General features: G+C 43.2%; 5 protein-coding genes and 1 non-coding gene across 23 annotated transcripts; 3 read left to right on the forward strand and 3 right to left on the reverse strand.

Annotated features, from left to right (window-relative positions):
• Positions 1–2,370: 2,370 nt before the first annotated feature.
• Positions 2,371–104,771, reverse strand: EPSTI1 (epithelial stromal interaction 1). Of its 2 annotated transcripts, XM_019500529.2 has the most exons (12): positions 104,479–104,771; positions 72,080–72,138; positions 68,509–68,592; positions 61,769–61,842; positions 61,104–61,187; positions 46,633–46,706; positions 24,956–25,049; positions 20,825–20,908; positions 14,627–14,700; positions 11,487–11,592; positions 5,002–5,043; positions 2,371–2,925 (listed from the first exon to the last, which is right to left on the reverse strand). In XM_019500529.2, exons 1-11 carry the CDS (start codon positions 104,673–104,675, stop codon positions 5,023–5,025), a joined length of 951 nt encoding a protein of 316 aa, XP_019356074.1. In that variant the 5' UTR covers positions 104,676–104,771; the 3' UTR covers positions 2,371–2,925; positions 5,002–5,022. The 2 variants fall into 2 exon arrangements, with proteins under 2 accessions (XP_019356074.1, XP_019356076.1); XM_019500531.2 differs by lacking the exon at positions 72,080–72,138 and having other exon boundaries at positions 68,544–68,592; positions 104,479–104,593.
• A 29,205-nt stretch (positions 104,772–133,976) lies between these two features.
• Positions 133,977–162,497, forward strand: DNAJC15 (DnaJ heat shock protein family (Hsp40) member C15). Its single transcript, XM_006258985.4, has 6 exons — positions 133,977–134,141; positions 145,163–145,214; positions 147,038–147,111; positions 154,459–154,535; positions 156,776–156,846; positions 162,239–162,497. Exons 1-6 carry the CDS (start codon positions 134,049–134,051, stop codon positions 162,307–162,309), a joined length of 438 nt encoding a protein of 145 aa, XP_006259047.1. The 5' UTR covers positions 133,977–134,048; the 3' UTR covers positions 162,310–162,497.
• Positions 162,498–228,098: 65,601 nt separating this feature from the next.
• On the reverse strand, positions 228,099–769,641 carry ENOX1 (ecto-NOX disulfide-thiol exchanger 1). Of its 12 annotated transcripts, none has more exons than XM_059725332.1 (18): positions 769,558–769,633; positions 720,886–721,147; positions 661,042–661,115; positions 598,725–598,802; positions 446,200–446,332; positions 444,853–444,990; positions 386,821–386,994; positions 382,032–382,238; positions 372,713–372,946; positions 349,995–350,207; positions 331,512–331,618; positions 328,326–328,443; positions 285,998–286,182; positions 261,883–261,990; positions 253,253–253,309; positions 236,631–236,733; positions 233,287–233,372; positions 228,099–229,047 (listed from the first exon to the last, which is right to left on the reverse strand). In XM_059725332.1, exons 5-18 carry the CDS (start codon positions 446,207–446,209, stop codon positions 228,916–228,918), a joined length of 1,872 nt encoding a protein of 623 aa, XP_059581315.1. In that variant the 5' UTR covers positions 446,210–446,332; positions 598,725–598,802; positions 661,042–661,115; positions 720,886–721,147; positions 769,558–769,633; the 3' UTR covers positions 228,099–228,915. The 12 variants fall into 12 exon arrangements, with proteins under 12 accessions (XP_059581315.1, XP_019356016.1, XP_059581287.1 ...); XM_019500471.2 differs by lacking the exons at positions 720,886–721,147; positions 769,558–769,633 and adding exons at positions 617,585–617,699; positions 768,485–769,267; XM_059725304.1 differs by lacking the exon at positions 720,886–721,147 and having other exon boundaries at positions 769,558–769,641.
• Positions 769,642–816,915: 47,274 nt separating this feature from the next.
• Positions 816,916–831,981, reverse strand: CCDC122 (coiled-coil domain containing 122). Its single transcript, XM_019500511.2, has 5 exons — positions 830,172–831,981; positions 829,568–829,683; positions 825,522–825,920; positions 820,558–820,674; positions 816,916–819,283 (listed from the first exon to the last, which is right to left on the reverse strand). Exons 2-5 carry the CDS (start codon positions 829,679–829,681, stop codon positions 819,131–819,133), a joined length of 783 nt encoding a protein of 260 aa, XP_019356056.2. The 5' UTR covers positions 829,682–829,683; positions 830,172–831,981; the 3' UTR covers positions 816,916–819,130.
• Positions 831,982–832,280: 299 nt separating this feature from the next.
• On the forward strand, positions 832,281–853,983 carry LACC1 (laccase domain containing 1). 6 transcript variants are annotated; one of them, XM_019500510.2, is made up of 8 exons: positions 832,281–832,400; positions 832,814–832,842; positions 836,536–836,581; positions 839,284–839,908; positions 846,622–846,803; positions 848,025–848,190; positions 851,131–851,356; positions 852,176–853,983. In XM_019500510.2, exons 4-8 carry the CDS (start codon positions 839,338–839,340, stop codon positions 852,348–852,350), a joined length of 1,320 nt encoding a protein of 439 aa, XP_019356055.1. In that variant the 5' UTR covers positions 832,281–832,400; positions 832,814–832,842; positions 836,536–836,581; positions 839,284–839,337; the 3' UTR covers positions 852,351–853,983. The 6 variants fall into 6 exon arrangements, with proteins under 6 accessions (XP_019356055.1, XP_019356053.1, XP_059581885.1 ...); XM_019500508.2 differs by lacking the exon at positions 836,536–836,581; XM_019500509.2 differs by lacking the exon at positions 832,281–832,400 and having other exon boundaries at positions 832,797–832,842.
• A 64,250-nt stretch (positions 853,984–918,233) lies between these two features.
• On the forward strand, positions 918,234–918,306 carry TRNAR-CCU (transfer RNA arginine (anticodon CCU)). Its single transcript has one exon. It is a non-coding gene; the product is annotated as a tRNA-Arg (tRNA).
• Positions 918,307–1,035,454: the final 117,148 nt, after the last annotated feature.

Raw genomic sequence — 1,035,454 nt, forward strand, 5'->3', positions numbered from 1 at the left:
ACTGGAATAACTCATCACTATGGTTTTATTGGTGCACTGAATCCCTGTCATAGTGCTATTGATTTGTACCCAAAACACTTTGGCTTATTCAGTATCTCTTAAAGTATAAATCATCATTTCCAAATGTACACACATTAAATCTCAATTACATTTGTGCTTGATAATTAGTCTGCTTAAAAAGTACTGACTTATGCCCTCAATAGCACCTGTCAAGTCATTTGATGCTTGCAAAGCATTAGATACTCTTCTGTTCAACAAGACTTAAAGGGCATTTATGTATGTGCTCCAGGAGTGGAGGAGGGAGGGTGCTTTGGTTTTTGGTTAGGGCAGTTCTGAGAGCTGTTTTGATTGAAGCACTTGAAACATCGTGTGTGTCAGTGTCCCTGCGCTAAGGGGATGGGGGATGCTTTGACTAAAGCTCATGAAACGGGCTTTGGTTGGGGTACCCCTGCTGCCATTTTTTGGCATGGAGATGCTGATATACATGATGCTAGAGTCTCTTGGAGTGTGGTAATTGCCATGCTCCATCAGACTCGCTTAATTGAGTCTGCTTCAATGCGCTGTAATTACAGTGCATCAGAGCAGCCTCACTGCACGTGTATAGGTGCCCAAAGTGCTTACTTATTTTGCTGTGCAGAATTATTTTCTATTTTGTGGATGAGCACAAGCAGTGTACATGAAGAATCTTTGATTTTGCTCTGTCATAATCATATAATTCTTATATAGTGACTACTCTGAACTTTTATGGTAAGAAATTGTACATTAAGCATTTATCTGTATGTAGCAGGGAGCTTGGGGCTCCTGCTGCTTTAAGGGAAGACAAGCTGCAGGTGAGGAAGACAATCAAATGAATCACATGACCCAAAAAGGGCTGGGCTTGCAGAATATAAGCCCAGGGCCTGAGCTCGGCAGGCAGTCTAGCCCAAGGAGAGCCACATGCATGATTAGAAGGCAAGAGAGTAGGCCTTATAAGGAGAGGCTGGGAGCCATGGAACTCTTCAGCCTGGAGAAGTGAAGGCTCAGGAGTGACTTGGAGGCAGCCTATAAGTATATAAGGGGTGTGTATGAGGAATTTGGAGAACATCTGTTCACCAGAGCACCCGAAGGGAAGACAAGTTACAAACTCCTGGAAGACCATTTTAGGTTTGGACTTAAGGAAAAACTTCTTTACTGTCCGAGTCTCCAGAGCCTGGAATAGACTTCCCCCAGAAGTGGTGCAAGCACCTATTCTGGATACTTTTAAGAAACACTTAGATGCTTATCTTACTGGGATCATTTGACCCCAGCTGACTTCCTGCCCCTTTGACAGGAGGCTGGACCTGCTGATCTTCGGAGGTCCCTTCCAGGCCAAATGTCTATGAAATCTATGTTTAAGTCACAAAAGAAGGCCTAGTTAATTATTTCCTAAATCATTCATGCAGACAGCTGAGTGCCCAGACCACTTAAAAAAAGAAGGGGGGGAGGAGACTTGTTACTTGTAAAATAATGGGTCTTATTTTTGAAGACATACTCTGATAATGACCAAGAAACACTTGCAACAGGATGTCAGCCTAGGGGGATGCGGAGGAATTCTGCACAATCTTCTTGATGGCAGATGCTTAATCCCTGCATAGAGATGCTGAGATATTACAGTCAAGTCACTGAGGATACATCAGGTAGTGCCAACTAAGTCCAGCTACCTACTATTATGAACAGCTGGAGTGATTCTCTGAGGCAGAATAATGAGCTATTACAAAGAGAATAACTCAAGCAAGGGAATCAGTGTAAGAACATCCTTGCCCAGGGAAAAAACTCTGGTTGAAGCATGTGATGTTACGCAAGTTCCATGACAGAACAGTGGTGGAAAGTATCAAAGGCACTTCAATGCATCAGGAAAATTGCTAAGGAAATCTTCACCAATTCATACATCACAACTTGAAATATAGCAGATTGTGTATCTGTACACTATCTGCCATGTATTGTAACTATCAATTATACATTAGACAGATTTATCTAATTTTCTGGAAAACATGTAGCTTTTTACTGAAATAGTGATAGTATGAAGTTAATGACATTAGAATTGAGGGAGAAAGCAAAGACAAGCTTACAATATTTTATAAGCAAGTTACAACAAAGGGGGTGTATCTACACATGTGCCCCACTGTGCAGTTGGTACTGCTTTAGCAAGTACTAAATGACTGTGCATTACCCGCTTATTGCTACTGAGCAGTAGTGGCGACATCACAGTTAGTGCCCACCAAGGCTACGTCACCACAGCTTGTCACTACGGTGATGTAGCATTTCATGTAGACACGCCCACTGAGGGGTAAAATATCCAAAGTCAATATATCATAGCGTAGCAGATTCCCCATGAATTAGATTACACTAAAATTATCAGTCAAAATTTTATTTATACTTTTTACCTGTTTAAAAATCCTTGAAAAGTAAAAGTGATATTTACAATATATGCACACAAAATAGTGTGTGTGTACTGTGTGTACTACATCTGATCCCTGAATCTCAGCTGCTAAACACCAAGTAAAAATTTACAGAAACCTCCCAAGATGCAAGATGTCAGATTCTTGGTTAACTATATAGTAGAATACAGCGATGGATTATTCCTGCAGCTCTCAGAGCCACAGAATCTGCTAACATTTCTTCCTTTGTAAGATCCCCCTGACCAGTATAATCACATCCCACAAAAGACAAAACAAATTATGAAAAAAATAATGATACATTTTGCCATCATTAAAAATTAAATATGGCTTTCAAAATCAACTGCTTCAAATATGCATGAATATGACAATGAGAAATTGGTCACTGCAGATTGCTCACTGAAGTGGGTGTGAAGCTGAAGTCAGGGTGAAATCAGAATTATAAAAGAAAACATTCCAGCAAAGCCAATTAGCCAAAGTCAGACAGAAGCAGCACACATTTCTGCAACCCCTATAACAAAAGAAAACAGAATTTAAAAAGTAATGTAAGCAGCAAAACAAAAATCAGTCCTAAAGTTGCAGAATTAAGTCTAAAAAAAAAAAAAAAGCCCTTCTTTTACACTGACAGGTTTTAGGTTTTAATTATGTAAAACATTAATGAAAGGATTTCATTTTCTATCTTATTGTAAATTTGTTTCACAAAATGTTCTAATTACCTGCAGACATATTAATAGCTCTTTGAATTATATATTAGCATACCAGTCTAAGATGTGCTCTCATAGCAATAATAAAATGAGACTTCCAAAAAGTATACCAGCACATAACTATGATACAGTATGTATATAAATACAGTACAAATGCTGTTCACTGTGTGGGTAAAAGCTGTGAGTTCCAACTATGAGATGCACACCATCTAGAAAACCTCAATATATTGTATTCTGAAAAGTAACTGTATGAAATTGCTGCTCTCTATCCCCAGTACCCCACAGCGCTGCTGACTGTGTCCAGTCATTCTCATCTATCCTGGCATAAAGGTCACCACCTGGAATAAAGATTTATTTTTACTAAATTAGCACTCTAGTGCCAATATGGCAACAGGGCCCACTTTTATTCTGGTTTATATCGATAGAATGAGAAGGGTAGTTGGGATAATACACGAATGAAAGAGACCCCAGCCTGATTTTCAAGTTTGAGATTATGTTTGCAGGATTGGAATTATATAGAAGTGTCATCACTGCACCATCTATTGATTGTCTTTTGATCTACCCCACATGTACTCAGTTTACAAGTAAAAAGCGGACATTTTAGGCTCAATTTTAATTGGACATATTTTAATTAAGGATAATAGGAAGGAAGTAACATGACAAGTGAGAGTCGGCATGATATTTCTCAGGAGAGAAGGAAGGGGCTATTTAAAAAAAATTCTGCAGAATTTAATACAAAATGGGGTTTCTTTACTCCCTCTCTACACATTCCAACACTTGAAGAGAATTTCTGATCCCATTCCCAAAGTCTATATTAACTGGCATCAATGCTGGATATCAGGTACCTCAAAATTCCAATTTTAGAAATCCTTAGGTCCTAGCGTTTTTCACAGTTTAAGTGTGGGTTGTAAATCAAGTGAGAGTAAATCTAGAGAAATACCTGTCCTTAAAAAATACAACATAATTTTCATGTTACAGCCTTCAAACAGCATCACAAAATGTTTTACAGAGAGAGAAGTATAGTAGAGACTAAAAAACGACTGTAAAGTGTAAGAGTTTACAGACTCAACTGCAGTAACACATACAGGCTGGGGAAAAAATACCAGGAAGAAATGGATGATAAAGTGAAATGCAGAAGTCAGGTTTATGAAATGGTCACTTTAAAAACAGTAGCCTGATTCCCCAGGCAATTACACTTGTTTTAGACCAATGAACTCTACTGATGCCAGTGGTCTCTCTCCATATTTGTAATGATTTAAGTAGAGGAAAAAATATAAACCAACATTGTTTAAACTTTCCCATTCTTCCTTTTTTCCCCCCCCTTCAAGGTAGTCAGTTAACACAGGTTTTCAAAAATAAATCCTGGGCAAAGTCCAGGATAGTGTGACCACCAGGAACCAGGTTTCCCAAAAGAGGGCTCCCCTATTTTGGGGTTTGAACCAATAGTATAGTCACAGGGATAAGATTGCCTCGAGTAAATGCGATGCATTAATCTGAACTATTATTTTCAAGGCTTTAATTTGAAATATATATTCCAGAGTCGATTACAGTAATGTTATTCAATACACTTCCATGGGGTCGTGCGAATCAGATTTGGCCTTCAGGTATGCCTGTGCAAATCCACTGAAGGGAATGATACCAGATGATGATAACTGGTTTCAAAATTTGTAAATGTATTATATAACCACAGTTGTATTATGTAACTGAGTATGCTAAGATGGAATAAATGTTACATGCTTAACCCATAATCACTTCTTGTTGTGATATTTTTCATTAAAAAGTCCAAGCTCCAATAATTTAGCATTCTCTTAATCAGTTTCATTAACACTGACTTCACCATGAGACTGTTTTTAAAGATTACTAAAATAATTTGTTATTCTTACCTTTTTCAAACAATTAATTTTTTACTCGAAATATCTGGACTCCTAAAAAAAAAAGAAGATATGGATATCTTGATTAGTTCACCATGAACACACATGCAGCAAAGTATTTATGTAAAAGCTGTGTTAACCGGCATGAGTGGGGAACGCTGCGTGCCTGTAATATAAAAATCCCAGGTACCTGAGGCAGGGGTTTTCGGCTGGATACAGAGCAGGGGGTGGGGAGGAGGATGGGGATTGGCGGCAGCGGGATGTGGAGCAGAGGCAGCACAAGGTGTTGGGTGGTGGTGGCAGCTGCCGCATGCAAGCTCTCCTGCCACCACTCCCCCCCCCCCCCAATGTCAGGCCAGTTAACACAGGTTAAATTCCAGTTAATACACATGCTGGTTAACACAGGTTTTACTGTATTAAACTGATTACTAATATTAGTTGAGGGAATTTTCAAAAACACAAATGGGAGTTGGGTATCCATTGCTATTTTCTGCCTTGGAAAAGCTCCCTCAAAAATGTCCAAAGCCATTATCAAACTTTTCTGCAAGGTTAAGGGGTTCATATTAAAGCGACAACAAAAATAGTAGTAGTAAGTTTGGGCTGCTGTTGTAGCCATTATGGTCCAGGAAGTTATACAGAAGCAAGGACTTTTTTATGTTATCTTTTATTGGATTAACTGCATAGCTGGGAGAGCTGTTGAACACACTTTCAGACACCAAATGCCCCTCTTTAGGTCCTCCTATAAAAATGTTAGGCAAATTTTACTTCAGTGCAAATAGGCAGGATGCATCAACTTAAAAATAAGTATTTTTACATGGCTGTAGCCATCTTATTCAATGAAACAAGTAAATACAGGCATTGGTAAAATGCTTTAAACCAGGGTCAGCTGAGGATCTGGCCCACAGAGTTTGGATGTACCCTGGAAAGGTCTCATATCAGGGTGGCATAGAGTTGCCACCTGTCCCCGCCACAGATCTCTCCTGAGAGTGAATAGAATTTAAGATGTTTTAACACTTTTGATTAAATAAATTGTACCTTACCCAATGCATGAGACAAACCCACAAAAAAACGATGTTCTTATAATTTGAACACAGGGGCTGTGTCCACACAAGCAGGAATGTGAGGTCTTCGGTGCCTCAAAGCCTTTTGAGGCGCCACAAAATGCATGCAGCGCATGTTAATCTGTTCACTGTACTGCATATTTGCAGCACGGTGGCAAAATTAGATGCTGGGAAATCCCGGTATCTAAAAACTCACCAAAAATAGCAGGGCAGTGCATGTGGCTGCAGTGTGCGCCACCTGAAACCAGAACCTGGCTGGCCAGAGCCATACTCCAGCTCCTAGCCAGGCTCTGTGCGCCCAGACTGCTGATGCTGCAGCTCCAGGAGGCACCCAGGAATCCAAGTAAGTCTGCCGGGGTAATTTGCCACACACCTGTGCACAGTCTCCTAACTGTGTACAGTTCCTTGACCAATCATGATTTTTCTTTGCTATGCAACAGTAAACTTTATGGCATATTGAATCTCTTGAAAAATCAGTAGTAAAATAGCACAGTCTCATCATTGAATAAATGTCTAGAGGAATTATTCCAATGCAACATGCTACAAAACTATGTTGAAATTATCAATTTGATTCTTTTAGGAATAGTTTCATTTCCATCACATTCTTGTTCTATATATGGAAAGAAAACAGAATGTAGTTTCCTGTCTCAATGCACCTGTGCATTCATTGTATAAGCTATTTCCCTCTTCTAAACATCTATATTAAAATTATGCATCACCCAAAACAGTAGAGTCAGCATTCAAAAGAACATTCCTTACTCTTATGCATGACACAGAATGTAATGGAGACACGAAGCCGGAGAATATAATGTGTCACATTGTTTTTCAGGTCCCAAGTTTATTATAGCTCAGGGGGTTTCAACAAGACAACTAATATTTCATTAGGGAAGACTCTACACATAAATTTCAGCAGTTTGCCATGTTCTCCATTAATGAAACAGAGGAAAGGCACTTTGATGGTGCTGAATTTCCACACAAAAATAAGAACTCTAAAGAGTTGCTGTGCATTTGTACTAGGCCTCAAGAGTGCCTCAGTTGTTTAAGTACAGAGACATTTCATCTGGAAGTATACATACAAGTATGTAAAATATCCATGGATGTTCTTTCATAAAGACAGAAGTAATTATTAAGCTGAAGTTGATTACACCCTTTTGATGAACTATTTGTGCCATTATAGTTGACAGAAGCTCCATCTATTGTAAAGCACAATTCACCCTTGGGATTTTATACCCTATGAAGTTTTTAATAATACCAAGGTGACATCTTTCCATTTTTCCAGAATAATTAATTAACAGTGATGTGCTGCCAGTGTTTTGATAAGGGGCTCCAATAAGGTTTCCCCATCAGCCCATGATGAACCATGTTCCAAAGGTAAAGTAGCTTGCAGAGACAAAAGGGCAAAATAACCACCCCAACTCCCCTGCTGTCCTCCCCAAAAGGAATATTGACACTTCATGAACACACTTATAGTAAACTCCATTTTTAGAAATATTTATACTTTATGTTTAAAAACACACCAAAGATATGGGTAGTATACCAGTGTTCAATTTAGGTAACTTGAGGAGAAAAGAATATGGTATACATCAAGGATTCAAGCACATAAAATCCAACACACACAGTGGTGTTTCCTCTTTAATAATGTTGCAAAGAAGAATCAGGATTAAAAAACAGTTCATAAGCTCCTAGTCTCAGGACTCTGGTTCAGAGCTCCCACTGCATGCTAACAAGTTTCTAACTTAGATGGGCAAGTACCAGGAAGCCAAAGAGAGAGATAACCACTCCTAACAGCAGGCCTTAGACAGTTTCTAATCCTTTACCTATTGCTCAGCTTCCTCCTACCCTTTAAAGATCCTAGCCAAGTGGGAATGTGAATTTCCTTGGGGACAAATAGCAGTGGCATGTAGTTATGCTGCCCCTGCACATGCACTCTGGTGCATGGCAAGTTGCCCCGGGTGGAGTGGGGAGGCTGGGTCCAGCACCTGGGCTTGCCCCAGCAGCCTTATCTAGAGTCCTGGGTGCCTTCTGGGGCTGCAGCAGCAGTGATCCAGGTGCATGGAGCTTAACTAGCAGCCAGAGCATGGCTCTGGCTGGCCAGAATCCAGTTTTGGGTGGTACATAGTGCAGTGTGTGCCGCCCCACTTTTTTTTGCCCCATTTTTTTTAGATACCGGGATTTCCCAGTATTTCATTTTGGCTCCACACTGCAAATATGCAGCATGGAGAACCTTTCCATGTGCACTGCATGCATTTTGCCATGCCTCAAAAGCCTCAAAACGTGCCATAAAGCATACATTTTTGCTCATTGGGACACACCCCTAGGGGACATACATGAAAAGGAAATCCTGGCATATAAAAATAATGGGGCAGAAAAAAGCAGGGTAGTGCACATGGCTGCAGCATACGCAGCCTGAAACCAGAGCCTGGCCAACCAGACCCATGCTCTGGCTGCCTACCAGGTTCTGTGCGCTCGGATTGCCGCCACTGCAGATGCTGGCCCCAGCCTCTCCTACCCCACCCCAGGCAATTTGCTGTGCACCAGAGCGCGCATGCAGGGGCATGCCTGGAGACAAGTAGCAATGGCATAACTATCTACCACTGCTGTTTGTTCCCAGGGAAATGTATGTTCCTGCTTGTCTGGACATGCCCCTAGATTGCATCCAGGCAGTTTTATTAGTTGATATCTTGTAAAAGGGTTAAAAACTTACACGGGAGTATCCTCAGCCACCTTTAGTTCCTTTTGCTAAAATGCCTAGTTTTAGGGTGTCAACTGAATCCATCCAAGGACAAAATATTTGCACATTAGAAACATTTGAGCCCTCGACATCTGTCATTTCTGGCAGCAAGAAGATAGCAATACCCAAAGAAGGGATGAACTCCCTCAGGCAATAATGGTTGATAGAATATCAAGAGAGATCCATGAGAGCCGAGCAAGTCACTGAAGATTTTCTCTCTATACTTATTTTAAGCCAAATTTGAGTTTGACAGAGTTGTGTCAGCCTTGTTTTCCTGGACCTGTTTCATTGCTTTTTTGCCTCCCCACATCTCAACACCTTGAAACTCATGCTGTTTTTTCAAACTGTACTGTTCAGACACTAAGCCTTGACTGTAACTTTACTAATTACTAACAATGTACAGGTTAGAAACTCCCCCTCTAGAGAAATTTCTAGCAGGGCCTGAACCCTCCCTCAAGGACTTCATCTGAAGCTCTGCCCTACAAAGATTTAAGCATGTGAGCTGTGAGTAGCAATCCCATCAGCTTTAATGGAACTTTTACAGGTGTGCAAGTGTGAGCATATGCTTATGCCTTTGGGTTTTAATGTTGCAGAAGTTATTCTCCCTTGTCCTAGCGGCTGTTGCAAGTCATCTTTCTTACTCTTGCTATTGAACTGTCTTACAAATCTGGCAGTTTTAATTTCTTCCCTTGAGGTATCATTTTATATATCCCTTTTTCTTGATATTTGTCTATGCAGCCTTTTCTTCCACCTATATGTTACTTTTATAAAGTCCTTGTGCAACTTATAAAGTCCTCGTGTTTATAAAGTCCTTGTGCAACTTTAAACTGTACTAACTTTGGATATACCCAAGATAGTAGCAAACTGTAAACGGTGATTGAAAGCATAATTTATTAAGTTTTTTAGCATAGTGTAAGCTATGCATAGGGTAAGGATCACAAATGCAATTCATGAAATCACTCAGAAGCAACTGGAAAATGTTTTCTACAGGTTGGAAAATCCAATTGAATGATGTATCACAAAAGATGGTGGTTATGTTGAAATCTAGAAATTTCAGCTGTATTGTGTTAAAACTTAATGAATTTTGCTTTCAATCACTATTTACAACTTCTATCATGTGTACATCGAAAGTTATTAAAGTTTAAAGTTGCACAAGGGCTTTATAAACGCCCTGTACATTGGAACAAAAATATTCCTTTTTTTCTTAGAAAGCAATTTTTACCCTGGGGTTTTACTTAAATAGGTTTGTTACTAATTCTTTATATTGTGGCTTTGATGTAATTGTTTTTGTAAAGGAGAGGATAAATACAGTGGCTGCATGCAACAATAATAGAGTATTAAATGGAAGTCTGATTCAAACTACTCTAGCTTGGGTAACATAAGGAGGTAGAATATGACAAATGGTAACTACCTTTCAAAACAAAGTCCTGCTTCATTGAAGTCAATACCAAAATTCTCACCGACTAGGTATAATGATAATCTTGGGATTAAGACCTTGAACTAGAGTGCAGGACATTTGTTTCAGATCCTATCTCTATCATGGATTCCTGGGGGATGCTGAGGAAAGTCACTGTGTGCCCCTGCCACAAGCTGTAAAATGGGGATAGTGATTTTTCTTCCTACTCATGGCCTTGTCATTCTCAAGACCTCTAAATCCTATTTTAACATCAACAATTTTTGTGGGGGGAAGGATTGCATGCTGCAATCCTAGTATTGCAAAGACATACACACAATTATCTATACACATGGGCCATCCATCCCAGTGCTGCCAGTGGGTCTACCCTTGCACAGAGTTAAACATGTACAAGCCTTTAAAGAGTCAAAAGACATAGATGCTTGAAGCAGACTAATCAGAAGGCAAAAAATCTAAAAACATATCAAAATTGTTAAAAAAGCTTATATATTATTGGTGGAGCTAGTGATATTTTTCCCCAAAATGCCGATGCATTTACTCTTGTGTGCCTTTCTGAAATGTTAAATCCCTCTGCTAGATTGCCACTTCTGCAGTATTATCCTTTTAGCAGTTGCATTTTTCCACAATGGAAATTTCTGTCATGGAATTCCTATAAATATTTTTGGGTCACTTAAAGATGCCATTATCTAGAACTGAAGAACATTAATGTCTTAATTTATCTTGAATAAAGTCTGATATTTAATATTATAAGTTTAATAGAGTACAGTCAAGTTCCATGATTTTTCTTAAAAAAAAAACACTTTAAAGAAAATGTTTCTTAATTTAAATTGAACACACTAGGCCTCTTTCTTGTTTCAAGTTTATGTGGAATAAATGAACAGCTGTATCTCTGGTGTGCTTTTTTCCCCCCCTTCAAGAATTTATTAAAATGTTTACAGGATTTTCAAACATCTTTCATTCAAAGCTTTTCAAAAAACCCCTTAAAACCTAATTATTCTTGTTCTGAACTTAGAAAAGCTGTGATAAAGTCTTGAATTCAAGGTAATCAAGTTCTGCAGTAAGGGCAGCTGTCATTTTTTTATTTTGGGTAGTTGTCAGGATTTTTCCTTGAAAACTGATTGTAGAACTGATAGTAATCACACTGGCTGACTGCCCATCATGTAAACCAAACTGAATACTAAAGGGATGCTATTTGGGAAGAAGGCAAACTACTAATTCCTTCCCCCCAACCTTTTTTTAACATCTAATTGTTTTCATCTTCAGGACTTTCACAGATGTTTTTCTAACTTACCCAGCTGTCACCACCAAAATGATCCACGCTCCCAAAATATCCAGATTGGTAGGTGCCATGCACTTGATTTTGGTTTTGCAGTCGGTCCAGAAAAGCATTATTTACCCTTAAAAAACATTGAAAAATGAACATTAATAGAAGGTTGCTAAATAGTTCAGAGACTATGAGCTTCACCATTCTATGAATTCTATGGATCATTTTTGCTTTGCTTGCCTAAAAACATCTGTGAACTTTGCTGCTTATTTTAAAACCCCATAGTGACTAATCATATGACATAGGCTATGGTAGGCTACATTTTCAAATCCCTGCATGGGGATTCAGCCACACAAACTCCTAGCAATTTTATTGAAAATCATGTGACAATTATTTATGGGCTCCTTTGAAAAGTGAGCCTCCAAAGCTATAAGAGATGCATTAAAGTGGTTCAGAAAAAATTAGGCTGCCAGTACACCAATTATATTACCCGTGTTGGCTGTAACTATTTAGGCGACTTATGTGGCCTTTTAGCACCTTTTACACAAGGAGAATTTCTAGAAGGTGCCAATTTTCTATGCCTTTGTAAAGCTATTTTAGTTTGTTGCCAATAGAGACATTACAAGTAATGTAATCAACTTTTTCATACACGCGTGCACCCTCCATACTCTAGCAGAGAGAGTTCCTCTGCCATTTCCTTTATTTTATCCATCTGAAAAGCACTTTCCTTCCAAATCATCTTAAATAGCTTGAAAGCTGCTCTCTCATTTATGCTTACATCTGATGGGCATGCTTATGATTTACACCTATTTTAGAGTGGTTTATGACATTTTTTATACAAAGGATATAAAATGCAAATGTTCTATTATTTCTGTCTGGGGATGCAGGGAGATGGCCTCAGTGATCTAAAAGGTCTTTTCCTTCATTAGCTTCTACGGTTTATAATCTTTCTTCATCAGCATTTGGGTCTGAGACAAAAAGATATTGAAATAGCATTTTAAAAAGATGTTTAAGTGGTTATTTTTTTAAAATATTTGATGCAACGTTTATTATGGAGAAGAATGGGATTTCTTTTTATTAGGGAGAAAGTGGAGAGTGGACAGAAAATTGAGGTAGTTGCTTTTTGCCAAAAAATAAATGGAGGGGAAAAAGTTAATATATCAAGATAAATGAAGACTGTTAGACCCAGAATTAAGACTGGAACCATTCAGCAGAAAGAGAAGACAAGCAAAAGGGGTCATGATAGAATGATAGAAAATATTTTGTGGTACTGAGAAAGGGTCAGATTTCAACTGTCTTGTTAGGTACATTGTGACAGGGGTCCTCTTAGGGCCAGATCTCAATGTCGGCCTATCCCTCTATCTACAGCAGTCTGCCCTGTCTCATCTACCACGACTTATTGTAATAAACTTGATGTAAAATGCGGGAGGCTGCCCATTTAATGCCCCAATGCCTAGGGCATTACACACGGCTCCGACCTTCCCTATACTGTGTCCTATGCCTTGCAGATGGCATCATGCATTGGTAACAGCTCCGGCCCCCCAAGGCCGGGCTAAACTCTGCCCCTTGCTGGGCCTCTAGCATTTTACCCCCGCATACCGCCCCCTCTCACAGGGCCTCATTCACGCTGCCCACTTTCACTGGGCCTCATTCATACTGCCCCTCACTGGGCTACTCTCAACCTCCCATGGATCCTTGCAGCCCCTTTGGGTCCCCCTTGGGCCCTACTCTACACAACCCTTCAGGCTTTCCTACTCACACTCTGGCCAGCCCACACTCAACCCTTCAGGCCCTGCGGCCACCAGCCTTATGCCTCACATTGGGCTGAACTCAGCCACTAGCCCCTCTCCAGGCAACTTGCTTATGTTGTCACTCTTGTGGGGGTTGGCCCATATGTTGCCCTTCAGGTTGCCTGAACAATCCTACTCTACATGCTCCCTTCAGGCCCACCAGTGCAGACCCTACTCTACACCCCACACACACAGCCCTTCAGGTGCCACCATGCAACCTTCTCTGTGTGGGCCTCTCTATCCACTCCCGCCCCCTCACCAGAGCCCCTTTCTGTCCCTTTACTGGGACCAACTTTACACCCCCTCACTGGGGCTCAAGGTCTTATACCCCATAGGCTCCGGTGTCCACAAACATGCCTGGCCCCATTGCCTGTCCTTGCTCTAAAATCACCCACTGGGTAGCGGAACTGGGGTTATAAGGCATCCCTGCCCACCTTTCACTGGGGAGGCAACTGGCCTGGCATTTCTGGAGAACTACCCCTCCATGGGAAATCCCACCAGAGCATCCTTCTCCAGTAGGGCTTAGTTTTCGGTCATGCCCCAGAACCAGATGCCTCCTGCCATCCGCATAGCTCCTGCCCTTACCGCCAAGATGTTCCAAGCAGCTCCAGCCAGGCAGTCTTCATTCCCCAGCTGTTTGTATCAGCTGCTGCCTCAGCCCTAAAGGCCTTAGCTAAAATGGAGGCTGCTCAGCCTCTCCTCCAATCCCTGGGTCCTCCTGCAGTCATGTGACCACCTTATCAGGGCTGGCCTTCACCTGCCAGCTGCCCTCCTGCCTGCTCTCAGCCCATAAAGTGGCAGGCACCAAAGGTGCTCTGCCACATACATAAAGGTGTTTTGTCCCCTAATCCAAAAGTGCAATTCTTTGTGGCTGTGTGACAGCACCCCACAACCCTATGAACATCTAAAGGCAACATATCTCCATTTTGGAACTCAAAATTCCAAAAGTGCCTCAACATGGACTCATACACATGCTCAGAAGAGACCCACAACAGCCACTTTCCTAAAGTCTCACCTAAACTGACTGGTCACTGAAAGCAGACAAAAGCTACAACTCGATAGCACCAAATTATTTTCAGAACAGTAGTGTTGGTGGTTCCCACCTCTTGTCAACTAGATCATCTTTCCAGGACACAGGAGTCAAATTCTGGGCCTCCTTTGACCCTTGAAAGTACCATATTTTTTGCATACAATATACCCTGGAATATAATGCCTTGTTTTGGAAGCAGAATGAAGAGCAAAATATGTTTCTTTGTAATAAGTAACTAAGTAGAAGCAGCTAGGGAGCCGAGTGTTCTAAACCACTAACAGTTGCAATGTCAAGAAGCCTTCTAGATAGGAATGCAATTTCAGCAAGTTCTGTTTTCTCAGTTTTACCTTCTATGTTCGTTTTGATGCACTTTTGTTCTTTTTTCCTCTTCCTGCTTTCGTTTGACTTCCAGTAATTCACTCTGGAAACAATAAAAAGTATAAAATAATGCTATATGTCATTAATGTACTTAGGTTGAAAAGACCACTGACTACACAATATTAACTTTAACAAGTGCAATATGTCATTTCCTCAGATTTGCTTAATTTTAGTTCTGCACCCAAAAGAATGTTTCCTCTTCAGAATGGAGGGGACATGCTCTCTAGCAAAAGAAGCAAGGTTAGAAACAGGATAGCTAAAATCATAGATCTAGAGATATCTGCCAGAGGCAAATGTCATCCACATGGAGGGCTTTTACCTCTATTCTGACCCCTGGTTCCCAGACCACTGCTGCATCTTGGTACAGTCTGCAGTAATTTGTACCACTGCAGCATGTAGGATTAGGAGGGAAGAATAATTATGTAGAGTATGCTTTGTAGTCCTGCTCCAGTTCCCATTTTTCTCCTCGTCTGTGACTCTGGCTTCCAAATGAAATATTATGAGGAGCTTCCATCTGATTTAATGGCCTCCACATCTGCACAGGTTTTGGTTCCCCTCTGCTTGCACGTATGGAGAAGGAATTGGAATAATTTACAACATAACTATCAGTATTTAAAAGTTATAGATTTTTACTATGAAGAAGACTTTGAATTCATTTTTATGTATGTAAATTTCCTTGCTCTTTAAGCTGCAAAACATGAACTTTTTCAAGTTTTTGGAGTTGCATTTACCATATACTCTCTCCACAGAATTTTCTATTTTAATGTCAGGGCCCAGGATAAAGCAATTAGTATGGGTATGTTTATAAGCCATTTATTCTTATCTTGCCCCATACTTTGTGGATACTGTTATGCTAGACAAAATGAATTTATAGGGCTGGATCCTACAAACCTCACATTAAGTAGTTCTAAATCAGGGCTATCCAACTGGTGCCCAGGGGGCGGTAAGGGGTTATGACCCCTGGGCTCCCATCAAGGCAAAATTCACCCTATTGTCTGATTGCAATAGCAGCCAGAATCTCCAGATTCCCCTTCCTCCTCTGGTTTTGATGTTGAGGGCAGGGTGCTGCAGTAGGGCAGAAGGAAGAGTGCATGTGTAATGCAATGGGAGGGGGTATCCATGCTATGTGGAACTGGAGGCTTGGGCTCCCAATGGCATAGTCCCTGCTAATGTGGCACACAAGCATGTGGCCTCTATGTGCTTAGAAGTTCTAAATTATGTACGTAAGCTTGACTAAGGTGTTCCAATACTTCCACTGGGCGCATCTACATGAAGTGCTAACCACGCAGTAGCCTAATAATATCACGCAGAAGCATACCGAGCAAAATCTGCTAATACGCTACTGCACATCAATATTAGGCTACTGCACAGCAAGCATCACTAAATAGCCATGCACTGGAGCTACTGCACAGTAGCACACATTACTGTGCATCGATTTAATACTTAGTTAATCAAGTACTAAACTTAATGCACAGTAACTACAGCATATTAATGAATATGTAGATGTGTCCACTGAGACTCAAACCTAGAGATTTCTGGCTAGATAGTCTTACACCTCAACCCAGGGACAAACCAATCACCATATTTGTAGTCAGGAAGGAACTGTTACCCAATAGTCACATCGGTACAGACTGTAGGGGGTGTGGCCCTCTTCCTTGGATATCTTGAGTATATTTTAACAATCTTCACAGAAGCAGGATAATTACCATCATTGTCTCACTGCCTTGTGTGGCAGGCTAGAGTGTTATGCCTTGTGGTTGTGTCAGGGTTGACTGTAGTTTTGCTAATAAGTTAGACAATGGATTTGTAAAGGATGGTATGGATAGGGAACCAGCCTCTAGCTGAGGGATGGAGTAGATGACATCTGAGGGTCCCTGCTAGCCCTACTTTTGATTCTAAGTAGTGCTACTGAAGTCAAATGGGACTGTTCTCAGGAATATAGGTTGCTTACATATGAATTGCAAGACTGGTCCCTAATTTATTTTAATGTAGTGATAAAAGTGCCACTAGATAAATTCTGATGGAGGTTTAGTTTATGCAGATCTGGAGGGCAAAGTGGTTTGAACTATTTGTAAATGTTTTAGGAAATTCCACATACTTCCTAGACCTATCCTACCTTACATCCTAGTGCCTATGAAGCTAGTACAAAGAAGGAATGCAACATAAGTACTATTTAAAACATTTTAGCCAGCATTACAGCATAATGCCTTATTTTGCCTCAAAAATGTTTCCTGTCAACTCTCCATTTTTCCTTGCAACCTATTTGAGAGTCAGTTCCTTGCAGGTTTTATTAGAAGAATTCTAATATAATAAAAGCTGTGACACTTCTGTCTATAGGTCTGTCCATAAGACTCCCGCCAAACTGCTCACGTGCCGCCCAGAGCCTATGGACAGACAGACATGCAGACATACAGGTGGAGGCGGTTGGGGCCAGGCTGTGCTCCCTGCTGTGGGAAGTGGCATGGGGAGAGCCCTGGGGTGTGGAGTGGGGCATGCCACCCCGTAGGGTGGAGTGGGGGTGTGGCTTGTGACTATGTGGGGGGCATGGCATGTGGTGCACGGGGGGTGTGGCACATGGTCACAGGGTGTTGCGCAGGGAGCAGGTATGACGGGCGCAGGCAGGTATGAGTGATCTTGCACCTGCTTCCTGTCTGGCACTCTGCAGCCGCATGGCCCACCCACGAGGCCTCAAGCCATGGCCCATCTATGCGGGCAGTGCCTGCTGACTGTGGTTGTGGGACTCGTGATGGCATAGAGGAGCGTGGAGTGCAGGGGGGCGTGGTGAGGCGGCTGCAGGGTGCCACATGGGGAGCGGGCATGGGCAGCTCCTGCCAGTTGCAACATGCAGCCGCGAGGCAGGGGCAGAGAGCAGGGCTGGACCTGAAGCAGTGGGGAAGGGTGCAGGGCCGGACATGTGTCTCCATCCTTGCCCACCCCCCCGCCCATCCTTCACGACAGGCATTTTGCTAATGCCTCATAATTAAGAGGCTAGAGTTTTTATTGGTGATAATCTTTTATTGGACCAACTGAATAATTGAGAATATTTTAGACAGGCTATCAGGTATCACACATACTTAGAATAGTACTCTGATACCCAAAAACTTGTCTAAATCTATTCCAACCATGCAGTTGATCCAATAAAAGATATCATTCACAATATCTTTTGGCTCTCACAGATTTCCTGGACCATCATGGCTACATCACTTCAATACTACATGAGCATTGTTATGCCTTATACCCCCTTCCTATACATTTTAATGTTATGATTACAGTGGTGTTTATGATTAAAGGTAGTTACATGAGGCAGGCATGTTCCGTCTCCTTTTGCTCCGGCTCACAGTCAGGCATTCCGGTAAATATTTAGTGCTAAGCAAAGAAACATTAGCTCCATGTAACTTGTTGGAAGTGGCTGAATCACTGTATTTCTATGCAAGATGACATGTCATCTCAGAGACCAGTTGAATTACTGACACACTAAAGATCTCACATTATTATAGGTACAGGCAACATAAACTGGAATTACAGACTTTTACGAGGAAAAGTGTTCTCCAGGGAAAAATGGACACATCCTGCATATTTTTCATAGAAACTGAGTAGTGGTAAGGATGGCATTTAAAAATAAAATGATGCATTTATAGAAAGCTTCAGTAACTAGAAGGAACTCCAAAAATAAAAACAAATGAAATGGAACATTAATAAAACTATACAATCAATATAAATCAGTCAAGAAATAAGTGGGAAAATGTGTTCTGTATCAATATTTGTCTAGCCCTACAAGAAAAACAAAATTAAGAAATAAAAAAGCCAAGCTTAATTTTCACTGTTTTAAATAACTGTTCAACCCGAAAATTAAAATCCGCTATCTGATTTTCCAATATGTTGAGCCTTCTCTTGGTGTAACGCTCTAAAATATACTGCTTGTATATGATGCTGTGCTTGAAGTGCACTGAAAATTTTAAATCAAGCAGTGCATGCTAAAACCTGTTCCAAAAAAGTACAACTGACAAAACCTATAAATTTTATGGCTACATTGCACTAAGAGGTGCATGCAAGACAGAATTTACAGCTCCATGAATAAACACTCGTTTGAAGTGGGAAAGAGCAAACATCAATCTGAGGGACAATTACTGCAGCTTTGAAAATATGTACAATTTACTGTAGATTTATATTAATTTGTCCAGTAGGTAAAACAGCAATTATTAAGGCAGGGAGTTCCTTGGTTCTACTTATCAACACAAAAATATCACACGTAGTCACTGCACTCTTAAAGATCTATGGAAAGTAGTAAATAGCCTGAAATTAAGAGTTACCTTATACATCAGAAAGGCCCCAGCCCTATAATAGACAGGAGTCCGTTTTCCTAAATTATTACAGGTGATGGCCTACAGTTATGTATGAGACATACCCACAACTGTTTCATTTAAAAAAGAATATTTTTGGTTTTCAAATACAGAAGAAAGTGTGCATACCCTTTGGGAAAGTAGTAAGTTCTACAATATATTTAAATATATTTTAATGAAGGCATTTTATCTTGATGAATTCATAATTCCAGGTACTAGAACAATGGAAGGGTTTATGTTTAATGAGAGAAAAAGTAATGCTATGCTTAATGATTTGAAACGTTTGGGAGTCAGGAGACCTGAGTTATATGCCCAGTTCTCGCAAGGTGGAAATGGATGATGCCTTTTGTCATCTTTGTGCCCCCATAAACAATATTATGGCAGCACAAAGGCCAAGCAAACAGACATCTGTGCTCCTTGTCATGCCACAAATGCCCAAGAATTGTGGGCATGACAAAGGTAGTATTAATTTGTGCTGCTTCATTGCATTGGCTTTCTATTTGCTTTGTGGTCAGAGAGTGTGGGCAGCCTGGAACTGCTCTCACTGTCCAGTCATCCTGGGCAGTTGCTCTCTGAGGGGCTTAAGGGGCCTGATCCTGCACACCCCAGGCATTTCTACACAGGATCAGGCCCTGGGAACACCTGCCCACCCATCCCTGCTTAAAGAAATGTGCCCCAGAGGTCCCAGGGGACTGTTTCTGTAAGAGCAGAAAGCCAGGCAGGTACTCCCAGGGCTCAAGGGACCTGATCCTGTGCAGGAATTCCTGGTGAACATAGGATCAGGCCCCTCAAGCCCAGGAGAATATGTGACTCATTGTCCTGTAGCATCAGGGGCAATGTGTGTTTTGCCCAATGAAGCAGATCAGCAGTGCTGGGACAAATCCTGGAACAGCTGATCCACTCCATCTGGCAATGTCTGTTTCTAGCATCAGACTCATTAAACGAGATTGGGCCTATTACATAAGGATCTAAGAAAATGTCTGCAGGGCAATCACTGCTGCAGTGACGCAGATTGTGCGTGGGACTCAGCATCGGTTGGGTAACCAACCATTAGAGTATTTACCCAGCTATACAGACTGTTTTTTCAGCCTGTGCTGAACTCAATGCTGCCATGACTAAATTGCTCCCAATACCCAAGTGTCCTGGCTTGAAGTGACTTTAGTACACACAAACCTGCCTGCTTATTTCACCAGAAACTACAAGCATCCCTAGAGTGGACAGGATGCATTTTAGACATACATCAGTGTTACATGTACAGATCTGATTCATACAGTATGTGTTTTTAGCAATCTTTATCATATTTAAATGATGTAGTGTGTATGTGTTTTAGCTAAAGAATAGAGTGGTAGATATATTGGATAGGTAGTATAATAGTTTTGAAGACATTTTGACTAAGCTTTCATTTAAAACTCCAGTTTGCGGGGGACTGGCATTGGTTCTCTAGTCAGAATCACCTTCGCAATCTGAGGTTAGCATGGGTTCCTGAAACTCTCAGTAAGATTACAGTATTTCAGCCTGCAGGAGAGGAGGTTGATTACTTGGAGTGCAAAATAGGGCACTGTCATCTAAAACATTTTACATGGTTGTTTGAATGCACAAACCCATCATACAGATCCAAACCCCATCAACTTTGTAGAGGTTTGAGTCTAGGTTTGGACCTTGCAGTTTGGCTCATTCTCTGTCATGTCTGAGACTGGTCCAAAGCATTTTCCTGAGGACAGATTGCATGAATACGTCCCAATGATCAATGCGTTTAATTGATTACATAGCATAATTTTATGCTGAAATGCTGCACATAAAAGTGTTACTCTATTATAGTATATTTACCTTGCACCGTTGTTCTTCCTTCATTTGTTGTAATCTTCTATTTTCAATTTCCTTTTGGGTTTCCCTATAGCTGTGGCTTCTCTCCTATTTTTCATCAGAGAGTATAAAATAGATAACTGATAGAGGATCCCATTCTATCTTTATACAATTAATTAACATAACAAAAGTGGTTTAAGGTATTTCTGTTCACTTAAGGATCTATTTTAAAACATAGATATGAGGTTCTTTTGCATATTCCACTCATATGAATGTTTTTTATGCACAGTTCCTTTAGAGCCGCATATTAAAGCAGGGACAAAGGCTGCTCCTGGAAATGAAATACTACCATTAGAAAAAAAAAGAACACCTTTCAGGAGTCAGATAAGTTAACTTCTACATTTTTCACAATACCATTGCTAGAGTGGTTTATTTTCCAAAGAGACTGTGCCTGCAATATGTTGTGGCTCAAACACATTTAGGAGATTTATTTGAGGAGGGGAAACCTGTGAATTAGATCTGAAATCATTAACAAGGGGCCGGATTTCACGACTCTTACTCATTATGAGCAAGTGTTTCATAGGGCAGGTTCTTCCATAGCTTGCTTGCATCTTCCGTTATATACTGTAACCTCCTAGAGAAGAAAATATGACTTCCTTTGTGTGTATATTTTGCTTATTAGCACATTAAACAACTGCAACTAACATAATATATTACAAAAAGGGGTGGTTATTGCATAGCGTGGCTTTAATAAGGGCTTTGGTAAAATTCCATGCAAGTCTCATGCCTTGATAAATGTGGATCAAATTAAGCTACCAAATGACCGGTGTATAGTTTGCTAAAAGGCTGAATACAGAGAGCAATTATTAATGGTTCAATCTTCAGCTGGGAGGAATTGTTACATGTGTCCAGAGAGACCCATTCTGGGTCCAATATTATTCATTACTTTCAGTAATGACTTGGAGAATTGTGTAAAGAGTATGTTAATCTAGCTGGAAGACAATAAAAATCTAGACCAGATTGTTAACACTTTGAAAGACAAGATTAACATTAATTATGAGCTTTTAAAAATGGGCCTACAAAGCCACCAATAAAATAGGGAGATTCACTTAAAAGAAAGTGACATTTTCCGTATATAGTAGTTTGGAATAACTGAACACAGATTATACAACTGGGTGTTTATAACTAGATGCACTAGAAAGTAATACCAAAGACAGGATCTGCAGAATACAAGGGTATAACTTTAACAAGAACTTTCCAAGACATATATCAAAATAAAATTGATTGGTATTCCTCTTGAGTAGATGTTATATTTTAGAATCTGATAAAATTGTGTCCTACATTTTTTTGTTTCAACATAGGCCAGGTAAGAGACCATATCAAATCAACAAAATGAGAGCACAACCTTTTCCTTTTGCAATTACACTTTAATTCTTAAACAATTTTATCTCAAGTACACCAAGTAGTAACACACTGGTTATGTGGTTTAGGTCCCTTAAATGAGTGTAGTAGCTGATAGTTTATCTGCTGATTGTTTCCACTCCCACTTGCTTGATCAGCCTTTTTTCTAATTGTGTAGCTGTGCTATAACTGAAAGATACATTGACTAAGGGGTCACAGTGTGATAGTGGGACAAAAAATGTATATGTTCTAATAGGGTAGTATTAATAAAGATATTACATAAAAACAAGCATCATAGAAATTATTCCTGTGTATTTGGGCAGTGGTTAAAAGGTGAACTACAATGTAAAATGTCACTTTCACTTTTTTTTTAAATTTTAGAAACAAAATTGTAGTGTTTAACACAAGTAGATGTGTCAGCTGGAAAATAAAGGTATTCTATAAACCATTTCAGATTGAGGAGATACATCCCCATTCCATCTCTGCCTCATTGAGGGCTTTCATATCTAGTTCTGAAATCACAGCCAATGACAAGAACTTGCCCATGTCTTACTACTAATACAAATTACTGAAATTGGCAGGATTGTTTCTGCCTCAGAAAAACTCATGAAACCCAACTCTCCATTGTTCAGTTGCTGGGCTGCAACAAGTGGGAATGCAAGGGTGGTGGTAAGTCATCTTTCTACATGTCATATTCCTGGTTGTCTCGGTGTCCCATAACATGACCTCATAAGTTGGACCCATAACATAGAACAGCCAGATGCTGTTCTAACTCAGAGTCTGCTTTAGTAGCCCACAGTGGCAGGCAAAATCAGTGCATTGTGCTTCAGACACTCCCTCTTTCTGCACACTAATAGACCTCTTTAATACCTGTGGGAAATGTCAAGGAAGCTACTGACAGCTGGGCCTAAAGAATCAAAAAAGAAAAATCTGTGCACCACTTTCTTTCATTCTTTCTTTCCTGGGGTCAATAAAAAGACAAAAAGCAAGGCACAAGAGGAAAACCTGATGCCTGAATATATTCTCTTTAACAAGGTGATTTTCAGACTGGATGGCTCCAGTATACTTCCTGGGAGCCTGAAGCAAGTCTACAGGAAAGGAGAGGCATTCTTTTTCCTCCATAATTTCTGGCTTTTAAGTTTGGGCAAAGACTAAAGCCTCTGATTCTATATAAAATAATTGATAAAGATGTCCAAGGTCTTGCCAACCTCAGGCTACAGTGACCAATTATAATTTCTGCACATGACAACTGATCTGCTGATTGCCTCCCACCTGTAATCTCCCAGGCTAGGTATGGCTCTACAAACATTGTCTTAGTACCAACACTCCCCACTGCAAGTACATTCAGCAGTGGGACAGCCCAAGGAGATGACTGCATTGTAGGAGACATAACTAGTGAAAAACAGAGAAGCCTTTGAGGAATTTAGGGAAGATGTAAGGAGTTATCATTTTGTTCAGTCATCTGGGGCTGACAGAAAAGCAACGGGATTAGAGCAGTGATAACTGGGTGATACTTTATCAGGCTACTTCAGGAATGGGACAAGCTATCAAGGTGGTAATTGAATCACTTTTTAGGACATGCTGGGCATATCCACATGAGATGCATTAATCCTCAGTGGACTATTCTACCATGCATTAGAATGTCACAGCAAAAACCATGCTAATGCACTAATGCACAGTAGAATTAGTCTACTGTGCATTAAGCATCATTAAAAAAAAAAGTTTGCCTTTGCAGCTATCGCACCTTCATCTAGTATCTCATATTAGAGGTATTAAAGGCTAGAGGCTAGAGGTACTAAACTTAATGCGCAGTAGCAAAGGCACATTCATAGATTCACAGATTTTAAGGTGCTGGAAGGGACCTCGCAAGCTTATTGGGTCCAGCCTCCTTTACCAGGCAGAAAAGATGACTGGGGTCAGGTGACCCCAGCAAGGTGACTGTCCAGTCTCCTCTTGAAGATTTCCAGGGTAGGTGATTGCACCACCTCTGGAGGGAGTTTACTCCACAGTCTGGACACCCTGACCATGAAGACATTTTTCCTAGTGTTAAGCCTGAAACAGTCTTTCAGGAGGTTGTGACCATTACTTCTGATTTTTCCCAAGGGTGCCCTCATGAACAGTTGTTCACCAAACCCTTGATGTGTGCCCCGATGTAGCAGTAAGTTGCTACCAAGTCTCCTCTCAGCCTTCTCTTTTTGAGGCTGAAGAGGCCCAAGTCCCTCAGCCTTTCCTCATATGGCTGGCCTTGCAAGTCTCTGATCATATGGGTGGCTCTTCTCTGGACTCTCTCAAGCTTTACCATGTCCTTGTTGAAGTGTGGTACCCAGAACTGGACACAGTAGTCCAGATGTGGTCTCAGCCAATGCTGAGTTAACTGGAAGAATCACTTTCTTGGTTTTGCTTGAGATGCACTGGTTGATTTATTAATGAACATGTGCCCACAAAAAAAGCAGACTTATGCCTATGGCCAGATTTTCAAAGTAGTGCAATACCCTTTTATGAATCTATATGAAATGGGCACATTTCCAACAAGGCTTAGCACCTATTAGGTCCAGCTGCTCTCCACAAAAACTGCTAACTATTGTGCATATCTAAAAATCTGACCCCAACTGAGAATAAAAATCTGGTTCTTAGTTATCAGGGATGGTTAATAAACTAATTTAAAATATTCTAATGTTTTACTGCTGGGAGACAGAACCTTTAATGCTGGCAGACCTATGCAGGAGATATTACATATTCCATGGTAGCACTTACCCAGGCTGTAGATTCTGGGCCACGATTAGCAATTTGACAGGAGTTTCTCTCTGGCAACCCTAAGTCCAATCTGTTCAATAATTCATTGGTTTTGCTACACAGAAATCCAAATAGAATTGTTAGTGCTTTCATAAAAAATAAATACAGTCTTTTATTGCACCCCTGGAGTCTAGCCTAGACTTTTTATCATGTGATAACTGAAAAGCATCACAGGTGGAACAAAAGGTTATGAGGAGAGACAGAATGAAGTAGGACATCAGAAATACAAGTGATATTGTGGACGTAGGGCATTTATTGGGAATGATTTCTTTGAGAAAGAAAAAAACAGTTATTTCCAAGTTATTTCTATCACTATTGCTTTCTCAGTCTTATGCTATTAAAAGTTAGATGCACATTCTATCAGCTTTCACCATCACCACCATGTAATTCCTTAATGGAATCCTTAGTTCCAAATCTCCAAATATCAGATAAGTGTCTTAAATAAAAGATGATTGTTCCCCTTTGTAAAGTGTACAATGTACCTTTAGAACAAATTATTTTGTCTTGCTATTGGCTTAAACAAAATCCAAGTTGCCTTTTGCTGAAACATAGATGTACAGAATCATTTCTTCTCTTTGGACACTCCATTGACCCCTCCCTTCCCTTCCACTCCTCCCCCACTGCCCATTGCTGCTTCCCCACTGCCCCGGGGGAAAGAGAAGCTCCAGAGCCATTTGTGCCTGCCCCAGTTGGGCTGCTCAGGGGCTGGGTGCAGATGGGGCTGGGGTCTGGACAGTAGCAGGAATGGATGGAGGGGTTCCCCTTCCCTATGCCTGCTTCCAGGGAAGTGGGCAGGGAGGGGAAAACTATTCTCCCACTGCACTGTTGCCACTGTACCTGGTTGAGCCCAGCCCCTTGCTGGGGTGGGCAGAGCAGTTCTGGAGCTTCCCTTGTCCTCAGGACAGTGGGGAAAGCAGCAGAAACAGGCAAAAAAGGGGAGTGGGGAGGGAGAGTTCACCTGCTTTAGTGGCTTAAAAAATTTTAGAGGCTCCTGTAGTGTATTCCAATTCAAAAGCGAGGGGTGGGGACAGCTGTACCACTGCACCCCCTCTGAATCCTCCTCTGGGTAAGAGCAATGCTGGAATATTGCCTCCAGTTTGGGTGACTGCCTTTTTAAGAAGGATATGAATACATCGGTGAAAGCACAAAAAAAAAAAAATGAAGAGGCATGATTTGAGAAAGTGCCTTACAGCGAGAAACTTAGGAAACTCAATCTGTTTAGCTTGCCAAAAAGATGATTGAGGGAGGACTTGATTACAGTGCTGAACTAAATCCAGAAAGAAAATACCCAACACTAAAGGGTGCTTTAATTTAGCAGAGAAAGGTGTGAAGAGAACCAATGGCTGGAAGCTAAAGCCAGACAAATTGGAAATTAGGCATGAATTTTTGACAGTGGAGGTGAAACAGACCAGTGGAACTAACTACTAATTGTGGGGTTGTCACATTGGTGACTTCAAATCAAGAATAGACACTATGCTAGAAAATGTATAACCCACTTGTAAGGGTGGCTTACAAGTTATTCTACGGACCAGCCTGTAGAAAATATAAATTGTTGCAGACCGTGCCTACAGAGTAAAATGGATGCTTCATGCTTTTCAGCTCTGAACACCCCAGTTCAGTCCTCCATGTACAGGCCAAGAGGGGGCTGTCCCACATTCTCTAGGCATAACAAAGTTACTGGGATCAACACAGGGATAACTGGGTGAAATTTAAGCATCTGTGATATATGTGTGGCCAGACTACATGATGTAATGGCCCTTTCTGACCTAAAATGCTATGAAAATAAATTATTGCATGAAAACCTGGTTGTGTGGTGAGAATTTGTGTGTTTGGGGACCTTTTAAGCTTAACCTTCTACTGAACTAAATTATTTTGTATTTTTCCTGTGTATGTCTAGAGGAATTGAGAAATCCTTTTTTTAAAACAAATTGAACTAGATATGTTTTTTTTGGGATATGCCCTGGAAGATTATAGCTCCATAAAGAAATATTTGGCACACAGTCTGCTCTCATATAGATTAAAAGGAGGGCATATGTGGAAGAAATCTCTCTCCTTCCCTCTCTCTGTCCATCACACACACACACACACACACACACACACACACACACACACACACACACACGCTCAGATCAGCACACTAAAAATTTAAAATGCAACTCTCAGCTTGAACACTCAGAAATTCAAATGCAAATTTGACATCTTTCAAGTTTTCATGAGTCTGAGCTAAAATAAAATGGACACATTTTAAGATTATTGTTGTCTATTTTGTGGGACTCAATACAACTGATTAGAATAGGGGAATCAAGATGAGAGGCAGTTGTAGTATTTGGTGGCCTGTCAGGGGTGGGGCTGGCAGCTGCATGTTAATTGTTCCACCCAACAGTTTGGTTATGGATGGACCCAGTCCCTGTTGAAGGAGTACTTATAACAGGAAGAAGTTCTTCCTGCCAAATCCTGCCAATTTTAACAGTTCCTGCTAGATACTTCTTTCTCTTCCTATATCTTACCTTTAAATGGTGTCGTTCCCTAAACAGGCAACCCCCACTTAACGCTGTTTCATTTAGCACTATTTCGCTATAACACTCATTTGAAATTGACACCTGATTTCACTTAGCGCTCAGCAAGTTTCATTATAACACTCATGGTCACCATCTTGGGTCATCAAATACTTTTGGTTTCGCTTAACGCTCGTTTCACTTAACACTCAGTTTTTCAGGAACAAATTAAGAGCGTGAAGCGGGGGTTGCCTGTAGTACTTTGACGAGCTTACTTTCTGACATCACATTGCATTCTATATGTAGTCATTTCAAAACTGGAAATTACCTTAACTATAAATAAGAAGATCGTAATCTAACAGAAAGGAAAGAGAGGCCAGGAAGCACAAAAGCAGCATCATGGGTGGTGTTAGCACCAAGTTTTCTACTCAGCGGCTATGTCTAGATGTGTGGTGGACTGCACAGTTGTTACTGCATGGTCATTTAGTATTTGCAGATGCATAGTACTAAATGACTGTGTAGTAACTGGCATTACTTCACAGTATGGTCACCACACAGTTTTTGCCCAATGCTACTGCACAGTAGCTCATTACTACTACATGGTATCATGACTACACGGTTAGTGCCCAGCAATACTACTGTGCCATAGCATCTCATGTAGATGCACCCATATTTGTGCTACTGCTAGCTATCCCCAGGTATGCCTCTGCACATGCACTCTGGTGCTCACCAAATTGCGCCAAATGGGGTAGGAGAGGCTGACCCCTTACTTGGGGTCCTGGGGGCCTCCTGGGGCTCCAGCAGTGGCTATCTGGGCATGTGGAGCCTGGCCAGCAGCCAAACCATGGTTCGGGCCAGTCAGGCTCCAGTGCTGGGCAGCACATGCTGCAGCCATGTGCACTGCCACACTTTTTTTCTGGCACAGGGATTTTAGATACCAGGATTTCCTGGTATCTAATTTTGGCACCGTGCTTCAAATATGCAGCACTGTGAACGGAATCACAGCCTCCACGTATATTTTGCGGCACCTTAAAAAGCTTTGAGCCTCCACAAACTGCACATTCCCACTTATGGGAAACCCATTCTGTTTATTATATTATCTTTAAGAGGAACAGTCTGAAATTAAAAAAAAATCACACAAAGCATTAATAAAAGGATCATTTCCTTACATATGCAACCAATAGCATGTTAGATTATTAGAAGTGAAAAAAAATTGGGGGAAGCAAAAGTTAACAGGACTTCTTTATTTTTATTGCTCAAGCAGAGAGAAATGCCAAACCCAAATGTCCTAATAATGGTTTCTGCCGCCCCCCCCCACCTCAATTTTACTTTCTGGGTCTCCAGTCTTTGCAGAGTCCTGCATTGTTTGGGGTTACCAGAAACCTCCCCATGTACAAACACACATGAACCTCCTAGTCGAGGACTGCATCAAAATGGAAGCAAGTGAGCACAGCTGTTGTGCAGGAAGATAGACCGAGAAGACAAGAAGAAGATGGAGGAAGACACATGGAAAAGAAAAGAATGGTACAGACCTCTGGAGAAGATGACAATGAGGAAAAGGAGACTGATGATGACAGAGAGGAAGAAAACAATGAGGAGGAAGAAGACCATGAGGAAAATGGGGACTTGGGGTGGAGCCATGAAAAGGCCAGGGAGAGAGACAGAGGGGTTAGAGGAGGAGGAGTGCGATGGGGAAGGCAGATGTGGAAGCAGTTTGTGTGATTGTAACAGTTAAAGAAGGAGATGGCAAAGGGCACGTTGGAGTGTGGGTGCATGGTTGCATTTATTGTAGTGGGGATGATGACAGTCAACTGTAGACATGTGCTATAGACAGTCAAGTGAACTGTGTTGGTCATAAGACAGGATGGCAAAGGTTTAGGTTACATATATTTTGCAAAAAAAAAAAATGTTTGTACTATATATAAGTAATTATCAAAGTGCTGCTTAAAAGTGTGTTTATGGAGTAGCTGTGCTAAAATTGGCAGCAGTTTAAAAAAAAAGGTAACGTATCAATTCTGGATGAACTAAGTCAATCGGTACTATATGCAAATTACTACAGTTGTGTTTAATTTCAAGGTCAGTGTTTTCAAATTTGCCCCTCAATTCTATGTGCTTGGGGACATCAGGGTCTGACAGCAAGGAGGGGATGGGGAAGGGGCTGCAAAGGTAAGGAAGTGGAGAGAGGGAGAGAAGGAGGGAGGGATGGAGGGAGGGAGGGAGGAAGACAGAGGGAAAGGGGGCTACCTGACCACCCAGATGTCTTTTCCCTGCTGTAGTAGTAGGCGGGGAACGAATTCAAGGCAAACGTCAAATAATTAAATTCTATAGCTGTAAAATTATAACAGATATATACATTTTCCATACATAAAATCTAATTATTGGGGGTTCATCTTATAGTCAAGTAAATTCAAGGAGGTGACCCTCCCCCTCTATGTGACATTGGTCAGGCCGCAGCTGGAGTACTGCATCCAGTTCTGGGCACTGCACTTCAGGAGAGATGTGGACAACATGGAGAGGGTCTAGAGGAGGGCCACTCGCACGATCAGGGGGCAGCAGGGCAGGTCCTATGAGGAGAGGCTACAGGACCTGAACCTGTTCAGCCTCCACAAAAGAAAGCTGAGAGGGGATCTGGTGGCCATCTATAAACTTGTCATTTGCCCCCAGCATCTTTTCCCATGGCAGGGGGTTGGACTTGATGATCTGCTTAGGTCCCTTCTGACCCTACCAACTATGAAACTATGAAATATGGTACATCATTACGTTAGATCATTAAAGATTAGCATAGTAATGTACAAAGACATTCCTTGCTACAAAAAGCTAAAAAGACAGGACCCAATCCTAAAAAAGAGTATTACGTGAAGAATGAATCCTTAAGTACTGGAGTAAAGGATGTGGAATTGGGCTCCTTGCTGGTTGTAAATTAGCCTTGAAAAACCATTGTTAAATTTTCAGCCCAGGCATACACAGTTTTCCTACCTGCCCTTTATAATGATGATTTAAAAAGAGCTCTTCTGCCTATCAGTACAATAAAAATTCTCCATGGGCAAACAGAGTTTTGCAGAGCAATGTTAAAATATTAGTCTCTTAAAAAAAAGCTTATTGCAGTTTTCATTACCGCTTCCCAATAAAACTAGTAGCAGTTAATTTTGTTGCTTTAATCAATGGAGATTGAGATACCAATAACTATTTTTTAAAAAACATGCCAGTGTGTTTGTTCTGCACTTTTTAAAGCACAATACCTTCACATCCATCATAAATCTATTTCTTTCTCCCTTCAATTTTCAATATTACTAACCTTTGTTTTATAAAGTCATTCATTTCTCATTACCCAAGAATGGAAATAAAACAGCTTCAAACTTATTGTTTTCTCAAGCTATGGGATCTGCAGAAATGCAGCATTACTTTAACAATGCCCAGAGGTGTGCTAGATGCCTTCCAAACAAATCAGGAATACACAACCCTTGACCAGATAAGATAGCATACAAATCCCAGACATGAGGCAACAGAAGGGTAACAAGACAGTAAGTAGTGATTGAGGAGGAAGAGCAGGGGAATGTCAGCTTACTTGGCTATCCACTGCCAGTTTACAATGCTTGTCCTAGTCATCCTACAGTTTCTTTTCCAGTCCAATAGAACAATCATTAAAATCCCTCACCATTTAGACCAGTTTAATTATGATATAGATACAATGGATAGAATATAAGACTTTTAAACCATATTAAAGCAGCCTGGAATAATTCAATAGTCTACTTGGATAATAAAGTATTCTTTTGAACCATTTGATAGTCCAGCGGTTCAGTGTTGTGTGTAGGTACCAAGTGTTCCATGAACTGGGCCTTGTCAGTCTTGCAAGCACCCCATACTACCTTGCTCCTCACCCGCCTTACTACTGCACTGGCTGCTCTGGCACAGAGCCAGAACTCTAGTGCCTCCCCCTTCCTTTTATTTTCTTTTGTTGGCACTTTTGATCAATGACCTCCATTGCACTGCTTGTTCAGTAAAATCTATTTTTCTATCAATCAGCTGTGTCCTCATTCCTTACTTGACTGTGGCCTTCCATGATGCCCTTCAGGCCCTGGGAACCCAAAAGTATCAGTCCAAGTATTCCCCCTCTCTGGCCACCCCAAGTCAGGCAAGCACACTGCAGACCTTGGTCAAGTACAAGCTGTTAAAATGCACTGAACTCATGCTTAGGAGAGAAGGAAAAGTGGAAATGTAAAAATGACCTCAGCCATATGTCACCCACCCCCCAACCCCCAGCATGAATACAAGCATTCCCCCACTCCCAACTCACCCACTGCAAGACATGCTAGGCTGGGTACTCACTCCTACCCCCTGGTGTCAAAGCTACAGCACTTTAATATCTAAAGTTGGCTATTCTACCTAGAACACTAGGATACTCTATATGTGAACATCTCTCAGAACCAGTTTATAAGTACTGCAAGCCAATCAGTGACAGAATCATAGAATAATAGAAAATTAGGATTGGAAGAGACCTCAGGAGGTCATCTAGTCCAACCCCCTGTTCAAAGCAGAATCATCTCCAAATAGATCATTCCAGCCAGGGCTTTGTCAAGCCAGGCCTTAAAAACCTCCAAGGATGGAGATTCCACCATCTCTCTTAGGTTACTTGTTCCAGTGCTTCACTACCCTCCTAGTGAGAAAATTTTTCCTAATTCAAACTTACACCTCCTTTGCTGCAATTGCTCCTTGTCCTGTCATCCACTGAGAAGAATTTAGCAGTCTATGTAAGAATGGTTCAATTGCTACATGTTCCTCCAAGTGAACCATTATGCATGAACATTTTATAATTAGCCTTCACTGTGTAATGGGACCTACTGTTTTCTGCAGTCATATTTTCATTTGAATATCATTCTAGATGGCCCAGTTATACCTCTGGTAAGGACTGTTTGAAGCCATAAGAGCAGTGGTACATGAGACGGAAACTGTAGCTGGGCTTCCAGCAGTAGCAGCCAGGCCAGCAGCACACCTCCCCCCACCAAAACTGGCACCTGATTCTGGTGTTCCAGCTACCTCCCCTGCAAGCTATGCTACTGGTCCTTACCATACTAACAAATGCATGTATGCTTTTTCCTGCTTTGCACCACAGTAAAAACATGCTTAGTTTAGTTCTTTTACAAGCTTTATTGGTTTAGTCTCAGGCAACAGGAAATCTATCAGCAATGAGCAATCTACCAGTGGAAGCAAAACCCAATTACAGTGAGATAACTGGAACTGGCTATTGCTGCAGCCCCATGCTCTAGGCAGGATCAGATCCAGATGGAGTAGAGCTAAGCCAGATGGAATATGTATTGACTCACTGACTTTCCCTGGGAGCCTATATAGGGAGAGCGAGGGAAAGAGGGCTCAACTGGAGCTACAGATGTGTTTTAAGGTTAAGATTTTTCTGAATGTAAAGTGTTGCTTTAGCTCTTTTTCTACTGAAGCTAGTGGGAGGAAAACTAGGCCAGTACTGGCTGCTTGTGAAAAATCCCACCCTAAAGGCACATAAGTTTGAAAATTAGCCCATCTAACAAGTTACAAGCACTCTCAGGTCCTTACACCTGACTAAAGCTTCCAACTAATTTGTAGTTTTCCAGCATCTTTCTATTTTTTTCCTCTTTTGTTGCAGTGTGAAAAAGACTTACACAGAAAGCTGGCTAACTGACAAACGCATGAGTGTAAACAACATGACAAAAGAAAGGAGCATCTTTTCCCTTCTGATTTCTTTTCATTCCCAGTAATCTATACAGTGCTACAGCACTATAATGCAATTTTAATTGGGCTGTTCCCCTTTAAGAGCTGTCCTGGCAATGGATATTTCTGTAGGTCCAGAGGATATGGGCTTTACAGCAACTCTACCCTCGCTCTCCCCACAGAAGTGAGTCTATCTCATAGACTGTCAGCGCTGGTTAAAAAATAAAAATGTGCCCCCCTTTGCCCCACTACACACACACACACACACACACACACACACTCTGTATGAAGTGATTTGGACTTTTACAGTCATCTAAAAATTTAGGCTTGAAGTCATTAGATGAAACTGGGTGCTTCTACATGAGACACTTTACTGCACAGTAAAGTGTCACCTTTTATGTGTGCAGGGCATTTACTGCACAGTATATTAGGCTACTGCACAGTTAGCTAGTACCTGTAAATACAGGTACTAGATTAACTGTACAGCAGCTACTGCACAGTACCACACTTCTAGATGCTGGCAGAAAGCAAATTTGCTCCTGGTCAGCCTAGGCAGCAGAAGACATGCTCCAAGGGAAGGCTTATTGTGCAGTAAGCCTAAAGCACACTAATAGTGCAAGTAGATACACCCACAGACTAACAAAAAACCCTACTTAGCCAAATAAGTTATTGCAAGTGCTCTTTCAAGCTCCTTTGGTACAACAGTGTTCTCGACAGCTCAGCACCTTTCAAGATCAAGCCCATTCAGGAACTCTACATGCAATTCTGACCACGTTATTTATGAAGCACCCATTGACATTACTGAGAGTCACAAAGAAGTATCCAAAGGCAAAAATCTGGCCTATTATCACAGTATGATCAGATCACAGCATAATATTCCTATACGTAACCTAACCATTGAACACATATTTAAAATTGGCAGGTTAGAAGAAAGGTTAGAAGAAAAGACATAAAAGAGTTTAAAAAAATGAAAGCAACCATTCTGGTAAATTACTTTTCCCATCTCCCATTTTTTTCCATGCAGCAATTTTTAGCATCATCCCCTTGTGTTAGTTTAATTTCTTTTCCTGACTGGCTGAAATAGTTTTGCCAGGATTTTTTCCCCTTCCTTACTAATCTGATATTCTTGAAAGTTATTTCAGGCATTGAGTTTTATTTATTATTTGAAACAGTAAACATAAATCCAGTTTTCAAGGCAAGTACAGTTTTGCAAAAGAATACTGCAGAGGTCTTTCCATTCCGTGTACTCCATCTGCATGTGCAATCTGCTTCTATATTTTCAGCCAGCTTACACGGGCAGATTAATGTGTACAATTAGAAAGCAACCTCACAGGCGTTCAATAAACTGCCTTCATTATTACACTCAGGAGAGTCCCTTTGGATGTCTATAAAAGCCTAGTTTTCTGCCTGTTAGCTAAATAATTGACAATGCTTAAAATAATCAGGAGCAAATGAACAAAATGAAGAACACTGTGGTGAAAGAGAGCAAACAAAAGATTTTTAAGGCTGAAAACCCCTTTTGTGCAATTCCTGTGAGCTCCCTCTCCTTAGCAGATTTTATTTACAGTCCAGTCAAGTTTGTGTTTGCACTTCTGTAGGGAAAATTTGTTACTGGCCTGCTGTTTGAACCACACATCATAGAGCAGTAAAAACTGGCAAGGACACTACTATGCATCTTGTAACAATAAATAAATAAATAACTCCTATTTTGATTCATGTTTTATTTTTTTGTGCTTTACAACTTCTCAGAAGACTGCTTTGGCAGGTGAGTATGTATTAACTTGTGTTGGTGAAAATCAGGCATGGTGGCTGGCATGTTCGCCAGATGGTATTCTGGATTTTTGCATTTCTAACTCTAAATTCTAAACAGAAAATATTGCAAATGAATATATTCAAGAGAGTTACAGTAGCAGGAATTTACATACAAATACAATTTATTTTTAAAAAATCCTCTTCATGTATTTTTTCCACGAGTTTTTCTATTTGACTCAATATTTTGAAGCTGTCATTCCATATGTAAACTGTACACTCAAGAGGGCAGCTTTTTCATAGTACAAATAGGCAGAAATATGTAATGGATAATAGACTGGCATAACCATTCATTGCCATAGTATCCAAAACTGTAAAATCTGGGAATCAAATACAAAATTCAATAAAAGCAAAACATTTTCTCAAAGACCTGGGCTCCAGTAACTTCAAGAAAAGTTAGTATGGCATGACAGCATGCATGATGGCCGTGACTAAAGATGACAACCAGCATAACAAATCACAATGGGTAGAAACAGATGTCCTGTTTGTGGTGAAACAACCTGCTCTGTCCTGGGACAGTGCAGTTCCCATTCACATATACCTTACAGATGTCCTAGGACAAAGCCCAAAATCTGTTGCCACAGAAAACATGGTAACAATTTATCCTGGAACATTGTAAAGTGAGTCTGAACCATTTTTCCCAGCAACATGGCAAGGAGGAGAACCCAGATATCTCACAAGCCACTGTTTCTGCCCCAATTCTAGGGGCTGCCCTCTTCTTTTCGGGGTGCATGTCTGCAAGCGTGGAGTAGGGAATGCTACAGGGTCCACCCTTGCAGAAGTGCATTGCAGGAACTCCTTTGCAGGGGATTCCAGAGCATTTCACACTGTAGAGCAAGTGAACCCCGTGGGGGTCTCCACTTCACATCTGTAGATGTGGTATTAGACAGCCAGTCTGTTTTGCTTGACTGCATTCACATATTCTTACTGTGATTCACAGAAAAGCTGAAATATACTCCCTTATTTTCTATTTAGGAATAAGGGTATCTGCAAAGCAAGTCTAAGAGGGGATTAATATAAATAGGTCAGATTATTATCATTCTCTATACTGAGAAATGAAATGACTGATGTACACCCCCCAAATTTTACAGTTGCTTCAGAATACAGTGGTCTTTTTGTGCAATAGTACAAGCTACTGAGAACATGCCACCCTGGGCTCTGCACTGGTTCCCCATTGAATAGCAGGTTACATTCAATGTTCAAGCCTTGTCTTCAAAGCTGTTGTAGGAATTTGCTTTAGGTACCTTAGGTTCTCCCTAACATGCTAGGTTCATGACCTCCTCTAAAAAATTACCTGTGATAAGGCAGCTGCCAGTCTCAATGGAGAGAGCTATATATGCATGTGATAATTTTCTCAACAGTGGGTCTGTCTGTGAACCTAGAACTCATCCCTAGAAAAGGTCAGGGTGTCCACTGATGTCAGCACTTTCAAAATAAAAGTTTGTTTTTTGTCAGTCCTTCTCGCAATACTAAATGAGCCAGGCAGGGAGAAAAAGCTGGAAGGAGGAACTTGCATGCTGCTACTGGTGTCTCCAGCTGAGCTGAACTCCCCAGAAAATGGCTCCCTGAGGTGTGGGATAGGAGCAGGTCAGGAGAGGCTCTGGGGTTGGTTCTCCCTGTGCCCAGATCAGCCAGGGACAACAGCAACAGGGGCAGGTGCATCTGCACCACACCTTGCTCTGGACTGGCCCCTGCCTGCAGCCAGAAGAGAAAGCAGAACCTTGCAGGCAAGAAGGAGGGATCCACTTGGCCAGGCAGGGGTGGCACAGAGGCACTCAGGAGCTCAGCATGTGGCAGCAAGGGGCCTGTCACAGCAGGAGCACATAGAGGCAAGGGCCATGGCAGGAGGCAGGCAGCAGCATGGAAAGCAGTGGGTTACAGTCCCTGACTGACCAAAATATAAAAACATAGGAACTAACTTCATCAGGGCAAGCAGCAGCAGCCAGTCCCTCAGTATTATCATGACAGACCACTTAGAAAAAAAGAGGAAGTAGTGGTGCAAATTAAAAGATACTGAAAGGAATGAGAAAAATAGGAGAGCAATGAAGAGAGTGAGTGCGAGGTTGCATGTGAAAATGATCAGTCTTAAAGTTTCATCTAAGACAGGGGTAGGTCTCACCACGATTTTCTGGACAGAACCTAACATAGATTAAGGTAATGATTCAATTTGTGAGTTGTTAGTTTTTACCAGTAGATCTGCTTATAATAAATAATTACACATGTACAAATTTCCATGTGTGGAATCTAAGTACTGGTGCAGTCTTGAACTGAAGGATGCCCTGGATTTGGGTAAATATGTTATATTTGCTAGTCAGCAGTAACATGTTCTGCTGTGAACAGATGCAACTTGTAAGCCATGAGCCATATGCATCTTTTGGATCAAACAAAAGGTAGGATTCTTCAGATGTTCCATAAACAGAGATGCACTGCCTGAGCCAGACACTATGAAGGGAGGTAGATGGGATGAAAAACAAACTCTGACATAACATCCCAGTGCTAGCAATAGATGGTGGGGTAGGGAGGTTTTCATCAAAGATGGGAATGACCTCACTGCAGTTATACCTGTTTATGTCAGGGCTAGATAGAAAAGAACAGGCCAATAAGCAGCTTTTCTATTTGAAACAGTTACATGGGACAAGATTATCAGAGAACATAATTCTGCATATGGCATGTGACATGAGGTACTGTTCCAATCAGCCCGGTGAAATGAAGAATATCAAACTCCCCAATGAATACTTCTATAGATCAGTGCCACCTCACAGTTGTTTCCTATTGCTCCTGATGATAGAAACACTCCAGTCATCTGTTACATACCAAATGCATGCAGGACTGAACCCAACAAGAAGTATTTATCTAACCATCTGCCAAATGGCTTAGTAAAGGTGATACAATAACCTAAATTAATGTTGTGCAACAAGATACGAGATGTCACACGGTAACTTTACATTGCTCTGTGGAGTTGTATTTGCCATACCACAGCAAAAAGTATCTTGGAAGATACACTACTGTAGCATCATCCAAGGGTATATTTATTTTTTTCCCAAGTTCCCTGTCCTCTACACAGTCGAAGATTCTTTTAACAGTTATGAGCTTGGGAAGACACCAATGTCATATAGTAGTCTATATATTTTCATTAACTCAATTAATATATATTTGTTAGATATTATGTATATCTCATTGGAAGCATCTACATATTCATTAATGCACTTTGGCTACAGTGCATTAAATTTAGTACCTCTAATATGAGGTACTAAATAAATAAGCATTAGGCTGCCCTAATGCACAGTAGGAAAAGCTTGTTAGTGATACTTAATGTGCAGTAGCCTATTTTTACTGTGCATTAGTGTATTAGCATGCTTTTTGACGTGACTCTTTAATGTGCAGTAAAATAAACTATTGCACATTAAAGCACACATATAGACATGCCCATTGTGTATCATTTTCTATCCTCTTTCCCCAAGTACAATATTCAGTAGACCTACCTGATACATGCTTGGTGTACAAAATCAACCTTTTTTTTACCATCACACATAATCTTTACGGTAACAAAGCTTGACAAAGTCTGAAAATTCTTCTTTAGATACATTTATCCAGCACTCCCAGAGGGAACAGTGTTTCTTAACAGCCTTTATTATACTTTTTGTAAAAGGGAATGCAACAAGGAAAGAATCATAGAAAAATCAGGGTTGAAAGGGACCTCAGGAGGCCATCTAGTTTAACCTCCTGCTCAAAACAGGACCATTCCCAACTAGATCATCCCAGCCAAGACTTTGTCTACCCAGGTCTTAAAAACCTCCAAGGATGGAGATTCTACAACCTCTCTGGGTAACCTGTTCTAGTGCTTTACTACCCTTCTGTTGAGAAAGTCTTTCCTAATATTTAATCTAAACTTCTTTTGCTGCAACTGGAAATTCTGGTTCAGCCATCTGCCACCACTGAGAACAGTCTAGTTCCATCCTCTTTGGAAACACCCTTCAGGTAGTTGAATTAAATCCACCCTCAGTCTTCTGTTATCCATACTAAATAAGTCCTGTTCCCTCAGCCTCTTTTTAGAAGTCATGTACCCCAGCCTTCTAACCATTTTTGTTGCCCTCTGCTGGACTCTCTCCAATTTGTCCACATCCTTTCTGTAGTGGGGGGCCCAAAACTGAAGTACTGTGTCTCATGAGTGCCGAATAGAGGGGAAGAATCATGTCATCCTCCTGCAGTACTCCAGCTGAGGCCTCACCAAGGCTGAATACAGCAGAAGGATGACATCCTGAGATTTACTTGAGAAGCATCTATGGATGCAAGCCAGAATTCAGTTTGCTTTACCAGCTGCGACATCACATTGGTGGCTCATGTTCATCTTAAAGTCAATCATGATCCCCCAAGTCTCTTTTGGCCATGGTGCTAGTGAGCGTAGCACTGCCAAGCCTATAAGCATGCTGCAGGTTTTTTTTCCCCAAGGTGTAGTACCTTACATTTGTTGGTATTGAATGTCATCAGGTTTGCATCTGCCCACTTTTTGAGCCTATCCAAGTCAGCCTGGATCACCAGCCTATCCTCAGGTGTGGACGCTCTACCCCAAAGTTTAGTGTCATTGGCAAACCTGGCCAGTCCATTTCTGACACCAGTATCCACATTGTTATAAAGATGTTAAAGAGAACAGGTCCAAGGACGAAGCCTTGGGGGACACCACTGGTCGCGGAGCGCCATGATGATTCACTTCTGTCGACCACCACTCTCTGAGTCTGGCGATTCTCTCTGAGGTGAGAATCTGATTCATTGGCATGGTGTATACAAGAAAATATGGTGAGAAGGGACAGCATAAATAAAACAGAATCTAAGTCAAAATTACTTTAGGGAAAGATGATAAAAGAGGTAGCACTGAGAAAGTGCCAGAAGTCTGCTACAGACCCTCAGGATTGGATCTGAATATAGTCAAATCTAATAATTTAGAGAAAGGAATAATTTAGGGAACTGTATCTTTATGAGAGGCTAACTTCTCAACTATATATTAGAGAACAAATGCTTATAATCATGGTAGCATACAGTTAGTTCTAGATGTCATTGATTTCTTCAAATAATCACTGAACCAAGGAGGTGATGCTATTTTAGACTTTGTTCTGGCAATACGTGCGGACATTATAGAAGACCTGTTCATATAAAATTATCTTAGACTATAAGAGATCATTACTTGATTCACTTAAATGTAGAGAGAACGATAAATAAAAATACATCTAATAATTTAGATTTTACATTTCTAAAGGGAAAACTGAGGAGTGAAGAGAACTAGTTAGTAAAATTGACCAGAAGGAAGAGGTCAGGGTCTTGAATATGTAGAAGGCAGGGTAGAGATGTAGCGTAATGTATAAGTTGTGTAATGCAATGCATTGTGTACACTGAAAATGTGATATGACTGTGTGACAGAAGGGGAGCAACCTTGTGGAGGCCTGCTGACTGACCATGGACTGCAAATCCCTGAGGCACCTGGAAGAAGGAGAGGAAGTGATGAGAAACCCTGCAGAGCCCTGCTTCTGGACTGCAAATCCCAGAAAACCTGGGGGACAGGAGGAAGAGGTGGCAGCCTCTGAGCCCTTGGCTGGCTAGGTGCCAGATTTTCCTGGGGGCTATGGTGCCTGTTGTTAGATGGACTGAAGGAGAGGGAAGCCTCTGCACAGTACAGATGAACCACAGACCAACTGCACATGATCCCTGACCTACAGAGCTACACAGAGCAACTCTGGACTAAAGGCTGGTTCTTGGGCACACCTCTGGAGGTGAGCAGGGGACTCAATGTATGTATGCCAGTGGTACTGACCACTACCTGTTTACTTGCCCTCTAAGGGCATATCTACATATGTGGGCATATCTACATATGTAGGCATATGTGCTTGCAGCAGTTCAAACAGAGGTGGTACAAACTTGAGCCAGGGCCTTTTGCCTCAGCACACATGTCCAGACATGCGCTTTGAGGCAAATTTAGTGCTTAGAGGGCAAGTAAACAGGTAGTGGTCAGTACCACTGGCATAAAAACCCAGGCAAAATAACCCTGCCTGGTTCCTCCCAAATCTGCAGCCAGGGGGAGCTATAGACTGGGGCCAGCATCCTGCACCCCCCCCATCTCCAGCCCCTGCCACATCCTACTTACCAGCCCTGGTCCCTGTGCAGCCATAGAGATGCCCTGGCTGGCTATCAGAGTGTCTCCGTGGAGGACCGAGCCTCTGGTTGCCTCAGGGCATGGTCTGGCACTGTGCCCTGCCCTGCTTTTTTTCCCTGGGTTTTATTTTGTTACATGGATATCCAGACACCAAATTTTGCAATGCTTTTTTGTTCCCACACATGCATCTTGCAGCGTCTCAAAGGCATGGGTGATTGATGCCTCCTGAGTCGGGGGGGCGCGGCATTTGCCTCCCCAGCAGCCAGTCAGCAACTGGGGCTGAGAAGGAATCCCCACCACCACCACCACTTGGCACGATTGGCCCCGGGGGACCATGGGGATTGCTTCTCCTGGAGCCCCCACTCCATTGCCGGTGCTCTCAGAGGGGGCACCAACGCTCTTGCCTGCCCCCCTGCCCATTCCCTAGGCAGGGAACGCTGCTGTCAAGGGGTGCACCAGCACTCTTAGGGGCTGCATGTGCATCCCCATGCACCTCTTGTGTGCTGCCACTGCTCAAAGGGGTTTGAGATGCTGCAAGATGCACATGCACACTCATCTGGATGTGCCCTAAGTGTATGTTGTTATACTGTGAATGTCTATTTACCTGTACTTGTCCTTTCCCGTTGGCCTGTTGGCCTGTGACCCTAACCCCTAGGATACTCAATATAAAGTAATCCCTCATTGGCTGTAGTGATTGTGCCTGACACTGCAGGGATTTGTTACAGTAGCTTATAAACTAAGTGAAAGATGTCTAGAGTTTTGTGAGCCCAAGTTCACTTCATCAGATGTAGATGAATGTATAGAGTCTATATTGTAGAAGGCTTCCAATTTCTTCTGGTCAAAGATGCAGAAAGCCATATGGAACTTGTTCCCCATTCAAAGGGGAAACAGCTGTAGAAAAGGGCTCCTGAAAATGGCAGAAGCCATTTGTCAGGAGATATTGTCAGGCCCAGATCATGCTCTTAAGTCAGTTGGAGGGGGAGAACAAACTCTACGCAGCCCTTTGCAGCTACTAAAATTTAGGGTCATGGCTATTTTTATTTTGTGCTAATGCTATATTAAACGACTCGCTAGACCCAGATAAACCTTTTGATACACAGCCACTTGCATGAAAATATCCCCAGTGATTCAAATTAATATTTTTACAACAATGATGTTGTCCTGCTATGCTTCTTTTGAAATAGTAACAAGTGTTCATTAATTAGTATTTGAATATCCAAAAGGAATGCTTCCTTTTCAAGATGTTGATATTTTATCTTCAGTGGTCATGGCTACACATGTAATTAATGCAAAGCAATAAACTCTGGAGACTATTGCTTCCAGGCATGCCATTTGAATGTGCACCCAGGAACATTAAACCCCGGAGTTTATTGCCATTTGAATATGCACCTGAGAGCACAGCACATTTAGCTGGGTCAGAGCAACCCTGGGCTGGCAGGGGGCTCCAAGGTTCAGCCTGCCATCCCAGGGCTGCTCCTCCCAACTCCACATGCTGTGGAGGGTTGGCTGGGGCACAAGGATGCTCAGCATGGGGCAAGCCAGGAGGCAGAAAAAAATTAGCATTCCTCTCTCAGTGCAATGAAAATTTCATCTGAGTCCACAAACAACAGCAATCTATTACTGTGCGCAGATTTGAAAGAAGAGTCTGGGGTTTCCGATGAGTTTTGCCTCTGAAGCTATAGTATTCCAGTTGTCTCTAAAATGCTATATTTCAAGCCAGATAAAATTTCAACCCAACATCTGTTACCAACAGAATTTCAAGAATCAAGCTCCCCTCCTCAACTTTCGGGAAGACTTCTACACTGTCCAATGTGGTCAAAGACATGAGGTAATCTTTTAGCCTTCTCGACTCTGACTGAGTCTCACCATCTTGTTGAAGTAAATGACTGCAGCAAGTACATTGGTAATGCTCAGAAGATAGCATTCAACAGAACCGATAACTTGAATGTATGCACTTCACTTTACATAGCTAACAACTTGTATAGGAAGAAGCCTATTTTTTCCAGTCAAAATATTCCATGATTCCAAACTTCTACTGAAGGGAATGTATAGGTGATTCACACATCCAGAAAATGTAATCTTTACATCAGCAATCTCCTTCACTTAAGGAAGAGACAGAAGTGCAGCTCCTGGGTGTAACTCATGGCAATTCATAGAAATCACCATGAGTTAGACTGATCCTCCTGATCCAACATATGTTAGCTGTTGGATTGGCAGCATGGAGGATTGGCTCCAAATGGAGCCAATCCAGCGGGAGAGGCTACATCTTCCTATGTTTCCACCCCCTTTCCCCTCCAATATCCAAGAATCTATTCAACAGAATAATATACTAGTTAACTGCTGCCTGAATTTGTTTAAGTTCACTATTGATACTTTGGCCACCAACAGACCTCTAAATATTTCTCCATTTCCAAGAATAATCTTTGTACTGACTACTTTGATATTCTGAAAGTCTTTCATAGATTTTTTATGACTTCCCACTGGATAGTGTGAGCCCTGCCTTCTAGCAAAGAACACAACCTGATTTTCTTTTCTTTGTACATTGGTAATAACAGACACTGTGCAGTATTTTAACTCTGGCTCCACATGAACTAAACTCTTTCTGATCCATGTGATAATCTGGAGTACAGGAGACTTTGAGAAAAATATGATCCCTCACCATCAACCAGCATTATTTTAACCATTTCAAACAGTTCACCCTCAGTTTTTAAACTGAATCTTATAATTTCCCATTCCAAGTCTTTCATACACATGCACATTCAGACTCGAGACTATTTTCAGTTGTGAGGTTTTCCTACAGGTTTTTTTTTTTTGAGTTTCCATCATTTCTAGAGAATTCTGCATTCTGCAGGTGTGCCATTTCCTTGCTCTTAACTTCAAAAGTTACTGCATTTTCTTTGTTACCCAAAATAATGTAGTTAAGTATTTAAAAATGGTTTTCTCCCATGAACCTTGCTCATTTTTCCTATCTTTTCTTTCCATTTCTGCACCCCTAACTTATGATACATTTTTCTAACTTTTAGATTCTCAGTTATTGGTGAGATACCAACTTAGACTGAATCAACTGGTAATGCACATCTCGTGTACAGTAGCATAACTGTAGGGGTGGGGCAGTAATCAGGGCAGCAGCCCTGGACACTGATTTTGCAGTGGGAGAGGGAAGGAAGGGAATGCAAAAATAGTTGTGGCCGCAGCAGCAGCCGAATGTGCCACTATCATCAGCACAGCAGCAGACAACAGTGCATCATGGCTGCCCCAGATGCAGCACTATCCTGCTATGCCTTAACTCACATAGCTCAAGTTTCTCTGATATTCATATCTACAATGCAGGTGGTTTGACAGCCACGACTATTTTTGCTTTGATTTCACCTTTTAAAGGAACAGTTTTTTAAATATTAATGATTTTAAAGTAAAAAAATAGTAATTTTTATCTGTATATCATTTGTGATCTATTAAAAAAGAAAGGGCCAACTTGGGCTCACTGGAAAAGCCAAGTCTGGGACAAAATTCACAGTCTATACCTCCTCACCATTTATAGTGTTGGCTTTAGACCTTGTTGGATAAATAATTCCCTCAAAAAAAAAAAAGATATGGAATAATCAGGGAGCTTAAAATTAATGGGAAAAGAGATTGATCAAAGAAAGCTATGTCATAGAGTTCAGGAAATGTAGGGATAAAAGGAAGAATTGCTAAAAAAATCTAATCCTATTAGACTTTGCAATGAAAGGAAAAAATTGAGGTAAGAGATTCCTCAACTATATACATGAAATCAAGGGAAGTCATGGAGCTGCTCTGCAGTGAGGATGGGGTAGGAATTTAAGATTAATTTAGGCCCAAAAATAAGATACACTTTGCCCCCATGTTCAGTAAAGACATTGTGTTAAAATGCTGGAATAATAGCACAATGGCTTATTGCCACCCAGTGCTACCACCTCAGTGGCTTCCTCAGAGAGTAGTACTTGAAGAAAACTCCATGAAGACAACTTTGTTTAATCCTCTTACCAACCTCAACATTATTTCTGTTGGAGGTCAACATTTTTTCCTATATTTAAAAAAAATAATCACATTTTTATATAATAAGCAAAAGTTACAAAGATTCTTAAGTACCAAGTGTAAAATTGTGAACAAAATCCATTATCCCAACATATGGAAAGAGTCTTTTCCATTGTCACATAAACAAGACAGCTACAGAGAGTTTGAACTTTCAGAACAACAAAAGACTGATCAATCCTGCACTAAAATCAGGCTTGAGAAATCAAGGAGTAGGCACTGAGCAAGCTGTTGCAAATGAAAAAAGGTGTTAGAATAACAGCATTAATTTTTTAAGCTTTGCTGTTCCTATAATAAACCATTAAATTATGTTCTCCACTGAGCAATGCATTTGTAAGGCAACTATCACCATGGTACCTCTATAATATTCTGTCATGAGATTTTGTCCACAAAGGAATAAAAAAGCGTTTCAATTCTTGCAGCTGTTTTTCTTGGTTACCTATTCTCCCCTCTTTCTTTCTTTTTTTTTTTATAGAATTACCCAACAGCTTTTTCTTTTTGACTTTTTCTTATAAGTTCTTTATTCTATACTGATCTGGTGAGCTTCTAAGCAAAAATGTATTTAGTTACTGAAACTAAGAATAGCATAATATCAAAACTATTGTCTCACAGCTCAAACACTGAAAATTCCAAGAGTCAGAAATCAGAGGCAATCCATTTAGAATAGTGATTCTCAACTACGGTACTGTGGCATCCTGGGATGCCTTGAAATCCTGTTAAGGGTGCTGCAGGCTGCAATGAAATGTTAACTGTTAGGTGTGCAAACAAGATTCACAAGATAAACCCAGAGGACATGTCTGCATGTGCACTTTACTGCACAGTAAACTAATTTGTTGCACAGTAAAGCATCACTGTATACATGTGCATGGCAATGTACACCAATTTATTGTGCTCTTAGATAGTCCCATCAGACACAATTACTATCTGAAGGCGGAGTAAATTACTGTGATTTAAATGCATATATAGATGGTGATATTCAGATTAGTTTACTGCACCTCAGACTGTGCCAGAGTTTATTGTCACATTAACTGCACGTCGATGCACCCAAAGATTCCAAATAAGAATCCATAGTGTTTAAAACATTCTTCCTTTTTGCAGTCTTTCTGAGTTCTTTGCAACAGAAAAAATTGCTCTATTATTTTTCTGTAGTCCAAAAGTTAGTGAAAACTATGAGCTGGCATTTTCTGAGGGTGCCTTAAACCTAATGAGATTGATAACCAATGCATTAGAAGGTAGAGGATATAATCATTCTAGCCCCTGAAGTCTGATCATCAAAGGGTCAATTTCAGAACGATAGCACAACAGCCTGGAGCCATGGCTAGTTGTCATCACTGGAGGAATCTCCCCATCTGCTTATCATCTATATTTGTAGATGCCACCTATATTTATGAAATAACTGTGACCCCTTTCACACTCTTAAGTAGTCAGATTTAAGTTGTACTTACAGACTCCGATCTTCATAAAACATTTCTCTTCTTTGTTGTTCTTCTTGCCTTCTTTTTTCTTCCAGTTTCTCAGTCTACAATATTAAAGTATCAAAAACTGAGACTTAAGAATTAATTAAATATTGTTATGAATGTTTGCTTTAAAATTAAAAAAAAATTATAGTAACTTGATTTGACATCTACCTCTATCTGAACAAAAATTAAAGAGGATTCAGTCCAGACAATACATCCTAATTCATAAAATAGGCTGACTTAAATAATTTTCAGTAACAAAGTCAAAAGTCTAAGTTAATGTATAAGAAAACTTAATGTGCCAGATTCGGCCAGCAGAGATATGCTTGGCATTGGAGGAACAAGTGACACACTCGCAGCTTCAGTCCCCACCTCTTAAAGCACGCTAACTATGAGGGTCCATCTTGGGATAAATGTTATGCAGCTTAATGGGACCATACACCAATTCAGGATACATACTCTTTGGAAGCAGCACTGCAAATATTTGCTATGTCTCAGGTACTTACATGGCCCTCATTACTTTATAATCTGAGCACCTTGGTATATTTAACGACACCTAGGCAGCAGTTAAGAGCTGTTCTACTTATTTCACAGATTACTTATTTCACAGATTAAGCAACCTGCTCAAGTTCACTCAAGATGTTCATAGCAGAGCAGTAAAACTGAGCCAGGGTTTCCCAAATCTCAGGCCAACAATCTAACCATAGGAATAACTTTACTTTCTAGTTGACAATACCAGCTTTACATCAACTGACAGTTCATTGTCACCAGAGCTCTAACAGTCCAGGTTAGAATTCCTAAATTCTGTCTACAAGACAGGCCAGTATCAGGCTATTTCCACATAGGTATCATGTGCAATTACCAATGCACACAATTGTTTGATGGTACAAAGTCTTTAGTGAATACAAATCAACTGCACATTGTTTTGTGTGTAGAATGCAAGACATATGTAAGTCAGGGGTTGTCAACCAGGGGCGTGTGTACCCCTGGAGGTACTTCGGAAGGCCCTAGGGGGTAAGTGTGGATGGGCAGGGACAGAGCACCACCACCAACCACCCCGCACTGCCAGCTCCCAGGACCAGGGCAGGGGGAAGGCAGCGGGCAAGGACAGTGGCATCCCTCTGCGGGCCACACAGGGCCGACCAGACGTACGGGGAGGGGAGGAAGCTTGCACACAGTGGCGACCACTGCCACCCACCACCCCATGATGCCGCCACTCTGCACCTGGCCATGTACCACACCCCCACTCCATGTCCAGCCTCCAGGGGTACATTAATTAAAAAAGGTTGAAAACCCCTGATGTAAGTGATTTGAACAGGTATGGTTTTGAACATACTACAATGGATCATTTTTAAACCAAATTCTGAGAGAGATTACATGCCTACAGATATAACTGATAGAAGTAGAGGCACGCACACATGTGCACACACACGCACACTTACAGTATACAGACATACTTTGTGTGGCAGAGCACCTTCAGTGTCTTTAAGGGCCAGAACAGGCAGCAGGGCAGGCAGCAGGTATGAGCCAGTTTAATGAGGCAGTCACATGACCGCAGGAGGGCCTTGGGATTGGAGGAGAGGGCTGATCAGCCTCCATATTAACCCAGGCCCTCAGGGCTGAGCTAGCAGGTTTGCTGGCTGCAACTATAGGGAAAACATTGCCTAGCTGGAGCTGCTGCTCACAACAACTTGGAGGTACAGGGCAGGAGCTTTGGGGAAGGCTCCTAGTCCTGGGGAATGATGTAAAACCACACCCTGCTAGGGTAGTATGGCATAGTGGGGCTGTCTATGGAGGGGTGGTCCCCAGGAAATGCCACACCAGTTGGCTCCTTAATGAAAGGCGAGTATGGGGTTTCTTTTACCCCCAGACTCCACAACCTGTTGGGTAACCAGGCAGTAGGGATAGGAAGGGGGCCAACACTTCTGTGGACACTTGAGCCCCATGGGGTATAAGACCCTGGAGGCCCCAGTGAGGGGGCAGAAGAGTGGCTCCAGTAAGGGGGCCTAAATGTGTGTAGAGGCTGCACAGAGTAGGGTTCACAGTGGCGTCCTGAAGGACTGCGCATAGAGGTGGAAAGTAGGGTCTGCTGAGGTGACCTGAAGGGCTGTGTACAGGCCAGGCCCAAAAGAGATTGATAACATAAGTGAAGGCCCTAGTGCAGGGATGGGCAATTATTTTGGGCAGAGGGCTGCTTACTGAGTTTTCGCAAGCCATCGAGGGCCACATGACAGGCAGCCAAAAGCAGATAATTATTCATTTTCTAAATTTTTTAGGGGCCCCGCAGGCCAGATATAATGGCCTGGTGGGCTGCATCTGGCCTGTGGGCCGCATTTTGCCTGCCCCAGTGAGAGGGCATAAGGGGGAGGCCCAAGTATGAGGGCCTGACCTGAAGCCCCAGGGAGGGGATGTAATGGTCAAGGTAACTCTATGGATGCCTGAGGCCACATTTGGGCCAGAGGCCAACTGGTATGGCTTAGCAAGGGAGCTGAGAAAAGTAATAGTGGGTAGTTTGGGCCAGTGGAGGCTAGTATTTTGGATGCTATCTGAGTGATGGGACACAGTATAGGGAAGGCTGGAGCCGTGTATAATGCCGTAGGCATCAGGGCACTTAATGGGCAGCCTCCTGTAACTTAACATCTAGTTTAATACATCAAGTCATGGCAAGCAAGACAGGGCAAACTGCCCTTGACAGGTGGGCAGGCCGATGTTGAGACCTGGCCCTGAGATGGTCCCTTGTCACACTTGGATTGATCTAATGAAGGTTAAATCAACCTAAGTGCTGACTTGTACACAAGTTTTGGGAGGTTAGATCAGGCAAAAAAAATGGCCTTCTAACTTAGTTCACCCACATGCAGACCTTACACTTAAATCAATCTAACTATTTTTAGGTCAATCTAAGTGCTGATCTGTTTAGAGATTTGGGAAAGCTAGATCAGACAAAAAATGGCCAGCCTCATCTAACTTTAGTTCACCTAGGAGGTGAACTATGTAGATCAGGCTAACTTGTGCCTGATCTAACCCAAGCATGCATACAGCAGCCCCGGACAGGCAGTCCCCCTCCTACCCCACCACCCATGGACCTGCCAACTCTCCCCACTTCACAGACTTGCCATCTTCTTCCTTCTCCCAGACCCACTAAACCCCCCACAGACCCTAATTTACTTAGATGTGGCTCCCAGCAATGGCAAACATTTGTATATGTGGGACCTGATCTATAATCATGCAGCTTAAAGTGAGTTGTGCAATTGTAGACTAGGTTCTGGGAAAGTATATACATGTTTATGCAGTGCAGTCTGGGGCTGAAAAGCCCAGCCACTCACCCCAGCCCTGAGACTATACTTTTCTTACCTTCCCCACCAACCCTGACTAAGCTATCTTTAGCTCTCTAACTCCCCCACCCATGAACCTCCCCATTCCCCCAGACCTGACAACCCCTATGATCCTGCTAACCCCCCTTGTGGACCCACTAGGCCCCTGAACCCCCTACTCCTCCCCGCAACCTGTCTTCACTCAGGCCCCCAATACCAGCGAATGTCTGTACAATACAATTGGCACCCAACCTACAATCATGCTGTTTAAAGCCATGTGACTGAAGATCAGCTCTTGGGAACATCTGTCTGTAGCCTTAAACTTCCATCTATGTTCTTATTGCAGCTCACATACTGTCCCCAAGCAAAAGTCTACTGAAATTTTGGCACACAAATCCCATAGTAAATTCAATACACCACAATTAATAGTAGACCTTCAATCTAAAATTGCATACTGCATTGAAATGTCTCTAGTATGAAGCAGCCTGAGGAGAGCTGTAAAAATCAAGCAGTATAAAATTTTAAAATAAAAATCAATAAAAGAACCTTGCAGCAGCAGAAAAGAAATATGCAGCTCAAATTTAATTCCAGTGAAAAGGTGTACTGCCTAGTTTTGTTCAGTGTGTCAGCTTTGTGTAAGTCCAGTGTGATGAACAGTCAAAAAGCACATATTCCAAGCACATATCAAAAGCATCAAACCTGGATTTTAATTCTGTCATATTTTTAAGTGTTTGGTATTTTACAATTATTTTTTCACACTGATGCTACATTTTCCCCAACATATATTTTCTAATCTTCAAAGTGATGGAAGTGCATTGGCTAATAAAGCAATGAAGTCCAATCAGAGCTGAATTATGTTTTAAAGAAGGTGGCTAATGAGAAAGACAATTTGGAAAAAGTTGTAGAAACAAGCCATTGCAGTAGATTAATCTTTCTTCAGCCTACACCAGGTAGCAATCTAAAACTTCCAATAATAAAATGCTTTTTGAAGCAGTGAAGTTGCTAAATAATAGGAAACTAACCCATGGACGTAACTCAGTAGGAGATCTGAAGAAACAAAATGGAACTACTCTTTGAATCACATTGGAGTTATTTATGATGCCTTCCATTATAAAAATGCATCTAGTGCTCTGAGGGCTGGGATGTGGGGGTGGGAAGGAGTATTTACACACAATTATCAGTTGTATTTGTGAAAACAAAATTAATGAAAACTCCCCTCCCTGCCTCCATCTTAACAGTTTTCCCAACTAGTCTTACCCAACTGTTATTTGTCCTTTTCCTCAACCAAGACAGGCCTTGCAGCAAGATCTGAAGGTTGGCAAATTTTAGTTCTGATTAATTCTACATAAAGTGGAGGTGAAATGTCTAGCTGAAGACACCCTTGACAGATACCCTGCTTCTACCTTCCTCACAATTAAAATGGAGGGGCTATTACCTCAGCTAATATCAACTATACCAATATGACACAAGATTTTTATCTATTGATCCTGCTTTCATCAACACAGTCATTAGTCTCCATGCTGTATCTGGCACTAAGATAGACTGACCATTGAAGGAAATACATAAAACTTAGTTATTGCCAGAGAAACTTCAAATACCACCGATCACCAGAATGATAGTGATATTGACTCTCATTAACAAGGAAACTGGCACCTTGGCTTCCCACAGGGAGTCCTTGACAGTCCCCTTCAATAATGGATCCACTGTCACTACATGAATTTTACAGCCAGAAAAGCCGTGAGTCCAAAGCTCCCCAGCACTGCCAGGACCTTTATACTTAGTACTGGATGAAACTCCATCAGAGACACCTATATTTGTCCCCTCTACAGACAATTTTGTTCCCACAATTTTCTCTATATTATAGGATTATATTTTTTGCAAAATACAACAAATGCACACTGCAAGAAATATCAATGATTACTGGAAAATGCAGTAAGGATTCTCTAGTTATTCCACCATCCAGAGTGGTGCTTGGAAAAAAGTCAAAATACAGGCCACCAGAGAAGAGATGGGATGCAACGGTGAAGGCACTGATCATCGGGGCATATGGAGCACGGAATCTAAATAGTGAGCCTGCAGAGTACCTAGTCACTACATTAAATAGATGAGATGTCTCATGGTATCCTATACTATTCAATGGTAAATAAAAATTTATGTCGAGCATGTCCAAGGCCAGTACCAGTGCAAAGACCACTCACCAGAAGAAAGAGCAAAATGATGGAGTGAACCTCCTTCTTCCCTGCATTCACACTCCATGGACCTGCACTCACCCCCAACAACTGTGTATGCCTTTAAATTCCTAACACCACAGAAATTGTACACTGCATGCTGAAGCCATCGCCTCACTGCATTACAGCTCTGTATCAGTGTGGTTACCATGTGCTGGGTCTTACCTCTCTTCTTATCATAGCATGGCATTAGAACTTCTTAACCCCTTTGCCCTAGGTTAATGTAGGCTGCATGACTAACTTCATGTTTTAGATCATTTCAACATATACCAGCTATGCACCCATCTAACTACCAAGACTGGGATCCTATATTCTCCTCCAACTCTACAAAGACATATAAATAACCAAAATTTTAAATATTTTCTAATAAAGTTTTATTGACCCCTGCTTAGTGCATTAAGTTTGGCTTGAAATCCTTGCTTTGGACACAAACAAAAGAATTGGACCTTATCCCATTTCCCTTATTAGTGTCTATCAACATTACCAAAGCACTTCAAAAGAGAGCCATGCACATGATCAGAGGTCAGGAAAACAGACCTTATGGTGAGAGGCTGAGAGCTATGGGACTTTTCAGCCTGGAAAAGCGCAGGCTCAGGGGTGATCTGGTGGCTGCCTAGAAGTTTATCAGGGGTACGCCTGTTCACCAGAGCACCCCAAAGGATGACAAGGTTGAACAGTCACAAATTCCTCCATGACCGTTTCAGGCTGGACATAAGGAAGAACTTCTTTACTGCCCAAGCCCCCAAGGTCTGAAATAGACTGCCGCCAGAGGTGGTTCAAGCACCTACTTTGAACGCCTTCAAGAGACATTTGGATGTTTATCTTGCTGGGATCCTATGACCCCAGCTGATTTCCTGCCCCTGGGGCAGGGGGCTGGACTTGAAGATCTTCCGAGGACCCTTCCAGCCCTAATATCTATGAAATGTCTATGAAAAACTGGCACTACCTTAAAGATAGGGCTAGGACTGAAACAGCTGTGGTAATGAAGGCACATATGTTGAAACACATTAGCAGAGAGGCATGAAGAAAATCTGTAAATTGCCTGGCTTTAGCTAATACTAAAACAACTTGCTCAAGCTAAAATTTTCCAGTAACACAACAAAATCAGTGTCTACATGGTTTTATCTGACAACATTCCATTTTATTCTTTACATTAAAAAAAGAGTTCCTACCATGAAAAGTGGATTATGTGCAAATAGCATTGTGTCATGTACTGCCTTTTTACTTCCAACTGTGTTACATTGTTACACTTAGCTAATTTTGAACTAGATGCTGAAGTGCTAATGGAATGACTTTAAGACTAGGGGCCAGAAGAAGCTAGAAAAATAGATCAGACATACAGGATGTAGTGCACTGAGGTCTGACCTTAGGAAGCTTTCATATCTCAGTTTTCTCCTCTTGTTTTCCTTGAAGAGCTTTCATGGTAGAAGACTAGGTTGGTTTTTGAGGCACTGTCAGAAATTACAGGACTCCTTAGCAAAGGCTAAGAATGATGCCTCAAGTTGCCTATTTCCTCCTTTCATACTGAACATGTAACCTCTATTCAAGCCCATGTTATAAAATTGACTCCTTCATTAATATCAGGGAGTCTGCACTAATTTATTTCAGCAAGTGTTCTGATATCATCACACAGAAAAAAGACGGAATGTACACAGCTCATTACTGCTCAACAACCAGTTTTGAATTTTCCACGTACAAGAGAATCTGATGATCTGATTAGTACTGCACCCAGTCTGGATTAAGAACACAGTGAGCATGGCTGAGAATCACTCCTCACCTAGACTAATACACATTTGAGCATGGACACTGTCTGCACAAGAAGCTGGTTCTGTGAAAGACCATGGAGATGCTCCCTTCTCCTGATCAGAACCTGAAGAGGGATAGAGACAGGGACACCCTGTACTTCCTTCCAGTGGCAAAATCAGAAGAGAGAGTGGATTCTACTTTCCACCTCTGAATAAAGATTATTTTTTGCATTAATAGGAGGGAGAGGATGAAATTGAGTAATATCCCATGCAGAGGCTGTGTCCATAAATAGTAACATTGATTTATGAGGCATCATCCTTACATATCAAATTAAATGAGTTGTACATCTCAACACAGCTATCACATATTATTTTGTAGGTCTTTGCGATTCACATTTGTTGGGGAAGTAGCTTTCCAGCTGTGAAAGTTTCAGTACCCCTGCTGACAAAACTGACTAGCTATTATCTCCTTTCAAACTGTCATATGGTTTATTTTTTATTGAATGAATAATGCCTTTGATCAAAAGAAGGATGCCCATCAAACAGGAAAAAGGGCTTGTGATTTTCCAGGCAAAGACATACACCTAGTTAATGTTCTGCAGGTGCAGTAGGCAATCAATCTAGCTTCTGGCTGGATTAGCTATCATTTGCAAAAAAAAAAAAAAAAGCAAAAAAAAAGCTGTTCCATAGATAATCAGGGCCAAAACCTGGCCCTACTGAACCAGTCAAATTTCTGCCGAATTGGAAAGCTTGTTCCTTTCATTATTTCCCTCTCTCTATCCCTACGCCTGAATTTTCTTCAGCTCTGAGGAGTGATTTATTTGCAGCCAGGCTGAGGTTGCCAGGTGCAAAAAGCCAAATCAACACCTTTTGATGGCCTTGTTGAGTGCTGAAGATCTTTTCTACTAAACAACACTGGTTATTCAGTATGTTAATATGTTATTTCAATCAAAATCCCTGCTGGCTCCAAGGTCTCTACAAAAAACACAGATTAGTTCCAATTTTTTTAGAGATCCCTTTGATGCCTCTTTACAGGTTTTCAATTGCTTTATAAATATAAATTTAATTCTAGTAAATAAACAAATTTGTATGGCTAAGATATTTGCCATGATACTGCATTTTCAAAAGAAACTGCTATTTAGACTTTACTGTCTACACCACTATAAACATTTTATACACTGTGGATTTGAAGGCAAGAAAATTTAAGAGTAGGAAAACAGAACTGCTACATCAATATCTTTTCTAGTCATAACTGTAATTATAGCAGCCTTGAAACATTCCACTTGTCCAGTTGCCATGGGCAAATGATATCTATTTAATGGGCAAATAAAGTATAATTAATTCTTGCCCTCCCTCCCCATTTTCATCCACGCTCATACTAAAGACTGGAACTGTGCATGAGCTGGTAAGTGTTCACAAATACCTTTCAAGACTGTAGTGCCAGCTATTTAAAGCTATCACAAGTTACTGCATGTGGGCAGTTCTCTGTCAGTGTCCATACCTCTAGAGTAATGGTTCACAACCTTTTTCTTATTGTGTACCCCCTTCCAGATTTACCAGCTGCCCGCATAGCATACATTTTATATTTTGACCTCTTAAATGTGAATTATTATTATAATGAAAATTAAATCCTCCTTTATATAATTTCTCCCGTGTACCTCCCAGAGATGTCTTGCATACCCCCAGGGGTATGTGTGCCATGGTTTGGGAACCCCTGCTCTACAGGGTTCTAGGCAGGGCAAAGCCCCAAGAGTCAGCTGTGGGATCAGGGTCTATACTCATGGTATAAGGCAATTTAAGACATGTTTACTGTGGGATATAAAAACAACTAATTAACGCAAGAATTTCCAAAGCAGCCTTTAATCATTAGTGTTTTTAGTTTCTACGTGGAGGATTATTCCATATAATTGCTCATCTCTATCACACAATTGTGCCTCTATGAATTTCCTATTGTCAGGAGATCCCACTTTTTATGTTATCTTCTGAACTAGTTGCTGCCTTGTCTCCAACAATAAAAAAGTATGAAAGTTAGCTCAGCTGCCATATGTTATCATCACAAAGACTAGAAGCATCTCAGAAGAAGAATCTATAGACAAGCAGTGTGTGTGAAATAAGTGGAGGATATGGTAATGAACTCTTGTTGGTATCATGTGGGTGATGCTGAAAGAGAAGGTACAGTATTACCCTTTTTGGCTGACCTCATACAGAGGCTGTCCTAATCAAGTATTAATCTCTGAAACTGTAACATGCTTATATTAAAAGACAAAGGAGTCTGTAGCATTCAAAGTTTTAGGGTGACTTCATTCTTTTAGGACAGGAGCGGCAAATTCAAAAGAGTTGGCAAGCTGGATTCAGATTACGGGACTTTTCGCAGGCCAGACAACCGACCTCCAAATCTGGCCCACAGCACTTTTCCCCAAGACTGCCAGGACCTCTGCATCAGTGCTGACAGCCAAAGAGTTACTCAAGCTCCGTTGCCACAGTTGCTGGAGCCACGGTGGGCACACCTACATGAGACACAACTTTGCACTAGCATAGTTTACTGTGAAGTAAGCATGTGCATCTACACATGCACATGCTTACTTCGCAGTTAAACCTCCATAATCCTGAGTTAATTTGCTACCTTAAAATGTAAGTAGCAAATTTACTTGGGGATTAGTAACAGTACTGTAGCATTCATGTAGATGCCTGACCAGAAGCAAAATCTGCTCCCAGTCAGCCACCCACCAGGGATCAGGAGATAGCTCCCTGCCCCTGGGAGCTGCCTGCTGCCAGGGAGGACTTCACCAAAGGATCCCGAGTGGGGACTATGTTCCCCGGCCCGGGCAGAAAGGAGCTCCAAGCCCCCTGCTCCTGGATTGCAATTGAGGAGCAGAGGCTGGGAGAGCCTTATCTCCCAGACTAAGCCCTACAGTCATAGGGCTCAGGCTGGGAGACATTGTCCCCACCCCAGCAGGAGACAGCCCCCCAGTGGGAGCCTGGAGCTAGCACCCAGGGGGAGCCTGGAGCTTCCCCCAGTGTTGGTAGGTGCCCATTTCAGGGCTGCGGGGAACGGTGTAAATCTGCTTCTTAATCCCTGCATGTATAGATGCCTGCCCAAAAACCCGTATTCCAAAGTAAATGCATGTGTAGATGCACCCAGTGTCAGGATATCCAGCACCTAGAGGGCAAATGCCACAATTTCAGTTACTAGCAGTGACCAAAAAACACTGAATTCTGTGGCAGTGTTCTCCTGGGTGCTGTTTACACTTACATTGCAACTTCAGCAGCCATAATGACACCTTCTCCTTGGCTACTGGTAGCCACAACAAAAAGTCTTGAGGGCCACATGACCCACCTACATGGGATGGATTTGGTCCATGAGCTGTATGTTTGACAGCTGTTTCAGGAAATAGCTGATAGACTGAGTATATAGTCAAGAGCAGGGATTTCCAAATTGTGGTATATGTACCTCTGCAGGTATGCAAGACATCTTTGGGGGTTATGCAGGAGAAATTATGTAATAGCGGATTTAATTTTCATTATAATAATAATTGGCATTTAAGGGATTAAAATAAGATTGAAGGGGTATATGATAAGAAAAAGTTTGGGAGCCTCTGCTATAGAGGCCTGAGGCTTGATTCTATCCTCTCTATGACCATTTTAGATGTTGGAGGTGAGACAAAGCAGCAACAAGAGGCTGTGTATAGCCAGGGTGAGCAGCTTTAACTGTCCTCATTGTGGTTCATAGTATAGGGGCATGATAGGAACATGACCACTTTACAATCTAGCAGTTGTGGCTAGGAGAGATGTTATTTGATGATCAAGTCACAGTAGCCTCCACAGCAAGCAAGTTCTTAGGATCCTAAAAATGCAGCAGAAGCTCTGGACAACTACTTTGAAGATCTGCGAACCAAGAGCTTGTTACCATATAACAAGGTATACAATGCAATTATTCATGATTGAAAGAAAACAGAGGTAGGTTGAAAGGAGGATTTGCTATTTCCAAGCCAGACTCTTCATATGCAATAATATCAGTTCTGTTTTATCTTTTATAAGTAGCCAATAGATCCTGATTTGTAGTATAATTTGAATGTTGTCATTTCATCTCCTAATTCCCTTAGTACTTAGTCATTTGAAAAAAGCAGGTGGTAGCAAATGTTTCAGTCTATGTACAGGTTATGGGCAAGTGAGAAAGCTACAGCCTTTCTTCCACACCAGGGCCAAAGAAGGATCTAAGTGGAGTACCACAGATGCAACAGGAAAATTAGCCAAAATTTTCCAGGCTAGATACCTAGATATCTACCAGAAGCTAAGGTTAAATTGGGAGGGTGGAAGTGTGGGGTCATTTTTAATTTCAGCCCAAATGGCACAGCAGATTCAAAATGTTCCCCATCTCTCCCACCAACACAAAGCCTCAATCTTTAACTTTTAGCAATCTATTATTTGAAAAGTCTTACTGCCCCACTCTGTAGCAGAAACTTTACATTTTGCAGAGGGTAGCTTTTTGTCAGAAATGTTCATTTTTGTGTTCTCTGAAAAAAATCCACTCCAAAAATTCCAAATGATAAGCATTTGCAATTTTTTTGCTTGCATATATTAATTAGAAACTTCCTACAATTTAACCACTAACTTGCTTTAATGATTCCATCATCACTGAGTGTATTGGGGATATCACTATATTGCTATATGATGAACTTTGTACTAGGTTTGCTTTTTAAAAAATCTAGCAAGTTGCACAAAAAAATAGGTTGTAAAGTTAAGCACTCAGAAGTTAGTGTGCCAGAATAAGAATTGCCTGTATAACCATATTGTATTATAATAGAGACATACAAGAGGTGTAGAGTCTTCAGTACCTCTATATAACACAATAAAGAAGGAATTCAGAGAAAAGCAACAGAGAATTATGAGATTGCAATTCAAGGAGTATACTTACACAATCTCAACATTTTCCCACCCTGCTGTCTTGATGAACCTGGGTCATGTAGTTGAAGGGGCTACTGTCTGCATGACCAACATGTTATTTTTTGCAAAGTTGAGAAGTGTTAAATGAATGAGGCTGGGAGACAGGAAGAAAGCATAGTTTCAGGTGTTAGAGAGTTGGACACTGTCCTGGAAAACTGGATTCTATCCCTGCTTCTGCATGCCTAAGTGATGCAAGAAAATGTCTTAAACTAAAATCTTGTTGACAGGTGGTTTCTAAGTTTTCCTTAATGTTTGTAAAATGGACAATTATACCCCTTCAATTCACAGGGGTGGTATGAAAATAGATTCATTAATATCTGTGAAACTCAGAAACTGGAATAATAAAAGCTAATGAGGAAGTTAATGGTTGTGTTCCAGAACAAAATTTGACAAGCATGCAGTAAATATGGCATAGGGTCACATATTCCACATATTGATAACAACATGCTCATTAAGCGAGCTCTGGACATTTTGTGCACTGAATGGGGTGGGGGCCCTATGGAGAAAAACATCATCCTTACTTGTAGTTAAATATAGTAGTAGCTAATATGCATAAAGGAGCCAAATTAAAATTGCATTAGCAACCTTCCAGCACTTGTTAAAATGAAGTGCTTTAAGTTGCAACCTTAGTATTATTTTTAGCATTTCCCCCCATGTCTATGTACAGATATATAAACTACAGTGATTCCAACTCTACACACCTTACATGGAAGGTTATTTTCAATATAGGTTTGCATCTCAAGTAATAAAGAAGTTGGAGCCATACCACGTTTTTCTTTTGTAGGGAAGCTTAAAAAGCAACACTAATGGTCAATTCCTATGTTTCTCTTTGACTCTGGGACTTCACTTTATGACTTCCTTTGACAAAGAAGAAATCAAGACACATGGAAAAGAATCCTGAAGTGCAGCAGTTCAGTAGACGTCCCATTGTTTGGGTATCTTTTTTATTTTTGCATACTGGGGCCCTCTTTCATTTATCATTTGTGTTGCTAGTGTTCACAACACCTAAACAAGGTTGTGGTGGTGTTAGTTGTGATCCATACATAAAATGCCATGACGGAATCAGGTGGTTGATCTATAGGGTCTTTAATCAGGCCTTGATTCTTGACAACTTGTGAGGTCCCTTCCAGCCCCTAATGTCTATGGGCATATGTAGATAAAATGGGGGGCCTAAATTGAAGCGGTGGTTTTTAAAAAAAACTGCTGCAATTTAGAGCCAATTAAATCCCTGTGTTATGCACACACCCTACTTACCTGCCTCTCTGTAGTGGAGCAGTCCCTGGGCTGCAGGGGGGGGGGGGGGGGAGGAGGGGCTGGTGCTTCCCTCTGGAGCAGTGGTGAACACCCCCCCAGGTGGCACCCACCCACAGGCACCCAGCTTGGGTGGTCCCAGGGGGGCACCGCAGCCACAGAGGAAAGCACCGGGCTCCTGCTCAGCTCAGGCAGGCAGGCAGGCTCCGGGGTTGGGGGTGGTGGGGGTGAGATCAGGCTTGTCACTTTTCTTGGGCAGAGCCTGCCTTCCAGGCTGCCTGCAGGGCTTCCTGCAGAGCCGTGGAGCTGCACGGAGCCCAGTGCTTCACTCTGAAGCTGTAGAGGCAGCAAACTAAAACTCCTCAGAGAAGTTTTAGTTTGCTGCACCCCAAGTCATTTAAGGCACATTATGCCACCGAATTTCCTACAGTGGCTAGAATTAATGCTCAATATGCCGCTGAGGCATGCAAACACCGACACTATTAAAGTGGTGGAAAAGCCCAATTTAAAGTGTCTTGCACACGGGCCCCTCATTTCATCTACACATGGCCTATGGTTCTATGAATCTATGAGCTGTTTTCGCATGTAGTCCTTCATTTGTCTTGTAGTGACAATTCCAACATTTTGAGATTTTAAGATGCTGACCTGTAAGGTTCCAAAATTTAGTGCTGTACCTTGGGAAATTTGCAGATTTTCATCAATAGGCAAGTTTGAGTTTGTTATGACATCAGAGTCATGACAACAACACTCTACCCAGCACAATCTACTTACCTTCCACAAACATAGCAAGCTTGCAAGCAAATGAGAACATCAAATGTCAGTCCACATTTCATCTGACAGCATATTTGAAACTTGAAGATACAGTTTTTCATCTTATCTGGTATAAAAGTATGAGCAATGCCATGGATCTTTCCCATAGGACTCACTGAGGTAAAGCACTGCTGTTCCAAGGAATTATTCTGGTTATTCAAAAGTCTTACCTTTTCTCTTTGAATTGCTTTCTTTTTCTGGATTTCAGCTTCTTCAGCTTCTCTCTTGATTCGTGCATATTCTTCTCTCTTAAGCTATATAGAATTAAAACACCGACAGAGATGGCATTACAGCTTGTTTTTTGATAATGTATGTCTTTCAGCCCTAAGTCCTGGTCCTGATGAAAATTACAAAGAAAAACAAAAACCGACTGCATGCATCTTACTGTAATTAGACAACAATGCCATGGACTATATAATAGCTCTACCGTTAACTAACAGTAAGTTACCCAAGAATCTATACTGTTGAATGACAGTTTACATAGGTCTATATATTTTATAGTGGGAATAACATTTTGATCCCTCAAAGTCAGTTGTTACATTGATCGGTTCGTTAATGTTTATGCAGCATGTTGAAAAATATAGAAGAGAGCAATATACATGGCATTATTACTATCCTGGTTACCATCTTATAAATGATCTGCAATATGATTTACTACATATTTATGGCTAGACTCCTCATTTTCTATGTTTTCAAGCTTTCATTTGACTCCCTTCTCAAGTTTCATGCCTTTCTTTTGTCACACAGCTGAGAATTCATTTTATAGTCATAATGAAACAGTGACAAGAAACAGTCTTTCCTGAATTACACTGAAATCAGATTCATTCTTCCTGACCTTTTGCTGATATTTAGATTGCATGAGGTTGATTTGTTGTTTTTGTCTTACTTCAGCCTCCGATATTCTTCCACCTAAAAATATAAATTGTATTTTATATGTTAAACGAAACATTTAAACTCACAAGGTCTATCATTAAAGACATCATAATACAATAATTTAAATTATGCAAAAATAGGACCATTTTCATATTTATAACTGGGTAACATTAATTTATAGCTAAAAGGTCATTTTGACCATTTGCACTGCTTCCACCAGCCCAGGTCTTATATAATCCATTTTACTGATAAATGTCTCAAGTTCTGACAGTTCATCATTTTACTTGGGTCATGATTCTACCATCTAATAAGATCTTGTCTTTTAGATTAGTTTTCTGATGTTCAGCCCAGGTTTTCCTTTTGCTCAGTCAAAGTTATATATTAGTTTGGTCAAACAGCATCCATTTTATCAAGAAGTTTGTCACTGAGATTTTTCACTAGCTTTGTGTGAGCTTTAACAAGGCATGCAAATCATTTAATACAAAACAGTTCTCTCCTTGTTAACAAAGGAGAAACATCTCTATTATGAAATGCAATCAAAAGTCCAGTCAAGCTACCCTCATACAGCTCAGGAGAAGCAGGAGTTGTTTCCAGAGGTCTGGGTTTTTCAGTACCAATATCCAGTCTCAGCCTCTGAAAAGCTTTGAGGACAGGGCACAGATCAGAAGGAACCCAATAGAACTTTACTCCCATACCATGGGAGAAGTAAAATAACTGATTTAATCCAATTGTTCTCAATTCTTCTTTTCCCTATCAAGTCCTCCATTTAGGAAAAGCAAACTTTTCTCCCCTAGTTCCTGTTTAGACACGCTAAGTATATATGGATTGTAATCCCATAATCATCTGTTGCTCTTCTCTGAATTCCTTCTTTTCTATGGGCATGTCTACATGAGATGGCCACTGCACAGTTGTTACTGCTCAGTCATTTAGTACTTGCATAACCAAGTACTAAATGACTGAGCAGTAACCGGCATTACTGCACAGTAGCATCCCGGGCACAGTTGCCTGGTAATGCTTACTGTGGAGTAGTTCATTACTACTGTGCAGTACATCACTGTTCATGCCAGGTGGCGCTACTGTGCAGTAGTAATGAGCTGCTACACAGTAAGCATCTCATCTAGACACACCCTGTTACACAGAGGTATTCAGGCCTTCATGCAGTATTCCAGAAGTAGTTCCCTATAAAACACTAACACAACCATTACCCCTCTAGTATGGGTAGAGATCCTAAGTCTCTGAAACTAGAAGAAGATATAAATGCGTTCAATTCCCAGCAAAAACTCAAGGTGGCTTACAATAAAAGACAGACAAAAGAAAAGAATACAGTGTGAAATAAAAGCTCCTTAAGCAATATCCCAGCTTGGCTTGCTCAAATGGGAAAGTCTTCCAGTGAGGTCCAGGCCGCAGTGTTGGGGTCTCAAAGGGGAGGGAATTCTAAATCTGAGGAGTAACTACTGAGAAACATCTCCCATGTGATTTTGTCAAGCAGGCTTCGGGCACTGATGGTACTAGAAGTACAGGGATAGCAAACCTATGGCACATGTGGCACAGCTGCTTTGTTTACTTAGCACACAGCAGATCTGGCAGGGGGAATTATACCCCTCCCCGGCAGGGAGTACTTCTCAGCTAAGGCAATGAAGAAAGAACAGGGCAAAGGGATGAGATTGATACACTAGCCAAAAAGGTTGGTCCCCACTGTAGTGAAAAGTTGCTCTTAGCAGATCTTAGTGATTTTGATGGAGCACAAGGGTGGGGTTGGTCCCGTAGGGCCCAAGCTGTTTAGGTCCTTTTAGTCAAAACCAGCAACCTGAAATCTATTGGGAGCCACTACAGACTCTGAACCACTGAAGTTATGTGCTCCTACAGACCTATCCCCATATGAAGGTGGGCCGCTACATTCTGCACCAGCTCCAGCTTCCAAGGGGTCATCAAGGGCTGCCCCAAATAGAGCACACTGCAGTAGTCTAGACTCAAGGTTACAAAAGCATTGATGATGATGGCCAGTTCCAAGTCCCAAAGGAAAGACACTCCTAGCCACTGCCACCATCTGAAATTATAGGTGCAACAGAACATCCATGAGCACACCAAGGCTGCAAACTTGAGTCAGAAGGGGAGGCTGAATTCTATCAATGATAGATGTCCCAAACCCCCATCCTTGCTCCCATGCCTCCTCCCCCATCTCCCTACAAGCCAAGCAGTGTGCCCACCAGCACTACCACCTCTGTCTTGTCTGGATTCAGTTTCAGTTGGTTTACCCACTTTCAGTTGCCGACTGCAGTCAGGCTTTGGGAAAAGACCAAGAAAGTTGGGCCCGGGGTAGATGAAAGAGAGTGATAGAATTAGGTGTCATCAGCATACTGATGAGACCTCACTCCAAATCTCTGCATTTACTCACCCAGGATATTCATATACACATTGAACAAAAGAGGTGACAAGATGGAGCCATGGGGAATTCTACAGGAAGGATCCCAGGAGGGACAAGGAGCACTTGCCAAGTCACATAAAAGCTTTATCAGCCTGTCATGGTTTTCAGGAGTCAGAGCAGCAATCAGACTAAATTGTCCCCAGCTGGCTCCTTGCTTGCATGGATGTGGCTGCCTGTTTATGCACTGTAGCTCTTTCAGTGCCTTGGATGCTACAGGAAGATACAGGACAGGTTCTTAATTTCCCAGTTCCTAGTTTCCTTAGGTCCTGCTTAGGTCCTACTTAGGTCCCACCTTCTTTAGGTCCTGCTTCTTTGTTCCAAGTGTCCTAGGTCCTGCTGATTTGTTCCTGGTTTCCTGTGCACTGGATCCTGCTTCCTGGCTTCACCCTGGTCCCTGCCGACTGACTGTTTGTTCCAGACTCTAGCCTTGAGCCTTTGTGTTCCAGACTGCCTTGCTGTGTCCTTGACTCTTTGTGCTCAAGACCCCAGTCTAGACCCTTGTTTGACACCCATCTCCTAGTTTGTGACCTAGTTTGGCTATCATCTACATCCCAGCTCAGTCCAGGTATAGCTGCCTGCTCTATACTCCCTGCTAGTGACTGTGGTCTGGATCCCTGCTTCATATTCTTTATGCCCTTTGATTTGTGGATCTATCCAGGTTGGCTACCTACAGTCTTCACCCTCTTGACACACCTGTTCCTGCACCACTTGGGACCCTTGCTTCCCTTATCTTGCCCGCTTCTGATCTTCTAGATTGTGACTGTCACCTACATCCTGATGTATCCCTGGCAATGGTGAACTCTATCAATGGCTGCTCAATGGTGCCCAATGGTGACCACTATCTTGGGCACAGCTTCCTTTGTTCATCTCCAAGCCCGCAAGTTCAGACTGTGCTTTACTCAGAATGAAAACCAACCTGACAAGTGACCAGGAATCCTGTCACATCCAGATGTATCTGGAGCTGTCAGAAAACCACCCATTCAAAGACCTTCCTCTAAAAAGGGAGCTTGGAAACAGGATGGTAGGTGCCTAGGTAGTCAATGTCAAGAGACTGTTTCTTGACTAGAGGCTGGACAATTGCAGATTTAAGAATGTTGGCACCTTACTCTCTTTGACAAAAGTGTTAATAACCCTGCCAGCAATGGCCTTAGTCTATGGAGATACTTTCATACATAGGAATTTGAGGGAATCAAAAGTACACAAGCCAACATATTTATTGCATGTGAAAAGTAGTTGTCACATGAATGACCTACATAAACAGTTTTTTCCTCACACTGAACATTTTGCTATTCTCTAACCATATTTCTAGCTTCTATTGAGCCTTTTGTACAGGCAACCCCCGCTTAGTGCTCTTAATTGGTTACTGAAAAACAGAGCATTAAGTGAAACAAGCGTTAAGCGAAACCAAAAGTATTTGACAACCCAAGATGGTGACCGCAATTGTTCTTAATGACCCAAGATGGCGACTGCTAGTGTTATAACGAAAGTTGCTGAGTGGTAAGTGAAATCAGGTATCAATTTTAAATGAGTGTTATAGTGAAATAGTGCTAAGTGAAACAGTGTTAAGCGGGGCTTATGTTTTTCCTCTTCCCTCCTTGACGTCACTTGACGTCACTAACACCTTGCATTGTAGTGTTATCTACAAATTTACACTTGCTCCCAGTTCTTTATGTTAAATAAAACTATGTGTATCATCAATCTCCAAGGCAAACATTCTACTGGACATCAGCCACATCTCAATATATTACTGTTCATCATTACAGTTTGCTTACAACCTTTCAGCCAGTTTTCAATCCACTCCACAATGCTCAGACCCAAGCCAGCTTGAATTAATTTTTCAAATAAGATTCTGTGGAACATTATATCAAAATGTTTTATTAATGTCAAAATATATTATGATTTGTGCATTTGCTTTATGTAATTTGATCAAAAAAGCAATCGAGTTTGTCAGGCACAATTTGTTCTTTGTACACCTGCTCTATTTATTGCTTAGAGTTCCATTATCTAAGGGTAAGGATGGAACTTCAATTATTTGTTCTTATCATCTCTCTACGGTACCTGAAATTACCTAGTACCTGAAAAGATTGGATTTCTGCCAGTCACACAAATATTGCTGATTTGAAATTCTCACAATATTTATTCAAAGTATAGGCAAAAATGTTATAGAACTTCAGCTTAGAGAACTCTCCAGTGATTTGGATATGGTATGGTCTCTTGAAAATAATTCACTCTCACAGAAGGATGCATTCAAAGAATTTTCATTCAACAAGCACCTACAGTTGTCACAGTAATGATACCGCTTGTATTCTCTCCTACCCTTCAGCCTCTTCAGTCTCAGTAAATTTAGAGCTAGAGTTTTTTGCCTTTTAAGATGTTGAATATAATATGTATTTCTCACTAATCCTCAGCTGTCATTGGCACTGCGATCTGGCAAGTACCAGACCAGGCTAGAAGGACAATAGGTATTTCCCTAATGTCCCTTTCTACCACTTTCATCTTTTGTATTAATTCAACCTTGGGTTACTACAGTTAGCTATTAGATGAGTGGTATTTTTTTCCAAACTCCACAGTCCATTTTACTGTTCATTCCCTTCCTCACCCCTTTATTTTATTTTTATCCAGTTTTCCAATTCTGAAAGATTCTATTCCAGTTTCATGTGATATTTTCCAGTTAGGCGAGTGTTGTAAAAATATTCCATAAAGAAGGTTAGGTTGTGAAAGAATTAAAAAAGAGCAACCAAAATGATCAGGGGCATGGAGCAATTGCCATTCCAGGAGACTAAAAAGGTTACAACTCTTTAGTTTGGCAAGGAGAAGGCTCATGGGGAAGGTCTAGAATGACAGAGTCATGAAGAGTGTGAACCAAGTGAACAGGAAACTGTTGTTCACCAAATCTCATAATACTTGAACTAGGGGCCACCCACTAAAATTAATAGGAGACAGGTTGAAAACTAACATGCTAATGTACTTATTTATGCAATGCTTATTTAACTTGTGGAATTCATTGCCACAGGAGGTGGTAGAGGCAGATAGCACAGACAGTTCAAAAAGGGACAGGATAAATTCATAATGGATAAATCTATTCATGGCTATTGAACAGAATGGTTAGAGATGTTTCCTCTGACTACTAAACCAATAATGGTGGATGCTAGGGAGGGTATTGAATAAGAGATAGATCACTCCAGAGAGATCTGGTTTAGTACTCTTCCTCTATGGCAGTGGTCTCTAACCATTTTAAGTAGGAGATCACCTTTGGCATTTAAAGCAACCCAAGATCTACTATGCGCTGCCACCACTTCTCCCCCTCCCCATGCCCCACCCAGAAATTAAGTCTGTGGGGAGGAAAGGAGGGGGCACAGATCAAGGCAGAGGGAGAAAAAAGTATTTGAGGGCATACCTCCCGAGCAAGTAAGTCCCATCAGGCCGGGGCCCCGCTCAACTTATGCCTGTTCCTGCCTCTGTGGCACTGTCCCTCACCGTGGGGGCCTTGATCTAGCCCCCTCCCCTTCCCTTCCCCACAGACTGACCTGCTGGGCTGGGGTGCACGCATGCATGCACGTGGGCACTCAGCCCCCCACCCAGCTTCAGATCAACTCCAAGAGGCTCCAAGATCTATCACAAGAGACTCCGAGATCTACCAGTGGATCAAGATCCACTGGTTGGTGACCACTGTTCTATCAAGATCCACTGGTTGGTGATCACTGCTTATCCACTTCCTCCACTGTTAGAGACAGGTTAGCGAGCTAGAAGGACCGTTGGTGTGACCCAGTATGGCACTTCATATGGTCAACCTCCTCACATACTATAATCTCTATACCAGGAGTCACCTTTAACATTCTTTGACACCTTTAACATTCTTTTAAACATCGGCTTCCCCCATGTGACACACCAAGAACCAAAAACAAATGGCTTCCTCAAATATTTTTAAAGCCAAATAAGTTAGTTTTTTTTTACAAATAAGCTTGTTTCATATTCCTGCCTCAAGGACAAGCTGACAGAATCTGGCATTTGGAAGTCATAAGACATAAACACAGTTGCTTTTCATTTGTATTTTTTGAAAATAAGAGTTCCTGCAAGGCTCAGAAGAGATTTTACAAACGAGAAAATGAAACCTTTGTACTTGATGAACCTCTGTATAGTCCAGCTTGTTAACCCACTAAGTATATATAATATCTCTTTAGTGATATTAACCTACAGCACATCTTAAAAAGCAGAGCGCAAGATAATTCTTGTTTATTTTTGTAATCCACCACTTTAGTTCATATCTGTAGTCTTACCCAATCTCTGTGGTGTCAAATTAATTGGTCCTGACCTGTGCTGTTCCTTCCACCTCTCCAGATCTTCCAGTTCTTTCTTAGCAACTGAAAAAGAGAAAGAAATAGTGGGCCTTGTCTACAGAACATAGGATACTTCTAAAAAGTGTAAAACATTTAATACCCAGGGCAGAAACATGGTTAACATACACTAATGGTTTGACCAGAAGTTAACCAGTCCAAAACAGATATCAACTACTGAGCAGCTTTTTTTGATGAAAGTCTTCAAGTTCAAACCGCATTAAAATGGTTTAAATGGGCAGTTATGATGCACTGACTAGCATCACTATCCAAAGGTAAGTTTAAATAGGAAATTTACTTACTCTGGACATAAATACATGCAAAGAACACACAAGTCATATGCCACCCTTCATTGATCATTCATATTTCTTCCTGTGTCTGCTTAGTTCATAAGTGGTGGGCAGAGGCATAACTAGCAAAGTTTGTTAGTTTGTGGAGCGGAAAGTGTCTGGAGGAACACTGGAGGAAAGGAGTTGCTGAAGGCAGCAGTGTCTTAATCTCCTCCAGGGACCTAAAAAAGTCCCTGGATGCTAATGCTACTGGCCTGCCCACCCTGCCTGCCTTTCCCACCACCTCCCCAGCTGGTGCCTGAGCTGGTGTCCTGACCCCCTCCACACCCCTCCCCCCTACCCTATGTTATGCTACTGACTGTGGGAGTATCATGAGAAACCAAATCCATACTGAAGCTAGCTTTATGGATAAAAAGTGAATGCACACCCCATAGCATGGCAGACTGGTGTATAGTTTCCTTCACTACCTTTCTGAAGGGGTACAAATCAGAAGCAGACAGGAGAATAGAGATCTGTGTTGTGGCAGTTCTGCAACTTGGGGTGTGGACAGAAGTGCAGCTCCCAGCTGTAACTCAGAACAATTTCTGCAAAGCGGTCTGAGTTGCACTGTTAATCCAGACCAAACAGAAGTTCACTGTTGGTTCCAGGGAGGGGAGGGGGAATCTAGCCGCAGGCTGGGAGCCCGCAGCCAGGTTCCCATAGCAACACCTAGGCTCCCTGCCAGTGCTCGCTCTTTTCAGAATAGGAAGGAGTTCATTCTTGGGGCTCCCCAGCCAGTGCTGAAGGATGGGGTGGGTGAATTGGAGCCCTCTCACCTTGAGGAGACTCCAATATACCTGCCCACCCTCCAGAAGGTGATGAAAAACCCCAAACTGAACTCCCTCCCCTCCCTTTTTCCCCTCTGATTCTGAAAACAGTGACAGGTTGGGAGCTCTGGAGATGCAAGTTACAGAAGATGCTGCATTTTGAAATATCTTTATCTGATACTTCATGCAATGAGGGTTCAGATTTTCACCCTATTGGCCATTTTAAAGCTGTTTGCAGTCATGCACTTGTACTTGGTCACAGTTACAAACTTATTTCTGTGGCCAGATCATGGAAAAAGATTGTCGCTTTGGTCTGCACCCTTGGTGATTTCCCTTTGCAGTAAGGCTTATACAAGCTACGGTAACATGAGCACAATTTAGCGCAGTATTTAGGTTCCTCTAAGACAGGGGTGGGCAAAATATGGCCCACGAGTCATAACTGGCCCACCAGGCCATTCTATCTGGCCCAAGGGGTCCCAAAAAATTTAGAAAATTTATATTTATCTGCTCCTGGCTGTCTGTCAAAGATAACAGGATCCAAGAGCAGGAGGACCCAGGGGAAGCTGGCAGGACTCATCAGCAAGGTGAGCCTGGAGCCCTGCTCCACCCCATCCTCCAGCCCCCTCCCATACTCACACCCCTACAACTGGAAGTTTGTGCCTGCCACAGCTTTCATTGCTTCCCTGCATGCCAGCTGGGCACTCCAGCAACATGTGGCCCCCAGCTGCATCTCCAGACTGTGAGGGCATAGGGACCACATGGGTACCCCAGGGCCAAGAGTGGGAGGGTATGGGTGTGTGTGCATGTGTGCGTGCATGTGTGTATGCATACATGTGTCTCTGCAATGAGGAAAGGGGACAGAGAGACAGAGAGAGCAATGAGGGAGGGAGAGACTGTGTGTGTGTGTGTGCAGTGAGGGATGGAGAGAGAGAGAGTGTGAGTGTGTGTGTGTATTTATAGGGTGAGTCCCACTCACCACCCCACCATAAACATGCCCCTCACACTGCCATACATGCAGACCCCCATACCCACAACCCCTCATACAACCCTACAAAATTGAAGTAAGGGAATTTAAACACCTTAGCCCAAACCCATGATCATCCACTAACTCTTAAGAGGCTTTTAAAAGCCATGAAATTAAACTTTAAATATATTCCAAGTTTAAATGTATTTCAAACTTGCACACTGCTAATCTATAGTATGCAGCTATGGTAGTTCTGGGCTAATATGAAGATTATCAGTGTGGAATTACAGTGCATAGTTATTCTTTTGTTTTCACTGCTGTTAAATAAAACTTCTTAGTGTACTTTTATTTCTTCCTGTGCATATTTTATATGTATTATTGTGTTTAGTCACTTCTATTAAGTCTTTTAGTTGAAGCCAAACAACACAAACTTTTCTAATCCAAGGATACCCCATGCTGCCATCTAGAAGAATGTTTACTCCATGTATTCCTGTATACTCCAACATCACTCTTCAGTTACATTTGTTTATGAAGTTTTATTGCAATTACTTGTGTTGCTAAGCTTATTACTAAAGACTGTGTAAGCAGTTTTTCATTGCTGGATTCTGTGCAGAAGTTCTAGCTTCTAATTCATCTGAGATTTTCTTCATGCAAAACTTTCAGTAAAAAGGCAACCACAGTTCTTTAAGTGGTTGGTGCATTTCAGCTGATAAAGAATAAGATACCCCTGCTAAAACTGGTAGACTTGATTTGGTAAGGCAGCAAGTGCCTACAGCTTCTACTGAAGCTCCATGGAAGTTGTGGATGTTCTGTGTTGCTCAAAATCAGTCAGTGCACTGAAAGAATCTTAAACAGTAATGGAGAAGATACTGGTAAGAATTTGCTGTACACATTTTCTAAGTGGATATACATTGTGTATGCAAATATACACCCATGGAAGCACTACAGCCATATTTGAACAGGTATGAACTTTTCTAAGAGAACATTTTAACCATATAAACATGCATTATGTACATGAGGTTTAGGGTGACATCTGAGAAAAAATTAACCCATTATGGCTAAACAAGGTTCAAAATTGAATCCTCCAATCTAGATGCAAGACATCCATGTGGGAGAGATGAACCTGAAGAGGATCATCAACCAAAGGTATGTTATGGAATTTAATTTGAACAGTCACCGCATTACTTTTACCAAAAGAACATCATTCAATAGTTGAATGATGTTTCTGTATTTTTTTTGGTCAAATGCAAAATTAGTTCTAAGAAAAGCCTGCATGTTGATGGAGAGTGGCTTTTATACTGTGGCAGGTAGGTATATCATGATAGCTGCCCATCTCAAAGTAATGTAAGGGAGGTATAAAGACTGGAAAGGCCATGAAGCCCCCCAGAAAAATGCTGAATTTTGTGAAATAAATAAATAAAAATATAAGGGAGTTCAGTAGATAATGCACTTACTTCTCTGTAACTTATTTCTTCTAGTTTCATTTGGTGGTACAAAGACATATGCATTGCAGCTGTAGGACAAGAAAAAAACTTTTCTTAACATCATGTGTTTCTATAGATACATGGGAACATGGGAGTAGAAGGAACTGCTTTGGGTCACTGATTTTCCTGCTACCACAGTTAACAATGTCATGTCAGTACTAACCTTTATTTCAATATAGAATTCTAGATTCATAGTTTCATAGATGTTAGGGTCGGAAGGGACCTCAATAGATCATTGAGTCCGACCCCCTGCATAAGCAGGAAAGAGTGCTGGGTCTAGATGACCCCAGCTAGATACTCATCTAACCTCCTCTTGAAGACCCCCAGGGTAGGGGAGAGCACCACCTCCCTTGGGAGCCCGTTCCAGACCTTGGCCACTCGAACTGTGAAGAAGTTCTTCCTAATGTCCAATCTAAATCTGCTCTCTGCTAGCTTGTGGCCATTGTTTCTTGTAACCCCCAGGGGGCGCCTTGGTGAATAAATACTCACCAATTCCGTTCTGTGCCCCTGTGATGAACTTATAGGCAGCCACAAGGTCGCCTCTTAACCTTCTCTTGCGGAGGCTGAAAAGGTCCAGTTTCTCTAGTCTCTCCTCATAGGGCTTGGTCTGCAGGCCCTTGACCATACGAGTTGCCCTTCTCTGGACCCTCTCCAGGTTTTCCGCATCCTTCTTGAAGTGTGGTGCCCAGAATTGCATGCAGTACTCCAACTGCGGTCTGACCAGCGCCCGATAGAAGGGAAGTATCACCTCCTTGGATCTATTCGTCATGCATCTGCTGATGCACGATAAAGTGCCATTGGCTTTTTTGATGGCTTCGTCACACTGCTGACTCATGTTCATCTTGGAGTCCACTAGGACTCCAAGATCCCTTTCCACCTCTGTGCCACCCAGCAGGTCATTCCCTAGGCTGTAGGTGTGCTGGACATTTTTCCTCCCTAGGTGCAGCACTTTGCATTTCTCCTTGTTGAATTGCATCCTGTTGTTTTCTGCCCACTTGTCCAACCTATCCAGGTCTGCCTGCAGCTGTTCCCTGCCCTCCGGCATGTCCACTTCTCCCCATAGCTTTGTGTAATCTGCAAACTTGGACAGAGTACATTTCACTCCCTCGTCCAAGTCACTGATGAAGACATTAAAGAGTATCGGTCCAAGGACCGAGCCCTGTGGGACCCCACTGCCCACACCCTTCCAGGTCGAGACCGACCCATCTACTACGACTCTCTGGGTGCGGCCCTCTAGCCAATTCACCACCCACTGGACTGTGTAGTCATCCAAGTCACAGCCTCTTAACTTGTTCACCAGTATGGGGTGGGATACCGTATCGAAGGCCTTCCTGAAGTCTAAGTATACGACATCCACCCCTCCTCCTGTGTCCAGGCGTTTTGTAACCTAGTCATAGAAAGAGACTAGATTGGTCAGGCACGATCTGCCCACCACAAACCCGTGCTGGTTTCCCCTCAGCATAATTTGCCCTGCTGGGGTCTCACAAATGTGAGCCTTGATAATTTTTTCAAAGACTTTACCAAGGATGGAGGTGAGACTGACTGGCCTATAGTTGCCCAGGTCCTCCTTCCTCCCCTTTTTGAAAATGGGGACCACGTTAGCCCTTTTCCAGTCCTCCGGGACTTGGCCCGTGCGCCACGAGCATTCGAATATTCCCGCCAGTGGCTCTGTAATGATGTCAGCCAGTGCCTTCAGCACCCTCAGATGGAGCTCATCCGGGCCTGCCGACTTAAAGGCATCCAGTTCTTCCAAGTGACTCTGCACCATCTCAGGATCTACGTATGGAAGTCTGGCGCCTTGCTGCTGCCTCTCTACAACCCCAGTGAGAGACTTGTCGTGTCCCTCACTTAGGAACACTGAGGCAAAGAACTCGTTGAGGAGTTCAGCCTTGTCCCCCCTGTCTGTCACCAATTGTTTCTGCCCATTTAGCAGGGGTCCTATTCCTCCCTGGGCCTTCCTTTTACTCCCTATATATCTAAAAAACAATTTCTTGTTGTCTTTTACTTGGGTTGCCATCCTCAGCTCCATGGTAGCTTTGGCCTGTCTAACTGCCTCCCTACAACCACGAGCAGAGGAGGTATATTCATCTTTAGTGATCTCACCTTGTTTCCACTTTTTATGTGCTCCCCTTTTGGCCCTTAGGCTGCCCTGGATTTATTATTTATTATTATATTTAGAATTATTATAGAAATAGCACTGAGAGCACTTGGGATTTGATTTTGCCATAGATATAGACACAGGGATATTTTCACCACAAGTCACCTGGTACATCATGAACACCAAGGATAAGATATTCAGAAAGGCATAGTCCTGTCCTCACTTTGTTTCTGAAACTTCCTTTATAAAATGCCAACATCTAATACCCTTAATTTCATATAGCATGTGACTCAACTATGAAAGTACAATATGTCCTGTCCAGGAGCAGGGAAAGAATATTGTCTGCTGGTTGTGACATGGAAACTGACAGTTTTGTATGCTATTCCTATATCTAGCTTCCATCCTGGGTGCTTAGTGCCCATATCAATGGGTACTGAATCATAGAATCATAGAAAATTAGGGTTGGAAGGGACCTCAGGAGGTCATGTAGTCAAACCCGCTGCTCAAAGCAGGACTGTCCTCAACTAGACCATCCCAGCCAAAGCTCTGTCTAGCCGGGTCTTAAAAACTTCCAAGGATGGAGATTCCACCACCTGTCTCGGTTACTTGTTCCAGTGTTTTACTACCCTTGTAATGAGAAAAATTTTCCTAATATCTAACCTAAGCTTGAAGATATCCAGCACCACACAAAACCATGCCACCTGTCATTAATTTCCTATGTGACCTCTCAGTAGGGGTCTAAGTTTCTCAGGACTGTTATAGTACTTGAAGCAAAACACTTTGCACATGTGAAGCATGAATACTAGGGCTGTGCGAGGCTTCAGACCATGCTTCAGATCCGGAGAACCTTCGGATGCTTCGGCTTCCAAAGCAGCATATCTGGATCGAAGCGCTGGCTTTGTTAGGCTTTCTGAAGTGGTTTGGAGCTTCCGAAGCACTTTGGAAAAGCTTCAGAGCCACTTTGGAGATCCAGCCATAGGGTATAAAGGGGAATCAATTAAATAGCTATAAATTTGTTGTTTTTTGTCTGATTGGATGAAATCTGCAGGGTTGTAGCCTCTGCTGAGAGCATGACGCGTGCCAAGTTTCAAGAAGATCAGTGCAGGCGTTTGGGGGGAACTGCACCCCAAATTCTTGAAAGCAAAACTCATGTCACGTCTAGGTGTTACAACATAGGGAGGTGAAAACTGCAGGGGTGGTAGCCTATGCTACAGCCACAAAGTCTGCCAAGTTTCAAGAAGATCAGTGCAGGGGCTTGGGGGGAGCTGCACCTCAAGCTGCTGACAGGCAAAACTCGTGACATAGGTGACCCTGAGCATGTTAAGGCGCAGCGAGCCTCAATACAGACAATCAACTGCCCCAAGACAGAGAGTCGGTTGCACAAGCACCCATGTCACTAGTTTTGTCTATCAGCAGCCAGGAGTGCAGGGCCCCAGCCCCCCCCTGCACCTATATCCTCGACAGCTGGCAGGCTTCGTGGCCTCAGCAGGGGCTACCATCCCTGCAGCTTTCATAGTTTCATAGTTTCATGGTTGGTAGGGTCGGAAGGGACCTGAGCAGATCATCAAGTCCAACCCCTTGCCATGGCAGGAAAAAGTACTGGGGTCAAATGACCCCAGCAAGGTGTTCATCCAGCCTTCTCTTAAAGACCCCCAGGGTAGGAGCCAGCACTACTTCTCCTGGAAGTTGGTTCCAAGTCCTAGCCACCTTGACAGTGAAGTAGTGCCTCCTGATGTCTAGTCTGAATCTACCCTCTGCCAGCTTGTGACCGTTATTTCTTGTCACTCCTGGTAGTGCTCGGGGGAACAGGGACTCTCCCAATGCCTGCTGGTCCCCTCTGACTAGTTTGTAACAGGCCACTAGATTCCCCCCTCAGCCTTCTCTTGTGGAGGCTGAACAGGTTCAGGTCCCTTAGCCTCTCCTCGTAGAGCCTGCCCTGCTGCCCCCTGATCATGTGAGTGGCCCTCCTCTGGACCCTTTCAATGCTGTCCACATCCCTCCTGAAGTGCGGCACCCAGAACTGGACGCAGTACTCCAACTGCGGCCTGACCAGTGCTTCATAGAGGGGGAGAATCACCTCCTTGGAACTGCTTGAGATGCATCTGTGGATGCATAACAAGGTGTGGTTGGCCTTCCTGGCCTTCACCCTGCTGTGCCTTAACACACACAGTGTCACCCATGTCATGAGTTTTGCTTGTCCGCAGCTTGAGGTGCAGTTTCCCCCAAACACCTGCACTAATCTCCTTGAAACTTAGCAGGCTTTGTGGTCTGAGCAGGGGCCACCATCCCTGCAGTTTCCAGCCCACTGTGCCTTAATACTCACAGGGTCATCTGTGGCACGAGTTTTGCCTGTCAGCAGTTTGAGGTGCAGTTCCCCCCAAACCCCTACACCTTTCAACTTGAAACTTGGCAGGCTTTGAGGCCTCACCAGGGGCCACTATCCCTGCAGTTTTCACCCCCCTGTGGTGTAACACATAGACATGACATGAGTTTTGCTTTCAAGAATTTGGGGTGCAGTTCCCCCCAAACACCTGCACCCATCTTTTTTAAACTTGGTATGCATCATGCTCTCAGCAGAGGCTACCATTCCTGTAAGTTTCATCCAAAACAGACAAAAAACAACAAAGTTATAGATATTTAATTGATTCCCCATTATACCCTATGGCTGGATCTCTGAGGCAGCTCTGAAGCTCCGGAGCCACTTCAGCCGGATAGAGGTGGAAACCCGGTCCAGAGCTCTGGATTGGATACCTGGCATCCGAAGCAGCCAGATCTGAAGCCGGATGGAATAGCTGCCTACTCACACAGGCCTAATGAATACGAAAGCAAAGCACCTTAAATATGTTTATGTTTTACCTAAAACCTTCCTTGCCTTGGCTTAGGACTGGGGTCCCCTTTTGATGGTTTCAGGGCAAACATTGCAAGATACAGTTATAGCAGCCCACACAGCAACAAGATGAGAAGAAAATGAGAGATGACGATCAGAAATAGAATATACAGGAAACATGATCATCAAGGTTATGAAGCCTATTCTGTCAATTTGGAAACACAGCTAGTCATTTATATGTACATTTACTATAAGGAAGATTAAAAAGGAATGGCAGGGGAGGAGTAAAGTGGGAATTTTGAAAAAATGAGCCTTTAAAGGAATGGGATAGGACAGAGGGAACAAAGGAAAAAAGGAAAGAAGCATCAAGGACAGGAAGCACACAACTGGCACTGAAATTGCTGATCAAGGCAAGAAGCAGGAGTGGGCTAATGAAAGCAGATAAACAGGGGACAGAAACCACCTCAAGAAGTCAAATGACAAAAAGCAGACTGCAGCTGTACCGCTGTGATTCAGAGCTTAGGAAGGAAAGTATATCTAATTACTGCTTTCTCTTTGAAGACTTACTATAGGAGGAGGTAGATTAATTTATTAGATAAATTAGTAAAGATGGAGCTGCTAGCTTCAATGGTGCCAGTTAGTACAATCTTTTCCCTTCTTGTCATATTACTCTGATGTCCACTTAGGCTAGGTACAGACATTATACTTTTACCAGTATGATGGATCAGCAGAGATCCTGGCTTTCTCTGATTAAAAAATCCCCATTTTTTAATTTAAAAAAGTAACCCAAAATTCACATTTCTCCATGATCAAAATGAAACATCACTTACATATATCTATATATAAGTGGTGGTGGTGTTTCATTTCATTCACTGAAAAATGTGGATTATTTTTTTTAATCTGAAAATTGGGGATTTTTTTAAAGAGAAAACCAGGATCCCTAGTGATCAGAAACTGATCTATACCCATAACAGAAGTTCAGCATACAAAACTAGTCTAGACCTGTAACAGAACAGAAGTTCAGCACACAAAACCAGTTTATACCCATAACAGAACAGAAGTTAGGCACATATAGACTGGTCTAAAAATGGCGGAACCTGGTATAAGATTTGCCTCCCTCCCCCTCCTACCCCCCCAGGGCAAGTGTGTGTTCTGTTCACTACCAGTCTAAACTATGCAGCTTCCAGAAAACTGTAGAATTTACATTGATTCCACTTCAGGCTTTTTGAATGTCTGTACCTAGCTTTACTGTTCTTCACCCAACCAAAGTACCCTGCAGCACTATGCATGCTGCTTAGAATAGGTGGTGAGAGGCCGGGGCTAATAGGCCTTAGCTCCCCCCAAACATGAGGCAGCAGGTAGGGCCACAGGGCAGCCCGGATGCAGGCTTCAGGTGGCTGCAATAGGGGTGGGAGGGGCACGCAGAAATGCAGACATGCAGCCAGAGCGTGCAGCAGTCCAGAGGGTAAGTCTATCATGGGGAAGTGGCATGGAGGGGCAGATTGAGGCCCCTGCAGTGAGGGAGGGAGTGGGGCTGGGGCAGGGGTAGGGGTAGGGGCAGGGGCAGGGGCTGGGGTGAATGGAGCCCCAGGGCTGTGGTGAGTCATGAAACGCTCAGAGCCCAGGTGGCTCGTCCAGGGGCACAGGGGGGCTCCCACCACTGTGTTCACCCCCAGGGGAGTCCTTGGGGCCTCGATCTGCCCCCCACGCCACTTCATCACGACAGACTTACCTGGGGGGTGGAGGGTGTGCGTGCACACTTCATGCATGCTTAGCCTCTCAAATAATATTTTCTCCCTCTGCATATGCTGCTTAGTGACAGCAATATTTACTGCAGTGCTCACTGCACTACGTGCAAACTTAACCTTATCGACATTTGTATTAAACTGTGATCAGGATGAAACCACCACAAACATGATACAAAAGACAGACATATTTAAAACAACTTGGCACAGCTTATCCTTGCTTGTTTACTACTGTTTGTTATTCTTGATCTGATTCCTATGTGTTTCTCCCAGCATTCCTTTATTTGGTTGCATTAAGTGGTTAGGTTTTCCTCCAAAAATGATATTGAATAAGTTGTGCTACAGTTTCTGAGAGTTTCATTATTTCTGTTTATATGTTATATTGTTAGTTTCAGGTACAATATTTCTCTTGAGATATTTATATATAAAGACTGTCTGCTTGTCTAGTTCTATTACCATTTCTTGTGTTTTGTCTTCAAACTTTGTCAGAGAAAGTTAATTGGAGTTGATTTTGTTGAGAAAAATAAGCAAATTTTCTGCAGTTTGTCAGGTTTGTTTTCATAAAATGAGTCTTTGAGTTTGTTCTTATACAGTAAAAATGTTAAGTGTTATGATAGTATGATTTTTTCCCTTTAGGTTCGCAAATTTTTTAAAATAGTAAGGGGATCTCTGAAAAGAATGATGATGCCAAATCCAAACACATACAGTAACCTTCATAAACATAAGTATTTACTTCACCTGTCATACCTATTGAAAGGAAAATGTGTATATGGCAGATCAAAAAATCCACCTAATCTAGTATCACATCTCTGACACTGGTCAGTACCAGATGCTTCCACAAAAACTATAAACAGTTGGAGTAGTGGAGACAGAAACTAACTAGCTTTAAAACTGAGATTGATAAGTATGTGAACAGGATTGCATGCCATCATGCCTGCAATAGCAGGGGACTGGATTCAATGAAATAGGAGGTTCCTTCCAGTACTATTTTCCTAAAACATTATGAAAAAAAACCAGTACAGTTAAAACCAGTTTCTAAAAAGCTGATTGGGTTTACATCGTATTGAAAAATCTGAAATGGAAGACATCAAAGTCGGAGGAGAACGGTAGTTGCAGAGTAGAAGGAACAGTCACTGCCCTGATTAAGTACAAGCTGAGTCACCACAGCACCTATATATGTGGAAGTGAGTTATCCTAACTGCCTTTCTGTAAATTAATAAGATATCTTAATAATTATGAATCTAAATTATCAATAATGCACGCATCAGTTTGAGGTACAAAGAGTCTATAAAGAATTGGCATGAAAGTGGAAAGGCAGTAAATATTTTTTGCCACTCAGGCTCCATACTTACAATTCTTTGTGCTGAATAAAAGTCCCTTTATGATCTTTAATTGCTGTGACATGCTAATGCACAGTAGAATTAGTCTACTATGCTTCTAGCATCTCATGTAGACGTCCCCAAAGTGGCTCAGAAAAATCCTAATGATTTTCTGGGACTATTTTCTCATGGAAATTGGGAAAATATACTTTGACTGTAAACAAACTTTAGCTGCTTTGCTACTATTATTGCCCAACTCAGGAATGCACTGACATATTTTAAAAAGAAACAATTATTTAAGTTTAAGACACAGACAAGTTTGACATAGGCATCAAACTTACTGGACCAGATCTAAATCATTCTCATAGCAACCTAAACTGCCATAAGTAGAATTTAGGTGCCTCAGTTACAAGAAGCAATAAATATAAACCTCTCTCATGCGACCACACAACTGCTTAGCCACTACAATGTTGATGTGCCTGCTGCCATGCAGGTAAGCGTTGCCCCCTTAGTTTTTCAGCCAGTCCAAGCAAAAATTCACAAGTAGGCCAGGTACTTATAGCCTCACTGCCTGGTTTTGCTCCCTTGGGAGACCATCATCCAGTCCTCATATCATAAAACAAAAATCCTTAGTCCAAACACATTAATGAGTAAAACAAATCTTCAGCCTCCTACAGTATAAGAAGGCCCCTTAGCTATGGCCCATCCTAGAGGCAAGCTCCTCTGGGTTTCAGTCTGTTTCTTGATCACAAAAGCTCCTTCTCTTAGATCAGGGGTTGTCAACAGGGGGTACGCATACCCTTAGGGGTACTTGGAAATGTGATAGGGGGTTGTGACAGCTGAAAGTTGTGTCTGTGTGGTAAAAGGTGCTTGCTGAACACTCTGTGAGGATTAGACCAGGTGTTTCTTGTTGTTTATTCATGCATTGTGAACTGTATTTTGCCGCTAAGAGTTTAACTAAAGTAAAAGATTAGTGAGGCCTTGTAAGTAGTGACACATTTAAAATCAACCTTATCAGAAAAATGCAAAGGCTTGTACTGCTATTGGTCAGTCATAAGAAAAGTTCATAATGTAAGAGTGTGAGTGGCTGAGTCAACAGCATAGATCAAAAGTTATAAATTAACACATCCAGAAATCAGCAGAAGGAAAACGCAGCATTGTGAGAGAAGGTACTAATTTAAAAATTAGCTGCTGACCTGGGTTCAGTAGGCCAGGGGATCTCAAGAAGCCTGAGGACTGAATACCAGGGTCCTTCCCGGTACCCCTCAGACAGCACGACAATATGTATTTGTAGCCATAAAAGTTATCACAGAAATAACGTTTGCCCATACCTCAGCAAGAGCTACTGCCCAGGACACTTGTTCAGCACTGAAAACTGCTAGCTGTGTATCCACCGCCCATAGAACTACAGAGCGATAATGGCCCTCAGTTCCGCAATCATCTTGTGTATGACTGGACCACAAAATATGGCATGTCATGGACATATCATATCCCCTACCATTCACAGTCTAACAGATTGGTAGAGTGAGCTAATGGCATCCTCAAATGCAATTTGTGGTTGGCCGCTGGCCCAGCTATTAAAGACTGAGACTTGAACCTGAATCAAGCTATCAATTGGGCCAATAATCGACCTCATTCAGAAGGTAGCCCTATGCAACAGGCCTTTGGATTGGGTAGTCCCTGCGAGCCGGCAGTAAAGCGACCTAGGGGTGGTGACCCAGAAAAACTCCAGGCAGGAGTCTGGGTAGTAGTGAAGGATCCTCAGGAAGATAAATGGGAGGGAACAGTATTAGCAAAAGGTATGCATAATATCTGGTGGGTATTTAAGTCAGATTCATCTAACAGGAGCCAAGCTCCTTGTTGTCTTGTTCCTACAGATTAGATCTGTCCACAAATGCGGCCATAGCCATTCTTAATTGAGCCTGCTATTGAAAACGAGTCCTGCTCTATCACCTGTCTAAACTGACTGGCACCATGAGATGCTGGACTGTTATAATTGTATTCTTCTTACTAATGCTTTATTGTGTTTCCTGGGCAGGGCATGTCTACTATCCTTCTTATTACCCAGATATTAATGAACTTACTCCTGAAGATCTAAAGGAGTGGCCTGACCCAGAGAAGCATTCCCCAAAACCACGTATGCACTCAGATGACCTTCACGTAGTCCAGCCACAGTATCCATATTGGAAAAACCCGCCACCCCAGAGCAAGTAAAATCCTCGTCTCTAAGTAAAAGAAACAAAATAGGTGACTGGCAAGGTGGTAACTCTCAGTGCACCTGTGGCACCCGTTATTATCTTGGGTTCGTTCCCTACCTGAAAGTTGGAATGGCTAACTGTGGGAGGGGAGGTAATTGTTGTAGCTCTGCTTGTTTATGGGTTTGTTGTTACATACTTCCTGAGAGAAACCCCATTAAGCTCAACGCCCCTAAGTCTGTGCCTTTAATAGTGCATTCTGCATCTGTTCAGCCTCTCAAGCGACTGCATTTATGGAAAAAACTACCCCCTTCCATTCTTCTGGCTAACAACACTCTCCAGTGATGGTGTGAAGCCCACCAGGTAGGAGGGCATGCTACAGGTAAAGGTAAAGGGCATGCTACAGGTAAAGGTAAAGGTGCTACAGGTAAAGGTAAAGGTAAAGGTGCTTGCTGAACGCTCTGTGAGGATTAAACCAGGTGTTTCTTGTTGTTTGTTCATGCATTGTGAGCTGTATGTTGCCAATAAGAGTTTAATTAAAGTAAAAGATTAGTGAGAACTTGTAAGTAGTGAGGCCTTGTATATAGTGATGCAGTTAAAATTAACCTTATCAGAAAAATGCAAAGGCTTGTATTGCTGTTGGTCAGTTATAAGAAAAGTTCATAATGTAAGAGTGTGAGTGGCTGTGAGTCAACAGCATAGCTCAAAAGTTATAAATTAGCTAGCACATCCGGAAATCAGCAGAAGGAAGACGCAGCATTGTGAGAGAAGCTACTAATTTAAAAATTAGCTGCTGACCTGCGTTCAGTGGGCTAGTGGATCTCGAGAAGCCCGAAGACTGAATATCAAGGTCCTTCCCAGTACCCCTTAGACAGCGCAAATCGAGGACGCCTGACTTCGCTGAGCTTTATAGAAGAGGGACTTGTACATCAGGCATCAGAGGGGTCTGCCAATAAATTGCTGATGTGAATTGTTATTGTCTGTCATTGTTGTCTTGTTATACTACGCGTAGTTGTGTGTTTGTTAAGTCAATAAAACTTTCTTACCTTTTTACTCCTGACCACTCTCAATCCTGAACCCTCCCACTGGCGGCTGGAACAGGGGCACACACAGGCAGATGGGGATGGAGCAGGGTGGGGACAGTGAAGGCAGTGGTGCCCCTCTGCAGACGGACATGGGGCAAAGGGGCTCGCACGCGGCCTCTGCCACCACCCATCACCCCACGGCACTGCCTCCCAGGAGCAGGGCCAGGGAGGTGAAGGCAGTAGCGCCCCTCTGCTGGCCACACAGGCACTGGCTGGCCAGTGGCTCCATGAGCTCCTGACGGGTGGCACACAATTGGGAGCTGCACATGCAACCAACTGTGGGAAAGTGGGACACAGTGGTGGCGCGCGGTGGTGGATGGCAGCACAGGGCAGTGGATGGTAGTGTAGGACAGTGGGTGGAGGTGGGTGGCAGCACAGGGTGGTGGTTGGTGGCAGTGGCATGGGGTGTTGGGTGGTAGCAGCCATCTCCAAGTCCCCCTGCATGCAAGCCCCCTCCTTGTGTGTGAGCTTCCCCCCCCCCGTGCAAGCACCCCCCCCACACATCCAGCCGCCACCACCAGAAGGAGTACACTTATTTTAAAAGGTTGAAAACCCCTGTCCTAGTTCAGGCTCCCTGTTCTCTCCCTGCTGGCACATGCCTCGCGTATGCCAGATTGCAGCCCCTTCACTATCTGTTCAAGTGTCTTGTTGAGGTTCTGCCTGCAGTACTCCCCAAACCTTTTCATTTATGCATTCCCCATCCATGGCTCAACCAAGTCCCAAGACCCCCAGGTCGACCTCCTCCTGGTCCTAGCTAAAGCTAGCCATTGATCTGACCAGGAAGGAGGCTCTGACTGAGAGGTCCTCTAATGATTGTGAAGCTATCTTGCTGTACCTCATCTGTTCACATCTCCAGGCACAGTTTCACTAGTATGTGTCCACTGGCTCCTTGTGTAAGGAGTGACCTAGAAACCACTACTCAGAGATGAAGCAAAAGAGAATGTTATGAGACGAATGCCCATCTGCGATGATAAGGAGGAGACAGTCCTAGATAAAGGGGGCTTGAAAACAAAAGCAGAAGCCAAGGTACTGGGCTAAAGAGCTCATTAAAATACTAAAAATCACGCCCCTAGGTGGGGAAAAAGTATGCTAATGAAACATACATGTATGTAAATGAGATACATGGCTAAAACACAGGTATAGAGACATGCTCAGTAAAGAACTCCTTGCATCACTCCTTTATAATCAATCAGCAAACAAGGATGCTTATGGAGGTTCAAAAACTTCTGTATAAAAGATGCTTAGAAATAGTAATCTAGTGTGCTTGTTACGTGAAATTATTCTGCTCGCACCTTTTATTGCTAGCAATAAACCTTCTTTGTACTTTCACCCCTGGTATCTTTATTGGCCTTTGCATACCAGGCACGATCCCAGACTTGAGCTGGGGCTCAACAGTTTTTGGCACCCCAGATGGGACTGCCTTAGATAAGGCTTTGCCCGGACTAACTGACGACCAGAGCCGCTCTTCCAGGACAAATGTCAGGCGCGCCCTGGGATCTCTTTTCCCAGAGACTTTTGCTTCAGGGGGAGCTGGATCCCTGAGGCGGCAGTAGCCCAACGGTGCAACGCCATAGAGTGAAAGTACCAGTAACAGGCACTTGGGTGAGAGGGTAGAAAGGGCATAAGGCCTACCGTCAGTACGCCTGCCTAGGATTATCTCTGTAAGTATTCTGTCTGGCCCGAGTCCAAGACCAGTGATTTTTCCCCTGTGAGGATGAGGACTAAGAACAGATCCCTGGATCCCAGGTAAGTCGGACGGTCAGAACCGGGAAGGCAGCCCTGAGATGGGTACTATTAACAGCAAGGTTAGGAAATGTACCCCCCTCTCTTGTGTATTGGGACATTGGGCAGAGTTCAGTGGGGATCCTATGACTAAGAAGAAAGCTAAATTCTTCTGTGAAACTGCGTGGCCACGCTATATGCTAGATGATCAAGAACATTGGCCTCAGGAGGGAAGTGTTAATTATAATATCATCTTATAATTGATTTTGTTCTGCCGGCAGAATGGTAAATGGGAGGAATTGATGTATGCGCAAGCGTTTATGTCTCTTTGTAGAGATAGAAAGGCTTTGGAGGAATGTGGATTGGGGGAGGGGGTTGGGATCTGTGAGATGGCCGTGGCTCGACCAACTGCAAATCCTGTCCTGGAATGTCCGGAGCCGGAGGCTCCCCTCCCTCTGCTGCTTCTACCTTATTCTCTTCCTCTTCCCCATCCTCCTCCTCATTCATCTGATTCCTCGTTGGCATCCGCTCTTCCTGCTTCTTCCCCCCCCCCGAGGCGGAGGTTGAGAACACTCCCCGACCCAGGGATCTGGAACAGCACCAACCATGGCCGTCAGGTGCTTGGCAATCTCCAGAATCCCCGAGTTCTCCTGATATAACCCCGGGAGGTGGGTGGAGAGTACAGTTAGGAGCAGACTCCGGGGTTAAGGGAAAACATTGCAGGGAATCTGATCCTTTCTGTGGGAAGGGAAATGGGGTATTTCCCCTAAGAGAACAAGTGGTACCCAGGCCTCTCGAAGATGACGGAGAGCCAACCTACCGTCGAACCTTTGTGCACATTCCTTTCACTACCTCAGATTTGTATAACTGGAGGAACAATACCCCCAGCTTGAGAGAGAATCCTGAAAAGGTACGAAACCTGTTTGAAACGATTTTCAAAACCCATAACCCAGATGTTCAGTCTCTTTTAGATATCCTGTTGACACCAGAGGAAAGGAGGATGGTAGTAAACAAAGCCCGTGAGTACGTGGAAAAGGAAATTACCGCAGGGAACCTGCAAGGAAATAGGGATGATCATGTCCCCACCCAGGAGCCAGATTGGAAACCAGACCAAGATATGACCTCTATCCGTGCCTATCGAGACTATATCCTCCGAGGATTGAGAGATGCTGTGAAAAAACCTCAGAATCTCAGTAAGGTGTATGAGGTTCAACAGGAGACGAATGAGACCCCGAGTGCTTTCTTGGAAAGAATTTACACTACTTTCAGACAATACACTCGCGAGGACCCGGAGGATGCATCGAACGCTCGCATGGTAAATATGATCTTCATAGGTCAGAGTGCACCGGACATTAGAAAGAAATTGCAGAAGACAGACAGAGCAACAGGATGGGCAAATGTTCCTGACTGTGCCTCCTGAAAAGGGGTGGCACCTGCAGGCCTGCCTTCTCGGCCTTCTCCGAGAGGAAAGTACACCGGATATTCCTCAAACCCTGCTTGATGCTGTTGTTCCATGGGTATGGGCAAGTCACTGACCCGGGAAGGCTAAAAATGCTGACCCTGTAAAGATTCAACTTTTGCCAGGGGCCCAGCCTCCATGTGTGAAACAATATCCAATGCGGATGGAAGCCAGGAAAGGACTGAAGCCGTTAGTTGAACGGTTCCTGGAGTATGGCCTTCTCCGTGAATGCACATCAGCTTTTAACACACCCATCTTGCCTGTGAAGAAGCCTAAGAGTGACGAATATCGTTTTGTCCAAGACCTGACAGCTGTAAATAAAGTGATCGTGAGTATACACCCGGTTGTTCCCAACCCATACACCCTGCTGTCTGCCTTGAACCCAGCTCATAACTGGCTTACGGTTATTGATTTAAAAGATGTTTTCTTCTGTATACCGGTAGAGAAGGGATCTCAGGAAATATTTGCATTTGAATGGGAAGACCCAGATACTAGCATTAAGACTCAGTTTTGATGGACTGTCTTACCCCAAGGGTTTAAAAACAGCCCAACCCTATTTGGCACTGCATTAAGCAAGGATTTACGTAGGCTAAAACTGCAACTGTCCTGTGCTCTTTTGCAATATGTGGATGACTTGCTTTTAACAGCCACCACTGAAGCAAGCTGCCTGGAGGGAACAATTTGCCTCCTTAATTTTCTGGGACAGGAAGGAAACTGAGTGTCCAGAAGTAAAATGCAATCAATGTCCCAGAAGGTAACCTATTTGGGATTTGAACTACAGCCTGGTCAGAGAGCCCTGTTACCTGAAAGAAAAGAAGCTATATGCCAGCTAGCACCCCCAAAAACGAAGAAACAACTACGGGGCTTCTTAGGTACAGTAGGTTTTTGCAGGATTTGGATTCCAAATTTTGGGGTTATTGCAAAACCTCTGTATGGAGCTACACAAAGTGATGAAAAGGTGCTCGAATGGACTGAAGAGTGTGAGCAAGCATTCTGCCAGTTAAAGCAGGCTCTTATTGAAGCACCCGCCTTAGGACTACCAGACATGAGTAAGCCTTTTTCCCTTTTTGTGCATGACCAAAGTGGGGTGGCTGTGGGGGTATTAACACAGAAATTGGGTAGCTGGCAATGACCAGTGGCATATTTTTCTAAGCAATTAGACTTTGTGTCATCCGGGTGGCCTGCTTGTCTCCGGGCTGTTGCTGCCACCTGTCTGCTAATACAAGAAGCTGAAAAGTTAACCCTAGGCCATGAAATGACTGTATATGTGCCTCACGCAGTGCTTACAGTCCTGGAGCAGAAAGGAGGGAACTGGTTAACCCTGGGATGAATGGCTCGATATCAGGCCATCCTCCTACATAAGCCTGAAATAAAATTGGCCATTTCTCGCACTGTAAATCCAGCAACACTGTTGCCACCTATGGCTGACACACCAGATCTTGTACATGATTGCCTGCAAACATTGGAAGCTGTTTACTCCTCAAGACCAAACCTGAGAGACCAACCTCTTGAATATGTTGAACTGGAATTCTACACAGATGGCAGCTCGAGTATGGAGAATGGAATTCGAAAATCCGGATACGATATCGTGACTACACAGAATGTGATAGAAGCAGGACCTTTAAACCTATCTGTTTCAGCTCAAAAGGCTGAACTCATTGCTATGACTCGGGCTTTGCAATTGGCGGCCAACAAAACTGTCAATATTTATACTGATTCTAAATATGTTTTCCTTGTTTTACATGCTTGCGAAGCGCTGTGGAAAGAGCGGGGTCTACTTGATGCTAAAGGAGCAAGCATTAAGCATAGCAAGCAAATAAAAGCTCTCCTCAAGGCAGTCTGGGAACCGAAAGAGGTAGCGGTAATGCATTGTAAGGCACATCAGAAAGGGAACGACCCCTCCACAAAAGGTAATCGATTTGCTGATGCTACAGCAAAGAGAGCAGCTAAAAGACCTCAGACAGACTTGCTGCCCAAAGTAAGTAATCTGTTACCTCTCCTTCCAGACCTATACCAGCCTGTGACACCACAGGATGGAGAAAGAGATAAATGACTGATAAAAGAGTTTCAAGCAAAGAAGGGGGAGCACGGGTGGTTAGTAGCAAAGGATGGCCGCATTATCATCCCAGCTGCCTGGGTTCATGCGATAGTAAAGAGTGCTCATCATGGCACCCACTACGGACCCAGGGCCCTGGTAAGATGGATCAGTCACTATGTAACTGGAGTGGGATTAAAAGAGGCTGCCAAGAAGGTATCAGAAACATGTGAGGTCTGCCAGAGAAATAACCCAAAAGGAGGGAGGAAAGAAACTCCAGGACATCAGAAAATAGGCAATGGGCCAGGAGAAGAATGGCAGGTGGATTTTACCGAGTTGCCCCAGCAACAAGGGATGAGATATCTCCTTGTCTTTGTGGACATTTTCTCTAATTGGGTTGAGTGCTTCCCATGTCGGACTGCTCAAGCCCGAGAGGTGGTCAAGGCGCTCCTACGAGAAATCATACCTCGCTTCGGACTTCCAAAAGGAATAGGGTCAGACAATGGCCCACATTTCATTGCACAAATTACTCAGAAGGTTTCTGAGTTCCTGGGAATCAGTTGGCATTTACACACCCCTTGGCGACCCCAGTCCAATGGAAAGGTGGAACATATGAATCAGACCTTAAAAAGACACCTTGCAAAGATTTGCCAAGAAGCTCGACTCAAATGGCCAGAGGCCCTACCCTTGGCCCTGTTACGAGTAAGGGTCACACCACATTCTAAATTGGGATTAAGCCCGTTTGAGATAATGTATGGTAAGCCTCACCCTCTGAGTCTGCCCATGGGTACTGAACAACAGTTACATGTTTTAGGAGAGGGAATGATTAGAGAATATGTATGGTCTTTGTTTTCTGTTTTGTCTTCCATCCATCAGCAGGTACGGGACGTGCTGCAGACACAGGATCAGTCTCCTGCCCCGAAAAATCGACTATTACTTGGGAGTTACACCCTTGTGAAAGATTGGAACGAGGAACCACTTCGAGCCAGATGGAAGGGCCCATATAGGGTACTTTTGACGACCCCGACGGCAGCAAAGCTTGAAGGAATCAAGACTTGGATACATTCCAGTCGCCCAAAGCCGGTGGCTGGACCGGAACAAGAAGGAACCCCTGCAGACTCCGGGACTGGAAGCAGAGAACAGTGGAAGGTGGAGCAAATAAGAGACTTAAAATTCCTATTCAAAGGAAAGGAACTTTAAATAATTTGTCAATCTTTGATCAAGTTTTACAGGCCTTATCATGAAATTGTTCAAGGTTTTATTGTGGGGCGCCCTGATCTGTCCACTCCTTCTTATAGGAGGGGAAAACCTTTTACAACAAAAATTTGACCCTCAGGAAAATGTCTGGATTTATCTGGCCTGGGAAATTTTAAATAGAACGGACTTCTGCTTAGCGGGAGGGATCAATGCTCACCTAGTTTTTACCTCATGCTTAATCGCAGTACCAACCCCTTTGAAAATTTTACAAAATTATACTATGCTGAAAGATGTAGAGAAGGAAAGTACATATCAGGATATATATAAGTGGGAGACTATTGTAAAAGAGAAGAGCAGAAATATGTTTTCCGTACGAGTTCAGGCAACAGCTAATGCTTCCGAATGTTTCCTAATGGTTAATTGTACTAATAATTGCTTTAAATTGAACCAAGGTAAAAAAATCCTCTGTAATAAGACCAGTCAAATATCCTATGCATACACACATACCGTCCTTCCTCGAGGATGGTTTCTAGCCTGCGGGAGAATAATATATTCATACCTTCCAGCGAATGCTACTGGGGGACCATGCACCATTGCCCGGGTAACTGCAGCTCTTCCAAGGAAATCTGACCTAATGCACACTGAACAAACCCCTCTCGGTGGGAGGTTTAAACGAGCATACACTATTCTCACCGCCGATTGTGATGAGAATGATTCCCCTGGACTATTATCTAAGGCTGAATACGTAGCATTAGCTGCATCTATGGTGGGGGTTCTGGGTCTCGCTGTAAGTAATAGCAGAAATCTTAATGCAGTGGCCTGTGTTCTAGCAAAAGGACTAAATGCTACATCTCGAGCGCTTTCAGCCCTGAATGCCGAACAAAAACAATTAAGGGACGCTGTCTTAGAGAATAGAGCCGCTATTGATTATCTCTTATTACGACACAATCTTGGGTGTGAAATTTTAAAAGGAATGTGTTGTTTCAACCTCACTGATAATTCTGTGCTAATTGAAGACAAAATTGGTGACTTACAACAATTGGCACAGACGTTGAAAGAATCATCTGGCTTAGACTTTTCCTGGTTAAATTCCTGGCTTCCCAATTTTGGATGGTTGAGACAGTTGTTTAGTATGGTTGTCTTATTTTGTGTTATAGGGATTATGGTTTGTTGCTGTATCCAATGTTTACCTGTTTTTATATCTATCTTCAGGCCTAAGGTGAATCAAATGATTTTACAAACAAAGAAAGCTGATGATACTAGATTTGTGTTAAGCCAAATTGAATGGAGCAATCATAATAATAATAATTAAAAATGCTCCAGAGGGGGGAATGTAAGGAGTGACCTAGAAACCACTACTCAGAGACGAAGCAAAAGAGAATGTTATGAGACGAATGCCCATCTGCGATGATAAGGAGGAGACAGTCCTAGATAAAGGGGGCTTGAAAACAAAAGCAGAAGCCAGGGTACTGGGCTAAAGAGCTCATTAAAATACTAAAAATCACGCCCCTAGGTGGGGAAAAAGTATGCTAATGAAACATACATGTATGTAAATGAGATACATGGCTAAAACACAGGTATAGAGACATGCTCAGTAAATAACTCCTTGCATCACTCCTTTATAACCAATCAGCAAACAAGGATGCTTATGGAGGTTCAAAAACTTCTGTATAAAAGATGCTTAGAAATAGTAATCTAGTGTGCTTGTTACGTGAAATTATTCCGCTCGCACCTTTTATTGTTAGCAATAAACCTTCTTTGTACTTTCACCCCTGGTATCTTTATTGGCCTTTGCATACCGGGCACGATCCCAGACTTGAGCTGGGGCTCAACACTTGGACTCATTTGAGGGCCAGTGAGCACTGACCCTGCATGCTCTGCTCCAGGTGGCCCCTTGGAACACTCATTATTAGCCTTTGACTCCCACTCCTGTCCCTGTTCTTGCATTAGTTGCCCCAAGAATTCTGTGGTACCCACTTAGTGATCCCCTCCCTCCCAATGCCAGAGAGGGCAAACAGTTTCAGTGTGGGCCCATGCCTATGCTCTCTATATGTACCAAATGGGCCTGCTCTCTCCCTGCTTGGGCTTTAAATTACCAGCTAATTCCTCATAGCTGGGTTCCTACCCCAGGGTTGTATGCCTCCCTTCAAAGGCCAGACTGCCCTGTTACAGGCACTTTAAATTATAAAATGCCATTTGGGGTTGAAAAGTCCCTTGAGAGCCTAGACTTACACTTCTAAGCATGTTCAGAATTGATGCAATCACCTGGGAAAATAACCTGTGGCTAAATCACTCCCAGGAGAGCTTCTCCTGAGAGACCAAATGTCTGTAGATGCTGTAGCTTCTCTCAGAAGAGAACATAATCCTCCAGCATCCCCCATTCCCCCCAGGAAGATAGTACATTGCTCACTAGACTTTGCTGCTCTAGCAAAGAGTAAAACATGCTCACTTCATAATCCCCACATTATGCGGCAGGGAAATCCATGGGCAGTCTGGGTCAGCCAATCAGCCTGAAGTGGAATCAATCTAAATGCCACAGTTTTCTGGAAGCTGCATAGGGATGCCCTATGCACTGCAGCTGTCTTTCACCTGGCAGACTAAGGGAGCCTGCAGGGCTCACTGAGATGTATGCACAGCCTGCTGCAAATGTCTATAATCACAGCTCTGGGTAAGGTTTTCTACCAGAAGAACAAACCTGGGATAATTATCCCAATTATTTGAATGAATGTGCGTACTCAGACAAAGCCTCTTTAACTTTCTCTTATCACGGTGTAGTTGCAGTCACATAAACAGTTACTATAGATCAGTCAAAGTGTAGTAAGAGTCTGCCCCTGTTCACTGAAGATGCTGACAGTTTGCCCACTTACAATTACACTGCAGTAAGTGAAAACTAAACTGAGGCAACACAATCCTTTTTCTTTCAAGGGACTGAAACTGCTCTGGTTAGCTCTCATTATGGGAAACAGCAGACATACAAATAGCTACTATAGAGCAGCTAAGGTGCAGTAAATCCCCATGATAATTAAGGTCACAGGGACAGATAATGATTTTCATGTATCCTCAATTAGGACAGAGTGGAACAGCAGCTCCATGGGAACTGTCCCCATGCTCACTTATAAACTGTGATAAGGAAAAGCTAAATTAAGGTAATTTAGCCTTGTCTCATTCAGGGATAAACTGCCTGGCTTCAGCTTCCACTGCAAAAGTGGACCCATGGATAGTTATCACAGAGCAGCTGAGGCTTGGTAAGTCCCCACTCTATTAATATAGGGCATATGGTGTGCATATGCACATGCATTTACTCCAGTCTAGATTTACTGTGCAGTAAGCTACTGCACAGAGGGCACATCTACACATGTTCCTATGGTGCCATTGTTATGGAACTGTCATTTAGTACTTCTTTTTGGATGTACTAAATGATGGTACAGTAACAGCCTGTACTGTGCTGTACCATCAGCACACAGCTATTTTTAGCCACTAGGTCACCATAGCAGCACATTTTAGCAAGGGAGCATGTTGGTAGCATCTCATGTAGATGCACCCATTAAGGGTTTTTGGGTAGGTGTCTAAACATGCAGAGATTAGGGAGAAGATTTGCTCCCAGTTCCCTGCAGCCCTGCAGTGTACCCCTGCCACCATCAGGGAGAGCTCACAGCTCCACCTGGGTGCTAGCCAGGGGCTGGCAGGGAGCTCCAGTCCAAGAGATGCTTATGGAGCTAGGCGGGGAACAAGCTCCCCAGCCCCTGCCAGCAGAGAGCTCCCAGTGTTGGTTCTGTGACTATGGGGCCACTGCTGGGAGATGCTTATCTCCCAGCTTGAGGTCCACTGTCAAAGGCTTATCTCTCAGCCTGAGCCCTGCAACTATGAATTTCAGACTAGGAGATAAGAGTAGAGATAAGTATCTCCCAGCCCCCATGCCCCAATCACAGTCTGGGAGCAGGGGGCTTGGACCTCCCTGCTGATGGGGCAGAAGGACATAGTCCCCACCCAGACTCCTGTGGCAGAGCCCAGCCTGGCAGCACGCAGCTCCTGGGGGCAGGGAGCTATCTCCCACCCCCTGGTGGATGGCTGGCCAGGAGTAGATTTGGCTCCTGGTCAGGTGTCTACACAAGCACTATGGTACCATTACTAATACCATGTAAATTTGCTACTTGCATTTGCAGGTAGCAAATTTACCCAGGATTAGAGAGATTTACTGTGAAGTAAGCATGTGTATGTGTAGACGCATGTGCTTACTTCACAGCAAACTATGCTAATTCATGATTAAGCATCTTGTGTAGATGCGCCCATGGAGTAATTGCACACTTGGAGGAAGAATTAAGGACTCCATGGGACTCATACTCTCATTACTACATCTCCACTTGGGGTTGCAAACTTTAGTTAGCTTATGTGTTCTGGATCTCCCCTTGGATGTATTTACCTAGTGACATAACTAAAGGCGGGGGTGACCGGAGCATCAGCCTCAGCCACCAACTAATGGGGGGGGGTGTAAAATAGCAGCTTCTGCCACTGGCTCATAGATTCATAGATGTTAGGTTCGGAAGGGACCTCAATAGATCATCGAGTCCGACCCCCTGCATAGGCAGGAAAGAGTGCTGGGTCTAGATGACCCCAGCTAGATACTCATCTAACCTCCTCTTGAAGACCCCCAGGGTAGGGGAGAGCACCACCTCCCTTGGGAGCCCGTTCCAGACCTTGGCCACTCGAACTGTGAAGAAGTTCTTCCTAATGTCCAATCTAAATCTGCTCTCTGCTAGCTTGTGGCCATTATTTCTTGTAACCCCCGGGGGCGCCTTGGTGAATAAAACCTCACCAATTCCCTTCTGTGCCCCCGTGATGAACTTATAGGCAGCCACAAGGTCGCCTCCCAACCTTCTCTTGCGGAGGCTGAAAAGGTCCAGGTTCTCTAGTCTCTCCTCGTAGGGCTTGGTCTGCAAGCCCTTAACCATACGAGTGGACCTTCTCTGGACTCTCTCCAGGTTATCCGCATCCCTCTTGAAGTGCGGTGCCCAGAATTGCACGCAGTACTCCAACTGCGGTCTGACCAGCGCCCGATAGAGGGGAAGTATCACCTCCTTGGATCTATTCATCATGCATCTGCTGATGCACGATAAAGTGCCATTAGCTTTTCTGATGGCTTTGTCACACTGCCGACTCATGTTCATCTTGGAGTCCACTAGGACTCCAAGATCCCTTTCCACTTCCATGCCACCCAGCAGGTCATTCCCTAGGCTGTAGGTGTGCTGGACATTTTTCCTCCCTAGGTGCAGCACTTTGCATTTCTCCTTGTTGAATTGCATTCTGTTGGTTTCTGCCCACTTGTCCAACCTGTCCAGGTCTGCTTGCAGCTGTTCCCTGCCCTCCGGCGTGTCCACTTCTCCCCATAGCTTTGTGTCATCTGCAAACTTGGACACAGTACATTTGACTCCCTCGTCCAAGTCACTGATGAAGACATTAAAGAGTATTGGTCCAAGGACCGAGCCCTGCGGGACCCCACTGCCCACACCCTTCCAGGTCGAAACCGACCCATCCACCACGACTCTCTGGGTGTGACCCTCTAGCCAATTCGCCACCCACCGGCCTGTGTAGTCATCCAAGTCACAGCCTCTTAACTTGTTCACCAGTATGGTGTGGGATACCGTAACGAAGGCCTTCCTGAAGTCTAAGTATACGACATCCACCCCTCCTCCTGTGTCCAGGCGTTTCGTAACCTGGTCATAAAAAGAGACTAGATTAGTCAGGAATGATCTGCCTGCTACGAATCCATGCTGGTTTCCCCTCAGCATAATTTGTCCTGCCGGGCTCTCGCAAATGTGAGCCTTGATAATTTTTTCAAAGACTTTGCCAAGGATGGAGGTGAGACTGACTGGCCTATAGTTGCCCGGGTCCTCCTTCTTCCCCTTCTTGAAAATGGGGACCACATTGGCCCTTTTCCAGTCCTCCGGGACTTGGCCCGTGCACCACAAGCGTTCAAATATTCCCGCCAGTGGCTTTGCAATGATGTCGGCCAGTGCCTTCAGCACCCTCGGATGTACCAGCACTGCTGCCTTTTCACTGGGAAATTTCCTCTTGCCAAGTAGTGTGATAATAATATGAACAGGATCACAAGTCTACTCATTACAAGCTAATACCAGGTGCCTTTGCACTTACTTCTCTCCATTGACTGTTGTGGCATACAAGGTATCTAACTCTGTTGATTGGTCATGAACCTTCCTGATCTGTGTCAAGGACTTGTTCCTGACTCAGGAGGTGCATGGGCCAACCAGAGGTGATGCTCCGCTAGACTTGGTCCTGGCCAAAGGAGGCAACCTGGTGACCAACTTAAATATAGAAGGAAGTCTGGGTGACAGTGACCATGAAACCATCATGTTCACTGTCCCACATAAGGTAGACAAATTGGATAGCAGAATTGAAATGTTGGACTTCAAAAATGCAAATTTTAACAATCTTAGGTCACTGGTAGGGTAAGTGCTGTGGGACCAGGAACTGAAGGCAAAAAGTGTTCATGAAGAGTGGTTGTTCCTTAAGGGTATGATCCTTGAAGCACAAAGGAAGTCCATTCCCATGCAGACAAAAGGTAACAAAAGGGCTGGGTTTCCCTTGGTTAAACAGGGAAATCATGGTCCTCTTAAGAAAGAAGAAATAGGCTCATGAACAGTGGAAGCTTGGGGCGGACCCCAAGGAGGACTATTCCATGATGGCCTGCATTTGCAGGGAACAGATAAGGCAGGCTGAAGTGGCAACCAAACTTAGATTAGCAACAGGAATCAAGGACAACAAGAAGTCCTTCCTAGCTACACAGGGAACAGGAGGAAAACAAATGTGAGTGTGGGGCCATTGTTCAACAACTCAGGAGAGCTGGTTACCAGCACGCATGAGAAAGCTGTACTCCTGAATGACTACTGCACCTCGGTCTTTCACCAGACCAAGGGGAAAATCATACCAGGTAGAGCAGAGGATGAGTATGGTAGGAATAATTGCCTTCCTACTATTGCCATAGAATTGGTGGGTGACTAATTAATCAAATTAGATGTATACAAGTCAGCAGGACCAAATGATCTTCATCCAAGAGTGCTGAAGGAGCTGGCCGAGGTCATTACGGAACCCCTGCTGAGCCTTTTCCAAAACTTGTGGCACTCTGGAGAAGTCCCTGAAGACTAGAATAGGACCAATACTGCGCCCATCCACAAGAAGGGCAGGAGGGAGGACCTGGGTAACTATAGGTCAATCAGCCTAACTTCCATCCTAGAGAAAATGCCAGAAAAGTTCATCAAGGAGTCTATCTGTGATAAACTTGCAGAAGGTAAGGTTCTGAATGACAGCCAGCATGGCTTTGTCATGGGCAGGTCTTGCCTTACCAACCTCATCTCCTTCTATGACCAGGTAACTCACCACCTGGACATGAGAGAGCAAGTTGACATTGTATACCTAGATTTCCAGAAGGCCTTTGATATAGTATCCTACAATATCCTTGCGAGAAAATTGGAGGATTGTGGGATTAATTCCAAGACAGTCAAGTAGATGAGAAACTGGCTGCAGGACAGGACCCAGAGGGTCGTAGTGAACAGATCTGTGTCATCCTGGTGAGAAGTGGGCAACAATGTCCCACAGGGGTCAGTACTCAGTCCAGTACTTTTCAACATCTTTATTAATGATTTGGATGTGGGGGTGAATTGCTCACTGGCCAAGTTCGTGAGGGAGTGTGGTCACGCTTGAAGATAAGCTACAGATACAAGCAGACCTAGACAGGCTAGCAAATTTGGCAGATCATAATCTGATTAAGTTCAACATAGAGAAATGTAAAGTGCTCCACCTCTTTGGATGAGTAACCCCTAACACACCTACAGGCTTGGCAGCACCAAACTGACTAACACCACGAATGAAAGGGATCTGGGGGTAATAATAGACCACAGTATGAATATGAGCCAGCAATGCAATGCTGTAGCCAGTAGGGCAAATAATACTCTGGCATGCATCAATCGATGCATCTCAGGCAAAACCAAGGAGGTGATTCTTTCACTCTATTCAGCACTGGTAAGACTGCAGCTGGAGTACTGTGTCCAGTTCTTGGCACCACACCTTAACAAGGACATGGACAAGTTTGAGAGAGTTCACAAAAGAGCCACCCAGATGATCAGAGTCTTACATGGCAAGCCATATGAGGAAAGGCTGAAGGATCTGGGACTCTTCAACCTGAGGAAAAGAAGGCTGAGAGGGGACCTGGTAGCAGCTTACCGCTACACTAGGGAAGTACATAAAGGGCTCAGTGAGCAGCTGTTCACCAGGGTACCTGAGGGGAAACCAGGAGTAATAGCCACAAACTCCTGGAAGACTGATTCAGGTTCAACATTAGGAATACTTCTTCACAGTCAGGGTGTCCAGACTGTGGAATAAGTCCCCTCCCGAGGTGGTGCAATCACCTACCCTGGAAATCTTCAAGAGGAGACTAGACAGTCACCTTGCTGGGGTCACGTGACCCCCAGTTGTCTTTCTTGCTTGCTGCAGAGGGCTAGACCTGATGATCTTCCAAGGTCCCTTCAGGACTTACAATCTATGAATCTATGAATTCCAGATCATTTATGGTGCCAATTTCCAGTGCCAATTTTTAGGCACTGCCTATAAGGGACCTATTTGGATTTGGCTCAGCTAGAAATTATGATTTTGTCCAAAGTACATTTTTTCCCCCCAGAAGCAAAATATATATATATACACACACACACATATATTTCACCATTAAGTAACCTACACCACCATAGCTCAGCCACTCAGCAAGGCTCACGGGTGGGCACATAGAACCATGATGAGGTGGCTACATTATTCTAAGTCTGGGGTATAGCACACAGGGTATTGGCATGGAGTCTCAGTAATCTGCTGCCTAGCACTATACTGAGATAGTACAGAAAGCCTTGTTGAATCTCCTAAAAATATGTTACCTTTGCATATACTATGAGAAAAGAACTACATGTAGTGGCAAGTAAAATATTTCAACTGGGAAAGGAAAGCAAACCATAAGACAAATGAGGCTTTCAGTTTGAGATGTGAATTGCACCAAGGATATACTTCAAATTTATGCCCTAGTTTTGCAATTCTTAAACATAGATGTAACTTTACTCATTTGATTTGTCCTGATTAACTTGCACTTGAATACTTCAAAGACCTGGAACAGAGTAACTCTAATTTTGCTGCCTATAAACATGAGTTGCGATAGGCCCTTTGATTATATAATTAAACAGGCTAAAACAATTATTTAGTTGCAGATGTCCTTTCTGCAGGATTGTACCCATCAGTCATTTTGCGTAATTATGCAAAATTATTACTTTTGCACTTTCACTGGGAAATTTCCTCTTCCCAAGTAGTATGATAATAATGTGAACAGGATCACAAGCCTACTTATACCAGCTAATGAAATAAGAGCTAATAGCCACTACTTCAAAATGCTATTAGTCATTTCCATAGCAATTATTTCCACTTATACTGCCTATGCACCAATGCAAAAATGCTACATATGGCTATGAGCTAATTATTTCACTGCCTGGTTAGATTTCTCTTGGACTGTTGTGTTCAATATGGAGCGTGACATTTTTTAAAGAGATAGATGCTGTGGAGAGTTCAGTGGAAAGTAACACAAATTATTGAAGATCTGAACAGTAAAAGAAGTGGGCAAGTTCAGATGAGAGGAGAGACTTGGGGGAGGCAAAAATGCTGAATTTGCAGAGTTCTTTTTCATAAAGAGGAAAAGGATCATTTATGTCAATGAAGAGAGAAGTAGGAAAAATGGGCTTAAGCTTCAACAAGTGAAATTTAGTGAAGTATTGCACTAAGGAAAATTTTAAGGCTAATTGACTTAAACAATGGAACAAACTTCCAAGGACAGTTGTAAAATCACTTTGAAAGATATTCAGGGTTCAATTAAATATCAGGGTCTGAGGAACTGTTTATGAATGGTCAAATCAATCCTACCACAAAAGCATTATGCATGGCTACTTCACCATGCATTGTTAGGCACCATTCACATATAAAGCTGCCAAGTCAGATGTCTTCCCTGTGCTGTGGTGAACAACTCCCCTGTAGCTGTCTGCATTTCATAGCAGACATGAAGCCAGTTGCCAAGGATAACAGACAATCAAAAGTCAAGGCCTCAATCCTGCAATAAGGTCTTTGCCAAGCTAGAATGAAGTTCAAGGAGCTCTATAAGGATGCAGCAGTCCATTGGTATGGATCCAATTCCAAATCTGGAGCTCTCAAAGTTGACCATCTCTGAACTGATTCTGAGACCACTGCAAAAATTAAGGCCTGCCTACTCACTCCTACTCTGTAAGGGACACATGCTAAAAAGATTTTGTATGGTTGCTTTTTGGAGTGTGCCCATGGACACTCCTAAGATTTCCGTCTGGGAAATGTTCTTGAAAGTGGTACTAAGCTCACCCACCACTGTTCTAACAGGTAATACACAACACTTTTTTAGCATTTTTCTTGCTGGTAGTCTCAGGATTGCCCAGAGATGGTACAGACATACTTTTAGTTTATCCTCTGCATCTATGACCAAATGTTGCTGTCTTCATTTAGCCTTAACTCCCATAGAAATAAAAGAGAGTTTTGCCTGAATGAAGCCTAAGAATGAACTGCAGGGTGCAGCTCTGAGTGGAGAGGCCTTTTACTCAGGAAAAAAGTCAGGGCGCAAGCAACTACAGAGACAGAGGTAAAGTAGACTAGGAGCAGTGGCCCTCTCATCATACTCACTCTATACTTTTCTGCTACAAAGGTCAGTAAGACACAAGGCACTTATACACATGCTGGATGCCTGCCCCGATGTGTGCTAACTAGAACACATCAGAGCAGACTGGATTAATCAATTAATCGAGCCTGCTGAAGCATGCTAATTAGCGTGCTCCAGCAGCCTCTGCCTCACATCTATTCAGCATCCCCATGCTTCAAAATGGTAGTGGGGGCACTTGAACTAAGGCTCCTTCAACATGCCCTGGCTTGTTGTTTGTGCACAACATGCCCCTGCACATTTGAACTAAAGCTCCACAACATGCCCCTGCACATTTAGTTCAAGTACCCATGCTGCCATTTTGAAGCGTGGGACGCTGAATACACGTGACGCTGTGGGCACTTTAATAAGAGTGGCTCTCGGAGCAGCTCTCAGAGCCACTGTAATTAAAATTCCCCACCCCAGAACAAGTGTATAGATGCCCCAAAAGCTTAGAGGTGTGCTACCAAAACTGGAGATTGGCCCAAATCATACTGGGGCTCAGATATGGCAGTCTGGCTTAGATCCATTCCTAATAGTTTGGTTGCTACTCCATTAAACATTTTTGGTCCTCTTTTTTGGTCCTCTGTCCTCCGTCTGGGCAGGTTTTTGAAATGCACATGTCTGGGATTTTGCTCTGCCTCTGCTTTTTCCTGGCACTTCTGGCTTGGCTGATTGGGACTGGTGGCAGCAGGGGAGGGTGATTGGAGGCTGGGGGTTCATGTGCTCTGTGCACAGGTCCCCACAGCTGCAGGCAGGTAAGAGAGAGTGAGAGAACATGAGAGAGTGAGTTGCATGGGCAACAGGGCTGGCAACAGGGGGGAAGGGAGCTGCAGGTAGGGAATGAGGGGTACCAGCAGGGTCTGGGGGGCAGGGTACAGTGAGACAGGAGTGAGAGGCAGCAGCAGGGCTGGGGGGGCTGTGGCTTAGGAGTAAGGGGAGAGGCAGGGCACATGCATATCACTGCCCCCACCCCCCCACAATCATATACCTCTTCCCCCTCTCCTCCCCCTCTCTCCCTTTCCCCTCTCTCCCCCACAAGTGTCCTCTTTTTTGAAACTGGAAATATAATAACCCTAACTAAACGATAACTCAACTAAAAATATGAAGAGAAGGGGAATTACCATATCTTGAAATGAATCTGGTAACTCATGCTGTCTTCAGTTTGGTACTAGTTATGCAAACAACAGTGATGAGGAAAAAATATTTATTTCTACCCTTCCATAAAACCCTGAGGAAACTGTCACAGGGAATAGGTTAAATGACCCTCTAGACATTAACTGCTATGAATTTTATCCTGAAAATGTAATGGTAAGAGATTTTTCTTATTTAAATGAATATAGACTTATACCCTAAATAATTAGCCTGTAATTCATAGGATTCTCCAACCCACTGAATAGCATGCCGCAGGTAAAGAAGACAGTAGCCTGAAGAAACAATGTGATGAGCGTCTTGCCTTCCATTTAATACACTGATTTTCAAGGCCTTTAAAATCTGAGATCAAACAGATAGAAAATCAGTTTGCAGTCCTCCTGCAAGCACACTTCTATCAGCAACAGATTGAAAAGTATAATAGCACTATAGATTTTTTTATTCTGGATGATGATAGAAAAAAAGTGTGATATATTTAGCAGCTACAGTTTAAGAATAAGGACTCTGAAAGTAAATGTTCCATTGTTTCTTTTCTCTTTTCACTCTAGATGGCAAGGGACTTTTGTTCCCATTTGTACAGCAATCTAACCTTGGATTTTATGATAGCAAGTTTGACATTTTTTAAAAATTGATTTTGTTGGACACAATATTATACCTTGTCAGATTTTAAAAAGGCAAGGACAAGTTGCCAAACAGAAGAGGCCATCATAACCTTTTCTTTCTTAGTCACTTGACTACAGTGCAAACCATTCACTTCTCCCTTTCTTTTGATTTCTTTTCAGTATAAACTTTTGTTTTAGGTTAGTTCTGAATAGATGCAATTTGGGAATCAACTTTTACAAGTTAATTTAATGCCATGACATTTTACAGACTGGAAATGAAGAAACCTAAAAAGCTTGAGCTACTTATAATAAGTGGTAGGTATTTTCAGGCTCTCATCGTCTGTTGATTTACCGTTTCAGGCTATGAAAGGCATGCTCAAAGGACTTTGCCCACTCAATTGAGTTTCATTTTGATAATGCATCTGTAGGAACACTGTTGCTGGCAAGGTTCTTGAGAAATGATTCACTCCCATTATAAGGCATCCCAGTGGAACAGAAATCTCAAACTTTTCCAGATTATTGTGAACTTCTTAGGTCTGTTTCTTCAATTGCCAAAGTCTTTTTGTGCCATCCCAGCAGTACAAATGGATTGAAAACCTGTTCAATCTGCCTCCCCTTCCCTTGGCATTAAGGGAAATTTTTAGGAAAAGAACTGGAGGGTGTGTGTTTGGGGGGGGGGGGGGGAAGAGAGTACTAATTATTCCTAGTTATAAGAAAAGCTCCTTTAGGTCACAGTCACCTGTGTATTTTTTAATGCATGCTGAGCTCTTCTATGTCATCTATGCTACTATCAAATACTCAAACTGGCTAGTTTAAAGCCAGCTTGGGGACACTAACATGTGCAGAAGTGAGTATAGCATAGGCAAATGCTGCAAGAATGGTGAAAGGCAAGGCAAAGGGTATCTGTTACGTTGGGAGGAGCATGAAGTAGGTATTTCATCTGAAACATAACTGCTATTTTCCCCAAAAATAAAGGCATTAGGCAGTTAACGTATTTGAAACTATCCAGAGCTAAACATCTATGCACTGTTACTATGAGAAGCTCCCTAGGTATCCAGTCATTTAAGGGTTAAAGTGTGAATCATCCAGTTAGTACTTTATCATCTCAAATTAGCTTTCCTGTTTTCTCCACCATTCCCCTGCCAACTTTGTCAGGCAAGAAAGAAAACTGAAAGAGATCATAGTGGGTGGAACTAGTTTACTTCGTAGGAAACAGAAACTGCGATGTCAGTGATAGTTAACAACATGTTTAATACTGTTAAGAACAATTTGGAAACAAAACAAATTAAATTTGGAAGCAAAGGAGTGGCTAATATTTTTGTTCAGTTAAGCAAATATGTGTTCTTTGCATGCATGCTCACACTCACAGCATAATCTGCTTATAAGATACCATTTTTTATCTAGACCTAGATATGGGGTATCCAAAAAAAGTAGCTAGAAAAGTTAAAAATCGGACATAGTTAATATACGGATCCCAGTTAGGTTTATACTCAAAGTTCAAGTCTGATTTTTGGAATTAGATTTATCACTGTCAAGCTGTTCTCCAGTTTCTGCCATCTTGGTTTGCATCAGGCCAGGAAGGAAAATTTCTTCTAGATTCAAACCTAACCTGTGCATGGTGTTTTTAGATCTGAGGGTTAGCATCTTCGCTGATGATGAATATGGGGAAGGGGGAAGTGAAGATGGACCGAATTCTCTTTGATATTCCAGCTCAAATACTATTTTATAGTTAAAAACGCATATCCATGTCATTACAACATATGTAATACCATCCTCCTGGAAGCAGACAACATCAGACTGTGCTAAGATTCTGCATATAGCAAGGACATGTACTGTATCTCTAACGGACCTGCACATAAGTGTGTGCCCAGCAATCTTCTTTCAGCCATATGACCAAATTCATTAGAAGAGTTCATCTCTTACTACTGGGACTATATTTACTGGTCATAATTTGAATTAACTAATCATATTGATTACCAAGCACTTCTGAAAGTCTGGCCCCAGCTATGAATGATGAGCATTTAAAGATCTGTTGCTTTGCAGTTAGGTCCAGTATCCACAATGATTATATAAACACAAGTATGTAATATGCCCTCACAGAGGTTATGTGGAGCATGGGAACACACTACAAAGTGTCTGTATAAATACATATATATTTGACTAGATTAACTGCTACTTACTATTGTTCCTGTTGCTTTTGGCTGCATGACATTTGGCCCCGCAGTTCTTCTGCAGAAGTTAACTGGCTCTGGGTATCTTCAGCTCCCTCTGTTTCCTTGTCATTCTCCCACTCTTGATAACCCCTAGAGAAGGAGTTGGCATTAAAGGCAGCTGCCCTGTGCTTACTGCCTTTACCCCTTCCTGCTGCACCATACATAGTCTCAGGAGTCTGCAGTCTTGTCAGAGAAGAGTACAGACTCTGTCCTGTTGAAAATGCCAGCAAGTTAGTTTCATTTCCTTGATTCTAACAAGACACTCCCTATCTGACACAAGACACTCCCTGTCTGACACACACAGAAATAATTAGTCTTCTTCCTGCCAAAGTCTGTTGTCTAAGTTCAAGTTGACAAAAAGTATCATGCAAATTTAGTGCTGGAGTTTATTGACAGATTAAGTTGTTTTTTCTGCTTCCCATACTAATGGCACATATCTGATAGTTTGTATAGTCTCAGTTCTTTTTTTTAAATTAACATTCCTGAAAAAATAAAGACTCTAGATAAAAGCTAGAATCTTGCTGGTTTTTAACCTAAGCAAACAAATTTATACCATCTGAGTGAAGCAGTGTAGCCTTTTTACTGCACTAAACCACCCCCCACACACACAGACCTTGACAAATCCTGAAGCAAAAATACTGCACAACTTTGGATGGAGTGCCAGGATTTTTCTAGGTCCAGAAAAGAATTGGAACAAGGCTTTCTAATTTGCCACATAAACAGAGAGCAGACGTAGGCACTCCTCTTAAACAATAACAAACAATTAAAACAGAATCCAGTGCTCCCAGCAGCATTGCAAATACCCACACCTGGCATCCTAGGATCCTACTTCACAAATTTCACTGTTAAAGTAGAAAAGAAGTTGAGCTGTTCTTAATCCAGTAAAATACAAATACACGTAAAAAACACTGGATACCAACACATCCTGATTCAACAGATTTGGGGACACAAGCAGCTCTTGCCATTTTTTGGTCCCAGTGTGTCTTCCCTGTACACACACAACTGGATTGGGCCCATGGCCTAACTGGTCTCATGCTGCCTCTGCCCAAATTAGCATAATGGGAGGGACCTGTGGCCTCTGCCCATACTGATGCACCAGAATTGGGCCCCACACTGCCTCTGCCTGGCCCAATGTGTCTGATGTAGCATGCAGGGCCATATTATCTGTGGTCTCTCCAGGAGTCCGAAACTTGTCAACAGGGGAACGGCAATTGCTGTCACCTTTCCCTGACTGCCAAATTTCTGGACCCAGGGGGAGTCCCATGGGCCAGATGACATGGCTGTCTAAGCCAGATCTGACCTGTGGACTGGGGGTTGAGCATGCTATGCCTAGCACATCTCTTGTGGTCACCTCTCATTTGTCCAAATTGGAGCAGATCATCAGTCTGCTCCCCCTGAACAGCTGATAGGCACAAATGAGACGATGCATCCTGCCCCTCAGAAAGAGATTTGTTGAGGCCTTCCTGCCAGAAGAATCTCTAAACCAGGTGTGGGCAACATTTTGTTGACACAGGTCAGCTTATCATAAGTCTCTGCCCCTTCCCTCCTCTCCCCTCCAAACAACCAACTGTGAGATACTTAACCCCCCTGTGGCGAGGATAAACACAGTGGAGCAATAGGATCCAGGTGGAGGGGAGTGCTGCAGAGGAGATAAGCAGCACAGAACAGCTCTTTGACACCAATTCTCTTGTGCCAGATTGGACTTTGGTGGGCCAGGTTGGAACTCTTTGTTGACCAAATCCAGTCCATGGGCCATAGGTTGCCAACCCCTGCTCTAGTCTAGAGTCATCTAGGCACATTTTTGGAAGTACAAAGAGTACTAGAGGAAAAAGAGGGAGAAAGTTAAAATAACCTAGAGAGGAAGGAGAGAAATAGGAGGAATTAACTACTCCATTTACGCTTTTCTACATCTTATGTAACAAACAACTGCTAGGTTGGGGAAAGTGAAAAAAAATGAATAGGAGACAACGGGAGAAGAAGAAATGGAATAAGCAAGTAAACAAGGATAATGTGGACAGATTAGGAGAGGAACAAGAAATAAAATACAGCTTGAAATTTGAGTTAAAGGTAAAATGACAAAACTAGAAATGGGCTTTGTGAGTGAATGAGGTTAAAATGAATGTAGAGCTGTGGTGCAAATAAAACAGAAAGGAGGAGATGGCTTTAAACTCATCTACCATTATAAGATGCATATATAACCCTCTCAACATCATCCAGACTGCTCCTTTGGTACCTATGAAACAGTGCAAATACTAGTGCCAAGAAACCTTTCACTAGGGATTCCCAGCCCTGCCCAGACAGAGCACTCTCTAGCCCCATGCCACATTTTCTTCTGCATTATAAAATCATAGAAAAGTAGCACAGGGGGAAACCTCATGAGGTTATCTAATCTAGCTCCCTCACTAAAACATCCCAGCCAAGTGTGTGCCTAAACTGATCTTGAAAATTTCCAGGGATAGAAATTCTATAATTTTCCCAGGTAGCCTATTCACCCGCATAGTCAAAAAGCTTTTTCTGATTATCCTAAATTTCCTCTGCTGCAGCTTGAGGATTGCTTCTAGTCCTGCATGGGTGACTGGTGCCTCCTGAGTCAGAGCGGGGCACCAGATTGCTGACAGGAGAGGGGTTCCCCCAGTGGCTGATTGCGGAGCCAGCAGCAAAACTGGTGAAACTGGAAGTGCACTTCCAGTGGCACTTCTGTTTTCTCATCTGGCGGTTCCAGGGGGTGCACGGCTGATCTCAGAGGGTACACGTGCACCCATGTGTACCCCCTATGCATCACCAATGTAGTTCTGGCCCCTACAGCAGGGGTTTTCAACCTTTTTAAACAAGTATACCCCTGGTGACTAGATGTGCAGCGGGGTGGCACACAGCAGGATGCAGAGCAGCAGCAGCATAGTATGGTGGGTGGTGGCAGCTGCCACTGCATGCAAGCTCCCCCCTGTATCTGACTGGCCAGGCAGTGCCTGTGCAGCCCGCAGAGCAGCGCCGCTACCTTCACTCGACCCTGGCCTTGCTCCTGCAAGGTGGCAGCACGGGGTGGTGGGTAGCGACGCTCCATCTCTGCCCACCTGTGGATATCCCCTAGGGCTTTTTCAAGTACTTCCGGGGGTATGTGTACCCCTGGTTGACAACCTCTACCCTACAAGCATGGAGAAAAATCTATCTCCATCCTCTTTAAACTCATCCTTAAAGGCCGTGCGCCGCACCCTGCTCCCTGCTCCATGCTGCAGCGGCACCTGTTGCTGCCCCAAGAGCCACACGATGCCACGTCCATCCCACCATGGGCCAGGCAGGGGGCGCAGCATAGCCCAGCAATGGCAGACGTGTGGCACCACACCGCTCCTGGGCAGCTGCAGCTGGGAGCAAAGCGCAACACACAGCAGCAGCCACCCCTGTCCTGCACATGGATGCGGGGGCACCCCCCCGGGCCTCTCCTGAGGCACACACAGCAGCCCCCCACCTCATTGCCCCTGGACAGGCACCCAGGCCCCAACCATCCTACCACCCAGCCCGGCCAGGGCCCACGCACTCCAGCCTCCATCCCACTCCCTCCCCCAGGCCAGGCCCCAATCTGTGCCCCTCCAGCCCCTTCCCCTTTTCACAGTAGAGTGATACTTTCCTGCCATGCTGGGCAGTCAGTGATCCCCATGCTGGGCTGTGATCCTGGCTGCATGCACACCCTTCTCCATCCCTGCTGCAGTCACCCAGAGCCCACAGCTGGGCTGCCTTCTGGCCCTATGCGCTGCCCCATGTTTGGGTGCCTGAGCCCCCTTAGCCCTAGACTTCTGCCACCTATGTCTGGGAGAATGAGCTGGGGGGGAGGGGAGAGGGCCATAAGGCGAGGCAACTTTGTTCCATTCCCCCTCACCAGCTAGGCCAGGCAAAGTCCAGCCAGCACCTCCATGCTTCTCCCTTTCCCCACCCTCTCCTACTGAAAGCCCTGCTCCCACACAAAAAATTAACCCTCAAGGGAACACAAGTTCCTTAAGGTGCTCTGCTTTAGAGCACCTTAATCTAATACCTGAATTGACAAGAGTTAATTTTTCATGCAATCAGCCATTTAAAAAGTGCCCTGCAGCTGTGCACGTATGTTACATCATGGCTGTAGAGCACTTTCAGGGGCCCAACTGCACAAAAAATATAACTTCTGTAAGCACCGCTTATTCGTGAAGTAAAAAAAAAAAGCATTAAATGCTTTGCCCTTCTCTGTGTCATCTAGAATTAGGTTTCTTTCTACCTATACAAATGCAAGGAGTATGGGGAATAAACAAGGTGATCTGCAAGTCTAAGTAGGTGGGACACATAGACAGCATGCTATAACACGCATAACAGTGCATAGCAGTGTGCACTATGAATTATTGTGGAATATTGTTGTGTATTTTAAGACAATGACTAAGGATAATAAAATATGCCTAGGAGCATGACTATGATCAATGATGCAAATGATGGAGTTTTATACTGTGATTACAAATTGCACACAGTATTTTCCAAGATTTATTTGTGTGATTTTACTGTTCTTTTCCTCATTCTGTGTACTGGAATCATGTACAGTTAGCCACAAACTGAATGCTTTATATTAAGTGAATATAGCAAGGTTTAGTCCTGTTTTTAAAAATACTTCATCCAAAAAAATATGTTACAGCTCTTAGAACATTTGTACTTTTAAAAATAGACCAATTATGCAAAACATTAATGTGAATTAATGCTCTAATATTTGTTTGGTTTTGGGGTGTTTTCAACTTTGTGCAGTTCAAATAAAATGTTCCATTATGCATAAGATTGTGCTCTTCTGGGGACAGAATATTTTCAGGAGCTGATAGCACCAATTTTAAGAGCTCATGATGCTGAAGAAAAGAAATTTCACTACTCCCTGGGGAAGTGGCCCCAGAAGAAGGGTGAAATGTAACATTCAGCCAAGATTTATTCTTGTTTTTATTCAGGACTGGAATTTGTCAGGCTCAGCAGAAAAAATGCCATTAGTTTTGATAAGTGTGTGTGTCTATGGTAGGTAATCTATTTAGGAGATGAGAAATACTGCACCCACTTTCTGTTTTGTGGCAAAAATCTAAAATTGACAGCATCTGTCAAAAATCTTCATCCTCCACTCTTTGAAAGGGAATTGACCCTCGCTTTTTCTGCAGTATGCCTCCATATTACAGCATGATCCATACTGTGCTAGCTGTTAACACTCAGTTAACCAGGGGACTGAAAATTATGTTGACCTGATGTCCAGGACTTGCTACATTCAGTATTGAAATAGTACTGAAACAGCTTTGCTATATGTAGGAAATACTATAGTCTTTTGAAGAAGAAAGAGTGTTTCATACCTTGTACCTCATATAAATGATATAGTAGGCCTGCTTTAAAAGTATGAGGCTTTGAAAATGATTAGAACTAGAAATGACTGTTCTTCGCCATTAGAAAACCCTTGTGAGAGATTTGTTGGAAAACACTATTGCAAATCTAATTAGTACAATGTACAAATGCTTCAGGAGCAATGAATGTTCCCAACCACTAATCCTGGTAGAGGGTTAGACAGGCCCTGAGGAACCTGTCAACATTAAAATCATGTATTTGAATAGATTTTTTTCTTTCTTTTTTAGAAACTTTATTACTTCAGAAATTGAAATTTTTATGTTTAATTAGTTTTTCCTTCAGAGCTGGAATATATTTTTCTAAACACTTCTAAAACTGGTGGAGTTCTTTTGTACATACATTGTTATACACTCATTCTCATGCACACAGAAAGGTGGCATCTCATATTCATTCATCTATACACTCATTCCCTTCCATTCCTTAAAGGAATAATAGAGCCACTGTAGTTCTTAAAGACTGAATAAGCACTGGCTTTCTGGTTTAAGGTTTTGTGTATTCATATTTTAAATAGATTAGAAACTATAGATATATTTTGACAGTTATCAAGATAAACATCTCAAAACATGTAGGCAGAATACTGTCAGATTTTTTAAAGAAATATTAAAAGTTGCATTCTTTTAATTTTTTAAGTGTTTTAAGAAGTAATGAACTTTCCCCATCACTAGTTCTGGTGCAATGGTCAGAAAAATCTATTGGTTCATTTATATACATGTTATAATTAAGCAAGGCTCAAATTCTGACCCTGAAATTGTTAACTGCTGCACATTGGGTGTGTCTACATGTACGCTTTACTGCACAGTAGGTTAATTTGCTGCACAGTAAAGCATCACCGTTTACATGTGTGCAGCAATTAGGTTGTTGTAGACTAAATTGCTGTGCCATCTGATAGTCCCAAAAGACACAAGTACTATCTGGCAGCAGAGTTAATTACTGCACTTAAATGCACGTGTAGATGGCGACATCTGGATTAGTTTATTCTGGCTCAAATTGTACCAGTGTATTCAGTCACATTATAGATTCATAGATTCACAGATGCTAGGGTCGGAAGGGACCTCAATAGATCATCGAGTCTGACCCCCTGCATAGGCAGGAAAGAGTGCTGGGTCTAGATGACCCCAGCTAGATACTCATCTAACCTCCTCTTGAAGACCCCCAGGGTAGGGGAGAGCACCACCTCCCTTGGGAGCCTGTTCCAGACCTTGGCCACTCTTGCTTGACCAATCTCATCTCATCTCATTTCCTTCTACGACCAGGTGACCTATCACCTGGACAAGGGAGATGAGATTGATGTCATATATCTTGACTTCAAAAAAGCCTTCGATCTCGTGTCCCATGATCGTCTCTTGGAGAAACTGGCCAATTGTCGCCTTGGGTCCCCCACGATCCACTGGCTGGAAAATTGGCTCCGGGGTCGGACCCAGAGGGTAGTAATTGATGGAAGTCACTCATCGTGGTGTCCTGTGACCAGTGGGGTCCCCCAGGGCTCTGTCCTTGGACCCATACTGTTCAACATCTTCATTAACGATGTGGACACTGGAGTCAGAAGCGGACTGGCCAAGTTCGCCGATGACACCAAACTTTGGGGCAAAGCATCCACGCCAGAAGACAGGCGGGTGATCCAGGCTGACCTGGACAGGCTCAGCAAGTGGGCGGATGAGAATCTGATGGTGTTCAACGCCAATAAATGCAAGGTTCTCCACCTTGGGAAGAAAAACCCGCAGCATCCTTATAGGCTCGGCAGTGCTATGTTGGTTAGCACTATGGAAGAAAGAGACTTGGGGGTCATCATTGACCACAAGATGAACATGAGCCTGCAATGCGATGCTGCGGCTAGTAAAGCGACCAAAACGCTGGCTTGCATCCAAAGATGCTTCTCAAGCAAATCCCGGGACGTCATTCTCCCCCTGTACTCGGCCTTAGTGAGGCCGCAGCTGGAGTACTGCGTCCAGTTTTGGGCTCCACAATTCAAAAAGGATGTGGAGAAGCTTGAGAGAGTCCAGAGAAGAGCCACGCGCATGATCAGGGGTCAGGGAAGCAGACCCTACGATGACAGGCTGAGAGCCCTGGGGCTCTTTAGCCTGGAAAAGCGCAGGCTCAGGGGTGATCTGATGGCCACCTACAAGTTTATCAGGGGTGATCACCAGTATCTAGGGGAACATTTGTTCACCAGAGCGCCCCAAGGGATGACGAGGACAAATGGTCACAAACTACTACAAGATCGTTTCAGGCTGGACATAAGGAAGAATTTATTACTGTCCAAGCCCCCAAGGTCTGGAACAGCCTGCCGCCGGAGGTTGTTCAAGCGCCTTCATTGAACACCTTCAAGATGAAACTGGATGCTTATCTTGCTGGGATCCTATGACCCCAGCTGACGTCCTGCCCTTTGGGCGGGGGGCTGGACTCGATGATCTTCCGAGGTCCCTTCCAGCCCTAATATCTATGAAATCTATGAAATCTATTAACTGTGAAGAAGTTCTTTCTCATGTCCAGTCTAAATCTGCTCTCTGCTAGCTTGTGGCCATTATTTCTTATAACCCCCGGGGGCGCCTTGGTGAATAAAACCTCACCAATTCCCTTCTGTGCCCCCATGATGAACTTATAGGCAGCCACAAGGTCGCCTCTCAACCTTCTCTTGCAGAGGCTGAAAAGGTCCAGGTTCTCTAGTCTCTCCTTGTAGGGCTTGGTCTGCAAGCCCTTAACCATACGAGTGGACCTTCTCTGGACTCTCTCCAGGTTATCCGCATCCCTCTTGAAGTGCGGCGCCCAGAATTGCATGCAGTACTCCAACTGCGGTCTGACCAGCGCCCGATAGAGGGGAAGTATCACCTCCTTGGATCTATTCATCATGCATCTGCTGATGCACGATAAAGTGCCATTAGCTTTTCTGATGACTTCGTCACACTGCCGACTCATGTTCATCTTGAAGTCCACTAGGACTCCAAGATCCCTTTCCGCTTCCGTGCCATGAAGCAGGTCATTCCCTAGGCAGTAGGTATGCTGGACATTTTTCCTCCCTAGATGCAGTACTTTGCATTTCTCCTTGTTGAATTGCATTCTGTTGTTTTCTGCCCATTTGTCCAACCTGTCCAGGTCTGCTTCTATTTGTTCCCTGCCCTCCGGCGTGTCCACTTCTCCCCACAGTTTTGTGTCATCCGCAAACTTGGACAGAGTACATTTCACTCCCTTGTCCAAGTCACTGATGAAGACATTGAAGAGTATCAGTCCAAGGACTGAGCCCTGCGGGACCCCACTGCCCACACCCTTCCAGGTCGATACCAACCCATCCACTACGACTCTCTGGGTGCGACCCTCTAGCCAATTCGCCACCCACCGGACCATGTAGTCATCCAAGTCACAGCCTCTTAACTTGTTTACCAGTATGGTGTGGGATACCGTATCGAAGGCCTCCTGAATTCTAAGTATACGACATCGACCCCTACTCCTGCATCCAGGCGTTTTGTAACCTGGTCATAAAAAGAGACTAGGTTAGTCAGGCATGATCTACCTGCTACGAACCCGTGCTGGTTTCCCCTCAGCATAATTTGCCCTGCCGGGCTCTCGCAAATATGAGCCTTGATAATTTTTTCAAACACTTTGCCTAGGATGGAGGTGAGACTGACTGGCCTATAGTTGCCCAGGTCCTCCTTCCTCCCCTTCTTGAAAATGGGGACCACATTGGCCCTTTTCCAGTCCTCCAGGACCTGGCCCGTGCACCACGAGTGTTCAAATATTCCCGCCAGTGGCTGCGCAATGACGTCAGCTAGTGCCTTCAGTACCCTCGGATGGAGCTCATCCAGGCCTGCCGACTTAAAGGCATCCAGTTCCTCCAAGTGACTCTGCACCATCTCAGGGTCTACGTATGGCAGTCTGGTGCCTTGCTGCTGCCTCTCTACAACCCCAGTAAGAGCCTTGTCCTGCCCCTCACTTAGGAACACTGAGGCAAAGAACTCATTGAGGAGTTCAGCCTTGTCCCCCCTGTCCGTCACCAATTGCTTCTGCCCATTTAGTAGGGGTCCTATTCCACCCTGGGCCTTCCTTTTACTCCCTATATATCTAAAAAACAATTTTTTGTTATCCTTTACTTGGGATGCCATCCTCAGCTCCATGGTAGCTTTGGCCCGTCTAACTGCCTCCGTAGAAGTGCGAGCAGGGAGGTATACTCCTTTTTGGTAATCTCTCCCCGTTTCCACTTTTTATATGCTCCCCTTTTAGTCCGCAGGCTGCCCTGGATTTCTCTGGTCAGCCAAGGAAGCCTACTGGCCCCTTTCCCTCTTTTTCCTCGCATCGGGATCGTCTCCCTTTGTGCCCGAAGGATCATTTCCTTAAGGCACAGCCACCCTTCCTGGGCTCCTATCTCTTCAAAACTCCTACTCTGTAGTGCGTCCTTGACTAATCGCCTGAGTTCATTGAAATCAGCTTTCCTAAAGTCTAGCACTTTCACCCTACTAGTTTCCTTATCCACTCGACGTCTTATGTTGAATTCTATTATTTGGTGATCACTGTCCCCCAGGTGACTACCTATCTGTAGGTCCCCTACCATATCATCCCCCATAGCCAATACCAGGTCCAGTAAGGCATTCCCCCTAGTGGGACCATGTACCTCCTGCGTCAGGTGGAGGTCCTGTACGCAGGATAGGAACGTGCGTGAACGGTGGGACTTTGCTGTCTGTGTCTCCCAGCAGATGTCTGGGTAGTTTAGGTCCCCCATGACTACCGCCTCCTTAGTTTTTATGGTCTCTGAGAGCTGCCTCAGGAGCCCCAAATCTAGTTCTTCCCCTTGGTGTGGGGGTCTATAGCAGACCCCTACCACCAAATCCCTTTCTCCTTGTCCCCCATCTAACTTAACCCATAATCCTTCTACTTTCTCCTCCTTCGATTCCATCTTGATGAGGGTCGAAGTATATTGCTCATTGACATACAGCGCAACCCCTCCTCCTTTCTTCCCCACCCTGTCCTTTCTGTACAGCCTATACCCCTCAATATGTAGCGCCCAGTCGTGGGAAGAATCCCACCAGGTTTCAGTTAGCCCTACTAAGTCGTAGGTGTTTTCTGCAAGCAGGAGTGCTAGTTCATCCTGCTTGTTCCCCATGCTCCTAGCATTAGTATATAGGCACTTGAGCCCTGTGACTGGTGCCTTTTTTGCCCCCCAGCTCCGATTCCCAAAGGGCCCCTTATTGCTTACCTGCACCGTATTGCTGGCCGCCCCATGGCTTGCAGGTTCCCGATGTTCTCCTTCTTCAGGCTGGGTTGTCCTTGTGGGTGCCACATGGTTTGGTGGTCCATGGCTTCCCCCGCTTTCATCTTCCCCTTCCCCCAACGAGCCTAGTTTAAAGCCCGCCAGAGGAGATCCGCCAACCTAGAAGAGAACACACACTTACCTTTGGGGGACAGGTGAAGCCCATCCCAACTGAGCATGTCCCTTGTCGTGATGTGCAATTGCACATGTAGCTATGCCCACTATGATTTTATCTACAATTTCTGATAAGATTAAATTATACCTCCTTCTCTTACCAAAACCTTAGAAATTTTAAGTTTTCATTCCCAAATTCTAGTCTTCATAACCTTAGATCCCCAATGCCCTAATACCCATCACCAGGGATCCAGGTTTTCTCTGATAAAAAATCCCCAATTTTTGGATATAAAAAGTAACCCCAAACCCACATTTTTCTGTGATTAAAATGAAACGCATGTGTGTGTGCGTGTGTGTGTGTGCGCGAGAGAGAGAGAGAGAGAGAGTAGGGTTTCATTTTGATCATGCAAAAATGTGGATGGGGGGGAGGGGTGGGTTATTTGAAAATTAGGTTGGTTTTTTTTATCAGAGAAAACTGGGATCCCTGTCCATTACTATGGGTCATAGACATTTTAGAAATTCTTAGCAGTTGGCAGCAGTTCCTAACAGCTCTACTTATTGCTGTTGGGCAACTTCTGATCCTAGATTTTTCCTTTGCCTTTTCAAATCTTTATTTTCTTTCTTCCCTATCAGATTCTTATTCAAATATGGTTCCCACCCCAATGTACTATAAAGTGTATAGCAGGAAATCTGACATATATATGGAAAATGGAACCCTTGTACACATAAACAACACTATAATAAACTAAAAAGCAAAACACAATGCCTTACATCACCATTTAGAGTACTGTACTTTCTTGAATGGCACAAACCACCAAATAAGAAATATACCTTGTTTTTGGAAGGCAGAATACAGAAGAAAAGATTTGTCTGCAGTAATGGCCTGGAGCTGGCTTTTTCATGAAAACACTGTGTTACAAAAAGACCACCAACTTCTTTCTCCCTGCCAGCAAACAGGATACAGAGTATAGGGCAGGGGCAGGCAAATATTTTGGGCGGAGGGCCACTTACTGAGTTTTGGCAAGCTGTCAAATGCCGCATTGGTAGCCCCACCCCTTGACAGGTGCCCTGCCCCCTAGTCACCATCTTGTGACCAGAAATCCCGCCCCCAACCCCTGACCTTTGCCACCAGAAGTCCCTTCCTTTGCTGGGGCTGCAGGGCAGGGGGGGAGGGGGGGGCTGGGCCTGGGACTGGGCCAGAATTGCTGCAGTGTCTGTTTAGTTCTGCTGCTGGCTCCCCCTCGGTCCTACTGCCCTTGGCTCCTGTCATCTTTGACAGGAAGCCAGGGCCACATAAATATTAAATTTCTAAATTTTTTAGGGGCCACATGGGCTGGATAGAATACCCTGGGAGACTGGATCTGGTCCATGGGCTGTATTTTGACCGCCCCTGCTATACCCTATACCAGGGGTGGGAAAAATAAGGGCCATGGGCCAGATGTAGCCCACTCGGCCATTCTGTCTTATAGAGTCATAGATTCATAGATGTAGGGTCGGAAGGGACCTTGTAGATTTCATAGATTTCATAGACATTAGGGCTGGAAGGGACCTTGGAAGATCATCAAATCCAGCCCCCTGCCCTGGGGCAGGAAGTCAGCTGGGGTCATAGGATCCCACCAAGATAAGCATCCAATTTATTCTTGAAGGTGTTCAATGTAGGTGCTTGAACTACCTCTGATGGCAAGCTATTCCAGACCTTGGGGGCTCGGACAGGAAAGAAATTCTTCCTTATGTCCAGCCTGAAATGGTCTTGCAGTGGTTTATACCCGTTCGACCTCATCATCCCTTGGGGCGCTCTGGTGAATAAACGTTCCCCCAGATACTGGTGGTCACCTCTGATAAACTTATAGGTGGCCATCAGATCACCCCTGAGCCTGCACTTTTCCAGGCTAAAGAGCCCCATTGCTCTCAGTCTGTCATTGTAAAGTCTGTTTCCCTGACCTCTGATCATGCACATGGCTCTTCTCTGGACTCTCTCAAGCTTCTCCACATCCTTTTTGAATTGTGGGGCCCAAAACTGGATGAAGTACTCCAGCTGCGGCCTCACCGAGGCCGAGTACAAGGGGAGAATGATGTCCTGGGATTTGCTTGAGAAGTTTCTATGGATGCAAGCCAGCGTTTTGGTCACTTTACTAGCCACAGCATCACATTGCAGGCTCATGTTCATCTTGTGGTCAATGATGACCCCCAAGTCTCTTTCTTCCGTAGTGCTCGCCAGTGTAGCACTGCTGTGCCTATAAGGATGCTGCGAGTTTTTCCTCCCAAGGTGCAGAACCTTGCATTTTTCAGTGTTAAACACCATCAGGTTCTTGTCCAGCCATTTGCTGAGCTTGTCCAGGTCAGCCTGGTTCGCCCTCCTGTCTTCAGGTGTGGATGCTTTGCCCCAAAGTTTGGTGTCATCGCCAAACTTGGCCAGTCCACTTCTGACTCCAATGTCCACATCATTAATGAAGATGTTGAACAATATGGGTCCAAGGACAGAGCCTTGGGGGACACCACTGGTCACAGGGCACCATGACGATTGACTTCCGTCAATTACCACCCTCTGGGTCCATCCACAGAGCCAATTTCCTAACCAGCAGATCGTGGTGGACCCAAGGCCACAGTTGGCCAGTTTCACCAAGAGGTGATCATGGGATACCAGATAGAAGGCTTTTTTGAAGTCAAGATATATGACATCAATCTCTTCTCCCTCATCCAGGTGATAGGTCACCTGGTCATAGAAGGAAATGAGATTGGTCAAGCAAGACCTACCCGCAACAAACCCATGGTAGCTATCCCTCAGGATGTTGGTGTCAGCCAGTCCATTAAGGATGGCCTCTTTAATAAACTTTTCTAAGACCTTCCCCAGGATAGAGGTCAGGCTGATGGGCCTATAGCTTGCCGGATTCACTTTCCTCCCTTTCTTGAAGATAGGCACCACATTGGCCTTCTTGCAGTCTTCAGGCACTACACCAGAGTGCCAGGAGTTCTCAAAGATCCGTGCCAGAGGCTTGGTTATGATGCTTGCCATCTCCTTGAGTACTCTGGGGTGTAGATTGTCAGGGCCAGCTGACTTGAAGGTATCCAGCCTCTCAAGGTGTTCCTTCATGAGGTCAACATTGATGGAGGGCAGGGGATCTCCTTTACCCGGACCTCCCTGTCCCACAGTGGGCACGGGCATCCCATGGGACTGATGAAAGACCAACGCAAAGTACCCATTTAATAGGTTAGCTGTTTGCTGGGCGTCAGTTGTCAGTTGTCCCATCTGGTTTAGCAAGGGTCCAATGTTGCCCTTGCTTTTCCTCCAGCTCCCCACGTATCTGAGAAAGGACTTTTTATTATCCTTGATCTTCTAGTCCAACCCCCTGCCATGGGCAGGAGAGAAAACTGGGCTCAAATGACCCCAGCCAGGTAAATGTCGAGCCTCCTCTTAAATACCCCCAGGGTAGGAGCCATCACCACTTCCCTTGGAAGTTGGTTCCAGATCCTAGATGCCCTGACTGTGAAGTAGTCCCTTCTAATGTCTAGTCTAAACCTACTCTCTTATGGCCGTTATTCCTTGTTACTCCGGGAGATGGTCGGGGGAACAAGGTCTCTCCCAAACCCTGCTGGTCCCCCCTAGTAAGTTCATAGACGGCCACCAGGTCCCCCCTTAGCCTTCTCTTGTGAAGGCTGAACAGGTTAAGGTCCCGTAGCCTCTCCTCATAGGGTCTGCCCTGCTGTCCCCAGATCATGTGAGTGGCCCTCTGTGCCCGCTTCCTCTCAATGGTCTGCTCCCGCACCACCTTCGCCTGAGCAGCTGATCTTGCTCACCAGGGACCTTTGTGCAGATCCCAGAGGGCACCTCGACTATCTTCAGGGTGACCCCAAAACTTGCCTGCCACAACGTTGAATGGTTCTTCAGTGGAGGGGGTCCCCTTTGAGGGTGCCTCCAGAGCTATCACGAGTCTCGGCAGACGTTCACGGGGCTCCAACCTTCCCTATACCCCGACCATGCACCACCCTTTGAGACGGGTCTCCGAGTCTTTTTGCAGCTATCCCCTACTGGTATCTGCTCTGGTCTCTACGTTGCCTCTCGACAATGACCACCCAGGGCCCTGGCCGAACCCTGGTGGGAGGGTCTGGTGACTCTCGGCTTTTGGGCTCGTCTTCTCCGATGCCCTGAGCCTTCTATGTCTGCTAGCGGTGGCCCTTGCTGTGTTCTTACGTGGTTCCTCTATACCCCTTTGATGGGATCCCAGCCACCCTTGCCTGGTGTTAAGGACTCTGCTAATCTACCCTCGCCAGGGGACTGAAATAGACAGGCCCTAAAAGGGGAACACTATCAATGCCCTGACCATAAACCCCTTGCCCTAAAACACCCTGACGTGAAACAAAATGAACAAAGCCAACAACGTGACTACCAGAGAGGCGCGACAGAAAAGAACAAGGAGGGGGGACACCGAAGGAAATGGAGCACCCATGGTGAGAGCCCTGTACACCCCTAACGCCCCTAGGCTAGTGTGCCCTCTGGGCTGGGACGCGTGCTTTCACCCCAGCTAGGGTCTCTCTCTTCCCCTCCAGGCTCCGCCTCTGCCCAGGAGCTGCAGCCCCCATTGCCTCTGATTAGAGCTCCCATGCTGGCTCTCACAGTGGTTGCTGACGGTCTCTCCACCGGCTCCTGTGATCCCCGCCGGACTTCTCCATCACGGGGGTTCCCCGCAGCTCCTGCTGCTGCCGCTGCCGCTGCTGTTGCCGGCCTCCCTGCCAGCTTCTCTGCCGGTGTCTTCAATCCCCGCCGGTCTTCCCCAGCTCAGGGATCCTTTGCAGCTCCTGCTGCCTCCGCCGCTGCTGCTGCCGCTGCCGGCTGCTGCGGCTGGACGCCCTCTGCCCGGTGGTTCCCCCCTGGTCCTCCAGTCCTCAGCATCCCTCCTGCGCCTTCGGGTCTGCTTTTTATCTCCACCGGGTGGCATCTCCTTGTGACGTCACCCGGTACCAGCTGGATATGGGCGCGGCTGACGAACTGCATGGGCGGTTTCCCACCACGTGTTTCCTCACTCCTCCCAGCCCCTACAACAGGTATGTTGTTGTTTTCTTTTCTTTTTACTTTGGTCTGGGGTTAGCCTCTGAGTGCGGCTTCCCCCTTTTCTGGTCCTGTGCCCCTGGGACACCCTCCTTTGGACCCTCTCAGTGCTGTCCACATCCCTCCTGAAGTGCAGCACCCAGAACTGGAACACAGAACTGGACACAGCACTCCAGCTGCAGCCTGACCAGTGTCGCATAGAGGGGGAGGATCACCTCCTTGGCCCTGCTTGTGATGCATCTGTGGATGCAGGACAAGGTACAGTTAGCCCTACTGACCGTGTTTTCGCATTGTTGGTCCATGTTCATCTTGGAGTCAGTAATGACTCCAAGATCTCTTTCTACCACTGTGCTTTCGAGAAGGGAGTTTCCCAGCCTATAGGTATGCTGCTGGTTCCTACTGCCCAAGTGCAGACCCCCTGGTCCTTCTGGCCCCTGCGGAATGGCCATTTTTTGAGGGAATGTCCTAGTCAGCCCACCAAGCATTGGCTCCCCGCTGATGGTCCAAGGGCACAAACGGAGAGACGGAGAGATCCCGAGGCCAGCGAGCCAATGAATTGCAGCTATGCGGTCAGGGAAGAGGATGTGACTTGGAGTCGCCCCATCGTCAAAGCCTGGGTAGAGGGACACCCCATACAAGCTACTCCGGCCCCTGCAAACGGTAAGTTGGGGCTTTCTTCCCCTTCTGTTTTGGCTTGGGGTTCCCCTGTAACCCCAGCATCCCCCTCTTCTAACCCGGCGTCCCTGGGACACCCTGGTAAAAGAGTTCCAAGATGTGTTCCGCGAAGAACCTGGATGGGTCCGGGACACTTTCCACACTATAAAGACCCCGCCCAGGGTGATAGTGAGAGAAAGGTGGCGACCCATTCCCCACCACCTCCCAGAAGCAGTCCATAAGGAGATCGACTCGATGATGGAGCAAGGGGTCATACAACCTTCAAGGAGCCCCTGGAGGAGCCCCCTGGTCCCGGTGCACAAACCAGACGAGTCTTTGAGGCTATGCATCAATTACAGGCGGCTGAACGCCATGGCGGTCTTCGACGCATTCCCCATGCCGCACGTGGCAGAGCTAGTAGAGCGCATCAGGAACGCCTGATACATCACGACCCTAGACCTCGCAAAGAGGTACTGGCAGATCCCCATAGCCAGAGAAGATCGGCCAAAAACTGCGTTCAGGGACCCGTGGGGACTCTACAAATTCATGAGGATGCCCTTCAGGCTACATGGCGCAGCCACGACATTTCAGCACTTAATGGACCGAGTCTTAGCACCCCACGCCGAATACGCTGCAGCGTATATAGATGACATCGTCGTATTCTCACAGACTTGGACCCAGCATAGGAGGGCCCTCAGAGCCATCCTGTCTGAATTGAGGCGAGCCGGACTAACAGCAAACCCTTGGAAGTGTGCTCTTGCCCAAAAGGAGACCAAATATTTGGGGGTTTTGGAGGGGCCCTATTAAACACTTTGCAGACAAGGTGGAAATAATCTGTAATTTTACCGGCCCCCAAAACTGCCGCCAGCTCAGGTCATTCCTAGGGTTAACTAATTATTATCAATGGTTTGTACCCCATTTTTTAGAGCTTGCTGCACCCCTATCGGAGACTCTTAAAGGACGGAAGACAGGGGCTATAAGGTAGATGGAAGAAATATCCCAAAATTTTGAGCTGCTAAAACGGGCTCTGTGTAAGGATGTCATAATACAAGCACCTGACTTCTGGAAACCTTTGATCTTATAGACCGATGCCTCAGAGATGGCGGTGGGAGCATTTCTCACCCAGGAGGAAGAGGGGACTGAGAGACCAGTTGCTTATGCCAGCCGCAAGCTACTACCAGCAGAAACGAGGTACGCTACGATAGAATGCAACTGCCTGCTAATCCGGTGGGCAGTGGACCATTTCAGGTATTACCTGATGGGTAGAGAGTTTAAACTGGTGACAGACCACACACCCCCTGAGATGGCTGAGCATGGCTAAGACAGACAACGCCCAGATTACACAGTGGGCTTTAGCTCTTCAACTGTATAAATTCCACATAGTACACCAGCCAGGAAAAGCTAATGCAGTGGCGGATTTTCTATCCAGGTGTGGAGGCGAGGCCCAGACCAGCGACCCAAAAAGCCAAACCAAGGGGATCACCAGCCTGACAGGTATGGCCCGAAGACGGGACAACGAAGTGCCCCAAGTCATCTTCGGGGGGGGGGGGGGGGGTTGTGTCCCAAGTGATGATCACTTTCCCCACAACCCCCTTGTATCCTGACCCAGAGCACTTCAGCCTGCCCCTCCTCTGACCCCATCCTCCTGGTTGAGGATGTATATTGCTCTTTGACGTACAGCATCACACGCCCGCCTTTCCTCCCTATTCTATCCCACCTGTACAGCCTATAGCCCTTAATGTTGAATGCCCAGTCGTGGGATGAATCCCACCAGGTTTCTGTGAGCCCTACTATGTCTGGGTTTGAACTAGCTATCCAGGGGGTGAGTTCCTCCTGCTTATTCCCCATACTATGAGCATTGGTATAGAGGCATTTAAGGCCTTGAATTGGTGCGTATGCCACCCCCTGATTCTCAGGATTATCTGGACCCCTGCTGCTTTCCTGGGTACTCCTTGTGTATGTCACCTGTCTTGGTTGGGAGGTGTCCTCACGTCTTCCTGTGGCCCCATCCCCCGGCGAAGCTATTTTAAAGCGCGCCGCACAAGATCAGCCAACCTGGAAGAGAAGACACGCTTGCCTTTAGGAGAGCAGTGTAGCCCATCTCACCCCAGCAATTCTCTTGCACGAAAGTGTGGGTCGTTATCCAGGAACCCGTGGCCTGCCTGGTGGCACCAGCTCCGTAACCGCTGGTTGACCTCGCCAATGCAGGCCTCATGTTGCCGCCCACGCCTACTCAAAAAGAGAATAGAGGAGAATACCACCTGTGCCTCCCGTCTCCTTGAGCTTGTCTCCCAGGGCCTCGAAGTCCTTCATGATGCAGTTTGGGTTTCTTCTGGCCACGTCATTTGTTCCCACGTGGATGAGAACCATGGGGTACTGGCCTGAGGGTCAAATGTAGGCCGGGATCTTCTCTGTGATGTCCCGAATCTGAAACCCAGGCATGAAGCAGACCTCTCATGCCATGGGGTCGGGTTGGCAGATGGGACACTCCACTCCCCTTAGGATGGAGTCCCCCGATGATGAGGACCTGGCATTTCCTTCTCCTGATATTCCCTCTCTGCGCCATCTGTGTCATACGTGGAGTGGCGTCGTCCCCGCTGGAGGCATCCCCTTTGTCCTTCTCTGTCACGGTTGCCAGGGCCTTGTACCTGTTCCTCAGTTGTACCTGGGGAGCCTCCACCACGCTAGCCCGAGCAGCCCTGGATCTGGTGGATACCTTCTGCCACTCCTGTGTTGAACTTATCTCCTGGGGGAACTGTACTCTGGACGACTGGGTCCTGCAGTGAACAGAAATATGAGTCAATTTCATCCTCTGCAGCCCTGATCCCCCGCAGCCTGCTCACTTCAGCCTGGAGCTCCCGTACCTGCTCCTCCAGAGCCCTAAGTCGGGCACAGGAGGGACAGGCAAGGGAACCACCAGGACCCCTCCCCCCGCATCGACTGCCAGGACCCCACCGCGCCTCCCCCACAGACAGGGGGGCAAGGGGCTGCCAACCCTACCAGGAGCTCTGTCTGGGTGGAGGCCTCAGAAGAACCCACAGCAGGTGGTGCCGCTGGGGTGGGGCCCCTAGCAGCTGTGCTCCGCGTCCACACCATATCCGCAGAGCTGAGTCTACTACTTTTGCTTGTTGGAGGTGCCCTTCTGGGCCACTACCGTGCGCCCGCCTTACGTGAACGCCAGCGCAAATGCCGGTGCACCTTTACAAAGCGTGCCTGTTTGCACGCACTGTTCATGCACACTGCCCGCACACAGCTCGGGAGCGCAGCTCTCCGTCGGCTGAACTAAGAGGGATCCAAAGGGCAATCCCCTTCAGATCCGCCTCAGCTGCGCCAGCACCCTCTGCCCCACTTACCTTAGCGGGATCAGCTGCTGCTGCCTCCTGCTGCCTGTTGCCTCCGCCACCAAGGTAAGGGGTCACACGTGTGTGTGGGGCACATGTGCACCCTGCTCCCTCTGCTCCTGACCCCCAACTGCCGCGGCTTTTTAAAGCCCACAGTTTGAAATTCCTGTGGTTGGCCCTACAGCCAATCAGGCGTCCCGACTAAACTGGAAGTACCTGCCAGCAGCCCCACCCACTACTGACCCTCCCGCTGGGATCCTGGGGTTCCTGGGGTGGCAGCCACCACCACCCCAAGGGACTACCCCAGGGCTGCTCCCCTGCTTGGGGGCAACAGTCCCCTCTAGCCCTCCCCCAGCCCACCTGCGCTGCCCAAGCGTGGCTCAGGAGCACGACTCCCTGTCGGCTGAACTAAGAGGGATCCGAAGGGCTTCCCCTTCAGATCCGCCTCAGCTGCACTGGCACCCTCTGCCCCACTTACCTTAGGGGGATCAGCTGCTGCTGCCCCCTCCACTGCCACCACTGCCAATTGATGCCTGCTGCCTCTGTCGCCGAGGTAAGGGATCACACGTGTGTGTGGGCACACATGTGCCCTGCTCCCTCTGCTCCTGGCCCCCAGCTGCCATGGAGTCCCTTAAAAATTAAGAAAAATTATATTTATCTGCCCCTGGCTGCCTGTCAAAGATTATAGGAGCCAAGGGCAGTAGGACCCAGGGGAAGCCAGCAGGACTCACCAGCAAGGTCAGCCCAGCCCTGCCCCATCCCACCCTACCCCCCCAGTCCCCTCTTACCCTTCCCCCCTACAACTGGAAGTTTCTGCCTGCTGCAGCTTTCACTGCTTCCCTGCATGCCAGCCAGCTGCTCCAGCACCACATGGCCCCTGGTCGCATCGCTGGACCACGGGAGCATGGAGACCAAGCAAGTACACAGGGCCAGGAGTGGGAGGTGGTGTGTGTGTGCACATGTATGTGTGCACTTGTGTCCCTGCAATGAGGAAGGGGGAGAGAGAGAGAGAGCAATGAGGGAGGGAGAGACTCTATGTGTGTGTGTGTGTGTGTGTGTGTGTGTGTGTGTTCATAGGGTGAGTCCCACACCCCACCCCACCATACACATGCACCCATATGCCCCTCACATCTGCCATACATGCAGACCCCCACACTCCCTCACACAACCCAGCCACCCTCCCTCCACACACAGCCTCCACAAACCCCATACCCACCTATACCCCACATACCCACACACACAGCCACATTCTCCCACACCCCACACCCATACTCCTATCCACCCGTCACAGACACACACACCCTCACACACCCACAGCCCCACACAAACCTATACCAATGCCCCTCACCCCCCACAATATACAAGAATAAGATTTCATTTTAAGCTATTGTGCGATCACCCCTAAGTACACTACACAAACACATGTAAATCAGGACAACAAAATTTTTTTAAATCAAATTAATGAATGTTGTAGATGTTTGATTTTTAGAATAAAATTTGGTATTTTTCTGCTTCTGAGATGGCAAAACGTCTTCCTAAAAGGATTATTTCTGGGGGCAAGGGGAGAAACTTCTGGTGGCAAAGGTCAGGTGTTAGGGAGCAGGACTTCTGGTCCCAAGATGGTGATTAGGGTGTGGGGCACCCATCAAGGGGCGGGGCTACCCATGCAGCCCTCGATGGCTTGCCAAAACTCGGTAAGCGGCCCTCCGCCCAAAATAATTGCCTAGCCCTGGGTTATAGGGTTAGGGCAAGAGTACAGTCCAGTGTTAACCCTATTACAGCTGCTTTCAAATAAATACCAGTGTTGGGCAAGTGTTATCCTACAACCAGGGTAAGAGGGATATGTACCTATCTCTCATGTCCTTATTATGGGATAAAACTTGCCAAAAACTGGTGTCAATTTGAGAGCAGCAGTGATACGGTTTACACTGGATTGTATCCCCTTCCCCTCACCCTTGCTGGCAGGGAGAAAGAAGCTGGCAGCCATCCATTAGCACAGTGTCTTTATGATTCTACACCTTCATGCAGTCAAGTTCTAGCTAAGAACAATCTGCTTACTTGCTTAAGAGATGCTCCCCAATTTTGGGGGGCTGAATTTGGGTAAACAGTGTGTGTGTTATACAAGTAAATACAGTAAAAGAAAAACATTAAAAACTAGATTTTGGCCTTCAGTACTGTCCTGTGTAAGGAGGAACTCAAGGGTAAGACAATGACCAAAGAAACACAATTCTTGTCATCCTCCACCTTTTTTCAGGAAAAGAATTCTGTTGTTTTCCATTCCTCCCAGCAGATGTCTTCTCAGTTGGGTGGCCTGGCTGGTACAACGGGGCTCTGTTTAAACTGCACTCTTCTTCACTCACTCCCTATCCTCCTGCATGGTTAGAGAGGGAGCACATTAGAAGAAGATGTTACATTTTAGAATGTATAGGGAGTTGTATTTCCCCTAATACCTTTGTATGACTATATACAACTGGAATACAGCTTGGCACTGTGTTTTCCAAGGTCAGTTTCTGCCACCCTTACTCACATTGAGTAATACTGTGTGCTATAACTGGGCCCTTCAGTGGGCTATTTACAGAATAAGTTGTTTTCTATTCATGACAAAGGATTTTGGATTAGACTCAATGGAGCACTTAGATGGTGTAAATTGGCATAACTCCATTCTCTTCAACTGAAGATCTGCCCCAGTGTGAGTGTGTGATCGACTCTGGCCCCAAACTATTAAAATGCATACATTAGAGAAAGGAAGAAATATCATGTATAAAGCATATAGTCAATAAAGATATTCTAGACTATTACAACAATAAAGAATCCCTGGCAGATGTTTCTCTAGGTGACTCTTAGACTAGTGTGTGTTATGAACAGTAATCCTTTTCTACAGTCTAATCTTCAATACTCATACAAAGGAGCACTTCGCTGTTTTTCTATGAGCTTCCCTCAACTTGATTTTGGTTCAAGTACTGTTGGCAACCCAATAACTAAAATTATATTTTGAAATAAAAATCAAAGACATGTTCTTGTCTGGCTCAGTTTCTTTTCTTCTGTTCCAGCCTACATTCCACACAGAGAATAAGGCTTTTTGCATGTGTAGCTAATATGGTGTATTTTGGTAGCCTTTTGTTAGAAGCACAGAATAAGAGACATCAGGGGTCATTTAGTACTACTCCCTGAAGTGATGCAGGATTCCCTGTTCCTAAATCCTAATTTGTTGTCTACAGCTCAGATCTGATTATCAAAATATATTGAGTTTTAATCCAATCCTCCAAACCGTTTGCAACTAGGTCCTACCTGCTGTTGTTTTGTCTGTATATTTGATAAGCAGTTTTCTATTCCTGCATCCAACTCATTGACAAAAGTGTTAAACAAGGCTGGACCTAGAAGAGACCCCCATTTAACCACACTGAAGATGATTTTGTGTTTGACATGGTTATTGTTTGTATAATTTATGGTGTACTAATTATATATCTGTTACACAATTACATCTAGCCCCCTGGATCCTTCTTAACTGAGCTGGCAGGGAGCTGCACTCCTGAGCCGTGTGTAAACAGAGCATGCAAGCAGGCATGCTCTGTAAGTGTGCGCCAATGTTTGTGCTAGGCAGGCGCACAGGAGTAAACCAGGAGGGAGTCTCCAGCGGGGAAGAGAGGAAGACTCAGAGCTCCACCGACATGATAAGGATGCAGCAAGCTGCTGCTAGGGACCCTGCCCCAGTGGCATCACCTGCCCTGGGCTCCTTTGAGGTCTCCACCCAGATGGAGCCCATGGTGGGGTTGGTGGCACCCAGCCCCCCTGTCTGTGGGGGCTGCCTGGCACAAGCCATGCAGTTGAGGGTGGGAGAGGGGTCTGGGGGCTCTCTCGCCTGTCCCTCTTGTAACCACCTACTGGCCCTGGAGGAGAAGGTGAGGGAGCTCCAGGCCAAGGTCAGCAGGCTGTGGGGGATCAGGGCTGCAGAGGACAAAATTGACAGTTATTTCCATTCTCTGCAGCGTCAGATATCAAGTGGAGAGGCCCCCCAAGTAGGATGCACTACCATGCAGAGGCATGGCAGAAGGTACTCACCAGAACAAGGCCTGCCCAGGCTAGCGCAGTGTCAGCTCCCCAGGTAAAACTGGGGAGCAGATAGGAGCCTTGGGGGAGGGGGCTGATGCAGATGCCTCCGGAGGAGATCGAGCCACTCCAAGCAATGCATGGACTGAGCAAGGATGGAACGCCAAGAAGAGAAGACACAGAGTCCATGTCATCAGAGATTCTGTCCTGAGGGGAACAGAGGGACTCATCTGTTGCCCCGATCCCATGGTATGTGAGGTCTGCTGCCTGCCTGGGGCCCAGATTCAGGATGTCAAGGAGATGATCCCAGACTTTATCCAACCCTTTGACCAGCACCCCATGGTCCTGATACATGTGGGAATGAATAATGCATCCAAGAGCAGTCCAGACCGCATCATGAAGGACTACAAGGCTCTGGGGGCCAAGTTCGGGGACGGGAGGGCACAGGTGGTATTCTTCTCTATTCTCCCAGTGAGTAGACATGGATGGTGCCACGAGGTTTGCATCAGTGAGGTCGACCAACAGCTATGGAGCTGGTGTTACCATGCAGGCTTTGGGTTTCATAGATTCATAGATGCTAGGGTCGGAAGGGACCTCAATAGATCATCGAGTCTGACCCCCTGCATAGGGAGGAAAGAGTGCTGGGTTCAGATGACCCCAGCTAGATGCTTATCTAACCTCCTCTTGAAGACCCCCAGGGTAGGGGAGAGCACCACCTCCCTTGGGAGCCCGTTCCAGACCTTGGCCACTCTAACTGTGAAGAAGTTCTTCCTAATGTCCAGTCTAAATGGGTTCTTCGACAATGACCCGCATTTCCGTGCAGGGGGCATGCTCAGGTGGGATGGGTTTCATCTATCCCCAAAAGGTAAACTTGTCTTTTCTTCCAGGTTGGCTGACCTCATATGGCGGGCCTTAAACCAGTCTCACCAGGGGACAGGGCCACAGAGGCACAGGAGGACACTTCACCATCAAGCCAGGTGTTGAGCACAGAAAGTACCCAAGTAAGTGACAGGGGCCATGATAGACTTAGGAACAAGGGGGCGGCACAAACACCCACAGGAGGTCTTAAATGCCTCTACACTAACACTAGAAGTATGGGGAATTAGCAGGAGGAGCCTGCCCTCCTGCTAGCTATCATAAATCCAGACATAGTAGGGCTCACAGAAACTTGATCTACGACTGGGCAGTAGATATTAAGGGCTGCAGGCTACAGGTGGGACAGAGCAGGGAAAAAAGGAGGGGGTGTAGCACTCTATCTCAAGGAGCAATACACATCCTCGATGAGCAAGTTGGGGTCAGAAGAGGGGCTGACTGAGGTGCTCTGATTAAGAATACAAGGGGGTCGTGGGGAAAGGGACTTATCAGTGGGTGTCTATTACAGACCGCCCAACCAGGGGGAAGAGCTGGACCAGGAATTTTTAGGACAGCTCGTGGAGGCTGTCAAGTCAAGAGATGTGGTAGTTATGGGTGATCTGAACTACCCAGACATCTGCTGGGAAGAGCAGTCAGCTAGGTCTAACCACTCACATAGATTCCTAGCCGAGGTACCTAACTCAGCCAAGATACCTCCACCTAACTCAGGAGGTGCACAGTACCACCAGGGGAAATGCTCTGCTGGATCTAGTCCTTGCCACAGGTGTTGAAATTATTTGCCTCTATTTTTCTGAGCAGGGACCAGGACATCTCCCCCACCAGGAGTATAGAAGGACTCAGGGGTGGCACCACCAGGCCCAAGGTTAGGGATGACATAGTTAGGGAACTTCTGGAGGGGCTGGATGTGTTCAAATCAGCAGGCCTGGATGCTCTTCATCCAAGGGTGCTGAGGGAATTGGTGGGGGTCATTGCAGGGCTCCTGGCACAGCTATACAAGCCCTCATGGAACTCTGGTCAGGTGCCAGATGACTGGAAAAAGGCCAATGTGGTCCCCATTTACAGGAAAGGGAGAAAGGAGGACCCAGGTAACTACAGTCCTGTCAGTCTTACCTTGGCCCTGGGGAAGATCTTTGAGAAAATGATCAAGGAGCACATCTGCAAGAGACCAGCAGGGGAGATCATGCTCAGGGGGAACTAACATGAGTTCATTAAGGGAAGATCCTGTCAGACTAACCTTATTTCCTTTTACGATCAGGTCACAAAGTCCTTGGATGAAGGCATGGGGGGTGGATGTCGTTTTCCTGGACTTTAAGAAGACCTTTGACACTGTCTCTCACCCCATTCTCATTAAAAAAAAAACTAGGTGACTGAGGCATTGATGCCTACACAGTCAGATGGGTGGCTAATTGGGTGGACGGTCGCACACAGAGAGTTGTGGTGGATGGGTAGTTTTCGACCTGGAGGGATGTGGGCAGTGGGGTTCCCCAGGGCTCGGTCCTCGGGCCCATACTGTTCAACATCTTTATCAATGACTTAGACGAGGGGGTGGAAAGCACATTGTCCAAGGTCGCTGATGACACCAAGGTGTGGGGTGAGGTGGGCACACCAGAAGGGAGGGACAGAATCCAGCTAGATCTGGACAGGTTACAGAGATGGGCAGATTAGAATAGGATGGAATTCAATGCGGACAAGTGCAGGGTGCTGCATTCAGGGAGAAGAAACCGGCAGCATACCTATAGGCTGGGGAACACCTTTCTCGTCAGGACAGAGGTGGAAAGCAATCTTGGAGTCATTGTTGACTCCAGGTTGAACATGAACCACCAATGCAAGGAAGCTGTCAGCAAGGCTAACCACACCTTGGCATGCATCTACAGATGCATCACAAACAGGTTCAGGGAGGTGATCCTCCCCCTCTATGCAGCATCGGTCAGGCTGCAGTTGGAGTACTGTGTCTAGTTTTGGGTGCCGCACTTAAAGAGAGATGTGGCTAGCATTGAGAGGGTCCAGAGAAGGGCCACTCACATGATCAGGGGGCAGCAGGGCAGGCCATACAAGGAGAGACTAGAGGGCCTGAACCCATTCAGCCTCCACAAGAGAAGGCTGAGGGGGGATCTGGTGGCTGTCTACAAATTCACCAGGGGGGATCAGCAGGGAATAGGAGATGCCCTGTTCCCCAGGGCACCACACGGGGTAGCTAGGAATAACGACCAGAAGTTGATAGAGAGCAGGTTCAGGCTAGACATCAGGAGGTATTACTTTACAGTTAGGGTGACTAGCACCTGGAACCAACTTCCAAGGGAAGTGGTGCTCGCCCCTACCTTGGGGGTCTTTAAGAGGAGGCTGGACAGACATCTGACTGGGGTCATATGACCCCAGCATCTGTCCCTGCCCAAGGCAGGGGGTCGGACTTGATGATCTGTTTAGGTCCCTTCAGACCTTAGCTACTATGATACTATGGTATATCTCCAACTGGCTTTTGAGAATGGCCTGTGGACTGTATCAAAAGCCTTTCTAAAATCCAAGTATACTGTGCCCACTGTATCACTCCAACTTCACTCCTTTAAGGCTAGCTTCTTTTGGTAACACTTATGAAACACGATTGAGTCATGCTTTGTCATCTGCAGGCAGTTTTTATTTTAAATATTTTTTTAAAACATTAAAAAAATATTAAGTAAAGCAGATGGATTTCCTATAGGATTTCTCAATTTGAAAGCAAATAAAATGATGTTAGCACAGAAAAAACAGCTAAAAAGAAGCAAATTTGAAATGTGAATATAAAGGATAGGTGTTTTTACTGTGCATAATGCAGTAGTTAGCATAAGTATATCTAGTGTAATGAAGAAAAGCATGCTTACTGTCCAGACAGATGCACTTCATACCCCAGAAAAAATATAGCTGCAACACTTGTAGTTGAAGTAATACTATTTAGCTCAGAAATTACATTGAAAACTCTTGCAGCATCAGGCTTCCTCACAAGATTTTTTATCCAGAACAGAAATATTGTGAAAATAACACTTTTTTTAGAATATCTGTTCTTTCAGGGGGGAGGGAGTTCACTTCTGAATTCTAGTTTATTTGTCTGTGGGTACTATATGAGTGTGAGTGAGTATTAACCTGAGTGTCCTGAACAAGGTTTTATTCAGATAATTAGTTTTCAACCTGGAATTTCCTTTTCAGTGGGATACAGTATTTTTCTTTGCTTCTTATCCTAAACTGTAATTTAACAATGCTGTAGGCCGTTAAACAGCCTTCTTTCAGTTCAATAGATCTCTTTGGATCCCTTATCTGCTGTACTCCACAAGGATCCTGTAGTGTTTAATTAAGTAATATTTATAAATTTATTTTGTATCCCTGGATTAATCCATGCAAATCACTTTGGTATTTTGGAGCTACAGAAGCGCAAAGCATTATTAAAATATTTTATTATGGAATGTTCTCAGAGCACTGATTTTTGTCTGACAAGTCTTACTAGTTCTTTAAAAGGAAGGCAGCTGCTGTTGTTCATCCACAAGTATTTTAAAATTAGATTTTTTTGTAAATGTGCGTTTGAATAAAACATAATGCAACATTCAATGTAACACTAATAATATATTCTGTAATCCTCACTCATGTAAAGCAGTAGGTACTTATATGAATGGCCCTAATGAACAAAATGCAGCTACTTGCATGAGTAGGCATTCTCATTGTGAGTAACACAACAATGACAGCAGAATCTGGATTTAAGCTGGAAAAATCAGTCAATGCAGCCTCTTCCATTGTGGAATTGTCCCTGGCTTTCCTCTAATCTCATGTGTTTGTTTTTTTTCACTTCCCCACAGTCCAAGTTGTTTCTCCAAATACATATAGCTGCATCTTCTCCTGTTTTACCTTATCTATTGTCAAAGAACATCAGCAGTAGCTTCAGAAAATGTTTAAATTTCCTAAACAAATCACCATAAACTGGAAGAAGGCTAAGGTTTTATGCACATTTTTAAAGATGCCTATACTTTTAATTTATCATGTGTGTTTTCATTTGGATTTACTAATTGAAAGAATAAGCAAACAACGTGCTCTTCTTCCTTATGTTTATGTGAATCGATGAACAGAAAAATGATTAGGTAGGGACATTTTTATTGATTTCTAAATAGGTTTTACAATGACAAGTAATTATTTCTGTAGGTTTAAAAATTAATCATATGTGTTCATATAGAGTAAGTATAATACTGTCGAGATTTGCACTGGTATTATGGACCTTTGGTAGAAATTAGTGGTGTAAACTATTTTCTACCAAACTATATATACTGCTAAATATATAGGTCTGTACATATGGTTATATTTATGGCTCTCCATTTATGTAAGTAATAATACATTTGTACATAGTTAAGCTCCAGACTGGCCTGGCCTGGCTCCTTTGGGACAGAGGGAAATTGTGAGCAGTCTGCAGTTTCGTCCATAGCACCCCTGCCAGCTAGCAACCCCCTTCAAGTGGAGAAGGGAGTACAAATCGTGCACACACACTTTCCAATACACGACATTCTTCCTCAGGCCGAAATCCCCAGGTAACAGGGGGAGGTGGGTGGACGCAGGGCCTGTCTGTGCCGACAGCTCCTCTCGCGCGCGCGTGTGTGAGAGAGAGTAAGTGAGTGCGTGCGTGTGTATGTGTGTGTGTTGACTCCAGTTGACTCCAAGACACGCATCCCCTGTGCTCACCCGTGACTCGTGCCTGGCGCAGCCCCCACCTCCCCGCGGGGCTCTCGGCACGCGGTGACGTATCGACGCGGGTGGGGGAGGGCAGCGCGCTCGCTCGCTCGTCCGCGTTCGTTTGTTTTGGTCCCTCCTCGGTTGCCATCGGGCTTTTCGCGGCCCTGTCATGGCGGAGGCCGGGGCCTCGTCCGAGGGGCTGCGCTATGTCGAGTACAGCGGCAGGGGCCGCGCAGGCGAGCCCGACCTGGGCCGCGGGCTGGTGAGTGACGCACGGTCCTGCCCGGGCCCGGAGGGGCTTGGGCGCATCTCAGCCAGTGCTGGGGGCGGGCTGGAGACAAGCGCGAGGGCCGGGGCGCAGCCGGTTCCCGGGCGGGGGGAGCTCCTGTCCGCGCCCCGCTCCAGCCTGGGAAACGTCGCTCGTTGCGCTGCGGGGCGGTGCTGCCCGGCCCGGGGTACGGTCATTTCACCCCTTTTAGGATGTGTGATCAATAATAGCACAAGTACTCGAGATGTAGGATCATTTTTGAGGCAGCATACAGGACACCCAGGTCAGTCTCAGAGAGTCTTAACTTACTTTGGGGCTTTTTAAAAAATGAATGTACTTCGTGTTCCAGGTCAAATCGGCTCCAGACTATATGGATGGAACAGAAGTCAATGGGCATTTTATACACAGAGCTTTTTGTCCTGCAGCGGGCCGGGTATCTGGTGGGTTGGAGCAGCCTCCATTAATTGTGTTTGCTCCACGCACGAGCTGACCCACACTGCGCTGCTTCGTGTGCAGTTGTATAAGCGGCAAAATGTGAGTCAGCACGCAGAAAATGGCAGCGGCGTGCTTTTGAACTAAAACACCTCCGATGTGTTTTAGTTCCACAGTGCGCTGCCACCACTGTCAACACGGATGCATCTTTTGCTGCTCGTACGACGTCACGTGCCGCAGCTCTGGGAACTTTTAAAAGTGCCCAGGGCTGTGGCACAGCCATGTGTACAAATGCCCAAAAATCACATCAGTTGAGCAGGCTTCAGAACTCAGTTGTTCTAAACACCATGTATGGTACTACACGGGCCAGCATCCTCCATCCCAGGCTCTCAACCTGGGACTTCAGATACTCCCAAATCCATTGGCAGTCATCCTATGTGCAAGCCCAGAAGTCTTGGGATTTGGATGCCCCCACACTTGATCTGAGCTTGCTGTCAGCATTTTCTTATAACTGCTCGCCTCAAAATAAAGGCTTCAACTTCAGTGACCCAGTTCTTACTCACTCGCTGGTGATTTTACAGTGAGCGATATAAAGTAAATAAGACACATTTGCATGCTTATTTACATATTTTTCAGCATACAATAGTTTTTCAGCAAATACAATCATTTTGAGCTTACAGTATGATAATTTCACATTGAAGACCAGGCAATGTTGCTAAGGGGCCTTGCTGCTATAGGGCCCAGGCAGCATGGACAGGCCCCTCTTTGCTCTCTGAGGAGCTGTTTGGTATTTCCATTACCTTTGTGCTCCCTACACTTCCCTGGAATCACAGCAGAGCAGATTCTGCAGGGAAGGGTCACTCACTGAACACCCCTTTGCTCTTGCAGTGGTGCCCTCCATTTCCCTGTGCTTCCCACCCTTTAGAGAGGAAATGCTTTTTCACACTACAGCAAAGCTCTGGAGTTCAACCGGTGGCTGTAGGTTTTGACAGTAGTCTTATGTAGACCGTGGGCAATGGCTGTATGGGATGGTTTGGATAGGGGTGGTTGTGCCTAAGGCAGGGGGTTGGACTGGATGACCTCTGGAGGTCCCTTCTGGCCCTAGTTCTCCAGGACTGTGACTGTGATGTGCTGAGAACTTGGGATATTCATAACAGTGCACTGGGCTGCATTAGTAGGAGTGTTGCCAGCAGGTTGAGGGAAATGATTGCTCCCCTCTGTTCAGCACTGGTGAGTCCACATCTGGAGTACTGTATTGTTTTGGGCCCCACTATAGAAAGGATGTAGACAAATTGGAGAGAGTCCAGCAGAGGGCAACGAAAATGATTCAGGGGCTAAGGCACCTGACTTCTGAGGCGGGGCTGAGGGAACTGGGCTTATTTAGTCTGCAGAAGAGAAGACTTGGAGGAGAGCTTTTAACTACATGGTGGAGGGAGAGGTTCCAAAGAGAATGGAGCTAGACTGGTCTCAGTGGTAACAGATGACAGAACAAGGAGCAATGGTCTCAAGTTCCAGCAAGGGAAGTTTAAATTAGATATTAGGAAAAAGTTTCTCACTAGGAGGGTAGGAAAGCATTGGAACAGGTTACCCAGAGAGGTGGTGGATTCTCCATCCTTGAAGATTTTTAAGACCCAGCTAGAGAAAGCCTTGACTGGGATGATCTAGTTGGGGATGGTCCTGCTTCAAGCAGGAGGTTGGACTAGATGACCTCCTGAGGTCCCTTCCAACCCTCATTTTCTATGATTTCCAGGGTAGTAGGGCAGCCAGTACTGCCTCCAGATCCCTGTGAATGCCCCCACTCTGTGCACTTATTTTGAACCTCTGACCTTCACTCCCATCCCTGTTTTATCTTATTTGTTCCAAGCAATCAGGGATGTGTTCTTAGTAGCCCCCTCATGAAAGGAACTTGTAGCACTGCTTGGTGGGCTTTGGCCCAAGTTCTGGGATGACACCTCAAAAGCCAGGCCCTTTGAAGAGTGCACAAGGTGCAGGGACATAAGCAGAGAATGGCAGGCCCTTCTTGAGTGTATCCCTGGTCTTGCCAGTCCCCCATGCCCACTGCCTGACCCCTCTGACAGAAGGTCACCACTGTCATAGATCAACCTGTTTTTGAACTTGGGTGCTATTCAGTTCACAGAAGATACAGTGTGGGGAGGGAATTTGTGTGGCTGGAGTCACGGTCATCCCTGTTTATGTGTTTTTGGTCCCTCCTTGCACACCATCCAACCCAGGAGGGAGCCTCAAGGCCAGTGAGCCTGAAAAGGTAGAGAGCCACTGAAGTAAGCAGGTGTCAAGCTTAAAAGAAGCCAAAGAAAGGGGTTTTTTTTCCACATAGCATGTCATTGAAGTGTGGAACTCATCGCCACCAGATATTGTGGCAGCTGCCAGTTTAGCCAAATTCAGGAAGGAATGGGACAAAGTCTTGGAGAGACTGTTGGGGGAAGTTGTTTCAATTGCTAGTGAGTATGGTAGTTAGGGATACACCCTCTGAATTAGAACTTCCTAGACCTATAAACCCCCCTTGATGAGGGGGCTGCTAAGGGCACATCACTGATTGCTTGGGGCAACTAAAGGACAAAATATGGATCGGAGCAAAAGTTAGCAGTTCAAAATTAGTGTGCGGAGGGGGGGACACCAAGCAGAGCACACCGGACAGTGCCCACTGGCCCTTAAATGCATCCAAGGAGCCAGTGGACTGAATGAAACAGGCCGGTTTGTTGTGCCGCTTAGCCCATCATGGGAAACTATGAGCCTCCCTTAAGAAGGGAGGCTACTGAAGACGCATCAACTAAATATGCGGGACAACAAAAACAGGAACGGGCGTGAAGTCATAGGTTAATAAGTAGGGCTTCAGAAGCGGACACCAAGCAGAGCACACTGGACAGTGCCAACGACACTCAGACTCATCCAAGGAGCCAGAATGCTGGGCCAGATGACACAGACCTATTGTACAGTACCTTGACATGATCATGGGCTGTTGCCCATCACAGGAACTGTAAGCCTTCCTGAATAAGGGAGGCCACTGGGGACACATCAACTGATTATGTGGGACAACAAAAAAGAAAACAGGAATGGGAGTGAGGTCATAGGTTAAAAAGTAGGTCATCAGAAGGGGACACCAAATGGAACACATCAGCCAGCACCTACTGGCCCTCAAACACATCCAAGGAGCCAGGATACTGGGCCAGATGAACTTATGGTCTGACCCAGTAAGTGGCAGTTCTTATGTTTGAACATACCCTCTCATCTTTTGCTCCTATCATTTTTTATTTATGGAGGGAACACATTTTCTTATAATAAAAGGGAAAGTATTTTTTTAATTACTTCTCAGTGAAAGAGGCAAGGATTTCTTAGGGTGATAGTTTTGTTGGACCAAGTTAATGTAACTTTTCAATACCAATTATTCATCCATTGTTACAGGCTAAAATTAAATAAGCTTATTTTTCCCTACTCTTCATTTTGTGGATTAGATAGTTTGAATGTAGGAAACTTCACTGTTTGTTTGTTTTTTTGTGTAAGCATAAGGCTTTGTACTGTCTGGCAGTTGTATCAGAAGTTCTTAGTGAACTTACCGGGCATGCTCACACCACCTCCCCTGTTGAGCCCAGAAAATGAACCCCCACTTACTCCCACTAAGTGCAAGACTGGGTGCTCAGTCTCAAGAGCCTAATTTTCTCCTGAAGTTTATTCCTTAACTAGAGTGACCCCTTAGCTGAGATTCTCCTGCATTTTTTCCTGGGCTTTGACCCGCACTATCGATGCCCTCCTGTCAAAGGGATACAGAAGTCGAAATTTAATCTTTAATGGAGCTGGAAATCAGGACCCTAAACTGTCAAGGAGCTGTCAAGGACTTGAGTAATAGCTTAATATCCTTGTGGGTAGCTGCATTTTGTACCAGATGCAGCCTGGGAACTTGTTTCATATTTAAAATTCAGATATACTAAAATGCAGTAGTCCAGCCTGGAGGTCACAAAGTCTAGATCCTCATGGGGGAGCAGCTTCTTAGACAGTAAGAGGTTTAATATGATATTTAGACACTCATGTTACCAGATCATCTAAGCTCCTAAATCTAGTGATTTTTATATAGATGCTGAAGAGAAAAACAGATAAGAAACAGTCCTATGGGACTCCATAGGTGAGGCCCTGCAGAGAGGAGGATGTAGTTGTCACCACTCTCAAGAGTGCTGTTGAAGAGGAGCAGCTGTAGGGCCGTCCTACCTACTTTTATCGTGTCATGTCAGTGGCTAGTGAGGCCTTGTAGGGTACTCTACCAGAGAGATCTAGTGTTCTGAATATTGTGTGTATGCCCCTTTAGGAGCCATTAGGACTACCTCTGTAAACCCTGTTGTAAAGCATGCAGAATGTCATCTAGCTCCATGTTATTTCAAAATGTTAGAGTTACCACTGTCTCTAATTTTAGAGTTATTACTGAGTAATCATTTGGGAGTTATTTAAGGTTGAATGGGGACTTGGGGGCAGAGCCAGTTTGACTTTTCAAGGAGTTTAGCAGAGGTGCTCTGCAAGAAAGATACTTTATCAATCAGCAGGGATCCTGGTTTTCTCTGATAAAAAAATTCTATTTTCAGATATAAAAATGAAACCCAAAATCCACATTTTTCCATAATTAAAATGAAACACCACTATATATAGGTCTGTATATTAGTGGTGTTTCACTTCAATCATGGAAAAATGTGGATTTTGGGTTACTTTTCTTAATCTGAAAATTGGAGGGGGTTATCAGAGAAAACCAGGATCCCTGTCAATCAGTTCCATTTATTTTGGTGTGAAAGAGGCATACAAACATTAACAGTCTCTAAATAGGCAGGTGGGATTGTGAAACTACAATAATTAGCATAGGAATTTAGAGGATACTTGAAATTATTTGTTTGCTTTTTGAAGCCTGTTGTATTCATAGGAATCTTAAATGGAGAAGAGACTTCCCCCCTCCCCCCCATCATCAAGTATGATCCTCTGCTATCACAAACACCCACATCATATAATTCTACCCATAAATTTATCAATTTCTAATTTAAATTAATTAGGTTGCTCACCCATCACTTCTTTGGAAAGCTCTTCTAGAAATTCTTTCCTCTGATGGTTAGAAACCTTCTAATGTCCAGCCTAAATTCATTCATTCCAAGATGATGTTCTTTAACCTTTTTTAATCATTCAAGAATAAAATAAACTAATAATTTATACTTATGTTTAATTAGCTGGATTAAGATGATTTGCATTCTACAAAAGTTACAAACTAGACTTTAATTTAGCAAAGAATTTAGGGCACATGGCTTCAATTTAAGCCAGTATTGTTTGTCTGTCAAAAAACAGGAAAAAGTGAGAGCTGCTTTTGTTTCTTGTTCCATTATATTGACACAAATTTGCCATATGTGTTAATGGAACACTTCAAATGTAGTTACATTTAAAGCCTATATTTTATAAACTTATTTTTGAAAATGGAAACTTGTATGCACACCACTGAAAATTAGTCCTTTATTGCTTTTCCACTGTGCTGCATGCAAAATTATTTTGAAGCAATGAGTAAAAAATAGTTATAGTTGTGCTAGTCTAACACATGTGTACTTTTTTCCTTCTCTGCTGGTGAGTTGCATTCCCTCTAGCTTTTCCAACAGATCATAATAGATACAGAATTAATATCTGGAGTGACTGTTCATTCTTTTGAAGATTGCATGTTCAGTGATCTAGTCTTTTATTGTTGTGCATAGACGTCAATTCAGCTTGGATTATATGGAAAAATATGAAGTTGCTGATTTAGATAGTGTATTTTTATATCACAGAAACTTCAGCTTAGCAGTATACATATTGAATACATAAAAGGAAACCAAGGACTAAAGTAACAAATTAATTTATGGAAGATTTCAACGATATACTTCCTTTATTTACTTGAACCACTTCAGCAGAATTACTTCCTAATTTTAATAACTAAATTACTAGGGCTGTACGAAATGCCTGTGTTTCGTTTCATTTTGTATTCGGCGTTTCAGAGGTGCAGTGGTTTGTTTAGGTGTTTCAGTTCACTGTCCCGTTTCATTTTGGCCAAAATGGTTTCAGAGCTTTTTAGGAATTTCGACAGTGTTTTGGCCATAGACTATAAAGGGAATCACAAAACTGCCTATAACTTTGTCATTTCTTGCCTGTTTTGGATGAAACTTTTGCAGAGATGGTAGCCCTTCTGAGGCCAAGAAGCCTGCCAAGTTTCAAGGAGATGGGTGATTTCTAGGAAACTGTACCTCAAACTGTTCAAAGCAAAACTGATATCACTTGCCGGCAGCAGGACCCCGGGAGGAGTCTGGCACAGCCCCACAGCCCTCCTGGGGGGTGTGGACCCCTGGAACTGCGTGCGGGATGACAGCAGGCTGCCGCTGCTGGCTGGGCCTAGCATTAGCACTGAGTTCTTCCTGGTGCTTGGCATGGGCCGCGCCAGGCAGATTCAGGTGCTGGCGCTAGCCCCAGCCAGCAGCAGCAGCATGCTGTCATCTGTGTGTTCCACACCTAGTGAGCGCGGAGCTTTAAAACCCCCCCCCCAAACCCTGCACTCACTGGCTCTGGCAGCGGTGATTGGGGCCTTTGAGGGCTCATAGCAGAGCCCCACTCCATGCAGCGCAGGGCAGTGGGGGGCAGTGGGGATTGCCCACCCTGCGTGGCACCCACACCATTGCCCGGGTGCAGTGTAGCTCGGCAGAGCACGGCGCGCTGCCTGGAAACTGGGGCGGCTCCACCTGTCAGTAGCAGCTCCTGGTTCAATTCCCCAGCTCTCTTACCGCTGCCCAGCTCTTCCCAGGTGGCACAGATCTGCGTGCGGGGTTTCAGCAGGATGCTGTTGCTGGCTGGAGAAATATCCCAGAGCTGCTGCCTGGAAACAGCAACGTGCTGTCATCCCGCATCATCCGGGGGCCTGCCCCCCCGGAAGAGCTGGGGGAAGCGATCAGAGAGCTGGGGGAAAGATTGGGGAACTGGGGAATTGAACCTGGTTCAGTTCCCTAGCACTGGGATTGGAAGGGACCTCAGGGACAGATCATTGTCCCTGGCCACTAGCTACAGATGGCAATATCAGAGCAGTCCTCCCCCTTCCTTTTTCCCTGCAAGCCCTCCTCCGAAACAGCTCTGAAATGTTTCAGAATTTTTCTGAAGTGTTTCGGATGGCCCATTTCATTTCAGAGCTGTTTCAGAGCCCTGCGTTTTGTTTCAGATTCAGTGTTTCAACCGTTGAAACGTCCAAATACAAAATGAAACAGCCGCCAAAATTTTACACAGCCCTATAAATTATATTCTAAATAATTTAACAACTCTGTGTCCCTTTTGTCTTTTAAATATATGCCATGTGTTACATCTTCCAACATGCTTGCAATTTGCTTTACTACAAAATTGACTTTCACAGATATTTTTATACCTTTCTTTCTAAAATTTCTGGAAAAATATTTGTAACATTTCACGTTAAGACTGGTATTGTTTATTAATTAGATGTGGTAAAGGATAGAATGGCAACATTGCAGGTGCCAGAAAAATTCAGTGTATTAAAGAGTAGCACAAATTCTTGAAGGGCAAGAATTGTTGTAGGTGATCTCTTTTATTAGACCAGCTGCATGGTTGGGATAGACAAAGGCAAGTGTTTAGGTATCGCAGAACCCTTCCTCAGGCTCTGGGCACAGCTGAGTAGTGTATGGAACAAAAGGTTGCACAAAATTCATATGTAAATAAAACAGTATATAAGAAAAATTAACGAATGGCCAACAAGCAGGAGAGATGCATAAAAACCTGGTAATGGAAGAATAAGATTGTTTAGGTACGTTGTTATTACCTGATAACATTATCACCTGATAATCACAACCAAAAATTTTAGAGGAACCTATTAAACCTGGAAAAGTGGTCAGCACAATAGCAGGTGAAACTTAATTTTGATAAATAAAATATAATCAACATTATGAGGATTAATGTTAATCACTTCACACATTGCTGTACTCCTAAGTACTGTGAGCACGCCAAACAAGATTTAGCTGTCATTCTGGACAGTTCAGTGAAAGTTTTAATGAATATGGAGCAGTGGTCACAAACCATGGAAAAGGGAGGAAAACAATCTGCTGGAATTATGAATCAGGTTTACAGTCTCACTTCAGTGTTCTTGTCACCCTATTTCACAATAGAAGAGACTCAGAGAAAGATGTCAGGTGGTAAAGACTTGACAAGACTTTCATGTAAAGAGAAGTTAAAAAGATTTAGCTTAAAATCGTAGGAGTGTAGGAGATATAAACAAAATAAGGATACAGTGAAGTTAAGTTGGGCTCTCATATTTAATCTTTTTCACGGTCCAGGAACAAGAGGAAATTTTGTAAAACTGAAAGGCAACAAAATGTAAAACTAATTAAAAAGAACACTTTTCTAAACAATTAATCTGAAGAAGTAAAAGCTAACATAAAAAATTTAATTTAACATAGGATCACAGTCTCTCTACCATGTAAATCAATTTGCTTCAGAGCAGAAGCATATCTCACTTTTTGACAGGGGCTAGGGACTAGCTTCTTTAAGTTGTTTTTTTTTAATTCATATCCCACTGAAATAGTCAACCCCCACTTAGCCCTCTTCATTGGTTCCTGAAAAACTGAGCATTAAGTGGAAATAGTGTTAAGCAGAACTAAAAGTTTTTGATGAACTAAGATGACGACTGTGAGTATTATAACGAAATTCGCTGAGCGCTAAATGGAATCAAGTATGAATGTAGAATGAATATTATGACAAAATAGCGCTAAACAAAACTGTTAAACAGGGGTTGCCTGTATTTGCTACTAGACACTGTTAAAGGCAGGGTGCTGAATTAGATGGGCCACTAATTCAGTATAGCCCTGAATTAATTCCCTTCCTCAGGGGAAAAAAAAACCCCTTCCCTTCCTCAGGGGAGAATCCTATATGGTTGACAATAGAGAACAGGGTTTCAAGGTTTGACACAGTGATGCACTTTACTAGCTCTTTTCTGCTGCTTCATGTGGCTAAGGGATTGGTGGGAAGAAAAAACTGGTGTTGATGCCTTGGTTGGGTCTGTCTGGGGAGAAGCTGTAAGGCTCTAACATCCCTGTGACCTCCGTTGCAGTTGCTGCTGACTTTACAGAAGGAATAACAAGTATGGCCGGGAGCTCTCTTGGTTATTGTAAGCCTGGGAACAGTGCTTGAGTTAATACTCCTTGCTCATTCCCAGGAAGTCTGTCACAATGAGATTCCCATATAGTGATTTGATGCAAACATTGATCCCCTTGTAATCCCAGTCCAAATCTCCAGATTTTCTAGTTATTAATTCTGTGGTTGCTGTTATCTCTGTTCTTTTAAACTAAATTAGAGTTCTCCTATATGAACTATTTCAGTTCATCTTAGCCGAATTGTTTTGTGTCATGTTATATTATCTGCTTAAAATGTTTTGTTACAACTATGTGATTTGCTAAACTGGCAGTAGGTAGCTTCAGACTAATCATGAGGTTTTGTCATGGTTATTAATAGTACTGAACAATTAAAGTTATTTAATTTATCACATCTGGTGCAGAATTTCCCACTGCCTTCCAAATTCCTAATTTTGTGTAGTAAAATTTACCAAGGCTTTTAAAAAAGGCTAAGTGCTACAAATTTAAAATATATGGAGAAATGGTTATGATTTGCTTTTATGAACAAGTCATAAAATATTGAATGCATTTGGAGCTATCTTTAAAGCAGGGGCATCAAACACATAGCCCATGGGCCAGATTCGACATAGAGGTGTTTCCAGCGGTATGTGTGGCTCCTGGCAGACCAGGGAATTCAAGAGTCAAAATAGCAGAATCTGGGGCCCAGAATTGGGCTTTCTACTGAATTCATGGCGGAAGTGGGGTGCATTGTGGCTCCTTTAATCTTGTATGTCCCTCTCCCCCCTTCTGATTGGTGGAGGGGCCCCACTTGCAGCTCACTCCTGATCAGCAGGGAGGTGAAAACTGTGGTTTTAAAGATGGCTTAATTTTTGCCTCCTGCCACTGATTGGCTGAGGGGTCCTGGATGGCCCTGCGGTTTGCTGCTGACTGGCAGGGAGGCAGAAACAGTGCCATGTTTAAAACTGTAGTTTTAGCTTTCCTGCTGATCAGGAATAGCAGGGTCCTCCACTAATCAGCAGTGATGGGGGCAAGAGGTAAGGCATGCGCAGGGGAACATGCAAGATTAAAGGAGCCACCGTGCACCCTACTTTTGTGAATTTGGTAGATTCATAGGAATGGCGATTGATAATAGGAAGCTGAGTAAGGGCTGATGCAACACAGACCTGCTCACTCCACAGCTGGTTGGCCTGTTACTTGCCCCAGTGTCTCTGCCACCTCAGCTGCCGCCACAGCCATTGGCCCTGCTGCCTCCACCACTTGCTGTTGCCACCAGGTCCAGATCCAGCCCACAAGAAACCCTACAGTCTGGATATGTCCTGGGGCAAGGGGAGGAGGGTTGTACACCTCTGCTTTACAGCATTTACAGAACTTACACACTTGAGACTAAATCCGTTGCTCATAGAATGGAATATGACTATATTTAAAGTCAGTCTGATTTTATGCTTTGTATTTCTGTTGTAGGCTGGAACTATGATAGCAGTTGGCCTGGGTGTTGCAGCTGTTGCATTTGCTGGTAAGATAAACAAGAAAGTGAATATGATCTACCATGGCAAAACTCTGTTCAAAAGGGCTAAACACAATCCTTGGCTGCATCCAGATGGGCACAGCCATATGGTATGTGGCACCGCAGACAAGTCTGCCATGCCACATACTGCATATTCAGATGTTCTCTGCACTCCAAGGGAACGCTGCCTGTGCGTGTGCTGCTCCACTTTTTTTCCGTGGATTTTTTTTGACCCCTGGATATCTGTGCAGCAGAATCACCACTGCTGCTGCTCCAGGAGGCCCCCCAGGACCTCAGGTAAGGCTGCTGGAGCTAACCCAGTCCTGGCCCCAGCCTCCCCTACCGCACCCAGGTTAACTTGCCGCACGCTAAAGTGCAAGGTGAGCCGCTGCTACTTGTCCCTGGGGAACTAAACGTCCACACATGTGAATGCAGTCCTTGGATATAGGGATTTAGGTTGTCAAATTCACCCAAGGAACCTTGTCTGCCTATGTCCTTGGGTATATAAATAGGGCAAATCTAATAGGAGTTGGAAGAATTTACATGCCCTTGATGAGACTGCTACTGAAATATTGTGTCTAATTTTGGGGTCCACAATTCAAAGTAGATTTTGAAAAAGGAGAAGATACGGAAAAAATATTACAAGAACCATTTGTACTGTAAAACCTGTTATAAATTAAAAAATAAAGAAGTATCATCTGTTTTACAATAATAATGAAAAAATATTACTTCATCCCTGTGTACAAGGATAAGATTTGGGAGAGTAAAGGCTCTCTTTACTCTAGCATAGAAAAAACCATAACAATATCCTCTGACAGGAACCTGATGCTCTGTTAATCAAAATTGAAAAAATAGTGCAAAATGTTAGTAGTTAAGAGCCATTGTATATGCCATATTAGCAGGACTTCTTTATAAACCGAAACACATTCTGTTACAACTAAAATTACTTGTTTGGGCATGGCAGTTGTTAAAACTGAAGAAGCAAAATAGTATGTGACAAAGAGATTGTTTTATTTTTTAAACTAATACATATCAGACATAATTATGATTTAAATTGCTAGTATATAATTAAAGTAACTTGGAGAAAATTTCTACTATGTAGTAGAAGTCTACTATGTGGTACAAGTTGTGTTCCTGAACTTCATAAACCTTCTCCACCTTCTTGGCACATAGTAGAATTCACTGGCTTGTGGAGGAAGCACTATCAAGCCTAACTTGACTACAAATAGAGTCTTTAGTCATGGTAAGACTGCTTTTTTCCCCAAGCAAATAAAAATGAATAGTTATTCACCGAATGTGATACTGGAATGAAGCTGTAAGAACCCTGTAATAAATAGGTTAAAGAAGGGGAGGAAAAAAAGCTCTTGAGTAATATTTAGGGAGAACTGCATTATGCTCTGAGTACATTAGTGAATATAGCACTTCCAAGCTAAGATTGCATGTTGCTGTTTTTCCTAAAATTCATGAGGTAAATAACTCAGTTCATCCTACAAAATGTGTCTGAATACATTGAGCTTGTGAATAAGCACTGTAGGTCTTACAGTTCATGTGTTTCATTTTAGATAAAAAAACCCACAGCATTGTTCTTTCTCTTACTGTAAATATTGAATTGTGTGAACCACTATAAACTCACCATCGAACTGTTGCCATGAGGTTAAGAAAATATGAGAATTTAAAAAATGAAATTAAGAGAATAAAACTGCAGAAGACTTTTTTTTTTATACCAAAATTCCTATTATCTTATGATATTTTATTTAGCAAAAATGAGTAATTGAGGCGAGATTTAGGAATTAAGTAAGTAATGGTTGTTTTTTTATGACAATATTTTTCAGGTCGCTATGCATTTCAGCTCTGGAAACCACTGGAGCAAGTAATCTCAGAAACAGCAAAGAAGATTTCCACTTCTGTAAGTTCAGAAGTTGTTTTATCTTAAGTATTAATTCTGTTTTATCTTTAAAATAATGACAGAACACTGATTCAAATAGAAGAGAATCTTACTTTTAGGGCAGGACTAACAAACTTCTGAGTGGCCGAGGGCCACAAGCCCCCCAGCCATATGCTACACAGACCGCACACACATTACACTGTGCTCTGAACACCACACCACAACATGTGCTAGCCACCATTCCACTGTGCTGCATCATGTGGTGGGTACAGTGTACCCCACTGTACTGTGCTGGCACTGCCCCACTATGCTATACCACCCTCTCCACAAGCTGCCCAACTGGGGGTTCCCTCAGCCTCATTGTCCCTGTCTCTGCCTGTGGAGTTTGGGTGGGTATGGAAGCTAGATTTGGTGGAAGGGGAGCCCAGAGTAACAACAGCAGTAGTAGGGGGAGCAGACTGGGAATCTTAGGAGTTACAGTTTAGCCCCTTGGAGTCAGATGTACCAGTTGGACAGCCCTGTTTTAGGGTATATAGTTAACTTTTCCAGTGGAGGATTATTCCCTTCAGTTCATGGTCCAGTGCTTCTTTCAGTACATTTTGCGTTATCAGGAATAGTTTTTTTTCCTCTTCAAAATGTTATTTACGTTATGGCTGTTGCGTCTCAACCAACGTTTTCAGCTATTACTGTTTTACAAACATCTTCACATTGAGTGTCTAGGTTTGAGTATAGGTTGTAGCCATGCTGGTCTTTTATTAGACCAACTCAAATGGTTGGAAGAATTTTTCCAACCATTTGAGTTGGTTTGATAAAAAAATATCGGATTTACCCAAAGTAAAACTGGTATTTTTCTTTTTTTAAATTGTGGAAGAGTAAACAGTATGTTAGCATTTTCTCCTAGATCCAAAATTCCCATTGACCAAAGGACATGATGTTGAGATAGTATGTGATTTTGGTGTGCTGATTTTAAAAGTTAGAAAACAGTCCACAGAATATTTCATTCCAGTGCCTCTATTGCCCTGCCTATGGTATAATGCCATCCAGACCACATTACCTCATTAATATCAAATCAGATAATATTTCTGCTGAAGTGTGCCTTTAAAATAGATGCCAAGGGTTACTGTTGCTATAAGAGAGTCACTTTGGGACCCTTCAGATATATGCTAGAGTTTGCTGGCATTCACCTCTGGTTCTTTATGATTGGAGGCCAATACCTCTGCCCTCCTACCTTTGTGGAAAGCTGTGTTATTTGTGCATAATGCTAAGCTATCTGATTCCCCAGGTTTTGGGGTTAGTTTTTTCTCCTTTTTCTTTTTACAACAGTTTCTGGTTAGTTGCATTCACGGGAAGTAATCAATATGTTGTTTACTCTTTCTTCCAGATCACTAATAAAGATGTTAGGTAAAACTAGACTGAACTCATGCTGAGTGATTATTAAATGATCATTTAAAATGCCTATATTTCTGTATCTCGTATCTCTGACACCTTCTCTGTTATTGCTTATGTAAGCAAATAGCATGTAGAGTCAACAATTCTGTTAATCTATTTTTAATTAAAATGAGTAACTGAAATATATTAAATTTTACTTTAAAATTCTGCCTCCTATTTAACTTACAGCAGTTAAATATATAGTCTTTCTTAATATAGTACTAGTGTAACTACTTGTATAGTTTAGCCTTCATGTTTCTACTGCAAAATGTTATTCCAGTGAAAGAATTAAAGACCATGTTTTTGTTTATTGCTGCCTTCACTAGTGTTTGTTTCCAGAGAAATATCTCTTTTCTATTGGACCCAGCTTTTCAAAAATTTAGTGTGCTTATTTTATGCTGAGTCTATTGTCACCAGAAAGAGTGATGATCTAAGTTTACCTTCCTTACATTGTAACAGGTCTGATAGCAATATTAAAATGGGTAATTAGTAGAGGTGCACTGATACACCGGTCCGATGTCGGATTGGCACTAATATAAAGAAAATTGTCTATATCAGAAATCAGCCTGAAGTGACCAATAATTTGGCCAATAAATGGCCTGTGCACATGTGCAGGTGCAGGCACAGCGCAGCACATAGGCAGTGAGGAGCACAGCCAGCAGCATGGAGAGCTGTGTGCAGCTGGTAAGTCTGTTGTGGTGGAAGGGGAGGGGTCTGGGAGGGCTGATCAAGGTCCCCGTGGTACGGAGGGTGTGGGGCTGGGACAGGGGAAGGCTCTGTCCAGCCGGGGCCAGGGGATGTGGGACGGAGCCATGGCTCGTGGGGAGGGGAAAGGCAGGGTGCAGCTCCTGCCGCTGCATGCTGCTTGTTCAGTGGCTCGTCTGCTTATCCAACAGCTCCCGCCACTGAACCCATCGCTCGTCCAGGAGGGCATGGGGAAGCATGTGCCCCCAGATCTGCATGGGGCAGGCAGAGATAGCACTGGGAGGAGGGCTATGGGGTGTATACGGTGATTTTTGGGGTGGCTGCCGCCCTCCCCCATAGCCCTCTCCAAGCACTGCCTGCCTGGTCAGCCCGTGGTGTCAGCCCCAGCCCACAGCTTCAGCCCGCCCTGCCTGCACCCTGCCAGATATGGGGCACACCTCCCCCTGTCACCTCCTGGGATGTGCACAGCAGCAAGAGCTGCCCTGCCCCAGCTGGGCAGCGCTTGCCCAAGCCCCAGCCCCACTCCCTCCTTCACTGTGGGGGCCTTGATCAGCGCCCCCACGTCCCCTCCCTTCTCCCCCCACCTTCCAGCACACCAGACTTACCAGCTGCATGCAGCTGTATCAAAAATCGGCTATCGGTATCACCCCCAAAAATCTTTATCAGTGCACCCCTAGTAATTAGTGAAAAGAGGTATCTTAGTTGAATTGATGTATATGAAAATACAACTGTTAAAAGTATTAATTCTAAGAAAAAAACCCTCTAGCCCATGTACCCTTCAGTCATGGAATTTCCTATTCAAGAAGGGAAAAAATGTCTTCTCCCTAGCAAACATGAGGTACAATATTATTTTACAATCTGTTCTTTCCCAGTTGGATTCAGATTCATAGAATATTAGAAAATTAGGATTAGAAGGGACCTCAGGAGGTCATTTAGTGCAACCCCCTGCTCAAAGCAGGACCAATCCCAACTAGATTATTCTAGACAGGGCTTTATCAAGCCAGGTCCTAAAAACCTCCAAGGATAGAGATTACACCACCTCCCTAGGGAACCTGTTCCAGTACTTCGCCACCTTCTTAGTGAGAGAGTTTCTCATAATATCCATCCTAAACCTCCCTTGAGACCATTGCTCCTTTTTCTGTCATCTGTCACCGCTGAGAACAATCTAGCTCCATCCTCTTTGGAACCACCCTTCAAGTAGTTAAAGTCTGCTATCAGATCCCGCCTTCTCTTCTGCGGACTAAATAAACCTAGTTCCCTCAGCCTTTCCTCATAAGTCATGTGCCCCAGCCCCCTCACCAGTTTCATTGCCCTCCGTTGGACACTCTCCAACTTGTCCATATCCTTTCTATGGGGGGGTGCAAAACTGGACACAGTACTCCAGATGTGGCCTCACTAGTACCGAATAGAGGGGAATAGTTGCTTCCCTCAATCTGCTGGCAAGGCTCCTACCAATGCAGTCCAGTATACTGTTAGCTTTCTTGGCAACAAGGGCACAATGCTGATTCATATCCATCTTATTGTTCACTGTAACCCCCAGGTCCTTTTCTGCAGAGCTGCTCCTTAGCCAATCAGTCCCCAGGCTATAGCAGTAAATGGGATTCTTTCATCCTAAGTGCAGGACTTTGCCCTTGTCCTTGTTGAACCTCGGAGATTTCTTTTAGCCCAATCCTCCAATTTGTCTAGGTCACTTTGAATCCTAGCCCTACCCTCCAGTGAATTTACTATACCTCCAGTTTGGTGTCATTTGCAAGCTTGCTGAGGGTGCAATCCATCCCATCTTCCAGATCATTAATGAAGATATTGAACAAAACCAGCCCCAGGACCAACCCTTGAGGCACTCCACTTGATAACAGGTGCCACCTAGACATTAAGCCATTGATTATTACCTGTTGAGCCCAACAATCCAGCCAGTTTTCTATTCACTTTACAGTCCATTCATCCAAACCATCTTCCTCAGCTTGCTTGCAAGAATGCTGTTGAAGATGGTATCAAAAGCCTTGCTGAAGTCAAGGTATATTATGTCCACTGCTTTTCCCGTATCCACAGGTATCTCATCCAGGTATCTCATCATAGAAGGCAATTAGGTTGGTCAGGCATGACTTGCCCTTGGTGAATCCATGCTGACTATTCCTAATCACTTTCTTCTCCAATTGTTTAGAAATGGATTCTTTGAGGACCTGCTCCATGATTTTTCTGGGAATTGGGGTGAGGCTGACTGGTCTGTAGGTCCCTGGATCCTCCTTCCTTTTCTTAAAGATGGATACTATATTTGCCATTTTTCAATTGTCCAAGACCTCCAGGATCACCACAAGTTTTCAAAGATAATGGCCAGTGGCTCTGCAATCACAGCAGCCAGCTCCCTCAGCACCCTCGGATTCATTGCATCCAGCACATGGACTTGTACACGTCCAGCTTTTTTAAACAGTCCCTAACCTTTTCTTTTACCACTGATGACTGCTGACCTTTTCCTCAAACTGTGCTGCCTAGTACAGTAGTCTGGGAGCTGACCGTGTCTGTGAAGACCGAGGTAAAAGAAGCATTGAGTACTTCAGCCTTTTCTTCATCTGTTATTAGGTTGCCTTCCGCATTCAGTAAGAGACTTTTCCTGACCTTCCTCTTGTTGCTAACATACTTGTAGAAATCCTTCTTGTTACCCTGCATATCCCTTGCTAGCTGCAACTCCAAATGAGCTTTGGCCTTCCCAACTTCATCCCTGCATGCCTGAACAATATTCTTATATTCCTCCCAAGTTGTTTATCCAAGCTTCCATTTCTGGTAAGTGCCCTTTTTGTGTTTAAGCTCACTAAAAAGTTCTGCCCTAAGCCAAGCTGGTTGCTTGCCACATTAGCTATTCTTCCTGTTCATCAGGATGGCTTGTTCCTGCGCCATTAAGGCTTCTTTAAAATACAACCAGCTCTCCTGGACCCCTTTCCTCCTAGACTGGTTTCCCAGGGGATCCTGCCCATCAGTTCCCTAAGGAAGTCAAAGTCTACTTTTCTAAAGTCTAGGGTCCATATTCTGCTGCTCGTCTTTCTTCCTTTTGTCAGGATCCTGAAAATCAGATTGGGGGGCGGGTCGTCAGATCATTTGTGGTTCAATGAAGTTAACAGGGTAATCAAGTTTGTAATGGGCTTCTCCGAGTGTCATAAAGTGAAGAAGGTAGAAAGTCTGTGAAAATGAAAGTGATCTTGGGGTTCACAACATGTACAGTACATTACAACTCTAATAACTAGCTATTATATAACGTCTGTTTTGTGGCATTTTCTTGTGTCATCTTTTCAATGAGAGTGTGTTTGGAGATGCTGAGACATAACACTTAAAAAGAAACAGACACAATGAACGCATCCACACAAGCATGGACATTTGTTTCTCCAAGGACAAGAAGCAGCGGCTAATAGTTGTCTCCGGGGAACACCTGTGCCACGTGCCATCTGGCACACAGCAAGTTACCATGGGTGGGGTAGGGCAGGCTGGGGCCAGCACTGGGCTGGTCCCAGAAGCCTTACCTGGGATTCTGAGGGCCTCCTAGGGCTGCAGCAGCAGTGATCCTGCCGCGTGGAATCGGGCTGGCAGTCAGAGTGTGACTCCATCTGGCCGGGTTCTGGTTTTGGGCAGTGTGTACTGTCCCCATGTGTGCCGCCCTCCTTTTGTTTGCGTGCTACCTTGCATCACAGAGAACACCTGAATGTGCAGTATGTGGCACTGCAGACATGTCTGCAGTGCCACATACTGCACAGCCGCGCTTATCTTGACGTGGCCAATGTGATGCTGAGTCCACATACAGGGATATTTGGATATACATATATAATACATATTTAGTCCACACACGGGGATGATAATAATACATGCATAGTCCACATACATGGATGGATACACACACACATACGTGTGTGTGTATAGATAGATAGATAGATATTAGTGGTGTTTCATTTTAATCACAGAAAAATATGGATTTTGGGTTACTTTTTTAATCTGAAAATTGGGGATATTTTTTTTTTAATCAGAGAAAACCAGGATCCCTTGTGATTACAGTGCTAGGGAAAGATTTTAAATGTATCATAGCCCAAATTGGCAAGAGAAAGTACGTGCTTCATAGATCAAACCAAAACTATTTCATATTTTCTTTATACCCTTTAATAGGGCACATGCAAGAAACAGTTAACTTGCATGACCTATTAAACCACAACATATAAGGGACCCTGGTAATAAGGCTGCAGAACTTGAAGTATCAGCAGGTGGACAGCTTATCTTTCTACTATTAATAGCATGTGTAAAGCAAAATGTCTCTTCCTTAATGTTTAAAAAACTGCCCATCAGCTATATTTTCCATAATGCTTTGACCTCTATTGACCAAACCCTCACATAGAAAAAACATGACTTTTATGTCCAATTTCCTTTTGCTGCCTATACATGTGCTCATTTGCGTTCTAGTTAGAATGCTCCAGTGTACTATCACTGTCATGCGTATTAAGCCTTCCACATATTTTAAAATGGTTGCAGGGGTACTTTAGCTAAACCTCATTGAATGAGGTAATTCAAGGAGGAAGCACTCTTTTCCCTCACCACCAACCTAGTACTGTACAGTCCTATTAAGGGTGTGGGACAGGAATGTTGGGCATCATTTTTAAAAGCATGTAGGTGCCTAAGTCTCTTGAAAATGGAACACCAGCTTCTGAGTTGCTTGGGTGTTTTTGAAAAGGGCACCTATCACCCTTTGAACAATCCTGATATTGAGCTCCTTGCCAATTGGTTTTGTTGTTGTTGTTGGGGGGGGGGGGGGATTGACAGTACTAAAGATGTCCTTGTCAGTTTTGAGGTAATAATACATACCAGATCAAAAGCTAGTCCCAAATGTCAGGGAGGATGAAATCATGAATCTATGTACCACATACATTAACACACATTTTCTCTCTGTGCAACATCTAGACTGTGAGGTTCCCCTGCTTAAGGGCAGGCACTCTCAATCAACCAAACTAATGGCTGCAGCAATCACTGTCCTTTTATCATTTTTCCAACATTATAAAACATAACCCTATAACTTTTGTGAGGTTCAGATTTTCTGTGAGTTAACACTATAGAATTCTTTTCCGCCCATATCTGTTTTTCAGTAGATTTATCACTTTAAAAGCTGTTCTAGTCAAATGCAGTACCTTAGCTAGGGTCAAATAATAGGATTGAGGTCATGACACGTGCATGGAACTAATTATTTTCTGGCTTTTCTCTTCCCTGTAGAGTCTTTCATCCTACTATAAAGGTGGATTTGAACAGAAAATGAGTAGGCGAGAAGCTAGTCTCATTTTAGGCATAAGGTAGGTGTGCTCTATTAGTACCATTTTTGTTCTTTGACCAAACTTGAATGGAAAAATACATGGTGCAAGAATTTGTGGCAATATCTGGCCATAGTTATAACTTCTTTTTTGAAAACCATTTTAAGATTCTATTTAAGCTGTGAAGATGATGATGATGATAAAAAATAAACTATACAGTTTGTTGACACTCTTTCAGGCCAGACACACTGCTGCAGAGAATTTAATGCTACTGATAAAATCAAAATAGCACGTGGTGTGCTAGCATGATTACCTACTCCAATCTCTCTAAAAATTGACATCTGCAACACTGTAGATCAGTGTTCCCAGACATTTATATACCAATAGAGCACTTTCAAAATCTCTAGCAGACCATTATGCACCCTTATCATCACAATTTTACTTGAAAATTGGAGAGACCAGGTATGAACTGTGGACCACAGTCTAGATTGTGTTAATATATCAAAAAATGCATTAACATCTTTTATTGTCTTTCTTTCAGTAGATCCTCAATTTGCTTTTGTTTTACTCTGTTTGAAAGAGCCAAGGATACAGAATAGGCCCATGTGCCCACATCAGGCAGGACTTAAGTCACAGATATCTTAAGGGTCAGGCACATTACAGGGATATTGTAATTATCCCTAAAACAAAGCATTGTAAATCCATGCAGCTGAAGATTTAGGTTACATTTCAAAGATAACACCATTCCTCTTCCTTAAGGTTGTGGGTTTGTATCATCAACAAGTATATTTCAGTGTAATTTTTCATGTTAATATTTTAAATGTATGGAAATTCTAGCAAATATTTAAAATATGAAAATTAAGAAAGAGCCACAAAGGGCGTAATACCATCAAATATTTCTAATTACAGGATGTGCATTGCCAACTTTAAATCACTTATTAAATTGTAATTTTAGGAACAGATTCATTGACACAGTCACATTGTATGATGCAGTCAGAATTTACTGATGGTTTAACCACGTTTTGCTCAGGCAGAATGTTTAAACAGTCAGAATATACTGGTGATTTTGATCTTTGGAATACTAGCGGGGCAAGAGAGCCCAAACCCCAGGTTTAAATATTTGTGCATGTTAAGAGCTCTGGCAGTACTACTGTCCTGATGCAGAGTGGAGAAAAAGCAAGAGACCTTTAGAGTTGAAACTCTTAAGAGTAGAATATAACTCTGCTTTAACTATAGAGCAGCTACTGCTGTCTCCAACGTAAGGGAGGGAAAATTGTTTCAGAGTAGTTTTATTAAAAAATTAATAATGGGTTTCGCCCTGCAACTGAGATAGCTTGGCTTAACTTATAGGGGTTATTGCCAGATCCTTTGTAGATCTGTAGAACTCTTAAGAGACTGCTTACAGGTTGTTTACTTCATTAATATATTTAGGCTGAGACTTTGCATTCCAGCACAGACTAGGGTTAAATCCACAAAGATAGTAAGTGATTAATTAGATTGTTGCTGATTAACCAGGCATCTCAAGAAATGAAAAACATTGCAAATGATAGCTGCATTATCCATGCTAACAAATTCAAAGAACTAAATCATGCAGATTTAAATATAAACATTCTTCTGCACACCAGAGCCTGTATTGGTCCATTGCATCCATAAGTGGTTATTTGTCTGGTAAGGTACATATTTAATTTAGTTGAAGTGCATATTTTATCTACCTGTCATTGAATGGAACAACATTATGTAGCACTTGTAAATCAACATGTCCCCAAGTGTAACACATTGAGCACATTTGCAAAAATAATAAATGCATGGTTTTCAGACGTCACCAGAATGAGGAATTATTTAATATTACTATATTTTATACACTTGTATATAAACACGAGACACTTAGTCATTAGTCATACAAATAACCATTTTCCAGGAAAGCAGTTTTACTGGCACTCTTAACAAATAAAAGGGAGAAAATAGGCCTTATATATGTTTTCTCTACATATTGTTAGTATATACATTATATTGATTAACTTTAATAGGGGAGTAACTCTTTGAATTTTGGAAGAGCCAAAAGCCATAAGTATTCCTACAGTCTACTGGCTTTTTAAAAAATGCATATTTTCTCTCCACTGTTCTTGAAATATCTTATTACTTCCTTGAAGATGCAATTATGTGTTTTGTCCACAAGATGGTGAAAATCTCTAGTTCTAATTTTGTGAAGCCCAGTACAAATTGTTAATTTTCAGTCAGAGTATGATGCTATCTATGGTAATCACCTCAATTTATTTTTACAGTCCATCTGCTAGCAAGGCCAAGATTAGAACAGCTCACAGGAGAATCATGATTCTGAATCACCCTGATAAAGGTATGCCATTCTTATTTTTCTGAATATTGGGTGAAAATGAGCACACCATGAGGTCCTTTCAATTTTTCAGGCTCATTCTAGCTAACCCTTTATATAATCATGAAATCTTATGCTATATATCTAATTTGTAAAAAATTGGGTTTATGTATGGTTGCCTCTTTTAAATAAAACCAACAAGCTTCATGAACTATAACAGAGGTAGGTTACAACTCTTGTCATTCAGGTCATTATTTAGAACAACACTGTTCCAGTCATGAAATTTAGCTCATGGCCCACCAATTAATGATGCAAGCACTTGACCAGAAAAAGGGAAGATAGTAGCTTTGAAGGCCCCTTTAATGTTAATGCCATTGAGCTGTTTGAAGTGAGTTTGCACAGGGAAATATTTTGCAGTCACTAAGTAGATCATGAATGGATTTTTGGTTTTGTAAACTCATTCTGGAAAACTATAAAGCTGGGCACAGTTGCTTTGCTGGCCAGGTTTTTTAATGTAAATTTATCTTACAGAAAGGCTATTATTATAACTTTAACTACACTACAGCTGGTTGAGAAAGAAAGCCCATATGTTCATTGCTGTTTCTACTTTAAAATAACAGATGGTAAAGAGTTGCACTGTATTTCAAAAGTCAAAAGAGGGAAGTGAAGGTTTTTATATCTTGTTGATGGATTTACAGGTTTTCACCCCTGTCTTAACAAAATAAACACACAAAAAAACCTGGGCCCACTGGTAATGTTAGTGTTTATTTTAGCCCTATTGTTTCCTTAATTTAATTCCTAAACAGTCTTGCTTACTAGACATCCCCTGTCATTCTGCTTTGTATGTTTTCTTTTTTAATGCTTTTTCAAATGTATAAACTCTGGAGCCCAAAATAAGGAAAATAATTTGCTATTGTATATGTAGAGAATATATACGTATATGTATATGTCATGTATCATGATGGTTCAAATGCTACATTTGCATCTTACAGACTAACTTAATTGCTGGAAGACCATTTTAGACTGGCCATAAGGAAAAATTTCTTTACCGTCTGAGTCTCCAGAGTCCGAAATTAGACTCCCCTCACCAGTGGTGCAAGCACCTACTATGGATACTTTTAAGAAACACTTGGATGCTTATCTTGCTGGGGTGATCTGACCCCAACTGACTTCCTGCCCCTTGGTGAGGGAGCTGGACCTGATTATCTCACAAAGTCCCTTCCAGCCCTAATGTCTATGAATCTGTAAATCAGAAATGCATAAGCTTTCATGAACAGCAGCTTACTTTACCATATAGCATCTGATGTTATATGGTGAACAGGGATCCTGGTTTTTCTTTCATTAAAAAAATCCCCAATTTTAGGATTAAATAAAGTAACCCAAAATCCACATTTGTCCATGATCAAAATGAAACACCACTATAAGAGACACACACACGTACATGGTGTTTCATTTTAATCACGGAAAAATGTGAATTTCGAGTTGCTTTTTTTAAATCCGAAAATTGGGGATTTTTTTTAATTAGAGAAAACCAGGATCCCTGTTGCTGAAGTCAGCTGCCATTTATGAAAGCTTATGCATCTCTGGTTTATTTAGTCTGTAAGGTGCAAATCCAACCTGCCTTCTTCCTGACTTCAGACGAACATGGCTAACTACCTTTCTGTGCTCAAGTTCCGCATACTATTAGAGCATTCAGTATGTTAAAATTTAGAATAAAATAATATCATAATTTCTGTTGTGATAGCACCCAGAGACTCCAATTAGGATCTAAGCTCCATTGTTCCCAAGGGACGCACAAACACAAAGGCCTTGTGTACACTGCCTCCACACTGTGCCTAAAACCACCAATGAGAAGCATGCCATGCTCACTTACTCCCACTCACCATGTGCCAATGCCCAAAAATTAGGCAATGTAGCAGATCTAGTGCACATATCAGGAAGCATGCCTGAGGCAGAGGGCTTGAGAGCAGATCTAGACCATGCTAAATCACCTGCATTGCTTACTTTCCACACTTTGCCATGTGCTGAGTAGGCGTGAGGAGGTAGGGCATGCTTTTCAATAACACTCCCAAGTCCACCACAGGTGCTGTGCAGACATACCCTAAAAAATATAGTCCTGCTCCCATAACTAGGAGTACAAGCATAGATATTAATTATTGCACTTCTAGGCTCAAGAACTCCCCTCTATGCTTTCAGTTTTAAAATGGGGCCATAGATCCTAAACTCATAACAGCATCTGCACAAGGGAAATTCATACGTCCATGTGACTTCTGTAGGATTCAAGTGCTAGGATCAGAACGTAAAACAGTGTACAGTTGCAGAAGCCAATTGGAACTAAAGGAAAAAAGGACAGTAATGGCTGAGTAAAACCTGTTACACATACTATTTATGAAAAAAAGAATGGAAATTTGAGGACAACAAAATTTAAAATAAATAACCTCCCCACCAAAGCTACCAAAATAGTGGATGCCAGGGAAGGTATTGAATGATCGTTCTAGAGCAGGGGTGCTCAACCTGTGGCCTGCAGGCCAGATGCAGCCCATGGAGCCTTAGCATCCAGCCCACAGACCCTCCCAACAGTCAGGACATTTGGCTGTGGAGGAGCAGTGGCAGTTAATTTGGCCACCCTCCCGTGCTGCCAAATTTCCAAACCTCAAGCGGGCAGTGGGTTGGAGCCAGGCCACGCACCCTGCCCACCCCCCCACCCCCCCGTGTGGCTGGGCCACACTGTCTTCTGCCCACAGGGCTGGGCCACCTCTCCTTCCCCACCACGGATCTGGTTTAGGGCTATATCAAGCCCTCTCCCCCCTTCCCACCCCCCACAGAGCCAGGTTTTTGGGCTGGGCAGTGCCCCTTCCCCCTACAGGGTCAGGCCATCCCCCCTTCCTCTGTAGGGCCAGATTAGGGCCACGCCACCCCTCCTCTCCCACCTCCACAGGGCTGGGTTTGGGCTGAGTCAACCCCTCTTCCTTCCTGTGGACTGACCAGGCACTGCCCATCTGGCCCGCCAGGCAAAAAAGTTGAGCACTTCTGTTCAAGAGAGATCCAATTCAGTGCTCTCCTCCTATGGCATCCCCTTCTGCTACTGTTGGAGACAGGATAACTGGGCTAGATTAGTCTGAACCAGCATGGCACTTCTTAAATAGTTTTGTTTTTTTAAAGGAAAAGCTTTCAACATCTAAAGCATCAAAATTAAACTCACCTTGCCCCAGGGCCTGCTCCGGACCTCAGGACTCCTCTTGGGCTACATCCAGTGACAGAAGGGCAAGCAGGTGCTTAACGCAGCAATCATTTGCCCCTTCCTACTACCTACGTGAATGCCCAATGGGGCTCCAGTCCCAGAATTTAGGCTACAGGCCCTCCCCTCTAATTTTTGTTCTTTCTCCCATCTCTGCAGACTAAATTTTATTAGTAGATGTTTAGGATTATGAATCCAAAAAGATCACAAAGCCAGTAGGGAAATACAAATCGCCCGAGCAAACTAACATTAGAGGTATTGGGGGGGGGGGAATGCGACTATGTTACAGAAAATACAATGTTAGCCACCTAAGCCCGGGGGTGGGGGAGGGGGGAGAACAGATTGACTTTTATTAGTAGATGTTTAGGATTGTGAATCCAAAAAAGATGACAAGAGCTGTGAGCCATACATTTGAGATATCTGATCTAAAGTATCATTTTTCTTTTTATAAATCTTTTTATTTATCATTTTATAAATACTTACATTCCCACAAAGAACAACTCATATTATCAAGAAATACAGACCTGTGCTAGTATTAAATAATTCAGTCATGTGATTATATGAGTGCTGCCCTCATTGATCTTGCACTTAAAGGTATTGCATGTTGTAAAAAAAACTTTCAAAAATGTTAATCTGCTTTGAGTAAAAGCACTCTTGGCACTTAAAAAAAACAAAGACATAGTGAAAATGCCTCTGCTTTTGGTTTCTACAGTCTGTCATCTTTTATTGTTCAGTCCTCTTGTCTCTTCCTCTTCGAGAAAAACTTTAGTAAGTTTGCTAACAAGCCAAGTAGAAAAATATGACTTACCTTTCTGAACCAGGGCTGTGCAACTTCTAAGCCCCTGGGGGCCTTACCAGTGAAAACTGCATGTTGCATGGGCCACCATACAAACACTTCTGCCCACTGCTGTGCCATGCGAGTGCAATTACCACCCCCCAGGCATGGCCCCAGTTACCCTCAGCTCCCCACATTGCCCTGTCCTTCTGGGGCAAAAGCAGGAAGTGGCAGCTAGAGGAGGAAGCAGCCAGAGCAATGCAAGAAAGCAGTTGTCAGTGAGAGCCCAGGGGCTGCACATTAACCTCTCACAGGCTGCTAGTTTGGCAGCCCTGATCTAAGCATTCCCATCCCACATATTTTACTAAATATGTTAAAACAAGATTAAAAGAAAAAACACTTCCTTAACTTTACTCAGTTGTTACAGTTTTATATCCGGAAACATGTAAGTGGCAATTCAAATTTCTGATCTGAAAGTCCTAGTGAAGTTCTTAAGATTTGCAAGCCACAGCTCTGTCTCCTTCTAAAACTGCTTTTAGTTTAAAACTAATACGTATCAGTGTCTCTAATTTTTTATTCATAATTTTTCATTCATCAGAACAAATGCATAGGACAGGGCTGTTTAGAGCATACTGCTGTTGAAACCATGTTTTTAGGTACAAGAATATAGGTGTGTTCTAGGGAGTGGTAAGTACTACTATAGACCTTTTAATGTTGTTTTCAGTGGCTGTAGGCAGATGGCTGGCACTCAAGGGAAGAGTAAAAAAACAAACACAAAAAGACTGCTGAACTGTAATCAGATTGTTAGATGGAGCGTAAAGCAATGACAGTGTTCAAGACTAGAAGTTAGAAGGCATACCGTGTTTAAATACCTTTAATGTGACAGTTTTTGGCTGGTATTTCCATGTCTCTAAAATGGGATTGGCTTGGTGTGTGATCTTAATGATTCTTTGTCAGAAACTTGTTTATAATTGTTTTTTTCACAGATAATTTTTAAGGAAAAAAATCCTGGCTATTAGTATTAAATGTACTGTTCCAGATAGAGGGCCTTACTTCATGTGGCTACCAGTAATGCAACTCAAGTCTAAATCATGGAGGTTGATGCTAGTGTAAGATCATTTCAGAAGATAAGAAGACATTTTATTAAGACTTCATTTCTTTGAAATTACTGCTGTGCATTATTTTTCAGTGACTATGATTTTGTCTGTATATTTATCACATGTCTTCAGCCAGTATTTCAATTTATATTAGTGACATTTTAAAATTAAAGTTATCTTTTAAAGGATTTTTAGGGAGAGAGGACTAATAAAGACATCACCAGTAATTAAAGGGATTCCTTAAACTGCATGATATCATCTTTCATTCTGACATATAAATCTTCTCCCCCATCCCTTTTCTTTCAGGTGGATCACCTTACTTAGCAGCAAAAATAAACGAGGCCAAAGACTTGCTAGAATCCAGCACCAAAAATTGATGTTCAAGGACTTCTGTGATAGGAAAAATGAAACCTTTTATATATTCTTTTCTACAGGAAATCCTGTGGAGATATTTTGGGACAACTATCAGCCACTCATTTTACACAATTGTTTAACACTGGATCAGATGATCTGTTATTTATCATCATAATTAAAAATCTAAGACTATTTAAAAAGTGAACTGAAATATTTCACAGCAGTCTGTCTTGCATATTTTCCTTCTATTTATTGTGACCTGTAAAAAGCTTAAGAGGTCTTATTCAACAGTTGTTTAATATAGGTTTATTCAGTGGGACTGGGCTTCTGTCACTTTTGTGTTACATTGAAAAACTTGTCTCGAATCTTGTATAGGTTTTCCATTTATTTCAGGGAACTTTGTAACAATAATAATGTGCCGGTCTGTCACTTGTAATATAGCAGATCCATAAGGTAAGACTTAAAAAGCTTGCTACACACTGGGTTGCTTTACCTTGTAAGCATTAGGATTTGCTTGTAGGTGCAGTTGCAAAGCTGCTGCCAGGCTCGAAATGATTCAAAGGTGACTCCAAATGCAGTTTTCCTTCATTCCTCACTCCTGAAGAGATTTTTTTTTTTAATCTAGAATTCTTTTCCATGTTAAAATACTTTTTGACAATGTAAACAAACTTTTGGGGACAAACTTGTAACATTGACCTTTTTTACATAAGTTGACAGTCTTTATCTATCACCTCGCTGCTGTTCTTTAGGAAATCTAGGACCACAGTCCCTGAGGAAACCAAATAAGTTTGCCATTGAGGATAGTGGCACCCAAGGTACCATAAATGGTACTATTGCTGTCACAGGTTCCCTTCAGTGGTGGCAACTGAGTTAACTCTCCTGACCAGCCAACATCACTTGGTCTCAAGTGACAGAATTTCACAGTTAATTAGTCCAGTGGATCCATTATAGGAGTAAGTATAAAGGGGTGTTCTATGGTCCCTTTGTGACCACAGTCAGCTCACTTAACTGCTCTCCCTTAGGTTCTGTCTGTGAAATGGGATGATCCCTATGATCTGCTAGCCATGGAAGAACAGTGGGGAAAACATAATAGGTAAAGTTTTGTAATACATTGTGCATTAGTATTCAGCAAAATGCATGCACATCCAGTGCAGAGTGCTTAATAGTTCCTAAATCTCTAGCTCATTAAGATTTTTTTTTTTTTTTTTTTTGAGATTGGGAGGAGGCAAACATTTTTCTTCCAAAAAAGTACTGGTAAACAGAACAACTCCCAACAACTTCCACACTTTTGAAAAAATCAACTCTTTCCATTCTTTCCTGTGCACACATTCCCAAGCATGAGTACAGGCAGATCTCACATGCCTTTGTAGCACTACGAAAAATTGAACATACAGAGATGTATGCAGCCTATAGTGCTACAAAAATGTTCCTGGATGAAACAAGAAATTCTCTGGAGTGCTCCATTTTGTAGTAATAGCCACAGAAGTGTTGTAGTGTGCCACAGAGCTGTTATGGGTCTCTTGGTCCCCCAGCATCCCAACATGTTCCACTCTGGATGGTCACTGAGAGCAGTACTGGTAGAGTACAGCCTGCCTGCTCACACTCACTGGCAACATGCCAAGTCACCCTTCCCCACAGTGAGGAAATGTGAGGGGGCAGCAGGCCTGGGATGCTGACAGTTGCTGACAGCTTGTGGTCCTGGCTGAGCTGCAGTTGTCAGTGACTACGGGACACTCGCCTCCCCCCCAGAATCTCATGAATCCAATTGAAACAGATGCTCTTACCATGAGTAATAGAAGTCCAGCCATGAGAGAGAATGTGGAACATTTGCCAGCGTACCTCCCAAACGACAAGGCTAAGGCTAAACCTCCCAACATGAAGTCATCTAGTCACTCTTCCTGCCAATCCCAGATGTATGATGTATTGGCTTTGTTAGTCCCAAGATACGGTTAAAACTAGAATTGATAGTACGCTGAAGAGTATGTTCATGACAAGTGTTATGAACATACTTAACAAACAGAATTCTGCCATTTAAAAGCAAGATGCAAGTGGATCTACAAAATCAGCTACATTTTAAAGAAATGGGCCTATATTTCATGCTTGAGTCTTTAAGCACTCACTTTTAAAAGAATAGCAGCCAATTAATGCACATTTAAGATTAGATATTCTTTTCACTGATCTAGTGGTGTGCATTAGCAGAAAAATCAGTGAAGGGGTTGGGTTTTTTTTTGGGTCCCTGATTTTTATAGGTGGACTCTGTAAGTGATCTGGACGATTGCCCAAAAGCAAAATTGCTGTGCATGGTAGGCAGCAAAAATGTTCCCTCTAATGACTTTACGAGCTGACTAGCTATTGTTCCCAGATGAGTGCCTTTTCTTGTTGCTGTGCACAAAGAAGAAAACCTCACATTTTAAAGTATCAATTGAAACATAAATACATTAAATACTGTTAATTTAAGAACAGAACAAGGCTAACTTCCAGTTCCTTTGGTTTTATAAGTACAAAATATTTCTGCTGTATTTTTTTCATTCATTTTAGTTTGAGTGATTTGAACCTCACAGGCATCAGGTCTGGCAGGAAATAGATTACTCTGGTGACGGCAATTTGTTCTTATTGTTCAAGTGAGAGGGAAGGAGTTTCCTCATCTTTCTTTTACCTCTTTCTTCAGAGTTCTGTTGTTTCTACTTTCTATTCTCTTTTCTGGAGCCAGATGACTCTCATTCACTATACTAGACACAAGTCTGGTACCTGGTCATTCACTGAAATCTTCCATTATTACATGCCCAGACCTGTGCAAGCTCTGTATGCAACAACAAAAGTGTGTAAAGTGAAGCAGCTATTTGGCAATAACTGCATGTTGGGATGGATGGTAGAGGAAAATTAAAGCCTATGTTTTGTTTATTAAATCACACATGAAAAGTAAGAGCAGGGAAGTGGAATGAAATGGTTTAGTTGAGGCTGTCACTTCAGCTGTCAGTTTCTTATATTTGATTTGCATGTAGGTAATTTTTCCTTGAAACTTTCTAGTCCCTGCATCAAGAACTGTTTCTGCATTTTATCCAAAGATGGTTTAACGCAAAAAGTATTAATAGTTTCATAGTACCTAGGGTCAGGAGGGACCTGAACAGATCATCTAGCCTGACCCCCAGCCACAGGTAGAAATGAATGCTGGGTTCACAAGACCCCAGACAGGTGATCATCCAACCTCCTCTTGAATATGCCCAAGGTAGGGGCGAGGACCACTTCCCTGGGATGCTGGTTCCAGATTTTGGCCACCCTAACTGTAAAATATTGCCTTCTGATCTCCAACCTAAACCTTTTCTCCATCAGCTTATGACCATTGTTCCTTGTCACCCCAGGTGGTGCTGGGGAGAAAAGAGCTCTGCCTATTTGCTGTTGATCCCCCTCGATGAGCTTGTAGGCAGGCACCAGGTCCCCCCCTCAGCCTTCTCTTGCTGAGGCTGAATAGGTTCAGGTCCTTCAGTCTCTCCTCGTAGGGCCTGTCCTGCTGCCCTCTCACCAAATGGGTGGCCCTCCTCTGAACCCTCTCCAGGTTGGCTGCATCCCTTTTGAAGCACGGCGCCCAGTACTGGATGCAGTACTCCAACTGCGGCCTGACCAAAGTCGCACAGAGGGGGAGTATCACCTCTTTGGACCGGCTTGAGATGCATCTTTGGATACATAACAAGGTATGGCTGGCCCCGCTGGCTACGGTCTGGCATTGGCGGCTCATGTTCATCTTGGAGTCAGTAATGACTCTGAGATCCCTTTCTGCCTCTGTGCTTTCAAGAGGGGAACTCCCCAGCCTGTATGTATGCTGTGGATTCCTTCTCCCAACGTGCAGCACCCTGCATTTGTCTACGTTGAACCCCATCCTATTTTCGTCTGACCACTTTTGTAGTCTGTCTAAATCTAGTTGCAGCCTCTCCATTCAAGTATGTCCACCTCGCCCCACATCTTAGTGTCATCAGCAAACTTGGACAGCGTGCTTTCCACCCCCTCGTCCAAGTCACTGATGAAGATGTTAAACAGTGCGGGCCCGAGGACCGAGCCCTGGAGGACCCCACTGCTCACATCTCGCCAGGTTGAGTACAACCCGTCCACCACTACTCTCTGGGTGCGCCCTATCAGCCAATTTTTTACCCATCCAACTGTGCAGGCATCAATGCCACAGTCACTTAATTTGTTGATGAGGATGGGGTGAGAGATAGTGTCAAAGGCCTTCTTAAAGTCCAGAAAGACTACGTCCACAGTGACACCATCATCCAAGGATTTAGTTACTTGGTCATAAAAGGCAATCAGGTTGATCTGGCAGGACCTGCCTTTGGTGAAGCCATGCTGATTGCCCCTGAGCATGATCTCCCCTGCAGGCCCCCCACAGATGTGCTCCTTGATGATCCTCTCCAAGAGCTTCCCAAGCACCGAGGTGAGGCTTACAGGCCTATAATTACTTGGGTCCTCCTTCCTCCCCTTCTTAAAAATAGGGACCACATTAGCCAGTTTCCAATCCCCAGCACCTGGCCAGATGATCACGAATGTTCATACAGCTGGGCCAAAGGCTCCGCGATGACCCCTGCCAGCTCCCTCAACACCCTTGGGTGGAGGGCATCTGGACCTGCAGATTTTAAAATGTCTAGCCCTTCCAAAAGATCCTGAACTACATCTGCACTGACTAAAGGCTTGATAGAGCTATCCCCAAGATTGTCCCTACCTCTGGTAGGTGGGATGTCCTGGTCCCTGTTCAGGAAAACAGAGACAAAGAAACTGTTAAAAATATCAGCTTTCTTGTCTGGCGTGGCCACCAGATTACCGTTTGTGTCTTGCAGGGGCCCTACATTGCCTGGTGCCCTCTTCTTGCTCCCAATGTACTTGAAAAAGGACTTTTTGTTGTCCTCAATCCTGGACGCTAGCCTGAGTTCCATCTCTGCCTTGGCCTTCCTAATAACCCTCCTACACCCACGGGCCGAGGAGAAGTACTCCTCCTTGGTGATAGCTCCTCCCTTCCACTGGTTGTACGCCTCCCTTTTAGTCCTCAGGCATTGCTGAATGCCCTTGCTGAGACGCACTCTTACCCCCCTTGCTTCTCTCAGGGACTGTTATCCTTTGGGCCTGGAGGATTGTCCCCTTAAGGTACGACCATCCCTCGTGGGCTCCCATCTCCTCTACCTTCTGGGCCCTTAGTGCCTCCCCCACTAGTCTCCTAAGATCATTGAAGTTGGCCCTTCTGAAGTCAAGGGCTTTAGCCTTGGTGTGAGCCCTAGATGCCCTGCATTGGATAGTGAAATCCAGCAGGTGATGATTGCTATTGCCCAGGTGATCAAGGACCTGAGGTCCCCTCACCAGGTCATCCTCCGTGGCCAGGACCAGGTCCAGCAAGGCGTTACCCCTAGTGGGGCTGTGCACTTCCTGGATAAGGTGAAGGTCCTGTAATACAGCCAGGAACCTACGCAAGCAGTCAGACCTGTCTCTGCTCCTCCCAGCAAATGTCTGGGTAGTTTAGGTCACCCATGACAGTAACATCCCTTGACCTAACCTGAAGTATTCAACAATACTTAAATTGCTTCCTAAAATGAGTGTAGTTAAATACTTTAATGATTTTGAAGCTTTTCTCAGAATTGTGTTTGGAACAACCTCTTCAGAGCAGAATGTCTCTTCTTTTGGGGGCTTTTCCTGTGTGCTTGTCCCCTATGGCAGCACAGAGTTTTCTGTTTTATTGGCAAGAAGAGGAGACTGAACTTGGCTTGCCCACTGCAGCCTCCAGAACTTTCAGTTTGAATGGAGATGAAATTACCATTGCTGTTCTTGGCTTAGTAACAAAAGCTTTGGTTTGTAAATTGCTAAGCTATCTTTGATTGTGAATCAGCACAATCATTGATGTCAATACAACCCTGAGACTTGTGTTTTGTCATTTAACTGCTGCTGTCAACCAACAAAATGCAGAAATACATGACTATCCAGGACCCATGAAGAGTTTATTTGGTTCTAAAACAACATTTGTTATCTTTAGCAGAATTAAATTTAAAAATACCAAAAACAAGTCCCTCCTCTGCCCCCCCTCCCACACACACACACACGTAGAGATTTAGAATTCAGCTGGACTCTCCAAATCAGATAATTACAGCATATAGGGAACAAAAACGTTGACATTAAGCCATAATTTCACAGGCATCTTCCTCCAGCCTCAAAGTGCTGTTGAACTAGTTAAAAAATTACCATTTGTTTGGTTTCACTTAAACTCAGTAGCTCATTGGGAATGTCCTGTTTTTGTGTTTGTTTTTGTTTTAAAAAGTATACTAGCTTCTATGTCTATATAGAGAGATATAGGGCTGGAAGGGTCCCTTACAAGGGACCTCATCTAGTCCCACCCGCTACTCAGTGCATGATCATCCCTGATTAAACCGCCTCAGCCAAGTGTCTGTCCAGCTCACTCTCGAAGAATATCCATCCTTGGAAATTTTATAATTTCTCTAGGGAGCCTGTTCTAATATTTGACAACCCTCAGAGTCAGAAAGTTCCTCTTAATCTCCAATGTAAAGTTTCCCTGGCTAAAGCTTGAAGCCATTGCACCTAGTTCTGTCCCCTACAGCCATAGAGAGAAGCCCATCTCCATCCTCTCTATAATTGCCTCCCCAACCCCCTCAGTCTTCTCTTCTCTGGACTAAACCCTAGATCCTTTGCAAATCTTTGTCCTAAAAATAATCTCTTGGGTAAGAGCATGGTGCTGATACTGGGGCAGTGTTGCATAGGAAGTTTGCTCTTCAGATTAATCACTGCCTTCCTTAGGAACTTTGGTTCCCAGGGCCATCCATCCCCATTTGCTACCAAACAAGTGCACGAGCCAGCACATCCTGATTTATGCCATGTGGCATTGGCACAGGCAGGTTTCACTAAGCCCTGCAGCCAGCTGGGCATTGATGCCCCATGGGAGGGCACTGTAGGCAGTGTGCACTAAGTACATGCCAATGAGGCATGCCAACATCTACACCATAAGCCACTCCTTCCAGCTGCCACACATCAGGCACAGGAGTGGGCACAAGACAAGCAGGTGGTAAGTGAACACAATCTCCACCATGCACTCAGCGCTTCATCCAACATCACCTTGAGCAGGTCAGTGGTGAGAAGCAGAATGCGTACAGGGGCTTCCACTCCACCCGCAGCCTCATGTCCCAGCACATGGCCAGTGCCAGCAGCACAAATTCATCCGGTGCCAACACCAGCACCCATGGTTCCATGGAGCAAGACATGCTGGCAGAGAAGCAGAAGGCAGGGCAACAGCAGCAGACATGGGCCTGCACAGCTTGTAGCTGTGGGGGGCAGCAGAGAAACCATTCCCAAACCTCTGGCCACAGTGCTGCCTCTGGGCAAGACAGACCTCCAGGAGTTGACCATTGCAATTGTATCACTTCCTACAAAACTAGGGAGATGCATAGTGGGTGCATCTACACGTTCATTAAGTGCTTCTGCTACTGCACATTAAATTTGGTACCTCCAATGTGAGGTACCAACTAAATGTGCATTAGGCTGCCCTAACACACAGTAGTGAAAGCGCACTTTTTTTTAGTAACGCTTAATGTGCAGTAGCCTAATTTCACTGCATTAGCGTATTAGCACGGTTTTTGAAGTGATACTCTAATGTGCAGTAAAATAGGCTACTGTGCATTAAAGCACACATGTAGACATGACCAGTAATACTTATTGTGGAAAGCCAAAAAACCTTGTTTATCATTATTAGAATCGACATTACTTCTAACATCCCAATATTGTAAGGAGGCTAGAAATGTATTGAACATTATGTATGTGCCATGCAGAGTTACAATTTAGGAGATTAAGATAACCCTATCATATTACTGTAGCAATTCCTTGTCTCTTTGTCTATAGGAGTTAATATACAAATAAAACTGGACTTTTTTAATGTCATATGTACATCTTAGCTTTTAACCACTTACAGTACATCTCTCATAGAGCAGATTTTGTGTTTAGAAAATATATAAAAGCAAGAGATGGCAGTTAATGGGTGTCACAACCCAAAGTTGTGATTTTTTGTTTGTGTGTGCTTTGGCACTGCTAAATTATTTTTCCTGCTAAATTGCAGCTTCCTTGCACGGTGGAGTTTTCTGCTGCAGAAGAGAACCCTGGTGCAACGGAGAATTTCCCGCCAATTTGAAGCTTTCTTTGCATGGTGCATTTCTTTTGCATCCAGGAAATGCACGGTGCAAGGAGTTCCCGCCATTTGTATAAAGATTCGTGCCACATTATTGGCCGATTCTAATACATGCACACGTGGTGGCTAGCAATTGGCTTGCTAGCTGTATAAAGGGCTTGGGTGGTTTCTGCCCAAGTCGGAGAGAGAGTAATTGGAGTTTGAGGGGGAGAGTGTGAAGATCTCTAAGCGCTGCGGATCCTTTCGGACCCAACGCTTTTCTTAAAAGGCAATAGAGGTCTGATAACCGAACCCACGAAGCTTCAACAACTCTGGGGAAAAGAACGAACAGCCTCTAGCCTCTCCCCGTCGCCGATAAATTCCTAGATGTATCCCTTCCTGCATCTTAAAGATACAAACCCACGGAGCTTCAGCAACTCCGGGGGAGAGAAACTACCGAACCCGCGGAGCTTCAACCACTCCGGGGCTAGAACGAATTTGTCGTAGTCCTCTAACGAGGATTTAAGCGGAGCTGAACCTGGAAACTGTCCAGCCTACACCACGACCGTCTTTGGTGTAAGTAAACAATCTTTAAACCAACCACTACGCGTCCGTGACTAATTCTAGCTCGCCCCTGGTCTTCTCCGGCCCCGCGTGCCCGGGCTGCTGGCCGCAGCCCGCGTGCGCAAAGACGGGCCCGGCTCGCCCCTGGCCCGCACAATGGGAAGGCATGTATATGCTAAAAATAATACAAATAATGCCTTTGGAGTGCATTACAGTGGTTATGGCCAGGAATACAATAAAGTAAAAGCCAGAGTTAAGACAGATATAGATAGTATAGCTAGCTGTTGCAGAATAACAACCAATTTGCCTGGGAATAAAAATTCCATACAACTATATAAGGGTTTTGTTTTTGCTTTTTAAAGTTTTATGCTATATATACTCTCCAAGATCTCAGTTGAATTTGAACTACTGTTCTGAAAAGTCTTAAGGGTTTAAAAAAAAAAAGAGAGGAGAGTAGCTGAGATTTGATGGGTTGGTGCAATAATCGAGCTGTGTTTTAAGAGCCAGCGGTCTCTGAATCAAGGCTTAGAACTGCTGGTCAGGTCAGTATTTTGTTTTCAATATCATGTGGTGTGGAGGTTTCTCTTTTCCTAGCTTTGCTTAGAGGGAGGAAATCTTGCTTGTAAAGCTGCCATTGGCCTAAAATTAACAGAATGTTGGAGTCATGGGCACCTAGTTAGCGGAGTTCAGCAGCAGGCCAGCCAGTAATTGTTTCGCGCTTCCCTCATTGGTGTCGGTGGGAATTACTGCAGTATAAATTGCTTTAGGGGACAAATTGATCAACTAAGAGAGGTTTAAAGACCTCAGTGTTTTAAGTTACTGACAGCAATTCAGGATTTTAGAATCAAGTGGTGAAATGCAGTTCCCTCCATTGAATTTTCTGTAGCTAGAATAGAGGGAGAGACAGTTGGAATCCCCCTTTTAAAAGAGCCTTAAAATGAAAGCTTGCTAGTGTTTGTGCTGGTTTTTATATAATATTTAACCCACAATTGACAACATTCACAGCTCATAGAAACCATTTCAATAGAGGCATTAAATAGACTGAGCCAGGTGCTAAACCACAGGATGAAATTTGCAAGCTGCTTACATGCTCAGTTGGGATCTTCATATGGTGATTTTACACAGTTAGGATTTTTCACTCTGCAGTGCGTTAGCCCAGGTCCTGTACTCCACCCACTTCATTAAGAATACAGTGCTGCAGATGTTACTGGGACTCCTGCCTTCACTTCACCTATGTTCTCACTTAACTGCGTAAGTGTGCTTCACATTCCAGTTCTCAATGCAGTTGCTTTACCTGTCAGCTTATGAGACTCAAGAATTCAAAATACTCCTTTTTAGGAAGCATACAAAAATTGCTTTAGCTCTTTCTAACTTTTTCAATTGAAGAATAATCTGCAGATTATTTCTATGACTACAGAAGAAACTGGTGAATATAGGTCTGTTCATTTATTAGCGTTTCAGTCAAGTTTTCACTAAAGATATGCTACAATTTTGTATTAAAATGAAGTTCAGCTCCTGAAAAAACTATTATGTAAATAAGCACTTGTCATACCTGATTTTTGCCGGTCTTTTTCCCCCCAAACTTTCTACTACTATTTAACTGCACTAGTGTGACAAATTTAACCCTTAATGACCTAAATCAGTGGTTTTCAAACTTCCTAAAGTCACAGAACCCTTTCATATCACTTTTTCTGCTGTGGCCCCTGTACCCGTATCCTAAAGATTGATGTGGAGCCAGGTGACCTGTCCCAGCAATGACAGTGCACTACGCCCTGGCCTACTCTGCCATTACCACCAATCTTTCAGTAGAGCCCCTGATGACTTGGCACAAAACCCCTGGGTTCCATAGAACACAGTTTAAAAACCACTGAGCTAGATTCAAGTCTTCCATATACCCCTTTGACAGAAAGGTTTACTTACCCATTAGTCATACCTGATTAATGCTGCTGAAGGACACCAGATGTCCTGGGACATAATTTGATAGAAAGAAGTAAATGCAGGCATAGCTGAGAACATATTTTGACTTACAGAAGCTTAACTAGCAGTAGGGTATCTGGGAAGGAAATAATCTGCATGTTTTTCAGACTCCACCTTCCATCCCCCCAAGTAAGGTTTTGAAGCGAGTAAATAAAAAATAATTGTGACATAACCAGGGGTCCTAATACCTTGAGCCCCAAATCTGTCCCCCCATACTGCCTGAAACAAGCTGAGATTTGCCACTGATCCAGCTTAGTCCAGAGAGCCACATCTCCAGCTGTCCCAGTCCAGACCCTGCCAGCTCTTGCAGAGGAAATCTTGCCAACTTAAAGGTCACCAAAATCTGGCTTGTGGAAAATTATGATAGGTCCTTGCCCTTAAAGGAGTGACCAGCCTGTATTTGTCAATTGTTCTGAAATCATAGCACAGTCAGCAAGGTGCAAGAAATAGCCAAAGATATATTATATGAACAAGAGAAATAATTAAAATGGTAACTGTATGTTGAAAGAGGCAGAAATATATGGAGAATAATCGTAAAGAAATATAGTTGAATTCTTGCCCTACACTACTTTCTAGAATGCAGCAGCTGGCTAACCAGTTCCTGCAAGCAGCTTGTCACTTTTCACCACCCAGCTGCAGTCATCTAAAGCCCATGAATCCTTAGACAAAAAAACTTGCTCTCATGGCAATTCTTAAATCCCCAACTTTATCTGCTCATCTACATTCTTCAGTTCTTAAGAATCATATATCACGTAGATAACTTCCTCCCCCAGATACATATCCTCCTCCCAGATACGTATTCCTCCCCCAGATCTGTCTGGCAGGTCAGTTGTAATTCCTGATCCAATTATATCAAGGAAATAGTTACATCCTTTCAGACATGTAGACCACTAATCCAATATTCTTAGCTATCCATTTTTCAAGATATAGATTCTCTCTTATTCGGTTCAAAGGTGACAGATACTTATCTCTGAAGATACTCCTAACCAAAGGTTTCTTAAACCACGCATGTTTGTAGATAGGTCTTGGCTTATGCACCCACCCTCTTAGCTGACTAATAAACTGTCATCTCCGGCACAAATTCTCAGTGTTTACTCCTCGGGTGTATGAATAGTATTGTCTGGGGAAGAACACTTTAATCTAACCAAACACTATGGCCTATTGCCAGTCAAACCTTATAAAAAGACAGAATTGCAGTTATACCCAAAACCATGGTTCATACAAAAATAAAACTAATAAAATTGGGCACAGCTTAACATTAGCTAAAAACAGAAACCGAACACTATATTAGTATATCAAATTTGGAAAAATATTGATTTATGATACTCCACAAATCCTAAAACAGTCCAAGCTTCCAGGTGAATTTGTGACCAGCATTTTGGGCTAAATCCAACAGACAATTAGGGACAAGTTCTGAAGAAGAATGTGCCTGTCCAAAATGGGGCTTAAGTGCCTAACAAGTTCTAAAACTAGGTCCAAAAAGCCTCTTCTTGGCAGCTGCCTATACCCAGAGTCATCTATGCTCATCAGGCATCTTCCTCCCCTTCTCCTCCCTCACTGAATCTGAAAGGGCTCCTGCAGTCCTGCTTCCAAGCTATGCAGAACCACTCTAGTCTAAGCTCTTTCAGGACCCAGAAACCAAGTTCCACTTAAGTCTGCTGAAGTGGAATATCTGGTAAGTGTGGCCAGAGCATCCCTAGTGCAAGCTCACAGGAACAGGTCCCCCACAAAATAAGCTACTTTCATTTCAAATATGGTCAAAGGAGCAGGTACCATTGCCATCCACCATTTATCTATTGACACATTAACAGGAGCATTATCCCAGCATCTTGTCTCAGTGTTCAGGCTAAGCAGCCACATCCGGGCAAGCAGGGGTATGCATTTGCAGCAGTACAGATAGTAGCAGCACAAATTTGTACCACTACTTTGTGCTTCAGCACATGTCCCTGCACATGTGCTTTGTTGTGGGACACATTGTCCCGCTTTGGGTAAATTGCCTTTGTCCAGCTACTCCTGGTTCCCAGTGTACTGGAGCAGCTGGGGCACAAATGGAGCAGTAGAGATGCTCTAACTAGCAACCAGAGCATCTCATGGAGGACCAAGCCTCCATTTGTTCTGGCACACACTGTTTTCATATGGTCTGCACTGCTTCCTCCCCCCCCCAAGGTTTTGGTTTTGTTTTTTTTGTTGTTGTTTTTTTTTTTTGGGGGGGGGGGGTGTTTTTGCTGCCAGGCAATCCCAGGAGCAAATTTTGCCCCCATGATGCAAGTTTGCAGCACAGGACACATTTTAACATTCCAGTGTAGTGCCACAAACTGCACATGCCTACATGTTTGGATGCAGCCACAGATTCAAATCTACCTCACCCAGTTCCCAGAAGGTTGCTCTGATCATCAGCCTAAAAGCTGCACTGAGTGCTGGCACCTTTTACCCTCTTTGAAGTGGTACACAGCAAAAAAAGCAAGATTCATAGGGCCAGAAAGAGCCTGTAAGTGGGCTCTTTGAGCTGCTCCTCAGCTAATCTTCCCAAGTTAAATGATCTTTAAGGAACAAACAAATAAAAGAATACCCCTCTGCCCTGTTCTGGGTACTAGGAGAGGAGCCCTTTGGCTCTGACCCCAACACAGTAGCCTAGCCTGTGCCTGGTAGCAAGCTTGTTCTCCTCACAGCATGTCTCCTAGTTGCAAACTGTTCCCTCACCATGTGCTTCCTTTCTGCTCTGCTCCCCTGGGCTTTAAGCAGACACTCCCTCATCATCCAAATGCCCTCCAGCTGGGCTGTCTGAACAGGTCTGACCATTCCCTCTTAAAGGGACAGACAGCCTAGTTACAGAATCCTAATGGTTAGGGTATCCAACTGGAGAGGAGAGAGGGGCTTTGGCTTCCTGTCCTAGACCTGGGGCACTGAACCTAGGCCTCCCATTTCCTTGCAAGTGCCATAAGCACTAAAAAGGTAGGTAGTAGCACTGCTGCTGATACACCACCACTGCAAAACAAAATAGTGAACCCTGCTCAGACTTTTCAAAGACTAGATATAAACTCCTATCTTAGGGAGGATTTTAAGCTCTGAATCTGAAACACATGGCAGCCCCTGCCACAGCCCCGAGTCAGCTGCCTAAGCTCCAGAGAGGAGGATGAAGCATGAGTTCAATTGCAGCCTTGTAGCTTTAGAAGAGCACCCCACCTTCCAACTCGGGAGGGGGGAGCCTCCAATCCACCTGCCCCACCTCCAGCGCAGGCTGGGCAACACCCATGCAGAACTCCCTCCCGTCTCTTCTCCCCCTCCCATTCTGAAGACTGCACCCGGGGTGCTCCTAGTGCACACTGACAGAAGTTAATGAAGCTGCTCCACTTTGAAGCACCTTCATCTGAAGGCTCATGTAATGAGGGTTCAGATTGTCATGCAGTCAGGCACTTTTTCATAGACTCCTACATTGTAAAGCTGGAACGGACCTTGGAAGATCATCAGGTCCAGCCGCCTGCACCAGGCAGGAAAGACAGGTAGGGTCAGGTGACCCCAGCAAGGTGGCTGTCTAGTCTCCTCTTGAAGATTTCCAGGGTAGGTGATTGCACCACCTCTAGAGGGAGCTTATTCATCAGTCTGGACACCCTGACTGTGAAGAAGTTTTTCCTAATGTTGAGCCTGAAACAGTCTTCCAGGAGTTTGTGGCCATTACTCCTGGTTCTCCCCAAGGGCGCCCCGGTGAACAGTTGTTCACCGAGCTCCTGGTGTACTCCCTTGATGTAGTGGGAAATTACTACCAAGTCCCCTCTCAGCCTTTTCAATTTCAGGTTGAAGTGTCCCAGCTCCCTCAGCCTTTCCTTGTATTGTGCAAGCCTGTAATCATACAGGTGGCTCTTCTCTGGACTCTCTCAAGTTGTACCACGTCCTTGTTAAAGTGCAGTGCCCAGAACTGGACGCAGTACTCCAGTTGGGGTCTCACCAATGCGTACAGCAGAAGAATCATCTCCTTGGTCTTGCTGGAGATGAATCAATTAATGCATGCCAGAGTATTATTTGCCCTGCTGGCAACAGAGTTGCACTGCTGGCTCATATTCATGCTGTCATCTATTATTACCTCCAGATCTCTTTCATTCATAGTGCTGGTCAGGTTGGCGTTGCCAAGCCTGTAGGTGTGCAGGGGATTGTTCATCCCCAGCTCTGCCCCAACTCCTTGCAGTGGTGACAGCCTGGTCTAGAGCCAGAGCAGAGCTGCAATCCCTTGCTTGTGCACCTCTGCTCAGAGTGCTCAGGCTACAGATCACAGCTCTGCCCTGGCTCCAGAGCAAGTTGCCCCCTTCCCAAGTTCCCAACAACTCTGGAACAGCCCCCTACACTGCTTGCCGTGCGGTCTGCCAATGCATCTGAAGCTAATCTCAATGGCAACCCCAGCCTGAACTTTCCCACACAGGTGCAGCTGGAGTCTTCATGGAGACCAGCACAAGCCATGCGGGCAAGGGCAGCTGAGAAATGGAGTCCCTGGCTGACCGGATCCAGCCCGCAGGCTGAACTTTGCCCATCCCTGCAGTAAGGCATAGCCTTACAAGGCCCAGAACTGCACAGCCCTGCCAAGATGGCAGCACTTCTGCACATGAAGTCAAGAACTTTGGCATATACATCATTTAGGCAGCCACCACATAAAAGTTTTGAAGATAGAAATTTTGGACGTACGTACTTAAGTATCATTCAAGTCCCATTTTAGGGACCAACTCTGTTTTCTAATCTACACCCCCCCCCCCCTCCATTTGATATGGAAATCACTGAGTCAGTAAGCAACCCTATAATTTTTTTTGCTCAAAGTGAGTTGTTAGCATAGTAACACGCTTTATCATTTTTCCAAAGTCATTTAATTATGTCTAACATCAGAGACAGCCTTAATACATTATAAAGGTAGTCAAGCATTAAGGGCACTCCACCACAGGATGTAGACAATGCAGTTAAGGTAGCTTTAAGAAAAAAGTTACAGGTTTGGAGGGAGTAACACTCAAAGATCAAGACTTCTGCAGATTCATTCTTGCAAATCCTTCCTAGCAGGGGATTTCTTTCAGATCCTGGACACTTTATCCAGGTCTTGTTTTTGATGTTGGTGCTGTCTGGAATCAGTAAGAATGATGTCTTTTGGATTTTTTTTAACCTGTAAGTCTCTGACTGCTGCTACTCTAATTGCTTATTTTATATATGTGAAGCTAGATAGGGATTTAAAATAGATGCCTTTGTCAGAATTAAATGGGAAAGGGACCCCAAGTATAGTAATACTGTTTACAAATATATTACACACCCATTTTCAGATCATGTCAATACTTTATGATCTAAACTACAAGAGCAGTTATTCTCATCCAGGGTACCAGAGCACCCTGGGATGCTGCCAGATGCTTTGAAGGGTGTCTCAAGGTGGGAGAAAGCAAGCAGATAAGCTAAGCAGATAAACTAGGCTGGTCCCTGCCTAGACAATCCCCCCACCCTCACTGCCCAGCCCCTGAGTAAGGAGGTAAGCACTTTAATATATAAATTAGTTTTTGGAATTAACAAAAGTTATGGAGGGTGCCTCAAGTTCACTGAGTGGTGCCTCAAGTCCAAAGAAGACTGAGAGCCACTATACTAGAGCCTTAAAAGGCAGAAACATATTTAGGGCTTGATACAAAACCCATTGGAGTCAGCGATGGCTGCTTTCCCGTTGCAGCTGGGCACTTTGGAGCAGGCCCCTGGTGCCAGTTTACCTCTCTTCAGCTGGTATAGGATTGTTTTCCCTCCAGGCAGTGCTTGTCTGTTTATACTGACTGCCACCTCTAAAGTGACAGTACTAGCGGCAGCACCTAAAGTCATGTGTGGAAGAGAATGAAGAATCTTTGAAAAGGCTAACATAGGAGTGGGATGTGAGAACAGCAGTGCAGGCTAGATATTTGGAAACTTAAAAGGCAGGCTCATGCTATTCCAGTGCATTTAAGCAAGGTTTACTGAAGTACATAGCACACCACCCTGAAAAGGAAGCAAAAGGAAGCAGGGGGAGAGGAGAGGCAAGTCTCCATTATTCTCCAGTGAAATCAGCGTAGTACTGTCTGCCTGGGTTTGCAGAATCTGAAACAACAGCACACCGACATGAAACTCCTTTTCCTTCAATGGGATCAAATTCAAAGGATGATTTAAATGTCTACAGTGTTAATGATTCTGTAATTGCTCCTTCAAAATCTGTGTGAAAGGTGCAGGGGTATCATAACAGGAAGAAATACTGGCTAGGAGTACCTAGAAAAAACCCTCTACTCTTAGGAAATAGCACTGCAAGAGCTGTGGAATGGAGATTTGCCCCATTGAAACCTGGCCAGAACTTATTACCATATCCATTTAGCAACACAACAGAATATAGCTTAGTTTATACAGCACAGCTGAGGCTCCTGAGTGGCCACTACTGTTGGAAATAAGGCTACCTAGTTTGGTGGCCACATACAGGTTTCTGAGCCTAATTATGGTACCCAGTTAAGTCTTGTCCTATAAAGGTGAGGGTCTTACTTCAAAGCTCTCTGAAAATTCAGTTGCACAGTGCAACTTCCTCAGAAGAATAAAATGTTATGCTGGTCTTGCTGGCATTTGAAGTTGTGATGCCAAGGACATTTACAAGAGGGGAAATCTGATGTTAAGCCTGCTAGCAATGCTGAAATGGCTTTAGAGCCCCAGGTACAGCATGAGCTTTCTAATGGGTGGCTAATGTTATCAACAGTCCCTAATACATGCATGAATATAGCTGTCAGGTTCTGTGTATAAAATTTTAAAATACAAAAGTCATTAACAATAGCAATCGGCAGAAAACACAGTTCCAAAGCAAAGATGACAAAACAGTGCATGTCCACAAAGAAGGGAGAAGAGCAAAACCATTTATTAACACATACCTTATTCCCTAAACAGACACATGATGGGAAATATCCTCAAACCTTTTTGGTGATTCATTCTAAGGAATCAGTGACAAAAATATGAAGGGAAAAGAGAATCTCATAAAAGAGCAAGAGAGAGAGAGAGGGAAAAAAAAGAAATCATTTCAGTTACAGACCTAGTCTGTACCAATCGGTGCTATTCTCTGCATCACTTTTTCATCACATTCGTAATCCAGTGCTAAGTTAGCTTTTCTGGAGGTGGATAATGATTCTAATCGCACATGATCTAATTTTCCTTTAATAGCTCTAAGTAGCAAGAGGAAGCTGCAGCTTGTCAGTGAATTGCCCATCTCCTTGTCCCCATTTACAAAGAGACACTAATAGGCCTAAACACTTATCACTGCCAATCCCTAGTAGCCTTGTGCAAGAGAACTCGGTTTCTTTTTGCTTCTATACAAAACACTAAGCTTTCATTTTTACTTGTCATGTGACCAGTGATTTGTTAACACCTTATGACTGCCAGTCAAGATAGTCTTTAGTTAATTGTTAAAGCTCTGTGGGCTTATTCCAAGGTCTGAAGAGACTTCTCAACACTGACTGATAGATGGGAATATTGTCAGATGTGATTATGTTTTCACAAGATTTACTAGTTCACGTCCTTCAATGTTATATTGTTTCCTGGTTAGAGAAAAAAAGAGAAAAAAAAACCTTGCTTCTTTCTCAATGCTTTTTTTTTTTTGCCTTCAAGTAATTCTCCCTCCCCTCAATACAGATTGGCATGGATGAATTCTGTTTCAGTTGAAATGTCTATTCTGCTTTTCTTTTTCCATCAGCTTTCCACCTATTTCTTTCCCTGCATCTACACAGTCTCGCTGAATCTCTGCTTTCAGGTTAAGCAGGAAAACATCAACAGAGCACTGATGACAGCCCTCAAAACCCAATGAAAATTATATATGGTGAAATTTACAAAATTGTTTGGGAATTAAAGTTGCAGACTCATTCTGATTTTTCCATCACTTAAATAGGAATTGTGAAAAGCAATAATCATTCCAGCAAAAGAGAAGTGTGTGTGAGAATGAAAGTACTAAAATAAGACATATAGGGCTAAAGCCATCTTTGCCATAGCTCCCTTGATTTGCAGTTATAGAAGGGATGAATTTGCCTCATAAATCATGAAGACTTAAGGGAAAACAGCATTAAAATCTTTCTGACAGCAATTCCAACTGGGTTGTAAGCTAGGAGCAACAGGAATACTACCAAAAAACTTTGCTAATATTTGCTTAAATGTTGAAATGAACACACCTCATCTATGCTTGTTCCTTCTTGGGATTCACTTTCCATTAGCAGTGGGGAGGCCTAATTTTCCTGGCATAGAAGTTTTGGGGAAAGTGAACTTTTCAATTTAGCACAAGTGTTAATTCTTTTTTCTTCTATTCCAGTGACAGAAATGCAAGGTGATTTATCTAGCAATCATCAATGAACAGAAGCTTAACTATTCAGTGCTGATTATCAGCACATTACGTAGTAAATCTAGAGATTTTAAAAAATGGCAAGTGAACAAATCGAACCAAGCATGCTGCCATCTGCTCAGAGATATATTCTGAGAGTAAACAGAAAAAAGAAAAGAAATTAATTTTATCAGTTAAATTTGCAATTGCTGTTTTTTTACTTTAGTGCCAGTGATGACCTAGCCAATGTAACATTTCAAACGTGACGTATGTATGTAATATGACATGGCTGATGCATGCTTTTATCCATTAGCGTAAACTTAAAATATGAAGCATTTGAAATACCTAGCAACATTTTGGATTTTGCTAAAGAGGAAGATTAAAAAATTTGTGGCCTAACAGCCTGGTGCTAAGAGACAACTAGGAAACCTTGATGATTGAGCTATTTGTGAATATAGTACAATAAATTATTCAACAAAACAGTTGCAACATCTTTAGAGGCAGTAAGCTTTAGTTCCTGGCCTGATGCTGCGATAAACAAGATGCAATCTACTGTATTGTCCATCTCCTACAGATTCCTTTTTTCATGTCCATAATTGAAAAAATTACTGAGAATTGCTTCAGCATTATCTTTCTGGGATTGGGTTTTAACCAATCTGCTGAATAATTTAAACTGAAGTGAAGTGAGTGGTTTTCTGTAAATGCTTTTGACCTTTAAGGTGAAATAACCCCATACATAATCTTCAATGCAAATGTTTATAGCTGCTAAACAATTTCCCCATGCAGCTGGCCATTTTTATATCTTGAAAAACTAGTAATGATACAAACGGTTGATTATGGTTTACAATGGCAATAAACCTCTCAGAATTGGTTGTTACCAAAATAAACTGCCATTCTGTTAAATGTTAAATAACAAGTCATAAACTGCTGAAAACAACCCATTTCTTGTGGATTATTGCCTGAATAAATTTCAGTAGGAAGTGCAGATCATTAAGCTCTGAACAGCAGATCAGGCCTAATGAAATTATATATACACATATATGTATATTAAAAAAAGCTAAAGAATGAACGGAACAGCAAGACACATTTTAAACATGAGGTTGTCTGGTGTTTTATTCATGTAAAGACTACGGTTATCTCCCAACACAAGTTACTTTCCACTATTTCTTCACCTGCAAAGAAAATACCAGTACTCAGATTAATCTCTTTATAAAGGTAGAAGACAGTGTACTCAGGTGGAAAACAGATCTTCAGCGAAACATGCAGGTTAGTGTCAGTATTAGAATAATTACTACTGCTAATCTCAACAGCTAGAAAAAAAAGCGAAACAATTCATAACAGAGGCACCCTCTTCCCGACAGTGAGTGACAGAAAGTTTCCTCACCATAGCAACCAATGTTATCTCCTAAGAATAACATTAACCTCCTCCGTTACCAGTTTTATATTCTTTTACTATAAAAAGCAGTTGCAAGGCTTGATTGTATTTTCAATACTTAATATGTATGGAGTACGTCCTAACTTAAATAACGCTAAAAAGACACGAACAGAAACTGAAAACTCTTCATGCATTAAAAATCCAGGACTAAAAGCAGGATCACAGATAGACAAGGAGAGGTTTCTTTTCTCCTTTCATGAAAATTAGGCCTTTTTAGCTACTCTCAGTGGAACAGATGATCTTTGACTGGATTCTTAAAGGCTACATGTCTGGAAGGAAAAAATGGGGGGGACGGGGGTGGGCATCCCTTCTGAATTCAGGTATTGCATTCCATCCCTCTTTACCTTGTCACCATCATCTCAGGAAAGACTGAAATAAAGGCACTTGTACGAAATATTTAGGTATTTTAAAATAGAATGATTCTTTTTTTTTTCAGAATGTCATCAAAACTTTGCCAGTGAACGATCATCACAGCTCCTTGGGATAAGGTAATGTCCTGAGAATATCATGAAGGTGCCATATAGGCTTAGTACAGATGTTTGAAAAGGCCAAGGAGGAATTGATCTAACTTATACAGTTTTCTGTAAGCAGCCTAGGTTAGATTGGTAGCAAACAGTATACACGTTCGTCCTTTGGAGGGGGTGGGGCAGGCAGACTGCCTGCACTGGCTGAGGTCAGCAGGTTGGGGGTGTTCCTGCACACCTTCCAGCATGCCCCGTGGTTTCCCCAGACTGCCAAAGACTGCTGAGCACCTGGGCTGCCCTGATTGGCTGTTGGGCACAGGCAAGCATGCCCCTAATGCCCTACCATGCCACCATAGACCTTCCCTCACACCCAGCCCTGGGCTTCCAGAAGAGCCCCAGAGCAAGCACCCTCCATCATGAATTGCACATGCTTCCATGTCCCAGCTTGCCCACATCCCACCATGGTGCTCTGCCATCCACATGCACGCAGGGAGACCCAGGAGCTGCAGTGTGCCCTGCTTGCTGCCCAGGACAACGCTCACTGGGGTCTGTGGGACATCACATATGCTCACCTAGACATGATTTGGCAGCTGGCCACCAGGGCATGTGGTTTTGTGCCCCTTAACCAAAAACTGGACATCCAGTGGAGGTCAACCCACCACACGCTGCTCCTATTGAGTGTCCTGCATTGGGCCACTAACTTTCACGTGGCCAACAAGGATGAACCCACCCAGGACTCCATGGATACTAAGGCTCTGGAACCACCTTCATCAACCTCCAGTTCTGGGCCCGTGCCACCAGCATCAACTGGTGAGAATGGATCATTCTGAGCACCTGGGTCCAGACCTTCCACATTCTCCGGCAAACGTTCATGGACGTTGTCCCCTAGCTGCCCCTTCCCCCCCCAGTCACATTCCAGTATGTCTGCATGTGGCCACCCCTCACTCCAGAGAAGTCAGTGGTCATCATGAAGCTGGCCACCCCCTTGCAGGTTACTGCTGCCTCACTAACCAGTTTGGTAGGAACAAGACCATGGTCAGAAAAAGTCTGGGAGGTGTGCTAGGTCATCCAGGACATCCTGGCCAACCTCTTCATCTGCCTTGTCAATCCACAGAAGGTGGTTGCTGGCTTCTGCCACATGGGCTTCCCCAACTGTGTTGGGGATGTGGACAACACCCAAATCCCCATCTTCTACATGGTCTGGGCAACCAAGGCATTCATCAACCACAAGGGCTACTTCTCCATCATCCTGCAGGGCATCATTGCCCACCAGGGCCAGTTCACCCACATATTTGCTGGCTGGTGTCATGGGAGAAAACTCCCTGGTGTTTGTTGTCTAGCAGGCTTAGAGACCAGACAACACGGGTGAAGGGGTAACTGTAGTTTATTTACTCGAGTAAAGACCATAAAACAGCAAAGAGGTAAAATGGCCCCGACTTAAGGGTGAGGCAGTCTTATATATATTTTCTAACAAAGAAACTATAAAGTTATTGAATATGCAATATTTATGGTAATCATCTCCTTATATGGTGTATTATAAATCTCAGTATTTTTCTAGAAGAAAAAGTTAGTGTTATCTTATACATTTTAATCTGTTTTCCTGTGCTTTGCTGTACCATCTTCTTCCCTCTGGGCCCCCCTTATCTTATCTCACTCTTAGCTGCAGCTGGTATCCAGTATACAGACTTAATTTCTGTTTTTTTTAACAAAATGGTTAAGGCACTTGACATAAGAAAATGGCTGGCTTAGAGATCATTTTGTCTTGTGATCAGCAACATTATTAGGCCACAGGTCATGCCTAGTATTTAGCTACAAAGCTAATATTATTTAATAATCTAAATTATAGTTAACAGTATATTACAGAAAACTATTTTATTTTAGGGTAAAGACAAACTTGCCCATCACACTGGGTAGGCCGCGGAAGATGATGCCTGCATCTTCTGCAACCCTCCACTTCTTGGGCTGACAGAGAGCAGTCACTATGCTCCTGGGACCCCCCATTTCATCATCAATGATGTCTTCATCCCTCCCCCTATCATTGAGGAGCCTTCTTACACCCTCCTGCCTGGCTGATGAAGCCCTATGTGGGGCAGCTAGACCACTAAAAGGAGAACTGCAAGTACTGCCTGACAAGGTGCCATATGGCGGTGGAGTACAACTTTGGCCCCCTCAAGGCATACTAGTGGGCTCTCAGTGTGCACCTCGAGGTGGGTGAAAAAAACCTACTGTGATTTACCATTGTCCCATGTGTCTTCCACAACATCTGTGAGACCAAGGGGGAGGTCTTCCATGATGTCTAGACACAGGAGGCATAGCACATGTATTGGGCATGGCAGGCAACACATGTGATGCAGGGATGGGGGAGAGAACAAGCTCCCTGCTGATGTTGGGAGCCGCAGCCTTGCATAGTGGCAGGCAGCCCAGATCTGCGAAGCCCTGTCTGACTGCTTCCTCAGACTTGGGAACCAAGAGTCCTCCCCAGATGAGTAGGGCTGAAGGGCTTTGAATGCCTGTGCCCCACACCAGGCCCTGGGTCTCCAATCCCTGGCTCCTCTGGTCCTGCATTCTGGGCAGCACTGCCCACAACCCTGCTGCCCAGACACCATTCCCCTTCCCCTCTTCCAGGGGGCAGACACCAGGATGTGGGGGGAATTCTGACATGAGCAAGAGACATGCCTCTGTCTAAAATGTTGCAGCTGCCAAACTTTTCTTGTTTTATATAAATAAAATTAGTTGAGCATTGCTTATTTCTCAGCTTGGTCCCTCTTCCCATTGACACAAACCAGCAAAACTTTGGAGGGGGAAGGAAGGGTTGTGAAAGAGGTGAAATAACCTGGAAGGGGTGGTTAGGACAGGGAAGGGGGAGGGGATTGTGGTCAGGGGAAATGCCACAGGGGCTGAACTCAACAAACACAAAAACTTGTAGGGGAGGCATGGGACAGGGGAGCTTTTGTCTTGGCACACTAATTCCTGGACTCAGGAGTGAAGACAAGGGACTTCAACATGAAGGAGTTGGACAGGTACAATTATAGAATAATAGAAAATTAGAGTTGGAAGGGACCTCAGGAGGTCATCAAATACAATCCCCTGCTAAACACAGGACCATCCCCACCTAGATCACCCCAGTCAAGCCTTTGTCTAGCTGGGGCTAAAAACCTCCAACAATGGAGATTCCACAACCTTTCTGGATATCATGTTCCAATATTTTACTACCCTTCTCATGAGAAGGTTTTCCCTAATTATCTAACCTAAACCTCTCTTGCTGCAAGTGGAGACCATTGTTCCTTGTTATGTCATGTGCCACAACTGAGAACCATCTAGCTCCATCCTCTTTGGAACCACCCTTCAGGTAGTTGCTGCTATTAAATCCCAATCTTTTCTTCTCCAGACTAAATGAGCCCACTTCCCCCAACCTCTCCTCATAAGTCACATGCCCCAGCTCCCTAACTAATTTTGCTGCCCTCCACTGGACTTTCTCCCACTTTTCCACATCCCTTATGTAGTGCGGCTTAAAAAATGGGCGTAGTACTCCACACATGACCTTACCAGTGCCAAACAGAGGGAAAGAATCACTTCCCTGGATCTGCTGGCAATGAGTCTACTAATGCAGCCTAGTATGCCATTAGCCTTCTTTGCAACAAGGGGACACTGTTGGCTCATATTCAGTTTATTGTCCACTGTAACTCCCAGATCCTTTTCTGCAGAAATGCTGGTTAGCCAGTTGGTCCCCAACCTGTACTGGTGCATGGGATTATTCCGTTCTAAGTGCAGGACTTTGCATTTGTTCTTATTGAACCTCATGAGATTTCTTTCAGTCAAATCTTCCAATTTGTTTAGGTCTCTCTGAATCCTAGCCCTCCCCTCCAGTGTAGCTACTAGTACCCCCAGCTTCGTGCAAACTTGCTGAGAGTGCACTCCATCCCATCTTCCAGGTTGTTGATGAAGATATTGAACAAAACCAGCCCCAGGACCAATACTTAGGGCACTACACTTGATACCAGCTACCAACTAGACATTGAGCCATTGATTACTACCCTTTGAGCCCAACGATCCAGCCAATTTTCTATCCGCTTTGCAGTCTATCCATCCAACTTGTACTTCTTTAGCTTGTTTGCAAGAATGTTGTGGGAAACCATATCAAAAGCCTTGTTAAAGTCAAGGTATACAGGTTTCCCTTGCCAACCACGGTTTTGCCAACCAGTTTTGAGTATTCACACTTCAGAGAAGGTGGGGTACAGTCAGAAAATACCCCCCATGGGCCTCCTGGCCTTGCTTATATCTCTTACTCCCCGCCCCCCTCCAGCCCCAACAGCTTTGCTGGTGCCCCTCACCTCACACCCACAGCCCCTGCTCCCCCAGCCCTGCCAGTTTTGCCAACCACAGAACTTTTAGGAACCTAACCCCCATGGTTGGTGAGGGGAACCTGTATCACGCCTGCTGCTCTCCCCACATCCACAGAGCCAGTTATCTCATCATAGAAAGCAATCAGGTTGGTCAGGTATGACTTGCCCTTGGTGAATCATATAAATCCCTATTGAGAGTCAGCTGGGCCTGGAGGGATGATCTTTACCACTACTGGGGGAACACCAGCTAATACACCAAGAACCTGCTGCAGGACATGGTCCCCCAGGAAGTGCTCGAAAGCTGGAGGGGGGCCATTTGCTTTGATGATATACCAGGGAAGCCCAGGTTGCTGTTAATGTGAAAATCCACTTCATATGCTACCTATGGCTTCACTGTGATGAGCTGACACCTACAGATGAGTTTGCAATTGCCAGTGCTATTGATGCTCTGTTGAACGCATGACCTTACCCTGGGAGATGTTCCCCAGACACTGGCTGCCTAGGAAGAGTTGTATTGTGCACTGCCCTTGACTTTCCAGCATGATTCTTCGACTTTCAATATACCAGGAAGGGGTGGGGGTTGCTTTGGTTTCAAGGGTTGGGGAAGTGGAGACTGTCCAGGACCAGGCTGGGATTGCAGTGAGGGGAGGAGTTTGCTTTGATGAGTTGGTACAACGACTGCCTGTCCCATGAGACTCAGTCACCTGGTGTCCATGGACTTTCCCCGGGGATCAGCTCAAAGGGGAGGAGGAAAAGTGCTAGAGTGCCTCTCCAGTTGCACAACTTGGGAGTCACTCTGGCAGTGGGACCGGAGCAGCTGAGATAACAGTTCCCATGTGAGACTCCTGCCATCACATCTGTGCCTTCCTTGGACTGGAAGGGAAGGAAGAAGGGAGGAGGGAAGCAGAGGGGGGGTTTTGGCAAGGGGGAATTTTTCTCATTCCTGCTGTACTGCAACTCCAGTAGTTCTCATAGATAGCTATATGTTATCTCCTCTCCCTGACCTTGGTGTCCTCTCTGCCAGGTGGCCCATGGTGCTGCAACCAGGATGGGGAGCTGAGCACTGGCACTTGTACCTGTTTTTTACACTTTGCAGGTCTCAATAAACGCTTTTAGTGCTTTTCCATGAGTGCAAGGGGGAGGTGGAGCTGTTCCAGCACCAGTGCTTTGGGCAGCTGAGAACAGGCCCTGCTTTTCCCAGTAGCTGAGCAGAGCCCTGAGAGATAGGGCAGGGAGATGTGAATGAGGCAAATTTATGTTCCTGTAGAATAGGAGATGGGATGCTAAGCACCCAAGGCCAGGGACAGAGGGCTTGGCACCTCAGCTGCAGTCCAGAATGGGAGGGGGTGACTTGTATATGTAGCGCTGAAAGACAGAAACTGAGTCTAGAGCATTTAGCATCCTGGGGCCCTGCTCTTTGAGCAGGCAGGGGTGGGGCAATTCACCCTCCTCCCATGTCCTTCAATCCCTGCACCCCTCCCCATGCAATTTGTTTCTGGGCTTCTCAGCCACAATGGCCTGAGAAAGAGCTGTGCCCATGGGGATGGCCTGTAGCAGCTGTGGGTCCCACCACTCCCCCTTCTTCCCTCCCCAAAGCTCCACATTTCCCCCAGTGCCTGGGTCCCTGTCATGGCTGTGTGTGAGGAGTGAACCATACCTTTCTGGGCTGCATGGTGTCCTCACTCAGTGCCTGCTCATAAGCAGAAGATGGGGGAAAGGCTGGCCATGTGTCCTTCAGGTCATGGTTCATCAGCAACACTGGTAGTGCATGGCTAAGGGATGCTCTGAGCATCTAGAAGGGGGCAGTGAGGTGTCAGAGGAGTAGGCCTGGAACACCCATAGCAGCAGCATGGGGAACAGTGTCCCAGAGCCTGCGTGCTTGACCACAGTCGAGGACCAGGATGGGGGGCTCCCCCAAGGTAAAGGGCAAGGGATCAGTCCCCAAGTCCTAAGGCTCAATTGCCAGAATCATGTGCTTTCCCGATGCTCCTGCATGCCATGTTCCCTGCTCTTGGCCATGCTTGAGAAGATGTAAAGGGCATTCAAATCCAGCTCCAGGTCCAACTGGTGCAACTGCACTCCCACATTGTTGTGATGATGCTGAGACCATTCTGTGATGATGTAGGGACCAGCACCAATGGGGTGGACTCGTCATGGGCTGACTCCAGCAGCTGACCTTTTGCTCTGTGGCCCCCAGAGACCTGCTCCTGAACACCTGGTTGTCCCATCATCCTGAGGCTTCCTGTGCCTCCTCCTCCCTGCAGATTACTCCCACCCCAAAGGTGTGCTGTAGGTGTGCAAGGTCTTGATGGCCCAGTCCTTGGCAGGGATGCGGAATAGCTCCTCATAGAAGGACATGGTCTGCCTCCAGGCCCCACACTGTTTGGTGGCATCGTGCATGCACTTATATTGTATCTTCATCCATTTTGTCTTGGCACATCACTGCTCCCAGTCCCTTTTGTGGCCCTGCACCTGCATCTGCTGGGCAATGTAGTTGAAGACATCCATATTCCTATGCCTTTTCTGGAGCTGGTGCTGGGTCTCCTCCTCACCCCAGATGGTAATGACATCCCTCCTCTGCCTGTAGTCCCAGTTGTGTGACCTGGGTTGGGTAGTGGAGGAGAACAGGACAGAGTCTTCCATAGTCTGTGGCAATGCCTGTGGGATCTCAGGGGTTTTAGTGTCTGTGGGTGGGTGGGTGGGTGAGGATCTGGCTGCAAGGGCTGGATGGAAGGATGAAAAGCAGGATGGCAGGGAGGCTGAAAAGCAGGATGGCAGGGTGGGTAGATGAATGGTGCAGGTCCCAGCACATGGCTCTCTCCTTCCCTGCAGCTGCATACGGCCCCTGCTCCAGCGTGACTGGGACTCCACTGGCCAGGCCATTCCCACAACTTTGAACTTTCCAGGGGTTTCCAGCAGACACCCCATGATTCTGGCAATGCTCTATGTCCTGGCCTGGAAATTTCCAGTGTCCTCTACCTGCAACATGAAGGCAGCTGGCTGCACCCCAGCTGCTCTTGAAGTTTCCAGGGGCATTCACCTGCTTGCCCTGACTTGGATATTCAACCATACTTCCCCTTCCCCCCACCCTAGTACTCTGGGATCCTGTAGCTGCATGCCAAAAAATGCTTGCAGCACCCCAGGTGCCTATGGCCTGGGTCCCTGCCAGCAGTGGCTGAGCCATGGAGGTCATAGGGTTGCCTCCATGCAGGCCCAGTCCAGATGTTCTGCCCCCCGTAGCCCCAACCCACCAGAGGCAAGCAGCTCACATTGGCTCCAACTCAAGGGGCGGGGTCTCCATTCTGGGGTCTAGGTGGCAGGGTACCTGGCTCTGGCTTCTGGCCTACTACATCTCCTGCACTATGATATGTAGTGTGCAGGAACAAGGGTTGGGGTCCATGGGGCTGTAGTATGCCTTGTCCCTGTGCAGGGATGGTAGTCTCTGACTGGATGTGTGGGAGTGAGCACCAGAGTCTATGGGGCTGTGCCTGCACACAGAGTCCCTGGCTGGGCATGCAGGAGCCAGGGTTGGGGTCCATGAGACTATACCTAAGCACAGGGGTTCTCCTGGACTGACTGTCAGGTCTGTGTGCACATCATGGGGTGCTTCATAATGGGGTGCAGGGGCATAGCCTGGAGACTCAGGTGCCCATGTCCTGGGGCTTATGCAGATACAGACACCTCCCTTCCCCTCACTACCTGCCTGCAGATGACAGATGGCCAGAGGCAGGAGGTGGAGCTGGGGAGAGGAGCTGTGCTGGCTCAGCTCTGGGAGAGTTTGGGGGCAGGGCCTGCTGGGCATTTGGCTGGAGCAGCTGAGTGCAGGCCAAGTGCTAACATGCCTTCCTGTGGGGGTAGCAGCAGGGCAAGGCCACAAAGGAGACTGGAGTGTTGTAGGACAGCAACTTAACTTTAATTGGTAGGGGAACTGGTACAGAATGTCATGCACCAGTCTAACCTAATTGATCTGATCTGAGTGTTCCTGGTTCCTCCGTTTTTAGGCTGGTCTCTGTGTGCCGAACTTCTGTACAGTTATAGGTTTAGATCGATTTCTGATTACTTAGACCAGTCTACGTATAATGTCTGTACCTGCCCTGAAAGATGTTTCATTCTGGCCTTTGAAGCCTCAGCACTTATCTGTTTTGACTTCAAATAGGCAAGGGATGAACATGACACACAGGTTGTATTGAGTGAACGCAGAGCGGGGAAGACAGATTGTAAATCAAGACTTGCTAGAGCTAAGTAATGCTCTTTCTCAATCTCTTATATGATAACTTTCATCCAACAGGTATTGGGGAAGCTAATTGTAACTGCTAAGATGAATCTTTAAAAAATATCATTCTTGACAGCTTTTTCTTTAACCCTCCTCCTCTGCAGTTTTGAGGCTCCAGGCACAGTTATATCTAGAATGTTCTGTTCCTGACACTCTCCGAAAGAACGACACAGATGGAAAAAAAACGAGAGCTTCTCATGTGGAAGACTGAGGAATCAATACAACCAGAGGACTCGAAAAAAAACCAGAGCAATATGCAAATCTTTGACTTGGAAAGCTTAACGTACAAGTTAATACAAAAATAGATAGATCTGTGGTTTTGTTACAAGACTGAAATAGCATGCAAAACTCCCAGATTATGGATAGTCATACATTTATGGTATAAACTGCACATTATCCTGATCAATCTCTGGGGATACAATGTGGAATGACTTCCACGAGCACTGCCTTGCAGAGGCAATTCTAGTTCTTGGAAGACAGCTCAGAGATGTAAAATGATCATGAGCCTTGAAACCACAAGCACCAGAGCTATAATAATGGCTCTGACATAATATACTATGACTTTGAAAAAAGTCGCCAAACTTCTGTTTGCCATTATACTCAAGAGAGTGATGAGAAGATTATGTTTACACCAGACTTTGGACAGCCAAAGGGCAAGTACGACTCTCCTGAACTGGATGCCATAGCAGCCTTAGCATCACAATAACAGTTTTACCCATAGCCAATGGATCTCAAAATATTCTCAGGCCAACAGCTCAGTACTTATTGTTCCTTAAATTATAAGACTAATTAGAGTCTGGTAGCATACACATTTGTCAGCAAAACTAACTTTTGCAGCTGTGTGTAAAGATCAAGCTGTACTATGAGTGGGAACAAAAACGATTGCAGACAGTTCCTAGGGTAAAGAGACTATTATGTAAGACAGGGGTGCTCAACTCCCAGTTCCCAGAGCCATACTATCCAGCTTACAGGGGTCCCCATGAGTTGAAAAATTGGGCAAAAGGGAAGTGCTGGCAGTAGTTGCTGCTCCCCAGCTGTCAGATTTCCAGACCCATGGGGAGCCCCAGGGCCAGATAACACACTAGCTCAGTGTGCAGAGGTGGCTCAGATCCAATCCAGGCACATAATGGCTAACTGGAGGCAGCACAGGCCCCAAGGAGACAGCCTGGGGTCAAGGGAGGTGGCACAGGGCGTAATCCTGGCACGTGGGGCCCCACCTGGCCCATGGACAAACCCACACTCTACAAGGTTGAGCACCACTGGTACAAGAGATCAATTCCCATAATACAGTGGAAATTGCAGGAGGCTGGACATGTGTGCTTTGCAGCCCGCAAATGCCACAGTAGACTGCTGGTTTTGATTGTGGACTAATGACTAGATCCCCAAAACTTAGACACCTAAAAATGGAGCTCGTGTGGAATATAGGCCTCTAAATCCAAAATTTTGATCCTCAAAACCCCTACTTAGCTGCCTCTTAGGCCAGTGGGCAACTAATGTCCATAATCATCTAAATATTTCTCCTTAAAGCTTCTCAGGCATTTACAGCCTTATTCTGGGCACGTTTTGACAGGTCTGCTAAGTATCTAGCTCCCACCTAAGCTTTATAGGATGCACAAGCCTGGTGTTTTTCTGCTTAACTTGCTTAAGAGGCCTGATCTGTTGATCGCAGAGCACGCTTGGCAGCTCAGTAGTCCTCACCTGTATGTAATAGTAATATCTTCACCTGTACAAGTCCTCAGTATGCTTGCAGTCCTCACTCATGTACATGAGGTACATGAGTGCATGCATTTCTTTCAATGCCTCAGGGATTTCAAGCCCTCCTAAATTTCCTGAGTCAGCACTTTAGATTCTGCTACACTGGCTAAATACTCATAAATGTCCTGTACAGCAGCACTGAGCCGTGTAGCATGCAAGTCCCCTTGTGGATCTAACTTCAGGTCACCACTCATAGAAAAATAAAATAAGCTGAAGGCTTATCATTGGCTATGAGTTGGGCTCAGCCCAGCTGGTAGTATACAAAGGACCCCACCTTGCAACACACCATAGTGATTGCATCACAACAACTGAATTTTGAACATTTAGATAAAATCACGTGAATTAACATCTTGTTGAATATTTAGCAGAGAAGCTAGATCTGAATGGACACGGAATTTGAACTCATTGGTTTGCACCTTTAAATCAGGTGTATTTTCTATTCATGACTGGCAGACAAAGGAAAAAGATTCTGTGTTCTTAAATAAGGGGCATTCCCAGGGGGTCGTGAACATCCCATCCCACTATTCTTTATGGCTAGATGGCAAAAGGGACACTCTGAAACTTCTCTCTGGTGTCACTTAGAAGTATAGGAAAGACTGAGGAAGAACCACTGGCTTGGAAGATCTAATTTTTAATCTGTCTTTGGTTTGGTTTGTGAGCAAAACTACACTCCTATAGTTGCACAAGCAAGTATCATAACTGGCCATCCACAGGCAGTCACACAAGTGTCTGTCTGTGTAAAACATACAAATCTCCATGTGCAGCTATGTAATTATACATAAAAAGGACAAATAATTGCATTTTTTGATCTCGAGTCTGGATGTAGTGACTTACTCCTGTTTACAAAGTATGTTTGTGACTGAGTAGAAATTAAAATGTGGGAGTTTCCAGTGTCCAGTCTGATGGAGGAAATACTATGCAAGGCTGTCTAGTGGAGGCTGGATCTGTGGGAAAAGCAGCCACTGCAGCAGGGTCACTTGCTGTGGCGGTGGCTACAGTGGCTGGGCAAATAGGGCTGAGTCAGTACAACTCTTACTCATCCTTTGCCACCAATGGCCATGTCCAGCAGGGCCTCCGGGCCCTGGATTCAGCAGATGGCCCCACCCCCAAATTCCTGCAGGCTGTATGTTTGACACCCCTGATCTCATGAATCAATCCTTCAAGGAGTGGAAAGTGGGATTTCACCCCGCAAGTCCAAGTTCACTATTCATGTGACAGTTTTTTTTAGTCTCAGCATACCTGACATAGTAACCAAGAAGCATTATGTTATTTCTGCAAACCATCAGCAAACAGGAATTTTCAGGTAAGGGGGAAAAAAGGAATGTTGTTTTGCAATCCAAATAAGACCGCTAACTCAGCAAAAACAGCAAGTAGGAGAAGTGGGCAAAAAAGTTGAAGATGGTATGAGAATAAACAATAATAGCTGGAAACCGTTCCTAGATGAAGACTGTAAAGTTCTCTTTTCATATTGTTTGTGTTAAAAAAACAAAACAAAACCAAGCAAGAGTGATGCAGGGACTGCCAAATAAAGATTCATGGTGGAAAGCTGGCCAAAATGAGGGAGTTTTGCTTACAAGATCTTCATGTCCACACAATGTTTTGTTTGCTCATAGTCTCAAGAGCCGTTATAGAGCTGGGGTAATAGGTCAGTGCATAAATACAGGCTGTTTGTTTTGAAAATACTTATCTGTGAATATACTGCATAATTTACCCTGACAATTTCTTTACACGAAATTAGCTGCAGTTTAATTTTTCTTTTTTTATGTATACATGCAACTAAAATGAAAATAGTATAAGCTGAATTAGAAAGACCTCAGATGCTTTCAGAGAGTTTATACTGTCCCAGCAGTGCTGCTGGTACTCACAAACAAGTGTTTTTTAACGAAAGAATGCACAGTATGTCCAGTATCAAGAAAAAATATTCTATCCACCTTTATTACACTCTGGGCATGTCTACATAAGACGCTTATTGCACATTAGCCTAATACCACTGCGCAGTAGCATGGCGGTTAAAAACCATGCTGATAAATAATTGCATAGTGTTATTAAGTTAATGCGCAGTAAGTATCACAAAATAACCATGCGCTAGCACTACTGTGCAGTAACTCTAGTTAGTGTGCATTTAGTTAGCACTTTGTTAAGTACTAAGCTAAATCCACAGTATCTAAGAATACATTAATGAACATTTAAATGCGCCTGTATGAAGCATCAGGAAACAACTGAAACTTGGAAATTTGAGGTGACTACATTTTCCTGTATTTCCATTATCCTTTATCTCTTTTTGATGCATGTCCTAAGTCAGGAATCAGGTTTCTTATGGTTCTCGACAGTTTATACCTTATTCGCTAGAGTTAATCCGACCTTTTTCAATATGTACAAGAGCACCAAGCTGTTGCATTAATGTTCACCATATTGCTTATTTCGTTGCTTTGCTTTTGATTGATAAAAGGTAGGATCTCTAAAAAGCCATTTATATCCATTCTTCTCTATTATCACCCCATTCCCCCATGATCATAGGAGATATCTAGAGAGTTCAGGTAGCAATCAACACCAAAGATTTAGCCAGTATCCCTCTTATTTCAGCAGTGCCATCTTAACATAAGGGCTGAAGTTCTTGGTTTGAAAATGGGACTAAGATCTATAAGTCAGTGTCAAAATAAGGTATGTGTAGCATGTACCCACTACATAGGATGTGTACCTTTAGGGCTGCAAAAAGAGAAAGCTAAAGCACAAGCACACCCAAGGCCCAAAACCCAAATAGGCAATCACATGAAATGCCGGAGGCATTGTCATGAACATCTAGCATACCTACCACCATACCTGTCATGTGATGGACTGTCTGTCAAGAGCTTTCAATCAAAGCTCTGTCCAGAGCCTCCAAAATCTGTAGGACAGCCCTGGAATCTGTATCTAATAGCAGCAAGCAGTAAACATTAGAGAAGGAAAACCCTGGTACTAGACATTTAAGGAATAATTTACCTAAAGGGGACCTGTTTTACTATGCTATGCTACACGAGCGACTGGTGCCTCCCGAGTCTGGGGGGACACCAGATCACTGACAGGGGTGGGGGGTAGTGGGCAATCACCAACGGGGTGGGTGGGCACTTCCAGTTTCATGGTTGACATTTCCAGGGGGGACACGGCCAATCTCAGAGGGTGCACGTACACCCCCTATAAATCGCCAGTGCTAAACTATAACAAAGATGCAGAACACAGATTTAGAAGAGTTCTAACCAGCCCTAACCTCCCTTTGGAGGGGAGCAAAAAATATCGATCATCAAAACTAATCTCAGATTTTATTCACATTTGTAACCACGCTTCTTGCTAGAACCTTCTACTAGAAAGACGGAGCTTTCAACTAGTCTTTGGCATTTTGTTCTCCTTCAGTTACTGGTTTTACAATTGAATTCCCCTCCTCTTCTTCCCCCACTATACAGTGTCTTTCCATAACCGCATTCTTTAACTTACACCATATGCTGCCTAGTCATCTTTACTGTTGTGGATTGCATTAGGATAGGGCTGGTAAGAAATGCTGTCTAAAATGAACCAGCCCACTCCATTAGAAATCTTCTGTGCATCTTCCAGCAAGTGGAAGTGTGTATGCTAATGGGGCAGGGTTTGAAATATTTTTTATGAACGAGATTTGTTGTCCATGTCCTATGAACATTGTGCATTTGAGAGTTATGGTGTCCTGCCATGCAACATGTTTCATTTGTTCATCTCTGTTGTTGCTTATAAATATTGGTTTATTTTAAAATGTCCCTATAGCACTGTAAAGTAAAAGCTCATATTAGCAGCCACTTAGCCATAGCTGGATCTGGATATTTTTAATCACCACAGTAAATGTAAAAACTCCAGCTGATTGGCAGAAAATCTTCAAGTACCTGAAGCTGTTAGCTTTCTCCCATCAGAGGATGTGCTGAAAGGAAGCAAGGTCAAATGAGCTCAGTTAGAAGCAATTGCCAGGGACAGCTATTTCGTGCAAATTAACATGCATCCTGGGATGCAGAAAGGTGGTGCCATTTTGATTATAAGAATGTTCTTATTATAGGTCTAATCATGCAAGAGGCAGAGTGTCTTCAGTTTCTGATCGTGTCAATGGGCGCTAAGTGTACTTCAGGCAATTGGCAGGATTGGACCTTATATCAGTATCTACTTTGTTTTTTTCCCCCTTAAAGTCACTTCACATAGGAAGTATGTTCTGTAGTGCAGGAACCTCAGGAGTATTCCCTTAATTGTCAGTCTCCATATCCCTAGAAAGCCAACAGACCAGATGTTTTCCCTCCTAGAAAAAGCCTATGGGAAAAATTAAAACTCAGCTGCAAACTTTGCTAGATTCTTGCAGTGTTTCATCCAGGGTACCATGTTTCCAGTATCAAAAGAGAGGACACCTGTGGGGGGAAAGAAGTGGGGAGGGGTATATGATTGTGAGGGGGCAGTGATATGCCCATGCCCTGCCTCTGCCCCTCACTCCTAAGCCCCCAGCCCTGCTGGTGCCCCTCCCTCCCAACCAGCACCCCTCTGCCCCCAGCCCTGCCAGTGCCGCCTCACTCCCGACCCACAGGACATGAGGACAGGGGGGCCAAAAAAGAGGACGTGTCTGGAAAAACTCAGACATATGGTAACCCTATCGCCACGGTGAGGAGCACTTGCAGCCTGCATACTGCACTGATTTCCTGAAGTCAGTAGATGGCTCCACGCAGTACCATGGCAAGGAAGTTTGGCTCCCGGGGCAAAGCCCACAGCAGCAGCCTGCCCTTGCCCCATGCACAGATCTGTGGGACACACTTTCCCAGGAGTGCATGCAGCAGCAGAAGCCCCCCTTCCCCTGTCCCCGCACCTCCCCTCCCCTCCCCATAAATGAGCTGCTTATGGATCCATCCAGCACCCTGCAGCAGCTGGGCAGCGCCTGTTGGCACCCCTTCGCTTTGGCACGCAGGGCAGTAGCCCTGCTCGCCCCCTCCTTGCTACAGCACTGGCTGCACAGACCAGGAACTGTCCCTGTTGGTTGAAGCTGCTCTCCCTCTTCCACGCTATTGCAACTTCTTAGAAATCACCTTGGAGCACTGACTCTACTGAACTGTCACCTTGAAGCACTGGGTATTGTCCTGACAACTTAATCATGTTAATTTTAAGACAAACAAGACAAAGACAGAGCATTTTGTTAGCAATATACCAACAATATTTACTAAGCATGGATTCTTATGATCCAAGCTAAACTGTTTACATGCTGATGCATGTAATTCCTAAAAAGTAAGCGGGGCACTTATCAAATAGATTATTTTCCAAAAGCACCAGGAAAATTATAGTAATTATGTGCCCTCTTGCTACATTATCTGTATTCCCAAGAAACGTTATATCTTCATGCAGAAAAATAAATAAATATTTACGCAAGGGATTAGAATAGCTGAGCAAAGGTTCCAGTCGCTTCTCATGGAATGAGCATTTCTCACAAACAGAAAATGTTCCTCAGCAGTGTGAATATTTCATTTGAGGTAGTATGTTCCCTCAAATGAAAGCTATGTCATTGAAGTTATCTAGATAGGTGCTACTAGGTTTAGAAGGACTCTAGGTTCTCTAGACTACTGCCACATTGTCATGCCTTTAGGCTAGACAGGAATCTTTCTTAACCTGCTTAGTTTGGCAATAGATTGCTTGGTCCAGTCTACTAAACAATTACACCCTTTTTTCTAGGAATAATCTATAAGGGTAGCACTCATCATGAGGAATCCTGGTTTTCTCCGATTAAAAAAATCCCCAATTTTCAGATATAAAAAAATAGCCCCAAAATCCTAATTTTTCCATGATTAAAATGAAACATCACTAAGTGTTTCATTTTAATCACAGAAAAATATGGATTTTGGGTTAGTTTTTTTATCTGAAAATTGGGGATTTTTTTTTTTAATCAGAGAAAACCAGAATCCCTGCTCATCGTTAATGTAGGTTAGGCTTTTATTACACTGTATCCTGCCACACCATTCTTTACTCTTTAGGTCCAGCTCATGTAAATATGTTTGTTTATATTCTGTGAAAGACAAAGAACAAATCTGTGTGACTGGCTTTAAAGTAAATCAATTTCGTCTGTAAGGCTTGGTTCAGCTGATCTTCTGGAACCCAAAATAATCAAACAGTATAGATCACAGGATAATTACAATACTAAGCATTTCTACAGCATCTCCAAGAGCTCTACGTACAATTAACACTTAAGTCTCACAGCGCCATTGTGATGCAAGCACTTTTATCCCTATTTTAATTAACCTTTTTATTTAAACATTTACAAAGATTTTTTTTAAATATGTATATGGCCCCCATTATCACAGTATGGGAGTGCCTCACAGTCTTTAATGGAACTATCCTCACTATATTCCCATAAACCCAAATGAAAGCACCTCTTTTATATGGGGGGATGAGGTTAGAGGGATTCAAAGACAGGTATAAAAAGAGAATTAGGACTAGCCATATTCAGCCCTGCCTAACTCTTAGACATCCACCTCTAACAACAAAATTCTCCAAACAAAAGTATACCCAGTGCTATGTCTAAATCCTTATTTACGGTCAACCATAAGGGTGCCTTCAACTAATACAAGCCAAATTCCTTTCCCATCATATCATCCCTTGTCACAGAGTCATAGAAAAGTAGGGCTAGAAGGGACCTCCAGAGATCATCTAGTCCAAACCCCTGCCCGAGGCAAGATCATGCCTATGCAAAGCATCTCATATAACCATAATTTAAATTCTACAATTCCTCAACCCTGACACAACATGGACCCAACACCCTAACGTGCTACAAGTAAAGCTGGGGAACCATGATAGCCAATGTCCTGCTTCTGTAAAATGTTGTCAATAGATGCTCAAGAGGTCCCAGGTAGAGGGCCATGCCCCCACTACAGAAGAAGGCAAACACTCGAACAATCCACACCCATCTGACCATGGGATAAATTCAATCCTGATTCCAAATATGGTGATCAGTCTGACTCTGAGTGGAGGGATAGACCCTCTAGCCAGGAACCTCTGGCTTTGTTCCCAGCAGAAGAATCAGCACACCCCAGTTGTAGTTCCCAGCCTGTACCATTTACATCACACATCATATTTGTGAAGCAGAAACATTGTAGGAACCAGCCTGTAGACTACTTGTCTCTCTTTCTGGGCATGTCTGTACTTCCAGGCAGAAGAGAGTAGAAGCATGGTGCAGGACCACTAGTCAGGAGCAGGGAATTGTGGGATTGCTCTTGGAAGACCTCCACCACTCAAGAAAAAAAAGTATCTGTGGCTGGGAACAGAGTTGAAATATACTGGAAGGAAGAGGGTGGGTTAGAAGGTGGATGGTGGGGTAGACTTCATATCTGGAAGTTCAGAAATGCTGCCAGGAGTTGAGCTAAAGGGTTTACAGCATACATGGTTGTTGAGTATTGCATTAGGATTGTCTTAAGGTTGACCACACTGTCAGTGGACATGATGCCTAAATTTCCTATGCAGCAAAGAGGAAGAATTAGATGCAATTCACAATAGGTAGTATGCTGTGGGGCAGAGGGGAACACACTAAGTCTAACTGAGCAGAAATGCTGAAGAGAGGGGTCTGCCTTTCTGTAAAATTTAGTTGGCTATGCGAAACTGTGATTGTCATCCCAAAATCTAGTCCTGAAATTACGCACCTAAGTTATCCGTTTAGATATGGACAACTGGCTTATTCTTTTCTTTTAGAATATAGGTAGAAGTTTCATGGATTACACTCCTGAATTGAGGCTCCTACATTCTGCCTAAGTTGCATTTGAGGCACTTACGTGTTTTTGTGGCCCTAGAGTGACTTCTTCCAGAGTCACAAAGGAAAGACAGTGAGGAGCCAGGAATGGAGTCCATCTCCCCAGCTAGCAGCCTACTCAATGAACCATTTTGCTTCTCATTTTTGCATTTGGAGAAACTCAGTTACAGACAAGTCACATGTCTAGTCAGTGAGAAAGCCAGACATGAGTCTAACTCTAATCACCATTCCAGTGTTTGCATCACCAAGCTATCCTTCCTCCAATAAAATTACTGCATATATAGCAATAAAGGCATTGCCATCTAGATGCTTAGCAGTAAAACTGGGACCTGTTTCTGTGACTGTCATGCCCAAACACTAGATAGGAGGTTAGATATGAAAGACTGGTCTTCACTTCTATCTAAGGTCCAGATTCAGACATAGATTACATAGGAATGCAGATAACATAGGACTGGAAGAAACCTCCTGGGTCATCCAGTGTAATCCCCACGTCATACAAATCCCTTTATAAGATTATCTAGCTTTGAGAAAGCAGGTAGTTTTTTTGTTTCCTCCTTTCTGATTTGAAGGCTATCCCCAAACTTCTCATAGGGTATTTTAAGGGCTGGGGGGCGTTGTTTTGTTTTGTTTTGTTTTGTTTTAAGTTTTCAGTTTATGTTTATTTGTGGTCAGTTATACCCATTGGTTCTTGTACTAGCATTGTCCTGTAGCTTAGCTTTTTTCTTACCTGGTGTTTATTCCTGCGTTGTATTTCTAGACAGAAATCATATCCTCTTTCAGCCTTCCCTGTGACAGACTAAACAAACCAAGCTCTTCTAGTCTCATTTCATATAGCAGGCTCACCATTCACCTCATCATGCTACGTTTTTTTCCTACATCTATTCAATTTATCTCTTTTGAACATGGGTGACCAGAACTGTATACAGTTCTCCAGCTGAGGTCTCCCCAGGGCTTTATAGAACAATATTAATATTTCCCTATCTCTGAAACTACCTCTGCAACCCTCAGATGCAGCAACATTTGGCTTTTCAGAGCTATATCACTTTGGCAACTTAGGTATCCTGTGATAATACCTGGATATTGAAAGTGTCTGCACATTTAGGATAGAAGTACTTCTCACCAGGAATCCCCTACTTTTTTGTACCAAAGTCATCAATGAAAATATCAAACAAGATTGGCCCCCACACTAATCCTTGAGGAGCCCCACTGATGATCTCCTTCCACTCCTTTCAAATTTACCTGTTGCCAGCTTCTTACCACCTTCCCATGTTTGGCTAATCCTTATATTCACTAATAGTTTTCAGTGTGATACCACTTAAAACTTTCCTGAAGTCCTGATAGGTGAGATCTACTTCACTGCCCTTGACTACGAAAATAGTTCTCTTATCAAAGAAGCTATAGGCACTATCCCGCACTATATATCTTTGATAAATTTGTGTTGCATTTTATCCTATTTTCCATTTACTTCCATGTCTTTAATTATCCTTTCCTTTAAGATATGTTCTGAAGCCTTGCATGCTATTGAGACTTACATCCACCTCCTTGGCTCCTGTTTCAATGGAAGTTCTATGTTAGCTAACCTCCCATACCCATCATGCAATAGGTTTAAAAATACTTGCTAAGGGACCTGGGATGTCTGTATGTGCCAGTTATTTCCAAAATTCTCAAACTGAGTTTATCTTCTCCCACCTGACTTGAGAACATGAAATTAGTTGAGTATTGCTTCTCCCTGGATAAGGGAGGTCCATTCCAATTATCTATTTTACTTTTTGTCCCCATTCCCTTTATTGAAAACCAAGGCACAGCTGTTCTTTTATTATCTGGGTCACACCTACATTATCCTTAATCTCTTTCCTATCCTCACTTCATAGCAACACAACTTATCTACATGAAACTTTCTGCTATTTAACCTCCTTTGTGGGGGTCTAACTCAGTTTGACTTCTGGGCAATTCTCACTTCATTCCTATACTTCCTGGAGGTTTGCCTTCCAGGTTCTCTTGTTCAGCAAAATGACTGCAATTCTTTATACTGTGCCTCCCCCACCAAAAAAAACCCCAAAACAAAACGAAAAACCAACAAAACACTGCCCCCCCCCTCCCCTTCCCAGTTATTGTCCTGTTCATGGGCAGGCAGTACTGTTCAGCTGCTTCATTTTTTAAAACATTTTATTCAAGTCAGCCGTCCCCCCTCAGTAGGTTCAGATATCATCAGAAGCAGAAATCAGATCTTTTGTAGAAAGGTATCTAATACATTCATAATATGCATTGGATGTCGTAGATGGTGCACACCACACATCAGTAAGCAAGGGAATGCTTCTTCATTTATTAGGAAAGATCCATCAGAACATAATTCAGTATCACTATCACAGAATACTGATGCTATTGGTATAGGGGAAAATGGATGACGTACTTATTTAGCACGAATGAAGTAATCTGTGTTAGGAAGACAAGATCTAGAGCTTGAACTCTGGTGCCTACCAGTTCAGGAAGTTGTACCAGAAGAAGGATAAAATGTTGAATGCTTGGGGAGATTCAAATGAATCTATTATTGTCATTATTATTAGTATACACTTGTTTTCTTAAAGAACATTATACATAATGTATATAACTTTGAGTATATTCTTTTACCCTCACATGCACAGGTGTGTATTAATATTTCCAACCCAGATAATTTAGCATTTCCCTTAAAAACCTAGAACCTTAAATCATGAGACAGCTTTCATAATAAAAGAACAAAGCTGCAGTTTGAAAATATGACCCAGTAGTGCCCTAAAGATTCAAAAACCAGAAAGGTATGTAAAAAAGAACCCCAAAGTATGTTATTTTTAAATAAAAGGAGGTCATTTTTTGGAAAGTGTTTTGAGGTTGGCAATACAGACTCAACTTGTTAGGGCCTCTTGTTACTGGCATGTGTACAGGGGCATGCTTTTTTGGCAAATCAAGGGAAAGATCCTAGAGGAATAATATTTTTTACAGTAATTTTGTGGAAAATCTTTCTTCACTGAGGTGTGCAGTGAAAGAAAATCCAGTGCTTTATGAACACTATGTTTCAGTCCAAAATATATATCAGGTCACTTAGATGTTTAGCTCCATTTTTTATAAAATAGTTGATTTCCCTTCTAATCCATTCTAGGATCCTCCAACTCTAAGGCTCCTAAATATATTTTTATCTCATTTCTAGTCACTTATGCTCCCAGTGAGAACAGTTCTCTTCTCTTCCACTTTTTCTCAGCAATTTATATTTCTGTTTCATGCTGCAGACAACTGAGGAGAAGCTGTTACTTTGAAAATACCAGTTCTCCCCTTCCTACAATAACTTTCAAGCACTTAGTAAATTCACAGGAATGAACGTGCATGTTAGAAGAAAATTTTCAAGCAAGTAAAAAAACTGTCCCTTTAAACTTTCATTCTTTTCTCTAAGCCTCTTGCTTATAAAGGAAAGAAGATTCTTTCTTCCACTAGTTAAAAAAATAATACAAACACAACAGGAAGGCAACATTTTCCTGCCAGCCATCATGGATGGATGAACTTTCCTTCAACAGAAAGACTCACAGGTGAGGCTGTGAGTAAATCAGTACTGATCTTTTGTTCAGTATAGTCTGACCACAGTACCCTAAGAAACAAAGACATGACTAACATCAGTGACAGAAAACAAAAAGAAAGCACAGTCAAATTAAGCAAGCTTTCAGGAGAGGACTGGCTTAATTCCTAAACCAAAAACTTTATTTGAATTTAACTTACAATACAGACTGGTCAGGTAGTTTCTCACTGTAGTCTGTTTCACAATCTAGGCCAGAATGTAGAGAGGCCTTTTTGTGGCGAAAGTAGATTGTGTTAATCAGGAAGCTAGAAAGTTCAAAAAGGGCACGTCTACACATGACGCTACATTGCCGTAGCAATGTACTATGGCAATGTAGCATACGTGTGACCAGCAGCTACTTCACCATAGCGGTGCACTCCCCTGTTATAATGCACCACTACAGCAAAGTAGCTGCTAAAAATAAACGTGCATTGCACATAGGGCGCAGTAACAATGTCTCCGTAGGGAAAGTGGAGATGTGTCCAAACAGTCCTAGATTTTCCCGAGTCAAATAGCTTCTGTAAAAAATGTTCTTAAGATTAATTATGTAGCAGGCTTACCTTTCAGAGCTTAGGTTGAGTCCCAGGCTTGAGATCCTGCTGTTTTGATTGGTGGAGCCCATCCACCAATCAGGAGGCAGCAAGAGAAATAAAGTCATGCCCCTTTCCTGAGGGGAGGGGGAGAAGAGCTCCCCTGGACCTGTTTGAAGACTGTAAACTGTCAGGTCCAGAAGACTTCAGGGGCGGAGCCCTGGAGCGTATGAAAGGAGCTGCATACCCACCACAAGGGCAGATGCAGCAAGGGACTCAAAAAGAGCAGAGCTAAGAAAAGCTGGGGAGCTCTCCCCCAGCGGGCAATAGGCCCAAGGCTCCTGAAGCTGCCACTGGAGGAGCAGCCTTGGGAGCGGTGCAAAACCGCTCAGCCGTTGATGGCACACAGGGACGGTGCATGAAGACCCAGCTCTGGGAGCGGTGTGAGACCGCTCGGGCCCATCACGGTGCGTGGTTTGGTGCACGGAGCCCAGGCTTTGGAAACTGCAAGCAGCGGCTCAAGCCTGCAGCCATGGAGAGTCTGCAGACCACGCGGTGCGCAGGGTGGTGTATGAGGGAGCGGAGCCAGGGAGCAGAGGAAGCTGTTTGGGTTAGCCACAGCATAAGGACAGATGGCCAGAGCCTGAAGGGCCTGGCCTGTGCTGAAAAAGCCCTCAGTGTCAAGCCAGGGCATGGGGAAATAGTAGTGCTTCAGTGTGAGGCCCAGCACCCAGAAGCCAGCAGCAGTGGTGCAGCAGCTGAGAGGAGCTGAGCTCTCGGTGCCTAGAGCAAGGCACAGGGTGGGGAGTAGCCCAGCAGTGCAGGAGAGGCTTGGAGAGGTGCTCCAGCAGAGGAGATCCCATTGAGCTGCACCCTGATCACCACCACCTGAGACAGCATGAGTCATTGGGCCCTTGGGTCCCACAGGGGAATGACCTTTGAGGTGGGCAAACCCAGACAAGGGGCTGGGTGAGCAGCCCTCCCCCCCCCCCACCTAGTCAAGGCCCTAAACAGAAGGTCTTCCCCCAGGGACCCCATTGGAAGGAGGACTATCTCTTGCCATGGGTCAGGGACTATATTAAGGAATAGGTGTTATTAAGATTGTTCCTGTTTGCGCCTTATATTTTGGAATTGAAATGTTTATTGTGATAGGTAAATAGTATTATTTAGGGTTTGACCTTGGTTATTGGTTAATGTTCACTATGTAAATATATGTATATATTTACTTTTATGATTATGTATATTATAACTCAATAAATTGTATGTAGTTAAGAATTTTGGGCTTGAGCTAACTCTATAGAGGAGAGAGGGATCTGCTTGAAATTCTGGCATCCCTCTCACAGCATCCCCTCCTGCCTACCCATCCCATTCAGTTGAGAATAGGGCACACCCTTGGGTGTACCCAGGTTACAATTATAATTGACTACATGAAAACACTTAGGCCCTTATAAGTTACATGCTGCAATTTCCATCTTTTAGGTGAACAACTCATAGAGTGGCATTCAAAATTTAGATCTTGGCTTTTACAGTTAGCCAATAGAACTCACTAAGCTCAAAGGTGTCTGTGAAAAGCTATCCCTCTCTGGATCCTAGGGACCTAAGTCATGCCTATCAGCAAATATCTTAATCAAAGAAAAATTAGGGTTGGAAGGGACCTCAGGAGGTCATCTAGTCAACCCCCCTGCTCAAAGCAGGACCAACCCCAACTAGATCATACCAGCCAGGACTTTGTTGAGCCAGGACTTAAGAACCTCCAAAGATGGAGATTCCACCACCTCTAGGTAACCTGTACCAGTGCCTCACCACCCTCCTAGTAAGACAGTTTTTCCTAATATCCAACCTAATATGCTTTGCTGCAACATGAGACCATTGCTTCTTGTTCTAGCATCCATTTAGAACCCCTAGTCTAAAGTCTTCTCCTGGGGGTAGTCACCTACAAGTCTTCTTGAAAGAAAGAAGCAGACATGCAAGTTTTCCACTGCTGGCAGTGATGGCACTACTAATGCCTACTTTTCATATAATAGTGAAGTGGTTAGAGTACTTTCCCAACAAGCATGAGACCTGGATTTGAAGCCTTCTTCAGCCAAAGGCAGGGTCATAGTCACATCTCCTAGCTCTAGGACACTGCCCACACTACAAGGCTATAGGTTAGGCACTGTTTACCCACCTTTGGGAGCTGTGCTATTGTCAGAAAAAGAATGTAAACAGAGAGCATGAGAAAATGACTCCTCACTCTAAAGGTTAGGGTATTCAGCTGGAAAAAGAAACTTCTGGTCCTTCCTCTATAGGCTGTTTATGTATTGTATATCAACAAGTTATTGAATAAAATATCCAGCTGAGTGTCATAACCACAAGATTACAGCTATAGTCCCTCTTATGATTTTTGCATTCCTTATTGTATAATGGCACCACTTGAACAAAAAGGGTTTAGAGCTCTTCTCTCCCCATCCCTTCTCTCTACCCCAAAACAAACCAGCCTAGCATATAATGTGGTGGTTAGGGTATTCTACAGGGGAAAGGGTTTGGAATCTACTCAGGCTGATGAAGCCTAAAACCTAGATCTCCTACTTTCTGGAAGAGTGTGTCCTGGGAGCAGGCTCTTATGTAAAAGTCAGCCCCTCCTCTTCTACCAGCTGGCCTTTTTAAAAATAAAGCATCTGTGATGGCATTTTGTAGGGCATTTCATCCTGTTGATATGTCGACAGTATCTTCAGGTCATATACAACAGTTCAGGTCTCTCAGGGGAGCAGATTTAGCTACATCATAAATAGGCACTCTTAGGCACCTGGCAGATGTTACCTTTATTGTGTGATTAATGCAAGTTTTTGTGTTAGATGGTAATGTACCAAACCTTCAAGGGAAAAAGGCTGAATCCACGACAAAGAAGTGATTCAGTGAATGCAGAACTTTTTGTGGTAGGTATGCTTCATGCATTAATTTGAATGTCAGACATGTTATTTAGATGTTATACCATCCCAAAATGCCCTGCTCTCCTTCAACCTGGACAGCTGTAGTGGTGGCTCCCTGCTAGGGTTTCTGCATCTCTCAGCAGCTTCTGCCACTACTTATGTTATCCTTGCCCAGGCTGGCAGAAGCTGATTGGGGCTGTAACCCAGAAATTTTAACAGGCTGATAGAGCTTGAACTTTAAAAGGTTCCCAAGCTCAATCTTGTACTTCAAAAGGCTCCAAATCACTGACAGGCACCTCTGGGGTGGGAGGAATGCTATGGGGAAGCCCTCTGGGTAGAAAATGCACCTTTGGCACATCCTAGCCAGGGGGCTTTGACCATGTGGCTGTCCACAGTGCTCTACTTTCTGTGTAGCTACAAACTTTGTAAGTTGACAAAAATAATATTTGCCAGGGGAACAAATAAAGTACAGCAAGTTAGAAGTGGCCGGGGACTTACTGCAGTAAGTCTCTTTGGCCACTTTTATCTGTTACTAAATCTTGATCAGTTAAACTTGTTTCTTTGGGTGTGTCTACATGTTCAATTAATGTGCTTTAGGTAATGTGCGTTAAATCTAATACCTCCATTGTGAGGTAGTAGAAAAAATTGCATTAGCCTATTTTAATGTGCATTAGCTAAAGAGCACATTTTTGTGATGCTTTAAAGTGAATTAAAATAAGTTAATGCGCACTAAAGCGCACATGTAGATGCACTCTTTGAGTACTAAGATGCCCTGGTTTAATTATCACTTACTTCATGGTAAAAGTAGGTAATGCAGAGGGCTGATATGAGGTAAACCCCTGCCCCACTTTGAATTCATTCTAACTTATTTATTTCTGATGTGCTTAGTTGAGACATCCACATGGATGAATCTATGAATCTATGGGGCACTAGTGCAGCATAACTTCATTCAGCATCTAGTATTCCTAGGCTTTTTCCCCCAAGTAGATGAGCCCCTAGAATGAAAGCCAATGAAAAGATTACATATGAAATTAAGTTACAACCAAGCATTCTAGGCAATTGTCCTTAAAATTTATAAGGAAGATATGATCCTGAGATATGGGCTAGACACACTCTGACCTTACAGGATGCTACCAAATTACTTGGAGATGAATACTTTCCTCCAGGCTTTGTTTTCTATTATGGTCTTTTGCAGCAAACAAACCGTAGGATTCATCTGGAACCTTATTTTTAGAAGCTTTACTGCTTTCATAATGTGTGGCAAGGTCAGAACTGGAAGGAGTTAGTCTTCACTGTTTATTTGTTGAGTGTAGTCTTTTTGGCTTGGATTTTACCACATAATCCAGCCATTCGCAATAGATTTCTTCCTCTTTTAGGCTTTTGATCTCCAAGTTACTCTATATGGAAGAGATACAGGACAAGATATCATTTCCATATCAACTAAACCAAGCTCCCTTTTATCTCCTAAACACTACATAATTATTTCCCGACTGTTGAAATTGCGGGTTAACACATGATTGTACAACTCAAAGCACAAGGCCACAAGGTGCTGGCATCTCTCTAGAATGATTTTGTTTTAAATGAAGTTAAAGATCAAATAATATGCTTTAAAGATAGTACTCAGATGCACTTGACTGTGATGCTTAAACATTAAACAGACATTCTGACTGATATAACAAATACATATATTTTAAAAAAACAACATTTTACTTGTTGGACCCCAATTTCCTTATGTATAATATAGACACCTATCAGAAGAGATAAAGTAATATGTGCAAAAGGGATTTTGAATGCATTATTTTTGCCCAGGTCTTTAAATTCATAGTTTGCTAGGGAGCAAGGGAAAGATGTTAAAGGGGGGTAATCCTGAATTCTATTAATGCCTTCGAAGAGGGTGCAGTCTAATGAATGCAAAACAACAGCCAAAGTGACTAAGTGAAGAATTAAAAAAAATGTTATATTAGAGAACTGGGATCACATGTTAGGAGCTGCTCTAGTTCCGACAGCATATAGTGGAAGCTTGTGGACAGTCCATGTGATGCCATGCTACCCCATTGGCAGTCTGTACTGCAGAAGAGCATATAGGGAGTTTGGTAAGTCTGCTTAAAATCACAGTGGCTTCCCAGGCTACTCTAACTCATGCCTACTTCACCTCTAGAGTCTTGGTGGTGTGAAGATAATTTAACTAGTTTCATTCCTATGCAGCTCCTCCCTTGGGCTTTGACTTCCATTGTGCTTCTCCTTACAGGACTGATGCAGAATCTGGTCCTGGGTCGTATTCTTATTTTTTCAGAAGTGACCATCTGCAATCCCCGTTATTGCTAGAAAATTGATCATGGCTGTTCCTATATGAGAGAGTAAGGACTCCAGGAAAATGTCAAGCTACAGGTCAATTTGACCAACTGTGGGGAGCCCAGTGTCACCTTCATATGAGTCTAGGTCACCTGACTACCGGCCGCATACATGTAATAGGACCGGAGAGAAGGTTGATCCTTTTGAAAGTGGACAGCTAAGAAGTGTGTGGCAGTAGTACTGTTTTTGCCTTCATTCCTCTTGAAGAATGTTCTTCAGAAAAATTAAAGCCACTTTAGTATATTCCCCTGGGCTTCTGCCATTTGTCCCTTGCTAGCCCTCTCATGAAACCTTATGTTCCTGCAGCTGTCCAGCCTTACGTGGTAGCCCTTTAGCCTACTATACACCCTTAAGCATAATTTTCTCAACTTTTAGACAGGTCATTCACTTAAAGAATATTAGCTGTAAATCTAAGGGATGGGAGGGGCTGAGCATGACACAAGAATAAACAATGATTAGGGAACTGTTTTCAGACAATGATTGCCATATTTTTGGTATTATAATACCTACACAACTAGGTCAGAGAAGAATGTGGCATTGTAAACAATTTAATGGCATTTCTTTTTCAAAAGCCCTCATCAGGTTGTCCAAACTTCTGAAAGAGAAGTAATTCAGCTATTTTTTTAAGTTTGATTCTTATAAACAATTCTGATCCCCATCAAAATTATTTTAATCTTTCTACCTCTCAGAAATTCTTAGACTCTATTGAGTTATTTGGGAAATTGGATTTGTCAGCTTTCTTTCTGGTTGCTGTCTACCTTCTTTTTATAATTAAAACTAAAGATGTGTGTCTAATATGTATGAATCTAAGAAAAGCACAAAGATAATGTATGTTTGAGCCTGCACAAAAAAAAACCAACAGCTTGATGAGTGTCAGTGTCACATTTGAGTGCAAAAAAAATCTAACTATTTTTGGCAAAGTGCTTGGAAAATGTCTGGGCCATCCAAGAGGAATCTCATGCATCTGAAAATTACCTTGAGAAGTTTTTGTAGCTGCAGTAGGTGTTGCTAAAACAGTCACATGTAACTCTGAATTACTGTGTCTTAGATATATGCTAAAATCCTTTGCTAATTGTTGCATCCCCTATGCAACAATTTATTTATATGCCTGGGGTGGAGGCAAGTCAGAGAAATCCCCTCTCAGACACACCCTCTAAACTATATTTCCCCTGGCTCAAAAGGTTTAATACATTTCAAGCCAGAGGAAAAATGCACCACCTTCTTTCTATGCCTTCCCTATAGTTTACAATGTCTTGCATTTGTTAAATATATTACAGCACTCTATTTACCTTGTCTTCAGCTTCAAGACCTTTATGTGACTTGCCTCTTCTGCAAGTGTCACAAATAAATCACTGCCTATAGATGTCAGCTGTTAGCAGTGTTCTCTGCTGTCTGATACCTTTAGGAAGCAGGATTAGTTCTAGGGGGAAGCAGCAGGGCGGAACTGTGCAGATTTAAGAACACCATGAGCCACAGCCATCATGATCCACGTTACTAGAAAACCCGTTTAAAATGGCAACATTTACCAGATGTTCCCTTGTTTTACTACATTCAAAAGGCCTTAGGAAACCTGACAAGATGCAGCTCAACATTGTCCTGGGCTGCAACTAAAATGGTTCCATAAATTCAGTGGCCACTTGCGGCGAGTACAACACAGTGTGGAAGGCAGGGAGCTTGGCAGCGCACCCCTGAACTGAATACCAGCTTCTGAGAGAGTCTCAGATCAAACAGAAGATAGTTTCTGAAGCAGCACGTGTTGCCCACCCATACTCTAGAGCTCTATATTCTGGATCTCTGAGTTACTGAATGCATCAAAGATTGGGTTACTGTGACCTTGACACTTGGAGCCCTTTCAGAAGGGCAGCAACTGGTGCCTTCTAATTGTTACGTATGAACAAGCTGAGAATGATTCAAATGTGGTACAAACCAGTTCCAACTTTAACCCTGATGAAGATAGGTTAAAGCTGGAGCAGGTTTTACAGCATTTGAATCGTCCTCAGTTTCTTCATACAGAACAATTAGAAGGCATCAGCTGCTGCCCTTTGGAAACCTTTTGAAAGGGCTCCAAGCTTTCCTGTGTTCACACCCTTAGTGACCACACAAGTTGGAAACCAAGGTCTCCTTTCTTGCGTGACTGATGTGATGTGTCCACTGAGAAATAATGTACCAATTGATCCATATTTCTTGGAGAACGGTGAGTTATTTTCCTTCTCCACCTAGTCTGGATTGTGAATGAGAGGTAGCCCCACGTGAATTGTACTTGGCTACCATAGCTCAAAAAGGAGAAATCTGAACTAAGATTTAAATAGCTGTGAGCCTTTCATCTGTCAGGACAAAATAACAGTGAGCAAGTAGCCTTTCATCTTTCATGACTAATTCATATTGTGCATTTATATAAATCTTTATGGGTTCTCATTGTAATTTCTGGCTCCTTACTTCTTTGCAAATTGGATAGATTGCCATTTACATGTAAATTTGCCCTATGCGCAAGATTGTCATTATACATATTTTATTATGTGGATTGATAGATATTTTTCCTTTGCAATTCCCTCTACCCATATGACTTCCAGTAAAATAAACAGAAATTACATAATGAACAAATTTAAAGGCATGATGTGCTGATGAGACAAGAAGCCAGAATCTAGCTGATGGTCTTGCCAAGTCACAAATATAGCATGAAAGCCATGTGCAAGAATGGGTTTGAGTAAAACTGGAAGAGGAAAATACCCCAGTGCAGATAGCTTTCGAAAGGCTCTGACTAAATTGCACTTTCTTTGTAAGCATGATATTTGAATGCCTAGTTTTTCTTATGTTTCAGTTACTGAAAATGCAAAACAAATGTGTGACTACTGGAGTCTTCACACCATGTTCTGCTCTCAGTGACACACTGTGCTTCCCACTAAGGTCAGAGTATTACTGCAAACCCAAAGAAGGATGTTTTTCATGGTTTCTTGCCTGCAAATAATTAAAAAGAAATACTTTAACATAATCTTGAAGTAATAACTGTAAGAAATACAATACAGCTACCCAGCATTCAGTTTGCTAATTGGAGTGAAAGAATTTTCTTTGCTTAGGGCACCTACTAATGTAGCTGGAATAAAGTGCACTCAATTTTACAGGAAGGAAAATTTCACAATTGCTGACACTTCCTATTTGCTATCTACTATCTCAGAATTGATAATCATGGAATGCAGCCTATAACTAAGTGTCTATAATAGGGGTATTCAAGCCCTAGTCTGCAGGCCAGATCCAGCTCATAGAGCCATGTGATCCAGCCCATGAGTTTCTCCCAAGTCTGGAAAATTGGTGGTGGGGGAGCAGTGGAATTAAAACATTCACTGCTGTCCCCCTTCTAGACTTCCAACCCCAACATGACTGGTTTAGCTTGGCAGGACTGCCTCCCTGTGGAGGGATTGGATCATACCCCTAAACAGCTGGATTGAGCTGGGACCCTATGAAGCTGGTTTGGCCTTGGTCAGGCTATTTTGGCCCCTAGACACTTCCATGCAGCTGGATCAGGACCCAGCTGGGCCAGCACAGCACACCAGATTAGGCCCAAAGACTGGACCCAGCCTGTAGACAGACCTGGCACCCTCATCTAGCCAATGGCCAAAAAGTTTGGGTACCACTGGTTTAGGACATGGGGGCTTTGAGCCCAATCTTGCTATATTGACTGGAGTCAAGATCCACATAAAAGGCCTTAAATGCTCAAGTTCAGAATTTTGACCCTCAATCTCCCTGCCCAAACTGTTTTCTAACCATGGCTGTTAGGAGCTGGATGTGCCTAAATTTACAAGCATCTAAGTACATGCCAGTAAAGTTCACTATGTGACCAGGTGTACATTATCTAGAGCATGGCTGGGCACCTTGCTGAGGCATGCCACATTAGCTCTCAACCTGGAAGCAGAACAGCCAGTTATTGGCCACATGTAGTGCAGCACTACCATGGCTATACTGTCTCTGATCTGGAAGCTAGTGTGGGTAGAGCTAGCCCAGTATGTCTCAGCACAGTGCTCCCCAGCACTGTATAGACTTTCCCTAAATGTCTGCTGCTGAGCCAGCCAGAACTGCCTAATGGTATGTCTACTCTTCAGTCCCAAGGTACCTTTGAAATAGCTGGTTTGGGTATGGGTAGCAAACTACTCATGGCAGCTTCATGTAAGCTACAAAACGTGCCTAACAGGCAGGGTAAATAGTTGGCTAGTTAGCCAGTGCTTAGCTTTGTGCTGCCATGGCTGCACTGCTACCTTTAAAGTAGATAGCTTGGGTATATTCAAGTCTTGACAGCGATGAGGTTAGTTACCAGGCTCATGTCAAAGCTTTGTCAGGCTTTGGTATCAACATATTTCTCCTATATGTTTCACCTGTTGCCCATATAACCCAATCTGGTAGATGCTCTCCAAACACGCCTCTCTCTTTTATCTAATACTTGAGTGATTTGTGTTCTCACCAGGGAAGTAGAGGGATAGACGGGAGGAAAAAACCCATGTTCTATTCCCTGCTTCAGTGAATATTTAAATATTTCATGCAGAGTCCAACACCTTTAAGAGGAAAGACTGGGAGCATCAAACCCTAGCCAGGGAGTCAAATTCTTTTTGTTTGTTTAGTCTTCTGTCTCTATTTGAGTTAAATTCCTGTTACTGGCAGCCTCAGGGAAAGCTTTGGCTGAATAAGGACTTTAAGATCAGGTTCTTGATGGGGAAATAAGGCAAAGCAGCCAAGTAATACATTCAACCAAGGAAAGAATTTTTCCTGGCTTCAGCAAGGAACCAGAAGCCCTGAAGCATGGGATTAATACAATAAAAACTAATGCAACAGGCTTCATAAGCATGTTAAAAAGTCAAGAGGGAGGAGCAACAAAAACAAAAAAACCCCAAAAAACAAAAAAAAAGGAAGGAAGCCTAATCCAGAAATGGCTGTGAGAGCTTGGTTTTCTTTGGCCTGCATGAGGTCCAGAATTCCTTGGAATATTCCATTTTACCCTGAAACCTTTTTCTTTAGCTTCAGCTTCTGCTACCAGATCCTGCCAGACACAGAATAGCTGTTTTCAAGATTTTTACATAGAAAAAAGGCTTGGAGCTCAATTCTAACCTTAGAATTTTGTATCTGGTACGCAGCAATGCAGAGAGAAAGCACATTGACTAGTGTCTTTATTTAGCTCTTCACAGCCTACTCTTGGGCTGTGTTCTTGTAGGATTCTGTTTTATTTTGTTGTCAACATAGTTAGAATTCTTACCCAGCTTAGTTCACAATGCATCAAGTAATGAGAGTTAATGAAAACCTCACTTCAGATTAGTTGCACAAAAAATGCTAGCATTGATCTTTGAATAGCTCTCACAAGGGACTCTTTCACAACCGTCCAAAAGCATTGTTTTACTTTCACTATTTAAATTTTAAGTTTCTGACTAACATACTTGGGTCATATTTCAGTTGGGGACCATGGCATCATAAGCCAGAAAGGTCACTGCCTTGATTGCTATTGGAAGTCTTGCTATAATTATCTAGAGAGATGTACGGGGTGCCTATACACGAGTAGCAAGGCTGCTCTGATGCTGTAATTACAGCATGTCAGAGCAGACTCGATTAATAGAGTCTGCTGGAGCATAGTAATTATCACACTCCAGCTGCCTCCAGTGTCTTGTATATCAGCATGCCCACACTTCAAAATGGCTGTGGGGGCACTTTAACTAAAGCTCGCTTTAATTAACGTGCTCCCATTGCCATTTTCCAGTGCAGGGATGTTGATACACAAGATGCTCCAGGTGCTTTAATTAGAGAGGCTCTCACAGCCAATCTAAAGAGCCCCACTCCCACCCTTCCAGAGCACATGTGTAAATTACACCCAACACTGACAATCAAAGTTGTTTTGGAGCCTTCAATAGGCCAAATACTCTGAGATCTAAATTATCCACTTATTTTGTGCCTCATCCACTCCCTGTTATCAGTAAAAGGCTTTTACATTGGCTGAGTTAGATGTGCTTTGATCCAAAGACTTTCAAATCACCTTGACCTTTACTGATGCCGAGAAGTTTTCACAGGTGTGCTGCATATTGCATCAAGTATGTTCTAGTCATTTTTTAAATATAAGCAGTCATTAGGAAACTTTGCCAACTAATGAGTCTGGCCTTCCTCTCATTACATACCCACTAATATTTCACTGAGATGTTTGTCATAAGCCATGGCTAAGTTTCCTAAAAAGATCCTAAGACCAGTTCTGTTTTGCCCAAACCATCCTCCATTTGTGTTTTACCTCTATTGATAATTTTTTTTTCCAAGTTTTGCTTTGAATTTATGGATTGAATGGTCCCTAAAACTTGAAATGATAGTCAGTAATGCCAAGATGTTCCTTGGTTTGGCTGTAGTCATGCCAAATCCTGGAGTTTGGCTTCTCAATAACCTATAGCTTGACTCTTACAGACAGGAAGCTGGGTCATGTTCACTAAAAACATTTGCCAATATAAAAACTTAAAACTGATTGAGAAAGAAATGTAAATCATCTTTCTTTCTGCTTCTAAAGCTTCCACATACACAGAGCATTAACATTGTAACTCTACCTGAGAGAAAGCGAGCTGTAAGGAGACACAATTTGGGTGGTGGTGGTGATGATGATAATTATTACAATAACAATAATAATTAAGTTGAAGTGACCAATAAGAAATAAGACTATATTACTACTACTACTGCTACTGTTACTGTTACAACCTTATTGCTCACTGATCACCCCTGTTTTACAAAGTCTCTCTCAAGGATGAGCTATGGAGGTTTTCCTTTATGTTATAGAAACACTGTCAAAAAATGATATTATGTTCTTTTTTTCTTTTAATGAGGTGGCTTCTTTTGCAAGCCCGACATGTCCAAAAAATCATAGTGTCATTTTTGGGAGCACTTACAACTCTGCCCCTTCTCCTGACAATCTTATGTTTAAAAAGAAATGGCTGCTGGCTGGCTTTGCGACTTAATAACAACGTAGAAAGCCATACATTTGTAGGTCACAGGTTCAAATCCAACTCTGGTTGATAGTGACTAAATGTTCTAACTGACAGATGTTTTGAGGCCTCAGAGCAGGGCCAAGAGTATACACTAAAAATGACTCTCTAGTCAGTCATATGTATAAATTGGGCAAGGATTTAATGGGAATAGAAATGAGACTGCAAATGATTCCTATAGGTCTTGGCTAGGGTAGTATTCGAATCTTGCACTTCTGTTGCTTGTCCTGCTCTGTGGACAAACAGAACTTCAGTTTCTGAGGCTGTCAAATCCAGTCCCTCTCCAGAGCAGTAAATTCACTTTAGGAGGAAAAAACCTCACTACTGAGCCACCATCTGGCTTCATTTTCATCAATATGTTTTGCTACATCAAATAGACTTTTCTGAATCTCCTCATTAAACAATTCCCATCTTGCTCTACAAATAAGTAATTAAACAGGAGGCAAGCAAATCTAGGACTGGGGATGTGGTCAATCGATCAACTAGCCGCTCATCTCTGGAGAGAAGTTTAAATTCTGATCTGGTTAGAGAATTGTTTAGCTGTTTCCACTGTTATGTACGGGACCCAATAAAAATCACCAAGGGGACAAGGGAACAGTAACTCATCATGGATGATCACTGGCAAAGCTGCAACATGCTTGTACATGCCCTATGTAAATGCTTAGCTACTAGTCATTTATTCATGAGCAGTCATGTCATTTGCTAACCTTCAAAATACCCACCCACAATTTGATAAGCTAATAAAGCCTCACTCTATGCTGCCAGAGAATGACAAAATCTTATTTTTTTTCCTACAACAGCAGCAGCCGCCTGTATTGTAAAGCATGCCCATAGGAAAGGTTTAATTACAGAGAAAATGCAGGGTAGAGATGCACCTTATAGGCTAAATCAGAAATACAGACATTTTCATGAGCCTGTTCTCACTTCATCAGATGATGTCATATAAAGACCATGGTTCTTTAACCAACTACAGTCCATGGATAATGCCTATGGAAGCTCCCACCCACTGGTGTATTCAATCGCAGATATTTTTTTTCTAGGACCATGTAGGCAAAGCTAACTCTCCCCCTGCCTTTTAGTTTACATCTGACTTTGGGGATGTCCTTGTTTGGCTGAGGTTTGGTTTCTTTGTGTTTTTTGGACAGCGCACCAGGTTCGGACAAACTCCCTCAAGTTCGTACTTTTAATCCTGTTATCTGGTGTTTCACTGCTTTGCTCTCCTTTCTCTTATAAAGAGTGTTCTGTGCTCTCTCTTACGGCATGAGAGTTAGCACTAATAGCTGCAGACTATGAGTTCCTCTTCTGCCTCCCCAAACGAAAAACAAAGATCAACTATATTCAGCAGGGATGGAGGGGAGTAGGGGGGAGGTACAATTTGCAAAATTGTAGTGTGGCCAATTTGCAAAAAATTATCAACAAAGGGTTTCCCTTAGTAGGGAAGATAAAAGCTTTCTCCCACCCAGCTAACTACAATACTGTATAGATGTGTGCATGGCTTTCTTTAGAAAACTGTTAAAAGATATATTGGTTAGAAATCTTTCGTGTCAACATGAGGAAACTGACATGCCTACATATTTTGAAATGACTCTGTGGGCAGTCTTATTTTGGAATAAGAGGACCTACACAGGGAGTTATTCTTGACTAGCAAGAGCACCTAAAATTCACGCCCTATCTTACTTTAGAGTAGGTCCCCTTTGTATACAAACCCTTAAATTGTCATAATTTGTGAGATTTAAGACCCCGTGTAGATGGGGCAGGAGAGACTAGTGTTTTTAGGGCTTATCTCAGCCAATTTATTTTATCTATATTGACTTGTTAAAATGTTAGCTAAAATGCAAGTAACACTTTTTAAAATTCTGATGCAACCCACCTCTTGGCAACTAACACTGTGACGGGCTGGCTGGTAATGATTTGGCCCAGGGGTTTTGAAGGGGTAAAAGATGATTGGAGGACTTGGGATTCCCTTTCCTCACCCATCAGGCCCTCATATCCCCTGATTGGCCCCTTGAGTCACCTGGAGGGGGATAAAAGGGGCAGCGTGGCTGACTCAGGGAAGAGATCAGGAGGGACCACAAGGAAGAAGCTTCAAGGAGCTGGCAAGAGCTAAGCCAGCGAGGCAGGAGCAGTTGCCCCAGAAGAGCCTGAAGGAGCAGGACCTGCAGGCAGCACTGGGATCCTCAGCAGTGCAGTGTGCGGCTGGCAGGAGAGGCTCCCGCTGGGCTCCAGGATCCCCTATGAGAGACTGTGGCCAGCAGGAAAGGTTTCCCCACCTCCAAGGATCTGAGCAGCAACCTGAGAGGTTCCCAGCTCAGCTTTCAGCTCCTTCAGTCAGAGGCCAGGCAGCTTGATGTGAGGCCGGGGCTCCAGGAAAGTCAAGACCCCTAGCAGTTTGGACCAGTATCAGTACTGGCAGCTGTGTGGCAGAGGTTCTGCCTACCATGTAGGAACTCTGAGTTCAAGTCCCAGCTTTGGTGACTTGGGATGAGTGAGCTAACAGAAAAATTCTTCTTGCAGTGGAAAGGGGCTGTTGTGTTGTCCCTTTTTTCCCCCCTCCAGGTACCTAGGCCCTATATTCCTTGTCATTTGACACTTTGTATTTTGTGCCTTTTGTATTTCCAGTAATACCAACCAGTATTGTTTGTTCTGCTGTATGTGTTTTACTTTTTGGTTAACCCTGTCTTTTGTCAACTGGATGAATATGTCTATGATTGTGTCTAAACTTTGTTGAATCCTGCCCCTTCGGGGCATTGTAGTGTCCCCTATACCCCCCTGGTTTATACTGGTTATGTTTCCAGTATTGTTCTCTCATTAAAAGGTGTATGGTTAAATCCCCGTTGGTGGTCTGGCTCTGCTCTATAGGGGGAGGAGAGTCCCTACACCTCCCACAGCACTTGTGCACCTGCTTTGATCCCTTCAATTGGAGAGGGGGCATCTCTTGGAGTACTGCCCAGGTTACAGCTGGAAAAAAATGCCAGAAAATTATCCAGCCTTTTCTAATAAAGGAAGTGGAAGTCACAAAGATCACATATACCCCTCACTGATTAAACTAATGACACAAATTCAAATGTGGGCTGCAGTGCACACCATGCAGAGAGCTCTTGCATGGGCAGGTGGATGAACTTGATGACTCCAAAGCTGTTTCTTTGAAATATTGTACTAATATTAGCAAGAAGGTTCTAGTTTCTTAAGAAGAAGAGGCAGAAGAGTCAAGGAGTGGGGATGTGATGTTTGCCTCTGGATACTAGCATTGGTTGAACCAATACTGGAATATTGCACACTATTGTAATTTTCAACAATAGGAAATTGGAAGAGGTGCAATAAATAAATAAGCCTCTAAAAGGATTTGAGGATTGAAGAAAACACCTTACAGTGAGGGATTTTGACAGCTGTATCTATTTTCTTCATCAAAAGAAATGACTTGATTACTTCCTCAGAAGTTTCACAGTGACAAAATACTAGAGACTAAATAACTATTTAACCTAGTGGGAGAAAAAAATCCAACCCCACCCCCACTTGCCTTCCAAGAACCCCTGGGTAGAAATAAAAGCAAGACAAACTGTAGTTCAAAATTTGATAAGTGTTTTCTTTTAGGTTTTTAAAATGCTCAGTTATTGCAACAAATAATCATGAATGCATTAGCTCTTGATGTTTTCATGTGAAGGCTAAATCTTTTTTTTGGGGGGGCACACTAGTCAAGTGTAAGCTACTCAGGACAAGGATAACGGCAAAATGTCATGGCACGTGGAACAGTAAGTCAGAGTAAGTGATCTAATGATCCCTTCTAGCCTTAAATGCTATGAATTAGGTTGGACATATGGAAAAGACATTTTTCCTTAAGAGTATCTAGAATCTGGAACATACTCCCAGCAGAGGTGGTGCAATCGCCATCCTTGGAGGTGTTCAAGAGGAGGCTGGACAAGCACCTCTTTGAGCTCGTCTGAGCCCAATAACCTCCTGCCCATGGCAGGGGGCCAGACTTGATGATCTTACAGGTCCCTTCCAGTCCTTTGATTCTATGGTTCTATGAACATGAAAACAAGTGAAAAGCACTTACCAGCTGAAAAATATTGTAACCAAGTACAGAAGGACTGTATTCTATTTAAAAAGTTAGCCCCCTCCAAGACATGCTGGGGAAAAGTCATCGAAGAACCCAGTAGAAATGAGGTCATTATGGAAGTAAATTCACCTGCAGAAAGGGGCCGTTGCATTTCTATCTCACAGAGACAAATGGGTGCTTTGAAATGTACAAGGGTTTTTTCAGAAACAAATGACAATTTTGAAATAAAACCAGCTTGTGTACGTTTTCCTGCTCATGTGAATGCGAGTGAAAGCTAACTATTTTATTTATTTAATTTGATTATTATGCAGAAAGGGTTTACCCTTCTAACACTTGCTACCATGTGTATGGCTTATTATAGAATCAATGTAACTATTAGGGCTGTGTGAAGCTTCGGTTGCTGATTTGATTTGGAGGAGATACAGCCCAATTTGGCGGCTGAATCTCCAAATCTAAATAGAATCAGTAGACTAGTCAAAAGGTCTGAATCAATTTTGAAGCCTCTGAATCAATTTGGAAAAGATTTGGAGATTCAGGCAGTCCCTGCTTGCCGGCACAGGTAGCAGGACCTGGGCTTTGTGCTGGTAAGTGATGGGAGGGTCTGGGGGAGGGGGGAGGTAACCATGGGGGGACCCCTGGCAGGCCCCATCCCCTGCCTGGTCCCCTGAGTGCCCTCCAACCCCCATCCACTCTCCCAGCCCCGTCAATGGCTGCCCTGCCCAACCCCCACCTCCCAGCACTTAAAAAAAACAAACCAAAAAAACCCCTTTGCACTTACCAGCTGCTCTAGTGGCCATCAGGGCCTCTGGGGGCTCATGGAAGAGCTCCCCCCATGTAGTGGGGGGCAGCAGGGATTGTCCTCTGGCAGTAGCTGCTGAGTGTGGGGCTTTTTTTTTTTAAGCCAGGGATGCTGGGACTGGGTGGGGCAACCATTGACAGGGCTGAGAGAGTGGGCAGGGGGATGGGGCCTGTTCAATCCAGAGATTCGGCCGATTTGGCAGCAGTGATTCGACTCGCCAAACTGAATCACTGTCCCCTGAATCGGCCAAATCTGAAGCAAATACTACCCACTTTGCACAGGCCTAGTAACTATGCTCCTTAGAAAAGGGTAACTTTGGGATGCTCCGGCCTTAACAGCAATCACAGAAAGTCTGTACTTGTCTAGTGCAACTTCCACTATTATGCAAAGCCTTATCAAGGAAGTTGAACCAAGTAAGTGCATCACCTTGTATAGATGCTCTTAAAGATAGCTTTAATTTGTTATATCCATTTAATTTGCATCAGTAGAGAAGCACCTTTCCTCTGGACTTCCCAGTACATGGCGTCATTTGCCTGTTTATTTCATCAGATCCCTGAAAACAAATATCTTCAGTCATGCCTGGTCTAACCACAAACCCATAATGATAATATATGAAGGAGGGTATTTTTCAGCATGTTCAGCAGCAGCTGTCTGAAGAGACTGATTGCAGAATTCTCTTGCAAGAAAGCAACCGGTTTTCTGCTAATTCCTCTGTGTTCTTTCAAGGGATACAGTTAGGTTACTGTGCGAGTTCCACACAGCTTTTCAAAATGAAAGAGGAAAAGTGGCATTTTCCTTTGGATATGAAATAGCTGGCCAGTGGGGAAAGTCAAACCACTAGTTGCATTTACAAAGCTCCCAGTCCAGGTGGCAGAAAGGTAGAATAAGACAGAAGCAGGAACGTTGCTGTATGCACAAAAAAGAGAACTCAAACAGGAGATTTCTACTATGGAAAGTTTTCCTATCAGAACTCTATTTATTAAATAAGAAAAACAAACAAATACACCTTTGCAGGACCAGAGCTGCCTGTGATAGGGTTTTAAATAAAAGGAGTTAGGTTTAGACTCCAAGGCTAAGTACAGACAGTCAAAAAGCCCAAGGCAAATTCAATCTACACAGATTCAATCTACCCAGGTTTCTCAAATCTGCATAGTTTGGACCATTAACGAACAGAAGTCACATTCACTCTTCCCTTTGGCCAAGGTGGCCAAGGCCAAAAGATGGGAGACGCTCCCACATGCCTCCCAGATCTGTATGGCAGTGAATGGCCCAGGCCCACCCCATTGCTTCCCCACCCCCACACACTCCTCTCAACCCTTGGGGGATGCAGGGAGAAAGGACCCCCTGACCCCTAACCCCCCAACTGGGGTCTGCACAATGGATGGTGGGAAGCCCCTGAGGCAAGGGCTTTTCTTCAAGGTAGTGAATGCCCCAGCCCCACTCCTGTCACCACCGGCTGGCTGGGCTGGGGGGCAGGGGCTTTGCTGTCTTAGCTCTGTGACAGCCCAGGGGCAGGGGTGCCTGGTTTGGCTGAAGCAGATGAGCTGGGGTGGAAGTGAGCCCACCCTGTGAAAGAGTGTGAGGTGGCCACAATGCAATGCATCCTGGGATGCTGGGGGCACTATGACCTAACTTATATCAAAAGGGATGTGGAACAGAAGTTCAATAGACCCATCTAAACTAGTGATACAATCTGATACTACATCCATCTATCTTAAACCACTTATACTGGTTTATATATAACTTCTGTCCCTAATCCAAAGTGTTATATGATATGAAACTAAAAATGCCACAGGTCAGCAGGCAGTGTTCTCTATACCTGAGCATAGCTATTCCTAAGTGAACATGATGGTTTGTAGAAGTCACAACAGTGTCAGTTGGGCTTGAGATGCATATACTTCAATGAAGAATTGGGTTTCAATGCAAGTGTCTAGACTGCTTCTATGGCTCTCCCCAGAAGCATAGCCCTCATCTACCAGCTTTAGCTCTTGCTCTTCTCCTGCTGAGTCTAGAAATGAGACGGTAAAGCTGCTTGTGGACACCCCTTGCTGCCACTCTCAGGCCCACCAGTGCCATAGAGCTCAAGAGTGATGGCAGAGGTGCTCCTAGGAAGAATTCTGAGTTTGGCAAGTGTGGCGCAGGAGTGGGTGACCAGGGTGTACTTAGCAGAACTCTTGGCTGTTCCCAACTACAGCTTGCCCTCCCACTGCTTCATGCCACTCCAAACCCAGAAATACACTAGTAAGGCTGCTTCAGATTCATCCCTATGTGGCTGCTCTTGAGTCCTCAGTCCTTAGCATACATGAGGGCGACCTTGGAGCATCTTCACCACCAAACTCTTATGTATGGAGTGTGCTGTCAGGTTATCATGGTCTTGGTGTTATTAATGTGCCCTTCAATTCCAACCTGTTCAAGAATCTGGACATTACAGTCCTCCCTATATATCACTGGGTACAGACATTATACTTTTACCAGTATAAGTGATCAGAAACTAGTCTATACCCATAACAAAATAGAAGATGGGCACACAAAACTGGTCTATATTCATAACAGAAGTTTGGTGCACACAGGGTGTGTCTATGTATGCACATTTAATGCACCTTAGCAGTATTTAAAGTGCATTAAGGGCACACACCTACATATGCAAATGCATAATACACCTTAAAATGGTGATTTCAAGCTATTCACGCCTAAATTTGATGTCTGCATAAAGTAGGCATCAAATTTAGGTGCGACTAGCTAAGTCGCATTAGCGAACATGTAGATGCGCTAATGTGAATTAATGTGGTGTGTGTCAATGGACAGACACCATGTTAATGCACATTAGCATGTTTGCATGTGCACTAATGCGACTTAGCTAGCTATCTGTGCTTAGATTTAATGTGCCTTAATGCACCTTAGCGTGCCCATGTGTAGATGCACAACTAAATCACTTTAAGCAAAGGCACATTAAATTTAGGCACATGTAAATACATGTGTAGACATGCCCACAGACTGGTTAAAAAATGGCAGAGCCCAGTCTAAGATTTGCTCCCCCCCCCCACCACAAAGGGCAAATGTATGTTCGGTTTGCTACCAGTCTAAACCAGGCTGCTTGCAAAAAATTGTGTAATTTACATCTGTTCTGCCTTGGGCTTTTTGGTTGTCTGTACCTACTGTAAGTGAACAGCATATTCCAAAGTGACTCCCTTTATGTATTCTCACTGATCCCTGATGCAGGCCAATGTTTGTTCTCTACTGTAGTCCTGTTTGGTTTTGAATAGTAAATCTAAACATAGAGGTAAAAATGTTAAAAAAGAGAATTGTGTCGTATACAATGCTTTACCATAGAATGTCAGCAATTTATCTATTATTAATTATGTGTACTATAGTTGTGTCTGAAGGCCAGCCAAGAGGGATACCCTACTGTATTTGACATTTGACACAGAAAAGTAGGGAGTGCCCCCAAAGAAGTAAACAGCGAAAAAAGATAAAATGTAGGGTGAAAAGTAAAAACACACAAGCACTCTGACAAACATGAGGGTTCATGCCATGCTCTTTTGGTGTTTTACTTAGGAGAAGAGAAGCTAAATGGCAAGGTAAGGGAAGTTAGGGGAACAAAGAGGGAAAAGAGGGTTTGAGGGGTAGGTGAGGAACAAAGGTGAGGTGAAGACACTGTTAGGGTGCCCCCTAAAGCTGCCTCCTCAGATAGCAAGTACTTATTGTCTGGTATCCTATCCATACAAATTTGTATAAGAACTGACAAATACAAACCTTCACATGTATTATTCAAGCACCTGTACATGTACACACTAGTGCAGAAAGAGGTGCTGCTTTTTGGATGGGCCTGATTAATTTTCATTAGCATAACTAGCATAACATTACTAGAGTCACCGCCACTTGCTTTAACGTGGTTAACATAGCAGCTGTAATAGATGCAAATGGTTTCAAAACACAATTTTTGCCTGTTTCGGCTGAAACTATAATTTTATCTGATAATGTATTTGAAGATTCTGTTGTCTCCATTTTTACTACACAATTAATATTTCATTTGGTATTTATGTATCGTGTATAGATGCCAGAGTAGATGCTGATCATTCAAAGTGGCAGTAAGCTAGCAGCCATATAAGGTCATTTCTTCCTGGTTGATAGTATTTGACCCTAGCTATTCTTTAGTGGAAAGATAAGAAGAATTCTACTACAGCCTATCTATATGACTGGATACTTCCTGAGCCTGTTGTATTTTGTCACATTTGTTGTTGTAGATATATAGGGTTGGAGTGATACTTGGTTCTTTAAAGATTGATTTTTTTTTTGTCATAACCTCTTCTGCCCACTTAGTGACATGTCTTTGAGAGAGCTTTCCAACCACTTACACAGCTCTGTGTAAAAGTATACTTTGCAGTTGTAGAACATCAGAGTGATTCTGCAGAGATGTGATTTCTGCAGTGTTTTCCTGAGTCAGTTTTTCTGTGCATAAATGTTGTGTGTAGTCTATTGCTGGCTTCTAAGGGGATGCTGGAACACTATATACCATATTTTCACACATACAGCATGCCTCCACATATAGGGCAGACTGAAGGGGGAAAAAAAAAGATCTTTGTGATAACTGAATAGCAGCACCTAGGGAGCCAAGTCAGCTGCTAGCCCTGTATGCTAGATGGGGCATGCAGACCAACTTTGAATGTTGTTTCCAGTGCCGCACTGTGGGTTTGACCCTGTGCTCTGGCTCCAGAGCCAGATGCCAGGTTGGATCTGGCACACTAAGTCCAGGACCATGTGCTGGCTCCAGGGCCATGAGACAGCTTGGACCTGGTGTGCTAGGCCTGGTCACAGATGGACCCCATGTGCCAGCCTCATCCAGCATTTAGGGTCACATCATCTGACCAAGGTCTAGAAATTTGGTGCGAGAGGAAAGGTGGCAATGTTAATTACTGTGGCACCCAGAGCCATGGCAATTAACGCTGCCACTACTCTCCCACTGCCAAATTTCCGGACCTATGGGGCAGGGGGGCAGTTTTTCTTGAATATAATGCACACTGCTATTTCCACCAGCTGATTTGGGGGAAAAAGGTCTGGACTATATGTGAGAAAATATAATATTTTAAAACAAATACATATTTCAAAATAAATTCCAAAACTGTAGTGAGGAGAGAGTCCTTACTTTTCTTGCAAAAAATAAGAAGAGAGTTCTTACTTTTTGCATAATTAACAGGGCAATGCCAGATGTGAATTCTTTAATTCCTTATCTGACTCACAGCACAAAAGGATTAGCTAGGAGTTAGGAGTAACTAATTGGTTGCATTGTAACTGCCAGCTGAACACTGAAAATGTGAAATTTATATACTTTTTAAACCTGGGTGCTTGTCTAGATATTTTTAAAATGAAATGAAGTCTGTTCAGTTTAACACCATGAAACTTCCAGTGGCATCAGTTTTACTTCCTTGGATTCATGCTAATTCCATAGTATCTTTGATATTCACTACCTTTCATCAACAAGTATGGAATTATCGGCATTGGCGCAAGAAAGGCTAGCAGTGACAGCCCCTGTCTGGACTGTAATAAGGTAAAACATCCAAAGAACACCATGTAAAAACAATAAGGTAGAAGTCATATTTATTGAAAAAAATTAATATATTTGCTATAAAATCTGTAACAGTAATGCAACTGAATATTTATTTTGATGCATAAACCTGAATGTTACATACCAAATACAATACGGTAACACTGGTTTCCTCTTTATTTACATGTTTATGAAAATTGATATGCAATCCATGTCAAAAGAACTTATAATGGAGAATAGTTACATTAGAAAAATAATATTCTTGATAAAGCATTCTCAAGGAGTCCAATCACATTTTTAGGCCTCTTTCAATAAGGCAAAAATCCCTGGTACAGCATATAACTTAATTTACAAAATACAATAACTGTTCAGACACATCTTCAAGTTTTCTTTTGGTATGCTTTTCTTCACTGTAAAATTACTTAATTTTCTTACTAAACGGAAAGACTTCCAGTAACATAACTTAATGAGTTCTACTATATATCACATATACATTGCTGTAGCTTAGCAACCATACCTGGGCAATCTTGTTTCTTAACTGTTTGCTCAATGAGCTTTCCCTTGGATGTAGCACACATTAGTATCTTGACATTCTTACAATTGTGATATCTTTCTTCAGTTTTCATAGGAAACAAATCTGTCACATTTTGAAACGCCTTTTAATTTTATTTTTAGGAACTGGTGCACAACTACATTTCCACTCACAAGAGAACGTCACAAATGTAACTAAAATAGGCTTGGATAACTCTGAAAATGTACTTCTATGTGCCAAAACCAAATTTCTTACTTTTAATACTTTGTACCCTGCCATGCTCTAGGATTTCTTCTTCTGCATAGCTCCATTACTACTGAGTCAAATTGTTTTAATTCCTTCAAAGGCACAAAACTTCCACCTTTTTTCCAGTGTTGCTCCTACACCAGTGAATTCTTGTTTAAACATGCGTGGCAGTCTCATCAAAAGCATTTCTATTTCATTTGCAGAGATCTGTGGAAGAGGGGAAAAGCAAAAATACAATGAAAGGTTACCCTGGACATAGAAAAAGAAATTTAGAAAGTGTCATTAGAACTGTTTTTTAGGTAATCAAAAAAAATCCTCAAATTTGTTAGTAACAGGTATTTATTTTCTCTTTGAGAGATCATAAAATGTTATGTTTATATAGAGAAAGAGTCATGTTCCCACCATGCTATATAAGAACCTGTTATCCATTTTAGACACTGTTAGATATTGCGTTCTGGAAGAAAATGTTAGTTTTCCAAAAGGCTGGGGTAGACTGTACTCCAAGTGCTTTTTGTACTGGAAGGAGTAGGAAGGGAACTTACTCCATTGCTAGGGTCCCCTGGGAATTCCCACACAGTATAGTAGCAATGTTACCCATTGTTTAGACTCCTCCCATCTTCTGTTAGTACCCTGGAGGCTAGGTGGAGCTATCATCTCTAAGAGAGTTCTGGACAGCACCTTGTTTATGAGCATAAGATAGAGGAAACTGCATTAGATCTCCCCTCATCTTACATGTGTGAGGTTGCTCAGGCCACAGCAGGTTACCCAGAATCCCTACCATATCAATTATGACACATCCACACCTTGGACCTAAGTATGAACTTGCTTGCACAGAAATTACATCAGTAACTCAGAGTTGTTCCTGATGTGAAATCAAAATCAGCATATTCTCAGATTTTTATTGAACTACTACAGGATGTAGTATATGGGCTAACCAGAGAGCTTTATGGTCTTCCTATGTGACTGTCCTGGAAAAATATCCTCTAGCTTGGTGTTGAACTACTGAGATATATTGAACTAGCAGGGCAAGTTTTTGGTTAGCTTTAACACGGTACACCTGAATTTCCTGATGTTAAATAAGTGTAAATTCCTTGCAGAAATGGCCTTGCATTTTTGGTAGCAAGACTCTTCCCACAGAAGGAGTACACTATAACACTGCAAGACCACTATTTCTGGGCTGCTAAGTGCTCACCATGTATTTCAGTGTCTCTGAGAAGTGTATGTCCCTTAATCGTCTAAAGGTTCAAATTGTAACTGATTTGTAAGAAACTCAAACATTCACTTTATTTTTTTGGTTTCCACATTTACATTGAAAAGCAAATGGATAAATCCTCCCTTCATAAAGTCTGTCAGGTGCTTTTACAAAAGCTAAATTACTGAAGCAGTATTTAATGTAGTTTATTCCATTAACTGTAGTTTCATCATAGCAAGCAGCCATTAAAGGCCAGATTGCATGGGACCCCGTGTGGGTCTGTAAGCAGGAGCAGCGCCAGTCTCTTCCCAGTGTGGGGGGCTGAGGTGGGCCAGACAGAAAATTGCGTGGGGGGGAGTGGGGGGAACTGTTCAGACAAAGGCAGGACACAGGCCCTGTGGCCCAGGCTGGGCCAGGACTGCTACACTTCTACAGGCAGGAGTAGGGCAGGTGGCAACAGCCTGAGGGGGAGGGAGGTGCTTTGGACAGGGGTGGCACTGGGAGGGGTGGCTACAGGGGGACTAAAGCAAGTTTTGAGGTAGCCATAGCCCCCCAAATCCCTCCCTAATGTTGCTCCCATCTGTAAGAGACGGGAAAGGACAGAGACTCAGTCCAAGTCCCTTGGATTCCCCAAGTAAAAGGACTGTACAATGCTAATGTCCAAAGGGCCTGTTCAACATTGGCAACAGGAGCTAATCTTTTGCAAATTAGAGGCACCTAACACTCTTTCTGTATCTGACAGCAGCTCCAGGGCTCCAGAAGGCATTATTCCTGCCTCAGAGTCGATCAGAATATTTGTGTCTTGGTGATCCCTATGAAGTGGTTGCTTCAGTCAAGTTCCCATTGGAAAGAAGTCCTCCTCACCAAAACTCAGTGTTACAAATGCATCTTTACTAGAATGATCAGTAAAGAGGTCAGTAACTGAACCATCGTTTTCCTTCTACAGGCTCAAGTTCATTGTTAAGGCACGTGGATGTGATGAAAGACAAAAAAAGGAAATAAATGTAGGAGACAAAGAATAATGCATGAAATATCTTTTTAAAAGGGAAAATGGACAAAATATATTAAAGATAAAGCCAAATATAAAGTAAGAACATCTGTCCACTCTACCCCACTGTATCACCAAAGGAATACACAGAAAATAACTGAGTTATAAAAACTTCTGTTTGCTTTTGCTTCAATCACTCCACTAGTGTATTGTAGTTCTTCCTTCCACTGGGCAGTAAGTCTGCCTTGCTATGCATTTGCATGTACTTAGCACAATGGGGCTCTATTGCTGACTGGGTCCTTTGAGTGCTCACTAAATACATGGAATACTGCAGACATCTGTGCTGTTGCAGCCTGTATAACAGACTTGTAATACACAGCAGTATCTGGGGACTTTGTGGATAGGAAAGTTATGGCAAATCTATTAATATTATTAGCATGCTCCTGTGGTAGTATTTTTTCATTTTCAAAGCATCTCACAAATATGAAGCATGCTAATTTAAGCCTCACACCACCCTTGCGAGAAAGGGAAATATCCATCCATCATCCTTTTTTCTTCCCTGCCCCCAAAGGAGTTACTGTGGAGTTCTGCAGCAGGAAGATGAAGTGGTTTGCTAAAGGTGACACAGAGGATCAGTATCAGAACGAGTCAATCCAGAGCCACAACACAATCAGTTCCACATCTTACATGCTTTCTTGTGAAAGGCATGAATAGCAGGTTACTGTGGTGTCACGTGTGTGCGTTCCACGGTGACAGTTCAAGAAGCACGGGTTTCCCTGAAACTATCATTCCTGTTTAGACAAGGGATAGCAAGGTTACCACTGAAAGTAACTGAAATTAACCTCTGAGATTACCTCTCAGGATTGCACTATCAATAAGTACGCAGTTACTAAAATCAGTTACTTCAACAGGTAAACTGTTTAGGTCAAATTCTGCTGTTCGTACTCTACGGCAGTTACGAAGCACTGCAAATGCATCTAGCACACTGCACAGAAACAAAAAGGGGCAGGGTCCCTTTCATGAGCAGTTTCCAAATTTAGGGTCTGATTCTGCAGCCCTGACCCATGGGAGTTATCCTACTGACGCCAATAGGACTTGTGTGACAAAAGGTTGCAGTCCTGGGGCCCTACATTAAACAAAGGAAGATACTGCAACTAAAAGTGGGATAGGAAAGATATGGACAACTATAATCTGAGTTGCATTATGTTGCACAGGCAGTCTGTATTTTAAATGTTTGCCAGTGTAAATTAAAGAAAGCAGAAAAGGAAGGGAAGCTGGAGAGACAGTCAGCTGAAACCTAGCCAAAAACAGTGGGTTTAAGAAGGGGTTTGAAAGATGACCAGGAACCTACTTAATTCATGTTTTCACAGATTTCGTGGAAACCATGAAATCCAGGATTGTCCATGAAATCAACAATAAAAGCTTAATAAAAATAATTAAAAAAAACCCTCCCAGGAGGTCCCCACTGCCAGAAGGGGAAGGTGGCAGGGCAGGACAAAGGGCAGTAGGCAAGATGGCAGCTATCCCAGTGTCTCCACCCCCAACCCGCCAGGGCCTCTCAACCAATCAACACCAAGGGCCAGGGCTACAAAAAGGGCAGCCAGTAGTCAAGATGACAGTCATCCCCTCATTTTCTCCCTCTCTCCATCCAGGCTGCTCTGCCAATCAGCAGTGAGAAGCGGGACCTCTCTGCCAATCGGTGCCAAGGGGCAGGGCCGCCATAGGATGACTGCAGAATTAGAGCTTTAGGCTGTGATCAACCTGCAAAAATTAGTAAGTTCCTCTGTGATTTAGGCGGACCCCTAAAGATGAGTGAGGGCACCATGTAGTTCCATGGAGAGCATGAAAATAAAGTGTACAGGCATGAGTAGGAGAACACATGGGCCAACACAACACAGCATCAAGCTAAGGCATAGGTGCAACACATGGTCCGTCTGCTCCTCCTACCACATCTTGGTGACCACAGTGAAACTTACCTTTAATTCTATTTCCTGAATCCTAGTAATTCAGGATTGTGCTTCATGCAATCAGTCTGTGCCATTTAAGACAACAGCATTCCTTGCCATAAAATACAGCAAAATAATACAAGGTAAAAGACCTCAATATAAACACACATTATATACTTTCTGAATGAATAAAGGCTGCAAACCTCCAAGCCCCACATCCTATTCTCTCTCTAATGAAAACTCATGACGAGTTTAACCTGAAGTAAGGAATAATACAATATTTCTATAGAGAAAACAGATTCTGATTAAACTTTTTTTACCCTAGAGTCCAGCTGCTGCATATAAGACCAAAGATATTCTATATTGGCTCCAAAAGGATGGACGTGAAGAAACGTGGATATGATACCTGCATTAAAGCAAATGCATAGTCTTGAAATTACCTGAGACAATATATCAGACATCTTAAAATAATTCTGAATAAGTTTCTCTGCATGTTTTTCCACCTGATTTATGATTCTCATTTTTCATACACAACCCAATAAACTAATGCAAATAGCACATTTTTTAATACAGTCATAATAAAAGGGTAAACATGATCCTTCATCTTCAGGAATGACAGCAGTTTGCAAGTAAGTGACCAAGATTATTAACTGATGAATAAAGGAATTTCTAAACAAAGACTTGCTGGAAGCATTTCAACTACCAATTTTATGCTTGATTTACCAATGTAAAATTGTAGATATTGGAATGGTAAAATTATGGCTTTTTCTCCTTCAGTGGACGTTCTGTTGTGAAAACGTTTCATGTAACTGTGTCACAAAATGGACTCCCATGAATTTCCCAAATAATTACTGTGGGCGCATGCAGATGTGCAGTATGCAGCACTGCTGACCTGTCTGGGGTGCCACACACTGCACATGCTGCACATGCAGGCATTCTCTGCGCTCTCACTTTGCAGCATGGGGGGGGGGAGGATTGATCATGGGAGATACCAGGGTAAAAAAAACCCATGCCTAAAAAAACCGGGGTGGTGCACATGGCTGCAGCGCACGCCACTCAAAACCAGAGCCTGGCTGGCTGATGCCATGTTCCAGCTGCTGGCCAGGCTCCTTGCTGCAGGATCGCTGTGGCTGCAGCTCCCAAAGGACCCCAGATAAGGCTGCTGGGGTCAGCACAGTTGCTGGGCCCAGCCTCCCCTACCCTACCCGGGGTAACATGCCACATGCCAGAGCGTACTTATACTTTTTTCCTTAAAATGGACAGGTCTTTCTTCATTGTAATTTACAAGACCATTTGAAGAGGTCTGGGAAAAAAAGGGTTTGGAAGGAGTCAGATTCTAAATCTAGAGTTTTTCCTATAGTGAAAATCAAGTGTCAGCATAATAGTGATGAATAGAGAAAGCAGGATGTTGGATGTCAGCATTGCTATTAAAAGCATTAGCTGTTTCCTCCCCATAAACAAATGGAATATGAAGTGGTCATCAGTGTATATATAACTATTTGCTGAAAGTTGAAGTATAGGATCCAGGAACAATATTTTTAACCCACTTCAGACGGGTTTCTTAACTAAGAAACCTAGGGGGAACTTCCTTATATTTAAACACCAAGATTTATGGTGTATATACATTAGAATAACAGGTTATTATATCTTGTATAGTGTAGGTCCCATTACTAGTGTTGAGACTGAAGGAACCAGGATACATCTTGACTAAAACCTCTCTCCAAATATTGGCAACAGTACAAGAGGACAGGAAATCTTTTCATTCTGTATTTGCACTGCAAAGAGCATCTGTTCCACCTTCATACTTCCAATTATGCTTGCATTATTATGCTCATGGTCTAGATCACAGCGGTTCAACTTCTGGGCAACCAGGAGTCCAAGCTGTGTGGGCTGCAGTCCCAGGGGCTGCATGAAGATTGGGCCGCAGATTGAGAGCCGCTCACTATGCAGGCAGCTTAGCATACTCCCCACTGCATGTACAGCATTGGGCACCCTGGCTCCCTGCCCCCCTTCCCCCAGTTGCATGCACAGCCCAACCCCCCACCCCTTCCTGGGCACATGGACAGCCTACCTCCTCCACGCCACATACCACAAACCCCCCCACCATACTCGCAGCCATGCACCCCTTGTCCCCTCCCAGCCATGCACCCCTTCTCCCCTCCCAGCCATGCATCTACCTGCAGTGTGAACAGGTTAGCTCCTGCCTTCTCCCCACACAGTGTGAGCAGTCCAGCCCCCTTTCCCACTGCACATGCACCACAGGCCCCCTGCCCCCTACCGTGCACACAGCTTAAACATCTCGGTTCCCTCCCATTGTACTGCTGCACCCTTAGGAACAGAGACAGGAAGCAGAAGCTGGAGGAGTGCAGGGTAGCCTGACGAACCCGACTGCTGTGGCAGAAGCAATGGCATGAGAGGGGTAGTGGCACCTGGACGGGAGCCTATGGAATGCGTGCTAATTCTTTGTGGGCTGCCAGCTGGACAGCGTTGGTCTAGATCCTGAAAAAGAGTTACTTTATATGATGGGACTCAGAGAGATTTCCAGTGCACTGTGCTGAACATGAAGTACATCTCTAAGTCTTTGCTGGATCAAGGTCTTTTTCAATCTTCCTAGAGCTGATTCTGAACTAAAAGCCACCAAATCTTGGAAGGAAAATAATCCCATTTTTCTAGTGACACAATTTTATTATTGAATAAGCCAAAATGTCAAATCCAAACACCTCCATGTCGGGGTGTTCAAAAATGCAGATACCTTTTCTATGCCTCTTTAAGGCCATCTTTAAGTAATGTGAATAAAATAAAAGCTTCCTTGAACATATGCTTGTAATTACTGAGTCGGGTTACAGAGATGCTAACATATTAGGAACTCTGCTTTTGTTTTTTTTCTTGAGAAATTTAATGCTTGTGAAATACTGAATGGCAATACCAATGGCACCTCTACCTCATCACATACTTTAGGGAGTGCATTCTCAGTAGGTGAATAGCCAACCCCCCTGAACTTAATGGTAAACCATGCAATGACTTCAGAAGACCCAGGTTTTCATCCAGTATGTCATAGGTGAAGAATGTGTACAACTAGAGATTTTTAGTTGAATAATGTCAGGGAACCTTAACTTCCCAACAGCAGATGGTACCCTTAAACAGTTTTCTTGAAGTACATTCTTTTCATATCCTCATGCCAGCTATCTGGCACCTATTGTGAAAGAGTAAAAGCAACCTTCTTAAGGTATCCATTATACACAGTTTTTTCATCAACAGTTTACTAATATTGTTTCCATTCTCTTTCAGCCATTTTCTTTGTCACAGGCAGGCGATAACATACACTGTTCTATTCTCTAAGCCCTTGCTTAGTACAATTACATTCTGCATCTATCTGTAACAACGATACAAGCAAAAGAGCAGATCCTGCAACTCTCTCTCATATGAGCAGTCCTTATGTTAAATTCAGTAGGAATATCTGGCCGGAGAAGATTTAATTATGCAAGTGAGGATTACAGGAATGTTCCTACTACAACCACTATGCATCCAAGTGAAAAAATAAGTATTTCTGGTACAGTGAAGATAGAAGCAAATATACACGGATGATAAAACTTAGTTTTAGGTTGCTTACTCTTGTAAGCTGAGTTGTCACAGGCAGTGCTGAACTAGTGCTGAGTTGTCTTACCTATTAGCAGTGCTTCCTTCTCTGATTTTAGACCTTGGCTTCGCTTCTCAGAATTTTTTTCTCTGTCTTGGTTGACCAATGCTACTGTCAATACATTGACTTCCTATAAAGTTTAAAAACAAAACAGTTGCTTATGTAGATTTCATTCCTTTCAATTAAACCTGTCTGTTCCTTTTCAACTCTATAAAAAGATCATTACTTAAATTTACAGCTAAAGACAAGACAATTATAAATAACTGATTTGTTTGCAGAATATTAGTCTTCTGAAGCACTGCTTCTCTAGCACAGACATTTCCTGTATGTCGCCAACTTTGACTCTACTGGTTCATTATTAGACAATACTGAAGAAGTTACCTACTGTGAGAGAAGGTTAGAAGATCCCAGTTTTTAATCAAATAGAAATGGGACCTCAAACTCCTATGAAGATTTCATCTTAAGGAAAACATTCAGGTTTTACTGTTGGACTGTTTTTAGTTTTCTCAGGTGGCTTTGTGGCAGGGGAAGAGGAAAATTAGACCTGTGTAGTTGTTGGGGATTTCAGTGGATGTGAATAATCTATATTTTAAAAAGAAAAGTCACTCGTACACATTTGGTATCCTAGCAATTGTTTTATGACTGAAAGATTGCCAGCAGGATAAAATGAGTTTTAAAGTTCTTCTCTTTCTTTTTAAAAAACCTTAGGTTAGCTTCCATTTTTATAGTCCCCCAAATTGAGGAAAAGTCATTACTACACTCTCTGCGAGCTTCTCCAACTCTTCCTTTCTATACGGGGGGAGGAGGGGGGGGGGCAAAACCAGACACAGTACTCCAAATGTGGCCTTACCAGCGCAGAATAGAGGGGAATAATTATTTCCCTCGATCTGCTAGCAACACTCCTACTAATGCATGTATAAGAATGAATGAACATGGATCTGACAGTCACAGAAGAGCACAAAAGCCTGTAACAGAACACATCAACCACCCTGGGCACTCAATTGCTGACCTCAGGATTGCTGTTCTCAGGCAGAAAAAAAAAATTAAAAACAGTTTGAATGGGAAATTTCAAAACAAGAAATCATCCACAAACTGGACTGTGTTAAATATGGTTTAAACAGGGACTATGGTTTCTTACCTCATTACCTGGATGACCCCTTTGTTCCTATCAGTTCTTGTCTTGTATGTCACCCACAGCATTCCCCCTCCTCATTTCTCCCTTCTCTCTCCTTCCTGCTTTCCTACCTATTGTATTCTAATCGCTCACTCCACTTTATACTCTGCTCTATGCTGCTCTTCCACAGCAACTGGTGAAGTAAACTTGGGTTCACTGAAGCTTATGCTTTATACATCTTACTTAGTTAGTCAGTAAAGGTGTGTATCTACCCTGCCTTCTGACTGACTTCATACTAACATGGCTAATGATGTGTGTCTTATTTAGGGATCAGTGATAAGAGACCTGGCTTACAAACCAGCTACTGAGCTGAGAGGAAGATTAACAAGAATATAGGATGGGACCCAGGAGATCTTGTCTAGAATGCTTCTAAAAACAGTCAATTTGGAGAGAGGAATGAGTGACTATGGAGATGTGTGGTCCCAAAACACACCAGATTAGCAGTTATGGGTGGGACTGTAAAGTTTTGTCTAGTAGTGATGCAGGGAAAGTAACACCACCACCCTTGGGAACAGAAAGCAGATGGAGTTTCATTTAATGGCTAGATCTGAGAGTGTACAGAACACATTGCATAATTTAGAATTGTGTTAATGGACACTAAAGAAAGTCACATCAAAACTTCCCTGGCTGCAAGGATCTTGGGGGTATAAAGCCTGGAAAAACTGGTGCTGAGGACAGCAGTGACCAAGAAAAGGAAAGTGTAAGAAGGAGATTGCATGAAATTAAGCAAATAAGAGCAAATGGATTTGAAGACAATTCTTTGGTACAAGACTAGTTGCTCTATGGAAGTTGATAAAATGGAGATATTGAGCCATTCAGAAGAGTGTGACAGCCAGTACAACAAGCGTGGCTTAAAAACTCTGGCTGTGGTAAAAATAAGAAGCGCTAAGAACTGTAAAAGAATATACCAGAACGTTGGTAGGAATTAACCATGAAAGTCAAGGGAAATGAGCATATTTGCAGAAAACAAATCTTGAAATCTGTAATGTGTGTAGCTAATTACTCTGTACTTTAGGTGCATATCTGATAGAAATTACACCAGTAGGATTTATACCTGTACAATATATTTGTGTTCAGGGAAAAGGTGTGGTTTTTATAGGTATAAAATTTATGCTTAAATACAAAAAATAGGCCTCAGAGTAGTTGGGCAGTTAATGTAGGAGTGCTGTATGAGTCTACAACTTATAGGAAGTGCCACTGATGGAGACCTGCCAGGTATTTCATCCCTCTGACATGAGCACTGGTGTCTATTATTGGTGGTCTGTTGAACATAATTTGAAAACCACTGCATTTTAATAATACCTCCATTTTCCAACAGAGTTCTTTAACTCTTAGTAAGAGACCATCTCTGCTTGGCAAATGATATTCTCTGAACCCTTAAGCAGTCTCCTTTAACAAGTTTCATTACAGAGGGAATTTTTTGCAACCATCTGTCTGCTGCTGCAGTAGAGGACAGAGAGTGGCTGAACAAGTGAGAAAGCAATATTCATTAGAAATGAAATGACCTTGAAAGGACTAAATGCAGTACATGGATAGCAGAATCCAGGTTACACAGTGCTTGAAAGTCATTAGGGACTAGGTCCCCAGAGTACTCATTATGCACAAATAACATCCAGTGTGACAGAACAGGAAGGCATGATTAGAGTGATACAGTAAAGGTTAAACAATATAAGAGGGAAACCAAGAAGCACTAGGGCACTTTTCTTAGCATGGGTGGACTCATTTTTTAGGATTCTGTCACAAGTACCAGTCACAGAATTTCCATACAAATAGAACCAGATTATCACCTTGATTTTTTTTCCTCAAATAAGTGATGACAAGTTATGAATCCAACACCCAAATTTTGTTAGAAAGATGTCACTGAGCCAATAAAAGAATCTCTGTGAATCTGCAGATGCTGCTCTGGGTGACCTCGTCACATCTGAGGCTATGGGATCTGGATCAAAGAAGGAAAGGCCAGTGGAGTGTCTCTCTCTGGAGAAAATCTCGCTGCAGGTTTACTATGAAAGATGAGGCTGCCATGTGAATCCTTGTCTCCTATGGACTCCCTGCATTTTGGCTCTTGGTTCTGATATGGGTAGAGATCTAGTATGATTCTGGCACCTAGATTCATAGATGTTAGGGTCGGAAGGGACCTCAATAGATCATCGAGTCTGACCCCCTGCATAAGCAGGAAAGAGTGCTGGGTCTAGATGACCCCAGCTAGATACTCATCTAACTTCCTCTTTAAGACCCCCAGGGTAGGGGGAAAATTAACCTAGGATAAGAGCACTGCCAAAGGAAATATAGAGGGCCAGAAGAGGTTCTGGGTCTCCATACAGTTTCCATGGAGGTCCTCTGAGAATGGTTGATTCCTCTGGAGCCCATGAGATTTCAGCAGGTTAGGAGGACCCATCTCTGAGGATAAGGCAGAAGCTTTCATACCCCACTACAGGATGATTTTGAAGAAAACTGGAGTTTCCCAACTCTCCTAGAGGAAAGCACAACATGGCCCTTTGAAACCTATTGCTAGACACCACATATCACTTACAGAGTTAGAACGTGGCCATCCTCTGTAGTCGTGCAGGAAGGGTAGGTGCAGCGTGAAAAGTCTTTTCCCTCTCCCGCCTGGCTTGGCAAAATCAGACCCTGTATGTGTCCATGAGCACAAGATGATCTCTGAACTAGCACCCACATGTTTCTTAACCACTCCCCTGCAGTGAGGAGAGACTGGGCCACAACTCACTTTGCCCCACACTCCCTCCACACACACCAGCCAACAGAGCTGCACCCACCTAAAATAGGCACAGTTGCTTAGCTACCCTGGAGCAGCTCCTGTAGTGACTCAGGTCCAGCTTTACCCCTTGTTCAGGGCTGTGCTTGACAGGCACAACTGGGATTGTAATGCTTGTTGCTTTCAAGGCTCTGCTACTGGTTGCGTGATCTGGATGCAAATTTCAATTATCCAGAGACTTTTAACATGCCTTCAATTATCTGGATAATCCAAAAGCCTGATAATTGCCTGAAAACTATTGCTTGCTGAGTGTCTTAAAAATGCTTGTTTCTTTTGCTGCAGTGTGTGGGATTTTGCAGGATTTTGAGGGGCGCTGAGGATATTATGTTTTGTGACGCACCCAAAAATTACCACAATTTACATAAGTTCAGAGCTTGTGTTGCCACCGGTGCTATATACACAAAGTCCAATTAACAACTGCTTTGCACAATTATGCAAGCAGTGGCAGGAGGAAAGGAAGCAGAGTAGGAAGTTACTAGGTGTTGGGCACAGCAGGCACTTAAGGGAGCAACTGCAGAGTGCTGGCAGTGCATAAGCAATACACTACAATTTCTTATCAGCCCGAGGCCTTCTCAAAAGAAGGATGAGTAGGAGGTGAAAAGCTGTATATCTGAAACATGAGCAAGAGGCACTCAGGTCATCAAAAGCAGGGCAAGAGATGGTATAGGCAGAGAAAGTAAAGTCGATTTATGTTTTGAAGGAGAAAAAACCATGGGGTTAAACTCAGCAGTTCTTGGTTGAGCAAAAGTACTTACATGTGGACTACAGAATGTAGTTACTTTAAACATAAGGGCCAAATTTTACTTATTTATACTTGTGCATTGCTAGTTATTTTATGGTAGTTGTGAAGAGAATTTGGTTTTCAATGTTAACTTCCCCTCTTTTCTATAATAAACAACTCCTTTGGATTTGCAGACTGGTTAAATCTCTATAAGCACTCACAATAATACTTTAAACTTGGTGTCCAGCTCATTTTGGGCCTAATTCAGTGCCTGCTGAAGTCCTTGGGGGTCTTTCCTTTGGCTTCATTTTACAATGGTTCAGGGCCAATTTCAGTGAACACCCAGATGGAGCTCAAGGTCCAAACAAAGATATTTACACAGTTCTGCTTTTCAATTTGTTCTCTCTCTTGTTCTATGATTCTATTATGGCCATTCTTTATAATTACTTGACTAAAGATACTCTGATACTTACAAAACCTCTATTATTATTAGTGTGCTCTTTTGGCAAAGTCTCAAGTATCGCTAGTTTTACTTCAGCAAGGGAGCTGTTTCAAAGAGCTGTTGCAATGCTTTTTACTTCAGTCTACTCCAGTCTGGTACCTGACATGGACAAAAAGATCACTGCAAAGTTACATGGTCCTAGAACTGCAGGGCAAACCTTTGCTGTGTACCTGGAACATGGAAGTCTATCTTTGCCTAAGACATCAGCTCCATGTACTTATGGAAACAGCTTGGTTTCTTCCCAGTGTGTCAGACATAGGTACCTTTCAGAGATGTAAGAAAGAGGCAAGACAATAAATTCTAGAAGTCCAACCAACTTTAATGTAGCCAGAGCTTCTAACACAACAGCTGCTGCCAGCTGAACTAGTGATAGGTTGGCACCACCCACCACAGGAACAGTTTCAATCTTACTCAGTGTGCCTCTCCCAAATTTCTTCATCCATAACCAGCCAATGAGGAAGGAATAGCTCACTGCAGTATGCTTTGCTACTGGTCAATTTCATAATAGTGTCTAGTACAGACTGATTTATCATTTGAAAATGTATAAAAACAGCACACTTTTATCTCAAATCAACCTATTGTTCAGTTCTTCTACCACGGCATACTTTAATTTCTTTTCTAGACTGCAGTAATAAAGAAAATAATACTAAGTTAGTATATTAAATAAATTAATTGATACAAACAAACTGCTGATGACTGTTTGAAAAATTAACTGGTATTAAAATTATATCAACATCAAAGAAGAAAAGCAATTAAGCAGAAAAGAAAAGACCTTGAAAATAAAACACTTTAAAATGCATGTCTATGTATGTAAGATTAGTCTGTTTGATTTATCCCACATGATAGAAATATTTTCAAGAGTGGAGATTAATTGTATTATAGAACTCTTGACATGCTATTTTTCCAATCCATTTGCCAGAGAGACACTTTCTATTTTTCTGTAGCAAAGCATTTATTATTATAACGTTCACCTGCTGAGTTTAGGCAACTAGCAATAATGTAAAAATGTCTGTCTAATGTAAGCTCTCTTTTTATATAGCCCCCATTATCCCTGTACTTGAAAACATACATCTCATGTCAATGTTCAGCCTGAAAACTGTATGGGATGACTAACATTAAAAGTCACTTCATATTTTTATTTTTAAGTTACTTTTATTTTTAAGACCATATGCATGGTCAGGTAGCACCATTTCCTTATGCTTTGAATGCAAGGATCGGGGTAAATTGATGAATTCTCAAATATTATTCTTCATGCAACCTGAAGGTGACTATATTTGTTTAAACTTGTTGAAACTATTTTAATTGGATGTGTTAGTATGCTACATGCAAGCATTGTGGCCTCAAGGGAGGAGGGAACTCACTGTTGACACCCATGGGTGTTAAGAGTGTTAAGGGTGGCCTGAACTCTATAGATGGATGGCTGTTCCACAGAGGAGGGAGCCCTCATATGTTTTCTGTTGGTGAGCAAAGGGAACTGACAGGATAAGCCAGTTCTCGGCTGCATTTCTATTATGTGGCAGTTTGAGCATTTTTTTTTTTTTTTTTTGCAAATATAACGGGAGGGGTAAGGGATACCAGTATCCCTGTTGGATAAGAAAAGGACTACATCCAAAGTGCCTGGGGTGAGAAAAGGTCACCCTATATGCTTTATAGTTTGGTGTAGTAGAATGAAGGAACCCCACACAAGAAAGAGGTAGAACAGCAAAAGAAAACTGTTGTGCAGAACCTAGCACTCTGAACACTACACAAAAGAGCAGCAATAAGCATCACCTTTTTCAAACAAAGGATTAGACTTACATTATGATAATACACAAATATACACATACTTGTTCGTTTTCTTTTATGCCCTTCTACTACTATCAAAAGGAAGAGTGCAAACAAATTGCATAAATGAGTCGGACTTTGCCAAATGAAGACTTGCAATCGCTGAATGCTGTGAGCTGTACAAATCATGTAAACCAGGAATCAGCTGCTGCTAAGGTACTGCCTATCCTCAACTCACACCGACATCAATTCAGATTGAGGGTGTTCAGCATGCTGTAAAAAGTGCTCAGTGTTACACAGGTTCAGGACCTAATACTGTGCTCTCAAAATGGTTCTCCAACAGAGGTACAGTGATGCATTAAAAGGAAAAGAATGGGAATGAAAGGAAGCAATTCTATTTTAGAAATAGAATTACTAGGTTTGTGAGATGGTCTGATAGGCTTCCTTGAAGAAATAGAGAGAAGAAGTCATAAAACCCCTTATGTATCATATTGTAAGAGGGTGAATGAGTTTTCATCAAGCATGTGGATTTCTAGAGATACCAGCTCTGGGGGCCTGAAAAATCTATAACCAAAAGCAACCTCCCCATTCACAGAATATAAGCTTTTAGCATTTCTGAGAGATACCTGAAGCATCCTCCTGCTACATAAGACCTGGACTAAAGCAATAAAAACTTGCCAAACCTATGCCTCTCATGAACATCCACTTAGCTTACCTCCACTACCCCCACACACTTTACTGCCTGTTCCATTAGAAGGTAGTAATATGATACACTGTAGGGCTATGGGCCCTAGCAAACCTTTGTACTGACAGTCCTAATATACTTCAAGCAGAAGCAAAAACATCCCATAATACTAGGGTAGGGAGCTCTAGCAACTCTAGAGGACAATACAGAGTTGTGATAGAAGGGAGCCAGACTGTGTAGCTTTCCATACAAATAACAGGATTTCCATACCAATGCATGATTAAAAATGGCTCTATTTCAGTGATGGCAGATGTGACTTCTGTATATGGGCTTACATATTTTGTACAGTTGCTTGGAATGAAATGGTAAACATAATTGTTAGGTATTACTAAAATGTCAGGTGTTAGAAATGTTTCCCTACAGAGTTCATGAAATATGAAGTCAAAAACTTCAGTGCTTTGTTAAGAGTGGGTGGCTGAATGTGTTTTATTGTCTTTCTCCCTTCTCTGCTGAGGTTAGATGAATCTGTTTCAATAAAAAGCAGAGTTACTATACCATTGTCGCACTTGCAATTAGAGACAAGGGAAGGGATATGATTTGTTGCACTATATCAACAAAATGGTAATTGCAAAACCCTTGAGTCTGATACAGACAACATATTCAGTGTTAGATCATGCTTCAGCCCACTGTGATACAGATCTCCCTTGAATGGCTGGACTTCTGTGGAAAGAGTGTGGCCAAAACCACAGACTGTACTTCTGTGAGGAAAGAGGCCTAAATGTTTCACCATAATGAACTTGCTCTTCTAATGGACAGCATCAGAACTGGGAGGGTGAAGCTGTGAACTGTTGGAGTATTACAATCTAAAAACTTTTAAAAAGTGAGGAGGGCAACTGATAACATGGTTGTATAAAACCAGCAAGTGTGTATTATTTTTCAGTCATGGTAGTGTTGAATTCACTACATCAGTAGTCTCCATTTTATGTCCATTAAAACAAAAAAAATGGAGGAGAGAGCAGCTTTGAGGGCTGTGTTTCAACAGGAAGGATGGAGAATGACCCAATCCTCCAAAATAACTTTTCACCTGGTTGTTAAGGCAGTCCCTTGGGAGGTCAGGGGTTGAACCCCTTAGCTAGAGGAAAGAATTGGACTTGGGTCTCCCACATGCTGGGTGACTATTTTAACCACTAAGCTCTGGAAGAGAAGGTGAGGATGGGATTACCTACCCCCTCCATCCAACCACCACTTTCTTCTCTTACTCATTCTTACGAGGACTTGGTGGTTGCCACAGTCCTCTTTGAAGAACCTGATCTGCTATGTATACTTTGAGAGAAACTACTGGATCAAACTCCTCAGGAAAGAAAAAGAAAGAAGTTGCTAGTCTGTGGCTCCTGAATAGCTCAGTTGTGAGCTAAGAGCCAAGTTGCTCAGATTTGTCAAAACCAAGATGCTTCTGGGCAAACGTGAAACAGAGCTTTAGGAACTTGAGGACCTACAGTATAAAAAATCCCGGGGCACTGGCCAACAGTGGGGGCTTTCCAGACTGTAATTGTAGACTTAAGTATCTAAATTCTGCCTATGCTCCAATTCTTGGTACCTGAAGTCCTTTTCTGGATCTGACTTACAGTTCTGCTCAAGTGAAATGTAATCACAATGAAGAATTACCAAGCCATAAGAAAACACTTATGTTAATTTAAAAAAATGCAAAAAATCACTTTCTTTTGGTTCTTTTGCATCAACAGTAACTTTGTCTGGTGAAGTAGAAGAGCAGCCTCCTGATGAGTTTGATGATCCTTCACTGAAACAACTTGAATGGCATCATTATCCTTGAAATACAGCTGGCATAATTTAAGCCCCTGTTAAGTCTTCCAACTAATCTTGAAAATCAGTTTAATTTAAGAAGCTGATTCTGCTAGACTTGGACAAACCAAAAATGGCAAAGATCATATGGTGTTTATGTTGTAAAAACATCTGCAATGTGAAGGCCTGCACTCTATAAGAGATTACATCGCCCTTGGCCTAGTACTAACTATATGAGTTGTCAAAATGGTTGAAGTATTTCACTCTAAACTCAGCCTTGGATGGCTACACCCAAAAGTGGCAAATTCATAGATTCATAGATGTTAGGGTCGGAAGGGACCTCAATAGATCATCGAGTCCAACCCCCTGCATAGGCAGGAAAGAGTGCTGGGTCTAGATGACCCCAGCTAGATGCATATCCAACCTCCTCTTGAAGACCCCCAGGGTAGGGAAGAGCACCACTTCCCTTGGGAGCCCGTTCCAGACCTTGGCCACTCTAACTGTGAAGAAGTTCTTCCTAATGTCCAGTCTAAATCTGCTCTCTGCTAGCTTGTGGCCATTATTTCTTGTAACCCCCGGGGGCGCCTTGGTGAATAAAACCTCACCAATTCCCTTCTGTGCTCCCGTGATGAATTTATAGGCAGCCACAAGGTCGCCTCTCAACCTTCTCTTGCGGAGGCTGAAAACGTCCAGGTTCTCTGGTCTCTCCTCGTAGGGCTTGGTCTGCAGGCCCTTAACCATACGAGTGGCCCTTCTCTGGACCCTCTCCAGGTTATCCGCATCCCTCTTGAAGTGCGGTGCCCAGAATTGCACACCGTACTCCAACTGCGGTCTGACCAGTTCCCGATAGAGGGGAAGTATCACCTCTTTGGATCTATTCGTCATGCATCTGCTGATGCATGATAAAGTGCCATTAGCTTTTCTGATGGCTTCGTCACACTGCCGACTCATGTTCGTCTTGGAGTGCACTAGGACTCCAAGATCCCTTTCCACTTCCGTGCCACCCAGCTGGTCATTTCCTAGGCTGTAGGTGTGCTGGACATTTTTCCTCCCTAGGTGCAGCACTTTGCATTTCTCCTTGTTGAACTGCATTCTTTTGTTTTCTGCCCACTTGTCCAACCTATCCAGGTCTGCTTGCAGCTGTTTCCTGCCCTCTGGGGTGTCCACTTCTACCCATAGCTTTGTGTCATCCGCAAACTTGGACACAGTACACTTCACTCCCTCGTCCAAGTCGCTGATGAAGACATTAAAGAGTATCGGTCCAAGGACCGAGCCCTGCGGGACCCCATTGCGTACACCCTTCCAGGTCGAAACCGAACCATCCACCACAACTCTCTGGGTGCGACCCTCTAGCCAATTCGCCACCCACCGGACTATGTAGTCATCCAAGTCACAGCCTCTTAACTTGTTCACCAGTATGGCGTGGGATACCGTATCAAAGGCCTTCCTGAAGTCTAAGTATACGACATCCACCCCTACTCCTGTGTCCAGGCGTTTTGTAACTGGGTCATAAAAAGAGACTAGATTAATCAGGCATGATCTGCCTGCTACGAACTCGTGCTGGTTTCCCCTCAGCATAATTTTTTCAAACACTTTGCCTAGGATGGAGGTGAGACTGACTGGCCTATAGTTGCCCGGGTCCTCTTTCCTTCCCTTCTTGAAAATGGGGAACACATTCGCCCTTTTCCAGTCCTCTGGGACTTAGCTCATGCGCCACGAGCATTCAAATATTCCTGCCAGTGGCTGTGCAATGACGTCGGCCAGTGCCTGCAGTACCCTCGGATGGAGCTCATCCGGGCCTGCCGACTTAAAGGCATCCATTTCTTCCAAGTGACTCTGCACCATCTCAGGGTCTACGCATGGCAGACTGGTGCCTTGCTGCTGCCTCTCTACAACCCCAGTGAGAGCCTTGTCCTGCCCCTCACTTAGGAACACTGAGGCAAAGAACTCGTTGAGGAGTTCAGCCTTGTCCCCCCTGTCCGTCACCAATTGCTTCTGCCAATTTAGTAGGGGTCCTATTCCTCCCTGGGCCTTCCTTTTACTCCCTATATATCTAAAAAACAATTTCTTGTTGTCCTTTACTTGGGATGCCATCCTCAGCTCCATGGTAGCTTTGGCCTGTCTAACTGCCTCCCTACAAGCGCGAGCAGAGGAGGTATACTCCTCTTTGGTGATCTCTCCCTGTTTCCACTTTTTATGTGCCCCCCTTTTGGCCATAGCCTGCCCTGGATTTCTCTGGTCAGCCAAGGAAGCCTCCTGGCCCCTTTCCCTCTTTTTCCTCACATCGGGATTGTCTCCCTTTGTGCCCGAAGGATCATTTCCTTAAGGCACAGCCACCCTTCTTGGGCTCCCATCACTTCAAAACTCCTACTCTGCAGTGCGTCCTTGACTAATAGCCTGAGTTCGTTGAAATCAGCTTTCCTAAAGTCTAGCACTTTCACCCTACTAGTTACCTTACCCACTCGACGTCTTATGGTGAATTCTATTATTAGGTGATCACTGTCCCCCAGATGGCCACCGATCTGTAGGTCCCCCACCACATCATCCCCCGTTGCCAATACCAGATCCAATAAGGCATTCCCCCTAGTGGGACCGTGTACCTCCTGTGTCAGGTGGAGGTCCTGTACACAGGTTAGAAACCTGCGTGAATGATGGGACTTTGCTGTCTGCGTCTCCCAGCAGATGTCTGGGTAGTTTAGGTCCCCCATGACTACCGCCTCCTTAGCTTTTATGGTCTCCGAGAGCTGCCTCAGGAGCCCCAAATCTAGTTCTTCCCCTTGGTGTGGGGGTCTGTAGCAGACCCCTACCACCAAATCCCTTTCTCCTTGCCCCAATGTAACCTAACCCACAATCCTTCTACTTCCTCATCCTTCGATTCCGTCTTGATGAGGGTCGATGTATATTCCTCATTGACATAGAGCACAACCCCTCCCCCTTTCTTCCCCACCCTGTCCTTTCTGTACAGCCTATAACCCTCAATATGTACCGCCCAGCCGTGGGACGAATCCCACCAGGTTTCTGTTAGCCCTACCAAGTCATAGGTGTTTTCTGCAAGCAGGAGCACTAGTTCATCCTGCTTGTTCCCCATGCTCCTAGCATTAGTATATAGGCACTTGGGCCCTGTGACTGGTGCCTTTGCTGCCCCCCAGCTCTGAGTCCCAAATGTAATAAAGGGGGCTGGAGGACAGGGGTAGAATAAAAGTATCAGCATAAATGTTGGATACCTGGTTGAACATGAGACATGCCCCAACAATGGTTAGGTATCCATAGGAAAAAATGTACTCTAACTTATCACTGTTGAATTTATATCTGAAGGAAAAAAATACAACATACTGTATCCAAGTGGCAGGAGATGCTAACCAAAAATGCCAAGAACACAGAATATGGCAAGCTTTACTACTTGTTCAGACAATGAAACTAAAATACAACAAGGTAATACAAAGTCTTATCTCCAGTTGCTCAAACCTGCTGAGATGTGGATGATTAATATGTTGAACTGGGCTGAAAAAGCCATAATCCTTAAAGTCCATTAGTGAAATCCCAGTCCCATTAAGGTCAATAGGAGTTTTGCTACTGACTTCAGAGGCCAGGATTTCAACCCTGAAATATATTGTAGCTACTGAGAAATTCTTCTACAACAATCATCGGTCTCATGGATGTTGTCTGAAATGGGAAGATTGATGCTCCAACTTCCAGGAAGCTGCGTCAAAACATTTACATCCAGCAGCCAAAGTTAATTAAGTTTTGTAGTAGGCAACAGGATGATGTCGTGGTGAGCCACATAATCTATTTTTTTTTGTTTTCATTTCATAAAATATTTTAATTTAATAAAATATTCCCTGCCCCTTCACTTTTTCTCAGAAAAAGAAGTGCTTTTTCACATGTTGGGACATTAAAGCCAACAAGAGACCAGGAAAAGATAAAAGGATAAAATGCACATTGCACAACAGCTCTTCTGTCAGCCTTGGTTATGGGACTGTTGAAGTTACTGATAATTCAGATTTCCCACAGGGACAGGATTTTTGCTGGGGATAGTATACACATTATGCTGGTGCTTTTCTTCTACATAGTGTGCCGCAGGGAAAATGGAACTCACAATGTATTAAAAGCCACTTCAGTCATCAACAGTAACAATTACTACTACATGCAACTAGCAAATCATTTATGACATGCTCTCTTAGCTGTCTGCAGGGCCCAGCACATGTTACAAGGAAGGTTGTAGCTGATTTGCTGACTAATTACTCCGCAGTAAAGCACCATCGTCTACATGTGCAGTGCTAACAGCCCACAGTAAACGAATTAGTAAACTAATTTATATTTTATATATAAGTGTATTTATTTATATTTAATAATTATATAAAATTATATAAATTATATATTATATAAATAAATCATATAAAATATAAACAAGTTATATCAAATTATTTAAATTTATAACAATATAATTTATATTTAATAAGTTTATTATTTAATAAACTAATTAATATTAGCTTACTGGGACACAAGTCCTATCCTACAGCACAGTAGTACCATGCAGTGAAACATGTGTAGATGGTGACGGGGCTGGCTGGGGTTCAAGGGTGCTATGGAATAGAGGCTGCCAGTCAGCTAGCTCTGCATTATAGCACCCTTGTGCACAAGCCAGCCCTTCTCCAGCATGTTGAGCCATGGAGGAGCAGCTCTGGGCTGGCAGGCTGACCACCCTTTGTCAGCTGGGCTGCACTGCCCCAGCTCAACATGCTGCGGTCCCGGGTGTGCGTGTAAATGCTGTGTCTGTGACCAATAAACTCCGGTGTGAATGGCACCAGAGTTTACTGTGTCACATTAATATAACATGTAGATACACCCAGTGAGTATAGCATTACTTTTGTCAGGCCTTTGATATGATTGTGGGAAATGCTCTGGGCAAAAGGAGGAGAAAATCCAATATTGGCTCAGTATGTGTGTGTTAGTGGTTGGGACCCTTTCATTAGTGGTGAGTATTCATTTCTAGAGATGTTTCAATTTCCTGCATTACTTGTAGTATGTTCTGGCCATGAGAAATTGTATGTCCCATCCCTGCCTATGGCCATATAAGATGTATAATATTTTTATCTGTTTTCTTCCCTGAGGAAAGATGTTTCAATCTTTTGTTTTAACAAACAACAATATTATTACATAAAATACATCTAAATTAGAGACAGGGCTTCATGACTTAGGAGAATTATTTTTGTGGGGATTGCAATATGGACAAGTCTTTTTGAAGTATAAGACTCCAGTAAATATGCAGAGACCTTAATAGAGGCTTCTGCAGCCCTTTTTAAGATGCTGGTTTTCCCTAGCAAAAGATATAAGTGGCTCAAGCTGAGCTGTAGAGAGATAGGTCATACTCTGTTCGGATAGCAAACAGATATTGTCATAGTTCCTTGCCAACAACTTCCAATCATACCTTTAATGTGAAGGTATTTCATTTGCTAAATTCAATCTGTCAACTGTATCAAATATGTACTAATCCTATTTTATGCATCACAGTCCACTAATAACCAAGTAGGAACCACCAAATCTTTTCCTCTTTGATCAGCTCAGATTTAGACACTGGCCAAGGGCAAAAACCATAGACTCCACTCGTAATGAAGGTCTGGATGAATTTTTCAAAAAGCAGCACTTGGGTATTAAATATTCAATATGAAGTAAAATTGCACTGATATTTCCAACTTCCTTTCCAATGTTCACTGTTTCCACAAAGAAAATCACACTTCCTTTCACTATTCAGTCTTGTAACACATTTTTGTGCTACCATTTGTGTTAGTGCTTTTATATCTCTTCCTGAATTTACCATGGAGTGATTTTTAAACTCATTGGTTCATCGCAGTGGTCTAGTTTCCTTTTCTATCAGTATTTTAGGAATGGTGCTGATGCTGTTCCTTTTGAATTCAAACCTATAATCACACACAACTAGCCATAATATTCAATTTCCTTTACTGTAAAGTGCTCAAGGCACCACATTGAGCATGTGAAAAAGAAAACTGAATTTCCATTCTTTAGGAAGTTCAGACATTCTCAAATCTCATCTTGAATTAGAATAAAATGTTATTTTTGGAAAATGTACTTCAAAACAAAACTACTGAACTATTCTGTCTTTGATATTTCTGAGTGAAATTTTGTTTTGATAAAGTTTAAATATTTTGTCATCATTTTTTGACCTACTGTAGTGGGAAGGTGATGGTTTTCAGGCACCAGATGTGACAAATTCAGGTTCATCAACTTATCTCTTCCCCATTCTATTGTAAAAACACAATGTTTCTAGGCTGCCCGAGTGCTACCTACAGATAGCAATTTTTGCTTTTATGGAGCTTTTAAAGAATAATTAATTCCTCCTGCAAGGGGCTGAAGGCTCAGCGGTCCAATTGACTTCGCTGATGAATCAGACCATAATGAATAAGATTCAAAGAACATTAGAACAAGGAAGAAAACCCCTTCTTTAGTCAAACTAAGTTAAAGATTCCCACAGAGCTTTAAAGACACATTTAAAAGTTAAAATGAGTCCTTATCTGTCTAACTGATACTATTTTAGATCATTAAAACGGCAATAATTTAAAAAAAATCATGCTGTTACTGTTTCTCTCTGCCGAGACAAAGATATTAGGCCAGCCATTTGTTTCAAGCCATTTTCATGTTCAGATGCTTACAAAGAACCACTGTATTGCAAAGTTTGGATTACAAAAATAGCAAGAAAATGTACCTACTCATTCTCTTTACAATGAATAGCAAAGAGACAATAGGACTATTTCTATTGGTCTTAATTTTTTATAAATTATGACCAGACACAGTTCCTTTAAGAAACTTATTACTGGAAGGTAAAGTGACTCCGTATGTGCCTGTAAAACCAAAATGCAGTCACATCTGTGGTGGAAGGTAGCAGTCGTGATGACAGTGTAGCATGGTAGGATGGGCAATCTTGGCAACTAATATAAAGCAGTTTTCTTACAAACATTCCTGTGGCATCTTTAATATCCATACAGAGCAAGCAGGACTTTGGTTGTTAAGGTCTCATCCAAATAATCCCAGAAAGGAAACTGAATGGAACTCAGTTCATCTATCTCAAAATGAACTTGGCAGGGATTTGAACCTGCACCTCTAGGAAGAATAGATGTTCCAAACCTGATTTTTAGACCATTTAGTCATTCTATCAACTTTCGAATGCAAAAAGCAAGCTTGGGAACATAAACATGCAAATACAGCTATACCTACATTTGCCTGAGATTCGTCATGGCCATTGATTTCTGCTAACTCCTTGGCACTTTTTAACTGCAAAGATTAAACAAAAACAAAACAAAACAAAACAAAAACAAGCACATTACTTGAGTATTTCACAGTTATCTTTGATTTATTTGAAGTAGCATTTTATAAAGCCTCCAATGAGAAAAACAGATGGAGCATATAATTCTAATGAGTTTTTGCTCAAACCATTTTGAAACCAACATGTTTAATGCTTGAAAGGTGGCAAAAGGAAAATAGTAAGGCTGGGTCATTTTTAAAAAAAAAAAAAGATTAGAAAGTAGTTTCAAGGCATAAAAAGTATATAAAATTGGCTCTCAAGAATAATAAATGATTTCATTTCCCATTCTTGTTTCTATTAATTTAAACTTTGCAGTGTTTGCAAGTTGCCAGTAGCTAAACAGTGTTTTGCTAATGATTACTTCTGAATGATATATTTTGAGCTGCTTAAAATGCCAAAGTATTACTGTAGGTTTCCTTTGTGGGGATGTATCCAGATAACTGACGTGCCTCCTGGGTATGATGGAGGAGGAGAAGGAGGAGGGATGAGCAGCTCATTTATTTAGCTAGTGGGAGGAAGAACTGAGAAGACATTGTCAATTTCATATGGAGGTGCTAAAGCAATTTTTTTTCAATGAGCTTTTTAATCGCAACTCAGGATTACTTCAGGGAAGGCTCTCAAATACCCATAATCAAAAGAATTAAAGAAATTACCTATCTGACATCTGGGGCCAAATTTTCCAAGATTTGTGCTCACACCACTTATGGCTGAACAAGCATACAAAAAGGTATATGCCACAATGTTCATGTGCCTGAATCAGATAACTTTACATGCAGAAAATTGCACTCATGCTTTAGTACACCCAGAGACAGCTACACCTGCCCACTTTGATTCTTGGTTCACCCAAAGTTTAAAATCAATTTCCTGCCAGTGGCAGCAGCATTTCTATTCAGGCAGCAGTGAAGGAATCAACTGACTCCATGGCTCATTATAATATACTTGATTCTTTCTAAATTCTCCATTCTGCAGGCATTAATGACCTCCTCTCCCTTTTAATGTCTTTAATGGTTTCACTAATCAAACTATCCTTTGTTCGGTAATTCTTCTGTCTGTTACCTAATCTGGATGATGAATTTCCTATTTTCACAGTCCCACCAATTACTTTTTACTCTACACAGAAACATTAACTCACATGTGGAAATAACTTCAGTGATTCACTGGATGGATTGTCAGGATGCTTAAGAAGGCTAGATTTTGTTTTATAAATCTGAAAGAGATGTATATTCAATTCTAATGACTACAGGACTAATGAAATGTCTTTTGATTATTTTTGCCCTGTTTATTGTGTTTTTTTACATAATATATGATATAGCAAATTAATGCATGTTCCAATAAAGTTATAGTTTTTTTTTCCTTGGATCTTAAACTGAGTAATACAGCCATAGGCGCCTAAAAAGTTTCTAATTTCTTTTTAACTGCAGAAAAATGTTTGTTGTGTTATATGTGATAATGCACCACACTCTGAATGCTGCTTCTCAAAACACTAAATTTGCCCATGTACATATCTTTGAGAAGTTGGACCTTTTTTCTTACCTAATTTAAAGGGGATATTTGAGAGTGGTGATGATAATGATAGTAAGGAGAGTTTTTTGCTGGATGCCTTTGTTTCCACCTGTTTTTGCTAAGGAATAAAAATTTTCTATAGGCATCACCTTTTATGCATCATATATATACTTAATTATGTAAGGGCAATTCTAAAAGTCTGATGAAACAGAATCTGCTCTGTTTGATTCAAAACATTTGATATTTACAGTGAAAGCAGTCCAAAGTTTTTTTATATGAATGCTGTAACTTTTCAATGCAACGATAAGCAACTTTGTCAGTGAAAGCACAATAAAGCACAAATGAGCAGTAGGAGGTACTCAAGAATGGTGCAAATTGTTTTTCCTTCATGGAGACCAAGAATGTAATTTCGACAGAGCAACACTAAGTTATGAATTTCTGTTTTAAATTGTATTTCATGGTAACTTAAATAACTAGCATATTTCAAAATGAATTTTTATCCTGTGTGCGCAAAATCTTAATTCCACAAGTCATCCTTACATAACTAGGATACTGAATAAGGCAATAGACAGGCCAGTGCAGTTCAAATCATCACTTACCTTTCCCCACCCAGCCTTTTCTAGGTTCATAAAGTACAATTACCCTATGGCCACTAACTGCTCCCTGGAAGGTGCTCCATGTACATGTGTCTTGCCAGTGACTCCACACTCACCACTGAATCACATTCTCATTCTGTTAAAGGCTGGAATCTATTTCTAGGCACACATCTATCCTAGACACTTCCCCTTACACTTTTCTGCCATCATTAGAACTGGTTCTATGTCAGTGATACCAGGAGTGATAATGGATGCCAGGGAGGGTAATGAACAGGGGACAGATCTCTATAGATATACCCAGTTCAGTGTGCTCTCTCTCGAAAGCATCCATTCCTGCACTGTTGGAGAAAGGATACTGGGCTAGATATATCATTCATTGGTGTGACCCAGAATAGCATTTCATATGTTCCTATGAAGATAACTAGAGTAGACAGTCATATACAGTGTGTCCTCTAGACCTGCTCTAAGCAAGATTAAATACATAGAGACCGCTACACATGAGGGCGAACGTTTGGTTCCCCAGGGACAACTAGCAGTGGGACATCTTGTGTTGCTGCTAGCTGTTCCCAGGGAAGGCCTGTGACACATGCCCTCTGGCGCATGGCAGGTTACGCTGGGAAGGGGAGGGGGAGGGCAGGGCCAGTACAGGAAACCCCCACTTAATGCTGTTTTGCTTAGCGTTATTTTGCTATAACGCTCATTTTAAATCGATACCTGGTTTCACTTAGCGCTCAGAAAGTTTTGCTATAGTGCTCACAGTCGCCATCTTGGGTCATTTAAAACACTTGTGGTCACCATCTTGGGTCATCAAATACTTTTGGTTTCGCTTAATGCTTCATTTTCAGGAACCAATTAAGAGTGCTAAGCAGGGGTTGCGTGTACTGGGTTGGCCCCAGCAGCCCTACCTGGGATCCTGGGGGCCTCCTGGGGCTGCAGCAGCAGCAATTCTGCCGCTCGGAGCCTGGCCGGCAGCCGGAGTGTGGCTCCTGTCAGCCAGGCTCTGGTTTTGAGTGATGCACGTTGCCTGGTTTATTTTTTCCACGGGTTTTTTAACCTCTGGATATCCAGGGATCAAAAAACACCCCTGCGCTGCCCCCTTGCAGCAAAGAGAACAGCTGAATGTGTGTTATGTGGCACTGCAGACGTGTCTGTGGCACTACATACCACATGGCCATGCTCGTCTGGATGTGGCCAGAGGGTGCTATGCTGGTAGCCAACAAGGCCTTATCTCCCATCACTCCAACCAATGGTGGAGATTCATCAGTAGCAACAATGGTAGAAAAATGTAAGGAAAAATACGTCTAACTCTAGACACAAAGACTAGGGGCAAAGTCCCTTTTTTCCAATATTGTGGTTTTTGGTTTAAATTAAAATGATCATCTCTTATATCCTAAATGGTATGAAAAAAAAAGAACAAAAGCCTTGGAAAACATACAATATTGGAAAAAATAGGAGTTGCCTTACCCCAAAGGCAGGCTCCATCGCAGTTCAATGGCGAGTGTGATGTTACCAGCAGAGAGCATGGTGAGGCATCACACTGAACTAGAGCCAGCAATCACCCAGGGCCTACCCTTCATGGACCTGAAAGGAAAGGAGAAGGGTTAGGATTTCAGGACTTTGCCAAAATATCCATGTTTATCTGAGGTGCTTGTTCCTTAGGGACAGTTACAAGGGACAGGAACCGCACATGTAAAATGTATGGGATTTACATGTACAATCAAGGACCTCTTTGACCTAAATTTAGCAGTTTGCAACATATACTTCTGCAGGCTTTCTATGGCAGGCTGAAAATTTTGTGGCAGCTTTAAGTAAAAACAAAAAAAATGTGGGTATGTTGATTTTAATACAGAAATAAATAATGCAATCAATGCAGTAGCTTCAGTGCTATTTAGTTCTATATTAAATGTCTGCTTTCATATGACTCTAACCGTGATTTTCAAAATCCAGTGCACAGGCAATACAGAAGAATGTATAAACATGTCTGTACACTGTAGAAATTGTTGGAGGGAAAAAACATGTTTTTTTTCTACTGAAAGATTATGGCTACCTAAACTATCATTTAGGGGCACATTTCAAAGATAATTCTTGAGATGAATAGGGATACATCCCACCTGTTTTATTTATCCTTATGTTGTCTGAAGACTTGAGAAGACAGTATGGCACCAATTTACAATTAGTGGTCCTGCTAAGATGCAAAGGTCTATGTTAGTAGATCTTATTTCAGGTTTGAGATTGGATCTTTCTATATGCTTTTACAATAGCAATGGATTATGATGACTATCCTAATGGTACTCTGATTTGGAAGGGATAGCTGAAGATATAGCAAGGTAGAAAGAAATTGCATAAGATAGGAGATGGTAGACAGTTATAGGCCCACAAGGCTTGTGAGACCAGAGAAAGAGACAGAGAAAGAGAAATAGTAATGGTAATAAGCATAAAGAATTGGAAGTCCTAATACAGTAAAAGCAGCATGATCCAACTGGGGTAACTGAGACTTCGTGGGATAGTTTGCATGACTGGAATATTAAAAGCAGTATTTCTTTATATAAAAAGGAGATATACATTTGTTCTGAAGTCACTACAAGATGGGCAGGAGATCTGTTGAAAATCTCTGGGTCAAGGTAAACAGGAAGAATAGAAAGGGAGATGTCATAATGGATGTCGCGATAGGCCATCAAATCTTGAGAAAGGGTGGACAAGCCTTTTTTCAAACAACTAACTGAAGAATCTAATTCACAGGGCCTCACGCTGTGATGGGACTTTACCATGTATTTTCTGATAATAAGCTGACCATGAACCAACAGTGTGTCCTTGCTGCGAAGGCAGCTAACAGCATACTGGGCTACATTAGTAGGAGCGTTGCCACTAGATCGAGGGAAGTGATTCTCCCCCTCTATTCAGCACTAGTGAGGCTACATCTAGAGTATAGTTTTGGGCCCTCCACTACAAAAAGGATGTAAACAAACTGGAGAGAGTCCAGTGGAGGGCAATGGAAATGCTTAAGGGCCTGGGGCACGTGACCTATGAGAAGAGGCTGAGCGAACTGGGCTTTTTTAGTCTGGAGAAGAGAACACTGAGGAGGGGGATTTAATAGCAGCCTTCAACTACCTGAAGGATGGTTCCAAAGAGCTAGACCATTCTCATTGGTGGCAGATGACAGAACAAGGACCGATGGTCTTAAGTTGCACCAAGGGAAGTTTAGCTTAGATATAAGAAAGAACTTTCTCACTAGGAAAGCACTGGAACAGGTTACCCAAGGTACTGGTGGAATCTCCATCCTGGGAGGCTTATAAGACATGGCTAGACAAAGCCATGGGTAGGATGATATAACTAGAAACGGTCCTGCTTTGAACAAGGGGTTGAACTAGATGCCCTCATGAGATCCGTTCCAACCCTAATTTTCTTTGATTCTATGATCTGTTGGGAGGGTAACTCAGCCCTGCCTTGGCAGTCAAGCAAGATTTTGGAGTATATCAGAGATAATCTTGAAGCGTGTCAGGGCAGCATGGCCTATGGGAGAATGTAGCCAGACAGGTCAGGGTGACCCGTGGGCAGCAGCACAGTATGATGGGAGACAGAGAGGATGTGGCGTGGTGGGCAGGGTGGTGGGACAGTGTTCGGGGGGCCACACAGGTACAGGGTGCTGCCCATCACAGAGTACATGGCATGTGTCTGGGATGTCTGTGACCTCCAACCACCCAGAAGTTGGCCAGCCCTAATATGGAGCATGGGACTGAGTGTACAGTTACCAAATTTGCTGGTGATGGCACACCATATGATGTTGTAGACACTTTGGAGGATAGGGTTAGGATTCAGTATGACTTTGATAAACCAGAAAAAGTCTGAAACTTACTGAACAAAATTAAACAAGGTTAGGTGTAAAGCCCTACATTTAGGAAACAATAATCACATACACAAATACAGACTGGGAAATGACTGTCTAGGCCAGAGTACTGCACAAAAGGACCTAGAGGTTATAGTGGACAACCAGATGAATATGAATCAACAGTCTATTCTTATTGCAATAGAAGCCAATAGCATACTGGGCTGTACTAAAAGGAGCAATGCTTGCAAATCAAGGGAAGTATTTCTTTCACTCTATTCAGCATGGGGGAGGCCTGTAGTATGGAGCTGTAGTACTGTGTCTAGTTTTAAGCACCATACTTCAAGAAAAATGTGGGCAAATTAGAAAGAGTACAGTGGAGAGCAATATAAATGTTTGATGTATGGACATGATTTAAAGGGAAACATTCTGGAATTATTTAATTGGGAGAAGAGATACTTGCAGAGAAGAGGAAAGTTTGGTAACAGTTTTTCAAACACCTAAAGGGTGATTGTAATAAGGATAGTGGCTGCCAGGTACAGAAGAAGAAATAATGGCGTTAAACTACAATAAGGGAAATTTAAGATAGAAATTAGGAAGAACTTTGTAACTATGAGGGTGGTTGAACACTGGACCAGATTACCTAGAGAGGCTGTGGAATCCCCATCCAGGAAAGTTTTTAAAGACAGGCTAGAAAAATACTTTACAGGAATGTGTTAAACAGGGATGTTCCTGCCTGGAGCAGGAGGTTGGAATAATAAAAGACCTTCTGAGGTCCCTTCCAGCCCTATTTTTCTATGATTCTAATGTACATTAAAATATGTACTTTTCTATTCTTAAGGAAATATTTTATGATGACATATTCTAATGCTATTAAAATACGTTGAAATAAAGTTTCAAATGGGAATGATAGAATGATACTATACAGGCGCATCTACACATCGCCCTATAGCAACGTAGCAATGTTCTATGTCAACATATGGTGCACTATGGCAGTGTAGCGATCATGTGGGTCTACATATGATCACCAGCTACATCGCCATAGTGGCACACTCCCCAGGTATAGCAGCGCTCCCTGGCAATGTAGTGAGGAAATCTAAGCATGCGCTGCCCGCATGGTGCAGTAACCACCCCTACTGCACCATGCTTTAGTTCTTCCAAAAGGAAGAATGAAAGTACGGCGCCATAGCAACATCACTGTCTGGCAGTGTGACCTACCTGTTCTATTTCTTTTATATTCTCTATGTCCTTTAACTCATTCCATCATCTGAAATTGTATGTTTAAAAAATACTGTAAAAAAATCTATTCTTATTCATATCCTTCTGCCTAAAACTACGTTACTTCAATTCACACTGATAACTGTAACCATAAATGCTAGAGATATTTTTAACATGAAAACTATTCTGAAAAATCCGAATTGTCAGACTGTAAAATACATTTGCCACTAAATGCACTTGATGACAAATGGCAGATATGCAACAAAGGCATAATTCTAAAAATAAACGGTAACAAAATTTTGGAATAAATACAACAATTCAATACATCAGTATTTTTAATACATCTATAAATAATTTTTATACTTTATCAACACCTGGTATTGAGGCAGAATGGCTGAAAACTTATGAAAGGTGCTTTTTTAAACTAACCATCTTAGTCTTTTTGAAACCTTGCTATGTAAACAACTGAGATTCTTTACTTCTACAGTGTTTAAGAAAAAAAAAGTCTGGATGCCTAAAATAATAAGAAAACCCATTGTCTTAACTAAAATGTTAGGAAATGTTAAAACAGAGGTCTTAGAAGAGATGTTGTAACTATGTAGTACAAGTATTGAGTTGTGACTGCTGTCTTCACAACTATATAGCCTACACACCCAGCCCACATTTGCATACTCTATATGTGTGCACAGTATGGTACTGCATCTCTCAGCATAGGTTCAGATTTCTCTTTGCTGCGAAACAATCCATCTTGCCTTGCTTGTAAGACAATACTTTCAAATACACTTAACAATGCCACACAGCACTTAGTATCAATGAAAGCTAAACTGAAATGATCAGATTTGCAAAGTATATAAAAGGTTCTCTTCTTCCCACAAGAAGAAGTGCTAGATAAGTGCACTGATGCACTGGGATTATTTTTTAGTGTCATCATTATTCAATCTTTTGTATATTTGTGTCTGCATGAATAACACAGGAGATGTTAAACTCATTTTCCCTGCTTCTGGTCTTAAAAGAAATGGCTGCTTTCTTTGAAATATGTTTACTTTTCTGGCATATTTAACTATCCTAAAATTCATTTGTCTTCAGATAGAAAACACTCACACATCACTGGTATCTGTATAGAGGAACATAACAGAAAATGTTACACAAGTTGTGAAATTCAATATTCCCTACTGCAAAACTGACAGATTTCAATCTCATTTTGACAGTGTTTTCATAAGCTATAGTATACATTACTTTCAACTAGCATTTGCGTATGCTAGATAGAATAGACACACAGGTCATATATATTGTTATACCCTGCTTATAATTCAGCCAATAGTCCAATTCCCACTCATTTTAAAGTGAGCAAAAGAACTATAATATATTACTAGAGGATTATTCTATTAATGTAAACACTCACCTGTTCCTGAAGAACTTTAAGCATTGCTTGTGTATGTGTTTGTTCTTCTTTCGCTTGTTCCAGTTCAGATTTCTTATTATTTAATTCTTCCTGTATACTCAGCAATTGCTGCATAAATAGAAGTTTCTTATTAGTATTGTCTGAAGCTGATCAATTTTAAATATTATAAAGCAGCACTGCAAACAACATTTTTCAAGATACTTCTGTATTTATTGTTGTTGCTTAGCCTCTTTTGTCTAAGTCGATGTAAATTATTTCCATCTGCATTTCCTGCCACAGCTGTATTCCACAATGAAGGCATTTGTTAATGTGGGGTTAAACTATTTGTTAAAAACCCCTGGTGTACTATATCATCCATAGAAGAACTGTCACAGCTGTCTGAACCAAAATCTTAGTTACAGAGGTTTTAATAATACTAGGGTAAAACATTACAGTGCATAAATAATTTAAAAGCACAGCACTTTAATATAATTAGTCACTGGCCCAAAGCCATTTCATTCTACACAAAGCAATATTCTGGAAAGCACTGGCAGTTGCCAAGAAGACTAAAGATTTCTTTTTTCCTTGTTCTGTGATGGTGATGTTTTATTAGATCAGCAGGACTCAAGCCCTACAATCAATATATCAGCGAAGAAAACTGCTGATACGAACTGTCAAAACAAAAAAAGCTATGACCAAAGAACTATTCTGATGCACAGAATTTCTGGGATGCAGGGACATTTTTAAGGGCTGGGTCTTCTGGTCTTAGCCAACTATAAATTATACATAGACTCACTATATACAATTATTTCAGAAACTAAACCATATTCCTGAATAAAGGTGTCAAGTGCTACACACTGCTAAAGAGCATGAAAATGAAGGCAGGGTACTAAAAATAGCTCTCGTAGTAATCAGCTTAAGAAAGTTTGATTTGCTTTGGAAAGATGTTGCTCTAATTAGCTTTTGTATTAAAAAAAAGCTTCTGGAATGAACGACTGCTCCAACAGCAAGAAGACATGGTTGTATCAGTGGGGACCAACTTTTTTGCCAGAAATACTGAAACCTCTCCAAGTGCCACTTTGATCCCATTCTGCTCCATGCCCTACCTACTGTTCTGTTTCCTGCTTCCTGCCCTATATGTCACCGTGCTGGCTGTCCCTTCCCTGATCTGTCATACGGAGAGCTTCCCATGCCATTTGTGGCATGCATGCTGCACGTTGGCTACCTGTGGGCTATATTATACTATGTATAATATTGCATGCATAATATTATGCATGGTATAATAACTTGATATATTATACATAGTAAAAATTAAAGGTCTAATTTAACCAGCTGCTTAACACTCATAACTCTCTGACTATAGCTGATGCTGCAGGTGATCATCACCTAGAAAAATCAGTCCTTTGTGTGCTAATTAATTGAAACAAAATAGCAATATTTATGCTGTCACTGGCAGTCTCAGGTAACAAGGTATCTGCTTCAAAGCAGTGTCCAGACCACTTTCAGAGCTGCTGGGAAATGTGGGAGGCTTCAAGGCTTGACTAAATATTGACAGTGGATTTCTGATATGGGCTGACACAACTAAATGGAGTCAATTGATGTTTTAAAAATCCATAGCACTATCATGGGGGAGGGGGAGAAGGGTGGAAACTGTGCTTGTGTGACTATATTTTACATAAGGACCTTAGACAAATGCCCTGAATATCTTCCAATTAATTTTAGTCACTGTCCAGAGTACTCCTGAAACCCCAGGCCATCTCAGGAAAGACCATCTCTGGAGATGGATGGATGCTATTTAAAGCAAGACTAGGTTACATTAATGGCCCTTTCAATATGTACATGTTTTAAAAGCTACCAGTTTTCATCAGAAAAAGTTTCTAGGCCAACTATGTGGTTTCCTGCAACTAGGAAGGTTACTATGAACCGACATAACAAGAACAAGGGAACTGTGTGTACCCAGTGCTATTGTATAACTTGTACGTTTATTAGAGATGGCTGGAAACTTCCTATTAGCATGCATTTTCTGCTGGAAACTGCCAATCTATGGAAACTGGAATGTTTTACACAAACAACATTTTAAAAAATTCTGATGGACTGACAGGTAATCTCATGTGATAGATTTCCTGTCAGTTCATCTGCTTGGATGATAGTAGCCCATTCGAAGAGCTGGAACTCCTAAAACCTGCAGCTACCAAAGTGCTTAGGTTTGCAGCCTCTTAGTCTGTAAGGGCCTGGAGGCAAAATCTAGCAGGGCCCCAAGGCTTGGAAACTGGGGGACTAAGCTGTCAGATGCCCAGAGGGCTGGCATCCTGGGCTGCCCTTCTGGACACAGGCACCAGTTCTCCAGCTGCCAGCCGTTCCATAAAAAAATCCAACATTTTTTCTTTTTTTTCCACTATGGTATGGAACAAAATTACATTTCCAAACCCTTCAGAATTTTAAATGGAGCAGAAAATCCCCTTCTGCTCTAGCTGTTACACAGTTATATATTGCTTTCAATTCTGGCATTTTCCTACTTTTCAGTGATGGATTTTGCAACCTGAATGCTATTTTAATGTACTTTTGGGTGTAATTTCCTGGGCTTTTACATCACATGGAATCATATAGGCACCCAAGATGTTCATCAGCTGACCTGGAACCTTCACCTAGCCTGACAAGGCCATTTTATCACAATCCATCAAGTTTCATCCAGGAATTCCTAGATTAAGCCCTAAAACAATGACTTGCACACCCCTAAAAAAAATCTAAATGGATGTGTGGACCCCTTTGGAAATTGTGATTGGAGGTGCAGACCCGTTTGAATTGTGAGTGTGAGTATTCACATACTTTTGATTGATCATAGTCATCTCTCATGGACCCCTTAGACATAGTCTATGGACCACAGGCTGAAAACCACTGACTTAAGGCTTTAGTGACCAGGGGACCATTTTGTTTGCTCCAGCCGAGCAGGAAAAACCAAAAGGCCAGCAATAGTTGAATCCTCTTCAATGACAGGAAACTGCTCAGGTGACATATTCCCAGATGTTCCCAGCATATGAAGTGCACTCTGTGCTGCAGAAGAACATGAACTCCCCTGCCCCAAATTTCTACCAATTTGTCCCAGGCTACAATTAATTCTCAAACCACAAATCTGGCCATCAATTTGTTGCTGAGCAAGATTCACATGCCAAGAATTCAGGAAAAAAGATTCTCTTCACCAGTAAAAGTGGTTGTTTTACCCTGCCCTATGAACAGGGGTGATCTGACCCCAGCTGATTTCCTGCCCCTTGGGCAGGGGACTGGACCCAGTGATCTCATGAGGTTCCTTCCAGCCCTAATGTCAAAGGGCCAATCTGCAAAGCTTCATAGGCAGGATAAACAAACATGCAAACAAAAAAATAACCCACAGAATTATGTTCAAGCCAGCTGTGCATGAGGAAAAAATATTCCTTCCATCCTCCTGAAGTCAATCGGCTGAAATCTTGAATCATGAGATCTTATTACAATCAATGTCTCAGTCCACATCTGAAAGTGCTATGATCAGGCTGAGGACACAACTGGCACTTCTCTTTTCCCCAGAGCCCATGAAGGAGTGAGATGAGGGGGAGTATAGATATGCTGGAGGTTAGGGCTAGGATTCAGAGCGACTTAGACAAATTGGAGGATTGGGCTAAAAGAAATCTAATGAAGTTCAACAAGGGCACGTGCAAAGTCCTGCACTTAGGACAGAACAATCCCATGCATCAATACAGGCTGGGGGCTGACTGGTTGGGCAGCAGCTCTGCAGAAAAAGACCTGGTGATTACAGTGGACAATAAGCTGAATATGAGCCAACAGTATGCCCTTGTTTGCCAAGAAGGCTAACGGCATACTGGGCTGCATAGGTAGGTGTGTTGCAGCAGACTGAGGGAATTGATTCTTCCCCTCTTCAGCACTGGTGAGGTCACATCTAGAGTACTGTGTCCAGTTTTGGGCCCCCTCACTACAAAAAGGATGTAGACAAGTTGGAGAGAGTCCAGCAGAGGGCAATGAAAATGGTGAGGGGGGCTGGTACATATGACTTGTGAGGAAAGACTGAGGGAACTGGGCTTATTTAGTCAAGAGAAGAGAAGACTGAGCGAGGATTTAATAGCAGCCTTCAACTACCTGAAGGCTCATTCCAAAGAGGATGGCGGTAGACTGGTCTCAGTGGTGGCAGATGACGGAACAAGGAGCAACGATCTCAAGTTGCAGCAAGGGAAGTTTAGGTTAGATATTAGAAAGAATTTTCTCACTAGGAGGGTAGTAAAACACTGAAACAGGTTGCCCAGAGAGGCGATGGAAGCTCCATCCTTGGAGTTTTTCAAAACCCGTCTAGACAAAGTTTTTGCTGGATTGATCTAGTTGGGGATGGTCCTGCTTTGAGCAGGGGGCTGGACTAGATGACCTTCTGAGGTCCCTTCCAACCCTCATTTTCTATGATTCTATGAGCATTGGCATTTGGATCCAGAGAGTCCAACACCTGAATGGAAACCGAGCTCAATACCCCTCCCCACATCCGCAAGGACTGTAGGATTTCTCTCGGAAGTATGCATTTCAGAAAGGTATCTAATCCCATTCTAAATACTCTAAGCAATAATGAGTTCCTTCATCTCCCCATGTAAACTCTTTCAATATGTAATTACCTCCAGAGATAGGAAACTGCATCTTATTTCCAGGATGAATTTGTCTAACTTCGATTTTCAGCCCTTGGATGCTGTCAGCAAGATTGAAAAGCATCTCCCCACCCCCATTAGATCACTTTCCCAAATATAAGATCAAGTCACCTCTCTATCTTCACCAGTTTGCCAATCACAGTTTTTCTCTTTAATCACCTGTCCTCTAGGTTTCAGTCTCATCATCATTATGATTATTTCGATTTACATCCCACCTTATCTAGAAAGGCTCAGAGTTGCTCAAAATAGATGAGACAAGCCACAGATGAGAAATAACAGTTGACTCCCTAAATGACACCCTAGAACTTGAAAACTCAACCTACCCCCATCAACCTCTGTTACTCTGCCTATCCACAGGAGAACTCTGTCCCCACCTCATCCTCTTTTCCCCCCCACGCCCCACTTAGCCACTCACTCTCACACCTCAAAACCAGAGGAGATCTTTCAACTCCTTGTCCCTTCTGTACCTGAAGCTTCGTCTGTCGTACTTCTTGGACCTCAGAAGAGGAGGAGACTGAGACACACAGACACCAGTGACACATACTCCTTTGCTGGGAGTGCTGATAGCTGACTGCATCATCACCCAGAGCAGTAAGTAGTATCAGCTACAGGAAAAATCCACCTCATCTCTGTAGATCTGGGATGCAGCAAGCTGAGTTGCTTTCAAGGCTGCCCAGTCCAGTCAACCCTAAGAACTTAAGACAAACTCTTAAAGGTTTTACTGACTAAACCATAAAAAGTCTCTATTGAACATGAGCAAATTGAGATCGCTTTTAAAGGCAGATATATATTGGCTGCATTTGGGTAGTTTTTTAAGAAAATGGAAGACAACATCAAGAGCTGGGAGGAACTGGCTGCTAACCAATTCCAATGGCGCCGCAACCTCAGCCAAGTGGCAGCCTAGTTTGAGGTAAAGTTTCTTGCCCTTGAAGCAGAGAAGAGAGAGTGGAGGAAAGAAAAGGAGAGAAATCCCAGCCTACAGCCTACTTTCCCCTGTGGAAAGACCTGCAACTTCTGTGGACAGATCTATGGCTCAAAGATTGGACTCTTAAGTCACCTTAGTATCCTGTAACCTCTTTCTAAAGGTGTGGCTTTAGACACCATCCTTTTCTCTCCCTGGCTATCATCAGTATCTGAAGCAGCTTCTCCTCTCATGTGGCTCAGGTCATAGACTCTTCTTTTCTTCTTGTATCCAGCTAAAGAAACTCAGCATGGGTTATTCTTTTGCTAAACAATCTTTTTCTTCTATGGCTTTGCTTCTGGAAATGACCAAATCATTTGGGTTGAAGCCTCCCAAAAAATCCAGCCTAAGGCAGGCACCTGGCATGAAAAGTTTCAGGCCAAACAGTTGGAGTTTTGCAAAGTCAACAGCGACTGAAACTAAAACATGACTATACAACAGGCAAGTATCAGGCACCCTTAATAACAGATGGTGCTACCTGCCTGTGACAAGGCAAGGTTACAGTCAGTTGTGCCAAGATTATCATAGAGAGTTATTCTGATTTTTTTCCTTTTGACATTATTATGCTTATTCATGCTGATGACATAGATATATTTCTTCTGCCCTCTTGATCACTTGTAAATTACTCAGTACAACAAATTCAAATACATATGTATTACTTTTTATGGTGATGCTTGCATTGCTATTCTTGTCCCTGCATCCCTTCACCTACCACAACTTCCTGCCACTGCCTTGGCTACCTCCCCGACTTGTCAGCTTGTCTATTTTATACATATCGTCTCTTCCTGCCTGTCTCAGTGTGCTTGCTAAGGTCTTTGTAGTATAACTAGCCATGTTCCTCTTTTCTTGTGTAACTATCAAGCCCACTATACCTGAAGATTGGAAGAGGGCCGAACCACAGATTTGTTAATTGCCAATAAAGGACTTCCTGAATGGCGGCGAGCCACCAGGAAGGTGTTAATTGCTTGTTAGAGACATTGTATAAAGAAGCTATAGTCCGAGTGAAGACGTCCCCCGGAAGGGGAACCAGAGCTGAGGTAAGTAACGAGCTGGAGCAATGTACAGTTTCCCTGAGCAGAGGTGCAGGCTGGGGGGAGAGATAGGAGAAGCCCCTCCCCAGGACGGTGAGCAGTGGTGCCGGAGGAACGCCGAGACAGAGAGATTGCTACAGTGGACTGAGGTTGGCGACGGCTGGCAAAGAGTTTTTCTTTGATGTTGTGGAATAGGGGTGGGATGTCGATTCAACGCCTGGGCAACTGCACCCTACCTGACAGCTTACCTCGGGCCCAGGAGAAGTAAGGCAAGACAGAGAATAGCAAACAGATGTACATGACAGTGAGCTAGCAGGCAGCTGTGGTGTGACTGTCATGGATGGAACACGGGTGCAGAGTTGCAGTCCCGGGTGTACCAGATCCCAGCCAATAGGACTCAAGTTAGCTGAACTGAATTCTGTTCTACCTACAGGGACCTGAGCCCGCAGTAGCTGCAAGTGGCTGTAGCTGAGTGGGAAGCAATGTGGTGTAGTCCTCATTAAAATTGGTCAGCCTCCCCCTTGTTCAGTGTTACCTTATTCACTCCCATCAAGTCATGGCAGGAGAGACAGACATCAGAATGGGGAGCAGGACTTAACACTTTGTTTTGATCAATTCAGAAATCTTGTCCACAGCGCCCATCTTCAAGAAAGGGAGGAAAGAAGACCCGGGAAACTACAGGCCCATCAGTTTGACCTCAATCCCTGGGAATATTTTGGAAAAAATTATCAAAGAGACCATTCTTGACAGGCTAACAGAAGGCACCATTCTGAAGGATAGCCAGCATGGGTTTGTTGCGGGTAGGTCTTGCCTGACCAACCTCATTTCCTTCTATGACCAGGTGACGTATCACCTGGACAAAAGGGAAGAGGTTGATGTCATATATTTGGACTTTAAAAAAGCCTGGTGTCCCATGATGTGCTCATGGAAAAATTGGGCAACTGCGGCCTCGACTACTTCACAGTCCAATGGCTGGGGAACCAGCTCTGAGGTCGGACCCAGACACTGGTAGTTCACAGAACCAAATCAACATGGCACTCGGTGACTAGTGGTGTCCCCCAAGGCTCTGTTCTCAGACCTGTACTCTTCAATGTTATCATAAACCATCTGGACACTGGTGTCAGAAGCAGACTGGCTAAGTTCACTGACAACACTAAACTTTGGGGCAGAGTGTCCACACTTGAGGATAGGCTGGTGATCCAGGCCGACCTCGATAGGCTTGCAAGGTAGGCAGATGAAAACCTGATGGCATTTCTCAATACGGAGAAATTCAAGGTGCTCCACCTCGGGGGAAAAATCCCTCATCACACTTATAGACTCAGCAATGCTACACTCACTAGCATCATGACCGAAAGTGACTTGGGGGGTCAGGTTGACCACAAGATGAATATGAGCTACCAATGCAATACTGCAGCTGGCAAATCGAACAAAACCCTGGCTTGCATCTACCAATGCATCTCAAGCAAGATCCAGGATGTCATCCTCCCACTGTACTTGGCCTTGGTGAGGCCGCAGCTGGAGTACTGCATCCAATTCTGGGCTCCACAATTTAGGAAGGATGTAGAAAGCTTGAAAGAGTCCAGAGGTGAGCCACGTGCATGATCAGAGGGCAAAAGAACAGGCCTTATAAAGTAAGGCTGTGAGCTATGGGACTCTTCAGCTTGGAAAAGCGTAGGCTCAAGGGTGACTTGGTGGCAGCCTATAAGTACATAAGGGGTGTGCATCAGGATCTGGGGGAACGCCTGTTCATCAGAGCACCCCAAGGAATAACAATGGTCACAAACTCCTGCAAGACCATTTTAAACTGGACATAAGCAAAAACTTCTTTATTGTCCGAACCCCCAAGGCCTGAAACAGACTCGCCCCAGAGGTGGTGCAAACACCTATTTTGGACACTTAAGAAACACTTGGATGCTTAACTTGCTGGGATTCTTTGACCCTAGTTGACTTCCTGCCCTTTGGGCAGGGGGCTGGATCCAGTGATCTTATGAGGTCCCTTCCAGCCCTAATGTCTATGAAACCATTCTGTTCCCAGTGAGGCCATTTGCTCAGTCAATTTCCATAACTTTTTAATACATCTACTAAGTCTTTCTTCTCCCACAAATTCTGAAATTTTCTCTGTAGAAGTGGGCAGATTTTTACTGACAAGAATTCTTCATTGTAAATTCATGCAATTTATTGATTAGGCCTCTGTTATCTGCTAGATGTTTGCAGGGCATTTAAACACCCCAGTAACTAGTCTGAAAGCTGCATGAGTCAAGATGGGATCAAAATCATCTTCTACAGATGGTTATTTGGTAGTCATGGAGAGATGCATTTCTGGAGTAAGTCCAGGGGACTGCTGTCCAGATCACAGCAGGCTCCCAAGCTGACAGTTTCAACAGAAAGACTGAAATGGAAATGGAAACTAACTAAATCAAAAGATGGTCTCTTTCCAGATCACAGTTAAGGCACTTTGTGTGAACAACATAAAGAAGCTTACTTATATTGACACTGACTCTCCTGTATCTGCTTTGCAGATAAATAGAAAACTTCAGTTTCCAGTGCTATTAATCTAGTATTATTCATGAAGACTAAAATAGTTTTTAGAAAAGCATTCCTGTATATTGTAAAAGGTGAGGGTTTTTTTTTTTTTTTTTTTTTTTACAAATTCCCCATCTCCAGTGTAGAAATTCTTATAGCAAAAGTTCAATACCACCCATCTTGCATAGATTTCAAAAGTGCAGACAGAAAATTACCATCTTAAACCAATCTTCTCTGCTTCTGAAACATTAAATATAGAAGGCATTATTGAAGCCAGCTGAATTACTCAGACCGTGTGCAATGTGGTGCCAGCATGGCTGAGAATGCTAACAACCATATAACACAGAATGTCTCCAAATATGTGTAAATCCTCACAGGGAAAGCAATAGGCTTGCAGTTGAATATCACTATACAGCCATGAAATAGTCTCCCAAGATCCCTGCATTCCCCTCCCCAAATCAGTGTTACATGTACACATTTAAATATATCTTATGAACATGTATACATGCACACAAGTGCATACATGACTGCATGCACATCCAGGAACAACCGACTTGCATAATGAATGACTCCACCAAGAAAGCATCTTTTAGAATTAGCAATCTTGCTATGCCAACAAACATGAGTTTAAGCAATGTGGCCTGGGAAGTGATCACAATGCCAAGAGCTATGTATAGGGCTGTGAGTTGGTTTGAATAATAAAAAGAAAGTCATTGTTCCCGTATATTTAGCTGTCATACTACTGAATGGTCTACCATCAGTATTTCTGTGATCACCTTGTTTAGGGCTGCTAAATGTCCAATGCCGGATAATAAAAAATAATCTAATTTTAAATAAAAAATAAGTAAATTACGCTTGCTATTCTGTACAGAACTTGGTTTTTCAAGGTATCCATTAGAGCAAACCTAGAAAATTCCATCATAAGGAAAGGGATACCAGGTCTCCTTTCAACTTCTGGGCTATGGACAAGCATTCAAAAAGCCTGAGCCTGAACCGATTCAATCTTTGCAGGTTAGTCTAACCTGGCTGGGCTAAGCCAGTTTGTAACTGTACAGACATCCCTTCTGGACTGAAGAAATGCCAGAACATGCCTGCAGTGACTCAGGCTAGAAACCAGGGGGCACTAGAGCAGCCCTGCCTTCCCTTCTACAGTGCTGAGCTGAGGGGGGGCATGGCCAGGCCCTGGCAGGATGCTCTAATTAGGGAGGGGTCCCCCCCCCCCCCTTGCTGTTGATAACAGAGAATTTAGTTATACAGCAGGGAGTTGTTAGCATGCATCAGCCCATCAAACATATCAAAGTCTCTCTCATTAGTTCAAGCTCTTCTTAAACAGCTTTACCCAAGGAAGGAACGGAGAGACATTTCCAGCTACCTGCTGATTAGCTCCAAAAAGCCCCAAGTCAACACTATCCTGTCTGCCTTTGTCCTGTCTCTCACAGCACAGACCGTAGCCAGCATGTGGTATGCTAGCTAATGCTCAGAAGTATCTGTATAAAGCAGAGGGGAGAAGAAATCACTGCTTGAGCAGGAAGTCATGGGGGGGCGGGGAGCACAGGGGAGCTGGGCAGACACCTGCAGTCTCTTCAGGAGCTCCAGGCAGGGAGCAGAGGGGAGGAGCCAGCCCTGCTGGGCTAGAGCAGGGAGCAGAGCCCTACCTAGAGTTACAAAGGAACTTGGATGTTGGGGGACTCTGATTTAACTTAAACCAGGAAGGAGTCTGGGACAGACATTGCATAAACCGGTTTGCCCCAAATCAGTTAAATCTGATACTACATTTAACCAGATTTATCTCAAACTGGTTTCAGCCATTGTCAAACTGGTTTATGTGCACTGAACATCTGTTCTGTTGCAGGTTTAAATTTCTGGTCACTTAAACTGGTTTATGTATAATGTCTGTCCCTAGCCCTGGAGATTACAGAAGAGGATATACAGCACACTTCAGTGAAATGACACTCCCAAACAGACCTCAGAGGGCTCATTTTTCAGTCCCTAACAACTTAGGGCCTGGACTCACAATCCTTGTTCATGTCAGCAGTTGAAACTCATGCATGAATGAAACTATCCCTCCTGACTTAAGCCAAAAACCTACAGGTGCAAGTTTCTGTTACAAATTCCACAAGCTGTGCAGCCTAGTGATTTCTTTTTCTTTTGTTAAAACAAACCCAGTTGTGTCAAATTCAACTTCATTCTACAAAGACGAAGAGAAGTCAGAGTTTGCTATATAGCAAAGGACAAAATCAGCAAGGGAAAATGCTATTTACAAACAATGGAATAAAAGAATATAAACATTTCTTGGCAGAATTCTCCTTAGGTAAAAGGAAAAAAGAAAATGTAATCACACACACACTTCACCTGCAAAATAAAGCATAAACTCCTCTCACATACAGACATCTTTCCGGGTAACATAATGGACTATTTGTGATATCACGCTTGTATACTACTATGACAGACAAGATTTCATATCACAAATGGCCAGCACATGGCAGGCTTGAATAATGAGTGTGCAACTACCCAGCTGAGCAAATATGCATTAGTAACAAGACACTGATGAGGCCAGACAAATCACCAAGGAAACAAGAAAATGTAAAAGACAAGTCAAAGGAGCTTTCAAAATGAGTCCTAAATAAAGCTAGCCACAGTGTAGTTTATGTTAACAAACAACCAGTGTTAATATATAATTGGGGATGATACAGAAAAGGAGGATTGTTGAATTAAAAAAATAACAGTGAAGGGAAATGTGACATACCATCTATCTCAAGGCTATGGCAGTTATCCTTTACTTCTCGTAGCCAGTTCCTGGGTCCATGGAATAAATTCTGATTGTAGTGATGGTTCACAGAATTTGTAGTGCAAGAGGGATCTAAATTCTGACCTAGCTGGTACATTGTTCGTTAAAAGCCCTGCATATTCTTTCCTGAGTGCTGGTGTGCCACCCCGTGCAGTGAACTTTGACCAGGAGCCAACTGCATAGTCACCATTTGCTGATTAGCTCTTGCTGCTAATAGCAACATGTTAATCAGTGGGGAGGGGGGAGCTGAGCATCCCCCCCATCACCTCTGAGCTAGGGAGGAATTTTGTCTTGCTGTTTCTACAGGAAGATGGTTCCTATCCTTTCCTCCCTCTGTTATCACCTGTATAGAAGTCCTAATCCTGCACTGCAGAAGGGATTCTGAGTCCAAGAAATACAAACATGTTATTTGTGTGAAATAAAAACAGACACACACAGAACAACACCGTCCCCCCCCGCCCTCCCCCGCCCCATGAAACAGCACCTGAGACAGCAATAATTAGACTTCAATCTCACATGTTTCTTTTAGGAGGGATGAAAATTTCAAAAGGAGAGTTTTTAATTGTATAAGCAAATGGCCCCAATTAGCACAGAGGCATGTTCCCTGTAAACATACCCTACTCACTTGTAAAGGCCCAAAACAGATTTTAGATTTTGTTTCTTCTTTTCAAGGCGAAATATTTCATTGATTTTCTTCAAGGAAAGTTAATAAATAAAATCAGTAGCAGCAAGGCTAGATGAAGCACAAATATTGGTATAAAGCTATGACATAGGTCAATTTGGCATGAATTTTAATCTCACTGCCAAATTATAAAGAAAATAATATCTTGTGCTAGGATTGGGACTTTCAAAAAACCAGCCACTGGCTTAATTTATTTCTACTAATTTTTTGGGAGCTGAGTTAGGAAAGCACCAAAATTCCATCCTGAAACGAAGAAGAATGTAAGGAGAGGTCCTATGCTTAGGTTTATGTTATGTTATTCTGATAAAAAAGTCAGACTATAATCCTTATGAGAACTAGATTTTACTAGGACTACCCTGTAATTTTCCTATAGATATTAGTGCACTTCTAAGGCAGCTCCCATTCAGTGAAAGATGTGATGGGATCTAATCTACAATCCCCATAATTGTGCCAAATGCTATGCTACACATGCATGGCAGGATGCCTGATTTGAGGATGACAGATCAGACCCCAATTGCACTCTACTTGTCAGTAAAGGAGGAGCCCAGGATTATGATCCCAGGCTCTTTCTGTGCCAGGAAAGTTGCTCAGCAATCAGGTGACTGTCAGCTGGTTTTGGGAACCTATTAAAGTGGTTCAAACCCCGGACCCAGCCACTGATCACCTCTGGGATCAGTATAGGGACCACACCGGGGCTCAAAATGGGCATGGAGCACAGGGCAAGAAGCAGAAAGTAAAGCAGTAGATCAGGAATGGAGCACAGGACAGGGAGCAGAAAGCAGAGCAGCTGACTGGGCAGGGTGGGAGGATCAGACACTCAGGGAGGGTGTGGAGCTGATTTGTGGCATGCCATCCAAAAAGGCTGACCTACTCCCCTGCTACCTTAGAGATGCTTAATTTGGGGGACAACTCCAGTTTGCAATTCTGTGATAAAGACAGTCATGAGGTAATTGATTTCTGGGGGGGGGGGGAATATAATCAGCACCAGTTAACTTTTAGCTTTATCATCAAATATTTAAGTGAACATAGTAAACAAAAGTGCTTAAGCATCTTTACTGGGCCACTTCCTCCCTGCCCTAGAAACAGGGATGTTTGGTCAGAATTCAAATGGCAATCAGAAGAAAACAAGAACATAAAATTCAGAACTGAAGGGGACCACCCATATCATTGAGTCTGGTCCCTGTATCATGTAATCCCTCCCATAAATTTATCAATGATTATCAGTGCTGACAGTTTTTTTGCCACTGCAGTTGCTCCAGGCAAATTTAAAGATCAAATTAGAATTCATACTGTGGAGAGCAATAAAAATATTTCCAACTTAATTACTCTAGTCTATTTATTCAGCAGGTAAAAAGGCAAATATAAAAGTAATATTTTTTCTCTCGCTTATTTACTCTGCTCTTTAATACTGCATTTTAAAAAGAAGCATTTTACAGCTATTCATGTGTTTGCTGGGCTACATGTTGAGTAACTGGTTGGTGAGTGCTGAGTAGGAGGATAAAACAGAACACGAAGCTTTTTTGTTGTCAAGATAAACTAATGAGTGCAATTCAAAATGAGCTCCATCCAGCTGTCAGTTAATGTGTATCTTGGTGCTCAGCTTCTGCTGAAACATCTAAACCCAAGGGGAAGCAGTCCTATATTCTGTGTGTTTTCAGGCTTTTACCAAAGCATCCAGGACTTTTGCCATTTGGGTGATAGAAGGCAGGGTAGATTTGTACTTTATCTGGGTGATAAACAGCTTGCTTGCGGGTGAAGGATACAAAATGATGGAAACAATCTGAGCATAGGGTAAAATTCCTTCCTGATCCCAGATATGGCAATCTGTTTGACCCTAAGCAGAGGGGCAAGACCCTTTAGCAAGGAACCTCCAGGTTTTAATCTCAACAGTTGCACTGGTGCAAGTTAAAATCCCCAGACTTGGCTTCAGCCAACACGTAATGTTTCTGAGGAAGGTAAAAAAAAATCCCTGGCATGTGTTACAACAAAAGGGAAAAAAATATTCCTTTTTGCCCCCCATGGAAAAGAAAATTCCAAGGCACATGAATGGCAACCAAGTAAGTATAATGCTAGCTTTTTGGAATATCAAATATGTTATTAATATATGCAAAGTTATGACAGTGTCCTCAGTCTTGTTCCAAATACATCTAAAGACATGGTCCATATTTCAACTAATTTACACAATAAGGACATAATCCAACTCTAATGATCAAATCTGCATAATCCACATCAATTTACATAATCCATACACTCTACATAACTTTACATAAACGTGCATGTTCTTATTTGCATAATAAGGGCATAATCCAACTCTTTTGAGACTTTGAAATTTAAGCAATGCTGAGCATTGCTAATTCGTATTGCCTTTGGTAGGAGATGTACATGCTCAGCACGGCTCATTCCAAACAACCCAAATTCAAACTGTCCTGACAGCGTGGGAAAAGTTCCCTCTAATACATGTGTTCACAGTGCTGGCTGCTACCACAGCACAAGTGCTGTTTGAATGATTGCCATGAAAAATATCAGAACAAAGGTAACTTCTGATGCAAAACATTTGAGTCTTCATATTTTTGGTTATATTTTGCCTTTTTCAAATAACTTTCTTGTGGCTTTTCCTAAAGATGGCCAAGTCAAACTGTAATTTTTTCTTTTTAAATTGTGCTACCAGCATAGTGTTTGGGCCAACATTCTCAGCCTGTTCAATATCTACAGACTGATGTACTGGCCAATTTTATTAATGATATGATAATGTGACACCCAAGGGACTCCATACTCATCTAGTATTCATCGAAGGGAGAATTAAGTAAGCTTTCACATCATTCTCAGAATATATATATGATTACACACAACAATGAATATAAAAAACAATGAATAACTGCTTATTACCTGAGCACTGTGCCATGCAGTGCCCTGGGCAAGGCAGTGGTCTTATGGCAAACATAGCATATATCATCCAGTCTTTAATTATATAATGCACAGGGCACCTTATGTGTACTGCTTCCTAACTTCCAAGTACTTGGCTTTGTGATCCTAGTAATGTTTTTTTTTCCACTTTATCTCTGTGTAGTTTCCTAGATCTCTAAAGAAAAGTGAATTGAAAAACTAGAAATTCTATCACATGGCAACAAACTGACACTTGAACAGGTCATCTGCAGGGTTTGAATCTTAAGAAGCACTGCATGGACCTCTGTCACTAGAACTACAGGAGTAACTGATAGCAACAGGAGTGTCATTCTCTGTATCAATGGTTCTCAATCTTTTTAGACTCAAGGCACCTCTTGCTAAATTTGAGGTACTCCTTGGAAAATGCTAGCTCTCATTTTCACTTGTTTTTTGACTACAGAAAAATAATAGATCAATTATTTTGTTGCAAAGAGCTCAGAAAGATGACAATAGGGCAGAATGTTTTTAATACTATGGATTCCTATTTGAAACCTCTGGGTTTATTTTGTGACTCGTGTTTGCACACCTACCAGTGCTAACATTGCATGGCACCCCAGATATTTGCTGACAGCAGACAAATGGTGAGACTCGGAATCTTTGATTTGACTTCAGATTCTGGAGGGAACTGTGTTCTAGTGGGCACAAACTCTTTTTGTGCATTTCCTTTAAGACTGACAGGCTCCCTGGTTTCAGCCCTACCCTGGCCAGAAACAAATTGAATTTTATTAGTAAATGTCCAACCAAAGTCATGAACCAAAAAATGACAAAACCATAAAGGAAATACAGAGTGCCCGAGTGAGGGACTAACATAAGAGGGATGGGGGAGAGGAAGGAAATGCAACGAGATTACAGAAAATACAATGTTAGCCAATCAAGTCGAGGGGTAGGAAGGATGGATAGGGGAAGGAGGGGGTGGGTTGTGATGCAGAGAGAGAAAGAAGATAGATGCGTGCCGGGGTAGGTTGAAGAAGTTACTCAGTCTATAGAGTCCTATCGGAGGGGTCCTTGCCAGGTGGAGTGGAGTCGTCCGTGGTTAGATAATGGCTCTCAGAGTCCATCAGGTGCAGAGGGGGTTTCAGGCAGTCCCCTCTAGATCCAGTCTGGTGGTCGTTGGTCTGGTGGGGTTAGTGTACTGGCAATGGCCTGTGATGGGCTCGATGTAGGTGTCATGGGCCAATGGGTGGTGTTGGACACCATGAGGTGGCCCATCAGCTTTACATAGTGACGGGAGACACAGCAGGCACACAGGATGCTCTCATTGCTGGGGTTCCAGGGTCCAAGCTTTCCCCTGATGAGTGTGTTGACCGTCACATCATAGTTTCATAGTTTCTAGGGTCGGAAGGGACCTGAATAGATCATCAAGCCCAACCCCCTGCCCTGGGCAGGAACAAGTGCTGGGATCATAATACAGGGGTTTAGGTTGTAGCCGTGTTGGTCTAAGGACATAGGCAGACAAGATTCACCCCAGAGATCATAATACCGTAGCCAGATATCTATCCAACCTCCTATTGAAAACCCCCAAGGGAGGAGAGAGCACCACTTCCCTTGGGAGCCTATTCCAGAGCGTGGCAGCCCTAACTGTAAAGTAATGCGTCCTGATATCAAACCTGAACCTGCTTTCAATCAATTTGTGGCCGTTATTCCTTATTATCCCAGGTGGTGCCTGGGGGAACAGAGTCTCACCTATTTTCCACTGGTCCCCCCCGGTGGGTTTATAGACAGGCACCAGATCCTCTCTCAGTCTTCTCTTGTGGAGACTGAATAAATTCAGGTCCTTTAGCTGCAACCCCTCAGGATGTCGGCCAGTGAGGCATACTTCTCCCACTTGTGAGCCCAGAAATCAGCGAAGGCTTGGCACCAGTTCTCGAAGGGGATGGTGATGTCCACAGTCACGGCTTTCTTGCCCTTCTCATGGGTGATGATTACGTCAGGGCGCATCTGGCTCTCTCAGCCTAGGATGGTGCAGTTCATGGAGATCTCCCCCACTGCAACCAGGATGGCTTTCACCAGGTGGTCCTGGACAGCACTGTGGTGGAGCTGTCAGGCTCTGGTATGCAGCCTGCAGCTGCACAGCACATGGGGGAGGGTCTCCACCACGTAGCTGCCCCACCAGCTGAAGTGAATGGCCCCGTTCAGAGGCAGGCAGTTGAGGTGGGTGTGGTGGAGGAAGTTCCAGTCTGCGAAGCGTGTGAAGCTCCTGCTGGGCATGAAGTTGTTGCTGGAGTCCCACTTCGAGGTGATGTCGAAGATCTTGCTCTGGTCAGGTTTGGCCTTCAGGTCACTGGCGTACTTGTTATGGACAGTGTCCTTCAGGAACCATTCCAGGAAGGTTCTCATGTGGTGCGTCATGGTGACACAGTTGGCATGTGGGGCTGGCTGCAGTGACACTCCCAGCTTCTGGTGCTCCTTGGTCCAGGTCCAGGCACAGTCAATGCACTTCCCGAGGTGACACATGGCATTCCAGGCTCAGTTCCACAGCAAGGCAAAGTCCCTGCCGTTGCTGCTGAACTTGCCCTCCAGTGAGCCACTGAGGAAGGTGGCCAGGTCATGTCTGGTGGGTTGCCTCACGATCCTCTTGCAGATGGTCTCCTTGAGGGTGCTGGCAGCATACTAAACTGAAGATCTTTCTGAACTTCTATAGCCCTAGGCTGTGCAGAACTTATTCAGACACTCTGCCCATGGTCTATTCAGAGGTTCTTAGGCGTGGAGCTTGCTCCGCTGGTTTGTGAGAATGGCACATACTCAGTCTGATCAGAACTAGGGATGAACTGATAAGAGATTTTTTGAGCCAATATCGATGGCCAATTTTTAACAAGCCATATCAGTCAATGCTGATCTTATATGAAGCCCCACAGTGTGGAGAGTGGCATCCGGTTGGTAAGTCTTTTTTGGGGGAGAGTGTGTGGTGCATTGGGGGTGCAGATTGAGGCCCCCATGGTGAGAGAGGGAGTGGGGCTGGGGCTGGGACAGGGGCAGGTGCTGCCCTGCTGGAGCAGGGCAGGGCACCAGATGGAGCCACGGATTCTCCAAGAGGCATGGGGAAGAGCAGCTCCTGCTGCTGTGCGCACCCTGGGAGGGCACTGGGGGCTTGTGTCCTGAGATCTGTGCATGGGGCAGGGTGGGCTATAGCTGCAGGCTGGGGCTGGGTCTGCACTGGCCTTTTCCTGGTGGGTGGTTGCACAGCAGCAGCATTGGGAGGGGGGGTTCGGGGGCTACAGCAAATTTTGGGTTGGCTGCAGCCCCCCGAACCACCCTGGCCCAGTCCCCCACCAGGAAGAACCCAGAGAAGCCCTGGCCCCAGCCTACAGTGGCAGCCTGCCCTTGCCCTGCGCACATCTGGGAACACACGCTCCCCACCCCCCATGCCCTCCCAGGGTGTGTGCAGCGGGGGGAACCCCCTCTTTCTTGCGCTCCCCCGGAAAAGCCATGGCTCTGTCCTGTGTTCTACCCCACCCCAGCTGGGCAAAGCCCGTCCCTGCCCGAGTCACAACCCCACTCCCACTCCCTCCCTCACCATGGGGGCCTCAATCTAGCACCCACTCTCCTTCCCTCCCCCCTTGCCTCTTCCCCCACAACAGACTTACCAACTGGACCTGGCTGCTCTCCATGCTGCTGGGCTGTGCTCGTGGCTGCCTGTGTGCTGCGCTGCGGCTGCACGCATGCACGGGACATTTATCAGTCACATTATTGGCCACATCAGACAAAAGAAGCCAATTGTCAATACTCTCAACTTTCCTCATATCGGTGCTGATCCAATATGGGACCGATGTATTGGTGCACCTCTAGTCAGAACTGTATGTTAGAGGAAGGAATGTGCTGCTTAGTTCTTTAACTACTAAGCTCCAATAAATCTCTACTTATCATACGTGAACATAAGTTTTTCAAAGCCTTACAACTTGCCCCAACTAAGTCCATTTTCAAAGGAATAGCACAACTGATGCCCTTGACACAAAGGCCACTTACTGCCAATTTTGATGTCTCCAACACAAAGCAGAAAAGAAAAAGTCATAAGAATTTCTTAAATGGGCAAAACAATGTCTCATTCTCTTCAGAATGGAATTGTTTCACTTGAGGCAGGGACTAAGTAAGGAAAATTTCAGCCCAAGTAGTTTAAGTTTGGCAAGCTGTAATCAACCTTAATAAGGCAGAGCTGCCAGTCCCACTTATAATAATGTATATGGTAGAAATACTTGTGCTCTGTTATGTGAACATTTTGAATCATTTCAGAAAGGAAGAAAAGATTAAAAAATACTGAGTGATTAAAGGTGTATGCTAAAATAGCTAACCCTTTCCTATGATTACAGAGTTTTCTTACATAATTTCCAGCATTGCAAAAATACCGAGCCATTTGAAAAGTATACGTTTTATGTGTATATCCTTATATAGAAATACACTGAAGCTTTGGAGCAGTGACAAGTTAATTTAATTTCCGTCTTAAAATCAGGTAAAGTCTATCTCATTTGTTACCATGGATACAAGGCATTATTTCCATTTGTTTGAGATTTTATAGTGGCTATGAAATTAAGCTATGACACATTTTCATGGATGGAGCTGACTCAAAAACATATAACTTCAGTGCCTGACCTGCCATTGTTCCAATGGATTTTCATTTTTAGACAATGTGTGTTGGCAGATTGCTACTACTGTCCAACGCATGTACTTCAGGAGCAAATATATATGTTTGCTGATGCTGCTTTTGAACAGCAGGAGTGAGAGGAGAGAAAAAAAAATCATTCATTTTATCACTCTGATAAGAGCATGAAAGAATCCTGAAAAATGGCCAGATGTTTGGAGTAAATTAAGAATATATCAATGTTGTGTTATTTGCTACAGTTTGGTAGCAAGTCCATTTACAGAAGATTCCTTGATTCTGTAAATGTATCCATTTTTCTCTGCAAGACCTGTTCTTCAGGCTGCAGCACCAATAAATTATTCTCTAGTTTTCAAAGTGAGAGGAAGGAGGGGGTTAGAAGAGAGTGGGTGTGAATTGAGAGAAGGAATACATTTTTGTAATACAGACTTATATGTAGGACTCAGGAACTCAAAGGAATCTAGTTTATCTTGTTTTAAATTAACTTTAATATATGCAACAGGATAAAAGGGAATGAGAAATCTTTTTGTTAAATCATTACCAGCGAAGTCCTGGGTATATGTTTAATATTTCATATAGAACCTGATTTTCATAGATGCTGAGCACCTGCTATGCTGATAGATTTCAATTGAAGCTACCAGTCCTCAGCATTTCTATAAGCATAGCCCAGAGTTCTACAGGTTCTACATAAATCAAAGGCTGATCTTAAATCAAAGGCTGATATTTACATATTCATGGATAAAGCACAGGGAAAGTGTAGATATCCATGGATAGTATGAATGCTACTAGTAAATGAAACCTGTCTATCCAAAGCCACCCCAATAATCCACCTGGCTGTTGAATCTGCTCACAACTTTACAACAAATATCATGGACTCCACCTTAATAACTTCCATGCTCTCTTTCTTTAGCAGGCACTACCACTGGACCGCCAGCGCCCTCTTTTCCAATTCCTTGACCCATCTACATTTAGAAAAAGGGGGTGCAGGTGGTCTGCCACATCATCACATACAATACAACACATCTTTTGCTCCCGTTAAATAGAAAGTAGATGCTTTACAGATATGCTAGCACTATATTATTCATCTTAAAAGCAAAGTAAAAGCAGATACAACTATTATAATGTGGACTAATTTGGTAGATGATATATGAAGTTTAAAAAACCAAAACAAACTAGGCAAAAATAGTCAAAACAGTCAAAAGATAGTGTGTCATTAGACCTGAAGTTATTACAGTTAAATGTATATCTCTTATTCAGATTTGCAAAACAAAATCTAGCCTTCTTGAACATCTTGACAGTACCTCCAATACGTCACTGCTAGTCATTTCTATGCCTGAGTTTAATATTACCACTTATGGTATTTAGCTGGAGCAAAAACAGTCTGCTGGTCTGTGAAATTATTGGGAGTAACTAAAAGACAGCAACATTGCAGAAGAAAGGATAGTTTGAACAGTAGAATGTCAAGACCATTAGAAAGCATACAGGGCTGTTAACATCGATGGATAGAAAGAGATTAGCAGGAATCAGGGAGATGATAATGATCCACAAAGTTAACTGACTCCCTCAGCACTGCCTGAATAGAAATGCCACTGCCCCCCCCCCAGGCAGCTGGTTTTCAAGTTTGGATGGAGCAGCAATCAAAGGGGTTCAACTGCTCCACTGCACCCCCACCCCCAGATCTGCCCCTACCCGTTTGCATTCATGTACCATAGAAAATTGTTGGGTTAATTCCAAACGAGCAAAAATTCACTGCCAAGGACTTTAAAATCAAGGCAGGGATAAAATTCAGTGTCATGACTACATAACAGATAGAAAATGATCAAGCACTGTATGGTTTTTCTTAATATTCTTGGTTAACAATATTAACATTTAACCAACTTTCCCACAGTGATTCACTTACAATTCTGAGGACCTGATCTCTTTTGCTTTGAATCTTAGGTAGGTTCAGAGTAAATACAACAATGCTGAATGAGTTGTAAAAGCCTCACCATTTTGATCTGGCAGCATTTTATATCCACTTTATGTTGCTGTGAATGACTTGACAAAATTCAAGGCAATAGAGATCAGGCATCAAGTCCTACATATAGCAAAGCATTTATACATATGTGATTGATGTCAGTAATACTTAAGTATGCTATTAATAAAGGATGAGATTACTGACATGCTTAAACTTTGTGCTTAAGTGCTTTGAAGTCAATTTTTGCTACCAATTTTATTCCTGAATTAGAAGGGCAGCTAATGCCTGATTTGCCAACTCTCAGGTTTTTTGTTTAAAAGTTACGTTTGTGCTTTAAATTATCCCAACTCAGAAAAGTTTTTGGACATAGCTGTAATCTGTGCATTCACATATCTGCTACTGAAATTTTCTCTTGATCGGGAGCTATAAATCTGGAACCTCATAGCCATCCCCACAACTACCAATTGCACTGTCACAAAGACAGGATTTATGATTTCTAGTGGTGAAATCAGAAGTAGAAGACTGTTAACTTTCTGTACACAAACGCTTAGAAATAAATGCCCAGTTTATAGCATTAAGTCACTGTCAAGAGTGGTGGAGGTGACACTGTGCTTGACACAGGCACATCAATAGCTCTATTGACTTCAAAGCAGTTTTTGGCACTGGAGAGGTGTGTGGTACTATTCCACAAAAAGCACTATACTACTTTTGTAAAACTACTCTTTTCTGAATTTAAAAGCTATCTCCTTCTTCCCCTGCCCCAAAGAATCATGAAAATCTCACTTGACTTATATGCAGGGTCAATCTAAGGCAGGGCCTTCTATAGTCCTGATTTTTGTACCTGCCGTATTTTTTTTGCATGCAATAAATATACCAAGTGAGAAATAATTTTCAGCCCAGTTTTTATCTTAATATGTTTAGTCCATTTAACGCTTTGGGTCCTTTCTTTGGTTAGCTGATTCTCCTGTGGGATTTTGTGAGAGCAAGAGCAGCTCAAAATCCTGTTCCATACTTATTAACTTACTAGCCAAGTGCCTGTCAAGAATGATGAGAGGTGGGGCTGAGGTGGGACAAACGCCCGTGTCCAGCCCCTACCCTGTGCTTTGGTTCTAGCCCTGCTCCCCTGTCTCCCTTCAGGGCCAGGGCTGTCACTGCTCCCCCACATCCCTACGCTCCAGGTCCACGTGATCTGCATGCCGCTCCTTCCCCTCCCCTTCTGGTTATTGGCAGGGCCCGGCAGTGGCAGCAGGGTGCCATCACCGTGCCCCCCTCCCCCTCCCTGGGGACTTTTGGCAGGGTAGGGCGGCAGCACCCCACCATTACGGTGGGTGGGGATGAAGCCCTACATCTGGCCACAGCCCTGCTTCTTGTCCAGTCAGGGAGGGGGTGAAAGGGCCCGCTCTCCCCACCCTCACTGCCCCCCCCCACCTTCAGAGTCGTTGTCAGGGTGCGGTAGCAGTGGGGCACCGCCACTGTGCCCCCCCTACCCCTCGCTGCCAGCTTGTGTCAGGGCCCAGCAGCTCCTTGTCCCTCCAAGTCCATGGTCTGCCTGCCCCCTCTGCTTCTTGTTTGGATGGGCAGGCCAGTTCCCCGCATCCTCCCCACCTACTGCTGTGGGGCTGGGGCTGGCTGATCTCCCTCCCCTGCTGCTTTAGGGCTGGGCCAGCTCTCCCCACTCTCCTCTATCACTGCTGCCTGCAGGGGACAGGGGGCCTTGTGTCCTCGCTGTCATGGCAGTGCTCCGCCGCGCTGTCTTCTAACATTCATGGAGCACTCTGATTGGCTGTTTGTCAGCCAATCAGAGTGTGAATAAAGCATTATAGACAGATAGACTAAGGCTTTTATAATATTAGAATATTCAGAGGAAAAGCTGTTTTTCCTAAAATTGAACTTGAAAACATGTAGTTGACTTATAAACAGGGTTGAATTATAATTGGAATAATATGGCACATTTCTAGAAAGTGACATTAAACTCTTCTCATGGTACCTGTTGCATGCCTTGCATTGTCTGCTGTAAAAATTGTAGCTGTTGGTCCTTTGTAAGGCTTTCTTCTGTACGAAAGAGTTGCCCTTTCTCTTGTTTTAGAAGCTCCACCTCATTTCTATAAGCATCCAGCTGCCACCGGAGACTGTCATTTTCTTCCTTAAGTGCATAAGCCTGGGCAGCTAGAGCTAAAAGAAAATTCACACACCAAGAAGTCAGTAAAATGAATTATTGCTGATAACTTAGGTGGCACTGGACAGATAAAAGAGGACACAACATCAACGTTTACAAGATAAATACTGCACCCTTTTGCTTAGTCTACATTAGAGGAATTCAACTGGTAAAAGCCATTAGCACATTTGTAGAACACTTTGTGACTGAACAAAAAACATTTCAATTCATCCACTAATGGTTAACAAAAAGTCTAATAAGCAGTTAGTATATGCCAGTAAACCAGCTCCAGTAGCAGCTTATCAGGTGGGGTATTTGGCAGGCTGGGGGGATCATCTGTCTGGGGGTGGGGTAAAGGGCCAGGGGGGCTAAAAAGAGTCTGGGACCAGAAGGGCAGATAGAAAAAGTGCAGCCGCAAGGTTGAGGCCAGTGGCTAGGATTTCTCAGCTCCAGGGCTGTGCTGGGAATGGTATAGAAGTTCAGTTAGATTGGTCTCATCAGACCCAAACTAAGTTTGATTACCACCAAGGTACGGTTAACTTAGATTGGGTCAGCCATTTTTAGACCAATCTAAACTTCCTAAACTTCTGCAGAGTTTACTTTTAGATCTACCTAGCAAGGGATCTAAGTGTAAGGTCTGCATCTGGGTGATCTAAGTTAGATCAGGTGTCTATTTTTAATGAGATATAACCTCTCCTTAACCTCCCTGAATGTCTGTATGTGACCTAGGTGCATCTACACTTGGAAATGCCTGAGGTGTCTCAGCAATGGTGTAGTTAGACTAGTGCAACTAGCTCCAGTGGAGTCAGGCTGCAGGCAGTTTTACTACCAAGTCATATATGGAGCTAACAATACTGGCATTTTGTCGCCACTAGAAATTCACATTCCTGAAAACAAGCAAGACATGTCTGAGTAGAGGCAAGGCCTAACAGTGTTGAAAATGGTTTTGTTCTGGCAACCACTGTTAACAAGATGTTATCTCCCAGAGTAGGTGGAATTGCAAAGTGCTGCTGTAGATATCAATCCCTCCTCACAGTCTGGCTACTAAATTTAGGGTATATTTTAGGTAAGAAAATGACATTCAATCCAAGAGCAAAACTATGAAGTTCTTACTCCATCCTTAAATTGGCAATGACTTCCCAGCATTTCCCAGCATTATAACAGTAACTGAAGCTAGTGTCTGTTTAATATTTATACCATGGTAGCACCCATAGATTCCAATTGCTTTTTAGACCTTTTTGTTTGAAGGAGTTTTGAGTCCTTGCAGATTCGGTTCCAAGAGAGAAGAAACATGGAACGTCCACTCCTGCCCTCCTGCAAATTACTTCGTAACAACGGTTATAGGACTCATTTAGAGAGAAAAATGATGTAACAGAGCAAAGCTATATAAAATGCAAATGCTCAAAAAAAAGTGTTGGCACTACAAGAACATTAGTACATTAGTAGCATTGAAAGACACTTAAGTCATTTCCTTAGGAAGAAGCTCCATTTGGCCCCTTTTCAATTTAGAATGGCATTTTTATTATCATAACTGATAGCAGGTGTTTGTGAAGAAATCGATTAGTATGCAGGGATGGAAATTACATTTGCCAAATGACTTGCACAGTCTGCAATGTAAGCTGAAATTTGTGTAGCAAAAGGCAGAATGCTATAAAGCATGTACTAGGAAGATTATTTAAATAAATTATCTGAACATAAATACATGTAGGGAAGTGTGGCATCCATTATTTTAGGGATGCTGTTATCATCCTACAGAACAACTTCGCTCTTGTCAGTGTTTATACTTGGCAGCATCAATGGTCATTTGGCATACCAAAGTGTATTACAATAATATTTTTATTCTTGGAATCTGATAACATAACAGCATTATGAAACCACTGTAATTAAAAAAAACAAAAAAACACCGTAGCCAATTCCATCACCATTTTGTAATTGGGGCACATAACTGATTCACATTCCTGATTAAGTGATTTCAAGCTTAATATTACAGAATTCTTATTTGTCCATTTACCATACCAAGGTGGGTAAATTCCAAATGATAAGAAATTATTCATTTGCCTCTGAACTTCTGGCTTTTTTTGAAAAGACCACTCTTCCACAGTGAGTCTCTGACCCCCTGTGCGACATGACTCATTAAACTATTTTGTTGCCTGGATATGAGTCTAACCTCAAGAGGAGGTTAGATGAGCATCAAGAGAAGGTTAGATGAGCATCTAGCTGGGGTCATCTAGACCCAGCACTCTTTCCTGCTTATGCAGGGGGTCGGACTCGATGATCTATTGAGGTCCCTTCCGACCCTAACATCTATGAATCTTTCTATATCATTATAATAACAATAATCTATTTTTGATTAGAGAAATCGTTGACCTAATTAAGTTTTGTTATTTTGACATTTACTAATACATTATTGAAAAAAATTGCAATGATTATAAAAATACAGATATAAGTTCATTGTTGCATCCTTCTGGAAGATTTAACTGCAGCTACAGTATTGTTACATCAAATTAAATTGTTTTGAAAAGCATGTAATCAACCTTCCATGAAAGAATTTACCCTCAAGAAACCTTTGTGATGAGTCCAATGGGCAAATAAGAGAATTAAATCTTTTTTCCATAGCAGACAAATAACTATGTAAAAAAAAAAAAAGTCGACCGAGGAAAAAACAAAACAAAAAACAAACAACAACCCCTTCTCCACTCTAACAAAAAGTAGTTTTCAAACTTTGCTCTTCTAGTTCAAAGATGGACTAGAACCAACTTAACAGACATTATAGCTTGGGTCTTGCTTCCAGTCTTCTAAGGAAAAATAAATGCACAAACTAGCATTTTCACATGGAGCCAAAACATGTTTATCGTTAGCTAAATCATGATATAGAGTTATATAGCGTACTACTGGATTGGAACTGAATTCCACTCAGACGTTTTCACTAAGCTAGAGGCAAGTATTTGTACGCTCTTGATACAGAAGGATGCAGTTGCAGTAGAGTCAATACTTTTCCAAGGGGCTGGGAATGCAGGATGCAGACACGCATCTTGTGGGTGTCACTCCGCTTAACCTGAAGAGAATGCCCTAAACACTGTGGAATGGAATGAGGCCATAAATCTGTTGGCCTTAGTCTCCAATGGAATTAGGCATAACGCCTCTAATTGCCTTCCCTGGCTGCAATAATAGTTCTAGAATATTTCCCCTGTCCTTCTCTTTCCTGATTGAACAATTTCTTCCTCTCCATTTACTGTGCTGAGGCTTTGGGAGATGAGTTGGGGCCAAATAAAAAATGGAGCAAATAACAGAAATTGGACAAGAACATGTTACATATTTTAAGGTACCAGTCAGCTAGAAAAATGGTTTTCAATTGAAATGGTGGGTAACATTTTAGAGCAGTGCCACCAAATCCTTTGAAGGGTTCCATGAGATATGAGGAGATAAGGTAAGCAGATAAACACAGTCTAAGGCTTGTTCCTACCTGAATAATGGTTCACCTGCCACTGCCCAGCCTTTCTATAAGTAGATAAGTACTGTAATAAATACAATGGCTTTTGAAACTGGGTGTCACTCAATTGACAAAAGTTATGGAAGGCTGGTTTGAGTTCAATTAGGGGTGCCTCAAGTCCAAATAGGTTGAAAATCACTGGTTTAGAATATCTGCCACCCTCAGCAAAGTTAGCAGAAGCTGTGAAGTGCATATTAATGTTTAACTGTGTGATCCTGAGAGCTGCATATTGTCACCTTGTAAAATAACTCTTCAGAAAGAATCAAATCCTACCTAATTTGAACAGCCAAGAATGGCTATTATAGGAAACCACACCGTTATTTTGCTTTCAGGAACACCTAAGAGTTTATAAAACTTGCCATAGAAATTCGTTGTTCTTTTTTTGCAATATCTTAGTGTTCACTTATTATTTGCATTTCAATCATGTCACAGAGTCCCAATTAGCCCCATACTTAGGCACCAAATACAGGAAACCAGTCTGTGTTCCAAAGAACTTATAATTTAAGGAAAGGCACAATGCATGAAAACCACAAAAGATACGAGGGAGCAGGGAAGGGAAAATGACAGGAACAGTATTATTACTCGGTAACACAAGCATGAGGGGATTTGGATTTTGCAAAGGGGGGGTGCAAATAGTGTGGGGCATTGTCACATAACACAAGACATTTGGGGCATCACCACATAACACAACACATTTTTTCCAATTAAAAAGAAACTAGAAGCTCTACTAGTATGTTAGGGGCCTTGGGCCCTTAGGGCCCTTATTCAGTTTAAGTTCAAAACAAAGACAAGTATATCTTTTTTGGAATGTTATTAATTTGCTATATCACATATCATGTATAAAACATAAGAAACTAGACAAAAATAATCAAAACATTGTCTCATTAGTCTTATAGTCATTAGAAATACATGTACATTTCTTTCAGGTTTATAAAGCAAAATCTAGCCTTCTTGTGCATCTTGACAGTGCATCCAATGCTTTACTGAAAGTTATTTCCACACATGAATTAATGGTCACCAGAATTAATGTTTCTACACCTGAGTTAATATTTTTAGCTAGAGTTAAAAACAGTTTGCAGTGTGGTGAAACAGGAGCTATTTTACCAAGAGCAGTTAATAGCAGAATTTCAGAAGAAAGGGTAGTTTGATTAGTGCAACATCAAGACCATTAAAAATAAGCAAGTGTCATTAACACCTGTGGAATGAAGAGTTTAGACAGAATTAGGTAGATTATAATGAGCCATAAAGTTAATTGACTCCCTCACTGCTGGCTGAATAAAAATGCTGCTGCTACTACTAGAAAGTTGATTTTAAACTTTGGGTAGAGCAGGAATTAAAAGTGATGTGGTGCTACTGCACCACTGCATCCTACCCCCTGGACCCACCCCTGAACACAAGCTATCCCAACAGATCCAAACTATTACAACTTTGCTATATGCGTTGTCATTAGTGAAAAACTATGAATAAAAGGCAGTTTGATGTATAGTGCATGGTAGCAGTAAGTCTTGAGGAAGGATTCAAAGAAAGTAAAGTGACTTTACTTTACTGAGGCGGCAAAGGCTGAGAAGAAACAGCGGGGGCAGCAGCAGCTGAATGGAAATGTGGAGGTGCCTTGCCCTGTCCATCGAGTTCAGCCCAACGAGGTCCGATTATTCACCGCTGCTAACAACCACAAAAGCAGCTGTACTTTGCTTTGTGCAAATGTGATGGTGACGGTTCCGCCTCCTGGGGAGACAGGACCCAGTTTTTTTGTATTTTCTTGTGTACCTTCCCCCAAATAAGACGTGCCACTTGCTTTGGGAAGGCAGGACAGGATGCTTTGGGAAGAGCCGGTGATGTAGGGCCGCATACCTGTTCCCGAGGGGTGTCTGGGGATCAGGCACAGCAGTTGTATGAGAGCCCACACGTGTGCCCAGTCATTCTCCTTTCCCTCCTACTGCACCCAACTGCAGTAACGTCTGCCCTTAGGAGAGAGCCCCAGACTTAGTAGGGCTCACAGAAACCTGGTGGGACCCTACCTACAACTGGGCGGTGGGCATTCAGGGGTACAACCTATATAGAAGAGACAGGACAGAGAGGAAAGGTATGGGGGCTGTGCTCTATGTCAAAAAGCACCTCACATCATCAAGGATCAGCTTTGGGTTAGAGGAGGGTCGGGCAGAGACACTATGGGTCAAACTACAAGGGGGGCATGGTGAAAGCGACCTTATGGTGGATGTCTACTACAGACCACCCAAACAGGGGGAAGAGCTAAACCAGGACTTCTCCAGTCAGTTTATGGAGGTGGTTAGGTCAAGGGATGTTATTGTCATGGGTGACCTAAAGTACCCAGACATTTGTTGGGAGGAGCAGACAGACAGGTCTGACTGCTTGCATAGGTTCCTGGCTGTATTACAGGACCTTCACCTTATCCAGGAAGTACACAGCCCCAGTAGGGGTAACACCTTGCTGGACCTGGTCCTGGCCATGGGGGATGATCTGGTGAGGGGACTGCAGATCCTTGACCACCTGGGCAATAGCAATCATCACCTGCTGGATTTCATTATCCAACGCAGGGCGTCAAGGGCTCACAGCAAGGCTAAAGCCCTTGACTTCAGAAGGGCCAACTTCAATGAGCTTAGGAGACTAGTGGGGGAGGCACTAAGGGCCCAGAAGGTAGAGGAGATGGGAGTCCACAAGGGATGGTTGTACCTTAAGGGGGCGATCCTCCAGGCCCAAAGGATAACAGTCCCTGAGAGAAGCAAGGCGGGTAAGAGTGCTCAGAAACCCCCTTGGCTCAGCAAGGGCATACAGGAATACCTGAGGACTAAAAGGGGGGTGTAAAACTAGTGGAAGGGAGGAGCTATCACCAAGGAGGAGTACTCCTCCTACACTCCCGGGCTGAGGAGGGCTATTAGGAAGGCCAAGGCAGAGATAGAACTCAGGCTAGCGTCCACGATTAAGGACAACAAAAAGTCCTTTTTCAAGTACATGGGGAGCGAGAAGAGGGCACCAGGCAATGTAGGGCCCCTGCAAGATGCAAACGGTAATCTTGTGGCTACGCCAGACACGAAATCTGATATTTTTAACAGTTTCTTTGTCTCTGTTTTCCTGAACAGGGACCAGGATATCCCACCTACCAGAGGTAGGGAAAATCTTGGGGATAGCTCTATCAAGCCTTCAGTCAGCGCAGATGTAGTTAGGGATCTTCTGGAAGGGCTAGACATTTTTAAATCTGCAGGTCCAGATGCCCTCCACACAAGGGTGTTGAGGGAGCTGGCAGAGGTCGTTGCGGAGCCCTTGGCCTGGCTTTTTGAGCATTCATGTCTGTCACGGCGGGGTCCTTGCGGAGGGCCATGATCTCCTTGAGGCCCTCTCACCGTGCTACTTCAGCCCAAGGGCACCCTCCATTCTCGCCCGCCACGTCTTGATGGAATATGTAATAGGGAGGCTGCCTTGTGTTTCCTCGGGCACGTAAGCTCCTGGACCCCTCGTGGGTCTCCCCGTACAATGGGTGCTACCCAAGCACCCCAGCCTTATGGGCTATGCATGGCTCCTACCTCCCCTGATACCACGCCCCAAGCCTCGCAGATGTAATAGACGTTGTTGGGTCTGTCTCTCTCATGCCCAGCCTCCCGCTGGGCCTCCCCTGATGGTACAGTCCCGCTCAGGGACTCCCTAGCAGGCCCCGGCCCTTCCCTAGCCAACCGCACGGATACCCTCTCTGACCCCGGCTCACTGTGCTGCTACTCCCCGTCTTCTCGGGGCAACCGCAGCGCCCTGCCTCAGTCTGAGGGGTGTTGCCGCACTAGCCTGCGGCCGGGCTCGCTATGCCCGTCTCGGGCTTCTCAGTAATTGCCCCTCTCTCTAGGGCTCCTCAGTATGGCGCTCCCCCTCTTTGGGGCTCGCTGCGCCCCCACAGGGCTTCTCAATCACACACACTGGCACGCCCCCTCTTTGGGGCTTGCCGTGCCCCCCACGGGGCTTCTCAATCAGATCGCCCCTCTCCCTGGGGCAGGGGTCTATGTACCCCGCACGCAATCCGGGGTCTCGGTCCCCCGTCTGCAACCTACCGGTTGCGCCTGCGACCCACTGGCCGCGCTCCTCGCCGCCAGTTGCTCATGCACTGGCGTGCGAGCTGCGCCTTCCCTGGCGCTATGAAAATAATGCGCCCTCTTGGCGCTAGGGCACCCCACACTCTCTGGGGTCCCTATAACTGAGGCCTCCTCCAACCCCTACAGCCTCACCCAAGCCTCCAGGTGTAATAACTCAAACACAACGCAAAACTACAAGCCCCTAGGCTGTAACATAACCACAAGCCGCATGGCCATAACTCAGTATCATAGCTCGAGCCTCCAGGGCTATCATGAGCTGTACTTGCAACTCAGGCTCCTTCCCATAACTCGGCTGAGGGAGCTCCTGCCTCTCTGGCTGCTGGCAGAGAACTGCCAGCTTGGCTTCGGCCCTGGGCTTTATAAGGGCCAGGCCCTGCCCCCTACAGGCAGCTGGCTCCCCTTAGTTGCTCCGGCAACCTGCAGCTGCACTCATTACCTGAGCAAGCCTCAGCTGGGCTCATTATGTCGGGCCAGGGCGCGCTCACTCGCTCCCTGGCAGTTTCTCCTTTCCAGGAGCAGGGGCACCGAGGTGCCCTGCGACAATGTCATCTGGCCAGGTGCCGGGGGATTGGAAACTGGCTAATGTTATCCTTATTTTCAAGAAGGGGAGGAAGGAGGACCTAAGTAATTATAGGCCTGTAAGCCTCACCTCGGTGCTCGGGAAGATCTTGGAGATAATCATCAAGGAGCACATCTGTGGGGGGCCTGCAGGGGAGATCATGCTCAGGGGCAATCAGCATGGGTTCATCAACGGCAGGTCCTGCCAGACCAACCTGATTGCCTTTTATGACCAAGTAACTAAATCCTTGGATGATGGTGTCGCTGTAGATGTAGTCTTTCTAGACTTTAAGAAGGCCTTTGACACTGTCTCTCACCCCATCCTCATCAATAAATTGAGCGACTGCAGCATTGACGCCTGCACAGTTGGATGGGTAAAAAATTGGCTGATGGGGTGCACCCAGAGAGTAGTCGTGGATGGGTTGTACTCAATCTGGCGAGATGTGAGCAGTGGGGTACCCCAGGGCTTGGTCTTCGGGCCTGCACTGTTTAATATCTTCATCAGTGACTTGGATGAGGGGGTGGAAAGCACGCTGTCCAAGTTTGCTGATGACACTAAGATGTGGGGCGAGGTAGACACACTTGAAGGGAGAGAGAGGCTGCAACTAGGTTTAGACAGACTACAAAAGTGGGCAGACGCGAATAGGATGGGGTTCAACGTAGACAAATGCAGGGTGCTGCACCTTGGGAGAAGGAATCCACAGCATACATACAGGCTGGGGAGTTCCCCTCTTGAAAGCACAGAGGTGGAAAGGGATCTCAGAGTCATTACTGACTCCAAGATGAACATGAACATTTCAATGAACTCAGGCAAATTTCAATGAACTCAGGCAATTAGTCAAGGACGCATTGCAGAGTAGGAGTTTTGAAGTGATGGGAGCCCAAGAAGGGTGGCTGTGCCTTAAGGAAATGATCCATCGGGCACAAAGCGAGATGATCCTGATGCGAGGAAAAAGAGGGAAAGGGGCCAGGAGGCTTCCTTGGCTGACCAGAGAAATCCAGGGCAGCCTAAGGGCCAAAAGGGGAGCACATAAAAAGTGGAAACAGGGAGAGATCACCAAAGACGAATATACCTCCTCTGCTCGCGCTTGTAGGGAGGCAGTTAGATGGGCCAAAGCTACCATGGAGCTGAGGATGGCATCCCAAGTAAAGGACAACAAGAAATTGTTTTTTAGATATATAGAGAGTAAAAGGAAGGCCCAGGGAGGAATAGGACCCCTGCTAAATGGGCAGAAGCAATTGGTGAAGGACAGGGGGGACAAGGCTGTACTCCTCAACGAGTTCTTTGCCTCAGTGTTCCTAAGCGAGGGACACAACAAGTCTCTCACTGGGGTTGTAAAGAGGCAGCAGCAAGGCGCCAGACTTCCATGCGTAGACCCTGAGATGGTGCAGTCACTTGGAAGAACTGGATGCCTTTAAGTCGGCAGGCCCGGATGAGCTCCATCCAAGGGTGCTGAAGGCACTGGCCGACATCATTGCAGAGCCACTGGCGGGAATATTTGAACGCTCGTGGAGCACGGGCCAAGTCCCGGAGGACTGGAAAAGGGCCAATGTGGTCCCCATTTTCAAGAAGGGGAGGAAGGAGGACCCGGGCAACTATAGGCCAGTCAGTCTCACCTCCATCCTTGGCAAAATCTTTGAAAAAATTATCAAGGCTCACATTTGCGAGAGCCCGGCAGGACAAATTATGCTGAGGGGAAACCAGCACGGGTTCGTAGCAGGCAGATCGTGCCTGACTAATCTAGTCTCTTTTTATGACCAGCTTACGAAACGCCTGGACGCAGGAGGAGGGGTGGATGTCGTATACTTAGACTTCAGGAAGGCCTTCGATACGCTATCCCACCCCATACTGGTGAACAAGTTAAGAGGCTGTGACTTGGATGACTATACAGTCCGGTGGGTGGTGAATTGGCTAGAGGGTCGCACCCAGAGAGTCATGGTGGATGGGTCGGTTTCGACCTAGAAGGGTGTGGGCAGTGGGGTCCCGCAGGGCTCGGTCCTTGGACCAATACTCTTTAATGTCTTCATCAGCGACTTGGACAAGGGAGTGAAATGTACTCTGTTCAAGTTTGCAGATGACACAAAGCTATGGGGAGAAGTGGACACGCCGGAGGGCAGGGAACAACTACAAGCAGACCTGGACAGGTTGGACAAGTGGGCAGAAAACAAAAGAATGCAGTTCAACAAGGAGAAATGCAAAGTGCTGCACCTAGGGAGGAAAAATGTCTAGCACACCTACAGCCTAGGGAATGTCCTGCTGGGTGGCACGGAAGCAGAAAGGGATCTTTGAGTCCTAGTGGACTCCAAGATGAATGTGATTCGGCAGTGTGACAAAGCCATCAGAAAAGCTAATGGCACTTTATCGTGCATCAGTAGATGCATGACGAATAGATCCAAAGAGGTGATACTTCCCCTGTATCGGGAACTGGTCAGACCGCAGTTGGAGTACAGCGTGCAATTCTGGGCACCGCACTTCAAGAGGGATGCGGATAACTTGGAGAGGGTCCAGAGAAGGGCCACTCGTATGGTTAAGGGCTTGCAGACCAAGCCCTACGAGGAGAGACTAGAGAACCTGGACGTTTTCAGCCTCCGCAAGAGAAGGTTGAGAGGCGACCTTGTGGCTGCCTATAAATTCATCACGGGAGCACAGATGGGAATTGGTGAGGTTTTATTCACCAAGGCGCCCCCGGGGGTTACAAGAAATAATGGCCACAAGCTAGCAGAGAGCAGATTTAGACTGGACATTAGGAAGAACTTCTTCACAGTTCGAGTGGCCAAGGTCTGGAATGGGCTCCCAAGGGAGGAGGTGCTCTCCCCTACCCTGGGGGTCTTCAAAAGGAGGTTAGATAAGTATCTAGCTGGGGTCATCTAGACCCAGCACTCTTTCCTGCCTATGCAGGGGGTCGGACTTGATGATCTATTGAGGTCCCTTCCGACCCTAACATCTCTGAATCTATGAGCCGCCAATGCCAGACCGCAGCCAGCAAGTCCAGCCATACCGTGTCATGAATCCAAAGGTGCATCTCAAGCTGGTCCAGAGAAGTGATACTCCCCCTCTATGTGACTTTGGTCAGGCCACAGTTGGAGTACTGCGTCCAGTACTGGGCGCCGCGCTTCAAAAGGGATGCGGCCAGCCTGGAAAGGGTTCAGAGGAGGGCCACCCACTTGGTGAGAGGGCAGCAGGACAGGCCCTATGAGGAGAGACTGAAGAACCTGAACCTGTTCAACCTCAGCAAGAGGAGGCTAAGGGGGGGACCTAGTGGCTGCCTACAAGCTCATCAGGGGAGATCAACAGCAAGTAGGTAGAGACCTTTTCTCCCCAGCACCAGCTGGGGTGATGAGGAACAATGGTAATAAGCTGACGGAGAATAGGTTTAGGTTAGAGATCAGAAGGCAATATTTTACAGTTAGGGTGGCCAATATCTGGAACCAACTTCCCAGGGAAGTGGTCCTTGCCCCTACCTTGGGCAAATTCAAGAGAAAGTTGGATGATCACCAGTCTGGGGTCTTTTGAACCCAGCATTCATTCCTGCCTGTAGCAGGGGGTCAGGCTGGATGATCTGTTCAGGTCCCTCCTGGCCCTAGCTACTATGAAACTACTGACTGATTAGGAGAGAACATTCCGAGTATAAAGAGTGACATGGCAGGAAGTGCAAAGGCACTTGTGAAGATATAGAAAGATGGATGGGTGAAGAGGTTTTCATTGCTAAAGGAAGTTTGTGGGTAAACAGAACTATAAGGTACAGCAGTGGATAACGGGAGAGCAAAGCTGTAAACATCCTTCATTTTTCCAGTTAGAAAATGTAATTGTAACAAAACAGAAGAACCTCTTGCAGGTACACTTAGGTTAGTAACAAACTAAAAACACCCACCCAGTTAATTATTCTTAAACAAAAATAACACTGAATTTGGTGCACTAGAACTAACTTAAACTAATCAAACAATTTCAGTCATGTACTGTCAAGCAAATTATCTCCCCCTTGCTGGAATTACATTAAACAAACACAAACTGTTTCTGAAAAAACAGACTTTAATACTTAGGTATTAACATTAATAATTTTTCTAAATTAAATAATTACAATTCCTACAAATAATAAACTCTGTTTCCTTCCAAATATATGGGCTTCAACATGAACCCTTTTCCTTCAAAGTAAGGAAGAGGTTTTTTTCTCCAGATGCATCAGCAATAAGAAATGAAATTATTTTTATTTGCCTTTGGTGCAAATTATTGCAGGGCTACACTTGATACCAACAGCCAGAATGAGCAGACACTGAATCCAACATATAAAGGAATATACTCACCTTTTGCACCCTGACTTCTCTCAGGGAATAGGAGGTCAGGAAATAAAATCTGGTCTCTTACCATCACTCCTCTGGGTTACAACTTTATTACTTTCCATCTTGTTACTTGTATTGGTTGGGATCTCTAAGCAAGCTACATCTTTGGCAAAAATGGCACTAGGGTGATTAGCATGACAGAATGATCTGGGAAACTGGAAATAATTGTCACAGAAATGTTGGTCCTGAATAATCTGGGTTTAACACTATCCATGGCTAGTGAGAGAACCCTTTTTTTTAAGTCTGCATATTATTTTGGAAGGAAACTTTAAATTTATTATTTGCAGGTATCTGAATTCATCGGATAACATTTTTCAAAACTGTTTGGACCACTAACAACATCCTATGTAATAACTTCCTCTTATTACCTTTGCCCTCCTCTTCCCTCTTGTATTCCCCTAAAAAGTTTGTAAATTAATATTTATTTGCTCTTGGTTTCCTGTCAAAGGTGACAAGAGCCAGGGGAGCCATCAGCAGGACCAAGCATTCGAGCCCCGCTCCACCCCCAGCCATTTCCCTGCCTTCCTGCCCCCGCACTGCTCCAGCACGACGTGGCCCCGGCTGCATCGCCAGACTGGGGAGCACAGGGCCACGCCGGTACCCCGTGTGTGTGTGTGTATGTAGGGAGGGGAAGAGTGTGTGTGTATATGTGTAAGGAGGGGCAGAGTGTGTGTGTGTGTGTTCATAGGGCGAGTCCCACATACACCCTCCACCATATACATGTATACTTTCCCCCTTGCACTGCCATACACGCAGACCCCCACACCCACACTGCCTCACACACCCCAGCCACACCCCCACACATCCCCCCACAAACCCCATACCCACTGACACCCGACATATCCACACACTCACATGCTCCCTCACCCCACACACCGACAGCACCCCACAAACCTATACCTACACCCTCCACGATATACAAGAGTCAAACTTCATTTTAAGTTATTGTGCAATCACCTCTATGTGCACTATACAAGAACATGTAAATCAGGACAAAAATAGTTTTTGAAATCCAGTTCATGAATTTTGTAGATGTTTGCTTTTTAGAATATAATTTGGCATTTTTCTGGTTCCGAGATGGCAAAACCCCTTGGTGAAAGAAGTACTTCTGGGGGCAAGGGGAGGGACTTCTGGTGGCAAAGGTCAGGGGTGAGGGGGTGGGACTTCCCGTCACAAGATGGTGACCAGGGGGCGAGGCACCTGCCAAGAGGCGGGGCTACTCATGTGGCCCTCGACAGCTTGCCAAAACTTGGTAAAGAGCCCTCCACATGAAATAATTGCCTGCTCCTGTCCTATGCAAGTGGTGTCCAACCCATCCAGCACTCTGATCTGGATGAGTGGTACAGAGCCAGGTCACAGCTGGACTGTGCCTGTAGATTGACTTTGGATGCTGAATCAAGCTGTGGACCAATACTTTAGCCCAACCCTGTGCACTGGATTTGACTGCGGACTGGTTCCACACACTGCCCTGATCCTGTGCACAGGGCCATGTTATCTTGCCCACGGGGCTCCCCATCAGAGTTGCTAACCCCCATTTTTTTTTATCGACAATCTGCAAATGTTTTACTGACAACCAAATATTTTTTACTTTGGTTGTTGTTAAACCCCTAAGTTTGAACCCAGCCCTTCTAACTGCTATCTGAGGCCTGACAGAAGGGTTATGTTTACATTATGTAAAACATGCCAGTAAAAACAAATGTCAGTAAAATAGCGTGGTTGTTAGAAAAAAGTTTGCAAATTGTCAGTAAAAAACATTTATTGGGTTGGCAACCTTTGGGACCATGGTGTAAGAGAACTTTGGTGGTGGGGAGTAGGGGAAGGCAATCCTGGAAAGAGGGAGCACAGCCCCTTTGCAGAGACGGTAGATACTGGGTTGGGTGAGGTGGGGAGCAGTTGGCAGGAGCCAACACTGACCTGCAGGCACTTCCTTGTGACCAAGGAGATTTTGAAGCAGAGACACCTCTCCAGACTTGTACTTCTCTCACTCCAGACTAAGTATCTGCGGTGCTGTGCTCTGAAAGAGTGCCTTGGGGAAGGGCTGGCATAGCTGGCTGAGCTAGAGCTCTGGAGTTCACAAGAACTGGGCACTGGCTTAATCCATCAGCTTCCTACCTGGCTGGGCTAGGCCCTGTTACTGGAAACAGTGGAGTAAGGAGGATGGTGAGAGGTTGAGCCCTAACTCTCATAGGGTCAAAGGGTGGCAGGAAACAACTTTGTGGTTCATACTAGAATCCACAGAGCTGGCAGCAGGAAGCAGGTGCAGACTTCAGTGCAGCATGGGTCTTATAGGGAAAGAGGGTGGGAGCCACCATTCAGGCCATGTAGGCAGCCTCTCAGAGAAAGGTTCTCCCTACCACAGGACAGGATGACAATGGGTCCCTATGCCAGCCATGCTGCACTACACAACAGCTTAGGACTTGCCTCCCCAAGGTGTGGTGGGAAGTGGCTGGGTTCCCATGGGCAGAGCTTCCACAACATCCATCTCAGGTGCAGGGGACTTGCATTGCCACCCAACCTTGGACCTCTGTCCTCACCCCTAGAGAGGCCACTGCATTAGCACAGGCAGAAATCAGCACTACATCTCCTACATTGTTGCTTCTCCTACTTCCACTGCAGCAGACCCATGGCATCCCCCAGGGTACGCGCAGACACCAGTCCCTGACCTGCCACCTCTTGTCGCATTTCCCAGCCCTGTAGCTCCATGCCAGCTGCACAGCCTCCTGTCCTGTCCTGTCCTGCCCAGCCTGGGGCTGTGCAGCCCTGCATATTTTTGAGATGAGGACTGAGCAGCTGTTACAGGCAGGTGATGAATGGGACACACAGTGGCAGCACATAGCTGGCGCAGGAGGTTAAGCTACTGGAGCTACTAATGAGTACAGAAATTTGGCGGCAGTGGAACAATGGAAGGGTTAATTGCCATGGCTTTCAGAGCCACAGCAATTAATGGGTGCAACTGCGTCCCTGATAACATTTCCAGACCCAAGGGGATCCCCACAGGATGGATAACATGGTTAACAAAATCCACTAAGGACTCTGCTATTGCTATTGATTTTACCTGAAAAGTGCACAGATACTGTAGTGATGGATGGGAGTATAAAGTCCTAAGATAAGGTCATACCCTATTCTAACTATTGTGTGCCTAAATGTGATCCTATTCCACCAGGCTCAAGATCCTGAAAAAACATTAGATGCAAAAGATGGTAGGTCCTTCGTCCTTTTGTGACTCACTGTTAAGGCTAAGATGATAGTGTGTTACAAAAGCAGATACATTGATGGTTTCTCATAGACTTCAATGGGATAGAACAGCATCATACTTAGGTGCCTATTCCCTTTTAGATGCCTAATAAGTTTAGTAGGACCTGGCTTATGGATTTTAGTTGCTATAAGCTCATATAGATTGTGGCCCGTGCTGCATGATGGCATCTCCTTCCAAAACACTGACTAGAACACTTATGGAACTACACTCAGAAGAAACAGAATATGAAATTTTGATAAAACAGGTGAAAAAAGATGTTTCTGAGCAGGAATCAGTCAAGGCAGAAACAGATCAGAAACTGCTGGAAACCATATTACAGAAACTGATGTACAAGCCATTGCATAGAATTCAGAAAATAATTACAAACATACAAAACTACTTATTAAATGTGAGACTCGATCCTTGGTCAGGAGCTTATGCAGTCCAAGCTTTCTGAGATGCATACAATTAGTGAAAGAAAAAAACTGAAGGAAAAGCAGCTTTAAGTAAAATACGACTCAAGATTCACTAATATCCAAATAATATTTGACTAGCTCAGAACAGAAACACAAAATGAGCCAACATTTTGGATGGATGGGCAGCAGAAAAAGTTCAGGCACTTCTAGTCATAAAAATATATTAGGACTAGAGACATGAAATTACTGAATATGACAGACTTCCGTCTAAAGATTTAAGGTCCAATGCAAAGTATATTGAAATCCTATTAACTCAACGTGCTTTGAATCAGGCTGGTAGCATCATGCTGCACAATATAAGATGGTCTAGAGTTCCAGCACAGGTACTAAATAATGTAGGAAGAGATCCAGGGAGGTCATATTCTGGCCAGGCATGAATGACATTGACAATGAGATACTCAAATGTGAAATATGCAGTAAATGCAGGAAACAATATAAAAAAAGAATTGTGACCAACAGACTTTTGTGATTATCCTTAGGTACACATCTAGCAGATACCTATTCAAATTACACATGGAAAATGACCCCTTATTAGTTGATTACAACTCAAATGTTCTTGAAATTGAGCTGCTGTACAACATGTACAATAGCAGCGTAATAGCACATTGTAAAGTGCCAGGGGGTTCCTGCTGAACTAATTACAAATAACAGACCATTATTCATAAGTGGTCCATTCTGACAATTCTTTAGGTGTGTTGTTTCAAGCACAACACATAAGATTCTTACAGTGTTTGGTCAAATAGGTTGGAAGAAAAATCAATGCAAATGGAAAATAAATGGATTTTAAAGCCCCAATAGGCCCCAGGGAGATGTCTTTAGCATCATAGGAATATATCTTAATTAGCACGGTGTAAGTAATTGATTTAAATATTTTTTTGGCAATTTTAGTGAATAAAAAAAAAAATTGTTTTGGTTTGCCCAACATGAAAACATATCAAGATGATTTTTGATGAACTGAAAAGTCAAAAGGAGTGCATTTTAGGTTAGACACAATGTTTCTTTTGGCCAAATAAGAAATAATTCATTTAGATTTTCTATACTTTTACAAGTTTTCAATAAGGCTGAAGAAAAATTTGAAACAAAAAGTTATTTTGATTTAAAATAATGTAACATTTTAACTTTCCTCTTTTTTGGTTTGTCTCTGACACAATCAAGTTGGCAAAACCAAGATGAATTTGGTAAAATAAACAGTTTTGCTGAATCTGCATTTTTCACTGAAATAAGGAAATTTCATCTAACTGTAATTTAAGAGGAGCTCACCAACTGTTTTCTTAGCTCAGTAGCTGAGGCCTTATGGACCAGAAATACCTTCATTACCAATTGCTAAAAAGCTTCCTAAAGCAACAAAAACTAATCCTGAAGCAGATTAAAAGACCTATATGTGGAAACCAAATCAGAAGCTCGAACAATTATCTCTATTGCAAGCAGGAGAGAATTTTAGATTCTGCACAAGAAATGTCTTGCATCATGCCAGCGAAAACACTATACTATTTGCAGCAAAGGGATATATAGTAAACACCCTGGACAATAGCTGTAGAGGAGAAAGATTACAGATGTATACAAAGCCAAGGGGGAAATTGGCAATTTTAATGAATAAATAATAAAAAATATTGTTTTTTAGGTTAGAGCTACACTTTTCTCTGCTTGTCTCCCATCCTTGCAATCCAAGTCTCTGCAGCTCAACACTGTTTTATGAGGACATTAAAGGTATACCTAGAGGATGCAAAGCATTGATGCTGACAGAAACCCAAGGTAGCTTTAGGAATAGTATGGTTTCATTAATCTGAGCACAACGTCCCACTAAATGGCTACACTGCTTCTGATTTTAAAGCTAGCACATGCAGAGCTACCTGGACAGTACAGCATACATAGCCTTGTGTCATTCAGACTCTGGTTAGTTTGGGTATTTCTGCCTGGTACTACCTTTTATGGTAGAGACACACCTCTTATACTACTGACTGTGCTTGTGTTCAGAGAGAAGTAGTGTGTACCTATCAAGGAAGAGACCAACAAAAAGCACAAGGCACAAACAGGTTGCAGCCCATAAGAGCATCTGAGTGGCTGAATGGGCCAATGTGCAAAGACATTTTTGAGAACCATAATGGACTGAGTAATCAGAAAGCCTCTGAGGTTCACAGATAGCACTTCCTGCCTGATGCCCAAAATGAGCTGAGAAAATTCTTAGATTCCCCAGAAAAGTATCTGTTTATCTTAACATCCATGCCAGATGATATTGCTATGTGTTGGTTTTTATAAACAGAGGGCACATCCACATATGCAAACAGTGCACATGAATAAACTCCGGAGCTTACTGCACTGGAGTTTTTTGCTTTCAGGCTCATATTCAAACGGTGCGCCTGGGAGCAAAATCTCTGGAGCAATCAGCTCTGGAGTTTATTCATGAGTAGCATGTGGAGCCCGGTCAGAGCAGCCCTGGCTGGGAGAGGACTCTGGGAGTCAGCCTACCAGCCTAGGGCTCCTCCAACCAACCTCAATGTGCTGTGGAGGGGCTGACTATGGCAGGAGGGTGCTTCAGCATGGGGCTAACCAGCAGGCAGCCCTTGCATGAAGCACCCTCGTGCCCCAGCCAGTTGAGACACTATCTACAGGTGTGTTGCTGTGCACAAAAAAACTGCACCAAATGTCTAGTGCAGACACGCCCACTTCATACTGATTTGTACCTGTTATTCTTAGTTGGTATATTTTGATTATATCTGACTTAAAAAATGTAATTTAGCCATTGAAATCAATATGTAATGGGCTCTAGCATGTGATAGAAGTATAACTTTCTGCAACTCTGACATATTATGTGACTGTGGACAGGAAATATAATATTCATACCAGTGCTCCTGCACTCCCACCTACATTGAAGACTTAAAGGCGATTGCAAAAAAGGACAGGACTGTTGTCACGCAAACTGAACAGTTTTATAAGTTAAACCATTATGGTACTTTGCAAAGTCTTCTGGTAAATATATCTAAATCACAATTATGAAGCAGTTGACAAAACGTCTAAGATATATGTGCTAGGTGCATAAAATAAAAGGTTAGAGCAACACTTTTTCTCTACCTGTCTCCCATCCTTGCAATCCAACCCTTTGCATCTCAACACTACATTTGTTGCTGACAGCAGTCCTTAGAATCAAAGTCAAAATACCACTAATGAGGCCTCTGTCTCTCACTGTTTTATCCTGATCTCTTCTCTCATTCCCAGAACCTTATAGTTTATAGCTCTCAGAAAAGAGATGTCTGTTCACCTCAGACGTTGCACCTGTTTTTGTTCCCTCAGTCTCTTATCTGGTCGTTCCTAACTGTTAGACACTTGAAAACCATGAACATTTTCAGTTATATATTTTTTTTCATTCCATGTTGTATTTCTGACAAAAAATTGAATCCTTGGAAATCTGAACTGGGTCTATTAATCATACACTCTTGTCTTCCCAGGCTCATAAGAAACTCTTCAACAAACCTGACAGTATTGCACCATCATAGCTCTTTCAGCAGAAATGCCTTCTTCATGGTTGTTCTACATAGAGTTTGTAGCAATGTAAAAATCATATTTCAATGATAAAAGGTAAATCTGAGACCTCATTTTCCCTACACTTTCCTACCAATGTTTCTTAAAAAAATTTTTTAAATATCTGTCTTAGAGAATTTGTCTGTTCTCAAGCTTCAGATATGAAGCATGCATATTTGTCTGTTTCAGGATTATGGCCTTTACTCTATATTTTATAATGGCTAAAGCTCTGAAGACTTCAGAAAATGTGCTGAAACAGTGACACTGATCAGAAAAGAAGAACAAGGAAGATTTTCATTTTGACAATGCTGGACAACAAGGAGATAACTCTTGGGCCTGCATGGCATGTGGATTCTGCTAATGTCCATGTCATATTATCCTGATTTAAAAATAATCACAATTATATGCTTTTGGGGGGGGGGGGAGGAGGAGGAAAGGAACCTGACAAAATCTAGCTGTTACTTTGCTAAAGGAAGTCTTAAAAGAAAAGTTAGTCACTGATAGACTATACATTTTAGTAAAGTTAAAGAAGTTAAAGTTAAAGATTTAGCTTAAATAAGGGCTAGACTAGGCCTGGAAATAGAAATAGAGGATGAGAGAAAATAGTATCAATTTAGCAGTGCTATGTAAAGCAAAAGTAGTGTAAAATAGAAAACAGAAATGTTTCAAGACTATAAGAATACAAAACGGATATGGGAGAGATGCTGAGAAATAAGTGATATAAAAGGCCCATGGGTATGGGGATACAGAATTGATATGAGGTCTGGGAAAAGACTACATTTTGGTTAAGATTGAACTGCAAAATATTCTAACTCCAAAAATGTGGGGATCATTCTTTGGTTACTATTAACATGAGATGTTGGAAGAGGATGTCTGTGAGTGAGCTTAATATGAAAAGCCCAGTAACTTAAGCACTGAGAATAGCATAGTATAATAAAGGGTGTGATTTTAAAATCAAAACGTGCACTCTACCACTCACTTAGAGTCCACTCTCATCCCTATCTGAACTAGCTGATTAACCATGATTTGTATAATTGGTTAGCTAATGATTTTTACCATAACCATAGTCTTTACAGAATTTTTAAACTTAGCACCAGATGCATTATAATGATGTTAAGAGTTTTACATATTAATGTTACTATTCTTAAGTCTTTCAGGGTCTTCAATATAAACATGTTTTTAACCTAAAGTCAATTTGGAAGCTGAAACCAACCAGTGAAATATCAAGAATGTAAACAATTAAAAAGAGTGAAAAAGTAAATGCTTTGGTAGCAGTTATTATAATATTTATTGATGTATATAAATGAACTTACAATGCACGAAGTCCTGTCCACAGAAATGGGAAGACATAGTCTCTGCTTTAAATAATTTTAATTCTGAGAACCGAGTTAATTAGAGAAAAGAAGATAAAACACATAGGGTGCCTATACACATGTTCTGGAATGGCGGAGAGAGTGGGGAGAGCATTTTAATTAGAGTGGGAGCGTCTCATGTATTCAACATCATGCATTTCAAAATGGCTATGGGTGCACTTTAACTAACAAATGTGCTTTAGTTAAAGGACCCCCGTGGCCATTTTGAAGCATGGGATGCTGAATGCTTGGGCTGTGCGAAGCTTCGGGTGCTGATTCAATTCGGAGGAGATTTGGCCCGATTTGGCGGGAGAATCTCCGAATCCTAATTGAATTGGGAGACTAATAAAAAAGGTCTGAACCAACTTGAAGTTCTCTGAATTGATTTGGAAAAGATTCAAAGAGCTTCAGAGAGATTCAGAGATTTGGGCAGTCCCCACTTGCTGCTGCAGGGAGCTGGACCTGGACTTCATGCTGGTAAGTAGCGGGCAGGCGAGGGGACAGTGGGGACTACCTGCCAGGCCCCATCCCCTGCCTGCTACCCCAGCCACCCTGAGTGCCCCCCAACCCTTGCCCGCTCTCCTAGCCCCATCAATGACTGCCCCACCCGGCCCCAGCATCCGGACTCTAAAAAAAAAAATCCCCGCACTTACCAGCTGCTGCCACACTGGGGGGGGGGGAGGAGGGGAGTGATCCCCACTGCCCTCCACTGCCCCACACTGCATGGGGGGCTCTGCCATGATCCTCCACCCCCTGCCCACTCACCCAGACCCATCAATAGCTGCCCCACCCAGCCCCAGCATCCTGGCTCTTTAAGTCCCCCCCCCCCCCACACACACACAAAAAGGCCCTGTACACATTGGCTGCTGCAGCTTCTGAGGGCTTGTGGCAGAGAGCCCCCCCATGCAGTGTGGGGCAATGGGGGGCAGCGGAGATTATGCCCGCACCTGGCAGAAGCCAGTGAGTGCTGGACCCTTTTTTTTTTTTTTTTTAAGGAGCCAGGATTCTAGGGCTAGCAGGGCAGCCATTGATGGGGCTGGCAGAGTGGGCAGGGGATGGGCCCTGTTTGATTTGGAGATCTGCTGATTCAGCAGCTGCTGAATCTCCAAATCAGATTTGGCTGAATTGATTTGGGACAGTGATTCGAATCACTGAATCGAATCACTGTCCCTTGAATCAGCCGAATCCAAAGTGAATATTAGCAGCTTTGCACAGGCCTACTGAATACATGAGATACTGCAGCATTCCAGAGCATTCTAATTAGAATGCATCAGAGCACATGTATAGGCACCCACAATATTGAAAACTGTAATACACAAACAACAGCCATTCCCTGACTGATCTTTTATCTGATTAGCAGTGGTAAAATGGAGTGGGTGCTGGCGACACAATGAAGGCAAACCATCAGGAAGGGCAAAAATGTGAACAAAACTTGATGATGTAGGAAATGGAGTAACAGTCAGTGTGATATGGGGATCAGGAAAGAAGATGATCTTAGAAAAAAATGTTCTCTATTGACTTGAGAAGTGGGGGAATATGGTGCCAGAGAGAAGGAAGTTGCAGTTCAAACAGGAGACAGTTAGATTTTGTATGGGAATTTTGGCTATCTGGATAGGAAGATGATCTCACAGTTTTTAAAGATTATGGGAAATGAAATTAGAAGATTTAGATGTAAGTTCAACATGTGGAAAAACAGAAAGGAAAGTCAAAGACAATGCCCCCAACATGTGTGACAAGAAGGAAAATGTATATTATATAGTACAAAATAATGGTAGTGAGGAAAAACTGAGAGGAAAACTACTGAGTTCAGCTTCGTCTATGTTGCATTTGAGTTGATAGGAAGCCATATAGGAGGCGATATGAAAGAAAGAGGCTGAGATTATGATTGCTTTGAGGGAGACAGGTTTCACAGTGTTTAAGGCCAAAGAGACCATTAGATCATCTAGGTCTGATAACACACGCCATTAAATTTCCCTCATAAATACTTATGTTAAAAGGAGGATTTAAGTTATACTGAAGCATTTCAGTCCTTAGGAAACCAAGCGGTGATTCACTACAGAAACAGGAAGAACTGTGGATCCACCATTTTCCAGCGTCACTACAATGGCAGGGAAATGATTCCATGAGATGAGATGGGAAGGTGAACAACACCTGACTAGGAGGGAAAAGGTTGATTTCTGGAATGCCAGTTTATAGATAATATTTTGTGTTGTGTGAGTAACTGAGATGACTCAAAGAAAGGGCATGTAGTGTAAAGAGCAATGGAGGAAGCCAGAGCCCCTGGCATCACCCTTGCTCTTTGGAGACTGGAAGAATGGAGGAAAAGGACCCTCCCAAAAGTCATATTAACCTGTGTCAGGAAAATCAGGGAAGAACGATGCCGTAGCTTCATGTGAAAGTAGAGCTAGAAGGGATCTCACAAGGTCATCTAGTCCAGCCCCATGCTCAATGCAGGATCCCCAACTAAACCATCCCAGAAAAATATCTACCCAACCCTCTTGAAAATTTCCAAGGATGGAGACTCCACAACTTCTTTAGGTAGTCTGTACCAATGCTTGAGCATCCTTATAGCCAGAAAGTTCCTCCTAATCTCCAAACTATCTTTCCTGTGTTGAAGCTTGAGGCCATTGCTCTGTTGTCCTGTGCCTAGAGAAAAGCCCATTTCCACTCTTGTATTCATCCCTGAGGTATTTGAAGACTGTTATCAAACTCCTCCTTAATCTTCTCTTCTCCAGACTAATTATCTCCAGTTCTGTTAGCTTTTCCTCATAAATTATGCTTCCCTAGCTGCAGCACTTCCCTTCACATCTGACCACTCCCTCCATGCTCCTCCTGGAAAAGAAAGGTGCACAGAACTGTTTTACCTATCTTGTGTGCCTCTGTTTCTGGGAGATGTTGTGCAGGGTACAGCACAAGGTGGTTCTCTCCTGCCTGCTTTAGGATGATCAGGGAACCCTAATGCAGAAGAAGCATGCATACATGCCACAGATCATCCTGGTCTGATTGTACAGCAGATGTGCAGGCCAGTTTTATCCAGTGCCACTGACACTCATTTGCAAACCACTGAGGTAAAATGAGCATAGCAGTTCTCAACTGGGGCTGCCACTACATTTGAAGTTGTGGAGGGGTGTGGATGGGTGTAAAGCAGTTTGGCACTGCTTTACACCCAACCCAAACACCACAACTCTGCTTCAGACCTTCGACTGAATGCCAACTAAGTGCTGAATAAAATTAAGGTGCTGGTCAGTATCTGTTCTTCCTAGAGACATCTATCTCAGAGATGATCTTTTCTAATACTTCACTTTAAACACTGAGCCCAGAAAGAAAGTTTCAGCTATATCTCCTTTGTGTAGATAAAGGGAGTTGGGGGGTGACATTTTTTAGGAACGGCTCATGCCTCTGGAATTTGATTTCACAAGAAATAAGACTGAGCTCCATATGGAGACATCTCTTCATCCAGGTTCTCTATGAATGCCAGGCTCCTGAATCCTTTGATATTTAAATCCTTTGATAGCTGTTATGTGTTGCCCTGAGTGCATCAGAAAAGCATAATCACCTCTGATCTCCCATCTAGGTTTTTTTCTCAGTACTGTAATATAAATGATGCCCAGAGGCCATGATGGTGGTCAGCTGATAAATACTTCTAATAAAAATAAATAAATAACAGCAATATTATTTCTACACTTAATTCTCTGGCAAAGGCCCCTTCCAACTGCACAATTATGTTTCCATGGAAATAGATTGCACTACACTCTACTCTATAAGTGAATGATTTGGTGAAAGCTTGGAAAGGGCTAAGTAACTAGCTTGAACTAACTCTGAAAATATAATTAGCATAATAGTAAAAAAAAGTCAACAAGCTAGTCTGGGGTTTTACAGGCTATTCTAGCAATATGCAATTCTTTTCCATTCATCTTCAGACAAAATTTAAGTAAAAATGAAACAAATGAAATATTTTCTCTAAATTTATGCTCACTTAAGCCAAGTTCTCAACTCCATGGGAGTTAATTATTCTCTGCATGTGTGGATGTAACTGTCATCAATGGGAGCAAAAGTTAGGCTTATATATTGAGAGGAGAATGTGCTCAAGCTCGTGAAAGCAGTTACATTCATGATCATGCCAGATGTTCACAGGGACTGTTCCTCATGGGAATTATTTTAGAAATTTCTATTTGCAGAAGAATAGGATGTTAACAATCATCACACAGAAGCCCCTGGCAAATGTTAAATTTATAGTGTGATTAATGTGTAAACATGTTAAGTGCAAGATAAATGGCAACATGCCACATGGGTAAAATATTTAAGATATGGTAACATGCCAAACCAGCCACAAACATGTTTTATATATATAATGGTTTGTGGCTGTTTTGTTTTAATTTTCAATGTATGACATGTAGGAAATGGCACATTCACAGGACCAAGGTGCAGCTGGGGTGCGCTGCACCTTTTAAAAATCCTAGGGTGCTGTGACCCCAAGACTGGGGAGTCTTTCTCTGATGTTGGGTTCTTAGTGCACAGAGGCCTGCAGCTGGATCCTGAGTTTAAGGCCCTGGGACAGCTTAAGCCTAGCTGCACACCCACTTTAAGGGACAGCATACGTCCAATATCAGGAGAAGTTTTCCAATGACAAGTTCATGGCTCCCTCAGACCTTTAAAAAGTGGGCATGCAGCCTGGTATGGGGGAATTAGTTCCGCCAAGCCATGCTCCAGGCTGCATAGCTTGATTTTTAAGTTGCCGGCAGGCAGGAAGCCTGCATCAGAGACCAGGTCCCAATGCCAGGCTACCTGCACCAGCAGTCACACAATTAGGATCAGAAAACTTTTATCTCTGATCCCAAAATGTGTGCATCCTGCCATGCCTGTCTGGGATTTTGGGGGATAAAATTCCTCTGATCCTAACTGTGTGATAATATTAACCTCTTCTGGGGGGCAGAGGAATCAACATATGCTTAAAAAAACCCCTATCTTCATTTTACATTTGATATTACCCATTGTTTACGCATCTTGACCAATAAAAAAAGGAAGACTCAAAGCATTTGTCTAAAGAGACATTTTCTTTATTACAGAAATTCTTATAAATCTGCTTAGCAACCTCTAAACAATGGGATTAATTAGCCTTGTCCTAATTTTACTACACATCTTGTATTTCTGTAACTTCAGTAGTTTATGAAGGGGCATTGCTGCTTTTGTAGTAAGGACTCTCTCTTCACAAATGGCAGCATTAAGGTAGAGGAATAGGCGAAAGAATAGGCTGGTGGTTGCAGTTGCTTGAGATCCAAAAGCTTCTACCACTAAGTTAGTTAAATATACCATTGCTAATGCTTATAATCTTATCATGTGTCCTATAATATTTGCAATTTTTTGTAAAGCCCTAGCTCCTGGAGACAAGTGATTAGGTGAGAATCGCAGCTTTAAATGTCTAGCTTTCACAGCTGCAAGGAAACGCTCGGAAATGTGACCTACATGCTCGTAAGTTAGGAGGCAAACACAAAGCTGTAAAAAACACATTTAGAAGAAATGATCTCATTATTTTTAAACTAATTTAGTGATATTACCAGACCTGACATGATTTTGGAACACTTGGGGTTGGCAAGAGACGTACACAATATGATCAAACCAGGAAAAGAACTAAATTTATCATTGCCTTCTGTTTTTACTATTTTTCCCAGTAGTTGGCCCTTTCATTTTTCTCCCACCTTGTCTCTTTAGTTCTAACACTGTGGTAAGTGTCCCATTATAAACAAACACCCAGGGGTGTACACAGCATTCATAAAAAGCAATGCAGAGATTTCCCAATGGAGATTGTTTTAATAAACTTGGTGAAAAAGAATTCCTTCTCTTCCCTTGCCATTAGAATAATTTGTTTTCTGTTTCTGATAAGGTTAATTTTTTTAGCTGGTAATATTTTATTCTTACTAGTAACCGCCCGAAAAACCTCTGAAAGTGCTTAAAGCACCGGTTAAGTGCCATTAATCAAACACTGAAAGTCCTTAAACAGCTCTGCTTCTTTTCTAATTGAGAAACAGCTGTTTAGACAATTTTATATGGTGACCTTGCTTGAATTAAAAATGCTGGCAAAGAACCAGGCTTTTGCCAATAACTGATGGTTTTCAAGAAATTACTGTATTCCTGTAACATTAAAAAATGATCAGGACATACTGTGCTTTGAGAAGAGAAGATGTGAGTTCACTGTAAGTAAGAAAAGCTGTTGAAATCCATTAAATGGCATTCATGATTCAGTCGAGAGCAATCCTTTCTGAGTCAGTATTAATATAATACACCTGAATGGTAGGTGGGCTACCTTGTTACAGAAGATCTTCTCCGGTCTGTATCTGCACATATAATTATGCCATCTCAAGGGCAGGACTTTGTAGTTCTCCTTGTTAAATTTCATCTGCTTGATTGTGAACCATTTCTCCTGCCTGTCCAGTTTATTCTGGATTCTGGCCCTACTCTACACTTGCATCAATATAAACTTAAATATATGTAAAGGAACAAAATTTGTATAATGTAAGGCATGACAGTATTGCCTTCTGCATTAAATCACTGCAATATTAAGGGCTATGATTGGCAGCCTCTCTAACACCTAAGTTCAGCTCCTAATTTTAAACAAAATAAAAGGAATTCAATATTCTTAAAGAGAAATTTGCATATGTATTTCATATTTTACAAAACAAGGGAGCACATAATACTCCTGGCATTAATGTCAGGAGCAATGCTAGGTCTACTAACAGTAAATGTAAAATTAGAAGCTGAAAAAGGTGTTAATAGGACCCACCCCGCAAATTGCTCCCCCCTCTCCCCCCCCCCCCCAGCAGCATTGCCACTCCATCTCTCCAATGGCCATGTTCATTAGGGAATAAAAGTATTTTTCAGTCTCTGATGTGACTCATGTTTTGAATAGTTTTGATTCCTAACAGAATAATTTATTCACAAAAATACAGTCCTTTCATCATGGCTAGTATGGATTACTTTCTTTCGAAACTCTCAAACAGCAGGTATTTACAGTCATTCATCAAACTAATTTCATGACCTGACATTAGACTGGAGTGGAGTGCTGATTATTAAAGTTTGTTAATGAAGCTGAAATATATTCTCTGCTAGTTTGGGACTGGGTGAAAAAACAAAAAACTCGAATATGCAAAGAACTTGTGCACGTACAGGAAAAATACTTCCTTCCCTTTGAAAGACACAGAGTTGACTGAATGTATCTTGGAGTATCTTGAATTTTCAGCAGTGGGATGGATGATATTCATACTCATATACCATTTCTTGATTAAGTGAGAAAAGTTAATTCCATTATCTAGGTTTCCACTGGAAAGCTAGCAGCTATGGGAAACATGGACTTTAGGAAGGCTAGCAATGACTCAAGAACCTTGAAGAGCTAGCTAAAGAATGTTTTACAGGTTTTCCTGGTTGGTTGTTGCTGCTGGACTCCCAGATCTTCCAACACCATCTAGTGCATATTCACTTTTCCACCAGATGCACAACAAAGCCAGAAAGCATTTGAGGACCACAGACTACAAAACACAAAACTCACAGGTCTTCATCCACTTATGCCTGTTTGATGCAACCATAATGTAGTTTAGCTTTATCAACCAGTTCACTGAACACACAACAAATCACACTCGCAGATTTTGGTCTGTAGCTATATGCATTCACGTATGAAAACTGACACCTTAAAACTCATCAGCTGGGGACAGAAAGTACACATAAACCTATATAAATGATCAGAAACTGGTTCCAATGTGCAACACAACAGGGCTAGGGACAGACATTACACATAAACTGGTTTAAGTGATCAGAAACAATTTAAACCTGTAACAGAACAGATATTCAGTGCACGTAAACCAGTTTGAAAATGGCTGAAACCCGTTTGAGATAAATCTGGTTGAATGCAGTATCAGACTTAACTGATTTGGCTCAAACCGGTTCTGTCTGTCCCAGACCCCTTGCTGGTTTAAGATAAATCAGACTCCTCCAGCATCCTGGCATGCTCTCTGGGCTGGGAGGGTCTCTCTGCTCCACAGCAGGGCTGGGAGCTCTGACAGAGACTCTTCCTCCCTCCCCCGCAATGCTTGCTGGACAAGCAGGGGTTCCCCCCAACCCTTATCTCCCATAGCACAGACCCTACCCCCCCTCCCCTCCCCTCCCCCCTGCCATCCTAGGCATGTGGTATGTTAGCTAATGCTGAGAGGTGTCTGTGTCTGAGTGTCTCCAATTTCACTGGGACAGGCAGGCAGAACAGTGCCTGCTTAGGGCTATTAAGCCATTTAAGAAGAGTTTGAATTAATGGAGAGAGCTATTGTTTTGCTGATGAGGTGATAAACACTGTTATCACTCCTCTGCTGGCTTACTCACCTGTCAGTTTGCTGACAGTATAAAGAAGCAGGAAAAGGGAGATTGAAACTCTCTGTATCATCAACAGATGCATGTGCTGCACAACCCCCCCTTGCCCAAGAGTGCTAGCAGGGGGATGGGGTCTGGCAACACTTCTGCCCCTTGAGCAGCCAGTGGGAAAAAGACTGGGATTGTGCAGGCAGGGTGGGGGTTTACACCCTTCCCTAGTCAGAGTGTCCTGCCAGGGCCTGGTCATGCCCCCCACCCCTCATCTCAGTACTGTGGAAGGGAAGAGAGGACTGCAATAGTGCCCCCCGGCTTCTAGCCTGAGCCACTGCAGGCAATGTGCCTGAATTTCCTCAGTCCAGAGAGAATGTCTGTCCAGATACAAACTGGTTCAGCCTAGCCAGGTTAGACTAACCTGAAAAGGCTTTCTGAATATCTGTCTCTAGCCCAGAAGTTCAGTGCACATAAACCACTTTCAAAATGGCTAAAACTGGTTTAAGATATATTGTATCAGTGTCAGATTTATGTTAAATTAGATTATTGAACTTCTGTCCCAGGTCCCCTCCAGATTCAAATTAACTCACAGTCTCCCAGCATCCCAGGCTGCTTTGCACCTTCTCTATAAACCCCTCCTCACAGGGTGGACAGGGTAGCATTGGACCAAGCTGTTTGCTCCAGCAGAGAAGGAAGGCATGTTCTAGCACCCCTCACCTTCTGTCCTGGGCCACTGCAGGCATGTGGCTGCATTCCCAGAATCAAAAGTGAATATCTGTTCAGTTGCTTATTGGTTCAACTACACAGCTTAGACTACCTTGCGAAGATTGAATTGATTAAGCCTCAGGCTTTTTGACTGTCTGTACTTAGCCATCAGGTTGAAGAGGAGGAAAAAATATTGTACTGAATTCCATATGATTATACAGGAATCCAAGAAATTCTGATGCTGTCCTACCCACGCCACAGTCAAAACAAGACACTGAACAGTCCTTCCTTAAGAGCTTGGTCAGCATAAGAGCCATGAAGAACAGTCACAACCTCCGGGGCTGAGCACGGTGCTTCGTTATTGCTAAAGCAACAAAGGGATCTAAGGCCCCTGACAGATGCTCAATTAAAGGCATGATGGACTCTGATGGACTCTGCACTCGTAAGTAGCAAGCCAGGTGCCTGGTGTGCTCTCACAGCCAGAGACCCCTGTCAGCTGATCAGTGCTTTCGGCCTTGGAAAAAAAAGCACCAGAGCCTTGAAGGGCTCCAGCATGCTCCCAAGGCTGGAACCACCCAGTACCTCAATCCCAGGACTGGGACTGTTGGCCAATCCCAGGAGCTCATCAGTCCCATGTTGAATTTAAGGCATGATAGGAACCAGACACAAAATTATTATGCATTTTGTATAATAACTTGTGGTTTATTCCTGATTTTATCACATCATTAACTTCATGAATATGTGGCCTGGTTACTACTTAAAACATGGTTAACAAGTTAAATAATGCCTTAAGTATAATATCTGCCAGGGGCCACCTATAAGAAGGGGGTACATGTTGCAGGTTGGTGATGGTGCAAAACTACTATACCCATTATAATCACAAGGACTGAAGAGGTGGCTGGAAAGCAGAATATTTCTGAGGAATGTCATGAAACACTTCTGTCAGTTGATTTTCCCATTCTCACTTCTTTTCATAAGAGCACTTTCATGAGATACTTCTCCTAGCTAGAGGCAGAATAACTGAAAATCCTAACAACAGTTATTACGCACTCCTCAATTCCCTGAGTTATAATTGATATCTTTACTCTTTCCACATCTCACCTCATATTCTCTTTTACAACTAACACTACATAGTATGGATGCAGGATTTACTGACTTTGCTGAGCCCTGTGTGTTTTTCTCAACGCCACAGAACTATCTCTGCATGCAGAGGGGAAGCAAAAGCTGAGTGCTAGTACATTGGCACGCTGTACTTCTTTCAGCTGCATCCAGAAGCCCACAGGATCAAGCCCTAGCACTGTATATTCCAACTCAATCAATAAAACACAACAAGAACAATGACAAGCTGCTAATAGAACAAAATGGAGCATCTACCACCCAGTACCTCAGTCCCCACAACTAATAAAAAGTGCCCATTTCCTGAGGATTGAAAAATTCTGGAGGCAAAAACACAGCCATGTAGGATCTATAGCAAAGGACTAGTTTAGATGTAGGTGAGCTGGAATTGCAACTAGCCAGCACCTGCAAGTAGGAAGATCTTCATCAGAGCCATTTCAGGTGGATACCTGGCAGCTCTAAAAGTGATACAACAATTGCTGGAATATGAAAGTCACTGTAAAAACACAGTGGAAATTGAATGCAATAAAAACTTAAAAAAATAATCACATATTCTCTCATGGCAAAGTGAAAAATAAAAACTTGGCAGCAGTTAGAAGTCCAACTCTGAAACTCTGGAAATTGTATCTTCAAAGGTTTAACAAATGCCTTTCTTTTAACAAAAAGAAAACTCTTAGCATCTTCAAAGGGCTCTAGAAACTGTATACAAACTGGAAAGAAGCAGAGTAAAATAGGATGACCATTAGGATTTTCCCCTCTGCCTCTTCACTGTGCAGTCTCATAATCTCAACCAAACAAACAAACAACTCACCTTAAAACAATCACATCCTATCTTAATGATTTGAATTTAAGAACCAAATTCTTCAACATATTGTTCACAGAAATGTTTAGTGGCACGCATGTCAGCTGAATATAAGCAGATTTTTCCGGATAGTTGTCAAGCTGACAGCAAAGAGCAGAAAATCCCATATCTCCTCAGTGTCCAAAATTCATTTATCAAAGCAAACAGCGATACCACCCAGTCTCGGTAACACTGGGAATTTCAAATACCATCCAATTTTGAATCCTGGCTGTGTTCATTAGGTTCTTAACTCTTAGAATGCAAGTATTTCCCAGCCATCAGGCTGCTGAACATGTAGGGAAGAGGAATCTAAAATCTTTGGAGGGGTAAGGTCTCAGGATTTTAGTCAGCTTGATACATCAGTACTCTCAGTTCTCTCACTCTGATTTTAAATCTGTGCATTAAGGTTGAAAACAATCTGTTTTCCGATTGTTACCTTCCATGAGATCTTAAAAATGATCAGGCATTTAATGAACAAGATCTATTTCTATTGTAGATTTAAACTTGAATGAGATTTTAAAATCCAAGATCACATGTTAGGAAGTGTCCCTAAGGTCAACAAGAGAGGCAGTGCAGCATGATATAGCTTAATTTAAGTACTAGAGCTTAATTTAAGTACTGGAACTTAATTTAAAAAATAAAAATGATACAGCCATATAAATAAAATTGTATTGCCAACTCGAAAATTGAGAGTCAAAGAAGATGTTTGTTCTTTGTCCATATGTGATTTATGGCTAAAGCCAAGGATTTTCAGTGTTATAAATAGGCCTTATTCTCTTAAGGTTTAAATGAAGCTGGGAGTCAAGACAAAGCCCTATATCTGAGAAAGCATTATAACACAAATGACTTTATACAGGGGGTGGGGAGTAATTGGGAGAATGATGCTAATAAAACCTACATCAGATTGTGAGGAAGGTGAAAACAGCATATGTTCAATATTGTCTTTCATTGATTTTGCTGCCAACATCCCACTTCAACAATGTTACAGCCACACTTCAAGATTCTTAATGGAGGGGCAGGGAAGAAAAATCAATACACAGAACCTGCTTCTGCTCCTGTTGAAGTCAATTTGAGTTTTGCTATTAACTTCAGTGGGAGCGGGACAGGGTGTATACTGTCTCCTTTTATCTCCAACAAGACAATATTCACTGCTATTTTGCATTTTAGGGAGGTAAGATCATGCTATGTAAATAGCACAGTAAAGTACCAAGCTACAACTGTGCATTCAGATATGTTGCCCTGTTTTATGAAACCTAATGAAAAATTATAGGCTGTATCCTGAACTGTGAAATCTGCAGTAAAAGGTATAGGATTTGAAATAAATTCTGATTACAAAATCATTTCTTTATAAAGAAATATTTTCATTTAGATATGAAGAAAATAAAAACATTTCAACTCAACACTGAGTCTCAGAAAATATTTTTGTTTTTTCTTTATTTTAACTTGCAAAACTCATTAGGATTACATATAACTTAAGGCTTAAAGATTAAAAGATTATGAAAGTGAAGACAAATAATTAGAGCATATACGGGACACCTCCAAAACATACTTTTCACTGTTTTTAATAATAAAGTGAAACAAATCTAAAATTATCTCAGGAAATTATCTGAAAAGTTTAATTCCAACAACATGCTGTTAATTTTGTTCAAGCATGAGCTCAAAACATATTTTAACATGCTGTCAAAATGAGATGCTAAGAGTGTCGATAAAATGACACTAAAATAAATGTAAATTTAGATTGCTGTCACAAGTGGCTGCTTGGTTTTGTGAAGATGTTAGGTTGCTATAGCATTTTCCATAGCAACTTTGCATCTTATTACATAAATAATCCCTCAGTGTCCTTAAAGCTTACTAAAAAACAGGATTAAATCTATTCTCATATGTAATGATCCTGCATAAAACCTTATCAGTATGAAATACCCAGGAAACATAATAAAATGTAATCTAGATAATAGCATTTCTGGCAGTTGAAAGGCATCAAAGCAACGTGGGCTTTATACTGCATCTTATAGTAAACTGGTCATTTTTGTATAATCCTTATTAGGTAAATATAACTGAAAGTTCTGTTTTCTTTCAAAATCAAAAGTACAGCTCTTTACCCCTTCAGTGATGTGTACTTCTGTGGAAGGATGCTAAATTAACACTGCAGAGGAATGCACCTGATAAATAGCACAAGTCTTCCATTTTATTTCCCAAAGCGGTTTGGAAGCATTGTCTAGCATTGATTTTGGAAGTGCAGATGTGACTGACTTCAACCACATCACCACATCTACTCACAGGCTTTATACTAAAGGTAGGCTTTGGTGCTTCCTAAAGCAGATACTGCTAGTTGGATATGCTGTGCAAAAATGCAGTGTACATTGCAGCATACAAAACCTGTCAAGAAACCCCAAGTTGGGGCCTGCCTGATGAGATCTCAGTTCCAGACTAGCTGCTGTGCAAGAAATTGGTACAGGCCTTTCCCTAAGTGAAAGGAGCAAACATCTTTTGTTCCTCCCTAGTGATCATCTCTGGCTGGAGTTGTGTCCTGGCCTTTTCTAATCAAGGGAAAATTGTTTTAGTTTTTCATATTTAAAATAGTTTCTTAGCTATTGCTGACCAAAATTCCTAGTTAAAGTGTGAGAAAAGCAGGATTTCTTCCAAAGGTATCTTCCTCTTCACATGATCATTAATTTATTATTGCAGGGATACTTACAAATTAAGTGGCTAAATGCATTTATTTTTGTATGCATTTTTCCAAAGAAAAAAGGATATGCATTATTCATTTCTAAGGGATATAAACTATAATATTTTATGTGACCTTTGTCAACATATATTTAATTATCATCATCCAAATCTGCGGCCTGTTAACTAACAGTGTTGTTTTCACAACATGTAGTGGTAGTAAGAGCAATAAAACAGGTAAAAAGTATAAATAATAAAACACATAAGTCAAAGTTCAGTGGTCCCAAAACAAGATTTCTGATTTAAAGAAAGGGGACAGAGAAATCTCCATTTGCCAGAGGCACACTGAAGAATAAAAAGCTGTAAGTTTTTAGATGAGATTTCAAAAGACAAAAGAAAAAGAAAGAGCAGCATTACGTTTTGAACAGTGGAAACAGACATTTATATTCAAAGTTGCACTGATGTATCCATACAAGGTCTTCTATCAGTTTGACTAATTCATCTTAAAAACCAGCTTTAGCTAAACTTGTGCAATTTCAAATCTTGACAAGACCTTTGAAATAAAAATAAAAGACTGAATTTTCTGAAGAAGGTTGTGAGAAGATGAATAAATATTAGCTGGATCACTTCTGCACTTACTTGGGCTTTCCATCCAAGCACTGACCAGGGCTGCAGCTCTTATATATGGATAGCATTAACCCTAGAAAATTATTATTATTTTCACAGAGGCATGATTTTCAAATGCTAACTAACTTTTAGTGGAATGGATACTTAATCACATAGATGCTTTGGAAAATCCCACAAAAAGGCCTAAGCTGCAGTGGTTTCATGGACTCATAGAAAAGTAGGCTCGGAAGGGACCTCTGAAGGTCATGTAGTTCAGAAAGAGGCTTGGGGGTCACCATTGACCACAAGATAAACATAAGCCTGCAATGCGATCCATAGATGCTTCTCAAGCAAATCCCAGGACATCATTCTCCTGTTGTACTCGTCCTTGGTGAGGCTGCAGCTGGAGTACTGCGTCCAGTTTTGGGCCCCACAATTCAGAAAGGATGTGGAGAAACTTGAGAGAGTCCAGAGAAGAGCCATGTGCATGATCAGAGGCCAGGAAAACAGACCTTACGATGACAGGCTGAGAGCTATGGGGCTCTTTAGCCTGGAAAAGCGCAGGCTCAGGGGCGATCTGATGGCCACCTATAAGTTTATCAGAGGCGACCACCAGTATCTGGGGGAATGTTTGCTCACCAGAGTGCCACAAGGGATGATGAGGTCAAACGGTTATAAACTACTGCAAGACCACTTCAGGCTGGACATAAGAAAGAATTTCTTTACTGTCCGAGCCCCCAAGGTCTGGAATAGCCTGCCATAGGAGGTGGTTCACGCACCTACATAGAACACCTTCCAGAGAAATTTGGATGCTTATCTTGCTGGGATTGTATGACCCCAGCTGACTTCCTGAGGGGGCTGGACTCGATGATCTTCCAAAGTCCCTTCCAGCCCTAATGTCTATGAAATCTATGAAACCCTCTGCTTATGGATTATCCCTACCTAAAACATCCCATACAAATCCTTGTCAAACGTATTCCTAAAAATACACAATCAATCCTGTCACACAACTACCAAGACTATTATTTAAAGACAACAAAAGCACCCAAACAAGGGGTGGAGCAGGGGATCCGTATGTTGTTGCCACAAGAGTTATTAAAAAGCTCTTGAGAGATCCAAGGAAGAGAGCTATACCCTATAGCAGAAGGCAAACCCCCATAGTCTGTACCAATCTCACCATTTGGTAAATTTTCTTCTTGATCCCCTATGTGGTGATTAGGCTGACTGTGAGCAGAGGGGCAAGACCCTCTAGCCAGGAGTTTCCAAGTTTTTATCCCCAGCAAGAGCATTGGCACTGGTGTTGATGCCTTGGTTGGGTCTGTCTGGGGAGAAGCTGTAAGGCTCTAACATCCCTGTGACCTCCGCTGCAGTTGCTGCTGACTTTACAGAAGGAATAACAAGTATGGCCAGGAGCTCTCTTGGTTACTGTAAGCCTAGGAACAGTGCTTGAGTTAATACTCTTTGCTAGAGTATACACCAATAGAAGCTACAACTTCCTATTATTACAGTAGTGACTAAAGACTTCAATGAAACTGAGGCCAACCAAGTGCTGGGCACTGAACAGACATTATAGAAAAAAAAACATGGAAGCCTAGATGGAGAAGAGAGAGAATGTTTCAAATGAAAGGAAGCACCATTGCCTCCATTCTACAGGTAAGGATCTGAGACACTGAAAGATCAGTTGAGTTGTTCACTGTCACCCAGGATGTTTTTGACAGAGCTGGAATTTTCCCCCGATTTCCTGAATCCCCATCAAATGCCTTAACCACAGGAACCACCTTCTGGTGGCCCTTGGCAAGTAAGTCTATTTCTTTCTTTTATGCGCTACTTACAAAACTCTAAGCCACTACAGTTGTATTCACAAGAATTCACAGCACAGGAACTGCAAAAGCAAGAACAGCCCTCCCCTCCCACTTGAAAGGACCTTATAGATAACTTTACAGTGTAAAACAAGCCTTTTTGATACTGCTAAAGCTAGTAGCTTCACTTCACTAATTTTTAAAATTACTTTAAAGACTTCTTTTTGGGGATTTTTGCTCACGATGCCATCACACGGAAGACCAAGCACCCAGAAATTCTGATTGTTCTAAAGATTTTCTGTATTCTCCAGGCCCCTGTGGAGGATGCCACTTTTTCTGAACTAATGCTTCAATAACTGTACCTTGACTTTCAAATATAATATCTAAGCCAGTTACCAATTTTTTAACAACCTTAGTTTTACATCAGAAAACTTCTCTTTTCCCTTCCAGCTCGAAAATCTGAAATGCAAATAAATCAAGGTTTAAACCTAAAGCTTGAGGTGTGGGAAATAAAATATACATGTAACAATTGTATCCTTCAGGCCGAATTTAGTGGGTAGTTGGTGTCTGTTGTCTTTTGCTACCAGTCCCAGCTTTGTTAAGAATGGGGGTCTGAGGGAATATAACATCCCTCCAGACATTTTTGTTCAGTTTGTTCAGAATGCTGTGTCTCTGCATTGCAGCATAGCCTGGAAGAAGGAACATGGGTCTGACAGTCCTAGTTCTGCTATGGTTAACAAATATGAGAAAAAGGATAGTTTTGCATGCAAAAGAAGTACATTTGAGTCTAAAAATGGGTTGATATACTTTGTGGTGAGGTATTATTAGGCTGTAATATTCAGAAATAACAATATGTTTTGGTGGAATCTGGCTTGTATCTTAAGAGCGATTAGTACAATCTGTGATCTGCAATAAAATCATACCTGACTTGAAGACCAGGCCATTATCCCAAAAGAAAAATACTCAGTGAAAAACATCTAACCATGTGCTTCAAAATGCCCAAATTCAAAGTGTACAAGAGACAATATTTAGCTTAGTGCCTTTCTGGGACTTGAATGTCACCAAGTTATAGCTAATTCTCAAATATTAGGATGCCTGTGCATCCCTAGCCTGCAGGTCTGTTTTAATGCAGATGGAAGTGATGGGGATGATATTCATTTGTCTTTATCTCAGTAGAGTGAAAGTTTTGGCTTCAAGGATCCTGCCATATCTTTTTCATTCTATTTGATCTAGCTGTTAGGTATGTTTGTCATACTCATCACCAGAGTATCTTAATGCTCTTGGATGTCAAGTTATTTTTGCACAGAAAAAAGAACAACAGCGTTTGATTAGGAAAACAAATGGTTTCAGAAAACTAAAACTGTAACTTTAACAGTGTGAACTTTTAAGACAAAATCTAAGTAGCCAAACAGATTGGGAATTATAATTTCTTATAATAAGGCATGGTGTCTTTCTTCTTTGTGGTCATTCTCACCATTTTTCACACATGCAGAATCACAGATAATTATTCTATAAATGGGGGGAAACAATTAAAAAGTTTTAAGGATGGGGAATATGTAAAAAAATGCCTTCTCAAAAAATATGCACCTTTATAATAAAGTTTTAAAAGGATATTCTCTCTGTGGAACAGATACAAGACAATATAAGGAAATAACAAATCCAAGAGTGAAAAAAGATGGGTCAGGAATGCAGATTCAAGTATTACAATCCCTATGTTAGGGTTAAGAAGCAATTTTTTCTCTCAGAAGTTTTCTGGTAATTCCATACTTCAAGGCTTCTTCTGGTCACCCCTAATGGTCAGGAAATGATTTCTTCCCCCCAGGTATGCCTTATTGCTTTCTTATTTTTCTCTCCACCCTCCTTTAGAAGTGTTGACGCTGGCCAAAGACTAATGTGGGAGTTCTGACTGAGGCATACTGGCATCCAGAAACCTCTTGGTTATCTGTCTGGTGGACCTTACTTTTCTGCTCTTGCTCAAAATGATCAGCAGATTGGGTCAGAAAGGAATTGTCCTTTCCAGAGATTAGCAAGAACTCTGGGGCTAGGTACAGACAGTCAAAGAGCCTGAGGCTGAATTGATTCAGCCTTTGCAGGTTAGTCTAAGATGCACAGGTTAAATTGAAACAGAAGTGAACAGGCATTTACCTTTGATTCAGGAAGTGGAGCCACATGCCTGCAGTGGCTCAGACCAGAAGTCAGGGGGAGCTACAGCACAGCTCTCTGGCTGTGTGTTCACTTCCTCTTCCTGCTGCCCCAGAGGTCTCTGGGATTTGCAATCCAGAATTATAGCAGCAGGACTCTGCAGGGTTGCTCATCACTTCCTCTTCTTGCTTCCAGGTGCCTCTGGGATTTGTAGTCCACAGTTGCAGCCAGCAGTAAGTTTGAGTGGGGGAAGAGGTGTTTAAGCCCCCTCCCTGGCCTCAAACTCCAGCCAGGGGTTTGCCCCCCATAGACTGGGCTGTATCCCCAGCTGGGCTCTCCCTTTCCTGCCTCCCTTGTCAGTCAGCCCTCATTGCTCCAGCTAGGGAGCAGAGGGGCAGGGCCAGCCCTGCTCTCTGAAGCCAACAGCCCAGCCCAGGGCTGGAAAGCATGCTGGGATGCTGGGGGACTGTGATTTAACTTGAACCAGGAAGGGATCTGGGGCAGAAATGTCATAAACTGGTTTGACCCAAATCAGTTAAGTCTGGTACTACATTCAACTAGGTTTATCTTAAACCAGTTTCAGCCATTTTGAAACTGGTTTATGTGCACTGAGCTTCTGTTCTGTTATAAGTTTTAAACTAGTTTCTAATGACTTAAACCAGTTTATATGTAACTTCTGTCCCTAGCCTGGGGACCATACATGGTCCTGTTTTCTTTGTGAATATAACTAAAACTACTTCTCTGTCATTTCAGTGGCAAGGCACTGGTCCTTTGTCTCCTCTATCTTTTACCAATGGCATGTTGTAACGTTCTTGGTTTTGTTTTCATAAAGTGCTTTGTGGCTGTGGTCTGTGAAGAGTTGCAGTAGATAATTTTACCAACTCTTTGGATGAATTCCACTCTAATGTATGCAAGTTAAAAAAAAAAATAAAAAGGACAAGCAAAGTCATGTAGAGAAAAAAATGAAACACCAAAGAGATGGTGAACTACACTAGTCAATAGAAAAGGGTCAAAAAAGAATTATTGTCCACAGACCCTGATTTTGCTTTCACTTTTACACTGGGGTACCTCCATTTGTTTCAGAGAAGCTATGCTTCATTTACATCAACGATAGTGAGGGAAGAATCAGATCAACAAAGCTTATTTGAGAGTTTGAGGCTAGAAGTAGAAAATGGTAAAGAACCATGTCTTTGGAGAATCACTGTATTAGTGTTATACTGTGGAGTACAGACTTTGTATGTGATGTATTAGTAGGGTTCTTCAGGTTATAACTAATGCAAATTATATGTCCAAGTTCATAGGTAAGTAGATGAAATTCAAATAAGCCAAAATAAGTTGAGAGAGAAAGCCACAGAAGTCACGGTTTTCTGTCAAAATGTGTCCCTCTTCACTTCAGAAAAAAAAAAACCATATTTTCCCATTTGTAACAGTATTAATTTGAGGCATAGTGCTTGAACTGTACCTCTGCTTAAGTATGTATTTATTAAACCCAGATGAGGTGTTAAGCATGACAGGTCAAAACTTAATTATTATTTTTCTTGAATCCAGTGAGTAGGCATGTCTCACCTTATATTGTTATTGTTAATTATCATTATTTATCTCTATAAGACTGGCCATGGCCAAAGCCAATGATTACGTGTTCATAAATGTCTGTCCTTGCCAGCAGTATTTTTCCTGCAGAGCCACTGTGTCAGTTCCAATCACTCTACTAATGAATTCTGGAAAACTCAAACCCATACTATTATTTTAGGCAAAAATTAAAGCTGCCACTGGCAGGGTTTGTTGTACAAACCTTTCTTTTTGAAAAATATGAACTCTCCTCGAAGAAAAGTGGCCTATCCCTAGCACATTCCTGCGAACAATGAATGTGTTTATATTTCTGAAGAATGGAATCCTGCTTCAACCTTTACTTCTGGAGATCTTAAGTCTCATAGCCACCATCGCCTGTGGTAAAAGAACTTTCTTTTGCATATATGTAAGAAAACATACAGTTATGCAGTCATAAAAATCCAGTCATTAAAAGAGTTATGGTCATGGAATATGGTGCTTGAGTCCAGTTCTAAGTCAACTTCTTTGCAGTACTAATGTTTAGTTTTTCTGCATATATCTTACTTCATTTGTCCACATATCTAAACTCTTATTAGTAGGACCAAATTAAGTTTGGTCGAGAGCTTTTATAAGCTGTTTATTTATGAAGCTGAGGAACACAGGGGTAGATCCTTGTTAACTCCTCGCAACTCTCTATACCACAGTTGTTTGGAAGACCCTGAAATCAAAGGAAGGATTGCAACCAAGATATCTCTGTAAATAGTGCATGCCAGTTACCGTGAGTCACCAAGCCAGTCCAATATCCACCTTCTGAATTGCTCACCTTGCGAGCTGACTGTTCAGCAAAAGCTGGAAAAGTTTTTGCAAATGTACCAAATGTACTTGTTCTCTCTTTCAGAGTAGTTATTTAATGTACTCCAATTAATACAATATCTTTAGGAGTTAATTTCATTAACAACTTAGTTAATTAGCAGGGTCATACACTGTAATGTATTTGCTGAAAAGAAAGGAAAGGTTCAGTGTATAGAAAGAAACGGAACTTTGGCTGCTTCCATATTTAAATAATATTACCATGGAATCAAATTCCATTTTGCAAGATTGGAAAAACCCTTTTGAAAGAGCCATAATGGTTCCAACCGTGGAAAAAACTGGAGACTTTTTGGATGATGACAGCTATCTAGACACAAGTAAAAGTAATTCAAAGAAAATACATACATGGATGATTCAAATGCAGCAGATATCCCATGCTATATAACCATTACCTCTTTCTACCAATAATGTAAGATTTTAAAAGACAAGGGTGACATATTACAGGACACTGCAGGGGCTCTCCGCCTTACCTGATTCATCTACTCGCAGCTTTTTACTGGGATTGTCACCACTGTCATCATCAGACATTTCCATCTCCTCTTCCCGGCGGATTCCCATGAGCTGTTCACTGTGAGCATTCCGAAGCTCCTAAAACCCAAGATGGCCCCTTATCAGTATTGACTTCCATGAGCTGATCTCTCTATTACTTAACTATTTTAGGAGTACACTGATTTAAAAACAGTATTAATGATCAACTTCAGTACTGAACCAGTGCATGTGTTAGAGTTAGAAGAGGGGAATTCTTCAGGGTAAAATATTTAAAGAACATGGGCAGGGGGAGGATGGGGGAAAAGAGAAGATGAATTCCCTTTGTTTAATGATTATTAGTCCTGCCCGGTAGCAGTCATAATGCCATACATGCAGTATTTCATAGATCACTTATAGATCAAAGAGTATATAAAGGTGTTATCAGGTTGGGTAAAACACAGAACCCTGCTCCTATATGCCATTTGGTTTCCCTGTCTGTATATCATAAACCCAATTTTCTCAAATTCTAAACACCTTATTGGTATCTTCTGCATCTTGATATGAAATACATGTCAAGAGCTAATGGCCCATTCTTAGAGAAGTCATTACAAGGGCAGAAGAAAGGCAGAAAGCCTGTATCTGTGTAACTAAGTAAACGATAAGCAAGCAGAAACCTAGACAGTCTTTGTTCGCAGACAAAAAGGACAGAGCTGGAATAATAGCTGGCTTTTTAATGGTAGCACAGAAAGACTGAGAGAATTCTATTTTGTCCTAATAATACTGTCAGGTGTACACGGGGATGTTGCACAGTGATTAGTGTAGCGCTTTTCAGTTTGCAGACAGCTAATTTTTCTATCGACAAAGAGCCTAATTCCCAAAGAGGTGGTTTGAAATCTTTGAAACAAGAAGTAGCCACGTGGAAGGAAGAAATGGTGTTGAAGGTTCCCACTATTTATCCATGCAATTAACAATAAACTGTCATAGTGGAAATGAAAATAAAAGGAGGATGTTTCCCTGAGGCTGCACCCTGAATTCATCAGTAAATCTGGAATACTATAATAAAAGTATATATAGCCATTAATCACTGCAGAGGCAAGGAGGCTAATTAAAGGGTGTTTTGCATTGGAATAATTCAGAAAAAATACTAAAACGGTAAATAGCAAACCTGTATTTAATGGATTAAAAGCCATTTAAAGCAGAAAATTATTAACCACTTTGCAGTTCCATACTATAAAGGACCCACAAGCATCATTCACTGGGGAGTATTCTGTATCTACTTAGGCAGCCGCATGGGTAACTTATTTTTGGTCATGAATATCCCTGCAGCATCAATTTCCACATTATCTTTAACAGCCAAACCAATAATCTCTCATGGGGAACCTCAGTAAGGCCTTTCATTTGGCTTGCTTGCAAAGCTTACATAGTGAGAAGATGGGCAAAGGGAAGGTGTCAAGGTAAATTTAAGCAAATTAGCAAAGCATGGACTAGTCAAACAATATGATTTAAATTCAACAGAGCCATTTGTTGACATTTGCATAGCATATTACACCTGTGACATAAGAGCTTTCTAAATAAATTGGTTCAACCAGAGGCTTCATATCCTTCTAAATTATTTTTATTGTTTCCTTTCTTTAGAAAGGAAAACAAAATGCAATAATGTTTAAAGAAGCAAAGATGTTTAGTGAATTAACATTTATAGAAAGTCCTGCTTTTATGCAATTCATTCTATTAAAGATTTAGAAGCTAGCAAATGAATGCTATGATACATCCCTTCATGAACAGGTGATTTAAGAAGGGACACTTTTAATACGGAGAATGTAAACTAACAGAAAATGTTGTTTTCACACCTTTCTAAGAAAATAGATAGGTAACAGCCCCAATGTCTCGAACTTTCAGTTAAAATTTGCCACTTATTTGAAGTATTAGTGAACAAAATGCAAAATATAGCTCTTACCAATAAATTATGCTAACATTTTATTTTAAGTGTCCCATTATTGTGAAGTCATTTGGTATTCACCATAATAGCAATGATAATAAAGAATTCATTTGGTATTCATGTGGATGTTACATCTAGTGCTATTGGTATTCAACTATAATTTAGCATTAGTTAATGGGCACTTAAAATGTTACCCACATGATTTATATCAAGGCACTTTAGTGTTTCTCAAATTAAGTGTACAACACTTATTTTACAAGTGTACTACAAAATAATTAAATAAGTGCATCTTACCTTCTAAAGTTTTTGTTTTGAGACGGGGAAAATCATTAAGAGGACTGCAATGTTAACAATTAACATACTGTACTACATGGAGATAAGCAACTTGATATAAATTACTCATATAAAGTAAGAAAGAAAACAAAGACAGTGGTACTTACTTTTTAAAATACAGGCTCATAGCGTATCTACTGAATTAAAAACGAAAGCTGGATGACCAAAAATGTAAAGTGGGGTTACTACTTCCTTTGCTACCAAAGGAAAGTGGAATCTCAGACCTCTTTTCCTTCATTTCTTATACTCATGCATATGATAGATGCATAGGCATGATTTCATATAGCTACTGCAATGTCAACTATTGTTACATTTATTGTGTTTGCAAACCATGAACTTTGAGTTAATGTGAGTATTTACTTTTTAAAATAAGGACATTGAAGAAATGGGAATGACTACATCCCAGTTCTGGACTGAATAAACCTTAATAATACTTTAAAGAAAATTTTATTTTATTCTCTAGCAAACTTATCTTATTATGGCCATATAATAATGCAACTAGAAAAAATAATCTGCATTATACCTTGCTTTTTTCCACCAGATCTTGCTGTATTCTTAAAAAGCTATTTTTTCATATAAAAATGTAATTCCATAGATATTTTACAATATCTCAACTAATTTCACCACTTCAGTTCATTATGTTAGAGTAATCAACATATTCCTCCAATGAGTTCCCATTTCTTGTATGAAAAACAGCAACGCATTGCTCTCCATGTTAGTGTTATTTAACAAATTTTATTGTAATGGGAGCAATGGGAGCAATTCATACTGTAAATGAGACTGTATAATGGTTAGTTGATTAACTGCTAAAACTGGTCATAAATATTGTGGAATGCAGTATGTCCAGCTACAGTCACATTTGTTCTGTGTCAATCCAGCTGTGAGATGATGGGTAAAAAGTAATAATAAAACCACCAACCTCAGAATGCTTTCGCCAAATGTCTATGTTCTTTCGCTGAGCTTTCGAGAAATGGTCCCAAGCTTTTTGTCTGGTAGAAGCGTTGAAAACGGCCACAATCTGCTCAACTTTGGTGAACAAGGAAGTCAAACAAGACAAGCAATTTATGTTGTGATCACTATAGAGAAGCAAAGCAAAGACACTAGGAGTCTATGGATGATGTCATTACTGAAACAACATCATCAATATCCATCCAATGACGTGTCTTTTGTACTTACATTTTAGCAATGTTGGAGATGTCTCCCTTCAAGTCTGTCTCCATAACTTTAGTCTATACAATTTATAAATATATACTTAAGATTGAACATGCATTTGCCTCTCAATCATATTAATTATAATTGTGTATACCTTTGTGTATGTGGGTATGTGTGTTTTTTTGTGTTTAGTGACTGGAGGGAGATGAACTAGAGGCAGAGTAGGTTGGATCAGTATTTGAGTATGAGGCTTCCCTCATACTTCTCTAATGGAATCATCCCAAAGAGCCTCCTTTAAGCTAGAAGCTGATATTTAGGTATCCTGGTTTTCTCTGATAAAAAATCCCCAATTCTGGATTTAAAAAAGTAACCCTACATCCACATTTTTCCATGATTAAAATGAAATGCCACTAATATATATATAAATGGGTTTTCATTTTGATCATGGAAAAATGTGGATTTGGGGTTACCTTTTTTAATCTGAAAATTGGGGGATTTTTTTTTATCAGAGAAAACCAGGATCCCTGCTGATATTTAGTCCCAACCCCAAATTTAATACATTTAACCAAATTTGCTCCTTGCCTAACAACTACTTTATCTTACATCTCCATTTTTATCTACATCTAATCCCATTCCTCTCTTTCTCTTAGCTTCATCCATATGCAATGTATTGCTAATACAGCACTAACCCATGTAAAATGCTTCAGCAAATGTGTGATGCTCCCAAATCTTGACACTAGGGCTTAGAGCAAACTAGATTGCTCACAAGCCCAATTTTCCACAAGAGAAAGGGCTGTTCTTCCAACTGAGTTGTTGTGTTGGTCCATCTGTTCAACTGGAATGAGTTCCATTTCTGTTTTATGGTTCTTTGCTATTTATTCTGTTGAATTCTCTAGCTAAGCTACCACTATCTGTTTCCTAAAGTTACTGATCTTTGGCTGTCTAATCCTGCTACACTTTGTGGGTGTTTACATGTGATGCTTCATTGCCATAGCAATGCGCTATCGGTGTAGCATCCATAGGTGTCTACACATGATCAACAGCTACTTCGCTGTAGTGGTGCACTCCCCTGTTATAGCGTGCCGCTATGGTGAAGTAGCTGCTAAAAATAACTATGCACCACGCATATGGTGCAGTACAGGCAGTTACTGTGCCATGCTTTACTACTTCTAAAAGGAAATAGTTAAACATGGTGCAGTTAACAACATTGTTGTAGAACAATGTGTAGATGAACCTTCTGAGAAAGAACGGAATGATCTATCTCCCTTCAAATGGGCCAAATGACCCTCTCTTGAACTACCAGATAGAGACATGGATGCTTCTGTTTAAATGATCAGCAGTGAAATGGGTAGAAAGGGTGATATTTCATCTTTTGACTGAGGAGTTAACATCAAAGACACAAATGGGGGTATATTTTTCTTTTTGCATTACTATTGCAGGCTTCTTTCAGTCCAAGGAAGACAGCATTAATTTGAGTCACATATGGAAACTTTCCTTTGCAACCATCAGGACTTGTTAATTAATTGCTAAAACTCTAACATTAAATATATTTTAAATGATATTTTCAACTCTGCTTAAATTAAATAGGCTGCCTCAAAACTACTGCAACAATCACTTGTTCCATTCCTATTTAGTTCACACTCTGGCAGGAGATGCAATAATTTCACTGTGTTAACAACTGCTTGGCTCCTGGGGTGTATTGATAAAAGACAGAGTTATAGTGTATGTATATTAAATGAATTTGAAAAAAAAAAATGAAAATACGTAAGTACTTCTCATTTCAGATGTATATAAATTACTGATAGAATTGAATTATTATGTTGCATTAGTGATGCAGGTGCATGGACTATCTTGCCTAATTAACAATCTCTGTTTAATTAGCAAATGGAAACTGAAGTATAAAAGGTTCACAGAGATATGAAGAACTGCTGGTTTACCATCCTCTACTAGAAATTAATTAATAAGATCATCTGAATTTTGTAGAAACCTTTGAACTTTCAAGTATTTAATTAGGAGTTTTTTTCTGCAGGTGCTAATATTTATCAGAAGACTTTATTTGATAATTTTAGAAACTCGCTTCAGTGAAAGCAGAAGACAAGAAGAGGTCATTAAGTTCTTCTCCACATCTTTCATAGTGTGCTGAGAAGAGTGTGCTGAGAAGACCTTCTTCAGTGATCAATTTCTCAGGTGTTCCAAAAAAGAAAATCTAAAATGTTAAGTGTGTAAGATGACAAAAAGTTATGCAGTTAGAAGAAATATTATCCAAACTACCCCTCCAGATACAGGAGAAAATGTTACATGTCTATTCCAATCAATGTTACTCGGCACATACATGGAGGGACACATCTACAGATATGTCAAGCTAACATATATGTCTTTTGAATTTCCTAACATATTTCTCAATTAGCTCTTGTTTTACTTTTTTCATTTAGAAAAAAAATAATTTCATATGAAACCCAGTTCAGTAGTCCTCACTTTGGCAGATACTCTATTGACTCATTTCCCTGTGTAAGGACCTTGAATCCATATTTTCCTTAGTAGGATTCTTCTATACCAAAGCTGATAAACTCAGAAGGAGTGATCTTCACCATATGTAAACTGCACAGTTTGCATACAGTTCCTTTGACTACACACCAAAGAATTATAGATGGAATGATGGAATATGCAGCAATTTAGCTTAGAAGGCTCTTTAAAAGCAGAAAGCGGGGTAGAGTTAAACCTTGTAGGCTAATAAATTCAGAGATATATAACCTCTCATAAGCAACATCTCACTCAAATCAGATGCCATGAACAGATGCTCAGGGAGCAGGAAGTCCTTTCATAGTACCTGACAAAGTGAGCTGTTGCTTCTGAAAGCTTCTGAATCTCTGAATTCATTAGTCTATAAGGTGGAACTGTACCATGGTTTCTGCCTGACTTCAGACTAACCCAGCTAATTACCTCAATCTTTAGAAGCAGGGCAGATGATAATGGGGAAAAAATCCACCCACAAAACTAAAGTTAAAAGGCAGCTGACTAGAGCTCTGAATTATACCTCCATTGCTTGAGATTGCAGAGGGGCTGTTAGGAAGGCTAAGGCAGAGATGGTACTGGGACTAGCGACCCAAATCAAAGATAACAAGAAATCCTTTTTTAAATACATAGGGGGTAAAAAGAAGGTACCAAGTAATGTGGAGCCTCTGCAGGACATGCTTGGTAATATGGTGGTAGCACCAGATGACAAAGCTAATCTCTTTAACAGATTCTTTGCATTTTTCTGAGCAGGGACAGGGACATCCCCCACACTGGGATTCTGGATGGCCCCAGGGGAGGTGCACCCAGGCCCAGGGCCAGTGAGGACCTAGTCAGGGTAATTGGAGGGACTAGACATGTTCAAATCAGCAGGTCCTGACGATCTCCACCCCAGAGTGTTGAGGGAATTGGCAGAGGTCATTGCAGGACCCCTGGCACAGCTTTAAGAGCACTCATGGTACTCTGGCGAGGTACCAGAGGATTGGAAAAGGGCCAATGTGGTTCCCATTTTCAAAAAAGGGAGGAAAGAGGACCCAGGAAACTATAGGCCAATTAGTCTTACCTCAGTCCTGGGGAAGCTCTTTGAGAAAATTATCCAGGAGCACATCTGTGAGGGACCAGCAGGGGAGATTATGGTTAGGGGCAATCAACATGGGTTTATTAGAGGCAGGTCTTGTCAGACCAACCTGGTTGCCTTCTATGACCAGGTCACAAAAGCCTTAGACGCAGGTGTCATGGTGGATGTAGTCTTTCTGGACTTTAGGAAGACCTTCGACACTGTCTCTCACCCCATCCTCATTAAAATATTAGGCGACTGTGGTGTCAATGCCTACACAGTCAGATGGGTCGCAAATTGGCTGGAAGGCTGCACCCAGAGAGTGGTGATGGATGGATCTTTTTTGACCTGGAGGGATGTGGGCAGTGGGGTCCCCAGGGCTTGGTCTTCCAGCCCGCACTGTTCAACATCTTCATCAGCAAATTGGACAAGGGGGTGAAAAGCACCTTGTTCAAATTAGCGGATGACACTAAGATGTGGGGAGAAGTGGGCACGCTAGAAGAGAGGGACAAGCTACAACTAGATCTGGACAGGTTACAGAAGTGGGTGGATGAGAACAGGATGGGTTTCAATATGGACAAGTGCAAGGTGTTGCACCTAGAGAGGAAGAACCAGCAGTATACCTACAGGCTAGGGAACTCTCTTCTTGTAGGCACAGAGGCAGAAAAGGATCTTGGAGTCACTACTGATTCCAGGATGAACATGGGCCGCCAATGTGGGGTTGCAGTCAGGAAGGCTAACCGCACCTTGTCATGCATCCATAGATGCATCACAAGCAGGTCCAAGGAGGTGATCCTCCTCCTCTATGCAACACTGGTCAGGCTGCAGTTGGAGTACTGTGTCCAGTTCTGGGTGCTGCACTTCAGGAAGGATGTGGACAGCATCGAGAGGGTCCAGAGGAGGGCCACTCGCATGATCAGGAGGCAACAAGGCAGGCCCTACGAGCGGAGGCTAAGGGACCTGAACCTTTTCAGCCTCCACAAGAGAAGACTGAGAGGGGATGGCCACCTATAAACTTGCCAAGGGGGACCAGCAGGCAATGGGAGAGTCCCTGTTCCCCCCACCACTACTGGGAGCAACAAAGAACAACAGCCATAAGTTGACTGAGAGTAGATTCAGGCTAGACATCAGGAGGCACTACTTCACAGTCAGGGCGGCTAGGAGCTGGAACCAACTTCCAAGGGAAGTGGTGCTTGCCCCTACCCTGGGGGTCTTCAAAAGGAGGCTAGATAGACACCTAGCTGGGGTCATTTGACCCCAGCATCCTTTCCTGCCCATAGCAGGGGGTTGGACTTGATGATCTGCTTAGGTCCCTTCTGACCCTACCAACTATGAAATTATGTTTACACCTGTTGAGGGTCATCTCCTCTGAGTTCCAGTTTCACTTGATTCATTTTTCCTTCAGGGAATGCAGAGACTTGGCCTAACACCAGAACACTTCTGATATTGGTTTGATGCCTACATATTCTAGGGAAATCTACACTGTTCTTTGTCTAGCTACCGACTCTGTCTCACCTACCACACAACGCGTGACAAGAACCCGAACTCTCAGAAACAGCTAATGATTGATATGCATCTTTGTAAAAGTGCCTTGAGCTTTATGGGTGAGCAGTACTGTAGAATACAAGAGCTAAGTATTATTATTAAGTGTCATTAAATATTCATTGACAAGCATCTGTTGCTAAATACAATGTTCTATAAAATTTTCATTAGCCATATGCAAAGTTGTTGTTTGCTCATAGAGAACATAGGGATCAGCCAAATTTTATTAAAATAAAAACCCCTGAAAGGGTGCACCCTCCACTCCAAATATTTTTTTCCCCATCAATACAATTCAGTTTGTTTGAAGTTTTCCTAGAAACTTACACTAGGGCTGATAATCAGCTGACCTGTTTCAGGCAGAGGATTATTAGCCTATTGTTTTTCTGCTGATTCATAAGCCTGTAATATTGGATGTGTAAGTGTCAGCTAATGCTTAACAACTGCAGTGTTACTGTAACCTACTTTATTATAGGTGGAAGCTTGTATTAAACCTATTAAATGGATGCTTACAGCACTATTCCTCAAGACTGTGGCCATAAAATAAAGCAGCACCAGGTTGTCTTAAATGTAAATTTTAAAAACATCAAGCAGTAAATTTGAGGGGCTAGGCAAACAAAAAGGTGGATCAGGGGTTGATCAGGGATACCAGCAGAGAAGACAATGCAGAAGAATGGAAAGCATAGGGACTGAAAAGAAAAGAGGTGGGGAGAATGAAAGATATACAGTTTTGTAGCTTGGTAGGCAATAAGAAAACATTTCCTTTCTGCTATGTTCTTTTTAATAAATTATTTCAACTATATAACTAAGTTAAGGCATCTTGAGATTCTTGTGACAAGAACAAGCTACTTCAATTTTGCTTTGCTTAATATTTCATCAATTGTTATGCATACATGAAGGCTTCTTATTCTTTTTCTCCAATAAAAATGTGCATAGCCAACTGAATGCCTCATAATGCCTTTACAACAAAAAGGAACGATGAACAAAACAGAACAAAACACCAGACCATAATAGAACAGAATCCAGTGTGGACTAAACCAGAAAGACAAGTCTTTACTACAAGAAAAATTCAGAATTCATAACAATAATACCTGGATATCTACAAATTAGGAACACAGAATTAAAGATCCAAACACCAAAGGATTGTGGGTGGGATTAATAAGTAGCAATTTAAGGTATGGACAAACAAGCATTTTAACTGCTTTAAAAGGGGAGGGTGAGATGCTGCTTGGGAGCACACATTCACTGTTACAATATACCCATTAAGTCTGCATGATCCTTTAGTGCAGGGCTCTCCAACTTTTCACTGCCCAGGGCCACATCCCACCCCACCCCACCCCACCCCACCCCTGCAAGCCACATGCAGAGAACTTAGAAAGATGACAGCAGGTCTGAATATCTTTGACATTATGAATTCCATTTTGAAATCACTCATGTGTAGGTGTTTCCACACCTAATATTGCACAGTACCCTGTGAAACCCTTAAAAGGCTCTCCTGGCACCCCAGATTCACTGCTCTAGTGATAAAAATGAACTAAATAACTCTAACTTTTATCCTGAATGAAACCAAAGTAAGGTTGCACAGGTTTCACTACATTTGTATCATTATAGACCAGCATTCCCAACCAGTGTCCCGCTGGACACTGGTGTGCCATCAGGCACTTTCAGGTGTGCCACAGCATTTTGGCTGGAGCCATGCCTCCCGCCTGCTGTGGGCAGCCAGACAGATGGGAGGCATGACCACAGCCAGTGATTAAAATGCCACGCCACCTGCTTCCCACCACTCACTACCCCCCATGTCTGTGGAGTTCAGCCGCTCGCCACCCAATCCCCCCCCTCTCCACAGCGTTTGGCCACTCACCACCCCCACCTTTGTCTGCAACGTTCAGCCACTCGCTACCCCGTCTCCCCCCCCACACTCGGCCGGTGTGGCATGGGGTAGGGGAGGCCATCTAAGTGTGCCATGGGGTGAAAAATGTTGAGAGATGCTGTTATAGGCTCATACAGACATAACATCATAACAGCTTCTACTAGTATCACTTAATACTGCTACAATTGTTACATAGCTTAGAAAGGTTCGAAAAAAGTGTTACAGGTGACACTATCAAAGGCGCCCACCCACAAAACTATAAAAGAAAATTTTACAATCAATGGACCACATGATTTTGGAATAAGAACTTCAAGGCAAGAGGGATATACCATCAGCTTGCTCCTGTTCAAAAGCTTGGCTCTTGAGTTCTGAATAAGCTAAAGTCTGCCAATCAATTTGGCAGGAAGCCCAGGAAACAAAGAAATAAGGTAGTCAAGGCTAGCTTTTATAAATGAATAGATTAGAGTCTCCAGGTCAGCTCTGGATAGAAAAGAGTGTATTTCTGGCAAGAGTCATGAAATGTATTTGGTGACATAACTGAATAGATTCCAGCATTGAGTCCAAGTCAAAAAATTACACCCTGACCTCTAACATGCAAAATTGACACAGTATTTGAGTGAAGTGGCAGAGAAAATGAAAGATGCAGAATTTTATAATTAATTGAGACTAAAAAAGTGGTGTTTAGTATTTAATGAAGAAACTGATTTGCCTTCTACACATTTACATCTTGAAGCTTGAGCCCTCTCTCTTTACCCAATATACATTACTGTACAGGAAGAGACAGATGCGATTGTCATCAGCTGAACAGGGAAGGCAACCATAAAAGTTAGAAATATCACCCTTGGGAAGCGTGTAGATAATGCAAAGTATGGAACCTAACGTAAAATATACTGGAGTTGGTTAATCAATTAGACAAACTGTAACATAAATTTATGTCATGGTACACATATACAATGCAGACTTACATCTTACTGGCAGTGCAACATAATGCATTTACCACAAGTCGCCAGAAGTCTTGGTTTGCAGAAAACAGGGGCAAATGACTAGTTGCTTCAACTCAATCAGACTACCCTACCACTGCAAATTTATTACTTCATTCTTGATTCACAATCATTACATTTCCTTTGGGATAAAGCCAATCCATGGGGAAGGGGATTGTCAGAGGAGTCTACTACCCCGTGACAAACATGTGAAAGGGGCTAAGTAAAAGGAAATTCTTCCTGGAGCCATCTGTGGAGCTGTTCCCAAACTGTTTTGTCAGTTAGTAAATAGATATATTTACTCCTGGAAAGAATAAGCTACGGTTACCTATTTCCAAAGTTCCAGGAATCTCAAAGGATCAATAAGGGTGCTGTTACAGGTTACCATCAAACTGTGGAATGTTAGATGAGTTAGCAGTGTCACAGCAGTCACAGGTTAATAATGTCATCTCAAACCTACACAACTGTGACTTGACACTAGAGGACCTGGTGAGCATGGGCATGGACTGAAGCCAGGTCTCCATCCCTCCTCTGGGGTGGAAGAGGAGATGGAGAGTAGCATATAACTTGGAGGTGGAGAAACCAAGCATGGGGTCTGTGGCTTCTTTCCTTGGCAATAGCAGGAGAAAAGCTGGAGCTATGGGTGGGAGGAGAGAAATCTTGAAAAGCTGTTTGAGGTGAAGGGAGGTGGGGGTACTAGTAAAGAGAAAGGAGTGAGAAAGAATTAAAAAATTAAAGGATCAAAATCTTGCATGTGACTCAAAGAACTAGGACTGGGCCAAGGGAAGGGAGAACTGGATTACGGGCAGCAGGGTTTGTGCTGACTGAGATGGGTGGGGGGCGGGGACTGTCCAGGCCTACAGGGCTGGGAGAGGGGGCCTGATCCAAGGAGCCTTGCAGAGCCACTTTCAGCTCCTCTGAACCCATTTTGGCATGGGGTTGCCCATGTCATGCTCCTGTTCCAGGCAGTGGTACATATCAATTCACCCAATGTGGAGGTTACAAGTGGTTAATTGAATTTCTCCCATGCCACCTCATTAGGGTAGCTTGTCACATTTAGCTTTAGTTTCACCTGCTTGAGTGGTGAATTATACTATTATTTGAACTTTTCTTTTATATTCAGCCTTATTTAACCATTCCTTAACTTTCTGTATAGCGTCATTATTATTTGAACTGTTCTTTTGCATTTTGTATCTGCACTATCAGCTAGCCTTGAGCTCACTTTCATAGGGAGCTTATGGTCCAGTGTTATCAACATAGGCGGGTATAATGTAAGCCTTGCTACTAGCACAAATTAACTGACCTTGGCACTAACTGACTAAAATAGAAGAAAGAAATGATTGAATATGTTAATGAAAGGTGATGGGACAGTGGGACAGTGCCCAACTGCAGAGCCCTTAGAATTTCCAGAGTTGGTGGACAAACCGAATTAGGAGTCTGGGGCATGCCTAAATTAAGACACCAGTAAAAGAGGAAATTAAGATGTGTGCACGTGGTGGGCTTGTTGGAACAAAAGAATATGCTGACAGGATAAAAAGATGAACACTAGGATCATCACAGGGAAATCAATCATTGGTACCCAGAAATAAAGAGTCATCAGAGGACTAAAGTTAAAGAAAAAGCATAAAAGGGGTGCAACAAGGGAGTTGGATGTGTGAAATTCTCCAACAACATCTGCACTGAAAAACAGCCTTTACATATAGACGACCACTCTCTACTTCCAGGAACCTTTTCTGTGAAGTGGAGTAACATCTGGGATTGGGTGAGACCACTTAACTGTTTTTCTCTCTCTTTATGTAGAAAATATTAATACATTTAATGTGTTAAATGAGTTAGGTTTTAGTTAAGTTGAATGGTGTGAGGTGTATTCTATGTTCACTCTGAGCTGATTATGCTTCAGTGATCCTCTAGCACCATGGGTACATAACAATCTGGCTGCCAGTTCCATGCTCCACAGTATTCATACCAGGGCAGAGCTGAGAATCAGCACACTTGCTGCATGGTGCAGACCACAGCACTTGCACCAGGGCTCAGAACTGAGAACTAGAATGCTGACAGCTCAGCACAGACCTCATTACTCACACCAGGGCAGAGCTGAGGACCAGCATGCTCACTGCATGGCACAGAACATACTGTTGGACTGGGCCAGTACTAAACCCCCCAGGCGGTAGAGTTCAGGAGGGTTGAAAGTTCGCTCATGGAGAAAGGGGGGGGGGAGGAGGAGAGATGGGGATGGTTGGAAGGCTGGGAGTGGTGCTTCCTGGGATGCTGGAGGACTGCAAATTGAGTGCTTTATTTTTGCAGAGCAAACTGTTAACATTTTACCTCAACCTGTGTAGAACAGATCAAAGATAACCCTCATTCCAAGTGGTGTAACTTTAAAATGCTTAGAGGCTACTTGAAATGAATTAACACCTTTTAATGCATGAATGCTTCTCTTTTAAGTGCCTTTAGAATTGTTTAAAGGTAACCTGTTAAACGCCACCTAAGAAAACAATGACCTCTGCATAGAAGTCCTGCACCCCCTAGTGTCTATTCGTTTCCTGGAAGCAAAGCTTCAGTAGAAACCAGCAGACTACAGCAGCCCTTAAGACCACTCTTTAAAGGAAAATCTGCACCTCAGAAAGGGCTATCTGGGAAAGGACATATTAAACCAAGTTGTATGACATTTCTTGGCAATCTCTGAGGTGCCAATGAGGAATGATGTACATCCCTTAGACTGTCCTACACCTAATAGAAATCTGCCCACTTACTGCCATGAGCCTTACCAGTTTGCATCCCCAACCACAGGATAAAGTTCAGCTTTGTAGAGTTATTAGCAGGGTTCTGCAGAGAAGGATGCTGCCTTACAGCTACTAGTCCATCCACATTGTGCATGGGAAGGGTAAGAATTGAGCATGAATCCCTTGTCTCTGCATGGATCTAAGTGGACCTCATTAATTAGCTCTAATAAAGTAGAGATTAGGATCATATTTTCTTGTACACAACATACCCCCAAATAAATAGTTTGTTTTTGGAAGGCAGAATGTAGAGAAAAAAATCTTTCCAGAGTCATGGCCTAGAGCTAGGTTTTTCATGAAGACACTATGCTGCCAATGTTTACTTTTTCACAGCCATTGTGCTCAGCCAAAAATGTCTTCCAAATTAAGGGTGAAAAGGCTAACCCTGGACTGCTGCCTTCCTGCTTGCTGACAGGGACAGAGAAGCTGGCAGCCATCTTGAACCTTCTTGCTTTTACTCTAGCAAAGAAAATCTGATTCCATGCTTAAGATATGCACCCCAATTTTGGACGGCTGTTTTTTTTTTTGGAAAAAAAGTTGTGTGGTATGTTAGTAAATACAGCATTACAGGGTGTCTCAGATCATTTAAATTGTTCCCATCCATTTTAAACATGCACACACAAAAATCTAGAAACTAAAAATCTGCCTCTCCATATGTTCCCCAGACCCACTGATTTCAACTGTACTAGTCAAAGTTTTTTGATCAGTCAACAAGAGGTTGAGACAGGCAGTGGTGTTACCCGAATCAGGTAACGCCACTGCCTGTTACAGAAGCATAATTTCTTTTCCAGGTTATAATAAATAGATTAAATTCATATAAATGAAGGGAGAAAAGGGAAGAGTGAGGGACCCTATACACATTCCACAGCCATAAATTATAATCCCTCTCCTACATACAGAGAATCTTCTAGTTCACTTTCTATGTGCCAACACTGTTTTTTTAAATCTTGCTTTTCTTTTAACAAGAACCACGATGAGGAAAAGCTAAAGAAGGAACGTCATGGGGATACTGAAACTTCCACATGGCTCAGGATTTAGAAGATGACATGCACAATGCTTGTTCTAAGCATTTATATTAATGATTAATAACATATACTTTTAGAAATTTAAAAACTCTTCTTGTTATACTATGAAACTACAGAATGTACACAAATAAAACAGAGCTCAGTATGTCCTACAAGGGATTGCCAAAGAAATCTGTCTAAAAATAAACTTAGAAAATCTTTTAAAATGTGAAATGTGGTTTAATTTACAACAAAGGAACTGTCAGCCCAGTGTAACAACAGACTTTGGCATAATGCCATGTGATAAATCACTTGAACTTAACATGACCACTATACCTACATTTCATTTCTCAGCAAACAGGAATTTGACATCAGGCCAACATAATACAGTAGGGCAGATACAAATGTACAGTACTTTCTCTTTCAATGCTAGCATCTTGTATTAAGAAAAATACATCATGGACCATATACCAAGTCATGAAATAAAAATAAAGACTTGGTAGATGCCACTTCCTTTACCATGTTGACTATATTGTGGTTTGACTTCAATTAGCTGCTCTCCTCAATAACTGAAAATAATGATTTTTTGGGTCAGTTTTAAGAATAGTTCTGAAGATACTGCAAGGAGGAACAATTATTTTTGTGTCCTTATCTCATAAGAGCTCCCTTATGAAGCTCTGATTGGAAAAGACATAAAAATGTGTTTGGACTCTGTGTCCCAGTAAGTGAAGTAACTTTCAAAGGTAATATGCTCCAATGTGTTCACCCCTGGAGGAAGTCTATTGGTCTGAGGGCTGCTTATGACCACCCTCATGCTCAGCAACACGAGTCCTCCAACAGAGCAAATGCAAAAGTAAACTGTATTCAAATTCTCCAAATATAAATACTGGTAGCAAATAATAACACAACATATCTAGATTTAGCTTGTAGGGCCTAGCATATATCAATTTAACAAAACATTTGATCAAAGTGAAACAAAAGCCACAAAGGCAATGTGGTTGGTCATAGTGTGGTCAGGCTGGAACATACTGGGCTTCACTAACCAAGATCTGATTGAGCTAGCCTCTCCTAGAATTTCTCACTTGTGTCTTATGTAGTAGGATGTGCCCTGAGGGCATCTGTGATGCCCCCCTAGTGATCACCTTAATCCTGACCTGCTTGCCCATCCAGCCTCTTAGGTTTTCACCATGCTGCCTCGCCTGCCATGCCTTGATGGTAACAATAAAGAGAGGAGGCTGCCCTCAGAGGCTGGTAAGCTCTGGGTGCTCTTCCTATACTCTTTTCCTCCTTGATCTCTATTTGGCCTGCCTGATTTTGGCCTCCAACCCCTGCTGACCTCAGTCTCTTGGCCTGGAACTCTGACCCCTCTAAACACTGGTCCTCCCTGTGGGGGTCTGATCCTTCCGGACACTGGCTCTTTTTGAGGGGCTCAGACCCTTCTGGTCTCATTGTCTTAAAGGGTTCAAATTCTGGCCTCCATTCTCTCCTACAGCCATGCCCATGTTTCACAGATGTTATTCTGTAAATGTTTTTGTCTTCCTGTAGAGACCCCATCCCTCTTGGCTTTAGCCCACTGTTATTATGGCTACAGGTCTCCAGCCCTGGACCACTTGTTCTGGCCCAGCTATTTTGGCTTTAGGCCTTCACCTTCGGTAATACTAGGCTGAAGGCTGTCTGCACTTTTCACCTGCCAATGTTGCCCTCTCCAGCTCAGGCTCTGACCCTTTCGGCCTCAGCCTGTCTCTGTTCTCTGCACCCCTGGCCTGACAAGGCTGCTCAAAGTCTATTCAAGAAGACCTCATGTCCCTGACCCGGGCAAGGCTGCTTTATACAGGGTGCCCCTCTGGTCTCCTTGCCACCTGGTAGCCACAACCTGGTTCTCTGGCCTTCTGCTAGCTACAATTCACTCATAAACCCCATCCTGTGTCTCTCAGGGTCCCAGCAAACTTTTGCTGTTTAGCTGATGGCTTTTGCAGCTTCCTCAGCAATCTGTATTGCCGGGGTTCCCCCCGCCCCCTTGCAACCCATGCCAGCAGGAGTTCTGTTCTCAGCAGGAGTCAGGGCTGACTGAGCTCTGTGGTTGAGAGGCCAGGCTTTTAGTAGGCTAGGCTCTACCTTTTTGAGCTTTCTCCTTGGCTAGCAGTTTCTAAATAGCCCAGTACTGGGTTTATTCTCACGTATTGTAGCTAAAACCCTGAGCTGTAGCCACTGTTTTCTCCCCTGCTGCACTTTAACCCCTTATGGCTTCCCCTTTTTGCATGTTGCTCAGTAGCTGGCCCTTGCCCAGCTGCCTACCTAACTGTAGCCCTCCAATGCTGGTTTCCTACTCTATGTAGCAGGGGTTATGGTTTCCTCCATCACTCATTTCCTTTTATACTACTTCCCTGAGCCTCACTTATGCTGACCTGGCCTATTTTAAATTTAATACAGCCTAAGGCCTACAAAAACTTCTACAATGCAAGTTAAAAGGATTCAGATTTAGGATTATAGAAAAGTAGGGCTGGAAGAGACTTCATGAAGTCAACTTGTCCAGCCTCGGCTCAAGACAGGACCATCCCTTGCTAAACTTCCCAGCCAAATGTCTGTCTAACTTGCTCTTGAAAATTTCCAGAGATGGAAATTCCAAAGCCTCCTTGGTTAGCCTGTTTCAATGTTTCACAACCCTCATAGGAAATTCTTCCTAATCTCTAGCCTAGATTTCTTCTGCTGCAATTTGAGGCTATTGTTCCTACTCCTGTGCTCCACAGTCACAGAGAAAAGTATATCCCCATTTAGACAAGTTATATATGTAGTGTCTGGCCCTCTATTTATAAAGAATAAGATACACTGACTTTTAGGAGTGCAGGCATCATAATGTGAGTATAACCACTGAAACCTTATTGAAGGTTATGGTCTAGTTCTGTACAGCATTCAACATGTCCTTAACTCCATCCCTGGTCTACAAAACATTTAAGCATGTGCATTGACCTCAGTGGGACTTCAGCATACACTCAAATGCTTTAAGGCTTGATTCAACCAGGTGCTAAGTGCCCTGAACTCCTAGCTGAGTCAACAACTTGCAGGATCCAGATGAGTAGGGGCAATTTGGGGCCTTGGATTGAAAACTTATAGGTCAAGCTTATCATTTACTGGAAGACATCGTGCATATTTAATAACCCACATTGAACAAAGCATAGAATAATAGTGTAAAGTCTTTAGGTGATATCCAGGCCTCAAAGAATCCAGCAGTAAACCTCAACTGACTTCAGTGATGCTAGGATAACATAGTATGCTAGAAAGAAAGGATCCTGAGGTTGATGAAAACACAAAGGAAGAAGCCGTCAGAAACACAAGAGGTTGAGACTATAGATGACACTGTTATACAGCAGCATACAAGCAAGGAAGGAGGAATAGTAAAAATAGAGAGAAAATACATGGAATCTTTCATTTTACAAGAGGTTCTCTGCTAATTCAGTGGCATTTAGGGCAACAATGTATTTAAAATATCTATATCTGAGATGGAAAATGGGGAGGGCAAAAAACAAAGGAACAAGCCAGAGACCCAGTTAAGGCATATTCAAAATTTAAGAGTGAAAAACTGCCCAATAAAATCCAGAATAAATATGCTACTCCAACATGGCTAAATGGATTATAAGGGTCCTTTAAAAATATATCAAGGTAAAAAAGAACCCCCCCCCACCTCCCGGAGAACAGTAAACTTAATGACTAATGTTTTTATTTGTATTATGGAGGCACTTCATGACAACAACTGATATCAGGGCCCCTTTGTGCTAAGCCTGTACACTACATGAGACTGTCTTGCTGTTGTAAATAGCTTAAAATCTAAATAAGACCACATACAAAATAAGTCTATGCTATAAGGAGCAAAACCACTGAAGCATTGGAGTGAACACAGCTCGTTAAATTCTCAATTTTTGTGTAGTTAAAAAATCCATTTTTTATTATCTCTCTAGCTATCATTTATTAAACACAAGTTTTTGGATTTATAGGCTTCAGGGAGGAAAGCATGGTTTTAGGAGGAGGTAAAAGGGAGTGGGTAGAAAATTTAGAAGGGAGTGCCAGGTGCATCAGTCCAATGGAATGACACAAGTGTGCCTCCCAACACAAATCTCCAGGAAAAACTCGGTATTGCAAAAAGCGTTTTACATATGGAAAAACTACTAATCTAAAATAAAAGCAAGCAAATGGCCATTTCTCTCTTGCTTTATCCTTTTAATAACTGAAAAAGCCACATGAAAAGCTATGACCATCTGTAGTATATAAAGCAGAGGCAGTAAACTAGTGGAGTGACAGCTATTACACAGTTTATTTTGATGATTTCACTGGCATAAGCAGTCAGATAATTAGTTCATGTACTAAGCACCGGACTCAAATTCTGGTAATCTTCTAAGTACATGAAGGTAGAATTTGTAGCAGGGACTTCAATACCTGTAGGCCTTTTGTAGCTGAGCCATAAGCTGAAATGTTCAGGTCACACTAAACCTCATTAATAGGACAGTATTTTATATTGAGACCCACATGTAGTCTGTGTGTGTTCTGAACATGTGCACTTTTAGCCAGCTTTCCTTTCTCTACTGCATTACTCATTTTCCCCTCTTATGCTGATATTTTTAAGTAATCTTCAGTTTGTTCCTTTATGCTTCTCTCTGTGGAAAGGGTATAGCTTATACCTGAGGTTATTTCACTTATATATATATATATTGGATATTTATGTGTTTTTGTATATACACACACAGAGTACATAGGCTGCACTTCACTTTATATGCATATATACATATATAAGAACGGCATTTTTATAACTAAAAATGGCATATAAGTGAAATGCAGTCTATCTGTTCATAAGACACATTAACACTAATAATTGGGGGTGTCTGTGGTGTTGAGAAAGTAACACCTTGCGGCATATGGAAAGCACATAAACTTTGTGTTTATTTATGTAAGTATGGGGATTGTGACATCTTTTACCCAGACTGTCTCTTCACTGGCTTTCCCCCGAAAAACAGACCTGCCAGGAAGAGATCTCCCTCCAGGGTATTATTAAGAGTTTGTCGGTCTTCCCTAACTAAGTCTCATGTTTGAGGGCCAGCCCTGGGTTTTGAAGATCACAACTCTATACCTAATAAGAGCTAACCAGACAATAAGACTGAAAGACTGACCCAAAACTACAGGGCTCTCAGTTTCCAAGTGACAGATGTTCCACAACAGTTGGTGTGAACTAGGATAATTTAAATGTATTTAACTGACGTTCTAATTGCTGACAATAGGAGATCTTTTGACAGAGCTAAACAAGTCATTTTTAAATATTAGACTTGGTTGTTATACACGTAAGTACTGACACCCTGGTATGCACTGAACAGCAGGACCATTTGTGATACTCACATTCCTCCTCATACTGATTTTCAGTCACAGAGGTGAAAGAAGAATTTCCTATCCCAATATGAATACTAATTGACCTTGAAAACTTACCAATTGAACATGTGTCCTCAGATAACAACTCCCTGTGTCTTTTAGCATAGCTTTTAGGAGATAACACACAGTGTTTACTAAGTTACATTTTAAACAGAGGTCTACTATTTATTTTAATGTAAACATCAAAGGCACAAAAGGACACTAAAGTGAAACATGCAGATTGACCTCATTCTGGTAAAATGTCTTAATTTTTTTGCCTTGCCTGTTTATGCAGGGTCTACCCTTTTGACTATTATATGGCTCACTGTTTGGTTTGCATGGCTTATTAGAAACTAGCCTCTTTTCCCATGGTTTGAGTGAGAGATTTAATGAATCAAACCAGGTTTGTAAAGATGTTAGACATACTAAAAGCCTGAATAAATGAAGCACATTATTTGGAGAAGATAAAAAAAGAAGAGCCTAGGCAATTATACAGATTATTGTTTTATGAGGAAACCCCATTAAGGTAACTTCATTGATTAAAGTTCTGTGCTAAGAAAAAATTGCCAACACTAAATATTTAAGGCGCTTTACCTGCCAAATGAACACTGGCAGAATATCAGCCAAGCACTCATGCTGCCAACAGTAGTGCAGCATGTTCTTTTACTGTGAGGGTGGCCTCAGAGCACTATTAATAACTACCTAAAACTTGTTCATTTCTATAACTTACTTTTACTTAACCACTGCCCAAAAAATGTTCTGCAATTACAAAAAGATGGTTAGAATTCCTTATATCTACCAGTCACAAATTAGAAATCACTGCTTTCCAGACAAAGTGTGATCTCTATTCCAGATCATGGAGGCATTTGGTTAATTTCCTGAAGAGTTATGGAACCTATAGTATGTCTTAATCTATAAATAAAAAAACTACTGAAACTTTGCTCACCTTGAGACATAAGCTCTTAGGAATGGTCCTTGTTCCTCCAAATTGCCATAGAGTATGAAATAGGATATGAAGGTAGGATGTGACATTATTGTATCTACTTACCCCCAAATAAACAAAAAACACTACCACCACTACCACCATCATTACAACACTGGACAGAAAAGGGGTTACTTACATTGTGTGAGGATCCCTGTTAAGGCATTTTTAAAGCTCTCCTTGGCTTGTTCCATTTCTTGCTCATGGGCTGCTTTTTCATTCATGAGGCGGCGGACGTGACTATTTGCTGACTGCACCATTGAATAGAATTGGTTTGCAGAGCGACGATTCACCTCACCTCGCTCAATCCAGGTAAGCAGTACTGTGATGGCCTCAGAAAATTTGCTATCATCTAAAACAGTCAAACCACAGGTTTTTAAATTGAGGGAATAAATATCCTAGTATGAATACATTTTCTGCTCTATGTCACATTAAAATCACCGTAAATAATGTTTACATTGTATCATATTGGGCTTCACTTTTTTTGGTCTGTTGCTCCATCAGGGGAAGGGAGTTTATGTTATCATGTGAAGCCTGTCTCTCAGATCCTGTCTTCTGGTTTTTTTAATGTTTTTCTCTTTCAAAAAAAATGTGACTTGAATCCTTGCTTATGCTAAGGCCCCATTATGCTGCACTGGCAACATAAAGTGATCTTGAAAATGGATTAAACACATTTTAAGGGGTCTTCGCACTTCCAGGTCATGAGTATAAATGAAAACCTGGTCTTGTCTCTTTGTTAGCAGAAGGATCTGGTTTGGTCATACTTGTGTCAACTGATTTCATGAAAATAATATTCCTGATAATCACACAATGGCTGAACTCAAATTAAAACACACAGATTAATTAGGATAGCCATTTAAACAGTTGCTTTTTTAAGAGGCGCTCCAAGTCATTATTCTGATTATTGTTTTATGAGGCAACCCTATTAAGTAAATTAATTGATTATATTTCTGTACAAGTTGTTCAGCAGAATTCCATGGCAAGATTCCGCAGAAACAGTTAATACCTGAATTACAAAACCAATCTATATATTGTTCCAATAGTGCAATAGCTTCTGGTTGAATAAAGTTTTAACTTGCAAATTTTGTAGGTTAATTTCAAATGAAACTGAGATAAAATTTCAAATGTTTTTCTGCTCCCCAGTATTATATGAAACAAACTGTTTTTAGCTGCAGAGTAGCAAGAGAAATAATTTGCAGTTTGTATGCCCTTTATTCATCTCACAAAAACCAGTCTCAAAATTGTACAATTTATTATAAAACACAAAATTAGGGGAAAAAAGACTTTTGTTTCTATTTGGAGGAAACAGGGTGAGAATAAGGGTAATACCTAGTACTGAAAAGCAGCTAGTAATAGGTTATGGTTATTTTTGTCACTGAAACCCTGCTTTTGAACAAAAGGGGGGAAAAAAAGAGGAATTAGTACTACAAAATATAAAATAACAGTAGAAACAATTTTCAGCATGTTAGTTGCATTCATATGTTCAAAACACTGTATACACGTTGCTAATTTCACTTCACCAATAACCCTAACTAGGACCTTACTGAATATTACTGTCCCTCTTTCAAAGTCAAAAACACAGGTTGAAATGACTTGGCCAGGACCACATGGAGAGGCTCATATAGAGCCTCAGGACTTTGATACTCATCCCTGTGCTTAGACAACACTGAAAAATATGGCGACATCTACTATTATGACAGAGAATGGAACATATCTTGCAGGGGACCCAATGATCTGTAAGGCCCCTTCCAGCCACTAATAAACTAGGAAACTAGGAAATGCCATTCTCCTTTAAAGAGCCTAATAGGATTGGATTATGTGTTATATCTTTCAGGAGCCTCGCAGGATCTGAGGTGTGGTGTGTGGCAAGACTTTTTTGTGATTTTTACTGTTCATCCATGCCAGAAAGTCCCAGCAGATCATTATAGATGACTGGTCATACTTTTTCTCCCCCAGGTTGCACACCAGGGAATGACATGTTATATACCACATTAATATGCGTGATATTAAACATTCCTTCCAGACAAAGACTACCATGTTTGAAAAGATGTTCATTGGTTGTAGTTAACCCTACAGACCACCTGAGTGCATTTAGCATCATATTAGTTAACACATGATAAACAGAATGCTATTGTCCAGTGCTGACACCCCTAAGAGCTTTCTTCTTTGGGTTACTGACAAAGTTAAATTGCACTGATTATCCTCAACTAATGCATGTCTGAGGTCACAGAGAGTGACTGTGACAATGAAATAATTTAGGTTGTAAATTTACATCTCCATTTCATCAAGCTGGATTCCCTGGTATCCCTTGTCATGTATGAGCTGTGATGGGAACCTGTATAGAACTAATATCTAATACTAAAACCAACTGGATGGAAGAGAGGATAGAAAGCAAGGAAAGCATCCCGATGAAGGGAAAGGACCTTGTGATTATTTCAGACTTTCAAATAACATACACCTTTCTGCAATGGTTGGTAATTAATTGTTACCTCACTTATTTTGGATTCCCAGGTGACAACAGGGACATGGAGTATTTTCTGTCACGCTGAGTTGTCCCACCATTATGATTCTTACTGTGGCACAGAGGTTAAACCACAACAGTTCATGTCCTTGTTATTTTTGCACGATATACTGCACTATCTAGGCATTATCATGTACTACTGGGATTTAGGGGCCCAATTTTAGGCAATCAAGTTTCAAAATGATGGCCTCAATAACATCAAAGTCTTCTGACATTAGAAACCATCTATCTCTATGATGACTTGTAAAAATGAACATTTTTAGTTAGGTGGCCCTTATTTTGGAATTATCTATTTTTTTCCTATATACCACAGCCCATGTTTGGCAGAGTATGCAATATTATGTGAGATACAGAGATGCATCCATGCACTATGGCATTTTAGTCAATGTGGTATTGATTAATAGTGGGTGAAGAGTGAGAAGCAGTAAATTTATTAAAATGTATATGGGATTTAATGTTGGAGGCCAGTGAATAGTGTTTAGATAAACTAGGGACTATTTTAGTTCTGTGGCTATATTGTTTAGTCTTTAGTATTGTTCATTTAAATGTATGTTCATATTCCCAGAGACTGAGATATATAAATAATAAACATTCTAATAAAAAACTGAATTCTATAGATCTTTTCAGAGCATAGGGCCAAATTCTACAGCTGTATTAGTGCACTCAGAATCCTCCAGTGACACAGCCCCTCACTGTGTCATTTGGACACTAAACCATCACATGCACTTAATCTTTATCAGGATACATGGAAAATGAAGACATATTGTAAGAACACGAAAAGTCAGATCCTGGAGACTGTACAAAATAAAAACTAAACAAAAAAGAATTATAATCATGTTTCCGTCATTCGTTCAGTGTGAGTATTTACAAGTATGGTACTCACCATCACTAAACAGAAGAACTGGGCTACAGATTATAACTGGAAAATATCTGGTAGGCCACTTTGTCTATCACACTTTCCACTGCAAAATTTTGGCTTGCAGTCTATTTTTTAATACTTTACCTAATCTTATTTCCTGTGAGGATGCTAACAGCTGTTCCTCAAGAGACTGTTACAACAAAGTCAATTAAACTGTGGCTGTCACGAACCCAACCTTGCGGTACCATGGAGCCCCAAGTTTTCCCCACTTTTCTGAAGCCTGTCCCAAGTTTTGACCAAGGTTTGCCCTGTGATAACTCCTTATCCCCACAATCCTCAGCTCCACTGCTTTTATACCAGATCTTATAGTTGTAGTAGAGAAATCTCTGCTAGCTCTACGTGGCCTCCACTTGGACTGTGAGAGAATTTTTTGGTCCCCTTTCCATAGAATGGGTTAGCTTGGAATACCATTTGCCCAGAGATCACTCTTTCCCACAGGAAGTCAGTAAGGAGACAAAACAACAAAAAGATTTATTATATAGGAGAAGAGAATAATACAACAAGAACATCAGTTTGAAGTAGGGCTGTCAAATGATTAAAAAATCTGATTGTGATTAGTTATACGATTAAAAAAATTAGTTGCAATTCATTGTGATTTTATTCGCAGAGCTAAAAACTCAAAACTGTGCGCAGAAAAACTCAAAATTATGCAAAATTATGCAGGTACTTTGTATGGTTGGGGGTGTGGTGTGTGGGAGGGGTGGAATTTGTGAAGGTGTAGGGGGCTGTGGGTGTGGGTGGGGTTTGGAGTCCCCACATGTCCTGGCAGGATGAGGGATACTATGGGTCAGGAGTGAGGGGCAGCAGCAGGGCTGGGAGGGCTGTGGCTTCGGAGTGAGGGGCAGAGGTAGGGCATGGGCATATCACTGCCCCCCCCCCGAAACATATTGCACCTCCCCACACAGGTGTCCTCTTTTTTTTGAAACTGGAAATATGGTAACCCTACACAAATGCAGTCCAGCGGTGTGTAGAGCACTGCCAAACAGGTAAGTCTGTGGAGGGGAAGGTGCAGAGGGAGAGGAAAAGGATAGGGGGTAGATCGCGTTCCCCATGGTGAGGGAGGGAGTGGGGCAGTAACTGGGATGAATGGGGCCCTGAGGCCAGGGTGAGTCATGGGACAGAGCTGTGGGAGGCTCATCCAGGGAAGCCTGGGGTGGGGGGAGGTGCAGCTCTCTGCCACTGCGTGTACCCTTGAGGGAGGCGTGGGTGGCATGTGCCACCTGGATTTGTGCATGAGGCATCCCCTACCCGCCCAGTAGCAGGAGGCACAACATGGCACTGCACAGTTCCTGGAGCAAAGGCAGCAGGGCGCAGGGCCCCAACCCACAGCAGGCAGCCCGCCTCCACCCTACACACAAATCTGGGGGGCACGTATCCCCCCATGCCTCCCCCAGGGGTGCGTGCAGCAGCAGGGAGCTGTGCTCCCCCGCACCCTTGGATGAGCTGCCCACGGCTCCATCCTACAACCCACCCTAGCCCCAGGGCCCCATTCACCCCAGCCCCTGCCCTGCCCCTCACCATGGGGGCCTTGATCTGCACCCCATCCTGTCCACACTCTCAGAAACTGCAGGCTTTCTTCTGGCTAATGGACCCTTTCACTCAGCTGCCTTTGCTACTGTGAAGTTGTTTTTCCCATCACAAGTACATAAAAACTTGAGTGCCCATTCCACCATTGGCCCCTTCTGTCTGAGATTAGAAGTGGAAATTGTCCTCGTCCTAAACCACAACAGCAAGAGATACTTAGCAGTTTTGCCAACTACTTTTTCCTGAAGCATGCATCCCTTAGTTCCTTTGATTAAACCATTTCCAGAATCATAAAGATACATACAGACAACAAAACATAACCTATACAGCGATAAAAGCAACATAAATTGGTAAACTGTTAACATGGGGTTTTCAGTGAGACCATATATGCCATATCAATACAAAAAAACAAGAAAACTGTGTATGGCATTCCATGTACCCCACAAGATGTGTTGTGGTTCATGACAGTGGCTTAATTAGGATTAATAGGACAAACTTATACATCACTGTATCATGTGCATTTTTTATAAGCTTAAATGCAAGAAAACTTTCTTAAGAGGTCCATTAAACTGGAATAAAAGTCTTGCAATTCAGTTTAAATGTGATTTTCTTTTTAAGGCATATATCCTGTTAAACTTCAGTGATTCGTTCTATATAGTTCATTCTGATTTTTCATGTTACATCCTTTGAATATTTTGGACAATTAGAATGAAGATAACAACTTTCATACAGATAGAGTTAGTTAGCCACATCGGTTTGAAGTAAGGCAGAATGCAGGGTAGGGTGGCAGCTTAGGGCATTTTTATATGTGCTCTCAGTGCCATTCTAATTAAAGCACCCGCAGCAGCTCATGTATCAGTATCCTTGCTTTTCAAAAAGGTGGTGGAGGCACTTTTACTAAAGCTCATTGAACAAGCTTTAAATAAAGCTCATCAAACAAGCTTTAAACTGTCCATACCCCCCATGTTGAAGCACAGGGACACTGATACATGAGACAAGGAAGCTGGCTGGATTGTGCTAAATAGCATACTCCAGCAGACTCCCTTAATCAAGTCTGCTCCAACATGCTGTAATTACAGTGCTTCAGAAAAGCTTCTCTACATGTGTACAGGCATCCTTAAAGACTGAATCATTCAGAAAGGCATCAACTATAGCTTACTTCAACAGATGCTGTGAATGCATTCATAGCATAGCATTTGACCAAGTACACTGTAGCCTATGAAAGTTTATGCCTTTCTGAACAAGCTGGTCTTTAAGATGCCATCCTGGCTTGCCTTCTTCATATAAATGATGACGCTAGTGCACAACTCTGGCTTGTTAACACTCAAAACACAGATGATGTTGAATGTGAAGTAAACAGAATTGAATGGTTTCTTCTCCTTTTCCTTTGTAGATATATTGATAGTTACAATTTAACATGTAGAAGAGACTCAATACCCAATTTCAGTAAAGAAATAGACAGGGAAGTTAAAAGAAATGGTAGGTAGCTGCTTCTTACTCCAAATATACTCTGAATACTATATGTATAGTCTGAATACTCTGAATGTATAGTTTGCAGAACAGAACTGCATATTTAGTTGAGATGCACTGAGATGCAGAACTACTTGTTCAAACTGAACAGCTGGTTGATGCACATTATTTCTCAGTAGAACCTATAGGAAATAAAAGCACCCCTTTTTGTTTTGGAGTTATTAAACAAAATTGATGTCTATAAGAGGATATTCCTAAACATATCATCTTTCCACCAAACAGGTATAACCCATGAGAAAGAATACATTTATGAAAAAACATATTAATATAGTACCCATCCAGTGAGCTGTCAGGGCCTTTGGGCCAGTTATGTTTAACTGATGGTTTTGTACAAGATAAAAATAGGTCTTAGTATTAAACACCAGACACATTATTGGTTATGTAATTAGTAGATATGTTTTTCTAAAAAATCAATCAATGGTAAAGGGTTATACGTACACATCAGAACGACATTACTTTATAAGAACTCTTCTCTAAAATATTCTTCAATATCATTTTCATTCTTAACAGTTTAAACTAATTAATTTACCACCAGTGGCTGACATATAGCAACTCAAATTGAATTAATTTTCTTCATTCCCAAATACAGTGCAATTCTTTCTAAGCAAGCACAGGTTGATTTGAAAAACCAGATTTCAATACTGAGTAATAAATTTAATTTTTATTGAGTAGAAAGATAGAAGAGAAAACAGAAACAATAGAATCTAATTTAAACAGGACTTGGACTGCAGCCTTTTTAAAGCCACTCATTTAGGAGGAAGCTAATTTTGCTCACGAGTATTGTTAGACCCCGACTCCATGCGGTGCCCAACGACTAGCAAGATGACGATTCAATTGCCCATGGGTCCTGGTACTCATTAACCAGAGCAGAGCAGGGAGGAAACATCAACACACATTGCTCGCAACAGCTTTATTCAGAATGAAGACAGCTTCAGACTAGCTCCCTCACTGACAGAATATGGGGAGCCACCCCGAACAACAGTTTTTTCCAATATTTATACACCTTGGTTCATACATATTAACATTTACCCTGCCTTGTTGCACCTCCGGTTCCCCCCTTTTCTCCTCCCATTTCAAGCTCCTCCTCTGTTTACTGTTTACTTCATTAACATGGAATTGCCTATGCATCTCCTTCATTTACATGCCTCTCTGCTAAGAGCGCATGCATAAGACCATAAACTCGGGTACTCTCGGTCACTTGCTGGTTCTTTCTTGTTCTTTGCTGATTTCAGCACCATCTCCAAGGTTTTGCTTCTGTCTTATCTTCTGACGATAGCTGGTGGGCTGCATCTTGTTCTTCTTACACAATGGGCTCTAACACTACTTTGTTTAGAAAACTGCTTGCCTAAGCATTTGCAAAGTTATCTACTTTTAATATATCATCCAGCCTTGTGACCAGCAGCTTTTTGCTGAGACACAGGAAAAAGCCTTCATTCAGCTGCACACTCAGCACCCCCAGATTCCATATCGTTCCCCCAACATCCAAAATCCATATCATTACCTTAACAAGTATCATCTCAGAGGTACAGCAAAAAAGATGCACAATCCTGTTTAAATACATTTTCTTAAGATAGGTTTCGTTATAAAATTGTTCCATTAGAGCAGGGGTGGGCAGAATATGACCTGTGGTGGACTCAATTTCCTTGCAGCCCCAGCAGTGCTGCCACTTTAAGACCCAGCCCCACTGCCAGTCTGCCCTAAACCCACCACTGAAGTGGAACCTGCATGGGCAGGGTACATGGTCAGGTGGCTGGAATGGGACTGCAGCCAGGAGCAAGAGGGGCGGGCAGAGCTAGGGAGACCTCAGGATCTTGGGGTGGTTAAGGGGGGGTGGTGCCAGCGCATAGCCGCAATCTGCTGCCTGCATACCCCTGTGGTGAGCACGGGTTCTGCAGGCATGGGCATGCAAGGAGCACATCACAGTTCTGCCCTGGTCCCACACTGTCACTGCCCTAAGATCCTGGGATCTCCCCAGCCCCACCTACCCATCTGACTCCCAGCTGCAACCCCATCCCAGCTACACAGCCGTGCACCCTGCCTCTGTGGGTCCTGCCCCTCTTGGTGGGAGCAAGGCAGATGGGCTGGGGTGCCCAGGCAGTGGAGATGGGTCTGGCAGCAGCAGCACAGCTGGGGCTGCTGGAAAATGGAGTCCAGCTGTGGGCTGAATCTGCCATTTTACCCATCCCTGCATTAGAGTGTACCATATATTTCAATACATTCTTACACTCAGATAATTCCTTCTTCAAAGTTACAGTGTGTTTTAGACAAATTATGCCTATGATGACAATGCATCAATTACATAAGCCTACACAGTACTTATGCACTGTCTGTTGGGCTTTCAGTTGTATTGAAAGCAGTGATGTATATCTTTTAAATACTATCAGTCTACTGATGACAGCAAGCTCCTGTCTATTGCTTAAGATTTTAGGTGTCTTCTGGATTCAATCAAAGGTCTCCAGAGATAATATATTTTAAATTCTTTTTGTGTCAGTTGAAAATATTTGGCACTTACATCTTTGTTCAAAAGTGACATGAAGGGAAAAATAAAGAAAATACATCCCTAGGCATGGATAGAAAAGTGTTGTCAGAGCTTTTCTATGGAAAAGCAAGAAATAATTCTTGAATCATTTGCATTTTTCTTTTATGATCTGAGTATGTCTAAGCAACCCAAACTGGCCACAGGTATGGCTAAAGTTGCTTCAAAACACTAAGTGGGTGGGGGGAGGGAGGGGAGACAGCTTACGGAACTCTTGCAACTTGTAGCAGGAGGCAGAATTTGCTTCAGAGGAATCTGGAAGTTTGTGAGTACTCATCTCTTCAAAGTTTAACATGTACATTGGTTTTTACAGAATCAGAGCAACAGTTCCTACAATCTGAGCCATTACAAAGAGATATGCCAACCCATTACTCCAAAGACAGGCAATGAAGTCCTCTAGTATTACTAGCATTTCTACAGTTATAGAACTATGTCAAACACAGGAACATAATACTTCTGTATTTTTATGATGAGATTATATTGCTGTACCTCTACTAGGCATGACACAAGAATAGTAGAGTGGGAAGACAGGGGCTACATTGGCTTTAAGACACTTCCCAATCTGGACTGCATGGGTGCATCCACACATGCAGGCACATGCACTTGCAACAGCTCAAATAGAAGTGGTGCAAATTTGAGCCAGGGCTTTTTGCCTTAGCACACATGCCCAGACATGCACTTCGGTGTGGGGCAAATTGTGCCACTTGAGGCAAAATAACCTTGCCTGGCTCCTCTCAGATCTGTAGCCAGGGGGAGCTAGTGTTTGGGGTCAGCACCTATTCTGGCCCCAGCAGTATAAAAACCTGCCCTATGCTGGCCCCAGCAATATAAAAACCTGCCCTGGTAAGCAGTTCAGGGCTACATACTCTCAGGAGCTTCTGGGGCCCAGCCAATTGTTATCTGGGGACACTACCCCTTGTGCCAGCTGGACTGCTGCAGCAGCATCTCAAATCCATTATTTAAAATACTCCAAAATCCATGTTATTCCACAATTAAAACAAAGGACAACTCTACATATACATACATACATACATACATATGTATATACACACATACACACACACATACACAGAGAGAAAGAGAGAGAGATCAGTTGGGCAATGCTTTATTGATATATTTACAATGTTGAAGCAATTTAGAAGCCTACCAGTGTCTCTATCATGATGATAAAATAAATTCTAAATATCTATATGTGTTGATGTGTGCTTTTGGTTTTCCTCTCACATGACGAGTATGTGATGGGGGGATGTGGGGTTTGCATGAAGGGGGGTGGGAAGGGATGGGAGGGAAGGCGGGTGAGTGTGTGGGTGGGTGTGGAGGGATGTGGGTTGGTGTGTTGGTAGGTGTGGGGTAACTTGAGGGAACAGTGCGTGTGGGGGGACCTTTTGGGGGGCTGCTCATTAGGGGTGACTCCCCTGGCCCCCATAGGGTGCAGCCTTCTCACATAGCACATGGACTGCCCCACCCCTACAGAGCCCCAGCTCCCCCCCTGGAGGGCTACAGCCCCTATCCCTTGCAGGAGCCCAGCCACCCTGCAGGGCCACAGCCCCCTCCCTCCCCCCCCGGGTCCCAGCCACCTTGCATGGCCACAGCCCCCCACACAGGGCCCACAACTTACTCCCTGCAGCAGCAGCAGAAGTAGGGCACTCAGAGCGCACTGTTGTCAGCCCCGCCCATGGCGCAGAGTGGCTCCAAGTGGCTCAGAGCTGCTGCTGCCTGTGTCGCTCATCAAGGGCTGCTACCACTTCCGTGGACTGCGTGTCGTGCTGAGCCGGGTCCTGCCAGCACTGGGGCCACTCGCACTGCCAGGCTGGGCTGCTTCCATGGTGGGAGGACCCAGCGTGATGCACAGGGGCAGCTCAGGGACAGCTTGCATAGGAGCTGTGCCTCTCAGAGCTGCACATACCACTTTGGTGCAAAGCCAGACTAGCAAGCCACACCAGGCTGGGCCAGGTCGGGTCCCCCCTCATGCCACTGGCTCACCACATGCCGCAAGCTCCGCCGTGGCTACCATGCACCACCAGCTCCGTACTCCAGCCACTCACACCCTTCCCGCCTGCTCCCCCCAGGCTGATATACCCCAGGCCCCGCACACCTCTAGGGATGGCTCTGTGGCTGCCACATGCCTGCTCCCACATCGGTGGCTGTGGCACCAGTGGCATCAGGCAAGCTCTCCTGAAGGACTGACTCCCAGGTTGCCTCCAGGCACAGTCCAGGACCATGTCTTGCCTTGCTGTTTCCTGACATGGTTTTTTTTTTTCGATGCCCAGATATCCAGGAGGTCTAATTTTGCCCCCATGCTGCAAAGTTGCAGTGCAGGGAATTTTTTTCATTCCCGCATGTGTCTCTTTCAGCATCTCAAAGGGCTTTGAGATGCTGTAAGATGCATGTGCGTGCTTGTGTGGATGCACCCCATGAGGGCTAAAGAAGCTCATGGCATATAGAGTAGACACTCTAACAGGCCTGTCCATATCTGGCAGTCTCCTGAAGCTGTCCTCTAGGCAGCTAAATCAGATGCATAAGCTTTCATAAAATGCTGCTGCTTACTAAGACTTAAGCATCTCTGTTTTAGTTAGTCTGTAGGATGCATATTTACCAGGCCTTCTGAAAGACTCCAGACTAACTTTCCCTGATGTGGGCAGCTACCTTGTTTAGATGATCTGTAGTGCTGCAGGTATCTTTCATGGCCCTATTTTCCCCAGCTATGTGCTCCCTAGGCTTGAGCTCCTGACTACTCTTGGCTTGGGCTGCTGAGGAAGTCCTGCCAACCGCCCCAGTGCCTAATCCTCAGAAAACCTCAGAGGCAGTTTTTTTAGGACCTCTATTTCACTCTAGCCCTTCTATGTGGTGTAAAGGGGCTGACAGAGGAGGTGGGGAAACTAACCCTGATTTTTATAATACCTAATCTTTTGATCTTTATAATACCTAATATCTCACTAAAGTGTACTCCCTGTTTATTTGTGTAGTTTACCACTGATGTGTCACACTGTTTTCATAAAGCATGTATCAGTTTGCCACTGACCTAGAAATGTAAGTCTTAAGTCTACTAATCATCCCTACTTCTTTCTTTTCCTGTTTAAATGCTGCATATTGTGTCATATTAAACACAAATCTCAGTGCCAAGGGCTCCCTTTGAAGAACAATTAACATCCATCTTAGTTGTTCTTGAATTATCACAATGACATAATGTATCCAAGACTCTTTTTGGGTTATAAACTAGAAGATTACTAATCGGTGTAAACTAATTTTAAGAAAAAGGCATGCTTACAGAAAGGTATCCCCAAATGTAATCCCTCCAAACTGTCTAATCAATCACTTTGTTCCAAACTCAAATCACAGAGGAGTTTTCCAGAGATGGGTGTTTTGTGTTAGACACAGAAATTCATTATCTTATCCTGCTGATGCCATTATTTCCAATAAAATGTAATTATGAGGTTATTGAGTTTCCTCCCTATTTCTGAAAGTCACACTACAAACTTTTAGATCTGTGAGCTTCAATTTCCTAGTCAGCCATAACTAATTTGAATAATTTTTCAGTGCTGTACATTTAATCAAGTATGATTATATTAAAATTCATATGGATGTAATATGTATTACATGGATCAGGACCCTACTCAGAATATGCCTTATTGTGATTTCATTTCTTTTAAGGCTTGCTTGCTAAGCCAAGCAACCAAGTAATTGGGGTACCAGGCCATAGATGGCTGAATAGGCAACACTGCCTTCATAACGGTTTCTGCTAGTAACCTCGACATGAAGCTCTCTCAACTAGATGTATGGTGTTACAACAGATGACAATAGCATATGAAAGAAGGAAAAATTATGATCTAAAATTGGGAAGGGTCAGTAAACATTTGACATGAAAAGGCTGAAACATGTCTATTATGTGCCTGTGTCTTGAATCTACTAATAAAACAGTTGACAAAAATAGTATCAGAACCTTTTCATCAGCAACTGAATGAGGCAGTCCTCACTTTGATTAAAAGGGCCTCTATGTTGATTTCCCTTCTGATGCAAGTCTACATTAATTTGAGTCCCTACTACATTAGATTTGCCTTTCTGGATAACTGCACCTCTTCTGCAATGCTCAAAAGTCTGGCTGTAAGCACAGAGTAATAATGAAAACAGAGTGGATTTCTTCTCAGTGAAATATCCTATTTCCTAAGCAATTAAATGTTGTTTATATTTCAACTCCATGCAAGAGTTGAGATTGTCAGGCTTGATGTTACCTGAATCCTGTACAAGATGCATCCCCAGTTAGTTCACTCTACTGTAACTGCCATCTATTTATTTAAATTTCCAATCTGTTCTCTCTTCAGGGGATAATACTGTGCCTGGCAAAGATGCAGCTTTTGAATTTTGCAAATTACATTTTTTTAAATGGAAAAGCATGTGAATAATTTTCCTGTGCTCATAAAAAGACAACACGTTTAAAAGGGAAGTAAATAACAGAGTATTGTATGAGATTTACAGATGTTTATTGTGCCCTTTCCCTAAAATATTTTTAAAACTGTTATTCAGTTTTGATGAGATGCCTTTGTTAGACAGTAGAACTACTTGACTACCTGCAGAAAATAAGATAAATGCATTATTTCAAAAGAGCCTATTTGCAAGAAGTGATTTGTAAGGATGACAGCATTCAGTACAGCTATGCTTGAATTAGGAATATCATAGTATTCAAGGTTCCTCTTTGGAACCCAAATGCCATAAGCACACAGATTAAAAAGATTTGTTCCAGTGTACCTGATAGAACAGTATTAGAGTGGCATTCTGTATAAAGAAAGAAGGTCAACATATTCACCCTATCTTTAGTTGTGTCTCCATTGTCCTGGACACAAAATTGCAGAGTTACACACGCCCATAAAAGAAAATGCCAATGTGTACAGCTGTAATCTCAAATATCTATCGATAAATCTCAAAAACTATTCAACAACAATGTATTTGATTAGGAGAATTTGTTACTGCTTATTCCCACCTACAATATGCTAAAGTCTCAACATCTGAAATATATAAAACAGACAGAAAAAAGGAAGAAAAGAATGAGTGGCATTCAACAAACGAGTGGCGATTTTCATAGTACCCCATCTTATGACAAATATTTTTTCTTGTTGAATAAGATCTGCAGGCTACCTTCAGATGCCTATAATAACTACACTCTGATGTAGAAAACCTTGATGACATAGGATTTCTAAACTACCTGCCAACTTGCTACCATGCTTCAGCAAAACGAGTAAGACTCTTACCACGTATATGTGATTGTTTCTCAGAAACAAGGTTGAAAGCTTCATTAAACCAGTTCAAGGTAGGACCAGAGTTGGCCAAAATGTTTGGGTCTAACATTTTATTCATCAAAAAGTGAAGATTTTGGTTAACTAAAACTATTAAACTACTAACAAATTTGTGTGAAATTTGTCACAAACCCCACTTCAATGAAAAATAGTAAAAAACACTCCCCTCAAACCAAAATGAAATACTTCATGTTGAATTAAACCTTTTTATCTGAAATATGTATTTATTTTGCTTTTTTTTCTTGTTTTGTTTTGGTCAGCTAATGATTATAAGAAAAATTGCCATATTTACCCACTTCCAAGACAACTTCAAATTTAAGGCAATCTGCTCCCCCACCAAATAGATTCCAGGCATGGAAAGTTTGTAAATTTTTTATCTATTTCATGTATAGAATCTAGGGGTGTGTGTAGATGAAACGAGGGCCCTAAATTGAAGCGGTGGGTTTTAAAAAACGCTGCTTCAACTTAGGGCTGATTAAACCCCCACATCATGCACACACCCCATTGACTTAGCTGCCTCTCCGGTGGGGAGGGGAGGGCGAGCTGCTGGCAGGCAGAGTGGTCCCTGGGCTGCAGGGGGAGGGGGGCATTGGTGCTTACGTCCGTGGCACCCACCCACAGGCACCTGGCTCAGGCAGTCCCGGGGGCACTGCAGCTGTAGAGGGAAGCACCAGGCCCCTGCACAGCTCAGGCAGGCAGGCTCTGGGTGGGGGGGCCGTGATCAGGCTTGCCACTTTTCTTGGATGAAACCTGCTTTCCCGGACTGCTGCCAGGCTGCCAGCAGGGTTTCCTGCAGAGCTGTGGAGCTGCATGGAACCGGGTGCTTCACTCCGCAGCTGTAGGGGCAACAAATTAAAAGTCCTTGAAGGAGTTTTAGTTTGCTGCGCCAAGAGTTTTAGTTTGCTGTGCCCCAAGTGATTTAAGATGCATTATGCCACCGAATCTCCTACAGAGGCTGGAATTAATATGCAATACCCCACTGAGGCACGCAAACACTGACACCATTAAAGTGGTGCAAAAGCATTTAGCTTTAAAGTGTCATGCACTCACACCTCTTGTTTGGTCTACACGTAGCATAATTGTTGGGTAGTCGTCTTAAATTTGTCCCTGCCACTACTGCAGCAGGGCAAGCAGTGACAGTGGGACAAGCAGTGTGGGAGTCAAGTGACCTGAATCTTGCCCCACTGCCATCTCTCCCCCCCACCACTTACCCCCTCTGCTGTCTGCACTCCCATGCCTGTGTCTCTCCTGGCTCCTGTGTCCCCACCTGTGTCCCCACACTGCCTATCCCCTCTTGATGCCTGCCCCTCTGGCACCTGTGCCCCCTGGGGCCCCCCTGTAACCTGCCCACTTGATGACGACCACCCTGACATCTGTACTCTCTGATGCCTGCTCCCTTACCCCTGCCACTTATCCTCCTGTTGCAGCTTCAGCTCTGGCTCCAGTCCCCACTCAGCAACAGTTGTCATGGCAGTGGGTCCACCACCACTACTGTAGGGCCAGGCACGGGCTGGAGCCAGTATGTGCTCCATGCTCTGTGACCACAGAGCTGGCGAGGTGGGGAGAAGAGGCTGCAGGGGGTAGATGGTAGGGAGCAGCAGCCTGGGGCCAAAATCAGAGCCACAGCCACTGCCCCTCCTCTTATACTTAAATTCAAGGTAAGGGTTTTTTTTCTCATGTGGAATGGGGGTGGGGGGAAAGACCTCATCCTGGATTTGAGTAAATATGGAATTTGCATTGCTCTGAACAGGCTATTTCACCACACTTTAGACTTAATGCTCTAGTGCAGGAACTGCCAACCTCTAGCATGGCTGCCACAAGTAGCACAAGCAGACTGCGTGGCACACAGCAGACTGAGAAGGCGACAAAGCAGCATAGTGGCAGATAGGGCAGGAACCAGAGCAGCAGATCACCTGGCAGAATAGGGCAGAAAGCAAAAAAACAGAGCAACAGATTGGGTAGGAGAAAGGGATCAGGGGGCACTGACAGAAGTGACATTTTGTTACGTGATTGGCCTCCTGAAAGCGCTCTACAGCCATGTCCTGACAGAAGTGCACGGCTACAGAGTGCATTAAAAGTGCCTGATCATGCAACAAATGAACTTTCATTACATGAGGGTTCAAATGAAGACACTCCAAAGTGGAGCACCTTCATTAACTTCTGTCAGTCCCTGCTAAGAGTAGGGCTAGGCTAACATGGGGGCGGGGGCTCCAATCCACCCGACCGCCACTTCCAGCACAGGCTGGGCAAACCTTAGATAGAGCTCTCTCCCCTCCATTCCCACCCTCCCATCCTAAAGAGAGCAGTGGAGCTGGGGGGGGGGGGGGGGGGCGGGGCTCAGGGAGAGAGACTGCAGACACTCAGCCAGCTCCAAAGTGGAGCTTGATCCCCCCCCCAACAGAAAATGTCTGTTGGGTTAGGGGGATTACTGTAACTCATGGGTCTTCCTGTGAAGTTCCATGAGTTACAACAAAGCTGTACATCTGTCAGCACCCAGAGTGGCACCCTGGAATGGTGCTGGGCTAATTTGTGGCATGCCTGACAAGCAGATTGGCTCTCACTATTTTAGTGGCTATACATTACAGGTCTGAGATTAGACTTGTGTTCCTCACTAATGAGATGTTGGCAATGTGTCAGATACTCATTGTTGTCACATGGATACCACAGGGTGATTTAAAATAAAAATATGATAGACAAACAATGTTGGAAGCCACATACTCAGGCATTCAGAGACAAGACACTCCATGAAGCCCTTGCTAATCAATACAATTATTGGTTAATGTCAGATATACTGCAGAAATAAAACATCTAGGCTTTGCAGCCACAAAGAGTTTTACAGGGAAAAGAATGTGGAGAATGCAATTTTTCAGAGCTGTGTAGAGCTCTGTGAAAGAAAAGAAAGTGGCGTGCTCTGGCATGTAAATAAAAGCAGTGAAGGATTGAGCTAGTTCTTGGTGGTCTCTGGAGTGGGTCTCCATTGGTAGCCCCTATCAGTTTATGCATTATTTAAACTTTCATTTTAAAAATAAAAAGTCAGATCATGGAATTGTAGCCCTAATGGCTGACCTAAAATGATGCAGCTTCAAATGTGAACTAAAGCTGGAAAGAAACTGGAAACTATTACTGTCTCCTCATGCTCTATGTTGTGCTGGAGCATGAGGCCTTAAATGCTGTGGAACTTACCTGTGTGAATTGCACCCGGTCCCATTCTTTACAATAGGCAGTTTATTCTAAAGATTGCAGACATTAGTTTTGTTGTTGGCAATGATAACTACGTTATTGTGTTGCCATTTTAGCAGAAATAGCCATTAATGCTTGGAAATCAAGAGGAATTTGGAACAGTAGGTGACATTTTCAAACTGTGAAGAGAGCTTGTATCAATACTTTGGTCCAGCCAAAATATGAGATTGATAGAATGTGGCCACAATATTTGATGAAACCTAGGAGAGATATTGGTAATGGGGAAGCAGTACAGAAAACCAATGTGTAGTTTCAGCAAACTTAAATCAAGCCATCTCTACAGCTCAGGAGTCCAATTCTCATTTATACTTAAGGCATTTAATACTGCTGTGGCAAAGTAAAGGGATTTTAACATGGGAGTAAATTACTTTTATGATGACTTTATCACCTCTATACACTGTTAGGATTGTGGAAAGGGACCTTAATGCAAAAGAGAATCAGACCTTGTGCATTTAAAAGTTTTCATGGAGCAGTTTACTGTTTTGAATGCTTTAGAAGAAGATAAAGCAGAGGACAAAAGCGTAGTAGCAACTGCACTAGCCTGTTTCCTGAATACAAATCTGGATGCTGTCTTAGAAAGAGCACACAGTGGTAATGGAAAAGCGTTTGCAGCTGTTTTAAGCTTCATCTAGCATGGCAGAGAGATCTAGATTTTCAGCAGAGATTCATCTAAACAACAAAAGCTTTGGTTACAGCAATTCTTAAAACCTCACCACAACCTTTCCAATAGCAGTGGCTGATGTTCTTAAAAGCAGATGAACAAGTGACACCATGTGCCAGCCAAGCATCCTTGTATCAGAAAGACATTTGTATCAGCAAAAATGGCATTTTCAGTTCCATACGTTATGCTAAGATGAGAAAGCATTATCAGTCCTCGTGTTCCACAGCATAAGATGATCACCAGCTGGGGTCAAAAAATAAATATCCCCCCATGGTACAGTAATGCATGACTATGTGTGTTATGAGATTTTCTGCCTTCCTCTGAAGCATCTGGCATTGGCTACTGTCAGAAACAGGACAGCAGATGAGATGGACCATTGGTCTCTTCCATATGGCAGTTTTGATGTTTTAAATGTTTTGCACAGCAAGAGAAGAGGTTGTTCCTCCTACTGCAGGCTAGACCTGCAACATGATCAGTCCTTTGTGTTTATGAGAGCAGTTGCAAAATTTTAGTCTTTAAGTCTAAAAAGAGGCATTATTATCACCAAGGAAGGAAGAGAGAAAAGAAAACACAATAACTGAAAGAGACATGCTTACATACTGATTTAAGATTTTTTTTAATGTTAGCTCAGTTTAAAAGAATTCAGCCCACAAAACCTAAGAAGTAAAAAGGAGATGAATGACTCCACTACATGCTGCTAGGGATGCAAAGGGTCAAGAGGGAAAGGAGAGTTGAAAGAGCTTAGATCTTTTTGTGATGGGGAGGCCAAATAATATTATGTCAAGTTATAAGCATAATGAGAATAGGTTGAAATGTACAGTTTTAATCCATTGGTGTTACTTGGTATTTTCTCTCAGGAAGTAGGCATTGGACTAAATCACATCCTGTATTTGTTCAGGTTTGGACTAGTGACCCTTGAAGTTCCTTCCAAATCTATGATTCTACAACAGGGATCATATTCTTCAGTTCATCCTGCAAGATCAATATATTATCAATAATCAAGTTCTCACCAACAAAAATTAAGGATGAGGTTCCTGACCAAAACTTGTCTGGATGACACTACAAGGTCTATGACGGCACAGTATTTCCAGGTGGTTGACAATGGTTAGGCTGTTGTTGAGCTGTGACTATTGTCTATCATACTAATATTGCTTCACTGTTTCTTTGTATTCCTCCATCTGTCTGTCATTGATTTATAGTCTTTGTCTTATGTTTAGACTGTACACTCTCTGGGTAAGGGACTGCTGTTTTGTACAAAGCTTGCACTTTAGGATCTTGCTTCATAACTAGGGTTCCAAGATTCTATTAGAGCACAAATGATGATATTAGTAAAATTCAGTTTGTTATAGTATGCCCATTATATTTGTATCAGGCCTTTAAAGTCAGTGGTTCATTTTCCTCCAAAACTAGATATCCTCTTGATCATATTCATTGCATGTGAATCTCAGGAGGTAAATATGATGGAACCCATGCTAGTGTACAGAAAGCCACATTGTATCACCAACCACTATGATCCCCATTTGATCTGTCTGAGTTCCATGGTGGTGACAAAATCTTTGATTCTGACTGTTCCATGTCGATGATATGTTAATTCTTGGGGTTAATTTAGGATCATATGGTCACCTGAGAAATTCTTCTCTTATCCTTTAATCTGCTATGTTTACTTCACTTCCAGATAAAGAGTTCCAACATTAAGTGCCATTTTATCCAGCGAGTATTCCAGCTGATTTCTGATAACTCTCACAGCTAAACAACTTCTGGATCTTGTGTTCACACAGGGCTTTATGACTTCTTATCTGTATTAATCATCAAACTTATTGAACATAAGTACCATACTGGGTTAACCAATTTAGCCTAGCATCCTGGCTTGGGCAATGGTAAGAGTAGATACTTAGAACACAGTGGCCACAGAAGGGTTAGCCTGTGGCTTGCAGGCTCCCGCCTGGCCCCTGCCCATTTGCTCTTGCTACAGCAGCTGGGAGGGGGCTGGACTGCCCAAGCTGTGTGCATGGCAAAGAAGGGAGCTTGCCTGCACTGAAGGCAGGTGATGCGTGAGGCTGGGAGAGGCAGGGGTAGATGCTGCACGTTTAGCACGGGAGAGCTCAGGTGCCATTGCTGGGGTGGCATGTGAGAGAGGTGGGGAGCTGGGCTGCCTACAATAAACCCAGTGGGTGGGTGGCATTGGGTAGTCTGGCTCTCCACTCCTCCAGTCATGCATGCTGCGCAAGCAGCAGCCCATCCCTCCCAGCTGTGTTCAGGGGCCTGGGTTGCCTGTGCTACAGAGTTGATCATGTAATGCACACGGTGAAGGGAGATACTGGACAGCACAGCTCTGCTCCCCCCAGCTGTGTATGGCACATGTGCAGTAATTCCCCCCTCCTAGCTGCACACATTGTATAGGGAAGCCCAGGTTCCTGCGCTGGGGCGGGGGGGGGGGGGAAGGCTGTCCACGGTGTGTGTGTGTGTGTGTGTGTGTGTGTGTTGGGGGGGTAGTGGGCAGCTTGTGCACAGCAGGAAAGAGTGCAGGGGGAGGGGGAAGGGCAGGTCTGTGGCCTGCGTGGCATGCAGGCCCAGCTGGCAGGAAGTTGGACATCCCTGCTTTACTTGGAGAGCATTGAACCAAGTATCTCTACAGTAATCTCTCTTTCTGGCAGCCACCATCATTGGATTAGAGATGACAGAGGGAACATCTCTGACTCTTCTATTTAACAGACAGTCATGGATTTATCACCCATGAATTTGTCTAGTCCCTTTTTGAACTTGGCTGCTATCTGCCTCTACAACCTAGTGTGGCAATGAATCCCACAAGTTAACTACACGCTGCATAAAAAAGTACTTCCTCTTGTTAATTTTAAACCTGGCTCCTGCTAATTTCAGTGGGTCCCCCCCCCCCCCCCCCCGAAATTCTAGTATTCTGGGGCTCGGTGAGTAACAGCTCCCTGTTCACTTTGTCTGCACCTTTCATGATTTTTCAGACCTTTAGTATAACCTCTGCTCAGCCTTTTCCTTCCCAAAATGCACTTCAAGCGCTGATCATATCAATACATTTCAGGATGACTCAGAGGCAGAGTAAGAGTTAGCTGACATTCCACTCTATCAGCTACCTACAATTATGCAACCTATTTTGTTTTCAGCCAGTATGAAGTAGCTCGTTATACCCTCTTCCCCATATTGTTTTGCAGTGCAGGAAATGAGTGGGAAGAAGTTTAAGATGCTGGAGGCAAAGTTTTTCTGCCAGGTCCAAGAGACTGCAGCAGTGATTTTTCTTTGAAGTCTTATGTTGCAGTTATGCAATAGGCGAAGAAAGTTTTTGTCAGATCCACCACAGAATCTATAAGTACTTAAACAGCAGAACTGTCCTGGGCTGTGGACAAGCCAGTAAAATTAGTTTGTAGTTACTCAGTTGTGATTTGAATTGTGCAACCAATCATTGTGATTTCATAGTGCCCTGCATTTAATTCCACATATATATTAGAATTGTATCTGCATAAAGTACAAATATACATGGAAGGCACCGTATTTGCAGAGACAATAGAGTGCACTGTCCTTATCCTACTTTCTAAATATGTGTTTCATAGTTAGCACAAAGTGTCAGTGTGCTGACAGCAAGATAGTCCAAATCTAATCTGGATATTTGCAATTCTGAAACAGCAGCAAGAACCATATTTTCACATGACCTGGCACACAGCAGAGGCAAGATGGTCGGCTACTGATCAGGGAAAAGGATGCCAACCACAGCTGCTAAAAGCTTAATATTGAAAAACAAAACCAGAAACAAAGTTAAGAGGAAAGGAGGAGCCATTTGCTTTACATTTTCCCATCTGATTCCAAGTCCAATTTATATGTTACCTATTAGGGGCTGAAATCTTCAAGCCTTACCTTGAGTAGTACTTACTCAGCATGTGTTACATAGAACAACAACAAACAAGTAAGCAAGCAAGCAAGCAAGACAAAACCCTACCAAAACAAAACACTTCCTTGAACATGCAATTCTTCCCCTTGGGAGAGGATGAAAGAATGAACTGCCTGCAATAGATGCAAGTCCCATCACTAAATATAATAGTGAAAGATGCTCAGGTTCAAGTGATGCAAGAGGTATAAGGGCCTACATAAAGCAGAATATTCACATTGAATAATTCTATTGAATTGAATGGAAGTATAACACTACTCAGTGTGGTTGTAGAATTGGATCTTAGGTATAAAAGATGGCCTGTAACAAGTTGTCACGTTAATTATTCCAAAAGGGATAATTAAGATTTTAAAGGATTCTCTTATTTGAGGTGGATTATATGTTCAAGTTGGGTATTTATTTACTATGTATTTTCAATACATAGGACTAGAAAGATGTGTAAAAAATTTTGAAAGTTAAGACCCCATTGTTAAAATGAAAATGCAAGTGTTGCTAGAAGGACAGCTATTACATATAGCTGGAAGGTACATGCTTACATAATATCATACATAGCAGCAGCCGGGGGATGGAAGGGAAAAGGAAGAATAATAAACTATATTAAAGAGAAATTAGTAGTCTGTTTATGATAAGGTTGTCTTTATCAGTATTCTTATGACTGGGTGGTTTCTGCTTTTATGAAATAATATAGTTAAAAAAACAATCCCCCCACCCCAACAAATGTCCATTACCTTTCAATTTTTCAGCCAGCAAAGCAGCTTCATGTTCAGAATAATGCATTATTGCCGGAGGAGATGGAGGCCGTAGCCTATCTTCTTCCATTTTGCGCCTATGACGTTCTTCTCTGGCCAGCATTCTTTGTTTGCATTCCCATTCGTAAAAGTCATCTCTTGCCTGAGCAAAATCGACATGAAGGCGACCTGAATCTTTTTTGTCCGTGCTAGATCCTAATCTCATGCGGTAACCTGAAACCAACAAGCAGAACCATTGCAATTTTTCTTTGCTGTTTTTAATGTAGTTAGGAAAAGATCTTGAACTACATTCACTTATTCCTACCTATTGTAGCAACTCTCAGACTTTTTGCCTGCGTACAAAGATCCACATGCATCTGTACATTCATCCTTTGTAAATCACATATCACTGCAATAGCTGAGTTGAAGGGCTAGGCCCAAAGTTTAGGTCTAGACACACTCAAGTTTTGGCCGTGTTCTAAGCCAAGGGTCCAAAAATGTACGAGCACAGAGGTCATTTGCAAAAATTTGGATCCAAATTAAATTTGGAGTTTGAAAGCCCCCTGACCCTATGAATGTTTGGATCAGACTTACATCTCCATTTTGGTAGGATGATTTAGACAAAAGGTTGAAATCCCTGAAATCCCTTCCAACACAAATGAGCAAGCTGTGGTATAAAAGTCAAAAGCCTTCTTCCAAAGACAAAATGGCACCCCACCCTGCACTGAAACTGAACCTCATGTTTGAACCTTTTATAATTATAAACATAATATGATAACACCATGGTGGCAGATATAAATATGATTTATTTTGGTCCATGAAGGAAATAATTTGAATTATGTAAAATGGTTGTAAAGATATACAGTGGTTTATTAGAAGTAAGCAATACTTTCTTATGAGTGAGTATAACGGCTATGTCCCACTTTTGAAAACACCTTATGTAGTCATAAATGGGTCAACACTGCACATGCTAAACCATAAGAGTTTGTAATTAGTTTGTTTTTTTTTCGTGTCAGGGCTGCCCAGTGCCTAGCACAACAGGGATCTGATCTTGATTGAAACTTCCAACTGCTATTATAATATGAATAAATAATGATAAACTAATAAAGGTAATCTACTGGGACAGTATAGTTTAACAGCATCACCTTGGCTGCTAGTGTATATCATCTTTTGTTCAGAATTATTTTCTCAAGGTATACTTTAATAGCTGAAAGAAAATCTTAATGTAATCCGGACGGTTCTGAACCAATGATTCAAGGAAAATTTGAGTGAATGGTGTGCGGAAAGCTGTATATATTGGATAAAACCCCATGAGATACTAAAAATTGGAGAATTCTCTAATTTTCAGGGGACATACACACATCTCTCTATACCAGCCTACTGCGGAAACTCTGAAAATGAACAGCCTCATACAGCCCTCTGATACCCTTGTTCGCACTGACTTGGGGCAAGCTGAAATGTGACAAGCTTAGCCCTTCGGGGTGGATCCAGTGTAAGGGGACATCGTATTCAACTGTAGCTATACATCTATGAACATCTGTGGCTGGTTGTAGATGGCATGAAAAAGACTGCAGGAGGAAAAACAACTGCTAATTTAAACAGCAGCCACAGGGGAACTACCATTTAACTGTGCTGATTGTCTGTTCATGCCTTGAGCTTTGATCCTGTCCCTCCCAGCTATTCCAGGGATCTAAGCTGACATTTGGGCTTTACAAGGAGAGGTGAAAAAATCAGATTTGAATGTGGAGGGATGAGTGTTGTGTTGGGTTTGGAGTGCCTCTGTAAGAACGTATATTGGGAAGTGTTAATGTATGAGTACAAGGGGTCAGCTGCACTTACAGAGAATAAGCCACAACAGCTTCAGATAGTTATGCATTTACTGATGCTTAAAAATAATGAAAGGTGCTACTTGTTTTCAAGGTTTACCTTTAACACTCTGTTCAGTGGTCTAGCTTAGCAAATGTGGGGGGAGAGGGAGAGGTAGGTAGCTCAGCTTCCACAGGGGAACCCAAATCCAGGCAGAAAACCTGAAACAAAGAACTTGGGCAAAATAAAAAAAGAAAGTCCCTCAAAGAGTGGGCAGAGAAAGATACACCTAGACATGATGGTGGGGGGAGGAAGGGAGGCTTAGGTGAGGGAAGACAGTAATGTTTTAGACAAGATATAAACTACTTATTGTTCTAAAACTGTGATGCTCAACCTTTGGACCCTATGAGATAGTGTAGGGCGCATGTTACCCTGATTAGGCTCTGTGTAGCCTGGATTGGGCCTGTGTACCTGGACTGGGCCCTGCACTCCTAGATTAGGCTCCATGCTGTCTTGGCTTGGCCCCATGCCACCCTAGCCCTGTACACCCAATCTAGCATGCTGGGCCACATTATCCAGCCCACTGGGTTACTCATTGGTCTGTAAATTTGGCAGGAGGCGAGCAGCAATTAACACTGCCACCACACTGACTGCCCAATTTTTGGACCCATGGGGATCCCAGTGGACTGCATGACATGGTTCTGTGGTCAGACAGGAGATGAGCACCACTGTTCTAAAAAGCTCTCCTTTTATGCTTTGCCTTCTTCCAAATGTTATGATTAAACAACACTTTTCCTAAGAAGGCTGTTTGCAGTCACCACATTCAGTAATAGTTATGAGTTTATAGGATTATAGAGTTGGAAAGGACCCCGTGAAGTCATTTAGTGCAGCCCTCAGCTTGAGGCAGGATCATCCCTGATGTTATCTAAAAGGACCAACCAAACTTAATGAGATATATTAGGAACAGGGAACAGAGGATCTAGAAGGTGCTGAAGACTGGGACTGAGACAGTCCGTCCCAGGAAGGTAAAGATATGAGGTCCCATGCCTGAGGGAGTTTGGGAAGAAAGGAGAGTTGAAAAAGAGGAGCAGAGTTACAGTTGTCCCTCACAACTGTGACAAATATCACCCTGAGCTTATTCCTGGCACATGTTCCTCTAATGACTAATTTTATAAACCAAAAGTATATTATCAGTAGTGCAAAGGGACATTGTTAAGGTGCCAAGTCTCAGGAGCCTAAAATTAGACTTCCCAGCTGTGCTGTGTTTTTCAGTAGGACACAAACACATGGTACGAGTACAGGCATGCTTTCCTTCTGCTCTGCCTATTATAAGAACAGCGCAGAAATACAAAAAACCTTGCTCTTCAGAAAGGACTCCTGATCATTTCAAAATATCTTCCCAGTCTCAAGAACAAAAGAGAAAAAAAAGGATAGCTGGTAAAAGTGTACCCATCCAGCTTCAACGAGAAGCTGATTTTGTATCAAAGCAACCTGGAGCTGACCTAGGATTTTGAAAATGGGGGTGCAGAGCATATGGGAGGGCTCACTGTAGTAGTGAAGCTCACCTCACTGCAGTAGTAGAGAGTTCAGTGTTCATGTGCCACACAGTCAAGGGCAGATATGACTGAACCACCACATACCCTGGGCCCGCTGCTAAAAGCAGCCTTTGTTTTGGGTGAAGACAGAAAGAGTAGTGTAATCTAATCATAGAATATGGAAGCGGAAATTCCTGAGTTTCATTCTGCAGTTTGGTGCCTGTTATGGCCCTGGGCAGGAGGTTTTCCACAGGACTTCCTCTGGAAAGCCAGTCTTGAGTGTTCCAAAAATATATATATAGACATTTTCAAAATTGCTTTAGGTCAGTGTTTCTCACCTTGTGGGTCACAACCCAAAGTGGGCTGCAAGAATATATGAAAAGGTCATGAGCAAGTCTCAAAAAATGTAGGAAAGTGTGGGTTTCCCCTTGCAGGCTGGCAGCATTCCAGCCTACAATATGTTGCTTGGGGTGACTGGAGGCAGAGGCAGTGAGTGCACATGTGTCTGCACATGCATGTCGCCAGCATGCAGCCAGGGAGGTCGTGGGAGCAACCCCAGCAGCTGAATGCAGGTAAGTGTATGGGGAGTAGGGGTTGGAGGGCCAGGGCTTGGGGACTGTCTGAGGGGGGACAGGGGGGTGTTTGTGGGTGTGGAGGGGATGGGTGTGTGGGGGGAGCTGGGTCCCTGCTGGCACTCAGGGAAGGTGGCTGGGCACTGAGGCTGCATCCGGGCAGGCAGGGGGGAAAACAGGGGAAGAGCATGGAAGGGGTCCTTTGGGGGCAGTGGGGAGCTGCACGGCTAGGCTGCCAGCACCAGGGCCAGTGCCTGTACTCGTGGGGCGAGGTGCCTGGGAGACGCTGCTTAGGGAGCATGTGGGGCCGTGACCAGGCTGCAGGGGGTGCCACAGACCTCCTCTCCTAATCCCTCCAGCTGGAGCCAGGGCTGGATTCACTTTGCTGCTGCCCGCATCAGCCAGAGCCATTGCAGCCAACACACTCAGGCCTGAGCAGGATGGGGCAGCCGGGGGCTCCCTCTGGCAGGGCTGGGGGCTGCAGGTTGGGAGTAAGAGGCACCGTCATGGTGTGGGTGGGGGGCAGGGCACTGTGGGTTGGGAGTGAGGGCACTGGCAGGGCCAGGGGGCTGGGGGTCCGGTGTGAGGAGCACTGACAGGACCAAAGGGCTGGGGGTTGGGACTGGCCATCAATGTTTACAAATGGGTCCTGTTACAAAAAAGGTTGAGAACCACTGCTTTAGGTCATCCAGGAATAACTGAAAAAAATCATATTTAATGTTTATCCTCTTAGAGTGCAGCTGGGTAACCAGCCAAGGGGATTTCATAAACATCTTATCTTAATGTCACAACTAGTCCTCTTGATTTTAAAATGTCACAAAACATCCCCCTTGGGCATGGTGAATCTAACACATCTCATGTGGGATACTGGGACAGGGTGGTACAATGGCCTTAGCAGCAACCAGATTCAAAGTCTCATGAAGCAGGAAGGAGGGTGGTATGAACATCTGTGGGCTATGTGTGTCTCTCAGACTCTGCTTTAACTATGGGGCCCTTCTGCAAATCAGCTAATATGGCAGTTATGAACCATAGAGAAGTCTCAACGGCTATTATTTTCCTGTATCCTATGATCCGATGTTCAATGGTATTTAAATGGTGAATAGCGCAAACTACCATTTCAGAACCACAAGGCCTATGAAGTGCATTCCCTCTGTGCAAGGCCTATGAAGTGCATTCGCTCTCCCCACTGAGAGTCCTCACTAACTGAATCCAGCAAAAAGCAAATGAAAGCATTCTGGTCACTTACCAGAAACCTAACCTTAAATGAACAACATCAGGGAAGTGAACTGCCATGCCATAAAAACAAAAGATGGTATTTCCACATTCCATATCCAGTATATGTACTATAATTTGACTTACCTTCTATGACTGGGAGCTGCGAAAAAGGGGGTTGGCTCAATGAATGTCCCAAGTTTGGGACATAGAGAAAAGGATGCTCAGATAGGAGGATCCAGGGACATAGGTGCCCAATGAAAATTTAAGAAAGGGAGTTCAACCATGACTCACGGAGCAAAATACAGACCTCAGTTCAATTTCCCTTTTCTGCAATCAAAACCTAATACAGTTTCTCCCCTCTTCCTCTCACAAATATCTATGGGGGGGCAGAAGTGAAAGAACTAGTAATTAAACCACTTAATGGATTTTATAATTGCATAAAGTACTATGGTGATAAGCATGGGATAAATACCCAGATAGATGAAATTAGATTAGACAGACAGATAAAACCGATTAGATAGACAAACATCATTATATCACAGATGTCAAAGGCATGGTTTTCCCCTCATATAACAAGTATACTGTAGTTATAATAAATTATACATTCTATTTTTATGTCTCTTTTGTATTTATAGGCAGGGGGAAATGCTTTAACAGTATGATTTTCTACCACCATTTCAGAATGCATTATGTTTCAAAACATTTATAATGTTCAGTTAGAAAAACACAGTAATTCAGTACAAATTAAAGCATGCAGCTATCCAGTGCATGGCCTCCCTTGTCTGCAGTGCTGAAATACAGACTAGTGCTAGTTTATTCTGAAAAATCCCATAGAAATCAGAGCTGGCAATACAACATACACCTGGCAGCAACATTCACCTTTTGTTCTTTTTCTTCTCTCTAGGCCCTCTGTCCCTTTTCTAATGTGGTTGGAAACAATAAACAAAAATTCTATTGCATTGGAAAAACAGGAATGGGGAAATGTGAGAAGGGAAAGAACTATGGAAGGAAGGATGAATACAAAATAAAAGGAAGTAGAGATGAGACAGTAAAGAGGAGAGAGCTGTGGACAGCAGTACAGTGGAGAGGAATGAAGAAAAAGGGAGAGGGGAGGATATGAAGAGTGAAGGGGAATGTCAGAAAGAAAACAGGCAGGGAAATTAGGACATAAGCCTGAAGACACTGATGACTGTTTACAGTGCTGCAGTACTGGGTCCTACAAGGAAAGGCTAAAAATGCTCTACCCAGGTGTGCTCCAGATCAGGAATCTGGCCAGTAAGGCTGTTCCAGTCTCTTTCAAATCCACCAGAGCTCATGAGTGGGTGCTGGAGTCAACTCCAAATCAGCCTTACTGATGAACTTCCAAGTGTAGAAGTTATTGATGACCAAGTTTTCACTTCCTATAGGATTCCTTTTTTTGCATTTCAACTCATTGAAGAGATCGCTATCTAGCCTGGTTGGTTTCCTACGGCACTTCCCATTCTTCTGTTGCAGGAGAATAGCGTGCTTCTGCACCTTTAAAAGCACAGGCAGCTCTCCTGGACTCCTATTCCCCTTAGACTTCACTGCCAGGCTAAATACAGGGAGTCAAAAGCCCAAGGAGAAATTGATTCAACCTTTTCAGACTTCTCTAAGCTGCATAGATTTAACTGATAATTAACTGAACTCACTCTGAGTTTTCAGTTGGGAAAGGCAGCTAGATGCCTGCATTGGCCCAAGCCAGAAGGTGGGGGGTGGGGAGCTAAAGCACACCTCCCAGCCTACAGGCAATTGCTGAGGCAGGCCATCCCTGATTGGCTGTCCAGCACATGCCCCCAACCCCCTGCTGTCTCCCCCTGCAGGTGGGAGGTGGGAAGCAGTCCCCCATCCTGGCACTGGAGAGCTGCCCACATAGGCAGCTGCCTCAGGGGTTTTCCCCCAACATGCCCAGGGTTCCCCAAGCCCCAGCCTCCCCTGCTTTGGGAGCTTTGGGGATTTCTCCCCCAAACCCCTCCCTGACATGGTCTGGCCGCTGCTTAGCCAGCCTCAACCCCACAAGTGGGAGGAGGGAAACAGTCCCCTGTGCCAGTGCCAGGGGGTCCCCCTCCATGGGCAGCCCCCTGGGACCAGGACAGGGGACTGCTTCCCATCTCCCAACTGTGCAGGCAGGCCGAGCATGGGGGAGAGGGTGGGCAACTGGGCAGATCAAGGCTCAGGGAAGGGGAGAGGCTCTGTTCCCTACACCCTGCCCTGCCAGGCTGACAGGCACAGCTAGGACACAGAGTAAGGAGCAGAGGCTTTGCTGCCTCAGCTGTGTGACAGCCTAGGTGCAGAGCCAGGTGCAGGCTCAGGTCTAGGTCTAGAGCTGGTCTAAAGCAGACAGCATAACTGCAGAGAACAGCAGAACCCAGGTCTACAGCAGATGGCACAACTGAGGCTTGCCCACCCACCCTGCAAGAGGAGGGCTGGGGGGAAGGGTGCAAGGCCTCTTGGGATGTTGGAGGACTGTGACCTAACTTAGCCAGGAGGGGATCTGGGACAGAAGTTTGATAGACTGGCTTAACCTAAATCAGTTAAGTCTGATACTACGTCCATCCAGGTCTATGTTAAACCAGGTTTGGCCATTTTGAAACTGGTCTATGTGCAGTAAACTTCTGTTCTGTCACATGTTTAAACCAGTTCCACTTATACTGTTTTATGTGTAATTTCTGTCCCTAACCCTAGTGGATCCTGCCCATCAGTTCACTGAGCTTGATAAAATCTGTTTTACTGAAGTCCATTGTCTTTACTCTGCTGTTCTCTTTCCTTCCCCCCCTTAGGATCTTGAACTCTATCATATTGTGGTCACTGTCACTCAAGTTACCTTTCACTTTCACATTCTGAACCAATTCCTCCCTAAAACTTCTCCCCAGATACTGGAGCATATCAACAAACAATTGATTTGTAAACTCCAAGAGGATAACTAAGTGATAAGTAACAGCTAACCTGGCTTTCTCAGGGATGAGCCAGGTCTAATGAGTCTGATTTTCTTCTATGACAAGGTGATAGGCTTTGTAGATGGGAGGTGGAGTGATACACCTCTGATTAATATCAATCAGAGCCTTGAGTGCTTACCACCACATGGGATCAGATTCCTATAATGTAATTTGTTCCAGGCTGGGAGATGTGCTTTTTTAATTTGTCTGTCAATGGCCACACTAAGCCCTCAAGATATGGAAGTAATAAATCAGGAAATAGAAAGGAGTGGGGGACAAGCAGATTGTGAAGGAGTAAATGAAAGTATGGTGTAAAGGTAACAGAACAGAAAAGAAAAGGAAGGAATAAAAGGGAGTACAATACATATATTGTTTAAATATACTTAATTCTACTAAAAATGAATTTCACTTGTCCCCAAGGCTCATGCAACTCTGGGGTGAGACAGTCACTTCGAAAATATTTGTATCATGAGTTTGCAAATCCAAATATATTCGACAGCTTAATAACTAAACATATAGAAACAGCTGTCTTATAAAGGAGATCTTTCAAAACAACAGTTCTGCAACTTACCAAGATTAAAGGTGTGAAACATGATTTTTTATTTTTAACAACAGTAGCTAGAAATGGTCCTGGGAACATATACTGTATTATACTGAATCAAGTTACTGACAATTTTACTCTGTGGGAAACTTCATGGAAATCAATGGAACTTTCAAGGGGAGGAGGGAGAGGCTGGTTGTTACTTTATATGAATAAGAGTATCACAATCTGATCCATAATGAGATAAGTAAATACTTGTGTGCATGGAGGTAGAATTCTTTAAGGGCAAACTACAGAACCTACAAAAATATGCCAATGAAACTGGAAACTCTGTCACAGAAACTGGCACTTACTGCAGCATTGCTGGCCCAGTGCCCTTTACTCTCTCAACTCCATGAGCAAAGCCATTTAAAACTATATAAAACTTAAAAAGAAAAAAAGACTGTGCAGTAGTGAATTCTGAATCTGCTGAATTGTTATGGGATGGTGAGAAATTTCTCTTGGGTAAGCAAAACTCAGAATCACATGACTCTTGGCAGGCACAGAAAAATGTGGAAATGAACCCTTATTGCTCCTACCCAAAGGTGCCGAGCTAGAGAAATACTTGCTGAGGTAAAAGCTAAGAAAATAAACATCTATTAGCACCACAAAATACAAATGAGGGGCCCAGGAAATCCATTAAAGAATGTAAAATACCAGAAAGGTAAATGGCTTTATCAACCATGAACTCCTCTGCAAAACGAATGTGACAAAAATTCTTCTTGCTTTTTCGAATTGCTGTAATATCTCCACACTGCTCAAAGACCTCCTGAATAATTTCTTCTGTAGCATTTTCTGGTAATCCTCCAACAAATACAGTCTTACACCCAGGAGGTCTCTCTCTTGTTGAAGGTGGTGGAAGATCTAAGTAAAAACAAAAATCACGTTGGAATACAATGTTTTGTCTTATTATACTTGTAGTCAGGTATTTCTACAATCAATTTAAGCAACAGAAGTCATTTTAAAAAACATTTTTAGGGGGAGGGGAGGGAAATAATTATATATTTTAGACACAAAACAAAGCTGGAACCCCAAATCTAAACCGTTCCTGCATTTTGGGTATAAGTCCAGACTCCTGCTGTTGTGGCTTGCTGTCAGGCTAGATCCAGAGTGTAAAAGAGGTTACTTTTCTGCATGGATTCTGCTAAAAACTCACAAGAAAATACTATAATTTTTTGGAGCACAAAATCCTTAGCAGTGGTCTGAGAATCCTTAGAGGTTTTCATGGGGGACTTCAGTCACTCTGGCATCTTCTGGGATGGCAATACAACAGTGCACAGGCAATCCAGGAAGTTTTTGGAGAGTGTTGGAGACAACTTTGTGGTACAAGTGCTGGAGAAAACAACTAGGGGCCATGTTCTTCTTGACATGCTGCTCACAAATAGGGAAGAATTGGCAGGGAATGTAGAAGTGAATGGCAAGTTGGGCAGCAGTGACCATGAGACGATTGAGTTCCAGATTGCAAGGAAAGGAAGGAAGGAGAGCAGCAGAGTAAGGATGGTGGACTTCAGAAAAGCCAACTCTGACTTACTCAGGGAACTGATGTGCAGGATCCCCTGGGAGGCCCACCTGAGGGGGAAAGGAGTTCAGGAGCACTGGCTCTATTTTAGCATAGGAAGGAACCCAATGTGTAACAAAACTAGTAAGTATAGCAGAAGACCAGGCTGGCTTAGCAGGGAACTCTTCAGTGAGCTAAAACACAAAAAGGAAGCTTACAAGAAGTGGAAACCTGAACAGACAGCTAAGGAGGAGTATAAGAGTATACTCTTCTCTAGTTGTATACTCAGCCATATAGGGGTGAAATCAGGAAGGCCAAAGTGCAACTGGAGTTGCAGCTAGCAAGGACCTGAAAGGTAACAAGAAGGATTTCTACAACTATAGCAACAAGAGGAAGTTCAGGGAAAGTGTGGGTTCCTGAATGAATGGGGGAGGCAACCTAGTGACAGATGATGAAGAAAAGGCTGAAGTAATCAATGTTTTTTTCACCTTAGTCAGATCCCAAATTACTTCACCTTCACAAGCAAGGTCAGCTCCCAGATTACTGGGAGCATATTCTGGGGAGGAAGTAAGCAGCCAACAGTGGCAAAAGGACAGGTTAGTGACTACTTAGAAAAAATGGACATGTACAATTCCATGTGGTTGGGTATGAAACACCTCAGGGTACAGAGTGAGTTGGCCGATGTGATTGCATAACTGCTGGCCATTATCTTTGAAATCTTTTGCTGATTAAGAGAATCCCCAGATGATTGGAAAAAGGCTAATACAGTGTCCATCTTTAAAAAGGGAAGAAGGAAGATCCAGGGACTGCAGACTGGTCTGCTTTACCTCAGTCCCTGGAAAAATCATGGAGCAGATCCTCAAGAACTAAGCACTTGGAGGAGACAAAGTGATTAAAAACAGTCAGCATGAATTCACCAAGGGCAAGTCATGCCTCACCAACCTGATTGCCTTCTATGATGAGATGACTGATCCTCTGGATGCAGGAAAAGCAGTGGACAGGATATACCTGGACTTCAGCAAGGCTTTTGATATAGTCTCCCACACCATTCTTTCAAGCAAGGTAAAGAAGTACAGGTTGGATGAATGGACTGTAAGGTGGATAGAAAACTGGCTGGATCACTAGGATTGGAGGGTAGTAATCAATGGCTTGATGTCTAGCTGGCAGCTGGTACCAAGTGGAGTGCCCTAAGGGTTGGTCCTGGGCCTGGTTTTGTTCAATATCTTCATTAACAACCTGGAAGATGAGGTGGAGTGCACCCTCAGGAAGTTTGTGGATGACACCAATCTAGGGGAAGTAATAGACACATTGGAGAGTAGGACTATGATTGAGAGAGACCTCAACAAATTGGAGGATTGGACCAAAAGAAATCTCATGCGGTTCAATAAGGACAAGTGCAAAATCCTGCACTTAGGACAGAAAAATCATATGGCACCGGTACAGGCTGGGGGCTGACTGGCTGAGGAGTGGCTCTGCAAAAAAAGGACCTGGGGGTTACAGTGGACAATAAGCTGAATATGAGCAAATGGTGTGTCCTCGTGGACAAGAAGATTAACAGCATAATGCGCTATATTAGTAAAAGCATTGCTAGCAGATTGAAGGAAGTGATTATTCCCCTCTATTTGGCACTGGAGAGGCCCCACCTGGAATACAATGGACAAATTGAAAGGATGTGGAGAAACTGGAGAGTGTGCAGTACAGGGAAATGAAAATGGTTAGGGGGCTGGGGCACATGACTTTTGAGGAGTGGCTGGGGGTAAGGGGGGAAAGGGAGGATTTAATAGCAGCCTTCAACTACCTGAAGGGTAGTTCCAAAGAGGATGAAGTGAGACTGTCCTCAGTAGTGGCAGATGACAGAACAAGGAGCAATGGTTTTACATTTCAGCAAGGGAAGTGTAGGGTAGATATTAGGAAAAATGTTCTCATTCAAAGGATAGGAAAACATAGGAACAGGATACCCAGAGGGGTTGTGGAGTCTCCATCCTTGGTGGGTTTTAAGACCTGACTAGACAAAGCCTTGGCAGGGATGATCTAGTTAGGGGTGGTCCTGCTTTGAGTAGGGGGTTGGACTAGATGACCTTCTGAGGTTCTTTCCAACCCTAATTTTCTGTGATTCTATAATTTGATCTTAGACAGTAAGCCCTGGCTCTAGTGTAAATCTGATCTGAACTCAGCTACTTTGTCCCATCTTTAATTTTTGGACAACACTCACCAAAGACAAGGAGTTATGTGCCTCCAGCAGCTTGGGAAATCAGGTGCCTAAACTATGGTTCTAAATTCCTAAGCCTGGGCACTCCATTTTGAAAATTTTGCCCAGTCTTAGCATAATTTCATTTTTCTTTCATAACACAAAAGCCCAGAAACAGAGTGGGAAACATGATGAAATGGCAATAAAATGAAAATCCTCTGCTGGTTATCTATTTTGTCTTGTTGCCAGATAATAGAACAGAGGCCAGAACAGAGAAAGGCTAACTTAACAGCATGCACAGTACTCATTTGGCTGTGAAACACCACTGGATGAACAGACTTTTTATATTTACATTTAAATGAGCAAAGTATTACATTTTTGGAGGCTGTATAAAATATGAAATGTACATTGTCATAACATTTCACCTCGTTACTATGTAGATTAATAGAGGATTCTTCTAAAAATAGCACTGTTAAAAACTAGCACTGATTAATATGAATTAGACATTAGTTACTTAAACACAATGAGAGTAAGGTTACAGTTTTAAAATTTTTTTTTATATCTCACCTCTATGATTAAATAATGGTCTGAGTACATTGCAAATGCAAAGCAATATATTTCTTTTTCTCTTGGTGAAAAAAGACATGATGGTGAAAGTTACTTTATTGATGATCCTAGCAATCAAACTCCTCTCGCTTCTTTATAGAGAATAAGATTCTGCCTTGCAGGTGGCTCTGAGAAATACGTCTACTTGTCTGAGGCCATAAAAAGGTCAGGAAGTACTCAATCCCTGTCTGTAAGGAACCACAGAACTACTCTTCCTATGGGCTCCCAGGAGAGTAGAGAGCAGGAGCTACGGGCACCTACTTTGTCCTACATCAGAATTAGCCACCAGTTTGCATTGGGTATGCTGACCTCCATGAAGTTACCCATTAATATAGATTCCTCCCGCACATGGGAAGCTCCTGAGCAATTCCTCTATGTGCAGTCAGCTCTTCACAGTCCCCTTCTATAGTTATTTGCACAATAACTAGCCCCAAAGAGGCACACAATAGGAAGATCTTGTGCAAGCTTCTTGCCAGTGCCTCATCAACATGCCTTGCCCATGACTTAGCCAACATCTGCAGGAAATCAGAATACAGGTCGTTTTTCATGCTCTCTCTAACTTAGGCCTTCTCCTAATGAAGTTTTTAATAACTAAGCCCATTTGTGGTGGTGCTTTTATGATGAAGATGCCTGATCAGGGAGTTAAACTACAAGCACCAAACTGAGTTCATAAAGGTCAATGAATGACCATCAAATATTAACAATTTTCAACCACTTCTGACTTGAACTAGATTTTTGTGCTGCAGAGATAAAAAGGAAATATTCGTACAAGCATCTTATTACAAATAACTGAGATGGCTGCCCTCCTTTAACTTTGTTGTTTAAATTAACTTACTTTTTTTTTCATTTAAAAATATATGTCCCTGCTTCTTCTTTGCACTTATAAAGATGAATGAATGTGTTCTAATATGCTACTGCACTTTATACACTCAAGCTGAAATATGTTTTGGTTGGAAACATTTTTGCTACCAACATACATCTAAATATGATTACCTTTATTCAATCAATTTTCTGTCTTGTGTGTATACCACTATGGTTCTTTTTGCATTTATAAGAGGACTGAACTCAAATATGGTTCAGCACCTAGGCCCATTTCATGCAAAAAATTTTAAGAAAATAAGATTACCAAGCCTACTTTTCTCAGAGCCACTTACTTGGGTTTGGAGGGAACAGTGTACAGCTTTTGCAGTGAATTATTTCTTTGACTACAGGCACATCGGTTGGTGGTGGCGGAGGTACTAACCCCATGCCTGGTATCATTGGGTTAATTGGAGTTATTCCAGTCATCATGTTAAGGCTTGGATCAAAGCCTGATACGCAGATTGAATCTGTAAATATGCAACATAAAATCTCAGTTTATAAATCTTGAAACTACTTCTTGTTACCATTCTCTTGCACAAACTGTTTTGCTTTAGGCTTTTTCAGGCATCACTGTTAAATAAAGCTGCATTTTGTTAAAAAAAATTAAACTATGCATAAATGTTATGTACTTTAAAATATTAATATGATTGAGTAGAATAATGCACATTAAAATAAAAAACCATGCACCATGAAGATGTGTTATTATTTGGAATGTAATTTTCTGTTTCATAATGCCATTGTGTTGTTTACACTGCCTTCTGACCCCGAATTTGCAAAGAATATCACTTAACACTGATTTGCCCTCTACATCTAATTGTCAGACAGTTTTATCAAAACATAGCTTTCTCACATAAGTGACCTTGATTTATGAACACCACAGAAAAAAGTTCCACTTCTAAATGTAGTTTATATAAATCTAGCTGCATCAGAATTCCAAGTGTTTCTTCTTGGAAAATAAAGTTCCTGGTATACCTAATAAGGTCTTCTTTGAAGCTGAAAATGTATTCGTTCTGAAGGTGGTACTTAGGTGGCTGAGTCATTTCTCTTAAACAAAGTAATTATTAAGTGCATCTTTATAGCCCCATAAAGAAATTCCAAATAAAATGCATACTTGGCAAACTGTGTTTGGGATTTTTGCCTCCCTGATTTCTTTGCCAAATCTTACGTACATATTAACACTGATTTGTGTTGTATAGCACCAGAGCAACACCATCATTAATTATAATAAGCAGATGTTTTAGAAAAATATGAAGCCAACTTTTTGCATTCTCTCTTATCTTTTTTTAAACATGGTTTGGGGTTTCCTGGGGCACGATAAATAAAATATTTGAGAGAGTGATCTATTTGTTGGCACAACACTGCTGCTATTTGATTTAATCAATTATTTAAAGACAACGTTCCACAGGTTTTCTGCAGAGCTTTCTGGATAGCAACTGAGAAGTATTTAATGATACATGTAAAGTCAGGAGTTAGCAGCTTGGGAGTTTGTTTTGCACAAACAGAGAAAACAGCCTTTGAGTAAAGAGATCAGGAAATTTGAACTACATATTTCTATGAGGCAGCAAACAGACCCCAGAGTTGGAAATACCTTGCTACCATTGCTACTAATGGGTAAATCCACTGGAACAGAGGAACTTTGAACAGGAAGGGGACCACTGGGCCATTGAGTCCAACCCTTGTGTTTGGACCATTTTTTATCCAAAAGGGCCAAAGAGAATATTCACTCTGGTCCCTCTTGTACACTACAGATACAAAGCACCCTCCAAAAAAAACCTGACAATACGAAGGGTAAAGAGGAGGAGAGGCAAGGGTACTGCTGATGCCCTGACCACTGCAGTGGCAATGTAATTTCATAGATTTCATAGACATTAGGGCTGGAAGGGACCTCGGAAGATCATCAAGTCCAGCCCCCTGCCCAGAGGGCTGGAAGTCAGCTGGGGTCATAGGATCCCAGCAAGATAAGCATCCAGTTTGCTCTTGAAGGTGTTCAATGTAGGCGCTTGAACCACCTCCATTGGCAGGCTGTTCCAGACCTTGGGGGCTCGGACAGTAAAGAAATTCTTCCTTATGTCCAGCCTGAAACGGTCTTGCAGTAGTTTATGACCATTCGACCTAGTCGTCATCCCTTGGGGCACTCTGGTGAACAAACGTTCCCCCAGATACTGGTGGTCACCCCTGATAAACTTATAGGTGGCCATCAGATCACCCCTGAGCCTGCGCTCTTCCAGGCTAAAGAGCCCCAGGGCTCTCAGGCTGTCATCGTAGGGTCTGCTTCCCTGACCTCTGATCATGCGTGTGGCTCTTCTCTGGACTCTCTCAAGCTTCTCCACATCCTTTTTGAATTATGGAGCCCAAAACTGGACACAGTACTCCAGCTGCGGCCTCACCAAGGCCGAGTACAAGGGGAGAATGATGTCCCGGGATTTGCTTGAGAAGCATCTATGAATGCAAGACAGCGTTTTGGTCACTTTACTAGCCGCAGCATCGCACTGCAGGCTCATGTTCATCTTGTGGTCAATGATGACCCCCAAGTCTCCTTCTTCCATAGTGCTAGCCAGTGTAGCACTGCTGAGCCTATAAGGATGCTGTGGGTTTTTCTTCCCAAGGTGGAGAACCTTGCATTTATCGGCGTTGAACACCATCAGATTCTCATCCGCCCACTTGCTGAGCCTGTCCAGGTCAGCCTGGATCACCCGCCTGTCTTCTGGTGTGGATGCTTTGCCCCAAAGTTTGGTGTCATTGGCGGGGCAGTGCTATGCTGGCTAGCACTATGGAAGAAAGAGACTTGGGGGTCATCACTGACCACAAGATGAACATGAGCCTGCAATGCGATGCTGCGGCTAGTAAAGCGACCAAAACGCTGGCTTGCATCCATAGATGCTTCTCAAATTTATTTATTTGATTAATATGCAGCCCTTCCCAACAAAGGCTCAGGGCAGATTACAATAAGAAAATAGAATAACTTAAAAACAGGAGAATGACAAGAGGACTAAAACAAACTTAAAAGGGAACTAGAATATCAAGATGAAACAGAGACTCTCCCAAACAACACCTCATCCTAGTTTTGTTGGGTAAATGACTGCACAAATAGGAAGGTCTTGCAGCACTTCTGTAATATGTCTAGGCTTGGGTCTGGTGAGCCTCAAGAAGAAAGGAGTACCAGTGAGGAGTAGCAAGTGTGGAGGACTTCCTTCCACATATTTTCACCAAGTGGACTTGGCATATGAATGGTACTTGTACACCAGCAGTGACTTCTCTACATCTCAGCATTTGCATTTGTAAAACAAGAAGGATATTACACTTACCTTTCAATATAAGCACATAATGACTCGGTGTGTTGAAGGTCTAGGGCATATTGCTAGTGGTAAATACTATCACTGCATTAATATTCACTGAAATATGAATAATTCTCTTCCACAAAAATCACATAAAGAAAATGTGCTGTGGCAGAGAACTGCTATGCCAGCTGACATTTTCTCTAGCAGTGCCTCATGCTCTCCATTCTCCTTATACTATGTTGTTTCATTGCTCCCAGGCAGTTCTGTATCATAGCAAGCACATGGCAAGCAAAGATTCGCTCTAGGCTTACTGAAGACTAGTATTAATGAAAACTCATGATACTACATTACTTTTTTAATAAGTGGGTTTATGAAGAAAGGATTTTCCTTTTTTTTCTGATATATGTGCATTGCTTTTTAGATTATCCTTTGAAATTCAGTCTGTCATTTGCTTCATGAGATGTGGTAGTTGCTGTATTAAATATTCATGTTTAGTAAATGCTAAGAGAGAAAGTCAGAGGTGAAAGGGCAGGATGCACAGACATCCTTAGGTTATGCTAATTTGCTTACTCTTATTTTTAGAAGTCAGACTTCTGACAGTCACAGTAGGCCCATAATTTCCCACAGCTAGCCTGCTGTGGATGGAAGCCCATCATTAAAACTCACTGCCAAACAGCTTGAATAGTTCCATTTTAAACAAAAATTAATGGCACACAGTACTGAATGTGATACGTCAAATCACATCATACCCAGACATGTAATTCTACAGTGTCCACAGCAGACTCAACACATTCTGAAACAAGGGAGGGGCAGATAGAAATGTACAATAAAGTGGGAATAAGACAGAGTTCTTCCCATCTCTTAGTCATACCTTAGGGCTATATGGAACCCAAAGAAAACATTGCCATTACTGGTATATTTTGTGTGTAACTCCTGTCTTTTTTAATGTAGTTGCAAGGAAGAGTTAACCTCGTTTATGGAATCAGACTGCTGAAACAGTAACAGCCTCTTCTCAAAACACAGGCACACATCACCACCCAAAACAAAGGAACATTCAAGGCAAAAACAGGCAGAGGGGTTTCACTAGCTATGGCTTTATTAATATGTGCATGTCTGTGATAGAGAATTGGAAAGACCCAAGAAACAGAGCGAATGCAAGAAGACACAGTACAGAAAACCTGGTGATGTGGCCCTTAGGAAAAAAACATCACAAAAACAATCATTAAAAGCAAGAGCTTTTTTGAGACTTAGTGCTGGCTGCAAGGATCTGAAGCTGGGAGCAAAGAAACTATCCTCTGCTGGGTTCAGAAAATAAGACTTTGCACATTCTTTGTAAAAAGCAGGACTGCATCAAAGAAATACTTGGCTCTGTCAGCAATTTCTCTTTCCCCTCAAACCGTAACACTCAGATGTGGCTAACTGCTCTGGTCAAAACAAGATAAATAGTACACAAGAAAGCTTTCTGAAAAATGCACTGGGTCAACATTTTTGTGATATCCTTTCACATGTATTATAGAGAGAGGAGCATAATTAGACCATCTGATACAGGACTCAGTCAAGAATTCCTAAATGATAACTCACTTTCCCACAGACATGATCCAAAACCTGCTGAAGTTATTGGAAGGACTCCTAATGGGATTTTGATCAGGTCCATAATTACTGTCTCTGCACCTTGAGAAAGTCACTTCACTTTTAAACTTTGGTTTCCCAACCCGTTAAACTGTGAATGAAATTCTCACGTGCATTACATGAGCACTATGAGCATGCATTAGACATGTTTCTAAAGGAGACTGAGGATGAAAAATATTGTCTGAATGTTAAAAAAGGTAAGTAAGGCCTCTCGTGCTGCAAAGCTCTCCCTAACTTACCTGCACTTATCTAAATGTGAACTAAGGTTTTATAATTAACCTCCTCCCAGTTTCTTACAAAAAATCTCAGTGGATCCCAGAAATAATATGCCCCTATTACAATTACATATCCAAATGACAGATATTTTATTGGTGTTTCTTAGTTGGCTTTGTGTCACTATAGGCAGTGAACAGCTCTGGGATATTATCAACCAGTTAATCATTTACACACAGTAGGTGTGTGTGTTGTGGTGGGGGAATGGGGGTATTTTAATTAGAGTAGATTTTGGGAGTCGCTGTAATTAAAATGCCTACAGCATTTCATGTATTCAGTGTCCTGTTTTTCGAAGTGTCAGTGGGAGCGGTTTAACTAAAGCTGGTTTGATAAGCTTTAGTTAAAGTGCCTCTGCCACCATTTTGTAATGTGGGACACTGAATACGAGACACCGCCTTAATCAAGTCTGCTCCAATGCGTTCTTATTCAAACACATCAGAGCACTTGTATAGACACCCAATGTGCCACACACAGTGAGAACTTGTATTTTATTTTCCTTTTGGCTACTCCTTTCTATTTTGCTGTCCATTTCCCCTGCAAACCTCCACAATAGGCATACAGTGTATCTTTATCACATGCTGTAATAGGCTTATTGTCATGTTTGTTTTGCAATCTATTTCTGATAAACTAAAGTCTTCCAATCCAAGTATTATCAGATGGTAGTGTTTTTCTAATTGTATGTAACATTTTGTTTCACTCCTACCTGTCCAGTTTCCCAGACCTTTTCAAAACATGGAAATGTTATAGAGATAGGGAGCTTTTTGTAGAACATCTCTCTTCAACAAAATCACTTCACTACTTCCTGGGTCTGATTTCAGTCAGATGGTTTTCACATAGCTCCTGACCTTGCTCAGCCCCTTGGACAAGTTGTCACTGTTTTCTTCTAATGATATGATGATGAATATTTCCTATGTATTGCTGAAAAATCCTTCTAAAATTCTACAAATGAGGCCGTGGAGCAAATGCCCATCATGATTCTTCAGTGCAGTTTGAAAGGAATTAATAAAGTCATTAATAAAGAGTAATGCCCCTAACGTCTATCACAGCTCTGATGGGGTCTAGCAACATCCCACGTTTAACTGTATTAGTGTTGCGGAGGTGCCCAGCAACATGAGTCTGGATATACAGTTCCTGTCTAGGGACTGGAGATGATCATCCATCAGTGCCACCAGTGCAGTCTGTTTCATTTCCTAGAACAATGTCCACTTGGGTTAGGTCCAGGATACTAAAGTTATCTAGATGGGGAATGACACTCTTGTTGAGCTATTCAGTTAACTTGTTTGCTCTTCGAAGGAGGACATATTGATAAAACTAACCAGAATAGGAAAGAAAATAAGAACTGACCCAAAACACATATCAGTTACTGGCAGATAAATGTGGATGTGTAATCATTTAGGTATTACAGTCATGAGCACATTGGAATAGCTACAGATAGATAAATTATGTATATATATCACACCCTGTAAGCGGGAAAATATGATATATTATGTATCCATTGATTCTCAATCAATTCTCTGTTTTAAAGGCAGGGAGGTACTCATGTTAAGATACAAAAATCTTTGGAAGTGTTGAAATGACAAATATTAATGTTAACTGTGTTAAGAAGATACAATTTAAAATGCAAAAATAAACACATCTGAAGATATAAAAGCATATTTTCAATGTATTTACACAAATTACCAAATCAATTCATTAAAATGCAGAGCGTGTTATGTTGATCCAGAACTTTAAGTTAAGCAAGCACAAACTCAGCTTTACTTAGCTAAAGGCATGTCTATACTGCTTTACTGTATTCCTTGGAGGGATACTGAGGACCCCATCCACACACTCTCACTGCTATTGTCAAGCACACTATGGAAAAAACAGGGAGGACTGGAGAGAGGTACTTTTAGAGCAGTTTCACAGTCCAGTTCCTATGTCTAAGGTTTGCTTCTTGGAGGTACTCTCAGGAGTGCCATAGAAGCAGTTTAGAGCTGTGCTTGGAGCCTATCTGGTCACCACCAAAAGGAACTGGCCACCAACATTCCTGGGTCTGCTTGTGAGTTGAGAGAAACATCAAACACTAACATTTTCAGGCCCATGCTCTACCAATGGCTTGCAAAACAAAAGCACTCCCCTCTGACAGAGATCACTGAAAAGCTTTGAAGAACAGTGTTATCTGAAAACGGAGGCTAATGAGGCAGAGAAGAAAAACATTTAGAGCAAGCCTGAAAGCTCCTCTCTTTTTTTCTATATGGGGACACAGAAACAAAACCCCAAGGCAATCCCCTTTCACATTAAATGTTAGGCCCTGAAAAATGCAGAGGGAAGATAAAGTCTTTCTGGAAATGATGTAGTACACAGTTTAGGTCAACCTTCTAACGTAGTCTATTAGTCTAACATTCAGAGAAAGAGAGATTGCATTCTTCCATCCTTCATGACAGATTCTTGGTGTGTTGCTGTCTATCCCTTCAAGCCAACTGTTGCTGTCCAAATGATTCTCAGCTCTGCCAAGTAAAATTTTTGCTTAAAACAACAAGGGCTCACAATTTTGTTAACTGTGGGCTTTGGGGGATGTGCTTCTTTCCCTATATTGTGCTGCCACAGCTGCTGCTGCGCTGAGTTTTAACACGTCCCAAGTTTGCTCAATATAATTTTTTACGGGGATAACGGTGTAGTTCCATTGCTAAGGTTAGTCATTTAAATGTAATGTTTGTTCTGGTTGTCATCATGGTGTTTTACAACAGCTGCCAAGTTATATATTTGTTTAATTAAGAAGAGCACCCATTTGTAACAATAACAACTCTTCCACGCATGCACGTGAGCAGGAAGGGTTTTGTTCCAAATAGGTTTGTGCCAGCAGCACTTTTATATGTTGTGTTTTTACACTATGAGAATGTTAGTGGCGAAAACAATTAAACATCTTTTTTCACCCTGTCCCTCCAAATGATGAGCAACCAAATTAAGTTGCTTATTAGTGCATGTGGTCCTAGCAGTGATACTTTCACATCTACTTTACTTTTGATTCAGTACAAAGAAAAAATAAAATCCAGATTGAGGAAACATTTTTTGAGCAACATGTACTGGGCTGATTAGGCAGGAGCTGGTAAATAAATGCAATATCACACACATCACACTCATGCTTTTGCACAAGAACAAATGAACTGCTACTCATGAAGGGGAAAGTTCTGCAGCTAATGCATCCAATAATCCAATGCAGTTACTATTGTTACTATACTAAGAATGAATGTGGAATCAATTTTTGAAAGAGAAAATTAGTTACTCTGGAAAAAAGTCAAGTCTAGTGCCCTCTCTGTTTACTACTCAAGCCAAAGAAAATAACAGCAGTACTACTACATGCCATATGACAATGGCAGAGAATGATAGAAAGAGTAATTTTCTTCTAATGCTGAACAAGGAATTTTCCAAGAATAAGTAAATTGTTCCAAAATTACTTTGTCTCTTCCTAAAATTCTTCTGTCTATCCCACAGAGCCAAGCCAGTAGTCCTATCCTCATATCAGTCTCCTTTTTCTGCATAAGCAAAAAGAACAAATATTTAACCATGGGTTAGAGCTCTAGATGAATCACTAGTTATAATGTTATCCAAATCCAGGCATTTTTTTTTGGCCTTCCAGGGTGCATCCAGATGTGTGTGGATGGTTGGTTGTCTGGGGACAACTAGCAGCAGCGCACCTTGCACCACCACTACCCTCATCAAAACAGAAACCGAGGTTGAGGAAGTAGAAGGATTGTGGGTTAGGCTACATGGGGGGCAAGGAGAAAGGGATTTGGTGGTAGGGGTCTGCTACAGACCCCCACACCAAGGGGAAGAAATAGATGCGGGGCTCCTGAGGCAACTCTCGGAGACCATAAAAGCTAAAGAGGCGGTAGTCATGGGGGACCTAAACTACCCGGACATCTGCTGGGAGACGCAGACAGCAAGGTCCCATCGCTCACGCAGGTTTCTAACCTGTGTACAGGACCTCCATCTGACACAGGAGGTGCATGGTCCCACTAGGGGGAATGCCATACTGGATCTGGTATTGGCGACGGGAGATGACATGATAGGGGACCTCCAGATCGGTAGCCATTTGGGAGACAGTGATCACCTTATATTAGAATTCAACATAAGACGGCGAGTGGGTAAGGTAACTAGTAGGGTGAAAGTGCTAGACTTTAGGAAAGCTGATCTCAGTGCACTCAGGCGATTAGTCAAGGAAGCACTGCAGAGTAGGAGTTTTGATGGGATGGGAGCCCAAGAAGGGTGGCTGTGCCTAAAGGAAACGATCCTTCGGGCACAAAGCATGACGATCCCCGAGCGAGGCAAAAGAGGGAAAGGGGCCAGGAGGCTTCCATGGCTGACCAGAGAAATCCAGGGCAGCCTAAGGGCCAAAAGGGGAGCACATAAAAAGTGGAAACAGGGTGAGATCACTAAAGATGAATATACCTCCTCTGCTCGTGCTTGTAGGGAGGCAGTTAGAAGGGCCAAGGCTACCATGGAGCTGAGGATGGCAACCCAAGTAAAGGACAACAAGAAATTGTTTTTTAGATATATTTGGAGTAAAAGGAAGGCCCAGGGAGGAATAGGACCGCTGCTAAATGGGCAGAAACAATTGGTGACAGACAGGGGGGACAAGGCTGAACTCCTCAACGAGTTCTTTGCCTCAGTGTTCCTAAGCGAGGGACACGACAAGTCTCTCACTGGGGTTGTAGAGAGGCAGCAGCAAGGCGCCAGACTTCCATACGTAGATCCTGAGGTGGTGCAGAGTCACTTGGAAGAACTGGATGCCTTTAAGTCGGCAGGCCTGGATGGGCTCCATCCGAGGGTGCTGAAGGCACTGGCCGACGTCATTGCAGAGCCACTGGCGGGAATATTCGAACGCTCGTGGCGCACGGGCCAAATCCCAGAAGACTGGAAAAGGGCTAACGTGGTCCCCATTTTCAAAAAGGGGAGGAAGGAGGACCCGGGCAATTATAGGCCGGTCAGTCTCACCTCCATCCTTGGTAAAGTCTTTGAAAAAATTATCAAGGCTCACATTTGTGAGAGCCTGGCAGGGCAAATTATGCTGAGGGGAAACCAGCATGGGTTTGTGGCGGGCAGATCGTGCCTGACCAACCTAGTCTCTTTCTATGACCAGGTTACGAAACGCCTGGACACAGGAGGAGGGGTGGATGTCGTATACTTAGATTTCAGGAAGGCCTTCGATACGGTATCCCACCCCATACTGGTGAACAAGTTAAGAGGCTGTGATGTGGATGACTGCACGGTCCGGTGGGTGGCAAATTGGCTAGAGGGTCGTACCCAAAGAGTCGTGGTAGATGGGTCGGTCTCGACCTGGAAGGGTGTGGGCAGTGGGGTCCCTCAGGGCTCGGTCCTTGGACCGATACTCTTTAATGTCTTCATCAGCGACTTGGACGAGGGAGTCAAATGTACTCTGTCCAAGTTTGCAGACGACACAAAGCTATGGGGAGAAGTGGACATGCCGGAGGGCAGGGAACAGCTGCAGGCAGACCTGGATAGGTTGCACAAGTGGGCAGAAAACAACAGGATGCAGTTCAACAAGGAGAAATGCAAAGTGCTGCACCTAGGGAGGAAAAATGTCCAGCACACCTACAGCCTAGGGAATGACCTGCTGGGTGGCACAGAGGTGGAAAGGGATCTTGGAGTCCTAGTGGACTCCAAGATGAACATGAGCCGGCAGTGTGACGAAGCCATCAGAAAAGCCAATGGCACTTTATCGTGCATCAGCAGATGCATGATGAATAGGTCCAGGGAGGTGATACTTCCCCTCTATAGGGCGCTGGTCAGACCGCAGTTGGAGTACTGCGTGCAATTCTGGGCGCCACACTTCAAGAAGGATGCGGATAACCTGGAGAGGGTACAGAGAAGGGCAACTCGTATGGTCAAGGGCCTGCAGACCAAGCCCTACGAGGAGAGACTAGAGAAACTGGACCTTTTCAGCCTCCGCAAGAGGAGGTTGAGAGGCGACCTTGTGGCTGCCTTTAAGTTCATCACGGGGGCACAGAAGGGAATTGGTGAGGATTTATTCACCAAGGCGCCCCCGGGGGTTACAAGAAACAATGGCCACAAGCTAGCAGAGAGCAGATTCAGATTGGACATTAGGAAGAACTTCTTCACAGTTCGAGTGGCCAAGGTCTGGAACGGGCTCCCAAGGGAGGTGGTGCTCTCCCCTACCCTGGGGGTCTTCAAGAGGAGGTTAGACGAGTATCTAGCTGGGGTCATCTAGACCCAGCGCTCTTTCCTGCTTATGCAGGGGGTCGGACTTGATGATCTGTTGAGGTCCCTTCCGACCCTAACATCTATGAATCTATACCTGTCCTCAGGGAATGCCCATGCCATGTGTGCTTTGGAGCGTGGCAAGTTAACCCAGGTGGGGTAGGGGGGGCTGGGGCCCCCCCACTATGCTGGCCCCAGCACAGACACAGACAGCGCTCCCTTGCAGCAGGGAGAACATCTAAATGTACTGTATGTATCACTGCACACGTGTTTGTGGCACCACATACCGTATGACCACACTCATGTAGAAGCAGCCCAAGAGAGCTTTAAGTCACTTGCTGTCATCTCCCAGGTATACTAGTTGACTCGTGATTAGTATGTTCAGGACTCTTCTCAACAGGACTAATTCCCTTCACTAAAGAAATGGTGCATGCACCATTGGCTTACACAGCTAGTGTTATCCAAAGATCACACACCAATTTGACTAAATTTGGAACCAGCTAAAAAGGTAACATTTTTCTTTTCTATAGAGTGCTTTGATCAGCCTCAACCAGGTAGGCTGAGATGAGAAGCAGTCATGTTCTGTGATAACATCTGGGCCTCTTCCAATATATTTTCTCATCAAGTTTTTTATAGGCATTAGATTTTTTGGTAAGCTTCCAGAAACATTCTAATAAAAAATAGAAAAACGTCTGAGACCTCTTCTATTCAGGATCTCAGTCTCACCCTGAGACATACACTTGTCTTTAATGTTGGCAGCATAGTTCTGATCTATCTTCTGATAAGCAGCTGAGCTGAGTTTACTCTAGAGGCTGACTCAGTTAGCAGGGATAATCTGAGGTTTTTGTTTTGTTTTTAAGTAGAAGTATCTTTTCAAACTGTGCTGCCCTTTCTACCACTGCATTCCTACATGGGAACTAGAAGTAAAATGCTCAATATGTTGTTTCTCAAAAGTTTAGAATTAAGAATTGGTAAATTGTGGCCCATCATCAGTTTTCTACTATTTCTTCCAGAATGCTAAAATGGAACAGATGTCTTAATTTTACAATAACCTGCTGATTTGTGCAGAAATAAAATTTCTACAATTTTAGAAAAATAGCCACTGGTCACCAGATAGGTATGCCTTTTCCTCCACATAGTAATAATGTAGTCTTTTATTACAGCTATTTGGGTAATGCTCTGGATGTGAAAAGTTCTTAGGAGTTATGCCAGGGGTGGGAAAAATGCGGCCTGGGGGCTGGATGTGGCCCGCCAGGCCATTCTATCTGGCCCATGGGGCCCCTAAAAATTTAGAAAATTAATATTTATCTGCCCCTGGTTACCTATCATGCAGCCCTTGATGGCTTGCCAAAACTCAGTAAGTGGCCCTCCGCCCAAAATAATTGCCCGCCCCTGAGTTATGCCTTTCTCTTTTTTTTTCCAGCACTCATCTGTTGGAAAAAATATATCATACTCCATAAACCCAAATCACGCAGTCACCAGGAAAGATCATAGAGATTTCATTACTAATATGTACATCAGAGATTAGATTGTATTTTTTAATCTACAACCACTCTTGTAACTTACAAGACCCCATGGACAATGGACCTAGTTTCATCTTTTTACAACTTAGATCTTAGTCTGAGATAAGCACTATATCAAAGTTCACTTATCCAAAGGTTTCGATGCTCTTGAAATACGTTTCAAAACACAAGAAACTCTACTTAGCCAAGTTAAGAATTGAAATTGTATTAGCAAGAAGAGTTTAAATAAAAAAATAGTGAGTGCTTCTTGGTTGACACCAAGACTTTGGAGGCAGTTTGCCAGGTGCGGGCCACTTACTGAGTCTTGGTAAGCCATCGAGGACCACATAACAGGCAGCCAGGGGCAGATAACTACTGTTTTCTAAATTTTTTTAAGGGGCCCCATGGGCCGGATACAATGGCCTGGTGGGCCGCATCTGGCTTGTGGGCCGCATTTTGTCCACCCCTGGGGTATGCTGTTGATAAGAAATACATTATTAGAGGACATAGTGAAGGGGCTTTGCCTGCATCCAATGTCTCAAATCTCTCAGTTCATGAGTTGCCAGAAGGTAAATAGCAGGTACAGAACATGAGGTCAACTTCTCCCCCAGAACTGCAAATCATTTCCCAAAAGACTCTGAATATTCTGGTCAGGTTTCAGAGAAGAAAAATCTATTATGAAAACAGAAAACCCTGACTCATGGTGTGTCTATACATTAAAACGTGTGTATTGGACAAAAGTAGTTATGTGTGAGTTTGGCTTAGCCTTAGAGGATAATCAAACTATCTTATTTCAGGGGAATGTGGGGAGAGTAGGGTTCTAGGGAAAGTTATACAATAGAGCCAAATTGAAACTGGCAGAAATGGTGCCCCTGCTTTAAGAGCCATCTTAAGTTATGTGATACTCCATTTAAAGCTTCCTGTTCATTAATTCAGTAACTTAAAAGTATATGAAACAAAAAGAAGATGATTTGCCAAAAATAAGGGTCAGCAAATTTTTGACTAATTGCAGAGTGATGAAACATATGATCAAACTTGATTGCTTGCTTGAGTAAAGATGCATATTGTATCATGACCCAAGAAGATTGAAGGGAGACTGATATACCCAATAACTACCTTGCTGCAGAACCTGCAAATGCATATCTTTTTGGAGGATGCACAGAGACAGCTTCAGTGCAAACCTGGTAGCAGCCTAAACAAACTGTTCCTTTAACAGTGTGCTGTTACCTTGCACAGCGCTCTTAGAAAGCCTCTTGCCCCCCCCCCCAATTTCTAAAACAATGTCCGATGCCTTTGAACTGATCAGTCCAGAATCATCAAACAGCAATGGGGTGCCTCTGTTTCTTTATGGACAGCTGTACAGAAACTGGCAAAGGAAGCACACTGAGCTCTCCCTTGTGTGAAAAACAGCCAAAAGCAAGAAAAGAATAAGGAAAACAAAACAGGCAGTGGAAGACAACTGAGGTGCTGGAAGATGTCAGGAAACTGGCCATTTGTGAATGTATACAGTATCCTGTCAAAGGCCATTTGTGGAGCCCCACAATTGTATTAAACATATGATTTTGCCTGTTATTAATTAGACAAGCATTCAGCAGTTCTGATTGCACATTCAGACCCCAGTCTACATCACGGTTTGAACTGCCTAAGCCAGGACTAGATATAGATATTCACTTGCTACCAAGGCAGAGGCACAGTTGCTCAAGCCAGGGACAAAATTGCATGGATTTGTAAAAGTGTTTATAATGGGATTAGGCCCTGTGTAGGCTCAGAGCTAGCTTCTGGTGCCCAGGAAGTCTGCAGTCCTTTTCTCCTGCTTTTGGGACAACTTCAGTGCTAGCAATTATCTTAACATTTATCCCTTAAAAAATATTAAGGACCCTTTTTTGAGGCAAAGAGCCTTCACAACATAAAGTGGTTATCAGGGTGGAAAGTACATTACAGAGATTTTTCATTAAAACAACTAGCGCTTTGCAGGCCCTCATATTTTGCATTCAGGAATAGTCTTTGGGGAACATGGAGCTTGTGGCTGCGAGTCTGTAATTCCTAGCATGTGGATTCCTGCCTGATTTGTGACTGTGCTGGAGCTGCCTGAGCTTCAGCTGCTACAAAATCCCTTCCAGTTGCCTCCTCTGAGCTGCCAATGTGGCCTCCAGCCACAGTGGGCGTGAATGTGAGAGGAAAGTAAGGGATCCAGCTAAATGAAGAAGCTAACTGAGCAATAGTCTTTTAGGATATAGGACGGCAGAGAAACTATGGCAATAAATAGAAAGATGAGGTGAAATTGGAAGGACAGACAGACAGACAGACAGGTAGGTAGCAGAAAGGATCTGGCTTCACTGTCTGGTCTTGCCAAAAGGAGACTCAGTTGCCTCTCTTCTCCCTGCTCCTCTGTGCAGTGGGAAGGAAGAATATGAGAATATAGAAAATTGATCTGGAAGAAGCATAAATCCCAGTGATGAAAGAGGGAAACAGGAGGGTCTCTGGGGGTGGATGGGAATAAGAAAAAGGCAGAGAAACTCAAGTGGGGTTTGAGGACAGTGAAGGAGGAAAAATGAAACAGAAGTGGCAGAGATGGGAAGAAAACAAAGGGAAGAGAGTAAATGAAGAGACCTCTGGGCTGGAGGCATGTAGGAAAGAGAAATATGAGAATAACAGAGACACATGCCACAAAAAATGCACTGTCACAAAAAAAATCCCTGCACTGCAAGGGAAATGGAGTGGATGATCTGGTAGGTCTTTTCCATCTGACACATGTGAGAGAAGAAAAAATAAAGTGGAGAAAATAATAAAATGGAACTACCAGAGAAAATGCTGTGGCGATGGATCAAATGAGTCAGATTTGGATTAGAGAAAAAGGAGGGGGACAGAGAGACATGGCAGAAGGGAAGAAGCAAAAAAATAAAAAAATAAAAAAACAAAACAAAACACCTCACAAGCGCAGCTGTTAGCTAGATCAGTTGCAGATGATATATTTGTGCTCCTATATTTTATTGTCTCTCCTGGCAGGTTTCCTGCATCCCTGAAAATCGCTAGAAAGGGATGGGAATATGCCTCCTTTAAACACCTGTATCAACAACAGTGCTGACTCTGGATTCTCGATTTAAAGAGCTAAAGAAAAGGAAAGACAATAACAAACTCATGTACAAAAAGGTCATTGGTGAATGCTAGTACAGCATCCCCTAGGTCCCTAATTTTTTTTTTGAGAAATAACCACTAAGGAAATGTTCAGTTATTGGAAACTGCCTATAGACAGCAGCACAAGCCAGTGGAGTTCCATGCAGGCATGGTTGTCTGCCTACATGGGGCTGTCCACAGGATTAGGAACTATATCTGGAATAACAGAAGCTGCTGGTTGCAATTTTGGAGGATAGGAGTGAGCGGACCAGCAATTCACCTCCTGGATTTCACTCCTCAGGCTAGCTCTGCTGATACCGGGCTGGTGACCCATGTTAATATACCACAGTATGAAGTGTGTTTGAATTGTTATGAACACAAGTCTGTAAGGAGATTTTTTTCCTCCAAATTGAAGAAAAATCTAGATATAAACACAGGAATATTTCTCACTAACAACGAACTACGTAATTCACACAAGCTCTACAATGCCCCTTACACTTGCTCTATAAATAAAGACATCATAGCTTCCTCAATAAAATACTTTGCACTTGAAAATTACATTTATGGGACATATATCACCAAACAAGGATTCAAGGTTGAAGCACTTAATCCTGACTTTCTCTAGAAATGTTTCTGGGGACATATTTTACAGCAGACTGTCCAAAAATTTCAGTTGCTCGCTGTATCTGGCTTTGTGGTAGCTGAGAATATACAAAAGCAAAGCTGGCCTGCCCTTGATCTCAGCTCAAAGTCATACTGTGAGCATCACTATACGTGGCAAAGACTGAATTAAACACATTACTTCCCCTGGTTACAGACAAATCATAGAGCAAATCATCTCTGGTTCACTAAACCCTGATAGCTAAAATGCTTAGCACAAGATCTCAGTCCTGCATGGGACTTCTCCCTCAGTACTGTACATGATAGCAGCAACAATAACACAATAAGCTACCACAACAGACCTTGTCCTTGGTATCTGACAGCAATTTTAACACTACTCTGGAAAGAAGCCTTGGTTATTCCACCGTAACATTTATTATTTTACTCCTTATATAGTTATTGTTCACAAACATTGCACAAGTTGCCATCAAAGGGGCATGTGAAGCCAACTGCAAAGGGCAAACCTAATCAGTTTCCCTTTGCAACAGGCCCTGCAAAGCTGAACCTGACAGGGAAACCTGAACCTGAGATGGGAAAACTCAAAGCTTGATGCTGAGGGAATCTGACTACAGTTTGTCAGTTTTTCATTGCTGATAGCCCTGAGTGTTAGAAGTTTGACTGAGACAGAAACTGACTAGTGCTAGTTGGTTTTCCTCTACAATCTGCTGCTCTTCCATGTGTAAAAGTTGCACCTGCAGACATAAAAATTAGAAGAGGGGGAAAGAAAGAGAGACAGAAAAGGATGTTAAAAAGGACAGAGATAAAGGTAAAAGAAAGAAGTAACAGAAATGCAGGGAAGAAGAAAGAGCTGGAGGTGAGGGGAAAGATACATAGAGAATGATCTGGCCTAGAAACCTTTGGGGTGTTTATAGCAGTGCCTCTGCTCATGCACTTTTTCAACCAATACTCAGGACTCTCGAGCACATTTGTGTGTAACCCAGGGGGTGCAGGACTATTTTGGCACAGGAAACTAATATCTCTAGTGCCATCCCCGTTCAAGAATCAAGCACTTCACGAGGATTTATGCTTCCTCTGTTTCCATGGGGAATACTCATGGAAAATTACAATGTCAGCCAAAGAATCAGTCAGAAAGCAACCACAAAACCACAAGCTTCATACACATTCACATGAATTTTCATTTAAAAGTTGAAATCCTATATGTAAAAATATGAAAACAGAGAATATATAACATTCCATATAATATAATGGCCATAACATGCAAAACACAGTTTTATTTCCTTCCTTATTTTTAAAGCACTTTTCACTTCACACTGATCTCAAGACATACATTTACTTTTTTTCTGCCAACTCATTCTATTACTCCAGCTCTGACTTCTTCACAAACTGTGGGCAGACCTAACTTTGAATCATAACTAATTTTTTTCAGTTTAACAGTTACCTGTGTCTGTTCCTGTAGCAAAAGAACAGTGGAACAAAACTATGGTAACTTTAATCCTTCTTCATTCACCTAAAGGTATAGCAATTTAGCTCAGTTACACTGCTATAATAATAGACAGCTCTACAGTTAAATTAGAACAGTGGATGTGTGCTCTTGATTGGTGAGTACCCTTACCACTTCTAGAACAGTTCTCTGGAATATCTATCCACAAAATGGTTTACTTGCTGATGATTCACTTTATTTGCTGTGCTTCTGTTCTTAGGCACTTATGGGCTGTAAAGCTTACCTAACATCATCTTTGTCTCTATGTTATAAATTATTTTCTGTTTAAAGTTTGAAATACTTTCACAGGTTGAGTTGACCCAATGTAAGATGCCTAGCTGTGGAATGTCTTGAATATATGTTGATAATTTCATAGGTTTCATAGACATTAGGGCTGGAAGGGAGGGGCCATCACCAGGAAGGACTATACCTCGGGTGCTTGGGGCTGTAGGGGGGCGGTCAGGAAGGCCAAGGCGGAGATGGAACTGGGACTAGCTACCTGGATCAAGGACAACAAGAAGTACCTTTTTAAATACATAGGGGGTAAAAAAAAGGTACCGGGTAACGTGGGGCCTCTGCAAGACACGCTAGGAAATCTGGTTGTCGCACTAGATGACAAAGCTAACCTATTTAACAATTTCTTTGCCTCCGTTTTTCTGAGCAGAGGCTGGGTCACCCCCCACACTGGGACCCCCATGGGCCCCAGGGGAGGCACACTCAGGCCTAGGGTCAGTGAGGACCTAGTCAGGGACCTTCTGGAGGGACTGGATGTATTTAAATCAGCTGGTCCTGACAATCTCCACCCCAGAGTGTTGAGGGAATTAGCAGAGGGAAATGCGGGACCCCTGGCATGACTTTATGAGCACTCGTGGTGCTCTGACATGGTGCCAGAGGACTGGAAAAGGGCCAATGTGGTTCCCATTTTCAAAGAGGGAGGAAGGAGGACCCAGGAAACTATAAGCCAGTTAGTCTTACCTCAATCCTGGGTAAGCTTTTTGAGAGAATTATCCTGGCGCATGTCTGCGAGGGGCCAGCAGGGGAGATTATGCTTAGGGGCAACCAACATGGGTTCATTAGAGGCAGGTCCTGTCAGACCAACCAGGTGGCCTTCTATGACCAGGTCACAAAATCTTTAGACGCAGGTGTAGCAGTGGACGTAGTCTTTCTGGACTTTAGGAAGGCCTTCAACACTGTCTCTTACCCCATTCTCATTAAAAAAATAAGAGACTGGGGCATCAACAGCTACACAGTCAAATGGATCACTAGTTGGCTGGAGGACTGGACCCAGAGAGTGGTGGTGGACGGGTCATTTTCGACTTGGAGGGATGTGGGCAGCGGGGTTCTGCAGGGCTTGGTCCTCAGGCCCGCACTGTTCAACATCTTCATCAGCGACTTGGACGAGGGGGTAAAAAGCACCCTGTTTAAATTCGCAGACAATGCTAAGATATTGGGGGGGGGGGGGAGTGGGCACGCTAGAAGGGAGGAATAGGCTGCAATCGGACCTAGACAGGTTACCGGGGTGGGCATTGGGGGAGTCACTGTTCCCCCGTACACTCCCAGGAGTGACAAGAAATAAAGGTCACAAGCTGGCAGAGGGTAGATTCAAGCTAGATATCAGGAGGCGCTACTTCACTGTCAGGGCGTCTGGGATCTGGAACCAACTTCCAAGAGAAGTGGTGCTGGCTCCTACCCTGGAGATCTTGAAGAGGAGGCTGGATGAACACCTGCCGGGGTCGTTTGACCCCAGTACTCTTTCCTGCCATAGCAAGGGGTCAGACTTGATGATCTGCTCAGGTCCCTTCCGACCCTACCAACTATGAAACTATGAAACTGTAAGATAATCGGGTCTTACCAAGGGGCATGAAGTCAGCTAGGGTAAAAGGATCCCAGAAAGATAAACATCCAAATGTTTCTTGAAAGTGTCCAGAGTAGGTGCTTGCACCACCTCTGGGGGGAGTTTATTCCAGGCCCTGGGGGCTCAGACAGTAAAGAAGTTTTTCCTGATGTCCAGCCTAAAATGGTTTTGCAGAGTTTGTGACCATTGATCCTTGTCATCCCCTGGGGTGCTCTTCTGAACAGGTGTTCCTCCAGATCTTGATGCACACCTCTTATGTACTTATAGGTTGCCACCAAGTCACCCCTGAGCCTGTGCTTTTCCACGATGAAGAGTCCCATAGCTCGCAGCCTCTTTATAAGGCCTGTTCTCATGCCCTCTATTCATGCATGTGGCTCTCTTCTGGACTCTTTCAAGCTCCTCCACATCCTTCCTGAATTGTGGAGCCCAGAATTGGATGCAGCACCCCAGCTGTGGCCTCACCAAGGCTGAGTACAGCAGGAGGATGACATCGTGGGTCTTGCTTGAGATGCATTGGCAGATGCAAGCCAGAGTTTTGTTCGTTTTGCCAGCTGTGGTATCGCATTGGTGGCTCATGTTCATCTTATGGTCAATCATGACCCCCAAGTGTCTTTTGGTCATGGTGCCAGCAAGTAGCATTGCTGAGCCTATAAGTGTGATGGGGGGGTTTATTCCAAAGGGGGAGCACCTCGTGTTTCTCCATATTGAGAGCCATAAGGTTTTCATCTGCCCACCTTGCAAGCCTATCAAGGCTGGCCTGGATCACCAGCCTATCCTCAAGTGTGGAGACTCTTCCCCAAAGTTTGGTGTCATCAGCGAACTTGGCCAGTCCACTTTTGACATCAGTGCCCAGATTGTTTATGAAGACATTAAAGAGTACAGGTCCAAGAACAGAGCCTTGGGGGACACCACTAGTCACTGACTGCCACGTTGATTCGGTTCTGTCAACTACCACTCTCTGGGTCCAACCTCAGAGCCAGTTCTCCAGCCTTTGGACTGTGGAATAGTCAAGGCTACACCTGCCCAATTTTTCCATGAGCACATCATGGGACACCGGACTGTTTTAAAGTCCAAATATATGACATCAACCTCTTCCCTCTTGTCCAGGCGATACCTCACCTGGTCATAAAAGGAAATGAGATTTGTCAAGCAAGACCTACCCGCAACAAACCCATGCTGGTTATCCCTCAGAATGTTGCCTTCTGTTAGCCAGTCAAGAATGGTTTCTTTGGTAATTTTTTCCAAAATTCTCCCAGGGATTGAGGTCAAACTGATTGGCCTGTAGTTTCCCAGGTCTTCTTTCCTCCCTTTCTTGAAGATGGGCACCACACTGGCTCTCTTCCAATCTTCGGGTACTTTGCCTGAGTGCCATGAGTTCTTGAATATCCTCACTAGTGGCTGCCCTATGATATCTGCCAGTTCCTTTAGCACTCTTGGGTGCAACTTATCCAGACCAGCTGGATGGGGGACCAGCTTTATGGGGGTCCAGCCTCTCAAGATGCTCCTTCACAAGATCCACACGAATGGTGGTGTGACAGGAGGCAGCTCTTGGGGCCAGGTCTCATGCCGGCCCACCCACCTGTCTCTATGGGGCACTCCGCCCAGACTCACCTGCCATGAATTTGCTGTTCCATAAACTGTTGGTATAATGTGGGAGACTGCCCATTACTGCCCCAATGCCAGGGGGCACTATCTGCAGCTCCAAACCTCCCCTACGCTGCAGCCCATGCCTCGCAGATGGCATCCAGATTAATATTATGACCTCCTGGTTTAAGACCGGAGCAAGCCTAGTCCAAAGTTGGGCTCCACACACCCACTCATTCACACCGCCTCCCCTCCCACAAGAGGCCTCTTCCACTTCACCCCCCTTTCACCAGGGCCTCTGGCATACTGCCCATTACTGGGCCACACCCCACTGCCCTTGCTCCTCCTTGAGTGGCTCCCACTACTCCCACAGGTTACCCCCTCTGGGGTCTCCAGGATCTGCATCCCTACTGGGCTTAGGCACCTACATATGGGCATACCTGGCCCTCACTACTCCCCCAGATCTCCAAATTACCCATCAGATGGTGGGGGCTGGGGTTAAGGCACTTCTACCCATTTCACCAAGGAGGTAACTGGCCTGGCATTTCCTGGGGGCTTACATGCCACTAGGAGCCCCAACAGGGCACCCTTCCCCAGCAGGGTGCAGTTTTAGGTCATGCCCAGGACCAAGAGCCTCCTGCTCTCACCTCTAGATGTTCCATGCTGCTTGGCCAGGCAACATTTGTTTCTGCCTGGGCTAGCAGCAGCAAACTGCAGCTTTTATATACCTAGTGTTCCCAAAATGGCTGCCCTCATCAGGCACCTGGTGGCTGAGTGTCTCTGCCCTTAAAGAGGCAGGCACATATTCAATTTCACCCCAGTCATCCCACATCATATTTGGCAGGGTGGTCCCTTTGGGCTGGTGAAAAAATGATGCAAAGTAATCAGATTGGCTTTTTCCTGGGTGTTGGTAGTTAGCTGCCCCAGCTGGTTTAGCAGGGGTCCAATGTTGCCCTTATTTATCTTTCGACTCTCCGCATATTTGAAAAAGGACTTTTTATTGTTCTTGATTTGTGTAGCCAGATGGGGTTCAGTTGCAGCCTTGGCTTTTCTAGTTCGCTCCCTGCAGGTACAGACCAGTGTAGTATACTACTCCTTACTGGTGTTTCCTGTCCTCCATCCATTATACATCTCTCTTTTCAGACATAGGTGGTCCATAAGTTCCCTGTTGAGCCGAGGGGGTTATTGAGCCCTTTTACCACCTTTCCTACAGGTGGGGATGCACTCCCCTTGTGCTTCTAGGATCACTTCCTTAAGGAGCAACCACTCATCATGAACTTCCCTCCCTGTGAAATCATGGCCCCTCAAGGCCTCAAGAACAAGCCCCCTGAGCTTACGAAAGTCAGCTTTCCTAAAGGCAAGGACTACTGCATTGCTGGCTGACTTGCCAGCTTTGCGATGGATAGTGAAAGTGATCAACTCACGTTCACTTTCACCCAGCTTTCCTTCAATTCTTAGGTCACTGATTATATCATCCCCTTTGGCTAGTACTAGATCCAGCAGTGCCTTGCCTCTTGTCGGCCCATAAACTTCTTGGGACAGTTAGAGTTCATCCATTCATGTAAGCAAGCTTTGTGACCGATCGTTTTTTGGCTGAGTGCTCATCCCATGAGATGTCCAGGTAGTTGAAGTCTCCCATGATGACTGTGCACTGAGGGCGTGCAGCCTCAGCCCGTTTCCTGGAGAATACTTGGTCAAGCACTTGTTCCTTGGTTGGAGATCTGTAGTAGACTCCTACCACTGTATCACCTTTACTACATTCCCCTCGTATTCTAACACAAAGGATCTCCAGTCATCTTCCTTGGGTGCCAATCTCAGCTTGTAGGAACGTGTAGCTCTCCTTCACATAGGGAACTACACCCCCACCCCTTTTTTCAGCACAATCTCTCCTGTACAGTCTATATCCATTTATACCAGTAGTCCAGTCATAGGAGGAGTCCCACCAGGTCTCTGTGAGCCCTATGAGATTGTAGTAATTTCCATTTAGCAGAAGGACCAATTCCTCCTGTTTATTCCCCAAACTCCTAGCATTAGTGTACAGGCATGTAAGTGTGCTGTTGGAGGCCCTAGGCTTCCTTGTACTCATGGAGAAGCTGTGTTCCTGAGCTGGGGTAGGAGTGGGTTCCCTTAAGCATCGTAACCTGCTGGTTTTCCAGCTGATGCTTGGTGAGCTTGCTCCGATGGTTGTCCGCCCATCCCCCAGTGAGCTTAGTTTAAAGCCCATTTGAAGAAGTCAGCCATTCTGGTTGAGAAGAGCTTCTTCCCCAGTGGAGTGAGGTGACCCTGGAGGGGTCACAAAAACCTGCAGAAAAAAGAATTGCAGCAGTGCATGCAGTGCAGAGAATGCTTAACTGTGTGGTATGTGGTCCTACAGATGTGTTTGTGGAGCCACATCCTTTACAGCCACACTCATCTGGACACGCCCATAGTGGTCAAGTGTCCAGTAGAAAATACGAAGATTGACAAATCCTGAAACAGTGTGTGTGTGTATTAAAATGAGGTCACCATACTATGGGATCCTGGAAATTTCTAAAGCTGCATAGGAAGTCTCTCCCATCCTCCAGAGTCAAAGTACTGAAAAGAATTTTGCTGAAACTCTATAAAAGCAGCTGTAGAATTGCTAACAAAAATGGTACCCTTCCTTCGGTGTTACAAGGCAGAAGCAGAACTGAAACTTAATTTCAGATTGTATATATTTTTGTGTTAACATAGACAATTAAAATGGTATCTTGTTAAGTCTTTGTGTGAGATTTGGGATGTTTTACTTTGTAATGGTATTGGCATGTTTCTCCTTAAAAGCCTTAGCAAATTGGCCCAAGCAAGACTTAAACAATAATTTTAAGCCGTTGCTCTTGATATTTTATGCAAGTTCCATTCATGCTAATAAATCAAATTGCAAAGACCATATTCTTAAAAAGTGCCTTAGGACAACAGTATCTTTCCTGTTTGGAGTAATAAATTACTTACTGGAATTGCCGTAAGTATGTTAGATTCTTCAATTACCAATTCTTAAATACCTCTAAGTAAATGTATTAGGAAATCTTGATAATTTGTATTGTTCTCTGGTATAAACTGGTTGACCTTGATACTTTATTTACTTATATCCCACATGAACCTTTCCCCAAAAAATCAACTCCCCAACACTGAGGTGTACATCTTAATGGGGGGGGAGGGGAGAGGGGCATTGATTTTTCTTTGCTGAAATAGAAGCAGGAAGGAATAGAAGTATGCAGACACTGTGCTCTAACGGCTGCCAAGATGGATGTTGCTTTTCTCTGGTCCCAACAAGCAGAAGGGACATAGTATGGTTAATCCTCTTATAGTCACTAAGGACTTTTCAGTAGCTATTCGTTAAACACTATAGCATGTGCATGAAGCAGCCATTGAGTTGCCTCAGGACAAGTGAGCTGTTGCACACAGTCTGTAGTACTTGAATCAGGTCTGTGGTGTGGAAACAACATTTTATTATTTAAAAGAACTTATATAAAGAGTGATTTACTGTAAGAGAAGTAACACTCCTTGTACTGCAGGAGTACATACAAGAGTCTGTAGCACAGTCTTGTTGCTGTTCTCCCATATCAGGAAGGACCTGCTGCCTCACCCAGGCTGTGTCCTGGGATGCCATATTTCCTGGCCATTCTGTTTCCAGGGTGACTTACTATACATGACAGTCACCCATGACTTTGGAATAATCTTTTTTTACCTTCTGCCTTCCAAAAACAAGGTGTGTGTGGTATGAGAGAAAATATCGGTGCTGTTTATGACAATGACTTGCAAAATTATAAACCATATTCCATACACACACCGTACATTGGCTCCATCTAAACATAATTGATGAAGAGCTGATTAAATATTTATGTTGTCCTGAGTGAACTAAATAACTGAAGCTTGGTGAAGAGTACAGATCCTATTCCACCTCAGATGACTAAGTGGTATTCAGGCATCTGAGTACAATCTTATTCCACTCCATTTGAGTCCCTGAGAAAATACTAGTGGAAACGCTCGGTGGGTCCTCCTCACTATTCTTTGCAATTTAGTGTTGAGGTTAAGAGGAAAGTACCTATGAAAATTTTTCAAAGAATCAAACAAAGTGGAACAGCACTGCCATTGGGGTAGGGTCACACCATGGCAGCAGTATGTCCTGGTAGAGGTGTTCCCACTTATGCCCTACCAACCCACTCCTATTCATGATGGTAAGGCTGCTCAGTGGTCATCCCCAGCAACCACAGTCAACCACAGTCACAGTCCTGGCACAGCCTCACCAATGTATTTCTGGATGGAGCATGTAAGCAGGAGCAGGTAGGTGGGGTGTGCTTAGGAATGCTCCAAAGACCTGCTTCTGCCATTGTCTAAACTTACCCTTGAGCACTTACAGGGCAAAGAAGTGCAATCCTGTACTAAGTGTCTTGATTTGAGAAATACCATTCAAGGTAAAATATGACCTTGAAAGAACTTAATGTTAAAAGCACTGAATGCCAATAAAGGGGCCACTGGGATGGTGACATACCTGCTTTGTTAGATTCCAGCTTCAAAACCCAAATGGCACCACAACAAAATCATGAAATTAATCTGTATTAGCACACTGTTGAAAATGCTAGGCATAACCATTGCATTTTGTTTGAGGTGGCTGTGAAAGTCATTAAGCTCCTTTATACACCCAGGTATCTGAAATAATAACAGTCTCCAAACAGAAAGCATGGGCAACATTCCTGTGCCCAAAACAGAGGTAGATGAGAGTTCACTGAGGCATTTAAATTGTGCATATGGAGAGGTTATGGCTGGGTACTGTTATAGGGAGGGGAATACACGTAGATATGTGCAGAGGTGGGACAGCTCAGGTAGAGAGGCTATTGCACAACACAGAGAGATAGAGAAGGGCTAAAGTTTGACACAGCATGTGACCCTAAGAAAAGGCCTAAAGAAAGTTTTTAGGCTAGGAGAGTGCTTGCTGAAAGAAGCTTAGAGCTCTGAGCAATGGAACTGTCTTCTTTTGTTTGATTCATCCTGTTGTTCAAGAGAACAGGATTTTGCACATGCTTGTAAATAAATAAAATTGCACTGAAGGTACTGTAACGGCCACTAACCATTTCTCCTCCTATCTGGAACAAAAAGCAAGACCCCAGAGTTCTGACTTGCCATAGAGTCTGAAGGGGCAACAACATTTAGTATGATAAAGGACAATGAAAATTATGGGTTATTTTTTGTTTGGCTAAAATAGAAGTAGGTATTTTTCTTCACATTACAATTGTTACATTAGTGTCTTGTCTGCATTTTCCTTTCAAAAACAGAGAAAAAAATCTGAACTGTTAAGTTTCCAGATGTTAGTGCTACCTTAAGCCAAAGCTGGAAAGCTTATAGATTTAAGAATTTCTTTGTGCTAAAGATATTTACTTTGATGTTTCCTGAACCCAAACTTCATTAATTGAAGCACCCTATGCCAATCTGTCTTTAACTGAGGTCTTTCCAAACTTCACATATGAAATTTCCATGGTGCAGTTGTTAAGGTCACCCCAGTTCCAGATGGTGTATGCTAACTTCTCTTTTAACCTAGGAAACCAATTTTCTTTAGATTAGTTGGAATGTGAAGAAATTCACCTTTTTGAAGTTCCCATTGTAAGCGGCTACATCAAACAATATAGGGAGCATTCTTCTGGACTCCTCTCCCAAAGGAGACTATAGAGATCCTAAAGAGATGCCAAATTGAGAAACCTCTCACCATATATTGATCAGATTTTCATTAAAAAAAATGTTCCTCTTCTTTCTTGCATTCTCTGCATACTGTGACATCATGTATCTCTCTTTGGTCAGCTGTAGAACAGTGCTGGCCTTTAAATAAACATCAGGAGGATCCAGAGGTGAACAGGGGAAATTTATACATCTGAACATTGTTCTTTCAGGCTTTCTGTAAACTCAAATTCAGAAGGCTATTTATGTCTCTATTCATTCGAGTTACTATTTGTAAGCTTTCTGACACAACTCTTTCCACCACCCAAATAGCAGGAATCTCTTCTCATCTACCATCTGGGGACTTCTCTGGAGACTTCTTGGGAAGTACTTAGCAGATATAGATACCAGAGTAGCCAGCTGTTACACCAGCCCTAACCCCAGGCTTCAGTGTAGGATGTATACAATAGCATGGCCAGAGAACAATGTAAACTAACCACTCAAGTCCATTGGGCAGCCAGCTACTGTAGGCTAAAGCATTCAAAGAGTCTTCTAAGCTCTGCCGGAACTGATGTAGATAGCCTTGAGAACTAGGAAACTAATTGACTCCTAAAGGATTGTCCCAACATTCCTATTCTTGCAGCAGAGGAGAATACAGGCCTCAATTTTAAATAAACAATAAGTAAGAGTTTGGAAGAGTAAAAGGTTTATGGAGCAGCCACTAGCCAGCCCAGCTGGACCCAGTCTACAGTCTTTGTTGATTTGCACTAATAGTTTTCAATTAACAGGCAACTTTAGCAGAAGAACTAAATATACCATGAAGAAAAACAATATCAAAGCCAACAAAAAAAACCTTAGAACTGTTACAAAAAAGATTATGGCTCATCAAGCAGTTTATTATGACAGTCACGCAGCATTTTTTGTACAACAAACACACACCTCTCATCATCTTTACAAAATAAAAGACTAAAAGGCTGATAAATGCTTGTAAGAAGGAGAAAGCATCTCTTTAAGTGTGCTAGTATGTTAGTGCCTCCAAAGATATTTAAAATATAGGCACTGCTTTTGGCTTTCAGGAGATATAAAGGCATATTTTTCGTTAAAATGTACCAATCAGTTTGACAGCATTCTTACAATGTAATATTTCATTATCCAGCTTAACTGAGGAAAGATCTTGTTTGAAAAGAAATCAGGAGTCTTTATAAGTGAATGACATACTTTAGGAAGCAGAGTGAGATACTGTGTTCTCAAAATTATTTAACTTCTCTGTTGATTAGGGCAGACGCCAGGCTTTGTTGTTCATATATTACATATATTTTAATTTAGAGTACATCAGTGACTCTGTACAAAATTGTAATCTCAGAATGCTTGCTGCTAGAAAATTTCATCTATAATTTTTGGCAACTTGCAGCAAGGATCCATTTGTTAATATTTCAGCGCTGCAAACTAAAAGCATAATAATTTAACATGCATACACACAAAACCAACCACAAGCTTCAAAACTAAATTAGCCTTTCTTGCTGTTTGCAATTTACTATAAGAATCTTTAACATGTGACTCATTTTGACAGTGCTTTCAACAATGAGGCAGATTTATAAATGCTGAGAACAGAGCAACCATTGGTTACTTTAAGAAGAATTCTTTTCTTTTTTTGTTTTTTGCAAATTAAAGATGAAACCAAATGGTGTCAGAAAGGCTTCTTTTGAAATTATAATGCAGCTTTTTCTCAGTTTTAAAGAGAAACTGTCTTTCTTTATGCCTTTTACGGACTTGGAAATGCTATTCACATGATGAGGCCTTTTTAGCCTCTCATCAGCATGGAGGTACATTTGTACCGTTAAGGTTGTGTCAGGACTTCTATTATAAACCTCTTTTGTCAGAGATTTGTAACTCAACTGTAAATAGGTGCTCCAGATTGAAAATGGGTAGAGAGGTCTTGATTCAAGGATTTACAGTATTTTTAGTATTTTTCCCTCTATAGGAGAGAGGGCGGGATTGCTTTTTGCAATTTTACTTACAGGAGTTTTAAAAAGAGAAGGGCTCACATGCACCAGCGATACTGCATTGGGAGGTTTAAATGGGTCAGAAAAAGTTGTAAGTAGCACAAATGCAAGTAATTTAGGATGCAGCATGTGTACAAATAAGTATAATTATTTAACCTCTCAAAAGGCCTTTGACCAAGTCCCTCCAAAAAGGTTATGAAAGACACTGTGCAGTCTTGGGATAAGAGGCAAAGTATTGTCTATACTGTCATATATCAGAAACTGGCTAAGAGACAGGAAAGAAGACAAAAATTATCAGTTTTATTCCCAGCTAAAAGCTAACAGAGGAGTACCAAAAATGTAACGTGTTACAAAAATGTAATAAAAAAAGAGAGTGAGGAATGAAAGTGGTAAAATCTTTGGATGAGGAAAAATTATTTAGGACAATCTATATTAGAAAACATATGAGGTATTTCAAAGAGATCGCAAACAGTTTTGGTGAATGGGAAGCTTGATGGCAAATTAAAACCAATGTTGACAAATACAAGATCATTCACAGTACAAGTGCAAAATTGAGGCACAACAATCCCCACCATACTTACAGGCGCAGTGGCAACATACTGACTTGCACCATGACGGAAAGGGACCTAGGCATAATGATAGACCATAATATGAACATGAGCCATCAGTGGGATGCCATAGCCTGCAGGGCAAACAATACTCTGGCATACATCAACCAATGCATCTCATGTAAAACCAAGGAAGTGATTCTTCTGCTTTACTCAGCACTGGTGAGACCACAGCTGGAGTACTGCATCCAGTACCGAGCACTGCACTTCACCAAGGATGTGGAAAAGCTTGAGAGAGTCCAGACAAGAGCCACCCATATGATCAGAGACTTGCAAGGCAAGCCATACAAAGATAGGCTGAGGGACCTGGGTGTCTTCAGCCTAAAAAAAGAAAAGGCTGAGAGGGGACTTGGTAGCAGCTTACCGCTATATTAGGGGAATACATCAAGGGCTTGGCAAACAACTGTTCACCAGGGCACCCTTGGGGAAAACCAGGAGTAATGGCCACAAACCCCTGGAAGACCATTTCAGGCTGAACACGAGGAAAAACTTCGTCACAGTCAGGGTGTCCAGATTGAGGAATAAACTCCCTCCAGAGGTGGTGCAATCACCTACCATGGAAATCTTCAAGGGGAGACTGGACGGTCACCTTGCTGGGGTCACCTGACCCCAGTCATCTTTCCTGCCTAGTGCAGGGGGCTGGACCTGATGATCTTGTGAGGTTCCTTCCAGCCCCTAACAATCTATGAATTTACAAGGCACCTTACCTTGCAGGGTTCTAAATTAATTGGTTCAGCAGAGAAAAAAGACCCATGAGTTACACGAGACAACTCAGTACTGAAAAGAAACAACCTGTTTGTAGACCTAAGTAATGGGATGGAGAAAAGTGTCAGGAATATTATGTAAATCAAAGATACATCCTCATTATGAATTCTGTAGTTATGGTTATTCCATCGCAAAGATAGATATGGCAGGTGTACTGGATTCAGAGAGGGGTAACAAGAATGATTAGAGGCACAGAATAAGTTCATATGAAAAGAAATTGAAAAGATCAGGATAGTTTATTTTAGAGAGGAGACAAAATGAAAAAGATGCAAAATAATGAATTGTATACAAAAGGTAGAGGGGAACTTCTAGTCACTCTATTTCCTAGCACAAAAAACTATGCACTATTTATTTAAATGTAAAGGTGTTCAATTTAGAACTGATAAATGGACATATTTCTTTATATGACATACACTAAGCCTGCAGCATGCACCATCATGCTTTAGAATATTACAGAAGTCAAGTCCTTTGCATATTTACAGAAATGGATTAGATATTTCTATGCAGAATAAGAACACCCAGAGACAGAATTACAGGAGCAGGTCATGGTACTACCTATTATTACAACTGCATAACACTTCCTATTAAAAAAACATTGCTGTCAGTTGCTTCTAACTTTGCCCAACATTAACTGTCAGCTGAAATTTTACATTCTGGGTGTCTGTCTTAGGCTTTTCTTTTCTCCCTTTTTTTCTTCTTATTTTTAAATTTTAGTCTAAACCCATCTGCTACCTCCAAGAATGAATAAGGGGGAAACTATATTTCTTTGCTCAGTTTACAAAACATTGTTGAACAATTCTAGCATACACATACTTGGAAAGAGAGACTTGACTTCTGGGAGAAGTAGGCTGTATGTCACTTTTGTTTACCTGTGAAAGTCTGCCTCAATTCAGCCTAACCGCATGACTGAAAAATCCCCGCTTGCACATCTCCGCTTGTACTTCCCCACTTGCTGCTAAAATCTCTCTTCATTGTACATGCTCGAGCCTCTCATAGCTACTAGCCCCGACCAGACTGTATATGTGTCATCTCCAAAAGGCAACTGATCATGCTCCATCCAAATGCCAGGCACAAAGCCTGATCTCCCCTTTGATCGCTGGTACTAACCAGGGTGTGGCTGGGCACTGGAACAGAGAGAATAGGACTGTAGCTTTCATTGATCTGCCCTTTGCTAGCACTCAGGGCCTGTGGAGAAAGAACCTACCTAATTCATTTCCAGAGGGCACAACAGCTGTATGAGGAAGAAGGAAAGGACTAGACTGGGATGAGAATCCTCATGAGATCAGGGTTAAATGCAAGGAAGAGAAAAATGGCACTGGTTGAAGGAGGAATGATATTACTTGACACTTGCCCAGCTCCCTTACACCTCAAGCAGGATCTTGAAATACTTAAAAAATAACGACCACAATTCCCTCTCCTTCATGATCATTGTGCTGTAGGTAAGGGTCATGGATTCCAACATGGAGGAGGAAACAAAATCTTGATTTAGTACTCATTTAACGTCATCCAGCCTCTGCATTGAATGAGGCAAGGGTCCTACATAAAAATATCACAAGACCATGTTAGTTAGAGTCTGTGTTATAATGTATGTATAAAAGAAGGGGGGCTGTTCATGTGAGCAAGTCATTGTTACACAGGCAATTTTAATTCTGGCATTTCTGAACTTTTGAGTGATTGATTTTACAACACGAATAATCTTTAAATGGAGTATTGTTCATAATTTAATATAGTACTACACACACATTTTTAGAAGGCAGATATACTGTCACAATTCAGTATACTTCTAAATATTAGAGTGAGAGGAAAATTGCTCTGAGGACAGGGTGTTCCATAACTGTATGCTGTTAAATCCCTTCTAGTTTCCTCTAAAGTTTTTTGTATTAGCCACTGTTGGTGACAGGATGCTGAATTTGAGGGACCAGTTATCTGATGAGTTTAGTTATTCCTGATGTATATGTCAACATTGTATCCAAATTGGAGAACCAGTTCCTTGTTTTGTTTGAACTGAGAAAGGCTGCCAGTACTGAGCATAGTACGAGTGAATTCTTTGTTGTACCAAAAAGTGGAATCTAAAGTTCTGAGCTTTGCTTCTGCATAAACCAGTATAGGTCAGTACATATAATAGTAATTTCATGGTGGAAAAACTTGCAGAATTTTAGCTCTTTTCTGGTGCAGGCTTTTATGCAAAGTCATAATATAGTGAGTGCATCTACACGAGAGGTTACTGTCTACATGTGCGGCCCTATTAGGTTGCAGTAGATTAATAAATGCCACTGCAAGGTAGTCCAGCTAAACACAAGTACTACTGTGTAGCAGTGTTGTTTTGTATGCCCAGGGATGTGCAGCTGGTGATGGGGCTGGCTGTGGCATGACGGTGTTTCAACACAAGACTAGATGACAGGCAACCGGGGGCCAGCCTATGACCCACGGCTGCTCTGACCAGGCCCCATGTGCTGCAGAGGGCTGGCTGAGGCATGAGCAGCCCCCACACTGAAGTCTCCCGCCCCCCCGCACTTGAAACCTGGTCAAAGCAGCCCTGGGCTGGCAAGGGGACTTGGCAGGGGGCAGTGGAGGAGGGGTTGCATCAACCTGGCCCTATGTGCAGCAGGGAAGGAAAGGAGGGAGGCCGGCTGAGGCACAAGTGTGCTTCAGCATGGGGCTGCCAGCTAGCTAGACATGGGATAAGTTGTAAGTTCTTGACCACTGTCTGTGTCTTAAAGTATTCATCCCCATTTGTGCTGCCTAAAATTTAAGAGTCACTTTCTACTCCTCTTCCCTCTTCTTTCTGTTTAATACATTTCTGGATGGGACGAAACCTAACCTCATGACATTTGCTGAAATCAGAGTAGCTAAATCTCTGTAGCTTGATCCTATTAAAAGTTTGCCAGGTCTGGAGTAGCTAATTGGGTCTTGGCCTATATGCTCTGTCTGTGATTTTTTTGTAACTGAACATGAAGCATCTTAGCCAGAAGGTGGGTTTTTATCTTTTGTTATTCTTTTCTCTCCCTTGCCTCTTGTGAGTGAAAAAATATTTCCCCCAACACGCAGATGTGCTGTACAAAGTTCTGAAATACTCTCCTTTTAATGTACTTTAGTCATTTTATTTGTATCTGTCCATTATGCAAGAGTTATATGTTATAATGCACTGTTTATAAAAACATCCATATAGGGTTGGCAAGTTGGTCAACAGACTGGTCAAATATTGTCAATTGGCTAGTCAACTGACTGTATTTTTTTGACTAGTCAAAGATTATAGCAATTTTACCAAAAAAAACCCTACATGCATTTATTATTTTTTACACATTTCTGAATAGCAAATTTGTGCTTTTTCTGTGTATTATTTGGACCTATTGGCAATGTTTTACAATTTTTGACCGATATTCAACCAGTCAACTGACCAAACTTTATTTGACTGGTTAAATAGCCAACCCTACATCCCCATTTAGACACTTCATATTATTGAATGGTACTATAATTAACCCAAGTTTTCATAAGAGTCCAAACTGTGGGCCCCAAATCTCTGGGTCATATCCTCACCTGTGCCAGAGCTATATTTAAATGAAGCTAAGGAGAGGAAATCAGCTGTATCTGTAAATTAATGTTACAGAAATATAATCACCCAGGCTAGTGGAGACTGGTCTGCCTCCAGTGTAATTTAAATTAGCCTTAGGGCAGGTAATGTTTGTTAGTTTATAGCACTTATTTAGTAGCTGTCATACTGGCCATGCTCACTTTCACCCTGACATTCCCAATATGGATGGTGAAGTGTCAATTAAAATGTCTGCCAGGCAGGTGAATCTTTAACTTTTGCAACAGGGCAACTTCATGACCCTTTATACAACCAAAATGACATAGAGGTGACAAAGTGACAGCCCTTCCTAAATCTAGATCTTATCTTTTCTTTTTAAAAAATAAATGTGTAGTCTTGTAACAAGTTTACGATCTAGGCTTCTTTTGAACAGTTATTTTGGTCTCTGTGTTACAACAATGACACTATTTGTAGTTCACTATTTGTAGTTCACTGTACTGTATGTAGTTGTACATATTTATATCAGGAATACACTATTTAAAGCTTCACAGAAAAGTATATACACTGTAAAAAATTAAGGTCAGGAGCTCTATGCTTTGTTGTCACTTAAGAATTAAATAGCTGTAAGGTCCCCAATATAATACTCAAAAACACTTAGACTGCTGATATTACTTACACACTATTAAACGGGGTGTGTTCTTGAGAATGAAATTACAGAGTAATAATGGTCTTCGAGCTAGTAATTCAAATCTACTGATTTTGAATTCACCTTTCTTAGCATTTCAGCAGGATTACAGCTGAACATTATTAAGTATGGCCAAGGCTGCCATAACCCCAAAAAATCAGAATCAATATCATTATGGATTACAACCAAGATGTAGCCCACCCAGGAATAAAAACACAGTGGCTTGAGTAATACAAACACCTCCTCACTTTAGCTGCCACTTTAAACAGCTGACTTTATTCCTCTGAAATTCTTTCCCTGAGGTTGGTTAAAATTGGTAAATGGAATATGAAAAGCAGAGCTACTAAACTGGTAGCATAGGAAATCTAAATCACAGAACAATACTGTTTGAAAGCCAAATAAAACTGAACACTATTTTGTGATTTAAAAAGAGGGGGAGAGAGGGAAAAATAACTTTTATACATTTAGATAAACAAGCTCACCTAAGGAAAAAGTCATCAGATACTCATTAAGTAGGCATCAGAGACTCATTAAAACAACAAAACAAACACACACCCCTACATAGGCCTCAGTGAAGTATGGTTAATACAACCATTGATCAGTGCATATACAAGTCATATAGAGGCCCTAGTAATAGCACAAAATTAAGTAGGCCTGAGATCAGCACTACGCACCTCATACGTGGCTTAAGAAGCAGAGTTGGTTCATAGATTCCTCAGAAGCTAAGCAGATGGAAAACAATGAACAAAACATCCAAGCGGGATCAGAGTGACCTAGTAAGCAGGTCCCCCAATCTGGTAAATGTCACAACCCAAAGTTGTGATTTTTTGTTTGTGTGTGTGCTTTGGCACCGCTAAATTATTTCCCGCCAATTTTTCGATTTCTTTGCACAGTAGAGTTCTTTGCTGCTAGAGAGAACTCTGGTGCAGCGGGGGATTTCCCGCCGGATTGCAGCTTCTTTGCAGTGTGCATCTCTTTCTTGCACCGTAGTGATGCACGCTGTAAAGAAGTTCCCGCCATTTGTATTAGGATCCGCGCCATGTTATTTGCCGATTCCTAATTTAGGCACACGTGGCGGCTAGCGATTGGCTTGCTAGCCGTACAAAAGGCTTGGGTAGTTTCCGCCCAAGCCGGAGGAGGGAGGAAGAGAGAGAGATTTTGTGTGAAGATCTCCAAGCGCTGTGGACCCTCGCGGACCCGGCGTGCCTCCCCTAAGCAGGCAATAGAGGCAATAGAACCGAGCCTACGGAGCTTTTGCTTCTCGCCTCTCCCCGTCGCCGAGCGCAATCCTAGACGTATCCCTTTCCTGTAACTTCGGACCCGCGGAGCCTAAGTAACTCCGGGGAAACTTTTCGAGCCCAACTTAACCAGACCCGCAGAGCCTAGCAAACTCCATGGGAGCAATCGATTTGTCAGAGTCCTCCAACGAGGGTTCAAGTGGGAGCTGTGCCTGGAAACCTGTCCAGCCTACACCAATGCCATCTTTGGGTGTAAGTAAACAATCTTTTCAATCAACCATTACGCCTCCGTAACTAATTCTAACTCGCGTGCGCTAAACTACCTTGCGGTTCTCTCCCGCCCCGCGTGCCCGGGCTGCTGGCCACAGCCCGCGTGCACCGAAGATGGGTCCGGTACAACCCCGGTTCGCTCCCGGCTTGCCCATGGCAGCCAGAATAGGATCGGAATCACTGCCGCGCATGGTGACAAGGGCGGGATCGGGGCCCGGCCCGCACAGTAAAAAAGTCACACAATTTCATAAGAACTAGATGTGAATGATGTCACCTAATGCTGTGCTAGTGATTTAGGACGCATATGTTGTAACATGAAGTTGTTTTGATTCGTGTATAAAAAGGGGCCTGGGAACCCTGGAAACACTTTGTACTGAGCTGGGGCTATGTTTCAAGCTGGTACCATGTACACAAATAACCCAGCTGAATGGTCACAGATGCTGGTATTTTGGCTTGTTTGTAGACAATAAAACCTGGCTGAGCTGTTTGTATTCAGAACCAAAAACTGCAGTCAGTCTCTTGAGTATAACAACAAATTGTTAGATGTAGTAGCACAATTGTGTGATGGTATCCTTACAGTACACCCACAGACCATCCAAACTGAGGGAGGCTCACTCACACGACTAGTAATACTCAACTCGTGATGGTACTTGACATGTTTACAACCTACTTCAAGGTTCCCTTTGAATGAACACAACTAACATGTCTTAGAGAGAACTATATTCCCAAATACATATTACCAAGTAAATTCTGTATTCAGTTCCATCAGTACAACTCCCCAGGATTTCATCAGTGTAACTGAGAACAGGATTTGTCCCATCCTGTACTTGAGCAAGGAGAGTATATTGGCACACAAAAAAATGTGAATGCCATAGTAAGAAAAACATTCACCTTGCTATTGAATGACAAGCAAGGAAAAAGCATGTTTGAATGATACTCTAGCCTTGATCCTCTCAGCAGGAGACAGTGAGGCATTTGGACAAACTTCAACCACAGGTTAACATAATTTATACATGTGAGGAATGGAAAATGCTCAATGAATGATCTAAGCTCCTCAGTCACCACCAGGTACATTTTTAAAGATTAACTTACTCAAGAGACATAAAAAAGTCAATTTGTACTTTAAATTCCATACACCTGCCCACAAAACTTTGTTAGAGTGAAAAAAAGGTTTTACAGTTGCACCAGTGTTATAACGAAAGAAAGTAACCAAAACAAAAAGGAAACTGTTGAAGTTCATGTGATTGAGGTGTTAAGGTGGCACTTCCCTCAAAAGCCTGAGAATCAAACTCAGACTAGCAGCAGAAACTTAGCTCTGTCACAAATGATTTGCAACACTATAGTATTTTTCTCAGATTGAGAAAAATTGCACAAGGTTAATTTTTGCTTTTATTTGATCATTATTAATGTACAGTGCTTTTTCTTATAAGTATGAACAAATATTAACTAATAACCTTTATTTATAATCTTTAAAAGATCCATTTGCATCTGGTCAGTCGCTTAGCATCTTCTCTGTATTTGGTTTGTGCAAGTTCCAAAAGTGGTAATCATATATTATAAAATTTCCTTGGGCCTGTCTCTCATATTTTCTAGCAAAGGGACTTCCCAGCTCTCATTTTTACAGTTCATCTCAAGTAAATCCAAGAGCTTAGTTGAACATATTTAAATGAAAGAGCCACTTAAAAGAATGATGATGAAATTGTTGTCTTGATAGTAGGCCAATTGTCCAACTCCTGTGTATGAACATAGTCCAATTTTAAGTGCCATTACTAGAGAAATGGCATAATTATCCATTTCAATCTTCATGTGAGAGTTATCTCTGCATTTATGTATGCAAGTCTTTCATTCTTCTTGTATTATTAATGATGTAAAAGACCTTAAGAATCAATATAATTTCCTGTAATTTGCTGATTACCAAAATGTAAAGTTTCAACATCTAAACACCCAACTCCCAAAAAAGGAGCAGGGCATGTGTGCTTTGAATTTAAAAGCTGGTTTTCCTCATGCGTTGAGTAATAGATAGAATAGATAAACCAGACATGTGGATGTATGCATGGAAAGTGAATCTATTCTGGAGTGCATTTTGATCTATATTGCAGCTGCTCTGCAAGAAGCCAAACTCCTACTGCTGAGTTACACACTTTACTGGTACTTCTTGATGCCCATTCAGAGTAACAGGTGATTATTTTTCCCTCCCTAATACCAGATTAAAGTGTTGGCTTTTGTTGCGAGGCAGACTGAAGACTGTGGTGAACAGTTAAGAAAAACAGAACAGCACGTGGTGCAAGTGTGACCTCATAACTTGGATCCCCTTCATTTCTAACTTTAGCTAAACACTCTAAACATTGATGTGTGTCCCATCACCTTCATTTCAACAAACTGTTGTATGGGGCAGATGGCAAGGGAATTTCCTCGCTTTGTTAAAAAAAAATCTTAAGCCCTGCCTGACAGAAATGGTCTCCCTGCAGATTCCACTGGGTCTGCAAGATGGAAACACAGATCTAGCAGGATAGTGACGGGGAACCAGGAATGGGTAAAAATGACAATAAAATTCCCAAAGCTCTGGTTCCTCCTCAGATGGCTTCTGAAGTACATTGCTGCCTACAACAGATCATGCCCATGAACCACCTGGACTTGAAGCATGGGAGGGGGAGGGAGAACCATGCCCTTCCTTCTGTCTGATTATTTCAAAATAACACAGATTACCACCTTGGTCTTCAGATGTTATGGACACCTGATCTATAACCTGTGCAAGACTTAGGAGGGCATGGCTGGTATCCCCCTGTATGCCCTACTCCCTAAATTTTACAAAGCTCCTTCCCTCAGCCAGTTGGCTACAAATTTTCAGAGAAGTCCAAATTTTCTCAGGCACTTCCAAAGTGTCAGAAACAGAATATTCAGCCGCTGAACAACTTAAATTAGTTTGCCACAGACTAAGTAACCATCCTATAAAGGCTCATGGAGAATCAAGCAGGCTTGCTAGTTGCCTTTTAGTGCTTGATGAATGTAGGCCTCAATGCTTGAGGGGAAATAGAAGACCTTCAAAAAAGCCTCCTAGGTGGGCCAGTGGACCCTTCTTAAGGTGTGGTAAGAGGCACTCTCCAACAGCAAACCTCAGGAGGGACACTACGCAGGGGATTCTGTTCTTGTTTAAATTTTTCTCCACACTGGAACACCTGTTCCACCTTCTTCTTTTTCCTAACCACTGATTCCTCAGGTTCTTAGGAACAGTGTTCACTTTCAAAGGGCTGTAGGAGTTCAGGGGAGGGGATGGAGGGAGAAAACGAGTTGGCAGTGTGTTCTACATTCTCTATGTCTTGATCAACTCTCACACAGGAGACCCAGTGAGTAAAAAACATTTTTGGCCACCAACTACTTCCCGCTGCTTCTATGGCACATTTCTGGAGATTCTGATGAACAATATATCACATAGGAACCAAATTGCCCCAGCAGTTTTCCCAATTCAAAAGTTGGCAACTTAAGAAATCTGCTACATTAGAGTCTAGCTCAGGGGCAGGCAATTATTTTGGGTGGAGGACCACTTAGCAAGTTTTGGCAAGCTGTTGAGGGCTGCATCGGTAACCCTGCCCCTTGACAGGTGCCCCACCCCTGGTTGCCATCTTGGGAGTGGAAGTCCTGCCCCTGACCTCGGACCCTTGCCACTGGAAGTCCCTCGCCCTGCCCCTGGAAGTACTCCTTCAGAGAAGAGGGTTTTTGCTATCTTAGAACCAGGAAAAAAACCCCAAATGATGTACTAAAAATCAAATACCCATAATATTATATTTTAATTCAATTAAAAATATATATTTTTGTCCTGATACCTGTGTGTTTGCGTTTTATATGTAGAACTGATTACGTAATAGCTCAAAATGTAGTCTTACTTTTGTATAATGTGTGGGGTATGCAGTGGTGCTGGGGGGTATGGGTGGGTGGATGTGGGGTTTGTGGGGAGTTGTGGATGTGTGTACGTGTGTGTGGTATTTGTGGGATGTGTGATTGTGTCTGGAGGAGGGTGTGGCTGTGGGATTTGCAGGAAGAGTTGCAAGGGGGGAGCCAGCTAGGTACTTGCTGCCCCAAGACTCATGGCCGTGTTTGCGCTCCAGTGGCTCCTGCTGCCGCCAGGAGGCCAGGGGCTGCCAGGGAAGGGCCTGTCAGTCTTGGGGGGCAGTGTGGGAGGCTCCTGGAGCCACTGGGGATGGCATGAGTCAGTGGGGACATGGCCCAGGATATAGGAAGCCCAAGGAGGTGGTGCAGAACTTGCATCAAGCACCTGAGGCTTGGGGTAGCAAAGGCTTGGCTGCCCCCCTCCACAGGCGGCCCAGGGGTTGCCACCACCCTGGGGGTTTGGCCCAGCCCCCAACCACTCCTCAGGGGCCCAGCGGCCTAACAGGGGGACAGGCAGGGAGGCTTGGACAGGCAGGGAGGCTGCACCAGAAGCCAGAGCAGAGCCGTGGCTGCTTTTCTGCTTCAGAAGCTCGTGCAGCTTCCAGGAGGCCAGGGGCCCCAGGAAAGCTCCTGGCTGGCCCTAGGGGCACTGCAGGGAGCCACCTGAGGTCACTGGGGCTGGCACGTGGCCCGGGATATGAGAAGTCCAGGGATACGGCGTGGAAACTGCATCCTGCGCCTGAGGCTTGGGATGGCAACAGCCTGGCTGCCCCCGCCCACGAGCATCCTCAGCGGGTGCCACCATCCTGGGGGGGGGAAGGCCTGTGTCCCCCCGCCCTGCAGGGGCCCAGCAGCCTGGCAGCAGCTTGCCCCCCAGCCCGAGGACAGGCGGGAGGCTGTGCCAGGACCTGGAGTGGAGCCACGGATCCACTTCTGCTCCTGTTGCAGCCTCCCTACCCATCCTGGGGCCAGGGAGCAAGCTGCTGCTGGGCCCCTGAGGGGTGGGGAGGCCCAAGCCTTCCTCCTGGGGTGGCATCACCCACTGGAGCCTCCCAGGGTGGGGGCAGCTGGGCTGTTGCTGCCCCAAGCCTCAGGCACGGGATGGAAGTTCCGCGCTGCCTCCCCATGCCCGGGCCATGTCCCCGCCAGGTCATGCCACCCCCAGCAGCTCCAGGCACCCCCTGTGCTGCCCCCAGTGCTGGACAGGGGGGTTGGGAGACAGCAACAGCCACGCACTGCCCCGGGGCCAGTGCCGGCAGGGCCCAGAGCAGGCTGGCAGGAGCCGGGGTGCAACTGCCTGGGCTCTATGGAGCTGGGCTGGGCTGCCCTAGTAGGGAGAGAGGGGAGCCACCCTGCTCTGGGCCCTGGCAGCGCTGGATCCCATGCACCCCCTTGCTCCCAGCACCACCCCAGCCCTGTGACCTGATGGAGACCAGCATGCCCCCTGACTCCCTCTTACCTGAGCTTCCCGCTGCAGCACAGGCGAGAACAGTCTCATAATCCCTCCAGCTGGGGGGGACAGGGCTGGGGGGGCCCTGCTCTTCCAGGGGCCTGTTGTGGCTTCTGTTGGGTCCTACTGCCCCTGGCTCCTGTCAGTTTTGACTGGAGCCAGAGGCAAATAAATATTAATTTTAAAAAAAATTCTAGGGGCCCCGTGGGCTGGACAAAATGACCTCATGGGCCGCATCTGGCCTTCAGGCTGTATTTTGCCCACCCCTGGTCTAGCTGCTAGCAAGTCAGATTTTCATCTCTCCTACAGCAGCAAATGGATAGAAGAAAAGCTAGAGGAGTTTTGAATTCTGGACACTTTCCTGGTTAGTTTTAATTCAAAAACTCCTTCTCTAATTCACTTCTAGATCTGTGAAAGTTCCACCTCACTTCCCAGTCTCCCCTGCTAATTTTGAGATAGCTGTTATATTTCTTTCCTATGCATACAAAAATGCATTTACACTGGAAGACAGTGTAAGCTTTGGGTAAATGTGATATCTTTTATTTGATCAACTAAATAGTTGGAAAAATTGTTCTTTGCAAGCTTTTGGTCACAAATACCCTTCTTCAGGTATAGGGAGAGTCTGCTTGGGTTTGTGGCTAAAGACAGACATTACACATAAACTGATTTAAATGATCAGAAACTGGTTTAAACCTGTAACAGAACAGATGTTCAGAGCACATAAACCAGTTTGAAAATGGATTAAATCAGTTTGAGATAAACTTGGTTGAATGTAGCATCAGACTTAACTGATTTAGCTCTAACTGGTTTATGCAGTGTCTGTCCCAAACCCCTTCCTGATTTAACTTAAACCAGAGTCCCCCAGCATCCCAGATGCTTTGCAGCTGTGGGCAGTGCTCTCTGCTCCAGAGAGCAGGGCTGTCCCCTCCCCTCTCTCCCTGCCTGGAGCTCTGGCAAAGATGGCAGGCACAGCAGCACCTGCCAGATGCCCCCCCTCACCACTCCCTGCTCAAGCAGAGATTCCCCCCTCCCCTCTCCCACACCCACCATAGCCAGCATTTGGTAAGCTAGCTAATGCTGAGAGGTCTCTGTGTAAGGCAGACAGAACATAGGCAGAGAGAACAGTACCCGCTTACGGCTTTTTGGAACTAATCAACAAGTAGCTGGTAATGTCCCTCCATCCCTTCCTTGGAAAAAATTGCTTAAGAAGATGTTGAACTAATGAGAGAGGCTTTTGTTTTCTTCATGGGCTGATATACACTGAATTAGGGGTGTTAGACACTGTGTTATCAACTCCCTGCTGGGCTATCAAGAACAATGGGCCAGGCGGGACACCCTTCCCTAATCAGAGCATCCTGTTGGGGCCTGGCCATGCCCTCCCCCACCCCGCTCAGCACTTTGGAAGGGAAGGGAGGGCTGTTCTAGTGCCCCCCAGCTTTTAGCGTGAGCCACTGCAGGTATGTGCCTGCATTTCTTCAGTCCAGAAGGGATGTCTTTGCAGTTACAAACCAGCTCAGCCTATCCAGGTTAGACTAACCTGCAAAGATTGAATCAATTCAGGCTCAGGCTTTTTGAATGTCTGTCTCTAGCCTGTGTCACACAAACATCAGCACATAAACAACAGCATACTCTCCCTGTGCTTGATGAAGGGTGTTTGTGCCCAAAAGCTTGCAAAGAACAATTTTTCCAACTATTTAGTTGGTCTAATAAAAGATATTACATTTACCTGAAGAACCTTGTCTGCTAATGTCCTTAGACCAAAACAGCTATAACCAACACCCCTTTACTCTGGAAGCTCAGTTACGACTTTATGGATCAGTGCCAACTATGCCAAAATTAATTTAATTCCAGAGAAATAGTTCTTAGCCCTAACTGGATATTTGGGAAACTTCATAAAACAAAAAGAATGTTTGGCCTTGAATTCAACTTCTTTGGAAAACATACTGAAAAGAGATCAGAGAAACAATTTGGAATGATCGGTTTAATTTAGGCAGGTCACGTTATAAAATAGTGGTGATATCTCCCCCACCTATTCCACATACACATTCAAGTGAGTGCATATACCTATGATACCAAGGGTAAAATGATCAAACATGCCTACGCCTTAATTTAGGAGTTAAACTGACTGCAAGGCACAAGATGGGAAAAAAGGGTTTTAGAGGTATAGAGGAAGGAACCAACAAAAGTCAAATTTGATTAAAGCTGAACAAGGAGGATTGAAAGGATGATGGGGAAGGGATGTGAAGTCAAGCTTAACTATTCTGTTGAAATTCTTTTTGAAGACAATATGGTTGAAAATGACAAGGGAAGTAATTGTGGAAGCAGAACATTTGTTTAGGTTTGCAAAAAAGCATTTGCAAGTTTTCACAGTACAGATTAATGACTAAGAGTCATAGAAGAGGAAGTAGAGAGTACTGGGCATGAAACTAGCTCAAACAGTGACTCTACTCTGCAAAAGTGACTGTTAAAATGGTTCCTTCTTACTCATGATTATCTATTCCCTGTGGGCCCAATTCTGAAAGAAATGCACAGGCCTGAACTGAGAGCACTGCATTAACAGAAAGAATACACTGCCTGCACCAGCTCTTAGGAGTGTACAGAATTCATTTCCTAGCAGAGTGCATGCATGTGTGCATGACTAATAGAGGACCTGGCCATGACCCTGCCTCTTCTCTACTCCGTTTAGGGTGACTGGAGCTTTTGCTCCAAGTAGTACATGGATTTCAGCTGGGCTGAGCCCTGGGAAGAAAGAAGGCAGGGATATCGGGCAAGAGCAGATTTGAAAGGTTTCTGTGCAAGAGCCAGCCCTCATCTGGCTTATGCGTTCACAGCCACTTCTGTTTATTTTAGTCACAAAAATAAAAGTTTTTACAATGTTTTATTCCCATTGGCTCTGCAGAGGTAATAAACTTGAGAGAAGTAAAACTGGGTTCTATTCAGGTTCATGTGTCACCAGCAGAATTGCAAACTCAGTCAATTCGCAGAATCAAAATCTCCTTTTATTTACACCTCTGGAACCCCAGGGGAGACAATGAGGTTCCCAAAAACAAAATATTATTACTTGCTTTTTGCTGATGAAGAAAACAGATGGACAGAATACAAGTTACCCTTTAGCTCCCAAGATAAGTTTGCTGTACTTGTAACCTGAAACCATTTTACATGGAGTCATTGGACCACAATAAACATTGAGCCTCTGGCATTATTTTCAGAACAGAATTACATTTTAACAGCAGTTTTGTCATTTTCCAATTGTAAATATATTATGAGTGAAGTAGAGTACTCCAGAAGACTTCTTGTGCTTCTAATTTACTGCATACAAATGTGGATGCATCATAAAACAAGAACTCAAAGGTTACAGCTGAAACAAAAATGAGAATCTCAGCAAATAATAAGAAGCAATGTGATCAGGCTCCAAGACATTTGAATCACTTAGGGGACTGGACCTGCAGAAGTCCAGTGCAATTCAATGTAAAAAAATGTAAAGCAATTTACCTCATAGCAAGGAACCAACCTATGGAGCATCTGTTAAATCTAACAATCTTGCAGACTTCTAATAAGGAAAAGGATTTAGGAAACAGTGAAAAAATAAGGCAGTAACTCACTGTGAGCAGATCTAAGAAAAGAGGACCAGTGTAATAAACTAACAGTAGGACAGAATATAAAATTAAGTGAGTCTCATACAATGTCTCTGTATGAGACTCTTAGAACAGCGTAATGCTTTTTTTGTTGCTATTCCCTGTAGCTGCAAGGTGCTAATTCTCCTTAGGAAATATATGCTGACTGGAAAGTAAGATTGTATTCAAACCTTCCCCGTTGCTCCGTTGATCGGAAACTCGAGATCAGGGGAATGAAGTGGCAGTAAGCACTGAAGAAAGAACACAACTGTTATTAGTTAAAGGAGTTACAGTAAAAAGCCCTCTACTGAGAATTTCCAACTTCAATCCCCTAGATGCACACTTCAAAGGACAGCAAGCTCAAATGTCCCAGTTGAGCTCAACTGCTGCTGAGGTAACACACGAGAAGAGAGGCAGTCTCAAAGGTACACTGTGTGGTTATTACTTTGTTTCCTTGCATTGCACCTTCACGTTTCCAAAGTGTGTATCTGTATGTAGCACTGCCTGTCATCTTGTCAGGCATCACTGATGCAATTCGTTACACAAAAAAATGCATTGACCTTTCATGGAGATTCATATTCTTAGGTTTAGTCCTGCCAACTAGCTCACATGACTTGTCTTTTGTACAACTCGGTATTTGACTAATATCTGGCCATTTGACTGGTCAGATTAAGTTCAGTCAATTGGCCAGATACTGGTCAAAAATTGTAAAAAAAAAAATGGCCAATAGGTTCAAACAATATGCAGAAGAAAGCACAAATTTTCCATTAAGAAATGTGTCCAAAACAATAAAAAAATCATAATTCTGTCAAGAAAACTACAAAAAAGTAGGATTTGTTGGGTTTTTTTGTAAAATTGCTATAGTCAGACTTGCTAGCCCTAGTCTTTTGTCATGTGAGCAGTACCATTGGCTCCACTAGGACTGGTCATGTCATAAGTACTGGTCAAGAATCTTCTGCATGCTTAGGCTGTTCTGTTTTGCCCTAATTCTAAAATAAATTCCAATTTGATTTTAAAAAACCATGAAATATGTATATCTTTTATTTATTAAAAATATAACCTGTGCATTCTAAGATGTATTTTGATTCAAAACTCAACACAAATACCTGGAACTATAGCCAGAAATGCTTTTAGTCTTGAGACTGAAAGTCTTTAGTTTGGGGAGTTGATAAATCAGTGGTGACATGCCTGAACTAGCTAAGGTTTATTATAAAATTAAGCTTTATTATCTGCTTGAGGTAATTAGACAGAATGGATTGAAGGGACATAGAGTTAAAAGGCAACATATGTAGGTAAAGCTGAAGTAGGTATTTTATTTTACACGGGGTACTGAGTAACGAGAATGAACTTTCAGTCAAGACTGTTTCATACACCGAGTTCTGGCTAATAGCATGAAAGGACCCCGCTCTAATTAAAATCAGCTATTCCAAGAGCTGTTCCAGCTGCAGCTTCCATTCCTAGCCATCTGCACACAACACTGATTTTCCAGGTGCATCCTTTAAGCTATTTGCTCCTGCAACCCATGATGTTCCCTCCAGGTTCTAGGTAGGCTGCTAAAAAGAGAAGTCTTTTTAGTTCAGTTAAGGGAAAAGTGGACAACTGCCTGGAACTTAGTCCATTAAAGAGTAGTAGTTAGTTTTTCATGTAGAAATAGGCATTATGGGCCACACTGAAAGGGGCATCTCAGTCGCTTTCAGAATCTGGCCCTGGGTATTAGGAGTAATTTCAAACTGGCCGTGCTTCTCTCTCCTGACCTCCTCATTTGGGGGTTTATTGTTTTTGTGATATTTGTTGTTTTCTTTTTACTGTTTCCCTCTTTGGAATAAGAAGCTTTAAAATATTTTATATAAAAATTTTAAAGGTTAAAAAAATAAGGCTTGAAATAGCATAAGTATCAAATTTGTCCCAGACAAGAAGGTCCTGTGGACCACATTTATGTAAAGGCCCAATCCTGCAAATGCAAAATTTATGCCTAAAACTCTAGCCCTATAAAATCTGAAAAGGATAAACAAAATTGATAAATACATCTCTAATGACAAAAAATCTAACTATTAGGAAATGTATAGTGAACAGGGGAGCTGGCCATAATTATTTCATACTTTATTCTCTGGTGAAATAGATTATAGAGAAGGAATATATTATCAATGAGACATGAAGCATGCCTATCATCACCTCACCTTCTCTATGATGTCAAAATCTTAATCCCGATCTTTGTTCTGTAAATTATGCCCATCTTGATTACTCATTTAAATGTTTTCCAACAGGCACGGTTGTGCTTTCTCCCAGGCTGCAAGGAGCTCCTTCTAAATACCTGCAAAGCATCTTTTTTTCTCTCTTATTGCCCTCCATCAAATCCCTCCTTAAAACTATTCCATTCCTTAACACCTACAAAACAGAACAGAAAATACTTATGCAGCTTTTCTACTTAACTGCTGCTCTCCACAACAACTTGTATTGTCTCATTCTTTCCTTGTGTCCCTTCACCTTTTTTATCTCCTTGCCTACTGTCTTGAACTTAGATTGTTAGTACTTGGCCAAGGTCTGAGAGCCACTCCAGACATGCAGGTAAAGGCATGATGGGATCTGATGCACAATTGCACTTCCTGCCATGCCATACAATTGCCATGCAATTGCCACTTCCTTCCTGCCATGGCAGAAGATGTGATTGTGGGATTGCTCATCAGACCCCATCACACCTTATCGCCAGTGCAGGGGGAGCCCGGAATTGTGATCGTGTGGTGAGTAGCAAGCTTCATGGCTGGGAGTCCCCTTTAGCTGATGTGGTTACTAGCTGTGGGGGTGCACCAAGTGCTCCTGCAGCTCTGAGCCCCGTCAACTGACCCTGTCTCCCAGCTGCGGGGGCGCTTGGTGCATTCCCATGGATGGGAGCCCAGGCCAGCTACAGGCTCCCATCTGCAGCCATGTGCCCCCATTGCTGGGAGCCAGAATCAGCTACAGGCTCAGCTGATAGGGCTCCTGCTGTTGGAGAGCACATTGTGCCTCCATGGCTGGAGGTCCCATCAGCTGACAGGGTTCCCAGCCAGGGGGCACACCCAACCACAAGTTCAATTAATGGCATGACTGGACCTAGCCATAAAGTTATTACACATTTTTTTGGAATAATTTTGTGGCTTATTCCTCATTTTACATGTCATGATTGAACGTGTGGCCAGGTTAAAATTTAAGGAGTAATTAAGTCGTTAATCACTCCTTAAGTGTAACGTGTAGCAGGGGCCTGACTCTTACATGTTTGTGCAGTGCCTAGGATAAGGGACTCCTGCCCTTAAAGCACTTTCCTAATACAAATGATACATAATGTGGTGAGGAGAATAGGAAGATTAATTAAAAAGCATTTAGGTTCAAGATGGCTTTTTTTCCAGTAAAATTCCTTATGTTCCTTATCAGTGGAGAACAGTGACTCTGAGTTTGCCTGCCTCATTATTGTACAAGATGTTATATCAAAGTTAATGAAACCACAGTAATACTGTAGCTTTTAATATTTTAGAAGAAAATCTAAATACATGGTAGGGAGTATTTCAGTATAACTGATACACTAAATTTTATTTTTTTCTCCATTAAATCCATTAAAAGCAGTCCTGGTAAATTCATGTTCACTAAAACACTACCTTTATGTACCCGGCTGGTGATGTAGCACATTTACTACCACAAAAGCATGGGAACTGGTAAGAAAGTGAGGTAAATCCATTATTTATCTAAAACAAAACCATATTAGCAAAGCATTGGCTTAATCAGTACTTTATCTCACCATAAGGAGGCTAGAAAGCTACAGACTTCTTTCCTGCAATTAATCTGTATTCCATTATGAATGTTTGGTATGAAACTCTCACAATCAGCATGCTATCTTATTTTATGCAGTGGTGGTGGTAAAGCTGGTCATTGGTTGGGGCAGGGGTTGTTAGTTTGTTGTTTTTTTAAATTAAGAGTGTAAAAACACAGGATAAAATTTTTAATTGAATGAGACAATTCCCCAAATGAAGCTAAGAATGAAAATATATATATTTATAAATCCTCAACATAAAATAGATGTTTTTTTTCTATGTAACTTATTTTTTATTTTAGCAAAAAAAACCCCACTCAGAATTTTTGTGTTGTAAATAATAGCAGACTGGAATTTAAAAAATATTTTTATGTGGCATCATTAATGTACCTGATACTTTATAATGAGAGAGCTCTACCAAATATTTTCCTTCCCCCAAAAAGAGTTTAAACTGTCTTGACACAAACTAGTAAAAAAACAGCAGAAAAGTGTAGGGCAACATAGTTAAAAAATATCCAGTTTGGGGTTTGGGGCTAAATTCGTCCCTTCAGCTGACAAATGTGCTGAGATGCCCTTGCTCGGCCCTCTCATCTTGGTCTTTTGGGCCACTCAGCCCCTATTAACAAAGTTTCAATATAAAACAAACTACAAAGCTCATCTTTGAGTGCTTGACTAATTTTAATCATTATCTTTATCCTTAGCCTCAATTAAGGACTAATATAGAGGACATACTTCACATGACCTAAGAGATACACTTTACACTGAATAGTGTGTCAAAGGCACTTACTTTCTCAGCCACATTTTCCCTCCCTTTGGCCTTCTCTCTCTCTCTCTTTTTGTATCCTAGCTGTGTTTGTTCTTAGTACTTTAAAGTCTCCTGGTGTGAAGCCTCCTTGAGTAACACTCACATGACAGAAACTGTGATTAACTCGGCAGGTGCTTTTCAGGTCAATGAAAAAACCAACCAGTTACACTAATATGGGGAAATTTCTTTAGTGAGGTACCCAGTGATTCTACATATTGGGATTATGACAGTACCTCTTCTCTTTCATTCCTAATGCTTTTTCAGTTCTTGACAATGTAAGAAGAGTTTTAGTAGTATGGAGGCTTTATATTTCTACTCTCCTTTAGGGTACATTTTGTGCCTCTTTCCTTTGATTATCCTCATTGGCTATTTGGGAAATAGACACTGTCAATCCTTGCTCTTCCTCCCCTTTAATAAAACTGAACATTTCCAGAATAATGATTGTAAAGGTGCAGAACTGGAATAGAAACCGAAAACTATACTCATTTATTTTCTGTAGTGTTCCTTTGGGGTTTTCTGCTCTGTAGCTTAGCTCATTTAAACGTGGTGTCAGTAGACTGTATTCCTTCCCAAATAAAGCTCACTGCAATCAGCAAGATATGAGCAGGAGGGTGCACAGTATTTTAATCAGATGTTTATCCTCTTAAAAACATACATCTGGTATGTGTTAAAGTCTGGTTGTGAAACCTGGATGTTCAAACCATCTTTCGTACAGAAAATTCAATGTTTTAAGTTATGGTGCTACAAAAGAATTTGAAACCTCCTATGGATGGACCATGTAGCCAGTGAACAGATTGGATGTTAGTATTAAACAAGGACCTTATGAAAAGAAAAATGCCTTTCACTGAGAATGTTTCACTCATAGCAATGCCTCTTTACAGGTAGTGGAAGACAAAGGTGACAGCAGAACAGCAAATGCAAAAAGAAGATCTTGGATGAACAATATAATACTGTGGGCTGAATAAAGGGACTGATCATCTGGAGAGCGACTAGCTGAGGACCATATACAGTGGGCACTGATGATCACAAACTTCAAGTAATGGAGATACCACAAAAGAAAAAGAAGTGAATCCATTGGGATGTGGGATAGCATTCTGGCCAGCTGTGCAGGTCAAGTCACCTCCTCTCAGGGTCTTCAATAGTGCTCACTCTATATTATCTTTCTCTGGGGGAATTGCTAGGCAAGATCATTTTGCCATGATTATTAAATCCCTTTTTCTTTCTCCCCCCGCCCTTCATTCAACTTACAAAAATAGTACAAAATCAAAATAAGGAGTTAATTGCTTCAATAACATGTAAATTAGTAAAACAGTATTACTTGACCTTAGGAAAAATGCTTTGTGGTCCAGAATCAATTTTGTGGTCACGCTTCGGCAAACACATTGTAGAAGAGAGGTGAGGCCTCATGGCCTCTTCGATGTGGCAGAAGACTGAGGGAATTTTTTTTAAGTCAGAGCCTAGCTGAGTCCATTTTTCATGTTTGCAAACAGCACTTGAATCTGCTTTTCATTTCTTCCAAAATAAATTTATTGGATTAAGTGATCTTTAAGCCCACTGGGGTGTGGAGTGGGCAAACACATTTCCATGCCAGAAATGCAATGGTAATTCATATTATGTAGTAAAATGTTTTATAACATTTGGAACCTGGAACACCAAGCTGCTTTCCTAGGCTAGGGGCAGACATTACACATAAACTGGTTTAAGTGATCAGAAACTGGTTTAAACCTGTAACAGAACAGATGTTCAGTGCACGTAAACCAATTCTGAAAATGGCTGAAACTGATTTCAGATACACCTGGTTGATTATAGTATCAGACTTAACTGATTTGGGTCAAACTGGTTTATCCAATGTCTGTCCCACATCCCTTCCTGGTTTGAGTTAAATCAGAGTCCTCCAGCAACCCAGCATGCTCTCTATGTTGGGATCTCTGCTCCACAGCAGAGCTGGCCCCGCACCTCTGCTCTCTGGCTGGAGCTCTGACACAGACTACAGGCATCTACCTGGCTTCCCCCTGCTCAAGCAGGGATTCCCCGCTTCCCTCTGCCTTACACAGGCACCTCTCAGAATTAGGTAGCATACCACATGCTGGCTATGGTCTGTGCTGTGGGAGAGTGGAAAAGGCAGACAGGACAGTGTTGGTTTAGGGCTTTTTGGAGCTAATCAACAGGCAACTGGTACTGTCCCTCCATTCCTTCCTTGGAAAATGTTGTTAAAGAAGAGCTTGAACTAATGAGAAAGGTTGATGTTTTGTTTGATGTTGTGGTAAATGCTAAGAACTCCCTGTGTAATTCCCTGCTGTGCAACTCAATGCTGTGTTATCAATAGCGATGGGGGGAGGGAGGGAACCCCTCCCTAATCTGAGCATCCTGCCAGGGCCTGGCCATGCCCCACCTTATTTTAGCACTGTAGAAGGGAAGGGAGGGCTGCTCTAGCACCCTCCCCCCCGGCTTCTAGCCTGAGCCACTGCAGGCATGTGCCTGAATTTCTTCAGTCCAGAGGGGATGTTTGTATGCTTACAAACCAATTTAGCCTAGCCAGGTTAGACTAACCTGCAAAGATTGAATCAATTCAGGCTCAGGCTTTTTGAATGTCTGTCCCTAGCCCTAGAGTTCTAGCCCTGGTTCTGTATTCCACCGTTATTCCAACGAACTGGAGAATGTGAGCTAATAAAATTTTGGAATGCATAGTAAACCTTTTGCTTTATGATTCACAGATGAAAAGGACCCCTGGTTATCCCATACATGCTTACTGTACAGCATGAATCTCTGAACACTATCAAAGGCAGGATACCAAAGTAGGTGGTCTGATTCACTATGACAGTTTCTATGTTCCTCTGAAATCTGGTCAGAAATCAAGTGTGGGACTAAAAAGAAAGAGGATAAATCAGAGACTTGCTTTTAGTATCTAATATTTCACAACCTATAGTGCTTCAAACACATGTCTTAAGGCATAATAAACCCAGCTTTTAAATGGCATAAGATATTTCTACACCTTTTGGTACACCGGCTGCTAAGTTTCAAAACTGTCAGTGGTCTCTTGATTTACCACTGCTTCTTTATCACTGGTCAAAGGCTGACTAAGGAAAAATCAAGACTGGGGACTGCAGTAAATGTCCATTTCCTGGTTTGAGGTTTGTAGTGGGACTGATGTAGGGAAGCCTGCATTACTGTTACCCCATGTATCAGTTCTGTTGATGTGTAGAGGGCATCAATTTTCAGGCAGACAGTTTAACTAATAGTACATCATGCAACAGAAGTCTTCAACTATGAATCAAGCTCTCTTCACAAATTTCTGAACTTGTGTTTTTTGCTTGTGCATGCTGTATGTGTAAAAATGAGCTCAAAGAAGTCTAGAAGGCTTGTGACGTTTACACACCTATAGCAATCCTCACTTTTATTTTTATATCAAATCTTTTGCCTACCTGCCATCTTAGATTCACTTAAAAGGAAATGTTTGTTAATCAAAAGTCTAAACCAGGGGTGTCAAACAAATTACCCCCAGAGCTGTTTCATGTGGCCCATTGGGCTATTAGAGGACTACTAGACGCTGGGGGCATGTCTAGAGACAGCATGGCATGCTGCAGAATTTGGAGTTCCTGGGCTCTGCTGGACATGGTCATTGATGGCAGAGGGTGTGAGCAAGGGCTGTGACACAGGCAAACTCACCCTGCCATACTGGACCCCAATCTGCCAATGCCATTGCCAGATCCAGCTGCCTTTGCAGCCACTGTCCCTGCAGATCCAGCTTGGGAGGAGAACCACTGTCCAGATCTAGCCTGGTGCAGGTTTAATACCACTGGTCTAAGCCTTCAAAATCACTTATGATAAAAGAATTTCAAAACTACTTCATACTTTACTACATGATGACTCAGGGGAAAAAAAAATCAGAAAGAAAGAAAAGTAAATTGATCATCAGGCAGCCTGTCTTCTTTCAAAAAACAGGGTGATCTGATGCCAAGTGCTGAGACAAAGGCAAACATGAGGACAGTATTCAGCTAAAATGACCCTGCAAAATTCCCACTATAAAATTAAGCTAAAACCCTCTCTGATCTGAGATTATTACCCCCTGTCCCAATATCCCTGTAAATACAACAAACAGTAAAAAAAAAAAAAGAAAGAAATATTGAAGGACGTATTTCCCCAGAAAGTATTTCTCAAAGTCTCAAAGCAAGGAAAATTCTAATTTTAATGCTTGGATAATTCAAAAGTTGTTTAGCAGATTTCTTGAAACTTTCCAGAATTTTTTTACCTCTGGGCTCAAACTAGACATGAGAAATTTCGCCCCAAAAGGTAATTAATTTTTTTTTTTTAAGTGCATAACTTATTGGAAAGATGAGGTTTAAAATGAAAAGGCCTATTTAACCATTAGTAAGCCACATCAAACTTGAATAATTTAACTAAAATTAGTTATTATACTATAGTTCATTGCATAAATTGTACACAAATAATGTCTGCATGGATACATTCACTCACGTGCAGTGCACTTGCCAAATATTATCGAGGAAGCTTTCTCAGTAACATGACGTAGAAGCAAAGGATATAGGAAACAAGAGACACTATACATTTATTAACAAGAATCCATCTTTACAAATGAAAGGCTTTGACATCTTCCCAGATCAAAAATCCAATTTTACAGCACTAGGAGATAAAGAATTAAATAGAGTATAGATAACATCTAAACTGGTATTAAAAGGTTAGCAGTCCTTAAAATTGATTAGTCACCAAGAACAGACAGCCTACATCCCAGACTGTTTTAAGAATATTGGCCAGATATTGCAGAAGCTTGAGCTGTCACTTCTACAAACTTAGTCCAGGAGACAGCCCTGCAGACTGCAAAGCGGTCAGCACACTTCTACCACAGGCCAAAAGTTCCAAACTATTGCACTACATTTACATTAATAACAATTGAAGAAATGAGTAAAAAACTGTAAAAACTTTTAGCAGATCAAATGTAGGAACAGCAGAGGGGGAACACTGCTCTGAAGGCAAAATGAAGGGTATAGAAAGCAATATATGAATGCTAAAGAAGTCTACTCTGTTTGTAGGATTAATAAAAACAATAAACAATAGAGTCAGGAAGGATTAAAGATTATTTCAACACTTAGGCTAGTACAGTGGACATAAATTGTAGTTCAATGCAGGTACAGCAAATGTACTATAATGAAATATGGCTGTAATTCTTTTCATGGTGAATTGTTGCAAAAATCATGGATCTGCCATGGTGAAAACCATCAAAAACTTATAAATCATAGGGAAAAATGTAAGGGTGAAGTTACATGTTAAGTTACCATACTAAATCTGTTGAATGTTATGTGGTGTTAAAGTTAGAACATGCTGTGAGCTGCTTCACATTAAGGCTATGTACTGACAACAGGGGTGGTCATATCGATTCCAAATCGCTGCCTGATATCAGGTAAGTTGGGACAGAAGGGCTAGCAGCAGGGTATCTGGGGTCCACCAGGGGATGGGAGGGCATGTGCAACCCATGGGTGGTGTGGAGGGGCAACCCATGGGTGGGGTAGAGGGTCAGGTATGACCCACAGGTGGAGTGGGGGAGGCGCAGGTATGACTTACGGATGGGATCAGGGGGCAGGCATGATCTGTGGGATGTTGCCAGGGTCTGGAAATGTCTGATAGGATCAGGGTACTTGCAGGAGCTTCAGGGCAGCTTGGGGGAATCACAGGCTATTTTGTGCCCCCCAGTGACCCTGGTGAACCTACGCCCCTGTTCATCACCACACTTATCATCCCCCCATACTTGTTCAGCTCCAGCAGTGGTGAACACTGATAAAAGCAGCTTGCAGAAATGAGGGGGAGGCTGACTGATCCGGGGGGGGAGGGCTGGGGGGGAAGGGACCAGGGGCCAAAAAACAGCCCAGTGCTGGAGGAGGGGACATGAAAAGTACAGCCCTAGGGCTGAGGCCAGTGACTGGGTTTTCCCAGCCCCGAGGATGCACAGGGAAAGTGTATAAAAGTTCCATGCACTGGTTTGACCTAAATCGAGTAAGTTTTATACTACATCAATCCAATTTTATCTTAAACCAGGTTCCGCACTTTTTAGACCATTTGTATGCATGGAATTTCTGTACAGTTACAGATTTAGATTGAATTCTGGTCACTGAGACTGGGTCTGTAAGTGTAAGGTCAGCACTGGGACGAGTTAAATTTAAATTGGGTGGCCAATTTAACCTCCCCAAATGTCTGTATTTAGCCTAAGGTTTCAAAAAAGTGTTCTTGCCTACACAACTCTGACTTGCCACTAGAGGGCTGGCGAGCAGGGGCATAGCTAAGACTTAGACACCTGGGCTCCAGCTCTGCTCTGGGTTGGGGAGGGCTGGGAGGACTGCAGGTTGCTTGTTTGATCTCCATGGAGCAAACTGAAGTTATGCTAACTTGAGCATGGCCCAAAGTTAACCCTTGCCTGAAGTGGCATAAGTTTGAGATGCTTACAGGACACTTAGCACAAGTTAACAAGCTTTAACCTGCAGACACTCACATTTTAAGTGCCCTTAGTACAGTCAAAAATAACATGAGACTTCACCCTAAAATGCCAAAGCACAAATTTAGCAGAGGATGTACATGATACAATGTTTTATACAGTGAAAAGCAAAGTGGATGAGAAAAGGGGACTGTTCTATTCCTAAACAGAAATAAGGAGATGTTCCTGTTAAGTCATAAATATTTTTTACTTATTTCACGCTTACTCAATAGTTAAGAAGGCAAACAGAATAACAATCAGGGTGACGGTGAAATCTCTGGGCTCCTCCAACAGGTGAATTATACAAATTTCTGCCTACGTAAATATCTTTGCCTTAGTGATGACTGCATATGAGAAGCCAAGGGCAGAATTTGCACAAAAGCTGGAGCCGTGGAAAGAGGGGGCACATGAGTTGATGGGCTAAAGTACAACTGCAGCACTGATTAAAGGAAGCAGAAGAACATGCCTCTGATGTCAAATCAAATCATTTCTAGATTTGGAGATAATTCTGTCAAAGTTTAGTAAAATATATTTAAAGGGTATTTTTATTTTATGTTTGTTTTGGAGGGAAGAATATGTTTGAGGCCCTGTCCTCATCTTGATGGCATTTCTTTATTAGTCTTTCGGTCTCTCTGTCATGCAGTAGCTCTAAATCAACATATCCAATCAATTCAAAATTGCAGGGATTGTTCTAGGTTCCATATAGGCAGAACCCTGAACATCAGAAACATGGAAGAATGCAATTTCCATTGGCTTCAGGGAGAGGAATCTATATGATGCACCCTGTTCCTGCCTATACATTTCACAAGCATTAGTTTAATATGCTGCTCTCTCAAAGGATGTACTGCTCAGACTACCGTGTAGCCCTCTGGCTTATTTACAGACCTCAGCACCAATGCAGTAAAAGGAGAAAGTGTCTGCAACAGGATAAGGTTGTATACTGGGAATGTTGGATAGCTAATGGTGAGAACAAGGACTGGGAATCCACTCATGATCTGCATGAACTGTACTCCTGATCTGGACCAACTCACTGTCACCCTTCTGCGCAAGAACTAATTCTGAGCCAGACTGTCAGCTGCCATATGCTGGCTTAATTCCATTCAGAAAGGAATGCATTTGACCAAATTTAAACTTCACAAGTCCATGATGAGGCAGACCCAGAGCTCTGTTGAATTATGACAGCTGGGAACCTGGCTCACCACATCTACTTCATGGGAGGACTCTGAATCTTATTCAATGCCAACCAGTCCAGCTCCTTGTAAAAATCAATTGCAAAACTTATGTAGACTTTAGTATGAGCAGGTTGAACCCGAAATATTTCTAACGTGCAAAGCATTCTGTGTATTATTGTTGTAAAGATTAAGGGATCCATTTCAGAGCTCTCATAAGCTGTAAACGAAATGAAGTCAAATGATATTAGCCTCTGAAAATTGATTTATGGAAGTATAAAAACAGCAGAAGCATGATGGGAGGGCATCTGTTTTACACTCAGCAAACGGTATCAGTTGACGTGGAGAGCAAGAGATTCACATTTTTTTCAGCATCTATTTTTATCTGCACTTTTCTTTTGTCAGCATAACAACAATCTTCCTCCAGTCAGGAGGTTGCAGCCAGTGCCCAAGCTATTCCTTGGCATAACCTCAAGAAAAGCTGCTAGAAAAGAATATCAGCCCTTTTTTCTCAAGGACTAAATATATCCCATATGTGACCCTCCCCCCAGGCCTTGACCCAGTACAGAGCCTGGAGATCGATGGTTTAGCACTCTAATTCCCCCAAAGAATTCTGGCTGTTTCACAAGGTTAAAATACAGTATGGATTACGTACATATTATACATGAAGACTAATACATAGCATGCAATATTAATCAGAGAAGCTTTGCTCCTACAGAATTTGTTCTCAGAATATACAAATACATGTCTTCAGAAAGGTTTTCAGATGTTTTATAAAAGGACATAAAAATCCAGAGATTTGCACAGCAAACCTTTAACAAAATCTTACCCGTCACAAGCTGTTGTCCAGCTAATCCTACTGGAACCATCCCCAGGTTATTCATAGCAGTAGCCCAAGCTGTTGGATCAGTGACTGACATGTTAAGTTGCGTGGTGTCTATAGCGATACTTCCCAAACCATCAGCAGCTGTCAGAAAAGAATCCAAATCTGAGTTTAAAAATCAACATGTTGCAAGGTTTTAAAAAAAGAAAACCTCAATGAAAACAAAAAACGATAAGATTTGTTGTTAGTGTGTTTCATGTTACTTAAGCAGATGGAAGGCGAGGATCAGCAATAAATGAAGATATTGTTCTGTTCAGTTGGGCTTATCATTTAATTCTATCTAATAAGTAGCAAATACTCTGTGGAAGTAAAGACCCTGGGGGCCTGGTTACACCTTATGCTATAAGCTGCACAAATGTTAATAGGATTCGTGTTGTTCGGCTTAGTGGAGCAGTCACACCTTAAGATGCAAAACCATCTTTGACTGTCACTAGAGGCTTGGTGAGCAGGGGCAGAACTAGGATCTAGGTGCAGGACTGGCTCACTGCTCCCATTGGGCAAAATGAGCGCTGCAGCCCCAGAGCACCTGACAGCTGCAATACGTCCTGCTGCTGCCCAAACTGCCTAAAAGAAGGCACCCAAAATTACAGTGTAACAAGGCCCTAAGGATAATGGTGCTCTCTGCTCAACCTCTGGTTTGCAGGCTAGATCAGGCCCGTGGGTCTCCCCATGGGTCTGTAAATTTGCAGGTGGGGGAACAGTGGGAGCATTAATTTCTGTCCCCCTGCTGCCAAATTTCTGGACCTGCAGGGTGCCCTACAGGCAAGATGATGTGACCCTATGCACTAGATGCACCCACCAGTGTGCATTCTCATGGTGGAGCCAGTGCACCACCATATCTGGTATGCAGGGTTGGGCCATGTGCAGGGTCAGGCCAGCACACAGTCAGATCTGGTGCGTAGGGCTGGGCCAGCACATGAGATCACAACTGCAGATTAACCCCTCACATTGATCCTGGCTGGCAGATGAACAACATATATGGGATCTGGCCAGCTCACTAGCCCTGCAGTACTCATTTGGCTATTGGAACCAGATAGGTTGAACACCTCTCCTCTAAGACTTCAAGACAGACAAAGGCAAGACACATTTTTCATTAAATACAGTTTATAACAGAAATCTTAACATTACTTAGGTACTTAGATAAGAAGAGCTCAAATCAATCTCATTTCTCTCAGTGAATTATCATTAAGTTCCACCTGAACACAAACATCCATCAAAACTAATGCTTCCCAGGCAAACAATATGAGGTTATTAATGATATTTTTGTGAATATTGCAGAGTGCAAATATTTACCTGCAGCCATTGTTTTATCAATCCTTTTGTTGCTCTTTGACTTCTTCAGCTAAGAATGTGTTAACTAATATATTAGTAACATCTTGAGACTCGATGTCATTGAATGTAGGGTCCACAAACAGTTCATTAAGTGCTGCAAGAGGGGGCAAAAAAGTCATTAAAGGTTTCTTTCAGAGCATTATCTCAAAACAACAGATCACAACTAAAATTTACATGAAGGTCCTGTACACCTACAAGTGGATCTCCAGTCCCATTTTAGTTGCACACCATTTCAACAAACCTGCATTCTTGTTGACTGAATTAACAGTGCCATGTATGAACCTGTCAGAAGTGTTGCCTCTGGCTGAAAAACCTTCACAAAATAGGTCTTATCAGTGCCTACACAGCCTCCTCAGTATGCAGGCATCAATTGAACGAATATATTTAAGATTGCATAAGAATGTTTAAAAACTTAAAAATTAATTGATGTTGTGAGTTTTGAGGAAACAGTCTCCTGTTGAATTTATCCCTAGATGAAGGAAAAAATACCAAAGAATGGTTTAAAGAATGAGCACAAACTGGGAAATGAACAGAATTGAAAAGTTATGGATAACACCTTTGTTTTGAACAAAAGTGATATCCTTAGCACACTAGTATGGAAGTGAAGGTGGAGAGTCAGGCTCCATTTGTAATGTCTTTGATGCTGTTAAGTTGCTGTCACAACATGAAGTTTTATGCAAAGGTAGCATCTTTTGTTTGTGAATCTCATGTCTATGTACTGCAGATAAAAAGGATTTGGAAAAAAAAAAGCAGGTAACCCAATATGTAAAAGCTGTCATTGTATGACCCTTACAGTAAAGAAAGCATTTTTTTTGGTTGAGATAAAACACATATCTCAGGTTATTTTAGGTCTTTTATGAACATTTCTTATGTAACCAATGGCAGTGAGTTCTTTGGAGCCTTTCCAGTCTCATGTTTGCCTGGCAAACCAGTAGCTCGAAGGGCCCAATCCAGCACTCAGTAATGTCACCAAAAAATCGTTAGATATGTTTGCTTTGCCTTACTGAAAAAATCTTTACAAACAAGTTACTGAGAGGTAAGTTAGGGTCTGAACTTTCAGTTTTAACTCTGTGGTAACTGCCTCTTTGCACACTCTGATCCCACTGAGTTACCCCACAATGAAATAAGAAAAGTTGCCTTTCACGGGCATAGGAAAATGTGCACACAGGTAGTTACTGCAGGGTTATCCGATGCACTGTAAGGTCCCTTCCTTGCTTCTTCCCCCCCACCTGCCACCAACTGGCAACTGTCAGCAATGACTGGGTGGGGAAGAGGGAGGGATGGAGTCCCCCTGCCACGTGGCCACCCCCAACTCCCTCTGATGGGGTTTTGGAAAGAGGCAGGACAGGCCTGTGAGACAGGGGGGCTCTATTGCCCTCCCCACCCCAGCTCCAGGCACAACAGCCAAGATGCTCACATGCGGCGGGAGAATGGAGCCCCCTATCATGTATGCTCCCCCTCAGCTACCTCTACTGGGGTCTTGTGGGGAGCCAGACTGGGCCTCCACAGTAGACCATTGAACCCAACCCAACCCAGCTACCCCCAAGATTGCAACCTGGGTAGTTGGGGTGGGGGAGCTCCCTTCCCCCATCCCTCCTTCCTTCCCCCATTGCACAGGGAGGAGACAGAGGTCTTCAGTCTCCTCTCTGTGACAGCCCCAAGGGCAGGGCTGGGATGGTGCTCACCAGCACAAGCCCCAGCCCAGCCACGCAAAGCCACATGCGATGTAGGCAGAACTGCCCAAAATTAACCCTCATAGGGAACCCATCTACATAGTTGCTAAGGTACTCTGCTTTAGAGTGCCCCGTCTGATACTTCTTCAGCAAGGACCCTGGTTTTCTCAGATTTAAAAAAACCCTAATTTTTAGTTTAAAAACAGTAACTCCAAATCTACATTTTTTCTGTGATTTAAATGAAAACCACTAATACATATAATAGTGTTTCATTTAAATCTTGGAAAAATGTGGTTTGGGATTACATTTTTTTTTTAAACCAAAAATTGGGAATTTTTTTTAATCCAAGAAAGCCAGGATCCCTGCTCATCAACAAGGGTTAAATTTTCACGTGATCAGCCATTTCAGTAACTGCTCTGCAGCTGTGAATGTTTGTTATATTATGGCTGCAGAGTGTTTTCAGGGGCCTCATCACACAAAAAATGTAACTTCTGTAAATGTTCTCAGTTAACATGCTTTTGACTGGTTGAATTATTTGGTCCATAAGCTATCTAATACTTAGTATAGTCCACTTCCTCTTCACTTATCATTCAGAAATTATTCCTGATTTCTGAATGTCTCATTCATGAGCATATGTTCAGCCTATTGACAGCTTGCAGACTATTTGTTTTGACTATGTCTTTTACCAAAATGTCTGAAACTTTTCAGATATGTGATTATTTTCACAAATGAACCATGAGTTGTCAAAATTCCTGTGAACAACGAATAAAACAGTGAACCTCTAGTTTTGTCATTAATTCACAAGTCAGCCACCTTTTAAGGCTGTGGGCTCTTGTGACCTAGTTCAGGTAGTCCCTCCCCTCCCCACCCTGCTGCCATTGTTTTTCCCTACAGCAGCCCTGGCAAAGCATCCATTGCTACCAGTTTTCCCCATGGTGGAATGGGGAAGAGTGTCCATAACTTGTTCTCTTCTACATGATGGTATAGGAAAGTGATAGCTGTTGATGTCCTCCCCCACCACCACTGAATGCTGCCAAAGCTACACATCTGCAGACCAGATCAAATGGCTCTGCAAGCTGGATATGTAGGTTACTGACCCCTAAATTAATTCACCACAAATTACTAATGGTGGTAGTCTGCCAGCTTTATTCATAATGATGTGGAAATCCTGTTTTTAAAATGTTCACTGATGTTCCCAGGTGTCTTTGGTCTGTTTTGCTTTCTTTCTGGCTAGGAGGACTGCAGACCATTAGAGGGAAGAGGCTGCAGGGCAAGCTGAACAGGAGAAAGTCACAAGCAGCTCAAGGTGAGCCAAAGCCTGAAGGAGAACTGGTCCTTTCTAACTAAGAGTTGCTGCAGGCTATTTTGTCAGTGAAACAGAGCTGAATAACAAACACGTGCACCTATGATGCTCACTGAACATTCTGCAGAATAATGCACATAAAACTGGTGACAGCTGCAAAAGAGAAACACAGAACTAGGACTAGGGAAAATAGCAGATTCTAGTTTGAGTTCAATAGTAACAAACCTTAAGGAAAACTCTGATCCTCAAGATGCAAATTCCTTCCAAAAGTGATATACTGTACAATGGTAGCATTATCAAGGCTGTAGCTACAGCACAGTAAGCAGTAGAGGTGCACCGATACATCGGTCCAATACTGGATCGGCACTGATATAAAGAAAATTTACTATATTGGAAATTGGCCATATCAGGCCAATAATTTGGCTGATAAATGGCCCGTGCATGCATGCAGCTACAGCACAGCACAGGTGGCGAGGAGCACAGCCCCGCATCTTGGAGAGCTGCCTCCAGCTGGTAAGTCTGGTGTGGTGAAAGGGGAGGGGGGAGGGAAGGGACTGGGGGGCAGATTAAGGCCCCCGCGATGACGGAGGTGTGGGGCTGGGGCTGAGGAAAGTGCTGCCCAGTCAGGGCAGGGTCGGTGTGGCACGGTGCTGCGACCCATCCAAGGGTGGCAGCTCCCACCGCTGTGCAGCGCTTGTCCAGGAACCGCTGGTCCAGTGGCTCATCCAGCACTTGCTTGCTTGTGCGGCGGCTCCTGCCACTGCTCACACCGCTCGTCCGGGAGGTGGAGGGTGTGCGCCCCCAGATCTCCGTGGTGCGGGCTGGGGCTGTGCCAAGCTGTTCCTGGCAAGGTGTGGCTGCACTGGGAAAGGGCTACAGTGAATTTGTGGCTGCAGTACACCTCCCCCCCGCCCCCCCCAACAGCCCCTTCCCAGTGCAGCCCTGTTCCACCAGGAACAACTTGGTGCATCCCAGCCCTAACCCACCCTGTGCAGATCTGGGGGCACACCACCTCCCCCTGACCTCCTGGATGAGTGGCAGGAGCTGCCAGATGAGCGGGCAAGCGCTAGACCAATGGTTCTGGGCCGAGCAGCGCACGCTGGCAGAAGCCATGCCCCCCCCTGGCAGCTCCATGCCATGTCTGCCCCACCGTGGCTAGCGCTTGCCCCAGCCCCATGCCCTCCCTCACCGCAGAGGCCTTGATCTGCCCCCCCCACCCCTGCAGTCCCTTCCCTCCCTCCTCCCTTTCCACCACACCAGACTTACCAGCTAGAGGCAGCTCTTCACTCTGCCAGGCTGGGTATTGGAAATCAGATTGGTATCAGCCGATATACCGCCTTAAAAATTGGCTATTGGTATAGGTCCCAAAAATCTCTATTGGTGCACCCCTCGTAGGCAGTGCTGTTACAATAGAAGAAATCGATCTTTCTTATTCTTAGTTTGACTGGTTGTCAATACATATTTTTGACATGAGAAAATGTCATAGATTAAACAAACATGGTGGAAAATTATATTGCTTAAAATCATCTTAAGGAGACACTCAACTCTGCGGTTAGGCTCAATGAGATTTTGTCAGATGTTTTGAAAATCTTAATAGGAAAGGTTATATTAATATTTTTAATGAAAGCAGCTTTGAGTAGATTTAAATACTTCTCTGTAATTTTTGCAACCCAGAACTGTGCTTTGCATGAGTGCCAGAAAGAGAGATGAAGTAGAATTGCAAGCAAAGCAGACTACTTGTTTTCACCATTCACAGGCTGTGGGACAGGCAAACAGTTAAGAGGTGATTAAAAGTACATTTGTCTTTAAGTGTACTGCTATTTCTTTTTTCTTTTTGTTATAAAAGGTGTTCCTGGTAAGATAGGTAATGACATTTATTTAAGCTTATGCAAAGCCAGGACCTCAATGTACAATGCCAGTTTAAAATGGCATTGTTCCACTCCCTTCCAATGGACCTATATAGGTTTACATGCTAGCTGCAGATCTGGCAGCCCATGAGAGTCCCATTAAGTATTAGTAATAAGCAGGTATATAAATAAAGAGTCTGGGTATGTAGACACTCAAGTATGTAGGTAATTTTACTCAGCTGTATGGGTTGTCTGGCTGTTATTAAAATACAGAGAAGAAACATGGAGAACATCTTTTCCTTTCTTTAGTACATTTTTGTTAGGAGGTTTTTGATTAACACATGTTTAATGTCAAATGCAGTTAACAGCACTCCAAACAGGAGAGTCAGAAACTAGTTCTTTCAAGTTTCCATTTTCTAGTCGCGCAGAAAATACCAGTTGTCAGATGGTAGATTGTGGTAGGCATTCAGACTTTCCTCCGACAGGCTGTCAGGAAGATGAAGCGCCCTCAAGTCCATATGAATGAGCATTTCTCAGTCATAGCAGATTGTACTTAGTACACATATTTTATACCAGGCAATTAAATGCAGTTACCTAAATGAATACAGAACTTGGTTATATATTGTGCATCAATTATCACAGGCAATGAATGCCATGAGACAAAGAGATTAACACAACATAAAACTAATTCAATAACAGGGCTGATTGCTAAATTAAAATCCTACCCTTTAGATATCCATAACACCACAGACAATTGAATTATGATGCAACACAGCAGATTAAACTCCCTACTGCTAAGGAGGTTAGCAGAACCCACAGGTCACTGGTCAGTGAAATGTTGTAGCTACTTAAGAAGGATCGAGGCTGGGAGTCTAGGGGGAAAGCTGTATCCCCAACTCTGCCATTGAGCTGCAGAGTGACCTTGGATAAGTCACTTCACTTCCCTGTAATTTTGATGATCACAATATTACGAAAGGAAAAGGTTGAAATCAGAAACCTTTTGAAACTTGCTTTCCAATGATAAGCATCACTGGGGCTAATTCTAACAACCCGAGACACTGAAGACAGACAGAATGACGAAATCCTTATTAAGGCGTGATCTTCCAGGAGCCACTACATCCAGGTAAATTTTCCAGCTCCCCAAAGTCCTAGAACTGCTAGTTCCTGTCCAAAGATTTTGACATAATAGCGGATGCTAGATTGGTCACTGTTTTCCCTAACGTGGCAAAAATACCGGCTGTTTACAGACATGATCCAGTTGTTCTTGAGATCCTAAGTATATTGAGCTATTGAGCTACCTCTACAGTAGTGATTTATTTGCAGTTGTAGGGCTGCAGGACTGGCCTCAAAAGAAAAGGTAGCTGGTGACACCTTTCACCACACATAAAATGTATCTATTTGGCCAGTTTTGGAAGAGGGAACTTTGAGAAAGAGAAACTGCAACCTCAACGAACAACATGATAGTAATTTTTCTCTCTCCCTTTCCCCTTGTCTTTCATATGTACAAAAGACACATCTCACACATGGCCTCTGCTCAAACTTTTGTGAGGGCAGCATCACGAGTTAAAGGGTTTTCTATATTTTTTCATGTTTTGAGATGGGAAAAAAATGTCCTGGTTCTGAAATACAAAAGTCTGAAGAGGCTACAAGTGAAAAATATTTTTCTGGGACAATTTGCCAACAAATGCTCACTGCTTTCCTTCAGAGCTTGAATATATAAAATACCAAAATGAGTTGTGCGGGCCGGGAGCAATCCGGGCCCGTCTTTGCACACACGGGCTGTGGCCAGCAGCCCGGGCACATGGGGTCGGAGAAGACCGGGGGCGAGCTAGAATTAGTTACGGACGCGTAGTGGTCGATTTAAAGATTGTTTACTTACACCAAAGGTGGTCGTGGTGTAGGCTGGACAGTTTTCCAGGTTCAGCTCCACTTAAATCCTCGTTAGAGGACTACGACAAGTTCGTTCTTTTCCCCGGAGTTGTTGAAGCTCCGTGGGTTCGGTAGTTTCTCGTACAGGAAGGGATACGTCTAGGAATTTATCGGCGATGGGGAGAGGCTAGAGGCTGGTATTCATTCTTTCCCACGGAGTTGTTGAAGCTCCGTGGGTTCGGTCAGGCCTCTATTGCCTTTTAAGAAATGCGTTGGGTCCGTGAGGATCCGCACCGCTTAGAGATCTTCACGCTCTCCCTCTCGAACTCCAATTTCTCTCTCTCCAACTTGAATGGAAACCACCCAAGCTCTTTATACGGCTAGCAAGCCAATTGCTAGCCGTCACGTGTGCATATATTAGAATCGGCCAATAATGTGGCACGAATTCTCATACAAATGGCGGGAACTCCTTGCACCGTGCATTTCTTAGATGCAAAAGAAATGCACCATGCAAAGAAAGCTTCAAATTGGCGGGAAATTCTCCATTGCACCGGGGTTCTCTTCTGCAGCAGAAAACTCCACCGTGCAAAGAAGCTGCAATTTAGCGGGAAAATAATTTAGCAGTGCCGAAGCACACACAAACAAAAAATCACAACTTTGGGTTGTGACATGAGTGACCAAAGCAATTTTTGAAAATAAGGCCATAAACACCAAAATAGGTCCCAAATCCTTTAAAAAAAAATTAGCCCCTACTTGTGGGTGCTGAACCCTTGAAAATCTGGATCTTACAGAAGTATTGGGTTAAGCAAATTGCATTTTGTGTAAAATCCAGTCTTCAAACTAAGTCAATAAGGACTGAATTATTTGCAGGTTGAGTTCATCAGTCTAACAGCATCTGTTATGGAAGGTGGCAGGTGTCTGAGAATACAAGGAACTTTTGGACAAACCAGGGAAAGGAGAACTAACATATTCAATGTGTTCTGTACTATATATATATGGAATCAAAATGGTACAAATGAAATTAGTCTTCTGATTTTCAGTCATTTGGGATGAACTATGATACCGTTACTCACTCTGAACTCTGTCATTGAAAAACTATGATGTCATTTTATAAATTTATAAAATAGAAAGTATTGTTGTATAGTGTTTCACTTTGTATCATACTGAACACTGCATGAATGTGTTTGTGTATGATTTTTTGCATATGCACACACACACAACCCTTTATTCATTGCATTGTAGTCAAACAACAAATCATAACTGTATCAATGGGCCTAAAAGAAGTCAGGGGGGAAAAAGTCACAATATACTTTCAGTTTACTCTTAAATCTAATATAAAGCCAATTTGCACAAAATGTATCTTCTGGAAGAACTCCGCATTCAAGATGCTGTGTTACTAAATCCTCTCTCCTGTTCATTTTTGAAGATGGTATGTGGAACACACAATGGGGAGATTTACTTCAGAAAACATTTTAGTCAGAAACAGGAAGATTTCAGGAGTGTAAGAATAAAACAAAGGTCTGTAAAATAAACAGGTGTTCTTTTGAGATGCTGTTTTAAAGGTCATCCAGTAATATTTTATACCAAAATCCAGAACTTCACTGGCAACCAATGTAAGGTCTTAAGAGGTTACAAATGTGATTGTTCTTTTGTGAGAATTCTAGCAGCTGCAGCCTGAATTTGCTGAAGTCTATAAATAACAGAATCTGGAGACACATTAAGCAAAGCATTATAGAAGTCCTGCATAGTGATAAAATAAGAGGGGGGGGGAAAAAGCATAGGCAATGCTAAAGTCATCTGGAAAAAAGCAAATTTCCAGACAAGCAATGCTGTCCATCCCTGCTAAAAGCAGATTTGATTATTGCTCAAATACAAAATGCCATTGTCAATCGATGATTATGTCTGTGTTTTTCACTTTGTCTAGGAGCCGATTTTAAACTGTGATGACTTGCTTTCCATTTCATAAGAAGAATGCTTCCTGAATAAATTACACTATTTCATCAAATAGCAGCATTTTAAGAATTCCAGTGTAACAATATACTGATAATTCCAAAGTCTTCAGATCTGCTTATAATAATATATATATTTAAAAGCTCAATATAATGCTGATTTTTATCCAAGGCCTTCAAAATCCTTTAATAACACAACATTTCCCTAAGACGTGTTTCAAACAATAGAGGAAGCACATAAAAAACCCAATGTACAGCATGGAAATAAAATATATTAATGAAGGTGGCGATATTGTGTCGGAGCAGCAGCTACTATACAATAGACACATTAGGGAAAAGTTCTTTGTTATGTCAATGTTCCCTTTTGGTCTTTTTTTCCCCCTCTCTCCTTGTTCAGAAAATAAATGAGAAAATATTCAGGAGAAACTTAAATTCTCTCTGTAGTAAAGAACTATAGAAAATAAATGGAAAAGGTCTGTTAGATCAGCCAGTCTTATTGAATGCTACTGGACCAATTCAAACTCCCTAGATAGATGTCAAGAGTGAAGTTTCCATGTCCATATCTCCATTTTTATCTAGCAAGGGTGTTCAGATATCACTGAGGTTTCTTTCTCCCACCTCTGGGCATCAACTTGCAGTCCATTAGAAGCCGAGACTTGCCAGGCCACTCATAGATACCACCCCCTCCTCTAACCTCAGAGAAATTACTCAAAACATAATGCAGGCTAAAATTGTATCATCTTTGCTTCAGACCCTGCAAGAGGAAGGGGTGCACCCAAGGGACAAGGATGCCTAAGGAGAAGCCCTGATAACACAACTCCATTGCTGTGGGCAAAAGTACAGGCAATTTAAGACAAGGAATCTCACAGGGTTGCAGGGAGACCCTTGGAGACTTATCAATGTGGGAGGAGATACATTTTATTAACCAGAGATGGTGAGGAAGGTGTTCTCTTTGAAGGAAACCTCACAGAGAGATCTGCCCAGGGCCTCCTTCCACAAGGTTTTCTACAGTACAGGATAATGTAGGCCAGGGGTTGGCCACCCTTTCCCAATGCAGGCTGCTCACCACAACCTGGCTCCTGCTGCATGCTGCAAATCTCTCTCCTGCAGAGTGGCCAGCTGCTTGTGCTTACATTCACTACTGATGCCCATCTCTGCAGAGAGGGTAAGCACAGGTGCAGTGAAGCAGCAGGCTCCATAGTGAAGGGGAGCACTGTTGAGGAGATATAGGCAGCTTGGTGCAGCTCTACGCCCTTTGTCAGATCAGACCTATGGGCTAAGTACAGACATTCAAAAAGCCTGAGCCAGAATCAATTCAATTCTTGCAGGTTAGTCTAACCCCCATAGATTGAACTGGCAAGCAAGTGAATAGACACTCATTTTTGATTCCTGAAATGCAGGCACATGCTTGCAGTGGCTCAGGCTAGAAGCTGGGGGACACTAAAGTGAGCCCGGGGTGGGAGGGAAGCTGAGCTGGGGAGAGGGGGTGAGGCCAGGCCCCAGCAGACTGAGTATGACTGGGAAGGGGTTTAAACCCCCACCCTGGCCTGCATGGTTCCCAGTTGGGGTGTACCCGGAAGGGGAGTGGAAAGTAGCCCCTGCCAGGCATTTCCCCCCTGACCGCTCAAGCAATGGGGGGCGTGGCCAGCCCCGGCAGCAGCCTGAAGCAAATGGGGAGATGGAAGGGGGTTTAATTCCCCCCTACCTCTCCTGCCCCACTGGCGGGGACCCAAGCCAGGGTCTGCCTGGCCAGGGCATATCAACCCTCTCCCCTCCCCCACCCCCAGCAGCAGCAGGAGCAGAGACGTGGCCAGAAGCCAGCCTGCCATGGCCTCCTGAAGCAAAGCATGGCCCCCGGCAGTAGCCTCAAGTGAACGGGGGACAAAGGAAGGTTTAATTCCCCCCTTCTCTCCCCTGTACCACCATCACAGCCGGCAGCAAGGGGGGACATGGCCTTCGCCTCAGGGATCTATGCCAGCACCCAGCCACACCCCCGCTGCAGTGGAAAGGGCTGGGGGGAGAGGGAGGACCATGACAGGGGCTGCTCTGCCCTGGCCAGGCAGACCCCAGTTTGGGTCTGTGCTGGCAGGACAGGGGATTTTGAAACTGGTTTATGTGCATTGAACTTCTGACCTGTCACAGGTTTAAACCCATTTCTGATCACTTAAACCAGTTTATGTGTAATTTTTGTCCCTAGCCTTGCAAGATAAATTAAACCTCTTCATGGGCTGCATCTGGTCCATGGGCCAATGTTGCCAACTCCTGGTTTAGCTTAATGTACAAGATTCCTTTGGAAGACTGAATATATTATGTTGAAGAGCTGAATTCAGAGTCCTCACTGATGCCACAGATTTTTATGCACACTTTCTAGACCCATCTTCTTTTCTATCCACAGCTATAGCAATACCAATGTAATAACTGCATTTATCACATACCTTTGCCTTCCCTACAATACTGTGTCTATTAATCTATTTTTCCTAAGCTAGTCCAGATAGCTAAAGATGCCCATTAAAAAAAAAAGTCCTACCTTGCTATTCTACCACAATATGAAATTCCTTCCGTATCCCCCTATGATAAAACTAATGTAGTCCATCCTCTACCTATGACTGATATATGGTGCATTATCTCACAACCCAGTAGGAGCTTTATCATCACTGAAAAAAGAGGGATTCTAGTTTTCCAACTGGCCTTCCAACACAGTGCTTGCTCCTAGCCTTGGAAGATGAAGAGATAGCTGAACCTCACATAGCAACATTATAAATAGAAAAGCTATGTTAAGTAATTTTTATAAGTTTCTAAAGTGTATTCATGAACATTGCTTTCTGCTTCTGAGTCCTGGATAACTGAAGTCTTGGATTTAAAACAGCCTGGTTTAGCAGACAGATATGTATGAGAAACCATGCCAATCAAGTCATTTTGCATTTTATAAAATTCTTCTTTCCCCTACAAAATGGACCATACACAGAATATGTGATGGTGTCACATGACAGAAAGGTTTCCTGGTTCCTAGCTGGAATGATTCGCATTACTCATGTGTGCCTGAGTACTTCACTGAGTAAAGCAACCATCATAGAGTCATATCAATCACAACTTCATATGACATCACTTATTCTCTGTATGCTGTTTGTTGAGAGAGATTCTGGAAGATATTTTTAAGCTAAGATTTCTCTTGATAACATTGCCTAAAAATAATAATAATAAAAAAAAACTTCTCAATCTCTTATTCACTCTGAATCCAACAACTGCTTTTTATCTTTTTATCATATCTCATTCAGGATCCTTGCCTCACTTCTTAGGACTCCAGATAATCTCCCCCAACTATCTCCCTTGTTTCACACGCTCCTACATTTTTACCCTTTCTGCATATCTCCTATACGCCCTCCCCTGATTTACCTTTAAACTTTTCTTTTGTCTGTTACTCTTCACTTCATGCTTCCTCTTACACTACTTTCCTTGGCTGAATCTACCAGTCCAACTTCCTTCATTCAAATGTTTCCTTACAACTGGGAAATAATGTGGTCCAGTACATAGTGCACTAGATAAGGATGAGTCAAATCACATCCTGCCACTAATCATTACTCCACTTCTCTGAGACTCTTTCCTCTCTCACTCCTTGGATCTGTCTAGTCCACTTGGATTATAAACTCGGCATAGGCAAGCTTAAGAGACCAAAAATCAAGATTCAGACCCCTGAAATATATAGTCAAAGAAGATTTTTGGATATCTTCTGATGTTTTTGTGTCCATCCTCTTTGCATGTGCGGAGAGACAGAGAGAAAGGACTGACATAGCTCACTCAGCCAAATTTACTGGGAAAGCTAACCCTGCCCCTTTGGTACTGCATGAGCTCTCACTGCCATATATGCCTGTTCCTCTCCAAGCAATTTATTCATCTCTCCAAACAAGCAACCCTGTTCTCTCAGTCCTCAAAATAGTTTTGCCCCCGACCCCAGCAGTTCTGCTTTCCAGATCTGACCCAGAACAGCAGTTCTAACCCCCAGGTTCCAAAACACCTCTTAGGCTCCCAGAAGGTCTGCCCCTCCAACATCACTCCTGCTCTCCCTGCGTGTCTTGATCCAACAACTGCTTGATCCAACAACTGCATCTCCCAACTATAACAGGAAAAGTTACCTTCTCCTCCCTCCCAGTCAGGGGAAAAGATCATAGGCCCTTCTTCCTTTCTCCCTTCCCAGGCTGCATCTCAAGGGGAGATAAAGTAAACTGTAAGCCTAACAGGAAGAGAGGAGAGAACAGTGTCACCCTGAACTGCCAGCCTGCTTCAATCTCCTGCTTCAAGGATGGTATCAGGTTGCCAGGAGGAGGTAGAGAGGGTCCAACCTACTTCCTGAGCAGCCTTAAGTGACTGCTTTCCCCTGAGAGATGGGCAAACAGCTCCAGCAATGAATCAAAGTTGTTTTCCCCCAGTCAAAAGTAAAATTTCTAAGTGGGTCCATGTGTGTCATGTCACGGAGAAACTAGCTCCAGCACCAGTCAAAACCCCACCTTCTCTTTGCTACGGAAAGTATAAGAATTGGCCATACTGTAAACCAGGGGTGGCCAACCTGCAGTACATGTGCTATAAGTGGCACGAGCAACTTCTGTGTGGCATACAGCACATTAGGGAGAGGACAGACGGCATAGGGGGAAATAGGGCAAAACACAGAAAGCAGAATAGGCTCTGTGCACAGGACAGGAAGCAGAAAAAAAGAGCAGCAGATTGGGCAGGGACCAAAGGGAAGGAAGCAACAAGCAGAGCAACAAATCAGGCAGGTGAAGGGGATCAGAGTGTTACTCAGGGAGGCTACTAGGCCACTTTATGGCACAACTCAAAGATTGGCCCCCGCTGTTATAAACTCTCTGGGATGAGGATTGTCGCTCACAATATTTTTGTAGGCACCTGATGCAATGGTACCCCCAGGTTCATTTGAAACCTACAGAAGGCAACTACAATATAAAATTATTAAAAATGGTATCAGCTACAACCCCATTCTCCACAATGAACCCCTCCTTCCCTTTCCCCACTGTTAATAATCTTTTTACCCTCCTTCTCCTGAAGCGCAGTCTCGTGTGTTTGTCTTGTCTTATTTGAATTATAAGCTCTTCTGGGCAAGAAACATCTTTATCTGTGTTGGTAAAGTACAGTGTAAATTTACTGCACTATATAAATGTTTTGTAATAACACCAGCAATAACGAGAATGATTTATTTACTATAAATACAATATTTCCAGTCTTCAAAATACAATCAAAAACAACCCAGAATCAACAGCGAAGCCAAAAAGATTTGCAGAACCTTTCATCATAAAGTGTGAGCAACCAGCCTTGAAGTAGCAGGGTGAAACTTTGGTGAATTAGTTACCACTATTCATAAATAGCATTTGTTACTGCAATAAAAATCAAGGGAAATCTTCCTGCCAGAAAACATAAAACAGAAAGTAACCAGTGTAAACCAGTAGCATGCTGCTTAACACGTGTATTAGAAGGTCATAAGCAGTATATTCGTTACTCTTTAAACAAACATGATGTTAATAATGCCACTGCAACATTATGAATAAAGAATTTGGCCTGCAGCTATGAATATGGTAACTCGTAGCTTTTCACTTTTTTATTTGAATTGTCATCTAACAAACTTCTTTACCAGTGTTCTCCTGAGACCAAATTCTTACTTCAGTCTATGAATATGCATGTGGCATAAATGGTATAATGTGGAAGGAAACTGTGAAGTGCGGTTATATTCACACGGCTTGCTCTGCTTGACCTCCATACATAACGCAGCAGAGGATTATTCTGAGACAGGGCTTTGATATCAAGGAGCATAACTCATGCATTCAACCAGACCCACACCCATTTGCACTTTATTCTTCTCATACAGGGTGAGATTAGATTGGTAGAAGGATGGATTATTATTACTTATGTATATCCAACATTGCACTAGCTGGTCATCTAAATATGCAATATGTAGACTGCAAGGCTTTAGCTTAACTAAAATATCTGGGCTTAATGTAGCAGTGTCTGGGTGAAACTCAATGGCCTGTGATATATAGAAGGTCAGCCTCCAGGATCTAATGGTGCCTTCTGGTCTGAAAGCCAGAGCAGCAGCAAGTACAGTAGTAGGATCATCCACATGTATTATTCTTTTAATTGCCTGTTAACATTTCATGGATTGAGAAAGACTAGCTGCCCGCTTTCATGCTAACTAAACTCTATTCTGCCTGTAATGGACTCCCAATTCTTCTTCTTTAGGAAATGCATGGGCAGTACTGGGTTAAGACACTCGACTGAGAGATAGATATTGAACCCACATCTCCTTGATCTGTCATAAATTCCTGAGGAACCACAGGCAAGACATTTATGCCTCTGTAACCTATCTGTAAAATGGGCTAATGCTACTTCCCATTCTTTCTCAGCCTTGACTAATTAGATTGCATTGCATTTATGTATCATGCTCAACACAATAGGACCTCAATCTACACACACAAAGTAGACTGCAATGGATTATGTTGTGTGAATTCAGTTTTCAATGAAAACCACGTCAAACCAAAAAAGGCACTTATCATAATTTTTCAAGGTACGTGAGAGGGAAGGGAGGGACAATGCAAGATTCCTTTAAAGGGGCTTCCGATGAAATTCACACTTGGTTAGCTGCAATTTAAAGATTGTATCTCAATACATGCATTTGTGTATGTTTCAATACATGCATTCAATCTACACTTATTTCTTAGTCATGCATAACAGAAGTGAAGTAAAATATTTTAGTATGTTATTTAAAAAGTGTGGGTTCATGAATGTGAGCAATAAAAAACAATGAAAAAGTCTCTCTGGTATTTTTTTTTAAAAACTTCAATAAACTTTTATGACATTTCTGCTCAGGAGACAGAACTAGAGATGTGCCTTTTCTCTTTGGCATGATGATATTCAATGTATTACTCTTAGGTGACAATCATTCAAGATACTAATTTTTGCAGAAGCCTTCATTGTGTTTGCCATATCTATGCCTATCTTTTAGATTATAAGACCTTCAGAGCAGAGACTCTATTTGCATCTTACACATTGCCAAGAGTATCATTTATGCCCAACTAATAAGTGACCTAGCCACAGTCACCAGATAGTACTATTATTCAGAGTTTTGTGAGCATTTTCTTGAGTGTACAAGCAAGCTGTCAGTCTTGATAGAAACCTAGTATTGTTGGCTTTCTCTAATACAGTTTCTTTGGGACAGCTATAACAACCTGCTAAAAGAAGTTAACACTGTCTTTAATCTCTTCACATAGACTTAATTCTCAGGGCACAGTTACTCCATGGGAACAAGGCAGTGGTATTTTGGCTGAGATCTTTAAAGGAGTGCGCTGCCTGTAACTGTTTAAGGAATTACATATATATAAAAAATGTAAAATAAACACATTGTCAATTACTTCTCCTGCAACAAAACACTGTTTGCAAGGTCCTGACATGTTCCACTGGCTAGCTGAGATACAACAATAACTTTCTGGAAGTAAAGCTAATGATGCTAGTTAAAGAAAATTTAATTAAGAATCTCCTCTTTTTGTATCACTCTTTTTACAAACTTGTTTGTATGACTGCCTGGTACATTTCTAAGGAACTTTTTACCCCAGTCTCTGGGGTAAAAAGTAACTAGATTAACATTTATGAAGAAATCTTTTCCTTCATAAAGTCTGATTTGCTAGACAATATTAACCAAGCAAAAAAATCTTGTTTAGACTAGTAAATATCTGTCTAAGGGCAGATTTTGCCTTTTATAGGGCAAATTTTGCCCTTATAGGGCAAATTCATTGGCTTTCTTTTAATCTAAGCTGTTACAGTTGTGATAAATTATCTGTTATATACTCTTTAATACAATTAAATGCTTTGGGCATAGAACTAAATTTAATTTTTTTTTAACATGAAAAGCAAAACCACTCTCTTTAAATGCAATCCCATTCCCCATGATGAATTTTATCTTTGAGATTTGATCCAATGATTTAACTACCTCTCACTACTTCTCCCATGAATTGTTTATACAGCAACTTGGCAGCATGATTTGCATATCACAGAAATGATCCTGTTATGCATTCCCAGAGGTGCAGTTTCACCAGCTTTATCACTTTCTGCCACCTATGCATATCCCCCCAAGAACACTGTCTAGCTAATATGAAAAGGCATTTCTTGGCTGCCAATGGCAATTAAACATTAATGGGGCAGTTACAAAGATTTCAAGAGTTCAAAACTATCTCCCCTTTTGTCTTCCAAAAATATGCAAAAATATACTTTCAGACATTTTTGTCATGGATCACTATGCATTGCATTTAACTGCATTCTATTCAATTTATTTTAGCTATAGCATAAATAATTAAGAAAGGAACAAATGTATTGAAACACAAAAGTTGCAGTCAAAGAGAGAAATCATGTTTAGATACAGAAAAGTACATTGGTATCATGGAAAGTTCACTGTATCATGACAGTTCAGTGCTGGAAACTATATTTTGGTTTCATTATTATTACTTGGGGGACTGCCACTAAAGTTGCAGTTAGGTTCTTGGTCTTGCAGAGCTAAAATTTGGAATGAAACGTTACATGCCATTCTAGATTATTCATTCAGACAAAATGAACACTAACTGTTGGCACTGGTTTAGCTTTCATTGTTAGGAACATTTAATCTAAAGACACTCCTAATAATATCAAGGAATAGAACAGTTAGGAAGGGGCTAGAAATTAAAGGGGAAGTGAGAGTACATGTGTGTTAGAATAAAACAGAGAGAAATTTCCTTTCCATTAACATCTGTTGACATCAGATGGACTCGTAATGTATAAACTAATATCGTATAACAGGGGACTTGTAGCCCCTACTGATTTAAGAGAGGGTGAAGGCAGCATTATCTGGCTGCAAGACTGTTGGCAACTGAATTGGTGCTAGCTGCAAAGAGACAGGCAGCAGAAGGGAGTTAGGAGTCATAGCTGCAAGACAATAACAAGCTGCAAACCACTTACCTGGAACAAGCAGGAATAGGATAGGGAGCTGAATTCCAGGCAGATATTTAAGTAGTGGCTGTGGCAGAGCTGAGGATCTAAGAAGAAACCCTTAGGCTCAGTTAAGAGATCTAGGGTCATGTGACCAGAAGTAGGTGGAACCCAGGGCTCTATGGCTAGGGACAGAAATTACACACAACCTTGTACAAGTGATTGGAAACTGGTTTAAATCTGTAACACAACAGAAGTATAGTGCACATAAACCACTTTCGAAATGGCCAAAACCAGTTTATGATAAACCTGGAAGGATGCAGTATCAGACTTAACTGATTTAGGTTAAATCATTTTATTGAACTTCTATCCCAGATCCCCCCAGATTGAAATTAACTCACAGTCACCCAGCATCCCAGAATACTTTGCACCACCCCTGAAAACCCCTCCTCTGTAGGTGGGCTAGACCTGGTGCAACCTGTCTGCTCCAGCTGAGGCAGGGAGGCATGTGCTAGCAGCCCCTGGCCTCTGGCTTGGGCCACTGCAGACATGTGGCTGCATTTTCAGAATCAGAAGTGAATATCTGTTTACTTCCTTATCAGTTCAACCTACACAGCTTAGACTAACCTGCAAAGATTGACATAATTCATCCTACAGCTTTTTGACAGTCTGTACTTAGCCATTAAGCCTGGCTCCTGTACTTGAGGGGGGGCATTCAAGCTTGGGATGCAGAAAAGAGAGGATCTCCCCAAAAGCTGCTGCAGTGCTGCCCTTGCAGCTTGGAGAAGGAGTCCCTAAGAGTGAGAGGGATCTTGTGAGCATCCCAGAAGGGAATGGGACTGGTGAGCTGGCACTAGTCAACAAGCAAGAAACTCTAAGGTACTGGTGCAAGTTGGGAAAGCATCTGGGAAAGGCAAACCACACAGAGTGGGTGAGAACCAAGACAAATTGGAGGATTAGGCCAAAAGCAATCTCATGAGGTTCAACAAAGACAAGTGCAAAGTCCTGCACTTAGGACAGAACAATCCCATGCACTGGTGCAGGCTCAGGACCAATTGGCTAAGCAGCAGATCTGCATAAAAGGACTTGGGGGTTATGGTGGACAATAAGCTGGATATGAGTCAACAGTGTGCCATTGTTGCCAAGAAACCTAACAGCATACTGGGTTGCATTAGTAGGAGAGTTGCCAGCAGACTGAGGGAAGTAATTATTCCATTCTATTCAGCACTGGTGAGGCCACATCTGGAGTACTGAAACCACCTTTGGGCCCCCTCACTACAGAAAGGATGTGGACAAGTTGCAGAGAGTCCAGTGGAGGGCAATGAAAATAGTTAGGGGACTAGAGTGTGCGGGCCGGGGACGAGCCAGGCCCGTCTTTGTACACGCGGGCTGTGGCCAGCAGCCCAGGCACGCAGGGTCGGGGAAAACCGCGGGGCGGTTAGGTACGTGTGAGCTAGAATTAGGCACGGAGGCGTAGTGGTTGATTGAAAAGATTATTTACTTACACCCAAGATGGTTGCGGTGTAGGCTGGACAGTCTTCCAGGTGCAGCTCCGCTTGAGACCTCGTTGGAGGACTCTGACAAACTCGGTTCTTTGTCCCCGGAATGGTTTAGGCTCCGCGGGTTCGGCAATTCTTTCCTCACGGAGTAGCTGAATCTCCGTGGGCTTTGTTCGGTTCCCAGGTCCCCCGGAGCTGTTAAGACTCCGTGGGTTCGAAAATTGGGCATATGGGATAGGGATACGTCTAGGATTGCGCTCAGCGACGGAGAGAGGCTAGAGGCTGTTTAGACCTCTGTTGCCTGCTTAAGAAAGGCGTGTTGGGTCCGCAAGGGTCCACATCGCTTAGAGATCTTCACACAGCGTGAAGTCTCCTCCTCCTGGCGAGTTCTGTTTCTCTCCAGTTTTCCTCTCTCTCCGACTTGGGCGGAAACTACCCAAGCCTTTTGTACGGCTAGCAAGCCAATAGCTAGCCGCCACGTATGCCTACATTTAGAACCGGCCAATAATGTGGCGCAAATCCAAATACAAATGGCAGGAACTCCTTTGCACCGTGCATCTCTGAGATGCAAAAGAAATGCACCATGCAAAGAAGCTGCAAATTGGCGGGAAATCCCCCGTTGCACCAGAGTTCTCTCCCGCGGCAGAGAACTCTACCATGCAAGGAAACTGTAATTTTAATGGGAACATAATTTAGCAATGTCAAAGCACACACACACAACAAATCACAACTTTGGGTTGTGACATAGAGCACAAGACTTATGAGGAGAGGCTGAGGGAACTGGGCTTATTTAGTCTTCAGAAGAGAAGACTTGAGTAGAGATTTGATAAAAACCTTCAACTACCTGAAGGGTTGTTCCAAAGAGGATGGAGCTGGACTGTTCTCAGTGGTGACAGATGGCAAAACAAGGAGCAATGGTCTCAAGTTGCAGCAAGGGAGGTTTAGGTTGAATATTAGGAAAATCTCTCACTAGGAAGGTGGTGAAGCATTGGAACGGGTTACTTAGAGAGGTGGTAGAAACTCCATCCTTGGAGATTTTTTAGGCCTGACTTGACAAAGCCCTAGCTGGTCCTGCTTAGAGCCAGGGGTTGGACTACATGACCTCCTGAGGTCCCTTCCAACCCTAATTTTCTATGATTTTATGACTCTATGAAAGAGAAAAGCCTTAGGGAAGGGCAAACCCCAGGATCCAAAGAAGCATTGATGAACAGTTGCAAGGCATGGGGTGGCTAGTAAGGTGCAAGTGGAGGGCACTAGGGGCTCCCTGGTGAGGGTGCTGTTGGGTTCCTTCTACAGAGAGAGGTAGCACTACAGAACCACTCCAAGCATCCAGCTGAGGGTGCTGCACTATACAGAACTGAGGGCAGTCATTAGTGGGCGTCTGAGCCCAGGGGCTGCAAGAGACAGCTGTGGTAAGACAAGAAACCTGGTGAGCAGAGAAAATGCAGACAAGAAGAGGCCCAGAGGACTGTACAGAAGGGACAGCATATCCTGGAGAAACTGTTGAAGGGGGTGGCATGCCCCATATAACTGAGCCTAAAGTGTAAGCTCAAAGCACTGTTTTGGGGGAAGGCACACTCTAGATAACTATGCCAAGGGCAGATAAGCCCAGACAACTGGGTTGAGGGGTCAACAAGCCCAGGCGACTGTGGCAAGGAGGAAAAGCACCTATGAGGGTTCTTTCAAAGGCAGCTTCCCAAGTTTATCATAATATTTAACACCCAAGGTCTGACAAGCATGAACCAAGAGTTGCTATGGAGGCTGGAGAGCACAGCAGGCAGATCCGACTGCCAGGGAGTGTAAGAGTCTGGGGTTGGATTAACCAGCCTTCTGCATACCCACACTGATTTGAATGACTGTAGTTAACTTTTTTTTTAAGGGTCATCCTATAGATTTGAAATGTTTACTTTCCCTTTCCTAAACGTAACCTTCACTTGCATACAATGCAACTCCCAGGAATAAAAAGGTCATACAGGTAAAATTTCAGGCCAGTTGATTCAGTTTGGGTAAAATGAACAGGGCCAGGTCCAAACTCAATTTAAAGAATTGTGACTAGTGCTTTGAAACTATCCAACATCTACTCTCTCAGCATTCTGGAGGATAAGAATTGGTTAACTCATTTGAAATATAAGGGGATATAGAGTAACTTGCCTCTGGGTCAGAAACTCAACCCCGGAGAGTAGGGAGTGAATGCTGTTACCATCTAATGGCTAACACCATGGTAGTCATGTTAAATGGAACCCACATAGGTAGTCTCAGTGGAGCAGTGAAGGACAGAAAATGCCAACTAGTCCCCCCATATCAGAGTTGAGAAACATGTTCATGAATGTGCTTTTGCTACTGGGATGTAGTATTTGGTAGTAAAAGATATACTTTTTGTGATTTCTTAGTTGGTCTAATAAAAGATATAATCTCTGAGCCAAGAGTTCTAGAGTTTTGCATTTCCTTTTGCTACTGCGCATTACGTTTAGTACCTCTGTGCACTTTTACATGTGCTGCAGGGGTGGGGCAGCACTTTAATTAGAGAGGCTCCAAGAGCTGCTCTAATTAAAGCACCACCACGGCTCCTGTATCAGAATCCCCAAGCTTAAAAATGGCAAGCGGGGGCACTTGAACTGAAGCTTGTTCGATGAGCTTTCTTTCAAGCGCCCCCACTGCCATTTTTAAGTGCAGGGATGCTGATACACAAGACACAAAAGGCTGCTGCAGCGTGTAATTGCCACATTCCAGCAGACTCACTTAATCAAGTCTGCTCTGACGTGCTGGAATTCCAGCGCATCAATGCCACCCCCATGCTCATGTACAGGCTGCCCTAATGTGCAGTAGCAAAAGCCTTTTGTGACGCTTAATGCTCAGTAAACTAATTCTGTGCATTAGCATATTAGCACTGTTTTTGATGTGATGTTTTAATGAGCAATAGAATAGGCTAGTGAGCATTGAAGCGCACGTGTAGATGTGACCACTGATGATTATAATGGGAAGCTTGTACTATTCCTCTGTGTGTCATCCTTATTCAATGGAGATGATCATCTCAGAAACCATAGGCTTGATCTCTTCCCTAAGCATACATTCACAAATGCTTCACCCCAGCATACAGGATTTGGAAAATAAAAGGTAGAGTGAGGGTATAAAATAGAATACATATAAAGAAGTTCTCAGCACTTTGAAACACTATTTTCCTGGAGCACTAGAAACTCAACATGCAACAGCATGTGAACCAAAACCCAAAACAAACCCAAGTTTCATTTTTCAAGTGTGTGGTGCAGGAATTCAGTACATGCATTAAAACAAAACAAAACAAAACTTGCAGTCCCTTTAAGTGAATGCTTTTAACAAAATCTGGAACACTTTAGTGAAAGGGAACAGTGTTGAGGTCTATGTGTCTGACAAGAAGCAATGCTGCCTGGGGAAACTGAGCTAGTGACTGTTCATTATTAAGGGCATAGGCTAGAAAAAGAATGTCTTTAAGTTCCTGTACTTAACACTTAACAGTAGATCTGCAGCATGGTAGGAAACAAACAGCAGTGAGGTAGGGTTAACCAGAGACCTGCTGGTTAGAATCTAGGGGCTTGGCAAAGGAAACAACAGCAGTGAGAAGTCAGAGGTAGTTAAACTGTTCTTAATGTGGGATCTGCCACAGAATTATGAGTTGTAGACAATGACAGTTTTAAAGATCAAGACTTTTTTTACTGCTCACATGGGTCAAACTACTACACATATTCTCTCTTTCCCAGCACAGACAAAATGCCTCTCAGCATTTCCTGTTATATCCTCTTCACCTCTGCACATGGGAGCCAGAGTACTTACCAAGCTAGTGCCAACACCTGTGCAATAAGTAAGGGAAAACAGACAGAGGGGTTGTATCCTGGGGCTTCAAGCAGCCAACTCTGAATGAATTCTTAATCAGAGTACCCAGGTACCATCAACCTCTTAAAAATGTACTATATTCTCCATCCCTTTGTCCCACAGTTCTCTCTCAACATAGTTATCTTTTATCTATTCATCCCCTGGAGAAATGTCCTGCACCCACCATAAGTGAAGATCTACCCCTTACCTTGCACCCTAAATGCAGGAAGCCCCAGGCTCACCATAAGCTGTGGTGGTAAAACTCAGAGGTTTCCAACAGCCTTCCCTCGTCCATCAAAACTGTACTGATAGATTGGACAGAGGTAGTTGATGAAATAACTAGAACACCACTCACTAAGGGCTTTAAAAACATCTGGTCCCTAGAGTGCATCTGGAATAGGATGGGGAGCTGAGCAGAGACGGGGAGAGGATTGATTCCCACCTGGAACACAATTAGTTTAATAGTTTGTAGGGTCAGAAGGGACCTGAGCAGATCATCAAGTCCGACCCCTTGCCATGGCAGGAAATAGTACTGGGTCAAATGACCCCGGCAAAGTGTTCGTCTAACCTCCTCTTAAAGACCCCCAGGGTAGAAGCAAGCACCACTTCTCTTAGAAGTTGGTTCCAGATTCTAGCTGCCCTGACAGTGAAGTAGCGCCTCTTGAAATCTAGCCTGAATCTACCCTCTGCCAGCTTGTGATCGTTATTTCTTGTCACTACTGGGAGTGCTCGGGGGAACAGGGACTCCCCCAATGCCTGCTGGTCCCCCCGACTACTTTGTAAACAGCCACTAGATCCCCCCTCAGCCTTCTCTTGTGGAGGCTGAACAGGTTCAGGTCCCTTAACCTCTCCTCGTAGGGCCTGCCCTGCTGCCCCCTGATTATGTGAGTGGCCCTCCTCTGGACCCTCTCCATATTCTCCACATCCCTCCTGAAGTGCAGCGCCCAGAACTGGATGCAGTACTCCAACTGTGGCCTGACCAGTGTCGCACAGAGGGGGAGGATCACCTCCTTGGACCTGCTTGAGATACATCTGTGGATACATGACAAGGTACAGTTGGTCTTCCTGACAGCTTTCCCACACTGTCAGCTCATGTTCATTTTGGCATCAATAATGACTCCAAGAACCTTTTCTGTCTCCGATAAGGGAGTTCCCCAGCCTGTAGGTATGCTGCTGGCTCTTTCCTGCCCAGGTGCAGTACCTTGCACTTGTCAGTGTTGAAACCCATCCTGTTCTCATCTGCCCACCCCTGTAACCTGTCTAGATTCACTTGCAGCCTATTCCTCCCTTCTAGTGTGCCCGCTTCTCCCCGTATCTTAGTGTCGTCTGCGAATTTGAACAGGGTGCTTTTTACCCCCTCGTCCAAGTCACTGATGAAGATGTTGAACATTGCGGGTCCAAGGACCGAGCCCTAGGGGACCCCACGGCCCACATCCCTCCAGGTTGAAAATGACCCGTCCACTACCACTCTCTGGGTACAGCCCTCCAGCCAACTAGCGACCCATTTGACTGTGTAGGTGTCGACGCCATGGTCCTCTAGTTTTTTAATGAGAATGGGGTGAGAGACAGTGTCGAAGGCCTTCCTGAAGTCCAGAAAGACTACATCCACTGCTACAACTGCGTATAAGGATTTTGTGACCTGGTCATAGAAGGCCACCAGGTTGGCCTGCCAGGACCTGCCTCTAATGAACCCATGTTGGTTGCCCCTAAGCATAACCTCCACTGCTGGCCCCTCACGGACACGCGCCAGAATAACTCTCTCAAAAATCTTACCTAGGATCGAGGTAAGACTGACTGGCCTACAGTTTCCTGGGTCCTTCTTCCTCCCTTTTTTGAAAATGGGAACCACGTTGGCCCTTTTCCAGTCCTCTGGCACCATGTCAGAGCACCACGAGTGCTCGTAAAGCCGTGCCAGGGGTCCCGCAATGACCTCTGCTAATTCCCTCAGCACTCTGGGGTGGAGATTGTCATGACCAGCTGATTTAAATACGTCCAGTCCCTCCAGATGTTTCCTGACTAGGTCCTCACTGACCCTAGGCCTGGGTGCGCCTCCCCTGGGACCTATGGGGGTCCTGGTGGGGGGGGGGTGACCCGGTCCTTGCTCAGAAAAATGGAGGCAAAGAAATTGTTAAATAGGTTAGTTTTGTTGTCTGGTGCAATGACCAGATTTCCTAGCATGTCCTGCAGAGGCCCCACATTACCTGGTACCTTCTTTTTACCCACTATGTATTTAAAAAAGGACTTCTTGTTGTCCTTGTTCTGGGTAGTTAGTCCCAGTTCCATCTCTGCCTTGGCCTTCCTGACTGCCCCTCTACAGCCCCAAGCAACCGAAGTATAGTCCTCCCTGGTGATGGCCCCTCCCTTGCATTGGGTGTACATCTCCTTTTTAGCTAGGAGATATTCCCGTATGCTTGTGGTGAGCCATGGGGGCTTTTGTGCCCTCTTGCCCTCTTTGATCCGCGTTGGGATTACCTACCTTTGGGCTTAGAGGATCATCTCCTTAAGGAACGACCACTCTTCCTGGACACCCAACTCCCCTCCCTTCCGGGACCTCAGTGCCTCCCCAACTATTCTCCTTACCTCGTTGAAATCCACCCTCCTGAAGTCCAGGGCTGATGCCTTGCTGCAGTCCTTTGCCACCTTGTGCTGGATGGTGAATTCCAGCAGGTGATGATCACTGTCACCCAGGTGGTCAAGCACCCGCAGACCCCTCACCAAGTCATCGCCCGTGGCCAGGACCAGATCCAACAAGGCTTCCCCCCTGGTGGGGCTGTGCACCTCTTGGGTTAGATGGAGGTCCTGTATCCCGGCTAGGAACCTACGTGAGCAGTCAGACCTGGCTGACTGCTCTTCCCAGCAGATGTCTGGAAAGTTCGGGTCACCCATGATGACCACGTCCTTTGACCTAACTACCTCCGTGAGCTGATTTAAGAATTCCCAGTCTATCTCTTCCCCTTGGTTGGGTGGTCTGTAGAAGACCCCCACCATTAAGTCCCTTTCCCCTCGACTTTCTTGTATTCTAACAAGGTTAATTAGGTTGGAACAACTTTCAGAGAGGGGAAGGGGGAGGCAGGGAGGGGAATTTTAAAAAACCATCGTAAGACTGGTAGATCTACAGGCCACTGCATGGACATCAGTCATAAGGAGATTGTAAGACAAGGATATTGGCAGGGATTCAGCTGAAGTGAAAGTCTGTTTGATATGTCTTTGATTTTGCCTGAAAAAGGGATATGGGCATCACTGAAAACAATGAAAAAACCCTACTTACAGATGTAATGCTTGGGATATTTTAAGAAGAAACCCATTCAGATTTGCTTCATCACAGCAGAGAAACAGTTTAATGTGTGCATAATATAGTACTGCATTGTTGCATATTGAGGATTTGTAGACACGCTAATTCAAGCAATTTCAAATCTCCAGATATTTATTTTATGCCTACAAAATGAAAAGGTATTTTCATCCCAATTTGACTGGAGGAAAGAATGGAATCAAGTTATAAAAGTGGTTTGCAATACTTGTTAATGCTAACAGCTTTTCTATATCTGCTTGTTGAAGGGCCAACAAGAAGATGGGTAATGTTTTAAATATAAAATCAAAGAGTAGTGGAAACATGAAAAGCTTTATTTTCAACATGGCATTTATGTTTAAACTGTTCAAATTGCATGTGTTGGTTACCTTGGAAACAATCAGCAGCTGTATGAAACCCTTCACCTGTCCAATATATGAAATATTTATTATCTGAGGCTGATCAGAGATCCACTGAGACTAAGAATAGGACAGGAAGGTGGGGTATACTTTGTCACTCCGAAAGAATCTTGCAGTACTTGTGACAGAATCAGATTAGATTTGGCCACAGAGACAGGAAGTAAGTCCAGTTATGGAACAGGTTGTTAGGGGAAATAAAATAAGAGTAACTGCCATGTGCCATTCTACAGAAGGCTTAGTCAGGATTATTCGGCACATCGATGAGCCTTCTAAATTGTGTGGAGGCTGCAAAATGCTAGTTTCCCACCCCTTCTTTCTTTAGATAACTGCTTTTTCAGGGTGCTATTCTTGATCACCAGGGATCCTGGTTTTCTCTGCTAAAAAGAAAGTCCCCCAGATTTTGGATTTAAATCCACTTTTTTCCCCAGGATTAATATGAAACACCACTATGTATATATCTATATATTAGTGGTGTTTGATTTTAATCACGGAAAAATGTGGATTTTGAGTTAGTTTTTTAGATCCAAAAACTGGGGATATTTTTTAGTCCGAGAAAACTAGGATTCCTGTTGATCACTTATTTCTCAATAAATAATGCCTGATTTTTTCCTTTCTGTAATTCTAGTTTCTTTTCTTTTGTGGTTTAGAAGCAATTTATTAAGAGGATACATCTTGGAGGTGGTCCAGAGAAGATGCTCTTTTTGATTATTCTATTCTGAAACATATTTATATAAAAATGCTACTGTGCGATTCCATGTTTATTATAACTAAGTGGCTTCCAGGGAATTTGTTTCAGCAAACAGGGATTTAGTTTGTGCGCAACCTGGAATGCGATGCAGCCACTCTCCCACACTTGCTTGCAAGTAAAAATTAGCAAAATACTTTTTTCACTGCACTAAGTAGACAGAATATAAATGCATACACAAAACAGATCTGTTGTTTAAACAACATGTCATTTTGACATAGCCATTTCAGAATAGAATTAGAATTTTCAATTAAATATTTTCCCTCTATTGTGTTTCTCTCTCTCTCCCCTAAGTCTGGATATCAGAGGCCCCTGATGCTACTGTTTTATTATAAGCAGGTTATATGTTCATCTCCAAGAGGAGCAACAATTGTCAAATTATATTACATGGAGAAAATATCAGGCTTAGATTGGAAAAAAAATCCAATTTACCACAGCAGAGGTAAAAATTTTCATTCTCATTTCTTTGTAGAATGATAACAACATAAAAATGCACAAGTTCAGTTCAGGTTACTTTCTCACCACGCCCCACTTCACAGTTTCATCAAGATTTTAATACAAAATACTGGGTCAGATGGCATCACTAAATACGATTTGAAAGACGTGACGGCAAGTTCTCAGATGAAGTCTGCTAGGCCTGTGCGAACTGGCTAGTATTCACTTCAGATTTGGCTGATTTGGGGGACGGTGATTCGATTCGGTGATTTGAATCACTGTCCCAATTTGATTCAGCTGAATCTCCGAAACACCCAGGCCCATCCCCTGCCCACTCTCCCAGCCCGGCAATGGCTGCCCCGTCCACCCCAGCTCCCGGCACTTGAAAAAAGAAGCCCCGACTTAGCAGGTGCTGCCAGGCAGGGGGATGATCTTCGCTGTGCCCCACTGCCCCACGCTGCGTGGGGGGCTCTGCACAAGCCGCCCCCTTCCCCCCATGGCTTGCTCGCCCGCCACGGCTCTGGCCCTTTAAGTAACATGCAAACAAACCAGGAACCCCCCCCCGCCAGACTCACTGTTCCTGCCAGCGGGGGAGTGATCCCTGCTGCCCCCCACTGCCGCACACCATATGGGGGGCTCTGCACGAGTCCCCTGAAGCCCCAAGCCTGCAGTAGGAGCAGTGACTCCAGGAGGTATTTCTCAGGTTTATTTTTTTTCATAAAGGGCCAGAGCTGGGGTGGGCAGGGCAGCCATGGTGGTGGGCTGGGACAGTGGGTGGGGGGGCTTGTGCAGAGCCCCCCACACTGCATGGGGCAGTGGGGGGCACGGGGATTGCCCCTCCCCCTGGTAGCACTGGTGAGTTGGGGCTTTTTTTTAAAGTACCAGGAGCTGGGGTGGGCAGGAAAGCCATGGGGGACCTGGGGGAATGGGAGGAGGTCAGAGGGGCTAGGGGAGTAGGGAGGTGATGGGGCCTGGCAGGGGTCCCCCCTGGCAGAGGTCCCCTGATTCAAGTCGGATTCAGAAATTCGGCCATCAAATCAGGCCAAATCTCCTCCAAATCGAATCACCACCCAAAGCTTCGCAAAGCCCTAATGCCTGCATCAGACTCAACTATAACCATTCTTGAGAGAGGGGCCCATAACATCAAGATGGAACTGAAGTGCAGATTTGGCAGAGGAAGGAGGAGACATGGAAGAAGGCAAGATGGTATGATAATGAGACTACACAACAGAATGATGGCACTCCCACCAAAGTTAGAAATTGCTGTATATGCTGTTTCAGAGAAGGGATTATTAGCAATGATGGGTAACACTTATCTCCATCACCAGCTATTCCCAATACAAGAAAACTTAAAATGGTAACTGGTCCTCTGTTGCTGCAATGCTCTTAATATAGTAAGTTTTAATATCATTCTTAATAATGCTCTTAATATAGTAAGCTGCAATGGACGTAATACAGTAAGTCTCTGACCCCAGACTGGTATACGTGTCAATCCCTGGGGTATATTATTTAGGTGTGAGCTCAGAAATACAGGATGTCCTAGGCTATATATTCATTTTCATTCCTTCTGAGTGAATTATTCTTTCCAATTTAAGTATAAGGTATTGTAGTAACTTTAGACTCTAATGGTTCATCATGCTTATACTTTCCCAATCAGCTCACTTAGGGAGGTTGCTGTACTCCAAGTTCAACAAATGGTGCTAAATGCCAAAAGTGACTTCTCCCATGCTACTCCATATGCTTGAAATATCCTCCCTTCCTCCCAGTAGTGGTACATCAAGTACCTTTCATTTTCTTCAGAAAATTGAGACTCCATCTGTTCTGCAAAGCATCCCATCTGTAATGACAACACATCCAGTGATATGCTGCCAATATTTTAACAAAAGGCTCCCACAAAAACATTCCCTTGGGCCTGAAATAAACTGCATGCCCCAAGGGAGGCAGGTGTGCTCAGAACTGAGAGGGACTATGGAATCTATTCATTGGGTTTTCCCATTTTGAACATGTTTTCCCATAACCAAAGGAAGAGGTAGTAGTGCTTGAAAAGCAAGTCACTGGTATAAGGAGTCCCTGAAAAAATATATTGAGTCTACTGATAGCATAGAAGAGCGTTCATCCTGAACAAAGCACAATGGATGAAAGCAGAGGGTTCCAAAGTGAACACCTTTTAGAGAGTGTTGGGTGATGTCCTTTAGGAGTGTTTAGGAACCACAGAGATAAGTAATTGGCTGGGATGATCTAGTTCAGGATGGTCCTGGTTTGAGCAGGGGTTGCACTAGATGATCTCCTGAGGTCCCTTCCAACCCTCATTTTCCATGATTCTATATCTAAAACAATTTAGCTGTATCAATGGTGGTAGGAGACCACAGTTACAGTTGTAAAGAGGGAAATGTGCAAATCCCCCTTCATCACAACAAAGGTTGATCTTGTTAAGGGCCAACATTTCTAAAAGTCATTAATAGTTTCTTGATGCCCAAACTGGCTCACAATTTTTAAGAAGGCCAATGCTCCATACTCTTGGCAATTAGGCCCTTCTAAACTGCAAGTTGTTCATCATGAAATAGCTAATCATTCTCACATACTTTGGTCTCTGGATTTGTCTCATACTGATCCTGCTACATTCCTTGAGTCTGATCATCAGGGATCCTGGTTTTCTCTGATTTTAAAAAATTCCCAATTTTCAGTTAAAAAAGTAACCCAAAATCCACATTTTTTTGTGATTTAAATGTGATTTAAACACCACTAATACACAGATACACATATAGTGGTGTTTTATTTAAACTATGTATTTGAGGTTACCTTTTTAGCTGAAAATTAGGGATTTTTTTTTTAAATCAGAGAAAACCAGCATTCTTGCTGATCATGAACTGTTCAAAAGCTAACTTTAATGCAGTGGGGTCTCCAACCTTTTAAGTAAGAGATCACTTTTGGCATTTAAAAGCAACCCAAGATCTACTGTGTGCCGCCACCCCCACCCAGCAGGTAAGTCCTTGGGGAGGGAAGGGGGGGCAGATCGAGGCAGAGGGAGAAAAAATTATTCGGGGCTGCACCTCCACAGCAGGTAAATCCAATCTGGCCGGGGCCCCACTCAGCTTATCCCTGATCCTGCCTCTGTGGCACTGTCCCTCACCACGGGAGCCTCAATCTAGCCCCCATCCCTTCCCTCCCCCACAGACTGATCTGCTGGGCTGAGGCATGCACGTGCATGCATATGGGCACTCAACCCCCCACCCAGCTTCAGATTGACTCCAAGAGGATCCAAGATCTACTGCAAGAGGCTCCGAGATTTACCGGTGTGTCAAAATCCACTGGTTGGTGACTACTACTTTAATGGGAGGTTCATGCATGCAGGATTGTAGAAATGGGTTCGCTGACTGACACCATAGGCAACTAGTAGGAGGTACACGGGGGTACACATGCCCCCCCAACAGGGCCGGTGTCCCCCGATGGCTGACACCGATGCTGTCAATAGGGCTGGTTCTCCCCCAACAGGGCTGCCACCATCGACTGCTTCTGCGGGTGCCCTCCCAGATCCAGGAGGCACCAGTCACTCATGACTGACACCATAGTGAGTAGGGACTCCCCCCTCCCCGCTTTTCATGGACCATTTACTGATTTAAAAGCATCATGTGAGCCTAAGCCACTCACTGAATAAACCACGTAAATTGTGAAAATTACGTCAGTCCTAAACATTTTCAGATGTAACAGTCTAAATTTTTATTTGCTGATACCTGATGCTTTAAAAAAGCCTGAAGATGATTTTTATTTCAATATTTCTTTCAAATCCATAGACCCACTGTAATTCATAATCTTTACACTGTTAAACTTCTGTCTTTTGTATTTGTCACCCTCTCTCAATGCACATTTAAAACATAATCATTTGGACTCTCAACTATTCAGTTTAGCTCAAATGAAATGTATTGAGCAACTAAACAGCAGGTACTTCAGAATAAAAGCAGGCAGATTTAAAACTGGAAAATTCTGTTGTTGTTTTAGCACAATAGGGAACAAAATTAACCTCAAAGATTTCTCTTTACATATAAAAACTATATAACTCTTATCACACCTGTAAAAGTTTTAACAATTACCAAATAAGCAATAATTACACAGCAGGGAATAATTTAAATAATATTTTTAGGTTTTTCTTGCTTTAATTGCCACAGGAACAACAAAGCGTCAAGTCACTCAAAAATACAGGTAGCACTGACCCATACAGTTCTATGGAGACTTCTCCGATAGAGAAACATTGATATAACTTCCTTTTTGGCCTCACTTTAGCAGAGTACAAAAGAACATTCTTCAGTTTAGGCAGGTGTTAAAGTGCTTTACTGACCAGGTAGGGATTTTGGCATGCACTCAAAAAGTTTGCTGAAGTGGGAGTTTTTTCTTATGGTTTATACAAGGCAATCCAAGATACTTTCTTGAATAGAATATTTACTATGAAGACACTTTCTTCATGCTGAGATAAGAGAACTCTGAGCAGAGTCCCCACTCCTAGAAGCACAGTGTATGCCAAGGCTGGATTTTGAAAGATGTCTCCAGGTGTTCAGTGCTCAAATTCTAGTCTTGCTATTAGGAACACTGCCTGCTGAAACTAGTAAGAAAACTGTAAAGAAAATAATTTTAAAATATTTGAGGTTGAATCCCTACATCATTATGTTCCATAGCTCCTAGCAGGCCCAAGCAAGATTGAGGCCTCACAGGGCAAAAGCTACAACCTAAACTATAACCTGGTGGTTAGAGCACTCTTCTAGAAGATGTGGTTCTGGCCCTAATGGCTTCTCATGGAGAAGGACCTACATCCACTAAGCTATTACATAAAAGGTAGGCAGCAACATCACCTTCCTGGCTGTGATTTTTAAATAAAAGTGACTGTGTCCTTGCTCTGTGCCAAACTAGATGCCCTTGGCATGTGGTAAGTGCCCCTTGGGAACTTGGAACACCTAATTTGTAAATGATCTGATGCATGAGGAGAGTGTCATGATATTCACCACAGCTATGGCAGTAGCCACAAGCAGTAGCAAAACTTTAGTAACCTATGAAATGTAACTTGCAAAAACTTTGGTGCCTACCCTTTTAAGCACCAGAGAGGCTACAAAAGACAGAAAAACATCACAAAAACAAATTTAAAATTCCATTGCATGTTCCAGCCAAGGAATTCAAAGCAGTCTGAAAACACCTGTGAATTCCCACATGGAGAAACTGAAGCATAAAGTATGTGGCTTATCCAAGGTCACACAGAAAATCTTGGGGGCATCTGCCTTTAGAAACCAGCTCTAAACCTCTTACTCCTGCCCCTCATCAAGGTGAGGGCGTCCATATATCTGCTATATCATAAAGAATATTGGAGGAAATAGAGAGGATCCAGGTGGCTCCACCCACAACTTCTGGTAAGGAAATCTCCTTCTTCACCTACTACTTCAGTCTGAGGAAATGAAGGCTGAGAGGGGACCTGGTAGCAGCTTACCGCTATGCTAGGGGAGTACATCAAGGACTGGGTGAGCAACTGTACACCAGGGCACCTGAGGGGAAAACCAAGAGTAATGGCCACAAACTCCTGGTACATCAATTGAGGCTCAACATTAGGAAAAACTTTTTCACAGTCAGGGTGTTCAGATTGTGGAATAAGCTCCCTCCACAGGTGGTGCAATCACCTACCCTGGAAAATTTCAAGAGGAGACTAGACAGTCACCTTGCTGGGGTCACCTGAACCCGAGTTATCTTTTCTGCTTGGCGCTGGGGGCTAGACCCGATGACCTTCTGAGGTCCCTTCCAACCCCTTACAATCTATGAATCAATGAGTGAGCACCCAGTGCTGCAGCAAATGAGGAAAATTCCAATGTCCTGAAATTTCTTCAGTAAATTTTAGAGAGGGATGATCTACTGAACATTGTGACACAGTTTTGGAATACCTCCTGGTTTCTGCAACTTTAGACTTGGCAAGAGGATTTAAATACACCCACTATACAAGCAAAACACATAATCTGAGTTTATATCCATTTCTGTTCCACCTAACACACTAAGTCAGGGGCGGGCAAAATATGACCCATGGATCAGATCTGGCCTGCTAAGCACTTTCATCCAGCCTGTGGCACACCTCAATGAATTGCATCCTGCCCAGCCCTTCTGCCCACAAGGGTGGAAGCAAGGTGCCCACATGTACACCACCCCTACATACCCTATTGTGCCTTGTTCCCACCCTCATGGGCAGAAAGGCCTGGCCTGGCAAGCAGCAACTTCTAAGCTGGGCTGCTGCTTCCCCTGGTACAGCCGCCCCCATGGGGACCTGCTTGGCTTCTCCAGCTTCCAGTTCACTCCGGGCAGCAGGTAGGGAAGTGGCGGTGGCAGAGCTGGGGGCAGGGGTCCAGTTGGGGATGGTGGAGCTGCAGCTGGGTAGAAGCGCAGAGAGTAGTACAGAGTGTGCGCCCAGGGGTTTGGGCTGGGCAGGGTGTGAGAGAGAGTAGGGGGTGTGAGGATCCCTCACACTCCTCCACATGGCATGCAGCCCCCCTGCCCACAGCAGCAGCAGTTGGGGAGCTCAGGGTGCTCATGCCAGGTGCAGGCATTGGCGCCTACTGGGACAGGTTCCAGCCAGCATTGCGTGCGGGAGCAAGGAGCACAGCCTGCCTAGCAGCTCTGCTCCACACCACACACCTGCAGCCCTCGCACTCACAGTAAGAAAAGACACGTGCTGGAGCCAACTGCCTTTTCTGCCCCCTGCTGTGCAGGTCCGCAGACTGGGAGTGGAGGGAGCCTCACCCTGTGTTTCCCTGCAGAGGCCAGCACGGGGCTTCCCTGGTGCAAGCATGGGCGCCCTGAGCGCAGCATTGGCTGGAGCCACACCCCATCGGGCAGGAGCACCCTGCCCCCCCTTTACCCCCACACCTTCCCTCATACCCCACACCCTTCCCCCACAACACCCACCGAAATATACATACACCCCAACATACCCTATGCCCCCTACACCCACCACACCCCCCATACATACACACACACACACACACTCCCCAGCATACACCCCCCACCACACGCATGCATACACGCACGCACGCACGCACACATACCAGACATACAAGCATAAGACTTTATTTTTTAATTATGCAATCACCTCTATATACAGTACTCAAACACAAATCATGACAAAAACATTTTTTTGTAATAAAATTAAAATATGTTATAGTCAGTGTTTGACTTTTAGTGTATGATTTGATTTTTTTCTGGTTCTAAGATGGCAATCCTCCCACCCAAAAAGAGTATTTGGGAGGCTGCAGGAGGGGGGGCAAGGGAAGGGACATCCAGTAGCAAAGGTCAGGGGCTAGGGGGCAGGACTTCTAGTCCCAATATGGCAACCAGGGGTGCAGAGCAACTGTGAAGAGGCAGGGCTACCCATCCAGCCCTCGACAGCTCACCAAAACCTGTTAAGCGGCCCTCCAGTCAAAATAATTGCCCACCCCTGCACTAAGTTCTCAGATGTTACTCCCACCTTACCTTTAAGCCAAGACTCTCCATCACCCGTGGTATCCCTACCTCACTAAAATCACTGTAGCGAGTCTCTGCTTATTCACAGCTTTCAATGCAAGAACCTAACCGTACACTTGGGTAAGAGTCCTTGTATTGCCCCTGCTGATATACTTCCCTCCATAAACAATGTTTTTTTTGCCTCACTACACAGTGATTTCAACCAGGGTGATGCAGCATCCAGGGGCACCACCAGATCCTTTGAAAAGTGCATCAAGGTGTGAGGTCATAAGGGAAGTATGAGCAGATAAGAGTAGGCTCAAGCTTGTCCCTTCCTGGCCAATCCCCCACCTCCACCGCTTGGCCCCTCTGCAAGGAGCTAAGCACTTTAATATATAAATTCATTTATGAAACTGGGTGCCACTCAATTCAAAATTAAAAATCAATTCAAATTATTGAGGGTGCATCAAATTGACTGAAGGGTGCCTCAAATCCAACAAGGTAGAAAACCACTGCACTAGGGAATACTACCTCCACATACATACTGGGCACATCTACGTGTGCAGTTGTTACTGCACAGTCATTTAGTACTTGCTTAAAGGAAGACCTCTATTAAAAGAGCCACTGGCTGCATCTACATGAGATGCTGGCTGTGCAGTAACTGTCACCGAATGGCATTTACTGCTCCTAAGTAATGAGCTCCTGTACAGTCAGCATCGTGTGTAGACATGGCCACTGAGGATTTTAATACCGGATATTTCTCAGTGGACATGACTACACGAGATGCCGCGTCTGTGTAGGAACGAGCTACTGCGCCATAGCTTGTTGCTATGGCAACACAGCAGTGCTGGGCACAAACCGTGACAGCAACACTACTGCGCAGTAGCATCTAAAAATAACCATGAGGCAACGGGACCACACAGTAATGCCAGTCAGTTAAGTCAGTTGCTTAAGCAAGTGCTAAATGACTGTGCAGTCCCATCACCACATGGTTTGTGCCCAGCGATGTTATGTCACCGCAATAACAAGCTAGGGTGCAGTAGCTCATTGCTACAGTGATGTAGCCTCTTGTGTAGACACACCCACTGAGAAATATCCTGTATTAAAATGCTCAGTGGCCACGTCTACACAAGACAGACGCTGACTGTACAACAGCCTGTGACAACTGAGCAGTAAAAGCCATTTGGTGATGCTGCTGCACAGTAACTCCAGGTACTGCACAGTCAGCGTCTTGTAGATGTAGCTAGTGGCTCTTTTAATAGAGGTTTTCTTTTAAGATGATCACAGAGCTACAACTGGAAAACAAAGCACTTTGCCAACACTTGTTGCACTTGCTATGCCAATAAAGTCTCTTAACTAAATCAGTATTACTCTCTCCTAGTATCTTCCTTTAACCCTTAATCTGCTGGTAGCATGTGTTAAATAGCACTTTTACAAAAACCCATTTAAATCTCCCTCAAATTTTCCTACAACTTCTATTTGAATACCAATTGTTTTACATTCTTTCATAAGACAATTCTGGGACTCAGTTGAGGTTTCACATTAATCAGGCAAACTAGGAAGTAGTTTAAGACACTTCCTTAGCTTAGCTCACAATTATTCATTAAAGGAGGTCTCCAATATTATGACAATTCAAAAAGAAGATACTCTTTCCAGAGTTCCACAAAGAGCAGATGACAGAAACTCAGAGACAGAAAATTCTGATAGAGATAGCCAAGTATAACATTTACTATGATTAGAGTCAAATAAATAGCAAAAAGGGTTGCAAGCATGCAGCCCAATTTAAAAATAAATTTGCTGTGCCTTGACACATTCTCTTCTTCTGTTTACTTCCTCCAAAGATGTATGCAAAGCAAATCTGAGGCTTGCACAGTCCACAATTCACTTCCAGAACTGATATGATTGCCATGTCATTTACATGGTTTCACAAAGTAAGGGAAACAGGGTTCCCAAAATCCATTGGCAAAGACATCACACCTGGGTAATAAAACAAGTGAGTCAAGAGTCTGACTTACTGCACCATTCTTAGCTAAGACCAGGTACACATACATACACACGCATCTAATTACTGTTTGTCGTTAACTGAAGTAATGACAGAAATTTGCCATCAGGATATTCACAAAAAACCCCAAAAAACAAAAAACCTAAAGAAAACCATTCCATAAGCAGAACAAGAGACTGCATTTGTCAGGTAAATTATTCAGTTTGCTTTAATTGCTTCACACAGAGTGAAATGACACTGTGATATTTCAGTGACCAAATAAAAAGATGCCACCTTCTCTCCTCCCAGCGAACCATGAAGCACAGAGAACAGATGAGCTATCCCCCTTGACTGCATTCAAAGTGTGCAACTGAATGGGATTTCTTTGTTGGATTTGAATCAGGCAATTTAAAATCAACTCAAACTCAATCAGCTCTTTTGTGGGTGGCAAGACTGACAGCAGAAGTAAGTGTTGAGTGCTTACACGTTGCAAACTTATTGTATGCATTTTAGTTAACATATTGTTACTTATTCTACTGTTCAACTTAATTAAAATTATGTATTTTTCAGTACACTTCAAATATTATCTCATAACTAGGATAGTACAGTCACAGCTTATAATGTTCCTATTTATATCACCACTATACAAAAGTTTACATTTTTGCTCATTGGTGGTACTTTTTATTATATATTTTTGTTATATATGATTTGCCACTATGAAGCCAACAGTTGCTTCATAGTTGCAACATAGACACTACACAATAACACCTCCTTGCTGCACTTAATTTCTGTATCAAATATGAAAGGAACACCATGGTACCTTCGGGCTGAAACTCTTTGTTCTGCATATACTAAGGTGCACTGTGATAAACAGGGATCCTGATTTTGTCTGACACACACACACATATATAGACATATATATACACACACACACACACACATGCATGTGTATATATATACACACACACACACACATATATACACATACACAGTGGTGTTTCATTTCAATCATGGAAAAATGTGGATTTGGGTTTACTTTTTTTTAACTGAAAATTGGAGATTTTTTTTTAAATCAGAGAAAACCAGGGTCCCTGGTGATAAAGATGGAGGCTATGCACGAGTGCGTACAAGATTAAGCTTTGGACACAGTCCTCTGCACTGAGTGACAGTAAGCTCCAAACCACTCAAGCACCAGTCCCACTCACTTCCGTAAGTCTAGGGAAAAGAAGGGATAAGGTGTGGATGGATCATGGGTGCACTCAGTAAACATGGGTTGAGGAAGTGGCACTATCAACTTTAAACCTAGTCAATTAACAAGTAACTGTCAACAAGCATTCTGAGGTACAGCTATATGGAACTAAATGTAACTTTAAACAGATGTTGCCTAATACTAATCTCTATATTAAGGTAACATTTGACATTTTTCCCAGGAACACTCCCTGAAAATGCTTTATGAACAAAGATACATTGCCCCATTCTATCTTTTAAAAAAATGTTATGATTGCTTGCAGGACAGTTACATTATACAAAAGGAAGTAGAAAACTACATTTATTTAGTTTGCATGGGAAGCCAAAGCTTAAGTTCCTATCTTGTTACATAGCCAGTCTCACCAAAGTTCAGAGAGACAACAGTGGAACTTAAATAAGTGCATCTGGGGCACAGCTACATTTTCCCCTTATAAAACTGAGAAATATGTATTGTATATATGTGCTGATATACAGTCCAGCTGATTAAGCAAACAGACTGACAAACTCCATTTGGTCTTTAGAGTACACATATGTTTTGTAAGAGTAATCTGTTTTCATAAGGATTTTTTACATCCTTCCAAACCCAGCATCCTTTCAATTAGACAGGACTGCTAGGCCTAGCCCAAAGAATAAAACTACTAGATATAAATAGTAGTTACAACAGAATTTGCAGCATGATGCATTAGACAGCTATAACAGTATTACAGTATTTACCTTGGACCTATATGTAGGGACCTAATTAAATCATTGTTTTGCAATTTTTGTAGGAACTGCAGAAAACAGTGGTTTCTGGAATCACCACAAAAAATAGTGTTTCCTCCAATTTTGCGAAAAATCATCTGGAAAAAAAAAAAGCTTACTGGAATACAAAGAAAGGGTGGCAATCCCTGCAACCATAGAACATGTGGTTTGAGAAAGACCTACTGGAGGCTAAGCTAGTGACAGACTCAGTGAAGGCATCAGTCAGGAAAGCAAAAGGGTTTTGGCACCATCTTTTAAGAAGCCAGATGCAATGCTGCAAGATGACTGATTAACCGCTCGGCCAGTTGCTGACAGGGGGCTTGCCAAGAAAAGACTCTGAAATTGGCTCCATCAGCTGTGAATAGGCCATGAAAATCCCTTTGTCTCACCATGATTTAGGTAGGACCCTACTTATATGGTTCTGCACTTACTCCTACTCTATTTGTTACAGAGGAACATAAGTGTGTATGCATATGCATATGGGCAAGGCTCTGTTGCAGAATTCTTCCTGTCCAATTTTAATGAGCGTGATTATCATTTGTTGATCGGATTATTCTGTATTTAAAAGCAGTATTACAAGGGTTGCATTTCCACATGGTTGAATTGCATTTTAGTCTATTACGATAACAAGGTAGCAAGATAGCAGCTTTCTTTTACTTGGGTCAGGCAAACTTTTCCTATGTCTATATTTCTTTTGCTAATACAGCTGTTGTGGACAGCGTCAGGAACATAACAGTTGCATCATTTTTCACTTAATCCATGAGGCAGGATATGTACACACTGAAGAGTCTCACTTCACACTGGATTGTTTCTAAAGATCTTCCTTCTATACCGAGGGTATTAAATCTGAGGCTTGCACAGTGGTTCTAGCCTACAGAACAGTGATTCTCAAACAGGGTGTCAGGTGCCAGGACACCCTGGGTGACACCAAATCCTCTGAAGAGTGCCACAAGGGGGGAGATAAGCAAGGTATGAAGAGATAAGCAAAGGTTTGCCCAAGCCTGGATGAATCCTTACCCCTACTGCCAGCCTCTCTTGTAGGGAGTATAATATATAACTGTAATATAATTGCATATATAACTTCATAGCACTGTATGATGTATAAATATTAATATAATATAAAACATACAGTATACATATATATTATATAATATGTAAATATATAATAAAATATTATAGCACTATATCACTGTAATTGCTTTTGAAATTAGATGCAACTCAGTTCACAGAAGTGATGGAGGGGTTAATTTGTCTCCAAAAAGGTTGAGAACCACTGCTGTCAAAGCCATTTTACCTAGACCACAGAGGTCCCAGAGGGGCTGGGAATTCGGGGGCAGAGCAAGCAGAGACCAGGCCTGCCACTGAATTTACAGGGACAAAGCCCCAATGGGCATGTGTGTCAGCAGGACCTTTCTGCAACAGCTACTTTAACCCCCACGCTTCCACTCACCCCACCAGATCCAGCCTGGGGGCACAGGTGAGTTTCACACCCTGTGCTAGATTTCTGCATTTAAAGTTGAGCTCTGCCATCAGTTTGTCAAGGAGATCATCTAAAAAGTCCAATAGCTATATAGCTGTCCATGCATTTTCATTAGCCTGTATTAATTAGCCCTGTACTAATTAGAAGCCAAATAACAGCATTGACTGTGTACCTACCAGTCATCAAAAGCTTCAGTAGAAACAGAGTATAAAAATGGGCTCTAAACCTAATCTGGTATTCCCTAATAGTATTTTTGTGGGGGAGAGGTGGAGGAGAGGGAGAAAAAAAGAATCATATTCATATTTCAGCTGCAGCTTTTGTAAAATGCTGGGGTACACCTCAGTGCCTAGTGGTTTTCCCATGAGGGGATTTTTCTGAGATTTCAGTTTTTCTCCTGTCCCAAGCTGGGACAAAAAGATGAAAACCTGAACGTGACTGTGAACTGAAAACTAATCCATCCTAACATTTCATTTTGAATGCACACTTTTTTTTTTTTACTTTATCAAATGGCTAATTAACTTCCTAATCAAAAGTCATTTTAAACGTAAAAACAGAAATAGCTGAGAAACATGTTGAAGGGGAAATTGTTTATCAAAATGGCAAATTAATTGAAACCAGCCCTTTGTCACATATGCTTGATGTCTGGAGCCTGTTTGAACTGGCATCTTGTACAAATAATGTTTTGTCAAAAAATTCTCAACCATCTCTAACAGTAATAGTAGGATTTTTTTTTTTTTATTGATATGTAACACGCTTGGCGCAAATGGCCTGATGTACACAAGATCCATTAGGAAGGAGGAATCTGTGCACTAAATAAAAGCTGCTAAAAGCAGGTTTATTTTAGTTTTCTAAAGAGCAGTAGAACATTTTTTGTTTATTAAAGCCCCCTCACCCCCTCCCCCAAATATATTTTATTCATAGCTGTGGAAACCTCAGCCCATAAAAGCATTTTGCACTCAACATACACTTTCCACTGGGTACTGTAAACCAAATGTGCAAAATGTATGGTGAAGTAAATGATTTTACAACCCACCGAATTCTTTGTCTAATGACCTTTTCATTGGTTATTTGTGTAGGGAACTTGAGGACAAAGAAAGCAATGCCTCAAGCACACAAAGCATGCATTTATTATTTTTTAAAGAGTCCAGTTTTCTTTTGGATGAGCAAAATAATCATAATAATGCATATAATAACAAAAACCTTGCATTTAAAAAAAATGTAGAAATAAAAATTCATATAAAGTTGAGATATTTAAGTATCATTACCATTTTAACCCTCCCCCCCGCCCAAGAAAAAAAAAATACTAGGTACTTTACAGAATAAATTATAAAGATAAGACATGGTCCTTCCCCCAAAATGCTTAAAATCTAAGGGCCAAAACCCAGTCACATCAATCAGCAGATTTCACAGCCTTGTGTATCAAATCCTATTTTAAGATATCATGTAATTATGTTGCATAATGAACAATCAGACTGAAAGGAAAAGGATGAGGTTTGGAGTAATTAAATCATAGAGCTATTTTGTTCTGTCTCCAGTTTACATTAAATGCTGTTTTGTCTATACTCAAAGGTGATGTCCTTTAAAAAAACCTTATTGTAGAAAGCTATGGATCTTCGGTTTATCTTGTTTCAGGGGCATGAGCAGACATATCATCAGATAAAAATGGCACTAAAATTGTTGAATACATGCTAGTAATTCTGTTTTCACCTGAACCTAGCAATGAAACATGCAAACATATTTTACAGGAGGATACATTGCCCCATTCTCTCTGGATTTTGCATGCCAAGTGTGTGGTATAAATCATCTATTCTTGGTGGTATGTCCAGCGACCCATGCAGTGAGTACAAGTAGTAATTCACTGCCAAAAGAATGTGCCGGTACAGGCTGGGGACGGACTGGCTAAGCAGCAGCTCTGCAGAAAAGGACCTAGGAGTTACAGGGGACAATGAATTGAATATGAGCCAACAGTGTGCCCTGGTTGCAAAGAAGGCTAACAGCATACTGGACTGCATTGGTAGGAGTGCTGCCAGCAGAATGAGGGAAATGATTCTTCCCCTCCATTCAGCAATGGTGAGGCCACATCTGGAGTACAGGCAGTCCTCGGACTTACAACACAATTGGTTCCTGAAAACCACCTCTTAATTTGAAATGTTGTAACTTGGAACCAATTTTCTTGTAAGAAACAATGTTATAAATGGGGGGGGATTGGTTCCTGAACCAAGGCCCGACACCTTATTTTCACTAAAAATACCCCAGAATTTTGTACTCAATCAATTATAGATGAGTAATACAGCTACATTAATGTATTTATATTGTAAATAGCAATTATATTGATTTGGAAGGACTTCTTTGAGGTGACTTTGCTGGACTTTCTGGAGTCTTCTCAGGAGTTTTGGCTGCTGGTTTTTCTGGAGTCTTGTCTGCTTTCTTAAAGAAAGTGTCCAAGGAAGTTTGGACAAATGTTCTCCAGGGAGATAAGCAATGCAGCAAACTTGTTCACTGGCATGGTGTCGCATCGGATCAAGCATTGTAAAGTCGAAACTGATGTCAAAAAGTTGAAACAGGGTGTCAATTATAAACATTGTAAGCGTGAAATGTTGTAAGTTGAGGATTGCCTGTACTGTGCTCAGTTTTGAGCCCCCACTACAGAAAGGATGCAGACAAATTGGAGAGAGTGCAGTGGAGGACAATAAAGATAGTTAGGAGACTGGGGCACATGACTTATGAGAAGAGGCTGAGGGAACTGGGCTTATTGATTCTGGAAAAGAGAAGACTGAGGGGGGACTTAATAGCAGCCTTCAACTACCTGAAGGATGGTAACAGAGAGGATGGAGCTAGACTGTTGTCAGTGGCAGGAAATGACAGAGCAAGGAGCAATGGTCTCAAGCTGCAGCAAAGGAATTTTAGGTTAGATATTAGGAAAAACTCTCACAGGGAAGGAACAGACTGCCCAAAGACTCTGTGGAATCCTCCATCCTTGGAGGTTTTTAAGACCTGGCTAGATAAAGTCTTTGCTGTAATGGTCTAGTTGGGGGTGGTTCTGCTTTGAGCGAGGGTGGGACTAGATGACCTCCTAAGGACCCTTCCAACCCTAATTTTCTATGATTCTACAATTTAATGTAGCTGGCAACACACTGCTTATTAAATAGTTAAGAAGACATAAAAAAAGAGAAGTTTAACATCCTGACATTCAGTTCTTCAAGGGCAGGAACTCAGCAATATCTCTAGCTTTATGCTTTTGACATTATGTGACTTCCTTTCAGAAAATGGTAAGGGGAAAGTTATTTACACACAGAAAAATGAGATGGGGGATGGAGAAATGTATAGTTAATATGATGGTAATGTAGCAAATGGTACACTCTAAAGTGATGTGAGACTTAGGCTAATAAACTCAATAAAGCCAAGGGTCCAGAAGCTAGTGAAATTTGGCAGGGAAACCATTATTGTAACTAGACTGGCATTTTGTGTCCAAAATGGGTAAACTTGCTCTGAGATGGAGTTGGCACCAGAACTACAACACTGATATTCAATAAGTTATTAGTAAACCAACCAGGGTGCAAGAAATTTTACAAACTTTTTTCCAGAGGTAGCATATCTTTTTTCTAGGAAGTACACTTGTAACTTTCATCATTCTCTTTCACTAAAGCAGGGATGACACTTGCTAGCCATTAAAACCAGCATGGCCCTAATCCCTGAATATTTCACTCTGAAAGCAATCTCTTTATTTTTTGTTCAGTGTTTTCTCAACAGCTGGGCAACATCATTTACCATGTAATAGAGATGGGGAAAAAAACCCAAGAGTACACAGAAGTATGCCAATATTCAGGCAAACTACAATAAATTATCATTAACTTTTAAATGTCAGTGATCAGCTCACTGCAGTATTATGCACAAATAAAGACATTCCATGCCCTACACAGCTTAAAACAGACACAATTAAGATAAGAGACCATTATAAAGGGTAAGAGGTTTATTTACAGTAATTTCCATACAATTAGTAGTATTTCTCTATTTTGATATATGCTGTGCAGAGGCAATTGACTGACATGGGTAAGGAAGTCTTGCAGAGAGAAAGAGTCTTTGTAAAAATGCTTTGTTTGAGGAAAGAGAGAGAGAGAAAGTGGATTAATCTGAATGATGGGAGGTTGAAGGCTCGATGCACCAGAAAGGGAAAGCAGGAAACAAATGATTTGTTAAATCTGGCATTGTTGCTGTGTAATGCAGTAATGAAATCAGACATGAAGCATGGAATTGAGCAAGGCTCCATAGATATTTGCATGGGATGGTTAGGAACAGTGAATTCTGGATCTGTGCAGGAGGTAGGACTAGATGGACCTCAAGGTTCCTTTCAATCTTATGATAAAGAAGGAAAGTTTAGCTGTAATACTTTGGGCAAAAGGCAATGAGAGGAAGGATTCAAAGAAGGTGGTCACAGAGGGGTGAGGAACACAATTTTATTAGCTCTATTTTGGACATACTGGAGAAAAGATGTTTGGGCAACATGGTTTAGCCCCTTTTAAATCCCTCATGCCTCTCTCAAGTAGGGTAGAAAGGCCTTCAAGCTGCAGTTGAATGTATGCAAATTTTGAGCTAGCACCAACACTATGGCAGCCCTTCTGTAAAAAGTATTTGTCAGAGGGAAAATGAAAAATGGCATGGGTAACAGGATGTAAAGCCAGCACACAGCTAGATGTGTGAGTTAGAGCCATATAGATTAGGGCTGAATCTATGCAAAACGATGAAATCACCCAGGCAGGAGGAGCAGAGGGAGAATACAGCATGGTGCAGGACACCAACTGAAGAGATGGAGTGGGAGGAGGAGGAGGCATCTCAAAGGAAATGTAAGAGTGATGAGAGAGGGAGGACATAGCCATAAAAGCAAAGGGAGGAGACAGGGTCAATGAGGAGGGAGTGAAATTGATGTGAGGTGCACTTGAAAATTATTATGGCTATTATATAAATTACATACATTATTCACTACTTATATAGCTGTTTCAGGAACAAATGAGCTATTAAAATCAATAAATTAATGCCACAGGATCTCACGGTGCTCTACAAAGTTGGACCAGCTCCCTGCTCTGCAAAGTTTATCATCAAATTAAGCACCAGTAGTGAACACATGCAGGGAAAAAAAATCACCTCCTTTCAACTGTTCATGGTAACTGCTCAAGCTTTGAAGCACGATTCTTCCACCAAGCCAGCGCTGTTTATCTCCAAATATAGGCTATATTTATGCGTCAATAGGCTGACAGTTGACTAGGCTTAATTAAGGAAATCTCTCCAAAAAGACATTGCTTCATATCTACATGTTTTCTACATCCAAAAGGAAAAACACAAAAACAATTTGAAATGATTACCATTAGAGAGCAGCTGTACTCTAAAAAAGTTATTGTGAAATGGCAGATTTTATTCAGATGTGCCCTGTGCTTTTGTTCAATTGCTGACTATAGGAACTAAAATAATTTTTTCTACTTTTTATTCCAGTTAGCACCACAAAGCTCATATAGTGAGAGTGAGCCAAACTCCATTCCAACTTGTACATCTTCAACAGGACGTTTTACTTAGACTTCCAAAGATTTTCAACTGAACAAATCCATTGATGGCCAAAGGGTTCAATAGATGTGTCCCTGAGCTTATAATGAGAAGGCAAGCAAAATAAACAGCTATTAAATGAGGTTTATATTGTGGCCTGTACCACTCTTGGCATTGGAAAAGGTGGAAAAGATATAATAATGACTCTTATACCCTGGTTACGTTTGCAGGTCTTAGTTATTTAAAAAAAAAAGATGAAAAAGATACAGGGTATGGAAATCACTAAGACACAAATATAGAACCCCAAAATGACATTTTTACAATGCTACATTTCAGAGTAAATCCCAAATGGAGATTTTTATAGTTTTGCCTTGGTAAGTAATTTGGGTAACCGGTAATTAGATTCCCTAATCTAAGGGAAGGGAATACTGCAAATGTCACAGTAATTTTAATCACTCACAAAGGTACTTGTAAAGATTTTAATGTCATCCACTGTATTTATATGCTCCCATCCTATGATGTTAGAGCTGGAAAGAACAGTTTTATTGTATGCTAATGCTAACCTCACCTGATATAACCAGAATTCCTGAAATACTTCAGGTTTTAGTTAGTAGAAATGGATGGTTTTATACATTGTTCATCAAAACAAAATATATGGAGATAAAATGACTCCATAGGTCAAATTCTGTGCCAGGGGTATCAAACTCATCTGGTCCATGGGCTGGATGAATGGCATGTGGCTGACCCCACAGGCTGGATTGGGCCCATGGATCTGCCATCCTCATCCCAATATACATGCAGCATTTGATCTGGCCAGTGCAAACATCCCAGACCTTGTGCACAGGGACAGTTCAGCGCGTGCCATGTGTAGCATGTGGGTCAGCTACAGATCCAGGGCAGCACTGGGACCAGATGGTGGTAGGCTGCCATATCTTTGCCACCCCTGTTCTGTGTCACTTATTAAGTGTGCAAATGGACTAATGTGAGGGGCAAGGATTTTTTTCAGGGTGACATCTTTTGTTGGGTTAAAGTTAGACAAGCTTTCAAATGCAAGGCACTCTTCCTCAGGTCTGACAATTTCCACTGTAAGGGATGGTTTTCCTTAGACCTGAGGAAGAATGCCTTACATTCAAAAAGCTTGCCTAACTTTATTCCAACCAGGCAGTTGGCCCAATAAAAGATATAACCCCCCAAATCCTTGACTCCATCACTCTAACACTACCATAAGTTGACTTAGGCACTTAAGTAAAATGCTGTCCCATTCTGTTCAAGTTTTCAAAATCTATTAATGCATCTACTTTTGTAACACATGGCCATCTATCTTACCCTTAAGACTGAGTCACAAAAAAGCAGCTAGGAGGAAGAGGACTCAGCCGCATTTTGAATTTGCTGTTCTTCAGGGACTTAAAAAGGGTTGAATAGAATTGCACTTAAGCATCTACTAGATGTTATAGAACCTGGCCTCATATGAACTGTGGATGCTCCCAGGATTCTGGATTCAATTAAAATATGAAAATGATTATACTTCATTGTAATATGTGGCAGGTGAACAAAAACTTCCTCAAACTAGCACATCACAATATCAAAAGACAAGCACTGTGAAACTGTGTAATATACACACAGAGACCCACACAAACGCACACATGGTTACACAGGTAACTTCAAGGTAACCATGGAAACAGCAATTAATTAGGCAGCATATTTTGAAACTCTAGGACCTAAGCAAAATGCTAACAATTTTCTGCTACTTCTGGTAGTGCACTGCAGGTCACCAAGTATCCCATGAAAACTGCTAGTACAAAAATGTGAAAGACTGGAACACTTGTGAAACAAGCGTCATTTCGTGCACACAAAATGCAGCACACCAGGTTTTTTGGCTGTGACCTTCCCCAAGTAACCATTGTTGGGAACCAATCTGATAAGAACATATATGACATACCTAGTGCTTCACTGAACCACATGCCAAGGAAAGCTGCAAACCCTCGTGCATACTGCTGGAAAAAAATTGTCAAACGCCTACTGGCCAGAGGGAGCTGAAGTCCTTGCCAGGGTGTAGATCGGCAGCTCTGCTAGAGGGCTCATCTTTTGCATGCTTAGTAAGTGCCTGATAAATTTGAGGCTTTCACAGCCCCCAACTGGCTACTAACAAGCAGCAGTTTCCTCTTGCTTTTCTTTTAATCCAGAGCCTCTTGCTGCAAAGAGAGTCTACTTCCTCTATCCTTTTTACTACTCTGAGGTAACCCCCTGAGCAGGGATGAGGGGACAAGCCTCTACTTCGCTACCTTCTCCACAGCTGTTATTTGGGACTTTCTCTATTAAATTATTGTAGTACCTGCCTATCCTATTACAAATAACTTTCTCTTAACCAGCAACTGAGGGGCAGTGATATAATTCTGGACATTTTTTCAGTACAGCCCAAAGCATTCTGAATAGCAGCAAATGCTTATTATCTAGGATAATCAGACTCTGAGTAATCTGACACTAATGTAAGGCATAATGACAGGACGAAGGCATCCAAGGTATCACTTCATAAATGGAGCTATATACCTCTGAATGATAACCATGTGTTTCTGAAGCGCTTGTGTAACCATCCCACAACCATCTCTATACACTGAAATTCACGCTGAAATACAAATCAAAACTTACTGCAAGTTCTGTGGTCCTAGCAGCCTTCAGAAATTCCCCCAAAACATTTAGCTCTTTTCTGCATATACAAATCCCAGGTATAAAAGGTAGCAATGAAGCAGACACACCCACATGAACAGGCAATAGGTAGCTTTCCAAAGTTACTAAGAGTACTAATTTATGTTTCTTGCCTTAGGGCTCTGAAAATCCGTTACTTCCTTGCTGTCTTGCTGGTACTATTTGAACTCTTAGACAAGAAGCTGAGAAACATATTTCCATCTCAGGCAACAATTAAAATAGTCCAAAAACCAGACAGCACTCCTAGTACCTGTGAAAATAGTCTTTATTTATCTAGTGCCATATCCTACTCTCAATCATGATTTACACCCACTGCAGTAAGGGGAGCTAAGTGCATATATTGATTGCACAATACTGAAGCAGTAGCTATGAAGTAATTATATAAAGGTGGGCTATACATGCAACATTACTATGGAGGCTAAGATGCTGTTTCTGTTAAACCTTTGAACATGCAGAGAGTGAAACAGGTAGAACCAGAAGCCTTAGGAGAGTCCAACCGAACTGAGCACCTAGGTGGCGTGAGTAATAGAAAAGTGCTAGGCATTCTTTCACAAGACACCTGACTTACAACTTATTATTAAACACCATAACTATGGCCAAAGTTACTCTATATCAGTGCAGTTAAACAAAGTAGTTCCCAACAAAGCATTACATATTGCACAGCTGGAAAATCTGAATGTGTGGCTAGACTCATCTATGTTCGTCATTAAACCATTAGGAGACAGCTGTAACTGGGAATGCAACCAGGTAGAAAGAGAACGTTTCACTGTACAACTCCAAAATTCTGTTAATTAAAAATACTTTTACACTTAATAGGGTAGATGGTAGTGGTGCCTATAATTGCCATTCCCCATTTTTAGGACCCTGCTTTCAACTAGGTTACCACTTTAATGGCTGTGCTTGGAATTTTCCTAGGGTTGGTTTCCAATTCAGGCTGTATTTTTTGTTAGTGATTTGACTATTGTTACAGGAGGTTAATTTATTATAAAATAGGTCACTCAAGTTAGTCAACAGTAATATTTTTTGGAAGATAAACCCTAACATAAATTTACTTAGAATGATATACAGTGAATATGATATACCTAACAACAGGTTTAATATAAGTTAACCCTATTTAAATAACAACATGTTTGGAAAGTAAGCAAAATCCACTGTGTTTTATTAACAGGGCATGAGCCAAAGTCTATTGAAGTCAATGAGGAGATTTCTATTAGATCACTTCCCTGGTGACAGCATGAAGTACTTCAAGACTTCTTAAAGGAAGGGCAGAAGTCAGGACGGGGCAGTACCTTCTAGACTAACTCGTTCAAAGAGGCATGATCTTTCATTGGCTACAGCCTTTGTCAACAAAACATACTTGGAAAACAATACATATTTCTACATTGTTGTAATATTTACATTAGAACAATGTTTAAAAACAACCATGAATCATGATGGCAGATATAGTTGGCAGCAAAGATAAGGAAGCAGCAGACAAACAACCTAGAGTAATAGAAGAACATGTTAGGAATTATTTAGGGAAGCTAGATGCTTTTAAAGTGGCAGGGCTGCATGGGAAGTACCACAGGGTACAAAAAGAATTGGCCAAGGTAATTTCAGAGTCATTAGCTATCCTCTTTGAGAACTTATGGAGGTCAGGCAAGGTCCAAGATGATTGGAAAAGGATAAATATAGTGCCCATCATTCATCATTAAGAAGGGGAAGGAGGAGAATCCTGAGAACTACAAACCAGTCAGCCTGACCTTGATACCTGGAAAGATCATGGAGCAGATCCTGAAGGACTATATTGTAAAGCACCAAGAGGAGAACAGGGTGATCAAGAACAGCCAGCATGGATTCAACAAGTGCAAGTCAGGTCTTGCCAACTGAATTTCTTTCTATGATACAGTGATGGGCTCCGTGTATGAAAATAAAGCAGTGGGTGTCATCTACCTTGACTTTAGCAAGACTTTTGGCATAACATTCACGTTAGCAACCTAGGGAAATATGCATTGGATCATCACGCTCAATCAGCAGTCATCAACAACTCAAAGAATAGTTAGAAGGAAGTGACAAGTGGCATTCCCTAGGGGTCTCTCTTGGGTCCAGTATTTTTTTAAATATCTTCACTAATTATTTGGATGGTGGAAGTGAGTGCACACTTAGGAAACTGACAAAATGACACCAGGTTAGGAGGAGCTGCAGACAACTGAAGGGCAGGACAAGGATCCAGAATGGCCTGGATAGACTGGAGAAATAACCCACAATCAATCAGATTAGATTCAGCAAGGGCAAGAATGAGTGTGAAGTCCTGCACTTGGGACAGAATAACTGCATGCACAAATACAGACTGGGGAATGACTGGTTAGGCTGCAGTGTGTTCTCATTGCAAAAAAGGCCAGTGAACAGCTGTATGAACAGGAGTGTCACTTACAAGTCAAGGGAAGTGATTGTTCCACTCTATTCCACACTGGTGAGGCCTCACCTGGAATACTTCCTCTTGTTTGGTGCCCCACACTTCATGAAGAATATGGACAGTTTGGGAGAAGTCCAGCACAAAGCAACAAAAATGATTAGGGGCTTGGGAAGCAAGACTTACAAGGAAAGGCTGAAAAAATTAGGGTTATTTAGTCTACAGAAGAGAAGACTGAAAGGGTGATTTGAAAACAGTTTTCATATAAAGAGGATGAAGATGGGCTTTTCTTTGTGGCTGCAGGGAACAGAACTAGGAATAATGGCTTCAAGCTGCAGCGGTTGAAAATTAGAAGGAACTTTCTGACTCTCAGGGTGGTGAAGCATTGGAACAGGCTTTCTGCAGAAGTTGTGGAATCCCTATTCCTAGAAATTTTCAAGAGCAGGTTAAAGAGACAGTTGGCTAGGCTGGTTTTTGTCAGGGACAATCCTGCCTTAGGCAAAGGCTGAACTAGGTGACCTCCTGAGGTCCTTTCCCACTCAATTTCCTATGACCCTCTGTTAATGTTTTTCCTTCCAAGATATGTATCCTGGATTTAGTATTTATCATAATAATTCTGAAATAATTGTAACTGTAATAAAAATAGCACCAATATATCAGTTTGAATTTTAAACCATTATAATATTAATTAATTACCATTATATCCTGTTATGATAGGTGTTTCTACTCAACGTATATTCTGTCCCTTCTTAGTATGCGAAGCTCAACTCCAGTGAGTTGGAGCTGGAGTGTTGGGGTTGGTCCTACTCACAATTAGGCCAGCCAATGCCTTTGGGAGGGTCGGGCGACTAGGATTTCACCCCAGGTAGCAATTGTTCAGAGTTGTCCCGTAACCATTGTTCCATCAATGGCACTATGTGGAAAGTAGTGTTTTTCTGATGAGAAGAATTAGAATCTGGCCATGAATGATTTTACTCAAGATAATACTAGTCAGAAGAACAAAGATTAGGAATCAGAAATTCCCATTTCTCAGACTTGCGCGCTAGTTCCTTGACCATTCTCCACCTCCCTTTCACAAGCCAGACAGCTACAGAATATCTCCTAGCTTAATCCTATGGAGGTAAACCTCCAACTGTACCTTTTCATGTGATGGCACAGAAACTAGGCTAAGAAATGAAAAAAATCTCCATGTTCTTTTTCAACCTTGATCTCTTTTTGCTTTCTCCTTCTTGTTGCACCTTGCACATTGTACAGTTATGCCAAAAGCAAACTTTATTTTCTGCAAATTTAAAAAAAATAGCAACCAAGCAAGCAGTGAGGTGTGTTCACTTATTATATTGTTCTTCTATCCAGATTTTTCCTTTTATTATCTGCATGACATCTCTGCTGGCACTTTTTCGTATTCATTTTAAGTTCAGCAAGCATTTTAAACCAGCTGAGACAAGTTCTCTCTTTCGCATAGACAATACATCAGCTCACCCTCTCTGAAAAGGGTAAAATATTTATTATGATTAATACAAAAGGTATTACAGATAAAGCATTTCACGAACATAAGAATGGATTAAAGTTTAAAATAATAACACTCCTAATAGCTTTTTCTACCTGCAGAACTGGAGGGCTATATCAAGTGTCTTGTACCATCTTAAAAATGAATATTAAAAGGTATTATTATAGAATTTGCATGCAGGACTAGCCTGGAGTTGAAGCAAAAGGCACACAGAATTCAAATTATAAATTAAAAATGTCAGTATCAGCAGGAAAATGTAATGGTGGGACTGATTTTAGCAAACACTTTGTGTCACCTCAGGTCTTAATTTTGCCTTCCTTACATGCAAGCAGAGCAATAACCTTTGTGCACTCAGTGCGGCTCATGTTATGCCTGCTTAGTCTGCATTGTGACTACATTCCATTGTTAATTTAAAACAAATTATACCATTACCTTAAATGCAAGTGATGTTAACCCTTTTTGAGACTTCTCTCTAGCACTACTGTCATCTTTGAATGGCTCTAATGACACAGGAAGTTTTACCACAGTCACTGTAATATCTAGTATCATGACATTTGTCACTGAACTGAATCCAACACTAAGATTCTCTACATGAAGCAGAATCAACCTGAATGAATGTAAAAGAAGCACATTCTATACTCCTTTAATCTTTTAATAAGATTGTTCCACTTGTCAATCTGTTTCTTCCTCAATGAAGAAAACTTTGTTATTAATCTAACAGCTGGTAGAAGGCTGGCTAAGAGTAAGAAGCATTTTTTTTTCTTTTAATTGAACTGATTTTATAGCCAGAGTATAATCAAAACTAAGGGTTGATCTACAACTGACTGTTTTCATTGAGTTTCTACGACTAGCAAATCAGCAGCATGCAATCTCAGCTTGTTTTCACCTAGTCTGAGAAGGCTGTGAAGGAGAACAACGCTCAAGTGATCTCAGAAATCCTTCTGATCCTGTAAGCAAAGGAAGACAGATGGCAAAAGATTCTGGAAGCAAACCACTGGCTGGCTATGTTGTATAGGCAGAGGGTTTTTTGTTTTGTGCAACACTGGTTGACGTTCTATCAGGAGAAAGGGCTGTACAATTTGGATGGCCTCCAGCTCTGTAGAAGGGGAACAACTCATCTAGGTGACAGGCTGGCTAGACTAGTCAAGAGGATATTAAACAAATAAAAGGTGGGGACTAATGAGCACTTATGCAGAACAAAATAAAGATGCTGTGAACAAAAGCAAGTCACTGCAAGATGTGAAAAGAAGAAATCCTCAATTGCCTCATAGAGTGGTACTCTGTCAAAAATGACATTGCCAGTTTCCTAGCTGCCAGCAACCCAAAAGCAAATGATCTGGAGTATGTACGGAGCGGTGTTCTAACAAACAAAATGCAAGACGAGGTACCAGCTGGTGGCTCCAACAGATGGCCCAATCACACTAGGGCAGAGCAGTCAGCCTTCTCTAGCCCCTATTCATAACAGAATGGGGGAAAAATACATTACTGTTAAAGGCTTCTGTCTGAGTAACATGTATCCAAGGCCTCATGCTAACAGTACTTTTTTTTGTAATATTTTTTAAAAGATACACATGACAATTATCTAACGTAAAAGTGACACCTTCCATTCCAGGGAGTCTGTACGAGATGTCATCTTGGCAGATAGAGTAATTTATTGCAGAACTAAAAATGGATGGTTGCTTAGGTATAAGTGATAGTAACTCGATTGCAGTCAAAATGTGCTAACAGAATAAAGTCCAAAACAATATTATCTGCACTTCCTGTTTTAAAATGGCCAATTTAAAAGAGCATGAACAAATTCAGAAAGAAAGAATGAAAACAGAAAAAGTGTGAATGATAACTGGGAACTATTTATGAACGTTTCACTAGACAAAAGAAATCTTTGATTAAAAGATGGGTTGGAGGGCTAAAACCAGTTTTTCTTGATCATCCTTGTTTTCCAGGTAGTGCCCATGTCTCCACTTGACAAACAACATGTGCTGATGGCATATTTAAAGTGCACTCTAAATATGTCTATCATCATCTTTCTGACAGGACTGATGCTTTAGGTTAGTTTGCTTTACTTAGAATTTCTGATATAATTCATATCTTTGATAACAAAATACTTTTTGTTGCCCACAGTAACTTAGGAGGAAGTTAAAACACCAGCTATTCAAGGCAGACTTTTTAAATCAACAGGTCCGTATAACTTATGTGCTTAATTTTTAACAGATCTGGCTGAGGGCTCTCTGTACCATTAATATCGATTTTCAATTAGTCTGGGAGCAGTGGGGAAGTTCCCAAGAACTGAAGAAAAGCTATCTTTATGCCAATATTTATAAAGGGTAAATGGGATGACGTGGGTTAATTGCAGCTCTGTCAGCCAAACAAGATCCCAGGCAAAATAATGAACTAGCTGATATGGGGTGTACATGCTCTGATACTAGTATTAACACTGCCCAATTAAGCTTTTTAGATAGCTTGTCAAACACTATCCAAACAAGAAGTATGATGTACTGCCTCAATCTGATTGGAGCAAATTTTAGCATGCAACAAGCCTCAGCAAAACCACCCCAGGATGTGTACCAGTTTGCAATAGAATGAAAAGCAACTCAATTATTTCAGAACAAACAGCACAAGCTCATCCATCCCAGGTGAGATTTTGTAGCTATTTAAAGGCTATAAGCGGGATCTCCAGTTAGATTTAGATTATTAAAATCAAAATGAAAAACAGTATGCATTATTTACAATAAAAAGTGTTCTTAAAAATAAAACAACTAAATAAATGAGAACTCATTTTGTATGTTATAAGTGTGTGTCTAGCAGGATTTTTCTTTAAAAACATTTTTAATAAAAGCCCAATCCTTTGTAGAACTCGTATTTCTGTCATTTTATCAAATCATAGAAGTGCAATTTTAATAATGACCGATAATACATGCTATTTCCCACCTCACTGTATTTCTTCATGAAGCCCAGTGATCCAAATAATAGGAACCCCTACTATGTCTGGTCTTTGGTTTTTTGTTTTTTATTTTTTCAATACATATATGAGCTGCAGATTCAACTAGCAAGTCAGAAATAAATACAAGAAGAGTGGAAGCTAAAAAGAAATTCCAGAACTTTAAAAATGAAAGTTTTGCTGCTGTTGTTTCTCTGCAGAAGGCAGAACTTAAGGTCTGTTGCCAATATGAAACTACAGAGATTTTATAGACTGCATCTCTAATTTGTTTGCAACATATGTCTATACTGTTATGAAATAATGCAACACAGGTAACTTCTGTCTATGATATGTTTTCTCTTTTCTTTCTAAATCTTAGCCCCATGATGATTATTTAGCTCCTTAGGTAAAATCATCCTGTTATCTTTTGTATCCTAATCATTTAGAAAAGTAGCTACAGAAATGTTCAAAGGCTGTGTTCAGAAAGTATTATTTGCCTATAACATTCACAGAACATTAAGCAAATTTACAACCTGGTATATAAATTATGATGGCTAATGTTTACTTAGAAGTAAGTTTAGGCAGACACAATGGCTCAGCAGCCTTCAATATTCTGTTCAGTTTGGCACACACCACCTGTGATTCTCTGGCTCCGCTGAGCAGAGTAACATTTCTTCCGTCAAATAGTAACTTATTGGGATCTTAATCCAGCTAGTGTTAAAAAAGAAAGAGGAAATGAAGGAAAGTAAGCAGCCAAAAAGTTTTCAGTGTCCTCTAAAGAGCAACAATTCTTTGCCACACTGCTGGCTCCTATGCTGAACTCAGCAGCAGTGAAGACTCAAAGCAAATAGCTCTCCTAAAAAGAACCTGAACTGAGAGTGCTTAAAATGTATTTTATATAGAAATGGCTCTTGTAGATAATGGCACATAATAAATGTACTAATGGATATATTTTCAAAACACCCCAGAAATTGCCTTGCAAAAAGGGCAAAACTCACTAAAAATTTATAGAGAAATTACTGATCAGTAATGGAAATTCTTTGAGATATGCTGCCCATATGCACACACTACTGCGGTGCATATGCGTCTCAACCACTTGAGTTGAGACACTTTTTTGCCTTGGCATTACTCATACAGCATGCATGTGCCCTGCCTCTCCTGCTACTCTGTGCCAAGACTACACATCTTGGCCAAAAGGCAATGTGTTTTCAGCCCCTCAGTTTCCTCTCAACAACAGAATCATAGACTCCGAGGGAGAGGGGAGGGGAGGGCAGGATGTATGACATGGATGTGGAAAACACATTTGGAAGAATTCTGGTTACTATTAATTTCATTTCCCCTTCCAAGTACGTTCCATGTGAACGCTCCACTAATGACTCCAAGTCAGTATCTGTTCATTTGCAGGCAGATCTCAGAGACTTATGCAAACACCAACAGGAAGACTGCAGTGCAAAATGAAACATCCACACTGGAAGTCTCCATAATGGTACAGTTTTAGTGAAGGTGCTGCCTTGCCAGTGTCCAGAATAGAGACGTTCTAAAGAAAGGCTACAGAAACTGTTTGGGCTATACTGGTGGAATGTACTTTAACCATTGCTGATGGATCCACTTTAGCAATTTCCTAACATATTTTGATGCAACATAAGACCCACTTAATCTTTGGGTAGAAATTGCAGTGTCTTTTGATCTTTTAGTTACAATAACAGTTCACACATGAGTCTCCTCATATCCAGTGTATGCAGAGAAGCCTCAGCTCTTGAGGAAAAGATTTTGGGAAGAAGACTGGTAGATGCCTCTGTCACCAAATTTCATCTTAGTTAAATCTCAGGTACAAGCTTAGGGTGAGTTTAAAAGGACACTTTGTCCAGATAAAATCTAGCATAGGAGACGTATACCATCAACACTGGTTCCTACCTCACCCTTCCTGCTGATCTGAAGACCACCAAATAGGTCAGCTTCATGGACAGACAGAGATCATAGAATCATAGAATCATAGAAGTAGGGTCGGAAGGGACCTTGTAGATCTTCAAGTCTGACCCCCTGCCTGGGCAGGAGGAAAACTGGGCTCAAATGACCCCAGCCAGGTAGGCATCGAGCCGCTTTTTAAAGACCCCCAGGGTAGAAGCCAGCACCACTTCCCTTGGAAGTTGGTTTCAGATCCTAGCCGCCCTGATAAGCAGGTTGACATAGGTTCAACTGGTAGCTCCATCAAGGTAGTGAAAATTAGGTCAAGGCCTAATAAGAGACCAGATCTCTCATTAGAGGGAACACTTTAGTCAGACCTTTGAGGAACTTTAGACCTACTTTTCATGGATGGAAAAGCTTGCTGCACCTTGGCAGAGATGAGGGACAGCTGACCATGTTTCAACTCCAGCAGAGTTGAATGTAGAATTCATAAATGTAAATGTAGAATTCCTGAAATGGAGATCTCATAACAAGAGAGAGATCTTACATAATGCCAAGCTGAAAATCTAATCCTCTTCTTCAAGTGTCTAGTACAGTCTTTCCTGCTACTGATGAGAATGCCTCTGCCTGGGAAGTGATAGTTCTATACTGAGAGCCAGCCAGCATCCAGGCTGTGGGACGAAGAATATATATAAGAGAAGTATGGATATATGTATATATACATATGTGTCCTCCCAACATTCTGGAAGAGGAAGTATGCAGCAACAGCAGAACTCCTCACTAACTAACATGTCCCAACTGTTTTTGCCAGCTGAGCCTCCACCTGCACAATGAGATCTAGCAAGAGCCAAAATCAGTCTTGATGACGGTATGATCTGGCTTTGGCTGACAAAGATCCAAGAGCAGGGGTAGACAATAATTTGGGCCCAAATTCCACCCCCCAATAGCTCACCAAAACTCCCCACGTGGGATGGGGCCATGGGTGGGTGGGCAGCTGCTGTAGGCATGAGTGGCAGCTTCAGGATGGGCAGATCAGCTGGGGCCCCCGCCACCACCAGTGCCATCTCCAGGCCACCCATCTACCCCAAGGAGGGGCTCGGGCAAACACCCCAATCACCAGTGGGAACCTGCTGGCTGTGTCCACAGATCATGCCGGCACCCACCCAGCACTGGTTCTGGTATGCAGGCTGGGAGCTGGTGTAGTCTGTGGGGACATGCTGTAGCTGGGGGGACAGAAGGGGCACAGGCAGAAAGATGGTCCTGCTCATGATATGCAGTGGCAGCTGGTGCTGGGAAAAGATGGGACCTGACCATGAGAGTGCACACTTGCTGCTGCCAGGGCCCTTCTGGCTGCATTTGCCCAGAGCCCATGCTGGGGCTGCCCTGTAGCTCTTCCCTGCCACCACAAGCACCACCAGCACCACCTCTGGGTAACCCTGGGCCTGGGGAGTGGCAGCAATAGCAACCACAGTGCAGGCTCTGGGTAGCCACAGCCAGAAGGGCTCTGGCAGCAGCAAGCAGGTCCTGCCTTTCCCCTGCACCCAGTACCAGCTGCTGTCACTCACTGTGGGCAGGGGGCAGGCAGTGCTTCCCCCTCCCCTCTATGTGAACTATCTCACATATACAGCACATCCTGCAGCTGACATTAGCTCCCGGCCCAAACGCTGGAAGCAGTGCCGGGCAGGCACTGGCATCAGCCGTGGACATGGCTGGCAGGTTCCCATTGCTCAGGGCATCTGCTCGGGTCCACAGATGCTGCTGCTGCATCAGCTGCGGTCCTGTGCAGTCATTCTGGTACCTGCCAGCAGCATCTACAGCTGATGCTGAAGCGTGCCCAGGACTGCTTCCAGCGCATAGAGCGGGAGCTGGTGTAATCTGCAGACAAGGCTGGGATCCACCCCACTGCCTGGCATGATGCAACAGCCAGATCCACCAGCTCCCATGGGCCAGATCCCACACCTTTGTGGCTGCCCATCGGCACACCAGACAATCAGTTGGTGGGCCGGATCCAGCCTGCAGGCTGTATTTTGCCCACCTCAGGGCTAGAGGGGCCCCAAGAAATGCCTGTTTCTTAAAAATGATTGGGTTCTGAGTGCAAGTGCTCCTCATACCCAGGCTGGGCCAAACTGGGTGCTAATGACCTGAGCTCACTGCAGTAAACACATACCCATAAGAATGTGACTTGCCAATGCTATTGCTTTTTGGGCCACATCAACATACTAGTTTACTAAGTTCCAATCAGTTACCTCCGTTCAATCATTCAGAAAGCAACAGAGTTGCATGCATTTCATTGAGGGCAAAATTGAAACATAGTGAGACTGTACAAGAGTGAACAAGGTACATGGATCAAATGAAAGGTTCTTAAATGCACCAGGACACAAACTGTAACACTATATGCAGTTTGGAAAACAGTTGAAGATGTTCCCTGTGAATGACTGTCAGCAACAGCATTCAGCCAACCAACAGTGAAGGAGATTATCAGTCACATCTATGATTGATGTGACAAGCAAGCTCCTACTAGATATGCCCTTATTAATATGTTGATTGCATATTCTGGACTAACAAAGGAATTTTTTGGCATCACTGATATTTTAGAACAAATAGCTTGAAACCTCAAAGAAAGGATCTTATATTCAATATCACTTGGATATTTACCACTGGAAACTTACACTCTAGACTGCACATTCATTCAGTCTCTGGTTATACAATCATAAAATCACTGAAAAGTAGGGCTGGAAGGGACCCCCAGAGGTCATCTAGTCAGGGGGCGCCCTGCAGAATCATCCATATCCTAATCATCCCATACTAGTCCTTGTGTAATCTATTCCTAAAACTGCACAATCAACCCTGTCACACTATGGGCATATTAAGACACTAAAAACACCATAACCTGCTACAGGTAAAGCAAGGAAACAACAGAACTCAGTGTCTTGCTGCTGCAAGGGCTGTTAAAATGTATTTGAGAGATCCAAGGATCTAATATAATGGATGTATATTCAAATATTCATTGCTGTGGAAACCAAATTCATCTTCTGTCAACTAGGATTTGATAGCTCTCCCATAAGCTTAGTTTCTGAGTGAAGGTAAACCTTGAACTCAGAAGCATTGCACAATTTGGCTTGCTCCTGAACAACTGACCTATAAATGTGAGATGGCCGGGGGGGGGAGTGAACAATTGAGGTTGATCTACTTTGTGTTATCACATGCCAGATATGTCTGGATGGCAGAAGAGAATAACACAAAATAACACAAAAAGAAATTATGTGGGACATACTTTACCTTTCACTCCAGTCAAATATCATTGTTTTGGGTACACAGCCTGGCAGCATCTTGTATCTTTTCAACTTTGAAAAGATATAAGATCTGACAAAGGAATAAAGTCATTTTTCTTATTGCGATTGAAACTGAAGATATTTATATCCAAAATTAATATAAATGGATCATTTTTCCCTTCTCTGCTAAGAAAACAAACTCGTGGTCTTGGTCATTGCTAAATCCTGTCCATCTCAAACATTTCTTAGAACTAGGTGGAAAGTTATTTTTCCTTCACCTAACTTTCCTCAAGGGATGCTTTCTAAATAAACAAGATGTATGTATTGTTATCAACACACACAATTTTTTTTTCATAAATGGAGTGATTGCTAAATACTTTTCTTTTTTTTTTTTTAAATAATGGAAGATTTCTCCCTCCTGTCATGCTGAGTCATGGGTGACTAGGCCTGGGGCCAGGTGGGGATCGAAGTGTGGACTGGGGTTGGAAAGAGTGAACGGATTTCAAGATGACTCAAGTCAGAAATCCAGAAGGTCAATCCAAGAACAGGGTCTCAGAACAGGCCAGTCAGGAAGCCAGGAGATCAGGCAGAGAGCAGAGCCAGAAAGCAAGCCAGTCAAAAACCAGGAGATCAAGCAGAAAGTAGAATCAAAACACAAGCCATAGAGAACAGCAAGGCAGTCTAGGATCACACTAGGCACTTTGTGTTACCTGAACGCTTCCTGTTCGGGGTCAGGAGATTATATGGGGGAAATACTCCACTGCCAGTGAGTGATCATAGGGGTAAACCCTGCTGGAAACTTCAGGACAGCCTTGACCAGGCTGGGTGATTAGCTGTAGGATGCAGGCTTAGATGAGTGGCTGTACTGGTCAGGCTGTGGCCCCAGGTTTAGGGCTATAGCCTGACACTTCCCCATTTGGCAGTGCTTTTTGATGAACCACTTGACTGTGACAGAGCACAGACTTTACAAAGCTGCATATGCCACCTTGTTCAATAGTAGAGGGATATGGCATATTTTCAACAGCACATTGACTGATTTATTTCTTTCTTCAGCTTATTCCCATCACTCTGCCAATTAGACCACTGAAAGGAGTAAGACTAGGAGGGGGAAAAAGAATCATTGGGTCCATCATTTCTCATCATTGAGAAGGAACATAAAGTTTTCCCTTGAAGAAGCTGGGCTCCCCTTTCTCCTGAATTCTCTTTTCTTTATACTTTTGCTCCAGCTGCTCCATGCACAACTTGAGACAGATCTAGGATCCCACCCCAAATACCATTTTTGTTGTTAACCAACTTATCGATAATTTTCTCACACATCTTTCTATTTAGTTTATTTCTTCAGACACTGCTCTGGGTATTACTTGTTGGAGTTTATTTCAGCAAGCACCCATTTAAAACATTTTAAAATTAGCAAAACAAATGTAGTGACACGGAAAATGTTTACCCTCAATTTATGTTATCAACCTATAGATATTGTGTCACCATTAACAATACAGTAATTATTTTTCTTTGTTCTTCAACAGAAAAAACATCAGTTACCTAATCCCCTTCCCACACACCTGCCTTATTAAACGTGTAGTCTTCATGTCCAAACAACATTCTAACTACAGCGCAATGGATGAGCTGTATATGCACTAACTCAGGAAGTCATTTGGTAAAATTAACATTTAGAAGCAAGCACCACTGGTTATTTCACACATTATTAACTTATATTACAATTCAAATAAGCTTACAGCTGGCAAAAAAGTCTCTTCTGTAAAGTGATCTCAAACATAATAGGCTTAATCAGAGATAAATTAAATTAGGCAGTCATGCATACTACAGCATATTAGCACTGAGTAGTTATTAAATACATTTTCTGTTATCAGTTGCACGAGCAATATAGTAGGCAAACAAACTGTACTAGAAACTATTAAATAAAGTTTATGTTTGGGAGGCTACCTGCTTGACATTTCCAATTCTTTTATCAAAACGTTACATGATCTTTACCACTACTACTGACACCAGGTTAAGTCCCTATAAAAGCTTCAACTTCACTCCCAGGCAATTAGCCAAAGGCACAGCAGACAGAACTAATGAATACCTAGACAGCAGATGTTCAGCGTGGTTTTGTGTTTTTGAGGGGAACTTTTCCATGGAGATTTTTCACAAAGACATGAATGAGTCAGAGCTGGTACTCGATCAACAAAGTGTAGTTAGTCAACATGGTGATTTGTTATTAAAACTAATCTCTATAGTTAAGGCTTTTCAAAGCATATATTTCCTCCTAAACTTCACAATGCAACAGTTTGCAAAATGCCTTTTAAGTGTATGTAAATATAGAAAGAAAATCAGTTTTCTTTGATATGATGATAGCATTACCACTAATGCTGTGAGATGAGCCAGCAGTATCATCTTTGTGTTCAGCTAAAAAGTCTTGTGTGAAACAGAATGAGACATGAAATCACTCACACACATTTTACAAGAGGAATTGCTACCTTTTGTGATAGGATTCTGGCACAATACCTTGTTCTTTCATCAATCTTTCAGAAACCTATCAGTACTGTACCCAGAAACATCGTAACTTACTAAGCATGACCCAAAAGTCTTTGGAACGCATCTGACATTCTCTTATATTCTGCACATTTAAAACTCAATGTAAGGTGACAAGAACATTAAGCTGCCCAAAAAGCAAAATGTGAAACTAATCAGTATCTGTTCTGAGCCACAGGTACAATAATTGGAAAATTAAAGTGCCCGTGAACTGCTAGGCTGGCTGCATCAAAATGCAACACCTTGAAATGATTAATGAAGACAAATGTATGCAACTATTTCTATTGACAAGTACCTCAGACAATTGCAGACTAAAAGAATAACATTATAGTTCCCATTTATTTTCTTGTGAAGCCCACACCTTTCCAGGACTGCCTATTAGAAAGCCTATAAATACACATCAGTTAAAAACAATTTAACTGCCAGCTTGTCTTGCCTGATGGAATATAAAATCTTGATCCTTTGCTACATCAGTTGGTAAACAGAAGCTCTAACACATACTGAACATGAGATGTCAGATTCATGAGAATAAGGATGAACATCAGGTACCTCTCTTGAAAATGTTGAAGTGACCTGTAAAAGCAGCTTTACTGAATACGTGCCGAGCATCCTCAGCCATACTCAAGAGGTTGCTTAAGAAGATCCTTCAGTATAATTTTACTTCAAAATGTAACTTTCCTCTTAAGTCCTTCTGCTCAGCCCCATTACTGATAGGGTCAAACCATAGCACCCTGTGACACTGATGCTACCACATGTGCGCTAGAAAAAAAAAAGGATCAATTTCTTGAAATGGTTTATGGTATGAGAAGGATCAGATTAGCCCCTTAAAATACATATAAAGCATTAGATATTTCAGTTATTTTGTCTAATTGTTTGGTTTTTTACAATAAGTCTTTTTAAAAATGTAGCTTGCTATGATCTGGTCACTTACCTTTCTAATTCAACAGGTGTTTTCACCGAACCTCTGTCAAATCATAGCTCATGCTGAATATCACAGTGGATTGAAAGTTAACTGAATGGGAAAGGATTTCAGTGGGGTTTGAAAACCTTAAAAGGTAATTGCACCAAAAAACCCTGTATTAAGAGAATGTTCAGGCTGCATGGTTACATGCTCAAAAGCCAAGAAACATTACTAATAATTGTGGCTTTACACAAAAAAACACGTCCATCTCGACAGTCCATCTGCTTTATATTCCCCTCGTCAGATGGATTATTCATAATCTGTTTCAGTCAGGTCCTTCCTAGGCAGGTTTTTTAACAAAAGCCATAAAACTAGCTTGTAACCAATTTGCAAAACTTAACTACATGTAAGTGTTTATTTCTATTTTGATTAGTGCTGGAGAAAATGCACTTATGATGTAGGTATCTGAATGAATGATGTTATCACATACAGGGTCTATCCATTCCTGTTCCACACAGAGGGCAAGTTAGTATATTAGAAATGATTCTCATATTTAAAAATCAGGTTTAAAATACAGAACATGATAGTAAAATTCCTCTGTGAAGATACAGATCCACGTGCTACCTCTGGTTAGTACCAATAGAAAAGAGAGGAAGGTTGAAATTATGCCACAAGCACAGGATTCAGATGGTCAGGAACTCTGGTTTTAATCTGCCATAGACTTGCTCTGTGACCCTGAATAAATCAGAGACAAAGCATGCCAAAGTGGCCAGAGAGGAGGGAGTCACTGAAAGCCACCAAAGCTGGACAGCTTTTTAATAATAAAAAATTACTATATAAACAGATCTGGACAGATCATCAAATCTATACATACCATTAACAAGAAGGAAACTGAGTTCAGACACAGGTTTTATTTTACAATCAGAATGTCTGCAAGTATGTTGTTTTCACAGATCACGATCATGGAAGTCATGGGGAGCCCTCTGTGCTTGGCAATTCTGAAAACCAGGTCTAGTCACTGTAGGTGGGAATTGCATGAACCTGGCACTCAAAATCCCCTCTACATTGCGAGTGGGTGAATCTACACATGTGATTACTGCAGAGCTGACTAGTTCCACAGTAAAGTGTCACTGTGTACACATGTGCCTGTATTAGGGCACAGTAAATTAACTAACTCCGCTGTAGGATAGTACTGTCCGGGACAAGTACTACTCTACAGTGGAGTCATTTAGTGTGCACATGTAGACAGTGAACAGGGCTGGCCAAGACATAAGGGTGCTACAGTGTGGGGGCTGCCTGCAGCTAGCCCCCACACTGTAGCATCCTTGTGCCCCAGCCAGCCCCTTTGGTGCCCACCTGTTACTACCACCTGGAGTGCAGAGCTGACTCCCCTGCCAGCCTGTGGCTGCTCCGCCCTGGCTCAACACATAAAGATGCTGTGTCTGGGAGAAGCTGACTCAAACACAACTGCACCAGAGTTTATTGCTCCGTGCTAATTGCACATGTAGATGCACCCAGTGAGACTATAAAGTGCCTCCTACTACATTCTCCTTTGGTTGTCCCACTCCTTCTGGTTGTCTCATTTCCTTCTAGGGGATTTAAAAAGACTCTGAATCCAACTGCTCCTCACAGTCTGGGTGGTACAAAGGAGAGTCTGACCTTCCCCCTTCCTGGAGGCAAAGTAAATTCCCCTTCTTTAGCTGTTGCATATCCTTTATTTCCTTCTTACTGGCAGGGTTGGGGAAGGAGGCTGTAGGACTTCTCTCCCTCACATATAAAATAAAAGCAATTATCATAATAAAATAAGATAAATATCTTGTGCACACCCACTGGCACCCACACACAAACTCTAGCTAAAGACAGAGATAGAAAGATAGAAAGCTAAAAATGAAAGGGAGGGAGTGGAAGGTGATAATGGAATTGGGTATGGAATGAGAAAGAAGGCAGAATGAATCACTTGGAGAGAGGGAATGAGTGAATGAAGGGTAGATGAAGCGAGCAAAGATGGAGTAAACATTTGGATGGAGAGAATGGCAGGGGAAGAACTGGGCTCTTTAGGATTTTAACTTGAACTCTGCCATTTTTTCCACCCACAGGAAAAAATGAAAGAGCTGGGAGACTGGAGGACAGTTTTAAAAATAGTATCTTAACTTCTCTCTGTGCTTGAGTTTCCTTATTTCATAGGATGATGTCTATTTAGGGGTCAATTCACTATTATGTGTAAGGTGCCTCATAGCTTCAAAATATTAAGACACAGAATTGAAATTAAGTTATCTGTTTCCACACTGTTTTGTAACATTTTGCTTCACTACAGATTTGGGGGACACCTCCATCACTCGCATCCCATTTAGCATACTGTATGCCTAAGTCAGAAAACCATGACATGAATGGAAGACAGGGCCCCTCAATATAGCAGTCCTGAAACCTCTTGCACTGTCATTGTTACAATACTGGCAGCCAGCTAGGAGTGGAATGAAAAATAATGTATTTTAAAAGCCTTTAAGACTGTCTTAATGGCCTTCCTAGCCTTCCCTTTCTATTTATTCTTTCATGTTTGTTTTGGCATTTTACCCAATCTTATTCTTAAAACCACACAGGCATACCTCTCTTTTTTCAGAAAAAAATCTTTCTCCCCTATAGATACTATAATCCAAACAACCACATTTCCATAATTCAATTGACTCATCTCTTCTCCCTGCACCCTTCCTTGCTCAAACTTACTTTTCTTACTGTGTCCTCTGAATGTAACTCTCTCATTATTCAAAAGTGTGTCATTGTCTTCACCTTGCACATACTCTATTTTCCTTTTCTTGGCAAAACTAAAGAAAAACATCTTTAACTTCCCTGTCCTCATTTTTTCTTTGCTCTAGAGTGGCATTTGTTATCGTTAACTATGATGTTTTTTTCCTTACACACCTGAAACAGTCTTCAGAACCCTGCACTCCTCCTGTCCTTTCTAGAAATCCAGTCATTTCTGTTTTACAACGGACATACCTCTACTTTTAGATATCAGAATTAAAGTATACCCGAGGGTTCAGAGATGAAGCATTCTGTGGAATATTGTATGAACAATACAGAATAAAAATTACTATATAAATAGGTCTGGATAGATCATCAAACCTATAATAACCATAAACAAGAAGGAATCTGAGTGCAGACACACAGGTTTTATTTCACAATCAGAATGTCTGCAAGTATGTTGTTTTCACTATAAAATCAATATCACTGTTATTAATCTTAAAATAGCATTATCAAAGATTTTTTTAAAAACCTATCAAAATGAAGGAGCTAATAGATAAATGCACTGATTTTTAATACAAAGTTGTTTCATGATTTCCATAAAATCCCTGTTTTTCAGTGTTTGAGAAACTGGTCTTAAATAAGCAATGCAGACTACACTTGGCACAGAAGATCTCAGCCTGGGAATACTTTCTTGTCATAAACAAATTTTCAAAACAAATGAAAGCTGAGCCACTTTCCTGTGGCAAGGAGTGCAAAAGACATTTCTAATGCTTGTTAGGAGTGCTGAAGCAGAAATAGCTTTTGATTTTTAAAAATAAACAACTTGGCAAGTGATAAGTCAATAGTCCAATTCCTTTGGGAATACTGAAAAATGTTAAACAAACAAGAATGTGACTTAGCAACCTTCTCCTTTTTAAAATATCTTTTGATTTCTTGAGCATAGAGTTATTTTTATTCATGGGATTTTCAGTTATTTGCATTTTCCAATTGATATTTAAGACAGTTTTAGCACACTACTTGCCACACTGTACCTAACGTGTCAAAAATGTAAATACGGTTTGGAAGTGATGGTATCTAGAATTAATGACTTGAACAATGACACACACAACCCTAATTATTACCTTAATAAGCAACACAAGTTACAACATGTATATGATGAATTTAAGCAATAAACCATACTAAGTAAAGCTTTGTATGTGATAGCATATTTCTGGTCTTTGGGGCCATTGTACATGTTTGCACCACAGTGCCAGGCACTTCTAAAAGTATCCGGTGCTGAGGCATATACAGTTGTATAAGAGCTGAGAAAATGGCGGCAGCATGCTTTTTTGAACTAAAACACAATGGTGTTTTAGTTCAAAAGCACACCACCGCCATTTTCTGCGTGCTGATGCACATTTCACCACTTATACAACTACATGTAATGCAGCGCAGCGCACGTTCAGCTCACGTGCAGAGCAGACTCGATTAATCAGGTCTGCTTCAATGTGCTGGATCTCTGGCATGTCAAAGCACAAAAATGTATGCGTATAAATGCCCTCAGTGACTTCATGACTTCAGGATATGGAAAACGGCGGTGAGAGGCATGTTATTTCCATATCTGAGGTGATGTTCACCTGAATGAATGTTTCCCTACCTGAGTTAATGTTTGTAGCAATAATTAAAAAGTCTGCAGGGCTGTGAAATAGGAACTATGTTAAAAGGAGCAACTGACAGGTAGCAGAATTGCAAAAGAAAGGCTAGCTTGATTAGTGGAACCTCAAAACCATTAACAAAGAAGAAAGGGTTGTTAACACCTGTCGAATGCAGAGTTCGGAAGGAATCAGGTAGACTATAACGAGACATGAAGTCAAGTGATTCCTTCACTGCTGCCTGAATAGAAATACTGCTGCCATAGCCAGGCAGTTTTAAACTTTGGATAGACCAGAAATCAAAGGGGGATGCAACTGCACCACACCCCTTCCACCTTGAACAGGTGTAAATTATTGAAATAATAAACAACTCTGTTCCTACCCAAGAAGAAATGGACTTCATCCCCCTCTTCCTTAACCAGGCTCCTTCTCTGAAACTAACAAGGGTATAAAGCAGAACACTATTTTAGGGATATATGTTGTAGCCATGTTGGTCTAAAAGGCAAAAGCAGTCAGAACTCTTGTGGTACAGGTGATATCTTTTATTAGACCACCTAGACAGCTACAAAAAAAATTCTTTATTTGCAAGCTTTCAGGCTCAAATGCCCTTCTGCTGGCAAAGGAGAATGCAAAGATTGTAACAATTTCTCCCAGGTAGAAATGATTGCACAAGAGAACTGGGGGGTGGTATAAGTTCTCTTGGGTGGGAAAGTTCTTTTTAAAAAAAAGCTGATCTCCAAGTATGCAAATTACCTTTGAGTAAGGGTTGGAACAGTTTGTTTACCTCAAAGTTGTCTGATGGCAAGCAAGATGGTGAATTTCGCTTCTTTCTTGTTAAGTTGGTTCATAGTGCACAGGAGAACTGGTCAATGGAATGGTTCTCCTGGGTAGGGAAGTTTACTTGTGGAGAAGCTGCTGTGTAAGTATGATATCATAACTAGTCGTTTTGAAATGAAAACTTCACAATTTATCAAGAAGCAAAATTCAACCCCCTGAGACCTGGAAGGAAACACCCTGCTTCAGTCCTTTGTTCGAGCCTAATATGCACACGAGCAGAGCAGATTCTCCACAACTGAATTTTCCTTCCCAACTCTTACTCCAGCCTAATTTGCATACTCATAGAACAGCTTTTTTTTTAAAAGAACTTTCCCATCCAGGAGAATTTATAACATCCTCCAGTTCTCCTGTGTAATATGAAGTTTCATTTCTACCCAGAAGAAATTTTACAATCATTGCATTCTCCTTTGCCTGAGGAAGGGCATTTGAGCCTGAAAGTTTGCAAATAAAGAATTTTTTTTTTTTTTTGCAACTGCCTAGCTGGTCTAATAAAAGATATCACCTCTACCACAAGAGTTCTGAACACTATTTTAGATGCTTAAGTAAGCAGGTATGATTCTGGATAAATCCAGGATAGAAAGTGCCATTTTTCAATGTCCAGCGCAGAATTATGCTTTAGAAAATTTGAAAGTGGACCTCTGAGCTATATAGAACAATAATGGTAGTTCTTGAGGAAGTACAACAATCTACTGTGATAAAGAAATTCTGCAATCATCAGAGATGTGCAAAGATATTGTATGAAATCAGGAGGCACATTAGCAGCTGGAAGCTCTTTGACTAATTAGTCTCTAGTCTTTGTGAGAGAAGTGAAGGTAGACGCTGATGAAATAAAGCTTAGAAGAATGTCCTTAGTTATAAGAGTATATAAGAACAGGGCAGGAGTTGACAGTTGTCATAAGGAGCACTTCACCTTAGCCAGAAGCAAGAAATGGGAAGGCTTACTAGCAGCTGTAACATGAGTTACTGGTGGCTGAGAGAAAAGAATCAGTGGATATGCTAGACAGAGAAAGGGAAATAAATGTTTTCAGACATTTGGGGAATAAGTTGGGGTGAGAAGTATCAGCAGAGTTTCTGAGTGGCTGGTGGATGTGTACTTTGAAACTTTTGTGGTTTGGTGAAGGTGATTAAGCCTTTTTTGATTTGAGGTGCAACAGGCAGACTAATGTTTTAGACGAGGAGGCACTGTGTGCATTGGTCAGCATGAGTATGGTTGTTTCCTTAGGCATAACCAAGGCAGAAGTAGCACGGTGTCACAAACTCAACATACACTGGGGTGCTCACACGTTTTTCTTGAGTTTGTTTCCTGAGTGTGCTTTACTGATATGGCTTGTGTACGTCTCAATGTCAAGCTGTATTTAGCCTTATTTTCCTTGTTTATAGGAATTGTGGTATTTGTTATAAATATTATTTTGATACCATTTTTACATTTTACGCAATGATGGTTAGTAGGGCAGTGATTAACTTAAGCATTTCTCACCTATTCGCATGTTGGAAAAGTAATCCTTGAGAATTAGCTCCTACCATGAGTTTGTTTACTCATCAAATAGGCCAGTGTGGATGTGATTGAGATATGTGAGCTAGACCCTTCCAGACAAGCTTGAATTTATATTTTAAAATAAGAGACCTGTAAAAATAAGACCTGGTTATTCAGGCAAGGACATTTCTCTCATTGAGGAAATTAAGTGACAGAAACTATCCTTGGGATATTTCTGAAAGGATGCAAATATTCTCCTGGTCATAATCATATCAGAAAAGAAACTTGTAGTCTGGTAAAACGCACTTTAGGGGCAGGAAGCTATAGGCATAGTATGGGCTGCACATGAATCCAGTAGATAATGTAAACAGGCAGATAAAAAACATACTTAAGCCTTGCCAAGAGAGCAGATCTTTGTCTTTCATTTCCCTCAACCTATGGGAAGGTTTTGGGCCCTCATCCACTGACATGAGTATTCTGGCTGACAAAGAAGTGGCAGGAGGCTCTGGCAGAAAGGATGGGGCAGAAGCTGTAAAATGAAGGGTAAATCCACATTACTACTTGGATGTCTTCTTTTGTTGAAGCAAAAGCACCACTAGTCAGGGAAGCGACCTCTGGAGCAGCTCAGTCTTTTCTCAGGTCAACCAGCAAACAGCAGGAAGAGTTTTGGGGCTGAAGGGAATACCTGAAGGTGCAAAAGAACCCTGGGATTATCTCAAAGACTCACCTGACCACATCCAGGGCCAGGGTATGTTACACAAGGAATAATAACTGTTTCAGGAATATTAACTGTTATAGTCTTGTGGGTATCTCCAAATTACTTTAGTAGCAATATGTCTGAGCTTTAGAAAAAAACTACTGAAGATGAAAAAATTCTTTCTTAACATGTTTACAATAACAGAATTTAAAAGTCACTTTACATCTCCGGGCTATATTGAACCTTATTTAATATTTATATTATAGTAACACAGGGAAGCCACTCAAGATCATTATGTTTCATTATGTTAAGTGCTTTATGAAGTCACACTGTTTAGGGCTGCATGCAATCCAGTATAGTATCCACACTGTGAACTGTATACAATCATACAGGAATCCCCACTATATTGTTTTAAGATTATCTGGTCTTTTTAAAAATTACTGCATGTTTGCATAATGCCTCTCATCATTAATATGTGGTTTGGTCTTCCTAGTAAGTGATTCACAGCTGAGTACACTGGTGGTAATAATGTTCACCAAATTTATAGGAAAAAAAAGACATCTGGCCTGATCTTTAGATCAGGACTTTCATCTCCCATGGTCTTCAGTGGAAAACGGTGAACCTAACCACCTGGAAAAAGAAACCAGACAACAATCTCCCCCACTCCCCTCCTGCCCTTCCATAAAAACATATAAGCTGTGAAATCAGAATTGAAAACTAAAGATTTCAATATGGAACAGCGGCAAAAAAAAGCCTAAAATGTTTCCTTGGTGAGATTACTTTATAGTCATTTAAAATAAATAGGTAAAATGAAAAATGAAAATAGACTGAAGACACAAGTAATACGCTATTATGTGTTTTTTCCTAGCAAGCTGCTGCTATGCATAGATTAGATATATGCCTACAAGGCAAGAGAAAAAAAAAACTGTCTATAATTGTAAATATAATACTCTTGTGTTTTTATTATATGCTATTTGTCAACTACTATTAAAATTCCCTCACACAAAACTAATATTTATTCTTCCATTATTTCTGAGTTGGCATCAAACGGCACTGCATCCTTGGAAAACAGAATATACAGCAAGACTACCATGTCTCGCCTCATGCACATGTGAAATGTGAGCTGTTCTCCATTTGTTGGGAATATAACCCAAGGATGGGGTCATTAGATTGTTTTGTTGTTTTTTTTTAACTACAAGCTAATTTTTTATGCTTCTGTTCTACAGTAATGCAGTTCTGACATATGCAGGGGGTGCACTGCTTCATTCTTGGGTTATTTTATTTAAAAAGTGAAGAGACATCATCTTAGTACTGGTAATTTGTTGAGGAGAGGCAGAGTATATACAAGAAAATGAAACTGCAGAACATTTGCCTGCCTTGTAATGAATCTCCAGGTCCTAGGCAATTGCAATTACAGTACCCTTCTACAGCAGGAGCTCCTGTTATTATTGATATATTTTAGTGTTCACACCATTTAGAGAGGTGTGATAGTACAAGGGCAAGGTAGGCTGGATTGAAAGAGTGGGAGGAAAGCCTACAACTCCTGGTAGGCTTCACTGCTTCAAGGTCATAAAGGACTTCACAATGTAAGTTATGGGTCAAGATTAGTTAAGGTGTTGAACAGGCTGCCTTGAAATCTGGGCCCTCTTCTCACACCTCTAATTGCGCTGAAAAAAAGCTATATATGGTATGTTATATGTGGAATGGATAGTGACAATTGTAGTTAAGATATCCTAACACCTCCTATTATAAGACTGTTTTAGGAACTTTTCCAGGCTTTAACCATTTAGGCAGAATTTTTCCATCCTGAGTTTTTGCTGCAGGTTGGCTTCTTTTCTCAGTCTGTTTTTCTATTTTTAAAGCTCAGCAAAAATTTAAAGAACAGTTGAATCATTTCTGAGAACAAGGTTAGGGGAAAATGTTGTTTTGGTGCAATTTATTAAAAGCATACTTTTTTGTTGAGAGAGTCTAGAGCCTCCATGGTCTGAAGCAGAAAATTGACATTTCACAGAGTGCTTGCTCCAAGCTCAAAGTAATCATTTGCTGCCTTTGTGAAAGTCCACCCAAATCTGTCTGCATGCATCATGAGCCTCTGAAGATTCTCATATCACATCCCCAGTGAAGTCCTTTTAGAGCGTAGCAAAAAAATGTTTTGTGGATTCCACGCACAGTGGGTATGCCTTGATTTTACCAAATTCCATGCCAAACCACATGCTTCATCTCTTGACCATGAACTACCCAATGGCTGAGCAGGATAATATTTGCAATTGCTTTTTCCAACAACCATGGTGCTGAACACTAGAGATTGCTTCTCCCATGTGACCCTACTTCAGGTGTCATGGATGAAAAGAAGGAAGCATCCTGACTTGATTAAAAAGAAGTGATGATCAGGGAGATGCAGGCTGAGGGAATAGGAGATGGGAGGAGTATATTAGAAGGGACATGGAAATTAAGGGAGGCATGCTGGTGGGGGGACATGTTAAGACACAAATAAGGCAGGCTACAGAGAACAAAAGCAGAATGGTCTGCAGCTGCTAGAGTACTCACAAGAATTCCTCAGTCCTAACGTTGCTAGCAAATATTTGAGGAACTTACTAACACAGAGTGGGCACATCTACACGTGCTATTAACGCGTAGCAATAAACATTGGCACATCTTGCACCAGAATTTATTGCTCCTGGGCACCACATTTGAACATGCACCCAGAACCACAGCACGTTGAGTTGGGTTGGAGTGGCCCCGGCTAGAAGAAGACCCAGGGGGTTAGCCTGCCAGCCCAGGGCTACTCTGACCCAGCTCAACATATGGCAGAGGGGCTGGCTGGAGCATGAAGGTGCTCCCATGTGAGACTAGCTGGCAGGTAGCCCCCACACTGAAGCACCCTCGTGCACCAGCCAGCCCCACCAACATCTACACGTGCATTGCCGCCGAGTAAAAAACTCCACTGTAGGATAGTACTTGTGTTTACAAGTACTAACCTACTGCAGAGTTAATTAGTTTACTCTGTCCTAATAACATTGCACATGTAGACACCAAGACATTTACTGCAGAGCTAATTCAGCAACTTTGCAGTAAACTTCTCATGTAGACATGCTGTGTGTGTCTTATACTCCCCTGTCTGGCACTAATGGACAATTCCAGCTATCTGGTATACCATTAACTCAAAAGGAAGATGCTTATACTGTGAATCTAAAAGTTCCACCTCTTCTGTTCATCTAGGTCTGCCTCTGCTAAAAAGTGTCTGAGACCTTGGGCAAGTTACATAAACAAAAATATTCACCCACATGGGTGGCTACTGTGTATTCCCTATTTTCTCAGTCCATATTAAGACTACTGGGATGAGATTTGCAGAAATTCAAAGCACTCGCTTCTGCAGCTTGGAATCAGTGAACATAGTGCCTTAAACATACTGCTAAAAAATGCCAAGTACTTAAAAATATCATAGCCCAAGCTGAACATCTAAATTAGCAATGATTCAGGCCTTAATCTCTCTGTGTCGAAGTTCCCTTTCTGCAAAGTGGGAATAACATTGTTTCCTTTATTCCACCCTTTCTCTGCCTCATCTGTTTAGATGGTGAGTATTAGAAGGCCGGGAATTTATTAGTGTATAATGCCTAAGACTAAAGCTAGTACTACAAGTCACTTCTGTAAAAAAACATTCTAAGACAGGCATTTTAAAGTAGAGTCCAAAGTCAACCCTGGTATGACTATACTAAATTAAATGACATTATACCACAGTAAAATTTTCTCAATATATTTAGCTGTTTATATCTATCTATCTATCTATCTATCTATCTATCTATCTATCTACCTACCTACCTTCCTACCTAAACACACACACATACATAAAAACCCTTTAAAATTTGCTATTCCTTTTCTTTTTGTAGCCCTTATCTTAGCTTTAGAATATTGGACATGCACAGATAAGGCTTCCAAGCCTACATATTTAGACAGATACACAGATAAGAAAACACAGTTAAGGTGATTTAGCATTACTGAAGCATTTAGCTTAAGCTTTACAAGTGCTTCCAAAGTATGGAGGAATCATTAAAATCTTTGCATTTTTTTTTTCCTTTTCTTAAAAAATTAGCAGCAGAGCAATTAGAAAAAACCCCAAACACCACCAGTTCAAGTATAACAAACGAGAAACCCAGAACAGAAACATTAAGACATGGTCCTTATTACTCTTTTGCACTCCATACACATTTTTTGTTGTTGAATGCAAATGTTCATGTTTTACTGTTTGTATTATTTTAGCTATGCCATAAAATATACAGGATATGCAACCATAGAAAATTTATGTGGCAAAATCTTTGAATCTTTTCTATTCCTTTGTTTCTAAGTGCTTGATTTCTCCCCCTTATATGCAAGGGTGTGAGCAATCTTGAGGCCCTTTTACATATCAGCTGCTAAAAAGAGACAGATTACAGTACATATTATTGTGGCTACTTACTGGCCATTACCTTATTTAAATGAAAAACCCAGATGTAGACTGTGAAAGTCCTAAGGGAAAATGCAAACCTGTAGAAAGATTACATTGCCTTCTTTTCAAAACCTGCCTATTTTACTTGTATTGCTGAAGTCTTGGGAACAGGTATAAACTCATAAAAACTAGGGCGTGTTAATTTACCCTCTTTTGTAAGGAAAGCTGTCTGTCATCTTTATTCAAGTCTTGGGCTTTTCATCAGAGACTTCTCATCCCACACAGGTGGGGACAATTTGGGACGAACATACAGAACAGTTTCTCTTAAAATACGGTAATGTATTCTACTTTTTAGAAGATAATATGGAACAATGCAAATACAAAAGGAAACTTTCTTTGATTGTTCATAACCATATCCACATGGGTTTCCTGCTTCTCCCAATGCATGACCCTGCAAATAATTGCCACAAAGATAGCTGAGAGTCAAGTACAAAATACATTTTAAAGCAATAGTGCCCAACCTTTTCAGCCTGTAGCCTAGATGAGGGTGCCAGGTCTAACCATAGGCTGGATCCAGAATGTTGTACTTCCCAGATGGGGCCCAATCCAGCCACAAGGAAATGATGTAGCTATTGCAACAGAGTAGCAACTACATCTAGCCCTGGCCAGGCAGTTCCTAGGCCCCCTCTCAACCCAGCCATGTGGGGCCATGGCTCCCACAAAACTGGCCCAACTGGAGCTGATCCAGCTATGTGGGGTTTGAAAATTTGGTACCAGTGTTAACTGCCACCACTCTCCCACTGCCAAATTTCCAGACCTGTGGGCCAGATTACCTGGCTCTGTGGGCCAGGTGTGGTTCACAGGCTGGGGCTTGTGCACCACTGTTTTAAAGGCTGCCTGGTTGACTGAGGGGGGTTTTCTTTTGATCTCATTTTCTACTTCCCTTTGGTTATGAACCAATGTTGCATTTGTGCCAGGAGAATCCATTTTCTTGCAGAAAAAATTGCAATCGTTCAGACATCCATTTCTGCAATCCCAGGACAAACCTCAAAATGGTTTGTGGCATAAGATCTCCTAACAGTTTGTCCTGGGACATCATAAGGTGATTTGAATGGGTGTCATGGGACTTCATCATTGGATCAATGGGTTCAATGGGAAAAAGGGCAACTAGAAGGGCAACATGTGTATACCCCAATCCCATGATGCTTCTGTTCCAGGATAAACACAGACACAACTGGTCCCAGGACAAATGCAACATCTGTTTGTAGCTTTTGTGATGGAACCCATTTTCTAGATTACCAATTGAATATGTCTAAATAAACTGGTACAAATACAGTGCCATTCATTTTGGGGAGGAAGATCAATCACCAATGTATCTCCAGATCAAGAGAACAAGATGTGTTTGCAATAGAGATGTTGGGCCACATGAAAATTCCACCACCTGCCCAAGACAAAAATGAGAATCTTTCCTCTCAAACAGAACTGGAGTCAAACGTTTTTGTTTTGTTCTTTAACAACATAGTTATACTTAAGTGTAAGGTCAGTGAGACAATGAAATAAGCTTCTTAGGGAAGTCGCCAAATTTCCTTTCTTTAAAAGTTTTCAAGAAGACAATGGATAGGTTGGTATGGGATGGTGCAGGAAGAACACATCCAGAACAGAATCAGGGGGCTATGAAGGGGCCATAGGGGCGCTTTCAAATCTATGATTCTACAGATTTCTCTAGTTCACTACTTTTTTATTTTATTCTACCAAAATTATTTAATCTTCTAATAACTTTGAACCATCTATTAGTTCTAGACAAGACATGGATTCATTTGAAATAGTAACTTATAAAGCAACTGATGTGCTGATGCACGTGTATAAACTGTTACAATTATGGACACTATACTTCTAATCCAACTACAGACAATACCTTAACTAGAAGAGTCCCCTAGAATATGTAAAGCCTTGAGTAATAAAAGCTAAAATCCTTCAAAAAATTGAGAAATGTTAGTCCCAGAGGTGCAAAATCAATCTTGCTGAGTATCATAAAGCTTCACTGTGCTAACTTATGACAATGCATACATAATACATTTGCATAAAAGCCATCCACAAGAGAAAGGGATCTTCTGTCATCATTGGACACTTCTTACAAATGGGGGGATAAGAGGAAAGGAAGGAGGAGTGGGTGTTATATATACAAACTTCGAATATCATCAAAATTTCTATGTTTCTTCATGATTCTTTAGTTACTGTTTCCCAATCGAACTTGTGTCCCTATTGGTGTATCACTAAGGATATAAAAAAACCCAGTGTTCTCACATGCATACAAATTAATTATTTCATTCCCCCTGGAGGGCAGTGCACAATTTTTTTTAATGCAGGGAAAAACCTTCATACTTGCTTATGATGGCACCATGTAGAAGGCTAATGCTTGCACAAAACATTTATGAAAATTAATACTGATCTTCTTATACTGTCTGCAACTGCTTTGTGATTCCTCTGCTTGCAAACTAAATTTATCTTCAAGCTAAAGGTTGCTTCTGCAAAGGATTGCTACTAAAACTCATCATGGAAACCTGATTACCATTTGCCACAAGGTGCTAATGAATATCAAACTGGAACAGTGGAGAAGGAAAATTGGTCCTACAAACAGCAAGTGAAAAAAACTCCAAAGACGATTAAAAGTGTCAGAAATTCCAGGTCCACTGCAGACCTAAGAGCAAGAAACTGTTATTTAGCTTTGCGGCAGTTGTAGTTCTTCAGTGTGAGTTATGTATGTGTCTGTGACTACACAGTTGGTAAGTTGCAGTGCTGAGTGCATTTGAGATAGATTTTCTGGCCAGCAGAGTCCACTGGGGCAGTGCCCATGCTCTGAATGTCCTTGTGCTTCCTAATCAAGAGCAGACAGGTGGAGCAAACCCCATCTCCCCTTTGCTATATGGAATCTCTGTGGCAATTGGCTTCACAGGAGAGGGAGGGTGGGATGTGTAATGTGTGCCTGGATAACATCTTGTACAACCACAGGTAACATAAATGAAAGCAACCTTTTTTCCTTGAAGCTTGACCACATAAGTGTCCCACTGTCGGTCACTCCTGAGCCGTGAGCCTTTTCTTCTAGTGTCTACAGAAATGGTGACTGTGGTACAGCCCTGCCCAAATTCCTACCCTCTCTGGAGACATCAATAACAGACTGTTTAGCAAATATATGGATGGAAGGCCATGCTGCTACATCATAAATTCCCATGACTGTCAAGCCTCTAAAAAAAACAACAACAACAAAACACTAAAAACCCTACTCAACCAGTTTGAGCCCTTGTTGTAATGGCCATTTACTCTCAATGATGGGACCATACCAGCCAACACATAGCATACATTGATACAGATTGAAATTCCATTAGAGTTTATTTGGGTTGAAGTATAGTCTGGACTTTAATACATTCACCATACACTATGGGAAGTCTGGGAAACCTTCCAAAATGACTGAATAGAAGGGAAGCACTCTATGGCTGTTTTTCTTTGACTCACTTGTGAATAATTTTGGACAAAATACTGACAAATTTAATGATGAGATTGAAATGAGACTACTTTTAATAAGAATTTGAGTTGAGTTTTCAAGTGTACCAAAGTGATTGTAAAGTGATCACATCTGATAAGGCTTTGATTTGTATCATTCTCATTGGGAAGCAGGCATACATACTCGCACAAATCTGAGGGTTGGTCTTGAATCCTTAAAGCAGTACAATGCCTCACTTGCCACTGAACAAATTACACCCCTCAAAAGAAAAGCCTCCAATTGTTGTTTGTCCTTTCTTATGTATTCCAGACAGTGGAACCAAGGTGATCTGTGTACACTGTAATAACCATAGACCTGGGGGCCATGTATACAGCATCCAGGTGTACCTGAAAGGATGTTCCTGGGTTATGGCCACCAGGACTATTTATGCATTTTCTATTAAATAGTTACTAAATATGTTACAAATACAGCATTGGGACAGTGCACCAGAACACCATGACTCACTTCCTTTGGGAGTATCCTGCTCAGCTTTCTATAGAATTAGGTTTACACCTGCTTTCCTTTCCTCATGTCCCAGACATCTTGTGCTCTTTGTTGTCAGTGTGCCAGGTTCAACAAGAAGGTGGAAGGTGACCTCATCCCACATTGCCCATTGTCTGCTATTAGGGGACTCTCCAGGGAAGTGGGAAATGTGAAATAAAAAACCTGTCTGGCTGAGTGGGACCTAGAGCCTACGGGCACGTGTAGACGAAACAGGGGCCCTAAATTGAAGTGGTGGGTTTAAAAGAAACCACTTCAATTTAGGGGTGATTAAACCCCCGTGCCATGCATACACCCCGCTGACTTACCTGCCTCTCCGGCAGGGAGGTGAGGATGAGCTGCCAGCGGGCAGAGCAGTCGCTGGGCTGTGGGGGGGGAGCTGGCGCTTCCCTCTGTGGCAGTGGTGGTCCGTCTCCCCCCCCCCCCCCCCCCCGAGGTGGCACCCACCCACAGACACCTGGCTTGGGCAGTCCCGGGGGGCACCACAACCACAGAGGGAAGCACTGGGCTCCCAAGCTGCTCAGGCAGGCAGGCTCCAGGGGGTGGAAAAACAAAAAAGATCAGGCTTGCTGCTTTTCTTGCATGCAGCTGCTTTCCTGGGCTGCTGTCAAGCTGCCTGCAGGGCTTCCTGCAGAGCCACTGAGCTGCACGGCACCTGGTGCTTTTCTTCACGGCTGTAGGGGCAGCAGACAAACTCCTCAGAGGAGTTTTAGTTTGCTGCGCCTCAAGTCATTTAAGACGCATTATGCTGCTGAATTTTCTACTGCGGCTGGAATTAATATGCAATACACCGCCTAGGCATGCAAGCACTGACACCATTAAAGCAGTACAAAAGCCCACTTCAAAGTGTCATGCACGCATACCTCTTGCTTCATCTACACATGGCCCAAGGCTCCCACTGTCAACATATGTATCCTAACAACCGAATTACTGGCCAAAAGGTGGGTGGGCTGTCCCCTCCTCCTCTGGCTTTCAGCAATGGAGCCTATGCAGAGTTTTCAGCTTATGAATTCACATAAAAATGCCTAACCCAGCACTGCAAGGAATACCACAAATGCTATTTTACCCCAGAAGTGGGGCAAGGTTTCAGATACAAGCATTTTCTGTATTTCCTCTGGGCTGACCCATACACCCTCTGCATTGCATGCTGCTAGCTGCAAATCTCATTCAAAAGGACTGGGTCTCCTCCCAAGGTATGGTGACCTAGGATATAAAACTTGGTATCTTTGAATTCCACTCATTGGTAAACATCTACATTTCAAGTGAGATGATACACAGCATCACCCACACCTAGATGCCTTCTGGGATCTGTCCCCTGTTACACTTTGTATAAATAATTAAACATTTAGTGCAGGAGCTTGAAACTCAGGCACTTGTATCCCAAGGGAGTGGTCTGACAAGTTGGCTGACTCCCCCTTTGCTATTCCCCAGAAAGCCCCTCCTTACCTTTGAAACCTTTCCTCTTCAAAACCAGTACATTCCTATGAAACGTTTTGTTTGTGACGATTCAACATTACCTGATGAAAAATTAAATTTCATTGCAAATTTTTGAGCAACTATAAAACAAGTAAATACTTAATAGTAATGATAGCTTTAGCTTCTGTGACTCTTCCAGATTGTTTGCTTGTAATACAGATGAGGAAACCCCAAAAGCATTCTCTCACTTTTCCATCTGACAGGGCTGAAAGTATAAAGCTTGCACTGTATTACTTATCTGATATGTCAAGTTCCATTTCCCTTTCATTTGCTTCCCAATGAAGCAATGGAACAAATAAAACTTCACAGATGACACTTCCTTGCTGCTTCCAATATATTGCTCATCTGGATTCTAAAATGCATTCATTGAATGGATGTAATCTCCTCTCGTAACACTGACTCCTGTCACACATGTGCATATGTAAAGATATTCCTTAGTTAGCTGGAAAGCCCTGATCCAGCTCACATTTTCTAGGCTTCTACGCTCCTTGCTGCAAAGCTGGAAATTGAGCCCAGTTAGAACTGGAGCTTGGATCTCATTTCAGCCCTGCCATGGGATAGCTGTTCCAGAGCCTCAAACCTGGAAAAATCTGGGTCCCCAACAGCCTGCCAGGATCAAAGCAAGGTTCCCCCTGCGTTTGATTTGCCAGAAGTTCATCAAAACTTGTATTTTCCAGCCAGAACACATCAGGTACAACAAATCAGCATTTTCTGACAAAACAGTTTTATCAGAAAAGTTCTGACCAGCCCTAGTTCTCAGCTGCATGAGTCTGTTGTGTTCATAGTTTGCCCTTAAGTAAACTTACACAACCTTGCTCTCTTTAGTTCTCTCTGTTATAATTGTATTCTGAGACCCAGATACTTTGCTAAAAACTACTGAATGAAGAGTTTGGCTCTGCAAGTAGAACTTAGGATATATACAGACATTTGGGCAGGTTAGATCACTTTAAAACTGGTCACTCAATCAAGGTAAGTTAGGATGTGGGAGTGGGGGCTTCAGGCAATTTGGGGAAGCTAGCAGGGTCTGCAGGGGGCTTGGGAGGGATCAAAGGAGCTAGCAGGGTCTGCAGGGGAATTGATGGAGTGTGGGAGGGTTTGCTGGGATCAGGGGTCTAGAGAGGTCCATGGCGGGGGCCATGAGGGGATTGGGGAAGGGGTTGGCAGAACTAGAGAGGCTCTCTGATCCTGCCAAACACCCCTGGACAACCCCTTCCCCACCTCCAGCCACCATCAAACTACCCCTGATCTCAAACTGCTCCTGGGATTGGTTTTACCAGCATTCAGTGGTTCCAGAAGCCTAATTGAAGCAAGTCAGAGTGAGGGGAAGGGGCAGGCAGAATGGGGGGAAGAGTTGGCTGGTCCACATGGGGCCGGTATTTCCATCTGGGGGTAAGACGAGGGGCTGAAGGGCTAAAAATAGCTTGGTGCCAAGTTGATGGTGGGGGTGGCAGGAAAGGTGCAGGCCCAGGGCTGGGGCTGGAGCTGTTCTGGGAGTGTGTACAGAAGCCCAATTAGATCAGACTCACTGCCCTGATCTAAGTTAGACTACCTCCAAGGTACAGCTAATTTAGATCAGGTTGATTGTTTTCTTGACTGATCTAACCTACCAGGAACTTCTGTACAGTTTACACTTAGATTGGCCTAAGTGGGGGTCCAAGTGTCAGAGCCACACCTGGGCAAACTAAGTTAGATTGGGTAGCCATTTTTTACACAATCTAACCACCCCCTAACCTTCCTAAATGTCTGTACCTAGACTTAGATAACTGGACTGACACCTAAAAAGAAATGGAACTCACACTTCTAACTCTGGTTAGCTGTGATCTACACTGCTAACACAAACAATACACAGATAATAAACTTATTTTTGTCACTAGTGTTGGAACACTGCATGTTGCATATGCACAGGGTTTAGGTCTGTTGAGTAGGATGATACCATATTTACAGACACTTTTCAGAGACAAGCTGCACATTATGTGACACACAGCACCACGTACCACACAGTCTGTGGCTTCAGTTAGCTTTGACAAGCTGAACACTGACTCTCCATTCCTAGTATTAGGCACACTGGAGGACACGTTTATTCATACTCTGAATGACAGTGTGACCATTAGCCAGAAGAATCCCTGCTGTGGTTTGTCACTGTACTTAGAGAGATCCCAGTCTCACCATTGCTATCTCAACACCATGGTTTCCTGCCATGCAGCTAAGGTTAGTCATTATTATTTAGCTCTGCCTCTCAGTGCTGTTCAGGAACAGAGGGCTATACTGTCATACGATTGAGGATCAAGCTATTACAGCCAATGGGAGCTCTAGCTTGAGAGGTGCTGACCACCCAGAAATCCCAAAGTTGTGGCTGCTCAGAACCTTACAGGATAGAACCGTCATACTCTTTCTGTTTGACCTAAAAACCATTGGCCAATGGCAATGCCATGGCCCTGCCAAGGACTGAACAGCTTTATCTGCTGGCTTACTAGAAACTGCAAGTGATCAGTACCTTGAAGGTGCTGAGAATAATGCTGGCCTTAGCCATTAACAAGCAAGAAACCAAAAACTGAGCAATAGGAGTAATTAGTTATTTCTGAGCTCTGAAGAGGCTGAATAGAGACTAAAGTCCAATTCTGCTCTCACATTACTTTTTTACTAGTATAACAAGGCCAACTACAATGCAATTGCTGAATACTTTCACTGATACGAGAGATAACAGAATCAGAGTCTAGAAAGGAATCAAAGAGAAACGCTATGGCCACTGAGCAAAAGAGTTTCAATCCACAAGGAGTAATGGAACAAAAGCAGAAGTCACTGTGCATCTAAACAGCAAAATCAAAGCTCTCTTTCAGAGACTGAAATCACAAATATTTTTGGTTTTCTTCCTCATTGTATAACAGAGATTTAAAGTTCAGTTACTAAGCAGTCTTCTTTCATTACAAGCAACATACATTAGAAAGCATTTTTTGTCAAAAACAGACATCAAATAAGATTTTTTTTTGCACAATACTTTACCTAAATAGAGAATTCACTGGAAACTCTTTTGTAATAATATATATTGGAAAGGTATGCAAGAAAAATCCATATGCATGTCTCAAGAAAGTAAAATTTCCCACTAAATTCTGTTCTCTTCAACTTAAATCCAAACTAGCACTGTAGATTTTAATGGTGCTTGGCAACCTGCAGACACATCATTTTTACCGTAGCCTCACATTCTCAGAGCCTGTGATACAGATTTCCAGTGTGACCATCCAGTGGTTTGTTTAGGAATAAAAAGATTTGTTGCTATATAAAGAAAACTTACTTTATGGCCAAGAGATATTGTTGATGGTGAAGTGTTACAGTACTATTATTGCTTTGTTTCTTCAGAATTAAGGGAAAATAACTACTGGTGTGCATTTTGTTACTTTAATTTGAAATAAAAGAAAGTCATTTTTTCTATTTTTAGGGCTAATGATGAGATTTACAAGAGGACTCTACGGTAACAATTTACAGAAGCCTCGCCTAATGCTTTAAGCACCTGAAAGTACTCAGTGGTTTTACATGTTCACCAGAAAAAAATAGGCACCTAAACTTCAACTAGTATGTAAGGCAAAGGTATAGTCATTTTGGTGGATCAGAGCATTTATGCACCTGCCAAGCATAAGATAAATTGGGCATCTCTGTGAACAAGTGTCTGGAACAGTCCATCTTGGTGGTCCAAGCTATCAACACTGTATATATTTATTATCTAATGACTCTTTATAGAAAATAACAGGATAGGAGCAGGGATGAAAACCCTGGACCTCTGCTCTGCCTAAGAAGCCCCCTCATCTCTGGATAGGGAGTCATGTTTCCTCTTGTTACCTATCCTTTTAGCCCCACAACTCTCATACTCTTAGCTGTACAATATTCCAGCATCAAAAGGAGCGATAGACAGTGGTCCCAATCCAGCCAACAGCATGATGGATAGGTACTTTCCTAGGAGGTGGGAAGATATGGATCCAAATCCCCCCAGGCTAAGAAGAACCCAGGTCCTTCTGCTACCTGGACAAGTGCTCTAACCATTAAACTATTACGGAAAATGTAGGGAGCCACTCTACTGTCACCTCTTTCCCCTCCTGCAGCTGTGGAAACAAATAGAAGACCGAGTAAGGTGCCCACAAACAGAGAGAAAACTTAACTCATGGTGCTCTGGCATGGTGCCAGAAGACTGGGAAAGGGCCAATGTGGTTCCCATTTTCAAAAAAGGGAGGAAGGAGGACCCAGGAAACTATAGGCCTGTTAGTCTTACCTCGGTCCTGGATAAGCTTTTTGAGAGAGTTATCCTGGCACATGTCCGTGAGGGGCCAGCAGTGGAGATTATGCTTAGGGGCAACCAACACGGGTTCATTAGAGGCAGGTCCTGTCAGACCAACCTGGTGGCCTTCTATGACCAGGTCACAAAACCCTTAGACGCAGGTGTAGCACTGGACGTAGTCTTTCTGGACTTTAGAAAGGCCTTCAACATTGTCTCTCACCCCATTCTCATTAAAAAACTTGGGGACTGTGGCGTCGACACCTACACAGTAAAATGGGTCACTAGTTGGCTGGAGGGCCGCACCCAGACAGTGGTGGTGGATGGGTCTTATTTGACCTGGAGGGATGTGGGCCGTGGAGTTCCGCAGGGCTTGGTCCTTGGGCCCGCACTGTTCAACATCTTCATCAGCGACTTGGACGGGGCTGTAAAAAGCACCCTGTTCAAATTCGTAGATGACACTAAAATGTGGGGAGAAGTAGGCACACTAGAAGGGAGGAATAGGCTGCAATCGGACCTAGACAGGTTACAGGGGTGGGCGGATGAGAACAGGATGGGTTTCAACACTGACAAGTGCAAGGTGCTGCACCTGCAGAGGAAGAACCAGCAGCATACCTACAGGCTGGGGAACTCCCCTCTCGTCAGTGCAGAGGCAGAAAAGAATCTTGGAGTCATTATTGATGCCAAAACGAACATGGGCTGACAGTGTGGGGACGCGGTCAGGAAGGCCAACCATACCTTGTCATTCATCCACGGATGCATCTCAAGCAGGTCCAAGGAGGTGATCCTCCCCCTCTATGCGACACTGGTCAGGCCGCAGTTGGGGTACTGCATCCAGTTCTGGGCGCCGCACTTCAGGAGGGATGTGGAGAACATGGAGAGGGTCCAGAGAAGGGCCACTCACATGATCAGGGGGCAGCAGGGCAGGCCCTTCGAGGAGAGGTTAAGGGACCTGAACCTGTTCAGCCTCCACAAGAGGGGGATCTAGTGGCCTTTTACAAACTAGTCAGAGGGGACCAGCAGGCATTGAGAGAGTCCCTGTTCCCCCGAGCACTCCCAGGAGTGACAAGAAATAACAGTCACAAGCTGGCAGAGGGTAGATTCAGACTAGACATCAGGAGGTGCTACTTCACTGTCAGGGCAGCTTGGATCTGGAACCAACTTCCAAGAGAAGTGGTGCTGGCTTCTACCCTGGGGGGTTTTAAGACGAGGCTAGATGAACACCTTGCCGGGGTCATTTGACCCAGTACTCTTTCCTGCCATGGCAGGGAGTCGCACTTGATGATCTGCTCAGGTCCCCTCCAACCCTGCCAACTATGAAACTATGAAACTTGGCAGGGGGGCTTTGGGCTGTGTACCTTGGTCTGAAGGAGGGGTAAGATTTCAGACAAACCCTTCTCTTCAACTGCTCCTACTGGCTGGATGAGGGGTGGTTCTGAATTGGGTTCTGGATTGGGTCCCTCCCTACAGAGCTGAGTTGGGGCCTGGCCATGCCCCCTTCCCTCATATTGGGGCTGGGCCATACCCCTTCCTCCCTGTGGGGTTGGATTGGGCCAGGCTACCCCCCCCCCCAACATGGGGCTGGGTAAGCTCCTTTCCCCTATCGGGCTGTGTTGGGGCTGGTCTGCCCCCTGTCCACCTCCATGTGGCTAGATGGTGCCTGCCCAGGCACTGAATCAAGACCACCAACCGTGAATGGACCAAGCACTGCCAATTCAACCTACTAGGCAAAATGGTTGGGCACCACTCACCCAGATTAATCCTCCCTTCCTCAGTATGCTGGGCACTGTGCATCCCAGTCTTAGACACATGGGGCATTTATACATGTGCTCAGGGAGTTGGGGGGTGGGTGGGGAAGAAGCACTTTAAATAGAGCAGCTCTCAGAGCCACTCTAAAGCACCCAGGGTGTCTTGTATATCAGTGTTCTTGTGCTTAAAAATGGCAGTGGGGGCGCTTAACTAAAGCTTGTCGAATGAGCTTTAGTTAAAGCGCCCATGCTGTAATTTTTAAGTGCAAGGACACCAATACACGAGACGCTGGAGGCTGCTGGAGCACTGCAATTACCATGCTACAGCAGACTCTGTTAGTTGAGTTTGCTCTGACGTGCTGTAATTAAAGCATGTTGGAGCAGCCTTGCTTTATTTAAGGAACATAAGGACCTAAAGTCTATGAATTCCATTTCTGAAGCTGGTGCACCTAACTTTTGGGTGTGCGAACTCTCATCATCACCACGCTGAAACCCTGTTGTGAATTTCAATATAAAACAACTCAGGGACTTGGTTTTCTAAACGCTAGAGAGGAGACACTAAAAATACATGGCAAGCAGAAGAGGCTGATATGTGTACCCACCAAAGGTCTGATTTAATGAGAGCTGTGAATATCCAGAGCTTTTCCAAAAAGTCCAGCACCTCTCAGGTTTTAGTCTTTAAAAGAACATCTAAAATTTCAGCACTTTGGCATATGGTGATTGCATTTTTTTCTCTCTCCCTCAGTTTATAGGGCATCAGAAGAACATTTAGCCTGAAAAATCCAACATCTGGTCGTGCTGCCCTGTAAAACACATATTGTAGCCATAGAATATTTTTGCATCTTATTTCCTTTGTCCTCTAGTAAACAGTACAGACAGACAAGGCACTTGAACTGAATACCTTTGCCATAAATACATTAAAAATTAACAATAAAACTTAACTGTAGATTTATATGCAAAGGATTAGACAAAGTGGGAGGGGGATGAGGATTTGCAATCTTTTGTCTAGTGTACCCAAAGCCATAAGCCAAAGAAAATGAATATACACAATAGATAATTGTTTAAAATATTTTCTTGATGCTATCATTCTTTAAGAATCATCACATATTAGCTACTGTTCATGAAGGCTAGCACTAATCTGGGGGAGAAAGACTGTTATTATTATATACCAGTTTATTTGATGAGAACTGGCCAGGATGACTAATTTTCATAACATAGCAGCACAGAAAAAGAAATGGCTATTTCTTTAAGTTAATTCTTTTCTCTTTTTGTCTCCATCTGTTTTATTTATGGATGCAACACTTCAGCTCTGTGAAAGCAGGCAATCTGAGATGAGTGCCCTAGTCCAAAATACAAAATAAAGATAGCCTGTCAGACTTTTTTAATCCATAGGCAGAGGGGAGCAAACAGCGATGCATCTAGGGTGGGGAATAAGAAAGGACTAGGCCAACAGCATTTACTTGCTCCATTCCTAGGAGCCTGCAGCACTGCTCTGCCAGCACAATACAGAATTGAAGCCATGTATATGAAAGGAGGCAGTGCACTGAGGTTATGGATGAGCAGCAGCTGCTCTTCATGACATGTTTTCCTGGGGACTTGATGGACTCCAATCAGAAGGTTGAAAAGGCCCTTCTCATAAAGGCTTTGATGCCACAGTGGCACAGATCCCAGAACACATTGACAATCTTAACAATGATGAGTGATCTGTGGGGTTTGTAGGCTGCTCTCCCACTGCATTCAGTAACACTGGGAAACCCTCCTTTGGAATGGAAAATACAACTCTAATTTTCACTCAGTGAATCTAACAGTCTTAATAGTAAATATTCCCACTCTATGGGGTTTTATATGAGAAGGAAGAACTGAGGCAAGAGTTATATGATTTACCAAGGGAGATATACATTACATGATGCTCATTTAAATTATGGCAAAATTTGAAGAATAAATAATAGCCTCCAGTATGTGCTCTGAGTGGTGGAGAAATTAAGTATAATAGATGCGATGCCTGGAAAGATACACTGTTGTCCTATTTAATGGATCATATTTAAATGAAGTGTATTCAAACATGACTTAAGATTATTAGACATCTCTGAAATCATTTCAATCAACTGAATAATGGTAACATTTTATGTACCTTTTATTAATGCATAAACATGATTAACTTGCAATTTACTGATCTGAAATATTAAAACATGTAAATTAACATAAAAATGATAATTTACTGGACATTTTTGCCACACAGTGAGACAAGCAGACAGTAAAAGCCATGAGCAAACCATGACCTTTACTCATTAAACTAACACCTCTCATCTGCCATGACAATTCAGTCAAAAAAAGTCTTAACAAAACGGCCTGATCAATTGCAATCATTCCTTTAGAGCAATGCAACAATCATATGAGAAAAAGTGTTCCCTTAAAAGATTGCCCCAGCAAAGTGGCTGTCTTGATTATTTATGTCCCACTTACATGGCTTATGCTGCATCTGCTTTTACTTGATTATGGTTAGATTAAATTAAGATCTAATTTGAGGTACATAGTGTACCACGTAGTCAACCCCAGCTGAGATTCTCTGCAGCATTATTAGAAATATATTATTTTCTGGAAGATACTATGCAAAGACAAGCTTCTGACACTCTCATCTGAAATGTATCTGAACCATTCCTGAGTTTGACAAAATTAATTCTGGTTCACACAGCAAGTTGAAAAGGAAGTTACAGAATTTCTCTCTTCCCTTCCCAATTGAGTGTTTTCCAAACATGCTGGGAACAGGTGTTAAACTAATCCTCTTCTGGACCAGAGAAAAGTGCTTGAACTTAAAGAATGGGCAGTATGAACTCCAAGATTCTACTCCAAAATGTGAAAAAAAGATAAGCTCTTGTAGCAGCAGGTTTAGTAACAGAGACACAAATGGCATGACATTACAACACAACTCTGAGTGTGTAGAAGTGGTCTCTCAACATCCCTTACCATGTTGGGAGTATTTCTTCTGCTCCTTAGAGAAGTGTACCCATACAAAAATAAGCAAGTTGTTCTGTCACCTAGCACCTGAAAAGCCTCTTCATCACTGTAAGATATTTTTTAAATTAAAAAAAAAAAGCATTCTGACTAAAACCAAGGCATTAGGAATGCCAAGACAGATCCAAGATCAAAATAGACAAAAGGTTTATTTTCTTTTGTTTGCAGATGACATCAAGCAGTATGACAAAGAAATTCTTAAGAATAAGAACAAGTTGAAAGCTTCCTGTATCTTCAAAACGGCCAATTCACTCTCTGCACTGTTTTGAGCCACTGAGTATTTACTCTCTCCTTCTTAGTGTTTTAGGAAGCTCCCTGTTTCTTCCCCAAACCAGGCAGTCCCTGGATTCAGGAAGAGGCAGAGGGCTTTGCTGGCTCTTTGCCACCCTACCTCTCAGGTAAGAGAAAGGGTAGCAATATAAAATCCAGTGGCCAGAAGCAGGGCTCCAGGAAAGTCTCCCTGACCCAGGTCTCCCTTGCTGACTTGACAGCTGGAGGCATATAATAATCCTGCAAAGTCCCACACCAGTTGCTGCTTTTTAGTTGCTGTCCCACCACTCAGCTGGGCAGCAAAGGGAACTGGCAGGAGCTGGAAGATGGGCTAGAGAAAGTTTCTATGCACCCAGCTCCTGGCCTTTTTGGTTTTCAATTTGTCGCACTGCTGCTGAGCTAAAGCTCCAGCCCCTCTGGATTTCCCTTGCCACCTGTACTGCCAAGCTGAGCAGAAGCAGTGCCAAGCGAGGCAGGCTGCTGTGTTGCAACTCCCAAAGCCAAAATGAAATGCCCCTGTGCTTCACCCCACACTGCTGTGCCCAGAGCTGGGGCCCAGGGTAGAGCTATGATCTGCTCCCCACATGCCCCTGCCTGCAGAATTGGTGCCTGTCACAATGATTTGTGGGCAGATCATGGCCCTAACCCCGTATTGTCACTGCTTCATGATCTCAGTCCTGATACTAGCCTGGCCTGGGCCCCAGCTCTGCCCACCGGCCCCAATCCCAGACACCACTCCCCACCCAGCCACAACCCTATCCCATGTACTCGGCCACGTGCTCTGCCTGCACAGATCAAGGGCTCGTCTCTATAAAGACCTCACCCACTTGCTCCATCTGCTGCCCCTGGTGGTAGGTGTGGGGAGGACAGGCCGGGATGCCCAGGCAATGGGGCCAGGTCCAGCAGCAGCTAGAAGGAGCTGCCACTGGGAAGCAAGTCCAGCCACTGAATTGCCTCAGCCTCTCTGCATGCATGGAGGTGGCAGAACTGACTGCACGGACCATGGCCTGGGCTGCCCCCCACGCTGGGCCAGATGTGGCCAAGGGATCTCCTGCGGGATGGACAAAATACCTTGGTGGACTGGATGCAGCCTGCAGGCCATATTTTGCCCTGTCCTGGGCTAAAAGAATGCCTGTAAAGCTTAGCTTCTGTGCTATTTTTCTATTGGAAAAAAATACTAAGACTGTATAAAAGATATTCATTTCTACTGAAAGAAATGTCTTCTGGTAAAAATGAATGTCTTTATGCACCCTTATGAACAACACTGGTGTGCTAAGTACTGAAAAAATTCGGAGACTGAGGTCATTGTCCTACCACTCTTTACATATGAAGCATACATCACACCCTGTAAAAAGAGATCAACACTGTAGCACATGCACTCTGAATTTATCCCAAAAGCTTTTTGCTGCAGTGCCCCTCCAGTACTGGCTTTGGTTTTAAACTCATAATTAGGCCCCAAATTGGTGCAATAGTTAACTATTTCGGACCTTCACACTGTTCTGTACCATATCTTATCCTGTGCTTTAAAAACCCAAATGTGTTTTCCATTCTAACAACAAAAACAATAAATGAAGTCAGCCCTTCATAATGTTTAATAGTTATAAATATGCAACCAATCTGTATTAATACAGTAATTTGGATTGAGAAAGGGCACATACCTCTGAAACTATTCAAAACCTTGCTGTAGGTTTTACAAGCAGACTAATAATAAGGGCTTAATTTATTAGTGGTTTCTCATACTAATACATTGCAAAGCAGCTCAGTGTTATGGAATAGAGAGTATTTTCATAAAAAAGAAAACATTTCTTTAGTAGAATAAATATAATAGTTTTATTTGATTTTCTTCATATTCTGAATCTCTCTGACACTGAGAATTTTCAGGGACATATATCTGAAAGTGTCTTCATACTAAACATAGTAGACTGCAATTTCGACTTGGCTTCTTTACACTAAATTGTTAAAAATTGGACACATCAAGGGGTAGAGCATAACAGGTCTTGTTATGTTTATTAGGAGAAAAAAAGAAAAGTATAAAATTGCTCAACAGGCTTGATGTGCAAGTGGGAATGAATGGGTATACTATATGGGCACAGTCAAACTGCCACCGGAAGTCAAACACAAGGTAGAGGTCTGTGAACTATTAAGAGGATTAAGTTTTCTAATAGCAAGAAACGTCTAGAAAGCAGAAGGAGCTCTGATATCATTGTGCTATATAAAAGGGACTAGCATCACATACTATTCAGTGCTGATTCTTAACTATGGTTGTTTTTCATTCTAATGGTAGTAGATATAAAAACTACTGAAACAACTGCAGAAAGTTAAGTTAATATGTAATAATTACACCATGTCAGTTTATGCATTTATCTTATTGTGCATGCCTAGAGTTGAAGGAAATGGCTGGAAATTTCTGGCTGAAAGAATGGAAATAATAGGAACAATTTTTTAAGAAGTGAAATGCTTTGTCAAGAATTCTTAAATATAAGCCAGATAAGATTAGTTTCCATCTCAAAAAGTGCAGAAAGTTGGCTTCTTCAGACCCAAAATCAAATGTGCCAATGAATGCAACTGTTTCTCTCTTGAAATGGAAGGGCTGAATATTTAGGAATTTGACAATCCTGCAAATAAGGTTTTACATCATCACCATTAAAAGGTTGTTATGATAACTCAAATTATTTTAAATTAAATTTTAAATTATCTGGCTTCTTACACAGTCTTCAATATTGGATTCAATCAGGATTAGTTTGTCTTTCTTTTTCACTAAACCAAATATCTAAAATTATGCTAAAAAACACTCAATATTGGTCTCAATGTTGGACTGTGATTTTTGTCTCAGTGTCCAGCAGCAAGACAACCCTAAATTCGAATTAATTTATTTCCCAAAAAGATCTTGCCCATTTTGGAGGGGGAAGGGCTCCTAAGTAACCTAGAAATAATGGTAGCAGCTTTTGTGCCACCCTTCTAACTAGGTATTAGTACAGGTGTGCCATCCCCCTCTCCCCCGCCAGCTTCCAGTCTTTGTGGGACCCTGGTTCCACTCTGTCATTTTAATTTTCAGCTGCTTTACAAGCTTCAGTGGGAACTATTGGTATGTAGCAAAAATCAGAACAGCATTCAAGCTACTCTAATCTGAGGGAGGAAATTCTCTTGATACAGCATATTCCCAAGATCAAGGGAGTAATTATAGCTTCCTTCTAAAACACAAGGAGTTACACCCTATTTCTAGGTTTAAGTTGTGGATCTGTCCAATCACAGCCAAGCTGCTGAAGATGTCTTCCAAGAATGAAAATTATGACCTGAAGGGCTTTGTGATTTGCTTCAAAAACAAAAATAAAATGGCTTAATCTAATTACTAAAGAACTGGAACACATGGACAAAATTTCAAAATAATTCACAGAAGCTATGGAACTTTTCCATCAGTTAATTAATGTGATTCATTGCAAAAACAAAAACCATAAATTGACTCCAGAACAGGAAGAAGATTGAAAAGTAGACTCAGATTTCTAATGGAAATTTGTTTGCAAAAAAGAGGTTACATCATACTGCACCACATCATAGTGGCAGGAAGAGGAAGTAAAATCAGAAAATGACTTATTCCAAATTCAGAATTTTGTCAGTTTTTAAAAATATATATGCTTCATATCAAACAAGCATTTTTTGCATATTCATACTGAATGACTGAATTTTTTTCACAGCTGATGAATTATTTATTATATTCTTGTGCATGTCATAAGGAACTGCAAGCTCTTAATTTTGGACAATGTATGTGCCTCTTTATGCATGGTGAAAACATATTCTGATTAAGTCAAACACATTATATTAGTTCTGTTTCTGGTTTAGATGCCTTTGGGAAGAGATAAGTGCTTCACTGTTTTTCATTTGCACTTTTTCTCATGTCTCTTCCATAATCTGAGCCAAAAGAAAGGGTAGGGCAATATGGGTAAGAGAGGGAAACCACAGTTCTTGAAAATCATGCAGCAATTTCTTCAATATAATTTTGTTCTATATTATCTATTCCTGGTCTCATCTGCTCAATTAGAGCTTCTATACACACACACACACACACACACACACACACACACACACACATTATACATTATATAACACACACTATATATTTACACACACACACATATACATATACATATAAATATATTTGCCTTGGACATCAGGAACAGACTAGTATCAAAAAAATTTGGTCCCAGTATTTTGCAAACTTCAGGGATTTTAAGCTTTTTAGTAGAATCAGGAATGACCGCACATGTTGGCAGGGCATCACTAATGATAATAACAAGTGCTCTCAGCTGCTTTTTCTTTAAATACAGTTTAAATGAGACGAACTGAGGCTGCCACTGTTTGGCTTTGATGTGTTCCTAGGATAATAATTTATGACCTGATTAACTGTGGACAGGATTGCTTTACTCAACAAGTGGCATACGTAAAGCAGTAAGCTGTAATTACAATTATGATTGCCTTGATAAAAAAAATACTCTTGACAGCAAATATATACTTTTAGCAGGCTAGGATCTGCCATTTTGTTTTGCTTTCCCTACTCACCCCAAAAGCCCAACTGAATTTTTTAGCTTTATTTAGTCATTATGATAACAGCCAGGTACTTGTTGTCTTAGGAACTAGATGTACACTTCAAGCTTTATTATGATAAAATAAGCTACACAACAAAAAATGATTAGTCCTTCACATAAACTCACAGGTGTTGACTCTGATTTTTGCTGGTGCATGCTTGCAGATGAAAAAAATAACACCCCAAAACTAGTGCTTTACTTTAAACTCAGCACGTTCCCGCACACAACCTGATGCAAGCCCAGAAGAAGCAGTGCATTACTTCAGCCCAGCTCACCCAAAGTCTGTAAAGATCAAGCACTTTTAGTAAGGCTTTTTTGGTGCTATTATCTAAACCCGATTGAATCAGCTTTAGCTAAAAACACCAAAAAGCCCTACTGTAGCCTCCAATCTTCCGATAAACTGTGATTTTTGATAATTTAAAAAAAAAAAAGAAATTATTTTTTTTTTAAGTTTGCAAGCAGCCCAGTGGGTGCTGAGCACCTGCTAATTTTTTTCAATGGGTGAGCCCCAGAGCACCCACAGAGTCTGTGTCTATGCATGAACCGGCAAATTGTAGAACCCGAGTATAAATTAATCACTTAATAAATGAAAGAGTTTTGAAAATAATCAAAATTAAGATTTTTGATCAGAAAGGCTCAAAGTTCAGTTCTCTTTTTCCTAATCCAAAAATTTCAAGCAACAGAAAAATGCCATTTTTTGAAGCTGAAGGAAATACTCTGTTTCTAAAAAAATGAGGAAATGCAAAGTTTAGAAATGCAGTTATACTCCAAAAAGTGACATTAAAAATAGCATTGTTTACTCCATGTTTGTGATCTTGCAGCAGCCTTTTCTGATCTAAGAAATTAACATGCTGCTGACAAGGGACAGTTGCTGACAATGGGGTGCCTGAACGCACGTATATAATTTAATTTCAGAACAAATGTGGACAGGATCCCGTCACGTTCAGTATCCCAGGTTCTATTTGTGACAATCATTGTGACAATGGATATGAATATTTTTTTTTCCACTTCAGTAAAAAATGTGGTTCATTTTACATGGAAAAATCATATCATTGTTTGTTTTATTTTAATTTAGGATCTGAAGGTCAAACTGAGCCCCTGCCTACTTGCAAACCACTCCCAGCAGTAAAGATTCTGCAGGCTAAATTATACTCCCAGTTTAACCTGTGCAGCCCCAAGCATTTAGAACTTATTTAACAATTCTTCTGATAATGTGTGAGGAAGAAGTCAATCCATTTCACTCTCTGTAAGCTGTACAATGTATTAAAAGAGCAGAACAGGGGTAAAAGACCAGCTGGGTCTTATAAATACTGTATCATCTCTCTCTCAATCTGCTCTTCATAGGTTGGACAAGCTCTTAAAAACTCTTACGAGCTGGAACTAAATCTGCCTCTGTCACCCCAATCCTCATCAGGCAGAAACAGATGCAATAATGTCTCAAAAAACTATTCGGCGGTAACTATGAGCAAGCACTGACATATTAATAGTAACCATTTTAATTAAATGTAGATAATCATCATTAATTTGGGGGGGGGCCCTATTCTATTCATGTCATATTGAAGTTTCTTCCCCTGATGACTACTAAGACAATTTTCCAACATCAACTTCAGTTTTTTTTCTTGGCTTGTTTTAATCTGAATAATAAAACATACTAATTGAGCCCTAAAATTCCAATCCAATTAATGGACAGAGTGCTACCTCATATTAGGCCCAGTTCATAGGCATTCCCAGCTAGTCACCCTGCCCCCCATTTACTGTCAAAGTTCTCTGCCCAAGAAAGCAGGAGAAAAGTCCATGTAAATAGATTTGGTTCTTGGCACGCCAGATTAGCAAGAGCTAGAGAAGAAGTAGAAGCTGTACACTCAGCCTCTGAGAAAGGTTCTCTCACTGATCTTTGGCCAAAAACATGTTGCCATTCATACCTGTAAACTCAGCTGTCATGACACAGATATTTTAGATGGTGTCAAAATTAAACATAGGCTAGTGTCAAAGGATGTAAGAAGTTACTGTTTTCTGATCAGTTGCTGTTAGTCACTTATCTCTATTCCAGACCCATCCCACCTGGCTACACTGATTCTGGATATTACATCAACTCTCAAAAGAAACTGATGAATATTTGCTTAATGTTATCTTTTTAAGCTTGCTGTTCTTTATACATCTCTGTTTCCATTTCTCCTGACTCCAATTCTTGACTCTTGGTTTGTTCCACAGAGAGTGTTATTTGCTGTTTGGCAAAATCTATTTTACCAAATATCTGAAGACATCTCATACTTTAAGGCTGTTGTTATTATAGAAAGAAATTCTAATACATCTACATTTATTTTGTTAAATCTACTTCATAACCTGCAGAACAATGTCAACTAGATACAAGCCAAGAATGCCACTATTGCAACTTGGTCAACTCCAGGAGCTCCAATTCCGCAGGCAGCGATAACGGGCCATAACCAGAAAAATTCAAAAGGTAAGAGCCAGAAGTTACGATAAGTCTTAAATTAATACCATCTCTTATTTATGCAAAGGGAAGAGGGTGTTAAATATTTTCCTTGATGCCAGTTAAACACTGGATTATATATTACTGCTTCCGGAACAATGCATCCCAGTTCTGAATTTCAGTAAAAGCTGTGTTAACCGGCATTCTACTATCCTGTACTAACAAGAATTTCTGGCCAGCTGGCCAGATGTGGGGAGGAGGGGTGGGGGGAAGGAAGCTTGCACACAGCGGCTGCCACACACCACCCTGCACTACCGCACCTCTGCATGAGGCTGCCACCACCACCGCTGGGTTTTCAAAAAGGTTGAAAACCCCTGCCTCAGATAGCCTGAATTTTTAGATACCCAGCACACCCTTGTGCCGTTTAACACAGCTTTTACTGTATTTCAGCACGTTCATCCATGCTTTCTCAGCAATCTTCAATAATACTAACCACATCTGAATGGTCTAAAAACTCAACACGAGAACTGAAATGGTAGATGCCCATAGCACTGACTTTTGTCATTTCCTTATCAACACCAAGTGGAATAAAGCAACTGAAATATTCTATTTCAATTAAACCAGACCTTCTTAGTGCTTACAACTTTGTATTTGGGAGGAAGATTAGTAAAAGTCCATATTTCATACCTGATACAGTCAGCTTGTGTGCCAGGTTATTAGGGATATAAATATTGTTTTTAAAAACTGTTCAAACTTCTCTAATTATAACAGTTAAATTGTTAACTGATAACACAGCAGCTCCAACATAGCTGCTGCTGGGAGCTGCTCCCAAGGCCTTTGGGGGGAAAGGGGAGAGGTGGCAGTGGCAAGCCCATCCAGACAATACAGCCTACATGAAGCCCTCTGAGACAGAGCACCTGTGAAAGAACAACTAATGCTTAATTAATGAGTCATTAGGCCACCTGTTGTTTTCCTCTTTAACCTCATAGGCTAGGGTACTAGTCCCCCTTGCCTCTCCCCTCCTTCCTGCCCTATCACCTTCCTGCTGAAGCACTGGTAGTTTCCCTTTCTGCCTTCCCCGTCAGACTGTGCCCAGCCCTACACCAAACAAAAACTGATAAAATAACTGACTGGGATTTTTGGTTAAATGATTAATCCTTTAAACTTTCACATCCCTATTAGTCATGTTTTTCTGTCATTTCAATATTCAGCCATGTTCCACCACTTTATCAATGACATCTTCAGGGACATAGTTAACCAATCTGTTGTAATGTACATGATGACATTTTGATCTTCTTTGGAAGCCAAATGTTTCCATGAATAACATATCATCTTGGTGCATAAATGCTGCCAAGAACACAACCCATACACAGAACCAAAGAAAGGTAAACTTTATTGGATAACAGATGATTTACTTAGTTTGATCATCTCTGCCACTATGAAAAGAGTAGTTAAAAAAAATAAATAAATAAAAAATAAATAAAAGAAACCAAAAAACACACCACCCTCCAGTATTTCTTTGGTTTCACTACTTTCTACAGCCACTTTATCAAGCACTTGCAGAGATGGCATTTGCAGTCATAGGTGCTGATTCCATGGATGCTCCGGGGCTCAAACATCCACCAGAAAGAAATAGTGGGGCTCAGCACCCATGGAGCCATGTTTGCAGATGTTAAAAAAAAAAAACCTGGTACACTTTACCGGAAGAAACGGTGTGTTCTTTCAACCTGGCTCTACAATGTTTGTAAAGATTGGGCACTTCAGCAGGACTTATTGGCGTTTTTAGCTAAAGTAGATTCAATAAGCTATTAGATAAAAGCGCCAAAAAAGCCCCACTAAACAGCCGATCTTTAAAGTTGTTGGATGAGCTGGGTTGCTGGGTTGAAGTGACGCCTGCCTCTTTTGGGCACGTGCGAAGCTCGGCATGGGAATGCACCAAGTTAAAAGTAAAGCACTGAGGGGGGAGAGGGTTGTTTGTTTGTTTTTTAAGTTTGCAGGCACGCACCCAAATAAAACAAAGTCGGCACCTACATTTGCAATTACCCAGCTGGTGAAAAAGGATACTAAAAGCATCTGCATTTAGGAAACCCAGTCTGCTTGACCAAATAGACTAAGTATAGTCAAAAAAGCCCAAGGAGGAATCTATTCAGGTTTTTCTAAGCTGTGTAGATTGAATCAATACTGAACTGAAATAATGTCCAGCCTTCCTTTGGCCAAGACAGGCAAATGCCTGCACTGGCCACTTCTAAAAGGAGGGGGATGCTCACAAACACCTTCCAGCTCCCGCAGGCTGGGATCACAAGGACCCCACCTCTTTGCCAGCTGCAGGCCTGTCAGGCTGAGGGAGTGGGCAGAAGGGGAATGGACCCTGCTCCAACACCCACCCCCAGCTGGGGTGTGACAGTCGGCTGGGGTGGAAGACCCCAGGTGCAGTTCCTTCCCCCCTTCCCTCACAGCCTGGCTCTACCACCTAGGAATGGGAGGGCCCTGTCTCCTCACCAGTCCCTGGCCTGTCAGCTGCAAGAGAGTGGTTGGAGTGGGGAATGGATGTTCTCTGGGACCAGGGCCAGAGAAGGGGTCATTTCCCCCCCCTCCCACGCTGCCCGCAGACCTATCTGGGGAGCAGACGCTTTGCTACCTCTGCTCTGTGACGGCTCTGGGACAGGCTGCGCAGCTCAGCTGGAGCTGACCGCTGGGACCACAAAGCATTCTGGCATGCTGGAGGACTACAACTTAACTTGATTCACTATGGGATCTGGGACAGAAGTTGGATAGACTGGTTTACCCTAAAATCAGTTAACGCTTATACTACATCCATCCAGGTTTAATCTTAAACTGGTTTCGGCCACTTTCGAAGTGGCTTACATACACTGAACTCCTCTTTTGTTACAGATCTGAACTGGTTTCTGATCACTTATACTGGTGGATGTGTAATTTCTGTCCCTAGCCATAAAGATGAAGTTTACACCAGACCTTGTGCTAAAGCACCCACAATCCTACAAGACCCTTCACTGTCAAGACACACATAGCTACTTCTGCCATCAGAACTATTCCTACAGTTATTATGGGCCCCAAAATGAATGTTATCTATGCACTTTCCACTCTTGTAAGTTCACACCATGGAAGAAGAATTACAAGACAAGCAACAAAGAATTCTTGGTCATAGAGATGTCTTCAAACATTGTCACCAGGTTGAGGGTGTACAATATCCATTCTTAGTATTAATAGATCACAAACATTTGCATTCCTATGTTCCACAAAGCTACAAACTGATAATTCCAGTAATCCTTGTTCTTCAGTTGCAAATTTACTATGACATACTAAATATGGTAAACCTAATGTTTTATTCTGTCACAGTGAATTACCTGGATCTTGGATCAACATTCAAGAACTTGCCACAATTTTGCAATCCTGTCATTTCATCAATATCATCTTCAACAGCAATTCAATGAGTGACATCACATTCAGCCTAAGACAAAATTCATTCACTACCAAAATCTTATCTGGCGATTACAGTTTGAGTCCTGAATCAAAACTCCAAATCATAAATGGATTTTTGTGTTTCAAGTATCAGATCAGTGCTCCATAGGTCAAGCATGATTGGATGTGCTAAAGCTATGTCATGTTTCATCATTAGCTGATAACTTTAATCATTTTAAAATGTTCAGGTTTGACTTCCAGAACTTTAGTAACCAAAGATGCAGTCATACATTTTGTCTCAGTTGAAGAACTGTGGTACAAAATCCTTTGGCACCCATCATATGCCACTTCTGATCCCATCTCATCAGTGATCAGCCATTTCCACTGATTTCAGGATAACAATTTTCAGGTAGTTGATCAGTTCATAAAAATGTTACATTCCATCCCATGTCTAAAAATTCCCACTGCCAAGGAAGCAGCACATCTGCTTTTAGGTCACATTTTCAAACTTTAAGATTTATCATCCAGAGTTACTGTGGACTGTGGATCCAAACTGGTCTCTCATTTCCAGCAAGAATTGTTCAAACTACTGACAGGGAATCAACATTTCATCTGTCTGTTGTCAGAAGATGGACAGTCAAGCTGAACCCTGTCAAACAGTCCCTTACTCCATCAGTTACCATGAAGACAACTGAATTTCACTTCTCTTTGCTGATTCTGAAAATGCGCCTACAAATCAGAGGTCATTTAATGCCAATTATGATTTAATCTGAAATTTCAAGCTGCTTTGCCAAACATTTCTCACATGCCAGCATCTTAAAACTTTATAGTTTAGTGGGGGCCTTCACACTGTCCACACAAAACTAATAGAAATACCCCAAGGTTACGAAATAAGCTTACAACCTAACTGAGTAACACTGTCCACAGGTTTTCACTATCGCTGTCAGAAATAAAGTCTCATTATCAACACAAAATCTGGATTGAAATCATCCTTCCATGTGGTTCATCAACATTTAGAGCCATTGTAGGTCATTCAACAAAATTAACTCTGTAACTTTCCAAGTGGACTTCCCAAAACTGATGAAAATCCTCTCCATGTTTTGTGTGCTGCTAATGAAAAACATTGGCAACCCATCTTCCAGCACATCATATTCTCAACTGTTATGGCCAAAAGACATGGGGAGTTCCTTGTCAAATACAGTGTGGATGCTCTGGTCAACTAGAAGGATATGGACTGCCAAAACATTTTTGGAATCAGTTCAGAATATTCAAGTTCCTGATATACTTTCAAGAGATTCCACCCGTCCTATTGTCGCCTTGGGTCCTCCACGATCCACTGGCTGGAAAACTGGCTCCGGGGTCGGACCCAGAGGGTAGTAATTGATGGAAGTCACTCATCGTGGTGTCCTGTGACCAGTGGTGTCCCCCAAGGCTCTGTCCTTGGACCCATACTGTTCAACATCTTCATTAATGATGTGGACACTGGAGTCAGAAGCGGATTGGCCAAGTTCGCTGATGACACCAAACTTTGGGGCAAAGCATCCACACCAGAAGACAGGCGGGTGATCCAGGCTGACCTGGACAGGCTCAGCAAGTGGGTGGACAAGAATCTGATGGTGTTCAATGCCGATAAATGCAAGGTTCTCCACCTTGGGAAGAAAAACCCGCAGCATCCTTATAGGCTCAGCAGTGCTATGTTGGCCAACACTATGCAAGAAAGAGACTTGGGGGTCATCATTGACCACAAGATGAACATGAGCCTGCAGTGCGATGCTGCGGCTAGTAAAGCGACCAAAACACTGGCTTGCATCCAAAGATGTTTCTCAAGCAAATCCCAGGACGTCATTCTCCCCTTGTACTCGGCCTTGGTGCGGCCACAGCTGGAGTACTGCGTCCAGTTTTGGGCTCCACAATTCAAAAAGGATGTGGAGAAGCTTGAGAGAGTCCAGAGAAGAGCCACACGCATGATCAGAGGTCAGGGAAGCAGACCCTACGATGACAGGCTGAGAGCCCTGGTGCTCTTTAACCTGGAAAAGCGCAGGCTCAGGGGTGATCTGATGGCCACCTATAAGTTTATCAGGGGTGACCACTAGTATCTGGGGGAACGTTTGTTCACCAGAGCGCCCCAAGGGATGATGACTAGGTCGAATGGTCATAAACTACTACAAGACCGTTTCAGGCTGGACATAAGGAAGAATTTCTTTACTGTCCAAGCCCCCAAGGTCTGGAACAGCCTGCCACCGGAGGTGGTTCAAGTGCCCACATTGAACACCTTCAAGAGCAAACTGGATGCTCATCTTGCTGGGATCCTACGAACCCAGCTGACTTCCTGCCCTTTGGGCAGGGGGCTGGACTCGATGATCTTCCGAGGTCCCTTCCAGCCCTAATGTCTATGAAATCTAAAATGTCTATGAAATCTATACTTTTAACCCGACCCCAAGGTGCCTAGAATTCACTCTTTGCAGACTGGGGGATAATGTAGGGACCTAGTGTTTTCTGACCAGTTTCTTTTAGCAACCCATCCCTGCTCATGACAATCACTGTTTAGACACATATTTACTGTGGATAGCATACATAAATCCTCAGCAGATGTCAATGGATGTCTGCTCAGCATCATCAGTTACCTGTGTTGTTCCATTACATGAGTCTGTTCATCATCTCTGGTTCCATTTCCCTTGACTCTAATCATGCCCCTTGGTTTATTTTTCACTCACTGCTGATCATTGTTTGGTACAATCAGTTTCAAGAAGCATTTGAAGAAATCTCAAACAAAGGGTCAGCTGCAGTCTAGTGTAATGTGCTTGTAACTAAGAGCTAGGAGATCTAGATTAACTCACGCTAGTAAAATCTCTGTGCTGCATTTCAATACATCAGTAGAAGCAGGTATAATGATTGTAAACACCGGGGGATAAGTGCTTAGAGACCTGTTGTTGCCCTTATATTGTATGACAGGAAAAGCATCAGTAACATATTACATTTATTAGCAAAATCTCATGTACTCCTCAGCAAGATATTCTTAAATTCCAAATCAAAGGCCCTGAATTTGGCAACAGTTTGGTGCAGCAGACTACAGGTTCTATGGCTATACAGAATTGTCCAGCTTCATTATACATTTGTTTCAGGGGATTTTGCCTCTCTCTGAGGTAATAAAAATAGGTCCCAAATGAAAGCGACACATTATCCTTGGTGGACCATTCACAGAGTTTGGAACAGCAAATGCATTATTTTATTTGGAAATTAGGAACTGCATCTCAGAGATAATCAAAACCAAGGCAGGAAAACATAGAAACAGAGAATCTTTTCAGACAGAGCTGTATAGTTCCTCTAAAACTGAACCATTCAGTTGCAGAGAATTCATTGTTAATACATCTGAGGTCTAAAATATACCCGCTACTTAAATTTAATAAAAAAAGGATTTGGAGTTTTGTTCACATCAAAGGAATTATAACAAAGAAATAAGAGACTGAATTTTTGATTGAAAAAAGATGACACATTCATTTTCCTTTCCAAAGGAAAACACCATGAAAAACCAAGGCTAAGGCTGCTAAAGTTATTCAGTGATGGAAAGTTCAGATTAGCATGCAAGCAAGAAAATGTTTTTAGTACCATGACTATATTTTATGCAGAAACTAGTTATAAAAATCCCTGTATAAATTATTCTTGTGGGGATAATTTAAACAAAATAATTTGAGATATTTACGTACCTGACAAACACAGAAAACTATGAGAGATTTTCTCATTGCTTTATTGCCATATTGCATATAATGCCATATTGTCTTAGACTGTTAGTTAGCAAAAGTGTTGAATATTTTAGGTGAAGACATCATATTTTTTCATGATCTCTTCCTTTGCCTAATTCACCATTAGAGTGGACAACTTTCATTTTTTAAACATTTTTTCATAAAATTTAGGACAGAAGGTACATTTACTGGTCACCCAAGGTAAGTACTAAAATGAAAATACTAAAACTAGACTGCTGTTTTTTGGGGAAAAAAACTACTGTTTTTTGGCCCAGTACAAGCCGCTACAAGGCAGCATCAGATCAGTTAAGGTTATCCAACACTGTCCTGACAACACATATCTTTCCTAAGCTGAAGAACACTACAATAAAATTCAGAGATTGGGGGGAAGGGGTGAAAAGGGGGATGAATGGTAAGAAGAGAGACAGTGTAGGTAGGAATCAGCATTTACTAATCCTTTCCTCACCATTTTATTTCCTCTCAAATACAAAGAAGGAAAACTATGGCAAATCTCAGGTACTTTGTCAGTCATTAGCTATTTATTCGTAGCCACTATTATCCATCACCATATTTTGGTATTTCTACCAAACAAATTGACAGCATCAACTATGTTAGTGTTTTATAGGGTTCACTTCCAACGCAAGCTTGACTGAGACCACTAAAACATCACCAAAATTGTCCTCAAAAGGGAATGACATTTTATAAGCCAGCTTGGGCAAGCTTGGAACTGGTCACCTAGGCTGTGTGTAGATGAAACGAGGGGCGTTTGTGCACGACACTTTAAAGAGGGCTAAATGCTTTAATGGTGTCAGTGTTTGCACACCTTGGCGGTGTGTTACACATTAATTCCAGCCACTGTCAGAAATTTGGCAGCGTAACGTGCCTTAAATGACTTGGGGTGCAGCAAAATAGAACTCATTTGAGGAGTTTTAGCTTGCTGCCCCTACAGCCGCAGAGCGAAGCACCAGGCTCCGTGCAGCTCCGCGGCTCTACAGGAAGCCCTGCTGGCAGCCTGGCAGCAGCCCGGGAAAGCAGGCTGTGCTGAAGAAAAGTGGCGAGCCTGATCTTTTTTTTTCCCCTGGAGCCTGCCTGAGCTGCATGGAGTCCGGTGTTTTTCTCCATGGCTGTGGTGCCCCCCAGGACCACCCAATGCGGGTGTCTGCAGGTGGGTGCCACCTGTGGGGGGCCTGCTGCTGCTGCGGAGGGAAGCACCAGCCCCCAATTGCAGCCCAGGGACTGCTTCGCTATATGGCAGCTCGCCCTCCCCTCCCCACTGGAGAGGCAGGTAAGTCAGGTGTGTGCACAACACAGGGGGGTTAATCAGCCCTAAATTGAAGCGGTGGGTTTTTTAAAACCCACCGCTTCAATTTATGGTCCCCGCTTCGTCTACACATGCCCCTAGAAACAAAAGACTACATACCTCATTTCAAATCTACACAATCCCCTCCTAAGATCCACCACAAACAGCCCAATCCATCACCGCAGTGCATGAGGACAGATTTGTGATAACAACAGCGAGTGAGTTTATGTTTAAGGTGCAGGTTTTAACGTAAAAATTGTTTAAATCTAAAATGTAGCTTTACACTGACAGTACACCTGTTCTCTGCAGGTCTACTACAATGACAAGCTTTACTACTGAGTGATGGTGTGATCAGCTCTCTTGCATGCAACATCATCCATATCCTGATGTCAATTATGACATTCTATATTTAGAGAAGAAGTCAACATGGGAATAAATGTTTATTTTGAATGTTGGATGAGACCCACTTGGCACGTCTGAATTGTTAAAGGATCCCGCTGGGGAAAAGGGAAGTGTAGCATCATGTACCTGCTCCACACACGCCACACAGTTGGCATTAAGTCATCATTCTTGGGAGCCTCAGCAAAAAAAGCCCCGGGACTAAAAATGTGTTGATATCTCAGCTATTCCCTAGAAGCAGTTCCCTCAAGACACATTTGAAGCACAAACGAGGCAGTGGTAGATGTAGCCTGCTCCCTTCCTCCCAAGTTACTTTTTCTGTGGCTCAGCAAAAGGCTTCCAAGTGTATATAAAATTACAATGTCCTACACCAATTTCACAAACAAACTTTTATATTCCCTTATTAACTGTGATGTCTGAACTACTCTTCCATCAGAATTATTCACCCAACATTAAAGTCAGCTGAGTATCCAAGAAGGTTTAATAGTTTTTCAACAAAATGTGTTTATGCACATTTTGTTAATCTACTGGCATACAAAAAACAACTGATTGTTCAAAGTCACTGATTTGAAGGTGGTTTCAATGAGCTGTTCAGGTAATTCTATATTTTTTTCAGCAGAAAAACAGAACAATCCAATGTGCCTTCCCTTGCAGTCACATTTGGTGCCACAAAATTTAATGGCTATGATATCAGACAGCTTCCACAAGATTGGGCTATAATGCAAGGATAGTTTAAGGACAAACTATTAATGAGAAAATTGCAGATAATTCTGATTTAAGTTCTTTGGGGTGTGGGGACCATCTTTTTGTTCTAGATTTAAGATGAAAATGGAATATGGTCCATGACTAGAGCTATCACAGTGCAAACAGAACAAAACACAACTTCCCTGTTTTTAAAAACAATACTGCTGTAGTGGGATTTCTAAATGCAATAGTGATCAATATAGAAAATGAATGCAGCACATTGCTGAGCCCTGGTGACAAACCTGCTCTCCACAACAACCAACAACATTTATTGTAGCAGGCAGGTGCAACAAGCAGAATAGAAAACCACTGTGGCCTGTACAAGAAATTATAAAATACATACATATGCCATTATTGCTCTCTCTTTCATATATATATATATATATATATATATATATATATATATGTATACAGATTAAATTTACACAGATTATTACACAGATGCATTATTATCTGTGCATTTACACAGATTATCAAGACAAGTGCATTAGTCTAAAACATCTGAAGCCATTCCATAGCTGAGTGTGTACAAAACCAATTTCCTACTACCCAGACCTAACTGGAATGCTGGCTCACCTTCAGGGGAGAAGAAAATTGATGCAATTACAGCAACTTTACTCTGATAGCAGTGGGATGAGCAACTGATTGGTAGTACCATTGATTGGTTTTCTTTGTTTGTTTTTTTTTAATTATCCTCCTTTAGGTGCTTGATTATGATTTAATGTCAAAGTACTCAGAAATTAATGTGATGATCATGTCCTGCAGTCACTCATATCACTATGAACATTCAGGATGGGTTTTAGGAGGAGAAAGAAAAAAAGAAAAAGAGAAAAAACAAAGTGTTTGTATATGAGAAACAGGTAAAGGCCTGATCCTGAATTCTGTTAAACGTTCTCAGTTCCCTCTGGAGATGACGGCTCTATCCCACAAAATCAAACCCTAAATAAAAAGAGAATGAAAATATTTCTATTGACAGCTATCTATGAGGAACTATGAGGGACCCCACACCCCCAAGTGATGTATACTGTATTCTAAAGAGTACGTTTGTCACAAACTAATGCAAATGCATATTGGCTTCCATTTTTTTTTAAGTATGATTAAAATACCATAGTAGCACAGTGAATTTTAATCCCAGAAATAGCCAATAATCCCCTGAAAACTGGGGTTTATAATAAAAAATATTCTCTGACCCTCAGACAAATCAAACTGCAGTTTATACTATCACTTCTCTTTTATGGAGCTTGACAAATTGGAATACAATTGTTAATTAAAGGCACTGAACACCACATGATTATGAATAAAATATTCCAGTTGACTGGAGCATAATTCCAATAGCAGTTGTGGGGAATTAACTAGCATTATTAAAGACACTGAAGGCTATGCACTTTTGTATCATGATATAATTAAAATTTCTGACGCCGACACTCAGAAATGTTCTTAATTTTTATTTAGCGGTATACTGAATGATGGCCCAAAAGGGACATCTTGGGGGAGGGAATCTTTTAAAAGCCAACTATCCCACTGTGATAATCAGGAGAATAGCTGAAAAGTAAACATAATATTGGCTAGGGACAGAAGTTACACATAAACCGGTTTAACTCATCAGAAACTGTTTAAACCTATAAGAGAACAGATGTTCAGTGCACACAAACAGTTTTAAAATAGCTGAAAATGTAGTAAATAGCTGGTTGAATATCGTATCAGACTTAACTGATTTGGGTCAAACCAGTTTATGAAACTTCTGTCCCAGACCCCTTCCTGGTTCAAGTTAAATCAGAGTTCCCCAGCATCCCACCATGCTCTGCAGCCCTGGGCTATGCTATCTGCTCCAGAGAACAGGCCAGGACCCACCCCTCTGCTCCCTAGCTCGAGCAGTGAGGGCTGACTGATGCGGGGGGGGAGTGGAACCCAGTTGGGGATGCAGCCCAGTCTGTGGTGGGGGAGAGGTGTGTCCCCCAGGTAAACCATAGCTAGAGTCTGGGGCCAGGAGGGGGGTTAAACACCCTTTTCCTTGATCAAACTTATTACTGGCAACAACTGTGGACTACAAATCCAAGAGGCACCTGGAAGCAGGAAGAGGAAGTGATGAGCAACCCTGCAGAATCCTGCAGCTATAATTGTGGACTGCAAATCCTAGAGACCTTGGAGGAAGCAGGAAGAGGAAGCAGATACACAACTCATACTGGATAAATGCCAGAGAGCTGTGTTCTAGCACCCTCTGGCTTCTGGCCTTAGCCACTACAGGCATGTGGCTGCATTTCCTGAATCAAAGGTAAATGTCTGTTCACTTCTGTTTCAATTTCATCTGTGCCCTTAAACTAACCTGCACAGACTGAATCAATTCAGCCTCGGGCTTTTTGACTGTCTGTACTTATCCAATGACACACTTTCTTACTAAAAACTATGGGAATCCATCCTTAAAGTTCTTTCTTCTCACTAACATTGCATAGGGGTTGCTTCCTCTCACTGGAGTTGCACCAGGGTTGTATATGCCTACCACTGACATTCCTTTTCCCAAAAGAACTGAGGGAAAGGTCAGAGACATTCCCAGTGATATTAGTGGTTAGCAGGTAAGCAGCTCATTTATATGGAGTTCTTCATTCCCTCGAATAGGACACCTGCAGAGAACAGCTGTACTGCCCCCTCCTCCTCACCTTACATATCAAGCCAACATCCTCTGAATATACAGGCTCAGTGCATAGGCTTCATTTCATGTAGCCATTTACGTTCCTCACACTTCTATATTCACTGTGATTCAGCTCTATACTAGATGCTGTAGAACTGTACACAAGGCATTACTACAATAAGACAGACTACCCCAATAAGAGTGGGATACTGCAGAGACAGCTTAAAACATAATAAAATTACAGACTTTCAAAAAAACCATCAGACAGTGGATATAATACTTTAAAGGACAAACACTTCAATATCACTGTGGAAGGGCAGCAAAAGAGAGCCTTTACAGAGCAATTCAGAAATTATTGTTGCTATAGCTTTAATAGGAAGGAATTTAGCGTGATGGGTGTCCAAGGATGTAAAATTGTCAAGAAATTTCTTTTCTACAATTTTTTTTTAACTATTATTTGCTTTTGTGAGCTCCAAGTCTACAGTACACACAAAACAAAGGACAGTCATGCAGAAATACAGAGAGTTTGCAGAAACCAAAATCTGTCCTCAAGTTTGACACGCAATTCTTTTAAGCTATGTTGCTCATAAATATATTCTACAATCATTGTGAATATTTTAATAAATTGGACATCAACTTTAAAATGTAAAAAAGACCCATAGCCTACTGGTCAAAGGACAAGACTAAACCACAACTCTCCATGCTAAGCCTAGTTCCTTCTATGACATCTATAGCCCTGGACATATCACTTAAAATTCATAGCTCCTCCATTTCTTTAATGGAAAAAAATTTGGATAATAATACTTGCTCATACTGCAGGGCTCTTGTAAGGACTAGCTAATATTTGCAAAACACTTTAGATATAAACAGTGCAATGTAAATGGGTATTATCTTCATCATGATCACTATTGTGCCTGAAATGTATATGCTACATATTACCAAGCAGCAAAACTGACTCTACTAACTAAATATTTGCAAATAGAATAGATAAAAATAAGCTGCTTAAATACAGTCCAATCTTAAAGAACTTTATATTCAATAAAGCTAATGGTTTTAGTTTAGGCTCAAGATATAATCCAATAGAGTAAGGCTAAGCTCATCAGTGGACAGAAGTATTTTAATTTTCAGCTAAATACTTTGTGACCTAGAGACAACTGCAAATGATCCACACAGCATTTCCCTTTGCAGTAAATGTTACATACGATATTGTCCCAATGAATGTCAAAGCAATAGGGACAACACAGTACAGTGAAGTGAAACATACACAAAAATATGACAGATTTTGAGATAAACAGAAATATGGGAAACTCCCCCTAAAAAAAAATCTTCAAAAAATCAAAAACACAGAGTCCTATGTAAAATTTCCAAATAGTCACTACTGTTCATAGAAGTCCATTATGACAGTATTGAGGTAATATTTTACTAGTGCTGGAAGGAGCTCAACAGTAGATTTTCAGATGCTCAGCAGCTCAGAAACCAGGTATTTCAAGAGAAGTCAGTTCTCATTAGGTACCTAAATGAAGGTTGAATTTTCCAAAGGGCATAACAAAGACCAGGTCAAAGTGATCCATATGTTTAGGGTCTCAAAAGAACTCAAAATGCTAGATGCTAAAGGTCCCAGACACTTATTTAGTATGCCAAGACAGAAACAGAGGACTTCTGAAATCTTATCATTATGGACAATGAGTCGTTTTGAAAATAAGACCATAGATGACACAGTGGTTAGGTAATGGGGACTTAGTTCCATATTCTAGGGGGCAATGGAGGTTCTTCCATTCATTTAAATTTAGATCAAATCTCAGGAAAATCTTCCTAATGTTAAAAACAGTGCAATGTTGGAGCAAGGTGCTTAGAAAAATTCTATAATGTCTTTTGTTGGAGGTTTTCAAGAACAGGTCAGATAGGCATCTTTCTCAAATGGTTTGGGAACATTAAGTCTGAATATGTACGTGATCCTTGAGGTACCTTCCAACCATAGGGAGATTACATAATGAACGTTTCAAAACTGGCAAATATTTTTCTTCCAAAAAAAGAAAAAAAAGGAAACCCTTAGTTTTCATGGTCTGCAACTAGCTGTGACATAAAAATTCAACTGCAACTCCATTTGATACCATATATAATTTAATAGATATATATTCTGAATTATTTATCATTCCTTGTACAGTAGACAGAGTACTAGAGATACTAGAGACAGGAACATAACTAAACAATGGGTTTCTTGAGACAAGAACATAACTGAACAATGGGTTTCTTAGAAGGACATGATGGAAGAGGGCACCTAAGCTTGACACACAGGATGGAAGCAGTGTAGAAAAAGGCTAGAAGATACAAGTGGGAGAAAAACAAAGATGAAACAAGTCAGCAGAGCAATACACAGCAATACTCTAGTTGAAAATGCAGGCAGATTTATGTGAATAGGTAAGAAAAACTCTAGGTACTGATAAATCTTGATTTATTTATTTTTTGCATAAGAAGCCTTAATTACTAAAATTAATTGGCTCTGTTTTATAAATACAATAACTGTTCAGTTTGTCCCAGAGCTAAATCACTATGTGGTTCATCCATGCAATGCGACATTGGCAAGTGTTAATGAGTAGCCTGGAAAACAATGATGTGAGCACAGAAGCACAGATTCAGAGTGATTCATACATTCAATAGCTAGCCATTCTGTACATGAGCGACTGCCCAGCCCACACTTTTAACTTGTATTTTGCATTAAAAAGAAAATAAAAATGTTGTTAGCATTATATGAGGAATTTACTTTGTTGAACTTCACAGAGTTTTTTAATCCCAAAATAAATAAAAACACACAGCCCTGAAGAATTCTCAGCACTATGTGTAAATGTTTATTATACAGAGTCAAGCTGTCTCTGCCTCAGCTCATTTTTCATCATAATTTTTACAGCCTGTGCAAAATGTTTCCTCTGTTTGCATCAAATCCGGGATGCTATTTTCTAACTTCTTAGAAGTAAATGTAAAAGCTCCTCATTTTCCTCACTCAGCCAGGCTAGAAAAGTATATTAAAAAAATATAAAAATATATGAGTAAATACAAATTCTAGAAAAGCCAATTTTTTTCCTGCTTACAATAAATAAACCAGCAACAACAAAAATCAATAACAGCCCACTAATCAATGTGTTCCCAAGAACTGATCACATGGCATGCTTTGTCATCCCTCCCCACCCCCAATCAGACTCCTTGATCTTGGGTTTTTGGGCTCACTCTTTTCTCAACAAACAGACTTGTCCTTCTCAATGCAAGTCTGATGCCAAGGTTTCTTTACAAGACAGGGTCCTCCAGATCATGAGGTTTTTTTTACAACACCCCTATTTGACAACCACTGAAATTAGAGAATGAATTGACCTCCTGCTTGTCTCCAGTGTCAGTGCATTCTCTAGAGATTGTTCCCCATCGCTTTGTCCAGACTAGCTTTAAAGAATTTTACAGATGGGAATTTTACCTTTTCTTGGATGATTATTCTACAGGCTAACAGATCTCACCATTGAGAAATTCTTATGCTTCTCAGTCTATTTATTCTCCTTTGATTAATTGTATCCTTGTTACATACTGCAATACCTCAGTGTTCAACCATTCAAGCCCTCTCCCTGTTACTCTATCTTTCTCAAATACACACATCACTGTGAGACCTGAGCTTTCTCTGGTTTAAAAGAAGAAATGACAGTTTCAAAAGACATTACTGTTTCTTACTGCAGAAATAGTTGTGATATCACATTCAGCAGAATTATGACCTCTAAAAAGAAAAAAAGATAGGAGGAAGGTCTGCTTTATATAAATATGCCTAAGATCAGCAGTTTGGGTATGAGAATTTGCAGTCTATGCTGTATAGTATGAAATACATTCCAAGAGCTACAAAAATGTATTCTAAGTTACAGAAAAATAAGAATTAAAAGATAACATTTTAAAATACATGATGTATATTTTTCTTTGATCTAAAAAGAACCCAGATCAATTTATGTTAACACAGATCCACTGTAGAAAAATGAATCATGTTTTCATTGCCATAGTATCGCATCATTTACTAAAACTGCAAATGATTGGTAAATCAGGTTTTGTGTACCTCCTGAACAAGCCGATTAGTACTCAGAGTAACTCTTGCAATCACTCTCTAGCCAATTGCTTCCCATAATTTTTTCATAAAAATTGTCTGCACTCATATTTCTTAATGAAGCAGGTAACTAGTTTTGCATCTCAATAATTCAGTTCCCTTAGCTAGAAAAGTTTACAGCACTTGCACTCATCCAGGCTCCTGCTGATTTACTTCCATGCAAATCAAAATATAAATTTTACTAAATTGTCTCTAATGTCAGGAGAATAGGTACTTAATATGCATGTAGCATTTAGACATTAGTGGAAAGTGTATCACTACTTATAAGATAGTGTCAAGAAACCTCTAGCTTTTAACTGGTAACAGCCCAATCATGTGAATATACTTTTTGAGTAGAATAGATGTTTTCCCATTTTGCTCTCAGCTAAGTAACTATGGGCCAAACCCTCCACTTCTCACAGGAAATAAACTGAATAAGTAAGTATTCACATAACTGTTTCAACTTGTATATACATCTGTTTTGACTAAGTTCAGAATCCTTTTGTGTTGACTTTATCCCAAAGCTGTAACAAACAAATGTACTGGCTAGATGTTTGTCAAAACAGTGACTTCTAAATTAAATTTTGCTGAAATTTCACCAAAAGCAGCTTTGCAAATTTAAACATATTCATTTCAGAAACCTGATATTCTCATGCAGTTAGGAGGAAAAAAATATTCCACATGTCCAATTTAAAACATCTTGAGCTGTAAACATTGACTACTCAAAGGTGCAAGTCATTAAAGTTCATGAGACATTTATAGGCTGAAATATATTGGTATAAAACCTTTGTTAAATTCTGAACAACAAATAAGACTATAGAAATCATCTGACCACAGACAATTCACAGACAGGAAATGGGACTGAACTGATGAATGCACTGTTCATTGTAAATTCACTGTATTCTACTGCTTGCTCAGGCAAATTCCCCATTTCCTGCAGTCCATGCAACAGCTGGGAAACTGCTCCCTTGCTTTCAGACAGGCTAGCTATAGTGAAAAAAAAGACTGCAGGAATTTGTCTCAAAGCAGGGAAAATAAGTTAGTGCCATGCTCTTCAGAGAATCCTGATTTCATGTTAATAAACCACAATAAATCACATTTTCTTTGGATGGTGGACCTTTAATTTGTGATGTGCCCCATTTAACATTGTTATTAAAATAGGCTCCACGGCTTTTAATTGGTTTCCTTATCAGAAACAGAAAAACAGTTTATTATAACTAGGAGAGGAAAAACTTGTTTTGCTTAATTTCAAATCCATTCAAACATCATGGCTTTGAGAGTAAGACTCAAATATTTGGATTCTTTTAGCTGGGGCAAGAATGTGGAAGAAAGACTGACATGCAAGGAAGAGAAGAAAAATAAATGAGACTAGAGGAAAAGTCTGGTGAAAATGAAAAGAAAGAAATGTTACTAAAATATAAACCTGCCTATATACCCTATATAGCAGGGGCGGGCAATTATTTCGGGTGGAGGGCCGCTTATCCAGTTTCGGCAGGCTGTCGAGGGCCACGTGGGTAGCCCTGCCCCTTGACAGGTGCCCCGCCCCCTGGTCACCATCTTGGGACCAATGTCCCAATGTCTTGGGACCAATGTCCCAGGACCAGCACTGGTAGGGCCCAAAGTGGGGCACAGGCTGGCAGGGGTCTGTGGAGCCGGGCTGGGCTGCACCAGCAGGGAGAGTGGGGAGCTGGCCCAGCTCCACAGAGCCCCTGCCGGCCGGGACCCCTGTACTCCTGCCCCCTGCTTTGGGCCCTGCCAGCACTGGCCCCAGGATACCGGTGCGGGCCCCGTGCTTCCGCTGGCTCCCGCACCTGTTCACTCCCAGTGCCCCCAGCCCTGTGGTACAGGATGGGGGCAGCACACAGCCTCGACCCCCCGTTTGCTAGCAGGGAAGAAGCTGGTGCTGAGTGTGAGGAAAAGTGGCCCCTCGCCCGTCCCATGGCCGGTGCTTCCTGCTGCAGGTGCTTGCAGCCCATGCGGGACTGTTTGGACAAGGTACAGGCAGCCCCACATAAGCTGCGAGTGCCTGCAGCACGGGGTGCCAGCCACAGGGCAGGGGAGCAGCCACTTCCCCCCCCCACCCCATGCTAGCTTTTCCCTGGGACACTTTTCCCCAGGCTCCTTCCCTGCCTGGGGTCCTCCCTTGCCCTTCCCCACCTCTCCCCTTACCTGAGTTTCCTGCGCAAGGGCAACCACATGGTCCCAGGCCAGAAGCCCCTGCTGGGTGGGCCCTGCTGTTGTGGAAGCCTGCCAGGCTTCCCCTGAGTTCCTACTGCCCTTGGTTCCTGTCATTTTTGACAGGAACCAAGGGCAGATAAATATTAATTTTCTAAATTTTTAGGGGCCCTGTGGCCAGATAGAATGGCTTCGCGGGCCGGATTCAGCCTACGGGCCATATTTTGCCCACCCCTGCTATATAGGGTACCAGATTGTCCATGGTAGACAAAAATGAGTGGCACAATGTCTTAGCAACTTGAGGATAACGAATCATGGTGAGGTACAGTGAGCAAGCCCGTTCATCACAACCACAAACGGCTTCAGATCACGTTACCTATTTGGTAGCATAAATAGATAAACAGAGAAGAGCTAGAGAAGTAGTCCAGCTGTTTTGGAAGAAGCAAGAACAAAAGAGCTGTGGTTGTCAGACCGATCAAGCCAACAAAACAGAGCACACCTTTCACAGATCACCAGTGCAGGTAATTCACTGATTATATTGGGACAAGGCTCCAATCTTACCATCAGGCAAAAAATATCCTTTGTGGGATTATTGAGAGTTGTGATTTTGCTAGACTTAATTTTTGTTCTTGCTCCTACTACAAGCAACCCATGTCATCTACCAGAATAATTTCCATAAATTCTGGCATGGCAGGTCTGCACACAGAGGTCTCCAGGATAGGCAATCTCAGTGCAGTTGCACTTCATTCCTTTGGGGATGCAGCTCCCTTCCCAGCTCCATTAGCCAGCACTTGAGAGAGACGCTAAACCACTGCCACTTTTGGTAGGGAACTAGGGAGCAGAGCAGACAATTCTATTGAGTTTATAAGCCAGTTCCGCACCATAGGGCAGGCTCCTTGCACCATCTTCTTGGGCTGCATGTTATGGTAAAGCAAGGCAGAATCTGGCCCTCAATGAACAGCCAGCTTCTCCAGCAGCAAATATACAAGGGCAAATACAACCCTTGTTAAGCAAGTTATTATAATAGAATAGAACTGACAGAATTAAGCTTTTCCTAGGTATTTAATAACCCTGCTAAGATATTGCATTATTTTAGATGATTTGAAATTCATACTAAAAAAAAAAAATCCATTCATTATGAGCAACCTTTGAGGTCTATAGAAAAAAAGTGAAATATTACATGTTCTTTTAGAGGCATGATGGCAGACTAAAAGGAGAAGCACCACCCACTTTGAAAAATTCAAATTTAATTTTGGGGGTTTTGTCAGTATCAGAATTTTGCATTTTTTTGTTCTGTCTAGAAAATGAACCCACACTAGTAACATTGACAGCTTTATCCAAATGGTTGCATTGGTTTGTCTATGTCTAAAGCATTTAATTATTCTGAAAGCTAAGGGTGCAGAAGAATTTGCAAATTCCAGAATTCTGATGGGCAAAGAACTTCCATGTTAAAAAAAGGACTTGAATGAGACCCTTGTTCCAGCTCTGTCCCCCATACACCAGAAAGAGGAACTGAAGCATCACAGAGTGGCTCTGTAACACCAAATCCAGCCAGGGGGCAATTTCCCCAAAGCAAAGACTAAGAAAAACAGCACAGACTATCTTCTGAGGACTACTGGATCCAGCCTATGAAAGATGTCAGGATAAGGCCAAAGCCCTTGGCACTATATAGATTCTTATCAGGATATTGCTCTCACCCATTTATGTGCAGACATGATGCTGCTATTTAGGTGACTCTCCAAGGCCTAAGTTATACCAAGGGGTAACATTCTGTGTTGCTCCTGGTGCAACCCAGAATTGGGACAATATACCACTACCTTCCTCAGCTGCAAGTTATATACTGTGCCTCCCCCAGCAGTCTCTCACTCCATATTTTCCTGATAATTTATAGCCAGTACACCAAGCTACAACTGCTACTTGAACCATGTTGCCAATATCATTTAGCATTACCTTTCTTGTGCCTTCACAGCCACTGACATCAACCAAAACATTCCAAAGCACATAATTAAATTAAGTTCATACAGGATTGCTCAGGAGCATGGCAAAGGCATGGCAACATCCAATCATCAAAAAGTATACATGTGTCTGTACTGACCAATTCATTACATATACATAGTTGCTTTCACTAGTATACACAGACCTGAAACTAAATGAAATTGCCTAAGACAACTCCAGCAGAATTAAATTTAATTTTTCTGTGACATATAAAACTGCCAGAGATTTCAAAACAAATAATCCCACTTGGTGATGTTTGACCTCTATGTTTGGAATGATACATTGCAAATAATTTATCAGACTTGATCCTGCATTCAGCTTTGAGTTTTTGAGACTTGGGGCAAAAACAAATGCTGCTATGCCTTAGCTCTAAAAAATTGAAATGTCAGCTTTGGGTGTGAAGTCCAAGACTGTTGCCAAACCTATCAAAACTGGAGGGCAGGGAGCAAATTTAGAAAGAGTGCCTTGAAGTGAAAGGCCTGTATACCTAGCATTGAAAAGCGGCACTAGAAAAGCTGCAATATTTCCACTTAAAGCAGAAGGTCCCACCATTCAATACAAACAATATATCTGTGAAATTCATGATAACAGATATAAATTATCAACTGAAATTGCCTGACTCCTGGGGAATGGACAGTGTGGATGGATCAGAGAGTAGTAATAGTTTACATAGCTTGTTTCTTATGGGACAAATTTCCAGCTTCTAGTTGACAAATACCTACACAGCGAAAAATACCATGACCACAAACAGGCAGTCTCAATAGAAACGCTAAGAACTGAATAGGCATAGAGGTTAAATTAGGCTCTAATTTGAAGGTGATGGTTAAAAAAAAAAGGTCTTGAATGAGACCCTTGTTCCAGCTCTGTCCTCCATATACCAGAAAGAGGAACTGAAGCATCACAGAGGGGCTCTGTAACACCAAATCCAGCCAGGGGGCAATTTCTGCAAAGCAGAGACTAATAGGCACAGACTGTCTTCTGAGGACACTTGGCTCCAGCCTATGAAGGATGCCAGGATGAGGCTAAAGCCCTTAGCACTATATAGATTCTAATCAGGATATTCCTCTCCCTCATTCAACTGCAGACATGATGCTGCTATTTAGGTGGCCCTCCAAGGCCTAAGTTACACCAAGGGGTAACATTCTGGGTTCCTTATTAATGTTCCCTCTTTTATCACATTCCTGGACTTTTCAAAAAGCTAGTTTGTACAGCTCAGTGTGTGAACAACATAGAAGCAAAATAAACAAACTTTTTTGGTCCCAATCCTATGCCATGTAGGAAGGAAAAAAATATTTTCTACCTGGCCATATTTATGTTTTTTAATAAAATAAGCTTTTTCCTTAAATGGAAACTACTAGGGATACATCCTACCACTAAGAGGAAAATGATGAACATTTGAGCCTTTAGCAGCATTTAAGCATTCAAAACCTACTCTACACATATTGAAAACCAGTTTTAAAAGTCCCATGGACTTCAATGTGAATAGGTGTCACCCCTAGGTAAAGGTACGTAGACTATGAAAAAGCAAGAAATACACCCTAGAAGAGAGCACATGGCAAACCTTTAATTAGTGCAATGACTTGGAAATAATATTCGGAGCTAAACCAAAAAGCCATTAAAGAAGAACAAGTGTCTAGTTCCCATGTCAACCAGGTTAAATTATCTTTTTGAAACCTACCACCCTTTAGGACTGTTATCAGTTACTCTGCCTTGGCCCTGTCTTAAGAATTCTTTACCACATCCTTTTTTTCCATTTCCCCCCTCATACTTTTTCAACTGCTCCCAGAAGGAAAAAAGTTCCTAACTTTTCACACTTTTCTTCATTTACCCAAATTGTAAGACTGTGAATATATTAGTTGGCTATGCTACTGACCACAAGACCATGCAAAATAAGATGAATGCACAATACTGAGAGACATCAAAGAAGCAAAGTTTAACAAAATGATAATAATTTCAACCACCCAATTATACAGACATCAAACAGCTCAATGGGAAAATTTAAAGGAATTTTTCAATAAGTCATTGCTTCTTGGAATAGCTAGCTCTAGAGCACACAAAAGGAAAAGGCCATTCCCAACTCAGTCTTAGCTAACTTCCACAACCTAATTCAAGAAGCAGCAGCATCTCTGACAGTAAGTGGGAGAGTCTACATGTGCATTTACATTGCATTAAATTTACTGCACAGTAAGTGGAATAGGCCGGCATCTACATGTACAGGCGACCTGAGACTAGATTTAGTCCCCTGTGGTCACCAGGGGGAGCTCCAGCCCCCAGCCACATTGCTGCCAGCACTTGGCAGCCATGCTGAGGCCAGAGGCAGCTGCACATGGCAGCCATTTTAAAGGCTTATCCCCACACACACAGCCCTGCTCAGCCCCTCCCCTCCACAGGAGTCACATGCCCAGCACAGGGCCAGCATATGGCAGCTCACTCCCTGCCCACCCTGCCTCCCCGGGCCACCCCTGCCCCTGGCGACCAGCATCCCACACTGCTGCTGCCCATGGTGCTGGCCCTGCAGGCCCCACAGCACCCCTCCTCCTCCCCCCCACCCAGGCCCCAGGGCAGCTGTGCACCTGCTAACCAGACCCAGGGCATCAGCTGTGGGAAGCTCTAGCTGACCCCCTTCTCCTGTGCTCCCCGCTCCAGCCCACCTGCTGCACTGCACACACAACCCTGACCCCCTGCCCATCCCTAGCACCACTCCAGTACATAGGAGAAACAGTACAAATTTTATTAATAGAACAAACCACCCTCCCTCCCCCTCAACAAAGCCCCCTCCCCCTTCACATACAGTGTCCTTTCACCAACAATAAAAAGCCCATTCCCCAAACTGCAAAGACACTTCAGGTGTCTGACTCTCCTCAAATCCACCTGCGAGGGGCTCAAGGCTGAGGCTGCCCAGGGCAGAGGGTCTGGCCACAGGAAATGCTGCTGTGGGTCTAGGGGTTGTGGTGGAGCCTGGAGATGCCTGCGGCTGGCAGGCGCTGCACTAGCTCCTCAACAAATGCAGTCTTGCCCTACCAATATCCTTCCAGAATCTGCAGCAAAGATAATTTTCTAAGCCTTTCCCTTTGACCACAGGACTTCTCTTTATGCATATTGCTGCTGATTTGCCACACAACAGTTTCTCACACCCGTAAAATCCACAGCAAATAATCCACACGCATGAATTAGTAGATTATGAAGGCAGGCAAGTTTCTTTGAGTAGATGTGATATCTTTTACTAGATCAACTGAGTAGATTATGGAGGGAAACACTGTTGGATATTACTACTTCACAACAACACTGCATGCTACTGACAGTCTAGCTTAACTTTTTAACCACTACTTAACTTTTCCTGTAAACAACTAATTCCTAACATTTTTGCAGTAGAGCAAGTCACCAAAACAGCACATTGATGTTCTATATACAACAGTCAGGCTGGAAAACTGATCTCAGGGAGGTGATTAAGCTGTCATTAAGTTGGTGTTTGTACTTACACAGGCTGGGCAGTTTTAGGAATCCCTAAATCTGTCTGTGCTCAACATACATAACCTTGACATGATATTTCTCTTTTGGCAATCAACACGCTTCCCTAACAATGCCAGCATGGCAACCTGTTTCGAGTCCCCAAAGCCGCTAAGAAATTTATCATCATGCAGTCTCCTGCGCTGTACCTGAATTTCCATTCCATTTACAGTGACTTGCCAGACTGCATCATTTGATCTGAAGGGATGCTAGGGGATCAGGGAAGTTTGCCTGACTCATTTTCCTTTCACAGGCACTAATACAGTGCCAACAATTCACTCCCTAGCAATTGCCATGGTCAGTATCTAGAAAGTTTTCCTGCAATAGTGAATTCATAAATGCAGGTGCACCTATGGTGCAGGTGCACCTATGCATCTACTCAAAGAACCTTGCCTGCCTTCATAATCTACTAATATACTTAAAATGACTTGGAAAAATGAGTCTCAGGTTGTGCTAGTGATTTTTGTCCTCCCTTTCATTCAATATATAAAATAGTTTGATACGAAACTAATAACTGTCACCTTATTGACTGGTCGGTCCTCAACCTTTTCTTTTCTTTTTTTTCTTTTAAATGGTTAATTACTGTCTCATCCTTCTGGAATTCTTCCATATTGCTGAGTCTTATTCCCTGGACATAGAACAATGGATAAAGTGGCGTCTATCAGATATAATTTTCCATGCTGATTGTAGCTTCCAAGATTAACTACTACAAAGAAAATCAAAAGTTCGGGGGGGGAGGGGGAGGCTCTTACACTAGGAAAATAGGATTGGATGCTCCAAAGTTACCTCTCTGCTACTCTTAAAACAATAATGGAGCTGTCCTTTTTCTTAAATGACTATCCTGTGCTACTGCTCTTTCAGTGACATCTTCTGTCATTTGTCTATAAATCTCACCCTCAGAAATAATCTTTCTATTGAGTTTTTTCTCACTTTCCACTCTTCTCTACTTTTCTGTGAGGCCAGAGGAGGGGACAGAAGATGGTTATTATAGTTATTGCAATGAGAAAGTGATTGCCTCCCTACTCACACTGAGCAAATCTGAGGACAGTCTCTGTAGACAATACAGGGCTAAAATTAGATCTCATCCAGGAAAATTAAGCATTGCCATCATGATCTTCCTTTCCTGAGAAAGGGATTTTGAAAGTAGCACTTCACACAATGTTTTTTGGTGGTTCAAAGGATAAGAATTGACAAGAAACTACAGTATTTTAGAATTAATGTCCATGATGTATAAGGATGTGAAGGGATGTTACGAATGAGAAAAAGAGCAATTCAGAAAAGAAGCTTCCTCCAACAGAACAATATATTTCTTAACTGCTGACATCCATTGACCTCCTCCTTTTCAGACTATAAATCTTGCCAACTAACCTGACCCGCAAAGACCCTTGATGGAAATACAGTAATTTCAATCAGTCGCAATCCATTCTTTAATGATACAGCACACAGAATGAGCTTAGTTGGGTTTGGCTGTACATGTAATTAGTAGATCAGGAGCAAAAATGAATTTCTATTTGAACTCTGACCAATTCATAGAGATGAATACTTCTTTAATCCAAATTAAAATGTCCCCTTTGGGGACGTGCCCAAGTACTAACAATGACACACAATTAGAGGTAACAGGGAACCCAAAAAACTGAGATTCTCCCCCCCCTCTCCCCCACAACTGCTACTGGGATAAAACCAAGACCTTTGTTTATTTCAGAAGAAGTCTTGAAAGAAAGACTACCCATACTGGAATTTAGGGCATACAACTGTGATGCCAGAGACTCAGATTCAAGTCTCTACTCTGCCCTTAAACAGTAGTCTATAAAGGCAGTGTGAGGTAGATGTTGTTGTTCTCATTTACTCACACACTGGTTTTGACCAGAAATTATATCCAGGATCTGCAATTAAATTTTCATTAAAACTGTCTCAGTACCATGACAAAAATACATTTTGAAAAACTGGCATGTTCCATTGGCAGGGAGGAAAGGAATTAATTTAAAAAAAAATTATTGACCAGATCAACAAAAGTCAAGCATCAGAACAATGAGTTTGGGAGCTATATTTGCTTCATTTCACATGATTTTCAAATTTATTTTTTAATTTGAAGAAGAGATGGAATTGCCATGGCAAGGATTAACAAACTCTATCATTTCAATGCTATACATCTGCATAGGTGCTCTTAACTAGTATGAATGAGAGAGCAGAGACGTTTGGACAGAAATGATTCTGAAGGCAGAATGTGGGTTTTTTTAAGAAAACAGCGTTATCTTAATGCACAGAACCAGATGAATGCAAAATGGGTTTGAGGGGGAGCTAGATACAGAAAGTGCCATTATTCTGGCTCCCTAGGAATAGAGTGAAAAGCAGTATCTTCCTGGTACTTTTTGGGCAGCAGTTGACAGGTAGGATTTCCTGTAAAAAGGAATGACAACACTGACCTTTAGAAAATTATCACCAGATAGCAGAGAAAAGCTTTTCTCTGTTTATCCTCATGGGACTAAAGGAATCACTTACAGACAAGATACCAAAACAAAACAAAAAACCCTCCTGCATTTTTGAGTGTGCTAGTGGAGCTACACTGTGAGGCTGCCAGCTTCAAATGAAACTCCACAAAATCAGGAAAATAGTCTCATTAAATTTATAGGCTATGCAACCACTACACCTTCCAGAAGAATGCTATTTCTAAAGCATATTTATGTAATGGGGCCTCTACCAATCCATGCTAATATCGCTCTCTCTCTCTCTACCCCCTCCCTCCCCGCCCTTGGAGGCGACTGACAGATAAGAAAACAAATCAGAAGGGAGAAGTGCCTCTCACCACAAGGGGGTCTCAGCTGCTTATGCATACAGGAACCAAGGGAAAGACATGCCTAGAATTAACAAGCTAACAGAACCCATTAATATCATACAGCTACATTGCAAATAATTGACTGTTAAGCTACTGCAGAAGTTATAGTTCTTACCAGTATGGCAAGCCCATTTTACATACAGGTTAACAATTCCTTTATCTGCAGTCGAGTTCCAGCAGTCCTCCGAGCTCTTTGGCAGGCAAGGCTCAACTGCCCACTATACAATTATAACCTCAAGCAGTTTAGGCATACAGGACCTTCATTATCAGGGTGCTGACCACTAGTAAAAATCCTCCTATTTCTCCATTTTCACTATTTCTTCTGAAAAAGAACAGCTCTTCTGAGAAGTTATATCCCAGAATCTGCTCCTTAATGAAACAGGGTATAGATGAGTCCATATTTCCACTAGCGGCCGTGACCCTTTGTGAGAGGAGTTTCCTCCTGATTCGTAAATCTGCCTCTCTCCACATGTGCCTGAGAGGACATCTCATCAGTATGGATTACCAAAGCTACAGGCAAGAAATAAACTTGCAGCCAGATAAATTTTTAAAAAAATAAAACAGCAAATTCCCCTGGGATGTGACAATTCCTTAATCCCAGTCTCAGATCAAAATATAACCCTGAAATGGAGAAAAGCAAACTGGACAACTGAGATGCTGAGGGGACAGACATGTCATAAGAGAAAATGAGTCTTAGCAACGATGCTTGATCCATTCTAATTCAGAAGAGAGTTTTACTTTGTAGCTCATTTTTATGACAGTAACTGTGCTAAAATTGTACATTTCAAGGTTGCCTCTGCATTTCAATTTAGAAATCCCTAAACTTAAGGGTTTTCTAATTCCAGTATAAAATCTTGGTCAATACGACCACAGACCAAGAGCAGTTTTCTCCCTCACTGTAATCAATAGTGAAAAAGTTTGATCCTGGCACTGATCATCACAAGAGTGTTAAAAAGAATTTAAAAAACCAAGCCAGGAGTTTGTGGTCTCCAAAGTCTTTTTAAAACCTAAACAATTCAAAACAATTAATTCAAATATTTCTTTGTAAAAAGCTTTGTTCCACTAAATGGGGTGGTGCCTAAAGGTGGATATTAGAGATGTCAAGTTAGGAAAGCTTTTTTTTTTTTGTTCCTGAACATCAGTGTTTTTCAAATTAGATTTGTTAGCACACAGCTGTACTGCTCTAAAGAGGAATTCTATCCAGCCTGGCTCAACTGAAAGGCCAGTGGCCTGTATGAGGAGAACTAATAGCAGTAGGATTATAGGAAAGAAGCATTCTCCAAGGCCCGTCTACACATTACAGGCAGTGCGCAATTAACCAGATAATTGTCCAATTACATGGAGACCAGCTACACATGAAAAGTAGCTATCACACAATAAAAAACTCCAACCAGCTATAAAGTTAGACCTTGAAAATGTGTACTAACTTTATAGCAGGTTGCTATAGAGCTTAATTTGTACATGTAGCAGGGTCTCCCCTGCAGCTAGGAGCTCCTCAGTTGACAGGGATCCCAACAGCACCCTTTTCAGCATGAAACCCCAGGGCCTTGGGGATCACAGCTGTCACAATCCCCAAGGCTCGGGGTGCAGGATACCCCTGAGGTCAGAGAACTGCCGCAGAGGCAATCCTCTCTCCCAGCATTTCAGTCCCCCCACCCCAGAGGTATATGGGGTGCCCCTATGGCTGAGAGCCCCTCAACTTGGGGGAGTGGGACTCTCAGCTGCAGAAGCTTGCTATTTGCTAGTGAAGGTAATTAGGCACTGTGGCGGAGCACAGGGTGCTCCTGCCACTTTAAGTGCCTGGAGCCAGCAGCCTCCAGGTGCCTGATTGCGGCAGCCATTTTGAGGCCTATATAAACCAGGCAGTTGGGCTGCAGCAACATTGCCTGGCCTTAGGGCTGCTGTGTGTGACCGGAGGTAAGGGGGAGCTGCAAGGGGATGGTAGGAGGCTCCTGGTCCTGGGCATGACCTGAAACTGCACCCTGCCGGGAGTGGGTGGTCTGGTGGGGCTCTCAGTGGCGCGGGAGCCCCCAGGAAATGCCAGGCCAGTGATCACCCTGGTGAAAGGTGGGTCGGGGCGCCTTAACCCCTAGCTCCCACCACCACCGGGTGGGTGACCCCTGAGTTGGAGGAGGGCCGAGAGGGCCCGTGTGATGAGGGCCCGTGTGTGTGAGGGGCCCAGAGAGGGCAGACCCCGAGAGTGGGAGTGATGTGGGCGAGGTGCCGCGGTTGCTCCTAGGAGGAAGGGAGTAGTGGCACGGTGAGGCCTGAGGAGTAGAGTGAGTGGCTAGGAAGACCCAGCCCGAAGGGGAGAGTCCCCTTGACTGGCCCATGCTGGGGCCAGGACCAGTGAGGGTCAAAAGGGCCGGGGGCCCACCGTGAGGGACGCCCAAGAGCCGGGGGCCTGGGGTCCCGACTGGCCTTGAGGTGGGCCAGGGCTAGGTAGCCAAAGGTTCCGGGGGAACCACACCCGAGGGGGGAACAAGGCTTTGGGTGGGTGAGGTAGCCCAGTTGGCGGCGGAGTGGCTGCCTGAGGAGAGAAGACCATAGTGGGGTCTTGCACGGAAGATTCTGGGGCCCAGTGTGGGGCCGGTGAGATGTTGAACACCACGATGCCATCTGCGAGGCTTGGGCTGCGGTATTAGGGGAGGACGGAGCCGCAGAGCACCCCTGGGCATTGGGGCAGTCGAAGGGCAGCCTCCCACTCAATTATCATCATAATTGAACTTATTATCATCAAAGGCGTGGCGGGTGAGATGAGCGGGCGGTTGCCCAGAGACAGGTGGGCAGGCCATGAGGAGCTAGGCCCTGAGTAGGCCTGCTGTCACGGTGACAGGTGGGCGGGCCACAGAGCTCAGCCCCGGGAGGCCCCCCCTGTCACAGGCACAATGGAATTTAATGTGCAGTCCCACAATCGCACCTCCTACCATGCACATATGGCATGGCAAGAGGCGCGATTTTGTGACCTGCACATTAGATCCCATTGCACATTTACCTGCATGTGCGGAGGGCCCCAGGTTAAAGAGCAGAAGATTGGTTTTTTGTTTTTTTTGTTTTTTTTTTTTTAATTGGTGAAGTCCTGATATAACTGAACAATTTCTGATTAGAACGTTATAAAAATCTTTGATTGATTTGACAATATCCCAGCCAAGGTAGGTTAAATGGGCAGCAGAGGAAAGCTTGGAATATTTTGCTTCATAAATTATCTATTCAGCTGTTAAAAAGGAGAACAGCTTCCCTGTCTGTCCAGGTGGTAACCCTTCTCTCTGCAGACGGTATCCTAAAATATCATTTTGTATAAAGAAAGAATAGTTTTAAAAAAGTCTAACTTTAATTTATATACAGAGGCTGGACTGACAAAGCCATTAAGACAGCTAACTCCCACTGATTATGATGAGAGTTAGGCAGTTAAATATCTTTGTGGATCTGGGCCAAAGTGCTTTTCACTTTCAAAAAAAAAAATCAATCTACCCTTAAACTTTGTGGTGCTCAACCTTTCTTGTTTTTTCTTGTTTTTCAACAAACGAGACACATTTTAAAATCATAAATGGACCAAGGGCTACACACAGAAGCATTGCCAAAGCTCCGCATACATAGCTCTTAGCTCACCAGTTGCCAGCACAGGGTCTGATCCAGAGCCCAGAGGCTGAATTCTGTCACCATTACACCCTTTTCCCCCCTGCTATTGAATTCACTCAGTGGAGACTGAATTCATCTTCAGGAGAAAAAACTAACCAGTGTGGCAGCCACACCCTGGGTCCAGAAATTCCAGTGAAATTGATGGGTCTCTGACCACAGCCTTCACAGACATGAGGTGAACTGAGAGCTCACTGCACATATTGATCTTCAGCAGGGGTCTGGCTGACTTGCTGATGACCTCAGACAGGGATGTGGTGCTAGTTGAAGGGCCATTCTAAAGGGCTTGGTAGGCAGCATCTAGCTCACAGGCCACAGGTTTAGTACCACTGCTTTAACTAATACCTTTGTGACTTTTTCTTGCAGAAAGTATGCAAGTTAAATATGGAACACCAGAGCCTTAGCTGTAGCCAGCATGGATCCGTTGTCTCCAGCAGGCTATGCCACCTCACATCAGCTGAGGGTCTGGTCCAAGACCTTGCAGCCATCAAATATTTTTACGTTTCAGTTTGTGCACCAATGCTAACATAAATGTAAAGATACCAACATTTCTTTTTCTTCTCAGAAGCACTTTTCTCTTTGAATCACAACAGTCTGAATCACCGGAGAAATGGAAGATTTCTAAATCAGCACAGGAAAAAGACAGATAAGAACAACTGGAGACATTCAGGGATACCAGCAATGTATCTAAAGAAAGCATTTAGCTCCTAGTAGTGGTGAAGGACAGTAATCTTAAAAGGCTATACAATAGTGATGTCACCCATTCTCTTCTTGGCAAATTTTAAAACTTCCCAAATTAAAGGTTTGAAAAATGTTTCTCTGAAGATGGTGATAAGTGACTCCATCCAATACGCATGAACTAGTTTGTAACATTAATTCATTAATGTTCACTAGAAGCCTCAGTTGGTAGCTATTACTCATCTTCATTTTACAGACAGGAAAATTGTGGCACAGGGATAGACTTGCAAAAGGCTACACATCAAAACAATACATTGAAAAGTGCAATAAAATGCCAGAAAAATCTAAGTCCTTGTATTTTCTGTGCTATTGAGAAGTATTATAAAAGTTTCAAATGACATAAACTACCAATCAATATCTTAAACGGTACTGGCAATTACTCAGTAATGTTAACTATTTACTATTTAAACAATATAAATGCCTTATTTCAAATGTTCTATTTTTACATGTCAACTTAATACAATCCTTTACTTGGTGTTATTTCACCAGCTTATATTTTTACATCTTAAATTAAATCCAGGTCAAGCCAAAAATAAAATAGCTCTGAACTCTTGTGTTACAGTTTGATCAAGATTTCACATGAGAAAGTGAACTTATATGGCTATGGCAGCACAACAGAACACAATAACGTGTCCTGGGCTTTGAAAGTTTAATCATTACTGTATTAAGGCACAGTTTTCTCTATAAGCTTATCTGAAAAATCATTTTTTTTTTTTTTTTAAATGATCTGGCTTTATGAGCCCTTCTCATGCAAACAGATTGATGAAGGCACTGAAAGAGCTTGCAGCTATAAAGATTATTCATGAGAGAATAGGATCAACAAGTGACATGCTTTTCATATAGTGAAGCAGATCAGCTGTGCTGGCACAACACAGCTGATCTTCTACATTTGGTGAAGTTTGTTTATACCCTGAGACATAGGGCCCATGTGTTTGTGTGTAAATAATTTTATATAAAAATCATTTCAACCTCTAAGTTCAGCACTTCTCACTATATGTATAATTTACCTGAATTCCTAAACTATTACTATCCAAGTAACATAGTCAAACAAACCAAGAAGAACAAGAGCTACACTGACATAGTTCAAATCCAGAGCCTCTCATTAAAGGATCATATTCCAGTAGCATTATTCACAACGATTAGCCTTTGTCTCCATGAAAAGTCTTGTTCATCCCAATGGGACAAGTTGTAAAACAAGGCACTACCTAATATGACCAAGGGTATCAGAATCTGGCTCCAAGTTAGAATATTCAGCACATTAAGTGAAAATCATAATATCTGGGATCAAGTTATGATTAATGCGTTAGAAGCCAGTGTTGATGGCCCACAGGCCAAAATGCACTAGTTTCTGCCAGAAGACTTCATGGCTGCCTGAGCCCATTTAAAAGATGCCAGAGAGAAACAGGCATAGCAACCACCTTCTCACTTACAGGGGAGACAAAACAATCTCTCTAGGTCATCTATGAATGACAAAGAAAAATCTAATTTTACCTCAGGACAAAAAAGGACTCCAGCCTTCAAGGAAGCATTCTCCTCATTATATATTATATATAAAAAAAGAGTTATTTAACTGGAGAGTTTATATTTTGGGCTTTTATTCTTCACTGTTTTCAAATACTAGCAAATGTTTGTTAATGATATTTAGACATCATAATATAGACCACACTTGCTTTAGACACCACAACCTCAACAATTATTTGTATTTCCTTTAGCAACACCCCAACAGAAACCTGTTTATATTGTAAGAGAGAAATTTCAGACAACTCTATTTTTTAAATTAAAAGCATGTGTTTATGAATTTCGCTCTTTACAGCACTGCTATATTTGAACACTATCTTCACACAGAACAGTATTTCTTCAAATCCTCAACACACACAGACAGAAAGCAGCTGACATTTGTTCATACTTAAAGATGGAGCAATAAAACTGAGTCATATGGGTTGCTATCTTCACAGAATTACATGGCATATTTCTCCCTTTGAGGTGAATGACCTTTGTTAAACACCAAATCATCTATATTCAGTCAAAATCTGTTTTCTAAAATTAAATTTAATCACATTTGTTCTACACATATAACAAGGTCTGAGGACTGCATGTTATGTACACTATAATATGTACAAACAAAGACTGCATCAAATATCATAAACAACATTTCTATTTTACCTAAACTTCCTGATGTAACAATTACAGTATATTGTTCTGTGATTCATTAGCATTCCCTTTCCTTTTTATAGTTATAGTACATAATATTTGCAGAGAAACACCCAGATAGGTAGCAGACAAATGTTATTGGAATACATAATGAATATCAAATAATTTGAGCTAAACATAAAATACACATCAGATCAGAACCTTATTCCTGAAAAAACTTACAAATGAATACCTCTATACATAGTATCAGAATGGTGTTGCAATCAAGATGGTTCAGGAATTATGTGAGAGACAAGGATTTTTTTGGATGATATCTTTCTGTGGACCAAGTGCATAGTTGGGATAAAGTTAGACAAGCTTCTGAATGCACTTGAAAGCTTGTCTAACTTCATCCCAGTTGTGCAGCTGGTCCAATAAAAGATACCTTTTAGATCACTTAGTCCCAATGAGTTCAATGGGAATAAATCTAATTATTCAAGTACGTAAATATTTGGAACACTAAAACTAATACATATATTTTTGTTGTTCTCAGTTAAACTAAAATTGGATCTATGGTTACCTCACCTTAAATTGTGACAAGGTAGAGCCATTTAAACACTGACTTAAATATTGTGAACTAGATTATAGAAGACACTATGTAAATAATGAAAAATAAAATCCCATTTACAATGTTATCATGACTTAAAGAAATTAAATGGAAAAATGTCCATTGACGACCCTGATGATGAACCCACTAAAATCAATGGGGGAGGGGTTGCCTTCTGCATGTTTGTATCCAGCCGTATGATGAGACTATGGTATCACAGTATGATCATGCCGGGTGTAGTATGCATTACACAACTCATAGCTTCTATCTATGTTGAAAGAAGCCCCAACCTGTAGTCCACCCATCACAGTTCAAAATATCCCGGAAAACTATTGCTACAACCATATCATTGTGTTCAAGAATTCTCTCCCCTCCTGGTTTTATAGGCTCCCACCTATCTCTTCCCTCTGCTTATACTCATTCCCTCTGCTTACTCAAGTCTGATTTCCTCTTAATTTCTCACCTCCCTACCCTCCCCTTCTTCATTTTTGTTGCCACTGAAATAGTTACAAATACCAGTTACAGCATAAACAAATCCCTTAAACAGATTTTGTATGCTCCAATTTTGACATTAAAATTCACTTGGGATGTAGAATTAGGTATAATTCAGCTTTAAAATTGTTTCCATCCAATGGGTCAGATCTTCTGCTGAGACACAACTGTACAGGCCTATTGATACTGTTAGATGAAAGAAAACTTACACCCACTCAAGCCTCAGATATTTCAAATTAGGTTCATATCGGACAGGGCCACGAAAACTTCATTTTACATATCAGATACTCCATGCCATACCTTTAAATGATTTGGTGATCTATAATCCAGTTCCTACCTGACAGGTGAGCATATTATGAATAATACCCTCAGAGCAAACATCAACTTCATGGCAATAAAACTGAAAATACTGAAAACAATGTAATCTGAAGTCCAAATATTCACTGAAAGCCGATTCTGAACAATACAAAACAGAATCACAACCCTCCATAGCCCTGCCCAAATAAGACACGCATCTTGATTTTGGAAGACAGCATGTACAAGAAAAGTCATGGCCTAGAACTGGGATTTTTTCATGAAGACACTGTGCTACAACATGGCTGCCAGCTTCCATCTCTCTGCCAGGTAGCTGGAGCAGGCATAGTCCAATGTAATGGGTACCACCTCAGTACTACATATATCCCACATATACTTGTTATGGGATCAAACCTGCTGAAACTGGTACCAATTTAAAAATAGTTGTGAAAGAGTTAACACTAGACTGTGTCCTTTCCTGCTTCCTGGCAGGAAGAGAAAGCTGCTAGTAGCCATTCTGTAGCACAGTGTCTTTATTCTTCTCTACCTCCATGCAGTGAAGTTCTGGCACAGAAAATCAGCTTCCCACTTAGATATGCACCCCAATTTCGGAGGGCTAATTTTGGGAGACAGTGTGCATGTCATATGCAAGCAAATGCACTCGCACTTGTAAAATCAAACTGGCAAAATGTTGCTAACCTACCAAAACCATCAATTCCCACGCAACAAACCAACACAGCATACAGTGCAGATATTTGCAATGCACTTATTCACAAATTATAAGAAAACCATTGCCTGAGCACTCTTATAAATAGCAGCTGCATCTGAGACTTTACGATGCGTCTTCACTAGGAAATAGGAAAAATGGAAATATCTGTTTAGAGGCACTATGCTGCACTTAGTTCCTGTGAGCACAGACCTGATAAAGAATATCTTGCATTCAAAAGTTTGTCTAACTTTACCCCAACTACATATTTGATCAATAAATTATACTACATATTTGATCAATAAATGATATCACCCAAAGAAATCCTTGCTGTGCATAAATTCTGGAGCATCATGAGTACAACCTCATTCTTACACTACAGTATCTCTTTAAAAAGTTATTTATTGCTCATCATTAGAAGAGGTCAAAGATTGAATGATTCACATGAGAGGTAAGCCCCAGTGATGAAGCAGTACAAGAAGCATTGTTACATGTTAACTTTCACATGTGTTAAGGGCTCTTAAAATGGGAGTGTCCACATATTAAGTAAGAAAAAGATGAGCTAAGTATCCTCTCATTTTAGAGAGTCCTCTTCAGGCAAATATTATCTTTAACTGGTGTTATGGAGCTCATGTTACAGTCGCATCAAAGTCCTCTACAGGGCTAATTTGAGTTGGGAGTGGTCCTCCAGTATCCCACAAGATACCACTCCCAGTTCTTCTTCTTCTCCTCATGTCCTTGTCATAAACTAGGTGTTTTTTTTTCCCAGACTCTTTCATATCTGAGATTGTTGATAACAAGGTATTTAGCAGAATATAGCAGATGTGTTGGAATCCAACAGGGTCCTCAATGTGAACTCTTCTGCTATGGCTATTATGGGCTGGTAGGGCCCAACCTGGGCCAGGGGGGCATTGGTAAGGTACTAATCATGAAGCCTATACTGCCCTAGAGAGCCAGCACGCAGGGCAGGCTTGGAGCAGACTGGCAGCTCCTAGCCAGGGTTCTGCTCGCCAACCCTCTAAGGGCAGATCAGTGCAGTCCACATTACAGAGGGTATTAACCCTTAACATGTGACTGCTCGCAGCATGTGCTAATATTACCAGTTTAACACAGTCTAAAATTCCTTAGAATAAGCATATACTAATTGTAATGTGCAGCAACACCCTTAATTGCAGCCTCTCCTATTGTGCCCATTCTTTGGGTGAAGGATGTTACTTTTCTGTGCTGCTAACTTGGCACCTTTCACAAGCATTACGTTCACTATTAAAGAAGAAGGAATTGTGCCATATGGTATTTAAATTAGGCAACAAAGTGAGTTTATAAACAGAAATCTCAACTGGGACAATGATACAACTTTGCATTTCCATGGTACCTTACATCCAAAGCTATTTTATAATATGAAAATTGCCATACAAAATCAGTCTCAAAGTCCATCTTGTTCAGGATCCTAGGTGCCTCAGAGGGAGGTTGGTAGAAAGCAGATGTGGGATAATCTGTAGGCCTGTGAGAAGTGGCTAGTATTCACTTCAGATTTGGCCAATTCACAGGACAGTGATTCAATTCGCTGGGGGGGCTGGGGGAGTGGGCGGGGATCAGGGGGGCCGGAGCCTGTCAGGGGTCCCCCCATGGTCCCCTCCTCCAGCCCTCCCTTCCCTGCCTGTTTACAAGAATGGAGTCCAGCTCCAGCTCCCTGCTCCAGTGGGCGAAGACTGTCCAAATCATCAAAGCTCTCCAAATCTTTTTAAAAGATATGGAGAGCTTCGAATCAATTTGGACGTTTTAAATGATCCCCTGATTCGATTCAGATTTGGAGATCTGGCCACTGAATCAGGCTGAATCTCCTCCGAATCCAATCAGCACCTGAAGCTTGGCACAGCCCTAATAATCTGCTCCCCCTTTCCCCATACATTAGTTCCCTTCCTACCCCTTAACACTCAAACTAGCTTAAAAATCAAAGCATGAGGCTGAATCTCTTCTGGGTGCATTTTCATTAGCTGTTATAACTCGGATATCCTGATTATCCATATAACCAACCATCCAATTCCTTTATAACCTTGTTGAATTCTCAGCCTCACCATCCTGAGGCAATTACTTCCACAGTCTAATCACACAACTCACGAAAAATTTTCAGTTTTTAAAGAAATCAATAATTAAGCCTCACCAAACCCCTGTCTGGCAGTTAACTCCATGTCCAAATTACTGGAAGAGAATCTGAAGCAAAGAGGTTGTTGGTTAACACTAAAACAATTCAAACAAATGTCCATACATCTTTAAATTGTGAGCCCACAAACTGACAGACCATGGGTTAGGCTTTCAAAGACAGAGCGTATATGGAGGCTAGTTTCACTTCACTTCAGTGAATAAAAGTGTGTGGAATGTTGTCCTTTAAAACCTTTGTTCTGTATTTTTCAGACAATTGTCCTCGATTTCCTTGCAACGTTGGTGGTTACCATAGAAATAATGCACTTTCCAAGGTGAATAATGAAAACTGTAATAAGAATCAGCTCCAGACCAAAATTGATGCCTGCACCATCTTCTTATAGGCAATAACACTAGAAAGCTTTTTCAAGAAGGAGGATGCAGGAGAAAGAACTAAAAGGCAAATAGCAATATAGGGCAAGCATAAATGCCATCAATGAATCATAGTCATAGTGCATTACTTCACCTAATAACCCTGGAAATACAAGCCTAATCAACAATATAAGTCTTCTGACTCTCTCCATTTGCTTTTAAGTTTTATACAACCACTCCTAATTTCACTGCGCTATCCAGTGATTCCTTGTATTATATAAAGTACATTATTTGGACATGTTGACTTCTCTAATTAGTCTATAAATACTTGACTTTTACCCACTGCTTTGGTAAGTGTGATAATTGCTGGGGAAAGGCCAAAGCATTTATGGTCAATCAGAGAATGGGAGAAGGAATGTGGCCCTTTCAGCTAAGTAAAATGTAAAGCATTATGTTGCAAGGCAGAAGCTATTAGCAGGATCAATATTTCTCCTAGTACCTTAATAAATCATTATATCAAAGAACAGTTGCAGGATGAAAAAAACCTCATTCAACCAATAAGGATGCTTCCAAATCAGCAAATAAAACAGCATTTAAATTATGAAGACATAATTGGTGTACAAAAGGAAGCTGTAAGCTCAGAATACAGCCCTCTGATGCTAGACGAGTAAGCATTTTGAATCATTAGAGAAGGAAGAAAAGCAGAAAGACAAAGAACAGCTATTCTCAGAGCTGCCTATGCATAATTTGCAAGTTGGTAAATATGTATGAACCTGCATCACTAGCTAACTGATGACACTGTTTGGTATAGATATCATGGATGGCAGAACTGAAGGGAGAACTGGGAAGGAATGGTGGTCTGTGGCATCTTAACTACTGTACCGAAAGGAATCCATTTCCTACTAATCATAACACCTTTTCTTTTTTCTTCTCTTCATCTAGCTCTATAGTTACCTTTAAAAACACAAAAGGTTTTCTAATAGCTGTTGAGTACTAGAGCAGAGGAAGGGGAAAATATTCTAAAGCCTTATTTTGGGGTAAGAATTTTTTTCAAACATACCTGTCAAATTTGCAAAAAGTAAACATGACAGATACCATAATGACTTCTAGCTGTGTAATTTCTATGAAGCAAACTCCTAGTAAAGCTAGTGGGAGTTTTGCCTAAATAAAGACTGAAAGATCATGATCTGTTGTTCATTACCATAGCTGACACACTGACAACATACAGATACAAGTCCCAGAGGTAGTTGTAGCATATCCATATCTGGATCATTTGGATCATTATTTTATAATATTATAAGATGAAGTATTACTAGTAGCCACAATAGAGTACAGCTGGTGAACAACTGTAACTGCAACTACAGTTTTGGGGTGTCTATTTAAAATATTTAGATACTGTGGTATGATATTTTAATTCTACAACTACAGCATTAAATCATCCGAGTCTGCTGGAAAAAAAGGTTTTAATTATAAGAGCAGAGGCACATCATCTTACTAAATAAAGAACAAAATATGATACCTGGTTGCAACCAAAATTCTAGAGTAGACCTGTTTTTGTTGGGCTGGATTTAGCTCTTAACTGAAAAGATATTTACAGAAGAATTTACTTAGCTACTTAGAAACTACTTTCAATCTCTATCACAGGCTTAGAAACTTGTTCTTTGTTGATGTACTGTACAGTTAAAATATATTGTTATAGAAGTCAAAGTAGGTACTTCCTCACTCTTCTATTCATATTTATAGGGTTTAATTCCATATAGCTGACACTCAGAAGTTCAGCAGCCATATGGTTAGAAAGCTGACACCTCAAGAAAGTAAATACTGCCTAAAAGGGAGAGGAAAGTTAGCATCATGTTGCTAGGTGACAGCTTCTCTCCTCATTCTCCCTGTTAGCTTTCCAGGGATGCAGGCTTTTGGCCATATGGTTGTCGACCTTACAGGCTGTTGACCAGATGGATTCCAAACATATGTTTGGATCCCCGAGACAAATGCATACATAAAAATGAACAATGCCTAAATGTTTCATACTCTAAACTCTTTCTATAGATGTATTTTCCCAAACTGTAATTTATTCCAGAAGTAAAGCACATCAGCTTGTCCGTAAATTATGCCTCGTATCAGTTTGTTGGCTGAATCCTTGCGTTGTACAAAACAAATCAATCCTGCTTTATAGAGCATAATATGACAACTTTGATAATAAAAAGCATTTGTGTATACACTTAACTGTTTGCATGGCTCCCAAGGGCTCCTCCTCCTTTCCTAGGAAGAGATATATTCCTTGCCTGTCAGGTCAAGCTCGTTAGATCACATCAACATATCATCACTACCATTCCCAACCTTGCATTTTAAAAGGCAATCAGATACCATTGTTTTCCAGATCCCATGGTAGACTTTCATATTATATTTGTCTTGACTAGAGACTCTTGGTGGCAGGGACCACCTTTGGGATCACCTTTGTTCTTCTAACTCGTTGCTGACCATGCTATCAACAACTGACAAAGACTAGGTAGCAAACCAGAAAGGCTCACTGAGGATAACCTAAAACCTATGGAGCATGTCCATGTTATCAACAGAGGCGAGATCAACAACAAACAGACTGCTTATTATTACCATGAACTTCATTTTTCCAGTCAGGAGGCCAGCCTTTCAAGAAATACACTAACTTACTCTTCAAATAAATAATCAAACGCAATTGAGAAAATATTAAATGCTTCAGTAAAGATTTAGGGTTTTCTTATTCTAGTCAGTCTGAACAATTAACCAACAGCTTCTTTGTTTGTTATTAATTTTGGTTGCCATAGCAGCCTTTTTAAATGGTCTTTAACAGAGAAGAAGAATTATCTTCTAACTCCAAATCGATCAGAAAATGAATGATTTTACATTTATTTGTGTTTCATTATTGCAAGTAAAGCATAACGAATCATTACAAGAAGGATTTCTGAGAAGGATAAGATGTCAATTTAAAACACAAAGGCAATTTTAAAAAGAGGACATGACGATTGAAATGACAATGTAAATTCAATTTACATGAACATTTAGGGTTTTATTTTATTTTTTTTATCTTTTAGGCCTAAGATCAATGGAAGTGTTTTGTAATTTTTTTTTTTAATTCTACTGAAAACAATATTTGGCTTAGATTTAAAAAGTCTTACACAGTACTTGCAATCTAAACTTTATAGCATTGTGTTAGAGAATTACAGCCAGAAGGTGAAACAAACTAATAGAACAGCCTACAATCAAAGTGAAACCAACTAGTGAAACTTTCTACTTCTTGACAAGGCTGCTTAATTTGGAAAGGGACCATTGGCCCACATGTGGATATGAGTATCAGGGACTGAATGTAGAGTCTTCTTTAAGTTTTAGCCATTGTTACATGCTGAAGTTTTAGATGTGCCTGGGGAGCTTCAGGCTGTAACCTGCAAACTAGATCAATGTTTCTTGACCAATAAATTTCAGGAGGGAGATACCAAGTCTGTTATTGGAAACGATTATCATTATCTTCTTTGTGGAAGACAAGGTGACAACATCCCTTAAAGTAATTGCCCTGTATTTACTCAAGCACCCATGTCCTGAAAATTAGAATGAGTCCAATTACTGTTTTAACATCTCTCATTCTGGAGGAGAAAAGGAAGACTTGCGAAAAGATGAGGCAATCCTGAGAGGTGGTAGCAAAGGAATTCCTGCTTTATCAAGACTACTCTGATTCCTTAACACTTATCAAGTCCCAGGTAAGGTATTTACACAGCACTAGTCTTCTTGGTGAACCACCTCCTTTTGACCACACAAACAGATTGAAAAAAGTCAAAAGGACTTGAGCTCCAAATCATACCCTGAACATCCATGTAGATACATATCTCCAATACCACTAATTTCAAAGTACCAATGATGTAGCTGAAGGCTGTCATGGGGACAGGTAAAATGAAGCTAAATTTTGATCTTTTTAATTTGTGAAGATCCAAACACAAGTATTTAGCAGTCTCTCATGTAGTCTGAAGGTGACCATATTACCCGTGAGATACTGAAAGTTTTAATTCTAACCCCTCCTGTTTAATGCAAGTTTAAAGGTGCTGTAGCAAGAATGAAGCAGTACAGACTGTGCCACTATCTATATGTAGAGAGGTAGAGAACATGGGACAGGGGATTATGTAGGAGTCATGTAGACAGTAAGCATTTTGGTTTGAATGAACCATCAAGGACTGACAACCTTGAGATACAGTGGAAGACTAGCAACTAGGTATTAACTTTCAGTATCTTGCATCAATGGAGATAGAATATATCAAAACAATGGGACTCAGGCTTGAGACAAAGACTGAAGTGTCAGGACTCTGGTAAAATTACCTGCTGCCCAGAGCAGTGAGAGAAATAAAATTCTGGGGCCTTTATACACGTGCTCTGGAAGGCAGGAGAGGCACTTTAATTAGTGCAGCTCCAAGAGCCATGTTAATTAAAAGCGCCTGAAGCATCATGTGCATCAACATCTCTGCACTGAAAGATGGCAGTGGGGCATTTTGAACTAAAGCTCAATGAACAAGCTTTAGCTTAAAGTGCCCTGCCACCATTTTGCAGCATGGGAATGCTGATACACATGACGCTGGAGTCTGCTGGGGTACAGTAATTGCTACGCTCCAGCAGACTCAATTAATTGAGTCTGCTCCAATGCGCTGTAACTACAGTGCATTGGAGCAGCCTCCCTACATGTGTATAGGAGCCCCTGACACTGCTGGACAGAGAGACCATAATGATTTGTAGAGTCTTTCAGTACAATTTAGGAATTCTACCTGAAATCATGAGCTCTGTACATAATCAGACTGTAAATTCCATTTTGATTATAAGGCTGATCCCTGGTTACCTACTGTTTTTCACCCTCCACCTTGGAGTATAATTTCAAAAGGGGCTAGCAGAGAGCTAAGAATAGAGGGTCATTGACTTAAGTGCTATACCACTGAAATGTAATCAGCCTAGACAATAAGCTAACTCCTGCTGTGGGGAACTGGTTTGTCAGTGGGGAAAGGTCGCCTTGGCAACAAAGTCTTCGGGCAAAAGTGTGTTACTACCTGATGGAAGCTGATATGGAAGTCAGCTGATGGAGGGGCTGGGAAAGTATCAAATGGCAAGCCTTAAGCCATTTTCCTCTCAGTCCAAGGTCAAGATAAGGGGAGTGGGTAGGAAGACCCTCAGGGATTTTCTAAGGAAACGTGACCTAGAGTAAAGAGATTGTGTTTAGGAAGTTAATTGCATTCTTTGAAGATTTGTAAACTGCTGTCGTTAGTTTTAAGGATAGATGTGATCAGTAACTGTGCAAAGTCTACCTATATGTGCATGTCCATGCACTCACACCTCTTGCACTACTTTCAAGAGTTAAGATGCAAGCCAGAGGGCTCAAACATTTGGACCGAGTCTGGGGAGAGGACTATTCAACTTCTAATGGGAATCAAGACTAAAGACAGGAGCTGGACTCCAGCTCTCAAGAAGAGCTGTTTGAAGATATTACACCAAGAATGTGCCTGGAAGACACAACACCGAAGGGCTTAAATTTGGTTTAGATTTCAGAGGCTTAAAAACACCTATGGATCTAGCAGTTGGGTCTCTTGACAGCAATGTGGTAAGTAGCTAAGAAGGCACTTTGCCAGATAACATTCCAGAAGCAAAATGCTATCAACTTGAACAAAATGCTGCCAATGTGTTTTACATTACTAGTTTGGTCTAAAGACCCTACAATTCTGGTTGACTAATATATGCTGACTTGTTTTGAAAAAGCTACTCCATGTTCCTGCAAAACATCTGCTTGTTATTCAACTTACAAGAAGCGTAAACTTGTGACAGAGATCTAAACTAATTTGACCTACAAAAAGAATTGTAAAGAAAAGAAGTGCTGAAACCAGGGACCCACACTTAGGGTACTGTGGGTCTATTGGGCCTTAAAATTAAAAAAAGTAAAGGCCAAAAGCTAGCTCTAAAGATGTAATCTCAGAGGAACAATAGAAAGGGTAGAGGCCTGGCATTCCCTGTGGAGCCATGACAGGGTTCCCACTCTCGTGCTCTCTCACTGCATCCAGAGAGTGTTTTTGGCTGGCTTTACTAATGTCTGATGAAGATAAAACCTTGATAAGCAACTGACCTGTACAGAACCTCAACAAAAATAAGAAAAAGTATGCTGTCAGACCATAGAAAACAACTGAAAAAAAATGAAAGTTATAACAAGCCACTTCGTTAAAGAAGCTCCTATAAGAAGCCCCTTCAACCACTACCTCCAAAAAACACCAAGTTGTAGGAGGGGGAAAGAAAATAAAAAGATGACTCTTGAAAGTTTCATGAAGTGATTAAACACAAAATACTGTGATTCACTTCATAAACATACCTGGTAGCCCTGAAACAGAAAAAGAAACACTTTTTTACTAGAAATGAAAAAATTGCAGTTCTCCAAGTAAAATTCCAAAAATCAAGTTTATAAATAAGTAGCCACATTTCAGGTTCTTCCTGCTATTGGATTATGACCGTTGTATTTGAGACCAGAAATAGTTCCATGGCTTCTCTGAAACATTCTTCAATATTGTTTGATTCCAGTTGTTTGTTATTTAATTAGGTCAAGTCAGATTTCCACTGAGATTGTAACTATAGTGTCAGCCTGTTATCTGTCAAGACCTTCCAAAACTGTTTTCAATTGCTTTGATGCATTCACAACCTCTGCGTAGTCCTTTGTCATGAAAATTGTATGCCTTATTTCAATCAAAATCCTCTCTGCATTCAGTTCAACATTTCAGCATCCTGAAGGCAAACATGTAAATGTAGAGGATCTTCCGAAGAGTTCTCCCACGCATCACTGGGAAACATCCTGTGACTGGGGGCTGTGGAAGAATGTTGCAAACTCCAGGAGATGCTTTTGGGCTGTTGCAAAGTTTTGTTGCAGAGCAAAGTTTTAGAATGACTACACTTGAAAAGTTCTTCCCCCCTTTTAATTTTATTTTTATTGTCTGAGCCAATGGCAAAATCCTCTTGTCATACTTTTCGCTATACTCGAATAATACCTCTTGGAAACAATATTCTGCCATCATTTCTCAAGGGTACAATCAATAACATTAAGTAGGAACACATTACTCCTTGAATGGTTGCCTATAGCCATTATTGGATCATTTTTTTCCTATATGATCAATCAGCTTGCATTAAAGTTGATGCATACTCTTTTTACTTCTGCTTTTTTCTTCATTTGCAGCAATAATTAAGCCAAAAATCTAAGTCTGTCTGGACTGACATATCCATGGAGTGATATATCCTATGAGCTTCAAAAGTCTCTCTGAAATGACCACTTTATGCGATGCAGACAGTGATGACAGTGATCTAGAAGTTGGATGCAACTTTCCTTCCAAATTCAAGTCTTTGTTTTTCTTTGTTTGGTGGTGTGATGACTGATTGTATTTTGCTGGGGTTTGCATAGAAGATATATTGCTCCTGAATGAAACTAAAACCAAAAAGTTGCTGGGAGGCCTGAAAAAAGATGTGAGTTAAAGCTAAGTTTTAATAACAACAATAGTACTGCAAATGTATCTATTTGATCCATTGTAGGATAAAAACTGATCCATGTTATCTTCTTCCTCTTTAGTGCACAAAGTTCCTTTCAAAGGCATATTTAATGTTGAAACTACCAGATGGCGGGGGGGGGGGGGGGGGGGGGGTGTTCAGATAAACAGCAAGAAAGAAAGGATTCATACTTTCCAACACAGTTTCTAGGAGCAGGAAAGGAGAAAAGATTTTACATAGCTCTGCTGTTTTGAGAGAACTTAACCATCGTTGACCCAGTAAGACCCGTGAATTGCACAGTTGCTTTAGACATGCTGGACAATAGCACTGACCAAGAGGAATTATTCTCATCTCACCTGGATGAGGTGACACCACCACTTTTGAAACTCACCCCAGTAATCCTGGACATTCTTGCCTCTATTTTGATTTACTGCATCATGCTCCCAATGGAGCTAAATTTGAAGATATTTGGCCTTGGTGCAAAACCTGATTTGGCTGAGTGAATGGTTGATCACTTCTTGGCAGTGGATGAAGATCAGGTGTCAAAGCAGATATTATTAAAGGCCAGCAGCTATCTTTCATATCGTAACTCATGAAGTAGTGTTGATTAGCCTGGGGATGCTGGCAATAGTGGACATAGCTGTTCATTCATCGTCCAGAAAAGCCCTGTAGTGTGTAGAGTACTACGCAAGTACTGTTCTGTACCCATTCCTGTTCAAACATGTGATGGGACTCTTAGGACAAATAAGAAAAAGACATGAGTTGTGGTGTGTTCAATATTCTATTGACAACCAACTGTATGTTTCTATCATGTCACACTCAGTGCAGTTTAGCACCTCATATGATATCTAGCTGTGATAAGAAAAGAATGAGAAGGTCGAGGCTCCACCCAAAGAAAACTGAGGTGATTATAATGACTTGGAGGAAGCTGTCAGAGGTGGAAATGGCAACACCACTTCTTTCAGTTGAAAGTATACCTTTACCATTAGTAACCAGCTTCACAACTTAGAATTGATTCCAGACCTCTGCCTTCTACTTGACAAAATTTTAAACCGGTAATCCTATCAGCTTTGTACCACAGACACTTGGCTAGGAGGCTACCACACATAGAAAGATGAAGGCCAATCCAAGACAGCCCTGAGAATAAGAAGAAGAAGAATTTTATAGAAGCCAAAACCGATGGAGAAAGGCTGAAGAAAAAGTGTTTGTTTAGCCCAAACAAAAGAAGGGAGGCCATGATAATAATATCTCCCAGTGCTATTATAGGAGCTATAACAGGCTGCTATAAAGAAGACAGCGATTTCCATGTCCACTGGGGTTAGGACAAGAAGAAAATGGCTTAGACTGCAGCAAAGAAGATTTAGGTTTGATATTAAAAAAAAATGTTTCTAACTGTTAAGGCACTAAAACACTGGAACAGGCTACCTAGTGAGCTTGAAGATCTCTATCACCACAAGCTTTTAAGAATTGATTAGAAAAACATTTTATAGGGGTGGCCACAGTATACTTAATCCTGCCTAAGTGCAGGAAATTGAATTAGATCAGTGATTCTCAACCAGAGTCCAACAGCAGCTTCTGAAGGGTGCTGCTAGAAGAAAGGAGATCAGCAAAGTAAGCGCAAGCTCTTGTGAGGAAGTAAGTGCCGGCTCTACCCTTCCAGCCATTCTTCCTATCGTCTCTCACTGCAGTACAGGCTCTTCCCTGCCGGCTGCTCCTCTTCCTTCCTGGCCCCTCTTCAAGCAGGTAAGCACTATCATAAATAAATTAGTTTCAGAAAGAGGGTACCACTCAATTTACAAAAGTTAAAGGGATGCCTCATGTTTAAAATGGTTGAGAGGTACTGACCTAAATTATCTTTTATGATCCTTTCCAGTCCTACAATTTATGATTTGCTTTGGAAAGTGGCCTTCATCACCATTTTGCATGTTACCTCAAGATTATAATTTTGCAGTACATTTTATAAATGCCTAGACTTTAAAAATGTTTGGAGACCAAGCCTGGTTCAGAATGTAACTTCTTGTTGACTGAGCAAAGCTTATTAGAATACTTGGCAGGACATCTCAGTAGGGAGTCTACTGTTCCCCAGAGCATAGAAGTCTTAAATGGCCTCAAACTGGCCTACCTAAGCCCACCTATCTCCCTGTGTCACTCTGACACAACTGCAGTCAGCACTAGTTCTTGAAATGGATCACCCCTCCCCACCCCCAGTATAAAAACGAGAAGTGACCTGGAAGTGATCTCTGCAAGGCACAAGTACTCTGGTACAATCCAAAAAATCACATGCGTAATAGATGGGGTGGCCTGTGGGTTTATCCTAGAGCAGTGGTTCTCAACCTTTTTAGACTCAAGTTACCTCTGGATAGACTCTGAAAATGCAGGTTTTGTTTTTCACTCTTTTTTTATTACAGACAAATAATGAAGCATCTTTTCTGTTACAAAGTACTCAGAAAGACTGCAACCATGGGGTTTCCATTTGAAATCTCTGGGTTTATCTTGTGAATCATGTTTGCAAACCTAACCACGCTAACATTGTGTGGCACCACACAGCATCCTTGAAAGGATCTTGAGACACCCTGGGTCTGTGGTATTCTGACTCAGAATAAGCAGCGCAATAAAAATGAGAGAGAAGGAACTCCTTGTAAAGAGCTAGCTTAAAAGATTCTTTTCTGGCTGATTATTTTAAGAATGGTAGGTTTATATAGTAATAATTAATTTTCACAGAACCAGCAGCCTTTTTGTTATTTTTAAGAAAATCTTTAACTGTCTTGTGATCTAACTACATTAAAAACAACCTCTCCTTTCATGAATTGCCATGACAATATCAGCTAAGGTGCTTGGACATGACAAAGACCACTGGAAGATGGGATGGACTGCAACCTCAGCAAGTTCACAGATGACACGAAGCAGGGAGGAGTAGCAGATATGTTGGAAAGTAGGGTTAGGATTCAGAGTGACCTAGACAAATTGGAGGATTAGGCCAAAAGAAATCTCATGAGGTTCAACAAGGACAAATCCAAAGTCCTGTACTTTGCACAGAACAATCCCCCATGTATAGACTGGTGGCTGACTGGTTGGTTGGACAGCAGCTCTGCAGAAAAGGACCTGGGGGTTACAGTGGACAATAAGCTGGATGTCAGGGAACAGTGTGCCCTTATTGCCAAGAAGGCTAACAGCCTACTGGGCTGCATCAGTAGGAGTGTTACTAAAAGACTGAGGGAAATAATTATTTCATTCAGTTCTGCAGTGGTGAGACCACATCTAGAGTACTTTGTCCAGTTTTGGACCCCCACTATAGAAAGGACCTGGACAAGTTGGAGACAGTCTAGTGAAGGACAGTGAAAATGGTTAGGGGGCTGGGGCACATGACTGATGAGGAGGGGCTGAGAGAACTGGGCTTATTTAGTCTGTAGGAGAGAAAACTGAGGGGAGGATTTGATAGCAGCCTTCAACTACCTGTAGGGTTGTGCCAAAGAGGATGGAGCTAGACTGTTTTCAGTGGTGGCAGATGACAGAACAAGGAGCAATGGTCTCAAGTTGCAGCAAAGGAAGTTTAGGTTGGATATTAGGAAAAACTCCCTCACTAGGACAGTAGTGAAGCACTGGAACTGGTTACCCAGAGAAGTGGTAAAATCTCCATCCTTGAAAGTTTTGTTGAGGCAGGCCTTAAAAGCCCTGGCTGGAATGATCTAGTTGGGGATGGTCCTGCTTTGAACTGAGGGTTGGACTAGACAACCTCCTGAGGTCCCTTTCAACACTAATTTTCTATGATTCTAAGATGGAGGTACAAGTTTCTTTTGGGTAACTCAGATGTACAAGTGCTGTTTTCCCAGGCTTTTAATCATTTTCAGGGCAAAGTTTTATTTGTCAATCTAAAACTTCAAGAAAATGTTGAAACTAAACAGTTCCTTTACTCACCATGGGTTACAGGTACCCATTTTTTTCTCTGGCCCCTCTCATATGCCTACATAGCGTATGTTAGCATAACCTAAATTCAGAACCAATCGTAGCTAATAGCCCCGTGAGTGCCATGCTGATGCAGTTATACTATTTCTGGGATCTGAGCTAGTATCTCTGTATAGTACTGCACTGTACCAGGTATATCCAGAGCTAGCATGAGCATTTATGCACAGTGCTATACTGTGGAAACATCATCCCTTTACCCACTCCCAAATTCCCACCTTTGGGAAGTAATTTGCTTCGTCCACACCCCTTCACTCCATACTCACTTATTTTCTTTTCAGCTTTGTGTGATGACTGAACTGGAGCAGCTGACCCCAGAACCCCTAACCCTTTAAGGAGAAAGTAACTCTGTTACAAGATGCCTTAAAGGCTGGCTTTCTTTAATTCAAATATTTCCTGTTAAATTTTTAAGAGTTAGATCATGCAATGAGTTAGCACTCCAGAAAGGTCCACTTTTATGATGTGACAAAGTCTATTTTTACTGCCCATACTACTGAAATGCAACTGTCCTTTTCAAAGAAAAAAAAAAAAAATCAGAGAGCCTGGTTTTCTGAGGGGATTTTTGGTTTTCACTTTCTTCTGTACCACATTTCCTTTGAGCATCTAGTTTATAGATTTTCTTCAGCAAAGATGCTGCTTGGTTTCCATCTGTTCAATAATGTAAATCTATCTATCTATCTATCTATCTATCTATATCTCAAATCCACACACTCTATGGGAAGTCACATATACCTTTTCCTCTTCTTTAGTAGATGTGTAATTTCAGTGTACGACAAGGGTAGATAATATGTTCACATTTCCCTCCATGATGATTCTGTTTAGTGCCTTGTTTTCCCCTGTTTTTTATTCGCAGACTTATTCAGATCTTGCATGAGAAGCCATTCCATCATTCTTGAAGCCTCTGGTAGGAGAGCTGAGCTGTGAGCAGCCATCCTGAAAAATCCCTGAAGTTTCCAGTGAGGGAAAAGATTGGCTTCTCTGAATGGCTCACGTTTAAAGTAGCCATGTACACAACAAACATGCACGTGTGTACTTGTATACAGTTGCAACAGCAGAAGAGTGCTTCAGATAAATCTGTGGTTCTGACAGATCCAAGGTAGTCAATTGCCCTGAATTTATATTTCTTGGAAGAAACCTGTTCTCCCCAGATTCTTCCTTCCAACTTTTGAGAAGGCAGTACTGTTGCTCTTCCACAATGAAGGAAGGTTTGCTGCACAGTAACTCCACCCTTGAATTCACAAGCAACTGAATTATATTGGACAGACTCTAGATTCTATTTTAGAGCAGGATTATAATCAATCTTGGTTAACTGTTAGCACATACAGAATGAAACACCAGGGGAAGGCAATGAGAGAGAGTGGGAGATGCACAGCAGAGAAGTGAAACAGAAGGAAATGCAAGTCAGAGAAACGGGAGGAAAGGTAAATTAAAAGAATTTCCAATCATAGCCCTGTAATGAATTTTCTTTCTTGACTTTGAATTGTTTTCAATGCCTATACCTTTCCCACTCCCCCTAAAAAGCAAAACACACCTTTTACTATACAGATATCAGACAGAGGTGAGCCAATTCGCAAGACAGTTGGAGAGACGTGTATTATTTGCACACAGCACTCATCAGAAACTTAGGAAACTTGCGCACTTGATGAATATTAAAATGTAAAAATAAAAACAGAAGAGAGTAAAGGGCGTTTAAGAAGGAGGACCATGAGAAAGATCACATGGAGGACTTCAAAACAAATAGTGGAAGGAAAATTAGGACTGTAGAAACAGAGGGAAGATATTCACAAAAAAAGTTCAAAGTCTGCAACAAAACATTAAAACAACAAAAAGCCAAAGGAACTGGCTTGGGTCTGTCTGTTTTCTCCCATCATTCTCAGTACCAGATGCCTCAGAAAATGGTGTAATGGGCAGTTAAACAACATGTCTATGACAGAAGCTGTTTACTAAACCTAGGACAGTTAGTGGTTGACTTCTGTCCTGAAATGTGTAGGCTGATATCACTTGTAAATGTTTAATGTAGATAGTGTAACTGTGGACAACACTCCTATTGGTGATAAAAGCATCTATTCCTTTTAAAGACTGTACTACACACCTTACTTCAGTTATACCATGGGGTCACACATTCCACAGATAAATTATACATTGTGTAAAGATGTACTTCTATAATGTTAAAATGTCTTGCCTTTTATGTAATTGCTTTCCCCTTGTTCTTGTATTACAATAACGGAGTAAATAGGAGTATCCAAATCACATCATACCACTTATACACATATTAAAATAATGTAATTTCTTATTTTTTGTCTCTAAATGAAATGCCCATTTATTTATATATTATTTATGATATATGTGTGTATATACATGTGAGTATATTATGATTTTTACATAAAAATTATAAAATCATTACTTTTTAGTAACCAGACTTCTGAACAAGTAGCTTTCTTAGAATATGGTTTTAGACAGACAAAGGGATAGTTTGCTCCATTTTCATAAGTCATCGCCTTAGTTTTGCATCAAATATGCTAGATACACAATCCTAATCACACTTTGCTTAAGTGGATTTAGCAATTACTCTTGGAAGACTTTAGTGAATTATGACCTAAATACCACTCATAGGCAAGTCTGGAATGAGAGATTTTACAAAATCACTATTAAAAGAAATGCTAATACTAAGCAAGTTTCCTTCTTTTATCTCCAGTTGTTTTCAACATCTCTACTTTTTCGCCCTCTTCCCTCAAAAAATATAAACATAAGATTTGCCCAAGGGGATATCAGGGTCACAGCTTGCAAAAAAGCAGCAGAGACTTTGCAGAGCCTGAGAATGACACGAGTCACTGGTCATTAGGCAATTTCCCGTAACTCTGAGTAATCACAAGCTCAAAACATGCAACCCTGCATGACATATGAGTCTAGGGCACAACATTCAAATCTGGGTCTAAGGAATCTCAAGTGCATCTGGTTTGGGCTTTTTTTCATGCTGTTGTACATGTAAGAGCCACATTTGATATTCAGATCCAGATCTGAGCTGCCTCTCAAGTGTTTTAGGTCTTGAGTCTCATTTACTATCAACCTGAAATCTATTTAATTTCCAAAAAAAGAACAAAAAAAGTAGTTTCAGGAATTACTTTCCCACTAAGTCCCCCATCTAACATTTGTAATTTATAAGCCTATTTCCCTATGAAATTAGTACACAGAAATGGCAAACCTGACTATACAGAGGAAACACTGAAAATGACTTGTACCAAAAGTATATTTGATAATGCACAATAAACTGAATAAATATATCACATTTTGATTGTAAACTTTCCCAGTTGAAAATCATGCTCATTAAAGTCCATCATGCTCAGGTGATTGAATATCTAGATCAGGGCTGTCCAATGTCTAAGCCCCTGGGGACCATACTAGTGGGGGCCACATGCCACACAGGCCACACCAGCCGACCTACAAGCAACTGCGCTACATAGATGCTTCAGCACTACTGCTCTGCACCCTCGTACCACTGTACTGAGTGCCGCTCCCCAATGGTACATTGCAGGCATCCCTTCCCGCACTATTACACTGTGTGGTGCAATTCCCTCACCCTGTTGCAAATTGTTCCCATATGGTCATCCCCCACCATCACTTCCCTACACACATGCAATTCCCCTCCCTGCCTTCACGTGTGACCCAGAGTCACCCTTAGCTCCCCACATGGCACCATACTGCCTTGCCCTCTGGGGTGAGGGCAGACAATGGCAACAGGAAGAAGGAGAGGGAAACTTGGGCACTTACACACATGTGAGGAGCCTGCCCCAATGCACTGGAAATCCAGTGCATTGTAGCAGTCTTGATTAATCAAGTCTGCTGAAGCGTATAACTTGAGACGCTCTGGCGGCCTCGCGTGTCATGTGCATCAGCAGCACAGCGCACCTTCACGCTGAAAAATGGCAGTGGCGAACTCTGAAATAAAACACGCGCTTCAATTCAAAGTGCCCCACCACTATTTTCTTCGTGCAGGGACACCCTGCGCTGCTAATACATGTGACGTGTGGGCACTTTTAATTAGTGAAACTTGTTAATTAAAAGCATCCAGCGCCATATCAGGAACACATGTAAAAATACCCTCAAAGACTAGCTGCTGCTGCAGCCCGAGCGATGAGGGGGTGTGGCAGCCAGGTGAGAGTCCAGGGTCGCAACTTAACCCCACCAACTGGGCAGCCCTAATCTAGATAGTTAAATTCCCAATTAATTCTTCAGCCAAACAGAAAAATTTTCACTAAAAATGGTATTTTACACTACCTTAGAAAACAACTTGGAAATGTGTTTTCTCATTATATACTTGCATATAAAAATGCATTGGGATGAGTCTGGTGTTTTCTTTCCCTTAAATAATTTTGATCTTAGGCTATAGTAATTTATAACACTAAAATTGCATCTGACAAGAATATACTGTTAAGCAGTAGGGTCTTCCACATCCCTTAGCACACCTATCATCGCAAGAGTCAAACCACCATTGCTATCATAATTCACCATCAAGAAGCTTCTCTTTTGACAGTCTCTTAAAGGATCAACAAAAAAAGATTTCATAAACCAGAGCTCACCATGACACCTTGCTAACCTCACTTCTAGCATCATCTGCATTTTTAACTGCGGAACAATTACTCACACATTAGCCACGTGGATGGGAGAAGAGAGCAACTAATTATGATAGCTTAAAAAATAATGCATTTTTATCACATACTCAAAGACACACTGATGAGGTGAAAATTACTTGTAGGGCCAATTATGCTCTCTACTGCAATGTATAAATCTGGAGTTACAGTTTAAAGGGCAAATGAATGGAGTTGCCTCAGATTTACACTAGTGTAACAGGGTACTGTTGCATCCTAAATATTTTGCAAGAAAAAAACAATTCTGTCCCACAACACCTAGCCTTTCTGAATAGCACTATAATTTTACTCAGCTTGTATGTATTAAAGATCTGAAAGTAATAAGCAGGTAATGTATAAGTTAGTCCAGTAATATATATGCTGAAATAAACAGGATGCAATTCAATTTACAAACCTTTACAAAAGAAGATTGCTTATCAGCAGCCCCATTAACGTACTTCTGAAGGAAGGTTACACATTCTCATGACGAATCCTAAAGAAGAGAAAACAAAAAATTAAAAACAGTGATTTCCTCAACAAGGGAAAAAGATGTCTCTCCATTTGGGGACACAATGCTAAAAAGCAGCCATAGCATTAGTTTAGAAGTTGTTCAACATCTTAAACTATGGATGCAGCAAGATCATTACAATTATTTAAATATAGCAAAGTCCAAGTTCACTATGATTCAGCAAGGAAAAAAGAATATGAAATAACAATAAACCATTTTAAAAGAAATGTTACTGAAAACAGTTTTGATAAAATTGCAATGGATACATGAAACTGGAGTTGAAAAGAAAGAATAAGAATGCTGCACCAATTTAAATTCTGTTTGAAACATCTATAATACAAACCTTAAAGTGCATTTTCAAACATACAGCAAATCAAAGCAGCAGACATTTATTTCCAGCCATGGCACTTCCAGGCTCTTAGTTAAATGAAACCAGAAAGAGTCTAGTGGAGCTGTGCTATGTGATAAAGAATGTACTGATGGGTCCTGCCCTACATCAGTAAACAACTGTTTTCTTCTTTTAACTAAAGGAAAGAATTTCAGTGGTAAACAAATGCCTAAGCCTTGCATGAATTCTTCAACACAGTTCTGGCAAACCTGCTTCTTCACACCTCCTGCGTATACTATTCAGAGTCAAAATACAAGTTCTATTCCCCAAGATGCATCAGTTGCTATGTTTTCCATTATGACAACTATGATACACAAGGGTAAATCCAATACACTATAGCTTTCAGCTATAATCCCCCTGGAATTCACACCCGCTGTTGTGAAGATAATTATCTGGGTATCCCTGAGGCCAATTCTTGCAGTTTTCATATAAAAATCACCTCTTGCATAAGACATGAAATTTAAAATCATCCCCTTTGCAGATATCATTGAGTCACTCCATTACCTCTGGGACAGATATAAATTATGCATTCTTTGATTCTCCTTAAATTTTTTAGATGCACTAGGGGACACAGAAGCATCTAAATGGTACTAAAAATATAAAACATTCAAGAAAGAAACAATAACTTGTACGGTATTAAGTGCTACAGTGCTCCAAAATCTCCCTGCCTGGTCAAGAAAAGCACATAAAGCACTGAAACATAACAGCAGGCTTGCATACTAATGGCTGCTAGTGACAAGGACTCATTGAATGTCACTGCTTCACATACTGCGTACTGTTCATTTTTCTTATCTATGTGACCTCTCCTTTGAAATGACTGATGAAACTCCTGTGAATTAGCATCTCCGCTTCTGGGCATTTGCCACCAAGAAGGCAATCTGTAACATCTATACCACTAAAGCACAAAAATAGCCAGTACAAATGGTAAAGGATACTTATCTATACTGTAAAAGGACTGCTTTATGAAGCTTCAGCCTAGCTAGGAAAGCTGTTACCTCAATGCCCTTTAAAAGCATTGGCTTGTCACAATACATACATTCATATTTCAGACTTGGCTAACATTTTCATAATTGGTGAGAACAAAAAGGAATAGCTGTTCCTGCAAGAAAAAAGAAATTTCTCTGTTCTAATGCCCTGCTGCTATGATGACCTATTTCACACTAGCATCTGTTCTGTTCTGATGAACCACTCCAGATGTAAGCTGGCAAAATAGCACCACTAGTATGTTATCCAGACATCCACTGAGTACTGCAGATGCTTCATTCTACAATTCGCATCTAATGTGTACCTGATTAATCTTTTTCTTTATTTTTCCAAATATTAGCCTCAGAGAACTTCCTGGAAAGTTTTGAAAACCTGGGATCTGCTCTGCAACCACAAAGACTTCACTATAAGAAACTGGCATTGCATTAGCAGGTTCATTAATATGTACAGAATAACAAGCCAAGCCATCTCTGCTTGAGTTGCTGAAACTTGCCAGTTAATTACAAATTCCAAAAGGAATGCAAACTTCAATAAACCATTACGCCTTTATATTATTTGCCTGCAGATTAAATACAATACTCGTTTCAGCTTTAAAATTACAGGCATCTGCAATACTCAGATGCATCAGTATGACCAAAAATGTTATGCCTGCTCTCTGCCTCAAGCCCTTGACCTAATGAGGTTAGTGACAGGGATATGAATAACTCGACCAAAAAACGAAACACAAAAGTAGTTTTATCCTGAAGTACAATATTTCTTCTGTCACTTAACCAATTTTTTTCCTCTCAAAATTACAGGGTAGACTGCAAATCTTCAAGGCTAGCAGCAGCTCCAACAGCCTAAGTGCTATTTAAAAGAATAATAATTTATGAGTTGCCTTGGTAGAATAGCAGAAGTCACATGGGAGATTCCTCAGGGAGGTGAGGATGACAAAGGTTACAGAAATGACTAAGGGCTTGCCGACATGTGGGAATTTACTTTGAAGTGTGATGCTTTGCTGTAACTGCTTCAGACTAACTGGCACGCAGCAGCTGTGTCCAAATCAAGTCAGGTTTTGGTTCACTATGAGTCACTGCTTCCATCCAGGAGGAATTTCCTCCTTAATATGTGGTCAGCATTGCGGCTGGCTATCCCATGCTCCTTTGTGCAGCTGCCAGACTCTGTGCATTCTGGGATTGTTCCCACAGGACATGGGGTCATGTCTAGAGGAGGTTAGCTGGGAGATAGTATGTTCCACATCCAAGGGTCACCATCTAAAAGTCCTATGTTCCTTCTCTCACTGTACCACAATCCACTTCCTTTGGGTCAGCTGAAGCTATTTTCAAACTCCTAACAAACTATTTTACAAGGATATAGGTTGTAGTCATGTTGGTCTAAGATCATAGGCAGACAAGGTTCTTTAGGTAAATCTGATATCTTTTATTAGACCAAATGAAATAGTTGGAAAAATTCTTCTTTGCAAGGTTTCAGGTATAAATACCTTTCAAACTGTTTTAGATGCCAAAACAACCCATGCTGTAATGCTAGTCGTTGACCTGACATCACCAAAGGGCTGCAACTTTGTAATTCTACCACTGCGCTACCAAACAGTTTTCACTGCCAGCAGCTACACCAAGAAAAAAGAAAAAAAAAAAGAATGCTGACAAAAATGGGGGCGGAGACAACAAGGACAAGACTGGGCAGACTAGTTCTGGACCCTGGAATTTTCAGGCATTCTCGGCTGTTTTCCTTACTGAAAAAGGGTAGATTTGCTAGTACATTAGATACTGTGGATATTAATGATGTCAGTGGTCCTCCTTTTATTCAAAGAGACTTCTACCACCAGGACAGATGAAGACTTTTAATGGATACTTGAATGGTAAAAAGAATGGCTGAAGTCTCTCATAATTATCTGAAGGATGACAGTGAAGATAGGCCTCTCTAGGAGGCTGAAGGGTAGATGGTGGATGCTAACTGGAAAGCTTGAAGCTGTCATACAATACCTGCTTGGAATTAAAACTGTGTAGTGTGTTCTGCACAACTCCTGCAGGATAATGGAAGAGAGCCACACCAAAGGCAAAGGTTTGGAAATTTTTAGGACACTTTAATCAGCTGCAAGGCATCCTTACCTAAATGACATTATCTGGGATGTTTTGCAGACCTAAGCTGAGGAAGAAGCACAAGAGTTTAGATATGTGCCTTGCCTAGCACTTGAAAAATAGCTTATTGTAGCATGTGGAGCATGGTAACTCTAGCACAGAGCTGCAGCCTGCTGGGCACCTTGTAGTACATTCTGCTCTGAGGTGTTGGTTTTGCACACTCTGTGTGCTTCTTTAATATTAAAAAGAATAGTAGATGCTAGTTCACTTTGGGAATATGCCAGTGTTCATTAAATAGGCTCAGTATACATTAATTACCTTTGTGAATTCCTGAAAGTGGGGAATCTCTGCTCTCAGTATATGGGAAAATTCAATGCCACAACCTACTGGCCTGGAGGGCTTCACTGTTTCAGGACTAGTTATACAATTTATAGATCTTTTTTATATCTCTGTGAATTTAAAAGACTCTAAAATATATGGGCATTCACTGTACAGAACACCTTGTTTATGGCTGAAAATAAATTTGTAAAAATATTTTCCTAAAAGTGCAAACAGTAAGGGTTTGAATGTATCTATTTATTTATTCAGCTTTATATCCCATCCTACTGATGAGGTATTTCAGTTCACAAGTCATCGTGCTGGCTGCTCAGGAATCTTGAGTGGCACCAAACCCAAGTTTAGGCTGAAGGGATCAAAGGAACTTGGCTCAATAAACTGTTCTCACTTCAAACCTGGAAGGAGTGATGCCAGGGGGTGGCAAACTATTGCTCCTAATAAGAAGAGTTCTCTAGAGTTTGTAGAATCAATCAAATCTGATTACTCTCAAGTAAAGATACCAAGGAGGAAGGAAGCAGAAGGTAAGCTGCAGTTTTGATGAAGAATGCTTTCTAACAGTAACGTTAGATGTCCACCATCTTGTCAACTACCACTGCATTACCTTGTCCATTGCCAGTCTCCTGAGTTATTGCACAGCTTTCCTCTGTCACCATAAACTCTTTTTTATTTCAGATCATAACAAACTCCTTCTCCACCTTGTAGCTTTTCCCATCTCTTGGCCTCTTTTTTCATTTGCTTCTCATTCTTTTGAAATGCCCTCCACTTGTAAGCCTCGACCCCATGTTTCTCAGAGGCTTTCAAAAGGTCATTGTTATGATATTCTTTTCTTTTTCACTCTCAAGTTTGCCATAAATTGGGAGGCGATTAACTGTGGCATCCCTGAGAGTTTGGATACTTCAAATATGAACCATCCGGCATAAAAAAAAATCTTACAAGAAGTTAACATTCACTGCTCAGCATTCCTCAGCAAAAAACAGAGTATTTTCCATCCCATAATTTTGAGATACCACAGTGTAAGGAGATATTAACTCTTCTTCCACTTTTTTCCCACCTGTTTTCAAACTGCAGTGCAAAGAATCTCCAGAGGTCACATCTAGATTGCCCAAGAGCAACAACCTCAAAAACCATGTAGCTCTATGCGTACTATCTCCTGGACTGGAAGAATTGTAGCTCAGTGAGTGTAGGGCTGAGAATGATCTAATGTGCGCTGACCTTCACCAGTACTAATCAGCCTGCCCCAGGTGATGCTTGGACTTGGCTATCTTGCTTCAAATCCAGGAGCCACATGGCATCTAAGGGCACTACTGTTTGGCATAGCAAGTTGGCACTGTAGATATGGCCAAAGATTGTTTACTGCCCATGGCATGCTGGATTGTGATTCTCCTGTACAAAGTTTGAACTTGATGAGACCAGCATGGGGCAAGATGCCATGAGGCTAGGATTCTAACAAAAAGCAATTTCAAGGCATTGCATTGGGGACGAGGGACCTGGTAAGGGCAGCCTTCTGATTGAGTTTGCATTTCTGTCAGCAACACTAATGTTAGAGGACACATCCTTGATCCACCTCACCAAACAGAAAAGGACCGGTTTACAAAGATTAAAGAAATGATGTGTATGGATGAAAAGGTGTAGCCACTTTTCTGGGAACATGGTGGAAGGTTGCCCTGTTGTAATACTGGATCCCTACCTAGAGCACTTTCTGCATCTTAAATTCCATTTAATATCTCCTACAAACATCCTTGGGAGGTCAGCATGCCATTCCTGCTACTTTGCAATGAATCTAAGACATAATGGGAGCTAACAGTGTTGGTACCTTGTTAACAGCACTGAGATGTGTTTCCTATCTGGAGTTTGCCTATTGCTACAATGTTCTCTCTCTCAATACATCTGTACTGATTTTGAAACATGCCATTGTGATAAAACTATCACAATAGTTTTAGTAGTGTAAAATGCCCATGTGAGACCTATATTGATAAATAAAAAAGACTTCCTAGGACTTATACTGATAAAAAATGCCTCACTTAGTTCTTATAACAAACTTGCACTAGTAGAACTGAATTAATTGCCTGCTTCATCTAAACATACTATGTACTTGAAAACTGACTTTTGGAAGCTCAGCTCTTACCGAACACATGCACACAATAAAGGTATTCTTCTTTAAACCTGGTGTAGTAGCATGTGAATCTATTGTGTGGTAGACAGGTGGGGTGGAGAGATCCTGCACTAGGACAGGAAGGATGGCCTGAAAATAAGATGACTGCTGGAGGAGCCACCATTTTGAGTATGCAGCAGGGTTGACAATGACTCAATTGGGAAAGCAGAAGAGAGAATTAACAAAGAAATGAAGGGTGGGGGCAAGACAGGAACTGCGGATGTCAGAATACACTTGCATTTTAGGTATGTAACTCAGAGGGAGGGAGGGAGAGCTGGACTTGGAAAAGGTACTAGCTCACAATGCCCAAGACAGCAACAAGCAGCTCTAAAACAAATTATTTTTAGTAAAAACTATGACCGCCTTGCTTCGAATACCCGTTCACACGCTGCCTTAGCGCATGTGCTTGGTAGTGGGCGTGTTGAGGGTTCATGTGGCCAGTGAGAGGGACTTCGATCACCCCGGAGAGGCCCCTAAACTCACCTGCCATGACTTTGAATGTATTTGCAGTGGAGGGGTCTTCTTCCATAGGTCCCTCGGAGTTGGTCACTCCTCCCAGCAGATATTCGTGGGGCTCCACCTCCCCTATACCCCTTCCTTACGCCAACCTCCAGCGGGCCACCTGATTTTAATGCAGCCGTCCCTCTGGTTAAGATGACCTTTGATGTTCACACCCTCTTCGGGATTGGTTAACTTCATTTCTTTGATAGACTACAGGCCTACTGGATACGCTCGTCTTGTCTATCTTCCCCATTGTTGACAGCTACTTGCTGAGCCTCGTGATCACCTTGGTGGTGCGGTGACCCCTGATCATGCGAGTGGCCCTCCTCTGGACCCTCTCCATGTTCTCCACATCCCTCCTGAAGTGCGGCGCCCAGAACTGGACGCAGTACTCCAACTGCGGCCTGACCAGTGTCGCATAGAGGGGGAGGATCACCTCTTTGGACCTGCTAGAGATGCATCTGAGGATGCACGACAAGGTATGGTTGGCCTTCCTGACTGCATCCCCACACTGTCGGCCCATGTTCATTTTGGTATCAATAATGACTCCAAGATCCTTTACTGCCTCTGCACTGATGAGAAGGGAGCTCCCCAGCCTGTAGGTATGCTGCTGGCTCTTCCCCCCCAGGTGCACTACCTTGCACTTGTCAGTGTTGAAACCCATCCTGTTCTCATCAGCCCACCCCTGTAACCTGTCCAGGTCTGATTGCAGCCTATTCCTCCCTTCTAGCATGCCTACTTCTCCCCACATCTTAGTGTCATCTGCGAATTTGAACAGGGTGCTTTTTACACCCCCATCCAAGTCACTGATAAAGATGTTGAACAGTGCAGGACCGAGGAACCCCACTGCCCACATCCTTCCAGGTTGAATAAGACCAGTCCACCACCACTCTCTGGGTGAGGCCCTCCAGCCAACTAGTGACCCATCTGACTGTAGGTATCGACACCACAGTCTCCTAGCTTTTTAATGAGAATGGGGTGAGAGACAGTGTCGAAGTCCTTCCTGAAGTCCAGAAAGACTACGTCCACTGCTAGACCTGCGTCTAAGGATTTTGTGATCTGGTCATAGAAGGCCACCAGGTTGGTCTGACAGGACCTGCCTTAATGAACCCATGTTGGTTGCCCCTAAGCATAATCTCCCCTGCTGGCCCCTCGCAGACATGCGTCAGGATAATTCTCTCAAAAAGCTTACATAGGACCAAGGTAAGACTAACTGGCCTATAGTTTCCTGGGTCCTCCCCTTCCTCCCTTTTTTGAAAATGGGAACCACATTGGCCCTTTTCCAGTCCTCTGGACTGGATTTGGCAAATTGCTGTGATGCTCCTGATGTCACCCTCCAGCTCCAGCTGTATATAGGTGCAGCTCATTAACCGCGCAGGCTCTGCTTTTTGTTCCTTTGGTGTCTGGCGTCCTGTGGCAAGTAAATAGTTTCTTTTTCTGGGGGGTTTTCCATGGGGTGTTTCTTTTTCCATGGGGTTTTTCCCGGGATCCCCTGAGGGGAGGGTATCTAGTTCCCCTGTGGTTGTGCCCCAGGGACAAAAACAAATACAGCAATGTTTAACTGGTCACCTCTGTGGTGCTGCTGGTAAACTGAATGCCTTCAAGGACAAGAGAGTGGCTGGCAGTGAGGTGTCAGATCCATCTCTACAAATCTTGGTTGTATCCCTGTGTCAAACAGCTCCTGGCTGTCTGGTACGTCTTAGTTTAAAGAGTTGCTAGAGTCACAGTATTTAGTATTCTTTTGTACATCAGCCATGTCCTAGACAAATGTGCAGGTAGATGCTGGCATCCCATGCCAAAATCCTATTCATCTCTTCATGGTAAGGACAGGTGCTGGAGCACTGATGGAGATCCAAAGTCTTCCTTTGTTGTCTTATAAGGCATCTTCAGATGCTTTGTTTTAAAATCAGCATTACATGTAGTCCTACTTGTGGCCCTACCAGACATTGCCCTGATTACTCCCTCAAACATACTTGTTTCTATGTCTGGAACTCAACAAGCTCCCTGCACTTCCACTGTTCCCCAATAAGCAGATCCAGAACCCCAGCATGACTCCAGCTGGGGCAAAAAAAAAAAAAGCCAGGCACAGGGCTAGAACAAAATGCTAGGTGCACTTATTGGGTATACTGACACCTAGTATGTGTAAGCACAAGCTGACAGAACCTGGATACATGTCAGTATTTAAACAGGGAGGTGATTCCAGAGCAGCAGAGGTAGATAGACTGGCTGGTCAGGGCAGGGTGCAAAGGAATATAGAAAGGCAGCTGGGAAGCTGCCAAAACAAACCAGAACAAAGATGTGACCACATGGCCATTACTACAATGTAAATTACTCTGAGGTTAACTTTCTGCCATTCCCAAAAGGAATAGACATCACAGCAATTTGCCAATTACAGGACATCAAAGAATTGTATCATGTAGACAGAGCTTTTTTACGTCTACGCAACCTGGTTTACAATGGTATATGCTGCCCATGTTGACAAGTCCCAAATGAGACAAAAAAGGTAAATCCAGTGATTTCAATAGTTTTTCAAAGCATTACAAGGCTGTCAGAGAGAAGTACAGTATTGTCCAATCATATGATAAAATGCTTCTCTTTTATCCAAATGGAAGAGGAGGAATTTGTCATGTGCTTAAGACAAAGTAATTATGCTTTTCCTCCCAACTTGACCTCCCACATATAGAATAGCAACCTGTCCAGAACCTGCATGTAGGAACATAGATGGGAAGAAGAAACAATTTCAAAGAAGTACCAGAAAGCCAGTCTGCATACAGCTGTCCATAAGGCTAGCTACAGTTACATTGGCTTTGTAAATAATTCTCATAACAGCCAATTTCATTTCTGTTAAATGGAGTTCTCTCATATTATTGCCAGCATATAAAACATGAAACGTACTAAAGTAGATTGTTTGCTACTACCAAGCCTTGGGAAGAGAAAGGAAGTTCACTAAGAAGGCAACACAATGCAGTGTAAGAAACCTGTGGTATAACAGGCTGTGGCTCCACAAGGACTCTGACAAACATGAAAGCAAGAACTGAATAGGACACAGAGTTGCTCATGAGGCGTTAAACATAGGGGGGAAACACAAGAGTTTTTCGTTGTTTTTTTTTTGGGGGGGGGGAGGATCTGTTTTTTGAGGTGTGTGGGGGGGGGGTTTGCTGTGTTTTTGCAGAAAAATGAGAAATGAATGAAACACTGCTTCCAGGAATGGAACAGCTACTAGAAGTCCTTGATGACTGTGATGATTTGGGGAATTATGTAGGATAAAGAAAGTCTGGTTAATATTATGAAAATATTACAGAATTGTTACAGTTGCATTATCTCTGTTAATATGTATCCACTTCTGTGGACAGGACCTAACCCATGTCCCATGTAAGTACTGATTGGATCATCATACTCAATGAGTAGGCATCAACAACTCAATGTCTAATTGAGTGGAGTTATCAATACTTAACATCTTCATTAATGATTTGGACTATGGGAGTGAGTCTATGCTTGGCAAATTGGTGGATGGGATCAAGTTGAGTGGAGTTGAAGACAAAATGGAAGGTATACCTAGGATCCAGAATGGCCTAGCGAAACTGGAGAAAGGGTCAGCAATCCATCAGATCAACTTCAGCAAGGACAAGTGTAAAGTCCTGTGCTTGGGACAGAATAACTGCATGTGTAAGTAAAGATGGGAATGACTGGCTAGGCTGTGGTACTGCAGAGAAGGACCTGGAGCTTGCAGTGGACCAAAAACTGAATAAGAGTCCACAGTGTGTTCTTGTTATTAAAAAAACCAACAGCATAATGGGTTGATTTAACAGGAGTATCTCTTGCAAATCAAGGAAAATTATTCTTCCATTCTACATGGAACTGATGAGCCCTTACCTAGGGTACTGTGTCCAGTTCTGGGCCTCACACTTTGCAAAAGTTATAGAAACATTGGAATGAATTCAGTAGAGAGCAACAAAAATACTGAGAGGCCTGGGAAGCATGGCTTATGAGGAAAGGTTGGAAGAAGTAGGATTATTTTGTCTGGAGAAGAGAAGACCAAGGGGGAATTTGATAACACTCTTCAACAGTCTTCTGAAGGGTAAGGATGGAAGTGGGCTTTTCACTGTGGTCATAGCGGACAGGGCTAGGAGCAATAACCTCAACCTCAAGCAGAGGAAAGGTTTCAATTTAGGTTGAAAATTAGGAGGAACTTTCTGGCTATGAGGATGGTCAAGCATTGGAAAAGGATCCATAGAGAAGTTGCAGAATCTCCATTGGAAAATTTCAAGAGCAAGTTAAACAAATACTTGGCTGGAACGATTTAGTCAGGGATGAACCTACCCTAATTGAGGGCTGGACTAGATGGCCTCATGAGGTCCCTTCAGCCCTACTTTCCCATGTCACTCCTAGATTAGGGACAATAGTTCTTAAAATGTAGTAGCAGACTGTTACAGAAGAGAAAGCTTTGAGCAATGAGGTCTACATAAATAAGTTAGGATGGGATTGCTAGGTTTGCCAGAATTTGAAGCTACAGAAAATTATCAAAGGCTGAACAAAGGAGTCAGAGTTTACAATGGAAACATATGTGGGGAACCTCACAGAAACACAGAAAACATTAGGCAGACAAGGAATCGATAGCCATTCATAGTATGGAGAACCTTGGTTAGCAGTGGGACTAGCCAGTGTCAGAGAAGACAAGCAACCACATGCCAGGAAATAAACAGTCCAAAAGAATGGTCAAGGAAAGGGCAAGGTAAAGTAAAGGGCACTATGTCAATATAATTGTTGATTTCTAAAATGGCCTATAACCTCTTCTGCTTTAAGTACAGAGGAATGCTGTGTTCAGAAGCTTTAGAAAAAGCCTCTCCTTGACTGCCTATTTGCTTACGCTGATCATATGGCCCTTGGAAAAGAAAAAAGAAAAACTGTAAACTGTAAGATTCATGTCTTCAGCCGGATTCAGCTGGATTCTGGGCAAGGATATGCTCAAGGATATGCTCAGCCGGGAACTGGCTGAGGCCGCATGCTCCAGGACCATGGTTGTCATGGGTGACTTCAACTACCCAGACATCTCATGGGAGGATCACTCAGCAAAATCCGAGCGTTCGCAAAGCTTCCTCTCCTGCGTGGATGACTTCTACCTGCCCAAGAACTCTACAGGCCAACAAGAGATAAAGCACTGCTCAACCTGGTACTGGCAACTGGGGATAACCTAATCAGCGACCTAGTAATTGATGGGAAGCTGGGTGACAGTGATCATGAGCTGATCACCTTCACCATCTGCCGTAAAGCTGGCAAGTCAGCCAGCAACACTGAAGTCCTTGACTTCAGGAACTGACTTTGTCAAGCTCAGGAGGCTTGTCAGTGAGGCCCTAAGGGACCACGACCCCAGGGGGAGGGGAGGTCAGGAAGAGTGGTCGCTCCTCAAGGGAGCGATCCTCAATGCACAGGCTAATTCTATTCTATCTCGGAGGAAAGGCAGCAAGAGGGCACAGCAGCCTCCCTGGTTCTCCAGGGATCTAGCAGACCTCCTGAGGCTAAAAAGAAAGGCCTACAAAGGATGGAGGATGGGATTCACCTCCAAGGAGGAATATTCTGCACTGGTCCGGTCCTGCAGGGAGCAAACCAGGAAAGCCAAGGCTGCAACTGAACTCCAACTAGCTTCAAGTATCAAGGACAATAAAAAGTCCTTTTTCAGTTATGTGTGAAGCTGGAGGAAAAGCAAAGGCAACATTGGACCCCTGCTAAACCAGATGGGACATCTGACAACTGACACCCAGCAAAAAGCAAACCTATTAAATGGATACTTTGCATCGGTCTTTCATGGTCCCATGGGACGCCCATGCCCACTACGGGACAGGTAGGTCCAGGTGAGGGTGATCCCCTGTCCTGCATCAATGCTGACCTCGTGAAGGAACACCTTGAGAGGCTGGAAATCTTCAAGTCAGCTGGCCCTGACAATCTACACCCCAGGGTACTCAAGGAGCTGGCTAGCATCATAGCCCAGCTCCTGGCATGGATCTTTGAGAACTCCTGGCGCTCTGGTTAAGTGCCCGAAGACTGGAAGAAGGCCAATGTGGTGCCTATCTTCAAGAAAGGGAGGAAAGTGGATCTGGCAAACTACAGGTCCATCAGCCTGACCTCTATCCCAGGGAAGGTCTTAGAAAAGTTTATTAAAGAGGCCATCCTTAATGGACTGGCCGACGCCAACATCCTGAGGGACAGCCAGCATGGGTTTGTTGCGGGTAGGTCTTGCTTGACCAATTTCATTTCCTTTTATGACCAGGTGACCTATCACCTGGACAAGGGAGAAGAGATTGATGTCATATATCTTGACTTCCAAAAAGCCTTCAATCTGGCATCCCATGATCACCTCTTGGCAAAACTGGCCAACTGTGGCCTTGGGTCCACCATGCTCCACTGGCTGGGAAATTGGCTCTGTGGTCAGACCCAAAAGGTGGTAATTGATGGAAGTCAATCATCACGGTACCCTGTGACCAGTGGGGTCCCCCAAGGCTCTGTCCTTGAACCCATATTGTTCAACATCTTCATTAATGATGTGGACATTGGAGTCAGAAGCAGACTGGCCAAGTTCGCCAATGACACCAAACTCTGGGGCAAAGCATCCACACCTGAAGACAGGAAGGCAATCCAGGCTGACCTGGACAGGCTCAGCAAATGGGCAGACGAGACCCTGATGGTGTTTAACACTGAAAAATGCAAGGTTCTCTACCTTGGAAGGAAAAACCTGCAGCATCCTTATAAGCTCAGCAGTGCTATGCTGGCTAACGCTACAAAAGAAAGGGACTTCAGAGTCATGACTGACCACAACATGAACATGAGCCTTCAATGCGATGCTGCAGCTAGTAAAGTGAGCAAAACGCTAGCTTGCATCCATAGATGCTTCTCAAGCAAATCCCAGGACATCATTCTCCCCTTGTACTCGGCCTTGGTGAGGCCGCAGCTGGAGTACTGCATCCAGTTTTGGGCTCCACAATTCAAAAAGTATGTGGAGAAGCTTGAGAGAGTCCAGAGAAGAGCCACGCACATGATCAGAGGTCAGGAAAACAGACCTTACGATGACAGGCTGAGCACTATGGGACTCTTTAGCCTGGAAAAGCGCAGGCTCAGGGATGATCTGATGGCCACCTTTAAGTTCATCAGGGGTGACCACCAGTATCTGGGGGAACGTCTGTTCACCAGAGTGCCCCAAGGGATGACGAGGTTGAATGATTATAAACTACTGCAAGACCATTTCAGGCTGGACGTAAGGAAGAATTTCTTTACTGTCTGAGCCCCCAAGGTCTGGAATAGCCTGCCATCAGAGGTGGCTCAAGCACCCACTTTGAATGCCTTCAAGAGAAATTTGGATGCTTATCTTGGTGGGATCCTATGACCCCAGCTGACTTCCTGCCCCTCGGGCAGGGGGCTGGACTCGATGATCTTCTGAGGTCCCTTCCAGCCCTAATGTCTATGAAAGTTACAGGAGAGTCAGACTCAGGGGCTAGCTAGGTGAACTTCAGCTGTCGGAAGAGGTTGCTAGTACAAAGGTTCTGCATCTCAAGACTACAACTAGAAACACTGGGTTTAGTGGCTCAGCTCTCTTCATACTGTAGAGGTTGAAAGTACACCAAATATGCCCAGTATACAATAATAGGAAATGTGCAAATTTAGGATGGTAAGCGAGGAAGATAACTGCCTCACAAAATAAGCTCTGTGAGCTGTCATAGCTAAAAACTAGACAAACTACGACATTTTTCTGAAACACATAGCTTATATTTTCATATATTCTAATCAATTACATATTTGTCTTTAGACTTATTTAGCTTATAATCATACTCAGAGTGAAAAATGACAGTGAAAATTAGAAAGGAGAGAGGGGGAGAGAGAGAGAAGATTACAGATCTGCTAATGACTTTTATATAGGAAGCATAGAAGTGAGTTGGGCAGATACAGGACAAAGATTTTCTTATATCAACTTTTGAGGATTCCCTGGGGGATAAAAATAAGCATACTAGAAACATCCGATTGCTTATATAACTTTCACACCAGCAAAAACAAACAACACAGTCCTTGAAAGATCATTTCAAATATGGCTTGAAATTCATGTAGTTTATTTAGATGTCCAATCCAAAAAGGAGGGGAGGCTGAGGAGGGTAAGTGGGGGAGTGTGGGAAATGGGAGGATGGCAGTCTGCCTTTTTTGGCATCTGTCATCTTTAAATCTCTTTGTTAAAACTGCTTTTGCGGCTGCTCATTACATACAGGCTGGACCCATGCCTCAAGGAAATGGCTAGTTGCCGTTTCAATTTTCTTCTCATGCTCCCTACACTATTCTTGGAAGGGAGGGGAGTGATTGCCAGGGAGGAGGTGGGAGAGGGAGTCTGCCTTCCTCTGAAGCCTGGGGTTTTTGACTAAGACAAGCTGATGCCTCTGTCAGTAATTAGAAAGTGGAAAACCCAGAAGTTCCTGGCAGAATGGTGTCTTGCTCAAAATACCAACCACCAAAATCAGAGTCAGGAAGGAATTTTTCCTCTAGGTCAGATTGATATGAACCACAGGGGTTTTTGCCTTCCTTTGTAGCAGGAAGCATGGTCCTTTACCCAAGATCTACTAAGCATGTGTTAACCAATCATATCCTTGTCATGACAGAGGCAAGGCATTGCCAGGGCCCGCATTCTGCTTTTACATATGGCACGTCATAGGGTGCTGTTCATGTTTCAGACACTGTTTGCTGGAGCTGTAAGTGAGGGTCGAACTGGTAATTTTGGGGGCTCCTTTGGTTAACAATCACCTGTGAATGCAGAGGACTGGGCTCAGAGGCTCAGGCATCCCCTTCCAAGCCTACGTTTCTGTGTATTTCAAACAGAAAATGACAACGAAAGGGTACAGCAATCCATACATGAGTCCACACCGCCCTGTTAGCAACTAAAGTAAAAGGAGCACTCAGGCATAACCTGATCCCAGGCCAACAGATCAATAGCAGGAGTCAGGTTAGGGACAGCAGCTGAATCAAAACCAGAGTTAATTTTGCAGTGAAAGCCAGGCCCTGATCTCTGAAGCATGGTAGGATGCTGCTCTCAGCAGAAACTATTAGTTTTCAAATACCGTCTTTAAATCTTTTACTTGCAGTCAGGCCATAAGAGGATTTAAGTATAAGACATGAAAAGCAGTTCCTAAATTTGCACTCCCAATTCTAAGAACAATTATTCACAGATATAAATAATAGAAAGTGTACACGAAGGCCCAGCCCTGGAAAACTTTCTACATGGAAACTGTCCTGTTAATTTCCGTACAGCTACCAACACAGGGAAGGGCTGTTTCCAAGGGCCAGGTTACAATATTAAGCCAGCACTACATGACCTCTGTGAACTAATTTCCACCCAGGCAATCAGATATTAGAAATGCACATTCTATTGTTCACAACCAAAAACAACCACGTGGCAAAAAAAAAGACGCACGTAATTATCAACTCAGATTTGTAGCCGAGCTTGAGGAACCCCTTTGGAAATTGATCCTTTTAAGTCTTCCCCTCGCCAGCCCTCAAACTTCTCAGAAAAGACTCTCCCTGACAAAGGCCCATAAGGAGCCAAAACATTGATTATTTGTTCTCTTTTGCTCTTTACAAATGGAACAAAATACAGTTAATGCATTATGCATTTGTGTAAGCATGTTTTTGTTTAACCTATTTTTTTGCTTATTGTGCCTTGGGAACTTTGGGGGGTTTATTTATTTATTTTTTGTTCAGTTTTTTTCTGTTTAATAGCACAGCTGAAATATTTGGGCAGAACATAAGGCAATGTTCAGCACATGGGATTCCCATAGCCCTTTTTTAGCATCAGGGAATGGGTCTCCCAACATCCCTTTTCCATTTTTTTTTCTTAAAAGGCACTAAAGTATTCTCAGCTATGTAGTCCATCACAACGCTGAGACTGGTCAGTTGCCATTAGTCATATTGGGCATTTATACATATTTATACACATTGGGCATTTATACACCAAAGATCCGCCACTTCGGAGCAGTGTGCACAGTTGTATAAGCAGCGAAATGCACATCAGCACTATGAAAATGGCAGCAGCATGCTTTTGAACTAAGACACCCAAAGGCGCCTGGTGCTGTGATGATTGCACGTATAAAATGTCCTTTGTTTCCTATTATCAATTGTTTCACCAATACAAGTAAGGCAGACTTCTACACTAATAAGGAGCAGATGCTACATGGAGACTAGTTCATGTAAACATTCTTGAATGACGGGAATTACCATCAATATAGCATTTAGAGTATGTACGTATGTGGTTTACATAAACAAAAGACAGCTTTTCTGCCCCAAGGAGTTTACAATCTAATTTCAAAAGTGATGTAGTAAGAAAGAACAACAAACAGGGGGAAAGCAAAAAAAAAGGACCAGGATTGGATTACATGGTTAATTAGTTCCATTTTATATGTATCTTGATATTATGGGTGGGGGGAGCTTTTCCATTTAGCAGCAACATGCATTACAGTGAAAACTGAACAGGAAAAAGAAGGATGAGAGAGAGTAGAGCAGAGTGTCAGAGGCAGGAATGAAGGTAGGACCTATCAAGGATGTTGAAGAGCTTTTGATCATGCCCATGCTAGGAACAGACCTGACAGACATCAACAGTAACCAAGGATGAGTTACTAAAAGAAAAGCTACGGCAAGATGAAGATTTGTGAGAGTAAGGTGAAGATAGGGAGGTTTCCCAGAAAAACTTCATCCTCTTAGAAATGATAAAGGAGGATATTTTTAAATTTGAAAATTAAATATCATTCCTCCCCTCACCCCACTCCCCAACACACATGTAAATATCAACATTTCCTGCTCCTTCGCATTAGCACAACAAGCAAACAGTGTCACTTCAGTTTACATAGGGCTGCTCAGCTCTCAGTCCTCATACTACTGCCGTCCAATCCCAACCCTGCTCCTGAACCTGTTCTCTGACCTGTAACCCAATCAGGCAAAAACCAAATAGCAAGCTATTTACTACCTACAGCTAAAGCAACTAAACTACATTGGACCAAGCAAAAAATTATACTCTCATCAAGCAGAATGGGGAAAAGGAAGGTGATACTTAAGCCCAGACCTCTGTTCTATATAGGCAAAAGGCTTCTATTGTGATAAATATAAGTCAACTTGCTCAGGAACAACAGACAGAAGAAATAAAGACATGGTGGTGTTCTATACCAGTGGTTCCCAACCTTTTTTATACTGTGGACCAGAAAATTCACTGCAGACCAACAATCTAATTTACATATTTAAATGTAATATAACGTGCTGCTGTCAGCACCTGCTGCACACCTGGGTGGCCTCGCGCACACGCTGAGCACCCGGCCAGACCTCCCCCCGCAATCCCTGTGCCATGAGCGAGCAGCCAACACTTCGCAGCCCAGTACCAGGCCACGGACCAGTGGTTGGGAACCTCTGTTCTATACAGAGCAGATATGCAAAGAGAGACAGTATGAAATAGGACAAAAACCCATTGACAGTCTCTCATCAAGGTAAAAGAGGACAACAGAAAGGGTGATATCATGGTGGGTATCTGCTATAGACTACCAAACCAGAGAAAGATTTGGATGGGGCTTTTTTCAAATAATTAACATAAGTATTTAAAACAGGACACAGTGCTAATGGGAAACTGTAATCACCATGCATTTGTTGGGAGGGTAACTCAGTACTGTACAGGCAGTCCAGCAGTTTTTGGCAAGTCAGAGATTTCTGGTATACATGTTTGAGAACCTAACTAGGAGGGAATTTCTTCTTGATTTGCTGTTCACAGAAAGGGAAGAATTGGTTGAGAATGTGAAGGTAGAAGGCAACTAGTTTGACAGTCGCCTTGAAATGACAGAGTTCAAGACCCTAAGGAAAGGGAAGAAGGAGAGCATCAGAATAAAGACACCAAAACTTAGAAAAGCAGACATTAGCAAATTCTGTGAACTGATGGACTGGATCCCAAATTCAAATCTAACAGAAAAAAGAGTTCAGGAGACCTGGTTGAACCATAAAGGAGGCCATATTAAAGGCTCAAGAGCAATGTATTCCGATATAAATGAATTATAGGAAGGACAGCAAGAGACCAACCTGGTTAAACAACTCTTTAAAGAGTTGAAACTCAAACAGGAATCTCACAAAATGTAGAAACTTGGCTCTGTTACTAGAAAAGAGCATAACGGCATAGCACAAGAATGCAGAGAGAAAAATCAAGAAGGCCAAGGCACAGATTAAATTAGCATTAGACATAAAAGGCAATAAACAAAGCATTATATAAGCATATTATTATACATATTATTATTACATTTTACAAGTAAGGGAAAGACCAAGAAATGAATAATACATGATGTGGAGATGACTGAAGATGACATAAGTATTCAATGTCTTTTTTCACTTCAGCAGTCACAAATCATTTCAGCTATCAGATGACAGCAAAGATGGGGGAGGAGATAATCAACCTAGAATAAAGGAAGAACAGATTTAAGATTACTTAGAGAAGCCAGATATTTTCAAGTCAACAGACTTTAGCACTGTAGTCTGACATATTCCTTCCAAATGGTTGGAGTGATGATGACTTGGATGACAGCTAACACTGACACTTGTTTTATCTGGTGTTGGGTGTCTTGAGAATCTATTCTGGAATCTGTCACTTGTTGATTCCTTTTAAGGTGTTGCTGATCATTTCTCAGTAGGTTGACTATCTGATTGTCCCTCATCCATGTTTTTGGACATATGCCTTGTTTTTCTGGAGCGGGTATATGCACTGGCAGATTTGGTGAAACATATGCCCAGCCACTGTTTATGTTATATAAATGGGAATTTCTGTTTAGTGTACATATCTTGTTTCCAAGTGCATAATTTGTCCCTGGGGAAAGAAAAAAAAAAAGACTGAACTTGACAGGTTCTCACAGTTATACTACTGGGGAGTCTTTAGCCTATCAGTCATGGTAAACTTTGTTCTCTGCAAGCATCGCTTTCATTTTTCTCCATTACTCCTTTCACCGTGCCCAATGCTGAGGCTATCAGTGGCAAGGTATCTTCGAATTTCAACATCAAGTATGTTCCTGGGATGCTATTTAGTCATCCTTGAGTGTTTCTCCATTCACAAATATTTTCATTCCTCTTTCTAGCTCTGCCTCTTTTAGCATCTGAGAATTTTAGCATCCGATTCGGGTTTGTTTTTTGACTTGCTGCAGTTCAGAAATGATGGGATAGAACTGCACAAAAATCAAAATGCTTTTCAGTGTTTTACATTTACTTTATAATGAAATGGCTTCCTATCCTTGACATCAAAGATCACACTTTTCATATGTGAATGGTACTACAAGGCACAGCTTTTCAATTTGCATGTATCTTTGTTCCACTGATTATTCCAGCTGTTTTGTTTTGTTTTTTAAGGAAGTGCCAGACCAAGCCTCAACTCAATGACAACCGTAAATAACTGCCTTCTCATTCACATGATGGTAGTCCAGATGCAATGGGTATAGCTGGGTCTTTAGCTCCCTGTGGAGGTAATAGTGTCTATGCTACATCTTCATTCTGTAGTTGTCTCACTCATTTGAGGGACTTGAAAGAAATGTTCTATTGTCTACAAAGTCTCCAAATGCCTTAATATCCTTAGGTTTGGTCATATGCTATACTGTTTTTACTGCTGCAGGGACAGGTTACTGCCCTTAGGAACCCCACAGTGCATGATACTGCTGTAAGCCAATGGGTTAAAAAAAATTGTAATTAATTTATGGGTTAAGTCAACAATAGAGGGTATGAATACGGTATGTATGACCAACAAAGAAGAAGCAGATAACACAAAGAAAACGAACAATGAACACAGAAGAAGTTGCGGTGTCAGCAACTAGAAGCCACTCGTTGAAGTCAAAATGTCTGTGCAACAAGAAGACCAGCTCCAACTGGTGAGATAAGGGGGAGCTTGTTACAAGCCAACAGAACAGCGTATGCCTGAAGAAGAAGCATCCAGAAATCTTGCCCAGCAACATAAACTATAAAAGGGAGTGAGAGAGAGAATGACGTGAGGAAGAACCTGCCTCACCACCGGAGCCCGTGCCTGTGCATGCCAGGTCGGATACCCCTGTTCCATCAACGGATAGGGACTGGCCATCCCTATCTGCAATGCCCTTGGGATTGATTATGTAAGTGTGCATCTGTGAAAATGTATGTATGTGTGTATGTGTAAATGTGTATGGTAAGGTAACACAATTTCTAATAAGTTAATGGTCTCTAATAGGTGTATAACTCCCCAGTACCCTTAGCAATAAACTACCCCGGTGAAAAGAAACCAACTTTTGTCAGTAGTCTAATTTTTAGGTAACACTGCAGTCAATTGCAATTTCAACTTTTTTTTTTTTAATTCATTTTATATTTACTTCACTTGTTTTTTCAGCAGATAAACAATTGTGTTGTTGTGGATATTGCATGCCATCTCTGAACGCAGAATATTGTCAGTTCTAATTCTGACCTCTAGAAAGGTCGTTAACAGCTGGTGGATACTGCTGAAAGTCTGGTCCCAAAATAGCACTCTCAGCCAATCTGTCTGTCCAGAATGTGGTGAGATACCTGCTTTTCCAATCCAGAAGCAGTTGCTAATATAAGTCTCTGGCATCAAGTACTAAAAATTCGTTTTGGTTTGTTTGTTTTTTTTGCTAGGGTTATATTTCTTCTATTGTAGGCATTTGATAGTGAACACCTTTTAGTGATTTGTTTCATTTCCTTGGTTCCATACAAATGTGCTACTTGCCTGGCTTCTCAATGATTGCAATTCTGGTTAACCAGCTTTCCTTAATTGTATCCAGTATTTTTTTCTCTTAATGCAACTTTGCAAGATAGTTGTTGAACTGACTCAATTGCTTTGTCTGTTTTCAGGTATTACATCTAAAAGACATCCCAATCGTTAAAGCATGTTGTGGTAATTTTTTTAGCAGATTTCTTGTAGACACTGTCTTTTCTGTCTAGGCTTTTGTTTTCTTGGAGTGCTTCTACATGAGATGCTGATTGTGCAGTAACCAAACAATACTGCGCTGTAGCACGTCACAGCACTAACAGTGCTAATATGCTACTGCACAGTATTATTAGCAGTGCTACTACTTAGTAGCTCTGGTTACTGAGCATTTATTTAGTACCTGATTACACAAATACTAAATAAACGCACAGTAACCACTGTGCAGTAGTGTCTAGTATAGACATGCCCTTTGTGTTTCTACTGCACAAATTATTTGTCCCTGGTTTAGACTTGCTAGGCTAGCTTCACATATTCTGTTGTTTTAGCTTATAGTACTAGCTCCTGCATTGTCAGCACTACTTGAAATTTCAGTTTGCATACTTTCCTTGGTATTCTTCTTATAATTTATATTGTTCTAGTGGTATTATAATCATGTCACAATATAATTTTCATTTGGCTTTGCTTGGTTGTAATTTTGCTTTCTTCTCTTGCATAATGCTGAGATAGCCTTTGCAGCTGACATTCAATGATCCTATATTGGCAATTTGGCATTCAATTTCCTGTTGTCTGCATGCTGCTGCTTGTCTTTGCATCTGGTGCTACTGTGAACTTTACAATTTGTTTTTGTTGTTTCACGCTGCCTTAAAATGTCATAAACATGCAAAATCCAATTTTCTTCAATATGGTGCAATTCTTCCCATTTTTCTTCCCTGAAAACCTTGACATAATGATTCCTGATAGGTCACAATAACTACTGGTAACTTGATTCTCCCCTACCCAAACAATCCTAGTTTTTGATTTCATGTACCTTTAAGACCTAACTCATCCTTTGACATCATGCTTAACATTCAAGCATAAAAAGAGACTTCCCAGACAGTGCAAAACAATAATGGTTTTATACCTTTTTCCATTCATATTATTGAAGAACTGCTTGATATGACACAAAGAGGGGCACTTGAAGTTCCCAGACACAACCATGCCATAGCATCCCTATTGGGAAACTATTTAATGTAGATAAATGCTAGGTACAGATGTTACATTTATTGCACAGTAAAAGGTATACCGCTGTAACCAAACAGTTACAGCACATAGAGCACTGTAAAATGGCGGATCCCACTCTAAGATAACCCTGGATGGATGTGGTATTAGACTTTAGCGCTACAGGTTAGAGCGCTGTAACGAACATCTGTACCAGATCCCATCACAATTCACTTTAGATTGCATTCTTCTGGCAACCCATGGGGCTTTGCAGCACCCCACTTACCACCCCACCCTCCCAGGGCAGTACTCTATCCTCGGCCAGAGCTCATGTGGTCTGCCTGAGCGCCAGCCAGTCCCACGCACAGGCTGTCACTGGCAAGAGTCAGTGAAGTCACTGTCCCCAGGCCTGCCCATGTCCTCTCTCCAGTTAGCATACATCCATCTACACGAAGCAAACTGCTTATTGCTGAATTTCTCTTACTGCATATTGTCATGGGTCCAGTTGAACAAGTGCAGAATGTGGTTAAGCTTCTATTTTAGGCTCAAAAAACCTAGGGCTGCTTCTGCTCACAGTTAACCTGTCTTAAGAATTGATTCATCTGTACTGATTTCTAGCAAGGGGCAAGTTCTCTAATGGACATGAAGCTTTTGACATAAAATCATGTTTAACTCCTGGCTATTTTAACATGGTTCAGAATGGCATCAAGATAAGTTTGGTGATGAAAACACCCTCTAACCCCAGCCTCTACCAAAGTATTTAATAGTTCTGTTATGCTGTCAAAATGTACTGAGCTTTTCAACTGCTGTTACAGAGTCCCTGATGTAGACAGGAACCCCAACTCCTATTATAGTACAAACTCATAAATACATAATTCTCAAAAATCCAGCACTTCTTAAACTTTCTCCTCTGCTCCCCCAGACATGGAGGGGGAAGCCTGCACATGGCAGCTACCGCCGCCATCCACCACCTCATGCCACCGCTCTGTGTGGGGCCGCTGCTCCGGGACTGGATGCCACTCCCCCTTGGCTCCCCCCTGGACATGAAGGAGGAAGCTTGCATGCAGCAGCTAATGCCACCATCCGCCACCCCATTCCACATGAAGCCGCTGCTCCAGGACTGGCTGCTGCTAGTCCCACAAACACCCCCCTCTCCCCACCCCCCAACCAGCAGTCACTCTGATTTTAAAAAAATGGAATATTCAAATTTCCAGCAGGTGCTTGGTCCTGAGCATGCCAGATGCATGATGTTATGCTGTACCATAAAAAATATACCTGAGCATACCCAAATGCATAGTAGCACACTTACACATCCCAACTTGTCTGGGAAAATCAAATGTATGTGTCAAATGTAGGTTGTGAGAAGCATTTAGACTGCTTATGCTCAGTATAGGATATAGGACCACAAACTCATGAGTCCAGCTCATAGAAAAAGTTCCAGAAACTATGGATCCTTTGTACACTTGCTCACAAAACATCCTTAGCTCAACCTAAATTTAACTTTGTTGCGCATGTCGGGGCCGAGGGGCTGTGGCCAGCAGCCCAGGCACGTGGGCCGGGGAAAAGGGTCGGCACGGCGAACTAGAATTAGGCACTGACGCATAGAGGTTGATTAAAGATTATTTTACTTACACCGTAGGTGGTCGCGGTGCAGGCAGGAAAACGTGCTTGCATTGCAGTTACAGATAGAAAAGAAGAAGAGCAAACAAGAGTTCTAACCGCGAACTCTGGTCCTACGCCGGCTGAGAGCTCTAGAACCACGAGCCCGTCTAATCAACCGGACGAAATAACCCAAGAAGAGCTCTGGATACCACGATGAGAGTCCGAAAGGTGACTCTCCACGAGCGCGCAGGGAAGGGTACATCGAGGGATTGTGCGGTGACAGGGAGAGGCTAGAGGTTGATCAGGCCCCTGTATCCTCCACTAAGGCACACGCGGAGTTTGTTAGGCTCCACAGCGCGCTTAGAGTTCTTCACGAGATGGACGTGAAGTCCTCCGCCTCCAACTTGGGCGGAAGCTGCTCAAGCCTCTTATACGGCTAGCAAGCCAATCACTAGCCGCCATGTGGGAATAATTTAGAAACAGCCAATAGTGGGAAACAAATTTACATACAGGTGGCGGGAACTCCTTTGCACCGGGGTTTTCTCTATGCAACTGAGAATTGCACCGTGCAAAGAAAGCTCCATGTGGCGGGAAATAATTCTGCAGTGCCAAAGCACACACAAAATCATTGGGTCATGACAGCGCACAAGGCACATGTGACAGACTCCTGCATTCATTCATGTATTGTATTCAGATCATGTCCAGCCATGACGTGCAGCCTGGCAAAGTGGGGAAAGGGGGGTAAAGGGGTCTCTATCCATACACCAGACCCAGCAATGGGCCACCCTTGTATCCAGACCATGCACCTTCCCCCTCCCCAACCCTGTCATGAGTCACCCCACAGATCTGACACAGAGTCCCTGAGAAGCCCCAGTGCGCTAGCATAAGCCTGCAGAATCCTGGCCCTGGCATCCAGAAAACTATTCTAGGGAGCCCCAGGGGCAGGCATCTTGCCACCTAGACCCCAGCGTAGCCTCCCCTCACCCCCCTGCTGAACAGATGGCAGGTGGCAGGGTCCAGGAGATTAGGACTGGGTCTGCACTGGGCCTGCACAGAGGCCTGTGAGCTCAGAGGCTTGGGCAATGCCACCAGGCACATGAGATATAGGCACTTGTCATGCTAAATGATTTTTGGCCATGACTACAGGTTCCTGTACTGCAAGAGTGCATGGGGGGATGTGGTTCAAGGGGCACTAAACCTCCAAGCCAGAGCAAACAGACAGATACCCCTGGAACCTTCAGAACCATGTGGGGCATGGCCAGCCTCCTCCTTGGTTGGGGATCAAGGACCCTTGGATTTTACAACCCAGGCAGGGCACGTGGCATTGTCAGAATCACAGGGCATCTGCTGAATGCCCTAAGAATTTTGAGATTGTGGAGGTGACCTGAGCAGCAGGGCCCAGGTGCTGTGGGAGCAGGGGCCACAAGCCTCTGAAGTGAGAGTGAGAGCCACACGCCTGAACGGCAACTTCACATCTCTACCACTGCCTCCATCCACCCTCTCACAGCCAGACCTTCACCCACCCATGGACATTAAGACCCCATGGGCACTGCTATGGATCATGAACAAGCCTGCCCTATTCACTGCCACCAGCCAAACCTGGGCACAGAAATGGGACTACAGGGAAATAAAGGATCTCACTGTCCATCTGGGATGAGAAAGATATTGAGCACCAGCTGCAGACAGACATAAAATCAGAGATATCTACAAGTGCATCACCCAGCAGATATGTGCATTGAGGCACAATTGAGACTGATTGTAGTGTCTTGCCAAGGTCACATTGATGAATAGGCATTATCACTGTGTATTTGGTGCTACAAAGCAGTCTGGGTACTGGAGACAAAGCATGCCATTCTACGAGGTGCTGTTTCCTCACCAAGACGAGGCCAGTCAACATCCTCCACTTCCACAGAACAATGGGTGATCCGGAGGAGTCACCCACAGGGACCCCACCAGAGGAGGAGGTACAGGGAGGCCCCGAGATAATGTTCCCCACACAGGGGCCATGGCTGCTCTGGAACAAGCACCATCACATGCCATTGTACCCCTCCCAGAGGCACAGAGCGCGTATCAGTCCACCCCTGCCCCCTCCCCTGGTACCAGTGCAGCAGCTGCTGCACTAACACAAACCACAGGACCTGGGAACACTCCTCCCAACACTTCTCCTGACAAGTCAGGCCCTGTGTGAGAATATCATGCAACCCATGATGGTAAGATTCAGCCCAGGTCCATGCAACCTTAACAGGGACTCAGGCCCCAAGAGAAATGCAGAGCCCCAGGGCAGGAAGCAGGAGAGCCAAAGGCACCATAGGCCACCCCCTGCGGTCATAGCCCCCTCAGACCATTATGGCCGAGAAGACAACAAAGGGGGTGAGGCCAGGGGGAAGAGGGCCAGGAATGCTGAGACATAGGGGATAATGAATCACCCTCCCCTGAATCCTGGAGCCCAGTGAAGGTACCTAGTTCTCCCCCTAGATTCATATATGCTAGGGTCGGAAGGGACCTCAATAGATCATCGAGTCTGACCACCTGCATAGGCAGGAAAGAGTGCTGGGTCTAGATGACCCCAGCTAGATGCCTATCTAACCTCCTCTTGAAGACCCCCAGGGTAAGGGAGAGCACCACCTCCCTTGGGAGCCCATTCCAGACCTTGGCCACTCTAACTGTCAAGAAGTTCTTCCTAATGTCTAGTCTAAATCTGCTCTCTGCTAGCTTGTGGCCATTATTTCCTGTAACCCCCGGGGGCAACTTGGTGAATAAAACCTCACCAATTCCCTTCTGTGCCCACATTATGAACTTATAAGCAGCCACAAGGTCGCCTCTCAACCTTCTCTTGCGGAGGCTGAAGAGGTCCAGGTGCCCCAGTCGCTCCTCATAGGGCTTGGCCTGCAAGCCCTTAACCATACGAGTGGCCCTTCTCTGGACCCTCTCCAGGTTATCTACATCTCTCTTGAAGTGCGGCACCCAAAATTGAACGCAGTATTCCAACTGAGGTCTGACCAGCGCCCAATAGAGGGGAAGTATCACCTCCTTGGACCTATTCATCATGCATCTGCTGATGCACGATAAAGTGCCATTGGCTTTTCTGATGGCTTCGTCACACTGATGACTCATGTTCATCTTGGAGTCCACTAGGACTCCAAGATTCCTTTCCGCTTCCGTGCCACCAAGCACGGCAGTAGATATGCTGGACATTTTTCCTCCCTAGGTGCAGCACTTTGCATTTCTCCTTGTTGAATTGCATTCTGTTGTTTTCTGCCCACTTGTCCAACCTGGTCAGGTCTGCTTGTAGTTGTTTCCTGCCCTCCAGCGTGTCTACTTCTCCCCACATTTTTGTGTCATCCGCAAACTTGAACAGAGTACACTTCACTCCCTCGTCCAAGTCACTGATGAAGACATTGAAGAGTATCGGTCCTAGGACCGAGCCCTGCAGGACTCCACTGCCCACACCCTTCCAAGTGGATACCAACCCATCCACCATGACTCTCTGGGTGCGACCCTCTAGCCAATTCGCCACCCACCAGACTGTGTAGTCATCCAAGTCACAGCCTCTTAACTTGTTCACCAGTATGGTGTGGGATACCATATCGAAGGCCTTCCTGAAGTCTAAGTATATGACGTCAACCCCTACTCTTGCATCCAGGCATTTTGTAACCTGGTCATAAAAAGAAACTAGATTAGTCTGTACCGCCTTGGCTCTTGGTCACTTAAGAGAACATGTCTCATTCAGTGGGATCATAAATCTGCATAATTGACACATCCTTGTTCTATCTCTCAAAGCCATGATGTGGTCCATGGGAGATTCAAGCCTAAGTACAGATACCCCAAGCACTTGCACATAAACAGCTCCCCTTCCCCAACACTAGTGGGGGGCTCACCGTCTCGCCTATCCATGCACCATGCATACTCATAATGCCAGGCCCAGTCCATAATTAAAGTGCTCCTTCTGGCAGTCCAGCTGCCCCCCATAGGGCTTCATAAGCCAGGTTAGAATGGGGTAGGCTGGACCCCCAATGATTATCGGGAAGATGATGTTGCTAATGATGAAAATCAAGGACCCCAGGAGCGTAGCACTCACTCTCTATCACCCTGGAGAACGAGGAACTATGCAACATGAGGATATCATCCTCATTGGCCACGTGAAACTTGGTGGCCCAGTCATGCCCTGGACGCCTGTGTTCTGCTTGTGTGTATGTGTGTGCGCACACATGTACACACACACGTGTACACACACCCCAAGCATCCAGGACACACACACACACAAACTCAGGCTTCCGCGAGGTGCGCACACACAGAACCTAGGCACCTGGGAGACACACATACACAACCAGAACCACGCTTCCCCCCCACAGAACCCAGGTGTTTGAGATGCATGCACATATACAGAGCCCAGGCATCTCACACACACACACACACACACGACTCAGGCATCCAAGACACATACATGTGCACACACACACCCATGGGGCACCCTGGGCGTCATGCAAGAACCCCACCTACCAGCTGGGCTCGGCCATGCAAGCAGGCTCCAAGCCCTGCTCCACCAGCATCTGTTCTATTTGTTCTCGACCTAACCTCAAGAGCTTAGATTAAAGCTCAAAAGTTAAAGCGCTTCTATCTCAGGCTTTCTGAATGCCTGTACTTAGCCAAAATGCCCACAGGGCCTGTTCACCACTTCAATCTCATCTAAGCTCAGTTCTCACCTTCAGGCATGGACAGAAGCAAGCACAATGCCTATAGGTGAATTTACTTCTAAATGCACAGAATGCTAGAAGTAAAATAATTTTGAAACGTGACAGAATATTACAGTGAACCAAATAAGGCACACATATTCCCCTGTAAGTGTCATGAAGAAGCAAACTCAAAAATTGCCATTCTGACAACCTGTATATTAAAATGTGCACCTGTACCTGGGTATCAATCACCAAAGGGAAAAAAAAATTCTCACCAACAAAGAAAAGAAAACCAAGTTAATGCAGCAACTTCAACCTTTTATTCAATGCACTAGAGATCTCCCCTGCTATCTAGCAGACGTGGCAACATCTGTCTACCTACATTTTCAAAACAATCACACATCAGTTCTTTATACTATATTTCATTTCAATGCTGGGATATACTCTATTCAGAGGTATACAGGAAGAATAAAAATTCAGACTGCTTATGAAACTACTTAGTATGTCTGAGATCTAACACTTTCCAACTTAATGCATTATTATTGGGAACATTAGTTTCAATATGCAATTTTCAAGGGACATGAAATGTTACTAGACATGCAAACCCAAGTAGAAGGGGAAATAAATTAGGGAAAACTCTCAGAAATGTGATTCAAAACAACTGTCTTCCAGTTGTATTTTTATTAATCACCAGTACATAGTTTTTTGACCCTAAGACATAAATATTCCCTTTTTACCATTCAAGTTATTAGTCACTCCTCTCTAGATAAACTGACCAGTTTGGGAAAGAAAAACTTTTTATGCAATTTATATACACTGTTTACACACACACTTTAGATCATTGCGAGTACTGTAGTTCCATAAGGGCTAAACTTTTCTGTATATACAATATCAAGTCTTAACTATACTTCCTCAAATTCCTCATATTTTGCTTTCCACTGGAACCTTCCTTAAGTAAATCACAATTTTCCCCATGTAAAGATACAATACAAGGAGAAAGAACAAAAGGAATATGAGTTGCTAGCTTTATAACACTGTAGTACTGCTTCATAAAAGGGAATTTTACATTTTTCTCTAAACAGCTGTCAGAAGGAAAGCAGGCGCACCCTTTCTGAATGTAACCTGGTACTGCTGACTAAATAAGTTTCCATTAGGTCTAGAATGATCTACTTCCATTTCTTGTGTAAACTATACTGTGTTCCAGCAAAAGCTGCTTTTTTCTGCTAAATATTTCCTTTGTGGACTTCACAGAATTGGAAAAGCCTGCTAAGGCAGAAGAGGTCTAATCTATCCTCTACTTGTGTAGTGTTGTTCCCAACAGAATGCATCTTTAGTGGTACTCCCATATAAAGGTACATTTTTCAAACTCATCTACTAATATAATTATAACCTATTTGTGTCGAATAATAGGAGTCTCTGATTTACTGTAACCGAAAGCTATCTTCAGGAAACACACTGCACCAATCTGCTGTTCCTAAAAATTGTATAAATTGTTCTCACGATTGTTCACAGGACATCATGTGGATTTAACAAAACAAAACAAAACAAAACAAAAAAACATTTTTAGGAACAGTTTGAAAAGTATAATGGTTAGAGAAGTTCTAAAGTTATCATAGTACTTCTACCTGGAGTCATACATTATGTTAGTGGAAACTGGACTGGTGTCAGTGGTGCCGTTTTACCTTTTTACGCTAGCGGAGATTCTGACTAAAGAGTAGATGATTCTGACTAGAGAGCTGGTCAGTCATACTAGTGCTGCAATTTCAGTGCAACATGTTTGGTTTTTTACATTATCAGTTACTACAACACCAGAATGTAATGCATTACAAGGAAAAATTGATAGATATTATCTGCTTATAATATATAATGTTTATCTCTATGGCTTCTCACAATCTTGCGAATGGCTGGCACCATCTAATGGCTGCAGCCAACAGAAGATACGAGCTACCCAAGGGTGAAGATTTCAGGAATTTCTTCTAGTTAATAAATACACCATCACAAAGACCAGGTTGATCAGGGCCGCCTTTGGGAATGTATGGTTATATTAAAAACTGGATACCTATCAATTCACAGGTGAAGTGATAATAACAATAGTCTCTTGGCACCCATGCTTCATAAAGGAGATTGAAAAGCTATTTACACTGCTTTCAAATCTTAAATTGTTTCTGAAGAAAACCACAGAGGGCAGTTAGGAAATCTTGACCTATTTAAATAAAGAGAGCTTACTTCTTGCCTTGGTACATACAAGAACAAATACTTGAGTATAACAAGACTAATTAGATGCTATCATTTTTTTTTAACCAGTTCTGTCTAGGGCAAATTCATACTCTAGTAGGTAAAAGCAACTGTTGGGAAGTTCTAAAAATTTCTAGTAGAAGGTATTCAACAATCACATCTTTGCCTGGTAAACATGTCAAATATCCAAATAATTGTGATCAATTTTCACTTCATGGTGCACATCTGACTTCATAATCTCTAACTAGGTCTTTGATGTTCTAAAAAATACCAGTAGCTATCATAATTAAATCCTCTATAGCTATTCAGCTACACAGCTCAAGTAATATTTCACACAATACCAGCAAAATGAAATCTTACTAATTCCCAGGCCTGCTAGAATAATTGGATTAAAATTCCTAATAATTATTATTTTTAAAGGGAACTACAGATTGAAGTTTGTTACATTGCAGGAGCCAACATAACCCTTTTCCTTCCTGTCACTGCAATAGCCCTGATGTACAATAAGTGTGAAGGTCTCACTCATAATATAAATAAACAAATCATATCCAGATTAAAATGTTTGATAGATATATCATCTGATGTCAGATACACTACTTTATTTCTTCAAAGCAATTAATCTAGATGGATAGAAACCACAAAATAATATTAAGAACCATTTACTAAGTGGCATCCTCTTTCTATGTGCTTGTTCTTTTTACAGAATAACATCCACAACTCTGGTGCCTTTTTTCCATATCCATAATGGGGTTCTTATGGTATTACTAATCCAGGGCATGTGTGTGCATAAAGGGGAAGCCATGTGTTTTAGTAGCCAACAGTACGTATCTTACTGATTTGCATTACATGTTTTCAAGTGTCAGCACTACCTATTACCTCTGGACCATCCTCTCCAAAACCTCACATAACACACAAATATCCATGTGGAAATATATTTAAATTTAGCTCCAACAACCCTGGAAATGCAACTTAACATTTGAAAAGCTCTTTGGTCAAGCCTACATGGTAAAGTAATATAGGTTTGGCTAATTAACATGGCTAAGTGACAGAAACAATTAGCCTCCCAACATGCTAATGAACCTGCCTGGGATGTCATATCAATGGCAGCGACATTGCTTTTGGGTTTAAGCAGCAGCCCATCTGAAGCAGTACCATTATAAATTTGCCAGTCACATATGTTCTTTGAGATCCTCTCATGAAGAGCAAACGCAGGACCGCATTTTTAAATGTGAATAACAAAACTACAATATTTAACAATATGCTGAAAGTGGGAGTATAGTTTTCATAAGTAATTGTATAGCTTGGGAAAGATGTTAGGAAGGTTTTTAAGCCCCTGAAGAAAGGGCACTGATACCCACAATCTAAACAGTCAACACAAGCACACAAAATTATGCACAATAGAAAGAATTAACATGCAATAAGGAGCATCTAGAAGTTGGAAAAGTACATTTACTACATCAATGTCTGTTGGACTGGCATCCTTCCAACTCAGGTCACATTATTTCAAAACATCCCATACAATGTAACTTAATCTTGAAGAATTTAGGAGCACTTTTACACATGCACCTCCATAGAGGTGGAGTGCGGGCGCGGGCAAATTAACTAGAAGAGCTCTGAGAGCGGCTTTAATTAAAGTGCCACAGTCTCAGGTATTAGCATCCCCACACTTCAAAATGGCAGCAGGGGCACTTGAACTAAAGCTCATTCGATGAGCTTTTGTTCAAGCACACCCACCAATATTTTGAAGCGTATGGATTCTGTTACATGAGACACGGAGGCTGGAGCGTGGTAATTACCACACTCCAGCAGACTTGATTAATTGAATCTGCTCTGACACGCTGTAACTACAGCACATCGAGCAGCATGTCTACGGGCACCTTAATCTGCAATCGTAACAACTCTTACAGTATCTTTGAGTTGTCCTATCCCTCCCATCATTGCTGAAGAAATATCATAGTCCTATTTTTCCTATCAGTAACAATAGAGTAAACTGTTATTAAAAATAACAGAGGAAAACATGAATCATGTACGCAGTAAGTAAATCATTGGGAAGCCTTGTCTCATCCTTGTTCTACTTTTTATTGTACTCCTAAATCAGGCCACCTTAATGAAGTCTTTACCAGCAAAGTTGGTGTTTGCCTTCTAACTCACCTTGCTTATTTCAATAAGCTAATTTCAAACTTCTGATTTATTTTTAAAATGTTTTACTGAAGGACAGTCCTTTATGGGGTAACTTACTGTTTGGTAAAGAACCATTAAGATTTAAGTGTCATAGCTGGATGACAGCACCAGCCTCCACTCTACGATTTACACGGCAGCATTCAGTAATGGTGCAGGTGAAAAACGATGAACGATGGTTATGCCATCTAAGTTAGGAGAAGGAACAGACTTAGTATCCAAATACGAATTCTGATTTTGTGTATACAAATTGGGTAATTAGCTGCCTATAACTGTATCTGCTTACCTAAACAAAGGTGGAAATTATCCTATAAGCTGTGTATACCATTTGGAAGCTGGATTGTAGCCAGAGTGAGAATCTGGTCAAAAAAGTCTTCGCTACTGCAGATTTTTGTAGGAGGCTCTTCTATACTAGCATGAACAAAGAAAAGTAGCCTTATGATACTGGGTCTCCTTACACTGTAATTCCATGCATGACTGCAGCACAAAGAAGGCATATCCAAGTGAACTTTTATCTAGTGTGGGTAACAACAAAAGCAAAGATACAGCAACACCGATATCAGTATGGGCTAGAAACCCAACTAAATACTGAAATCCCTGACAAGTTTTGTAGATCCCTCCTTCACAGGCTAATCCAGTGTCTGACAGGATATTTACTCTGGGTTTTTCCTCCATGTGCTGATGGCAGCCGCCTCTCTCTCGCCCATTCCCTCACCATCTCTTCACTTCCGACTCAAACCACCTGTTGTTCTCCATGCTTTTTAATCTTTCCCCATTTATCTAATTATTTTTATCCTCTTCTCTTCACTGTCACTTTGGTCTTCTTTTATCCATCCCTTCAGCTAATCTTCACTCAAAATACAAAAAATGTGGCATTCAAGATCTCAGTTGCAGGACGTCCCATTTTTTCACTCAGTCTGTAAAGTCACATTGCAACCCCTTACCCCCAAACATCGAGTTTTCTCTCTTTAGTCTGTAAGGTCTTTAGGTCAAGAACTTTCTCAAACACACAGTACAATAAGTCCTGATCAAGCCATGTTCTCTCAATACTATTCGATACAAATAAATGATACTAACAAATCAAGCATAAGTGTACTTAAACAGATTTCAGAAAATGAAAGTAAATATTTCTTGATTTTTTTTTCAATATTATTGCAATATACAGTTATTTTAGTTCAACAAAAACAAGCCCTGTAGATAAATGCATCTGAAATATCACACAACTTTTAGGCCATTTCTGCCCGGAGAAATACATACCAAATTCCCACTGAGATCAGTGAAGAATTTTAAAATATGGATGAGGTTATTATTTGGCTCAAGTTTCAACAGTATGTAATACTCTGCAAAGAAAATCTAATGACTATTTAGGATTCTATTCCTGATGATCCCTTCCCAGAGAAAGACCACAAAAACTCCACTGAAAATTCAACCAGATTCTGTTTATTCTACATCCTTCCCAAGGAGGCCTCTTCAGACTTTTGCAAAGTGTACACTAAAGAAAGACCTCACTGGAGATAGATTATTTGTGGCCACAGGGTACAGGCCAAGGAGAAATGGCCTTAAATTGCCGTACATTTAGGTTTTATATTAAAAAGATGTTTCTCACTTTGAAGATGGTTAAGCACTGAATAAAGCTACGCAGAGAAATTATGGAATCTCCATCCTTGGAAGTTTTTAAGAGAGGTTATATTGGACTGGAATGGTTTAGTCAGGAATGATCCTGCCTTGAGCAGGTGTTTATACAGTTTGACCCCAAGGGGTCCCCCTCCAGCCCTACTTTTCTATGATTCTATGATGCAGAAGATCTGCAAAGCAAGATGCCTACAAGAAAAGATAATGGCTAGAGTTGTCCATCTGTGATCACTTCAGGTTCAAATATACTCAAGCCTGCTTTCTTCTTCTATATATTCTCCTACTTTTCAAACAGTTTCTTAGTCACTGAGCTTGACTACTGTACATCCTGTTGCATTTGAACTTCACTTATTTCTCAAAAATATATTTACCATCCACACAAAGGAAACCTTGACTCCAGATTTACATTGGGTTCTTTTAGAAAGCAACCACAAAACAAGGAAATATCCTTAAGATGACTCCTCCATTAGTTTGAGTCCTCTTATATCCTGTTTTTACCATTGCAAGGCATTGATAAATTGCAGAATCTTGTTCCAACCTTGTGATTCCTCCCTCTATCACATACACAATCTACTTTCAATTCTGTTATGCTTGTGGGGAGATGGAAAAAAAATCCTGTACTTTCATATATGTTTCTCTTGTGGACTGAAATCTGGTCTCTTCTTTTTGGCATGCAAAAACTACATGTCACCTTTTGACCCACTGTAAGACTCTGCCAGAACTCTAATAGCAGAGGGCACTGTGGTATCAACTCCCCAAACAATGCAAGTTATATTAGTAGGAACATAGTGGTGAGGCAATTTGCAAGAGCTGTTATGAAACCAAAGTGTTCTTGGCTTTGTTGCACCATTTAAAAGATATTTTTTACTGATGACTATTACACTTACCACACTAGGCCTTGCATTACTGCAAACCACAGTACAAGAAGACAATTCCAGTTATATTCAACATTAAAATATAGAGTTCCTTAAAGAAAGGATCAATAATGTTTGGCCTGTAGGCCAGATTAGGCCTGAGGGATGGAGGAAGGGGGGCAGGGTGAAAATTACCAACACATGATTGTACACACACCAGCCCCTAAAAGGGATGCGATTTAAACTGCCAGCTGCCACGCCAGCACACACTGCTCTGTGCCAAGGGCTGGTCTCTCTTGCCCTCCTGCAACTCCACTCATCCTTGCCACTAAATTAGCCATTTTCCACTTGCATTGGCCACACTTTCTGGTGCCATGTGGTATGCAAAGATTTCAGTAGAAGAAAGTGGCACAGAGCAGAAAGGGCTTGGCTGGAGAGCTGCAGAGGGACTAAGTGGCCTGCGGCACCTGCCAGAACATAAGCACCGGCCTGCCATTCAAAATGGTTGTTGGCCTCCATCTTAAAGTACATAATTACACCTCTGTTTCTACAGATCTTGTTGTTGAATAATTCATTCAGACTCACTGTTTAAAATTTCCCTGTGCTTAGGTTTCAAATACATACTCAGAGAGCTCTGTGTCTGGCCAAGTCTCTCCACACTGCTGGGACACAACAAAGTATTTTTTGGATTTCTTTTGGATGGAAATAAATATGCAGGTTACACACCCAGAACCAAAGAGCACTTTTATAAACATGCTATCACCATTCCTTGTGGGCTGAAGACTAGGTGGGGGGAAAGGGAGGAAGGCTGCTGCTTTGCTTCTTCTCTTTTTCCTTTTCTTTATCTATGGAATCCATCTATTTGGCAACCTTGGCAAAACAATGTTGCAGCACATAGGCTACTGCACAGAAGGCATTTCCTGGTTAAAAGGTAATTTTTAGCATATTTCATTTAATATTTTTAGCCATTCTGTAAAGTAGTGACATCACGACAAAACAAAGTGTAACAAGCAATTACTTGGCCAAAAAGCTGGTCTCCAGCAATATGAAGGAAGCTTGGCCCAGGATCTTTGAGAGTCTCAACCTCTGGCACAGTAATAATCTACTCCTCCTCTTTAGCAGCAGCAATGTAATGCACCCTTATAACTACTGCTGTGCACAGTAAGAGTTCTAACAAAATAGGACATGGATATAATCCAGTCAAGGGGCCTTACAACTATGGAAAGTTCCTTGTCTGCATCCAAATGTGCATGTGTCACATCCATTAACTACTTCTCCTTCATAGCATTAATGATACTGGATCAGGGATGGACAAAATATGGCCCATGGGTCAGATCTGGCCCACAGAGGAATTTTGCCCAGGCTGCAACAGGTCCCATGGCCCAGGCATGGAAGCAGCCCAGACCATGGTGCATGCAGCTGGTCCTGCCTTGCCCAAACGCTGCTGTCCAATCTCCATGCAGACCAGCCCCTAGACACAGCGTCCTCACTGAGGCTCCCGCCACTGCCACTACACCAATCCGCTCTGTATCACTATGCCCCGCACTGAGCTGTCAAGGCTGGGGGCTACTGCTGCCACAAAATCCCAGGCCAAGGGGCTGGCACAGGACAGGGGTGCCCCAGCACTGCCTGCCTCTCTTGGCCCTGGCTACCACTTTCAAGCGTGTGGCAGGGCGAACACTGAGTGATGTGGAGTTGTCGCTGAGTCTACACACTCCGGGCCAGGGGAGGAAACGGGCAAGAGGAGGGAGGCTACATTCCCCCCATTTGGTGGGTTCGGTGGTAATATGTGGCCGTTCCCTGCCCCTGCCTCCCCCCTTGGCTCCCAAGCTCCCTCCACGGGGGTTGCAGCCCTCCTTTCCCCTTCATGGGTGCTGTGGCTCCTCAGCAAGACCCAGCTGCAGCTTCCAGTTCCAGTTCCAACCCCATGCTGTCACTGTCCTGAGATACTGGCCCCAGATGGAGCTCCCCACCCAGCTGCATGTTGGGCAGGGAGCCACACAGGCAGGGTGCAGAGGCTGGCAGGGAGTTGCAGCTGGGGCCAGGGCCTGGGCTGGGATTGTGGGTCAGTGACTGCATTAGGCCAGGGCAGGGCAGAGCTGCCATCTGCTCCCTGCAGGCCCCTGCCCACAGAACCCGCACCCATCACAGGGGCAACCTGGCTCTGGGTCTGCACTGTCAATGGCCCATGACCCTGCCCTATTCTCTTGGCCTCACCTGCCCATCCCGCTCCTGAACACCACTGCCCACATAGGCAGTTTTGGCGAGTTGCTGTGTGGGGATGAGGCAGGGGTGCTGACCCAGCCCATAACAGCTCACCAATATTCCCTATGTGGCCCACGGGCCCAAAAAATTGCTCACTCTTGTTCTGGATGCTTTCTGATGCCCCAACATCTGCTTCTTGAACTCAAGCTCTGTGGATCCATGAGTTTCCAAGACCTCAATCTTCCCATAACCCACCTGTGCTCACTCCATTAAAAGTATCAGTGTTTCTACAATCAAATCAACATACATGGGAAATCCATTTTTTAAATTAATCTGAATTCAACAATGGCAATACAAATTATTATACATTTAGTGCTGTATAAAGCCTAAGCGTAAGACCTGGACCAGTTTTCTTTTAATCTAATAATTAGTATTCAGTCAAGACTTTTTATGCAACAATTATTGCTAAGAAACAGCCAAAAAAACTTGAATGTACACATCACTTGAATTATTCTATTTTAATTCTCATTATATTATAAATATAATATTTCTTTAGTGAAGAAAATATACACAAAGCTAATCACACCACTAGAAAAAATAATATTGCACTCTGGGATAAAAGAAAAACACTGTTATTGGAAAGAAGCTTCTTCTGCAGCTTGCCAAACAGCAACCAGCCTTCCACACAGCAGAAATAGCTTAGTACGGTTGCTATACAACATAATCAGTGGGACTTTGAGAATTACTCTGCTGTTTCCAAATATATAATGATATATAAAATATCCATATTTTGCATCAGGATATTTTGAAGGGTATCAGGTTACTGATGAAAGCAAACAGGGCTGTCATTAGGAAGAAGTCAGGATGAGGACAGGCTACTAATCACAGAGCATTTCAGTTTCTTGACCATGTTAGAGAAAGACATATAATACGAGGCAGAAAGGTAGTGTGGCTATGATCAGATTGTTTCTCTGCTGAAATTTTAATCTCAAAAGGATCTTACCTCTTAGAATTATAGTAATAGTTACCTAACCAGGAAAGATTTCTTTGCTTCCTTAATTTTTCTGTAATAAATTTTCATATATAGCGCTGACTTGTGGGCAGGCTGACTTGGGGTCTTGCAGCAACCCACTATTAAAATTCAGCCAGTGCAACAAAAAGAACTTTGGGATGATTTATCTGATACAGAAAGGATTTGGTCATGTTCTAGATACTATTAAACCACACCTCCCAGAGACCCTTTCCTTAAAACTCATCAAAACATTTCTACCTGTGGAATGAACCATATTGTACCAGATGGCATGTCATTTTGAAACCATTCTTGACCATCACACAAAAGTCTTTGCTTCTACAAATCCCGTATTGAAATATTCACAAGATTTTCAAGAAAAAAGTAACAAACTGGCTGCAAGTGAGCTCTGCACAGCAAAATCCCTGAAAGGCCACAAAAAGCATAAATCCTCCTATTATGAGAAGGACTCCCAGTTAAGGAAGCAGTTCAAGAAAGAAGTCGGCTTCATCATCAGCAGGAGGCGAGTTGTTGTGTAACCCCTTGCAGCAATAAGCAGATGTGGTTCTTTTGTTTGTTTAACTCCTGACTGCTGTCATTTTTCTGGGGATTGTGCCCATTTGTGTGAGTTACCAATAGACAAACAGCAAGGTCAAAACACAGCTTCAATATTTCTAGCAAAGAACACTTTAACATGTTTTCTAAGGAGAGCCACCTTTATTCCTGGCTAAGGTTAGCAGAAAGCACATACATTTAAATGACAAAATATCTTAATGAATGTGCATTCTCCTCCTTCTAAAAGCCAATGCACCCCCAGTACACATTTTTTTTAAGAGTTGAAGAGGGTTTTGAGAAGAGCATCTTGTTAAATTATTAGCTGTTCATTCCAGACAGATACTAATTTCCTCACATTGCTTCTACTAGGAAGTAACATTTTAAAACTATTTTGTCAGGCAGCTCTTGAACTGAGGATTATTTCTTTGGCCATGAACACACTAGAAACCTAATTGTTTAAGGACCTGAATGAACACGAAGTGGCAGAACTACAGCCCACATTGTGGAGAAAACAGAAAAAAGCTTTCATGAGGTATACCTGAGCTAGCTCAGAGTATCTAATGTAATATGGCACAAACCTTGAAAAGTGTGAAGTTCCCTCAACTTACAAAAATTTCAATGGGAGTTAAGGGTGTTCTTCCCTTTGCAGGATCATGCATTAAAAAGGATCTCATTTCAGGACTTTGAAGAACTAACTAGTACCTGTGCAGGCCGGGCGCGAACCCGGGCCCTTTGTTGCGCTGCACGCGGGCTGTGGCCGGCAGCCCGGGCACGCCGGGTCGGAGAGGGTGGGCGCCAAGCTAGAATTAGGCACAGACACGTAACGGTTGATTTTAAGATTGTTTACTTACACCGAGATGGTCGCGGTGCAGGCTGAAAAACTTGCTTGAGTTGCGGTTACAAACAGAAAGAACACAAACAATCACGTGGAGTTTGCTAGGCTCCACGCAGACAGAACTCCGGATGTCCAGGACAAGCGCGCCTCAAAACTCGTCGATACGTCTTATAGAAAGTTACCGCTCGAAGACGGGAAGAGGTGGGCGGTGGATCAGGCCACCAAACTCCTCTGAATAACACACAGGGCTTCTATGACCCTGCCGCGCACCCAGAGTCCGCACGAGATGGATGTGGAGTCCTCTTCGGCTTGGGCGGAAACTGCTCAAGCCTCTTATACGGCTAGCAGGCCAATCGCTAGCCGCCACGTGGGAATAATTTAGCACTAGTCAATAGCGGGACACAAATTTGCATACGAAGAGCGGGAACTCTTTGCACCGTGCATTTCTGTGTTGCAAAGAAAATGCACCCTGCAAAGACAGCTGCAAAGTGGCGGGAACTCTCTCCTTCACACGCGGGTTCTCTGTGCAGCAAAACTCCACCGTGCAATGAAGCTGTAAACCCACAGGGATAATTCTGGTGCCGAAGCACACACAAAAAATCAGACCTTTGGGTCATGACAGTACCTACCTTAATAATGATCCCAATGAATCTTGCAAGCAACTGTTCTTTATGAAAAGGTCTATATGAGCACTAATATTTTACAATACTACTACTTTTCAAGTATTATTCTTACATTATCAATGATTAGTGTCATTATCCTCATAATACAGATTGGGAAATGAGCACAGACAATATTTGTGACTGTACAAAGCTGATGGCTAGAAAATGCTATTTATTATTTAAAGGTTTGCTTTTGGGAATTGGCTTGTAGGTAGAGTAGATATGCATTAGAACAATGGTCCAGGGCAATGGCAAGGGTCAATTGGTTTCTAAAAGCCTGTTTGTGACAAGTTTCCTTCAAAACCCACCATGTCCAACACAGGCAAGCAGCAAACAGACACAGAGACTGGGAAATTAAGGACATATACCACACTGTTCCATAACAGAAATAAGGGACTCTGCCACATTGGCCAGGTCAGTGCCCAACTGCAAGGCCCTTAAGAGTTCTGGTTTTCGTAGAAGGACCAATTAGGGGGACACCAGAAAAACCCAAATTAGGATGTGTGCATGTGATGGGTTTGTGAAACAAAGGAATATGCTGACAGGACAGAATGTGGACAGTATGACAATCACAAGGAGACCAATCGATGATGCTCAAATATGAAGAGTCATCACAGAGGGAAAAGGATATAAAAGGAGATATTTCAGAGCAGCAAAAGGTCCCCAAGAGGGGAACCTGAGGCCACCATGGACAGAAGGCACACCAAAGGTCCATCTCATCCACCCCACTGGGGGGGCAGGGGGGTGATTCTTGGCCTCCAACATCCAGGATGCTGACATCTGACCTTCAAGAAAGCACCTCAGGGTGAAGCTGGTCAGACATATCTAGACTCTGTGAACCTTGGGACTGGTAGATATAGAATTGTTTGCATTATTCTTATCTGCTATCACTATGTATCATTAAAATTTGCCTATTATTAAATAGAGGGATTGTGGTCAGTCTGAGGGTTTGGGTCCACCCAGAATAAGGTATCTGGGTCTTAAATCCAGTGCCGGCAAAAGTCTCAGAATGAATCAATGGTAGAGCAAAGAACAGAGCCCAAAGTGTCTTACTCCAAGTGCTCTAGCCACTAAGCTATGGTTCCTCCAGTTTCAGATATAAGACAAGACTGGAGGCCTTTCATAATTTTCCTTTATGCTGTTAGGCAAATCACGCCACCTGACATGAGAAAAGGGAATGACATAAAACAAAGTGTGAAAAATCATTTCAGAAGGCTGAGATAAAGGGCAGCATTCAAGAATTTCACAATCCCTTATGTGAAGGATCATAATATGGTATTTGATCTGGCAATGACTGCAATAAATGAAGTCCACTGATCAGTAATGGTGTAAGTGACTCCAATTATTATTTAACACCTCAGACAACTTGTAAACATTCTGATACTGTTAATTTCTATGTTGTTCACTTCCAGTTTTTCAATTGATTGGTCCATTTTTTCCACCTTTTAAACTGTATGTTCCCATTCTGCACAGCATTTAGACCTTCCTTATGCATTAGGGGGAAAAAAATGTATCTCAAAATAAGTCAGTAAATGAAGCACACAAGCCAGGCATACTTTGTGTTAAACATAGAGAAATTTGCTGTCTGATGAAAAATAAAACAGGCTCTTGAACTTTAAAAATTACAAAGAATGAGATGATTTTTGGTAGTAAAAATCTTACTCTGGAGTCAGTAATTTTTCAGAAAGATTAACACAGAGTATGCAGTAATGCCCATAATTAGCTATGGAGAGTATGGAAAGCACAATAACTTACATGCTGTTTGGATTCAGTTACTTATACTGTTGATACATAACCTGGCACACTTGTGACAAGTGGAGGTAGAGGCCCTACACACCTTTTAAAAAGTAATATGGCTAGGAAAAAAAAAAAAAAAACTCCACCATCCTTTTTCCATCAAGGGACATCTAAACTATTCTATGGTGATGGTGTTTTGGAAGTCTAATTTTATTTTTTTATCATCAGGTCACAGAAAGTCTGCTGAAAAAGAGATCAGGTTAACTTTTTGAGTCTAGATCTATCTACTCAATAGATTCAGCCAGGAATTTAACGCCAAGAGAAAATAGTAGGTAAGCATGAAAGCTGAAGTAATTTATCACCACTATCTTTTCAACAGATAAGCATTTCTTTGTTTGAACAAATACACATTATAGTACATGAAACCAAAAATGTTTTTAACAGCACAGTTGCCAAACTGGGGGAATTTCTGTGTATTCAAACTTTAAAAAATACTAAGCATAGAGGCTGTGATGTATATACTTTATTAGTAATTTTGATCCAAAGTGACAAATGATAAATAACTACTAAAAATATTTTTGAGTTTCCCTTTAAATACAAAAGTACTATTCAGGTTTGAATTTTTGCAATACTTGAAAAATGTGAAAAGGCATATTTAAATTATCAAATTTATCTATGGAAAAAGTGAAAAACTGTCCAACTGGAAAGTAGTTTGGTTTACAAGTTTAAAAAAAACCCAACTTCTTCTTGAACTTCCAACCTTACACATTCAAAGTCAACTCAGAGTCTAGCTGAGTTTTTTCCATAGTGATGCATCACTAACAGTCATAAAATTCTCCAGACCCACAGCTACATACCTCTGCAACCTCATTGTCCTGCATTTGTCCTCTCAATAGTCCCTCCATAACCAAGTCCCTCTTTCATTACTGGAGTTAGAGGAGTGGAATTTAGTAAAAAAAAAATTTCACTGAAAATATATCACCCTACAGCCACAAGGAAAAACCCATCTCCATCCTCTCTATAATCACCTTTCAGGTACCTGAAGACTGTTATCAACCCCCTCCCACACCCTGATCAGTCTTCTCTTCTCCACACTGGAGTAAACATAACTCTCTTTCGATCTCTCTTCATAAGCCAGACCTCTAGGCTAGGGACAGACATTATACATAAACCAGTTTAAGTGATCAGAAACTGGTTTAAACCTGTAACAGAACAGATGTTCAGTGCACATAAACCAGTTTGAAAATGGCTGAATCCAATTTGAGATAAACAACCTAGTTGAATGTACTATCACACTTAACTGATTTGGGTCAAACCAGTTTATGCAATGTCTATCCCAGACCCCTTCCTGGTTTAAGTTAAATAAAAAGTCCCCCAGCATCCCAGCATGCTCTCTGGGCTGGGCTGGGCTGGGCTGGGCTGGGCTGGGCAGGCCTCTCTGCTCCAAGGACTTGGGCTGGCCCCTCCCCTCTGCTCCCTTACTGCAGTTCCAGCAGAGACTTCATGTACAGCAGGGTCTGTCTGGCTTCCTCCTGCTCCCTCCTCCCCCTCACCACTCAGTGCTGAAGCAGGGCTTCTCCCCTCTGACTTACATAGACACCTCTCAGCTTTAGCTAGCATACCACATGCTGGCTACAGTCCATACTATGGCAGACAGGACAAAGGCAGACAGGCACTTAGGGCTCTTTGGAGCCAATCCACGGGTAGCTGGTAACGTTCCCCCATTCCTTCCTTGGAAAAAGTTGTTTAAGAAGAGCCTGAACTCATGAGAGATCCCTTTGTTTTGCTGATGGGGTGATAAATGGTCCCTACTGTATAAATCCCTGGCTCCCTTGATGACCAACAAGGGAGGACCTCTCTCTAATCAGAGCATCCTGCCATGGCCTGGCCACGCCCCCCTCAGCTCAGCTCTGTGGAAGGGAAGGGAAGGGAGGGCTATTCTAGCACCCTCAGACTTCTAGCCTGAGCCACCGCAGGCATGTGCCTGCATTGTTTCAGTCCAGAGGGGATGTCTGTGCAGTTACAAACTGCGTCAGCCTAGATAGGTTAGACTAGTCTACAAAGATTGAATCAATTCAGGCTCAAGCTTCTTGAATGTCTGCCCCTAGCCCTAATCATTTGTGTTGCTCTGCACTGGACTATCTCTAGTCTGTCCGCATCCTTCTTCAAGTGTCGGACCCAAAAATGTACTCCAGATAAGGCCTCATCAGAGCTGAACAGAGCAAAAGAATCACTTCCCTTGATTTGCAAGTGATATTCTTGTTAAAAAACCCAACAGCATACTGGACTGTATTTCTTTTTTTTGCAACAAGAGGACACACACATGGTTACAAATGAAATATAAAATCAAAATCTCTCTGTTATAAAGAATACCAAGAACAAAAAAATACAAAGGGAGTTAGAACAGATGGGTCACAATCAGGAAGAATGTATGGGATATTAACTTTATAAAATTCTGTTGTGTATTCAAGTTGTAGCAAGGGAAATTTAAGTTTTTCCTAATATCTAACTTGCCCACTAGGAGGGTAGTAAAGCACTAGAATAGGTTACCCAGAAAGGTTGTGGAATCTCCATCCTTGGAAGTTTTTAAGGCAAAGCCTTGGCTGGTATGATATAGTTGAGGATGGTCCTACTTTGAGCAGGGGGTTGAAATAGATGACCTTCCAAGGTCCCTTCAACCCTTAATTTTCTATGATTCTATTATTCTGTTTTACTAAGTCATAGGAATTCGGAATCTATGAAATATTAGTGTGAGAAAGAGTGAGCAAAATATGTTTTTCCCCCCATACAGCTTCTTTTTCAGCACGAGTAATAAAACTGGGCCATGTATCCATCATATTTTGACACTAATGTCAGCAGGTCTGACTGCTGATATACACAAGGGTCAATGGTCTGTTGCGTTAGAGTTTCATTTTTAAAGTAGAACTGCAGCTTACAACAAATCAAAATTGTTCCTGTGTGAAAACTTTACCTGACCTATTCTGATTTATCAAACAAGGCTGCACAAATGTTTTCTGGTCAGAATGAGATTGGCATCATTGGTCTGTTTGTCTGACCTTCTGTAGCTAGTGGCCATTTGAATGGGGAGGAGGCAGAAAAGCAGACATAAGGAAAAGGAACTGAGATGGACTTGACAGTCATCAGGGAAAGGAGACAGCCTAATAAAAAAGGATAGGAGTGGGCAGGAAAAGTCCAACACCAAATGTGGTGCTCCTGGAAAAGAGGCAGAACGTATCACAGGCAATAGGCTTGAAGGGGAAATACAGTCTGGGAGGGTGTTAGGACACTGGGCAGCCTCTGGGGAACAGAAAAGTACAGAAAGTGAACTACATGAGTTTCACTTTTGCTTCAATGATTGCAAAAGCTACATGACAACTAAGGTTGGATTAAAAAATACAAGTGCCTGCCCCAGGCTGTTTAGTAACCCATGCCCATCTCCTATGATAGGGGTAGCAAACTGGTCTGGCCCTATGGGCCAGAGAAGAGGCATGGGGCCAGTCAATATGCCCATAAACCACATGCACTGCATGCCACATGCACCGCACACCACATGCACCACACAACCAAGACAGGTCCTCTGCAGCCTGCTTTGACCAGCCGCATGTGCAGCACATGGGCCAGGCCAGGGCACACTACATGCAGCTAGCAGGCCAGACCAGAAGCACACCGTTTGTGATATGTGTGTCCTGTCAGAGACCCACAGACAGAACTGAAAGCCACACTTGGCCAACGAGCCATCTCTCTCTTGTCCCATGGCTAGTGACCTACCAAATTCATGGTGGAAGTAGGGTGCACTGTGGCTTCTTTAATTTTGCAGGTTCCCCCGCACCTCTCACACTGTCGCTGACTGGTGGAGGGGACCCATTTGCAGCTCACTCCTGATCAGGGGAGGCAAAAACTGGTTTAAATATGGCACCATTTTTGCTTCCCACCACTGATTGGCTGAGGCACCCTGGACAATCCTGCTGTTTGCTGCTGACTGGTGGGGAGGCAAAAATGGCACCATGTTTAAAACCACAGTTTTAGCTTCCTTGCTGATTGCAGCAGGATCCTCCACTAATCAAAAGCAAGGAGGGGGCAAGGGGCAAGGTGTGCACAGAGGAACATGCAAGATTAAAGAACCCACCGCACACTCTACTTCTGCCATGAATTTAGGTCCCTACCCATGGCATTACAGATACTATGCCAATTCCTGCCATTGTTTATATTACACAATATACATGAAAACATGCTGAAGTTCAAGCTGCAGAGTAGAAATGTATCATTTAAAAGATCATCTTACTTCCAGTCCCTTCAAACCTTTTAGCCAAAGGTCATCCTCACTGTGCCCTTACAATTCTTAAAACACTGAAGAGTTTGTAAGATGCTTATTGGGTATCACACTAGGAACAATGCCAGACAACATATGCATACCCTCATGGATGATAAACCCTCTGCCCACTGCTAAATCAATGGAAAATAGATATGCCTGAATTGGTCAGAGCCCTACAAACCTGAACAGGCCAAATGCGGCAAAGCTGCAACCCAGTCTGCAGTGAGGCTGGAGCAGCACTGAAGAGGCTTTTGACTAAGTTCAAAATCATAGACAGGTGGAGAGACACTAGTGGGGCACATTTACTACTAAAAGCAAGCCTTCAACCATTTCTTTTTCCCTTTTCCCTTGAGTTTTTCATACAGATAATTCAAAAATAATGACTGCAGGAAGTGAAGAAAGAGAGTTGCAGGAAAGATGATGATTTGGTATAATGAGGTTACACATTGTAATTTAAAGTAAAGACAACAGTATGTCTGCAACATCTACAGCAGCAGTTCTCAAATGGAGTGCCACAAGCCCCTTCCAGGGGTGCCAGCACATAGGTGCTGCCACAGCCAGGTTGAGGCAGATCAGAAAGGCTAGAAACTCTTCTAGAGCCTGAAACTCTTCCTGCAGAGGCAGATGGGACTGCCTGTGCCCCTCTGTTTCCAGGAAATGCAGGTTCAGGCCGGGAAGGACTGTGACAACTGCTGAAGCCCTTTGCACTGCCTGTCCAGGCTGGGCTGGAGCAGTCCTTTGTGCTGCCTGCCTGGAGGATCTGGGTGTAAGACACCCAGGACAGGTAAGACCACTCACCTTCCCTCCTCCCCATCACACTCCAGGGACACAGGGGAGCTCTGCACAGGGCACAACACTTAATAGTTATCCCTCTGGTCCTGCCTGCTTTAGGGTCATCAGAAAACCCTAATACAGGCAGGAGCACACAGCATCACCCTGGCTGAGAACCACTGAGGTAAGTGGAGGCAGGATAACAGTGGTTCTCAGCTAGGGGTGCCAACAAATTCAAAAAGTATGGATGCCCTGACTCTGGGAAAGTTAGGAACCACTTGTCTACAGCAGCAAAAGTGCACGATCGTTTTGTCCATTTTTTTTAACTTTAACACAAGGACATTTATTTCCTGTTGGTATACAGTATTGCTGCAAGCCCCCTCACCAATTTAGGATGGTAATGTTTACCTTTCCCCATGAGCAGGCAGAGAAACAATAGTATATTGTGTAAATACAGGGGAGACATGCGTTAATTTCCAACCCATCACGTAATCTGATGAGATTTCCCATGAGATCTCCTAACAGGTTGCAGCACTGTGAGCCATTATTTCCATATTTATTGGAAATAACGTCTGAGCCAAGCAACGCACAATATTCCCACTGTGAGGTCTCATGACAAGAATGAAATTAACTCTTCTTGTTGCTGTATGTGCCAAGGGTCTTTTTTTGGAATCTTACAGCATTTACCCCAAATAACTAAATATTCCCTTCATGTTGTTATGATCCAGCATGTTACACACCACCATAATCTGAGGCTTATTGAAAAGCTGACTTCTGACCTAAATTCCCCCCTGCATTTATTGGACTCATCTGCTATCACATATAGTGGTATAAAACTGTTGCAATTGTATTGCTTTCAAGTGCTGGTATTTCTGATTTATGCCACTGTAGAATCTGAACTGCATTTTGATTGTTCAAGGATCTTTTAAGATGCAAATTATTGACAAGGCAGACCTTAATTAAAATGAACCTGTGATGTACACTACAGGATACTAGTGATGAGCTAAGAAAGCTTTATCATTTTTTATTAATAATATTACAGCAGTATTAAGAAGCCCTACTGTGCTAGGTTCTGTAAAAGAACAAAGACACCATTCCTGCTCCAAAGAGTTTTCAGCCACATTATGTTGGGGGGAAAAAAACCCTATATGCTCAGATATAGTAAATTATACCACCTAGGGTCCACTATATTTCCACTGAGGATCTGGACTTTTCTACATACCTGTTAGGTCAATGCATTGGTCACCCCATAATTTTGAAAAGGGGGGTATATATGGCAAGGTGCATTATTATATATATAAGAACCAAAAATTTTCTGCAGTTAAAAACAAACTAGAAGCTTTACTAATAAGCTAGGAGCCTAGGGCTGTATTACTCAGTTTAAAGTCTAAGCAAAAATAAGTGTAACTTCATTGGAAAAAGATATAGACAATCTGCATGGCTATGAAATAGAAGCTTCATTACCAGGAGCAGCTAGCAGAATTGCACAAAAGATAGCCTGACTGGTGGAAAATCAAGATCATTAAAAAGAGGAGAGGATGCAGAGAAGTCTGAAGTGCGCAATGCCTTTTTTGCCTCAGTCTTCACAGGCAAGGTCAGCTCCCAGACTACTGCACGGGCAGCACAGTTTGGGGTGGAGGTGAGCAGCCAATAGTGGTGAAAGAACAGGTTAAGGACTATTTAGAAAAGCTGGATTTATACAAGTCCATGGGTCTGAACAGGATGCACCCAAGGGTGCTGAGGGAGTTGGCTGGTGAGACTGCAGAGCCACTGGCCATAATCTTTAAAAACTCATGGCAATCAGGAGAGGTCCCGGATGATTGGAGAATTGCAAATATAGTGCCTGTGGTGGGCCAGTAGGGGGTGCTCCTGTGCTGAACTACCCACCTCACTGCGCCCGACCACCTTCCAGGCTCTGAGTGCCTCCCTGGGGGTGCTTCACATCTGACCGACCCACTTCCTGAAGCACACCCACTAGCCCGGGGGTAGAGCTGGCACCACCCCGGGATGGGCTTGATTCTGGCCCTGTGCACCCTGGGAAATACAGGCCTAGTAGCCCTCAAGGGTACCTGATTCACTTCAAGAACTTGGGGTGCTTTCCTCAGCCAGAAGCACAAGTAGTGGTTTCCCTTAGTCAGCCGAACCAAGGAGACAGCAAGGCATAATCTAGACCCACTCCCAGTAAGTCTCCCATGCCAGGTACAAAGGAGAACTGTATTGGTTACAAGGAGTAGGGTTGGAATAGGGTACAGAGTTGAGTAGTATCAGAGAAATCCCATAGAGCAAACAGGGTGGCTGGGGTAGCCTTTGATCACGCATCTGAGTTACTCCAAGCTATGTATCTAGTTAGATCTCAGGTAGCTTACTCATGAGTATCATCCGGAGGCAGGTGGAGATTCCCTCTGGAGACAGGCAGTTCATTGATCATGAGTTTTGAGGAGAGAGAAAGCAAGTTTCAGATGGTCCAGCTCTTCTCTCTCTCTGAGTTTCCCTCATGGCTGCTGCCCACTCCTCCTGGGCAGTCCTTAACTTATATAGCCCTGATGACCTCATTTACCTGATCCAATGGAGGCCAGCACCTGTTGGCTGTCAGCGGCACAGAGCTGGGAGCAGAATGGCAGCGAAATCTGGGGTGGCTGCAGCCTCCTCCCAGCACTGCCAGAGTCCACTCCAAGCCCAGCCCCCAGCAAGAAAAGCCCCATGCAGTGCTGGCTACAGCTACAGCCCGCACCTGCCACCCACCTCATGCAGATCTGGGGACACGTTCCCCCCACTCCCTGCCCTCCCAAGGTGCAAGCAGTGGCAGGAGCTGCCCCCACCACACGAGCTGTGCCTCTGTCCCACACCACTCCCCCTGCCCAGGCTGTGCAGTGCCTGCCCCTACCCCCTCCCTCACTACGGGGGGGGCATTGATCTGGCCCCCCACATCTCTTCTCTCCATCCTCCCCTTCCACCACACCAGACATACCACCTGGAGGCAGCTGCATCAGATATCAGATTGGTATCAGCCAATATGCCTTCTTAAATATCGGTTATCGGTATCAGCCCATAAAATCTCTATTGGTGCGCCCCTAATATTAAGAAGAATGTTCTCAGTAGGAGGGTAGTAAAACACTGGAACAGGTTACCCAGAGAGGTTGTGCAATCTCCATCCTTGGAGGTTTTCAAAACCTGGCTAGATAAAGCTTTGGCTGGGATAATCTAGCTGGGGATGGTCCTCCATGGAGCATGGGGTTAGCCTAGAAGATCTCTAGGGGTCCCTTCCACCCTAATTTTTTATGATTCTATGTTTAACACCTATGGAATGAAGAATTAGAAGTGATCAGGTAGATTATAATAAGACATGAAGTTAAGTGACTAAAATCCCTGTTGCCAGTGCTAGAAAGTTTTTTTAATTTTGGGTGGACCAGAAATCAAGGTGAGGAATTAGGAATCAAATCCACCAGTGCGCGCGCGCACACACACACACACACACACACACACACACACACACACACCCCCGCTGGATCCACCCCTGGCACAGTGGTGCTCAAAGTCCAGCCCATAAGGCCAGATCATCAAGCCCATAGGTATCCTGAAAGGTCCAAAAATTTGACCGCAGGGGAGTGGTGGCAGCATTAATTGCATTTCCCTTCCTGCCTTGTTTCTAGGCTCATGGCAAGCCCTGCGGGCTGAATGAGACAGCCCTGAAAGCTAAATCATGCTGGTACATGGAGGTAACTATGTGGCCAGATCCAATTTGTGGGGCCAGTCCAGTGCACCAGATGAACTCAATGCATTGACCCCACAGCACTGCATTAGGTGATTCCAGGTGCTCTGAGTTTCATGATGGAAACAAGTATCCCTGTGATTAAATAATTTAAGGATAGTGTGTCCCTAGGAACCAATATAAGTTCTGGCTCTATTATAGTAATATTTTATTAAAGATCTAGGCCACTCTCATACAGTTTACAGTTTATTTGCTCTCATAAATATCGATTAATTTTTACAAGTAGAAACATTTCTCCATTTTTTTTTTTGTCAACCTTTTCTTTTCACCTGGTTCATTCAATGATGCCTCTAAGCTATGCTTAAAAAAACTGCATTTTTAGGTTTAGGTCAGTATGGTTTGTGTCACTGACAGAATGATTTTAGACAGCGGTGCTCACACTTTTGGCCCCAGAGGCCAGATGAGTGGTGTCTGGCCAGAATGCAAGTCAGATTGAGCCCTGCACACCAGGATCATGACCCAGGGGCCTGAAGCTGCCCCATCTCCAACCCTCACACAGAGATTAGGCCCTGGGACCCAGCACAACCGCCACACGGCTGGCCCTGTATGCTGGGATGGGGCATCCAATCCACTGTGTAGGGAGCAGGGCTCCCCATGGGTCTAGAAATCTGGCAACAGCGAAGTGGTGCTATCATTTTCTTATTGCCAAATTTCCAGGTCCAAGGGGAGCCCTGCAGGCCTGAAGACACAGCACTGTGAGATTGATCAGCCCTGGGGGCTTGGGGTAAAGCACCCCTGAGTTAAGAGGATTGCAGTAATTATGTTAAAAAAAGAGGAAAACCTCTTATTTGCAAAAACAGTATCTTATTAATTAGGAAAGATGAGCAAAGAAATACAAAAATACTTGACAAGGAAATTTGGGCTTTCAAAACCTGTGTTTGCTTTTAACATTTGCCTGTGGGTGGCAGTGACTGAATACAATCCAATCAACTGGGTTTTAGAAGCCATATCACAAGATCATACATGGAGCCATACTGCAAGATGAGACGGCCATGGCATCAGACCCACAGCTGCCAAAATTTTCATGGGAAGCTGAGGCACTGGCAATCTTCTCCCTGAGGGCCTGCTGAGATTTGACTTGTCCACTTAATTAACCACTTAACCATGTTATCCGAAAGGGCTGAATATGCAGCTGTCTGCACAGAGCTTGCCATTGCCTAACAGATTTTTTTTTTTTTTAAAGTATCCATTTTCATGAGTAAAACAGCCTTCAGCAAAAACTCTCTTCAGTTGGACTGGTGCTCCCTGCTCCTGTTGCTCCCAGCTATGTCCGTCTTATGGGTCAAAGTGGATTCTTACCCAGGACTAACTTCCTGTTGTAAATATCTGTCATTAATTCGAGCAGCTATTGGATGCATATAGCTAAAAATGTTATTAATAATTGACTCTAAACCTAAAAATAGTCATCATAGTCACCACATACCCAAAGTATTTTAAGCTATAGTGTTGTAATACTTTACAAAAATCCTCTCTCAGAGTTCTTTCTTAAATACTATAATCAACACTCATTTAGAAAAAGCCATCATCTTTGCCACTATAATGTTTCTGGCCTCCTCTGTCTCTTAGGGATTAAAGTTTAGAATACCAGCTTGCAAAAATACAGTGGCATTTTTATAGTCTAACTAATTAAACATAATTAAATTAATGGTAACCTGGAATTGAATGTATTAAAAAAACTAAAAGCATTTTGCTTTACATGTATAAACACTACAGTAATTATTTCCTTTTAAGGAAAATGCCAAGGTAATAATGTAGGTGACAGTGAAATACTTCACAATGGGTCAATTTGGTTTGTCATGATTCATCAGCATGTGTGTGACTAGTAAATAATTGAGTTAATTTTAAGCTGAGTGACATATTTAGAAAACTACAAAGCGCTTTATTTTGTGAATTTAATCAACCTTTGCTCTTCCCTTGGTAGTTCAACATACATCTGCAATATTAATCTAGAACACTTCTTTACCTTAAAGTCATGATGAATGCCCAATGGCTTTAAAAATTTTAGACTCAAATGTTTTTTTTAAATGATAGCTTTAAATAAGGAGCACTTAAAAAAATAAATACACATTTTTATTTTTTTTTTTTTACTGTAGCAGGATAATTTCAGAAAAGCGCAACCTCTCCTTAACTGAAGTTGTAACCACATTACTGCAAGCTAAATTTTTAGATGTCTTTATTTTCACCAGTGAAAATGCTTTTGGTCTCAAACCACAAAGGTAAACTCATCATCACACAGAGAAAAATTTCTTCAGAATTACTGTCTGATGTTTCCTTGTCTCCCTCTGTTGGCCCAATTAAATCATATTACCAAAAAAAAAAATTACAATGCAGATAGATTTCCAGAAGCTGGGAGAAAGTAAATTCATTTTAAAAGTTAGCATTGTTGTGTAATTAAATGTGGTTCTTCATCACTGAAGTAGACTAAGAATATTTTTTCCAATCAAAGCTCCTCTGGCGGCTTAGGTATATATCACAGAGCTTCTCTAGTCTATGGTAAAAAATTTAACTAGCAGTAATACAATATTAGTAGTAGGAGTAACAGTAATTTAGTAGTGAAAATGTATTTTCAAATGCAAGGTACAACCATAACTGACTTTAAATAAAAAAAAAAATATTTTCATAAAAGGGAATTCAAGTTATTCTTCCAAAAGTGTTCAAAAGTCCACGTATAATCTTTTGGTATATAAAAACCTCTATTTGTCATTACTAGCATTTTGTAAAATGCCTGAGGAAGGGTACTGTAATACCCTTCCTCGGGCATTTTAAAGCTTGCCTATGTCTATACCAACCATATGCTGGTCCAATAAAAAGATACCGCCCACAAGAATTCTTGCCAGTTGTAAAACACATAATAGTTGCCAAGTAGTCATTTTGAGTGTGTACATGCATTGCACATAAGATAATTGGTACAGGTTCTGGCACTTGCATAATAAATCCTGAGTTTTCAAAACAATAACTCACACGATACAGACAAAAAATAATAATTTTAAAGATTATGTCATTTAGCTATTGGAGAGTAAATTTCTTTGTTAGCTACACTGAAGTGCAAATTGTTGCAAAGCATTTAATACAATTAGAACATGCATAGATTCACAGTGCTACAATATATCTTTTGGGTCTCACTGCCAGAAACCAATTTATGACACTATGCTCAGTATCCTGTCTTCCCACAGAATAATGTGTTTCTCATTTCATATGTTGCTACATTGTCTAGAATATTACAGATACCATCATAACATAATGAATTAAATATTAAGATATATCATTCATATATATATATATATATATATAAAGGAACAAAAAACACAGACTCATATCTTTATACAAATTAAGTAAAGCATGATTCTGTATAGTTACATTCAGTCCTAAGACAATGCCCCAAAATATCCCTGAACAGACAAAATACAGAGTTGTAAACGAATTATCAGAAGATTGCCCATTAGACTCACTTCATATGTTGAGTGTAAATATTATAATACCTTCACAACCATGCATATCTAAATGACATGCAGTTAAGTTTGTCTGGGATCAGAGATGGTCCCTGAGGCCACTGACACAAGTGATATTTTGTCACATGATTGACCCCCTGAAGCGCTCTACACCCATGCCCTTACAGAAGCACATGGCTGCAGAATGCTTTAAAAGGGCCTGATCCCACAGCAATCTGAACCCTCATTACATGAGGGTTCAGATGAAGGCACTCCAAAGTGGAGTGCCTTCATTAACTTGTGTCCGCACATGCCAGGAGCAGGGCTGGGCTGATGTAGCCTGCACTAGAAGGTGGGGCAGGTGGATTGAGGTCCCCCTCCCACCTGGGGGAGGGCTCCAATCAACCCATCCCACTCTCCAGCACAGGCTGGGCAACCCCTGGACCAAGCTCCCTCCACTCCCTTCCCCAACTCCCATTCTGAAGACAAGGCCAGGGCTTGGAGAGAAAGGGGCAGGACTAGAGGAAAGTGGCTGCAGACTCACAGCTGCTCCAAACTGCAGCTTGTTCCCCCACCCAACAGCGAACATTTGTTGGGTCCGGGGGATCACTGTAACTCATGGCGCATTTACATGGATGCTAGAAATTTAAAAAGCCCACTTGCCCTGGCACTGTTCCATACTCAGCACACTCCTAAATAATCAAGGCAGGGAAGCAAAAAAAGTTATCCTCATTTTCCTTTGGTGTCCTTAACTCGGAATTAAATTTGTGCATGGATTTACTAGATCTATAAATGGTAACCAACATTAACTAAGACAATTTCAAAGTTCCTTTGCTTTAAGTCTCAGAGCTGTATAATGCAGTACTGACATCTTCAATTTATAATACAGTATGTTACTTGGTAACTGTTTAGCAATGTGACTCGCCCACAACTGTTCCAGTGAATCACAGGGAAACATTACTTTCAAATTCCCACGTACCAAAGTATTGTAGATTGTAATCACCTACCATAAAATACATATTTTCCAGCACTGCTGAGGGAGACAAATATTTGCAACACCTGATCCAAACCAATTTAAAATGATAAACAAAAATATTTTAACATTTAGCATTTTGCAAAACTTTGTTAAATATAGGCAACATTACAGCAGAAAACACACACACTTGCACAAAGCATGTAACTTATCTTAGAAAGCAAAGGGTAAACTACAAATAATGGGAGTATTGCAGAAGCTGAAGCTGATGCTGTATCTAAACAAATAAACTTTCAAAATTATTACTGCCTGTAGCTATTAGCAAATAGATGATGTTGCCTTAACTCCCCATGGCACAAAGCTGGACCCAAAGCTCAAAGAAATCGGCAAAAGTCCTTTGAATGAGGCCTCACGTAAGTGCAGGATGCAGCTAAGTAGGGAAAGGAAGAAAGCAGCTGTTATCAGCTCCTCTAACCTTAGCTGACTAAGGGCTTTTACAACCTCTGTTGTCATTTTAAACAATCCTTGAGGCTGGTCCAAACAAGTCTGCTGGCTGTGGTCCAAAGGAGCTGATTTTGTCAGCTAGAGTTTTATGTTTTGGCCATACCTGTCCACTCCTTTGCATCGTCAGTGGAACCCCCTTTCTTCAGAGACCTGACAGTAGTGTGGGGAGAGTGATAGCCATAAGCGACACACAGGAGGGACACAGAGAGTCATGTGCCCCCCCTGATTTTGGATACCACCGGGTTCTATGGATGGTTGCCACTCACCACCTGCCCCCCCTAACCACCACCACCTGCAAGCAGTCGCCACCACCTGCAGGCAGTTGCCACTCACCACCACCCCCCCTTGCCACCAATGCCGCCGCTGGCGTCTGCGAGCAGTCACCACTCACCACCATCTGCAGTCAATCTCTGCTTGCCGCTTGCCACCCCCCCACACCGTCTGTGGGTGGTCCCCACTCACCAACCCCCAACCTCCGCTACCGATGCCGTCTACAAATGGTGCGTTCCCAGTCTCAGAAGGCACCAGTTGTTCATGGCAAGAGCCACCCTCTCACGTACACTGTACACTGCCTGTAGAAGATCTGCTATCTTTCTGGCCAAACTGCACTGCTGGAGGGAGCAAAATGGTCACAGAGAGGCTCAGAGTCTAGTCTTGGGACTTCAGTGCATACCAGTTGAACTTTGCTCAATAAACAGAGGACAAACAGAGAAAATTAAAATATTTTGTAACTATGAAATGGCAAGTAGTCCCAGTCCCAGTCAGCTGAGGACATTACTATCATCACTTTAAAAGCTTAAATTAGGTTTTGGCCAACTCTGGTGCCAACAGAAGGTGAGTTTTAAGCTTTTTGTCAATTTGTCACAGTGTAACAATGGTTTTTGCATTTAGCATTTAAGAACATTTAAAAGATATGCTAGTTATTTCTCCAAGGTTAATAAAAGCCAACTTAGCTTTTCTTTGTTTTACACAAACTTCCACAGATGGAACATGGATTTTACTCCATCTCCTTCAAAATGGATTGGTTATATATATAATTATTGCAGTCTAACATTCCAACTGTACAAAAAGCCAATCACACTCCTTTCTTCAATAACATTTATGAACAGACAAGATTTCTCTCTCTCTCTTTTTTTTTTTTTTAGATAAACAAAAAGTCCTGGAAATCAGGCTTTATTTTCCTGATTAGCTTTTAAAAACAACAGTTGAAGTTCCACAAATTTGTCCTTGAAGATGAAAGATATAAAGATGTATGGAGCTCATCCTGCTGAATGGAAGGAAGATAATGTTACCCAATATTCAATTAACACCAAGGTCTGCCACTCTGCCAATGGGAGTCTCTCAGGGAAACTGCTAAATCAGTGTATTCTGTAGCCAAAATGGCTGAGCTAACTCCAAATCATCCCCTTAAGCACCTATGCATGGCTTACATGGTATGATGTTGTCTAAGTCAAAAAGAAAAATCCAGATCAACCCTGGTTCAGTGGCTGCAAAGCCCTCATTAACACCTAAAATAATTTGCCACCTCCATTTTAGCTTGTAAAAGTCCCTAGACTCATAGGGCATTTTTACACATGCACCGGGGGGGGGGGGGGGGGGGGGGGGGGAGGGGGGTGAAAGAAGTAGAGAGGAAGCTTTACTTAAAATTCCTCCACCACTATTTTGAAGCACAGGGCTGCTGTCACATGAGACATGGAAGCTGCTGGAGCACTCTAATTAGCATGCTCCAGCAGACTCACTTGAGTCTGCTCTGTCGTGCTGTAATTACAGCATGTTGGACCAGCCTCCCTGCATGTCTACAGGCACCCACAGGTCTCAAGTCTTCTAAATATGATCAGAAGCAATCCAGTTCAAGTATGTAGACATCTAAAATCTCAGCTAAGCCCAATTGGAAAAAACCTAAAATCTACCCTGACCCACTAGATGCCCACAGAGCACATCTAACTCACCCTGACATCACTCAGTTCAGTACAAAGTGCTTCTCTCTCAGTCAATCTCACTTAGGAACCCTGAAAGGTAAGAAGGGTAACATCCACCTTTTGCACAATACCTTACTGGTTAGAGCACTTTCCAGAAAGCTAGAAGGATAAAATGACACTATGTGCCCAGTAATATCAACACATCAATGGAAAGGAGGAAACTTGGTTTCTAGTCCTTCTTGCCAGCATTATTTTTGCTTTTTAACTACTGACTGCCTAACATAAAAAATCCAGAAATGGTCCTGGCAGCAGGAGTGCAGTCTCCTGAGAGAAGGGAGAAAAAACTTGAATCCCCTCAATAGGAAGAGGATCTAAAAGAGAGCCCCCCTTCACATGCAAATTGCTAGGCTATTATGCAAAAGGTGGGCACCATTATCACTAGCGGTCAATTTGATGCCTCCACTCTGAGTACCCTGGATCTGAGATGAAAGAAGCACCTAATGTTTTAGAAAGCAGCCTAACCCCTTAAGAAAGGCAGGGATTCAGACACAGCTCTGTGCCTACCACTTCTTATTGACTATCTTTAGGCACCTCCCAGCTCAATATCTGAGATCCCAGAATCACCCTCTGGAGGTACCTCACTCTCTCTCTACTGCAGGAGCGTAGGTAATTATAGGGTGGCCATCATACAGAACATTCTGGTTTTCTGCTATTCTGCCCTCTATTGAGACGAAACCTGATGCCTTTATGTCCTCTATTTTTCTCTTGAAGAAATAATAAAGGCATCCAAGTTTTGTACCAAAAGAGGACAGGGGACAACCAGACTGTCCTCTATGATGGCCACGCTAGGTGATTACCCTTATCAGTTTGGATCAACCACCTATGGCAAAGAACCTACTTCATTTTTTTAAGGCATTGCAGCCCCTTGGTGGAGACACCTACAAGGTTGACCTGACTCCATTTTCAAAGGGGCAGAACTGCCAATTTTGATCTGCATTGACTCCCCATGACTTTCCACCACCTTAAGGAGCCACCCTATCTCCACTACCGTAATATGAATCCTTGCTAGAGTTTTTCTACCTCAGACTCCACTCAAGATTATAGTGACCTAAACTAAGGTCAGACTGACCTATTCCATTTATGCTTTTCTTTCATCTTTCTTACCAACTCATATTACAGTGCTGCCAACCATTTGCGAAACATTTCAGGCGAATAACCAGTCAAATGGGAATGCACTTTTACATAACCACTATTCATAAAAACACACTCAGATCCATATATCCATTTGAGGTTACATTTACAAATACATTATGCTCAATGACCTGCTTGAAAGACTATCCAAAAATGTGCACATATGTAAGTCATTCCTTGCTGGAATCTTGGGCAAAGTGACAGGAACCAAAGAATTTGGTTACCTCATCAGTGTTTGGCACTCCATATACTAGAGCTTAAACGCTTACAGGTTTATGAGCCATCTGTCTATGGAGAACCATTGGGTGGTGACTGCATGGTTTGATGCATGTGGTCACTAGTTCTTAAGACCAGTAGAAAGTGAACTGTGCCATAAAAATATCATACACTACTTCTGCCTTTCTGCCCGCAGAACTATATCTTTGTAAAGAGATTAAGTCTCAGGAACTGAATTGTGTTGGACAGTGCTTCAGGAAAACAGAGTAACTTATATCTCAATGGAAAGGGGAATTGTGAGCAGAGAAAGGAGCAGAAGAACCATTTCACTCCCGACCAGGACTGTAGGTAATGGCAGCCTGTTTTGGAAACAGCAGGACCTTTCAGCTTGGAGCTCCCAGGAATTCTGCTAACATCTGAGCACCAGACATGATGCAGAAAAGAACACCAGCCAGAAAGCAGCAGTCCTATTAACCCAATCTCTACTTGGATGTGCACCGATATATGGTTCACTATTGATGCCACTGAAGGGCATTTAAGGCACTGAAACATATGCAGGGAGCCTGCTCCCATGCACTGGAAATCCAGCAAGTCAGAGCAGACTTGATTAATCAAGTCTGCTGGAGCATGTAAATTGATGTGCTCTGGCAGCCTCATGTGTCATGCGCATCAGCAGTTCAGTATGCCTTCATGCTGAGAAAATGGTGGCAGTGTGCTTTAAATTAAAACATGTTCAATGTGCTTTAGTTAAAACCACACCGCCACCATTTTCTAAGTGCACAGGTGTGCTGCACCACTGATGCATGTGACGTGCAGGCACTTTTCATTAGCCTGGCTCACTAATTAAAAGCACCTGGCACCACATCAGGAACACATGTAAAAATGCTCTTACGTTCCTCCAAGGAGAACAAGTTTAGGCCACAAACAGATTGAGACTATCATTAAATAAAAGTTTGTGTCAAGTTTAAGAACAAGGTTTAGGCTTATTCTTCAACTGGGTGTAGGTATTAATTACAAGGCAGATGCTCATAGGGCTTAAAAATACAGGGAACAAACATGGGAGCTAGCCACAAAAGTAAAACTTACAGGATGGCTAACACATTTCCTTTTAGCGCAGGCTCTGAATTGCTGATAAAAAGGGGAATCTAATTCTACTAAAGCTTTCTTTTAAAGCCTATACTCCTTCCACATATAAGACGATGTTACTGCTGCCAATCCCATAGAGACTCTGAACAAATTGAAAAGGGAAGGGAAAAACCCAAAGATGTAAAAAAGGCAAAAATGAAAGGCAAAAAAAAAAAAAGAAAGAAAAGAAAGAAGAAAGTAGAACAAATTAGAGAACAAAAGCACTAAAGGAAGAGCAGAATAAAGCTAAAGGAGAGAAACAAAGGAGGAAATTCCTGAAATGTGAGGGAGACAAGATCAGAGAAACTTGCCCTCCCAAGTCCTTTGCATGAGTTGCTACTGTTTGCTCTATGAGGCCCTGCTCTGCTCTCCATCACAGGGTCTGGCTCTTTTGCACTAACGATGCACATGTCCTCTCTCTCTCTCACCATCCCCACCCATAAGGAAATAACAGCCCTTCTCCAATTTTTTCCAAACACTCTGGGATCTCCAGATAAAAATACAGCTATATAAATATATTGTATTTTCATTAGGGAACAACCAGGTTAATGCCAAATTCTGTCCTTCACCAGGGGTACCACTACATCAAGAGCTAGTCCTCGTTTTTATTTCATAAGAACAATTCATTCTTTGCCATTCAAAATCTCCTTTAAGCTCCCTGTACAGATCAAATAAAAGTTTGTTTGTCAAATCCATCCATTCAAAAAACCTGCTTCTCTTTAGATCTAAAATGGAAAGACTGTCTAGATCAATAAATCCTTTTGAGAATCTCTTAATTTCCTTCTCTTCATCAACAATAGTTCAGCAGCATTTTCAAGTACCACAGCTGTTAAGACCTAATTTGAGTGACTCCCAATGAGCTGATAACTATTTACCTATACTTGTGACTTTATTCTTTAACACCTGTACACCTGCATGTCTCAGGTGACATTCCAGCTTCAACAGCATCCAGTTTTAACATAAACTTTAAAAGACAGCTAGATTTTGTCTACTGCGGGCCTGATCCTGCAAAATTTTTTTTTTTTTTTTTTTACATATTTAACTTTACTACTATGAGTAGTCACAACTGAAGTCAGTGAGAATAAGCACAACAGCAAAGTTACATATATGACAAAGTGTTTGGAGAAGCAGGACTCAAATAGAGAACTGTATCTTAGCCTTACTGATTCTCCATCTTTTTTTGCATTCCCAACTTCCATAACACTACATGCACAAACACATTTGCACTTAATTTGAAAAGAAACTTCCATATTTGCTATGCATCTCTCTCTAAACAACAACTTTTTATTATGCATTTCTAAGTTTTGCCATACAAATGACACACACATTACTGAACATTTATCCCAGCAAGAACTAACTTTTTACCTCATTTATGACAAGAGATTTATCAGGAGATTTAAGAAATGCAACATTAAACTGACATTAAAGCATATAGCACTCTCCAAATCATTTAACACAACATATAGATTTATCCTATATGGTACCTTTGTATTGCAGATCTTCTCCAAGTTTCTTGGAGCATACAATCAAGGTTTGCTTCAAGTTCAATGTTCAAGAGCTGAAAAGGTAAATCAAATACATTAAAAATATCTTGCTAAAAGTCAGTGGTTTAAGCACATAAAAGAAAAAGTAAACTCAATGTACAAAATTACCATTTGGTAATAAGTTTCAAATATACCAGTCATTTACCATCATGCAGAGTATTTTATGCATGATAAGAATGATGCACTATTTGATAATCTGCTGAATATCAGAAAAACTATATACATCTTTAAAGTAAACTTGGATGCAAAACTCAAAAATAGTACAATATAGGTTCTGGAAACATGTTTCAGACTACTAATTTTGTAACAACCATCCATAATGACAGAACAAAAATAAAACAAAACAAAAACCTTACATTCAATATGCAAAACTGTTAGTGACATACCAGGGGGAAAAAAATCTGTTATTAAACCACATACACTGCTATATATACACATATTTGAGCCTTAAACAACCTTGGATTTGCAGTAGAATAAGGGCACAAATAAAAGAACCATGTACAAATGAGGATCATCATCATATTTTGCCATTTTAGTCTCATGAAATGCTAAAAAGGGCAATTCTATGACATTCTAAATGTTGGCTGCATACAATTTTGCAGGCACATGCATAGCACCTAGCCACAATTATTCCCTAGAGCCTCTATAAATTCTCCTAGTGATTCTGACACAGTGATGCATAGATGGAATAATCTATTTGATAAATCTAATGTGGTGAAGAAAGCATGGGGGGTGGTGGGGAGACAGTTAACTCAGAAAGATGTAGCATAGAAAGAAAAGAAAACAAACAAGCAAACAAAAAATCAACAGACCAGGGAAAGAAAGAAAAGAAAACACAGAAAGAACCGGCAACAGTTTAAGTGTCTGGCTATGCTTCAGTATGTCTTTTTTATGTACCATCACTTCGCTGATATCCCCATCAGTTTCTATCTACCAATTTACTTTGAATATTTCTAAGACACCTATCCCATCACTATCTATGATTTCTGCAGAAAATGCTGTTAGACAATAATAGCTCTACAAGTGAGTCTACACTAGTTTCTTGCCCAGGTTTCACCTGCAAACTACACCATTGCTGCCACTAGTATGAACTCTCATAGAGATGGAGCGAAGGCACCCCAACAAGATTAAATGATCCAGTAGTCAGGAAAACTATGCCCACCAGCCATTCATATTCTTGGTCACGTAACTGACCTTTTGATGAAAAACAGGTATTTCTTAGTGTGAATGTGCAGTTAGAGAAATATAAAGTACTTCCATTCCTCTTAATGTGCTGTTTATTCTAAAGTCCGAAGATAATTAACAGTGCTGATATTTTAAATTTATTTCCCTTATCATTCCTGCAGAAACAAACAGGCATAAAGTTCAGGGTGTTTTTGAGAATCAGAACCAGAAGAAAAATTTCAAATCAATAGTTTGTGAGGATTTTACCAATTCTTTTTATCAGAGATACAGCATATTGACTTGCAGTTACTATTTTATATTTAAAAAAAAACAAAAATCCCACTTGACTCTACATTCCATATATTCCAGGAAATCTTTAGAAATATGACAGTTTCCAAGACTGTTTACTCCATATACTCATTTATGGCCCCTACTGTTTCTGTCAAATGCATGACTTTAAAAGTTTGGAATCCACACTAAAGGTGTATGAACAACAGGGCTATCTCTCTGCATACCATTTGATCCCCAAAGGTGTCAGTGCCTCCAAGAAGAGAAACACAGGAATCACAAAGAGAATCCCATTAAAGCTAAAATGAAAATCAGCCAAACATCTATAAAAGCAATGGAGCTACTTAGTAAGTTATACCATCAGGAACAATACAAAGAATTGTTGAATAATCCCTACCACTATCTCTGTTTCTTTTTCTTTACTTTCCTCCTGGTCCATCACTTAGCCTTGTGATGTTCTCTTCTTCAGATGTTGTAAACTCTCTAATCTACCCTTTCCCCTCTTGTGTTTCTGTCTCATCTCTTATCCTTTTTTCTGCCAATATCTTCTGCCTCTAGTCCCAGTTCCCTGCTGCAGTGTTTATTCCACATTAACATCAACTCATACAGGTTGAACTCGGCTGGCCCAGTGAGGCAGTGCCTTTCCTACAAGTTGCCATTTGGATTCCATAGGCTTGTCTACATCAAAGTTCTGCCAGCAGATTTGACAGATAAGGATGTGAAAAGATCCCACCCCATATCCAACACAGGTCTGCTGGCGAAACCCACGGTGTGGACAAGGATTTGTTAGCAGCAAATTCTTTCAAAATTTGTGGGAGCTGGCATAGCTCTGACAAAAAGCCTCCTTCTGCTGGTATTTCTGGAACCAAAATAGTAAAGGGGGTACATTTTTCTTCTAACAACACCATTCAAAATGGGAATGAAGTATCAAATGCCATCACAATGTCAGATGGCACTGACTGAGCTGGCAGGCAGTCTGAATCAGAAATGTCTGATACATGAACTACTCTGATTCATCTAAAAGGGGTGTTAACCTAAAGCTTCATTAAAATAATGTAGTTGTAGTCATCATTCAACTATTTCAGCAGTGTAGTAACTTGCTACCCAAAATGCACAGGAAAGGTCTGGGATATCATGCACAATATGCTGTGTGAAGGATCTAGTTAAGGGGAGGAAGGATCTAGTACAGGGAAAGGATCTAGTAGGAGAAATATGGTTCACAGGTATGGCATAAGAAAGTGCCGCTGTATCTGCCCGGCAAATCAGCTATCACACTGCACTGTGGTGCTCCTTCTAAATACTTGCCTGCAAACGTGACACAGAAAACTACCTGCTCACACTATTGTTTAACTGGAACAGACCTGCACTCTTGTCACTACCATATCATTTCTAAAACCCTGCATCCAAGTAGCATTCATTTTAGAAGTGGACATTCTGAAAAACACATATAGATATGAAACCAATCAGAAATAGTATTTATGTGTACTATTCTTCTTTCTTTATCATCATGGGCTGCATCTTAGAAAAAAATTATGCCTTCCAAAGTTATCCTACATTTAAATACCAAAAAAAAACCTACCAGAGTTACTTACATCTTCATTTTCCAGTACTGACAAACTGACAGACTAAAGGACAAAGGCATAATTTAACAGACTGCTCTGTGTAAAGACACAATACAGTGCACAAAAAAAATTCATCAAATGCCCCTGTCAGTATGCCTTACAAAGTACAGCTTAATGAACGTATGCAAATTGCTATAATATATAAAATGTCTGGTACCTCTTCAACTAGTAATGCGCTTATGAAGAAATCTATAGAGGATGGTAAGATACATCAATCTAATTTGTCTTTGAAATAAAGCGATTTGGTTTCCTCAAGATAATTTCAATCTCTTTTTTTAATGCCCGATGGCACGACAGCAACACATTACATGCAATGAACCACCACTCTAGACCCTGGAAGACAGGATTATTAAATAGAAAAAGCATTTGGCTACAGACAAATTGAAGGCATGCTGCTGCATACTGGTATAACTTGAATAGTTTCCTCAGTTGTTTTGACGTCTTGGCGTTTATCATTATTTCCAAGCCTGCTGAATTTAAGCACGCCCCTTTTTTTTTCACAATTTCAGCTTGAAGTGAGATTTCCCACCAACTTCCAGATTTAAAAGTAAGAATCCTAGTCACATTCTCCAGCACTGACCACAACTGAGGGATGCATCATAAGATGTGTAAGGAGCCCAAGGTCTTTTCAGCTGCTGTATTTTTAACACCATCCTATTGGAGCTGATCTACCTTCTTTATCAAACCATTTATTTCAACAACATATAGCTTCTGAAATATTTTTTTTTTAAACCCTGTACTTTTGGTTGATAGTTTCCAGATTTTTAGGAATAAAAAACTAGAAATCAAATATTGAAACTATTATAAACCTGTCATTGTTTTTCAAAACCAACATTTTTTCTTAAAAGTGTTTTTTAAAAAAAAACCTTTTTCCCAGTTTGACAAAGAAAGAAAAACTATGGAAAGTTGGGTGGGTGGAGAAGCTTAAAATTATTTGAAATTTTCCATGAACATTAATTTCCTTTGGCAACCACCTATTCTATCTATGCAACTGAACATTTATACAAGATTCTTCATCTTAATTTGTAACCACCGTTAGTGATATATTAGAGAAATAAAAATAGATATACCAGCACCCATTCATCAGTTGTAGCAGCCATGGTTACTACTGAATGCTGAAGCCTCTAGCCTCTGCAGAACACTTCTCAGCCAGGTACAGACATTACACTTTTACCGTTATAAGTTATCAGAAACTGGTCTATATCCAGAACAGAAGTTCAGCGCACAAAACCAGTCTATACCTGTTAATAGAACAGAAGTTTGGCACACTGGTTAAAAATGGCAAAACCCAGTCTAAGATTTGCTCCCTCTCCCACAGACGAGAATGAATGTGTGTTGTTTGCTACTAATCTAAACTACACCACTTACAGAAAACCACGCAACTTGGATCAATTCCGCCTCAGGCTTTTTGAATGTTTAGCCCTCTATAATGAAGAAAGGGTTAGTTGTGCATCACACAGTAGAACCCTATGGAACGTGTTTGGCCAATAGCTAAGTTTTAAATTAAATTACTAGGATAAAAGATTGTAATTTACAACCTTACAACCAGACTTCTCCTGTTGGAAGAAATAGTATCTTATTTTGGGCAAAGCATAAAAAGAATAATGCAACAAAGTAAACCAAGCAAAAACTGAAAGACAGATACAGATTTCCTGCATCCTCGTCTTTCTGTTTTTAGACCTGGGTATGGCACAGAAAAATGCTGTTGGTGTCTGCTGAGGATCTCTGAATGACAAGCAAGCCAAAAGGTGTCTATTCCAGTTCTTTTAGACACCACACACTAGACCTCCAAAAATCCACTCACTTGGAAGAAGCCACATTTATGTAAAATGTAAGTTTTCATATTAGAGAAAAAGGTTTCTTATCCTAGGATGGTAAAAACAAAAGTTAAAAATAATACAACAAGTAATTATCTATTAATCTATATGAGAAGAGCATTCCACTGTCAGATATGCTCACTGATTGTTTTACAACCTGAAAATAAAAACAAGATACAGATTTTGTCTAATAAATAAGTGATCTCACCAAGTCTTAGATCATCCCTTACCCATTTCATATTATTACTGAAGTAATTACTGCAGTTATCAAACACATACATTTTACTCATCCATTAGAAAACATGACTAAGTTGGATGGTCTACAGTACTGAATTTTTGCATTTCTGAAATCAGAGGGCAACAATTTCAGCATCAAGTAAAGAAATACTAACTAGCATGGCTTGTTTCTTTGCAACATTATTCTCAAATGATTATTTTAGAATTCCAGATTTAGAATTATATTAGAATTTTAGCATTTTGATTATTTTCACCATTAATGTTTTCTCAGTTAACAATCAAACAATAACTCCTTCAATAAATATGATATATTTTAAGATGTACCTGTTTAATAAGGTAGTTAACCCTATTAGTTTGAAAACAGGAAAAAGGTAGGGCATGGTGGCACATGAAAAGTAGGTTGCTCCCTATAAAAACTCATGCCTCTCCAAACCAGTTAGGCCACAGACAGACGTTACATTTGTAGGATTAAAATAGCTGAGTGGACAAAAGTGCCCATCCCCTATAGTGCTACAAAATGGAAGACGTTCCACAAAAACAGGAAACAGGAAATGTAATGCTACATATAACATCTGTACAATGTACCATAGTGTTACAGGAAAATCTCTTGGACCCTCAGCACTGTGCAGTGCTCTGTCCCTCCCCTCCAAGGGCAGAGGGAGGGACAGTAGGGAGGGCAGTCCCTGATTATTCTTAGTCTTCTAATTCCCTGAAGGGGAGAGAAGGGAGCAAGCAGCAGCCCCACCAAGAGAGTCCAGTGGCAGCTGCCCATGCACTGACAGCCTGCCACCCCCATGGACAGAGAGGCAGGGAGCAGAACTGCAATCCCTACCATGCACCCTACCTGAAGAGTATTGCAGCACTTCTTTGTTTCAAAGTTCTGTGACACATCTAGCACTATAAAAGTAACATCTGCCCATGACCAATCTTTAAGGTGCCACCCTGCCCTACTTTGTTCATCATAATTTTACTTTCAGATAGGCACATTCGTGGCTCTAGTTCATTTCCAAAAGCCCCATACACATAGACTAAAATAAGGGAATAAACAAATGAAAAGTATTCCTTTATCATACTTCCTTTATTCAGACTTCCACTTTTATTTCCATCATCATCACCACCAGTATTTTAGAAGAACTTTTCATTTTAAATTTAGTTCAGCAGCATTTTCCACCTTTGACTCTACATCAAGGCCCAAAAGTTTGTGCTTGGCATACTTAATAAAGGCAAATTAAGGAAGCTAAATACATCCCACCTCCTCTCTTATCTCCAGAACCCATGTGAAATTATACTAATTACCATAAGTCAAATTAAACATTCTAACTTTTCTGTGGAAGAGAAAGGAAAAGATTATACCTGGGAGTCAATCTTCTTACAGCTCCCCTAAGATGCAATGTCTAATACATTTAAGAAAAGTATTGTATAGAGGACTTCGGCTTCAGTATATCAAAATAGCATTGCTAAAATATATTAGCATGTGTATCATTGATAAAATTAACTTCACACACAGTGTGCAATGAACTGTGCTACAAGATAATGAAATAAGACTTTTTAACCTGTTTAGTCATTTTCTCCATCAAGACACATTGGTATGTAAAGTCTGGGTTCACATCCTTAAGCATATGTGCAGGGAAAACACAATCACTGGCTAGGCATTTTTGGGTCCACATTCATTAACTGATTCCCAGTGGCCCTTGGTAGGACCAAGTGAATGCTCTGGCTATCACAGAAACTGGGAAGATGTCAGAACCACCCATCCTAGCCTTTAAACAAGCACCAAACCTCACCAACCTCATCACTAGGGATCCTGGTGGTCTCTGATTTAAAACAATCCCCAATTTTCAGTTAAAAAAGTAACCCCAAATCCAAATTTTTCTGTGATTACATGAAACAAATGTGGATTTGGGGTTACTTTTTTTTAAACTGAAAATTGGGGATTGTTTTAAATCAGAGAAAACCAGGATCCCTGCTCATCACGAGAAGCAAACTTCCTATGGACCAAAACACACCAAATGAATCCAGACCATACAATGACAAAAAATGTAAAACCTACCAAGACATCTCCACCACCCCCACAATTACTGCACCCAAAACAGAACCATCAACATTCCTGGAATTCACAACTGCACCTCCAGAAATGTTATATATTTCATCCAGTGTATCAAATGCCCTAACGGAAAATATGTAGGAAAAACGAAACAACAGCTGTGCACCATTACCACACACTGGAAATCTATCAAAGACAAGAACACCCAATTAGCTGTGGGGGAACATTTCTCAAAAGAAAACCACTCTCTAGCCAATCTCTCAGTTTTAATCCTCAAAGGAAATTTACAAAACACTTTTCACAGACAAGCCTATGAACTTCACTTCCTCAATCTACTGGATACAAAAATCATGGACTAAATATAGACACTCAACAAGGACTTTGGCTTTCATTCAACAAGGACACTCCTCCAGAGAGGCAGATCGCACGTTTGAAAGAGCCACCTGGATACCACGTGAAGAACTGCTGCAGTACAGAAGAAAACCCCCCACAAATCGCACACTGCTGGTTATGACATATCACCTCTCCCTTGAACCTGTACAGAAAATTCTCAAACAATTGCAACCCATACTAGAAAGAGACCCTATTTTTAAAAAGATCTTCCCAGAGCCACCCGATCCTAGCCTTCAAACAAGCACCGAACCTCGCTAACCTCATCACCAGAAGCAAACTTCCTCAAGCCCAGAACACACCAAAAGGATCCAGACCGTGCCATGACAAGAAATGCAAAACCTGCCAACACATCTCCACCACCCCCACTATTACTACACCCCAACACAGAGCCAGCAGCATTCCTGGATTTTACAGCTGCACCTCCAGAAATGTAATATACCTCATCCAATGCACTAAATGCCCTGATGGAAAATACGTAGGAGAGACCAAACAACAACTGCGCACCAGAATGAACGCACACCAGAAATCTATCAAAGACAGAAATACCCAATTCCCTGTGGAGGCACATTTCTCACAAGAAAACCACTCTCTCTGCAATCTCTCAGTCCTGATCCTCAAAGAAAACTGACAAAACACTTCCCAGAGACGAGCCTATGAACTCCACTTCATCACCCTCCTGGATACTAAAAATCATGGACTAAATATAGACATTGGATTTATGACACATTATAATCTGCCTGACATCTGACTCCTCAGGTAACTCTCCACTTTCATCCCCCTTTTCTCTCTCCCTGCCCCCCCCCCCCCAGCCTGTGTCTCACACATTGACTCCTCAATCTACATTTTCACTGACTACCTGTCTTGTATGCATACCAGCCCAGCCTCTGGCTTCTTTACTTTTCATTCCATCCAGGAAGAGCACATACCAACTGCTGAAACTTCCTTAGCCTGACAAAGGGTTTTTGAACCCGAAAGCTTGCTTAATAATTATTTTCCAACTATTTGGCTTGGTCTAATAAAAGATATCAGATTCACCCACGGAAACTTATCTGCCTATGTCCTTAGACCAACATGGCTACAACCTACACCCCTGAAACTAGAGATACATACATTCCCCTTCCCCTCCTCACCTGTCTTGCACCTACTGACCACCTCAATTTACATTTTAACTGACTGGCTTTCTTGAACACGTCCTGGCCTCTGGCTGCTTTACTATTCTGTCCAGGAAGAGCACAGACTATCTGCAGATGCTTCCTCAACCTGACAAAGGACATTATACCTGAAAACTTGCAAAGAAGAATTTTTCCAACTATTTGAGTTGGTCTTATAACAGATATTGGATTTACCCCAAAGAACTTTGTCTGCCTATGTCCTTACACCAACATGGCTACAACTTACACCCCATTCTACCTGCGTGACATTTGGACAAATCTTAGGCATCACAAACCCATGATCCTATTCCACCTCATACACCAGTCACAAAACTACCAAGATGATTTTTATGCACCTCTATTTTGTCTTAATAAATCCATAAGCAACTAGACTTGGCCTACTACACATGCCCAGAAGCAATCCAGAAAAGCCATCTCAGCTCTCATCTTGGGAATGCATGAATTCTGCATCTATCCCCAAGTCCTTAAAAAGGGAAGGGAAGAAAAAGTACTGAATGACTGTCTGAAGCTAGAATCAGTGTGGCTATCAAGTTAGATGCATTGGTTCATGGAAAAGTATTTCCTCTGAATATTGTCAAAATTAGAAACCGACTTCATAGAGAAGAAAGGATAAAAAGCACCAGAACTAGTTTGTCTGCCTTCCACAGCAGGAGACAAAAAACAGGGGCTGCGAAGGGGAACAGCAGGAGGATAAAGTGAGAGAATCCAAGAAGTCTGGTTAAGTGACCACCTCTGCCACCAAATGAAAAGGGAAAAGAGGTACCCAAATGTTACAGAAACATTAAAAAAATTACTTGTCCAGGGAAAGTCAATAGGCTTCCGGAAGAGTAGGGTCAGTGCAGTGATAAATAAAGAAATGTCAGGCTAGCAGAGCATTCTTAAACAAAGGGGGCTAAAATCTACCGTAGGGCCATTCTCTTCTGTAATAAGGAGATTGATACCTAGAGGCATATGTCCCAGCAGACAACTTGGCATCTTGTCTGTTAGTATCAAGATAAATCATTGTGTACTATGGTAGAACCTGTAGTCTCTGAGGGCCACATGTCTGTACGAATGATGAAAACAGCTGTGTTTTGTTCCATCTAATGTAAATTAAGTGCAGAGCTCAGACTCCGGGCAAGTTTACAACACAGGCCTCAACTGAGCAAAGACTGGTTACTGTGCTTAGGTTGCGGCCTCCTGACTATTAGTTTCTTCTTGGCCCTTTAGAAGTTACAGAGGGTAGAGGCTGAACTCTGAGTCATAAGATAAGTAACAAACTATCCCTCAACATATTTGGATGTTGTATTTGGATGAGTTTAACTTAATTTCTTTATTCATGTTCTGGAAGAAGTAGGGCTATTAGTTTCAGCTGTAAATGCATTTACACTAAAGACTAATGATACATGTCAGTGAGGAGAGAATTCTAATACAATAAAGGGCTTAGTCTGTCTGTCTAGCTCCATGTCTGTCTGTCCATAATGCTTTTGGCTAACAATACATGCGCCACCAAGAGGGCAGGCAGCAATTGGCTGCACAGGCCCAAGTTTGAGCCGCTGCTGGGGAAGTTGGTGGTGGCAGTGAACACATCCCGGCCACCCAAGCAGCAGGGCTTCCCCATGCCTCCCTGCCTGACAGGGTTGGTGGTCATGGTGGCAGCACCCCCCCACGCATCCCCAATGCCCCCCAGAACAGCCAGCAGGGAGGGGGAGGCAGCGGGCAGGGAGGGGAGCAGGGCAGGGGGAGGCGAAGGGGAGGGGTCACAGTGGTGGCTGTTGTCAGGGCCGGGTAGTAGAGAGGGAAGGAGAGAGAGGAGCAGGAAGGGGGTCCTGACAACAGCCGGCAGGGAAGGGGAGGCAGTGGGGAGGGAGGCTGCATGGACCCGAGCAGGTACGGGCAGGGAGAGAGAGTCCCCGCGCCAGAGACTGGAGGAGGACACTGCAGCAGTGGAGGGAGTCTTTACATGGCTGGCCCCAAAGGGTGAGTGGGGGGTAAGGGGGAGCCATGTAAACACTCCCTGAAATCCATCCTTCTTAACAGGCAATTGGCTAGTAATAATATGAAAGGACCTAGGAAAGCTTTGAGACTCAATTCATCTCCCAGTTACACCAGTATAAATTAAGTGTAACTACACTGAAGTCAATATAAAACATACAGCTGAAAAACAACATGAGAAAAATCTGATTGTGACTGAAAAACCCCCACAAATCAAGTATAAGTTTAGAGATATATAAGCTAATGATTACAAAGGTGTACTGCCAACAAGCAATAGTAGTATAACTAAGGGAGGACAGGGGTGGAGGGCAGGCAGACCAAGACACTAGCTCTAGGAGTCGACTTGGGAGGAGAGAGGAGGGGGAGTGCAAAAATAGTCACTGCTGCTGCTTTCCTAGCTTCTGTAGCCTAGTAGTGGTTTCTGCCCCATGTACCACCACAACCCAGGGCACAGAACTACCCAGTTATGCAAGTATACTTAAAGGTGCTAATAAGATAGTCACAGAAACAGCCAATGCACATGATGTAACAAAGAGCGTTGTATAAAAAAAGCATTAATAATAGTAGCCCTTATTGATTCTTTACAGACAAGGTTATTTGGGTAAATCTGATATCTTTTATTAAAGCAACTCAAATAGTTGGAAAAATTCTTCTTTGCAAGCTTTCAGGTACAAATACCCTTCATCAGCTGAGGAAGTGTCTGCAGTTTGTCTGTGCTCTTCCTGGGTGAAATAGTAAAGAAGCCAGAAGCCAGTATGCATGTGATACAGTCAGTCAGTGAAAATGTACATTGAGGTAGTACACTTATCAACACGTTGATCTCCATATGCTTTCCAAAAAGTGGATTCTACAGATGGGGAAATTAAACAAGCTGAAAGTTCAAGCAACTTTGGCAAGAGCACACTACCAAATAATGGCAGAACAGGAAACAGAGTTTCCCACTGAACCATAAATCATAAAGCAAGGGCGTGTCATCCATTTTGTACACCCTGCAAGATCATACCTCCTGCATGGGGAATTGATAGATATCTCAATAAAGTCACAGGAAAGGGTTTAAAAAAACCCTCAAAATAATCCTACAAATCCTTAAATCCTTATTCAGGCAAAGCTTTCATTGCAGAGTGTAAAACTGAAGAATTCAAAATTTGACTCAATAATAATAATACTAAAAGTTAATCTAGAAGAGCTGACTTATGAGAAAATATTAAATACATATGAGCTTGATTAAACTACAATCAAAAGGAAAATGTGATAATCATCTGTAAGCATTAGGAAGATGCACACACTAAAGAAAGGGTTCCTTTGGATTTCTTTTTAGTAGGGATTTTCAAGAAAATATTACTGGGAATAATGTGCCTGCACTGAGCAGGAAAAATTTAAACTGACAGGAAAAGTTTCCTAATAATGGAATGTATTCTATTGCAGAATAATCTTCCAAGGAAACTGGACAAAGTCCAATCACATTTGAAGCCAAACTGGACAAAGATCCTCAGAAAACAATCCAGCGTTAGCTGGGATATGGACTAGATGACTCAACAGCTTTTTTCATTTTTGAATTCTTACCATTCCACTGTATGAAATAATCCAATAAAACCAGCGTGAGAGAGAAATAAGTTTAGCAGCAACTGCCCACTTCTCTGCTGAGAATACTGAAGAGTGCAACCAGGGCATCTTGTGACAGGGAAAAAGTATCCCCTATATCTCTTTAGACCAGGAGTGGGCAATTATTTGGGCCCCCCCCCCCCACACACACACACACACCAACTCACCAAAACTCCCTATGCAGCTTTGGGCTGGTGGGGAGCAGTTTTTGGGAATGGGATGGCTGGACAAGGCCAGGATCATGGGGCCAGGAGGAAGGGCAGTGACAGCTCGGGGCCTGAGCCTGGGCTGAGCGAGCCACAATCTGCTTCCTGCACACCCTTTCCCTGTGGGGGAATGGAGGGTGTGTATGGGGATGTGTGTGGGTCAGGGGATTACCTCAGCGCTAGGTCCCAGGAGCCAGCTAGGGGTGAGGTGAAGGAAGAGGCGGGGGGGGGCACTGCCTGGGGGCACTCCACCTGGGACCGAGTCCCGCCTGGGGCAGCCTGCACTGCACTCCTGCCTATGCCCACCAGCCCAGCCCCAGCACTGGCTGTCCCCTGTGCATAGCTTCTGGCAGGGCTGTTCCTGGTGTGGCTGCAGATAGCTAGGTGCTGCTCTGCTCCTCTCACCTCCAGCGGGAGCTGCCCAGCTGAAGCTCCCTGCCAGCACACCTGGAGTGGCACAGAAAAGGCAGAAGTGGGAAGAAGAGCCATCACTGGAGGCAAGGGGAACAGAGCAGCACCCAGCTGACCCAGGCCCTGGCCAGCACACACAGCTTCTGGGAGGGCTATTCCTGGTGTGGCTGCAGCCAGCTGGGTGCTGCTCTAGCTCCCTTCACCTGCAGCAGTGGCTCCTCCTTCTGCCCTTGCCCCTGATGCCCCACTCTGGCAGGTAGGCGGGAAGGTCCAGCCAGGCAGATCCCACTAGAGGTGAGGGGGGCAGAGCAGCACCAGAAGCAGCACCAGAAACAGCCCCGCCAGAAGCTGCATGCACTGGTCAGGGCCCCCAGCCAGCAGGATCGCAGCATGGGCTGCCCCAGTGGGAGCTGCTGGGGCTCAGCTCCATGTGAAGCACCACAGGGGCAGCCATGGGTCAGATCCAGTCAGTTGGCAGGCTGGATCTGGCCTGCGGGCAGTATTTTGTAGGGGTGTGCAAAAAGGGCTATCCGAATTCAATTCGGATTCGGCCCAAATCAGGGACAATGATTCAATTTGTTGATTCGGATCACAGCTGAATCTGAATCTGAAGATTCAATGTTGATATGGAGAATCAGCAATTCAGCCACAGACCCAGCTTTAAATGTTTTTTCTACAGACCTCGAGGTACCAGGTGTGCTGCCATGCTGGAGCAAATGGAGCGTCCCACAGGAGCATGGGGGCTCCCCGCATGCTTGGCGGTGAGCCAAGTACTTTCGGTCCACTTCCATGTCTGCCGTCAAGTGCACAGGGGGGGGGAGGGGCCCTTGTGCCCCCCCGGCTCAGTGATCAGCCACGGGGGGACCCCAGGTGCCTCCCCAGACCCAGGAAGCACCAGCCACCAAGCCAGGGGGGACTCAGGGGGCCCCTGCACACTCCCTGGTGGATCCAGAAGTGGACTGGAAGTGCTTCTGGTTCGCTTCTGGGTCTGCTGCCAAGCATGTTGGGGACCCTCCATACTCTTGTCAGATGCTTCATCTGCCCCACCATCTCAACATTCATAAACCACCTGGTACCTTGAGGTATATAGAAAAAACATTTAAAGCTATATGTCTATATCCAAATCACCAAATCTTTCCAAATCTCTTCAGATCAATTTAGAGGGTTCCAATTAGATTCAGAGAAATTAAAGGGTCTTCTGATTTGATTTGGATTCAGAGATTTGGCTGCCGAATTGGGCTGCATTTCCACCTAATTGAATCAGGGACCGAAGCTTTGCACAGCCCTAGTATTTTGCCCACCCCTGCTTTAGATGCACAGATAACACTGTACTTTGGCACAATTGTTATAAAAACGTACATTTATTGCTTCTTCCTCCCTCTATGTCCTTAATAAAATAACATTAGAAGAAAAAATCGACCTTGTGTTGTAAACATATTGATCTTGATTTCTGCTGTGCCAGCTGTTCATAATTGGTTTTAAGCTGACCTAAGATGCCAACTGCTGTCAAGCCAAAAAAAATCCCCAAACCAAAATACATCCATTAAGTACATATTCCCACTTAAACAAGCATGCCACGCATTGACTATGAAAAAAGTTTCAAAAAATATTTGTATTAGTTTTTATAACTATGATATTTGAAAATGAATGTTTAAAGATTTATAGTTTAATTGTTTAGAAGTGTCAGTGAGCCACAGAGTTAATGTACCCTCTGCTGTCTATTAGGCAATGGCAGCAAAATATACAAGTTCTCTTAAAGAATCACTATTCAATTCAAAGGATCATGGTTTCCCTCAGCAGGGAATATTACATGTTCTCAATAATGCATATATAAAAATATTTTCTGAGGGATTTCCTTTCAAGCATAATACTCGTCTTCTATCAGTCCACTGTAATTCCACTGTACCCATAGCATTCTGACTTTTCAAATGCAAAACAAATGTCCCACCCTTTGCCAGCCAACCCAAGCTGGACAGACCTACATTTCCAGAGTTCAGATAGGCGTAATAGCACAGAACATACTTTTCTATAAAGCAATGTATGAATGTAATACCTCCATAAAAATGGAATGGATCAGAATACTGTTTTGAACCTCAACATATCTGATTAGTCATGGAACTAGAAAAGTAGATTTTCTGTTTTTAAAAACATTTATGAAATCTGAGCTTGACTTGCTAAACACTAATCAGTGCCAACTTTGTATTAGATGAGTAGAATTCAGCCTCCCTTTCTCCTAATGAACTCATAGCAGGCATGAGTTTTCCTGTCACTTCCCTCCCCTTTTTGATAAGGCAAAAGTGTTAAATTAAAATACAAATATGTTATCCTTCAGAATTACTTTTAATGACTTACCTCTATGATAATTTTCTTTTAACAAGACAAAAATGAAAACAACAAAGGGCAGCACTACACTCAATTCCCACAGGGTTTTATAATGTTATCCATGACCCACTGGGATGGGGAGACAACCAGTAGAAAGGCTTGGGGTGACAAGCTCTCTGAAAGACTCCAACACAGGAAGTGACCCACTACCTAAAGAAGCCCAAGTTGTGAGAGTTTCACATTTTCAGGAATAGTCCTTGGAGTGTTATGAGAAGTTTCTCAGTCCCTGCCACCTACAGACCTGGTACACAGGCAGTTTCCTGTGAGAACAGTCCTCCACTTGGGAAGCAGGCAGAAAACAAAACTCCTAGGAAAGAAGAAACCCGGAGGGTGGGAGATTAGGGAAAGTGCTGGTAGGGCTTTTAGCAGAAGATAAGTGGACACCAATTAAAATAAAATGAATTAGTAATAGGTTAATTAGTTATCAATTAGTTAATTACACAGTTGACTAAAATTAAAGAAATTGTTTTTATGTTCTGAATGTATGGGGACTGACTAAAAATAATCATATTTTAAAGGTTCTAAATGTAATTAGTGCACTAAGTTGTGAAAACTTCTGCTTGTGATACCATTTTCCAGCAGTTTAAGAGGTTGTTGATGCTGTAAAATCACCATTTATACATAATGATGTATGCAACTCAATACTTTACTGAAAATTTGGAAAACGTGATACATAAGAGTGATCTATGATACTTAAGGCGCCATGGTTCATTTTCTGACTGCAATTTATAGTTTAGGTAATGGTCAGGGCTGCCAACTATCCATTCGTTTGCAGACACTCTTTAAACAAAAATAGATGCCTTATCCATAAAAATCCATAAAAAATAGAGACATCCATAAAAACATTAAGTAACCAGAGCCTCTTGTGATGTCACAATCTCAGCTCCTTCTTTTTTGGTTTGGAAGAAATGGAGTCCAATGCAGTAGTGGTGTTTTAAATTTATCATAATAGCACAAGAAAATAAACTAATACTCACAAAATTTGCTGTATGTTAAAGTGTCTGCAAGTATCATTGTGTACCCACTTAAGCCCACAACTGCCAATTTTATTCACACAATACAGACATATCTTATTCTAACTCAGTTAGATAATACCCTCTCTCCACATAGTAAGCCATTCAACCTTTAAGGAAACAAATCTTCCCAGCTTTCCACCAGACCCCAGGTGGCTTGGATTTTCAGCTTAAGCCTTCCTAATACACAAAGGACTAGATATTGAAAGCATTATTTAGAATTTACAATTCATAAAATGGGGTTTTAAAAGGTACAAATCTTCACAACTTCCCCAAAAGCAAAGGATTAGATGTGCAATAAAAACCACCAAAATCTTAAACCAAACATAACCCAAGGTGAGGGTTAGAGTCCTTTATTTACAAGGTGGGAAAAGACACTAGCCATACAAGTTAAATATCTAATGACCCGTTCCCCACTTAAATTATTTTGTACGGCTACTTAAAAATTGCAACTGTAGTCTTGCTAATATATAATAAAAAGCATGAATGACTAAGCAATTAGCCTTAATATATTATGCCCATCCTAGGTAGGTACCCAGATGTTCTGGCCCTACTTGAAAGAACAGATAACCTGGGACACCTATTTTCTAAAGAAAATACTGTTCCGGGTTGCCTTCTCTTTAGTTCACTGGATTTAACTTTTTTACCTTCCCTCTCAAAGATGTAGATTTGAGTACATACAACACCATCTTCTATGCAAGAATGATTTAAATTCTTATTCTACAAACCTATGAGTAGTAGTTATTTACTCTGCAGATACAGTAACGTCACTGAAATCCACAGCATGACATTTGGCACTACTCTCCATGAGAATCCAGAGGAGAGCCACACGCATGATCAGAGGTCAGGAAAACAGACCTTATGATGAGAGGTTGAGAGCTATGGGACTCTTCAGCCTGGAAAAGCACAGGCTCAGGGGTGATCTGGTGGCCACCTATAAGTTTATTAGGGGTGCCCACCAGGATCTGGGGGAACATCTGTTCACCAGAGTGCTCCATGGGATGACAAGGTGGAACGGTCACAAACTCCTCCGTGATTGTTTCAGGCTGGACATAAGGAAGAACTTCTTTACTGTCCAAGCCCCCAAGGTTTGGAATAGACTGCCGCCAGAGGTGGTTCAAGCACCTACTTTGAATGCCTTCAAGAGACATTTGGATGTTTATCTTGCTGGGATTGTATGACCCCTGCTGACTTCCTGTCCCTGGGGCAGGGGACTGGACTTGAAGATCTTCCGAGATCCCTCCAAGCCCTAATGTCTATGAAATCTATGAACCTCAGCTCTTCCAGCAGCATCAGTTTATCTCTAGTGAAGAGGCCTCCATGAATACTGAGAATTAAGCTAAGGTCATCAAATAGTTTTTCAGCCAAAACTATTTGTCACATTTGCAGGTAGTATTGGTTGCCCTGAAACTGCATTTTTTATTGAATTTTTTTTTTTGTCAAAGAAAAATTATTGTCAAACCCATTTCTTTAATGTCTGCGAAGAAAGACACAGTGTCTATAGATTACCCACAAAGTAAGGTGTGTCCTGCAGAAAATGTGGCAGAACTGAAAGTTGTGAGAAAGTTAGTCAGTGTTTTAAAGCTGAAAAGCACTCACACTCGCTGGCAACAGGGCCTTTCACACCATTGTAAGAGATTCTCTAGCCAAACCTCACAGTGATATTCTGAAAAAAATGAATCTGCTTCATTTCCCATATAATGTTGTCTACCGTAACAGTAAGAAGGTATCTTCTATGAAGTGGAATAATTTCCAGATGCCTTGGGAGCCACCCATCGGCTCGCACCACAGACCTTCACAGTATTATGAGAACAAATGAGGGTAGAGTGACGTGTCAAATGTCTGGTCCTGGAATATGGTAGGCAAGTACCCAGGACTATATTATGAAGTACTACATGCAGAATCAGTAAATCCTTCATTAGCTCTTTGAGTGAGAGAAAGTCTCTGACAGGTGGTTAATTGCTAATATGGTATAATATTCCCACCCCTTATTCTACTCATCTTGTATGTCAGACACCTAGTAAGGATACATAACCTTGATTTTCACTGTCCCTAAGCTAACAGGGTCCATCAATTAACAACTCTCATTCTAAACTCATCAATCCCCTGAAAAGTTAGTCTTACAAGGAAACTGCGTCAGCTTCACGGTGGGAATAAGACATTCTAAAACTACAGTTCAGACACTACTAGAGATGACAGATTATTCCAAAGCCCTCTCAAATTCCTAGTTCTACACATCACGGGCATCAACTGATCACCGATGAATATCAAGGAGAAATTAATTTCTCAAATCTAAATGAAGAGGAGGTGCAAGCATCTCCTACATCACATTTAGAATCACTGAAACAAGAGAAACATGGAAAAGATTAATGGCACATAGTTTTACCAGTAGGTTCTTACCACAATTTTTATTCAGCAGCATGAATGTGGACTTCACTTAGTTACAACAGGACATGGGGAAGCCAGAGCAGATAACAAAACCAAATCTATAAAACACAAGCCTGTACTAGGGATCATATTTATTGACACAACCATCTAACAATTTTGTTCTTACTGCAAGAACCACAGTAAACAGAACAAACCCAACTGTCACAATAAGACTGATTTAACAAGTTCAGCTGCATCTCAAGAAAAACACTGTGTCCCTAAATCTTGGTACAGTAGGCACTCAATACAAGCTTAGCAGAAAAATAGCCTCTCCATCATTTATTCATACATCTATGAAATGACTGCCAGTGGCCAGAAAAGATGAGAGTAGCATGGCAGACAAATTCTTACTCGTGTCACTCAGATTTTAGCTTATATCTCATTTAGTAATTTTTTTTAATAAAGCACTCTGTTTTTATAACCTCAGGAATTTAGCTTAATGCAACTCTAAACATACCCATTTAAATTGGAGAGGTCTTTCACCACACAACCCTATAACAAAAAACTATTTCACACCTTTGCCCCCACATGTGCTGTGTTTTTTTCCTGCTTTTACTGCATGCTGGGGACTGTCTCCCTTTCACACTCCTTCACCTGGTTACTGAGAAGATCTTTCTGAACATTATTTAAAACAAAGGGAAAAAAAGGAACTCATCCTTCACAAGTGACCCTCAGCTCTACAAGGTATAAACAGATATACTGTATTTGGAACATTTTCTAGCAGAGACTAGTCAAGAGCCAGAATATTTGGATCCAGATTTTGAAACACCTCCCCTTCCAAAGAAACTGCTGGGGTTCAAAAATTCAATGCCTGTCCTGAACCCTCTCTATCTCCACTGCCAGTTTTTCAACACTTTCCTCTGACTGTCAACTTGGATATGTGGGCATGTGCATCCTAAAGTGGAACTTTTATTATTTGAACATAGTGGTAAAATGCTGATGTCACTAAACTAGAAATCCATCACCAGCTTTTTGATTATGAACTATAGTAAGATCTTTCTCAGAGTCATGAGGCTTGGTAATCTATAAGCCTCTCTCTTTCCTTTAAAGCTCTCATCTGCTATTTTCCCTCAATGGAGGGAATCCTGCTTCATTGACCTGATTTCCCAAGATCTCTGTAATTAATCTCGTGGGAAGATATTTTATCCATTACTTTGTGCCAAAGCACCATATTCTCATATGGGTCCATGTGATATGACATTTCCCTGAACAGTTTACATTCCTATCCCATTACCTCCTCCACCAGCCTCCCCCTCCCTCCCAGGAAGAGGTTATTACTTTGGTTATTTGACACCTTCCTCTAGTATATCAACTTGTTTCCTCCAAGACTCCCTACGTCACATAATGCAAATATCCAAGAAGTGATAAGGTTCTGTGTATGCTAACGAAAGGCTGATCAGACAGTGACTGCTAATGGAATAGGTGTTGAACCCAAAATTGCTGTAGGGCACACTGACTGACGATCAAGCCAGAACTGGTGTACACAGGTAGCAAATGCACAGTAGAGAGGCACTTGTGCACCTTGCCATTAGCCTTTAACAGATTTTCCAACATCTGAGCAGTGACCTGTTAATAGCTTACATAATGAAAAACAGCAGAGAAATGAGTCAGTGTGCTTGGCAAATTCAGATCATTAACCAGGAGAGCTTCAAGTAGAACAAGGGAGAAACGCATACTGGAGAGAACATTAAAGAGACGTTTTATTAGTGAACAGAAGCAGGTGCATCATTCCATCAGAAATGATACAATGAGCTCTCTCATTTGAAAACTGTTCTGTGAGCATCCTCACATTTCAGAAGGGAATGAAATCTGGATTCTGACATTATAACCAGGTTGGCGAGGGGTTCTGTGGGGAAAAAAGCATAGCTCACACAACTCTAGGCTTACCTTAGTGTAACTACTGCAGAAGTTGGCAGAAACAGGGAACTATATCCATCCTTGGCATCATAAGGAGTATGTATGAACAGCCAACTGGAAGCTGCTCCAGTTGATCCATATGCCAACAAAAATGACTAAGCTACAGACAATGTGTCTTTCTTCACTGACAGTAAAGAAGTGGGTTTGGCAATAATCTTTCTTTGACAAAAAAAAATTTCATAAAAAATGCAGTTTCAGGGCAACCAATACTACCTGCAAATGTGACAAATAGTTTTGGCTGAAAAACTATTTGATGACCTTAGCTTAATTCTCAGTATTCATGGAGGCCTCTTCACTAGAGATAAACTGATGCTGCTGGAAGAGCTGAGGTTCACAGATTTCATAGACATTAGGGCTGGCAGGGACCTCGGAAGATCTTTGAGTCCAGCCCCCTGCCCCAGGGGTAGGAACTCAGCTGGGGTCATACAATCCCAGCAAGATAAACATCCAAATGTCTCTTGAAGGTGTTCAAAGTAGGTGCTTGAACCACTTCCATGGCAGTCTATTCCAAACCTTGGGGGCTTGGACAGTAAAGAAGTTTTTCCTTATGTCCAGCCTGAAACAGTCATGGAAGAGTTTGTGACCATTCAACCTTGTCATCCCTTGTGGCACTCTGGTGAACAGACATTCCCCCAGATCCTGGTGAACACCCCTAATAAACTTATAGCTGGCCACCAGATCACCCCTGAGCCTGCGCTTTTCCAGGCTAAAGAGCCTTAGCTCTCAGCCTCTCATCATAAGGTCTGTTTTCCTGACCTCTGATCATGTGTGTGGCTCTTCTCTGGACTCTCTCAAGCTTCTCCACATCCTTTTTGAATTGTGGAACCCAAAGCTAGATGCAGTACTCCAGCTGTGGCCTCACCAAGGCTGAATACAACGAGAGAATGATGTCCTGGGATTTGCTTGAGAAGCATCTATGGATGCAAGCCAGTGTTTTGCTCGCTTTACTAGCTACAGCATCACATTGAAGGCTCTTGTTCATCTTGTGGTCAATCATGACACCCCAGTCCCTTTCATCCGTAGTGCTAGCCAGCATAGCACTGCTGAGCCTATAAGCATGCTGTAGGTTTCTCCTCCCAAGGTGGAGAACCTTGCATTTTTCGGTGTCAAACACCATCAGGTTCTCGTCCGCCCATTTCCTGAGCCTGTCAAGGTCAGCCTGGATCAGCCTCCTGTCCTCAGGTGTGGATGCTTTACCCCAAAGTTTGGTGTTGGCGGCAAACTTGACCAGTCCGCTTCTGATGCCAACATCCACATCATTAATGAAGATGTTGAATAGTGTTGGCTCAAGGACAGAGCCTTGAGGGATCCCGCTGGTCACAGCTCACCACGATGATTGACTTCTGTCAACCACCACTCTCTGGGTCCAACCACATTGCCAATTCCCAAGCCAGCGGATCGTGGTGAAGCCGAGGCTGCAGTTGGCCAGTTTTGCTAAGAGGTGATCATGGGATACCAAATCAAAGGCTTTTTTAAAGTTAAGATATATGACATCAATCTCTTCCCCCTTGTCCAGGTGATAGGTCACCTGGTCGTAAAAGGAAATAAGGTTGGTCAAGCAGGAGCGACCTGCAACAAACCCGTGCTGGCTATCGCTCAGGATTTTGCCATCAGCCAGTTCTGTTGAGAATTGTCTCTTTGATAATCTTTTCTAGGATCTTCCCCGGGATAGAGGTCAGGCTGATGGGCCTGTAGTTTGCTGGATCCACCTAGATCAATCTAAGAGAATAGTCACATAGACAGGATTCTACTCTGGATAAGATTCTAATGAAATTACATAAGACAGCTACCAATACATTGCAGGAATCTATGCACTTATTAGTGCCAGGAATCCATTGCTTTTGAACTGAATAGTTACCATTTTATTATGCCATCTCCATTTGCACCCATTCAGTGGTTTATTTTAGATACGCTGGAAGGCCAGTGCACCAAGCTTCCAATCTGGTGCCAAGAACAAATGACTCACAGAATCACCTACTGTGGCTCACTTGTTCTTCCAGACCCTAGACCTATTGCTTGTTAGCCAATTCTCTCTCACTGGGTGCATCTACACATTCATTAATGAGCTGATTGTGGCGTGTTAATACTTGCACAGTACAGTCAGCACACTTTTGTGATACTATTGCATAGACTAATTCTACTGCACATTAACATAGTTTTTGCCTGCTGCACTAATATGCAGTAGTATTAGTCTACTCAGCATTTAGCGTCTTGTGTAGACCAGCCCAACGTCCAGAACTTTTAACTTCTATTTGTCTCAGACAACAAGTCTAGAGGAGTGCTGTCTAGCCCAACTTTTCTGCATAGTGAATTCCACGTAGAGCCACTGACACAAGCAAACATAGGTTTATTTTCAGATTTCCTGGTGCCACTTACTTTCCCTATGACAAACTAGAGCTGTTTGCAAGCGGAAAATTTAGCAGATGTTAACAATGGGCAAAAATAATAACAGTACAAGAATATGGAGTAGTTTCTGTGGAGAACTGGTAAAGTTTTTTCCTCCTCATGAAATCTGTTGACATCATATAGGCATGCATAGTAACAACAGTACAAATCAAATGGCAAACCTCTGATGCCCATTTAGAAACTTGCTACTAATTACATGTATGATTCAGACAAATTATGTTCTTTCAAACAGCACAAACTATTAGATATTTTCCTTAAAGAAATTAGGCCAGCCTAACTACAGAAAATAAAAATAAAGAGACGTTTTTCCTTTGAATTCTTTGATCAGTTTTATAACCACTAGCAAGTCTTTATTACTGTCAATTCTGTACAATTATTATCCAAAGTCTGTTTACTTCAAATATCATCACCTGTAGAGTACTTATTGAAATTTTCTCATCACAAACAACATATGAAACAAGAACACTACAAACGGTTTTCATAGGCTTACTTAAACTTGTAGCATCAACTAAAAGCAAAGAAAAACAAGATAGTAATGAGTTTTAAATTCTAGTAAAGAGAATTATACTAAAGAAAAACGCAAATTCTAATAAGGAAAATATGTACGGTGCTAATTTTAGAAATTATCTTTGCACCATCACAGCTATATCAGCAAATTGCATCTGTTTATAAATATAAAATAATTATTTTAAGCAGTGTTTACTAGTCATAGGAAAAAAAACTACAATGAGTCACTGCAGTCCTTCTAGGAACAATTAAGCTACACCACTATTTATAGTGACCTTTCCAGTTTACATTACAGCTAGTGATCAGATGTACAGTGTCACCCCATGGACATGGATAATCAACTTTATTTCCTATACTAATTGAGAAATGAAGCTGTTAATGTCAAGAAACATTAAAAAGAAGTTGCTGTACTGATTTTGCTCAGTATAACTCCTGGCAAGTTCTGTGGAAAGAGAAGCAGTATTCAACATGGACAAGCTCAGTAACAGATCCAGGAACAGGGCAAGGTTCTCACTTTGGTTATGCCACACATGCATAGTGAGCACTGAGCTTACTGTCAGTGTGGGCACCTGCAGGAGCATCGAGCTCTGAGCTCACCAGTTGATCAAGGCAGGGTTTAGCTGGAGCCCTGCTTTCCCACAACTCTGAAGCCTAGGGGTGAACACTACTACTGTTCATCCTTCCCTTCTTGCTGAATTCAGCAGCAAGAGAAAGAAAAGAAGAGCAGTAGCAGTGGTGCTCACCCTCTGGGCTCTGGAACCACACAAAAGCAAGGCTCTGGGAATACTCGTTGTTGACCCAATGAAAAGGGTGTATGAACATGGTGCCACACCCCCTCTGGATCCATCCCAGAACAAGCTAACATTTGAAAAGGAAATCATGTGATCTAAATTGGCAATTCCAAGCCTGCTGGTGATGGTCATGATCCCATTCATAGTAGCTCTAGCATAGAAATAAGTACATTGGGAAAAATTGTCAGGGTACTTTCCAACCTGATTTAACATTGGTTTTACACACAGAAAAAATATATATATTAGTAGATTGTCAAAAAATCTCATGTGGATAGTGACTTCTATCACAATCTCCAAACTTCTTTACCACGCATGCACGCATACATAATGGAACGCTGTCAGCTCTGGGAAAGAATGACAGTGCAAGTTTTAGACTAGTGCAGTTCACTGAAACCACAGCTTGTAATATGGCTATGATTTAGTTAAAATATGTCTTCCTTACAGCATCTACAAACAAAAACCATTTCATATCATATCTCCATAGCCCTCAAAACTATATTGAGTGCTTCACAAACTTTAACCTCATAACCACAAATATTCACCCTCACAATACCTATACAAAGGTGGTAAAGTTCATGGTAAGTTGAGAAATATAGACTTAAACCCACATCCACCTAAGGACTGAAGTAGAATGTAAGCCTCCAAGTCCAAAAAAAAAAATGATCCTCACCTAACATGATACACGCATGCAGTTTGCAGGTGCCCGTTTTCAACTGGCATCCAAATATCTGTTCCAGTGCATGCCATAAAGTATCTTGATCTTGTCTGTGCTGAGCCTTTGTTGCCCATCATGTCTAAGATCAGTCAGAATTCAGAGGTTAGGCATTCCCAAACATGTCTCCACTGCTGCATCCAGTCTGATAGGTGTGCACAGAGCACACATACTATACACCTACAGAACTGGCTCTACACTAAACACGGCAACAGCCACTGATCTTCACTGAAAACATGGCTGGCTTCAAGGGCTGTTTCTGTATTTTATCCACTGACTGCTTCATGTAAAAGTACATAAAGAGTCCCTAGAGAAAAGTTTAGAAACCAGGTCTCCCACACTATGCACTGGGCTATATATATTTGATCTCTCTTCCTGGCCAATGAATCTTGATTTCTTTTCTTTTTAGCTCAATGAGTTCCATTAGAAGGTCTGAAAGGCTTTATCCCAGAACAATATATAGTCTTGTAAATAAGGCACTTTTGGGCTAGGTGGAAGACTGAAAATGTGTGCTTGAATCTCCTCAAATTAAGCAGGGCACAACAGATCCTGGGCCCTCTGCTTCCTGGGCAAATTCTCCAACCACTATAGTATAGGCTATAGAATAAAAGGGGTGTACTACCACCACTTTCCCTTTCCTAAGTTTTAGAGAAATAAGTGATTTTTGCCCTATTTAAAAAAAAAAAAACACCCCAAAAACTGCAGCAAAGCAATGAATACCAAAAGTAAGTCAGTACCACCCCTCAGTTTTCAATTAAATTCCGAAACCCCAGGTAGGAGAGGGATATACCCCTGTGTGCAGCACTCCCTACCAACTGCTTTAGGCGGCTTCCCTGCTCAGCAACCTGGCTGTCACGAATCAAGCTCTAAGGTAGCGGCATACAGCAGGGGTGACCAAAACAGAGCTTGTGTGGGAGCAATGGAAGCATTAATTTGCTGCAGGCCCCGGAGCTGCAGCAAGTTAGTGTTGCCACCCCTTGTCCTGCCACTAAATTTCCAGACCTGTGCAAAGCCCCCATGAGCTAGAGGAGTTGGGTACCACAGGTATACAAGGAACCAAGACATCTAACTCAAGCCCATGGATTCTACTTCAGAGGTCAGGCACCTAAAAATTAGGCATTATGACACTGAGCACAACAACCCCAAGTGCCCTCATGGATCCAGTCATTAGTGACCTTATAAATACTTGCCCAAAGCCCCACAAAAAGTCTGTACTAAAACACAGAACTGAACTCAGGTCTCTACTAGATCAGGTAGACTTCATCCACTGTTGAAACACAGCCATCTCTGCAGAATGTAACTATTGATTAACAGCACGAAACAACACTGACTATTAGTTAAGTCAGAAAGTGAACAAAGGGTACTGTGTTTGATCCAGATAGCCCAGGAAAGTTAGGTATCAACATTTTTCAGTAATTACCCAAACTGGCATTTGGCAATGGCCCAGGGAATAACATTCTCTCTTATTAAAAGTGCAACAATTACTTTTAAAAAAAGTAATTGGGGCTTAATATTTATGGATCATCCAAACCAAGGGTGGCCAACCTGCAGCACAGGTGCCACAAGTGGCATGGACAGCCTCATTGTGTGGCATGTGGCAGACTGGGGGAAGGACAGGCAGCCCAGTGGCAGATAAGGCAGGAAGAAGAAAGCAATGTAGCGAATTAGGCAGGGAGCACAGGGAAAAAAGCGAAAGTAGAACAGTAGATTAGGTAGGGAGCACAGGTCTGCAATCAGAAAAGCAGAGCAGCAGATTGGGCAGGGGAAGGGAATCAGAGCAGTACTCAAGAAGCATGTGGGCTTCATTCGTGGCATGCCTACCAAAAAGAACAGCCTAATCCAAAAGGCAGTCTGATCTTTGTCTTCAGAAATTTTATACTGATCTAACTTCAGGTAATTCAGCTTAGACCAGGGGTGGGCAAAATGCAGCCTGTGGGCTGCATGTGGCCAGCCAGGCCATTCTATACGGCCTGCGGGGCTCCTAAAAAATTTAGAAAATTAATATTTATCTGCCCCTGGCTGCACGTCACACAGCCCTCGATGGCTTGCCACAACTGAGTAAGTGTCCCTCTGCCCAAAATAATTGTACATCCCTGGCTTAGACCAATACCAGACCCCAGGCCTCAGGCTCCAAGCCCCAAACCCCAAGCCTCAGGCAGCAGCAGTGCCACAAAGCACAATGCTGGTGCACAACTGGTACTTCACTAACTTAAAACAAAAGCTCGCCACCCAATGAAGCACCAACATGTCAGACAAATTCTTTCCTTTTAAAAAGCCCATGGCAAACAACTGAGGGATTCCAGTCACTGGCTTAAATGCTTTGTATTTCCACTCTATGATAAAAGTCCTTTCAGCGCTCGTGCAGTATCCAAAGCACTTAACCCCCCCCCCCCCCGTAACAACTAGAAGATATTCTCACACCACTGAAAAACAACCACCTCACCTGAATACTGAAGAGCACTATACAGACATCATGAATTAGCAGAAAACTAGTTTTGAAAGATAAGATATTAAACAATTTCTACAGGGAATAAGAACATTGAAGATTATTTACTTTGCTTTAATTACTTTGGCACATTGCTAGATTAGTTTTTGAACGCTAGGTTTTCATACCAAGATTTTACAAATGAAAAGAAGTGAGTTCATCTTCTGAATATTTAGAAGTTTGCATATCTGTATTATCTAGTTCTGTGCTGGAGTCTGTCAGTCAATTCAAAAATATAAAAATAAGGTTATATTTTTCCCCTTTTCTTTTTTTTAATGCGATACAAACTCTAACCTCAATTTCTATGAGCAGAGAGAGATAGCTAGCTATGTTAGTCTTAAGTCAAGCAGAAGACAGGGCAGAATGGCACCTTTATAGACTATTAACAAACAAGAGAGCTTTGAAAGAAATTCAGGCAAAAGGCAGGACAGAGTGGCACCGTTATAGACTATTAGGGTGTCACTCTGCCCTGCTTTCTGCCTGAATTTCTGTGTTGATCTTTCTTGCTTTCTTTGTGTATGTAAGTACTGTCAAGGACCTACTGATACACCATTTGCAAATATCAGATCAAAAAGGGGTCACATGCCAGGTTTTCACTGTAGGTCATGTTATCATTCTACTCTTACAAAATTTTTACTTTGGCAGGAAACTAATAATAAATAATAATAATAAAATAATAACAAACCTATCAATATCTAAGGGATCCTAATTTATAAAAAAAAGCCCATTGTAACATTCCAAAAAAGGTTTCCCTGGAGGCTTTATAGATTCTATAGTTATGAACCATGTTACTGCACAACACTAATAAACAGCAGTGGTTTTATACTTCCGATTAAACAAAGCATAATGAAAACAGAACTATTCAAAGAAAAACCTCTTCTGCTGTTTTGATACTCAAATGAGATTTAAAAAACCAGTGCAGAAGACGTAGCTATATGACAGGGTGACAGTAGTCTTCTCCTTGGTATTATTTTCTGTAGCCTGTTTCAAGAGACGTCGTTTAGCAGTGAGACTGGAAATTCAAATTCCTTGTAGTTGTGTATGTACTGGAAGAAAAGCAAACAACATCTCAATCCATCGTAAACAAAAGACTGTTATTATCCAGGAACCAAAGCTTTTACTGACCATAGGAGGATGACCTGAAAGTTCCCAAATCAATTTGTTGCATTTCCTTCCACGTTTCCTGGAATCAAACCAGCTCCTGCTAAAGAGCTTGTGCCTTGCTGTTTTTGCTCTCTGGAACAGGGACTGTTTTTGTTCTCTGCTTGTACAGGCCTAACACAATGCAGGCAAGCCACTATTATGGCTCCTGTGCATCACAACAATCCAAAATAAGGTTGTAAATATTTATAGAACATTAAATAAATGCAAATCCATAAAAATCATACTAAAAAATTCAAAAACTACTTAAGAGTTATTTTTTCCTCATTAGGCTGTTAAGAAAGATGTGCTGTTAAGAAAGACGTGCAGGCAAAAGAGAAAACATTATTAGGTTCTAGCCGTGATAGAAAGAAAACAAAGGGCATGGCAAAGAATGGGACTGCAAAGAGTACTTTAGCAGACAATAGCAATTCTGACTACTGTCTTCCCTCAGCAAACTCAAGTAGGGCAACAGTTCTTCCCTAGGATGGCATGACTGCCACCTTACAGGAACATTGAAAAGTGGCCTAAACTTTTAAAGGCACTGAATACTTTGTGGCCCCAATTACTTTCAAAGCTGTGTGTCCTCAGTATTTATGAGAACTTGGCCAATTTATTTAGATGATTAGTATAAAATTTAGATTCCTTACTTTTGACCTGAGCATGCAAATTTGGGCCGAAAGTGTCTAATGTGGCTTCTTCTCCAGGCTTTTTGAGAAAATATCTTACTCAGTGATATTCTAACCTATTCTATCTAGCTGGATGATGCAACAATCCACCTTGGAGAGCTGCATGTAGAATACTGGACTTCAGAGTTACGGTAAATGACTACATAGTAGATGTGTCATGCCAGGTCGTGGGTGGCCATGTCTGGGTCTACTTGGGGATCATAGTGTTGACTGGGGTCAGGAGATATAAGCACAATCCAGCAACAAGTCAGGTCATGAAGCCAGGAGGTCAATCTGAGGGCAGGGTCTAAGAACATGCCAAGTCAGGAAGCCAGATCAAGCAGAGAGCAGTCGGAGAGCAAGACAGGTCAAGAAACCAGGATGATCGAGCAAAGAGATGAGGCAGAATGCAAACTGGGTCAAGAAGGCAGGAAAATCAAGCAGAAAGCAGAATCAGAGCACAAGGCAGAAGGAACAGCAAGGTAGTTTGGGCTGATACCCAGACGCTTCCTGTTCCAAGTAGGGGCTTATATAGAGGAAAGGGAGGGTCAGCTGACCCTGACCAGTGACTCCAGGGCCAATGACTGGGTGGAAAGCTAGGAACAGCTGGAGGCTTTGAGACAGCTTTGACTAGCCTGGGTGACCAGCTCTAAGGCTGGGAGGAACACTGCAGTCATGCTGGTCAGGCCAAGACTCGAGGTTTGACTTACTTGGAGTCCAGCAAGGAAATCTACACACACAGCAGTCCCTCAGGGCTAATCCAAGCAACAGCATTTAGCTCTCAAAAGAGTTAGTTAAAGATCTTACTTTCCAGTTGAAAGGAAAAAACCATGATAATTGTATAGTTCTAGCAAAATGAAGTTTAAAAGGTGCTTCCTTCCCCCCACCTAAATTTTGTACTTTGAGAAGTATGTGAATGGAAGGGCAATACAGTCATACTACATTTACATGCCCATGTAGTAATGTAAAGAAACAATTTTAGAAAGGAGCAAGGGGTTATCAAGTTCCTTTTGTGATAAATCAATAACAATCACTATGTCCCGCAAAGAACCTACAAACATATCACTGAAAATGATGCTCAATTCTGTGAGAATGTACACATTCAAAACAATTTCTCAAAACAAATACCTTTCCATTTACATATATTTCAAAGCTTTTTCTTGAATTTTTAATAAAGCCTGGAAATAAGATTGCCTTGTAGAGTATGTTCATTTCAGGACACATCTATACCATTTCTACAGCACACCATCTTTTCCTGCTCCTGCTCTGTACATGCCAAGCCCTGTACATGCCACATCAAACACATAAGGCACCCCCCAGCCACAGCTATCAACAACATCAGGGACAAAGATCTCAAGGGCAGCAGTGGAGGGGCACCCTCTGGACAGTTTTACCACTTCATTCCTGGGCTCGCCACAAGTGGGCAGGGAGCTCCTGAAAGCATGAAGCAAGCAGTATAGACATACCCTAAGGAAAAAAATGCAAACTTGCATTGCAGAAGAATATAGGTAGGTAGACGGCCCTCCATTTCTCTTCAGAAAAAAACCCTGTTGAAATATATGCTCCCCCTACCGTGAACCAATTTTATAGGATATATCCTCTTATCATTCACATCATTTTATATTTCAAATCACAATATACTATTTGTAACATCCCTCTCTGCACCAAATATAATAGCAACACATTCACATTGCATAAATCACGTATGACAGCACATTAGGCCCTTTAAATAATGTTGTGAACACCAGGAGACCATGCAGAGAACCTATTTTTCATGTTGTTTTTAATACAACTCAAGTTACAGTACTTATCCTCCCACTAATTCCATTTGATTAGACATGTCATAAGCATAGACAAGACCTCTCAGCCATGAAGGGTAGAGCATTAACACTGCAATGGGGAAGGCCCACCACTCGGATCTTTTGCTGGCACGACTGAGTTCAGTCATTCTAAGTGAGAGAGAGAAAAATTAACATTTTGTGATGACTTCCTCTTGGGCACACCTGGGGACTGAACTGCAAAGCTTAAAAAGAAGCTCCTATAACTTGAACTGAAAAGCCAAAGCTAGAGGCTGGAGCACCATATATCCTTTGTGGCTCAAGTACACAGGGAGGGGATTCTTGACAACCATCTGCTGGTGGGTTACCTCTGTTTCACCCAGAATTTCTATTTCCCCTTCTCCATACAATCCATAAAATTACAGATTGCACAGGATGGTTTGGATAGCAATGATCCTGCCTCAGGCAGGGGGTTGGACTAGATGGCCTATGGAGGTCCCTTCCAGCCCTACTGTGTGACTATGATTCCCCCATCCACACTTATACTAGGCTAAGCACTCTAGGGGCAAGAACCCATATAGTAATCTGGTCTGAGAAAGTGTTACTCCCCCTCCACTAACAAGTCTCTGAGCAAGGCCCCGCATATTCCAACTCAAGGTTGTTCAACTGGTGGCCCATGGGCTGCATGCAGCCCCCAAGGGATTAACATGTGGCCCTTGAACTCCTCTTTCAAAGTGCTGTGCTCCCCTTACTTTGCCACTGGATTCTCCAGGGTCCCCTCCCTCCTTGAGCTTCCACTGCCCGGTCCTCCCCCAGGGGCAGGATGGAGCAGCAGGGCCCAGAGGGCTGAGGGAGGTAATGGCTGGAGGACTTGGGGAACGTGGCACCCACACCAGTGCCATGCAGCAGGAATCACCTGCCATAAGAGATGAGGGAGAACAGTATGTTCCAGCATGTCTATGTGGCAAGGGAGGGAATAGGGAAAGACTGCATGGCACGTTTGGATGGCAGGGTGGGGAACTGTACCATGCATCACAGCACATCCATGTGGCACACAGAGGGACGGTAGGTATTGTGTGGCATGTCTCTGGGGTTGAGGTGGGGAGCAGGGTAGAAGATTGTGGCTTGGTCACACACAGAATACATCAGCCCATGTGGTGTGGTGGGGGAGAGATGGGATATATACATAAATGTACAGACTGATGTACTAAATAATATTAAATTAAAACCCAGTATTTTGTAACACTTAAAATAAGGCAGACTTCCCAGTCTGACACCTCAGAATACCACTGAGTCCAGGAATTCTGATGTAAAAATCAAGATCTAGCTTGCTGCCAAGGATGCTGAGTCTTGGTTATCATTTGCTCAGAGGCTCTGATTTGCTTGGTCATAAATGCTGAGAGAAATTACATGTTACTGAACGGAACTGAAAGGGCAAAGCAACAAACTCTCTGGATGGGAACAGAAAGCAGTCATTCCAATGCCCATGTGAGCAAATGCCAAGAGGAATGATAATACAGGCCAAGAGGAATGATAATACACCTTTCAGTACACTCAATCTTCATCCTTGAGGCCAATAGTTTCTATGATCCTGTGGAACAGAAATGTCAAAGATCCTGGAAGGAGATGATACCGACCATGATCAGGAAGGGGAGGAGCACTCCTATGATGACTGCTAACACACTTACTGTAGCAAGTCACACAAATCTCCCTATATAGACCTATCTGACAGGAGTCTAATTCTTCCTTTTCTATGTATGCCTTGTACGTGATGCTCAGCTCCCTTTAAAATCAGTGGACATGAAGGTGCTTGACAGTATCCCTCAGGGTCAGGTATTTCAGTGTGATGTACCAGAGTCAAGTACTTCTCATGATCAGAATAGATTGGTAACCCTTCTTCCTTTAATTATAAAGGCCCATATGCAGCCTAGCTAGAGCAGTGCCACAGGACCTGTTCTCATACAACTTGCTCCCAGCCCCCATCTTGTCCACCTCCTTTATATCCCTGTGCATCACAGGTAATGGCACACAAGAGGAATCCTGCTCCACAGAGCTCCTATGTGCTCCTCATGTACAGGAAAATGGGGTATGGACTCCTCAGAGCCTTGGCCTCAATGCACTGCACTGCCTCTTACTCTGAGCTCATGACAAAGTTGGGACTGAAGCCATTGGGCACTGACAGATGTGGAACACCCCGCCCCCCCCATAAATAAATAAATTAGCGCTTTACCGGAAGAGGAAGCACATTCATTCTACCTGGCTCCCCAGTATGTGTATAGATCCGGCACTTCAGAAGGGCTTTTTCACACTTGTATCCAATAGCTGATTTAATCAGCTATTAGATAAAAGCACTAAAAAGCCCCGCTGCAGCACACAGTCTACACAGACATTGGGAGAGCTGGGTCAAACTGATGCAGTGCCTCTTCTGGGCATTTGCTGTGCTCATCACAGGGACATGCTGAACTGAAATACACTGGCTTTGGGTTTTTCTTTTCACATCTGTCAGCAGCCATAATGCTTAGATGCTCTGCTGGCCTTATTCCACTACTTTCAATGGAGCTATGAGACTGAAGAATCTGGCCCTGTTTTTCTAATGAGAAAATTACTCTAAGTTCAGTAGTAAAGGTGGCCTTTGAAATACTTTCCATGAGACAGCATAACAAGGAAGACAGAAAAAAAGTTTAACTACTATTCAAATATTATACAAAAATTATTTATACAACTTTTTTTTCCTCCCAGAGGTCAAAAATCCTTGGCCAGGGATGTACACATTGTATGCATGCAGGCAGACATACAGAGACATTATTTACTATAATCAGCATAAAAATGCAGCATTAGTTGGTCAATAGTTTAGAAGCACAGAAATCAGAAACTTCTGAGTAGCACTCATATCAACCACGCCTCATCTGGCACATACAGCAGAGAATGTTAAGTCAAACTTCATCAACTATTCCCATAGTTACTACAGTTATTAGCTTTTGCAATTATGAGACAATATGCCACTTGCTATCTGCAAGTGCACTCTCTTTTACCGTATCCACTATAAGTTGCTTTAATTTGACTCAGTGCCCAAGGTCTGCGTGGACAGTCAACAAATATTACTAGAAAAAATCAAATATTATTGACCATAGCTGCTAGATATACCAAATGCTACTCCTGCACAAAAACAGTGCAGCAAACTGACATTCTTAATAGACAAGGATGAAAAAAAATCACCATAAAAAGTTTATCAAATGCCTAAAGCCAAAGCCAAGATCATGGCAAGAAAAGAACAGTTTTAATGATGTTTTAAACAGATGTCACATTTTACACAGATTGCCTGCCAACAAATCTTTCCTAACAAAACTCACCTGGCCTCAGTAAACCAGTCTGAAGATATTTAGTTCAAATTTTTTGGAAGACCTTTTGCAAAAGTAATCAGTTAAAGATTTACATAATAAAGAGGAATGTCTACTCAGACAGCTTGACCAAAAAGAGTCTTATAACAGGAGGAATACTTCACCCAACTGGTTATAAATGTTCACAGGGGAACCATTGCTCATCATGTATATTGGGTTTGAGGGGGCAAGTTTGAGGGGTGGGGAGGGGGGCTTGATCTGGGCTAAAAGTTTTAATGGCCTCCAGGATTTACCTCTCAAACTGGCAAACAGCCATCTTTATCATCATTATTATTTATTCTAAATTGTTAGCTGCACTTCAAAAGGTCCAGGATGGTCATTCTTGAGTTAAGTAAATGAAATGTATATGGCTTGATATAAAAATATAGAAATGCCTCATTAAATCTTTCACCTCCCCAGGAATGATCTCTCCAGCTGCTACATATATTGTTGAGATTGCCTTTTTGGCTTTCTTAAACTCAGTTCAGTTTATTAACTACACTCTTGTCTTCTCCCCAGTTGAAATTATCCCATTGAAACAAGTATGATCTATGCAAGCTTTTATGTAAGCCCCTTTTAAGCACTCAATGTGCAGCACAAAAGACACAAAAAGGCCTTGGAAGAATCCTTTGTTTTTGTCCCAAAACAGTTTTTTTTTAAGCTGAGGAATCTTTTCTTGCAACAGTTCATGAATCTTCCTTACCTTGTTAATTTTGCCTGAAAAATCACCAGAATTCTCTCTTTCCTCCTCCATAGGAGAAGGAAGATGACTTCCAAGTCATGCAGTTGATCAACCAACTTCTTCACATACAGTTATGTAACCTGGGTACACCCAAGGGTGTGCCCTATTCTCAACTGGATGGGATGGGTAGGCAGGAGGGGGTGCTGTTAAAGGAATGCCAGAATTTTGGATGGATCCCTCTTTCCTCTATAGCAGTGGTTCTGAATCTGGGGTACATGTACCCCCAGGGGGTACACGAGATATATTTCATACATTGCCTAACACAGGTCAAAGGGCCTAAAAAAAGTCTTGACAATTTGAAATTGCCAGGGTTTCACTGCTGTAAAGCACGCATGCGCATGGAAACCAGATATCCTACTCCTGCTCCATGCCTCAACCTCACACTGGAAACAACGCTCCAAACACCCATCACTCAGTCATGTAAAGTCAATCTTTGAACATAGTTATATGTTCAAAGTTGTTACGTTTGTATTTGAGCTTTTCATGTCTTTTTTTTTTTATACACGTGGCGGTTCCACACAAGTAACAGTATACACCTGATTTTTCCTTTCATTTTGGTAAGTACCTATGTTCAATTTTAGATTATTACCAACCTGTGATGTACATTTTAATTTTTTTTTTACTTTGTACTATTTTTCAAGGATTGAATTCTTGCTTCACCCATCGATTTATCATATCAAAGAAGCGTTATTACCAGGATTCATATGTGCAGTATGTCTTTACGTTCATGCTTGATACAGATGGTTTGCAAAAGCCACAATGCTTTCTTTGCTCAAAGGTACCTTGCAATGGATATATGAAGCCATCTAAACTTAAAGAGCACCTTCAGACTGTTCACCCTGAGAATGCTAAAGACCCAGAAGCTTTACTAAAAATCAAGCGAGAACGATTTGAAACAGGAGGCACACTCTCCAATCATGGATTTACTCACCAGAAGAAGCCAGCACTGGAGGCAAATTATCACCATTGAAGGAATTATCCCAACTTTTCAGGTAGCTGATATTTCTATAAGAAGCCCCTTTACTGTTTCTCTTGAACAAATCAGTAATGCCCACCTGGCAAAAGACAAGCTACTTGATTTGCGCAATAATCAGAAACTTTGTGTTGATTGAATCAATGAAATTGGATCAATTCCGGTGCAGACTTGGGGAGGCATATCCCATTCTGACCAAGTGAGCTTACCAAGTTCTAGTTCCGTTTGTCACAGACTAGCTCTGTGAGTCGGGATTTTCAATGCTTTTTACAATAAAAACGAAAGCGAGGAACAAACTGAAAGCTGAACATGACGTGTGTGGCTCTCTCAAAAACGTTGCCTAGAATTAAAATGTTGGTTGCTACTAAGCAGCAGCAGTGTTCGCACTAAGTTTTGGTATGATTTGGCATTTGACACCAAGTGGGGGGGGGGTGTCTGCACAACTTTTTCTGTGTATGGAATAAATAAAGTTTTTTAAAATGAAAATTCTCTGTATGAGTATCTTGCCATTTTTATACTACATGATTACACATAGTTTGACATAAAAATTAATTTTGCATTGAAAGGGGGTATGTGAAGTCTTCCTCTGAGACCAAGGGGTACGTCGACTGAAAAAGGTTCAGAACTGCTTCTCTATAGAGTTAGCCCAGCCCTAAAGTTCTTAACTATATACAATTGATTGAATTACCAAGATTTATATATAAAACTCTTTAAGATAGATATAATTACAGATATAGATATAAATATACATATAAAGGTCTGTTAGCAAGAGGAAGTTTGCCCTAGGGAGGGCATTCGGGTAAGTACCCATGCCTCAGGCCCAGAAGAGGGGTGGATCCCAAGACAGTCAATCCAGCAAGTTTATATCACAAGTGGGTTAGCTAATAAAGACATCCTTACAGAGTCTATTATATAGAATTAATACACCCAACTATTTATAACACCAACAATAACAATAGATACCAAATAGGAAACAACTATACTAGATATTAGACATCCTATCTGGGTTCCAACCACTTGGTCCCTCAAATGGGATACGGTCTTCTCCCCCTAGACCCCCTGGGGGTTCCACAGAACCCTCCCCAGTGTATATCTGGGGTCTCCTCCCCTCCAATCCTGGAGAGCAGAGGGTGTGTGGGGCCTTCCCCCTTGCCCCTGCAGGGTCCCTTGCCCAGGGGCACCTCCTCTGCGGAACCCGGGTTCCCGGTAACTCACAGTCCTTCCTCTGGGGGCTGTTGATCTGGCCTCTGGGTCCCCACACCATCTCAGGCCTCCTGGAGCCATTGGCCTAGAGTTGAGGGTCCTTCCCTCTGGGCCCTGTGACCCACGTTGGGCACCCAGGGAGCTCCTATGAGAGCCGAGCCCTCACTGGCTCCAGTTCCCCAGCATCACGCTATGGGTCTTTCCGCCTCCTGGGCCCTTCTCTGGGCACCAGAGCTCTTTTAGTTTAATGCTGAGCCACACAGCAGGGCTCTGGTTATCTAGCCTAGAGCCAAGGCTAACTTGAGCAGCCTCGAGCTGCTCCCAGGGCCGGTTCTCCATGCACCCACCTGCGCACCATGTGGGGCCCAAGCAGCATCGAACTGCTCCCAGAGCCGGCTCTCTGCGTGCTGATCCACGCACCGCCTCACCCAGCCACTTGCCGGATTTCCAGGATCAAGTCGCCTCGAGTGCCTCCCAGAGACTAGGCACCATGCACCAATCCGCACGCTATTGAGGCTCAGACGCGGTCCTGATAATGGTCTTCTCTGGAGCTCCTCTCTCCTCACCATCCTTCACCACATCTACCCAGCATGCTAGGCTTTTATTTACACCAGAGGCCCCGCCCCTGAAGTCTGCCAGACCTCCAAAGCACAGTCTTCAATCAGGTCCAGGGGCTACTTACATCCCCCAACCCCCCATGCAGCGGCAGGGCAAGCTGTTGCCAGACTGGTGGAAATGTTCCACCAATCCAAAGTTTCCTTCTCCAACCCAGGCTTGCTGGGCAAAAGGAGCAAGCCTGCCACAGTTAAATAAACCTAGCTGAATTGGAGCACACTTCAGTTTGACTGAATGGACAGAAGAGACATTGGTAGCTAAAGCCATCCTTCCATCCCTACCCCTAAGTCCTAAAGCTAGCTACAGGCTGTACCGACCTCCAGCGCAAACTGGAATGACATGGAGCCTCATCTCAAATAGTATGTCCAGTTTTGGGGCCCATACTTCAAGAAAACTGCGGACAAATTTTACTGGATAGAGTCCAATGGAACGCAACAAAAATGGTTAGAGGCCTGCGAAGTATGGCTTACAAAGAAAGTCTGAAAGAACTAGGGTTATTTAGTATGGAGAAGAGAAGACCACAGGGGGAATTAATAACAGTCTTCAAATGTCTGAAGGGCAATTATAGATAGGATGGAAATAGCCTGTTTTAGTGTTTGTCCACCCTGACAGTCAGAAAAGTTCTTCCTAATCTCCAACCTAAATTTCCTCTGCTGCGGAGTGAAACCATTGCTCCCAGTCCTGTTCCCTACAACTACAGAGAAAAGGTTATCTACAGAAGTTGTGGAATCTCTACCTCTGGGAATTTTCATAAGCAGGTTAGACAGAAACTTGGCTGGAATGGTTTAGTCAGAGGTGATCAATCTTTCCTGGAGCACAGGGCTGGACAAGATCTCATGAGGTTCCTTCCAACCCTTCTTTCCTGATTCTAAGGCCAGCTAACTACTGGAAGCTTCAACAGGTCTTAAGCGCCATCAACAGAGCATTGTGCCCCAGCCTTCCCACAAACAAGCTCTCATCACCATGGTATCTGGCCACCTTCTAGTAGTCCATTGAGTAATGCAACCAAATCTCTGGCACATATTTATTCCCTCCTCTGCTCTCCAGGGGAAAAAGTACATACAGTGAAGCAGTATGTTTTGGTAGGGATCTTTTTTTAATATATATTAGAGCCCAGTACACTGGCAGAAGGTAAGGAACAAGAAAAGCCGGTGCAGAGCCAATAATGTCAGATGTACAACAGCTGATTCCTCCCCCACACTGTGGATATCTCCAGCTGTCCATTCAGAGCATGTTCAAAATGTCTCTACCACATTGCTCGAGCAGCAAAAGGGGACCTTAGTGCTGCCAGGAATGTAGCTCATAACCTTTACAAAGTTCTCTACTAAGCCTCAGGATTCAAGATACAATCTAGTAGGCACTATGCATGACAGAAGAATCTTGTTAATTCCAAATTCAATCCATAAAATGAAACAATTCTTTTACACACAGCCTTCAGCATCACCTCTTGTAGATTTAACACAAGAAGGATGAAGCAAGGACACTGGTCATTAAAACATTGTTGGATGGGTCTTACAGTACGTTTATTAGAATACTAAGAAGCACCCTAAAAACAACACTTGTCAAAATAAATAAGTGAAGGGCATTTTGAGCTGCACCAGGCTTTATTTTTCTCAAAAACATGATTTTGTTCCACTCATTAACTCAAAATAAGTTTAATTTGTAGCCAACACTCTTATTTAAGAATAGTGTCACTTGAAGCACAAACCAAGTACTTTAAACATACATGAATTTATAAAGTCTAGTATAAACAGAACATGGGGGCTGGTCCCAGAGCTCCGCCATGCAGCTAGCATCAGGCTGCATGACAGGAACCCTGCCACATGTTCAATTCAAAGCACGGTAGACACCAAGCACAAAACAGTTACACATATTTTACGGAATCAAGTTGCAGCTTATTTCCTGAACATGTAGCCAGGTTACTATTTAAGATGCAATTAACTGGTTAATCACATCTCAAGTGTAAAACCTGCCAGGGACCTAAGTTTACATTGTGATGCATCAAATAGTTCACAGGGCAGTCTTGTATTCAGATTTGTGCTAAACATTATTTTCAATTTCAGGAGCTGTTTGGAATGTTCTACTGGGGGCAGCAGGGGAATAGCTCTTTACAACTGAATTGGTCACAACAGCAAGTCTCCTTCAGGTTTGCCAATTTATCTAATAGTGTATTTTTTCATGTAAATTCTGACATGAATATGGATCTTTTGTAAAGGTCAGGCCACCTTCTCCACTGATATAGACTGGCCTGGCCATTTATTTAAAGGAAGCATTGCCAATTTATATTGGCTAAGGATCTAGTACCTGGGTAAAATCTGAAATTGAACTCATAGGCCCTTTCTTCATCTTAAAGAGCCTTTTGAAATCCCAACCCCCTCACCCCCCCAATTCTTTTTTTTTTTTAATCTATTTCAAAGCTAGCATGGCAGCAATCCCCATTCATGTCAAGGGATATAAAGGGCATTTCCGTTGAGTCCTAGCAACCCTGCTTCAGATATGGAGACATCATTTAGCAACCCTGCTTCAGATATTGGAGACATCATTTAGGGTGAAATGACACATTACACACAAACCATACTAAATCTGTGTAATGTTAAGTGATGTTAAAGTTAGAATGTTCTGTGAGTAGTCACACATTAAGAGTTAATACCATTTCTTGCCTATACAACTAACTTGGCACTAGAAAGCTAGAGAACAGGGGCATGGCTAGGAGCCAGGACACGAGGGCTCTAGCTCTGCTCTGGGAAAGGTGGTGGGAGGTTTGAGAGCAGTGCATTCAGGGAGGCTGGGGGACTGCAAATCGCACGTTTTATCTCTGTAAAGGAAGCTGAAATTACCTCAACACGAGCTAGGTAGCAGAGCTCAGAGTTAACTTTCACCTAAAGTAGCATAACTTTGAGACACTCAGAGGGCATGTGGCACAAAGTAATGAGCTCTAATGTGTGGACGCTTGCATTTTAAAAGTGCCTTTAGTATAGTCTAAGCGTAACATATAACTTCACCCTTACAGGCTGAATACGGAAGAGGCTTCTTCCTACTACTGTAGTACTTGTACTCTCCTATAAAAAAAAAAACAAAAAACTCATCAACATTAAGCGGTCCAGACAGCATCATGAAAGACTATGAGGCCCTGGGGCCCAAGCTCAAAGAGACGGGGGCACAGGTGGTATTCTCCTCTCTTCTCTCAATAAGTAGACATGGATGGTGCCATGAGGCCTGCATCAGCGTGGTCAACCAGCAGCTTCAGAGTTGGTGCCACCAGGCAGGTCTCAGGTTCCTTGACAATGACCCGCATTTTCACGCAGGGGGCGTGCTCAGGTGGCATGGGCTTCACCTCTCCCCTAAAGGCAAGCATGTCTTTTCTTCCAGGTTGGCTGATCTTGTACGGCATGCTTTAAACTAGCTTTGCCGGGGGATGGGGCCACAGGGGGAAAGGACGACACTTCCCAGCCAAGACAGGCGATGAGCACAAGAAGTACCCAGGTAAGTGGCAGGGGTCCAGATAGTCCTGGGATCAGGGGGGTGGTGCATATACCCACAGGAGGCCTTAAATGCCTCTACACCAATGCTCATAGTATGGGGAACAAGCAGGAGGAACTTACCCTCCTGCTAGCTAACACAAACCCAGACATAGTGGGGCTCACTGAAACTTGGTGGGACTCAACGCACGATTGGGTGGTAAACATCAAAGGCTATAGGCTGTACAGGCGGGATAGACCGGGGAGGAAAGGTGGGGGTGTGGCGCTCTATGTCAAAGAGCAATACATGTCCTCTACAAACAGCACTGGGTCAGAAGAGGGGCAGACTGAAGTGCTCTGGGTTAGAATACAAGGGGGTCGGGGGGAAAGGGACTTAACGGTGGGGGGTCTACTACAGACCACCCAACCAGGGGGAAGAGCTTGACCAGGAATTCTCAGGTCAGCTTGCAGAGGTAGTTAAGGCAAGGGACATGGTCATCATGGGTGACCTAAACTACCCAGACATCTGCTGGTAAGAGCAGTCAGCCAGGACTGACCGCTCATGTAGGCTCCTAGCCGAGATTCAGAACCTCCACCTAACCCAGGAGGTGCACAGTCCCACCAGGGGAAATGCCTTGTTGGACATGGTCCTGGCCACAGACAATGACCTGGTGAGGGGACTGCAGGTGTTTGACCACCTGGGCGATAGCAATCATCGCCTACTGGAATTCACCATCCAGCGCAGGGTGTCAAAGGCCTGCAGCAAGGCAGCAGCCCTGGACTTCAGGAGGGCCGATTTCAATGAGTTAAGGAGATTAGTCAGTGAGGCACCGAGGTCCGGGAGGGGAGAGGAGGAGAGGGGAGTTGGGAGTCCAAGAAGAGTGCTGGTTCCTTAAGGAGACGATCCTCCGAGCCCAAATGACCGTCCCAATGTTAAGTCAAGGGACATGGTCAAAGGGGGCAAGAGTGCTCAATACTAGAGCATATAAATGGGGCAAGAGTGCTCAAAAGCCCCCATGGCTCACCAAAGGCATTCAGGAATGTCTGAAAGCTAAAAAGGAGGCATACACCCGATGGAAGGAAGGGGTCATCACCAAGGAGGATTATACCTCCATTCCTTGAGACTGTAGGGGGGCTGTTAGGAAGGTTAAGGTGGAGACAGAACTGGGATTAGCGACCCAAATCAAAGATAACAAGAAGTCCTTTTTTAAATACATAGAGAGTAAAAAGGCGGCACCGGGTAACATGGGGCCCCTGCAGGACACGCTTGGAAATCTGGTGGTTGCACCAGATGATAAAGCTGACATCTTTAACAAAATATTTGCCTCCATTTTTCTGAGCAGGGACTGGGACATCCCCCCCATCAGGATTCTGGATGGACCCAGGAGAGGCACAGCCAGGCCCAGGGTCAATGAAGACCTAGTCAGGGAACTTCTGGAGAGACTGGACGTGTTCAAATCAGCAAGTCCAGATGATCTCCACCTCAGGATGCTGAGGGAATTGGCAGAGGTCATTGCGGGACCCCTGGCACAGCTTTACGAGCACTTGTGGTTCTCTGGGGAGGTGCCAGAGGACTGGAAAAGGGACAATTTGGTCCCCATTTTCAAAAAAGGGAGGAAAGAGGACCCAGGAAACTATAGGCCTGTTAGTCTTACCTCGGTCCTGGGGAAGCTCTTTGAGAAAATTATCCAGAAGCACATCTGCAAGGGGCCAGCAGGGGAGATTATGCTTAGGGGCAATCAACATGGGTTCATTAGGGGCAGGTCCTGTCAGACCAACCTGGGGGCCTTCTATGACCAGGTCACAAAATCCTTGGATGCAGGTGTCACGGTGGACGTAGTCTTTCTGGACTTTTGGAAGGCCTTTGACATAGTCTCTCACCCCATTCTCATTAAAAAAAAATTAGGCGACTGTGGTGTCAATGCCTACACAGGAAGATGGGTCACAAATTGGCTGGAAGGCTGCACCCAGAGAGTGGTGGTGGACAGGTCATTTTAGACCTGGAGGGAAGTGGGCAGTGGGGTTCCCCAGGGCTCAGTCCTCGGGCCCACGCTGTTCAATACCTTCATCAGCAATTTGGACGAGGGGGTGAAAAGCATCTTGTTCAAATTCACGGATGACACTAAGATGTGGGGAGAGGTGGGCATGCTAGAAGGGAGGGACAGGCTACAACTAGATCTGGACAGGGTACAAGGGTGGGCAGATGAGAACAGGATGAGCTTCAAAACTGACAAATGCAAGGTACTGTACTTAGGGAGGAAAAACCAGCAGCATACTTACAGGCTGGGGAACTCCCTTCTCATCAGCACAGAGGCAGAAAAGGATCTTGGAGCCACTATTGATTCCAAGATGAACATGGGCCGCCAATGTGAGAACGTGGTCAGGAAGGCCAACCGCACCTTTGCATGCATCCACAGATGCATCACGAGCAGGTCCAAGGAGGTGATCCTCCCCCTTTATGAGACATTGGTTAGGCCGCAGTTGGAGTACTGTGTCCAGTTCTAGGCGCTGCACTTCAGGAGGGATGTGGACAGCATTGAGAGTTTATGACCATTCGACCTAGTCGTCATCCCTTGGGGCGCTCTGGTGAACAAGGGATGACAACTAGGTCGAATGGTCATAAACTACTACAAGACCGTTTCAGGCTGGACATAAGGAAGAATTTCTTTACTGTCCGAGCCCCCAAGGTCTGGAACAGCCTGCCACCGGAGGTGGTTCAAGTGCCTACATTGAACACCTTCAAGAGCAAACTGGATGCTTATCTTGCTGGGATCCTATGACCCCAGCTGACTTCCTGCCCTTTGGGCAGGGGGCTGGACTCGATGATCTTCCGAGGTCCCTTCCAGCCCTAATGTCTATGAAATCTATGAGAGGGTCTAAAGGAGGGCTACTCGCATGATCGGGGGCAACAGGGCAAGTCCTATGAGGAGAGGCTACAGGACCTGAACCCGTAGCCTCTGCACAAGAGAAGGCTGAGAGGGGATCTGGTGGCTGTCCATAAACTTACCAGGGGGGACCAGCAGGGAACGGGAGAGACCCTGTTCCCTTGAGCACTATTAGGAGTAACTAGGAATAACGGCCATAAATTGACTGAGAGTAGGTTCAGGCTAGACATCAGGAAGCACTACTTCACGATCAGGGTGGCTAGGATCTGGAACCAACTTCCAAGGGAAGTGGTGCTCACTACCCTGGGGGTCTTCAAAAGGAGGCTAGATAATCACCTAACCGGGGTCACTTAACCCCAGCATTCTTTCCTGCCCATGGCAGGGGGTTGAACTTGATGACCTGCTCAGGTCCCAACCCTACCAACTATGAAACTATAAGGCTAACTTGATTGTTGATCTAAAATATACACACAAAAAAATCAACAATAAGTAAAAACATCTCATAATAGCACATTTACATTTATCTTGTGTATTTAGCTTAATTTGTGACCTAGCTGTCCCAGACAAAATCTTAGCTACTACAGTTTGTATCAGTAACACTTGAGATGGAGCAAGTTCTGTCTTAGCATCATTCCAGACAAACTTCTGATTCATACTTGAAATGCTTGATTTTTTATTTTTTTTTTTTTAAACACTGGTGTTGTATGATAGGTTTGAATCTCTCCATTGATGCAGATGATTTGATTAGTTTGTTCAAAGTTAAACTATCAATAAGTATTAAATCACTGAATTTTGGGACTATACAAGAGTTGGCATTGTAGTAACCTCTCCTGTCACTACTATGAAATACACTGATTTAAAGGATTTTTTTGTTGTTTGTTTTGGTAAATATCACTGGAACACGTATATTTATTCACTGAATAACAGGGTCTTAACAATCATTTTCATACGCGATTCTCACATGAGTAACTCTTAGTTTGCTCTTGCCTTTGGCTTCAAAAAGGTATTAATCCCTCTTACAAAATTATTACTTCCCAATCAGATTGCAGTCCTCTGACAGGACCAATATTGTTTCTTGACAATACACATGCCGTCCCCAGTTAGCCATCATTCCCTTAGTCCACAGCAACTTTTGAGATGTTTTTGTTTCAGTAGGTCTAATAGTCCTAAAGACCAGCTCCAAGTACACGTTTCTCAAGTTTCTGCAGGATTGATGTTTCTTCATTCATATTCCATCATATGAGATCTGAAACAAAACTTAGGAGCATTTCTACTTCATCATTCCATGCCTATGTGGAATTTACATAGCCACAGTACAATTTTGGCACTCATTCAGATATTACATTGTTCTCCCTTGTGCTGGAACAGGATCACCTGGGTACCTGTGTGGCTGCCTAAAGTAACATACCAGCAACAACAGTAAAAGAGAAGCCTCCCATGCCTTAGCCCTACTTAGGCTATGCACCTCTTATCCAGGGGGGATTTGAACCTGCATTGTTTGCTTTCTAGAAAAGTTCCCCAATCACCACACATTGCCCAAAGTACCATCCAGACCTTTTTTTGAGGCTGGCCCACTGGACAGCCCGGAGTAAAAGTTAGAGAACCCATGGGGAAGAAGTTATCCTACTGCTTTTATCCACTTCATCCAACAAACATTAAATGCAAGGTGCAGCAAAGCCTTTGAGGGCAAAAGCAGTGGCCAGAACTCAGGCAAGGGTGAAACCCCTTCTGCGAGAAAGAGGCTTAGAACCTGGGTCTCCAAACCCAGGGTAGGTGCTATAATTACTAGACTATTGATCTAAAATATGGGAAAGCTGTCCAACTCCTCCTACCATCAGTCACTAACCATGTTTTTTTCTCCATCTAAAGTTGTAGGGACTTGCACAGAATTACATATATACTCGGGCAATCTTATTCCACTCCAGAGCACACATGGCCACAGTCCAGTCTTCTGAACATGTTCGTAAAGCTAGCACAGAACAAATGTAGTTATGCAGGTAGAAAGCTCAAATCTGAACGAGTGCCAAAAGTTGCACATGAGCAGCTACATACACACCACTTAGGCACATAAAGATGAAGTGCGATTTGAAAATTAGGGAGATCTGCCTCTAATGTACACCCTTTTCTCCAGTAACATTCTCTCCAATAATGTACTCTCCCAGTTATGGACAACACCACTATCCTCAACTCTGATTTCTCCCCAAGTTCTTACAGCCAAATTTTGTCTAAGGCTCATAGATTATTTCTGCAAAACATCTCTAAGATATGACCTTTCATATCCACCCACACAGCTAAATCTCTCGGCCAAGCACTCATCGTGATCTTTTACTGCTGGCCCTGACAAATGTAGTCCTGACTGCCCAGATCAATTCAGAACACTGCTACAAAGATCTTTTTCCCAACCTATTAGTGTAACCATGTTACCCTTCTCTTTATATCCCACCCATGGTCTTTTTTTCACTGTCATGCCAAAGGGAAGTTACTTCACCTCACTTCCAAGGCCCTTCACAGCCAATCCTCATTTTACCTATCATCTCTCCTTCTGTACGGAGAAGTCAGCTCCTCTCATTAGTTCATGACGCCTGCTTGTTAAAATTTCAAGCAAACACCTTTATGTTTTTTCTCTGTGTAGGCTCTCATGCCTAGGAGAAAGGTCTCAAATATCTGCAAAGCTACATCATTATCCTTCGAACCTTTCTGAAAATATCCTTTGCTCCAATGCTTAAAAAAAAAGCTTGACAACAGATTACTAACGTGTTGACACTGCTGCCCAGTGCCGTCCATTTTTTCTGTGTCCTACCCCATCCATCTGTATCCATCTTTTGCCTTGTGCCTCAAACTTTAACTGTAAGCAATTTGTTTTGAGATAGTCTCTTTTGTGTTTTATTCATGGCCTACTGGAGTGGGATCCTGGCTCACATCTAGTACTTTTGAGCATTATGATAATATAAATATCCCCATAATAGTATATGCAGGTCATACATGACGGTAGTTGGCAGTACCCTCCACAACGGAAAGCAAGAAAGCAGCAGTAACATTTATATCACTAAGGAATTATCACAGGATAACATCAAATTAAGAGAGACTGCCATTGTTGTTACTGTTGCTGCCACCGTCAACTAAGAAGCTATAATCAGGGTTTTTTAATTTTATTTTTTGGTAAATATGAGTAAATAAGAGTACACCTCAGAAATTCAGATAGGTATTTTACAATTTACAAGTATACATATTCTAGTAGGTACCACACAGATACAGGTTTACATAAATTACATATGTACAGATGTCTACATGCCAAAAATCTCCAGAAAATAAAAACTAGTGAATAACACACAAACACATTTCTGCATTACATTTGTACCATTCCTTTTAAAAACACCAAACATATTCCAAAAATATGCATAAAATAGGAAGCAAGTTTCCTATTTCTAGAACCATTTCAGATGAATTCACCGGCAGCTCACTGACAGATTTCCAATGCTTAAACACTTCAAAAAGAAGCAGCGGAAAACCGGGGACAATAGTTTCATACACTATTAATTTAAAAACATTCTTGCCTGGATTAATTCTCATTAATTGTCGACTTGGCAGGTCTTTCTTAAACCATGTCGTTTATTGGCTGGTCAAGGACCTTACAAAGAACTAGTCTGTATCTCAGGATTGGAATTTTTTCTGCCTATAGATGATGAGAAGACAATACAATCTTTAACTTAACCTTGCCATCCCAGTTTTAACAATCCTATCTTATGCATGAGTATAGATGTAGAAAAGATCTCCTTTGCATGAGTATAGATGTAGAAAAGATCTCCTTTCACGGTCAAATTGCACTGAATGTGTCACAGCCCAAGCCCAGGTCACTAAACAGGGACAGCATACACTGCATTTAACTGTGAAAGGATATGCATGCAAAATAAAAAGACAGCATACATTTAATTGCCTGTGCTGGCTAAGTACATTTTTCAGTTTGCCTCATAAAACACAGTAAAAACAGCATGGAGCGACAACTGATATGAAAACAGTGAAAATAGGAGAAAGAACCTTATAAGTTTCTATTCTCTCCAGGTTATCATAACAAACCAAACTACCTAGCACAGAGCCCAAGCATTTGAAATGATAAACTAAATTCTACATTAAACGTCAATTGGGTTGCAAAGAATGTAAGTCATGTCCAATTTAACCTGCCTCTAACACCATACACATAAAGGATGCGACATTCTGAAATATTCACTGCACAATGCATTTCGATTAAAAAAATGCATGAACATATAAAACATTCAAATGTGTCTGACTGGACACATGTATCACGCAGCATTTACAGACCTACTAAAACAAGTAGAGCTTGTTTTATTCCTCTCCCTTTTGTTTGGAAGCTCTAGAGATGATCTGAAAACATATTTCTCTCCCACACAGCAGTGTTTCTCTCAGGGAAATTATTTTCTTTGTGTTAAGCACTTATTTTAGGTAGCAAATATGTAAGCCAGATTTACAACACAAAATAAATGGACATCAGTTTTATGTTTCCATAACGGACTAATATTTTTGAAGTAGCAAATTATGGTAGGGGAAAAGAAACAAAGGGTCAATTTATTCTTTAATTGAAATTCGGCAGTCTCAGACATACGTTTAACAAATGGCTATGCTGCACAGGGTAAATCCAGCTAAGGAGTAGTTAAATATTGGCAATCATGACATTTAAGACTGTCTAGGAAAAAGATGACAGTTGTGTGGATAAATGGTAGATACGTAGAACATCAAAAATACTTTTGTAATTCATAAAAAATATAAACCAATAGCCTACGCTACAGTATTCATCAAAGTGGAACAAACACTAAAATGGATATTCTTCAGTTTAGCATCTAAAGTATTTTCTTAAGGTAAAGGAAGAATAAAAACAGGACACCTGATTTCTGCTTAACAGCTGAAATCAAAACTATCAAAAATTAATAGGACAAAAGCATAGCTAGGCATTTTTAAAGCATCAGACCAGAGAAGAAGTCGACTTTAAAGTACTAAGAGTTTGACACAAATCCACAACAGCAAGCAAAGAGCAAATTCAGAGCTCAGGATGAAAATCATCCTGACATTCTGTCCTCAACTCATCTTCCTGGGCCAAAGGACTACAGGCACTTGGAAAAGGTAAGATCACACATTATTCTTTTATATACCATCATAATATATCCACCAAGATGACGACTAATTATCAGCCACAATTTTCAACTTTAATCCTGTGTCCTTAATTTTTGCATTTAGAGAGAGATGGTATTTAAAGTTAATTTAAAACATTAATTAAAAAATTGTAACTCCAACAGGTAGGTGTGGGGGGCTGTTAATAAATTTGATCAAATTTACAACAGATACATGCTAAGGTCCCCGGCAGATGTTACACTTAAGGCACAGCCTGTTAATCGGGACATAAATAGTAATCTGGCCACATGTTCAGGGAATTAACGGCACCACAAAAAGGGAAACCAGCCACAAAAATATTACAAAAAATGTGTAATGATTTTATGGATTGTTTCCATTATGATTTAAACTGAATATGTAGCAGAGCAAGGTCTGCAATAGGGTCTCCAACTGGCCCCCAGTGTAGTCCCCACCAGCTGACAATCCACTGACTGTCAGCTGGCCCTGGGATCACACCGGGGCTCAAGATGGCCCTGGTGTGGTCCCTACCAAATGACAATCTGCTAATCATTGGCCAGCTCTAGGGATCACACTGCCGCCAGTTTGAGCCCTAGTGCGATTCCAGAGTCAGCTGAAAATCAGTACATAGATGGTCACCCAGTTTTCAACTTTCAACTTGCCTGTGCAGGGGATCTTGGGATCAGGATCCTGGGTTCCCACTGCACTGATAAATACAGCACAATTGGGATCTGACCCAAACCCCAAAATCACCATGCATAAAGGCAGTGCAATTGTGTGATGGGATCTGATCCCTAATCCCAACCTTTAAGAACTTCTGTTAGCAGCTAGGGAGAAAGAAAAAATAAATATTGGAGACTTCTGTAATGTATGGACATGATTCTATTGATGACAAATTACACCAAGAATTATCACTAATATCCTATAGCGCTTTTTTCCCTCTATTTTGACCACAGCAGTATTTCTGTACTCAATACCATTTTTACACAAAGATACAGAAAGTCTGATCTGCGGTTGACTCTTAGCCAAGACTAAGAGAGAGATCATTGTCTGAAATTTGAGGAAATAATCTGGAGGAAGAGAAATTGTCACTCATACCTACTTTGACCCCAAACTCCTAGCTAGCAACCCACAGGGGAAGTCGGGTTGTCAGGTTGTTCCTCTCAAGGTTGTTGATACAAGCACATCTCCAGGGCATGGTTAAAACTGTTCATCACTGCTTGAGCAGCTTCCCTGGTATACCATTAGATGAGAAGGTCATCCAGAAAAATAGCTGTGTGCTAGCAGCATGGGTAAAAGTGGATGATAATACTTAAAAGACCTACGTGAACCTTCTCTGGGTAGCGGGCAAACTGAAAAGAAACACTCTTACTGGTAATGTTTCAGAACATGGCCCCGATCCAGCAACATAAAGCACACGGACAAACCATGTGGAATTTAGGCAGGCGCTTAAGTGCTCTCCTGGACAGAGTCCCGAATTATGCCTTGGAGAAGTGGGTGGCAAAGACCAGATCCTAGTGATGCACCTTAGAAGAGAAAGATTTAAGAGGTCCCCCCTCATGTATTTATTTGGTGGCTTTCAGGAAAAAAGTTATTCCAGTTCACTGACCTTACCAGTTATTTTCCATGAAGCAACAACGACACTTTAATACTGGGGATTGTGCTAAAGTTTTGAGAGGTATAAAATTGTATAACTTTTGAAAAGAATAAAATATGAACCATCCACAGCCTATGCTTCTGACTTTACTCTTTTGATCCAAACAACAGAAAGTCTTAGATTATCTCTCAATAACAGCATGGAAATATTTTCCTAAGTGTGGAACTATTTCTCCTTATTCCTGCTGCAGGTAAGGGCAAGATAAACTTCACGGTGACAGAATGTACCCAGCATACTTAAAAGCCATGATTTGTTTGGGTGGAGACAGGAAATAATTTTCCTCTGGCTCCTCACATCTGATTTTTGGATTCCAGCACTAAGACCTGGAGATTTTATGGTTTTTGCACACAAACTGCTGCAGAACAAATACTCCAAAATAACTGTGTCCACACAACCAGTTTTTAATCTGCTTTCTTTGGAATCAGCGTCTACGTACAATACTGCCTCCTGAAAGAAGCACTCTATGGGCACGTCCAACACGTGCAATTAATTTGAAGCAATAAACTCCAACACTCATCGCACCAATTTATTGCTCCCAGGCACACTGTTTGAACGTGTGCCCAGAACCACAGCATCTTGAGCTGGGTCAGAGCGGGGGGTGGGGGCAGACGGGCGGTCAGTCTGCCAGCCTGAGACTGCTCTGACCCAGCTCAACATGCTGCGGGGGGACTGGCTGGGACATTAGGGTGCTTCAGTGTGGAGCTAGCCAGCAGGCAGCCCCCGCATTGAAGAACCCTCATGCCCCAGCCAGCCACATCAGTGTCTACATGTGCATTGCTACGGAGTAAAAACCTCCGCAGCAGGATAGTACTTGTATTTAAAAGTACTATCCTGCTGAGGAGTTTATTATTTCACTGCAACCTAATAGGTTCGCATGTGTAGATGATGAGAGGTTTACTGCAGAGCTAATTAGGCAGCTCTGCAGTAAATGTTTTGTGTAGACACACCCTGTATTTTAGAGCCTCGTACTTTCTCCTGCTGCTGGGTTCTATACATTCTGGGAATTTTTCCCTTCAAAGCACAATTTAGGATACTCACCCAGCAATTATTTGACCTCTGGAACATGAGATCAAATGAGCAAGTCCCCGTGTTTCTTCTACTGATTTATCTGGCAGGGGTTGGGGGTTTTTGGGGGGGGGGGGTTTTTGCAAGGCAGCGCCATTTTCAAACTTCTGTCAGCCAGCATGGAGGGAACACTGCTGTGCGTAACAGTCTTGACAGTCATTAATGCATGAGGTTGCTTCATATGTAGGTGCAATCACACAGTCGGGTAGCTTTGGCAGCCAGCCACCATGCTGCAGAACCCATCTGGACACAGGAGGAGGGGGAAGCAGGGAGGGTGAGATGAAACTGAGCAACTACTTATAGATGAGCCTTTCCTCTTAACAGCTTCACTCAGCAGATTGCCATCTCTGGGCTCAGGAAACTAGCACTGATTGGCAGGAAAGGACAGTGCTGTGACTGGAATGATCAGCAATGGCAGCAGAATTTCAGGGAGGCAAAGGCCACTTTCCCAGAGATCTATTTAGTGATCATGTCTGAGGCTGTGGCAGAGGAACACCGACAAGGAAGTTCCCCCTTGACATGGAGAAACATGTGTCCATTGCAACATGGAAGCCTGCCACTACAGCACCCCAGATTACTACCTGTCAGTAGCTAACATGTTTGGGGTTGGTAGATCAACTTGTCAGGGCTATCATGGAGGTAAGCTCTGCTATTAAAAAAAAGGGGGGAGGGGGGAGATGCATTGGAGACAATGCACAGGAGGTTACTCATAATTTTGAACAGTGGAGGACCCTGAATTGTACTGAGGATCTGATATGCCATGTATGTATTCTCCATCCTTAATATTAGAACAGAAGGAGATAGCTCTCCCTGGTGGTCTTCTCCATGGCACAGCTGCTATTATTATTCTTTGGGGGTGATACTAATGTTTTTCAAAACTCACACATTTCTTTTTTTGCTCCCAAGAGTACCATTGATATTAACGCCATCAGGATTAGCTTACCATTCAGGGACCTAAGTTTACCCTCTTCTCCCTGGCTTACAAAGTCTTTTAGTGGTCATTTGAGTAAAAGAAAGGACTTGTTCAGTTTTACCACATGTAGCTACAGAATGAGATTGAAATGTGTTTGGAAGTCTGAAAGGTAAATAGCACTGAGTAATTGTGAGACTAGAAGCAGCTAAACAATACCTGCCTCCTTGTTGTATTTTGCACGGCCACCTGTAAAAAAAAATATAGGAAGCCTCACCAGAAGGGTCGGAGACAAAGGTGCAGATACTTTCAGAACATTGTGCACAGCCATAGTTGTCAGAGCAAACAAGCAGTCTGTGGGCTGAAAGCAATGAAATAAGAAGTTTGCATGAATCTGGTAAGGCAAAAACTGAACCCTGCAGTTACTGGGAAAAACCACAGAATTTAATAGATGCCAAGAGTCTGATTACAGTTAGCTGAGGTATATCTGTACCACAGCACTCCTGAGAACACTACAAAAAGAAGCATACCTTGCCCATCCGCTCCCTCTCCTATTTCACACACACCAACACCAGAAATACCACATTTACTGAAATATAAGACAAAGTGTGCTTCCCCCCCAACTGGCATGGGGAAAAAGGCTCTTGTCTTATAACCACATACAAGGAAATCTCGCTAAATACATTGTCTATCATGAGCTCAGAAGATTAGTAAGTGAGGTACCGAGGAACAGGAACACTGGTGACATGGGAGTACAGGAAGGGTGGTTGTTTCTCAAGGAAACGATCCTTAGGGCACCAAAGAGGACTATCCCACTGCACATCAAGGGGGGTAAAGGGGCCAAGAAACCCTCTTGGCTGAACAGGGAAATCCAAGAAAGGATTAGGGGTGAAAAAAAAAAGGCATACAAACTGTGGAAGCAGGGGATAGCCACCGAAAAGGAATATACCTACTTGGCTCGTACTTGCAGGGAGTCCGTTAGGAAGGCCAAAGCATCAATGGAACTCAGGCTGGCAACAAAAATTACAGAAAACAAAAAGTCCTTCTTTAGGTAGATAGGAAGCAAAAACAAGGTGCATGGCAACACAGGACCCCCACAGGACCCCCACAGGACAGACCAGGGCATTTGGTGACAGATAGGAGGAACAAAGCTGAGCTCTTGAATGAGTTTTTTGCATCTGTATTCCTGAACATGGATAAGGACATCTCTCCTATTCGGACTATAGACAGGCACAAGGGGGACATCAGGTAAGGTCCTATGAGAAGAAATTGAGGGACCTGGACCTCTTCAGCCTCCACAAGAGAAGGCTGAGAGGTGATCTTGTGGCTGCCTATAAATTCATTGGCAGGGGGTGGGAGGAGCAAGGAATAGAAGATATTGTTTACCAGAGTGCCCCTTGAGGTAACTAGAAACATTGTCCACAAACTGACAGAGAGATATCAGGAAGAACTTCTTTACGGTAAGGGTGACCAGAATCTGGAATGGGCTTCCAAGGGAGGTGGTGTTCTCTACCTTGGAGGTCTTTAAGAGGAGACTAGACAAGCACCTAGCTGGGGTCATCTGACCCCAGCGCTCTTTCCTGCCTAGGGCAGGGGGTCACATTCAATGATCTACTGAGGTCCCTTCTGACCCTAGAAATCTATGAAATTAAATTTCTCCCAGAAGCAACATGTGCTCAGCAATAGAAACTAAGTATGAAGTTGGTTAAATGCAACCAGCACTGAGCATGACTATAAAACACACAGTCCATGTTGGGTTAACATGCTGATGGAAACCATTTTTTTTTTGGCTCTTAAAAAAAAAAAAAGAGCAGGTGTCCCCTCTAGAAGGAACTGGCACCAGGCCTGGAGGTACTGCAATACCAGCCTGGCACCCTCCCCTTGGTGCTCCTTTCCTCCAAGAATTTGTCCAATCCATTTTTGAATATGACTAACCTGTCAGCTTCCACAACATCTGAGCTAGGGGCAGAAGTTACACATAAACTGGTTTAAGCAATCAGAAACTGGTTTAAACCTGTAATAGAACACAAGGTCAGTGCACATAAACCAGTTTCAAAATGGCTGAAACTGGTTTAAGATCAACCTGGCTGAATACAGTAGCAGACTTCACTGATCTGGGTCAAACCAGTTTATGAAACTTCTGTTCCAGACCCCTTTCTGGTTCAAGTTAAATCACAGTCCCCCAGCATCCCAGCATGCTTTGCAGCCCTGGGCTGGGCTGTGCTGTGCTCTCTGCTCCAAAGAGCAGGGCTGGCCCCACCCCTCTGCTCCCTAGCTGGAGCGGTGAGGGCTGACTGACAAGGGTGTGGGGGGGGGCAAGCCTAGTTAGGGATTCAGTCCAGTCTGCACCAAGGGGACTAAACACCCCCCAGGCAAACCCCAGCTGGGGTCTAGGGCCAGGGAGGGAGGTTAAACACCTCTTGCCCTGCTCAAACTTACTGCTGGCTGCAACTGTGGACTACAAATACCAGAGACACCTGGAAGCAGGAAGAGGAAGTTATGAGCAACTAAACTGCAAAGACTGCAAAGACTGAATCGATTCAGCCTCAGGCTCTTTGACTGTCTGTAACTAGCCCTGGTGGCAATGAGTTCCACACTTTAATTACACGCTGTGTAAAACAGAACTTCCCCTTGTTAGTTTTAAAATTACTACCTACTAGTTTCATTTTGTAACCCCTAGTTCTTGTATTGTGAGAGATAGTAAATAATGAATCCCTATTTACTTTCTCTTTGGCACTTAGTATTTTGTAAACCCTTATGTCCATCCTCCTCAAATGTCTTTTTCTAAACTCAATAGGCCAAGCCTTTTTAGTCTTTCCTTATACGGAAGCACCTCCATATAAGGAACTGGCACCATCTTTGCTCCCCTTATCTGTAAATTCTCTAGTGCTTCTACATCCTTTTTGAGGTGTGAGGACATTATTCAAGGTGTGGATGCACCATGAATTTATAAAAGGGGCATAACTATATTTCAGTTTCGTTTACAATTCACTTCTTAATCCCCAACATTTTGTTTGCCTTTTTACAGCTGCTGAGCACTGAGCTGATTTTAGCAAACTGTCTACAATGACTCCCAGAACTTTCCTTTGTGGCAACAATTAATGTAGAGCCCATCATAGTGTAGGTATAGTTTGGGGTTATTTTTGCTCAGGTGCATCACTTTACACTTATCTACACTGAATTTCATCTGCCATTTAGTTGTCCATTTGCTCAATAACACCAGTGGTTTGTTAAATCACTGCACCAAACATCTGGTATTGTACATTTTGGGAAAGAAAAGATGAAGTCAACCCAAAGGAAACAAACATTCAAGAAGTTGGAAAGCAGGGGTTGGGATTGGTTATGGTATGCCTGGGGCCCTGGTATCTTTAAGTTTTTGCAGAAATAAGTAGTGCCAAGCTGATAAGGGTGTAAAAGTTGAAGAAGGTTCTTAATTTATATCTGTCCAAAACAGCAGTAACTATCAAGCACCAGGAACAAATATTTGTTCAACCAGCTCTACAACTGTACAGTAATAGAGATAATAATACTCTCACAAAAGCTTAGTTCCCATTACAACCAGGCTGTTTGGCTGCTTGGCTTTCAGGAGCTGTCTGTTTCTTTGTTTCCTTCCTTGGACTCTTGAGGGAAAAAAATCCTCTCTTTCTAAAGGCATCTCCTGTTAGAGGAGTTTCAGGGACTACAGTATCTTTGATGCCCTCAGTAAGGTCCACATCATACTGAGGTTTAGCAGTGGCCACCCTGGCAAAAGTTCTATCCAGCCATGCAAAGACAATTATGCCACTGCCAAGTCTTGTGTCAGTACTTTTTTTTTTTTTTTTTTTTAATTCTGTCAAAGCAATTTCCTTTTGCTCCAGCATTGAACGGTGTCCTGGGAGCAGCACTGAGTAGTATCCTAAGACAGATGCCTGCTTATCCTCACATTAAAGTGACTGCTACAAAGGAAATTTCCTGCCCAGCAACTGAAAGGAAATGCAGGACCTCTGCTTAGTTCCATGTACATACACAAGACCTGGCTGCTTTGACACTGCTAGAATACTAATTCAAGTAAATGATTCCAGGCAGGCTTAACTGCAAATGTAGCATTGCTGCCAGTATCTGAATGAGGAGATGATATCTAGTCAACTCAACCCCAGAGAAGTAAAGAGCTAACAAGTAAACAGCAGGTAATTCCTAGTGAGCGTGTCTACATGTGCAATTAATGAGACTGAATAAACTCTGGAGCAATCTGCGTCAGAGTAAACTACTCCTGGGTGCAGCATCTACACGTGCACCCGGGTTAGCAGCAACCAGGGTTTAAACCAGGGAGCAGTTCAGACCAGGGCTGCTTCTGCCCCCTACAGCAGCCAGCAGGAGGTCCAGGCTCTGGCCACAGCTGCCTAAGTGCCAACCCCAATCTTTAAAAGGCTGCCCTGCACTTTGTTCCCTGGCCACACATTTCTCTGGCCCTGAGCAATCGGCAGCCCACTGACACAGCCTTCCAGGATGCAGTCCCAAGAGCCTGTGCCCAGCATGCCACGGACGCTTCTTACCCTCCTCCCAGCAGCGGAAGCCAACACCATGGCCTTCTACTCACCACCACACTAGCCATTCTCCAGAACCAAAATGATGGCCACCTGACCCCTGATGGCTCTCAACTCTGTCCTCCCCACCCTGTCCCTGGCCCAGCCCGTGGTCCAACACACCCGCCAACCTGGACTACCTGCCATTAGCTTACCTCCTAGACCCTGGCAGCAATGCTGAAAATGGCCACATGGTTGCCAATGGAGCTGGCATCCACAAGCTCATGGTGCCCTGGCCCTGCTACTTCTGGGCCTCCCCACCAGCCAGGACTGGTGGCACCACATCATCCTGCACACCTGAGACAATGACCAGTAGCTTGGCTCTTTCCATGTGACCTGGCCTACATTCCATTAGCTAGTCCAGCATCTCAGCCCAAACCTGGAGCACTAGCCCACCAACATGTGCCAATGACACCCCGCAGAGATCCACGTGGCCATCACCATGCTGAAGCTCTCCATGCCTGCCAGCCTGTACAACATCTCCTACCTGTTTGGGATGGCCAAAGCAACCACCAGGGAGGCTATCCTTGATGTCTATGGTGCCTTCCAGTACATGCTGGCCAACACCATGGTCTGGGTTACTGAACCCCTTTGCAATGATGGTAGGCTTCTGAGCACTCTGCTTCCCCCAGGGCACTGGAGCCCTTGATGGGACACACATCCCCGTCACCTGTCCTCCCCATGTGGACTGCCCCTACTACACTGCCCTTTCTACTGCATCATGCTGCAGGCTGTGTTGGACCACCAGGGGGCCTTCATGAACATCTACGTCAGCTGCACTGGCAGCACGACCGATGCCCAGATTTTCCGGAACTCCACCCTGGCAGCCCTGGTGGAGAGTGGCCGCTTCGCACCAACAGTTCCAGACCTGCAGCTGGGTGATGTGACCATCCTGCCCCATCTCATTTGGAACTCCATGTACCCACCGCTGCTGTGGCTCATGCATCCCTACACTGGCCACCTCAACCAAAGCCACGTGCGCTTCAACTGGTACCTGGCCCAGAGCTCCTTCAGGAGCCTCAAGGGATGCTGGTGCACCTTCACAGCCCACCTCAAGTTCACCGAGCCATCATCACAGCCTGCACACTGCACAACATCTGTAAGGCCCGGGGAGAACTCTTCTACGAGACCTGGGTGGAGGAAGCATGACAAGGGCTTTTGGCAGCAGGAGTGCGAGTTGTGGTGCCAGTGCAGATGGGCCAGCTCCCCTGAAGACCTGGGTGAGCCACGCACCCAGCAGTGGCAGCCAGGACACGGTGTCCACAATGTGGTCACAGACCACCTCCTCCACCAACCCCCACAGTAGGGTGCCTAGGCAACTGCCTACACACCAAGTCCACAGTGCAACCCCAACAACATGCACACTGCAGACAGTTGTCAAACTCTAAACTTTATTTCCCTCCCCAGAACAACAGATGCCCCCTACCCTCCCAACAACAGATACCCCTCTCACTATCCCCAACACACCCCACCAATAAAGCACCCTCATCCCCATGAAACTACATACGGTGTTTATTGACAAGCGTCAGGGGAGGAACAGTGGGAAGGAGGAACTTACGGCGTAGGGCCTGGAGGGAACTGCCTAGCACCCTGCCCTTCATGGACACTATCTTGGGTCTAGATGCTGTGACAAGGCCGGCAAGCCAGGGGCTGGCCCAGGACCAGGTTGGGCACTGTCCAGTCCATTCAGTCCACTCCCCTTCCTCCTCCATGGGGCTGGGGCCAGCAGACCCCATATAGGGAGCTAGTCCCACCATGGGCACCTCCTACTCAGAGGCCACATGAAGCCGGGGCAGGTGGTGGACAGTGGGTGACCAAGGCGCTGGGGGGCTAGGATCTGGAGCAGGGCTGGGGGCCCTGCCTACTGCAGGTGGCACAGCACCTTCTGCCATGCCCACTGGGGAGCCTGCAGCAGGCCCACAGGTGGCTGCCAGGGGAAGGCCAGGGCCTGGATGCCAGGCATGGCAACACACTGCCAGGGCCGGCACCGTACTAAGAACACACTAATTCTCCTCACTGATGGCTGCTGCCCAGCACACTACCTTATACTGCTACTCCTGTGTCTCGACCAGCCTCTGCAAGAGGGCGAGGTATACCCTGCGGTCCTGTGGTCCACCTAGTCCATCTCACAGAGCTCTCAGCACCAGGTCCAACTCTCTTCCCTCAAGGAAGACTGTCTGATCCTGACTCTGGCACTAATAGAGTCGGTGCATGTGAGGAACACACTTGCAGAGGCTGAAGTCATCCTTGGGGGCCCATCTCCTGTACTGCCAGGTGGTTCTGCCCTGCATCCAGCAGCTGGTTCTGCAGAGCAAGGACAGAGAGGGGCATTGTGAGAGTTTGCAAAATCTCAAAGATAACCCACACTGTCCATAGGAGTTGTGTGTTACCCACCCTCGGTTTAGGGGTCATGCACAGACAGGCACCCAGGGGCCATGGTAAGTTGCCCAGGCAGCCCCTTCAATGGGTGGCCACCAGAACAGCCTTTCCTCCCTGATTCCAGAGTGGGAACGGGGAAGCCACTTGCCACAGGCAGCCTGCCAACCAGGCTGAGCCATGGCTGGCCCCTCCCAGCAGCTGCCACAGTGGCTCCAAAGTAATTCTTCCCGCCTCCATCCCTCCACAACTTCTGCTCCCTATAGGCTAGACACTTTGCTCCCATGCTGCCAGGCCTGTGGCATCCTTGTTCTGGGTCATGGGCTCCTGGCCAGCTGGGATGCAGACTTGGCAATGGCCCTCTCCTCTCCCCTCCCCCAGACAGGCTTCTCTGGAGACGCACCCCAGGCCAGGGGCCCCACTGCACACAGGATGCCCCAAGCTTGCCCCTGGTCAGAATTGCCCAGGCACACTGCAACAAGTTATTTGAGCACTCTGAGGGCTGCCCAATCCACTATGCCCTGCTGCTGCTGATTGCAATGGTTCTCGCAAAGGGGCAACTGAGAACCTGGCACAGGGTCCTGAGCTTCGATGGTGCCCCAAGACAAGTCCAAACTTCCCCTTAACGTGTGCCACCTAGAGGGGTACCTCTGCCTACCCCTGCAGCCAAGGAGATTGCTGCTGCTATCAATGAGTTTCTCCACATGTGACAGGCTACTGGCTGCCTAGCTGGGATACAGGTACATGCTCAAAAAAATTCTGAACTGCCTCCCTGCATGTTTGGGGGAGGGAAACTCTGGCAGATGGAGTGGGGTGGGGGAGCTCAGCCATGCAGGACAAGGAGGGAAGGGAAGGGCCCCCAACCTCCCATGAGGGGCCCGTAGCTCCAGGCATGCAGCCTGGGGATGGGTTGGTGAGCTGGCACGGGCACAGGTGGCTGTGGTGTCTCCTCCCCCCCACCCCTCCTCCCTGTGTGCAGCTTACTGGGCAGGTGTGGTAGCCACTTCCAGTGGTTGGATAATATCCCCTAGCCATAGAGATCAGGTCCAGCTGGCCAATGTGTCCCAGGGTGCCTAAGTGCAGCACTTGGCCACTCAGGCAATGGCCCCCTACAGCGACAAGCTGGAGCTGGTGTCAGCAGGGCACATCCCCTGTGATGCAATGCCATATGGGACAGAGGTGGGAAAACTCAAGTTTGTCCAGTAGGACTAAGCTAATGCAGATGCTTGCATAAAAACCTTATTTTATAGTCATCCAGAAATTAATTCAATCTGTTCTCAAACTGGATTAACCAATTCACAAGAAGTGCTTATGAATGTAGGGCACTTTAATTCAAAACACAGACACACACACATTTAGACAAGCTGTATTAGGGGAGAAGGGAATTCCAAATTAAAGTACGTGAATAAAAGAGTCTACTGAAACTTATTTAATTAGCAGGGGTTGGTTTTTCACCCAAACTTCTTAAGGGTTTGCTTCAATAAGGAGACTCAATTAATTGTGGATTAAGAAACATTTCTTAGCTTTTCCAGGATACCCATTCCACTGGTGGCCTAGCCCCTTGCAAAACTATAAAGTGAATACTATCTGCTATCCTCCAAAATAGCAGAGACCAAATCTGTACACAGGCATAATTGTTAAAAGGCTAGATCAAAAAATAGTGCTAGCATTTTGCTATAAATGCAGCACAAATCTTCTGTTCTTATCTTTTCCATTTGTCCTGGATGAAAGTTTCACATTCATGGGCCAGTTTCTAATAGAACCGTATTGCCTGTATATTAAAGTTTCAATACGAGCTTGACTGTCCCACTTTTTAAAGTGAAATACACCAGTGATGATGAATAATGATCATGCAAAGTGATCCCATAGTCCAGAAAGAATCGAAAGGTAAAACCCTAAGCAAAATGTATTTGGAAAAAAGCGGGGGGAAAAAAGCCAAGACAGTAGAAGACAAAGCTTTATCCAGTATATGAAAAATTATGCTTCCATGGGCATTACTAAGAGCTTTGTACACAAATCTTTGCACTGCAAAAAGCAGGCTACTTTATTTTATACCTCTTACATTATAGTCCTTTTCCTTCCCACTTCACATACCCACATTTTCTCCTCTTCCACATTCACTGGAATCTATTAAATCATCCTCCTTTGCTTCCAACTTTCTCATTTGATGTTTTCCTTTCCATCCCTACCCCCATCTGTTACTTTTTTAATGTCCTTGCCACCAGGAACACCCAACACCACACCACAAGGACTCTTCATTCAGTTTATAAAATGAAATTAATGACACAAGCAATCTTCTATTGAAGCTAATAGCAGTTCCCTGAGGGCAAAGGGGGGGGGGGGTGTAAATCACCTTTTCAGAACCAAATTTGCAGCAATTAATAAGAAAGTTTAATGGCCAATACTATAATTTAATAGTTACAAAAGATAGCTGTTAAAATATAGCATCACATATTAAAACATCTTATTAGTCTCTGCAAATTTACTAACCAAAAAGATGATTGCTAAGGTGCGAGTTTTTACTGCTGTGTTCCTACTCCATTAGCTAAAAACACATGGAATAATGGGAATATGTGCTGCAAGAGGACTGTGTGGGACATCTCTTCCAAAAATTACTTGCATGCCATCAGTATACCACAGTTCTTTCCTGCTTTCTTTCCAGTATATTAGAAGATATACTCCCAATTCAGGAAGTTATACTGTGGGTTCTTTGTCTAAAAGACTGAATACTCATAATTAAGGAGTCGGACTTGTAAATTTCATTCGCTTAAATGGATCCATTTCCATACTTAAAACACACATATAAATGCTTTCAGGTCCATGACCTAAATCACTCTTGGAAGGATCTTGTGTAGTCCTACAGGAAGTTAGACTACAGAAAGTCTTTTTAATATTTAAGATAGAACTTCAAGGGAAAATAAACAAAAATAAATAAATAAAATTATAGAGCCCCAGTAATAACAACAAATGTAGTACTAGAAATTGGTCATTAAAACTATAACATATTATTAAATGCATAGAATTTAGGAGAATATTCCTATAGATTTAAAAAAAAAATTTAATTACAGTTTATTTAAATTCCTTCATATTGAATATACATTACAACTGAAAATAGCTAACAAATTACCAACTTAAGAAATATGCATCAAAAGATGCTTACCATCTCTGTTTAATGACCCATATTCAATGACATTTAGGGCAATGTTTTTGTTAACTCATTTTCAAGCAGAAGATTCATTAAAATAATAATCTTTTAATTATGCACATTAGTAAGTTTTCAGAAATATTAAATAGATGCACAGAAGATGTATATTCTGTGTCCAAGCATGAACACTCGCATCAAGGCCCCTACTTCTTGAATACTGGGAAGTAAAAATACACATTATGGGCAGAACCCAAAGAACACTGAAGTCAGTGGGAGTTGCCAATTGGAGTCTTTCTATGAATTTTACCAGATTGTGAACTAGACCCCACATCCTTAGGTGCAAGATCAAATTTACATCTTAGTTCTTGGGCACTTTAGATGGAGGCAGTGGCCAAAAAAAAATCTTTTCTTCATTACTATTTGGCAGGATTTCACCTGTTCCTCTCAGTGGCAGACCTGACCACAGCAATCCATTCTTTTAATCACTTCCACAGTGAACTACCATAATGTTTTCTACTTACAGCTAACAGTGGAAGATACAGCTCATAAAATGTGTAGCCATATGTCTCCAAAATGGAGCCAGCAGATGAGAGGTAGGAGAAAAATACGATCATACTAGTGCTGCTTGCATTAAGCTAGCTCTGCATCCAGTAATGGATGCAGTTTTAGGGCTCAAGTCTCCCTGCCTTAAAAAAGAAACAGCCTACTTTGTCTTCATGCTCATCTAAGAATACCATCATTAACAAGAAAAATGTAGCTTGGTGTATTTCTGCTGCTTAGCTGAGGCATGTCTACTCCAGAAGTCAGGAGGAATGAGCACATGTATTCCATTCTTCAATATACAATGAAAGATAACTATTTGCAGAGGTCTTTCTGCAGCAGAAAAAGCAGCAACATCTTCCCTGACAGATTCTCTTCCTTCTGCAACAGGTCTAGGGACAGCAGAAAACATAGTCCTTCCAGGACACAAGGACAGACTTTAGTTCTCATACACAATATTCAGACACTGCACTGACTGGCATAATAAAAAAAAAATAAACCTCACAGAAAGAGACCTCAGTTGCTGCAAAAATGCATAGGACAGAGGCAGTCTGAGGTATTTATAGCCTGAACCATATGTACAGCTGCAATGTTCAGTACAATGTGTCTTGAAAAGAAATCAGAAAAATATGAGGATAGTAAAACCTATTGTTCACTATCACAAATGTGTTCCTTACAACCTATCCCGCTATTTAATTACTTAACTGGCTTGTCATATTCTACATCAGCTGAAGCTTCCAATTGGACTAAGAGAGCCCCACTAACCACCTATTGCAGCAAAACAATCTGGACACGACAGTAAAAACGTAGTTCTGGCAAAGACCTCCTCCAAAGGAAACAGTCAATCATTGCAAAATCAGAAATGAAAAGAGCCACTGTATTATCAGACCCACCTACAACTAAGATGGACCCAAAAAGCACTCCTGGAACACCTACCCCTTAAATAAAGGGTGTCAAACTTCTCAAAAGATGGGAATGGTGGGTACAAAAGCAGAGACACTATCTGTAAAATCCTTCACTTGGTTCTACAAACTAAACATCAACATTTTCCCTATGAGGAGAGATTTTGCGATCTGGGACTGTTCAACCTGAGCAAAAGGCGGCTAAGAGGTGACTTGATAGTTGCCTACAAATATGTCGAGAACACCAGGCCCTAGGTGAACAACTTCAGAAAAGACCTCCCCCCTCCAGGGAAGACACGGACCAATGGACACAAGCCAGTAGAGGAGAAGTTTCAGCTGCACATAAGAAAAAAAACTTCTTTTCTGTATGGGTAAGTAGAAGCTGGAGCACACCTCCAGCAGAGGTGGTGCAGTCACCATCTCTGCCAGTCTTTAAGAGGAGGCTGGACAAATACCTCGCTAAGCTGGTTTGAGCCCAGGTACCTTCTGTTCAGGGCAGGGGATTGGACGTGATGATCTTATAGGTCCTTTCTGGTCCTTCTTCCTAGGATTTGGAAATCACAGAATACAGTAAAATCCCTGTTATCTTACATTCTACAAGCAGGAATACTCTATTAACTGGAATTTCTGGCTGGCCAGCTGGACACATGCGGGGGGGCAGGGAAAGCTCTCATGCAGCGGCCACTGCCATGATCCACCAACCTGCATTGCTGCTGCTCTGTGTTATCTGCCTCATATAACTGGAATTTTTACATAACCGGCACCCAGCATTTCCCCCACATGCCAGATAACAGGGATTTTACTGTAATATGGTTTGAGCTTTGGCCAGTTTGCATTCAGCCAAGTCTGCATCTCAGCCAAGCATCTGGAAATTACTGCCTGATGCAAAGAAGGGTGATCTGCAAGTCAACACTACAGCACTAGCATCACAGCCCAAACTACACTTTCCACCAGCACCCTTACACATGAATTAAGTAGACAATGATGGCAAAAAAAGACTCTCCCTGGCAGAACTGCTCAAGGTACAATGAAAATAGATACACCCCCACTCCCCCTCACATTGCATGAATTATTATGCAATTTCACCTTCTTGGAACACTCTGAAAAGAAAGAACGGAGCTACTCAGAAATGTCCCTCTCTATCCATGCTAAGGTCACAATCTATTCAGCAAGTAATAGTCTATAAAGGTACCATTCAAAGCCTGCTGACAGGTTTACATCGGTAAGGCCACATTTTGTTCATTTCTAGGAGAGGGTCATCACGAATAAGAACTATTCGGGCTCCATACTATCACATACCTAAACCAGGTTGATAGGGAATAAATAAATAAATACAGTTTCCAGATACTGTTAATTGTCTCAGTGTTACCTTCTCAGTAATCTTGTCCAAAAAGCAGGTTAAAGCCAGGGGACATTTTAACTCTGACATTTGATGACTGGCATGTTTGGTTCACTTAGAAACATCAGCAGTAGAAACAAAAAAATCCAAAAAAACCTGTCAAAGACCCTGAATGCAAGGAAGCTTCTGAAAGTTTCTCAAGCTTATTCCAACATTAAAATGGATCCCATACAGTTAGTTTTTTCACCTCTGGTAAGACCTCAGACTAATTCTGAAAGTATTAGTAAAAGTAAAACATGATGCAGACTAAAATGTCTGAAAAAATATGAAGTCTGATAATTTCTTCTATTTCAAGAAGGTGAGAAAAAACAAACAGAAGGCTTGACTACTACACACAGGGCACTGAAAGCCTCATAACCAGCAACTGAAAACCTCAAAATTCCGAAGTATCATTAGTATTCATCAGTAAAGGATCATACATGTTATACTGTTATAGCACTATTTTTCTATGTAACAACACAGTTTAGCATATAAGGGTAGTAATGAGTGTTCCAGAAGCATTTCAGAGCAAACAGAAAGAGTGTTAAGTCCCTTCAGCTGATACTGGCTCATCATTGACTGACTGGGAGAAGGACCCTCAGCCAGAAGATTAATTACAACAGCAGATGGGTGTATCTAGGGGACTAGTGCAGAGATGAACATTAAAAGTTTTTAAAGATTCAGACTCTTTGATTCAAGATCAGGACTACTGGAGCTAACATGCTTAAAGTATGCAATTATTTTACCATGTCTGAAGTAAAAAGTGTATTATACAGTATTCTGCTTTCCAAAATGATTTCCATTATATAACAAGCAATTCCTGGCAACATGATACAGAGGCCTAACTAAAAGGGCCTTGTGGCACAGGACACTAAGCACACTGCACTAAGCATTACCATGCCCTAATAAAACCTCATAAATTCCAAGGCATTATTATTATTCATCTGTAAAGGACCATACATGTCATAGCACCATTTTTCTATGTAACAGCGCCTGAAGGGCATCTGCAGTCTACTGTATTTAGATTGCGGTAAGCATTACCATGCCCTAATAAAAACCAGAATGTGTTCTGAGCAATCACAAGGTAATGCTTATTATCGTCTCATCCCACTCTGGATGGGGATGGAGACAGCTGTGCACCCCTCTTCCTCACCCCCCAACACTGACCCCAGCACCAGGTGCTGCAGCTCAAACAACCCCCTATGCCAGAGCCTGCACGCTCCCTGCCACATGCCCACCACTGTCCAGCCCAGAAGTGCCTACCCCTTGCACATCAGGGTGAGATGGGTCTCTGCTAGGGCTGTGCAAAACAGCTGCATTTCAATTCGGTTTTGGATTCAGCCATTTCAGAGGACAATGCTTCATTTTGGTGTTTTGGATCGCTGTCCTATTTCATTTCGGCCACATCTCCTCCAAATCAGTTTCAAACGGGCTGCAAGCTTCGCACAGCCCTGCTGCCCAGCTGGGTGGGGCTTGGGGTTTCAGGGCCCAGCGGGGAGCAGAACAGGGCCATGGGTGGCTCGTCTGGGGGAGAGGGAGGGCTGCTGCCCTCCATGCAGGCGAGGAGACCCCCGCGCAGATCTCTGATCCCTGTCACACTGGGTCATGGGGTAGAGAAGCAGCGCAGTAGCAAGCAAGCCTGCTGGTCCCTGCTGATCAGCACCTGGAGTCTCCTCGCCACCACTGCCCCGGATCTCAGCTCCCTGCAGAGCTAGGCTGCACGGCAGGAACCAGCACTGCCCTGCCGTGCAACCTGGCTCTACAGGGAGCAGAGATCCGTGCCAGGGGTCTCTTCCCTCCTGCTGCCCAGCCTGTGCAGCCTCACATTGCCGGGGCAGCACGGGGCGGACAGTGGCAGTGAGAAGACCCCCCGACATGCATCTCTGCTCCCTGTAGAGCCGAACTGCATGGCAGCTGTTTCCCTGCAAGCCTGGCTCCAAAAATTTTCTGAAACATTTCCAAAATGTTCCGGATGCCTCGTTTTGTTTGGGAGATGTTTCAGATTCAGATGCCTCATTTCAGTTTGAACTCAGTGTTTCAGGTGCTGAAACACCTCCAAAACAAAATGGCTGCCAAAATTTTGCACAGCCCTAGTCTCTGCCACTCACAGCAGGTTGAGGGAGGCATGGTACACCGAGCCCAGGAGAGACTGTCACTCCTGCCGTTGGAACCACATCTGCTGCTAGATCCACATGGCAAGCTGCTTCTCTGCCACTGTCAGCTGTGAACTGGCACCAGTGTGGTGCCAGGGCTGGGACCAGCATTCAGCTGATTGTCAGTCCCAGCCCGCAAACTGCACTGGAATCTTAAACTCATATCATCTCTATGGAGTAGTCTGACAAAAGCTGAATACATGCTCCTTATTAGAATCTGGAGACACTCCTCCCATAAAAGGTCATAATTTTGCTATGATTCAGTCACACTTAGTATGTGTCTTAGTGTGGACACTTAAGAAACTTAAGGAACAAGAAGGTAAGAAACAATGGGCCCCTTGGGACTCGGAGCGGGGGGGCAGCAAAGGCACCAGTCGCAGGGCTCAAGTGCCTATATACTAATGCTAGGAGCATGGGGAACAAGCAGGATGAACTAGCGCTCCTGCTTGCACTAAACACCTATGACTTAGTGGGGCTAACAGAGACCTGGTGGGATTCATCCCATGACTGGGCAGTACATATTGAGGGCTATAGATTGTACAGAAAGGACAGGTCGGGGAAGAAAGGGGGGGGGTTGCACTTTATGTCAGTGAGCAATATACATCAACCCTCATCAAGACAGAATCCGAGGCTGAGGAAGTAGAAGGATTGTGGGTTAGGCTACATGGGGGGCAAGGAGAAAGGGATTTGGTGGTAGGGGTCTGTTACAGACCCCCACACCAAGGGGAAGAAATAGATGCGGGGCTCCTGAGGCAACTCTCGGAGACCATAAAAGCTAAACAGGCGGTAGTCATGGGGGACCTAAACTACCCGGACATCTGCTGGGAGACGCAGACAGCAAGGTCCCATCGCTCACGCAGGTTTCTAACTTGTGTACAGGACCTCCACCTGACACAGGAGGTGTATGGTCCCACTAGGGGGAATGCCATACTGGATCTGGTATTGGCAACGGGAGATGACATGATAGGGGACCTCCAAATCGGTAGCTATCTGGGAGACAGTGATCACCTTATGATAGAATTCAACATAAGACGGCGAGTGGGTAAGGTAACTAGTAGGGTGAAAGTGCTAGACTTTAGGAAAGCTGATCTCATTGCACTCAGGCGATTAGTCAAGGAAGCACTGCAGAGTAGGAGTTTTGATGGGATGGGTGCCCAAGAAGGGTGGCTGTGCCTAAAGGAAACGATCCTTTGGGCACAAAGCAAGACGATCCCCGAGCGAGGCAAAAGAGGGAAAGGGGCCAGGAGGCTTCCATGGCTGACCAGAGAAATCCAGGGCAGCATAAGGGCCAAAAGGGGAGCACATAAAAAGTGGAAAAAGGGTGAGATCACTAAAGATGAATATACCTCCTCTGCTCGTGCTTGTAGGGAGGCAGTTAGGCGGGCCAAAGCTACCATGGAGCTGAGGATGGCAACCCAAGTAAAGGACAACAAGAAATTGTTTTTTAGATATATTGGGAGTAAAAGGAAGGCCCAGGGAGGAATAGGACCCCTGCTAAATGGGCAGCAGCAATTGGTGACAGATAGAGGGGACAAGGCTGAACTCCTCAACGAGTTCTTTGCCTCAGTGTTCCTAAGCGAGGGGCACGACAAGTCTCTCACTGGGGTTGTAGAGAGGCAGCAGCAAGGCGCCAGACTTCCATGCGTAGATCCTGAGGTGGTGCAGAGTCATTTGGAAGAACTGGATGCCTTTAAGTCGGCAGGCCCGGATGGGCTCCATCCAAGGGTGCTGAAGGCACTGGCCGACGTCATTGCAGAGCCACTGGCGGGAATATTCGAATGCTCGTGGCGCACGGGCCAAGTCCCGGAGGACTGGAAAAGGGCTAACGTGGTCCCCATTTTCAAAAAGGGGAGGAAGGAGGACCCGGGCAACTATAGGCCGGTCAGTCTCACCTCCATCCTTGGTAAAGTATTTGAAAAAATTATCAAGGCTCACATTTGTGAGAGCCCGGCAGGGCAAATTATGCTGAGGGGAAACCAGCATGGGTTTGTGGCGGGCAGATCGTGCCTGACCAACCTAGTCTCTTTCTATGACCAGGTTACGAAACGCCTGGACACAGGAGGAGGGGTGGATGTCGTATACCTGGACTTCAGGAAGGCCTTCGATACGGTATCCCACCCCATACTGGTGAACAAATTAAGAGGCTGTGATGTGGATGACTGCACAGTTCGGTGGGTGGCGAATTGGCTAGAGGGTCGCACCCAAAGAGTCGTGGTAGATGGGTCGGTCTTGACCTGGAAGGGTGTGGGTAGTGGGGTCCCACAGGGTTCGGTCCTTGGACCGATACTCTTTAATGTCTTCATCAGCGACTTGGACGTGGGAGTGAAATGTACTCTGTCCAAGTTTGCAGATGACACAAAGCTATGGGGAGAAGTGGACACGCCGGAGGGCAGGGAACAGCTGCAGGCAGACCTGGATAGGCTGGACAAGTGGGCAGAAAACAACAGGATGCAGTTCAACAAGGAGAAATGCAAAGTGCTGCACCTAGGGAGGAAAAATGTCCAGCACACCTACAGCCTAGGGAATGACCTGCTGGGTGGCACAGAGGTGGAAAGGGATCTTGGAGTCCTAGTGGACTCCAAGTTGAACATGAGCCGGCAGTGTGACGAAGCCATCAGAAAAGCCAATGGCACTTTATCGTGCATCAGCAGATGCATGACAAATAGGTCCAGGGAGGTGATACTTCCCCTCTATAGGGCGTTGGTCAGACCGCAGTTGGAGTACTGCGTGCAATTCTGGGCGCCGCACTTCAAGAAGGATGCGGATAACCTGGAGAGGGTACAGCGAAGGGCAACTCGTATGGTCAAGGGCCTGCAGACCAAGCCCTATGAGGAGAGACTAGTGAAACTGGACCTTTTCAGCCTCCGCAAGAGAAGGTTGAGAGGCGACCTTGTGGCTGCCTATAAGTTCATCACGGGGGCACAGAAGGGAATTGGTGAGGATTTATTCACCAAGGCGCCCCCGGGGGTTACAAGAAACAATGGCCACAAGCTAGCAGAGAGCAGATTTAGACTGGACATTAGGAAGAACTTCTTCACAGTTCGAGTGGCCAAGGTCTGGAACGGGCTCCCAAGGGAGGTGGTGCTCTCCCCTACCCTGGGGGTCTTCAAGAGGAGGTTAGACGAGTATCTAGCTGGGGTCATTTAGACCCAGCACTCTTTCCTGCTTATGCAGGGGGTCGGACTTGATGATCTATTGAGGTCCCTTCTGACCCTAACATCTATGCATCTATGAATCTATGAAAGCATAACATGCAACATGGCCCAAAGAAATCCAGTTCTGACCTAGAACCCAAACAGAGGCAAGTAAGTACTCCTCTCTTTGGTGCTGAACTGTTTAAGGAATACAATGTATCAGCTTTTTCAACTTTAACCACAGCATAAAAGTAGCATGTAAGAATTACAAAGAAAATAAACTAGCCATAGAAAAGGTGGTATCCTTGTAATGGACACAGAAAAAGAAATGAGAAAGAGCTCTCTCAATGTTATGTTGGCGTTCGGTTTAATACTCATTTTTGCACAATATTTTTAAACAATTCTCCCAAATGTTAATCTTCATGGGTCCATGAAAATTTTTGTGCTGGATTAAATCAGCATCCCACCTATTCCAGTATCCTGTCTCTAACAAAAGGTCAGCATTAAATGTCAGAGGGAAGTAGAAGATAGACTTAAGGGCAATTATGAGATAACTAGAGTAATTTTTTCCTAATTCGCAATACTCAGAAGTTGGTGTAGACCCTCAAGCATGAGGGCTAGTATCCTTTCTAATGCTGTTAGTGGCCACATACAGGCATTCAGTTTCTACTGGAAGAACTGCCATTCTCCCAGTAGAAACCAGAAGTGTACAGATGTTTTCGCTGTCTCCCAGGCCAAAGATAGCAATTCAGAGAGAAAAAATAAGCTTATCCAACCAGGAAGAAGTCTGTCCCAGGAAAGTTTCTTGTGGGAAAATAGAAGTTTGTACACTTTCCATAGTTTAACTCCTCCTGAGGACCATAGTTTCATAGTTGATAGGGTCAGAAGGGACCTGAGGAGATCATCTAGTCCGACCCCCTCCCGTGGCAGGAAAGAGTACTGGGGTCAAACGACCCCAGCCAGATGTTTGTCCAGCCTTTTTTTAAAGACACCCCAGGGTAAGAGCCAGCATCACTTCTCTCGGAAGTTGGTTCCAGATCCTAGCCACCCTGACAGTGAAATAGAGCCTCCTAATGTCTATCCTGAAACTACCCTCTGCTAGCTTGTGGCCGTTGTTTCCTGTAACCCCCAGGAGTGCTCAGGGGAACAGGGACTCTCCCAATGCCTGCCGGTCTCCCTTGACTAGTTTGTAGACTGCCACTAGATCCCCTCTCAGCCTTCTCTTGTGGAGGGTGAACAGGTTCAGGTCCCTCAGCCTCTCCTCGTACGGCCTGCCCTGCTGCCCCCTGATCATGCAGGTGGGCCCTCCTTTAGACCCTCTCCATATTGGCCACATCCCTCCTGAAGTGCAGCACCCAGAACTGGACACAGTACTCCAACTGCGGCCTGACCAGTGTCACATATAGAGGGAAGATCACCTCCTTGGACCTGCTTGAGATGCATCTGTGAATGCATGACAAGGTATGGTTGACCTTCCTGACTGCATCCCCACTTTGTCGGCCCATGTTCGTTGTGGCATCAGTGATGACTCCAAGATCCTCTTCTGTCTCAACACTGGCAAGAAGGGAGTTCCCCAGCCTGTAGGTATGCTGCTGGTTCTTCCTCCCCAGGTGCATTACCCTGCACTTGTCAGTGTTGAACCCCATCCTGTTCTCATCCACCCACCCCTGTAACCTGTCTAGATCCACTTGCAGCCTGTTCCTTCCTACTAGCATACCCACTTCACCCCACATCTTAGTGTCATCTTTGAATTTGAACAGGGTGTTTTCTATCCCCTCGCCCAAGTCACTGATGAAGATGTTGAATAGTGTGGGCCCAAGGACCGAGCCCTGGGACCAGGAAGAGTGGAGCTCTGGGGAAAAGCTCCTCTGCCTTCCCAAGACTGGGGTCACCCCAGTTTGCAACTGCACCAGCCAGTCCCACAGACTAGGAGTGGAGAGGAGAAGCAGAGCACCGGGGTCACCAGTGTGAGAAGTGGTTAGGGGGCTTGGCCCTGCTGCTCTAGTCCCCCAGGAATGAGATGACTAGGGTATCCCATGCTTTCCCCAAACTGAGACCACCCCAGTCTGGTGGAAGGCACAAGGAGCAGGGGAAAAGATACAGCTGTAGACTGGACATCTGTACTATTCCCTCCAGTCCCAAAATAATTTTGGGACAAAGTTTCTACTGCTAGAAATTAATGTTTGTATACAGCCAGTACTTACCATAGGATTTCTAGAGATTACTTATTTCCCATATAAAAGGAATCAACCATTTCTAAATCCTGTTAGGGTTTTAGCCTTCATGGTATCAACTGACAAAGAGTTCAACAAGGTAATTTTGTGTTACATGAAAAAAAAAAAAGTTTTGATTAGCTTCGAATTTGTCACCTTCAAATTGCATCAAATGGTCCCTTGTTCTTGTGTTACAAAAGAGATTAAATAGAAGCTGCTAATCTACCCTATATCATATCTATATTGTTTACTTTTATCACACTGGGTCTTATTTATCTGTTCTCTAAGGGCTAAGAGTCCATCTTTTCAAGCATCAATCTTCATATAATTTTTTTCATATCTCAAATTAGCACTGCTTATCCCTGGGCTCTTTCTTATACTTCAATATATCTACAATCAACACGAGAAGAATAAAAAACTGTTTCAGATAAAAACTTCAAGTGCAAAGTGAGGTAATTCAGATTTTTATCTATATGACTGCATCTATAATCCCAGGAGAGGCTGATTTATCCATTTCTGTTGGAGGTCAGGATAGGGTGAGCTAGAGAATCCTAGACTGATAATCTGTAAATGAATTCTGGGAAAGGAATCATGGGGATTAAGAGAGGGAAAAATAGCTGGTTCTCTCAACAATAAGATGATCTACTTCTAGACGGAAATTGGTGGGAGATGATTCCTAAAACAAAGAGTCTTCCTTGTAGGTTCAAAAGGGAATTTTGCTACAAAAAAACAAAAAACCACAAGCCAGTCTTTTAGGATCAAAGGAGAGTAGGGCTGGAAGACACCTCATCAAGTCATCTAGTCTAACTCCCTGCTCAAGCCCTGACTAAACTACCGCAGCCAAGTGTCTGCTCAACCTGCTTTTGAAAATTTCCAGAGACAATGATTCCACAATTTCCATAGGTAACCTGTTTTAGTGCTTGCCCACCCATGTAGTTAGAAAATTCTTCCTAATCTCCAAACTGTATTTCCTCGGATGCAGCTTGAGACCACTGGTCCTAGTCCTATCCCCTATAGCTCCAGAGAAAAGGTTAATCTCCATCCTCTTAATAATTGTCTGTATTTGAAGACCTTTATCAAATCCCCCCATTGTCTTCTTGAAGCCTTTACTCATAAGGCATGATTAGAGGTCTGGGAAACATTTTTTGTCACTTTCCATTGGACTTTCCAATCTGTCCACAATTTTTTTGAAGCTTGGGCCCCAAAACTGGATAGAGTACTCCAGGTGAGGCTTCATCAGTGCCAAACATGGTGGAAGAATCACTTCCCTTGATTTGGAAGAGACACTCCTGTTAAGAAACTCCAGTATGTTTTTTCTTTTCTTTATGTGGACTTCAAGACAGCAGAGGGTGTTAGGCCTGGTTACAGGTTTTTAAAAAAATTAAGCACACAAACGCACATGCACACATACTTTCAGTCTTTGTTTCCAACATTTCGGGGCAGGGGGGAAAAAATAAAGTTTAAGGGAGAAATGATTGAGTCTAATGTTAGCATTGCACAATCGTAACTGAGTTTAGTTCACTTGCTAAGAAATGTTCATTTTGTATTATAAAGCGGAGTGAGATTAGTCTGATTTGCTCCTGAATATTACACTCTCCCAAATGTTTACATATAAGAAACTGTATTCCAGAAAAATATGAATAGTTACATACTGAAAACTTAATTTACATACACTACCCCCCAAAATGAATGTTTACTTATAAATTCCAAATCACCAAATTATTTGCAAGCTACAATTCTTCTATAAACACAACATTCAGCACCTTTGCAAGGCGCACACAACAACAACAACAAGCCCCAGCCTCTGTGGCTCCTGGTAGGATGTTGACAAAGGCTTTAATTTTTTTAAATCCTAGAATTCTTGTCTCAAATTCCTCTCCTTTCATTCGCTTAAAATGCCGCTGTCCCTGGGCTTCGAGTTTTGGGTCTGCTCATCAGAACAGGCATACTCCTCCATCTCCAAAGACTTTCCATAAAATCCCCTAATTGGTCCCACTAGGGGGAATGCCATACTGGATCTGGTATTGGCAACGGGGGATGACATGGTAGGGGACCTACAGATCGGTAGCCATCCGGGGGACAGTGATCACCTAATAATAGAATTCACCGTAAGACATCGAGTGGGTAAGATAACTAATAGGGTGAAAGTACTAGACTTTAGGAAAGCTGATTTAAATGAACTCAGGCGATTAGTCAAGGACGCACTGCAGAGTAGGAGTTTTGAAATGATGGGAGCCCAAGAAGGGTGGCTGTGCCTTAAGGAAATGATCCTTCGCGCACAAAGCGAGACGATCCCCATGCGGGGTAAAAGAGGGAAATGGGCCAGGAGGCTTCCCTGGCTGACCGCAGAAATCCAGGGCAGCCTAAGGGCCAAAAGGGGAGCACATAAAAAGTGGAAACAGGGAGAGATCACCAAAGACGAATATACCTCCTCTGCTCATGCTTGTAGGGAGGCAGTTAGACGGGCCAAAGCTACCATGGAGCTGAGGATGGCATCCCAAGTAAAGGACAACAAGAAATTGTTTTTTAGATATATAGGGAGTAAAAGGAAGGCCCAGAGAGGAATAGGACCCCTGCTAAATGGGCAGAAACAATCGGTGATGGACAGGGGGGACAAGGCTGAACTCCTCAACGAGTTCTTTGCCTCAGTGTTCCTAAGCGAGGGGCACGACAAGTCTCTCATTGGGGTTGTAGAGAGGCAGCAGCAAGGCGCCAGACTTCCACGCGTAGACCCTGAGATGGTGCAGAGTCACTTGGAAGAATTGGATGCCTTTAAGTCAGCAGGCCCGGATGAGCTCCATCCGAGGGTGCTGAAGGCACTGGCCGACATCATTGCAGAGCCACTGGTGGGAATATTTGAACGCTCGTGGAGCACGGGCCAAGTCCCGGAGAACTGGAAAAGGGCCAATGTAGTCCCCATTTTCGAGAAGGGGAGAAAGGAGGACCCAGGCAACTATAGACCAGTCAGTCTCACCTCCATCCTTGGCAAAGTCTTTGAAAAAATTATCAAGGCTCACATATGCGAAAGCCCGGCAGGACAAATTATGCTGAGGGGAAACCAGCACGGGTTTGGTCAGGCACGATCTGCCTGCCACGATCTAGTCTCTTTTTCTGACCAGGTTACGAAACGCCTGGACACAGGAGGAGGGGTGGATGTCGTATATTTAGACTTCAGGAAGGCCTTCAATACGGTATCCCACCCCATACTGGTGAACAAGTTAAGAGGCTGTGACTTGGATGACTACACAGCCCGGTGGGTGGAGAATTGGCTGGAGGGTCGCACCCAGAGAGTCGTAGTGGATGGGTCGGTTTCGACCTGGAAGGGTGTGGGCAGTGGGGTCCCGCAGGGCTCGGTCCTTGGACCGATACTCTTTAATGTCTTCATCAGCGACTTGGACGAGGGAATGAAATGTACTCTGTCCAAGTTTGCAGATGACACAAAGCTATGGGGAGAAGTGGACACGCCGGAGGGCAGGGAACAGCTGCAAGCAGACCTGGACAGGTTAGACAAGTGGGCAGAAAACAACAGAATGCACTTCAACAAGGAGAAGTGCAAAATGCTGCACCTAGGGAGGAAAAATGTCCAGCACACCTACAGCCTAGGGAATGACCTGCTGGGTGGCACGGAAGTGGAAAGGGATCTTGGAGTCCTAGTGGACTCCAAGATGAACATGAGTCAGCAGTGTGACGAAGCCATCAGAAAAGCCAATGGCACTTTATCGTGCATCAACAGATGCATGACGAATAGGTCCAAGGAGGTGATACTTCCCCTCTATCGGGCGCTGGTCAGACCGCAGTTGGAGTACTGCATGCAATTCTGGGCGCCGCAATTCAAGAGGGATGCGGATAACCTGGAGAAGGTCCAGAGAAGGGCCACTCATATGGTTAAGGGCCTGCAGACCAAGCCCTACGAGGAGAGACTAGAGAAACTGGACCTTTTCAGCCTCCGCAAGAGAAGGTTGAGAGGCGACCTTGTGGCTGCCTATAAGTTCATCACGGGGGCACAGAAGGGAATTGGTGAGGTTTTATTCACCAAGGCGCCCCCGGGGGTTGCAAGAAATAATGGCCAGAGCTAGCAGAGAGCAGATTTAGATTGGACATTAGGAAGAACTTCTTCACAGTTAGAGTGGCCAAGGTCTGGAACGGGCTCCCAAGAGAGGTGGTGCTCTCCCCTACCCTGGGGGTCTTCAAGAGGAGGTTTGATAACCATCTAGCTGGGGTCATCTAGACCCAGCACTCTTTCCTGCCTATGCAGGGGGTCGGACTCGATGATCTATTGAGGTCCCTTCCGACCCTAACATCTATGAATCTATGAATATATGAAAGTGCTAATTCCTGGTTTACCCACCATTCAGAATACATAAAATACTCAAATAAAATGTATACACACACACACAAACAAATATGTATCAGTTCAGGTGCAGCCCCAGTATAGCTTTCCCACATGGACGCTCATCAGGCCACCACGTTTGGGTCCTATAAATATGGACCTACTTAATTCACTATTTTGTGGAAATCATTTTATCAGGCATTGTCCACAAAAATCAAACAATGTCCACGACATCTGTGGAAAAAAAAACAACTTACAGAAAACAAAATGCTAGCTCCCCAGTGGGAGCCAGCAGTCCGCATGGCTGCTGCAGTCCAGCCATGCAACCTGTTGGGGGAGACGCATCAGCAGCATGAGGTGCGGAAGCACAAGGGACATCATTCTCAGCCAAACAGTGACAAGGGGCGGGGTCACATAATGGATAGTCCTCTCGATCAATCAGTGGTAAGGAGGAGGCCACCAGGGTTCCTTGTCCAGAGGTGTGGGGGCCCCCACCACGATAAGCCTGAGAAAATGGCAGTCAGCCTAATGATCTGCCCGCAAAAAATTGACCGCCTACCTCCTCAATTTGGGCAGTCCCTATCTATAACTGCACCCATTACCCTAAAACTACTATATTTTCAGAGTATGTGCTCTTATGTAGCCTTTGGTCTGCGATAGGCTCCAGCCCTACCTCTTCCCTTGGCTTCTCTGGCATTCTTATTGGGCTGAGGCACTTTGTCCATTTAGTATCCTTTCATAGACCCTCAGAGCCCAGCTGTCTTAGACCTTCCTCTGCCCAGCCTCCCCAATAGCTTAAACATGGCTTTTCTCAGAGGCCCAACCTTGTGAGCACTGTGGGTTTAGTTTACCTCTCAAGAGACAGACACAGACTATGTAAGAGTTTCAAAAGCCAACCACTCTTTACTTTACAGCCACATGCATTTTCCCCTCTCAATTTCTCCATCAATCTTGAAACATTTTTTCAAGAATTGAATCTTAAGTCAGAATCCTTTAAGGAGTCCAGAATCTCTCCTCTTCATAGATGGCTTCTCTGAATCATGAAATCTCTCTACCTCCCATGCAGAGTGTTTCCTTCTTCCTCTACCAGTCTTTCAGCTAAGCCAAATCTTTATGCTAAAAACCTTACACCCTTGTGCTACAAATACCCAAGGTTCCCATGTCTCTGAGTCCCTCAAACTCCCCCTGAAGTCACCAGGCTCCGGGTTTTCTATAAGATCCACCATTAATCCATTAGCTTGGCTTTGATAGCATACAAGGCCTTTGACACATAATAAAGGAAAAAATAAAATATGGAAGTAAACAAGAAATGAGACAAAAGACAAGGTGTTTTTTTTTCCAAGAAAAACTATATTTAATTAGTTTAATAAACTTTTATGAAAAGATAACTGACTTCTCCGATAAGAACCATGCAGTAGGCTTAATTTAAACCAAGTGTTCGATACTGCACCTCTTTGGAAAATACTTGGCAGCAAAGAGATGATGGGCTTAATAACAATAATTGTGAGATAGATATGGAGTTGGCTGAAAAGGAGGCTACTTCAGGTTACAATGAGAGATGAGTTTCACTAACTGGAAGTTTAATAGTATAAAAGTGCAGAGGCATGCACTTAGGGACCAGAAGTAATTACTTTAGCTATAAGATGGGGGTGTGCAGACTGGAGATAACTGATAGAGAGAGGGACCTAGGTATATTAATCGATCATAGGATGACCATGAGCTGCTAGTGTGATGTTGCTGTGAAAAAGGCTAATACAATTCTGGGGTGTGTTAGGCAGCATATATGGAGTAGAAACAAGTATTAGTACCACTGTGGAAGGTACCATGCCTTTTAGAATACTGTGAGTGTGTCTACATGTGTGCTTTAATATGCATTAGCCTGTTTTAATGTTCATTAAAGCATCACAAAAACACCATGCACTTTTGCTAATGCGCATTAAAATAGCCTAATGCACCTTTTTCTAGTATCTCACAGTGGAAGTACTAAATGCAATGTGCATTAGCAAAAGCACCTTAAACACATAGATGTGCCCAGCATCACCAAAGTTAAAAAATATATATTTTTAAATTTTTTTTTTAAAAGAAAGAGGCAGTAAATTAACTGAACAAGTACAAAGAAGGTCCACTCCGATAGTTAAGGGAATGGAGACCTTATCTAAGAAAGATTAAAGGCATTTGGCTTGTTTCACTTAAATAAATGCAGACTGAAAGAGGGTATGCGAGATGGGGGGTTGTTTTGTTTTACAAATGCATTAATGGAGTGAATATTAAAGAGGAAGATTTTTTTAAGCTAAAAAATAAATACCTGCATAAGATCTAACAGTACAAACCAGTTGTGAAAAAAAACTGAGCTGGAAATTAGAAGAATTTCAACTCTCAGAAGTGAAATGTTAGAATAAGCAAACTAGTGGTGCAGAGAATCTGAACCATTTTCAGATTGAACTCAATGACTTTATAGACGGCATAGTATGATACAATAGGAGGGCAGAATTTCAAATCAGTATGTGAGATATGTGGAATCAAGTACTTGCAATGCCCATGTTAGCATGCAGAGATACCTGCCACACTGCAAGAGTGTACGTATCTGGAAATTGCATATTTGAAGGCTGTTGCCTATAGGGGCCAGGAAAGAATTTTCTTCCCCTTCATGAATGCCACTGGCGGACATTAATTGAGGTCCACATTCCTCTAAATCATTGGCTACACCTAAGGCTGGGGTTTTTGACTATTGTGTACAGGTGTTCCTGCCAGTACTTAGAACTAAAAGCTTCTGTGTGTAAGGGTCTCTCTTTTGCTCAGGGTCACTGAATTTGAAGTCATGAAGAACTGTTCCCCAGGTCAGAATAGCAAGGACTGCACTGGTTTTGACCTTCCTCTGTAGTATGGTCCACTTCCTAAGATCCTCTGAGTATATACTAACCAATTACTTTTTTATCACTCTAGTGGCAGGGAATTAACTGGCAATGACCTCGTATTCCATGCTTTTACCCAGGGCATGTTGTGGAGTGTTTCTGCTATATATAGCTTTATGCCTAATAGCATAGTTCAAGGGTTTGAATTTGTGATTTACAGGTGTCTTTGGGTAAATGGCTGACTGTGAAATCAGAACTGGACTCAGTAACTAGACTCAGTGGCCTACCTGTCCTATATTCCTCTCAGCTTCTCATCTCTTTGGTCTGCTCCTTGAGAAAAGTCCAGTACCTCAAACCCACCCTTCCCTTCGGACAAACTTGGAGTGGCTGGTTTCTAGAGGGTTCAACCATCCCCTTGGATGGGAGCTATCAAGATTTTGCAGCCTTTCATCATCTGGTCTGACAAAACCTTGACAGCTTATAGCAGGCTATGTACACATTCAATGATACAGCAGTTTTATAAATTTAACTAGAATTCATAATCTGTATATTGGGAGACTCCACAAATCCTCATACCAACCGTCTCCAAATTAACTTTTGAAACAAGTCTATTCACCACTTCTGAAATGATAAAAATAATTCCTAGTCCTCCTTTATATGATTATATCAAATACAGCATGTTCAAGGAAAAAAATGCAGCTATACTCCATTAAGACTGGTTTTTCACAGGTGAATGGAGATGAATGTCTATTGAATGGATTACTACAGAATGAAGTACCCACAGAAATGCACTGCTGGGTTTAATAGTAATACACTAATTATGTCAATAGAGCAGCAGATTAAGAACACATCTCCTTCCCACTGTGGAACTAGACTTCCCCGTACTTGAAAAAAAATCAAGAGATTTTCCCCTTAACTTATGAAGATAAAATTTGTTCTTTTCACTTCACCCATGCAATCCTATGGGAATACACATATAAAACTGCAAAAGTTATCCTGCTACAGCAAGTATTTGATTGTTTATAAGTAAGTTATTTCTTATTTTCTAACCTTAGTCTATAAGGGCATTTTTACACATGCTGCAGGACGTGGAGCCAGGTGCTTTAATTAGTAAAAAGCACCCACGCATCATGTGAATCAGCAGCGCAGCATGTCCCCATGCTGAAAAAACAGCAGCAGGGCACTCTGAATTAAAACTCATTGAATATGTTTTTTTTCAAAAGCACCCCGCCGCCATTTTTTCAGCGCAGAAATTCACTGCACTGCTGATGCACATGTCGCAGAAGGCTGCCGGAGTATGTCAGTTTCCATGCTCCAGCAGACTCAATTAATCGAGTCTGCTCCGACACACTGGATTTCCATCATGTTAAAGCGGGCTTCGCGCACATGTATAAGAACCCTAATGTGAATTTCAAGCAAACAGTACAGATAGACAAAACAATTTTAGCTAATGGGGGAAGAAAGGGAGAATTGTCCACATCTGCTGTTCCATAGTAACTTACTGAATCCTTATCTATTCTACAATAAGTGGAAGCTAAACTGAAGTGGTTTACTCCTGAACTAAACTGCTAAATTACAGCAATTTAGCTTCCACTTACTGAGGAGACAAAGCAGACATAAATCAGTTTCACAGGATCAGTTTTACACGTACAGTAAGGACCCATCCCTTTTAAACACAGTAAAAAGTTTTTTCTTGCTTGTCCAGGATTTTTACATCACAATATAAATCAGTTGTAAACATTATGCACATTTTTGGTTCTCATCTGAAGCGTTATCATCTCAGAAGAAAGAATGCCAAAATTCTGCAGTTCTAATTTTTTTATGTTGAATCTCCAGGAACTTCTGCCAAAAATAATGATCAATTCAAAAAGGAAAATACTTGGACTGGTGGAGACCCCAGACTATGTGTTTTGTGGATGAGCTGTTAAAAGAGTATTATCCAGACTTCCTCAGACAAGAAAGATTCACTTTAATCTATAGCCTTAAACTTGTCATGGAGAAGAAGCTGCAATACAAGGAAATTTCCTATACCCCATAATGAAAACTCCACATTTCCAGATAACATGCTCCTATTATACACACTTTTCATGCCATTGCACAAGTTTCCCCACACACAAATCTACAGAACACTCAGGGACAAATTTGAACAAATCTCCAAAATGATAAGCAGTGACCTTTCTAGAGAGGCAGATCAACACTGATATCCACTGGGATAATTCTCCCATTTATATTATTTAAAGGAATTGAACACTGCACACAGCAAACAAAAGTGAAGGCTTTTCTCTGCAGCCATAACTATCACCCAACTGATACGGTGATTCTGTTAATGTTCTCATCCTGATCATGTTACCTTTGAAAAGCAAGTTGAAATGAGGAACCAAGGCCATCATTTTCAAATGCACATGCCTAAATTACTTCCTTAGTTGTACCTATCTTTACTTTAGCTCCATGATAAAAGTTAAGGGGAAAAAATACCCTTAGAAACATCAAACAACACAGACAGATAAAATTGACCAAAGGCAGCTTTGTCATTCCTAGAAGAAAAGGGAGGAGAAAAAAAAAAATCATTTACAAAAGAAAAAATCCTGTGGTTTCTAGATTCTGAGATCATACTGTGAATCTTTTAGAGAAAGGCAGAGAAGACAAACCCATCTGAAAATAAATGAGCACCCCTTCAGGATCACTAAGTCTATTCTATATACATCTGTACTGAACTGCCTGAGACACCTTATTTGGAAATAATCAGCTTGCCCTCTGGATAGGCTGAGCTCTGAAGACACTAAAGGGGGACCTCAAAGGCCAACATTTATGTTCCTCTCATCCTGAGGCTAGATGGGAGCCAAGGGATTCTCCAGCTCAGTTCAATGCAGCCTCACAGCTACTCTAATATCCAGCAACCAGTAACTGTTCTGAAGAAGCCATTGTGTCCTCCTGAGACTACTAGAGGGCAGCAATGGCCTCTCCACGTCCCTTTTGAGTCATGGTTCAAATTGCTTTTTATGTTGCTTCCCAGTTTTCTGATGGGAAAAGACCCAAAGTCCCCATCCAAAGAGAATCCATAACTGAACAGCTATCTTGTTTTACATCCCTTTTATATGGCTTGTCTGTACCTTGAGCTAGCCTGGCCCATTCTGTTTGCATACATCTAGTATTTTGTCCATTAGTGCGATGAACAGTTAAAAATGTGTGCACCTGATGTCCCAGGGTAAGATTGTACTCCGGTGTCCTTTTAAAATATTTTATAGATATTTCAACTTCAGTAGAATGTTCTAAAACATGCATTAGACAAGAAGAGTATGTAGGAAGAGATCACTTCTAGTCACCTGAGAGAACTGCTCTGCCAGGGAATTATAGACCCAAAATAAAAATCAGCCTGTTTTCCCAAGAGTCACCCCACCTGTCCCCAACCCTGTCTCTCTCTCAGATTATTTCCTGACAATGTGTTTGTGGGTATAGTATATAGCCAAGTAATGTGTGAATCTTTCAAAGTCTTTCAAGACTAAAGAGTAAATTATGTGTTTTTATATACTGCTGCACAGAGGCAGCAGGGACCAAGCAATGAGCTTTTATAAATCAAAAGATAAATAATATGTGAAAGCAGGGCATTATGGCAAGTTATGTTTCAGAAGGCTGACTGTCATTATAGCAGAATACTACAGAATTCTAATGCTCCTTCTACCCTATTTGGATTACGCAAAAATTTAGTACCTCCCACACAAGCAGGAAATGGGCTGGGTTTTAAAAACCAAAGCAGAAGATACTTCTCAAGATTTCACTTTTTCTCCTTTTTTTGTCCTACTCCTAACACTTTTATCCCCCAATGTTCCATTTGAGTTAGAATAAATTCATATTTGTTGAACTCATGGGCATACTGCAAAGACCATCTGTCTGAGTAATCACTGGCAGAGGACTGAAGCAAAGGAGGATGGAATTTGTCAGAGGAAAAGTACAATGGGGATTTTGTGCTATATTGGTCACACAAGTAGGATCAAATGATAAAACAGCAATACTCCATCCTGCTGGCTGCAGTGGTCCATTTTTTTTTTTTTTTTTAATTTCTCTTGCTTTTCTTCTTGTGTAAAAAAAAAAAAAACCAAAAAACACACAACTGAATTCCAGACTAAATGGTAAAGAGAAGACATGAATTTGTAAGACTAAAATCAAAATTAAAAAACAAAACTGAATGCATTACTCTGATGCCTCACTGAAAAAATACATATTTGTATCACTTTGAAATACTTAGATTAAAAATCATATAATAATGCAAGGAGTTATCAGCCTGAATAATGTCTGGGTGTGCATACATTTTTGTGTGCCTGATTAGTGTATCTAAACTCCCACTGCACATATCTCCAATTTGCTCAAATACAAGCCTGAACTGCGTAAAACGACATAAGGAACTGGTGTGCCTAAGCTAGGCAAAATAGTGCCCTTAGATTTGTTTGTACTTAAAAAACCTGAATCCATTGTTATTATTTTTTTTAAAATGAAGTAATAGCCATAATAAAACTTACAAGATTTATTTCTAAATGTAGATTTACTAGTGACAGAAACTATTCATTCTATTTTATAGAGTTTTTTTCCAGACCAGACTTCTCATAGGCCCAAAAAGCTTGGTGGAAAACCTAACGTGATATATTTATATGTATTCAGGGAAATTCAGGTAGCAAGTACAAATAAGCTGTTAGACTGAATAATTCCCAAACAGCACCTACCACTCTGATAGACAAAATGAGTTAACTATCTTATACAGCATGTAGAGCAGTGGTCTCCCAACATTTTTAAGTAGGCGATCACCTTTGGCATTTAAAAGCAACCTCAAGATCAACCATGTGCCACCCCCTTCCTGCCACCCCACAGCAGGTAAGTGTGTGGGGAGGGGACAGATCAAGGCAGAGGGAGATCGAAGCCCCAGCCCTAGCCCCACTTCCTCCCTCATCACTGGGGCCTCTATCTGCCCCCCGCCCCAAAACAGGGATGGAGGGAGGAGGGGCTGGAGCAGGGGCAGGCTCTGCACAGCCAGGACAGTGGACGAAGCCATGCACAGCTTGTCCGAGGGCTGCCGGGGTGGCGGGGGGAAGGGCACACAGTCCAGCAGGGCATGTCGGACAAGATGTGTGCTCCTGGATCTGCACGCCAGCCGGGCTGGCTGCTGCTGCTGCGGCAGGCTGGGGCCAGAGCCACTCCAGGCGGCGCTGGGAGCAGGGCTACGCTGGGGGCTATAGGCACCTGAAAATTCACCATAGGCCCTGCTCCTGCACGCACAAATGCACATGGCCGCTAGGCAGCCGGGAAAGCAGCTCCTGCAGGTAAGTCGGGGGTGAGGGGGAACTGAAGGAGGGAGTTGGGTAGAGCTGGGGCTCCTGCTCAGCCTGGGCAGTGTGTGGGGCTTGAGGCCCAAGGCCATGCACGGCCACAGGCCCCAAGCAGGGTGCAGGACAGGGCCACAATTGGCTCATCCAGGGGAGTAGAGGGGGCTGTAAACCTGCTGCTGTGTGTCATCCTGGGAGCATATGGGGGGCATGTGCCCCACAGATTTGTGCATGGGGCAGAGGCAGGCTGCCCACTGGGAATTCAGGGCTCCCCACCCTGCTGCCCCCTCTCCCCCAGGGCCTACGTGGCCTGGTGGGCAGGACCTGGCATAGCAGGGCAGAACAGACCAAGGCGGGGAAGCTTGATGCCACTGCCACGAGCCCTGTGTCATCATGGCAAGGCACGCCCTGCTTGCCCAGCAGCAGCGGAGGCAGCAGTGTGGGCCTTGCAGCAGCAGCATCAAGTTCCCCCACCCCACCCTGTGCCACCCTGCCACACCAGGTACCGCTCACTGGGCTGCAGAGGCCCCAGGGGAAGGGCAGCAGGAGCAGGGCAGGGATCCCTGAGCCTACAGTAGAAGGTTCTTCTATTGCAGCCTGCCCCTGCCCCACATGCAATTCTGGGGGGCCAACAGGCCTAAGGGGCTGTGGTTGCAGAGTGAGGAGCACCAGCAAGGAGGCTGCAGGTCAGGAGTGAGGGACAATGGCATGGGCAAGGCACTGGCATATCAGGGCTGCTCACCACCACAAAGCAGTGGTGAGAGACAGCTGCAGATGGACCCACGTCCTGGTGAGAAAAGGGGGCAGGGAGAGCTCTGATTTTCCATGATAAAAAAACCCCAAATCAAATGCCAAAATGTATGGGTATTTAGCATTTATTTTATTATAGTGCACTGGTGGGCTTCTAAATTGCTTTAAAATTGTAAACATCTCAATAAAACGTTGTGTTCAACTGATACATACAAACACATACACACATTCAGTAGCATTTCATTTTAATCATGGATTTGGGGGGGTTTAATAACAGAATTTGCAAAATTTTAATCAGAGAATTATTTTTTGAACAGAGAAAGCCAGGATCCCTGACAATACTTTCCAATTAACATTATTGGGACTTGGCATGAATGCTCCATTGAGATTTATACAACCAGCTAGACTAGTAATGCTTCTCAAAAGTTATAGTTGTAGGCCCTTTTCAGACTTCTGCAGACATTTTGCAAGGTCAATTGAAAGATCCACATCATTAACTTCAACAGGCTTTGAACCTGGGTATATGAATTACTGTCTAGGAGAGCTCTCAAAAGTCTCTACCTCCTTCAAAAAAAACCCACAAAAAAAAAAAAAACAAACCCTGCTCCTACCAGTATTTCCATGAAACTCAAAAGGAAGTCTACTAGACATAGTATTAAGAGAACAGTTTCACGGCATTTTCCTGGAATGTGGCCAAGTTAATCAAAATATATTTCCTCCCTTCTTAAATCCCTCCAAAAATAACTAACAACTAAAACTGGATTTAACACTTGGATTTAAAACTGGATTTAACATCATGCGTGGGAAAAGGATAAAATATATAACATGCACAAATAATCTTGTGATGGATATGACTAGTGAGTGATGTCTACAGGGATTGCTCAACACTAATGAAAATATGAAGAATTCATCTGGCAACATCCCTTGTAGGTAAGGAACACATACATTAATATTGCCCAGAGGCACTTAACCTAGGCAACTATATTCCTTGTGTTTGTTCAAAGAGGAGACTACACAGATTGTTCAATGCATCTATTTCCATACCTTTGGGAGTTTCTTGATCCCTTTTTAGATAGGCAGTGCAGTGCATACTTCATGAACAACACAGGAATAGCCCATGGAGATGTGCACAATGACGCATCAATTCAGAGCCCCAAGAATCAAATACATTAAACAATGTTATGTTGTGACCAAAGAGTGTTTTTAAACAAAGTAAAAGGGGTTTTTATGCATATTGTAGAACTAATTTTTTCCTTTGTCAGACAAGGGAATAAAATGAAACCATTTTACCTTAAGAGACGACACACCAAGCTTCTATCTAGTGAAAATTAAGCCATCCAACTCCTCTCATAAATGCAATTTATAATGGAAACACCTATAAGCATCCTCAACTTCAGCAGCACTGCCAAGAACCATTGCAATTAGGCTAGAAACACTTTATTTTGCATCATGAAAGGAATGCACTCAGTTTTATTTGTTATACAGGACCATGCCATCCAAGCGCAGGCAGCAGCAACATTTACTGTGAAATTCATGGGAAGATAACAGCTGATTTAAAAGAGGATCATGTAAGTCTAGTTAAGGAGCAACTTTAGAAGATTATTTTCAATTACTGAGATAACATCATGGCTCCTCTCAGGAAAAAAAAAAAGAAAGGTATGTTTTATACACCACACAGTGTATGAAAGCTTTAAAAATAGTCTGCTTTCACCAGCAACATCAACCTCCTACTAATGCTCTTTAACTCTGCTTTTCCCTCCCTCAAGTCATTTCTCCAATTATTTTCAGCATTTTCTTTGACAGATTAATAAAAAGCTGCTTTTGACCACAGATAACAGGCCACAGAATGCCCTTTTACAGAGAATGTGTTTAACTTGCGCTGAAGAATATGGTACCCACTAATGGCTCCCTTCATTCACCAAATCTACAGGGCCAGAGCTAGGAATCAACTTTTTGCAAAGAACTCCTCAGTGAGTTCAGAGAGCATGAGGATGACCACTATATATAATACAGTTGAGTTCAGATCCTCCTAGACTAGTGTTAGGACTTGGGAGAAATACTTTCTCAAACTACAAGAAGTTCTGGTGCAACAGCTTCCCCAATGTATATGGAAGTGCTGTAAACCCAGAATGAAGCCCTACCTCCGACTTCCCTCAGCAAATTAATTCATGCCTAGATCTGTATGCCTGGTCTTTTAATAAGACAAGCAGCATCTCTACTGGTGTAGACATGCAGACAGAGTCAAAATAATCATGCAGGATGTATACTGAACACTGGGACTTAAGTGGTCCCATACTATTTTAGCTCTGTTGCTGCCCACCAATACTTTTCTGTGGGCAAGACGGACTACATTTTGCAGAGACCGTGTTCTTTGGACAGCAGAAAAACTAAACCTAAAAAAAAAACCTAATGGGCAATAAATAAATAGATTTGAGATTTATTTTATTCTGCACAGCAACCCAGAGACATATCATGAACATACATTAGTCCTCTTAAGATAACTACAAGAGATATTGAAGGAGCTGACAGTGCTATCTTGTAACATTCCCTTCAGACCACCATCAAATCAGTATAGTGCAATACTGCAGCTCTTCAGTACTTTAGTTAGACTAAAACATGCAGCACATAAAATGGATGCGTTTCATGGACGGAAAAAAACAAACAAAACTAATCTATATGGTCCAAACACATCTATCACAGGTAAAAAGGATATGCATGTGATAGCTTAATTAATAGTGCTGCAGAGAAGAAAGACATCGTGGTAGAGAGAGAAATACTTCCCCTATCCTTGCATTTAAGATTAAAAAACCTGCCCTGTCACAACTTAGAGCAAGATTGTTGGCTCATCACCTACGCCAGTGTACACATGTCAAGACTGTTTTGTATAGCAGGATTTGTTCACTCATATTGACAAAATGAATGCCTCTCTTTTTTTGGTCGTTTTTTTTTTTAGAGAGGAAAAAAAAAAAAAAAATCAACCCATTGAAAATAACTCCCTAATCTACTATCCTTTCAATAGAATTGAAGTGCACTTCACATTCACACAGTACACAAGCATCTTGAATTAGCAGGGAACTATTTTTAAACACATGAAGGATAAGATATGAAATTAGTTTCATGGGGAACAGAGAACCTTGGAGATTATTTACTTTCCCTTAATTACTTTGACTCACCACTAATTTAGCTTTCCTATGGTACTAAATATTTCACATTAGAGTGTTGAACCAAAGGACATAAGAGTACAGTTCTTAAGCATTTAGGATTAGTGACATTTTTAAAACACATAAAGAACACATCCTATTGACTCACCCTATAATAAAAGGGGTAAGATACACTGTACTATACCAATAATTCCCTCTGTGTTACCTCAAAAGTCAGGATCCTTATTGTTCACAGGTAGGGAGCTTTGTTTGGGAAGATCAAAACTCTGAACTGGCTAATCCTACTGTACAACTACCTACGGGGTAGGACTAGAAATAACGAAGAAAAGTGGATCACTAAGGGGGAAGATTACAATTAATAGAAACATACTTCAGACAGTAAAATAAATTAAGTAAAAATCAATATTCTGCCAAGGGAGAAAACCAAGGTGCCGTGTCTGAAGATATACAATTAGTGATATATACATTATTGAAAATAATACACAGTACATGGTTTGATGGCATACATCAATCTTCATCACACAGGACATAAAATACCAATCAGTGACATATAAATACCCATTAATGACAGCATACTTGATCCTGTTGTTTGGTGTTGTATTGTAAGACAACATTCCAAAAAAAGAACCTGTCACACTTGAAACTTGCTCCAATTAAGAGAGTTAGATCCTGCAGCCTACTCATTTTCCTAATAAACAGGTTTGCAATCAAAAGAACGATTGCAGAAAGGCAGAGGAAAAAAAGAAAATAAAAAAAAAAACCAGAACAGAAGCAGGAAAAACAGTACTAGAGAGAGGATGGAACAAGAAGAAAAAAAAAAAAAAAAAGGAGAAGAAAATGAAATGGAAGAAAATGAGCAGCAGAATATTACAGAAATAAAAAACACAGAGAGAGAATGAGACGGAGAGAGAGACAGAGAACACAAAAGCAAGACTGAGAATTAACCGTATTTACTCAAATGTAAGACAACCCTGACTATAAGATGATTCCCTCCCCTGCCACAAATAATTAAATTCTATATATTGAAAATGTATACATTTATTATACTTTTCCAGGTATAGAATCTAAGTATTGGAGGGTTGTCTTGAATTTTCCCCCACTCCCTCCAAACACACTGCTACATCTGGGAAAGCAGTGGCTAGAGATAGGGAGGGAAGTCAGACAGCCCTCTTGCCTTCTACCCTGCCCACTTCTTCTCCCAACAACCTTCCTATCCCCCCACCCCCTGCCACCTGCATCCCCACAGCCTCTGCCTCTTATCCCTATCCCCAGTATCTGCTCCTTCCCCCCCCACTCAGACCTCAGCCTGAGCTGGAGCCACTCCCAGGCCTGAAGCATGTAGAATGCCTTCTCCTGCCCAGCCAATGAGCAGCACAGAGACTGCTCCATGGCCAGACAAGGGCTGAGCTTCCACGTGCTGTGCTCCAGGATGGAGCAGCCCTTGCAGTGTCTGCCAGCAAGGGGGAGCGAAGGTCATAGGCAGGAGAGAAGCTGCAGACAAGAAGCGGGGTCAGGAGGCTGCTGTGGGTCCGATTCTGGCCCTGACCCGGGCTCAGGGCCAGTAAGAGCCACAGCAGTCACCCATTCCCACCCCCCACCCTCACCCCCTGGCTCCATTTTGTATGCAAATGTAAGACAAAGGACTCCCCCCCCCACCCCCACTGATGGGGGTGGGGGGGAGGGCATTTTATAGTTGAGTAAATACAGTAACAGAAATAAAGGTAGACCAGGTAATAGAAAGAAGAAAATCACAGGAAAGAGAGATACAGATGGGCCAGATGCAACAGTAAGTAAGTATCAGATATGGCAACTCAACATCATTTTTGTTCTGAAAATTACATGTAAAACCAAAAGTTTTTTAAAAAGGGACAAGTGAAATGTGTATTTCTTTGGACTGACAGAGTTTCCATTCAAGGCCTACAGCTTAGGGGTTGGTCCCATCTGTGGGTAGAGCAAACAGGGCTTCCATACAGCCCTCTTTAACCCCTATTCATAATAGGACTAAATAAAGAGGCAACTCCTAACTGACTTTTTCTGCCTAAAAATCTGGCACAACACAGAGATGATCATTTTTTATGCTGACCAGTCTTCCCTGGAACAACGCTCGATTCTGTCAAAATATCCCATGTAGCAGTATGTATTACTATTACCCTGCACTTGTAATTACAAGGGCTCTCATTAAGCAGAGTTATCAAAACATTTATTATGGCACAGAACTTAATTCTTCTATCATTTGTCAATGACTGATTTATCAAAATAAATTATTAAACCAATTAGCCAAGCAATCTCTATGAAGCTGCTTTTAAATATCTTCAAGGTCTTCATGGGAGATTTTGATATGGAAGCAGCCTTTTATTTTGGGTGGCATTGTACGTGAATCATTGTACATTTACTGTGGTACTGCAGTAAAACTAGAAGTTACAATTGAAAGAGAGAAAGAGACTTCAGAAATCCAAAAAGAGGCTGATAAATAAAATTGTGATAAATATTTTTGTAAATCTTTTGAAAGAGCATGGATTTTTTTTTTAAATAAAAAACAAACCCAAGCATCATGTTGGTAATTACAATTCAAGGTACTATATTTAAAAACAAAAAACAAACCAAAAAACCCCCCAAAAACCAAAAACCCACAAATATTCAGCCATAAGGAAATACACAGCTAAGGTCCCTAAAAACCAAGATTAATCACTTTTGGACACACTTCTCTAGTCATCAACTATAGAAGTGATCCCTGAAAGTACAAACAGGTGCCCCAATCAACATTTGTTCTACACATACTAGGGACAACACAGTAATTTCATTTTATTATAATGCTTAAAATAGTATATATACACTCTACATAAAAGGAAATATTTTCCTTCAGAATATAAGAAGCACCTACTGCACTGCATTTAATGAGAGACATAAATAGGTACTAGTGAATAACACATTGCACAGTGATGCAGTTACAGTATATTTTCTAAAATATCTGCCCAGAAAAGTACTTGATAAACACCAGTCCATCCATTTTTATCTTTCCTTCATAATAGAAATAATTAGGAGTTACACAACACCCTTAAATGAGCATTCCTTAAATGAGATAATTTACAAAAAGCTGTTTCATTGACAAGTACAGTGAATTCTGATCTTAACCACAGTATTGTGCTAATAAACTGACCCTCAGCCTCAGGGTCCCTGTTCTTATATAACTGACCTATTGTAGGTCACCTTGGATCTTCTACAAGACATAACAAGCATAGAGGTTATATGAGTTAATTGCAGTTACTGCACAATAATGGGCTTTATAATAATATGGTCCCTTTCTACTGAAAACAATTGTCCTCACACTGTAACTCAAGTTTATGATAGCATTATGTAACTTGATAACTATACAATTAGTTAAGATAATGCATTAGCTACATGGGTTTTGACAATAAAATCCAATTTAAGAACCTCACTCCAAAATGAAGACAACTTTGGATAAATTAGATAGCTGGAGAAATATAAAGCTAAATATTCTTCCTTGGACCATATCAGAAACTTAAGAATGAAGAACCAGACTGTCGGTACTTCCTAACTGTTAATCAAGACAGATTCTCCCATAATCTGTGAAATGACTCCAGATTTAAAGCACTGTGATTCAGAATCTAGCCCTATAGATTTAATTCAAATGGACACTTGAGACAGGACACACTTTAAGACGAGCAACTCCATTGGGGTGCCCTGGGACTAAGTTTGTTGCACAGGAGAGTCCAGAAAATATTTTAAAAAGGGATACATGTTTGTACTGAAGCTTGCAATATTGCCAGATTCACTACTCTACTTCCGTCAAAAATGAGGTGAATGTTACTGATCATGTTACAAAGGTAAGAAATGAGGCCTCGTGGCCCCTCCCCACCACCAACTTATCTCCCTACCTACTCCCCCTGGGGAAAAGATACATGTGACACTTGCAAAGTCAATCCACAATCTGGTAGCATACATCTATAAAAACCCAAGAAAAACTGTAGTTGTTCTTCACTTCCAGGTATAATTCCCCTTTTCCTTCTCATCTTTTTGCATACTCTCTAGCATACTCTTTAGAAATTCACCACATATCCCATTTGGAGAAACTGTGGTAAAAGAATGGCTGGAAAAATAGAGCAGATCATTTCAAAACTGAAATTCAATCATTAATATCTCTTTGGTTCTACTTTCATTATTTTCCACCATTTGGGTGCAATGAATTGTGATTATTTCCCTACAAAACGTGGATTTAGGATAGGAATCTCAATTTTCAAATGTTAAGTTATATAAAAGAAGGCTCTCTCACTGTTTTATTCCAGTTACCATATAATCAGGCTTTTTCCTCTCAGTCTTTGATCATTTTATTCATGATCAGACCTGTGCTTAAGTTTCTACAGCTTCTCAGACATATCTTATTTTTTAGTTTGTGTGGTACTTTGCTAACTAATTAGACTGACCCAGATTTCCACTGGGAGAGTGCACACATCAGCCTGTAATCTGTCATAGTCCATCTGAAACCATAAAACTAACTTCCTCTGCTTTGCTAAGTTTAGTCATTCTGTGGAACCTCTTGATGTTTAAGATTCATACTATATTTTCATCAGTCCCATGAGGTCATGCTCACTATACAATTTAAGCGTGCTTATAGTACTTGGATCAAAAGGCAGACACAATCTTCTTGAGTGTCACTAAGTATCATTAGAAAACTGGGATATAAACCTCCATGTAACAATGAGGTTGATGGCAGCTTGTAAACAATTACTGAAATTCCAGATTTCCAGTGTGTTCTTCATTCTCCATGGCATGCAGGGTATTGAACAGCCAAACATCAGAAGGTCAAACTGACTGAACTTCATGAATTCTCTCATCATTTTGTCCTTCAAGCATCTGAAGAGCACCTCTTTGCCATACATTTTATAGCACTGTTGGCTGGCCTTATTGTTAACTTGGATACAATGTTCTGTGGTCTTCTTTACAGAGGCATAAATGATACATTAAGTGGGGCTGCATTTATCTTTGCACAGATGTTTGCAGGCAGGATCACGTCATTCCTTACATTTAGCCAGCCATCTTGCATTAACATCCACGTTCAGTTTTAGTTGTTTTTCCTAGATTTCCTCATCTGCTGTGTCCAGTAGTAGACTGAGAGATTAAATACAGAAGGAGGCGTGTTCAAGATGACGTACTTCAGTCACACCTTTAATATGCATACTTTGTACCACGCCAAGGCGAAGGGGAAAAAAAAACAGCACCAAAATAAAGCCTCTACCTTTTATTGTTTTTAACAAGCAGTTTAAGTTTTTGATAGCAATTCATCCAGAATTAGGCTGATGTCAAAGAATCACAGGATGGCTGGAACAGGGACTTCTATTATCATCACAGCTATTATTCAATGTGGATAATGATAGTATCAAAAGGGTCTCATATGCAGAATTTGATAATTTTGCATATGAGACACTTGGACATGAGTATTCTTGCTCAGTATTCTGCTCCTTCACTTCAACGTTCACTTTTATTCAATTGGTCCTTCAAGATTAAATGGGCTAAGAGACTGATTTTCTGAATTTGTGTGTGTCAAAAAATCTTTTCTATCTTGTTGCTTAATTTTTGGCAACACATATTTTAGATCTGTAATGAAAAGAAACAATTCTTCTTTCAAACCATTTGCTACCTTGTTTCCTACTACTAACATACCTAAAGGTGATGTTAAACTAGATCAGGGCTGCTCAACCCCTTGGCCCATGAGGCTCTACCACACATCCTGTGACAAGCCCCATGGGCCATGGCTCTGTGTGCTAAATCAGGCACGCAGAACAGTGTGTGGGGGCTGCACAAAGCTCCCAGAGCCTGATACCAGCCAGACAGGGGCAGCACAGAGACCCTGGAACTCAATCACAGCTGGACAGGAGCTGGCCAACTGCAGCCTTGGGTCCACCACAATCCGCTGGCTGGGGAATTGGCTCCATGGTCAGACCCAGAGGATGGTGGTTGGTGGAAGCCAATCGTCATGGTGCCCTGTGAGCAGTGGGGTCCCTCAAGACTCTGTCTTCAACATCTTAATTAATGATGTGGACATTGGAGTCAGAAGTGGACTGGCCAAGTTCACCAACGATACCAAACTCTGGGGTAAAGCATCCACACCTGAAGACAGGCAGAAGATCCAGGCTGACTTTGACAGGCTCAGGAAATGGGCCAACGAGAACTTGATGGTGTTTAACACCAAAAAATGCAAGGTTCTCCACCTTGGGAGGAGAAACCTGCAGCATTCTTATAGGCTTGGCAGTGTTACGCTGGCTAGCACTACAGATGAAAGGGACTTGGGGTTCATGACTGACCACAAAATGAACATGAGCCTTCATTGTGATGCTGCGGCTAGTAAAGCAAGCAAAACTCTGGTTTGTATCCATAGATGCTTCTCAAGCAAATCCCAGGACGTCATTCTCCCATTGTACTCAGCCTTGATGAGGCCACAGCTGGAGTACTGCATCCAGTTTTGGGCCCCACAATTCAAAAAGTATATTGAGAAGATTGATAGAGTCCAGAGGAGAGCCACATGCATGATCAGAGGTCAGGTAAACAGACCTTATGATGATAGGCTGAGAGCTATGGGACTCTTCAGCCTGGAAAAGCGCAGGCTCAGGGGTGATCTGATGGCCATCTATAAGTTTATAAGGGATGTTCACCAGGATTTAGGGGAACGTTTGTTCACCAGAGCGCCCCAAGGGATGACAAGGTCGAACGGTTATAAACTCTTCCAAAACCATCTCAGGCTGGACATAAGGAAGAACTTCTTTACTGTCCGAGCCCCCAAGGTCTGGAATAGCCTGCCATCGGAGGTGGTTCAAGCACCTACTTTGAACGCCTTCAAGAGAAATTTGGATGTTTATCTTGCTCGGATCCTATGACCCCAGCTGACTTCCTGCCCCTGGGGCAGGGAGCTGGACTCGATGATCTTCCAAGGTCCCTTCCAGCCCTAATGTCTATGAAGTCCTAGAGCCCAATCCTGGCTGAGCATGGGCAACAGCGAGCCCCATGCTGCCTCCACCTGACCAAATCAGGGTCCAAGGCCCCACATCACCCCTGTCTAGCCCTTGTGTGTTGGAATCAGGTTCTGGCTAGGTGTAGGCGGCACAGGGCTCCACAGGCCCATCCAACCCGTGGATGGGCACCCCACCACTCATTTGGCCAGCAGTGCCAAAAGTGTGAGCACCACTAAACTAGATGGTGCTTTCTTAAGTTATCACCTATATATAGCACCGTGAACAACGCATGCCCCTGGAGGCTGCGGGGGCACGGCGACTGCCCGCAGGCAGCGGTGGTGAGCTCCCGCAGCCAGGCCGGTGGCAGAGGCGGGCTGAGAGGGAGCTCCCATAGGCGGTCAAGGGGGATTGGGGGGAGGGGGGATGAGCAGTGACCACTCACAGGCACTGCCAGAAGCAATTTTCCTCAGGGGGTGCACCGCCAATCTCAGGGGGTGCATGTGCATCCCCTATGCATCACCAGTGTGTAGCACCGAATACTTTTCACATCAGTAGAACTTCACCACTGGGAAGACTGAAGAGGAAAAATAAGATTAGCTAGCTCAGGGCTGCACAACATTTGGGTGCCCCCTTCCCCCTGCACAATTAATAAACTACCCGTCTCACCCCCAGCTGTGGGCTTCTCAATTGCACTACACTGCACAGGTACTTCAGGCCACCAGCTCTCCCAGCACCACAGGCTATTCAGTGCCACCCCACCTGACTCCCTGGGACAGAGACAGGAAGCGGAAGCCAGAAAAGGGAGGGGGCACCCAGAGACCCCCTTCACAGAGGGTAAGAACAATGGCTGGGTGGGAGCCTAAGGGCCACGTGTTAACCCCTTGCAGGCCACATGCAACCTAGGGGCCACCAGTTGTACCTTCTTGAACTATTTTACTTCTTGCCTACCTTGCAGTTCCTAATAGTGAACTATATAATTCATGAACAGTTAATTACACCAAGTAGCCAAGCCCCTCTCTTGAATTACCCATCTCTACAGTGGTTCCCTTTTCTTCCAGATTTTACATAGTTCTTTTACCTTATTTATTGTTTAATAAGCAGCAAGAACTTGATTTTTTCCCCTCCCCCTTTACTTTTCTAGTAATTTTGTGTCCATCCACAGACAGAAATCAGAACATACATTTAACTTTACATTTTTCTAAACACCTTACTTATTTCTGAGTAAAGACATTAAAAAGATGGAAAAAAAAATCCCAACTCCCTCCCCCCAGAAAATAAGACCCCAAAACCAAGTTAGTTATAATTAAAACCTGAGTTTTTCACCACCCTTCAGGTAACAGCATTAAACATGCAGTGTGCCTTATACTTACAAGCTTGATGAGCAACTGGATAGCCCAGCACATTGGCAGAGTACCAAGACTCTCACCTGCAGGTTGGCAGTTTAAATTTAAAGCCCAGTTCTCTAGTCACTGAAAATTTATGCCATCCATGCCATTGTACCAAGCCGTTGCTCCTTGGTTCAATAAAAGGGGGCTGTTTCCATCTATTTCTTAAGAGAAGTATCCACAGAACTCTCACTGGCAAACAAGTACCTTCTTCACACCTTTCCAATGTGTTCCTTGCAATTACATACTGGCAGAATGGCCTTTCATTTGTTGAGAAGGAATCACTAGAAAAGGAAACTCCAGAAACAGCTGAAGTCAGAATTATTTTTTCCCTCTTTTACACACAAAAATTTCTAATTCTTAAGACATGAAACAAACAAATCTGTCCACCACACTTTGTTTACATTTTCACTGTATGCACTGTGAAAAAAATCAGATGGGAGGCAGGAACAAGCATGGAGAGGCAGGCTCTTTGAAGCTAGCAGAACTGTACAGAGTGCTTGCTTATACGTGTGCCCGTCCACCACATTTTGTTTACATTTTCACTGCGCGCTGTGAAAAATCAGATGGGAGATGAAAGCAAGCATGGACAGGCAGACTTTCTGAAGCTAGCAGATCTGTAGCCGATCCGCTTATATACATTTGCCCATCTCCCAGAGGACTGTAAACATAAGCTTCTGTCATGTAGCTATAACTGTACCACCTTGGGCTGTGATCTCATATGTAGGGGTCTACTTAACCCATGGTGAGACAAAGCAATTTTCACAGCATGAAGAACTGATTGGTGGGCATTTCCCAGGGGCCCCACCCATTGCCACTGATTGGGAAAGAGGCATACACCATATAATTTAATAGCAAATCCCATGGAAAGTAAGTTATATCATATAATTTATCATACTGTTATAAATCTAAATGTTAAAATGTAAACCTAACGTTAAATATAGTATACATATAAATTTATATCCAGCATGAATTATAACATATCATAATTTATTATATGCTGCATTCTACAAAAAAAGTTAGAAATACTAATTAATGCTAACCTTAATAGAAATAATTAATTTAAGTTGTTAAACCCTACCATGCAGCATCCACCAGTAGTTGCAGCTGACATTCTCTGTCTCTACAGCGCGAAGACTTCTCCATGCACTGAGCCTGCATGTTCTACATCCACTGAATTGGTTGGAATTGTAAGACGATCAATTTACCACCATCTGAATGTAGAGTTCCTACAGGGAACTGCTTTACACAGTCCTGAGCAGAAATGTATTTTGCTTTTCACTCATCTACTGAGTACAGCATTGCATTTAACTTCTTAAAAGATGGCACAGAACAATTTTCACTTCACTGACTGGTGCCTTCACTTAGTCTATATCACTAGCAGACAGTAGCCCTCAATCGTGTTGGCTTTGTATCACAGGGAGCATTGGGACATCTAAAACAACTAATTACATAAATAAAAAGCTTCAGGTTATTTTCACAGGAAATCCCAGCCAGTGAGATATTTCCTGGAGATCACAGACAATGCCATTTTTCACAATTTCTGCAAAAAAATGCCAAGTAAGTAATGTCACAACTCCAAGGAAAACTCTCAGTGAATTAAGTGGATCGCTTATTTGGTAAGTTCCTTCTGAGTTAGCGTTGAAGTGAATCCAGCACTATTAATCCTACTGTGGAGCATCAGCAGGGAATAACCCAAGTATCTCCATCACCAAAGCACAGGTCTTTATCCCCAAGGGACAATTCCTTTAGCTTATGACAGTTAGCAGCTTTTATTTCATACGCAGAATACATAACTGATTAGGGGACACCTTTTGCCAGCATTTCATACCAACATAGTATTTTATTATTTGCAGATGAAAAATAAAGCAATTTACCACAATTAAAGACCCCTCAGCAATTTTCCAGTCTGGATGTTCACATCTTTTCTAGGAAGATGATTTTAATGCAGTTTTCATGCTCTCTCCAAATTCACTGTGCCATTTTAAGTGGGATATCTGACAGTTTGATATCTTCACTTCCCACCCAAAGAGATTTTTGTGTACCACACTAATAGGTGTATTAGAAATGTCTAAATAGAGTTACTATCATGCTCTAGTCCAGAAATGGCTGCTCTTCATTAGTACGAAGCACTCCCACGTATCACTTGAACAACTTAAGCATTTTACAGGATAAGACCCTCTATCAATATAAGATTTTTACTGTACTTGCATGCAAGTACAGGCTTTTTCTCCTTAAAAAGATATAGGTTATGTGAATTAGAACAGGAAGAGGATAACTCCTCTCCTATTCCCTATAGAACATTTTTTTCTTTCTTGGAAGGATGTTAACACTGATAATCCTGGCTAAGTTCCAACTCCAGCAATTACATTCTGAGCATCTAAATTTCTTCTACTGTTTGCTGAACACCCTTCTGAAACTGCATACAAAAATTGTGGAACCAAATATTTTTTAATTCAACAGCTTCATTCTCTTAACAGTACTGAGCAGAACCAGAGATCTGCTCAGAAGACACCATGTCTCCCTTATTATCTATCCATGCAATCAAGTATACCCATACCATGAGATTCTATTTGTGGGGCTGTATTACAAGTAACTGTATACTTAAATTTTATTGAAAGGCTTTTCATTATCCTTATTTTTTAAAGCTAAAAATAAAGATGCTAAAAAGACCTTTCCAAAGAGGAAGCTAGGTAACAGGCAGAATCTCATTCCAGCTTCAAAACGAAACAGTCAATAAGCCCTGGCTCTACAAACACTTGTAGTCCATATGAAAGACTTTGGGACCAACCATGCATTTATCAAACCAATAAATCCTACACCATCTCACCTGGCTAGCTACTTTGACCAACTCTCTTCCCCACTCATTACTAAACCCAGGAGTTTAAAAGCCCAAAGTCAGACCACACACAGGATGCAATTGGCTTAGAGCACATGATTTGTTTTTAAAGGATAAGCTATTGGTTATTGTCATTGTCCTGGATTCCAAGTCTGTAGTTGCTATTCATCATATTTTTAATCTTTGGCTGGAGGACAAAAAAATGCAAAAAACATACTTGTTTCTTAATATGCTACCAGTGTCTTACATAAATGCATAATTCCAGCTTCAAAAACACTGCATACATTGTGAGAGCTGGAAACATTGCACCTTACCTACAGTATATTCTCAGGCATGGAGCTGGGAGACATCTTACACAAATGCATTTTCTGATTCCTTGGGCTTTCAGCGCAAGTAGACCCACTCTCCATCCACCACTCCACTAGTAAAGCAAGAAGACAGGAGACCCTGATGAGCAGCTGCTTAAAGACCACCCAGCTCACAGGAAACAGCTACTGTGAGTAAAGGGCACAATACAGGGGTGGCAGGAAGGTAGAGAAGAGAAGGCAGCTCCAGCAGCAGTGTCCTGTATATCAATCACACTGACCTGTTGACTTAATATTTAGATTAAAAAAGAAAAAGAAAAAAAGACAACATGGTTTCCTACACTGGTGTTCTTTGCCTGTCCCTTCTCCAAGTACTAACTCAGATGAACCCTGTAGCACCAAGTAAGACCACAATATAAAATTTATAAAACACAAAGACAGTTTTTCTTACACCACGAATTACATTATGGCAAAGTAAACACTGTAGGCTGAGAGAGACCATATCAAGCATGGTCTGCCGAAAATGTGACCTACTTTCCATCTTATCTTGAATGAGAATGAAACTTAAATATGGAAAGGACCCATTAGATTATCCACTCCATCTCTATGAAAATGGAGAATTGCTTCCTGCAGCAAGGCTATTAGCAATGTATCCAAGCTCACTTTAAATGTCACAATCAACAGAGTCCTAATCCATCAATCCACTGCAAGTTTTTACCCAAGTCTGCCTCAGTTTTTTCTTGTCACATTATTTCCAGATAGCCTCCCAAAACCACGTTAAACATTCCTCCTTTGGTGTTAACACTCTTCAGATATCTGTGCTCTATTAATCCACCGCCCCCTGTATTCAAGGCCAAATCTATACATTTAGCTATTATTTTTTCCTTCTAAGATAACTCCTCCAGGCCCCTTGGTATTTTTGTTGCTCTTCTTTGAACTCTATTCAGTTTGTCAATAAAATAATTGTAATTCTGTGTTCAGAAAGTCCAGGAAGACTCACTGAAGAGTCTTACAGAAAGAGTCTTCAAATTCCTTGTTCTGTAATGCTGTGTAATCAACTAAAAAAAATGAGACAATCTTTTCTGTAACCAGATCCAGCTCATGTGTGATCTGCTGTCTGGTAACACTCCTAGGTCTCTTCTAGCATTACTGCTTCCAAGGTTTCTCCTTCCATTAAAGCATTTTATATTTCAAATTCTTTCTCCAGTTGGGCTTGCATTGTTCCAAATTTTGTCCTCTCTACAACACCATCTAATCTAGCATTCCTAAGAATTTCATTCATCTTTTGTTTACTCCCCATCCTAGATTTCCAAAGAAACTGGTAAGTTTAAAATAATTTTTGCTTTAGGCCTCAGTCCAACAGAGCACTTAATTGAACACCTAACTTTAAACACATGCTAAGCTTAAGTCATATTGATCTTGCTGGACAAAGATGAATTTAAGCATATGGTTTAAGTTAAACCATTAAGTGCTTTGCTGAATCAGAGCCTCAGTTTCCTGCCTCTTGCCATCAATAAAACATGCAACACCACCGAAAGACAACTTAACGCTACAAAACAAACACTCCCTAACAACTCTACAATTAAAATAAATAAATAAATAAATAAATGTTTTTTTTTTCTGTCCACACCACAATGGCAGAGGTCTCAATAAGCTGCTGAGAAAATAAGTTCCATCCACTCATTCCCACTCAGAGAGTGAAGTAAGTTCCACTCAACCCCAGAAGTGTGGTCATGAGGACTCCCTGGGGACACTTCTGGAACTGTACTCAAAACCTGGGTTTCTACAGTGCTCAGAAATGGTGGCTTCAAGAGTCCTGGAAGCTGCTTCACTACCTCATTTTCCAAGGTGATATGCACAGAGCTGAAGGAAGCAGGCAGGACAGCCACGTCCAGACAAGCGCAGATGTTTGGCTCCCTGGGGTCAGCCAGCAGCAGAGCACCTTGTGCCACTGCTAGTTGTCCCTGGGGAACACCTGTGTTCTCCGGTGCACAGCAGGTTACCCCAGGTGAGGTAGGGGAGGCTGGGGCCAGCACTAGGCTAGCCCCAGCAGCCTTACCTGGGATCCTGGGGGCCTCCTAGGGCTGCAGCAGCAGTGATCCTGCCTCTTAGAGCCTGGCTGACAGCTGGAGTGTAGCTCCAGCCAACCCAACTCCAGTTTTGAGTGACGCATGCTGCCCCCACATGCGCCACTGCTTCCCCTCCCCACCGGTGGGATTTTTTGCTCCCTGGATATCCAGGAGTCAACCTCCCCTTCCCCACCTCTGTGCTGCTCCCTTGCAGTGTGGAGAACACCTGGACATGTGGTATGTGTCCACATACCACACAACCATGCTCATCTGGATGTGGCCAACTTGTTTTCTCAGCAGCATGACAGAGTACTCTGCCACTGTCATGTAGACAATACCCTAAACAGCATGGGGTCTGCCTACTCAAGGGGAACTCTCTCTCTCTCCCTCTGTGCTTAGGTGATATCAGTGAAGGAGTCTGTAAAATCCCCTCAGTTTAAAGAGATAAGACTGCTAGTAGGTAACTCTTTCTGAAGGACCCTTAGCTTTGGAACTCATTCCCCACATCCTAGCCAAAAATGTATCATACTTTAGGGTGCCCTGGGGTACAGATGCATAAGGAAGATGGGATACATCCAGGTTTTTCAGTTAATAACTGCTTAGCTAGTTCATTTTTGGTGAGGACTCCTAGGTTTCTTTCTGTTGGTATACTTTTAAGAAAGACATCAATGAAAATCATAGGCCAAGTCCACAGTACATAAATCCCACATAAAGCCTTAAAATGAGCACATCGTAATCTGGACCTTCCTTTCATAAACAAATAAAGGGGATGTGGAAGAGAGATATGACAAATGTTTAATCTGAGCATACCAAACATCTTCCAACACAGAGGGATGGATTTTTGTTCACTGAATGGGATGAGGTTAAGGAGTGGGAAGGGAAAAAAGAATGCACCAGATTTCAGGGGTGGAAGGAAAGATGCAACAAAGAGTAAAATTACACAGCAGCTCTAATCCAAGATTTTGTATTTACCACTGTACCTGCAGCAGCAGCGGTCAGCATAACAGAAGTTTCATGGAGAGTATTCAAAAATCACTTCTAACTGTCTTTAACAGTTTAGGGACAGAAGCACTGCACTACATCTTCTTCCCTCTAGGTCCTTTGTTCACACATTTTTCTTTTTTCAATGCCGTTTCATTTTCTGCTGTATAAACTTGGAGGGGTCAAAATGGTCAGGAGGCTAAAGCACAATTAGATTAGTCTGTGGCCCACCTAGCTACAAGGTTCTAACTTCAGAGGAATTGCCATCTAAGAAAAACAGTGAAGAAATATTTTAAAAATTGCTATTTCCTTTAAACTCGCAAGGGCTACCAAACCTCAAGTGCTTTGTTATAAATCGTGTATACTTACTATGCTACTAAAATATATGTTTTGAAATGTATATAGGAAAACAGCTACTCACTGGTACTTGACAGAATTATAATATTCTCTGACCACTCAACTTCAACCATGTTTATTCAAATTGTATGCATGTTATAACACTATAAAATCTTACTGTTTGAGATGAATTAGACACACCTTTATATTATAAGTAAGTAATACATAACAGCATATTCGATTTTAAAAATAATGTTGCGAATCCCAAGAAGCCACTCAGGGAATCCAGTACCCATGCCAAACATGAATGTCATTGTTTAATAATGCATGGATAGTAAGCATACTACTGTCCCAAATTAAATGTCCTTCTGATTTCAGTTTACAAATACATACAAGATCTTTTAATTCTACTGAATGTATCAAACATCTACATTTCCCTAATCTCACATGTGAAAGTGATCTATCAGCTTGATAACCAATTACAAAATATCTTCTATTTATGATACAAAAGACTGACGCATACACAATTTTTGTAACTTTCTACTACAGAGGGAAAAAAAATAAGAACTTGTTAAGAAGGATAATCCAAAAGTACCTCAGCCCATTAAACGTGTTACCATACATTTCCTTTTTTCCACCACAGTAAAAATATCGCTGCCAGAATTTTAAGAACCAAAGCTTGTTAAAATAAAAGCTGAAAACTGATAGGCAGTAACTACAGATCCAGGGTTTAGGTCCACAGCATGCACTAATGGATTTTTTCACATAGATGGCAGTATATGTAATGCATCCAAGATTAAAATATGGTCCAACGTCAAGATTTCATGTCAGTGCCGAGACATGCACACTAGGAAAATTACTGCATTAATCAAGATAACTTTAAAAGATTAATAATTAAGAACTTAGTCCTGCTCCCACTATAGCAGGTTTTTCCATTTCTTTCAACAGGAGTGGGTTGGGCCATAAGAATTTCAACTAAGCAGAGCAAAACCCTAGGTTTTACTTACCATTTCTATGAGTGCCAAAAATTGTTTTAAATTCTTATAAAGATAACATACTGAAGATACAACAATGAAAAAGAGTAACTTTCAATAAATATTGCATAATAGTTAGTGTCAGTGATAAACAGAAAAACAGGTTCTCACAGGTCCAGTAATCACTTCTTTTTAAAAAAATAAATATTTAGAATTGTTGTTATTTATCAAAGCTCTACAAATATTATTAATCGTGTGTCATCTTAAAAAGACAGAGACATCAAGCTATGAGGAGCACATGAAATTGTAACCATTTTACTGCAACGCACAAATCCCTTGCTCACAAAAGTGAAATATTTTAAAGGGAAATTAAAATAAACCAAACAGGAGCAAGCCTCACTTCACACTTAGTAGTTCCTCATCTGCTTTAGGGTTTCAATGTATGGCTGTCATGATGTGGAAGCATCCTCTCTCGTTTTGTTTTCTATTCACAGTGGGTGGTTGCTAGGGAACAAAATACTATTGTCTGATTTTGTGATCTATTGCCCAGTTTGCCTCACAACAATGCCTTTGAAAATTTAAACGGAGAAGGCATTTTTGTTTTTATAAATATATCATTTAAAATACAAAGATGAACGAGTCAAATAGATGTACAGGGAGAAGAGAGGGGGAAGAATAATAGTCTATAGAAATCTTTCTAAAGCAATTTAAGAGAAAGGGTGGAAATACCCCAGGACAATGAAAACAAACTATCCTGACAACAAATGGACTTGAGTACTCTACCAGCGCATACTTACACGTGTGCAAAATCATTCCGCCACAATATCGACAGTTTCTCCTAACTTGTCAAAGAGCGTAATATAGCCCGCTTCTAGTGGTACAAGATTTCATTTACTACTTTACAGTTATTGTATACAGTAAGTTCCATACATATTATACATAACAGAACATGTGCTACAAGCAAAGCATGCATCACTCAGATTACAGCCGGGTAGGTATTATTCATACTGTAGTTATTTTTGGATCTCAGTTTATTTACTTAATCATTTCTGCTCCCTGGGAGAGACAGAAAAGTCTAAGTAATATGCTCCTCTGTTCAGTGTAAAAATACAGACTGCAAGAGAGCAGACATGAAAGCTTCAGAGACAACCAAGAATTCCACATGTGTCTTACACTGACAACGCTTCCTAAAACAAAGGATTAGAAGATTATTAAAACCAGACAATTTGGAGACCTGTGACGACATCTCCAAGAACACGACGGCATCAGCCTCTAGCAGCAAAACGCAACATACTTAGATCCGGAGACAGAAGAGCATATGTATGAAAGGATGCCGCCACAAAGAAAGAGTTGACATAAAGCCTAAGCCTGTGGGGCAGTTGCTATTCTTTCCCGCGTACCTGGAATTTCACACTGGGCACCACAAGCGCTATTTTAAACTCCTTTCAACTTGTCATTTCCGAAACCCTGGACTCACCCCCTCCCTTTTTTTTTTGCCCCCCCAGTTGCCTTTCAAATTAGAGAGAAAACAAGTAATATACCTTTCACAACAGGCATCAAAGCCATGATGTCCTGGCAGAACTTGGAGAGCAAAGCAAGCTGATACATGAAACACACGGCTCACTGGGATGATCGCAGAGCTCCTTCCTTCCCCCAGCCCGGAGACGAATTGCCTCTATGTCCCCTTGGAAGATGCCCAAACCAACTCTCAAAGGGTTTGAAAGAAAGAGCGAGTGTGCCAGAGGCAAGCGGGCTCTCTGTGCCACACACGCCGCAGCAAACCGCCCTCACGGCCAGGAGCAACCCAAGGCAGGTATCACACCCAGCATCAAGTCTCTTACCTTACCAGGGCAGGATGTAGGTCCCCCCCTTCTGAGTCTATACACACACACACAACTCACCTACTTCTCTGAGTCTGAGTGCACACACATGTACAAATGCAAAACCCACCTACTTCTGAGTCTACACACACACACAAATCCTACCTACTTCTCTACCAGTCTGAGTCTACACACACAGATACATACAAAACTCACCTACTTCTCTGCATCTGAATCTACACAGACACACACAAAACCCACCTACTTCTGAGTCTTTGAGTCTACACACACACACCTCTTCCCCTACTTCCCCGAGTCTGAGTGCACACACACCCACCTACTTCTCCGAGTCTGAGTGCACACACACCCACCTACTTCTCCATGGGTCTATCCCCTCCCCCCTCAGCCAGGAGCCTACAGGTGAGAGTCAGCTGGCTCCTGGGGGGGCCCGCCCACCAAAAAGGTCCCGCGGGGCAGCCCGATGAGGGCAGCCCGCCCAGCCGGGGAGAGCCAGCGCCGTGCCCCGGCCAAGCCACCGCCCTCAGGGTGCCGGCAGGGGGCTGGGGCCAGCAAACAAACTCTCGGCGCCCCCCGCAGCCAATCAGCGCGAGGGAGCCCCCGTGCCCGCCCCACGGGCCCAGGTGCCCGGCGCGGGGCCGGGCGGGCGGAATGAATGGGGCGCCGCGGGTTCGAGACCCGCCGCCGCCGCTCGGGGCCGGGGGAGCGCAGCCCGGGGCTACCGCAGCCGCGCGCGGGGAGCGGGGGTGGGACGCAGCCCAGATGCTGGCACCTACCTGCCGCCGGTGCCCAGCAGCCAGCAACAGCAGCGGTCGCCGCCGGGCCGGGCCGGGGCGCGGCGCGGCGCGGCGCTTGCGAGCCCCCCTTGTCCCGGGCGGAGCGCGGTGGCGATCGCGCCGGAGATGCTGCAGACGAAGGACGCCCCGTGGCGGCGGGAAGCCTGTGCGAGGCGGCGGCGGCTACAGCTGGAGCCGGGGCGGGGAGGGAGCGCGGAGACACGGCCGCCTCGGATCCACAACGTGCGGGTGTCGGTGTCGGGGTGTGTGTGTGTGTGTGTGTGTGTCCGTGTGTGCGCGCGCGTGCGAGGGCTGCTGCTGGTGCTGCTGCTGCTGCAAGGGACCGAGGGAAAATTCTCCCTCCCGGGGAAAGGCGGAGGCGAACGGCGAGAGCAGGTGCGCGGCGGGAGGGGAGGGGAGGGGAGAGGGCCCCGGCGAGATGCGGCCCCCGAGACCTTGAGGGAGGCAACAGGGGCGGGGTGTGCCGGGGATACACACACCACCACACCACTCCACACCCTCCACAAAACGCACGAGTACTCCACAACATGCACAGCACACACATGCACACGCCCATGTGCAACAACGCTCTTGTGAGGGGACACCTGCCACGCATGTGCGCACTCAGCACGCATGTGGTTGCACACGCCCGCGTGTCTTTATGCTACATGTGTGTGCACCCACACAACATGCATGCACATGCATATGGAACATGCACAAACACCACACACATGTGCACATGCACACCCACATGCAACACGCACCTACACACACATGCCACGTGTGAACCCCCACACAACATGCACATGCATGTGCACGCACAGTGTGGACACAAGCCACACACACTTATGCACCCACTTGACATGCATGTGATTGCACACATGTATATATGCTGTGCACATGTGCACTTACACACAATATGCATGCACACACAACACATGCATGCACACATGCGCAAGATGCGCACCCATTCACAACACGCAATGCACATACATGCACACACGCCACATGTGCACCCACACAACACGTGCATGCATGCACACCCACACAACTTGCACCCACACATGACATGCACACACACAACACACATGCATGTATACATGCAAAACATGTACACACACCACATGTGTGCACCCACACAACACACACACGCACGCACGCGCACAGAGCACCCAGCCCAGCATTCTGTCGTGCAGCCGCACCACCCAGCCCCAAGCGCACACGGCCCTGCAGGGCGTGGGGGTGGGTTCCCTGGCACTGGGAGCCATGCAAAGGCTGCAGGGACTGCTACACACACAGCTGAGAGAAGTTCCCCACAGAGTGCCCTCTCCTCCCCCTCCCCCCCCCGCCCCCACAATTAACAGCCCTCTGCTTAGTTGGGGGGGGGAGGGAGCCCCAGGCCTCCCACGAGCCCTATGGTGTGTTGCTTAATTTGCCAAACTGCACCCAATTCCCCCTGGCTTCCTCCAAAGCGAGAGTGCAGGGAGGAAGCTCAGGGCAGGGCTTCTCAGCCAGAGAGAGCCCCAAGATCCTTGCAAGGGTGCTGCACAGTGTTAGGGGTTTGAGGTGTGGCCAACACAATCCACAAGATACATCCAGAGATTTTGAACAGAAATCCCTCGCGGTGGTCCTTCTGAGTTCTTTACAACCAAAAAACTGCTCTATAATTTTTCTGTAGTCAAAAAAACAGGAGACAAAACAAAGAGCTGGCATTTTCCAGGGGGTGCTTCGAGTCCATCAAGGTGTGCCTTAAGTCTAAAAAAAAGGTAGAGAATCGAGAATCACTGTCTTAGTGACTCAGCAGGTGGGACTCGAACCTTAGAGTTCACTCTGATTTCAAACTACCCTAATCCAGCATTCAAGGGCTCCTGCTGGAGGGGCTGTTTTCAAATGGGACGTGAAATCCACAGCAGGTCCTCATTGTTTATGTCAGTATAATCCAGTGGGTAGAGCCCTGCCCTCTATCCAGAACACTTTGCCTTCTATTCCCCAGGCTGTCAGTGACCCACTGTGTGACCTTGGGCTTATTCACATTGCTTTTCTGCACTTCCCTTACCCTTCTGCAAAAATGCCTGGATGTAATGAGCCAGAGAAGAAAAAGGCTCTAAGAGAGCCAAGCATTATTTATTATTGAAACTTCCATGGCCTTCTGTGAGCAGAGGGGTTAATGCTATTTTTGTGGCTGAATTTCAACTTAGGCAGAAGGTATATGCTGCTCTAAATTTATCCTCCAATTTCAATTAGAAAAGTGAACTTCCCTGCCTTAAGCTGTGGTATACTGTCCTATGCCACACTCAAGATTTTTTTTTTATATATTATTTTCCTGGTGGAGAAGGCGATGCCTTTGTGTAATTTGTATAGCAGCTGACAACGTGCCTTAGAATACCTTTCAGTGAGGGTAATTTTGGCTAAGGAAAAATTACTGTATCTTTAAAAAAAGAATTAAAACTATATATTAGATATCTGTCTCATACCCTTCATTTCTAGTGATAGGTATTGGAATTTAATTTAAATTTTCTCTTTTCTGTGAAGTTTCTTTCACTAAAGTATTACAGAGCTTTTACTGTATTATACTATATCCAAAGGTGTTGTGCTAAATATGTAGGTACACTACCAAATCATTTTGGATTTACCAGTTAATACAATTGTGCAACAGAAGTCATTTCCACACCGTTGGGCTTGCCTGATTTGAACGATACTGGCTTGTGTTGCCTATGTGTGTGGCTTTTTTTCCCTGGCTGGCAAGGCTAGTGTCACAGCTTCAGTTTGAGTAGTGACAACAAACAATACTGACACAAATTATACCAAGCGATGCAAGGGTATCCGCATAAAGGACACAGCATAGACATTAATTCATTACTTTAGGTAATTGTTGACTACCTGTATTCTGGGGCAAGGGAACTACTATTCACCCAGGCATGCAGAGATAGCAATGACTTCCATGAATTTCTTCACTGTAGCACTTTTTCAGCAGCTTGGCTTACTTTTGGCTGGGACAATGACACAGATAACTATAAAGAAAAAAAAATCTCCTACAGGCATTTCTATCAGCGGCAGCCTTGGAGAAAGTCAGGCATTATTGTTGCTTAGACATTCAGTCCTGTATTTTTTATACTGGACCAAAGATATTTAAATGATCAATTTCTGAATGTATAGGCCCCAGTCCTGGATATTCTGAAGTAAATACTTCAATATGAGTGCTTCCACTGATGTCAACTGCAAGGAATGAACCAGTCATGTTTTGAGGTTTGCACACATACAAGTGTTTGCAGGATCCAGCCTTAGTTAATAAATGTGCCCTAAACTCGAGATCCTGAAAGTAATTCTCAAGTGGAGGCCGATATAAAATAAAGCTAATATTTAGCAACATCTCTGAGGACACAAGTTTTTAAACTTACCTGACTGCCAGTTTAAAAAAAAACAAAAATGTTTTATAGGGTATTTTTTTCACCCTAAAAATTTTTATCTCTTTAGTTATCTTACACTCAGGGTGTGTCTACACATGCATTTACGCCAGCTTAAATTTACTGCACAGTAAGCGGGAATAGGCTGGCGTCTACACATCCAGGTATCAAATTTATGCTCAAGTTGGCATAAGTCACCATGTAGGTGTGCGTCTACATGTGCAATATGGGCATGCCCATGTAGATGCACGCCTATACTGTGTAGTAATTTAAAACTGGGTTAGAATTTACTGGGTTAGAGATTTAGGTTACTGCGCAATAAATGCACGTGTGTAGATGCACCCTCACAGAACTATTTGCAAGAGAAATAGGAAGTTCTTTATCGTGATTTTTCACTACAGCAAAGCCATTTAATCATTATGACGATGATTTGTTATATGAACTTCAGGAGAGTTTAAAAGCCATAACAAGGATCAGGACTTCAGTGCACCTAACACATACTCAGAAACTGTCAGGCTCTTCCCTGAAGATCTTATAATCCAAACTTTGGGGGGCTGGGTATTATCTGAATATTATCTTTTTAAAATGGACTTGTATAAGCCGTCATATATATACACACTATATCCATTGACTTCAATGGGAGTTACATAGACATATCTGAGAGCCCAATGAGACCCTCTGGACCTTTTAAAGCTTCAAAAACTGTCGTGTATAATTCCTTCTTCTGCAGCTATTGCAAGCTTTAAGAGATTTTTTTGAAAGCTGTAAATTCCTATTTATCCACTAAGAGGCTCATAGGCAATCTTCCCCTAATGGAAATGGAACTGTAAAGCTGAAACATTAATATACACAATATGATACATTACCTTGGAATGGAATTGTCTCAGCCAATCAGAGCGCAAAGATGGTGTACACTTGCACAGGCATAACCAAGCAGTTTTGTTCCACTTACACAGCTTCCCGCACTCTGGTTTTGGGTATCTGATTTATATCATTACTGTATTTCTCAATAACTATATACTGTTAGAATGCCCAAACTGCCATTGGCTGACAGTTGTTATTAGCCAGTCATATTGCAGAATTTTGTATAATTACTTTACAGCTATTTTTCAATATCTGTGCTGTGAATATGCAAATCTCACTACTTTGGCTACTGTAATCCCTCTGCTCGGATTGGCTTTTGTGCTCAGAATAGTCAAAGTATTAGCCTGCAGCCAAAAAATACCCTTTTTAGGTTTTCCCTTAAGATGAAGAAACAGTAGGCCTCCAACAATGAAAAAGTAACAAAAAGCAAAAGAAAACGGGGTTATAAAACTGATGGAAGGGAATGTTTTATGTTTAAAAATATTTCTGATTCCTTTCCTTTTTTTCTCATTTTATGCTACTGACATTAAAGGCAATGGGCTTGCATAGAATCTGGACTGAGCCTTCTTTCTCATCTCTTTTCCATCCTATCCTTTCCACAGATCATCAAGAAACTCATTCCTACAATAATTACCATATATTTGTATTCATGATGTTTCCGATACTGGAGGAAAACTATACATCTGATAACATGGATCAGCTTTGCTGACCTGCAGGAAGAAAGCTGGGAGAAAGTAGAATGGGAGTGGATGGGTCAAAATACTTTTTAGCAATCTGATAATCCATTCAATCCATTGCAAAATCACATTCAAAATCAGAACTATGTTGGTAATCTCATCAGAGAAGCCTGAGAATGAATAACTATTGAAGACTGAACTACCTTACAAGGATTTCTTCAGTAACAGGACTGGACCACATTGAAGCTGCGGAGCAAAATTGATTGTACTGTATGAGCTCAAGAGATAATTTCTCTTTCCATTAAGGAGTACTCATTTGGGCATTTCATAATCATACATAGATAAATTATGTTCTCAGTTGTATTGTGTAAATATGGAGAAACTCCATGGGTGTCAGTTAAATTCCTCAGAGTCCAGGGCAAAAACTGGCCTGGAATATCCAAATTTGACATATAATGCCATCATTCAGTTATTCTCTTTCTTGCTTCATTTTGCAAATTTCATTTCATCTTCATAATTTTACTTTCCCAACATAAAGTCTTCAAACAGCACCATATTCACTGCTGGTTCTTCAGATGATGCTTTGTCTGCAGTTGAGATCAGCCGAGCTGCCTAAGCTTAACTGTCTCTAGATTTAAACATCTGGGCTGAAATCCAGGCCCCATTGAAGTCAATGGGAGTTTTTTCATTGACTTCAGCAGGGCTGGGATTTCACCCTTGGCAATTGGCAGCAGAATGTTCTTAACAGACAGCTGTTGACTGGTACTGACCTTTCCACGCTAGACTAACAGAGCCTAACTGCAGGCCCATCTTTTTCTTCTTTTTTTTCCTGTGCAAGTCAGAGCTGAACGATGTACATTTAGATTATTTGCGGTGAGTTTTTGTTGCCTTCATCAATAGAGCTGAATTTCTTTTTAACCTTGTACATGCCTCTCCAGAGGCTATAATTCAGTTCATTTTAAAGTAGATAAGTAAATATACAGGAGTTGACCAGCCCCTCCCATAAAGAAGCCTGCAAGAAGGAGACTGAGGGGCTGGCTAACCATAAGGCTGAGATTACAAGAATACATCCCCTCAATGGAAGGGTTTAAGTAGTGTGGAGTTGCTGCAGAAAGGGGTCCACAAAGAAAAGCTCAAATAAGGGAACTACATAAAACCATTGCCTTACATTTTGCTGCTCTGCATCTTTTTTCTCCCTTTCTACTACTATCATTTCAGATGCTGTGGTAATGGGCATAGTACAAAAAAATCCCACAAACAATCTAGATAGAATAGAATTGAAACAGCGTGGTTCTAACAAGAGCCATGTAGCCATTGGCTGACTTCCTCACGCAGCAGCAGCTGTCGAAGGGACTCCACAGGAATTAATGCTACCAGGGAGGAACTTTTATATTTAATTCCTCAATAATGAGTTTGAAAAATGCAAAATGCACTCATTTGTCCTGTTATTTTCAGGTGGTGTCAGCTGCCCTTTTAGATATACTTTGGACTTCTTCCTTGATAAATAACAACAAGGCTAATTAATAATTAACTCCAAAAATGTATTCTCCCTTATCCAAAAACAAAAACTCCACAGCAGCCAGAGCTATAAACACATCCAACCGGATAATTGACACAATAGTTGAACCAGTGCAATGTTTCAAGCTTCTTCAAATCATCCAAGTTTAGAAACCATGTAACTTAATTGGATTGCTATTGCACTGACAGCTCTCCATGTACTGTATGCTGAAGGACTGCAGCTTTGCTATGACTGGGTACAAAACCTAATGCTGTCAGTACTGCAAATCATTAGGCATTGTGACCAGCATCACAACTCCTGTTTAATCACCATTAGAAAGTGAAAACAACAAGCTTCTTTCTGATGAATTGCATTTGTGAAGGGAAAAAAAACCCATAAAACACTTTACTCCTAAAATATTTTGAATGGGCCCCTTTGAAAGTAAGTGTAGATATTCACATACTTTTGATTGATCATAGTAATTTTTCATGGACCCCTTAGACAGCCTTCATATCCCAGAGTCTGTGGACCACAGATTGAAAAACACTGGTTTACAGGATTTTGGCCTAATCCTGTAAGTCTTTTGCACATGTAATTCTCACACACAATAGTTCTAGTGAAGCTCAGATTAATTCATCACAACAGAAAAGAAAGGGTTTCTCTGTTAAGTAAGTGTTTTCTGGATCAAGCCCTCTGTTTGCTAATAAAAGGGGTTACAGAATTCCCCAAAGAAAAATATATGACAGCAATCTATGAAGAAATGTGAAGCAAAATAAATATAGAAGTAAAAACAGTGCAGAGAACATAACAGAATATAAATTTTAAACATTTTAAAGCACAGTTTCATATTTTTGAAGGGAGGGAGCTTAGTTACTACCAGTCCAACACACTGTATGTTAAGTGATTTCCTGTGTTCAGTGAAGAGGTAAATTTTTCAAGGCACAAATGACAGGTAGGTTGCCTGATTTTCATTGAAAGTCCCTGGGAATTAAGTCTCCCACTGCCATTTGTTCTACAGAAAAATCTCCCCCTACTTTCAAAGCAGGAGCTCTTTTGAAAGAGAAGATTGCTGTTTTGACCTTTTTGCTGTCTCCTTTCTGCTGATTGCCCAAGTGCCAGTTGTACCTTATCATTATCTTTTCTGGCTTGTAACATGGGCTTTATTTCATTTAGAAATCATTCAGAGCAAGATTCCGGAAGGGAATGAATAATTCTTGTTGTTAATTATTACACATATTGCTGAGGCACCTATCGCTGAATTATCGGAGTCCCTGAGTGGGATTTTAAAGTGGAGTTTTCAAAGGCTGAGCTATGTGGTGTGCCTTTCCTCACTCTGAACCCAATGGGTGCTGACTTAAGCCAGTGCTGAGTGATTTGGGAGCAAGGGTTGAAAAATGCACTGAGTGCTTTTGGAATAGCATTTCTTCCCTTTTTTTTAGAGCGTAGATAAAGCTAGGTATTTTGAGAGAATACATTCCTAGAATCAGCTTTGGACCCTTGGTTTGTTGTTTTGGGTTTTTTGGGTTTGTTTTTGTTTGGGGGGGAGAGGGCGTTGCATTTGCTAAATCAATAGGAACCAACAGAGAGCATGTGCTTATTCTGGGAACTACTAATTAGCCATTGCATTCAAGAATTATTGCTGTAATCTTTTCTAACCCACATCTCAAATGGCTTTTCTTCTTCCATCTTCAGATGATCCCCTAGTATCTGCACACAGGCCTAAAGGGAAGATTCTCAATATATAGCCCTTCTCTAGAGTTATTACTCTCATTTCATAGCCATAGCTGTGGCCCACCTAACCTGTGAAGATCTTTCTGAGGAGTCCTACAGTTCTTCACAATGACAGTACCGCAACAGAACATCATTCAAAACATAACAACAGACAAAGAAGTCATGCATGGTACAATCTCATATTTCCACCTAACAATGAACCATCAACTGAAGTGCCTTCACTTCAACCGCTATTCTGTTCAATGTCGTTGTCATTTTCCAGTAAGCAAGAATTTTCTTTTGGGAGGTAGGACCTCGCTTATCCCTACTCCATCACTTCATGAACTAAGGTGCAGCCACCCACCTCTGGGCTAGAAATAGGCTCCTGAGAAATGGATAGCAGTTCCATGTAAGACTTAAGGCAAGGAAATGGAGACTAATGTATTCTGCTAAAACTGCAGGTGGAGTTTGTATAGGCAGAACATAATTACCCAAAGTGGTATTGTGCCAGGACACTGGGGCTAACATCAGTACTCTTACAATGCTCCTATTTGTGTGCAATACAGCTAAGAAGTAACAAAAGGCAATCTGAAGTGAACTAGTGTGAACTGAACTACTGTAGGTTGCAGTCCAATTAAAATTGACAAGCAAGTGAAGCAAATACACTTAGCACACAGATAAATATAGAAAATCCAAAAAAATCCAAGTTGTGTTCTTTTATCTTTGTTTTCTTCCCTCAGTATTCCTTTCTCTACAGATTTCAGTTCATTTGCTTAATATTTTGATGCCAGGAAGCTGTTGTTGACTAGAAACACTTGCTAACTTTTGCAGACAGTTTTCATAACTTAAAATAAAGATGGAAAAATATATCCTGTTAAATGTTTCAGCAATGCATTTCTCTCCACTTCTAAGGCCTATAGTATTAAAGTTGCATTGGCTGTACAGCAGAAGATTAGAGAGAGCAACTGCTTTTAACCTTAAATAGTAAATGATGCTGAAACCGCTGTCTGCTTTTGAAGAAAGCACAGTGCAAATGTTAAAGGTTTGAAGCTTGTAGGTAAAAGACACATAGCCTGAACCTCTCACAAAAATATTTTGCCGTGGTTAATTTCTAGAAGACAAAAACAAGTACTGCTCTCCTTTTTTCCAGAATAAATGCACCTGAAATAGCACAAAATACATTACCATGTTTGCTCCTGCTCTAGCAGGCATTACTCACATGGGTAACCCTTACTCATAAAAGCAGAGCCATCCAAATTCCAATGAGGTCAATAGGACCACTAGAGCATTAATACTGCCTGCCTCACAGAGGTGTGCAAAGGTCATAATTCATAGTGCTTCCGAAAAACTTTGAGAGCCCTAGATAAGAGCTGGTATATATTGTAGGAGCACTGTCCTTTTTACTATTATAGAATTTATACAAGGATGTTTGCAACTGAATCTTTTCTAAGCCATTTTGATTTGGTTGGGAGATATGCCATGTTGCAGATCTGTCATTTAACAGAGGAAGGAAAGAAAAGAAGCAACTGGGCATTTTAAAGATCAGAACAGTAGAAAACTCCCCAGGGCAGTGTCCTATTGACCTCGAGTTCCATTATTGGCCTAAAATGTATTTCCATTTAAGGCATTGCCACTGAATCTTTCACAGGAAGCTCTGGGAAGAGACTTAAAGTAAGGGCTATACTGAGCTTGTAAGTAACATCTCTTAAAATGGAGGTTTGATTTATGTTATACTAACCAGGTTTAAAGGGGAAAAAACCCTCTAGGTTTTAGTTACGACTCTTCTATAATATAATAAATAGTGCCATCTACTGGTTCATTTTTGCTTTTGATCAATGTCAAATTTTGACAATACACTGCAAATAACATTAAAACACACAAAAATATTGACCAAATATCATTTTATATAGTGTTTCATGCACATTTTATCTCAGAATACTTTACAGGAGTTTCTATAAAGTAAATAATTCCAGAGTTAAATATTACTGGTAAACAATAGCACCCGGAAAAAGAAACATCATTCTAGTTGAAATCTGAAACTCGATAAAGGGCCATTTATAAAGAAAGAGACAGTTAAGTTGAAGCAGATGACAAGAACCTCACAGAAGAAAGCTCTTGAAATAGCTGTGATTAGACTGTATAGTATTAGATTGATAGTAGGACAGAAGATGATCAACCCTCTTAATGACATCCATTTAAATTTTTTGGAAGAAAACAGTTAGAAATCATGCTGCTTTTTCTCCAATATTACTTGTTTTATACAAGGCAGAAAATGTAAACAGTACTGAGAGAATCTATATTTTATTTCTATATGTATATTTAGGTTGTATGTGAATATATACATATATAAATTAGTTTTAGGATCGCTGTACTTTGAAACCTTACAACAACAACAGCAGATAGAAAAGTGGAAGTGGCACAAACAGCATGTCATGAACCAAATCAAGAATCCAGAGCCACCCACCCTGCATGGAAACACATGCCTGAGTTGCAGCAGAACCTGATGATCCCAGATCTGTCTTGTCAGCCATCTTCAGACCCAAAGATAAGGCACTAATGAAAGACAATAGGATTGACAGTGAGGGATTGCCAAAGATATAAATTAGAGAGAGAAATTATAGGTCAGCTTCTGTTCCCAAGTCTAAGTCTGATACTTCCTTATTGACAGTGGTGTGACTGGGAGAATTTCCCCAATGATATTGTCCCAGAAGGGGCAGATGCGGGACTATATTCTAATTTTGGTTATACCAAACAATCCCATGGACCTTCAGGAACCTGAATGGTTGTAACTGAGGCCAGAACATAATACAAAATCTTTTTTTAATTTAAAAAATATCTTTAAATTGTATTAATGAGCCTTCTTGAACAAATTACACTGATGTATATGTCCACTTTTTTATAATAGTGGTTGTAGTCTATGGGGAGGCAGTCTAGCAGAAGACTGGGAAGAGAGTTCAGTATTCTCAGGTATTATAGCTACAGTACTTGAACCTGTTACTTATATTGTGCTATGGGACAAGTTGCGGTATTGCCAACCCCACCATGCCAAAAATCATGAGACAAACTCTTAAACAATCAAGAGATTGGCATGTAGATTATGAGATGCTATTTAAAGTGCGTGGGGTGGGGGGTTTATTCGTTAGGGTGTGGTGGGCAGTGGAGGTGTATGTGGGATTTGGACCCCAGGGAGGGAGGGTCCCCATGCACCCTGGCAGGATGTGGGGTATTGTGAGTCAGGAATGGGAGGCAGCAGCAGGGCTGGGGGCCTGTGGCTTGGGAGTGAAGAGCAGACACACAGAGGCAGACAGGCAGGCAGCACCCAGCTGGTAAGTGGAGGGAAAGGACGGGGGAGAACGACGTCCCCACAGTGAGGGAGGCAGTGGGAGCTGGGGCTGGGCTGAATGGGGCCCTGGGGCTGGGGCAGGTCATCCAGAGTCATTGGGGGGGGGCACACCCCTGGGGGAGGCATGTGCTACCCACGGAGAAGAGGCAAGCTGCCCACTGCAGGCTCAGGGCTCTGCGCTCTGCTGCCTTTGCCCTAAGAGCTCAGCTGTGCAACACCATTGCCACCTGTTGGACAGGCAGGGGTTGCACTGACCACACAGCATGTCCCCTGCCTGCCTGGTGATAGGAAGCACATTGGTGTTGAGTGGCTGAGCTCCCAGGGCAAAGGCAGCAGGGCACAGAGCCACAAGCCCACAGCGGGCAATCTGCCTCTGCCTTGCAGAGGGTACATGCCACCCCCAGGGGTGCATTCCCCCCTGCACCTCTGATGGCCCACCCCAGCCCCAGGGCCCCATTCACCCCAGCTCCTTCTCCTGCCCCACTCCCTCCTTCACCGTGGGGGCCTTGATCCCCCCAACCCCTGCCCCTTTCCTCTCTCCCTACCCCTTTCCCTCCACAGACTTACCAGCTGGGAAAATCTGGAGATTTGAGGGTTCAGTTGGGAGCTCATGAGTCAGAGTTATTTTGATTTAGAAATCCTGAGTCTCTCAATGTTTTTGCAACAGTTGGCATTACTGAAGTTGAAATCTCTTGTGTCTGAGCTTCACCAGCTTCAAGATGAGGATCCCACTTAAGCTCCTTGGGTAAAAACATAGCACACATTTGAGGCAATTTTGGGCAAAGCCTGGTGGGCAAATAGCCCTTTTCATATGTAGCATGTCCCTGAAATGAATGGCAATTAACTTGATTTAGCCGTGATTGTACCGTGTTATCTTGGATACTTCATGGGCACATAAAATGGGACAGTGGGTTTGCACATCTACAGGATCCCTGGATAACAAGATTTGTCCCAGGAGAAATCCAACACCCAGTCCCTGGTCTGGACTCTGTTAGTTAAGAATGTGTTACAGATTTACATCTTTAAACCTTTGTTTGGTAATGAATAGTATGTGGTTTCTTCTGCAGATGTGAATGCATACACTCTCCAAGCAACATTATTTTCCTTTATTTTTTTAAATGTGTATCATTCCCAAAGATGACCTTCAGAAAAGGAAAAGAAATACAAATTAGGCTTCTGCCTTAGCTTGCTTCTTTCCAAAGTATAAAGAAGGTCAGAAATATTTGTCAGGGTTTTATTTCCAGCTTTTTTATTAACCTTAGCAATATCAGAAATGAAAAATCAAGTGTTCCCCAGCATTGCTGGAAGCTCTCTTGACTGTCTCAAGAGCTTGATTCAACACTTCCAGGTGCCTGGGATAGTGACTCATTAACAAAAATCTTCACTCCAAAAAATGCATTAGCTACTAATATTAAGTGGGGGTTAAAATCTCACCCATCTCCCAAGTCACTGTTTTGACTGCCATACTATCACAATTAGCCTAGTTCTCTGGTCTTCACAATACCAGGGGGCTCAATAATGACTTATTGATCTTTCTGCCTGAACATAAATGCTAGGGTTCAGCTGTCCTCATGACATAGCTTCTTCTCTCAGGCCTGGAGTTAAATTTCCTTGTAGCCCCTTGCATTACAGTTCTGACAGGCAGCAAAAGAATGAGAAATCTTTAGCAGCTCACTTCCATTTTGAACCACACTGCTGAGAAACTGAAAAAGACAAGGAGGCCTAGGCAGATGTAGCAAAGGTCTAGAGTTAATAGTGGTCTTTTTTTTACCTTTTTTTTGTTTTGTTTTGTTTTGCAAATGTATTGAAAGAGTCACATAATTATGCTCCAATCATATGCATTCTGTGATTGCCTTGGGTTTGCTTTTATATTAATAGAAATGGAATAAATATCCAATGAGAGTTTATCATGGTACTGCCCTGGAAGAGAATGTGAATTCAAAGCTCTCTTAATAAATTCTATCTAGGACTTAAGTTGTGAGATGGAGGTCCATACAAAAACTTTCACAGGATGAATCTTGTCTAAAATAAAAATCTTAACCATAAGCAGGAGAAGCACTAGAGATATTTTCATTCTGTGACCCAAATGAGAATCATTGTGAACAATGTGGAGTGCTGGAGCAATCTAGCTACAGTTGCCATCTATGAACCCTGAGGCTGTCAGTTCAAGTCTTGGCTCTTGTAACATGCAGAAAGCAAACACAAGTCTAGGCACCAGATGGGGACATTGCTAATGGATCTGTTTTGATGTGTGGCCCTCAACTGGCAGAGATACCATATTTCCCCCTTAGCAGCTATTTACCATGTCAGAGAGTTACATTTATCTGAAAAATAACAAAACAAAATTAAAGTAAGAGAGATGTTTGCTAAAAATCATTTTATGCAGCTGTACAAACCAAGTTTTCTATGGTGTGTACCGCATCTTAGACAATTTCTTAATGGACCAAATGATGCATGCTAGTCATCTTCTATCTTTGCACAATGTCAAGTGAAAGAGGCATAATGTATGTATTACCGCACAAATGAACCTCTCTCACATGTCTTGAAAATCCTGGTAGCCATTACAGCTGAAGATTTCTGAATCATCTGACGCCCATGAATATCATTCTGAGTGGAAAAAGGAAAACATTAAACTAAGGAAATCACACAGGATTTGGAAGTGCAGGAAGGTCACTTAAAGCAATTTTTGCACTGTTCCCTGCCCCTGAGCTACACTGTGCAGTGCAGTCCTTAGTCATAGGATGGGTCAAGGATCTCCCTGACCCTCAGCTGAGGATTTAGGCTCTAGAATGTGAAGCTTGAGGCAAGGGCTACATGCGTGTCTTCTGCAGAGTCGCTCCCATGTTTCTGATGTTATAAAATAATAAATGACACTGAGTAATGCTTGGGAAATGGAGCAATTTCAGAGACGACATATTCCTATGTTCCTAGTTAAGGGAAAAGGGAGGAAGGGAGGAACCACACATTACTGAGTATCCACCTACAATTTAGAGAAACATGCAAAAAGCTTTTCAGTTATACAGTTATGTAAAATGCCATTTTAATACACTAAGATCTAGGAAGAAGACTGCTCATGGATATGCTTAATTATCTAAAATGAGAAAGGTCACACTGAGTCTGGGATCTTGAGTGCTAAGTTCCATATTTTTATGATAGAGCTCTATATTTCTAAAAATAGTAGTTCATGATGAGAGAGGCTGCAGAGCCATCAGCACAGTACATCAACGCAAATGGCAATGCTGCAATAAATCAAAGAGAACAACTTTTCTGCCCTGGCTCTCTTGAATGTCACCATCTCAATCCCAACAAAAAGCAGAAGAAAGATTATTCTTAGTGATATTTTAACAGGAAGTGCCCTGAGGGTTTCATTCAGTGCAGTGAATCCAAGAATTACTCAGGGCCAGACTATGACGCTTTTACTCATGTTGAATAGGACATTAGACAGTGGGCACATCAATGTGCTGGTGCTATGGCACATTAAGTTTAGTACCTCTAATATGAGGTACTCCATAATTGTGCAATAGCTGGTGCTAATGTGCAGTAGCAACAGTGCAGTCTTTTCATGACGCCTAATGTGCAGAAGACCAATTCTACTGTGCATTATTAGCACATTAGCACAGTTTTTGCTGTGATGCGTAAATTCACAGTAGAATTAATCTACTGCACATTAAGCAGTATCTCATGTAGATTCACCCAACGAGTAGTACTACTGAAATCAATGGGAAAACTTGTGGAGTCAGTTACTTCTCAGAGGGAGCATCTACACATGCATTAACAGGCTTTTCCTAATGCGCATTAAATTTAGTACCTCCATTGTGAGATACTAAATTAATGCACATTAGGCTGCCCTAATGCACAGTAATGCTAGTGGATGCTTTTTACGTGATGCTTAATGTGCAGGAGCCTATTTTATGGCATATTAGCATAATAGCATGTTTTTTTGTGCACCGCTTTAATATGCCATACAATAGGCTACTGTGCATTGGGTGCATCTACACATGCACTGTAGAGTGAGACTTGTATATGATACATAAAGTGGGACAAATAAATATACCTTACAGAAAATGTTGTTTGTGTATGCTGGAGAAGAAACAATTGGGAATAAAGTGAACTGTGAAGTACTCTAATATTATCTCACTTGTTCTTGTTTCTGTGGATCTATTCTATGGTTTTCTTACCAAGAGCACAAACCACAGTATATATTTATACACATACAATTTGCACTTGTTTCATAAACTTCCAGAAGAAGATCTGCATGTAGAAGAAGTACAGTGCATTTAATAAGCCACAGATCCAGAGACTAGACTCTATCCCAAATGGTCAAGATCAGGGCTGAGCTTATACCATATGTGTTAGGGGCAAATAAGGATAAATGAAGCTAGCACCCATGCCAAGAAGCAGGACAGAACTGATCAGTAGAAGCTCTCCAAGACCACTGGCTATAATAACCATGCAAGGTGTCAGCTTCCCTCCTTATTCCCACTTTAGTCATGGAACAGCAGGATCCTCACAGCCTCTGCTCTAGGATCATAAAGGGCACAGGTACCAGCAGGTTTCTCCACATATGGGTTCTTTTGCTTGCCAAGTGGAAGAACATCAGTTCTGGTGCCAAAGTAATGACTTGCAGGGGAAGAAGTAGCAATTCTTCCAGAGAGAAATAATTTTGAATTCTATCATAGAAAAATTGAAGAGCATTCATTTATTTTTCTAATAATGTACTTCACTCTGAACATGAATTCATTAAGTACATCTGCAAAAATACAATACAAACAGCCATAAATCAGACCATTCCTTTCACTACCTCCTAATCCCTACTGAAAATAAATTCCCACCTGGTTAGTCACTTGAAGCAATGTTTTAATGGACAGAGGGTGCAGTACATGCTAAGGACTGTCGCTAGATCTAGACACTGAAGGCTCCAAGTATGTGCAAAATTTAGATTGCCTGCATGGTCCACACTGCAGGATTTTGTTTACTCTCTTTATCACACATCCCTGGCTTCCCATTTTAAAAGCCTATAAATCTTGAAAAATATCTTTCAGATCAGGCATTTCATCAGGATTTTCTGTTGCAGTATTACACATCACTGAACTTTCACATTTTAATACATTCTCTTATGTTGGTGTTAACAGCTCTTCTTTTTCTTATTTATACATGGCCCTTTATGTTCCAGTAATTAAAGTTGTTAACATCACAATATGTCTGCTTTTTATGTATTCCATGGCTTTTAAAACAATATCGCCACTACTGTTTTTCTTATCAGCTGCTCTTTTATGCCTTTATATGACAGCCTTTTTTTGTTTCCTAATGTACATTATTTCCACACTTATGTATTAAAAGCAAACATAATTATACTAAATGGTATCAGAAAATTAAAGCATCTGGGAAATATCCTAATGAAAGCTTAAAACTCTCTTTGTACAAGAAAATTAGCACTCTCAAAGGTCTAATAAGCATGGTTAAGGATGTCTGATGCCAACAACCTAAAAAGTAGTCAAAATCCCCCGTGCCATCAGCTAACTAAAATAATGTAATTCTAAGGGAAAAAATAGCAAAAGCTAAGAATATTCACAAAGCTATTAAAAGGATGGCAACTGAACAAGCAGTATGAGGGGAAAGAGTTAGCTGTTATTTTAAAAAGTGATGACTGTAATCTTTGCAGGTAAAATTACTTCAGCTAAACACCTGATTCATCAGTGGGTTACCCTAGGTTTTTCCTGACCTAGCCTCCATTGAAATCAATGCTACTGCACTCTGTAAGACTGGCTAGTCCTGCAGTAAATCTACCAACACATGCTTTTCAATAGTCTAAAAAAAGAGCTCTGAAATGGTTAAAAATATACTTTTGAAAACACAACAAGCATGCTCTGGAGCTTCTTTTTAAGTATTATGGTTGAGGACCAAAGAATTCAAACATACTGAAATGCTATGGTCATCCTTAGAGGAAATCAGGCACCATTAGGAGGTTTATAATGAGTTACCTTTGATTTACTACTTTGATCCAGCTTTTTGTACAAATACTTTGAGTTGTGATTTATTTCTTTGTTGTCTTGCGAGTGCTAATTGCCCTTGTGCTGTGTTAGATGATTGTTATGCTGGTTTTCTTAAGCAGCAGGAGGGATAATTGAATAATTATAAAGGAGTAGTTCATTAAGACATGGGTGCGGGTATGAAAAAAAGGGAATTTTCCAGCTATTAAGAAGGCCTGGTTGTGTAGGACTATACACACAAGCTAGTTAAATTTTCTTTTTTTCTTACCTGTAAAATATTGCTTTGGTGGAGTGATTGATGGTAGTTTCAGAAATACAAAAACAAATGACATTGTTTCCAGTGGGTCTGGATCTCTTCTCTACATGCCTAGTCCCAAACGACACATGCACTTCTAACATTGATATTATTCAGAGCTTTTCCATAAACTTCCTGTGACCATAACTATTTCAGTGAAACTCTCCATGCTTCAGTTCTTAATTTGTCAAACAAGGATAACAGAAGTGCAAGGATAATGTTTGCAAAGGAGTCTAGCACTGCAGTGATGAACACCTCAGAGTAGTCTGTCAAATAAACAAACACATATTCTGATCCATTTGGCAAGTACACTCTGGTAGGCTAAGTTGCTTATGCCCTTCATGCAACATGAATGATAAAGCTCTCATCCATTTTATTGCAGCTTAACTTCATGGCCAGACATCTAGGGCTAGGGGCAGAAGTTACACATAAACTGGTTTAAGTGATCAGAACAGAAACTGTTTTAAAACTGTAACAGAACAGAAGCTCAGTGCACATAAACCAGTTTCGAAATGGCTGAAACTGGTTTAAGATAAACCTGGTTGAATGTAATATAAGACTTAACTGATCTGGGTAAAACTAGTTTATGAAACTTCTGCCCCAGACCCTTTCCTGGTTCAAGTTAAATCTCAGTCCCACAGCATGCTTTGCAGCCCCGGGCTGGACTGGGCTGTTTGTTTGTTCCCTAGCTGGAGCAGTGAGGACTGGGTGATAAGGGGATCAGAGGGGGAAGCCCAGCTGAGGATGTAGGCCAGTCTGCAGGCAGGGGAATTGCCCCCTCCCCCTGACAAATCCTGTCTGGGGCCAGGGAGGGGGGTTAAACACCCCTTACCCCACTCAAACTTACTACTGGCTATGGCTGCTGACTCCATATCCTAGAGACACCTGGAAGTAACAAAAGAAAGTGACAAATAACCCTGCAGAGATCTGCTGCTGTGATTTTAGACTGCAAATCCCAGAGACCTTGAGGACAGTAGGAAGAGGAAGGAAACACACAACCCAGGCTGGCTATGTGCTAGAGCCAAACTCTACTACCACCTGGCTTCTGGCCTGAGTCACTGCATTTCCTGAATCTAAGGTATAAGTCTGTTCACTTTTGTTTCAATTTAATCTCTGCAGCTTAGATTAACCTGCAAAGACTGAATCAATTCAGCTTGGGCTTTTTGTCTGTAATTAGCCCTAAGGACCTGATCTGAATGGAATTTAGAATGTTGCTGAGCAATTGTGAAGGCAAAAAAGGAAAAATATGAGATTTTTGTTAGCAACCATCATACAAGTATGCAAAAGGTTTCCTGAATCTTTCTGCATGTCTGTGTTTGGACCAGGAAAACTGCTGGCCTCTGATAGGAAACACCAAGGAAGGTGGCTTATATTACAAAGTTGCCATTTCCCATAACCACTGAGCAGAGACGATAGCTACTAGGAAAAGGAGAAAAAGTAGAAAAATATCATGGTAACATCCTGTAAGACCTGAAAGGAAAAAACTGAAACAAGATTTCAGACATCAGTTCCAGCCTCTGTTTAGCAGAAGATATATTATTCTTATCATAGAAAAGGTTTTGTACTGTTTTGTACTTCTGCTGAATAGTCATTCTATCAACCCATATCTTAGTGAACATTATATATAGGGCTTAGTCCATCTGTCTGTGTGTCTGTCTGTCCATAATGCTCTTTAAGGGTGCTGGGAGACCAGCGCAGCAGGGAGGGCAAAGGGAGGTGCCAGTTGAGGAAAAGCGGGAAGCAAGCTCCCAGCTACTATGAGGCTACTGTGATAAGACAATTACCCGGATACTGCGAGCATTGGTGTTATTTGAAATTCATCTATCATTCTTGATGGGCAATTCACTAGTATAGAGATAACCTAATTGGGAAAAAGAAACCTAAGATTTCTTTGGACAGCATTTTTACTATTCTTAAGAGACTTTTCTTCCTGCATTATAATTAATAAGAAGACAATTCTCACAACTAACAACTGGCAAGAGATATGAAAGAACATTCAGACTCGATGAGCATTTCAATAACTATCAGTGGTTTACTTTCTATATGGTTAAATACTTCTATTTTAGTGCTTCAGCCATGTAGTTTGAAGTCCAGGTAAGTCCTCTACAGGCTATTAGCTTGCAACTAAGAACAGCTGAACCTAATGCTATTTCTTTTTCCTGGCCTATTGAAATAGGTTGGTATCACTGAATTGTAACTTTTCCTGCTAGAACTTTCCAGACATTTCAGAGTAGGACTATATTCCAACAGATTTCTATCATCAACAAAACAGCCCAATAAAAAGACCCCTTTAGAATATTTGAATCCTGGAACCATCACGTAAGGGAGAAGAATATTTCTCAATGGCCATAGCTACATGAGACACTGACTGTGCAGAGACCTGATACTACGGCGCAGTAGCATTGTGTGGCAAAAACTGTGACACTCCACTACAGCACAGTAGTATTAAGCTGCTGTGCAGCAGCATCCAAAAAAGTCACTTTTTGGCACTACTGCACAGTAACTTGGGTTTCAAAATGGGCTGTATTCAATTTGGATTCAGCCCGAACTGGGGACAGTGATTTGATTTGTTAATCCAAAACAACAGCAGGTGAAATAGCTCAGTTGGGAGAGCATTAGACTGAAGATCTAAAGGTCCCTGGTTCAATCCTGGGTTTTGGCAGAATGTTTTTGAGAGGTTACGGGACCTGAACCTGTTCAGCCTTCACCAGAGAAGCCTGAGGGGGGACCTGGTGATTGTCTATAAACTCACTACGGGGGACCAGAAGGGTTTGGGGGAGATTTGGAGTTTCCCCTAGCGCCCCTTGGGATAACAAGGAATAACAGCCACAAGTTGTTGGAGAGTAGGTTCAGATTAGACATCCATAAGAACTACTTCACAGTTAGGGTGGAACCAACTTACAAGGGAAGTGGTGCTGGCTCCTACCCTGGGGGTCTTTAAGAAGTAGCTTGATGCCTACCTGGCTGGGGTCATTTGAGCCCAGTTTTCTTCCTGCCCAGGCAGGGGGTCGGACCTGAAAATCTGCAAGGTCCCTTCCAACTCGACTTCTATGAAATCACTGTCCTAATTCGATTCGGCTGAATCCAAATCTGAAGATTCGATGCTGATTCAGAGAATCAGTGATTTGGCTTAGACACAACTTTAAAAGTTTTTCTACATAACCGATAGTTTCATAGTTGGTAGGGCCGGAAGGGACCTAAGCAGATCATCTAGTCTGTCCTCCTGCCATGGGCAGGAAAGGATGCTGGGGTCAAATGACCCCAGCTAGGTGGCTGTCTAGCCTCCTTTTGAAGACCCCCAGGGTAGGGGCGAGCACCACTTCTCTTGGAAGTTGGTTCTAGCTCCTAGCCACCCTGACAGTGAAGTAGTGCCTCCTATCTATCCTGAATCTACTCTCAGTCAACTTATGGCTGTTGTTCCTTGTTACCCCCGGTAGTGCTCGGGAGAACAGGGACTCTCCCATTGCCTGCTGGTCCCCCTTGGCAAGTTTATAGGTGGCCACCAGATACCCTCTCAGCCTTCTTTTCTGGAGACTGAACAGGTTTAGGACCCATAGCCTCTCCTCGTAGGGCCTGCCTTGCTGCCCCCTGACCATGCAAGTGGCCCTCCTCTGGACCCTCTCCATGTTGTCCACATCCCTCCTGAAGTGCGGCACCCAGAACTGGACACAGTACTCCAACTGTGGCCTGACCAATGTTGCACAGAGGGGGAGGATCACCTCCTTGGACCTGCTTGTGATGCATCTATGGATGCATGACAAAATGCAATTAGCCTTCCTGACCGCGTCCCCACATTGGCAGCCCATGTTCATCTTGGAATCAATAGTGACTCCAAGATCCTTCTCTGCCTCTGTGCTGACGAGAAGGGAGTTCCCCAGCCTGTAGGTATCCTGCTGGTTCTTTCTCCCCAGGTGCAACACCTTGCACTTGTCCGTATTGAAACCCATCCTATTCTCATCCGCCCACCTCTATAACCTGTCGAGATCTAGTTGTAGCCTGTCCCTCTCTTCTAGCATGCTCACTTCTCCCCACATCCTAGTGTCATCTGTGAACTTGAACAAGGTGCTTTTCACCCCATTGTCCAAATCACCAATGAAGATATTGAACAGTGCGGGCCTGAGGACCAAGCCCTGGGGAACCCCGCTGACTACATCTCCCCAGGTCAAAAATGATCCATCACCACTCTCTGGGTGCAGCCCTCCAGCCAATTTGCAACCCATCTGACTGTGCAGGTGTTGACACCTCAGACGCCTAATTTTTTAATGAGGATGGGGTGAGAGACAGTGTTGAAGGCCTTCCTGAAGTCCAGGAAGACTACGTCCACCACGACACCTGCGTCCAAGGCTCTTGTGACCCGGTCATAGAAGGCCACCAGGTTGGTCTGACAGGACCTGCCTCTAATGAACCCCTGCTGGCCCCTCGCAGATGTGCTCCTGGATAATTTTCTCAAAGAGGACTGAGGTAAGACTAACAGGCCTATAGTTTCCTGGGTCCCCTTTCCTCCTTTCCTCCCTTTTTTGAAAATGGGGACAACATTGGCCCTTTTCCAGTCCTCTGGCACCTCACCAGAGAACCACAAGTGCTCATAAAGCTGTGCCAGCAATCCTGCAATGATCTCGGCCAGTTCCTTAAGCACTCTGGGGTGGAGATCATCAGGACCTCCTGATTTGAACACATCTAGTCCCTCCAGAAGTTCCCTGACTGGGTCCTCACTGACCCTAGGCCTGGTTGCACCTCCCCTGTGTCCGTCCGGGGTCCCAGTGAGGTGGAATTCCCTGTCTCTGCCCAGAAAAATGGAAGCAAAGAATCTGTTAAAGAGATTAGATTTGTCAACTGGTGCGACCACCAAATTACCAAGCATGTCCTGCAGAGGCCCCACATTATTTGGTACCTTCTTTTTACCCCCTATGTATTTAAAAAAGGACTTCTTATTATCTTTGATCTGGGTTGCTAGTCCCAGTTCCATCTCTGCCTGAGCCTTCCTAATAGTCCCCCTACAATCTCGAGCCAAGGAGGTATAATCCTCCTTGGTGATGGCCGCTCCCTTCCATTGGGGGCTCCTTTTTGGCTTTGAGGCATTTTGTGGATGCTTTTGGTGAACCATGGGAGCTTTTGAGCACTCTTGCCCCCTTTGATCCGCGTGGGGATTGTCACAATTTGGGCTTGGAGGATTGTCTCCTTAAGGAACGATCACTCTCCTTGGACTCCCAACTCCCCTCCCCTCCCCTCCGGGACCACAGTGCCTCACCAACTAATCTCCTTAACTCATTGAAATTGGCCCTTCTGAAGTCCAGGGCTCCTGCCTTGCTGCAGGCCTTTGACACCCTGCACTGGATGGTAAATTCCAGTAGGTGATGATCACAATCGTTCAGATAGTCAAGAACCCACAGGACCTCACCAGGTCATCGGCTATGGCCAGGACCAGGTCCGACAAGGCATTTCCCCTGGTGGGACTGTGCACCTCCTGGGTTAAGTGGAGGTCCTGTAACTCGGCTAGGAACCTATGTGAGTGTTCAGACCTGGCTGACTGCTCTTCCCAGCAGATGTCCTGGTAATTTAGGTCACACATGATGACCACGTCCCTTGACTTTACTGCCTCTGCAAGCTGACCTGAGAATTCCCAGTCCAGCTCTTCTCTCTGGTTAGGTGGCCTTTAGTAGACCCCCCGTTAGGTCCCTTTCCCCCCAACCCCCTTGTATTCTGACCCAGAGCACCTCAGTCTGCCCTACCTCAGACCCAGTGCTGTTTCCAGAGGATGTGTATTGCTCTTTGACGTAGAGCGCCACACCCCCACTTTTCCTCCCTGTTCTATCCCGCCTATACAGCTTATAGCCCTTGATGTTTACCACCCAGTCATGTGTTGGATTCCACCAAGTTTCAGTGAGCCCCACTATGTCTGGGTTTGTGTTAGCTAGCAGGAGGGTAAGCTCCTCCTGCTTGTTCCCCATATTGCAAGCATTAGTGTAGAGACATTTAAGGCCTCCTGAGGGTGTATGCACCTCCCCCCAACTCAAGGTACCAGGCATAGCTCGTGAATGCTGTGATGGTGGGGCAGATGGAGTGTCCCACAGGAGTGTGGGGGCACCCCCCATGTGCTCAACGGCAAACCTGGAAGTGGACTGGAAGTAGTTCCAGTCCACTTCTGGGTCCACCGCCAAGTGCATGGGGGAACCCCCCCCATACCCTCCAGCTTGGTGATCAGCTAATGGAGACACTGGAGGTAGGGGAAGGGTCAGAGATAACCGGTGATCAGCCATGGGGGGACCCTGGGTGCCCCCCCAGACCCAGGAGGCACCAGTCACTGAGCCAGGGGGCACGGGGAGGGTCCCCCATATGCTCCCCGGCAGACCCAGAAGTGGACTGGAAGTGCTTCTGGTCTACTTCCAGGTCCGCTGCCAAACACACTGGGGACCCCCCACACTCCTGTGGGATACTCCATCTGCCCCACTACCTCAGCATTCACGAGCCGCCTGGTACCTTAAGGTAGAAAAAACATTTAATGCTCTGTCTATGTCCAAATCATTGAATTTTTCTGAATCTCTCTAAATTGATTTGGAGGGTTCCGATTTCATTTGGAGAGATTAAAGGGTCTCCTGATTTGATTTGGATTCGGAGTTTTGGCCTATCACATGGCACCTGTCAAGGGTTGGGGCTACCAATGCAGCTCTTGACAGCTTGGCAAAACTGGGTAAGCAGCCCTCCACCTGAAATAATTGCCCACCCCTGATGTAGACACACTTGTATCTTGTTTCTTGCTGTATCCTGCAAATAGAAGGAACAACTGAATGGCACAAAACCAGAAACAGGAGATGACTATGAGAGAGAATACAAGATACAAGCAGCTACAATGCTTGGAGAAATAGTGATAGAGATCAGAATTGTCAAATGGCTGACCTTACTTTTGTTATCTTTTTCTGCAAGAAGAGTGAGGAGAAATGTATGAAAAGAGAACCTGGGAAGAAGTTAGAAAATGAGTGTCAAGATGCACAATAAAACTCAAGATCCAGAGTGTAATCGATGCACACATTTTGTAGAAGAAACTTCTTAGGAATAACCACTCATGAAGACTCTGCTTCTGTTCTTCTGTCGCCATGATCATGGAGGAAATAAAACTAATGGACAGAGAGCCCAATCTGCTAATGGAGACACTGGAGGTAGGGGAAGGGTCAGAGATAACTGGTGATAGTTTTATGGTTGATAGATCATTTCTTGGTGCAGCAACTAGGTTTACCAACTGAGGCAACTCCTTTTGAGCAGTCAGTGATATAACAGTTTATATGCATTAGGAGGGGATTTTGTATTTCAGCTCATGAGTAATAAATACATTTAATGAATAGAATCCTAATAATCATTAAGTTGAAAGTAATGGCCTTTTGGTGTGGAAGTGATGGACTAAGATTGTTTTCTGGGAGTTCAGAGATGTCATGGGGAAGAGAATTTTATGAGGTGAAGGGGAAAGCTGAAGAAAGTTTAAAAGTAACCATGAAAATAAATGTTACCCTGTGACTAGATATGATGATGAGGTGTGACAGGTGCCCACTCTGGGCCGACCTTAATGTGGCCCGCACACCTGTCCCTGCGGCAACTGCCCGCCTACTCACCTGCCATGCCTTGTTATTAATTGATTAATTGGTATTAATTAGCGGGAGGCTGCCCTTGTACTACCCCGCTGCTAGGGGGTGCTATCTGCGGCTCCGTTTCCTCCCCTACACCGCAGTCCACACCTTGCTGATGGAATCACTGTTGTCTCAATTCTATCCCTATTTGGCCCCTTCCTGTTCTCCCTGGGCCTTCCTTCTCTGTGCTCACACTTGGGCTTCCTAATAGTACTGCCCCCTCCCTGGGGCTCACTGTGCCCCCTCTCTGGGGCTTCTCAAACGCCCCGCTCTGGGGCTGGGGTCTATGCACCCCGTATGCCGTGCCCTTACTGGCGCTGGGGCCCCCACACCACTGTGGGTCCCTATGAGGCCTCCTCCAACCCCTAATAGCCTCACCCAAACCACTGGTGATAACAACAACAAAGCAAAACACCCCCCCTAGGCTATAACATAACTATAAACCGCCTGGCTATAACAAGGTTGCTCGGACATCTTGGAGCTGCCACCCTTTACTCAGCTGAAGCTGTACCTGCAGTCAGGCTGCTTCTCTCCTCTTTGCTTTGGGAGCTTCTGGCTGCTGGCAGGGAACTGCCTCTGGCCTCAGCTCCTGGGCTTTATAAGGGCCAGGCCCTGCCCCTTTTGGTCAGCTGAACTTCCCTGGTTGCCCCGGCAACCCACAGCTGTGCTCCTTAGTCACTGCTAGGGCTCCTTCCCTAGCAGTTTTCCCCTCTTCAGGCACAGGGCACCTCAGTGCTCTGTGACACGAGGCTTCACTGAAGATGAAGCTAGGACAGTTAGTCCTGATGGACAGTGGTTTGAGAAGTGGCTCCAGAAATAATCTGAGACTGTGTAAGGATACACCATACACCTCTGCCATGTACCTCCTCCAGCCTTGTAACAGTGGTAGGTTTTGCTTTTATGCTCAGTGTCATGGTGGGGTCCTATAGGAGGGCCGTGATCTCCTTAAGGCCCTCTCTCCGTGCCAATTCGGCCCAAGGACACCCTCTACTCTCGTCTGCCTCGTCTTTGATGTTCAGTAGGTTCGGGAGGCTGCCTTGCATCTCCTTGGGCACGTAAACTCCTGGACCCCTCGTGGGTCTTATCCTGCACCCATGGGTGCCTTGGGGCACCCTAGCCTTATGGGCTATGCGTGGCTTCTACCAACCCCTAATACCACGCCCCAAGCCTCGCTGATGTCCTAGACGTTGGTCTGTCAACACGCCCGCTTCCCTGGGCCTCCTCTGTAATCTAGCCCACTCCAGGACTTGCTCCCGAGTCTCCAGTCCTCTAGGCCCACCGCACTGCTACCCTCTCTTATGCGGGCTCATCGCACTGCTATCCCCTTTTGCCGGGGACCACCGCAGTACCTTGCCCATCTCCTGGGGTGCTGTGCTGCTAACCCCTTTTGTCGGGGTCCACTGCAGCACCCTACCCCTGTCTGAGGTCTACTGCCGTGCTAACCTATAACCGGGCTCGCTATGCCCGTCCTGGGCTTCTCAATCTGGCCCCTCTTGGGCCTCTCACATATTGCCCCCTCGGGCCTCTCAAGCATTGCCCCTCTTGGGCCTCGCAATGGTCCCCCTTCTCTGGGACCTTCCGGGCCCCCGCTGGGCTCCTTAATAATACCACCCCTCTGTTTGGGGCTTTCTATGCTCACCCTGGGCTTCCTAATAAAATCGCCCCTCTCTTGGGACTTGCTGTGCCCACACTGGGCTCTTTAAATGCCCCTCTCTGGGCTGGGGTCTATACACCCTGCAAGTTGCGCCCTTACTGGCGTTGGGGTCCTCACACTCCTGTGAGCCCCCCTATGAGTACTGCGCCCTCACTGGTGCTAGGGCCCCACACCACTGTGGGTCCCTTTATGAGGATAATGCACCCTCTTGGCGCTAGGGCCCCACCTCTCTGGGGTCCCTATGAGGCCTCCTCCAACCCCTTATAGCCTCACCCTAGCCACTAGAATACACTAGAACACAAACATAAACTCGAGCCTCCTGGCTATAACCAAAACCCAAGGCACCGGGCCCTAACAACATAAGCCTCCTGGCTGTAATTTAACATCATTGCTCCAGCCTCTGGAGCTCTCGCGAGCTATACTTGCTATTAGGCTTGTCCTCCCATCCTAACTGCAGGAGCCCGAGCCCGAGCCCGAGCCCGAGCCCGAGCCCGAGCCCGAGCCCGAGCCCGAGCCCCTGCCCCTGCCCCTGCCCCTGCCCCTGCCCCTGCCCCTGCCCCTGCCCCTGCCCCTGCCCCTGCCCCTGCCCCTGCCCCTGCCCCTCTGGCTGCTGGCAGGGACCTGCTAGCCTGGCCTTGACTCTAGGCTTTATAGGAGCCAGGCCCTGCCCCCTACAGGCAGCTGACTCTTATTAGTTGCCCTGGCAACCCACAGCTGTACTCTTTATCGCTGCTAGGGCTTTTCTCCAGCAGTTTTCCCCTGTCTAGGAGCGGGGCAGCGAGGTGTGCTGTGACACTCAGTATATAAATTCAAGTTGAATAACTAAAGTTAGATTTGGATTTAGGGTACTCCTGAGCTTGCAGGTCTTCCCTTTCATGCTCAGAGAACTTTGCATTGATTGAGCTAGTACCTATATCCTTTTTTTATGTTCTGTTCAGTTCTGAGCACCAAATAGCATTATATAACAGTAATACTAAATAAGCAAACAAATATTAATATTGGAGGCCTTGTTCTTAGCCAGGTCCTCTGGAGTCCAATGCAGCCAGAGGAAAGGGTTGCTTGCTTTAAAAAGGTTCTCCTCTACATCAAGAATTTAAGCAGAGTGCCCTAATTGAGATTAGGGCTGGCTAATTGAGATAGTCATTGGCTAAATATAGCCCAGGTCATAAACATTTCAAATATGTCTTGTAATTACTTTGACACGATAGCCAGCAAAGTACAAATCCTCAGAGATACCCTGGGGGGCAGAGAAATATATTAAATGGAGGAAAAAAGTTCCGTATAATATTTCATAGGGTTATGGCAATGAATAGCCATACCTTGAATTGTGCTCCTGGCTATCTTTTTAGCAGACTATTTATACTTATCTAGAGCTGTGGCTCTCTTATTTTCAGTAAGCAGCCTACATAACTGCTAAAAAAAAAAAAAAAATCTTAACACCCACCATGTCCCATTTGTATACAATATTTTAAGTCATTTTGAGATATACTCCTTTTTTTCACTAGGAGCCATGTAATCATGTAATTAAAACACACTTCATAATGCATAAACACAAAGAATGGCCAACATAAAAGCAATTTTCATGGTAGTATTTTCCAGTGTTGTAGGGATGGACTTCACAAATTTAATGTTCTTTTGATATAATTTTAATGTAACTTCCTAAGTTAAGAAAAAAGTTGAATGAACAGAACATCTATTATGTGAAATCATATTAAATAAATAAATGCAGCATCAGCAGGACTAGAATTTGAGTAACACTGCACAGATCTCTGCCACTTGAACTAAAGAAGTAATCAAGAGCTATAAGAGGGTGTCATCTACTGTGTGGGAGGAGTCACACTCTGCCAATGAGTTTCATGAATATTTGCTGACAAAAGAAAAAAATGTTGAGTTAAAAACCTTAAATTTTATTCTAGGCTCTGGTGGGGAGATTTCTCTAGTGATTATAGACTCAACTGCCTCTGTTCCCTTCTACTCCCATCTAACATGATCCACCATTACTCTCATCCACCAATCCCCTCACCTTGCAAGTCCTAGTCTCTAGTACCAGTGCCAGCATGTGCCTCAGCTCCAGCCCCAGCCCCACCTTCACCCTCATTAACTACTCAGCAGGTAGGTCTACAGGAGACGTTTACTGTGCAGTTGACTAATTAACTGCACAGTAAATGTCACAGCATCTATATGTGTGCCCCTATTAGGGTGCATAAAACTAAAAAACGCTGCAGCAGGGGAGTACTTGTATTTTACAACTGCTCCTGCTGCAGTTTTTTTGTGTGAAGTGGTGCATGTGTAGATGCTGCCCTAACTGGCTGGGACACAGGGTGCTTCAGAGCAGGGCTAACTGGCAGGCAGTCCCCATACTGAAGCATCCTTGTGCCTCAGCCAGCCCCTCCACAGCACATGGAGCCTGGTTGGAGCAGCCCAAGCTGGCAGGGGACCTGGGACCTGCTGGCTAGCCCCACGCTAAAGCATGCTCATGCCTCAGCCTGCCCTCCCACAGCACATAGAGCCTGGTCAGAGCACCCCTGGCCTGGCTGCTCCGACCAGGTTCCCTGTCCACCTGGGCTGCTCTGACTGGGCTCCACATGGTGTGCATAAATAAACTCTGGAGCAATATGCTCCAAAGTTTTTTCTTCCCAGGCACACGTTCAAATGGCATGCCTGGGAGTTTATTCACGCATGTTAATTGCATGTGTAAATGAGCCCAGCAGTTTTCAGTTGCTTAAATAATGCTGGGAGTTTGAGTAGCAAGCAAGAGAAACTGGAAATTCTAACTGGTGAGAAAAACTGTGATATTATTGGTATTACTAAAAACCAGTGAGACAATGCAGATGACTAGAATGATAATGTCACTGGCTGTGAATTATTTATGAAGTATAGGGTAGATAACAAAGTTTATGAGGGGATGACACTGCAGATAAAAGACAGTTCTGTTTCAGAGTCAATTTAAAAGCACAAGATCTTGAATGCATATGGGTCAATGTGCTAACTAACAAAACCCAGCTGGGGCTACTGCAAAGGCAGGCAATTATTTTGGCTGGAGGGCCACTTCATGACTTCTGGTGAGCTGTTGAGAGCTGTAAATGTATCCCCGCCCCCTGCTTGCCATTTTGGGACCCAAAGTCCCATCTCTAACCCCTGATCTTTGTCATCTGAAGTCCCTCCCCTTGCCTCTGGAAGTATTCCTTTTGGGATAAGGGTTTGCCATCTTGGACCTGGAAAAACACAAATCATATACTAAACATCAAACATTTTAACATATTTTATTTAAAATATATATATTTGTCCTTATTTACATGTATTTGCATCATGTATATAGAGGCAATCACAAAATAGCTCAAAATAAAGTCTTAGTTTTGTATATTGTGTGTGGGATGTGTTTGTGTCTGTGTGTGTGGAGGGGTTTGTGGGGCTTGTGGGCAGGGTGTGGGTGGGTGTGGTGTTTGTGGGGGGTGTGATTGTGTGTGGGGGAGGATGTGTGGGTATGGTGGGGTGTTATTGGGGGACACATGCATGCCCCAGGATGACAACTCTCCCTCTACACAGGGCAGGGCAAATGGGCCTACTGAGTCCTAGGGCTCTGCCTTCCCCTAGTGACTGGGGATACCTGGCCCAGGCCTACCACACCCCCCCACTCTTGCTATGGAAGCTAATGGACCCCCATGGTAATGGTGGTGGCTGCTGCAGGGCCTAGGCTGGGGGGTGCAGTATACATGAGCTCCTGGGGCTGCTGTTTCCAAGCCCTAGGATTAGTGTGGCTTTATCATGCAGGGGAGAAGGGATGGTTGCAAAGGAGTTGGTCCAGGGGAGGCCACACGCATACAAACAAGCCAGCAGGCATGCCCCCTGAGCTGGTCAGCACCAGCTCCTCAACAGACCAGAGTCCACGTGCCCTGTGGCTCCTCCTCACCACCAATACCAACAGCACACAGCCCCAGCCCGGCCCATGCCTGCTCCAGACTTGCCACGGGCAGAGCAGACTAGCTGGAAACTGTAACAGGCAAACTGAGTTATGCTCAGGCTCTTAGCATAACTTTAGGCCTTCACAGAACTAAGCAATTAAATTGTACAGAGTGCCTTATAAGGCACCATGAAAAATGAGTGCTTTGATTGGTACATTGGGCTAACCAGGTACAGTAGTTTCCCTAGAAGGAAAGAAAACCAAAAATGGAATAGAATTGAAGTACCTTATTTAAAAAAATGAAATAAGAAACTTGAAGTTTGGACAGTTTGAGATGAGAAAGTTATAAAAGTAGTGGGTAACCAAAGAGACAGTGTGTGTTTGTGTTGCCACCCTGGAGAGATAGGAGCAGCCTTGGAATTCTTGCTTTGAGTAACAAGGAATCCAGAAACTAACATCCCACACACCCAGCAGAGGATCTGAGGCTGGTACCACCAAAGGTTGCTGTTGTAACATCTAAGGAACCGTTTGCCAGGTCATATTACAAGGATAATTATCTTGTAATAAGCCTAGCGGTTACTAATAAAGTTCACTTGATACCAGATTGGACAAGGGGCCGTGTCAATCCTTGGAGGTCTCTGGTTAAAGGAATCCTAGGGCAACAGAACCCAAGTGCACAGCCCCAACCCCAGCCTGCCCCGTGCCTACTCCTCACCGCCTGCCCATGCTGAGCAGCAGCCAGGCAGAAGCTGCTGCTGACATGGCGAAAAAGCAGCCCCTTCCCCTCACTGCATTTGGACCATTCTTCCTGCAGCTGCTGAGAGCCTGTGCCTGGGCTGGGCAAATATGGGCAAAATATTTTGCCCATCCACTGCTACTGCCAGTGGAAAGTCTCTTGTGGATCACTGTATCACATCAGAAAGCAGAGGAGATATTTCTTCAGTCGTTTTTTTATGTATGGTAGAATAAAACATAATGTTATGGAGGAATTCAATTTGGGAGACATATCCTGGGTATCTCATACAGCAAATTATCATTAGCGTTTCCAGAATTATAATTGATGTTTTTCTAACAGCAACTGTGAAGTAGCTCTACTTTGGATTTCCTTATGATGGAGAAGGCTGAACTGATCCCAGTCCCTAGACTAGAAATTGGTGATTGCCTGCTGTATGATTACTTTCTATATGGGCAAATGGAAAATAGTCTTACCCAGTAGTGTTATACGTATGCACATGCAAACACACACCTGGTGCTTCAAAAGGCTGATTCTTCAAAGTAGGAGAAAATTATGAGTGAAAATGACTTGGGGGAAAAATCAAATACTCGAACGTGAATGCAAACTGGGAGTTCTTTAGGAGCTAATTACACAGTTAAAAGCCCAAAGGTCCACAGTCAAGAAAAATAAAATCTTTGGTTAAAACCCCACTCTGGTTTACTGGCAAAGTAGAAAAAAAAGCTGTTAGAAATATAAGACCATGATACGACAAACAGATATGTAAGGATAGCTACAGTTATCTATTCAAACCAATAAAATGCAGAACATTGATAAAAGAAGTGAAAGAAATCAGAGGAAAATGCATGGCTGGTGGAACCAGGAACAATAATAAAGACTTTTAGGAACAAAAGAAACTAGAGCAATGATATAGGCCAGGGCTATCCAGTTGGCACACTGGGCTCCCTCCCAGCTGCTGCTCCCCCTGTTGCTTTGGCTGCAGCAGCAGCCAGGGGCTCTGGGATTTCCCTCTGGCTTCTGCTTTCTGCTCCTCTCTCAAGAGCAGGCTGTGGTACTGTGGAAAGTGGAAACCCATGGCTCAATGCAGTGGGGGAGCCTGCAGCTCACAGTATTGTGGCCTGCAGATGTTCGGCTCCTGTGGGGGTGCAGACCATGGCCACCCAGAAGTTGGACAATCCTAGCTAAGGCATAGAATCAGAGGGAGATGACATGCATGTTAATAAAGATGCAGAAAAGACTGAGATGTTCAATACATATTTGTGTTCTATATGTAGAAAGAAGGAGGAAGTAGAATTTTATTGTATCATGATAGTGAAGTAATTTCATTATCCTTATCCAGTGAGGAGGATGATAGACATCTTCTATTGATAAATATTTTTAAATCCATGAGCCCGTATACTTGTATCCAGGATTCCTAAAACAGGTGTCTGACACCAATGTTAATTTTTATTAACACAGGGGTCCAGAAGATTGGAGAAGTGTTAAAGTGGGTAACTGTAACTACAGGGTGGGTGGCCCAACATCAATCCTGGGCAAAATAAATGAAAATTGCTATTGAATTCACTTGATAAAGAATTATAGGATAGGAACATAATTAATTTGAGTCAACATGAGTTTATGGACAATTGGTCTTATCAAACTAACAGAGCTCCAGTCTTTCCTTTGTCCTCAGTCCCAGTCTCTTTCCCGTGGTTTCTCATCGCAAGGTATTGAACCAGACTATATTTATAGATACTTTCAGTCTCCCTATAATTCTTCACTAATCTCAGTCTTCCCCTTCCCTATAGCTCCCCTTCTCTTTTTCACTCTGTCTCCCAGTCCTGGGTCTCTCTGCCCAGACATTCTTTGCATCTCCTTTTGCTCATAAACCAGTCTTTTCTCCCCACTTCCCTTGTTCTAATATAATCCCTTTGCTACCTCGCCATCAGGTCTGGTTTTTCTCATACCTGAATTCAAATTGGACAGTTTCCTCCCCCACCTTGGCTAGAAGCCAGGCACTGAGAAACAAGCCTGAGAAATCAGAAGAGAGATTCTGAGTTCTGGTGGCTTCAGAAGTCGTGAGTAATCTGTAGTAGTAATTCTGGGACCAAAACCCTGCCACTGAAGCCTGGATTATGATCCTATCAGTACAGATAGAATCATTAAGAAATTTAGCTGCCACACTTGTTACAGCACGTGCAAATAGGGGTTTTTCAAAATTAGCCACATTTGGATAATTTTACATTGGAACAGCGAAAGACACAGACCAGATGGCAAAGCGATCCCACTTTGAAATTTCAAGTCCCTACCTCAAAACATGGATACATGACATGTTAGTAAAGAAAGATTTTAACATGATTAAAACCATATATTTTCCCCTAATCTTGTTCTTAAAAATGGCTGAACTATTTATGCTGAAATTAAAAAGAAAAGAAAAACAGCTTGAAATATGCATCTAATGTCAACCCAAATATTAAAGTTAGACAAATTTATAAGCAACTGCAAACATTCATCTTTGTAGATACTACTATAAAACCTTACTACAGGTGGCATCATCAGGTTTATTCAGCTGGTTTGTTTTTTAATTCTAGATTCAAGTCTATTAGAAACACAGCATATTTTTCAACACATAGCAGAGAGCCAATGATCTTAAGACCATCGCAGCTATTAAAAATGTGAGCTGAACATTTTCCATTCAAGAATGTTTCTCTTTCTGCTAAGAGAAGAAAACATCTTTCGTTAGTCTCACTGCACTTTAAATCATAGCAATATTATTAGTGGAATAGAAAGTTTTAGAGAGCTTTTCAGAGGATGTTTCTTTCTCCTCGTGATATGAAGAGGTTTAAATAGAAGATGTAGCAGCTTGGATTTAGAAGACTGCTTAAACAATGCAGAATCATTGAGGAAAAAAAATCCCTAGCCCCAGGATGTTTACATGTAGTTACAGGAGTTTGTTTCAACTAAAGTTCTGGTCTAGTGTTCCCTGAATCTTGTACCACTTTATTATAGAAAATAATGTGTGTAAAAGGACATGCTACACTTCTACACAATTAACACTGTTTCCAAACAAACTCAAAATGAAGAGCAGAGTCCTTCATGTTAATATATGTAAAGACAAGTCCTTCATCTCAAAAAAGGCCTACACAATACCTTAAGAATAAAAACCTAGGAGCAGAAGTTCATAACTTTACCAGACACAAAAACCCATGGATTTAACAGATATTGGTTTTATGGCTATTGTAATTTACCTCACCCCTCTGCTAACTTTGCTCTCCTCCACAGGTGATAGCTACCCATTTCTCATTCAAATAATCTAATTATTTAACATAATTAGAAAGGCAGCAGAGCAGAGTGGCACCATAACTCTCTGAATGAGTTAGCGCTTAAGGTCCCATGCTGCCCTGTCTGCTGCATGAATTCAGATTAACAAGGATAACATAACTAGGTTAAACTACACTAACACAATTGCTCTCACTTACATTTAGCTTGAGTTGTGCCTGCTTCTTTTCCCAGGCAGGATGAAGCGTGCTCAAGCCCAAGAATTGGTCATCCATCTCTGCTGGTTACACAATTTGGGTCAATAAAAGATATTACCTTGCAAATCTTGCTTCTCATATCCTTGAACCATTAGACCTACATCATCACTACCACTATTATGTAAAAAACAACATTTGACCACTAGATGGGACCATGAGACTGAATATTGGATGAAAGAGAAATTCTGAAGAAAGCAAACACATTCCAATTAACATGCATGTTCAACTTTGCTGAGAAGCATTTTAAGCAATACATGAATGCATATACGTTTAACACATAGCATTTTTTTATCAAAACACAACAGCTTTGCATTCACATATAATTGGTAAATATTGGTTGGAGGCCAGGTGGGATTTATGTAAAACAGGGACCTTGTAAAATAATAAGTTTGTTTAGGTTGGTAAGAAGGAAAATTAGAAGGGATTTAAATGAAATAAGATTGAACAGCATTCAATGACAAATGTCTTATAAAATAAGGAACCACTCAATTAAACTAATGACAGGGAAAAGCTTCTATTCAATACAGCTTCTCGTAGTGCACTCATTACCATGGTATCTGGATGTCTTCCTGTAGCACAGTAAGCCACATGACTAATATCTGTCATGTGTTTGTTCTATCATCTTCAGCCCAGGGTGGAGAAGAGTGTGCAGTTGAGTGTTTGTTTTGCTAAGGTGCTTGAGGGATTTTTCTTATCTGTTTGCTTTGTTTTGCATTATTCTCTTTGGTTTTCTGGATTCTGCTAAAATGCTATTAACATATTTTCATGAAATATTCAAAATGCATGGAAATAGGGTCTAGAACCCAGGGCTGGCTGGCTCCTTCTGTGGAGAGTGCCAGCTCCCAAGGATACAATCAAACTCTCTTTTTCTTGCTGTCCCTCCAGCCCCATAATTCTTTCTGCCCAATTGCTCCTTTAGCTGGACACATGAAGGGTGCACTCATTTCTGTGTAGCCCACAGTCTGGTAGTGAAGGCATTTTCCTAGGAAGTAGGTTAAAATCTCCTCTAGCTCTCCCAAGAAATGGGGTCTGCCAACAGGCTATGCAGCAAAAGGTAGGTGGGTTCTCTCCCCCATTGCTTTTTAAGCCTTAGATTCTTATGACCGGGGATCCTGGTTTTCTCTGATTTTAAAAAAATCCCCAAGTTTCAGTTTTAAAAAAGTAACCCAAAATCCACTTTGTTCCATGATTAAAATGAAACACCACTAATATATAGATATTGATATATCTACATATATAGTGGTGCTTCATTTTAATCATGGAACAGTGTGGACTTTGGGTTACTTCTATAAATCCAAAAATTAGGGATTTTTTTTTAAATCGGAGAAAACCAGGATCCATGTTTATGAAAGCATGTTACAAAACTGAATTGTTAAGGGCTTTTCAGGGACTCGAGGAGGGTGAAATAGAATGCCTGTGTACCACTTAGATGACTAGTAAGCGGAGTAGGGGCTGCTGACCTCTCTTACAAAAGGGCTTAAGAGTTGTATGACCAGCAGTATAACCCTGGAAATTGTTCAAGAAAGAAATACAATACATTCTGATGTTTCAGAAACTAAAGGGTTCAGAGATAATGTATCCCCTCCCCAGCATGACACAACTCACTGTGTGCATGAGGCTACTGTTTTATTCCCTTCTTTCTTGTAAAGCAAGGCACGTGAGCAGCAGGCAAATGTCACAGCTAAGTGACCATCAGGATGCTAAGATTCTCTCCAGGATGCCAACCCACTGCTGGCCATGACAGGAAGGACAGGTAAGGATTCCTCCCACATGATGCAGGGCTGTACTATCATCAGGAATCCTGGTTTTCTCTCATTTAAAAAAAATCCCCGGTTTTCATGTTAAAAAAAGTAGCCCAAAATCCACATTTTTCTGTGATTAAAATGAATCATCAGTAATACACACACACACACACATACATATACATAAATATACATACATATTATATGATCTCAAGATCATGGAGTCCAGCCCCCTGCCCCAAGGGCAGGAAGTCAGCTGGGGTCAACAGATGCCAGCAAGATAAGTGTCCAAACACTTCTTAAAGGAGTCCAGAGCAGGTGCTTGCACCACCTCTGGAGGGAGCCTATTCCAGGCCTTGGGGGCTCGGACAGTGAAGAAGTTTTTCCTTATGGCCAACCTAAAATGGTCTTGGAGGAGTTTGTGACCATGGGTACTTGTCACCCATTGGAGCGCTCTGGTGAACAGATGATCCCCCCGATCCTGATGCACACCCTTGATGTACTTATGGGCTGCCACCAGGTCTCCCCCGAGCCTGCGCTTTTCCAGGTTGAAGAATCGCATGGCTCTCAGCCTCTTTTCTCTTGCCCTCCCATCATGCATGTAGCTCTCTTCTGAACTCTCTCAAACTTCTCCACATCCTTCCTGAATTGTGGAGCCCAGAATTGAATGCAGTACTCCAGCTGCAGCCTCACCAAGGCCAAGTACAGCAGGAGGATGACATCCTGAGATTTACTTGAGAAGCATCTATGGATGCAAGCCAGCGGTTGGTTTGCTTTACCAGCTGTGACATCACATTGGTGGCTCATGTTCATCTTGTCTCCCCCAAGACATGACCCCCAAGTCTCTTTCAGCTGTGGTGCTAGCGAGCGTAGCACTGCTGAGACTATAAGTGTGCTGCGGGGGGGTTTTCCCATGGTGGAGTACCTTACATTTCTCAGTATTGAAAGTCATCAGGTTTGTTATCTGCCCACTTTTTCAGCCTATCCAAGTCAGCCTGGATCACCAGCCTATCCTCCAGTGTGGATGCTCTACCCCCAAGTTTGGTGTCATCAGCAAACTTGGCCAGTCCACTTCTGACACCTGTATCCACATCCTTGATAAAGATGTTGAAGAGAACAGGCCCAAGGACAGAGTCTTGGAGGACACCACTGGTCACAGAGCACCATGATGATTCGCTTCCGTCAACCACCACTCTGAATCCGGCCTTGGAGCCAATTCTCCAGCCATCTGACTGTGATGTAGCTGAGACCACAGTTGGCCAATTTTTCCAAGAGAAGATCAGGGGACACCAGATCAAAGGCTTGAAGTCCAGATACAGGACATCAATCTCTTCCCCCTTGTCCAGGTGATATGTCACCTGGTTGTAGAAGGAGATGAGATTGGTCAGGCAAGATCTACCTGCAACAAACCCATGCTGGCTATCCCTCAGGATGTTGCCATCAGTCAGCTTGTCAAGAATGGACTCTTTGATGATTTTTTCCAGAATCTTACCAGGGACTGAGGTCAAGCTGATTGGCCTGAAATTCCCTGGATCTACTTTCTTCTTTTTCTTGAAGATGGGCACCACATTGGCCTTCTTCCAATCTTCAGGTACTTCACCTAAGTGCCAAGAGTTTTTGAAAATCTTGGCCAGTGGTTGGGCTATGACTCCTGCCAGCTCCTTAAGTACTCTGGGGTGCAATCCGTCAGGACCCACTGAATTGAATGTGTCCGGCCTCTCAAGGTGTTCCTTTACAAGGTCTATACCTATGCTGGGTATAGTCCCTCACCCTGGCCATCCCATATCTTGCTAGGCAAAGCGGACCCTTGGGGTTGATGAAAAACCGACGCAAAGTACCCATTAAGCAGGTTAGCTTTTTCCTGGGAGTCGGTTGTCAGTTGTCCCATTTGGTTTAGCAGAGGTCCAGTGTTACCCTTGCTTTTCTTCCAACTCCCCACATATCTAAAAAAGGACTTTTTATTGTCTTTGATATATGTAGCCAGGTGGAGTTCGGTTGCAGCCTTGGCTTTCCTGGTTCACTCCCCACAGGTATAGATCAGTGCAGAGTTATCCTCCTTTGTGGTGATTCCTGTCTTCCATCCTTTATCAACCTCTCTTTTTTGGCTTAGGGAGTCCACAAGTTCCCTGCTGAACCAAGGGGGTTGCTGTGCCCTTTTGCTACATTTCCTCCGAGATGGGATGGATATCCCTTGTGCCTCCAGGATCACTCCCTTAAGGAGCAACCACTCCTCTTGGACTCCTCTCCCTGCTGAGTCTTGGTCCCTTAGTGCCTCAACAACAAGCTTCCTGAGCTTATCAAAGTCAGATTTCCTAAAGTTGAGGACTTCTGCATTGCTGACTGACTTGCCAGCTTTGCAATGGATAGTAAAAGTGATCAGTTCGTGATCACTGTCTCTCAGCTTTCCTTCGACTTTTAGGTTGCTGAATAGGTCATCCCCTTTAGCCAGTACCAGGTCCAGCAGTGCTTTACCTCTTGTGGGTCCACAGACTTCTTGAGTCAGGTAGAGTTCATCCTTAAGATCATAGACTTAGTGAATTTAAGATCAATTTCTTTCTAGTTAAAATATTTAGAAGTTGGTCAACATGGTATCTGTGATTTTTTTTTTTTTTTGGTTTGATATGCTTTACCTATATTGTTTTATTGTTCATTTACCATTTGTACTTCAATATTAAAATTGCTATTCAAATGTATTTAAACTGAGTACTTGATTTTGGCAGGGCAGGGTTCCAGAACCGTCCTTAGTTTACTTCTGAGGGGCAATGGGTTTGCATGTTTACCAAGTCAGTCTAAGCTTTTAATTGCATATAGGGAACCCTGAAGATAATAGTATTACACTCATAAGGATTTCACTGCAGAATCAGCACCCCGGAACAGAATGTGTAATTAGAATTAATTGGACTGTCCTTGAGAGAGAGGCTCATTCACTTAGTGACAGGGGCAGGAGGGACCAGGCAGAGGCCCATTTCAATTTGATGCATTAGGATAATGTCATACACTGAATCCCTTAAATATCTGTGTTATCATCTGATTAATTTCTTGGCATCATTCCTTAGAATATTATATCAAAAAGACATTCCTTAGAATATTATATCAAAAAGATAAGACATGAGCTGTGAGGCCCTCTACATGCCAGGTTAATTTTAAAAGTAAAACCCTGATGTCTGCTCAGCTTTTTAATAACTTCCAAACAAAAGTTCCAAAACAAAACAAAGTAAAAGCCTTCCCAGATTGAAGGCTGCTAATTCATTGTAAATTCTTCAAGAAAGTCAAATGTACTCTATATCTTAATTATCTCCCATAATATTGAGCAAACAATTATGTTAGAATAGCATTAACTATCAGCTTCTGACCCTATTTCACCGCTATGGCTGCTGGATCTAGATGTGCAGGCACGTGCAGCTGGTGGTGCTGCAAACCTCTTTGCAGCACTATAAGCTGCACACCTGGCACATTAAAGCATGTCCTGTGCTACAAATTTGGAAAACCCTAGTAGCACAAAAAAGAGGCCACAAAAAAAAAACACTGCAGCACATGCCACAGGAACATCAGTGCATCAGCAGACATGGAGGCTCAGTCCTCTCAGATGCTCTGGCTGCTGGCCAGAGTGTCTCCTTTCCTCTAGTTCCACCCCAGCTCCTTCAGCATGCCAGGAAGAATGGGGCCTTTTGCCCCACACAAATTTGTGCTGCTACTATTTTTGCCACTGCAAATGCACACCCCTGCATGCGGGGATGTGTCCTATGCCCACATCCAGACAAGCACAGCTATGTGGTATGTGGCACTGCAGACCTGTCTGCAGCACCACACAGTGCATATGCAGGCACTCCCTGTGGTGCTACTTTGCAGCATGGGGTGCTACCTTACAGCACCAGGCTGGGGTTTTGACCCTGGGAGATCCCAGAGTCAAAAAAACATGTAGGAAAAAAGCAGGATAGCATACATGGCAGCAACATGCACTGTCCAACACTGGAGCCTGGCTGCCAGCCGGTGCATTGCGGCTGCAGCTTTCCTGGCCCCCAGGACCTCAGGTAAGGCACAGTTGCTGGCCCCGGCCTCCCCTACCCAACCCGAGGTAACCTGCCATGTACCAGTGTGTGAATGGCATGAGCGTTCCTTGAAGATGAGTAGCAGTGGCACATCCAGCAGCTACTTGTCCCCGAGGAACCAAATGTCCACGCTTGTCTGGACGCGGCATGTGTGTCAAGATGTGAACAGGAGAAAAACAGCTCTGTAAAAAGTCTAGGGTAACTGTTTACCCTAATTTTTTTTACTTTTTAATCTAGCCAGAGTAACGTTACTTATATTTTAATCTTTTTGCACATGCTTAAATACTTTGCTGAATCAGGGTGTTATGGGATCAGTGAAACAGATCATTGCAATCAACTACACTCAAAAAGGCCTTGAGACTGGAAACAATGAATGTTACTATAAGAAGACAAGCAATCCCTGTGTGAGCCACATTTTTTTTCCTTGAAAAATTAAATGCAAATGTTTTTTCAAGTATTTTTTCTTTGCTAGTTGTTATTGGCCCGTATGTAGCTCTGCTCCTTTCCCTCAGCATGAGTCCTTTAATGCTGATGACCTTCAGGGACACCGTGTGAAAAATTAATACATACAATATACAACTCATGCAAGTAGCATTAATAACTTTTAAAGGTATGAAACTAGGGAAAAATGTATGTGAGAATAGAAAGTAAGAGTGTACTTGTGCATACATCAGATTATTTTGGTTTGTTATGAACCATTTCCCTACTGTACATGTTTGTTCACTGAAGGAGAAAAAATGCCCATTCGTCAAATTGATACTGTCTTACATACTATACCAGGAAATATCATCCATTTAGTGGGACCTGTCAGCATTTCCTGAGAGCACCAGGAAACGCCTTTTAAAATATTAGGAAACCTTTTCTTTTCAGAGCATGTACTGAATGTTGATAGGCTCTTAAGGAGACAGGGAGAGATCACCAAATATGAATATACCTCCTCTGCTCGTGCTTGTAGAGAGGCAGTTAGACGGGCCAAGGCTACGATGGAGGTGAGGATGGCAACCCAAGTAAAAGACAATAAGAAATTGTATTTTAGATATATAGGGAGTAAAAGGAAGGCCCAGGGAGGAATAGGACCCCTGCTAAATGGGCAGAAACAATTGGTGACGGACAGGGGGGACAAGGCCGAACTCCTCAACGAGTTCTTTGCCTCAGTGTTCCTAAGCGAGGGGCACAACAAGTCTCTCACTGGGGTTGTAGAGAGGCAGCAGCAAGGTGCCAGACTTCCATGCGTAGACCCTGAAATGGTGCAGAGTCATTTGGAAGAACTGGATGCCTTTAAGTCAGCAGGCCCGGATGAGCTCCATCCAAGGGTGCTGAAGACACTGGCCAACATCATTGCAGAGCCACTGGCGGGAATATTTGAACGCTCGTGGCGCACGGGCCAAGTCCCGGAGGACTGGAAAAGGGCCAACGTGGTCCCCATTTTCAAAAAGGGGAGGAAGGAGGACCCGGGCAACTATAGACCTGTCAGTCTCACCTCCATCCTTGGCAAAGTCTTTGAAAAAATTATCAAGGCTCACATTTGTGAGAGCCCGGCAGGACAAATTATGCTGAGGGGAAATCAGCATGGGTTCGTGGCAGGCAGATCGTGCCTGACCAATCTAGTTCCTTTTTATGACCAGGTTACGAAACGCCTGGACACAGGAGGAGGGGTGGATGTCGTATACTTAGACTTCAGGAAGGCCTTCGATACGGTATCCCACCCCATACTGGTGAACAAGTTAAGAGGCTGTGACTTGGATGACTACACAGTCCGATGGGTGGCGAATTGGCTGGAGGGTCGCACTCAGAGAGTCGTGGTGGATGGGTCAGTTTCGACCTAGAAGGGTGTGGGCAGTGGGGTCCCGCAGGGCTCGGTCCTTGGACCGATACTTCTTAATGTCTTCATCAGTGACTTGGACGAGGGAGTGAAATGTACTCTGTCCAAGTTTGTGGATGACACAAAGCTATGGGGAGATGTGGACACGCCGGAGGGCAGGGAACAGCTGCAAGCAGATCTGGACAGGTTGGACAAGTGGGCAGAAAACAACAGAATGCAGTTCAACAAGGAGAAATGCAAAGTGCTGCACCTAGGGAGGAAAAATGTCCAGCACACCTACAGCCTAGGGAATGACCTGCTGAGTAGCACGGAAGTGGAAAGGGATCTTGGAGTCCTAGTGGACTCCAAGATGAACATGAGTCAGCAGTGTGACGAAGCCATCAAAAAAGCCAATGGCACTTTATCGTGCATCAGCAGATGCATGACGAATAGATCCAAGGAGGTGATACTTCCCCTCTATCGGGCGCTGGTCAGACCGCAGTTGTAGTACTGCGTGCAATTCTGGGCGCCGCACTTCAAGAGGGATGCGGATAACCTGGAGAGAGTCCAGAGAAGGGCCACTCATATGGTCAAGGGCTTGCAGACCAAGCCCTACGAGGAGAGACTAGAGAAACTGGACCTTTCCAGCCTCCGCAAGAGAAGGTTGAGAGGCAACCTTGTGGCTGCCTATAAGTTCATCACGGGGGCACAGAAGGGAATTGGTGAGTATCTATTCAGCAAGGCGCCCCCGGGGGTTACAAGAAATAATGGCCAGAGCTAGCAGAGAGCAGATTTAGATTAGACATTAGGAAGAACTTCTTCACAGTTCGAGTGGCCAAGGTCTGGAACGGGCTCCCAAGGGAGGTGGTGCTCTCCCCTACCCTGGGAGTCTTCAAGAGGAGGTTAGATGAGTATCTAGCTGGGGTCATCTAGACCCAGCACTCTTTCCTGCTTATGCAGGGGGTCAGACTCGATGATCTATTGAGGTCCCTTCCGACCCTAACATCTACGAATCTATGAGACAATAATTTATATTCACTTGCTTCAGACAATGCCGCCTCCTGACTAACTAGATTCATCAATAAAGGTTATTTCTTTATGTTTTCTTATGTATGCTGGAGGGAGGGGGTTGAATATTAAACTTCTGATCATGCAATTCTATGAATTTCCACATATGGGAAAATTTTAAAATATTGCGTAAATCACAGTCTTGTTTAATAAGATGATAATTATTGGTCTATGCAATGAGGATCTAATCCTGTGAGATGCCAAGCACCTCCTCTGAGGTACTGATCACACTAAACTGCTGTTGAATGCAAATTTCAGCCAGTGTAATGACTGAGCTCTTTCTTATGGCTTTGATGGGAAGACAGCACTTTGCAGAAATCAAATGAAATATACAGGGTTACTCAAAATAGTACAGTTAAGCAAGTGCACAACAAGTGTTGTGCAAGATTGGAGCTTATAATTACAGTGTTTAGCTAGGAGCAATAAAGAAGAATCCCAATAACAAAGAAATGTAGAGCCTGTATGATGTGATAAAGGTAACTGTGCAGATGTAATAGACTTTTGTAAGATGTTTGTCTTGGTACCACACAATATTCAGATTAAAAAGTTATTACTATACAATATCAATAAAAGACAATGGATTAAGAACTATCTAACCTGAGAATCATCAAGTGGGGTGGTGAATTACTACTTATTTGGCTGCCAAATCTTTTTGTGATGTGAGCAGCGTACTCAAATGTCTGGATTATTTGGTAACCAGGGCCCATTCAAATAATTTGTTTTAATACCTCCTAATGCCGTTATACATCTAGGAACAATGAATACAGACCAACCCCAGAAAACGGGGGAATGGTACCTAGAAAGCAGGGACTCTGAAAAGAAGTGATGAATCTGAAAGTGATCTAAGAGTTAGATGGACAGTTTACTGAACATGAGTTCTGAGGGTTGTAGTGAAAATGAACAACTTCACCTGTTCATACAGAAGCAGTGTAAGGAGGCCTGAGCAACTGGCACCAGCCACCAGTACCCACTACAAGGGGATGCAAAAACAGCAGCTGCCACAGCTGGTTCAACACATGCTACTACTGCCGTCCAGAACAGAGACCCTGATAGACCTCTGACAGTGTGCGGGTGGTGGGTGGGTCCCCACTGTATGGGGGTAGGTGGGTGGGTCCCCTGCCTCCACCCCCCGCAGCAACAGCAGTCATCAGGACACTCATGGCCGCTCTTGGCGGAGCTCCCTGGCAGCTATATGTGGCAAAGGGTGCCAGCCTGCACCCACTGGTGTGCACCCTCAGACAGCACCAAGCTGCTCTTGCTTGCAGCTCCTGGCACTGCATGCAAGACCTACATGCTCTTAGGCTGGACTGGCTCCATGGAGGCAGGGCCACGCCTGGCCTAGGGGTGTGCAGCTCTGGTGTGCGATGCCAGGAGCTGTGGGTGACAGCAAAAGCAGCCCAATCCTGCTCAAGGGCTTGCGCCAGTGGGTGCAGGCTGGTACCCTGGGCAGCCGCTGAGGGTCTCTGACAGGAGCAGCCATGAGTGCCCCATCAGCCACTGCTAGTGCTACTACTGCGGGGGTGAGGGGGGTCTGTGTACCATGCAGGGGGCAAGTGGGGGACCCACTCCTCCCACATAGTTCTCCCTCCCCTCACACAGTTCCCCCCCCCCATTCCCTAATTACCAGGGACAGAGCCTGGGTTGATCCATGGCTGCAGCCTTGCCTCGCTCGTATTTGCTCCAGCATGCTGGGGCAGCAGGGGCATGGGGCAGCCATAGAGACGCTATATTTAGGGCTTTTTTTCAGCATTTTTTTTTAATATCCTGGGATTTCCCAGTATCAAAATTAGAGTCCATGCTGCAAACATGCAGTGCGAAGAACATGTTTTCATTCCCAGCTTGCCTCTTGTAGTGTTTCAAACTGCCTTGCTGCAACAGGCACACGCTCACTCATCTGGACGCAGCCAATGAGACCAATCCGAGAACACTGCATATACTTCTAGGTAAAAGGATGTTGAAAGAGTGGAGTATGTGCAGAAAAGTCCTAAAAATGATATAAAGGCTGGAGAAAACGTCTTCTTACGAGAGAGATTATAAAAGCTCAATATAGTTAGTTTATATAAAATAAAATAACGTAGCTTGATAAAAATATTTTAAAATATAAAATAAATTATAATATTATAAAATATTATAAGATTATAAATATTATATTATAAAAATATTTTATAGTTTATATAAAATAAAATCAAGGTAGCTTGATTACCATGTATGTAAGTGCCTTCATGGAGAGAAAATATTGGATATAAAAGAGCACTTTAATGTAGCAGACACATAGGCAACTGGTGCCCCCCCAGTGACCAGTCAGCGACTGGGGTGGAGAGGGGTGTCCCCATGGCCGATCTCACCGACTGGGGGGTGCCCCTGTGGCCAGCTGGGAAGCGGCCGTGACACTCCCAAAAGTGGCGCACACACTCCCCAGCCAGCACTTGTGGTAGGCGGGGGGTCACTGGTGCTCCCGCCTGCCCCCCTGCCTGTTAGGGGGTGCAGTGGCACTCTCAAGGGATGCACATGCACTCCCAACGCATCGCCACTGGCAGAAAAAGAAGCAATGATTCTGATATAACAGAAAGCAGTAGCTAGAGTTAGACCCAGATACATTCAAATAAGAAAGAAGGCAAAAAATAAAAATACAGTAAGGGTAAGGGTGATTAACTCTTGGAACAAACCTTCTAGAGCAGTGATCGATTCTCCATCTCTTACAGTCTTCAAATGAAGGTTGGTTGATATGCTTTAATCAAATGTAAGTTATATGTAAGCTCAGTACAGGGATCACTAGGTGAGATTTTATTGCAATGTTATATATTAGGACAGACTAGATACACTGGAATTTCCTTATGGCCTTAAAAAGTTATGAATCTGTGAATTACATCCAGAGAGATAATGAGCTCATTTAGTTCCTGGGACAGGGGAGGGGGTATACCAAACACTGTAGATGGTGTTGGAGAGGGCCCGCCTATTGCTGGTGACTCCATACCACCGACACAGCTGGCTTCACATCTGGCCACTCGCCACCCCTCCCCACCACTGCAGCCTGCTTCTTTGCATTTGAGCCCTGTGCAGGCTGATTTGCCCTGGGCCCCATACCCTGCTAGGGTCATCTCTGCAAAGACTCCTGGGAGTGATTCTGGCACCCCTCATAGTCAGTACCTGGGGCTCGTGTCCTGCTCACCTCCTATTTACGCTACTGCCTACAGTCTCCTAGAAAGGTGGTTAAGACTGAGCAAATATTGATGTTAAGTAATGTTTCTTTGGCTTCCTTTAAAATCAGCTTTATTTTTAAGCAGCAACTGCAACTCCTCTCAGACAATTGCCAATAGGGTATACTTTATAATTTATTTTTCTAGGTTACTGTATTTAACACATGATTCTGTTTGTTTTTGCTGCCTGTGTATTTACTTCTGTGCAAGGCAAGCCCATTTTATGAACTAAACAAATTGACAGTATCCCTTTAAAAGCCATTATGCTGGTCCAAAACCATTGCATATGAAGAAAAACATCTACTCAAAAAGTACATCTTTTATTGATTTGCTTACATTGAATTAATAAAATAAGAACATTAATAATAATGCACATTACCTTTTTGCTTTCTAATAATAAACAATACCTCCCAGCAGTTTAATAAGAAAATCCTGTAAATGCAACACTATATATCAAACTGACAAAAATCCACATACACATGTTTAAAGAAGTCTCTAAGTGAATTAAGTATATACCTCATCTAGTCCATCTTTAAATACTTTAAGGAATACATATAAATATTACTAATTCTATCCAGACTAAATTTTCACATAAAGTACAAGAATTAAGTTAATATAAAATTCCCGAAGAGTGGAGTATATAACAATATAAAAATGCAGAAGAAAAGTTCTGGTATTCACTCAGTTTCTAAGGAGTCTTAAATGGAAGGCTATGGTGGTCACTATTATCTTTAAAGTGCTACAAATAATGTATGACAGTCTTGTAAGTATTGTGATCAAGAAGTAACGTGCAATGCTCTCCTGAAACTGAGCCTGAGCACAGCAGGTTAATTGAGGAAGTCTAGACAGAAAACTGTTTACTTCTGCAAAAAATATTTCACTACATAGAAAAGAAAAAATGACTTGAGAAAACTTTGTTTTGAATTGTCACATAATGCAAATCTTCTTGCTGAGAGGGAAACAGAGCCTGAAACTAAAATGACTTAAAAAAAAAAATTACAGTTTAAACGGTATGCCTTTTTTGCCTGGAAAAAAAGCATGAGATTTCCCTCTCGTTTCATTGTTCTCTGTCACAGTAGCACACATAAGGGCTTATTCTAGTCCATCTGAAGCAGGAAGAATTTTTTTTCATTGATCTGGACAAGAACAAAATCAGGCGTAATATAGGAACTGCTCCATAAAAATGGAAGTAGTTTGCATTACAATTTTACTTTTTAAATTTATTGTATCACTCTTTAATGCAGAAAACATACAGCTGCATGCTTCAAACAAAACTGGTCTCTAGAAAGTGATCTTTATTGGTGAGATTTAATTCATCCCTCTGATCTTCAGCCACTGCTACTATGGGGCGTGTCCCCACAAGTGGGAACGTGTTTCCCCAGGAACAAACAGTAGCGGCACAATATGTGCCACTGCTACTTGTCCCCAGGAAACACCTGTACATGGGTGCTCTGGCATGTAGCACATTGCCCCAGGTGGGGTAGGGGAGGCTGGGGCCAGTATCTGGGCTGATCCCAGCAGCCTTACCTTGGGGTCCCAGGGGCCTCCAGAGGCCACAGCTGCGACAATCCTGAAGCAGAAAGCATGGCCGTCAGCCAAGTTCCAGTTTGGGCAGTGCACGCTGCTGCCACATATACCACCCTGGTTTTTTTAGTGGTTTTTTTTGACAGTGCTCATGCATGCTTGTCTGGATGCCTCCATGGAGTTGGACTGTGGGTTTTTACCCACAACTCTCAGTCCACGTAGCAATGCACCTCCATAGCAATGCACCTGAGAGTTCTGGAGCAACTGTTCCAGAGAACCCAGGAGCATTCTCTCTGCTCATTTTGGGGTGGGCTGTATTCTTAGAGGCACAGACAGTATCATGGCACTAGAGCTGCCTTTGTCTCTGATTCTTTTATAATAAGAAACCTTCTTATATTCTCTTTCTTACCCACACACTCATGCTACTGCCAAGGAAATCCTGGTACTTGAAACACAGGAAAACTGCTGTGCCTCATAAATAATTTTTTCACAGGGCAAAATTCCATGCTACAAAGTTAGATCCCAAAGTTACTTAGCATATTGCCCTTATTAGGTCTGTGCATGAAAGATCAGGTTTTCTATCCCTATAAATGCAATGATACGCTGCACACACATTCTTCTGGATGTTATACAGTGAAGACCTTTTTCATTTTTTAAAATATCCAATCAAACCAAAAGGAAGCTCCCAAACTTAACTGGATGTGTGAGGCTTGCAAGTATTTAAATAAAATTGGTTGATGCTTTGGAGGCAGCCTAGAAACTTCAATTAATTCCTTCCTAGGCATGAACAAAAGGAAAGATTGTTCCAGGTTACTAAAGGGTGAGTATGGAACACAAAGTATTCTAGGGCATGCAGCAGGAAGGAGAAAACCTTGGAAAAGGAAAAAAAAATCCTTATCTTTGATCTAAGGTTCAATGGATTATGTCCAGCAACCATCTGTTACTTATAAAGGATGACCCATGTTATAAATTAATGTGATTTGTTTTGTGCACTAGCACTCTGGTATTCCCAGACATTTTCTTAGTTCAGCTGCCCTTTTTTCCATCTGTTGAATATTCCAGTGCCACTGTCTTTTATTCGATTGGAATTTGTTCAGTTGACAATGCAAACGTTTTAGAATAGCATCACATCTTTTATTCTGTACCTAATAAAACAGGGAAAAATCATTTGAAAGCTGTTAGCAGGCAAATCAATACGAAACACAAAGAATGAGAATAGTGTAGTTGGCTGGGATCTGCTGTAGGGAAAGCTGCACTACAGTGGCAAACATTGATTTGTACAAAAAAAGATTATAAACTATACAAAGAGCAGAGAGTTCAGACCGTTTTTCATTCCTAAAAACCTGGACTTGTTTGTTACTAAGGTTAGTGGTGGAATAATTTAGATGACTTTGTTATAGTCTTCAGCATTTACACCACACAAACAACCATTTAGCTTCTTCATAAAATGGCAATATTGAAATATAACAGCACTGTAACACTTCTGCCATTAGCCACATGTATTGAGAATAGCTGCTACTGCAGTTTATTTGAGGGTTACACAACAGAGGTATTTTATTTAACGGTAAAAACCACATGCATGTGACTAGTACTGCATTATTAAACTTGTTTTAATGGCGTATATTATCAATCTTGTTCGTATTTACTGAAACATTATGACTGCCATGCATTTAATGTATATTTGAAAATATACATTTACCCCCAAATGCCCAGGATTTAAGTTTCACTGCCCCACCTTTAACATGCACTGAAATCAAACGGACACTTCTACATGCTCTTCATCATCTTGTAAAGGGGATAGATTGATTGCACTCACCATGACTGGCCACTTCATTTTGATTCTTATCCATCACAACGTTTCTAGTGAGCTGTCAGAATCAGACTCAGCACTGGCTATGTATGACTACATTTGATTAGCATTTAAAATGTATAATCAGCACTATCTTTGAGAAAATCTTTTGGTGAGTGTGTATCTTTGTTTCTCTTGTTGGTGAAACTTGAGGAACCTATACAAAGGTGTCCTCTACACAGAAATACTTTTAGTGAGTAGGGATAGATAGAACAGCGCCCTTCTGGTTTCTGCTTCCCACTGTACCTACAAATCACCTGGTTACCGTTAGAGGGGAATAACGTCACTCCAGCACAAAAACACCACATGAGTGTTAGATGACCCAATTCTTACTGGAAAGGTGGGCTGCCAGCATAAAACAAAGAGAGGAAATTATCAATTTCCTCAAATATCAGCTCTCAAAGTTACAAGGATTCTAGCAACACTGACAGTATTGCTGCTATGACTGGTTATTATATATATTTGGATAGGTAGGGTTAGCAACCTCTTTGCAAAATATTTTAAAACTTCAGGTACAGTACTAACATTCTTTCACTAGACTGTAATTATATTCTCTTCAAAAGACTTTACCTCAATCTCTTTTCTAAGCTTAGCATGCATTTTTTTCTCTTCTTCAAGGTGTTTTTTCTTTTCATTGATAGACTCTTTCACTACAGTAATTTTCTCTTTTAAGTGTGTAATTTCTTCCTGCAGATAAAAGTGGTTATAAAAAACTGTTTGTAAAACAAAATTACAGTGCAATTGTTTACCTTGTTATAGGTGTCATCTTTTAACAATCTCTGTATAAAGAGTGACTCTAGCTAAAGAAATAAGTTCAGCACTTTAAAGGGTTTACTTCAATACAGTTCCTGACTACCTGAACATATTTGGGTACTTAAAAACAGCAGACAGAAAAACATTACTCAGGAATATGGAAATAGCTGCAGCACTGAAGCACCTTGAATTTTCTTAACACACTACTACACATGCAGCTGTTTTTATATTTTAAGTATTTGAAAAATGTGTGCATGAGTAGATACAACCTGTAGTCATTATCTTGCCCTTCATAATCTCACCGAACCTGCTTTTTGTCAATAGTGACCTGGAAACATATTTCCTTATGGGTTAATTACCTCAAAAAGCTACGGAAGTTGGAGAGCATCTTCAACACAGTAGCTGTTCCATCATACTGCCTGTGTAATTGTCCCCTGATAACTCACTAAACCACCTCCAGTTGGCCAGGAAAGCATATCAGGCTAATTGTCTACTGTAGCAACATGCATTTTCAACACATACAGTGATAGCATGACTTACAGTTCACCTTGTGGCTCCATGGCCATTCACACTAAGCGTATGCTCAGTCAATCATAATGACCTACATTCACCACACCCAAATCCACAAGGCCTGATGGCCAAGTGAGAAGAATCACGCTGGCACTGTTGTATAGCTGTAAACCAGACATACTAAACATAGTCATCTCAACATGTGTGAGAAAAGAGAATTATTTTGCTTAAATAGTAAACAAAGGGAAGAAATCTATGTTTTTCATACAAACAATTATGTGACAACACAATAAATAAACTTGTTCACCCCTGACTTCCACTGCAAAATTAGTCTCACAAATAAGTAAAAGTGCTGGATTATAAAAAGCCTGTAACTTCTGTGGAAAGTGAAAAACTGGGTGCATCTACATGTGCACCCTCTGAGAGTGCTAGTGCACCTGCTGATAGGCCATACTCCCTGCTTAGGCAATGGGCCGGTGGGAGCACTGGGGACTGAGAGCACCGCGGCCACTTCCAGGAGTACTGCAGCAACTTCTGGGAGTGCTGCAGCCACTTTGGCCATGGGGGGGACCCCCAGATTGGCTGTGGGGGGACCCCCTCCATTGCTGACTAAGGTGGCACCAGTCACCCATGTACACATGCACTTTAATTCACAGTAGCCTATTCTACTGAACATTAAGACTTCACAGCAAAACCAATGTTAATATGCTAACGCGCAGGAGAATTAGTGTACCGTGCATTATGTCACTAAAAAGGTGTTTGCTTTTGCTACTGTGCATTAGGGCAGCCTAATGTGTCTTTATGTAGTATCTCATATTAGAGGTACTAAACCTAACGCGCAGTAGGAAAAGCACATTAATGAACTTTTAGACATGCCCACCATGATCTAAAAGTACTGCATTTGTGACTTGGTGAATGCTAGGTCATAGACTATGGGCATCTATACACATGCTCTGCGGGAGAGGGGGGGCACTTTAATTAGAGTGGCTCTCTGAGAGCTGCTCTAATTAAAGTGCCCACAGCATCACACGTAATCAGTATCCTGTGCTTCAAAATCACGGTGAGGGCACTTTCACTAAAGCTCGTTCGCCATTTTAAAATGCTGGGACACAGAATACATGTGACGCAGAGGCTGCTGGAGTGCGCTAATTAGCATGCTTCAGCAGACTAAATTAATCAAGTCTGCTCTGATGCGTGCTAATTAGCATACATCAGAACAGAGGTCTGCCATGTGGATAGGTGCCCATTGTGATTACAAACACAATCTTACGCAAGAAAGCAAAGTTATTCAGTGCAGAAGTCAGTGTTGCAGATTTTCAATATTCTGACAACTGGCTTCAAAGCCTCAAGGCTAGAGGTAGGATTGCATATCAGATGACTGGTGATAGAAGTGCAGCTATTAATCCAAACATGATCAACAATGGGTTAGAGCAGTAAATCTAGATCTGCTCACTGCACATTTACAATTTAAACAATATGGCTTGTCTTTGCAGTTACATATCACTGAGAAAGTTGGATAAAACAAATAGAAGTCAAAAAGCAGAGGGAGCAGTTATTTACCAGGCTACGTATAAACATAGACAGGAAAGATAAACTTAACATTGTTATCATCAGAATCTACATTGCTTCAAACAGTTCAATTCATTTTTATCGTGATTACATATCAAGCAAAGAGAAAATAGTGGATGGTGAATGGGATTCTGCAATAATTCCTATGATCTTGGAATCAAAGATAGGAAATGGAAAATGTACCCAGACACATCATCCTGAAAACCCATCAAACATCCAAATAGAGCTTCTGTTGGTAACAAGCAACAACCAATTGTAATGATCAGAGCCTAAAAAAGTTCTTTTCTCAATATCTCTTGTGAGATTTCATGTTGAGCGACTGATTTCAGCCAGCACCAATCCACTGACGAAAGTATGGGGATGAAGCAACTCCAACGGATATGAACAATTATTAGTGCCACCTTGGAATTCAGTTATGCAAGCAGCTGTTAAGGATATAGAAGCTTTGGGTAGTGGCATGGCCCTGGTGGTGACAACACTGTCACTGTGAACTAACTTTGGAAACAGATTTGAGTGGCTGATGATTCTGGCAGAACTACTGATGATCTGTTGAGTATCTAGTAGTAGACTGGCAGCTAATGACAAGTAAACTAATTAGACATGAGATATACTCTCCTCTTACATGGAAAACTAATCATAATGGATTTATGTGTATGTTTTTCAGCTATATATACACACAGAGCTCCATGTTCTAAATAAAACCTCATTCTCATCTATTGTAATTGTCTATGATATTATTCATACAAGAATGTCTCCTCCATAACTAAATGGCTTTAAGAAAAAGCCTATCTAGTGATACAGTTCATCCTCTGATAAGAAAAAGTAAATTTAAACAAGATAAAACATGCATTCCACACAGCTTTTACAATAGAACAGCCATACCAGATTTATACTATTTGTATAACCACATACAATAGAAAGTAAGCAGAACACTGAACAGAGTTTATAGGCAGTAAAAAGACAGTATATGTTCCTTTGTATAGCATCAGATGCAAATATAGATGGATGCATTTTACATAAACCATACATTCTAAAATTTAGTGCAACTGATCTCTTGGCCACCCAAGTAATAAATACTTCTGGCATTACAGATACAGAAAAACATACAGGTTACAAAAAAAGTTTCCCAGATGAAAACAAACAGTATCATTTATATTTAGAAGAGACGTTAAGCGTTTGAATTTCACAAATAGCTGCATAAATGTCATAAGCAACTATAACTCCCCCTACAATATCAACAGGAAACAACCTTTCCATGTTCTATGAGTTAAGTCTCTGATAGAGACATAATAGGATAGCTCCATGCCATGGCCAGCTTCAGAGAGAGCTCAGTCTCACCACCAACACAGCTGGGCTGCTGACCTGGGAGTTCCCTTGCAGGGTGCATCTACATGTGCTTTTTAAGGTGATGCAATAAACTCTAGCTTAATGCACTGGAGTTGATTGCACTCAGCTACCACATGTACATATGCGTCTGGGACCACAGCACATTGAACTGGGTCGGGGCAGCCCCAACTGGCAGAGGGCCTGGAGGGTCAGCCTGCCAGCCCAGGGCTGCTCCTCCCGGCAGTGTGCTGCACAGGGGCTAGCTGACCCTTGTGAACCTCATGCCTCAGCCATCCGTTTTAACTTCTACACATGCACTGCTGCAGAGTAAAAAACTGTGCAGTAGGGTAGTACTTGTATTTACCCTGCAGAGTTAATTAGTTCACCCCAGCCTAATAGGGCCTGCGTGTATAGAAGCAAGATGTTTACTGTGGAGCTAATTAATCTACTCTACAGTAAATGTCTCGTGTAGTCTCTAAAGATGCCACCCTGCCCTCTCTTCCAACTGACTTCAGACTAACACAAGTGACTAATTCTCACAGATTTCCTTAAAGCTGTCATTGTCCATTAACATTGCTGCAAGACATGGTTTATGTTAAATTAGACCTTTCAGTCTAAAAGCAACAGATTTGATTCTAATCTCACTTATACTTAACATTGCTGTTTGGGTGGTATGATTCCATTCTTTTCACTAGAGTTATTCCTGCTTGACACCAGTGCAGGTTATGTGGACCCTGTGATTTTAAGATTATTTCTCATATGCAGTTACTAAATTTTCCCCTGGAAGTTTCCCCTCAAAAGCATTTAGGTTAAAGACATATACAAACATATACGGACAGAAGTGCTATAAATGCAGAGAACAAAGATAAAACGGGTATTTTTTTCCTTCTCCTTTCTTTCTGTTCTTTCTTTTCTCATTAACACAAACTTCTCTTGGTAAAGAGCTCAACTACAACTCATTACCAACCAGGAGTGTTAAACCAGTAGTGTGCTGTTAGCTGAAATATCATTTACAAGGATCTACACTGGGGGTTTGGCAAAGTGCTTATATAGGTTTATGTAAGACCCAGGAGGATCCCACAAATAGCACTAAAGGCAACTGGTAGGTTTTAGCTAGTAGCATGGTTTTGTTACAACCATGTTAATATTATTACACTAAGCAATAATGTAGGTACTAGCAACTGAACTAGACTATCAAGAATAATGTATGGCGCAATTTTTGCTATGGATGAACATCATTATTGCTTCAATTAATCTCATTTGGATGAAGAAGTATACCACAGAGATAAACATTGTGAGGAAGTTGGCCAGTTTATTATTTAATAATGTAAAAAAAAGTACACAATTGGAAATTAATCCAAAAAGCCATATCATACCTGCACTTGTTTTATAAGATATCCTTCAGGATTCTGGAGATTATGCATTAATTGCTCCTTCTTTGTCTTCAGCTCTTTAACTATGGACTGTTTTTTAGCAAGCTCAGTCATAACTGGCATTTTGCTTTCAATCTCCCAAAATAGTGCTTTATGGACCAATATTTTCTCACGATATGCATTGTTATTTGCAAGCATCACCTCAAATTCTTCTTCAGCTGTTTCTGTGTCAAGTTTAAGCTTTACATTTTCAGCATACAGGGATCTGACTTGGGCCTCCAGACTTTTACAGATACATTCTGTCATTTCTATAGCATCATCTTTCTGATAAATTTGCCTTTCTGCTGCTTTTGTGTCTAATAAAATAGAGTCCCTTTGGCTTTCAAGGTCCTGAAGCTCAAACTGTAAAATATTGCAATAATCAACTGTCAATTGAAAGCAATGTTTGAGACAATCATAGGGAGCTATTTAAACAATATGGCCTACGTTTATTTGGGTGGGGCTTGTATTTGTGGAACACAAAATAAGCCATCTATAAGCCTTAAAAATAATCTTTTGAATGGAAGAGCATTATTGTTCCATTTTCTAAAATTATCACCTAAGAGACATAACACATGAGCAGTGTCCTAGGCTTCATTCATTTGACCTCAAAGGTGAGGCATAAAATGTACTGTCTTTTAAATCAGTTCAGTTTCCTCATATTCACCTGTTATGTAGTGGGATGCGTCAGGCTGATCCTTATCAAGCTCCTTAATGATTTGCCTAACGAGGAAAACTGGTTTATTTTGTGTCAGACTAAACCCAACTACTTTCCTGCATCTGACCTCGGAAAACAACCATAGTTCCCGTAGAGCTGCTAAAATTGAACTAAAGGTGTGTCAGCCTACCCTATAACAAGAATGTAGTTGAGTTAAGACTGGGGTAGCTAATTCCATTCTGTTCTGTCAGGGTCATATAGGGAATATCCACACCACAGCAGCAGAGTACTCAGTCTTGTCCCAGCCACGTTCCCTGTAATTCAGACCCAAAAATGAAACAGCAAGATACCCAGAAACACCCCAGCCTCCACTCTTGGGCATGCCAGAAACCCAAATCTTGAATGCAGTGCCAGGGGTGCTCCCAAGACATCTCATTTCCAGGGTTGCTGTGTGTGGCACAGGGACCAATTGGTGGGACTAGCTTTGGTAATAATAAGCAGGGATCCTGGTTTTCTCTGATTTAAAAAACCCCCAATTTTCAGTTAAAAAAGTGTGACCCCAAATCCACATCTTTCCATACTTTAAATGAAACACCACTTTATATATACATACATACATAGCGAGAGAAAGTGGTCTTTCATTTTAATCATGAAAAAAAATGTAGATTTGGGGATACCTTTTTTTTTTTTTTAACTGAAAATTGGGGATTTTTTTAAATGGGAAAAAACCAGGAACCCCCGTAATAAGACTGATCTCTCTGCTGTCATGATCTCAACCAGGTCCATCTAACTGTTGGGTGTCTGGGGGACATATGCCCCTGAGGCCCCACAGCACGTGGACTGCATGGCCTCCAGGCTACATGCCAGATAGCATGCCCCCTCTGCTACACCATGTGAGGCTTCTCCACCAGGGCCAGGGTGGAGAGGAGGAGGCAAGGGCAGCCGGCTGGAAAGTGATGGGGAGAGCAGTGCCCAGGCCAGTAGCTAGGTGGTTGTGACTTAACCCCTCACAGGACCCACGCAGCCTGCAGGCTACCAGTTAGAGAGCCCTGAGACTTATCCTGTCCTCATGACTGTGATAGCTGAGTGTCTCACACCATATAATTCCTTAAGCAATGTGGCTACATCAGTTGCATATGGTTTGTTCCAGTTCTCAACCTTTCAACCAGGGAAGAATTGTGCATCCAGTGAAAGTTTTGCTGTTGTCTTAAATGCTTAGATTGTAAGAGAGGCTTCTTAGTATCAGTGGTGTCAGCTAGCCCTTATCCACTAGCCACCCTGGGCAGGCAAGCAAAAAAATCTGAATGGCAAAGATCTGAATTTGAAGAAGTTATTGTTTTGCATATACATAAGGGGACAAGGTTAAAAAGGCAAAAGCTATCTTGCTTTTTGTGTTTCATGAGTTTTGAGTACCAAATGATTTAACCATAACATTCTTCTAACTCTGATTTTTGTATGGATTTTCCAAAGATTTTTATAAAGAAAGAAAGGGAAGGTAGTGTAAGAAAGAAAATAAATTAGCCTAACTGTCCAGGATTTTGAAGCTCTAGAGCAGGGGTGGACAATTCTTTTGACTGGAGGGACACTTAAAGAGATTTGGTGAGCTGTTGCGGGTGGTGGGGGCATTTATCCTATCTAGCCCTGGGCCTGTCCACCCCAAACCCACCCCCAGGGGCCCCAGACAGAGCAGGCAGGGTCTCCATGGCAGGACCGCTGCGGCAGGGCTCACTGGGCTGGGTGAATGGAATGGAATGGGATGGGGCCATGGGAAGCTGGGGAGCAGTGGCCCAGAGTGGGATTGGTAGGTGAGGCTGGGGCTGAGGCTGGGATTGCAGGGCAGTGACAGCAGGGGGCTGGGGCCTGGGGTGGGGGCAGAGCTGTGATCTGCTCGTCACATGCCCCTGTGATGGGCACTGGTTCCACAAGCAGGGACATGAGGACAGTGGATTGTGACTCTGCCCAGGGCCCTGGACCTGTGCTGTCACCACCCTGCAATCCTGGCCCTGGCCCCAGCCATCCCATTCTGGATGCGTCTCCCCAGCTGCGCTGGCTAGAATCCCTTGGTGGCTTGGATCCAACCTGTAGGCCATATTTTGCCCACTCCTGCTCTAGAAGTGTTCAAAAACAGCAAATCTGTGCAAATTGTATGCTCTATTTGGGGCATCTATGTCAGACTGTACTGCTGTGTTACCTGGCAAGAAAGAGAGGTTCTAAAGGAGGAAGGATGGTCAAAGTAGGATGCCTCTTGGGCATCTTAAAGGCTCCAGAAGGAAGGAAGATGCTGCTGTACTATTACAGTGCACTTCAGATTTTTAAGGTACCCAGGAGCCCTCAGAATGATGAGGGAGTCCTTTGCCCAGTCCCAGTTCTCCTTATTGATTTAGGCAGTTGACTATGAAACCAGCATACTTGTGCATAAATGATCAAAAAGTATCCTTCCTCAGGTACATATCACATGAACTCAGCGAAAAAAATCACAGCACATACTTGATACATAACTTTCTGATGCATGAAACTCAGGTAAATCAAATCAGGAAGAAGAGTCTGCACTGCTCCTCCTTCAGAGAAATTAACTTCATGCAGAATTTCAAACCTCGGCTGTTACAAATATAGGACAATTAAAATTTTCATAGGAATTATTCCTATAATATTTTTTCTTTGCAATTCTGACCATGTTAAAAATGGCTGATTTTTTTTTATGTGAAACTTAAAAAAAAATCAGTTTTAGATAGAAGTCAAGGCTGAATATATCAGTCCAAAAGGTGAAAGTTTCAGAAGTGTCTGTAAGCAGTTAGAACGGAAACAATTATACAAATTTAGCTATAGCTAGATACATCTGGAGCTCTGCTGTGAAATATTAGCAAATAAAAGCTGCATTTAGTGGCAGTTAAGGTTGAAGCAAGAAACATGTTATGTACCCAAAAGTCATAAGTACAGGATGGTTTTAAAAAAACCTTGCAAGAAGAGTACAAAGAGAACTGAACCAATTTAGTGGAAAACTGCCAAAAAGAGTGATTTTAAAGTCTCATTCTTTCTTTATCCATACATTTTTACAAAGCATTCTAAAAATTCAGGATGTCTATATTTCTATTTTATGTTTTTGTTTTTGCCATTTCAACAGGATTTTCACAAAACAAGGAATTAAACCATCCGCTAAAAATGAACTCTAACCACAATCTTAGCTCTTGAACAGCCATATGTATAATGATATAAACATGAAAAGTCCTGGCAATGCTTAAGTCTTAGAGAGCAATTGAAAATAGCAAAGCCTAGAAATGTCATCTCTTTACTCACAACACTGCTTTCTTGCTTAGTATGAAACACAAATAAGATCTATATAAGATCTAATTACCTGCAACTGGGCAAGGACTGTTTTGCTCTTTTCTATCTCTGATGCTTGTATATGTTGCTGCTCTGCTACTTCTTTTACCACTTCAGCCAATGATGGCAAATTTTGCTTAGCCATTTCTAGAGAAAAAGACAGCAGCATAAAAACATAAAATAAAAATGCTGTACGTATACTGTTTTCACATAGTTGAGTTCAATGCTATGTTAAATGACTCTATAAAAGAACAATATTTTCTGACTTATTCTTCCCATGTGAGCTCAGATTAATCAGTTATTACTCCTGGGCCATATTTGTTCACCAAAGAAAATTTAGGAATGGCTAGAAACTCAAAGGAAATTATAATGATGACTGCAAAAATCTCCTCTTCGGAGTCTCTTTTATAAATTATAAATCATTCCTTTTGTTTCATACTATAAATATTCCCACTACTATTCTATGGAGCAGATCCCATTGCTATAAACAAGGCATAGTTCCATGTGGCAGAAGCATGTGTTGAGGCCTTTTCTCTTGGTTTTTGGCTGGATAATTTATAATTCTACTGTAACACTGCACCTACAATAGCAACATGTATCTGAGTTGAGGCAAGTTAATCATTAAACTCTGTTACCTCGTTGATGTACTTGATGTCTCTTAAATGAACAGCATAGAACAGGAAAAACTGGAAAGAATAAGACATAGGATTGAAACAATGGTAACACACACAATGTGTTTGGTAAATTGACTGACAGCAATCAAAAAAACGTTATCTAAAATTTATCACTTCTACATTTATATAATTTCAAATAAAAGTTTAAGTCTAGGAAATCAGAGCACAGTCAAGTAATACTGGTTAAATATTCAGGAAATGTGTGGAAAACAGTGCCATAGCAAGGAAGGGGGTGAGCGGGGGCAACCACCACAGGCGCTGAAGCAAAGGGGTGCCAACAGATGCTGCCCAGCCAGGGCGGGGTGCAGGACGGAGCTGTGAGCGGTTCGTTTTGGGGAACGCAGGGATGGGGGGAGGCTTCCACCACTGCGTGCGGATCTGTATGTGGGGCGAGGGGGGGCTGCTGCTGTAGGCTTTGACCCAGGAACCAAAATTTCTTGCCATGGTACTGCACATGAAGTATATCTTCAAGATCAAAATGTGGTAGCCAACATACAGTTGAGCTATGAGCTGGATTTATGTCGAACAGAGAATGTGATCATTTGCTTTTTTTTCTCTACAGGTTTGGCTAGACGGAGACACATTGTAGAAGAACATATTTCAATTAGAAAAGCCACAGTGGCATACTTTGATTTGCAGCATTCATGTCCACAGTAAGAAAATAAAGAGATTTTTCATATACTCTCCAATGCAGGTGATAAATAGTTATCAAATACACTGATAGTGTTGGAGTGATGTAGCCATGATGTCACAGAGAAGCTGCAAGAGGCAAGGATTTTTGTGGGTGATATCTTTTTTATATTCAGCTCAATAAAAGTTATCACCCACAAAAATCTTGTATTTTAAATCAGGAAAATATTAACTGTAGCATTAAAATATTAACTGTAGTATTTAAATATTAATTTACGATTAAGAGTAAAGTAAGGAAAATAATTATGTTTCTTTTTTAGATGAACATGAGCAGTGTAACTCTGAAGTCCTGAATTCTTGGATGGACGTTTGACCTCCAATTCTGATCAATACCACTAACAGCTGCCATGTCTGGAAATGTGGTATTTGTGGCAACCCAAGCAACAGCATGTCTAGAAAGTCCTGATATGGGAGTTCAATATTAAGGCCACTCATGATGTTCCCAGTATTTGGTGTGCTCCTCAAACCCAAGCTTCTGGAGTCTGGTTATAATATATAAATTTAAAAAAAAGAGGAAGATTTCACAGCTGAAAAATATGACACCTAAGGGCTCAGAAATCAGAAGTCAAATACCCAACCATTTTCTAATTGAAAAAGTCTCGTGATTTCTAACTCAAGCTCCTGGTTCCTTGGGACTGGATTCAGGAGGCATTTTAGCCTGTAGTAATACCACGGACCTAAAACACCTCCAAACCCTACAGCACTCGGCAAGAGCCAGTGGTGAGACAGGTGCGTAAGAAGAAAAAAGGCGTCGGGTTTCGTAGCAATAGAGGCCAGAGGACAACCAGCCTGTCTTCTATGATGGCCAGGCCACCCCAGGTGGAGGAGAGCAGGTACCAGGCCTAGTTTGGTGGCACCCAAAGGCAAACACAAACCAGCCTGGAAGCCCAGGGGAGAGAGCGGGCACCTCGCACGCAACGCGGCTGCCAAGCCCCATGCACCAGGGGCAGCACCACCGCCCCCCCCCGGGCCCCTCACGCAGCACCAGCCTAGGGAGTGTCTGCAAAGAGGAAGAGGCTGGGGAGAACGAAGCCTCCCCCGGCGGCGGGGCGCCGCGCCTGCTTCAGGGACCGTGGCCAAAGTGCCACCCAAAGACAAAAGCGTGCAGCAGAGGAAGGGCGCACGCGCCGTTTGCAAAGAAAGCCGGAGCTGCGGGCTCGTCTCGCCCCGTCGGGGCCCCACTCACGGGGCTTCGTTTTATTTTCAGTTTCAGCTGCCCCCGCGGGCAGGCCCAGTTCATATTTGCAGGCTTCTGCATGGCCGGAGCTCAAGACCAAGCCACTCCCCTGGCCTGGGAATAACAGCTTCGAGGAACGGAGCAGGGGAAATGCAACTTTCTCAGGGCGCTGCAGGAAAGCTCAGCCTCTTCCTTCCCCTCCTCCCCCCTCTCTCTGCACGGGGCTGAAGCACTTCCTGGTGCTCCCAGCGCCGCCTTTTAAGCGGATCGCAGCTCCGCTGGGGGTGGAGGGTCCCTTCCAGCTCTGGAGATGAGCCGCCTGGGTAACCCGACTGCACTGCCTTCGTCTCGGGCTCCGGGGCAGAGAGGGCTCCTGCCCCTCTGTCTTAGGACCCTCCCCCCCGGCATGTCTTGCCTTATCGCAAGCATGTCTGAAGCTACGTGCACCTGAGCGAGTCTCAGAGCAGCACACGGATAATAGCTGGGTGCTGATTTAAGCGAGCCCATGGGTGCTCCCAGGTTCATCGTGACCCAAGGCTTTAATCTTGTGCAAACGCCTTTCAGGATTGCCTGTGGACAGGGAGAGCTGCCGCCCAGGGACCTCGGGAGGAGGCAGGCTCTCCCCGTCCACAACTCACCTGGGAGGGGAATTTCCACCTTGCAGACATCAGCTGCTTGAATTGGCAATTAGGATGAGGCTATATAATGAGGCAACTAATAGTTATTTCTTTTATAGGATCCCCTTCTGGAGCCCTGGCCATTTCTGTAAGTAAATGTCTGCAGTTTTTAACTCCCCATTAATGTTTATTTCTGCAATTTCAGATCTGCTTCCTATTTTAAGTGGTAAATACTAACTTTTCTGTTTCATAACTTAAGACTGACAATGAATTTCTTTGGGTTTGCCCTAGTTGGCATGTAGTGCTTTATTCATAAGAGTTTCCTCTTCCGTGTTCATTTAGAATACTAAATGCTTTGTATCTTTTTTCTGCTATTTGTGTATGTCCTTACTTATTTATCTAGCATAACATGTTAAATAATCCTTGTCCTTTTTATTTCTTAAACCCCATCCTTTAAAAAACAAAACGAAAACTGTGAGCACAGCCTTTTTTTTAAAAAGAAAACGAGGCTGAGTGATAAGATCCAAAGAAAATCAATGTGGGGAAAAGGGAATAACTCATTCTTTTAATAATTTAGTTTTAAAACACTTTCAGATTTTAGGGAACCTTTCTTCTGAAAAATGTTTCTGTTCCAGTTTGGCTCTTTTTTGTAGTTTTCCTCTTTAAAACTTTCTTCCACTTTACTTTTTTGCCTTCTGTCCCAAAGCTAGTAGAGGTATGTGTGCACATATGTATGTGAATAAAAAATATTTAAATGGGTTTTAAAATTGTATACTTAAATTATTATGGCTTTCTTCTTAAAAACAAGCACAGCTACATTAAATCTGATTCACATATTCTGTATGGAAAGACCTAAGACTTTTAATCTCTTAAAACATTTAAATAAAAAGCATACAGGATCCATGAACCTCTAATTAGAAACTTTGCTTTACAGTCTGCACATTTTTTCTGTCTTACTTAACGTAGGGACAGAAGTTGCACACAAAGTAGTTTTAAGTGAGCGGAAACTGGTTTGAACCTGTAACAGAACAGAATTTCAGTGCACATAAACCAGTTTCAGAATGGCTAAAACCGGTTTGAGATCAGCCTGGTTGAATGTAGTATCAGACTTTTAACTGACTGAGCTCAAGCTGGCTTAGGGGACGTCTGTCCCACCACCTTCCTGGTCTAAGTTAAACCAGTCCCCCAGCATGCTCTGCAGCCCTGGGCAGGGCTGTGCTCTCTACTTCAGCAGAGCAGGGCTGGCCCTGCCCCTCTGTTCCCTAGATGGAGCAGAGGTGGGCAGGGATGTGGCCAGATGCCAGGCCCCATAAGGCAAAGGGGGCAGGAAAGAGGCTTATTCCCCCCTCCCTCCCTTATCCCACTAACACGGCTCTGCCAGCATTTCTCTGCTCGCTGCTCCAGTGGTGGGGGCATGGCCAACCCCAGCAGTAGCCTCAAGTGAACTGGCCAGGGAGGGGATTTACTTTCCCCCTCCCTGTCCTACCAGCATGGACCCAGCTCCTCCTTTGCTGCCACAGTGGCGGGGGCATGGGCAGGCACCAGCTGGCATGGGCTCCCTGAAGCAGAGGGGGTAGGGAGGGATTAGTCATCCTCCACCCTCTGCCCCAGGAGACCGCAGTAGGGTCTGCCAACCGCAGCCATTGCCGATTTTTTTGCTCCTTGGGTGGGGTGAGCGGTAGGATAAATTCCCTTCCTGCCCCCTTTGCCAAGCACTGCAGGGAGGGTGAAATAACCCTGCTCCGTGCCCCAGTGCCTGACTGGGGCCTGTCAGCTGGCCTCTGGCTTCACCCCCACCCCTGCTGCTGGAGTGGTGAGGGGGCAGGGACCGTGACGGGGGCAGCACCCCCTCTCATGGTGTCCTAGAACGCAAGCCATTTCCTGGCAGTGGGCCATGCTGCAGGCAGGGGTGGGGTGGTCAGAGCTGCCGCAGACTGCGTGGGGCGAGTAGTGGAGGCCTGGGGGACTGTGGTGACCCCTCTGAGCCCCAGTGCTGTTGCTCACCCTGTGCAGTCTGCAGCAGCTCTGCTCACCCCCACAGCACAGCCCCCTTCTGGGAAGAGGCTTGCACTCTGGGACACCATGAGAGGGGGTGCTGCCCCTGTTACAGTCCCTGTCCCCCTGCCACTTCCGGGGCACGGTCAGAGGCCAGATGATATGGCCCCTCTAGGCAGTGGAGCATGGAGAGGGGGGGGAGTATTTCCCCCTCCCTTCAGTGTCTGGCAACAGGAATGGGGAGGGGGCTTATTTTGCCACTCACCTGGCACAGGGAGAGAGTGGTGGTAGCAGCCATGGCTGGCAGACCCTGGCTGTGGTTCCCTGAGGGCAGAGGGGGCAATAAACCCCCTCCCTGCCCCCTCAGCCTCAGGGGGCCACACTGGCTGGTGCCAGGCCTCACCCCCACCCCTGTGGCTGTGGCAGCAAGGGGGGAGCACCAGGTGGACCCTGGCTCCATTCCATGTTGGTGAAACAGAGCGGGGGAATTAAGACTACCCCCCCACCCCAGCACCACTTCCCTGCAGCTGATGGTGCACTCTAGAGCCCCCTCAGCTCCTGGCCTGAGTGACTGCAGGCATGTACTCACATTTTCTCAGTCTAGTGGGAATGTCTAGTCCCTTAATTGGTTCAATCTAGGCAGGTTAGGTCACCTGCAAAGATTGAATCAATTCAGGTTCCAGCTTTTTGAATGTCTGTCCCTAGCCCTAGAGGGATAGTCATCCTATTTGCCATATTTCTAAACCATGATTCCCCAGTGTAGGTCCTGTACCAGGAACTAGGACTGTTCCCTAGCTACAAGAAACTGGCAAAGTCAGTTCAGACATTGGGACCTGGCCTCTGACTGCAAAGAATACCATCATGTTTTGCCTGAGGATACATTTCAAATTATCGTCTTAATGCAACAGCTTGACACACACAAGCCCCCCATATCTAGTAAACAAAGATGATTTCTATCAAACTGAAATGTAAAATGGATAAGAGTATGAAAATGTACTGTGTTTATTTTGAGAGTTGCGTAGCTTAACATTTTGGTAGTTAGCAAAAAGATGTACCAAATCTTGTGTGAAGGTTATTTTACTGGTAAATCTAAGTGTCTTAATTATACCAACCAGAGATGAATGTACTTTTTTTCTTTAGAAAAAAACAAAACAAACGGAAAGTAGATAAAAATTGCTGACATAAATAAGAATTTTTCACTAAGTGATTTTAAATTAGCAATTTAATACATCACTTTGATTTATGGCAGCACATCCTGCTCTGCCCCCCCCCACCATTCTTTTCCCCCTCTGTCTCTTCCTTTATCCCTCCCTTTTTGTTCACAAAGGATCTGTACAATGGAGTCTGCACAGCCTTTGAAAGGTATGTGCTGAGAATGAAACTCAAATTAATTCTTTTATACCCATCTTTACCTTTAATTGTTTTAACAAATTAATTTTAATTTTTTCTGATGAGACGGTTGTTGACAGTGGCATTTTCTGCAGAAAACCAGGATTTTGAAGCAAAGATATATTTGAAACTAGTAAGCATGGCACACTTGCATAAGCTAACACATGGGTTTGCTTGGCATATACCATATTTTCAGTAGTAGACTTTTTAATAGCTCGGATACAGGCCATAAAACTTAATAACATTCTACTTTGCAAATACATTTTGGTTACAGTCAACACCATTTAGTCCATGGAGATATATGATGCAAAACTGGAAAGATGCAGTAGTGAATCAGCCATTTATTCCTGTGTGCATCTCCTAGCCATTTCCTCAGTGGATTTCTTTCCATGCATGCACATTGTAACTGTGTGAGTAATCATCTCTCCCACAACACGCATTCTTTTTCTCTTGTTAGGCTGATCTTCTGATAAATGCCTGCCAACTCCACGGGCAGTAAAGAGGTGAGGCAGCCTAACCTCTTGAGCTCTCTAGTTAGTTAAAGCCTTTGGGCCTGTGACTGGTCTACATCACACTGTTTACGTAACAAGCAAATTTTCCTACTCGGCATTTTTCATTATATGTAAATAGTACTCTGAGGGAGACAGAGTCATTAATTCTTTGACAGAAATAGCCATCTGCAATCAGATTTTGATGGACAGTTCTTTATATATTTTAAGTGGGTCAGTAGATTCATCTGCATTGAGGCAGATTAAGTCCTTTGTGTGTTGCATGCAAAAAGAAGGTAGAAAAAAACAGTCATGATTACTTTTTATTTTCAGTAAACAGCCACCACAGCTTTTTACGAGAGTGCTGTGTGTTTCTTTGTAACCCCATGCTGAGTAAACGGAACTTGAAAATATGTAATCAGCTGGACTCATCTTGGTTTTGGAGTCTCTTAGGTGCCACTGTCCACTGCAGGAGACAGATGCAACACAGTCCTTGTAAATGGAGGATTTCATATCTGCATAGCAGTGTTCCAGCATATAATAGTGTCTCATAATACCAGCTCTCTCTCTTTAATTCATAAATCATACAGACACATTCATGGAAAACCTAGAACTGGATGGGGCCTTCGGGGTCATTGAGGCCAGGCCACTACTATAATAGCATCTCCATCATATAATCCTAGATTCTCCAAATTTGCATGTGCTCTTCTCCTGTTATCCTTCTTCCTGCTATAGAGAAGGCCTCCTTCTCTCTGTTCTGGCACTAAAATGATCAGCTATCCCATACAAGCAGAAGCACAGCTTCTACAATGAACCTGAGGCTTACCTGCACAAGGCAGTACAGTGTAACTGGGCATGTTTACACGTGCATTTACACTGGCTTAAATTTACGGTGCAGTAGTGGGAATAGGCCAGCATCTAAATGTGCAGTCATTAAAGCACATTAACGTTGTGTGTTGATTGACTTGGGACTGAAGTTAGTCCCAAGTCAGTCCACACACACTGTTACTGCATGGCAAGGCATCTACACGTGGATTGCTGTGCAGTAACTAACTGGAAGTAAATTTAATACCTGCATGATGCAGGTATCAAAACTTATGTTCAAGCCCATGCAAGCTGCCATATTTACTGCATAGTACAGGATGCACGTGTAGACATGTACTCATACTGCACAGTAATTGCAGTAAATGCACAATTATGCAGGTATTAAATTTACTTCCAGTTAGTTACTGCACAGCAATCCACGTGTAGATGCCTTGCCATGCAGTAACAGTGTGTGTGGACTGACTTGGGACTAACTTCAGTCCCAAGTCAATCAACACACAACGTTAATGTGCTTTAATGACTGCACATTTAGATGCTGGCCTATTCCCACTACTGCACCGTAAATTTAAGCCAGTGTAAATGCACGTGTAAACATGCCCAGTTACACTGTACTGCCTTGTGCAGGTAAGCCTCAGGTTCATTGTAGAAGCTGTGCTTCTGCTTGTATGGGATAGCTGATCATTTTAGTGCCAGAACAGAGAGAAGGAGGCCTTCTCTATAGCAGGAAGAAGGATAACAGGAGAAGAGCACATGCAAATTTGGAGAATCTAGGATTATATGATGGAGATGCTATTATAGTAGTGGCCTGGCCTCAATGACCCCGAAGGCCCCATCCAGTTCTAGGTTTTCCATGAATGTGTCTGTATGATTTATGAATTAAAGAGAGAGAGCTGGTATTATGAGACACTATTATATGCTGGAACACTGCTATGCAGATATGAAATCCTCCATTTACAAGGACTGTGTTGCATCCCTTAGACTACGGAGGGAGTTAACAATTAAATCTGAATGGTCACTGATTCAGGAGAAAATGCCTTGAGCTTTACCTGAGAGCTAGGAGAACCCAACTGTTCCAAACCTGTCTGCAAAGGGCTGGCAGATGGAGTAATAGAAAACTACCAAAGATATGAAGGGGTGGGGATGGGCAAGGAAACAGAAGTGACAATAAGGAAGGTGAAGATGGCATTAGTTTAAAACAATTGGGTAAGGGGTTTCCCACTGATACCAGGGGCACATCCACATGAGCAGGAGCATGTGTTTCCCTGAGGACAAGTAACAGCAGCATACCTTGTGCTGCTGCTAGTTGTCCCTGGAGAACGCTCGTGCCGTATGTGCTTTGGCATGCAGCAGGCTATCCCAGGTGGGGTAGAGGAGGCTGGGGCCACCAACTGCTGACCTGGCAGCCTTACATGGAGTCCTGGGGGCTTCCAGGAGCTGTAGCTGCAGCTGGCATGTGGCTCCAGTCAACCAGGCTCTGGTTTTGGGCAGCGCGTGCTGCCCCACTTTTTTTTTTTTTTTTTTTGGCATGGGTGTTTATTTGACCCCAGGATTCTGTTCAATATGGGGAGCTTGACAACCAGATCTGTGATATTTAAAATGCATTTATGAATACTATTATTTTATTTTTTTTATTTTTTTTTTTACTATCTCTAGTATGGAAAATAGCAACATAGCAAGGAGACTTAAGCAAAGGCAGAATAATTACCAATTTGTCTAGTTTCCTTTTGCTCCTAACACTGGATGCAATTGAAAGTATATGTTGGATTAGATTATTTTTTGCTCTGTCACTTTCTGTAACTGCATTAAAAAAAAAAAACAACAAAAAACCCCCAACCCTTGTAATGTATTATAACTTTGTTTGTTTAGACTCATGTTGTTTTTGTTTTCCGTAGGTTTTTTTTCATTCAATAACTGGTACCTTTAGGCATCTTTAAATCATTTGGAATATGGCAGAAGCAGTGTTGATTGATCTACTTGGCCTAGAAATGAATTCACAGGATAGCAGCTTTCAAAAATTACTGCATAACATGCTAGAAGCTGTTGAAAAGCACTATTCAGTCAGTGCCCCATCTGTTTACATAATGTGCTGCCAAACTCAGCAAAGTGGAAAGAATGGTGTGCAAGATTGGTTACTTAAAGCAATGAGTGGCTCTCAAATTCTGAAGAGAAGTTCTGAGGTTGTCTGCACGGCAAATACAACTGCTGCTTTGTACACAATTAAACAAAAACTTGATGAAAAGGACCTAAGCATCATTAAAATAATTTTGCCAGCACAAAGGAAAGCCTTAATGAGAGTATTTATAGACCACCTATTCACATCTGTCTATCAGTTTGAATTTGAAGAATTATGGGTAGACTGTGAACCCAAACACCTTCAAGAAGCTGAAACACAGAATGAAGTGCAAATGCTCCCTGCGCAAGACACAGAACTCATCGTGAATGAGATTCAGACGTACCTAGAAAGGCTGCCAAGCCTGAAAGGGGAGCTCACCATTCTCAAATCTGCCTTGATCCCAGGTAAAGTGGGAAATGGAGTTTGTCTGTTTTTGGCTCTTGAACCCTACAAAGCTTATTGCTCTGTATAATCTCTCTTATTTATATGATTTGCAAATTAAGGCCTGAAGGAGTTTTCCACTCCCAAACTGACATTATATGCTGCTGTAATAATGTACAGAGACTATAAAAGGCAGTCAGGGGAGAGAGAAGTCCTGAGTATAGACACATCTTAGGACAGCCAAAGTCTGCCTCTGCTCAGGCACTCTTGTAAGACCAGGAGTACCACTGGCCAGATTTAATTTAGGTGTCCTCTGGTGGCGTTCCAAATTATGCTGGAACAGCCCAGAATCGGGTCACTTAGCCAGGGATCCTGGCTTTCTCTGATTTAAAGGAAAAAAAAATCTCCAACTTCCAGATTTAAAAAAGTAACTAAAAAATCCATACTTTTTTTCATGATCAAAATGAAACACTACTATATCTATCTAATCTAGCCTAGTGTTTTATTTGAATCGTGAAAAAATATGGATTTTGGGTTACTTTTTTTTTAAAGCTGGAAAATGGAGCGTTTTTTTTTTATCGGAGAAAACCCAGGATACCTGCTTATAGCTAATTTTGTCCTTCTTTCTTCATGAGTAAGTTCTGTGCGGTGACTTCAGGAGGAGAAGCATAGATGGTAATCCTGTGTGTTTTTATTTTAGTGCTGTTAGCATTTCTTGCCTACTCTAGCTCAAGAGATAGGGTTGGTAGTGCCCATTTTTAAGAAAAGCCATTCCAGAGTGAGTCACAGGGTACAATGCCATGCACACACAGGTACATTTAATCTAATTGTTGTTCCCTTGCTAAAGCTTGAAGGCTTTAGCCAGTCAAAGGTGCATCTCTGCTGTTGAAGGTGCTGAGTAGGAAGGAGCCTAAAGAGACTCCTAGCACGTTCCATTGGATGCTGACATTGATCCCTTGGATATTGTACTGTCGTAGTGGGAAGGTGAAAACATCCTTGTTCAGATTAAAATGACCTGCCTATTCATATTCTGACTACTTGAAATTACACTTCCCAAATAAAATAATTGAATTATTGAAAAAAAATCTCTATTTGGCATACTTGCTCAGATATTAAGATAACAATTATGGGCTGCTTCAACTGTTCTCAAAACATCCTTAGACATTCAGAAGATCTTTTCTACCATAAAAGTACTAGTTCAACATTTTGCTACCTCACTTTCCTTATGGGCATGTCCAGACGAGCCTGCATGTGCCTCTTGCTGCGTCTCAAAGCAATTTGAGATGTGGCAAGAGGCACACTGGGACCAAAAAAAAGTTCCCTGCACTGCATATTTAGTGTGGGCTCAAAATTTGATACCTGGATATCTAGTTATCCAAAAAAACAAAATAAAACAAAAACAAAAAAAAACCCTGCAGAAAAAAAAAGCAGCGGCTTCCAAATTGCTTTAAACTTGTAAATATCAATAAAACATTGTTCAACTGATCCCTCTCTTTATAGTGGCATGTCATTTTAATAGTGAAAGAACATTATTTTGAGTGTATTAATGAGAGAATTTGGGTTTCTTATTGGAGAATTTGCAGTTTTTACACGAGAAACACCTGATGTCTGCTGGTGAGACAAGTGGCGATACCTGGGCAGAGGAGCATATCCAGAGCCAGCATTTGGGACCCAGCTGGAGGGCAGACAAGGTGGCTGACCTCTTGGCCATTTAGGGCCAAGAGGATACACTTGTGCTCCTTGTGGTAGCCTGCTTTGAACTGTCCATCTGGGTCATAGCTGACCAGATGGCAGAGCGGGGGCACCCCATCCAGGTCTAGGAGGAGTGCAGCCATGGAGCCGCAGGTCCAAGGGGATGGATGTTGTCACAGGTGGCATCAGGTTAGAGCTAGGCAGCAGCCCCCACTACCAGACTACTGCAATGAGTAGAGGGAGCAGGGGCCACTCCAGCTTAGGGCTGCTTCAGCAGTCCAGCTGGCACAAGGGGTACTGTCCCCAGATACCAACTGGCTGGGCCTCAGAACCTACCGAGGGCAAGTAGCCTTGAGCTGCTTGCTGGGGCATGCTTTTATCCTGCTGGTTTTTATACAGGCTCTAGCTCCCCCTGGCAGATCTGGGAGGAGCTGGGCAGGGTTATTTTCCCCAAGTGGCACAACGTGCTCCACACCAAAGTGTATGTCTGGGCACATGCACTGAGGCAAAAATCCCTGGCTGAAATTTGTGCTGCTCTTATATTTCCACTGCTGCAAGTGCATGTGCCTGGATGTGTCCTATGAGTTCATTTCCAAGGCAGAGGGAAGGATTTTTCTGCATGAGTTGTGTGGAACTTTACATCAGAGCCAGGGGTCAGGGGATTAAGACATCTCTTGTATCAGAGAAGAGACAGGACTTGCTTAAATGCAAAGAACGCACAGGCAAGAGAACTGTAGACACTGTGTGTGGCTCACATGCATGCAGTCACCACCTACATCCAGGCCTGGTGACACAATCGCAGAATGGATTTTCAGCACACTATTGGGTGTGGGTTTAGCCTGCACATGCCCATATAGCAGAGGCCTCCAGGAGGTTCAGCTCCTTAGCTTCAGATTTCAAAGAAATAGCAGACTTGTCTGGAGTTGTTCAGTGGAGCCACTTGTTCAAAAATCCCTTGCCTCCATACCTTCTCAACCAGGTGCCATGGCACCCCAGATCCTTTTAAGGGCCCTGTGTGATGTTAGCACTGTAGATGTTTGCTCACCTTTGATTCACAAGATTAAATCCAGAGATGTTGAAGACTAATCCATAGGAATTTTGACATGCTGCAGTCTTTTCTGAGTTTTCTGCAATGGATGAATTGCTCTGTTTTTTCCATAGTTAAAAAAGGAGTGGAAGCAAAGAGCGGGCACTTTCTGAGAGTGTTTTACCATGTTCAGAACCATTGCTCTGTACTGTGAATAGCTGGGTGGTATTTCACCTGCTGTAGCTTCCTTCCCAGAAGCCCTTTTAGAGAAGGAGGGGAACTATAAAACATAAAGCAGACTTGGTTTGTAGTGATGTCCTTGGATTTTCCCTGCGTGTTTGAAAGGGGTTGTGTTGGACTGAGTAAAGATCCTGCTGCCTTGCATCCCTCAGCCTGGAGCTCTATGGAGTTCCAAGGTTAATGTTCTGTAAAGAGCAACAATTGGAAGTCCAGGACCCGTCTCCTCTCCCCTTCCCAAATGGAGTGCCAGGAAATGGGAAGAGCTCTGCCGTCTAGAGCAAACTGATTTTGGAGAAGACTAGGCTTGGCAACAGGAGAATAAAGCAGATCTCTACAACCATCTAAGATGGGAAATAAGATCTAAGTAGTTGGGGGTAAGCTTATGGAGGGGATGCAAAAAAGGGAGTTCTGTCTGTTCAGTTAAAAGATATGATATGTGGATTTATGCTTGCTGTTCATAGATGTTAGGGTCGGAAGGGACCTCAGTAGATCATCGAGTCTGACCCCCTGCATAAGCAGGAAAGAGTGCTGGGTCTAGATGACCCCAGCTAGATACTCATCCAACCTCCTCTTGAAGAGCCCCAGGGTAGGGGAGAGCACCACCTCCCTTGGGAGCCTGTTCCAGACCTTGGCCACTCTAACTGTGAAGAAGTTCTTCCTAATGTCCAATCTAAATCTGCTCTCTGCTAGCTTGTGGCCATTGTTTCTTGTAACCCCCGGGGGCGCCTTGGTGAATAAATACTCACCAATTCCCTTCTGTGCCCCCGTGATGAACTTATAGGCAGCCACAAAGTTGCTTCTCAACCTTCTCTTGTGGAGGCTGAAAAGGTCCAGTTTCTCTAGTCTCTCCTCGTAGGGCTTGGTCTGCAGGCCCTTGACCATACGAGTTGCCCTTCTCTGGACCCTCTTCAGGTTATCCGCATCCTTCTTGAAGTGCGGCGCCCAGAATTGCACGCAGTACTCCAACTGCGGTCTGACCAGCGCCCAATAGAGGGGAAGTATCACCTCCCTGGACCTATTCGTCATGCATCTGCTGATGCACGATAAAGTGCCATTGGCTTTTCTGATGGCTTCGTCACACTGCCAGCTCATGTTCATCTTGGAGTCCACTAGGACTCCAAGATCCCTCTCCACCTCTGTGCCACCCAGCAGGTCATTCCCTAGGCTGTAGGTGTGCTGGACATTTTTCCTCCCTAGGTGCAGCACTTTGCATTTCTCCTTGTTGAACTGCATCCTGTTGTTTTCTGCCCACTTGTCCAACCTATCCAGGCTGCAGAGCAGAATGGAGGTTGTTCTTTTTCCCCCTGTTTCTGGGCTGTACTAGCTGACGCATGGCAAGCGGGAAGGAATATTTTTTCCCCCTTCTGTTGCTACAGGGGTTGGGCTTTTTTGTTTTTGCGGGGGGGCTGTGTTTCTGAAAAGCATTGGATGATGGCTTTTGCCTGGGATGTGCTGGAACTCCAACCTGGAGCCCCAGTTAGAGGGTCTTGCCCCTCTGCTCAGGGTCAGACCAGTTGCCACACTTAGCATCAGGAAGGAATTGTACCCTGCAGTCAGATTGCTGGGGCTCATGGCTAGGAGAGGAAGAATTCCTCTAGTGGGATTGTGGCCTTGTCACCTCCTTCCTTGGATCCCTCAAGTGCATTTTAACAAGCTTTTGCAGAGGCAGGATACTGACTGCTCTTATCCCCCTGCTTTACCTGTGGCAGGTTAAGGTGTTTTTGGTATTTTTGGACAATATGGGTGGTTACACACATACAGAGAGCCTGCTCTGCACTGAAAATCCAACACGTCAGAGCAGGCATGATTAATAGGCTGCTGGAGCATGTAAATTGACACACTCTGGCAGCCTCGTGCATTGTGTGCATCAATGGTGTAGTGCGCCTCTATACTGAGAAAATGGTGGTGGTGCACTTTGAACCAAAACATGTGTAACAGACAGTTTAAGGGGCACTTACCTTCCAAGTGTCCCACGTTGGGCTCTGCATGAGCACTTGAGTGAGATTGTCCCAACAGGGATACCATATCTGTAGTACTATGATCCCCAGCAAGGGGATGCAAGATTCAAAAAGCATTTGGGGAACCCGGGGGTATTCCAGCCCAGGGATCAGCTTGGCGGCTCCCCCTAAAACCGGATTCTCCCCCCGCTCCTCAGATGGGGAGAGAGAGAGAGAGACGTGCGCTGTGCGAGATCGCAGCATGGTCCCACCCCATGGTTGCCTGCTGGACCCCTTGTGCGCTGGCCAGAGGCCAGTGGAGAGCCTGAAAGGTCGAGCGCAAGAGAACAGACCCCTAGGATGAGCAAGTGAAGTTCATGAGCGAGCTGAACAAATTCCTTAGGGTGGGGACACGGCCCCTAGAGAGCAGGAAGGTGATTCCCCACTGGGTTTGGAAACTTGGGGGTTGGGAAAAATTTGATTAAACCCCAGGTGTGAGTGGCTGGGGAAAGGACTGTGATGGGACTGAGCAGCTTGGCAGAAACAGACACCAGCAAGGGAAAGTCCCCAGGATACCAATATGGGTTGAGACCCAGGGAGGTATGACTGGAGGGTAAGCCTCCATGTGCCTTATTGCCTTAAGGGAAAGTTGAGTCCAGAGGTGCTGCCTGGTCTGCCGGCGGCAGCTTGCTCTCCCTCTGTGTTTAACTGTTTAAATAGCTCTGCGGGCTCAGAGAGGCCGTGCCCAGGCAGAGAAGAGTGCATGGAGGTGCGTGGAGGAGAATTTGTGTTTTGCAGGAGTTTGAATGGAAACAGTTTCTGCAAACTGTGAGAGACCTGGGCCTGCGTGGATATCCTGAGGCAGCAGGAGCCCACAAGTGTATGACTGCCCTTCCCTCCATTTGTTGGGCATAAGTCAGGGTGATTGGCTATTGGTTGTGAATAGTTAATTAGGGATGTAATATAATGAGTATCTAACATGGTGCCTAAGTTATCAGCTATGTATTCATTCATTTGATCATCCTTTCTGCGTGAATAGTTATCAACTGTTGTTCTTGTGTAGACTTAACCTTGTGTATTGTAAATAGAGTTCCGAACTTTTGATATTATTTAATGTTTGTTGGCATGTATCAATTACCTCCTGTATATAATTACATTTTGTAAATATTTATGAGTCTGCAAGGTCTTTCCATTGTAAAGGGAGCCTCTCCTCTCAGGGAGCCTCTGGCCACTCCTAGGTGAGCTGAGCAGGGGGTAGAGCTATCTGGCACCCCAGGTCTCGAACAATTGGACACAGCTGCAGATAGCACGACGCGCCAAGGATTACACATGTTTGTGTTTTAGTTCAAAGCACACTGCTACCACTTTCTCAGCATGGGGGCACGCTGTGCCATTGATACATGACATATATGGGTGCTTTTAATTAGCATGGCTTGCTAATTAAAAGCACCCAGTGTCACATTGGGAGCACATGCAAAAATGCCCAGTGCTTTGTAGTGGTATGAGATGATTGTGTAGCTTTAGGAACAGGTCAGACACTCATACATAATGGTTTAGATAGAGTTGATCCTGTCTCAGGAAGGAGGTTGGACTAGATGACCTCTGGAGATCCCTTCCCAGACTACTTTACTTTTCTGGGATTCTAATGCTATACGCCTAAGATGGCTCTTCCTCACTCCATGCTTTCCCCTGGCAAAGGCCACCACTTACCTTGCTTCATCTCACAGATGCCATTTTCAAAACTCCTTATTAGCTGTGCTGTAATTTGATTGTCCAATACTAGTGCAGAACACTATTTTTTTTCAGGATTGTCAGTGGTTTCAAACTTGCTTCTCTCTAGGTGACATCTTCCTTCATGGGTTCACCACACGGGCAGGTGGCATCTCCTATATACCAACACTTAGCTCCTTCAATCTGTTCAGCAGTCCCATACGGAGAGATCCAAAAATCGTGGTCAGAGAAAACCTACGCAGGTTAGCCAGCGCTGCAGGCTTTGACCCAAAGACATATCACAGTGTGAAGGTATGGTATTGGACAACCATGGGTTTCTGTATAAACTAACTGGATCTTCCTTTTGTGTACCAGTGAAAGTTTACATTTTTATATTGCGTGGTTTTTACTCTTGCCTTTCTCACCAAGAACTTGGAAGTTGGGGGCAAAATTAAGGCATTTACTGTTGGTAAGTGGGAGGACATGAATGGGGACGAATCGCTGTATACATGCCCTATTTTTCATATTCTTCCTCTACAACACTCTACTACTGACCCAGTTCTTATGACTGTTCATCCTAGGAAAATGTAATTGAAGTGTCTCTGTATGAAGAGGAAGGCCCAGTACCTTCTCCTAAGCATATTCTAATGTGGGGTGGCCAACTTGTGGCACACATGCCGCCCAACCTCTGTGTGACACGCAACAGATTGGGGAGGAGCAGGGAACAAAGTGGCAGAAAGATCAACAGTCAGGCAGGGAGCACAGGACAAGAAGCAAAATGGAGCAGCAGTTTGGGCAGGGGACAGGAAGTAGTGGCATGCAGGAAGGGTGTGGGGCTTAGCTTGTCACAAGCCTACTGGAAAAGTTGGCCCCACTGTTCCAATATCTGTTTTCAATCTTAAAGTTTGTGCCTAAAAGTTAGTGAATAGTTTGTTAGGCTATGAATGAACATTACATTTGGACCTAGAAAAAAACTTTTATCCTAGGACTACATACACATCCATTATCCAGCCTCAAGTCTCTGAAGTATGATGAATAAAAATCTTTTTTTTTTTTTTTTTTCCTGGGATATCCTGTTGTACATGTGTATGACTACTGCAGTTTGGTCCAGGGACAAGCATGTCTGGCTGTGTGCTCACACTGGCCACCTACTGGTGAAGGAGCAGCATGGCATCCTGGAAAGGTGATGTGCACAGAACTGTGCTACACCAGTTTTAATCTGGGTCATATCCCAGGACAAGTAATCCTGGCTCAAGTAAAACATTTTATTTACAACTTTAAAGGCCCACAGTCAGTGATGCATAGATCTTTGTATAAAAATGCAGTTCTTTGGTGGCTTAATGTTATGTATCAAGTAGAAGATATGTTTTTAAAAAGGGATTCAAAGGCAAGGAAAGTGGGTGTTTGAAGGAAAAAAGGTCTCGACCATAAGTATTCATATGAAAGAAAATGTGAACAAGGTGGAAAAAGTGACCAAAAGAGCACTCGGCATAGTAAGAACTGTTCTTTTCTTTCCATGCCTTATACTGACAGGTCAACCATGCCAATGATGTTTGGATAATGGGAAAGACTGAACCTAAGAGTTACGATGGAATAACAACAAACCAGAGAGGTGTTACAATAGCAGCTCCAGGTGCTGACTGCATACCTGTGCTTTTTGCTGATCCTGTCAAAAAAGCCTGTGGTGCTGCACATTCAGGTAATAGTTTTACTCCAGAAATATGCACAAATAAAATACAGCTTGGAAACTATTGGATAGTGACCCCTTACCTAGTAAATAGGGGGTGAGCAATTATTTTAGCTGGAGGGCTGCTTAATGAGATTTGGTGAGCTGTTGAGGGCTGCAAGGGTAGCCCCACCCCTTGACAAGCACCCTGCCCCACTGGTCACCATTTTGGGACCAGATATCCACCAGAAGTCCCTCCTCTTGGCTTCCAAAGTATTCCTTTTGGGAGAGGGAGTTTGCAATCTTGGAACCAGGAAAAAAACAAATTGTATACTAAAAGTCAAACATCTACTATAATACACTTTTAAAAAATAAAATTAAAGTATTTTGTCATGTTTTCATAGAGTATGTATATAGAGGATTGCATAATAGCTCTAAAATAAAGTCTTAATTTTGTATATTAAGATTTAAGGGGGGTTGTGGGGTGTGTGTGTGTGTGTGTGTGTGTGTGTGTGTGTGTGTGGTACATGTTGCAGAGTGTATGTATATGTGGGGGTTGGGGACCACATCCCACCCCACCCTGGCACATAGCCCTCATTGCCAGGGGCAGCAGCAGCAGGGGGCAGGTCCTCACGGTGCTCATAGCCCAAGCAGGCACTGCTGCCTGGTGCTGTGCAGCTCCAGCCAGTTCTGGGAGCTCCCTGTGGCAGCAAGGAGCAGAGCCAGGCCAGTCTGCCTCTATCGTGTTGGGCTCCCCACAGCACACATCCAGCTCCTAGCACTCCTGTATGCCATTTGGGGGAGGGGAAGCCCTGCATAATGGAGCTGGCAGCCTTCCTCACTCCCTGCTGCCAGGTCCTGGGACTCCCTGCTGCCAGTGGAGGGCAGTTTCCCTCCACTTCCAGAGGAGTGGGGCTAGGCCACCAGGTCCATTGTGCAGGGCTTCCCTCTGGTAGCACGTGGGTACTGGAAGCTGCACATGCACTGTGAAAAGCCCAGTGCGATAGAGGGGGGCTGGCCTAGCTCTGCTCCTTGCCATCACATGGAGGTCCCAGAACTGGCTGGAGCTGCACAGCACTAGGTGGCAACACAGGCCTTAGGGCCCCCACCTGCTGCTGCTGGCAGGGGCTGTGTACCTGTACTCCCGCCCAGCTGCAGCTGCCCTGCTGCTTCCCAGCTCGCTGCCTAGAGCGAGCATTGCAACAGGGACAAGAGGACGAGATGCTGGAGGCTGGGGAAGCAGAGCGGGTCCCCCAGTGGCAGCAGCAGCCCCTCCCAGGAACTACTTGTGCTGTCTGGGGCAGGCCCTTCCACCTACAAGGGTGGGAGTGAGGCGCCTGGGCTGGGTGGGGTACAGTTAATTTGTGGGTACCCATGGGCTGGATGAAACTACCTGGCAGGCCACGTTTTGCCTGCACCTGGCTTAACTGGTGATTTTTAAATTGGGTGAGAGTGGACGACGTCAACTATGTGTTGGCACTTTTTTTATTTCCAGGCATGCTAACATCTTGGAGAAATCTTGTAATGTGTGCATCTAAGGCTGGATGAATATTTTAAAATTATAATGTATTATGTTTTTTGGCCAAATTTAAAATAAAAAATAAATTTTCTTTCGGTGTTTTTCTTTTTAAATGAGTCACATTCATTTGACCTGAAACAAACTATTCTGGGATAGTTTTAAGCAAAGCAAAACTGAGAAGCAGATTTGGTATGCTTTTCTTCAGTATGTCCCACTTCCTAGGAATGTGCCTTAACCATTTGTTGGATTTGAGGATGTTGTAGGATGTGTGCCTCTGGCTGGGGGTGGAGGGTGCCCTTGCAACTCCCCCTTTGATTCTTGCTCCACCCAAAGTTTAAAACCAACCAACTGCCTGGCAGTGGCAGCAGTATTTGTAGTTAGGCAGTGGTAAGGGAATCGGTTGGCTCATTTATGATCTACCTGATCTCTTCTAAACCTTTTTTTCCAGCAGGTATTAATGATCCTGTCTTCCTAGTAATGGCTGTGACTAATCAAGCTATCCTTTTCTTCTGCAATTCTGTTTTCTGTTAGATGCTTTTGGTAATGAAGTACTGATTTCACAGCCCCGAATACTGTTTTAGATTCATTCTAAAGAAATTATACTTTGGGTGGTTTGAATTTTTTTGCTTCGATATTAACCTGAATAATACAGCCCTAAGTCACTAGCATACTAGTGAAGCTTCTAGTTTATTTTTAACTGGAGAAAAACCTCTTGCTGTATATGTGGTGATGGACCTCACCCTTTTACCCCCTTTTCAAAATTCTGTATCTGCCTGCCTCTCTTTCCTGTTGAATATTCATTTAACCCGTAGAGTGAGTGTGTATGTTCCTATAACTTGGTGGTAGGAGCCAAGTTCTAGCTGCTCCAGTTAATTATTACTTTGTATAAAGTGGAAAAGCTTCAAAAAGAGACTTGCATTGGAATCCCTTATAGCAGAAGTTCCAGAATTGTAGACCACTAATTTTTTTGGTGAATACTTTATTCACCAAAAAGTTTGTCCTGCCCTATGTGTACCACATCTTGGGTATGTCAGATTCCACTGAAACGCATACATTTTTAACGTTGTTTTGTGTGGGGAGGGGGCAGGGGGTTGTTTTTTATTTTTTAAAAGATTTCTGTTTGAATTGTCCAGGCTCCTTTATATGAATATCAAATGGTCATTTAGTTTTATGCAGTAGGTCTACACAGGGGAGGATATGTTCTAATGATCCAGACTCATAGAGGAGGGAATTCTTGAGTTTTAATCTCACCTTTCAGGGTGACTTCTTGCCTTGAACTGGTTATTGCACCTCTCTTCAATATCCATACTTTATGATACTGCTACATCATAAGAATGCTCTGAGCATGGTTTCTTTGTTAGCAATGAATTATTTTTGTTCCCTGTATTTCATGCAAACAAGGAAGCCATAAAATTGAAAAAATAAACTGACAAGACTTTTTTCCTTTCCCTCAGGATGGAGAGGTACTTTAATGGGAGTTGCTATGGCTACAGTAAGTGCTATGATTGCAGAATATGGATGCAATGTACGGGATATACTTGTGGTGCTAGGCCCATCAGTTGGGGCTTGTTGCTATACCCTTCCTCAGGAGTCAGCAAAGGAATTTCACCAAATTGATCCAAAGTGTGTAAGATCGTTTGACTCTCCAACTCCTTACATTGATATTAGAAGAGCAACACGGTAAGTCTGATGCATTTTTTTTTTTCATATGATGCAGCTTTATTGTTCTAAGTAGTTCTAGAGGCAAGGAGAAAAGACTCTGACCTAGAAGGAATTATGATGGCAGTTCCAGTTGAATATCTGATATAGGGAGGATCCTGGCAGATGGGGTTGATGGTCCTCAGCACCTCACAGGAGTCTTTAGAACCTTACAGGCCCAAGCCTGGAATAACACTTGCTCACCTTCTTGCTATATTGCAGCTTTTATTTTGCTTTCATAAGTACAAGTACTTATGAATACTGCTTTGTATTGATATTTAAGATTAAATTTGTTTGGAATGAAAGTCTTCATTTTCATTTAGCCCAGACAAAGTATTGGCGCACTTTTTTTTTTTTTTTACCTTACAGTGATAATATAAATCAGAGGTACTAAACTTACTGGCTTCACAGGCATATGAAATGTACAGAATTATGGTTTGGATCAACCCCATAGACCAGGCTCCTGCACTGCATGCAGCATGTGGGGCTGGTCTGGGGTACATGCTGCACAAGGTGCAAGGGGCTAGTCTTTGGGCTCTATACAGACTGGCCCCAGATCCAGCATGCAGGGATGGACCGGTTCCGCAGGCAGCGTCCACATGCAGCACGCAGGGCCAGTCTGCAACCTGTAGCCTGGGTAGTAGGGCATCCTGTGCCAGATCTGACTTGCAAGCTGGATCTTTGACACCCCAGCAATAAATGGCACTGTTGTTGCAGTGTCATTTAAGATTAGACCTTAAGGATTGCACCTGTTCAAAAATCCAAAATGATCATGTTATATTTTGTTTGTTTTCCTTCAAGAGCTCTTTTGGAGAGCGGAGGGATTCTGCCTCAGAACATACAGGACGATTCCGTCGCTGACCAGAACCAAAACATCACTTTCTGTACAGCCTGCCACCCTGATAAGTTTTACTCTCATGTTCGTGATGGCCGTAACTTTGGGACCCAGATTGGTTTCATATCGATCAGAAACTGAGGCAGTATGGCTTATTCTTGGGTAGTAACTGGGCTGTATCTCTCAGGACATCTTGCTGTGCTGATGGTAGACCCTTGTCCTCCCCTCCATGTGATGTGATCTGAAGAAGGATGGATTTACCACAGCTCTTGGGATTCTGCTGCTTCCCTGCACTTCCTCTGGGAAGAGAGACCAGCCGCAGAATAAAATGGAGCCACAAGCTCTTATGAGAACCACGGACCAGTAAGGACAATGCCATTCAAAACTGTGTGTCCAAGGCTCACATGGGTCCTGTTGACCAACTCCCATTTCCGTATGCTCAGGTATCCATTACAGTGTGGTAAACCTCTGAAGTGAGTTACTGCTACTCCAGACCAACTGCTTTCAGTGTAAGCTGCATCCTAGATTTCTGGCTTGAAAACAGCATGCTTCATAAAGCTGTGTTTCTTTAACTCTTCTTCCTGGCCATGCTTTATGGAGCTAAGCTCACACACTGCAACCACTGATGCTTACACTAGGAAGCTATTTTCATATCCCATGTTTTGTTCTTTCTACCCTCACTGATTCCAGAGGCCATCATATACTACTTGGTACCTAGTAATTGAACTACTATCAACAGGTTGGTAAAGAACAGTGCCAGCAGCGTAAATAATAAACCATTTTAAAAGACTGGGAATTGGAGAAGAACAAGAAATTAGAATGGGATGTTTCTTTTCCTATCTGACATACTTCTGGAACCTTTCTATCCATTATGTGCTGTGTGGATTGAAATGCTTGGGCTCATTTTGTTTGCCAGAGATGTAACTAGAAATGCTCACTAATCAAAGTTTTTCTCATAAGTGGTTTTTTGGTTTTTTAAGGTTAATATCCAAATCATGAGTTAAGCTCTCTGTGTGGACAAGGTTTACTTTTTGCTTTGCTGAATTTTCACTAGCATCATATCTAAGCGGGTATAAATAATCAGTGGCCCTGCAGATTTTTTTTATTTTTTTTTTTTTTTTAATTTCCTTCCAGATGAACTTAATGGCTACTGTCAGGATTTTAGTTTCAGTGTGTTACAGAGACTAGCCAAAAATGGATCCCACTCGCTTATCTCAAATCTTCCTCAACTCACTTTTCCCATTTAGGCCTTTTCAGCTTTGCACAAGCTTGAAAACTGGAGAAAGTTAAATGGCAGGCTGAGGAAAACTTCTTTTTGTGATACATTAGTCCAGCCTGGATTTGGATGGGTCTGTTTCATACCACACCACCAAACTACTCTTGGCAGCAGCATTAGAGGTAAATAGCATCTGCAGCCAGCACACGTAGACTATCGTCCAGATGTTTGAACTGGGCAGGCTGTGGGGATATTGAGTTAGACACAGCTCTATAATGTTTAGAAACTATTTTAGGTGATGTCGCCTTTCCTTTCTTGGTACTTCACACACTTCCTACCTAATAGCCGGCATTTTTCATAGCAGCTTGAACACGGCTAGACCCTTATGTCCTCTGCTTTTTAAATCTAAGACACCATACAGAAAAATAAGCCTGTTTTTAACATTCTAGTCTATCCTGCCCCTGAAACTAAATTCACTCCCAGCTTTTGCTCCTGTGGAAAATTGTCTCTGGATGGTATGGTTCACAGTACATATTAAAGATCATTGTGTACAAACAACACAGTCTCTCCCAGTGCTTCAGGTATTCATTTGCTGGGACTGTTACAAAGCTGACTGTAGCTTGCAGGGTCCTCTGGCTTAAGTCTTGGGAGAAATGTTTGTGGAAAATTATTTTCCATTTTTCTAACCCAGTGGTTTTCAACCTTTTTTGTACCAGGACCCATCTTGTAAACATTGGCCAGTCTCAGGGTGGGGTAGGGTGGGAGGCGGTATGTTGGATACAGGGAGCCCCAAGCAGCCTCCTTGTGGGCTGGAAGTCTGCCAGCCTGCAAAGGAAAGCCATGGTTTCCATGTTTTTCTCCTTTTAAAAATGGATTTTCCTTTAAGTTTGATCCATTTTGTTTAAGTTTGTTCGTGACCCTTTCGTATTGTGACCAACTTTTGGGTTGTTACCCATGGGTTGAGAAACGCACTGTTTTAACTAAATAGGACTTGCAAATTCCAAGGTAAAGATTTTGCCCACTAGGGGTCAGGGCTCACTCAGCACTTCTTTAGCCAGGATATACTTCCTTGAAGTAGATTGTAGAGCTGCAGCTTGATCCTCTAAACACTGCTTTTACAAAACCCTGGGTGCATCTACATGAGACATTTGCTGTACAGTAAACATCATGCATCTACATATGTGCCCCTATTAGGCTGGAGTAAACTAACTCTGCAGCAGTTACACGTACAGATGCTGCCCTGGTGGGCACCCTCGTGCCGCAGCCAGCCCTTCTGCAGCACATCTGAGTGGGGGGCAGCAGCTCCAGGCTGGCAGGGCCCCCTGCTAGAGGAGGCTACTTCAACTTGGTTCAATGTGCTGTGATCTCAGCGTAAACAGCACATGCCCAGGAGGAGTAAACTCCAGAACAGTTATGTTCCGGAGTTTATTGTTTTGCATTAATTGCATGTGTAGACAGGCCCCCTGTAAAGCAGATACCTCCCTCTGCTAATGCGGTCTTCTTGCCAAGTTTCTCTGGAAGCCATTCTTGAAAAATAATGCATTCCAGTTTTGGCAGGCTGCTATATGTAACCCAGGTAGTACTCTGAGACATGCCCCCTCTCCAATTGAAGGTATCGGAGTATGTGTGAGAGTGCTGTGGGAGGGGTGGCAGCCCTCCTTTCCCTATAGAGCAGAGACAGGACACCAGTGGGAACTTAAACATATACCCTTTAATGAGGGGACAGGGTTTAATATATGAGATAGATACCAGGGGTTGCAGTGTACTCTAGTACCCGGGGGGGACAGAAAAAACTCAACAATGGTTAGGCCTACCCATTCAATTGACAAGAGATAAGCTGACAAAATGTAAGATGCAAGTTAACATATATGAGATGGTTAACAAAATATGAGATGCCGGTTAACCAAGTATGGGATACAGGTTAACAAAAAATAGTAAAAGCGGATTAACAAAGTATGGGATGCAAACACCCCCACCCCCAAAAGAGGCAGGAAAAAATAGAACCTACCTCCCCCATTGGGGGTTCCCTTTTCTTAACAATTCAACCCTGAGTTACCTTGACAGAGTCAAACCTTGAACCTATCTCCCAGGTGTGGATTCCCTCTTCAGTCAACTCAACCCTCAGTTGCTAGGTCTCCCATGTGGTAGGTGAGGAGTCCACTACTAAGCTGTCCAAGCCTGAGCAGCTGGAGGCAGCTTGGGCTTTCGTTTTTCAGGGAGCCTCCCTGCAACTGCTGCATGCCATGGTACCCAGCCTCCTGCTGGGGGGAATCAGGTGCCCAAGCGACAGACGGAGACTCAGGGGGGGTTTTGGTCCCTGCCCAGGACCTCCGCATGCTGGCTGTGTGCCGAGGCCAGCCCTTCTGCCAGGGAATCACAGGGCCCGAGCCACCACCCCCTGTGGCTCGGGGCTTGGGTCCACTGCACACCATTTCATGTGCCAAACTCCCGGCTTCCTGGCTGGGGTCAGGAGCCGAGCCACTGCCTGCAGCTCAGAGAAGCTTCGGTCTGCGCCGCAGGATGGATTGATTTAAATCAAGGTAATTTAAATAATTGATTTAAATCTTCAAGAGAGCCCTGATTTAAATAACTGATTTAAATCAAGTTTTCCACTGATTTTACAACATCTGTCCTTAAACTTTTTTTTTTTAATTTTCATATTTTATTAACTCTAACAGACAAGTCATCACGACACTAAACATATGCTGTCCTTAAAACTTCTACAACTAGATCTCATCTTCCCCACTCCCACTGTCATTTTTATTCATAGACTGAAACAGAAATATGAATTTTCCTTCTTTTTCAACTCCCAGTCGATTTCTTAGCTTTGAGTGAATAATACCAAACGACAAAATATTCTCTCTGTGCCTGCAGAGGAAGCTACTGCTGTGAAAAGTTGGTTTAGCAACTGAAGGAACTCTGTTTCAAGGTGCCTGGCTAATGCTTTCCACCAATTCAGGGGAGTGACTTTGTTCAAAGCATCATCAGTAAACATGTACTGTTTAAATGGTTCCCCTCCAGCCCTGCAATTTATTATGACTGGCATAACAGGTGATTTTAGATGCCCATGCCATGGCAGCAGCAGCATTTTCAGAAGTTAGGCATCTACCTTTATATGTGGGGTTGAGAACGTTTGCAAGAAAATGAGGTGGAGTTAGTGCTTGATCCATTTGCTTTTTATTGCCTGCAGTTTAACTTTCTGGTTAGGTATTTCTTTCTTCAATGTCTCTTAAAGTGCCTTCCAAATTTCAACAGCATCAGCAATGCAGCAACAATCTCTCTGAAGTTTGTTTAGGCTATGGATATACACTTCAGTATACTGAGCATATCCTCTACATTCCTCTTTAATCCAATGTTAGATACTTCGGATGAAACACTTCCATCTATTTTATTACGGTTTTCTTCACAATTTTTTTATGAGAATAGGCCAGTTCTTAATAAACTATTCAAAACCATCAACCACAGAATTCCACCGAACATCTTGAGGGAGAATTAGCTTGGATCCTCCTGCTCTCTTCGGTGACACTGAAGAAAAATGGTCATTACAGAAGGATTTTGCAACTTCAGTCTTTTATTCCTGGAGAAGTCCTTAACTCTTTGGCTAAAAGGTGCATTAAATGGGCACTGTAGCCATATGTTATTGTGAGTCTTCTTCAGGACTGGTGTCCCTACCTGGCCCCTGTGTATACTACTGAATAATACTGGGTCTGGCCTTGATTGGTGGGGAACAGGAAATCCCTCTCCACCAGTCATTTTTGAACTTTACAAAACCTTGTAGCAGACTGGCCATTACTTTTTTTTCTTCTTCACTGTTTCTGCTAATAACCATTGCTTAAGTTGTAGATTCTTAGGGAAAGGCATTAGCATCTCACTATATGTTCATATAGATCCAGAACAGTAAGTGCTAGCACAGTAAAAGAAGCAAATAATAATTTATTTAGAGGACCAGCTAGGTCAGCATCCCACTGGGCTAAGTCCTCTTAATGCATAATATACGTAATAAAATAGGCTTTCCTTCTAAGGGATTCTACATTAAGACAAACTACAGAAAGTGCAGGAAGGGATAGATAACCATAATACAAGCGTGGTGGTGGTTTTTTTTTAAATTATTTTTGGTTTTGTTTTATTTTTGTCCTCACAGCAATGAGTAAAATTTCCAGGCATACAGGTCTCTTTGCTGTTTTGCTAGTGGAGACCAATAAGCAGATCAGTAACAGCAATCATGGCTCTCCAGCTCTATGGGAGCTTCCAGCATGTATCAAAAATTGTTCTGCTATACCTGCTTAATGGTGCTTTATTCCCCCTCCAAGCCTCACTTGTGAATTTATTACCTCTCTTTTTTTTTCTAGACAGTTATTAAATATTATTATTAATTATTACTGTGAATGCCCTGAGCAAAGCACAAGTGTATTATCGCACTGAATGCTGTTTTCAGTAAATATTCTGCATAATTAACATTCACTGCAGTTGTAATTCTGTACAGAGCTTTTAATTTGAATTTTATGTATTCAAATTAATTGAACAAGCCTTGAGAAACATATTAACAAATATTCTTTTAGAACACAACAAGTCCAGTATTGGGTGATCACCTTCCTCAGCTGCCTGAAGGTTTGTATATTTTCAAATACACAGAGCTCTCTGGCTTGGCTCAAACAGACACATGTCTTCCCTGGATTGGTTAGAGTGGAACACATGCAGACTGGAAGATTACACATGTACCCCAAAATGGCAACCATTAAATGCCAAGAAGACCTCACCAGTCACAGCTAGCAATATAATTAGCCAAAGGTATTTCACCTGTCATTGCTGCTTCTGCTTTTTTTTTTATCTTGCTGTCCTTTTTCCATCATGAAAGGCCATGTTAGGCTCTCATATATTGCATGACTGTGGCTCACGTGGCTGTTCTGTGCTGGAGATTAGGGAGACGGTACATCCTGTAGGAATTCAGTCCTGCCCTTGTGTGGTCGCGGTCTTTATATGCAGGGGTCCCCAGATTTGGTGCTTGTAAGTGCCAAACTAGTTGTCCTCTTCCACATATCCCCAGCAGGCTCCTCTAAGTTGATATATTTGAAGCCTATCTCCTTAGCCGAGCAGCTTTTGAAGGTCCCCCAACTTATACCTGCATGTAACAGTTCCACTGAGTTGCCTCTTGTCAGTCTCTTTTATAGCAGGGGCGGGCAATTAGTCCAGGTGGAGGGCCGCTTACTGAGTTTTGGCAAGCCATTGAGGGCCACATGACAGGCAGCCAGGGGCAGATAACTTAATTTTCTAAATTTTTAGGGGCCCTGCGGGCCAGATAGAATGGCCTAGCAGGCGGCATCTGGTCTGCGGGCCACATTTTGCCCACCCCTGCTCTATAGCAAAGTCAAAGTTCCTGTATCCTGTCTCTTGTCCTCATTCCACTCCATGGTATGCTTGCTCTTGGGTAATGCAGGGACAGGTTAAATGCATTCAGTTGTCCAGAGGCTGCATGTGTTAGTATCATGTGTGCCTCACTCTTGTGCTTTGAATTCCAAAATCCTTCCTGAGCTGGGATGTATTATACCACAACGTAGAAGTACTCTGCACTGATGGACACACTAAATTCTGTCTGAGGCAGGGAAAATTATGCATCCATTTGCTGGAAGTTATGCCTCCAAAGAACTGGCAGCTTCCATGCAATGCAGTTTAACTCACTCATTCTATTTCTCATTTCCAATAACTAATTGTCAGGGTTTTCAGAATGATTAAGCTGGATATTTACTTGAAGTATTTAAGAATTTAGTTTAAGGTATTAAATGTTCAGAATGTTATCAGTTTATACAAGGGATCTTACATTTTTGTACTGTTAAGAGGCTTTCCTGGATTGCTTTCTCTTTTTAATATAATAAGAAGTACATATTTCTTGGTACAGCTAGAAGCATTCATGTGTTTTCCAATGGCAGCCTGGGAATAGAAAGCTAGGCTCTGACCTTTCATTACAAAACACTTGAACTACAGTAGCATCTGGCATTACAGTTGTTTTTCTAGATCTGTGTGTTTTATGTGTGATTTCTCTTCCTGTAAGTCACTTAGACTCCAAGAAAAATTTCAGCAGCTGGAGCCCTGAGCACAATATGGCTGAAGTATCTGTATTCCATTTTTCTAAAATATGAGGTTTTATCTCCTGGACAACTGTATTCTGGCAATCCTGGGAACAAGGACACTGCATGAATTTCCATTTGATTCCTGCAACATAAAAGAGATCTGAGACAAAATCAATATGCACTGTGCTAAACTTGGGATTCATTTTCACAATTAATTATACCTATGGGATCTTTTTTTCTTTTCTTTTCCTTTTTTTTTCTTTCTTTTTTTCATGCTGCCGCACTTTTAAGATTCGTAATTCATCTAGTCTTGTATGTTACAATGCCTGTGGGCAGTGATGCAAAATTGTGTCCTGGTCTTTAGTTAAATTTGACTCTGTTATTACCAATAAAACAATAGTTATGTGAAATACGTGAGTATGAGCTTCCCTCTGAGGCACATAGCTCCTTCTTAAAGGAAGGCTTTTGCATACTATCATCACTGTCTAATGAAAGCATTTTTCTCATGTCTGTATCTTGCCTGAAAGCTCTGGGCCTGATACTTCTGTGCTAATGCAAATCATGAACAACTCGGTGGAAGTTGCACTGTTATTTTTGTTTACAACAGGAGATTCGAGCCCAATGAAGATTTTTGGTTACAGTGCTTTATCTTAGTGCTTTTATATAATTGGAATTAAAATATTAATCATCTAAATGATGTAATCCTGCATGTCTGTGCCTTCTTTATGTAATCAGGTAGCTGCAGGGAGGCGGTTTGAACCTGTGGTAGGCAGGCCATTTCACACTCACAGACACTTTATCTAGTTCCACACATCTTATGCAGGCCCATTTGGCTACATAGCATCTCCTCAATTTCTTACACCATTGTACTGTTGCAGCTGTATCTAACAGTGGTAGAAATGCAAACAGAATAGTGAGGGGTGTGTATATCACCATCTTGTCAACCTGGTAGGAGCAGGGGTGCTCAGCCTTCCGCCCACAGGCCAAATGCAGCTGCAAAGCCATTGCATCTGGCCTGTGGGGCTCCACCTGGGGTGGGGAATTTGGTGGCAGGGGCGTGGTGGCCATTAACACAGTCACCCTACCCCTACCAAATTCCCAAGCCCTGCCAGCTGGACCACACCCTCTCCCCCACATCTGGATCAGGGCCAGGCCATGTCCTCTTTTCCCCTACTCCACATGTGCACGAGGCTGCTTTTTAGCCAGGATATGCCTTTCCCTCACAGGGCTAAGCCATGTCCTCTTTTCCCTGCCTTGTGCAGGGCCATGGCCCTCCTCCCCCTCCTTCTGCCCCCCCCCATGGGGCTGGGTTGAGGCTGGGCTTTGCAGAGCTGGGCACCTACTGGACACCCACCATTGTGCCCAACCTGGTGCCAGATTGGGGCCATCAGCAGGATCCAGATCGGAGACTGACAGGGCACTGCCCATCTAGCCTACAGGGGGAAACGTTGAGTGCCACTGGCTTAGAGCGAAACCCTGTTACAGTATCTGTGTTCTGTTTGAAAGCCTCTCCGTGATGCTTACCTGCATACCACCACTAGCATGCAGGGTGAGATTGCTGAGATCTGTGTCCCTTATCTGTACATCCCCACTGGTATATAAGGGGCCAGGTAGTCAGACTTGTGTGCACTGGCCCTGCCTTCTAAAATTGTAAAGTTTAGAAGTACTGATGCTGTAATAGAAAATTGGGTAACAGTTGGGGTCAGCATTCACCATGACTTGTGTGGAGGTCTAAGGTGGAGGCACCCTTAGCTCAGGCATGGCAGAGGAGGCTGAGGGGAGGTTCCAGAGAAGAGCTCTTCTTGTGTGTGTGTGTGGGGGGGGGGGGGGGGGGGGGGGGGTTATTGTATTCTTGGTCTTCTGGCTAAGATCAAGGTAGACAAGGGGCAGCTGACTCCCAAGGCTTCCAGACCTGGGGCTTACACGTGGGATGCTTGCCTGTATTTGGGGAGAATTGAGTTCTGCTCAGTTGAATTTTGGAACTTTATAATTGGGCTGTGCCCAAATGCATTTGGAGCTGATTTGGCCTCGATAAAGATTAAAACAAAGAAAAAGGTGGTATTGTACTTCACCCTCCAATGTTATGGGAGAAGTACTGATGATGTAAAAATCTCTCTGGTGTGTTTAGATCATGATTTGTCACCCACTCATTTTTAAGAAGCTGAAATCCTTTGAGTATTAGTGGGTAAGATTGAAGCCTGTGACTGCTAGAGTCTAAAGAGCTGAAATCCTTGAGTTTGCTCAAGATCTAAAAAGTGTACGGCGGAGCAGTGCCTTCCCTCTATCCTCCCCCTGTCCCAAGTGGTAGTGGACAGCAATGCAGAAGCACCTCCCAGTGGTGGTGAGAAGGAGCAATGCCCCTTTCTTTGGCAGTGAGCAACAGTGGGGCAGCACCTCTAATACAAGAAAGGAGCAACAACAGCATTAGTGGAGCAGTGCCACTCCTTTTCTGTCCCTGCCCCTCCTTTCCACCGCAGTGGCGGCAAAAAGCAATGGCAGCAGTAGATCGGCACCCCTAGTGGTGGTGAGACAGGAAAGCTTAATCCAGCTGCTAAACAGCCTGTATTGGCTACTAAATTCATCTTGTATGGGAGTAAGAGAGGATTTGAAGATATTGACTGTGATAAGCTGTGTTTGTTTGTGGTTGAGAGGCTACTGAATGTTAAAGGTTTCCCAAGTTTGTTTGTTATCCCATTTTTCTTCCTCCTTCAATAAATCCTGTTATAGTTTAATATTGCTTGCAGTGGAGAAATTTGTTCACATTGGAACACCCCGGCAGAATTTATTTTTTTATGTTTCTGGGCCCATGCTCAAGCCAAGATAATAAATTTGTGTAAAACCCCTAAATTGAACTCGGCCTTTGCTACTGCCTACCTGTGCCTGGCAGAAAGGTTACACGAGCATAAATGACATGGTAGTAAAAATACTTTACAACACTGGGCAATGTTGAGAAAAACCTCCCCATAGGGAGTAACTCACTTGAGTGGGATTGCAGCCTGACCCAGGGCCGCTCCCTCCACATCTACACACCCAGCCCTGAGTGCTGCTAATGAGGGCTACTGGTACAGCAAGTCCCTGTCTCTGCTAAATGGGGAAGGAGAAGTTGGAATCAGAGACAGCCTCTGGTTGCCTGCCACATTCAGCCTAGGCTCTGGGCAGCTGCTGCCTGCCACAGAGCCTGAACTGCTTGCAGTAGTGCTTGCAGTCTCCCTGCTGCCTGATGTGAGCAGCCTGGGGTCTGTGACCAGTAGCAGCTGCCCAGAACTCCGGCCAGATGTAGCATGCCGAGCAAAATGGCTTTGCATGCCATGCTCTGACACATGTGCCAGGGGTTGCTGACCCCTGATTTAAACTCCTGTTTTTAACTGTTATGATTTTGTTAGAAAAAGCTACTGGGCTGTCTTGATCTAGTGCACCTCTTTGCCAACATATCATGATTCATGTTCTAGTTTTGTATCTAGCCTTATATTTATGTTCTAAAATTCCAAGCTTCAATCAAATCCTTCTCAGAGCATCCCAGAGTATTAATGTGTCCCTCTAGCTAGAACAAATTCCAACAGAACAGAAGGTACACTTTGCAAAATCATGTTGATTTCTCAGAATGTTGTTTCAGAGAAAAAGACATGGAAGAAGTCCCGGCATTGTTTAATGTCTTCTCTCAACATTTTCGAAATGAAGCTTTATGATTTTGCCTTGCAAAAGAGGTTTTGGTTTGGATTTCTAAGATAAAATACTGAAATCATGTGGAATTACAAAACTTTGGGGTTTTATTCTAAATTTTGAAATCCCAGAGCTCTTTATGAAACAGGATTTCTTTGTGCCACACATCTAATTATCCTTTGACCATACCCCCAGGTGTGACCCTAAATAACCCATCCCATTTAATTTAGAAGACAAAAGCCTCCTTTAGATCTGTAGAGAAATTTTACACTGTGTTAGTGAATAAGAACATCAAGGCTAAGGACAGACATTACACATAAACCAGTTTAAGTGATCAAAAACTGGTTTAAACCTGTAACAGAACAGACATTCAGTGCACCCCCTTCCTCCCCCCCATGCTCCTCTGGGACACTCCATCTGCCCCAGCATTACAGCATTCACCAGCCGCCTGGTACCTAGAGGTATGTAGAAAAAACATTTAAAGCTGTGTCTATGTCCAAATCGCCAAATCTTTCCGAATCTCTCTGAATCAATTCAGAGGCTTCCGATTCGATTCAGAGAGATTAAGGGGTCTCCTGATTCAATTCAGATTTGGAGATTCAGCCACTGAATCAGGCTGAATCTCAGCCAAATCAAATCAGTGACCAAAGCTTGGCATAGCTCTACTGAGCAGCACCTGGGCAGCTGCAACCACACTGGGAGCAGCCCTGCCAAGAAGCTATGCGTGCAGGCTGGGGGTGGGAAAGGACCGTCCGGCAGGCACGGGCAGGATCATGGCGCCAGCTGCCCTGGGTGGGAGTGGGTGGGGCTTAGCTCCATGCAGAGCACCACAGGGGCAGCCGTGGGATGGATCCAATCAGTTGGTGGGCCAGGTCCAGCCCACAGGACATATTTTGCTCCACCTGTAAAGGAAATTAAACATTAAGGGCAAGAGACTATGTGCCCTGCAAAACATACCAAGAAAGGAAGTGAAATGTATTATGACAAGGAAAATGTTCTGTGACAGCATGTTGATGGTGTAGTTTAAGAACACTTCATCCGTGTGAAAACATCACTCCAGTAATATTGTCAACATCACTGAATAACCTTGCCAAAGTTGTTGTTCTTTGCAGTTCTTGGTTTTAAATACTCAATTTACTTGAGCATAATTAGAGATTCACATTTTACCTCAAAATTCTAAAGGTTCGGGATGTGTTGGCACTCACTAACTTGTCCTAGTTCTTCCCTCATTATGTTGAACGGTCACGATACCATATAGGTGTGTGATGTCTCCACATATCACTGTTACACCTGACAAAGAGCCAGAGAGCCGCACCTAGTTGTTAGCAGCAGAAACCTGTCCTTTCATTATTTCAACAAGAGAAGTTCATTTTGACACTGTTTATTTTCCATGGATACCTAAAGAAAATGTCAGGGTAGAATCCACTTGTGAATGAGACACACACTTGGATTGAGTAAAGGAAGGCTGCCCAACTTGTAAGTGGCTGGGGACCACATGCCTTACTGGTTGCACTCCTTACCCCCTGCTGCACCGGGCCAGTGCCCCTGTATTGCACTATGTGGGCACCCCTGCCATATGGAATCTACCTGCCCTGCTGTACCATGTTGGCACTCGGGGGCAGCAGAGGCAAGAAGCAGAAGTAGGAGAGAGAGGGAGCCCAGAGACTTCAGCAGCAGTAGAAGAATGATGTGGGAGTGGCAGTTAGACCTCAAGCCTGGAGGCCACAGTTTAATCCCTCAGGAGGTGCATCCAGAAGAGCGTGCACATGCCTCTTGCCCCATCTTGAACCCCTTTGGGGTGGGGCAAGAGGCATTTGCAGGAACAAAAAAATGTTGCAGTGCAGGGAGAAAATTAGACCCCTGGATATCCAGGGGTCTAAAAAAACCAGAACAAAAAAAAGCAGGGCAGGGCACGGTCCTGGACCATGCCCTGAGGCAACCGGAGGCTGGGTCCTCCAGGGAGATGCTCTGCCTGCCAGAGCATCTCCATGGTTGGCCCCTCACTGTAGTGCTGAAACATGTGGCCGACCAGGCTGTGTGTTCAGCACCAGGGCTCCAGTGCCAGTAAGTAAGGGGTCGGGGAGCTAGAAGAGGGGGAAGAGGACCATGGGGCGGGGTGCCACGCTGTGTCCTGCTGCCCTGGGCCTGGCCCAGCCAGGTGGCACAGGGGCCTTGAGGGCAGCAGGGCCTAGCTGGACCCAGCATGTGGGGACTGCGTGTCGTGTTGGGTCCTGCTGCCCTGGGTCTGGCCCAGCCAGGCAGCAAAGGGGCCCTGAGGACGGCAGGGCCTGGCACACAGTCCCTGTGTGCCATGCCAGGTCCTGCTGCCCTTGGCCCGGCCTGGCTGGCTGTCAACGGGGCCCCGAGGGTGGCAGGGCCCAGCTGGGCCCAGCACGTGGTCCCCGCAAGCCACATCCTGTCCTGCTGCCCTGGGCCTAGCCTGACTCGGCGGCAGAAGGACCCCAGGTCCTGCAGGGACTGGCATGTGGTCCCTACATGCCACACTGGGTCCTGCCACCAAGGGCCTGGCCTGGCTGGGTGGCAGAGGGACCCCAGGGCCAGCACGGCCCAGCTGGGCCCAGCACGTGGTCCCCATGTGCCATGCTGGGTCCTGCCACCAAGGGCCCAGCCTGGCCAGGCAGCAGAGGGGCCCTGAGGGTGGCAGATCCTGCCACCAAGGGCCCAGCCTGGCAGCAGAGAGGCCCCAGGACCCAGCTGGGCCCAGCACGCAGTCCCTTCCTGCCATGCCGGGTCTTGCCACCATGGCTCACAGCACCCCACTCCTGCTGCTGCTGCTAAAGGTAAGTTATGGGCCCTGGGAGAGGGGAGCTGTGGCACTCCAGGGTGCCTGGGACCCTGGACAGGTGGGCTGTGGCCCTCCAGGGGGAGCTGGGACCCTGGGCGGGGGGGGCTGTTGCCCTCCAGGGTGCCTGGGACCCTGGGCGGGGGGGATGGGGCCCTCCAGGGGAAGCTGGGACCCTGGGTGGCGGGGCTGGGGCCCTGTGGGGGTTAGGGACTGTGGCCCTCCAGGGGGGAGCTGGGGCCCTGTGGGGGGAGCATTCCATTTCCTGTTGGGGGGGAGCTGCACCCTGTGGGGGCCAGGCTGACCCACCCCTCCTGAGCACTCCCCTCACAAGGTCCCCCACACCCACAGTCTCCCCAGCAATCACTCCACAGCTACCCACACACCAACCCACATCCCTCCACACATACCCACCCGCCTTCCCACACACCCCTTCCCACCCACTTCCTGCAAACACCACATCCCCCCATCACACACCCATCATGTGCAAAGAAAACCAAAAGAACACATCAACACATATAGGTATTTAGAATTTATTTTATCATGATGATAGAGACACTGGTAGGCTTCCACATTGCTTTAACATTGTATATATACCAATAAAGCATTGCCCTAATGATTGCTGTCTCTCTCTCTCTCTAGATATGTATGTGTGTGTGTGTGTGTGTGTGTGTGTGTAGAGTGGTCTTTTGTGTTAATTGTGGAAAAACATGTATTTTGGGGTATTTTAAAAAATGGATTTGGGATGCTGCTGCAGCAGTCCAACTGGCACAAGGGGTAGTGTCCCCAGGTACCAAGTGGCTGAGCCCTAGAAGCTACGTAGCATGAGTAACGCTGAGCTCCTTGCCAGGGCAGGTTTTTGTACTGCTGGGGCTAGCACAGGTGCTGGCCCCAGGCTCTAGCTCCCCCTGACTACAGATTCGGGAGGAGCCAGGCAGGTTATTTTGCCCCAAGGTTATTTTGCCCCAAGTGGCACAATTTGCTCCACAACAAAGTGCATGTCCGAGCATGTGCACTGAGGCAAAAAGCCCTGGCTCAAATTTGCACCGCTTCTATTTGAGCTACTGCAAGTGCACATGGTTGCCTGTGTGGACGTGCCCAAGAGGTGTATGTAGCCCACAGGCCACCAGTTGGACAGGCCTGGAGTAAACTAAGAGAGGCAAAGGAACCAGACCTAGTATTTGGGATAGGGACAGACATTCAAAAAGCCTGAGCCTGAATTGATTCACTCTTTGCAGGTTAGTCTAAGCTGCACAGCTTAAACTGATTAATAACTGGATAGACATTCTCTGTTGAATCAGGGGATACAGGCACAAGCCTGCAGTGGCTCAAGCCAGAAGCTGGGGGGGCGCTAGAGTGTGCCTGCCAGCCACTGCCAAAGGGGAGGGAAGAGAGATGCCCTCCAAGACTCTCACCCCTCTCTGCTGGAATGGAGGGGGTGTGACCAGGCACCAGCCAGGGCTAGCAGGACACACAGGATGCCAGCCACCAGCCTGGGAGAAGGGGAGTGGGGGCTGCCAGATTGATGAGCGGGGCTGGAAAAAAGTCCTTTCTATGATGCAAGCACATATTGAACACAGCAATTTGGAAAGCATACAACAGGGAACTACCAAAAATCTTTGCCTAAGCTAAGATACAGCCCAGTAAAACAAAACAAAGACAACTTAGTTAACTTAAAATGTAAAGCAGGAAGCCAAGAGAAATACTTGCATAAGTCTTACTAACCCTGAGGGCAGAGTGTCTCCTTACAGCCAGGCATTCAGAAAGACTTTTTTAAGGTTTTACAGGTTCTGCTTTATATTGTAAATGTAGCTCTCTGCATTCTTTGGTCTGCAACTTCCAGCCAGAAGCTGTCTGCAACTTCCCTTAACTCCATCTCCAGGACATATGTGTGATGATTGCCAGGTCTTTGCCAATATTTCCCACCCCTCAGTTGGGTCCTGCAGGTCTTAGCTCTGGGCTCACATGTGCAGGTCTTGCCTCTCTCCCTTGCTCCAAGACCACTGTGGAATCAATCCTCTCCCTGGCTGCAGGCAAGCTGGACAGAGGGAGGAATTAACTCCATCTCTGCCTGGCTGCAGGAAAGCTGTGGAGGTGCAGCTGGGGCTGGCAAGCCCCAGCTGCGGTCCACAGGGTTTGCCAGAGGGTGGGGAGAGGGGATGGAGGATGGAATTTGCCTCAGGGGTCATGGCAGATGAGTGTCTGGCCATGCCCCACCCCTGCTCTGGCTATGAGAACAGAGGGGAAGGGCCTCTGCTGTGGAGCAGAGAGCCCTGCCCAGCCCAGAGAGCACGTTGGGATGTAGGGGGTCTCTGATTTAACTTAAACCAGCAAGGGGTCTGAGACAGACATTGCATAAACTGGTTTGAGCCAAATCAGTTAAGTTTGATATACTGCTTTGAACCAGGTTTATATCAAAGTAGTTTCGGCCATTTTCAAACTGGTTTATGTGCACTGACTGTCCGTTCTGTTACAGGGTTAAACCAGTTTCTGATCACTTAAACTGCTTTGTATGTAATGTGTGTCCTTAGCCTTGACGTTCTTATTCACTAACACAGTGTAAAATTTCTCTGCATATCTAAAGGAGACTTTTCCCTCCAATGCGTGTATCATCAGGGAGGAATATAGAGGTTTTCAACTTCCTTTGAAAAACTGAATTTCCGGATGTGCAAATCTGATACCTCAGTGGTTCTCCAAGAATTGTAGTGACTGCAGAGAAAGTGCTTGATGAGCTTCTGCCCTTCCCACCTATTTCAGCGTTTCCAAACTAAAAACATTAAAAAAGAAACTGCTTTGATAAAATTGTGTTCAGCTCGACTAACATCCTGGTTCTGCAGACTTGGAAGATTTTCTACCGTAATATTTCTCTGCAGCCAGCTGTGATAGCAATGGGCACTGGCTCTAGAGCTGAGATTTTAGACATTTTTTAGATGCTTTTCTTGTTTATTATGGACAAAATCCCAAATATCTTACTCAGGGGCCCAAGCTGTCCACTACTACAGGGCATGACTCCAGCAGCTTGACTAGCATGAAGAAGCACTGTAGTGTATGAATAGTTACATTGAAAACAGCAGGTTTACTCACAGGATAGGTGGTTGAACTTCCTACCTACACCCTGGGGATTTTTGTCTCTGTAGCAGTAGGAGGAGGAACATCAGGCAGGCTTGATATCACTGGGTGGCCATGGGAAGGAAGTAGAGAGGGCTCAGCTCAGCATCTCTCTCAGGATTAGCGTTTGGTGGCTTATCTGTCCACCATTGCCGCCTCACTAATGAAGAAATTAAGGGGTGTATGTGGCGGAAGGGACTACCAGAGTGTGAACTCCTAAAGAAAACTTATCCACTATCTCATAAGGTAATGCCATTAGTAAAGTGCAGCATCTGGCCTTCAGTGCATGCTGCCCATCAGAACCCATGTGCTGGTGATCTGTTGACCTGACTCAGATTCTTAACTGGTGTTATGGGGCACTGCTGAATGCAGGGGCTACAACCCTGCTGATGAATAAACCAGTCCCGTGGACAACACAAGTCCAATAAACAGACACTGTGTGCCCCCCCAGTAGGATTTGGGACAAGATTCACAGATCAGGCCAACTGGGCTGTATATAATAGTAGCAAATAATGACGCTCACCTAGGATGCCCTAGTGGTGTCAGCCTAGCTCTAACTAACTGCATTAGTGTAACAAGGCTTTTTGTGAGTCATACTTTTTTAGGAACAAGAGTGTCAGGACACATTTTTGTCAGAGAAAGAAACATATAACATTTCTCTTACACATGTGACAGACACTCCCAGACGTAAGTAAGGACCTTATATTTCAATAGGTATTGATATGGCTGTAATAATTTCAATGAGAGCATTTGTTAATATAAATAATCTGGTTTATGTCACAACCCAAGGGTGTGATATTTGTTTTGTGTGTGCTTTGGCGCCACTGAATTATTTTCCCGCCAATTTGTAGCTTTCTTTGCAGTGTGCATTTGTTCTTTGCAGTTAAGAAATGCTAGTTGCAAAGAGTTCCCGCCATTTGTATGATAATTCGAGCCCCATTATTGGCTCGTGTGAAATTATTCACACGTGGTGGCTAGTGATTGGCTTGCTAGCCGTATAAAAAGCTTGAGTGGTTTCTGCCCAAGTTGGAGGACTCCACGAACACCAGGAGGAGGGACCTTCACGCTGTGTGAAGATCTCTAAGCGCTGCGGAGCCTACCAGACCCAGCGCATTTCAAGCAGGCAACAGAGGTCTGATCAGCCTCTAGCCTCTCCCCGTCGCCGTTCGCAATCCTCGACGTATCCCTCTCCCTGCGCGCAAAAGGATCCACGGAGCCTCAACAACTCCGTGGGAGAGACCCGAGCTTGTCTTAGTCCTCAAACGAGGATTTAATCAGAGCTGTGCCTGGGAAACTGTCCAGCCTTCACCACGACCATCTTCGGTGTAAGTAAACAATCTTGAATCAACCACTAAGCGTCCGTGACTAATGCTAGCGCGTCGCCTGTTTTCTCCAACCCAGCGTGCCCGGGCTGCTGGCCACAGCCCGCGCAGCGCAAAAAAGGGCCCGGATTGCTCCCGGCCCGCACAGTTTAGTGGACAAAACAAAAACAGTAGTGACCAGTTTGCTCTTAAATTTCAGCTGAGTATGTAGTTTTCATAAACCACCTCAGGAACCAGTGCTTCCTATCTCCCATCCTATCTAGTGGTAGACTACATTTACAGACAAATTTAAACTTTCTCTGCTTGCAGGCTGTGCTATTTATGATATAATTCTTTATTTGGAGAATATGCAATATAATTCTTCTAATTTTGCCAACAGATTGCACAGTTCTCACACTACCTTCACTTTTGTAATGTGTCAAGTGCATTGGTCAAATGAATCACACACTGTATAATTTATGTTTGCTAATTGGATAAACATGAAGGCATGTGCATTACTCTCTTCAGCTCTGAAAACCTTATTCCTTTGCATTACCTCAGTTGTTACCATACTCTTATTTTTTTTACTCAGAGTTCTAGTTGTATCATGAAGTCAAAAACCAGTAGATGAAAGCTCTGTAGAAGAAATACTTCAAAGGAAGAATTTAAAGTTTTTGGACATAGAGAAATATAAAATAAACAGTTTAGATTTGGGTACTTTCCTTACATTACTGTTCTTAATGGAATCCAACTTCTTTAGGTATAATTGATTGCCCTCCAAGAGGGACATGGACTTCTCAAATTCCATTCAAAGTTTCCATGCTTTCCTGGCATTCTAAGGTATCCTTGTTCCACATTAAATCTTATTAGTAAAGCTCAAATCAGTTTGTTATGTTGTAATGGGGCCTGTGCCCCATTATTCAGTATAGCCCCTACTGGCCAGACGAGCCCCCAGGTACAGACTTAAGGGTGGAAAAGACTCAAGTACACACTTACCACGGAGACAAGTGGTGACAACAACTTCAGGGGCTGGAGGCTTGCACAGGATTGCAGGGTCGAGCAGCAAGGAGCCTCCCTGATGCTGCTCCAGCAAGCCAAATCAGAAAGCACCTGTGTCAGCTCAGGGAGGCAGGTGATCAGCAGGGGACAGGGCTGAGGAGCCATAAAAACACAGATCTTGAGCCAGCAGGGAAGAATAGGGGCAGTCTGGCCCTTCAAGCTGCTGGGGAAAGAGCTCCTGGCTAGGAAAGCTGCAAGGGAGTGCCTGGTGGACCACTGAGCTGCCTTGGGACTATCAATAAGTCTAAGAGCTTACAGGGATATAACCCAGACTTGGGGGTTATTTTGGTACCCAGTGAGGGCTGTCCCAAATTTTTGTTTGCCTACACCAAGGTGGGAGAAGGTTTTCCCTTTTTAAGTGGCAGTGTGCTATTTTCCCTTTTGCAGATGTTTCTTTGCCCAGAAGAGAAGGTTTGTGTTAAGTGGCTGCTTGCCATTTGCATCTTAAGTTATCTTTGGTTGTTTGAAGCTTGTGTGTCTCCCCTTCCCACAGGGGGCATGATCACAGGCCATAAGGCGCTGGGCAAACTGTTGTAGTTAGTACATAGTTTTGTCCCTGTGTGGGCTTTGGGGAGGGGGAGATGAATGGTGCAGTGGGAGGGGTCCCCCCCCCCGCAGGGAGGAGAGACACACAAGCTCCATCTCCTGGTCGAAGGCTCATATTCAATCTTGCACCCGATAGTGGGGAAAAAAGAGTGGGACATCTGGCATGCACAATTTGAACTGGCAGCTAAGGTAAATGGATGGGATAAGGCTGGCAAGCTAGACTTTCTAGGTCTGCTACTTACAGGGAAGGCTGGGGCAGTCTACCATGGTCTCAGCAGTGAAACCAATCAGACCTCCACAAGGTTGCTGCCCTTCTGTCACACACTCATATCACATATTCAGTGCACATGATGCACATAATGCATTATATTACCTAGTGCATACATTACACAGCCAAGAAAGAGGGGGCTGAGCCCAGAAAGGTCTAGTTCTGACAAACATATAAAGATCTGAGGCAGCCTGGTGTTAGGTTTGGGCCAAGTGCCCCAAAACATGTAACTAGCCCCAGGAGCCAGAGTGTGAGACTAGGCTTGGGAAGCCCTGGGAAAACCTCCCTTTCTTTTAAACACTGGGCATTTTTACACATGGAAGTGCCACAGTGCTGGGCACTTTGAAAAGTACCCGGTGCTGTGACACTTGCAGTTGTGTAAGTGGTGAAATGCATGTCAGCGCTGGGAAAATGGCAGCAGCATGCTTTTGAACTAAAACACGTAGAAGGTGCTTTAGTTCAAAAGTGCACCGCTGCCACTTCCTGCGCACTGACACGCATTTCTTCACTTAAACAACTGCATGCGACAGTGCAGTGCACATCAGCTTGCTTAATTGAGTTTGCTCTGAAGCAGCGGATCTCCGGCACATCATGAGACCAAAAAGCATGTGTATAAATGCCCTATAACATAAAGGCATGGCAGGAAAGAGTGAAGGGCAGAGTGAACTGAAGCAAACCAGGCAAGGGCTGAGCTGTCACCAGGGGGTGTTGGGACCACCCCGTGGGATGAGCACCTTGTTATATATGTCTTGTTACATTTAATCTGAGGGATACATTTTCCCATATAACACTGAAGGCCTTGGGCCTACAAAGACTTAAACTTCTGCTTAACTCTGGCCAGTGAATATGCCTATTGAAATTAAGTGTGTGCACAAGTTTTTGCAGGGTCAGGGTGTAAATTGTGGCAACGATTAAGTTAAAGGTCTTCAAAGCCATTTGGTTTGTGCTTGGGGAACATGCAAACAAGTAACTGTGTGTGCAGCATGTGCATTTGAATTTAGAAATAAGTCAGAAAGTGTGTGGTGTCTCTGTGTATTGGAGTCAGAATGCATAAATCAGAAATGACTACCCATTCAGTGCACACAAAGGTATTTTTTCTTACTTATTTGAACACACATTATGCTGCCACAAATCATGCTTCAGTGTTTAAAATTGTATCCAAGAGACTTACAAATCTCTTAGCTTGATTTTAATTTTATATTTTAGGCCAGCAGGCAAATAATAATTCTCTGCTTTGTTCATTCTTGGATTTCTTTCCTACATCTGCAACAGTGGTTTTGTTCTCCAAATAAAATTCCAGCAAATGTTCAGCCCAGTCTTCCAGTCAGACAAACTACTGTGTTCGTGAGTTTTCAGTGAACTGTAGCCATCTCTGTTTCATAACTCTGAACTTTCCTAGATGCGGAGTCATTCATCTCTAGTTCACTCCAATAAAAGCACTGACGCTTCTTGTGTGCACTCAAATGAAAAAAAAAATGTATTTATGTTTGAACTATGCCTATAGGTTTCATGATAATATACTTATCAAATATAAACAAATCCATATTTTGTTGATTTACTCAATTTAATTAATTGGTTTTAGTTTATTTTTATTAAGTTGCTTTTTTGGCATTTAACAAGAATGTAACCCCCGCTCCCCCCAACCCCCTCCCAACAAAAACAAACACAAAACAAAGCAACTGAATAAATCAAAATGAACCACAACTTTAAAATCGTATTGGAAAATGCATGTTACTCACTAAGGGCCATAACTAAGGGCCTTGTTACACATTAATTTTAGGTGGCTCCTGGAGCTCTTAACTCCTGGATTGTTCATACATTAACACCTAGAACTAGTTTTAAGCACTCTTTAGACAACTTAAAGTTATACCACTCCAGGGCAGGTATATCTCTGATCCATGTTACCCAGCTTGTGTTCCATTAATATGTGGCCACGCTCCACAGATGAGCTGCCCAAGTTACAGTCCTTCAGCATCTCCTCCCCTACCCTCTTAGTACCTGTGGACAAACTTCCTATCCCCTGAACTCTACTGCCTAGGGGGCAGTTCTGGCACCAAGCCAACTCCCCCTCCTGCCTCCAGGGGTGTGAACTTCCCACTTCTAGGGGTGCAACCCCATGCAAACAGCCTGTAAAGCACATGCCAGCTAGGCAAGCTGCAGTGCATGGATGGGTCCAGAAGTAGGGTCTAAGCTGGGGGAAGTGTTGGGGGGGTGGGGAGGAGAACAAGGTAGGGGGCCGGACTGGGTTCCCATGAGCTGGGGCTTCCTTCTCAGGACAGGGGTATTAGCTCCCCAAAAAGCACCTTCCCTCTCTGATCCCACCTCCCAGACACCCCAGTAAGCATGACCAGCATCCCCCAAATCCCAGTTGATTGAAACATGAGATCTTTAATTTACCTCCTTTTTAAATCCTTTTACTTCTTCTTTTTATTTCATTCTTCAATGGCTAACTTTCTTCATTTCACCACCCTTCTCCCACCCACATTTCCTTTCTACTTTCTCCAAATACATTACCTACTCCCATCCCATTAACTCTCTGCCCCCCAGCTTCATGTTCCTGCCCCCTTACCCGCCCATCTCTGACATACTGCCACCTAGAGCAGGGACAGAAGCCTGTCCTAACTCACCAGCCCTGTAGTGCCTACTCACAGTTGTGCAGGTGGGGGACAGTCAGAGAAGGTTTTTAGTCTTAGGGTGTAACTGCTTCAAACTCAAACTAGCACTGTCACCTATCAACATTTGAGCAGCTCAAAGTGCAATGTGTAACAAGTCCCTAAACCACCATAAAGTCTAATTGTTGTAGCTGCTATTCTTCACCTCTTACCCTTCTGTTCTTCTTAAATGCATATGTTATATCATACCTTTTAGATGCCAACAGATTTCAAGTAAAAGACTAGTTCCTGTGGTGTGGTACTATACTACCAGAAGATCCTGGCCACAAAGCCAGATCAGCTGGTTTTGCAAGGGTCTTGTGAAAACAGGAGGATTTCCTGGTGTCATGGACTGTTGTAAGCAGTGTTGGTGTAAGCAAGGTGTGAAAGAAAGGTGGCCAGTGGACTTTATCCCATTTATTCTGCAGCAGAAGGAATTGTCATAGATTCTCCCCAAGACAAAGTTACTTTTCAGGATTCATTTGTGTGGCATGCATGAATATTTCCTCAAATTAGGTTTGCTATTGTGAGGTCTAATCTGTAACTGTAGCTAATGTAAAGCTGTGTTGAGCTTATTGTTCCTGTAAATGTATGTACTACAGCAAGGGTGCTCAAACTCTGGCTCACAGGCCAAATATGGCTAGGGTGACCACTCATCCCTAATTGCATGCACACACAAGCACGTGGCCAGGAATATAGCCCCAGGCAGCAGTAGAAAGCCGCTGCTCCAGTTGCCTGCAGGTAAGTCTATGCGGGGGTGGGAGGGGGGTGGTGCAGATTGAAGGCCCCCATGGTAAGGAAGAGAGTGGGACATGGGCTGGGCCTGGAGGCATTGCCCAGTCAGGGTGGTGCATGGGGCCTGTAGCCAGGGTGGGGACTGGGACAGAGCCATAGGTGGTTTGTCCAGGGGCTGGGAGGGCCAGCTGAGAATGGAGCTGGATCCCTGCTGTTGTGTGTACTCCTGGGGAAGGAGTAATGGGGGTGCACATGCTTCCAGATTTGTGTGGGACAGGGTGCAGCAGTGCAGAGTTGTGCAGGAGGCACCTCACCGTGGTGGTGCAACTGGCTCAGGGCTCCCAGGGGGAAGACAGCAGGGCAGGGAGCCCTGAGCCCACAGTGGGCAGCCTGCATGTGCCTCTGCCCACCTCTCCCCTGCCCAGGCTGTGCTCAGCTGTGCTCTGGGCATGTTGGGGGTTGGAGGGGAGGGAGGTGGGCATGTGTCCTGCCTTCCCATTTTGAAAAGGTGGTCACCCTAAATGTGCCCACAGAGCCTTTGAATCCAGCCCACAGGGCTCCCTACGGGCTGGGAAATTTGGCAGCAGGGGAGAAATGGCAGTTAGCACTGCCACTCCTCCACAGTGACAAAATCCCAAGTCCTGTCAGTTGGTTGGAGCCTGGCCCTAGTGCTCCCCCGCAAGACCAGAAAGGGGCTGGGCCATGCCCCCTTCCCACAGGGCCAGGCCACACTCCCTCCCCCTGCAGAGCTGAATCAGAGCCAGGTCATGCCTCCCCCTCCCCCGCTGTGGGGCCAGACTGGGGCCAGAGCAAGCCCCCTTCCACTGTGTGGCTGGATCGGGGCTGGACTGCCCCCCTCTACTATCTACACAGCCAGATGGTGCCCTGCTGGATCCAGCCCATGGAGGGATCTGGCAGTACCCATCTGGCCAAAAAGGTTGAGCACCACTGCATTACAGTATTTGGTAGAAATGTAGTTTTGATATATCTTTAATTCAGGTAAGGTTGTGTTAGTAAAGAAGCGATTAACTTGAACAGCCCACGATTGTTCATAGTTGGAACTGAGTCACTAGCTGAGAATTAGCGCTTGATTAATTCATACAGTGACTTGGTTTGTGTGTTGGTCCTTCATGTGGACATGCTAAGAGGCGTGGGGAAGCCTGGGTCTGGTTAGGCAATTATAGATTTGCATTTTAAAAGAAGCCTGATATCTACCTAGCTGGTCAAACTATCACAAAGGAGAGACTGTATATCTGATTAATTAATCTACGTGTCTAAAAAGGATGGAAGTGTTTAGTTTGGTAGATATGCAATTTGGGGGATTAGGAAATTACTAGCTTAATATGAGCCTCCCTAGAGCTGAAGGGGTAACTTATGTTAATAGTCAGACTGGCAGAGGTACTTAAGCCTGCATTGAAATCATGGCTTTATTTTCAGTCTTCCCAGGTACAAGGGCAGGCCTGAACCCCCCAGCCAAGGAGGCTGAAGAGAGACACCAAGTTGACAGGAAGGCACAAGAGGGCAGGGTCAGAGCCAGAAGATGCATTTAGACCCTTGAAGCTGGCTACGGACTACATCTTTGGTTTTAAGGTGTAGAGTAAGAACAAGTAAATGTTCTGGTATTTTCTTTTCTTAGTTGACTCTTCTATCTCTCTCTGTCTCAACATGTGGTTACTGGTTTCTTATGTTTGTTCTGTTTTAATAATAAATCCTTGCATTTGTTTCCTTAATGGCTGACTGTGGAAGGGGTGACTTCTGGGTAGGGGATATTCTAGGCTTCGCAGATACTGGGACATGGGTCTGAGATTTTGAACTGTCTGGAAAATTCAAGATGGCTGGCCCCCCATATAACCGATAATGCCTCTCTCTGTGCTTTCCAAACAGTAATTATAATATTTTAAATAATGTCTCAGTGCAGTGGATACATTATATAATACCAATAAGTAAATTGAGGCAAAGAGGGTGTTCATGGCAACAGAGAAAGTAAGTGATAGAGATGAAGAATGGAAGAATTGAATTCCTAAAGTCCATTTCTGTAGTCATTTTACTGTTTTTAACATAGGGGTCCATTCCAGACTGAATTTCTGAATGGTATGTATATACGAGATACTATGGGATATAGTGCTTTGTTTGATGAAGATGCCTTTTCCCTCAAGCAGTGGAGAAACTATGTGTAGCAAAGCCATGTCATGCCTCGTTAGTGTATGAGTTACTGTTCACTCTGGGTTGCATTGCTAATGTCTCTTCCTTTCAGAAAGTCTGGCTGGTGATTGCAAGTGAAAGTATATTCGTTGCAGTAGAATCATCTCTGGGAATTGGTCCCCATCTCTTGTCATTGTCATCCATCATCCACTATACTGCATGAGTGGAGGGAAGGGAATCTCAGGGGGATAAAAAACACCACAGTGAAATTTTTACATGAGAGAACCACAATGAGTCCCTGCTTAGTTATCCAGCACACGACATTCAATATTTATAGCAATGTACATTAGGGGAAGAAAAAAACCCCCACAGGCACTGCAGCAAAAGGTATTGGACGCATGGCCTAATTTTTAAAAAGCATCCTCTGCTTCCATCCAACCACTTCTGGGCACACACATTGACACGCATAAACATGTATATGCATTTTTTGCTCGGTATCATCTGTACATATGAGTTATGGTACTTATGTGTACAGACATAATGCAGAAGGGGCAAACTCTGCAACTCGTTCCCCAGCTGAATGCAGCACATTCATGAGCATAGTCCCAATATGTAGACATGTGCAAAGCTGTACATTTTTAACTGTAAAATGGACTGAGATCTAATTGAGAGCCTGGCTTCATATGCGTTTCATTATGTAATTGTTTCTGTAAGTACAGTGAACTGTCCTGCATTAAAGCATTTAAGCTACATAGGAATTCAAGGCATGTGGCAGAGTTTTTATTCTTTGTTCAATTAATACCAAATTCAAGTCCTCAAGTTACACTGTGAAACCGATCAAAGTCAATGGGTTGAATGGGTGTAATCGGAGCAGAGTTTGAGTTTTGATTACATGCAGTCTCCACCCAACGTAATTAAGTTGTTTGGATATAAATACCAGCAGAATTTGGTACCATGATTTGAAACTAGACAAGAGTCAGGAGCACACAATTAAAGGAACCCTGGCATGCTGGAAACCAGTCAATTACAGGAATGAGTAAAAAGTAGCTTCACCTTCAAGACCTGCCTGTGATGCCATTGAATAGTTTGTGTGGTTTTACAATCATATAGACCTATTTCTATGTAGATTTTCTTCTCCGCTGTGCCTGCATAGCAGATACCCCATTTAAAATGAGAAAAGGATGCACTGAATACTATATGTGTGTCTAATCTCAAGGCAGAAGAGCAGGAGAGAGCTGTATCTAAGCATTTTTGTTCGTTTAGCTGTTTTGAAATATATGGATAAACAAAATACTGTAGCTAGCCTGATATTCATACATTGAAATCACATGTGGACAGTTTAATGCTTTGTGTGTGTGCCTCTTGCATACAGCTTGGCTCTGTTATGCAAACCCAGGCATGCATGATCTGATGGCTAGAGACAAGAGCAGCGAAGGGGGACTTCAGCTAAGAAGAGTCAGTTGAGGACAGGGAACACTCTGTCTTTTTGTTAAATGGTGTAACAGAAGAAAAAAATAGAGAACTTTGCTTTGCCCATGTCCCAAGATCCCCTTCACCCTTTAGAAGGCTTACCAGAAACTCCATGAGCCAAGGAAGTCTGTGGGAGCAATGAGAATTTCTATACAAAAAATGGCTTGAGGGTGCAGTTTTGATTTCTTGAATAAAAATTCTTTGCAGAGAGGAGCAATGCAGATGTTGCTAAGGAAACTGAATTTTTCCCCTCACAGGAAGATGGATGCCAACAACACACACAGCTTGGCTGCTGCTGGAATTACAGGCCATTTCCTCCTACAGATTTAAATGGTGCCAAGGCCTTGTGCTCCCTTTCTGTGAAGAAATGAATATTAACACATGAATATTAACCAAATTGTAATGGTGTTTGGACAGTTGTAATACTTCCCCTTTGCAAAAGGTTTTTACATCTCATACACAGAGGTACAAAGCACTCTGCAGTTCCTCTCCAATCAAACATCCCCCTACATGAAAATCATGAAAAACTGGTGCTTCGACTAATTGTCTACATTTTATTTCTCCTTGTGATGAGTCTTTCATCTCGGCAAAATAGGTGAGCCTACATTGTAGCATCTGGTACAGATAATCAGATTAGGAAGGCTTGCTTTCTATAAGTGTTCTTTCATTTGTGTCCGTGTTCAGGTATGGAGATGAGAGCATTGATGTGTACCTCCTTTTATTTTTTTTCCCTTCCTTCAGTTGGTGTAGTCATAGCAATGATGCACACACACACACACATATCTGTATCTATAAATCTATCTAGATACCTATAGATATAGGTATAGATATCTCTAGATATAGCTATTGATATCTATTCATTGCAGTTATATGTATATATATGTTCATTGCAATAACATGCATATTTCAGAAGCAGGGATGAGTAGCTGGACAAGCCATTGCAGCTAGGAAAGCTGCATGCCATCACTTTGCTGCACTACTCATATATAAATCCAAGGTTTAGAAGCAACCTAGGTGTTCTGGCTATTTTGGTGCTGATTGAATACATCCTGGGTGTGTCTACACATGCAATTAATGCAAAGCAGTTAACACTGGTGCATATTGAACCATAGTTTATTGCTCCCGTTGCTGTGTTTACATTTGTGCCTGGGACTGCAGCATGATGAACTGGGTTGGAGCAGCCCCAGTTGGCAGGGCTGCTCCCCGCTGGCTCAATGTGCTGCAGAGGGACTGGCTGGGGCATGAGGGTGCTGAAAGTGAGGGGCTGCCTAATTAGCTCTTCAGTAAACTCTCTGCATCTAAACATGTTGCCCTATTAGGCTGCAGTAAACTAATTAACTCTGCCATAGGTTAGTACTTGTGAACATAAGTACTATCCTATGGTGGAGTTATTTACTATATAGCAATGCATGTGTACATGCTGACAGGGCTCTCTGGGGCATGAGGATGCTTCAGTGCAGGGGCTGTCTGCTGGCTGGCTCTGCACTACAGCTCCCTCATGCCCCTGCCAGCCTCTCTGCAGCATGTTGACCTAGGACAGAGTAGCTCTGGGCTGGTAGGCTGACCCCCCAGGCTCCCTGCCAGCCAAAGCTGCTCTGACCTGGCTCAATGTGCTGTGATCCCGGGAGCACATGTAAATATGGCACCTGGGAGCAATAAACTCTGACGTGATATGCACCAAAGTTTATTGCTTCACATTAATTGCATTTGTAATCATGCCCAATATGAATCAATAAACTCTGGAGTCTTTTGAGCTGAAGTAAATTACTCCCAGGTGCAGCATCTACATATGTGCCTGGGACAGCAGCAATTTGAGCTAGGGTGGAGTAGGCCCAGTCTGGTAGGGGCTACAGGGGGTCAGCCCTGGGCTTTAGGTGGTGGTGTCAGGTGGCTGAGGGACTGACTGAGGCATGATGGTGCTGAAAGGGTAGAGCCATGTGGCTAGGCAGCAGGCAGGAGTCTGGCCCCCTTTTCACTGGGCTGACTGGACACAATTTATGCCCGTAGTCAGTGTCTACATGTGTGTTTAATTGTAGTAAATTACCCCGGCATAAGATAGCACTGTCCACACAATACTATCTTACTGAGATGTTAATTAATTTTCTGTGGCTTAATACTATTGTATGCGTATACAATGACATTTTACACCACAGCTAATTAGTCTACTCCACAGTTAAATGCATGTGTTGATGCAGCCCCTGAAAACCATAATGGACTCTGACTGTTGTGCTCTTGCAGATCATGTAGCTCCTGGGCTGAGATCTGTATGTGGAAATAATCATGGTGCCTTAGAACTTGGTATCTGTACCTGGTAGAATGGAGACAGGGACATTTGCTGAGATCCTCATGGGAAAATGGTGCTGGTGACTCAAACTGAAAGAAATGTTATTTTAAAGCAAGATCCTGCAAACAGTCCAGCAACAGTTCTTACTACTATGAATAGGCCAACTGCATTAGATGGTACTGCCCATGATAGCATCACCGTGACTTGGAATCAAGTGTTTGCAGGGCTGGAACTTTATACAATAAAATCTAACACCCAAAGGCTTGATTCTGCTCTCACTCGTGCTGGTTTTACATACAAGTCCATCTATGTCAGTAAATTTGTTCTTTATTTGCAGCTGTATATGAGAAGTAGTTAGTTGTGTTAGTCTGAAGTCGAACAGAAGGCAGGGCAGGGGGGCATCTTTAGAGAGTAACTAATTCAGAGCTTAGGCTTTCATAGGTGAGATCCTATTCTGTTAGAAGTTAAGAATGGACTTAATACACATATTTTTGTGCCAGATGTGCCAGAAATCCAGTGCATCAGAGCAGACTCAGTTAATTGAGTCTGCTCTGCACACGAGTGGATGGGCACAGCACTGCATTGCTTGCAGTTGTATAAGCAGTGAAATGCACATCAATACACAGAAAATGGCAGTGGTCCTCTTTTGAACTAAAACACCTTCTATATGTTGCAGTGCTTGCATGTGTAAAAATGCCCTCAGAAAGCAGGGGTTTTAAATAGAAGGAAATTTAAATACAAAGATGGGGAGGAGACTGGTAAGAGAGGCAAAGGTAGATTGAATAGGTCAATAAACCCACTAACGGACATAGTGATTATAAAAACTAGTTCAGGTAATGGGATACGATTACATAGTCTCTGTTGAAATCATAGCTAACACAAGCCAGTCTGTGGATGTTTTCTTCTCAAGTTTCACGTTCAAGTCATGAAAGCTTATATCTGTCTGAACCAATCTCTTAAGGTATCACCTTGTACCTTCTGCCTTAAAGTGGTATACCATATTTAACTGTATCCAAAATGATTCTTCCCCCCCCACCCTTCAAGATTAAGGGGGGAAAGTCCCTGGTCTTGGATTTGAATACAAGGGGGAGGGGAGGCAAGAGGCTATTGTGGCTCTGGTTTGGGCCTAGGCTCAGAGTCAGAGACACAGGCACTGGCCTCTCCTCTTTGGCAGCCTCTGTCCCCTGCTGCCTCTGCCCTGTATTGCTATGCCCTCCCTTCCTGCTTGCACTGTCTCCACTCCCTCTACCACCTCTGCCCCGTGCTGCCTTGCTCTCCCCACCATCTCTGTCACTGCCCACTGCTTCTGCCCCTCCATGCTGCCCCCTGCTCGCCCACTCCTGGGGCTAGGGCTGGGGATAGAGCTGTTGCCACCACAACTGCTGCTAGCAGTGAGGGTTGAAGCCAACATATAGTCCATGCCCTAGGCCAAAGAGGGGCAGGAGCCATGAGTGGTTGTAAGTGGCAGCCACAGAGTGGAAGAAGTGGCAGGAGGGGGCAGGCACCAGCATATATACGCATACTTTTTTTTCCAACAATGCACTGGAGATCCGCCACTTCAGAGCAAACTTGATTATTTGCGAACTGAGGCAAACTGCACTGAGCTGCATGCAGTTATGTAAGTGGTGAAACGTGCATCAGCTCACAGAAAATGGTGGTGGTGTGCTTTTGAACTAACGCACCTTTGGGGTGTGTTAGTTCAAAAGCACACCGCCACCATTTTCTCAGCACTGATGCACATTTTGCCACTTCTACAACTGCATGTGTTGCAGTGCTGGGCCCTTTTCAAAGCTCCCAGCTCTGCAACACTTGCATGTGTAAAAGTGCTGCACGGGTTGCAGGCACCAGAGGGAGGGCAGAGGCAAGAGGGGCAAACAGCAAGGGGAAGGAACCAGGGGGCACAGGCATGGTGGGGGGCAAGAGGTGGAGGAGACAGGTGGCAGTAGGCAAGGGGCAAGGATCAGGCAGCTTCACTCTCTTGCTGCCTGTCCCTTTGCTACTACTGTCCCCACACAGTGATAGGGGAACAAATTTAAGATGATGCTCTAAAAATTAGATTCTATACATGAAAAGTAACAAGTGTATTAATTTTCCATGTGTAGAATCTAATTATTGGGGGGGAGTCATCTTAAATTCAAAAGTGACTTGGATTTGGGTAAATATGATATATGATAGAAAATTCGGGCCTGCTTTCAGATTTCTGCAAGTTTTCTGCTGCATTCTATTCCGTCTATAGTATATTTCATCACGCTATAGCATATATTATTCTTGGCCAAGAGAGATAACCAGGCAAAGAGAGAGAAACCTAGATAACTCCCAAAAGAGTAGATGGAACTGAAAGGAATTTCACAATAGCAATGATTAGTATCTTCATTGAAGAAGAGAACTGTGAACAATGTAGAGCAATTTTAGTATCTGTTCAGTATGACAACAGTAGAGCCGCTCTCTATAAAGGGACCATTTCAGTTACAGTTAAACTCCTTTGTGCTTCACTTCAGTAATTTTCAGAGAAGGTGGAGGGGTAGAAGGGCACTGGAGCAGCTAATACAGTGATTATGCAGAAGCCGTTTTTAGATTCTTGAGTTTAACGTAGAAAAAATAAGAGGCTGCTGTTTATTTCAGGGTTATTGAATGGGCTGTATTCTCATGATACCTACAGCCATCAGAGAATTATTCTTGCCAAGTTCTCCTTGGAGATATTTTCTATTCCAGCAGAATAAAATTGTTGATGTATCATTCCCTCTCTCTCATTTTGCCAGATGCCTAAAGTGAACATTTGTCCTGTATCCTGAATTTGTAATAGGATTTCCATCTTATGTTTACCATCTGTTACTAATATTACTATTTGTATTATGGCAGAACCTTGAAATGTCAACGAGCATTGATACCCACTGCACCACAAGCTGCACAAACATGAAGTGAGGGGCAATTCCTGCCTAAAAAGATTACAGTAAAAATAGATAAAACAGACAAAGGTGGGGGAGGAGACAGAAACGGAATAGTGGACCTACTTCCCAAAGCTGATTAATGTCAGTGGCAGACTTGAGAAAAGAAGCCTGGATTTCTGGCTACCAGTGCTCCATCCACTGCCCCTCCCGGCCCCCTTGGTCTCCTACATGTGTCATTCTTAGTTTACTGGTCTCAATAGTTGAAGCAGAATTGTCTCCCAACATCATAACCTAAAACTTGACAATACATTCCTGTCGGTGAAGAAGAGAACGATCTAATTTCTCTTCAGTTTGCCTCTGGAGGTCCAAGTCTGTCCAATTCCAAAAGAATAACTAAGAAAAAAAGGAGTCTTTAACCATCTCCATCCACACCTAACTGGGCCAATATTTCAAGGTATTTATTTAAGTCCCATGTTAAATTAATCACACAGGACACCAGGTGAACTCTCACTGTTCTGGAGAAAAGCTCTGGAAGTAGCCAAACACTCAGCTATTCTTTTCAGAGTGTATGTATAAAAGTCAGTTTTTAGTTTAGTCAGATTTTTCTTTTTTGCTTTCCTTCTCAGCTGATGGGAATTCAAATATGAAGACTTAATTTTACAAGTTTATCACAGCTTTCTCCTTCCATTTGCAAGGGGTGGACACTAGCTCACATTATTGACGCACATTAATTACTGGATGTGTGCTCAAGGAAAAGATTCTGAGGATGTGGGATGGAGTTTGAAGCACTCATTCATCCGTGAAACTGTAAATTGAGAAACCCAAGCGAGTCCTCTCCGGTTGGAGTTTTAGAAGAATGCCTAAGGTTGCTCTAGCCACAGGGCCTAATCCTGATAGGTACTGAGCTCTTCCTGTGAAGTGGTAGATCCTCTCAGATTCTGACAGAGCTTTGCACCTTGTTATATCAGGCCCAAATATAAGATTTGGCGGGGTATAAATTATGGTCAAGATCCAGAGACATTTGATCATTTTGCATATTATTTCACTCCGTCCCTTTGTTTTTACCTGATTAAGCTGACAATGGTGTTTATATAACAGATTGCAGTGCCTGAGTTGCTCCACAGAGTGGCATTGTCTATCAAGAAATGCTCAACAGATAATGAAAAATAATCTCTGACATCATTTGAGCTCACCTGCTTACTAACAGCATTGCAGAAAGCATTATTACCTCTCCCAAGCATAGTATTCATTAAACAACATCACCTGAATTTGCAGGCTTTGTAGCATTGCAGTATTTTGTTCTCTGCTCACCAAGCTTCTTTGAGGTTTTAGAAAGTCAAAGAAGACTGTCACTTTCAGAATCAGCCTCCTAATCTTAGAGGATTTTAGATATGACACACAAAACATCAGTGGATGTAGTCTAAAGAATTTCAAAAGCTTGGTTGATAAATAAAGGGTTATGGAGAGCTAAGCTATTTAGGCTATATCCTGGTTTGGTGTAACTGAGCATAGTGTTGAAGTGAAAGGAGTTTTGACTATCTTCAGCAGTTGAGGGTCTGATCCAAAGCGCTGGATATTGAATCTCTCTCTCTCATTCACAGGATCTTGAAGACTCCATTTTCAATAATGTCTCCATATTTTCCAAGCATCACTCCCCCCTTCCATAAAATGGCCTTCTGTCTGGAAAAACAAACAAAAATGCATCATGAAGTAAGCATATTTTTACATTTTGTACATAGTAATTTTGCTGATGAATTTAAATCAATTTCTGACTATTGCCAACATTTGTATGGATGGAAAATAATGTGTGATTTTTTAAAACTGAAAATTGGATGCTTGGTAAACATTTTTTTTTAGATTTTAATTAAAATGTTGGTAAAATAGAAAAAAAAATGATAAAATGGGAAATGTCAAACCCTGTAAACCAGAAAATGTCAATGTTTTTCATTAATTCAGTCGTTCCCCATTCTTTTGCCTGCCTGCAATTAAAATAATTTTGTTCGTAAAGCATCAGATGTGACTATTTCTGCTATTCCTGTGCCATTTTTAACAGGCAGTGAGCACCCGTTTTAACTGTCTACCAAGAGAGGTTGTAGAATTTCCACCCCTTGAAGTCTTCATATCAAAAGTGGTTGCTGGCACTATGGACTTCAGTATGGTCTGTGTAAACCAGGTTGCTCAATCCCACCGAGGCCCACATCTACACTGCTACTACCACATCTATGCTATTACTGTTGTCAGCACTACCAAGATTAAAACCAGCAAGTGTACAGATAATTATGTGGCCCACATTACATGGGAGGTCAAAGTAGCTAATCTAACGGTGCCTTCTGGTTTTCACCTCTATAAATCTGTGGACAGTATTTCAAAGCATGGCACAATCATGTTAATTGACATGAACATTGGGGGAAACCCATTGCAAATTTATTTAGCAAATTAGCAAGTAGTGGAAAAAATATAAAATTAAGAATAAATCACCACTGGCTATTATCATTATGGCTTAATTACTTATGAAAATATTTCATAATGTATCAGAAAAGGCCTTACGTATATTGTGTAGGACTGCATCAATTCATATGAGATGTGCCATGAGTGTTGTTCAATATGAATAGGAGTAACAGATTCAAGAAAAGTATTCTTTAGTGTATTTTATGAATGTGCTAAAGTCATAATGATGGGTGACACTTTGGCATCTATGAATTTTTTTCTGAGAAGTGAAAAGGTTAGATTTTAGCGTGGACTATATAGTGGATTGATTTATGAGCATTTATGAGCAAATTCTATGTAACATACCTGTATGACCCTGCCTTTCTTCCATCCTAACTAATATAAATAATTATTTACAAAGATAGGACATGTAATGTAAATGGAATGCAAAATGTATCCAAAACTTGCAAAACAATGCAGCTTACAACCTTCTGCCATATCGCTCAAATAGTCTTTGAAAGTGTTTTACAGCATGGATCTCCTTTGCATCTTAGCCCTTAGACCAAGTGGTTATTGGTGCCAAGATATCATTGCTGAATTATCAAAGTAATGATAACTCGAGACTAATAGCAAATGGAAGTTAACAGTACAGATGTGCCTGCAAAAACTAATCGAATATGAGCTGTCAGCAAATGCACACATGCAAGATCACTTCACATATTATTTTTCTCTCCTGTAGGTGGAAGTGAGGGAAGCTGAATATATTTTGAAGCTATCTGCAAACTATTCAAAGACAGAATCTGAAAACATTGTGTGTTTTTGGCCATGGGTGGCTGGTGCCTCCTAAGTCTGGGGGAACACAAGTGGGGCATGACCAGGTGGGGAGGTCTGATGTGCTGCCGTTGGAGCCAGTTTCAGGGGGGCGCATGAGCACTCTCCATGCCTCCCTACCAGCTGGAGCGTTCCCTGTCAGGGAGGCACCAGAGCTGTCAGAGAGGGGCACATGTCCCCCTGCACCCCCCCACACATCACTTATGTTCTTGGCTAAAGTTTTTCCATGCTACCATTGAAGGAAAGACAGCCCAATGGGAAGACATGGTTTGCTCGGTAGTTGAGGTGCTGGACTGGGACTTGGAAAACCTGATTTCATTCTCTGCTGTGTCAGGATTCCCCAAGCAAGTCACTCATTTAGGCACCTAATTATATGGCAGTAGGAGGCAACACATTTAGGCAACTCAGGCAACATATTACCCACAGAACCTTCCCATTTTGCTCATAGGAAACTAGAAAGGAAGGGCAGTTAAAAAGTTGAAACTGAGGCCCATAACCCCAGTTGCCCACAACATGTTACTTGCTCAATATAGTGGCTTATGGGCCAGTGAATATTGGGAACCATTTCCTCTGCATATCTTCATCTCAGGCAATATTTTTTTGGTGCCTAATTTCTTCGTCTGTAAAATGGGAATCATAGCACTCCCTATCTTGCAGGAGTACTATAATGTACTCCGACACCAATGGGACTGTAAACATTATTTATTTAGAGAAATAAATAAACAAAATGTCTCATTATAGACCCTTTTATCTCCATCCATGTATGGCCCTGAGGATCTCTGGATATTGTTGCTCATTTTCAATGTGTCCTCTTTGCCAGGGACTGCTTTTGAGTAGTCATTTCTTCCTTCAGTTAAGAAGGCTAGAAAACTCAACCCCCTTGAACCACCCAGGTGGTTTCACTCTGAGACAAACAGGAGCTGACCATATCACTCACTGCCCATTTCCCAACCGTTATATAAAGCATCAGCTTTATCACTAGTTTCAAACAGACTTTTCTGCATTCCTGTGAATACTGCAGTAATTTTTCATCCTGGGCTTTGAGGCCTAACTGTGCATCAGCATCCAAATCCTTCCCATGAAGCTGAGATTCCCAGCTGACAGCTACAGTGTTATGATTGGGCTCTTGAACTGGATGAGGGCTATTCCAGTAAAATAATGTTCCAGGAAGAAAAGGGGGATCTGTGATTTGTGTTTTTCTGATAGGAGGTCATGGAGGCACAAGCTATTTAAAAATTGTGGAGAGAGATCTCATTATTTTCATGGCTCTGAAGACCTTGATGGCTAACTATAATATGGTGGATGCACCTTTCCTATGTTACTCTTTTTTGAGCATGGGATATTCTGCTACTGGTCCCACTATTTAGCCATCAGGTAGCCTCGTGTTATTCAGGTTGCTGAATTATCCATTTCTGCCCCAGTTGCCTTTTTGTATTCTAGAGGCTCCCTCTCTGCTTGTTCACTAGCTAACGATAAAAACCATTCTGAAGCACAGTAAATTACTAGCTCTGGTTAAAATGGATTCTAACAGGGCAATGTGCGTGTGTAAAATCCTGTTATTAGAATGGGATTCAAAAGCCATTCTCCACCCTAGGTTTATTCCCAGTATAGATTTTTGTGCTACCTAGATTAGGGAGGCATTATAAAGCAGAGCTTTTTATGCTCACTCATGACATCAGTGTGTGCAGCTTGCAATTACTTGCAAGCAGAAAAAGGAGCTTCCAGATCAAGCAAAGACAATTTGGGAGTTGTCTGTCTGCGGACAGACACATGAACCCCTAATGCATACAGGTAGTTAGTACAGCAGATATGAATTCCACACATCCCATCTCTCTTGGCTCATTTTCCTTTCTAGTCAGTAAAATAATTCACTGTGTCAATAGCACATGGAAGGCAGTGATGCTAATTTACATTTCTCTGTAAAGGATTTCAGATGATTACACTTCACTTGCAGCCAGTACTATGCTAATGAGAACTTTGCAATTCCAGAACACAGCTTAGCTTGATGATCATGGCCTCTGTATTACTGTAAATGACCTGTGGCACAGTTTTAATTAAAGAAGCTGGACATGTCATTAAAATAACAATAGCTTACTATCAGTTTCTGTGGCAAGCCTCAGCTTCTGGCTGATGTGGGTGTTTGTGTGTATAGTCTATGTGTGGGTGGGTTACTACACAAAAGGCTCAGAAAGGAAAGCATGTGTCATTTCTAAATGGATATTACCTAAAAGGCACCTTTGCATGTTCCCTGAAGCTGCTTATTATTGTCACAAGAGAAACAGAAAACAGGGTTACACCATACAAACCTAGGCAGAAACTGGTGTGGACCTGATCCTGTTATTCTCGTTTTGTGTTTGAACTGATGTAGCAAAAGCCCTGGCAAGGTCTGTGGGCTACCAGGCCAGAACTGGCATCTCTTACCAGTGTTAGAGAGGCTGGCAGTGGCATTTGTGAATCCCTGATTGAACAAATAATTGCCGATGTGAACGGGTAACCCACAACTGGCACACAATTGTGTATTTGCCAGATTTTGGCCCTGGACCAAAATATCAGATCCAAACAAAACAGTGCCAACTGTCCAGGAAAATCTAGACCTTGATCAAAATCTTATGGCTTGAGATTATTTCTGGTACCATATTTCACAGTGTGTAAATCAAGGTTTGAAGCCAAAATATTTACCTTTAATTTTCCACCTTGACTTATACACTGTATCAATACTTTTGACCCCCATCCCAGTGCCACCCTTGCCCCAGCTGAACCCTGGCCCAGCCCCAACCCAATCCAACCTTATTCCCCTACCACGAGATGGCATCCCTGTTGCTGGAGGCCATGGGGTGTGGGCCCAGCTTGAGTATGACCTGTAGGCCTTGCCATCACCATGTAGATGCCACTTGGCTGGGTGATGAGTCCCAGTCCGATCCCATGCGAGTGGCACTCCCTCGGCCACACCAGCCAAGTGCTGAGCCTGGGCCTGGGCCTGTCCCTTGTGAGCAATGCTGTGGGACCTGTCCATCAGCCAGCAGTGAGGGCATACAGGGGCCAGTACAAGTTGACCCCATATTTCTGATCCAAAAAGTTAGGTCGGCTTATACACCAGATCTACAAAATCCTAACTTTTTGGATGAGAAAAATGGGCCTGACTTATACACTGCACTGACTTGTACACCATGAAAAGTGGTAATTGGGGTTGGGGGGAGCATTGTGGATTTGTATTTCAGGAGTGTCAGATAGACACAGCTTTAGGGGAAAAAAGAAAAGAAAAAAAGGCCAAATTCTGCCCACACTAAAACTCTGGACTTTGCTGAAACCTCACCTCATGGATGACTAGTTTTCCTCTCAATCTCAACAAGCTTAAAATAGCTCTGCTAGTCACTCAGATCCATAACCTGGTCATCACCTTTCACTTGAACCCCTCTTTTTAGGTCCTTACATCCAGCCCATGTCAAAGACTTGCAGAGGCTTTCTATATAACAGCTGCAAGGAGAAGTCATATTTATCCCAGGATGAACCATTTTATCCCAGGACACAGTACAATCATACAGACCATTGCCTTGGGACTAAATCTTAAAACAGTTTCCTGAAGAAGAGGTGGCAAGTTTGTCTTGGTGTATTGCAAAGTACAACTGTACAGTTATCCCAGGATTGCAACACTGTAACAATGGCAGAAGAGTGGCACTGCATTTAGCCGCTCACTAAACCTTGATTAGAAGGGCAATGTGTGTACATGCCAATCCCGGGATATGATTGTTCCAAGACAAATACAGGCACAACTTATCCAGGGTCAAATGCAGCATCTGTTCCTAGCCTAAAGTCAGCCTTTCCTATCCATCTTCACAGCTAAAACCCTCATGCAGGCTCTTACTATCTTGCTTCTCAGTTAATGAGCATCCTGTTTCCTGGCCTTGACAAATGCAGTCTTGCCTTGCTCATACCCATCCAAAATACTGATGCAAAAATGATTTCTCTAACTCATTGTTTTGACTCTGTTGTCACTCTATGTGTATCCCTCAACTTTCTCTCCTTTCTCTATCACATCAAACACAAGTCTTTTCTTTCCAAGGATTTCACAGTCTATCCCCAATCTAGCTATCTTCTCTTATTCAATGCAAAAAGGTCAGTTCCTGCCTCCAGTCAACCTATGTTGCCAGTGTTCATCACCTGCTTGTTACCTTTTCAAATATGGACTGTTGCGCTCTTTCCTAGGAGCTTCCCATAAACATCTCCAAAGTTATCTCCCGAGCTTCTGTCAAAACCTTTTGTCAAGACACTTACAAAAATTTTACATGTGCTTCTGACTACTGCCTGAACATTATTGTCTCATTTTTCTCTTGTACTCTCTAGTTATTTTGTTGGTATTGTTGTTTCTCATCATATACTTGAGCAGTAAGCCCTCTGGGGCAGGAATATTTTTTTTGTTCAGTGGGTGGACAGCACAGGGTATTGGTCCATGACCAGTGCTTGTAAGTCCCACAGTAATAGAAATAATTTATAACAAAATTAATAACATCATCTCTACAAAATGCTAGTTAAATAAATAGGGCTGGATGGATCTTGGCTTTTTGTATGAAACGAGGCCTTTTATATGATTATTTTTTCTTTGCAGCATAATATAGACCCTTAGATTTCATAGTTAATGTCTGCACATAGGCACTGCCAAACAAAATACATAAACAATTAATAATTTTATTATTCATTTAACATGCAATTACAACTAGGAGAATATAGTCTTCATTAGTCTCCACTGAAATAAAGAACAGGGAGGGGAGTTTAATTATATGTTGTGTAATCTGGATTGCTACATATAGAAATACCTAAGGCATGTTATTGCTGTCATATTACTTTGTAATTAAAAGAGAATTTATTCTCTACTCTCTCTCAAGCTGTCTTCAAAATGTTTCTTTGGATTTTACCCAGTTTTCAGCCTAAACCCCTATACAATCCACACAGAAAAGGTTTGGAGGTGATTTAAATCTCGGCTGTTTTATCCAGCTAGGGTAGAAGTTAAACCCCAAGATGTGCTTTTATTTGGTATTGGAAATTGCGCTTTTTACAGTGAGGCTGTGTTGCTGGTCTTCATTACCCTTCCTGCAATTCTCCCAGAACACAGACACAACTGACGGGGAAAGAATCCTAGAGCACCTCAAGCACAGAGAGCCACTGCCTGTGCCCACAGACATGTATTAGTGAGCGTAGAAGCAGTAAGGACACACTGTTTTTGTTTTGCCAAGAATAGGCTCACACATTGCCTAGGTTAACCTAAACGCTTAGATCTGGAGGCTAGTCATCCTGGTTATCTGTGAAGTGAAGACATACCTTAAGGTATGTTCACTCATATGAAGGGAAATAATGAACGCCTGTCATTCCTGAATGCACATTTGTTTGTGTGGTTCCCTTCATTCCAGAACAGGTTACTCCTCCCCGGGCAAATATCTTGGGTATGTTTGCCTGGGCACATGGGCATGTCCTTCTCTTCCCTATGGGATTTCCACTTCTTTCTTTCCTCATCATGTTAAGATTAAATTCAAGAACAACAGCTGAGAGTGATTAAGCAAGTTTCCTCCCTGAAACAACCAGAATAATGTCTGGGTAGGCAGGGATGGCAGTTTACTAGTGACTGAAGTCAGGCCCTTTGTCTAGAATTTAATTTTCTCTCTTTTCCCTCACCTAGGCCAGTGGTTCTCAACCTTTTTTGTACCAGGACCCATTGTAAACATCAATGGTCAGTCCCAACCCACTGCCCCCAGGCTCCAGCACCCCAGTGTATGGGGTGGGAGGGGGGGTGTATGGGGCATGGGGAGCCCCAAGCAGCCCCTCACAGGCTGCAACTCTGCCAGCCAGCAAGGGAAAATCCAGTTTCCCACATTTTTCTCCTTTAAAGGAGAAAACCTTTTGAAGTTTGTTGATCCATTTTTAAAGTTTATTTGCAACCCTTTCATATATGCTTGCAACCCACTTTTGGGTCATGACCCACAGTTTGAGAAACGATGATTTAAGCCATTACCAGCGATAGGCAAAAACAATTTCAAAAGACATTAAAATTAGGTTTCACTTTTAGACGCACTACTCTGCCATTAGGCCATCAGCCTAGGTTCTCCATTATTGATTTATTCCCAAGATTTTTTAAAGCTATACACAAATGATACTACAAGGAACCATCAAGAGACCAACAAAAGACCTGGTGCTTAATGCAGGGTTTGTCAACCCCAAAGCAGGGGGCACTTGGGAAGGCCCTAGGGGCTACGCATGGGCAGGTGTGGATGGAGCACTGCCACTCACCACCCCATGCTGCTGCCTCCCAGGAGCAGAGCCGGAGGGTGGAAGGGGAAGGGGGCAAGGGAAGCAGTGCCCCTCTGCCAGCTAGGAAAAAGCTTCCAGCAATTGGTGGGGCATTCCCACCAATCAGATGATGGCTGGGAGAGGCTTGCCCCACCCCTACCCGGGATGAGGTGAAGAGTCTGGACCTGGTTGGGGATTACCCCCCCACTCTTCCCGATTGGTCCATTTGAGCCCCCAGAGGGTATAAAAAGAACAGCATGCCCAGCACACGTGAGAGAGGGTGGTTGGTGTTGGGGGACGAAGAAGAGGACAAGGCGAAAGCAGAGCTGGTTAGAGATGGCCAGTGGGGGCAGATGCCGTTGCCCTGAAGAGCACAAAGACCCCCTTGGGGGGATGAGAGCAGCAGATGGCTGCAACCTCCATTCGGTGCATGAGCGGTGTACAGCGGCGAGACCCTGGGAGCTGCACAAGGCGGCTTGGGTCTCCAGCCCCCCAGTTGGTGCAGACAGCGCTACACCGAGGGTCCCAGCGGGACCAAGACCCTGGGAGCTACTCGAGGTGGCTGAGGTCCCTAAACCCTGCATGAGGCTGGGAACTCAGTGCAGGAGGTGCTGCATGATGGGTCCCTGAGGGACTGAGATCCTGGGAGCCACTTGAGGCGGCTCAGGTCTCCAATCCCTGGCACGCGGCCAGCGCTCGGTGTAGGCTTTGCTGCACAGTTGTTCCAAGCTGGACTGAAGTGGCCCAGGCCCCTAACCCTGAACAGAAGACAGAGCCTCTGGGAGCACGCAATGGTGCTTGGGGCTACTAGCAGGCCGGTAGCTCAGACAGAGCCAGAGGCCCAAAAGGCCCCTGCAGTGAGGAACAGCTCAGTCGTGGGGACGCTGACTGCCCATGTGGCCCTGGAGTCATGAGTTACTGGGGAAAAGGAGTTCCCATACGGGAGGGAACACCCTGGCCAGGCCTTCCAGGTAGGCTATTTTGGAAAGCATCCATGCTAGGGCCCCCTGAGGGCTGGGAGCACTGGGGATCCTTTCTCCCCTCGGGAGCTTTGTCAGGGCCCAGATACCTAGGGCGTTCTGGGGTGCCCCACCCACTAAGCATGAGGTACTAAATGGTGTGTATGTGCCTTATATTGCATAAACAGTGCTTCATATTGTGTTCTTTTGAGTGCCTTGATTTGTCAGTTGGTTCATTGCTATAGTGTTGTTATTATATGATCCCCCTACTGAGACCCTAGTTGGAACCTTCTGCTACTACTTACCTGTGACTTACCTGTATCTGGAGCCCTGGTATAAGGTTATATAGCATTTTCCCAGAGGTTACTGTTTATGTTATTTGCTTGTATATCATTCATATATATGAATATATATGAATATATATGTATATCTATACACTCATATATGTGTGTGTGTGTCTACACACACACACACACACACACACAGATTCAAAGATTCATAGATGTTAGGGTCAGAAGGGACCTCAATAGATCATCGAGTCCGATCCCCTGCATAGGCAGGAAAGAGTGCTGGGTCTAGATGACCCCAGCTAGATGCATATCCAACCTCCTCTTGAAGACCCCCAGGGTAGGGGAGAGCACCACCTCCCTTGGGAGCCCGTTCCAGACCTTGGCCACTCTAACTGTGAAGAAGTTTTTCCTAATGTTCAGTCTAAATCTGCTCTCTGCTAGCTTGTGGCCATTATTTCTTGTAATTCCCGGGGGTGCCTTGGTGAATAAAACCTCACCAATTCCCTTCTGTGCCCCCATCATGAACTTATAGGCAGCCACAAGGTCGCCTCTCAACCTTCTCTTGCGGAGCCTGAAAAGGTCCAGGTTCTCTAGTCTCTCCTCGTAGGGCTTGGTCTGCAAGCCCTTAACCATACGAGTGGCCCTTCTCTGGACCCTCTCCAGGTTATTCGCATCCCTCTTGAAGTGCGGTGCCCAGAATTGCACAAAGTACTCCAACTGCGGTCTGACCAGCACCCGATAGAGGGGAAGTATCACCTCTTTGGATCTATTCATCATGCATCTGCTGATGCACGATAAAGTGCCATTGGCTTTTCTGATGGCTTTGTCACGCTGCTGACTCATGTTCATCTTGGGGTGCACTAGGACTCCAAGATCCCTTTCCACTTCCGTTCCACCCAGCAGGTCATTCCCTAGGCTGTAGGTGTGCTGGACATTTTTCCTCCCTAGGTGCAGCACTTTGCATTTCTCCTTGTTGAACTGCATTCTGTTGTTTTCTGCCCACTTGTCCAACCTGTCCAGGTCTGCTTGCAGCTGTTCCCTGCCCTCCGGTGCATCCACTTCTCCCCATAGCTTTGTGTCATCTGCAAACTTGGACAGAGTACATTTCATTCCCTCGTCCAAGTTGCTGATGAAGACATTAAAGAGTATTGGTCCAAGGACCGAGCCCTGCGGGACCCCACTGCCCACACCCTTCCAGGTCGAAACCGACCCATCCACCACGACCCTCTGGGTGCGACCCTCCAGCCAATTCGCCACCCACCGGCCTGTGTAGTTATTCAAGTCACAGCCTCTTAACTTGTTTACCAGTATGGGGTGGGATACCGTATCGAAGGCCTTCCTGAAGTCTAAATATATGACATCCACCCCTCCTCCTGTGTCCAGGCATTTCGTAACCTGGTCATAAAAGGAGACTATATTAGTCAGGCACGATCTGCCTGCCACGAACCCGTGCTGGTTCCCCTCAGCATAATTTGTCCTGCCGGGCTCTCGCATATGTGAACCTTGATAATTTTTTCAAAGACTTTGCCAAGGATGGAGGTGAGACTGACTGGCCTATAGTTGCCCAGGTCCTCCTTTCTCCCCTTCTCGAAAATGGGGACCACGTTGGCCCTTTTCCAGTCCTCCAGGACTTGGCCCGTGCGCCACGAGCGTTCAAATATTCCCACCAGTGGCTCTGCAATGACGTCGGCCAGTGCCTTCAGCACCCTCGGATGGAGCTCATCCGGGCCTGCCGACTTAAAGGCATCCAGTTCTTCCAAGTGACTGCACCATCTCAGGGTCTACGCATGGAAGTCTGGCGCCTTGCTGCTGCCTCTCTACAACCCCAGTGAGAGACTTGTCGTGCCCCTCGCTTAGGAACTCTGAGGCAAAGAACTCATTGAGGAGTTCAGCCTTGTCCCCCCTGTCCGTCACCAATTGCTTCTGGCCATTAAGCAGGGGTCCTATTCCTCCCTGGGCCTTCCTTTTACTCCCTATATATCTAAAAAACAATTTCTTGTTGTCCTTTACTTGGGATGCCATCCTCAGCTCCGTGGTAGCTTTGGCCCGTCTAACTGCCTCCCTACAAGCGCGAGCAGAGGAGGTATATTCGTCTTTGGTGATCTTTCCCTGTTTCCACTTTTTATGTGCTCCCCTTTTGGCCCTTAGGCTGCCCTGGATTTCGCTGGTCAGTCAAGGAAGCCTCCTGGCCCCTTTCCGTCTTTTTCCTCGCATCAGGATCGTCTCCCTTTGTGCCTGAAGGATCATTTCCTTAAGGCACAGCCACCTGTCTTGGGCTCCCATCACTTCAAAACTCCTACTCTGCAGTGCGTCCTTGACTAATCGCCTGAGTTCATTGAAATCAGCTTTCCATATATGTGTGTGTGTGTGTGTGTGTGTGGTTATACCCATGTTTCTTTTTTTTGTAATAAGTTAATGTAAATAAATGTGTATGTAGTTAAGTCCCCTGACTGTCCTGGTCTGGTTCTATAGGGACGGAGGGAAACTCAGCAGTCTGTAGTTCCCCCACAGCACACCTGCCAGCTAACAATTCCCTTCAACTGGAGAAGGGAAGTATACCTGGGCTACATAAGAATCAAATTCAAACACAGGGTCAAATGAAAGGTAATGAAATAGTTGCATGATTTGAATGACTCTTTCTATAAAATGCTCACTTTCTTATACCTGATGAGTGCATTTTAAAAGGATTTAATATGGATTTTTAAATAAGTTTTTTAAATAATTGAGACTTGACTACATGAAGCCCATCAGAAAGATGGGTAATTGGATCATCACAATGCTACACAACAGTCTGGAGCATTAATTTTGTTAGAGGATTGGTTGGAAATGAGGTCACCAATTTTCAACTGCATTTTTTTTTTACAAGGATTGTGCTAATACATGTATTATATGTGGATTTTCCCCTCATAAGCCCTGAATTCAGCCCAACTGGCAGATTCAAGCCCTTTTATTCCTCCATCGCTAATTTTTTTATGTTAGTTACTACTTGCCATTGTGCCTGGACCCACAGACTCCTGACATTCAGACTTACACACTGAAGGTTGCAGAACATGTTTGCTCCCTCCACCCTGATGACTCATTCAGCCACAAGCCTGCTGGCACAGGGACTCTTGTTTTGATCAATTCCTCAGGGTCTTCCTGCAGACAGATGAAAGCGGGAGTAATTCTGTTAGAATACCCTCCCTAGCTCTAGGTAGCAATGAATCAAAGAACAATTGGCCAGAAATAAGCACCCAGACAGACTGAAAGAAGGGCGCACATGCCATTGCTTAACAATAGAAATGTAATTTGTTTGTACATTTTAGGGATGGGACAGTGTTTATTTATACACGTTTGCAAGATGAGATTTTCCTCAAGATGGTGGGAACCACTGGTCTTGATCCGATGTTGTCCAGCACTTTGTGTAGTCAGATCATTTCTACTGAGACAGATGGAACATGCAGTGTTACTGTATCAGAATGGTACCGTTTTACCTTCCTCTTGCATTGATGTAAATGACTGCACAAGAGGTCTGTAATAAAGAATAAGGGTCACTGTGCTGTTTTGACTTTACTTAAACCAGATTTTTTATTTCAATTCTACTGGACATGTCTACATATGCACTTATTGCACAGTAAGATAATTTACTGCACAATAAAGCATCACCGTCTACACGTGCGTGGCAATTGGACCAGTGTAGATTAATTTACAGTGCCATCGGATAGTCCTATCTGAAACAGGTACGATCCAATGGCAGAGTAAATTACTGAACTTAAATACACATGTAGACAGTGACATCAGGATTAGTTTACTCCACCTCAAATTGCTCCAGAGTTTATTCAGTTGCATTAATTGCATGTGTAGACGTGCCCACTGTCTGTGGATTTACTTCAGCCAGAGACAGCATAAAGGCATATGAATTCAGTGCCTTGCTGATCCTAATTATGATGAAGCATCTCTGCATTTCCTTTAGATTTACATATAAATCATCAGGAAGCTGATTAATCTTGATGAAGGGAAATTTTTGAGATGATGAAGTTTCTTCCCTGCGAGCTGGACTATGATGAAAATAAAGAAGGATTTTAGTGTGGTTTCATAAACAAAGCATTCTGTTAAGATACTGTCAGAGTGAAAGGCAGAAAATTCAAAGCTTGGACTGACTTCACTTTAGAATCTTTTTCTCTTCCCACTGATTATCTACACTCAAAAACTGTACTGCTTAACTACACCAGCCAGCTTAAGACAGCACAACTATTAGTATGTATGCAACTGTGTTGCTATTAAGGTGAGTGTGGATGTTTGGTTCCCTGGGGACAAGTAGTGGTGGTGAACCTTGTGTCGCAGCAACTTGTCCCTGGGGACTACCCATGCCATGCATGCTTGGGTGTGCGGCAAGTTAACCTAGGTGGGGTAGGGGTAACTTGCAGAGGCTGGGGCCAGCACTGGGGTCCTGGAGGCCTCCCTGGGCTGCAGCAGTAGCAATTCTGCTGCATGGAGTCTGGCCGGCAGCAGAGCATAGCTCCGGGTGGCCTGGCTCTGCTTCTGAGTGGCACATGCTGCCTGTGCGCGTGCTGCTCCTCTTTTTTTAACATGGATATCAGGGATCAAAAAAAACCATGAATAAAAAAGTGGAGCAGTGCACACATGGGTAGCACATCCTTGCAGTGTGGAGAACATCTAAATGTGTGGTATGTGGTGCAGCAGATGTGTTTGTGGTGCCACATACCGCACAGCCACGCTTGTCTGGACGTGGTCAAGGTGTTTATAGTAATGTAATTACTCCTGTAAAAGGAGAACAAGCTATCATAGTATAAGGAGCTACATTTAGAGTTGGACTTCCACTACCTTAGCTTCTGCAGTAGGAAGATCATTCTGTTATTGGAACTAATTGAATTGGGAACAAACCAATGTATAGATCAGGCCTCGCTTAATATTCCATTGACATCTGTGACATTTCTCCTCATATACATAAATATAAATAACAAGAGAATAATATCACATTGTTCTGTTTCTTTTTGAAAGCCAGGATAGATATTTAAGATAATATTAACAGATGATATTGCATTTGTCACTTTCCTATGAATAGAAAAATAGAACAGAGAAAAATAAGAAAAAATCAACATCCTTTGGGGGCTATCAAAAACTGAATCTATGCAACCTTAATTGGTCCCTATGGAATTTGACATCTGCCTCCCTTTCTTAATCTAACTGTCCTTCCATTGCCCAAGGAAACTATGTTAACCAGCCAAGACAGCGCACATGGAGAGGGAGTATTTTGTACATTGTCTCCAAAGTTAATGTCTCAGAAAAAAAAGGCCTTTCCTTTCCAAAATATTATTTGGCAATCCCTTGCAGTCAAGGATGATTGTCTTCCATGCTTGTCTTATCTGTGTGTCCGAAAATGGTTGTTCAGGCCCATCTAATATCAACAAACTCTACTAAAGCTCAAACATGTTTCTTTGTGGGGTAGGTAGTACTGGATTCATGATTTGGTTCACAACATGCTGTTTCTGCCACTCCTGCTTTTCCATCTCCTGTTGTTGTCATGAGGTTTTAAAGTACTGATATCAATGCAAGAGACTCCTTCTCCATTTAGGATGGTCCTGGGCAATAGTCTCCCATGAGTTGATGTTAAGGTTGCATTTTTTTAAGTTGGCCTTAAGGATGTCCCTGAAGCACTTTCTCTGCCCTCCTCTTGTGTGTGTGTCTTGGCTGATCTGGGAAAATAAAATTTGCTTTGGGAGTCTGGAATCAGACATCCAGATGACATGGCCGACCCATTGAAGCTCATGTCAGATGATCATCACCTCAATACTTGTGGTGTTTGCTTGCGGGAAGACACTAACATTGGTGCCTCTGTCTTCCCACTGGATTTGGAGGATCTTCTTCAGGCAGCATTGATGGTATTTTTCCAACAACATTAGCTCTTGACTTCAGAAGGGCCAACTTCAATGAGCTTAGGAGACTAGTGGGGGAGGCACTAAGGGCCCAGAAGGTAGAGGAGATGGGAGTCCACGAGGGATGGTTGTACCTTAAGGGGGCGATCCTCCAGGCCCAAAGGATAACAGTCCCTGAGAGAAGCAAGGGGGTAAGAGTGCTCAGAAACCCCCTTGGCTCAGCAAGGGCATTCAGGAATGCCTGAGGACTAAAAGGGGGGCGTACAACCAGTGGAAGGGAGGAGCTATCACCAAAGAGAAGAACTCCTCCTCGGCCCGTGGGTGTAGGAGGGCTATTAGGAAGGCCAAGGCAGAGATGGAACTCAGGCTAGCGTCCAGGATTAAGGACAACAAAAAGTCCTTTTTCAAGTACTTTGGCAATTAGAAGAGGGCACCAGGCAATGTAGGGCCCCTGCAAGACGCAAACGGTAATCTTGTGGCTATGCCAGACAAGAAAGCTGATATTTTTAACAGTTTCTTTGCCTCTGTTTTCTTGAACAGGGACTAGGATATCCCACCTACGAGAGGTAGGGACAATCTTTGGGATAGCTCTATCAGGCCTTCAGTTAGCGCAGATGTAGTTAGGGATCTACTGGAAGGGCTAGACACTTTTAAATCTGCAGGTCCAGATGCCCTCCACCCAAGGGTGTTGAGGGAGCTGGCAGGAGTCATCGCGGAGCCCTTCGCCTGGCTGTATGAGCATTCGTGGTCATCTGGCCAGGTGCCGGGGGATTGGTAACTGGCTAATGTGGTCCCAATTTTCAAGAAGGGGAGGAAGGAAGACCCAAGTAACTATAGGCCTGTAAGCCTCACCTCAGTGCTCAGGAAGATCCTGGAGAGAATCATCAAGGAGCACATCTGTGGGGGGGCCTGCAGGGGAGATCATGCTCAGGGGCAATCAGCATGGGTTCATCAAAGGCAGGTCCTGCCAGATCAACCTGATTGCCTTTTATGACCAAGTAACTAAATGCTTGGATGATGGTGTCGCTGTGGACGTAGTCTTTCTAGACTTTAAGAAGGCCTTTGACACGGTCTCTCACCCCATCCTTATCAATAAATTAAGCAACTGCGGCATTGATGCCTACACAGTTGGATGGGTAAAAAATTGGCTGATGGGGTGCATCCAGAGAGTAGTGGTGGATGGGTTATACTCAACCTGGTGAGATGTGAGCAGTGGGGTACCCCAGGGCTCGGTCCTCAGGCCCACACTGTTTAACATCTTCATCAGTGACTTGGATGAGGGGGTAGAAAGCACGCTGTCCAAGTTTGCTGATGACACTAAGATGTGGGGTGAGGTGGACACACTTGAAGGGGGAGAGAGGCTGCAAATAGATTTAGACAGACTACAAAAGTGGGCAGATGAGAATAGGATGGGGTTCAATGTAGACAAATGCAGGGTGCTGTACCTTGGGAGAAGGAATCCACAGCATACATACAGGCTGGGGAGTTCCCTTCTTGAAAGCGCAGGCAGAAAGGGATCTTGGAGTCATTATTGACTCCAAGATGAACATGAGCCGCCAATACCAGACCACAGCCAGCAGAGCCAGCCATACCTTGTCATGCATCCAAAGGTGCATCTCAAGCTGGTCCAGAGAGGTGATACTCCCCCTCTATGCGACTTTGGTCAGGCCGCAGCTGGAGTACTGCGTCCAGTACTGGGCGCCGCACTTCAAGAGGGATGTGGCCAGCCTGGAGAGGGTTCAGAGGAGGGCCACCCGCTTGGTGAGAGGGCAGCAGGACAGGTCCAATGAGGAGAGACTGAGGGCCCTGAACCTGTTCAGCCTCAGCAAGAGGAGGCTGAGGGGGGACCTGGTGGCTGCCTACAAGCTTATCAGGGGAGATCAACAGCAAATAGGCAGAGCCCTTTTCTCCCCAGCACCACCTGGGGTGAGGAACAATGGTAATAAGCTGATGGAGAATAGGTTTAGGTTAGAGACCAGAAGGCAATATTTTACAGTTAGGGTGCCCAAAATCTGGAACCAACTTCCCAGGGAAGTGGTCCCCGCCCCTACCTTGGGCAAATTCAAGAGGAGGTTGGATGATAACCTGTCTGGGGTCTTGTGAACCCAGCATTCATTCCTGCCTGTGGCAGGGGTCAGGCTAGATGATCTGTTCAGGTCCCTCCTGACCCTAGCTACTATGAAACTATGAAACTATGTCTCCCGTACATTGTCCATGTCTCAGCAACATACACCGAGGTGGGAATCACAGCTGCTCAATAAACAAGAAGCTTGGTTTCAGATCTGATGTTGTGATCTTCAAACACCATTTCTTCAGGTGTCCAAAGGCTGCACTTGCACCTGATCCAAAATATGAAGCTGATCTCATGATCATGTAGTTTCCAGCCCCAGAGCAGGGGTTCAAGTCCTAGAAATGGAACCACATCCAGATGAGATGCACACCTGAACTCCAACATTGAGGTTGTGCTTAGACTCTTGTGGTTGCTGTTCTGCTGTAACAGGCAATGACATAACCAATACAAAAGTTGGGAGATAGGCTAGAAAGAAACATCCGATACTTGCTGCTGCTGCTATAGGGTTTGATTCATTGCTTAGGGTAGAGTAGAGTAGAGTAGAAAATGCTATCAAGCCATGTCACAGGGAGAGACAAACGGGGGAGACCCCAAAGCCCAAGGGGGGAACCCCCGGGGTCAGGAAACGGGGGAGGAGCAGGAAAAACAAAAGTAAAGAAAGAACACTTACTCGCAGCAGGACCTGAGCCAAAACAGGAACGTCGGGAAAAGCCTGCACGGGCCATTAGCCACGCTTTCATTCAACTGCGGCTGGTGGGTGATGTCAGCAGCAATTACCGGCTGGCAGAGACAAAAACGACGGCACCCAAAGAGGTTGGGAGTCGGATGCTGGGAGGAGCTCTGGCCGGTAGAGTCAACCAGAAGGATGGGATGGAGCGAGAGGCAATGATCTCCAGCAGAGAGGGATCCGACGCCTCACGCAGTGAGGGAGAAGCTGTCAGCAGCGGCAAAGACAAACCTGCGCTAGGGCAGGAGCTCCAGTGCAGGGAAAAGCGAGAAACAAAGAAGGAAACTGGAGAAACCCTGGGACCAGTAGCTTCTGAGGAGAAGGGGGAGACACTGGTCCTCCTTATAGCCTCCAAACAGGTGGGATGGTGGAGGGACCTGGTGTACGTGAAGAGACGCCTTGGAGGGAGGGGCAATATTGTGAAGACCCAGAGAGAGGGCTGCAGGGTGGTGAAGACCCAGAGAGAAGGCAACGAGATCGTGAGGGCCCAGAGAGAAGGTGACAATACTGAAGGCCCAGAGAGAGGGCGATGACATTGGAAAGGCACCGAGGGAGAGCAACCATAACTAGGGTGGTAGGGACCAAGCCGTGGGGCTAGGGGAACTATAAAGGACCCCGTCGGTCAAATAGGAGCACGGGGTCTATCGCAGGTACACACAGGGGGCACGGTGTTGGTGGAGGTTGTCTTGCGTTTGTCTTTTGCTAGAGAAAGCATTTTGTGTTTCCCCGTACCGGAAAGGGTTGAGGCAAAGGGAAGTGAGAAAAGTGGAAAGAGGAGCTTTATGCTTGTTGCTTGATAGAAACGCGGGGAGTACAAGATTGGCCGCAAGATCGACAGTGACCTGCCAGGCTGGGTATAGGGCGAGGTAGAGGGGAGGTGGAGCCTCGTGGAAGACCGCCGAAGGAGCAAGTGGCTAGCGAGGGTAACCGCGCAGAACTAAGCCCCCCCACTGAAGAAGATTCAAAGTCGTGGCAGGCGAGAAGGGGGCGACCGGCGTCATGTGTGAAGACCTCCTCGTAAGACCACCTGTGATGGCAGGGCGGATCCCGGTGAGCACACGAACGAGAGAGGCACGGAACAGGATGTTCGAGGCCAGGTGGTCACAAGCCAGATTGAGAGAGTTTGATATTTATTTAGCACAAAGATAAATAACTAAAGAAATGGGACAATAATGAATCAGGCTTCCTACTTTATAATTTACATGATTCTTCTCTCCCCTGTATCCTTCTTTCTATTCCTGCTCATGAGAAACATGTTTTGGCTTTCAAAATGGCAGTGATGCTGGTGGAACTGGCTTTCTGTGTAGTACTCTGCTGAATTTCTTTCTATACTGGACAGTAAACCAGTGCCAAATGCTTCTTAGTTTTTACTGTCCTGCCCTTTGTTCTTTAAGCAAAGTCACAAGAACTTTTATAATGCTTTTTCATCCCAATTCCTGACATGCCTGTATGAGTCAGTCTATTTTCCTTCCTTCCGTGAAAGCTACCAATTTTATATGTGAAATTAAACTTAGGAAGGTATTTCACAGCATGAGGGACAAACTATTTGATTTTAGTTCTTCCCTTTGTGATGAAGCTGGTGTTTCAAGTTTGACTAGTTTCACTAGATAAACCTGCTTTTATTTATAAGTAAAGCTACTCTTACAAAAAGTGAATAATAGAAATGGAGAGATTGAAAAGATACATGAAGTTCACCCTCCATTCCTTTTCCTGGACAGACTTGTACACTGTACTATAATGCTTCTGGACTTGGCCCGACATAATAAATATTTTCAAGCAATAGAACTTTATGAATCGCTTCTCTGGATGATTTACAGCTGAGTACAAGGTTATTAAAAGATACCTCCTTTAATTTTGTCATATTTCTTCTAGTGTATTAATCCCAAACCTGCATTCTTTGTGTCAAGAGCCCACAAGGAGTAGAGGATCAGGAATATTCTGTTACATGTATGAAATTTTTGAAAAGACAGAATTTTCCCATTTTCTTTACATTTAGACTTCAGTCACTTAAGACCTTCATACAACTCTTCCATTTACAGCACCTGCTGCCAACAGGACTGGTAGTTTGTTAAAATTCTGTTATGATTTCCTTACTCATTCCTGTGGTCTGTGGGTGTTTTTATTTTCCTTCTAAATCAAATAGTACAACCCCCCGCCCTTATGTTATTTGCACACAGCTTACTAGAGAATCAAGTCCCTCCTTTTAAAAAAGAGGTGGTTTTATCTGTGCAATAACTCTGATCAGAGGTTGAATTCATTTGTGTTCTCTTTTCTTTTTGATTATTCCCACTCCTTCCATACAGCTGATTTGATCTTCCCATTTTTCCAAGTCTTTTGCAGCCAGGAACTACTGTAATGGTTTTTCACTCTCTATTTCTATATGCATTATTTTCTGTGCTTCGATTGATACAAGGACAGCTTTGTTTTTTCCTGTGTAGAGCTCTTAGCTTTTTTGTTATAGTGGCAGCTTCAATTGATTTTGTCTGCTGTTGAAATAATAATTAGCTTTAAGGTGTTTTTTTTCCCCCTTCAGCTGGCAATGTTAATTGTTCTGGCTTTTCCAGAGATTCACTTTTCCCCTCCCCCAATCACATTGTATATCATTTAAATTGAAGCTAAGTGTGTTGTTTAGCATTGTGTTCATGCTTGGACTCAGAAGACTCATTCTGAAGATTCCTGTTGCCTTTTGTTGCTACAGGACTTTATTCAGGATGCACTTAAGTACATGCTTATATCTAATTGAAGTCATTTGGGCATAAATGCATGCTTAAAGTTAAGTGCGTATTTAAGTGCTTTGCAAGACTGAGGCTATCATTGTAGCAGCAACGAGCGGTTAAACATTTTAAGAATACTAGTCCTGCTTCCATTGTAATTACCGTATTTACTCAAATACAAAAAATATTTTTTCCTTTCAATTAGCAAGGGGAAAAAAGCCTCATATAATCCTATACAAGGAAAACTCACTAAATATATTGTCTATTATTAAACTGCTGCCAAAAGCAGCATGTGCTCAACAATGGAAACTATGATGTTGATTAAATGCAGCCAACACTGAGAATCACTATAAAACACATGGCTCACACTGGGCAAACATGCTGATGGGAACCATTTTTGTGGCCCTTAAAAAAATGGGCAGCTGCTCCCCCAGGATGGAACAAGCACCAGACCTGGACCTACTGAATTACCAGGCCAGCATTCAGAGAGGCCAGAGCAAGTTCCAACATCTTCCCCTGATGTCAAAAATGCTGATGGGAACCTTTAAAAATATATATATTTATACTTTTTTATTAACAACACACATCACCCTACACTTACAAAACTTCACATATTGAGCATCCTTGTTTTATCAAAACTTCATATTGCAAAAATAATTGCATATCCAAAAATATACAGCTACGTATAAAGAACATACTTCAACCTTCCACAAAAAAACCCTGACAGAACTCTTTTTCTTCATACAGACCCCCATGAGAAACTATTACCTCAGTAACCACCTGAAACTCTCTGTCCCTCCCATCAGTCCTACCTGTTGGTTCAGTGAAACAAGTGTGTCCAGTTCTTTTTCCTCCACTACTTCTCTACCTCTTCCTCTCTGATCTCTTCCTTGCCCTGATCAACGTGATATTTAAGTTCATGCATCCCCAGCTTCAGGATGGATTCCCAGTGGAAAACACAGAGGTTTCTTACTTTCCATAAGTTAGTTTTAACACCAAGTCCCTCCAGGTCCCTCCAAGTATGGTGTTTTTTGATCTATTTAGTTTAGTCTCCTTTTCTTCTCCATACTCTGATGTATGCTTTAGCACCTCTTCCATCAAAAGTCTATCTTTATCTACTACATTTATATCATTGATGTACAATACGCATTTTACCTCTCCCCACTCTGGTATCTTTACTCCACTTAGGACCTTGTTTTTTCTTATTCTTTGTGCTAATGGTTCCATGTCACACAAATAGTAGTGGTGACAGCGGGCACCTTTATCTCACCTCTACATTGATTTTAAAAGCCCCGCTTAGATGCCCATTCATTTGGACTTGACTCTCTGCTTCTCTGTACAATAACCTTATTCAACATATAAATTTCTCTGGGAATCTCATTTTTCCTAGCACTTTGAATATGTAATCATGATCCACTCTCTCATATGCTTTTTCTAAATCTAGGTTTTCTATAACTGTGTTTGTTTTCCTGTCTTGGATGTGGGACAGTGTATCTCTGATCTCTCTGATCACTTCAGAGATCCTTCTAGCTGGTACTGCGCATACTTGGTCTTCATATATTATCTTCTGAAGGCGTTTCCTTGTCCTCAAAGCCAGAGTCTTGGCCATTAACTTATAGTCCATATTAAGGAGTGTAATTGGTCTCCAATTTTTCAGGAGTTCCTTCTCCCCTTTCTTGAAGAGTAAGATCACAACACCTCTTATAAAATCCTTCCCTGCCTCTGCTATTTCCTCGAAAACTTCCACTATATTTCTTGCTACCCATACTCAAAACTTCTTGTAAAATTCCATTAGTAGTCCATCTGCTCCTGGTGATTTCCCTCTTCCTTTAAGCTTATCTTTTCTTCCAACTTCTTTCCTGCCTCCTCCTCTTTCTCTCCAATCCCTTCCAGCAAATCCTTCACCTTCCAATCTATTTCCTTCTTCTGATATAGCTCTTCATAAAATCTTGTTGCCTCCTCCTACTGCTTTTCCACCCGGGTACTACCTTCTTCCCACCCTGGTTTTAGCTCTCATTTTTCTGTCTTCATGCCAGCCAAAAAGTATCAGGACCACTCTTAATAGTGGTTTCTTATTAATAATATGCTTTAAGCTTTTGAATTAATAAAATTTGGGGATAAGTATGAATGTGTTGGGTAAAAGCATAGAGCAAGCATCTTCAAAGTGCACTATCACTGCTCCTTCATTCTGATTTGTAGTTGTCCTAACATCCTGGTTGAAACCTCTCCTGAGTAGAAATTGAAAATCCTTTCACATGGTAAAGCAGCATAACCCTGTAACCCAATTTCCATTTGGGATGTATCTGAGGTCTCCAACACCAACAAAGTCCCCGTTTCAGAAGTGTAAATTTGCACCTATGCAGCTTCAAGCACGTTAGTAGCTCCATGGAATGTGCTTTATATTCAACTGAACTGAGGCCAAAGCCAAGATTCAAACCCATGGAACAAATTCTGCTAGAACTTGTCTGCATACCAAAGTTTTACTGTCTAAGTCATACTGGACGTCTTTACACGTGCGCCGGAGGTTGGGTGCAGGGGTACTTTAATCACAGTTGCTCTTGGGAGCCGCTCTAATTAAAGCACCTGCAGCATCTCATGTATTCAGCATCCCATGAAAATGGCATTTGACGAGCTATAGTTAAAGCACCCCTGCAGCCATTTTGGAGCACGGGGATGCTGAATACATGAAACACCAAGGCTGCCAGAGTGCACTAATTAGCACTCACCAGCAGACTTGATTAATCGAGTCTGCTCTGATGCACTGTAATTGCAGTGTCCAAACAGGTGTCCTGCACATCTACAGGCATCCATTGGTATTGTTAAACTTGTACAGCTTATCTTCTTAGCCAGCTATATGCTTATACTAAGTAACAGTATAAAAGTTCTTTAGAACAGCATAGCAGTTCTCATGCAGCAAATGCAGTGTCAAATGCAGTTATCCCCATGGGCTAAATCTGGACCATGGAGCTTCTCACTGGCCAGATGACCCACCTCTTGTGGTGAGGCATGTGGTAATAGTGGTCACCCTCTGGGTGCTGGCACAACTAACACAGTGGCTCTGGCCACCTTGCAGGCTGGATCTTGAAGCAGGTCTTCCAGACTGTAAGAAGCCCCACAGGCTAGGTGACCTACCTCTATTTGGCAGCCATGTCAAACAGGCTGGAGAATAAGCTGTGCCAGTATAAAGTTAGGTGAAAAGTTTGTCTGAGCCTAATGGCCCATCAAACTAGTGTGGTTATAAGGCACGCTGGTTTCTGCATCCAACAGCTCACAAAGAAGAGATACGGCTAGCACCATGTCCAGTGGCTTTTGACTCCTCAGCCTGAAAGGCCAGGTATCTTTTTACAGATGGATGAATAGGGGCAGCTCTGGGAATGAGTCCAGAGCAAGTCACAGTCAGGCCTCTGTAGGCTTAACAAAACATCTCCATTACTCTACCCCCAAGCCCTATGCCAGTATGACCACTGGGCAGTACAGTTTGGAGCAGAGGCGAGCAGCCCTCAGTGGTGAAAGAAAAGGTTAGGGGCTATTTAGAAAAGCTGGACATGTACAAGTCCATGGGGCCAGATGCAATGCCTCTGAGGGTGCTGAGGGAGTTGGCTGATGTGATTGCAGAGCCACTGGTCATTATTTTTGAAAACTCATGGTGATGGGGGAGGCCCTGGACAATTGGAAAAGGGCAAATATAGTGCCCATCTTTAAGAAACAGAAGAAGGAAGATCCAGGGAACTACAGACCAGTCAGCCTCACCTCAGTCCCTGGAAAAATCATGGAGTAGATCCTCAAGGAATCCATTTCTAAGCACTTGGAGAAGGTGGCAATTAGGAACACTTGGCATGGATTCACCAAAGGCAAATCATGCCTGATCAACATGTTTGCATTCTATAATGAGATGACTGGCTCTGTGGATGCAGGGAAAGCAGTGGATATAATATACCTTAACTTTAGCAAGGCTTTTGATATTGTTTCCCACAGCATTCTTGCAAGCAAGCTGAGGAAGTATGGGTTGGATGAACAGACTGTAAGGTGGACAGAAAGCTGGCTGGACTGTCGGGCTCAATGGGTAGTAATCAATGGCTCGATGTCTAGCTGGCAGCCAGTATCAAGTGGAGTGCCCCAGGGGTCAGTCCTGGTGACAGTTTTGTTCAATATCTTCATTAGTGATCTGGAAGATGGAATGGAGTGCACCCTCAGCAAGTTTGCGATGACAGCAAGCTGTGGGGAGTAGATACACTGGAAGGTAAGGCTAGGATTCAGAGTGACCTAGACAAATTGGAGGATTGGGCCAAAAGAAATCTCATGGGGTCCAACAACGACAAGTGCAAAGTCCTGCACTTAGGACAGAAGAATCCCATGAATTGCTACAGCCTAGACTGGCTATGCAGCAGCTCTTCAGAAAAGGACCTGGAGGTTACAGCGAACAATAAGCTGAATCTGAACCAACAGTGTGCCCGTGTTGCCAAGAAGACTAACAGCATACTGGGCTTCATTAGTAGGAGTGTTGCCAGCAGATCGAGGGAAGTAATTATTCTGATCTATTCTGCACTGGTGAGGCCACAGCTGAAGTACTGTGTTCAGTTTTGCGCCCCCCACCTTAGAAAGGATGTGGACAAGTTGGAGAGTCCAGCAGAGGGCAATGAAAATGGTGAGGGGGCTGGGGCTCATGACTTATGAGGAGAGACTGAGGGAACTGGCTTTATTTAGTCTGCAGGAGAGAAGACTGAGTGGGGATTTGATTGCAGCCTTCAACTACCTGAATGGAGGTTGGAAAGAGGATAGAGCTAGACTGGTTTCAGTGGTGACAGATGACAGAACAAGGAGCAATGGTCTCAAGTTGCAGCAAGGGAGGTTTAAGTTGAATATTAGGAAAAACTTTCTCACTAGGAGTGTGGTGAAGCATTGGAATGGGTTACCTAGAGAGGTGGTGGAATCTTCATCCTTAGAGGTTTTTAAGGCCCACCTTGATAAAGCCCTGCCTGGGATGATCTGGTTGCAGATGGTTCTGCTTAGAGCAGGGGGTTTATTAGATGACCTCGTGATATTCCTGCCAACCCTAATTTTCTATGATTCTATGACTGTTTGGTGGGGGAAAAAATTCACATACATGATTTAAATAGTTATACTGGTAACAAAACTGAGCGAGAACCAGGCCTTTCACTGATGTACACCAATGCGCTGAATTCACTGACAATACTTTGAATTTACACCAGCGTGATCAAGAGCTGAATTTAGACATTTAGGATTTCTAGAGATGAAAAGCAGAGACCTATTATAATATCAAAAGATACAGACAAAGCATGATCAGTCTTTATTCCAGTGCAATGGATGTACAATGTACATCCTTATGCCAGAGAAATTCACAGCTCCAGTATAAAGTTATTCACCTCAAGTGTAGTAACTATACTCTGGTATCAGTCTCTCTAGTGTATGTGTGTGTACATGCATATGTGTGTATGCATGTGTGTATACATATATATACCCACTTCAATGTATATATTACCTGACTAGTCAACTTCAGCTGACTATCCCTGGGGCAGCCTTTTCCTCAAGCTAGTATTTGTTCCCCCTTCCCTACTACCTACTGGCCAGGTACTATAATAGCAGCCCATATCTAGCTACTCCCGTAGAAGCTTGTCATCTGTCTGCTACAAATCCCAGCATCATTTTCATTGGTGTACACTGACCTAACAGAGCTGTAAACATGAGATGTGACTACGTGCTAACCCTAAAGTAAACTGCAGCAAAGAAGACATTACCTACATTTTAATTTGCACTTTGAATGGCCTTTTAACTTTTTTCAAAATAAAACTCTAAAGGTTAACTTTTTAAAAAGCTGAGTGCATCTTTTGCTGTATGTTATCAAACAAACCTGAGTCCCAAGAATTAGCCACAGTTGTAGTTGCTTCCCTTGATTCAGTGTAAAAACACAGGAGAGCTATGGGAGCTATGACTACAAGCAGTGCTAACCACTTTGAGGAGGCAGAGAGGAACAAAGAGGTGAGGCCTTATATTTGTCTTCTTATTACCAGGGACCCTTGTTTTCTCTGATTAAAAAAAAATCACCAACTTTCAGATTTAAAAAAGTAACCCAAAATCCACATTTCCCCATGGTTAAAATGAAACACCATTTTACACACACACACACACACACACACACACACACACACACACACACACACACACACACGTGTTGTTTCATTTTAATCATCAAAAAATGTGGATTTTAGGTTACTTTTTAAAATCTGAACAATGTGTTTTTTTATCAGAGAAAACCAGGATCTCTGCTTTTTACCAACTAGCATAGCAGCAGCCATTCTCCTGTTGTGCACTAGGGAGCTTAAGGAGGCAGTGGGGAGGGTCTAAAGATTGTAGCTACTGTGTAGACTTTATCATGCTTGTACCATACTTTGCATAACGGGCAGAATGAAGAGCCCTCTGTGAGACAGTATCTTTAAAGGCTTATATCCGGCACCAGAATACTATACAATGCACATGCAATGCACACCTTTTTCCCCAATATCAGCCTTCCAAAATTGGGAGTACATAACTTAAGTAGGGAAGCTGGTTTCTTCACTGGAAAAGAAACACTCCTGGAGAGACTGGCTGCATCTACATGAGAAACTGACTGTGCAGTAGTGTTGCTGAGCGGCTTTTAGGTGATGCTGATTGCACAGTAGCTTGTAACTACTGTGCACTGTCGCACCACGCTTATTGCCACATGACACTACTACACAGTAGTAATGAGCTACTGCATAGTCAGTGTCTCATGTAGACATGGCTGCTGTGTGTGCCATACAGCTGTCAAGTTGGTGCTTGTGTTTGGCTCAGCAAGGCGATGGGGCTAGGTCCTGTGCTAAGCTCCTCACAGCTGTAGCACTGAGGCACCAGGACGTTCCCACTGCCTACTGCCTTGAGCCCCCAAAACTGTCTCCATGGAAGCCACACTTTCTGAGTACCCTATGTTCCCAGGAGGACTTACTCTGTTACGCAGTCATCCATGACTGTGGGAAAATCTTTCTACATTCTGCTTTCCAGAAACAAGGCATGTGTTTTATTTGGGGCATGCTGCATGCAAGAACATAGGATATTTTTCTTATGATAAAGTTTCTCTCTCTTATCTTCCAGAAATTCTAAACGATGTAACTGGCAGGGCCTCTGCTCAATCAAGCCCGACTGGGCTGAGCGCTTGAGCCATCACACTTACTCCTGATCCCTGACTAATGAGATTGCCCTAGTTTTCTGCAATCAGATCAGCTGTAGATTACTTACCCCTTTTAAGCACACCTGCAGCCTTATGCTGCAAGCATGCCTTGACACAGTCTCAGTCTGTTCTGGATTGTGCTCATGCCCAGTTCTCCTTCTGTTTCTTCTGGTTCCTGACTTGGATTCAGCTTTTCCTGACTTAGAACTCGTATCTGCCCTGGAACTAGGCACCAGCTCTCTGACCCCTGGTTTCTCATCTTGGCTTACTTCTTGGATTACGTCTCTCAGATCTCATCTCACGGTCCTCTGGGAATTTGGTACTTGTGTTCTCAGCTAGACTCTAGCCTGACAGTCTGGTAAGCTGCACTCCTACCTCGCTGACCTTTGCTGCTCCAAGTAGCCTACCAGCAGGCTCAGCCATCTACATCCTGCCTGAACTCTCACAGCAATCTAAAGTTAAAATCTTTATAAAATAACATTGTCACAGTAGTCACCATATCATCCACCCTGTACAAACTTCTATTCTCAGGCTCAAAAAGCGCAAACATTTCATCAAACTCTCTTCCTAGCTTTTCAAGGGAAGGCATGTGAGAGTTTTCCCCACGCTTTTTGCACATCCTTTCACAGCATCTGATGAAGTGAACTTGGGTTCATGAAAGTATGTTTTCTTTCTCTCTCTCTCTCGCTCTCTCTCTCTCTCTCTCTCTCTTTCTCTCTCTTATTTAGTCAGTCTATAAAGGTGCATATATACCCTGCCTTTTGCAGAAGTAGTGACATTACTGCTATAAATTAATTTTAAAGCTAATCATCTTAAGCTAAAATTGTTGTGGTGTCAACTAATAAAAGAAAATGATACACACATTCTGTTAACACCTTGTCATACATTTTTTTTGGTCTTTATCAAAGTGAAATGTCATCTATATCATAAAAGTGCATATGTCTTTTTGGCAAAGAACAGGGGTTGGCAGCTACAGCCTGGGCTCAGATACTGTCCATGGAGCTAATGAATCCAGCCTGTGGAGTGGGGGTTTCAGTGACAGTCAGTGGCATGGGCTTTTCCTGCACCACACTGAAGCTGGGTGGCAGAGAAAAGTGGCAGCAGTGGCCAACATATCCTTGCACTGGCTTGCTTTGGATCCAGCCTGGATCATTCCACCCTCACCACCCAATAATGTTGTTGACCCTTCCCATAGATCAGCTCCACTGCAATGTAATGTGTACTTCCAGTGTTTTCTCTCTCATGAAGCACTGTTTTATACATGGCACTGGCAGGATTTGTTATACGAGTATATGGTGCCTTAGAGGGTGTCTTTCATTTTATTCATTAGGGTTTCTCTTTGACAGCTCTAGTTCAGGCTACAGGACTGCAAAGCAAAACAATTTTTATCTTGGACAAGCTGTGGAAATGACACTCCACGCTTTAAACACAGAAACCTGTAAATATATTCTAAAGTTCTGAGAAAAGAAACCTTGAATGAAATTAGTTTTGGTTTTTTTTGAGTAAGAATTTTTGGTTTCCTTTAATATTTTAAAGTGGAACAATCTAGTACCTAAACTCGAACAATCTAAAAGGAATTAGTTTTACAACAGGAGACACCCTCAATATGCAAATATATATGGTCAAAACTATTCTGCTGTCTGATTAGCTGCCTCTAAGTGCCTTATAATAGATTGGGTCAGACCCATACATGAGAGGATTAGGGGATGTTCCTAAAGTACAAAGGGGCTTGGAGGAAGGTTATGGCTTGAACTGACTCATGTGGGAGTGTACATATATTTCAGGTACATAGATAATATGTCATTGTTTGTATTTATGTTATGTGTGTGGAATTGGCCATTGTTCAATATTTATTCATAGACTGAGTCAATATGTGAGTTCATAGTCCATGAGCACATAGATACACACACACACGTGCACATGTATATACACATATATACATGTGTGCGTGTGTGTGTGTATCTATGTGCTCATGGACTATGAGCTCACATATTGACTCAGTCTATGAATATATATATATATATATATATATATATATATATATATATAGTAGATAGTCGATTAATCTATAGATATATATATATATATATACATATGCACATACATGTAATATGCTTCTACATGTATGTGACAGGGTGCTTGGTGTGTGCCTGTCACTTGCCAAGGAGAGGCTGCTTGAGAAACAGATGGCAAGGGAGGCTAATTAGAGGGTCACCTGATCGGGGGGGGGGCCGGGCTGAAGCCAGATAAGCCCAGGCCTGAGCTGGTAAGGGCAGTCTAGTCCTGAGTGCCACTGTGAGAGGAACTCCTGACAGCTGGGCTGTGGCAGGGCTTCTGATAACTGCTGAGCTGGGGAAAGCAACACAGAGCCCAGGAACAGGCCTTGGAATAGATAGGCCTGGGAACAGGAGCAGATGAACCCATAGCCTGGAGAAGGGTGGCAGAGAGACGAGGGTCAGGGTATCTAAGCCTAGCTAGCAAGTAGACCAGAGCTCAAGAGGGGTGCAGCTGGCCTTGGAACAGATAATCCTGGGAACAGAGGTCTGGAGTCCAGGAGGGGTGAGTACTGAGGCTGGGAGCCCATAGCCCAGGAAGGACGCATGTTAGCAGATCATCTGCAAGGCATGGGAGTGGGTACTGGAGAGGAACCCATGATACTAGCCTTTAAGGCAATGACCATGACAGCCTGTGATCACAGGAGTAAGACCAGGCTTGGGAAGCCCTGAGGAAGCCTCCCTTTCATCATAAATTAATATGTGACAAGATATCTTCATATCTATGTAGTGTGTATATGTAGATGCCTATGCATGTATGCACACATTTGGACAAGTGATTAAAAAAATCAATAATTAACAGTAACAAACCAACTACTCTGGACTCATTCAAAAGGCGTCTGGATGTTTAATTTGCTGGGATCATCTGACCCCAGCAGACTTCCTGCTTATGGCAAGGCGGGACTCGATGATCTTGCAAGGTCCCTTGCAGCCTTTAATGTCTATGAAATCTATGAAACATCAAAGCATGGCAAGCAAGTAACAAGGAGAGAGCCCCAAGGGCAGCTAGGTTGGCAAGGACTGAGTGGCCACCAGTGGTCATTGCGACCACCCCTGGGATGAGCACTTGCTATAGTAGACATGTATACACATTTACACATAGACATACATACAGAACATACAATACTCTACATTGACAGATATATAATGATTTCTAGGATTAAGGGTTGGAAGTGATAAGCAGTTTTCAAACTTCCTAAAGTAGGGAACCCTTTCATGTAACTTTGGCTGAGGAACCACTCCCCCTACCTTGAAGACTGATGTGGAAACAGGAGACCTGGCCCAGAAATGGTGATACAGTGCCTCCTTGCTTCTCCATTACTCCTGATCTCTTTGCAGAGCCCCTGATGAGATAGGATGGAGCCCCAGACTTCCGTGGAACGCAGTTTGAGAAGCCACTGGACTAGATTATTGTTCATGTCCCTTCCAACAGTATGACTCTGATTACACCCCTCCCCCATCACAACTACATGCACTCATGCAGTACACACACAGTATGCTCTGCTTAGATGCATGCTAGCTAAGTGTAGAGCCAGTCCCAGTTTGTTGCCTGTTGCTTACTGTATAAAAAAACATTGGCTGTCTGTAGAGCAGTTAATTTGCATCAACTGCTTAAGTGCATAGTATCAATTTCAAAGCTTTTAATAGCAGCTCTGAAAGTGACTATGAAAAGACTTAAAAATAAAGGAGTCAGTTTTGGAGCTGCTAATGAACATTGCTTACATTAAGTTTGAATAGTGTGAGTACAGACATTTTTCATTCGAGAGAATTTATACATACAAAATCAGGACTGTGTGTGTATTAAACAATATAAACAAATGTATGCATATATATGCACACATATATGTATATACCCACTTATGTGTGCATAAACAATATGAATACATATATAACAGTGTATATACACAAATATGTCTCTAAAGTTTTCCAGTATATGATATAATTACCCCAGTGAAGGTGAATATCTCTTTAAAAACTGTCTCGGAAGCATTTATCAATTTTATTTCTTTGTGGCTGCGCTAGGGCATATAGCCCAAGTAAGATCAGGATTCAAAGTGGTTCCTGGGGCACTTCAATGTTACAACATCTAGGAATTAGGTTTTCTGTTCCAGAGAGTTATTGAATTTGACCTGCTTAGGTGCTTAAGATCCCTATAAAGTCAATTGAGTCATCGGAGAAGCACGTAAGAGTGACTTGGGTTTAGTCATCTTGCTCTACAGAAGAATAGGGAGTAGTGTGCATTTCAGAAAGACCAAAGGTGTTACAGTTTCTTACCAATTTACTGTATACTAAGCTATTCTTTCTTTTTTTACTTTTCATACAGTAACTTAAAACAAATTAAACAAACCTACTGAATGACTACCACCATGAATAAAAGTAGAAACATAATTTCAAAAATCTGAGCCCAAGTGGCCTAATGGATAAGGCACTGGCCTCCTAAGCCAGTGATTGTGGGTTCAAGTCCCATCTGGGGTAGAGTGTGTATTTAGTAGGGGCCTTATGAAGTGCTGTTCTGTTTTACTATTTTGACATTTCGCCCATAGGCTATAATGGGGAATCATGAAAATGCCTATAACTGTTATTTCTTGCCTGATTTGGATGAAAATTGATGATAGCCACTTCTGAGGGCATGATGCCTGACAAGTTTCAAGGAGATAGGTGCAGGGGTTTCTTGGAAACTGTACCTTAAGGTGCTGACAAGCAAAACTCATGTCACTTGCTGGCAGCGGCAGCCTCCTGTCATCCTGCGCGCAGATCTAGGGGCCCGCACCCCCGGGAGGAGTCCAGCAGCACTGGGAGGGCAGGTTGAGCTCTGTGGGGCTAGCAGAGCTGGTCAGAGCACAGCCCTAGCTCTCTCTGCCTCCCACTGCCAGGCTGCACTCTGACCCAGTGGTGGGAGGCAGAACACAGCCCTGGCTCTCCCCTGCCTCCTGCCACTGTGCTGCTTCAAAACTCAAAACATTTCAAACCTTTCAAAAAATTTTGAGTGCCTTCAGTTCATTTCAAAGCTGTTTCAAAGCCTCTTGTTTCGTTTCAATTTTGCTGTTTTGAGCACGAAATGCATCAAAACAATTCAAAACAAAATACCCATTGAAATTTTGCACAGCCCAAGTATTCAGCTTCCTTCTTTCAGGGCAGGTGCTTTCATACTTCCTGAGAAATCAGGGCAATCAACTTGTTACCTCAGGTGCCTGTACACAAATGCACAGAGCCTGGGAAACAAGCAAGAAGAATTGGAAGTCATGGCACTATGATGCGATTGCAATAACAGAGACCTGGTGGATTAGCTTGCATGCTTGGATAGGTACAAACTGTTGAGGAGGAGTTGCACTTTATGTAAAAGAGCCATATGATTGCTCAGAGCTCCAGTATGGAACTGGAAATAGGCCTGTTGAGAGTCTCTGGGTTAAGGTTAGAGGGGAGAGCAGACCAGGAGGAAGTAGTGGATGATGCTTTCTTCAAACAGATAGTGGAGGTTTCCTAATCACAGGTCCTGGTTCTCATGGGGGACTTCAATCACACTGATGTTTGCTGGGAGGGAAATACAGTAGTGCTTAGGCAATACAGGAAGTTTTTGGAGAGTGTTGGGGACAACTTCCTGATGCAAGTGCTGGAGCGGCCAACTAGGGGCCATGCTTTTCTTGACCTGCTGCTTACAAACAGGGACGAATTGGTGGGGAATGTAGTAGTGGATGGCATCTTGGGCAGCAGTGACCACAAGATGATTAAGTTCAGGATCCTGACAAAAGGAACAAAGGAGAGCAGCAGAATATGGACTCTGGACTTCAGAAAAGCAGACTTTGACTCCCTCAGGGAACTGATGGGCAGGATCCCCTGGGAGGCCAGGCTGCAAAGGAAAGGTCCAAGAATGCTGACTGTATTTTAAAGAAATGTTACTAAGGGCACAGAAGCAAACCTCCTGGATGTGCAGGAAGACTAGCAAATACAGCAGGTGACCAGACTGGCTTAGCAGGGAGCTCTTCAAAGAGCTAGAACAAAAAAAGGAAGTCTACAAGAAGTGGACGCTTGGATAGATGACTAGGGAAGAGTAAAAGAATATTGCTCGGGCGTGCAGGAATGAAATCAGGAAGGCCAAAGCACATTTGGAGTTGCAGCTAGAAGGGGACATGAAGAGTAACAAAAAGGGTTTCTACAAGTATGTCAGCAACAAGAGGAGGGTCAGAGAAAGTGTGGAGCCCTTACTGAATGGGGGAGGCAACCTAATGACAGATGTTGAGGAAAAGGCTGAAGTACTCATTGCCTTTTTTACCTCAGTCTTCACAGGCAAGGTCAGCTCCCGGACTACTGCAGTTGGCAGCACAGTTTTGGAAGAAGGTGAGCAGACCTCAACGATGAAAGAACAAGTTAGGGACTTGTTTGGAAAAGCTGGATGTGTACAAGCCCATGGGGCCGGATGCAGTGCACTTGAGGGTGCCGAGGGAGTTGGGTGATCTGACAGCAGTGCTGCTTTGAAAACTTGTGATGATCAGGAGAGGTCCTGGATGATAGGAAAAGAGCAAATATAGTGTCCATCATTAAGAAAGGGAAGAAGGAGGAACTAGAGAACTACAAACCAGTCAGCCTCACCTCAGTCCCTGGACAAATCATGGATCAGGTCCTCAAGGAATCCATTTCTAAGCACTTGGAGGAGAAGAAGGTGGTCAGGAACAGTCAGTAACCTGACTGATTGCCTTCTGTGATGAGATGACTGGCTCTGTGGATGCAGGGAAAGCAGTGGGCATGATATACCTTGACTTTAACAAAGCTTTTGATACAGTTTCCCACACCAATCTTGCAAGCAAGCTAAGAAAATATGGGTTGAATGAATGGACTGTAAGGTGGATAGAAAGCTGGCTGGATTGTCAGGCTCAGTGGGTTGTGATCTATGGTTTGATGTCTAGTTGGCAGCCAGTATCAAGTGGAGTGCCCCGGTGCTTGGTCCTGGGGCTGGTTTTGTTAATGTCTTCATTAATGATCTGGAAGATGGGATGGGTTGCACTCTCAGGAAGTGTGTGGATGACACCAAGCTGGGGGGAATAGTAGATATGCTGAAGGGAAGGCTTAGGATTCAGAGAGACCTAGGCAAATTGGGGGATCAGGCCAAAAGAAATCTCATGAAGTTTAAAAAGTGCCAAGTCCTGCACTCAGGAGAAAAGAATCCCATGCATCGCTACAGGCTTGGGGCCAACTGGCTAAACAACAGTTTTGCAGAAAAGGACTTGAGGAGGTTACAATGATCAATAAGTTGGATATGAGTCAATAGTGTGACCTTGTTGCCAAGAAGGCTAACAGCATATTGGGCTGCATTGGTAAGAGTGTTGTCAGCAGATCGAGGGAAATAATTTTCTCCTTCTATTCAGCACTGGAGGCCACATCTGGAGTACTGTGTCCAGTTTTGGGCTGCCCTCCCCCCCCACTACAGAAAGGATGCAGACAAGTTGGAGAAAGTCTATCAAAGGGCAACAAAAATGGTTAGGGGGCTGAGGGCGCATGACTTATAAGGAGATGTTGAGGGAACTGGGCTTATTTAGTCTGCTGAAGAGAAGACTGAGGGAGATGAGATAACAGCCTTTAACTACCTGAAGGGTTGTTCCAAAGAGGATGGAGCTGGACTGTTCTCAGTGGTGGCAGATAACAGAACAAGGAGCAATGGTCTCAAGTTGCAGCAAAGGAAATTTGGTTGGATATAGTTTGTACAGAGCTGCAGAATCCTTCCAGGTATAAGACTCCTGGCTGCAGGAGATAAGATTTGCTATATTTTTCCTTTCTAAAAGGGGTTGGTGGAATGAAAGAAATTCTTTCCTAGAGATGCTGATGGTGCATCATATAATTTCTTTCAATACCTTCAGCAAACAGGATGTGATGTTCAGTGAAGGGGCCACACGTTTTCCAGGAGGGCCATTCATCTTCCAGTTGTAAGCTTAATCTTGCAGTTCCAAGTTGCCATATAAGGGCTAACTCACTTCTGAAAGCATTAGTTGGTAAAGCTCCATCGCAATTCTGGACAAGTATCAGAATATTGGAAACAGTGTCTAGTTGATTTAATAATTCAATAGAAGTAGATTTCCTCCTGTGACAAACTAGACTGTGGGATAAGCTAAATGGTGTGTTTAGAGCACTAAGGCAAAAGGAAAAAAAGCTAGCCAGATGAGGTTCTTAAACCTCATAACATAAATCAAAGCAAATCTTCCAAGGAATAGAGACAGAGCTGAAACTTCCACTCTTGCTGAGAGTTGGTCTTTTTTTAAAGTTTTATTATGGAAACTCCAGGGACAGTAATATTCTAAAATTATACATTTATGATAAATTCCCATTGCTAATGTTGGCTCAGATCCAAAAACCATTGAACTCAGTGGAACAGCTGCCATTGACTTCAATGGAGTTTGGATCAAGGCCAGTATAAGTAGCTGTAGGCCAGATCAAAACCTCAGATTTGCTGAAATGCTACAGACATAGGGACTAGAGAGTATCTTGGGGTAAACAAGTATCTGAAGTTGGACATTCCCAGACTCCCTCAGCAGTTTACAATGGACCCATCTCCAGGTACAATTGCATTTCAGTTAAATACACATGGTTTGGAGAAACATCATGGAAAAGTATTTAATTAGCCACTGAGTTTTGCAATATCCACATTTCCAAGGAAGACAAGGATACACAGAATATACATTCAAATAAATACCTCAACAAATCATACTCTTACTGTATGCTAACATACATTCTTTCCTGAGTAACACTGCATAATCTTCATAGGCATCATAGCCTCTTGTTGGCCTTGTATTTTGGAAAAAACAACAAAAGAAGCTTGAGTATAGTTTCAGTCAGCCCTTTCCTAGATACAGGACTAAAGACTGAATAAACTTCCATCTCCGTTTTTTTACAAATGGACAACAGCAAATGAAATAAGAAAGAACAATTATGAAAGCACAAATCAAGTGAGATTTGCTTAATTGTTGCCCCAACTTTACAAGGGGATGCTTGACAATCGCAAAGGTGGTTGTTTTAAAACAGGACAGAAGAAGACTTTTGACACTGTCCTTGATAAATTGTAGAAAGATCTACTAGCAGTGAGTGTCTGGCGTGCATTAGCCTTGACAGGTCACTCTTTCCAGCAAGTTCTATGGATAGACTCACTGCATTGCTTTAATCTATAGGTTCCTTAAAGTGTGGAAAAAAAAGTAAATGTCTTGGCAGCAAAACCATGCGGAATGGGACTGTTCCATTTGCTATAGTACATACAGAAGGCTTCCACGCATGCATGCACTATTCTTGCTAATGTAAACCAGACAGAGGACACTTCATTTTCTTCATACAAGAACCAAAGGATTTCATTCAATATATTGTACCTCTGCTGTGCACAATTCTAATGGATCCTCAAGCCAGGAGGCTGACAGAATTGGCTTCATGTGGTTATAGTTGATAATCTCTGCCATCATCACAGTGGGTAGAAGATGTTTTGAACTAGTCATGGGGTTATTATTGTTATTATCAATATTACGGTAGCACATGGAAACTCAAATAGCATCAGAGTCCCGATATGTAAGGCACAAATATTGCAGTAACAGATCCTGAAGAGCTTAGAATATACAAGACAGTCATCGGGTGGGTGAAAAAGTATTATCTTCCCACAGAGGGGAAATGGAGGCACAGAGAGATCAAGTGATTTGTGGAAGGAACTGAACCTAGCAGAGGCATAACAGGGCAGCGGTGGTACACGGGCCAGTGTTGGTTGCTGTGTTGTCAGTTGGGGCAGCAGCTGCTTTTGTTGCCTTCCTCCCAGGCCCCAAGGTGATGCCTGGGGCTAGTTCTTTAGTTGATCTCCCTCAGTTATGTTACTGAGTCTAACCCTCCATAAGTTAAAGATGCAAACTGAATTTTAAGTGTGCTTAGCTTCCACACAAGGATAAATTCCAGCCTTTTTAATGAAAAATTTCCCCATGGTACAGCTCAGAAATAGGCATACATAGCATATGAGTAGTATAGACTTTTCAAGCTATCCCATCCTATGACCACGCTGTGTATGCTCCAAATGTCACATTATTGGACTGATCTAATAAGGATGTTATGAGTGCATTTATCTGCCTGTCTTCTGACTCTTTTAATGTTGAGCACAATTGAGAGAATTAACATATAGCCTTAGAGGAAAACAAAGAACTGAGAGGAAAAAAAATGTTGTGTTTTTTTTAAGCCTGAGGAAATTAAAACCAGAACTAAAGCAGGAGTTGTCAAACACATGGGGATATCCATATCTGTAGTGAGCCCATGGAAAGCAATGGGGTTACTCCACAAATCAGTTTGCCTCATTAAAGCACACAAGAAAACAAACAACCCAGCAAGAAATGCTTACAAGCGAGCATTGTGGTCTCCTGACCACTGAAGATACTATTGCAGAAACAGACAGACAGTAGGAACCACAGGATCTTAGGGCTGGACTGGGCATCGGGGGCCATCTCATCCAATTCCATGAATACATGCAGGATCCGTGTGTCTTGCACAGCATCCCTGTAAATGGAATGTATAACAAGAAATTAACTCTCTGCTGTACCATTAAACAATAGTAGTCTGTCACTCCACCAATGAGCAGATCCATCAATGTACTGTAGTCAGTGCAGGGCTTTAGCAACCCAGTGTTGCATTTTCCTGGTTGGAGAAGATAGATTTAACAGCAGAAGAAATCTGTTTTAATCAAAACTGTTGCACACTGAGCACAAATAAAGGAATGAACTGTTTTAATATTTTATAGCATAGGATACAGAGCAGGTAGGGCCACCCTGGACTGATTCCAGATATATCACACAGCAGCTTCCAAAGATATTAGTGCTAAAGGACCCTTCTATTTTCATAGCCATGCCTCAGTAGTAAGAAGTAGTTTTTCAGTGGCTAGAAGCCAAAACAGCCAACCATCCAATTTCTCGAGGCTGTTTACTGTCCCTAAGATCACAAAGCTGCCTGGTGAGCAGCTGGGCTGAGGTGTCTGGAGCAGTATTAGCCTTGGTTTCACAAGAACCTCTTTCTATATCTCTACTTTTCTGTAAGTTCTCATATTTCATGATTGCTGTTGGGTAGGAAGGTAATGAAATGCACAGTTGATCTGAAAACATAAAAAAGCAAGAGGCAGTTTTAAAAATTACACAGTCATGGTTAGTTCTGTGAAATAAATAAAAAGCACATCAATTGTGCAAAAATGACAATCAATACACTCCCCTTTCCACCAGCTGGTTTCCTGTCTGTCTGTAGTAGAGTGGGTAGAATTGTTGGTGGTAAATTTACACCTCACTGGGAACAAAATTATAAATCTATTGAAATTCCTCCCACCCCAAGCCTAAAGGTTAGCTTGTTCCAGCTAACAAGCTAACTTTTAGATTGGATGAGATGGCCCTCATTTATTTGACTTCATAATATTTTTTAAAAATATATCATGTTTAAATCCTTCTTAGTTATACATGACCAGTAGGGAAGCTTTTAGAAAATGGATAACCTTTTAAATCAGAAATGGGATAAGGTGCTATATTTTCAGCTGTGAGGTCATGGAAACAGAGCCTTCCACCTCCCTATAGGTGGTCCTTTTTCAGTTCAGGAAAACTGGGGGAGGCTTCAATTCCCCAATTCCAATCTGTACTACTTCTATGAATAATTACAAAACTTACATTTCTAGGCCTGTTTCCTGGCAAACACATTTATTCCTAACCAGTAGAATAGAATGCAATGAAATCCTGTTGGTCACCTTTCATTTCTGGGTAAGAACTGGCACATGGATGGGCTGGTTAAAATAAACCTATGCTCTCTCCCCAGGGCTGGGGATCCATGAGGGCAAGGAGATGTGGAATTTTCTGCTAGGCCACCAATGGCTTTGCAGCTACTAACCCACCCTATTGGCTGTGCACTCTTTCCCCTGCTCCATACATAGGGAAGAAGAAAAGATCCTCAAAACTGGCCTATTTTGAGGCTTCCATTCCAAATCCTATTTGCATAAGGAAGCCTTTAAGGTCACCAACATTGTGCTTTACCAAAGGTCTCAGTTGTTTTCTTAAATCCTTCCCATCCTGCCCAGGGGAAAAATACACTGCTCCTGCTGGATTTGGAGCCTTAGGCAGTCCCAAAGGCAAAGGGAGAATTTGCCCAAGGATGAACATTTTTGCTCTGCCTTCCACCCAAAATGAATTGGGTACAGGCAACCCCCGTTTAACGCTTTTAATTGGTTCCTGAAAAACTGAGCATTAAGCAAAACCAACTTTCATTTTCACTTTTCACTTTCTAAAGCCACCAAAATCACTCTAAAGCCACCAAAATCACTTTCTAAAGCCTCCAAAATCACCAAAATTAGGCTGTCAGAATTAGTATCAGTTTCAGTGCCAGCTGTATGATGCCCATGAGTGTTATAATGAAACTCACTGAGAGCTAAGTGGAGTTGGGTATCAATGTAAAATGAGCGTCATAGTGAAATAGTGAAACAGTGTTAAGTGGGGGTTGCCTGTATATTGGCATGAATTTCCTTCCAGCCCTCATGAACATCCTGATTCTGAGCTAAAGGGCATTCCACAATAATATTATCAGGGGCATGGGTATGTTTTAGAGAGGCAGGACACAGTTCTGAAGCACCCCCCTTCTATATTTGAGGCACCTTGCCATAGGGAACATCCATGTGGGGATAAACCTTTTGGGGGGGGAAGAGGGACAAATGGTATCTCCTGAGCAAATGACGGGGTGGAGTAAGCACCTCTCATGCTCTCTGAGTAACCTGGCAAATACCTTTGGGTGCCTTTACATGTGCTCCAACTTATTCTAGTAGAACACATTGGGGCAGACTTGATTGAGTGTACTCCACATTCTAATTAGAACACTCTCGCATTGTCACAGTGTACCATGTATAATAAGCCCCTGAAGGTTTAAAAATGGCCACTGGGGCGCTTTAACTAAAGATCATCGAATGAGCTTTAGTTAAAGCATCCCACAGCCATTTTTAAATGTGCGGGGCTTAATACGCATGATGCTGCAGCATTTTAATTAGAGTGGCTCTCTGGGAACCATTCTAATTAAAACTCCCTCCCAAATCCCTGAGCACATGTATAGGCAGCCTTTCTGTCTGTTTTTTTTCTGACTCCAATATGGAGAGCTAGTTAGTGAAATTTGCATTTACACAAAGCCCACATCATACAATGGTTGATGTGCATATGAACACAGCCTTCGTGTAATAAGAATCAGGCCCTTGATTTAATTTGCAATAGATTTTTTAAAGGTAATTCCTTGGGACTATTACAGGTGCCTGCTTCAGTGTCTGATTGGAACAGCTTGAATGCATAATCAAGAATGTCAAGGGAACTCAAACTATGCCTGGCTTTTGACATAAGGAGTGGCAGAAGAACTACTTTATACAGAGCTCCTCTTCATGGATAAACAGAGGCAACAGACAAAATCCCAATAAATATTTATTTCTGTGTTAGTGGGGGTTGGCCTGTAAGCATGAGCATGACAGATGTGTTTATCTAAGGGGAACTTCTTATCTCAGTGACTAAAACATTCCACTTGGTAAGTTCACTAGAGATGATTCAGCCCACGTGGTTTTATCACTGACCTAAAATTAGTATTTTCCCCTAAAATAGATGGCAGGACGCTACCATCTCTGCTGAGGACAGAATGAAGGGACCATTTCATTGAATGGGATTTGCTATTCTGGACTGCAGAAATCTTTGACTTTCTTGGCAAGCAGCCAGAAGAACAAAATTGCTCCATTTTGAATCTTTGTGTTACTAAACTAGGATGTATTTACAATCTAATGGAAAGTGACCTTGAATAGTGTAATATGCACTAGAACTGTGACTCAGTGAGTTAGAGCATAACAGTCTCTGCCATTTTTTACATTGTGTACCATATTTTAAGAGTGAAGGTGTCTTGTGCACAGTCTTCCTGCCATTCTCAGTTGCATGTGCTGCCCCATATTTCTACCAGTGATACCATAACAAATAGCCTTTGCCTATACAGAAAAGTGGTAATAGAAAAATATTAATGTATTTTAATATAATAAAGGTTTTATTTTTTCTGAGTAAAGTTGATGATTGACTTCTTTTACTCTTTGTTTCATTCACCCCTCCTGCTTCTTTTATGTGGAAAAAAGTAGAGATGGTACCATCTGGTTAGCCACCTCCTTGGATCCGTGCTGGCCCCTATCTTGTTTTGGAATGTCTTCTCCAAACTGTAGACTTAAATTTTCAACTCTAAAACAGATACTTATGGTTTTTGATCAAGCTACAGGTTAGATGAAGCATATGATTCCACTATAGAGTAAACTATTCCCTAGACTTACTCGCTAGGGCAGAAGAGCTCTTCCTTTTCTCCTCTCCTCTGCTTCCTGACTGAACCTTCATCTGCAGGTACCAACTATCTTTTGAGAAAGAGCTGGGATACAGACCATGTTCCATCTGGTGCATCACTAACTCAATGATTCATAAAACAGGAACCTTGCTGTCTATTGCCAACTGTTTTGTGGATTAGATGCATAGGAATTACTGTAGCAGAACAGGTTGATGGTCCATCTAGTGGCTAATGCAGAATGTTCTGGAGAAAGACATAAAATGATGATAATGAATCTAATTAGGCAATATTATACCAGTGGGGGAAATTTGTCTCTGACCTCAGCTGCTGATCAGATTATACCCTGAATCCTGAGGATTGATAATTTATAGTTTCAGTCTATACAGAATAAATACAGATTCTCTATGTATTCATATTAATGTCTAGAAGCAAATTCACCTCTGGTACAAAAATTGGCAATTCCAATCAATTCCAGTGGTGTCACGGGCTTGGTGTTTTTTTAAAAATTATATTTGTTAAATCATTTTCTATGGATATAGAAGAAGGATTTCAGGTTTCATTTTTCTTTCCACATCTAAACAGACCTGAATCCCTTCCTATATCACAGAATATGCCTTCAAGTGTAATACTCTCATCTAGGTTCTCTAATCAGGGAGCTGCAATTTACTTAAAAAAGAAGAAAAAACCTGCAACAGCCAGCTGGCATACATTGAGGCAGACTTTACATGGGAACAAGATCAGTCTCAAGAAAATAACCCTCAAGTGCCTACCATAATATTGATATATACTGTAGAACTAACTGCTTATTTATACGTTTTTAATGAAAAAGGGATTTCTTTAGAAATATGCCTATGGCATAGTTTAATAAATATACTCGATTCTGAAAGGTAAGTAAGATGGCAACTAAAGCAGATACTAATTGTCGAAAGCAATCGCAATATTCATTAGGAATGTGACTTCTGTCTGGGAAGAGTGTGTGCGCCTAGTATCAGGCTGCTGTGAAGTTCATGACTGCAATTGTTGAGAACTGTACACCAGGAAATGCTTTTCTGATTAATTTACTTGGTCCCTTCTGCACTCTTCAGTCATTCACTGACTGGCTTGGGTGCAAGTATTGTAACCTATGGATGTCTCCCAATGGAATATTCAATTATTCCATTGAATATTCACTGTTTGCAATTTGTTACTTGTAACATGTTTTATCTATTTCAGTTCCAGGGTTTTGCTTCTACTCTCTGACTGAGAGACACCCAAGCCATAAAGGAGCTTTCAAAGAGGTAGTGCAAATACTTTCTGCACTAATATTTCTGTGAATACATATTTACAAAAGTATTTGTGTGTCACCTGGTCTCAGCTCTGGTGTGACATATTAGTTATTATAAGTTAAAGATCAGGACTGTACCAATCACCACACCTCCTATGGATAGGCAAACATTTCCATATTTTGTGAGCATGCCCAAGTATGACTCTTTGGTTCAATATTTAATAAACAATTGTTCCAGTAACGTTAAAAACTGTGCCATATTCCCATAATCTGTTAAATTTAGGATAAAAACCAAGAGCTTGCTGCTAGAAAGATTTCTTAATTCACTATCTGTCTTCTTTTAACATCCTTCTCTTCACCCCCTGATATGCAATTGTTGTTACAATGTCTGCCTATATCTGATTTCTTCACTTTTCATAGAGGTCAAAAGTGCCACTATATTTGCTGTAAGCCACTTTGTTCATTCTTTCTCTGATAGGGTACATAATGCTATCAGGGTTGCAAGTAGAAGATTATGACTTGGGAGAACTCTGGAACCACTTTATACAAGTGTAAATAATAACAAGAGGTGCAAGTCAGAGAAAAAAAATCAGTCTGTCTTTATGCAACTGGCAGGCCATAGTAGGATCCCAAGGGTTGAAAGATCTATTGATTTTGCACCATTTGCCCTGAAAAACTGATTAACTCTCTCACATACATGTACAGGTGGGACCACCCTAGGCCTCTTCAATATATTTCTAGCTCTTGACACAACTGCTCTGGATCCAACTGTCTCTAAAAACATAGCAAACGATTGAAATGTGTGAATAACAAAAACCCAAAGCAAAAAACAATAAAATAAAAACCACATCTCTTTCCAAAAAACAATATTAAACCCCTAAGCCTCCTTTAAGAACAATTTCTAGTGCTCGCGCTCTGAGGCAAGAATTTCATTATATTCTATATGCTTTCTGAATATTTCAGAGCATATTGGCATCCATTTTCCTGTTACATTTGTGTCATATATAGTTCTGTGAGCCAATAAAAAACACATTGAATATTAAGTGACATCTAGGTCTATCCTAAGTGACATTAGTGAGCATCTACACATGCAATTAATGCAGAGCAATAAACTCCAGTGCATATCACGCTGGAGTGTATTGCTGCTGGATGCTGTTTACATGTGCACCCAGGACTGCAGCACAGCAAGCTGGAGTGGCACAGTTTACTGTGACCTAATAAGGCCACCTGTGTAGACATGAAGACTTTACTGTGGAGCTACTAGACAGCTCCACAGTAAATGTCTCATATAGATGCACCCCCAACGTATGTTATAACTGTTACTGGTTCTTCCTCGCAGTCCCTTGGGGGATTAAGGTCAGTTTTACTCATTTAACTTTGAATGTTCATTTTTCTTCAAGTTTGTTTAAAATCAACCAAGCATATTAAGGTTAAAAAAAAAAGGAGAGCTGAGTCATGGGTTTGGGTTTGCTCAGTCTCTGCCTCTTCATTTCAAGGAGGACAAGCTGCGGCAACTTGATCCCGACAGAATTCCATTGAAGTTACTGGAGTTACACCATAGCTGGCTTTGACACATTGTATCTGCTTTGACTTCTAGGCTATTTAGAGCGCTTATGGCTGAGGGACCCTTGGCCTGACTTATGCCTAAGTTCAGTTTATTTTAATTACTGAGGTCCTGCAGGACTCCTAAGGATTGCAGGCACCAGACAGCTGTGTTTAGCCTTGTCTGCTACAGCAATCTCAAGGAAACCTATCGTAGCTGGCAAACCTTCTGAAAACACAAGTGCACATGGATTACACAAAAGGAGAAAACATTCTGATTAAAATAAACTGTTACCAGACAAAGAGAGCCCTTCTCTTTCTTTTTTAAAAACCAGGGGATTTCCTTTGAGCAGATTTTAAGGTGAGAGCTGAAGTTGTTGAAGTTATCTTCATACTAACAAAACAGTGATAAGCAAGAGAGGAAATGAAGCAAAACTATGGGATGTTCATTAAATGACAAAATCTAGCCATTGTAATTATCTCTGCTAGGTTATATTGTGAGGGAGGACAGGAGAAGTAGAACCCCAATGATTCTTAAACAGGATCTCCACACACAGCTTGTTTGCACTTTTGTGTCATATAGAAACCTACCTCACAAGGGTATTGAGAGCAATGCAAATGCCCTCACCCCTGCTGCTGGCTACTTTCTTTTGAGGATGGATTTTTGAGTGTGAAAATCAAGTATATAAAGCCCCACAGTAACAGGCCACCTATGAGCTAGCCTCGAATTTTCGAAACCTCAGATGGGCACAAATATAGTGTTTGCCCCTCTGGGTGCTGAAGTGGGAGTTCAGTGTCCAGGAGGTTTTCCAAGCAGTAGAGAATTGGACCTACAGGGTCGAGTCCTCCTTGCAGTTATATTGAAGTAAATCATCAAGTCCTCACTCCCCTGGGCTGGAGTCACTTGCGTACTCTAGCTGCTGGTGACACAGAGCAGCTGAAAGCCCAGCTTAGCCACTCAGTTGAGCTGAGTTGATAGAGGATTTGTACAAAGCAGCTGGACCCCTCCAGTGAGAATGGACCGTTGATGTTCATGGAGTTATTCCAGGTTTACAACAGAGTGAGTGAGAATAAAATTTGCTGCTAAAGAGCCTAAGTCTTTAGCAGCAAATGGGAATATTGGCATTGGCAGAGTAGAATAAAGCCTAGCTCACCCCTAGGGGTGGTCTCTCCATGTCAGACTTGAGAAAGAACAGTGAAGAATGCTGTACAGGATGTAGGCTGTTCCCATTTTATAGATAAACAAAAGGCATTTTCTTCACAGTGTTAACAATCAAGACTCTTACATCAGCACTAAATACTGTTGTTAGAATGAAGGGACAGCCGAAAACCCACTCGGGATTTCTTTGGGAATGTGACTATCCTGTTTGTTTGCATTCTGCAGGGCAAAGAAAACTGCTTGACCTGGAGGGATGTGGGCAGTGGGGTCCCCCAGGGCTCAGTCCTCGGACCCGCACTGTTCAACATCTTCATCAGTGACTTGGACGAGGGAGTAAAAAGCACCCTGTTCAAATTTGCTGACGACACTAAGATGTGGGGGGATGTGGGCACGCTAGAAGGGAGGAATAGGCTGCAATTGGACCTAGACAGGTTACAGAGGTGGGCGGATGAGAACAGGATGGGTTTCGACACTGACAGGTGCAAGGTGCTGCACCTGGAGAGGAAGAACCAGCAACATACCTACAGGCTGGGGAGCTCCCTTCTCATCAGCACGGAGGCAGAAAAGGATCTTGGAGTCATCATTGATGCCAAAATGAACATGGGCTGACAGTGTGGGGAAGTGGTCAGGAAGGCCAACCATACCTTGTTATGCGTTCACAGATGCATCTCAAGCAGGTCCAAGGAAGCGATACTCCCCCTCTATGCGACACTGGCCAGGCCGCAGTTGGAGTACTGCATCCAGTTCTGGGCACTGCACTTCAGGAGGGATGTGGACAGCATGGAGAGGGTCCAGAGCAGGGCCACTTGCATGATCAGGGGGCAGCAGGGCAGGCCCTACAAGGAGAAGCTATGGGACCTGAACCTGTTCAGCCTCCACAAGAGAAGGCTGAGGTGAGATCTAGTGGCCATTTACGAAGTAGTTAGGGGGAACCAGCAGGCATTGGGAGGGTCCCTGTTCTCCCGAGCACTACCAGGAGTGACTAGAAATAACGGTCACAAGCTGGCAGAGGGTAGGTTCAGACTAAACATCAGGAGGCGCTACTTCACTGTCAGGGTAGCTAGGATCTGGAACCAACTTCCAAGAGAAGTGGTGCTGGCTCCTACCCTGGGGGTCTTTAAGGAGGTTAGACGAACACCTTGCCGGGGTTGTTTGACCCCAGTACTTTTTCCTGCCCAGGGCAGGGCGTTGGACTTGATGATCTGCTCAGGTCCCTTCCGACCCTACCAACTCTGAAACTCTGAAACTATGACATTCAGAAGAAGGTAAAAACAATCCATGTTCCACCTGCTGTTTCTTTTGTAAGGACAGATTTTTGAATGGGAAAAGCAAGTGCAATAAAGATCTAACTGAGGTATTACTGGCTATGAAAGAGATCAAAATCACTTATTAACAGGAACTGTTGTTTAACTAGTTTGCCTCCTATTGACCTTTCTACAGATACTATGTTAGATTGAATAATGCCTTTTCAAGCTGTACAAAGAATGAAGTGTTAATGAACTCTTCAGTGAAGGCAATGATGCTATGCTCTGGCTGGCTAATGTAATGAGTCACATGAGCAGTCAGTGTTAACTGAAGAGCCACAGTGTATAGATCCCCTAGGGGAATAGGGGCAAACACACTCTAGTTTAAGAGAAAAAAAACTATGGTACAGTGATTAACATTTATATATCTATTATGTGTTGTATTATTCATGATTGCAGGAAAATATACCCAATGCATGTCCTTTTAATGTGTATAAGTGATGTTGTATCTGTGATGGTCCAGAAATTATGTGAGAAGCAAGGACAACTGGGAGGATGTGGCAATTGGGAGAGGTGACAGGAAAAGGGCTAATAGAGTGCCCATCTTTAAGAAAGGGAAGATGGAGGATCCAGGGAGCTACAGACCTGTCAGCCTCACCTCAGTCCCTGGAAAAATCAAAGTAGGTCCTAAAGGAATCCTTTTCTAAGCACTCAGAGGAGATGGTGTTGATTAGAAAAAGTCAGCATGGATTCACCAAGGGCAAGTCATGCCTGACCAACCTGATTGCCTTCTATGATGACATAACTGGCTCTGTGGATGCAGGGAGACCATTAGACATGATATATTGTAACTTAGAAAAGCTTTCGATACAGTCTCCAACAACATTTTTGCAAGCAAGCTAAGAAAGTATGGGTTGGATGAATGGACTGTAAGGTGAATAGAAAGCTGGCTGGAGGTTAGGCTCAAATTGTAGTAATCAATGGCTCAATGTCTAGTGGGCAGCCAGTATCAAGTGGAGTGTCCCTGTTGGGGGTCCTGGGGCTAGTTTTGTTCAATACTTTCATCAATGACCTAGAAGCTGGGATGGAGTGCACCCACAGCAAGTTTGCAGATGACACCTAGCGGGGGGAGTAGTAGATACACTGAGGAGTACAGCTAGGATTGAGACCTCAAAAAATTGGAGGATTGGGCCAAAAGAAATCTCATGAGGTTCAACAAGGACAAGTGCAAAGTCCTGCAATTAGAAGGGAACAATCTCATGTACTGGTGCAGATTGGGGGCTGACTGGCTGAGCAGCAGTTCTGTAGGAAAGGACCTGGGGGGATACAGTGAACAATTAGCTGAATATGAGCGAACAGTGTACCCTTGTTGCCAAGAAGGCTAACAGCATACTGTGCTGCATTAGTAGGAGCCTTGCCAGCAGATTGGGGGAAGTGAATCTTCCTCTCTGTTCAGCACTGGTGAGGACAGATCTGGAGTATTGTTTTCAGTTTTGGGGACCCCACTACAGAAAGGACGTGGACAGATTGGAGAGAGTCCAGTAGAGGGCAGTGAAAATGGTCAGGGGGCTGGGACCAATGACTTATGAGGAAAGACTGAGGGAACTGGGCTTATTTACTGTGTAGAAGAGTGAGGGGGGATTTAATAGCAGCCTTCAACTATCTTGAGGATGGTAACAAAGATGATGGAGCTAGACTGTTCTCAGTGGTGGCAGATGACAGAACAAGGAGCAATGGTCTCAAGTTGCAGCAAAGGAAGTTTAAGTTAGATATTAGAAAACACTCTCTCACAAGGAGGGTAGTAGAGCACTGGAACGGGCTACACAGAGAGGCTGTGGAAACTCCATCCCTGGAGGCAAGCCTTGGCTGGGATAATATAGTTGGGGACAGTCCTGTTTTGAGCAGGAAGTTGGACTAGATGACCTCCTGAGGTCCCTTTCAACCCTAACTTTCTATGATTCTATGACTTCTTAGGGTGCCTGGCTTCCTGTAAACAGAGACCTGCTGAAGAATGTCTTGCATTCAACGGCTTGTCTAACTTTTTCCCAACTACATAGTTGGCCTAATAAAAGTTATCACCCTAAGAAACCCTTGCCCTTTCAATAACATTTTCTGCAAAGCTGCACCAGCTGTGGCTTGGGAGTCGCAGTGAATATCATGGAATTAAGGATTTGGAAATGTCAAACAACTTGCATTTTAAATTGGTAATGGAGACACCTAGTGTGAAACATGTCGGCACCTACTCTGGACTCATTCAAGAAACGTTTGGATGCTTATCTTGCTGGGATCCTTTGACCCTAGCTGACTTCCTGCCCCTGGGGCAGGGGGCTGGACTTGATGATCTTCAAGGTCCCTTCCAGCCCCAATATCTATGAAATTTATGTCTAATACAGTGTATTCATAGTAAAAGAATGAACATGGTATCAGAATACAGGATTTTATGATACATCTCCACAGACTCTTACATTTTAGTCTGAGTGCCTGACTAGTAGCAACTAATAACACTTCCTCTGATTTTTCACTAACCCTTGCTGTAGTGAGGCACTGACAGTGCCCTCATCCCTCTGTGTCATCAGTGGCAGGTTGGGTTGTTCTTGATGTTTTGGGCACTAGTTATAGTTGTAGTTATGTGAGAGGGTTGTTTGTAGTTTAAGTAATAGGTTAGACAAGCACTTGTATGGGATGGTTTGGATTCAGATGATCTTGTCTTGAGAAGGGGGTTGGACTAGCTAACCTACTGAGATCCCTTCCAGCCCTACTTTTCTATGATTCAGATGTAGGTGAGCATTCCTTGTGTGAAATGCTATACATAAAGGAGGGAAAAATCACCTCTGCAAGTGAATACATTATGTCCTGAAGCATGAGATGTCTTTGAATGTTAGTGTTCAGAAAATAGCCAGCCTTCAGAATCTTGCCACAGCTTTTGATCTAATGGCAACATACAGCAGTAAATTTAAATGTTGACTGTATGCTATCTCCTATATCCATTTTTTCTTCTAAATACAAAGGAGGGACCAATCAGTGTTCATGATGCTCTTCATGATGAATACTGTGTGTTACAACATGCACATCCCATCTGACACTACTTTTCTTTAGGTAGCAGAGGGGAATGAAGACAAAAGCTACTGCTACCTTGTTACCCACTTCTCTTAAGCCTTTAGAAAGTCCTAAGTGCTTTGCATCTGCCATTGGATGAAGGGGAAAGGGAAGAAAACAAAGTAATCATTCATTACATGATGTTCAATTTCTCTCAGTCCCAGAAGAGCCGGGTGACTCTCAAGCATAGCTGGAGACAGATTTACAGGGGGTTCAGTGGCATGGTTACATTCCCTTTTCCACAACATAGCTTAGTGGCTCCAGTTCCCTTGTATACCTGGGCTCTAGAGGTGTGCGAAACGGGCTGTATTCGATTTGGATTCAGATTCAGCCTGAATTGGGGACAGAGATTCGATTAATTTATTCGGATCACTCTCCCAATTCAATTCAGCTGATTCCAAACCTGAAGATTCGATGCTGATTCAGAGGATCAGCAATTCAGCCATGGACACAGCTTTAAATGTGTTTTCTACATACCTCAAGGTACCAGGTATGACTCATGAATGCTGCGCTAGTGCGGTGGATGAAGCGTCGGACAGGAGCAAGGTGGGGGGAGGGCCCACCGTGTGCTCAGCGGTGGACCTGGAAGTGGACTAGAAGTACGTCCGGTCTACCTCTGGGTCCACCGCCGAGTGGGTGGAGGTGACCTCCCCTGCACTCCCCCAGCTCAGCAATTGGCCACAGGGGGACCCTGGGTGCCCCCCCAGCCCAGGAGGCACTAGTCGCTGAGCCAGGGGGCAGGGGGTCCCCCGCGTGCTCCACAGCGGACCTGGAAGTGGATTTGAATTGCTTCTGGTCCACTTCCAGGTCCACCGCTGAGTGCGCTGGGGACCTTCCTGCACTCCCATGGAACGCTCCATCTGCCTCACCATCTCAGCGTTCATGAGCCACCCGGTACCTTGAGGTATGTAGAAAAAACATTTAAAGCTGTGTCTGTGTCCAAATCATCAAATCTCTCCGAATCAATTTGGAGGGTTCCAATTCGATTCAGAGAGATTAAAGAGCCTCCTGATGTAATTCAGATTCGGAGATTTGGCTACTAAATCAGACTGAATCTCTGCCAAATCGAATCAGCGACCGAAGCTTCACACAGACCCACTGGGTTCTCTGTAGAGTCCAGACCATACTGTGGACTTCATAATCTGGACCGTACTATGGGAGCCCATTGCTACTCCTACACACCCTTTTCAAAATCCTGGATCTGCCTATGATCATGGTCTTCAACATAGGGCAAGTTAGAGGCATAAGCAGTGTAACTGAAATGGACTATATTCTAACTAGTAGCTGTTGCAGTCATCCCTAAATTAGAGTACCTAAGGGGCTCAACAGCTTATGCTATGCATCAGGCCAGTCCCCAGCTGTATCCAGTATCCAATGGGCTGCCAAGTGGCATGCAATCTCATCCTTCCCCCAGAGCTGATCTAAACTCCACTGGGCCACAGCCTGGCCCAATTTTTCCTTTCACTTGCCAACTGTCTCACTCTTCAGAACCTCTCCAGGGTGGGTCACTGCCATACTCATCTAGGACCTTCAATCCAGGACCTGGTGCAGTATGTTTGCTTCTTCCCTTTTCCTCTCTTGCTCTTTCTTCACACAGGCCTCAATCCTATAGCAAACCACCAGACAGGCTTTAAAACAGCTTTAGCTTTCTAAGAAGAACAGAATGATACACACAGATTTTGATTTGTCTCTGAGTGAACCTTTCTAGTGGATATGGTTTGCATAACCTGTAGCTTTAATTAGGATTTTCAAGTCCATGGATGACCAAACAATGGTGAGTTTCACTGACTTTGGTTAGTTTAGTAATCTGATTATTTTATTTCCCAATCACCGCTTAACTTTGACTAACTTATTTTCATAACCTGCTGTTTGTTGCTTCAGCGCCAAAAGATTTAGTATTAATTATACTACAATACTACCAAATGGCTTCAACCTACATTGGGGCCCTGCTGTGTTAGGTGCAGTACAAACACATATTGAAAAACTGTCTTTCCCCTAAAGAGGTTGCTGTGCAGGCAAGAAATGGGGTGGGAAGGGAAGCAAAGGTAGAGAAAGGTGAAATGACTTGCCCAAGGTTGTGCAGCTGATCAGTGGGAAAGCTGAGATTTGAATTCAGGTCTCTGTAAGAGCTTTGTTACATGGTAATTTTGAGTGGCTCCTGGAGCTCTTAACACCTGGATTGTTCACACATTAACTACCACCTTAAACTAGTTTTAAGCACTCATTAGTCAACTCAAGTTATACCACTCCAGGGCAGGATTATTTTTGATCCATGTTACACAGCTTGGGTTATACTAAAGTGTGGCCAGCTAGTGTAAGCATCCCACCCACTCCCTGCTGCTGACCCTGATCAGGCCCATTGCCCCCTCACCCCCACACCCTCTCCAGCACCCCAAATCCCCACTCACTGCCCCCCCCCCCAAACCCTGCAAGCACTGTCTGTCCTGGGAAAGCAGCCAGGGAAAGCTTAACCTGCCACCACTGCCACCACCACTGCTCCTCCCTGGGCCAGGCTTAGCCTGGAGAAGGGCAGCAGTCCAGCTGTAGTGGCAGGGGCCAGGGCAAGCAGGTTAATCCTTCCCTGCCTGCTACCCTGGGATATACAGTACAAGAAGCCAAAAGTAACTGGGAAGGGGGGCTGGCAACAAGCCCTGGGGGCAGGAGGGTACCCTGAGCGGCAGGGAGGAGCCCCGGATGTGGAGGGACCAGGGAAGCCCCAGGGGGCGGACAAGAGGGAAAACCAGAATGGGAGGGGAGGATTCTTGCCTGAAGTGTGACTGCTCCAGACTCGAGTTAGCACAATCACCCATCACCATTTGCACAGCTCACAGTCTATCCTATAACAATGCCCTAAGCTGCAGTCTTGTCGAAGAGGCTTGCAAAAAACCCCACCATCCTTCATTTTCTCCAGAAAGTCTGCAATCTGGTTTCACTGAGCTTTACTTCCAGGTTGAAATTACCTGGCTGTTTTCCAATCTCCCTCTCAGGAAGGAATGGTTCATTACAAGACTTCCCAGCCTGGCTTTCAGAAAGGACAGACTATCCTTTGCAGGCCAGCTCTGTTAGTTTATATCTCAAACCAAACTCCAGTTGATAAAGGTTTTACTCTGATAGAACTTTTTGTCTGGGATCAGTTAACCCTTGTACTGGAAGACTATAGTATCCTTCAGTCTTCCTACAGAAAAGCCCAAGTACCACAGAGGATAACAAACCCATTTGCTGAAACTCTGAGGTTCACTATCTTCCTTCTTCCTCTTTCACCTTGAAGTGACTGATCAGCTTTGTGAACAGAAATCTGAAAACACATAATTTACCACAGTTTGAAACAGTCTACCAAAAATCAGATTGTAGTAGTGCTCTGCACTAACTGGGTGCGTCTACCCTAGATGCTTTAAGGCACATTAGCCTAAATTTAAGGTGCATTAGGGCATGTGTTTATACATGCACACCCTTAATGTGCTTTAAAAATGGTGAATTTAAGCTATTTGCATCTAAATGTGATCCCTGCAAATGCAGGGATCACATTTAGGCGCAAGTAGTTAAAACACATTAATAAACATGTAAATGCATTAAAGCACATTAACGCTGTGTGCGTGGACTAACTTGGGATTAAGTTTAGCCCCAAATCAGTCCGTGCACAGCCTTAATGCATTTTAATGCCTTCACATAGAGATGCCTGCCTAAACCCGCTTAATGTGCATTAAGCTAATGCACATTAAATTTAGGTGTGCTTAAATGCAGGTGTAGACATGCCCATTGAGTCTGGTCACTCAGCTACAATATTTGGGGGGGCATTTAACCAAAAAGCAAAGAATAAATATCTTTGTGAACAGCTAACTTGATTTTTTGGTGCCTTAAGTCTTGACAACAGCTGATGGGAGGTACGTGGACTCAGCTGGAACTGTCACATTTGACATCAGCATCTGAGGTAGAAAAAGGCCCTCCCCCTCCCCTTCCCCCTTCCCTGTGCCCCCCCGGGTTAGTCTCTGTCAATGGGGAGACAGGTGTCAGACTGATATTGTCTCCTTGTTCCCAGGGGTGGGAGAAATGGTATATAGAGAGGAGGAACCAGCTATGCAGCATTTCTCCCCCTGACAAATCTTCCATTCACAAGATATTATCACAGGATAAACAAGTTTCTGCCCTATATTTACATGACAGTGCATTAATGCTAAGTCCTGCTTCTGAAGCTGTTAAAAGCCTGAGCTCTTGTCTTTCACAATGTGCAGGGGGCGGGGGCGTACAGAACAGCGTGGAACCATGCAACATGATTGCAGCGTGCTCCATGCTGGCGTTAACCCTGGTAAAATGGAATGGATCCAGGAAGATACTGCTGACAGGTCCCAAAGTGCTACGGTGCATCCTCTCAGACATAATGTGCTGAATCTCAAGAGACTGTCAGATGGATGAGCCCTGCCAGCGTCCCTACAAGCCAACAAACAAATCAGGCTGACTCGGCAGAGTCTCTAGGTAGCTCAGCTCCAGCAAGTGTTTTTATTTCATACATCAGGAAGGAGATACTGATACTCTACAGAGAGAGCATGTTTTCCCTGCTCATTCCAATTTCTATGAGAAGCCAAAACAGCTTCCCCCAGTGTCATTTTAATTATCTTCTATGCAAAGAAAGCAAAACGCTGCATAATTAAGAAGCTGTGTCAATTGATTTTTAGTCCTTTCTGTCTGGGAATTAATCTGACTCACTAAATATGCTGCACAATCATGTTTTTTTTTTTCCTTAAAGAGGAGCTCAGTTTTATTTATCCATTGCAGTATTCACTGTTTGCCCTTGGAAACAGAAGCAGCTATTATTTTATATATATATATATATATATATATATATATATATATATATATATATACACACACACACACACACACACACACACACACATATATACATATATATGTATATATATATAGTATACACACACGCACACACTCACACACACACACATACAGACACAGCGGCTTTCAAACTGATTTTATCTGTCCTTGGAGACTCCTGGAAGGGCAAGATTCTGTTCCTAGTTCCCTGGTGTAAATCTGGAGTACTCCCATTGATTTCAATCAGGCAGCTCTCATTTTATATCAGTTCCTGGTAGCCAAGAAGAGGATATGAGTTCCTGTCAGAGGCGATGAATGTCTCACTTGAAATGGCCGATGGCAACGTTCTCAAGGTGTCCCTTCCAGAGCTTTGTCTATCTCCTTATTGCTTTCCAATTATTTGCAATACAACTCCATAATTATGAACTAGCAGTTATATTCATGTGTCACCACGCTTAGCACCACACAGTATTATGTCTGTCTTCTCGTCTGGGTGCCTTTAACATTATTTAAAATAGCAACAAATCAAACAAAAATCAGCAGAATTGTCAGCTTTGTTTTAACAAAACTCTATCTTCAATGCAATCGAACAGGCAAGACTTCCCCACTAAGCATCTATTCCCATAAACAACTCCTAAACATATTCTGCCTGGACAAGAATATGGGCCTTGCAGGGTGCTGTGAAGGGCAACAGTCCCTCCAGTCAGACCAAGTATACAAGCTTTTTCCCCAAATGATGGTTCCTTGAAGAAACAATGAGTTTCAAGCAGTACTAAGGCACATAGTCCAGTATACAGTTCCTTATCCACTGGAAGGTGGGTAAGATGATAATTGGCTGTACTGAAAAGGGCAGTATCAAGTGGGAGGGAGGTTGCTAGTGAAGGCTTTCAAGGCTCAGGGCTGAATTTACTTGAATGTTTTCATTTATGACCTTGGCCAAGTCAGTTAAACTTGCTGAAGACACAGAGTTGGAAGGCATCATCAGTACAGAGAAGGGTCCAGATATCACACAAGAACTGGATGATTTGAGAAGTGGAGTGATAGAAATAATCTGAGATTCAACAATACAAGTGCAAAGTCATGGGATTAATAACAAGAATTCAGGCTGTATGCCAGAAAGACATTGGCGGGAAATGACAGAAGAAGAGAAAAGTGTTTAAGTGATGCTGTAGCTGTGATGAGTTAGTTGTTCACAGCATCATATTGAGTCATGCACATGGTGTGACAATGAAAAAGACAAAGGTTCCTCCTTCTAGTAGAGATATAGAAGTATTAATACCATTGTACAATATGCATCTGGTTTATTGCAGGCAATTCATACTGAATATAGATTATTTTTATTTGAAACAGGTCAGAAGAGGGGCTTCTGGGATGATTAGGGAAATGGAAAGCATATCTTACGACTTACAAGAGTTAAGAGCATTTCTTAGGATTTATGAGTAAGGACTACTGTAATTCAGGCTCCAGTGGGGGGAAAGGTGGGCTCCCTGCAATCTCGCTGGAGCCAATTTCAGGCGTTTTTCAGGACAGGCTCTCATACACCTCTGACTGGCTGAGGGAGCCCGCCAGGGGGCTGATTACCATTGACCAGAGGTACACAGGCTGTTCTTCAGCTGTTTTAAGAAAGTAATAATGAAGAACAGCCTGTGTGCTAATGTTTTTGCTAAGCAACAGCTTTTAAGTAAAGCTAAGAATTCGTTAGAATTCTTAATGAAACCATAATAAATAAACTTTATTAAACAACAACTTTTATTGAAACTTTGATTAAATTCCCCTCTGCTCCTGTGTGGCAGCAAAGCAAAGCAGGGCTCCAGAGAGCCGTGCTGGGCAGAGGGAAGCCCATGTGGCAGGGGCACCCTGCGCCCCACACACAGCTATGGGGCCAGACACCCAGCATGCCTATGCCTGCAGCCCCTAGGGCAGGGGGTACTTACCTGCTCTGCTCTGGGCAGGGCTTTTCAACTCCCCACCAAAGCAAGGAATTAACCTGACTGCCTGAGCCCCATACTAGGCTGCCCCTGGAAACACATGGGGCTTCCACAGTGTCTCCAGGGCTCTGCTGCCTTTCTTCTTTGCACTTCAAGTAAGTTTTTTAAAAAGTTTTTTCCCCATCTTCTTCTTCCCCATGTTTTCAGACCATTTCCAGCCAAATCACAGTTTTCTGAAGAGCTTGGCTTCTTTAACTGAGCAACATGAAGGCTGTGAAAGGATATAATTACCTACTACAGGTACATTATGGGTGAAGCACCGTGCAATGTAGACATATGCTAAGTTTCCTTTAGCTCAGGGAGCAGAACACTGCCAGAAGTAACTATATCCTTTCACAATCCTGGGGGAAATATTAAGACTGAGACTTGACATCGGCTTTAAAGAAAGTGGTGGAATAGGCTGCCTTGGGAAGCTGTGGACTCTTCATTACTGGAGGGGTTCAAGAAGAGGTTGGACAGCCATTGGTTGGGGATGATCCAAGTGTAGCTATGCCTATGCTCTACTATGGGTATTTCCCATGGTTCTGGGCTTTGCTGGTTGCCACATGGGGCTGGTTGCAAATTCTGCCCCCTCTCCCTGCCCTTTCTGCTACATGCATTTGGGTTTCTTTTCTTTTCTTTTTCTTTTTTTTTAAGCCTCCCAAGGCATTGGGTGTTGGCTGCAGCCAAAACTGGGAATTTTCTCTGGGATGTGCCAGTGTTCTTGCTGGGACTTAAAGCCGAAGGTTCCTGGCTAGAGGCTCTGCCCCCCTTCTCTCCACCACCCAACTCAGGGTCAGACTGATCACCATATTTTAAGTCAAGAAGGAATTTTACCCTGTGGTCAGATTGGTATGGACTATAGGGGTTTTTGCTTTCCTTTCTAGAGAGGGGTATGGCCCTTTACCTGGGATCTCTTCAGCATATATTAACAACCTTTACAGAAGCAGGATGTTGGCCACTGTGGTCCTCCTGCTTTATCTGTGGCAGGTTAGGGTGTTACATCTTTTGTTATGTCAAGGTTGATGGTAGTGTTACTAAGAAGTTAGATTCTGGATTTATATAGGATGGTTTAGATTGGGACAAGCCTGCCTCAAGCAGGGGGCTGGAGTAGATGACATATGGAGGACCCTTCCAGCCCTACTTCCTTATGATTCTGATTCTATGATTCACATATAGTATCTGTGATTTTAAATGGGCTTGAGTTTTCTTGTCAGTCAGGTCAAGCCACATGATATCAGTCAAATTTCTGTGATGTGGTGGATGTGGTACAAGTAGGATGAGACCATCAAGCTGTTTCATTTGGAAAACACTTTCATAGGGTTCGATCTCAGATCTGAGAGATCAAAGGCAAGTACCTTAAAATTGTGGTCTTGCTGACCTTTTCCCAATTGTGAAAATATGGCCCCCATCCATACATGTGGTCATGCTTATAGATTAGTCACTGATCTATGTTGCTGCTTGAATAATTACTGTTGGGGACACGTGAATGCCAAATGATACAAGTGCGACAAAGCAGCAGGGTGAAGCAGTGCATCATCACCCTTCGCAGTGAACAGAATGGATTCTCATGCATAACTGCTTCAGATATGATCTGCACAGCCACAGGCATTCACAGTCCAGTATGGCACCTGATAATGAACTCAGATGGATGGATAACCAGGTGCGTGTCCATCTGTTGTACCTGGATATGTTCCTAAGTGTTGAGAAGACCTCAGAAAAACATGGAACCTCTAGTGTCTCACGGGTCTAGCAGGCCAGATACACTGGCAGTTACCTAACAAGACAGATGGCTCGGCTAGTGGAATGATAACTGGGTATGGCTTCTATGCCATTGGTTTGATTATAACTCAAACAAGAAAACACCAATAATTATCAGTATTTAGTAGTATTTGGATGAGATTTTGTTTTAGGTGGCTGAGACCTTGTGGTCACAATCTAGCATTATAGGGCAGGTCACTTATTACCTCCGCTATTGCCTTGCTAGGTAATGTTCAGTAAATTATCTAATCTTTCTGGGAGCATCTGTTTCCACACCTGTAAAATAGACATACTAAAGGCTGCTGTGCAGGGCAAAATATAAGAATCTCAATTGTTGAGGCATGATCTGCTTTTAGGCTTGAGTTGGTATAGAAACCACTTTTTAGTATTAGTTAATTATATTAATCTGGATGCAGATTAGTGACCATCCTGATTTCATACAGATCTATTAGCATCTGTTGATAGCAGTCGTATAGAAATACTTGCAGATCTTAGCATCTTTCTGATGCCGAGGAACCTACTCTTGTCTTTCTGAGAGGACACAGAGAGAGCATTAGCGGGAAAGTGTCTATCAGCCCTGGGACCTATCTCCTGAGGAGTACCACAGAGATTTATTTAATTATCTATCATACAGTGTGTATGTGGAACTGCTGTGTAGATTAATAAAAGGCTGTAGTTGCAATGACTTCAATCTGCTGATGACATCCAGGTCTAAGTCTCTTTCACATCTTACCCAGGTTATGCAGTGGAATGAGTATTCCACCGTCTTAGGGAGCTCAGGGTTTGGGTGACCACTGGCCGAGAGTGACTGTATAGGCACAAAAGAAGTAATATCATCTTCATCTGAGAGACTGTGATCATTCTTTGTAACATAGGAGTGTGAGTTAATCATGTCATCAGATCCTGCTCCTGCCCTGAATGTGCAAGGAGTGAATGTGGCCAAGACACTTTCCTCTCTGTGTCTGCCAGGACCACACTATATAGGTTTAACATAGTGTGCCCTATATAGGCTCACACACTGACACTAATGAAATTGAAGCTAATGAAGAATGTTCCAACCAGACAATATATTACACCAATCTTCTAGAAGTTGTATTACCACCCCATAAGCTTCTGAGTGGATTCCAAGACACTGATTTTATGTATAAAATCTTCAGTGATTTGAGGCAGGTTACCTTCCCCCTCTTTTCCACTCCTGTACCACTGTGCAGTAGCTAAGATTGATTGTGATGCAGGAGCTGGCACTTCAGCTTTGGAATTTGCACAGTACCCAGGTCTGTGAGCTCTGAAACTATTGACAACGAGGAAACTTTAAAAAGGGTCATTTTTTAATCTCAGATATTTAAGGATGGGGAGAGTTTTCAGTTGGCTGTTTTACAGTTCATAGATTCATAGATTCATAGATGTTAGGGTCGGAAGGGACCTCAATAGATCATCGAGTCCGACCCCCTGCATAAGCAGGAAAGAGTGCTGGGTCTAGATGACCCCAGCTAGATGCTCATCTAACCTCCTCTTGAAGACCCCCAGGGTAGGGGAGAGCACCACCTCCCTTGGGAGCCCGTTCCAGACCCTGGCCACTCGAACTGTGAAGTTCTTCCTAATGTCCAATCTAAATCTGCTCTCTGCTAGCTTGTGGCCATTATTTCTTGTAACCCCCGGGGGCGCCTTGGTGAATAAATACTCACCAATACCCTTCTGTACCCCTGTGATGAACTTATAGGCAGCCACAAGGTCACCTCTCAACCTTCTCTTGCGGAGGCTGAAAAGGTCCAGTTTCTCTAGTCTCTCCTCGTAGGGCTTGGTCTGCAGGACCTTAACCATACGAGTGGCCCTTCTCTGGACCCTCCCCAGGTTATCCGCATCCCTCTTGAATTGCGGTGCCCAGAATTGCACGCAGTACTCCAACTGCGGTCTGACCAGCGCCCGATACAGGGGAAGTATCACCTCCTTGGACCTATTCGTCATGCATCTGCTGATGCATGATGAAGTGCCATTGGCTTTTTTGATGGCTTCGTCACACTGCCGACTCATGTTCATCTTGGAGTCCACTAGGACTCCAAGATCCCTTTCCACTTCCGTGCCACCCAGCAGGTCATTCCCTAGGCTGTAGGTGTGCTGGACATTTTTCCTCCCTAGGTGCAGCACTTTGCATTTCTCCTTGTTGAGCTGCATTCTGTTGGTTTCTGCCCACTTGTCCAACCTGTCCAGGTCTGCTTGCAGTTGTTCCCTGCCCTCCGGCGTGTCCGCATCTCCCCATAGGTTTGTGTCATCCACAAACTTGGACAGAGTACACTTCACTCCCTCGTCCAAGTCACTGATGAAGACATTAAAGAGTATTGGTCCAAGGACCGAGCCCTGCGGGACCCCACTGCCCACACCCTTCCAGGTCGAAACCAACCCATCCACCACGACAGTCTGGGTGCGACCCTCCAGCCAATTCGCCACCCACCGGCCTGTGTAGTCATCCAAGTCACAGCCTCTTAACTTGTTCACCAGTATGGGGTGGGATACCGTATCGAAGGCCTTCCTGAAGTCTAAGTATACAACATCCACCCCTCCTCCTGTGTCCAGGCATTTCGTAACCTGGTCATAAAAAGAAACTAGATTGGTCAGGCACGATCTGCCTGCCACGAACCCGTGCTGATTTCCCCTCAGCATAATTTGCCCTGCCGGGCTCTCACAAATGTGAACCTTGATAATTTTTTCAAAGACTTTGCCAAGGATGGAGGTGAGACTGACTGGCCTATAGTTGCCCAGGTCCTCCTTCCTCCCCTTTTTGAAAATGGGGACCATGTTGTCCCTTTTCCAGTCCTCTGGGACTTGGCCCGTGCGCCACAAGCATTCAAATATTCCCGCCAGTGGCTCTGAAATGATGTCGGCCAGTGCCTTCAGCACCCTCAGATGGAGCTCATCCGGGCCTGCCGACTTAAAGGCATCCAGTTCTTCCAAGTGACTCTGCACCATCTCAGGGTCTACGCATGGAAGTCTGGCGCCTTGCTGCTGCCTCTCTACAACCCCAGTGAGAGACTTGTTGTGCCCCTCGCTTAGGAACACTGAGGCAAAGAACTCGTTGAGGAGTTCAGCCTTCTCCCCCCCGTCCATCACCAATTGTTTCTGCCCATTTAGCAGGGGTCCTATTCCTCCCTGGGCCTTCCTTTTACTCCCTATATATCTAAAAAACAATTTCTTGTTGTCCTTTACTTGGGTTGCCATCCTCAGCTCCATGGTAGCTTTGGCCTGTCTAACTGCCTCCCTGCAGGCACGAGCAGAGGAGGTATATTCGTCTTTGGTGATCTCTCCCTGTTTCCACTTTTTATGTGCTCCCCTTTTGTCCCTTAGACTGCCCTGGATTTCTCTGGTCAGCCAGGGAAGCCTCCTGGCCCCTTTCCCTCTTTTGCCTCGCTCGGGGATCATCTTGCTTTGTGCCCGAAGGATTGTTTCCTTAAGGCACAGCCACCCTTCTTGGGCTTCTATTTCTTCAAATCTCCTACTCTGCAGTGCGTCCTTGACTAATCGCCTGAGTTCATTGAAATCAGCTTTCCTAAAGTCTAGCACTTTCACCCTACTAGTAACCTTACCCACTCGACGTCTTATGGTGAATTCTATTATTAGGTGATCACTGTCCCCCAGATGGCTACCGATCTGGAGGTCCACTACCATGTCATCTCCCGTTGCCAATACCAGATCCAGTATGGCATTCCCCCTAGTGGGACCGTGTACCTCCTGTGTCAGGTGGAGGTCCTGTACACAGGTTAGAAACCTGCGTGAGCGGTGGGACTTTGCTGTCTGCGTTTCCCAGCAGATGTCCGGGTAGTTTAGGTCCCCCCTGACTACCGCCTCTTTAGCTTTTATGGTCTCTGAGAGTTGCCTCAGGAGTCCCGAATCTCTTTCTTCCCCTTGATGTGGGGGTCTGTAGCAGACCCCTACCACCAAATCCCTTTCTCCTTGCCCCCCATGTAGCCTAACCCACAATCCTTCTACTTCCTCATCCTTGGATTCCGTCTTGATGAGGGTTGATGTATATTGCTCATTGACATAGAGCGCAACCCCCCCCCTCCCCTTTCTTCCCCACCCTGTCCTTTCTGTACAATCTATAGCCCTCAATATGTACTGCCCAGTCGTGGGATGAATCCCACCAGGTCTCTGTTAGCCCCACTAAGTCATAGGTGTTTAGTGCAAGCAGGAGCGTTAGTTCATCCTGCTTGTTTCCCATGCTCCTAGCATTAGTATATAGGCACTTGAGCCCTGCGACTGGTGCCTTTGCTGCCCCCCCGCTCCGAGTCCCAAGGGGCCCTTGGATTCTTACCTTCTCGTTTCTTACCTGTGCCGTAGTGCTGGCCTCCCCATGGCTTTCAGGTTCCCAATGCTCTCTTTCTTCAGGCTGGGCTGTCCTTGCGGGTGCCACATGGTTTGGTGGTCCACAGCTTCCCCCGCCCTCATCTTCCCCTCCCCACGACGAGCCTAGTTTAAAGCCCGCCGGGGGAGATCCGCCAACCTAGAAGAAAACACACGCTTACCTTTGGGGGACAGGTGAAGCCCATCCCAGCTGAGCATGTCCCTGTTGGGACGTTGGGATGTTGATTTTATGTTTGCAGGCCATTGTATATTTTTGTGATATTAAATTAGTCAACGGGCATGGAGCGTAGTATGAGCACCTGTTTATGCTATTGTCAATCTACAATATAACAACTACAAAAAAAGGATTAGGAAGCCATTTGAGAGTGTTAGATGAAAAAGATCAGGATAATTCTATTCTCTTGCATATTTCCCTTTGCTATAGAAAATTAAACGTAGAACAAATCCATATTGAATTTGAACCAGAGATTCATTACATAAATTCCAACCCTCCTAAAGGAAAACAGCTTAACACTGTTATTGGGCAAAAGTTGATTACACGACAAACCTTTTAGGACTCTAGTTCATCACATTGGCAAATCACCATGAATTAATTGAATTTGGATACTATGAAGCAATTTGTACACACTCCAATTTTATACAGATTAAAACCCCTCACTTTGCATGGCTGACAAATGTGATTCCCAGCCACACAGTAATGCGATTTCTGCTTTCATCTGTGCATTCTGTACAGTGCGTAACACAATGGGGTCTCGGTCCTTGTCCATGAGGGGGATCCTTATACTACCATAACAGAAACAACAAAATATAGGTATAGTATCTGTCATGTGTTTATATAGAAAGGTATTTCCCGTGCTTCTGGGCTTTGCTGGTTGCTGCATGATGCTGGGAGAGAATTCCACGTACCCCTTGCTGCTATATGTGTGGTGGGGCGGGGTTTTAGGCCTTCCTCATTGGGTGCTGGCAGTAACCAAGGCTGGAGATTTTGACTAGGATTTGCCAATGCTCTTGCTGCAATTAAAACCCAAAGGTTCCTGGCTAGAGGGCCATTCCCTTCCATTCAGGGTCAGGCCAGTTGCCATCTTTTGGGTCAGGAAGGAAGTTGACCCCACAGTCAAATTGGTATGGACTGTGTAGGTTTTTGTCTTCCTCTGAAGTGGGGGAAGTGGCCCTCTTCCTGGGATCTCTTGAGCATATATTAACAACTTTTGCAGAAACAGGATGTTGGCCCCTGTGGTCCCCCTGATTTATCTGTGGCAGATTGGGGTGTTAAGTCTTGTGTTGTGTCAGGGTTGACTGTGTAGTTTTGCAAAGAGGTTAGACAATGGATTTGTATAGGATGATTTGGATAGGCATGATTCTGCCTAAGGGAAGAGGTTGGACTAGCTGACCTATGGAGTTTCCTTCCAGCCCTGCTTCTCTCTGATTCTATGATACGCTGAAAGGAACATCATCTATCAGGATTCATTCAAACTTATTCATATATAATGCAACTCTGTGCTAGATTTTCATAGGAAGGTACAAGGAGGGGCACATGCAAAACTTGTATTGTGAATAGTAATGAGTATTTGCATATGCAAATACTGACTATGCACACAAGTAGTCATTGGAGCTCACAGATACTCACCTTGACCATAGAAATGCTCCTCTGCATTGGTCAAATACAGGCTTCCTCAACCACTGTGGATTTCCTACTTAGTTGTATATGTGAATCTCTTAAAGCCAAAGAACCTGAACATTCAAAATATGATGTCATAAATTTAGTTTACAAATCCTGGGCTGTCTTTTTAAAGTAAGTTTAGGTTAATTTAGGTTATTAGTGTATCAGTTGGGGAGCTTCCAGGAGCGCTCACACCACCTTTCTGAGTTTGTAGTATGACCACAAAGGTTGGGAAATTCAAAAACTGAGAATTCCAAGTTATCACTTGCCTCTCAGAGCTGGGATTTTAATAAAATATCCAAGGATTCACAATAAAATTGTAGGGCTGACAGAGAGAGTATGACAGGAGTTTCCTCCCTTTGCTTAGAAAAGCACTAGAAGGTGTCTTGTCTCTACCTCTTTGGCATCCTAAAAGTGACTGGATAGTGATGTGAGAGGCAGGGCCATCTCTTCATCCCCTATGCATCTGGCAGCTGGTTGTCTGCATAGGAAGGATGTTTGGTAGGGCAGTACCCACCATTGTTTTACAGGCAACTAAGCCATCTCACTAGCAATTTCAAGTAATTTGTACAGAACAGTCTTGAGAAAATATCACTAGTGGCTTTGCTATTTCTCACTGCTAGAAAAAAGAACTGGTTGGAACAAGGCTGCAATTTGAGTTGCTATGCTCACAAGAGCTGTCTTTAACGTCTTTCCAGCCAATTGTCTACAATGCAGTAGAGCTGTACGAGGCTTCAGACAGAGCTTCAGATCCGGAAAAGTTTCGGAAAAGTTTCGGACACTTTGACGTCTGAAGCAGCATGTCCAGGTCGAAGTGCTGGCTGCATTAGGCTTTCCAAAGCGCTTCAGACAAGCTTCAGAGCCGCTTTGGAGATCAGGCCATGGGGTATAATGGGGAAACAATGACATATCTATAACTTTGTTGTTTTCTGTCTGATTTGGATAAAATTTGCAGGGATTGTATCTCCTGTTGAGAGCATGAAGTCTACCAAGTTTCAAGAAGATCGGTTTAAGGGTTTGGGAGGAATTGCACCCCAAATTCTTGAAAGCAAAACTGATGTCACGTGTATGTGTTACACCACAGGGGGGTAAAAACTGCAGAGATGGTGACTCTGGCTGAGACCACAAAGCCTACCAAGTTTCAAGAAGATTGGTGCAGGGATTTGGGGGGAACTGTACCCCAAATTCTTGAAAGCAAAACTCATGTCATGTGTACGTGTTACACCACAGGGGAGTGAAAACTGCAGGGGTGTTGGCTCCTGGTGAGGCCACAAAGCCTGCCAAGTTTCAAGAAGATCAGTGCAGGGGGTTGGGGGGAAACTGCACCTCAAGATGCAGACATGTAAAACTGGTGACATGGGTGACACTGTGTGTGTTAAGGCACAGCAGGATGAAAACTGCAGGGGTGGTGGCTCCTGCTGAGGCCATGAAGCCTGCCAGCTGTCGAGATCAGTGCAGGGCTTCTGGGCTCTGGGGCCCTGCGCCTCTAGCTGCTGACAGACAAAACTCGTCCCATGGGTGCTTGTGGGACTGATTGTCTTGGGGCATGGGAGACACTACTGCAGGCCTGGCTGCTAAGCTACTGTGTTACCAGTTACCAATCAATCATGATTCACTCAGGGACCAGCTCAATACACAGGACCTAGCTAATGTAGCCAGTAAATGACCATCAATTAACACCTACAAAACCAGACTAAGGAGAGGAAATAATCAATACAGACAATCTACTGCCCCAAGACAGAGAGACTCAGTTGCACAAGCACCCAAGTCACAAGTTTTGTCTGTCAGCAGCTAGAGGTGCAGGGCCCCAGAACCCAGAAGCCCCTGCACTGATCTCCTCAACAGCTGGCAGGCTTCATGGTCTCAGCAGGAGCCACCATCCCTGCAGTTTTGACCCCCCTGTGTTGTAACACATAGACATGACAGGAGTTTTGCTTTCAAGAATTTGGTGTACAGTTTCCCCAAAACCCCTGCACCGATCTTCTTGAAACTTGGCAGACTTTATTCCTTCAGCAGGGGCTACCATCTCGGAAAGTTTCATTCAAATCAGACAAAAAACAACAAAGTTATAGATATTTCATTGTTTCTCTATTATACCCTATGGTCGGAGCTCTGAAGCAGCTCCGAAGCTTCGGAGCCGCTTTGGCTGGATCAAAGCAGAAACCCAGTCCGGAGCTCCAGATTGGATCCCTGGTATCCAAAGCAGATGGATCCGAAGCCAGATTGGATCACTGCCAACTCACACAGGCCTACAATGCAGCTCTCACCAGGCTTTCATACAAAGGCACGGTTGTTGGCGTCAAATGGTTGTTTTTTTTCAACTGCTCTAGGGAGCAAAATGTTCTGCTTCTCTGAAAGGTGGTGCCCTTTCTGGGAAAGGAACAAAGGTTATGATGATTTCTGGATAGAGATTCAAAATGATGACTTGGATTGTCGATAATGGACAGAAAAAAATCCCAGTACTCTAGAGGGGGCATCCCTATCAAAGGTAAACAAAAATTTGAAAGAAAAATATTGGCATTGCACCCTAAAAAAGAGGAGGTTCATCCCAGTGCACAGACAGTAAGCCCTTCTTCAGATTTCCCAGTGCTTGAGCAAAATTAATACCCATGTGGAGAGCAACTGGTTGACACAAAAGCCCTCATCCATAGTTGTCTGCAGGCAGGTGCACGTCTTTGTATATCCACAGTTAATTGCAGGTTTGGGACTCAAATGGAGGATAAACAGAGAAGCTAGTGGAAAGGGGAAAGATGATCCCATGCTTAAATCATTGGACTGAAACTAAATCTGTGCAAAACAAAGGTGAGATTTGCTTTCTAAAAGGAACCATGCTTCCTCACTCTCCAGTTCTGCCAAATACTCAATGGTTCAGAAAGATGCTATTTGACTGACCTGCAGTGTGTTTACGGGGGGGTGAATAGGGCGCCAGCACTGGGTGTGGATTTAGGTGGGGCACCATAGTGGCAGCCCCAGGGAGCACATGCGGGGCTGCTGCAGTCAGTGTGTGGTAAGCCTGTCTACCAGCAACAGCAGCCCAGGCCTGTGCTGCCACAGTAGCAGCTGCAGTAGTAGTAGCAGTCATTGCCAGAATGGAGAGAGCCTGCCCTGTGGCAGGTAAGACTCCGCCCTCCACCCCTGCTCTCCAATGCTTGGCATAATATCCCTATTCCCCCCTTCCTGCAATTCTGTCCAGAGTACAAAATGAGCTTGCTACATCTCTTAATTTAAGTCTCAGGAAACAATTAGCTTCTGGTAGGATTGGATCTCCATAGAACCATCCACAGATACTGTTGCATCTTTTTGTAAACTAGGATCAGATCCTCCAACTTCAGGCCCATGGCTAGACCTTTCTTTGCAGTTCCATTGACTTCTGGGGAGGGTGCTATCAGACTGGAGCTTGTGCAGGGCTAGTGTCAGACCACTAATTTAGATTCACCAGGAGGTCCAGAAGTACCAAAGTAACTAGTTGTTTCTGCTGCCTCCATTTTTGGATGCTTGACTTGGAAAAAACCTCATAAAGGGATGGGATGTTAAGAAAGGACTAAGTAGTTACCATATAAAATCAGGTCTCCTGAAGTCTTCAGAAAACACAGATGTAATATACGCAACACTTAATTTTGAAAATGGTAGCTAATAATTGTCATCATCATAGCAATAATTACAATTATAATAGGGGAAAGTTGTTGAAGTGAAATGTCTTGGAATTAGAGACAACTGAAATGTTGCCATTGAAATACTTTGAAAGAGAAATGGGTTTTCAACTAATGAAATTTTTCTCTGTGTTTCCTTTCTTCAAAAGTTATTGATTCTCAGTTAGGAATCCAAACCCCCAAGGCCATTTTTGTAAAAACTATAAATTGATTAGAGTGGGAAATGAAAAACCTGAAAAGCAAACACCTTTGGCCAAAGACTTTAAGGCTAAGGACAAACATTCAAAAAGTCTGAGCCTGAATTGATTCAATCTTTACAGGTTACTCTAACCTGGATAGGCTAAATCACTTTGTAACTGTACAGACATCCCAGAAATGCCAGCAGATGCTTGCTAGAGCAGCCCTCCCTTCCCTTTCACAGAACTGAGCTGGGAGGGGGGTGTGGCCAGGCGCCAGCAGGATGCTGTGATTAGCCCAGCAGGGAATTGATAAGAGTGTTTATCACTCCTAGCTCGGTGTTTATCAACCCATTAAGAAAACAACAGAGGGAGATTATGAGCTACCTGTTGATTCTGCCTGTTTACTTTAAACCAGCAAGGAGCCTGGGACAGACATTACATAAATCACTTTGAGCCAAATCAGTTAAGTCTGATATTACATTCAACCAAGTTTATCTCAAACTGGTTTCAGCCATTTTCAAACTGGGTTATATGCACTGAACATCTGTTCTGTTACAGGTTTAAACCAGTTTGTGATCACTTAAACTGGTTGAGGTGTAATGTCTGTCCCTAGCCTAAGAGCACAGCTGCATTGCCTTCATACTGAGCCTGGCAGCACTGCCATGCGGTGTGACCTGTCTGCTCATTTCTATTCCACATGGACCAAATCCTGTTACAACATAGGCAATGTAACTATCATACAGTTGCCCTAAGCACAACCCAGTAAGAACCCCTGACACAAATGGCCTAAGAGTGGCACTGGGGCACATTCTCAGGGGGCATATTGCTGTAGTCCCAGGACTCAGTGCCTGGAGAGTGGGAATGAGTGGGCAGGGGGGCTTCAAAGAGGTGCTTCTGAGTATGACACAGGGTCAAGGTAGGCATGCTCTTAGTATTCATTTTTCAGATCAAAATCAAAATTCTGTGAGGAGGGGAATAATCTGCAGGTGGGGCCAGTTCTGGTACTTACTATTCCATCTTAAAACATCTCTTAATATAACTAAATGCAATGAAATCTAATTTCAGGAAGCAAGTAGCTTGGTAAGCCCTCAGTTATTCCAAATAAACAAGTTACAGTAGCAGGAGTTTTGAAATATTGGCAGGAACACTTGAATTCATAGGTAAAAGTATCCTTAACAGTACATACTTTCAAATGTGCCAGGTCTACTGGTTTTCCCAACAGGCCACTGCTTTTTGGTATGAGGACACTGAACCAGTATGAGGACACTGAACCAATCTAGTGCTTTTTCCAATGGTGAGCTCCAGATTTGTGTTTGGGGATTTCATACGGAGCCAAGATGTTATTTGTATATGTTAAATGTGACCAGCACAAGGGAAACAACATTTCTGCCACTTCTTGCTTTTTCAGGGTATATGAAGAGACCAAGAGGAGTTCATGGATATGGTCGCTTTCAGAAAGGGCCATTTATTTACATTTTATTTTAGAAATATCACAAGTATCAAGTCTTATCTTCATTAGTGGCTTTGATAAATGGGTAGCAGGTTTCTCAAGTGCCAGGATGATACTAATTCGGGTTCTGGTTAGATATTTTCAAGAGCTTTGCTAGACTCCTGACGATCTACTCTCTTGGCAGCTGCGAACTTTGCTCTTATAAACAGACACTTCATTACTTTTCTCTCAACTGTTTGCTCTGAATCACTGTTGACTTTCTTATGCTCTCCAGAAGCAATGGGTGGGATCTAGCAGCCATTCCTATGCTGTTCTACTTGGTCTTCCCTTGCACACATTTGAATGTTGGAACTTGTATTTTAGCTTTATCATCTCTAGAGGAAGAAAACTGTGTTTTCTTGGACAGTTGTCCAAACAGTGGCGCTCAACATTTTTGTGCCAGCAGGCCAGAAGGACACTGCCAGATCCTTCTGCGGGGCGGACCCAGTGGGCTCTCATTCGGCCATGCAGAGTAAGGAATGGGGTAGTCCAACCCTGATCCAGCCATGTGGTAGAAGGGGCTTGGTCTGGTCCCAACCTGACCACACAGCGGGAAGGGGCTATGACCCAGTCCCAATTCAGCCCCATGGGAAGAGTGGTTGTGGCCTGACCCCATGGGATGAGGGAGACATGGCCCAGCCCCAACCTGGCCAGGCAGGGGAATAGGAGCATGAGCCTACCCTGCAGGGGAAGTGGGGGATGTGACCCAGGCTGGAACAAGCTGCACTAGGGGAGGGGGCATGACCCAGCCCTGTGGGAGGAAGGGTGTGTGACACGGCCTGGCCCTGCATGAAACTGAGCAGAGGGAAGGGGGTGCGGCTTGGCCCTGATCTGCCATGCTGGAAACAGTTGTGGTCCAGCTCCAAGTGACTGAGTGGGTTTGGGATTTTTTCAATGGGGAGACGTGGCAGTATTAAGTGCCACTGCTCCCCAGTCACCAAATTTCTCAGCCGGTGGGGAGCCCTGGAGGCCAGATTCCAGGGCTTTGTGGGCCTGTGGGCTAGAGGTTTGAACACCATTCATCTAAAGTGCTTAACCTAGATATGGAGGAAAGTCAAAAATATCATAAGTGGGTCCAGATCCAAATGTTCCTAAAGATGAAGGAGTTGCAGATCAAGTTTTCTATTCTAGCCCACGATAAAAACAGAAGCCAAATCCAAAATCGACCAGCAGAGCTGAATTTCCGTCAAGTTTAGGAATGTTTAGATCTGGAGTTTGGGTAAATTCCAACTCTGGTTTAGTAATAACTTTCTGTTTGCTTAACTTCTCTCATAATTGAAATGATCCAAATCCAAATTTTCTACACTTTCATGTAAGATAATGTTAAGGAAATATTTTAACTGATTTGTTATTATTTTTTTTTTAACATTCATCATTTTCCTATTAATGAATAAATTCCCTATTTTGTCCCGATCAAATTGGAAATGTTTTAGGGCAGCTGTGTAGGGGCCTCACTGGGATTGTTCAGGTTTCTCTATGGGTCAGGAAATGTTTTGGAAGAAAAAAGTAAAAGGTTCACTGTTCCAAGAATTGCATTTACCATGTTCGGACTTAAGAAGATCTTCTGAGTAACTGGGGACTGAGGCGTTGAAAATGGATTGACATTTCTGCATTTCTTTTTGACACTGCCAGCGTTGATTAAGTGATAATTAGGTCAGCGATTGTGCGAACAGACACTGTTTCCTCCTACTCCTTTACTCCCTTAGGACTTGTCACCATGGAATTAAAGAAAGAAACAATATTAGAAATGAGTGAAGCTTTGAGACAGTGTAAATTTAGAAGCACATGCTTTTAATGATTTGTGGCTGATGTGATGCAAATTCCCAATCTGATTTTGGGTTTTCTTTTTATGAAAGGAAGTTGGCATATATGTACTTTATTGGCTAAAATTGAGAGACCACAAGTTTATTCTCTGACCTGCATGCATATCTCCATCAAATGCACTCAAAAACAGAAGTACATGGATGCTGTCCACACATACTAAAAAAACTAAAATACAGTTGCAGTTGACTGGAATTTCTACCTTTGAATACATAATATTATATGTAGATTATATTATAGATTTTCAAAGATCTCTGCAAATGAAAAAGAAACAAAAATATAAATAAAAGGAAAAATGTTTTTGGAAAATTTAGTACGTTTTAAAATTTTATTTTATTTCTTTTTGTGACATGCCTAAATGGAAGCAATGATGCAGCCCATAGAGATCTGCAGTGACAATGAGGATGGTCTAAGAGCCTAGATAAATTCTATTCTATTCTATCAAAAGATAAATCTATTTAATGTTTTTCTTCTGTTTCTCCAGTGCAGCTGACCAAATAAAACAGCATTTTCTGTAAGTATTTGCTTAAATAGCAGAATGAATTTATTTTTAGTCATGCGCCTACTGGATAATCTATGTTACTATACTATCATCATCATCATCATCATCATCACTGTAACATCCTTGAACCAGATCTGTAAGGGCTGCATCAGTGCTTCCACTTAAGCACATCACAAAATGAAATAAAATTAATTTTTAAATGCCCAAACTTTTTCAAAATTTTCAGTTCACATACTGTTTCTTCCTGGAAGCAACCTATATGTTGGCAAATGTATACATTCCCATGGGTATCTTCCTGGGAAAAGAATGAATCAAAATGGAGTGAAGCACTTAGGACATCGCCCATGAGGAACTTAGGAGGCCTTTTCAATGTCTTAGAAAAATTATTTCAGGTTAACACAAAGACACGGACAGCAAGTGTTCATCTAATTTTTATTACACTTTGGCTGACAGCCACAAAGGTATATAGACACCTAACTCTTGCACAGTGGAGCCTAATCTCTACCGCATGAAAACTGAAAAGGGGCAAGAGTTTCAGATATGCACTTCTGTATCATGTTTCCTATTGTCTAGAAGCTGTGGGGGTGTCCCCAGGGAGGCTTCATGGCACATTTTGGGTTTGGCATGTGCAAGAGGGAATAGGCAGTAGTGCTTGGGAGGACCAGAGATACAAGGCAGATGTACTCTCAGAGCACCTAGGTATCGAGCTACTGCCCACAGCTACATTAAGCTTGAACCACCTGTCTGAACCCCTCTCCCTGTCTAGAGTTTAAGTGCCCAACACAGGGCTACAGGAAACATTAAGCTTGAACCACCTGTCTGAACCCCTGTCCCTCTCCAGAGTTTAAGTGCCCAACTCAGGGCTACAGAATAGATATGGTGCATTCAGGAACAAGAGTATGTGACTGGAGGTGGTGCTGCCACCAATCCATAATAGCCAGGTGGCTAGAGTCAGGGTTGGCAACCTATGGTCTGTGGGCCAGATGAAGCCCACTAAGAGGTCCAGGCTGCCCAGCAAACCTCTGATGCAGCATGTGAGATTGGTGGCATGGAGCTGCACCTGCTCCCCATCTGCTCTGCAAGTGCTCCCCTCTGCTGCAGAGCCTGCTGCTCCACCACATCTGTATTTCCATCAGTAAAGAGGGCCCAGGAATCTGCAGTGAGAGTGAATGCAGGCAACTGGCCCCTCCAGAGGGTCACAGTCAGCCACACCTACAGCTAGGGCATTAAGCTCTGGCCTGCACTAGCAAATGGCTGCTGACCCCTGGACTAGAGCACTCACTGAGCAAGTGGAAGAGCTGAGCTATAGGTACGCCACTGTCAAAGGGGGATTCAAAACTACAATTCCCATTACCTAGGAGTGTGTCCTATCCCCCAGGTCTGAATAGTTCAAGTAAGGGCACTCTCTGCCCATCCTGCTGAAGTTGGGCCATTGCAGCCTGGAGAGGGTTCAGGGGAGGGCCACCCACCTGGTGAGAGGGCAGCAGGACAGGCCCTATGAGGATAGTCTGAGGGACCTAAACCTGTTCAGCCTCAGCAAAAGGAGGCTGAGGGGGGACCTAGTGGCTGCCTACAAACTCATCAAGGGACATCAACAGCAAATAGGTAGAGCCCTTTTCTCCCCAGCACCACCTGGGGTGACGGGGAACAATGGTAATAAGCTGATGGAGAATAGGTTTAGGTTAGAGATCAGAAGGGAATATTTTACCGTTAGGGTTGCCAAAATCTGGAACCAACTTCCCAGGGAAGTGGTCCTCACCCCTACCTTGGGCAAATTCAAGAGGAGGTTGGATAATCACCTGTCTGGGGTCTTGTGAACCCAGCATTCATTCCTGCCTGTGGCAGGGGGTCAGGCTAGATGATCTGTTCAGGTCCCTCCTGGCCCTAGCTACTATGAAACTATGAAACTACAGGCCTCACTCAAGATTAGGATGCTGTTTATATAGGTGCATGCGTACTCAAACTTGGAGACACTCCATGTATCCAGGAGAAGTCAAAGGTCTGCTGTAGCCTGGATGGCCCATTGGGCTAGTGGGGTAAACCATACCACTTTCTGCAGCTGGGGGGGATTATGTCTATCTTTCTTTGATTCCCTAATTTGAATGACCAGATGCCTATTTACAGCTGGATCCCTTGATGCAACCTTCAATTGAAAACTAGAGTGAGATTTGATTTTATGCCTCTGGAACGGTAGTAAGACTCCTTAACTGTTCTGCCAAAACAGTTAAGCCTGAAAACCACAATAGACAAAAAGAAAATGTGTAGGAGAAAAGTGTTATAATAGTATTCTGTTATCACACCTTGAGAGATAAAAAGTGAAGGCACAGGACTTTGCCCAAGATTACACAGGAAATTAATCCAGATTACCCAATTACCAGTGTTAAATTACAAAAGCATCCATCCCCTCTACACTCGTGTATATAGCTCTGGATGACAAGGTAAGGTACAAAGCAATAAAGGACCAGGCCCCACTACTCATATGAAATGCTAATAGGATTCAATCTGAAGATGAGTATTAGTGAAATGCCTAACACTGGCATATTGCCACATCAAGGGTCTGTAGTAGGTAATATAATATCAAGGCTAGGTCAAGTATACTCAAAAAATAAGAAGGAAATTCTCCTTATTAAGTAATGGAAATATACATCATGATTTTGAATTGCTTTCCATTGCTGTGACTCTACTGTGTTCACCAGTAAACCAAAAATATGATCAGAAGTTATACATTAAAAAATTACACTCTATTCTGACTAGAAGGAATTGAATAATTTCTAGTAGAGCATGCTTTTCCACCAGAATAAAGCAATTAATTGATTTATCTTGAGATTTTGTTTTGAAAACATTTTTTCTAAGAATTCCATTTATGGTCAAAATGGACTGTTTAGATTTTCTGGTTGTAAATAACTTCTGTTTCAATCTTTTAATTTTGTAGCACATAATACATAAACCTGACATATCCAGTGTTCCCTCTAAGCTGCATGGCTGTGCAGGCGTGCTCATGCCACGCTGCCTGGCGCGGCTGCACAGCCATGCATGCCACACAGCTTAGAGGCAACGCTGGGCATATCTTCTTCCCCTCCTTCCATTTTGAATTCAAGCTATACTTCCTTGCTTTCACTTTCACTAAGGTCCCTGGGAGACATTAATTTAATTTGATTTAAATAACAAAATGCAAACATTACACTACACCCTTCGTTCTCTCTATGGGGATAGAAGTGTAGACTAGATCCCTAAAGAGGACTTAGATGGATTGACACTGGGGAAGCTGTTTGAGAAAATTATCCAGGAGCACATCTGCAAGGGACCAGCAGGGGAGATTATGTTTAGGGGCAACCAGCATGGGTCCATTAGAGGCAGGTCCTGTCAGACCAACCTGGTTGCCTTCTACGACCAGGTCACAAAATCCTTGGACACAGGTGTCGCAGCGGACATAGTCTTTCTGGACTTTAGGAAGGCCTTCAACACTGTCTCTCACCCCATTCTCATTAAAAAGTTAGGTGACTGTGGCATTGATGCCTACACAGTCAGATGGGTTGTAAATTGGCTGGAGGACCGCACCCAGAGACTGGTGGTGAATGGGTCATTTTCGGCCTGGAGGGATGTGGGCAGTGCGGTTCCTCAGGGCTCAGTCCTCGGGCCTGCACTGTTCAACATCTTCATCAGTGACCTGGACGAGAGGGTGATAAGCACCTTGTTCAAATTTGCAGATGACACTAAGTTGTGGGGAGAAGTGGGCATGCTAGAAGAGAGGGACAGGCTGCAACTAGATCTGGACAGGTTACAGGGGTGGGCGGATGAGAACAGGATGGGATTCAATACTGACAAGTGCAAGGTGTTGCACCTGGGGAGGAAGAACCAGCAGCATACCTACAGGCTGGGGAACTCCCTTCTCGTCAGCACAGAGGCAGAAAAGGATCTTGGAGTCACTATTGATTCCAAGATGAACATGGCCGCCAATGTGAGGACACGGTCAGGAAGACTAACCGTGCCTTGTCATGCATCCACAGATGCATCACGAGCAGGTCCAAGGAGGTGATCCTCCCTCTATGCGACATTGGCAAGGCCGCAGTTGTAGTACTGCATCCAGTTCTGGGTGCCGCACTTCAGGAAGGATGAGGACAGCATTGAGAGGGTCCAGAGGAGGGCCACCCGCATGATTGGGGGGCAGCAGGGCAGGTCCTACAAGGAGAGGCTACGGGACCTGAACCTGTTCAGTCTCCACAAGAGAAGGCTGAGAGGGGATCTGGTGGCCGTCTATAAACTGACCAAGGGGGACCAGCAGGGAACGGGAGAGACCTTGCTCCCCCGAGCACTACCAGGAGTAACTAGGAATAACGGCCATATGTTGACTGAGAGTAAGTTCAGGCTAGACATCAGGAGGCACAACTTCACGGTCAGGGTGGCTAGGTGCTGGAACCAACTTCCAAGGGAAGTGGTGCTCGCTCCTACCCTTGGGGTCTTCAAAAGGAGGCTAGATAATCACCTAGCCAGGGTCATTTGACCCCAGTACTCTTTCCTGCCCAGGGCAGGGTGTTGGACTTGATGACCTGCTCAGGTCCTTTCCGGCCCTACCAACTATGAAACTATGAAACTATGACCCTACTCTAGTAGCCACAAACCCCTGTAAGCATATAAATTCATTCAGCAACTACATTTTGGTCCTGACAATTGCCCTATACCTCTGAGCATCTGCAGAACAGCCCAGTCTGAGCAGCTAAGTATCTAACTCCCATCTAAGCTCTGTTGCAATCCAAAACGGGGCTGGGGAAGCCTAAACACCACTTACATCCCCAGAAAAGCTAGATCCATTAGGCATGCTCAGAGTACACCCTATCTCATGCCACTATCTCCCAGCACCTATGACAATTGTCATACAGAAGACACAATTCAGCAGAATTCCTTTGGGCAGAAGGAGACCTGGAATCCAGTTCCTATCCAGGGCCTGTGACAGAAATTTACCTGGTACATCCTAGTTGGGGAGACCCTTACCTCCCACACAGGAGATAGGGATTTGATTTGGGGCCTCCCCTCCAGCTTAGGGGCTGGTACTATGTTACTCCACAGTTCCCCCTCTTGAAGTCCTGCCTTGCTACAAAAGCTATTTTTGTTTTTTTATCCAATGACCGTATCATGCCAAATGCAAAACCAATCCTGATGCCAGGGACAAGAACTCAACACTCCCTCCTTCCAAAGAAGTGCCCTTCTCACTGGGCTGCAAACTCAAGCTCCCTCATGCTGGCCTTTTTTTTGTTTCCATGACTCCTGCATTTCATTGCTTTTATACTAGGAGCTGAAAGCATCCTGTTGGAGTGCAGTGCCCAGTACTGGACGCAGTACTCCTACTGCGGCCTGACCAAAGTCGCATAGAGGGGGAGTATCACCTCTCTGGACCAGCTTGAGATGCATCTTTGGATGCATGACAAGGTCTGGCTGGCCTTGCTGGCTGCGGTCTGGCATTGGCGGCTTATGTTCATCTTGGAGTCAATATTGACTCCAAGATCCCTTTCTGCCTCTGTGCTTTCAAGAGGGGAACTCCCCAGCCTGTACGTATGCTGTGGATTCCTTCTCCCAAGGTGCAGCACCCTGCATTTGTCTACGTTGAACCCCATCCAATTCTCATCTGCACACTTTTGTAGTCTGTCTAAATCTATTTGCAGCCTCTCTCTCCCTTCAAGTGTGTCCACCTTGCCCCACATCTTAGTGTCATCAGCAAATTTGGACAGCGTGCTTTCCAACCCCTCGTCCAAGTCGCTGATGAAGATGTTAAACAGTGCAGGCCCGAGGACCAAGCCCTGGGGTACCCCACTGCTCACATCTTGCCAGGTTGAGTACAACCCATCCACCACTACTTTGTAGGTGCGCCCCATCAGCCAATTTTTTAGCCATCCAACTATGCAGGCATCAATGCCGCAGTTGCTTAATTTATTGATGAGGATGGGGTGAGAGACGGTGTCAAAGGCCTTCTTAAAGTCTAGAAAGACTACGTCCACGGTGACACCATCATCTAAGGATTTAGTTACTTGGTCGTAAAAGGCAATCAGGTTGGTCTGGCAGGACCTGCCTTTGGTGAAGCCATGCTGATTGCCCCTGAGCATGATCTCACCTGCTGTAGGTGCATACATTGGCATATACCATGCACTGTATGAGAGAATAAATAGGAGTGTCAGTGCTAAAGACATGATGCTGATGTAAGAACGTTTCACACTCATTCTGCGCAGCGTAAAGGTCCCTATGTGGAGAAGAGCAGTGAAGAATCAGGCACTTACTGCTCAGTAATTGACTTAAGAGTTGGCACAAGCCCGGTCTTCAAATAGAGGAGTCAAATGAATACTGTCATAGTCTGCTGAAAAGAAAGCTTTCAATTTAAAGTGGTGATTCAGTACTTTCCGTGCCTGACTGGAGTAATGCTGTACAGAGGGCACAGCTTTCCCAATTGTAAAAAATTGGTTTTATTGCAACCATATGGTGGGAAATGTTTTAGATTGTGGCTGTTCACAATGTCATTGGGGTTGTTAAAGTTCATTCACTCCTTTTATCTGAAAACCTGTTAGAACAACCAGTACTGGCAGGGTTTTTTTCCCCAGCATACGAGAAAGGGATATTGGAGCTGTTACTACTTCCTTACACGTATTCTGTAGCCCTCATTCTTCTTTACTTTGTACTGCTTGTAGTCATGTATCTCAGGGCATAGTTACCACAGATGAGTACCACACTGCTTTGGGAGTATTTTACAACCACTTCGTATTGGACTGAAGATTGAAAAAGATATAGGAATATATATAGTTTACAGATACCTGGTTAGCAATGGGATCTAATCCCAGCAGTCTTTCCTGCCTAAGTGCAGGGACTGGACCCTATGATCTGTAAGGTCCCTTCCAGCCCCTGACAACTATGAAACTATTATGCATCACTGTTACACTTCTATTTTTGTTCCCTTCACCCACTGGTGCACTAATTATACATACCTTTTTATTAAATTTACTTGATACTGCCTCACCTCTCCATACCATCCTGTGTACCCAGAATACCCTTCCCAGCAAAGAATGCCAGGAATCCATTCTCTTCACTTATACTATGTCTATATGGTAAACTTACTGTCCCAGGCAGTGGTGTCCTCAAGCGCACTATTCTGCTGCCCCCTAAGCCAGAAGCAGTGTAGTTATAGCCAGATGGGCAGGCTAGTTGGTACCGTCACTCAGAAGATGCTAATTAGCCTGCCCTAAGTGGCTGGTGGGGGCAGCTGCGCTACTTTGATTGAGAGGACTGCCCACTCTGAACAGACCTGTGCAAGTGCAAGTGCCACTGTCTCTGGGGATGGTGGGTTTGCTACCTTTGTCCAGCCTTAGATTCCTTCTACAAGCTTCACACATGCAAATATTGCTCTCATTGCAATGCAAAAGGACAATCCAAAACCATGCAGGCTAGTGCCTCCCACATCTCCCACTGAGCTCTTATCCACCTCCTTATACAGCAAGCTCTTCTGGGTAGCAACATGTCTTTCTTAACATTTTCTACAATAGCAAGGGCTGCTTGAGAGCTTAAATGGGCAATTGTGATAATTAGTAATATATAGTGGAAGAGGCTGGAATGTTTGCTTAAGAGAGCAGCCATGGTTTGAACTCCAGAAGCCGTACTCCAATTTTTAAGCCAACTGTGTGTTCCCCTCAGTATTTTCTGCTGCTCACTTCCCTTCATTTCGCCCTCTTCCTGATGTCCCCCAATGGTGAGTAGGAGTTGCAAGTTCTCCCCTGTGCTAGTCCTCAGAGGCGTGAGTCCATACAACCCCACGCTGCAGAGTGCTGGCTCTTCCATTAAGCTCTAACAGTTCCAACAGCTCCAACAGGATGCTTTCAGCTCCTAGTATAAAAACGCAGTCACTGGCTCTAGTGTTTGCTACCACTCCATTGAAGCCAGTAGGACTATTCACAGCAGTAAGCATCTGCCAGCTTAGGTAGTAAAAATGGGAGAGAGGTGAATTGTGGAGTTTCCTGGATCTCCTAAAGGGAGTTGAAAGGTTGAGATCATTTATTGCTTCCTGCCACAAGGAGTCATTGCTACTATTATCCTTAAGGAACTGTACCTGGGGAAAGGGATCATAATTAGAAAGCATTTTCATTTGGCTTCCCAATGGTTTTGACCTGCAATGAAAGCTATTGTAAATGGTAATATGAAGAATACATAAAACAAATACTGGCTTTATAGCCCCTGGCTTGGTCCTGGGAGAAACAGGAATATATAATTCACTTGGGGCTGCTTCCTCTAGTGAATTAGGATCAAAGATACCATATTTTCAAAATTAAACACTGGGAGGAGTTTGCAGTGAGATTGCTAGAGTTCTACCCAAGCACTCTTACCTTGTATTGCAAAAACTCTGCTCATGCAGCTATCACCAGCCTCTGACTCCATGGCAAACAGGCATGTTTTCTCACATTGGAGACATTTTTCCAGGACCAGAGCCCAAGATTATTAAAGGGCCCTAAGAGCACTACTGGAATGTTAATGAAATCAGTACACTTAAGTCCCTTTCAGTTCCCTGAAAAATCCCAGTCTCAGTGCTCTAAATGGATTTAGCATGAAACACCAAGCAAGTGTTGTTAACATTCACTTTGAGCAACAGAACAGCTGGAGAAGATCTATACTCATTCGGCTCTTCTCTTCCCAAATGCTTCATTACACGGTGAACACACATTTTACTGAACTGTGCTTTTCAGGTCAGGATAAATTCTACTGTTTTCATAACTTCACAGGAAAAAAAAAGAAAGAAGCCCTCCCAAACTAAACCATTTGTTTTGACTGATGAAATGAAAGGAAAAAGCAGGACATTTTAGGTCTCCCAAAGGATCCACAACATTATGCAAAAAACTTGGACAGTCTTAACAAAACAAGGATATGTGGTGTTTTTAATGAAGATCCCTCCCTATATTGCAACTGAATGAGAATAAAAGTGGGACTCCATACTCTGCATACTCTGGTGTGGTTTTGGAGGTAGGGTGGACTGGAAAATGATTTAATTCCTCCAAGTTCCTTTGGAAACTGCAGAAATGTCTACCACAGTGCTTCTCTTCCATTTTTGTTTCCCAGGTTGACCAACCCATTCAGGAACCACCAACTGGAGACTATTCTCTCTTAGCTTGTGAATGACATTCCTATGTTGTACTTTGAATAATACCAAAGGAGCCCCCTTTTTGAAACCTGAGAGGGTGATACTTCCCATCCATTTGTCAACTTAGAAGCAAAGGACTGACCATGTCTGTCTTCACAGCCTCATGTGGCAGCTTGGACTAATGTTAGCCTGCCCACTTGGCCCCAGGAGTACTCTCTACATGTAACTACTTGGTTCAGAGGTCTGTAGCAATAGTGTTTGTCTAACTCCAATTCATTTTGCACGCTTGCAAGGAAGACAGACCTAATTAAATTATGTCAGATATAAAACAGACTGTTTTTCTTTAGTCATCCCTCTCTGGTCTCATTGTGTGCACTACTGACATCACTAACAAGTTGGAATGATGTCAAAATTTCACAATTCACTTATTTCTGCTGCAGAATGTTACCCCAGCTGCCATCCATCAACAAAAAAAATGCAGAGCATCACTCAAAATGCCGTCATCATGTACTGAAGAACCCTTTTAAATGCGTGTTTCTCTGAAGAAGCAAACAATTACAGCATCATTAGCTGATAATCTGCCAGTGCATAGATCCTAATATATAACTTCTAACTATCAGATGAGGGTTGAAATAAAAAAAGCCCCTGAACTTCCCACGCTAGTTGAGACTTGTTAGCAAATACACAGTGTGTGTCAAATCACTACACTTAAGTGAAGTATGCATCATTGTTGGAGGAAGTGGGAAACCAGCTGATTTCCCATCATTACCAAAACTTTACTGAAACCATGTCTGCATGATGCAATTTTTTGTAACTCATAAACGTTAGACAACATCTTCAAGTCCAACTATCTACAGGTAGCTCCTAAATCTGTAATTAGGCACCGAAATAAAACTAGACTCATTTTCAGACATGCTGAAACCTGCAGCTCTTATGAAAGCACCTCTAAAAATCAGACCTTAAATCTGTCTTCTTTATATTGCTTGTGCACACATGTAGTACCCTGCATTACTAAGCCCCTGTCAGCTGAAATTCCAGGTTAAGTTTCACGGGGTTGCCTTTAGACCACAGGCCATATCCCGCCCACCAATTGATCCTATCCAGCCTGCGGGTGCGTGGCATGGGTGGCAGCTCTGGCTCCAGGTTCTGCAGGCACTGTAGGGGACGCTGGGCAGAAGCAGCCCCACCTGGCCACCTGCCCGGCACCACGTGGCAGGCCCTGGATGAGCTGCATGCAGGTCCTAGTGGCTCCATCTCTAGCCTCTGCTGATGCTGCAGGAATGCTGGGCAGAAGCAGTTCTGCCTGCCCAGGTCCACACAGCAGGCCCCAGGCAAGCTATGCTCAGGCCCTGGTACGCCCATGTGGACTGGGTTGGTGGTGCCCTGCCTGCCTGCTTCTTGGGAGTCCATAGTGGTGCTGAGGGCACTTTCAGGGAGGCCTCCCCAAATGTCCAGGGACTTAATTCTTCCCATCGAGTGAATTTTTCTTTAGCTTAATTTTCAACATGCAGGAGTAAGACTTTATTTTGAGCTTTTATGCAATCGCCTCTATATATATATACTTTTCTCCTTGGACTGCCACGTTGACAGGGTGGGGAGACTTCTGTGTGCCAGTGACCCTAAGAACAGTATGGCTGGGAGTGTTGGTGGTAGAGTATCAGAAGAAGAGCAGTCCAATGTAACATAGAGACCTCAGTGGTGGAACATGTGGATGAAGAAGGCATATTAGTCAATGGCTGCAAAGGCAGATGAAGGCTGCAGTGAAAAAGTAACCCCCCTCACCACTGCACAATTTTCTCCTCCACCAAGATCTGTTCAGTTGTTAATGTGCAATGGCATCCTCACATAAAACAAGTCATATACAGGCTTCTCCTACATCTCTTCCCACTCCTATATACTACTCCAAAAAACCCAAATCAAGACAAAAATTATTTTCTGAAATAAAATTTAAATATTTTATACTAAATGCTTGATTTTTAGCATATGATTTACTTTTTATCTATAGTTTGTTAAAAAGATATCTTCACCGTTAATTTTGTGTGTGCAGTCCTCAATAGCTCATCAAAACTCATTAAGTGGCTTTCCAGCTGAAATCATGGCCCACCCCAAACGTAGACTTTCCAATGACATCTAACTATGAATACTAGGCTGATTCAAAAAATTCTCACTGAAGCAATCTGGTCTCTTATGAAAACTGGCCCTGCATTCTTTGAAATTTGAGACTACTGCAAGGTGTTAACAGCAACCATCACTTCGTGAAGCCATAGCTAAAACGGCGGAAGTTACCACCCAGCATTGAAGCCTGCATGACAAAACTTAAGCAGAAGCTAAACTTAGCTAAGGGGTTTTCCAAATGAATGAGTGCAAACACAGGAGTAGGAGCACTAATTGATTACGCCTGTATGTGTCTGTGTAGAGTGAGAAGGAGAGAAAGGAGAGAGAGACCAAAAAGTCAGCAGATAATGAGAGAGGCAGCAGAGAATGAAGCCCTGGAAGAAAGCAAGAGCAAGAGCGCTCCTTTTGGGACAGTACTCACCAGAAAAGCAGACTTGGATTTCTGAAAAAGCAAACTGCCTTCTTATGTTTTTACTGGGCCTGTCTACATATGAAATTAATGTGATGCAATAAATTCTGGCACATATCACCCTGGAGTTATTGCTCCCAGGCGCTGCATTTACACGTGTGCCTGGGACCACAGCACATTGAGCCAGGTCGTAACAGCCCTGGTTGGCAGGAGATCCAGGGGTTCAGCCTGCCAGCCCAGGGTTGCTCCAACCCAGCGCAAGGGGCTGCGGAGGGGCTGGCTGGGGCACGAGGTTGCTCCTCTGTGGGGCTAGCTGGCAGACAGCCCCTGTGCTGAAGCAACCTCATGCCCCAAGCAGCTCTGTCAGCATCTACACATGTGTTGCTGCACACTAAAGAATACCGCTGTACAATAGTACTTGTGTTTACAAGTACTAACCTATGGTGGAGTGAATTCATTTTCTGCAGCCACACTTGTAGACACTGAGACTTTACTGTGGAACTAATTAGGCAACTCATGTAGATGCACCCACTGAGTTCAGGGAAATGAGACTTAATGTAAATTCTCTGCAAACAAAGAGGACTGCAGCAAAGAAATAACTAATTTGTTTTATTTAATTTTTAACAGAAACAACTTAGCTAACTAATAAGTGACTAATATCCACCAGAAGACAACATAAGGAGTTGCTTAAGATGAACTGTCTCAAGTAAAGCTTTTTCTGGTTAGCACCACTGCAGAGTGCTGCGAACTAACAGTGAGATCTAGGGCAGACTGTAAATCAGATGAAATACTACATATGTTTTCATATCCATCTCGGAAAACTTTTACAAACTCTGCTCTTTCCAATGTCTGATGAAGGGTGAATGTGCCCAAAAGCGTCACAATAAATAAAATAATTTGTTTGCAAATATCTAGTTGGTCTAATAAAAGATATCACCTCTTCTATGAGTTTCCCAGTGTATTGTGACTCATGTATTTACCATGGTCCAGAATATAAAGGACACAGTGGGATCCATTTCTAGCAACTACAAGGAAAACTTCATGATACTAATTTTGTTAACAGAAGTGTATAGTACAATAGCCATGGAAAACATAACCAGAGTTCATTAGTTCATTGTGGCTTTAGCAGCATAAGAATTGTTCTGTAGTCAATGTAGCTGAGATCTGGATTCTCTTCCCAGCTTTACCAAAAATTTGTTACGAGATCCTGAGCAGCACACCTGAACATCACTTCCTCATTTTCCTCATTTGTCAAATTAGGGTGATAATAGTTCCCCTTCCTATTTCAGGGGTGGGACAGGGGGAGAAGGAACAGTCGTGTGAATCAATGAACATTTATAAAGTATCTTGCAATTCTCAGATATAAAGATGCTAAAATGCTCAGAGTATTATTAGATTGGTCACACTATTCAGTGCCATGGAAAATATTTTACTTTGGGAAAAAATAAAAGCACTAACATGGAATGTCTGTCCCAGACTCTGAGTACCACTTACAGGCCACAGTAAGGTGAAGCGATTTTTGTTCCTAGCAAGTCTTTGGTAGGGCAACAGAACCCAGGCTTTCTATTCCCAGGCCCTTCCTCTACTATCCCATATGGGAGGAATTGTTGTTTAATTAATGCTATTCCCTCTTCTCCAAATATAAGCGACTAAAAACCATCTTCCCTGTCAGGCCCCTAGTTGTCCAGCTAGGCCTTCAAACTAAGTGGGGTGGGTTAAGAAGGGACAAGGTCAGACACTATGGAGAGGTGTTCACTCTGAGTCCCTCCAAGGCTGCTTTGCCTGACAGCTTTCCCATATCAGACCCTCTGATGATTAATATTTCCCCATAGGTACAATAAGAGGTAAAATGCTTCCCCCTGTGATCTGAACTCTGAGCTTCTGGATGCTTTTCCAAACCTGCAGATCTTCTGTAGTTTGCCTATTGCTAATTTATTGTAGATAAATTATAAAAAGAAGCCCAAAATAATCCCCACTCCATCCAAACACCTGGTGCTTAGGGAAGGAGGTTGGAAATTGATCTGAATTTTGCAGTTGGCTTCTGCACCTTTAAATGGCAAAACAAAGTGCCGTTGCTATGGGAAAGCTCACTTCCATACCCAAAGGTTGTGGTTTGGCCTTGTATGTAGTTGTCATGCGGTAAGTTATTAGAACTTGTACAGTGTCTAAGTAACCCAGTGAGTGTGCAAATGCCTGACTCTTTCAGGCACCTGTTGGTTTTGATGACTTGTGTCATAACTAGAAAAACATTTAATGAAAGACATGACGAAGCCCATTTATTTTGGCCAAGAGTTTTCTGCACTGCAATTTGATGTGTCTGTGGTTGATAGATTGCACTGGACAGTTCCCTATTCAGCTTGAATGCTTTAACATTAGAGATCACAACCTTATCTTGTTTGTTTCAGAATGAAGCAGAAAACCCCCCTCCCATGAATACAGTTGCTTTATTGTTAGATAATTAACCTTTTCTTTCCCCAGCAGTAAATGAAGTGCAAAGTCTGGTAATTGGTGCTCTGTTGTCCTTGAGTTCTATACACCCTTGCAAGGGCATTCAATCATTATTAGGGCTAGGTTCTCAATGTGATTCAGAGATACATAGGTCCCTTATTATTTATTCTGAACAGAGATGCAGCAGAAATCAAGGCAATGAGTGATTATTATTATCCAGAATTGATTGAACTTCAGAAGGCAAAAGACATCCTGAACTGAACTTTCAAAATGACAAAAGTACTGCAATGGCACTATAAAGTTAAGTGAATTCTCATTCTGGGGTGAGCACTTGAATCTAACTGGACTCCCAAGTGCTAAGGTAACAAGGAAAGGCAAGCAATTCTACTCCTTGAAATGTTTTAATTTGAATAAAAGCAGGATCCCAATCTCGAAATAAAAGAGTCTGAGCATGAGCCTTTGAAGTGCAACAAAGGGAATGCTAACATGCTCTACAGTGGGTTGATCCTGCAAACCTTGCTGCTCTAAGTAGTTACACAGAGATGGATGCAAAAGAACTATGTGATTCAGGGTTTCTCTCATGAACACAGGTTCCTGCCTTACATGTGAAGACAAGCCCTATTGACAAACTTCTAGGTCATGGGGACGTTTAGTTCTTATATCACAGAAAGGCTGTGATTTCTTGAGAATTCTCCATGTTATTCATTAACAGATATAATTGCTTGCTGCTGATTACAATACTGTAAACCAGAGTGAGTGGGAACACTCTCCTTGCTTCCCAACAACTAAGAAAACTGGGTTGGGTAATACGAATGTCTCACTGTCTGGCACCGTCAGTGTAATAAAATATGATATGCAGTTCCCTGAAGATTTGCTGCTGCTTATGTTCCTTTAATTTGATTTAAGCTGCACTTAGGCTATCAGATAAGTGAAGCAACAATGCTAATGCAAGAAGGAAGAATGAAACATCATTTAGCTGCTAAAATTCTACGAAGGATTCTCAGGCTTTCCCAGAATTCCTGTTGAAACCCTGTCCTTAATCCTACAGACAAATGTTGACCTTTAATCAGAGTAATCAAGAACACTATAGATGTGCAATCACAATTTACTGAAGAATAAGGATGATGCAGTGTTTAAGTCACTCCTCTGGCACTCAGAAGACTTCAGCTCAATTTTCAGCTGTGCCACAGACATGGGCTGTGAGCCAAAACTTACTGTAGCAAATGGAAACGCTCCCATAAGCGTCAGATTGGCTCTGTAATATATCAAGGTCTCAGCACCTCATCTGCAAAGTAATAATAATACTCCTTACTTCTGTCCTTGGTTCACGTCTTCAGAGTGTAGGTCTTTGGGGCAGAGATTAGGTGTCCCTACATGTGTGTACAGCACCAGACTGTGGCCCATAATGCAAATCATAAACAATATATATGCAATAAAAATATAAACCAAAACTTTTTATTGAACCATCAAGAACTGTGTGTGCCTGTACTGAGTAACCTGCATTTTGTTTTTGCTGTTATAAAATAACCTAAATTTTTCAGGTCAACCTGGAATTTCAGGCCTGTAAGCCAGGTTATGTCTACCACACAGCAATAGAAAGCTCAGTCAGGCCACTAAGAAAATAAGCACCACCCACCCAATCTTGTACTGTGCACACAAACCTGGAAAATGAGATAGTCAGTATGTCCCAAGGGGTGTCCCCAGCACCATGTTTCGTTGTGCTCAAGAACAGCATCTTAGATCAACCCAGGGCATCCTCACTGACTCATTGCTAAGATTGATGTGCATGGAGTGGAGGGGGTGGATGAAGCTGACTGCTTCAGTGGCATGACCAAACATCCTGCATACTCCCCCAGTGTTGGTTAGAATACCTGAAATAGGAGTTTTGTCCCAAATTTACCTGAACTGATACCCTATGTTGCATGCAGCACCCACGACGCCAGGTTCAACCTGTGTGCCAGACCAGATCCACACACTGTACATGGCATGTAGGATCAATCCAAGACCCACAGGCCAGACTGTATGGCTCCACAGGCTGGATCTGGCCCACAGGCTGTATGTTTGGCATCCATGCTATAGACCAGGATGCTAAACATCCGGACCCTGGGCCAGATCCAGAGATCTGCAGACATCTCCAGAGGTGTATCATCTGGCCTGTGGGGCTTCTTTCTGGCTGAATGACTCACCTCCATAAATGCCCTATGGGGCTTTTTCCCAGTGCTCCCAAAGCTGCTGTGCCAGCATGGCCATCACCTATGGGGTTAACATTTCCCTTTAACCCCTATGTTCTGGCCCTGCCACCACAGCAGCTTCAGCACCTGCAGGGGGGTAGGGTGATGTTTGAGCAGTACAAGGTTGGACGTAAGGAAGAACTTTATGGTAAGGGTGACCAGAACCTGGAATAGACTTCCCAAGGAGGTGGTACAGTCCCCAACCTTGGAAGTCTTCAAGAGGAGACTGGACAAGACACCTTGCTGGGAACATTTGACCTCAGCCATATTCCTGCCCAGAGCAGGGGAGTTGGACCCCGTGATGTTTCAAGGTCCCTTCCAGCCCTTTATTTCTATGAGCCTATGATTCTGCGATAAGTATTAACTCCTTTGGTGCTGGCACTGACATGCAGCTGTGGCAGCCATGGTAAGAAGCCTCATGGTCTGGATTTAGAAGTGGGTCATCTGGCCTGCATCAAGTCTCGTGGTTCAGCCTGCAGGTCCAAAATCAGCCTACCAACTCATCTGAGTTTGACACCCCTGCTGCAGATAACTTCCCACTCCAAAGGTCCATGGAGCATCCAGGACTCAGCCCTGGATTTTTACTTCCTGAAAGCTGGTTGCTTTAAAAAGACACCTGTGTGTAGATGAAATGAGAGGCGTGCGTACACAACACTTTAAAGTGGGCTAAATGCTTTTGCACCGCTTTAATGGTGTCGGTGTTTGCACACCTTGGCAGCGTATTGCACATTAATTCTAGCCACTGTAAGAAATTCAGCAGCGTAACGCACCTTAAATAACTTGGGGTGAAGCAAACTAAAACTCCTTTGAGGAGTTTTAGTTTGCTGCCCCTACAACCATGGAGCAAAGCACCAGGCTCCGTGCAGCCCCACAGCCCTTCAGGAAGCCCTGCAGGCAGCCTGGAGCAGTCTGGGAAAGCAGGCTCTGCCCAAGAAAAGTGGCAAGCCTGATCTTCTCCCCCATCCTGAGCCTGCCTGCCTGAGCTGCATGGGGGCCTGATGCTTCCCTTTGCAGCTGTGGTGCCCCCTGGGACCACCTGAGCTGGGTGCGTTTGAGCGGGTGCCACCTGGGGGGGCCTGCCGCTGCCATGGAGAGAAGCACTGCCCCCCCCTCCCCCGCAGCCCAGGGACTGCGCTGCTCCCCAGCAGCTCGCCCTCCCCTCCCCGCCAGAGAGGAAGATAGGTCAGCAGGGTGTGCGAACGACATGGGGGTTTAATCAGCCCTAAATTGAAGCGGTACTTTTTAAAACCCACCGCTTTGATTTAGGGCCCCCGTTTCATCTACATGTACCGGAAATCACATGCATTGGGAATGCTGCACTAGCTTCTGCCTCTCAATGCATGCTTTCTGTTCTGTTCTTTTTTAGTAGATCAGATGAGACATCCAATAGGAAGCTGTGGCTCAGCCCTGCTCTGACTCACTTTCTCACTGTGTTCAATAAAAGCAGAAGCTGGTCTTTGGGAAGTGGAAATGAACTTGGTGATTGGTGTATAATTTGTGTGGGGCCACATTCCACGTCCATTTTGTGCAAGGAGGAGGGGGAAGGCTTATTTGCATGTCCTGGTCTGACTGAGCAACTGTTGCTCAATGGCAGTGCCTAATAGCCCCCCTGCACTCTGGGAACTGCATACTTCCCTCTTCCATGAGGAGCAAGATAGCAGAGAGCAGCAAATAGGAGCCATGCCTTCCCCTGTTCCAGTGCCCCATGTACCAGTGCCACATGTCAAGAAGCAGTGCTTACAGAAATTGAGATGGTCAGGCCCTACTCCCCAGTGCTCCTCAAAAAGGAGTGTACCCTATACAGGCTACAAACAGACATTGCATTTATCCTGAAAGAAACTTTTATCCTGGGACAAATGCAATTGTTCAGATGACCACATCCATCATCCCAGGCTAAATCCTAAAAAGATTCAGGGGATAAGAAGTACTAACAGTTTATCCTAGGACATAGCAATGCACATCTGAACAGTTGTCCCTGGATTGTGTCATTGAATCAATGGCAGGAAAGCAGCAGTGTATCCAGCTGCTCACTAAGCCGCGATTAGAAGGGTGATATCTGTACATATCAATCCTGGGATATTTCTGTTCCAGGACAAACACAGGTACAACTTGCCCAGTGACAAATGAAACATTTGTTCGTAGCCACAGTGCCCTGGTCACAGTTTCTGATTATCCTGGGCCAGCCCTTTGTTATTAGAGGGCCTGATCCTACACACCCATATGCATGGGATGGCTCTGTTCCAACCTTTTCTTACATGACTGAGGATTTGCAGGATCTGCCCCAGAGCTTATGATGTGGTTCTGTTTCTCCCTTTGTTGGTTGGTGCTTTGTTCAGGACTGAAATCAGGAAATGATCAAGGGAAGGCAGTGAGATATGTCAGGTTCCATTAGCACCCTGCATTCTGATAAAAGAGCAAGGATTAACTGGACAGGTTCTCACCATTTTCCATTTTCATCTGCTTGTGTGCATTTAAAACATTGCCACCGCTTTCTCCCACAAATGAGAAGAGCTTGTGCCTCAAGCAGAAGATAGAAAATATTCTGTATGTTCAGGAAAAGATAGCAGCCCTGACGTTAGGTGGGATCTGAAAGCCTCAGACTTCCCTAGGTTTACAGGGAGGGAGAAAAAGGAAAATTAAAACAAAAATGTTCCAAGCCTTCTCATTCACCAGTTTCACTGGTGCCTATTAAGCTTAAACAATTTTCCATTAACATTCCTGTAAATGGAAAAAGCAAATAAACATCAGTCCAGCGCCCGATGAGCTGTCAGTGATATGGGACTTGGTTTTAAAAAACAAAGCAACTCTGCCTGCAAGCATGGAGGTATCGGCAACACTGCCAGTTGCCACCACTGCCAGAATCTGAGCTGCATCTCTGCAAGGCCCGGAGTAGGCAGATGTGAGGAGGGGAAGAGGGAGGGAAAGGAAAAATGGCTTTATGCAGTCTTTGTGCTGCCCAGTTTCTCAGCTGATTTGGGAACGTACAATGCCACCTAATGTAACTTAGAGCAGTCATAAGAATATGGATCACCTTGGATCTTCATGTCTGGTCCCCTGAAATTGGAAGCAATCACATTATATAATCCCTTTCATAAACCAGTCAAGCTCCATCTTAAAAGTAGTCAGGTTTTTATCCCCTGCTACTCTTAATTCTGTTCTAGAATCTCATTCCCTTGAGGATTAGTAGCCTCCTTCTAATGTCCAGCCTACATGTATTCATGGCCAGTCAGTACTCATTTGTTCTTGTGCCAACATTGTCCTTTAGCTTAAATAGTTCTTTTCCTTCTCTAGTATTTACTGCCTGATGTATTCATAGGCAGCAATCATATCCTCTCTAAGCCTTTGTTTTCCTAGACTAAACAAGCCAAGCTCTTTAATTCTCCTCTTATATGAGAGACTCTTTGTTCCTAATGACAACACTCAGTTTCTGTGCTGGAGTAGACACAATTCACTCACTACATGCATTGCCTACCTGCCTACTGTTATCATCAGCATTAAAACTTCTCTGAATTTCTGTCCATCCTTCTGCCCACTAATATTACCTTCCCCATTGGTGATACTTGTATACCTGAGTTTCCTCTTTCCATCCACTAAAAACAGATTACAAGTTTCTCCCAATCTTATCCCACTATTTCTAAAAGGTCTACTTCCTGATTCCAAAGGTGCTTATACGGAGTCAAACCTCACAGCACATTCCCCCTTCCATAGATGAATCCCCCTGGTTGAGCGTCCCAAAAAAATTCATGGCACCATGCCTTGAGCCAGAACTTGGTCTTCATAATCTCATCATCACACAAGGACTGGAAAAATTTCTCTGAAGATCACTTGACCCTCCATTTTTCTATGCATCTTCCCCAGCCTGGTGTAGTCATCTTCAATCCATTCCACCTGGAGTCTTGCAATGTCACGTGTCCCGATATGAAAGATCACCAGCTTCTCTCATCTGAGGCAGCCTTTTCTTTGTCTATGGGCTGTGCTGCAGTCTAAAAGCACTGCAGCTCCCAGTGTTTAGGCTATCCCATCCCAACATGTTTGCTTCCACCTCTAGTCCAGAACCTGTAGGAGAAGAGGAGCACATAAACATTACCATTAGCCCTCTGCTGCTCTTGTGCCTAGATAATTCTTGCCTCACCCCAGTGGCTTGTTTACAGGCACAATACACAGGATTGGTACGTAGAGGTTGGGGCAAAGGCTAAAATAAGGGTCAGTCTCCTGCTGTAGCGTTTTCATAGCAGCAGACTGTAAGCCTCTGATAGCCTCTGTCCAGAAAACTGGGTAAAGAGTTTTGTGAAAGTGTCACTAAACCTCTAGTGATCATTTCCTATCTCCCTTCTGCAAGAAAGCATCCCGAATGCCAGGACACTGTGTCTGTACAGACAAGCACACCTTTTTGTAATACTTGGGTTTTTGGTTGAGTTCTCTTCTCCAAGTACTGTATTGTCACTTTTAATTATGGGCTTCCACAGAAATCACCATTGTAACACATGCTAAAACTCCTTGCACTAGAGGTTCCGGGATGTGTTGACAAGCGGCAGAAAGAGCCGAGAAATCTCATTTGTTTTTGCATAACCATAACTAAAGGAGACAATAGCAACTTGGCAAACAAACTTCAAGTAAGTGCATTTACTGGAATTGTTTGTATTTTGTTCCAGACATATGTAGTCAGTGTATGGTTCAGCAAAAGTCTTAAGTAATTTGAACTCTTAGTTGGGGGAATAACATACAACGGGGAGAGGGGAAGGAGGGAGATGAAGGTGAGGACTTGGTAATGCAACCAGGACATTATAGAAGAGCTGGTCATAGAAAATAACCAAGGATTGGGTGATCATGAGTTGACTCAGTATAACTTAAATAGAAAGATAAACAAAATTCAGTTGATAATAATGGCTCTTAGTTTCAAAAGGGCAAATGTTGATTAACTAGAGAAACTACGTAGTGAAAGCAATTGGACTGAGGAGCTCAGGGACTTTGCTGTGAAAACAGCCTGGAATTTTTTAAACAAAAAGTTATCTGGAACTTGATCCAATAGTAGAGCCTCATACACCGTAAATAATATGGGGAGCAAGAAAGTCCCCCCCCCCCCCCCCAGCAATTTCTATACCACCAGTAATTAGCAAACAAGGTGCTATAGATAGGTCAATTCTATTAGACCGCAGTGGTGCTGTATTTCTTGCCCCACTTGAGATAGGAGTTGAGGATTAAAATCATACTGACTTACAAAGCTCCACCAAAATAGCCACGGAAAATTTTCAGTTATCTCTTGGAACATGGCAGGATTATTAAGCAAACTAGGTGACAGTGACTTCAAGGCCTTTTTAATCAGTCATGATGTTATAGCATTGCAAGAAACTTGATGTAAGGAACCATTCTTCCTAAAGGACTATTCATGTGTTAGTCTGCCTGGCAAAACAGGCAAAAAGTGGGGAAGGCCCAGGCTAGGTCTTGTGACAATGCTGGCAAATAATATAGGATGGACTGGAAAACAACTAGGCACTTGCCTTGACGTCTGTTTACTAATTCGATTTACTATTCCCAGGACAGGTTCTTGGATTATTGCAAGTATATAATATAATATCAGGAACTTGTATTCCAAGAAGAAGAAATTATCCTGGAATTATTTTTAAATAAAAAAAAAAAATATCTGGAACTTGTATTCCAAGAAGAAGAAAAAACATATAAGGGAGAGGAAAGGCTCTAAACTTAAATGGATAAATAAACACTTCCAAAAGGATGTTAGGAATAGAGAGAAAGCTTTCCAGAAATGGAAAAAAGGAGTGATCAGCAAAGGAAGCTAGACAGAGATGGAATGAAAATGCCAGAAGTCAAGTTAAGTTAGACTTTGCACAGGAAAGGAAAACTAATGGCAAAAGGGTATTCAGCTATAAAAATAAGAGGACAAAGAAAGAAATGGGACATTGTGGGTGATGCAGGGGTGGAGGTTAAAGATAGTGGAAGTTCACAAATGGATTGAATACTTTGCCTCAGCTTTCAGTATGGATGATGATGTTAAAGATGGAGACAAAAGCGGAATGGCTACCGGTGATGAGAGCATGGAAAAGGAAGGTAGAACTCCTGAGAACTCAAAATGCTCCCGGCACTCGAGGAGGGGAGCTCGGTATAAGCTCCATCCTAGAATTCAGTAAGCATTGGCACATGGCATTGTGGGGCTGGTCTTGGGACTTTTAATAACTCTTTCAAGGTTGGGTGATACCATATAGCTGGAGAACAGCTATGTTTCAAGGAGGGAAAGATGATCTATGCCACCTTAGAAGCATGCAAGGCTTTAACACAAAGTTTGTAGGAGGGAATAACTAAAAGCATGGAGGTGAACAGAAAATGAAGTAAAATGTAACATGAGTTTACCTATTTCATAGTGTTCTTTGCTAAAATAAACGATTCTTTAGACAAAGGAAATACAGTGGATCCAATTTATCTTGACTTCAGAAATGTTATTTGAGAAAGATGGTGATTAGTAGAAAAACTGTCTGCTGGGTATGATGAGATGAGAAGGGAAGTCTGAGAGCAGAAAGGGCATATGAGTGGACCTTCTCTAGGATGCGTTTTAGAAGTAATTTTATTTAATATTTTCATAATCTTTGCAGAAAAAAAGTAAGAGTATGTTGACAGACAGTGGGGAGGCATGTTCAATACAGTGGAGGATCACAATGTCATACAGGAAAAATATGAAGAACTTTGAGGGCTGAAGTAATTGACATGGTCTGAAATTCAACAATATAAAAGTCCAGCTCATGTTAGTAGGAAATATTTAAAATAATTTTTTCTATAAACTGAGAGATTATACATTGGAAACAGCAGAGTAAGAAATTTATGGGTAGTTTTCTCATCCAAGTGATGAGACAATGAAAGAGGCAAATGCATTCTGATGAGGTATCAAGGCATTTCCAGTAGATATAGGGAAGTATTTATGTCTTACCAGGATCTTGGACAATAGCATTATTTGGGTTACTGCATGCAACTCTGGTTTTCCACAGTCAAACTTGGATATATCGCAGTGATGGCTACCCTTACAGCTGCTGCATTATGCATGAGTGTCTCTGTGGGGAGTCTCCAGTGGTTTCATTACCACATACTTGGGTGTGGCCATTGGGAGTGGGTGGGCAAAGCATTCTCAAGAGTGTTATTTATCCCTGAGAGTGCAAGGGATGCGGTGTAGACATGTCTTAAAAGATTGTGGTTTGCTGAGAGAGAATAGGATTGTTGTGTACATGAGGTGATAAACACCAAACAAGGAAACCAAGTATTTAAGCTAAAGAACAGCACTTGCACAAGAACAAATGGGTACAAATTGGCTGTGAATAAATTTAGGCTGGAAACCAGAAGACTGTAATCTGCAGAGTTTCTGAAACATCCTTCCATTTAGAGTAGAGCAGAGGCAACATGACAAACTGCTTTTTGAGAAGCATATTAAATAGTCTAGGAAATGGATTATATGATTTAAATGTCTGTGTCAGCAGGAGACTAGCTTAGATAACTCAGGGGCTCCCTTTCAGACTTATCTTACTATACACTGGGTACATCTACACATTAGGGCTGTGTGAAATTTTGGCAGCTGTTTCTTTTCGGAGGTGTTGCAGCCAATTTTGGTGCCCAAAACACCAAATCCAAAATGAAACGGAAGGCACCGAAACATCTCCAAAATGAAACAAAACCATCTGAAACATTCTGGAAATGTTTTGGATGTTTTGGAATGGGGCTTGCAGGGAAACAGAAACTAAGAAGAGGGAGGGGGAAGAGGGGTGGAACGACTGCTCTGATGTTGACTTCTGTAGCTGGCCAGTGTCTGTTAGCTGTCCCTGATGTCCCTTCCTATCCCAGTGCTTTGGGGGAGGGATGGCAGCCTGCTGTCATCCTCCACAGAGATCTAGGGGCCCACACCCCCAGGAGGAGTCTGGCATAGCTCCACAGCCCTCCCAGGGGGCGCAGGCCCCGGATCTGTTTGCAGAATGACAGCAGGTTGCCACTGCCAGCTGGGGCCAACGCCAGCACCTGAGTCTGCTCGGCACAGCCTGCACTGAGCACAGCCAGGGGAGCTGAAAGAGAAGCCCCCATAGCTGCCCTGCCTGGCCCCATCCCCTGCCCAGCTGAGCCTTCTGGTACTTCAAAAAAAAGAAAAAAAGAAAGCCCTGCACTCACTGGCTGCAGGAGCAGCAATTGGGATCTCTAGGTGCTCATGGCAGAACCCCCCGCACAGCGTGGGACAGTGGGGATTACCCCCCCCCCACATCTGGCACTCACGAGGCAGTTGTCGCATCACACAGGTGCAGCACAGGTTGGCAGGGTGCCACGTGCTGTCTGGGAGCTGGGGCAGCTCCACACATCAGCCAGAGCCCGGTACCGCTCAGCTCCAGCTCCAAGGCAGCGTGCAGAGCCTTGCTAAGCTGCGCTGCACCTGCACCATGGGGCAGCTGCCATGCAGGTGCCAGGCTGGGGGGGGGGCGATCCCCGCTGCCCCACGCTGTGAGGGGGGCTCTGCCATGAGCACCCAGAGGCCCCAATTGCTGCCTCTGCATCTGATGAGTGTGGGGCTTTTTTTTTTTTTTGAAGTGCCAGAACTAGGCTGGGGCCAGCCAGGCAGGTGATGGGGTTGGGCAGGGCAGCCGTGGGGGCTTCTACCGCATCTCCCCCCACCTGGGGAGAGACAGGCACAGCCGGAGGAGCCATGGGAGAACCTGCAGCCACCTAGCTGTGTCTGCTTCTCCCCAGCCAATCTGAATCTCCGAAACAGAGTCAAAACTCTGCAACAGACTCAGCCGAATCAGAACGGAGCAGTGATCTGAAACACTGAAAGGAATCACTGTCCTGCAAAATGGCCGAATCTGAACTCGAAATGAGACATAGCTGTTTCACACAACCCTACTACACATGCATTTAGTCGTAACTAGATTTATTGCACAGTAAGCTACTGCTCAGTAACTGATTTTGGGTAGGTGTCTACATGTGTAGAATCCTGACACTAAATTTATTGCCAGGTCCCTCCAGTTCTGCCATGTGCCCCTGTGGCCACTGAGGGGAGCGCTCGCCTTCAGCCCCAGCTGCCAGCACTTGGCAGCCATCTTTAAAATACAGCCTTTCTCTGTGCTCTCTGGGCAGCCAGTTCCTGTGGTCAGAGGAGTATTGTGGTATGCACAGAGGCAGCACATGGCAGCTGTGTTTGTGTCCCTTCTGTGTCCCTGTGCTATGGCTGCCCCAGCCCCCTGGCAGTGAGGAACAGGGTCCTTCGATCCAGCTAGCCACCTTGATCATCCTGCTGGCCTGCCATGCTGACCAACAACTGGATCATGGTTGTCTCACCCTTCCTAGCTCCCCCACATGCATTGACCACCAGCTCACCCACCATGTGCTCCACCAAACCCCGCGCCACTGCGCAGGTGCTGCTGCCAGCAACACCAATGAGGTGCTGCAGGATGCCATTGCCAGGATGGCTGTCGCCCTCCTGGGCCTCCTGCTACACTGCATCTTGTTCTACCACACCAGCCAGCACTGGTGGTAGCACATGGTGCAGTATACAGTGGATGAAGAGTAGTGGGTAGATCCTTTTAAAATGACCCAGGCCATCTTTGCAGACCTGCTCTACAAGCTCTGGCCCCACCTGGAGCATCAGGACACTGGTATGCACTGGGCCCTCCCTGCTGACACCTGCCTGGCCCTGGTGCTGCTTAAGCTGGCCATGCTTCCCAGCCTGCACTGTGTGGGGCACTTGTTCAGCATGGGCAAGGCCACTGCTGGGAAGTTCATCCTGGAGGTGTGTGGCACCCTCCAAGATGTTCTGGCAGACACCATCCTCCATGTTTGTGACCCTCCAGACAGTGGTCGCAGGGTTCTGTGCACTGGCGTTCCCCCAGTATATCAGGACCTTGGATGGCATCCCATCCCAGTGACCTGCCCACCCCATGGAGACTGGCCCTGTTATAGCTGAAGGGGGTTCCACTCCATGGTCCTACAGGTGTCATGGACCACCAGGGGCATGTTCACATACATCAGCGCTGGCTGGGCAGGCAGCGCACACAACGCCCATATGTTCAGGAACTCTGGACTGGCCATGCTAGTGGAGAGTGGGCATTTTGTGCCAGGAGTGGAGGACCTGCAGCTGGGCACCATCCCTGCTCATCAGGGACCCAGTGTACCCACTGATGCCCTGGCTGATTAGGCCCTACACCAACCACCTGGATCCCTGCCAGGCTCATTTTAATTGTTGCCTGGGCAAGACCCATGCCCTTGTTGAGTGTGCCTTTGGCCACCTCAAAGACCTCTGGCGCTCCCTCACTGCCAGCCTCCAAGTGGCCAAGAACAACCTCCTCCAGATCATCATTACCGCTTGTGTGTTGCACAATATATGAAAGGCCTGGGTAGAGGAGACACACTCGGTGGAGGCAGCCTAGTGGTGGAAACACAAGCTGCAGCGGCAGCAATAGTTCCCCCCCTGCAAGGCTCCAGGTCAGCTGTGCACCCACCAGCAGAGGCCAGAGCACCAGGTATGGGAGGTTGTGGTGGACCACTTCATGGAACACTCCCTGCTCTAGCACACCTTCCCCACTGCCCACAGACCCCTACCCCCTGCCCAGCCTCACAACACACACCTCCCATCCCTCCCACCTCCCCCCTCAACACACAGAGACCCCTCCCCCCTCCCTCCCCAACATACAGAGCCCCTTTCTCCTCCCCTCTCAACCAAAAGAGCACCCTGCCCCCACATTCCCCAACAAACAGAGCCCCTCCACCACCCTCCCCATCCACCCAGAATAAAAAACTCTCTTCCTGGTTTCAAAACTATTTACAAGGGTCTCTGTGTTTTTGTGTCCCGGGCTGGGGGACCGTGAGGTGGTACCACCTAGGGGGCAGCCAGCCAGCACCCGAGCCCCTCACCACTCCCTCATGGGTCCAGGGACTTCAGTGACTGCAGTAGGCAGGGGGCTTACCATGGGGTGATGGCAGCCAGTGCTCCTCCAAGGTAGGCAGGTCTCCCTATGGTTGCTGGAGTCCAGATCCAGCAGGGCCAGTATCCAGATCTGATGCTGCTCCGGGCACCTGTGGCTCATGGCCCATGTGGAGCCAGGGTGAGTGACGGGGCCCAGATGGGTGGTGGTGGACCTGGGGTGGGAGCTGAGGCAGAGGCTCCTGTGCATGGGAGGCAGCAGAGGACCTTTTTCCAGGCCCAGGTGGGGGCCTGCTGTGGGGCAGCAGGCAGCTGCCAGACAACCAGCTGGGAGGCAGCACCTGCTGGATCCAACTGTTCTCTGAGCCCACACAGGGAGCCATACCCAGGGGGCACCACTGCTGCAGAGGGAAGGACCAGGCCCCCCTGCAGCTCAAGGGCTGCATGGCTCAGTGGCAGTTTGCACCGGCAGGCTCTGCCAGAAAAATAAAAAAAAGCAGCAATGGGCCCAATACTTTTTTTTCCTGTGGAGCCTCCCTACCTCTCCTGCAGCTGGGGGCCAGATGCCAGAGGCCGCTGAGCTGCAGGGGGCCCCAGGCCTTTCCTCCATGGTGGTGGCGCCCCCTCAAAAGAAGACTAATTGAAAGTCACCTGCAAGTATTTCCATCAACTTCAGTGAGCTTTGGTCAAGACCTCACAAGGTAGCACTAAGCTTCAAAACATTTTGGTAAAAAATAAGCTTAGTAGACCTCCTTTTAAAAATGCTAAACATGAGTGGTCTGAACAGTCATGTTTTACTAGCGATGTGATGCCATGTTGATGTACAAGACTGAAAGGTCCCCAGGCTGGTTCAAATGCAGAAGTTATAGACAAAGTGAAAGGTTAATATTCAAAAGCCCATCCACATTTGGTAGCCATCCCAAGGTAGCCACTCAGCGTGCAATGCCCATTATGACATCCTCAGACAGACTCAACTTGTTCCTGTCCTCACAGTAAGCTTTTCAGAGCTCTCTAGCAAGCAGCTTTGAACCAGCCTCTGCTAAACCACCAACTTTGATCTGCTCTGCAGTATCTTTGTTTCTGTCATGGCTTAACTCACCATGTTGATGTATCCTTAGGTAAAACCTTTTGAACTCTGTCCTCATGTGCAGCTAAAGAAAAGAGTTTTCCTGCTCAGACTAGATAACAACTTAGCACAAAGCCTGAAGGCCAGAGCTGCCAAGAGCTTCTTATTGGGGTTGGCTTGCTAATTATCAACTTCAATTTCATGCACTGTTTTTAATCAATTCAACTTTTAAAGAAGGCGTTTCATGCTGTATTTCCAACAGAAAATTTGAATTCATATTTGTCAGCTCTTTAAATCTTGTTCACTATGAAGAGATAGTGCTGTAGGTCACAACTTTGTTCATATCTCAGTGCTGAGTTTCTACTGTTATTTATATTTAACAACAACAATTATATGATTAATATAGTACTATTCCATTATAATAATAAATTAATCATTTTTATTAACAATCACAATAACACTTACATACTAAAGTCCTAAATATAAAGTCTTAAATATAAATTACAGAATCTTTAAGATTGCAGGCGTAATAAGATATTATTCTCATTTTGTAGAAAAGGAAAGTGATTGTCAGTGGCCACAAGAAGAGGAAGCGCCAGGCAGGATTAGAATTTAGGATCTCCTAGCTCCTTGTCAAGACTTGCGGTCAGGACACTAGAAGGCAGTGTGATTTCATTAAGTGATGGCCTGCCCAAACCTAATGGTCAGTTGTGTTGGCATGGTTAAAGCACACCAATTTCTACAGTGAACAGCATACAAGGGACTGGCATCACATTCAGCCTGAATGGCAGGGATCACTTAAAGACTGGTCAAATGATAGCAGCTTTCAGCACACATCTAGTTTGAAGCTTTAACTCACACCCTTTAAGCCATAGCAAGATATCTCAAATGTTCTGCCACTACATCTCCAGGTGCCACTAGACCAAAGGTTCTCAACCTTTTTAGCCCCAAAGCACCCTTGGTAGACTCAAGGCACACCTCAGAAAATGCCAGCTCTCGTTTCCTGACTACAGAAAAATAATGGAGCAATTTTTCTGTTGCAAAGAACTCAGAAAGACTGCAGAATGCTTTTCACATTATGGATTTCTATCTGAAATTCTTATTTGTGAATCATGTGTAGATGTTTGCATACTTAACTGTGCTGATATTGTATGGCACACCACTACAGCCTTAAAAGGGTCTCACAGCACCCTGGTTGCATTAGACACTGCTTAGTTAAGGAAAATACAGGAATGATTGTGGCACTTAAGGAAGTAAAAGGAAGCAATTATAATCTTCCCTGGTTGCCACTGTACCGATTCTTTCTTTATTTTGCCCACAGACACATTTAAGGATCCCCACCCCACCACCACCCTATATCAGAGCACTGTTTGGAGACTCAGAAAAACATCTGGCCCTTCCCAGTTTTAAATGTGTATAGCTGAGGCGGAAGGGTGAGGGAAGGGCAAAATATGGAAGAGCAAAGTCTACCAGTATCAATTTAAACCTACAGACAATCCATCACAGTGAACATTGTTACAAATTTGAAACCATGGTTAGTGCAGGTAGAATCAATCCCATAGACGCGGGAAGTTGAAGGTTGTAGGCTCAGCACTACAACAGCTGTTGTCTAAGAAAGATTTGAGGCCTTAGCATTAGTGAAAAGAGATGACAGCTTAATCTTCATGGGCTGTGACTTCTAGACATGTCTCAATAAGCAGGTCAGGTTATCCAGCAAGCGTGCTATTCACAGGTGAAACAAACTATTGATTTCTCTCCAAGGTACCTAAATTACACTGCTCACAGCATTGAAAACAAGAACCTCTTTGGTATTACCAACAATCCAAGATCAGTCAACGGATAAGAAAACCCATCAGCCGTTTAGAAGTGTTTTAATACAATTCCTGATGTGTTTCTCAGAAAACAGAAAAATCATTGCCAGGAACACACTTTTAATCTAACTGGTAGAAAGCACCTCCTTGTTCCATTACTCTCTCACACTGTTTGGGTTTATGCCTGACTTAGCAGAGCAGATAACCCGCTTTAAAAGTATCTTGAGGATTTTTTTGAATTAGTGATGCAAATCTAATTTGACTGAAACACACCAAGTCTCCGTTATTGAAGAATCCTCCTTGATTTAGGCTAACAAGAAAGCTGTCTCATGTTGCTGCCTGATGTAGGTTATTAAGATGTCTGATTTGTCAAAATTCTGTTTGACCAAACGTTTTGTAGTTCTGACCAGTCTTTGAACATAGAGAAGTAGATATGCAATTTGATCTCTTTTCATTAACCACCTAATTACCTGGAAAAACTAAAAGGAAATAGCAATCTGCATATTTTTAGAAATATACTGTTTATGTTCTTAGCAGGACAGAACTGACCCAGAGGATGACTGGGGGCACGGGTGAGCACAGGGCTGGGGTGTGTACAAAAGTTGCTTTTTTGCCATTTAAAATGCTTTACTGCCATGATCTAACAGAAGTGTATGGCTTTACAGAACTTTAATAATGGGTATAGCGCTTAACTTAACCCTTGTTAAATGAGGTATTAAATTTGAAGCACTGTATTTTACAGCATTTTAGCAACCTACAATGCTTTAAATAACTTCCATGCGCTGGTCACATATCTAACCTGTGGAGAAGCCCCGAGGAGGCTGTGGAGCAACCCTTGCCACCTAGGCTGGAAGTACAGGGAGGCTCAGAGGCCCTCCTACACACACACACCAAACACTGCACTTCTGTCATGTTTAAAAGCACTGTAACTGTATAGTGCTATAAAAAGTGCTCTAAATTACAGCGCTGTACAACGTGCTTGGAGCACTTCTGTACACACCCCAGGAGATCAAGGCTCTCTTTTTGGTTCTGCTACAGATTTTTGACTGATTCTGTGCAAATCATTTTCTCTTCTTGTGTCTTAAGCTTCCTTATTTAGAAAATATGGATCACATTTATCTGACACGTGCCTGAGGTAAAATTAATGTTTGAAAAAGTCACAGTGTGATTCTCTAGCAGAAGGAAGCCTTTTAGTACAAACAAGACCTATCTGCTGCTTTTCAGTATAATGTATCGTGCAGGATGAGGGTTTTTTCTCCCTCTGATGGTGGAATTTTACCTTTCCTGCTAAGGATTGAAAAGTATTTTACAAATATTTTTGGATTAAACCTCACAACAGAGATGTAGCAGGGCAGCTCTGTACCTAGGACAGCTGCAATGCACAGGGCAGTGCCAATAGCTGTTGTGTGGTTGGCCACTGCTGCAGAGGTGACTACTTTTGTGCTCCTTCACCTAGCCCCACTTCCACAAATGTTGCACCCAGGGCTGGTGCCCTGAGCACCCCCAGTCAGTTATCCTATTGCTTCCCAAAACCTCTGCAAGGTAGGGAAGAATCCCTCTTTTCATGCGTGACTGGTCCCTCATAAGTCGGGGGGAGGGGGGGGCACCAGTGGGGCATGACTGGGAGCAGGGGTCCCCCAGTGCAACCAGGGGGTGGAGGGATCCCCCGGCAGCTGGTCGCTGAGCGCACCAGCGGCAGCAGAAGTTCCAGCACTAAAGAGAGGATAAGTGACTCAGCACCGCAATACAAACCAAGGTCTTCAGAATCTCCAGGATGTGTTTTATCTACAAGACTTCTCCTCCAATAGCACATCAACACTATGTCCATTTTGAAATAGAAAAATCTACCCAAACTCATCTAAACACAGGTTGAGTTTAAAGCCAGGGCCATATCACTAGAATACTCTGCCACCTTAAAGACTGATGTGGCATGACACAGTCTATTTGATTGCTTTTTGTGACACAGAAGTGTTATACAATATTTCCCTTTTCAAAAAAGAGCGACAAACTTTGATGAGCTGTATATCTTCTATGTCTGTTCTTGTTTATGTGCTTATTGATTTAGCTGCCTGCTAGCTCAACAAGAAAAAAATTAATGCAGAGCCAGAATTTGCACAGATGCAAGAGGAGTAATTCCATGCCACTGGAATTTGATTCTCCTGGGGGCCATTATCTTGGCAGGCCACAAAATTCTGTAACAGTGCCTGTAAAATAAAGAACTTGATTGTGTAGAACTGCTCTAGTTTGGGAGGTGCCCACACTAGCAGAAGTGCCAGACAGAACTCTACCTCATGGAAATTAATGCATAACAAAAACTTGCTTTATAAGGGAAAGTTTCTGTATAAGCACCTGGGCAGTGCTAGGTCTCCTGAGGATGAAATTGGTTATATTTTCTAAACTGGCACCTGTAATTACACATGCAGTTGAACACCATCCTACTCTAAGTGCGTAGTCACTGCAGCTGTGCAAGAAAAAAAACCACAGAGCATGCAAAAGGCAGAGCTGGCAGCTTGAGAGACTTGGCTTCCTGAATGACTGGGTAAATCATTTAGGATCAGATTTTCAGTAGGTATTTAGGTGACTCATGGGCCTTTCAGCACCAACGTCCTTATTGATAGCAATTGGATTTAATTGCCTATTCTGTTTTGACACATTTTACAATCTTTCTATATACAGTACCTACCTGTTTTTGTAGGTATCTAATGACCGCTGAAAAAGTAGTCCCATCTCTCTGGCCAAGAGCCTCAGAGGTATTTAGGTGTGTAACTACCAATGGAATTAATTTCAACAGGAATTAGTGAGGCACCTAAGTACCTTTGAGGATCTGGCTCAGTGGTCCTAGGTCCCCCATCTTCCCTGGCTACCTTCAAGGGGCTGCATTGAGTGTGAATACATTAAAGCCTGTGAAATGTTCAGATGCTACAGAATGACTATAAGATAGATACAAGGATGTGGAAATTGGAGAGCTCTTGCAACGATATGTTATTGGTTTCTCAAAATATGTGTTTGTATATATGATTAATGTATTTAGTTAATTATAATATTTTAGCGATTCCGTGTGTCATTAAAATAGTGGAAAAACACACACGTGGCCCAATATATATTAAATGAGGTGTTTGCAGTTACTTGGTACAAAAAAAACCCATGCACAACTTTGTATGTGCAGTCATTTTGTGGGGAAGTTGTGTATTAGCAAGTGTAAATGGCTGGCTACTTCACTGTCAAGGCAAAATGAGGGGAGTTACTGCTTGAACCTAGACAGATTCTAGACATGGACCTAAACATGTCTTCTTTGCCCATTGGCCCTACCCATTAGCAGGGCCTGAGGTGGAAAGTGGGGCTTGTGGCTATAGAAGTGGAAATGACTAGATTGGTTTAACATGGAAGTATATTTATATGGCAGAGGCTTAACTAATTGATTTTATGCCCTGGGCAAAATCCCCTGGGACCCGGGGGGTTGCCAGCCTCCAAAGAACTGGGGGAAGGAAGGAAAAGCATGGTCAACCTTACTTGCCCCAGGAGGGACTCAAAGACCTTGGCTGCTGCTGTTGTAGTGTCTCTAGACTTGTCTTACTGCTGCTAGCCCAGGGCTGCTCCTGCTAGGTTTCTATTGCCAGCTCCTCAGAAGGCTACCATTCCAATGCCCCCCTTTAAGTCAGTGCCCAGGGCTAGTGCCCCCCCTTGCCCACCCCTTGTTATGCTACTAATGTGTGGTGAAGTACCCTCCTGGAGAATCTTGAAGCTCTCTAAGATGGTGGGGATTTGTGGATTTAAACCCCATCCAGACTTAACTTACTGATAAATAGAATTTTTCTAGCTGTAATGGGTGCAATATTAATGCCCACAGTAAATAGTGGCCCAGCTCCTCCATTTCCTTTCATCTTGGGTAATTTTCATTCACACCTGCACGAAGTGGATATAAAAATGTGACTAAAACAAAAGGACATATTTCCTTCCTTTGTTTTATACAAGTATAAATAACTGCATGAGATGCAAGGCTGGAGGATTCATGCCAAGTATCAGTTTGTTCCCAGTCTCCAGTAAAATGCCTGAAGGACAAATAAGAAGTGTTCTTTACCCCATTATCAACATTTAGACTTCCTTGGCTTTCTGAGGCCATGGCTCTTATCACAAAGGCTGTCTAAGATGAATTTCTATGTATCTCTCCCTCCCTCTCTACAGCCTTTGGGGCTCAACTCTCTGTAATGTTTCTTATCACAGTTCCTTAATTGAATCTTTCTCTCCCAGTTCTCTCCTTCCCTCTCTCATATACACTTGAGTGAATATGCTGAAAAATGAACAGGCTAAAATGTAAAAGAGAGGGGCCTATGTTACATAACAGGCAGGGTACATTAGAGGGACCTGCTAGGAAGAGGATATGGAAAAATGGTATTTTTGTATTTTCCAAATGGTTATAAATACACTTATATAATATGAACCAAGTTAGCCTCTGGTGAAACTAATGGAGTCATAAAAATATGCATACCTTCCCTGTGCCTAGGTAACTCTATATTTGCATACGCACGTTAGGTGACTTCATGTACCATGCAGTAACTAGGGGCAGAATTGCCTGGAGTTTGCATTTTTTGTTGTGACAGCTGCTGTACCCATCACTGCATTTGATTCTTGTTGGGTATTTACTGACAGCTGAATAGCTCCACCAATAATTGCTAGGCATGTACCTTTATAGAGAACTAGTCTTTTAGAAATACTGGGCAGAAGTACTAAAGGAGTGTACAGTACCAATTGCACAGTGGGCTGCATGTGTAGATGCACCCACGCTTAACCAGAACATAACCAGCAAATAAGGGACAGCATGCTCTCGAGTGTGCTCAGAGCACCAACATTTCCAGAGTTACAGTTAATGAATGTTAGGAAAAATAGGGATGTCTGTTGTATCCAAAAGGTTACAATTAAAAACCATCCGGACAAATGCTCAGGATTTGTTTCAGTGTATTTTAGATCCAGCCTTGAATAAAGGAGGGAGGGAAGAGTCTCCTGGCACTTAAGGGTTTGATCCTGAATTCCTTATATGTGCAAACTCCCATAAATTTTAATGGAGGTGTTAGGACAAATCAATTATGTGATCATACCCTTAACATTTGGGGAGGTTTATTTTACTTTATTCATCCACTGTGAGATTTATTAAATCACCAGTTTTGCTGACCTTACAAATGATTGTACAAATGCTAGTAAATCACTCAGTGAATTTACAAATTATTCATTTAAATCACTCTAATGAGGATCTCAGCCAGGACTGACATTCAAGTAATAGGGTATTGCATATAACAGAAAACTTAATTTGCTTACTAAAATCCTTTTAACCTTCTCTGAAGATTTTATATAAGAACTGGAACTAAAAACAATTTAGAGTGGTCTCACTTTGCCCATTTAACTTGTCATACTTTTATCTGCTATTTAATTGGCACAAGTACAACAGGCATGCAGATGGATTGGTGGATAGAAGGGTAATTTATGATTTACAGCAAGCTTTAAGACAGCTTTACCAGCTGTAAATGATGTCCTGTGTTCCCCAGACCTTTGACACTTTAAACTCTACTTATCATGTACACTGATTTAGTCCACAAACCAATCTTCTCCTCAAACAAAGCACTTTCTTGATTAAAGGCTTTTTAAGGGGAACACTTATTGTATCATGTAACAGTAAAAATCTTTTACTTAGCAAACAACTCCAGATCTCCCGAACTGTGCCAAACTGAGAGTGTATTGACAATCTGTATTTACTGAATAAGAACCATATTTATATTTTTTTAAACTACATTTAGAACAATAAGCAAAATAATCAAAACAGGAACAGTGCAGAGGGTTTCGGAGGGAAAAATCTCTTTAAAACATTATTACTGAGATAAAAATCACTTTATGTTCTACAAGTAGGTGGGTTGATTTACAAGCATGAGAATATTTGCTATTAGTTCATAGAAAGGGATCTCAAGAGGTCATCTAGCCCAGTTTTCTCTGCGACGGGATCAAATATATTAGACCATCCCTGAGCCTCCTGTGAAGGAGATTCCATAAAGTCACCTGATTCAGTGTTTCATTATCCTAAGGGTTAGAAGGCTTAAACCTTTGTTGCAAATTAAGGCAATTTTTTTTTTTGTCCTTCCCTCACTGGTCATGACGCACATTTGATCACGGTCCCCATTACAACAAACTTTTACACACTGGAAGGCTTATCATTTCCCCCCCTCAGTGTTCCCGTCTCTAGACTAAACAAACCCAACCTTCAGCCTTTGCTCAGAGGACATGTTCTCTAACATCCTTATCATACTTGTTGCTGTCCTCTGAACTCTCACCAATTTGTCTATATCTTTTTAAACGAAAACATGCCTTCATGACTGTGCCTTGTCATGTAGATGGTGCATACAAGTATATATGCCATCAGTGCATGTTGTCTCATTTCCAGCTCTCAGATCATGAAGGGTGGAACACTGCAGACTGACCTGGGTTTTCCCAATAAGGTTCTTCTTAATGAGGTTGCAGATTTAGGCAGAAGCTGGTTTTAAATTTAGCTAGAAGATTTGCTTTTGAAAGAGTGCTGAAATGATAATTTATTACCTAATAGCAGGTTATATTCAGATACAGAATGAAATGTATCTCTTCTGCATAGGTGCAGGCAGGACATATTGGCACTTGCATAGAAGGCAGTTCTAAAGCGATGCCATTTCATTCTACAGGATAATTAGAAGGACCGTGTCAAAATCCATTTATTCATTTTTAGGGTCAGGGTTGTTGACTTGTTCTGGTAGGGCTTACAGTTCATGAAGATCTTACAGTCTCTTTTGACACATGATGTAACAAGTGAGGGAGGAGAGAGAAGGGAAGAGCTCGGCCATTACAAAAATGCACACCTGCACAGGCCAGAAATTGCTCCAGTCCTATGAAAATACTTTTTAAAGAGCTGCCTCTGTTTTTCACCTATTTTTTCACCTATTTTTTTAATCTCCTATTTTTATTATTTTAACTTCTAGTTATTTTTATATTTTGCCCTTGTTTAAACATCTTCAGGGGTTTTTTTCTTTTCAAAATATTTATTCACTCTTCCTTTTTAGAATATTTCTGTATTAGCCCAATCATTGATTTTCCTTGCATGAATTATTTTTTTACATCTCTTGTGAATATAAATGAGATCATGAGCTTTCCTTCTTCCTTATTTCTTATTCTCTTTTCATGCTTTTTTTTTAATCTCAAGGCATGGGCTGATCTGATCCCCAAACATAGAGCCTATGGGCTGGATCTGGTCCCCAGAGCCATGTAATCTAGCTCATGAGGTTCCCAGAGGGGTTGGGAATTTGGAGGCAGAGCAAGTGGGGACAGGGCCCACCACCAAAAGCTGGGGTCCAGAGTCCTGTTGAGGATGTGTGCCAGCAGCTGGGGGGCAAGCAAAAGCTTCATTAACTCCCATGGTTCCCTATTGCCGCTCATCCTGCCAGGTAGGCTCGACACCCCTGCTCTAAGCTATTACAACCTTCTTCTTTCTACTTTATCATATGATGGGCTTCTGAACATAACTGACAGCAGGATTTGACCCCAGTTTTGACTGTAGGTATGGGTGCCAAAATCTTAGATGAACCACTTTTCTTAGAGGATTCCTGGTTGGGATTTTACTCTCTCATCCCATGAAGCTAATACAATGTTGGGTTTTAGATTTTTGATGAAGTGATCTCGAGCTCACAAAAACTTGTGCTCTATAACATATATATATCTTATTTAGCTCGTCTATAAGGTGGGTATCGACCCGGCCTTCTTAGAATTCCAGCACATTGTTGATGGATCAAAAGATTTGGTTTGGGACATGTCTTTAATATTTTAGGTGTTTAACGAGATCTGTTTATCATCCTAGCTGATGAGTTGGGAACAAAACAACAGAACCAGAGTTGCTAAGTGTTTCATGGTCTCAGATGCCATGTCAAGCCTTTTGCTGTAGAGCTCTGTTCTTGTGAATCAGCAGGAGACTGTGGAAATGCTACTCTCTAAAGCCATTCAGTTGGAGAGTTGTATTAATACTTCTCAGCCTTATCATAACAAAGCAGGCTAGAAAAAAGAAAGGTGGTACAATATGCATATGCTCACCCTCTCTCGTGTGATTAGGTTGCTCCAGTCAACTGAGATTAAGATAGTTGTAATTCTTGATCTAAAGGACAGCTTTTCTGACAGGAAGTGAAGTTGGATAGAATGGGCTGGTTTGGGGATGAAGTAGAGTCAGGTTTTACCACAACAATGTCCTTTTAAACCAAAGTACTTATAATTTAGTAAATGCAAAGAAAAATACAGCAAAAGCTTTTCAATATGGAAAGGTTTCCTTCAATGACTCAAATTAAATTGCAGAAGAAGAAATCCAAAGTTCCATGAAATTTATAGCCGCAGCATAAAAAGAACTATATTGCAGGTTACTTGATTTATGACTGATTCTTGGGGCAGCACTCGAAGTAATGGAGGAATGCGATTTGGAAATACACCGGAGGGGATTCAACAGAGTTCTGGAAGGATTGAGTTTCATCCCATTTGAGGGGATTTTCACTCTCCTTGGATACTGTAACTAGTTGGGGTTATTATCAAATTACATTTTGCTGGATCCCTGCAAATCTGAGAACTAGCAAAAATAAATTCAGCTGCAGAGACATCTGTCTCATTTCTGTTCACATCTAGGTTTTGGCTACTCCGATATAATTTGTTTCTTTGTTACTTTCACTGTTTTAATCATATGTATAGAAACAAACTTTTAGATTATAGCTTTATACCTGTGCTGATAGCTACACTTATATGCCTATATACCTCTGCCTTTAACTTTATACCTATGTAAGAACAGTGAGTGCAGCAGGGATCAGAAGGGAGGTATTATGAAAAAGTGTACAACAAAGACCTTTTGTTACCTATGAACATGTGTGTATATGATGGTGGCCCAAGCAGAAGGCGAGGGACCTATCACTATGCCAAAGAAAAGCTAGTTTCTTTTTGCCTGAGTGTCACATGCCTGGACTGGTGGGACCGAGGGAGCAGGGTCTAGTTCTAGCTAGTTAGATGTTTTTATGTAAAGGTAACCGTGTCCCTCAGCTGCTGGACCAAATTCCCAGCAGGCGCGTCTACACATGATGCAATGTCGCCATAGCAACATGCTACAACGATGTAGTGTCAGCAGGCACAAACCATGACGCCGCAGCCACATCGCCCTAGCAATGCAAGCCCTTGGTATAGCGCACTGCTACAACAACATAACAGCTAGAAATAACCATATGACACCGGCACAGCACAGTACGGGCTGTTACTTCCTTTTGGAAGGACTAAATGATGATGTAGTAACAACGGCACTGTAGAGGCATGTGTAGATGCACCCAGCAGGTGTAAATTGGCATTGAAGATGGGGGAGCTATACCCAACCCTCCAGGATTGCCCTAGAGTTTCCAGCAATTAGACTGCTGAGAGTCACCCAGAAGATAAATGATAGGGCACTCATTAAAATAAATATTAAATGTTGAATAAGATTTACACAGTAGTCCAGTGAGTTTTTAAAATGTAACAGTAATGTGCATTTGCCTTCCTGACATAAAGTCTTCCCACCATAATGCATAACTGATATATGCAAGCACACAGACACATTTGCATTGTATGTCGCGGGCACAGTGGCATTCCAGAAACCTCCCAGACTAGATTCAAATAGAGCTGGCAACCTTAGTTTACACTACCTGAGAGTCTAGCTAATTCAGTCTGTGTCCTACAGCAGGTTGATCCATTATTCAGGGGAAGGAAGAGGCTTCAGATAGGATGAGCCTTGTGCTACCCAAGTGTGAAAAATATGGACAAGCATCCCTAAACAATGGAGCTGTTTCCATACAGTTTTAAAAATATCAAAGTCCCTCTCCTAGGCTTTGTAAATTGACATAATGAAAAGCAGGATGAATGTAAGTTTATGACTAGGACCCTCCCTAAATAGCCCCCAACTCCATTTGCCCAGCCAGATCCACTGACACTAGGGAAAGATTGCTAAGGAAGCATAGGAATTTCTTCAGCTTCCAAAACAAGCATCCCTGCTGTAGGCCATCAACAGCTCCTGAATGATGCTTCCCTCCAGTCCTGGTTTTGTACCTTGGAAATTCACATTCTTTGGTAACAAGAAATGATTCCAAGAGCAAGAGAAAAAAAGAATCCTGATCTCAGGTTTCAGAAGGGAAAAGCCTTTCAATTTACCCTTAAAAAGAAGCAGGTTTTTCATCTGCCAACTGATATGCCATGGATTGTATCAGAAGGAACCACATGACCTGGGCAAGCCCTTAAATATATGGTCCACACATGTGACAAAGGCTACAGCCCTGTACCACTCTGCTACAATTTGGCTGTGATGGACTTTGGCAGGAGGTTCTGGAGACCTGGAATATTTTCAAACTCTAATCTCTCTTATCCAAAGGAGATCCTCTTACTGGTAGCTATTTTCTTCAGACTCAAAAAAATTCACACTATGACTTCTGCTACAACAACCAACACCAGAATGACTCCACCATCAGCTCTGTCCACAGGTGAAAGTGGGCAGTTTTGTGCCCTAGGCAACATTGTTGACACATGGGGCAGCAGGTAGGCCAGCAATGTGGCAGCTGCTCTTTAGCACTCTCCACAAATCAGTATCCAGGATTGGTGCCTCAGTTGCTCCCACTTAGTTACGCTACTGGCTCTGTCTCATCCTTTCATCTGCAATCACCCTGTAACTCAGAGGAAGTGATAGAATTACAGCACATCAGGAGCAAGGGACAGAAAAACTAGCCTGAGTTGTTGAGCTCAGCTCCATGAAGCAACCTGGTACAAATACAACAGCTATTTTTGGAGGTCTGATGAATGTATGGCACAGAATTCACCATTGCATGGATCCTTTTATCCTTGCCCACATTGGGTACGGGAGAACCAGTGTTATACAGTCTATGGAGCCTTTACGATGCTGTGCTTCCATTCTGTTTCTACAGAGTTCACTTCTGATTCCTTGGACTGGATGCTGGGAAGTGGATCTGGGTCTGAATAACAATTCATTAAGGCTAGGGACAGAAGTTACACATAAAGTGCTGTAAGTGATCAGAAACTGGTTTAAACCTGTAGCAGAACAGAAGCTCAGTGCACATAAATTGGTTTCAAAATGTCCAAAACTGATTTAAGATAAACCTAGTTGAATGTAGTATCAGACTTAACTGATTTGGGTCAAACCAGTTAGTGGAAATTCTGTCCCAGACCCCTTGCTGGTTCAAGTTAAATCATAGTTCGCCAGCATACTTTGCAGCCCTGGGCTGTACTGTCTGCTTGATCAGAGCAGGGTTGGTTCTGCCCCTCTGCCAGGGCAGTGAGGGCTGACTGACAACAGGGTGGGAAACCTGGTCTGCCTAGTAGGGGGGCAGCAGCCCCTGCCAGACTTCTCCCTGCTGGGGTGGAGGGGTGAGGGTGTGGGCCAGCAGGCTCAGGGGGAGGGAAGGGGGATTCAACTCCCCTGTCTTCCCTCTCAGGCATGGGCACAGGACCCCAGCTGGGGTCTGCCCAGCTTTCTACCCCACTGGCTGCTCTCGTGGCAGTGGTGTGGTCAGACCCGGACTGGGCAGCAGCCTCAGATGAAGTGGGAGGCAGGGAGGGAGATTCAACTCCCCTGCCTCCCCTTTTGGGCACAGGCATGGAGACCCCAGCTGTGGTCTGCCCAGCTTTCCACCCTGCTGGCCAGGTCTGGCCATGTCCCCTGCTGTGCCAGTGGGGTGGAAAGCTGGGCAGACCCCAGCTGGGGTCATAGATTCATAGATTGTAAGGCCAGAAGGGACCTTGGAAGATCATTGGGTCCAGCCCCCTGCACCAAGCAGGAAAGATAACTGGGGGTCAGGTGACCTCAGTAAGGTGACTGTCTAGTCTGCTCTTGAAGATTTCCAGGGTAGGTGATTGCACCACCTCTAGAGGGAGCTTATTCAACTGTCTGGATACCCTGACTGTGAAGACATTTTTCCTAATGTTGAGCCTGACTTGGTCTTCCAGAAGTTTGTGGCCATTACTCCTATGCTTCCACTCTGGTGCTCTAGTGAACAGTTGCTCACTGAGCCCTTGATGTACTCCCCTAGCGTAGTGGTAAGCTGCTACCAGGTCCCCTCTCAGCCTTCTTTTCTTCAAGCTGAAGAGTTCCAGATCCTTCAGCTTTTCCTTGTATGGCTTGCCGTGTAAGACTCTGATCATACGGGTGACTCTTCTTTGGACTCTCTCAAGCTTGTCCATGTCCTTGTTAAAGTGTGATGGCCAAAATTGGATGCAGTACTATTCACTCCCACATCCAAATCATTAATAAAGATGTTGAAAAGTACTGGACCAAGCACCGACCCCTGTGGGACATTGCTGCCCACTTCTCACCAGGATGACACAGATCGGTTCACTACGACCCTCTGGGTCCTATCCTGCAGCCTTTTTCTCACCCACCTGACTGTCTCAGAGTTAATCCCACAATCCTCCAATTTTCTTATGAGGACATTGTGGGATACTAGATCAAAAGCCTTTTGGAAGTCAAGGTATACAATGTCAACCTGATCTCTTGAGGCCAAGTGGAGAGTTACCTGGTCATAGAAGGAGATGAGGTTGGTAAGTCAAGACCTGCCTGCAACAAGCCATGCTGGCTGTCATTCAGATTCTTACCTTCTGCAAGCTTATTGCAGATAGACTCCTTGATGAACTTTTCTAGGATTTTCCCTAGGATGAAAGTTAGGCTGATTGGCCTATAGTTATCTGGGTCCTCCCTCCTGCCCTCCTTGTGGATGGGCACAACATTCTCCCTCTTTCAGTCCTCAGGGACTTCTCCAGAGTGCCATGAGTTGTGGAAGATTTTCACCAGGGGTTCTGCAATGGCTTCGGCCAGCTCCTTCAGCACTCTCGGATGAAGATCATTCGGTCCCTCTGACGTGTATATGTCTAATTTTTTTAATTGGTCATATACCAATTCTATGCCAATAGTAGGAAGGTGATTTTTCCTACCATGCTCATCCTGTACTCTACCTGGCATTGTTTTCCCCTTGGTCTGGTGAAAGACTAAAGTGAAGTAGTCATTCAGGAGTTCAGCTTTCTCCTGGGTGCCAGTAACCAGCTCTCCTGAGTTGTTGAGCAATGGGTCCACACTCCCATTTGTTTTCCTCCTGTTCCCTATCTACCTAAAGAAGGACTTCTTGTTGTCCTTGATTCCCATTGCTAATCTAAGTTCAGTTACCACTTTAGCCTTTCTTATCTTTTCCCTGCAAATGCAGGCCATTGTGGAATAGTACTCCTTGGGGCCTGCCCCAAGCTTCCATTCTTTATAAGCCTCTTTCTTCTTTCTTAAGAGAACAGTGATTTCCCTGCTTAGACAAGAGGGCTTTCCAAACCTTCTGTTACCTTTTCTCTACATGGGAATGAACTTCCTTTGTGCTTCAAGGATCGTGTCCTTAAGGAACAACCACTTGTCTTGCACACCTTTTTGCCTTTGGTCCTTGGTCCTGCAGCACATCCCCTACTAGTGACCTAAGCTTGTTGAAATTGGGTCCCTGTGCCCATGCTTGAGAGGGGAGACAGGGGAGCTGAATCCCCCTCCCTGTCCTACCTTTGCCTGAGGCTGCTGCCCGAGCCAGCTCTGGCAATGCCCCTGCCATGCAAGCAGCCAGCAGGGCAGAAAGCCAGGCAGACCCCAGCTGAGGTCCCCATGCCTGTGCCCAAGAGGGGAGATGGGAGTTGAATCCCCCTCCCTACCCCCCCTTCACCTAAGGCGTTGCCTTGGCCAGTGTCTGTCCATGCCCCCCTCCCTTTGGGGACAAACCTGGTAAGGGCTGCTTTCCGCTTCCCCCTCTAGGCACACCCCAGCTGGGGTCCCTGCAGGCCCAGGTCGGGGTTTAAATCCCTCCCCAATCATAGTCAGTGGTCTGCCAAGGCCTAGCCATTTCCACCCCCTGGTCAACTTTCCTGCAGCCTTGCGGCTGCTGCCAAATGGAAGAGAGGGCTTACTGTAGCACCCCCTGACTTCTAGCCTGAGCCAATGCAGGCATATGACTGCATTTTTGGAATCAAAAGTGAATGTCCATTCACTTGCAAATCGGTTCAATCTACGCAGGTTAGACTAACCTGTGATTGAATCAATTCAGGCTCCAGCTTTTTTAATGTCTCTACTTAGCCTATATATGCTTGTTGCAGTATCATCAGCGTGATATCATTAAAGATGCTCTGCAATTAGCCTGGGGGCAGCAGCAACGGCACAGTGACCCAGAACTGAAAGGCTGTTAAATATGGTGCGATCACAAAACCAGCAGCCTGCCATTGCCAGTGCAAAAATTGGGTTCACCTAGAGCAGAAGAGGCATTACCCAGCTAACTGAGTGGCATGGTGCCTGCCTAACATAGCGTGCAAGAAGCATACAAAAGCAAGACATGAACTCTACTCTCCCTCAGAACCTCAGAGATACTGATAAACAGAAGCCTGAAAAGTCTTGGCACTTGTAAATGTTTAACTATTGAGTCCTGGGCTGCCACAATGTTGGTCAGGTTTACTTATCCAAGCCTTAAACAAACCAGGGGAATAACTGTTTTATTAGACTTATATAAATCATTAAAAAGCAGCCTGAAAAGGGGCACCTGTCTTGCTTAAATCCTAGAATTGACTGGCATTCTTCTAAGCCTTCCCTTTATGAAATGAAATCACGTGGTTTACAAAAACTATATGCAGAAATGTCATGTCAGAACAGATGAGCCTGTTTAAATTGGATTTGCAACAAGGTTTGAAAACTTTTTTCAAAGCCCAAGTAATGCCACCCAGCTCCAACACTAAATGCCCATTTTGTCCACATTCATGGATTCATAGATTCACAGATGTTAGGGTCGGAAGGGACCTCAATAGATCATCGAGTCCAACCCCCTGCATAAGCAGGAAAGAGTGCTGGGTCTAGATGACCCCAGCTAGATACTCATCTAACCTCCTCTTGAAGACCCCCCAGGGTAGGGGAGAGCACCACCTCCCTTGGGAGCCCGTTCCAGACCTTGGCCACTCGAACTGTGAAGAAGTTCTTCCTAATGTCCAATCTAAATCTGCTCTCTGCTAGCTTGTGGCCATTATTTCTTGCAACCCCCAGGGGCGCCTTGGTGAATAAATACTCACCAATTCCCTTCTGTGCCCCCATGATGAACTTATAGGCAGCCACAAGGTCGCCTCTCAACCTTCTCTTGCGGAGGCTGAAAAGGTCCAGTTTCTCTAGTCTCTCCTCGTAGGGCTTGGTCTGCAGGCCCTTGACCATACGAGTTGCCCTTCTCTGGACCCTCTCCAGGTTATCCTCATCCTTCTTGAAGTGTGGCGCCCAGAATTGCACACAGTACTCCAACTGCGGTCTGACCAGCGCCCGATAGAGGGGAAGTATCACCTCCTTGGACCTATTCGTCATGCATCTGCTGATGCACGATAAAGTGCCATTGGCTTTTTTGATGGCTTCGTCACACTGCCAGCTCATGTTCATCTTGGAGTCTACTAGGACTCCAAGATCCCTTTCCACCTCTGTGCCACCCAGCAGGTCATTCCCTAGGCTGTAGGTGTGCTGGACATTTTTCCTCCCTTTCCATGGATTCCAACTATTGGTACCATGGTCACTAAGTATAACCAAAGATAGGTCTGAAGATGCCCCATTCAGATCCAGACCTGTTTCTGTTTTAGGCAGAAATTCAGAATCCAAGTTCAAGGCCAAACCAGGCCTCTATGTAACTTTCCTATAGAAAAGCCACTGGTAAAGTTTCTACAGATCTCTGTAGCCGTTCCATTACATTCTAGAGCTTGGAGATAATTTTCCGTTCACTTTTAGAGGATGCCTAGAGTATTTTTTATTGAATTCTATTATTGAATGGTGGGCACCACCAGAGAAAGTTGCTTTTCTGTTAAATTTGATAATATTTATTCATCAGAGTAGAGAAAGAGTTTGGGTAGGAAAACACCAAAATCTCATGAAAGCATAGAGGTGCACCCAACATAAAACCAGAAAACAGGATTAAAATCCAAACCAAAATTGTAGGGGAAGGTTCGGATCAAAGCTTTGTACCCCAACTATACTTAGCCCTGTAATTTGGACGGTTCAGATTCAAGTCCACTTTTTGAGACACAGTTTAGACAGACCTACTGCTGTGGTTGTTCCTAGAGAACAATTATGTCACATGAAAACTGGGTCGGGGCGGGAGAGAAGAGAGTCAGCTTTACGCAGATACAGCAGCTCCATCTGTGCCTATGAAGACCATCCCCCAGGCAGAACAAGAGAGAGGAGAGAGAAGGTAGCTTTCCAGAATCTTCCCCTTCGGATATCTGCTTTAACTAGGGCACAGTATGTATAAAAACAAAACAAAAAAAAAACAACAAATAACTGCACATAATAAAGGCTGTGATGCTATTTTTAGGCAGAAAACCCAGGAATTCTGCTCTGTCGTATCCCTTAAAAGCCAGTGGATGGATTTATGATTTTCCTGACATCTATGCCTCATTGAACAATTTTCTTCAGGTCCTGATTTTAATCCTGTTCTGTTGCCATGGCAATGGCAACACAAACACCTCCAAAAGACGAGCTGAGTCAGTGTTACTTCTCTTTGAAGAAGAACGTCTTACTGTACACACACACACACACACACACACACGAACTGCAAAAGTATTTAGTGTAATTTTGACCACATGGTAAGGTAATTTTAGTAAGTCATAAAGTAGAAAACACCAGCTAGAGCCAGAGGCATGTCAGCCTGGATAGGGGACCAAGAAGCATTCGACTTTGTTCTTAATGTCTCTTAAGACCATGTTTTGCTCTGTATCCAGTCCAGCGCTGAGGTATAAAATATAGAAAGTATTTTGCAACCTAAATTGCCATTTAAAACTTAGCTTAATGGACCGTTTCATTCTAAAGTTTCCCCTTAGTTTCAAAAGATCCTGAACTGTACTGGTTTTATATTTTCAGCAAATTACTCTAATTCTTTGCTCCCTGCTTCAGTGTTTTTTTCCCCAAACATGGAGAGATGAATGAATCTTCTCAGCCACTCCAGGGGATTTGTACTTGTTAATAAGTATCATTAACCCCATTTCATGGGTGATGACATTGAGTCAGACTGTTTAAATATCATGCTTATGGGTACAAAGGGAGTCAATGTCAGAGCCAATATCAGAACTAAAAAATGTCTGGCTCTCAGCCCTGTGGTTAGACTACTTGGCCACACCTCTGTTTGACAGCAAAAGTCATTTGGGATGTTGGTCTCAGACGTCTGCCTTAGCACGGTCACAGTGATACCTTCACAGCACTGGGGTGAGCTCTGTGCCAAAACTAGAAAACAGTTACTACTACGCAGGGTCTTTGCAAAAGGTGAAAAAAAACAGCATTTGAGCTACAAGGCTGTGGAAGAAACTTACCAGAGGCAGGAGAGAGACAGTGGGACACCACACCGGTAGCCGATAGTGGTGAAAGTGAAACCGCGGCAGCTCGAAGATCAAAGGAAAAGCCCACGGCAGAGCCGGGAAGAGCCAGGAATGGCTCCCACGTCTGTTTGGGCATGCTTTGTAAAAGCATGCCGGGGGCAATTGGCCAGGTGGCCACCCGGCACTAGGATAAAATGAAGGAAGCCAGGGGGACCAGAAGTAGTGTCCCCAACCGGTCCAGAGAGGCCAGAGAGCCCAGAGGACCCTGAAGAGGAGGGAACGTGGTGGTGCTGCAGAGAGGAGAGCATGGAGGGCAAAATGCCCCATCCAAGGGGAGCGGACCCAACAGCTAGTAGTCCCTAGGAGGCTCTGTGAGAAGGTATGGAGGTTGGCACATGCTAGCCCAGTGGGTGGCCATCTCAGGGCAAACAAGACAGTGACCAGAATTGGGCAGTAGTTTTTTTGGCCAGGGATGAGGGATGACATTATGTGGTATTGTGAGGCCTGTCCGGAGTGTCAGAGGGTCCAAGAGAGATGGCCCCCACAGGCACCATTGCAACCAATGCCCCTCATCAAGGTACCCTTCAATCGGATAGCACTAGACGTAGTGGGGCCCTTAACAAAGAGTAGCACCGGGCACCAATATATATTAGTCATCATTAACTATGCTACACGCTACCCTGATGCTATACCACTGTGATCAGTGACAGCCCCCCGAATTGCAGAGGAATTATTAAAATGGGTGTCCTGGGTGGGAGTTCTGAGAGAGATAATCACGGATCAGGCGATGAACTTTATGTCTGGGGTTATCTGGATCATATGTCAGCTGTTGAAGATCTGGCAACTCCGTACCTCGGTCTACCACCTGCAGACCAACGGGCTGGTAGAATGCCTAAATGGCACAATTAAATGCCTATTGCGGCGATGTGCCCAGGACGAACCAAGGAGGTGGGATTTGATCCTAATACCCCTCCTCTTGATGCTGAGGGATGCCCCACAGGCGTCCATGTGGCTGTCTCCATTAGAGTTGATATACGGCCACAAGCCCCTAGGGCTTTTACAAGGGGTAAGAGAGGAATAGGAAAACGTGGGATGACCTGAAATCAGGGTACACCGCTACCAACAGGAAATGATACAGCAGTTAACGAAGGTGAGGCAGCTGGTCCAGGAACACTTGGCTGAGGCCCAGCAGAAGCAATAACAAGGATACAACAAAGGAGCCCGAGCCAGAGAGTTCTGCATCGGGGATAAGGTCCTTGTACTACTCCCCACTACAGCCAACAAGTTGCTGACGCGCTGGCAAGGCCCGTTTGAAATCTTGTGGCAGGCCGGGCCTGTGGACTATGAAGTTCATCGCCCTGGGCATAGAAAAGAACGGCAAATTTATCATGTCAACTTATTGAAGGCATGGCAGGAGCCGGAAGGTTGGCTGTTGAGCCCAGGAGACCCCTGGGAGGAACTAGGACCTGAGGCAGAAGGGCTACTGGAAGGGCCAGAATCAGGTGGTCAACCAGTGTATGGGCCCGAACTCAACGCCTAACAGCACGACCAGCTGGGGAGGATGGTGATGAAGTTCCGTGGATTGTTCGACAAGAGGCCCGGCCAGGCCCAAGGGATACAACATGAGATACATACACCAAAGGGGGTCGTTGTACAAGAAAGGTGGAGGCCCATCCCCCATCACTGGCAAGAGAAGGTCTGGGGAGAACTACAAAAGATGCTGGCCCAAGGGATCATCACGCTGTCACATGGTCCCTGGTGCAGTCCAATGGTAATAGTGCCGAAAAGCGACGGTATGCTCCGACTATGCATCGATTTTCGGAAGGTTGAGGTGGCCAGATTCAACACTTTTCCCATGCCACATGTAGAAGAGTTACTAGAGCGGACAGGGCATGCTCAATACATCTCCACTATCGATATGGCAAAGGGGTACTGGCAAATCCCTGTGGCAGGAAGAGACCAGCCAAAAACAGCCTTTGGCACCCCCTGGGGGCTGTCTGAGTTTACACGAATGACCTTCGGCCTACATGGGGCTGCAGCAACCTTTCATCGACTGATGGACCTCATTCTAGCCCCACACACAATGTATACAGCCACATACATCAATGATGTAGTAATTTACTTGCAGACCTGGGAACAGCACTTACGCCATGTAGGAGCGGTGCTGTAAGAAATACACCAGGTAGCCCTGATGGTTAACCCAAAAAAATGCACCTTAGGGGTGTGAGAGATGGATTATTTGGGATTCAGAGTAGAACAAAGTAGGATATGCCCTCTAGCTAGTAAGTTAGATATAATAAAAAAATACCTGCCTCCACAGACAAAGTGACAGATGCGGGCTTTTCTGGGACTAGCAAACTATTATAAACAATTCATTCCCTGCTTCGCAGAGAAAACCATAGCACTAACAGAGGCTACAAGAGGGAAGGTACTCCCTATTAATAGGGCCCTATTAAGTGGATACCTGCAATGGAGAAAGGGTTTGAAGACATCAAAAGAGATTTGTGCAGTGAGGTAGTTGTCATAACACCCAACTTCTCGAAAATTTTCATTCTACAGACTGCTGCCTCCAAGATGGCCATAGGGGCAGTGCTTTGCCAGGAACAAGGGGGTGTAGATGGCCCAATTGCCTACATAAGCTGAAAGTTAAACAATGCGGAAACCAGGTATTCCACGATCAAAAGGGAGTACCTAGCTATAAAGCAGGCAGTAAACTATTTTAGATATTATTTAATGGGGTGAGAGTTTGACCTGGTTACTGATCATGCTCCACTACAATGGCTGAATAAGTTTAAGCATGGCAATGCCCGGATAACATGATAGCCATTGTCACTACAGCCATTTAAGTTCAGAGTAAGGTATTGACCAGGGATGGCTAATCGCGGTGCTGATTTCCTATCAAGGTGCATCGAGAGGAAAGAAATGGACGATGAAATGCCCCAAGGCAACTTAAATGGTGGAGGTATGTGGAAGAAACTTACTGGAGGCAGGAGAGAGGTGGCGGGACGCTACACTGGCAGCCAACAGCAGCGAAAGTGAAACCGCGGCAGCTCGAAGATCAAAGGAAAAACCCTCAGCAGAGCTGGGAGGAGCCAGGAACGGCTCCCACGTCTGTTTGGGTGCGCTTTGTAAAAGCATGCCAGGGGGCAATTGGCTGGGTGGCCACCTGGCACTGGGATAAAAGGCCTGGCAGGAAGAAAGCCGGGGGGACCGGAAGTAGTGTCCCCAACCAGCCCAGAGAGGTCAGAGAGCCCAGAGGACCCTGAAGAGGAGGGAACATGGTGGCGCCACAGAGAGGGGAGCATGGAGGGCAAGCCAGACAAGCGAAGACCCAAGGAATCGCTTACAAGGCTGACATGGACTGAGGCCAGCAACAGCAGCGACTGGGACACCAGCAGAGATGACAGAGACAGAATCTGGATGCGGATGCCAGACAACAGGTACCAAACCCGGGGAGGAAACAACGCGACAAGGGGGTTTGAGACCCAGGCGGAGTCAGGCACAGTGTGAACCGGGAAGCACAGAAGGGCCGCGGCGGACGCTCAGTGCAAGTACCACCTGTAGCCCACAGCTACAGCTCCTGAGATACTGAGCATCTGTAAGGGCCAGAACACTGGCCCCGATGAACAACATCATGGTTGGTGTTAGGCAGGGTGATGGGGAGGTGGAGCCCCAAGAAGCAAAAGCCGCGAGGATGACCAAGGGAGAGTACCAGGGGAGATGGGACCAGACACCATCCTCCCGCTAGAATACCATTTACCACCAAAGATGTGGCAGGTGAGACCCCTGGGGATCTGACCCAAAGTTGCTCCCAGTAGCCTGGCCGTACAGCCCAGGAGGCTATGGCGAGGTTCGAAAGAAACCCAGACGCGTGATGCTCATGGGGAGAGGCACGGAAGGTTACAAGGGCATTCTTCTTTGGCTTCCAATCTACTTTTATGTGGCACAGAATCACAAGGTTGCAGAGGTACCAGAAAGAAGTCATGTGTTTTGTGAATGAAGATTTAGGCAAAGACCAAGAGATAATTCTTTGCAAAAAGCTAAAATAGAAATTATCTGATGAAAAACAAAGGTGGAATCCTCTTCCCCCTGTCCCTTGTAATTCAGAGTCCAAAATTGGTGATCCAGAGGTTGAACACTTTCATCATTCAGATGGAAAAGAGTTGTATCCAGACTCTGAATCCTAGCCTGGTTATGGATTTGCTCTCTTAACAGAATAGCTGGTTTCAGTTCTGCCAATTCCCCCTCCACAGTTTCACACTGATATTCCAGCCCATAGAGCAGCAATGAGAGCTTGGAAAAATGCTGCAAAGTACAATGTAATTAACAGCTCAAAAAACAGGTGAGCCAATTTTCTGTCCCATGGAGATTTGCTTAAATAGTGCCCCCCCCAAGATTCTGTCATTCTGCCTTTCCTTCTCCTTTCATAACATCTCAAAGGTTTCCAGGTGGCTCATGACTATATGAGCTTATTTCACTCTGTATGTGCATGACATCTTGATAAAATTAAAAACCTCTTGTCAGGACTATATTGAGAAAAGTCTCTGTACTGTTTTAGTGAAGTGATTTAGGGTACTAGGGAATTTAGTTCACCCAAGAGCCAGTGTAAGGGCTATTTGTTTTCATTCATCTGTGTGATTCTGTGATATTTGTCATAACAAAATGAAACTTCTTGCTTGATTTATTCCCACAAATAATAATAATTAATAATATTAGTAAGGAACCCTTCTATTCAGAATGCACCAGCTCCTGAGGTGAAATTATATATATATATATATATATATGTATATATATATATATATATATATAAAACATAAACCTATATATATAAAAACTTTTATATATATATAATATATATATAACATAAACTTATATATATATTTTATATATATATAAAAGTTTTTATATATATAAGTTTATGTTATATATATATATAAATAAAAGTTTATATATATATATATAGGTTTATGTTTTTATATATATATATATATATATATATATATATAATTTCACCTCAGGAGCTGGTGCATTCTGAATAGAAGGGTTCCTTACTAATATTATTAATTATTATTATTTGTGGGAATAAATCAAGCAAGAAGTTTCATTTTGTTCTGACAAATATCACAGAATCACACAGATGAATGAAAACAAATAGCCCTTATATAAAAATTATATATATAAAAAAATTTTGGTAGATAAAGGGGACTGGTGGGTAGAGCGATTTTGAACTCCCATCTATAGTAAATCTAAAGCTAGTTTCAGGAAGGTTTCAGAATTTGGCATTGAAGTGCTTGTAAATTTCTTGGTGTATTTGCTAATATGGCAGTAAGAAGGTGGCTTTTTTTAAAACTTACTTGGCAAGAGTTTTAATGGTAACAGCTGTCCAAACATGACACAAGACCCCACTATAGAATTTAGCTGAAAAATGTAAAATGTACTGAATTGTTGGACTGATGTATTATTTACAAGCAAATCGAGTTTCTCCTGAGCCCTCTTGATGTATTTCATTTCATAAACGACTGGATTTTTGTTTTAAGAGTTTTTGATTTAGAAAGAGAGGCAAGACAGGAAATATAAAAGCACCAGGGTAGCCTACAAAAAGCTCAAATGCCCAGCTCAGCAGACATTTTTACTACAGTACCATGAGTTAACTAGTTTTTAAGATATGCTAGAAAAATAACTTAAAAGACATTAACTGGTATAAAGAGCATTCCTAGAGAATGAGGGTCAAATTTTTCAAGACAGCTCAAATCTAGCTCCTTTTATATATAGGTAAACATTTATTTTTAGCATTTTCTTCAGTGATAGCAGCACTGAATAGGCACGTGACTGTTACCACCAGGATCACATACTGGAAAACAAGATTTTCTCTTGTGCTCTGCCATGTATCAGTTTCTCCACCTATTGCATCTTATCTCTGAACTCTACAAGGCAGAGGAGGCCTTTGTTTTATTTCTGTGGGGCCCTAATCCCTGGTTGTGATTGTAGGAAGCTATCTGCTAGTTGTTAGTAATGCTATTACCTCTATGCACAGAATATACATGCACCAGCCACACAATCAGTGACAGGAAAGCATAGGTGTAATTGGTGGCATGCCTACTCAGAAGTGGCAAGACCCAGGCCCCTTTCATAATCAACTGCTGTGCATTCTGTTTATAGTAGGATCAGGCACATATATAACAATGGCTAAACCATTTGGAAATAACTCCTGCTTCTGTATACAAACCCAGGATATAGTAGAATTTACCTCAGATAATAGACTTTCCTTTTTGCTAAAATTTAGCAACTAGAAATAGCCACATATTTTTTTCAAGCTAAGGATGAGTTGAGTGCACAGCATCCAGCAGGACTGACTAGAGCCATACTCCAGACTTACTGAGCCAGCTCTGCTGATGCCATTTACTTCTGTCACACAAGGGCCTTGCTATTCCAAGCCTGGACCTCACTTGAAGAAACACCACCATCTGTGCAGAAAGATACAGTACTTTTTTCAATTGACTAAGAGCTAAAACTTTTTTGGTAACTATTTATTCAAGTGAGGAGTACTGACATTTGTTTCCAAATGAGAGCTTTGCCTGAGTAAGAATAGGGTAAAAATGTGAGGGCTAAATTTTTCCCACTGTAGGGAAGAGCGGGAAATTATGAGTTTCATACAAACTCTTTCAGTGATATATAAGAGTTTGGACAGGCCACACAGCCTGGTAGATTCCCAAAGATCTTGGGTTCTACTATAGGGAAAGAAGCATCCATGGAGAGGTTGCATCTCTCACAACATAGCTGAGAACCCCTGTGACTTTCCTCTAGCTCTCTGGCAGCATGGCTATATGCTACAGCTACTGGTATTCATTGATCAGTAAGTTAAGAGGATGTGTTTATCCTATGTCCTCCTCTCTCTTACCACAGCCCTATGAGCACAGGTCCTTGAGATCCCCACTGAGATCCTTCCTGAGATAGTGGGATGGTTACATTGAGGCTGTGTGTCCCTGCCCCCGCAACATGTCTGCACATGCAGGCGGGCAAATCCATAAAGCCAGACAGCTCCACGCAAGCAGATCCATGGGATAAAGATTCAAGTACTAGGACAAAGTACAATTGACTTTTATTAGAAGATGTTTAGGATTGTGAATCCAAAAAAGATAACAAAGCCGGAAGGGAAATACAGCTCGCCCGAGCGAGGGACTAACAATAGAAGGATGGGGGTGAGGAGGGGAACGCAACTAGGTTACAGGAGATACAATGTTAGCCAACTAAGCCCGGGGGAGGGGGGAAGGGGGAAGGGGAGGGAGGGGGTTCACGACGCTGAGAGAAAAAGAAGATAGATACATACAAACCCGTTACGATGGTCCGCAATGGTGGAAGAAGTGGTTCGAAGAAAAAGTGTCTCAGTCCACATAGAGTCTCATCGTGGGGGTCCTCTTTGGGTGGAGCAGGGTTGTCCATTGCTGAAGTATCCTCTCGAAGTGAAGGTCCAACTGGTGCAGAGGGGGGTGTTCAGGCGGTCCCCTCTGGGTCCGGCCCGGCAGCAGTTCGTCTGCTGGGGTCGGAGTACTGGCGGTGGCCCGTGATGTGTTCCACGTAGATGTCACGGGACCAACGGATGGTGTTGGACACCATGAGGCAGCGTATCAGCTTGGCGTAGTGGTGAGAGATGCGGCAGGCAGGCAGGATGCTCTCGTTGCTGGGGTCCCAGGCTCCGAGCATTCCCACGATGAGCGTGTCAACCATCACATCATAGCCACAGCCCCTCAGGATGTTGGCTAGCGGGGCGTACTTCTCCCGCTTGCGAGCCCGGGCATTGGTGAAGGCTTGGTGCCGGTTCTCGAAGGGGATGGTTATGTCCATGATCACGACCTTCTTGGCCTCTTCGTTGATGATGACAATGTTGAGTCGCATCTGGCTCTCGCAGCCCAAGACGGTGTGGTTCACGGAGACCTCCCCCGCCCTCACCAGGCGGTCCTGGACAGCGTTGTGGTGGAGCTGCCAGGCCCTGGCGTGCGCCTTGCAGCTGCACAGCACATGGGGAAGGGTCTCTGCCGCGTAGCTGCACCGTCGGCACCTCTTGTCCCGGTGGCCGAAGCGGACGGCCCCATTCAGAGGCAGGCAGTTGAGGCGGGCACGGTGGAAGAAGCGCCAGTCCGCGAAGCACATGAAGCTCCCATTGGGCATGAAGTGGTTGCTGGAGTCCCACTTTGAGGTGATGTCGAAGACCTGGCCCTGGTCAGGTTTGGCCCTCAGGTCACCAGCGTACTTGTTCAGACAGTGTCCTTCAGGAACCGCTCCAGGAAGGTCCTTGTGCGGGGCATCACGGTGATGGGGTCAGTATGCGGGGCTGGTTGCAGGGAGACTCCCAGCTCCCGGTGCTCCCTGGTCCAGGTCCAGGTGCAGCCGATGCATTTCCTGAGGTGGCACGTGGCGTTGCGGGCTCAGCTCCACAGCGAGGCAAAGTCCCTGCCGTCTCTGCCGAACTTGCCCTCCAGAGAGCCGCTGAGGAAAGTGGCCAAGTCATGTCCAGTCGGCTGCCACACAATCCTCTTGTGGGCGGTCTCCTTGAGGGCGCTGGCGGCAATGCAATAACCTGTCCATAAGCCCTGACACGGAGAGGTTTGCAGGAGCCTGTCTCCACTAAACTAGCTAGCTCCCATTTAGTCACTTTTTAAACATAATAATGAAAACTTTTTTTTGCCTTAGGAATAAATAAAAGATATTGGGAGAAATAAAGCAAAACAGCAGCAAAATTAAAAAGCGGCAGAAAAAAAGTGATGAAAATGCAGAAAAAATGAGTGAGCAATGCTCAGAGAAAGCCATAGGCAGTCACCCCTGTTGTACAACTCAACATGACAGAGTGGGGTGTAGTAATACCTCAGGTAAACCAAAACAAGAATCCCATGAAGGGAATTTGAAGAGAATAATCCCTAGTTTTGGTTTCCATGTTCAGATTTAATTAAAATAGTTCCTGAAACAATTCTGCCCTTATCTATCTCCTACGATCTACTATGGTTACTAGAGCTGTCCATTTTAAAGTAGGGGCTCCAAAACTTTTTGGATCACTATGAACCATCAACAGTCTTCACAGAGTATCTTGTATCCTTATCAGCAAGATTTTGTTTGGAAAGGGTAAAGAGTTTGGTGGAATCTATGGAAAGCTTGCCCTGGTCTTGTGAACTGCTGTTTGAAAGCCACTGGTCTAAAATTAGGATACTATTTGGCTTCAGGTCAGTTTGAAGGCATATGAGGGTGTAGGCACATGTATCTTCCTTATGCAGGTAGCTCATCTGAAATGCAACATCTGGAGTGAGACATAGCATTCTTATGGATTAAACATCTGTACCACAATGCAGGTTGTCATTACTTGAATTGCCTTGCATTTGAGCATGACCATTTCTCAAATTAAACAATTCAGATAATGGTGCCAAGATAACTATGGTGACGAATGACTTGAAATGGTTATAATCATAATAGTTGATAAGATGCAGCTGTGTAGGTCTGACCTAATCCAGATCAAATCCTCCCAAGTCTGTTCTAAAAATAGAGCAAGCAAACAAACAAGCCAAAAACCATCTACCTATTTAAAAATCAGTGATGCTTTATACAGAATAGAACTCAATCCCTATCTCTCAATCTAAATGCAGCTTATTGAATAGAGATGGCCATTGTGCCACAAGTTCACCATTATATTTATAGACCCAGACACTGAAAGGCGGAGCCCATCTTTAAGACTCATTGTATTTTGGCAGCAAACAGGAAGCAAATGATAACTTACTGAGGTCAAGCTCAATTTGAATCCACTAGAAGTTTATTTTCTTTTCAAACATTATAGTTTTCTCATTACCTTCCTTCATGGGAACTTTCTACTAGTTTCTTATATAACTATTATAATATACACAATGTGGCAGATTTTTAAAAGCTGTGACCAAATCTTACATTGGGTTAAGAACCAGGCTTGGGCAAAATAACCTTTGTTTTTACTTACATCTGCTACTTCTTGCAAACCAAATGTCATCTTTGGTGCACTGAAATCCCAGTATCAAATGCCATTTTTTTTGCTTGAGAAGGATGCTAATATGGCTGGGGGTGGCAGCTTTCTGAACAAGACAAACCTGTATGGCACTTAAGCAAACAGAAAAAATTAAGAAAACTGATCCTGGAATCTATGCGCAGGGGCCTGCATTTCCTCCCATGTATGCTGAGTGGAGCTTACTAAACTAAGCTACACGAGCGAGCTTTCCAGTGTTTGTCTCAAATAATATTGCTACTTCAATCCCAGGATCTGAAGGTGCTTTTCCCTGCCTGTGAGGTAGTATCTTTATTCACATTACTCATTGGTAAACTGAAGAACACAGAAGCAGGGCTGTTTGTAACGGATTCCAGACACCGAGGTTTCCAACCTTGTATTAACCCAAAGATCATATTTTCTCTATTTGCAGCTGCAGTGATTACTTTCTGTGCTTTCCTTCTCATGGTCATAATTTCTGCCTCATCAACTTTCATTACCACTGTCTCTCTCTTTGCTACCATGGGCCCTTCCTCCCTACAGTTTTTCACTAGATCCAGTGCAGGGGGCAATGGGATGAGAAGAGACAGCCCAAGTAAACTTTGATTGCTTGCTTAGAAGCCCAGAAGTTGGCAGGAGAAACAGGGGAAGGGGAATTCAGACATGTATTCCCGATGTATGAGATCTGGCACTTCTCCCTCTGGCCCCGATGTGTGTTTGCAGGTGGATAGTGCTGCTATGTCTGTAGCACTGCTGGAAGTTTTAGTTTTGTGACATGCAGGTTATGAGCTGTTGTTGTTTTTTTTTTAATATCTTTATTTTTATCTCATTTGAATCTGAAATAGCCATGCCAGGACCAGTGGGGAGAGAGAGCAGTGGGGAGCTCAGGAAAGCAAGCAGCTACCTAAAGATACTTAACATTTTATACAGATATATAAAAAGTTATTTTAAGAAACTGGAATTCATCAAATAAATAAATACTCATCTCCCTGCCATTCCTATCCCAGCATTAGGTTGCTCAGGTTGTTTTGGATGAGACCAGGCCTGTCGCTGTGCTGGTAAAATGGTTGGGGGCAGGCTATCGCTTTTGGGGCCTGCATACAAGAGTACTGTGCCCGCCTCCGCTCGACCAGGCGCTCCCGGGCTGCTTTAGCCCGGGAGCCTGTTCTCACTGGCCACGAGCTCACGAGAGGGCCCCGGGAGGTGCCTCGGGTGGTGACGGGAGGCCCCCTAACCTCGCCTGCCACGACTTTGAATGTAATCTCAGTGGTGGGGGTCTCCATTAATGCTGCCTCCCGGGGTCGTTGCGCCTTCGGCGGGCACTCACGGGGCTCTGACCTCCCCTACACCCCGGCCAATCGCCACCTGCTGCTGCTGGTCTTCTAGTGGCCTTCCTCAGGTGGCCCCAGTGTGTCTCCAGTCCTGTGCCTCCCAGTGGTCCCCACTCCAGAGAACCAAGCTTCCCAGGCTGGAATCCGCCTTGAGGGTTTCACACCCCCTGATTCCCTGCTGCCCCTAGCCTATACTGACCCGAGGCTACTGCAACACAAAATGAGAGAGCCTAAAGGAAAGCGAACAACAAAACAGAAAGTCGAGCCCTTCTATCATGCCTAGTCCGGGATCTGACCTGGGTGCCTAAGCCCCGATCGACGGGCTGCCCTGGCTCAGAGTCCGTCGGGTGGCTTAAGGCCACCGACTCCCCCGGGAGTCTACTCTCCAGGACCGTGGCTCCAGCTCTCTGGGAGCCTCGTATCCGGTGTTCACTCCCTCGCCGGTCCCACTTCCGGTTCCTCCGCCGGCCTGTCTGTCAGCTCTCTCGCCGGGTCCGCTGCCGGTTTCCTCACCGGCTACGCTGCCCACTCCTTTACCGGATCCGTAGCTGGTTTCTTCTCTAGTCCTGCTGCCGACGTCGTCTCCACCTTCTCCGTCGGCTCCTTTAAGAACGCAGCTCTCGCTGCTGTAGCTGCAGCTTTCTTCGCCGGCTCCTTTAAGAACGCAGCTGTTGCTGCTGTAGCTGCAGCTTTCTTCGCCGGCTCCTTTAACGGCATGGCTCTCGCTGCTGCAGCTGCCGTTGGCAACGCCGCTGCCTCTGCCGTTGCCAGGACTTCCCCCGTCAGGCTGGGTACACAGGCCCTGCGGGCGCGGGTCCCCCTCTCGGGGTTCCCTGCGGGCTTTCCCCGCTTCCCGCCTGGCCCCGCTTCCGGGGCCGCCTTTTATCTCTGCCAGGCGGCGTCTCCCACCGGCGTCGCCCGGCCCCAGCTGTATAAAAGCGCGGCTTACAAATCGCACTGGCGGTTTCGTTGCGCGCATGTCCCTGCCTGTCCCGGCCTCTGCGTGGGGTAAGTAAATGGTTACTTCCCCCCTGGTTCGGCCCCGGGGTACTCTTCTAACCCCGGCGTCCCTGGGACACAACCCCCCCCTCAAGATGCCTTGGGGCGCTTCTTCGGACCCAGCTCGGGTCGTACCTGTCAGGCTGGTCTGTCCATTTGGCTGGTCATCTCGGCTCCCAGTCTGGTCTTCTCCGTCACACCTGGATAGGAAGTCCACCACTGCATTATCCTTCCCCGGTCGGTGTACTATGCAAAACTTATAAGATTGGAGTGCCAGGGCCCACCGTGTTATTCGGGAGTTATCGGTCCTGGCCGTGCTCAGCCACCTTAGCGGAGCATGATCCGTTACCAATTTGAATTCTCTGCCCATTAGGTAATACCTGAAGTAGTCTACCGCCCACCGTATGGCTAAGCATTCCCGTTCTATGGTGGAGTACCTTCTCTCCGTCGGCAGCAGCTTGCGACTGGCGTACGCCACAGGCCTTTCACTGCCCCTGTCCTCCTGGGTTAAGACGGCCCCCAACGCGGTCTCCGAGGCATCCGTCTGTAAAACGAAGGGTTTTTTGAAGTCAGGAGTGTGTATTACCACTTCCTCGCAGAGGGCTTGTTTCAGCTTTCTGAAACTTCGCGTCACTTCTTCCATCCACCTGACTACCCCTGTTTTCCGCCCTCTGAGTGCCTCTGATAAAGGCGCGGACAATACTGAGAAGTGGGGTACAAACCGCCTATAATAATTGGTGAGCCCCAGGAATGATCGAAGCTGGCGACAGTTTTGCGGGGGCATAAAATTGCGGATAACCTCCACTTTATCGGCTAACAGTCTGATCATGCCTCTGCCAAACAGAAACCCCAGGTATTTAGTTTCCTTCTGGGCCAGGGCACATTTTCGAGGGTTGGCTGTTAGCCCCGCCCATCTCAATTCCGTCAGGATGGCTCGAAGGGCTCTTTTGTGTTGTACCCATGTCCGGGTATATGTGACGATATCGTCTATATAGGCCGCGGCATACTCGGCATGTGGGGCCAGTATCCGATCCATCAGGCGCTGAAACATCGCGGCCGCACCATGTAACCCAAAGGGCATCCTGACAAACTCGTACAGCCCCCATGGGGTGCCAAATGCCGTCTTCGGCTGACCTTCTTTGGCCACCGGGATCTGCCAATACCCCTTTGCGAGGTCGAGGGTTGAGATATACTGGGCATCCCCTATTCTCTTGACTAGCTCTTCCACATGGGGCATCGGGAATGTGTCGAATGTCGCCAAGGTATTCAATCATCTATAGTCTACGCAGAGTCTCAGTGACCCATCAGGCTTATGCACTGGCACTAATGGACTCCTCCAGGGGCTTCTTGACGGCCGAATGACCCCTAACCTCAGCACTGAGTCTACTTCTTTACGAACGGCTTCCAAGAGGTGGTGTGGGATGGGCCGCCACCTCTCCCTCACTATTGCTCCGGGGGGGGGGTCTTTATAGCATGAACGGCGTCCTGAACCCACCCGGGTTCCTCACGGAATACGTCTCGGAATTCCTCTGCCAAATTTCGGGCCTCTTGCCTTTGTACGGGGCCCACCTCCTCTCCGATCCGGACCAAGGGGCCCCCCTTGGTGAACCTGGCCCCTCTCCCCAAACCCTGGGGTCCAAGGTCCTCGTTATCTGCTTCAGAAAAGGCTGCCCACCCTTTGGGCTCCTTCCACTCTCTCAGGAGGTTCACATGGTAGATTTGCTTTTCCCGACGGTGTCTGGGCCTATGGACCTCGTAATCTACCGGTCCAACTCGTCGGAGAATTTCGAATGGCCCCTGCCATTGGGTCAGGAGCTTACTGGTGGATGTCAGGAGCAACACTAGAACCCTTTGGCCGGGTTCAAATTCCCGTTCTCGCGTGTGGCTATCATACCTCTCCTTTTGTCGGGCCTGGGCTTCCCTCATATTTTTGCGAGCGAGGTCCTGGGCCACCTTAATCCTCTGCTGAAACTCTCTTTGGTACGTCTGCGGCTCTTGAGAGGAGTTTCCTTCCTGTTCCCAATCTTCTCTCAAGACCTGAAACAGACCTCGGGGCCGGTGCCCTAACACCAGTTCGAACGGCGAGAACTTCATCGAGTCCTGAGGGGTGTCCCTTAGGGTAAACAATACTAGCAGGAGGAGGAGATCCCACTTTCGGGGGTCCCCCTGAATGCAGCGCCGCAACACCCATTTTATTGTCCCGTTAAGGCACTCCACTAGGCCATTAGTCTGGGGGTGGTAGACTGAGGTGCGGAGTTGTTTTATTTGTAACGTTCGGCACACAGCTCTCAAGACTCCAGACATGAAATTCCTCCCCTGGTCTGCTAATATTTTGTGCGGGATCCCCATCCTGGAGATCCATTTTACTAACTCCTCCACAATGCGCGGGGCGGTCACCGCTCGCAAGGGGATGGCCTCTGGGTACCGGGTGGCGTAATCCACCATCACCAATATGTATTGGTGCCCTGAGCTACTACGGGGAAGAGGTCCAATGACATCTAGGGCTATCCACGAGAATGGAGTGTCTATGACGGGCATAGGCTGGAGGGGTGCCCGTGCCGGACGCTCGGTTCTCGTCTTCTGGCACTCGGGGCAAGCTGCACACTGGCGGGCCACTTCCTCCCCCATCCCGGGCCAAAAGAACCACCGGCTTATCCTCGCAAGGGTCTTGTCCCGTCCAAGATGCCCACCCGTGGGGCTCGCGTGTGCTAATCGCCAGATGGTTTGGCGGAATCGGGTGGGTACCACTAATTGGGAGTGTAAGGCCTCCCCCCACCGCTCCCCTTGCACGCGGTAAAGGAGGCGGTTCCTTACCTCGAAGTAGGGAGGCCCCCCTTGCGGCGGTGCAGGGAGATCTTGGGGTCCCCGGGCGCGCTCCTGCAACTCCCGGATCTCTGGGTCCTCTGTCTGAGCCGCCCGAAACTGTAGACAGCTGGTGAAGTTGTTGAGGTCTAGCTCGCCCGCCTTGTCCGCCGATTCCTCATCCTCCTGCGTTTCGCCCAGCCAACCTTCGCAGTCTCGGATCTTTCTACGGGCTACCTCAGTGTCCCTTACCCTGTCCAAGACATCGTACATGGGCGCCCAGTCTCGCCCTAATAACATCTCACATGCTAATCGCGGTACAACCCCAACTAGGAGTTCTCCTTGATGTTCCATCACCCTGAGGCGAACCCACTGGCGCTCGACTAGTCGTGACTCCCCATGGAGACAAGCTATCCTCATGGGGCGGGCCCCCTGCTGGCCCTGTGGTCCTACCAGATCTGACCTCACCAGTGACTGGGCACACCCTGAATCCAGGGTTGCTTGCACAGGGCGACCCTCCACCCAGGCCTTCATGACTGGGCGACTCCAGGCTGCATTCTCCTCCCCGATCGCATAGCTACAGTCCATTGGTTCGCCCGATTCCGGACCCCTCCGTTTTTCGGTTGAGGCTCTCGACCTGTCGGTAGGGATCCAGCGCTCCACCGCTTGGTTTGGGCATTCTCTAGAAAAATGGCCGTTACACCCACACCGGAAGCACACGGTTTCCCTGGTAGCCCCTGACTTGGTGGCCTCCGGCACTCCGGCTCTTTGGGGCTCCCCGGGGAGTACCCTGGGCTCCGCCTCTCTCGAGGGTAGCTGGCCTCCGAGACCGTGAACGCCTCCACCAGCTTTAGGGCTTCATCGCAGGTGCGTGGGGTGTGCTGCCAGACCCAACGTTGTGTCCGTTCTTCCAGGTTGTTTTGGAACTGTTCGAGCACGATTTGATCTGCCAGGGCTTCTCGGTCCTGTCCAGCTGGGCTCACCCACTTATCTAGCAGGTCCCTCAATAGTTGTAATAGCATTCTGGGTTGTCTCTCGTCAGACCCCTTTCTGGCCCGCAATAGGCAACGGTAGTGCTCCGGGTTTATTTCCAGCCTGTATAGGATGGCCTGCTTCACTAGCTCGTAGTCCTGGGCATCCTCTCTTGAGAGGGTCCGATAAGCGGCCTGGGCCTTGCCGACGACCAGGGCACCCAACTGGCTAGCCCAATAGCTCTGATCGAGCCCTGTCATAAGGGCGTGCCGCTCAAAGGCTTCGATGTAAGCTTCCGGGTCGTCGTCTTTGGTCATTTTGGGCATCTTAAAGGAAGCTAGGCCATGCTGAAACCAATCTTGTTGCCTACCCATCATCTGTTGTTGGGAGTCCAGGATCTGAGCTAGAACCTGTAGGTTCTGCCCCAGGACATCGACGGGGCCTGTAGCCGCGGGTTGCATGTTGGCGTAGGGATCCACGTTGGGGTCCTCCATATTCCCGGCCAATGCACCACATTGTGCCCGCCTCCGCTCGACCAGGCGCTCCCAGGCTGCTCTAGCCTGGGTGGCCGTTCTCACTGGCCACGAGCTCAAGGGAGGGCCCCAGGAGGTGCCTCGGGTGGTGACGGGAGGCCCCCTAACCTCACCTGCCACGACTTTGAATGTAATCTCAGTGGTGGGGGTCTCCGTTAATGCTGCCTCCCGGGGTCATTGCGCCTTCGGCGGGCACTCACGGGGCTCCGACCTCCCCTACACCCCGGCCAATCGCCACCTGCTGCTGCTGGTCTTCTAGTGGCCTTCCTCAGGCGGCCCCGGCGTGTCTCCTGTCCTGTGCCTCCTAGTGGTCCCCACTCCAGAGAACCAAGCTTCCCAGGCTGGAATCCGCCTTGAGGGTTTCACACCCCGATTCCCTGCTGCCCCTAGCCTATACTGACCCGAGGCTACTGCAACACAAAATGAGAGAGCCTAAAGGAAAGCGAACAACAAAACAGAAAGTCGAGCCCATCTATCACGCCTAGTCCGGGATCTGACCTGGGTGCCTAAGCCCCGATCGACGGGCTGCCCTGGCTCAGAGTCCGTTGGGTGGCTTAAGGCCACCGACTCCCCCGGGAGTCTACTCTCCAGGACCGTGGCTCCAGCTCTCTGGGAGCCTCGTATCCGGCGTTCACTCCCTCGCCGGTCCCACTGCCGGTTCCTCCGCCGGCCCATCTGTCAGCTCTCTCGCCGGGTCCTCTGCCGGTTTCCTCACCAGCTACGCTGCCCACTCCTTTACCGGATCCGTAGCTGGTTTCTTCTCTAGTCCTGCTGCCGACGTCGTCTCCACCTTCTCCGTCGGCTCCTTTAAGAACACAGCTCTTGCTGCTGTAGCTGCAGCTTTCTTCGCCGGCTCCTTTAAGAACGCAGCTCTCACTGCTGTAGCTGCAGCTTTCTTCACCGGCTCCTTTAACGGCGCAGCTCTCACTGCTGCAGCTGCCGTTGGCAATGCCGCTGCCGCGGCCGTTGCCATGACTTCCCCCATCAGGCTGGGTACACGGGCCCCGCGGGCGCGGGTCCCCCTCTCGGGGTTCCCTGTGGGCTTTCCCCACTTCCCGCCTGGCCCCGCTTCCGGGGCCGCCTTTTATCTCTGCCAGGCGGCGTCTCCCGCCGGCGTCGCCCGGCCCCAGCTGTATATAAGCGCGGCTTACAAACTGCACTGGCGGTTTTGTCGTGCGCGTGTCCCTGCCTGTCCCGGCCTCTGCGTGGGGTAAGTAAATTGTTACTTCCCCCCTGGTTCGGCCCCGGGGTACTCTTCTAACCCCGGCGTCCCTGGGACAAGTACAATTTCAGGTCCCTACTCCTAATAAAAATATCAGCATAATACAGTGGAGGCAAACCTTCTTCCACTCTGCCACTGTGAGGCAAGATACAGGGCTAGATGGACCTAGAGTCTAACCCATTGCTTATGTCCTTAAGTTCTTAAGTCCCTTTCCAACTTGGGGCTGCATGAAATTGCAGTTTTGCACTGTCATAGTGCCACCCCTGATAGTAGCTAGCAGAATGGGGCTGAACTAGGACTTTGAGGTACTATCACAAAATAAAATGAGAGGATCATTCACCAGGCCCTGCCTGATCCTAGTTGCTCTCCTGAGCCTGTTGGCAAAGAATCCATCTGTAGCGGAATACGGGGAGAGCTGGGACATGATCCCTGGGTACTGACTTTTGACCATCAGCTAATTAGTCCCTTCTGCTAAACATAAACCTGAGAGGGAAAAGGGTGTTTGATACTTTTGAGAATTGCCACTGACATAGTGTGGGGCTGACAATTGAGTAGCACATCATTAAAGCACATTAGTATGCTGTTGTTCCACCACATGCAACAACATATTTGCCCCCAGAGACACTTTTAAAGGTGCAAAAGTTGACCCACCACCTGGTATTTTGCTCTGAGACACTGCTGTGATCAGTTAATGGAATCTTCTCCTGGCAGCTGCCATGGTAACTACTGTAGCACGCTCTCCATAGGGTTGTTTTCCGATGACTGTGTAAACTGCAAGAGTAAATCTCGAATGGTTTTGTTACTGTAACTGAAATCCCAAGGAGAGCTTACAATCTTACACATGCGTATGGTTGAGGTATTTTGCTTATAGACACATCTGTTCATTCTGCCTTATATTTAAACTCAAACAATGTGTGTTCAAAGGTTTAAATAAGAATTGGACATGTTGGGGTCTGCACTATGCTTGGAGGAAATGTGATAGTGAGAGATAGGGGACAGCAAGAGGAATTGTAAACACTGAATAAAGAGAAGAGGGACAGAACTCCTGGCCTCCAGGTTGGGTTTAGCTCATAGGATGCACTTCAGGATCTGCATGAGCTAAGGTTTCATTAGAAAGAAATACCTTGGCCTCACAGTTGTAAGGGGATAGAAAAAACCTTCCATGCATGAACCAAATGTAACTAACATTGGCTGGATAGGCATCTGGCTGGGGTCATCTGACCCCAGCACTCTTTCCTGCCTAGGCAGGGGATCGTCAATGATCTGTTGAGGTCTCTTCTGACCCTAGCACCTATGAATCTATGAATAACATGGTGAGGTCTGCTTCAGCCTATACACAGATAGCCTGAAACAATAGTCTAGAAGGGTGAGAGTGGAAAAGTTTTATCCATCTCATTGGGGTGCTAATGTTAATGCATAGAGAAGACACTTGAAAATACTGACATTATTTTTTTGTTTAGGTGTAGGGTGAGGCTGGAAGTGAAGCCCAGGGTGGCCGTGGAATGGAGAATGCAGGGATGAGAGAAGAAGAGAAAGGGAAGAAGAGAAATAGAGAAAGGAAGAGGCCTTGAACAGCAACAATCTCTCTGGAATTGGGGTATCGCCCCAGAAAGAATGGTGTTGTTGATCTGGGCCAGGTTAGACAGGAAGGGGCAAATAGGATGGAGCCACTGGTGGGAAGGGTGCAGAAGGCTAGAGTCAGATTACTAAGGGCTTTGGCTGAGACAGGTAGCAAAGAAGAGGGAAAAGAATGAAGGGGAAAAGGGTGTTGGGGAGAGAGAGAGAGAGAGAGAGAGGATGGTCAAGGTCTGGTGGCAAGGGTTAGGTGGAGTAAAACTAAAAGTACACAGAGATGGAAGTTATGGATTAGGTGAGAGAGGTATCAGTGAAGGGATACTGCAGTAGGGGTCAGCAACTGAAGAAACGTGATAGATTACGAAGGCAATTGACAATCAATGAATCAATTAAATAAGAGCCAGACCATCAATAGCTCCGTCAATTAATTAGAACAAAGCAGTCAGACAAGATGCTTAAATGCGGTGACAAATCAGTTGAGAGGAAAGGATTGTTAAGGAGCAGATAAGATAGGCAATGATTAATGAAATAACAAAGCCGCAGTCAGTTCGGTGGCCTGGCTGATCCCTCCATCATTACCCTAGTCAACCCATCACCAGATTCTGCCAGCCTTGCTTGTAATGAGCAGTACTTTTTGGTGAGTTATTACCGTTATATCAAATCAATGGGGCAACTCAGGAATTATAAACTCCACACGAGGGAGGTTCTAAGTGGGCAAGAAGCCTTCTGATGACTCCGATGAGCCAGGAGCAAAATTAAGGGGTGTGGGGGTGACCAGGGCTGGATCCCCAAGTGCTGCCTTCAGGGGAGGGCAGAAAACTATCTGCTGCCACAGCAATGGGTGGCCACATCACCTCTGTTGGCACTGTGGCTGCCCAGTGTGCGGAGCTTCCCTATTTACACCTCTCTGCTGTTCTGTCCCTACAAAGAGTGACCAAGCTCTTTGGCAGAGGTAACATTTGCCCCTTTACTTATCCAGAGATTCCTGCATCCCTCTCCCCCCACCCTCTTTTTTTTTTTCCAGATCACCAAACCACCCAACTTAAAGCCTGATTGTGCAGTACTGAACACAGACAGTGAGGGTGTAGGTCACACTTCCTTAGGCTCTTTCCATTCATGGTGATCCTTTAATTAAGCTGATCCTTGGACACTACTCACAGCGACCTTCAGATCCATCCCTATGCATATTACTCAAAGCAGAGGGCCCCTGGAGGAGTTTGTTTCTCTAGAGGAGCTTATTTAGGGGTGAATTGACACCAGATTACTTCTCAACCTCAGCAACTTGAGTTACCTCCTACTGATGCTGGGAATGCATATCCCAGAGCCAGCTGAGGTTACTGTGCTTCTGGGTGGAGTCTCTTTAGGGAAGGTTGGCTGTGTGTGCACTGACAGCCTCTCCAATGACATTCTGCTGGGACTGAGAACTTTAATTTGCAGCTGGAGTACACATCCAGGCACCTAACTCACTACGTCTTGCCTCCCCTTCCTTACTCTTGAGAGCCCAAACTGGTGCAGAGTGAGAGAGCTGAGAGTAGATCTCCACCATATCAGGATAGAAAGGGGCTTCCAGGCTTCCACAAGTATGACACCAGGTGGAAAGAGATGAAGAACATAGAAGCATGGCCAATGCTCCAGTTTATGGAGAACATGGATACCTGAATTTTCAATTGGATGAAAAGCAGATCCCTGCTGAGGTATGCCTCTTTGCTACTTATGGAATGTGCTTTGTGGGTGTTGCTAAAACATTGTCCAGGTAGATTAACACTGGCCTATAGAGCAAGAGCCAGGCCTCTGAACTGCGGATCAATGAAACCGCTCCACTTTTTGTTTCAGAGGGATCCTATTTTTCTATCCATTACCTTTCAAATTAAAGAATTTAAAGATATTATAAAAAAGCAGACGTTTTCTATCTGTGGTTTGTTCTTTTTTTTCTGAGATAGATCAAGGAACCATGCCAAATTGGTTTGGAACATTCAATTTCCAAGACACTCAGGCACTTTTCTCAGCAAGATAAGTATGGCCCAAAGCCATCTGTTATTTCCTGTGAAATATCTCCCCTTTCTGTCAGGATTGATTGCTGCTCTTCTTATTTCCTTTCTGTGCACACACACAAGCACACACGAATGCACGCACTCAAACAGACGCACACTATCAGCTGATAGCCACCCGCACTTTTTGTTCTGTTTATGGATCACTACAGCTAACTTGGGAGGTTCTGCCAGCCAGGCAGTTTAGCTGACTGCAGCCATTTCTCATTAAACCCCTACTTAAATGAGATGCGGAATGGAAAATTGCAAAGCAGGAAAGCCTGCAAGTTGCATCAAAGCAAAATTTAGGAAATTTGAGCAGGAGGCTGTCATGGCACTCCCCCTTTGATGAGCAGTTGTTTTTAATGAATTGCTTTTAACCAGTCGAGCACAGGCAGCAATTTGTGTGTAAACCAGGCCATTCTGTAAGATCTCTGAAAGTGTGCTTCCTTCCTCCTTTGCTGACATGCTTCTCGATGAATTCTTTGCTGCCTTCAAAACACTATTAATTGAACTCATTATCTGACTGAGGTCACTGACCTTTATTGTCTTCTGTCTTCTTCATTTACGTCACTTGTTCTTCACGGTGGCTAATAAGAGGCAGGATCATCCTCTTAGCAGCAGTAGGGAAGCTGTAGATGAAAGTAAGCCGATGATTTTACTGTGGCAATCAGTAATATGTTACTGGGGCTGAGTTAATCTTACAGCAAAAAAAACAAAATAACTTTTTTCACGAGGGTCAAGGATGCTGTGAAACAGTTTTAAGGATTCCTGGCCAGCATCACTTTCAGGGACACCTTTGTGTGAGGAGTTACTGAGCCTCTGGTTTATTTCAGAACTTAATTTGTAAATGAGTTAAAGTGGAAATTCTGTCCTCTGCTTTTTGCAAGCTATAGAGAGGCTGAAAGTGAGACTGCTCACCTCCTGTGCACAACTGAGCTGAGGCCTCCACTCTACTATGTACCGGTGCAACAGGTTGGGGCAGAGTAAGTTGACAGGGTGGGGACAGAACAGGGTTGATGGATCTGTGTCTACATAAATCAAGCAGTCTGTCCACATTGTGTGCAAGGAGAAAGTGGGGAATAATGCTACTCATATCACCAGGGGTGTCTGAAGGGTCAGAGTGAGTGTTCTATGCCAGGAGGGGGTAAAGCAAGTTGCTCTTCATTAGTTGCATCTACATGAGACGTTTACTGCAGAATTGCCTAATTAGCTCAACAGTAAACATTTCACATCTACACATGCAATGCTATTAGGACAGAGGAAACTAATTAACTCTGCATCAGGTTAGTATTTGTAAACACAAGTACAATCCTGCTGCAGAGTTTTTTACTCCGTAGCAACTCACATGTCGATGCTGCCCTGGCTGGCTGGGGCATGAGGGTGCTTTAGTGTGGGGGTGCCTGCTAGCTACCTCTGCACTGAAGCCCCCTTGTGCCCTAGCCAGCCCTTCTGCAGCACATTGAACCAGGTCAGAGCAGCCCTGGGCTGGCAGACTGACCCCCCAGACCCTCTGCCAGCTGGGGCTGATCCAACCCAGCTCAATGTGCTGTGGTCCAAGGCGCATGTGCAAATAGCACACTTGGGAGGAATAAACTCTGGCAAGATATGCTCTGGAGTTTATTGCATGTGTAACATGCCCATTGATTTGCATTCAGTCTCTGTGGCTGTCAGTCCAGCAGCCATATACCAACTTCCTAGATGAAGGTGTTTCTTGGCCAGTAATTCCACAGGCTGTATTTCATGGAACATACCTAGCAAGCAGACTGGGTCTAGATCTGGCAATTTGAATACCTCGGTGTCCTGAGAAGCTCTGCTTTTTATACTAATATGGTAGGATCTAAGGAAAACATTTGGAAACTGCCAGGATTATTGGATACTTGGAAGAGCAATCACTGTCAACCAACAGCAGCATTCTCCTGAAAGCAATTCAGAGTCGCATTGTTTGACTTACGTTTCTTTCCCCTCCCTGCCAGAATTGTAAGACCACAGTCTCCAAAATATTCCTCCAAGGTATGAAGTTGGTTGAGAGCAGTATTTGGCCTCTCTTTTGTAGTCTTGGCAAGTTACTTGATCTTTCTCTGCCTCAGTTCCTCTCTACAAATGTACATAGTAACATATCCTTCCACCTACCCTTACCTTCCTTGTCTACTTCGACTGTAAGCTCTGCAGTACAGGCACTGCTTCTTATTATGTGTTTGCATACTGCCTATTATAATATACCCTTAGCTATAATCTTAACATAAATGTTAGTAAAAGCCATATATATCATATGTTTAATATTAATTGTACAGACTGACAACCAAAGTTTAGATCCTCTTTTCTCTTGAGATAATCATGTTAATGGTACAATAAAAGTTTGCTCTGTACTTCATCTTTAATGAAAAATACCAAGAATAGATACCAGAATTTGCTTATGTTTAAGAAAGTTACTCATAAAACAGGCAGTTACAATAAATCTCCATCACTTAAGTAATGTAGGTGAGAAGGGGAAGATGCTAGAATGAGTTCTCACAATGCCGAAAATCAAAACAAAGACCTTGGGTTTGGTATTAGCCTTTTAACAAGAGAAGGAGGACAAGGTAAATTCATCACGTTTTTTTCTGACTGATCACAGCCCCAATTTGGACATAGCACTGGTCTTAAATAATCCACAACTCTCTTGCTCATTTTTTCTAAATATGTGGTATAAAACCATGATGCGATTTTCCCAAGCTTAACAGAAGGCAGGGAAATCAGAACAGCTATTTCACATAGAAAGTAAATCCCTTAATAGTCAATCTTTTTGAGGAAAATAGAAATTATTATCTTGACCTGGCCAAGTGCAATCATCTCTTCCATTGGAATAATTTCTGTGGGCAGACCCACAGCCTTACAGTACTAAGGGATAAATCAAAAGACCACCGTGTGCGCTGGAAAGGTTACAGTCCACTGCTTTATAGCATGGTGATGTTTTGCCAATCCATATAAAGTTACATTATTTCCATAATCCATGCACTATGCCTAAGAGTTAAGTCTGAGCAAACCAAACACCAGTGGGTGTGATAGTCATGTGGCAAATACCTGACTCAAAAATATTTACCACAAAATTTAAGTTGCTCATATATTTTTAAACTGGCAGAGGCAACAAACAGGACTGGACTTTGCTTTGGTGGGGTGAGCATTTGACCAATAAAGTGTCAGGTCCACTAAATTCTATTACTAACTGTGGTGCCAATCTTTGCTAACTTCTTAGTGCCTCGGGTTTCCTCTATTTTAGACAATTGTATTTTCAGGATTGTCAAATGTACAGTTTCATCAATAGAAAAATTCCAATTGGCTTCTGTTGGACCAGGATTTGGTTAACTGTCATGAACATATATTTTAGTTCAAACAGGTAATAAATCTAGGACAAAGAGTAGGAAGGTTGGGTAAACAGGCTAAAAATAACTATTGCCCTGTAAAGACTTAAGAGATTTGTAGAATAAGGGCATTTGATATACATAGCTTTCCAGTCTTTAACATGAAATCAATGAGACTATTCTTACATATAAGATTAGACCCATATTTAAGTATTTGCAGTATATGGCTGGGTCCAGACAAGCATGGCCATGCGGTATGTGGCACTGCAGACATGGCTGTGGTGTCACATACTACATATTCAGCTGTTTTCTGCATTGCAAGGTAGCAGCATGGGGGGGAGGGGAGAGTTGAACCTGGGAGATCCCAGGGTCAAAAAAGACCATGCGAAAAAATAAGCAGAGCAGCACACATGGTGGCAGCGTGCACTGCCCAAACCCAGAGCCTGGCCAGGCAGAGGACCCCAGGTAAAGCTGCTGGGGCCAGCCCAGTACTGGCCCCAGCCTTCCTTACCCCACCTGGGGTAACCTGCCGTGCACCACAGGGTGTGTCATGGGTGTTCCCCAGGGACAAGAAACACCTTGTGCTGTTGCTGCTTGTCCCCGGGGAAACAAGCGTCCACACTCATGTGGACATGGCCTATGGGTTCTTTGTTGGAGCAAGAAAGGTCACCAGCTATCACTGTTATCAGGAGCCATATAAATTCTAGCCTGAATATAGAAACACGCAGATCATGGAGAAACAATTTTTTCTAATGTGGGATGAAGTTCTTTAACATGTGAAGCACATTATAAAATTATCCTTAAATGCAGTTGCTGCCCACAGGTTGTACCAACTCAAGAAAGCCAAAATGTTTCACTGGATAACTTACCATTCCACCTTATCATCAAGGTACTAAATTTATTAGTAGGAGTGGACTTTTCACAGATTAGAAACACTTTGGAACAGGAAATCAATCTTCATTATTATATGTGTGCATACAGGGTTTTTTACAAAATGAGGCTCTAATCTCTCATGGGAGCTTTCAAGTACTACCCACAAGAAATGCTGGCAGTTTGTTAAGAGTTTTCATATTCCTATTTCATATTCTTTTGTCATGGGCAGAGTTGTTTGTGGATACTTCCTAAACTGTGGCAGTACAGAGAAAATTCATATATGTGAAATTTTGTATTTGCAAATGATGCAGAAAAACACAGGGATCAAATTTTGCTCTATAATTGTGGCACATGGGAACAACTGCAAGTGAAATAACTAAATTTTATTATTGAAATCTTATGTTGGTCTAAAACTTTAATTCTGATGCATACCTTGATTTCAACTCACTACCTTCATATGTACGTTTTCCTGTATTTATAAAGCCCAAAGGAACCATCATGATCCATACAGGCAACAACATCTCTAAATTAATTCTTGTTCAAAGCAGAACATCTTTTATAGAAAAGAATTGAATCTTGATTTAAAAACTGCTAGTGATGGAGAGTCCACCACAATTTGTTAAGTTAATGCAATGGTTAATTACCCTCTCTTCTAAAAGTTTGAGCCAAATTTCTATTTTGGTTAACTTCAATATCCAGCCATCAGTTCTTATTAAACCTTTACTTACTGGACTGAAGAGCCCTGTTATTTTAAAGTTTTGTTCCCTATGCTGAAACACAGATACTTTGTGATCAAATTACCCCTTAACCATCTCCTGCAGAAGATAAACAGATTATGCTCCTGAAGTTTTTAAGGTATGTGGAATCTGTATCCCTGGAAATTTTTAAGAGCAGACATTTGGCTGGGATGGTTATTCCAGGAAAACCCTGCCTGGAGCAGGAGGCTGGACTAAACCACCTCATGTAGTCCCTTCCAACCCTACTTTTTATGTGTCTATGTTTTCCATTCTTTAATCATTCCCGTGTTCTTCCTTGATTGGTCTCCACTTTATCAACATCCTTCTTGAATTGTGGACACTGCAGTGAGATGCACTATTTTAGAGGAGGTTACACTGGTACCAATACAGAGGAAATATAATTAAATATAATTCTTGTAGACTTATGTAAGATTTTTTTTTGTTGATACATCCAAATATTGTATTAGTCTTTTGAACTGAAGATTGCACTAGGAGCTGAAGTTTATGACCCTTATGATTGTTCAGAGTCACTGTTTTCCACAGTAGAGTCCTGCATGCTGTTGGTGTAACCTAGGCTCATTGTTCTTTGGTGCACTGAAGACCCCATACTTCCCAGAGGGAACGTCTATGAGAGAGTTTTTAGTAATCATTGACCTCCATCCATAAACTGTTTCTGCTTCCCACAGTACTGGATCACAGTGATCATTCCAAATGTCTCTTCTAAACCTCCACTATCCTGTATGCTTACCAATCCAACGTGCTTATAGTGATGGGGCAGGGCTCAGGGTTTGCCTCACAGTGGGAATCAGATCTCTTCTCTCTCATGAAAGGCCAATACATGCTCCACTTCTGTCTGTCTGTGGAGATGCGGTGCCTGTCTTTGTCAAAGGCAAATGTGGTATGTGGGTGGTAAGCATCACTGAAGAGTTTTATTGCAAGTTGTCATTTCCTTGATTTCAAGGGTTTACGTGGTTGAGTTTTGCCTTAGCTGTACTTTACCTGGCCTTATAATGAACTAAGCTTTTGTATGGCCAAAGCTATTTGTTATTTGCTCTTTCACTGATGGGGCAGCTGTCTGTCTGGGGGCCCTGCCCAGAATACACTGAGCTAGATACATTTGTCACATATGTGATTGTTCTGACCACCACACAGGTACTTTTCTCCCAGCCTCTCCACCTCCATAATCTATTTCAGTCCTTGGAAGTAGACTTCATGGTTGGCTGAACCTCATGGCTATCATTCAATTCTCTTCCCACTTCTTGCTGCTCTACTAAGTAAATGACTGGCCTGTCACCCGAGTTCTCGGTGAGGGTATATTTAGTACTGCTAGTGACAGCTCCATGTATGGACATGATATGCAGCTAAGTGACAGAAGAGTAAGACATTCTACCTGCAGATTTCCAAGGGGTCTTTTGACATGTAGGGAAGAATGACCTTGTTTCTTCTTTAGGAAAGGAGCTGCGGGCACACTTCCTGTGCAGTTGCCTGCCTCAGCCTCCAGTGATTCTCACTGTTTAGGATCATTAAGAGTTACTGGCTGAATTGGTACACACCCCGCACTTCTATGCTGAGGGATCTACAATGTGTTTTTCTTCCATGAAAGAGTCTATGGCAGATGGAGAGAGGAGTTCCTAGCCATTTGATGGTAACAACCCCCATAATCCTGTGCCCTGACACAGGGACTACCGTAGTTTAACCGTAGCTTGAAATGGCAGACTGATTTAGCAGTCCGTGCTGCCTTCCTCATCTAACCTACCATCCTTGACACACCCTGTCTCCTTATTTAATGAACAAGGTGATTTCAGGGCTTGCCAAGTTCCATCCTACGCTCCCTGACTGAGCAAATGGAAATCAAATGTCATCTTTCACCAGCTCCGGATTGTAGGGGGAAACTGCCATTTTCACATGCCTCTAGGAAATTCACAGTAGTTCCACTCAATCAGGTCACTGAGACTTAGCCAGTAGTGTTCAACAAAGCTGCAATACACCCCATATTAAAATAAACCCAGAAGTGGAGCCTTCTGCTTACAGTTGCTCATTTATGATTTTTTTGTTCTAGTAAACAGGACAGTGAAAAATGAAAGTGCATTATAACAGTGGAAAAGGGTAATGCAGTGATGGGATTTGAACCTTCCTATAATGCCAGTGTTTCCAGAATGACAGGAACTATTAATAACTGTAGACATTCCCAATTCCCTATGTACAGTCATGGCTGTACCTAGAAAATAATTTTGGTAGGCAAGAAACTCCAGTCCAAGCCTAATGAACATTTCAGAAGTTAAATAATATATTAATCCAGGATGAACAAAAAGACTGAAAGAATCACCACTTTATCAGAGACCTCATGATTCCTCACAGAGTCAGTGGCAACTTCTGACAATGATTAAAAAAAAGCCCTCTGCAACAAAACAGAGGTTTTTAACTCTTATAGTCAGCTCTTGTTAATTTTGATCCTGAGACCACTATAAAAATATACAACTGCTTCACAGAGGACAGCATTAAGCATTTGTGCATATATGAATGTACAAACTCACATGTGTACCTATGCACAGTAATTTTCCACAAGCCATGATCTGTAAAGAAAGTTTCTAATGGGTAACACAAAGGGTTTATTCATCATGTCCATTTAATCTTTTCTGCAAAAGTTGCCTATAAGGATGGTAACTCACATCAATTGTAGTAGTGATTTTAATGATGTGGATGAAATCCCACCCAGACATGCACTTGGCCCAATCCTATTTGTGTATACGTGTAATAGCTTTTAGAAAGGCTACTGAACAGCCATTAGATGGTAACATCCATTAGTTAATACTGATTTGGACTGTATTGACCAAGCCACCTAAAGCTGTGTAGTAGTGTGTTTGAACATCACTGTTTGACATTTGAAAAGCAAAATAGTGGAATTTGAACTGGGGTTCTCCGTCTA

This window comes from Alligator mississippiensis, chromosome 1, assembly GCF_030867095.1.
Source record: "Alligator mississippiensis isolate rAllMis1 chromosome 1, rAllMis1, whole genome shotgun sequence".
In the NCBI taxonomy this organism is placed as follows: domain Eukaryota; kingdom Metazoa; phylum Chordata; order Crocodylia; family Alligatoridae; genus Alligator; species Alligator mississippiensis.

What these genes read in the sequence shown, in the direction of transcription:
- EPSTI1 (XM_019500529.2), bottom strand. Translation starts at nt 104,675, where the DNA reads ATGTATGGTGCAGCAGGAAGGGGTAAAGGCAGTAAGCACAGGGCAGCT. An exon ending in AATCTAAATATCAGCAAAAG is followed by an intron (nt 61,188 to 61,768) that starts GTCAGGAAGAAT and finishes AATTCTATATAG; the next exon opens with CTTAAGAGAGAAGAATATGC. An exon ending in AGGAAGAACAACGGTGCAAG is followed by an intron (nt 14,701 to 20,824) that starts GTAAATATACTA and finishes TATTGTTTCCAG; the next exon opens with AGTGAATTACTGGAAGTCAA.
- DNAJC15 (XM_006258985.4), top strand. Translation starts at nt 134,049, where the DNA reads ATGGCGGAGGCCGGGGCCTCGTCCGAGGGGCTGCGCTATGTCGAGTAC. An exon ending in TGCAGCTGTTGCATTTGCTG is followed by an intron (nt 145,215 to 147,037) that starts GTAAGATAAACA and finishes AATATTTTTCAG; the next exon opens with GTCGCTATGCATTTCAGCTC. An exon ending in CAAAGAAGATTTCCACTTCT is followed by an intron (nt 147,112 to 154,458) that starts GTAAGTTCAGAA and finishes TCTTCCCTGTAG; the next exon opens with AGTCTTTCATCCTACTATAA.
- ENOX1 (XM_059725304.1), bottom strand. An exon ending in TAAAGCCATTTACCTTTCTG is followed by an intron (nt 372,947 to 382,031) that starts GTATTTTACATT and finishes TGTTGGTTTCAG; the next exon opens with GTTACCGCATGAGATTAGGA. An exon ending in TGCAGCAGCTGGACTCTAGG is followed by an intron (nt 229,048 to 233,286) that starts GTAAAAAAAGTT and finishes CCTCTTCCACAG; the next exon opens with ATCTCTGCAAATGAAATAGA.
- CCDC122 (XM_019500511.2), bottom strand. Translation starts at nt 829,681, where the DNA reads ATGGCTAAGCAAAATTTGCCATCATTGGCTGAAGTGGTAAAAGAAGTA. An exon ending in ATCTTATAAAACAAGTGCAG is followed by an intron (nt 820,675 to 825,521) that starts GTATGATATGGC and finishes TTTTATCTGCAG; the next exon opens with GAAGAAATTACACACTTAAA. An exon ending in AGCTTAGAAAAGAGATTGAG is followed by an intron (nt 819,284 to 820,557) that starts GTAAAGTCTTTT and finishes CTGTTTTATTAG; the next exon opens with GTACAGAATAAAAGATGTGA.
- LACC1 (XM_019500510.2), top strand. Translation starts at nt 839,338, where the DNA reads ATGGCAGAAGCAGTGTTGATTGATCTACTTGGCCTAGAAATGAATTCA. An exon ending in AGACATATCACAGTGTGAAG is followed by an intron (nt 846,804 to 848,024) that starts GTATGGTATTGG and finishes TTATACTGACAG; the next exon opens with GTCAACCATGCCAATGATGT. An exon ending in CTGTGGTGCTGCACATTCAG is followed by an intron (nt 848,191 to 851,130) that starts GTAATAGTTTTA and finishes CCTTTCCCTCAG; the next exon opens with GATGGAGAGGTACTTTAATG.